We start from the raw sequence: 1,153,433 nt of genomic DNA on the forward strand, positions 1-1,153,433 counted from the left end.
CCCCTAAATCAAGGGCCGCATGTTCCTCGAACGGAGCCACCCAGTCACCCCTTAAACCGGCTATTCATTACTGGAGGAATCTTTAGAGCCAACACTGTGTCTTTCATCTCTGTGTCCCTGGTCAGCAGTAGAGTAATGAATTTATTCCATTCATAATTTTGTTATTTTTAATATATATGTTTCCAAATTGTATTATGTTATTTTGTTCTTATTCTCAAATTGTATAATATATTTAAACCTTTCTTTTACAGGGAACTAAAAATCCCAAAGATTATGTCTTTCTTGGGCACATTCCCTCCATATATGTACCCTCCTCGCTTATTACCCCAATACATAGAGCAAACTGGAGGTTCTACATAAAACAGATGCTCAATTAATTATTACCAAAATAACTAATTACAAGAGTTTAAGGAGAAAGTAGAGATATGAAGGAATCACTAATTATATTGAATACAGTTATGATGGAATGCCTGGATAGCTCAGCAGTTGAGCATCTGTCTGCCTTTGGCTCAGGGCGTGAACTCAGGAGTCCCGGGATCGAGTTCCACATGCGGCTCCCTGCATGGAGCCTGCTTCTCCTTCTGCCTGTGTCTCTGCCTCTCTCTGTGTGTCTCTCATGAATAAATAAATAAAATCCTAAAAAAAAAAACCTTTAGAATTAATAATCCATTCCAAACAACATTACCGAAAAAAGAAAGAAAGAAAGAAAGAAAGAAAGAAAGAAAGAAAGAAAGAAAGAGGAGAAAGAAAGAAAACCAAAAACAAAACAAAACAAAAACCTTGAATTGAAAAAAAAAAATACATCTTTTTCTTGGAAAAATGCCTACTATAACAATAGTGACCTACCTGTATCAATTTCAAGGCCAAGCATGCCTACAGTCCCTTCTAAAGAAAATGTCTTGAGCTACCTAGGACTTGTGGTCTCCCTTTTTCTCTGGCCACAGCTTATTGGTGATCATCTAATCCAAAAGCATTATCAATTAGCCAGAGACCTATGAACTAGAATGCAAAGTTTTACCTAACCAAAAATAATAGCTAACACTTGAGCCACTCAGATTCTATACACCTTTTCTCTATCTCTCTATTGCTCTCTCAAATTTAAACTTGAAAATTCAGAGCATACAAAAAGATAGCAAAGAGAGAAGTTTTGATACTGAGTCAGAGATGTCATCATGGTAAACTAAAGAGAGGTCGGAGCAGAAACTGTAAGAATATAAGGTATCTGGATTGGACAAAAAGGAAAACTATATTCTTGGATGGCACGACCTTATAAATACAAAAATCCCAAGAAATCCACTAAAAAATGATTAGAGCTAATTTTAAAAATCCAGCAAGGTTGCAGGATACAAGATCAACTTACTAAAATCAATTGTATTTCTATATAATAGCAATTAACACACCCAGAATGAAATTAAGAAGACAATTTCATTTATAATATAAGCAGCAAAAACAACTCAAATACTCGTGAACTTACAAATGGATAAACAAAAGGTAGCATATCCAGGCAATGGAATATTATTCAACAATAAAAAGGAATGAAATACTGATACATGTTATAATATGGATGAACCTCAAGAACATTACGCCAAGTGAAAGAACTCAGACATAGAAGACCACTTCTTGTATTACTCCATTTCAATGAAATATCCAGAACAAGCAAATTTATATGGGAAAAAAAAAAAAAGTGGATTAGGCTTGCCAGGGACAACGAGGGGGTAAGGAAAGTGACTTCTGGTTGGAACAAGGTTTCTTTAGGGGCAGGTGATAAAAATGTTCTAAAATTAGGTGATGGTGATGTTTGCAGAACTCTTTACATATACTCTCATTGAACTGTGTACTCCAAATGGATGAACTTTAAAATATGTAAGCTGCATATCAGTAAAGAATGTATAGCTACCTAATTAACAACACAAGAAACAGCAGGTCTTGGCAAGGATGCAGAGAAAGGGGAACCCTCTTGCACTGTTGGTGGGAATGCAAACAGGTGCAGCCACTATGGAGAACAGTATGGAGTTTCCTCAAAAACATAGGGTTAAAAACACAGCTACCCTACACCCCAGCAATTGTATTATGAGGTATTTACCCAAAGGATATAAAAATACAGATTTGAAGGGGTTCTTGAATCCCAATGTTTACAGCAGCATTATACGATAACCAAAATACAGAAAGAGAGCCCAAATGTCCATCAACTGGGAAATGGATAGAGAAGATGTGGTACACGTAGACAATGGAATATTACTCAGCCATCAAAAACAATGAAGTCTTGCCATTTGCAACAACATGGATGGAGCTATAGTGTATTATACTAAGTGAAGTAAGTCAGAGAAAGACAAATAAATGATCTCACTCATATGGAATTTAAGAAACAAAACAGATGAACATATGGAAGGGGGAAAAGAAAAAAAAAGGAGAGAGGGAAACAAGCCAAAAGAGACTCTTGAAGACATAGAACAAACCAAGAGGTGATGGAGGGAGAGAGGGGATGGGGGATGGGCTAGATGGAGGATGGGTATTCAGAGGGCACTTGTGATGAGCACTGGGTGTTGCATGTAAGTAATGAATCACTGGATTCTACTCCTGAAACCAATATTACACTGTATCTTAATTTTAAATAAATAAAAAGGAATAAATACAACCTCTTAAACTTAGACCCAATGAAACCCAAACATAAGAAACTGTCTCCTGTGCAATTTTGTTTGCCATTTACTAGTAATTTAAATTATTTATCATTTTTAACTTAAGTAAAGAATGACCGGCAGAACACAAACTTTTAGAGTAGGTAAAATATGTGTTTTCAACTTTGGGGTGTGGGTTCTGGAGTGTTTAAATGTATCTAATCTCCTAAAGGCTATATTTTCATTTTTCTTTTTTACTTACTAAAAATTATAAAAAGAAAAAAGGTAAAAAAAAGGAAGATATTAACAGTAAAATTTTTTTAAATGCACAATTCCACATTAGCGATAACTACTGTAAAAAATTGTTATTTATTTCTGTCTGAAGATATAAATGTAATAAAATTTGAACTATACTGTAAAAAAAGAATTTATAGCTATCAAAGATGATAGAAATGTATTTATCATTCAATAAAGTCTAAAATAGGCTTTTTAAAGAAAAAGGAAGGGTAAAAAAAAGAAACGGAGAAGCTTCAAGGTACTGAAAAACAAGCCAATCAAAAGAGGGACTAGAATAAATGAGACCTTCCAGAAAAAGCTTAGTCCTACAAATAGCATGAGGGGGGGAGACCCACAACTCCAGAAGCTTTCAGAGTTCCCTAGGTTCAGAAAGGCCTTCAAATTGTGAGTTTTACAGGGGCTGAATCTTTCAAGGCCCCTAGTCTTCCTAAAGGCCAGCTACTCCATGTTTCTTAGGTTCTGGGGAACAGACAGCCTTACCAAAGAATCCTTACTATCACACAAGGCCTACCTAAATATCTATAACAATATTACAATGAAATATTTTCTTCAGGGCAGCCCCGGTGGCTCAGCAGTTTAGTGCCGCCTGCAGCCCAGGGTGTGATCCTGGAGACTCTGGATCGAGTCCCACGTCGGGCTCCCTGCATGGAGCCTGCTTCTCCCTCTGCCTGTGTCTCTGCCTCTCTCTCTCTGTGTGTATTCTCATGAATAAATAAATAAAATTTAAAAAAAAAGAAATATTTTCTTCAGTCTTCATACATGAGCCCAGCAACCATTTATACTGATGCAGAGCAGAAAACTGAACAGTACTTTAATTCTTCATAACTATTCGCTTGGCCATCAAGCAGTATCACCTTCCAACTCCTTCATCCTGAGCAGCCTCTTACTTTCCCACCAGGTCAAACATTTGGAATTAATGCTGCAAATAAAGAAAGCAAACAAAGAAACAAATGCTTTTGCTGTCAAGATTCCAATCATCTATAATTCCCCTATCACCTGGGTGGTGTTGGCGGGGGTGGAGGGGAGCAAAAATACACCTAGACTCCCAAATCACTCAAACAAAACTCCAGTAGTCTTGAGTTAGGAAGAAGGTTTGCACTACACACTCTGATTTTTCAATTCCAACTTTAAACGAAAAGCCACAGCAGCAAAATCCTGGTGATACCTCCTCTACCACTTGCCTTCACACATCGCTTGACTGTCCCTGATACACTGCTTGGGGGTGTAGAAAGAAGCGTGTGCAAAGGAAGGTAAAAAGAGAAAGAACGTGATCTGGCTTGATGGGGTCTTGGGAAGGAGAGAGACCTGTTCTTGGTCCCCAACCAGAAACGCTAATGACTCTGCTTTCCTCATAGCCTTTCCCCAGCATTTCTGAGTAGCATTTCAGCTGCACAGGCCAGCACTCAGATGCTATGACCTGTGCTGAGAAAGAAGGTAGATACAATGATCATGTTTTCCGAGCTAAAAATTGGAGCACATGCTCTGACTATTATTTGTGTACTTATAGAGACAATTAAATCAGTCCTTGAAATCAGGATCATCCTAGAAAATCTAGGACATATAGTTGCCATAGTTATAGCAAACCAATTAAAATCCCTGAAAAGTGCTTCTTATGTGGTGCAGACAATCAATTTAAAAACAGTCTGAAAAGATGGACTAAGAAGTATTCAACAAGCCAGAGCAGGACATCAGCCTTAAAGCTTTCCCTGCCAATCATTGTCTAGAGAATCATATAAAAACAATGAAGCTGGGATGCCTGGGTGGCTCAGCGGTTGAGCGTCTGCCTTTGGCTCAGGTCATGATCCCAGGATCCTGGGATCGAGTTCTGTATCAGGCTCACCCTGCAGGAAGCCTCCTTCTCCCTCTGCATATGCCTCTGCCTGTCTCTGTGTCTCTCATGAATAAATAAATAAAATCTAGGATCCCTGGGTGGCTTCGCGGTTTAGCGCCTGCCTTCAGCCCAAGACATGATCCTGGAGTCCCAGGATTGAGTCCCACATCCGGCTCCCTGCATGGAGCCTGCTTCTCCCTCTGCCTGTGTCTCTGCCTCTCTCTCTCTCTTATTCTCTCTCATGAATAAAGAAATAAAATCTTTAAAAAACAAACAATGAAGCCCTAAAATGGTAGTTGTGTGTGTGTGTGTGTGTGCACTCACGAGTGTACTTATGTGACATATTTTGAGTATAAGAATTTTGGGCAGCATATTCGAATAGATTAGAAACCCAAAATAGCATGAGATAAGTCAGCAATAATTACAAGGCATTCATTCACAAGTTCAGTATGACAATCTCTCTCTGTGTCCACAGCAACGCACAAATAGCACGATGTATCCCAACACCATTCATGGAAAACTGCCCCCTACGCTGCCCACGCATCTCGTAAAATCATGAGGCAGTGTGCTCCCATGTCTCAGACACTGCTCCATCTATCTATGAGTTCCACTTAATAGTCGCCTTTGCTACTAATTTCTCATTCACAATAAATTGCATACCCTGTGCTCCATTGTCATCACAGGATGGACTCTGGTGACCATTCTACTTAACAAGCATCACTTAACACCACCTAGCTAAAATAGATTTTACACATGGGTCATAACTTGGCAATTCACCAAGAAGATTTCCTGGTACCTCTAGCATAAAGATTATCGTAGAGTAAAGCCTCAGCAAATGTATAGCCGGTTTCTAAAAGGCCATTTGCTAGACATTCTTCTGATGTATTTTTTTATTTTTATGTTTTTTCCCCCTGACACCTCATTTCTTTCCTCCTCATCCTACATTCATCAAAATGTAGTGGCTGAAATACAGAGGGTTGGTATCAGGGCATAGAAGGAGGGAAACCAGAGTCTAGCAGAAAGTCTGCCCAGAGAATGAGAGGCCCACCCAGCCTGTCCTGTCTCAGCCACCCTCAAGTCCTGCAAGGGTCTCAGGGTCCTTGGATTTCCTCTGTGTCTGATTGGAGTGATCATCTCTGACAAATAGAGCCCAGGTCAGAAGAGGCTTATTTCTCCTCTGATCCTCAAACAGGCACAAACATTCCATCTGTCATCTCTCCTGAATGGCTCCTCTGGCCTTGATGAATTTTCAAACCATTTTTATTTGAGAGCACAGGGACATTCTCCTAACCCTTTAACAATATCTACCTGTCATGGATCTTGAGAGATTTCTGACACACAGGCTGTTAGCCTCTTTACTTCCAAATAACAAATGCTTCAAATGCATCAAGGTTACATGAGCACTTCTTCTACAGTGTTGAACAGGCAGAGAAATGCCTGTTTATTGATGCTAATAGTGTAGAAGTGTCCCAAAGTATGCATTCCACATAACTGGTCGTCACCTAAATGTGTTGCCCTGTTTGGTTCCACTTTAGCTCCAGCTCACAGAAACACCAAGGAGGCCACTTTGTGCACGTCTCAACCCCCCTGAAATGCTCTTTTACTCACATGTTCCAAAGCCCTAGTGTATCCCAACCCTCATTCTAGTACAAGAATCTGGATGATACAACTCTTATTAGGAATCATGGGACTGCCATGTGGAGGTGACCTTGGCAACTATTTAATCTTCTCTTCATTTCATAGATGAAGGATCTGACAACCAGAAAGGCTGTGAGTTGCCCAGTACCACACAGCTCATTTCATCAGAGCCTGGGGAAATCCCAGATCTCCAGGATTTTATTTTTTTTCAATATTTTATAATTTGGGGTTTTTTTAAATTGTTTTAAAAGACTGTAGCTAAGAGAGAGAGAGAGAGAGAACAAGTGGAGGGGGAGTGTCAGAAGGAGAAGCAGACTCTCCCATGAGCAGGGACCCTGACCCCAGGACCCTGAGATCACGACCTGAACCGAAGGCAGACGCTTAACCCACTCAGCCACCCGGGCACCCTGATCTCCAGTAATTTAATCATGTACTTTACCAGCACCTCATGCTGCTCTATCATGAGAAACTGCCCTTGTGAGCCCCATATGCCAGAGCTCTGAAGCCCCATCTGAGATATTGCAGTGGACACTGGAACCATGGCACATGCGATTATCAAGCAGAAGTAGGGAAGGCCAGTGCACAACTCTGAAGTGGCAACAGCTCATCCAGCGCAGAGGCGGCTTGGGCCTGGCATGAACCAGTATACTTTCCCCATGGGAATATGGGAGGCTTCATCATTTCATTTGCTAATCATTCACTAGCTAATGACCCAGCATTTCCACTCCTGTGAATATATGCAACAGAAATGAACGCTTACCACAAGACACCTACAGGAATATTCACTGCAGCTTTATTCACAAGAGCCCCAAATGTCCATCAACTTGAGAATGGAGAAATAAATTGCAGTGTATTTGCACAATGGAATGCTATACTACCTCGAAGAAGAATAAATTGTTGCTACATTCAACAACATTGCTGAATATCATCGACATGATACTGAGCAAAAGAAGCCAGAGGCAGAAGAGTATGTACTGCCTGAGGCCACTCACATGGTGGTTCAAGAATAGGCAAGATTGATCTACGGTGATAGATAGCAGAGTGTGTGTTACCTTTTTGAGTGGGGTTGACTGGGACAGGGCTGGAAATGTTTTATAGTGTGCAGAGTGGGTGTCTAGATTTCTAAAAATTCACTGAGATGGATGCTTACGATTTTTGCACTAGACTCATGTAAGACGTAAGTAAATTTTTGAAAGTAAATTTAGAGAGAGAAAGATTTGTTTGATAGAATATGTCTTAGGGGATGAGTGAATCCTTTATAGGAAAGCGGAGATCCAGAATGCTTCATAATTAACAAGAGCATTCAGAATCTATTATAGTCTTCAACAGTGAAACTGAGAAAATCAGGGGGGGAAATGGGGATAATGCGGGAAAAAAGAGGAAACACAGTAGAACAGATATGTCCCAGGCAGTCCCAAATAGAGGAATTTAAAGCAGTGATGTGCTGGAGTGAGATCCCGCTGACTCATGAGAGCTATTCTACATTCAGGGATATCCTAACTCTATATTTAGCGATAATACCTCAGTAGCTTGATTTTGACTGGGGTGGGAGTATTTCGAAGTATTTGCACAATGGAAGGCAAACACTACAAATCAGAGCTCTTTTATTTTTTCCTCAAGTTGGTTGTTATACATCAAGCTATTGAAATGCACTTGGGGTGCAATCCACATGGGTTGGTTGTGCTGCATCCAGGATCGTAGAACCAGAGTAAGTACTTCTAAATAAAATGTGTCTGCACTCTGTCTCTTGGTTACCAGTCAGGCAGGATTGATCCTGGCCATTCCCTCCATCTTCCTGTGGTTACCGTCTCACTCAACTTTGCCCCATTTCTAAGTAGTCCAGTACTTTTTGGAACACTGGACCACGCAGCATACTGTGAATTCAATCTAGAAAGACTCTCCAGATCATAAGCTTCCTTAAAACGCCAGTTCAAAATCACCTACACAATAAAATCATCCCCATATTCCTAAAATCCAAGAATTGCTGGGATGGACATTTAGTGGTTCTTCCCTGACATTTGCCTCTCTTCTCTCTTGCCATTAAGAGGCTGGTTTTCTCTTCATGAACACCCTCATTTCCATTCCCAGCCATCAGTTTTGAATGAGAATGTCCACCCTCAGCTCCAGGGAGTGGTGGGAATAAAGCTCCTCACTGGCTTAAGCCTGTCAGCAGATCCTCTGGTGATTCTAGGAGGAAAAAATGTCCTTCTAGGGAAGCTACTGGAATGCCATTGTATGGGAACGAGTGTGTCCCTTGTTGATCCCAAAAGAGAGCTGCCCTAAAATGGAGTTAACCCAGAAAGAACAGAGCCAGAGTCCTACCTGAAACCAGAGGTCTTACCTGAAGCCAGAGGTCTTCCTAGACTTTTAAATTATGTGAGTGAGCAAATCTGAGCCTTGTCTTCTATAAGTTACCACAAAAACCACACCAATCCATAAATTACCAAAGATGTTCTGCGTATCAAGTTACATTAATTCCCCCAAGTTTCAGGGTGGCACAGAGTTGCTTGGTCCTTTTGGTCACTAGCATAGAAGATGGGGACTGGATCAAGGATTGGGTGGATCTCTTGGAGCCCTGACCAGGGACAGAAACTATGTAGAGGAGGTTGGAACCTGAGAAACCATCTGAATGTATTGTTTTTTGACACCTGCTGCCTCGCAGAAAGGAAGAGTCATTTTGCTCCCAAGACTAGGTTGTAAGGAAGGAGCTTCTCAAGGAGGAAAGGATGTCCCAGCCAGATTCTGCCCGAAGGACTGAAGCTTGCCCTTCTCAGATGTCTCTATTTTGTTCTTCTATTATCTGTTGATTCATTTAAATAAAGGAATGTTTTACCCTATTACCCCCTTTTAATGTATTTAAATATATTTAAAGCACCTCACACAAACAGTGCCACTGAGAGTTCAGTAAATGGTGACTTCCTGTTATTCTGGTGCAGTTAATTTTATTCTGCCTGATTTAAAATATCTTATTAATTATAATTCCAAGCCCTTAATATTGTACTTTGTTGATATGTTTCAGATATTTAGATTACTTAGATAGACTCTATTTTTAAATTCTTAATTTAGAATTCTTACTTTTAACCTCATATCTTATTTTCCTCAATCTTCCTTGAGTTACTTTCACTTATTAAAAATAACATGATTTTGGGATCCCTGGGTGGTGCAGCGGTTTAGTGCCTGCCTTTGGCTCAGGGCACGATCCTGGAGACCCGGGATCGAATCCCACGTCAGGCTCCCGGTGCATGGAGCCTGCTTCTCCCTCTGCCTGTGTCTCTGCCTCTCTCTCTCTCTCTCTCTCTCTCTCTCTCTGTGTGTGACTATCATAAATAAATAAAAATTAAAAAAAAAATAACATGATTTTACTGTAGTAAAGTAGATAAACAATGAATTGGAAATTAAATCACTGACAAATGCCCATTACCCATAAATTACTAGTGCTACTACAGTAAAAAATACATGCACATTTTTTTCTCCAGAACCAGCGGGATCATATAGTAGACACTGCTCTTTTAGCATGCTGCAGTTATTCTTAATATATTGAGATCCTCATTTGCATGTCATTAAATATTCTTTTATTACAATGTTTTTAGTGATTGTGTAGTATTTCTTTTTGTAATACATCTTTATTTATCAAATTTCCTACTCTCAGGCCAAAGGGACTTTCCCTCCGTAATTTTAAAGATTTATTTATTTTATGTACTTTAGAGAAAGAGAGAGAGAGATGGAGGAAGGGAGAGAGCTCCAGAGGGGCAGGGACGGGGGAGCGCAGAGGGAGAGAATCCCAAGCAGACTCCCCACTGTGCACAGAGCCCAACATGGGGCTCAATCTCATGATTCATGAGATCATGACTTGAGCCAAAATCAAGAGTCAGATACTCGACCAACTAAGCCACCCAGGAACCCTCCCACCCCTTGCTAATTTTAAAAAAGTGTTAACAATGTCTTGACAAAGATTCTTATAGCTCATTGTGAGATTTGTGATTATCTCTCTAGGATGAAACCCTAGCATATTGAAACATTGGCAAAAGAGTATGTATATTGAAACAAATAACTATGATTCCACTTATAGGAGGTTTCCAGAATAGTCAAACCCACAGAGACAAGAAGTGGAACAGCAGTTGGGGAGGAAGTCATGAGTTATTATTTAATGGATATGGAGTTTCAGTTTTACAGGATTAAGAGTTCTGGAGATGGATAGAGGTGATGGTTATACAATGATATGAATGTCTCTAATTACAGCCACTGGACTGTACACTTAAAAATGATTAAGATAAAGTTTACATGTATTTTACCACAATAAAAAATTGAAAGGAAAAAAGTATGTATATTTTCAGAGTTCTTGTGTGTCTTGCCAACCTCTGTATCTGAAACAATTCACAGTTCCACCTGTCAGCCATCAAGTGGTTGTTTTCTGTATCCTTGACTACACTGAATAGCATCTTTTTTTTCAAGCCGTTACCAACTTGATAAATAAAAAAAAAATCAATAGCTCATGGTTTTAATTTACATTTATTTTGTGACTAGTGAGGTTGAACGTTTTTGCATATGCATATTGTCATTTGGATTCTTTCATGTGTGAATTCATGTCCTTAGTCCATTTTCCTATTGGTACACCCATCATTTCTAAAATGTTATTTTAACTAATTATTGTTTTTAACTTAATGCTATTTATCTCTGCTTGTTAATCTTTAAAAAGTATAATTAATGATAATCTTGCCTTATAATGTTAATCCTGATTTTGTTTAATGCTATTAATTATGATTTTTTAACTTTAAATTGTTTTGTATCTATTTTTAATTGTCCATCTCTCAAATGTGTTCCCAACTTTTTAATAATTGCTGTTATCACATTTGAGTCTCATTTCTTTCTTCAAACTATTTTTTGCCTTATAGAATCCTGCTTTTTATCCCCTCCTCATTTCTTTTGAAAACCATTTTCTCTGCTTTTAATTATCTTTTGATTAATTACAAAACTAATAGGGAGAGAAGCAAGGACAGCACGGTTCTGGGTGGGGAGAGTCCCTGATGTTCAAAGCAGTTTGGAAGTTCTCTTTCCTAGTCCACCCTGAGGTAGCCTTGCACTTCCTTCCAAGGCTGGTTTCCTCCCCCTTGGGGACACACAGAGCAATTCTCCTGACCGCAGAGACATCCTGTGTGTGCTTCTGTAGGAACATACTACCTCTGGCCACTCTGCATTGCAGACCTTGCATTAGAGGGTAGGAGTTCATATATGGGATTCCTGACACATCACAGCCACTAGATCTGGGTCAGGCTGTGCCAATCACATTCCACAAGGAAGGCTAGGAAGGTAGGCAGGAGATCTCATCCAAGGAAGGCCCCTGCACAAACTGCCCTTATCCTGAGTGTGGTGAGAAACCAGGGGCACCCATCTGTATCACAGCACCCTTCTCCTCCCTTGTACCCAAAAGTGGGGATTGTGTCCCACTTAACTTTCTATTCAGCCCATCTGGAGTCCCTAGTCTTTGATGTGTGTTAATTAAACGGCTCATTAATGTGAAGCAAAAGCATACCGTTTATAAATCCCTGGCATCGTTATGCAGTGGAGTCAGAATTCATAGGTTCTAACACCAACTTTGTGATCAGTAAATCAATATGTAGAGTGGGATCTGGACCTAACTTTTAATTTCTCTAAATTTTTGTTTTCTTTTCTTTTAAAAGGGATAACATCTACTTAATCTAACTTATATGAGTAACATAAAAATAGCTCCATATGTCATTATGAAGATTTCAGGAGAGTTTTTTAGTTACTTAAATTTAAAAGTGGTTTGGAAATGTTTAATAGAATAAAGAATGGCTAAGGCAGCCTCACTCTTGCCCCTTAAGATACACATGTGGCTCGTCCAGTTGGCAGTTCCCTTTTCATTTTTCTCTATCTCCACCCTTGGGCAGATGAGGCTATGGTGGGGGCAGAGGCAGGAGGATGGTGCTGGGAGGTAGCTGCAGAACATGAGGATATCAGGGATTTCAGATCCAGGAACAAGGGAGACAGGAAAATTCAACACCTGTTTCTGTGGACAAAGAATTGGCTCCAATTTGTTGTCTTTCAGTAAATGCCAGTTGTATCAATCAGGGTTCTCAAGGGAAACAGAAATAGTAGGAGATTTGATAGACAGAAGAAGAAGAAGATGATGATGATAGATAAATGAGATAGATGATATTAATAGATGACTGATAGATGATTCATAGGTATAAATATTTCAAGGAATTGGCTTACTTGGGGCTGGCAAGCCTGAAATCTGTAGGGCAAGCCGGCTAGCTGAACACCCTGATGCAGAAGCTGATGCTGTGGTCTTGAGCAGAATTTCTCCCTCCTTGGGAAAACCTCAGTTTTACAATTAAGGCCTTTCAACCAATTGGTTGAAATTATCACCCACATCATCGAGGATAATATCATTTATTTAGTCAACTGATTTTATTTTTTAAAGATATTATTTATTTATTTGACAGAGAGAGGGCACAAGCAGGAGGAGTGGCAGACAGAAGCAGAGGGAGAGGGAGAAGCAGGCTACCTGCTGAGCAGAGAGTCCGGATGGACATGGAGCTTCATCCCAGGACTCTGGGATCATGACCTGAGCCAAAGGCAGACACTTAACTGACTGAGCCACCCAGGCGCCCCTAGTCAACTGATTTGAGGTGTTAGTCGCATCTACAAAAATACCTCCCAAGCAACATCTCGGTTAGTCTGTCATTGAGTAACTGGCCAACTTAGAGGCCAACCATGCTGACACAGAAAACTGACCCTCAGACCAGTATGGATTAGATCTGCTTTCTTTTTTTGTCACTGGACCCTTTCTCTGGGTGTGACCTTGACCCGGGACCCTTCCACACAGTGCAATGGGATTTATTTCTTGTTAGCGAATATCAAGTCTTGTGCACAAACGCTAGGACTAGTGACAGTCTGCAGACTAAGTAGGTGCTATGCAAAGCATTTTTGCTGACTAACATTATGGGGCATGGGGAGAAGGAGAAAACAGCTGGGCAGGTGGGCATCCTGGCTCTGCCCTTGGAGAATATCTGTGGGAAAGCCTGTTTTCCCAGGGTGGGCAAGCTAGATGTGTACATCCCAGAACGAAGTGCTGGCCCAGAGAAGGGGTAATGTCTTAAGAAGGAACATCTTGATGCCTGACACGCACATCCTCATTCACGGTAACTTCCTTAGTGCATGCTTCTGCAAAGTCCAAAGATGCTGTTCATTTGTAAATAGAGCCCCCACCCCACCCATGCCAAAAAGAAATTGGGGACCAGGAGGACCACTGAGAAGCAAGCAAAGGGAAATTTGCAAAAGGCTTCTTGAGCAGCCTAGTCATGTGAGGCAGAGCTCTCCTGCACGGGGCATTAGCTGTGTTCTCAAGGGCCCCAGATGTAAGCTGCTGGAAGCTCTGTGTTCCCAAGGCCCCATTCACCGGGGCAGCATGACAGGAGGGAAGAGAAGCGGCAGCCCCCTGTGCCTTCGCCCCTGCCTCACCCCGAGTCCCCGGGAGCTGCTTCCTCTGGCTCAAGCCCCGCATCATCGACCACCAATGGACTGTTGAAGCCCTCTTTGACTTCCTGGAGCAGGAGATTTCCTGGCTGGGAAAGCAGTCCTCCAGATACCCCTTCCCAAGTTACATGCTGTAAACTGAATCCCGAGCACAGAAAATACAAGCCTTGCCAGCCCACAAATCACTTTTAATGATCCCTGAAAGAAACCATCAGTAAACCTCAGGCAGCAATCTGGAAGTCTGAAGGTACAGCTACAAAAACACAAGGTAAGGAAGGTGACATATAAAGGCTCATTTCACTTGGGCAGCATCTCTGTTTCTTTCGTTCACGGATCATTGTCTTTGCCTTTTTGTCTGCTGAGAGGTAGAGATGTGTCTTACCTAAACACATTAGGAATTTATAGTTAATCTGGAGCTGTGATGAACCTTATCCATCTCATATTGGTACCATCTCCATGATTCCACAGCCTGTGTGTTCTGAGAGAGTGATTCAATTATAAGCAAAATCCCTGCAAGAGATGCCAGCCTTCTACCAGAATGTTAATGGTTAAAGTAGCTCTGAACGGCAGAGGGAAGAATGCTTGTCAACTCTCCCCATCCTCCTCCAGTTCATGTCTCTGCTCCCCCTTCCCCAGTCTTTCAGAGCTAGGATGGGGTCCTCAGACCCAGGCCTCACCCTCTGCCACCTGTAGGCCCCACCTCCTCTCAGGCTGAAGTGTGCCCCAGGACTATATATAGCACATCTGCCTGGGAGAGGATGTGTAGCAATGTCACAGCCCTGATTTCGTGGTAGGACTATGACAGATTGAACTTCCCCAAAATAGCCACAGTGATGTTTCCAATATTTCCAGTCCCAAGTGCTCTTTTTTTCTGGGGCTCTGTCACTCCCTGTTTAGAAGTAGGGGGTATAGACTCTACTTCTCCCCTTGACCCTGGTTGGGACTTTGTGACAACCTCAACGAATAGAATGAGGTGGAAGGGGCGCTATATGACTTCTGAGGCTAGCTCATCCAAAGCAATATAGCCTCTGCTTGGCTCTCTCTTCCTCAAGATGCCAACCCATGCAACCCAGCCACCACACCAAGTGGAAACGCAGGTCACATGGAGAGGCCGTGCGTTGCAGCTGATGGTAGCAGCTAAGGTGACTACCTGTGGCTAGCATCACTGCCAGAGGTGTGAGAGAGCAGGTGAGTGAGGCCTCAGATGATCCCAGCTTCTGCTGAGTGAGCAGAGATGAGCTCTCCCTGCTGAGCTCTGCCCAAATCAGATCCATAAGCAAAATGAGCATTGTATTGTTCTGAGCCATTGAGTTATAGAGTAGTTTTGTTGCAACAATTGTTGGAACAATTACTTTTCTACATCTGGAATCCAGGGCCTGGAAAGACTACTAGCCTTAGTCAGTCTCATCCAGGCCAGTCCCAAGCCTTGGGTCCCCAAGCCAGTCCCAAGCCTTGGGTGGCCCCCGTGTGACTGTTACTGCTTCCTTGATCTGGCTTAGTATGAAAGGCTGGACTTCCATTCCCCTCACATCTAACCACTTACCTTGCCGAGTAACCCGGCCTCCCTCAGGAGTGGAGTTTCGGTCTGCATTCTGTCCTGGTGCCCTAATACACCTGCCCTCAGCACTTTGTGTGTGATGACAGCCCCAGTGCCTGACCACTGACTGACCCTCATGGTCAGGCTTGCTTGTGACAGAATCAGGCATGCTATGCCCAAAAAATGTTTCTTGTCGGGTGGTGATACCTCAAGAATGGACTTTTTAGATGGGCTGGCTTCCTAGGTCACAGGGACATTCCATGCTCTTCCCAAGTCCCCAGAGACTCCTCCCATCCAGCACCAGGTGTCTCCAGTAGCTCACCCTTCAGTAACTGCCGGGATGGTACCAGACAGCCATCTGGAGTGAATACGGGTAAAGAGAGGGTATCGCTCTGGGGTTCTGGTCAAAACAAAAGTTCTTAGAGGGATAGAAGTTTGAAATTATTATCCAATCTTTTGATCATAACCTAGGATTTGGCAGTCTATCTATATTTAACAAAATGAAAGAAAATATATGGTCTTAGCTGCTGGTAGCAAATTTATTGGGAAGGGAAAAACCTCTTTTGTTGGAAAACTTCCGCCACATGGAAGTGGCAAGCATCGGCTGATGTCAAGGCTCCAGAGAAGGCTGCAAACATATTTTGCATAAGACAAGGACAGGCAATTTTTTGCTCCCTAATGGAGAGGGGAGAGAGAAGTGAAAGGAGAGAGATATGAGTTGGGACCTGGGTGGAGAGAGTGTCGTCAGGGATGGAAGAAAGCCACCTGACCCTTCTCTGTGCATCATACAGCTTCAGAAAAGCCCCCTCAAACCCACTAAACACTATGTTGCTGTGGAAAGTTGCAATGATGCTGGAGTTTGCATGGGGGCTGAGATGAGGCAGAGAAAGCCCGAGGTCGGGGTCAGCCTGGAAGAAATGGCGGCAGGAGGCTGGGGACCCCCTGAGGTGACAGAGTTGGGAATTCAGAGCAATCCTTAGGCCTGGGGGCTGTACAGGCTCCAGATGAACTTAGGGTTACGTGAGCTTTTCGGGCCCCCGCAGGCAATTTATACTTTGATCCTTCTCTCATGACACAATGAAAAGGCAATATTTGGTCACTGTAATATTTGGATGGTTCAAAACATATAAAGAACAAGGTGAAAAGTCATATTTTGATATATATTGTAGGGAGAAAAAGTACTTTCCCTGAAAGAACAGGATCGAAATAAACATGTTCTCTTGCCGCCTCTTGTCCCAACTAATAAGACAGTGTTAATGACAATTTAGTATCTTTCTACATATTTGTTCCTCTTTACCAGGAATAGTTGAAACACTGTGATGGTTTATGAAGAATTTTAGAAGGATCCATCTAATATTCTTGAAAAGGATTATTTTTGGATAACCATGTACATATTCTCACGTGTCAGGTATTAAGCTTTTGGTTAGTGACCACCCAGCAACCTTTCTAGAAAGTCCTGCACAATTTGCACTTAGAGTTACCCACTTTTTTTCACAAACTTTTATACTTGTTCATCTGTCATCAGAAGTTTAGAAAGAATTAGAAAATAACAGTGCTTTCCCCAACTCAAGAAGCTTTGTAAGAAGCACAGATATCAATAAATATATATGTAAATATATAATTGTATATGCTCTAAATGTCTGGAAAAACAGAAACCAATGTCCAGAACAATAAACTTATCAGGTTGGTTCTTTTTGAGGAGGAGAATAGAATGAAAGATAATGAATGGGCGACTTTAGCTTTTCCACTGTACATATTGTAATATTATTTGAAAAGAATATAACCATGTTTTGTAATTTCTAAAAGTCTAAAACAAATAAGCCAACCAGTAAAGAAGTAAGAGACTTCCTTTTTGACTTCAAGGTGAAAAGATAAAAGGGCATGTCCTGCCATGTGCCTGGTCTGTTTCTGGGATGCTTGGCCCCTTTGTAGACTTGGGAGAGAGGGACAGTGATGAGTAGTTCCGTCTCCCACACAGGGTAGGTCTGGGTGTCAAGCATCTGGACGCTTATGGCCCACGGGGTCCTGGATGATTGGTAAATATGAAATCAAAGCAGGACTAGCATCTTTCTGAGATTTCAAGAAAGCACCATACCCAAATGATATTGTTTTCATTCGAACATGAGGATGAAGCCTCTTCTTTTTTCTTTTTTTTTTTAAAGAATAAAACCTTTAAACCACACGATCATCAGTGGGTATGAATCCTCAGTTGTATACCCAAAAATGGGGGTATAATATTTCCATAGGATTGCTGAGAAGTACCAGGTCTCTCTGAAAGCTACAGGCATGATCTGGACGGCCAGCCAGCCAGGGAACAGCCACTCCAGAGGAGTAGCAGGGGACCTGGAAGGGGAACGGAGATGGAGCTGATGGTTTGGTTCCAAAAACAGCAGAAGCCAGTAACTACAAGTAGCTACTGCTAACTTGGTGGACCAAATGTGGCATCAGAATAAAAGGCATCCATTCACAGATTTAATTTACTAACTAAACAAAGGCAAAGCACACGATGTCTTGTCTATTCACTGCCATCCAACTCAACTTCCTCTTGTACCAGAATGTTTTCTCCTTAGTCCAGTGAGCTGCCGACAGTATGGAAGACACGCTTTTAGGCGTGAAAGTGCTGTGTCTTAGCTCAGCCGTGCCTGGCCCACTCCAGAGGACATGCAGCTTGTGGCCCTCGCGGGTGAAAATTGTTCCACTTGCAGAAGCCAAGCTCCCGGGTGAGGCAGAAGGAGCAGCACCAGAAATAAAAGGTTGACCAGAGGAGACACCTGGGTGGCTCAGTGCTTGAGCCTCTGCCTTCAGCTCAGGTCATGATCCCAGCGTCCTGGGATCCAGTCCTGCATTGGGCTCCCTGCAGGGAGCCTGCTTCTCCTTCTGCCTGTGTCTCTGCGTCTCTCTCTGGGTCTCCCATGAATGAACAAATAAAATCTTTAAACAACAACAACAACAACAACAACAAGTTGACCGGGAGTTGTCTTCTCATACTAGCTCTGGAATCGATCCCAAAAGGGTTCCGGATGCAAAAGGATATGAGGCTGAATGAGAAGTGACAAACTTGCACGAAATGCAAAGTGCACTTCACTCTAGAACAGCCAACAGAGACTCAGATCGGAGGGCATCCCTCTGGCGTTGGCCCCTGGCCTCCTGGCGGGGAGCTCACTTCTGCGGCAGCATAACCCCGGGGGCAACAGGTAGCATCTTCCATGTGAACATGTCTGTGATTTGGCACGACTCTGAGTCAAAGCGATGCTGTAATAGCTTTAACACGGTTTATACACAAATCTTGTGATCCTGGCTAGCAGAAGTTTCGAAATCCTCCAGTGATACTTTTAAAACATACTTTTCAAGGAAATAGGTCCTGGAGTCCCCTCAATCCTTTCACTGCTTTCATCCTTTGAAACGTGAGGTAGGGGTTTCCTGGTCAAATAGTACATTCTCTTCAAAAACACCTAACTCATGCTGAGCATTTCTTGGCCTCTTTCTACAAAGTGATTGTACCATGAAGAATAGCAGTGCAATTGCATCGCTAATTCCTTTATCTGTCCTTGCAAAAGCTTAGCTCTCCAGAGCAGCTTTAAAAATAAAGTGTTGGGGACTATTGGTGCCAAAGACAGAGTTCTACCTCTGGTGGCTTTCTGGTTGGGGTGGCGGCTCTACGCATTGATGTGCACCAGAATCACCTGGGATGCTTCTTAAGTTTGTGTGAGTAAATACCTGGCCGCATCCCCAGATACTGTGATTCACATTAGCTTTTGGGGTGGGACCCCAGCATCTGCCTTTTTAATATATTTCCCCGGTGATTCCAAGGCAGGCAGTCCAGAGGCCCACACTGCTATTCCTATGGTTCATCTCCCTGGTTGGCTTCCCACCTTCCTCAGCTACAAACTGTCATCTCACATTTTTTGGTATTTCCCTATCATTTTGATTTTTCGATATTAACTATTGCCCCAAGGTGTAATTTTCAGGACTTTATTAAAGACTCCATCTTTACTTTTTCCTATATATCCTATAAGGTCCAGACTCAAGATAGAGGTAGGTTTGGAGCTTTCTGACCAGTTCAATGTTTAAGTCACACTCTAATTTTGAGACAAGGGATAACGTTCCTTTGCTAAAAGCAGCTTAGGGATTCTGAGCTGAGAAATAGCCATGGAAATGGGGAAAATATCACCCATCGTGGAAGAAGTGAACTGTGTGTTCTTTTATGAAATGGCATCCTCTATTTCTTGAAAGCCTCTGGGCTCCTCGGAAGGCGTGTGAATAACCAGGTTGGCAGAGCACACTACTTGAAGACTGGAAAAGTCATAACAACCTGATTCCAGACCTCATAGCTACGGAATTTATCGTCTTACCACTGGGTCAAGAAAAACTTCCCTTCTCTTCAGACTTTGCACACGAGCCCTGTCGTCTCCCTCGACTTCCTGCGCATAAAGCAGAATCGAGATGAACTAAGTGGAGTCACAAATATTATTTTACATCGGCCCCTGGGCTTCTTAAAGATGGTAGCTAAGGTTAGGACAGTTGATATTTCACCCAAACTAGAGTGAAGAGAGCGAAGAAGGGAGTGGAATCTCCTCCCCTCTGAGAATTAAGGGTCTGGCCACCAGGAGAATGAGGAAAGCTAAGAACAGGGGTGGTAGTGGACGGTCCTGGGTTTTTGTCCACCTGACATCCCTTCGGCTCCTTCTGCTGTAGACATCTTCTCTTCCGGGGGAGACCACTTCTCTGGGGTTGGGATGGGCTGCCCTGCACCTACCTGCCCCTCAACCCAGAGTCCTTCGCCCCTTGCCCCACCTCTCCCCACCACAGGCCTGCAGCAACTGGTTTAAGGACACATCTCCAGAGGTCCATCAGCAGCCCCCCTGGTCGTTTTCTGCCAGAGCGGTAGGAACCCTCTTTCCATGGAGATTGCTGAACTAGCAGGGTGGGAGTCTTGGGCCCTGGGACCTTGGAAGCAGCATCACAGGCAAAGAGCCCGTCTGAGAGAGGGAGAGATATGTGGAGCTCTAGATGCAAGGGCCTTGTTTTCCCTTAGGTTAGTTGGGAGTGACTTTCTGTCCTTTGCAACCCAAAGAACCTTAGATCCTTGACCATTGAACTGGTCAGAAAGCTCCAAACCTACCTCTATCTTGAGTCTGGACCTTATAGGATATATAGGAAAAAGTAAGGATGGAGTCTGTTCAGTCGGTAGTTGTGATAGACATTACCAGTACTTGTCACCATCAGCCTCTGCTCTCCATCCAGGCTTCACAGCCCCCTCATGGCAGGGTAGGCCCAAGGGATTTATTCTGTCTGAAAGCAAGGGGTGCCATTTCTGGGCTCTATTTGCAGATTCATTCAACAGTTCTTCATTGGGCACCTGCTATGTGCCAGCTAGTGTGCTTGCAGCAGTGAACAAAACAGACTAAGTGCTTGTATATACTAGGGTGCATTGGGGAGTTGAACTGACAAGACATTTCTTTCACCACATGTTATTTCTGAACCTGGGATGTGCCATATAATTGATGGTATGTCATGTTTAATTGGCAACACTTTTTCTTCTTGGTAGTATATCAAATAATAGTATGTCTTACAATTGATGACATCTTAAATGTGATGAAATATGGGTAGAGGTCATCATAGTCACAAATAATATAAAAAAATGGCTATTGATTTAGCCCAAAATTCTGATATACTATGACAAAGTGTCAAGGAGCATGGGAGAGCAGAGGGAGTATAAACGAGCTGAGTTCTCCTCTATCACTGCAGGAAGTCAATAAATAATATTTAAAACAGGAACAGGATATGCACATTCTTAAAATGTTGAGATAAATACTAAGAGAATTAGAAGAATCAAGAGTGACTACTTCCTTGACTGAGTTGGAGGAGGGTCAGTCAGGGGACTGCTGCTTACCAGTAAAAGCCTTTTCATACTTTTTTACTTTTAACCATATCACATATTTCTTTGATTAAAATATAAACTAACTAATAACAAACCACTATGCATCTTAAGTTGCGTTGCCCAAAAGCAGAGTTTGATAGGGACTTGGGTGCCTGGGACTTGTTGGGCTCTTGAGGAAAGCTCTGTGATTATACAAGAGCATCAGGACAGGGAGGAGGAAGGAGCCGGGCAAGGATGTGGCCTTAGCTAAAAGTCTCACCTTGGTGGATCCATGGAAAGCTCGGGTTCATAAGTTCTACAGAGCTGTCCCACCTTGAGGCAGGACTGTATCAGTCAGGTCATGGCTGACCTTAGGTGGGATGTCACTTTTTGACATCTCAGAGTGAAGATGTTTAGTCAACCTAGAGCATAGGCATAAGTCATCAGCTTAGCCCTTAGGGCCACTGGGAAAGGCCTGCTAGCCTGGTGGGGCCTCGGCAGCGTCCACAGACGCTTAGATCTCAATGTTTAAGTCACACTCTAATTTTGAGACAAGGGATAACGTTCCTTTGCTAAAAGCAGCTTAGGGATTCTGAGCTGAGAAATAGCCATGGAAATGGGGAAAATATCATCCAAGAAGAAAAAGTGTTGCCAATTAAACATGACATACCATCAATTATATGGCACATCCCAGGTTCAGAAATAACATGTGATGAAAGAAATGTCTTGTCAGTTCAACTCCCCAATGCACCCTAGTATATACAAGCACTTAGTCTGTTTTGTTCACTGCTGCAAGCACACTAGCTGGCACATAGCAGGTGCCCAATGAAGAACTGTTGAATGAATCTGCAAATAGAGCCCAGAAATGGCACCCCTTGCTTTCAGACAGAATAAATCCCTTGGGCCTGCCCTGCCATGAGGGGGCTGTGAAGCCTGGATGGAGAGCAGAGGCTGATGGTGACAAGTATTGGTAATGTCTATCACGACTACCGACTGAACATCTCCATCACTGTGGCCATGCTCCCGGCACTTTCAGCAAGTCTGAAACTGAGGCCTTGTCCCACTCCACCTGGCCCTGGGAGAGCCTGAACTGTGTACATGTGCTCCCAGAGACTGATACAGCCATCTGTCCAGTTCCCCAGGCTGGAATCTGGTGGCCATCCTTGCTCTTTCTCTCTAAACTCAATTGGTCATAAAGTGTTTGTGATTCTGTTGCCCTAAAAATATTCCGATTTGGTTTTCTTTCTCCATTTCTAGTACTTTGTTTCTGCCTTCCTTGCTTCTCTCCTGAAGCACTCAAAGAGGCTTCTTTTAAAAAGAGAGTGCTGGTTACCAGGGCTGGCGTTGGGGGGCGGGAGGTGGAGGGAGCGGGGCAAGATGAGGGGATGTTAGTCAAAGAGTCCAAACTTCCAGTTACAAGACTTCTAAGTTCTGAGGATTTAATGGACAGCATGGTGATTAGAGTTAATAATACTGTAATGTATACTTGAACTTTGCTAAGAAAGTACATCTTAAATGTTCTCACTACAAAAAAAAATGGTAATCGTGACACGATGGTGTTAGCTGTGCTGCAGTGGTAATCATTTTGCAATATACAAGTATATCGGGTCAGTGAGTGGTATACCTCAAACTTCTATGCAGTGTTATATGTCAGTTATATCTCAATAAAGCTGGTGGGGCCGGGGTGGGGGCAAGAGGCTTCTTTTTATCCCTCCAGGCTTCAGGTTCCAGCCCACCCTCTACACAGCTCCCAGAGATAACCCTCTAAAATTCAAGTAGAGGGACGCCTGGGTGGCTCAGTGGTTGAGCGTCTGCCTTCAGCCCAGGGCATGATCCCAGGGTTCTGGGATCGAGTCCCGCATCGAGCTCCCTGCATGGAGCCTGCTTCTCCTCCCTTTACCTATGTCTCTGCCTCTCATGCTCTCTCTGTGTGTCTCTCATGAATAAATAAATAAAATCGTTAAAATAAAGTTCAAGTAGGGAAATGTCACTGCAGTGCTTACAAGACTCCCACAGCGCTTGAGCTATGGTCCCAGCTCCTTGGGGTTGTAGCATTGTCAGGTTCTGCTGCCATTCAATCTGTAAGTTAAAAGACTATCCTTCTCTGCTCTGAACCCTCCAGAAGCTCCCCCTTCATGAAGAGTTAAGAGTCAATATCCTTCCAGGATCTCAGAGGATCCAACATGGTCTCCCCCCACTCACCCTCCTCCATCTCTCTGGCCTCGAGGACTCTGCTCTGCTCCCATGCAGCCCATGTACAGCCCATGCAGCCTCCTCACCACCTCTCGAATACCACCTGTGCTGGGCCCTCTGCCTAGAGCACTCTTTCCCCAGCTATTTGCATGATTAACTTCTTCCTTTCCAAGTCTTTTCTCAAAAAAAAATCACCTTCTCAGCTCTCCAGGACACATCCTCCGCTCAATCCTGATCCCACCAAGCCTACTTTTATTTTGTCTTCCTCATACTTACCACCTTTGGGTGGACAATTACTTATTTTTACTTGCTATTATTTATTTTCCATCTCCTCCCTGCTAGAATATAAACCCCCTGACGGTAGGAAACATTTCTCCATTTTGTTCACTGATGTTTCCCAAAGCACCTAAAAAGGACATAGCGCACAGTAGGTGCTACATGAATGTGTAAAACACATAACAAATGCATCTCTGTTGTATTACCTTGAAAAGAATATTGCAATCTTTTATTGATTTATCCGCAGCTCGCATTAAAATGTGGATTATTTTGTTTCTGTAACCCCAGTATGATGCCTGACACCTACATGTTTAATAAATATTTGGCAAATACATAATGTAGGATAAACCTCTCAGTCTAGCAGTAAGAACACTGAGGCCCACAGAGCTCCCTCCAAGCCACACAATAAATAATTGGTTAGACCAAAGCTAGAATCCAGATCTTCTGTGTCTGTGGGTTGAATCTCTCCACTCCACAGCCCAACCATACTGAAAATGTTTTATAGAGCTTGTCTTCCAACTATGTTATAAATTTCCTGAAACAGGGGTGAGATACCAAGCTGCTTTGAAGCTCTAGTAGTGCCTGATACGGTGCTAGGTAGACACAATACTTATTCAATAAATATTTGTGGTTTGAGTGCTCAATAAAAATATTATTATTGTTAGCCTTGTTTCCACTTTTAACGACAGGAAGGATAATAACCTCCCAGCAGTCTGCTTTAAATAGGTTCAAGACACTGAAATACAATTTTAACAGTGTCTTCCATCAGCTTGCTCCCCGGAGAGATGAAATGAGTCCATAATGAGATTCCTGCAATGAGTCAAAAAGCTGAGGGAATGAGTACAGGGTTTTTGCTGCAGTACACACAGATGTTTCCTTGGCAATTGGGAGCTCAGTTTTTCTCCACTACTCAGAGCTAGCATCAGGCTCTGGGGAGAGGGACAGTGATGGGACCCACCCCAATGCCGACAACATGTTTTCTTTTCTGGACACCCTCCTTAAGTCCAGCTCGGCTGTGGCAAAGGACTGCTTGTCTGTTCAGAAAACATTCAATGTGCTACCAGCCTATGGAAAGCATAGGTGCCTCTGAATCCCACATAAAATAAATTGATTAATTGCCAGCCACTACAACAGCTCATTTTCTCAGTAAGAGACTGGTGCAGAGACTCTTATTTCAATCTTCTGTTGGTAATATGTTTGACTTGCTTGGTTTTAAAGTAGAGGTTAATACCATCTGCTGTTTTTAAGCTTTGGTGGTGAAAGCATTAGTTCATAGATTCTAGGCCAGAGGTGGCCAAACAAATAATTGACTGAGTAGAGGTAAGTTTCCTTATTTCCCTTTATGCAAATAGAAGAAAAAATAGGAAAAAGTAGCCTGGATTGGAAGGGCTCTTGATATGCTATTCTCTGTTCTCGGTATGTTGTCCTGCTCTTCCCTATCTAGGGTCAATCAAGGGAAGATGTTCCTAGGACAAACCTTCAGAATGCTGTCCTATTTATTCCTGCTCCTGAGCTAGACCATCCAGGGGTCTTCTTCACCCCTCCTGATCTGTGAAGTAAATAAATATAGCCCTTATTTCCTGAGTGACTCTGTGGCATCACTTCTGACCATGTCTAATGTCTCAAACTCCTGAGCTGCTTTAGGGTGGACAACGGTGGCCTAGGTTGATCTTGTCACCTCAGCACCTTACTGCACCATCCCCACCTCCCCAAAGAGTGCAACAAACAAACACATCTATAATAACTCAAACTCCAAGAGCACCAGCAAGTTGCATAAGTCATGACAGATTTTGTGATAAGACAGAGGAAAGATCTATAGAACAGTTCAGTCAACAAAGTTTTATAAAGATTCCTCTAAATTCCTTAGAACGTTGAACAGATTCTCCAGCTATTTGGAGCTCAGCATTCCCTTCTCCCAGCTTTCTATATCCCATGGAACAATTTAGAGGAACTCGCAGCCTCCTAACTTTGCATCCTTACCAAAAACTTCCTTGGCACTCAACTTTCTTTAAAAAGAAAGGTATTTAGAATGACATTTTGGGGGGAGGTCAGAGGCTATAAAATTCCAGCTGTTAAATAAGTAAGTCCTGCAATTGTGATATACAACATAGTGACGATAGGTAACACTACTGCATTGCATATTTGAAGGTTCCTAAGAGAATAGATCTCAAAAGTTCTCATCATAAGAAAGGGATCCTCATGCACTGCTGATGAGAATGCATGCTGGTGCAGCCACTCTGGAAAACAGTACGGAGATTCCTCAGAAAGTTTTTTTTAAAAAAAGAACTATCCTACGACCCATTTGCACTACTGGATATTTACCCAAAGAATATGAAAACACTAATTGAGAGGGATACATACACCCCTATGTTTATTGCAGCGTTATCTATAAGAGCCAAGTTATGGAAGAAGCCCAAGTGTCCATCAATAGATGAATGGATAAAGAAAATATGGTATGTAAATACAATGGAATATTATTCGGACATGAAAAAAAGAATATCTTGCCATTTGCAACAATGTGGATGGATCTAGAGAGTTTTATGCTAAGTCAAATAAATCAGCCAGAGAAAGACAAACACCATATGATTTCACTCATATGTGGAATTTAAGAAAGAAAACAAATGAGCAAAGGAAAAAAGAGAGAAAGACCCACCAAAAAACAGACTCTTAACTATAGAGAACAAACTGTTGGTTACCAGAGGGGGTGGAGGGATGTGGGAAATAGATGATGAGGATTAAACAGTACACTTATCATGATGAGCACTGAGTAATGTATAGAATTATTGAATTGCTATATCATGTACCTGAAACTAATAGGACACTGTACGTTAACTGGAATTTTTTAAAAACCTTAATAAAATAAAAATATATATAATTTATATGTACATTTTATATTAATTTTAAATTTATTTATTAAACTTTAATATAACATAATATAAAATTTACATATAAAATTTATATTTTATATATATATACACATACAAAAAAATTTCTCATCATAAGAAAAAAATTGGACCAGTGTGTGGTGACAGATCTTAACTAGACGTATTGAGGGGATCGTCTTGTGATATATGTCAATACTGAATAATTATGTTGAACGTCTGAAACTAATTTAAAGTTGTATGTCCATTATACCTCAAGGAAAGAAAGCCCAATAATGATTGAATGGTGGCTTTAGACCCACACCTAAGTTTTCTGACCTGAAATCAAATGCTTTTTCTGTTGTATGCATTTTGTCTAAAATAACATTAAAACCTATTTTTTAAAAAAGGAAAATGGCATCTTTTCCTTTGTTACACTATAAAATGAAGAAGGTTGTTTAATGAGTGTCAAGTGTTGAGTTATGAGAATTCAGGCACCGAATGGTACATGGTTCAGCTCTCATTGGGTCATGTTCTAGTGAGGACTTCAGGATCTCAGGGCTTCACATATCTGGTTGGAGCTCATTCTCTTCGTCCCTTTCCTCATGGATAAAGTGGGGCTCATGACACCTTCCCTATCTCCTCTGTAAGGTAGGATCGTAGATAAGAAAGCCTTAGAGAGAACAAGTAATAGACCCTGAGAAATTGCATCCCCCATGGCTGAGATTCTGTGATACCCCTCCCAGTCTTCCAACTTCTAGTGATTTCTATTTGCAATCTCTGTCTCCTTTCCCCACAGCGGCCCAAAGAAAGTCTGATACAGATAGATATTCAGAGAATCCCAATATCAGAGCCACCGGAACTATTAACATATCCATGTCAGTCTAGGGCACTGCTTGCCTGATGAGCCCTTTATCCCACCTTTCTTATTGCTAAGAAAAACATTGCATTGAAACTAAAAATCATTCCTTTTCTATGCCTGCTATTATTTCTCTTCACAGAGAGTATATTTCCCAAGGTTTCTAAGGAAAATGCAGGCAGTAATAGTTACAACGGTAAATTGAATTACATTCTAGTGGAATGAGGATGACTCTCAGGCAAAAAATTGTAATAATGTATGAGATAAGTTATTATTTTTAGCAAAAGGTTTCTTAGAGGAGATTTTGCCATAGGATTTTTCTATTAACTCGTCACCTGGTCTAGCCATATAGGCACAACTAAATAGGCAAAGCGGAGGGGGAATTGAAAGCTCAGTTAGATTCAGAGGCTCTCTTCCCCTTTTCTGTCTCTGTTTTGCTCTGATTCGTTGTGTTAGTGGGAAGGAGATGATCTTCTGTATGGGCATTCATTGCCACCAAGAGAGAAAAAAACTGATGGGTGGAACTTTCCTTTGATGACAAATTCTTTTGCAAAGCTTTTCAAAGGACATTGGTCTGCTTCATTTCATTTTCAGGAAACTCATCTCCTAGCACTGCCTTGACAATATCCTTAAAGCCTCCTAGGGCTGCATCTGAGTTCGACTTTCTGAAATGCCTTTCTAGCCTGTCACTTCTGCACTCGTTGGACCTGTTGATTCCACAACATGCCAGCACACGAATCCATCTGTCACGATGGCATGGTGCCCTTGCTGCAGGGTAACATGCCAATATCCACCAGCCCCAGTGCCAGCCAAAGTGGCATTAGCAACAATGCCCTGCATGACACAATAAACTATATACCACTCGGTAAGAAGGTCTTCCCAGGGAAGGCACACGCTGCCAAGTTAGGAACATCCCTCCGATTGTGGCAAGTCACACATGGCCCGTTTCAGCGTAGACCCTGTCCCAGGAGTAATATTGGCTCCATCTGTGCAGAAACACTGCGAGAGAGAGAGCAGTTCCTCCATACTGGCGGAGCACATCCTGGAATGGAGAGCGAGCACTTGCCAGAATGCCCACAGGATGACCCAGTGTCCCCACCTGCCAGGAACCGAGGGGTTTCCTGGGACGCAGGATCAGCACTGCTAAAAACAAGAGTGTCAAGCAAGCTGGATGAATTGGTCATCCTACCTGTGTCTCCATCACTGGCCCCAGCAGGTAAAGTCCACCTGGTCCTGTATCTCCATGTAATTGTGCTTCCATTTCTACTTCTGTGGTGGGCATCCCCTGAGACGGCCCCAAGGATCCCCACCCTCTGGCTTACATGCCCTTGCTAAGCTCCTCCAGTTGAGCATACACTGAACTCATTCACTCACTTCTAATGAGAATAGGGTAGAAGTGAAGGATGTTACTTCTGAGATTTTAGGAAAAAGCCCTTGGCTTGCATCCTGGGCACACCCTGTCTTTGTTCTCTCTTCTCCCTACCTCTCCTTCTTCTCTCCCTTCTCCCTCCTTCCCTCTTTCTCTCTCTCCCTTTCTCTCGGAGAATAACCAGTGGCCATGTTTTGAATAGCTCTATGGAGAAGCCCACATGGCAAAAACCTGATGTCTCTGCCACCAGCCAGCGAGGACCTGAGACCTGCCAAGGGGCCCGTGAATGAACTTGGACACAGACTACCCCTCTGTCCAGCCTTGAACTAACTGCAGCCTCTGCCAGGCACCCAGTGGAGTCATCCTGGGATCCTGGAACTCGGAAGCTGAGACAATAAACGTTTGTTGTTTTAAACTACAAAGTTTTAGGGTATTTGTTACATGGAAATAGATAACTAATACGACATTAAACCTTGCAGGAGCCAGACTCATTCAGGAACAGATGGGACTGAGAATATCACAATATTTAGAACTTTTACAGGGACCCAAGAGCTCAACTGCTCCTACCAATTCGTTAGGAATGCTAGAAGCCCGAGCTCAAAGCGGACCAAGGAACGTGTTATGGAGTGAATTGGTGACAGCTTGACTTAGACCTGGATGCATCTTCAGACTCCTGCTCTGGTGTTGGTTTTGTTCAGTGCTGCCAGCCAGGCTTGGCGCTGCCAAGCACCTAGAAACCTGCTACCTCTCATTTGGTTCACAAAAGGAAACTGCCTTGAACAGACCAGTGTCTTCTTAATCATCTCTTCCCTGCTGGAAGCCTTTCTGACTCCTATTAGCTAGCTGGATGCTGCTTTCAAAGGCTTTCTAGGTGGAGTGGAATGTGAGTCCCATCCCCCTGTTTGGTTCCTTTTTAAATTGCAGTGTTTCTCTGAGATCTTACAGGGAGAGAATTTATCTTCAGTTTTGTCACAAGGTTGATAAACCTAATAAAATCTTTTATACATAATCTAGAAACACTGAAGATTTTCCTTGATCTGACAATCATGAAGCCTCTTATCCTCTTTAAATCAGATTTCTACAGTGTGAATAAACTCTCATCTCAATTTAATTCAATGAGTATTCCTAGAGTACCTATACCAGCATTTGTTCTAAAGGAGTTGGAATGGAAAAGATATATGACATGATTATTATCCTCAAGGAGCATTTCTGGGTGGAAATGATAACCATAATCATAGCCATAATAGCATTTAGTCCCAAGGACTTATCGGTGTTTATAATGTGTTCTAAAAAATCTGAAAAGATGATGAAATACTAGTTGTTGATTCTGAGTAGTGGGCACACGGTCGTTATATTCTTCTTTTAAAAAATACATATTTAAAAATATTTACATTATAGGGCAGCCGGGGTGGCTCAGCAGTTTGGCGCCGCCTTCAGCCCAGGGTCTGATCCTGGAGACCTGGGGTCGAGTCCCACATCGGGCTCCCTGCGTGGAGCCTGCTTCTCCTTCTGCCTGTGTCTCTGCCCCTCTCTCTGTGTGTGTCTCTCATGAATAAATAAATAAAATCTTTTAAAAATGTATTACATTATAATATACATTATATATTCTGCATAGATTTTTTAAAATTAAAAGTATCTGGCATTTAATGAGTGTTCACTATGTCCAAAGCTGTCTACCAACTCCTTACATGCAGTTTCTCATTGATTCCTTCTACCAGTCATCTGAGAAAAGTATTGTTTTTACCTTGTTCCAGTTCAGAAAGGTTGAGGAAATTATTCAAAATCATTCAGCTAAAAAATGGAATTAAAATATAGTTCTATCTTGTTCCAAAATCAGTGATCTAAAGCACCAAGCTTAAATTCCTACCAACAAGAAGTAACAAAAAGTATATCCAGTGGGCCTGGCTGGCTCTTTTGGTGGAACACATGACTCTTGATCTCCAGGTTGTGGGTTTGAGCCCCCACATTGCGTGTAGAGAAAAGTAAGTGCAGACAAGTTCAGTGAGCAGCCATACTTGATCTAATCAAGGGTCAAATCTGAGGTACTAAGTTATCAGTCAGGAAAGTGAGTAATCAAAAAAAAAAAAAAAAAAAAGGAAAGTGAGTAATCAGTGCTAGCCAACCTATTAGAGAAGGCTTCATGAAATAGACTCATCCATCCATCCATTCATTCATTCACCTATTATTTCCTTTTTTTTTTTTTTTAAGATTTATTTATTTCAGAGAGAGAGAGAGAGCATGCATGAGCACAGGGGATGGGCAGAGGGAAAGGGAGAGGGGAAGCAGACTCCTTATTCTGCGGGGAGCCCTCAAGGGAGCTCATCTCCCCCTTCAGAGATCAAGACCTGAGTCAAAACCAAGCATCAGGTGCTTGACCAACCGAGCCACCCAGGTGCCCCTCAACCGCTATTTCTTGAGCACCTGCTATGTGCCAGACACAGGTGCTGGGGATGAAGTGGGGGATGAGGATAGACAGGGCATTGTTCTGGTGGGGACCACAACCTAGGGGAGAAGCAGAGACTGTCAACAAGTCCATGAATGGGTCATTTCAAACGATGAAAAGCCAATGAAGAAAATTACAATGGAATGAAAGAGTAACAGGAGTGAGGGCTCTTAGACTGATTGGTTTGGAGGCCCCCCTATTCATTAAAGTTAGGAACCAATTCCCCTTTCTGCCTCATCCCTCTGAGGTGGAGGACTTCACACTGCCTGGGGTGCCCTAAGTAGAAATCAGTGCCCTTTGTGTGGAGGGGAGCAACTTGTGGAGATTGATTACGTCAGGTAGAGTGGTAGATTCTTCTAAACATATCATCTCATTTAGTCATGTTTAGATGTTCGTGGTGTATAGGAAGGAAATAGTGAGAGCATGTGCATGTGAGAGCAAGAAAAAGCATCATGAGTTGGGGCAATAGACCAGATAATGGAGAGCACAGGATACACATTAAAAATCAGGGACAGAAAAAAAAAATCAGGGACAGGTTATTCCAGACAGATAAAAAAGAGCTGCCTTTTGAAAGCCAGGATGGGCATTAGATTTAAAAAAAAAAAAAAAAGCACCAGAGTGAGATACCAAATAAGACAGTGAAATAACGAAAGTGGTATTTTAAATGGCTTATCCTGACTACAGATAACACGGGGTACATAGTGTTGGTGAGATAGTGGTGGGAGGCAAGAAAATCTTCCAGGGGACTACGGTTCAGATAAGCCATATGGAACCCTTACCAAAGGAAGCAGGAATTGGGAATAGAGTGATGTATCTGACAAACAAATTGCAGAGAAAGAATCAACTACCCAACCCCAAGAGCTAGGACAGGGAGACCTTTCTTTAGATAGAAGTGATGTGAGCTCTCAGTTGGAGGTGGCAGCATTGTTTTTGCCCAGCAGTTCTGGAGGATTAAGTTGTTCTGGTCTGTTGATGTTTGAACAGATTGTGAAAATGATCTCTCCAACTTTTTGGTTTTGGGCTTGAGATGAAAAGTTTCTCTAAACTGTTGACTGGGGAAGTGGGAGGACTGTGCGTAGGACGCAAGCTTCCAGGGGCAAGAGAGCTGCTGCACAGATGGATATATTACAGGATACAGACTACAATCAACTCCAGCATTTAGAAGACTTCCTTTCTCACTCAAATTTCTTCCGCCCTTTGAGAAATAACAAAAGAACTTGTGCCATATGCTTCAAATATCACTAATGCTCCATTACTTTCCAAAGATTTTGAAACTCCTATTCCCCTCCCAGTCCTATAATTTGTCCTATAATTCCCCTCCCTATTTGCCAACCTATAGATGTTTTCATTGGATTCTGGGTTTCAAGGAGTAGAGATTTGCCCATTGCCTCAGGAGGAAACAGGGAAGGGCAAAGAATTGTAAGGATTTATCATAGGATATAAAAATAGGACTCTTCCTGGCTCAGAATTTGGGCTCAGGCTCCCCAGCTCATGATTATAGGTGCAAAATACCTTGACATTCTACACTGCACTGCTAGACCAGGTAGATAGCGGACACGCCAAAAGGGGTGGTGAAAACATTCCAGCCAGCAGCACTGGCTCATCACCCAGCTCTAGGCAAGGTTAGAGAAGGCAAATTTATTAAGGGGAATAGAGGCTAAGAGTTGGGATATCTTTGGAAAGGGTCGTCCATGTGTTTTTCATCCCCCCACGCCCCATCTCACCTCCCTTCTGTGGTGTGGCAGATGTGGTTATCCCCTTGCCCTTACCTCTTCAGCTTCATCTCTGATCCAACTTCGCACTGCCTGTCCTGCCTGACTTTGCCTGAAGAGCTTTCTCTGCCTCTCCCAAATCCAGGGAGCAGACTTCAACCAATCACTGATAGGAGTTGGACATACTTCTGGAGAAGGCAACTTGCAACACTGTTCTATATGAATCAATACTCTGAAATATGCGGAGATTTCTTTTCTGTCCTAGCACATGGTCAGTTTTTGTAAATTATCCACGGGTCCTTGAAAAGTGTCAGCATACTGAAGATGCTGGGTGCTGTGCTACTGGGTGCTATTAGGCAAAGACTGTTAAATTGTTAATTATTCTAATCGTTCATATCCTTACTGATTTTTGTCTGCTTTTTAAGTGAATTTCTGAGAGAGGGTGTTCAAATCTCTTGGTAAAATTGTGGACATTTCAGTTTTGTCCATTTTTGGTTAATATATTTTGAGATGATATTAGGTACATATTAAGTTAAAGTTTACTATATCTTTTTGGTAATTGTAATCATATCATTAAGAAGTGATCATCTTTATCTCTAACAGTAATTTTGTGTATTCAGCATTTATTTCACCCAATATTAGCATGGATAAAGCAGATTTCTTTCAGTTAGTATTTGCCTGGTATCTCTGAGAATCACAATGGATGTACCCACTATCTTCAAAAGTTCCGATTTGCCCTTTTCCCTTTCCCCTTGATTCTCCTTGTAGCCTTTCCTAACAATTCCTAGGCAATGACCGACCTTTTTTCTTTACTATAAATTAGTCTGCTTTCTCTAGAATTTTATATAAATGGAATCATTTCTTATGTACTCTTTTTTTAATGACTTCTCCCACATATTTATTTTTAAATTCATTCATGCATATGTCAATAGATCTTTCCTTCTTATTTCTTAATTTTTTTAATCTTTTTTAAAAATTTTTATTTATTTATGATAGTCACACAGAGAGAGAGAGAGAGAGGCAGAGACGCAGGCAGAGGGAGAAGTAGGCTCCATGCAACGGGAGCCCGACATGGGACTCGATCCGGGTCTCCAGGATCGCGCCCTGGGCCAAAGGCAGGTGCTAAACCGCTGCGCCACGCAGGGATCCCTTCTTAATTTTTCTTATTTCTTATTTCTGCTTGAAGTTGTCTCACGGGTCACAGAAGCTCTTTTCATTAAAAATTTTTTTTCTGAAAAAAATTTTTTTTCTCTGTGTTTCATTTTGAATAGCGCTGCTTGTTATTAGTATTCAAGTTCACAAATCTTTTCTTCTGCAATGTCTAATCTGCTGCTAACCCATCCAGCGTATTTTTCATCTCAAACATTGTAATTTTCATATCCAGAAGTTCTATTTGATTTTTGTTTTTTTTTTTTTGGAGAGTGTGTGTGCATCGGACACAGACACACATACACACACACATGAGCAAGGGAGGAGGGGCAGAAGAAGAGGGAGAGAGGGAATCCTTTTTTTTTTTTTTAATGTTTTATTTATTTATTCCGAAAGAGAGAGAGAGGCAGAGACACAGGCAGAGGGAGAAGCAGGCTCCCTGCAGGGAGCCCGATGTGGGACTTGATCCTGGGACTCCAGGATCACGCCCTGGGCTGAAGGCAGATGCTCAACCGCTGAGCCAAAAGGCATCCTGGAGAGAGAGAGAAAAGCAGGCTCCGCACTCAGCATGGAACCAGACTTGGCACTCACCCTCATGGCTCTGAGATCATGTCCTCCAGCTTGGGTCCAAGCACACCCGACACAGCAGAGCAGGGACTTGGACCCAAGCTCGAGCTCGTTAATAAACCTTCATGTACTTGCATCGGTGTCGGCTCCTCGGTGGTTTCTCGGATTCGCAATCTTGGGCACAACATTTGGGGACTCGTCCGGATCCGAGAGACCCCCAGGACCCTATCCATCAGGAGGGTTTCACGTCTGCTGAGTGCACTCAACCTTTTCCACCTTTTGCGCCCATATTTTCTGAGAGCTCTATACTATATTTTTACCTGTAGGAATTCCAACCTGTATTGGATGGCGTTGGCTTAGGTGGACGCGCTGGCGGGCGGTCGACCCGGGGTCTTGAGGAGACGTCCCTTGCCCCTGCCTGGAGGACGGGGTCCTCGTCTGTATGGGGGACGGGGTCCTCGTCTGTAAGGCGGACGGGGTCCTCGTCTGTAAGGGGGAGGGGTCCTCGTCTGTATGGGGGAGGGGTCCTCGTCTGTATGGGGGAGGGGTCCTCGTCTGTATGGGGGAGGGGTCCTCGTCTGTAAGGCGGACGGGGTCCTCGTCTGTAAGGGGGACGGGGTCCTCGTCTGTATGGGGGAGGGGTCCTCGTCTGTATGGGGGATGGGGTCCTCGTCTGTATGGGGGAGGGGTCCTCGACTATATGGGGCACGGGGTCCTCGTCTGTATGGGGGAGGGGTCCTCGTCTGTATGGGGGACGGGGTCCTCGTCTGTATGGGGGACGGGGTCCTCGTCTGTAAGGCGGACGGGGTCCTCGTCTGTATGGGGGACGGGGTCCTCGTCTGTAAGGCGGACGGGGTCCTCATCTGTATGGGGGACGGGGTCCTCGTCTGTATGGGGGAGGGGTCCTCGTCTGTATGGGGGAGGGGTCCTCGTCTGTAAGGCGGACGGGGTCCTCGTCTGTAAGGGGGACGGGGTCCTCGTCTGTAAGGGGGACGGGGTCCTCGTCTGTATGGGGGAGGGGTCCTCGTCTGTATGGGGGACGGGGTCCTCGTCTGTATGGGGGACGGGGTCCTCGTCTGTAAGGCGGACGGGGTCCTCGTCTGTATGGGGGACGGGGTCCTCGTCTGTAAGGCGACGGGGTCCTCGTCTGTAAGGGGGACGGGGTCCTCGTCTGTATGGGGGAGGGGTCCTCGTCTGTATGGGGGAGGGGTCCTCGTCTGTAAGGCGGACGGGGTCCTCGTCTGTAAGGGGGACGGGGTCCTCGTCTGTATGGGGCACGGGGTCCTCCTCTGTATGGGGGACGGGGTCCTCGTCTGTATGGGGGAGGGGTCCTCGTCTGTATGGGGGACGGGGTCCTCGTCTGTATGGGGGAGGGGTTCTCGTCTGTATGGGGGAGGGGTCCTCGTCTGTATGGGGGACGGGGTCCTCGTCTGTATGGGGGACGGAGTCCTCGTCTGTAAGGCGGACGGGGTCCTCGTCTGTAAGGCGGACGGGGTCCTCGTCTGTTAGGGGGACTGACTGCCAGCCCTTCGGGTTACTTTCTGTTTTGTCTCTGCGGCTGCACCGGAGTGTTTGTCTGTGTTACTGTGTCTTTGTTAACTGTCATAACTTACATAAGGGGACGGAGATTTCAAACTTACTGCCTGTCCGGACGGCCAACCTTCGCCGCGGGACGGCCCAAGAAGGAACTTTCCACCTACCTACTATCTTACAGGTAAGGCCGTGATGTTCAAGGACAAACCCGTCGGCCACCCTGACCAGGTGCCCTACATCCTGGCCTGGCAGGACATGATGGAGAATCCCCCTCCTTGGCTAAAGCCATTTTTACCCCCCAAAGCAGGACCTGCCAAGTTTCTAGGCCTGCGGAAAGCCAAGAAGGAGACCAAAAGTGCCCCTTTATCAGGCCTTGCAGGATTCCTCCCCGAGGACCTGATCCTCCCGCCGCCCTACCAGGCGCCCCCTCCTCCCTTCGGCCCGTCCACTGGAGGCACCGGGGGCTGCAGAAGGGGCGCCCCCCCCCCCCAGACGAGGGAGTCCCTGTGCGGGGGCCAGCAGGGGGGACGCGCAGAGGGACCCACCGGGCAGCTCCACCGCCTAATGCAGGGCCGGCGGCTCCACCGCCCTTCCCCTCCGCGCCATGGGGCCCCCAACGAGACTGGCCGCCGCTGCCTTCCCCTTATCCCGCCCCACCTGGGAGGTAAGGAGGGACTCGGGGTCCACCGCCAGACTCTAATGGCAGGTCTCCAGGCTGCCGCGTGCAAGCCTACCGATCTGGCCGGGTCTATGGTGTGAGGCAGGGTAAGGATGAGAGTCCGGGGGCCTTGTCAGAGAGAATCATGGAGCTTTTAGGCAGTACACCCCTATGAATCCAGAAGACCCGGAAACAAAGGCCGCAATTATCATGGCTTTTGTTAACCAGGCAGCTCCAGACATCAAAAAGAAATTGCAAAGAGTAGAGAGACTGGGAGAGAAGAGCTTGCAGGACTTAGTGATAGTAGCAGAACGAGTCTCTAATAATAGAGAAAGTCCGGAAGAACAACAAAACAAACTAAGGGACCGGCAGACCCGAAACCTGGCCAAGATCCTGCTGGCCACATCCATGGATGACCCAGAGGAAAGACGGAGGCACCTCAAGAAGCTGGCTTCAGGGACAGGTTAGGAGGACGGCCCTGGTCCCCGTCGGGAGTGTCCTAAACTGAACAAAAACCAATGTGCTTTTTGCAAAGAAGAGGGCCCCTGGGTGAGAGACTGCCCTAACAAAAGATCTAAGGCCCCTGCCAAGATCTTGGAGATGGAGGACCTGGATGACTAGGGGAGTCGGGGTTCGGCACCCCTCCCCAAGCCCAGGGTAACTCTTAGAGTGGAGGGGCAACCCGTTGAATTCCTAGTGGACACTGGGGTACATTTGGTTTTATTACAACCCCAAGGGAAATTGGCAAACAAGACTTCATGGGTACAAGGGGCCACAGGCACCAAACAGTACTCATGGACTACCCAAAGAACTGGGGATCTCGGCATGGGCCGGGTATCCCACTCCTTCATGGTCAGGTCATCCCTGAGTGCTCCTACCCGTTGTTAGGTCAGGATTTGCTCACCAAGATGGGGGCACAAATTCGCTTCCACCCCGAAGGGGCAAAAATCCTAAAATCCTTTTAAGAGGGGCACCTGAGTCAGGTGCTTATCCTGAGTTTAGAAGACGAATATCGTCTCCATCGAACACCCTCGGCCCCAATGACTGACGTGGACCATTGGCTGCAGGAATTTCCCCAAGCGTGGGCAGAAACTAGGGGGAATTGGGCTGGCCTGGCACTGACCGGCCACATGCATAGAACTGAAGCTGGGGGCAGACCCTGTCAGGGTCTGCCAATACCCCATGCCTCTTGTAGCACGTACTCCCTAACCCAGACTGTCAAGAAATTTTGGCACAGGTGACAGAATCCGAGCTGATCTCCAGGACCAGCCACTGCAGAACGCGGTCGCCACCTGGTACACGGAGGGCAGCTGTCTCGTCCAAGAAGGAATCAGATACGCAGGGGCAGCCGTAACCACGGAGACCTGATCCGGGGGCACCGACCCTGCCGGACACCCCCAAATATACTGATGCTGACTTACGCTGGATCAAACGCTTGCCTATGACCCAGTGCTTGCGTGGCTGGTGGAGGGCCGCAGACTCCAGCATCCTCCTGCCAGAGGAACTAGGACGGCGAGGCCTATCCAGAATGCATCGGAGTCCTCACACGGGAACAAGGAAGATGGAAAATCACTATTAAAGACTATGGAGGAAAGATCGAGCAGATCGTGGCAAGCTGCCACGCATGCCAGTTAACTAATGCCACCGCCTGTGGATCTAACCCAGGCACCCGGCTCCAAGGGGACCGCCCAGGAGCCTACTGGGAAGTGGACTTCACTGAGGTAAAACCTGGAAAATACGGATACAGGTATTTACTGGTGTTTGTAGATACTTTTTCAGGATGCACAGAGGCATTTCCCACCAAACCTGAAACGGCACAGACCGTGACCAAGAAACTGCTGGAAGACATCTCACCGAGGTATGGTTTTCCTGTTAAGATTGGATCAGACAACAGCCCAGGATTCGTCTCTAAGGTAACATGGGGAGTGGCACTAGTACTTGGGGCAGATTGGAAATTACATTGTGCATATAGGCCCCAGAGCTCAGGACAGGTAGAGAGGATGAACTGAACATTAAAGGAGACCTTAACTAAATCAGCCCTGGAGACTGGCGGGGACTGGGTGACTCTCCTCCCCTTCGCCCTATATAGGGTGAGGAACTCCCCGTATAAGATGGGACTGACTCCCTACGAGATCATGTTCGGTCTTCCTCCACCTGTTATCTCCAATTTAAAACCTGAGGTGCTTGCTGAATTTGATGGTCACCAACTCCTTTTCTCCTTCCAAATGTTACAACGAACCCATGAGCAGGTGTGGCCTAAACTGAGGGCCCTCTACGAGACTGGGCCACCTCTGGGCCCCCAACGATATCGGCCGGGTGACTGGGTGTACGTGTGGAGATACCAACACCAAACACTTCAACCTCAGTGGAAGGGACCTTACATCGTGATCCTGAACACTCCCACCGCTCTCAAGGTCGACGGATTACTCCCTGGGTCCACTACACCCATGTCTGGCCAGCTGACCCACATGCCACTCTCAAGGACTTTGTTCCAGAATGGAAAAGGCAACCGGACAAGGACAATCCCCTAAAGCTAAGACTGTGCCGTTCTCACTTATTTCCCACTTCCAAGACTCCCTAGTCTGAGGTTGTCCTTCAAAATAGAAGGGGATTAGACTTAGTCTTCTTACAACAAGGGGCGGGTATGTGCTGCCTTAAACATAGGATGTTGCTTCTTCACTGGGACGTAAACAGGAATGAGAACAGCAACAAGGCTGGTTCGAATCCTGGTTTAATCATTCTCCCTGGCTCACTCTGAGACCAACCTGGACCCATGATTGGGTCCTTCCTTAGGTTCCTCTGAGAGGGGGAAATGTGGAGACCGAGAAAATTAAGGCCATTTCACCTTAAGTTCAGTGTTAGCCCAAGTACAGCCATCCCAGGCCCCTGTGAATAAGAGCTGAACTTTACCTTACTTCAGTTAAGCCCCATATTAGAATGAGAGCAGAGCTTAATGCCCGTGAAAGCCCCATATCAGAATGTAAACAGAACTTGAGAAATTCCTCCCCCCCCTTCTGGAGGTCCCCTAGACCAGCCCATAAAACTCAGCTGGATCCCACCTCGGGGTCCAAGTCCCTGGTCCGCTGGGTCGGGTGTACTTGGACCCAAGCTCGAGCTTGTTAATAAACCCTCGTGTACTTGCATCGGTGTCTGCTCCTTGGTGGTTTCTCGGATTCGCAATCTTGGGCACAACAAAGCACCCAGCCGCCCCTCTATATACGTTTTAAATAAATGAAAATACAATCTTAATATCTTTGTTAATTCTAATATCTGTCATTTCTTAGTCAATTTCAACTAACAGATTTTGCTCCATTTCTGGGTCATATTGTCCTGCTTCTTTCCAGATCTGATACTACTTAATTGGATGCCAATCATTGTGAATATTACTTTGCTGGGTGCTGAACAGTTTTGTATTCCTATACATAGTTTTTTATCTCTATTCTAGACTATAGTTAGGTTACTTGGAAATCATTTGATCCTTTCTGCTCTTTCTTTTGTTGGTTAGGACCAGAACAGTATTTAATCCAGGACTAATTATTACTCGTTACTGAGGCAAGGCCCTTTAAAAAAGATCCAGTTATCTGTAAATTAGGTTTCTAGTCTGACTGATAGGAACAGGTGCTGTTCCCAACCCTGTGTGAAAGCCTTCAAATGGTTCCCCCCACCGCTCCCGTCTCAGATAGTTTACTCACATGCATGCACTGATCAGTACTCTGTTGAATCCTCAAGGACCCTCTGCAGATCTTCAGACTTGTCTATCTTTTCAGCTCTTTCCAGCACTCTCCTGCAAGATCTGACCACCTGTGTCACCTTGGACTCTTACCTCTGTTTCCTCATTTCAGGGCATTCACCAACCCTGAGCGGGTTCTCCTTTCCTACCCCTGACCTAGAAACTCTGAAGACATTAAGCTGGGGCAATGCTGTGACTCGCCATCTTCTAATGATCACCATTCTTGCCAAGTTGCAGCATCTTGAAAAACATTGTTTCAAATATCTTGTCTGCTTTTGTTTTTCAGGTGGGAGAGTAAATTTGATCTCTGTTATTCCATCTTGGCTGGAATCAGAAGTTCTATCCTTTACTCCTAATCTTTCTATAGTCTCATGTTTTAGATGTTTTTTTTAGTAAATAATATGCTTTGTAAATAACATGTCTTTTAAATCTACCCTGAAAAATCTTTGTTTTACCTAAAGTATTGGTTCATTTTTATTAAGCAATTACTGATTTATTTAGATTTATAACTACCACCTCATCTTTTTTATTGTTCCTCTCTATTATATATATATATATATATATATATATATACACATATATATATATTGATTTCCATTTATTAGTTTCTTTTGAATTGATTATTTTTGATTCTTCTCATTTTTTTGCTCTGGACTATTTTGAAACTTAGTAGGATATTGCACTTCACGAAAGCAAGCTTTGTGAACTTGATAATATAGTCAGCAAGATTCAGAATAAGGATAGCTCAGAATTCCGGTGCCATAATGAAATCACAACAGGCCTCTGAAAAGAGAATTCAAGCAATGGGAAGTATCCAGCACAGCTACTCAGTAAAACATTAATTAATAATGGGAGGGAAGGTAACTGAAAAAATATATATAACTCATTATTATCAAAAAGATTTTGGTGGAAGAGGTAAAATAGCAATTGCTATTATAGTTTTAATTATGTTTTCACGCTTTATGGGGCCCAGCAAGTAGATGAATTCCTTAAGAAGATCCCAGAGATATTGGGAGGTGGTGTGGTATAATAACCTAAGCTTTCTGCACCTTGCTCTTTCCCTATATAAAAGGTCTACTCCTCAGGGAAATAATAATAACGATGATGACAGTAATGACACAGTAGCTAAGAAATTTTTAGTACTTAAGTATGTAATACACAATGAAACATTATATGGCTGTCTTATGTAATCCTCTGGATAATCCTTCTGCATGGATCTGACAGTATAGGGCACTTCTCGTGTGCTACTTTTTATTATCTGAATCAGGGCACCTGAATGGCTCAGTCGGTTAAGCGTCTGCCTTCAGCTCAGGTCATGATTCCATGACCCATGTCCCTGGCTTCCTGCCCCAGAGCTGCTATGCTCATGCTCAGCATGGGTTGCTCTGAGAAAGCCCAAGTATGTCGCTGGGATGGATATACTCAAAAGTTACAAGAATCCTCTTCTTAGTTTTCTGAGCTCTAGAATAAACACCTCTGTGATAGAAAGAACAGTTTCATTTCTCCCCTCCCTCACCTTTCTGACCAATATAGGAAAGCAATTGTACATCTCAGAAGTTGTAAAGATTAGTGCTACAATCAGATGTTTAAAAGATGCAGGGGGTAGGGGTTCCCTAATATGTCCACTTAATTCATTGATCTGGATGTTGAAAAACAAAAACAAAAATCCAAGGTAGATCATGATGGATGATAACCATAAACCTTAATCAAGTGGTAGCCCAATGAGCAGCTGCCATTCCAGCTGTTGTATCTTTACTAAAGCAAACCACAACCTTTAGTTCTTCATATGTGGCTATTAATCTGGCAGGTGTCTTCTTTCCCCCATCCAGATCAGTGCTGGAGGATCAGAACCAGTTTGATTTTACAAGAGAAGGACGGAAGTGTATTCCCTGTCTTGCCCCAGGGCTATGTTAACTTCCTGTTCTCTGCCCCCATCTAGTCTGTAGGGACTTGATGGTCGCAACATTCCCCCAGAGCACTGACATCTTGCTAATGGGATCTAAGGAGAATGGGATGGCAAGTATCCTGGATGCTCTTGCAAGTGAGCCAGTTTGTGGAGATAATTTCTACAGACTCAAATTGCAAGCATTTCTAGTGTGATTATTTGCTAGTAACTTAACATTTTTAAACTTAAAAAATTTAACTTTTATCATAGAAATTTTCAAACATATATAAAACCAGGCTAAATGATATAATAAATCACCATGTATCCTTCACCTAACTTCAACATTGATCAATTCATACCTAATTTTGTTTCATCTATAACTTCATTCACTTCCCCCTCTCATATTATTTTGAAACAAATCCCAGAGATCATACCTTTTCACTCATGAGTATTCCATACATACTCCTAGAAGAATAAGACTCCTTTTTAACATAATTACAATATTATTTTCACAACTAAGAATTCTTCATGATAGCCTAATATCATCAAATATTCATTTTCAAAATTTCCAGTTGTTTCACATTTTTAAAGTTGGTTGTTTGGATAAAAATGCAAAGAAAACCTACACATTGCTATTGGTTGATATATTTTTATTTTATTTATTTTAAAAATATTTATTAATTTTATCTTTTAAATTTTTATTTTATTTAAATTCAATTAATTAACATATAGCATGTCATTAGTTTCAGAGGAGGGTTCAGTTATTCACCAGTTGCTTATAACACCCAGTGCTTATTACATCACATGCACTTCTTAATGCCCATCACCCAGTTACCCCATTCCTTTACCCACTATCCCTCCAGCAACCCTTAGTATGTTTTCTTTTTTTTTTTTTAAGATTTTATTTATTTATTCATGAGTGACACAGAGAGAGAAAGAGAGAGGCAGAGACACAGGCAGAGGGAGAAGCAGGCTCCACACAAGAAGTCCGACGTGGGACTCGATCCCCGGTCTCCAGGATCTCGCCCAGGCTGAAGGCAGCACTAAACCGCTGAGCCACCCAGGCTGCCCCTTAGTTTGTTTTCTATAGCTAAAAGTCTCTTATGGTTTGTCTCCATCTCAGATTTTGTCTTACTTTTCCCTCTCTTCCCCTATGATCCTCTATTTTGTTTCTTAAATTTCACATACGAATGAGATCATATAATTGTCTTTCTCTGATTGACTTATTTCACTTAGCATAACTCCCTTTAGTTCTGTACCCACCATTGCAAATGGTAAGATTTCAATTTTTTGATGGCTGAGTAATATTTCATTGTACATATAGACCACATCTTCTTTATCCATTCATCTGTCAATGGACATCTGAGCTCTTTCCATGGTTTGGCTATTGTGGACATTGCTGCTATGAACTTTGGGGTGCAGGTGTCTCTTTGGATCACTATGTTCATATACTTTGGGTAAATCCCCAGCAGTCCAATTGCTGGGTTGTAGGGTAGTTCTATTTTTAACTCTTTGAGGAACCTCCACACAGTTTTCTAGAGTGGCTGCACCAGTTCACATTCCCACCAACAGTGCAAAAGGGTTCCCTTTTCTCTTCATCCTCACTAAAATTTGTTGTTTCCTGATTTGTTATTTTTAGCCATTCTCACTGGTGTGAGGTGGTATCTCATTGTGGTTTTGATTTGTATTTCCCTGATGATGAGTGATGTGGAGCATTTTTTTCATGTACATAGGCAGTAACCTCTTCAACCTTGGCCACAGCAACTCCTTGCTAGACATGTCTCCAGAGGAAAGGGAAACAAAAGCAAAAATGAACTATTGGGACTTCATCAAGATAAAAAGCTTTTGCACAGCAAAGGAGACAGTTCACAAAACCAGAAGACAACCTACAGAATGGGAGAAGATATTTGCAAATGTCTTGTCAGATAAACAGCTAGTATCCAAGATCTATAAAGAACTCACTAAACACAACACCCTAAAAACAAACAATCCGGTCAAGAAATGGGCAGAAGAGATGAACAGACATTTCTCCAAGTAAGATTTATTCATTTATTTTAGAGAGAGAGCATGTGTGTGCAACTGGCAGAGAAAGGGGCAGAGGGAGAGAATCTCAAACAGACTCTGCTGGGTGCAGAGCCCAACATGGCTTGATTCCATGACCCCAGGATCATGACCTGATCCAAAGTCAAGTGTCAGACACTTAACCAACTGAGCCACCCAGGTGCCCTGGCTGATATGTTTTTAAAGTTGCTTCTAATTTACCAGCTCCCTTTCTATCTCTCTGGGATTTTTTTCTTGCAATTTATTTGTTAAAGGAACTGAGTTGTTTTTCCTGCAGATTGGATTTTGCTAATGGCATCCCTGTGGTGTCCTTTGGCATGTTCCTCTATGTTTCCTGTAGATATGTAGTGGTGATGACATTATTTCATAAGCCTTTTGAATTTTGGAAGCATCTTGCACTTACTTGAAAATACTGTTCTAACCAGTTTATCAGGTGACTAGAAAGGCTTCCATTTTCAAGTGGGATCCAGAACACAAAAACAATTCAGCAACAGATCCAGGCTTTAGGTCAAACTGCCCTGTTGCTTGGACCACATGACCCAGCAGATCTGACAGTACTAGAGAGATCCCTTATGGGTAATAATACTGTGTGAAGTTTCTGGCAAGCCCTAATGTGAATATTATAGCAGGTTCCTGGAGCTGACCGTACCTTTCTGAATCAGACAATTCTTTTTTTTTTTTTTTTTTTTTTTTAAGAAATAGTTTTTGGTATATCCTGGGCTCTAGTAGAGAGGTCTCTAATACCTAGAATGTCAAAAGTTCTATGAAACCCAAACTGACCGTCCTAAGCTCACTATTACCAGAACTACCAAAACATAAAGTCAGTTGGGCACAGCAGTAGTTCACGACGCATACCAAACAGTACTTTGGGATCCCATCAGAGCAGGTCCAGAATGCATAAGCAAATTGTAAGATCGACTGGCCCAGTCCCCAAGTCACCTACCTTTGTTGCACCAGCATCTGTCCTCAACTTGCAAAAATGGCTTTATGGAATGAGAGGAGGGTGTCCCTACAGGCAACTAATAGAAGGAGAAAGAATTTGCATATGATTCCTAGATGGGTTGGTATTATATATGGTGCTGGCCAAAATTGTTTTTTATATAAGTCCAGTGTTAAAGGGAAATTTTCCGAGTAGATGGAGCAGTGAGAAGCAGTGTACTTAATTGTTCCATTTTCTGTGAAAGGAGAAGTAGCCTGAGGTAGGGATGAACACAGATGTCTGGACTGTGGTGAATGCTTTGGCTGGTGGGCCAGGGACTTGAAAGGAACAAGGTTGGAAGATACAGATCAATCTGGGGGAAAGACATGTGGCTGGTGCAGCCACATGGACCTGTGGGAATAAGAAAAAAGCAGGCAGATCTTTGAGTCTCACATTGATGCCCAACAGGGGATACTTGATACCTCCTCTACAGAGGAGGCTCTAAATAGTTAGGTGGGTGGACAGGATAATGCATCCTCTGAAAGTTAGCCAGCCTCTCTCATTAGGCACTCCAGTGGTGGCACAATGGATCTAAAACCAGAATGACTATGGTGGCAGCCATGGAGACTATGCGTGGGTCCAACAGCATAGGTCCCCTCTCGCCAAGGCTAATGTCATTTCTGAATGTTCAGCCAACCAGCATCAAAGACTGACCTTGAGCCCTTGATATAGCAACCCTTGATATAGAAGGATACCAGCCAGACAATTGGAGGCAAGTTGATTCTATCAGATTCTTCCACCCCAGAGGGAGCAGAAACTTGCCTTTATCAGAACTGATATTTACTCCAGGTATGTGTTTGCCTTTTTAGCCCATGGTGCCCCCAACCAGAGCCACTATTATTGAGCTACAGAATGCCTCATCTGTAAGTATTGTATATAGCATGAAATTACCTTGGAAGAAAGTGTTGTTTTTATGGCCAACAGAGAGCAACAGTGGACACATGACGACAGGATCCTCTGGCCACATACCCTGTTATTTAGAAGCAACCAGCCTAAGAGAATGCTTTCCTGAGAGCCATCCCCAAAAAGGCTCCATCTCAGGAGTAGCACCCTGCTGGTTTTTTTTTTTCCCCTGCAGGATATAATACATGGACTGAGTCCAATGAAAATATATAGTGTTATCTCCCCAAAATCTAGAGTACACGGAGGAATTGTGCCAGGGGACTTAGTTACTGGACTTGAAGCTGCCACTACCACCTGAGCATTTAGGGATCCTCATGCTGAAGTACAAGACCATTAGGAAGGGAACAGTTATAGCAGCAAGGGTAATTGACCTGATTAGTACAAGGAACTACAACTCAAGTAGGCGGGGGACTTATCTAGAACCCAGGGGACTCAACATGAGCATCTGTTAGTGACTGGTGAATGGGAATTGGAGTCATCATTATCTGGCAAGGGCAGGGCAACCAACACTTAGACTGTTTAGAGATGAATATCTGAATCACACTACCCCCCACTCCAGGAAGGAAGCAAAAGGGATAAGAACCCATAGATGGACATTTCCCATCCCTTTCTATTCCCCCAGAAAATCGAATCTGAGTCATACTTTATATAGCTTTGCAGATAGTCTTGAAGAATCAGTAGTTAGTTGCTTATAGACGATGTCCACTCAAACATAAACCATGTACAGGCTCTCCTTCGTTCTTGCCTCATCCCATCCTTGACTGCTGTTCTCTGCAGTGACACTCCCCAATAAAGGATTTGTACATAGGCCTCTGTTTTATTTTTATTTTTTTAAAGATTTTATTTATTTATTCACAGACACACAGAGAGAGAGGCAGAGACACAGGCAGAGGGAGAAGCAGGCTCCACGCAGGGAGCCCGACGTGGTACTCGATCCCGGGTCTCCAGGATCACACTCCAGGCTGCAGGCGGCGCCAAACCACTGTGCCACCGGGGCTGCCCCAGGCCTCTGTTTTAGATTCTGTTTTCTGGGACACTTAGGCTAAGACAGGTACTAGTATCATTTTCATTACAGGTGCCAATTAATTATTTGCCCATGGTTAGACAGTTAGATCGTGCAACCAGGATTCAGCCTTAGTCTGTCTGGCACCAAGGGCTGTGATCTAATCCAGTGCTGTCTAATAGAACTTTCTGTGATGATGAGGATGTGATCTATCTGCACTGCCCAACGTGGTAGCCACTAGCTACATGCGGCTACCAAGGCTCGAAATGTGGTTAGGGCAATGTAGGAACTACATTTTTAATTTAACTTAATTTGAAATTAAATAGCCACATGAGCTACTGACTATCATACTAGATGCTCCCTGATTACCTGAGTCAAACAACTCAAAACCACTTTACTCAAGTGCCTCCTAGGAAAGAGTTAGGGTAAGCTATGAGGCACCCCTGATTGTATATTCATGAGACAGTCTATAAAGCATAGTGGCTAAAGCCAATGAAGGTGCATGTGATTATTCTTGCTGAGATTTAACTGCAAAATGAGCAAAGCCTCATGTCAGAGATTAGAAACTTGACAAATTAAAGCACAAACTGGGGCACCTGGGTGGTGCAGTCAGTTAAGCATCTGACTCTTGGTTTTGGCTCAGGTCATGATCTCATGGGTTGTGGTATGGAGCCAGGAGTCGGATTCCTTGCTCAGTGGGGGTCTGAATGGAAAGATTGTCTCCCTCTGCCCCTATCCTCTCCCCCGCTCACTTTCTCTCTCAAAATCATTCAATCAATCAATCTAAAAAAATAAATAAAGCACAAATTAGGAGCCAGGTATGTGCTAAGCGAAAGGTAGACAATGGTAACCAGGACAGATATGATCCTTGCCCTGCTTCTGGATAAAAACCAATGTCAGATATTACAGGTCTGTTATCTCCCTTTGTCTTTCTTTATCACCACATGATTCATCTGTATAGGGTATCTTTTTCTTATCTATTTCTTTGACCTTTGATAGCTTCATTATTGAGTTACCTTCCCAGCCCAACTTGTTCTGAAGCACATGTAGTAAAAGGAGCATAGATAGACTCTGGAGTCCGACATACCTGGAGCGGAGTCAAGTCCTTCTTTTAAGACCCACCCTATCTTATGTAGTTACTTACCTCTCTGAGACTTAGTTTTTCTCATTTGTGAAATGGGGCTGAGAGGATTAAATGAAGTGATATACGTATATCTTGGCATCAGACAGCCCCCACAGAAATGTTACCTCTCTTTTCCTCATTCTGACCTTAAGGAATTCCCTGTCCTGGTTCTCCTGGAACATTTATAAGAACTCTCCACAAAACAGTCCACTATGGTAAGAGAAGCCAACTCTAGGAGGCCATTGGCAATAACAGGTCAGGTACAAGATAATATTTAGAAATAATTTATGAAGGGAGATAAAACCATAGTCCTGATGGTCACATAGCTTTTACAAAAGGAAGAGAATGTAGCAGACTTATAATCACATATTCCTGCCACGTTCACCATGGAAACAGGTTTGGGTTACTAACCGGAGGCATGTCAACACAAGACAATAAAAAATAGATGATACAAGACCTATGATCCTTTTATTACCTTAGGAAATTTAAAACTGTTCACTTTACATGCATGGCACTATTAGCAAACACTTCTTGAATACCCACTGTGTGTTCATCACTATGCTGGTCCCTGGGGATGGAAAGACTAATGCAACCTGTCCTGTGTCCTCATCCAGGCTGAAGTGATAGAGTATTATGTTCAACAGGTATCACAGGTAACGTGGAACGAATATCAAATTATCAGTACCGCTTCCTTATCCTGGGCTGCCTAATGGCCCTAGATAGTGGAAGGGAAGCAGCGATGGGGAGGTGCACTGGCCAGGCTCAGAGGACCTGGCCAATTGGTAGGGCATGGTCTGCAGTAGGAGTTGGCCTGGGAGTTTGAATGATGTTAATACAAAAAGTCCAGGCTCTTATTTAAAGCAAAGTGAGACTGAGTTGCAGCTCAATTAAGCCCAGTTTCTGATGGCTCAGAGGGTGGAACCGGAGGCTAGACATGCATGTGTCCAGCTCTGTCCCAGCACCTAGGTAGGGAATTCGGGCAGAGGTATTCTGAAATACTCAGCTTGACCTCAGGCTCGACCATCATGATTTCCTTTCAGATGAAATGGCTGGTTGCATCTGAACACCCATTTTGGTTTCCCTGTGGCAATGGTTGAGGTCTCCTTGGCCCAAGAACACTTGCTATGGTTTTCTGTGGCAGCTTAATGTCATTGAGGTGACTGGGTTTTCCTTGTGAGGTTAAAGCTCCCTTTTTGGTTCATTCTTGACCACCCAGTTTAGGTCTTCAGAGTTCCCCTGGTGAGAATTCTTATTTTGGGAGGGGGGCACATGGTCCTCTCATGAGATCAGGGCCAGAGTCATCTGTCTGAGGTACCTCTGGTAGGTAGTCTCTTTGAGTGTCCACTGAAGGGAGAGAAGCCTGAGGACTGAGGGGGTCAGGAAAGCTTCCCAGAGGTGAAGCAGGATGGTCAAGAGTACAGAGCAGAGGTCTTTGTGAATGGAGCCCCTGGAGATACACAGTGCACAACCTATGTAGCTGTACATGGCATCCCTGTAGATAGGCAACGAAGAAGGGAATTAAGTGGTCTAGGTAGGGAAGAAAACATAAGCAAGGATCCAGAAACTTTCATTTGATTCACATTCATTTATTACCACTTTAAACCAAAGAACATTCTATCACTCATAGGCATTTTCACTTCATTATTACTTAATTCCCTCTGTACTCTGGATAGTTGTTTTGTGGCAAGTATTGGCGACCTTGGTAGAATACATTAAGACTAGCAATATGGATTCTGAGTGTGACTTATTGGTTGAAAGTGAGAGCTTCCCACCCTTGGGTTCTACCTCCCTGCCTTGATTCCTATCACTTTCATTTTTAAATAAAAATCATCCTGATTTCTCCAGGATGATGGGGGAAAAGTGAGGTAGCCATGAATTTAAGCAAGAGCCAAAGCCAGAAGAAAAAAATGTAAAATCCCCTTATCCTTCTGCAGTGACAAACTGAAGTTGCTATGAATGCCAAGAGAAAACAATACAGAGAAAATGGATGAGATGACCGGAACATGTTCATAAATTTATGCAGTAAATGTGTTGTGGGTTCTCCAATTGGCAAGCATCTAAAATATAAGTCAATATTAAGGTGCTGCAAAATCTAAGTTAATACAACATTTCCTCTCTATACTATTTAGATTTATTGCCTGAATTTTTATGGTTTTTTAACAGCTTTTCTTGACATTAAATATTTAGCAGTTAACAGTTAATTTGTCACTTTAATCTCAATTGTTTCATACTGAATAATACGACAGAAGTTAGGGGGGAAAGCAAGCTTTGTGCCTTTACATAATATAAAGTTACATCTTGGATTTGTGGGCAAGTTTGGGGATAGGGATGCCAGATTGGAAAATTTCAACATGTTCGGAAGTCTACCACAATTGAAATGATGACCTGGTGTGTTTCATGGATTTCTGGAAAGTATTTTGGGAGTGGAAGAATGGCAAAGGTCCTCATGATCATCCCAATTCATTCCTGTTAGCAAAGAGGGAAATAGGCATTGGTCATTCATTACTATATATGGAAGAAATTGAGGCACTGAAAGCAAGTTTCATTTGGTTGGCAAATAATCACTGAGGCTGGAGGATGAGTACATGGATGGTTGATTAGAATATGCTCTCTGTCTGTGTATATTGAAAATACCCATAAAGATCCTAGAAATGAACATAAGAAAAAAAAAGCAAAAAGCACATTTTGTTTCAGGGATAGGACATGACCTTGAGCCTTGCTTCCTCTCTCTTTCTCAGGTTGCTCTTTAGTTTCACCTGTAATTTCCTGTGCTCTTCTTCTGGGTTTTCCTGAGTCATGTTTTAGCATTATCATGGCAAATATAGGATTGAGTCTCCTTAAGATTTCATTTAGGGGGCATCTGGGTAGCTCAGTGGTTGAGCGTCTGCCTTTGGCTCAGGTCATGATCTCGGGGTCCTAGGAGCCTGCTTCTCCCTCTACCTATGTCTCTGCCTCTCTCTGTGTGTATCTCATGAATAAATAAATAAAACTAAAAAAAAACTAAAATATTTCATTTAGGGAGAGCCAAAGAAGTAACCATCACAAAAGAAAGTAATAATAGCTGCCATGTTTTGAACTCTTCCTGAACACTGAGCCAATGCTTTCACATACCATCTCTTCTAAATCCTCTGATCATCCTCCATGAGAGGGTATTAGCACTGCTTTGCAGATAGAGAAACTGAGGCTTAGAGAGCTTAAGTAACATGTCCAAAGTCACAGAGGAAAGCAGAGCTGGCGTTGGAATCCAGACCTGTTGTTCCAAAGCACCAGTTTAACTCTTGCATTGAAGCTTATCCAAACTAATCTGCAGGAGGGGATCAGAGGAGGCCCTTCAGGGCTGATCATCAGGGGTCAACTCGATTTCACACATGGGTTTGGAATCATCCTCCTACCCAATGTCCAAAAGCAGCAGCATGATTTCAGGCTGTCATCCTCCTCAGCACACACAAAGGAATCCGCAATGGCAGCACACAGGAAGGGGCGTGGTACAGATGACATGGAGAATGAGTTCTTCCTGGAGAAAGATTTCATCTGGACCATATCATAATAATCGGGGTCTGTCCTGAAGGCATGCTGGGTTCTCAGCTGTAAGCCAAGATGAAAAGGAAGAAGCTACAAATAAGTAGGGCTGGCGTTGAGGTATTAATTTTGCTTTCTGGGTGGTCCTCATGGGATGGTAGCTTGTGGTCTCAGTCCCAAAAAGAAAAGAAGAATGGAAGCAAGAAAAGAAGAAGGGAGGCAATGCCCAAGTCCCAGGTCTACAGCACATTCAGGCTCAGTCTGGGATGGCATAAATATGTAGAGGTCCAGCCCACTGCGGAAGGCATGTCAGCAGAAATTTCTATGGTGCTGAAATGCTTGAAGGTAGAAAAATGGAGAGAAATTCATCCTTGTTAGAGCCCAACATGAGGTAGGAGTTTCTTTTACAAATGCCAGACAGGATATCAAGGTGCTAGTAAAAAAGTCTGAGGTTCAGAGCAGACCTCCTGCCTCAGCAGAAACCCTAGAGTTCATGTCAATAGTCAAGGTCATTTGGGCTTGAGACTAGTCCCTAATTATCCTTCCTCCTCTACCCTAGCTTTGCCCCACCCAACACTGTGATTACCATAATGATTCTAGGAAACACCACTGTAAATCCCACTATGATTTCCTTAAGGAAAAGGTCTACCTATTGACCATTCTGTATCTGCAGTTTCTTTTCTTTTTTTTTTTTTTAAGATTTTATTTGTTTATTCATGAGAAACACAGAGAGAGAGAGAGAGAGAGAGAGACAGGCAGAGGGAGAAGCAGGCTCCCTGTGGGGGGCGTGGGGAGCCTGATGTGGCACTCCATCCCGGGCCCCAGGGATCATGGCCTGAGCCAAAGGCAGATGCTCAACCACTGAGCCACCCAGGTGTCCCTGTATCTGCAGTCTCTAATGCAATGGCTAGCCCAGAGCATGTCCACAAAAATGTCTGTTGAAAGAATGAGTGGGCAAGTTTTGTGCCTGGTTACATATAGGAACTTACCTTCTGAAGTCAAGATAATCCTGACAGATCAGGCTTATCGATGGGCTCAGTTCCAACTGTATACTCAGCTCCCTAGGTGTTTACAACTCGAAAGGCATCACTGAAAAAGGCAGCTCAGACCCCTAGACTTGATTCAGTTTGAATTTTCTTCAGCATGACCATCCTACTTGGAGCTCTGAGAGACCAGAGCTTCATTCCTGTCTCCAGGTCTCCTCATGTAGACCTAGTTTCAAATGTTGGGGTGCAGACCTGGAAAAGGATACCCAATCACCCCCTCCCCAGAGTGGTAAGACTTCCTCTGTGAATCTGAGCCTCATTTTTAGGGTCATTTCTGTTTTATGAGCATCTGTTACATTGCTGAGGGGATCCAGGCTCTAATTGCTGGGAGTGGAAGGCCCTCAGAACAGCTAACTCAGGAGCTCCTGGTTGAATCCATAGGAGAGGGTTGCCCTGGCAGAACTCAGCTCTTAGGACTTAATTGAAGTTGTGTTGAATTTGCCCTTTGCTGCTTATTGCACTCCAGGACAGCTTGGGGTTAAACCAATCTGAGCTCTGCAAGCAAAGAGTCCTTAGAGACAGAGAGGACAACATCTTACTATGACCCCAGTCCTTTCTTTATGAAACCAACACTTGAAGCCATGTCTGGGCTCCCTGTTGCTAGTGGACCCCCCCCCCTCTGTATCAGAGGTAGGGGTCGTGCAGTCACGAACAGCAAGAATTGAGCTTCCATCATTCTGCTTAATGTCTTGCATCCTCCAGACCTGCTGGATGAGTGTAACAAGCTTCCTGCCAGAGGACTCATGAGGGGCTAGAGGCAGTTGACTATTGGGTTCTCTTTCTTCATCTAATTTCTTTTCTTTTCTTTTCTTTTCTTTTCTTTTCTTTTCTTTTCTTTTCTTTTCTTTTCTTTTCTTTCTTTTCTTTTCTTTCTTTCTTTCTTTCTTTCTTTCTTTCTTTCTTTCTTTCTTTCTTCTTTCTTTCTTTCTCTCTTGAATTATCAGTGTCTGTCTTAAGATTGCTGATGGATGCTGTGATATGCCACCCAGATCCCCCAGTGAATATGTTGTTCCAGTTTATTTTTTAAATATTTTATCTATTTATAAATGAGACACACAGAGAGAGGCAGAGACACAGGCAGAGGGAGAAGCAGGCTCCCTGTGACTCAATCCCAGGACCCCGGGATCACGCCCTGAGCCAAGCCAGACGCTGAACCACTGAGCCACCCGGGCATCCCTGTTGTCCCAGTTTATTGTTACTCCTTCCCTTCTTACCATCCAGTCAGCCCAGGACTAGACTGTGTGTATTAGTTAGTAGGCCTAAGTAGGAGTGTCAGGGCTATACGTTCAAGTGCTGACTCTTCTATTAACTTTGATAAGACCACAAGAAAAGCCATTTGCCATTTCTCTATCATAGGGCCTTTATCTATTAAAGGAGAAACAAGAGTATCAAGCTGACTTCTGTGTTGAGGGAAACATACTGTTGAATTGTCAAATCCTCAGGAACAGGAATCATGAAAGCCATGTGAGGCAATTGAGTTGAGAAAATTCCAAATACAACAATGGTGGGAAAAATCTTTGAAATGACAGATCTGTAACTGTGGGTTTAACTCCTATCTTTGATCTCTGCTTCTCTTTAAGAATAGGGAATGTTTCTGCCTCTCAGTGTTTAAAACCAGAAGGAACCTTAAAGGGATTGACTCCAGAGTTTGAGAATTCCTTTTTTTTTTTTTTTAATTTCTTTCTTCAAATGGCAGGATCTCAGAGCTACTGCTCGTAATTACCTTGAAGAAGGAAATAAGATGAGAGGTGGAGGGATGAACTGGTGAAGGAAGGGCAGAATGGGATCCTGGGGACTCAGACTGCATTAAGCCAAAGAGGTTCCCAGGGAATGGATGTTTCTGGATTCTCTCTGACTTTCCCCGATGTCATAGGACACTAGGTGCTCACTTCCCATATCTGTAGAATAGAATTGGTTATAGTCGGTGCCTCTCTCAGCTGTTGTGAAAATGAACGGATTTAAGCAGAAGATATTTTTATCATAACATTTCCACCTAGACTGAACCAAGCGGTGATGAGCAGTGAATTCCAGATGTTGATGATCCCCTGTTGCTATCATTTCTCTGCGCGCTGCGTCTTCTTTGACAGCCCAGAGTATGGATGGCATCCTGAGATGGCTCACTTCTCTTTCTCTCTCCCCACCTCCCTCCTTTTCCTCCCTCTTCTTTCCCTGCTTATTTCTCCCTTTGATGAACACTGTCTTCTAGCAGGGTGAGATACTTTGCATATATTTAAAAGCAGCAGGATATTTTGTTCTCCTCAGATACCGCACAAGGAGCAAATACAACCAAAGATCCACTTTTTGAAATAGGAAAAGTGTCTTTCCAATGGTCCCAAGAAAGCAAGATGTGAAGAGGTTACCATCTGCCACCCAAACACCCTCCTTTTATCAGGAAACAGACCAGGCTGGGAGCTCAGGAAGGTCCCACAGCTTCATTTTTATTTTTTATTTTTTTAATTAAAAAAAAGTCCTCGTCACAGGATTATCTGCTTCTCTCAGAAACACGAGCCTCCTATATAGTTTTTTTTCATGGATGCTTACAGTTCCCCAGTGCTCCGAAGCGGACTGATGAACCAAGAAGTGAGAAAATGCCAGTGGGTAAGAAGACACATCCTGGGGCCACACAAACCCATCTAACCCACAGAGGCAAACTCCCACTGCGAAGTGCTCACTGTACACAGGTCGGGCTCTTAGCAAGCTGCTGGTGGGCAACTAATACTCTCTGACAAGTCTTCTAGCATTCTAGAAAAAATCAGAAGGAGCCTCTGATAGAAATAATAGGAATAATGTCCCATCTATATGGCCCTCTGCTCTTTTGTGAAGCTTGAACCAAGTTTCATCTCACCACCAATGTATGAGTTAGAAAGGGCAGTTTCTTCCTAGTCTGACAAGATACATCTCTGACCAGGGTCCGTCAGGACTGCGAAGGTTAATTTTCCATGTCAACTTGACTGGGTGGCAGGGTGCCCAGATACTAGGCTGACAGTGATTTCTGAGTGTGCTTTTCTGGAGTACCCCGACTCATCCAGGGAGGCCAGGCCTTCCAGACTTCCAGAACTGTGTTCTTTCCAGCCCAGGGTGCACTTGGTCCGGCAGGAGCTGTGATGCCAGCTGGGACATCTGAGTAGTCAGCAGTAGGAGGTAGCGTGCCGACCAAATGGATCGTGCTTCATTCTACTCTCTGTTTAGCTGTGTGGACACACCTGTCACGCAGAACTGATAAGAGCTGAGTCTTGGTCCTAAAGGTAAATAGCCCCTAGTGGACTTACCATCCTGTAAGTCTTATCATGCCGGGAGGCAGCCTGCACCCTGATCATGGTCAGCAAACTCTGAAGGGCCAGAATAGGGGTGCCTGGGTGGCTCAGCGGTTGAGCATCTGCCTTCAGCTCAGGTCATGATCCCGGGGGCTTGGGATCAAGTCTCGCATCAGGGTCCCTGCGGGGAGCCTGCTTCTCCCTCTGCCTCTGTCTCTGGATTTCTCATGAATAAACAAATAAAATCTTAAAAAAAATAAAAAAGAGGGCCTAAATAAATAAATAAACAAATAAATAAATACATGAAGGGCTGGGTAATAAACATTTTGGGCTTCGCGGGCCATGAGGTCTCTGTCCCAGGTACTTGGCTCTGCTACTGTAGTGAGTCGCCTACCATAGACCATAATACAGATGTATGAGCTTGGCCGTGTTCCAATAAAACTTTATTTATGGACCCTGTAGGTTGTGTTTCTTATCATTTTCACCTGTCATGAAATATTTCCTGCCTCTCCACCTGCAACCATTGAAAAAAAAAAAAAAAAGAGGGGGATCCCTGGAGTGGCTCAGTGGTTGGGCATCTGCCTTCGGCTCAGGGCATGATCCCGGAGACTCAGGATGGAGTCCCGCATCGGGCTCCCTGCATGGAGCCTGCTTCTCCCTCTGCCTGTGTCTCTGCTTCTCTGGGTCTCTCATGAATGAATAATAAAATAAAATAATAAAATAAAATAATAAATCTTTTAAAAATATATAAAGACCCTTCTTAGCCTGTGGACTGCAGCAAAACTGAGCAGGGGCTGAGACGGCCCGCCCTGCCCTGGATCCGAAGCCCTTTGAGCGAGGGGAGGACTTGCTCAGGCAGCTGATCTGTGCCTCACACAGGTCTTGGCACACAGAACATGCTCGGCGCCTGTTGGGTGCCTGGAGAAATGGGGTAAATGCCAGGCTCTGGGCCATCTCCTAAGGCATTTGCTGGCTTAACCCCTTACCCCCTCTGCCCAGAAAGCCTCCCCCAAGGTGGTTGCTTCTCCAATTGCCCCTCAGCTGCCAGGATGCTTTCCCAGCACCAAAGGCTCTCCGAGAAGTACTTCCATAACATGGGTTTGTGTTCCTTGCCAGCAGCATAAGACCTCCTTTTCCAGCCTCGTTCCCAAAAATTTCCAGGAAGCGTTTTGGCACAGCCAAGAGTCTGAATTTTGTTGTTGAAAATGAGAACCTAGGTAACAGGTGTTGATGCTGCTCTCACCAGAAGAGGAAAATTCCAACAACATTGAAAGCTTTGTTATTGAAATAACACCCACAGCAGGGGGAAATAATGATTGCAATCTGATCAAGCAACATTACCAGACCGGTGTCCTATAAGTCCCGGGAACATCCCTTAGATGACTTCTCCACTGATTTTGGCCTCGGTGAGGATAACCATCTGCCCAGCCTACAGAATTCATCACCTCCTGGTTCTGCGGCCAGGAGTGCCCACCGCTGATAAGATCAGCAGGCTGATTTAACAAATTGAACTTTAATATGATTTTCCTAAGAAAATTTATCATCCGGGCTTCCTCTCTGCCTTTATTGAAACAACCCCCTACCTCTCCCTCACCCCCCGCAGGAGATAAAGAGATAAGTGATTTCCAAGCCGCCTGGCTGGCTGCTGGACTCAGCACTACCCTCATTTCTTGGAGATTGTAGGGGCACGTGCCACATCCGGGCACTTCCACAGCAATGTGAGGAGGCTGGGAATGGCCTGGTTAGCTAGAGATGCCAGAGCTCCTGCAGTTTCCAGGCTGGAACCCATAAAGATGTGATGTGGGGAGCAGCCCAGACCTCTGATCACCCCATCCGGGTCTTCCTCTCATTGACGTGTCCCCATATAACCCTATTTCCCAAAACCATGTGCTCAGGTTTGGCCATCCTCTCATCTATCAAAACCTGCTTTAGGAAGATTATCTGATGGACCTACTCATCCTGAAACTCTGGGTTCCCTAGAATAATTATTTATAACTCATTTTTCATTGTCTGTCTTTTCTCACTGGGATATAGGCTCCAGAAGGGCAGCATGAGCTGTCTCCTTGACTTAGCAGGTTGAGCAGTAAACCTTCGTAGAAAGAATGAACAAATGAGTGGCATATAGTTAGATGCACTGACACCATCGTCGCACTGTCCCCTAGAACAGAGAGGGGAGAGTGAGACAGAACAGGTGTACCTGCTCCTTTAAACCAAGTCCAACACTACTAGGCCTCTGTATAATCAAAGGATTATACTTGTTAATGAGTATGTTTATGACAAATTTAATATTTGCAAAGCATCTAGAACAGAGCCTGGCCCATAGAAAACCACATTACTTATTATTGTATTCTTCTCCAATTTAAGGTTATTGCTACTGTTTGTTCTTACCAGGTTTGACCAATCTGGGAATGTAGAGGTGGGGAGGACCCAGGCCCCCATGCCCCTGGGAAGCAGGACCTCCCAAAGCCCTTGACCAATGAGCTTCTGCATTAACCTTATTGCATGTCAACAGGCTGGAACTAAAAGACATCTCTGAAGGCCTGCCTCTGGGAATAGTGAACGGGCCCAATTTGCTCTCCACCCCTGAAGATGCAAACACCTTCTTGGGACACCTGAGTGGCTCAGCGGTTGAGCATCTGCCTTTGGCTCAGGGCATGATCCTGGAGTCCCAGGATCGAGTCCTACATCAGGATCCCCTGCAGGGAGCCTGCTTCTCCCTCTGCCTGTGTCTCTGCCTCTCTCTGTATCTCTTATGAATAAATAAATAAATCTTAAAAAAATTAAAAACACCTATTTTCTATTTTTTAAAAAATAAATAAATAAAATAAACACCTTCTCTGTAAGACCAGACCTGGTGGGTCAGGTGGGGACTGATTTCTTTTCCTAAAATAATGGCAGTGGTGGTTGATGATGATGAAGGTCTAAAGATGAGGGGTCGAAGGGAGATGAAAATAGAAGCTGCAATGCAAGGTGTTCTCCGCGGGCTCTTCACTGTCCAGAGAAAGCTGTTTTGTCATGAATCACCCTAACACCACATAGTTCTCATTTCTGCCTCCCCGTTTTACAGACTCAGAGAAGTTTGCCAACTTCCCTGAGCCAAACAGCTTGTGACCAGCAGACGGTCCAACCCAGCTCTTGTCTCCACACACACAAACTCGCACAAGACCCTGTACAAAAGGCCACGCTTGTATTATGGCCAATTCTTGCCATGACACTCTTAGGAAAGTATTAGTGTCCTTTCTCTAGAGCTGTGACAAATGAGACCCAGAGGACCTCAGTGACTTGTACAAGGCTGCAGCTAAAAGTGATGGCACCACTATTTTACTAGAGGAGTCTCAGGTTCTCTTGACAGACCGTTTTCTTGTCCTGACATTGCAGGCCATTTTTATTTGCTCCTTTAAAATTTTAAAATATTTTTCAAATTGTTAATAATAAGCATATATCTTATTTTTATCTTTTTATAGCCTTTTAATTACAATATTAATATATGAATACACACATAAAAAATTCAACACCAAAGAAGTATATTACTTTTATAACGAGGACAAAAGATTGTAAAAATGACATTATTGCATGTTTCTTTAGTTTTATTAATGACCTCACTTTTGATGCCACTAGCAGTTCTTATAGCAAGACATCAGGGACGCCTGTGGCAACGGCCCCAGTGGGAGGCAAGTTTGTCTTGCTGACCTCCAGAAGCAAGTGGGTTATAGGTTGGCAGGGGGAAGGGTGCCAGGGGGGTGGATCAAGCTCCTAAGTGAAGCCCCGAATGTCAGTAGGATCAGGGCAGGATCCAGGTGGCACATGCAACTGGGGAAAAAAGGATGAGTTTAAATGAAGGGGCTATTTACAACCCTGTGGGCAGGGTTAAGAGAAACCGATGACTGCTGGTAAAATATCTAGGTAGCAGCACCTGTAACGAGCCTAGGAGCCTAGATCCGAAGGAGCAAGAGGAGGGAATGGTTAGGGAAACAGAGAGACGTGTTGAGAGGGCCACCCAGCCGAGTCCTGGCCTCAGATAGTGTGACACAGTAACTGCCAGCTCATGGCCACGCAGTGGGACCACGGGAATAAATATCCCAGCTTCTCTCTCCTTCCACTTTCTGATCTCCTACTGGTGCCTTCCTTTTGTAGAACCCGCAAGTCAGAGGGCAAGGGGGCCCAGTTGGTGCAATTCAAGCGGACAGCTTCGAGAGGCACAGTGGGGGCAAAGGGAGAAATGGTGTAGCTCCCACTGCCCTGCCATCCTAGCCGACGGTGAAGGAGCACAAAGCAGAAGAGCTGCGAATCTTCCAGAACATGGAGGCAGGAGGGAAAGGGACCAGGTGGCAGCCCTGATGACCATAGAACGTGTCCCCTCTTTTAATTTTTATTAATTTTTAAAAAAGATTTTATTTATTTATTCATGAGAGAGACACAGAGACAGAGAGAGGCAGAGACACAGGCAGAGGGAGAAGCAGCCTCCCTGTGGGGACCCTGATGCAGGACTCGATCCCAGGACCCGGGGGTCATGACCTGAGCCAAAAGCAGACACTCAACCACTGAGCCACCCAGGCGACACTTGTCCCTCCTTTTTAATTATCAATGTTTTAGAACAGTTTTCAAGTTCTAGAAAAGTCTAAGAGATAATACAAAGAATTTCCATATAACTTACATCCGGGTTCCCCTATGATTAGCATCTTAAATTGGCATCGCACATCTGTTATAGTCAATGGACCAATATTTATGCATTACTATTACCTAAAATCCATTGCTTTTTTTTTTTCAGATCTCCTCCGTGGATTTTTTTTTAAATGCCCCCGCTGTCCCCAAATCCCATCCAGGATACCATATTACATTCAGTCACCATGTTTCCTTAGGTTCATTTGAGCTGTGACAATTTCTCAGACTTTCTTTGTTTTTGATGCCCTTGACAGTTTTGAGGAGTACCGGTCAGGTGTTTTGTAGGATGCTACTCTATTGGAACTTGTCTGATGTTTTCTCATGATAAGACTGGGTTATGGATTACTGGAAGGAAAACCACAGGGGTAAAGTACCATTTTTATCGTGTCACATCAAGGGTACATACTTTCAACATGATTTATAACTATTGATGTTGACCTTGATCACCAGGCTGAGGAAGTGTTTGTTAGCTTTCTGCACGACACAGTTATTTTTCCCCTTCTCCGTAATGTACTCCAGAAAGAATTCACTAGGTGTGACACCCAAGGATTGTGGAATTATGCTTCCCCTCCCTGAAGGTGGAGTATCTACATAAATTATTTGGAATTCTGCATGGTAGATTCCTCTTTTCTCCAGGATTTATTATTTTATTCAATCATCCATTATACCAACCTGGACTCATGGGCATTTATTTTCTGCTTTTGGTTATGATCCAACACTACTTTATCTCATTGTTCAAACTATCCCAGCTTTGGCCATTGGGAGCTTTTCAGTTGGCTTCTGTACTCGACTGACACCTCCCCAACAATTTGTTTGTTTGTTTTCATTTTTGTGTGTCTGCTTTCTTAGGGTCTCTGGCCCTACGAGATGCTGAAGGCTTATTCCGTGCATTTCTTGCTAAAAGAAAAACTATCTCCTCCGCCCACAGAACACTTCTGATGCCAACTGTGTGGACCTCTCCCTTCCATTAAGCGATTGTGATACTAAATACCTGGAGTTAGCACAGACCCCAAGGCTTACGGGCTCGGTCTCACAAGATTGCCCCTGACTTCAGGTGCCAATCATGAGCAGTGGGGCCTGAGGCATCCACAATTCTGTCTGACTTGGCTATGAATTGAAGGGTCCCACAACAGCTTCCTCAGGTTCAATAATTTGCTATGATGGCTCACAGAAGTTAGAGAAACACTGCATTTACTGTTACTGGTTTATTATAAAGGATACAACTCATGAACATCCAAATGGAAGAGATGCATAGGGCAAGGAAGGAGGAAGGCCTGTGGAGTTTCCATGCCGTCTGCGGGCACACCATCCCCCTAGCACCTTGGATATGTTCAACAACCCAGACTCTCCCTGAACTGCCTCATTTAGGGTTCTTATGAAGATTCCATCACATAAGCATAATTGATTATATCATTGGTCACTGGTGATTAACTCAGTCTCTTGCCCTTTTCCCTTCTCTGGAAGTAGAAGTAGGGCTGACAGTTCCAACCCTCTAATCACAGGATTCATTCCTCTGGCAACCCCTCCTCCAAGAGTCACTTCATTTAGCATAAACTCAGGTACAGTTGAAAGGGGCTTATCATGAAGAATAAAAGTTGTGCCTCTCACTCTCTCACTCAGGAATTCCCAGGGTTTTAGGAGTTCTACGCCTAGAATTGGGAAAGAGACCAAATACATATTTCTTATTTTGCCACATTGGCCCTAGTTTTAAAATCTGCCACTTCTTCAAGGGGCTCAGGTTCCTTTCTTTGGAGAATGATATTAGAAACGAAGATGTGGGTATTAAGCGTGCTCATTGCTGCTGGGCTGGTGTTTCTCTTAGACCCTCTCAGCTAACAGAACAAAAATACATGGGTGTGTACATATGTGTGTGTATACACGCATATACACACATACATATACACATATGCACATGTGCACATACATGAACATATACAAAAATACATATTTCTACATGAAACCATCTGTATCTACACTAGGCTAAACATGAATTCACACTAATGTCTCCAAGTCTAACCCATTGCAACACGGATCTAGGTTTCTCCCCTAACTGGTGTGTAATTTCCACTCCATCACTGAGAAATTTGCACCATTTGCCATTCATTTACCTAATTCCAATACCCACAAATGTTCGCTTCCAATGTAAACAAATAGCAGTAGCAGAACTGTTGTTAACCTATAGCCCTGTGGCTAACAACTTGATAAATACAGTGATGATGTGCAGCGTCTTTCATCTTCAGTCTTACAGACTCGACTAATTTCCAAAATTACTTAGGTCAGCATCTTTTCCCCTGCTGTCTTCAGGGAGAGTGTTTCATACGTTTAGATCCTCTAATCATAGTCTGCATTCCTTCCTGGGACCCTTCAACCTCCTAAATAATTTTTTTTAAGTTTAAGTATGTTAAGATTCATTCTTTGTATTGTCAGGTCCTTTGGGTTCGATTCTGGGAAGTGTATAATGACATGTATCAGTTACAGGATCATACAGAATAATGTTACTGACTTAGAAAAATCCCCTGTCCTTTACCCATTCATCCCTCTCCTCCTCCAACTGAACCCCTAGAAACAACAGATCATTTTATTGGCTATATAGTTTGGCCTTTTTCAGAATGTCATATAACTGAAATCATACAATATGTGGCCTTTTAGATCGACTACTTTCACTCAGAAGCTTTAAAGTTCCTTCATGTATTTTTGTGGCTTAATAGCTGATTTCTTTTTATCACTGAATAATATTCCATGGTAGGGATGTACCATAGTTTGTTGATCCACCCACCTATTGAGGGACATCTCAGTGCCTTTTAACATTTGGCAATTATGAATAAAGGTGCTCTGCACAAGGGCACCTGGTTGGCTCAGTGGGTAGAGCATGCAACTATTGATCTTGGGGTTGTAAGTCTGAGCCTCATGTTAGGTGTAAAGATTACTTAAAAATAAAATCTTTTTTTTTTTAGAAAAGGTGCTATAATCATTTATGTGCAGGTTTTCGTGTGAACATAACTTTCAAGTCAATTGGGTAAATATCCAGGAGCATGATTCCTGGATCACATGGAAAGATTTTGTTTGGCTTTGCAAGAAACTGCCAAGCTATCTTCTAGAGTGACTACCATTTTGCATTCCCACCAGCAATGAATGAGCATTCCTATTGTTCCAAACCTTCCCTTTTAATTCAAATCATGTCACTCTCAACATGAAGACAAGCGCTTAGCCAGTCTCTACTGCTTCAGAAGGCAGGGTTTCCAGAAGAACAGGCAGTGACTGGAGCACAGATCATCTACCATGCCCATGAGTCTAGGTGCCACCAGTTCCCAAAAGATTTCCGGAGCTCCAGCATTTTCTCAGTATAAGGAGAGGCTGTGATTCCCTGGATGAAATAAGGGAAGAGCATGTGGAGAATACCCAGGACACCAGGAATTCTTATCCCACAGCGAAACAGTACTTCCCTGATATCAAAAAGGAACTCCACTAGCCAGCCACTGGTTATAGACAACATGTATGTTACCCAGGCTCCAAGATTTCCTCACGTATACCGAGGTCAGGACAAATTTACCAGCAGGAGGCTTCGAAATGAAAAGATGTGACACAGCAGAGAACTTAAGAACCTGCCAGCATTTTCATTGCCAACACTCAACCACAAAGATGCACTGAGCCCATGCTATGCTCCAGTCACTGTGCTCAATGTTAGTGTCCCAGAACTCCTTGTAGTTGAAGGAGACCGATGTGCCCACAGGTCATTGTGATTCAGTGTAAGACACAATAACACAGGGACACACACTGTTTTGGGAGCTGAGGTTACAAGCCTGGTTAGCAAATGGGAGCAAGTTAAGTAGCAATTTCAACAACAGCTTTTGAATGCAAGGAACCAAGCCAGTGAACCCAAGGGACCAACGTTAACTTTTTCAGGCTTATGCTAACTGACTGCAACTAGCTTTTTGTAGTCGAATTTGAAAAAAGAAATGAATTCCCTGTGTTTTTGTGGCTTTGGTAGAGGAAAAGATGGCAGGAGGTAAAGGGAGAGGCCCAGCAGTGGAGCAGCCCTGGGCAGGAGGCAGAAACATTTATTACAGGAGCAGCTGCACCCCGCACTCACCAGTTTCTGAAGACTCCCTGTCATTTGGAGAGAAGACAGCACACATTTTAAGGACACAGCGGAATGCAGGCGATTGATGGGTCAACACGGCTGGCTGGGCTGGTGATTTTGTAATTACAAAGCAGATTTTTTAGACAGAATGGTTACCCCAACTGTGTAATTAAGAGGATCGTTAAGGATTGCTGCTGGGCTGTGCATCGCCCAGGGGCTAGAGCTACCACATGGTTACAATAGAAAAATGCAGTCAGGCTTCATCACAAGGCCATTGCTAATTAATTGAAACAAATATTTGCAATAACAATTCCTATATATGATATATCTGCAACAGTCGAATGCGGAATCTTAACAGTAGGGGCTGATCAGGGGTGAAACAAAACAAAGCAAAACAAAGCAACACACACATACACAACAGGTGTTAGGCCCCAGGTTAGAGAAAAACCAATGGGCCAGTAGAAATTGGAATTGAAACTGGCCTTGGTGCAGTTTTGTTGGAATCCAACCCCCTAGCACTGGTTAAGACCTTATTTTGTCATCACATTTACCCTAGAATGGGCATGGATCAGTTGGAGAAGCTCCAGAAACCAGCAAGAGTGATTGAGTTGGAAAACAACACCTATGGGGAAGGTGAGAGAACAGAGAGTTAGCTGGGGTCATAAATCTGCATAATCCAGTAATAGAGATTTTCAACATTATCCCCCAAGGATAGAATTCGCTGTTTTCATCTCTCCTGAGCACAAGGAAGAAATAAAGCCTCAGCTACAGAATGAGGAGCTAAACTGAGCACACATTTTAACATTTTGTGTTCTAGAGCAGGAGACAATGCAGACATTCAATCTAATTCCCTGGAAGCCTTGCGAACAGCAAAGAAGCCATAAATCCCAAACCAGCCCCTCTCCATGTTCTGTACAAATTTCCATTTTTCTTCATATCATTCTGGATATCTTCTTTGTTGGAAATAATTAAGCAACTTTCACTAAATGAAAGCTCTACTTTTGAAAAAAATACCAGCCTAATCATTAACAGAGAACCCTCAATCTCATACACTGGATGGAAGCAGGGCCAGACTACAGACTATAACCGAAACCACTTGAGTCTTAGGTGTGGATTGTATATGCTTTGGAGGTTGCTTCTAATCTTAGGATTCTAGAAATTAATGATTATTTGCCTTATATTTCCATTGCCTGCTACTATCTCCGACACAGTAGGTGCTCAGTATTATTCCTCAGGGGATCACCTGTAATATAATTATTCAAGTCTCTTGATTTTTCTTTCTTTTTTTTTTTAAAGATTTATTTATTTATTTATTTATTTATTCAGAGAGAGAGAGAGAGAGGCAGAGACACAGGCAGAGGGAGAAGCAGGCTCCCTACAGGAAGCCCGACATGGGCCTCGATACCCCCTCTCCAGGATCACACCCCAGGCTGCAGGCGGCGCTAAACCACTGCACCACCGGGGCTGCCCCTCAAGTCTCTTGTTTATCAGGGAATTTACATGTTTAATAACCTCTCCAAGTGATTTTGAAAACGTCTGGCTTAAGGCGACCAAAGCTCAGCACTGAGCTTGAAGTGATCTCCCCGAGAACAGCATCCTCAGACAGGATGCTAGGACCTCGGTGATCAGACAAGGAATCTGCCATCTGGTCAAGTTCGGTCTGTACCTACTCAGCCAGCCAGGTTGTTACAGCATAGTTAAAAAATGGGAAAGTCAAAAAAAAAAGGGGGGGGGGATCCTTCTGAAATGATCCTGAATGTTCCCTGTGCGTTACAGGGGAAGCAGTGGGTGTGTGGGGCGATCTGTGAGAGGGTTGCACTGGTGACAGGCAGCAGAGAGCGATACCCCCTATGCCCCAAAGGTACGTTCCTCCAACTGTGATCTGAAGAAGTGCAGGAGAAATCTAACCCCTTTTTGGTTTGTCCTTTTTATTTAATGTTCAGTATTTAAAATCATGTTTTTACATTAAAGCAAACGTGTATGCATTATATTTTAGAAATGAAAAATTTTGCATGAGCTTTTCAAAGACAACAAGAGTCTTCAAAGAAATGTCTTCCCTGAGAAAGTTCTGGCGAAGGCTTCAGAATCCCAGGGGTAAGCATTTATTCTCCTCACACTAGGAATAGTTGAGAGCAGCACTCTCCACAGAGCTTTCTGAGATCGTGGAAATGCTCTCTATTGACACATGTGCTGTTGAGCACTGGAACTGTGCAGCTAGTGAGGCTGAGGAACTAAATTTTTAGTTGGATTCCACTTTAATTCATTTCATTCATTTGAATGTAAATAGTCACATGTGGCTACCACATTGGACAGATTCAGAGGACAAGTTTACATTTTATTTTCAAAGTCTCCTGAGAAATTCTTTGGGAAATAAGGAAGAATCTAGCAAGTGGAGCAGAGCAGGAGGCTTCTGTAACATTTCCCCTGCGTGTGTCATCCTTCGTTTCTACTCCCAACCCTCTACTCACCTGAGAACCCCTTCCCCAGTCTCTGGAAGAACCCAACATATGTAAAAAAAAAAAAAAAAAATCACCCTGCTTCTGGGAAAAGCCAGGAATGGTGAGCGCTATATGTGAGGAAGTCTGGGAACCCATCCTGACTGTCTTGTGATCCTCTCAACAAGACCTCAGGAATCCTAGAGGTAATTTTCAAGTTCCTGTTATAGAGGCAGAAAGCGAAGCTTGGGGGTGGAAATATTTATTGTTCCAATGACTTGGTGAATGAAGTGGAAGTAGCACCCTCAACCTCAGCTGTGTGGATTAGTTCCAGTAATGAACCTGAGTCCTTCTCAGGGAAAGATGAGGGTCTGTTCTTCACTGGCCTGTGAGGTTGCTAAGATTTCAAAGCCAGACAACATCCTTGTGATGTGACCATATATATACATCGCATGATTTACAAATGTCCATCTGAGTTAGTAATTCCATGCTAGTAATTTATCCAAAGTAAATCACGGGGAAATGTTAATAATACTATATTAAAGGGGAAAAAGGAAAGACACAAAATTATATATACTATATTTGTATGTAATAACATGTTGCATATTTTGTAATTATTATGTATAACATTGTACATGGTAATATATATTTTATATGTGTGTGTATATATATGTATATATATATATATATATATATATATAATCTCAAGAGGTTTTTTTCAATGCTTGAGCTTGCCTATAACAAAAATTGGAAGAAAATGTACCAAAACATTGATAGTATTATGTCTGAGGGGTAGGACTATAGGTGATTTTAATTTTTTACTTTATACTTTTTTGTATGTTTTAATTTTTCTTTAATTAACAGCATTTTTATGATTAGGAAAGCCTATTTTGTATAAGCTCCAACACCTCATTTATTAATCATGATTCAGTATCTCGTATTCAGGGAGAACCCACAACATCGTCTTCACTGTTGTGGACATATATTTGGTGTGCTTTGGTCCTGCACTCAGGGAGCAGATGTTCTGGAATAGCTTGGAATTTTAAACATGTCCTTCCCTGTCTGTGTAAGTAAGTTTTTTTCTGAAAAGGGTTCTGCATGGAGATAGACATGTTCAAAAATCAATGCCAATGGACAAGAAACAAGGGTAACTGGAGCAAGGAAGAGACAGGTAAGAGATCCTTTCAAGTGACAAAGTGCAGGGGTGGCTCTGGAGAGTGAGCAGCTATCGTCAGAACGAGCAGTCTTGCAGATACCAGGGAGAAAAAGCTGTGCCTTTTTCTAATTTACAAAAAGACAACTTTCTAGGCTAACAGTGGTCTTGCGTAGACTCTTTGGTATCACTGACTTGATCCTATTCAGATCGAAATGCAAATCTGGCAAACACAAGCAGGAGCTGCATGGGGAAGTCGCCCTCCTCACAGCCTTCAGAAGTCAAGGCAAATGCCAAGATTTCACACACGCCTATTTCTAACCACACATATGCAATTCCAGGCCCCATCTCCCCTGAGGTGGCTTTAGGTTGGCTTCAGGCTGATTCTTTGAAATCTATTGCTGATAGAATTGGGAAAAATGCACTTAGAACTGAACAGTAGTTCCTAAGGTGTTGAGAGCCTCAGCGAGGCAGCTTCCTCCAGTCCAGAGACAGATGCAGGGTCGGATGAGAGCAGGGCTTTGGGTTGCGCTGTGCTGCTCCCACTGAGAACACACTGCTCTGCAGGCAGGGCACGTACCATTGCTTTATACATCCCCTGGCTTTGCCACATCCTGTTATGCTGCATCCCGTCAACCTTGGCTGTGATGGAGGGGAATACAACCTGGGGTGGCAGGAAGCACTTTGTAAGGCGTCGCAGCATTCGAGTCCGCATCAGCCAAGTCACACACACTGGCTTGGACATTAGATGCTTGTGATTCAGAGGCCGCGATCTCATGCGCAGCAAGCGATAGTGGAAGACATAGAGGGCATCAAGGAGGAGCAGCTGCCTCACACTCCGTCTAAGAGCTGAAGTTCATCTACTACACTGAATGATCATTTTCATGCTGGAAAAACTCCACAACCACCAGGTCCTTACAAGAGAGGAGCTGACAAATGAAGCTATTCCAGGCGTGTAGAAAGAGGACGGTGCCTCCAATCTACTGTGGAATGGGTTGTGTCTTGGGCGGAGATCACCTCCAAGTATTGATGCTGGTGGATCCATAGCAAACAACCACTGGGCCAACAGCTATCACCTTGAATCAGAATAATGCCAAACGACTTACAGCAGTTTCAACTTAGGATCTTATTATTATCACCCATTAAACCCATTGATGAAGTACATGAGACAGGAGAACGATGAATGAATGAATGAATGAATGAATGAATGAATGAATGAATTTCATGAGTTGCTCTAATGCTGCCTCTTTACTATAAGTGAAGATTTGACACCAGAATTCTATGGTGCTGTATTTTCTAAGGTGTTGAGAGCTTCAGCGAGCCCTGGAGGACTGGGGCCTGGCCATCATGGGAAACCTTATGTTCTCCAAACCCCGCTAAGGGCAACAAGGGAACTTGGGAACACCACAGCCCTCTAAGATGGAAAGCACAGGAGTATGGCTCAAGCTCTTACAGCAGGCTGGGAGTCCTCCCTGTTCCTCTCAAGAAAGGAGGATTCAATGCAACTTCAGGGTGGCTTCAAGAGCTCATAACTGGCCTTTAGGTTACAACGGTTCCTGTTACATCCTCTTGTAAAAGTTTCATATTCTGAGCTTCTCTTGGCCCAGTCAGAGAGGGAGGAAAGCATCTGGGAAGACGGGTCAGGGATATATTCCTCAGGAAACTTCTTTATATTCAGTAGAATTGGAACGCTCTGAGGGATAAGCAGTCTAAACAATGATCCACTGGTGAGTAGCAGGCCCAGAGCAATGGTGATGTCAGGTCACCCTTCAGCGAAGTCAGGTCACGCCTCACCCCCATCAGTCTTCCTCTGATGTGACTAAATTCTGATCTTCCTGCCTTAGTCAAGATTAATGGGTTGGCAGTAACAGAAACAACAAGCTCAATCAAAAAAGTACAGCTGGACTTTGCCAGATCCAGCACTGGGAAGCCAGATGAGTCCAAGCAACTTCTCTCTACTTCATTGGGTCCCTTTCCTTTTCTAGAACCACACAGCCTCTCACTTTCCCTTTCCCTGCTTTCCCCCCACCCCCTTCTCCATCTCCATCTCTGCCTTCTTCCATCTTGTGGTCCCTCTTGATCAACTTTATCTGCCTCTTTATGTGCATGAGGACAAATATAGCTATCTTGACCCATTTTAGTTGTCCTTAGTTCAAATGGCAAAAAAAAAAAAAAAAAAAAAAAAGAACTGCATCTTGTAGTTCTAATAAAAATTCCTGGAAGGTTTAGGCTGTGTTTGGGTCTATTCCAGTCCAGTCAGTAATGACCACTGAGTGTCCACCCTAGTGCATTCAGTACGACCAGGATAGTCACATCCTCCAACCAAAAGTTTCAACCACAACTTCATACAAATCATGGTACAGTGAAAGAGAATAGGCCCAGAATCAGACAGATTTGGATTGGGACACTGGCTCAGAAATTACCAGCCATGTGACCTTGGCTAAGGAGCACAAACCTCATTTCCTTATAAGAATAGAGGAAATATCATCTATCCTAAGAGGTGTCTTGAGGAAGAATGACTTATTTTGGGACAAATTACCTAAACTCAGAATCTCCACTTCTTCACTTCCCACTCCCTCTACAATTACTTACTTCTCGGGCTTCTGCTCCTATCATTCCCTTGAAATTGTTTTCATTAAGGTCAACTGTGACTTTTCTATTGGTAATATTTTCTTAATCTTACCTAACTTCTTTTTAGAATAAGCTTTGTTGACCATTCTTTCCTTGAAAATGCTCTTTCTATGGCTCCTATGACAATATATCTTATGTTTTTACAAATTCATGTAATTTTTATTGTTTTAATATGTAAGTGAACAAAATGAAATATTCCATTTTTTTGTAGCCTTACCAAAAGTTAACTACTGCTAACATGTTTGATTCTCTTTTCTTTTTCATTCTTTTCTTCATGAAAACCACTCCATCATTTTATTGAAAAAAAAATTATTTTACTTGCTCAGGTTGTAAATTCAATTAATGGAAATGTAAAATAAAAAAAAAAATAGAGATTTAGAAACAGCTTAAATCCTTCTATCCCAAAATTCTATTCTTTATTTGGAATAACACAAAAAAAAACCTTTTTGTTACTCAAGATACCTTTTTAAAATGCAAACGTGAAAAAAAATTAAAAATAAAATAAAATGCAAATGTGGAACTAGAAATAGATGGAAATACATTTTTTAAAATGAGCTCACACTATACATGCTACTTTAAGTTACAATAATTAAACTTAATTTTGCTTTGTTCTGATGGACGTGAAACAGAAGAACCATGGATCTTCCAAATGACTATTTCTTTCACCTGCCATAGAAACAATTTTCTAAAAGAACTCTTCAAAGTTAAGATGAGAATGTGAAAACTATTCTGCGGAGGGAGACATCACATAGTTCTCTTTCAGATGTCAGTACTCTCTCAATTCCTCCCAACTCCCTTTGCCCACCTCCTGATCTCTGTTTGCTGTATAGTTGGTTTCATATTGTCCACATTTATGGCTTTCCTTTTAATTTCTGTACACATAATTCCCATAGTTCCTTAAGATCTGGTTTGGGCTCTAGATTTGGCCCTCTATTCCAAGGTATTTAATGCTTTCTGCCAATCCTTTGATCATGGAATGTCCATTCTTGAGTTCTTTATTTTGATTTAACCTCAATGTAGAATTTTGTTATCTGCAGTTTTTCCAGAAATGCTCATGGGTCTGTGTTATTTGACCCAGAAATGATCATGGGTCTGTATTATTTCATATGTGAAAGAATCTGCTGTGGCTTTTTACATGAACACTCTTTGGGTCATGTAATGTTCATAGGTCCTAATTTCTTTGTCTCAGAACTCTAAGGATATTTCTCATTTACTTTCTTCTAGCATTGGATGCTCTTGTGGAAGTCTGAGGCCAACTTATTTACTATTTCTTACTTGATGCATGAGAAAAACCTCTCTTTACTTTTGTTCATATAACTTAACTACATTAGCATAACTGGACTATATCTTACATTCACTGGTCTGAGCAACTGAGTTGATGTGTAAAAGTGCCTAGCATAGAACCCAGTACGGGGACTGACCAAATATGGCCCACAGACTGAGTCAGCCCACAACCTGTTTTTGCAAACAGACTTTTATTAGAACACAGTCATGACTATTCACTTACATCTTGTCTGTGGCTGCTTTCCCGCTACAATAGCAGGGCCTGTGACAGAGACCTCATGGTCTGCAAACCTAAACTATTTACTACTTTTCCCTTTACAGAAAATGTTTACCAACCCCTGACCTAGGCATAATCTTTTCCCCAGTACACACATTCCACTTCTTTTCTATAGAATCAGAAAATGTGGACATTAAAAGAAACTTTACCCTTCACTCTGTAGTCTAACACCTGTTTTCTGCTAGAAAAGTTTCCATTAATCTAGACATGTGCCCACCAGTCTTTTGTTAACCAACTCTTAAGAGTGCACCCACATTCTATCATGTCCATATTACCTGGCATCGCCTCTCAAAGATGAGTTCACCACTGTGTCCCGGGACTCATCACAGCTGAGGCAAAATTATGTTTCATTTTAAAACTGTGTTCAGGGACACTTGAGTGGTACAGTTGGTTAAGCCTCTAACTCTTAGCTTCAGCTGAGGGCTCAGGTCATGATCTCAGGGTCTTGAGGTTGAGCCCCGCCCCCCCATGGGCTCCGTGCTCAGCATGGAGCCTGCTTGAGACTCTCTCAGCCTCGACCCTGTCCCTCCCCACCGCTCTCTCTCTTATACATATCTTTAAAAAAACACAAAAACTGTCCACATTCAGACATGCATCCTATTGCCTTCTTGTGGTCAGATGGGCCAGGCCCACTTGTAAATAGCCAATTGGTATCAACCACAGAATGAGGTTTGATGGCAGGAAGAATAAGGTCAAACTGTTTCTGATGTGGGTCAAGTCCAAGAGAATTAAATGTTAAGTCTATTAAAGGTGATGTTGAAACAATCCAGATTTTAAAAGAATTTCACTGGGATGACTTTGAAATGCACTTGAGCAGGACTCATCTGGTCCTTCCTCTTGGGGAATGGGCAGCTTTCTGCAGAAAGAATACCTGTGGAGTTCATTTCCGGCTCTGTGAATTGCCATCTCCACTCACTATCTTTCGTGTACCAATTTGTGGAGAGTGATGAGGGTGGTGAGATAGGAGAAAGGATTAATAGTCTGCTTTCCAGTGACTGGGAATGTTGAGAATAGATATTTAGCAGAGGGTGAGATAAGGAATCTCCACGCTCTGTGTGTGTTTGTACATGGGAGATATCAATATATCAGCCTTTTAGATATCTACTTGCCTTAGGTCAGTAAAAATTAGAGGCAGGAATTTTATTTAACTCTGTATTATCTTCTCTTCGCAACTTGAAGTAGAGGTAGGCCGGTTAACACAAAATATATCTTGGGGTGGGTACACATTTGTAATGTATATAAAAGACTGAAATACAGCTTTTTCTATTTCCTCCTCCGAGGACAACAGAGTAAGCATCTACAAAGCTGAGAAATACTGCGAGTCAATAGATCCCGAATGCGTGGCCTCAGGCAACTTTCTTAACCTGCTCTGCCTTAGTTTCTTCGTCTTTAAGATGGAGAAAGAAGAACTAATTCAGGCAAGCCCTGCGCTAGGTATGATTCTAATGCTCTTCACCGGTGACCTCATTCAATCCTGACAACTCTTCAAGACACAGACTGCTCTTGTCCCCTCTTGCATGAGGACAGTAAGGGATAGAGAGGTCAAGCCATTAGGTAGTGGGGTTAGAACTTGGAAGTCTAGCTCCAGAGGATTCTGCCTCCAAGTCACAGTGAGTTTAAAAATATATGAAGAGAAAAAATTCAAGTAAGTTTTTAACTATGTGCTTTGTAGGTAGTAAGCATGCAAGAAATGATAGTGATCTAAAATAATGATGACTGTGATGAAAAGAACAATAAAACATCAAAGTGATTTAGAAAAGAGTGATTATAACCCCCGAGAGGGCTGCTGGCCCTAACCAAATTTTCCTCCTTATAGGACTGAGGACGGTCTTTACTTGATCTTGGATCCCACTTGGGACAAGTATTGCCTCTCCTCTTCCTGCCATAGTGTTGTTGGAGTTCAAAGTTGCTGAGGCCATCATCACGGTTCTGGTTTTTGGTCTTTCACCATGGGGCTTACGCTCAGCCTTTCTCTCCTGCCAGGGTCTCAAAATCAGGAATGATTTTGGTGCATTCACATAGGCTACCGCGTAGAAATCAGGAATTACTCCTTCTGGCTGTGGAAGGCTTGGGACTGGGACCCACCCTGGCCAGTGGGCAGCAGTGAGAAGAGATGGCAGTATTCATTCCTCTTCGAGAGTCGAGCCCTCAGCTTCTGCCTCTTCCATAGCAGCCTGATGGTGGAAAGGAGGTTTGGGAATAAATCACAGCCTGTAGGCTGAAGAAGAGGATGCAGGGGGTACAGAAAATGTGAAGAGGTGACCTTCAGATAGCAACCATGAAAGGCTTTGGCAGGAACTATGAGTCACAAGGAGATGAGGGGGATGTGGTCATATTGTGAAGAAGATGAGCAGTACTTCTAAAAAAGAAGCAAAGACTAAAGGAATTAAAAGCAGGGACTCAAGCAGATTTGTGTACACGCATGTTCATGGTAGCATTATTCACAGTAACCAACTTAAAATAGAATGCTGTAACTGCAAGATGTTCTATGTAAACTTCATGGTGACCAAAAAGAAAAAAACTTTTAAAAAAGGAAAATAAAACTAAGGTAAGTACACAAAAGATAAAGAAATCAAATCACGCCACTATACAAAAAAAAAATAATAAAAAAAATAAATCACAATAGCCCAAGGGCAGAAACAACCCAAATGTCCATTGATGGATATGAAAAAATAAACAAAATATGATTTATCCACACAATGGAATATTATTCAACCCTAAAAACGAGAGAAATTCTGATATATTCCTACATGAGTGAACTTTGATGATATTATGCTAAATAAAAGAAGCCAAACACTAGAAAGTAGATAGGATTCCACTTATACAGGGCACCTAGAGTAATCAAATTTATAGACAGAAAGTAGATTGGGATTTGTCAAGGGCTGGGGTCCAGAAGCAGGGGATGGAGAAATATTATCCATTTTGGAGGTGGATGGTGGTGATGATTACAGAGTAATGTGAAGGTACTTAATGCCACTGAATGACACACTTAACATGGCTGAAATGGTAAATTTTTGGTTACATCGAGGTTACTGTAATAAAAATAAACAAAAAATAAAGGAAACGTCAAAATAAAAGAGCGGGCAAATATAAATATGATTAACTATAGCAGTTGCTTTCTAACATACATTTATTACACAGAAATATGTTTATATTTAGTGGGAATGGTGGCTGGGGTGAAGAGGAAACCAGCAGCATGTGTTCAATTTCCATTTTGACCAATCTGAATTCTGTTGGTCAAAAGTGAGGCCCGTAATTTAGTCCAGGGAGCTGCCACAAAACTTGGGCTGTCCTGCCTTCCCATCAGTCACTCTCCAGAGAGGCCCAAGTAACACCCCTGGAGGATGTGATCTCCAGGACTCCTGACAGGAGGAGAGCTGGCAAGATTAGAGCAGCAGGAAAGTGGGTCAATAGAGAAGCCATTTGCTGGCTTGCAAAGACTTCAGGTGGGGTGCAGAGAAGCAAGCTGTGCTGCCGGCTGTGATTCAGGGCACGAGAGCCTTATTATTCATGGGGGTAAATGTTGTTAATACCATGAGGTTGCACAGAGCTCTCTAGAAGCCAAACCGAGAGACTCTCATTGACTCTGGCAGGCTCCCCAGTGCTGGCAAATCAGGGCCATCATGGGACTCTAGTCTCCCTACAATTAAACAGATAATTAAGAAATAAGAACATATTTTTCCAATATAAATTGATAGATGCTGGTTGGTAATGTTAGCATCAGGAATAAATTGAGCAGTAATCTGCAAAGGATGTTATTGCTATTACAAAAATAAAGATCTGTCTCCGCAACCAATCAATTCAGCAGATATATACCAACAATCAAATTGTTAAAAATGACTTCTATAAATTGCCCAGTGTTCCGTCTAATGGTACCAGAAGCAGCTGTGATGCAATTTAGAGCTGATATAACCATACGTCGAGTGTGCTTTTTCATCCTGATGTTTTTTTTGTTCCCTTCTAAGCAGTTGTAGTAGAGCCCCAGCTTTTTTAATGCACCCATGTGAAAACAAAGTGTATTTCACTCCGCGGGTTAGCAAAGGCATTTTGGCAGAAACACTCAGAAATATATGCATTTAATATGGGAAGAATAATTCAATTTTCTTTCTATTATTTCAGCTACAAGGTTGCAATATCTTTAATTCTTCATTAAGCCCTCTGGCTTGCAAGGAAGTTGCTGTTCTTTACGAGCTGCCATACCTCTTTCAAATGAATGTGGAAAAGACCCACAAAGGGATAGTTATAATCAAGTATTTTTCAGTCTTGTCTAACAGCCATTTCAATGAAAGCAGAACGATTTAGCACATTTTCTTGATACCTGCGGCATTTAAAGACTTGGTCTGTCCAAACTTGATTGTCTGTTAATGCCTAATCACCAAGCCACCCTGTGATCTGTCGGTGGCCTTTTTTCTCCTTGCATATTCATGTCACCTGACAGAGCAGTTAAAAACAGGCTGAACTGAAAACAATTTTCTCAGTGGGGAGCCCTGACACAACAGGAATCCATCTTGAATATTACAGCTCCAAACTTAGTTCTCATGTTGTAGTTTGCCTGGTAAACTTAGATGGGCCCAAGCTGAGACATGGTTTACTCCAGACACAATTAAGAGTTGAGAGCAAAAACATCAACAGTAGCCATTGGTTTCCTACTGAGTGTTAAGTTCTTTCCAGGAAAAAATGGGACATCAGGAGGCATACCAACACAAATAAATGTGGTCCCTGCCCTCAAATAACTTACAATATAGTGAAGAAATGGCTTTAAAAAATCTAATGGGTTGGGAACCACTAAGGTAATCCAAATTAAGGTGAGTTCTATGGAAGAGATTTGCTTTGTAAGAGAAAGTTCCCATTTCTCTCCAAGATACAGGTAGACAAGCTCTCCAAGGACATGTGGAGGGTAAAAAAGGAGCCACATCCTTGTCTTGAGTTCAGCAATCTAACAATGTAGTGGAGGAAAAAACTTAGTTACATATGTATCTAATATATATATTTTTAGGTACTAGAAATTGAGAAATTCAGGGGCAGGGAAAGAGAGAGTAGTCCAGGTAGGCCACAGTCAAGGACAGGTCTGAATTGGTAGGAATGAAGCATATTAAGTTTGACATAGAAATGATGCCTGGTGAGAAAATATTTGTGAATGACATATCTGATAAAGGGTTAGTATCCAAACTTTATAAAGAACTTATCAAACTCAACAACCAACACACAAATAATACAGTTAAGAAGTGGGCAGAGGGCAGCCCGGGTGGCTCAGCGGTTTAGCGCCGCCTTCAGCCCAGGGCCTGATCCTGGAGACCCGGGATCGAGTCCCACGTCGGGCTCCTTGTGTGGAGCCTGCTTCTCTCTCTGCTTGTGTCTCTGCCTCTCTTTCTCTCTGTGTCTCTCATGAATAAGTAAATAAATAAACAAAATCTTTAAAAAAAAAAAAGAAGTGGGCAGAAGACATGAATAGACATTTTCCCAAAGAAGACATCCAGATGGCTGACAGACGCATGAAAAGATGCTCAATATCACCCATCATCAGGGAAATACAAATCAAAACTACAATGAGATACCACCGCACACCTATCAGAATGGCTAAAATTAACAACACAGGGAACAATAGGTATTGGCAAGGATGTAGGAAAAGGGCAACCCTCTTGCACTGTTAGTGGGAATGCAAGCTGGTGCAGCCACTCTGGAAAACAGTGTGGAGGTTCCTCAAAAAAGCTAAAAATAGAGCTACCCTATGACCCAGCAATTGTGCCACTGGGTATTTACCCAAAGGATACAAAAACACTGATTCAAAGAGACATATGCATCCGGATGTTTATAACAGCATTATCCACAATAGCTATATTATGGAAAAAGCCCTAATGTCCATTAATTGATGAATGGATAAAGAAGGTGTATATAACTCAATAGAATACTATTCAGCCACCAAAAAGAATGAAATCTTGCCATTTGCAACAATGTGGATGGAGCTAGAGCATAAGTGAAACAAGTTAGAGAAAGACAAGTATCATATGATCTCACTCATATGTGAAATTTAGGAAACAAAACAGATGAACATAGGAGAAGGGGGAAAAAAGAGAAGGAAGTAAACCATTAAAGACTCTTTTTCTTTTCTATTTTTTTTTCTGAAGAAGGCTGCATGCCCAACACAAAGCCCAGTGCAGGACTTGAACTCACAACCCTGAGATCAAGACCCAAGATAAGATAAAGAGTTGGACTCTCAACAGACTGAACTACCCAGGTGCCGCAAGGGATTCTTAACTATAGAGAACAAACTGAGGGTTGCTTGGGAGAGGTGGGTAGGGGATGGGCTAGATGGGTGGTGGGGATTAAGGAAGGCACTGTGATGAGCACTGGGTGTTGTAGGTAGGTAATAAGTCACTAAATTCTACTCCTGAAACCAATATTATTCCCTGTGTTAACTAACTAGAATTTAAATAAAAATTTGAAACAAAAAATAAAGTACAATCAGACTTCCTACAGAGATAAAAAAGGAAGGAAGGAAGGAAGGAAGGAAGGAAGGAAGGAAGGAAGGAAGGAAGGAAGTCGGCCCAGCAATCAATTGAAATTTGAGGAGTCTGGAACTCAGAAGAAAGTCAAGAATAAAAATTCGGAAGTTCTGTTTTTGTGGAATACTAATCAGGGATATTGTAGAATGCCCTAGATGTTCTATTTCTGACACTCAATAATATTTAATTTTTCCTGACAAGTACTAATCCCAAAACACTCAATGAAAACTCCCCATCTTTTAGTATAATTTTTTTTAAAAAAGAGGGGCGCCTACGTGGCTCAATCAGTTAAGCATCTGCCTTTGGCTTAGGTCATGATCCCAGGGGCCTGGGATTGAGTCTGGCACTGGACTCTCTCTCTGCTCATCTGGGAGCCTGCCTCTCTCTCTCTCTCTCTCTCTCTCTCTGCCTGCCACTCTGCCTACTTGTGCTCTCTCTCTCTAATTAATAAATAAAATCTTTAAAAATATATTTTTAAAAAGACTTATTTGTTTGAGAGGGAGAGTGGGGGTAGGAGGGGCAGAGGGAAAGGGAGAGAGAAACTCAAGCCGACACTGAGCTGAGCGCAGAGCCTGACAAGGGGCTTGATTTCATGATCCTAAGATCATGACCTGAGCCAAAACCAAGAGTTGGATGCTTAACAACTACACCCCCCAGGTGCCCCTTTGTATAATTTTTAATATGAAAATGTTGATAACTCTTAATTGATCTTTCTACTAGAGACTTTCTAGGTATACCTCCAGATTCTCTCTCCATCCTTCTCTGTCCTTCTTCATGACCCAGAGGGCTGACCTGTGTGGACTGCATCATCTTGCTCTCTGGCTGCTAAATGGTTTGGCCACTGGAATACCCAGATGAAAGGTAAGAGTCAGGAAGAGAATGAGGTCATGATGTATATCCCCATGGATTCCTGTTTGCCTGGTCATGAGGAGTTGGCTGCCCTTCTCTGTAGAGTATCCAGGAACCTCTCCTCCTCCCTACTCGTCTAGCCTAGAGGTGATGAGAGCTTCCTGATTTTCGACTGTGGGGTATAACATCATCCCTTGTGAGTTTCCCTAAACCCTGCCTATACTTTAGTAAATACTGCCTTTACTAAACATTTTTACTTTATCAGACTTCATAAAACTTTAGTAAACTCTTCTCAGGTACCCAGTGTGAATGCACTCTCTTTTTTTCTGGCATGACTCTGATAGAATCCTCTATAAATATTGACTAATTGATCGATTGCTATGATCCAGCCTTGGCACTAATATACCTTCCTTTTAAAAAGTTCTACAACATAGTAATGGCCCTCGGCTGGCTTCTTTTAATTAAAGAAAATGTTTAATAGTTTTCCTCAATCTAAATATTCATCATCTAAATATTATCTAAATTCATTCATCTAAATATTATCTAACTATTTTCCCAAATAGTTAGGGAAAATAGTTAGATAAATTATAGTTCATTTTTTATATCAGGTACATAAATTAAAAAAAGAATGAAATGGTCTTACAGATATGGACATGGGAGTATCTCCAGGACTTATTAAGGGAAAAAAATTAAGTGACAGAAAAATAGGCTCAGTATAACCGCATGTATGAAAACGACATTAAACAAAATAAAAATAAATGTTTTACATGAACTCTTGATCCTTCAGTCTCTATTCCCAAACATCGCCTTGCCTTATATCCTGCTACAGTCCTTCCTCAACCTTATACTTCAGCTTCATCATAAAGAGGCTAAGCTAGAGTCAGCATTCAATGCTTGTTGGATGAACAAATGAATTACAATTTTCAAATATAATCTGCACTTTCTTTTCCCTCTCATCTTTATTGAGGTATAATTGACAAATAAAAATTTTATATATTTAAGGTGTATGCCTTGGTGTTTTGATACACGCACACATTGTGAAATAATAAATACAATCAAGCTAATTAACATATCCATCACATGTTTACCATTTTCTTTCCTTTTGTGTGTGTGTGTGTGTGTGTTTGTGTGGTGAAAACACTTAAGATTCATGCTCTTAGCAAGTTTCAAGTTTATAATACAATATTGTTAATTGTATTTATCCTGCACTTGCTAGATTCCATCTTAGTGTTTGCTCATACTGTTCCACCTGCTTGGACTGCCTTAACCCTTCCCTCACCTGCTGTAATTAGACTAGTTATCCAGCATCCACTCCAAATGCCCATATACCTGTGAGGTCCTCTCAAACAACTCAACCTAGAATTTCCTGTTCCTCCTTTATCACTCTACGGGAATCTGTAACTTCAGCTGAGCACTTAGAACACCTTGCTTTGTATTCATATTCAACTTCCTCATAAGATTCTAAGATCCTTGAGAGTCCTTTGGCAATTTTATATTCTTAATACATGGCATAGGATCACGCACATAGTAGGCACTCCATAGCTAATTGCTGTATTGTCTTGAGTTAAATCTGATTGTTAGGGTATGGTGGGCCAGATCTTGCTGCCTAGTGCAGATCATTAGCTGAATGTCTCCTAAACCAAATTGACTAATTTAATTATGAAATGGAGTGTCATCATATTTGAAATAATTTACTATAAAACTCCAGGTAATTTAAATCTAAGATGATAAGCAGATGTTTCATGTAAGAGTGATAAGTAGGGGGATCCCTGGGTGGCGCAGTGGTTTGGTGCCTGCCTTTGGCCCAGGGTGCGATCCTGGAGACCCGGGATCGAATCCCACGTCGGGCTCCCGGTGCATGGAGCCTGCTTCTCCCTCTGCCTATGTCTCTACCTCTCTCTCTCTCTCTCTGTGTGACTATCATAAATAAATAAAAAATTAAAAAAATTAAAAAAAAAGAGTGCTAAGTAGGAAAAATGTTTCTTTGTTGAGTATCAATGTGAACACAGAGAACACAGGGGCTTCAAGTAAAGATCTGGCCTGGCCAGTGCGGGAATGGGCCAGAGCGGAGAAGTTGGCGCATCTTTGGGCGACCAACCTCCTTTTACTTTTCTCCAGGGGGATGAGTGTATTTTCGTGTCTACTATAGCAGCGGTTACCCCCTGCAGGTTTCCCAATGAATCAGAAGCTGCCTCGGCACAGACCTATAATCCACAGCTTGTAAGTAATTCTCAAATCTAATTTATTAAAAACTCATTTATTTTCAACAACACCAGATTTCTGATTAATTCCCAGCACCATGGGTTATTTAATGCAGTGGGCTTCATTGTCATTTCCGATTTCCCAAAGTGCTTGATTGATATAAGCTATTGTGAGCTTAGTCTGTCAGCATATTGTTCCCTTGTCAAGTGACAACAAAAAAAACCTTATTGATGGAATTGCCGGGTGTCTCTTAAATAAAATAGAAATATAGTATGGCATTGGAGACAAACAGGTGTTAGGCATTCATTTGAGAAGCTAAAAATTTTGCTTAGAAACTTTGCTGAAATGTAAGGCATAGATCCCTGTCTATATTCCACCTAGAAAAGTCTGGCAAAGTGTGTAGTTGTGTTTTCTCCTCTAATGTCAAGGAATTAAGAGGTTTACTTCCATTCTTCCTTTTTATAATGAAATGTAGTGAAGTAGATTCATAGCCATAAGTCACCTTTAAATGAAATCAGCCTTTTTATTTGTTTTATAAATTCTTCAGAACATTAAAAACCCATTTAAATCTCTGAGGAGAGATTTAAATCCCTTGGAAGACAAGGTATAGTCATTAAGGCTCAAAAAAAAAAAAAAAAAAAAAGTAAGAGATGGTGCCAGGGTGTTTGTGTAGCTAATATGCCACACTAAATAGGAATCCCTCTTTGTTTATTCCCTTAACCTCTCCCCAAACTGAGATTACTTACCCAACCTAGCCACGGATACAAGCTAGGGATTGGAAATTAGGTATAAAAATTGCCATAAAAAGAGGCACCTGGGTGGCTCAGTGGTTGAGCATCTGCCTTTGGCTCTGGTCATGATCCTGGAGTCCTGGGATTGAGTCCCATGTCAGGCTCCACACGGGGAGCCTGCTTCTCCCTCTGCCTATGTCTCTGCCTCTCTCTCTCTCTCTCTCTCTCATGAATAAATAAATAAAAATATTTTTAATTGCCATAAAAGGTTAATAAAGGGCAAAGAAGCAGTTCTTCCAAATAATGGCAAAATATTTTTACAATTTTGTAGACTAAGTTAAAATGTCACAACTCTCTCTTATACACCTTCCAATAGTGTCTTTTATCTTTCCAGATAGACAAGGACCCTGGTGGAGGAGAATTGACCATCAAATGGAAAATCCAATCCCTTTCCATTTCTTAAACATGAGGAGAGATAATTTCATTATCAGATCTTTCTCTCCTAAACTCTTCCACAACCCTCAGTGATGGCAGGCTAGAGATTTGGATTCACTTCTGGACCAAATGTTTCCCTCTAGCCTGGTATCTAATGGTGGGGCTATTGTGCAGTTTATGAAATGTTCACTGTCAGAGATTATCGACCACCTTGAACAGCACAGAGGACACACAGTATGTAATACTAAGAGATCAGAAATCAGGAACCTGAGAAGAAAGCATAATGTAGGATAAGGGTCCCCATCCCTTTTCATCACCTGCATTTGTATCCCTGGAGTGAACTCTAAGAAAGTGAACTAGGGAATAATGTGGCAGGGTCCAGAGTTCTTCAGATTCCCCTTCCCCAGGCCCTTTATTATGTACAAACAAGCCAACTCATGTGCAATTTCTCATATATAAACACAATTCTCCTGACAATCTACTGTCAGAACAGTGAATGCTTTGAGATAGTTTCCAAAGAGGAATTTATAGTAATTTATCTACAAACACCTATATGCAAGGACATGTACTTACTGAATGATTAAATTTAGAACAAATGAGGTCTTATTGCCCTTTATGAAAGATATAGTAAAAATTATGCCATCTCCATTTTTCATAAAGAGTGACAAAGATTAAAAAGTTAATATATTGGGGCATTTGGGTGGCTCTGCCTCTCACCCTGCTCTCACTCTCTCTCTACAAAAATAAAAAAAATAAATAAATAAAATCTTTTTTAAAAAAATTTAATGTATTAAGATGGTGATGATACAGGAAAGAGACACTTTTATATTGTTGTATATAAATTGGTGCAGGGATCCCTGGGTGGCGCAGCGGTTTAGTGCCTGCCTTTGGCCCAGGGCGCGGTCCTGGAGACTCAGGATCGAATCCCACGTCGGGCTCCCGGTGCATGGAGCCTGCTTCTCCCTCTGCCTGTGTCTCTCTCTCTCTCTCTGTGTGTGTGACTATCATTAAATAAATAAATAAATAAATAAATAAATAAATAAATAAATAAAATAAATTGGTGCAAACTCTGTGGAGGGCAATTTGAGATTATGTATCAAAATTAAAATGTGCTATTAGAGATTTCCAATTTAAGATAGCAGTGTGGTCTTTTCCTTAGCCTTTTTCTTCTAAGAAATCACCCCAAACCAACTAGGAATATGAGAAACAAAACACAAATTCCATAATGCATGAAATTAGGAAATATTTATAACCTCAAACTATAACATATGAAAACAAATGCAAGAGTTTAAATGAGGTAGCAGCACAGAGAAAGCCTGTATAGTTGGTTAATGATAGGATTCTTAGGACACTTAATACCATACAATGCATGGAAAGTGGCTAAACATGGGGAGATTGTTTAAAATCAATTTATATAAGGAACCGAGAGAGCCCCTCAGAACCTCACCCCATCCTAAGCAGCCATGTGTGTATTTCTCTCATTCTGAGGACTGAGTGGGAATTAAAGCATAGTGGCTTCAAACTCAGGGTCACCAGCCCAGTGGAAGGCAGGGAATAAGCACTAGATTAAAAAAAGTAAATTATGTGTAAAATGAACAGCAAGACCCCCACCTCCTCTGCAATGCTTAGCTGCCAAAACACTGGCAACCAGATTTACTGCCATGGCCTTCCCCTTTCCCTACTACCCTCTACCCAAAGAATGTAAAATAAATTGTGGAATTCTTCTCTGGAATTACTGAACGTCCCAAAGAAAATACCTAGAAATACAGATTAATTCCACCAATAAAAATCAATCAGCTTACTACTCCACTAATTTACAACGAAGCCAACAAGCTCAGCTCTACAGATGGAATTTCCAATCAACTCTTTAATAGCTCCTTCTAAAATATGAACTGACACACAAGGATCTCTTGACATTTGAGAAAATCTTCCAATATGAAAGATACTAAAACATACAGACACAGTGGAAAGGAATGACAAAGAAACAGAGACAATGTAAGTAGCAAAAAATTATTTCCAAAAATATATATAATTTATATTCTTAGAAATAATGAAAATAATAAATCCATGGTGGGGGAAAGGAACTATAAAGAGAATGATCAGAGAAAAGGAGCTCTCGAAACTTAAAACTATTACAGCAAAACATTTTTAATGTTTTTTCCAATAATAGGTAGAAAAAAAGAGTTTAAGAAATGTGTCAGAGCGTATAAGAAAAAGACAAGGAGCTCAATCATAGGAGAAACAATGAGAAAATTAGAGGCTCAAACCAAGAGACCCTAACATCTGATTAATGGACATACCAGAAAGAGAGAACAAAGGAAGGCATAGGGAGGGAATTATCAAAGAAATGATACAAGAAAATTGTAGGACATGGATCTCCAGATTGAAAGAGCCTCCAGAATTTCACTACAAAGGATGAAAAAGATCCACACCAAAGTATATCATTGTAAAATTTCAATACATCAGTAATAAAGAGCCTAAGCCTTTTAGAGGTTTTGTTAAAAATCATATACAAAAGATCAAGAATCAGAACAGCATTGGATTTCTCAGAAGCATTATTGGAAATTAGAAAATAGTGGGAAAATATCCTTAAAATGTTGAAGGAAAATTATATTCTATCTATATCCAGCCAAACTATCAACTGTGGGGGTAAAATAAAGACATCTTCAGGTAGAAAAGGACTTAAAATCTTTACCTCTCATTAATCATTCTTTAGAAACTACTAGAGGAAGAGTGCATTCCACAAAAAGGATTAAAACAGACACAAGAAAAGATGTGAAACAGGTCATTGGAGACCCAACACAAGAGAGAAAGATAAAGAGAATTCTTAGAATGAGAGCACCAAGCCCAGAGAGCAACCAGTCAACACTGGAGCAAGGAAATGGAAGGTTTCAGGGAAAAGAAGGAACTGATTGATCATCTGATGAATGTGTCACCTTCGAAAATTGTATTGGGAGGTTGTATGAAAAAGTAAATATTTACAAAGAAAAGAGGAAATGAAAAATATTAAGCAGTCATTAACACCAAAGGAAAAAGTCCAAGAAAGGTACACCAGTGGACAAAGTTTACACAGCCAAAATAATGTCATGTAAGAACAAATGTCAGTTTAACCTTCAACTGTGATATGAGTACATTATGAGTCTGGAAGGAGAGGAAAGAGTGCATAAGAAACCTGAATCTTCATCTGATGTAACAGTTAATAGAAAACACCAGAAGAGTAGCTCAAACATCGCTATGAGCTCATGACCTAGAGATGCGAAGGTAAAAACTGGAAGGAAGAAACAAAAGGATTGGAAACGAGTGTCCTGTGGGGAACCAGGAAATGGTGGGGCCTGGGACTGTGACTTTTAGTTATGTCTTTCAGTGCTCCTCAGTTTTTAAAAATTATCTGCCTGTGATAACCTGATAAAAAGTAAACATTTACTTTTAAATAATAATGGGATCATAGTAGGTGATCTTTAAAATTACTCCTAACTTCAAAAAGCACTTACTAAAAACTTCAAAGGAGAGAAATCACTCAAAGGAGAAAAGTATGAAAAGTAACTAGCATGTCAAGGGCTAAATAAAGGCTTTTCTTCCCCTGCATGGGCTTCTTCTTTCCTGCTTTTATGCTAATTCTATACATTTTGGAGTAGAAAAGAACATGTTTGCATGAATAGAGCCTACCTCTGAACTTGGCTTAAATTAATTTCCAGAAGAGTATTAAAAAAAAAAAACAACACAGAATAGTATTCAGCAGTACAAGAGAACAAACTCCATGCTACAAAATGGATAAATCTTAAAGGAATTATGCTAAGGGAAAGAAACCAGAACCACATAATGTAGGATTCTATTGCTATGACATTCTGGAAAAGGTAAAACTATAGAGATAAGAAATAGATCAGAGATTGCCAGAGCTGGGAGTAGAGTATAGGGTTGACTCTACAGGTGCTGATAAGGGGAGGGAGAGGAGGTGTGGATTTTTTGAAGTGATGGGATAGGTCTGTATCTTCATTGTGCTGTGGGTTGAACAATACGCATTTGTCAAAACTCACAGAACTGCATTAAAAAGGGTGAATTTTATTGTATGTACATTCATTAGATCTCAGCAAGAGGGACAGAGAGGGACAGGGAATAGGTGAATGGACAATGATTCCAAAATAGTTCTAGCCTCACAGATCATTGGATGAGACTAAAATAATCCCACCTCATTGAGCCTTTCCTCACAGCACTAGGTAGGTAATTAGGGTCCCATAAAGCCTAAGGGTCAACATAATTCTTTCCCAGAGGGATCAGCAGGGATAGAGAGGCTCAAAATGTTATGCAGGACTCTATGCTTGCTTGATGATCAATGCAGTTTTTTTCAGAACTTTCTAAAAGCCAGATATGATAATTAAAAGCATCTCTGTGGTAGGTTGCAAAAGTAGTCACAATTATTCTCCTCCCTGAATCCACATTACTTTGCTATGTGCCTTTGCAGCTCCTCCCATCAAGAGGACTTGTCTAGGTCTCCCCCATTTGAATTTGGGCTGACCTTGTAAATTGTATTAGGAACAGATCATGGTGGAGGTGACTTTGAACCAGTTCTGAGCATGAGCCTCAATTCTTGTGGCCTTTCACTACATCTCTTAGAGCGCTGCCCAGCTACCACATAAATAAGCCTGGGCTTGGTCCCATAAGAGATATGTGTCTGAGTCATCATCACCATCACTTGCTAACCTTCTGATGTGTGAGCGAGGCCATCTTAGTTGAGTAAGCCTCCAGCTAATCCATTGGCTGACCACAGACACATGAGCAAGCCCAGTCAAGATCAGCCAAGCCTGGCCCAAGAGAGCTGAATCATCCAGCTGAACTGTAGAATCAGGAACAATAACAAATCGTTGCTGTTTTAAGTCACTCGGCTTGAGTTAGTTGGTTAGGCAGCAAAGCTAACTGATAAAACATAAAAAAAGAATATATACTGATAAATATATCAGTATGTATTGACACTGATATAAATACTGATATTAAAATATATACTGATATAAAAATACATAACATATATAGATATAAAAATATATACTGATAAAATATTAAAAAGAATATAATTCATTAAAAAAAAAGGAGAAACAACCCACTTAGGTGTCTTTGTAATACTGAAAAGCTAGGTATCTTAGGCTAGAGATGAGTCCTCCGAAAATAAAAATAAGGAAGACTTCTTAAAGTTTCATAAAATAGTGTGTTATACTTTGAAAAAGCAATTTTACTTACAGGAATTTATTCTATAGATAGACTTACATTGGTATGCATTAATGTCATTAACCAAGTGAGCTCTGATTGAACACAACCTCATCCATTTATTTACATATTCTTTAGAGCTGTTTTCACAACAATGGCAGAGTTGAATAATCTCAACCGAGATTGTGTAGCTGTCAAAGCCTGAAATATTTATTATCTGGTCCTTTACAGACACACAGATAAATAAAAATTTGCTGACCCTTGGTCTCAGCCAGTGGTTCTTGAACATAAGTGAGCATCAGAGCTACCTGAAGGGCCTACTAAAATACTGATTGCTGTGTCTACCTTTGGAGTTTCTAATTCAGTAGATCTGGAGAGGGCCTAAGAATTTGTATTTCCAATTCTTTCTAATTATCTTCAAATTACCCTCTGTAGGCAACTGCCTATTGCATGTCCTCTATGAGCTAGTAATGGAAGGTTCCCAACCCAAATGTCAGGTATAATCTTGAGCACTGTGTTCAGTGCAGCATTGCTCTGCCCACTGCACAGAGCATTCCGCTGAGCACTGGGGTCCAGCTTATAGCTCTCACTTTGCCTTATCATACGCCATCTTATTTTTCCTCCCAGAAATCTGGAGGGAGAGCCACAGAACCTGCAAAAAGAAAACTGTAAGACCTGGGTTCAAGTTTCTATCCTACTGTGCTCCCTGAAGCCCTAGAGATAATAAAATGCTCTTATCTACTTTACATGGCTATTGTGGGAATTAAATGGGAAATTCTGTACAAACTATTCTATCAATGTTAATCTTCCATAAACTAAAGTTGTATTGTTATGATGTATTATTGTGGGTAACTGTATTATAACATCATTATTATTGATAGCCCTAGCAGCTCCAAGCAGATGTTGCTATGAGCAGAGAAAAAGGCTTTGCCTAAAAAGAACGAATAAGCATTAATAAAACCCATCTCTGATTAAAAGGGAAGACTTTAACCTGTTAAGTAGCTTCATTATTCTGCACTCAAACTTTATGTTTGTCTTCATTCTCGGCAGAAAATAAGGGTGTGCAGGACATGCAAGTGGCAGCGATATGTCAGACTTGCCAGACTGAAAGCTCAAAGTGAACCTGCCTGTTTCCCTGCAAAGAGCATCTCCTCAAGCTTTGGGTTCCATTCTCATCTGAAGCCAGCCTCCAATGCTGAGTCAGCCTTTGGGCACCTCCAGGTGCTCTAGCACCTTTTGCTGAATGGCTCCAGGAGGACTCAAGGCCCTGAGAACACCTGCTTCCACAGGAAAGTTCAGGGAACTACTGCCAGCTGGCTCCAAGTGACAAAGAGCCTTTACCTGCTATTGCCCCTTGGCATACCTGCTAGTGGGATTGAAAGTTGATGTGGAGTGGGGCAACCCCAGCAGAGCTCATTACTGTCCCCCTGTAGGTGTCCCACTCCCCACAGGCACCCAAGCTGATGTTCGCTGGCTGGATGATTTTGAACCTCAATGCTATACTTCTTAGGAAAGTTAGCCAGAGGGGAAGGCTGGCCTATCTGTTGCATGTTTGCTCTTTAGCTGTTATTTCAAGGTCAACTTAAGTCACTGGTGGCCGGGTCCCAACTTACCCTTCAGGCCGGCACACGTTGCTGGAGTCCTGAAGCCAGGCACCGTGTTTATACACACTCTCCCTCCCAACAACTCTCCAAGGCCCAATCCACTGATTCCAGGGTTTGCGGCCTCTCCGCAATTCCCTGCTCCCGACACACACAGAACTCAGCAGACTCTCCTTGAGAGCTCTTAGCTGATGCCAAGCAGTTCAAACCCTGACAGGCTGTGATAAGAAGGCTCAGAGCACTCCAGGGCTATCAGCTAGCTGCCTTGGGGAAACAGCAACTGTCTAGTCCACACGGACGCAGAACCTCCTGATCCAGCCTTGTTCTGGAAGTTTTGTTCCTCCAGGAGCAAGAGAGCAGATAGCTTCACCTTTGGGAAGCATTAGCAAGATGCTAATTTGGGTTTGTCCTGAAAAAGCTGGAGCACTCCAGTCGGGCTTCTGATTTAACGCCGTGTGTTTCTCCCCTTGGAATGAAAAAAGCCAGAGAGCTACCTCCTGAGCCTGCTCTGCCACCGGTCAACTTTGGGATCTGACGTAGGTTACATTAGCACTCTGGGCCTCAGCTGCTTTCTCTAAAAAAAAAACGAGTATTTGCACTATGATTTCTAAGGCTTCTTTCAATGCCAAGTTTTAGGATTCCCTTGAACCCTGGGAATGCCATTTCTATTCCCCCTCCCTCACCTCCCCACACACACTCATAGAGAATGCAAATAATTTTTTAATATAAATCCGAGCAAAATGTAATACAGAAGGTAAATTTGCTGTCAAAATTTGCATAATGTATTCTCAAGCCAAGCAGAAATGGCATTTGGATTGTTTGCTGTTTTGAATTATCTGCACCACCGCACCCCTGCATTTGTGCAGATAATTGGGAGTGACTGTGTATGGGGAAGAGACACAGTTGTCTCATATGGATCACATCGCAGTAGCATTTCTCAGAGCTTGGATTAATGTGATTAACTCCGTTGGTGGGGCCCAAGGAAGAGCAACAGTCAGCTCTTTGTGGTTTTATATAGAGAAAACTCTCTTTTTAGATGCCCCTAATTGCACCTCTAATCATAAAAGGAAAAGGAAGCTAAAAAAATGCATGTGTTCACTAACTTCTGAATCAGTAGACTCTTGCATTCATGAATCTTCGCTTGTGTAACTCCAAAGGCAGGTAAGATAATTTGCCCTTTTATTACGGCACGAGTTTGGATGGCCTGTGCTGGGTGACAAGGCCTAGAGCTGCTGGTGGCACCTAGTGGGTCACAAAGCAGCTACTCAGCTTTGTCCTTCTCATAGGCAGCAACTTGCGTGAACGCTGTAAAGAAGTGATTTCACTCTGACACTTCAATAAAGCTAAAAAGGCTGTAAGCTTGTCTGTGAAGATATGCAAAGAAAATACGTGATTTGGAAGGCAACTCAGAAGAAAGCCCGGCACCTGTACAAACGCCCCTGTTCACTTGAAGTCAGAAATGTGAACAGGTCCTTGTGGTGAGAGTCCTGGGGGCTGTTTCAGGAGCTCAAAAGGAGGAGGGGCTTTGGGACAAATACAACAAATTACTCCTGAACAAAGCAGGTAGTAAAGAAATGAAACATGCTGCCGCTGAAGGCGATAGACTGAAAATAGAAATAGGCTCAAAAAATTGCTTTGGATAAACTCAAGGCTTATAAATCTACAAGAGCGGGTTTCCTTTGTAATGGGAAAGCTAGGTATACTTGACACTTGACCAAGGATAGCTATGCTTGCCTACTAAGCATCCCTTTTCTCACTCTCAGACCACGGCTGCTACTATTGCTACTAACCTGTATTTATTAAGTGTTGGGCAATTACTAAAAACTTTCTATGCATGACCTTAGTCAATCCACACAGGTGCATTGTATTGAGTAGTATTATACCCATCCTAGAAAAAAGGAACCCAAGTATACAAACATCCTGGGCTGACTGCTCAGCTCACACAATCCCATCTCCCCCGAGCACTTGACTGCATCTCTATCACATGATCCCTCTCCCTCCTTGCATTGCCAGCAGATCTGGGGGCAAGCCCCTGATCCAACCCAAGCTGGGCCAATGGCACTCTCTTTCCCAGAAACATGAAATGTGAAACGAGGGCGCACAGATGTGGAATGTGTCCATTAGTGGAGAAATTCAGTTAAAGAACATATCCTTGGAGAAATTGGAACCCTCATTACGTTGCTGATGGGAATGTCAAGTGGTGCAGCAGCTGTGGAAAATAGTTTGGCGGTTCTTTGAAAAGCCAAGCACAGAATTACTGTATGACCCAGCAATTCTTCTAGGTATATAGCCAAAAGAATTGAAAACAGGGACTCAAACAGATACTTACACACCAATGTTCACTGCAGCATTATTTATGATAGTCAAAAGGTAGAAGTAACCCAGATGTTCAGTGATGGGTCAAAGGATAAACACCGTGTGGTACATCCATACAATGTAGTATCATTCAACCATGAAAAGAAACCAAGTCCTGACACATGCCAAAACATGGACGAACCTTGAAAACGTTATGCTCAGTGAAATAAGCTGGACACAAAAGGGCAAATATTGTTTGATTCTTCTTACATGAAATATCGAGAAGAGGTAAATTCATAGAGACAAAAACATTCATTAGCTATTCCCAAGGGCTCAGGATTCTTGGAAGGCGTGTTCAGACATTGTTCAAATTAAGAATAAACCTGCTTTTACTTATGCACCAAATTAGCCCTCCTAGTCTGAAATCTGACTAGTACAGATATTTGTAGAAGAGCGAGTCTACAGTTTGTCGTTACGGAGTCAAAAAAAGTCTCACAATTCATGTGTCAAAGGGATCCTATCACTCTGGATCATCCTCATGCCCAATCTCCTCTCTAACTTATCATTTTGGGGTAGGCCTGACTTATCAGTCAGTGATTAGTCGTGTTTATCTCAAAAATATCTCTTAAATTCAATATGATAAATTATACCCAGGAACACACACACAGGAAAACACTCTTCCTTGGGGATCCAGAAAAGTAGCAACCATGACATCCAACTTACAAATGTATCTTCTTTGGCCTGTATGGCAATTACTGTTGATTGATTGCAAAAACGTCTTTCCCAAATGTCTTCTTCCTTGGCACCTTTCACTATGGGAGAGAGGGTCTCTCTTTCAACCGGGAGTGACCACAGAGCCCAATTTTGGCCTTTGTGATGGAAGTGAATGGCTTTTGGGCTGGGGCGGGGAGGAGGGGGGCTTCTGGGAAATAATTTTTGATTTCCTGATTAAAAAAAGGGTCATGGTCTCTTTCTCAGGCCATGAAGGTAAACATAAGACACAAAGTGCAGTGTCGCATGAGCCAATAGGCTTAAGGAATAAGGCCAACAGGCTAAGAATGTAGAGCACAAATAAAGGCCTAGGTCCTGGAATCAATACCAGCAACCACTCACCTCTATGTTTCTTCTTCTTCTTTTAAAGTGTTTTTATGGCATTGTAATATACGTATAAAAAAGACACCAACCATAAAAGCAGAGCTCAACAAAACCTCTCAAACTGCAGAACTCAGATCACCCCCATGTAACCTTTCACCCTTTACCTCCACAAAGACAACTCTCTTCCTGCTTCTAATTCCATCGATTACTTTGGCCTGATTTTGTACTTTATATAATTGGAATTGTACGGTGTGTATCATCTTATGTTTGATTTCATCCACTCAATATTATATTTATGAGACTCTTCCTTATTAGTATGTGTTGTGGTTCATTGGTTTTCATTACTGTACGGTATCTCATGTGTGTATACACCACAATTTATTTATCCATTCTACTGTTGAGGAGCATTTGTATACTCTCCAGTTTTGGGTTATTATCAATGAACATCCATAAACAGTCTGATGATAAACACATGTACTCATTTCTGGTGAGTATACACCCAAGAGTGGAGTTGCTGGGTCATAGCATATGCACTGTTAAATCGTTTTCCAAAGGGATTGCATCAGACATCTTTTTATGTGGAAAAAAATACAGCTGTTTGATTAAACCATTATAAGCTGGGTTTTCAGTAACTTGCAACTGAATGCATTCTTAACCAACACAGCCTTCTGGTATTTTGAAATATTTTTTCAAGTAGATCCAACTTACATAGGGAATTTAACCATGGTCAACTGTATTTCCAGCTTGTCTTGAAATATCAGAAGATCTCACAAGATAGAGAACATTCCCGTATGGAAATAATGGGTTGGATTTGAAAATAATAATTGTCAACATTTACATAATGCTTATTATGTGCTAGGAACAACTACCCATGCTTTATATATATTAACTCGGTAATTACAACGATCCTACAAGGCAGGATCAGGGATTTGCTCATTTTTAAAAAAGATTTTATGTATTTATTTGAGAGAAAGAGAGAAAGCACTAGTTGGGGGAGGGACAGAGGGAGAGGGACAAGCAGACTCCCTGCTGAGCACAGAGCCTGACACAGGGCTCTACCCCAGGACCCTGAGATCACAACCTGAGTCGAAGGCAGGTGCTTAACTTACTGAGTCACCCAGGCACCCCAATGATTTACCCATTTTGCAGATGGGCACCAAGAGGTCAAATATTTAGGCCATGATCACACAGGTAAGAGACGGTAGAACCAGGATTTGAACTCAGACTGTCTGGTACCTGAATGTGTGCTCTTAAGAACTACACATGACCATTCAAAGGGTCATACATGCTCCAGTTCACCACAGCTCTACCCTTCACTCTCTGCTGCCTGAGACCCAGTTCTGTTCCCATTTATGTCAAACCCACCAGGCTCCTGAAGACATTGAAGTTTACAATGTAGGATTATACATCTTGTGAGGGAAAGAAAGCCCAATCTATAAATTCAGGGTTTTCTCTGTAACTTCCTAGGATACTTGTCATACTATAAAATTACTAGCCCCTGAAATGGAATGCAAAGTGAAATCATTCCTTACATTTACTCATGTGCGATAAATAATTTTGCTATCCTTACCATTGCTCATTATCATAAATTACCCACCATTCCCCCAATTTTCTGTGGAGCTTTTAAAAACTACCTCTCTTTGATGAATAGTTTGACAAATAATTGTGTTACTATTTGTTAGGCTCAGCATTGTTTGGCAGGCTAAAGGGCTTTGGGCCTGGAAACTCAAAGATGCTAGTAGAAACAGGTAAGGGAAGCAAGCCACAGAGTGGTGTAGGATGAGGGAACACGATCTGGAGAAAAGCAGAAGTAATCAGAAAAGAGAAATTACCTGAGCAGAGGCAAGTCAGCTAGAAGAGCCTTGAAAGTAGGCAGCAAATGCTGAGGGGAATATTTTCACTTAGTTTGAAAGCTCTGAGGGAAGGGAAAGGAGGGCAGAGAATGTGAAGCACACCGCTTAGGTTGATAACTAACTGAGAAATTCATTTTCTGATTGGAACTGAAGCTGGGAGAAGTGGTTCCCGAAAAAGCAAACAAAAGGACCTTCTTAAGTTTTCAGGAAAAGAAAAAGAGAAGAAAGGGTATGTGGTGGACATTGATTGCTTTTGCAATTCCTCTGGTCATAACACCCTTCCTGTGTGTGTCGTTCTGTAGAATTGATCGTGCCCACAGGTCCGGAAGTCCGCATGGGACCCCAGCGTGGCAAGTCAGCATAATGCATTTTGCTGACTACATCGATCAGTTCAATGATGGGTATGCAATCCAAGCTAGGTGATGCAATGCAACCCATGCCTTTCACTGAAATTATAGGAAAAGATAAGCTCTTGAGGATATTACTAGATATTAATATAAGGATGATAGAGGCTTGACGCTGCTGGGAACTCCCATATGGGGACCATCTCTTTGATGTTAGTAAAGATAAGAAAGAAGAAAACTGAGTTCTAATATTTGACGTGAACCCAGTAATACCTGAAGTTCTAGATTTTTCCATCATGAGAACCTATTCATTTGTTTTTGTGCTGAAGTCAGGAGTTAGTCTTCTGTCACTTATGACAATAGCAACAAAATCTTGATTTATTGCCTTACACTCAAATTATAATGCACAACAAACAGGAGAAGGCATGATAGACTATAAACCCTTAAAAATTAAGAAAGAGAAGAGAGAGAAAGAACTTTGGCTGGTACAGAATAGAAGGAGAGATAATGGGTCTAACAATATATACCCTAGAACTGGCAAGAGAAGTGGAGCTGAGAAAGAAAACTGGAAGCCCCTGCTGGTACCTTATTGGTGTGGGAAGCAGGTTGAGTTCAGTGAGCCTAGTGTTCACTCCCTGCTCAGTTGGAATATTCAGGTCTCTACAACATGGAGGCCGGAGTTTGTTTTATGTGGAAAATGTGGAAGAAGAAGAAGAAGAAGAAGAAGAAGAAGAAGAAGAAGAAGAAGAAGAAGAAGAAGGAGGAGGAGGAGGAGGAGGAGGAGGAGGAGGAGGAGGAGGAGGAGGAGGAGAAGGAGAAGGAGAAGGAAAGAAAAAAGAAAAACGTGGCTCAGAAAGAGCAGCGGAGGGAGTAGAGGCAAATGGCTCTGGACATAAGACTTTGGGACTTTTCTTGGGATTTCTTTTACTTTTGATTGCTTCTCACGTCCTTTCTCATGATTTCCTTCTTCCCACCTTTCTCTTCCTTTGGTCCAATTTCCATCTTTATGTATTTTGTGGTCTTCAAATGAGTTCAAAAGAGGGACTTGAGATTGTCATCATTAGTCCTTTGGTATTTAATTGGGTTTTTTTTATTAATATCTATGGATTAAGGTCACATCCTTGACTTAGAATTTCTGGCAGACTGATGAAGGTGGATATGATCCTAACCCTGAGTCCCAAACTAAAATACTATGGACTAGGACAAATCGTCTGTCAACATTGTGCTAATGTTCAGCTTCCAAATTGTAAAGACGGTTTCTCTAGTGTTATAGACAGCTTTAATTTAATCACTAGAAAGGGTCTCAAGTGAGTGCTCACTTCCGCATCTGAATCTTTTAATTAAAATTTATGTGTATATGTAATATTTTTAAGAGATTGAGAATATTGGGTACCATTGTTTTTTCATTTTAACCCAAAAGTTTCAAGAGGACACCTTTCCTTGTTGGTGTCATCTTTTTTTTTTTTTTAAGATTTATTTATTTTAGGGGGGGCAGAAGGAAAGGAAGAAAGAGTCTCAAGCAACCCCAAGCAACCCCAATGTGGGGCCAGATCTCACAATCCCTGAGATCCTGACCTGAGCTGAAACCAAGAGTCCAATATTCAACTGACTGTGCCACTCAGGTGCCCCATTATTGGTATTATCTTTACCTGATTCAGACACACCTTACTCATTTCAATTCCAGAGGATGCTCAGTATCATAACTGCAAGCAATAGTAGAGACTCCTCCCACTCTATAATATTTTTATAGCATCCTCTTGATTGTAAGTTATTTGTCAGTGTAACTGTTGACATGTCAAAAGTTTTGGGAAGCAATTAAATACTTCTCCAGCAGATCTATTTATATATTTTTTCATTGGCTTCCTCAAAAATCAGAACTAAACTTGAGTTAGCAAGCTTTCTCTCCCACCTCCTTCGATCCATCTCTCATTTGTTCAATCTCTCCCATCTCTTTTAAAATCTTTCAACATTTATTGAAGGCCTATTGTGTTCCAGCACTGCCCAACTCTGAAATGATGCTCCAAAGTCCTCTACAGTTAACTTACAGCCACTCTTGCTCCCTATTATTTGACTTAATCCACTGAGGGAATAGTTTTTAATTTCATCGCTGGAAATTTCCTCAGCTTCTGATTTCCCCAGGGGATTGTGCTAAGTAAGAAAAAAAATTAGTCTTTTTTTGTCCTCCTAAGATGTTAGTGAATTTGAGGGCCGATATACATCATTGAGGTTTGCTATTAACGTTAAGTTAGTTAATTATGGCAAACACACAGTCGACATGCTGTGATGATGGAAGGGAAAAAGAATAGCCCATCAGTCAGAGGGGCCTCTAAATGATTTTGCTGTAATCTAGGGATATTGAAATTGATGGGTCTCAGTCCATCAACCAACCAAATATAGCATCCAGCTCTCACTGATTTGGAATCTAGAATTTTAAGGAAACTAAAATCTGAAGGGTCTGGGGTCAGTGGCACTACATTACACTTGTACAAAGAATTATTTCCCTATCTCACATTTGTCACCAGCACCAAGACAAGCTCGTCCATATTCTCTACCCAACCCACTGTTAGTGTCTTATGTCGTTTCTGAAGGCTCCATTGCTGATAGACACCTCTGGCTTCACTCCTGGAACACGTGGCTTGACCACCTGAGTTCTAAGTGGCCTCAACTAGGTATGTATGGTCCAGTGTCCGTGGCTCTGCCTCCACCATCAGGCCACAGGATGAGCCTAGCCATGGTTCTATAAATCTAGGGCCACCAGAGAGCTTTGGAGTGCGGGGAAGCTTCCCAAAATTTTGGATTCATGTGTCCCTGCTGTAAGCCACTCATTCTCCTGTACCTGGAAAGCACCCACCTCGCCAGGCGATTGGGATCAGGTAAAGCACCCCCTCTGGGACTGACAGTTGAGATCCAGGGCTGCTTTGAACTGTTAATTGTATCAGTGAGCAGCTGCAAGACATTTCAACAGAAGATCTACTCATCCTGTCGGCCTTTTCTATCACCAATTCCCTTACGCTCCCTCTCCTTCCACCTGTTCTACTTCATTCACTTCATTTCATGCCCATCAGTGTTCCAGACCTTCCTTAACTGGACACGGAGTCCTGGATTGGACTCCGTGCTGCTGGGAAGAGATTTCTCACCCCGCCACCCTGCACGTCCGTCACCGGCATGGAGGCTCTGCAGTGGTCATTCCCTTATGAGAAAATGTTTTTCAAGTCTCTTTACCAACCTGCTCTAAGTGCTCCCTCCACCTCGAAGTGCATCTTTGTCTTCATCTGCATACATTTTGGCTCCCTAATCAGAGTGCCAACAGCTTGGAGCAGTGAATTTTTCCAACCTGATCTCTCCCAGTGATAGCTCCCTCTTAAAAATGACCACACACACCCACACACACACACACACAAATGACCACACATCATTTTCTCTGAATAAAATGGAATATTAAAGAAGAACATGGAGAGGCTTGAGAGCTAACAGAATGATCCACGGAGACAGAGGGTGTTAACATGTTCTACAGCTGCGCACCGAGGAAACTTCTTTTCCCCCTCACACCTCTGTGAAGCCCAGAGCTGTGTCTACCAGGCTTTCAGCACTACGTTTAGCACATATTTACACGTTCACAGCTCCTATAAGGGTATCTAATCTTGTTTCAAAACACAGTCAGCCAGATTGGACCACCTTATCAGTCTGAACCTATTAAATCTTATTTATTTCCCAACTGCTAGAGATGCAGGTACTGGTTATTTATGCAGGAATCTGGCAAGTGTCAGACAAAGCCAGCGATGCTTGTCTAGAGAACCGTTTGCAAAGGATGCAGGCAAGGGGTGATGCGAGTATTTCCCAGCCTCTTCTGCTAAGACCCCCCTGTTTGTAGTTTTAGACAACAAGGGCATGCAATGTCTGAGCAGGAGGGAAACGGTGAGATGGTCTCCCTGAAGGCCAAATGCTTCAGGAAACAGAGCATCATTTCTGTCAATTGTATGACCCTTTGCCCCATAAACTCAAGGTGCAATTCTGGTCATAGTTCTTTTGCTTTCCCCATTATTTGCCTGACAATAAAACTCTCCCAGGTGACCGTTGGCAGAAAGCCCAGGATTTCACCCTGGAGGCCACCCTGATACTCCCAATGCTCAGTGGACACTAAGGGCTGAATCCCTGGGGAGTGGGCGTTGGGTGTGGTGGCGACAGCCCCTGCACAGAGCCAGCCTCCCAGCTTGCAGGAGAGTCCCTGAGGCCCTACCTGAAACCCTCCTCCCTTTCCCTTTTAGGGCTGATTTGTTTCTCTGTCCTTTCTCAGAGACAAGCCCTATCTGCCAGCAGCCTTGCTACCCTTCCTCATGCCACAGGGCCTCCCTCTCTTCCATGTACAGGTGGTCTGCTCAAGTGAATCTTCCTTAGTAAGACAGAAGCAGCCTCTCTAGGAAACGTTGTCATTTTAAGCATCGCTGTTGATGGACACCAGGTCATCCCCACCTGGTAGGCACACCAGGCCCAGCATGTCACGTACACGTGGTCATTTCTTGGTTCTAAGTTCAAATGGAGGACTAAAGAGCCACCTCAGCTAACCTGCATGGCCCAGACCCACAAGCTTAGGACAAGATGTAAGATGCTTGAATTCTCTTTAAGACCTCAAATCACCAGACCTCTGAGTCGCTTTTCCCAGACCTCCTTGAGAACCCCCGGTTTCTCCAGGGAGGCCCCCTCAGGGCTCGCCTGCTGATGGCAGCCAGGAGAGGGAGGATTCATTTATCCTTGAGGCCGCCCAACCAGTCGACAACAACGACAAGATTGGGCCCCTGCGGCCTGGAGTTTCCCTCCCTGCCCCCTGCCGCCGGGCCGCATGAGGAAAGCGAGGAGAGGCAGCCCTGGGTCTCAGAGGGGCACAGCTTTGAGAATTTATAGCCATTTCCACCACAGAGGTCCCCGAGTGCTGGGAAGGCCGGGTGAGGAGAAGGTTTGCTCCATGGGCTCTGCTTCAAGCCAACACTTTCCTTGACAGCCAAACCACTCGTGCTGGGTCGGGGCCTCCAGCTTCCATTTCCTCCTCTTTTGTGGTGTACCTTCTCCAGGGACCCACGTGTCCCGTTCCTCAGTCCAGCCTTAGGCTGGAGGAATCGTCCGCCACCTGTATCCTTGTCTTTCATACTCAGGGGAAGGGGAAAGAGTCTAAAACATTTTCTCCAAGTGGCCCTACTGCCCCTCACTTCTGAATGCTAATAGCTAATGAGTGAGAGTGGAGAATTGGCTCTGCCTGGCAGGAGCCGAGACCACACCAAATCCACTCCCCCAGCTGTCCCACTACAGTGCCTGCCAAGCCTAAGATGGCCTTTTATGTCAACACGTGATGACAACGATACATTTCAGCCATGTTGCCCACGGGATTGGTATTCTGTTGCTGCTGTAACAAATGGCCACAGCCTTGGTGACTTAGAACCACATCAATTTATTATCTTACAGTTCTGGAGTTCAGACTCCAAAACCATACATATTATGAAATGATTACCGTAATAAGGTTAGGTAACACCTTCATCCCCTCACATAATTACTTGCTGTGTGTGTGCGTAAATCTCTTTCTTGAAGATTTTAATTTTAAGTCATCTCTGCACCCAATCATGGGGCTCGAACTCAACAACCTTGAGATCAAGAATCACATGCTCACATGTGAGCCAGTCAGGTGACATCTTGTAAGATCTACTCTCTGAACAGCATTCAAGTATGTAATAAAGTATTGTTAATTATAGTCACTATGCTGTATGTGAGATCTTCAGAAGTGCATCATCTTGTAGCTGGAAGTTTGTGCCCTCTGACCAACATCTCCCCATTTCCCTCACCCCCAGCTCCTGACAACCACCACTCTACTCTGAATTTCTTTGAGTTCAGCTTTTTTCGAATCCATATACCTAAAAAAAGGGGGGGGGGAGTAAGATCATAAATTAAGGTCATACAGTATGTCTTTCCCTGCCTGAGTGGTTTCATTTAGCATAATAACCTCAAGCTCCATCCATGCTGTCACAAAAGGTAGGGTTTCCTTTTCTACGGCTGAATTATATTATATACACTTTCTCACATTTTCCTTTTTCACCTATTGATGACACAGATTGCTTCCATGTCTTGGTTATTGTGAATAATGGTGTATTAAACACGCAGCCACTGCTTCAAGATAGTGCTGTTACTTACCGCCCACATATACCCAGAAGTGGGCTTGGTGAATCATACAGTAACTCTGTTTTTAATTTTTTTAAGGACCTTCCTGTTTTATTTTGGGACTGTACCAATTTACGTTCCCACCAACAGTGCACAAGGGTTCCCTTTTCTCCATCCTTGACAATACTTGTTATCTCTTGTCATTTTGATAATAGTCATTCTAACAGGTGTGACGTGATATCTCATTATGGTTTTGATTTGTGATTTCCTGATGATGACTGATTTAAGCATCTTTTCATGTGTCTGTTTGCCATCTGTATGTCTTCTTTGGGAAAAATACCTATTTATGTTCTTTACTCATTTTAAAATCTGACTGGGTTGTTAGGGTTTTTTATATTTTTGCTGTTGAGTTGTACGTGTTCCTTATATATTTGTATATTAATCCCTTATCAGATAGATGGCTTGCAAACATTTTCTCCCATTCCATAGGTTGCCTTTTTATTTTGTTAATTGTTTCTTTTGCCGTGCAGAGCTTTTAGTTTGATGTAGTCCCACTTGTGCATTTTTGCTTTTGTTGTTTGAGCTTTTGGTGTCATACCCACAAAATGGTTGCCAAGATCAATGTGAAGGAGCTTTTTTTCCCCTTATGTTTTCTTCTAGAAGTTTCACAGCTTTAGGTTTTACATTTAAATCTTTAATCCATCTCAAGTTAGTTTTGTGAGTGGTATAACATAGGAGATCAATTTCATTCTTCATTTTTCATTCTTCCCTGGCATAATTTATTGAAGAGACTATCATTTCCCCCATTGAATTTTTCTTGACTCCTTACTAAATATTAGTTGATCGTATATGCATGGATTAATTTCTGGACTCTTGATTCATTTTTTTTCAAGATTTTATTTATTTTAGAGAGAGAGCAAGAGAGTGAGACAGAGCATGAGCTGAGGGAAGGGCAGAGGGAGAGGGAGAAGCAGACTTCCTGCTGAGCAGGGAGCCTGATGCATGATTCGATCCCAGGACCCTGGGATCATGACCTGAGCTGAAGGGAGATGCTTAACCGAGTGAACCACCCAGGTGCCCCTGGATTCTTGTTTCTGTTTCATTGGTTTATGTATCTGTTTTTATGCCAATATCATACTTTTTTATTGCTAGATTTGTGTCATAAAGTTAGAAATCAGGAATTGTGATGCCTCCAGCTCCGTTCTTTGTCAGCATTGCTTTGGCTGTTGGGGTACTTCTGCAGTTCCCTGTAAATGTTTGGATTGTTCTTTCTATTTCTGTGAGGAATGCCATTAGAATTTTGATAGGGATTGGTTTGAATCCATAGATGGCTTTGGGCAGTACAGACATTTTAAGAATACTAATCCTTTTCATCCATGAACTTGGGATGCCTTTCCATTTATTTATTCTTCAATTTCTTTCATCAGGGGGATCCCTGGATGGCTTAGTGGTTTGGCACCTGCCTTTGGCCCAGGGCGCAATCCTGGAGTCCCGGGATCAAGTCCCGCATTGGGGTCCCGGCATGGAGCCTGCTTCTCCCTCTGCCTCTTTCTATCATAAATAAATAAATAAATAAATAAATAAATAAATAAATAAATAAATAAATATTTTTAAAAAATTCTTTCATTAATGTCTCACAGTTTTCAACATACAGATTTTTCACCTCAGTTAAATTTATTCCTTAGTATTTTATTATTTTTGATGCTATTGTAAATGGGATTTTTTAAAGGTTTTTTGTTTTTTGTTTTTGTTGTTGTTGTTGTTGTTGTTAGAGAGGGAGCAGAGGGTGGATAGGAACAGAGGGACAGGAAATGAGAATCCAAGAAGATTTTGGAGCTGGATATGGATGCAGAGCTCAGTCTCATGACCCTGAGTTTATGACCTGAGATGACCCTGAGATCACAACCTGAGCTAAAACCAGAAGTCTGCCACCCAAGCTGCCCCTGTAAATGAAATTTTTAAACCTAATTTTCAGAGAGTTCATTGTTAGTATATTGAAATGCCATTGACTTTTATGTGTCAATTTTATATTCTGCAACTTTCTAAATTCATTAATTAGTTCTAAAACTTTTTTGGTGGAATCTATAGGGTTTTCTACATATAAGATCATATCATCAGTTAGAGAGAATTTTATTTCTTCCTTTCCAATTTATATGTCTTTTATTTCTTTTTCTCAGCTAAATGCCTTGGCTAGGACTTCCAGTACAAAGTTGAATAGGACTGGTGAGAGTAGGCTCCCCTATCTTATTTCTATTATAAGGAAAGTGGTGTTTTGTTTTGTTTTGTTTTGTTTTTTAAGATTTATTTGAAAGAGACAGATAGAGAGCATGAATGGGGAGAGGGAGAAGCAGACTCCTTGCTGAGCAGGGAGCTCAATGAGGGGCTCAATCCCAGGACCCTCAGATCATGACCCAAGCTGAAGGCAGATGCTTAACCAACTGAGCCACCCAGGTGCCCCTATTATAAGGAAAGTCTTTAACCTTTCCCGATTAAGGATGATGTTGAGGTACATTTCTTCTATATCCAGTGTCTTGAGAGTTTTTATCATGAAAGAATGTTGGATTTTGTCAAATGCTTTTTCTGTATCTATTGAGATGAGCATATGATTTTTTTAGGTTTTGTTCTGTGACTGTGGAATATCATATTTATTGATTTGTGGATGTTGAACTATCCTTTTTTTTATCTTTTTTTTTTTTTTGGCAAGTCTAGGTAACACTTTCAATTGTGTTTATTTTTCAAAAACAAGCAATTTGTTTCATTGATCTTTTCTTTGGGCTTAGTTTGTCCTTCTTTTTCCAGTTCCGTGAGGTGTAAAGTTAGGTTGTGTATTTGAAATCTTTCTTTTTTCTTAATGTAGAAGCTTGACACAATAAACTTCCTTCTTAGAACTGTTTTTGCTGCATCTCATAAATATTGATATGTTGTGTTTCCGTTTTTATTTGTGTCAAGATATTTTTTGGTTTTGCTTTTGCCTCCTTCTTTGATCCATTGGTTGTTCAGGAGCGTACTGTTTAGTTTCCATACATTTGTGAAATTTCCAGTTTTCCTCCTATTACTGATTTCTAGTTTCAAACCTTGGTGGTTGGAAAACATATTGGATATGGTTTCACCCTTCTTACATTTGCTTTCTTACATTTGCACTCGAGAAGAATGTGTATTCTGCTGCTCCTGAGTGGAATGTTCTGGATATATCTGTTAGTTCTATTTGGTCTAAGGCATAGTTCAAGTTGAATGTTTCTTTTTTTTTTCTTTTTTAATATTTTATTTATTTATTCATGAGAGACAGAGAGAGAGGCAGAGATATAGGCAGAGGGAGAAGCAGGCTCCATGCAGGGAGCCTGATGTGGGGCTCGATCCTTGGTCTCCGGGATCACGCTCTGGACTGAAGGCAGGCGCTAAACTGCTGAGCCACCCAGGCATCCCTAGTTGAATGATTCTTCATTGACTCTCTACCTGGATGATCTTTCCATTGTTGAAATTGAGGTACTGAGGTCCTCTGAGATTATTGTATTGTTGTCTATTCCTCCCTTCAGATCTGTTTACATTTACTCACTGCATTCAGGTTCTCTGGTGTTGGGCACATATATATTTACCATTGCGATATCATCTTGTTGAGTTGATCCCTTTATTATTCTATAGTAACCATCTTTGTCTCTTGTAACTGAATTTAACTTAAAGTCTAGTTTTCAATCGAGACATTTTGTTGTGTTTATTGTTTATTTGGACCTCTGGTTCTATTGATGATTCTCCTCTGTTCACTACACGCTGCCAACATTGGTTGGACTAGTTTTCCAAATCCTAAACTCAAAGAAATGTCTGTCATTATTAAAATCTTCTCAGCATCTCCATTCTGTCTGGCTATTTACTAATTTGTAAGATAATCACATTCCAAGAGGGAGAAAAAAAATCTGAATACAGGGCAAAGGAATTCTTTGTTTTCTAAAGCTAAATCATAGGACAAGATACTTGAGTGGACTTTGAATCTAATAGAAATCTCCTTTTTAACAATATGGAAAACTGTAATGCAAATTTCCTCTTGCTTTAACAACCAGGCTTACACTATGAGTCTTATGTTTTTTATAGCTTGCACTATGTCCCCTTTTGTCCTTACTGAAATGAATAGTGTAAATCTGATTCCACTTGGTCTAATTTCAACAGTGACTTTAGGTGAATCCTGAGAAGCAGAAATGAGAGGTCTTTTGTACTGTTAGTTGCAACTGTCTAACTCCTTTCCCATTCCGTGGAACACATACCAGCATATTGGTACAACTTTTGGATGAGCTGGAGGCACTCTGTCTTCCCATTGCAAACAGGAATGTATGCATGCTCTTCTTTGATGTTGACATAGTTTTATTCTCTTTAGCAATCATCCTAAAGCAAGTAATTCCATTGGCTATTTTAAAAAGAGCCTAAAATTGTGCCAAATTCTAAGTAGTTACCATGGGTAGATGTGCTCCAGTTTTCAGACTAAACAACTTTGTTATTTAATTTGGTTATCAAGAGATATTTTAGTTATCCAAAACTGTTTCCTAAAAAAAATCTTGGCACTGCTTGCATATGCATCTGAAAACTACCCAGGGTATAAATTCCACCTAGGAAGAATACAAATCAAGCATCTTAGTTTCATAATAAAATCTCAGCTCTGCACACCAAATGCCTATAGTACATGAGTCTTCTTCCATCAGAAGTGTGGAAGATCTATGCTTTAGGTCTCAAATTACCTGCCATTCACTCTCTGTTAATTACCCACCTGAGACAACTGATAATTGAAAAGAATTTTCTAAGAAGAATAGCTAAAGATGTATTCCTTTAGCCTAAATTCTCTTCTAGTCTAAGTTTTATCTTCATGCCAAGTCAAAAACTAGCAAATAACACTTTGATGATAGACTTCTTTAAGCTACCTCTGAGAAAACTTTAACAAGTGTATGACTTAATATCCTCCCCTTGACACTTATCAGGAATATATTTGAGAACTTTCCATATAAAAATGTCCCTGTATCTCAAATACAATTGAAGGTATTTAAATCCACCATATTAGTTGAATATCTGCACAAGTAAATTTACTTGAGGATTTAATGATAGGAAAAAAATGTTTTAAGCTGGTATATTTAATTTAATAGCTAATGAAGGCTACTCCATCACTCTATTTTTTACCTTGGCTCCCAGGGAACTCAAGATCTATATTTGGGGGTTGACTAAAGTAGTTTTGCTTAGCTTGAGGGTTTTTTTTTTTTATGCACAGCTACTCCTCATCTATTGATTGCTTGGCTCTTATTCTTTTGCTGGTTTCTTGTTCTTATCTTTCTGGTTCTTAGTCATTTAGTAGTTTCTAGTATTTTAGTCTTTACTGTGAATAATTTCAAATCCTTCAATAAAATCAAAGTACTAAGCAAATAAACGGTACATACGTTTTAAATCACCATTCTTGGAATTTGATAGAGAATGAAAATGAATTGCCACAGAAGAAGAAAAGGAATATATAGAGAGAAACAGAACAAAGGTAACTTTCTGCCTAAGAGGAAGAGCAAGAAGAAATAATGTCATCTACAGAGCCCATTCTCTAAAATGGATTAGAATTTGCATTTACTCTGGCTACTAAGCAGACAGATCTCCTACTGCTGTCTTAGACAAACTGTTAGTGACCTTTTAACAGAAAGAGAAAGCTACCATGATGGTGACTGATTTTAATTTAAGAAGAATACAAAATTAAGTCTATCACCAGACAAGATTTTTTTAACAGTGTATGTTTGCTGCTTGCTTGCTTGGGAAGGACTTTTTTGCTCCCTCTTTTCCTCATTTCTCTCCATGGTCTATTCCTAGGTTTGCCATTTCTAAACACTCCTGGGACCACAAGCACAAATATGTGCAGTAGAGACCCTGTCATCAGCCCATCAGTTCCCTTCACTGCCTTCTGTGCCAAACTCGTCTCTCCACCTTGTATTCCCCATTCAGAGTGAATTGGCAAGACAATAAGAGTCTCTGATGTCCTTTCCGCCACTTCAGCTGCAGGATTGGGCTGTTGCCAGTCAACAAACAGGATGTCAGGCTCAGCTGTTTCAGGAGAAGAGACTGATCCTTTTTAAACAAAATCTGTTGGGGTGAATAACATGACTCTCAGGTGCTCTGACAGGGAAGGGTCATACCAGGAGAGAAATGTCAGGCCACAATCAGAGAGAAATGTAGATAGTAGCTTTAGACCTCACCAATTACAGAAAGGGATCTCAGGGACAACTTTAGGGGAAAGGATTGTAATAAAATTCAAAACAATTTTTTTTCTTTTTTTGCCAACAGGCCAACTGATTTTGTGGTATAACTGTAGTCATGATATTGCAGAATTGAAAAGATACCCATGGTAATCAAATTCAGGTTATAGTAAGTGACAAGCTATGAGCTGCCTTTAAATTGAATGCAGAATTGTGTGGATATGTGCAACGTTCATTCTCCTGGAAAAATAACTCATATTTTCATCAAATTCCAAAGGGGTCAACAACAACAACAACAAAAGGTCCAGAATCTCTCACTGATCTAATCCAATGCCCTCATTTCATAAGGCCCATCCAATCATAACTAACTCAAGTCACTGTGCTAAAGCAGAGCTGCCAGGTGAGGGATTAGGAAAGATCAATCACAGGAAAGAAACTTTTTTAATAAGATTTTTCTAAGTCCTATAGCTTACAAGGCTGAAAACACCATGAAAGGAGAAGAAAGGGCTGGACCATCTAGAACATTAAAGACAGTTTTTCTTTTTCTTTTTTTTAAAGATTTTATTTATTTATTCATGAGAGACACAGAAAGAGAGAGGCAGAGACACAGGCAGAGGGAGAAGCAGGCTCCATGCAGGGAGCCTGATGTAGGACTCCAATCCCCTGACTCCAGGAACATGCCCTGGGCCGAAGGCAGATGTTCAACCGCTGAACCACCCAGGTGTCCCTAAAGACAGTTTTTCTGATCAAAATACTTCAGGCATGTGTGATATTTTCCATGATCATTGTATGTGTTTAGAAGTATAATTTTCTTTTTTTTAAGATTTTATTTATTTACTCATGAGAGACACAGAGAGAGAGAGAGAGAGAGAGACAGAGGGAGAAGCAGGCTCCCTGCAGGGAGGCCAATGTGGGACTCAAACCCAGGACCACAATCTGAGCCAAAGGCAGATGCTCAACCACTGAGCCACCCAGGTTCCTTAGGAGTATAATTTTCTACAGAAGTACTAACTCATCTAAACTAGCCAAACCTGCAAGTAGGAGATGCTGATATCAGCCAGCCTGAATCCTTTTAAATCTTCCTCTCACCAAGAACACAGGGATGACTCAACTCCCTAGTCAATCATGTCCTTGTTTCACACAATGTGGATAAACATCACTTTCTCTTTTTCTCAGCCATCTACTTCTGCATCCCTGGATCTTGCCATTGTCTAGAAGGCTGTTTCTAAATGTTTTCAGTTAAAGTTCTCATCTTGATGACTGTTTCCTTCACTTGTTATCCTCTCCGTATCTATTAGTTTACTCTTTGATGTGTCCACTCCCCAGGCCCTGCTATTTCCCCAGCAGAAAGCTGCTCCTTTCTTCCATCTTCCCAGCTTTACCATTTCTCAACACTTGTCTTGTTGTCTGTCTAATTCTACTACCTGGCTGTAGAGAACTCCTTGATGGATCTAACTGTCCACATTTTCTGCTTCTGTATCAGTCTACGTTCTGCAGGGAAACAGAACTAATGGGAAATGTCTATATACCTATATAATGGGAGATGTATACACATCTCCTATTCTCTATTCTGTAATCTATATAAAATCATGTAATCTAACAGGTAACATATAAAAATATATGAATATGATATTTAGATAACCATATAAATTTATAGAACTCTATATCACATCTAATTCTCTATGTATATATTTACATATATATGTAGGTGCATGTACATATATGTACACATTTACTTAAGGAATTTACTCTTGCACTTATGGAAGCTGAAAAGTCTAAGAGCTGTAGTCCCAAGCTAGAGACCCAGGAAAGCCAATGATGTGAGTTACAGTGTGAGTCCAAGTCTGAAGGCAGAGAAGATTGATGTCCCAAGCTGAAGACAGGCAAAGAGAAAATTCTTTCTTAGCCTTTTATCCTATTAGGCCTTTAACAGACTGGATGAAGCCCACTTACACAGTTGGTTTTTTTTTTTTTTTAAGTACTTTAGCAGTTTTATTGAGGTATAATTGATAGACAAGAAACTACACATATCTAAAGTATACAATTTAAAAACCTTTAAAACTTTTACACATATATATACCCTTAAAAAATATATATATATATATAAAATAGGGTTTGGCTAGTTTAGATGATTCAGTACTTCTGTAGAAAATTATACTCCTAGGGTATAAATATAAATATAAATAAATATATATATATATTTCCCCCCCTTTTTAAAGATTTTATTTATTCATGAGAGACACAGAAAGAAAGAGGCAGAGACATAGGCAGAGGGAGAAGCAGGCTCCATTCAGGGAGCCTGATGTGGGACTCAATCCCAGGACCTCAGAGGATCATGCCCTGGAATATATTTTAAAAAGAGGGATATATATATATATATATATATATATATATATATATATATATCTCCTTGAAACTACCACCACAGTCAAGATAATGAATACATCCATCACCACAAAGGTTTCCTTGAATTCACTTATCATCCATCTCTCCAATCCCTTCACACCCCCACTCCCTGTCAGTCCCTAGACAAGTACTGATCGGCTTTTTGTCACTATAGATTCATTTGGATTTTTCTAGAATTTTCAATAAACTTGTGCGGCATGTATCCTTTTTCATGACTTTATTCAATTATCTCTGTAATTTTGAGAATAATCTATATTATTGCACATATCAAGAGTTAATTCCTTTGGTTGCTGTGTAGTATTCCCTTGTATTAGCTATACTAAAATTTGTTTATTCATTCACCTGTTGCTGAACATTTGGGTTGATTCAAGTTTAGGGCTATTACAAATAAATCATAGCAGATTTGTACAGACATATATGTTCATTTTTCTTTAAATTTTAGCCATTCCAAAGGTGTGCAGTGGCACTTGGTTATAGTTTTAATTTGTATTTCTCTAATGACTAAGGATGTTGAACATTTTTTCTTGTGATTGTCATCTATTTATCTTTTTTGGTAAAGTGACTTAATAAATCTTTTACCCATTTTTAAATATAATTGTTTCTTATTGTTGAACTTTGAGAATTCTTCATATATTCTGGATCTAAGTTCTTTAATAGATACATAATTCTCAAATATTTTCTCCCAGTCTGTGGTTTTTCATTCTCCTGATGAAGTTCTCTCTTTCAAAGTTTTTAATTTTGATGAAATCCAACATATCCATTTTTTTCTTTTATGGTTTGTATTTTTGGTACCACATCTAAGAAATCTTTATCTAAGGCCACCAATATTTTCTTCTAGAAGCTTTAGTTTTGGAAGCTACAGTTTGCTCTAAAATTCATTCTGAGTTTATTTTTATATGGTATAAGTTATAGACCAAAGGATTATTTTTGCATATAGTTGTTCAACTGTTATAAAATTATTTGTTTAAAAAACTAGCTTTACCCGTTGGATTGCTTTCATGTTTTTGTTGAAAATCAATTGACAGTATATGTATGCATCTATTTCTGAACTCTCTAATCTGTCATTGATCTATTTATCTATCTTTATGCCAATACCACACTGTCTCGATCCATATCTTTACAAGTGTTGAAATCAGGTAGTGTCTAAGTCCAAAATTAAACCCATTCTCTCCTTTAAACCTAGTCTTACACTTGTCTTCTTTATTTCCATGACTGGTGGTACCATTCACCATGCCAGAAACCAGAGCATTATCTTGGGCTTCTCTTCCCTTCACTCCTACATTTCCTCAATTACCAGTATTTCTTCCACCCTTACCATGGCTACTCTGGGCCACTATCATCATTTTATCACATATTGAGCCTCTCTCTCTCAGCTTTAAAGTTCATAAAGATAGATCATATCTGCCTTGTCACCACTGTACCCCAAACCCCTTGGATGGGGAATCAATAAATATTAGTTGAATGAATAAATTAATTAGTTAGCTTATTACTTGGAATTCGGTAACACATACAGACCAGTCTATTAACTGGATTCCTCCAGTCTTGGCCCATCCAATCCATTCTGAACAATACAACTGCAATCATTTAATAAGCAAATCTAATAAAGTTCATTTTTTAAAGATTTTTATTTATTTATTTATTCATGAGAGACACAGAGAGAGAGAGAGATAGGCAGAGGGAGAAGCAGGCTCCATGCAGGGAGCCCGACTGGGACTCAATCCTGGGACTCCAGGATCATACCCTGGGCCCAAAGGCAGACGCTAAACCGCTGAGCCACCCAGGAATCCCCAAGTGCGTTTTTCTTTAAAGCCCTTCAATGGCACCTCACTCCCCTCAAGATGATGTCCAAGTTCCTGAAATTGATTTCTGCTGCCTTCTGACCCAGCTCATACTTAGTTCCCTAGCCTCACATCTCTTCATGCCCATCTTTTACACCGTGTCACATGCTTTCTCCCACTTTTTCATCTTAGTGCATGCTATTTAGTTTGCCTATTTGGAAAAATGTCTACTTCCTCCCTCTCATCAGGCTAATTTCTATTCATCCTTTATGCTTAGGTTGAGATGTCTTTTCTGAATCCACCACATCTGGGTTAAATGTTTTTCCTATGGTCTCAGAGCACCAGGTATTTCCACTTATCACAATGTATTAATAGTTATCTGTAGCACTAGGAGGCTCTGCTGGAGCAGGGGATGTGACTATTTTGTTGATCATGTATCTCCACCATCCAGTACAGTTCCTGGCACATAATGAGTACTTAATAAATATTTGTTGAATCTATATTGAACACTTTGATCTATATGATTTAGACTATGTGTGTGGCACTTAACAAGATCAATAGTTTCTAACAGTTTCGAAAACATTTCTGTATATGAACAAATTTAAAACTCTTTTGCATAGTACAACTTGACAACTTTAAGAAAGAAAATATAGGGCAGCACGGGTGACTCAGTGGTTTGGCGCCACCTTTGGCCCAGAGTGTGATCCTGGAGACCCGGGATCAAATCCCGCATCAGGCTCCCTGCATGGAGCCTGCTTCTCCCCTCTGCCTGTGTCTCTGCCTCTCTCTCTGTGTATCTCTCATGAATGAATACATACATAAATAAGAAAATGTATATTTTAATATATATATATGGATAACTTTTAAAGGAATCAAAGTCTAAAGCAGTGCTTCTCAAACTTCAATGTGTATACAATTACTTGGAAAACTTAAGAATTCCAGGGTCCTGGATCCTGTTCCAGGAATTTCTGATTCAATATGTCTTGGAATGGAACAAGGAATCTGTAATTTTATTATTTATTTATTATTTTTTAAAAAGATTTTATTTATTTTTTCATGAGAGACAAAGAGAGAGAGAGGCAGAGACACAGGCAGAGGGAGAAGCAGGCTCCATGCAGGGAGCCCGACGTGGGACTCAATCCGGTGTCTCCAGGATCAAGTCCTGGGCTGAAGGCAGTGCTAAACCCCTAAGCTACCCCGGCTGCCCGAAATCTGTAATTTTAATAAGCATTGTATTAATTAAGGTAGCTTATCTATAGTAAAAAATAACCTTCAAGCCTCAGATGGTTAACACCAGAAAAGGCTCATTGCTTGCTCAGAGCCCAATCCAAATGGATTGGCAGCTTTCCAGGCAGAGATTCAGGGACTCCGACTCCTTACATTTCATGGGTCTGTCATCTTCCAGGGACTTCGAGTCCTCTGTGTGAAAAAGCAGCCTCCAGCCAGGGACTAAAGGAAAACTGAGAATGTGAGTAGATGGAGGATGTGGGAGTGTTTACTGCAGTGCCACAATAAGTCCAGGGCCCGACTCAATCGAGAGGCCACACCCAACCGTAAATTGGGAAGGGGAATGTAGTCTCCTGGCATGTTCAGGTAGAACGGAAAAGGCTCGTACATCAGTGAAACTTCCATTCCATCTCTAGAGCCCTTTGCTTCAGATGCACTCAACTATGGGCAATATTTGGGAAAAATCCCTGTTATAACGTAAAACTCAGTTCATTTCTTATGAATTCTAAACATTAGCATTCACAGCATAGTTTCTTATCCCAAGACTTGATTTTAAAATATCTTTTTAAAATTTCTCTTTAATCCCTGTTTTTAAGTCATATAATGCATCAGATGGCTCGTGTTCATGGCTCTATAGACTCACTGCCTCAAGGTGAAATGTTGTTTTCATAGTTCCATCAATTCTTGGCCATTGCTTTAGCTTAAAGAGGCATTTCAGTGACTCCACTTTCTAACAGCTTTTGCTGAAGTAGTTCCTTCTAAGTTTTAGATCTTTTTATCGATTCTTTGCATGGAGCAGGAAAGGGAGGAGATTATGACCAGGTAAGGTATTTCAGCCTTTCAAAAAAAACCTCTTGGTAATTAATTCTATTTCTAGATCTCTCTTCACTTGAGTGCCTTTACATCTTTGCGTTTTATTTTTCTTTTATGTGAGAGCTCACTTCAAGTTATAACCGTTTGATCAATATTTTATTTTGCACATAAATGATTTTCCTTAGTAACTTTTTAACAACTTACAAGTTTCATAAACTGCCTTCTTAAGTAAACTACTTTCTGAGGAAGATTGCAGAAGAAAGTCATTTGTAAAGATTATACGTTGTAAAAATCCTAATAAAAATTATTGTGTGCAAATATTTTTGCCTGCAGAACTCACATTTGGAATAGTGTTTTAACACCAAAAAATGGAAACCTTTTAAAGCAGATTTTAAGGTTTTTTTTTCAGGCCTCAAAGACTGCAGAAATTATTTGGATGATTTGGGGAGGCAGGGTAGGAGAGACAGTATTGCTTCATCTTTAAATGTGGGGAGTTCATCTTCACCTTCATTTTCTGCCTTGTAGTTGAAGCAGAGATATAGTCGAAGCCTAAGAGATAATTATTCTAAGATTCTGAGGAATCATTGAGGGGAAGGAGAGACAAAATTGGAAACTCTCTCATTGAGTTTCTCATCAACTCATGATGCTATCATGGGTTTTCAAATCCCCTTTCCAATCTTGAGTAACTTGGACTCCATCACTCCCCAACTCCCCCACTCAGTTTCCCCACCTTGTAGGCCAGAAAATCCTGTGCTGAGTCCATGAACTTAGGAAATCACAAGTCAGAGAGGTTGTACCAAATCTGAAAGACACTTTGAATTTTGTTTTAAAAATAGTAAAAGAAGGGCAGCCCGGGTGGCTCAGCAGTTTAATGCCACCTTCAGCCTAGGGCGTGATCCTGGAGACCTGGGATTGAGTCCCATGTCAGGCTCCCTGTGTGGAGCCTGCTTCTCCCTCTGCTTCTCCCCCTGCCTGTGTCTCTGCCTCTCTCTCTCTCTCTGTCTCTTTCATTAATAAATAAATAAAAGTCTTTAAAAAATAGTAAAAGAAAAGATGATGAAAATATTGTTGGCAAGCTGCAGTTCTGTATCCATTTATTAAAGGAATCATTCTGTCTCAGACCTTTCTCAAATGGCCAGGGACAAGGGTAGAGAAGAGGCTCAGCCTCCTTCTACAAAAGCAAATGTTAGCTCTTCTAATGCAATCTAAAGTTCAAAGGATAAGCAAGTTGAACACACATGGGACACAGTGGCAAAGGCTCTGTACACATTTCCAGGAATGAAATTCCCTTAAGCCCTTGAGAGGGCAAAGAGTCTGGTAGGCTGTGGCCTTTCTCTCCACCACCTTTCTAATCCCTGCAGCTGAAAGTTTTAATAGTGTTCTAGGTTAATATTTCCCAAGCTTTTACTCTTTGGGCCTCACTGGGACTGGTTGCCAGGGACTTAGTGTTCCGATCCTGGTTGGGTAGAGTAGATTCTGGAGAGAGCTCAGTTAGGATGATGGAGATAGCCCTGACCTAGTAAATTCTACTCCCTTGCCCACTGTTGAGATCCCCGAGGTCTAGGAGCCTTTCTTTTGTCTCCTCCATTTTCTCCCTGAGAAACTCAGATGGTGCTGTCTGCACTATGGCTGCGCAAAAGGATGGCAAGAAGACAAGAGGCTTTGAGTATTGTATAGGAAGATCTCCCCACTATGGCTTATATGCCAGGCCATACAGATCACTATGCTTAGATGAGCTTTATATCAAATATAGAAAGGGGCTAATAATGCAATATCTTATATGAACTTCAGGCTAAATGAACTGTTAAAATCACGTATTGGCAGAACTTGCTGGAAGCTCTAGAGGATAATCTGTTTTCTTGCCTTTTCTAGCTTCTACAAGCTGCTGCATTCTCAGTTCAGGGCCCCTTTCTCCATCTTCAAGTTCCACAAGGATGGGTGGGCCAAGGCCTTCTGAAGCTGCCATCTCTCTGCTTCCTCTGCCTCTGTCTTGTGACTACACTGAACCTACTCAGAAATCCACTTGTCTCTCTCTCTCTCTTTCTCTTTTTTATTTTTTGTGTTAAATTTTTTTAAAATTGTGATAAAATACACATACCATAAAATTTACCATCTTAACTATTTTTAAGTGTACAGTTCAGTAGTATTAAGTATATTCACATTGTTGTGCCTTTTCTTGTATCAAAAAAGAAATTCAAGGGATCCCTGGGTGGCGCAGCGGTTTGGCGCCTGCCTTTGGCCCAGGGCGGGATCCTGGAGACCCGGGATCGAATCCCACGTCGGGCTCTCGGTGCATGGAGCCTGCTTCTCCCTCTGCCTATGTCTCTGCCTCTCTCTCTCTCTGTGTGACTATCATAAATAAATAAAAATTAAAAAAAAAAAGAAAATCAAGTCCCCCTAAAATATAACTTAGGTATTTAAAACACACTTCTAATAATTCTTGGTTTACAAATAACGTATCAATACTGAAATTACAAATTATTGAGAGATGAATGGCCATAGTGGCCCCACATATCAAAATCTGTGGGTTGTGCCCAAGAAAACTTATACCCTTAAATGTATTTATTAGAAAATAAGATTTTTAAAAAGTGAACTAGTCATTCATTACAAGAACTTTTGAAAAGCACAAAAGAGTAAAAAAGAAGTGTTACAAAAATAAAAATGATTAATGAAACAGAATTTAAATATAGTAGACTAGATCAATATAAACAAGAATGAATTATTTATAAAAGAATAGCAAAATAAACAGTTTGGCAAGTCTTATAAAGATAAATGAGAAAATATAAAAATAATGAAGCTTAGATAAAAGAAAGCAAGTAGACTAAAGGTCCAGCAGTAGTTTTTTTAAATTACACAAGATTATATATATTTTATAGCATTATGTTTGAAAGTATAGATTAAGTAGATGATATTCCAGAAAAATATAAATCTTCATATTACCTTAAGGAGAAGTAAGAGGTAGAAAACTGAATTATTCAATAACTATGGAAGTAATCAAATAGGTAATTAAAGATCTATCCCTTAAAGGTTCAGTCCCAGAAAATTTATAGACAGGTACTATCAAACTTTCAAGAAACAAATAATTCTTACATAAATTATTTCAGGAATAGAATAAGATGGAAGGCATCCCAACTTGGTATATGGTAATGGGTAGAACCATTTTATAATGACTATAAATGACTATAAATACAAATAAACATACTAAATAATTATAAAATAATGATCTATAAGTATATAGTCTCACAAACCCACATCATATCCAAGTGTCATTTAATCCCATGAATTTAAGGATACTACAATGTAGAAAATATTTTTTCATGGAATTTTCTAAATTAACAAATAGGGAGGTCAACATCAGTATATGCTTTAAAAATCTCCTCAGGGCAGCCCTGGTGGCGCAGAGGTTTAGCGCTGCCTGCAGCCCAGGGCGTGATCCTGGAGTCCCGGGATCGAGTCCCACATGGAGCTTCCTGCATGGGGCCTGCTTCTCCCTCTACCTGTGTCTCTGCCTCTCTCTCTGTCTCTATGAATAAATAAATAAAATCTTTTAAAAAAAAATCTCCTCAAATTCAATTCCTATTTCTGATTAACATTACAAAACTAAAACTTTTAACCTGATAAAGGGTATCTAGGTCAAGTCAGCTGTTCTACATTGTACTAGAGCTTCAAGCCTGAAGACAAAGAAATAAGTCACAAATATTGGGGGAAAGTAAGATAGCTGCCTTTGTTTGTTACAAATTACTGTTTAATTCGAATGTTCAATATAATTAATTAAAACTACTAGGGTTGATAAAGGAAGTTCAGAAATTTGACTGGATTTGAAATCAACATTTAAAAAACATGACTGCCAGGAGTGCTTTGGGTGGCTCAGTAGGTCAAGCATCCGACTCTTGATTTTGGCTCGGGTCCTGATCTCTGAGTGGTGGGATCTAGGTCAGCGTAGGGCTCCGCACTCAACAGGGAGTCTACTTCTCTCCCTCTGCCCCTCTTGCTGCTCACACTCTTTCTCTAAAATAAATAAATCTTAAAACAAAGAAACAAAAAAACATATGACTGCTGAAGAGCCTTGAGTATTCATTTGGGGGGGATCTGTACATATGCATACTTCTAATTATTTTAATTCTTAACTTTTTGGCTTCTTTTTTTGAAATTGAGATATAATTGACATATAACATTATATTAGTTTTAGGTGCTCAACATAATGATTTGGTATGTGCATATATTGCAAAATGATCAGCACAATAAGTTAATATCCATCACCTCACATACTAAATTTTTTTTCTTATATGGAGAACTTTTAGATCTACTCTCTTAGCAGCTTTCTTTCTTTTTTTTTTTTAAGATTTTATTTATTTATTCATGAGAGACACAGAGAGAGAGAGAAGCAGAGACACAGGCAGAGGGAGAAGCAGGCTCCATGCAGGGAACCTGGTGCGGGACTCTATCCCGGGACTCCAGGATCATGTCCTGGGCTGAAGGCAGGCGCCAAACCACTGAGCCACCCAGGGATCCCCCTCTTAGCAGCTTTCAAACATACAACGTCATTGTATGTAGAGTCACCATGCTGTACATTACATCCTAAGGACTTATTTATCTTATAACTAGAGGTTTGTACCTTTTGCCCACCCCTACCCCATCCTACCTCTAACAGCCACCAATCTTTTGTTTCTGAGTTCATTTTCTTAAAGTGATATTTGAAAAATAAGTAATTTTTGTAATGTCTTCTTTATTGAAATAAAGATAACTCACAATGTTAGCATCAGTTTCAGGTGATTTAACAACTCTATACTTTATACTGTGCTCACAAGCGTAGCTGCCCTGTCACCCTACACTATTACGATACCATTGACTATATTCCCCGTGTTTTACTTTCATTCCCATGACTTAGTCATTCCATAACTAGAAATCTGTACCTCCCACTCCCATTCGCCCATTTTGCCCACCCCTACACCTCTGTTCCCTCTGGCATCCATCATTTTGTTCTCTGTATCTATGGTTCTGATTCTGCTTTTTTATTTTAATTTCAGTTTTTAAAAAAAGATTTTATTTATTCATTTGATAGAGAATGAGTGAGAGAGCACAAGTAGGGAGGAGCGGTGGAAGGAAAGGGAGAAGTGGGCTTGCTCGTCAGCAAGGAGCCTGATGTGGGGCTCAATCTCAGGACTCTGGGATCATGACCTGAGCTGAAGGCAGACGCCCAACCAAATGAGCCATCTAGGCATCCCTGTTTCTGCTCTTTTATATGCATACTTTAAAAAAAAAAATCACACAGTGCCAGGGGCCTTTTTAAAAAATATTTTGTTTATTTATCTGAGGGACAGAGAGAGCACATGTGGGGGAGTAGGGTGGGATGGCGGGGGGGGGGGACAAGCAAACTCCCCACTCAGCAGGGAGCCTGATGCCAGACTAGATCCCAGGACCCTGAGATCACGACCTGTGCTGAAGTCAGATACTTAACCAACTGAGTCACCCAGGAGCCCCACCAGGGGCTTTTATAACAAAACATCACTGTCTTTCCCTATCTCAAACCACCCCCTTCCCATACCAAGCCCTGACCACCTGGTTCCCTTCCCTTCAGAGAGGCAATCAATGATCCTGGTGTCTTGTATTTCTTTCTAGAGGTGTACTAGATGTGTACAAACACACCTTCACATAAAGTTTGTGTAATACTCTGAATCTTGCTTATATCACTTCACAATATACCTTGGAGGTTTTTTTTCAGTGTCAGTATATATGGTACTGCCTTATTCTTCTGGATGGTTGAATATTATTCTATTTTTGGAATACTATTGATTTAATGCTATTGTTGTCATTCAGGTTGTTTTCAACCTTTTGCTGTTTTAAACAACACTGTCATTGATATCCTTGAGTATGTGCAAACGCACAGCACAAATTATTTTCGGGGGAATTCCTGGGCCATAAGGTATGTGCATTTTAAGTTAATGGGTACTTCCCCTTCTTCCCAATATAATAACCTGTTAAATCTGTTTTCAGTATAATGAATATATAAATACCGTTCACTGCTGAGCCAACTGATGTGCCATAATTACGATTATTTTCTTGTGCAAATTTTTGTTTTACCTGGAGTTAAAAATATGCTCATTTTTTCATTTGCTTAATATTCATTGAATGAATAGTTAAGCTTTCCTGTATAATCACAGAGAAATGTAAAATGCCACTGCAAAGAATTTTCTTTATAGTCAAACTTGTCAGGAAGTGGATCCATTCTGATTTTTATTTCTTGGAAATATTCCTCCTAGAGCTTCTACTTTCTGCTCCAATCTGGACTCTCTCTGGTTTAACTTCTCCGGAAAAGAAATCTTGACTATTTGCAAAGGTATGAGCTGGATGGAGGGGAGCAACAGAGGATAGGAGAGTGCCACCTGCTGCCCCAGCCTGAGGGGGGAAAACAGGGAGAGGAAACCAGAATCCAAAAGAGAGAGTTAAGTGAAGGAAGCCATCCTGAGAGGATAGCAGTGGCCTGTGGTTGAGATGACCCTTGAAGGAGGCAACCAAGGAACTTCATCATCTTTTCTCCTCATCTCCTGGGGGTAGAGAGAGGGTGACCCCCCGCCCCCACCATTGGCGGCCCTCAACCTTGAGTCAGGGCAAGGGGGACCATGGGTGCCTCCCTATGTGCTTATCAGTCCCCTCGAGGCAGGAGGCAGGAGGCAGGAGGCAGGGTGGAAACAGGAGGAGGATAGGTCTGGAGGGACAGACAGAAGATAATCTGACACAGGCAGAAATGTCTTCTGTAGCTATTTCAAAACTGGAAGTTTGGTCTCCTGGCTTTAAAAGTTATCTCTGTTTGCCACCTAAGTTGATGTTATTAAGACCTACATTTATATCTCAAGCCAGAATTCTTTAAAATCTAGACTTGTAGCTCCAACTGCCTACTTAACAGCTTCCTTTGTGCATCTAACTGACATCTCAAGCATAACACATTCAAAACAGAATTCCTGATTTCTACCGCCAAACGTGCGCCTCCCCAGCCTTTCCAGAATTAGCAAAGCACTGGCAGCCGCCCAGTTGTTCAAGTCGAAAACCTGAGAGCCACCATTTCCTTTCCTCTTTCTCTCACTCTTTACTTGCAGTGCCGTTAATTCTACCCGCGAAATGTATTTTGACTCACTCACTCCACGACTCTCGATCCCTGTTGCCCTCACCCTAACCTGAGCCCCCATCAGCTCTTGCCTCAATGAGTAACTTAAAATCACTTCCGATAATCAATCCATCCATCCATCAGCTTCTGATTGGTTTCTCTGTTTCAACTCTTGCTGTCCTACAATTTATTTTTCTCAGAGCAGCCAGAGTAATCTTAACAAAAAACTCAGCCAGATAACACTCCCATGCTGAAATGCTTTCATCACCATGCTGAATGAAAATACTTTCCAATCACTCAAGAGTAAATTCTTGAACAAAATTCTTGGTACCAAGAATAAAATTTTAACTGCTCATCATGTTTCAAGTTCCTGCAGTCTTCGGCCTCCCTCTCCAACTTCTTATATGAATTCAAATGCAGCCTTTCATTTTGTGCTATTTTTTTTTTTATTCATCATTGGGATGAATGACTACTGGGATTTGTGTCTAAATATTAGAGAATAGAAGAGTCTACCACCCCCAAATTGGACATTCAGGACATGCCACCCCAAAATACACCATTTTGATATATTGATTGTTTTGAGCTGCAAGCACTTAAGAAACAGCAAATGCAAGGAGAGCTTTCTGTGAACTCCCTTTATCTGTCTAAAGACCCACCCTCCAAAAGGAACTTAATTGTCATAAATCTCCTCCCCAGGAGTTTCATCAACCAAGGAAGATTGACTCTTATCACAGGAGAGGAGACCAGAAGTCAACACCATAGCAGACAAATTTTGTATAAACTATCATATCTTCCATATTTTCTTCTAAGGGCCCATTCATCTTTTCTAAAAATCATCAATCCTCCCCTGATCCTATTAGCAAGGTATTTAAGCCTGAATTCTAAGTCATCTCAGAGAGTTATACATTTTTCCCTGGGTATCTTTCATCCCTATATGAGGTATACATATTAATGAACTTCTATTAGTTTTTTTTCTTGTTAATCTGTTTTTTATTACAGGGGTCTCAGCTTAGAACTCAGAATGGTACAGGGAAAATTCTTTTTCTTCTCCAATACCCAGTTCCTTCAACCCTTGGCTTGAATGATGCAGGTGTGTGTTCTGTAACATTTACCAGAGCTTCTTACGGGATTAAGCGACAGTCACTCAGGTGGAAGTTAGCTTGATAATGCACATCTTATTGGCTGCCTTCCCATCCCTGTCTCACTTCCCCACTCCCTTATGGAGCTTCTTCCCTGCCCCTCCAGATGAAACTACTTGCGCTTGAATACTTGTCTCAAGCACTGCTTCTGGCAAAATTCAAAACTAAAGAATACCGAATTGAGGTGTATTTTTTCCCATTCTCCTAACCTGCACACCTGTTATCCAAACCTTCCTCCCATGGAATGGTTCCTAAGATTGAACATAAAATAGGTCTAGCTGTCAAGTCTAGAGTGGGGGTGGCATGGAGAAGCAGACTACTGGATTCTCTAGAATATTTCTATTAAATATATATATATAAAACATACATTATTAAGTTAATTTTAAAAATAGGGGTGCCTGGGTGGTTCAGCTAGTTAATCATCTGACACCTGATTTTGGCTCAGGTCATGAGATCAAGACCCTATATTGGATTCCTCTCTGGGCATGGGGCCTGCTTAAGATTCTCTCTCTCCCTCTGTCCTTTCCCCTTCACACTCTCTCAAAAAAATTAATAAAAATATATACTTAGCATATTTTGTTTATATACTTATAATGTTTTTATATATACATAAAATGTTATCTGGTGAGAGATATGCAAGCCTAAGTAGAATAATTCAGAGTTCCAATCATAGTTTAAAGGCCAGGTTATAAAACATACAGTTATGATTCTTATTTCAGTCCACATAATTCCCTCATTAAATGTGTATTTGAAGGCATTGGTCTTTGTTTCTGGGCCAGTTACATTCATTTGTTCTCCAGTTCTGTAATTATTCAACTAACCCGTTTTTTCATTGATCTTCAAATTTTCAGTTTTAGTTTATCAGCAGCTATATGATGTAGGTAAAAGCCTTGTTTTATTTGGGTTTAAAACATTTCAATCCATGTCATGCTCACTAACACTGGCTATTGTTTTTATGCTTCCATATTTAATGCATAATGTCCAGACTTGGATGGTGTTAAGAAAAAGAAAAAAAAAGTAATCAAAATACTGAAAGTTCAGGGGTGCCTGGGTGGCTCAGTGGTTGAGTGTCTGCCTTTAACTCAGGTTGGGATCCTGGGATCCTGGGATCCTGGGATCCTGGGACGAGTTCCACATCAGACTATTGCAGGGAGACTGCTTCTCCCTTTGCCTGTGTCTCTGCCTCTCTCTCTCTATGTCTCTCATTAATAAATAAATAAAATCTTAAAAAAAGTTTTTAAAAAAATACTAAAAGTTCCAACATCCCTTGGGGAGTTATTGTTTAATGGGTGCAAATTTCTGTCTGAGATGATGAAAAACTCCTGAAAATAGTGGCAATGGTTGTACATCATGAATGTACTTAATGGCACCTCATTGTAAACTCTTAAAAAATTATTAAAGTGATACATTTTATGTTATGTCTATTTTACTGCAGTTAAAAAAAACACAAATCTTAAATTCCAAAATCCTTATTTTTTATTAGAAAAAGAATTGGAGGGATCCCTGGGTGGCGCAGCGGTTTGGCGCCTGCCTTTGGCCCAGGGCGCGATCCTGGAGATCCGGGATCGAATCCCACGTCAGGCTCCCGGTGCATGGAGCCTGCTTCTCCCTCTGCCTGTGTCTCTGCCTCTCTCTCTCTCACTGTGTGCCTATCATGAATAAATAAAAATTTAAAAAAAAATTATAAAAAAAAAAAAAAAGAAAGAAAAAGAATTGGAGGTCCCTTAAAGTGTTTAAACCAGACCAAAGTCTGTAATATCATCTAGAGTAGATACTTGAATATAGTTCTCTTACCTAGGAACCCAACCTCTGTTTCCAAGACCTCAGCCCATCCTGTGGTGCACAGTAGGCCTTAAAGAAGTACTTATTGAGGGATCCCTGGGTGGCGCAGCGGTTTGGCTCCTGCCTTTGGCCCAGGGCACGATCCATGGAGACCCGGGATCGAAGCCCACTTCGGGCTCCCGGTGCATGGAGCCTGCTTCTCCCTCTGCCTGTGTCTCTGCCTCTCTTTCTCTCTCTGTGTGACTATCATAAATAAAAAAAAAAAAAAGAAGTACTTATTGAATCAAATTTTGAATGGTTAAATTGATGATGAAACAAGCCTACATTCATGATCTAGTATGAATAGAGATTGAAATCTCTTCTCATAAGACAGATTCAACTCTCATGACTAATATCATTACCTTCCTCACTCTTGATCAAGAGTTTTATTATCCAGAAGACCATTCCCATTGATTCTTATTCTTCTACCATGCTTCTCTGCTGGTTTCTTTAACCATTGCTTCAAATTCTTGCTTTTTCAGTGACTACTGTTTTAGTCTCAGATTAGGGCATTGATATGAGCTAAAGGTAAAAATTCAGATGCAGTCTGTCACCCCCTAGGGAGTAGAAATCTTGGATGCACACCACATCATATTTTGTAAGTATTTGTCTAGTCTTTCCTTGTCCTAGACATTTATAATGAGCACACAGTGAACTGCAGGCCACTCTGCCCTCCTTCCAAACCACTGAGAGACCAGCCCCTCACTTGATCCCACCTCCTGCCACCTCCATCTTGGATTGCTACCTCTACCCTGGTTCTTTAACCATCATATGGTCCCAGATAACTTCCAGCTAATTCTCCATGCCACATACTCCTACCTATGTGTTACCTGTCCCCTCCCCCACTACTCGCCAAACTTAGCATGGATAGCACAGTGTGTGTTCTAATCAGGAATGTGTTGGTAAGCATTTAACTGGATCTCCTTGCAAACCAACCAAACAAAATAACCCATAAAGAAGCCACAACAAAACCACTTGACATGTAGATGTGTTGATTATTGTGGTATAAATACTTCAACCACAGTCAATGTCAAACAATCTGTGATGTCACTGAATGCAGAGTTAGAAAAACATACACAGTAGCACATCATTATATCATATTTCCACCTGTGCTAGCCAGCCTGTAAGATTAGCCTCTTGGTATTCACACCTAGTATTTATTCCCACATCGTTCCAGCATTGGTTTGTGTAACCAATACGATGCAGCCGAAGTGATGGTAAGTTACTCCCAACTATAAAAAACATTACAGCTTTGTGCTCGCTCTCTCTCTCTCTCTCTCTTTCTCTTTCTTTGTCTCATCATTCACTTAGGGGCTAACTGCCATGCTGTAAGCAGCCTGATAGAGATGCCATGCAGGAAGGGACTTAGGCCTCCAGCCAATGGCCCATGTTGGTTAACATTTGTTTGGAAGCAAACCCTCCCGCCTCGGGCAAGCCTCGAGACATCTTGACTGCAGTCTCATGAGAAACCCTGAGCCAGAACTACCCAGCTAAGCTGCTCTCAGATTCTTGATTTAGAACCTTCGTGAGCTAATACATATTGCTATTTTGAGCTGCTCAATTTGGGGGTAATTTGTTATGCGGCAATAGGTAACTGATACACCACCACACAGATAAAATAGATGTCAATAACCTCAAGAACAAACAGTAAAATAATTAGGAAATGAAAAGTCCAAATAATTACTACCTTTGTTTTTAACAAAATTTATATACTTGTAAGTTTATAAAACTAATTTTTAATAATATCAATGTTTAATGTATGGCTTGAGAAATTCCTATCATTTTAACAGTCAGCTCTTATGAGCCCATATAAGCCAGTTCCAGCACACCACTGACTTTCATCTGGTGGTTGCCAAGCTTCTGTGGTTGTGTATGCCAAGAGGAGCGTTTCTTTGAGTTTATAATAAAAAATAGCATGCCCTACTCCACTAATATGTTATAAAATTAAGGGAAATTAAACAGCATTTAAAAATAGATTTTGGGCAGCCCGGGTGGCTCAGCGGTTTGGCGTCGCCTTCAGCTCAGGGCCTGATCCTGGAGACCCGGATTCGAGTCCCACATCAGGCTCCCTGCATGGAGCCTGCTTCTCTGCCTGTGTCTCTGCCTCTCTCTGTCCCTCTATCCCATAAATAAATAAAAATCTTTAAAAAAAATAAAAATAGATTTTATTCCATTTATTTGATATAAAACATTCTATTTTCAATGGAAACAAACTTACTTAGCAAATGCATTGGCCCTGTTAGATCATCACAGTTTTCACCTGCAAGGTTGTAGACATAGAGGGTATGCTAGGAGAAGGCCATATATCAGCTTTGCCAATTTCTTGTTGTCCTTTGCGCTGGCATTATTAAAATTCAATTCAATTTATGGTGTCTCTGTAGGAATATTTTATTTTGTTTTTTAAAGATTTTATTTTATTTATTCATGAGAGACACAGAGCGAGAGAGAGAGAGGCAGAGACATAGGCAGAAGAGAAGCAGGCTCCATGCAGGGAGCTCGATGTGGGACTCGATACCAGGTCTCCAGGATCACACCCTGGGCTGAAGGCGGCGCTAAACCGCTGCGCCACTGGGGCTGTCCTCTGTAGGAATATTTTAAAGCTATTTCTTCATTTAGTGGATGAAACTCACACAAGATAATCTGTAAGATCATGTAACTGTATGCATGCAAATTACACCATTTCGCAATCGCATCAAATACAGTGCATGAACATGGGGCTCATAGTCGATCGCAACTCACTGTAGAATCCCCACTCTTGCCAGCTCACTTGGCAGATCACTGGTGACAAATGCCTGAATGGACCAAGTGAGGATGGCAGGGTCAATCTATAGAATAAGTTTTAAAGTTTACTCCCTTCCTTTCCTTTCCTTTTTTTTTTTTTTTTTTTAAGATTTTATTCATGAGAGACACAGAGAGAGAGAGAGGCAGAGACACAGGCAGAGGGAGAAGCAGGCTCCATGGAGGGAGGAGCCTGATGTGGGACTCAATCCCAGGACCCCAGGGTCACGACCTGAGCTGAAGGTAGACGCTCAGCCACAACGCTCCTCCTTTTTCTCTCTTTCTTTCTTTCTTTCTTTCTTTCTTTCTTTCTTTCTTTCTTTCTTTTTTTCTTTCTTTCTTTCTTTCTTTCTTCTTTCTTTCTTTCTTCTTTCTTTCTTTTTTGAGAGAGAGAAATAAATAGATGTTTTGTTATTTTCCCTCATATACCAATGGACCATTTTACCCAATCCCTGGAATATCATATGTCTCCCTTGCCTTCTCCCTTTAGAGACCCATGGTTCTAGTTCTTTGCTGGCAAAAAGGCTGACAAATGGTGTTGAATAGCCATGTAAGGCCTCCAACAGGGACTCTTGAGAGGCACATCCCCTTTTGTGAGAGGAAGGGAATCCCTGCAACCTGGATTTACAGCACTACATTAAATGCAAGGGATATAAGAATACAATGGCTAGAAAACACTTAGCCATTCTCTGTGGAGCTGCAAAGATGAGACCACAAGAAGAATGTTTAAGAAACAACAAAACCAAAACCTTGCAGCCGAGACCCAACATGGGTGATGGATGTGATATCAGGGTTGTGATGTCTGTGGAGAGCAAAAGTCAGAGAATAGATAAAGAGAGCAACTGTATGATTTGCAAGCATCTTTTGAGTCTCTAAAGTTTCCTTTTCTGGGAAGATTTAATAGAAGAATAAAGCAGTCACCCCTCCTCCTCCATAACATCTATAAATGTGTTATTCTCCCCCTCCCAAAAAAGTCTTAAGAGATGATCATTCAAATGTATATTTTCCTGCATATTATACAGTAATTTGTCACTTCCTTTGTGTTTTTGATAGATGTTTCCTGGTGTTTAGCTCCAGAATGTTTCCTTTCAGGCATCTGAAGCATTGACATTCCTTAAGAGTCTCCAGTGTGGCTTTAAAGAGCCTGCTTCTCTCTGACCATCACTGGCTCTCTCCAACCAACCCAGGGGCTTAACCCAGGGCAACTGTCAGGTGCTGGTGATTTATGATGGAGGTGGCACTTGGCCTGCCTCAGGTAAGCTTCTTTATCCCTGTTCATAACACCTCTGAAGAGCTGTTGGGATTAGGGTACAGGTGGAGGGACTATATTGACAATGTTTCTTTTAAAAGGGATTGAGGCCTGTTTTAGATGTGGTATCTATCCCAGGAGGAGATAACACGTACTGAAAAAGCTCCCATAACTCTCAAATAAATTAAGATAAATAAAATAACTTTCCCAGCATTTTCTAAAGTACTCTCACACCCTTTTCTCCTACCTGCCGTCTTTGGCTGAGGTTGTGTTTATGGTGGAAAAACCTGAGGTCAAGTGGCTCACCCCATTTACACAAAGCTTGTTTCTAAGGTAAATATACATGGACACAGCCAGTCCCACATTCCAGGCTGCAGAGCCAAAAGGGGGAAAGATGGGTTTTTTTCTTCTCCTTTGCTTTGCGTTTTGCTGCCTCTCTACCCATGCCCAGTCCAGGTTGAGGGAAGTTGACAGTCCTCATTTACCTTCGACTTGTTTTGAGAAGACTCTTAAATAGAATTAAACCTTGGGGTCAGGATAAGAAAACAGGGAGAAAGGGACAGGTTCATTGGAGATACAAACCATGAGGATGATTGCTGATATAAGGGACAGAAGAGGTTAATTAGAAATCTGTTTGGCCATAAAACAGAAAAGACAGAGGCAGGACAGCAGGATCAGGCGAGACAGGAATCAAGAAAAGTGCACATTTTTTAGGCCACAGTTTCACCTTTTTTTACAGGACCTTGGGGCAAAATGAACAGAGACTCTGTTTCACCATGTAAGACCGGGCAAACTGGACAAGCACCAACTTTTCCCTGAGCCTCGGTCTCTTCCTCCTTAATACACACACACCCCTAATTTAGGATTGCCAGATAATACAGGATACTGGGGCACCTGGGTGGCTCAGTTGGTTAAATATCTGCCTTTGGCTCAGGTCATGATCCCAAGGTCCTGGGATGGAGCCCTCATTGGACTCTCTCCTCAGTGGGGAGTTTGCTTTTCCCTCTGCCCCTCACCCTGCTTGTTCTCTCTCTCTCTCTCAAATAAATAAACAAAATCTTAAAAATAAATAAAATACAGGATACTCAGTTAAATTGGATTTCAGGTGAAATAATAATTTTTTTTAAGTCTAAGTATATGCCAAACAATGTATGGCATATACTTAGACTTTAAAAAATGTGTTCTTAAAAACAAACAAATAAAAATGTGTTCTTTATCTGCAATTCAAATTTAATTGGAATGTCCTGTATTTTTATTTGTTAAATCTGGCAAACCTAATCTAATTAAGTTCAGATTACTCAGATTACTATTAAGCAGTCTTTTCTCATTTCCCCACCCCCAGACCCTGGCAACCACCAGTCTGCATTCTCTCTGTGGATTTCTCTATTCTGGACCTTTTATGTAAATGGAATCCTACAACCTGCGACCTTGTGTCTGGCTTCTCTCAGTGTGTTTTGGAGGTTCATCCACATTGTAGCATTTATCTTTTTATGGATGAATGATACTTTCCCTGAGTTTTAAAATTCGGTTTATAAATCTTCTATTTTTATAGAAATAGCAAATTCTGAACGATAAATTTTTAACTGGCTGATTAATATTTAGCCATTTACATAGTTAATTAAAATTCCTTTAAAATTTCAACTACTGCATACAGTTAATATATTCAATTTTCTTTAATACTTTAATGAGCTTTTTAATTGAAGTATAACTCACATATAGAAAAGTACACAACTCATAAGTATGCAGCTGCATGAATTTCCACAAAATGAGCACCACGAGGTAGCTATCACCCGGATCAAGAAATAACAGAACTAGCATTGCAGAAGGTCCCTCCTGCCCCTTTGCATTTTCCTGTGGAAGAATTGTCTTTAAGTCTTGAATCTGTATGATTTTCTGTGGAAGACAGGATTATCTGCCAAATGTTCTACCGATTATTTGCCGGTCACTCGTGTGCTTTCACAACAATGGCTGCATGGTGCAAAGGACCAGATTCAGAAAGAAGCTCTGTGTTTGCCTTGGGGCACCCCCTCAGAAGACTCCCCTTCCACCCCCCACCCACCAGGGAACAGGTTCTTTCTTCCCTTTGTGCTGAGTATTCAGCACACATTGCCCTTTAGTGTAAAAGGATAGGAAGTGCAAAAGAAGGACATTGTATATCAATTATAACTGGGTTTATGCTGAAGATCAACTGTTAGTTATTATTGTATATAAATCTCCCACTGTCATGCGGACAGTTAACCCTTCTGTTTGTTTGTTTGTTTTTTTATTTATGATAGTCATACACAGAGAGAGAGGCAGAGACACAGGCAGAGGGAGAAACAGAGGGAGAAGCAGGCTCCATGCACCGGGAGCCCGACGTGGGACTCAATCCCGGGACTCCAGGATCGCGCCCTGGGCCAAAGGCAGGCGCCAAACCGCTGCGCCACCCGGGGATCCCACCTTCTGTTTTGAAAACCCTTTAGGTATTGCCAGGGATAGACAGAGGAAGTCAACTGGCTTTAGTAGCATTTGCTGTCAAAGGTTCCCACACCCAGATTAGGTAAAGAGCCCCACCCTGCCCCGCCCTAGACAAGATGCCTTGAGATGAATTATTTCTAGCTAGAATAAACTTTTGCAGCAGCTCCATGAGCAGAGCTAAGATGAATGTGGAAGTCATCAAGAGTTCAGGTGGGAAAAGCAGTCTGGGGCCATTTAGCAGAGGGCTGTAACAGCAAGGGGAGGAATGTGTTGCCAGGGAATCAGGAATCCTTGTGGGCTTTTGAAAGAAGAGCTGACCAAATGCTAATCATCCTCTGCCCCTTCATCATTATTTTTTTTTTTATTGTTATTTTCAAGAGTTTCTGATGTGAAGCCAAGGACTGATAAGTGATTTTTTTCACCCCTGTGGCTTGATAGGGGAGATCAATCTGTTCCACAAAGTTCCTTTTCAGCTCTCTAAAGTCATCATGGTGTTGGCTATCCACTCATCCAACTGGAGGAGTTCAGGATACACCATCCCAAAAAAATGCTACCTTAGCATAGCAATTATTTTCAGCTGGAGGCCCTTGAGAAACATACCTGCAGGAAGGCCTCTTGGCCTTCCCCTCTTTGTACCTAAAAACAAGCCATAACATTTCCCATGAGAAGGGTGGCCTCCTTGTGCCAGGAATTGCTTTTCTACCCAGAAAGTGGAGCTCCCCTGATACATTTTGCAACAGGATACTGGGACAGTTTGTTAGAGTGAATGTGGTTTAAGATCTAAGGCAAAATAACAAACATTGTTATCTGAGTACACATTGTCCTTCCAGAGCCCCTGCCTGCAGCCTTACTGCACACAGCAAAGCCCTCTGGGAATGAGCACTTACAACGAAAAATGGTTTATTATCATAATGGAGTATTCAATTACTTGCTCTGATGAGAAGTAGAGGCGTTTCTAAATTCATTGTAGTAATTTAGAGTTTTGGGGGGGAAATAATTAAAAATGTAGGCCACCTATGGGTGCTACATAATGTGGATGATCTAGTGTGGTTATAATGGGAATATAATACATTTTATTTATACAGTGTCTAGCTACAAAGAGTGTATTAGGCATTTTGCAGTGGGACTCAGAAGCCTAAAGCAAACAAGATTAAAATCAGCAATAAACCAGATCAGAAGCCAGTGAAATTCAGCAATAAATTTGATGCAAAACCAATGTGATATGCCAAAGGCCTTTTAGAATTCGCTGCAGGCTGATGCTTATGTTTTTTATATTTTAGTGATAGAAAAGGATAGAGGAGGTGGGATTGATGGCTGTGAAGGGGAGTTCAGCCTGGGAGCACTTCCTATTGTAGGAAGAACAATTCTGATCTTCTGGGGAGAGGCAAATGTTCACAGCCTGCAGAGTTTTTGAAAACCATGTGTGTGTGAGTGTGCATGCATGTCTGTGAAGATGTGAGCGTGTGCACTGAGGGGATTTACTTCCCACAGTCACTCATTCCTGTGTGACTCCTAATCCTTATTCAGCAAACCCTTCCTTCCTGCATAATCTCACATTACCTTCTGGGTTTCCTGCTCATGTTTGCTCCTCTCTGTTTTGTTTCTCCTACTCCGATTCCCAGCTCCCAATCTTCTAAGACCTCTACTCTTGGCACCCTCCATGTTAGTGTAACATACTGGACAGAAATAAAACTGTGGAAATCAGATTGTGCAGAAGGCCACTTAGCTTCAGCCTATATAGGATGGGGGATCCAGACTGAATGGTATGGGGTTTGTTGGGTCCAGGTATCTGAATATAGGAATACTTAGACAAATTTCTTGTCTTTGAACTTGATGAAAGTGGCAGAAAAGATTTGTTGAGAAAGGCTGAGCACACTCTCTGGAAGGAAAATTGCTTATTTTTCTCTAGGCACCTACATTAAATATGCTCTAAAGCATAGCTTCTAACACTTTGGCAAAAATGATTAACCGAAGTGTTGAAGAGAATGGCTCTGGTCTGGTTTCGTTTGTGCCCTCTTTTACGTGTTCTTTCTTTTTTCTTTTTGAGATTTTATTTATTTATTTGAGAGAGAGAGAACAGAGGGAGAATGAGGGAAAGAAGCAGGCTCCCCACTGAACAGGGATCCGGATGCTGGGCTCGATCCCAGGATCCTGAGATCATGACCTGAACTGAAGGCAGACAGATGCTTAACTTACTTGTCCACCCAGGTACCCCCTTTTATGTGTTCCATGTTGTCACAGCATCACCTCTAAGGACTGATCCTTATTCCATATTTTCTACGGAAGGTTTGCCTCTCTGCCACGTATTATACAAATTACTTGCTGCTTGCATGACTGCCTTGTTAACAAAAATGGGTGCATGGTGCTAAAGCATCTCTTATTCCACTCAGAGTGCAGCACACACTTGAGTCTCTTTGGCCTCTGCTTTTGCTTTGGCACATTCTGTGTTCCCTGTCTGGTGGTGATGGATCATAGAACTGGTGCATCCCCCTTTGCCAGGAAGTATCACTTCCTGTTTGGCAGCTGAAGATCCTTCTCTGAGCTACACCATGGTACTTTCTAAATAACACCATTAAACATCCTCTTCCCACACCATTGACCAAAGGTGTTATTCTTTTTTTTTTTTTTTCAAAGGAGTTATTCTTGAAACACTTTGTTTCTAAAACCATATAGTAACATCAGATCGTAGGCACCAACCTGTTTGTGTTATTTCCCAAACTGCTGGTGTGTTACTACAAGGTGAGCACTATTTTCACATTTTCTTCTGTTCGTCCATGTCTGATTCATTGCTGTGTATGTATTAAGTACCCAACAAATATGCCTTGGCCATATACACATTTTATACTTTTCCTTTTATGCCTCAATATTGTATTTTTAAAACATTCAAACCTACCGAGAAGTTGAATGAAAAACTGTATTCTTACCAATTGCTAACATCTGGCCACATTTGCTTTATCTATTTACACTCATAAATATTTTTTTCTAAACCATTTGGAAATACAGCACAGAAACCATGATTTTTTCATCCATAAATATTTCAAAACACATTTCCTAAAAACAAGAACATTTTCCTATATAAACATAATACTATCACAACACCTAAGAAAAAAGGATAATATACAGTCTGTATTTAAAATTCAACAACCATCTCAAGAACGTCTGCTATAATTGGTTTACTGCTTTTTGAAAATCTCGGATCCCATTAAGGTTCATGGATTGCATTTTGTTCTTATATCCAAAAAAGTCACTTTGAATGAATGTGGAAATTGAAAATCATTTGTCTATCTCATGGTTCCTCTTGATAGAATCTGGAATAATTATTTCTAACTAGAGGGACGCCTAGGTGGTTTAGTTGGTTAAGTGTCTGCCTTCGTGCTCAGGTCACGATCCGGGGGTTCTGGGACTGAGTCCTGTCTGCTTCCTGCTCAGCAGGGAGCCTGCTTCTCCATCTGCCTCTGCCTGCTGCTCCTCCTGTGTGTGCTCTCTCTCTGTCAAATAAAAAATAAATCTTTTTAAAAAATTATTTCTACCTAGAAAGATTATAGAGGAACTGGGAATAACATTTTTAGAAACTCTAGAACCTAGCCTACTATATATATATATATATATATATATATATATATATATATATATATATGGCATTTGTTATTGGAAAGATCAGGATTGTTCCTGGGATTAGAACAGGGCTGGTCTTCTGATGAGCACCAGCATACACAATGTTATGTTATTTGTATTGTTGGGGAGTAGCCATTGCCGGGAGTCCACGTGACGTCCTCCCTTCCTCACACCTCTCAGACGGCAGCAACTAAAGTCTTAATTCCTGGCACCACAGATGACCTCCAGGACCATGGCTGAGACATCTGTTCTACTTGATCAGTCCGTGTGTCATAACATTCTTAATTTTAAAAATATCTCTCCTGGATTAGAAGAATGAAAGCCTTGAATAGACACATTCCAAATCACTGTGTCTATTTTAGTTTTCCCATCTGTTAACTGAGATTATTGTTAAAAATTATTTTAGAACGTCTGCTATTTTGTCAAGTCCACTCAGTAGGCTTAGGATTTAGCAATTTTTACTATTTAAGGTGGTAAGTCCCCTTGTTGCCCTTTCCCATAATTCTCTGCACTTTGCTTTTCATTACACGCATGTGCATGTATTATATATAAAAATCTTGTTTAGGGATCCCTGGGTGGCGCAGCGGTTTAGCGCCTGCCTTTGGCCCGGGGCGTGATCCTGGAGACCCGGGATCGAGTCCCACGTTGGGCTCCCGGTGCATGGAGCCTGCTTCTCCCTCTGCCTATGCCTCTGCTTCTCTCTCTCTCTGTGTGACTATCATAAATAAATAAAAATTTTTAAAAAATTAAAAAAAAAATCTTGTTTATATTTCCCCGAAGAAGAGCACATTTTCTACATGATCACTCCAGCCAAAGAATGCAACATTTGGTGCTCAGGTGAAAACCATATTTTATTAATTTACAAATGTTGGCACTGAACAGGTAGCAGGTGGTAATGACTGTTTCTTAAGAATTGTGTGCATGGCTGAGCATTTATTTACTTAATATTTTTGAAATTAAGTGTGAAAATTTCACAAACCTGTAAAGTTAAACAAATGTCATCTATTTTGCGTTTACTTAGTGCACACAAGTGTTTATAAAAGTGGTGCTTCTGAGCAATTATTTACATAATTAAAGAATTTGATGAGATTTTGAGCAATTATTTAATTAAACTTTGAAAAGTTTAAGAATGTATAAAAGTGAATGAACGGTGTGCAGGAATCCTGAAAACTTGCATCAGAATTGCCAATGAAATCTTAGAAAAGAGGGATCCCTGGGTGGCGCAGCGGTTTGGCGCCTGCCTTTGGCCCAGGGCGTGATCCTGGAGACCCGGGATCGAATCCCACATCGGGCTCCCGGTGCATGGAGCCTGCTTCTCCCTCTGCCTGAGTCTCTGCCTCTTTCTCTCTCTCTCTCTGTGACTATCATAAATAAATAAATAAATAAATAAATAAATAAATAAATAAATAAATAAAAGAAATCTTAGGAAAGAGTCTTGGAGGCTAAAATGGAACGTGGACATAGGATGCTGGAGGATAGGAAGAATAGGAAATGGGAAGAACAAAATGCCACTGTATTTCTCAAATAGATACTAATAGTCAAGGGACTGTTATCACCTTAGCAGGACACCAGTGTGAACTCTGCAACGCAAGGTATTGGTGACATATGTAAACCAAAGGAAGTAAAAGCCAGAATCTCAGAACAATTAAATTCTGCCAGAAGTCTGTATATAGGATAAAGCTTGGAATAATTTATCTAAATTATTATTGTTTGAAGAGATAATACATTAATGTAGGTTAAACACTTTAAAATACATCCCTACCCTCCAGCTACCCAGTTCCCTCCCAAGAGGCAACCCAGATGATTTCATGTATTTTTTTTAAGATTTATTTATTTATTTTGAGGTGGAGGAGGGGCAGAGGGAGAGACAGAGAGAAACCCAAGCAGACTCCATGCTGAGCGCAGAACCGGTAGTGGGGGCTTCATCTCATGACCCTGAGATCATGACCTGAGCTGAAACCAAGAGTTGGATGCTTAATTGACTGTGCCACCCAGGTGCCCCAACCCAGATGGTTATATTATCAGCTTCTTATACTCTTACAAGCATATGAAACATATGTAAATATAGTTAGAAGTTCAGTATATGTGGTCACATTCAGAAAAGCAAACAGCTCCTTTAATAATACATTGTTATCACTAAAGTTAATAAAATAGAATATGAGAAATAAAATAGAAATGAAGTTCAATATTTATGTAATCGCCACCTTATCAAGAAACAGAACACTACAGCACCTCTCTCCTCTAGTTGCTACCCTGTGCCTTTTACCTAGAAGGTGACTGTTTATGTTTATTTTGCCTGTTTTTGAACTTTGTATAGGTGAAACTATACAGTATGTATTATTTTGTGTCTGTCTTTGCTTATTCCACATTATGTTTTTGAGATTCATTCATGTTGTATGTCGTTGAAATTGGCTTCTTTTTCACTGCTCTGGAGTATCCTGTTGTATAACTATTGCACTGATTCTACATTCCACTATTGGGTGTTTCCTTGTATTGCCCAATTTTGGGTTATTATGAATCATGCAGCTATGAGTATCTTTTGCATTTTTCTTTGTACACATGTACTCCTATATCTGTTGGGGAAAAAATATATATCTATATGATGTAAATAAGTCTTATTATGTTCTCACTCCCTCCACACATACAATGGCTTTTTTCACAAGGGTTTTTATGAAAGAGGACTAACAGAGGAAAGTTAGTTTTGGAGAGCTAATCAAGTTACCCAGTAGGTAGCTGTTTTTCATCCCTCAGCTGAGCCAATTCAACTTGACAACTCTGTTCAATAGATGTTCAATCTATGCAGAATAATTGATCCTATTTGTGAATCAGTTCCCCTGCAATGCCTTCCCAGTCAGTCTCCAGATATCCTAGGGCATTGTCATAACAAATTTTTCTCAGTAGATGGTTAAAGATTCTCTTAGAACAGCTGAAGATAAATGATAGTCTTGCTGTTGATCCCATTGCAATGGAGGTGTGACTTCAGGGTGATTGAACTTCTGGAGTCATTAATCCTTGAAATCTTGGAATAGACAACTTCATTACTTAATTTTCTGGTACAAGTATCTTTTGTTTATTTTAACCATCAATGAGCCAACTAAGAACAAAAATATTATCAAATAATTATTTAAACAAAAATTCAGAAGCTTTTGCATTTTGAATATTTGTTTCATTCCATAGTAAACACCTACAAGCACTTTTACAAAACAAATATATGTATCTTTGTATTGTCTACTGTTTCACTTATGTATGTGCAAAGTGGAGACAGCACATTACAGGATTTTGATCCAGACAGTATGAAAAATTACAGATAGGAAATGATGTCGCTGATTCTATTTTAACATTCCTCATGATTTTATATATAATAAAATGAGATTATAATCTATAAATCTATCAAAAAATGATTTCTATTTTTGTGATTGTTCCCCAAAGGCAACTTAAATTTTAATTAATTCAACTAAACAGTGAAATCTTTTTTTAAATTGCTGAAGGAGGGATACCTGCGTGGCTCAGTGGTTGAGCATCTCCTTTTGGCTGGGGGTTCTGGGACTAAGTCCCACCTTGGGCTCCCTGTGGGGAGCCTGCCTCTCCCTCTGCCTATGTCTCTGTCTCTCTCATGAATAAATAAATAAAATCTTTTAAAAATTGTTGAAGGAAATATTGTGTTTAAATCGCTTATCAGTGTGATGACTGTGGTGATGTTTACTAGCCTCTCTGGTTAACTTTCTTTAAAGTATTTTTGGAAGATTTGGTCTTAACCCATTATATATTAAAGGAGTATAGAGGATATTTCCATTCAACAAATACTAAGACTCTGCTCTGTGGAAGGCAATAGGGGTATGAAAATGAACACAACACTGTTTTTGCACTCAAATTTACAAATGAACAAGGCTAAAGGAAAACAACACAGCCTCTATAACAACCATATTATTTTACTGTAACTGCTGCTAACAGAGAATTAAGAGAGTTGTGGTGTGTGCATGTGTGTGTGGCACGTGAGTGCTTAGGTGAATTACTGACCTTTGGCTTTAAAGGGAAGCAGAATTTTAACCAGGTAAATGGAAAAGATTTTTTTTTTTTCTTAAAAGTAACCATATGTTGAGTTTCCTACATACATATCTTATTATCTCCGAGTTTCTTGACAAGCCTGAAGCTAGGTAGTCATGTTTTCACAGATAGGGGATCTGGGGCTCAGAGACATTGTAGACTGAGCAAAAGCATGTAGAATAAAGGAAAATATAAGAATACCTGGCATATTTGGGACATGGCTAGAGAGTAAGATATAATGGGCGTAATCAATAAGGGAGCTGGAAAGATCTTTTGGAGCTGGTTCTCAAGTAAACAGTTTGTAAAAGTGCTATGGGCAATGAGAGTCCTTGGAGGTTCCTAATGCAGGAGTAAAAAGATCAGATTCCTCATATTGGGGTAGGGTATAGGAGAGATTCATGTGAAGAAATATTACAACACATAAAAAGTATGTAAAGTCTCAGTTTCCACTAATACAGTGATAGATCAGACATGATGCATAAGAAAAAGCTTTGAACATCTAGAATGCACAAAGCGCTGTGAAGTTGGATCCCTAAATCATTCTCTGATAAGCAAACCTTACAGAACAGCTCCAAGTCGGCCAAGGCCACAAACACCATGTACAACATATTTGAACTGGCAGATTTCTACTAGTGTGATGGGTGGATCAGAACAAGGGCAATGTCAGAGAAAGGAGTCACACATGGGACACTAATGAGAGTTTTAAAGGAGAGTGGATGAAGTCCTGATTAAGGCACTGGGAAGGGGATGCCAAGAAGGGGATGGAATTAAGGACCATCATGTAGGTCAAATTGATAGAATTTGCTTAGTCTCTCACTTCCTTTTTCTCTCTTTCATTATATGTTAAAACTTTATATTATTATAAAATGACAAAACATATAAATTCATATATAATTTATATATTGTGATATATATGTGTGTGTATATATATATATATATAGCCAATATATATGTAATAGTGTACAATTCAGTGGCATTTACCATATTTGCAATGGTCTGCAATATGATCCAGGTCCAGGACATTTCCATCACCTCCAAAGGAAATCCTGTACCCATAAAGATGTCACTCTCTATGTTCACTTCCCCGAAGCCTCTTATAACCACTAATCTATTTTCTCTCTCTTTGGATTTATCTTTTCTGGATATTTCATAGAAAAGGAATCACACATGTGGGACCTTTTGTGTCTGGCTTCTTTCACTCAGCATAACGTTTTGGAGATTCGTCCATGTTGTAATATTGATCAATGCTGTGTTCCTTTTTATGGCTGAATAATAATCCAATGTATGGATATACCACATTTTGTTTCTCCCCCTATCCTTTGGTGAGCCTTAGTGTTCTTTTCACCTTTGGATATTATGAATAGTACTGTTATAAACATTTGCATACAAATTTTTATTTGAAAACCTATTTTCAATTCTTTTGTGCATATACCCACACTGAGAATTGCTGGGTCATATGGTAATTTTAGGTTTAACCTTTTGAGGAACCACCAAACTATTTTCCAATGCAGCTGCACCATTTTATATTCTCACAGGTGATGCATAGGTTTCCATTTCTCCATATACTTGCCAACAGTTGTTATTTTCCTTTTCAAAAGACTATAACCATTCTAGTGGGTGCAAAGTAGTATCTGTGATTTGGGTTTGTGTCTCCTTAATGACCAATGATGTTTAGCATCTTTTCATGTGCTTGTTGGCTGTTTGTATATCTCCTTTGGAGAAATGTCTATTTGGATCCTTTGCTCATTTAAAAGATTGGATTATTTGTCTTTTTATCCCTGAATTATAAGAGTTCTTTATTTTCTGGATACTAGACTCTTATCAGCTATATCATTTGCAAATACTTTGTCCCTTTACATAGGTTGTCTTTTCACCCAACAGATTTTTGAGCCATTTGTTGAAACAGGAAACACATGGGAAGAAGCAAGTAGGGACAAAAGGGGGTAGGAGAGGTGGGTTCAGTTGGAGGTCTAGTTGCAAATCTGGGTGGAAGGTCCCAGAGGGTATTTGACTATGCATGGTTCCTGGAACATTTTACACACTTGGATGTTGGAATCTGGGAGAGAAGCTGGGGTACAGTTGCTGGCTTAGCGACCAGCAGTCAGGTTTGTGTCCCACTGAAACAAAGGACACTCTCCGTATAACAAAATTGTACTTTATTATTGAAAATACTATTCCAGGCCAGCCTCCTAAAATGCTCAGAAACTCAAATGCAATGTGAAGATTAAACCACACTTCTGCAGTCAGACAACATAGGCTGCACCAGGCACCAAGAACATGGCAAACAAAATCAATAGGTGGGACATTGTACAGCCTATCGTGATCTACTTACAACGTTTCCTTCCAATAGAAGACAGTGTGTGTATCTCAAACTAGTATTTTCATAAGATTTATGTAAAATGAAGTAATTGGAAAAGTTGGTAAGTTGAGATCTTGAATAAAACCATTGTTTTTTCCATGATGAAAGCATCATTAACTTTTTTCCTTTGGTTTTAATCTATAGGCTGTGCCTTGATTTCCTCAGCCATTCCTAATGCACATTTTTTATATCTTAGATGAACTGACTCTTGTAAGCAGGAAACGTTGAAGAGGATGTAAAATAGCTCTCTTTCCAGAGTTCTGCCCACATGGCTGGTGTTATGAGACACTCTTTTTTAAACTACTGGTCTGTGCTGGGCGTCCTGCAGACACCCCGACCTGGCATTCTTTTATTAATCTGCTGCGGAGGTAGCCTTACTCACACATTTCATTTATCCACAATAATAAGAATATCAATACCTTGGATTTATATAGAGCCTCTCATCCAAAGAGGTCAAAGCATTTTAATTTAATTGGATGTTCCCATGGTTTTAAGAGCCTCTGGGTATATTTACAAATGTAATAATAAGAAACAGTCTGCCCGGTTTACAATATAATAGACAACATAAAACAAGACCTGAACATACACTGCTTTTCACCCTCACTGCATAAACATATCCAATGCCTGGCCATGGGGTTCAAGGTCTTTTCTGAATGGATCTCCATGTATCTCTTCCCCTATGACACCATTTCTTTTCCATGAATCCCTTATTCTATTCAAAAATTTTTTTTAATTTTTATTTATTTATGATAGTCACACAGAGAGAGAGAGAGAGAGGCAGAGACACAGGCAGAGGGAGAAGCAGGCTCCATGCACTGGGAGCCCGACGTGGGATTCGATCCCGGGTCTCCAGGATTGCGCCCCGGGCCAAAGGCAGGCGCCAAACCACTGCGCCACCCAGGGATCCCCTCTATTCAAATTTTTATTTTAACACAGGATGCATGTTTATACTTTGCACCTCCACCTGTCTAGAAGGTTCTTTCCTTCCTCTTCTAGTATTTTAGTTTCTATTCTCTTTATTTATTTATTTATTTATTTATTTATTTATTTATTTTTTGGCGGGGGAGGTCTGGCTTAATCATAACCCACCTATTCCATGAAAACTTCTATAGCCATTCTAGCTCTCCTTGCTTATATCCCATTGATATATATCCCATCTGCAGCCCGTATGCTTTTATTCTTTGGGCATTGAGTAGATGCTGTGATTTATAGTCATTTCCTTTTCATTTACTTTCTTGTACAGCAGGTTAGCCCTCCTATAGAAACAGCAAAGTCAAAAAAAAAAAAAAAAAGAAAGAAAGAAAGAAACAGCAAAGTCTGTAATCAGTCCCTTAGATCTTCGTACATTTCATCTGGTTCCAAGTAGCCTGGTGAGTTGGGGAGTCTGCGGTTGAAGGCTAAAGGTGACAAATAGGCAGACCCACTAAAGCATTCCCTTGATTTTTTTTTTTCATTGTTCATAGTTTAGTGCAAGTTTGGGCTTAGTTTAGGTCACCTAGAACAGAGGCAGTGTGAAAGGTGCAATGGGTAAGATCTCTGGAAGTGGGATATAAAGGAAGTGGAATAGAGAAGCTAAAGCAGTTCATTGAATTAAGGTTTAACTGGGGTTTGTGTATTCATGATCACATAATTGCTTTTCCAGTTGGTGATAAAAGTAGCCATTATTTTGGTGCTTATCCAATTCTTGCTTTTTAAAAAAGGTCTTTTGTTCATTTCTGTTTGGAAAGGCAACCTATTCATAGAAAATTTGGAAAACACAGAAAAGTGTTAAAAAATGGAAAAAAATAGCTGTATTCTTGCTCCTCAAAACGACTTCATGATAACACAGATATATTTGAATAAAACTAGTATCTTACTTTAGTAGTAATTGCTGATATTTGCCAAATGCTGAACACGCATATCTCACACAGTCTCACTATTCCTCTCTCTAAGGGACTTCCTTATGTCACCTGCTTTACAAGTAAGGAAACTGAGGCAAAGAAAGGTTAAGTAACTAGCCAGTAAGTGAAGAGCTGGGATTGAGTCTAGGTAGTCCTACTGCACAACCTACATTTTTATTTTTATTTTTTTATTGTGGTCAAACACACATAACATTTATTATTTTAACCATTTTAAAGTATATCTGTCAGTGGCTTTTAATACATTCATTAAATTGTGGAACAATCATCACTATCCAGTTCCAGAACATTCCCATCGTCCCAAAAGGAAATCCTGTGTCTACAAAGCAGTCATTCTTCATTCCCACCTCCCCCGAGTCCCAGGGAATCACTAATCTATGTTGGGGAAGAAGAATTTCCTCTGCCCTTCAAGGTCCTTCTAGCTGGACTAAAAATCAAATTGACATAACACAGGTTAACGGGAGAAACTAAAATTTAGTGTTGTGTGTATGGGGAATCCACACAAACATGAGATTCCAAAGGCAGTCAGGTAGAATGAGGTATATATGTCATCCTGAACTAAGGAGGAGGGGATGGGGTCTGGAGCTTCCAAGGGAAGGAATGTAATTTATAGGAAGATGAACAAGACTGTATTTGATAAACAAATGTTTTCTTGGGCACTCAGAAACGATAGCACATGGAAGACTTTGATCCAACAGGCCTTGCTGGGTTCCTTCCCATCTACCATACCTAATACTTAGTTCAGATTGCAATATGGTTATCTACGGACCTGGAGCAGATCCTCTATTTAAATTCTTTTTAGGCAGTTGAGGGGGAGGTAAAGAGATTTTCCTGAATCTTCAGGGATTTGATTGCCTTTTAACTCAAAATAATATTTATGCCCAAGTGGCCCATTGGGGTATCCTGCCCTTGGCCCTGACATTTGCTTTCTGCCTGTGTGAAATTGCCTATTTTGGATATTTCATATAAATAGAATCATACATCATGCAGCCTTTTGTGTCTCGCTTCTTTCACTTATAATGTTTTCAACGTTCATCAATTTTGTAGCGTGTGTCAGTATTTCATTCACTTGTACGGATATGTCACATTTTGTTTATACCTCAATCATAAACCATATACTATACCACATTCATCTCTTAATAGATATTTGGGTTGTTCTACCTTTTGGCCATTGTGAACAGTGCTGCTATGAACATTTGTGTACTAGATTTTTTTGAGCACTTGTTTTCAATTCTCTTGGATGTATACCTATAGGTCAATTTGCTGGTCATGGGGTAATTTTAACTTTTGAGGAACCACCAAACTGTTTTCCACATTGGCTGCACTATTTACCAGCAGATGTACAAGGGTTCCAGTTTCTTCACACTCTTGCCAACATTTTTTTCCTGTTATTTAAAATTATAGCCATGCTAGTGGGTGTGAAGTGGTATCTCACGTGATTTTAATTTGTATTTCCCTGATGGCTAATGTTATGTAGCATCTTTTCATGTGTTTGTTGGCCATTTGTATATTTCCCTTGGAAGAAGGTCTATTCAAGTCCATTGCCCAGTTTTATTTTTTTTTATTTTTTATTTTTTTTATGATAGGCACACAGTGAGAGAGAGAGGCAGAGACACAGGCAGAGGGAGAAGCAGGCTCCATGCACCGGGAGCCCGACGTGGGACTCGATCCCGGGTCTCCAGGATCGCGCCCTGGGCCAAAGGCAGGCGCTAAACCGCTGCGCCACCCAGGGATCCCCATTGCCCAGTTTTAATTGAAGTTTTTGTCTTTTGTGGTTGAGTTGTAAGAATTCTTTCCATATGCTGGATATAAGACTCGTATCGGATAATACGATTTGTGTATATTTTCTCACACCCTGTGGGGTCTCTTTTTACTTTCTTGATTGTGTCCTTTGATGCACAAACGCTTCTAATTTTGGTGAAATCCAAGTCATCTATTTTTTCCTTTTGCTGCTCATGATTTGGTGTGATATAGGAGAATCCACTGCCAAACCTAAGGTCATAGTGATTTACCCCATTTTTTTCTTCTAAGAATTTTCTCTGTCTAGGTCTTTGATCCATTTTGAGTTAAATTTGTTATATGCTGTGGGATCTGAATGTATTCTCTCTGACCTGCAAATTCATTTGTTGAATCCTAATCCCTAAAGGTGATAGTATTAGGAGATAGGATCTTTTGGAAGTGATTAGGGATTAGTGTTCTTATAAAAGATACTTCACAGAAGTCTCTAGTCCCTTCCACCACTGAGGGTGCAGTGTGAAGGCGCTGGCCATGAAGCAGGAACAGGGTCTTTACTGGAATGTGAGTATGCTGGTGTCTTAGTCTTGGACTCCAAGCCTCCAGAACTTCAAGAAATAAATTACTGTTGTTTATAAGCTACTCAGTCTGTGGTATTACGTTATAGCGGCTTGAGTGGACTAAGATAGGATCCAACTTCATTCTTTTGCATGTTTATATCCAGTTTCCCCTGAATCATTGTTGAAGAGACTTTTCTTTTTCTGTTGAATGATATTGGGACCCTTGTAGAAAATCAATTGATCATGGATATATGAGTTCATTTTGGACTTTCCATAATATTCTATTTATCTATGTGTTTGTGTAAATGCCACACTTTAGATTAGTTTTTTAGTATCTTTTGAAATTAGGAAGACTCAGTTCTCCAAATTTATTTTTAAAGATTGCTTTGGGTATTTGGGGCTCTTCGCAATTCCTTGCGAATTTTATTTTTTTTATTTTTTATTTTTTTAAAGATTTATTTATTTATTCATTCAGAGAGAGCAAAGAGAGAGGCAGAGACACAGGCAGAGGGAGAAGTAGGCTCCATGCAGGGAACCCGATGTGGGACTCGATCCTGGGTCTCCAGGATCACACCCCAGGCTGCAGGCGGCACTGAACCGCTGCGCCACCGGGGATGCCCTCCATGCGAATTTTAGGAAAAGTTTTTCCAATTTGGGAGAAAAGGCCACTGGAATTTTTATAGGAATTGCATTGAGTTTGTAGATAGCTTTAGGGAGCATTGATATCTTAATCATATTGTCTTTTAATTCATGGACACAGGATGACTTTCCATTTGTTTAGTTCTTTTTTTTTTTTTTTTGTTTAGTTCTTTAACTTATTATATACAATGCTTTGTAGCTTTTAGTGTAGAAGTCTTTCACTTCCTTGGTTAAATTTATTCCTAAGTACTTTATTCTTTTTGATGCTATTGTAAATGGAATCGTTTTGTTAAATTTCTTTTTAAAAATATTTTACTTATTTTTTGGGAGAGAGAGAGAGAGAATAAATGAGCAGAGAGAAGGGCAGAAGGAGAGAGAGAGAGAGAGAGAGAGAGAGAGAGAGAGAAGCAGACTCCCTAGGGACCCCGATGCAGGGCTCGATCCCAGGACCCTGGGATTATGACCTGAGCCAAAGGTAGATGCTTAACTGACTGAGTCACTCAGATGCCCCATTTTGTTTCTTTTGATAGTTTGTTGCTACTGATTTGTCTTGATACTGCATCCTGCAACTCTCTCTGCTGGGTTAATCTATTGGCTCTAATCACGAAAAGAAATTCTTCAGGATTTCCATATGTAAAATCATATTGTCTACAAACAGAGATACTTTCACTTTTTCCTTTCCAGTTTAGATGCTTTTTATTCTTTTTCTGCCTAATTGCTCTGGCTAGAATTTCCACTACCATGTTGAATAGAAGTGGTGAAAGTGGGTATCCTTGTCTTGTGCCTGATTACAGCTGGAAAGCTTTCAGTTTTTCACCATTGAATATGATGTCACCGGTGTGTTTTTAACAAATATTCTTTATCACGTTGAAGAAGTTCCATTTCTAGTTTTCTGAGTGTTTCATTGTTATAAACATATTGGATTTTGTCAAAAGCTTTTTCTGTATCACTGCAAAGATCATGGTTTTTTTTCCTATTGCTTGCATTCTTAGCCACTAGGGCCAATTACTTCTCTCTCTCTAACTTATTTAACCTGCTTTGTGTACTTATAGCATGAAAATCTCACTTTCATTAAGAGCCATTAAAATTATGATTTCCAATGAGTATATGTTATATCCTCATATGGGTAGTCTACAATTTATTTAATACTTCTATGCTGTTTTGATAGAAGTGGTTGATGTGTTCTGTTTGTTGCTCCACGACCCAGAGCCTCTGAATTTGCTTTCTCTTCATCTCTGAAGTCTTTAAAATCTCTTCAGCTACTAAGCAGTATCCTTCTCTCGTTTCATATTTATTTTTCTTCCTGTTCCTTGATGTATACGTTTCATACACAGAGTAACCTTTGTTTTTTAAAATTTCATCTTCTGAATTAATGACTGAACCAAGAGTCAAATGAAAGAAATATAAAAGCCCACCAGTAAAAATATTAGCAAAGCACAAGTACATTATTACTATGTATATTTTATTTAGCTTGGGAAGAAGAAAAATCTGCAATTTGGTCCTTTTTGTTTGTTTTTTTCGTCTTTTTGTCAATATCTTGTTTGTGTGCTCTTGCAAGTACGTATTTTTAGGATCGTCTGGAAATACAGTTACGCTGGAAGGTAGCTGAATTCACACATAAAGCTAATGAATGTAGTAACGTTTAGTTTTAGAGAATAAGCTTTTATCTCTAAAGAAAAGCATTTCTGTGCCTTATTTTTGCAGTTTATTGAACCGTTTTTATTTATCAAAAAAATTTTTTTTTGCGTGTGTCAAGGGCTGACCTCCAAGAGATCGCAAGATCTTTTTGACCGCTTTGCTATGTATGAAACCCCGACGAAGTGTCAACTTTTTTTAAACCACTTGCGTTTAACGCAGAATCTTGCTCGCGGCCCCCCCGCCCCGTGTAAGCGTACACACCCGTCTACACACGTTTTGGCGTTGTAAGACAGCTCGATTAAAAATCTGATAACATTCTAAAAACAACGAAACTGGGAAAAAAACTCCCCCCAAAACAAAAAACACCGCACTAGATCCTAATAAATACAAACCAGACGGACAGTCCCCAAGAGACTTCCTCGAGCGGCTCCGGTTCCGATTTCCTGCGCGCCCCGGAGCCACAGGCGAAAACTCCAGTTCCCAGAGTGCTCAGGGCGCGAGCGGCCCGGCCCCTGCCGCCTCAGTCCCGCCTCCCCACCGCAGCGATTGGGCGGCTCAGGTCCGCGTCCAGGGGCTTCTCCTCCTCCATTGGCGGGCTCGCCAGCGCGTCCCTCCCAGAGCGTCCGCTCGCTCCCCGGCGGGCCCGCGGGGCCTCCGCCTCCGCCTCCGCCTCCGCCCCCGCCTCCGCCCGGTACCAAGATGGCGGCAGAAGCGGCTGGTGGGAAATACAGAGGCACAGTCAGCAAAAGCAAAGACCCCTCGGGGCTGCTCATCTCTGTGATCAGGTGAGGGAGGCAGGAGGCAGGAGGCAGGGTCAGGGGCCGGGGGCGGCGGGCAGCGGCTCGACCTCCGCTTTGGAAGGGAGAAGGGGCAGCTGGGTTCCACCCTGCCGACCCCTCCCCCTCCCCTCCCCGCCCCTCCCCCTCCCCGCCTCCCCCCAGCCCCTCCCCAGGGCCCCACAGTTCCCCCTTTCTCTCTGGGGTTGGGCTGGAGGGCGGAGCCCCGCCTCGCCGTCGTTTCTTGAGGCCCTGAGGCTTCCGCTGGGGTCCCGGGGCCGCACAAGCACGCCGTTCGGGGCTTGGTGGAGGAAGCCGGGGGTGCCCCGAGCCGCACACCGTGTACCCCGGGGTTGCCTGCAGCGCTCCCGGGGAGGGCGCCCAGTTTCCTGGATTCCTGGGGGCGAGGCCCTGGAGTCCGGGGACTCCCGTCACGAGTCGCTGACTGTGTTCTCACTCTTGGGACGCCTCCAACCACCTGTGAATGGCCACAGCCTCCAGCCGCAGAGCCCGCAGCGAGCTCGCGGAAGGGCTGCGGGGCGGCAGGCGTGCATCCCTTTTCGATTTTGGTTCCGCCTCCCTGGCCCGGGCTGTTCCTTCAAGACGAAACAAGTTTCTAATTGCCTTCCATGCACGTTATTTTCCCAGAACATGTACGGTGGGAGTGGGGATGGGAGCGGTGGACCTCTCTAGGGGCTCCTTTTTTCAAAATGGGAGCCAAATTAAGGATGGGAGAGGCCTTTCAAACACCATGAAGGATAAGGATGATCCAGGCAGTGATTACAACCACCTGAATAAAATGTATTATGACACGAGTTTACATCGTTGACATTTGGATTTCAACTCAGATGACTTTTCATGAAGCAAAACCCCCTCCTCTTCACCCCCACCCCCTCATGCTAGACTTCTAGCTGACTTCTAGGAGGGCTCCTCCACTGTCCTGATGAGCTTTTTCAAACCCAGCCTCGCGGTGCCTGGCAGTTACGAAGGGTTTGAAGGTATGAACAGCCCGAGTTTTAAAAGCCTACCACTCGTGGACTGATAAAGGCCCACCTATTAATGGTGTTATTTGGGGGCCTCTAATTTAAGATGATGAAATCATTATTACTAGGTGTTTTGGGGTTGGTTTGTTCTTTTTAAAGAATTAAGATGATAATTCTCTGTATGGAAATGCCTAATGAACTTGGTAGGCCTTGGAAAGGGAAGGCTGGTCTATTGTGGACTCACATTCTTGCTATGACACCATAGGTGAGGTAGATGGTTCACGATACTACAACTGGAATATTGTTAGGGTCCCATCTTAATCCTCCGTGAAATCATAGTACATGAATTTATTTGGATTCTTTTTGGAACTTTTTGTTTTTTCTGCATTACAGTCAACATTCATTTAAACTATGTATTTAGTGCCAGTGTGTCGTATGGTGCCTGGGGCTTCATACATAATAAATTTTTGTTGAACAAATAAGTGAATGCCCTGAGTTTTGCAACAACAAATCAGACATGATGTTACCCATGAGAGTAGAATTCACTTACTTGAGGGCTAAAAGATGGAAGTCAAAACTATGACATGAGACTAGAAACAGAGACAAACAAAATACTGGGAATCCAGGAGGAGTGGTGAGTGGAGTAGGGGGTTTAACAGGGGAACATAACAGCTGGATGTCAATGTACCGTTTCAACTGTGCACTTAGGATTCTGTAGGCTTTGCCCATTTCTTTTTTGCCGTGTATCAGTTTTCTTAAATGCCAATTATAGTTATTCTAAATGCCCTACATTTGAAGAAAGCATAAAAACCAAACTAAAGTTTTTTTCTTTTACTGATGCTGATTCAAATTTGCCCTTGGTTGACTGTTCCTTTGTTCTCAGGGGGGGCCTCTCTTGCTGGAAAGTGTGGAATATGATTTTGTGGTTATTCATTCATCTCTTATGCCCATCTCTCTTACCTTCACATTATCACCATGATTTAGGCCTACACATTTTTTAGGCTGAATTCTGTTGTGTATTAATCTTTTTCATTTTTCTTTCCTATCCTCGACCACCACAGATCATTTGAATAACACCTTATTACATCTGTTAACTAGCACACTATAATGGAGTGTCCAGATCTAACATCCTGGGCAACTTTAGTAAGGATTAGAGTTCGTGGTTACATATGACCTTATTTAAGACTGGTTGTTGTTGGTTTTTGAGTGTTATATATCAATATTTCTTTGAGTCACAGGAAAATTGTGGGGTTCACCTGAGAGTGTTGCTAGCTCTCTTTCCTTGTTGTTTCCTCCCTGATGTGCTCTTGAACATATGCAGTGGTTTAAATTTCACAAACAGTGGCTGTTAATGAGACGAGGCTGGTAGTATTATTTTGATGTTTGGGTGGGGAGAAGCAGGGGAGAGTACTTCAGGGGAGAATAGAATGGGGAATGGAGTTGCCAAGAGAGTAGATCTTAAAGGTTCTCATTACAAGAAAAAAATGTTACTGTGAGGTGGATGCATCTAACTTTATTGTAATTATTTTGCAATATATGGTTTATTAAACCGTGTTGTATACCTTAAATACCTGTGGTGTTATATGTCTGTTGCATCCTCTAAAACTGAGGAAAAAAGAATGGAAAATGTATATTTCTTGTTGGTAAATTGGTCTGTCACTCTGAAGTTGCTGCTTTGTTTATCTGTTCAGTCTGTATTCCTTGTGCTATCCTTGCAACATTGTATTCATAATTCTTAATTCCTGTAAAATTTGGATTACCTTCTCTTCTCCTTGACCTCTTCATATTCTCAAAGACCAAAGCTTTCCTGAACCCATTTTAGGCTCATATTTGTAACATCTGAGCCTCCTTGAAGATATATCTGATACATGCCAGTTCTCCTTTATGTTTCCTTGGACCTGTCGTTTTGTCACCAAATAAATGACTTGTCAGCGATGGCCCTTTGAAAAGTTTGATTAGCTTAGCTTTATCTTTTTATATCACTGAGCTGTTGTTTTCTTTTTTGAATAGTGAATATTAAAAATTCCCCTTTGGTTCTTCTGCTCAGATACGTTAAAAAAGCCATTTCTAGGTATACGTGAGTGGCTCAGTTGGCCAAGTGTCCAATTCTTGGTTATGGCTCAGGTTGTGATCTCAAGGTTGAGGATATGTGCTCAGTGGGCAGTCTACTTGAGATTCCCTACTTCTTCTCCCTTATGCTCCACCCCTCCGCTGGTGTGCACATGCATGCACGTGCGCATGTGCTCTCTCTCTCTCTCTCAAATAAATCTTTTTTTAGAAAAAGTCATTTCTAGGGAATCCCTGGGTGGCTCAGTGGTTTAGCGCCTGCCTTTGGCCCAGGGGGTGATCCTGGAGTCCAGGGATCAAGTCCCACATCGGGCTCCCTGCATGGAGCCTGCTTCTCTCTCTTTCTCTCTCTCTCTGTCTGTCTATCATGAATAAATAAATAAAATCTTTAAAAAAAAAAAGAAAAAGTTGTTTCTATACCTCATCATGTAGTGGCATAACACACATATATTTAAAGCTATTTCTAGGACTTGAAGCAGTATTTATTGTTAGTTGTCTTTTAACACTGGATAAGAAAACAACAGGTGGATAAGGGTTCAAAGGACACAGTAGGTATAGACTTGGGGACCAGCCAGATCTCATCACTAGTTCTAGCTGTTCCACCAAATAGTTAAATAATAAGTATTTTGCTAGTGTGATTGTCCATCACTTTAAAGCATTTAAAAATCAAAAGAGGGCAGCCCCGGTGGCGCAGCGGTTTAGCGCCGCCTGCAGCCCATGGTGTAATCCTGGAGACCTGGGATCGAGTCCCACATCAGGCTCCCTGCATGGAGCCTGCTTCTCCCTCTGCCTGTGACTCTGCCTCTCTGTCTCTCTGAATAAATAAAAAATAAAATCTTTAAAAAAAAAAGAATTTCAAGAAGGATAGTATAGTTGTGAAAATGTAATATTTGGTCAATGGGTATTTACGTATCTTGAGACTCATAAATGAAGTTCTTAACCGTTTAAAAATTATTGAGTAAAAATATTTTAGGACAATCAGATGTTTCAAAGGGTGGGCTCCCCGGGTATTGCAGAAGAGGTCTTCAGGCTGGGAAGTGGGGCTTTGATGAGGAGAGGGACAGCGCTTGGGACCCAGTCTGTCGGAGGCCACTGCTAACTGCAGCTTTTGGTTTCAAGTCTTGCCACTGGCCCTTTAAAATGGAACTAATTGGGTGGACAGAGTTGTGATCACCTGCTGATGTAAATTTGGACAGTTTTAACACATGTGCCCGCACACAGCATTTTCCCACCTTCCTATTGATTTTTTTTCCCCCCTCCTAACCTTTAGTTTGGTGTGAAATCGGAGCAGGCAGCCCTTCTAAATGGGGAATAAGCAAGATGGCATTTTGGAGATGCTGTTTTATTTTTGTGTGTTCTTGTCAGATTTTTAATTGGGAAATGTGTCTACCACTTACTGTTAGGTGATTTGCTTTCCAATTAAATGTTGACTCTCTTCTCTTTATAAGTTGGCCTTTAATAGACCATTTAATTGGTAAGACAAACTTTGGCGGTGACTTGAGGTGACCTTATTGAAACCTCAGAGCAGAGCTTTTGTAGACAGACTCTGGTTACAGATGTCAAGGAGGTCTGAAGGCAGTTGAAGGCTCACGTTTTCATCAACTTTCATGTCTTCACAGAAGTTGGAATTTCAAAAACTTAGAAAAATCCTTTATTGTAGACACCTGTTAAATTCCCTTCCTCCACAGAGAGTGTTTTGGTCAGCCCCATATTTAATTCAAAGCGAGCTTTGTTGAAGGGGTCCAGGCTTTGATCAGGGCTTTGAACAAACAGCTTTGAGTTCCATGACACAGTTTGTGGCAGAAAGGAACGTGGTCACTGTGTTTGGAGCAGAGTCCCTGAAGTTGTGTTGGGTGGTCAGTGTTGTTTCCAGGACTACCTCTTCTCTTTATCTGAGACCATCTGAGCCTGTCTCATTATGGTGTTTCGGGTTTCCAGCTAGCTCTCTTTGTACCCTGAGGCATCTTGGCACAAGGAATGCAGGTGCTGTTTGAAAATTACTGCGAGGCTGTCTGGACACTAAACACTTTTTTTTCCTCCAAGTCCTGGGACTTCTGACAGCATATGTGGATAGAAGGGGCAAAATAATCCCCCCTCCCTTTTTTTCCCTGCTAAACATGAATTAAGATCTTGGGAACACATGTCTTAGCTTCTAACCTCATGTGTAATTTTTAGCATTGAGATTTCCTGAAGGCTCTGAGGTGGATAGGTTTAATGTTGGGTGATAGGGTCAGGTTTTTTCAAGCCACTACTTAGAGTAGATAGGTGTAGTCACAGTGCTTGGTGGGAGTTGGGTATAGTTAGTAGACACTCACTGGATTGTATTACCCATGTTAGAGTTACCTTGGACCGGTTACTTGAGACCACTGTGTCTAGTTCCTCATTTGTTAAATGGGATAATAATATGATCTATGGTTTTGGGGAAAATTAAAGAGTGTATAAAGGGGCTAATATGGTTTGGCATGGAGAACGCACACGAATATTCATTTCTTCCTTTTCAGGATCTGCTGCTTCTCTGCTTAGAAGTTTGATTGTAATGCTCACTAGATAGCAACCATGATATGATGTTAATTTTCTGTTACAAATATCCTTCCTAGTTTGGCTTGAATGTTTGATTCCAGTTGTCAGAATGTTCACTTTGTAACCAAGAAACCTTGTGTAGCTAAATTAAGATGGTAATTATTGATAATTTGAGTCAGCCACAGAAGCTAGATTTAAATATATGTATGCTTATGTGTGCATGTAAAACATAAAATATAAACAGCCATAAAATATAAAATGTTTATTAAGTTAAAGACAGAAAGTTTATGAACCAGCAAATTGAAAGGCCTATGATGTCTTTGCCTACATAGGCCTTTTTGCCATTGAAAAATTGTATATATGTGATTTTTTAAAAAATCACATATATATTTTTAAAAATTTAGTTACATATTTAGAAAATTCAAATATTTCCAGAGGAACAAAATAAAAAATGAAGAGTTTTCACCCTATTTATCTCCTTCCTGAAATACCTCTGTTAAGTGTCCTTTCGTTCCTTGAGAGAAATAGAAACCTATATTTATAAGTAAGTGTGAATGATAATTTTTAAACAAGAATATTCTTTAATACTTAATATATGATGCTTATGAATTTATATACACTTAAGGAATATTCATTAAGATTATATATTCTATATTCTTTAAACAAATGGGGTCATCCGATCTATGATTTTAGCTCTTTGTTACTTTGCTTTTCTTTATTTTGGAGATCTTTTCTAACCGCACATACTGATCCATCTGTCTTTTAAATGGCTATGTGGTATTCTGTCATATGGTTACACCATAATCTATTTAATTGGTGGTCCCTCTCCCACACTTTTTTTTTCCTCCCACACCTTTTATAACAAACACTTAATTTCTTCTTTTCTTTTTTTTTTTTTTTTGATCTTCTGTTAAAAATAAATTGCAGTGAGTATCCAGATGTATGTGGATATATGCACTTTGCAAATATTTACTCCCAGTTTGTGGCTTGTCTTCTCATTCTCTTGACAGAGTCTTTCCCAGAGCAGGAGTTTCTAATGTTAATGAAGTCCAGCTCATCAGTGATTTCTGTCTTTAGTCATGTCTTTCGCGTTGTAATCTAAGAAGTCTGTACCCTGCCCAAGATCATCTAAATTCTCTCCAATGTTAAGTGCTTGGAGTTTCATATTTTGTGTTGTACTTAGGATCACTGTCCAGTTTGAATTAATTTTTACAAAGGCTATAAGATCTGTGTCTAGATTCCTTTTTTTTTTTTATTTCTGTAGGTGGGCGTTCAGTTGTTCCAGCATCATTTATGGAAAAGATGGTTCTCTCTTCTGTATTGTTGGATATATGTGGGATCTTCAGCAACATTCCATGCATTTTGTTCTCTTCCTGTGCACACTTGTATTTGCAACTTCCCCTTTCTGTATCAGAAAAACTTGTAAAAGAAAAAGTCATAAAAAAGAAGTCCAACAATCTCCTTTCCCAAATATTATCTATTTTCCTTTGTAAGGTTTTTGTGTGGATCTTGTCTAGGTACATACAGAAATTTAAAGGTTGTAATTAAAACAAACTTAACACTTTTTTAGCATAACGAAATTTTTTCATGTTGCTATATATATAGTCTTTGGATTTATATAAATATTTTTTAAGTAGGGGAATTGAAAAATATAGAAAATTACAGAGAAGAAAATAAATTCTCATATTCTCTTTACTCAGAATTAAAACCCTATTAATAACTTTGCTTCTAGTTTTAGAAACATAACTGTATTGTTATAAAAACAATACACATTCACCATAAAGAATTCAAACAATGGAAATTCAGGAAGATGTGGAGATGAAAATTATTCTATACTTTATGCTTTGTAAGTTACTGTCATTGATATTAGATGAACCTAATTCTAGACATTGCGGTGTGTGTGTGTGTGTATGTGGAAATGTTGGATGGGTAGAAATTTTTAAATTTCAAACAAATATTATTTAAAAAATAAATATAGGATCTTACTCTATATGCTAACTCATTTTTAAGTATCTCTACATTCAATGTGGGGGTCGAACTCACAATCCCAAGATCAAGAGTTACATGCTCTCTGACTGAGCCAGCCTGGCGTCCCTCTGTAGCTAGCTTATATGCTGACTTGTCTCCTTTTTTAAGGTATACATGCATATAGTAAAGTGCACATATATTAAGTATATGGCTTGATGAATTTTTACCTTTGTAACCACTTACCTGTGTAAGACAAACACAGCATCCCTGTCCTTTTTTTTCCAGTTCATTTTTTTAATGCAAGAGTTTCCTGTTGTTCCAACACCATTCATTTATTTTATTTACTTATTTTAAAGATTTTATTTATTCATGAGAGACAGAGAGAGAGAGAGAGAGAGAGAGAGAGAGGCAGAGACACAGGCAGAGGGAGAAGCAGGCTCCATGCAGGGAGCCTGTTGTGGGACTCGATCCTAGGTCTCCAGGATCAGACCCAGGGCTGAGGGCGATGCTAAACTGCTGAGCCACCCGCGCTGCCCATTTCCACATCAATTTTATTTATCTTTTATTTTTTTCTCATAACAATTTTTGAATTAGCTAGTTAATTTCTACAATAAAACCTGCTGGGAGTTTGGTTGAGATTGCGTTGAGTATACAGATTAATATGGGAGAATTGACATCTTGGTCATATTGAGTCTTTTTATCCCTGAACAGGTGTATGTCTTCATTTAATTCTTTAATTTCTCTTAGCAATTTTTTATTTTTTATTTTTTTTATTTTTATTTTTTTATTTTTTTTATTTTTTTTATTTTTTTTAATAATTTCTCTTAGCAATTTTTTAATAGGTTTCAATGTGTAAGTCTTACATATTGTTGGTCAGATTTAAGTATTTTAGGCACTTCAAGTCCCAAACCTCATTGAATGCTAGTGTTTTCCCCTCTGGTCTATTATTACTGTGTCTTCAAATTCATTAATCTTTTCTGCAATCTCCAATCTGTTGTTAATCCTATGTAGTGTAATTTAGATTGTGGTTTCGAGCTCTAGAAGTTTGACCTGGGTCTTTTAAGAAAAAATCTTTAATAGCTCTCTCTGCACATTCAGTCTTTTCTGTAGCTTCTTAAACAATGAAATACAAGTATTATAATAATTTTTTTAATTTTATTTATTTATTTATGATAGTCACAGAGAGAGAGAGAGAGAGAGGCAGAGACATAGGCAGAGGGAGAAGCAGGCTCCATGCACCGGGAGCCTGACGTGGGATTCGATCCTGGGTCTCCAGGATCGCGCCCTGGGCCAAAGGCAGGCGCCAAACCGCTGCGCCACCCAGGGATCCCCGTATTATAATAATTTTAATGTTCGTGTTTACTAATTTTGCCTCATGACATTTTTGGGTTAGTTTTAGTTGATTAATATCTGCTCCTCCTTTTTTACATGGCTTACATACATTTTGGATACTAGATATTGTGATTTTTACCTTCTTGGGTACTGATAGTGCATTTCTTTGTTTTCCTGTAAATGTGCCTGAATTTTGTTCTAGGATTTGGTTAAGTAACTTGGAAATCATGGTTCTCTCAGGTCTTATTTTAAATTTTGCTTATGGGGGCACAGCATCATTTGGTCTAGGGCTAGTTTTGTCTCACTACTATGGCAAAATCCTTTTGTGTACTCCACCCAAGTGCTCTGTGAATCAGGAGATTTTTCTCCTCTGGCTGTGTGTGATTTCAGATAATCATGCCCACTCCTCATTGGTGGTTCTTTTCCTGACCTTGAATGGTTTTCTCTCTGGCATGGGCTGATGATAGGGAGCTGAAGCTTTAAGGGAGCCCTTCTAACAGATCTCCAGAGTGGGCTGTACTTTTTCTTCTCCACCTGCCCTGCAAACTCTAACTGACTTAATGTTGAAGGTTTTGAAATCGTTGTCTTTGGTGGTTGTTACTTTCAGATGCTAGGGGTAAATCTAGTCCTAGTTATTTCACCTAGGTCAGAAGCAGAAGTCTGTCAGTGCTTCATATTTTGAAAAATATCTTTAAAGATTAATTTTCATTGGTCAGATTTCATCAGTTGCATATTCACAGAGAGGAAGAATAAAGTAATCAGATGTGTATAAAGTTCTGGCATGAGAGTGAACTAGGTATCTTGGTCCTAATGGCCTTTCTGATTTTGCAGTATTTTGCAGAATATTTAATTAAACAGTTAAATAACTTCCACTTCAGATAGTATTTTTCCGGGGACTTTCCTTTCAGAAGTCCTAGAAATACTTTGGAACTATTTTGCGTCTGTTTATGTATTTATTTAAAAAAAAAGTTCGTTCTCCTGTGATAGTATTGTTCACTGTAGCCTCAGCTCTCATATAGCTGGTAATTGGTTTTCTTTGGGTGGCACAGCACGTAGATTGTTTTTGTTGTTGGTGGTTTTGTTTTGCATTTTGTTTTTGCCTGCACTTGGAGGTTTCCAGTCTGTGCTTGCTTTTTTTCAGTTTGCAATTGTGAGCTCTGCTCCCTCTGGTCTTGTACTCTGCTGGGCCTTACGTTTTTAACTGCTTCCAAGCCATGAAATGAGTTCTGGTCTTTTTAGTAGCCAGTCCTTTATATGTTTGGGAATTTTGCCTTGAAAAACAATGGAGGGGGGGTGCATCCCTGGGTGGCTCAGCGATTCAGCGCTTGCCGTCGCCCCAGGGTGTGATCCTGGAGTCCTGGGATCGAGTCCCACGTCAGGCTCCCGGCATGAAGCCTGCTTCTCCCTCTGCCTGTGTCTCTGACTCTCTCTCTCTCTCTCTCTGTCTATCATGAATAAATAAATAAAATCTTTAAATAAAAAAAAGAAAGAAAAACAATGGGAACTCGCCATTTAACAGGAAAGTTCTCGTGTACCGTTTGACATGGTAGGGAAAACTTAATATTTTAAGTTTCTTAGGAGATCTTTTATTGTTTCAAAGATTTTTATAAAGCCCTAGCAAAAAAATAAAGTGGTGTATAATGCAAAAAGTGTTTTCCATTTAAAATTTGGTGCCTGTCATTGTGCTAAATATTATGGGAAACATCATTCTATACCCAAAATACCACTTGAGAGCTTGCAGGAAATGTAGAATCTTAAAAAAAAAAAAAAATGCAGACTCTCATTCACCAGCTGACCTACCTGAGCAGAATACTTTGGAGCAGTTTAACAGAATTACCAGGGTATTTGAGTAGTCATTTGGACATATTTTAGTTGGGGAAATAAACCAATTAGCATTAACTTTTTAAAGCTGAGACAGTGGTATCCTGGCTATTTTTTACAATTTAAGTAACAAAACAAATGAATAAAGAAAAAGACAACAAAACGGACTTTTAACTATAGAGAAGAAATAGGTGGTTGCCAGAGCCAAGAGGGGTGGGTGGGTGGGGATGGGTGAAAATGGTGAAGGGGATTAAGAGTACATGTAATTGTGATGAACACTGAGTCATGTATAGAATTGTTGAATCACTATATTGGACACCTGGAACCAAAATAATGCTATTTAGATTATACTGGAAATAAGACTATTTTGAGATATATGGTGAACTATATACTGATAGAAATATGTCTAGAATTTGCTTCAAAACAACGGGTTGAGGGTTGAAGTTAGGGTATAGATGAAACAAGATTGGGATGTGTTGATATTTTTTGAAGCTGGGTTATTTGAGGAGTCTGTTTTTGTATGTGTTTAAAAATTTCCATGAAAATGTATGTGTGTGTTTATGGACTGGGGAGAGGGTAGAGAATTACTACATAATCTTCATGTCTTGCCCACCCAGCTTCTGCCCTCCCTCCTAGAGCACCTGGCACACAAATGTATTAAAGTCTCCTGGATGTCTGCAGTTAAGAAACTTGTTTCAATTTGTGTAGTTCAGAATTTCCAAGATAGCCTAATACCATGCAACACCTACTGTTGTCCTCTAAAATAGGATTTCTGAGGAACTCACTGGAAGCTCCATATTAGGAAGTAGTCTACGCCTTTAAAATGACCAAATGCCAGGCAGCCCGGGTGGCTCAGCGGTTTAGTGCCGCCTTCAGCCCAGGGTGTGATCCTGGAGACCCAGGATCTAGTCACACATCATGCTCCCTGCATGGAGCCTGCTTCTCCCTCTGCCTGTGTCTCTGCCTCTCTTTCTCTCTGTCTCTCATGAATAAATAAATAAAATCTTAAAAAAAAAAAAGACCAAATGCCATAATAGTGTTGTAGTAACTATAACATTCCCTGGAGATGAAAAATAAGCTCCCTGTGGAGAAGGCTTTAAGGGGAATGTGGAGCTCCAAATGGTAGTGGGAAAAGAGGTAACCTCCCTTAAGTAAAGGTAGGGGGTAGATTTTTAAATTGACTCTGTCAATCCCAGACTCAGTTTTATGCTGTAGTGAGGCTGATTTTACTTAATTTCAGATAATGGCCTTCTCTGTTGATTGTAAGACTTAGAGCTTTTGGTCCCCAGAAGTATTTTGTATGATTTAGTTAATTGAAATACTGAAAAACTGCATGTATTGGGTTGAGTAATTAGCCCTAAGTACTGTCTGAAGCAAGACACCAGTGAATTTTCAATTGACTTTAAAGCAGAAATTGTTTACTGTCACTTGATATTAAATGAATCTTTGTAGTGAATTAAGGGATGTTGTTTTTATGCATCAGAAAAGTTTTTCAGAGGGACTTGTCATCATGAATTGCTATCAATTGGGATGGGATTATCTTGTATTTTGTGGGATCTAATAAGACATAATTAAGAAACAAGCAGTTGCAGTGTATAATTGAATATAATAAAATCGGATTAAAAAGTGTAATGTAGATTTGGTTATGCTTTGAGTGAAGCCATATCTTATGTGATTATATAGCGATACACATCTCAAACATTTAATGTGATTTTTTTCCACGCAAACTCAGAATTATGAGGTTCTCATATTTTTTTAATTCATTGGAAGTATTGTAGATGAATCATCATATACAAAGTGCTCTGCTTAGTAGAATAGGCTTTGAAGACCTTCTCAATTTCTTAGTATTTATATTCTTGGTGATATCTTTTCCTCCCCTTTTGTTTGAATTTATTCTCTACTCATACCTAGAAGTGTCTTTTTTTAAAAAAAAATTGTTTATTTGAGTGAGAGCCTGTGTATGCGCATGTGCACATGAGGGGTGTGTGTGTGGGGGAGACTCCCCGCTGAGCAGGGAACTTGACATGGGGCTCCGTCCCAGGACCCTGGGATCATGACCTGAAATGAAGGCAGATTCCTGACTGAGCCACCCAGGTGCCCCTAGAACTGTCTTTAGTTCCTGTGCTGACATGTTACTGTCCTGCATTTATTTCTTTTCTTTTTTTAAAAAAAGATTTATTTATTCATGAGAGACACAGAGAGAGGGGCAGAGACATAGGCAGAGGGAGAAGCAGGCTCCCTGTGAGAAGCCTGATGCAGGACTTGATCCCAGGACCCCGGGATCATGACCCGAGCCAAAGGCAGATGCTCAACCACTGAACCACCCAGGTGCCCATGTCAGGCATTTAGGTTAGCTGTTTCATGCTTTAAATGAAAGGAAAAATCTTACTCTTCTGCTTTGAAATAAATGCTAAGCAGACCTAATAGTCTAACCTAGGAACAGTTTGTTAAAGAAAATGGGGTTCACGTATTCAAGAATCTTGTCTGCTCTAGACTTTTTGTTTCTGTAATGGGGTCAGTAACAAAAATGAATGTTCTGGAGAGCTCACTAAGCTAATAGGTTTTTGTTTTTGTTTTTTTTCCCTATTTGGAATGAGGGTCTGAAACTAACCCTTGTGTATTTGGGTTTAAAAATACTCAATTTTTGCCTTCTGATAACATATTAGAAGGTTTTGTAAATAAAGAGGACCCTTTGTCTGGTGCTCTTTCCGTTATGTGACTAAACAAATTCATTAGATTTGCCCTAACACAGAAGGTGGTACTGGTTGAGGTGTTCAGGTACCTGAAAAAAGTGCAGGGGCTGGAGGACCTCTGGATTCTGTAAGAGGCCTATTCTAAGTATTTCCTAGAAAGGGTGTCACTGAGATTTGATTCCTAGTGTAGATTGTGCTTTGAATAGCTGTAGCTTCCTGATAAGTGATTTTTGGATATGTGGGACCTTACTTGTAATTAGTTTTTCTGAATTGTTTGAAGGGATTTACACTAATTGTTTTGTTAGTCTTTATTATTCCTGGAAGAGGGGTCACTGGATACCAACAAGGAATGCTCTTAGTAGACAATTAAGAGTATTAACTGTTTTCAGATAGCATGACTTAATGCTAATTGTTCTGCAGGTGTCACCAAAATTCAGGTGTGTTACATTAAATATTTCTTATAGCAGGTTAATTAGTTATCTGAAGCTGTATTAAGCAGTTAATTCTTGAGGTTTTGTTGAGAATCTGGGTTGCTATCGGCTAAGGGGCATGACCAGTAACATCTGCCTTGAGATTTTAGCCAAGCAAAATAATACTGCTTGTGTTTTATGGGGTGGTGTATAAGTCGGCTCTAGCTGCTGTAACAGAACACCACAGACTGGGTGGCTTAAACAGAAATCTATTTTCTCACAGTTCTGGAGTCTAGAGGTCGAAGATCAAGGTACCAGTCAGGTTGGTTTCTGGGAAGGCCTCTCTTCTTGGCTTGTCGATGGCCACCTTCTTGCTGTGTCCTCAAATGGCTTTTCTTCTGTGAGTATATAAAGAGAGAGGGCTGTTTTGTGTCTCTTTCTCTGCTTATAAGGACACCAATTCTATGTCATTGAGGCATCACCCATATAACCTTCCTTTGAGACCCTAATCTCCAAAGAGTCACATTGGGGGTTAGTACTTCTATATAAATTTGGTAGTGGTAGGAGGATGTGTCTATAACAGGTGGTATTCTGGAGAGTTATCACTTTGCTAAAATACCCCCCAAATCCTTCCAGGGTGACAGTCTATCATTATTATGGGTGATCTTGAGGCTCAGGCTAGAGCCCTGGGCTGGTTGTTAATTTTTCACAATTGGTTGCCAACCTTTCTACATGCTTTTCTGGCTTGTAGTATTTAACAGTCCCCTGCTAACCCTCTGATACCAAATACTTGTACTATTGATGCTCTTCAAAGGACTGCTCGCTCTCTGGTCAGCTTAAACTATCAAAGGACTTGCTGAGAGGAAGAAGTTAATGAAACATGATTTGATTCATTTCATCCTATAAATTCCTCAAATTCCATCCTGAGATGAAAATGGATCATTGGAAAAGCTTCATGCTTGGACTATGTTTAGAGTCACAATCTCTCAGTCTGAGTTGCGTTTTAAAGTTCTCTTCCGGAAGGAACTTACAAGAAATGAATATGCAAAATTTATTGTTTCAGAGGGTGGTTGAGGACCTCGTTTACTATATTGCATATTGTCTTCCTTATTGTTTTAAGTTAAAGATTTCTTTTAGAGTTTAGGAGTAGCTTAAAGTTTGCTTCCTCAGTGAAGGAACTGGAATCCATCTTGTTGACAATGAGAGTGATTTAATTGGCTACATTTCCCTTTTTGCATGACTAGGAACCTCAGAGTTAGATTGAGGGCTTATTTCTTGTCAACTGTGTTTTTCCACATGCCCTGCATACCTGCGTTCTACATTTGTATGGCATCATTTTATCCCATATCACCTTAACTAGTTTCACTTTCTCATTTGTATTATCTATATTCTTGTACAAATGATCTCTGATCTTTTTTGGAAAGAGGTTGGATAGATGTAAAATGAAACTTGAAATATTGTTGAGTATTTGCCATTCAGTATTCATTATTAAAAACTGGTTGAGAGCTGTCATTCTTTTCTTTTTTAAGATTTTTAACTTATTGATTGGACAGAGTGAGAGAGCATGTACAAGTAGGCAGAGTGGCAGGCAGAGGGAGAAGGAGAAGCAGACTCCCCACTGAGCAGACAGACCCATGAAGGGCTCTATCCCAGGACCCTGAGATCATGACCTGAGCTGAATGAAGGCAGATGCTTGATTCACTAAGACACCCAGGCACCCCTATTTATTTTTCTTTTATTCTCTACACCCATCGTGGGGTCAAACTCACTATCCCAAAATCAAGAGTTGCCTCCTTTCCCCACTGAGCCCTCCAGGCACCCCGAAAGTTGTTACTCTTTATCTGGGTGCTAACCCCCCGGTGGCATCAAAGAATGCTTTTAAAGTAAAAGTCCAGAAAGCTGTACCTGATTTGGCTTCCAGCTTCCTACCTGATCTATCACTGTCCCCTTCTTTGCTTCTCTGAAGCCACATTGACTTCTTTGCCATTCCTTGTACCTTCAACAGGCCAAACATACCCTGCTTCAGAGCCTGTGCATCTTCTGTTCTTTCCGAAATCTGCTTGTCCAGACAGTGCCACCTCTCTCCCCCTCATTTCCTAGAAAGCTTTGTTCAAATGCTGTCTTTATCAGGGAGGTTTTCTCTGGCTTCCTTGTGTTAAATACTTCCCCTTCTCCAGCCTGGCCTCTGTCTTTTCCATACTTGTTTCTTCCTGGCCTGCATGTGTTGTAGATTTCTCTTGCATTTCCTGCTTCCTCACTAGATGTAAGCTTTCTGAGGGAGGGATTGCTTTTATTCCCAGCTCTATGTCTAGCTGCTTAGAACTTGTCTGCCAAGTGCAAGGTGTTTAATAACTTTGTTGAATGACTAAATGAACTGAATAGGGTTGAGGTAACTATTGTTTGTTCTTTCCTAGAGGTTTTTGGACAGGCATTTCTTTGTGTGAGATAATTTAGTAGCAATTGTTTCTTAAGGCAGGAACTGTCCTTTGTGACCTCTTCAGAGCCTGCATCTTGCTGCTGCTCATTATTTAGCTTCCCTAAGCACTTTTAATGTACCAGGCACTGTAAGAATATAAAGAAAAGGTCTGACCTCAGTTTGTGAATAAATACCTTCAGGAACTTTCGAATAGGGAAGGCTTGGGCTAACAGTGTTGTGATTCACACATGATTTATATGGTTCCTAACAATGTATCAGCCCACACACATCAGGGGCACTTTATATTTTAAGAAGCACATTCAGGTACTTTGCCAATCACAACCACCTGGTGAGGCAGGCACTTACTGTCCTCTGTCAGAAGCTAAGTGACTGGCCCAAGGTTAAAGGGCTTGGAAGTCGCAAATGCCTCAGGGTTGAGGTGTATGGTGAGAGGAGTCAGAAAGTTACGATATATACCAAATTGGTGGTTTTAGATTTGTGTTCTCTTTGCATCCTTTCATTTTGTCTTTGACTGAAGGTTGTTATTTCTCGAGTGATGGGTTACCTTTGGGTGACTAACCTTATTTTCATAGGTGTGCTTTTTCTTTTATTTGATCTTACTTTTTTAAGAGTACTATCGACTTTTGTGTGCTTTCTCTGTCTGGACTCCATGACTCTATTAAGTCCACGGTGAAGGCAAAATTGCTCCATAGAAGGAGTCAGTGATGGTGACCAGTTATTTTCATTTCAAAACACTTGACTGGCTAGACTGAAATACAGAAGCTGGTATAAAAAAAGGAAACTGACAAATTCAGTTTTAGATCTGCAGTTACATATGTTGGGTTAAATACTTGTTTGTAAGGCTCGCCTGGCGCTGATGGCTATGAGTTCACTAGAATCGTAGAGCATGTGTTCCTACTAGGTGCTGTTAGAGGTAGCATGTGTACCATAGTCCTTTCAGCCCATTGGGTAAATAAATTCCTTGGTTAGCAATGTAATTCATCATGCAGAATGCCAGAGCTGTCTTAGTGAAAAAATCTTGGTGATCCAGAAATGTCTCTGTGTCTAGCTTAACTAGAATTTAGTGTATGCTTTTATGTTTTTCTGTGAACTTGACAATAGTTTGTAAATCTTAATGGTTTTCAGGTAGGAATTGGGGGAAATATATAAGTGATTCAATAACGAATGCATCTTGAGGTGGCAACTTCAAATCTTTCTCCTCTGCTCATGTCTTCAAGCTCATGCTTCTTGTCCAGACTCAAGACTGTTAGAGGACTTAGCTTTTTTAGTACTGTCTACATCTCTAGCCATCTACTCTTCTCTTCACATGTGAGCATGAAGGAGCTGAAGGCACAAGAGGTAGGAGTTTCTAACATGCACAGTGGAGAAGGCATGGGCTTTGAAGTCAGGTGTACTTAGCTTCAAGTCCAGTTCCCATGTTAGCTGTGTGTGTGGGTGCAAGTTTCCTTACCTCTTTATTCCTCTGATTCCTCACCCGTTAGAAGGGTGGTGATACCATCTTGCCAGACTTTTTGAGTATTATCTTAGATCATGTGTGCAAAATAGCTAGCACATTCTCTGGCATATGATGGACACTAACTGATACTCTGTGCTTCACTTTCATCTTCCCTTTCTCAAATGTAAGACACAAGGATGCATGTACATTTCTGTATTTAGTTTGAACACTTCCCAAGTAGATGAGTGAGAGCTGGCACTCATCTGTCATAACTGTCAGAATTATGGACTCAATATTTACAAAAAAATGTGATGTGGTTTTAGGCCAATTATAAAAAAATATAGTGCCTATGTTATATAGGATATTAAAACTTCTTCCTGTTTGGACTGTCCAGACTGTATTAGGAGTATGTTGTGTTGAGTCCTTGTACTACATCTTGAGAAGCAGGATGGGGAAGCTTTTAAGGGCCAGGCTGCTCAGATTGGAGGCCTGGCTCTGCTACTAAAAAGTTCTATGCCTCCAATACACAACTCTGCTTCCTGTCTGTGAAAAGGGGGGTGATAATGGTACCTACCTCTAATGGAGGTCAGGAATAAATGAATTATTGTACATAAACCCCTTAGACTAACATCTGACATACAGTAAGTTCTGTGTGAGTGTTAGCTGTTTTGGACAGGACTTCAGAGGAAGTCCACGAGGATGGTGGGCCGCATGGAAGGCATGTTGTGGGAGAAACGGTTGAAGCAGTTAGATGTTTAACCTGAGAAGGAAGTACTGAGAGCCCTTTACTGTTGAAAGAGAAATTGTACGGAAGAGGGAATAGACCTATGTAACTGAAAAAAGGTGGAACTTGGATCAATGGGTAGAAATGTTAAAGAGCCTGATTTTATTTTCATGAAAGGCTTTGTAACAAGGAGAGCTGTTCAGAATTGCAGTGAATGGCTTTGTGAACTAGTGAGCTTTCCATCTCCCAGAGGTTTATTAGAAGGCTGGGGAGAGGTTCCTGACCTGGCTGGCAAGGTGAACTCATGTTTTTTTCTATCCTGCCCTCAGTTCAGGTCAAGTGACTGGCTTAACATAAGATAGTTCCATATTGAAATTTGCTGCCTTTCGGCAGCAGGCATGAAAACTTTCTCCCTAGACTTCTAGTCTGCTTTCATGGGGTATCGTTCATTCATTGTGCAGATACTTATTGTAGGAGATATTGCATGTTTCTGGTCTTATTTTGCAGAAAAGAAAACAGAGGTTGGAGATAGTGTCTACTATTGCTTGACACCATGCAGTCTCTGAAGGAACCCCGGGGATTCCAGTTCATTATTTTGGGGGCCATTCTCCTCGGGAGGGTTGTTTCTGAAGTCCCTATAAGCAAAGCACTGCATGCCCTTTGTTTCAGATTGGCTTGCCAAGGATGTGTGTTTGGATGCTTGGAAGATAGATATATTCTCTCCGTGTAGAAGAACGGCAGGCATGTGTACTGACCAGTATAATAGATGCAGTTTCCTACATTCAGGTTCCTCTCTAGTCACTCACAGCATGTACAGGCACAAAGTTGGGTCCAGTTGCTATGAGGCCGGGTGAGGGCCTGTTGCAGATACGTTGGTGCTCCTGCTACATGCTGTGCTGTGAGTAAAAGTCCTTTGTTTTGTGTCTTCTAGCAGCATCTGTGAAACTCAGTCAGGATAACTTGTTAGCTTGTGAGTAGGATAAAATCTCAGACTCTCTGCAGTTCTTGATATTACAGAGGAGTAAGTGAGCCAGAGAGGTTAAATCTCATGCCCAGCACCAAATGCTCTAGTGTTTTGGGAGTGATAGAATTTGAACCTTTGTCTCCAAAGGATGTCCTTTGCATGACATCGTGGAACACTGCTATTGCCCTTGCTGCTCTTATTGCTACTACTGGTGATAATGATAGCCAGCCACCTCCATCGCCATTTGTTATGTGCTAATGATCCCCCAGGCCTTGTTGGATCTCCCTCAATTCTCACCAGTGGCTCTGTAAGGACCATCTCTTTAGTCTCTGCATTTTGCAGATGAGCAAAATGAGATGCCATGACCAAGTTCATACAGGTACTAAGTGGTGGAGCCAGGATTCAGAACATTAAGGGAGGAGAATAATACCACTCCTAAGGGCTGTCAGGAGGATTCAGCATACGTTCTATAAGTGCACAGCGCTGCTGGCTGCTGGCAGCATCTGTGGCTATTATTATTGTTATTATTAACCTTATTGCCTTTCTTTCCTCTAATAACAAAAATTTGGTGGTTTTATTCTCTATTTCCAACTAAAGGCAAACCATCATTCAGCCCAGTTTACATTAAGAGAATGAAATTAAAGGAGCTCAAACCTGGCACAGGCTCTTTCCTTATACAAATATTTTCCCTAAAAATGAAAATAGGAGCTAAAAACCCCTGTAGACCCAATTTACTTTCTAATCTTCATTTTAGTAGCCCTTTCTATTTCGTAAATAACTCCTAATGCGGTGGTAATGTGTTACAGTGACAGCTGATGCCCGAGAAGGTGTCCTCTCTGGGCCTGACATTTTCTTTAATGGTAATTCTCCTAGTTAATGTAAACAATGTGAGATGTTTGGCATGTTTCCTTCCACAAATGGGGGTGGAGAGGAAATCAAAGCATTGTAAAGATGGGCAAACTGATCCAGTGTAGCTTTGACAAATCCGTGGCTGCTTGCTGTTAGAAGGGAAATCAGAGGTAAATACCAAGGAACTCTTCCCTTTGGGACAGTTGATAAATCGAAGGCATTTTCTGATTGTGCTTTTCTTTAGATTAACAGCCTGGAAGGTTTCAGATTTAAAGAGCAAAGTTATGTAGCATAGAAACAATAGGAAGGCACACTTAGCTCCCTGTACCCAAATATTGCAAGTGATATTGGTAGCTCTGTCTTTGAAACCATATTTCTCCTAGGTTATCCATTCTGATTTATTTTATTAGCCAAATATTTGTGCACTATTCTCTACCTGAAAGTAATTTTGGAGCTAGGTAGTCTGATGTAGGATCGCCAGTTGACAGAGGAAGACACAGGATCTGGCATGATAAAGGCCTACTTCCAAGTCTTGGGGTTCCTAGTGGTTTGCTTTCCTGAGTGCACCCCACAACCCTTAGAGGCTTTGCATTTTCCTTCATTATATTTCTTGTCTTGTCTCCTCCATCCCCTTTCCTACCACTTCCTGCCAGAACTGGTCTCTTGGCATCCGTAACAGATTTACAAAATTCTTCTTAGAGGTTAGATTGATTTCAAAGACTGGCCTGCTGAATCTCCCTTTAAATTGAGAAGGAAGGTTTATATATTATGTGGCTCATGAATTAAGATCTCTTGCTCTAAATGACAGTGGGAGAAAAACCATTGTATGGTATTTTGCTTGTGAATATATGGAAGTAGATATGTGATTGATTCACTGATAGACCATCTCTGAAAGCAGTTTTAATGATGGACTTATAATTGATTGCATCCATCATCAAAAGACTAAACTACCCCCTCCCTAAATTAAAGATAAATGAAATAAGCTATGCTGAATGTATATAAGCTGACAAATCTGAGGGAATTTAATGAAACTCTAAATTACCGCAGCCAAGAGATAAGAGAAAAAGGTTTCTTTATTACTGATTATAACACTAAAAAAAAAAAAAAAAAAAAAAAAAAAGAAAGAAATTACCCAAAAAAGATAATAAAAGAAGCAAAGATCTGTGGCCCATGTATCAAACTAAGTTATTGAAAGATTTTTAATAAGTGTATCTATCTCATTCCCTGGTTGTTGTTGACTCATATCAATCTTGTTAATGCTGTTGGAAGAATGGTAAAAGTAGGGATTGTTTTATAGTATAGCTTATATTATTGCTGTTGTAACATATTTTAGTACTGATGTGACCTTATTTCCAGGCCACTGGGGGCTCTGTACCAAATTTAGTTCATTTAAATGAGCTATTTGGAATGTAGTTCCTCAGTGTATAAGTAATTTTATCGGGTAGTGTACTTTTAGCTTTATATAAAAGACTGGTTGAGGGTGACTTACACAGTGGATACTTCCTGTGTCCCCTAACGAGAAGTCCTGAGGGAAAGCAGCCCTAGGGTAGGCTGCTTTCGTGCACCAATGATATCAGTGCAGTAGTCTGGCATTTCTCTTGATTTTCCCTTCCATGATTAGAAGATGGGTGAAATATTTGAGTATCTTGGCTTTGTTTAACAATATCCAGTGTCAGGAGAAGGGTCTTGCTTCCTGTTAATTTTGCAAGAAAATTACTCCTAGAAGTCCTTAGGTCTCATTGGCCAGACTTGTCACCGATAATGGAGACTGGGATTCACTTAGGCAATTTGGGATCTGTCCTGACTCTGGCAGAGTAGTGGCGCCTGCTCTCTGATTAAAATTGGTACGCCAAGGTAAGCTGGATGGCAGGGCTCTTTGGATGGGCAGCCAACAAATCCACTTAGATGAGCTCTTGGAATTTACTAGGAAGGTGGTTTTGTATTTTCTGAGTGACTTGTTTCATTTCCTACTGAATCTGTGAGGTGTGTGTGCTTGTGTTTTAATTCCTTTTACTTTTTTGCTTTTAAATTTCATTGAGCTTGATGCAGTCTCTATCTCACCAGAACTCTGTCTACCAGTGATGATGTGGAAGACCGAGAAAATGAGAAAGGGCGCCTTGAAGAAGCCTATGAGAAGTGTGACCGTGACCTGGATGAGTTGATCGTGCAGCACTACACAGAGTTGACGACAGCCATTCGCACGTACCAGAGCATCACCGAGCGCATCACCAACTCTCGAAATAAAATCAAGCAGGTGGGCTTCTTTTCCTCTTGTGATTGTTGTACCTACCGTCAGGCCCCAGGCTTGTAGCGTGTATAGGTGCTACGATAGTGGTGACTGGCCTTATTAGTGAGTGACGTATAATGACACTTTCTGGGAATTTTGCAAGTGTCTGGAAAGCCTGGCTCAGGAGGATCACGGAGGGCATCCGAGACTCGCCTCCTCCTGTGACTTATCCTTGGCTTCTGCTGCTACTTGTTGCAATGGGAAAGGACCTGGGGAACATGGACCCAACATGAGGACACTGGAAAGGGGAGCTGTTCTAAGACTCTAGAGCCTCTTACTATTAGAGGCTCCCATTTCTGTGTATTCAGTGTATTTAATATGTTCCTGTTCCATATTGTGTATGTGTGTGCATGTGTGTATTGCTGTAGCAGTTGAAACATTTTTTTGAAGTTTCAGCTTTATGTCCCCTCATTTGAAGTTGGTTGTGACTTCTGTGTAGTCATTAGACATTCTAGCTGTGATTTGGACAAGAAAACCTAACTTACAAGTGATTAAGACATGTATTTATGTTACTGAAATTCTTGAAAATCCTTCCTTAGTTGTAATAAGCATGTAGTAACTTCTGTTTTGTCATTTTCCTTGTATTTTGCAGCAATTTCTTGTTCATTCTTTCTTTTTTCCTCTCCATCTTTCTGTTTCTTAACACCTTTCTATCCCTGCCCACCTCCTTATGTAGCAGATCCTTGAAAAGCTCTTGGTTCCTGGCTACCATGTCTTTACTGTCTAAAGGACAAAGTGGGCTCATAAGGTGTATTTTTATTTTTGCCAAAGGATGAACTGACCTTCAAAGCACAGTCCTGTGGTCCCTGGCTGTGTGTTTTGAGGATCACTCCTTTAATCCCTTTTAGTACCACTCTGCTAACAGTAATTGCCACCACTTAGCACTGCATCTTGGCTAGGCGTGACCATTTCTCCCTCAGCAGATGTAGGATTTGAATGTTGATCTCCATAACTCTAAGGTCCTTGCTGCTGGTTTTCAGATACCTTTTAGGCAGTAGTCTGCCTTCTTAAAATGAGCTATCTTGTGGAACCCCGACATAATACTTGCCCCTTTTGTGCTGTTGGGGTCGGAGATGCAGAGCCTCATGCCTGGTCCCCTCCTTAAAGCTCTGCAGCTGCACCTCCAGCAGCACCGTGGCCACAGGGCTGCGTGAACCATTCGAAATGCGCCGTCTGTGCTGTTGGTTGGTTGGGGAATTCCCTGCACCTGCCTGGCAGTAACTGCTTACATATGCTCTGGTCTGTCTTCTGGATCTTATTGTGATTTTCTAAGCCGATATATAAGTTATTCTTCTAAAAATGCTGTTGATATGTGAGTTCCAGCCTCTAAGAATACCATTTGAGAATCAGCAAGCTCTTAACCTTTTTTGAAGGAATTTGATGACCTCTTTACATTGTAAAATTAACTGGGCATTTTCAAAAGGAATGTGGTAATTCTTAGCCTTTATAAATGGTGAGTTCGTCCTGTGGATTTATCTGTGAAATGAGGTAACACTATAGATCAGTTTAAAGTAAGCTGTAGTCCATTTTGACTGAATATACTAAAGCTCAAGAGGAGTCAGTAAAACCTTCTGGCTTTACCCTGGTTAATCACAGTAAGGGTGAAGGTTTGGTATTCCTGTTTTCTGATTAGTCTGCTTGGCTGAAAGGACTTTGTCCTAATGTCAGGGGAAAGCTGTAGTGGTTTCTGCCTTGACTCCCTATCGCTTGGAATCAATAGCCTCTTTGCCCAGACAGTGTTGGCTGGTATTGAAAAAGAGTCTCCTCTTGATTATTTCATTTTTGGCTTACTACAGTCTGTTCACTCCCCTCATTTTTAAGTACGCTGGAATTTTGAGCAAAAGAAAACAGAAAGAAAACTTTGTGTTTATTACATCAGACAGAAAAGTACATCAGATATTTACAGTAAAGTAAATGTCACATAATTCTATTATGAATTAGCTCAATATTGGGAAGAGAAAGGGCCAGAGCTCCTTTCATAAAAGGCTCTAATAATTAATAAATGGGAGAAAAAAATGTTGGCGGGGGAATGAAAGTGAGTTTGTTTTTGTTGTATATTTTGACAGTTTTGTACTGTGAAAGTTTATTTCTTATCACCAAGGAAACACTGATGTTTTTTTACTGATCTTTCCCTGTCATTTTTGGATTTTTTTTTTTAAAGAAGATTTTATTTATTTATTTGTGAGAGAGAGAGAGAGAGAGAGAGAGAGGCAGAGACAGAGCGAGAAGCATTTTCCATGCAGGGAGCCTGTGGGTTTTGATCCAGGGACTGCGAGATCATGCCCTGAGCCAAAGGCAGACGCCAAACCACTGAGCCACCCAGGCGTCCCCATTTTTGGATTTTAATTGTGCTTTGGATTATATACAAAATATAGGTGTGTTTAGTTTATGTATCTTTTTAAAGTAAAAATGGGGATGATAGAATCATCTTGAGGCTACATTATTTTATTTCATATCCAGCAAGATGAGAATGTGCAGATGTGAGTTGAAACTTTCTTTCTGCTCTTGCCAAAAGAACGTAGTGATGATTCATTCAACAAATATCTGTGGAGTCCTAATTGTGTGCCGTGTTCTGTTCTAATTGCTGGGGTTATACCCATGGCAGACATCTATCCCTGTCCTTATGGAACTCACATACTGTGGGAGGAGACAGGAAAACAAAGTAGGTGATATTTAACGACATGTATTTAGTCTCTGTGTGAAGTGTGTCTGTTTGGTGCTGAGCATTGCTCTAGGCTCTGGGGTATAGAAGTGAATAAGACAAATTCCTGGCCTCTTGGACTTTACATCCCGGTTGACATTCTAGTTGAGGGAAACACACTATAAATTAGTAAAATGTGGTACAATGGGGTAAGACAGGCGGTACTTTGAAAACCAAAAGCAAGGAAGGGAGGATTTGAGTTGCTGTTTAAATGCATCAGTGAGGGAAGGCTTGACTGGGGTTACACTTGAGCCAACACCGGAAGGCAGTAAGGGCGAGTCAGGAGAAGCACCTTGGGAAGAAGGAATGGCTGGAGCAGAAAGGTCCTGAAGCAAGGACATAATAGGGATTTGGGGGAAGCAGCCAGGACGCCAATGGTGCTGGAGCAAAATGGGATGGAGAGAGAGGTGAGTGGCTGGAGAGATACTGGTGAGGTGTAGAGAGTACGTCAGGTCATGTGGGGTTTTGGTGACTATAAGGACTTGGTTCATAACTCTTGAGTATGGTGAGAATCCACTGTAAGAAGCTTTTAAATGTGAGAATGGCATGATACAACATTTTTAAAAGGCTACGCTAGCTGCTATACAGAGTAGATTTTAGTGAGGACTAAGGCAGATAAAGGTGTTCATATTCATGCTTTGAAAGCTTGAGAACACAGAACTGCTGATATTTCCCATTATGATAATAGTTTCATATATGGCTTTATATTGGCAGAATCTAAGTCTTTGTGGATAATGAGATGGCAGATAGAGTTGACTCTTTTCCCAGAGAGTCAAGTCTACTGGGAATTTTTTTCTAAGTTCAAAAAAAAAAAAACAACAACATGTAAATAGAGAGTATGTATGATTGATCAGGTCAAGTAATGTGGATAATCAAAATTACTTAGGCTATCCTGTACTGTTGAATACATATTGATAGCAGTCAAAATGACAGGTCACTGTACTAGAAAACCTCAGAATCCATAGGTTCTGACAGTGTCTCATAATAATGACTATTACAGTAGCAGCCAAAATAGATGCCTATGAATGGGCACACCTGGGGACTTGAGCAGCATAGGTGATACTTGTTGGTCTTTGAATTTGAGTGTTTGCTCTGTGCTTTAGAGGGTGGATGACAGGACGTCAGATTTCTTTAAAGATACTAAATATCTGTCTAATGTTTATCACAGGAGCTGGTAGGCTGAAGAGAAGATAGATACTTGCCTCTTTTGTGAATGTGCACACTTTACATATCACCCCAATTTCAGCTGCCCTGTTGGTACTAGATCAAGCTTTTAACTCATTTTTCTTGCCTGTAATTAGAAATAACTATATGTGATTATTCAAATGAAGTTGTTAAGGGCTTAATCATTGAGTAGTGCAACATTCATTACTTAACATTTAAAATCATTTTGTGGCTTTTATATGAAAGCATACCTTGAGAGGCAGAATGAGAACAAAGAGTAACCTTCATACAAAAAAAAAAAAAGTCACATTGTTGTGGTAGGAAATTATTTACAGCTCATAGGTAAGATGGAAAAATCCTGGCTGCTTCTATGATAAAGGAAGAAAAGCCTAGAAAGGGACATGCTAAACAGTGGGCAATAATGAGATGGCATAATTTAAAGTCTAGGCAGTGGAGTGCATGAATGCTGTCACAAGAACTATGAGGTAATGTTTCCATTAAGTTTAACACTATCTGTATTTGTGTACAAGATCCAGTCTCTGCAATTTAAAGTATTGCCCTTGGAAAGGTTCCGTGGAGACTCTCAGAGAATTTAAGACCTTAGAATGGCAGCTAAAGAAAACAAAGAAACAAAAACACCGGAAGGAACAAAAGCATACAAGTTTGGGGTAATTTAAAAGTGATCTGTAGTTCTAAAGGAGTTTATTTTTTATTTAAAGATTTTATTTATTTATTCATGAGAGATGCAGAGGGGGAAACAGGCTTCCTGCAAGGAGCCTGATGCAGAACTTGATCGCAGGACCCAGGATCACAACCTGAGTCAAAGGTAGACGCTCAACCACTGAGCCACCCAAGTGCCCTCCGGGGCTTTAAAACAGAACAGTGAGTAGTGTTTCTGCACGTCACTGCTTCCAGGCACTTTCTGTAACACAATGGAAAAAATTGGGTTGGACACATGGTAGGAGAATATCCATGAACCTGTTTATATGTAGATTTTTAACTACAGAGGAGAAAATAAGTTTTGTACTTTGAGAATTAAGAGTAACATCAACTGTTATATTATTTTTCATTTGCCATCTTTTGCTTATGGGGAACTTTATAGAATATTTCTAGCCTGCAGTTTCAGTGGAGCACTTGCATATTTGTTGTGCTGTATTACAGATAATATGCACACCCAAAGGCATTCCCTCCTCCCATTATCCTTGACCAAAATCAGAAAAGCATTGAATTTGATGACATGAGGCCTGTATCCATCAGCCTCTTATATATATATCTCTGTTCCTCTTTTCACAGATGCACCCACGTTGTTACTCAGAGGCCCTAAGTAGTTTTCTTCTCTTTATCTTCCCCAGGGCAGGGCTGCAGGCTGTTTCTCTGCTTTCTGTATCTTCTCACCTACTCATTCACAATAACCCTTGTGGGGCTTGTTACCCTAATTTTCTCTTTCTCTCTTTTTTAAGATTTTTTAAAGATTTTATTTATTTAAGAGAGAGCGTGCGTGAGAGTGCACAAGCAGGGGGAGGGGCAGAGGGAGAGGAAGAAGCAGGCTCTGGGAGGGAGCCCGACTCGGGGCTCGATCTTGGGACCCTAAGATCATGAGTTGAGCTGAAGGCAGACGCTTAACCCGCTGAGCCACCCAGGCACCCCTTATTTTCTCTTTTTCTGATACGCTCTAACTAGAGTGGCTGGAGGTTCTTGTATATTGAAACAAATTCTTGTTGTGGCTATAAACAGGTGATCAGGAGCAACTGTGAAGTTACTCAAAGTCTAAAGAAGCAAAGGAAACTTGAGTTTGAAGAAGGACTTCTGTACTTGGGTTTCAATGTCTTGACTTGAATTGTTTGACTCTGTAGATTTATTTCAGGAAGAAACAGTAACATTAGTTTTCAATCTTAATGATCCTGATAAATTCAGTAGAATAGAATTAAAATACTGTCACCACATCGAGAAATAACAGTTTAGGTATAACTTGGTCCCATTCTCACATTTTAGTTATTGCTATTTATTGATGGATATCATGCTGTTTCTCTCTTCCCTGCATAAAAAGCATTTATTGAACTATAATTTACATTCAGTAAAATGCAGCATTTTAGGGTACGGTTCAATGAGTTTTGGCAAATGTACACATCCTTTAAAGTATTCCCATCCACCCCAGAGAGTTCCCTCCTTCCTTGGAGTCAAAATTCCATGTTCCCCTTCTTGTCCCCTACCCCTCTCCATGTCCTGCTCTAAACGACTACTGATTTGAACCCCCTCACTATTGATTATTTTTTATTTTTGTATGTTCCAGAACTTCAGTCTGTACTTCTTTGTATCTGGCTTCATTTGTTCAGCAAAATATTTCTGAGATTCTTTAGATTTCTTCTCTTTTATTGCTGAGTAGTATTCCCCTTCCCCCACCACCCAAGTTTTAAAATAACATTTCTTCATAACTGACTTTCTCATCAAAGAGCCGAAGCCTCAGGGCAATCTAATATTAAAAGTTCTTGTAGCTCCTTATGTCTGCAGCTTTGACTAATAACTTAGTTCAGGGAATAATTTTGGTGATGTTCATTTTCCACACAGCCTAGTATCATCTTCCCCACCCCTCAACACGGACACAAATTCTATCTTCCTTTTCAGTTTGCCTCCATGCAGTAAGCAAAAATGAGAAGTGAGCTGACTACATTGTATATATCCTAGTGTGAAATGGCATAATTGCCTTTTTTTTTCCAATCAAAAGGAGTTTGCCAAGCTTTCCTGACACTCAGTAAGTTCATCCCCCCTTCTTTTGATTGAGAGCCTAGCTGGGTGTTGCGTGACATAGCATTTATTTTTTAACAATTTCCATAGTAACCGTGAATCAAAAGAAAAATCTGAGAATTACAGAACCAAGGTGAGAAGAGTAGAACATTAGAAATCAAATTCTAACAGATTTTAACTAAGATTTGAGAGAGAATGGATATAATAGCTGGAGTTCTAGCCCAGAGACCAAGAGTTCCCAAGAGGATCTAGGAATATCCTTGAGAAATATGTTTAAAAAGTCCGATAAAGGGCATTAAGAGATACACACTTACAAAATAAGTTGTAGGGATGAAGAGTAGAACATGGGGAATATGGTCAGTAATATTGTAATTAAGTTTGTATGGTGACAGTGATAACTACACTTAATCATGGTGAGCATTTTATAATCTATATGACTTTTCTATCAGTGCCGTATACTTGAAACCAATACTATGTGTCAATTATACTTCCAATTAAAAATTTAAAAAGTCAAAACCATAAGTGATAATAAAAACCACTACTTCCTGATCTCATCTTTCCCTAGTCTAAATTGCAAAACTTTAAAGGCACTGACTTTTACTCATAGTAAAATGCTTACACTATTCTTGATTTTTCTATTTTAGACATGGTATATGAGCTTGCAGCTATGGAAGATGAGGATATAGGTCCCTCTGTCATTCTTTCCCGTATCTCACCCCATCTTCCTCCCTCATTCTCTCTCTCTCTCTGCTTGTATCCTAGTTTTTGGTTAAATAGATGGTGCTTATTTTATTAAAACTACATAAATATTTACCTCTCAACCATCCAGCATACTGTGTGCGCTTGAGCAATTTTGTTGTTGCTGTTTTCCATGCGATTAATGATTGAATATTCCTGTTGCCTTTCTTCCGCAGAAAGGCAGAAGTTTTCTGCCTTGGTTTTCCCCTTTCCTGGATCTTGTGTTTTCTGTCTTCTGATTTTCTCTTGTGTTGATGGAGCACGTTCTTCACTAGCTTGCTGAGATATGGTGCATAGAAGGCTTATTTATTTATTTTTTTGAGAGCTTGTATGTCTGAAGATGTCTTTATTCTTCCCTCACACTTGATTGATAGTTTTTTGGGGAAAGGATTCTCTCTTAGGATTTTGAAGCTATATTATTCTTTTGTCTTGTAGCTTTTAGTGCTCCTATTGGGAAAAGCCTGATGCATTCTGATTCACAGTTCTTTGTATGGATTCTGTTCCTCCCTGTACCCCCCCCCCCCCCCCGCCAACTCCCATGAAAGCTTTTAAGATTGTCTCTTTATCCCTTGTATCCCTTGTGTCCTTACGTGTCAGGATAATGTGCCCTGGCTTGTGTCTTTCCTCACTCCATTTTCTTGAACACTTGGTGTGCTTTTTCAATCTAAAAACACATGTCTCCTGGGACATTTTCTTTTATTATTTTGTTGATATTTTTCCCCACTTCATTTGTCTCATTTTCCCTCCCCTAGAACTCCTCTATTTGGCAGATAGTGAACTTCTTGGATCAATCCCCCTCATTTTCTTTTTATCTTTTATCTCTTGTTTTTTTTTTTTTTTTTTTTTTTATTCTCTGGAGATTTTCTCAAGGGTACCCTCTAACCTTTATATTGGATTTTTTTCTATCATGTTTTAATTTCCAAGCGTTGTTTTGATTCTCCATTTTTTTTTTATAGCATCCTATTCTTGTTTCATCAATGTTAGTGCCTCCTCCTATTTTTCCTAAGGGATATTCATTGTAGTTTTAAAAATTTCTGTTTCCTGCATAGTTTTTGTCCTGCCCCCCTCTGCCCCCCAACTCTTTTTTCTTTTTGTTTGTTTTGGTGCCTGACTTTGCATATTCCAGGCTTTCTTTGGCTGTCTGGTAGAAGAGTGAGGCAATACAGAGCTGATTGGAAGCTCAGAGCATGTTATGGGCCTCATCTACTGATGAGTGGCAGGGACCTAGCAGTCTCCTTCGTGAAACTTTAGATGTCACTAACTCTAGGTCTATTTGCCTGGTCACCTTTCCCAGGGAAAGCCCTACGCTTCCTGTGTTGGAGCTAGAAATCAAGCTGAGTGTATTTAGAAGCAACCCTAGCAGGAGGCCGAGGCTCTGGAGGGGGCTGAGGAATTTACTGTTCCATAGGCCCACTTGGGTCTCATTTTTGATTTGTTGTCCAGTGCCTCACACCCTCCCCTCATCCCAGATCTTTTGTGATCTCCAGGTCATACACATTCTATGTGGCCAATAGTTGAGGCAGGGCAGGGGGTGGGGGGAGGATTTTTCTATCTGGGTGGTGTGATGAGGATCCAGGGCTCAAAATATGGAAGGTTTTCCCACTCTCCATGTTCTTGGTACCTCTTTGTCAATGGAGGTACCCCACTCCATGCTGAGGTTTTCAGATTGCTCTCCTCTGCTAAATTACCCATGTTCCAACTTCTTGCCAAATTCAAAAGTGCCATTCCCTCCTCTCTGTTCTCTTTCCTAGGTGTTTTATGCATAGCAGATTTTTTTTTTTTAAATCACTTTGGGACTGCAGGAAGGAGTGGAGGCAATTAGGACCATCTTCAGTAGATTTTCAAAGGGGTCTATGTCTCCCCTGAAAGCTAATGATCATTCTGTGCTTATTGAGAGAGATTACAAAATCTCCTTATTTAGGATTCTTTTTACATTGGAGTTTCTTAGAATTAGGATTAGGTATTGTCCTAAAGTTATAGAGTAGATGCTTTCTCAAAAAACATTCTGATCTTAGCATTCTATCTTCATATTTTCCATGTGTGTTAGAAAAATGTTGAGATGTAGTTTTATAATCACCAGAAGTATAATGTTCATGAGTGCGTGCACCTCCTCAGCAAATCTTGTTGAAGATGGATTTTCAATGATCAAAAATGTGGTAAGCTTTCTAGGGTGATATAAATGACCTATAGTTGATGGTTTGAATTATACAGGTGTCTTGGATTTGCTAAAATACATCTAATAAATAGTACATCTAATAAATAGTACATCTGACATGTATTCATAAATTTTACCTAAAACAAAAAACAAAACAACTACTCTTTCTTTCTCTTAAGAAAAAAGGTGGTGGGGGAGTTGTGCCTGGGTGGCTCAGTTTGGCTCATGTCAGGATTTCAGGGTAATGAATCCCCTGTTGTGCTCTGTGCTGGGCTTGGAGATTCTTGCTCTCCTTCTCCTCCCCACACCCCCCCCAACTCTAAAAAAATTAATAAAACAAAACTGTAAACAAATACTAAATTCTAATTTAAATAAAAATACATGTAAGGAATGCCAAAAGTATATGAAAGTAGCTCTGTGAATTGTGAAAGGTCATGATTCTTTTTATTTCATGTCACAAAAATTGGAAAGTCTTAATTATGAATATGAAAATGTGCTCACCATGTACATTGTGAGTACCCCTGCCTGTTCCTCCTCTTTTTGTCGGGCTGTGCCGTACTGGTCACTAAACTATGAGAATGTTTGAGATTGTCTTATTTAATATCTAAAAATCCTTGGTATGTCCTAATTCCTTTTATTTTGAGATTATCTCTGGATGTGTGCCCTTTTCTGGAACATGGGCTTATTTTCATGTTAGTTGATATGAATGCACAGTTCCTTGGCTCTAAACTTCAACCAAGTTATAGATGTAGGATGGTCCAAGTGACCTATCAGCTGAATGGGAAACATGCAGAGAACAGGGAAGGATTAATAGTATGGACTCTATGAGGGATTTTCTTTTAGATATTTTAACATCAGTGGGTAGATACTTTAACATATTTTCAGAGTGCTCTATGTCCTAAGTAACTTTTTTAGATTCACCCAAAGGTAGGTTGGGAGTAGTTTTCTCATTTCAAGGGAGAGCACATATACACTGAGGTGTAGATGTACACTGAGGTGGAGACAGACCTATCCAAGTGAGTCCGTGTCAGAACCAGGATTAGAATTTTGCAAGCCGGGATCCCTGGGTGGCGCAGCGGTTTGGCGCCTGCCTTTGGCCCAGGGCGCGATCCTGGAGACCCGGGATCAAATCCCACGTCAGGCTCCCGGTGCATGGAGCCTGCTTCTCCCTCTGCCTATGTCTCTGCCTCTCTCTCTCTCTCTATGACTCATAAATAAATAAAAATTAAAAAAAAAAAAAAAGAATTTTGCAAGCCGACTCACTATGAGAAGTGAGTGAAGGGGGAATTAGGAACTGTTTACTTCTAGTGACACTAATGAAGACTACTAATTAGATGATAAGTTTAGGATGGCAAGACTTTGGACTGACATCAGGTCGAATCTGTTTCATTGTAGGTGAAAGAGAATCTGCTTTCATGCAAGATGCTGTTGCACTGCAAAAGGGATGAGCTTCGGAAGTTGTGGATTGAAGGAATTGAGCATAAGCATGTCCTGAATCTGCTGGATGAAATTGAGAACATCAAGCAAGTGCCTCAAAAACTGGAACAGTGCATGGTCAGCAAGCACTATCTCAGTGCCACCGACATGCTGGTGAGAAAAGAGCCTGCGGCGCTAATGGTTCTTTCTGCTAGGATGGGAAAGGCCCTACTCTTGTTCCCTGAATGCTGTCTTTCATGTAGCACATTATAAACTGTCCTCTCGGGATTCACAAGCCTTTGCAGGTGAAGCCTGACTGGTTCTCTTCCCAATTCCAGTGTTTGAAATGGTAGGCGATTTTTCATGTATTATCTGCCTTCGGAAGAATGGCAAGTCATGTAATGATAAGAAACCAGTACCTAAATTATGTTGGCATGGTAAAGAGAGGTGGTTTTTTTTTTGTTTTTGTTTTAAAGATTTTATTTATTCATGAGAGACACAGATTTTGGGTTTGGGTGTCTGGGAGAGAAGAAGAGGTGTGGGCTGTGGCCTACATATTTACAGCTTTCAGAGGAAAAATTTTTAATTAAAAAATAAGGGGGTAAGGTCTAGATTTGTGCCAACTTGAGTACTATGATTGTCATTTCTAACTAAAATTATGTGTATGTGGGGTGTGGGGGTCTGGGGAGTGGGGTGGGAAGGAAGAGCAGTTACCTCTAGAAAGAAGTGAGTATATGAGCTACCTTTCCTGGAAGTTCCTTTCTTTCCCTATTTGTTGTTGTTTGTATATTCTGGATCCTAATCTTTTGTCAGATGTATTTGAAAAATCTCCTAGTTGGTAATATATCTTCTTACTTTGTTTATGAAGCCTTTTGTTACAAAGAAGTATTAAAATTTAATGTCATAAAATTTCTTTGTTTTTCCTTTCTCCAATTTTTTTTCGCAGTAACCATTTTATTTTCAGTTTTTAAATTTTTTTTGAGAATAAGTGAGCATGAGTGGTGTGGGGGGTGTGGGGTAGAGAGAGAGAGAATCTTAAACAAACTCCACGCCCAGTGCAGAGTCCATCTGGGGGCTTGATCCCACAACCCTGAGATCATGACCTAAGCCAAAATTGAGTTGGATGCTTAACTGACTGAGCCATCCAGGCACACCAAATCCAGTTTTTATTTCAGGAAATTTTTTTTCTATCCCAGTGTCATACAGAAAATCTATGTGTTCTTTAATCGTTTGGAATCTGTTTCCATATATGGTATGAACTAGGAATCTAATTTTATCTTCTATATAAATAGCCACATGGCTCAGACCATTTGCTGAATTTATCTCCTCCTGACTTCTAATGCTATGTTGGTCACATACCAAGTTTTCATGTATGCATGGGTCTGTTCCTGAGCTCTTTGTTTTGTTCAGTTGGTCTTGTCTATATCTGCACCAAAACTGTGCTGTATTAATTTCTATTATTTTATGATATATCTTGATAATAGCAGATGGAGACATTCCCTCACCTTGCTTTTCAGAATTACCTGTGCTATTCTTGGCCCATTACTCTTCCATGTGAATTTTGGTATCTGCTTGTCACATTCCTCAAAAAGTGTCAGGAGATTGATTCAATATAAGAATTTCATTTTTGTAATATTGAGTCTTTCAGTGAACGGGTCTTGGTCTCATTTATTGATGTCTTCATTTATGTTCTATGTAATAATGCTTAGTAATGTATTGCTTAGAGGTATTAAATATGTTTTATTTCTGGCTGTCATATTTTTTAAAGCAGGTGGCTCTTTATTAATAATAACTTCTAGTTATTTGTTGCTGATGTAGGGATGTGATAGATGTTGAATTGATCATATTTCCCTGAACCTAATCCCAACCCTGTCTGCCTGGAAAATGATGATTTATTTTTGAAGGCTTGGCTCAAATTTCATTAGCTCTCTGAATGTCCCAGGTGATTAAATGCTTTTCTTTTCTCAAAAAAAAAAAAAAAAAAAAAAAAAGTATTTTTTTATTGTCTTAATAAATTACCCTGAGTAGATGCTTTTTAAATTTGTTTGTTTGTTTGTTTCCATAAGCTATGTGTACTTATAATACAGCTACTGTTGTTTGTATGGTAGGTCATTGAGGGCAAGGGCTAGATCTTATTTATTTTTGTCTGCCCCATACTTAGCATAGTGTGCCTCATCTAGTCAGGGTCATTAGCCAAATAGGTAGCCATGGGAAAGTCTTAATAACACTAAACAGAATAGGATATTTCCTTTCTAGGGGCTCTGGTCTGATTTTTCTCTGGTTTCAGTGTTTGTTTTTATGGCAAGTTTCTCTAGTTTCCAACCTTTCCTTTTTGCAATATTTAAATGAACAAACAGTAATTATAATAATAGCTAATATGTATTGCGTTTTCATTATGTTCTGTTACTAAGTCTGTTACATTTGCTAACATATTTAATTCTTGCAGTAACCTTTTGAGAAAGAGGTTTCTGATGTGCTCCCCATTTTCCAGATGAGCAAGTTGCTTTGCATGATCTGAGGAATTGGCATATCCTAATATGCAATAATTGCATGAAGATAGGATTTAAGGTGTGCTTAAAATGTTGGAAACTTCCTCCAGTTTGGCCTTTTGTATATGAGCGAATCGTAAGGTCTACAATTGCTCTTTCATTGGACTTCCTATGAAAAAGTAATCACATTTCCTTTCCCCATGGTTATGTGCTATTAGAAGTAAAATCTACTTAAAGCATCTCAAGGGTCCAAATGAAAAATCTTTGCTGAAAGACATCAGAGGAAAGTAAAAACAAAAACCTGAGTCTTTCAAAACTCTCTGATTTCCTTGGATTTGTTTATCAAAAGATTTTTGCATTTCCATGTAAGGCAGGTGCAGATGGCTAGTAATTTAATCCCTACTCAGGTTCATAAATCCAGAGTAAATAAATCAGTGGTGACCCGTGGCTCTTGTCAGCTCCTACAATTCCTGCGTCACCCTCACGCTGGTCTGATAGCTATAGACTTGGCTTCTAGATGGGATTACTTATTTCTTTTGATATGTAACCTGAGTATTGCATAAAATAATTAAATTGTCATGACACGGAATGTCTGCAAATAGGCATGGCCTTTTGTTTCCTTCTTCAAGGTAAACAGCTGTTGTTAGCTTATGAAAAGCTAAAAGTGGTCCAACAAGAAGCCTGTATCCATCACATTGCAATCAGAGACTTGATTAATATTGTAGCCTGTAGCTTTGTGATATGTATGGTTTAAATTAGACCTTTGCAGTCATTGTGCTGGGTTGATGCAAGCACATTAATGACATAATTTCTGGTTGCTGCATCACATTTCTGCAGTCTGTCCTTTGTATTCCACTCACATTAATTGAAGTAATTTTGCCAGTGAAGCGTGTTTCAAACCTCTGCATTTAAATTGAAATTTTAATTCCCTTATTGTCTTGAAAAGACGGCTGAAGATGCCTTGTTACAGGTTTCATTATCACCCAAAACACTCCAGCTGCTGGTTCTAATGTACAATGACTGATTAATTCGGGGAAGAATTGTTAATATAAGAATAGCAGCTTCTTCCCAGTGGCATGAGCTAACCAGGAAGGTATTTTATGATAGTTAATATTTTTATGAACTTTTTTAAAGGAAAATTTATGTGGCATTCTGCATCAGACTAAAGCTGCACAGATGAGCTTTGAAAACCACTTACATAAGTTCTGATTTATCAACCCATAGAAGTCCATTCATAACTGTTCAATCAGTGGAAACTAAGTAGGTGCAAGCAGTTGTGAAGCACTTTAGGCTGACAGTCACGGGGCCAGTCGCTAAATTTTTTCACTTCTAAGTCTTTCTGAGACTGTAGGGATTTTGAATGTCTCTTAATCATTTATTTATTTTTAAAAAGTCATAGCTATATAGTGAGATAAAGATTATTATAATAATAAGTATTATTTATGTAGTTGCATTCTTCCCAGAGAATCCCAGAGTGCTTTGAGAGAATGGTATGGTGGAATGACATCACTTACACCGGGAAAATGTGGCCACATATGGCATAGAGGGAGTAAAGCAGCTTCTTAATTGCAGTTTTCTAAGCTCCTATAATAAAAGTATATTTGTAGTGTTTTCAGCTCACAAGATCCTTTGTATTTGTTAGATAACGATCAAGGTTGTGCATGTCAGCATGGGTCTTAGTGTGGGTCACATGGACTCGTGCTTAAATCCCACTCTGACTTTCACTAGCTGGATGACATGGGGCTGATTATTGAATTTGACTTTGCTGAAAGTTGGAGCGGAGAATTACATACATTCCCAAGGGTTGTTGAAGGGAATTAAGTGAGATGCTAAGCTATTTATGTAGTGTACACACAGTATACACAGTAAGTGCTTAGAAATGTGTTTATAATGACTTAACTGTTGCTATGAGAAGGATATGGTGATTGCTCCCATGTTATAATTTCAGAAGCTGGTCAGAGATGGACTTGTTTTGAGCTGATAGAGTTGAAGTAGAGCTGGCTAGGTTAAGCATTATTGATTCCTTTTTGCCTCAAATGGACATCTATCCAAATGAAAGACTACCCCACACTTTATACAAAGGAGGTCCTGCAGGCAGAGATAAAATTGTTCCCCCCAAACAAGCCTAGTCTGATCTAACACTTGCTCAAAAGGGTGATCAGGACCCCAAAGTTCTTTGCTGTATGTTTCAGATTGGACATGGACAACATTTCAGATTCTGCCTCCATCACCTTTCTGACCTACTGTATGTTCATAGGGTACCTACTGTCTAATTATAAGCAATGCAATTCGTTGGTAAACTATCTGGGATCAGTTGCAAAATCTACTCTTAGGGAACTAAATCTATTTTTCTGCTAGTATTGTAATTAGATATAAGCCAGTTCACTATTGGAGGGTCCTTATCAATAATGTTGATTTTAGTGTTCTAAAGTAGTTGAGGTTAAGCTATTCTTTCTGGCAGGGCTTAGGTGGCAGGACCAGTGGAGCAGTGAGATTGTTCCTTTTGCTGCCATTAAAACTGTGTCATTAGCAAATAGACGAATTTTTTCCTCAGACTATGGGCAGGGCAGGGGTGATCATGCATCCACTATCAAATGATTAATGTACAAGAAAGAAAAAGGGGGCCAAAGTGCACATCCTTTTCATCTGGTCTGAGAGTTTCTAAGATCTCACAGGACTGTTTTTTCTCATTATGACTATGGAAATGGTATTGAAGTGAAAGCTCTATAAATAGCAAGAGCTGGAACATTCTAGTGAACTTATTGGACTTAACTTGAAAGTGGTAAGTGACTGCAAAAATGTTTCAATATTCCATATAGATTTCTCTACACGTGATAAAAAATATATCTGTGATCAATAATGAAATAGCCACCATTAAACCCATCTGTTTCTAGTGTAGAATATTGATTTGAAAGACCAATGCCAATATTCTATACTAATAACAGGAAAGAATCGGGCACATGTTTTGATAGATTTATAAAAAATGGGATGATGACATTGTTAATCACATGCGTTGTTGATATATGTATCTCGGTGTGGCCTTAACCTTAAAGGAGCCTACATGCTAATAAGGAAAGATGAATGAACAAGTAGTGTCTTGTGTCATGATGAGCATGGCAAGAAATGGGGACCAGGGATATTTGGGCTGAGGTGGGGTAGTATGGTTTGCTATTTAAATAAGCTGGTCCTCTGTAGCTGCTTCAAGCTGTATTTGAGAAGCTCTTCATTCCCTCAGACACCTACATCCAAACTTTTTTTTTTTTTAAAGATTTTATTTATTTATTCATGACAGACACGGAGAGAGAGAGGCAGAGACACAGGAAGAGGGAGAAGCAGGCACCATGAAGGGAGCCCGATGCGGAACTCGATCCCGGGTCTCCAGGATCACACTCCCGGCTGAAGGTGGCGCTTAACTGCTGGGCCACCGGGGCTGCCCTACATCCAAACTTTTCAAAAAGGTTTAGGAAGAGCTGAAAACAAGGTCATGAAATAAGAACCTTTGGTGTTTGTCTAAAATTGAATGAGTAGGCTTAGTGTGGCAGCTTCATTTTTCTCCTAGAGAGTAAAAACACAAACTGTTTTTGGTGGTGCTCAATGCCCTTTTTATATATATTTGTTTTTGAAGGCTGGGGTTTCTAAAAGCCACACTGATAGGCACCAGGTATAGTATTAGCTTTCCTTCCCTTTTAGTTTGCTCTTTTTATCTGCTCGTCTTTGCCTGTTTTATTAAATAGAAATTTGGTTAGATTGCACTAAACCTCATAAGGTTCAGCTATTTTCAGCTGGCTTGCTAGGCTTTAGCGCAGTGATTCCCAAACTGCGCATCAGGGACTCATTCAGGAATTATAAAGCCCAGGTCACACCTTACACTGATGACATTGAAATCTCTGGCCTTAGGACACTGACTTGAAGTTCTCCAGGTGGTTCCAATGTATGGATAAATTCGGAGCCATAGATTTAGAGTATAGCCTACTATGCAGTGCAACAGAGTAAAACTAATTGTCCTTGACTTAATTTAACACCAGCTCTAAGGAGTTAGAAACCTCATATTTGCATAAGACAGATCACACAGTGATTGATACATTTATATAGAAATGTTGTAGTTTGAAGTTGCTTTCTTGCCATCCTCTCTTGCAGATTTTGGATAGAGCTGACGAGTATGTGGCTTTTACTCTGGTATCATAGCCTGATGATTTGGTCAGTAGCAGTGCTGTTGAATGGTTGAATGAGATGCTTTCCAGGCTCGGGCTGACTCGAGTTCTTCAGGACTGTTCTCCTGGTGCTCTAATTCCTGCATTCTTACTGTGGTTTCTTATCTGACTTCTCACTGGAATTTCATGGGTTGAAATGAGGGCATAAATGGACTTATAGACAAGTGGTAGTTAGGTACATTATGGTGTAGTGCAAACAAAATGGATTTAGAAGCCAGATGTTCTTAATTCTAGTCCTGACTCAACATCTCACAGGTTGTGTGAGCTTAGACAAATCACTGTCTCTGCCTGTTTTGTAGTATCCTCTTCTGTTGATACTACTTCTGTGGATCCTCTGTCTAGTTTACAGAATGGCTGTAAGAATAAAAATGAAATTTTGTAGGTTTACAGTGCTTTGTAAAACATAAGGCAATATACAAATCTTAAGAAGTGTAAGTAAGCATCATCATTACTATCACATAGTGCTAGGTAGGAGGAAAAGTAGTCATCTGGGACTCATTTATACTGAGCAGCCTTTCTCTCCTGGAGCTACCATCATTAATGCATACATGTCATTTAAATCAGATTATCTGTGTGTACATGTACATTTATACACTTTAGTCTGTAGGAGGAATAAACTCAGCCAAGAATAACACACAAGCCCTTTGCTGACCTCCTCTCTCATACTGTGGGTTTCAGCCTCACATGTGGACTTGCTTGAACAGGTTTCTGATGGGTCAACCTGTGGCCAGATGGGGACCCTATGTATGTATAAATTGCTGCAGGTGACGATTCATGTTGTTGATGGGAGCCCTCTGTGTCAACCTGACAGTGGTCTGAGAAGGCAGATCAGTAGCTTTTACTTGGCTTGACCAGATAGGAGGAGCTTGTTGGAGTCTTTTCTCTGCGATTCATCTGAGTACTAATTACTTGTCGTTGCTAGCCCTGAAAATGCAAAAAGCCATATTCCTCTCACATTCCTTTGTGGGATTTTAATAGTTGCTGTTAGTAAAGAGCTGTGTAGGTGCTGAGCATTTCTAATGGATTTGGGGGTTTTTAGAGAGTGGGCGAAATTGTCTTGATTCAAGTGTGGGTCTGCTGTGACTCTCATAGACCTTCTTTGCCAAGGCTGTAACTGTTTCCTGTCCCAGAGTAACAAGTAACATGATAACAAGTAAGGAAGTAAGTGATTTTAGAACACCTGTCAAATGAGAGTATCTTTCCTAGTGACCTCTTCTCTTGTATTTTGGAGTAGAAACCTAGGATTTAATGCTGTTTTTATGGAACATTGTTGGGAATTGAGAATTGGAGGGACCATAAGATTAGGAACAATGAAGGATTTGTGTATTTGTGTGTGTGTGTATGTGTGATAAGCAATTAAAATTCTTAACTGTCTTTTAAGGTGTGAGGTATAGTTTAATTTCATCAGGAAGTAATTGTGAACTGATCCGTTATAAGTCCATTTAGAACAAATAAGCCTCTTAATTTTAGCATTATGTATTAGAAGCCCTAAATACGTGCATAACTTTGGACTTGGAATTCTACTTCTAGAATAAGGAAGGAGTTAAGAATTTTAATTATGTGATACTTATCCATATATATATATATATATTTTATCATAGGAAGATATGTAAAAATAAAAGAATAGCAATTACTTAGTATGGGGAAATGGTTTAAGTCATATGTGGAATATTCATTTTATGGAGTCGTATGCACAATAAAAATATATTGGGTAATGGGCAGATGTTTCCAATATATGGCCAAATGGAAAAAGCATATTTAAAAAAAACAATAATTTTAAAAAACTTTATGTGGTAGAACAGTTGGAAGGAATCAGGTTAAAATGTATTTTACCTGATTAGTGAAAATGTGGACCATCTTTTTCCTTTTTTTATTTTTTAAAAGATTTTATTAATTGATTCATGAGAGATACAGAGAGAGGCAGAGACATAGGCAGAGGGAGAAGCAGGCTCCATGCAGGGAGCCCAATGTGGGACTTGATCCCAGGACCCTGGGATCACGCTCTGAGCCAAAGGCAGATACTCAACTGCTGAGCCACCCAGGTGTCCTGTCTTTTTCCTTTGTGATTTTGTGGTTTTCAGGTTTTCTTGATCATGTATTTTTTATAATTTGAAAGCAAAAAGTTAAGAAACACATTTTTGGGTCTTAAAAAAAAAATCTGTGAAATTGGAGTGGGACCCCAGTACTCACAGCCTTTGAGGATCTCTTATAATGGAAAATACAGCATTTCATTTCTCAGATACTGTCATTCTGTGAGGCTTGGACTGATGGTATATCACAGACCTGGTCACCCCTACTTTGTAAGAGAAAAAAACCCCAAAGATTTTTGCATACATTATGGGAATTATTTGTGGCATAATGCCCTGATGTTTAGGAAAAAACCCAAACCAAAAAGAGACAGAAGCCCCAAAGGAGACTTACGACTACCTTAGTCAAATGGTATGTTTTTGCAAGCAAGCCTGTGTTTCACAGCAGTGGTGGGTTCTTCTTTTACGAAACTCGAAGTCGCTTTTGATCTCTCATGAGTTTTGTTTTCTTTTTCTTTCTTTCTTTTTCTTTTTTTTTTTTTTTTTTTTATGTGATAGTCACACACAGAGAGAGAGAGAGAGAGAGAGACAGAGGGAGAAGCAGGCTCCATGTACCGGGAGCCCGACGTGGGATTCAATCCCGGGTCTCCAGGATCGCGCCCTGGGCCAAAAGCAGGCGCTAAACCGCTGCGCCACCCAGGGATCCCTGAGTTTTGTTTTCTAAGATAGATTTGAAGATACTTTAAAGAAGAAATTCACAAGTTAAAGGGCTTTTCTTTGACAGCACTTTATCTTGTGGGCCCTCCTCCGTTTATTCACTTATCAATAACTTCATCTCATTTGCTTTATCCTGTAAATTCCATTACTTCCCGGGCAGTCTATTGCATTAAGCCTTTACTACCTAATATCGCCTCATTTACGTTGACACGTGCTTGACCTCAGCCCTTCTCCTCTCTTTGCTAATGCACCAACAAGCACTGATATCTCTCTGGAGCATTATCATTTGGCTGTTAGCACAACTAATAACAACCCTTCATTTGAACTGATGAAGTTTTATTAAATAAAAACATGTAATAACCCTGGCAATAATGAAAGGAGAATGGAAGTAGACAGCATCCTGTTTTTAATGGTGAGAGCATGCTGAGTCTGCATTATAGGTATTGGGTTTCCAGAGGGAGAAGGGGCACCTGAATGGGGCTGATCAATATTCTGTTAGCAAACGGACTTTAAGAGTGGGCATTTTTGATTGCCTGGTTTGCTCACTGTGGATTGGCTGCAGGCTGAGGAGGAGTTAGGGTGGAAAAGTGTTCCCACTCCAGGCCTTGCCCCATGATGCCATTTTCCTGGGAAGTCTGTCTTCAGGTCCAAGCTGTCAGTAGCCTGGGGGCCTGCGGTCAGTGGCAAAACAGAACCATGGGGAACCAGATTTTCTCCAGAAAAGCTGGGATCAGGCATTCTGTTTCTCCTAGAGGTGCGGGAAGACTCTTCTAAGCCTCCACTCTAGCCCTGGGCCTTGAGTAGATTTCCTCATTCTGCTTTGTATGGCTCACACTCTGCCTCCCCATTCCCTCTCCTCCCCCTCCCCCAGCTGTTTTGTACCAAGAGCAGTCTAAGCTGTCCCTCTACATATGTCCCCTTTGCTGGCTGGTGTCATGTCATAAACACAGGTTGAGCAGTTGCTTTAAGTTTATATTCAACAGGATTTTGATCCACTAAATTCTTTGGGGTCACATGTTTGTGGTTTTATGTCATATAAAATAACTCATTAAATTTTTTCTAGATCTGTGACGCAGTTAAATACACAGGATTTTCTTATAAAGGCCACAGTGTTCTACCAATAATGCTGTGATGTCCTTGATGCATCAAAGCTTTTAGACCACCTAAAACTATTAGATTAAACCATATGAAACAGCCAGTATTGGGTCATTTTTGACTTATAAGAATAGGTTCCTATGGTTCAAATTTCAAACTAAGGCATGAAAGATACTGTATTTTTGTTTTTGGGAGTGTTAGTTGTTGGTTTTTCGGTCTTTGATTTTTTTAAATGTTCCTGTCTAATAGCCAGATTTTTCTGCTTTGGGCACTGTGGTGTAGCAAAATGGAAATGTTTGGTAAGTGACTGATCTGGGATTCTTGGTGATAAACATCTTCACTGCTTGTGTAAAGATGGGTATGGCTTGTTCTGCCTTCAGAGGGAGACTTCCTGTGTCCATCTAGGACTCCCTGAGCCTGACTGTAGAGACTTTTGGGTGGAGGGCTGTCTTGAGGGGCAGGCTGAAGCCACGTGAGTTTGCCTTCTAGCACTTCAGGGGGCCCTGGTGGCAACTAGCTGCAGGCCTGGGTACTAGGTAAATGTCAGATTCTGAGGCCTGCTGCTCTTGTGTTCATAGCCAGAGATTTCTGGTATTCTTAGTTGAGACTGTTCCAGAAGTTTAACTTGTGTCTTCTTACGTACATATGGGAAGGGAGAAGGTATCCATTCTCTGGAATAGCTTAATTTCATACCTTTTTATAGCATCTGTAAGTTGAGCCAAGGCAACATTTTCAGAATGGTTATGTGGTCTCACTAGAAAAATGCTTCCTTAAGGGAAACATAAAGACCTATGGAAAAGTGATAAAACATTTTGGAACCATGTAATTATCGGAGTCCTGAAGGAAATACTTGTTTTGGATCTCACAGTGGCAATACATTTGCTTTCTTTAGGGGAACATGATTGCCAAAATAAGCATTTATCTTAGCTAACAGATAGTTTAGTTAGAAACAGTTACTAATGTCAGTTACCATTGTGTCTCTCCCCTCCCCCAACTAAAATAATAATAATAATAATAATAATAATAATAATAATAATAATAATAGATCAGTAGTTTCTTTTTCAGTATCTCTTCAATGAAACAGCTGTCCAGAATGGCCCACTTGGGTGTTCCTCCAAAACATGTCCATTGGTTTATGGTAAAGCACAAAACTAGATCATTTTACTTAATCAACTTGAGTGAGATTAGCAGAAGACAAACACTTAATGATAAAATAATAATTTCCTACTTTAAATTAGAATAAAATTGAGAAATAGACATTTGGGAAAGAAAATTTAAGAGCACTATAGTTCATAATTATAAAGATGGCCTTTGTTGTAAACTTCTTTCTCAATTTAAACTTTTTTGAAGTACCAGACAATTGTTGATTATATTTTATTTATTTATTTATTTATTTATTTATTTATTTATTTATTTATTAGATTTTATTTATTCATGAATGACACAGAGAGAGGCCGAGACACAGGCAGAGGAAGAAGCAGGTTCCATGCAGGGAGCCCGACATGGGATCTCGATCAGGCCCTGGGCTGAAGGTGGCACTAAACCGCTGAGCCTCTCAGGCTGCCCAATTATGTGCATTTTAACTGTACATTTCACATACTTAGTTATGAAACATTTTTGGGATATTTGTTTTCTTCAGTGGATAGGTTTCTAGTAGGAAAACATGCTTCCCTGTTCAGTATCCCGTGTTAAAACATTTTGTAAATACTCGCTTATTTTCATAATCCTAAAGGAAATGTTTTTCAAATCCAGAACAGAGTTCTGTTATCTAGGCAGTTTCCAGTTGTGGTGAGTAGAATACTGATGTTCAATTGGGTAGTAATAAGAGTTGTATGAAAACATTCCCTGCTTGTAGTATCTCCCCCAATCCCCTAATTTTATTTTTGAAAATATGTATAGGAGGGGACCTCGGTGGCTCAGTGGTTCAGCATCTGCCTTTGGCTCAGGTCGTGATCCTAGAATCAAGTCCTGTGTCAGGCTCCCCACAGGGAACCTGCTTCTCCCTCTGCCCGTGTGTCTGCCTCTCTCTGTGTCTCTCATGAATAAATAAATAAAATACTTAAAAAAAAAAGAAAATATGTATAGGAAAACTTCCAGATCATTTAATTGGCTCATTATATACTAATCTACCTTAAAAAGATGGTGTGGACTATCTGCAAATTCTAGACTGTCATACTAGAGATCATTCGGGGCATGAGTGTTTGTTACTCCATCTGTGATAGAGGTATAGACAGCATTTACCAGTGAACCTCTGTACTGTATGTTTTGTATTGATTTTTCATCTGATATGTCTTATTCTGTAACAATATATATTTGATGCAGTATGTGCACTTAAAAACCCAATTTTAATAATTTCTCATAGCAACTCCCCTCTGAGATCATTTTGTTGCTGTCTACTGCAACTGCATCTCTTGAATTCTTGTTAATGTTTCATCAGTGGTATTTAAGAAGTACTCTGTAGACGTTAAATTTGGGAAACAGTGAAATGATTCATAAAATGACCCCATTAAAAAAACACAACTCTTCAGTTGCACTTTTACCATTAGTTATATATATCTAAATGTAGGTGGGTATTTAATGATTTTTTTTAAGACTTTAAGTAATCTCTATACGCAACATGGGGCTTGAACTTAGAACTCTGAGATCAAGAGTTGTATGTGCTACTGACCGAGCCAGCCAGATGCTCCAAGGATATTTAATGATTTCTAATAAAGCGTAAATGTTAGTAAATGCCTGGAAACCAGGTCCTCTCCCCTCCCCCAACAATGTGACCATCACTGGTGGTTGGTTGGTTTGTTTTCTGCCTCACCAAGTTTTCCTTATGTGTAAGCTTTATGGTATAAGCTGCTTGAAACCATGTAAGTGACAGGTTTCTATAAACTGATGTCCTAGAGATAAAAGTGTTGCACTGACAACTGTTTTATTTTTTTTAAGATTTTATTTTATTTTTTCCAAGTCATCTCCATGGCCAGTGTGGGGCTGGAACTCACAACCCCAATATCAAGAGTGGTGTGCTTCACTGACTGAGCCAGCTAGGAACCCCACTTTAAACATTCTTTAAACATGCAGTGGTATTAACTACATTTATGTTGTGCCACCGTCACTACCATACATCTCCTGAACTTTTTCGTCTTTCCAAACTGCAACTCTGTACCTAATAAACAATAACCCTCCTTTTACTCCCTCCCTCCATATTCTAGAAACCATGATTCTACTTCCTGTCTCTCTGAATTTGCCTGTTCTAGGCACATCATGTAAGCGGAATCATATAATGTTTATCCTTTGTGTCTGGTGTATTTCACTTCGCATAATATTTTAAAGTTCTGTCCATGTTGTAACATGTTGGTACCACTTAAAAATTATTTAAATTCAATTTAGTTAACATAGTGTATTACTAGTTTCAGGGGTAGGATTTAGTGATTCATCAGTTGCATATGACACCCAGTGCTCATTACATCACGTGCCCTCCTTAATGCCTTGCATCCCCCATTACCCCATCCTCCCACCCTCTCCCCTCCAACCACCCTCAGTGTGTTTCCTGTAGTTAAGAGTGTCTTATGGTTTTCCTCTCTCGGTTTTTTTTTTTTTTTTTTAAGATTTTATGTATTTATTTGAGAGAGAGAGAGAGAGAGAGAGACAGAGATAGCGACAGAGAGCAAGAGTGGGTAGGAGAGAGAGAAGCAGGCTCCCCACTGAGCAGGGGGCTCGATGTGGGGCTCGGTCCTAGGACCCTGAGATCACAACTTGAGCCAAAGGCAGATGCTTAACCAACTGAGCCACTCAGGTGCCCCAGCTTCCCTCTCTGTTTTTTTTTTTTTTTCCCCTCTCTGTTTTTATCTTATTTTTCCTTCCTTTTCCCTGTGTTCATCTGTTTTGTTTCTTAAATTTGACGTGAGTGCAATTATATGGTATTAATTTTTCTCTGACTTATTTCACTTAGGATAATACCTTCTAGTTCCATCCATATCATTACAAATGGCAAGAGTTCATTCTTTTTGATGACTAATATTCCAATGTATATCTATACCACACCTTTATGTATTCATCTGTTGATGGACATCTGGGCTTTTCCCATAGTTTGGCTATTGTGGACATTGCTTCTATAAACATTGGGGTGCAGGTACCCCTTTGAATCACTGTTTTTGTATCCTTTGGATAAATACCAAGTAGTGCAGTTGCCAGGTCATGCGTTAGCTCTTATTTTTAACTTTCTGAGGAACCTCCTCCATACTGTTTTCTAGCACCTCTGCACCAGCTTGCATTCCCACTAACAGGGGAGGAGGGTTCCCCTTTCTCCATTCTCCATTCTCACCAACATCTGTTATTTCCTGAGTTGTTAATTTGAGCCTTTCTGACTGGTGTGAGGTGGTATCTCATTGTGGTTTTGATTTTTGTTTCCCTGAGGCTGAGTGGTGTTGAGCATTTTTTCATGTGTCTGTTGGCCATTTGTATGCCTTCTTCCAACAACTATTTTCTTAAACTTAGTTTTAGTACCACTTAGTAAGATTAGAATAGGGAAGGACAGTCACCTTGCCTGCTTTCATAATTATAGCTTTCAATAAGTGAGGGCCAGAAAATTAGAACACTGTATTTTCAGATAAATATAAGACTATGCTATCTTCTCTGTGGTAAGGTTTTCAAGCCTTTGAAATTCTAAGACTACTCAGATATATATATTAATTATACTTTGATTTTGGGTCAGGAAAACATATTCAGAAAGATTGTCATTCAAAGGTTTATAATGGTACTATGAACAAACAACACTTTACTGAAGATACAGCATTAGCAATGTTAGTAACACCTTTTGAGGTTTCTTTATCCACAGAATAAATAGATTCTGGTAAAAATCTAATGTCATTGAGCACTCATTATGTGCCAGGCACTGTGGTAAGTGGTTTACCAATATTTAAAAAAAAATTTAAGTGGCTTTGAAAGTTGACATTATGCTATAATTTTATATTTGGAACATGAACTGTTTGGGTTAAAAAATCTTCATGCAAATTCCTACAAACAAATTGAGTACGGATGTGCAGTGGGTGGTTTTTCAGCTTAAATATCTCAGCTGGATTTAATTACCTTAAGGGATAAGGCTCCATGATGGGCCAGTGGCTTACCAAATTATTTTTCATTTTCTGGAACTCGATGTCACTAAAGGTTAATGCATCCCCTTTCTCTGTTAGAGACCCGAGTTAAAATCCATTTTAGAGCATAAGTGTAAATGAATTTGTTGTTGTTTTTCCTCCTCGGGGACACGGTGGTCATTTTGTGACGCTGCTTTTCCATTTGGAATCATTGGCAGCTCACATGAGGCCCAGGGGCCCTTGTCCCAGGGGCAGTTGCAAGTCAGCATGAAAATGCAGGCTGCAAGGGGGCAGGGCTGGCCCAGAGCTTGTCACTTTTTCATGCTTTGATTCTTTCTTGGTTAACTTAGGGAAACTTACTTGCTACTGACATTTTTTTATAGCACATCATGTAACAAGTGATGTGTTTTGTGGGTAAGCCATTGCATTTTCCTCCCCATCTCAGGCCAGTTTGTATTTGGTGGCTCCCAGGCTTTCTGTATTTGCTGTCCACCTGCTCCCAAATGACTGTGTATATTGGTGTAGGGCTGTGATCAACGCTTCAGAACATTGGTATGTTTCATGGCTTTTATTATCTATTACTTTTATATAAATGCCATACTTTTTAGGAGCATGTTTATATCCCTAATTATATTTATTATTTTTACCCTGAAGTATTATTAGTTACTGCCTTTATTTGTACCTTTTAGGAATATTTACAAGTATAACCTAAGCAGGGAATGGTCATAGCATAGGAATCCCTTTGCGAAGCTTCATGGGGCTCTTTTCCCTCTGAGTTCAGCTTGTGTCCTCTCTTTTCTATTACTACTACTGCTACTATTACTATTATTATTGCATCCTTTGTATTTCTTTCTTGCTTTTATTTTTCTCCTAAGGAATAGTACCTAGAGTATACTCTTTACTTTGTTACTTTCTTTTAAGAAAATCTAGATTTTGGGGTGCCTGGGTGGGTCAGTCAGTTTAGCATCTGACTCTTCATCTCAGCTCAGGTGTTGACCTCAGGGTTGTGAGTTCAAGCCCCATGTTGGGCTCCACACTGGATGTGGAATCTACTTAAAAAAAAAAAATATATATATATATGTATATATATATATATTTAAAAATATATATATCTGGGGCAGCCCCAGTGGCTCAGGGGTTTAGCGCCGCCTTCGGCCTGGGGCGTGATCCTGGAGACCCAAGATCGAGTCCCACATCGTGCTCCCTGCATGGAGACGGCTTCTCCTTCTGCCTGTGTCTCTGCCTCTCTCTCTCTCTCTCTGTGTGTGTATAAATAAATAAAATCTTTAAAATATATGTGTGTGTGTATATATATATTTCTTTAAAGAAAAACATAATCTTACATACATGAATAAATGGGATCATGTAATTAACATAGTTTTGTTTTGTTTTGTTTTGTTTTTCCTTTGCAGTTAACTGCTTTGGTTTCAAAGTGGGTTGTTCCAGGCTCTCTGAATTCCTTTTATTCATTTGTTGTAGGCCTTCCCATGCCATTTTTATTTATCCAGTCTTTTTTTGTCTTAAGATCTCCCAAATCATACTTAATACCAGGAGTATTTCCCTCTCCGTAGTTTATCTCCTATTTACCACTCATTTCCCATTTTTTTCTATTGAAATGGATCAGGCCAAGGAGAGAGGTGATGACTGCTGTTTTCTCCTTGTAGTATTCATGTAAAATGGGTGTTGCCCTGTGTGTATGTGTGTATGAGAAAAAGCAAGAGACATACATATCTCACTATAGGTAGACACACATACAAATTTAGGTTGACCAAACTCTGACTCATGATCACCTTGAGAATTATTTAAAAATGTATGTAGTGTCCTTTTATTTAGTCTTAGTCTTAAAAAGCTAAATTTGATTAAAAGTTTATTTAAATCATTAGTAAGTGGACTTCTTGTGAGAATATGAATGGTATAATTTAATTGGGAAGGTCATTTAACTTGTGTCTGGTAACAGGCAATGCATGTGGGAATAAATAACATGTACAGCTTTGCAGCACTTTAGATGTCTTCATGTTTATTATGTTCTTTGTTATTTCACTTAGATGTTAGACCCTTCAAAGGCAGAACTAGGCCTCTCCACCTGATACTCTTCAAAGTGTGATGTATGTTAATAAGGTTCTGGTAAACTCTCTTTTTTTACCATATCTTTTAAAAATGTGGTCATCTTGTTTTACAAAATAAAGTCTCATAGTCTCATAAAAGAAAGTGTCAAATAAAAAGTCTCATTTTTCTAATATTGCGAGGTTATATAGTTGTCCTACTTAATCATTTTTTTCCCTCCCCTTCAGGTGTCAGCAGTCGAGTCCTTGGAGGGCCCCCTGCTCCAGGTGGAGGGATTGAGTGACCTTAGGTTGGAGCTTCATAGCAAGAAGATGAACCTCCATTTGGTTCTCATAGATGAATTGCACCGGCACCTGTACATCAAATCCACTAGCCGAGTTGTGCAGCGTAACAAGGAGAAAGGGAGAGTGAGGTTGGTTAAAGAGGCTCTTGGCTACCGTGTCTTGTGGTGGTGAATTTGAAGGAATGTTATTTGTTTCCCACAGTCCTATTGTCTCCTCCTCCTCCTCCACATCTCTCCCTCTTCTCCTCTTCCTCTCCCCCATCTTCATTCCTTCATTGCGTTTATTATGATCCTTTAATGTAAAGATAAGAAACATTTGCTGTGGGGCCTTTATACTGGATCAGAGATGCTCTGGTGTATCTCAGAAGGAAGAGAAAAAAGATCCTTAAATTGTGTAGTACAGTCAGTGTAATGTAGAAACATAAGTGCATGAACTGAAGTTAAAAGATTATTACTTGGGGTTGTGTTCATCTTTAGACAATCTTATTTCTGGAATAGTTCGGGCGAGCTTCAAAGAGAACACTTTTCTTTTATCCCTGGGCCGATCTTAGCATAGACCTATACTTAAGAACTGGCGTGTGGACTCAAGAAATTCGTTAGGTTAGTCTAGACCTGGTAGGGAGTAAGACAAGATCTTAAAGACAGTTAAGACAGTAGAATACTGACATTACTAACATGTATCAGATAGCTGTGCATGTCTTTCCAACATTCCTTTAAAATAGCTGTAAGATCTTTTCAGAGGGCAGTTTAGCAGTATCTGCCGAAATGCACGTGCTCATATTTTTTCATCCAGCTGTGGCCAAAAGGAGCAATGGAAGCAATGCATGCTGGGAATGAAGTCTTTGAAATCCTATCCTGTTCAGACAAAAATTGCCAACTTTGTATGTGATGCTTCAATTTAGTCCGAGACCCTGACAGAAAGAGAAGTTTCTATCTCATTTCTACAGATGGGCACTAGAAAATCTTCTGCCGGGCACACAAATTGAGCTGAGGGTTAGGTACTGGAGACTTAACTTCGACACTGGATCTGGATAGTATGTCAGTTCCTTAGCGTAGAGTAGTGTTGGGCCAGTGCTAAGGAAATTCCTTCCATAGTGTGTGGTGGTAAATAGCAGGTCTGAATAGATTTATTCCCATGTAGGGATTAAAAAAAAAACAATCAAAACTACTCTGGGTCCTATGAAGATACTCTATAACATAAGGGAAAAATAAGCATTACCTTGAAGTCTCAGAAAAGAGCATTTATTTGAAAAAACAATTTTATAAATCAAAACAGGAAAATTTAAGATGCTTGAGTTCTTCAGAAGATGCAAGATGATATAATAGATTATTCAGAATGATTACTCTTTCTTCCGCTGTAGTGGGAGGAGAATACTTCCTGATCTTTGATTTGTTTTGGGGTTTTTTAGGGAGAGGGAAGGGAAGCTTGCTTTTGCTTACTTGTTAACATGTGAACAAGGAGAGGCCCAAAATATGCCTGTGGCAGAGAGCATGCCCTCTTGTGCCTTTGCCATTGGCCAGATGGTGTTAGGTCCAGAGGAGGATGAGAACCCCCTGGAACTGAACTAAGATCAGTTTAGCCTCCTGGCCTGGATCAGCCAACCACCAAAATACATGCTGAATTGTTGAACATAACTGAGATCTTGTGGTTGTATGCATAAGCATATGGTTTCTATGAAAAGTTAAGGGAGAGCTGTGATAATGGAATTGGTAGAGATGCAAAAAGAACTAATGAAAACATGAGCAAAATATAAGAATCAATGAAATAAAGTAGAGAAATTCAATCTTTGCTTAAACCATTAAAGAGTTGTATCGGTGATAGGGAAGGAAAAGTTTCCTCATCATGAAGAGGAAAAACAGAAGGTGATAGAAAGATAGTAAATGTGAAAGTTGGAGAACAGTGATTTTAGTTATTCTGGAGAACAACAATAACATGATAGTGTTTGGGGCTGAATTTTGCCTCCCTAAAATTGGGGTATGAAAGTTCTAACTGCTAGTACCTCAGACTGTGACTAGGTTTGGAAATAGAGTCTTTTAAGAGGAAAGAAGTTAAGATGGGGTCATTGGAGTGGACCCTACTCCAGTGTCTGTCTAAGAGGAAATTTGGATATAGACTCGCCCAGAGGGAAGATCTTGTGAAGATGTAGTGCAACATAAGGAGAGAGTCCTCAGAAGAAACCAGTGTTTTCAACACTTTATCTTGACTTCTGGTCTCCAGAACTGTGAGAAAGTAAATTTATGTTGTTTAAGCCACTCAGTCTGGGGTACCTTATTATGGCAGCCCTAGCAAATGAATACAGAGAGAAATAGAGACAATAATTACAGTGTAAATAAAGAAGCCTACTTTAAAAAAAAAAAAAAAAAAAAGCAACACAAACCCCAATCCAAAAGATCTTGTTCTGAAAATCAAAAGTATTTAAGTTAAAATTAATGAAAAGACTTATTCTTAGATGGGATCAGGAAATCTTTATGAATTTTGAAAAATTTCTGTAAGGACTAGGAAGAAAAATTATCTCCTGTGACAGAGATGGTTATTTGACCACCTGATGCCTAGTTGTTCCTTCTACATTTTTAATGACAACCCTTATTTTGTTCTTAGCAACTAACAGGCTATATTACTCATCCTCCTGCATAGCCTAAGGTGAGACTTTTGCTTGCAAGCTTTTGAATCTGGGCTCATAGGAAAATTCTTTAAAGGTGCCAGCCAAACTGGTATGCTTGCTCTTTTACCCTTCACTTTCTTCTTTTAATTCCTGTCAGGGACATGGATTGGTACCATCAAACCATCTTAAATACTAGGTGATCTTGAGTATGGAAGGTGTATCCTAAACTCTTTGATGGCGTGGCTCCTCCTGTATATCCCTAAATGGATGAGAGGAAGGAAAATTTTTATTATACTCAGGTACTCAGGCCACTGCTCTTTTGAGTCTTCAATTTTATACAGTTAAACCTAGGCCTGATAAATAGGAGCAAAACCCAGGATCACCAGGATTTGCTGAACATGAAATGCCAGAAGATCGTGGAACAGAGTCTATAGAGTGTTGAATGGAAAAGAGTTGGGACCAAAGGTTTCTATATACCCAGCCAAATGGACACTGATAAACATGGGTAGCAGACAGACATCCTCAGATACAAATTAACATCAGAAAGAAGTAGGGTTTTTTTGAGTATTTGAAAAATACTCAAATATGATACAAACCACAATCAGCAACTTGAGAACAATAAAGTTGTAGGTAGTTTGAAACTACTGTAAGGACCACACGGCATTAAATATGTAAATTGGCATTTAAATAACTGATGTATTTTGGCAAGATCAAAAATAAAGCTGAAGCTATTTTTGAAAAAGGTCTATGTGGTCAAAGGATACTCCATAATAAAGGGGATTTATATCTCCATATTAAGTTTGAGACTGAGAACTTTGGACAGGCAGGACATAAAAAGGAATGCTAATTTTTGTATAAGATGAATCAGAAGTTCTGGATTTGAATAATGGGAAAAATGTTTAATTTCGTGTTTATTAAGCTAGATACATATATTTAAAGATTTCTATGTTGCAAATCATTAGAAGAGAAGCAAGTAAAATATTATCTAGTACAAAGGATTATCTATTAGCCAGTGTTTTAGCTTGCAAGTAGCAAAAGTCAATCCTGATAAATAAGGAAAGGAATTAAGTGGGAAGTGGTAAGGTAGGTCATAGAATTTAAGGGAAGGAAGACTGTAAAATCAGGCTCTAAAGTCAGGAGGGACCAGAGGAGCTGAAGCAGCGGAGCACACATCATCGACAAGCCTTAGGGAAGGGTCTGGTTGGGTTGTTGTCCTTCTGTCACCATGCCTGTGGTTGCTGGATTTTTCACTTTCAGGCCAGTGACCTCTAAATGTCTTTGCATCTGTCCTTATTCCCTCAAGATTCAGAGTCCTTGGTGGAAGCATCTGAGACATGTCTGGCGTCCTTTAACTTTTACAGTAGGAAGTTGGGCTCGCTTCTTTGCCTTTTTTTTTTTTTTTTTTTTTTTTTTTTTAAAGATTTTACTTATTTATGAGAGGCACAGAGAGAGAGGCAGAGACATAGGCAGAGAAAGAAGCAGGCTTATTCAGGGAGCCCGATGTGGGACTCGATTCCAGGACTCCAGGATCACGCCCTAGGCCTAAGGCAGGTGCTAAACTGCTGAGCCACCTGGGTCACCTTCTTCTTTGCTTTGACCCAGACAGTGGAAGGTCTTTCCAAACACAAAAACTGTTCCAACTGTTGGTATCCAAAGACAGACACAAACACTCAACAACAAATTTCTACTGTGGGAGAGAACAAAAAAATCACATGAAGGTACCTATGTATAAAGAACACATTTTAAAAAATGGTTTTTATTTATTTGAGAGATAAAGCATGAGTGGGGGAGGGGCTGAGGCAGAGGGAGAAGCAGGCTGCCCATTGAGCAGGGAGCCCAATGTGGGGCTCCATCCCAGGACCCTGAGATCATGACCTGAGCTGAAGGCAAACGTTTAACCGACTGAACTACCCAGGTGCCCCAAGAACAGATATTTTTGAAGTAGAAACAGACAACTAGTAGATGTAATAAGAGAGAACACGATGGAAAAATAATAAAAATGGTATTTGGAGGATATGAAACAAGACCTACATTAATGAGGAGACCTTCCATGTTCTTTTTTTTTATTTTTATTTTTATTTTTTTATTTTTATTTATGATAGTCACAGAGAGAGAAATAGAGAGAGGCAGAGACATAGGCAGAGGGAGAAGCAGGCTCCATGCCCAGGGAGCCCGATGTGGTATTCGATCCCGGGTCTCCAGGATCGCGCCCTGGGCCAAAGGCAGGCGCCAAACCACTGCGCCACCCAGGGATCCCACCTTCCATGTTCTTTTTTTTTTTTTTTTTTAATTTTTATTTATTTATGATAGTTACACACAGAGAGAGAGAGGCAGAGACACAGGCAGAGGGAGAAGCAGGCTCCATGCACCGGGAGCCCGATGTGGGATTCGATCCCGGGTCTCCGGGATAGCGCCCTGGGCCAAAGGCAGGCGCCAAACCGCTGTGCCACCCAGGGATCCCCACCTTCCATGTTCTTAACTCAAAGATATCAGTTCTAGTTAAAGCCCAGTTGGGTTTTTTGAAATTGTCAGATCTATAGTTCACATAGAAGAATAGATGAGTAAGAATTATTAAAAAAAAATTAAAGGGAGATAAGACCTTTCTTATATAATACTAAAATATATTTTAAACTAATCAAAATAGTACAGGTATGCAAAGAAAATTGGATTGGGAAAAAAAGGAAAATCAGATAGGTACAGCAAAAACAATTTAGAAACAAATGCAGGATATATGGGACTTTAATATTTTTTAACAATAATCCAAGTAAGTGGAAGGAATGAAAGCTATCTAGAAATTGTTGTTTAGACATTTGGCTAAAGAAAGTAAATGTAGATGTTAACCTGTTATTACATACAAAAAATCCTAACTCAATTTAAAAATCATATGATAAAATTTTACTAGCGTTAGAAAAAGTTAAGAGAAAGTATGTGGAAGAGGCTTTGTAGGCCCATATCCTACAAATATAATAGCATATCATAAAAATATATGTAATAGGATATTCATTGGAATGTTGTTGATAAGAACAACAAATACACAACTTAGATGTTTATCAAGAGGCATATAGTTAAATGAATTATGTGGCATATCCATGCCATGTAATTCTTAAATGAATGAGACATCTCTTTGAGCTGATAGGAAAAGATTTCTAAGATATATTCTTGGGTCCAAAAAAAGCCAATTGAAAAACCATATGTATAGGATGAACCTATTTGTATAAGAATTGAGAGGATATGTATTTAAATATGTATCCTTTATATGCAGACATGAATGTGTGTTTCTAGGAAATTCCAGGAAAGATAATGCTGACACTGCTATAAGGAATTACTTGTAAGTACTTGTCATACCCTCACAACTGAGAATGGATTCATCATGAGCATGTGTTATTACTTTAATAGTAATACAATTATTGATGATGCTTTTGGAGATTATTTTTATCTTATATTTTTAATAAAATATTTAATTATTTATTTTAGGGAGAAGGGGAGGTGGGAGGGACAGAAAGAGAGATGGAGAGAAAGCCTTGGCAGTCTCTGTGCTGAGCTTAGAGCCAGATGCGGGGCTCGATCTCACAACCCTGACATCATGACCTGAGTGGAAACCAAGAGTTGGTCTGAGTGTGCCACCCAGACACTTAGAATATTTTTAGTGAAATGGCAAAATGTTTACTGCTGAAATGAAAACAAAGGATTTAGGGGTGCCTGGGTGGTTCAGTTGGGTAAGCATCTGCCTTCTGCTCAGGTCATGATCTCAGGGTCCTGGGACCAAGCCAGGAGCCTGGCTCCCTGCTCAGCGGGGAATTTGCTTCTCCCTCTCCTTCCTACTCTGCTTTTTCTCACTATCTGTATCACTATCTGTCTCTCTCTCAAATAAATAAATACATACCTCTCTCTCAAATACATACATACATATATACATACATACATACATACCTAGGATTTAAAATTCTATAGAGGATGATCCAAATAATGTTGAAAAAGAAAGTGTGCTCATTTTGTGTGTATGAGCATGTGTATGTATAGAGGGGGCAGGGATGGACGGGCAGACAGACTCTTTTCTGTTAAATGTGTTGGAAGGCACTACATATTAGATTATTTTTATTTTCTTAATATATATTTTTAAAAACTTAAAATGCCTTTATAGGCTGATAGAATCAATAAAAATTATTTTAAGTTAATCCTTTTATTTCATGCATCCTGGGTTTATCCTTGATTTGACCTTGTTTCCTTGGATGCTTTCTGGCTCATGGAGGAGAAAATTTCAGCCCTGTAGATTTTGGAGTCCATATTTGTCTGTGGGGATGTAAAGAGCGTGCTTGACTCCATTATGTTATTTATTCCTATTTTGTCTTCTAAAGTTTTTTCGTGTCAGTTTTCTTTTTATCTTTCAGTTCTTTTTCTCTTCTTTTTCCCTCTTTGCCTAGATTTTAGTTTCACTTTATTTCGTATTACATGTCTTTGCTCTTGATCTGTCATTTGAGACCATGACTGTTTTTGACTTTTATACCCTCTGAATCATTCATTATTCTTTCTGTATGTTCAGGCTGATCTCAGAACTACAGAGAATTACTTATCCAGCCATTCCTGTTTCATTATTCAGTTAAATTTTCTTACTAAGGGCATATTATCTTTGACAGCTATTTCTTAGCTCAGTTTGATTTAGCAAACTTTTACGAACAATTGCTCTTTGCCAGGTACTGTGCCAGCTGTTGGGGTTATAGAGGTGAATCTATTCATTACTAGATTTACAACTTAAAGTTCAACTCACTTCTGTCAAGTTTTAGTTTGACAATAAAATCGGCCAAGGGAGCTGCCCTGTGAATTTTGGACATATTATTAAGTGAAGGAACAGAAATGAGTTCTAATTAAAAAGTAAATGTTTAATAAGCTGCTAGTACTTCTAACCCTTCATAAAAAACCCCGACAAAACCCAAACTTTTCATGGCTGTTGAAGTCAAACACATAGAAGTAGATCCTTACTAGATGGATAGTTAATGACCAAGAAGTCCTTAGGGTTATGGTCGTAGGGATTGTTTCTGGCATAATTTGCTTTATAGTTTTCCTGTCTGCCACCCTGTGGTTAGTAAATAGCAAACATTTAATCACAATAAGCAATTAGTAATTTGGGGGCACTATCTTATGCTGGAAAGGATTTTATGTACGTCAGCTGTCTTTTACAACTTAGCTGTGAATGACTCTAAATGGATTTAAAATAAAAATTCATAATCATATATGTTTAAAGAGAAAAATAACTTGTACCAGTGTGTCTTTCAAAATAAAGCAGTTCAGAGCACTCAAATTAATTATGAACTTGAGAAGAATAGTCTAATTTTGATTTTATTTTTTGCTTTCAAAAATACTTCCTCAGAGACACTCAGAATCCTTTGGAAGTACTCCTAGTTGCTCAGCTTTATTTCTTCAGAAATAGAAATGGAGGTGCACACTCTTTAAATATTGTCTTCTGTAATAGCGCCTACCTTCCTCTTGAGCTTCATGTCTGTAGTAACTAAATGAGTGGGTGTGCCCACTTCCTCTTGAATTCTTGAGACTAAGTCCTTTCATAAAGGAATAAGAGAAAAACCAAAAGTAATTTCCAGAGTTACTGCCTTTGGGTTAGTGTTCACAAAAGAGAAAATTGAAGCCCAGGGGAAAATTTTAGAGAGATGAGTCTATGAAAATAGTTTCACAGTAAATTGACTTTCTAAAAGTTTATTGATGGAGTTTAAGGCCCTTCTGGCTCTGTTAATAAAATCAGTAAGTTATGTTTTTCAAAGTTAAAATGGCAAGACATTTATCACCCTGTATTTAATTGAAACATATTTTTAGGTTAAAATTGAGAAAATAATTGTAGGTTTTAATCTAAAGTGAAGCTTGTGCACATCTGTGTTTATAGAAGTGTGTATTATATTCATAAAAATACACATATCACTGCACACAAATATGTACTAACTGTACTACTTCATCTATAGGCATGGCAGGCAGTATTGCAGCCATACACCTGAACTTTCCTTTTATTTATTTTTATTTATTTTTTTTATTTTTATTTATTTTTTTTGAACTTTCCTTTTAATTGATACCTTTATTTACCAATTCTTTAAAAATAACTTTTCCATTCTTGTTATGGAAATATTTATGAAATGTATTATATATTTTTCCTATCATTTAGAATTGAAATGAACTTTTTCTTAATACTGAGTAGCAGCACTATAAACATCAGTTGTTATCCTCTGTCTCTGAGTTTGTGTATCCTGGCTAGAGAGGTGTGTGAACCTAGTTTTGCAGTTCTGAGTAAAATGCAGGGCAGAGGATGAGGTGAGGTAGTTGAGGGAAAAATGGAGATGAGAGCAGTGGTCAGTAGGCAAAAGATGACTAGATAAATCTATGATCTAACTGATTTTATAAGTAGACAAACTATTGTGGTGAATCAGTGGATTTGAAGGCTCTGTTTCTTAAGATTTAGGTAAATAGGAACTAACCAGTCTTATATTGGAGGAGAAGGTTTATGAGAACTATGTCAGTTTAATTCCAGGTGTTAGGGATCCCTGGGTGGCGCAGCGGTTTGGCGCCTGCCTTTGGCCCAGGGCGCGATCCTGGAGACCCGGGATCGAGTCCCACATCGGGCTCCCGGTGCATGGAGCCTGCTTCTCCCTCTGCCTGTGTTTCTGCCTCTCTCTCTCTCTATGACTATCATAAATAAATAAAAAATTAAAAAAAAAATTCCAGGTGTTACTTTTGTTACTTTTATATCTTATACTTGAGGTTTCCCATGAGTCTACGAGTGATTCCAACAGTTGGAAATAGGGCTAAGTTTGGTTTTGCTCGTATAGTAGTTGTGCTTGAATCCTCAGCACTGAGCCCTGAAGACTTGTCTGAATAATGATTCCTTCTTCCTTGTAGTAAGAGGGAAGGGGAAACTTGATAACTATCTGTTAACCTCAAGGCCTGGGTCAGTAACTCAGATATTATTAGCACTTGATTAAAAAAAAAAAAAACTTTAAATGATGATGTTTGCTCTTTAACATGAAGTCTGTTAATCAGTTTTCTGAAAGAACATGCATACATTTATTAGATTAAAAATACACACATACCTAGCACTTTGGATCCTAAAGGAGTGATGGGAGGGAGATGGGGATAGATCACCATGGGATGTGTGGGTGCAGATTTTCGAACGGTGAGTGTCTTTCCCATTTGGAGAAATCATTCCTTAAGGTGGAGTCTTGTCCCTGTGCCCCCCACTTTGCCCATTCTCCCTTTACAACCCACTGTGAGAATCACTTCTGTAGTTCGCCACTGCTGCTGCTGATTTGATGGGACTGGAAAGAGGTGAGAACTACTGCTTTGACCTGTCTACCCTTGGCACTTAGAGAAGCTTTTCTGTTGTAGATACAATGTGATTAGATGATTCAACTTCTTTCTTTATTCTCTCTTTCTTTCTTTCTTTCTTTCTTTCTTTCTTTCTTTCTTTCTTTCTTTCTTTCTTTCTTTCTTTCTTTCTTTCTTTCTTTCTTTCTTTCTTTTTCGTTTATTAATTTTTTTAGCCATCTCTACACCCAAAGTGAGGCTCGAACTCATGACCCAGGATCAGGAGTCACATGTTCTTCCCATTGAGCCAGCCAGGTACCCTGTAGATGATTCAGTTTCTTGAGAGTAGAGCACAGTTTTTACTTGCCTTGGAATTGCCTGCTTGTTTCACTTAGCAGATGGCTATAAATGCGAATTAACGTGAAAATTTAATTGTTTTTTATAGTCTTCTTGTCATTTAAAATTAATGTGTTTATTCTGGAGATGCTAAAGTTAATCATTAAGATGAGGTACTAGGCCTTTTTGGGAAAGGTGAAATGAGTAATCAAGTACTGAATTAACCTGTTTTGAGTTCCTTAAATCATCTTTTATTGTTGTGATTCTCAACTTTATGAAATTTATGAACCTCTTAAAGAAAACTAAGTTTAGCGAACTCCCAGAAAATATATCAAAAACTCCAGCTTGAAAAACAGAAGTGTTTTAGACAAGGCCTAACTGCTTAAACCTTCATTCAGTTATCATGATATGGTGACATTTGATCTTTTTTGCTGTAAATTTAATTTTAATATAGGAACAAAGGAGGGTGTTGAAATTTCATAGCATAATTTGGTGATAAGGTAGTTATCCAGATGATCATGCTGACGTTTTTAGACCTAGCATTGCAATAAAAAGACAAAAACTTGAATACTTGAAACCCTTAGGATACATCTTTATACCCCTCTCTGTAACAATCACTACTGGACATAACTTGACAGACACTAGAAGTCAAAGTGTACAGAGGGCTTGTGACAAAATGAAAATGAGAAGGGTTGAGTATGGAGTGGGACTTCAGTTGGTTTTAGAGAGAAAGTAGCAACCATCTCCCATTCCCTTTCAGCTCCCTTATAAAAGATGCTTCTCCTGTTCCTCTGATTGATGTTACAAACCTTCCTACTCCTCGAAAATTCCTTGATACCTCTCAGTATTCTACTCCTGGAAGCTCAAGTGGTAAGTGTTTAATTCTTTAGCCACTCACCTTTTCATAATGCTGCAGTTCCTAGGCAAAGACCTGGGGAACTCTGGTGGCCCGGGGTGGGGGGGTGGGGGAAGGGTGGGGATCAGGGCCAGGAGGTCCTGGGTTAGTGTCTTAGAGCCTCTGATGAGCTCTTTGCCATCCTCAGAATAAGATAGGAGATGATTGGTTGGGCCTGTTGCATTATCAGCTTTGAAAACTGGCCTCGGAATCTGGCCTGTCTCCTGAATCCAGATGCCCTTATGCTTTATTTGACTAGCACTGTATTTTTTTTGGTAGTGGAATTTGTTTTGTTTAAAGATTTATTTATTTATTTATTTATTTATTTATTTATTTATTTATTTATTTATTTATTTATTTATTTATTTATGATAGACATAGAGAGAGAGAGGCAGAGACACAGGAGGAGGGAGAAGCAGGCTCCATGCAGGGAGCCCGATGTGGACTCGATCCCGGGACTCCCGGGACTCCAGGATCGCGCTCTGGGCCAAAGGCAGGCGCTAAACCACTGGGCCACCCAGGGATCCCCTGTAGTGGAATTTGAATGCTTTTTATGCACGGAGTTGCTTTTGTTTTGTTTTTTCCCTATACCTCTATTATTTCTGTCAGCTGTCACCCAGCTACTGCTCCTTACATTTCTTTCTGGTCCTTGAGAGCTTCTGTGTGTGTGTTCTGTATCCTGTGTCTTTTATCCTGATACCTTGTTATCTTACAGTGCCTTGCCCACATCAATATGTGAATGCATATGGGTGCACTAGGTGCGTGCACACATGCATAATGTACTTTGAGGTTATATCCACAAACTAGCCATGTTTCTTCTTGGGCTACACACTATTCTGTTGAATAAGAGCCATTTTGGCCTGTATTTAAAGTTGGAGAAGGAGGATATGCTTTGAATTTAGGGGATTTGATTTAGCGGATTTCTGGAATGGCTCAGACCTGCCCTGTTGGAGGGTTCAGCTGAGCTTGGCCCATATTGTCTCTGGGCCTCTGCGAAGAACCTTCAACTGTTGCAGTTCTGGGTTGAGGAGAAGGAGATGGGATTTTTTTGTGAGATATCCCACAGGTGCTTTCATGTCATAGCTAAAGTCCTCAATACCTTCTAAAGAATGAGTAATGTTGATTATTGTTGGCTTTGCAGGTATAAATTAGCTCTTATAGTTCTTTCTAGTTCTGTAGTCCTATAGAGCTTGAAATAATGAAAAGGTAGAAAGGTAGAAAAATCATTTTGGAGTCAATCAATACATTTTGTGCAACTAATTGAGAGTGTTTCTTTTGAGAGCCTAACTGTATATTGTTGTTGCTGGGGCGTATTTAATTACCTTTTAAAATATCATTTTATTAAGTTTTAGGGTTATTTAGGCTGGGAATCTTGAAATTTATTGCTTTTACTGTAGGAAAAGTGTAGAAGTTGTTTTATAATTTTACTGTTAGTCTGCTTACTGATTTTTTTTTTTTAATCCCTCAGAATACTTACATTTATTTATTATGACACTTTACAAGGTTTGTACTCAAGCCTCTCCCTGGAGCTGGAAAGTTTTGTTTTCTCCCTCTTGCTGACATAGTGTTGCTATTCTTTGAGTTTTGGCACTGCTTCAAGCTTTGTAGAAAATGGAATTGTGAAACCCATATATATTTACACTTTTGATTTGTAATTTACCTCTTCCTTGAGGAAAAATTATCAGTTGTTATATCTTCGTATTTTTATAGTGTGAACCATCATTGCTTAGTCTGGTTATATCAATTTAAATAAATGTTGCCAAGTCGATGGCCAAATGAAATAAAAATTTGAACTGGTTATGAAGAAATGATAGGGTAGGCATTCTGCAAATGAAAAGCACTGAAGTACCAAGTAAGTTGACAAAATGCTAATTATGGCAAATTTCAGTAGAAACTAATTTTGCTACGTCTATTATTTTTAACAAGACAGCCTACGCTTTGATGGGCACTTTTCTGTCAGGCCCTGTAGTTAGCGTTTCTCACTTAGCGGAGTTCACGGTGAGACTTGCTCTCTAGCAGTCTGTTCCATCATTAGTGGGATGACTCCTGAAGAGCTGCATTGTGGGTCAGCAGAGCTGGGACCATTATGGGGACTGCTTGTACATATGCCACAAACCTTTCTCTTTAGAAAGGCTCCTTTCTTTGACTGTTTAAGACTGTTGATCTTCTGGTTTTTCTGTGGGTGAACAAAAGAGCAGGTGGTTGAGATATTACCAATTGAAATGCGTACTAGGAGTACTTAAAGATGAGTGTAGTGCCCTACTCTATGTAAAACAACATTTTAAGTTCCTTGCATGAATGAGGTCAGTCCTTTAACAATCTTTGTAGGTAGATACTATTCTAACAGCTCCATTCTAACAGATGAGAAAACCGGGGCCTGGGGTGTTAATAATTGGTTTAAATTGACACAGTTGGCAAGCCAGTAGGGCTGTGATTTCCAGTAAGGAGCTGGGTCCTCCCAGAATATGCTCTTCTAACCAGTTTGTTTTCCTTCAAAAAAGCTAGATATGCTCTGAGTATTAGGTTTTTCTGGTTGCCACGACAAATTACGACAACATAAATTTATCATCTTAGAGATTCGTAGGTTAGAAGTCCAGTGTGGGTTTCACTGGGCTTAAATCAAGGTGTTGGCATGGCTGTGTTCCTTCTGGAGGCTCTACAGGAGAGTCTATTTCCTTGCCTTTTCCAGCTCCTAGAAGCTGCCACAAGACTTGTTGCCCTTTTCCTCTGTCTTCAAAACTGGGGACAATGTGTCACATCTCTGACCCACCCTTCTGCTGCCTCCTCCCTCTTTTAAGGACTCCTGTGATTAGATTGATTCCACCTGGATAATTCAGGACACTTTGCCCAGCTCAAGGTCTTTAACCTTAATCACATCTGTGAAGTCTCCATTGCCATGGGACCTATTCACAGATTCTGGGGATTAGAACATGGATATCTTTTGGAATATCCCATTCTGTACTGGTTATTTTCTGACTTGCTTTATCTTGAGGAGCCAATATGTAAAATTTTGACCTTCTTGAAATTGTATGTGAAATCTTTTTAAATCCTTGCAGTTCCAGTTGTAAGGACTATGTTAATCTGGGTCACGTGATTAAAGGGGCTTGTATAAATGAGGAAGATGTAAATTATGTAGAGAACTGCATAAAATGTTACTAAGTACACATACAAGTGTGAGGCTGATGAAATAAATACACTATAAAGGGCAGATATTTTCTTATTCTTAATGGACAGTAAGTCCTAAGAGTGTATTTGTGATGTGCCTTGCAAGTCAGCCTTATATGTAATAGTCATTTTCAGAAGGGAATTTAACATAGGCTTTTAAAACTCCCCTCTCATCTTGTGAAATAGTAGGATGGAGGATGTAATCCATTAGAACTGACATTTTTATAGAGGAGGTTCCAATAGGGAATCCCTGGATAGAACAGATCTGTCATTGGGGTGCCATAAATTAAGGTTGGAGGTGATTCCTGAGGACTTTCAGATTATTATTAAACAAGAATTTTGATTGTTTGCAAAGGAGTCATTTTTCAAACATCTTTACAGGTAGAGTTGTGAGTGACTTTTCTGTGAGATTTTCTATTATAGTTTCTATTATAGTATATAGTTACATGTTATAGTTTGCAAAACATATTCCATCATTCAACTGATGGCAGTGGTCCTATGAGGTAGTTATGGCAGGTACTGTTGTCATTATGATGATTATTTTTATAGCTATCATATTTCAGTCTGTTAAATACTTAAGTTATAAAAGTAGAGAACTGTGGATGTGTATGCATCATCCAATTAAAAATATTAATTACAAAATGTAAAATCAAGGCACAGATTGGCAGAAGCAAGAAACCCACTAAGAGAAAAATGATTAGCTTTCCTGAACATTAGTGAAGAGAAGAAATGCCATTTTAAAGAACTGTACAAATGATGGACAATTTACAGAAGAGTCAGTCCATATACATGGAAAGATTGGCATTTATCCAACAGAGGTTAAGCATCCAGAATATATAAAGAACCCCTATAAATCAATAAAAGAAGCTGCTAATAAGCAAAAAATATGCAAATGTAATATATTAAAAATAGGCACAAGTATGCATAAGCAACTGGTGTAGTAAATATATGAAAGCTTGCTTATACACTCTAGTTAATCAGGTATTATTTTTAAAACTCACTTTATATATATATTCCATCCACAGAGGTTGAGTGATTGGTCCAGGTTCACCAGATGGTAATTGTTGGAAGCTGGCCTCATGCTGTTCTCACTCTAAATAAGTAAGAGATGTATTTTGCAAGCCTTTCTCCTATTTCTCATCAGTCACAGTATTTTGTAATGTACAGGAAACTAATATCTAATTTAGATGTAGTAATTCAACTATAACTTAGGTAAAAGGATGGGAGAAGTGTGGAAAAAAGCCAGTAATTGTAGTAAAATGTTGGTTTAAGCTTTTGGATTCCCAGTGTGTCCTTTTATTTGGCAAACTGCCTTTGGAACATTTTGACTGAGCAATTACTCCTGGGGTACACAGGCATTTCATTTGTGGCTTCTTTATTCATTTTATGCATGCTCCTGCTGGGATTGCTGTGACTATAACTATAATGAAACTGGACTTCTTACTTCCTTTCTTTTTGGTACTAGCATAGGTTAAGCAATAAAACCTAAAGAGAGCACAAATTAAATGATTTTTTTCTTTTGCTGCTTTTTTAATGTACATTTTATTTCATAAAGTCTTGTTCTGGGACTTGGTATTTTTCTAAAAAATTTAGGATTTGATATATAAATTCTCTCTACATGGAGTGAGAGCTATGAATCCTAACGTAAAAGGAGATGAATTTTTTCTTCTTGTAACTCACATGTCTAGAATAGTGAAAGTTCTCTAAAACAATATGATGCCTTGTAAGTTACTTCTGTCCTGAGGTTGGGACCTCCCTTGGAATTTTAAATCAGTTGTTCCTAAAGTATCCTTCATTTGCTATTAAATATCTTGGTTGATTTCTATGATTAATCATAAGTAGAGCTGAGGACTATATACAAAGGAGGCAAAATAGAATTAATAGTTCAGATACCTGTAAATGTAAAAATAAAGCAAGGCCAGAGTTTGTTAATTAAAATACATCTATTTATTAACTATGAATATTATATTCACACATTGGATGTGAATGTAGCCATCATCATGTATTAACTACCAATTAATAAATCTTAATATTTTTCCATATTTGGCTCTCTTTTTTTTTTTTTTTTTTTTTTAAGATTTTATATATTCATGAGAGACAGAGAGAGAGAGAGGCAGAGACACAGGCAGAGGGAGAAGCAGGCTCCATGCAGGGAACCTGACATGGGACTCGATCCCAGGTCCCCAGGATCAGGCCCTGGACTGAAGGCGGTGCTAAACCACTGAGCCACCTGGGCTGCCCTTTGATTTAGATTCTTTTTTTTTTTTTTTTAAATATATTTTTTTAAATTTTTATTTATTTACGATAGTCACAGAGAGAGAAAGAGAGGCAGAGACACAGGCAGAGAGAAGCAGGCTTCATGCACCGGGAGCCCGACGTGGGAATCGATCCCGGGTCTCCAGGATCGCGCCCTAGGCCAAAGGCAGGCGCCAAACCGCTGCGCCACCCAGGGATCCCTGATTTAGATTCTTTAAAAAAAAATTTGCAGGTATAATTGAAGCCCCCAATGCATGTATTAATTATTTTCCTCAATTCCTTTCCTTTCTCTTTTACCCTAAAGGTCACTACTATTTTGAAAATGTTCCTATCTTTCCCCAGTATGTTTTCATACTTGTACTGTGTGTGTGTATATATATGTTGTATATTTGTAAATATAGAAACATCACATACTTTATATATTCATATATGTATTTATATGTAAATGTTATAATATTGTGTGTGTTTATATATATAAAGTATATTATTTTAGAGTTTAAATAAATTGTATAGCCTAGTTTACATATTTACATGATTTTAAATCTTTTATTTTTTTTTCAAAGATTTTATTTATTTATACATGAGAGACATATATAGAGAGAGAGGCGGAGACACAGGCAGAGGGAGAAGCAGGCTCCACAGAGGGAACCTGATGTGGGACCCGATCCTGGGTCTCCAGAACCCCACCCTGGGCCGAAGGCGGCGCTAAACTGCTGAGCCACCGGGGCTGCCCAATATTTACTTGATTTTAATGATATAATATAAGTAGTTAATTATATCATATGTATCATTCTACTGCTTAGGTTTTATTTTTATTTATTTATTTTTAAAGATTTATTTATTTATTCATGAGAGACACAGAGAGAGAGGCAGAGACACAGAGGGAGAAGCAGGTTCCTCGCAGGGAGCCGAGTGTGGGACTCAATCCCCAGGACAGAGATCATGCCCTGAGCCGAAGTAGAGGCTCAACTGCTGAGCCACCCTTAAACTCAACATTGTAATCTGCATTTTCTTATGTTACAATGTAGCTCTAGTTTATTTGTTTTAACTACTTATAGTGTTTTATTATGCAATCGCAATTTATCCATTCTATAGGTAGACAAGTTACAAGTTTGCAATTTTTCATTATTAGGAACCTTATAGCAGTGAGTATTTTTGTACATACTTCTGTAGGACAGTTTCCCTGCCACTGATCTCTTGGGAATGGGTTGTAGATAAATCTGAGATACTGAACCCTTCAGCCTTTGGTATAGCCATTTGGATCTTGGGCCAGTTGAAATCTCTAGGCAAGTTCTCCTTAGCAACATGCAGCCACCTCCATTTATCCTAGTTGTGCTGGATAAGTACTATTATTTTCCATATGTGCCATGATGCCCCAAAGTGAGGAAGCCTTACTCTTGGGGTACCGTGTATGTTCTGTATGTATAGGAATGGGCATTTTGAACTTCACTTGCCAAACTAGCTAGCTAGCTATCTTTGCTTATTTTTTATTTATTTGTTTTTTTAGCGAGAGAGTTGGGGGAGGGGTAGAGAATCTTAAGTGGAATCCATCAACTGGGGACTCATAACCCTAACTTCAGCCAAAATCAAGAGTCAGATGATGAACTGACTGAGCCACCCAGATGCCCATGCCAGATAGCTTTTTAAAAGTGATTGTACCAATGTAGATTTCTCTCAACTGTGCATGAGCTTTTGTTTCTCCATTTATTGCCCTTAAATTTGGCGTTGTTAGACTTTTAATTTTTGCAAATGGATTTTCACAAATCCGACAGGCTTCGTGTTTGTATTTTTTTAGTTTGTTATTTTAGTTTGCATCTCTGAGGTTTCTAGTGGTGTAGAGAATTTTTCCATGTATATGAGCCATTTGGGTCTCTTGTAAATTGTTGTTTGCCAGGTTTTTATTAGGCCATTTCTTTTCTCTATTACTGTGTAAGAGAGTTAAGTGGATGCTAATCATTTTTCTGCTTTTCCACCCACCCCATATAGTTAATCAATTTCATTAGTTTCTGGTTTATTCTTCCTGCATTTCTTTTTAAAAAATAAGTATCTGTGTGTCTATTTTATACCTCTTTTCCACGAAGGGGAATTTTACGTTAGATACTCTCTTATATTTTCCTGTTTTCACTTGTCCTGGAAATCACTCTACTTCAGTTTATATAGATTGTTTTATTATTATTATTTTTAATGCTTGAATAGTTCTCCATTATGTTGATTTATCATAGTTCAATCACTCTCATGTGTGGGTATATGGGTTTATAGTATTTTGTCTTTATAAGTAGTGATGTGATGAATAACATTGTGCATATGTATTCTCATTGTTTTTGAAGGTGTATCCTTAGGGTAAGCAGCTAGAAGAGGGATAGCACAATCAAAAGAGAAGGCCATATGTATTATTATTATTATTTTTTTTGGTATTGCCAAATTCTCTAGAAGAGCTGTAACAGTTTGCATTGTACCATGAGTATGTGAGACTGCTTGTTTTCCCCACAGCCTTCCCAAATAATGTGGTGGTATACTTTTTCATTTATGCCCATTTGAGAGCATATCACATGGTATCACAATATTGTTTAATTTGCATTTCTCTTATTAGTCAGTTTGAACAATTTTCCTTATTTTTAAAGCCCATTTTAATTTTTTTTGTGAATTGTCATTTATCCACTTTTTTCCTATTTTATCTTTAATTCTCTTACTGTGTTATGTTAATAGACTTCCCAATATTGAACTGATTTTTCACTCCCTAGAATAAATGTCTCTTGATGATGGTGTGTTACTTTCTCAATGTGGTGGTGAATTCTGTTTGCTAAGATTTTACTTAGAATTTTTGCATCGATGTTTATAAATGATACTAGCCTACAGTCTAAGTCACATCAGATTAAGGCCTCAGTATAATAATTTGCTTCATAAAAGGAGTTGGGAAGTTTGTCTTCATTCTCAGTGCTCTAGAACAAGTGATGGAACATTCTCTGATTCTCTGATGTTTGAAGGTTAGGGAATTTCCCTGTGAAAACATTTGGATCTGATATTTTAAAATATTTTTCCTCTTTATTAATATTCTCTATTTTTTTCCATAAATTGTTCTCTTTAAGCATTCTAGGATCTCTATTGGGATCAGTTTTAATAATCTGTGTTTTCCTAGGAAATTATTGATTTTGTTTAGTTTTTCAATTTTATTTATACAGAAATCTATGAAGTATTTTCTAATGATTTTACAATTTCCCCTTTTTTTCTTTTTATTTGCACTAACTCTCTTTTCTTGATCACAGTAGCTGGTGGTTTAGCTATTATCTTAGGTTTTTTTTGTTTTTTGTTTTGTTTTTTGTTTCTGTTTTTAATTTTTAAGAAATAACCAGTATTTTAATTATTGATTAGGGCAATTTTTCTGTTCTCTACCTCATTTTCTGCTTTTATCTTTATTTTCTTTTTTGTGCTTTCTTGTTTATTTTTTCTCCTGATCTAGACATTTGAGGTTATGTATTTTAATTCTTTCATTTTTATGGATAAAAGTGTTCAGTTTCAGGATTTTTTTCTCATCACTTTAAATGTGCCCCATAGTCATTGGTATTTAATGTTTACATTATCATTTAAAAAATATTGTCTCATTTCATATAACACCCAGTGCTCATTACATCAAATGCCCTCCTTAATGCACATCACCCCTTTAGCCCACTCACCACCCATTTCCCCTCTCACAGCCTACAGTTTGTTTCCTATAGTTAAGAGTCTCTTATGGTTTGTTTCTCTCTCTCTGATTTCATCTTATTTTTCCTTCGTTTCTTCTATGTTCATCTGTTTGGTTTCATAAATTCCACGTATGAATGAAATCATAGGGAATTTGTCTTTTTCTAACTGACTTGTTTCACTTAGCATAATGCCCTCTAGTTCTATTCATGTCATTGCAAATGGCAAGATTCATTCTTTTTGATGGCTGAATAATATTCCATTTTATATCATCTATCTATTTATATCTATATATATCTATATATATATATCCTGTGTTTTTTTTATCCATTCATCTGCTGATGAACATCTGGGCTTTTCCCATGGTTTGGCAGTTGTGGGCATTTTTGCTATAAACATTGGATGTGTGTGCCTCTTCAAATCACTATTTCTATATCCTTTGGATAAATACCTAGTAGTGCAATTGCTGGGTCATGGGTTACCTCTATTTTTAAATTTTCGAGGAACCTCCATACTGCTCTCCAGAGTAGCAGCACCAGTTTGCATTGTTTGCCCTTGTAAGTTGTGATCCTGTAGACCTTGAGGACTTTTTAACTTAGGAATTTAACAGTTTTAGTGGGATATATACCCTGGAATTTTTTTTTTTTTTTTTTTTTGTGGTTAATTTTCCCAGATGCCCAATGGGCTCTTTCATATTGTAGATTCAATTTTTTTTTTTTTTTTTTGCTTTATAATTTTTAAGTAGTCTGTTCTGTTATTTGTTTTTCTTCTAATATGTTACTTTTTTCTTTGCCTGTCTTTCATTTCTACTACTTTCTCTTCGGTCTTTGTATTTCTTTCTTTATATCCCTTTTATTCTCTGTTGGTTCCTTGAATTTCCTTAGTACCCTTAATGAGATACTCATTTGAGTCTGTTTTCTCTTGGACACTTTATAATTTATTCTTCCTATCTGAAATAATAGCCTTTTTCTTCCATATCTCTCCTGAGTTTAGTCCATTTTCTTATTATACCTTTCTTTTATTGGTCTGTGTCTGTTCTTAGCTTTAGGATTTCTGACTTAATGTGGCTTTTTGTATCCCCAAATTCTTGTTTGAATATATTGCTACCATCTGGAGTGTTGTCATCTAATTTCCTTGTGCTTCTTGGTGGTTGCAGGGAGTTTTCTTGTGTTAATGTGTTTTGGATGTTTCTGTATACCTTTATGCAAATTTGTTCATTTTTTTTCTTTTATGGATTTGGGGTATTTTATAGAATTCCTAACTCATTGGCTCCCTCTTCTGTCAGCATAGCAAAATCCTAATCCTTGAGTGTACTAATTGATTTGATGGTAAGAGAAGGTTGTTCTCAGAATTTTGACTCTTGTGGGATCCTGAATTTTCCCTTAATGCTTCTTTCTCCCTTCACCATCCAATAGCTAAAGGGTCTTTCTCTCTTTCTTTCGTCTTATTTCTCCCATAGAAGCTGGAGGTCTCAAATACTGCAATTTGTCTGATTTTAAACTCTCTTCTCTATAGTCCATGATCTCATCTTTTTTTGGATACTTTTTGAGTATTTTGAACTTTAGGGCGGACGTAGTCTTTTTTAGAGATAGTTTTGGATCAGTCACCAACCCCCATGTCTTTTCATAGTTTCTTCAATAGCCTGTTATTGCTTGTAACAAAGCCTTGTGTCAGAGTAGGGGTGGGACAGGAACCTGAGAGATTGTGTGCTGGTATTTGGTGTTCTTTTAATTTTTACTTACAGTTGTGAATTTTGGGCAATTTCTGTCTTTCAGGCTATCCTGAGGGTATGATTTCTAGGAGTTTTGTTTGTTTTTCTGGTTGTTCTATGTTATTTTGGAGGAAATAAGGAGAAATGGGCACCTAAGCAACTACTATTGTCTCCAGCAATCCAGGAGTTCCTAAAGCTAGAAGTCCTAAAAGTACTTTTTTTTTACTTTCTTGGGTATTTGTTTTTGGGCTTTGATGTCACATTACCTCATTTAATATACACAGTTGTGTAGATAATATTATTTCCATTTTACAGATGGAAAAATTGAGGTCCAGCAAGATTTAATGACTTGTGAGAGATTTACACAATGAGAATGTAGTAGAGTTGATAATCAAATTTAAAGTTGTATGATGCTCAGCTCTTGCTCTTTTTATAGGATCGTACTGTCTCTTTGAGCAATTGAACTTACAAGGCCTAACATATTATTGAATATTGATATAAACTGTCGATTTCTTTATGGGTTCCATGGGTCTTCTCTTATTCTGTATCCCTCTTAAAATTTTTAGTAACCACTTCTCTGCTGGTGGCTACTCCTTGACCTTTAAAGATGCATCCTCCTGGCTCCAAAAGAGAGAACTTATGTCAAGTGTTGTCCCAAGGGAAACTGAACATGTGTCAGTTTTGTTTGTTTTTATCGTATTAGTCTACCTTGCACTCCATCTTCCCCCTGAAACATACCATCATTTTCCCCATGACCCACTTTCTCTTATGGAAGGACCAGTGCATATTCATTGTGCTTTCAAATCTATCTCACTGCAATGTGGGGTTCATCTGTACCTCTGAGTTGAAACTGTTACTATGCTGAGGAAGGAAAAAAACCCCTAGCTTCATGTAAATGATAGCTCCAAGTAGCATTTGGCAGTAGCTTTTGGCAGCCTCCTTTCAGGAGTGGGGTGTTATATTGTCTGTAGTTTCCTTTAAAGTAATTTAATCTGCACCTTAAGGGTGCTTAGTTAACATTTTTGAAGTACCCTAATCAAGGAATCCACACTTCAGGGGTAGTTAGTTAACATTTGAAAGACCCTAATCAAGATTCTATACTCCAGGGGCAACCAGTGCATCAGATGCTGCTGTCTCCATCTGTACCAGTGGGTGCATTAATTAGAATAAAAGATGTTAGAAGTAATTTTTCATCGGTGAAACGAATGGTATTTAAAATATAGAGTTGACCAATTATCTCCACTGGGACATGAAGATAAGGATTTTGATAGGGCCAGAAGCCTACCTCGTTGGTCTAGAGCTTGATTTGGTCCTGTGCTCATAGCCCTTGACCGAGGATTTTATCAGCTCATCTGGCCAGTGGTGCAGGTGACCTCTCTGTAACACCCATGGGCCAGACCTTGCTTGCCTGCTTCTCCACACAGAGGTTGTTGGACACAGACTCTGGCCTCACTTATTTTTTCTATTCCTAGTCTACAGAAGTGTTACTCTCCATTTTGAACCAGACTATTTCTTTATAACTTCTTAGTTCATATTTTGTGTATAACTGTGTTTTGAGATTGGGTTATCTTGAGAATTTACAGTGCCATTTTGGCCAGAAACACAGAATTATTAAGTGGTAACTTCTTATTTTCTACTTGACAGTATCATCACTCTTCTGAGGACGGATTCCCATCTTTGGGGGCAGCACTGTGGATATGTAATTCTCTTGATACTTTATTGGGCTAATTAGGTTTGGTAATTTTTTTGAAGTCTCCTTACCATATTGGATTCTGTTCAACATGACACAGTTCTCCTGTTATATAGACATAATGTTCTTGAATACAGCATGTAAATGAAGTCATATATATAGGTCCAAATCATATACATCATATTTACCTACTTTAGTTTCCATGCATAGTATAAAGCATGATGTTTACCAGGAGTTTCTGTGGGAAACACTACCATTGTCTCTTAAAATTTCATGAACATGCATAAATGTTAAGTTAAATAGTAAAGCTTATTCAGTACAAAGTTAAAATGTATCACCAGGGTTCTTGTGCAAATTTGATGACGTGTGGTATGTATATAACCATGGCATGTGTTACTAATATTTTCTTACCAGATGTACCAAGAAAAGAAAGCAGTTATGGACTAGTCTCTGTTGCTTCCTGTACTCAGTGGGAAACAAATAGTTTTCTTTTATAGAACACTTAGCTGATTAAATGGATTATTCACTTCATCTGTCATTTTTTTAAATGGGCTATCTGTAATCTAGGTGCACATAATTACCTATAGGCCATGGAACCAGAGGATGTATAGGTTTGTTCTAAGGTAGTAGAATCATGGAATTTTGGAGCTTGAAAAGACTGGAGATACCATCTAGTTAATCATTTCATGAGTCCCAAAGTGTCTTGTTAAACCTTCATGAATCCATACTTAGCCTGAAACCACAGACACGATTTATATCTACTTAGGCATGTATATCTACACATCCATCTCTCTCTGCTTCCTTCCCTGTCTATGCGTATAATAAGGAACAATTGGAGCCAGTAGGATTTTAGTAGTAGTAATGAATAAGAACAAGAAAGTCAATATTTAGCACAGTCCTGCCAGTGAGGGTCTTCAAAACCAGGTTCAAGAAATCCTTGCTTGATAAGCCTCTTCAGAGCAAAAAAGGTCAGAGAGAACTGGGTAAGAGAGTACAGTATTTCTAATTATAAAGTGTTCTAAAACCTACACAGTGAGTACATATTATATCACTATAGATACAAGGGAAGGATTTGGTGTTTTGTCATTGGGAAGTATGTATGTTTTGTTCTAGTTGTGGTGTGAGACCCTTGAATAGCAGCTGCATTCTTTTTGTACAAGACTTTTTCCATAAAGCACCAATAATTCTATCTGACCTCATAGGGTTTTTGTGATTATTGGGCTAGTCTTCGTGGTTGATCATATTATCCTTTTAAATTGCCTTTTAATTTTCAGCTGGTGTAAGTGAAATAGATAATATAAATCAATTAATATTGGATCTGTTCAGTGTTTATGCTCTAGGTGATTTCAGGAGACAAACAGAAAGATAAGGTTCTAAACAAATGTGCCATTTGGGGCTGTGGCATTTTATTACTCATACTTTGCTTGTTATTTTTTTTAATAGCTCATCTATCATATTAGTACACATGTAAGTAGCTATATGCCACACCATCTTAGGGCCTCATTGATTTAAACTACATTTATCTCATCACCAATAGCTCCTGTAGCAGGTGGTTGCAACATGCAGGTGGCCCTTGGTTTGTGTCTGTTGGTGATTCATATGTGCTCTTTCGTGAAGATGATTTTCTCTCAGCTAAATTTCTACTTTTTTCCCTGCCTGAAGCTCTGCTTATAGTTGTGCTTCATTTTCCCTCTCTAACATGCTGAATTTAGAGGCTCCTTGGCTGCTAAGTATTTCTCTCTTCTCACTGCTGGGATTGGTTTTGCAGGATGCAGGAATTCTGTGATCTGAAGTATCTAGTTCTTAATGTATAAAAACAAAACCAGTAACTAAAATGTCTATTCTTGGAATGTCACATTTGGAAATATCAAAACCTTTTTTTTTTTTTTATTTGCCATCAGAATTGTCATCTTCAGAGGCTTAAGCCACCTTGCTTCTACTCCCACTTGATTAGTATTAAAATGTATTAAATTAAATACCACATCATCAAATGTCCTCTGTGTTGCAAAGAAAATCCTAGGAATTTGGTCATTCTTGATATGCTTCTGTGTCTCCACATGGTTTTCTGCCTCATGGATAAGTACGTAGGGGACTTTTTCAGTGAAGATCGAGCTCATTGAAGTAATTATGTCCTGCATGTCCTTAACTTCTTTGGGCTCAGATTTAAGTACATTTTATGAGTTGGGAACAAAAAGAAAAGGGTATGAGGAGAATGGCCTGCATATCATGTGAAGTAGGGGTTTGGGAGACTTTATGCAGTGGTTACAAGGATTTACTCCATCATGAGATACTTTAATTCTTCCCTAATAAATAGATTGGAGTGGTGCTGAAAACCCTGGAGTGAACTCATAGTATCACTGAGCTTGAGTCTACTAAGTAGAATGGTATGCATTCTCTTTCAGGATATCACATATTTTAAAAACCTGCCAGTTATTTTGAAGAATAGAGAAGAGGGAAGATGGGGAAGGCTTTAACTATGTAGGATTCATTTTCCAGCTTTTACTCACTTTTGCTTTATTCTTTCTTAATCATTTTTAAAATGAGAGAATTATTTTGAGTATTTTGGGGTACATATCTCTGTGTGTGTGCATTAGTCTGAGGGGAAGGCATGTGGTGGTCAATAGATAGCAGAGATCTCAGATCCCTATCCCTCCTTTTCCCCAGCTCCTCACTGGGCGGTGGGAACCACTGTGCTAGGCTGTCCTCTTTCATTTCCAAACCAGGTGGTTTTGATGAAAGCTATAGTTAACAGATCTGCAGATACTTTTTTTTTTAAATTTTTATTTATTTATGATAGTCACCCAGAGAGAGAGAGAGAGAGAGAGGCAGAGGCATAGGCAGAGGGAGAAGCAGGCTCCATGCACCAGGAGCCCGACGTGGGATTCGATCCTGGGTCTCCAGGATCGCGCCCTGGGCCAAAGGCAGGCGCCAAACCACTGCGCCACCCAGGGATCCCCTGCAGAGACTTTTGACACATAAAATTATTTCTCAGGAAACTAACATGAATTAGCAAGGCCTGTTTTCTGTAGACAGTATTATAGTAGATCTATGTTTAAAGAAAAATAGAAGGTGGTTCTTTTGTATTTATGAAAACTCTTCATTACTCTTTCCCTCAGAGTATTGTCTCACTTGCACATATCATTCTTCATTTTTCTATATCTTTAGTCATTTGTTTTAACTGATTTACCTTATTTAACTTACCTCTTTTTATCAAGTTACTTTCTTTTCTAACTACCAAATAAGAGTTTTGAGACTGTGGTCAGGCTCTTTAGAATTCTTCTGTAGCACTCAAGTATGGCATTTTATAAGCAGCAAATGCTTAATAAATGTCATGAACTGACTGGCTCATTGTAGAAGTGGCAGTCTGTGGGAAACTTTCTGTGGACATTTGCTTGTTTTTAATGGCTTCCACCTCTTATTATAACTGATGGGTATGATTCACGGAATATAACTTATTTTGTGATTCTTTGTTACTATGTGAATATAATTTAATTAAAAATTTAATTAAAAAATCTCTCGCTCCTTTAAGACGTAATCAAAGCTGTGATCTCATTTATTCAACTTGTTCTGTTTTTGAATCTTGTAATGGAACTTTTTTCTTTTTCTTACAGCAAGGGAGATAAACCTGCAGGACATCAAGGAGGATTTGGAATTGGATCCAGAGGAGAATAGCACCCTTTTTATGGGCATTCTCATCAAAGGACTGGCCAAACTGAAGAAGATTCCAGAGACAGTGAAGGCGATCAAAGAGCGCTTGGAGCAGGAGTTGCAGCAGATTGTGAAGAGGTCTACCACCCAGGTGGCAGACAGTGGCTATCAGAGGGGAGAGAGCCTCACTGTGGAGAACCAGCCAAGGTAACTGGCATGTGATGTGTTGTTTTGAGAACTCTACATTTTTTAGGATGGGGGTTAGGTGAACAACTTTCGTTGATGTTATTTCTTCAACTTGAGCTGCTAGAGCTGATACAAACTCAGATTGATGAAAATGGCTGAATAGGCATCATTCAGCTGGTTTTTGATGTAGTTGAGAAGCTTTAAAGCGTATTGTTCATACTCAAATGAAAAAAATGAAAAATGTATTGATTGAATATTAAATACTAAGCAGTACTCAAGTCATTTGCATATATTATCTCATTTAATTCTCACTACAACTTTATGAGCTACTTATCTAGTATCTACATTTTACAGTCCAGGAAACTGGGGCTCAGAAACTAATAATTAGTTCAAGGTGACAGAAAAAGTGACTGGCCTTGGAGTTGAATGCAGTATATAGTCTTTCTCTGTCCTGTACTTGCTTCTTTAATGTGTGGTGATATTTACCAAAAAGATAGGTCGTTTCAGGAGTTCCTCTATCTATTTAAGATAGCTAATAGGATTTGGATTTCATAATTCTTGTTTCATAAGGGGAACCTAAAATTGTTCTATAGTCCTAACTCTGTCTTGACTCATACACTGAGAGATCATGTCTCCAAACATGGAGAAAATCCAAGATATACTCTACACAGATTCTGTTCCCTGCTCCTCTTCTCTGCTTCTGTCCCCCTCCATGTATACCAGGGCAGGAATTTGTTACAGTGTGAGGTAGGGAGAAACCACTGGAAACTACAACTTTGTGTGAGGACAAAGGGCAAAGTGGAGAAGGTCTTCTCAGTTGCTCCAAGAATGTAAGTTCCTGGGAGGTGCCAGATAGTATATAGAAGGGATAATAATCTCATGGACCTGTTGTTAAGGAAACTCTACTGTTTGTACTTAGGACTTAAAGAAATATTTTTTTTAAAGAGAAAATAATAAATTTAAGGAGAAATCATAGCTTGCTTAGAATTCCCCAGACTTCAAATATTTTGGGAAAATTAATGTGTTCTATTTACATTTTCTATATTTTGATATATCTAAATAACATTGATTTTGATTATACTTTAAAACTCGTCAAAAAAAAAAAACCGTCAAAAATAAATTCCCTTAAAAACTTCTTTAAAAAATGCAATTGATATGGGAACACGTGGGTGGCTCTTGGTTTCCACTCAGGTCATGATCTCATGGGTCATGGGATCGAGCCCCGCATCAGACTCAGGTCATGATCTCATGGGTCATAGGATTGAGCCCCACATCAGACCACACTCATTGGGGATTCTGCTTGAGGGTTCTCTCCCTCTCCCCCTCCTCTCTCTCTCTCTCTCTCTCTCAAATAAATAAGTCTTAAAAAAAATGCTGTTGGTGAAGAAACCATCTTCCACCCATCTCCTGCCATAGACCATTTCAAAGAATGTATTTTGATGTTTTGGAGTCAAGCAGACCTGATTTTGAATGCCAACGCTGTAATCTGAAGAAGATAACCCATGTCTTAGAGGGTTGCTTGCACTAGATGAGGTCATGTGATTAGAATTTAGTAAAGTAGCGCCAGGAAGAACGATTACATGCATAAGTATATATGAATACACACTTTTTATTTTTTTATTTTTGCTTCCTTCTTGAACTTCCATGTTCTTTGATCACTCACATTGTCATCTAGAGAGGCTGGGGAATGGTTCTAAATTGAACTTTGCTTTTCTTCTTTCTTTGCCTGGTGCCTGGATTTCCGTGAAGACCTTTTGCCTCCTTACTAATGAATACTCCAAAATTCTGGCTTGCTATTTGCCCTGTTGCTGCAAGTCCCTAGATGAATACACTGAACTTTCATAGGGAAATAACATGACTGTAGTGTATATTGGAAATAAAACGAAAGGGCACGGATCAATAACTTTTCTGCAAATCTCATTACAGTACCCTTAAAAGCAATGTGTCTTTCATAGAATCTTGACCCCTTCCTCTTCCATTCCCTAAGCCCCTTCCACAATTCACAAGTGGAAATTACAGCTGTAGAAGTAGAAATTCAGCATAGTGCCCGAGGAAATAATAAATGTTTCTCTATGAGGAATGAGTTAGCAGAAGGGTTCCCCCCCAAACCCTCCTTTAAGCCTTTTTGTTGTTGTTGGTAGGTAGAGCTTTTGTAGGCAGGATGTGTTGCATATTGGCAAGTGAACAAACTGTCTTGGTTTCAGGTGTATGGCATGATCCCATTTTATAACATGTATGAATCTGAAAAATTGGGCCCAGACTATTATGAGATAAAATAGACCAGAGAAAGCAAATACTTAGAGTGAACCACTCTTCTTGAAGATCAAAGATTAAAGTCTTGAGCTGGGATTCCAAATAACTGATAATTTTGAACTAGGCTGTGGTGGCTCTGTGCTTGAAAGCTTTAAAATGCTTTAAAACTCACAAATTAATGACCTTGGAAGTGTCATTCAAGAGTGATTGGCATTGTTGCTTCTAGAGGCTGAAAATTTTAGAAGGGATATTGTCAGATTATCCCTTGAAGCTTATATAGTATTTTGTGTTCATCAAACTGTACTGGGATATGTTACTGGCATTTATTTTAGAAAGAAGTCAAGTCACAATACTTTATATTATTTATCATTCATGGAATCTTATGATAAAGTACAAGAATCTGTTTTTCTTAAAGTTGGAGTGTAGGCAAAAAGAACCATAAATTCTTTTTTCCACCCCAAATGCACCTTCTTTCCCTCACCCCCCCCAGTGAAATAACCTCTTCTAAATCATTAGCATATAAATACTGCTCTGAGGCAAGATACCAGTACTGTAACTTTCCTTAAAAGTTTCATTGTTCAGCATCATCTTATTAAATATATTCTGGTTGTGATGCATTGCAGGACTGTTTCATTTGTCTTTATGTAAAGAGAATTAATGTGGTGTGCTATTTTGCTAGAAAAGAAGGAACCAGGCTAGTGAATTGTCATACTTCACTTCCTGCAGAGCCAGAATACTTCTGTAGCCAGTTTTTAAAAATCACTTTGGTGACCCACTTATTTTTTTTATCTCCTCCCACCTCTCTCCCAACTATCAGTTGTCTATTTATAGGAGAGATAGTCTTGCTGTTCATTCATAATCTATGAAGTGTCTATAAACCTCTGCTTACTATTAAAAATATTCAATTATTGTTGCCAACTCAGTATAAGCATTAGAGCAGCATGTGCTTTGCTAATCTCCCAGAACCTCCTGCTACCCATAATTTCCTCAGAAAGACAGGCAGTGTCTTCAATTTCAGATGGCTAATGTGGTCTGCAGTCTGGGCAGCTCATTACCAATTTCTTCATCTGCTGCTGCCTAATTACTGATTCTTTCCCAAAATCTAGCTCATGAGCATTTCATACCATTTTTGTGTCCAAGAAGCTGGAAGAAGAAGTTCTGTAATAATCAACAAATAGGAAAAGCATGAGGAAGAGGCAAAAGAAAGAAAATCCTTTCAAGGTGCAATGTCAAAAATATGGAAGAGAGAGCAATGGGAGAAAAGATAGTGATTGGCATGTGTGAGGCACCTCTTCCATCTATTTGAAAATGGGCCTGTTTAAATGTGGAGGTAGCAAATCATTGCAAGAGGAGGTGCTAGAGAGCCACTCTGCTTTGGTAGAACTGCAGGTCTTGGAGAGGGCAGACCAGATTGAATGCGATGAAGCCATGGCTGCTATGGAAACCTCTTTTCCTTTTGGAAAGAGATCATTTTGCCATGTTCCTTCATCTTTGTTAGGAATGAAGGGAGATTAAATGTCTGATCTAAGAAGCAGGGAACATTACATGTTCTGTGCTCACTGGGATATTAAAGATTTGTGGGAAACAAAGGAGAGAAATATGCTTTGATGTTAAATGTAGTTGTGTTTGGATAATGTAAATTTTTCTTTCTTTATTTTGTAACTGTTACTAAGTTCTGGTGAAAAGTAGATTCATTGTTTAAGAATTAAAGTACTGAAGTTATTTCAAACAGAAGAAATCATTGAAAATTAAATGCCAGTTGGGGGTATCAGTATGGAAAAATATACCTGTTTGGAGACCAACAGGATCATGACCATTAGATTACCTTCTATGATCTGTGTCTGTGTATGTTTGGTTATCCTCTAACTGCTCCTAGAACAGAAGCCCTGAGAGAGAATGATTTTGCCTTGCTTGGCACCCTATCTCCAGAATGTGGCATACTGCCCACCTGACCGCTAGTGAATATTTGTTGAATGGAAGAATGGATTCCACATACACTGAATATCTACCATGGACCAGACACTGGGCTGAAACACAAATAAGACATAGTTCCTCTCCTTATAGAGTTTAAAGTCTAGAGGGGAAGACAGGCATTGATCAAAGAACTTTTCAATATGTATATTACTACAAATTGTGTTAAGTACTATAGAGGAAAAACAAAGTGTGCCATGAGAGCATATAATCAATCACTGACACTTGATTGGGCCTGGGTAAGTGAGCATTGATGTGTTTCTTGTGTTAGTGTTTTTATAAAGTGAGGCAGCTGCTACATTTTATAATAGTTGTTATCAATCTCTGTTCATCTGATAACACCTACCAGTTGCACTTCTTGCCATGCAGTTAGTCAAGCTAACTGCAAGAGGAAAGCTTCTAGGTTCTCAATAGACCATTTACAGTTTGTGCTGACCTCTGTGCTTGATAAGATTTTGATAAGTATTGCCTATTGTGCTTTTTCTAGTACCAAGTTTTCATGTCATCACTAATATTTGAGGGCTTCTATGTTCCCTTGCCAACAGATTGTATTAGCAAACATTTTTATCTTTGCCAATCTAATAGCTGAGAATGGTATTACCATGGTGGTTTTGATTTGCATTTTTTTCTTTCGTTAATATGAGTAAGGTTAAGCTTTTGTGTAAGAACATAATTTGTTATGATTCCTGGGTATAACTTCAAAATAATCTGGATTGAGAGTGGGTAGAGATATAGATAAAATAATGTTAGCCATAAATTATACTGAAGCAGGGTAATAGGTATGGTTTATTATCCTATTCTTGTCCTTTTTAAAATTTGAAATTTTCAATAATACAGGGTTCAAATAATGTTTATTTCCTTTTCAGTGAACTATCTACTTTCCTGGTATATTTGGGGTTTTTAAAATTGCTTTATAGGAACTCTTTATTAAGAAAATTAATTCCTTGGGATTTATTTAATAATTTCCTCTCATTTTTTCTCTTTTGACTTTGTTTATGATCTATGATCCTACTATCCTAAATACTTTGCTCTCGATCTCGTCTGATCTTCAGAAGCTAAGCAGGGTTGGGCCTGGTTAGTACTTGGATGGGAGACTTTGTTTATGATGTCTGGCATATATTTTGATTATAGTTTTTGTTGTTATGAAGCTATATTTATCAAGCTTTCTTTCATAGCTTCTGAGTTTTGTGTCATACTTAGGTCTTTTCTACTCTTAGACTGTAAATAAAATTTCTCAACTTTTTTCAAGGATTTATATAGTCTCATTTTTAATATTTATGTCTTTGATATATCTAGAATCTCAAGGAGTGGCCATACCACTTTTAAACAGATGTAGCACTGAACTGTATTACAGCGGGCTGTATGCCCCTTTCATTTCTGCCTCCTATGTATCTACCTCATAGTTTATTGTCAGTGTTAGCTGAATGCTTGCTGAATCATTCTAATGCTGAATCATTTACTTTATAGTCATTTTTTTTTTCAAGGTTGGTATTTGTCTCATTTCATAAAACTTTTTTTTTCCTGGTTTGTCAGTCAGCGAAGGCTGGTAGGTTTGCAGAAATCATTGAATTACTGCTATAAAAGTTGAAAAAAATAAGCTTTAAGGATATTTTTAAAACTCAGAGTCCAGAACTTGGAATAGGGCATATTGATAAAATAGGGCATTCTTACAAAGTGGTTCTATGAGTCAGTCTAAAGGCTCAGTCCCCAAGATTAGTTTTGTAGTACAAATGCAGTGTTTATGAAAAGACAAATAAATGAAACACTTCCCTTTTTTTTTTTTTTAAAGACCTGTGGCTGGACTCAGGGATGTGTGTCTTTTTCAAATAAGTAGCATTTCCTTTCATTTTTTTCTTTTTCTATTAGTTTTCCTTCTCCTAAGTCTCTGAAATGTAGGATTTTGTGAGATTGGTTGTTTTATTTGACCAAAAAGTCACTTAGGAGCAGCTTTGAAGCAAGGTCAAGCAGTTGTCCTTGTGGCTTCTTGTAGCCATTCCCAAGCACTGCATGTAGCACCTGGACATGCTTGGAATCAGGGAGGGCCTTGATGTAATTTAGATGAGTAGTTAATTCAAATCAAAGCAAGTGGGAAGCAAGTAAATTTAACTTCAGTGATTATGATATCATTTGATTAAATCTCTACTTTTGATTACACATATCAGTGAGAACATGCTTTAAATACACTCAACTGTTAAATACTGAAGGGTACGAATAGGATGAACCAACGACATACAGAAGAAATTCCACTACTTTCAACTAGAACATATCCCCTGCAGCTTTATTGTAGTATTTTTAGAACAAATGAAAGGAGTTGATTCTTCACATGTGGGATTTAATATACCAGTTGTTAACTAAAACATAAAATTTATTACCATGGAAGGTAGTACAGGTTCCAAATCTATGGATGTCCTAGTAAGAATCAATAAATTAATTGGCAAGAGCTTCATAACACATCCAGTGAAGTAGTAATGTTAGTAATGTTCTTTACTCTCTTGTAAACGTGAAATTGGACAGCTGTCTTTCTGATTCTGTATTGTTCTAAGGTTAGAGTCTTCAGAGAAAGGGTGTTTGGCTAAACAGGACAGGTCTAAATATACAGTGTATAAATCTTCACTTATATTTGTCAGAGTTAAAAACACAGCACTCACACAACAAAACCTGCTTTTGAATTCTTTTATTTTGCATGGTATCGGAGGTTTGAATTAGAGATCATAGATCATACGAGTTAAAGGAATGGCGGATAAAATCTGTTTCATAGGTTATTGATAACATTCAAGTGTGAGCCTTCATGCTGCATCGGGTTCCCTTCTCAATTTGGCAGATAGTGGGAGCTATCTTAGGTGTTTTTTTTCTGTGCAAATCTTGGTGTTAGACCTAGAAAGTATTCTACATTCAAACTGACATTAGTTTTATTGTACAAACACACAAATAACAAACTTGTGTCAAATGACAAGCTTCCCCTGCTGATGTTTAGGGTTGTGTTAGATGGGATTAAAGCATCGTCATGTGTGTCTTAGACTGTATTTCATACCATAGAGGCTCTTCTAACTCCTCTCCCATTCCATTATCACACTCTCTAATCAGACTGGACTGTGAGTATGTAAAAGGGGGCTTAACTTTGTGTTTGCAGCCTGATCGAGGGTTGGGCACATAGTAAATGCCCAAGAAGTTTAATGAATGAGTAAGAAAAAGATGCTAAGAAGGTAATTTTATAATAAGAGGAAGTGAGTTTTAAAAAAATATCTGCATACTTACAGTAGCCGGGTCTAAAGATCAGCCGTTTGAAAGTTAGAAATGGAGGGGTGATTAAATTGGAATCTCTGGGTGCAGGGCCTACAGGAGTCAATTCCTTAGGTAATTCTCATGCATGTCAATGTTTGTGAATACAGACATCACAGAGTTTTCTACTTTTGTAGCATTTAGGCTTTGCAAAGCAGTTTGTCATCTGGTACCTCACCTGAGGGAGCCTCACTTTTGGCCTCGTCACAGGTACGGGCATTATTATAAACCCCAGATGTACTCAGGGAAATGTGAAAGCCAAGATAATTTGACAGTTCACAACGCTTGGTGGTGGTGGAATCAAAAGTAGAAGTAGTCTCTTTCCATCATGTATCTTTGCCTTCTGTCTTACGTAAAAATGACACTCCTAACTCCTGGTCTGGGCCTGGGCCTGGTTTTGTTTTTCCACTGGAGAAGGACAGTATTTGCACTGACATATCCATTCTTTTACTTAGACTCCCCACATTGTGATCAATGACAGGCCTCTCAGAGATAGCTGGACATGTTAAGAAATGTGATCAGCAGCCACAGAGTAAATAAATCTTAATTAGCTCACCTGAGAATTAAACTGATGACTTAGATACCTAAGCAGTTTCCCTAGAGACCCAACACATTCTTGTACTAAAAATACATATCTAACATCTTTAGTTATCTCTGAGAAGTGGATTTATGGATAGTTTTTCTAATGTTCCACTATGATGAAATATTATTTTGAGATGGGGAAGAGGCATTTCCCCCCCTAGCTTTGGTGAGGTATAATTGACATATAGCATTACACAAGTTTAAGGTGTAGAACATGTTGATTGGATGCTCTCATATATTGCAAAATGATTACTGTCTGTAGCATTAGCTAATAACTGCACCACATCAATTAATTACCATTAATTTTTGTTGTGGTGAGAACTTAAGATCTACTCTTAGCTACCTTCAAGTCTATAATATGGTATTATCACGCTGAACATTACCCAGGCTTATTTGTCTTATAACTGAAAGTTTGTTTAGTTTGACCAGCTCTGCATTTTCTCCACCTCCAGCCCCTGGCAACCACCATTCTAGTCTGTTTCTTTGAGTTTGGCTTTTTTAGATTCCATGTGTGTGAGAACATACAGTATTTGCTTGACTTATTTCACCTACCCTGATACCCTTAGGTTTCATCCGTGTTGTCACAAATGACAAGATGTCCCTCTTTCTTGTGGCTAAATCATATTCCATGGTACGTTGATATACGTGTGTGTGTGTGTGTGTGTGTGTGTGTGTGTGTACATGTGTATATATACACGTGCATATGTACCACATTTTCTTTATCCATTCTTCCACTGATGGGCACTTGTTTTCCTATTTTAGCTCTTATGAGCAATGAACATGAGAGCTCAGAATCTTTTTGAGGTCCTTTTTCATTTATTTTGGAATATATACCCAGATGTGGGATTGCTAGATCATATGGTAGTTGCATTTTTAATTTATTGAGGGACCCCCCCCCCCCACTATTTTTCATAGGGGCTGTACCAATTAACATTGCCAACCAACCAGAGCACAAGGATTCCCTTCTCTCCATGTCCTTGCCAACACTTGTTTTTTGTCATTTGGTGATAGGCGCTCTAACAGGTGTGAGGTTGTATCTCATTTTGGTTTTGATTTGCATTTCCCTGATAATGAGTGATGCTGAGCACCATTTTCTGTACCTTTTGGCCATTTGTATATCTTCTTTGGAAAAATGTCTTCTTTAGTTCTCTGCCTAGTTTTTAAATTAGATTGTGTGTATGTGCCTTTTTGTTATTCCTGAATTGTGTGAGTTCTTTATATATTTTACATATTAACTCTTTATCAGATGTATCATTTACAAATACATATATTTTTTTAAGATTTTGTTTGAGACAGAATGCCCAAGTGCATGAGCGAGTAGAAAGGTGTAGAGGCAAAGGGAGAGGGGGAAGCTGACTGGGGATCCTGACATGGGGCTTGATCCCAGGACCCCAAGATCAGGACCTGAGCTGAAGTCAGATACTTAACTGACTGAGCCACCCGGGCACCCCTGTCATTTACAAACATTTTGTTCCATTTTGTGGGTTGCTTCTCATTTTATTGATGGTTTCCTTTGCTGTGCTGAAGCTTTTTAATTTGATGCAGCCTCACTTGTTGGTTTTGCTTTTGCTGCCTTTGCTTTTGGTGTCAACTCCAAAAAATTATTGCCAAGTCTGATATCGAGGATCTTACCTCTGTTTTCTTCTAAGAGTTTTGTGGTTTCAGGTCTGCATTCGAGTCCTTTACCCATTTAGAGTTGACTTTTGTCTATGGTGTGAGATCGTGATCCGGCTTCACTCTTCTGCATGTGGCTTCTAGTATTCCCAGCACCTTCCCAGGTTATCCTGGGAAAGACATTTGAAAGAATGATACTAATACTTTAAAAGGGGGGATCCCTGGGTGGCGCAGCGGTTTGGCGCCTGCCTTTGGCCTGGGGCGCGATCCTGGAGACCCGGGATCGAATCCCACATCAGGCTCCCTGCATGGAGCCTGCTTCTCCCTCTGCCTGTGTCTCTGCCTCTCTCTCTCTCTGTGTGACTATCATGAATAAATAAATAAAATATTAAAAAAAATATATTCAAATACTTTAAAAGGAAGAAGGCCTGGGTCTGTTTTCTAATTTTAGTCACTAGTTTGCCATCCATTAGAATTAAAAACTCACTGGGTCATCTACCCAGCATTCAGGAACTGAGCATGAGAGGCTGACTTGGCAAGTTGGGAAGTGACACAGAAAGAAAGTTACCCAGCGCCCGTTTCAGTGAGCTTTTATTTTTGCTCTGTTTCTTTCTACATTGCTAATAGTTTTTTCCTGTTCTTTTCATCATGCAGATGGAGAATTAGTCAGCATTCCTCAAATAGTAACTTCTTTTTACATGAAGATTGTTATTAATAAGTGGCAAAACTTATCTCTGCCCCCTTGAAAAGTAGGTGTTAGATAACCCTGAAGATTAAATGGGATCTCTGTCCTGTTTGAAATGAAAAATACTAGCTCAGCCAGGCTTAATATGAAACCATGTATGTAAGGTAGAGACATGTAAAGCTAAGACCACTTTGATAGGAAATAATTGATGATTGATTTCCTTTAATTTTTCATGTAAGACCCAAGCTCATAGTTCAGTGTTTTCTTATCTCTTAGAGCATAGTCTGTGGTTTTTGCCATTATCTGTCAGTGGAGAAATGGAGAACCCTGATATTAAAGTCTCAGCAGATAAGTAGTAAAACGGAACTGATTTTCTACTTTGTGTGTGTGTCTTTGCCTCGTGACCAACTAAGGCAGTTTCTTGGCTGCAAACCTGGGTTTTCCAGCCAAATGACTAATTCAGGGTTCCCTGGATGTTAAATTTAGATTCAGATAGTCATATCTCACCTTAAATATTGAACATTTTTCACAGCTTGATGATACAACTTTATACCATATACACTCCTTGTCCAACCTTGTACCTGTTCCTCAACATTTTCTTCTTCTGTTTCTTGAAGATGAGACAGATTGGGGAGCTGCAAGTGGGAAGTTAGTAGAAGATCTGGAAAATAAGTAACATTTAACTTATACAAGGGCTGTTTTCAAAACTTGCTAGGTAATTGGATGTATGTTTAAAGAACAAATTCTTCAATTTGACCTTTCCGTGGTTGTTTTTTTCTTTTTTCCACACCAAGTAGATTTTACTACAGTATTATTAAAGTTAGCTCTAAGTGCTTGTATCTTTCAGCTTGAACTATACTTTTGATTTTCATGTTAAGGTTGATAAGGTTATGTGTTTGAGAGGATAGTTATCTGTGAAATATGTTTTTATTATGGGCTTCTAAAACCAGGAGATTATAATATATAACAGATTTTTTCACCTTATTATCAATAACCAGGCTTATATCTCTCCCATCTGCTGGAGCTCAATTTTTCTTTTTCTTTTCTTTTTTTCTTTTTTTTAAAGATTTTATTTATTTATGAGAGAGAGAGGCAGAGACATAGGCAGAGGGAGAGGCAGGCTCTTCAAGGGGAGCCTGATGCAGGACTCGATCCCAGGACCTTGGCATCATGACCTGAGCCAAAGGCAGATGCTGAACCATTGAGCTACCCAGGTGGCTCATTTTTTCATTCTGTCAACTAGTATTTATTGGCTATCATCATATGCTGAACATTATGACAAATACTGGAATAGAGTGATAAGTTGGACACAGTTCCTTACCCTTAATGAATATATGGTCTAGAGAGGTAGAGGCAAGGACTGGAGGAAAGCACACCAGTGGAGGGCTGTTTTAGTGGGTGATATGGCCTGAATTAGCAGAGTAACCAGGCAATGGGGGGAAGCAGTCCATCTGCAAGATAGTAAAGAGGTAGAAGTAGAGGAACATGGTGACTGATTGATTGGACTTGAGTAGGGAAGGGAGGTGGAGGTGATTTGCTGGGACAAGTGGTACCATTCACTGCTGTAGGGACCATGGAGGAGTAGGTTTGGGGAGTGATAGGATGAGTTCTGTTTAAGTCCTGTGAGGTTTGAGGTCCAGAGCTCAGGAGAGTGGTCCGGCCAGAGAATACATGTAGGAGTCATTCGTGGGTGGAATGTTGAAGACTGCTGAGTGAGCTCACCAGAGAGAGTATGACGATTGGGAAGAGAATTCACAGCATTCCAGGAACGGGCTGAGGAAGAGGTTCCTGAGGAGCCACCAGAGAGGTAGAAGGAAAGCTGAAGAGTTTAGGGTTGTGGACCAGTGGGACCAGTGGCAGTGTTCCAAGGAGGATTGAGTAGTCAGTAGAAACAAGTGCCTGTACTTATTTAAATAAGGGCCAAAGAGTGTCTTCTAGATGGAAGAAGATGACTGTTGGAGACTTTTGCAAGAGTTGTTTTAGTAGAATACCAGGGGTAAAAACTCGTTTACAGTGTGAAGGTAGAGTCAGTATAGAAAGTTCTATTGAAAATATTTCCAGCCTTGGTTTCCATGGCATTGGACTACACTGATATGTCTTTGGTCTCCCTTCCTCCTACCTACCTACCTTTTTCTTTTCCCTTTCTTTTCCTTTAACTTTTCCTTTTTTCTAAAGATTTGTTTATTTATTTGAGAAAGAGGAGCACATGAGAGCAGGGGGAGGGGCAGAGGGAGAAGGAGACTCTGAGGCAGGCTTCCTGCCAAGCACAGAGCTCAACCTCCCTACCCTGAGATCTTCACCTGAGCTGAAACCAAGAGTTAGAAGCTTAATCACTTGAGCCACCCAGGCTCCTCCCAGCCTCTTTTTATAAAAACGACTTCCTTTTTTCCTAATACCCCTTAAAGGGAACATCCTTTAAAATTGGGGCCTTTGTTTGAACCTTATCTACATTATAGTTGTAGTTTCCTTGTCTATGATATGGGGTTAAAAGCCATACCTTCCTCAAAGATTTAAATGAGATAATCCAAGTAAAGCACCTCACACAGGGCCTGGCTTGTACTCAGTGTGGCTGCTCTTGGTGCAGTGGTCTTTGTTGGAGTCCGTGTCCTCTTCCTCCTCCAATGTCAGCCCTACCATTTTAGAGCCCTCTCCTTCATTCTGACAGCTTGAGCCACCAGCCTCGTGCTGAGGACCCCAGGTCAGTGTCTCTGATCCTAGACTTCTCCTAATATTGCAGTCACCCTGCATTGCTCATTCATTGTCTTATGAACTCAGGCACACACAGAATTTGACAGTTTCCTCCATTCTAGGCATTGGGCCTTGTGTTGGGGGAGACATGCGGTTACAAGGAGGCATAAACCACACACCCTGTCCTTACTTTCTGGCCCAGGAGGCCATGCATGCTTATCACCACTCAAAGGGGCCACAGTGAGCTTCTGGGTTTTTTTTGGAGGGAGTGTAGAATCCCAGAGGAATGAAGGAATTGGCTCTTACTCTGTCAGTTAGGCCTCCATCAGTTAGCAGTGACAGACCCCAAATCCAACTAAATTAAAGTGGGAGTTTTCCAGAAATGATGCTGGTGTATCTGACCAACGGAGGGGCTTTACTAACCAAACTGTAAGAATGACAGATGGGGCTGAGCCATGGAGACATCTGGAGCATCTCCTGTGACTTTCCCACACACCCTTTCAGATGGTAACTCTTACAGGTACAGAAAACAATTCACTGTTGTTTCAGGTTTGCTTTTCTTGTATACTTTTACATCCATTTTTGCATGTGATTCTCACCACCTGTGATCAGGACATTGTGACAGAAGTTTGTGTTTGAGGAACCTATGATCTGGAACGTCCTCGTGATGTCTTCGGGGCCCCGGGGGCACGCAGCAGAGAGCTGGCATCACGGCCATGCCATTTAGACTGTCTTGCTATCCCAGGGCTAGTACTTCCCTTTGTGCCAACTTTGACGTTGTATTGCTGTTAGTACATAATATTTTGTGGCTATAGAAGTAACCTCTATGGTGCGGGTGAGAGAATCTGTGTGCTTTTTCCCCGAAGGGTGGAAATGGCAATAGTTGAAATTTTAGTCTCTGAGGTTCTTAAGGCTTCCTCGTGTGAGAAGCCTTTTCTTGTCACGATTCTGCTGCTCTTGTCTTTTAGATCAGTGGTGAAGACCTTGAGCCTGAAATGATGTAAGCAACTGAGCCAACCACAGTGGGATATTTTCTTTCTTTTATTTATTTAAACTGGGTGGTGGGAGCGGGGGGATAATTTTAGCGGGGTTTTGTGTGTTTGGGTGACCCCGAGCGTGTCTGCAGCTGAAGGCAAACACTTGTTTCCTGCATCTAGAGCTGTGTGGGCAGTTGGAGAGTGGCTATGAATATTCATCCTGTTTCAGTTGCTTTTGGTGGCTTTAAATTGGGCCAGACTAGTGTGGATTTATGTCCTATTTCTGTGAGTGATTCCCGATCTCTCTTATCCTTTGATGCTTCAGGAGAGAGTCGTTTTACGTTTTCTTTTTTAAGGACTGCATATGCTGGTGAGGAATGGTGTTTGCAGAGCATGTGTTTTGACTTTGGTTTCTTTTTCCTTATTAGCCATTCACTCCTCATCCCACTGCTGTGGGGGTCAGCTTCCAGCGCCCCTCTGCAATCCTCTTGTCAAGGTCATGGGACCTGTGAGTTGTATGATTCTCTGTCTTTACCTTCTCTGACCTCAGTGTAGCCTTGACAGTGGATATCCTCTTCTCCTTTATCTTCCCCAATTTTCTTTCCTGGCTTCATCCTTCCTCCCTAGCTACTTCCTAACCATCTTTTCAATGCTACTATTTTGGGAAGTATTGGCCGAGGACCTTGCTTGCCTTACTAACTGCATATTACCCCCAAGTGATCTCATCCTCTCAAATATTTATCACTTTAAAAAATTTCCAGTGTCGGTCTCTCCCCTGAGCTCCAGATTTGCATATCCAAGTGCTTAAATACGTAACACCTTGAACATAACCAGATCTAAACCCAACATCTCTCCTTCCAAATCTCTATCTTTACTTGAATGCTCTCACTCTTGGGAAAGATAACCATCATCTTCAGAGTTGCTTAAGCTAGAAACCCAGAAGGGGGAGGGGGCGTAGAACTCTCTTCCCTCTCCCTGGTCTGATCCATGTTCTGCTGTGCTTCTTCCAGCAATTCACTGAGAACTCTAGAGTAGGTATTAATTAATACTTTGGAGAATCTAGATTTCTTTCATTAAAAAATTCAGGAATTATCGATGCTGGGAAATAACTTGAATCTTTTGATTTCTTACAGGTTACTTATGCTAGTGAGAAGAACAAACTTTACAGCAATTAAACCAAAAGAGAAAAGCTAATGTCCTCCTGTAGTAAGAGTCCAAAGGAATCTGCTTTCATAATACTTTGCTTTTTGAGACATCAGTTTCCTTTTTCACGTTTTATATAGTTTCTTTTCACACAGGGGAGATGTTGGGCCCTGCTGTCCTAACTCAATGCCATAGCTGATGGGTTTCTTTTTAAAATAGACAGATTGGGGCAGCCCATGGCTCAGTGGTTTAGCTGAGCGGTTTAGCCACCTTCAGCCCAGGGTGTGATCCTGGGGTTCCGGAATTGGGTCCCATGTTGGGCTCCCTGCATGGAGCCTTCTTCTCCCTCTGCCTGTGTTGTGTCTCTGCCTCTCTCTGTGTCTCTCATGAATAAATAAATAAAACCTTTTTAAAAAAATAAAATAGGCAGATTGAGATATAATTCACATACAACACAGTTCATCCATTCTAAGTGTCCAACTCTGGCTTTTAGTGTATGCACAGGTTATGCAACCACCACTGTCCAGTTCCAGAACAGTCTAGTCCCTCCACCCAAACAAAATAAACCCCATATGCATTAGTAGTCAGTTCTACCACTAAGTAGCTATGAATATATTTTCTTTCTCTCTAATTTGCCTATTCTGGGCACTTTATATAAATAGGATCATAAAATATGTAGTCTTCTGTGACTTTCTTACTTGGCACATTTTCAAGATTCACCCATGTGGTCATGTGTTCCAGCACTTCATTCCTTTTGATAGCCAAAAAATAATGTGTTATACAAAATATACAATATTTTTTGGTCCATTTATGAGTATGAGTTGATGGACATTTGGATTATGTCCATTTTTACAACTTTACTATTAGAATATTTTACTCCTAGGAATAATGCTGCTGTGAGCATCTGTGTACAGGTTTCCATGCACCATGCACGTGTATGTTTTCATTTCTCTTGTGGATATACCTAGGAATTCCTGAACTGTATGTTTCATGTTTTGGGGAACTGCCAGACTGGTTTCCAGAGCAGCTGTACCATTTTACGTTCCCACCAGTACTGTATTGAGAGTTCCATTTTCTCTCTACATCCTCAACAACACTTTTTATCACTTGCCTATTTGGATATAGCTATCCCAATGGGCTGAAATGGTATCTTGTGGTTTTGACTTGAATTTCTCTGATAGTCAGTGAGGTTGGATGTCTTTTATTTGCCTATTGGTTATTCAGATATCTTCTTTGGAGAAATATAATCAAAACCTTTATCCATTTTAGAGTTTGGTTATTCATCTTTTTTATTATGAGTTATAAGAAATCTTTAGATAAGCTAGATACAAATCTTTCATCAGATCAATGATTTTCAAATATTTTCACCCATTTTGTGGGTTGTCTTTTCACTTTCTTGTTGGTATTAACTGTGGCATAAAATTCTTTAATTGTGCTATAAGAACTGTGGGTTTTATTAATATTGCCCTGCTTGTGCTGTGTAAAGCAGGAGCGAATGTCCCTCTCTTTGAAATGGGTTGACATTTCAAATGCAGGTAGAGCTGCAAGTAGACTCTCTCTCCTTCTGGCCTGTCTCCTCCCTTCTTTCTTCCCTGTCTTATGGCTACGATGGTCATACTACGACAGGTCTACCTTGGCCTTGATTGACCAGGACTGAGAGAAACTGGCACTGTGTTAGCATTTTATCAAACGATTTGCTGTTTCCATGATATTAATAGATACCACAAATCTCATCTGAAACCTCAGTCCCCTGCTGCGTCTCTTAATAAATAGAGCACTGTCCTGAGTTGCTGAATTGCTCTTGTGCTTGAGTGCTAGTCAAGGTGTAAAGTCATGGTGCTTGGTGGCACTGGAGGTGACCAGACAGCAGCACCCTTCCATTCAGAGCAGCCACTACTTTTCCAGTGTTTTCTGCTTCATTGTTGGTTTGTAGACCGGTACCTGGAACTTCATGCCATTGAGGGAAGTTGGACTGCAGTGCGCCTCAGGCTTCTGGATGTCTGAGCAGTGCACCTCAGTTTTAAGAACTGTTAGGAATAGCATAAGGTTATTTTTAATTTTGTCAAGTAAGGACATTTGGCAATGTAATTGCCATCATGACAGAAAATGAGATTTTCCTATTGAGTACCAAACACCAAATGAATTTACTTGTGTTTAAAGTTGATATATGTTCCTACTCTTATTTTGCTTTCTATCATTGAAAAATGCACTGTGACTGTGACTGATACTTGGGATCTGTAAGGCTTACGTACTTAAATCATTATTTGAAAAGTAGGACCTTCACTTAATCAGGAATTTGCTCTGTATGATGCCAGATACCAGTTTTATACAGATCATTTCCCTATGCTAAATAAACTACTTTGGCTGTTAGGTTAGACACATCTTCCTTTGTACCTTTTGCTAATATTTGAGAATTCCTCCAGCAACACAGATGAGAAAGAATTATTTCAGGTATATGTGAGTATAAATATGATTTGACCTTTAAAAGAGTAAAAAACAAAAAACAAAAAAACCAAAAACCATCATTCCAAACGTTAGAATGGCTCCTATTTACAAATACAATGTTTAATTTCTGGATTATGTGTGTTCTAAACTGAGAGTACTACATAAATTTTTATTGATTCTGTCTCATCTAAATTAAAATGTCAAACAGACATTAGGGTTTTATCATAAGATAGTTATTGGCTGCCATACTGGCACATTAATTATAGTAATTGGGTAATAAAGTAGCCATAGGAATAGATAATAGGCTATACATTTTGATGAAATTGTAGTTATAACCTCTTATTTATGGTAATAAAATTTTGTTAATTGACATTGCTGACAAGCTCTTTTGCTTTCCTTTTCTACTTTTCAGGTTGGTTTGTAAGTCTCCTTAGGAACTCTGAACTGAGAGCCCACAATATACAATAAAGGTCACATTCCAGAATTTTCCAGACTTGTTCATGGTATACATTAAACTCAGGAAATACTTGCTTATCACAGTTTTAAATGCTCCTAAGTATACATGGATGTATAAAGCCGTTTCCCACACCAAAAGACTAATAATGAAGAAAGAAGGTAAAATGTCTCTATATAAATACCTGTGACCCACACTTATTAAGTCACATATAATTACCTTACAAGTGGGATAAAATACAAGTTCAAGGGAGGAAAGAATGATTCAAGCTGAGGTGATCAGTGAAGCTGTAAGGCTCAGTGATAGAAGAATTACTTGGTATTCCTGACATAAAGCTTCGAGCTATCTCTAAATACACATCTACATTCTAGAACTATAGCAAGAGATACGTGGCTAAATGCACCAACATGGAAATCAACTTTTGTTCTAGGCTCAGCTGCCTTGCAACCTCATTTTGTGTCCTTGAGTATATAAAATTGATGTAATAATATGTGTCCAGCATCTCTCACTATGAAAGATGAGATAATGCAGATGCCTGAGCAGCACCCTGTGGTGAAAGTTGATTGCTTGGCAGGTGTGTATTTTTTTTTTCACACAACTTAGTCCATACATCTGAATGGTAGGCACAGCCTTCCATGACTAAAAGGATTAGTATCCTTACCAAAAGTGCCCAATTTATTGCTGGGAAATAGCATGTTCTGTGTAGCATCAGAACTGTTGTCTGAAAAACTGCCTGAATTTCTCAGAGAAACTGTATATGAATACAAAGTAGTAGTGTGGTGATCAATGAAATATGATAAAAAGGAAACATGAGCAGCTACTGATGATTTAGAGACATTACAACTGGTTTTTAAGTTCTTACATCATCTTTTATAGTAGAGGAGACTAAGACTTAGATTTCACAAGTTGCTTCGATCATAAAACTGTTGGAAATCAGTCAGTGGAAATCTGATGTGCTGTTTCTGCAGTTGCTGGTTTCTGTGAGGGCCAGTGTAAAGCCCTCTTCGCATGTGTGCATGTATGGATGTAAATGTTATCTGATTTTTCATCAGGTTACTTCTAGAACTGCTGGAGTTGCTGTTTGACAAGTTTAACGCTGTAGCCACTGCACACTCTGTGGTCCTGGGGTACCTGCAAGACACTGTGGTGGCTCCATTGACTCAGCAGGAAGATGTCAAGCTGTATGATATGGCGGATGTGTGGGTGAAGATCCAAGATGTTCTGCAGGTAAGGTACCTTTACAGAAGGTGCCATCTTAGTTTGAAATAACAGATTGGAATGAAAAACTGCCACCAAAAATGTTCCCTTACTCATAAACAGTGAGAAAGCAGTGTTGCTATTTAAAGGTGAGGCTGCCGATGTCATCAACTTCTATCATCTTCAAAAGACCCTTTAACTTTTTTTTAGCAGGCTTTAAAATTAGGAGATTCTCAATAGGTAGCAATCAAGGATGTACAGTGTTTGGCTTTCTGTTATAATGTACTTGGCTTCACTGGAAATGGTAATACATTAAGGTAATCAATATTAAGATGTTTTTAAACAGTATTTTATAAACATATGTAGCTTAGTTTTATGACCATTTTCCTACAGTCATCTCTTGCATATATTGGGGTAAATGACAGGTCAAGAGCTTGTTTTGAGAGATGAAAATAACTGTAAAGTATAAATCTATCACTTTGATTTGTTGGAGATCAGAGAAATGATATTACTGTTTGGTATGGTGCTGCAGAGATGGTATTTAGAAATTCTATTATATTTTCTCTCCATGTGCTAGGAAAATATATTTGATTTGGCCAGATGAGGATTGGAAATATGCTTAACAGTTAGTGGAAGCAAATTTGGCCCAGCTAAATAGAAGTGACTTGGTTAGATAGTACCTACTAATATGAAAAAAAATTAAGTATATGTAGGAAATTGAAAAATATAACTGTGTAGGAATAAAATTACTTGCATGGCAAATAGTATTTGTAGGAAAAAATAAATCATGAATGTAAATTGTAGTCATTTTCAAGAGTATAGGTATGCTCCTATTGGAGTGAATGGTAGATTCTTGGTTAGTTATTCATTAAGCTTTTTTTTTTTTTCTTTTTTGGTGCAATCTAGGTGTTTTATTGATGACTCATTGAAAAGAATGTAGGTTGCATCTACATTCCCTGAGTTCCTTTTACCACTTTGTCTATTGCTGTGTGTCCATAATAGGTGCTTGATGAATATTTGTATTTTGAATAAAAATATCCTTATTGTGTAAAAACTGGTTCTTTAATGTTTTATATCTTGATATATCATGAAAATATGTACTTTTCCCACCAAGACGTCCCATGTTTGTTTTAAGGATGAAGTAAGATAATAGATTTTAAAGCCATTTCTTTTTTTTTTTTTTTAACATCTTTTTTTAAAGATTTTATTTATTCATGAGAAACACAGAGAGAGAGAGGCAGAGACACAGGCAGAGGGAGAAGCAGGCTCCATGCAGGGAGCCTGATGTGAGACTTGATCATGGGACTCCAGGATCACGCCCTGGGCCAAAGGCAGGCACTCAACCGCTGAGCCACCTAGGGATTCCTGAGCCATTTCAAAAATAGAATGAGGGACTTTTGGTTCTAGCCATGATGAAGTTACCTCCTGTTGTAAGCAATCTAAAACCGTTTAGATTCAGGCAGTCAGCACATTCAGTTGAGAGCTGAGAGTGCATTCATTCCAGCTTCCTCCTCGGAGACACCTGCCACACCATGGCACAGGGAAATGAAATCTAGGCAAATAGCAGCAGGCTCCCTAAGCAGTGGAAGCAGAGATGATGAGAGTCTGAGGATATGGAGGCAGCTGGAATCTGTGGGTTAGGATGGTGGAGGTGGAGAAGAGGGAATTGCACAGAGGAGGTGCCTCATCAATCTGAAAAAGAATGCCTTGGAGCCTTTGGTCAAATATAAAGTTATGCAGATACACTGCAAGGCTTGGCAGAAAACAGCCACTGTGGGACTGACTATGTTGAACAGCAGTTCCAGATGTTGCCAGATGCTTGGAAGTCAGTTGGAGTGGCCAGAGTAAGGTGAACTTGCTGAGTACCCTGTACTTTCAGATGTGGCCTCAGATAGGTTATGTTGTAGGAAGAGGACTCTTCTGGCTGTAGGGTAGGGGTTACTCTAGATCTTGCATAACCGGGTCTCTACAGCATCAGCCTGGTCCACCTGTACATAAGCTGCCTACCAGAGCAAAACTCACTCTAAAGTAAGATAATCCACATTTTCAGTAGTGAACCATCCACAGTGTCAAGCATACAGTTATGTTTGTGAAAAAAACAGAAAACTGCAACTTTGAGATTTAAGAAAATTGATAAAAATTAGTATCTGAAATGAAAAATTCACCAGGTGGCATTAGCTTCAGATTACCTGCTATGGAAGAAAAGATCAGAGAACTTGAAGATGAGTCAATCAGAACGATGCAAAATGAAGCACAGGGAGAAAGCTTGACTGCAAAGAAAAATGAACAAAGCCATATTGTCTATAATGCAGCAGTATCCTGCAGTTTAACATTTTGTCGTTGCAGGTATGGGAGAGAAGGGAGAGAGTTACTTGGGCAAAAAATTATCAGAAGAAATCAAAACCAAAAGTTTCTGAATTTTTTGAAAAACAGAAACCCACAGGTCCAAGAAGATCAACAAATCCTAAGCAACATTAACACAAAGAAAACCAATACATAGACACATCATCATCAGGTTGCTGAAAAACTGAAGAAAAACTTCTTAAAGATAGCCAGAGGGAAAAAGACACAGTGCTTAAAAGGAACCAATAATTATAATGTCCACTAACTTCTCAGTGGTATTTTGAAGAATATACCCCTGTCTTGTTGAGTTTGTCACTGGGGTTTAAGAGATGCTCTTTTTTTTTTTTTTAATAAATTAATTTTTATTGGTGTTCAATTTACCAACATACAGAATAACACCCTGTGCTCATCCCATCAAGTGCCCCCCTCAGTGCCTGTCACCCAGTCACGCCCACCTCCCCTTCCACCACCCCTAGTTCGTTTCCCAGAGTTAGGAGTCTTTATGGTCTGTCTCCCTTTCTGATATTTCCCACACATTTCTTCTCCCTTCCCTTATATTCCCTTTCACTATTATTTATATTCCCCAAATGAATGAGAACATACACTGTTTGTCCTTCTCCGATTGACTTACTTCACTCAACATAATACCCTCCAGTTCCATCCATGTTGAAGCAAATGGTGGGTATTTGTCGTTTCTAATGGCTGAGGAATATTCCATTGTATACATAAACCACATCTTCTTTATCCATTCATCTTTCGATGGACACCGAGGCTCCTTCCACAGTTTGGGTATTGTGGACATTGCTGCTAGAAACATCGGGGTACAGGTGCCCAGGCGTTTCATTGCATCTGAATCTTTGGGGTAAATCCCCAACAGTGCAATTGCTTGGTTGTAGGGCAGGTCTATTTTTAACTCTTTGAGGAACCTCCACACAGTTTTCCAGAGTGGCTGTACCAGTTCCCATTCCCACCAACAGTGTAAGAGGGTTCCCTTTTCTCCACATCCTCTCCAACATTTGTGGTTTCCTGCCAGAGATGCTCTTTATATATAAAGATACAGATTGGGGTGCCTGGTTGGCTCAGTTGGTTAAGTGTCAGACTCTTGATTTTGGCTCAGGCATGATCTCAGGGTTGTTAGATCAAGCCCCATGTTGGGCTCTCCACTGGGCATGGAGCCTGCTTGAGATTCTCTCCTTCTCTCTACCCTTCCCCCTGTCCCTACTTGTATTCTCTCTGTCTCAAGTAAATTAGGTAGGTAGGTAGATAGATACAGATAGACTAAAAATATATGAATAGAAAGATACCATAAAATATTAGCAATTTGTATTATGCAAACATGTTGGACACTATTAGAATATGAAGTATTAACATATGGAATTATTTGTATTATAGTACTGAACAGCATTTCATAATTGACTATATCAAGTCCTAGAAAGTATTTATGGAATATCTAAACCTAGTTTTGCAAAGTTCTTAAATACTTTACAAGTTCTTCTGATCTCTGATATTTGACCGACTTAGACTAATGTTGTAAGTTGAAAACAACTTTTAAGTCTATTTGTAATATTATCATATTTATAATATTATAATGAAGAATTAATTATGATAATGAACAAAGTTAGATATGCCTTACTTAGCTCTACTTACTTTAAATTTGTCCAACATATACAGTTCCCACACTTTTGAAAATAAAACCCACTAACTCATATTGAAAATGTTTATAATATACTAACGAACTTTAAATTCGATGAGACGTGAACATCCTGACATGTAAACATGATTTAAAATGTGTGTTTGTGGCTTTATTGTTAACTGACTTGTACCTTTCACATGTATGGTTTCAAATAAGTGATTTGGGGATCTTACCCTTCATATTACAATATGAGTTGTTTAAACAGCTCTTTTGAGATATAATCTACATGGCATAAGATTCGTGCCTTTGAAGTATAGATTTCAGTGTTTTTTTGGTAAATTAATGGAGTTGTACAACCATCACCACGATGTAATATTAGAATATTTTCAACACTCTAAAGAGAAACTTTGTGTCCATTAGCAGTTGCTTGCTATTCCCACTGCTTTCATCCCCAAGATGTGTTGAGGACAGGAGAGAGGTCTCAGTTGTGTGTTACAGGTCTCAGCAAACTGATAGTGTTCAAATTGTGCGCTTGGAATACTGTTATTGTTTGATGTTAGTGTGTTCATGTATCATTGGTGGAAGCTATTTGACAGTTAAAGAATATAAAACTGAATCTGACCTAATAATACAAGGTAAGGTGTATAATATAGAAATATCATTTTCATTTCATTTATTGTGTCTAGTTGGTTGGAGATCAAGGTCTCACCATGTTCTTTGCTTCTTTGAGTCCATTTTTCTCTTCCTCTTACCTACTTTGCTGCCCCCCTCTTTTGTTTTCTGAGACATGTTGTTGGAATAATGACCTTAGTCATGATGTGAATTAATCTCTCATTGCTTCTTAACTGTCCATTCTACTCATCTTTATTAACCCACAGATTTGAGAATGAAGCATTTTTGCATAAGAAGTTCATCTAAATAGTTTGAATTGTTACTAGACAATGAGATGTATTCTGCACCTTTTACACTGTTTTTATTTCTCTGTATTTTCTAGTTGCTTCAAACAGTTCTTTCCGTCACAGATTACTAAGTAATATTAGACTCTATACCCATCCGTAAACTGAGTACGCAGTGGCAGGTGCACAGATAAACTAATGTCACTAAATATAAGAAGACAGTTGGCACAGTGTGTCATATAATTGTGCCGAAACATGTTGAAGTGATGGTTTGGCTTCGGTAGGTTTGGTCACAGCTCGTGGAGAGCCTTTGATGCCATGTAAGGCGTTTGTGACCGATGTTCAGACTGATGGTTTCTGAAGCTGGGTATGCATTTGATTTTACCCAGGGATTAATTCCTAGCCCCTTTCTAGACGTCCTGAATGAGAACCCCTGTGGTTAAGGACTGGATTCTGTCTGTAGTTTCAGGGTTTTTTTTGTTTGTTTTGGTTTTAGTTCCTAAGGTGCTTTTGTTGTATTCATTTAGGATCCTCAAATTAGAAACCATCACTTGGGGCCAGTGTTACCTGAGAACATATTAAAAGTGCGGATTTTTATCTCTCCCATATACTTAACCAAATTGTAAACTCTAGGGATACATCCATATGGTCTGTGTTTCAACAGGTGCTTCAGGTGATTTCTATGCGTGCTGAAGTTTGGGGACCTTTGTTTTCAGTAATATTGGACTACTGGGGATTTTGATCAGGGTATGATGAGATAAAGTAGGATTGGTGTGCTGGCACTGAAAAAGACTGAGCAGAGTGGTTAGAGACTAATGCAGGGAGAGTCTGTGGATGGTATTGAGTATTGTCTAATAGTGAAATAAACAAGACAGGCTTTCATGGGGCATGGTAAACAATTACAAAGGCGAGAAGGATTTGTAAATCTTTTGGGAGTCTTGGAAAATCTATGACATCATGCAGTCAACTCAGGAATCTGCTTTCCATTGTGACAGATATTTTAACTACGGTTTACTATTAAGTTGTTGGCCCTAGCTGCATACGAGGTATTAGGAAATAAAGATGAACCCAAGATGGAGAGCTCACTGGTGAAGTGAGGAGGAGTCTGCAAGGCATGTATGTTTCTCCACTAAATTCACTGTTAGAGATTTGGTAGGAGTAGTAACACGGGAGAGTGCTTTTTTTCCTAAACTGACATGAACGGTTTAAAAAAAGACCCTTGGTTAAATTCCATGTAGAGTTTTATGTTTAGGCCAGTTTAGTTTTCACATACTTGTTGGTGGCTTGCTCTGTGGGTTAAAATCCATTCTGGAGAATGAAATAAGGGAGAAGAACAGGAGATGCCTGAAGTTAAGCATGAGCCAGCTTGAGTGGAGGTGATGGTGTACAACGTGAATGGATCTCCATATGTAGAATTTGAATTTCAGTGTTTCTTTGAATGGAAGATGTTTCTTGCTGAAAAACTGAAATGCAAAAATAAATAAATAAAAAAGAAAAATGGAAATGCTCTTTTGTTTATTAAATCTTGGAAAAGAAAATAATTTTTGATCTTCTAAAGACTTCAGCAGCTTCTCTCCACTGGAACCTGGGCTCTCCCTGGCAGACAGAATCCGTCCTGCAGTTGAAAGGCTTGTTTGTCTCAGCGTGTTTGTGTCTGGAGACAGCTTTGTGAGGAGACAAGGCTGCAGTCATGCTAGTAACAGGGTGTCAGAGTTTTTTCCTGGTGTCAGCCCCATGACCACACACCGCTGCACTCCCTTTTTCAGTTTTACACTCTTTTTGAAACCGTGATAATAGAAATACATGTTTTTGCCCTTCTGAGCAGCAGCAGCACCTTCCAAAATGTCACCTACTTGGTGACATGCCTGTCATACTGTTGGCTGCACATTTTAAAGTGCATAAGACTGAGGTGCACTAGAAACAAAATATTCTCTTTCTTGTGGAATTCTGCCCAACAGGAAATAAGAGAATCATTTTGAACAGGTGTTAGGATTCTTAAAAAAATAAAAAATAAAAAAATAATCTCCTCTTTCATATCTTCTTGCAAAACAAACTGCCCCTTTAGCTGTTATTGGCTGAAACGCTAACCCCTTCGTGCACTCTGTAGTTGCGTTTGTGTCCTATAGGTGGAGGCAGTGCGCTCTAATTACAGTGTTTACCACTGACAGTGGCACCCGGAAGAAGTTACTTCACTTTTTAGTGCCTTGATCTCTTTTTCTTGAGATCAACACAGGCATAATGTAAAATCATTTTACTTTTGTTAACTGCCACATAAATATTTAAATAGTGATAAAATTGACCTCATGCTGAGAGAACTTTGAAGTTTGCTGTTAGGTAAGAAAATCCACAAATCTTATTGGTACTGATCCATGCATGACCTGGAGGAGTTTTTCAAGGAGACAAATGCAATTTCTATTTTGAATCCAGGTCTGAAACTAGGTTGTTCTTAGGTTTGGTTTCATTTGATATTTTGTTAGCTGAGGATTCCAGATCTTGAAGTAAAACCAGTTTTTTCCCCCCAATATTCCAAGCCAGATAACTTGTCAGATTATCCTTGCAGAAAGTTTTTCTTCGTTTCTCAGGCTTTAAAACTTTTTGATAGTCTCTATTGTGGGTGGCGTATTAAAATCATCATCAGCCATGCCATTGCATCTCCAGAAAGGTGCTTGCTCCTGGAATTTTTATTGTATCTTGTCAATGGGTAGTATGCTGCTTGAGGAACAAAACTGAGTTTACTTTAGAAAGTTACATTAGAAATCTTCCTCTAAATTGGAGCCAGTTTCCATAGTATCAGGGCTTACCCTGTATTGTTTCATGTTCACTACTACTAATGCTTAAAGCCAGAACTGATGGGTAGCCAAGGATATCACTCTGGCTCCTGGTACAAATGTGGCAAGTGTTAAGGTGCCTAATGCCCAGGGAAACCTGAGGCAAATGTCATGGACATCTTAGTACAGTGGGTCAAATTCTAAAATAGTAGCTCAGCAGCAAATACTTCAAAATAAGGTAGATCTGGGGGGAAATCTGCTCTCCTTAAATTCCTTTTACCCAGGCAGAGTCTGCCTGGGTCAGATTAGATCTTGATCTGGAGGAAACAGTGGTAGAAATGGCAGCCTACTACTCCCAAAGCTTATTTCTCTATCTGGTTTTGTCTGAGATTTTAGAGGATGGAGCATTACAAGTCATGTGCCCATCAGGCTTCTGCTGCTACTGATGCTGTAAGGGTCCCTATGAAGACGGTGTGCTTGTGAAGGTGTGGCACACCTGGGCCGAGGGTGGGGTCCTTGCTAGAGACCAGGAGGCTGTATAGTAAGTGGTGAGGATTCCCTTTGCACCCCACCTCTGGAGAGCCTGTTTTCGGTAGGATTCCAGTTGATTCTAATGCATGCTCCAAGTTGAAAGCCAGGATTACCAAGTGTCAGAGGTTTGGTCACATTAAAACCAAAGCTGTTAAAGACAATCTTAAGGAGTAAGAGAGGTTTACAAAAAGTGAATTTATTTTAAATTCAAAAGGTCACTGTCCCCTGTTTAGGAATGTCTGCATTCCATGACAGGTAGCAAATGATAAGATGCTGAAACTCCATAAAGATGGTGGAAAATGCTTTAGTACACACACACACACTTGAAAGGGAAAAGAAAAACTGCATGAATGTGCTGCCACTGATCTCCATTCACAGATTTTGGACAACTTTATTTAGAGTTAGCAGCTCAAGGACAGCTAGCAGGTAATTCCTATTTTTGATTTGAACAGTTGACAATTGGACAAATACATGATTTCATCCAAGACTGTTTTTTGGATCAGAAGTAATTTTATTGGAATGTTTATTCCTGTCTTTATTAAAAATGGGGATTTTCTATGTAGCCTCTCCCTCCTCCCATTTTTTACTTGTATGAATTTTCTAAATTTATGTTAATGGAAAAACCTTGTTTTTTAACTGAGGGGGAAAAAGATATTTCTTTATTTTTAAACATATTCATTAGAAGGAATTTAAGAAAGTATAACCTTGCAGGGAGTTAAGACAGAAACATTGATCAAGGACAATTACAGAGCAGTTCATGACCCCATGAGAAAATTTTCTTTGTGAACACCAGTGCTAGAGAAGACCAGAGAAGGAGGAGGTCAGAATGGGTTCAGGTAGTGGAGTTCATGGTCAAGGTGAGACTTGGCCCATTTCATTTTGGTTAGGGTTGAATGCATAATGCAACTAGTATGTTAGAGACCTGGGGAGAATTAAAGGTTTTGGTGGTTAGTTGATTATTTGGAAAGTGTTACCAAAGCTAGATTGAATAATTTTGGGTGACAGGGAGATTAAATAAGAGATTGGGCAGTTTGGACTTGTTCATTTTGGCAGTGAGCTGCTATTCTGGTTTTTTGTTTTGTTATTGTGGAAAATTTCAACCATGTTCAGAAATACATAGAAATGTGCAATGAACCCCCATCATCTAATTTGACCCATGTCAGGAGTTCATCAGTTCATGGTAATATTGTTTTAACATTATTTTTTAAAGCTTTATTTGAAAGCAGACAAGTACGATGAGGGGAGAGGCAGAGGGAGAAGGAGAGCGAGAATCTCAAGCAGACCCCCTGCTGAGCACAAGCCTGACCTGCAACTGGATCTCACAACCCCAGGATCATAATCTGAGCTGAAATCGAGTCAGACGCTTAACTGACCGAGCTGACCAGGCACCCCAATATTATTTTATTTCTACCACTGCTCATTTCCCTGTCTTTTATTATTTTCAGAAAACTCCTGGAGATGACTCTGTTTCATCTATGTTGGAATGTGAATTCTGAAAGATAAAAACTCCTTTAAAAAAAATAACAATACCTAAAAACATAATTTTCTTACAACCAAAATATCCAGTCACTATTCATGTTTCGGCTGTCTCAAATGCTATAATTCTATATTCTTTGTAGTTTGTTTGAATCAGAATCCAAATAAGGTTAAATATTGCAGTGTGATTGGTAAGTTTCTTAAAACTCCATCTATAAGTTAAATCTCTCATTTTTATTTTTACCCCTTGAAATTTATTTATTGAAGAAACTAGATCATTGCCCTATAGAATTTTCCACATTCTAGCTTCTGTTGATAACTTTTCCATGGTATCACTTGTGATTTTTTATTGTCTTGTAACTTGGGTCTAGAAGCTTCATCAGATTTAGGTTAATTTTGGGGAAGCATAATTACTTCCTAGCTGGTGGTAGAGATTATGCTTTTCTGATAGAAAAATAAAATGGTGAAATTAATATTTTTAGGTTGATTTATCTGGAAGCAGTGCACAAAATGGGTTGGTGGAGAAGGAAATGGATAGAGAGATCCTGGTTAGAAGTCAGGCTTAATCAGTGTAGGAGGGAAAGGCCAGGTGAGGGCAGGGCTGCTGAAAAGCAAGAGGACAGAGATTAAAGAGATTTTGTTTGTTTGTTTTTAAAAAATATTTTATTTATTTATTCATGAGAGACACACAGAGAAAGGCAGAGACATAGGCAGAGGGAGAAGCAGGCTCCTTGCAGGGAGCCCGATGTGGGACTTGATCCCAGGATCACGCCCTGAGCTGAAGTCAGGTGCTTAACCGCCGAGCCACCCAGGTGTCCCGAGATTAGAGAGATTTTGAAGGAAGAGTGAATTTTCCAAAACCTTCTAACGTCGACTCTGACCTGGGTGGTTGGGGATTAGGATCGGGAAGATGGTGCTTTTGTGCCTGTTACCTGTGAGGTATTGTCAGAGTATCCCTTTGGAATTATGTTACTCTAGGTAACTAGAGAGTGAATACGGGAAGCCAGGGGAGATATGAGGGCAGGAAGTAGAAGTGTAGGGCTCATCTCTCAGCCTGAGGATAACAGCTAAAGCTGAAAAGTAGATGAGCTCGGAAACTCGTATGTAGAAGTGAAGTGAGGAGTTGTGTGTGCAGTTCATGGGCTTACTTAGCATTCTGCAGTTGCCACAGGGGGCATATCACACGATCACTAGACACTGGCATTTCTTTCAGTGATGCCACACGTTGCCTTTCGCTTACATATGTTTTCATTGCGTGCGGGTGACAGGATGACGGCCTGCTGTTCAGGCCAGGGGGGCTGGCTCTCAGGAGCTGGTGAGTCCCTCACGGGAGTGGACACACAGCTTGGAGAGGGGGTAAGGGCTTGTGTTCACAGGTCCAGAGGTGAGCCTAGAGGGATGTGAAGCAGCAGAGTGAGCAGGGCCACAAGTATCTTTGGCCAGCTATAAGGGAAAGACTTTGGAGTTGAGGTGACTTGATATTTCTTTCCCTCGAGATGCCTGTATTTGGCAGCCTTGCTGACAATGACCGAGGACTGGGTAGTGAGGTTTGGGCACCAAGCGTTTCTCTGTATTCTCTCCCATGTCTTCTGTCTTCCATCCATCAGAAATCCAGGGAATGTGGTTGATGGGAAGGCACAACAATGACATATTGCCCTAAAGAAGTCCTTTCTAACTTAAAGTCTCTTAAGAAAATGCGTTATTCAGAGGTCTGTTCTAAACCCTTTAAGAGCATCATATTCACCCATCTATCTTTTATGCATGCATTGCCTAGCTCTAGAGGGATGGATGGAGTCAATATTTGCTGTCAAATCTCTGTTGGCAAGACAGGGAGGCCCTGAAAAAGATAATGGGCCCTTCACAGGGGAATTTCCTTAAAAATCACTTACATTTTTTAATCCCAAATAAGATTATATATCAAATTTTTAAAGGCTTCGAAGCTCCTTTTTTTTTTTTTTTTTTAAGTAGTACTGGGCTTCCCGGCAGTATTCGTTGCTTTTGCCAAAGAGCTGTCCTGCTGGTAAGGGGTATGAACCTTTTTGGTTCAGCTACCTAGAAGTATCAAAGGTTTTTAACAATACAAAGTGAACAGTACATAACACAGTTCACCACTTTGATTGTGATTCTGTCTCAGGAAGACGGGCTGCCACCAAACACTGTGCAGCAGGTGACGAGAGCTCAGCACGAAGTAGCCAGTCTCACGGGGGTGATGAATGACAGCATGTTAGATATGTGTTAGCAACGTGATATGGCAATGAGAAAGGCCAGCAGTATTTTTGGTGAGCCGGGGCTCGTCATCCCGTTTCTCTGGCTTGGGTGGGACAGCATCCCCGATGCCATGTTGGACACTCCTGCACCCGGGCACTCGACAAATGGGTCGAGCATCTGTAGCAACTGAGGACTTGGGAGGAGGCAAGCTCCAATGCTGATTGGAAGAACTGGCACGTTTAGGAATGAGCACAGAAGCAAATAGACATTTGCCCAACCTTTTTTGGGGATCGGATGCTCCTGAAGAGATACCGTCATTCTTAAGTTAGTCACTCGCAGCAAAGTTAGAGTCCTCAGGAGTTGGCGCAGCTTCAGTACAGAGCACATTGCAGGGTGACTCAAGCTATTTCACACATAGCTGCAAAGCAAAATTAAGTCCTTGTTTATTGTCACTTGTGCATTTATCAAAGGAGTGGTAAAGGTGGCTGTGCCTGCTATTCTGGGAAGAGGAATGACAAAATAATAACTGATCATGTAGCTCAAGTGCTTCTGATTGGAAATAGAAATGCAGAAGGTAAACTTGGGGACGGTGAAGGTGAGACTTCACTGTCTTTAAAGATTCAAATAAGAAATAAAGGGATTATTTACTTTCCACCACAGTGGAGGTGAGCATGGCAGAAAGAAATAAGAAACGCAAACTGTAAACTGAACGTCAGGAAATCCTTCCACGGGGAGAACTATTGGGCTACAGGATAGTCCCCTAGGAAAATGGGGCTGGATTTCCTCGGGCATTTGATCCTGACAGAATTGAATGTGTATCACCAGGGAAATAGACTGAATATCCCTGCAGGCTTCCTCATTTCTTCTCTGATCCTGGGTCCTTGCTGATGATCTGTTCACCCACTGTGATTAGAAATACCATCTCTTGTTTTTCTGTACCCAGGTGCATTTTAGATGTTCCGCTCTTTGACATAGGGTACCTTGGAGATTCACTGCCCCGAGGTTCACCTGGCTTTTTGGAACTACTCCTCTGTTTGGGATGTAGCACAGGTGTAGGGTCACTGGGATCCCTCACTGAAGGCAGATAAACTTGGTGAGTGGGCTGGTGTGATAGTATCACAGTATTCTTCACAGATACTAATTATCTATTAGGGTTGTCAGCTGGCTTCACTGGGGTGCTTTGGGAATAGAAGAGTGGTAGGCAGCAATGCCAGTTCAACTCTGCTCCCACCGGTTCCCCTAGGATTTTACCACAAAGAAAAAGGATATTAGCAGGCTAGATGGCCACAGATTCTTCCTGCGTCCCGTAGAAATGTGATTATTTTAAGTTCTTGCATGGGAAAGGACTCGTGAAGAACAGCTTGACTCCCCGTGCTGTGGTGTTGATGGATGTACCAGGCTTTGTCTGGAACAGCATAGTTGCATAATCAAAGAAGTAAATTGAAAGTGCAAACTAAATATTAGGTCATTACAAATGGTCTCCTTCCCTGTAAAAATCTGGTTTGCTGAATGAGATTATTTTCTTAGCTTGGCATTCAGATGCCTCCAACAATTGGGATGAGCCTACTCTTCCATACTTAGTTTTACCCCTTTCCTATAGAAATACTCTGATTAAATTAGTGTCTCTGTCCTTGAATTTGGACTCTGTTCTTTCTCACACCAGTATTTTCCTTTATACTGTACATCTTTCCCACCATCTTTGCCCCCCTGCCTGAGTACTCTATCTGCTCTATCTTATTCATGCTCTGTTGTGCTCTATCTTATTCATGAAGCTACCTGTGATTTCCTTTCCAGAGCTTATTGCACTTCTTGTTTTTACTATTCATTTACCATATCTCATAGTTATTTTTTTTCCTCCATCGAATCCACATCTTTCCTTCTCAGGCAGTTAGAAGTCCTCTGGAGGACCATTTCTTATATGTCTTTAAATTTCTTGCTGTGCTTTTGCATTTGCAGTTTTTAATTCCTTTTCAACTCTTTGGAGAGAAGGGACATTGTTTATTAATCGTTGTCCCCCCCCCCCCCCCCCCCAGAATTTGGCACAGCTTCTTAGGTGCAGTATGTCCCTAATATTTCTTGAATGAATGAATGAGTGGTTGATACCTAATAGATATTGATTGATTTAAGATTGAATTTTAAATGCCTTGTAAATGGGATGAACTTGGTAGATTTAAAAATCATGTAGCAGAGGAATCATAAAACTGAAGATCTGATATGTTCCCAGGAGACCATTTCATCACCTTTCTCTTAAACTGGATGGTAGTTAAATCATTTCCAGGCTTTCTCTTGGCCAGGCAGATTAACTCAGGCTTCCAGATAAGGGGCGTGAATAATGTTGGCAAGAAAAACTGTTAATAATGGAGATGATCACAAGCATCGTTCCTAGCTAACCCGGGCTCACTCATTTTTAGTATGAGTGTGACAACACATTTGGAAGAATGGTGACAAATTTGATAATAGGTTAAGTCAAAATGAGACTATCCGAAACTGTCCTTAGTTCTTTGGGGGGAAAGATTTTACATTTTGATTTTTTTATTTCCATTTTTTATCCTTATTAAAGTTTTCCTGCATACCTTGCTATAAATGAACTACACTTGCTGTAAATCACATTCACTTCTTTCAGTGACACTTTTGTGTGTAATTACCTTCTTTAAGTGTTAAGTTTTTTTTTTAGAATCATTAGGCTTGTATTATGTAATTCTTCTGAGTAAATGCCATTTAGTCAGAGCATGCATTTCACCTGAGGGGCAGCTGTAAGTGAGTGGTGTGGAGATGTTCCCTCTGAGTAGTTTTTGAAGTGTTCTATGGTCTTCTCAAAGATGAGGTGCTATAGAAATGTAAGGTTTTTATTACAAGTCCCTACTATGCAGAAAGAACCATACTGAAACATCACTGATGATTCTTTTGCATAAATAAAGAATTAAGCAAAAAAGTATTAATTTTCAGCTCCATTAGAGATGCAAGAATCAAAAAAGATGTTTGCCAAGTGGGAAGGGACTAAATTGGTAGGAAAAAGAAATTTTAATTTCAAGCTTCATGAGAATGCTACAAATCTAGCATAAAAAAAGATCCTACCCAAAGTGCCTCAAAATGGCCTTTTTAAAGACAAAGTTACCGGGGAAAGGGGGGGAGGAAGGGACTACAAGAATATGAAATTAAAATTGCTGTAATTCAGTCAGTTTATCATAGTAAATTACTTCAGAGAGCCTCAATTTGAAGATGTCCAGCTAGTCTGTGGTAATTAGTATAATTTGCCATGGTCACCAAGTCTTTATATTGTTGCTGGTCAGATAGCAGTACTTTTGCTTTTTTTTTTTTTTAGCCTGGTAGCAGTTGGAGATGATGATAAATCCATTTACTTGTGGAAGGATAAAGGTAAAATTCCTAAAGCAAAGTAGGGGCACTTAAAATGTTCAAAGAAAGTTTGAATTTTTAATAGAAAATAGTCTTTTAATTTTCCTCTACTTACGTAGAAGCTCCATTCTAGTATGTGTGAGCAGTTGTTCATCTTCTGAGGTCATTAATCAGAGGACTAGAGGGGTACAAATGTGTACACCTTGGAGAGTAGAGCTTTTTTCTGGAAAATCAAAACCTGGAGGCAACCAGAAGAGCTTGAGAGAACCCTCATCTTCTAGATCTATAATGCTCTTGAGTTTTTTTTCTATCTCCTCTATCTCCATTCATGACCAGCTGGGTTCCAGCCAGGTATGAGCAGTTCATGGTATCGGAAGAGCAAGTGTACAGGACCCCAGAACTGTGGTGCTTCTGAATGCACTGAGATTATTCATATTTAGGCCCCATGAGAGTCTGAAGGCAGTGAGTTTTACTGCTCAAGTGAAAGGAAAGAAAAAAATTATACATACAGTATTTAGAAAGGAAAAAGCCATCTGTGCATTCTGCCTACATGTCTGTGGGGATTTAACCAGACATGAATTGCTTGGTATTTGTACAGGATAAACCTGTGCTAATATATTATAAAAAAGAGTGCCAGGGATTATGGGGGGCACCCCTAACTTTCTCTTTAGGGGCTGGTTAGCTCAGCCAATGCTGTCATTTCATTATTGCATAGGTACATGGCCAACAATTTTTTTTTTTTTTTTTTGATGTTAGCCTTTTCTGACTCCTTCTGGAAGAGGTCAGTTTCTTTGTCTTTAGCATGAAAAGTTCTCACAGTGGACAGGGGCATTAGGAATGATGTTAGATGGACCAGTGGTTACAGTGTGGTCCCCAGACCAGCATCAACAGCATCACTTGCCAACCTAGTTAGAAGTACAGATTCTAGAGTTCTGGCTCAGACACACTGAGAAATTCTGGGAGGATGGGGTTTGTGATCTGTGTTTTAACAAGCCCACCTGGTTATTCTGATGTGCAGGAGAACCATGGAATTAGACAGTAGGATGTAAAAAGGAAATACTGGTGTTTCTTCAAGAAACTGCAGCACTCAGGACACCTGGGTGGCTCAGTGGTTAAAGCATCTGCCTTTGGCTCAGGGCGTGATCCTGGAGTCCCAGGTTCCCTGCATGGAACCTGCTTCTCCCTCTGCCTGTGTCTCTGCCTCTCTCTCTCTCTCTCTCTCTCTCTCTCTTTCTCTCTGTCTCTCATGAGTAAATAAATAAAATCTTAAAAAAAAAAAAAAAAAAAGAAACTGCAGCTCTCATACTCATTTAAGCTAATGACTGTGACTCAGGCCAAGCCTTAAATGTATTCTTTTTTTCAATTGTCATAACATTCCAGAGAGCTTGGAGGTATTATTTCCATGCTCACATGAGGACTGTGTCCTCATGATGGTAAGCAATAGAGCCAGGCTTTGAGTCCTAGTCTGATGTCAACATTTATCGTCTTTACCACTTTTGAATAGGGAGATTCTAAAAAGAATGATTTAAGTGACTATTGTAGTAATTTTTCCCCCACAAAGATCTTATATATTTATTTTAGAGAGAGTGAGAGAGCAAGAACACATGTGCGATGGGGAGGAGCAGAGGGAGAGGGACAAGTAGACTCTGTGATGAGCCTATGGGGCTTCATCTGAATGACCCTGGATCGAATCCAGAGTTGGATGCTTAATCGACTGAGTCACCCAGGAGCCCCTATAGTGACTTTTCACAACTAATGTTAAGGAGGCTCCCAGGAGGTTCCATAACAAGTTGGGTGCTGAGAGCAGCCCAGGGTGTAAACTTAGAACTCTGTTCTAGCATATCTCTGCCTTTATTTTCTTATATTCATGGAGTTACCCTAATCTCTTACTGAACAACATGCTTTCTCTGGGGAGTCTTGATTCCTTGGAGGGCTGACTTCCCTGGATAGTATACCATGTCTTTTACAGCAAGGCTTTCACTTCAGACTGGGAAAATTAGCATAGTGGAGTGATTTATTTTTCAAGGTTATCATCCCTATTCAATGGAAGAGCTGTAGTTTGCTTCCATTGATATGAGTGTTGCAGGACTGAAACTTTGTTACCAATCTTTCCAAGGGCAAAAAAAATACAAACTAATCAAGATGCGGAAGTTCACTTTCATGTGCATTTTATCTGGGAGTCTATTTGCAAATACATTTCTTTGAGGGGCAGCCCTGGTGGCTCAGCGGTTTAGCGCTGCCTTCAGCCCGGGGTGTGATCCTGGAGACCTGGGATCGAGTCCCTTGTCGAGCTTCCTGCATGGAGCCTGCTTCTCCCTCTGCCTGTGTCTCTGCCTCTCTCTCACTGTGTCCCTCATGAATAAATAAATGAAATCTTAAAAAAATAAAGTATTTCTTTGACTTGCAGCTTTGCTGTTTGTCACAACCATCAAGGCTTTATCCATCTCAAGCCTTGATTCATAACGGCCTTTGAACCAGCCAGGATCTATCACAAACAGAGCCAGGTTTGCCATTTTATCTAACCCTGTACATATTCTCTGCTGTTATTTGTTTTTTTTTCCCCCCCTACCTGTCACCTAAAGTTACAGGCTCAGCAGCTGAATTAATAGCTCTTGATCTGTTTGCATTGAGGATGACTTCTTTTTTTTTTTTTTATCTGTAAACTAATACTATAACATCTCAAAGCAGGCACTCAATAATTTTGTAAAGAATTAATATTTTGGTTCTTATCTTGCTATCTTTTCCTATTATTGTCAAGCCTGCCCTCTGTTACTCCATTTATCTTTCAGTATTCATAATTCCTCCTGTTACCTCTGAGCAGTTGTATTTGCCATTCTCCTAGTGCAGATACACCATTCTCTTGTTCTCTCTGGTCTCTCCATTAATAATTAAAACATCTAAAAATTACAGCTGACATTTACTGAGCATTTACCACATGTCACTGTGCTTAATACTTCACATACATTATTCCATTTATTTTTTTATTTTTTAAAAAAGATTATTTATTCATGAGAAAAAGAGAGAGAGGCAGAGAGACATAGTCAGAGGGAGAAGCAGGCTCCACACAGGGAGCCCGATGTGGGACTCGATCCCAGGTCTCCAGGATCACACCCCGAGCTGAAGGCGGCGCCAAACTGCTGAGCCACCTGGGCTGCCCACATTATTCCATTTAATCCCCACATTGATAATGCCATTATTTGTAGCTTTATTTTTTTTTTATTTTTTATTTTTTTATTTTTTTTATTTTTTTTTTTAAATTTTTATTTATTTATGATAGTCACAGAGAGAGAGAGGCAGAGACATAGGCAGAGGGAGAAGCAGGCTTATTTGTAGCTTTAGGTGACAAATCAAACTTCTTAAATAGAAGTCTGGTGACTTGCCCCACTATTAAGTGGTGAGGTCGAGAATCACACTCCGCTTTGTCTAATTCCAGTTAGACACTTAACCACTGTGATGTATTGTCTCCGTTGGTTTTTTAAAATTTATATAAGCTTTTGTGGCTTTGCTCCCCCTTTTTTATGATATCTTGCTCATATATTAAGCTTCATATGCTTGTTGACATCGGAAAAAAAAATGTGTAGAGACTATTAGGCAGACCCTCTTGGCCAGAACTACACAGAATCTTGAGAATCTTCCAGCAGAGGGACCTAAATATCACAGGAGGCCATAATGGGCTACAACCTAGGAGGTTAAGATTAATTTCATATTTTCATGTCTCCTCACTTGAGTTCATACTTAAACTTGCATGCCATTTTCAGTAGATTCCAATGTAGGGATAAGGAGAAGGGTGCATACGTGGCTCTGTGATGAAATAGGACTGATTCAGCATTTTCCTAGTTAAAGCAGTTCCTTTCAATCCAGGACCTTAGTGGCTTTGTACACTCGCTTATAAACTCTTTTCTGTATTTCCCACTTGCTCTCTTCATTTGCTTTGTTTGGTTGTATTGAGCTTCTGGTGTAGCCATGGCAGGGTGGGGCATCATTTTACTTAAATTCTCTCCCAGACATCCCCCAGCGAGTGTATATTTCTTTAAGCAAAGTTTACAGCAGAGGCCAAAAACAGAACAAGAGCATTGAGTTTTTCTTGTCCTCCTTGATTTATGTCAGTATGTTTCACATTCTCAGTTGAAGTTGTGAACACCAAAGAGAACTGGATATCTTTAGTTCTTTCAATGTGAGCCTAAGTTGGTGACCTGGCTTCCATTTTCTCTAAATGGAATTATTTACATATATTTCTGAGGATGACCTGTGGCTTAATTAGTACCTCTAAACTGATTAGAGAATGTAAAGTGGTATTTAAGTGCTTATTTTTTAATTACATTTATAAAGGTTAAAATATTGATAACTCAACCATCATTATCATCATCGTTTAGAATTTGTATACCATTTGCACTTCCAGAGTGCTTTATTCATGTAAATTAGCTGTTCCTCCTGGCATTTTTGTAAATTATGTTGGTATTATCCTGTGAAATGTTGATATTTTATAGTTATTATTTTTATTTCAGCCAAACTATACCTTGTTAAAAGGGTAAAAGTGATTAATAGCGTTTGAGCCTCTAAAGGGAAACATTTTTAATACTCTGAAAGGTAAGTAGGTGCCTGGAACTACCATGATGGCTGCCAGGCTAATACGTGAGAATGAAGTTTTCCTTTGTAAGATTGTGGATCTTAGGTTTTTCTCTTCCCTTCCTCTCCCCTTCTCCACGTTTCTTCTGTGTGTTTATCTTGCCTTGCTTATACAGACAAGAATGTGTACACACCATAAGAGTGTATTTTTCACACATTTTAACAAACTAAACATACCCAAGAAATCGACACCCAGGTCAAGAAATAACACACTAGCAAGATATCTGAAGCTCTCCCTTCACTTGTTCATTAAGTTTACTTGAAGACAAGATTCTGTCTTACAGACGAGAGATAAATCTCTATAGCTGGAATTATGGGCATAATGCATTTCATGCTGAGATGTTTCAGTTATGAAAAAGTTGTCTTTATGCATTTCAGAAATTTTATCTCACCAGTTTATAGTAGTACCTCATATTCACAGAAAGAGATGCACACCTCACAGGTGCTGTAGGCAAAATGCAGCGTTGGACCTCACAGGAGTGACGTTGGGACCTTTGTAGGAGAGCTTCATGTGGACTTGAGAATAGAGCTGGGTGCCCCTGGTGGTGGATAGAGAGCTTGTGCGAGAAGAGTAGGATTGCCTTAGGAGAAGGTGAAAAGAGAGTAGGAGCAGCATATAGTCCCAGGAGGGAGAAATGGAGGTGTTTAGCATGTGGCATGTTATGGTGATAGGTAGTGTCCCACTTTGGAGGAGAGAAGCCCTGTAAAGGCCTAGTCGTCATTCAAATTTGTGAAGTATGTAGAGGCCAGAGTTTTGAGGCTTTTGAATGCCCACTAAGGTCTCATAGTAAATTGACACTTAATGCATACTATGTTTAGGCATGGTGCTCAGTGCTTCTATTTACCTTTTGGTTTATACTCAAGTCAGCTGGGGCTGTGGATGCAGAGGCTGGTGGCATAAAGACATCCAAGTAGCCTGGAGAGAACTGAAGAGACTGGAGGCAGGAAAACTGGTTAGAAGGCCACTGTGGTCAATCTGATTTGAGATGATGAGACCTCGATTAGGCTGGCTCCTAAAATATGTAAATCCAGCTACTTGAAGACCCTTGATCTAGACAATAGAGACTTAAGATTTTCTTCATATTTTGCATATAATCCAATTGAACAGTTAACAGGCGATGATGAGAGTAGTTAGCTGGTAGATATTTATTAATCCCCTACTGTGGACATATCTCTATACCAGGTTTGATGCTCACTTGTTAGTTTGGGGGCAACCATTTAATAAGTGACTTCCTAATATTTGTAGATAACCAGTTATGCAGGAGTCACCCTGTGACTGTTGATGGTGTGTTACAGTGCTCTTTCCTCCATGTTCTTCTTAGGAATTTTTGCTTTTCTTTTTTACAGCATTGTGTTAATGTCAGGTCATTGAATCTAATTTAGGGTTTATCATTTTTTTCTTTCTCATTCCATCATTTTAGCAACCAAAGTCAGATTTCTTTGAGGAATTACTTTTGACCATTTTGTCCCAGTTTAGTGCTGTTGGCCATAACAACTATCTAAAGTTTGTCTTGGGCCCTCCTTTCCTTCCATCACCCTTCTGAGAAGTCTTGTTCTCCTGTTTTGTACATGGTAGGTTAATAAACTAGATAATGGAAGGATGAATATTGAGACGGGTGGCATATATAGATTGGTAGATGAGTGGGTACTTTGGAAAATAAATTGTGATAGAGAAAAAGAAAGAACAGCTGCAGGGAGTGAAGCGTATGCATCTGGTGACAACAGGACAGGGAAAGTGAAAAGATGCAGGACCTCGAAGCTATGTGTAGCCATAGGGTCGTAGTTGACGTCAGGTTCTGAAACTAAAAAACAAGTGCTGGAAGAAGTGAAGTTATAAAAATGTCTTTTAAGTGTTTTTTTCTGCCACCTGGAAGACTTGCCATGATTTTTCATATTATTCTGGGTGTGCCTAAGAACCCTGATTACTGTCCCCACTTGTTACAGTACGGTTCCTTGATGCTATCATGCACACGTCTCTTTATTGGGCATTCTGAAAAGATTGAGCCTCTTTTAGTGGCTTTCGTATTAATACTAATCTAAATTTAGGGAACTGTCTTCTGTAATATTCAGTCCATTAATGTCCCAGTGATCTTAATTGTCCTAAAATTTGGTCTTTTGTAACACGGACAGTTTTACATTCCTTAATAATTAGAGGATAAATTAGCAAGTCTTTCCATTGAAGATTTTTTAAAATAACCAAACGTATTAAATAATATATACAACGACATTTGCCTGACTTTTTTTTTTTTTTTTGGTCCAAATTTTGACATAAGTTTAGCTTTTTCAACTTTTTAATCTATTCCTGAATGCAGTACTTTTAATAGATGTGGTGTTTATTTTCAAACTAGAATACTAATTACCCCTTTTAAGGCAAATCACTATCCAAAACACATTAACTGTGCCTTCACTAAGCACCGTGGTTACACATTTTCACCTGACAAAAGGAGGTGGGCGCAGAAAATTAGCTAATGAAATAGTTCTCCCCGACTAGTCTATAATTAAGGTCTTTGCAAAGCCCCTTGGGAAACCAGAAAATCCAGGATGACTTATAGATATGTGAGTTATGTATTGCTCTACTAAATAAGTGGAAATGAATTTTTTCTCTGGAAAGTATTTAAATAAGAACAAGTCATAATTATATTAGTTTCCCCTAAGCATTGTGGTGTACTGAATGCAGGAAATACTTAAAGTACTTTACTTTTTGATTTGTGCTAATTGACAGTAAGTACCAGTGTGTAATGCTGTGTATGTTGCAGAATTTGAAGGCTGTTGTTGAGTTACTGCTTCAAACAGCTATGGGGACAGCAATGCTGGCACGTTCATTTGAGTTTTAGGGAGGTGAGTTGTGGACTGGTCCCCTGATTCAGTGCTTCTCAAACTTCAGCACGAATATGAATCACTTGTTCTTAACATGCAGACTTTGATTCAGTAGTTGTGGGCAGGGCTAGATTGTATTTCCGGCAATCTCTCAGGTGATGCCAAAACCACTTGGACCACACTTGGAATAGCAAGACTAATATTTATTGGAACAAGGGGAGAAGTGTCTTGATTGTAGGCCAGAACACACACACACACACACACACACACACCCATACACACACCCATAGGTGAGAAATGTTAGCATTTCTCACCTTGAGAGGTTGGGAGATGTTTGGGGTATTTAAAGTGCTATAATCTCTCCTCTTGTCCTTTAGTAGCCTTTCCCCCTAATTGCTATGAGTCTACCTTATTTGTGGAAAAATTCCTGGCTGAGCAACACATTTGACCCAGAAAGCAAGTTCTGAACTTCTTGGTGGGTTGTCGTCGTTAGCAGAAGAGAATTTGGCCTATGTTTGGCTGCTAGAATGACGCTAGCATTATTTATTGGTCCTGCCTTTCTGTTTAACTCCATGCTGAGTGTTAAGCCAGCTGTTTTCCACCTTTGTGACTTTGGAATGTTACACGCTTGCAGATGCTCCAAGTCAAAACCATCCCCATAACGTACCAAAGTCTAACCGTTCCACCCTCTCCATCTCTAAAGTCTTCTTATTCCCATCCCTCAACCCCAAGGCTACAGCTCTATAGTTAAGGGCATCCTTCTCTCCTCCCAGGTCATTGTATTACTTGTTAACTGAACTTCTAACCCAGTTCTTATTACTCTTCACATTGCAGCCAATCATCTTTGTAAATGATGAATCCTCCTTAATATTTAAACTCTGAAGGTTACGTCCAAACTTGACGTGGTGTATAAGGCCTTTCCTTTTCTTTTCTTTTTCTTCTTTTAAAGATTTTATTTATTTATTCATGAGAAAGACAGAGAGGCATCGACACAGACAGAAGGAGAAGCAGGTCCCTCACAGGGAGCCTGATGCGGGACTTGATCCCTGGACCCGGGATCATGCTCAGAGCCAAAGGCAGACGCTCAACTGCTGAGCCACCCAGACATCCCTATAAGACCTTTCTTGAGTCTGGCCTTGGCAATTTTACATCTCACTTTACAGGTGACTCTTGAATGATGTGGGGGTGAGAGGGGTTGACGTGTAGTCTGAAGGCTGTGTAAAACTTTAGATTCCCTCAGAATATTGCTACTAATAGCCTAGTGTTGACTAGAAGCCTTACTGACAGCTTTAAACATCCAGTTAATACATATTTTGTATGTTACATATATACTGTATTCTTCTAATAAAGTAAGATAGAGAAAAGAAAATATTAAGAAAATCATAAGGAAAATACATTTATAGTACTGTCCTGTGATTATTGGGGGAAAGAAAATCCACACATTCAAAACCATGTTCAAGGGTCAGTTGTTCCTTGGTGTGGTCCTATTCTTCCTTGCCTCCAAACTTTTTTTTTACACTTATTGTACCCTTTGTCTAAGATACCTTTTCTCACCTTTCCTTCCCTGGGTAACTCTCATTTATCATTCACTTCTTTCTGAACTTTGATGTCAGGTTTTCTGGAAGTCAGTTACTGAACCGCCAAGGAGGATTAGGCACCTCCATGTGGAACTTCCCTAACGCCCACTGTACTTTGCTGCCCTAGAAGTTTGTGTCCTGTATTTCCTGTTCTCAGCTCAGCTGGGAACTTTCTCAGGGCAGTGACTGGGTCCTGTGCACAGCTGTATTCCTCCTTCCCCCTATTTTTAAAATTGTGGTAAAATACACCTAACATTTATCATCTTAAAATATTATATAATATTCCATCATGTGTATACATCACATGTTGTCTGTGATTTGTCAGTGGACACTGGGGTTACTTCTGTGTTTTAGCTGTTATGAATAATACTGTTAGGAACTCAAGTACACAAATATTTCTTCATCACTCTGCTCTCATTTCTTCTGAGTAAATACCCAGGAGTGGAATTGTTGAATCATGTGGTTATTTTATTTTATCTTATTTTTATTTTATTTTATTTTTTAAGATTTATGTATTTATTCATGAGAGACACAGACTGAGAGAGAGAGGCAGAAACATAGGCAGAGGGAGAAGCAGGCTCTTTGCAGGGAGCCCGATGCGAGACTCGATCCCAGACCCTGGGATCATGACCCAAGCCGAAAGCAGGCGCCCAACTGCTGTGCCACCTAGGCGTCCCAATAATTTTATTTCCAATTTTTTGTTAACAGCTGTGCCACTGTACATTCTTAAAAACAGTGTGCAAGGGTTTCAATTGCTCCACATCGTTACCAACACTTGTTATTTGTTGTTACTGTTTGTTTGCTTTTTGTTTTTTTTAATAATAAATTTATTTTTTATTGGTGTTCAATTTGCCAACATCCAGAATAACACCCAGTGCTCATCCCGTCAAGTACCCCCCTCAGTGCCCGTCACCCATTCACCCCCACCCCCCACCCTCCTCCCCTTCCACCACCCCTAGTTCATTTCCCAGTTACGAGTCTTCATTGTTCTGTCTCCCTTTCTGATATTTCCTACCCATTTCTTCTGCCTTCCCTTCTATTCCCTTTCACTATTATTTATATTCCCCAAATGAATGAATGAATTTGTTTTTTTTTTAATAGTAGTCATTTTACTGACCATGAGATGGTATCTCATTATAGTTTTGATTTGCATTTCCCTAATGATTAGTGATGTTGAGCATCTTTTTGTTGTTGTTGTTGTTGTTGTTGTTGTTGAGCATCTTCTTATGTGCTTCTTGGCTATTTATAGATTTTCTTTAGAGAAATGTCTATTAAGTCCATTGCCCATTTTTGAATCAGGTAGTTTTTTTTTTTTTGTTAAGTTTTAGTACTTTATATTCAGGATTTAAACCCGTTACCAATACATGATTTGCAGATATTTTCTCCTGTTCTGTGGGTTGCCTTTTTACTCTGTTGATACTGTCTTTTGATGCATATAATTTTAAAATTTTCAAGAAGTCAATTTATCTACCTACTCTTTGGCTGCCTTTGGCTTTTGGTGTCATGCTCAGGACATTACTGCTAAATTCAGTGGCATGAAACTCTTGCCCTGTGTTTTCTTCTAAGGGTTTTACATATTTAGGTCATATATTTAGACATTTAATGTATTTTTATTTTTATATATGATGTTAGGTAAGGGTCCAAATTTATGTTTTTGCATGTGGATATCCAGGTTCTCCTGTACCATTTGTGAAAAAGACTCACAGCTGTATTCTTAGTGCCTGATACGTAGACATATTTATTGAATAAGATACTCAATGAAGAAAATGTTGTTAAGTATTATCTCTCTTTTGCCTGAGGCAGAATTTACAATACTTTTGAGGCTATGGAAGCCTTATATTAAAATCATACCACATTGATTTAGTAGTAAAGTTTTAATGATGTATGTAGAGCAAACTTCAATAAGACAAAATTTGTGATTTTATATTGGTATATAGGTAAAGATCCATATTAAATATGAATGAGGAAGGAAAAGATCTGGAATAATCATCCTAAGACCAATAATAAATATTTAAGTAGAGATAAAGACGTTGTGGAAATTATTTAAAAATAAGGTTATTTTGTTATTTTTCCCTTTTGTGTGGTTTCTTTATTCAGATTGTGGTCAAAAAATGTAAGCATTACCAACAAATATTGATATTATAACTTCTTGTTTTCCGAATGTGCTTTTTGTTTGTTTTCCAGGGCAAATGTACCACCAGAAAATGGTAATGGGATTATAATTTAGGGCTAGCAAGAGAATGAAATTCTATCCACCCATCTACCTGTCCATCTGCCACGCTTAGCAAATATTTGAGTCCACTATGGGCAAGATGCTGGAGTTGCCTACAAAATATATATGATCTTAGAGATAAAATATGTCCATAATTTACAAAAACATCTCAAGCGTGACTCTGCTTTGGTATTTACAGTGTAGTTAGTATTTACATAGTGATTTACTGCTTGCAAAGCTCTTTCATGTGCCTCATCTCCTTTTATTCCTACATGACAGATGAAGAAACTAAGAGAATAATTTACACAAAGTCACATGGCAGCCCAGGAGAAAGTAAACTGAAATTCAGGATAGGCTCTGATTCCAAATGCCATACTATTTTCTAAACCATTCTCTTCTTCATGGGCTACTGTGGAATACTTCACAGAATCTCAAAAAATTTTCAAGATCATGATTTGAAAAATACTTAAAAAAAATTACTGCGTGTGTTCCGGTGCTTAGCAATTCTTGAGCATTGTGGATTAATACAACCAAACTTGTGTCCACTATATTACCTGTTGAATCTCTGTTACTTTAAAGCATTACAATCAGAGTTTCACTGTTAATGGTTTTCTAAGGTTGTATTTTTAATTTAAATGTAAAGGATAGTATTTTTTGAAATTTCTTTTTTTAAAAAAAATATTCATTTATTCATGAGAGACAGAGACAGAGAGAGGGAGGCAGAGACACAGGCAGAGGGAGAAGCAGGCTCCACTCAGGGAGCCCGACGTGGGACTTGATCCCGGGACCCCAGGATCACACCCTGGGCAGAAGGCGACGCTAAACCCCTGAGCCACCCAGGCTGCCCTGAAATTTCTTTTGACTGCGTTCGCCTCTTGTAATTTCTTTGCTATATTGATAAAATATAAAACATGAAGTTCTTATGGCTAGAAGGAACTTTAGATAAATAATATATTTTTGGGATGCTAGCATATAAGTAAAATGTAGTTCTTATAGATATTTCTGCTTTATACAGGAAGTATTTAGGCAATAGTCATTTTTATTGCCAATATCAGTTGATAAAAATGAATGTAAGTGTGGTTTATTAAATATACTATGCTTAATGAATAAAAAGTGGTATTATAACCCTGAACTTGGACAGAGAGTGATAGGAAGTGGTCTACTATTGATAGTGTAAATGTCCCAGAATATATATGCAGTGAACCTCATGGTCTTAATAGGATGGGTACTGTTTGCCCTTATTTAGGGGTTGATTACTCTTGGATTTGACAAAGACCCTATCCATGAGTAAACTTCAGTAAGGTTCTTCTAGCCATCCTCTTGACTAGGCCTTGGCCTTGGGCTTCTGCGTTCCTTCTTACTGGGTTCAGTTTTAACAGTAATCCTGTCAGTTTAGGGAGAATCTCCTAACCCTTGACTTTTGATCACTTTTGATCACTCTTGATAACTGATCCAAATTCCTCATCCTCATCCTTGATATCTAAGTCCTTGACCTGTGTTTAGCAAGAATTCTCTTATTCTTGGTGTTTGCCTTCTAGTACTTTTTGGTCTACTGTCTCCCTCAGTCAGCTTGTCATCTATAAATTCACAGCTGTCTCTGATGTAGAGTTGAGCTCTCTCTCTCCCCTATTGCAATAGTCTTGGATGAAGTCTTCCTTATCATTTTAACAGGGATCAGAATGATTTTCTCTCTCTCCCTCTCTTTTTTTTTTTTTTTTTTTTTGAGAAAGATTGTGTGTGTGTGTGGTGGTGGTAGGGGGAGGGGACAGAGGGAGAGGGAGGGAATCTCAAGCAGACTCCCCGCTGAGCATGGAACCTGATGTGGGGCTTGATCTCAAACCCTGAGATCATGACCTGAGCTGAAGTTAGGAGTGAGATGCTTAACTGAGCCACCCAGGGGCCCCAGAATGATTTTCTCTTTAACAGATTCATAACAACAAAAACAATTCAAGTAATCAAGTCTGCAATTGACTATAAAGGTTGAAATCACTGTGCCTTAATATTAAAGGAAAGGAATATCTACTATATTAAAATATAAAATATAGAAACTAAGCTATGAAAGAATAGCGGCCTGCAACAAGACGTTTGTAAGATGAAGTCTCCAGCTAACTGAAAAGGATTGTTTCAAATTACTAGAGTTAGATCATTTTAAATAGAATGTTGATAGTGCCAAAATCACCAAACTATGGAGCATTTTTCCTTGGTTGATGCAAAGATGCTTTTTAAAATGAAACTAGAGCAAGCACAGAGAATAGAATTTGGGTTAAAAGTGGTCTGTATTGAATACCTAGATTTACAAATGTCTGCTTGGTTTCATTTAATTTTTTTTGTCCTCTCAATAATTATGCCAAACCAAGATCATTCCTTATTTTCATTTGCTCAGAGGAGAAACCTAAGGCTAAAAATTATCAAATAATTTATTTGAAGTCAACTAGAAGTTAAATCCAAATGTGACCCCCAAACCAGTAAAATGGTGATGATGATGATGAAGGTTGTGAGAGAAATGGTATTGGTGACGCTGATGTAGATGATGACAGTGGTGGTGATGGTAGTGGAAGTGGTGGCGTTGGTCATGAGGATTGAGGTGGTGGCGATTACATAGATGCTGCTAGTCATGATGGTGGTTGGGGTGGAGTTGGCTGCTACTCTGAGGATTTCTTTTGTCCTGAGTTTGGTGATAATCTTATTTCCCCTACCTTGCAGTGCTCTGTCAGTGTCTCATGATGTGATTGCTCAGATTTGAATCTTAATTAGTCTGACACCAGTGTCTCTATATTCCAATGGGTTATTAGATTGCTGCTTACATTCTTTTCAGTCCATCATACATGACTTCTATGTATTTTCATAGAGTACTGACACTAGCCATGGATTCTGGGACTGGGGCTAGGAGAAGATAACTGAACAGGTATCCATGATTCTTCTCATTTGCTTTTGCATGTTCTCATATTTAACACTTTATAAGACCATAGGTGGCCTGTGTTATGACCATCTTGTATAAACTTTTCTCTTGCTGGAGCTATCTGGAATGACTGCATAAAAAGTGTAATCAAAATCAGGTAAACCCCTCTGTGGGTTAGTATATAGATAAATCATCATCATTTTTACTCATAGTCGGTGCCTTGCTCATGAGGGATTATACAATAAACTAGCAGATTTATACATGTTTAGTTAAAATACAGTAACAGAATGATCAGGCTTTATTGCCACTTCATTGACTTTGGTTTTCCTACTACAAAGCTACCATTTTGATAGTCTAAAAATACTAGAATTTTGGCTGTATTGGGTTTACTCTCCCAATTCATTCCTCTTACAAAACCTGCATACTGCCTAAGTGAGAGGAGAGATGCATGTGTAATGTCTGTGCTACACGTTGCAGCCAAGCACAGTGCTTTCCCTCCTCCACCCTGATCTTCTCAAAGCAATCATGTGGAGTATCACCAGCTATGAGAAGCAGAATGTACTGGTGGCTAAATTTCTTTGTTGATGTTCCAAATATTTCCAGAAAAGGCCAGGAGTTGATTTGCTTTTGTTTCTGTGAGGATTTCTGTTATTACCTTCAGAGATCACTAGCTCAAAGCAGTGTGCATGACTTTCTTCTATCTTTGTCCTGACCCCTACTCAACTTTTCTTACTGTGGAACATACTAACAACTAGTCTTATTCAGACATATGGCAACCTGTGATCATTCAATTAATTCCTTCTTTCTTTTCTATATATTTTAATTACCCCAGGGATCTGGTATTCTGAAGAATGTTACATTTAGCCTGTTGAAAGTACTTTGGTCTTTGTAGCTCTGGGTTAGTTAATCAGCTTACTGGGCTAGGGAGGAAGGTTGAATGAACTAGAAATCACTGGACCCTACTTGCAGGGAAACCTGCAGTCAGCTAAACTTTTAAAAGAATTGTGCATTTTTCTTATTTTCAATTATTATTAATTAGCTTATGTGGATGATATTCTTAAGAGAATATTCCAAATTATTAGCTTTGTTTAACAAATAAAGACATAAGGAACTAGGCATGTAGGTTTGCAGGGAATCTCTTTTCTAGGCTAATAAATGAAATTATATTTTATCTGGGCCTTGCTGCATTTTCATTTTCCCTCCCTGCTTCCTGACAGCCCAGCCTGCTGAGCCAATACGCAGTGAATGTACTTTTGAAATGGCCTTATGTCCATGAGCACCACACAGTTAACCCATAGGGATCATAATGACGTGTCAGGCGTGTGTTTCAAGGTAGCTCAGAGTCTCCTTACCAGGACTTATCTATCTTACAGGATAGCAGAGGTGGGAGAAAAGAAAGCACTGTATTTGAGAAAAAAAGCATTCTATTAGAGAAATTAGTTTTGTGTAGGATAATCAAAAGAACATTAAGACTGAGGAATGTCTTGTCTGTGTGTCGCTGTGCATGCATTCACAATGTGCACATGTGGGCATTTGTCTACTGTCTTTTTTCATACATTCTGTTTGAGTAAATACATTTAAAATCTTCAAAAGATGATACTAAGGTTGGTTTGAAGTCTACATTAGTGTCAGTAGACCTAGACCATTTAAATTGTGTCACCATCTCTTATCTTACTAAAGTTTAGAATGCAACTATGATCTTAAAGGACTGAAATTACTGATAATAGTGATCTTTGGGTCATTTGCTTTTCTATTTTTGACTATATTTTATAAATTATAAAATATATAAAAATGATTGTTAGGGTCAGCTATCTTAAAGATATTCATCTTTTATATCAAAAGGAGCTTGGCAAAGATTGTGTCAACTCATCCACTTTTGTAAAAGAAAAAAAAAAGAAAAACAGTGAAATTGCCTCCTATCTTATATCTGTAGAGTCATTTTTGGTTACAAAGGAGAGGGCCTAGATAATTGATTATAGAAGTATTAACCAAATAGAAGGATGTTCAAGCATCTTCCTACCATCTATAGATCCTAGGTTCTCAATGAATCTCTTTACCTACCATAGCATTGTCCTTAGTAGGCTCTGAAATGTCATTAGAACTAGAGGATTCTTATTACATAAAAATATTCTTAGTCATTTATGTATTATAAAGACATTTCCCTTTTTCTGTGCTTTTCCTGACCTCTGCCAAGTACATTTAGCACATTCTTACACTTGCAGAATTCTAACTAGATCTTATCACAGATTTTTGTATCTGTAGATTTAATATTTTCAGGACTCAGCATCACAAAAGTAGAATAATTTCTTGGTCTTTACTTTCCATCTAAATACATATTGACATTCTCAAGAAAGTTGTTTGAATAAAAACCCCAAAATCAAATAGCCCAGGGAAGGCATCTCTAGGTACAAATTATGATCAGATTATGAGAGACTTATCCTCAAGTTCACAAAAGTAGGCCATCTCAGGGAAAGCTGTGTCCCAATGTCAAGTGGAACATGATAGTTTATTTGGAACTCATGCAGTGTCATTTATACTGAATTATTTGAATGTATGTTCTCACCTGTCTTTTTATTTTTTATTTTTTTTTTTTTTCACCTGTCTTTTTAAAAGTCATGGGATGAATCATCATAACAAAGCAATTTTTATCCCCTTGATGTTGAATTTCAAGTGTTTTGTTCCTCTCTAGTGTAGTTTACTTCTAAATGTGGTATTTGAAAAGAGGACGTAGGACACTAATTTAGGTGGATCATGAACTAATAATAACCTGTCCTTTAGTGAACTAGTTTATAAGATTATATTGCTTTTTGGCAGTTGTTACTTGAACGCTGGGTCAAGGTTAGTTCTGCTCTGGAGTGGACAGTCTAACTTTAAGCCTTGTTAAGAATTTCTAGAGTATATGGAATTTCCCGATTGATACCTGTTGAGTACTTCAGAATTCAGCTTTTTAAAAAGAAAGTCTGTAACAATTTTAAATCCAGTATAGTTAACATATGGTGGTGTATTAATTTCAGGTATACAATATAGTGATTCAAGAATTCTGTGTATTACCAGTGGTCCTCAAGATAAGTGTACTCTTAATCCCATTCACCTATTTCACCCATGCTTCCCCTCCACCCTGCCTCTGGTAACCATCAGTTTGTTCTCACTATAGTTAAGAGTCTGTTTTTTGGTTTGTGTGTCTATTTTCCCTTTGTTTCTTAAGTTCCACATATGACTGAAATCATGTAGTATTTGTCTTTCTCTAACTGGCTTATTTCACTTAGCATAATACTCTCTAGATCCATACATATTGTTGCAAATGGGAACATTTCATTCATTTTTTATGGCTGAATAATAGTCCCGTGTGTGTGTGTGTGTGTGTGTGTGTGTGTATCTCACATGTTCTTTATCCATTCATCTATTGATGGACACTTGGGCTGTTTCACACAGAATTCAGCTTTTTTTGGGGCAGTATTTGGTGGGCTGGCATAATGAGCTGATAAAAAGTATCATGTTGTGGTGGGGCATTTGGAGGATTAGATATATGGATATTTAGTATTTTCATCTTTATTTGTAGTAATGACATCCAGATATATAATTTTTTAGCATCTAAGGGTAGCCCAGTTCTGCAACCTCACAATTGTGTGTTAATGCCAAGTGAACATGTAGAATCAAATATCCTGAGTTAATTGAAACAGAGCCTAGTCATAAGCCTAATTCATGTGACCGCAGCAAGCATGAGAAAGAAGTAGCAATCATAAAGAACATTTTCCCATAAATAAACCATCGAATCATATTACAATTTAAGGGAAGAGATAAACTTTGAGGCTCATTTCTGCACCCCCTCCTTCCCCCACCTCTCACCAAGAAAATAAAATCCAGGAGTGGTTTATAGTCATCCTACTGGCTTTCTCAAAACACTGGTTGATGGCAAACTACTAGGCAAGTGCTCAGTCTCTTTCTTACAGGTGCTGTAGTCATTGTTGGTGCTCAGTTCATGTTTAATAATAACATTACTCAGAGTTGAAATGTGGCTGGTATACCAGGGTTAATGCCAGTGCTCTTAGGAGAAGGGTGATTGGCATTTTAATCACTGCAAATGTTCAGAACCTTTTTCTGAATGACTGTATTTCTAGCTCTTCAGATTTCCCTGCTCCATGTGGCTCAGCACCAATTCAGAGGGGAGAGCTCCATCTACCGAAGACTCGTGTTATAATGATTCCTTCTGTTGAGTCCAGTGATTTTCCTTTTGTACAGCTCGTTGAATTTTCTTCTGATTTATAGGCTTCGATGGAGGTCATGTTGAAACTGGTAATTTGGTTATTTCAGAGCCAAATTCCTTGTTATTTTGTTCAGTGCTTAAATCTAAAGGAGTTATTAGGGAAGCATTCTTCGTTCATTTAATAGTCATGTTTTATGGGGACTTAGTAAAATGGTAAAACTGCCCTTAAGAAAATGTTGCTGTAGATGGTCTTTCTTCAGTTCTCCCTAGCTTGAATTCCCTTCCATACCCTTGCATTGACATTGTATTGGTGAGATCTTAGACATTAGAAGTAACTTTGATGTCAGATTGCTGCTTGATTTCAGTTTAGTCATCTTGGCTGGCTCTGGGATATTGTGCATGACCTAGTGTTTTTTTTTTTTTTTTAATTTTATTTATTTATTTTAGAGAGAGTGCATCTGTGCACATGTGAGTGGGGAGAGGGGCAGAAGGGGAAAGGGAAAGGGAGAGAATCTCAAGCCAGCTCCATGCTGAGCCCAGAACCGACATGGGGTTGGTTGGTTGGTTGTTGGTTCCCACAACCCTGAGACCATGACCTGGGCCAAAACCAAGAGTCAGATGTGTAACCGGCTGAGCCACCTAGGTGCCTTGCAAGTGGCTTTTTATCAATCTCGTGGGTACTTGTGGGCCACGCTTAAGGAGTTTAGACTTTGTTGGAAAGGCAGTGGAATCTTCCAAGAATTTTAAATAGGAGACCATCCATATTTACATTGTCTGTTGGATCAGAGATTTTGGTAGCCAGGACTCTGGGCTGTCAGTCTTTTATAGACTACCCAAGGTGTCAAATCTTGGGTTTATTCATGTCGATCAATGAAGGAGCATGAAAGTGAGGCCATCTCACACAGCTCCAATGGGCCATTCTAGCTCCATGCTCCCCATAGCGTCAGCTGATGCTCTTGTTGGGTCTTTATTGTGGCTTGAAATTTCTCTCCATCCTGCTTCTCTTCTGAAAAGAAGCTGTGGGTGTTGATCCCAAAAACACTCTTAAATAAACATCCTGCATGCTAAACTCTGTCTCAGAGGCTATTTTCTGAGGACTCCAGTTTGGGATTGTGGAAGATAGAGACTAAATTATGGAATTTAGATATTTACCTATAGGTAATAAGGGGCCATTGAGATTTTTTTGAGCAGAGAAGTAACATGCTAAAGCAGTGTATTAGGATGCTTAATCTGGCATCCATATGGATCACGCAGAGGGGAGTCTGGAATAATCATTATGAGAGAGTGAATGAAGCAAGAGTCCATAGGTACTAATGAAATAGGAGAGAGAAATGGCACTTTGCCATCTACCAGCTGTGTGGCCTTGGGAAATACTTAGCCTCTTTTTGCCTTATATTTCTGGTCTGTAAAAATGAGGGAATTAATATGTATATCAGAGGGCTGTTGAGGGGGGCAACCCGGGTGGCTCAGCAGTTTAGCACTGCTTCAGCCCAGGGCCTGATCCTGGAGACCCGGGATCGAATCCCACATCAGGCTCCCTGCATGGAGCCTGTTTCTCCCTCTGCCTGTGTCTCTGCCTCTCTCTCTCTCTCTCTGTCTCTCACGAATAAATAAATAAAAATCTAAAAAAAAAAAAAAAAAAAAAAAAAAAGGCTGTTGAGGGGATTAAATGAGATAATGTCAGGTTCATAGTGTTTGTTTAGTAAGTGCTGTTTCCTTTAAATACGTTTATTAATCACAGTGTCATTACTGACCACACGTGTGTGCACACACACACACCTTCTGCACCTCTACTGTCACATTGTGTCTCTTGCTTAAACCCTTTCAGTTTTGCCTTTTTACACACTTCTTAGTGTAGCAGCTAAGAATTTTTCCTCTATCATGATGTGATGCTCTCCTCTCATCTCCTAACCTTTGTGTTCCCGCAGTGCATGTGGAAGGCCAGAAAATTTCATGCTCTTCAGGCTTCTTTGCTTGTGGACATGCTATTTCCTCCTGCTTGTGTGCCTTGCCTCTGTGGTCTGCCTAGTGAATTTCTAGTCAGCCTTCTGTGTTCCTGTTCAGATAACCTGATCCTTAAAAAGAATTATTATTATTTTTATATATTTTATTTATTTATTTATTCATGAGAATACACAGAGAGGAGAGAGAGAGAGGCAGAGACACAGGCAGAGGGAGAAGCAGGCTTCATGCAGGGAGCCTGACGTGGGACTCAATCCAGGGTCTCCAGGATCACACCCTGGGCTGCAGGCAGCACTAAACCACTGAGCCACTGGGGCTGCCCCTTAAAAAGAATTATTAACTGCCTGATCTGCATAGTGTATACGTTTATTCCTCCGACTTAGCATGTGGAGGGACTTTCATGTTTATATAGCCATTTTCATTGTGACCTCCCTGGGCCCAGCACCTGTGGTGATTTCATCTTTGATTTCTTGGCACCTGGAATAGTGCTTATGGCATATAATGGGCACTCAATAAATGCTCATTAGAAGTAGGTTGATGAAAGATTCTGCATTGGGCCAGCAGTGGTCAAATTCTCACAAAGTCAAGGCAAACTTACAGCCCTGAGGGTTCATAGGATCCAGGAATACCGCACAGTGCTGGATACATGCACAGATGGTTGGGTGCCTGCAGAGATGGCTGGGTGCACTTCCTCTGGCAGGTTTGGAAGTTTGCTTTGCATATTGATGATACATCCCAGAACTGTGGGTTAATAGAAGATCCTGATACCTTATCAGCTCTATTCTGTGACTCCCAAGATGTCTTGTCAGTTGATTGGCTTCTTGTTCTAAGAGGTCTGGTGTTGGAACAAGCCTGTGTTTAATCTCTGTGATGAAGAAATGTCTTTGGATCAGCATTCTTTGAAATCCTCCTTTGATTTACCTTGTCTGTTATAGATTTATCAGGTTAGTTCTTCAGAGTTATGCCTTATTTCTCTACTTACTGGTCTATTTAGGTAAAAGAATTTTTAAATTTTAATCTCAGGCAAATTGGTCTCAATAAATAATTATTATAGTTTTTATTAATAACCTTGTATTACCCTACAAGTTGAGCACAAAATTTTGAGTCTAATAGAGAAGGTGATACCAAAGCAACTTGATAGAAATTGGAAAGTTAGAGGGATCCCTGGGTGGCTTGGTGGTTTAGCGCCTGCCTTCGGCCCAGGGCATGATCCTGGAGTCCCAGGATCGAGTCCTGCATTGGGCTCCCTGCATGGAGCCTGCTTCTACCTCTGCCTGTGTCTCTGCCTCTCTCTCTCTCTCTCTCTCTCTCTAATGAATAAATAAATAAAATCTTAAAAAAAAAAAGAAATTGGAAAGTTAGAAAGGGAAGCTATACTGGGAAAAAGATACTTATTTTAGGTCAATATCAAAATGACAGTGGTCGTCAAAGAAAAAATTTCAGGGGCAGCCTGGGTGGCTCAGTGGTTTGGCGCCTGCCTTCGGCCCAGGGCGTGATCCTTCGAGACCTGGGATCGAGTCCCACGTCAGGCTCCCTGCATGGAGCCTGCTTCTTCCTCTGCCTGTCTCTCTGACTGTCTCTTTCTCTCTCTCTGTGTGTCTCTCATAAATAAATAAAATCTTAAAAAAAAAAAAGATAAAATTGCAAAAGGCAGTAGTAGGCCAAAATAGATGTTATGAGAGGCAGTATAACTTTTACCCCCAGCTTTTTCTTTTTGAAAAATTTAAACTCTGAAATGTACTGAAGGAATAGTATAATAAACATTAATAATTAATTATTATTAATAATTAATGATTAAATGTTTTAGCCCATATCTTCTTACAATTAGAGTATTCTTTTATTTTTTTTATTTTTTATTTTTTTCTAAATTTGTAACTTATTCTTTTTTTTTTTTATGATAGTCACAGAGAGAGAGAGAGAGAGGCAGAGACATAGGCAGAGGGAGAAGCAGGCTCCATGCACCGGGAGCCCGACGTGGGATTCGATCCCGGGTCTCCAGGATCGCGCCCTGGGCCAAAGGCAGGCGCTAAACCGCTGCGCCACCCAGGGATCCCCTAGAGTATTCTTTTAGATGGCTAAATTCAGTACTGTTATTACACATGATATTGATACATATTATTTACTATGTAGTCCCTATTCCTGTTTTTCCTATTATTCAAAAATACTTTTTACACTCAGTCTTTTAAGAGTAACTTAGGATCTATGTAAGGATTTTATGTTATATTTTTGTTTGTCCTGCCTATTTAATTTTCTTAATCTGGAAAGTTCTTTCACTTTTTTTGTTTCTGATAAGTTGGAAGAGTCCAGACCAGTTGTCTTGTAAGGATCTCCTACATCTGAATTTGTCTAATTCGTTCCTCCTTATTAGATTCAGTTTGGCAAAGTTTGACACTAATACTACATAGGAGGTATTATGTGCTTTCCATTCTGTTAGGAAATACATATCGCTTTGTTCTGTTATTGGTGATGCTGGGTTTGATCACTCGATTAAAATATTTCCTCTAACTCTTTTCATTGTAAGGAAACAGGTCCCCTTTATAATAAGCAACCTATAGAGTGATACTTAGAGACCATTTGTTTATCCTTCTTTCTTAACGTTTTACCAGATAATTCATGCATCCAGTTTTGATTCTAGCTTGAATTAATTATCTTGGTGATTATAAAATAGCTAATACAGGTTTGAAGTAATATAGGAATTATTGATCAGTGGGGTAAGGATAGATTTGATAAATAATAATAAATGGACATAGAGCTCTCTATCTGAAAAAAATAAAATCAAATCTACACTTAACACCACACAAAAAACTAAGTTCCAAATGAGTTATAGGTCTAAGTGTGGAAAGCAAAACTCCAAAACTTTCATAAGAGAACACACAATGAAATTTTCCATGACATTGTGATAGGGAAGAATTCCTTAAGACATAAAAATTATAAGTCCTAGAAGAAAAGACTGACATTTTGGAATACATTAACATAAAAATCTTCAATATAACAAAAGGCATTAAAAAGAAATTGAAAAGGCAGATCACAGACTGGGAGCACATACTTGCAACTTTTCTAAATGATTAAAGGTAAGTATCCAGAGTTCAGAAGAAGTCATACAAATCAGTAAGAAAAAAAACAAACTACTCCGTAGAAAACAGTCAAAGGATATGATGAGGCATTTCACAGAGGAAGAAGACTGAATGGCCAATTATGATGAAAGATGCTCAGCATCACTAGTCATCAGCGAAATGAAAAGTAAAACCCCAGTGAGATTCCATTTTACACCTATTGATTGGCAAAAACCTAATCACCTTGCTAACACCAAGTGTTGGCAAGGATGAGAAGAAACAGAAACTCTTGCATATAACTGATGGGAGTGAATTCTCTAATATTTTTAGCAGGCAATCTGGAAATATCTGGTGCAGTTGAAGATGTGCACATTCTGCAAATCAGCCATTCTCGTTTTAGGTGTTAGCCTAGAGAATTGTCACACATATAAAAGGAACATGAACAAGGATGTTCTTGCTTGCACTACTTCAAATAGAAAAAAAAAAAGTAGGGGTGCTGATAAATGCAGTGTGGTCCCCCCCACCCCGCCCCCGCATGCGCTGGAGCAGTTAAAATAAACTAGTTACCCACATGGATGAATCTCAGAAACATAGTACTGAGTTAATAAGCTGTAAAAGAGCTTGTAATATATATGTAATATAATAAGATATATGTAATATAATATAGTTATAATGTGTACCATGTATTATATGTATGAAAAAATCCAGCTTTATTGAGATATAATTCACATATCACACAGTTCACCTATTCAAAGTATATAATTCAGTGGATTTCAGAATATTGAAAGTTGTGCATCTATCACCTCAGTCAATTTTAGAACATTTTCATTATTCCCAGAAGAAACTCTTCGCTGCTGTACCCGATCCCCAAGTCTCTCAACCTCTTCAGCCCTGGGCAACCATTAATCTACTTTTTGTCTTCCTATATTGGCTATTCTGGACATTTTCTGTAATGAAATTATACCATATGTGTTCCTTTGTGACTGGTTGCTTTCAGGTAGATCATGTTGTCAGTGTTGACACATGATGTAGCATGTGTAAGTCCTTCATTTATTATTGCCAGATAAATTTCCATTGTGTGGATATACCATGTTTTATTTGTTCATCCATCAATTGGTAGACATTTGGGTTATTTCCACTTTCTGCATAATGTGAAAATGAACATTTGTGTACAAGTTTTTGTGTGCACATGTGTTTTCATTTTTCTTGGGTGTATACATTAGAGTGGAATTGCTGGATTATATGATAACTATGTATATAGAATCCAACAATGTTGGAACCACCCAACTGTTTCTAAAGTAGCTGTGTCCTTTTACAATATCACCAGCAGCATATGGTGGTTTTAGTTCTTCCTTGACTATCTTTTTTATTTTAAACATTATAGTGGGTGTGAAGTGGTTATCTCATTGTGGTTTTGATTTGAGTTTCCCTGATGACTAGTGACGTTGGTCATTTTTTCATAAGTTTGTGTGTGTGTATGAATAAAAATATGTATTTAAAGCATATAGAACAATAGTATGTACTGTTTCTCATATATGTATGATTAAAGTATTAAAATGGGAAGAGATGAGAGAGCGGGTCTTTAGCTGTATTTGTATCATTTTACTTCTTAAAAAATAAAGGCATGACATAGGTAAGGCAAAATACTAGCATTTGTTAAATCATGGTGGTGGATACATAATTGTCTTTTACGTTGTTTTCTACTTTTGTGTGTGTATGCGTATAAAAAATCTGTATTCTTGTATGTGTGTGTGCGTGTGTGTGTATAGAGAGAAATTGTGTGAGAGAGAGAGAGAGAGAGAGAGAGAGGCAGCTACCTAAAAAAAAAAAAAAAAAGATTGTTGATGTGGTGAGAGTAGAAAATTTTTTGTAGGAGGATTAAGAAAAAAAAGGTTAGAAATGCTTTGGTGCATGCTTCCATTTTGGTGAGATGTGAGAAATAACTTTGGCTCACAGGTGCAAATTGAATCATTTCTTAGTACAAATACAAGTTAGTGTTGTCATCATTGTCACGTGTTGCAGAGAGAGAGAGAGAGAGAGAATGTGGTCTTGTTAAATAAAAAGCAAAAGTTTTTAATTTAGTAATCAGCTCATTAATATTCTCCAAGGATAGAGTTATGATTTTTTAGAAATGAGGTTCAGATTTAATTGGAGGCAAGCAGTATATGGTGTGTGAGAAAATCAGAGTAATGCACATTTAAAAGGTCAGTGAATTGAAGAAAGGAAATAGGGCAATAGCTTAAAAGGAAAGATGGATCAAAGCTGTTGATACAGCCTTGCTCATTGAACTTGGTATTGTACTTGACCATCATCATGAGCAGTTTAGAATTTCTAAGTGGCACCACAGCAACAGTGTTCAGATTTAGAAACACGAGAGTGACTTACTTCTTTATTCATATCTTCTCTCCTTCTTCCCTTGTTAAAAACATTATATTATTTGCATATATGGCTATTTCACTTTCCAGCTCGTAAGATCCTTTGAACGAAGGAGTAATGGGTGATTTATTCATCTTTTCCACTGCCAAGCACAGTACTTTGCATATAGTAGGTGGATAAATAATATATCTTAATTTTAAAAAGAACAACTTTATTCAGCACGGAGAGACCTTGTGGGAAAGCCGTCAAAAAGTTGGAATGATTGGGCAGCCCGGGTGGCTTAGCGATTTAGTACCGCCGTCGGCTCAGGGCATGATCCTGGAGACCCAGTATCGAGTCCCACGTTGGGCTCCTTGCATGGAGCCTGCTTCTCCCTCTGCCTGTGTCTCTGCCTCTCTCTCTCTCTCTCTCTCTCTCTCTCTCTCTCTGTGTCTCTCATGAATAAATGAATAAGGTTTTTAAAAAAAATTTGAAAATAAGTTGGAACGATTGAATGATATCAGTGTGTACAAAGTGTGTGCAAAATACCCTACTCAGAGTCAGTAAATGTTGGTGTATTCCCTTAGAGCCCCTCCCTTCCCAGATATTTGAGAGGATATAATTGAGGAAAACAATTCTAGAAGACACAGAAAGGATGGCAGGGCTAGATTTTGTAAAGGAGGAATGGAGGGGGATCCCTGGGTGGCGCAGCGGTTTAGCGCCTGCCTTTGGCCCAGGGCGCGATCCTGGAGACCCAGGATCGAGTCCCACGTCGGGCTCCCGGTGCATGGAGCCTGCTTCTCCTCCCTGCCTATGTCTGCCTCTCTCTCTCTCTGTGTGACTATCATAAATAAAAAAAAATAAAAATAAATAAAAAAAGGAGGAATGGAGGGAGGCAGGGTAAGCCAGTGTTGGAGTAGAGAAGGATGATGGGATATGTGGCTAGTGCCCTGTGTGTGGAGAAGGTCCTGCGGTGTTGGAGGTGGCAGTGTAGGTTTATTACAGAGAATGAAGAGCATTGATGATATTTCTGTATGAGTGAAGAAGTAAAAGGCAGATGACTGAATGCACTGTCTGGCAACACTGAGAGTTCACTTGAATTTAGATAGTGGGAATGATGAGGTCTATGTGAATATGTGATTTTTATGCTTTGGAAACTGGGATTGTAGAAAGGCACACAGAATGTGCATTAGAAAGAAAGGGATTCATAGGGCTGCAAAGGAAAGATTTGGTAGAGACATGGCAATTTTCTTTTAAATGTTTGAACAGTTCCCATATGAGTAAGTAATTCTTTTAATTCTACTTTATGAGAGGACAGAACTCAGGCTAAGTAACTGGAAGTAAGACATATTTCTGCTCAGTGAAGGAACTTACCAATATTAGAGCTTTATAATATTGGAATACAGTGTTATCAGAGATAGGGAGTCTCCCTCTGGGCAGGGGAAGGATTCAAAGAGGGGCTGGGATGTGAAGATGGAAGGTCTGACTGCATGTCAACTAAAAACCTTTTTAACACTTAGGGTGTTAAAAGGTTTTATGATCACAAGGTTGACGGAGTAAGAAAATGTAGTTTCTAGTTAAGAGCAGAAAAAATATAATGACTGTTGAGTCCAAGCTAGATTGGACATCATTTATAGACAGCAAAGAGCCAAAGATCGAAGACAAGTGGGACTACCCGGGCCATAGTTACCTCCTTTTTGCCGCCTCTTCCCTCTTGACATGAACAACATGATCTCATCAGTCCTGTCTGCCATTGCTTGCAGGGATTCTCAACTACTCCATCTCATCAGTACCTTGGACTCCATGTGGTTTTACCTTCATTGAAAATTTCATTTTAGAGTGAATGACTGATTAATTTCTCTGAAATAAAAACTTAGACTTTTTAAATGGGATTGTGCATGTGAAACATGAACTTTTTAATACACTTACAGTTTTTGCACTTTTTTTTTTTTAAGATTTTATTTATTTATTCATGAGAGACACACAGAGAGAGGCAGAGACCTAGGCAGAGGGAGAAGCAGGCTCCATGCAGGGAGCCCGATGTGCAACCTGAACCCGGGAATCCAGGATCACACCCTGACCAGAGGCAGGCGCTCAACTGCTGAGCCACTGAGGTGTTCCCTGCACAGTTTTCTTATTACTGGCGTCAATTGATAGATGAAGTTCTGATTTTGAGTTAAGAACATATTGTTTTTTTGTTGTTGTTGTTTTGTTAATGGAGGCAGTAGAGGATGATGGTTAGAGGTAGAGGGGGAAAGAATCTTAAGCAGGTTCCACACCCAGTGTGATGCCCCGTGTGGGGCTTGATCTCACAACCCTGGGATCATGACCTGAGCCAAAATCAAGAGTCGGACAATTAACTGACTGAGCCACCTAGGTGCCTCTAAAGCCATATAATTAATAACTAAGTGTTTTTTCTGTTCTTACTGAGAAACATTTTTAAAAAATTTTTTTATTGGTGTTCAATTTGCCAACATATAGAATAACACCCAGTGCTCATCCCATCAAGTGCCCCCCTCAGTGCCCGTCACCCAGTCACTCCCACCCCCCACCAACCTCCCCTTCCACCACCCCTAGTTTGTAAAACAATTTCTAAATAATTGTTTTCTAACTTTTCTCCCCCCCCCCTTTTATTTCCTTTTAGTCATAGAAAGAACGTAGTTTTATCAGTTTCACTCATCTCATGAAGCAAGTGTTATCAAAGTCACCAAGTCTAGGATAAGGGACAACTAATTAGTACACAATTCATGTATTGGTTTTTTTTCTTGGTTCACTGCTTAACATAGATAAGCTATAGGCTGTGATCCTATAGGATTCCAAACTCACCTCCTCCCTTGTTTTGGATATGGCCTATTAGTGCCCAGAAATTTAGCATTGATTACTGTAGTATCTCTTGCTTCATCTGTATGTGAAAGGAAAGGAAAAATAGCTTGTGTCATAAGGTTGGCCAGGTAGGTCTTTGGCTTGTTGAGGTTGTGTGTTGGTTCCATGTCATATTGCTAAGATACTGTGCAATTTAAGTCACAGTGTTCATAGAAAACAATGTGTTAGGAATTACTAAGAAGAATGTCTGAAATGTGCATAGGTTGGGGGTATGCTGATGAGAAAAAATTGGTCAGTATATTGATTCTCTTGGGACGAGAGTAGGGGCTGCAGTCCTCAAGGGACCCTAACAAAATCTCTGGTAAAAACTTTTATTAAAGGCATGACCTACCTCCTGAGGATCTGCTGTAGTGTCACTCCCTGGATTCTATATATATTTTTAACATGTTTAGGATCATTATTAGGATCATTACCTATAGCTACTTTTTGGATTATTATGAATATTGTCAGCTATAGGTGATTTGAGCATGGTGGTACTGGTAAATACACGATGGGACTGAGGGGCCCTTGTAATTGACTGGCCAGCTGCTTTATAGCAACTCTTATGTAGGATATAGGATTAGATAAAGCCCTCATACATGATAAGCTTTTAGAATTTAAATTAAAAAAGAAAAGAAATGGTCATTTATGGAAAAATATTGTAAGTTGTAAGGACAACTGATATTTTCATTGTTAGGAAAGGTCATCGTTGGCTGTGTTTAGAAGTGATTAAGTGGTTCAATATGATCTTTCTGGTATGAGTGAATTCAAGGAATGTAGTACAGCCAACTCCTCTGAATATCAGTGTTATTTCAAGTAGCAGGGTGTCTGGGTAGAGTTAAAGGGAGGTACAAGGAGGAGCAGAGGATAGAGGGGAGAAATGATTTCAAGAAAATAACAAGGTGGTTTCAATTTGTATGTGAAGGCTTATTCACCTCAGAGAATTTGTTGATCTTCTTCTGTTGTCCGCACTAACAACCCTGCTGCCCACCTTCCATTAAGTGTTGTGTTTTCTACTTTTGTGATGCTATTGGATGCTTCTCCCAGTTTGTGAGTTCCTAACTTTGACTTTTTGATAAAGTGTTCTTTTCCCTTTCACTGTTCCATTTGGTCGTGGGATTTGGTGGGAAGTACTGCGTGTGGATTTTCATCCCTGTCCTGGTTGCAGAGAAACTCTGGGGAGGTCCTTGGACTGTATCCTCAGCTCTTATTTTCTTGTGAGTGCTAGCATTCCTTTCTTACAGGGCTGTAGTGTGAATTGAGTGAATTAATGAATGTGTAAGTTGTTGGCAAACTGTAAAGCCTTATATAATGGTTGCAGTGGACTTCTTTTGTTGTACATGCCTGATACTACTACTACTACTACTACATGTACATGTTGTAGCATGCATAGTGCTACTCTCTTCCAATAGAAACGGGCACCTAAAAGTCATGATTGTGCCTTGATCGTGCCTATCGGGCCATAGTCTGTCAGAGCAGGAATCGAAGACTGAACCAAACAGGGCCACACAGATTCCCTATCTTGGAATTTGAATTTGAAACCAAAAGATGACAGTTCACGGGGTGCTTGGATGGCTCAGTTGGTTGAGCATCCGACTCTTGATTTTGACTTGGTTCATGATCTCAGGGTTGTGAGATTGAGCCCCACATGGGACTTTGTGCTCGGTGAGGAGACAGCTTAAGATTCTCTCTCTCCCTCTCCCTCTAATTCTCCTCCTGCTCATGCATGCATGCATATATGCACATGCGCGTGCTCTCTTGCTCTCATAAATAAATAAATAAATAAATAAATAAATAAATAAATAAATAAATAAATAAAATCTTAAAAAAAGAGACAGTTCAGGCCTTGCTGATCTAATATGAGGAGACTAGAAGTCAAGGAAGCTTTAGTTCAGCTCTCTTCTGTTATGTGGAGTAAATGAGAAAGCTTGTCATGGAGGGTAGAGGGAAATTAGACCTGCAGAAAGAATCAGAATAATGGAAAGAGAGGACTCACTCTGAGGGATCTTGTCTATTTTCCATTTCCCGCTTGCTTTTCTTGATTCTGGCTACATTTTTGCCTTTGAGTTGTATAATAGACCTCTAAACTCATATAATAAATTCCATTTTTTATTTAAGCTATTTTAAATTTTCTTTACTTTCAACTAGAGGGCTGAAGTGAAGGCCAATGAGTATGGTACTTAAAATTTCTTTTTAATCCCCTAACCACTTCTTTTTCTTTCCTACATAATTTGTTTCTAAAGGCCAATTATATTCCTCATTGATTTTTTTTTCAAGATATTTTAGAAATATGAAATCAAGAAATATCCTTGCCCTCAGGCAATTTTTATTTACTAAAGGAGATGGACATGTAAATGACCACCTATAATATTAGGCAGAAGAAAAAAAGTAAGTACTATGTGCAGCTCCTATGAAGTAATCTTTATCTTTTGCTCAATAGCATTACTTTTAAAGCCATTTAAAAATTTTGCCCTGACCCCGCAGCCCTTTTGTCACTGACTTGGTGCTAAGGTCCCGACTGATGCTTTTGAACCTATCATTTTTGCCTCTTGCCTCTGAATACTACAAGCAGGCCAGGCGGAATGGCCCCATAAACCTTTCTTGATCAAAATAGGTGGAGGGAATTACAGTGATGTAGGCAAAACTGGAAACGAGACAAAACAGAAGCTCTGATCTGAAATGCTTTTTAAAAAATTTGCTCAGGGAAGCTGTTTGCTCTCCTGATGCATGGAACCTGCTTCTCCCTCTGCCTGTGTCTCTGCCTCTCTCTCTCTCTCTGTGACTATCATAAATAAATAAATTTAAAAAAAATCCTAGGAATCTCATTCTTTTTAGAATTTTTCTTTTTAAAGATTTTATTTATTTATTCATGAGAGACAGAGAGAGAGAGAGAGAGAGAGGCAGAGACACAGGCAGAGAGAGAAGCAGGCTCCATGCAGGGAGCCTGATGTCAGACTTGATCCCAGGACTCCAGGACCACGCCCTGGGCTGAAGGCAGATGCTTAACCTCTGAGCCATCCAGGGATCACTCATTATTTTTAATAATAGAAAAACATCTGTAGTTAGAATTTTACAGATGTATGTGAAGCTTTATCTTACTAAAGAAATTGTGGGAAAGGCTTTTATTTATTTTTAAAGAAGAAAGGAACTAATTAAGTGATAGAATTAATGGAGTAACCTAAGGATGAGCTAAATAATTTTCTTTGAAGTGAGAAATCCTAGAGATTGATTCTAGAATTGTTCTGGTGACTTCATAATACAGAGGTGTGAAACCAAAAGTAAAATTAATACTGGCTTGGATATTCTTTTTTTTTTTTAATTTAAATTAAATTAGCCAACATACAGTACATCATGAGTTTCAGGCTTAGATATCCCACGTTTCTTCTTGCCTTCTTTAGGGTCATGTTTTCCCATAGCATTCTTTATCTCATCTTCTTATCACTTTGCTCATTTAGGAACCGTGTGTGTGTGTGTGTGTGTGTGTATGTTACACGTTTGTCAGGTTCTTCGCTGTTACATTTTAAGCTCATGTAAAATGAGAACCATGTAATTAACTCCTTGTCGCTGTGTACCCTGTATTTGGCAGTGTTCTTGGACTTAGGGAGCACTCGCTAATTATTGAATAAATGAGTGCATATTTGTTATTTTATTCACATACCCCTGTATTCTACAAGTATCACTCATACAAAAGTATGCCAGAAAAATGTATATATAACATCAGTTTTGGTCTTTTAGGATATTGTGTATTTGATATGAGATTAAGTGCTATGAATATGCTTGGTAAATCCATAAAACATGTGATCAGTTGACTATTTCTTCTATTCTGTCAGAAGCTAACTAAATATCAAGAAAAGAAGGGTAAGTGAGAGGGCTCAATATGGGGGACATTTTCATCTTTAACCCATGACTTTCATCTTTAACCAACATTCTCTGCAGACAAAGCTTCGTCTAGATTGGCCAGTGGGTAGACAAGATTGGGGGAATCCTCACAGCCACAAACTAAGTCAATGGTGACAGCAACTGTGGTGGAGGAAACCATGCTCTTTTCCTAAGGCCAGAGTTCAGGAGAGGGACAAGCTATTGTCCGGGTGCTCTCTGGGGGTGAGGGTGTGCTCCCTGAATTGCAGTTACAGATCTGTAGAGCGGGGCTCTGAGACAGTGAGCTGCACAGCCACCAAAGCTGCAGGAGACCGTGGGGGGGAGTGGCGGGGGGGATGTTGGCACGGGATTGCCCTTTCAAGGGGGCATGGGACTTAGAAATTGGGTTTAGTGCTTGGTAGCCTCCACTACACCCATGACAGGTTTTCTCTGTCTCTGGCAACGATACCTTTGGTACAGATTGTATTGCTGGTCAACACACTTGCCTGGATAGAAGAGGTGCTGCTGCTGAATTCAACCTCAGCTAATTCTCTGTTCACCCTAAAGTTGGTGACGTCATGCCCCAGTTGGGGTTATGTCTACAATCGCCTCTGAAGCAGCTCTTTGTGTTATGCCTGCAGATGGTTCTGAATCTGTCAAGGAAAGAGCAAGATAAATATTTTCTTATAAATATAAAAGGAAGAGTTAAACACTTATTGTTGAGAAACCAAGCTGATAAACATATTATATTGTCTGAGGCACCAGAAATAAGCAAATTAATTACATGCAAATAACTGTTGCTCATGAAGTGTGGGATAATAATAGTATCTGTTGGATGTTTATGGTGAGTTTATTTACATGACTCAATTTTCTGCTAATTTTCCTGTGGAAAATGATAAATACTTGGTTCCTTTGCCTTTGTTTCAGAAATACTTTATTGAAATTGTGAAAACTGTTGCTTTGTCTTGCTATCCTTGCTTTGCCAAGGGCAGCTCTAAAGACAGTATTTGTGTATACATGGTGAAGAAAGAATTGTTTTTTTTTTTTTTTTTTTTTTTTAAAGATTTTATTTATTTATTCATGACATACACAGAGAGAGAAGCAGAGACACAGGCAGAGGGAGAAGCAGGCTCCATGCAGGGAGCCTGATGTGGGACTCGATCCCGGGTCTCCAAGATCACACCCCGGGCTGAAAGTAGCCCTCGCTGGGCCACCGGGGCTGCCCAAGAATTGTTAATTGCATGTGGGGCTTTTTTTTTTTTTTTTTTTGCCTTAAACAAATGCCATCATCAGTATCATTATGTCATACAGAAGCTCTTATTGAATATTATCATTTGAGTAGTTCAGCCCAGATTGATTTTCTCTTGATTGTTTTCATGAACACCTTTTGATGTCAACTTCCTTGTGAACTTCAGATGTTTCCTCTTTTAAGGCAACACAGGGAATTGAACAGTTTATGTTGACAGTGTGGTCCATGGTGTGGATCTCTGCCTTTTCTGCTAATGAGTGATTGGGTTCATTTTGAAAAGATGACTCTAAAGAAGCCTCTGCGTCCTGCTAACACTTTCCATCTTTCTGAATGTGTATGTTCTTTGAGGTACATTGGGAATGATTAGATGAGTTCTTTTATTTCAAAATTATCAATTCGTGTGGGTCATTAACATGGATTATATAGGAGATGCTTCATAAGCTAGGCATCATTTTGGGTAGGGTAAGGATTAATTGTTTTTCAGTCCAACTTTCCAGGCCAAGCTAATACACTGAATGCTCTTCTCAAAAAGGGTGATATACACCTCCACTAGGTTACCGTTTTGTTTGCTCTCTATATGCTAAATCTTAGACATTTTGCTCACCCCTTGGTATGTTTTCATCAACAACTCTGACATAATTTGGAAACTATTATCTTAAGGCATGCCAAGCTCTGTCATTAATCATTTGTTCACAAAACAGGAAGAAGAATCAGAATAGACTTTTGCTTTAATTTTTGGTAGAGGAGGAATTTTAACATCAACTCCAAAAGAAAAACAGCATTTTGTATCTTGGATTAGTTTGTATCTATTACACTCCAACCTAATTTTGCCATCTAGTGGTTTCATGTGCATTGGGGTGCTAGAGAGCATGGGGGTCGCATAGGAAAGGTTGAACCACTGAGCTCTGTAAATTAACATCTTGCCTTTGATACCCCTTCCATGGATTGCCATGGTAGAGATTAAAAATCAGAAGGCTGATGGCCAGAAATTTTCTTACTGTGTTTCTGGAGTGTGGGAGTGAGGGTAGTATACACACATCTTGGGGATCCACAGTTCTGCTGTTCCCCCTTTCAGATGGAAATTCCTACATACTGCAATTATACTACTTTTTAATAATCCTGATTAAAGGGAGGAGAAAAATCAATTGGTAGATTTTGAGGATAAAATCAATTTTTTTTTCATTACAGAAAAGGATGAGAGACATAACTATCTTGTGTTTGCAAATTATTTGCTTTCAGTCTGTGATGCTTTCAAGAGTTTGAGAAATAGGCTATTTAACTTCTCAACTTATGACTGATAGGATCATGGTAAAAGTGCTCCAGCCTAATGGAAGCTTAAAATTCAGCTCTCAGAATTGCTGGATCATACTTGACAGTGATTTATATGTCTACGGATTATTAAACCTCAGCATAGAGAATGTCCTGATTTAAAATTTTCCAATATTACTCAGTTGGTCTGATGTGAGAAACAGCTATCCTGTCTGTAGTGTTGTGTAGTAGAATGTAAATTTCTCTACCATGAGTAAGTTTCTGGTCAGCCCCAACCAGAATGAGCTCTAAGGAGTTCTTTCCCTCTTGGGCTTCTCAGAGGATTACAAACGCTTCTTTCACCCTTGACTTTGTTCATCCTTGACGCCTAAATGCCATTTGTCATTCGACGGTCAAAAACATGTGCCATAAACTGGAGTACATGCTGTAGAATAACCAGGAGGAAGCAACAATCTCAGAACAGATGGAGATCACTTTGTGCTCCTATTTTATTATGTTTATTATGCAGGCCCTCATAGAGTTCTTGTAAAAATCCCTGGAGCTTCTATGGGTTTGGCTAAGTATGTACAAACTTTATGTTCGGAATTTGCTGCTGTAGAATTTACAGGAATTTACAGGTCAGTAGGCGGATCTAATTATCACGGCTTGCGACTTCTCTAACAATTTCCAGGTTTCTTTAGCTGCGTTCTCTATCAGTGTGTCTTTTTGTTACTCTACTTGTTTATTCCACCGCATTTACTGGTGTTTCTTGTGTATATTTAGTTCTGATTTGGGTTATATCATATTTGAGTTAATATGTATATTAACTTAAGGTTTATTTTGGTAAAATTGTTTACAGTGAGTATCATCACTTTTTTGCACTCTTGTGTTTAATCTCTTGCTCTTTTGCACTAATCAAAAAATACCTCATGAATGTATATATCTAAGAATACTAATTTGTTACTAAGTTAAAACTGATTAAAGGGGGATGGTACAAATATTGATGGCTTAGAAAGGCTAGAGAGGCAGGGAAAGTATTAACCAGGGAGATACGATTTGAGAATAGGGATTGAAGTAATTAATAATATGGGTTAGAAGAACAATGAGGAAGGAGAAATAGGGAGTATATTGATTTAGGTGCAAGCGTACTGGAACAATGAAGTCTTAGAATATTAGGGAGAGAACTGATAGAAACATGGCTTTTCATATCTTTTAATTGACTTTAACAGTGTTTGCCATGGACCTAAAATAATGAGCCAACTGTAAAACTTACTTTGAAATCTTAATCTTTACAATCTAATATTGTAAATATTTCACTAGCAAATCATCTACTTTGTATTTCAGTACACCACTTTGATTTTATTACATATGGGGACCAATATTTTCCGTAATTGTTTTATTTTTCAAGATTAAGAAAATTGAGCTACAATCCACATACCATAAAATTCATCATTTTGAAGTGTTCCATTGAATAGTTTTTTGTATTATATTCACAAGGTTGTATATCCCTCATCACTATCTAATCCCAGAACATGTTCATCACCCCAAAAAGGAAACTGGTCATTGGCAGTAACTCATCATTAGCAGTTCCCTCCCATTCTTCCTCCTCCTCAGCCTTTTGGCAACTATCTGTTTACTTTCTCTCTATGGATTAACCTATTTGGAGCATTTCATGTAAGTGGAATTGTACAATATATAATCTCTTTTAACTAGCTTCTTTTACATAGTATCATGTCTTTAAGGTTCATCCATTTTATACATTGTACCAGTACACCATTCCTTTTTATTATCTGATAATATTTCTTCATGCAGACATTTGCTTTATCCATTGGTAACTTGATGGATCTCTGGATTATTTTCACTTTTGGCTATTATGAATACTGTGAACATTCATGTGTAAGTTTTTGTGTGAAGATGTCTTTAAAATTTGAGTATACCTAGGAATGGAATTTTGAGGTCATGTGGTAACTTTTTGAGGAACTGCCAATCTGCCAAATTGGCTGCACCATTTTATATTTCCACAATATTGGGCATATTATTTGAAATTTAACTGACATACTGTTAAAAATTTACCATTTGTTTCCTGCCTTTCAGAAATTCATGTATACAAATGAATTATGACCTGAAGCTTTGAATGGTCATATGATTTTAGAGCTGAAGGGTTTCTAATGGACCCACCTAGATCAGTGCTATGAAATAGTAGGTGCTCAGTAAATAAATAAGTTTCTGAATAAATGAATATAATCCAGCTCCTCTCTTTTTTTAATAACAAAAATTATGCCCAAAGAAATCAGGTGACTTTCTAAAGGTTACACAGAGACTTAATGGCAGAGCAACTGCTGGAATCCTGGTCCTGATTTCCCTGCCCGGCTCTTATCATCATAGTTATCTTGAATTCACTCCTCCTGAGCTTGGTGGTGCAACTCTGACCTCACTGACCTCTTACAACATTTTCTGACAGTTTATAGCTTTACTTTGGGCTTTATTGACATTTAATGAGTGTTTTTGTTCTTGTGAAGTCATTTACATGTTTACTGCTGAGGCCAGCATTCATGAAAGGAGAAAAACATTTAAATAACTGCATTTTACCTAGGGAAGATAAATTACAGTTGCCCATCAATAAATAGATAACTTTCATAGCTGCCAAGATTATTAGATTGTAGAAGACAATAAATTTGTACCCTCCCTTGTGAGTCACTTGCCTTAAAAGATTCACAACTAATTATCTGAAAGTGAGACCAGTTAATGGAGGTTTTCTGTCTATTTACTAGTATTCTTTCTTTCCTAATCACCCTTGTGGATGGAGGAATCCATTTTATCAGTCTTTCCTCCTTACTCTGCTCTTCCAGAGTAATATATGTATAAATTAAATGTAGCATAGTGTAAGTAAGCATAGATTACCCTGTATCTGAGGCAATGTTCTTGGAACCACATTTGCATGTTAAGTGGAGTCGTGTGCCATGAAGGATAGGTTTATAGACTGGACCCTTAATGAAGTTGAGAATCACTGTGTAAAAACTATAGACTGTAGGTAGAAATCTAGAACCTTTGAATATAAAGAGTATATATTTCACTTTCTTTTGACAAAGTCTATTTTATAAGGCTTTATAGGAAACAGTTCAATTACTTCAGTTAAAACTTATTCCAGGAAGCAGAATATGAAGATGTTGCTTGAAAGTATCAAGATTTTCCTCTTTTTTGTAACTTATCACCAGCTGATTGATATCCGGTATTAGAGTAAGAGCTTTAACAGATTCCTGAACTCTGGTTGTATTTGTTGATATCTGTAGGACATCTCCTAGGGAGCGTTATACATCTGTTAAGGTAATAATTGTGTTTCTGGTTTACTTCATTCATGTAATGTTTGGAATTGAGATTGGAAAAATATAAAAGAATCTGCCTTTTGGCTAAGGTAAGAAATAAAGGCATTTGGGGGGATTAGCCTGGGTTGATAGAGGAGGGAAGGCAAGCTTTTATTTAGAAGATTTAGTCCCAGATTTTTATCAGGCTCTGGGACTAACTTGTTGAGTAACCTTGTTTATTTCATTTTTTTAAATTTAAAGATTATTTGTTTGAGAAAGAATGAGAATGAGAGAAAGAAAGCATGAGTGTGGGGAGCGGCAGAGGGAGAGAGAGAAGCAGACTTCCTGTTGTTGAGCAGGGAGCCCGACACAGGGCTCAGGCTCAATCCCTGGATCCTGGGATCATGACCTAAACTGAAGGCAGACACTGAACTGACTGAGCCATGCAGGTGCCCTGAGTAATCTTGTTTAAATCACAGACCTTCAAGGCTCACTTTACTCATTTATAAAACATAGATAATAGTAATTCCTCACAGTGTGGCTCTTGTGGGATACTGTATGGGATGCATAGTAGGCATTCAGTAAATTGTCAGTGGAATCTGAACCTGGGTTTCATTGGCCTGTCCTAATCAAGTTTTGTTATGTATCTGTGCATGTGTGCATACATATGTACATTCAACACATACACACATCTGCCTCCATCCCACATTTTGTTCCCAGTAGGATTTAACTGTTTATGTGATTGACAAGGTAACTCTTAAACTGTATATGGATAATCAGAGCCTTTTAAAATTATCTTATAATGCTATTTACTGTAAAGATTTGTTAGTAATTTCTGTAAGTCCGTTAAGTGCTTTCCACTCTTTTCCAATTTCTGTCAATGCCATCACTATTGGTTGCATTACCCAACTTGGAAACCTTGGTGTGATCTTTTTGATCCTCTCTGTTCTTTTTAAGTTTGCTGCCTAAAAAGGCTATTTCTATGTAAAGCTAATACTGTATAAAAGATTGTTGATGCTGATGTAAGGTAGACAATTCATTAGGCAATAGATTACTGAGGTGCTCATAAAATGCCTAATTATGTCCATTTATACTCAGAAGTACAATATAATCCAATTCCAAAGGTTTTTCCCCCCTCTCTTCTTATTTTCTAGTATTCTTCTAAATGGCATGGTTATAAAGCTAGATCTCTTTCACTAAGATGATGTAGTGAGGAGACCTTTGTATTCCATTAACAGCAGGATGCCAGGCATGGATAAACAACAACAAAAAACTCTAGCAGCCTGTATCTGAGGATGTGGTAGATTGTTGAGCAAATAGTCATCCCCAACCCCTGACCCGTGTCTCTGTGAGAGTGTACTTCCTCCTTCCATTGATACTAGGCTCGGACAGGTCACCTATCATGACCAATGACATTAGCAGATAATGCCACTAGCAAAGGCTTGAAATGCGCTTGTGCATTTGGATAACCAGCATATATGTGTCCAAGAAAAAAAATGCTCATTGTTGAACATTATTGAGTTTTTAATGTGGTTTATTCCTCAGTATTATTGTGGCAGTAGCTAATAGATACAAAGAGATACTGTTTTTTTCTTTTCTTTTTTTCTTTTTCTTTTTCTTTTTTTCTTTTTTCTTTTCTTTTCTTCCTTTTCTTTTCTTTTCTTTTCTTTTCTTTTCTTTTCTTTTCTTCTTTTCTTTTCTTTTCTTTCTTTTCTTTTCTTTTCTTTTCTTTTCTTTCTTTTCTTTTCTTTCTTCTTTTCTAAGATTTTACTTATTTATTCATGAGAGACCCAGAGAGGGGCAGAGACACAGGCAGAGGGAGAAGCAGGCTCCATGCAGGGAGCCCCATGTGGGACTCAATCCTGAGACTCCAGGATCATGCTGTGGGCCGAAGGCAGGTGCCAAACCGCTGAGCCATCCAGGGATCCCTGGATACTGTTTTTTAAATAAAGATTTCCTTTATGTACAGATTTGGGAGCCTTACCTTTCCCTATAGAATCAAAAACTTTATTGTTTGATTATACCTATTTTAATGCCAATTTTGTGTCTCAGGTCACTGACAGAATTGTTCAGGATTGAGAGCCCAGTTAAAAGGAGTGCTAAGAATTCAGAGCTGGAAGAAGGGTGCTTGGTTGACCTTGGCTATCTCTGCAAACCAGTCTGTTCTTGGAAGTTGTTTCTAGGAGAAGATAATGGCCTTTCTTAGGTAAAGTCATTGCATTTCCTAAGTGGTGAAAAGGGCAGTGAATACACAAAGATAGTCTCTTTAATTATGGAAAGAGCCTATTAAAATTCCATTTTGTCTTTAGAAGTAAACATACAAAGGAATGTGGAGGAAGCCAAACACCTCTTTAAAATAATGATTGTCTTGGGCTAATTCCTTCACTGCGCCTCCAGCATCATTAGATGCCAATCCTTCTGTGTAGGTTCATTTGCAGACAAAACTGATTAGAGGAGGGGAGGCTGTGTGCCAGAGACTTCCCAAGCAGAGGTTTCAGACACCTGCCCATTGTTTAAGCTGGTTACAGTCGGCAGTACTTTTATTTATTTTTCCTTCAATCTAGGAAAAAAATGGTGGTAGGGGATGGGGGGGGGGATTGTTTATTTCAAAGGGTATTGGAACCATCGTTCAAAAGAGAACACTGAAAAAAGAGAAAAAAGGATATTGTGTGAAAGCTCAGAAGGTTTTCAGAATTTCTCTTTCTTGCCCATTATAAACATGATTTTTCCCTTTGCTCTGAGCTCCCCCCTCTGGCATTCATGGTATATTTCTCTTTCTATTATTAACAAACTTCAAAGCTCCCCCACCATGTCATTTTGCTGTCCCTCGAGACTGCAAAGCTATAGTAGGGGCGGCTGCTTTTATTTCTTAGAGTTTGGGGGGTTTGCCGATTAAGGAATGCAGAAAAACTGCCTGCAACATCTATTAACTTTTAATTCATGGCAGAAATCATCAGAAACCCAGTACACCATTGATGCTTCAAAGATACTTTGAGCTTATTTAACCATTTTTAAAGGTTTATAAGTGCCAGGACTGAAATGAGTTGCATTTCATAGACCTCAGGATTGTACTGTCATAATAGCCAAATCCATATGGCTCTTTGTTTTTGTAATTAAAGCTTTATTCTTACTGCTTTTTTTCTTAAATGGTAATCTTAGTTCTGATGGAGACTGTTTGCTTTATTGTAAGTAAACTCTTAACTATTGTATCATATTTTCTCTAGAAAGAAGATTGGTAATGTCTAATTTCTTTCACACTGTCAAGAAATCTGATTTTCAATACAGCTTAATATTTTAGAAAGTAAAACCTCATTCCTTTCAGTATCAAAGGTTGTATCCTAACAATTTTAAGTAGAAAAGTTGATAAACTATATTTCTCATTAGATCTGTACGAGTGGAAAAAGTTTTCCTTCTTACGGTCGCTGGTTGGGTTTGAAAATTGGCAAAGATGACTAAGAAGAGAAAGGCATATAAGTTTATTTCATGTAAGTTTTATGTGACGCAGGTTCCTTCATAAAGAAAGGCTCAAAGACATGGCAAAACCTACTTGCTTTGTTGTATTAGGTTGAACAAAAAGGCAACCGTGAACAGGTGACTGAGCTATGTGAGGAGGCTAAAGGTAAATGAGAATGATTGTATTAAGACCTATTTATATACAGTTCTTTCACTCCCAGCTTCTCTTTGATGATAAGAATGTTCCTTTCTGGGGATCCCTGGGTGGCTCAGGGGTTTAGCGCCTGCCTTTGGCCCAGGGCGAGATCCTGGAGTCCCGGGACCGAGTCCTGTGTCAGGCTCCGGGCATGGAGTCTGCTTCTCCCTCCTCCTGTGTCTCTCCACGCTCTCTCTCTCTCTCTCTCTCTCTCATGAGTAAATAAATAAATCTAAAAAAGAAAAAAGAATGTTCCTTTCCTTCTGGTCTAGAGAGGACATCCTTTATATAGGAATTTCATCTCTTGCTCTTAATAAAAAGAAGGAAGGTCAGAATGTTTTTCTTGTATTTGCTGTTTTTCAAGTGGCTTTAACTCAAAATATGCCGAAAGGGCATATTTTGGGGTTACGTGTGCTGAAGTCTTTCACGTCTCTCTGTCACAAAATCCTGAGCACGTTGAGACTTATCTTGATGATTTGAAGGGACATCATTTTGAGCCTGGTTACTGATGCTTTGTTTGCACTCTGCACAGTACCCTTTATTGAGTGTGTTGTGGCATGTCAGAGGTCCCCGTCACCTCCAGGGGCCTGCATAGTATTGCCTGCATTTCAAACCAGCCCCAGACTTACATTTCTTTCTGTCTCATTTGTCTACTTTTCAGGCCATCTATCTTTTCTTCCCTTGCCATGTGGTGGTAGGTAATCCTATCTAGACATTTATTATGTCTGTTTCAGACAAGCTCCTCTTGCCTTCTAAGCTGCCTAACTACCATGGCATAAGCCTGGAAGACAGGAACCAAGGTCGCCAGAATTGCATGTAGAATACATAATCAAGAGAACACTCACTGGCATCAAGTGTTTGAGCTCCTAAGCATGGATTTTGTAACATAAGTAAATTTTGCCTATAGCGATGTCTCTCTTTCCTGTTAAGTTCTGAGTGGTCCACATTACCAGATAAATTAGGGATTACTGTGCCAACAATGGTGATCAAATGACACTAAAAACACATTTATTGTAGAATGTTCTCTCCTAGTCACATGCATCTGTGTTTCTGTCACTCAAGTTTTAGATGTTCCGTGCATATCCATTTTTGGAAAAAATGCTTCCAAAATTTTAGAAATTTGATAATTTCCAGAAGTATCTCTATAAATAAAAGTTTCTGCCATTGCTTTTTGTCTTACCTGGATTATGTTGAATGAATTAAGTGAAAAAATAAACTTGCTTCCTTTGACACTGAAGCGCTTAAATTTTTTTTTTTCCTTTGAGTCAAGTCCATGGTTAGATTCCCCCCCCCTTTGCTATTATTTATTTATTTTTTAATATTAGATCTTTTGACTTAGTCTATGGCTAGAAGTTCGGTCCCTTTTATCAACCTCTTCTTATTTCCTTCATCCCCTCTGGCCTTTTGCAACCACTTTTGTACACACCTTTTTATGAGTTTGACTGTTTTTTTTTTCTTTAAAGATAGCACATATAAGATTCCATGTATTTACTTAACATAATGCCCTCAGAGTCCATTCAGGTGTTGCAAATGGCAGGATTTCCTTTTCCTTATGGCTGAATATTATTCTACTGTGGTGTGTGTGTGTGTGTGTGTGTGTGTGTGTGTGTGTATTTACACATCCCATGTCTTTATTGTCCATTTGATTTTTTTTATTATTTTTTTAATTGGAGTTCAATTTGCCAACATGTAGCATAACACCCAGTGCTCATCCCATCAAGTGCTCCCCTCAGTGCCCACCACCCAGCCACCCCCACCCCCCGCCTACCTTCCTTTCCACCACCCCTTGTTTGTTTCCCAGAGTTAGGAGTCTCTCATGTTCCGTCTCCCTCTGTGATATTTCCCACTCATTTTTTCCCTTTCCCTTTTTATTCCCTTTCACTATTTTTTATATTCCCCAAATGAATGAGACCATACAATGTTTGTCCTTCCCCGATTGACTTACTTCACTCAGCATAATACCCTCCAGTTCCATCCACTTTGAGCAAATGGATATTTGTCGTTTCTAATGGCTGAGGAATATTCCATTGTATACATAAACCACATCTTCTTTATCCATTCATCTTTCGATGGACACTGAGGCTCCTTCCACAGTTTGGCTATTGTGGACATTGCTGCTAGAAACATCGGGGTACAGGTGTCCCGGCGTTTCATTGCATCTGTATCTTTGGGGTAAATCCCCAACAGTGCCATTGCTGGGTCGTAGGGCAGGTCTATTTTTAACTCTTTGAGGAACCTCCACACAGTTTTCCAGAGTGGCTGCACCAGTTCACATTCCCACCAACAATGTAAGAGGGTTCCCTTTTCTCTGCATCCTCTCCAACATTTGTGGTTTCCTGCCTTGTTAATTTTCCCCATTCTCACTAGTGTGAGGTGGTATCTCATTGTGGTTTTGATTAGTATTTCCCTGATGGCAAGTGATGCAGAGCATTTTCTCATGTGCATGTTGGCCATGTCTATGTCTTCCTGTGTGAGATTTCTCTTCATGTCTTTTGCCCATTTCATGATTGAATTGTTTGTTTCTTTGCTGTTGAGTTTAATAAGTTCTTTATAGATCTTGGATACTAGCCCTTTATCTGATACATCATTTACAAATATCTTCTCCCATTCTGTAGGTTGGCTTTTGGTTTTGTTGACTGTTTCTTTTGCTGTGCAAAAGCTTCTTATCTTGATGAAGTCCCAATAGTTCACTTTTGCTTTTGTTTCTCTTGCCTTCATGGATGTATCTTGCAAGAAGTTACTGTGGTCGAGTTCAAAAAGGCTGTTGCTTGTAATCTCCTCTAGGATTTTGATGGAATCTTGTCTCACATTTAGATCTTTCATCCATTTTGAGTTTATCTTTGTGTATGGTGCAAGAGAGTGGTCTAGTTTCTTTTTTTTTTTTGGTATATATATATATTTTTAATTTATTTTTTATTGGTGTTCAATTTACTAACATACAGAATAACCCCCAGTGCCGTCACCCATTCACTCCCACCCCCCGCCCTCCTCCCCTTCCACCACCCCCAGTTCGTTTCCCAGAGTTAGGAGTCTTTACGTTCTGTCTCCCTTTCTGATATTTCCCACACATTTCTTCTCTCTTCCCTTATATTCCCTTTCACTATTATTTATATTCCCCAAATGAATGAGAACATATAATGAATGAGAACATATAATGAATGAGAACATATTATCTTTGTGTATGGTGCAAGAGAGTGGTCTAGTTTCATTCTTCTGCATGTGGATGTCCAATTTTCCCAGCACCATTTATTGAAGAGACTGTCTTTCTTCCAATGGATAGTCTTTTCTCCTTTATCGAATATTAGTTGACCATAAAGTTGAGGGTCCACTTCTGGGTTCTCTATTCTGTTCCATTGATCTATGTGTCTGTTTTTGTGCCAGTACCACACTGTCTTGATGACCACAGCTTTGTAGTACAACCTGAAATCTGGCATTGTGATGCCCCCAGATATGGTTTTCTTTTTTAATAATCCCCTGGCTATTCGGGGTCTTTTCTGATTCCACACAAATCTTAAGATAATTTGTTCCAACTCTCTGAAGAAAGTCCATGGTATTTTGATAGGGATTGCATGAAATGTGTAAATTGCCCTGGGTAACATTGACATTTTCACAATATTAATTCTGCCAATCCATGAGCATGGAATATTTTTCCATCTCTTTGTGTCTTTCTCAATTTTCAGAAGTGTTCTGTAGTTTTTAGGGTATAGATCCTTTACCTCTTTGGTTAGGTTTATTCCTAGGTATCTTATGCTTTTGGGTGCAATTGTAAATGGGATTGACTCCTTAATTTCTCTTTCTTCAGTCTCATTGTTCGTGTATAGAAATGCCACTGACTTCTGGGCATTGATTTTGTATCCTGCCACGCTGCCAAATTGCTATATGAGTTCTAGCAATCTTGGGGTGGAGGCTTTTGGGTTTTCTATGTAGAGTATCATGTCATCTGCGAAGGGGGAGAGTTTGACTTCATCTTTGCCAATTTGAATGCCTTTTATTTCTTTTTGTTGCCTGATTGCTGAGGCTGGGACTTCTAGTACTATGTTGAATAGCTGTGGTGAGAGTGGACATCCCTGTCTTGTTTCTGATCTTAGGGGAAAGGCTCCCAGTGTTTCCCCATTGAGAATGATATTTGCTGTGTCCATTCATTTGTTGATGGACACTTTGGTTTCAGCATTATTCACAACAGTGAACGTATAGAAACAATCTCGTAGTTTGTTCTTGTCAATCTTTTATTTCTCAGGGTAGAATAAGGGTGTTTGAATTTTCTTAAGCAGCACTTTTTTGGCATGTGTTTTGTTCTGCTTTGTTTAAGGAGATAGAATTTATTCTTGTCGCTCATTTCAAGAGATCAGTGCTCTGCATTAGCTTGATTGTTTTTGAAAGATTTTTTTTTTTCTTGGCATCCAAACAAATTGGATGTACATGGGTCAAACCTAGAATAGTCTGGCCTTCATTTTCTCCCACTTCCTCTCTCAGTTGGAATGTCTGTGCCTGCTCATCCAGACACCCGGAGCTTGGCCCTCTGAATGAGGTCTTGGATTTGACTCTTTATCCTCTGTAGGCCAGAGCTGTTGTTATCCATATAAATGATAGTACTTTTGGATCTGTTTTCTTCTTTGTTCTTCATCTGGCATAAAGACTCATTGGTGATGAAACTCCCTTTCTTAGTAATCAGGGCCAATACCCTTTTCTATTCCCCTTCATTTCCTTTTTTCTGAGAGAAGGTAATGTGGTCAAAAACAAAAGCCTAACATCACTCATATCTTGAGGGGTAGTCTATTAGCTTAATCCTTTTTTACTAAGTTCGTATAGGACCTGATCAGAAAAGTAGGACTGACCTGGGATGTAAACAGCCTTCTAAAGTGTTGTATACCTTTTCTGTATATAAGCTCAGTGGCTTTCAATTTGTCTTAATCAGTGTGTAGTTATTAATATGGCATGGAATGCATTCTATGCTACAGATAGAGATGCCCAAAGATGGAGTCTCCCCTCTTTTTTTTTTTTTTTATTTAGCTGGTGGGGAAGGTAGCAGTTAGTCTTTTTGTTTCTGTTCACAACTGTTTGAGATCTTTCCCCATTAGCTTAGTGTCAACCTCCTGAAAGCATATGCCTTTATATAAATTTGCCTGTCTTTCCTGTTTATGAATTGAGGATAAATTAATTGACAAAAAAATATTTGGGTGTTTGATGTTGCTTGGGTGTTGTTGGAATGTGTGTATGAGATACTTTCATGATTCATTGAATTATAATGATCATAGTAAATGTAGATTTTAGAATTTCTGTTTACTTCTGACTTCTCTTTAAGGTTAGTATATTCTCCAAATATTTTAGATGGTTTCTTTATAAAGAAAGTACTGAGAATATTTGCTCAGATTTATAGTGTATATTGTATTTCGTTTGCTTTTATTTTATAGTTTCTCAAATTTACTCTATTTGTATTCCTAGAGTGTTTATAGTTTTATTCTGATTATGGTTTATGATTTAATTGGCTACCAGATGTTCATGCAGTCTACCTTTTCCTACTATATTATTTCCTACACGAGAGGAAAAAACGGGCTATAACCCCCTCTATGGTGCAGTTTTCTACTTAGAAGAAAGGGAAAAGTTTGGTACCATTCACTTTCTAGCTTATTGCCTTTATATGCACCTGGTGATCATTTGCTGGTTGCTGTAAACCTGGTGCTAGTGTCACACAGTGAAGAATGTCTCTGGCCTTGTGGAGCCCACAGTCTGCATGGGAGAAGGTGTCACTGGTTTTTACCACTAACATTTTCCATAATCTTTCTTTGTAACCATTTTAAGATTCATAGGATATTTTGTTGTCTAATTTTTTTCCCTTCAAATCTTCTGTTTCCCCCCCCCTTTTTTTTCTTTCTGTGATCTCTGTAATGATTGTAAATGACTCCTCAAGGATGTGAGTGAATTCCCTTAGGAGGCTTAGCTCCCATCATCCAGGCCTGCTGATTGGTCTGAGTTCAGTTTTTGTCAAGTGTTTCCCCATCTGCTTTTTGTCAGCCGCTATTTCTGCAAAATCTTCATTCTCTCTAATTATACAAATATGTCTTCTTCATTTTTCTTGTCAAAGACATATTAAAAGGAATTAGTTCAGTTTCTGGGCCGGTTCAGTCTTCATTAATTCCATCCCCCACTCCAGTTTTAGCAGCATTTTTCTTTTCTCCATCTTTCCTCCCCTTGGTAATTTTAAAAGCTCATCTTCTCATGAGTGACTTATTTGAGTAGCATGAATTAATTTGCTGCCTCTGACTCTCTTTTATAAGTTTTAGCTGACTGTAACAAGATACTTTACACTTTCCTCCATATTTAGTTCAGATCTGTCTTTGTCTCTTGGATATTTGAAGAGTCATTTGTGAAACTATGTTAGGTGTTTCTTGTTCATTATCATTTTCCCCAAGAGGAATTTTAGTCCTATGTGTGTTAATTATTTAATTATCTTAATGATGTCTCTTATGGTACTCCTGGCCTCTTGCACACTAATGGAATTAATCCTTCATCCCAGGGCTCCTCAAAGCTGATTCTTTAATGTTTGTACATTTATATTTAAATGGCTCTTAGCATTAGTTTATAACCAACTTTTCCTTGTGTCCTCCCACCCCTACCCCACCCCCACATAGCCCAGGTTCTGTATCTTCTATAATTCCCTGTGTTCTTTAGATTTAAATTTTGATTCAGGGGATCCCTGGGTGGCTCAGCGGTTTGGTGCCTGCCTTTGGCCCAGGGCGTGGTCCTGGAGTCCCAGGATCGAGTCCTGCGTCAGGCTCCCGGCATGGAGCCTGCTTCTCTCTCTGCCCCACCCCCCACCATCATGAATTTAAAAACAAAAAACAAAAAACAAAAAACAAAAAAACCTCTAAATTTTGATTTCTGTGAAGTTCCTTCCTTCCCTTGCTTCTAGTACAGGTCATTGTTTTCTCATACACCTGGGGTCTCAGGCTTTGATGGCCAGGAGAATCACCACGGAATGCTTGTTGAAAGTCGAGATTCTTGGATCCTAAGCCCAGAAATTCTAATACATTTGGCCTGTGAAGAGCCTAGATATCTGCATTTTTAGAAAGCACCCAAGAGGTTTTGATGAAGTGGTCCACTGGCTTACTGGTGATTCTTAGCTGCTTCCTTTACCTTAAATACAACAGCCAGATTTTCATCTCAGAACATTCATTTGCAAATTAATTTATGAAATGCCCGCTATCTGCAAGGCACTGTGTTGGGCCTCAGAATTGTCATCATGAGCAAAAGTGACTTTGTCCCTGACCTTTTATGTTTATGGTATATTGAATTGTTTACTTCGTATCTTCCTCATCTGAAAACTTTTTTGATTTCCTATTATTTACATGTAACACTGGGCCAGTTCTTCAGTATTTTTCTTGACAAGCTTATGGAACATAAAAGGATAATTGTTTCAGGAGAGTTGGATTCCTCAATTGTTTTGACTTCTAAATGTGCATATGTGTGTGCATGTGTGTTTATGACAGTAATGATGCTGACATATGATTATCTGGGACCTAAGAAGGTATACCTCTGGTCTGGCACTTGTAAAAGAATTGCAATTTGTTAAGAGACATAAAGTTTGTAACACAAAAACAAAGATGTAGTGGGAGACGGTTAGTGTCCTAGCTCAGGTGACCCTTCTGTGTTTCCACTGGATCTGCCTCACTGTCAATTTGTGGAATATATAGAGATTTCTAATAATAAAATAATCAGAGTGACTGTAAGTCAGTGGGAAACTTGCATCTATCACTCAGTTCAGACAGCTCAAAGAAACCAAACTTGGGTTAGCACAATGCTCTCATGAGTTGCAACCTCTTTATTTATTTTTTTCTTAATAATTAAATCTGTTCATTTAAAAGCATTAAAAAAAATTTAGTGATTCAATTGAATAATCACTTGCTGGCAACCCTCTCTTATACCCCCCGCCCCAAGCACCACACTTTAACTATTCCCAAGCCAGTTCTTGCATGGGTAACACCAACTACCTTTTAAACTTAAAAAAAAGTAATTGTAGTTCCTGGAAACTACAAGGGCTATCTTATTTTCTTGTCATGCTTTTACCAAGTCTTACTGTTCCTGAGTGACATATTAAGGGATGCAGAGAAAAGTACCAGAATCAACTCTGTACCTTTATGAAGGCTCTCACTTTGTTATTCTTCCCACCTTTATCTCTACTCCTGGCTGCCCATTCAAGTCCCTCTTCCTTTCAGGCACGTTTGGCTCTAGGATTAACTTCTTATGCTGCATTTGGTCATCAGTGTTCATGGTTTGACTGGAGGTGTTTTATATATATATAAAACATATATGTTTATATATAATTTATTATACTACTGGGAGATTTTGGTTAAGATCTTCTATTTCAAAAGTTGTAACTTTAACAGCTTAGAGTGGTAAGTGCCAAACCAGTGATATGGACTCCAAGTACCAGAGGAGTTAAAGGTAAGGAGAAATTATGGAGTGGTTGGAAAACGCTTCAGGATGGAAGTGGTACTACAGAGGGGCAGCAGTGCCAGAAAAGGTAGAGACAGGAGAGGATGAGCAGCGTGTCAGGGGAGGAACCATATTGCAGGAGCTGACACAGAAGCTGTACATCTAAGACATGCATGAGTGAGAACTTCGGCCAGGTAGGTTGGGGCTGGCCCTAGAAGTCCCAGCGAAAGAAGTTCAGTTTTATGTTTTATGGACCAAGCATTTCTAACATCTTAAAGAGATGCTTATCATTCCCTATAAAGCTCTAGTCCATCCTGTAAGGGATGGGGCTTGTGAATGGTACAGTGGGGCTAATTCTGACTAAAACCACTGAGACTATGTTTGGATATGTGTGTGCATGTGTGCAAACACAGGGTGCTTACTAATGGGTATGTCTGAGATGAGAAGCCTGGAGCAGAGTGGAGGAGAGTGCAGCTCTGCTGGCTGAGTTCTTCTCCTATGAGCCATGTTAGAAAGCTGTGAGAGATTCTGCCCACATGGGTCTTTTGGATCTATTACTTTTGGATCAACGCCTGCTGACCAGGCCTGCCATAAGCAGTAGGAACCTTTGGAGACTTTTTGTTGTCTTGGTTTTTGTGTGTGTGTCTTGGGTATGTTTTTTTTTTTTTAAACTCTGGAATTGATGTTATGAAATTACTGTCTTAGGAAGGATGTGTTGGCTGTAGTTTTCATGATGAACTGGAGGAGATAAAGAGTCAAGGCCAATTAAAAAGACCCTTTTGTAAGGACCATGAGAGTAGAAAGAGACAGTTATTAGAGAGGATTTATAAGGAGAATTTATTCACTTAGTAAACATTTATTGAAATTTGTTATACTGTGGAGATTTGAAGTTGAAAACCTGCAACCTCTGTGTTAAAGAGCCCTCACTAGTGGGCAGCCAGTCACATAAATTGTGACAACATGTTATGCTAAGTGCTGGAACAGTGCTGAAATGCTATGGAAATAGGGATTTCCTCAGTTTAGTGATGATGGTGGGGGGACACAGGGGAGTTTTAGAAAGATGGGATTGGAACCTATTTATAAAGCTAAAGGAGAGAACCTAGGAGAGGTTTCTGAGGAAGGATTAGTGAATGAAGTGAAATATAGAGGGCGTGGGAATAAATACATTCAGTATTTACATTCCTGTAAATACAAATACAGGAATTTGAGGGACTTGAAGATTGGCTGGATATTGAGGAAAGGAATAAATCAAAGCTGACCAAGCTTTGTGTAACTAAAAGAATGGCGGTACTGTTTGTAATAAAGAGAAGATAAATGATTTTAAATCCATCCGAGTTTGACATGATGGCAGTCCAATAGGAAGCTGGTAGTGAAGGTGGATAAAGTTGACCAGTGAAAAATAAGGGCGAGCACCATTGATCAGAGAGGAGTGTAATAATGATGTAATCTAAAATAGGAAGTGCATGTCTGTAGGGATAAGGGGAGGGCCGTTGTGCAAGTGGTAGAGCAAAGAGCTATAGCTGCTGTGGAAAGAGGCATGGAGTTTGAAAGCCATTCATTTCTTTTTTTTTTTTTTTTTTTTTTTGTGGGAAAGCCATTCATTTCTTTGTGGGGGCGGTGCCAAGGCTGTCATCCTCAGAAAATCTTCTAGGGCTTATGCATTTGTCCAGGCTAGACATGGTGTAGGAAATGCAAGTAGTGGTCGATACAGAAGGATGAGCTTGCAGGGAATTCTAGTGGGAGAGGCCCATGCTGAATGTGGGCTCGACTCTCCTTTCCTGACCAGAGAGTAACTTGTCAGGCTTGGATGGAATCAGAAAAGCCTGTAGATAAGGATTTGGTCTGTGAAGTGCATAATAGTTGCACATGAATCTTGTCTTGATTTTGGTGGTGTAAACACAAATATCAAAAACTTTCCGGGGATCCCTGGGTGGCTTAGCGGTTTAGCACCTGCCTTCGGTCCAGGGCATGATCCTGGAGTCCCGGGATCGAGTCCCACATCAGGCTCCCGGCATGGAGCCTGCTTCTCCCTCTGCCTGTGTCTCTGCCTCTCTCTCTGTGTGTCTCTCATGAATAAATAAATTTTAAAATCTTTAAAAAAAAAAAAAAACTTCTCAATGACCCTTGCTGTGGTTCTAGGTGCAGAATGCAGCAGATACCCTGGATGAGTGTTTGTCTCTGCTGCTCAGCAGACTCAGTTGCATGTCTATTGGCTAGCTCCCTGGGGGTGTTGGTGGGTGGTATGAGTTCTCCCACCTCCTGGCTGGAATGAGGGGCCAGAACCAAGCATACTACTGTGGGCCCTGGGGCTTCATCCTTGTCTCTCTGAGTTACATGCCCAGAAAGGTCAGCTAAGAAATGGCCCCTCGAAGTGGAAGGTGGTAGTTAAGTGAGGTGTTAGCTTCTGTGCACAGAAAGGTCGAACTGTACAAGAAGTATTTGCAGCTGTGGAGGATACAGGATGCTTGTGATGGAGTATTTCTTTTATTTTGATCATTTTGCCAGGACCCGGGACAAATGATAGACCTCAGAAACTATGTGGTTCTGGGAATTCCGATCACTTCCTATCCTCTTGTTCCCAGGACACTTGAGTGTCCTGGTGTCCTGGTCAAAAAGAGACTGAGAACCAGATCTGCATCAGAGTGGAGTGTAATCTTACTCATTGACTGTGGTTGGCCAATGGTTCAATCTGAGTGTTGTCTTTGGGAAAAGCCAAATTATAGTCAAGCTGATGACCAAAGGAATTTTTCCTCCAAAGGTACAAGGGAAATTCTGGATGAGATTTAGCATAATGGACCAAAAAAGAAAGGATCAAAGCAGTAAGTGGCAAGTGCCTGGAGACTAAATGCCTCTATTTGGACACAAAAAGGTTAGTTGGAGAGTAGTATTTATTGAGGACTGATTCTGTACCAGATACAGTTTTACCTGTTGGGGCTACAGCAGTGAATAACAGAATCCTGGAGATGGAGATAGTAAATTCATACATCCATGTGATAATTTTCTTCCTGATGAGTTCTTATGAAACATTGCAGGGTATGATTTATTCTGGAGGTGTTCTCTTCAGGCCAGGGTGGTCGCAAGCCCTCATTGAGGAGATGACATTTAAGTTGAGTCCTCAATGATGTGAAAGAGCCACATTAAGATCGGGGAAAGGAAGAGAAGTGGGGCTTTATTTGGCCGTATTAAGTTGTGGCAGTTGTCAGACATTAGATATGGAGCTGTATGCTCTGGGTGTTCACAGGAGAGGTCTGGGCTGATAGATTGAGAGGTCTTAGCAGATAGATTGTATTTTAAAGTCACAGGACTGGCTGGAATCTTGAGCTCACATGTTTTGGAGATTTTTTAATCATGTCTATTTGCCTAGAGATTAAGTGCATATAAACATCTTATTTTAAATAGAAGAAACTTTTAAAAACTAGGCACAACTTTGAGGACATGGATATGATTTCCTGTGTACATATACATATTTTCTTTTACATTTCTGAATCATGTATACTGATACCCAGGTTTCTCCTGCCATACACTTGATTCTAAAAGGCAGCATTTCTCAAAGTTTCCAACTTACATTCTGACAATTTGAAATTTTCTTAAACTCATTATAGAATCTACTCAAGTGTGCATATGCAGTCATAGGTTTCTGATCTTCAGATTGATTAAGAGTCCCTGAAATCCCTCTCTTAGTAAATATTGTATTTCAAAAGGATTGCTGCAACACGTGTAGAGTGCTTTACAGTTAACACACATCCGAGCTCCCAAAACCCCCATGAGGTAGGAAAGTGTCATGTGTACCCTTGCCCTTGCAATTGTGCGGAGTAAGTCCCCGGACTATAGGGGGACCTGTACAGGGCAACACAGCCAAAAACTGTTAGGGGCCGTCTCAGAACCCAAGGGTTTAATTCCAGTGCTGGGGCTCTGTCCGCTACATCTGTGCTTCTCAGCCTGGGTTGCATAGAAGCATTGTGGGGACGGAAACCAACTCCCTGTGCTCAGGCCTTGCCCTAGAGGCCTGGACAGCGATACCTATTTTTACACTCTCCAGGCAATGGCTTTCTAATGACATTGGTAAGGAAGGCCTCTCTTCTTTACCAGTAAAATCTCAGGCACAGCCCCTTCCTCTCACTGTATCAGCTTTCCCTCTTTGGTTGTGTGAATGCATCACACATTCTTTTTCTGGCATCAGCATTCTCTATGCCTGTACGGGAGATGAGCAAAGCTGGACCAACCCTTTTCTGCCCTCAGCCCAATAAAATGGCAAGCAAACCCCCTCAGTAACACGGTTTTCTTCTTTAAAAGGGGACTTTGTCCAGTTTTTAGGATCGGAGATACGCTTTTGTATTTGTGCTATTCTTTTATGCTGTCAAATTCTCTCTGGTGCTTTGGTGGTATTTTGAATGGTTACTCTCAGCCTTTAATTCAGGTTTATCTGTAAAATGCAGGTGGCTTCCTCTCCAGTTTGTTCACTGTTAGCTAGTGCATACCTGCTTGGTTCTCGCTTGACCAGACTAGTGCTACTCAAGCCATGGTCCTAGACTGACAGCATTGTGTTCCTTATCCTTGACAAAATAAGTATAGAAATGAGATTAAGCATTTAGAAACTCTTAGTGGTTGGGCAGAGTGATTTTATGTCTGAACAATATAAATGAACTGGGATCTTTGATTTTTATCTTAGTGTTTTTAAAGTTATACTGTTTGTGTTTTACAATAGTATCAAAACTGATCGATCCTCACAGATGATTTCAGAAGCCATGCACTAGATCTCTGAACCCAGTAGAAGCTGAGAGGAATAACACCACCCCTATTTTTTCCTAGATAAGCAGTGATGATATTCTTGATTTGGGACTGTTTTGAGTATAAAGAGTGATGAACTGTGAAGGCGTAAACCTCAGGTTCTGGTAATGGAAATCACCCTAGAACCCAGACTCAATAGTATTACTATGTAACTAACTTCCTTCCTATTTATTTATTTGAGAGGCAGAGAATTGGTGGAGGGGGAGTGGCAGAGGGAGAGGGAAAGAGAAACTCAAGCAGACTCCATGCTGAGCATAGAACCCGACATGGGGCTCCATCCTACCCACAACTCATGAAACCAGGACCTGAGCCAAAATCAAGACTTGGACACTTAGCCCACTGCACTACTCAGGCGCCCCATATAATTTCCTAAAGTTACATGTTTATGATGCTTTCCACCTGTCCTCCTGAGAATGCCTTTATGTTTACATAAATTTATTTAGCTTTTTGGAGTCCCAGGAACATTTTGGCAGATTTAATGTTGGATTTTTAATCATGAGTCCAGGACTACAGGAGAAAAAGTTTTTGGTTTGCTTTGGCAGCTTCTGTTCCCATTTTTAACTGAGTCTGGCCAAGTCAACTAAGCATTTCATTATTTTTTATATTCAGATGTATTTTGGCTCTACACTATTATGTTCTAGATGATATATAATTTTCTAAAGCATATTGAGGCATGAAAATATCAACATTGATTCCTTGCTATTACACACTGTTTTAGGCCATCAGAGACTTGTACTTGCTTTCCCTCAACCAGAGTATAGAGATCTTACAGATGGGAAAGGAAAGTGGATTTAGTCTCTTCTTCCTGCAGAGTCCACCAGGCAAGTCTCCTCCCCCACTTTCTTCTTATATTATTGTTTCCTGTTATACGAATAAGACATACTCATTACAGGAAATTTGGGAAATACGGAAAAAGTTAATTTTTCCATGTTCCCAGCATCTAGAAATAAATGTTGTTTACATTTTAGTGAATTTCCTTCTCTAACTTTTGGTTTCAGTAAAAATCATAAAATTGTCATCATATTGGGAATGTAAAATTCTTTGTGCTTATTTAAATAAGTCCTTTTCAAACATTGTATGCTCTCATTCATTTGGGGAATATAAATAATAGTGAAAGGGAATATAAGGGAAGGGAGAAGAAATGTATGGGAAATGTCAGAAAGGGAGACAGAACATAAAGACTCCTAACTCTGGGAAACGAACTAGGGGTGGTGGAGGGGGGGGAAGGCGGGGGGTGGGGGTGACTGGGTGACGGGCACTGAGGGGGGCACTTGACGGGATGAGCACTGGGTGTTATTCTGTATGTTGGTAAATTGAACACCAATAAAAAATAAATTTATTAAAATAAATAAATAAATAAGTCCTTTTACTCTGCTTATAGATGTAGTTGTGTGTTCATTATAGACATGTTTAGAAAGAGAATGTATATAAAGTATAAAGTTTAAAAATCACCCAGAATTCTATATCCCAGGGACAATTTTTAACTTTCATTTATATTTATTTACTTTTGATTTTTTAAAAGCACAGTTGAGTTCACATGCTAATTATTTTTAAGGGTATATAATACAGTTGTAGTCATAGGACCTAGGGGAGAGAAGAGTTCATTAAAAAAAAATCTGAGGATTCAAGTAATTCAGTATGAGTTTCAAAGATGTGAAATTATTTCTCAAGTTTCTAGGTAAAAAAAAAAAAAAAAAAAAAGACCATTACTTACATTGCTCTGTGTAGCAATTCTTTTTTAGAAAGAACAATATGCTTTCTATTTAGTAATTCTCCTGGAATATTGTCCCAAATGTGCTTAACATAGTTGAGCCATTATTAGTGGTAGAAAGAGTAAAACTGCTATTGTTTCAAGTGTCTAATTGAAATATTTTGAATGTGAGTCAAAATAAGTGATTCTAGGTGAAGGGCAGAAGAGGGAAGGCACAAACTGGGGGAGTGTTCTGTGCCCACGATGCTCAGTGTGGTTCAGTACATTCAGTCCAGTTCTGTGATTAACGTTAAGCCTGGGAAAACCCACCAGTCCTTGTGTCATGACTTCCTTGTTTTCAGTCCTAATTTCTACTCATTTTTAGTAGCCTAGAGTACCTGAACCCCCCTCCCTCCACAATACAGTGGGTAGAATTGTGTACCCCAAAAAGATAGCTTCAAGTCTGCTGCTGGTACCTGTGAATGTGACCTTATTTGGAAATAAGATCTTCACAGATGTAATCTGGTTAAAATGCAGTTATACTGTATCAGAGTGGGCCCTAATATGAAGATTAATATCCTTTTAAGAGGAAAATTTGGGTACAGAGAAAAAAGAGAGGATGCCATGTGATCTTGGAGGCAGAGATTGAAGTGATGTATCTACAAGTCACCCCCAGAAACTAGGAGGTGACTCAGAGCTATGGTCTTGCCAACACTTTGATACTTGATTTCTTCAGATCTGTGAGAATAATTTCTGTTGTTTTTAAGCCACGCTGTTTATGGTACTTCATTAGCAGAGCCCCGAGAAACCAATATACTCCCAAGAACACTGGTTCCTTATTCTCTGATGTCTCTCAAGTGATATATATATACATATATATATATGTATATACATATCACACACACAGAGGCATACACACATATATATATGATACATATATAGATATGTATATAGATATATACATATATCAATTTTTTTGGTACTCTCTTTTCTCTTAAAAATCTATAGACAGTGTTCCATAGTCTTCTATCATATAGTATAAGGCTATTCTCATTTTTGTTCTTTTTAGAAATTCTTTATTCTGCCTTTTTTTTTTCCAATTATATCCCAAATGAGATCAAACTGGATGAGGGTCATTTCATTGTTACCCCCGCCCCACCTCCGAAAATGTGGTAGATTCTTTTGTTTTATACATGATATTTTCCCCCAGTGTGAGAAAATATACTTCATGGTGTGTGTGTGTGTGTACATATAAAACATAATTTTTTTTAAAAGTCTTATGTCTAAAATTCTTAAGTTGAATCCTTGTTCTGAAACCTTGATAGCCATCATCTCTTCTCAGTCTTTTCTTTTTTTTTTTTTTAATTTTTATTTATTTATGGTAGTCACACAGAGAGAGAGATAGAGAGAGAGAGAGAGAGGCAGAGACACAGGCAGAGGGAGAAGCAGGCTCCATGCACCGGGAGCCCGACGTGGGATTCGATCCCAGGTCTCCAGGATCGCGCCCTGGGCCAAAGGCAGGCGCCAAACTGCTGCGCCACCCAGGGATCCCTCTTCTCAGTCTTTTCAATCATGTTGTTTCCATCTACATCTGGGAATACTTCTCAAATTTGTTTTTTGCACCTCTGACTTAACTTTATGGAATATAAATGATTAACCTGTTGTTCTTCATGTAGGTTTCTCTTTTATTGCAGCATTTCTACTTTCCTTGCAATCCTTCTTATCTTTCCTTTGTCTGTTTTTTTATCTTATCCTGGTCTTTTCCTTTCAGCCTGTTTTCACAGATTTCTTTTATTGTTACAAGAGGCCATGTGTTCTTCTTGTATGCTACCGAAGATGCCAGAATTTATTGAATTTTCTCGTTTGTAGTTTCTTGAAATTCCTCTTTGCTCACTTTTTCTTTTTCCCATTTACTCATTCTCTAATGAGAGAAAAATCCTCCCTAGACTCAGTGTTTGCTGACTGTTGGAATATGAAGACTGCTTTTCAGCTTATTACTGAAACATTTGGGTTCTATTGAAATTATTCTCTGGGTTTCACTGCTAAAATCAGTGTCATATGTACATCTGCCAGCTTAGTTCCTGGTTTTCATATGATGCAAATCTATTTCCTTGAGATGGCATCTTCAACCTTCATTTCTGCTTGACTCCCTGCTACATAGAGAAGAAATGGCATATTAAAATAAACAAATGCATTTTCCTCATCTATAGTCTTTTACATAGAGGATTTTATTTGGCAGAGCCCCATGCTAGGCCTCTCTTACTTGCTAGCAAATTGTTTCCGGTGAAGTGCTATTTCTAATGTATGTAAGACAAGAAGTGCTTGTGTGAGATGATGGCAGGAGGGCTAGCTGCCTCAAGTCAGCATCTGTGTCATAGCTAATGTTGCTCAATTTTGTGTGCTTTGGAGAGTACTGTACCTACTTCCGGGCAAGCAGGCTAACTTTATTTCCAAGCCTGCAGCAGTTAAACCATTAAGTGTAAACCAAAAAGGTAGAAGTTTTAACCCCATTCTATCAGCCTTGCGTTTAGTTCAAGTTCTTTTAAAAATTTGGCAATTGTTGTGTGTGGGCCAGGGCTTTAGCATCATGAGTTGTTTTTTTTCTTTTGGTCTTCTTTTGCACTTTTGGAGATTTTAGTGGGCATAAAGGGGATACTGTGTGGAGTACTAGAGTCTGATACCAACTCAACATTTTAACTTGAAAATCTGATGTTTGTTTCTCATTTGTACTTACAGGTTTCATATTGACTTGCACCTTAGGTCAAGATTGTCTTGTAATTTTATTTTCATTACCTTCAAATGAGACTATAAATATATGTGTTCAACACAGATTAATAGAAATGTTTATTAACTCAGGTAATTTGCTAACATTTTACATATTAATTTTCTTTCTTGCATTCTTGACCAGATGTATTTTTCTTTCTTCTTTTGATAGACTCATAGTATTGAAAATTTTTTTTTCTGATTTGCATACTCTCCCTCATCCCCAGATGTATTTTATTTAAAAACCTTGAGACAGAAGGAATTACAGGCTTTTATTGAGGGCTTTGAACTGCTATGTTAGGGATGGAACGGACCCCCAATACTGATGTTTCTTCAGTAGGGGCTCCAGCATGATGCCAGTTAACAGTGTGTCACAAGGGTAGATGTGCTTTGCCCAAAGCTAAATGATGCAATGAAAAGAGGTCAACGGTTTTGAGTTGAGAAGACCTAACTGTACAACAGGATGACTCCAGAGAGACCTTGGTGCCTTGCTTTTACTTTGTTTTTTTTTTTTTTATTGTAATGGTTAAAAAGACACATGGCAAAAAATGTACCATCTTAACCATTGTAAAGTGTACAATTCTGTAGTGTTAATTATATTCACATTGCTGTGTTGCTTTTAAGTCGTTCTCCTACTGAGAAGAGGTGAGGTTCTGATAATTAGTCCAGTGATTTGTTGACCAACCCAGGGTGCCCCATGAAAGAATTACCTGAAGAACAACCGGAGACAAAAAAAAAAGGGGGTGGGGGGGAGCAGAGAGGAGGGAAGAAGATACAGCTTCCATTAGAAATAGACCTTACAGCAGAGTCCTTAATACTAAGATACTAAGAAATATAAGATTAGAAAGAAAAAGGAAAAATAAAATGCGTACATCTGTTGTATAAAGCAACTGTTGATAATTATTTTTATTATTGATTGATTTTGAAGATGTTATTCACTTATTCATGAGAGACACAGAGAGAGAGGTAGAGACATAGGCAGAGGGAGAAGTAGGCTCCCTGTGGGGAGCCCAATGTGGAACTCAATTCCAGGACCCCCAATAATTATCTTTAGATGAGTCACAACTATTTTAGGTATGGTAAAATGTGAGGAAGTATGTACCCTGGGTTCGAAGAAAGAAAGGGCGATTTACAGCGATAAGCAGTAAATGTTGTGTCTTTACGGGTGACCAAAGAGGCAGGACAGAACCACAGCACAGGCATAGAATGTACAGTAGCATCAAGGGACATCTTGACAGCCATAGCAACCGCCACCACCTCTGTACCTTACCCAGCCTCCAGCTCTCTGCGTGTCTCACACGTCCAAAATGGCTAGGGCTCGTGGGTGTAGACAATAGTTTTTTTTTTTCCTTCTTCTGAAAGTTATTTTTAACTACGTGGTTTTGACTCTCCACCATCATGGGTTATTGACAGCAGCTGACAGTTTAACAAATGTACACCGTGGAAACATGTTCTTAGCAGTAATGACAGAATAGCCAGCAAACTGTTACATGTGTGAACTCCTCGCCTTTGTGTTTACTCTGAGCAAATGAGCAATATATGGACATTTGAAATATATGTCCCTTTAAAATTCTGTCTTTGGGGGTTGGTTGAATTCTGCAGTTCACATATATTTTTCTTCCATGTGAAAAGTATCTTATAAGGGCATCGCAGCTGTTCATCAGTCTCATTTCCAATATATAGAGTCTATGTTTGTCCACCCTCTGCCAGTCTGTAAGTTTTTCATGACACACATACATGGAATGGCTTGTTACCTTTTCTGGGAGGAGAGTAAACCCTAAATAGGAACAAGGCTTTAAAAGAGCCTAACATAAATCACTAAGAAAAATCTGTAGTAGGCTGTGAGAATATAAAAATCACTGTGAATTGTAAATAATACAGCAGAGTTCTAGAAACATTTTATATGAAAGCAGAAATATAGTTCTTCCTACAATAAGGCTCAGTGATAATAAGATAATAATAACTTCGGTTGACCAGATTCTGTGGAATGTAATTGAAAGTTCCATAGTGAAAATTCTTGGTGATAATTGATAGCGTGGAACACTAATGCTTACTTCTGTTGGAGATTGTATTTGCTTTCTATTGCTGTCAGGGTATCCTCAAATGAAATCATTTCCTTTTCTCAGAGGTATTATCTCTTAGGTAATACCATACAGATTTTTAATACTCTTAAAGTTGAAAGTCTGTATTGAAAATTTCAAACATCACATTTTCCATTAATTAAAAAGTCATTTCTCCAAAATTAGTGATTAACTTTTGAGCTACTTATAAAGCATCCAGAGAATCTCTTAATTTTTTTCTGTTGTATTTATTTTAATAAGATTTTTCTAAGGGAAATTAATCATATAAACATGTAAGTTAATAAACGTCTAAACATGTATTAAAGAGAGTATTCTTTACTAAAGGCATCCTCTCAGTTAATTAATCTGTTTTAGCAAACAAGGTATTCCTTGCTTTAGGAAGTTTTCTTGGTAACGTGTAACTCACACATGATTAAGAGTTACATGTTCTATGTTAAATGCACAACTTTATTTTGAAAGCAGGCTGATACTCTTTTTACATAAAAAGTGCCTTATTCATGTCATTGGAATTGAGCAACCTCTATAATGCAGGATATAAAAAAAAGTATAAGATGGTGCTTGTTCTTAGATTGCCTCCTAGTAGAGATCAAACTAATATTATTTTTTACAGTGCTGACATTTCAAGACAATATATGATTAAGTTCTAAATTGTGTGGTTCAGGCCGCTTTTAAATGTCAATCTTAAAGAAAACTAGAGACAGGTGCCATTACATTTTTACCCCTATTCACACATAACTGGACTAAAAACATTCTCAATATTCAGTTTCTAATAGATTAGGAGATGTTTTCTTGAATTCATTTCTAGAAGGAAATTTTTGCCATACTAGAATAACTCCGCTTTTATGTTTTGTATTATATTTTATATATATTTTATACTATATTTTAACTATTTATCCAGCACTACTTTCATTCCTTAAGAGGATTTACTTTGGTTCATCGTTAGGCTGGAGGTCACAAAACAGAACTTTTTCTCCACTAGAAATGGAAGATATTTCTAAGGTGGCAATATATGATGATTATTTAATGAAACGATTATCTTGTCAACTTTCAACCCATTTGTGACGAAGCTCAAGAATACCATCATCTAGGGTCCATTGATTTTTTTTTGAAGTATCATAACTGACACACGAGAAACAATTAAGTCTTTATTTTCTATTTTTTAAAAAGATTTATTTGAGAGAGAGAGAGCGAGCACACAGAGGGAGAGGGAGAAGCAGATTCCCCACTGAGCAGGGAGCCCAATTGGGGGAACTCAATCCCAGCACCTCAGGATCATGACCTGAGCCGAAGGCAGAAGCTTAACTGACTGAGCCACCCAGGCACCCTGATAGTCTTTACTTTCTGAAGTTGTTACCTGTAGAACCTTTTTTTTTTTAAGATTTTATTAATTTATTCATGAGAGACACAGGGAGAGAGAGGCAGAGACGCATGTGGCAGAGTGAGAAGCAGGCTCCATGCAGGGAGCCTGGCATGGGACGCAATCCCGGGTCTGTAGGATCAGGCCCTGGGCTGAAGGTGGCGCTAAACCGCAGAGCCACCTGGGCTGCCCTGTATAACCTTTTTATTATGAGAAGTCTAGGTTTCTTTGAAAGCTGTTTCAGAGTAGATATATATATATGAAACCATATCGATGGAGAAGACTCAGCTAGTGATTATGTGGATGGAAAAATGCTGACTGCAACTTTAAAAACCACATATATATAATATGCATAATTGGCATTCTGTAGATTTATGGGTTTTAACTTCCTGCTATTTTTTTTAACTTCCTGATGTTTTGACTTAAAAATGGAATGATCTATCTATGGTCCTAGCAATGTTTCAGGCAGCAAAAGAACCAGAATTCCATGTAACATTCCCCTGTCCATCTTGTCCCAAATCATAAATTTGTATTTAAATAACAAAATATTAATTTTGTTATTTAACTATGTTACTTATTAATTTAAGGATTATTGACTATAATAGCTTCACTCTCTGAGAATATACAAGAAATTATTTATGGTAGCTGTTTCCTTCCATGTTGCACTAAACTGAAATGTCTTTGGTTGCTATGCTACATTCTACATTCAATCTAGGTGTATTCTTTATCCATGGAAGCTATTATTTAAAGGTAAATACATGTTTTCCAGTTGAAAGTAAGTGCAAAGGAAATGAAAGCAACTGTATCCCAGTGTATACATTGTCATTAAGATTCTAATTTCTGCTTGCAAGTTACTGTAACCGAATCCTAGAATCACTGTATTCCTATGGGTCACCAGATTCTGAGGGGTCAATGTGTGGCTAGAAAATGTTTAGGTAGTGGCATTGTGGTTCCAGAAGAAAGAATAGCTATACCAAGGCTAACAAAATGGGCACTAATTATTGTTATCGTCTCTGCATGAAAGTACATCACTATCAGGAATGATAAGCTCTGTTGGCTTTTATGGAGCACACCGTCTTAGTTTACATTGATTTGATCATATGAACACCTTGAGGAGGGAGAGAAACTTCAGATGGGGCTACTCTGATAGATTGGGTGATAAGAGAAAACTAGATTCTAGATTATCTAATCCATGTCTCACATATGAGAAAAGTCAGGAGACATGATGGATTGAGCTCTGCAAGCTGCTCAGAATGGTGCAGATAACCTTGTACCTGATGGTAGATGTAGCCTGGGTAGCCTTCCCAGCTTCTCAGGGCCTTCTATTGGGCTCCAGCCATCACCATTTTCATAGTGCTGAGGGTAAAGGACACTCGATGTGATTTGGAGAACTGGGTCATTCCACATAGCATCTCAGTGACAAATTAAGGTATTAGGTTGATGCCTGCCATACAGAAAGCACTTATAAATACTGTTTAAACCAGTAAAGGAAATGATAGAAATAGGCCAGCGGATCTGGAGAACCAAGATAAAGAGCCATGCCCATAGCTAAAATATCTGTATGAGTGCTACTTTTGAATGTACACCTTTGTTGTGATGTTTGTAATGTTTTAAAGGTTAATTTTATTTGCAGCATTATTTGTATCAGCTAGAAGAGAAACTAAATGATGTGGTTCAAAGGAATGGAAGACCATTGAGCAATCCTTAGACCTCCTTTAGGGAGAACAAGGTCTCCTGCATCTCTGTATGTGTAGGACCTAACACAGTGTCTAGTGTTCAATAAATGCTTGATAAATGAATAGAAACTATAATGTAAAGCTGACACTTGTGCTGGCTCTTGGGAGGTGATTGAATTTGTAGCAGAATGAAATGAGACAGTTTTTCAAATTAGTAAAACTCTGAATAAAGACACAGATAATGGAATGAGGGTGTTTACTTTTGTGAGACATTGGGTAGGTCAATCTCATTAGAACCCTGTGGTGGATACTGTGGTGATAATGGTTGATAAGAGGTTGTTTTTAAAGACCAGTTCCTAAGAATTTTGTGTTCTGTCCTTATTAAAGCCCTGTCCTGATTATCTTTTTGGGTGCTTTAGGAGAACAGGGTTCTAGTGAGGACAAGCTTATGGGTTTCATGTGCATAAAAGCCATTTATTCAGTTGGCATTGATTGTATATGCACACACACACACACACACACACACAAATGGCACACACATACACATACTCACCCAGTAAGCTTCTTTGAGGAAACAGGAGAATGAAACACTTTTCTATTGAGAAAGTCTGTCTCACAGAAAGAACATGCTGTCTCATAATCTTCTAACTCCTGATCCACTGCCTTGCCATATGCTCTTGGTTGTAAAGGGCCACTAGTAAGAAGCAAGTGTGGTTTCTCAGCACATCTATCTTCCAGCAGTTTAGAGCTTGCCATACTGAGTGGGATCATTTTCTCAATCGGAATGCTTATTAAAAGCCTTACTGACACTTGGTGGATTTGAATCAAATGTAAAATTGAAACTCTATCCTCAGGAAGAAGGAGCCCCTTGTAGCTTAAAATTGGTAGATGCCATTGTTGTGTCAGCCTTTGAGAGGCACGCATGCCCTTCAGAGGACCTCATAGTTCAGCAGAAGCATTTTCCAAAAAGAACCATTGAAAAATTCTTCCCTGCCTCTTTTTTCACCTTAAATTAGCTAATGATGATATTGTATTACTTTTTCACGTCTAGATTTCTTTAAAACACAAGAGCTTGTGTTTGCTCTGTGGCCAAATTTGATCATGCTAGCAACAATTGCTAGAAATAATTCTCACAGAAGTTGTAGCTACAGTTCTGGCAGTAATGCTAAGAACCCATGCTTTTCTATTAAAGTGTCCTGTAGGTACCTCGTATTGAGCAAACACTGAAATCTGCTCTTTTAGAAGGAATATAAGAAGGGAGAATTAGAAGTATAATCAAGGACAAAAGCAGAAAAAGTAGGGCTGCAGAAGGGATTTTTTTTTTCTTCCATAAGTAGATACCTAGCTTAAAGAATAATTATTTATTTTTGATAGCTAGATATTACACTACAAATATTTTCCAGTTTTGAGCCCTGCAGATATTATGTCGAGGGCACGACACAGCTCTTCATCTTAGTCATTATCACACTCAGTGGTGGTTATGCCTAGCTCCTCTTGAGCTGGAGAATCTGAGATTGAGTATTAGAGCAGGAAGACCTGACTCGAGGGTTTGGGATCTGTCATTTATCCTATCACAGAACACAAGCCCTGACAAATTTTGTGAAGTGCACTCCAAAGACATGGTTTTGCTTTCAACTGTGATGACACTATAATTGATCAAATATATTCTTTCCAAGAACCATAAATTTTTCTTGGAGTTTGAGGAGATGTCATGTTCATTTGTCAACATGTCCCTCCAGGGACACAGGTGCAGCAAATTTATGGAGGAAGCATCTCGTGTTTCTCCTGAGCCACATAAATATGAAGCTGACTTGATTGAAAACGTGTGGCTTTAGATTACTCCTCAGATGGAGAGCAATTAAGATCTCTGTGTGGAAGGCAGTTCACTGTGAAACTCAGGGTTTCGTGTAGGCAGGGATCAGGTCTGAGGGGACATGAGGGAAGTTTTTGGAGTTTTAGAGACCTGCAGATGTTGTCCCAGAAAAGAATACTAAGGTATTTCTTCTCTGGCAGAGTGAACAGTGCACATTTTTAGTCGAGTGCATGATTAACTTTGACATTTGAAAATAGAACTTCACATAAAAATAAGCATGGTACTTCTGCATGTTTAATTAAGATGTTTGGTTCCTGTCAAGGCTGATAGTTTTTTTTCCCTATGAAGGGCAATATATTCTCAACTTCTGAAATTTCAGAAACCTACACTTAACCTTTAATCGTCATTCCATTTACATGGAAATCTGATTAACAACTTTTAAAGTTCATGAGCTCCTGGTAAATGCAATTAAGACCTTTTTGGAGTTTGTTATTAAGAGCTGGCATTTAAAGAAGACTAGGTCCTGGCTACTGTTGCTGTCTCCTCCATGGCAGGATGTCTTAAGCAATTAGCAGAGAACACGAGGTACATGAATTGTACTGTATTGCTTCCGAGTTAACATGGTTGGTATTTAAACAGCATGCTGTCTTTTTCTTTTCGATGACTTGCTTTTATGATATAAGCTCGTTACCCAGTGAGAATAGGGCCAAAAATTGTTAGGTGGAGCTGTGGCAGTTTTCATAACCAGGAAGGTTAGGCTCAATTTCTCCCTCCCTCTGATGTTCCCAAGTCATATTTGCAAACATTCACTCCCAAGTGGTAAGGAGTCAGGTTAACCATCCTACCGCTCTGCATTTTATTGCATCCCTCTGCTGGGTGTGGTCATCTTTCTGAGAGATAAAATGAACAGATGTAGATTTTACAGAGAGAAATGATTGTGGTATGCAACTCATCTTCTAAACTCTTTGGTATCAGCTGTTCAGACATGGCCCTTAGATCCTAGGGGCAGAAAAGAGGAGTTAAATGTGTTGGAGCACGCAGGTGTAGTATAGTTTACAAATCGAGATGTGCTGTGATATGGAAAATAGGGGCTAACTAATTGAGAGCCAAAAGGATCTTATTGGACCATATGCTGCCAATCTGGCAAGTTTTATTTCACTTGCTGATAGAATTGGGTTCTGTGGATGGACACGATGTATTTCTTAGGTCTTTTGTTTGTGCAGAATACTGTGCTTGTTATCATTGAGAGGAAAGACAAGAGAAAATAATGAAATGAACTATCACCAAAGGTAAATCAATGAAATATATTGCATATAACAGTACTGTTAAAGAAGACTGGAATCTTTACATGTTTCTGTATAGTTTGAAACTTTCATGAGTGTATTTTACTTTCAAATAAAAGATGAAAAAAGAACAACTCCTTGGGAAAAAGTAAACTTAAATAAGAAATTCAGTCTAAAAGAATTAAAGTTAATGCCATAAATATCAATAAAGTAGGTCTCTATTTTTGAACCCTTGACTTTTTATATTTACGATAAGCTTAAACCAGCATTGTAATTAATTTGGTTAACCTTTCAGATTAGGTGCTAACCTCAAGTAGAGTAGAAAAATGAAGTCATTTAATCCCATGTTTTGTATTAACATAGAACATTTTCAGTAGAAATAATGTATAAAAATTACAGATTTTGTTACAGATGTGGCAATTTTTTTCCTCCTCAAAACAAAACGGATAAAGTGGTAGTATTTTTTTGTTTAACCAAGCTGTTGACAGGTACATGTCATCAGGTTAGTGTTTTGCCTAAAGGGATATCTATGTATTTCATCACCTTCGGATAGAAGATTTTTGCTTCTATCAGAGACAAAATCTTTTTTTTTTTAATATTTTATTTATTTATTCATGAGAGACACAGACAAAGAGGCAGAGGGAGAAGCAGGTTCCCTGTGGACACTGATGCAGGACTCAGTCCCAGGACCCAAGGATCACAACCTGAGCCAAAGGCAGACGCTCAACCACTGAGCTACCCAGGTGCCCCAGAATCTTAAAGATACAGGAGTTAACAAAATCTAGAAATGAGTGATATTAAGTTGTTCCTTGGCTATGGAGGGTTTTAGTCAAGGCATTTCATTGTTATGTGAATTTATGATAATACAAGGGAATATTAGACAAAGTGCCTTCTCATCAAATCACATTGGGAGTTTAAGAGATAAATTCTGGACAAGTTCAGTAAGCAGCAGTATATGATTACCAAGTCCAAGTAGCCATCTGTGGATACTGCAGCAATGTAAAGGATGATGTAAGAGAGATTGGTCAGAGAAGGCTTTGTGTGTTTGATAGAAGCTGAACTGGTTCTTGAAGGAAGGTGAGCATTAGGCATTTGGGAAGATCATTCGAGATAAGGATAATATGCACGTATTCACAACATTGAGAACCTTATTGAATTTACCATATACGTGATTCATAAGAAGAGTGTAAGATGTGATTAGATAGCCTGAAACCAGATTCTGAAAGCCTTAGATGAAAGCCTTCAGTTGAGATCTATGTAGATTATTTAAAGAAGGAACCGTTTTATTTGTCTTCATATCCTCGTGCTTTGTATACTCATTTCCTCCAAGCCCCGTTATACCCCACGCTTTAGAATATTCCCCTCAGATCCTCATGAGAAGGTACTTAGCACAGTTTCTCGCACTCAGTAGGCAAAAAATAAATGTTAATGGAGTCTGAATCTGCACTTGTTATTCCTAAAGATTTGATTTTGAATGAACTATAAGGAGACATTGTTTCTTATAGGTGTGTCAGTGTTCACAGATTACAGATAACCAATATGAAGGAGCCTGTAGTAACTGAACTGCTAATTGAAAATTCTAAGTCGGAGCCACTTAATTGAATAAACTATCTCTAGAGAGCAATTTGGGTCTTTTCCAAGATGCTTAACTCTTTCAGGTCATTAGGGTAGCACTTATCTCATTGGAGCAGAAATTTAATAAATGGTATTCCTGTGATGTGAGTCAATTAACGTACCTCAAAAAGCCTGAAGTTTCACCATGGGTGCTGTAGTTCTACTCCAAGGAGCTCATCTGCGAATGTAAAACATCAATATATAGCTGCCCTTTAGAGCATCTTACTTTGAATTTAGGTGACCTACTAGAGAGTACCTACTTTTTCAAGACACTCTGCTAGATGTTAACAGAGATACAAAGGAAAGGCATGGCCTGAACTAGGAGGCAGGAGAGAAGGCAAATAGCTATAAGATAAAATCCTTGAGTGATACAGACAGCTGCATGGGCTTTAATGAGAGTGATATCCTAGTTAACAGTCAAGATAGATGGTAACCTCTCAGAAGGTTACCAGGAGACCTATGACAGGTCCATACAGCATGCCCTCTCATGTTTATTTTCTCAGAATATTTAAATATATGTGTCAATATGAATACACACACACACACACACACATATACATATATAATGGTAAAATAGGAGCTAGATCATCAGAAACATTTATGGTTTTCACATATGTTTCCCTCTGTGGGATATAAATTATCATTGTCCAGTGTTGATCTTAAAACAAGTATGGTGAGTATATGAAAAACAGAAAAAGAGCCAGTATATTTTGGAGATGAGCTCACTGGTTGTCTGATAGTCTCAATTTGAATGTCAGTTTGCCTCTGGGTTATTGACCTCCAGGCAGAAAGGTCTGTCCTACCCACCAGCATGTTTCACACACGTACCTCTAAAGTGAAGATAGAGGCAGGTAGCTGTCATCTTAAGACTAAGGGTAAGTGACATTAAAAGACCACTGAAGAAGGAACTTTGAAAGGAGAGTGGAGATTACTCCTCCACGAGAAGATAAAACTTCAGAGATGTTTACCTACCTCTTCTTCCTTATATCTGGGGTTGACATCCTCTCTGAGTATATCCGAATAGAGCACCTGTAGTTCATTAAAATACATCAAGGTAAAAAATAATAAATAAAATAAATCAGGCTGTACTTAAATTCACTTTCTTGATAGGATCTATTTTACAGGCAAGGGGGAAGCTATTGAATGAAGGGTTTGTGAAGAAGAATGATGGCATTGGGCTCTGCATTTGCTGTAGGATAGATGGTCATGAGGCCTTTGAGGCAGAATGACCATTTGGGAGACTACTGTAATACTTGATGAAAAAGATAATGAGGACCAGATTTAAAATGATGAGCGTAGGGATGAAAATATTTAGAAGAGGAAATGGACATGAGATGCATAGTATAAAATCTGTAGGACTTGGCAGGTGATTTGGGCAGCCAGCCTGAGAGGAGTCAGAGCAGAGTATAGGTTTTGATGCTGGGAGATTAGTAAAGTGATAATGGTATTAACCAAGAAGGGAACTAAAGGAGCTTTTCTTTCTTTCCTCCCACCCGCTTTTTGAAGAATGGTGGTGATAAAGCCTGTTTTTGGTCAGGATGTTTGCTGACCCCATGCCTCGGCAATCTGTTCATGTCTGCTGTGCTGTTTTCATCTCCTAATTATAAAAAGGGTGAGGAAACCAGACCGACACTCTTGCAAGCAATGGCAGTGCATCTCTGGAACTTGGGAGAAAGTATGCTGGTGGAGGGAGATATTAGAATCATCTGAAATGTAGAAGTAACTAAAATGGAAGAGAACAAGAACCAAGAGCAAGGATATTCAGCATTCCAACAGTTGGATTGGACAGCTTGGTAGTGGGACTCACTGAAATCACAGAGAGTGTTCCATAAGTTTAGAGAATGAATATTAGCAGAAACCTAGACTTAGCCAGTGAGGTTTTATTATAGAGAGCGGGGGGAGGAGAAAAGAGAAGATAGCAGTGGGAAGATGATGAGGATGTAGAGATAATTTTGTTTTATTTAATAGTGCAGATAAAGTGTTTGATGTGCTCCAGGTGATGTTCTAAGTGATTGATAGCATTAACTCATTTAATCCTGATGATAGTTCCTTGGGGCAGGTGATACTATTACTTCTGTTTTACAGTTGAGAAAACCAAGGTTCTAAGGCAGAGGGAGATAATGTCTTAGTTACATGGCTCTTGGGATGCATTAAAAAGACAAGAGGGGGGGATCCCTGGGTGGCGCAGTGTTTTGGCGCCTGCCTTTGGCCCAGGGCGTGATCCTGGAGACCCAGGATCGAATCCCACGTCGGGCTTCCGATGCATGGAGCCTGCTTCTCCCTCTGCCTATGTCTCTGCCTCTCTTTCTCTCTCTCTGTGTGACTATCATAAATAAATAAATAAATTAATTAAAAAAAAAAAAAAAAGACAAGAGGGGGAATCCCTGGATGGCTCAGTGATTTGGCATCTGCCTTCGGCCCAGGGCGTGGCCCTGGAGTCTCAGGATCAAGTCCCACGTCCGGCTCCCTGCATGGAGCCTGCTTCTCCCTCTGCCTGTGTCTCTGCCTCCCTCTTTTTCTCTCTCTCTCGTGTGTATCTCATGAATAAATAAATAAAATCTTAAAAAAAAAAAAGACAACAGCACATCTTCTGAGCCTCATCCCCAGAGATAATTACGGCCTGTTATGTGCTAAGTATTTTATGTGTTTTTTTCTTTTTCATTCTCATTAATTCTAGGATGTAGATTGTGTTATTAGTTCACAGATGAGGGAAACAAGGCTTAGTGAGATGAAGTAACCTGTGAAGGTCCTATAGCTAGTGAGTTGTAGAGCCGATTTCTTTTCTTTTCGTTTTTTTTTTTTTTTTTTTTAAGATTTTATTTATTTATTCATGCGAGATACAGAGAGAGAGAGAGGCAGAGAGACAGAAGCAGGTTTCACACAGGAAGCCCGATGCGGGACTTGATTCCTGGACTCTGGGATCATGCCCTGAGCCAAAGGCAGACAATCAACTGCTGAGCCACCAAGGCATCCCTAGAGCCAATTTCAAACATAAATTTCCTGCATTTTCATATCACCCTCTTGTTTTGCATTTCTAAGGTGGGGCACATTAATCTTTATCTTAAAGTAGTTCTTGAGGTTATTCTAACTTGCAGACCAGTCTTTCCCAAATTTGAGCCTAAACTAAGAAGAAAACGGTATGTATTAGTTGGGAGAAAATACAGTATTGTGGTCAGAGTGGAGGGTTTAGAGTTGGAGACTGATCATGGAGATGGTAAAGGAGCAAGACTGTTGAATTGAAACATCTTTGAAATTGAGGAGACTGAGAAAGGCCCTATAATGATAAAAGGTAGTCATTAACATAGTGTGATGAAACATCCCTGTCTTCATACAGAGTAAGGCTGAACCAGAATCTGAAGTTTCACTTTGTAATGGTGTTAAGAACATCATTGAGCTTGGTAGTCAAGTTTGGGAAAAAGTGATAGAAGTAGAATGAACTTTAAAATATGTTTGAATGAAGTGGGCAGAGAATGTATTGAGATAGAAACGTACTTTGGGGTGTTGAGACCACATTCGTGTCCTACCCCAGCATAGTTTCTTTTGTCTTCTGTTTTCTATGAGTGAGTTAAAAATAACCATCAAAATAATATAGGGTCTAAAATATAAGGAGGAAGAACCAACAAAGTTTAAAGAAGTGGAAAAATCAGTGGCTTTTAAAGTCAGAGATTTTAGTGCTTTTTTTCAGAAACTAATAGAACAGCTGGACAGACAGCATAAGACGTGAACAACAGGATTAAGTGTTTTACAGGAAACTGACATATAAAGTAAACTGCTCCGCACCACAGGGACAGAGATTACTGCACAGTGACGTGTTTGGCCACAGATTGGATCATGAAGTAAGATGTTCTCTGGCCACAACAGCATTAAACAACAGGAGGAAAATTGGAATCTTCTCTAATATTTGGAAATAAAAGTTAACCTCCAAATACACCAGGGGTGAAAGGAAAAAGACCTAGAATCAACCATGTCACTTTGCACCCTAGGAGCCAAAAAAGAATAAAAAGAAAAAGAAAAAGAACCCAAAGCAAGCAGAGGTAGGAAATGATAAAGTTTAAAGGGAACATCAATGAAATAAAAATCAGAAGAAGAATTGAAAAAAAGTAATGAAACTTGAAAGTGGATTCTTTGAAAAGATCAAAACTGATAAATCTTTAGCTAGACTGATCAATTAAACAGCAAGATTTAAAAAGATACCAAAATTAGGGCTGAAAGAAGAGGCATTACCACACACCTTGAAGAAATTTAAAAAATTTATATGGGAATATTATGAACAACTTTATGCCAACAATTTAGACAACTTAAATGAAATGGAGAAATCTTAGAATGACACAAAATACCAAAACTGATTCAAGAAGTAGGAAATCTGAATTGTCCTCTAACAAATTAGTAATTAAAAATTTTCCTAAAAACCAAAAACAGAAACATCCATTGGTGAGAACAAAGTGATGGTTGTCAAAGGGAGCAGGGCTGGGGGGCTGGGCAAATGGGTGAAGGGGTGTGGGAGTTAAAGGAAAAACACGTTTCCTACAGATACAAAAGCCACACCCATGTGCTGTCAAACATTTAAAGAAGAAATAATACCAATCCTCTGCAAACTCATTTAGAACCTAGAGATATGAAGGAACATTTTCCAACACATTCTGTGAGGCTAGTATCAGCTAGTATCATTCTAGTATCAGGCTAGTATTAGCCTGATAAAAAGGCAAAGGTCTCACAGGAGAGTATGGAGCAGTATCCCTCGTGAACCATAGATGCAAAATTCTAGAAGAAAATACTAATATATTGGATCTGTCAACATAAAACTGTACTAGGCACCGTGATTAAGTGGAATTTATTTAAAAAATCAGTGTAATATACAATTATTAATGAGTAAGGGGTCAGAGCGTCTTAATCATCCCAGTAGACACAGGAAAGCACTTGACACCCAATGATGATTAAAAAACAAAAACCTTTGGCCAACAAGGCCTAGAAAGGAACTTTCTCAACCTGACAAAAAGCTCAATGTAAAGGCTGCAGTTAACATCATAAGGGGAATTTGAGGTGTCAGAAGGTTCTAGAATGATTGTGATGCTGATTACACTGTATACATTTACTTAAAAGTCAATAAACCCCCACTACAATGGGTGAATTTCATGGTACAGATATTATTCCTCAACAAAATACTGTGGAATAAAATTGCATTACAAATATTCAAGGGTACATGTCCTTCAAAGTGTCCTACAGAGACCATATAGAAATATACTTAATAGTCCTAATGCAAGTTAATTAATGTGTAAATCACAGAAATTTCATCAACATTATTTCCCCTTTCATAATTATGCATTTGAGGGTACACATGAATGTGAATAATCCTATGCTTCACAAGGGAGTATATTTCAAACCAAATTTATTGTCTATATGAAACAGACTCTTCCTGAATTCCTAGTTATTATTCATTGAACCATAGGATTTTCCTTCCTCAGATGAGCAATCTTTATTTCTCCCCCTCTTTCCTTTGCCGAATAACTGGTTAAAAGCTTTTTTTAAAGATTTTATTTATTTATTCATGAGAGACGGAGCAAGAGAGAAAGAGAGAGGCGCAGAGACACAGGCAGAGGGCAGGCTCCATGCAGGGAGCCCAACGTGGGACTTGATTCCGGGTCTCCAGGATCACGCCCTGGGCCGAAGGTGGTGCCAAACCGCTGAGCCACCTGGGCTGCCCTTAAATTTTGTTCATTTTTCCCCCTCTACATTGACTCTCAGAGGTATTCTTAATTGTACAATCTCAGTCGCACTACTTCAGGTAGCCTCTTTTTTCTTTTTTTTTTAAAGGTCTATTTGTTGGAAAGAGAGAGCAAGCAGAGGGAGAGGCAGAGGGAGAGGGAGAGAGAAACTTCAGCAGACTTGGGCTTGATCTAAGTACCCTGAGATCATGACCTGAGCGGAAAGGAAGAGTCAGATGCTTAACTGACTACACTACCGAAGGTCCCCTCTCTTGCTTTTGCTTTTGCTTTTTTCTTTTCTTTTTCTTTTTAAAAACTATTTTGGTGGATTTTCTCTTTCTGTGTTATTTTCTTAATCATTCATTTTGCCCCCAATCCCACTCCCTTCTAATTTTTTATTTCATATCCTGCTAGATTAATTTCTGTATCACCACTTTACTTAACAATTCAAAACCTTCTGTCTGTGTCTTGTATTGGCTTCTATCATATGTGAGCCTGATGTTAAAAGGTCCTAGGATGTTTGTCCATTTACCAACTTTCTAGGTCTACTCTCAGTCTTCATTTTGCTCTTACCTGGACTATTTGCTCTTTACTGAAGATATTCTGAATTTCCCTAGCACCATTTCTCAATTTCATCTGTTCCTTCTTCTCTTGTGGCTTTCAGCCTTTTACACATTTTAAGATTATATTTATGTCTTACATGTCCCACGATCTTGAAACCTTGTTTCACTGTTACAGTTAGGATTAGTTTGGTCCTTTGATAAGTGCTCATAGTGCCTTCTTAGTCCTGATGCTTACCACTTTCCCTTCTATTGTAGTCATTCATATGTGTGTCTATCACTAGATAAGCATTTGAGGGGAAGGAATTGATTGATTGATTTGGCTTTTAATTCTTTAAAAAAAATCTTAACACTTTAAAATTTGTACTTACATGTATAGTAAAATTCATTCCTTTTGGTGGTAAGGAAGGATTTGTTTTTGAGTCTTGTTTTTATATCCAGCACAATACTTTGCATATTTTAGGTTTTAAATAAATATGTTTAATTAAATAATGAAAACTTTTTTGGAAGCTATTAACTGGGTTTTTTTTTTTTTTTTTTTTTTTGTTAAGAACACATCTGTTGGGGTTGGTGGGGAGCTAAACATGATCTAGGTTTTCCTAATCAGATACTTGGTACAAGACCAGAAAACACATGTGTGCTCATTGAATTTTTTGGTTTGTTTTACTTTAAATACTAAAGAACTATTCACAAGATCATACTAATAGCTGTTTTAATTACACAGTTGCCGTTGATAATGAGTATAATTAAGCAGGCAGCCATTCCATTTTCAAAACGACTGTTTATTTTTTCTTTTAGTTTCCTTACTGCAGAATATTTTAGTCCTTATACAATGGGGAAATGAAAGTGCTACATTGAAAAAATAATTTTTTCTGTTTTCTTTTTGTCATGAACATTTCATTCATTAGCAACTTACATGGGGGAGATCTGGTAGTTTTTAGTAATTTTAAATGATCTTAATCTTGAAAATATTACTTCGTTTTCTGCTTTTAATATTTTCTGGAATCAAGGTAATAGTTTGAAGGGCATATTACACTGATCTTGCTCCTCTCCCTTCTTTGGATTTCTCTTCTCAGATTTTGGATGTTCTGGTATCCCTGGACCTAGCCTTTTCTCGTCCATCCACTAAGACTATAATTTCTGCTTGGGTTCTACCCTTGTTCCATGGAAAGTAGGAAGTTCCCTCTTGGAAGAAGCCAGAGGGCCTCAAATAGTGTGCTTTGCTTCTTTCAGGGATCTTCTCTACCAGTTTCTGCCTAATTTGGTTTCTCTCCAATAGCCTTCAAATTTTTTTTTTAGTCTGAATTTTTAGCTTTTATAAATATTATCAGTATAAGGGTTAATCCAATGGAAGCTACTTAGCTGTACCTGGAATGAAAACTCCTGGATTTTCTATTTCTATTTCTATTTCTATTTCTATTTCTATTTCTATTTCTATTTCTATTTCTATTTCTATTCTATTTCTATTCTAATTATTTACTATTTGAAAAGTAAATAATTAAAAATTATGATATTTAATATAGTCACATTCAAGATATTGCTCAGGAGAAGTAGAGTCTTCATTCATGCTGGGAGCTCATAGTGATTTTTTTTTTCACCTTACTATTGCTCCTGTCATAAGCAATCTAATTTTCAGATTCATCACATGGGACAGTACAGTATGGCCTTGCTGTGAAGTCATGGAACATTTGAAGTTAGTAGTGAGGAGAATTTGTTTCTTAGTTGTACAGATTGAAATCTGTATAAACTGCTACTCTTATGATCATGAGATATCAGTGCTGTGCAAAATACAGTATTTGTGATATAAATGTCACTAGATGCATTTAGTGTATATTTATTTATCCATAGGTATCTTGATGAAGAAACAAAAACCGATTCAAGCTATCATAAGAAAAAAATGAGGAAAATATATTAAAAGCCAAAAGGATATATTGTGGAACCAAAGCGTCGAAATTTTAAGAGATTATTAGCAACTGGACTTGAGACCTGTAAATTATGGGAATCTTACGTTGCAACCTTTAAATCTCTCTCCCGTGGGTCTCCTGTTTCTATCTGGTCATCTAGTTCATTTTTAAAAATCTCTCTCTGCAGATTCGCTTTCTTTGGTTTTTCATCCACATGGTACAAGATGGTTGCCCTAAAGAACTTACATCTCTTCACCGCCATTGATCGGCAGAGACTGTATCCCACTAACGCATCCTGGGAAAGAGTACCTGATGGCCTAATTGGGGGTTGGCCGTCTCCGTGGTGGTATAGGCTCTGACCGAGAGGGTGGAGTTCTAGGGTTATAGGTATGGCTACCAGAGTCCACTGCATAGTTGGGGAACAATTTTTAAATGAAGTAAGGATTTTATAAGCTGGGAAGCTATTGAAAGGGATTCACCATATTAAGTACCTAGAAGGATCTGGATATTTCTACTTAGATTAATATAGAAGCTGAAGACAGGAGATATGTTCACTGTAAGCTGGTAAATTCCATATATATTTTTAGGAAACTCTGAGTGTATGACATAAGCAGCCACAGCAATATTTTAAATAAAGAGGGTTGAATGGTAAATGAGGGATTCATTCAGAATGATGTTGCCAATTCTAGGCAGGTTCTAAATTTCAAAATCTTGGCCCTGCTTTGTGTGAGTTTTCTGACTAGCATCTTAGCAACTGCTAATCAAATATTATAGCAGAAGAGATGCCTGACCACCTCAATTTATATGTTCCTTAAACATTATATTTCTTGGCTTCTACCACAGAACCATCCAACATACCAAGTACTCAAAATATATAGTGGATCATAGTATCACTGGGACATAAAGATCCTCTGGTACCACTGGGGTGTATAGATGTTCTGGTGCTATGCAGCCATGTTTTTATAATTCTTGTCTTTGGTTTTACAAATTAGTGCCTTTGAAGTTCAACTAAAAAAAATACCCATCAACTTTGACTTTTATTTTTGGAATACTTGATCAATAAGAAATAGCAATTCTCTGTACCTAAAAAGAAAAAAGATACGAAGGAATTTAGAGTCAGCAAGAACATGGGATAACCTTCTGTAAATTTTCTATGGGCAGGATATGTTTGCTATCATATGTAAGGTCTCTTCAATCCAGAACTCCAGTCTTGGGTGATTTTCCCCAAGCAAAAAACAACCTGTGTAGCTTATTTCCTTTAATAAAAATGTAAATTTGAACTCAAAGGTAATGGTTTAGGATGTTTATGTACAATTTAGAAGATGCAGTACATTATCCACAATGATGTGGAATAGCCAAAAAATTACATGGTTGTATTTTAATAACAGTGTCTGATGTTTGTATCAAGATTTGGTAGTAGAAGATGTAGTCTAATTCAAATAAATTTAAAGCATCTTAGAAAAAGGAGCTTTTTTCATTCTTTGAGATATTTAAAAAGCACTTTTTTCCAATTTGGTGTCAAAATAAAACTTTACCTGTTTTAATACAGTATTTTCCAGCTGGTGGTAAATGATATTAGGGAAAAGAGGTAAAATCAGTGAAAGAAACAAACATGGCAAAGCCTGTAGCTAAAATCATATCTTTATTTATTTGTTTATGAGACACACACACACACACACACACACACACACACACACACAGAGGCAGAGACACAGGCAGAGGGAGAAGCAGGCTCCATGCAGGGAGCCTGATGTGGGACTCGATCCTGGGTCTCCAGGATCAGTCCCTGGGCCGAAGGTGGCACTAAACTGCTGAGCCACCCGAGCTGCCCTTATATCTATCCCTTTTTAATTTTACTTGTAGATTTTTGTATTGAGTTATTTACAGGGCTCCATTCTGTTTTGGAGACTGTTTCTAATAATGTGTATTAAAAACATGCATCAAGGTTTCTTACTACATTTTGTAAAATTCACTCTGAACAGTTTGTGTGTGTGTGTGTGTGTGTGTGTGTGTGTGTGTATGATTTTCTGGCATGTTTCATGGCCCTGTGCTGGAAATAAAAAACTATAAAAGTTGGGGTAGTCAGGTGTCTTTTTCTTAAATGATAAGTCATAGTATCACAAAGTTTTTGATGAACACTTATTGAATGAGGTGTCAAATGGGTACTGTTGGAGCTCAGAAAGGGGACAGCTGATCTAGAGTGTCCTGGCAAGGAGTCATTGGAGAGAAGACGTTGAATCTGTTTTTGGGAAGGGTATCGAGGAAAGAGGGTAGTCTAAGTTAGGCATTCCAAAAATGAGAGGGCCCAGGCATGTGTGTATATTGAGGGGGAGAGTTAAGTAGTTGATTCTGATTGAGTGCTGGGCTCATATTGAGGAGACTAAGCTATGATTGGGAGTAGATACTGAGGTCAGATCGCTGTAGATGACAAAATAACTAGCCTTAAGATGATGTTGACAACGGTGTTTTAGGAAAACTACTCTGTTTGCGTGGTGTATGGGAGGGCCCAGAAGGAGAAGAGAGGAGGGGCAGACAATAAGAGAAACTGCATGAGTTGAACTGAGTTGATAGCTGTCAGATGGATGCGGAGGGGCAAACTACTAGGGAGTTGAGAAAGCGTTCCAAATGCCCCAGGGCACTTACTCCAGCCTGGGTACAAAGGTGAGAGAATGTACCCAAAAACCGTTCTGAAATTTTAAACCTAGAGGCCAGTGAGAATAAGAAACTATGCACAGAAAGAAGACAGAAGGAATTAACCATTTTATGGGAAAAGGATTTAGGTCTTAGAGTTTAGGGTTGATTTTTAGCAGAGAAATGTCTGAGTATGTCAAGTGTGCCGTCACATAGGTGGGACTGGAGCATGGGAGAGAGATTGGAACTAAACTACATCATGGTAGCAGAAATACGTGTGATGGCTGCTTTGTGAGTTTGGAACCTAAGGACAAAAGGGAAAGAAAAGATTATAGAGAATCAGGACCAAAGCAAGATTTTGTTTAAGAATGTTGAAATAGGGATCCCTGGGTGGCGCAGCGGTTTGGCGCCTGCCTTTGGCCCAGGGCGCGATCCTGGAGACCCGGGATCGAATCCCACATCGGGCTCCCGGTGCATGGAGCCTGCTTCTCCCTCTGCCTGTGTCTCTGCGCCCCCCTCTCTCTCTGTGACTATCATAAATAAATAAAAAAAAAAATTAAGAATGTTGAAATAGGGGATCCTTGGGTGGCTCAGCAGTTCAGCACCTGCCTTTGGCCCAGGGCGTGATCCTGGAGTCCCGGGATCGAGTTCCGCGTCAGGCTCCCATCATGGAGCCTGCTTCTCCTTCCGCCTGTGTCTCTGCCTCTCTCTCTCTATGTCTATCATGAACAAATAAATGAAATCTTAAAAAAAAAGAAGGTAGAAATAGTATGTGTTTGTCGAAATAAGGGGAGAAGCCAGTGTATAAGAATAGATAACAAAGTAAAAGGTATAGATCATAAAGTGAGTGGTGATATTTAAGAGGACTTTACTGACATGGAGAAAAAGAACAATGATGTTGAAAATTCCTGAGTTTGAAGGATGCTCATCAGGTAGGCCCTGGTCAGTCAGTATTTTATTGTACAAGGCCAACTGTTGAGTTCTAGGACAAGAAGTACCTCAAAAGAATTACTGGTTTGGTGTATCTTCATGCTTTGGTATATTTCTGGCATAGTGATTGGTGTTAAAACCAACACTTGAGTGAAATAAGTACCTTTGCAGGTGTCTTGCTGTGTCATATCAATTTAAAATTCTGTTCTGGTTTGTAGCCTTCTTTTGATCACAAATTCCCACAAACCTTATTAGCATCAGTGCCAGATCTGCCAAGTAATTGAGTGCCAAATCTACAAAGTCATCAAGTCCTTCAGTTGAATTGTTACTAAAGTCAAGACCCAATTTAATATTCTCCTTGACTCTTGGGCAGTTTGGATGATTTATTAACAGAGATGGTATTTGTCAATATATTACCTTATAACTGTGCTGCATAATATTCTAGTAGCCTCGTAAACATATAAAAAAACTGACCGATCTGTTAACATGTTTTATAGTTTCCCAGTGAAATCTCCTTTGTACAGAAAATTAAATAAGTCTATTTACTGCTTCCCATCGCCATTCTTGTTGGCAGTTTTTATGCTTTCAGTAAGAGTAGATTGTTGTGGAATGAGCCAGGCTCTGGAGTCCTCTACATCAGGCCTGATCTTTTGTTCTGTAATTATAAGACCTTTTTTTCTTCTTTTTTTCATAAGACCACATAGTTTCACAGCAAAATTGAGGGAGGAAGATACAGAGATTTCCCATTAATCCCATGCATACAGGCTAGTTTCTTAATGCCTCTAAATCTCTGTTTCTTCATCTCTAAAATATAGGTAGTAACTCTATTTTCATAGATTGGAGGATCGAGTTAAGATCATTTTCAAGGGATCCCTGGGTGGTGCAGCGGTTTAGCGCCTGCCTTTGGCCCAGGGCGCGATCCTGGAGACCCGGGATCGAATCCCACGTCAGGCTCCCGGTGCATGGGGCCTGCTTCTCCCTCTGCCTGTGTCTCTGCCTCTCTCTCTCTCTCTCTCTCTCTGTGATGACTATCATAAAAAAAAAAAAAAAAAAAAAAAAAAAAGATCATTTTCAAGGGCAGCCCCGGTGGCTCAGCAGTTTAGTGCTGCCTTCGGCCCAGGATGTGATGCTGGAGACATGGGATCAAGTCCCATGTCAGGCTCCCTGCATGGAGCCTGCTTCTCCATCTGCCTATGTCTCTGCCTCTCTCTCTCTCTCTCTCTCTCTCTCCCCCTCCCTCTTTCTCTCTCTCTCTTTCTCTCTGTCTCTCATGAATAAATAAATAAAATCTTTTTTTTTAAAAAAAGATCATTTTGTAAAGATGTCTGATTTTTTTAAAATTTTTATTTATTTATGATAGTCACAGAGAAAGAGAGAGAGAGAGAGAGAGAGAGAGAGAGAGGGGCGAGACACAGGCAGAGGGAGAAGCAGGCTCCATGCACCGGGAGCCTGACGTGGGATTTGATCCCGGGTCTCCAGGATCGCGCCCTGGGCCAAAGGCAGGCGCCAAACCGCTGCGCCACCCAGGGATCCCCAAAGATGTCTGATGTTTGATAAATATTTAGTAATGCATATGGTGCTCATAACAGACATAATTGTCTTTAATTGGGATAACATCATGCTCACAGAGTGCTTCATAAATGCTTTCTGATGATAACGTTTAGTATGGTCCTCAAATCTTTATTGAATAAATTAGCGAATGAATGAATTACATACCTTGAGGACAGGAAGGAATACTTATTGGAACCTGAGTCTCTACAAAGCTTTTATTTCAGTCATGGGTAGAATTGCTTGCTTACATGTGCTATAACACTTGGTTATCTTAAAAATTTAAATGTGGCAAGTGATTACAAAAATGAATTGATATACTTTAATCCCATGTTAGATATTCTTAGGAACCATGGTGATTTCTCTTGCAGATCTGCTACTTTCTTTCACAACAGTAGGAACTTTTTAGAGCAGTTGTCTTAGAAATTCAACAGCTGGGGGCACCTGGGTAGCTCAGTCAGTTAAGCATCTGACTTTTGATTTGGCTTAGGTCGTGATCTCAGGGTCATGAGATCAAGCCCTGCGTTGGGTTTCACATTCAGCTGAGAGTCTGCCTGAGATTCTCTCCCTCTCCCTCTGCCCCAACCCCTGCTCCCATGCTTGCTCTTTGTCTCTCTGCCTAAGTAAATAAAATGAATGAATGAATGAATGAATGAATGAATAGATAAATAAATAAATAAATAAATAAATAAATAAAATAAATAAATCTTAAGGGAAAAAAAACAACAACTGATTCTAGACCAAGCCCCACCCTCTGAGACTGTAAAGTGGGGTGATTTTGTAAGCATTACCCATTGGCTGTAGTGATTTTAAAAAGCTTGCTTTGAAGCTATCAAGATGAGTAGTGGCCCTAGAAATTATGTGTAGGTAAGCACCTCTTCGCCTCCTTTAGCAAGTTTGTTAGAGTTACTTAATCCCCTTTGCTATAGAGTGAGGGGTATGACATGGGCTCCAGAGTGAGTCCCCAGGGTTCATTCTGCAACCCTTAAGCCACTTCCTTATCTGCAATCTGAGAATTCACTTGATCAAATGTTGTGCTTTAAATAAATAAATACATCTAATTTAGCCTCTTGCCTATAACATAATAAGCCCTCAGTAAATATTATGGCCTTTGCAATTACGAGGATTATAAATATTGATTAACTCACTTGGCACAGTACCTGGCACATAGCGGACCGTTACTAAAAATGTCCCCCATTATCCCCATATTCAAATGCCCAACACATCCTACTCTCAGTTTTAGGTATAGATAGCAAATAGATGACTTTCTGGCTCTAATGAATCTTTTCTCAGATCTGCAACTAGAAATATAAATAGCGAGGTTAATATACTTCTGAATGTCAAGGATGAGTTTTTAAAATTAGGTTTCATCACTTTAAATTGCTTTTCTTAGTAGCACATCATAAATGTGTGTATTAAACTGCTTATCTGATTGTACAGATGCTGTTGACTGAGTACTTGGATATGAAAAATACTCGTACGGCCTCTGAACCATCAGCTCAACTAAGTTATGCCAGCACTGGACGAGATTTTGCAGCCTTTTTTGCCAAGAAGAAACCTCAAAGGCCAAAAAATTCTCTTTTTAAGTAAGTATCTCCCCAATGGTAAGATAGCAGGTGTCAAGAAGTGTTTGATCCAAGTAGGATGGCTTTCTATTTTATTGGCAGCCAGTACATCACCCAGTTAAAGCTAATTTGAAATAATTTATAGGAAGTAAATACATTTTTTAAATTTTATATACATTTGTTTTATAAGGGAAAATGGCTATTTTGGAATATGGTTAGTGGACTATCTAGGATTTCTAATAAAAATTTTTGGAATTTATTTTGTGGCATTTTATATAAAATGAAGGGAATGAATCTTGCCAGTTGTTTCTGGGGACTTTTATATGAAATGAAATATGTCAGCTTTTGGGAAAAAAAAAAACAAAAACGAAGTGCCAAAAAATAACTTTAAAGTTTACACAAATCTCCTTAGCTAAGTAGCATTGGATTTTATTTGGTTTAATACAGGAACAGTCCAGGAATTCTTTTTTTCTAATTACTATCCTAGTTGATGCCACCAGTCCATGTTCTTAGTGTATGTCATTTGGTAACAGCTAATAGTTGATATTATTTACATTAATTGTAACAACAGCAATAGCTACCACTTGAGTGCTTACTGTGGTAAAAGCATAGTAAGATACTGTGGGAAATGAGTATCTCAAAATAATCCCAAACATAATTTAATTCAGATTATGTCAAATTTCGGCAGCAGGAGTAGTGGCTAACACCGAATCCTTGCTAAGTACTAGCGAAAACATGATGCCATTTTCATGGATTATCTCTTTTACTCTTTACAATATTATGGGTTGGGTTTTTTTTTTTTATTTTTATTTATTTATGATAGTCACAGAGAGGGAGAGAGAGAGGCAGAGACACAGGCAGAGGGAGAAGCAGGCTCCATGCACCGGGAGCCCGATGTGGGATTCGATCCTGGGTCTCCAGGATCGCGCCCTGGGCCAAAGGCAGGCGCCAAACTGCTGAGCCACCCAGGGATCCCCTGGGTTGGGGTTTTATTCTTAATCCTTTTTTGCACATAAAAACTTGAGATATGAGTGAGGTTAAGCAGTTTAGGTAAATTCACATAGCTAGGAATTGGTAGAAGCAGGATTTCAATCTTGGCAGGTCTGTGTGTTCTTCTGAGGAGTTGGGAAATAACGGGTTAAGAAGTTGTACCTGTAAATCTAAGCATAGAAAGGGACTACAGAAGTATTATTTCTGTATTTTGAATTCATTATTTTTGAATAGTTGAAGCTCCAGTGTCTTTTATTGATTCACCTTTGAGATTTGTTTCTATCATAGATTCATAGAGTTCTTAATCGTTATGGAAAATTTCAGCAGTGCATTCATCTTGTGGTGTAAAGAAGAGGGGAGTGAATGTGCCTGCATTGTAATAAAATGCCTTCTGTGCATTGAATGCTTTCTTATGTCTTACCATTTTGTGCAGAGGATAGACGCACTGTTAGTTAAGATGCTTTAGTCTACAGGTAACACAGGACACCACACAGGGGAAGGTTCTTACCTCACATGGGAAGGAGGAACGTGGAAGAGTCCATAATTCAACAGTGTGGGATCCTCAGGGACCCAACCCTTTCATTTCCCTGCCATTTGGTCCCACTCTAGGATAATGGTGATGCTGAGGAAGGGGTATGATTCTTCCTGCAACTTTCGTTTTCTTGAAATTAATAGACTATTTTTTTGAAGATTTATTTATTTATTCATGAAAGACACACACAGAGAGAGAGGGAGACATATAGGCAGAGGGAGAAGCAGGCTCCATGTTGGGAGCCCGGTGTAGGACTTGATCCCAGGACCCTAGGATCACACCCTGAGCTGAAAGCAGATGTTTGGTCACTGAGCCGCCCAGGTGTCCCTAATAGACTATTTTTTTATGCCACTTTTCAGTTTACAGAAAAATCAAGGAGACAGGCCAGAGTCCCCTTATGTCCTTCTTCCTCAGAATTTCCACTTATGTTAACATCTTGTATTCCTTGTCATGTGGTACGTTTGTTAGAACTGATGGACTGATACTGATACATCATTATTAACTAAAGTCCATTGTTTACCTCAGGGTTCACTCCGTGTGTGGTACATTCTTTGGGTCTTGATAAATGCACAATGTCATATATGCCCTATCACGTTATCATACAGAATATTTTTGCTGCCCCTAACATCCTGTTTTCCACCTATTCTTCCCTCTTTTCTCTACCCCCTGAACTCCTGATAATCACTCTCTATAGTATATCTTTTCTAGAACGTCTTATGGTTGGAATCATACAGTATGTAGCTTCTTTTCAGACAAGCTTCTTTCACTTAGCAATATGCATTTAAGATTCCTCATGTCTTTTTGTGGCTTGATAGCTCATCTCTTTGTATTGCTAAATAATATTCCATTGTGTATATGTACCTTGGTTTTTTCCATTCAGCCGTTGAAAGACATCTTGGTTGCTTCCAATTTCTGGCCATTGTGAATAAAGCTGCACTAAACGTGCAGGTGTTTGTGTAAATGTAAGGTTTCTGTTCATTTGGGTAAATACTTAAGAGAATGAATGATTCCTGGATCCTATGGTAAGATTATGTTTAGCTTTGTGAGACACTGCCACACTCTCTTACAAAGTGGCTGTTCCATTTCAGATCTTTCTAAAATTAATAATTGTTACCTATTTATTCATCTTTTCCGTCAGTGACAGAGCCCCTCTGCAAGTTTGCATCAGGTTTTAGGATTGGGTCTTAACGTCCATTCCTAAAGTAGTCCCTGCCAGTAGTCCTGGCAGACCACGGTGATTGTCTCAAACAGTCAGGGGTCATCTCTGCTGGTAGTCTTGGGCTGGAGAGGAACCACTTTTCCTGAGCACACAGCTGTTTGAAGAGGGAGCAGAGAAGCCGAATGCCCCATGGAATGAGGGCTCTGCCAGCAAACAGGGAAGATAGTGGAAGGAAGAAAGGGATCAACTAGGATGGCCTCAGATGCTGCCTAATCCTTAGGCCTCTGCTTTCCGCTTGCTGTGTGGCATGCTTTCTCTTTCTCTCTCTCTTCCTACCTCAACTCACTGTTGTAAATCTAGGTGTATTGCAGAAAGCAGGTTTCAGGGTGTTGAGATTTCATGCTCTCAACCATCACCCTTAACTTTCAGCCTCAGACCACATAGACATTTTAACATATTTAGCCAGTCCTGAAATTGTGGTATTGAAAAACATATAAATGATTAGGACTGAATAAATGAACTTAAGTAATTGTTAAACATTTGTCAGTATTGCATAGTAATAAAAACTCACCACCCACACAGAATTAGACTACTCTTACAGATTTGCCTGCTTCTAGTCTTGGTTCTACTGTTAATGAACCATGCGAGCCAGGTCTCCTGTTGTAGTGAGCCTCTGTCCTTTGGCTATAAAATAAGGAGGTGAGACAGTATCATCTCTAGTGCCTCTTTTACCATAAAATTATAGCAATCTACGAGTTGTGGCAAACATACAGAGGGTTCCTGAGTAGCAAAAATACATCAGGTCATAAAGGATTAAGATTTGAGTGAGCTATAATCTGTTTTTATGACATCCGTGAAGGACTTTATTACTCTTCTTAATTGCCCCTAGCAAGGCTAATTAAGTGTGTTTTAAGTTCTCTCGTATTGTCTAATGTGTGCCTCTCTATTCTTTGCTCAAGAGTTTATTTCTTTTTCCCTTGCCATTTCTGATCAATAGCTGTCAGCATGCTTTTTGGAGGTCAGCGGCTTCTTTCCTGTACTTGACTGGCAGGTGGCACTTTTGAAGGACTACACACTTCGCCTTCCTCCTGGCTGTGGGGGCTCTCTCAGTTCTTGGCAGGGTGCAGAGAGAGGATCAAGCAACCCAAGTGTTTCCCTCGGACAGACATTCATCTTCCTTGTCAAAGAATGGATAAAGAAGGCATAATTAAGAGAGTGGTGGCATTCCTTTTTTGTTGCCAGAAACCTATGCCGTTATTACTGTTGCTCTTCCATGATGTTGCTGTTTACCACTTAGTGGCAATCATTCTTTGGAGGATTCCTCCTGTCAGCCTGTTCCTCTGTCTTTGAAAATACAGCTCTGAAATGAAATTTCTTAACGCGTCAAAGGGTTTACTTTTGACACAGTCTTCAATCTACCTGTTTTCTCCCCCTTAAACAGTCAGGGGGTCATCATTCAGAGAAGCTGAATGCCCCTTAAGTTTCTCTTAAGACTGATTTTTTTCTTTTGTTTTTTTCATTCTTGAGTCATTGTTTTGCCTTTAGAAACCTGTTCTGTGTCACGTGCCTTTCCTCCATGTTGCTGACCTCTGAAGTGATTCCTGGGGTGGTGTGAACACACACTTTGTCGCCTGATAGTTTTGAGAGTATTTCATGTTGTAGGCGGGCAGATCAGAAACCATTTAGAAACTCTATTGGTTCTGAGGACTCTTAAGGAGAGACTGCAGAGGCCTTGCTTGCATTGCTAGCATGCCTTTTGTACTGATTCTCTAACCAAGGGAGTTTGAGAAGCAAGATGTCTGCTCTGTGCAGCCAGTATTTCCATGGAGGCAGCTGGCAGTCTTTTGTGCCTTGTGAGCTGGGTAGTAGCACAATTAGGATGACTTTATGGGAATCCCTTATTGCGTGTGCATAGGAATCCTGGCAAAGAAGAAAGTGTGACAGATGAGAGTTATATCAGCTGAAATGAAGAAGGAGCAAATGATCCAAATGCCATTGTGGAGGAGCGTTAGCCAGGAATGTTGTTCATAAACCAAGGTCTGTGGCAGCCTGCTTTGGCCCTGTCACAGAGTAGCCAGAATGTTTGGGTCGTGGAACCCTGGGCTGCACCACACAGACTATAGTAGAATAGTTTTTTGGAATCCATGGCGGGACACTGCCTATTTGGTTACTGCCTCTTTGTTTACCCTGTATTTCGTTACAGGTTCGAATCCTCCTCCCATGCCATCAGCATGAGTGCCTATTTGCGAGAGCAGAGACGAGAGCTCTACAGTCGCAGTGGAGAACTTCAAGGTAGGTGATTGAACTTCTCTGGAAAAATTAGTTTCTGGAAGAAGATCTGAAGTGTTTGGCACCTATGAATTTGTGGCTTTCATTCACAGGATTCTTTCAACATAGCAAAGATTTAAAGACTTGATAATCTGTTTCTTCTCTTACGTACCAATGTCTGCTGCCAAGCAGCTATAACCATTGCTATGACCGCAGGATTTGTAGACCTGCTACCATTCAAGAGAGAACTCAACGTAAAAAGATAGTCGCTTCGTGCTTAATCATGGCACACGAGTCCAGTCACAGTCTAGGAGAATGCTCGTCTTCTGTGGCTGTCACTGTTAGACTTAGTTACTGCTTTCCATGCCTTCTGGAATGTAGCAAGAGTACCTAGGATTGGGGAAAGGGTAAATACAGCCTCTGTCATTATTTAAAAGGAGGAACGATGTCTCTAGGTAGGATGTTGTAATCAAGCTGGCTTTGATATACAGGATATTTGATATTCACACATGGTTACTAAAGAGTTGTAATCTGTAGAAGCAAATACTTGAGAAAATAAATTGTAAGCAAATTTAATTAAATTAAAAATCCGATAACATTTCCATCTGTGACAAGAAGGATGCTAATCATGGTAAATGCAATCAATTAAGAAAGATTTATGAAGTCCTGCTAAGTGTCTGTCATCCTAGGCACCGGAGGGGATGGAGGTTAGTAGAAGAAAAGAAAAGATAAAGCCTTAAGATCCAGCTATGAGAGTAAGGCATGAGTATCAGTAATAGTATCGGGAAGTCAGTGCTAACAGCTAAGTAGATGGTATGCATGAAAATGCTCGAGCCGTTGAGAGAAGGGAGTGATGATTTAAAGTATTTTAAAACTATGGGCTTCCTGCATGAAGGATGCCAAGGAACCCTTCCATGTTTGGGGATGCAGTAGAGGCACTCGAAATATTTTACAGTGAATGGCCTACACAATTAAATATTTAGTTTTTAAGATTCATCATGTTTCTACATCAAACTATTATTATGAAGTTACCAGCTTTTCTGGATTTAAGGGCCACCACCTAGCCATTTCTACCTCTGCCTTCACTATTAATCTAAATGCCTATACATTTTTCCAAAGGTGCTACTGTGCTGTCCCATGCCCATACCACAGTAATAATTCCACAGCTCACGTATATGGTTAGTCACCAGAACTAAAAGCCTAGAAATATGTTTGAGGATGTCAGGAAAAGGAAATTAGCCTGCCAACATTTTATTTAATAATAGTGTTGCTCGGCATTGTTGGAAACATGAAGTATGCATCTTGGAGTCCTGAGGTGCATGGGTGCAAAGGGTAGTTAGGATAGAAATAAGTCAGGGAGTGAAGGCAGAATGTGACCCAGGCTCTAGCGGATAGATTCATCCCGGGAGGAGAGGCCAGACCCAGAAGCTTTTCTGGAAATGATGGTAACAGAACACATGATCCTGTAGGACTGATCATGACTAAACTGCCACACAGGGACTGTCGCTGAGCGTTTAGAGCCAGAGCCACCTTCTGTACTCAGTGTCCTTATTTTAATTGCAGAGTTGACTTAAAGAAACTTTAAATTTATCTCCAATCATTTCTCTCCACTTTGTAGTATGTGAAATTCCTTTCATGGGGACAAAGCAAGCCTTTCTTTTTTCTTTCTGTTTTAGATCCTTTCACTTTTTATTCATTAATAAACTTAATTTTTTAAAGCAGTTTTCGGCTCCCAGCAAAGTTGAGTGTAGAGCAGAGACTTCCAGCATACCCCCTGTCCCTACCCACACACAGCCTCCCTTTGTATCAACATCCCCACAAGGAAGCCTTGTGTTTGACACTTAGAGATGAAAAGGTAGATGACATAATTAATGGGACAGCAGTGCAACCTGTCATTCATTCAGATTCAAGCATAATTAGTCAACCAAGACGGATGACTGATGGTAGACTCTTTTCTTCTTTTTTGTTAGTGAGGATAGCGAGTGCTCTGCGTTCTCAGCTGTGCAGGGTGGCTTCCCCCGCCCCCCCCCCCCCCCCCCGCCCCAGTGGTCCACCAGATGGCGAGGCAGTGGGGAAACGCAATGAAGAGGGGAGAGTTCTGGGCTCAGATTGCCTACACTTACAACCTAGCTCTCCCCATTTACTAGTTTCCTAACCTCTGTGCCTCTGTTTCCTTGCCCCGAAATGGGAACAGAGATAACAGTACCCACCTCAGGAGCTATGTTGAGTTAAGCTATGGGCAGTGTTTAGAGAAGTGCTGACCATGTCAGAAATGTATCTTCTTCCTCCAGCCCTGTTGTTGTTGCTGGTCCCATCACTTCAGTTTTTATACTCATTCTCTTTGGCTAAATCCTACTCTGCTTTCCTTTTTTTTTTTTTTTTAACTATTAAAAATTTTTTTTATTCAATTTGCCAACATATAGTATAACACCCAGTGCTCATTCCATCAAGGGTCCTCAGTGTCCATCACCCAGTTACCCCATCCACCCATCCACCTCCCATTCTGCAACCCTTGGTTTCCCAGAGTTAGGAGTCTCTCATGGTTTGTCTCCCTCTCTAATTTTCCCACTTTCCAACTTCAGTTTAGTTGTCACTTACTCTGATGACTGTCCACCACCCCCCTTCTTCTCAGATTATGTCCCCCCCCACCCCCCCCACTGTGTCCTCCTACCATATCCTTAACATTCCCTTTCTGAGCACTTTTCACACTGTTTTATGGATTAATGCTCACTTGTTTGAGTCTGCCACAAAACTATAAGTTCATGAGAGAAATACAATTTTATTTCCTATCCTTAGCACAGTACCTGGTATGGTAAATATTCAATAATACTGGCTCACTCAGCAACAGAACAAATGAGGACAGCTGATGTCCATTGTGGGATGGAGAGTTAAGAAGGGCCCCAAAGGGAGGTGGGGCCACTGAGAACTAGTATCAGCTTCACTGGTTCTATTAGTTTTTAAGTTTAGGGAGAAGTAGATGTTGTGTGTAGATCTGTTTTTGTCCTGCAGTCATACGTAGCTTCATTTAGTAGAAATGTTACCACTGAGTTGTCTGGCCTAGGACAGTACTGCTGTATATAATTGAAAAACATTTTTAAATCCAGCTACGTTATAGAGGAAGTTTATTCCATGAGGGTGGGTAATTGAAGAATCTCTCTAATCTAACTAGGAACTTTCTCATTTTTTCAGAAAGTTAATTGAAATATGGAACCATATGCAATAGTATATTTTACTTACCAGTGTTCAGCAAAATAGGAGAATTTATCTCCGGTTGCAGAGAAGTAAGTGGTCAGCAAACATATTGTGTTCATAATAATCATTAAAATATAATTTAATTTAGCTGAGCTGACAGATCACAGGCATGGTGAGAGAATAGTTCAGCCGATGAGTTTTTGTAAAAGTTTGGTGGTGTTTCATTGAGGAGCAAAAGTGTCTCTGATGAATGCTTTAACGTTTCAGCAGGAAAAGGGGAAAATCACACCTATTTTCCATTAAGAAAAGGCCTGCCCTTTTCAGTTATTCTATTAATCCTACTTGTCCAAGGACCACAGTGAGATCTGCATTTGAGTTTATCCTTGAAAAGGTATAATTGAAAAGTTCAGTCAAATCCTAAGAGACCTGTGGAAGATTTTTGTCTCTTCTTTTATCACCACGTAGCTGCAGGCTTTGCTTCCCAGTGGTTTGGTTCAGAGGGTCAACATTTCCTTCTGCGGCAAAGAACATCCACCAGAAAGACCATCAAACTAACATTACAAAGCCTAAATTTTATAAAAGTTAAGTTTTTGCCAACATTTTCAATTTATCATGCAATTAAAAATGTTACTCAACCCAACAACACAAAGGGGAATGTGATTTCTTTGGTATCATCAACCCATCTCAGTTGGCTCTGTTCTGGTACAGATGGTTCATTATATTGTCTGCTGTTGGCAGTTGGGCCGAAGAGGTGGGAGTGTTGTTTCAAAGTGTACAAGATAACAGGTGGAAATCTAACTTGTGTGTCTCCATTAATCAGAGACTTCCTGTTTCTCGCCACTACTTCATTGTGCTGCTTAGATAGCCAAGTTACAGATTAGAGAGACAGTCATAGTAATGAACATTTAGCTTGAATATAGCTTCTCAGACTCTTCGGGAGAATAAGATAACTGATGAACATATTATCTCGTGAGGATTTAAAAAAAAAAATCAAAAACTGCTGCTCGTGACCAAAATAAGCTCTTAGGTTAATCAATCCCACTGTGCCTCAGTTTTCTCATTTGCAAAATGGAGCTTTTAGCAATTTTGACTACCTTAGGGGGATATTGAGACTATAAAATTCAATTTTAAAACTCCAGAAAAATTAGAATAGCAGTAATTGATTTAAATTAAAATGGCGCTTAAAGAAATTTAAGTTAAATTTCTCTCTGGAATTGGGAGAGCTGCACCCACTTCTTTATCTCTTGTTTTCTCTGCTGCTCCAGCCTGAGTGCTCCCCTGAGTTGGCTGCTCTCAAGGTCACCAGTGACCTCCCCACCACCCCTCATCTTGGCAGATCGAGTGTTTGCTTCCCTGTATTTACCTTACTTGATGTTTCAGCCAGCCATGTGTCGTTTTACCTGCACGTATTGGAGGGTCTCAGGGTTGGTTGTGGGACCGGTCTTGTGCTCACTCTGGAGACTGTCCCCTGATGTCTCAGCCCATACTGAGTTTGGCTTAGTGCCTCCATGCAGATGACTTCCAGACAGAGGTCTCCTGAATTACTGTTTCCTGACCTCTTCCAGCATCCTGCCCACTCCTCATCACCATCCTATCATACTTTATCACGTGTTCTTTTCCCACCTAATTCTTAATTTCTGCATGTCTTTCTCACTTGGTGATATTCTACAATTGCCTCTGAATTCCAAAATGCAAGTCTCATTCATTAGTGCATTCCAATGCCTGGGACAATGCTTGGCTTGAAGTAAACACTCAAAAACGAATAGGATGGAGGAGAGGAGGCCTCTCTCCCCCTTGTCTCCGTATTTGTAGGTAGAGTCCTACTTATTTGAGAAAACCTAGTGGGAGGTTTAATAAACAGAGTTAGGAGTCCTGCGATTTGTCATCTTCATTCGTTTTTAGGTTAATAAAACTCACGAATGTGTAGAGTATATTAATTGTCATTGATCCAAGTAGAAATGTGTAGTCAGTTTTGATTACAGTTTCTTTTCTGTCTTGGGGCTACTTAGTACTTCTGTTTGTACTCAATAATATTACCTTTAGAGTGCTATTTTTATTCCCATTAGTCTAATGAGTAGCATTTCTATAGCCCTGACATTAAAATATTCTCTAAGGCTCCAACCACTTGAGAATTGACTTCTCTAAGAGGATTTGCTTTACATGGTAAATAAGGGAGTATTGGCATCAGGGAAAACTGGGCTTCTATACTGACCTGACCTGAATTTTCTGAGTTTTTCTCTCTAATGGGTTGTTGGTGACTGGGGGGTTGTGAATACTTAATAATATCGTATGTAATTAATCTGTTTGGAAGTACCTCGCCTTAAGGTAGAGTGATATTTGAAATACATTAGCCATGAGTTGATTTTCCTTTTTTACAAAAGGATTTATAATAGGAGTCTCTCAAATAGCAAGCTATTCTATAATGGAGCATTTAAAGCAAGATTTCATTTATGCACACATTTTCAGGGATATTTTGGCTGGAGTGAGATATAGCAATTTTACACTCATACCACACGTTCGTTCCATAGCCTTAAATATAAGAAGCACTTGTAAAGCTTTATATCTTGAAATATGATTAGAAAATTCTTTGTAGTCTTAAATTTTGGGTAATGACTTTGCTAATAACTATGTAGCAATATGCAGGGGATGTGAAAAAATACATTTTTTCTTCTTAAAATTGCATATAATTATTTCAAAATAACCTTGATCTTTTAGTAGTTATCTTTTCTGTTTTAGGTTCTAAAATAGTGTATAAAAATTGATTCCCTTTCCTTTTATATATTTATATTCTTGATTTTTTAAAAAGACTGTTCTTAACTTCCTCATATGGAAGATTTGTCTTATAATGAAATTATAATAGAATTTTTATAAATGCTAATTTCTTTGTATGTTCCTAAGAGGTAGTAATAGGTATATTTTCCTCAGGTCATGAATAGACTAATGCATTAGTTCAGATTATTTAGGAAATAGAAGTATTCTTATGCTGAGATTATTACCAAATGTATCACCTCTTTGCCATAACCTTTGCAATGTAGATATTTATTTTAAGAATGTTCTTTCTTAAAGGATGCCAGGGATGCCTGGGTGACTTAGTCAATTAAGCCATCTGCCTTCAGCTAAAGTCATGATCACTGGGTCCTGGGATCAAGCCCTGCATCAGACTCCCTGCTCAGCACAGAGTCTGCTTTTCCCTCTCCTGCCCCTCCTTGCTGCTCATGCTCTGGCTCACTCTCATGCCCTCTGTCTGTCTCTCTCAAATTAATAAATAAAATCTTAAAAAAAAAAGTTCTTTGCTTTTGGATTTAATTTATGATGTGAGTTTATTTTCTGAGGAATTCTAGTTCATAGATAGTCCTCTGTACCCATTGGACAAACCATTGATATCTGAGCCATGTGGAGGGGCCAGAGGTCATGGGACAGTGGACCTTGAGAGTGCAAAACAGCCATCACAAAGCCTTAGTAGAGCCTGGGAACCTCACTCTTGAGAAATGATCCTTGGTCATCATGCAGAACTAGTTGATGACATAAAACCTTATTTTTAAGAAACCTTTTTGCTACCCATTTATTCATTCATCCATATAGATATGGGAAAAGACTGAATACTGGTAAGTGAGGTGTATATTTGAGGTTAAAAAGTGACACATATGCATTTCTCTTTATATATAAAGAGAAAATATGAAGGAATAACAAATTTGTAACATGTATCGGAAAAATTTTAAAGTTGTTTCCTGTCATGTTTTTTTTTTTTTATCATTTGGCCTACATTAATTTTTTAAATTAATATAACAGCTTTGCTTATTTCCTTAGATTTTTCCTTAGGACTGCAGGAAATTATATTATTGCCAAATTTAGTAGTTTATATGGTGCAATTAATTCTGACTTGAGGTATTTTAGAAAATAGAGAAAAAGAGAAAACCAGGAACATTTATAGTCTGTCGTGGGGAAAGTAATGAGATGAGAATGCCAAAGAGCAACTTGATCATTGTCCCAATAAAACAGAATTCATAAGATAGTTTTACATTTTCAGAATGAAGATTGAGTCCTCCTAGGAACATTAATAGTTAGAGATGACCTTATGTGAAGTGCTCTGTTATCAAAATTCAGAAAAAATTGACATACATGTGCATATAGTATGAGGCCTAGAAAATAAAACAGTAGACTTTGATGGTAGGAAGTGCTTTGGAATTCATAACCTAGTACTTTTCAGACTTATTATTTTAGTCCTAGAACCTGTTTTCTGTATGTTTTATTTCAGAGTTGAGTATAGAAAGCAGACTGAGGTGGAGATGGTTTAATTAAGTGGGGTCTGGGACTCAGAGCCCCATGTGCCCAGACCCCCCTCCATCTGCTCTTCTCGTCTATGGATCACCTGAGGCGCCATTATAAAACTGAAGACTCCCAGAAGCAGAGCTGTATCCAGAGGAAAATTGATAAGGAGATAGATGACATTATAGATTTGTAGGAATGGGACAGACGAGTCAATAATGGGTGGTCAGACAATTGATTAACCATAAACAAACAAAAAAAAGATGTTGAATTTGAAACTTGTATCATTTAGGAAAATAAATTTTGGGTGCATTGAGAACTGGAATGTGAAAGGCAAAACCTATTGATGCTTGAGTTCGTAGTAGAATTGTTTGAATAACAAAAACCTGGAAACAACTCAAATGCCATAGACAGGAGAATAGATTTCTAAATCGTGGCATAGACATGCAGTAGAATACTATATAGCAACAAAAATGAATGAATTGTACTGTACATTAACTTGGCTCTCAAAATCAATCATAGATGATTATAGATAGTCGAATTCCATCTGTATGAAGGTCAAAAGCAGAATCGAAATATCATTAGGCATATATCTTAATGTGATGAAATGTGAAGAAGGTAAGGTAGGGAGCATGGACATAAAACTCAGGAAAGAGATCAGCTTGGGAAAGGATAGAAGAGGGTATAATCAGAGAGAAGCACATGGAGCTTCAAAGAATAATACTGTTCTATTGCTTAAGCTAAGTGATGGAGATGCTGTTGTAGTTTTAAAACTGTACTAAATGTCCTATACATTCATATATTATACATTTCATAAAAAGTACAAATATAACAATTTTTAAAAGGCCTCTTAAGTCTCCTGAGACCTAGCCATATATGTAATGTAATGCTCCTGCAGGAAAGTCTTTTATTAGTTCTTGGCCTGCACCATTCCATTGCAATGCCAGATCCAGCATTGCCAGGTCACATGGGTGTGAGTTACTTCTGAATTCAGACCAACCCTAAAATACTTCAGGAGTATAAGTGCTCCCTGCCAACTTCCCTGCCCCCTTTTCTCCCTCAGCCTTGTCCACCACGTCAGAAGCCAGTGTCAGGTGAGGTCAGCAGCTATTCTCCTTTGTGTCCTGTGTTTTCTAGGACTTTCAGTGTATTTATTGAATGTGTAGAGACTTATTACATTTACTTGTCCTGGACAGGGCCTTGAGGATACAATAATGAACAGAACTAAATTTTGCCTTGGAAGAGCAAAAGAGCAGAAAGGGGCCATGACCATGTCCCAGAAACCAGCACTTGTTCCCTGGCATTTGTTCTCTCTCCTCCATGTGAATACAGCCCCTAATTTTTAGCCAGACACATGGCCATCCAAAATACAAACATTTCTCAGCTTTCCATGCAGCAACCATTTAATTCGAGCCAGTAAAATGTGCGTGAAAGTCATGTGTAGAACTTCAGGTCTTATATTTAAAGGAAAGGAACTGGCTGTCCCTTTTCTCCCAGCCCAGTGTTATGTGTGAGTGTGTTCTCACACACAGCATGAATGACGTGGGGAGCTGTCAGGCTTTGCGGATGAGGCGGTAGATAAAAGCAGCTTGAGTTGGATACTGTGCAGCCATCGGACTTCTCATGACTAGAGCCACTGTGCCATCCCAAACTTCTCAATGAGGGAGGAATAAACCGTCTTGTTCAAGTCAGTGGTATTTTAGTTCTCTGCTACTTGCAGCCTTGCTTATATCCTGATGAATTCAACATGCAAACTGTGTGATCACGGCACTGTGACCCGCAGTATGATGGAATTGTGTAGATCTGTAACTGAGGTGTGTATACAGTGCTGGGATGGCAGGAATGCTTTCCTAAGTAAGTTTCTAGCTACTCATAAAAGATGAAGAGAGACTTTGCAGATAAAGAAGGTGTGGGCATTTCAGGCAGTGGACATGGCAGAGATGAATGTATGGAAGTGTGCGCATGTAGGCTTTTCTCGTTTCATGACATGAGTTAGAAGGATACAGGCTTTTTTTTTTTTTTTTTTAAGATGTATTTATTTTAGAGGGAATGCATTGCAGGGGCAGAGGGAAAGGAGAGAGAGTCTCAAGCAGACTGTCCTGAGCATGGAACCTGACACTGGGCTCCATCCCAGGATCCTGAAATAATGACCTGAGCCAAAGCCAAGAGTCCGATGCACACTGACTGTGCCACCCAGGCACCCCTAACTTTTTCTATTAAGGAAATCTTTTCCTTCCTTCCTTTCTCCCTCCTTCCCTCCCTTCCTTCTTTTTAAAAAAGATTTTATTTATTTATTCATGAGAGAAACAGAGAGAGAGGCAGAGACCTAGGCAGAGGGAGAAGCAGGCTCCTTGCAGGGAGCCCGATGTGGGACTTGATCACAGGAGCCTGAGCCAAAGGCAGACCATCTACCACTAAGCTACCTGGGTGCCCCAGGAAATCAGTTTCTGTGTGCAGACTTTACTGATTATAATTTGTTACTTTCAGGAACCAGAGATAATAGAAGGGACACCAAAGCTGTTGAGAGTGGCTTGGGTCATTGTTGGTAATAACAAGAGGTTAAGAAATGATAGAACTGGTGATGATAGGTGATAAGAATTGATAGAATTGGTGATGATAGGAAATTAAAGTCATATTATACCTGAGTAAAAACTGAGCATAACCATGTATTGGATTTTCTGAGGGGTTTTCAAATGCCATAGTTATGCCCCTTTATTAAAACTTCTGTAGGAAAAACAACTGTTGTAAATGCAAGTATTGTAGTGTCTTAGACTGTGCAAGGTAGATTTGGCTGGAGATCTTGGCAGGGGCTGGATTATGAGGGACCAGCCTAACCTAATTCCAGAGTACCTTGTTCATCTTGGACTGAGAATGGCAGCTTGGTTATATATGGAGATTGCAGTGTTCTGTGTGCTCACATCTGATTTCCCGCTTGTAATTGTGTGGATGAAAATATGCATCAAGTTACTTTTGGCTTCACCACAATTTTAAACTCAAAAAGCCCATATTACAGTAATATATGATAGTATGTATGAATGCTACATGAATATTGTAATAGTCATAATATAGGATGTTCATTCCTAGAATTGTGATGACATCTACTGAATTGCAGCCAGTTCATTTGCATATTCATGCCCACTTAGCTCAAATAAGTCCCTGTTTGTTTGCACATTAACGTCTGATTTCAGCACCAGTTAACTAATTTACATATCCCTGTTCAGTTGGTTAGTGATGTTCATATGTGGAATATTGGTGCAGCTGTTTGTGCTCTGAGTAGCTTGGGGAGCATGGTGGTTTAGTGGAAGGAGTATCTATTACTCATCTTGCTTTTACCAGGCAAGTCACGTTACCTTTCGGAGCCCTGGGTGGCTCATCTGTATCATGAAGTTACCAACACTTACCTTGCCTATTTCTTAGGGTTGTTGTATCAGTTGATGTATCAGAGGTGACAATGTGTAGTCAACATGTCTAAACTACCTGTACTCTAGGCCTGCTTCTGAAACATCTGCATATAGGAGAATTCTAGGTGCCATGGAAGACAAGACTTGGAAACAGATACAGTTTTAATGAATACTATAAGTACCATAGGAAGTATGAAAGAGAAAACACTGAACGTTGCCAGGGGGAGTCATAGATGGTGTACAAAGGAGGAATCTTTGTACTGTAATTGGAAAGGAGAGTTAACCAGACTTCCCCTGGGGAAGGGCACTCCCTGAGAATAGGGAGAAGATGGAAACAACACCCCCATGTATGAGAGCTTCATGGGATAGTAGGTATTTAGGGCTTGAAGCAGAGAATGTTGGGAGAGATGGGGTTTGGAAAAGGGAGGCAGGCAAGCAGGTCTAAGAGGACCTGGTATAACAGCAAGAAGCAATAGTTTTTATCCTCTGGGTGATAAGGAGCCCACCAAGGGTTTAAAGTAGAAGAGTGACATAATCAAATATGCATTCTAGAAAAAAAGTATTCCGGGGGCCCTGTGGAGGATGAATTGAGTATAGTAAGGTAACTTGTATTGTTATTTCAGGTGAGAGCTTATAGAGCATGCCAGTCTTTTAGGAGATAACAGCAGAGAGTGTGGAGAAGGGGAGTAGGTCCAAAAGCCAATTTCAAGGAAGAATGCAGTGGGCATGATGACTCCTTCTGTGTGGAGTTTGAAGAAAGATAAGCATTTTGGCCGATTCTGTTTTCCAATCTGGTGACTTGGGTAGGTAATGATGTTATTTGTTAAGATAGGAAATGCAAGAAGAGGGTAGTTTTTATGGAGTGTTAGGAGTGAAGATCCCGCCTTTTTTTTTTTTAACATATATTTTCATATTTCTCTTTTAGTTTTGTTTAAATCTATCCAGTCTAATGTAACCACATCTAGTCTCATCTATCATCGACTCCCTCATATTTAAGGCATTCAGCAGTGTTTGATTACCTATCACCATTCCTTTTCCAAAGTCTGGTGTTGGAATCAGGGTTGTCTTCCTTCCTTCCTCCTCCTTTTCCTCTTCCTTCTTCTCCTCCTCCTCCTCTTAAATTGCAAATACCACTTTCTCCTTTTTAGGCTTTGGTTGATCTATTAATTTGAATGCTCATCTTAAACTCTCTGAAGAATATGAATTCTTTATTTTTAATTTCTAGATGGACCTGTATTTTTATTACTGAAATCAAGCTACAATTCATCTTGCTTAACAGCTTGCTTTGTAATTTTGTGCAAGTCACTTAACTGGTTTTCTCAGTTATAGAGAGAAGTTAAATGATTTCTGCAACCCTTAGTCCAAAGCTCTAGGTTCTTGATTCTTAGCACTTGGTCTCTTCCTAAAGATTGGAGTCTGAGGGCTAACAACTCTTAACCTAAAGAATCCTAGAACTAGCAGAGATCAGAGTTTAGTATCATAAAGGGAAATGATCTTTTGAAAACAACATAAATTCTTAAAAACAATAAAACGTGTGTGACAAACTAGTTAAAAAAGAGGGCAGCTAATCTGCAAGGGACATTTTTGACTTGGCTGGGAAGGTGAGCGGTGAATTGTTTATGAACATTGTTCCCCACAGCGTGGTTGCAGGAGGTGGATGGATAAAAGCGAGGCTGTTGATGGGACACACCACTCATCCATGATTACCTCCTCTTTCTAGATTCTGTGACTCTTACTGGGAATCCATGATCCTGACCCCTTGAATTCCTTACTGAATCATTTTTTAAAAATTTCTCGAGAAGATCTTGTGCCATAAGAGTTATTTAGCATCTAAATTCATGGTTGTCTCTGATTATTTTAAACTGTTTATTTTGATGAACTCAATGGTTATAGTTTCCTCAAGACATATAGAATTTGGACTTATTTCCTGAGAAATTGAAATCCTTTGTTACCTAAGTGATAGTATGGTTCTTTTTATACCTTCACTTCTAGGACATTTTTGGGCAAATATAATGACCAAGGAGAATAATTCGCTCAGTTTTAGATGGTATTTGTTGAGATTTTAGTCATAATTGTTTGTTGACACTTTGAAATTTGTAGCTGTCTCAATTACGTTTAGAATATATAACATATAAACAGAAATTGTCTTTACTTATGAACTGAATCCTTTATGCTCTTCCTTTTTCCTACCTAATTTTATTATTCTATTTTATTATTTCTCTTTTCTTGAAGTAGGATATACCTATGATAAAGTATATAAAGTTCACTTACCTTAAATATAGAGCTAATTTTTTTTGAATATATATATTTACACACACCCCCATGTAACTAGCCCCTCGAAGGCTTTCTCCTGCCACTTCCTGGTCAGTACCACTTCCTCAAGGTAACCGCTCTTCTGATTCATAATACTGTCACTTAGTTTTGCCTATTCTTTAAATCTGTATAAATAGAATCATATAACATCTTGTGTATCTAACTGTTTTTGCTCAACATGATGCCCATGAGATTCATTCATGTTATTGTACATATCAGTTTGTTTTTCTTGCTATATATTTTGTCGTATGACATGGGACAGTTTATTCATTCTCCTGTTAATAGATATTAATCATTTCTACTTTGAGGCTGTGACAAATCTGCTGCAAACAATTTTGTACATAAACACTCATTTCTTTTAGGGATATACCTAGGAGTGGAATTGCTGGATCATGAGATAGTTATATGTTTAGCTTTAGAAGATACTAATAGGCATTCTTCAATTATAGAAATTAATAAGAAATTGCTTGAGAATTTCAGTTCTACATTCTCATTAAAATGTGATTTTATCAGCCTCTTAGTTTTTGCCATTCTGGTGGATGTGTAGTCTACCTTATGGTTTTTTGCTTGTTTTTTTAAGATTTGTTTAACTTAGAGAGAGAGAGAAAGAGACAGAACACAAACAAAAGGCTGAGAGGGGGATCCCTGGGTGGTGCAGTGGTTTGGCGCCTGCCTTTGGCCCAGGCCGCGATCCTGGATATCTGGGATCGAATCCCACGTCGGGCTCCCGGTGCATGGGGCCTGCTTCTCCCTCTGCCTCTCTCTCTCTCTTTCTCTCTCTGTGTGTGACTATCATAAATAAATAAAAATTAAAAAAAAAAAAAGGCTGAGAGGTAGAGAGAATCTCAAGTAGACTCTGCACTGAGCACAGACCCTAATGTGGGGATCCATCTCACAACCCTGAGATCACAACCCAAGCCAAAACCAAGAGTCAGATGCTTAACCAACTGCACCACCAGATGCCCCTATTGTTTTCATATTTTTTAAAAAAGATTTTATTTATTCATGAGAGACACACAGAGAGAGGCAGAGACATAGGCAGAGGGAGAATCAGGCTCCCTGTGGGAGCCTGTTATGGGACTTGAGCCAAGGACCCCGGGATCATGACCTGAGCCTAAGACAGATGCTTAACCACTAAGCAACCCAGGCATCCCTATTGTTTTTATTTTTAAAAAGAATCTCTGAGCTTTCCCTAATTGTGCTGCCTTTCTCCTCCCCTCAGTCTGACAGGAGTTTCTGGATACAATTATTTAGTTTACAGGCTATATCCTAATTCACTGATTTATAGTATAGCTTTTTATAGAGGAATGACCTTATTGTTTGTGTTCTTCCTAGGAAGGTCTGATTGTGTATATGCATTATTACCCAGAATTCTTAGGTGGCCTTTCTTGTAAGAAATCACTTATTAATTTGTTAGAACTTTTGAGGTGGTATATAAAGGTATCTCCTCTCTTTCCTCTTTGCTATTTTTTGGTCAATGGCTTTCTATTTTGAATTATGTCTTTATTATATGTATTTTACTGATATTCCTGCTGGTGGTAGGCAGAACTCTAAAGTGATCCCAATCACCCACAACCTTTATAATTCTTCCTCCTGTGTGTGAATATGATGGAGTATCACTGCCATGATTAGGTTACATTATATGGCAACTGTCATGGGATTTTCCAGATGTGATTAAAGTCCCTAATGATGGTCTTTAAGTTATTCAAAAGGGAGATTATCCTTGGTGGGCCTGACATAGAGATGTGAGTCCTTAAGAGGGACAAGATGCAATAGCAGATGCTGGCCTCTAGGAAATAATTCTTGAGAGAAGAGTGTACTATGTGGTAGGTACCTGAGGGTGGTTTCTGGAAGCCAAGAGGAACTCCTGTCCAACAGCCAGCCAGGAAACAAGGACCTCAGTCCTACAACCAAAGGAACTGAATTCTGGCAATAGCCTGAATGAGCTAGGAAGAGGAATTTGAGCTTGGGATAAGGTTGCAGCCCTGGTTGACACTTTGATTTTAGATTTTAGTGAGACCCTGGGCTTAGGAAGCAGTGATCCCATGCCTGGACGTCTGACACACAGAAATTGTGAGGTAAATTTGTATCATTTTAAGCTGCTAAAGGTGTTAACTTGTTACATGTCAATAACATACTAATATATGACCCAGTCTTGATACTCCATGATTTTCCCTCTGAGACTCTCAAACTAACAGGTAGAACTTGCTAGAATAATTCTTACTTTAAGCAAGGAGAAGACCAAATTTATTCTAGCTGTCAGTCTTCCTTCCTTCCTTTCAAGTTCTCTGTGATTTTGATGTGGAAGCCAAGATGGACTTTGAGAAAGGATGAAGGTCTAATAGTTTTCTGTATTTCTGTAGACTTTACAGTAGGAAATATCAGTTTAAAAATATTTATAATAACTTATATATACACCAATACAAAACCATTGCCATCATGATAGCTTTCTGAGGCAAAGCAGTACAGATTCTCTTACCTCTCTGGGTTGTCTCTTGAGCACCTGACCCTGAACATGTCCAAATCAAACACACAATCTCCACTCTCTCCACCACGCCAGAACTCGTTCTTCTTTCAGTGTATTTGATTTCATTAGATGGCATTATTGACTTATCAGTTGCTAAACCTGGAAGCCACCCTTGTCTTCCTCCTTTGCTGTACCCAATTAATTTATTCCAAGAATCCTACTGATCTTGCTTCCTAACCCATCTGCTGTTACAAACCCACCCACTATTTATTTTTTAAAGGTGACTTGCCTCCACCCAGGTTCTAACCATCTTTTGGTCCTGCCTCTACCTTGAATCCTTCCAAACTATTCATTATGCTGGAACCAGAGTGATTTAAAAGTAGTCAGTGATTTTTTAAAAAAAATATCTCTTAGTACCAAGTGCCATGTCCTTAATATGCCTAATAATGTTGTACCTCATTTGGGCACCACTTGCACATAGACTCTTTGTGGCCTCCTTTTGGACCACAGTCACATTGGGCTTCTCAGGTCATGCCATGCTCATTCAGGCCTCCTTATGTGCTGCTCTCTCTATCTGGAATTGGCTTACCTCATCTTCTCTTTCTTCTTGATAACTAGTTGTCAACTTTAAGTACTTCTCTGCTTTGTATGATTTTTAAATAATGCTTATTAAGTACTTACCATTTGTCAATCTGCATTCTAAAAAATTTTACATAGAGTGTCTTCTTTTATTCTCTTAACTATTACTTCCTTGAGGAAACTTTTTTTGTTTTGTTTTTTTAAATCCCTCCCCACCCTGCCCGACTATTAGGTTAGCTCCCTGATTTCTAGCACATGGCATGCTTATAATTACTCAATATTTCCTTATTGTTTGTGCAAAATGGGTGTTCAATATTTATCCTAAATTCCAGGCTGGCAGGGATCGTGTCAGTTGAGCTTACCTTACATCTCAAGTTCCTTGTACAGTGTCTGGCATCTTTGGTAAGCACCCAATCAATATTAATGCTTTTTACAAATGAAAAGAAGTTCAATATTGCACATTAACCAAATGGTGAACTAGATAGAAGTTAGGTCTTTTTAAGTTTAGAACTTCTTCTAATATGCTAGCAATATTTGAAGAAGGAAGGAAAAAGTTAGGAAGGCGGTAGAGGGAAACTAATATTTGAGAGAAGAGAGTAAAGTGACTGAGATGTCATTTTTTTTGGAGTACATATAAATTATCACTTGACTCTTGTAATCATTTTGTGAAGGAGGCCTTATTTTGTAATTTTTTTATGGCTAAGAAAACTATGGCTCATAGAGGTTAAGTAACTTGACCAAAGGCCCACAACTGATAAATGATAGAGCTGAACAATTGATATTGCAGAATTTATTATATAGGGTTTGCAAAATAACATGCATTTGAAATAGCTTGTGCATTTTTCCTCTTTTATTGAGATAATTTATGTACAATAAGCCATATTCATTTGAAATGAACAGTTTGTTGGGTTTTGATAGGTGTGTTTACCTGACACGATACTGAGCATTTTCATCACCCAGGTTCAGAAGGAGAGTTTCCTTCTGCCCTTTTTTGGACGATTTCTCTATTCTCAGACTTAGTTAGCTACTGAAATGATTTGTCCCAACAGTTTAGCTTGCAATCTCTAAATTTTATATAAATAGACTCCTGCAGTATACAGTTTTGTGACGTGGCTTCTTTGATTCTCAGGAAATGAGATGAAATAATGAAATAATGAGTTTGACATCTACCCATATTACTGCATCTATCAGTAATCTGTTCCTTTTTTATTGTTCATTGGGACTGTGTTGTATGGATATACTACTGTACAAATATAATATACCACATTGTTTATCCTTCCAGCTGTTGATGTATGTTTGGGTCATTTCCAGGTTTTGGTTATTGTGAATAATGCTGCTCTAAACATTCGTATACCAGTAAGTCTTGGTATGGCACATAAATTTTCAATTCTCTTGGGAATACTTAGGAGTGGAATTGCAGATCCTATTTTAGGATCTTCTGAAAGTGTGTACAATATTATTAAACAGTAGTAAGTAAATTCTAAATAAGTCTTGCTCTGAAGCTAAAAATCCCCAAGTGTTGCCTTATTAGTAATCACAGTATTAATGCAAAGTGCTGCTAATTAAGGACTTGCTTTTTTTCTTTGAGTGCCACCATGGCAGCAAATGGTATCTCATACTGACAAGCTGTAAATTAAAATTGCAGAATGCAAGACCCAGTCTGGGGAAAATGAAGTTATGTATAGGTGACTTGTTCCATTTGAATTAATCAAAGGGCTGCTGGTGTAGACCAGCTGTGTTCTGTGATGACAAAAACGAATCTTGACATTTTGGATAATGAAAATCCAGTTCAGCACCTCTTAGAGATATGTATGATAATATATTGTCAGTCAAGAGCAGAGGGAAGGAGGGAAGCAGAAACCCTGTCTTATTAAAATAGACAATGTGACAAGTGGACATTGTTGGATCTCCAGTTTTTAGGGGGAAAAATGCCAAGGGAAGCCTTTTTAAAAAAAAAAATGATAGGAATAGCTGTTTTATGGAAGGAGGGTGAAAAGATTTGACTTTTGATGCATGGCCTCTGTGACAGTTGACTTTGTTCATGATTCCTAGTTTCATGGTTTATTTTACTGGGGTGCAGGGTGAGGCATGAAAAGCCCAGAAAGGAGACTCACTTTTTTTAGTTTGACAGTATTAATGCAATCATCTAGTTCATACCTTGTAAGCCCACTTATTATTTCCTCTGCGTGTGTTTTTTCTAGTTTAGCGGATTAGCTGCACTGTCTCTTCAAAGGCTATCCAATCAAGGAGGGGTTATTAAAACCAGGGCGATTTATGACTGAGAATTAATTAGAGAAGCATTTTCATGCAAAACATCCAATTTTTTGATTAGCAATGGAGCAGGGCTGCAATTAACACTCTAGGAAGCTTAAATTTCCAGCTTTTTGATTCTCAGGAAATGAGATTATCAAACCAGGGTCAGACACTTGACAGAGAACCGGGGGTGGGGGAGTGTGAAATTTATATGTAAAAAAGAAAATTTATCTTTTGATTTTAATTCTGAGATTGCCATTAAGGCAGTAGGAAATTCAGAGAAGAGAAAACAAGAAGTCTGAAAATGCAAGAATCTGAAATGCCTGATTCTTTAGTGGCCTTATTTGCTATGCAAAGTATCTGTTGTAAATGTTTGCTTGGAATATGTTTTAGAAGCATGGTGATTTTTTTTGTTCCTGCATTATTACTTATTATTCAATTTTTCTCCAATAAATTTTGTTTATGTATTCAATTGCCGAACAAATATTTAAAGTGTTTATATGCTTTGGAGAGAAGCCAACATTTCTTTCATTGGCAAAGGAACCTTTTTTTTTTTTCCTAAATGGTGGTTTGCTATTTTGGGAGTCTATTTATTCTGTTGCTTTATTGGGGGGTGTTTTTAATTATATTAAATCAATTGGACATAATCTAGGTAGTAAGTTATCTCAAGACATAGATTACCACTTAATGATAAGTGACCTTTGTCAAGCTTAGGTGCCTGAGATAAGAAGCAATGAACCCCAGACCTCCTTTAAAGCAGTGTATTCTGGCATCAGCATAATTGGTGTTCCCTAAGGAAATCCAACATAATGAAAATTCATTTGTTCTGGAAAATATTTTTCATCCCTTCTTTTTTTAATTTAGACATCTAATTTGGATTGGGAAAGAGAGAAGCATGTATCTTTCATGTTGGCTCATTCCGCTAGGGTGAGACTTTTATCTTTTTTTTTTTCTTTACCGATTAGATTCTAAGATTTTTAGGTAAAGGGACCTTGTTAGTACTTTGGAGTTCTCTTGTTAGTACTCTGGGCATGCTCTTCACTGCCCTGTTATTTTGCACTCACAATGGTGCTCTGCACCTCTAAAGCTGCCAATATGGACATTTATGGACTGCCTGTGTATTGACAGCAGGGAAATTGTTTGCATCCAGTACTAAGATGGAATGCAGGTGATGACTCTACCTAGGCCTACAGTGGCAGTGGGATTGTGAATCTGGCTTTTCTAATGCTCTGCCAGCCTGGATCTCCTCTATTTATCTAAAGGGTAGGAACTTTTGTTGGAATCTTGGGAGTTATTTTAAGGAACAGATTTATAAGCAGTTTTTGGACTATGCTAAGCATGAATGGAAGAGACCTATGGTGACTCTATATAATCAGTGATTTCTGTCTTTGCATTTTTGTCTTGAAAGTATCTCTGATTTAGGAACAAGAGTCATTGATCTCGTCGATCATTCTTGCAGTCCCACTGTGGATTCTTAGCTTTATTTGTCAGTTTTGCTTAATCTCCTTTCCTTTGTTGGTGAAGAGTTTCTATCACTGGCTGGACGAAAATTGGCTGCAGTTTCATCTTGGGGCAAGGAGGAGGAAAAACTGCCAATCAGGGGCTGGAGAGTTGATCCTGTTAGATTGGTAGCCATCAACCTCAAATGCTAGCCTTCATGTTTTTAGATGTTGACGATTATATGCTTGTTGGGTATCCAAAATATATCTGCTAAAAGCATTTATAGGGTTATGTTTATAGGTGTTTTCTTTGTTGGAAAATGTTTCTACATTTTCAGATATACAACATAGGAAGCTGAAGCTGATGAATTAAGGATTCATAATGCATGGGGGGGGGGGCACAAGGATGGTGCATGGACGGCCTTCAGGAGTCTAACTCCAGCATTGTATTTAGGTTTGTTGCAGAAAGGGAAAGAAGGTGCCTAGTTTTCGAAATAGAAAATAATATCAATAATAGTAATATTGCTATTATTAGCAATAGTGATAATAGCAGAGTACTGTTATTACATGTAAACATAGATTCACAAGTATGTATATAAATACAGTTCCTAACTGTGAAAGCATTACTATTTATAGAAGAAAACAATAAAACCACTCCAACAAAAGCACATGAAATGATACCCTTTTGTAGTAAGCATGGACATACTTATATTCAAATATTTATTTCAGTGTCAAAGACAGAAATAATTGAATTTATCAAAACTGGGAAAATTAATCAGAAGCATTCTAATTAAATATGAATCTTTTAAAGGAAAGCAAGGATTATTGTTTAGTGGAGTGGAAAAACCAAGCATATTCTAGGGTTTTTTTTTTCCCCTTCCTTTAATGTTAGGTTTTTAAAAACTACAGTTTGATATATAGTTCAATTCATCAAATAATTAATTAAGGAACTTGATTTGCTTTAAGAGGCTCACAATTGTTAATAACTTTATTCCAATCTGAAATTCCCAGTGGTGGGGTAAGCGTGTCAGCTGTTCTACTGGCAACATTTCTGCTTTGTTTGCTTTGCTGTGTGCTCAGTTTATATCATGGTGGATGATGGACTTGGGCATAGGCTAAGATTGAAAAATCTTTGCTGGCAATGTTTGGAAAAGATAGCTTTTACTTTTAAGTAGAACATAGTCAATCTTTGATTGTGGTTGACTCGTGTGTTTATATGATTATATCTTTCTGTGTAGATACAGATATTTAACTATTAAGTATACAGGTAAATATTTAATTCTTATTGAATTTTGTACTTGGAAAATTACATTGTTATTGAATGCCTGAAGCCTTCTATTCTTTAATCCCATTTCTCATTAAAATACTTGATTTGATAAGGATGTCTTATTCTAGATGAAATAGTATAGGAACAAAGGAGCCCCCCCCCCCCCTTTTTAGGATCTTGATCAATGTAATTTAAGAAATCTGACTTTTATGAGCAATGATCAGTAGAGACCAGTGGAATGAAAGGTTGACACCTTGGAGTCTCAAGCCCGGACTTGGGAGAGATTCAGGTCAGGAGTTGAAATCCATGCATCATCTGTGTGGTGGATAGAAACCCTGGGATCATTGAGCTTTTAAAGTCAAGATAAATGCCGAGAGAAGCTTAAGACTAAGCCTTGGTTGACCACCTCAATCCTCACAAAACTTGGGTATCTTCAGTGAGTTAGGGAGAGGGCAGGCAAGTGGAAGTTAAGATGTTTAAGTGTGAAAGTCTTCTACCTTCAGCTTTTTAAAAACCTCAGTAGTTCCCAAGAAGTATTATCAGATGTTTGCTTTTGATAACTATACCTTTGTGAGCCCAGTATATCTAAAGCATATCTAAAAATATTAAAGCTATCTTTCGCAAACATCACCAACCAAGATTTTTTTAAGTGGTGTAATAATTTGCTCTTGACTACATACAAGTTCCTGAGTTAGAATTGTAGGACTTCTGCAGCTTTTGTGCAAAATGGCCAGTGAAATGGTTGATGAAAATGGTCAGTGAAAAACAATGTGTGACTAGCTAATGGCATCTTGCCCCAATGGAAATAACTTGTTCTGATGACATGAAATGAACTAGAGCCATGAAAATTTTTTAAATAAAACACCGAGAATTTCTCTCCATCTCTTATATAAACCTTCTTTGAGGCCCAGGTGACTGCAAGACCTCTCAGGTTCTTGAGAGGACTCCAGACTTCCTCTGATTCCTTTAAGCATTAAGTAGTATTGCAAATCACATGAATGTTTTCAGATTTCTTTCTAATTGCTTGATAGTATAATAACAAAAGCTTGATGGTATAAGGAAAAAATCTTGATGTTATATAGCTGGTTTCTCTTAAATAACATTAAAAAAAGTTATAAATGAGTAGTTGCTTGGATGACTAACCACATTTCTCTCTGGGAGTCTTAAATTACTATGATTTTGTGGTTGTGTTCAACGTAATTGCCATTAACCACTGCTGAGATCTCCTGCTTTCTCATTGTGCATTGTCCCTAAGAGGCATTTAGTACAGGATGAATGAACAATCCCTTTCTTGTGTGTTCAGTGAATGTACAGATACTTTGAAATGGTCTTCCTCAACTAGAGTTTCTTTAAAATGGAAGACATGCTGAAGAAATATTTTCAAAATTACTCTTTTTTTTCCATAGCAGATGGCTTATTTGGTAGTTGTATTATGTTTGGGAGTTGGCTGACGGCTTGTCCTAGAATATATAAATGGCTAGGAAGATACATTTCTTAATATTGATGTATGATTGATTAAGTTGAAGGTCAAACTCCATGGCAGTGGTCTAAAATCCAGATGTACTCTCATGTATGTGACTGAAATTTGGATGGATTTCAGTGATACTAAATGCATCAAAAACATTATATTCTCCTGTGGGACTAGGAAGCATCTTCTGAGTTCATATTATCTGGTGGTTTGAAAACTGAACTTATCCTCTAGAATTCTTACAGCCCTAAAAAGGTTAAAGAAATGGACCAGTCAAGATTCCTAGTCCTCCTCTGGAAGCTTCAATCAGGGAGGCTGAAGTTTATTGTTCTGCTTGATATGATGGGCTTTACATAAAATTTTTTTTTTTTAATTGAAGTAGGGTGGCACACAATGTTACAATAGTTACAAGTGTACAACATAGTGATTGGACAACTCTACATGTTACACTATGATCACTGTCAGTATATAAATGTATAGGATTTTTTCTTTCAAGTGTTCTGCATAATCCTATTTTTTTTACTTTTATACATGAAATTATTGTTCATGTTTGATGAATTTTTTGAAAGTTAAATAAAATTTTTCAACTTCTCACTCTTTTTTTGTTCCTCTGCCCAGACTATCCATTGTAAGGAATCTGGTGTGCATCCTTCCAGTTCCTGTTCTATGCACTTATACATGATTTCACATACACACATTTTCCAAATGTCGCTCTTTCAAAAATGTTGCCCTGAACATTTTCATGAACATTTGTGAATACTCCCTTAAAATAAGTGTCTAGAAGAGGAATTCTTGGTTAAGAGGATAAGCGTGTTCAAAACTGGAATACAAAAATTTGAATTTAACTAGATTATCAAATTACATTTCAAAATTTTTTTACCGTTTTACACTCTTTCCAAAAATCTGTGAAAGCATCCATTTCTTTATATCCTTGACACTGTTGGATATTATCCATTTTTTAAAGAACTTCGAGCGGAGGGGTGCCTGGGTTACTCAGTCAGTTAAAGTGTCCAACTGATTTTGACTCACATCATGATCTCAGGGTCCTGAGGTGGAGCTCCAAGTGGGGTGCCTGCCGTGCTGGGCATGGAGCCTCCTCAAGATTCTCTCTTCTCTTTCCCTCTGTCCCTCCCCCATACTACTTGTGCACATGTGTGCTCTTTCTCTCTCTCTCAGAAAGAAAAATTTTTTTGAGTGCATACCTGATTTAGCCAGTTTAGCATCTTTTTTGCATTTATTTGACCTTTGTAGTTTTTTCATTGAATGACAGTCTAAAACCATTTAATCATTTACCCCTTTGCTACTTTTTATGGGGTTGTGTATTTTTGTTGGTCTTTTTAATGATTTTTAGATATTCTTATATGTTCTTGATGTAAATATATTATTACTTTTTTCCCCTTCCCAGTCTGACCCTTTGATCAGATTTAATTTGAGTGGGATGTGGGATAATATTTTTCTAAAAGTAATTTTAAAGCCATTAAACTAGCAGTGTTTTTGGTATGATTTCTTTCAGATGGATGGATAGACATTTTAAAGTTTCTTAAGTAGAAATTGCAGTTTTCCTTGGGTAATATCCTCCAGCCTCTCAGAGTTCTTACAAATTTTGTTTCTCACCTTAAAAATTAGGGAAAAATTAATATCCTCAGTTAGTCCAAAGAGCAAGTCAGCTTCCTTAGTAGTCTGTTTGCATTTTTAATTTTTTGAGGAACCTCCATATTGTTTTCTATCATGGCTATACCAATTTTTCATTCCCATTAGCAATGTACGAGGATTTCTTTTTCTCCATGTCCTCACTACCACTTGTTATATTTCTTGTCTTTTTAATTTTAGCCATTCTGGCAGGTGAAAAGCAATATCTTACTGTGGTTTTTATTTGCATTTCCCTGGTGATGAGTGATATTGAGCATCTTTCATGTGTTTATTGGCCATCTATATGTGTTTTTTGGACCGTGTCTATTCAGGTTCTCTGCCCATTTTTCAATCTGATTGCTTGCTTTTTTTGGTGTTGAGTTGCATAAGTTCTTTAAATATTTTGAATATTAACTCCTTATTGGATATATCATTTACAAATATTTCCTTCCATTTGATAGGTTGCCTTTTTTTGGTGGTTTTCTTCATTGTGTGGCAGCTTTTTATTTAGATGTAGTCTTAGTAGCTTATTTTTTGCTCTTATTTGTCTTGCCTTAAGAGATATTTCTAGAAAAATGTTGCTCTGGCCAATGTCAAAGAAATTACTGCCTATATTCTCTTCTAGGAGTTTTATAATTTCAGGTTTTGCATTTAGGTCTTTAATTCTTTTTGAGTTTATTTTTGTGTATGGTGTAAGGAAGAGGTCTATTTTCATTTGTTTGCATGTAGCTGTCCAGTGGGTTCCATTGAAGAAATGGTCTTTTGCCCATTATATATTCTTTTCTTCTTTGGTAATGAAGTAGCAGTAAGAAAAATTAAGAAACAATTTCATTTACAATTGTACTATAAACAATACAATACCTAGGAGTAAACTTAACCAAGGAGATAAAAGACCTGTATTTTGAAAGCTATAAAACATTAAGAATTTTTTTTAAAGATTTTATTTATTTATTCATGAGAGACACACAGAGAGAGGCAGAGAGACACAGGCAGAGGGAGAAGCAGGCTCCATGCAGGGAATGGGACTCAATCCCAGGACTCCAGGATTATGCCCTGAGCTGAAGGCAGACACTCAGCCACTGAGCCACCCAGGTGTCCCAAAACATTAAGAATTTGAAGATGACACAAAGAAATCCCATGCTCATGGATTAGGAGAATTAATATTATTAAAATGTCCATATTACCCAAAGCAATCAACAGATTCAATGCAATTCCTATCAAAATACCAGTAACATTTTTCACTGAGCTAGAAGAAATAATAGTAAAATTTGTATGCAATCACAGAAATCCCTGGATATAGCCAAAGCAATCTCGAGAAAGAACAACAAAGCTGGAGGCTTTACAATTCCAGATTTCAAGATGTACCACCAAGCTGTAGTATCAAAATAGTACGGAAGTGGCACAGAAACAGACACATAGATCAGTGGAACAGAGTAGATAGCTTAGAAATTAATTTATGCTTCTATGGTTAATTAGTTTTACTTAGCAGTCTAAAAATTTTCCTATCAACATAAAATTCCAAAATTTTATTATCTTTAAATTAATGTTTTAAATCTTTAGTTACTAAGTAGAAACTTGACTGTAATTTTTCTTCTAAAAATAGTCTGCTTTATATACTATAATCATCTTAGTATCTCTTCTGGATAGATTGTGAACAGGTATCTGCTGTAATTTTTAGGAAGGAGAAACAGGGGTTTAGTAACTTGCTGGGTTGCACCACTGCAGACCCAGAAATTAGCATCTCGGTCTGTTGAGATGTGCTGTCAAGATAAAGCGCATTTGTCATGCATACAGGGCATAGTTACCTTGTCTAGCAATACATGGTCCACCATGTGGTATTTCTATAGAAAGTGTGGTATTCTTTTTGTGTTCTATTCCTCAAGACCTCTACAAATTATTACTTCCTGACTGAGGACCATAGCTGAGTATGGCTGGAAGAATTTTAGCATGACTAGCTGACTTTTTTTTTCCATTACCAGCAGTCAGTGATGAGGTATAAATTATAAATTAGGGCATTATAAGTCCTCTCCTGTAAAAATAAAAAAATTAACAAATATACAGTTATTTTAATTTATGACTGTAAATCACATAGTTGAATGTATAATGACATTTCTTATTTGTCCTTGAAAACCTTTTCAGTGGAAGATGTGAAATATGATGTATATCCCAAGACATTGTTTTCTAACCTCAGAGCACATGAGAATACTTGGAGGGTATTGTGAAAACATAGATGACTGGACTCCATTTCCTGAGTTTCTGATTTACTAGGTCTAGGGTCGGGTCTGAGAATTTGCATTTCTGACGTGTTTTTTACATGATGCTTGATACTGCTGATCCAGGAACACACTTTGAGAACCACTGCTCTAAATGGTGCAATAAAATGAAGAATGGTGATGCTGGGTCAGGATAGTCCTGTTGTGTCTGACCAGCTGTGTCTGTTGCCTCTTTTACACTATAGCACTTAGGAATTACCTTATTTCCCTTGGAGATCAAACCTAATAGAATTATGCATGTGCATTAAGAGATCATCAACCTCATACCTTTTCCCCTGGGCTTAGAGCAATTTGAAAAGACACATTCCTATAAAATGACATAAAACCTGTAGCTATAGTAACAAATTAACAATTGCCAGCCTCTGTAATTGGGTGTGTTCGTTCAAGTCTCCTTCATTTGTTTTTTTATGCATCAGTTACAGACTGGAGAGAAGAATGTTTAGGATGTTAGAAGGATGAAGGACTAGTTTCCAAATTGGTATCCCAATAGAAACTTGAGACTTAATTTTTTTTTTTAAGATTTTAAAAATTTATTCATGAGAGACACAGAAAGAGAAGCGGAAACATAGGTAGAGGGAGATGCAGGCTTCCTGCGGGGAGCCCAATGCAACGCTCTATCCCAGGACTCCAGGATCACGATTTGAGCCAAAGGCAGATGCTCAGCCTCAACCACTGAGCCACTTTTCTTTTTTATTTCACCTCTGATTATATCTAGGTGGTGATGTTCCCAGCTTTTTTAAAAATATTTTATTTATTTATTCATGAAAGAGACACACACACACACACACACACACACACACACACGCAGAGACACAGGCAGAGAGAAGCAGGCTCCATGCAGAGAGCCTGACATGGGACTCGATCCCCGTTCTCCAGGATCACGCCCTGGGCTGAAGGCGGCGCTAAGCCGCTGAGCCACCCGGGGCTGCCCTGTTCCCAGCTTTAAGTGAATAAATGTTCCAGTGTCCTTAGCAGTTAAAGGTGACCTGAAGTGGCTGGAGATAGGGCTTTGAGAAAATTCTTTCAAGGCCTGACTCAGCTGGAAGGTGACCTTTTATAGCTCTCTTGTCCTCCTTCTCTTGGCCTGGAATTTGGGTGTGATGGCTGACATTTCAACAGCCAACTGTGGCTGTGAGGCTGTCTTCAGATTGGAAGCCAAACAGTAATGTTGTAGAGCAAGGAGGAGCCCCAGTCCCTGATGAATGCGGAGTCAGCATTCCAGCCCTGGCCTGTGTATTTGCAGATTGGAGAGAGAAATAAGCCTTTGTCTTAAATGCAGTTTGTGTATGGTTTCTGTTACCTATAAGCAGACCTTTAAATTGTTAATATTGAAGATTATATTTTCTTTTTTTAAAGAAGGACATATCTTCCAAATCTTTGAGATGTTCATCACTGCCCCTGTAATTTCATTAAAAATTATCCGACACATGGGGCACCTGGGTGGCGCAATGGGTTAAGCATCCAACTCTTGTTTGTGACTCAGGTTGTGATGTCAGGGTCCTGAGATCAAGCTTAGCATTGGGCTCCCTGCTTGTTGTGGAGTCTACTTGAGCTTTTCTCTCACCGGGCCCTTCTTGCTTGCACTTATCCACTGCCTCCCAACCCCAAATAAACCTTAGAAAAATGATTCCACACTTAGGGCTTCATCCATTTCATCCTATACCTTTTATTCTTTCTTTCCTTGTGAAATAGCATGGTTTGGAGTCAAATACATCTGTTTTACTTTTGACCACCCTATTGAGGCATCATTAAAATAACACACTTCACCCATTTTAAGGGTACAATTCAGTGATTTTTAGTGAATTTTCCCGAGTTGTTTGAACATTACTACAATCCAGTTTTAGCATGAATTTGACAGCCCAGTGTGATCCCTTGAGCCATTCACAGTGAGTTCCCGCCCCAGCCTCAGACCATCACCGATCTACTTTCTGTCTTTATACATTAGCCTTTTGGGACATTTCATATAAATAGAATCCTACAGTTACATGGTCTGCTGTATCTGTATTGTGAGGTTCATTCGTGTTGTATATATCAGTACTTTTTATTGATGAGAAGCATTCCATTATATCTAAGTACCACCTTTTGCTTCTCTATTCATTTGGCTTGACAGTCATTTGGATGGTTTTCATAGTTTTTTTGTTTTTGTTTTTTGTTTTTTGTCTGTTTGGAATAATGCTGCTGTGAACATTCCTCCCCAAGGCTTTGACACACCTGGCTTTGAGCCTTAGTTCCTATGCCTGGAGTCTAGTTACCCAAGGTAAATTACCTAACTGTTCATCTCTGAACAATGTGATTTCCTTGTCTCTAAAAGGTGATGATACAGTCTTCTGTGGAGTTCTGTGAGGATGAAATGAAATATTCTAAGAGATCGTTTACTGAGAAATCGAAACGCTGGAGACATACAAGCAATAAAAGTGTTTTAAGAGTGTGCATTAAATACAAATCACACCGTTACAGTGATTTTCAATAATGCACAGTGGGTGGTGATAATGGGGCCCCCAGGTTTGCAAATGACTAATTAGTATTGTCATGATACTTTGTTAGGTTCGTTATGAACAAAGTGGTACAGATCACAGCAGAAGCTGTAGTGACTGTGTTAGGATCCTCTGGTAATGCACAAGTGGTGATGTTTTGGTTCATAGAGTTTTTATATTTTATATTTTATAGTTCTAAATGGCAGTGTGCAAATATGTATTTTATTTAGGGAAACACCTAGAATTGAAGATAAAGTATCTGAAAATTTTAGCCCTATGTCTGATGTTATTTTTTAAAAATTTTTTTAAAAGATTTTATTTATTTATTCACGAGAGACACAGAGAGAGAGAGCGAGCGGCAGAGACAGGCAGAGGGAAAAGCAGCCTCCATGCAGGAAGCCCAACATGGGACTTGATCCCGGGTCTCCAGGATCACACCCTGGACTGAAGGCGGTGCTAAACTGCTGAGCCACCCGGGCTGCCCTATTTTTATTTTTTAAAGGTTTACCCATTTTTTGAAAAAAAAACTTAGAGATATTTTACATATTCCTTATTCTCTTAAAAAGAATATTTTAAACAGAATACAACTTTTCATTGATAACTTGGGAGTCATTGTTATGAACTTGAAACAGTACACTATACTAAAGTTTAGGTCCATTTGTCCATGATTCAGATCATCTAGCATCCTTTTTGCTCTCTGGGTTCTACTTTTTACTTTTTATTTATTTCTTATGTCTTTGTTTCCTTATTTTCAGGCATTTTCTTGTGCTTTTAGCTTTCTTCTAGTAATCTTGTTTTCATTCTGTCTTTTAGACATAGAAATTGGATAGAAGAATGTGTTGCTCCGTGTAAAGTAAAAGTAAATAGACCTGAGGTGGGTAGTAAGGCTTATGAAATTTTTGACATCCATCTTGTCCCCTGAGAGGCCTTTTTTGTTTTCAATTCTTTATTATTATCTAGAGTCAGGAAATTGCTGAATGTATGTGTGCTGTGTCTGCTGTCCAAATTGCTGGAAGGTAATTGGGCAGAGGACAAAATTGGTTGTTCCACTGAGTGGTATTTTTCTAGCACAATTGTGGCTGGTTCAGGGCCCTACATCATGCTTGTTAATGTATGTAGTGTGATACCTAACATTTTTTGAGTGTTCTATCCAGACATTGTTCTGGGTGATTTTCATGTATTAATGATAGTGATAACATTTTGTTACTATTAAGCAACTCAGTTTGATTAATTTTGCTCTAATATTCAACTCTTAGGAACATCTCTATATTTATGACAAATAGAAATTCCTCTGGGTAATTTCTAATAAATCTACCTCTGGAATGAATGTTCCAGAAAATTTGACAAAGAGGTACTCTGTACAGCGTCAGATAACATCTTCAGTATGTAAATTATTGATGAGAAGCTATCTAATCCAGATTTAGAGACCGTTCATAGAAGTAGCAAGAAGCATCAAAGTCGTTAAAAGGAGAATAATGAAAATACAAAAGCGTGTAACCAAAAATATGTTAGAGTTTTTGATTTGGTTAAATAACAGTGAAACTCTCAGAGCTTAGACTTAAGGGTGCTTGGTACTAGGCACTTAAATGAGAAAATTGGGGTTCTATGGAGATATGGTTTATTTTTGATCCAGTATTTGGTTTGTTACACTAAATTCTCTGCATATAAGAAAATTTTTCTCTCATGCATTAGATGAAGAAGGATAGTCTGAACTTTTTGTTGCCACTACCAGTTTATTACGTATTATTTATCATAGGTTCAGGTTGATAAGCCAGGTATTAAACCCTTGTTCTTACAATATGTCAAAAGAAAATTTTTAGAACATATTGTTTTATTGTACATGTCTTTACAAGGTAGTCGACTTTGATTATTAGTTGCTTATTTTTTGGTGATATGACTTTATACTATTGTTAATTTGAATTATTATACTGTGAGAGTAATAAAGAAGTGAACTAATTTTTTTTTTTGCAACTAGTTAATATTGATGCACAGTACAGTGTATTATAAGAACTACAGAGCGTACTTTCTTCACGTGGGATATAAATGTTTCCATCTAATGACCTTGAAGGTCAATCCACCAGTAACATGGACACTGAAGTTTCCAATGACATTTATTTGTCATCAACTCAGTTTTTTACTGTAGCAAAAGCAAATGTTCCAGTACAGTCACTTTCTTAAAGAACTTGCCAACACCATGTCTTCTTACAATTTATAAGGTAATGAAAACATGGCAGTGAAAGGTAATGAAAACATGCCCTTGAAGAGCCCTGTTGTCAGTAACTGTGATTTCATCAATCTGAATAGAAAACGTGTCTTTGATGTTAATTGATCTCTCATCACTACATCTTTGAATTGTATTGTGGCTCAATGGCAGTGCTTTAAAAGTACTAGAAGGAACATTTTAAAAACATTTATTTATTTGAGAGGGAGGTGGGGACCATGCACATGAGGGGCAGAGGGAGAGAATCCCAAGCAGACTCTCTGTTGAGTGTGGAGTCTGTTGTACCATGAGATCATGGCCTGAGCCAAAACCAAGAGTCAGACACTTAATTGACTGAGCTACCCAGGTGCCCTTAGAAAACTGGAAGGAATTTGATGCATCATTGTTGGAAATACAGTCTCTGGTTTGGGTCATATGACTATCTCTGCAATTGTATGAACACTAGAAAATTTGGGGCAGTGTTGTTTATTGCTTTTTTTTTTTTTTTTACTTAAAGTTAAAAAAGTAAATCTAGCTTTATTGAAATTCACATAACCATACAATTCATCCATTTAATCTATATAGTGTATTGGTTTTTAGGATATTCAGAGTTGTATAACCATCACCACAATCTATATTAGGACATTTTCATCACCCCCAAGAGAAGTCCTGTACAATATTCCTCATTTCCTCCCATTTTCCCCTGATCTCAGCAGTTACTAATCTACTTTCCTTCTCTATAGATTTTTCTTTTCAGGACATTTCATATAAATGGAATCATATAATATGTCGCATTTTGTGACTTTTTTTCCTACTTCTATTCATCCACATGGTTCATCCATATTAAAGCAAGTATTGCTCCTTCGTGTCTTTACCTTGCTGAACAATATTCCATTATGTAGCCATTTTATTTATCCACTCACTAGTTGGTGGACATTTGGGTTATTTTCACTTTTGGGGTTATTTCCACATTGGTGTTATTTTCACTTTTTGGTGGCTATGAATAGGGCATAAACATTCATGTGTAAGATTCTGTGTGGACACAAGCTTCATTTTGCTTATGTATGTACCAGGAAGTTGAAAGATTGGAAGATATGGGAACTATGTTTTATTGCCGAACTATGTGTTTATTTTTTTACAGAATTTGAACCATTCACAGTAGAAAATAATCATTTAAGATATTTTTGCTTCAGGTTATTATCTTCAAGGTGAGTTGTTTACCCTTTGTTCTCCTAATGCGTGAACCTGCCCATTTATGACATGGGTCATTCACTAACTACAATTTGCACAGATATCCACGTAGGTCTGTTCTTTCTACCCCAAATGCATATATCTAGTCACATATCCTTACATACATATCCTTCTTACGAACTAAGGAATACGAGATACACTATAACCATAAAGAGATTGATATTTGATAAGAATGACGAAATGAGAGCTTCACACAGTTACAGGAGTTCCATACATTGAGATGACAAAGTTCTGGAGGTGGATGGTGGTAGCAGTTGCATAACAAGTGTGAATGTACTTTAATGTCACTAAACTGTACACTTAAAAATTGTTAGGGTTGACTGTGGGGCTCAGTGGCTTAAGTCTCCGACTCTTGAGCTCATGAACTACAGGCTCAGGTCTTGATCTCATGATCCTAGTTTTAAGCCCCATGTTAGGCTCTATGGTGGCTGTGGAGCCTACTTTAAATAAATAAAAAAGAATTGTTAAATGGCAAATTTTATGTTATGTATTATTGAGTAAGGGACAGGGAGGGTAGGTAAGAAGAGATAGACAGGGGGCCACGGAATTAGGCTCTCAAAAATCCCAAAAATGTGGAGATGAAAGGAAACCAGAGATAAACAAACCAGACCATTTTGTCCTAGGTGTCAGAGGTAGAGTCATATTATACAGCTCCTTGTGACCAACAGGGAATTACGGGACTCTAAAAGGGAAAATGGACCATTAAAGATGTTAACACTAGTCCTTACTCAGGGGTGTTATCATAAATATGTTAAAAGGATTTAGGTTCCCTGGTTGACTTTCAATAAACAACCAACCCTACAACCCCCATTGGCAACCCTGTCAGGACCCCTGTCACTCCTGAGAGCTTTTTCTGTATCCTTGCTTAATAAACTTCTATCACTTTTTTCACTCTCCTTTGTCCATGAGATTCATTCTTCGACTTCATGAGACAAGGACCTGGCTCTCCTGCTTCATTATTTTATTAAAAAAATTTATATAGGGTAGCCTTGGTGGCTCAGCGGTTTAGCACCGCCTTCAGCCCAGGGTGTGATCCTGGAGACCCGGGATCGAGTCTCACATCGGGCTCCCTGCACAGAAGCCTGCTTCTCCCTCTGCCTCTCTCTCTCTCTCTCTCTCTTTCTCTCTCTCTCTGTGTCACGAATAAATAAATAAAAATCTTTAAAATATATGTATATATATTTTATATACATATATAAATATATATATTTATGTATATATATTGTATATATATACAATGTGTGTATATAGATATATTTACACACTACAGCAGTGAAATAGTGACAACTACCCAAATGCTTCACAATAAAGAAATTGTAGGTAAGTGCATATTTCTTAAGTACTCTCTACACCCGGCGTGGGGCTGGGTAAGTGCGTATTTCATCAACATTTTAGGAAATATTAGATATTAATACCCTCATAAACATTTAAATTAATAAGAAATAGTTACAATATTTTTGAAAATTATATAGTACAAATATGTAAATAAATACATAAAAACAGACTTGTGTTTACCTTTGGAACTGTGAGAGAAGTTTTTGAAAAAATAATCAGAAGACAGAAAAGCCAAGCCAGAGGGGAATCCATATAGACTTCTTCATAGAAAATAAACAACCAAAAAAAGTTGGATAGAAGTTGACTACAAACTGAGTAATATCCAAATGTGAATTGTGGGTAGTTGAGAGAGGTTAGGCATAGGAAGTCATGTTAGCCAATCTGCGGCATGAGGAAGCAGTTTTAAGGTGAAGTTCTTTTTTTTTTTTTTTAAGATTTTTTTATTTATTTATTCATGAGAAACACAGAGAGGAGAGAGCGGCAGAGACACAGGCAGAGGGAGAAGCAGGCTCCATGCAGGGAGTCTGACATGGGGCTCGATCCCGGGTCTCCAGGATCACGCTCTGGGCTGAAGGCGGTGCTAAACCACTGAGCCACCTGGACTGCCCTTAAGGTGAAGTTCTAATCGAAAACAGACCACTAGACCATGAGAATGAATAGACTGCTTATTTTCTTTAAAAACTTACTGTGGGGACACCTGGTTGGCTCAGCGGTTTGGCACTTGCTCCTCCGACCAGGGCGTGATCCTGGAGACCTGGGATCGAGTCCCGTGTCAGGCTCCCTGCATGGAGCCTGCTTCTCCCTCTGCCTGTGTCTCTGCTTCTCTCTCTCTCTGTGTCTCTCATGAATAAATAAATAAAATCTTTAAAAAAAATAAAAAAATAAAAACTTACTGTGTATGATAACCCAGTATAGAATGGATATATGGTCATTGAACAGTATTAGAATAATTTAGAAAAAATCTAATTTGTGAAATATCAGACAAAACTGATTACAGATGGTTGGAAGAGTAGTAGCAAAACATAAAAAATTAGAAAGTAAAAGTAAATATTAAGTGTTTGCATATGCAAAGACTTTAAAAAACTGAAGGAAAGGATAATTTAATATTGCTACATAAAAATATAAAAACTTCAGGGCAGCCCCGGTGACGCAGCAGTTTAGTTCCGCCTGCAGCCCAGGGCATGATCCTGGAGACCCGGGATCGAGTCCCGTGTCAGGCTTCCTGCATGGAGCCTGCTTCTCCCTCTGCCTGTGTCTCTGCCTCTCTCTCTCTCTGTGTCTCTATGAATAAATAAATAAACAAATCTTTAAAAAAATATAAAAACTTTATAATCAAAACATAAAATTAAAAAGTAAAAAATAAATTGAATCATATTGCAGCAAATATGGCAGAAAGACTGAGGTCCTTAGCAGATACAAGCCTCTTTTTTAAAAATTGAAGTATAGGGATGCCTGGGTGGCTCAGCGGTTGAGTGTCTGCCCTTGGTTCAGGGCCTGATCCTGGGATCAGGGATCAAGTCCCATATCGGGCTCCTTGCATGGAGCTTGCTTCTCCCTCTGCCTGTGTCTCTTTCTCTCTCTGTGTGTCTCATGAATAAATAAACAAAATCTTAAAAAAAAAAAAAAAGGAATCACCTGGGGAACATTTTAAAAGTACCAAAGTTTAAAATAAAAATTGAAGTATATGTTGGCAAATCGAACTTCAATAAAAAAAATTCATTGAAAGAAATAATTAAAAATTGAAGTATAGTTGACAAACATATTTGAGTATACTACATAGTGACTTAAAACTCTGCATTTACACTTTGCTCCCCACAAGTGTAGCTGCCATCTATCACCATACAACACTATTAAATACCATTGACTATTTTCCCTAGACTGCACCTTTTATCCCATGACTTATTCATTCCATACCTGGAAGCCTGTATCTCCCACTCCTCTTCAGCCATTTTACCTGTCCCCTGGGTCCCCTTCCCTCTGGCAAACCACCTTTTTTTAGAAGTTTCTTTTGGGTGCACCATAAAACCTGTGCATATCTCCTTAATGTACTGACTCCAGTGGTTTTTTAAAAAAGTATTCTTTTTCTGCCTGTCTCAGTGGGAGTACTGTATTCATTTTTGCATTTTTTTTGGGACAAGCACAAAATCTAGCCCATAGAAGGAACTCCATAATGTCTGAGTATGATGGAATTAGATTTAAGACCCTTGCTTTACTGCGGTGTGAAATGCTTACAAATGGATTTCAGTTGATGATACCGATTTGAGTAAAGGGCAGAAAAATGCTCAAATTATTATATAAATATAGACTTATGGTGTAAAATATTTGAAAAGATGAAATATATATTCCAACAAAAAAAATAGAATGGCTGTTAGAGTCATATTGTAGGTTATTAGTTTATATAAATGGTCTTTTGCTGCCCTTGCTAATTTTTCTCTCTTTTAGTTCCTAAAACCCTACCTTCATGCCTCTGGTCTTATTTCACTCATCTCCTTTCTTTACCTTTCTCTCTCTCTCTCTCTCTCCTTCTCTCTCTCTCTCTCTCTCACCTTCCTCTTTTCCTGTGACATGCCCTCTTTGCCTCACCACAACAAGCTCAATGAGAAAGGGAAGTTTCTAAGTTCCATTTATGCCTCTTGCCCCTTGGCCCTAAGAATCAATGAAGTATGTGTTTCAGATAATGCCAGCATGATGAGAAGTAAGCTTCCCATGCAGAATGACTACTGTTGGGGATGTAAAGAAAAATAAGAGGATGTTACGTGGAATATTGACCCTTTGGAGTTTTATATTCAAATTACATGATTTGGATGGTACCTGAGCCAATTTAATGTTGGCTAGTGGAAACGACAGTGTTTATAAATTTGCAGAGTGACATTTGTATGTATCAGGTTTTAACTTTTACTGCGTTGAATATCCTTACCATCGTTACTTTAATATTCTTCTAGAGTTGTTTACACTATGGGAAACACTTCTTGAAAAGTTGAAATCCTTAGAAATTGGATGATTTTCATTTTACCTAATCTTAAATGATGGCTGTAATTAAGATTTTAGGTTTGTAAATCACTCTGCCATAACCTGTGAGAAAAAAGGTTTTTTCCTTCCATGATTTTCTCACTGAAAATAATTTTAGCCATCTCTGTTTAAAAATACTTTCTGTTAAATAATAATATGTTGCCTTATTTCTATAGGTTTTGAAATTTGTATCCACCCCAATGCATTTTAATTAATAATGGGAGAAAAATGAAAGATAACCTAGAACTATACCCCCACAGTAATAAATATTTTGTTTCATATGTATTTGCAACTTTAAGAATATGGAAACAATGGTATGGATTCAGCTTTCCTTAAAAATGGATTTAAGTAGTTTATCTTCGATTCATTAAATCAAAATCAGCAAAGATATTTCATCAAGACTAATGTTTGTCCTCTTCATCCATTTTAGTAAATTTTAAAAAGCGACAATAGAGTTTAATATCAACCTTGAGTAATGTGTTAATTTTTAAAAATCACCAAGCTAGCAAAAGCCCTTCCAAAACAAACATGCAAACTCCTAAACTACAGGTGTGGGCCACCATTATCTTTTCTGAGTTTTGTGCCGTTAATGTGTTTTGAGTCTCTGAAGTGCATAATATGTATGATTTGTTTAGTTTCAGCCATAACTTAGTGGCAATTTTTCTCCATTATGGACTTTACACGTAATGAATTTCAGGAAATAGGCAACAACAGCTTCTTTTGCTTGTAGATAAAGACAGTAATGTGATGAAGTGATCAAATACAAATGCTCCTTTAATTTATTTTGCTAAGACATTTATCCATGTTTTATTTATAAGGCAATTGAAGTCACTCATTTTGTATGGAACTCTTCCTCTTCTGAATAACAAATAATATATTATCATATATACCACATTAGAGAAGGGAGTGATGAAAGCCATACTTGAAAATAAAAGTTTAATATTTTGGGCTCATTGGGCACAATTATAGAGGCACTATCTTTGTTTTCAACTGAATCATAATTGTGTGTTCAGAGTTTTAAAGAATTGAGATGGCTTATAGCACAGTTTTATGGAAAATAGAAAATTCTTTGTTCAGAGAAGGAAAAAGTGTTTCTTTTCAGCTGCAGAGCATTTTAAATGCATGAAATCTGTCTCAGAAATATCCCTTTGTAAGATCCTTGTACACACATGATTTTAAATTGTTTCATTGTAGGGGCGATGAGAATGAAATTGAAGCCTATCTGCCCAAGGGTCTGTGACACGGCCATCTGAAAGCCATGGCCAACTGTTTTGTTTCGAACTCTTTTCAGAAACTGTCCCATCTGAAGGGCACTGCAACATTTCCCTCCTGAATCAAATCAAATAGCCTACTAGTGTTTTACTCTCCACTTTGTGTTTGCTTTTCCCTGATACCACAAAGGAATGTATCTAGAGTGGCATTATAGTGGTAATTGTTATTTACCCTTAGTTACATTTCCAGCTAATAACTATACGATGGCACAGCTTCTCATGTATTGATTGCTTGAGACTATCCACTTTTGTGATAGCTTAGGATATAAAAAGATCATGCCTGAAAGAAAAGTGTAAGTTTAGAGTCTCATAGCATAAATGTCAGATGACTAGTTAGGTAGTAGATACCTCTGTTGAAGCAGACACTACGTATTAAATTCCATGAGGATTTATATATATTTAATTAGTTTGGGTACATCTGTGTAATGTTGAGATCATAGTTTATGGACATGTTTTTTCAAAGCATGGTCCAGACAACTCAAACCTTACTGTAAGAGTCCTTTCAATAATAATGCATTCTTTCTTAGCACATTGAAAGTATCTGACTTATAAACAATTATTTCAGGAATACCCACTATGTACAGAGATTGAACCATCAAAGCCTTTCTGATAATTACAGATATTGGTTTGTTATTGTTTCCATCTCCTGTCTGGAATTTCACAAAGGTATTCTGTTGTCAGGGCATTTGAAATCTTTTCTTTACAGAGAGCTCTTGACCTATTCCATCTTGTAAGTGTGACATTTAGCCATTTGAATTATCCACCACAGGTTATTTGCTAGTTGCTGCTTTGATGCTTGCAAGGGCTGTTGGTTCTTGGTGTGCCTCATAGTGTCCTTTCAGTGGTACCTTAGTTAGTATTTTGGACTGAGGAAAATGTGGCTCCTGACGATGTGTTTACTAAATTATCTCTGAGCTGCCTTTTCCTTTTCCCAGAATACTCACTGTTGTTCCGTTAATCTTTCCAAGGTCAAACTGATGGCTGAAAATTATTCCTGTTGAGACCAAATAAGACATCTGAACCTTCTAAAGGTTTTATTGTAGTTTCCAAGTAAGAATAGTAAGCTGGTGTTACTTCTTGATATGTTTGTGGATTTCAGAAGAGAACAATGTGCTTATATTTTTTGTAGAAAATGCTTTACAATGAGGTCTATGCTAGATTCTGGGACTGTTTGGGAGTATTTCCTTTTCTCCATTCTACTTCTTTCTTTCTAAAGTAGGGTTCTTAACAGTTTTTGAATCATGAACACGTTGACTTCTCAGAATAATGTTAAATGGATTAAAAATACACAGGTGTAAAAAAGGAACCAACTATATTGAAATACAGTTATAAGTAACAAGATTTAGTGGCAAGTCTGATGATACTATATTTTCAAAGCAGTTCTGAGCACAATTTTGAGACACTTGAAACAACTGTAATAGGACATGAAAATATTGTTGATTTCTGTTGGTGACAAAGTTGCAGGTATGTTAATGCTATTGTTGTTGCCTGTGATCTTAATGGAAGGGAATGCTCAATTTCCATTAGCAGTAGTAGTATAAAGATAAATTTTTTCCCATCCCAGGTCATGTACTCCTTGAATTCTATCCATGGATCCCAGATTAAGAAGCCTTTTCCTAAAGGGATTCCTGCTTTCCTATCAGTGTTTTTCCTACGCTAATATTCCTGAGTTAGAAAGAAAGTTATTTGCCTTTGTTCCTGAAGGACCAACTTTCTTAAACCTTAGCAGATGAGTCCTATAATGCTGCTAAGGCTTCAGTGTCTTTAGTGTCTTCTGCCAGGAGAGACGTATGTTTGTTGCATTATTTTCCTTTCCCCAATAATTGGCTCTTTCTTTACTTGAGAGGCCAATACAATATTGTTACCCAAGCTGTTGAGAAATTCTTATTTCTTTGGGATGGTGTAGACCAAAGCATAAATCAGTTTGACAGAAATATCCAAGCCTTTTCTTTCCAATTTGCTAAAATAAGTTAATCCCATTTATAAATGTTGACCACTCCTCCTTTATCCAAGCTGATGTCTGGTTAGGAATATATGATATAGGATCAGGAATTTGAAGTAAACCAGTTATTCAATGGTCTAAGAAGAAAGACCAAATTGATTTGAGGAGAATTCTTTTTTTTTAAATACATGATCTTAAGATTCTATAAAAGTTTTCCCATTGATCCTGTATTCTGTTTCTCAGGAGAGAATTTTCCCAGGATAAAGCTTCCTGCAGCAAACAAATAAGTCATGACTATCTAGTTTTGCAAATCAATTTACAAAATCATTTCACTTCTTTTGGCACATCAGAGAGGATTGGCACATAGAATATAACTAATTTCACTGCAGAGACTTAGTGGGAAATAGATTTAGGTGACAGTAGAAAAGGTAGCAAAATTATAGGGACATTACGCATGATACCACTTCTGTTAGTTGGATTTTTCTTGCATCTGTAGTTGGTTTGAAATATACATATATATTCATAAATGTCTATGTATTTAAGTCATACTGTAGTTGTGGGTTTTTTTTGTTTGTTTGTTTTTATGTTGGTAAAGGGCTTGAGCTACAGAGACCTTTGCCTGATTTGTCTGAACCTAGGGTATTCCTGGGGTGTGTCTGTTGTATTATACCCTGAGACTTAGGCAGAGGAATGAGATGTAGGCAGTGTGGTGGAGTGTAGTTTGGGAAAGCTGGAGAGTCACTGTAAAACTAAAGAAAAAAAAATGTAGTCAAAAATCCAGGTTAGAATTGCTTTCAAATTGTAGAGAAGGGGAAAATTGTATATGGATGAAACAAAAGGGTTCAGTTCATTTTGTGATGCAATGAGAAATGTGAATTGCACCCAGTTGAGAAAAATAGCAACAGTTGAAAAGTATTTTATTCAGTAGACCACTGTAGGAAACCCTACAAAACAGTTTTCAAAATCCCCAAGTGAAATGCAGCATTGTTCTAAAAATAATCAAAATTCTTTCCTATTTTTAGCAAAAAAAAAAAAAAAAAAAAAAAAAAGAATCATCAGAATCATCTGCAGGGCTTCTTAAAATACAGACTGGTACCACTCCCTCCCCCCTCAATTAATTAATTTCTTTCTTTCTTTCTTTCTTTCTTTCTTCCTCTCTTCCTCTCTTTCTTCCTCTCTTTCCTTTCTTTCTTTCCTTTCTTTCTTTTCCCCCCTCAATTTCTGATGCATTCTTAGGCCAGGACTGGGACATAAGAATTTGCATTTCTAACAGGTAAGGTATCACACCTTGAGAACCTCTGCACTGTATGATCCACTTAATTATTATTAATATTTCCTAGCAGCAGTGATGACTTACCTGTTAATCTTTTGCTTAATGTGTCTTCATGACCCACTAGATTACCTCATCTTACTAAAAACAAAAGGGCACGATTCCATAGTTAAAAGAGGCTGTCTAATGAACACAGGGCTGTGAGCCTTGATCTCAGGAACAGTCATAGTTCTTTAGATTGGAGATTGATCCATTATGAAATGTTTTCTTTTGGTCTTAGCAGATATGGAGCTTAATGCCATTAATAGGCTGTGTGAATTCTGATTGTTACAAACATACTTTAATGTTTCATCAGTTACTATGAGTTTGAGTTTGACTTTAGTGATACCCTGGATAACCACCAGCTACACATTTTTGTTTGGTTGAGATTTTTTTTGGTGGCTGATCATTGTATCATATTCAGATTGTTGTTACTGTCATTTGGTTTATGCAAACCTAAATAGGGACTCAGATTTAAAATTCTCTTCTTTGGTCACTGAATTTATTGGCTTATTCAAATTCTGTTTACTGTTCAATATTTTAAATGAGTGGGGACCCCTAAAAGTGCTCAGAATGAGAGCACATACGGGTACTCTCTGCACTATTCAATTTTCTGTAAACCTAAAACTAGTCTAAAAAATGAAGAGGATTAATTTTTATAAAAAAGTGTTCAAAGCCAAAACATTTGTTTGAACAAAAGGAAAAGGGATTAGAAAATATACATAGGTTTGACAGTTATTGGATAAGAAAGATCCTATGGCCATATCACCCTGAACGTGCCCGATCTCGTCTGGATATGAAAGATCCTGGATGTGCAAGGTAGGTTTTTGTTTGTTTTAAATCTCTGTTCATTTATACATCCAAACACCAACAGATGTATGATTTAGCATTTGCCCTGCACCTCTGGCTGTAGGAGTTTTTGTATGTGGATTCTCTGCTGTACTGAACTCTGTCATTGTTCTGAACAGCTGGGAATGGAGGATAGCTCATTAAGACAGGAGATGTTATCCAAGCCTCCCCTGGCATCCCAAAGAGTAGTGAACATGTTTTGCTTTCCAAGATCTGAAGTATCTATTTCGTTACCACCTAGTGTTCTCTTTGCTTTTATTGAAAAACTCTATTGGCCCCATTGCCTCTTTGAATGAGGTGCACAGTTTATACCAGCTGTTCCCCTGTTACCCTCTTCTCCTTCTTATTATGTTTATGGTGTATGGTATGCTTTTTATTTCAAAAAGTAAAGCCCCAGTGTAATTTGTACATATCACTTGTTTATATAACTAGAACAGTATTAAGAACAGATTTCCACAAGTCAATCCCTATCTTCCAGATATCTCTGTTCCCTTGCTTCTGGAATAAGAAGCAACTTTGCTGGGGAAGGGGTTTAATTTAAGTTTATCATGTTTACTGAGGAAAGGAGCTTATATTTGAGTCCTTATTTATGCCAGGTGTTTCACTCATATTCATTTGATGGTGGTAATAAATCTGCGGCGTGTAAGTATTATCCCATTTAGTAGATGGGGCACTGAACATCAGAAAGAACAAATAACACAGTAGATTGTGGAGCAGGGATTCCAACCTGTGTCTTTCAGATTCTAATCCCTATTGTGTTACCTTTTGATGAGTTACATGTCCATGTTCATTTTTCATGTGGCAATCATTGCTTATGAGGCATGATTATTCAGAACAAAAAGACAATTAGAGAAATCGTGTTTAAAATACCACTTTTATCTGGAGATTTCAGAGGCAAATTTAGGTCATCATTTTTCAATTTGGCGAATTACTCTGTCTTTGCAAATGAAATAAGCGGGGATGATCAAGAATAGCAGTCTGGAGTCTCCTTTGTAATTGGAGAGAGAAACATTTCAATCTCCTCACTAACATTTATTGGGAGAGAACAATGTGTTAACCACATACATGCATTATTTCATTTAACTCTCTAGGAAGTGTAGGAATACATGTGGAAAATAGCATCCAGAGTTGAGTAATATGCCCAAGCTCACACAGCCTGCAAGAATAAGTTCAGGCAAGAGCTGCTATCAGATTTCAGAGCTCACACTCAATCTCTATGCTACACTGCCAAGAAGTGGCAGTTAAAACACAAGAATGGTGTGATACTGTAGCCTAGAAAAGACCTAAATTATTTGAACACCTGGCCTTTTCCTTTCCCATCAGCTAAATAAAAATATCTTTTAAATAGAGATACATGGGATCCCTAGATGGCTCAGTGGTTTAGCACCTGCCTTTGGCCTGGAGCACGATCCTGGAGTCCTGAGATCGAGTCCCACATCGGGCTCCCTGCATGGAGCCTGCTTCTCCTTCTGCCTGTGCCTCTGCCTTTCTCTCTCTCTCTCTGTGTCTCTCATGAATAAATAAATGATTCTTAAAAAAAAAAAAAAAAGCAGATGTACATTTATCACTCCTCAAACAAATTTCATAAAGAAGAGTTAAAGTATGGGTAAATTTACTCTGTATACTTTTGATTAATCCAAGAAAGTTGGTCTCCTGATTCTAAGTCACTCTAGCCTGGGTATAAATGGAAGGAGCTGGGGGTTTTGAGAATTAAAAGAAGTCAGAAACGGTGACAGAGAAAGGCTAGGGGTTTTGTACTTAGGCAGCTTTGTCAAAGGTAAAAGGAAGTGAAGGATGTGTCAGTTTACTTTCCATTCTAAGTCATATGTGAAGAATGAACATGATGTCAGGTGCTTTGGCATATTAATTGCATAACCTTGAGTATGGTGGAGGGGCTTACCCTAACCCTTCTTTTCCCTGGTTAAAGCTCTGTGAGACATCATGACAAGATTCAGGGGAGGCAGGACCTAGTACAGATTGAATATTAAACATGGATGGAGTAATAGACATCTCTTGGTATATGTATAAATCCACATACTTCTTAATGTACATATTTTCTGTAGCAAAACAGCACTGTAGGAAAAGAACAAGTAACATTTCTAGTGAGGAAAAGATTGTAATTAAAATTAGTAGTATAGTACCCAATATTATTCATAGCTTTTAAAGTATAGCTGATACTTTCTTTGTTTGAGAAGGCATCTTTATTTTGTTGACGGTAGATAAATGAATGTGGTCTTCCCTAGGTTAACTCCCGACCCACAGAAGCTGCCTTCAGTGTTGTATGGAATCTAACCATCCATGTTGGAAAGTATCCATGCTTTTTAAAATAGTCTTGATATAATTAGCTATTTCATGTTTAGCATTTTAGACTTAGACTGTAGTCCACTTGGCTTCTAACTCCTGCTTCATTAACTGAATTTATATTCATTTGTAAAATGTTGACAAGTAAATGAAAAATTGGAGGGAGAAGAAGGAACACTGTGATAAAACCAAGAAAGACTTGGCTATGTACAGTCAGGGCCTGGGGCACCGCCACTCCATGGAGACCCAGGGAAGGCTTGGGAGCAGGTCTATCAAACACAATAAGAAAAAAAAACACATGAAAAATTATTTTTATGTGAACATTCTAGTAGTCCTTAGGAACATAAATCCTTCGTGCAGTTGAGAATGCTGTTGTACTGCTTCTTTGCAGTGGATCTGTCCAAAAATAATGTGATTTTTTAAAAATTAATTTTCTATTGGATAGTTTTTAGAAATCAGTTTTTGAATATAGAGGCCTAGTGGAACTACAGGTACCTAGTATGCACTGTTTATAATTTTGGGGAGCCTACTTCTTTCCAAAAATTGAACTTTTTCTTTCTCCATTAGCCTGAACTTGACTCATTAACCATGTTCATCATCAGCATATGGCTGATCCAAATTAAGTATTTTAGACAGATGCAAGGGATGAGCTCAGAATGAGAAGAGTAGAATAAATTGCTTAAGTGAATAATCCCTTAGGAGATGATTATCAATTGCATCCTCCCTCTGTGTAATCAGAGAGGGGCAGAGTAACCAAGAGGTGATACTTAAGTAATTTATTTACCTGAGTGCTTTTCATATGTGGTGCTGTGGTGGTAAGTTAATGTCACAAAGGGCAATGCTAAAAGCAACCATTGACCTACAAGAAACCCTTCTTTTGCTACCTTTTTTTTTCTTTTTTTAAAATTTATTTATTCACGATAGATAGACAGAGAGAGAGGCAGAGACACAGGCAGAGGGAGAAGCAGGCTCCATGCCGGGAGCCCGACGCAGAACTCGATCCCGGGACCCCAGGACTGCACACTGGGCCAAAGGCAGGCAGGCGCTAAACCGCTGAGCCACCCAGGGATCCCCTACTACCTTTTTCTTTTAGAAGCGACTAAAAGTTTGATGTGGCCAAGTCATAAATTGGCTGCATTTGTTCTTAAGTTTGGAAACCATGTTATTAGATTTTGAACTTGAGCACATACACACACACAAAATGAATTATTTACTCCCATATAAATTTGTTTAGAGGCTCCTATAATTATTTAGAAGCAATAAGGTAGTTCAGATAATTTCAGTAAATTTACTTTTGTGAAGGAATTCTAATAAAGGATAATTTAGACAATTATGCATGAGGAAAGATTATTTACTAAAAAGAGAGTTAGCTTACTATAGATGTTAGAGTTCGGAACAAGAGATTCTCTTTGAAAATAGTCTGTTTTCTGAGATTTCAGGGTGAAAATTACATGGATGGAGTATGACCCAGAAACAGCCCTGTCAATGATTGCCGCTGGGAATACAGTAATTGAAGATTTGCCTGTGTTGATTGACTTTCAATATCTGATTACAGAAGCTCTGAGCAGTGTATCTTATTCTTTGATCTCCTTTGTTTCCTCCTTTCAGTAAAGCTTGTAAAATGTGCCTGGTCTATCTATAGATTTTTAGATTCTTAGAAGGCCACTTAACTATTTCTGTTTAGTGTTTACCAGTAGAATATTTCAGTTGATAGCAATATTGGCATTATATAGAACCTGAATTAAAATTTGCTAGAATTCCATGACCAATATTTTTGGCACATAATGTACTTACTTCTTCTAGTACCTCATGTATATGAATATATTAAAATCCTGATATTCAGTGCTAGTATGAGAACCTGTGGCAGGACACTGTAGCATTTGGATACCAACTCTTTTAAAATAATTCACTGGTACAGCTGATGTTTTGAGTAAATCTGTCTTTGAGAATTAAATTCAGTACTGTCAACATGAGAATCTGTTACTTTATTTAGAATTTAACAGGGGCAGCATGTATGAATGGACTTTTACTTATGAAAAAAAAACACACACAAAACAACAAACAAACCAAACACATCTATATTCTATTTTCCCTGGTCCTGAAGGTAGCCGGTACCCTCTGTATTGTGTATGGTCAGCTTCTTGACAAGCTATGGCAGTGGCATGGCTGATGGCATGGCCAACTATGCCGTTTCTGTGTAGATTTTGTTTCTGTTTAATTTTTGAAAGTTATTTATTTATTTATTCATGAGAGACACACCGAGAGAGGCAGAGACATAGGCAGAGGGAGAAGCAGGCTCTCTGTAGGGAGCCTGTTGCGGAACTCGATCCAGGACCCCAGGATCACAACCTGAGCCAAAGGCAGATGCTCAACCACAGAGCCACCCAGGTGCCCCTGGTTTTTGGTTTTTCAAAACTGGATTATGCTGCTAGAAACGTTGGTGGACAGAGTAAGAACACTATGTTAGAAAAGGAGACCTATGTTACTAGCTTCTTTTGTTTTGGCAGGAGTACATTTCAACTCTTAACCAACCTGATTCAGTGATTCTTTTGTTTCCCCACGTATTAATATACCAACTTGGTCACGATAGCATGGGAGTAGATGGAGAGGAAAGAGGAGATAAAAGGGTGAGGTGAGAGTACTGAAGCCTGGGGGTAATATCTCTAACTCCAGTCTCTCATAGTGACAAATGCAAGACGTCCACATGGCAGATGAGAACGCTTTTCCTACATGATCGTAGATCGGAGAATTTTATTTCAGCTTGGATAAGCACTTGCTTTGTGATTCCAGCATGCCCAGTGTTTTCATCATCAAATCATATCCTCTACCTTTTGACATTGCGTTTTGCTTGGCACTTGGCTTCTGTGTATTCACGTTTATTTGCCATTTTTGATTTAGTGCAGGATTTGAATAATGATCACCTGCATTTTAAAGGGTGTCACATTGTGGTGTATATTTGCTCAAATTTATGTGTAATCAGTAAACACATGTTTTTGGTGTTTCCTTTCTCTTTTAGAGATGCCTATTTGGCTGTAGTTGTTTTCAGAGCCCTTCCATTTTGGTCCTGGGCTGAAGAACCTCAGCTAATTTTAATCAACCCTGAGCTGTCATTTCTGCTCATCACTGTCACATTAGCATCATTCCTGTTCATCAATGTCACATTAGCAGCAAATCTGAACTTGCTGATTAGTAAAGTGGATGGAAATCACAGCTCTGTGTGTGTCCAAATAGCTACTCATCAGCAAGGCTTGTGATGGGGTCTGATGGTTTAATGCAGGCCTTAATCAAGGGCTGAGAAATGTTTTCTCTTTAGTTTAAACTAGTACTATTGAATTACATTAACATGTATATATGTTTACGTACACATACATGGAATAGTGTAACATGAGTGTTCAAAGTCAGTCTGGTTGACTCAAACAAAGGAAGGAAAGGATAGATTTTGAAGATGGCTTTTCTTGTGATTTCAAGACATAAACAGCATCTTCGTCCTTGGTCACATTGAGTCACTTGTACCCAGGTGAAGAGCTGCTTGATTGAAAATACACTATCTTTGGGCACAGAAACTGAAAGACTATGGGGCACATGGGATAGATTTCACATTCAGAGCTGACATTACCCCACGTGGTCGCTTATTTCTCAGTGATGCTTCTGCAGATGTGTTAACGCACATTTGGGTTCTCGGGCTAGTGAGGCACAATAGTGACAAAGACGTGGTTGTCCTTATCTGGAGATGAAATGAGGTCATATTATGTAATATCTCTGCTCAAGCGCATGAAACAAGTACATTTTATTTTTCACAAACAACTTTTTGGTGCATCAGTTAAACTCAAATACTGTACTTTGAGTGTTCACTGTAAAACCCAGTGTCTTAGTGTACCTGACCTTTGATATGGCATTTTTATTTTGGGAGCTGAGTATCATTCTGATCTTGCTGATGAAGTTCTGAGTAGGTAAGAGACTCATCTAGAGTCACACTATCCATACATAAAAGCTGGGCCTTGCATACAAGTCTTTCTGACTCCAGGTCTGGTGATTTTGCCTTTTACCACATAGCAGCTGTCTTGCTTCTGTGATTTGTTAATATGATGCCAGAAAATGATGACAGGGGTTTCTGTTTTTTAAAAACTCCTCCTGCCTTGATGCTTATAGTCATATCTGAATGACCATAGCCATTGGGAATCCTAACTTCACTTAGGATAACTGAACACTGGGGAAAGCAAGGATGTTACCAAAGTCTACACCAACATTTTCTGGGAGGATTATAGGATTTGCATTCAAACTAATGAGGACAGCATGGGGATCAGGACTTTGGTACTATTTTATGGAAACCAGTTTTGTGCCTGGTTTTAAGGTAGTATCAATTCTGGGGGATCCCTGGGTGGTTCAGCAGTTTAGCACCGCCTTTGGCCCAGGATGTGGTCCTGGAGACCCGGGATCGAGTCCCACATTGGGCTCCCTGCATGGGGCCTGCTTCTCCCTCTGCCTGGGTCTCTGCCTCTCTCTGTGTCTCTCAGGAATAAGTAAATAAAATCTTTTTTTTAAAAAAAGGTAGTATTAATTCTTTTATCTGATTAAAACATTTGCCTTATTGATTTTTATATTCTTTTGTCGACTCTCGCCCTGGAATTATATCTTTGAAGCCTGTTGTCATTTCCTTTCTTCTAAGACTAGTGGGTACCTGGTCAAGTATTTCCAGCATACAGTATGCTGCTGTTCTAAACTGAATGAACATACTTATTTTCTTCCCAGAGTTCTTTTACTATCGCATTATCTCTTTCTTTTCTGATGGCTCAGATTAATAGAGTGCTATCACATTTATTACTCTTGTCTGTTATGCCAGACTGGATGTTTTACTTTGCTTCTATTTAGAGCCTGGGAAGTTTTCCTTTGAGGCAGCAGCATCCTGTAATGGGAAGAGTATGGGCTTTTGAGACAAAGCCCTGAATTAGGATTCTTGCTCCTCCCCTTATGGGTTGAGTTACTGAGCAGTTTCCAGCCACATTACCCTGATCTGTAATAGTAGGGATTCGTTGGGTTACTATGAGGATTAAGTAGGGCAACGAAAAAAGAAATGGCTACTGTATTCGCTGCTTAGATTAACTAGGTTTCCCTCCTTCTATCTCTCCCACTCACTTTGTCTTTCTCATTCTGTTCACAACCCCAAAGTTTTAGTGATTCTTAAGAGATCACACTTACCTACTTGGAAGATTACTTTGACCATGCTGTGGTCATTAGCAATTAGACAAATAGTCTCATCAATGTTGTTTCTAACCAGACTTCACTTTTCAGCAAAAATATTCCTGGGTCCAGTCTTCCTCATTCTACTTTGCCCAGTCACACCTGTTGTCTCCCCTGTTGCCTGTTTTATCTGAGGTGGTTTCTTTCCTCTTGTCGATTCATTTTCAAACTCTCCCGATCAGGTTGCGAGAGTTACTATTAAACATCTTGAACTTGGCTGTGGGGTAGGTGTAGTTGTAAACAACAGAGACTCAGTGGTGGTGAAACAAGATGGAATTTTGTTATTTTCCCACATTAAAGTCTGGTAGTCAAGTTCTTTTATGTGGCCTTGATCCATGATGTCCTCAGGGACCGGGTCTCTTTCTTCTTAATGTTTTGTCACGTGTGTGCTCCATTCTTAAGATCTCTTTGTCCAAGAAGGATCCTTGAACTGTTGCCATATTATGTACATAGCAGTCAGCAGCAAGTAGACGGGCAGAGTGGCATGTGCTCCTCTCTCTGGCAGCTGCCCACATTCCTCTTATATTTCATTGGCCAGAACTAGCTGTAAGGAACACTCAGGAAAGTGATGTGTTTCAGTCATCCATATGCTGGGAAGGAGGGACTGGATATATGAGGGCAAATATTAGCAGTGGCTGCCTTGTTGGTTTATGTGAAATGTGCTATATCCTGAAAGCGTCAGGAAATCAAATGCTTTTCTTTTATACCATTTATGTTGCCACCTATTTACTTATTGGACCGCACTTTATCTTTTTAAGTCTATGCCACCTATGGAAATGGAGTATCACCTATACACTATTTTATTCATTTGGCCAAGAAGAAAGTCTCTATCAGTCAAATTCTTTGTTCCTGCGTGAATCAGCTACCATGGTCATGGGCTGCACACTTAGCAGGCAAATCTAGCAGAACACCATGTTGGATTTTTCTCCACATTCCTCTGAAAGTAGTCCAACATGTGAATTTTAAGATTGTCTTCCACCAAAATAATGGTGGTATAGCACTCTTCAGTTTATTTCTATCAAAGCATCTGTGGAAATATAGTCCACATTTAAGATGTATCAGTAGTCAAGGGTAATTATGAACTCTATTGAAGATGCACTTGTAAACAGTTTTATGTATTGATCACAATAGCCCATACTTTTAGTTCATTTTCTTTTCTTTTTTTTTTTTAAACATTTTATTTATTTATTCATATATATATATAGAGAGAGAGGCAGAGACACAGGCAGAGGGAGAAGCAGGCTCCATGCAGGGAGCCTGATGTGGGCCTCGATCTCGGGTCTTCGGGATCACGCCCTGGGCTGGAGGCGGCGCTAGACCCACTGAGCCACCAGGGCTGCCCCCTTTTGTTTTCTTTTATAAATGTTTCCTTTTTTGGGTAGCAGCAACTACAAGTCCCCCTGCTTTCTTCACATTATTTATTGTGATTGAGAGCTATGTAAGAGTATTTTTATTTTAATAAAAGAGATAACTGGTTGCAGAATTTGGGTAACTAGTAAGTGGCAGACCTAAGCCTCAAATCGAGATTTTTCTTTTTTCTTTATTTTTTTTTTTTAAATTTATGATAGAGAGAGAGGCAGAGACATAGGCAGAGGGAGAAGCAGGCCCCATGCACCGGGAGCCTGATGTGGGATTCGATCCTGGGTCTCCAGGATCGCGCCCTGGGCCAAAGGCAGGCGCCAAACCACTGCGCCACCCAGGGATCCCTTTTTTTTTTTTTTTTTTTAAATTTAAAATCGAGATTTTTCTAATCCAAATTCACTTCCTTTTGTACTGTGGTACATGAGCTGGAAAGTCAGGGCATTTTTTTTTTTTACCACAGACTGTGAATTCTCAGAATTCCTGTTGCTGCTTTTCCAGAATGGATGGTCCATCCTTGATGGGAGTACCACCATTTTTATCAGAATGTTCAGCTGGAGTAGGGTTGGTAACCTTCATTTGCTGTTAAACAGTTTTCATCCATAGCTTAACAAAGATCTCCTTCTCCTTCTCCTTCTTTAAAATCTTTTACCTGTTGTCCTTTTCCTTTTTCTTCTAGGATTGAATTTATAATAAATATATTTAAAATTATGTCCATGCTCTCAAGGAGCATAAAACCTCGTTAGGGGTATATAATGCGTGTATGAGGAAAGGGTCACATTGGCATACCTGTTTCGGTGTAATTGCTGCATGTCTATGGCTTTCTTTCTTTCTTTTATTATTCTTTTTTTTTTTTTTTTAAGATTTTATTTATTCATGAGAGACACAGGTGGAGGGAGAAGCAGGATCCCTGTGGGGAGCCCAATGTGGAACTCGATCCCTGGATCCTGGAATCATGCCCTGAGCTGAAGGTAGACACTAAACCACTGAGCCATCCAGGTGTCCCTCTTTTACTTTTCTTTATGCTGCAGATTTTAAAACTGATACTGCTCTGTTGTCCTCTATTTCAGAAACGTGTACTTAATTGTCTTTATCTTTTACCCTGGTACCTTGTACCTGTGCTATGCATAAGACTCCATTTCACCCTGTTACATCTAGAAAGAACAATTTTAGATTTACACTGAAACACACTTCATCATCTTAGAATTACAAAGGGTGGGACAGAAGATGGTGGCAGCATATCCTACCCCTGCCCAGAGATGGGGAGAGTGTCATTCTTCCTTCTGTTCTACTTCAAGCACTGTGATGCTTTGATTAGGTATGATTTTTTTTTCTTTATTGTCGTAAACTACAATCTGATGCAAATAGCTCTCTCTCCTGTATCTCATTTGTCCTTCACTATACCTCTTGGACTGTATTTTTCCATTTTGCATGATTGCCAACGTGTGAACTTTAAAATGAACTCAAATTATGAACTCAGGAACCAGCTTTCTTTGGCAAGACTGACTTCACAGAGTTCTGGATCTCAGTTGCCTTCATTTCTTGATGATGTAAGTGAAGACAGGCTATTTTTAGTACCTGTCAATCAGGAACAAGAAAAGCCATTTGTCTCAGGCATAGGTTCCTTCTCAAAGCTAACTAATATCTGTGTAGGTTGTAATGATTTAATAATTTGGAGTTTTTTTTCTTTTTTTCTGTGACGACTTCACAGTTTTCAAATAGAGGAGAGGAAATTATAATATGTTTTCATAAGCATGAAAACTTTCCCTAGTTCCATCAAGGATATCTCCTGAATTTTTAGTTGTCCTTCTGGAAGAAGTTCGTTGCTCCATGAAATTTAGGAATCCCTCAATCTGAGAATTTGTAGATTTTTCTCCCAGAAAATTGTAAGGCCTGCTGTAGGGGCACATCTGCTCCAGAAGGTAATGGGTTCACTGTAGATATTCTCTCTCAGAATCCCTTCTTGCTTTATGATGCTTTGATAAGCATTCTGTAATTCAGATACGTGAAAAAAATCACCACTAGCAACCTCCAAAACCTGGGAGGAATGGTTAGCTATTTCCTGTTGGTACTTTTGAGTACTTTCAAAGGAAGGCATTAGATAAATATGAGGCATTTTTTGTTATAACTGTTGCCATTCCTTGTTATCACTTATGTACCACCTGCCTTACTAATGCAATTGCTTACAGGAGCTGCAATTTTATTCCTGATGGCCACTTTTTGTCATTATGTAATCTGTGGTAAACCACATACCATCTAAATGTTGCGGCTGGATTTCTTTTTCTTCAAACTCCAGCCCAAGAATACTGTTTCTGCCCCATTTGTCAGTGAGCCCCTAATGGAAATTTCTTGGGAATATATGCTACTTGGTGCCAGGAATGGAAAGAATATTAAAACCCAGTATAACCCCAACTGACTACCCCCATCATAGTTCCTATGACCTCAGAAAACTGTTAAAAGAACATTAATAAGCTTTCCATGCATGGCTTCATTTTTATAACCAATTGCTAAATTGCTAAGTTGCCTTTATATTTACTTTCAAATTTACACACATAATTTCCAAATCTGTGGCTTTCATTTGCTAATGCATAGCTCATTGTGTGTGTGTGTGTGTGTATTTCTGGTGAATTGCCATTTCTTCCTTGTTTCAAAAGCTGTGGGTCTCTTATTCTGAAGGATTCCTGCCAGCAGTTATCAATTTGTATGTTATGGAACAATGTATTGACCTGATAGACTTTTCCAGTTTCACTTGCACAGCTAATAGCTTCCTTCGGTAAAGCAGAGAAGGGCTTTCTTGCAGAAATACTTTGAGTTATTCACTGTTCACTTCCCATCAAAAAACTTCTTAAAAACCTACTTTGTTTTGAAATTCGGAATCCCTTGATGTGTGGGGTATTTTTACGTAATGAATCAAAGCACTGATTGCGGTTATTTTTCTTTTTCTGACACTACTAACAATTGTATTTTTTTTAAAAGATTTTATTTATTTATTCATGAGAGACACAGAGAGTAGAGAGAGAGAGACAGAGAAGTAGAGACACAGGCAGAGGGAGAAGCAAGCTCCACGCAGGGAGCCTGATGTGGGACTCGATCCTGGGTCTCCAGGATCATGCCCTGGGCTTAAGGCAGCGCTAAACCGCTGAGTCACCCGGGCTGCCCACAATTGTATTTTTAATACAATTAGGACCATGAGGGCAGCCCTGGTGGCGCAGCGGTTTAGTGCCCCCTGCAGCCTAGGGTGTGATCCTGGAGACCGGGGATCGAGTCCCACGTCAGGCTCCCTGCATGGAGCCTGCTTCTCTCTCTGCCTGTGTCTCTGCCTCTCACTGTGTGTGTGTTTCTCATAAATAAATAAATAAATCTTAAAAAAAAAACCAAAAAAAAAAAAAAACCAATTAGGACCATGAGAGATTTCACATTGCGATAGGTAACAATACAGAAATTCGTGGTCCATCTTGTGAATTTTTTATGTCTCTATGAAATAATTAAGTTTAATTAGGCTAATCATCATCTTTATTTACTTTTATTTTTTTATTGGAAATGACCCTCCCCATTTCTTTCAAACAATTTGAGAATTTGAACACTACCCAGGAAGCACATGTTAGGTATGCCATCTCTGAAAATCTATGCCAGAGGACACCTGGATTAATTTTCTGTGTTTGAATGTTACCTACTCCATTCTTAGGCACTTCTGGGTGGCATCTCCCTGAATACTTTTGAAGGATGTTGGCCATTAACACTTGGGAATAACAATGCATGGTGCTTTTAGGTGTGAATCATCAACACAGGAATATTTGTATTTTAAAGAAAAATCTTATCTGTGGACTTCTCTGTGGTCTTTACTTGGTGGATATTTGAGCAGTGTGATAAACAAACTAGACAGTAATATGAGGGAAAAGAAGTTTTGTCATGGCACTATATTTGCATTATGTGAGGAGTTACCTTACCAGTGATGAAGGCAGAGGCTTAATTCTCTCTTCTGGTGGTTGTGTACTTTTGATTCTTGATCCTATCTTTTTTTTTTTTTTAAGTATACAGTATAACTCCATTTTATAAACTTACTTTAAAAATTATTTTGAAATCATATGTCACTCAGAAAATGCCCACTTTTTTCCTTTTTGTAATATAGTTAACATACAACAGTAAGTTTAAAGTCTATATAACATGTTGATTTGATATATTTATATATTGTCATGTGATTGCCATCATGGTATTAGCTAATACCGCTATCACATAATTATAATTTCATTTATTGTGGTGAAAATAACTAATATCTAGTCTTTTATCACCTCTGAAGTCTATAATACAGTATTGTTGATTGTGACCACCATGCTGTGCATAAGGTCTCCAGGAGTTATCTACTGGTGGGCAAGTTTGTACCCTTGTTCCAATTTTCCCATCTCCTCAGCCCTTGATGACCATCATTTCTAATCACAAGTTCAGCCTTTTCAGATTCTACATATAAATGATATTATATAGTATTTGTTTTTTCTGACTGACTTATCTCACTTAGCATAATGCCCTTACTGTCCAGTTGTGTTGTCACAAATGGCAGAATGGCCTTCACTCTCCCGGTTGAATAATATTTCATTGTGTGTGTGTGTGTGTACACACACTATATATACACTATACACACACACACACACACACACACACACCACATCATTATCCATTCATCCATTGGTGGACACACAGGTGTTCCCATATTTCAGCTATTATGAATAATGCTATAATAAACATGGGAATACAGGTATCTCTTGGATATCCTGTTTTCATTTTCTTTAGATATATACCTAGAAGTGGAATTTTTGGATCATATGACAATTCTATTTTTAATTTTTTGAGGAACCTCTATATTGTTTTATATAGTATCTATACTAATCTACATTACCACCAGTGGTTTACAAGTGTTCTCTCATTTCCACATACTTGCTTACACTTGTTATCTTTTGTCTTCTTGACTAGAGTGAGAGAATGCCTACTGAAAGGTATTCACAAAAGTGGTTTGAAATGGTTTCAAACTGATTTAGTGAATGGCATTAACTTTATATTTTCCTATCAGTACCAGTTTTATTTTTCTTTGTATTAAGGAAAATGTGTGTTGTTCTTTTCGAACTGATGGATTCAGAATTAAAATTAGAGATTAAAAATATTAATAAGTGTATTTAGACTGGAGATACATCAATTGAGAGCTATCAGATGACCACAGTTGTCAAATAATTTTTTGCTCATTTTTTAAATTTTATTTCTTATTTTTTTTATTTTTATTTATTTATCATAGTCACACACACAGAGAGAGAGAGAGAGAGAGAGGCAGAGACACAGGCAGAAGGAGAAACAGGCTCCATGCACCGGGAGCCCGATGTGGGATTCGATCCTGGGTCTCCAGGATCACACCCCGGGCCAAAGGCAGGTGCCAAACCGCTGCGCCATCCAGGGATCCCTTTTTGCTCATTTTCATTAGATCAGAAGTGTAATAGATTGTGCGTTTTTGGAAACTTTACCTTTTTAGATTTGTCCCTAAACTCTTTGTTGGCTTTGCAGTGTGGTTTTTGATATTTAGTTCCCTTCCGTAATGATTTAAGAAGGCAATCAGGTTTTTTAGAACTCTCCCAAACTCCTTTTGCATGTAGATTGAGTATCCCAATATAATCTCTTTATAGCCTAAGATTTTTCCCTAAGACAGATTTGTATGTTTCTATTTAATTTACTATTTATATTTATTTCATTATTTCTTAGGAGTTTCAGTATGTTGTTCAGTTGATATTTCCTAGTGTTGAGTTTCAGAGGAGTATTTTTGTACTCTCAATATTTAGGGGCACCGGGTGGCTTAGTGCATTAATGTCTGACTCTTGGTTCTTTTCTTTTCTTTTTTCTTTTTTTTTTTTTTTTTAAGATTTTATTTATTTATCCGTGAGAGACACACAGAGAGGCAGAGACACATGCAGAGGGAGAAGCAGGCTCCATGAAGGGAGCAAGATGTGGGACTTGGTCCCAGGCCTCCAGGATCACGCCTCAGGCCGAAGGTGTGGCTAAATTGCTGAGCCACTGGGGCTGCCCTGACTCTTGGTTTCAACTCAGGTCATGATCTCAGGGTTGTGAGATCGAGTCCCATATGGGGCTCCCCCTCAGTGAGAGCTTGCTGTGAGGTTCTCTCCCTCTGTCCCTTCCCCATTTGTGTATGTGTGCATTCTCCCTCTCTTAGATAAATAAATATTTAAAAAAATATATATCTAGGGGATCCCTGGGTGGCTCAGTGGTTTAGCACCTGCCTTCAGCTCAGGGTGAGATCCTGGAGTCCCGGGATTGAATCCCACATCAGGCTCCCTGCATGGAGCCTGCTTCTCCCTCTGCCTGTGTCTCTGTCTCTCTCTCTCTCTCTCTGTGTCACTCATGAATAAATAAATATAATTAAATATATATATATATATATATATATATATATAATGATTATACCGTGGATAAGTTCCTTTCTTCATTTTACCTGATTCTTTAATTCTGTTTTTGCTTGAGTTGCTCAGCTTGACCCATCTTTCAGACAATAAGTTTTCATATATTTAATAACTATTATTAGGTTATCCTTATGCTGTCTTTTCTTCAGCTACAATAATCGCAGTTCCTTTAACCTTTATTTCTATACAGGCTTTAGTAATTTTAGTGGCTCCTCCTAGATTTTCTTTAGAGAATAGTACTATGAGATTATAAAATGAACCTCCTGGTGGAAGTGCGCTCGTCGTTTATCCTACATATCAGTCAAATTCTTAGAGATCTTCAAACTGAAGCCTCCATGGGAACATTTATTATTTGTTCAAATATGGCCATAAAAATCGACTTTGCAATCATATTGAGTCATCTTGACAGTGCCGTGAGTGACAGAAACTCATCTTATCTGCTGGCTAGGTTTTAAAAATGATAAATGGGCCCTCAGTCTTTAGTTAGCCTAGAAATGAAATTAAGTTTATCTTATTTCTCCAAGAAATAGCATTACTTAGAAAATTTTGAATTATACCTTTTTCAGCGAAGTTAAATAGTAAAGGCTAGGGGCTACATTTTGATTATCATTATATACATGTATTTCTTGCTGAGCTTTTAGCACCAAATAATGGTGCTTTGGGAAAGTGGAAGTGTTAAGATCTCAGCATATATTTCCTGAAGAGAACAAAAGATTCTCCATCAACTCTGCTTGCAACCTAACTTGAAAATTATACTCAAATAGACTGAAAAATACATGTTTAAGATGAATTTGTACCAGGTATCGTGCTTTGATTTTTTTTTCAGATCTAAAATAAATTTTTAAATCTTGATCATCTCAGCGTGTGGAGGACTAATGTTTTATCTGTCTTCCTTCTAGTCCTCTAATCATTTAAAGATCAAGTTAAATTGAAATCTAGTACAATTCCTGCTGGTAAAGTGACTTTTATAGTAACTTACAGCCATTCATTTGTTTTCCCAGTAGGAAACTGATTTACCTTACTTCTCCATGTGGTTCTGATATCTTTGTTTTGAAATTGTCTTTTCTTTGTCAGTCAGGATCAAGGACTTCAGAACCCATTTTTATCAACTCCTAGAACAAATTAAATTAGGTCACCTCACAGTGTCTAATGCCTTTTTCTTCTGCATCTTAAATGAAATTTCAGAACCTCAGCACTGTTATGTTTTCCCCTTTTCTCTATTCTTGTTCTCCAAGACCATGCTAATAAGTTTGTTAGATGGTATTTTGTCAAATTTGAGGTTTAACCAAATCAAGGGAATTAAAGTAGTAACCTTTTATGTGTTGTTTCTAAAGCAACAGGATATTGATGTGTTGGATTGATTGGCTGAGGAGAAAACATTGTTATCTTCCTTTTGTAGATTTCCTTCCATCTTTTTTCCTGGTCCCCAGGCCTCAGTTGCTGTATCTCTGTGAAGCCTGCTGACCAGGAAAAAAGAAGGAAGGAAATCTACAAATAATAGAGAGAGAAGGCTTGAATGAGTAGGAGGTTAAGTCTTCACCTTTTGTTCTGATTATTTTGCTAATTCCATTTGTTTGGTTTTTTTGAAAACTGGGGGATCTTTGGATATGCTTGGTGGTTGAAAATTTGCAAGGGATAAAATGATTAAACAATTTTTTTTTCTTGCTTGGTTGTCATTTTCTCAGCCAAATACTCCTGAAGGAGATATTTTATCCCTCCAACATGTTAGGTTCAAGACTCTTGCTTTATGGAGAAAAAGTATAGTAATGCTTCATTTGTTAGTATCATTAAGGAATGAAGTATCTCTCAAAACGTAATTTTCCAGATAACTAAATCCTACCACTAGGAATCACATTGGCGTTCAGTGGACACTGTATGGGCTTTTGAGTCACATCCAAGTAAGAATCCTAACTCCCCCAGTTTTTAGAAGTTGAACTAATTGTCAGACCTCTCTGAGCTTCAGTGTCCTCTCTTTTTTTTTTTTTTTTTATGTCCTCTTTTCTAAAGATGATTTTGTAACAGTGCCCACATCAGTGCTTCATTCTGAGGATTAAACCTGTATGAAATACCTAGAACAGCCCTTGATATCAGAGGGCCATTAGGTTCTTTGTTCTTTCCTATTGAATATCGTAACTTGATTCAACTTTCCTTTCTCTGATACCTTCATGTTCTTATGTTCATGAAAACATTTAGATTTTATATCCAAATAGTTTTCTTGTCTTTCCATATTTGCTACAGTTTCCCAGTTCACATTCTTTACATGACTCACTAGAACTGTTTTTGATGCTAAAGGATTTAAAAAGCTGCCTAGTTTGACTATTCTCCTAATAGTTGAATTTACTCTGCATTACTTCTGTTGGTTTTCCAGTCTACATCTTTGCTTAAGCACACTGGTCCTAGTTGGGCCCCAACTAGCTTCAGAGAACAGGCTCATCTCAGTCTCCCATGACCACCCTGGAGATTCATGAGGGGGCCAGCATGTTCCCACCGAGCCTCTTCTTTTCCAGATGAAAACCCTTGGTTCTAGTTTATATTTCTGGGTTTCCAGTACTCTTGACATTCCAATGGATATTCTTGATCATTTCACTTGGTTCAAATCACTCTTAGAAAATGAATGCTCATTACAGACATGATTTGACCTGTCTGGAGGAGAACTGGCTGATTTACTTTTCTTGCTCTAGAAACTGTACATCTCTTAATTAATCTAATATTACTCTAGATGTATCTTATAACACACTTTATTGATTGATCCTGACTTTTTAGGGTTCTTTATTCGTGTCATTTTAAAGCAGATTTGTCCACTTTAATTTTAAGATCAAGTTTATTGAGATTTCATTCACATAAAGCGAAATTCACTCTTTTTTTTAATTTTTTTTATTTTTTATTTTTGCGAAATTCACTCTTTCAGGTGCAGAGTTTGATGAGTTTTGACAAATGTATACAGTCATGTAACCATCAACACAGCTGATAGCTAGAACATTTTCTTCACCCCCAAAAGTTCCCTTGTGCCCCTTTATAGTTATTCTCTTTCCTTACCCCCAGCCTCTGGCACCTTTCCTGTTGTTTTAACTTTGCCTTTTCTAGATACTTTTGTATTCTTACATGGCTGATTTTTCTGCTTTAATGTAGAACTTAATCTTTATTCTTTTAAATTTTTCTTTCATCATTGCTTGGATGCATTGATAGCTCTAGATTGTCATGATCTCCTGGAATCCTAATTGTGTGTATTGTCTTCCCAGTCTCATGCATGAACTTGATAGGACTTTTGCTCTATTTTTCACCTATGTTGTCAAAAAGTAAAAAAGACTGACCAAAGATGAGCAAAGAACAGAGTTTGATACTAAGAACATTTTCTGTGTTGACATTTAGTCACTTACGAGTCTCCTTTTGTGTTGTGCTTTAATCTGTCTGTGGGACCTAGAAAATTTAACAAAAATCCCCTACCCCTGGCCAAGCAGAGCAGGACTGACTCCATTTTGTGCTGTACCCGCCTTGTGCCGACCTGCTTAGGGCACTGCCCCACCCTAGTCAGGACCAGGGCACACCTTAATTGGAAATTGGCTCAGTGATAGGTTGACCTGCTTATTGCTTAGGGCACTGCCCCACCCTAGTCAAATCCAGGGCATACCCTAACCGGAAATCCAGCTCAGTGATAGGCCAGTTCAAATGGATACTTTAGGGTAAAATGCAACTCAATCGGCCACCTGCGAGTGGACCAGCATGACTGTGCAACTTTCTGCGTATCCCATTGGCCACTGGCCCCTATAATGTTGCTAAGCCTCTTAGTCTCGGGGTCCAAGCCCCTGCTCCACTGTGTCGGGTATACTTTTGGACCCAAACTCGAGCTTGTAAATAAACCCTCATGTGTTTGCATCTGTGTCGGCTCCTTGGTGGTTTCTCGGATTCGCAATCTTGGGCACAACATGTCCAAGAATATTACTCCACTTCTATTTATTCATTTATTTTAACCTAGGACAACACAAGAAGCTTTGGCAGGTGGAATACTGGAGCGCAATTTTCATTCTGCCATTTCCATTACATAATAGTCTAACCTCTTCTGCCCACTGGTGGGACTTTGAAACTATCATACCGTACATTGTTTATTAAAACCCGTTTCTCTCTGTCATTTCTCTTCCCTGACAGGTTTATATTTGAAATGTGTATATATATGCCTAGTACTTTACATTAACCATAAGAGGTAAGAAACCAATGAATTTTGTTTCTCAACTGATTTTTTTCTTACAAATCAAAATTTTTGTGGAGTATGTTGTAAGAAGCTCTGTATTTGAATGGAAGCCATGGTTTTTGTTATGAAACTCGGGTCACTTTCATTAAGGTATTAAACCTACATTGGTAGGGAAGAGAAGATACGTAGTAAATGAGTTCCATTGGCCAAATAAACTCTTTGAGGGCAGGTACCACATCTCCCTTGTGTACTACTCTGATGCCAGTATCAAGCAGAATGTCAGATACACAGTGGGTATACTCTTTAGAGAAAGATATCTACTACAGCCCAACCCTTCCATAGCAGAATGTACTGTATTCAGAACCACACTCTGTTTAGACTTCTTTTGTTATACAGTTCTGGTTGTCATTTACAATAATAGTTATTTTTCCTGCGTGAATTTAAATAATAAAGGTTTTTAAAAAATCAGAGCTTCTTGATTAAGACTGTAAAACCCCTATCTCTGAGAAAGTTCTAGTATTTAATGACATCAGCTTTGTTAAACAGTAATGGCCTCGCCCATTATTAGTACCAGCAGCATCATTAATACAAGGCCTTTTATATTGTAGGATCAATTTTTAATGGATTAAAAAAGCAGAAAGCATTCAAATTTAGTTGAGATAGAACTGCATGAAGGTTGTCCACTCTCCTTAACCCTACAAATGAGAGAATGGTGCTAGCTTCAGAATTATCACCTGTGATGGTCTTTTTGAGGTGCCAACCTGATTAGGCTATAGTTCTTAGTTAATTCAATAAATCACTCATCTAACTGATGCTATGAAGGTTATTTTGGGGCTGTGATTAAAGTCCAAATCAGCTGACTTGAAGTGTGGGGAGATCCCTACTATGGGTGGGCCTGATTACACCAGCCAAAGGCCTTAAAAGCAGAGATGCCACTTGTTTGAAGAAGAAATTCTGTCTGTGGACAGCAACTTCAGTTCGAGCCTGAGAGGTAGCACCTGGCCTTCTTTGCGAGACTGCCCCGTGGGTTTCAGAGTTGCCAGGCAGCCTCCAATGACTTCCGTCTAGTCTCTTCACCATTATCTCCTACGGGTACTGTTTCTCTGGTTGAACCATGACTGATAAATTACCCCTCAGATAGGTGGTTTCTGATGATCTTATAATGAAAAGTGTGATGCCAAGCATGGTTCCAGTTGCTGTGTGACCCTTATTAGAGATGCTTCCATTCTGCATGCTTTCTTTCTGATACACAGCTGCCATAAACTGCAGTGCTGTAGCTACTCACTGCTTTGACATTTGATTTTTTTTAAATCCAGGTTTTTCTTCAGAAAGAAAGTTTCATCTTGCGATTTTTTTTTTTTTTTCTGGGCTAGAGTATAGGGAGATACTGTTTTTGTAATTTTAGTTGTTTTGAAATTGCTCTGTTTACTTTTTTGGAAGGAGGAAAGTAACTGCTGTGCATTTTGATTTACTGTATTTAGTAGTTAGACATAGGATATGTTAGCATAAGGTTGAAAATGTGAATGTTCTAGAGCACCAGTACAGAGAATTGATACAGAGAGGATGTCAGTTATTCTGAAGATATAGTCCAGGATTTTGTCACATGCTGATAAAGTGCCAAAGCATATGGATCTCCATATGGTGTTTCTTTTGGGGTCCTTACCACCTGTAATCTAGCTGATTTTCATTCATTTAAATTTTTCCAAGAGGTAAGCAAACTAAATATGGAGATGGAAATAATATGCTCGTGTTAAAATGCTGAAGTTGGGGATGAGTTATTATTATTATAATAATTACCAAGAAAAAAGAATAATTCATTAAGGGAGTGCATTAGTGCTATAGCAGTAGTGTTTCTATTATCTCATTAACAGCGGGGAGCAGTGTATCCATTTCTGACTTGTGGAGTGGGGAGGGATATTAATTTTTTTATTTTATTGAGTCTTTATGAGAAGATAGAGTTGGATCATTTTAGACATCTTTAAACATAATAATGAATTTAAGCATGTTTTCACGGTTCAGGAATAATGGTATTGTGAATGGCATTTGGCATTTTGATTGAATGTAAAAAGTAATAAAACTAGTTGCATTCTGACTTCATGATATTGCAGTTGTTTTATATCATTAAGAATCTTTGATTTCAGAAAAAAAAAATTACTCCATTGAACCTGGTTTTCAGACCTCATAAAAATGCTCCTCTAAGCTCCAGACAGAGTTATTGGTTTATATGTCAGCTGGCATTATTTTACATTGCATCTGAAATGTTTTAGCTTCTCTTCAAAGCAGGTGTTTTAATAGGGCAGAAATCATTGAAGATGTCTGTGTTACTGTTGTCATGTAAAAACAAAAAAGGTACTTCTTTTGTATAGTTTAGGACACATCTGAGACTTTTAACTGGGTGTATTTTATTGATACCCAGGTGTTTGGGAAATTGAGGCATAATTATTGATATTTGAAGTTATTTCAAAAGCCAAGATACACTAGGAATTACTCTTTTCTATCACAGCCACCCCCAGGAGCATATGGCAAATTGAATAGTTATTGCTGATACTCAGTAGTGACTTGGAATGGGCTTGGAGGTAGGAATATCTCCAGTTGGGACTAGTGATGGAACCGATCGTATGCATCTAATCAACACAGCCCACTCAGACCACATAAATGTATCCACCATGGTATTTATAGCAGCTGGCAGTGTCTGGTGCAAAGTGCTAAACACCATATTTTCTTGATAATAAAACATATTTTTCCATATTTAAGCATTTATGAAATCAAGGCACATATTATGTCATATTTCCCTTTTTCAAAAATTAATAAATCTTTGAACAAGATGTGTTTGAGATAGCAAAGGAAGGAAGAGAACCACCCTTCCTCATGTCTGATCTGTTTGCTATTTTTGTACAGTTGAAGGATCCTTGAGTTGATGTGCACTGAGCTTTGATACTACCCTTGCCATTTACTAGTGGGCTGGTGGCTTTGGGCAGGTCTCAGGCACTGATTCTTCATTGTTCAGGTAGGGCCAGTATTATATGCCCTACTTTACAGGATTATTATGAGAATCAAATATGATAATAGATATGAAATGTTTTATAAAAATGATGTACATTTAAAAGATATTATTAAATCACAGTGTGTCTAATTTATTTTTTTCTCATTGCTACTACCCCAATTAATTCAGGCCTTTTGCTACCTCACATGTGGATTACATCTGTCTTCTAAAGAAATTCCTTATCTCTGTTTTTTTTTTTTAAGATTTTATTTATTTATTCATGAAAGACCCAGAGAGAGAGAGAGAGAGAGAGAGAGAGAGGCAGAAACACAGGCAGAGGGAGAAGCAGGCCCCATGCAGGGAGCCCGAGAGACTTGATCCCGGGACTCCAGGACCACGCCCTGGGCCATGCCCTTAGCAGGTGCTAAACCACTGAGCCACCCAGGGATCCCCTTATCTCTGTTTTTTATGGAATATATTGAGTAGTGTTCAAATAATATTCCAAATATGTTGCTTTCCTTCTCAAGACTTCATTATGTCTTAAACTTCTTCCTCTCAATCCACTCCCTGAACTGTTTATTATTCTGGCTCTTAATCCTTGCCACCTCTGGGGGCTTTACATGTGCTATGAGTTCTCCCTAGAATCCTTTGTCCCTTCTTTTTTTTTTTTTTTTTCCTTTGTCCCTTCTAAACTTAATTTGTAAAAAAAAAAACAAACTTAATTTGTATCCACTGAATACAATCTATCTTGCAAAGTCCATCTCAAATACGATTTTCTGCCCTTAAGTATCTTCCTTACTTTACCAGACTCAAATTTTCTTTTATAGAAATGGAGTAGGTCATGGGAACCAGCAATAAGAAGTGACAGCCTGGGGAAGTCATTAGGGCCCAGTTTGATTTTCTATGTTCCCAATGTGGTGAGAGGTGATCGCAGGGTTTGTTTTGCTGCTGGGAAATTTAAAGCTCTGGTAGATTTTTTTTTATATATATATATAAAGATTTTACTTATTTATTCATGAAAGACACAGAGAGAAAGAGAGAGAGAGAATGAGGCAGAGAGAGAGAGAGGCAGAGAGAGAGAGAGAGAGGCAGAGACACAGGCAGAGACACAGGCAGAGGGAGAAGCAGGCTCTATGCAGGAAGCCCGATGTGGGACTCGATCCTAGGTCTCCAAGATCAGGCCCTGGGCTGAAGGCAGTGCTAAACCGCTGAGCCACCCAGGCTGCCTCTGGTAGGTGTTTTGTTTGTTTTGTTTTTTTTTTCCCTCTGGTAGGTTTTTAACTCAAATGTAGCATGTCACCACCACCACCTTCTGCCCCCACTCATGTCTATTCTATGGTGCTTAAGCTTTGTTTTACCTAATAAGTAGATTTTTATGTGGATCTTTAAATATTTTATTAAATATATATAATACAAATTTTAAATCTTAGAATGTAAATTCCTTGGCAAATATGTTGAGAGGTAAGCTGTCTTGAAAGTGAAAATTCAGTTGTGTATTGGAACACTTGTTTATCTGTTTTATAAATTTATATATCTGAGTATCAGCTTAAGTCATGCTTTATCCCATGTTAGTGTTAATATCTATAGGAATGCAACCCAGGCCTTTTCCTGAAAGCTGTAAACATAATAGACTATATTACTGTTAATCAAACTTTAAACTTTAGCTTTCAGTAAAGTCTTTATTGCTAATAAGTCTTGAGTAAAAAGAATCTTGAAATATTTATTTTATGTAAGTAGATAGGTAGGTAGGTAGGTAGATAAGCAAAGCAATGGAGGTTTATTAAGCAGAGAAACAGAGAAAGCTCTTAAAAGTGAGAGGGGTCTGGACAGGGTTGCCCTTGAAATACGTTTAAATTCTAAGTTTCTAAGCTAGCTACACTGAAAATAGAATTATTATCATTTTGGTATATTTCAAAATAAATTGATCTAGGGTGAGAAGCTCATTGCTTCTGTCCTTCAACCTTCTTCCAGCGCCAGGGTGGTGTCTCTGCCCCTCTGTCTGTTCTGTGCTTCATAATACAGCCAAATAGACTTTTCTCTAGGATTCTGATCCATGGTAATTTTATTACTCTCAGAGTGCATTTCAGGTTTTAGGCTTGGTCTCCATTGTCATTTTTTTCTTCATTACTCTACATGAGCCTGCTCTGTCCCAGGCCTGCCTGTCATGCTACAGGCTAGCATTCTTTGTATCACTTTTCATCAGTAGAGCCCTGCCTGCCCTCTTAGACTTTAATGTCTTCTCTTTCCTGTTTCAGTAGTTCCTCATGTATTGACAACCATCACATTCCCTTACAATTTTTTTTATTTATACATTTGTCTTCCAAATTTGACTGTGAGATCCTTATGGGCAAGAATCCTAGCTTACTAATTTTTTTCTGTTAATCACCCTGTGCATGGGCAGCCCCAGTGGCTTAGCGGTTTAGCGCTGCCTTCAGCCCAGGGTGTGATCCTGGAGACCCAGGATCGAGTCCCACGTCAGGCTCCCTGCATGGAGCCTGCTTCTCCCTTTACCTGTGTCTCTGCCTCTCTCTCTCTCTCTCTTTGTCTCCGTGTCTCTCATGAATAAAGAAATAAAATCTTTAAAAAAAAAATCACCCTGTGCCTTCCAACTTACATGCAGTAAATGTTTGTGGAATCAAAAGGTGGATTAACTGGACAAACTGGTGGTTGCCAGAGGGGATGTGGTGGTGGAGAGGGGTGAATAAAGGAGGATTAAGAGTACACTTATCTTGATGAACACTGAAAAATGTATAGAATTGTGGAATCATTGTATTTTACACCTGGAAGTAATGTAACACTGTATGTTAATTATACTTCAATTAAAAAAAGATAGGTTAACAAGCAGAAGATTCTTCATCTTCTAGTTCCCTTTCAGTGTAGCAGTGTGTCAGAAAATATGTAGAAACCTCCAAGACATTGCTATGGATGGAAAATATTTGGGAAAGCAGTAGATTAGAAGTTATTGGAAAAATGAATGTAGCCTGTAATGCCCCTGGGGTCTGGATTAATTCCTATAACACAGAATGGCCTAGGCAAGTTATTTATCTAAATAACAGTGAACAGATATTTACTGAGTGCCCCATCAGGCTAGGGAGCTGTGGAGATTTGGCTATTCTGTGTAGGGCATAAGGCATCTAGATAGATTGAAAAAGAAGCAATAATTAAGATACCTTTTTTCTTTGCTGGTCACTGGGTATGTAGTCGTTGAGAATATAGTACATAAGCTATGTATTAACTCTTTTCCCAGGTAAGACTTTTCATGTCTCATCCTCAAAGATAACCTATAATAATTTTTTTAGGTACATTTATTTCTTTACAATAGTAGCTTTTTTTTTTCTTAAAGTAAAACCTAAACGCTCCTATTTTAATTTTATTTTTTAAATAAAATTTAAAGGCAGTAACTTTGTTTTTCTATGAACCAGGTTTATATTCAGAAGCCCTCGGGTTCCTTCAAATACATGTAGAAAGAACCCAGACTCCAGAATCAGACCTCAGGATTTACATTTAAATTTTGTCTTTGCTCCTTGAGCTGCATGAGTTTAGACAATTGCCTTTAGCATCGCTTAGCTGTTTTGGTCATCTACAAAATAAGACAAGGGTGGTACCTACCTCATAGGGTAATTCTGAGAATAAATAGATAACACACATTAGACTGTCACTGATGGCTGCTAGCTGTGATAACATACACGCAATACGCAACTGTTTTCAAAGTGACAATAACAGCATGACACTTCTCCATAGCAGGCAAAAATGCAGTTTTTTTTTTTAATTTACAAAATTTTGAATGTTTCACCTTTTATACATGAGCACATAGGGTAGTTATGCTTTTACAGTAGAGTTGACCAGGCGTGTTAGGTTGTTTGTGACAGAAACAGGATGTGTGCATCCCCAAGAAAATTGTGACCACTTGGGGTGATTTTTCCACTGATTCCCTGTAAAGTGCTGCCCATAGTGACATTGTTGCGGTGTAGCCTGGTGCCTGTACTCTGTGTCACCAGATATGCTCCTAATGGATTGCCGTAATTTTAATGAAATCCAGTCTTGCTGAATCACTAAACCTGCTTTCTCCTAGAAGGCTCTTTATTGGGGGCTGACAGATCACCTCTCCAGAGCCTTCAGACGTCCTGGCTCTCTAATTCTTCTCCATAACGAGTTTTTGTGCTGCATGATAAAATATTCATGTTAAAATAGGTTCTAAACTAATTATCTGCAACCAGCAGTTGCCACGGCAGTCATTTGCTGTTAGCTGGGATCAAGTTAATGGCTTGTATTTCAGTACAAATAGTCCCTTCTGGCTGTTTCCTGTTGCTGATTCTTATCCTAAATAGAATTTCCATAGGAATCTAGAGTTAATTCTTCATATTTTGAGAGGAGATTTCTTGCCCTACTTTACCCACCTCATTTTGTTAGGATGAGCTTGATTTTAGTGTCCAGTAACTTCGTGTTCCCCTCCATCTTCAGTTCCTGCATCACTGCCAGATTCACGACCCCCACACTGGCCAGAGAGAAAAAATAGTCAGGTTCCCCACTTCACATTTAATAGAATATACTGCATCAGATTTTTAAAAAAATAAAAAGCTCCAGGATAGGGATGAATTTTGGTGTTTCAGATAAGCATTTCTGCCTAGATGCCTGAGACCTACAGAAGGAGTCTTAAGAGAATTAACCACTTTGGAAAGAATTCTGGGAATTCTTGGATATGAGGAAAAGAAGACATTAATGGAGGGGCACCTGGGCAGCTCAATGGGTTAAGCTAGTCTGCCTTCGGCTCAGGTCATGGTCTTGGGGTTCTGGGATTGAGCACACCCCTTCTCCCCCCACCTCACATGGGGCTCCCTGCCCAGTGGGGAGTCTGCTTCTCCCTCTCTTCTCTCATGCTCTCTCTCTCTTTCGAATAAATAAATAAAATCTTTTAAAAAATGACACTAATGGAGTGGTTTTGGTGGGAATTGGTGGAAATGATGAATGAAATGCTGAAATGGTGGATTCAAGAGCAGAGGGCTAAAAAAAAAAAAAAGAGCAGAGGGCTAAGGACTTTGTTTCCAGGTAATCTGAAGTGAAGCAGAAGTGAAATGAGAAGTCAAGCAAGCAAGGGCACCTTTCCCATATCCAAAGACTGAATTGGGTTTCCTCCCCAGATTTTTCATTGACCCTTTCTGCTCCCCTGTGTTTCAGCAGTGAGTGAGCGTGAGTGAAGTTAAGTCAGAGAGAGAAATTGCGTTGTTAGGTAGAGGGTGGGCTTTCTTTGGAGACTTGTGTGCCTCTCATGTCAGCATCATGTTGGTCATTGAGCTCTTCAGAAAGCAGCAGCTGACCTAGAGCAGTTAACTGGGGTATTTGACCAGGAGATGTCCATCCCTTCAACATAAATAATACAGCTTTTATTCAACCCATTTTGCTTATTAGACTGTTGTAGGTATCATATTCTTAAATACCACCTGGCCTCCTCTCTTCCTTCTCAAGAAAACAAACAAAAACCTGAAGTTGCATATTGATTCTCTACCAGTTAATTGATACATGCCACATGCATTCTATAAATGACCAATGGATTTCATGAGCCTAGTGTTAATGATTTAGTTTTAAAATCAAAGCCTTCATTTTTCATGAGCTTTGAAAAAATTAGAATTTCATTTTGAATACATAGTTACTAGATTCATACCCTTAGAACCTGTCGCGATGTTGAGATACAGGTGTGTGGTGCATAAAACATGCATGAGTCTTACGGAGCTCTAAATAGTAAAGAAAATTCTCCTGATACTAACTGCCCAAATCCAGCAGTCCATTTTTCATTGTACTTAAAAGAGCACAAGCATGGAGAATTAGTATGATAACTGTTTTCCCCTCATGCGTTGTTTCTGACCTGTGTCATATGTTTGTTAATTCATCTGCTTTTTATTCCTTGATCAAAGCCAGAATATGCCTGTTAAAACACCCACAGTGAGACGCTTCCTGAAAGGAAATGTTAGCAGACATTTTGGTTCTCTTCTTTCTTTTTTTAGTAAAAACATTTTTGTCCTGGAATCTGTTATAAATGTGATTCCCAGGAAATTTGTAAAAGGGAAACCTAATAACAGTGTTAAAATTGTGGCTTGTTCAGGTATAACTTGAAATTAAGAGTTATTACATATTTTATTTTATATTCATTTATTAGCTATAACTTCATAATCAATTTCTTCAGTTAAATATATGACTAATTGTTTTAAGTTCATAAAATACCTCAGGCATTTTTGGATGGATGTGTAGACATTAACTATTTTAATGGGAAAAATGTATTTAAGCTAACACCTCCCTGCTTTTAATGTTAGAACAATAATTTCAGAAACTACAAACAAATGTTTATACATATTCTTTAAATCTCTTTCCTCTTCCTTTTTCAGTTTTTTTAGAGGAATTAATATTTTCTGTTTTTCTGAAAGTCTCCATACACATAGAAGTATTCACTAAAGAGAGAAAAGATGTAAATTGCATTTAATGGAATCCTGATCATTTAAGATGTTTCAGAGTTAACGCTGCTGATACTTCTTCAAATCATCTATTAAGCTCTCAGTTGCCCAGATGGAGAATAATAACTGGTGGCCTCTAAGAGAAGCCTTCTTGGATACCATAAGACTGACCACATTAGTGCTCATTACTATTTTAAGACGGGAGGGCATATGAAGAGAAAGCTATGATACTACACAGTAATTATGTAAATTGCTTATCGGATTTCAAGCAGTTCGACCACTTACCCCCAACTTTGGATTGCATTTCGTATGTATTTCTATTTTCTTCTTTCCAAATTGTCAAATTTCTCATCCTTTGACCATTTTCTCTACTTCTTACTGATTTCTGGAAATGCTTTATTGTTAAATATGGAAAAATTATTTTCTCCCAGTTTGTTGCTCTTTTTTTTTTTTAAACCTTATTTGTAGTATCTATCATTATGCAAAAGTTTAAGATTTTGTGCCATTAATCTTGTCTTTTTCTTCCTCTACAGCTTCTCTGTCTTTAGCATTTCTTAAACCTTCCCTGAGATAACAACTTTGTCCAGGGACTCGGATACCATCAAGTTTTCATTCTCTTTCTCTTTGTCTCCATTTCTCATCATCTTATCTGTACCATATTAGCTTCATTCTTCTTACTATAGACTATCTCTGTATAAATGGCTCCTGAGCTTTTCATCTACCAGAAAGAGACTGAGTCTTGCTCTTTGGTCTAAAATTTTCAGTTTGAGTCATCTGCCCTTGACTGTGTCCTAGAAATGAAGTCATGTAAGAACATAGGCAGCCCCAACCAGAACCACATGGATAAAAGTACAGTGACCAGTAAAAGGCTAATACTTCTTAGATGCCCACCTACCTTACTACCTTACATACATGGGTATGGTTCTGGGCTCTCTAGAAGTTATAATTTAGCTATTTACCTCTGTCCCAGTTCAATGCTCTTGTCTTCAGAAACCAGTAGGACAAGTACTTTCTAATTATTTTTTTAATATTACTGGCTGGTATTTGCTCTTCCAGATGAATTTTACAAGTAGCATGTCAAGTTCTGTTACACATTTTTTGGGGGGGATGAGAATATATTGAATTTATAGATTTATAAGCTGAGAATGGGCTTCTTTCTCTGAGCTTACCTTCTAGAATCACGGTATATAACTTTCCATTTTTTTCGATGTATCTTTTATGTTAAACTATCTTAAATGGCCATATTAGTGTCAAATGAGTATTCATTTGTGATTTCTCTTTAGCCAAATAAAACTTTACGGAATAATAATAATAATTTAGAGAACACGTGTGAGTAAAAGAAGAAAAAATTTCCTGTAATCCTGCCACTCAGAGATAACACATTACTTTGAGGTACATGATGGGTTGAATTTTAGGATACAACAAAATGGTACTTGTATCGGTTGGGAATGCATTCAATTGTAAGTAACAGGAAACCCAGTGATAGTAGGAGTTTATTATTATTTACTGAAAAAGTCTGAAGATAGGCAGTTGGTTCAATGACTCAGTGGAGTCAGAGCTTAGTCTGTATAGTTCTTTTGGCTTTTCTGTGGTAGTCATAAGATGGCTACTCCAGTGCAGTCATTATATTCATGTTTGAGACAAGAGAGTAAGGGATGGGATGTGTCAGTTTATCCCCGTGTTGCCAGAAAAAGAAAAGCTTTTTCAGACTACCTTGGCTTATGTCTGATCACTTGACCACTACTCTGGCAGATAAGGTTGATCAAAGCCAATATTTGGCATTTTAGTCTCATCATGGTGAGTGAGATTGGATCAGTTGTGGATAGCCAGTCAATACTACCTGTCTTTGCACATAAGGTAAAAATCACCACTGGAAATATTTTAAACAGTTACAAATCCAGTTCTGTGCCAAAGGTGATTAGGTTCCTCTATATCTTCTTAAGCCGGTATGTCCCAATACGTCTTAATTAAGTCCTCAATTTTTCCCCCCTCCAGTGTTTCTAAGAAGCCATTCTCTCTACTTGGCTACCACCTGTACAATGCAGAACAGAGTCCTAGAAACCCTAGAAATAATGTACACTTGGTTGTCATCAGCTTTAAATGCCATTCTTTGACTCATTAAGACTGGATTGCCTTAGCCATTCCTCATTAGTTGGAGTGGTGACTCTGTTTGGGTTTGTTCATTTGCTTTTTACTATTAAAGAATAGTTGAACTTCTGGGAAGGGTGCTCTTGTTCTCAGTTCTGCTTGCCTGGTCCAGGCCATGCAGGCCCAGGGGTTGGTCTCTGTTACCATGATAGAAAAGACAGGGGATCCCTGGGTGGCTCAGTGGTTTAGCGCTTGCCTTCAGCCCAGGGCCTGATCCTGGAGTCCGAGAATCGAATCCCGCATCAGGCTTCCTGCATGGAGCCTGCTTTTCCCTCTGCCTGTGTCTCTGCCTCTCTCTCTCTCTCCCTCTCTGTGTCTCTCATGAATAAATAAATAAAATCTTAAAAAAAAAAGGAAAAGACAGTGAGCCAGATTTCACAAGGCCATGCCTGACCTCTGCATTAGACTCCTGGTGCTTCTCTGACTCTTGGGTTCTGCTTTACTACGTTCCTCCACCTCCTGAAATTGCAGCCCTGTGTTTCTGGTTCTTGTGGTTCTCTGAAATCTCATTCTCTGGCACTTCCAGACTTGTCATTGTTATTAGGTCTTACCGCTTCCGTGGTCATGGCATACCCCTGACAAATAGAGTTCTTTCCTACCTAGGAAAAATATTAGCTTTAGCCTAACCATAGCTGTTCTCACAAGTGTGTGAAGAGCTGGAAAATTGCAATTAGTTTCAGATAAGCAGAGCTGAAATATTCTTGTTTTGTACCAAGGCAACAAATTGAAAGAAAGATTGAGGGCACTGAATCATTGTAGTGTCTAATGATACAACTAATGCATTATGGGGCTCATGTATCATACTGGGGCCTTGTTACTTCTGAAATCTAAAATAAAAGGATCTTAATATGTCCTTCGTAATCCTTGTGCCTCTTAATAAGAGCTTTTAATTTTAATTCCTGAGTTAGTCATCAAATTTCTCTGTTGCTAGCCTCCCTGTGGCCAAACAGAGTACTCATTAATTTTAATAATAGAAAGACTCATCAGGAATGTACTGGTCTGCAGGGATAGGCTGGTGACTCAAAGTCATGAAAAGAAGATGAAGTTTTTCTGGTCATTTCAGTGCCACTTGAAAAAGGAAAAAAAAACAAAACAGAACAATTCAGATGGCTATATATGGCCAAGGAGGACTATTTGTGATCAGCTTTTGGGAGGTTGAGTGTTAAATATCATTTGTTTGATTTGTACTGGTGGGTTGTCACACACTGCCATGAGTGGTCATTTTTAATGGCTATTTCTATTGGCCTGCAAAATTGAAAGGGACTGAGGTGTTAGAAGAAAGGGTCACCATGTTTCTTAGTTACTAAAGTTTCCAGAATTAAATGGGCTTTTTTCTGAAGTCTGAAGAAGTGTACATTTTTAAAAAGTTAATCAAAATTGGGCAAATTAGCTCTCTCAGGAACATCTCTAAGCATGGAGTTTCATTGCCCTGCAGCTGCTGTTAGCTGGGAGGTTTCCAGCTTTATTTCTCCATTACTTCCCTGTCGTTATAGGTCACTTGATTTCCTCTTATCTCCTGTTGCCTGGGTCAGATGGGTTCGCTTGTATAGAAAAATGAAGATGCTCCATTTATTTTTAAGAACCTAAAGACAAGTGCACTTCTCTGTTAGAGCATTTCCTCCAAACACCTGTTACTGGTTGAATTGAATCTGTACCAGCTGTAGCCCAGTTCTGTGTGGTTGGAGTGGGAAGTGTCTGATACATGGTTCCTGTCTATGTTTTCATGGAAATGGATTTGGTAAAACTAAGTTGCATGAGTTGGAACAAATGAGACAAGCCCAATACTAGGTGAAAAGCTTGCAAAATAGGGCCGTAAAACAGTGATTCAAATATACTTGCCTGCACTTTCAACATGAATGTAAAATTGGATGATGATAGCAATTTGTTTAGGCACAATTGCCAGGAATTGAATTCATTACACGTTGAGACCACTCTCTGACACCAGCTACTTTGTCCATCTGAGTTTTCTTGCTGAGTTACCCACTTGGGCATGATTTTGTAGAATGGAGTTACTCTAGAGAAAAATATGAAGGTCTTGAGAATTTATTTTTGTTGACATGGGTATGAGTCATGTTGAGCTTTATGGAAAGATGATTTGCTTGATATGAATTCTCATGTTTTGCCTACTCAGTTGCAGATCAAATCAAGTTCTTACCTTTTTGCCCTCTTTCTCCAATTAAGAAGCTAAATTATATGGTTTAGTTACTTTATGTCATACTTTTAGCTTGCCTTACTAAACCAACTTCTAATGATCAATTTTGAAGATTAGGACCAGTCAAAATGCTGAAATTTAGGTGACTGACCAGTAGGATACAGGCTAAGATTTTCACTAGTTGCTTAGTATTTTTTTTAAAGGTTTATAATATGTAAGGCCTTTGACATATGAGGACAGAAAGGAAACCAATATAAATTGATTATGTCCTAATCTCAGGCATAGCTACAGATTGTTCTAGAACTGCAGGTCGAGCTAAGACCATGTCCAGCTGACTGAATTTGTAGCATTGAAGGAGTTTAAGGTAGACTCAAGCTTTACCCCTCCAACTATAGATAGATAACCCAGGGTTCTAAGCTGGTGACCAGGCAATTGCATTAGAAACCTCTAACTTGGTGATTAGTGGTTTTGGGTCCCCTTTTTAGTTTGAATTAGAATCTCAGTGGCATTGGTAAAGACTGCCCATTCATTACCATAGCAAAATGGATTGGGAATCATAGCTAATTAGGAGTCAAAGGGAAGCTAATCCCAAGGATGGAGCATGCCTTGCAGGTTGGTAGTCCAGCATGCTGGATCCTGGACTTAACCTTTTTTATTCTGAGTTTTTTTTATCTATGAAATAATAATAGTTAATAATAATTGTTTCCTTGGTGGAGTTGTTTATGTGATTCATAGAGAAAATCCATGGAGAGTACTTCAAAAGGTGCCTGGCACATAGAGAGTGTTCTTTTTCTTTTCTTTTCTTTTCTTTTCTTTTCTTTTCTTTTCTTTTCTTTTCTTTTCTTTTCTTTTCTTTTCTTTTCTTTTCTTTTTTTTCTTTTCTTTTCTTTTCTTTTTTCTTTTCTTTCTTTTCTTTTCTTTTTTCTTTCTTTTCTTTTCTTTTCTTTCTTTTCTTTTCTCTTTTCTCTTTTCTTTTCTTTCTTTTTTCTTTCTTTTCTTTTCTTTTCTTTTCTTTTCTTTTCTTTTCTTTTTTCTTTTCTTTTCTTTTCTTTTCTTTTTTCTTTTCTTTTTTTCTTCCTTTCCTTTCCTTTCCTTTCCTTTCCTTTCCTTTCCTTTCCTTTCCTTTCCTTTCCTTTCCTTTCCTTTCCTTTCTTTTCTTAAAATTTATTCATGAGAGACATACACACACAGAGGCAGAGACACAGGCAGAGGGAGAAGCAGGCTCCCCACAAGGAGCCCGATGTGGGACTCTATCCCGGATCCCGGGATCACACCCTGAGCTGAAGGCAGTTGCCCAATCACTGAGCCACTCAGGCGTCTCCATAGAGAATGTTCAATACATATGTTGGCTATTACAGTGTTACTCAGAGGATTTAACTTAACACAGACTAGGTTAGAAGGCTGGGAGGCTGAGGGAGGGAGCTGAGTCTAAGCCAGGGGTTCTCAAACTTTAAGCATGCAACACACAACCTTGACCTGTTAAAGGACCTGTTACAGCTGATTGCTGGGATGCACCTTAAGGGTTTTTGACTGGCTTTTGATTCTGGTGTAGAGTGACATAGTTAAATTTAACTTGCAGATAAAAAGCAACTAATTTCTAAAGTATGATGTCTCATGCAGAATTTGGAACATACGGTTGTTACCCGCACCTAATCTAAGACCCCATTGGGTGGCTGAGACTGTGGATAATATGGAACCCTAGGTCTGGTGTTTTTTTCCTGCGCATACATACTGATGATACATGGTTGACAGGCTGGCAACATATGTAGTACAGATATGCTGGACAAAGGGATGATTAACATCTGGGGCTGGATGGAGCGGGATCACGTGAGGTTTTATCAGGCTGCTCAGAACAATTTAAAATAGAGGAATTGTTTATTTTTGGAATTTTCCATTTAATATTTTTGGGCCACAGTTGACTGTGGTGACTAAACTAGGCAAAATGAAACCTTAGACAAGGAGGGATACTGTATTTACCCCATAAAAGAAGTCCATTGTTTATCTGAAATTTCAGCTTAACCAGGCATCCTGCTTTTTGCTTTGTTTTTGCTGAACCTGGCAACTCCAGTTTGGGTGGGCCTGGGTATTTGCCTGTCAGTTCATTCTGAGTAGCTGCTTGTGCTGGCATTTCAGGGCCACACTTTGAGAACCTCTCAGTATTGGCAGCTACTTGGAACTAAGGACTGTGATAACCTTTGTTTTCAAATAACTGTAGCACAAGTTGTAGATCAAGTTCTCTGCAAGTTCAAAGGATGTCAGAGATACCAGGCTAATAGGGACAGTTCAGTGGGAGGTTATAGGTATGCAATACAATTTTTTGAAAGTACATGAGTTCACTGTGACTCATGAAAGTATGTAAATGCATTGGCCTAAACGAAGTGTGAAGGTAATAGATTTCGTTTTTTTTTTTTTTAAACATGATTTTAATTTAGCCACATTTTCATGAATTTTAGATTTATAGTCTTCTAATGCCAGGAATGATATTTTGGGTTTGGAGTGAGAGGGCCAAGGGCCAGACTTGAAACTCATCTGTACTTTTATCTGTAGTCTTTCTGTAACTTGGAAACCAGAAACTGGAGGCACACAAGAGGCAGTGTAAGAGAGTGGTTATTTCATGAGTTTTAGAGTTGGATGGTATTTAACTCAGCCAAGCCTCAGTGTTTTCATCTGTATAGTGGAAATAATAATGGTACCCACCTTCTAAGGTGGTTGGGAACATAGTAGATACGAGTATATACCCGTAAAGGCTTAGTGTGTATTAAGTGTTTCCGTAGGATTAGGATTTAATAAAACTCAAATTTTCTCTCTGGTGAGTAAATTCTTAACCCATTGTAAATAAATCCTCTAAATTAAGTTTGTTTGTTTTTTTTAACCAAGAAACATCATTAATTCATTAATTCATGATGCATGATCAGTATGCATTGATTAAAGATACATATTTAAACTTTGTGGGTTTTTAAAATCAGGAAATATAATTTATTCATGATGCATGATCAATATGCATTGATTAAAGATGCATATTTAAACTCAGTACTGGGTCTACTACCAGTAGCGCTAAACTGCTGAGCCACCAGGGCTGCCCTGGCATGTATATTAATAGATATGAAAGATAAATTCCTGGAGGTAGAGTCTACAGACATTTGTGATTTTTCTTTTTTTTTTTTTTTTTTTTTTTTTTATGATAGGCACACAGTGAGAGAGAGAGAGAGGCAGAGACACAGGCAGAGGGAGAAGCAGGCTCCATGCACCGGGAGCCCGACGTGGGATTCGATCCTGGGTCTCCAGGATCGCGCCCTGGGCCAAAGGCAGGCGCCAAACCGCTGCGCCACCCAGGGATCCCGACATTTGTGATTTTGATGACACTGCTATACTGCCCACTATAGTGGTAGTGCCAGTTTATACTTTCACCAAACTATGTTTAAAACTGATTCTTTGCATTCTTATCAACACATTATATTACCTGGCTGTTGACTCATTGCCATTCAGATGTGTAACAAAAACCAGTGTTTTGTTTTAGTTTGAATTTGTGTTTTTCTTTTGGGATTCAACTTTTATTATATACTTAACAACTTTATTTCCTTTTTGGTGACCTATTTATATTATTTTGAGTAATTTTGAATTGGGTCATTTTTTCCTCTTTTTTGTTGGTTTGTAGGAATTCTTTAACAGGTAATTGAGCACTTAGAGATACGAATTTTCATTTTTTTTCCTGTTTATCTTTTGACTTTCCTTACCATAGTTTTTGCTATCAGAAATGTTTGATTTCTACTTTAAGTATAATAAGCTTTTCTTGTATGGATTCCTTGTGGCATAGTTATAAAAGACTTACACTGGCTGAGGTTATAATATGAGGAATTTTCTCATTATTTCTTCCATTACCTTTATACTTTAATTTTCTTACATTAAAATTTTTAGTCCATTTGGAAATTATCCAAATATAAAGTGTGAGGAAATCCTTTGACTTCTGCTTTGATTTGCTTTGTTTGTGACCTCACTGATTCAACTGATTTTTATTGAGTATCATTTATGTGCAAGAAACTTTGGTGGATGGGACGCCTGGGTGGCTCAGCAGTTTAGTGCCGCCTTCGGCCCAGGGCATGATCCTGGAGTCCTGGGATCGAGTCCCGCATTGGGCTCCCTGCATGAAGCCTGCTTCTCCCTCTGCCTGTGTCTCTGCCTCTCTCTCATGAAAAAATAAATAAAATCTTTTAAATAAAAAAAAGAAAAGAAAAGAAAAGAAACTTTGGTCCATGGGGCAGCCTGGGTGGCTCAGAGGTTTAGTGTTGCCTTCGGTCCAGGATGTGATCCTGGAGACCTGGGATCGAGTCCCATGTCGGGCTCCCAGCATGGAGCCTGCTTCTCCCTCTGCCTGTGCCTCTGCCTCTCTCTCTCTTTCTCTCTCTGTCTCTCATGAATAAATAAATAAAATCTTTAAAAAAATTAAAAGAAAGAAACGGGTGGATTTCCAAAACAAATTATACAAATAATAACACAAGCATAATAAGTACAATGGTAGAGATGTTTGGGAATGCAAAAAGAGTGGTTGATTCTTTCTGTATGTGAGACAGGACAGGACTCATAGTAAAGAAATATGCAGACCCATAATAATTTTCGAACCAATTAATGTCTTAAAAAATTTTGTTTTAGGGATCCCTGGGTGGCGCAGTGGTGTAGCGCCTGCCTTTGGCCCAGGGTGCGATCCTGGAGACCCGGGATCGAATCCCACGTCAGGCTCCCGGTGCATGGAGCCTGCTTCTCCCTCTGCCTGTGTCTCTGCCTCTCTCTCTCTCTCTGTGACTATCATAAATAAATAAAAAATTAAAAAAAATTTTTGTTTTATAAGATGCTGATTGAAAGATTGATTTACAACAGTTACAGTCTGAGTTATGAGGATGTTGAATGTGTGGTATGAATAGATTAACTGATGATATGATACTCAGTTATAAGCCTGCCATCCCTAGTGATATATTTTGTAGCTAGGAAAAAAAAGAACTGGGGAAACAAATTTGAGAGCCAGTTTTCAAGATGGAGGAGAAGATAATAGTATAAGAATAGTAACATACCAACTTTATGATTTTGGAACTCCTTTGAGAAAGAACTAATAATAATTAAGGTTTTTTTTTTAAGGCCCAAATATTAATTAAAAAGAGCTCAGGTAACTAGAAAGGTGGCAGAATAAATTGGGAGGTGATAAAGGAAAAGAAGCTTAATCCTGTGGGGAAATGTATAATACTTGGTACAGTTGAAAGTAAGCAGAGACTTTTATTCACTCTGCAGAGTCTGAATGAAGTAGACAGCAGAGCTGCTAGAACAGTCTAAAGGACAGAAATGATCAGAGACAGAAAAAAAATTAAAAAACAAAAAAGAACAGCCTAAGTTTTGAATATAAGATGGAATGCATAACTTACAGAATAGTAAATGAAATTTGGTGTCAGGTACCAGCAGGTAGTTATTTTCCATTGGAAATGAAAGTGAATTGTTTTTAAAGCAGAATAGAGATACATAATTTTACAGTTAAATGTGCATTAGCCCAATGTTTTAAGAGAGTAAACAGTGAAAAAGACCCAATACTGGAGAACCCCCCCCAAAGTATATGTGGATTATATTTCACATGTATGTGTATATATGTATATAGGTACACACACACTTACTATGCTAAGGCATTAAGTTTTGCCACCTTTATATAGGCATTTAAAATAAATAAGACTATGATAACTAATGGTGTAAGCAACAGTTTATTTTGAAACTGACTAGAGATGCTAATTTAAGTATTGGTATTTCCATGCTTTCCAATCATTGTCCTATTGTGCATCCTGGGTGGTCTTTCCTTTTTTGCCACTGGACTTTAGAATTGCTTAGGAACTCTGCCTTTATGTAACTTTATAGGTTTGTGAAACATATAACTTAAATCCATAAACAAGGAATAATATTAAAGTGATGATTCCATGATTGCTTGTGTGGCTCTCAGTCACAGAGTAGTTCACAGGACAGACAAGTGTGAGTCAGAGTGGTTGACCTAAATAAGCCACTTTGGTGGCCCATGTGGACCAAATATCATCAGACAGAAGGGAACTAGTGAGAGTGGAAATTATTTTTTTTTAAAGATTTTTAAAAAATTTATTTATGATAGAGAGAGAGGCAGAGACACAGGTAGAGGGAGAAGCAGGCTCCATGCCGGGAGCCTGACGGGGGACTCGATCCCGGGACTCCAGGATGGCGCCCTGGGCCAAAGGCAGGCACCAAACCGCTGAGCCACCCAGGGATCCCCGAGAGTGGAAATTATTAATAAAAATGAATCCTCTAAAAGGAAGATTAATGAAAATTAGAATTCACTGAGAAAGCAGATGTAGAGATTTCATGTTTTCCTGAGTCAGCAGGTGGAAATCAACTGGAAGATGGTGAGAGAATCCAATGGAAAAGGCAGTATTGGGGATCCCTGGATGGCTCAGCGGTTTAGCGCCTGCCTTTGGCCCAGGGTGTTATCCTGGAGTCCCAGGATTGAGTCCCGCATCAGGCTCCTGCATGGAGCCTTCTTCTCCCTCTGCCTGTGCCTCTGCCTGTGCCTCTGCCTGTCTCTCTCTCTCTGTCTTTCATAAATGAATAAAAAAAAAAATCTTTAAAGAAAAAAGAAAGGAAAAGGCAGTATTGTTTACAAAGGAAGAATTTAAGTGTCAGCAGACGTTAAAGAAACCCGGCAGTTATTTGAACGGTCTTACTTGTTTGTGCTTGGAGGTACTTTAACGCAACATTCCAATCTATTTTCTTTTGTTTCTGCATCATTCCAGGTTAAACTCTTGTTTAGAATGCTGTCTAAATTTCTCCAAATTTGTAGCAGTGTAAATAGTACATCAGAATCATAGTACTGAATACTTGAGCAGTCTAAAACGTGAACCTGCCTGGAAAAGAAAACTGGAACTTGAAAAATCAATAAGCTTAGGAAAAAACTTTAAAAAGCTTACGCATTATAAAATAACAATAAATCAAGAATAATGAACAATCAATTGCTTGGATAATCATTTTACTTTGAACAACACAAGCAAAATTTGATTGTGTATATGAAAGATTTCTAGCATTTGAAAGGTAATGGAAGAATACAGGAAGTACAATCAAAAAGATACATAAAAGGAATTCCTTCTGCTATAACAAAATCACATTAGCAAAATAAAATAATAAATTTTAGGGAAGACAGGTTACTGATTTGAAGAGCTCCTGGGATTCTGGGATTCTGGAAGCTTTTGGGACATCTCTAAATGTTGTCTCTCTAGAAGAGCAGGATCTTGATTGCTGATTAGTAATCTAAGAATACTGGTATTTGAAGGTGATCTATAATGACTTAAGGCTTATGACTCAGTCTTCTACTCATAACTACTAGAAACTTTACAGTTTAATAAACTCATTTCCCCATTATGAAAATGGGGGAATTTGTTCTTTTTTTTGTTTTGTTTTGTTTCTGGTTTTAGGGTGGTTTTTTTTTTTTTTTTTGTTTTGATTTGTGTTTTTTTCTAGCAGGAAAGGGCTGGAAATATGTTCCTGATGCTCTTGGGGTGAGCTCTGTAGGTAACTGCTGAGAGCAGAAATCTGTTTAGGGAATGAATGGGAGCTGAGGAGCTGGGAATGGTGACTGTGGACAACAACTTCTAGAATTTTGGTGTAAAAAGGAGAGAACAAAGGAAGGCTGCTTTTTTTTTTTTTTTTTTTTTAAGATATGATAGGATTGAGCAGCTTGATTTATAAGATGGGCAAGTAGTGACGGAGATGTTGAGGTAAAAAGACAGAGGGGTCTACTGTGGATCAGTGACTTTGGGTAGCCTGAAACAGGAGCAGCACAGAAGCCTCAGAGTGCTGGAGGGAAGGAGGAAACTGGGAAAGAATCTATTTTTGAATTTTTCAATTAGATATCTTCCACTTACCAGGAAGCTCTAGCCAGATTCTAAGATAACATTTGAGGATATGACCATATGATAAAGCACTTACTATATATATATATAGATAGATAATCTGAAACTATACCAATTCTGGAACAAAAGAGTGTGGTCGGGCAGCCCCTGTGGCATAGCGGTTTAGCGCCGCCTGCAGCCCGGGGTGTGATCCTGGAGACCTGGGATCAAGTCCCACGTCAGGCTCCCTGAATGGAGCCTGCTTCTCCCTCTGCCTGTGTCTCTGCCTCTCTCTCTCTCAGTCTGTGTCTCTATGAATAAATAAATAAAATCTTAAAAAAAATTGAAAACAAACAAACAAACAAACAAACAAAAGAGTGTGGTCCTATATAGCTGTGATGATACATGAACAGTCAGATCTTGACAGGTTGACTTTGATGTTTCTGATTAATTAAAAAAAAAAAAAGCCAATACTAGTTAGTCTGTGATGCATATGATACATCTCACTTCACAAAGAATATTAGAGCTGAAAGGAACCCCATTTTTACAGAGTGACAAAACTAGGGAGAGGAATTAATGAGTTATTCATGTAGACAAGTAGGAGCCCGGGTATTCTGGGCACCAATCCAGAGAGATCAGTCACTTCTAAGAATGAGGAAGGACCAGATTCAGTGATAGTACAGATAGTACCTTAATCTCCTCAACCTCTGGCAGGTCTTCACCTCTCCTCTTCTACTTGGGTCCAGCTATGGAGTCCCAAGCGGCAACTCCAACACTGGGGAGGAATCCAGGACCTAGGAAGCTTGTGGTAATGCACCCCAAAGTATATAGTCCTGCAGAAGTTCATGGACTTAGAGCTTTTAATTTCCAACCTGGGATTTTAATGCAAGCTGTAAGGGTTGCATGTTCTATGTTAAGCACAAAGCAAAGATATTTCTGCTGTGCAGAGAGATTCTTCAGCCTTGTAAAGATTCAAAGTACTTTTGGTTATAATTATTTCCCGTTATTATTTAGTATATGTAAAACATTTTGTGCTCTTTAAGTCCATCTCAATATCGTTGGTTAGTAGGTAAGATTTCTACTAAGTTGGATTCTTACTAATAGTTTGGGTAATTACATTGTAATTTATAATCAACATCTGACAGGAATGAGTAGAGAGCTCTGGCTCTTGCGTGGAACCAAGGTGTGTGTGTGTGTATACATATATAATTCCATGTAGTCATATATATAATTATACATATAACATACATGTATGTAAAATCTATATAAATATGTATCATTTACCGTTACCAACACATATACACTTCTTTAAGTATTTAGGGAGGGCTTAGAATGAATCTAGATTTTAAGCTTTTATACCAGATTGTAAGCTTCTTGAGAGTGGTTATCTTTAAAATTACCTTGTTGTATCTCTCACTTAATAGACACTGAATAAAAATATTTGCTGATTGACCCAATTTTAGTACCAAGTATGGTAGACATTTTTTCTAAAGAACAGTTAAGGTCAGGCCTCTGTGTGTACATCCATCAGTCAGTTTTTCTAAAGGGCCGCTGATCTGCCACCTGGATACTGCCTCTATCCTGCAGTGTGTGTTCTTCACGTGGATGAAAGATGAAGTTCATGGTCAGCACAGCCATTGCTTCTCTGAAATGTAAATATCCTCACTCCTGTTAATATTGTTGTACTTTGATCTCATGCTGGCTGCTCTCCTTTTCTTCATCTTTTTTTCATTACAGCTTTGCCTCTGCCCTTTGTACCCAAATGCATCTGGAAAGATGTCACCTGCAGAGATGCTATTTGGTGAAGATTTGGAACCTCTTAAGAGTTAAATTATTGTCCTTTATCTTCAGTAGTGATGATAAATCTGTTAGAGCCAAACTTTCAACCTTTTGGAAGGAATATTGTACTAAAGATGATACTATTCTTTTTTTAAAAAGATTTATTTATTTATTTATGACAGACACACACAGAGAGAGAGAGACAGAGGCAGAGACACAGGAGGAGGGAGAAGTAGGCTCCAAGCCGGAGGCCCGACGTGGGACTCTATCCTGGGACTCCAGGATCGCGCCTTGGGCCAAAAGCAGGTGCTAAACCGCTGAGCCACCCAGGGATCCCCAGATGATACTATTCTTGAAATAGATACTATTCATGAAACTAAGCATACTCTTATATTATCTCTATCAGTGACATGCTTGCCAATAATTAAATAATTATATGTGATTATGCAGATCTGTTGAAAGAGATGTGCTTAATTCTCAGCTAAAAAAGATTCTCCCCCCTAAAGGAAGTCAGTATGTATCCATCACATGTGCTTTTGGAGGTACCACATTTCTTTCATCCCCTAGACCTTTCACATTTTGTCATTTCCTCTTTTAGATTTACCTCCTGTAGCTCCTAATCTCACTGCTACCACCGTGTTCAAGTCTTAATCCCCTTACACCAAGTTATATACACCTCATGTTTTCTCTCTTAATTCTGATCCTTTCTGTACACTGTACTCTTCAGGGCACGTTAGTTTCGTGTAAGCTCTGGACATGATCACAAAGTAGACAGGGGAACTGCTGGTTGTAGTGCAGCATTAACTTTGGAAGAGCTCTCCCCACTTTAAAAGAAAATTGCAGAGCCATAGCACCTGCAGTACTGCTTTAGATGTTGAGAAGATTTGGGATCCCTGGGTGGCGCAGCGGTTTAGCGCCTGCCTTTGGCCCAGGGCGTGATCCTGGAGACCCGGGATCGAATCCCACATCGGGCTCCCGGTGCATGGAGCCTGCTTCTCCCTCTGCCTGTGTCTCTGCCTCTCTCTCTCTGTGTGTGTGACTATCATAAATAAATAAATATTAAAAAAAAAGATGTTGAGAAGATTTAATACATTTTTGAAGAATTGAAACAGTTTCCTCTGTTTAAAAATTCTGTTTTGGTGGTAGAGTCTGGGAAGGAGATGGCTGTAGAGGGGTCAGTCCAGTATGTTCACTGTCTGGAAAGAACCAGTTCTGGGAATGAGTAGACAATTTCTTGAATTTAAAGTTATAGTAAGTGCAGTAGAGCAAAATGGGCTTCTATCATAGCAGTGCCTCTCTCCTTTCATGCTTCTTTGATGCCCAGTGTTCAATTCAAATATATTCTAGTGAGTGTTCTTAACAGTCCTCTAATTTTCCTGTTTCCTTTCTTCACCTCCAGGTTCATCTTAAATGAACCTCTTCTTGGTCCCATAAGGCCAGTCTGTTTTTGCATTCCTCAGTTCTGATTTCTTTTGGCAGGAGAACTAGATGTGGTTGACAGATTATATCTGAAAAGGGCTTTGGTAATTGCTCGTTCTGTTCGGTGACTGTGTTGCTGACAGATGGGCACAGTGAATATTGAAAGTGTTCTGGACCTCCACATACTTCTTCAGCTCACGAGTGGTGAGCACTGCCAGCATTTTTGTTATTATCTATCAGCAGATTTAAAAAGAATTGCTTGGCACTTTACATCTTTTTTGAACCTATAACTAAATCACGTTTATGGTAGGTTCTCTCCCACCTCTTCCACTCCCTTCTCATTATATATTTTTTTGGAATAGACAAAATTCTCAAGATGTTAGTGCAGGCTGGCATGAATGGGTGCCAACAGCTCTTACAGACTTGTTAAAAGATATATTTTTTGCCTGAGAATTACACATATGGCCTAGAATGATAATATTAGGATCTGTGTTGGTTGAGATAATTGGCAGATCACACCTTAAGAAAAGTGATTGGTTGGCTTGTCTCTTTCATTTTAATCCACAGTCTCCGTCACAGTCAAATTACCATTATGTAGTATATTACTATGAATGTTTAAAAAACTTATTTAACCCATTTATAGGGGGCATCTGTTAGTTGAGCTTGAATTATTTAAAACATTCTCTCACATTGGCCAATTTAGTAGCAGCCAGCAAAGTCAAAATGAGCAAAGGAGGGGACCCCAATAATCCCAGATCTATAAAGATGGTTTCTTAAGGGGGTAACAGTCACCATCCAGATAATGCTAGAGGTGATCTCATGCAGTCTCAGTAGAAAAATAATCCAGAAGTGAGAAATGGGATCTCAAGGTACCATTTGTTTCTCTCAGAGACAAGGTATTGGGCTACAGTGTGCTGTTGTAGAGATAACCATGGGGCCTTTGCACCCTTGTAACCCTTGTATAATGCAGCAAGTTTTGATAGAAGTCCTTGAGATATAGGGGAAATTAATTTATCTGTTTAACTTCAGTGATGACAGATTATAGAATGACCTTTAAAATATCCACGATTTTTTAAAAAGATTTTATTTATTTATTCATGAGAGACACAGAGAGATAGAGAGACAGAGACACAGGCAGAGGGAGAAGCAGGCTTCATGCAGGAACCTGACATGGGACTTGATTCCAGGTCTCCAGGATCACACACTGGGCTGAAGGCAGCGCTAAACCGCTGAACCACTGGGCTCCCAATATCCATGATTTTGATAATTATTAATTTGGCGTTTGTGAAAGCATTGGAATTTTATACCAATCTTATAATACCTAATTCCTGTGATGGTGATTATGGTTATTTATTCCTCTGCTTATAAAAAGATGCTAAGTTTAAATTAATTTGTATGGTTTTTTTTTCTAATTCTGTTATTCATTGTATGCATGTGAGTGCTGCATGAGGGAGAGAGAAGAGCATATGCTCAGTTTGAATATATATTTTCATTTCTTGATAAGTGGAAGAAGATGTTCCTACCTGTAGGCACAGGAGCTGGACTTGGCAGTCTCCTTTCCAATGTAGTTTAAAGATACATATAATAAAAAAGAATGAATTATGCAAATGGTGGAGCTGGGATGCACCTTTGTTAAAATTGGGATAATATTTTGGATTAGAAAAGCAAAATATGTAACCTCCACTTGCCTTCAAATATTTACTTACTGCAATAGTCAGACTTCATTTAGGAAGCTAGCAAATATATGATGAAGTAACAAACCTGCACATGTCTTCTTTCCCCTTCAATTTAATAGTATTTTTTCTCCGTGAAAAAATTTTGAGCTATGAAACTGCCACCTTATAAATTCCTGGACCACCATCGTAGACATTTTCCATTCTCTTTCTGGTAATAATTCGTCCTAAAATAACTGCTCCCACCTTGATTCCAATGATTATTATAAAGTGAGAAAATCTCTTGGGAAATGTATAGTGTGTTTTATAGAAGGGATAACTGTGGCCCCAGAACAGTTGTCTGAACAGAGATTGCACAACAAATTAAGTCACAGAGTCCAGAGAGAGAACCTACATCTCCTTGTTCCTGCTGAGGACACTTGCCTCTTGTCCATCCTTAGTCCATGGAAAGGAATCTTTTTACCTTACTTGATGCTACAGAAGCTTGAGTGTGGTTCCCAGATTGCTGACTGTTTATTAAGCAATTAAAGTTTCAGCCTCTTGTTTTCAAGTTACAAGGCCTTTAACTTAGGATATATTTTTGTATCTCAAAATCAATGAGAATTAGCATTTCTCATAGAATCTTTAACTCTTATATCTCCTACCACCATGACTCACCTGCAGTACTAACATGATTTAAAATATAATCTAATGTAGTGACGTATTGTGCATAGCTTCTTGACTCAATAGGTTATTTGTGCCATTGCATCAAAAAGTGCTGCTTCACTTTGGGGGACTGTCAGTCAACTTGCATAAATTTATTTATAATTGGAAATTGAAGGAATGCACAATTAGTTTTATAAACAGTTGGCAAAGCTATCAAAGTTCTTAAAATTTTTTGCAGTGTTAAGAGGTAGAGTGTCCCGGGACATTGAAAGAAAAAGCAGAGGAAAAAAAAAAAAAAAAGAAAAAGCAGAGAAACAAATCTCTCTCTCTCTCTTTTTTTTTTTTTTTTTTTTTGAGAAACAAATCTCTAATAGCATTGCATTTTCCTAGTTCTCTTGGGCTTGCAGAGAAGAACAGGTGTTGGGGGTGGTTTTGAAATTAGTTTGGAATCATGAGAAGATAAAATACAACTCTCTCTGATGGCTGGGGCAAAATGACTTTGGAACACCACAGTTCTCTGCCCCTATCTGAGAAAATGTTACTGTTGCTCAGTAGCTCTTGTTAACCTGAAAAACTCTGGGATTATGTAAATAATGAATGGGCCCAAAATGCATTGGTTTTTGTAATGTAGATGAAGGGAAGATGTCTTGTCAGGGCTGAAATTTGCATATTAGAATAATTCAGTTATCTTACCTTGTTCTTTAAAGAAATAAATGCCTGTGAATATTCATGGTTTAATTAAAATATTAATGGTATACTGATACTTGTGTTTTAGGTCTCTAGTCATCCATAAAGAGTTTCATTTACAGTTGATGAGCAGTGAAGGAATACTTTAACATAAAGTATAATCTATTGGCTTTTTGTCTTGGAAATGAAAATGTAGTATCTGACAGAAGTAAACGATTTGTTTATCCTTGCAGTGCATCATTTCTTTTGATAAGAAATGGGTACAGACGTGGTATGATTATCTTTTGTTGCCCGCATACACTTGTTGGTTTGTTTGAAAACACTGTTTACCTTTATTAGGTAGTTAGGGGTTCTTTTTTTTTTTTTTTTTTTTTGAGATTTTATTTATTTATTCATTCATGAGAATACACAGAGAGGAGAGAGAGAGAGGCAGAGACACAGGCAGAGGGAGAAGCAGGCTCCATGCAAGGAGCTCGATGTGGTACTTGATCCCGGGTCTCCAGGATCACACCCTGGGCTGAAGGCAGTGCTAAACCGCTGGGCCACTGGGGCTGCCCTAGTTAGGGGTTTTTTAGTTGCTTCATTGACTTTTAAATTTTTGGTTATTTTTAATTGTGGTAACACACACATAAGATTTACCACCTTAATCAATGTGCAGCATTCAGCACCATCCATCCCCAGAAATCTTTCATCCTCCCAAACTGAAATGCCATACCTATTAAACAATAGCACCCCATTTACCCCGCCTCTCGTCCCCGGCAATCACCACTCTAGTTTCTTTCTCTATGATTTGACTAGTCTAGTTACCTCCTGTAACTGAAATCATTTGTCTTTTTGTGACTGGTATATTTCACTTGACATAATTCCCCCAGGGTTTGTTCCTGTTGTAGCAGGCATCAGAACTCTCTTCCTTTGGGGGAAGGATGGGGGGCGAGGAGGAGTGGAGGGAGAGGGAGTGAGAGGGAGTGAGAGAATCTTAAGCAGACTCCACACCCACTGCAAAGCCTGACATGGGGCTCGATCTTACAACCCTGATCATGACCTGATGAGCCCAAATCAAGAGTCGGACACTTCTCCAATTGAGCCACCCAGGTGCTCCCCCACCCCTTGTTTTTTGAGAGGGAGAGAAAGAATTTTCTTCTTTTTTAAGGCTTCATGATATTACATTGTGTGCAATACTGTATTTTGTTCATCCATTCATCTGATGGACATTGGAGTTGCCTTCTGCTTTTGGCTATATAAGTAATAATATATGGATGTTGTACATACTGCTCCTATGAATATGGATATGTAGTTATCTCTTGGAGATCCTGCTTTGATTTCCTTTTAAACCCAGAAGTGGAATTACTGTATCATATGGTAATTCTTGTTTTGTTTTGTTTTGTTTTTAATGGAATTGCCATACTGTTTTCCATTTTTCATTCCTACTGGTAGTGCTCATGGGTTCCAATTTCTCCACAGCCCCACCAACGCTGCTTATTTTCTGTTTATAGATTTTAAGTTATGTAGAGATTCAAGCAGTGCAGGAAGAAGTAAAGTAAAATTGAAACTCCTTCGCTCCCTCTGACTGATTAATCGGGTGGGGGAAGAAAAAGGTAGGAAGGCCAGGAAGGAGTGTTGAGATGACTACTGGCACGGGGACTTGGGTGGTTAGAGGGTCCATTTTTGGTGGAAGAAGCCCAAGTTGTAGAGATGAGGCGTTTGGATTGTTGAAATTGAAATGTCTGAGATATTCAGGTGAAATCTGGAGTTTGGGAGAGAGGTCAGGGCGCTCTTAGCAGGGTTTTATTAGCATTCAGGTGGGAGTTGATACCATAATGGTGCCTTCAGTCTTTCAGGGAGGCAGCAGAGGAGCAGAGAATTGGAGAACAGAATCTCAGGGCCTCCCACGTAAAGGGCCGGGGTGGGGGTATGGAGTAGAGCACATTGACCTACAGTCATAGCCATCATCTCCCCTTAAATACCCCATTCTTCTTAAATTTCCCTGTTCTCTCAAGATAGCAGCATTCACAATGTACTTAGAGTCCAAAACTTCAAGTCCTCTCTGGCCATTACCTTTCCCTAATTTGTCACCAACTTCTTTCATATTTTTCTTTTACAGGATGTTTCAAACCTGTCATTTCTTATCTTTTCCACTTGTGCTATTATTTTTAGGCCTTTGGTTTTAGTCTGTTGTCATCTTCTATTAACCTATCCTCTTCAGAAGTTTCTCTCAGACTTTTTATTGACTTAATATACAAGAATTCTATAGAAGCTCTCTAATGACGAAGAAAACTTCTACTGTAGAAGAAAAAAAAAAACTTTGAAAGTGTTCCTTTGTAAAAGTACAGGTCCTGGCAACCAAGGCCCTCCAGAGTCTACGTCTAATTTCTTTTTCTTTACATAAATCTCCACATAAATGTTAGAGGTTTGCCATTCTGCTGTATTTGATCTTTGCAAGTTTTCATGTCTGTGTTTTCTTAGGCCGTTTCCATTACCTTCACTCTTCCTCACAGATCCAAATGAAAGATTCAGGTCTCATTTCCTCTTTGAATAGGAGGCAGTGTGGTGCTGTATAAACAGTTTTGTGCAAATCCTCATCAGCTACCTATTATCTGTGTCACTTTGAACAACTTGACTCAATTTCAGATCCCTTATTTGTGAAAGAGGCTCATGGATAGATAAATTAATTTAGAGAAAAGTGAAATTGAACCATGGTAGTTAATATTTCTGGTCCCTGTCCCTTTGAGGTGTCCTACTCATTTCATTCATTCATTCATTCAATGAATAGCTGCCCTGACAGTGCTCTGAGCAGCAGGAATGTAGCACTGAACAAAATGGACAAAAATCCCTGCCATCATGGAACATAGAAGAGATAGGATGATAGGCAGGATAAAAAATCTTAAATAATGTTGTAATAATGATAAGGGCTAAGGAAGAAAATTATAGCAGGAAAGGAGGCATGAGGTAAGGTTGACATTTTCAAATAGGGTAGATGGAGAACGCCTCTCTGAGTTTTCTTCGTTAGGAATTGTGAAACACACGTGACAAACTCTTAGTACTTAGTCCGTGACATGCTGTTGTCTAGATGTGAGTATGTTCAGCTTTGACCTCAGCTCCATTATGGGCTCCTCATGCTGAGGGATGATTTGTATCAGCTTTTTGTTTTCCTCACCCCACTTAACGCCACAGTGGAAATACATCATCCTGACAAGGAATGGATAGAATATCAAAATATAACTGGAAATAGTGGAAAAGGCCAGGCCCTCATAGCTGAGAAGAGGTTGGTGGAATTCCAGGAAAGTTAAGTATCTAATACTTGTTTCTTCTAATTTTTATTGGGGCCAGGCACTTATGATTGCAAATTCAAAACCAGAAGAATACAGACCAGTTGCCTCCAGTAGGAGTTGTTAATTGTTCTTTGGAGACTGAATGAAGATGGCGGTGCCTTTGAATTTCATAGTGACAACTGGGCCTCGAAGCTCAGAACTAAGTGCAACTCCAGTGCTCACACACAAACTGAATTTGACTGGCCTTGGAAGGATGGGGAGCCCGCGGCCAATTTTATTCAGATCCTTTTGTCTTTTACAAAGACATTTGCCTTTCAGATGGAACAGAAATCACCAAGTAAGATGCCCAAGTTTTACACATCATTGTTTGAACCCATCAGCAAAATCACACGATGGCTTGAATATGTAACTAACCGTTAAATTTGTCCTCCGGATTGCTTGAGCTTCCAGCATACCAGGCAGGAAATTGGAATCAGAGAGAGGAACTCAGAATGTGCAACTCTTATTTCTGGTTCCGTTTTTTTCCAAAGAAAAGTTATCCCGAGAAGAGGTAAATTTCCTGCCAAGAATGACATGAAAGCTAGGTTGTTGCTATTGCTTCTGTTTTGAACTTTGAAAAAAGAAAACCCAGCAAACACTACACTTTGATTAGTTCGAGCATTTTGTTCCCTTAGGGGAGACTGTAGACTATAATTTCATCACACAAAAAAGTGGTACCTGAACTCTAACCAAAGTTTGAGTTTGTTTTTCCCTTGGGGGTTTGACATTTTCTGTTTCCTGACATTTTTACCATTGTTAGACACACTTCTTTATATTTCTGCCCCATATTCAACCCCTCAGGGAATTTGTATATTTTATCTAACTGGAAGGCAGGAATGCCTTCTGTTTTGGACAAGTCATTTAATTGTTCAAATAAATCCAACTATAGTGTAATAGACCAATTATTAGGAACTGAGCCATGTGGCAACATTTAGATTCATGAGACCCAGATCCTCCACTCTATCCAGAAAAGAAATTAAATACCATGTACACAAAATGAATGATTTCCTTTTCTGTTTCCTTCTTCACGTGGCCCTCCCCACTTCACCCTTTGAAAATATTAAATAACATCCTAAAAGCAAATGATTTGCCATTTGTTTTAGTATTTTTGGTGTATTTATTGTTGTCTGTTGGGGAGGATAATAATTTATTAGCCATTAAATAAAATAGTAACAAAGGTTGACTTTTTGCCATTATCTTCTTTTTTTTTTTTTTTTTTTTAAAGATTTATTTATTTATGATAGACATGGAGAGAGAGAGAGGCAGAGACACAGGCAGAGGGAGAAGCAGGCTCCATGCAGCGGGAGCCCGACATGGGATTCGATCCCGGGTCTCCAGGATCGCGCCCTGGGCCAAAGGCAGGCGCCAAACCACTGCGCCACCCAGGGATCCCTATCTTCTATTTTATATAAATGTCCAATAAAAAAAAAGTAATGAAGGTGTAGTACTTTTTGCTCCCTTTTCAGCTGTTTTGATGTAATTCAATTTTAATTTATGGGTACATCATTAATGGATACATTCTGTATATAGATATATAGAGAGGGAGATAGATAGATAGATAGATAGATAGAATCATCTTATTTCCTAGCAACACTGCCTATTTTTCTTCTTCTTTTTTTTTTTTTTTCTTCTTTTTAACACTGTATATATTTGGTTAAAAAATACACATTCTGGAACTCAGTTGCTGATGTGAATTTGCTAAGGGGCTTATTAAACACTTAGTCTGCAGAAATGATTTCTTTTAGATTTGCACCCTCCTGGATAGAATGGGCAGCTCACTGGATTACAAAAGGTAACACTTGGTTTGGGAGATTGAATGAATGTAGGTTTGAGAATTGGTTTGTTTTTGCCTCATGCAGTGGCAGCGAGGTAGATACAGATATGCAGACCTGGGCCAGTGCTGTGCGCCACGTTCCTGAGAATGTAATTTGACTCTGTTGAGACTGACCAGTTTTTGTAATTTTTCCCATTCAGAACTCTAAAATTCACCAATCTGTGATTATTCTTTGCCAGACAAAAGTATGGCAAAGTCTGGATTTGAGTTCCTTGCAACCTTAGAAGCCTTTGGAAAGGATTCCTTTTGACTACTATATTGCACACGGGAATGGTCACACCTGGGATTAGCTGGAGAGCCCTTAAAAGATCCATCCACAACCAAATTGATAGATTCAAAGGGCTTAAGTTTTGATAGATATTAATCAAAGGGCTTAAATTTTCAAAAAAGTCAGAAGACTCTTCTATTTTGGTGTTACTAATTCTTTTCAGGCTTCATTTGATAAGAAACAGAGGAGAGAATACCGTGAAGAGTCACCACATCTGTGGTTGGGTACATATTGTGGTGCTGTTTTGTTTTTACAAGTGAAACAGAATGAATAACATCCTGGCAAAGAGAGATTTGTCTAGACAAGATTGGGGATGCTGCTTTATTGCTCTGGTTGTAGAGTCTGACATTTCTTCATTAGTCTTGTTATCTCCAGTTCACTATCTGAAATTAACTTTGTTAATCCTTACCTAGCAGGCATAACCTTCAGACCTGGAGATAATCCAGCTAGAAATCTTTAAGCCATAGGCCCTCTTGCTCCTCGAATTAGCAATGTGTATATAATTTAAAAGGGCAGTCAGAAAAAAAAGGGGGGGGTGGCAGTCAGTTTGTCTTTGGGATTCTGGGTTGAGAATAGCTGATGAAGTCCAGTTGTCATATCTGTACAGTCAATAATCATAGTATATCTTTATGGATAGAAGCTCTTGAATTATGAAGATCCCTCCTGGTTTTAGATTTTTCAGTTCTGTATTTTCCACATATTGAAGGATTAGCTTTAAAGGATAGTCCTTTGTCGTCGTTGTTGTTACATTCAGTTGTCACAACTCCTCCACCTCACTTTTCCAAAATGCTTGTAACAGTGTGTTTCTATAATAGATGAGCAAGCATATTTGAGCAAATGTAGTAAAATATGTATCTTAAAAACAATATACAAAATAATTTATTAAGCAAACAAAAAGAAACCTTCCAATTACTAAATATTAAAATTAATTATTAAATATTAAAGCAAGAATAAATGCATTCTAATTTCCTATCAGAATGCACATTTTATGTGGTTATATAAAGACATAGTAAAACTTAATAATATTTTAAAATGCATTCCAAAAAAAAAAATCCCGTGACGCCTAGTGGTATGTTAGATAAAAATAAGTAATATTCTCCCAATGAGTAAAATTGGGGCATAGTAATGAAGAGACTATCCTCAAACCAGAGGTATTTCTATTGACTATTCTTGGTGTCATGGAGGAAATACTATCCCTTTCTAAACTCAGACAGGGATTTTAGAATCTAACAGTTGCCAGAAACCTTAAAGGGGAACCAGTTTGATTCAGGTTAAAGGCTGCTTTCCTTAGACCAAAAGGGGAAAAGTGTGTGAGGCTTTGTAGATAAGTGAGACAGATGGTAAAAATCTAAAGGGGAAGAAGATAAAAGCTGGTTATAAGTGATAGTGTAGGAAAAGAATGAGAAAAGTTTTCCATTTGAAGACATTTCTCTATTTCTTCTAGCAAATACTGAACTTTTTTTTTTTTTTAAAGATTTTATTTATTTATTCATAGAGACACAGAGAAAGGATGAGAGGCAGAGACACAGGCAGAAGGAGAAGCAGGCTCCATGCAGAGAGCCTGACATGGGACTCGATCCAGGGTCTCCAGGATCACGCCCCGGGCTGCAGGCTATGCTAAACTGCTGCGCCACCAGGGCTGCCCTGAACTTTTTTTTTTTGTTTTAAAGATTTTATTTACTTATTCATGGGAGACAAACAGAGAGAGGCAGAGACACAGGCAGAGGGAGAAGCAGTCTCCCCGCAGGGACCCCAATGTGAGACTCGATCCCAGGACCCCGGGATCACGACCTGAGCCAAAGGAAGACACTCAACCACTGAGCCTCCCAGGTGCCCCTGAACCTTGTTTTTTGAACTTTGGTCTTTCTACTCTTAAAGCATGCCTAACACCAACAATTAATTCCTCCTGCATCTCCCACTTCCTGTGTTTTCTCACCAAACTTCTCAACTCTTGGATTTTTTTCTAAGAAATTGATGGAGAGTCCTGCATTTGGGGATTGCCCATATTCCTTCCCATCAGACCTCTGTCTTCTGTGGCTCCTAAGGAGTCAAAACCCAGATTCTGGCATTTCTGTCTTTGTCGTAGCTAATGACAGCTGGCTTCCAAGTGGCCCTGGCCACTTCTTCCACTCCATCCTTTGCCTTGCCCCAGCTTTGCTCTCACCCCCTAGTTTTCTCCATGTGTTGTCCATTTTCCCCCCATACCCCTGGGCTGTGTCTTTTCCTTATCCCACAGTGTAGCTACTCCATTTGTTGGGCATTCTTATCCTTGACCTAATCTGGATCTCTTTCTTGTCCTTTAACTGCAATAGCAGAAATGCTCTTTGGCTCTTTTATTTTACATTGCAAAGAGAAATTGTACCATGGATATATGAAAAGTTTTGTGAGATTTCTGGCTGTCTGTTTTTAATTTCCTAATGTGCTGCCTTGTTTGGGAGAAAAGACAAAAATAGATAACATTAACTTTGTTGTATTTTTTCTATTTTTTTACCTTTTTTTTTAAAGATAGGGAAAATATACATTCTATTGTTCATATCTGCAAAATGAATAGGAGAACTATTTAAAATCAGATTTTCCTGCTATTAAATTCCATCCTTCATCATCGATACCTTTGTTCCCCTAACTCAGTGGTGTATTTTTTTTGTTGTTGTTTATAATTTCATGTTTTTTGCTTGTTTTGGAGCTTGGAAAAAATGAGATGCTTTTGTGGAGAAATTGTTATTTTATATGCCTTTGACTATTAGTAATAGAATGACATGACACTTCTTCCCCTTAATAAATTGGCTTCCGAGTCAGCTCAGCAAGAATCTCCTGCAGTAGGGTAGTACAGAGGGCCTCCTGCTTTGTTTCTCTGCTCTTCTCATGGAGTTTCCCTTTTCCAAGCGTGGACTTCATCTTCACATTGGCACCAAGATGGTGCCAGTCACCCAAGAACTTTAGCTTTCATGGCTGTCACATCCACATAAGAATTCTGGAGGCAACAAAGGCCCACCTCTTCTTTGAATTTCCGGTATAAAGCAAGAGGGCCTTTCTCAGAAGATGCCATATCTCACTGGCCTGAATTACAGACCCTTGTCTAAATCTAGTCCAGACCCTTAAGGGCACTGGGGTCAGCCTTCCATATAGCGTGCTGCTGTCCAGGAAAAAAAAATCAGAATTCTTTTGAAAGGCAGAAACTGAGGGGGAGGGGATGGGGATGTGAATTTGGAGCCAGCCAGATTATCAGTTTTATCTTCTTCAACATATGTGGAAAATCCTTTTAACCAGTCACATCATACAGACCAAGTTCAGTGAATTGATGTCCACTAGAATACCCACTCTGTCAATGTGGCTTAGGTTCTGTTGTAAGTCGTGAAGACCTAAAGTAACAATGGCTTCTACAAGATTGTTGTTTTTCTACAAAGTAGATATTTTCCTCCCTTACTTAGAAGTCAGAATTAGGTAGTACAGGTATGTATGATGGTCTTGTTCCACAGACTCTTTGAATGATTGAGTTCCTTCAATTCATGGTCCTGGAATGATTTCCAACTCATTCTATGGCAGAACCATAGTCCAAGATGGCGGCCATTGCAAACACTGAATGAAAAAGAGACAAAATAGAAAAGGGACAAAGGGCTTGTTCTAGCTGTTTTTTAAGGGTATTCTAAGAAGCTACAACACAACACTTCTGCTTATTTCCCATTGGCCAAACTTTGTCATAGAGCCACACCTTACTATGAGAGAGGGCCGGAAATAGTCTGAATTTCAAGATGCTCAATTAAAAATCAGTAGAGCTATTAGTATGGCAGAGTGATTATTGGCTACAACTAAGTCTTTGCCACACCCTTCTAGTCTAAGCTGTTAGTGAACAGATGATCCATTATTTAGTATTTGGGCTTTGTTCACCTCCATTTGTCCTTTGGAAAGCTGTGCCAATACGGGCAAAATGATACCTGATGTTCTGGAGACTATAGAACTTAATGTATATGGTTGTGCTGTCCAGCATAGTAGCATAAGTTACATAAGGCTCTTGAGCTCTTGAAATGTGGCTAATGCAACTGAAGAGCAAAATTTTAAATTTTATTTAATTTTAATTAATTTAAATAAAAACTGGACCAATTCAGTTACTGAAAACTTTTAATTCTATCTGGAACAGCGTGAGTGTGTGAAATCTACTTTTCCAGTTGGAAATTTTATGAAGCCTAATACAGGTCAGGTTTTTTTGGTGAAAATTTAACATCTGGATTGAGTTGTGCTCTAAGTATAAAATGCAAACTGGATTTCAAAGGCAATATAAAAAAAGGTAAAAGATACATCCATTTTTAAATGTGTTTACACATTTAAATATTTTGGATGTTTAGGGGTTAAGTTAAAATAGTAATGAAATTAATATACCGGTTTTCTTTTACTTCTTTAATGTGGCTACTGGAAAATTCTAAATGACATGTGTCTCACATATTTCCATTGGTCAGCATCGTTGGAAAGCCTTACCTCTCAATTGAGGACATGACCCCATGTGCAAATGAAGAGGTTTGCTAACATTTCCTGCTTTTGGAGGAAGCAGAAATTCCATGATGAGTAGAGAGAGCTGTGTTTTATCTTTCTGTCAGTTGTTCTTGCTGGATGCTACTATATTCTGTTCTCTTCACCTCTGTTCTACTATGTTCTTTCTTTTCTTGTTCCAGTCTTGTTCCTTGACATTGTCCTGCCCCTTTCTGATGCTCCCCTTTGGCCTTCCCTTACCTCAGGTCCCTTTAGCCTTCCCTTACCTCAGGTAAGACTTGCTGTCTAATGGCTGTTTGACAGAAGATGACCATGCTGTGTAATCCTCTTGTGCTGTACTTCACTGTATATGGTATATTGTTGTGGCTTTGGTGCCAGATACCAAATTAGCCTTTCTGGCATTAACTTCCACATCTGCTCAAACTCATCCTGAACATTGGTTGTTTCTGAGATTGGTGAGCACAGAGTAAGTCTTTTTCTTGAAGTTGTTGGAATGTTTTGTGTCCAAAGCCTGCCTTTTATCATTTCATTTATTATAGTATCAATGATGAGATAGTTGGAGGGAAGTGGTAAGATTCTTGTTCTACAAAGTACAGATTCATGTCCAACTTGGCATTATTTCCCCTAAATATCACACTGGAAGTTAATTATAAAGCAAGTAGTGGGACGCTAGACAAATCCTTTGACTTTTGAGATATTTGAATGCTCCTCGCATTGCCTTAACATTTTCATTTGTTTTGAAGTACTAACCCACTGTCTAGCTCTTAGGCAAGGTGCTTACCTTTTGATATCTTTATTTTTTTTCCTCCTCAGTTGTTTTAGTAGCACTTATTTATTTACGTCAGTACTGGGAGGCTCAGATAATTGCAAAAGCAATTTGGATGTTCAGTAGCTGTATTATCTATCATAAGGTGTTATTATTGATGTAGACCTGTTTTCTTCTTCAGTGAAAGGAGGGTTGCATAGTTTCCCCCTTGCCAGCTTAGCTAGGTGTGGAGCACCCCCTAATATTTGCACTAATGGAGAGAATCAGTGTTGTGCAGTTTCCAAAAAGGCAGACAATTAGAAAATCATTTAGAAAGTATTTTAGCATTTTCACTTATATATATGGATCTCTCTCATGTTCAAAGAACTCATAATTCTAGAATCAAAAACAACAAAATTGTCTTATTCAGAAGAAATACGAGACTTTACGACTTTGCTATCTTCTCCCTTTGTTCCCCTACAGACTATTGTGGGACAGATATGCATCTGTGTTTCTAACCAGTGAAGAGTTCTAGCTTAAAGCATTGTTGGCTTATTTTCTTAATATTTTACACCTTTGTCTAGTCAGATAGGCTATTTGAGAAATAGCCTCTTTATTAGCTTCTATAGAAGCATCAACTGCATACAAATTATGCCAGGAAAGCACACAATTAAATATTGTCGATAGACATTTGAAAGGAGGTTTGCCGTGACTCACCTATCCTGGGGATAATCTCTTAAAGATTGTCCTGGCAGCAGTGCATGGAAATGTGACAGATGCAGACTCCCTTTCCCACTGTCTCACTTGTTTATATGCTACTTTAAAACAACAACAATTAAGAAATAGTTTATTTGGCATATTCTTTTCTCTCTCTTTTTCTTTGTGTAGACCTCTGTGTGATTGAGGTGGTGTTTTACAGGATAAAAAAACTGATTGGCTTTTTAGTTATTTGATGTTTATTGGGGTCATTGGACTGGGATATTCACTCATGACTATTATTTATTTATAGTCACATTATTTGTATTCAGAGGAATTTCTTTTATAAGCAGAAAGATCTGGTGGAAATATTTGGGGCCAAAAAGCAGTCTGTTGAAATGTTTGGAGTTATGTATGTATGTGTCTATATATGTATGTGTATATATGTACACACATATATACGGTCATATATATTTTTAAAGAAATAAGTGCGAACTCATCCCCTTCAATTCTCATAAGCTGTAAATCATTCTGAATTGTTTATCCCACCATTACATATTATATATATTCCCTGATGGAAGTCATCTTTATAAATATATAAAACATTTTAAAATGGCCTCGGTCTCCGTGCCCCTCTGCCCCCTGTCACTTTCCTCAGTTCTCCTATTTAGGAGAGAAAAGCTCTGTAAATGAGAGTATAGCAGAGATGTTGGCCTAGCAGTTTTCTGCTTTTCTTTCCTTCTACTTGAGGACAGGGAACAGCTTGACTGTGCCTTCTTCAGCTACACGAACAGTTGTGGCAGCTGCTTAATCTTAAGGTATGACCATGGCCTTTGCCATTTCGCCAGGACATGGTCCAAACATAGAACCGATGGCAGAGTTAAGCTTCATGGCTTCCTGAACATCTGGGACTTGTGTCTATTGCTAGAAGAGGCTTGGCACCAAAAACACTTCATCCCAAATTTCTATTTTGAAGAAAGCCTCCAGATCCTCTCTGGGATACAGGAGCAATCCAATCCAGATCCTGCACCTGCCCACCCAGCTGGTCACCAGTTAGACAGGTTCACATTTTCTAGGACTTTTGTTGACCACAATTGTGTGACCACATGTCTAAATGGCAGCATCTGTGTGAATGTTGCGTGCATGTGTATGTGTTTGTATAAACACATGCTTCTGAATAGAGAACGGCTGTATGGTATCCAACTTTATCTATAGAATGTGTATGTATGTAAACTTTTTAGACTTTTCCTAAATTGGGTCCAGCATGATGCTGACACACTGACTTTTATGAAATTGGTTTTTATTAAAGTCTGCAGGTTATTCTTGTACTGGCAGTGGCTTTGATTAAGCACTGTATTAGGGTCATATCCTAGAATAACAACATTTCGAAATCCCTGGCTGTTTTCGAAAGAATTGTGATTAAAGTACTGGCTGTTCTCCCATGATTACTAATGTCTGCTGAGGATTGAGTTTCCCCGCTTGTTATTGGCGATTGAGTTGTGTGGCAGCCCCTTGTACTTCTTGCCAATTGCAGTGGCGTTCTCGAGGGAAGGGTGATTTTTCCATTGAAATGTGAGAACTAAAAGCAGTAACAAAATTAACATGGGGTCTAGGGTTTCTGATGTGACTGCAGAAGTAGAATGGGAATATTTCAAAGTCCAATTCATTTGTGAATGGATTTCAGACAAAGCAACACTACCATGATGAGAAAGAAGAGAAATCCATCCAAAAGAGATTATGGATGAACAGGCTGAGGAATATGGTGAGGCAGGGTGAAAACTAGGCAACTGGATATTTCAGCTTCAGCTGGGCCTTTCTTCTTGATAGTGTGTGTTCTTGCCTTGGCATGAGCACCCCAGGCAGCAACACACTTGGGAAACCTGTGCTTTGAGGAGGGATTTCTTTGCCTGCCAATGAGGAGGGAAAAATCAGCTGCTTTTTTATGGTGTTGAAAACAAAGTGTGTGTGTGTATGTGAAAGGTTTATGGTTCTGTAGGTTTTAAGATACACTGTGAAGTTAGGGTCATCTAAACGAAAACAGTTGTTGAATATCTACCTCCACCCCAGTTAATGAAAAGTTCTCTTCCACGTAGAAAGAAAAACTGCCAGATTAAAAATATTAAGAATATTAGATAGATTTTTTTTTCAGGTGCTACCAAGTTAAAATCATACATAATTGTATTCTTTTACTTGCTGGTCTATTTTTTTTTTTATTTATTTTTTTATTTTTTATTTATTTATTTTTTTTTAAAGATTTTATTTTTTTTAATTTTTATTTATTTATGATAGTCACACACACAGAGAGAGAGAGAGAGGCAGAGACACAGGCAGAGGGAGAAGCAGGCTCCATGCACCGGGAGCCTGACGTGGGATTCGATCCCGGGTCTCCAGGATCGCGCCCTGGGCCAAAGGCAGGCGCTAAACCGTTGCGCCACCCAGGGATCCCTATTTTTTCTTTTTAAATAAACAGGTGACTTAATACTTAAAAAAATATTTTATTTATTTGTTCATGAGAGACACAGAGAGACAGAGATACAGGCAGAGAGAGAAGCAGGTTCCATGCAGGGAGCCCGAGGTGGGACTCATCCAGGACTCCAGGATCACTCCCTGGACTGAAAGCAAGCACCCAGGGGTCCCAATACATTTTTTATTTTAAAATAGATTTGGATTTCTAAATTTGCAAAGATAGTGCAGGATTTCACATTAGTTCAGATCTAGTTTCCTGTCTTATTACAGTCTCATATCAGTATGACTTATTAAAATTAATGAATCAATGTGATATGCTATTATTAGCTATGGTTCCCCGCCCCCACCCCCCCCCCGCCCGATTTTCTTAGTTTTACCTTTTTCCTTTCTATGATTGTATTCAGGAGACTTCATTATTATATTTAGCAGTGGTATCTCCTTAGGATATTCTTAGTTAGAATTTATATGATGACCCTGAAAAATTTCAAGAGTACCACTTAGGAATTTTGTAGAATGTTCTGTAGTTGGTAGTTAGTGTCTCTTATAATTAGCCTGGAGTTAGGTATTTTTGAAGAGGAAGACCACAGAGGGCAAATATAGTTCACAACACTTCATATCAAAGACACATGTTCTCAAGATGATTTATTTCTGTTGATAGTAATCTTGATCATCTGGCTGAGCTCGGGTTTGTCCAGTTCTTCCTCTTACATAGTTACTCTTTTCCCTCGTCCACTCTGTATGTACTTTTGGGGGAAGGATGTCACTATGTGTAGCCCATACTTACTCATCTTTTAATTTTTGGAAATTTTAGGTCTTGGGTATTTATTTTCTACTCATGTAGGTTATAAATTCCTTGAGGGTAGGGCACTGTATCTTAGACTTTTTATTTTCTGCCACTGTACCGTACAGAAATGCTTTATAATACCTATTTATGGGTTTATTTAGAATTTACCCTTTGTGCTCTACCACAATTTAAATTACAAATTTCGTTTTATAGCTTAAGTGCAGTGTTATGCAAATACTTCGACTTATCTCCACAGAGAGTTCTGAACACACTTGGTACTTCTTATTCAGCTTTTTTTTCCTATTTATTTTAATTTTTAGGGCTAATTAAAAGATAGAATAATGGACTTTTGGTCTTATCTCTCCTCCTCTTTCATCCGTCATTAGGTAATGATATATGAAGAAGTGGGAACCATAGAATATATACACAGTAGTAGGCATGTGTGTATGTATGTATGAACTTTGGAGGCTAATTTATCGGTTGTTCAGCAAATAGATTTATTTATTTATTTATTTATTTATTTATTTTTTAATTTATGATAGTCACAGAGAGAGAGGCAGAGACATAGGCAGAGGGAGAAGCAGGCTCCATGCACCGGGAGCCCGATGTGGGATTCGATCCCGGGTCTCCAGGATCACGCCCTGGGCCAAAGGCAGGCGCCAAACCGCTGCGCCACCCAGGGATCCCTGCAAATAGGTTTTGGGTAGCCACTGTTGTCAGATGTTGTTAAAGATGTTTGAGATACAAGGGCAAACAAAGTTTTATGATCTTTTATTATTTTAATTTTAAATGTGATTGGGATAAAATTCACATACCACAATGTTCACCATATAGTGTACAGTTCATTGATTTTAAGTGTGTTCACGGAGTTATATGACAATCACCCCTATCTAATTCCAGAAGATTTTTATCACCCCCAAAAGAAATCTGTGTCTGACAGCCACTCTCATTCCTCCTTCCCCAGCCCCTGGCAACCACTAATCTATTTTCAGTCTATTGATTTGCCTATTCTGGACATTTCATATAAATGAACTTATCTGTGACCTTTTGGGTCTGGTTTCAGTTACTTAGCATCATGTTTTCTAGGTTCATCCATAGTGTAATAAGAGTCAGTACTTTGTCTCTTTTTACTGATACAAGGAAGACTATGGGAGGAGCAAGTAGGGAATGGGAGGTAGAACAGAGTGTGTTATTGAACATATTAAATTAGAGTCATGCCTATTGGAGTTTCAGTGGAAATACTGAGTAGTCAGCTGGACATCCAAGTCTAGAGTTCAGGAGAGAGCTCTAGCTTGGAGATGTAAACCTGAGTCATCATTCATAGGTAGATAATATTTAACTAGAATCTCCTGTGGCTTGTGTCTAGAACAAAGAAAGGGTTTGAGTGTTGAGCATGGGGATACTTAATGATAAAAGGTCAGGAAGGTGAGGAGGAATCAATAAGAAAATGGAGAAGGACTGACTAGGGAGCAAGGTGGAGAATCAAGAGGTTATAGGGTTCTGGAAGCTAAGTGAAGAAAATGTCTTAAGAGAGGAACTATTTGGGTAGCCCAGGTAGCTCAGCGGTTTAGTGCTGCCTTTCGGCCCAGGACCTGATGCTGGAGACCCGGGATCGAGTCCCACGTTGGGCTCCCTGCATGGAGCCTGCTTCTCCCTCTGCCTGTGTCTCTGCCTCTCTCTCTGTGTGTGTCTCATAAATAAGTAAATAAAATCTTTTTTTTTTTTTTTTTTTTAAACAGAGAGAGAGAAACTGTTGGTTGGTTTTGTCAGTTGATGCTAAGTCCAGTGGGAAGGATGAGTGTGAGCATTGTTCATTAAGACCATTTTAAGAGGGTAGCTTCCAAGTCACCATCCAAAGTGAGCATGAGGGTTCTTGAACTACATATATTCTTAAGCAATTTCATGGCCCTCATTCCCCCATAACTCTTACAGGCTCATATCTGCAGTCTGTTCTGTATCCTCATGCCTTGTATCTCAGCCACATTAGTTACCATACAGAACCCACAGTTCCCCACTTAGCCGACACTGTGAGGCCCCTGGTCCCCGATACTGCCTGCTACATCTCCATTTCCCACCGGGTCCTCTGTCTGAATTTACCTGCCTCATCATTATAGATCTCTTATCTCCCAAACATCTTTATTGAATGTTCCTTTAACCTTGTTCCAAGAGCAATTAGAACTAAAACCTATTAGCACTTCAAGAGCCTGCTTCCCCTGCTGCTGTTGTAAATAGTGGCTCTCTCTGCCTCCTACAGACACACGTGATAGATGTCTCCCTTGCCTCCTCCAGACCATTTTCTCTTCTCCTTAAGAAGTCCCACCCCCTCAGATAATCCCATCTGTTATTATTCCTTATTGTAGTTATTTTGAGACCCTAGGAATGTTTTGTCTTTTTCCTAGCCGTAGATCATCCATATATGTTTGCTAATTATAGTTTTTCCCAGTTTGGGCAAGCCTTTGTTTCAGCCCAGCCTCATTGCGTTTTACAATAGCAAGGACAGGTTTTTGAAGCCAGGTTTCTGAAACATTAGTAAATATGGAAGATGACAAATTCATTGGTCAAGCTCCTGCTGTACTGACCTGATCTTAAAAACAAACAAACAAACAAACAAACATGAATTTTAAGTGGTTTATATAGTTGAACGGAGAACTTAACACACGTATCAGATATGCTGATCAGATGAAAAAGTGAAGGAAAATCGAGCCTCAACCTTTTGTGCAGCCAGTGGAAGTAAAACATGGCAGTTTTCAGAGGCAGATGGAATGTGAACAACTAATAAATCAGGTTTTGAAACATTGAAGAACAACTTATTTCAATGCATATGGTGTTGGATCTTAGACAAGATAATATTGGGAGTAAAAACAGATAAGGCAGCATTAGAAGGACATTGTACCTAAGCATCATCTGCATGACAATATTGAAATCCATAGCATGGTATCAGGCTCAGAAATTGAGTAAATAAATAATTATAGTGTGCCAAGAAGAGCCTTCAAGATCTCTGTAGAGTTGTACATGAAAGAGATCAGAAATTGTATTACCACAAGCATTCTGTGATCACTCTAATATTTCCTTCTCTATTGTGCTTTAAGAAGATCAGAAGACTATAATCACTTTATAGGCTTCTCATCAGAAGCACTTAACAGTAGAAATGCAAATTATTATAATGGACAAATTTGCATTAGCGCTTGTGAGCCTGCTTTAAGCTTGGAATGTATGCTATATGATCATTTCTTGTTCACAGACAGATATAAGGTGGACCATTGTAGAAAACTGAATACATCTCAGGTACAATAATAGATTTTGGGAAGTAAAACAGGCATGGCTGTGAAGATGTGGGGGAGAAAAAGCAAGCAAAAATTGATATCATTAAGTAATTTTAAATCTTTTATTGACTTTTTGTAGTTATAAGTGGAGGAAGAAAATTTTTCTTTGATTTTTTTTTTAATAAATCATTGTTAATAGAATATGCTTCAACTTGAGGACGTCCAAAGTTTTATAGCAGAATTTTCCTTGGATTTTGTTTTAAGCTACATTCTAGATCTTTATTTATTTTTTATTTTTTTTATTTTTTAAAAGTTTTATTTATTTATTCATTCAGAGAGAGCGAGAGAGAGGCAGAGACACAGGCAGAGGGAGAAGCAGGCTCCATGCAGGAAGCCCGATGTGGGACTCGATCCCGGGTCTCCAGGATCACACCCCGGGCTGCAGGCGGCGCCAAACCGCTGCGCCACCGGGGCTGCCCTAGATCTTTAATATAGAACAATTTAATCTGAATTTGGGACTATTTTTCGTTTGGATGAATGGAGAACAGGAATGGAAATTTATTTTCTCTTGGAAAAATCAAGAGGATGAATCTAGTGAACATCTTCTCTTATATTCCTAAAAGATACCTAGGTTAACAATTTCTTTGATTACCTCATTGTTATATGAAGTCCAATATAAAAATACGGAACCCTTCATATTATTTTATGTACTTAAATTGAGCTTATAGTTGAACTTAAACTTGCAATTCAAGATTTTGATTTGGATATCTATGCTAAATTATTATTTTTGGCTTTTTTGAATCTAGCACATTCCAGTTACACGTGTACTGTGCCTACCATGAGTTGGAAGCTAAAAATTTTCTGATATTACTAACTCATAATAGGACTGTAGCAATTACTCTGTTCTCCTTCCATGTGATAAGCACAGGGGGTATATAGAAGTCAGCTGAGGAGAAATATTAATGGGGTAATATTTTCCTATAAACTGCAGCTCTCACACTGAAACATAAATATAAATTTATATGTGTAAAACATAGTTATAACCAAAATGGGAAAATCCTATATGTAAAGAAGAGATATCGTTATTTTACCTTTTGTTTTGTTTTGTTTTGTTTTGTGGGGAGGCAGTAGGGTCGCAGTAAAATTATATGGTAAGAATCATAAGGATAGTTGTACACTTCTCACAGTGGCTTGCTGGAAATCTCGACCCTGAACTTTTCCAGCCTACTCTGTGTTCAGTGATACCATGTTGGTAGGTTAAAATTGGCCTTGATGGGAGTAGTTACCTCACAGAAATCAGGGCTTTCTGTTCCCCTCCCGAAACTGGTGATTAAATATTTACCAGCACAGCACTGGATATAATCCATTGAAAACTTTACCTGTGGGCAGCCCTGGTGGCTCAGCGGTTTAGTGCCACCTTCAGTCCAGGGCCTGATTCTGGAGACCTGGAATTGAGTCCCACTTCGGGCTCCCTGCATGGAGCCTGCTTCTCCCTCTGCCTGTGTCTCTCCCTCTCTTTCCCTCTCTCTCTCTGTGTCTCTCATGAATAAATAAATAAAATCTTAAAAAAAAAACTTTACCTGTACAATGAGAGCCAAATGATGCTTTATTGTTCTGTACTCTTAGCCTTAAAAAGAAAAAAGGAAAAAAAAAGACAGTGTTCACGTTGCTTTGTGATCATTTGCTCTTCAACGTGTGTAGTATTCCCTTTTATTCTTGTACGAGTAACATAACTAGATATAACTAGACGTTATAAGTTTAATTCCTTTTTTATGATCCTACATAACTGTGACAGAATATAATAGTGAATTCCTGAGGGAAGTTGACTGTTGCAAAATCCTTGGTGATGGTCTTTGACTTAATTATATTTATGGGTTTAATCCCGGGACATTTTTTGTGAAATGCCAGAATCTCACTGTTGGGATTGCTTCTTTTCAGTCATTGCTTTAAACCTTTTCTAAGGTACCACAACAAATGGGTAACCATCTTGTCTTACGAAAAAACAAAGACTTTCACTTACAAGGAAGAAATGATCTCCTAAAATAGTTGTTGCTTTTTCATGTTCTTCCAATCCCTGGTAAATATGCCCTTTTATAAAGCCAAATCTGCCTTTTTGAAAGTCCCAACCTGTTCATCCTAATACCACAAAATGCAACTTAACTCCTTTTTATAATGTTGCACTTTACATATCTGAAGACAATAATCCTATTCCTCCCCACACTCCTATCTCTCCAACCTAAACATTTCTCATTGCTTCCACCCTGTTGATTTTTATGCCTGAGAATGAAACGATGACTTGACTCTACTGTCCTCTGAGGATTTGACTGTTAGAGCTTCTTTCTTGTGGGGATTAACAAAACACAGCCGTTTCCATGTTATAATAATCATTTATATTGTGCTTCACAAAAAATTTATGAAAACTTTCACACACATACTTTCATTTGCTTACAATTTTTTAGGGCACAGAAGAGTAGTATTCTTTTTATGGACAAGTAAATAGAGGTTGGAAAATTCTAAATGCCTTGGCCAGGGAGAGACACAGAAGCAGTGGAGTTGGACTTTGAATCCAGATCTTTCTGACTTTAGAAACTCTAGTAATTCTGTTAAACCTGGAGTTGCCCATCTGAAGGCTGTCTGTATACTCCTGGAATTATTTGTAAAATTTTGTCTTCATGCATAGGTACATTTTTCTGAGAAGATCCATAGTTTAGATCAGGTTCTGAAGGCTTTTGTGACCTCTCCAGAGGTGAAGAACCATTGCTGTATTATCTGCATCTCTGAAGATTATTCATCAGAAAATTATTTGGAGGTAGAATCTTCAATAAAGAAATGATTTGACTTTAATATTTCCTTTCTGGAGAGATAAGGCTTTTATTGAGATGTCATTGGACAAAGATACCTTTCTTTAGGTTGAATCAACTGACTGTGTTATATGAATATGTAATAAACATCTTACAGATTTTAGAGCTAAGCAGATCTCTGTCTTTCAAACACATATGGTATGTATCTTAATAACCTCTTAATAAATTTTTTTTTTTTTCTCTTAATAAATTTTTTCATTCTTTTTAAGTTTTAAAATTTAGAACTTTGGGCAGCCCGGGTGGCTCAGCGGTTTAGCACCTGCCTTCAGCCCAGGGCGTGATCCTGGAGTCCCAGGATCGAGTCCCACGTCGGTCTCCCTGCGTGGAGTCTGCTTCTTCCTCTGTGTCTGCCTCTCTCACTCTCTCTCTCTCTCTCTCTGTCTCTCTTACGAATAAATAAAATCTTTTTTTAATAAATAAAATCTTTACAAAAATAAAAGTTTAGAACTTAGTTTCATAAACAATAGAATAATAAATCTTGATAAAACAAATTTGGTGTAAGGAATTAGTTTTACTAGTTTATGGTCATGCCTCATTAAATAATATTGAATTTATGTCAGAGTTTCATGTGTGCTATGCTATCAATTCCCTTTGGTTTTTTGAGTGGGGCTGAATTTTCATTCATGTAATAAGTTTAAAAGTATTCTAGGACTCTTAGATATTAGCTTTAGATTAAGGGAACTCTATTTGAAATGCTTAGAAGACTGATGGCTAGAGACTGTATACTGGTTAGTTTATATCTGTGTTGACCACAGGGGCAAGGTAGAATGAAGGAGGTCATTGGTAATGAGAATGTCAAAGCCCTTAGAGGCTTCTATGTTTGGGCCATAAGCATGAATGTTGAGGTCATCATGCTAGATACTGGATTGTGTGAATCAGGTGCCAAAGTTAGTAAGTGGTAGCAAAAGATAGGATGACACAGCACAATGGGATGGGCCCCAAAGCATCAGAACTTAAAATATATATATATTATTATTCAAGTGCTGGAGGTACAGTGGTCTGGAAGCTGCTTTGGGATACTAGACAGTCTAGATTTTCAGTTCTCCTGCCTATGCGAGAGGAAGTAACCAGTAGTTTAGAGGCAGGTGGACAAATGATGTTCATGGCAGAAAGCCAGGGGATAATAAATAGTGAGGGGTTTTGGAGATTGGAGACAAGTAGGATCTGAATCAGGAAGGAGCAAGGAAATTCAGAATGAATGATGATGATGGGCTAGGAGTGGTTAGTTACTATCCAAGGAGATTGATTGGTCAATGACCTAGGAATGAGTGATATGGATAGGCTTTGGGCATAGTGGCCAGGGGTTGCACTACCCTTTTAGCCTGGTTGATAGTGGTCCTAGAAGCTGTGGACTCTGTAAGCTGCTTGGCAAAGAGAATTGAAGGAGGCAGTCCAGAGACTGCTTTGGAGAAGACACATGAGGCATTTTGAAGCAAGACTTTATGTTGGCATAAAAAGGAAGGAAAGTGTTGTGTTAGAGATCACTCTGGGTCTTTAAAACATGATCTTCATATATTTGCATTAAATCCTATCACTCCCCTGCCCCAGATATTTAAAAGCTTCCTGTTATATTTAGGATTAAAAAAAAGTCTATTTCCCCCAGCATGACCTCCCAGACCCTTTGTGACCTGACTTTGCCTAATCCCCCTGCCAGTTGACTCTTCTTCCTCACTAGCCTTCCAACGCTGACCTTTTTTTGGTGCCTCCAATGTGCCTCGCTCTTTACTACCTCAGGATCTTCACACGTGCTCTTCCATTTGCCTAGAACATTCCTGCCTCTACTCTTGACAGACCACTTCCTTCTTATCCTTCAGGCTCTGTGTTAGTATCATTCCCTCAGAGAAGTTTTCTGTCTTTGGAGTAAATTAGTCCCTAGTAGATACTATAGAGATTATTGTTAAATATTTACAGAGGTATCATGGTCTCTCCTGCCAGTCTGTTCCAAACTCCAAACACAGAAGACAGTTTGTCATTATGTATTTCTGTGATAGCTTCATATCTTATTTCAATAAAATGTGGTCCACTCTGGATGGGCATGGGTTGTGTCCTTTTGACTACTTTTCCCCTACTGCCTGGCATGCAGCAGCCTTGCTAATATTGTTGAATGGTGAATCTTTGATGGGTTGCTACAGTATTATGCAATCTTTAATAATTATATTCTTACAGAATATTTAATGACTTGGGAAGACACCCAGAATACAGTGGTAGGAGCAAAAAGCTGGCTCATTTATATATACATGTGGTTTCAGTGTTTTGTGGGTATGCATGTTGTTTCAGTACATAATCTCTGTGTAATGTCTTCTTTAGAATTATATCATCCTGGCCAGACTTCAGAAACTTAGTTTTTTATAGACTTAGAGTTGCCAGTATATAGAAATATATAGTTGCTACTGACTAAATTTATTATTTAAATGATTTTATTTCTATCTTATTGTACTCTTGTTTGGCATGCCAGGGGAAGGACGCAAGTTGAGTGAGAACTTGAAGGAGATAAGGGAGGAAGCCACATAGACTGGGGAAAGAATATTGACAAGTGGAGGGAATAGGAGGAATAGAGGCCCCCCAAAACAGGCGCATGTATGGTGTGTTCACAGAAGAGCGCACAAGCTCATGTAACTGGACAGAGTGAGACAGGGAAGGAGAAGTAGAAGATGAACTCAGAAATTTATAGGATAGGATTGAATGGGCTGTTCTAGGTCATTGCAAGGAGCTTTGATTTTCCTCCAAATGAGGTAAGAAGCAGAGCATTCTAGATAGAGGAGTAACTGGATCATTCTTACTTGTATTTTAGCAGGATTTCTCTGTCTTCTATCTTGAGAATCCCCTGAAAGGTGGCAAGGAGACCAGTTAGACCAGAAATGATGAGGAGAGGTGGCTTAGAAAGTAGTTTGCAGTTAGGGTCCTGAGAAATACTTGGACTCTGGGTTTTGAAAGTTGAACTGATAGGATTTGCTGGTGGATGTGATAAGAGGCATGAACAAGAGAAGAGTGATGTTGAGTCTAGAGTTGCAGACATGAGCAATCAAAGGTTGATGTTGCTCTTACTACTGCCACGACCTCATGCAGAACCTATATACATGGTTGGCACCTAATGAATATTTGTTGAATGTATTTGAATTTAACCTGCCTCTTGACTTTTTGTTCTGTCCCCCCTTAGTTCTCTATCGCTGGAGTGGTGATTGATTGTTTAGATTTAAAAAAATGTTTACACTGAGGCTGTGTCCATCGACCATTACTTTATAGGTCTAAGTTGCACTGTCTATATCTTCAGAGCCTTTTAGTGAGTAACCTCTGCCTTTCTCTGGTCCTTCTTCAGCTAAATTGGCAAGTCATTCTTTTGTGCATTTTATTTTAATAAAAGCCTTATTTATATTTTAGTCTTTTGAAAAACAATGCTTTAAAAGCAAGTTCACAGATCCTTGAAGAAATACAAAAGAAATGTACTTTTCCAGGAAGAAAGTTGTAGCAAGAATTTTATATGATGTATTTAGAAGATGTTGATAAGTAGATCCTTTGTTATGTGATTGAATCACTGTTTTTTCTCAGCCCAGTGGAGTATTGATCTGATATCAGTAATACCAATTATGCCTGTATTAGGCATTCTTTATTACAGGTTACTTTTGTCAGTCTGTTTTCTTATATTATTAAAATCAGGCTACTTGATAGAGGATCAATGTCCTATTTTCTTTACCAAACAACTGTAACTTCACATGCCAAACAACTGTAACTTCACATGTCTTCTGTGAGTAGTATTATGCTTATGTAAGTTGTTTTTCAAACTGAAGAGTAGTACTTTTATCTTTTTGGAATGATGTATTTTAATTCTTTTGCTCTATTTTATAATATCTTTGTCTCTAACTTCTGGTTTGTGCTTTTTTATACTGCAATCAAAACAAACTTCTTGAGGTCGTGGACTATGTCTGTTAGGCTTATATCATCATGAGTCCACTCAAAGCACCAAGATGCCGAATTATTAGATTCGGTTCGATAATTATTAGATTGAATTAAAGTGTTTTCCTATTAAATATATTTCTGTCAGAATTGCTATTTTGAAAACCATTGATTATAGTGATTTGTATAAAATTCTGATACCTGGTTTGGGGTGAATCAGAAACATTTTAGGTTAAAATTGCAAGCATGCCATGAATTTTGCCCATTTTACTTATCAGCATTAGGGAATTCTTGTGATAATCAAGGCAGGATCTGAGATGCTTCCCATAAAAGAAAGAGAGCATCGATAATCATAATTAGATGGTGTAAAAATGTCAGCCCCAAATGATACTAATTATTTTTTCCTGAAGCATAACTAATATCCCAAAGCAAAAATACAGTTCATTCCCATTTAAAATCCCATTAGAATTATTGCATATGGTACCTCAATGATTATAATAATTGGCATAAAGTTCTACTTGATAAAAGTGCTACTATATTATGTTCTACAGTATCAAAAAATGTAAATAAAACCAATGAGTAGAATATATTCCAAAGGACATCTTATGATCTAGGAAATAAAAGTTCATAGATGGAAAGGCTTCTCAAGAATACACTATCTGGCTCTTTATATTATTGGTAAGAATAGAGTAGAAGTCTCAGAGAGGTTAAGCAACTTTCCTGTTGCAACAAAATGACTTGATATCAGAGTTAGAAAGAAAACTTCATTTCTTAACATTTGATTATAATCTGTATCAAATTACATTTTACATTGTAGATCGTTTATTTTGCTATATCAAGTGAACTGATAACATTTAAGGCAAATGCTATGTGATTTTTATTCTGTTTATTTTTTTGTATTTCTAATGATTATCTTAGGATAAGTATGAGAATTGATTAAAAACAAACAATAAACAGTATTAGGGATATCTGAATACAATCTAAAGATGCTTTCACTGGAATAATTGAATTCAGAGGGGAAATCGTTTTTAGACTGTTCCGTAAAGAGTACTTTGTGTGGAGACTTCTCTTTCTTAGCAGTATGAACTGGAATCTTTGTTGATCTTCCCATGAAAACATTTAAAGTGTTGGGTGAAATACTTAAAAATGTATTAAATTGCAATGATGAGCTGAAAAGAAAGAATTACTGGAAGAAAAAAAAAAAAAAAGACTGCAGAGGGATATGGAGGAATGTACTTCCAAGCCAGTTTTTACCTTGAAGATACTTGCCAAACTCAAATGAACTTGTAAGGTGCAGTATAGGAACAAAGCCCAGAATCTACACAACCTGGGAGTCTAATAGAAAGTTACCCCCAAATCCATATAGAGTACATAGATCATCTAGAAATACAGTCCCTTTCCCCATAATCTTCCCACCTCCTGTAAGGGACTGAAAGAAAATTGGTCACCTTGGCATAGGCTGAAGGCAGGAAAAATCCCTAGAAAAACCAGGTTTGTTGCTGAAATAAACATCCTCTGGTTCATGTGAGAAATTTTTAAAGGGAAATTTTAGTTTAAAATGGGTTCCAGGTTGGTAGTTCTCTTAGGTGTTCTCTAGCAGAAGCTATTGCAAATGTTTTCTGATGATACCTACCTTTAAACCAGTCTTCAAGAATTGTTACAGATAAATTTATAAGGAATATAAATTTATATAATGTACATATACCCACAAGTACATACACAGATACATATGATAAAGGACACATATAGAAGAAAGGATCAGGAACAAACTTCAGCAGGGGTAGAAGACAAAAGAATCAAATCAGCAAAGACATTCCGTATTGCAGTTATGAGACACATACTATTGGCTTATCTAATAATATTAATTAATAACTCTTTGCCATAATGACTCCTGCCTATTAAGTCTTTTTCTTGCCATATTGCAATGTCTATATATTTTTAATGGCTGTATCATATTCCAATCATACATGCATACCTACATACATGTTTGTATCACGTATATGTTGATATGTGTTTAGCTTTATAATCAATTCTCTGTTCTTTTGCATTTTAAGTGACTTTTTAAAAGTTTAAGACACTGTTCTATGGTAAACATTCTTGTTGCTGAATCTTAAGGTCACTCATGATTGTGTTTCTTATTGGGGATGGGTGGGAAATGCCAAGAACTGGAATCATAGGGTTAAGTAGTATATATAATGTTAACTTTGAAGGTTATTTGCTTTTTAACAATCATGACTGATGAAATAGAAAAAAAAATTTGAGAAGTGCAAGGTATAAGCATGCCAGATAAATGTGGAGGAAATAAGACTGGAAAAATTCACTACGTTTTTGGTTTGGTTTGGGTCAAGAAACAATGTATTGGACATTGGAGAGCTTCAGGGAAGGACTGTCTGGATAGATTAAAATGCTATTTTTTAATTCAGTTTTTTGCTGAACATAGGGTATGCACAATCCTATGTTATGCTCTATTTATATAGAAGCAGAAAAAAAAAATCCCCTGCCAGCTGTGATTTTGTGTGTTGATCCTGTCATGGCTCATGCTTAGCTGGCTTGGAAGACCCAATTTTAATTCTATGAGAATATTCCAAGAGTTGTCGCCTAGAGTGGCTGGAAAGTTGACTGTTGCTGATTAAACCTGAAGAGTGGCTATGGGTTTGGTGGTAAAGTTATTTAAAGCCACCTGTGCCTTAGTCATCCAGATGCTTCCAATGAAGCGATGAAATAATGCTGTTTCTGTTTGGATGCCAGCACTCATTATCTTTGTCAGTAAGCTAAATGCTACCGTGTTTTGCAACTTGTATTTTGACTCAAAATTTGTCTTTAAGGAGACCTTTATCTGTCTTATTTCTTATGGCCATTTGGGGTTATTATACTTTCTGCCTGTCACAACAAGCCCTCCAAAATAATTTCTTTCTACCTTAGATTTAGCATCCTTAGGTTTAAGCACATCTCTGAGGATGGAGACAATGACAGCATTTAACGACACCATTTCTTCTATATGAACCAGTACATGTATGCATTCGTCATTTCCAGTGGCCTGGGCTCCATCATAGACCATTTAACAGCCAAAATAAGATTGATGGGCTCAGTCTGTTTTCAGCTTGATGCTTATCTGCACCTTAAATCCACCACTCAGCCGGCAAGACATCATCGGAAGACTCCTGACTAGTCAAACATACATGTTAGGTCAGCACTGAGATGGGCTCATCTGATTAGAGAAAGTCACTGCATTCTGTAATCCTTCATATCACTCTTGGCTTTATTTTCACAAGAACTACTGAGCAAACAGTAAAATCTTCGGCAATCTGAAACATGAGTGAGGAGAGAATACTCATTTTAATCATGGTTGATGAACCAGCACAGACACTTAGTTGAAACAGTACAGATAGCACAGAGCGTTTCCCAGTTGTACCAATTTCCAGAGGCTTCTGTCCTGCCATCACTTGTTACACTAGTAATGCTTCCTCGGTGATCTTTCAAGACAGACAGGGCCACCTCTAGAAGAGGCAGGGAGAGATCTCTGGCTGGTGGGAAAGGTTTTTTTGGAGAACAGACTAGTCATACTTCCTCTGTGTGCTGCTCATCACACATTAACACCCCCCGCACCCCCCGGCTACCAGTTTTCTTCTAAATAATTAGTTTATTAAAGATAATAACAATAGTAAACATTAGAATAGACTGGAAAACAGCCTGCCAGGTCCTCAAAATGTTAAACATAGAGTTACTATATGATCCAGCAATTCAAATTCTACGTATATATTGAAGAGAATTGGAAACATATGTCCATGCAGAACTTATGCATGGGTGTTTGCAGTAGCATTGTTCATAATAGCCCAAAGTGAAAATACCCAAACATGCATCAGTTGGTATAACTGTGGTGTATATACATACATTGGAGTTATACATATACAATGTATAACTGTGGTGTATACATACATTGGAATATTAATAATATTAATCAGCCTTAAAAAGAAATAAAGTACTGATAAATGCCATGACATTTATGAGCTTGAGAACGCGCTCAGTGAAAGAAATCACACACATGATAAGGGAGGGGACTCCACCTTACACACACCAGAACCCTTGAGCTAGATATAGCCGACTAGCCACTAAAATCTATTTAGTAGATTCAAGATAATTAAAACTAGGGAATCAGTCAAACAGTGGAAGAAGAAAGAATCAGTGCAGTCTCCTTATGTAGCCTTAAAGTGAGTTGGAGGATAATGTCACTAAGATAGGAATGCTTCTTAGAAATGGTCAAAGTTCCCTTATGCCTTATTGATCAACCATTTAAAAATATGCATGCAGTGACTGTGGATCCTTTGGTAATTGGTTCATATCTTACATTGTGCTCTTTGTAGAGCATGCCATTTCAGACTCCATTAGAGAAACAGTCAGTACTGTTACTAATAGAGCTGCCTTTGACTTCTGCTCATGGAAGAGCTCCAGGTGAACATGTTTTACTGATGGCTTAGAGTGAGCTATTATTAACCTTAAAATTTGTTGGGCTTTTTTGTTTGTTTGTTTGGTTCCTCGTCACTCTATCTTGCAAAACATCATTGAATTTATTGTTAGGAAGATAATTAAGGGGGGATCCCTGGGTGGCTCAGCGGTTTAGCGCCTGCCTTTGGCCCAGGGCGGGATCCTGGGGTCCCGGGATCGAGTCCCACGTCGGGCTCCCTGCATGGAGCCTGCTTCTCCCTCCTCCTGTGTCTCTGCCTCTCTCTCTCTCTCTCTCTCTCTCTATGTCTATCATAAATAAATAAACAAATCTTTAAAAAAAAAAAGAAGATAATTAAGGTTTTTTTTTCTTGTTTTGTAATACAAGACACCACCCCCAAAGAATTAATATAAAATTCATTTGTTATTTGGGAGCTAGAATGTATTCAATTTTTGAACAACAAAAGAATGTAACTTTTATTTCTCTTTTTTTTTTTAAGATTTTATTTATTTATTCTTGAGATACAGAGAGAGAGAGAGGCAGAGACACAGCCAGAGGGAGAAGCAGGCTCCATGAAGGGAACCGGACGTGGGACCCGATCCTGGAACTCCAGGATCACGTCCCAGGCCAAAGGCAGGCGCTAAACCACTGAGCCACCGGGGCTGCCCATAACTTTTACTTCTTTATAATAATTATTTCATGATAAAAACAACACTGTTATGTGACCAAAAAATAATTATTTCATGGTCTTTATTTTTTTTTTTAATTTTTATTTATTTATGATAGTCACACAGAGAGAGAGAGGCAGAGACACAGGCAGAGGGAGAAGCAGGCTCCATGCCCGACATGGGATTCGATCCCGGGTCTCCAGGATCGCGCCCTGGGCCAAAGGCAGGCGCTATACCGCTGCGCCACCCAGGGATCCCTATTTCATGGTCTTTAACCAAACATCTGGGAGAGAAGGTCTTACTTGAAGCAAAACTCAGGTGAGGGATTTGCTTCCTAGCAGTCTGCTCACACTGAAATTCCAACAGATATAAGATCTTGGACATTCATCTGCTGTACTGCTCCTTATACTTCACAACATGGACTGTTTGTCTCATAATAACCAATCATTAGGCAGTCTCTAGTTTAGACCTCTTTCTGTGCATTATGTTTTATACCTGCCAGTGACACTAGAGACAGGCCAAAAGGAGCTGAGGTCCTTGGACTTTCCTTTATTTCTTTCATTTCTCATTCTTACCCCACCTCCAAACTTTGCTGCTCTCTGATTCCTTACCAGCAAACATCAAACCTACTGCTCCTGCCCACTTCATTTTTAACTCAGGGGAGGGCTTCCTGGGATGATAACAAGGAAAGCGAGAAAAGATACAATTTTAGCCTGTCCCTAACTACCAACCTCCATTCCTCTTCAATCTTCTCTCACTCTGACTTCCCCCATAAAGATTCTGATCTGAGAGAAAACCCCATGTGTCAGCTTGCATTGCTTATCATCAATCTAGTCTTTTCCAAGTCTCATTTATTTCTTACCAAGCCTTGACCCATGTGTGGTCAATCATCTGACTTTCTTTTTTGTCAGAACCTTTGACTCCTTTTCCCTTTGTTCTTTTGCTATAACCAGCTGGTAAATCCTCAACTCTAACTCTCAGAGTTTCTCTTCTCTACTCTTATTTCTGCTCTAGAATATTCCATAATAATATGGTGCTGCTACAAATTGCAGTAATTTCACCTCACCTGTGCACTCAACAGTAGGGAAGGATTATCAAGAAATCCTTCATCAGATGTTACAGTAAAAAAACAAAGCAAGGGAGAGCTATTGGAATTTTTTTTTTAAAAGGGGAAGCAGAAAAAAAAATGGCTTCTATCAGTATTTTGGGTATGGATACAGGTAAACTCCCCAAAGTTTCCTCCCTGAAGGGCTGGACCCTTTCTTGTCTACCTACCTGCCTGTTTCTGGGTCTCCAAAGAACCCTAACCAGTAGTTTGGAGTTGAAGGGGTCATTATACTCTGTACTAGCTAGTCAGGAGAGATGGGGAAATGTAAAGTTCATTCTGGTCCTTGCTGCTGGGACTATATTTAGAGAGGAAAGTGTTCTTTCTGGCCTCAGTTGGACCATTAAGTGTCGTTCCCCCCTCCCCTAGAATCATTGTTTATATGGTTTTATCTACCAAACCATTGTTTATGTAGGTTTTATCTACAAAATGTTTTTGTCAGGCTTCACTCACATTTTTGATCAAAAAGGCTTCTTGTGCATTGATTTGGATAACCCAACAGTTGTATTTAGTGTAGATTCCATAGAAAATACATTTTATGTGTCAAACCACCATAAAATCAGGGTTTACTGCTCCCTGTTTCAGAATTTTCCTATCTCACCCATCATGTGTATTATTTTTTTCAACTCATGAGTTTCTCAGAGCATGAAGTGATATTAAGTGCATTGTAGTGTACATATAGTTGGGAAAAAATAGTTTAAATACTGAACCTACCATGTGTGATTTTGATTTTGAGCAAGACTCTGTACTTCTTCCCTCACCCCCATGAGCCTCCATTTCTTCATCTCTGTGTTGGGTAATAATATTATAGGCTATTACTAGGATTAAGTGAGATATTTTATGTTATGGGTCCAGCACAGTACCTGTTTCCTGGTGAATGTTTAATAAGCGTGAATCCCCTTTCCAGCTCTTGACCTTCTTCCTGCATACTCTGTGTAATACTTGACACCTGTTTTAATTATCTACACAGCACAACGTTAGAGCTACCCAGGAACAAAATATAATTGAGCAGAGAATTACAGACAAGGCATTTACTCCTCTAATGGTGGGGATAACTAATTTGTTTCTACTTGAGAGATTGTTTTCTACAAATAATATCTTATTATAATTTTTCAGCATTTTGCTGAAACATGCATTACTTACTTAGCATACTTTATGCAAAACACAACTGCTGTTTGTTCCTAGGTGGTTCATACTTAGAATTCACTTGATCTAAAAGAGACATTATAATTTTTTTGTTTGTTTTTTTATTCATATATTCATTCCATAAATACTTACTGCTTATCATGTCCCAGAAACCATTCTAAGCATAGGAGATCCATCCTTGAACAAAATTGTACTGTTGTTAATAATTATAGACTTGGTTCAAATTGAGTCCAAAAGATGATTCTTTCCTTCAAGGTATTTATTGCCAAGATTTCCTTCTCAGGTCTGACAATAATTTACCATGAGCAGTAGAATGTTACCAGCAATACTGATTTGCTTGACTTGACTGTAATAGTAAGTTATTCAAGGGTAAGAATAAGTATTGTACTTCTCTTTTCTTCCTAATCTAGTACCAGACCCCAAGATCATAGATAGTCCCTAGTCACAAGTTGGGCATTGGTGGCAGCAGCAGCAGTGACAGCATGAAGTCCTAATGATATTCTGTGCTTTTGAGTCTGTTGATTTTTTTTTAAGATTTTATTTATTTACTTGAGAGAGAGAGAGAGAGAGAGAGAGGGAGTGTGTGTGTGTGTATGTATGAGAGAAAGAGAGTGAGAGAGAGAGAGAGAGAGAAAACACAGTGGGGAGGGGCAGAGGGAGAGGGAGAAGCAGACTCCATGCTGAGCAAGGAGCCCCATGTGGGGCTTGATCCCAGGACCCAGGACTCCAGATCATGACCTGAGCCAAAGGCAGACACCCAAACGACTGAGGCACCCAGGCACCCCTAGTCTGTGCTTTTGAATGGGTACTTGGCAAAGAACTTAATCTAAAAGAACTAAGGGACTGCTATGAATTCAGGGAATTCTTAGACCATTTAGCAGGCTCTTAGAGCCAATTAAAGACCCCGTATATTGTTGCAATCAGAATGCATTTTCATAATCTTTTGAAAGTTTATGAAGCAAAGTATTTGCTGTAAAAAAGAAAAAGAACTCCTCTTCACTGTGGTTCTTTTTCAGTGTGGAAAAGGCCAACTTGAAATCCAGGCCATATTAAACATGTCGGATAAGGCTGCTTTCTATGGCTCAACTCAATTGACCATCAGACTCCACTGGTTTCCTCTAAGCACTTGGCACAGATAGTCCATAATCTTTGTATCTATATGTTCAACATTGTTTTTTTTTAAAGATTTTATTTATTTATTCATGAGAGACACGGAGAGGCAAAGACACAAGCAAAGGGAGAAGCAGACTCCATGCAGGGAGCCCGAGGTGGGACTCAATCCCGGGATTCCAGGATCATGCCCTGAGCCAAAGATAGATGCTCAACTGCTGAGCCACCCAGACATCCCAATATTGGTTATTTTTAACTGAAAAATTAAGAGCAGAGAAAGATAAATTTTATTCTGTCATGCCGTAAGTGTTCTCAGCAATTTTCTAATCTTTCACTGCATTAACAATGCCCTCCCCAAGTAAGACAGACATAATTCTAATTGGTCCTTTTAATGCTATTGACTCATACAGTGCTGCCTAAAGTAGGAAGAATAATATTTTTTAAAATTGGATCTTTTATTTTTTAGTTTATGTTCCAGGGATGTTTTGTGTGTATGTGTGTATGTGATCAACTAGATCCATAACTGCTTGGTAATTCTAATGAGAAAAGTAGACCATTTATTTGAGATATACTAGGTGTCAAAACCATACTGAATCCCCAGGAGTGCGTTATCACCACAAGTCTTTGAAACAGTTAATTTCAATATGTATTTTATAAATGGAAAGCTAAGGCTCAGAAAATTTAAATAATTCTGTCGCGCTTAGAGTATTAAGTAGCACATCTGGGATGTGACACGGATCTTAGTGAGTTTTCCCACTGTACCATAATCCTGTCAGTGAGGACATTTGTTTCCATTTCTTAGGCTGGGGTTTTCTTTTTCTGTTTTATTAAAATGACTATATTCATTATAAATGACTTCAAATTCCAGGTGGGAAGAATCAAGGAATAAATAAGCCTAGGAGCTAATTACTTCTGTGTAAATGAATTCTAAAAGAAAGGCCTTGACTGCGAGCCCTAAGACGCTGTCATGCCAGCAGTCACTGGGTGGCCTTGGTGCCTCCTGCCAGTTGTCTGCAAGAGCCTGTCATACCATTGTCCTCATTGTTTGAAACTGAAATATGAGTAGAGCATTTCCTCTCCTTTCTGCACAAGATATATTCTACTTGTAATACTACTGTCAGTTTCCTTTTCTTTGCAACCATCCATCATCATTCAGCATTTTCTGTGGTGCCTATTACCCGGCCTCTGACAGCTGGGATTAGACTGTAAGCATAATGAATGAAGGGGAAGGAGGTGCTCTGGCCCTTTTGTGCTTTTCTCGGGATTGAATATGTTCCCTTAGAACGTTGATGACAGCAACTTCCAGATTACCTGATTACGGGAAGGCATGCAAAGAGAGGCCAGTTTTGTTTCTCACTCAGAATATTGAAATGCTAGACTACATCTCAGAGGATTAGACACTCAGACCATATGATCTTGGGCCACAGTCTTTACTTCTGGTTCTTTACCTGTGTATTTTCAAGAATGTTTTTACTGGGTTGGTGTTGTTTTTGGTAATTTAGTAGGTTGGGTTTGGGCTTGTAGGAAAGAGGAAATCACATCAAATGCAGGATAGATAGGGTTTGCAGTGGGCCTGGAAGCATAGATGAAGTTCCTGTAGGTGGAATTTTGGCTGGGGGTTGAGTTAGTCCTGCCCAAAGTTTACTTTTTATTTAGTTAACTCTATTCTGTAAAGCAGTAATGATCTTTCTGCAGCTAACAGGGAACAATTGCAACTATTATTTAGTTTACAGCTGAATGCTAGCCATCATCCTTCATTTTCACAGCCAAATCTTCCTCTCACTGACATTTCTAGTGGCCTGTGGGCCTTATTTTTGGTATTATATCTTTTATCATCTGTGTTCTCTGATTGTCATCAACAAATGTTTATTAAGCACACCTGTTCCCTGTAATACTCTGGGGACATAGGCTTGCTTATGTTAGGTTTTTGACAGTTTACAAAGGATTTGCACACATACTTTTTCATCTAAGTCCAATAACATTCTGGTAAGGTGGGTCTCTTTCTTCATTCAGCAGATGTATGCTTTTATAACTACTTTCCAGGAAGTTCCATTCCAGTCAGGAAAATGTTATGTAAGCATTAGAAAACAAATGACAATACAGGTGACCTGTGTTAAGGTTATATAGGTTATTTTATGTAAAGTCATTGCTAATGGAATTGTGGACAATTGGGAGAGGGCCATCCGATAGTTGAAGGCTGGATTTGGTGCCTAAAGGAATGGTAGGAGGGGGCACAGGCCACTAAATGAAAGCCTGGTGTGGACCAGGACATGGCAGTGCATGCACATTTAGTGCATTTGGTGTTGCATGAGGGTACTAGTTCTCCTGGAGCTAGGTTAATCTGGTCTCTATATAAGTATTGAGTACCTAAGATCATAAAACCTAAAAATTTTTAGAAATCATTGGAGATCATTGTAGTCTAACTCACATTTGTCTTTAAAAGAAATGCTTATATATTCAGTTATATTCAGTAAATGAATGCATTATATTGTTGTGTAGATTTACTTCATGGGAAGTTATTTCTGTTGTGCCTGGAGTGCAGAATATAACCTGTTTATTTGCTACACACATACACGTTTTTGGATAATTCAATACTGACTTCATCTGATGATCTTTGAGAAGTATTGATAAGATATATTTATTCTGTTCTTTGTGTTTGTAACCATACCATGTGACCTTTAGAGGAGGGTTTTGTCAAAGGAGTAGTGTTTATGATAGTCTTGATGTTCTCCTTTTGCAAAATCACTGCCTTAGCAGAACACTGATATCTCTGGTGCAAATATAGTAAAACAAGATGGATTTCTTTTTTCAAATGAGAAAAAAATAGCTCATGGTTTTGAATCAGGAGCTGTACATACCATTATATTTTCTGTTTTCCTTAAGAAAAGCTGTGCTGTGATTAGTTGGTGGAAACAACTAATCCAAATGGGACTTGCCTACATTCTGATGCTTCTGGGAAGTCTTGATGATCCAGGGGTATGGATTTCTGAGGCTTTACATGTTTTTATCAGTCAATCTCCAAGTTACCTCAGAGACCATTAAGATAGATAATAAACCCAAATGAGATTTAGTTGTGCTTGGTATCATGCAAAGAACTCTAATTAGAAAGAAAATATTTAACTTAGAAAAAAAGAAAAAAAATTTTTTTTTTAAATTTATGATAGTCACACACAGAGAGAGAGAGAGAGAGAGAGAGAGAGGCAGAGACATAGGCAGAGGGAGAAGCAGGCTCCATGCACCGGGAGCCCGACGTGGGATTCGATCCTGGGTCTCCAGGATCGCGCCCTGAGCCAAAGGCAGGCGCTAAACCGCTGCGCCACCCAGGGATCCCAGAAAAAAGAAATTTTAAGTGTAGATTTTTAGGATTTTGAAGGGAAGCCTACAAAATGGCATCTATCTTTTTATCAGATTTCGGAAAGTATTAAGAAATAACATAAGGTAGATGGAAGATGAAATACCAACCTTTATACTGACAGACGCTAGACTGGAAGGTGTAGTCTACTTTGAGAACCAAATGAGTTTGCTAACTGAACATCAAAGTTAGAAACATTTGCTCACCACTTCATCCTTCTCTGACGAAGCAAGACCTTTATTTTTCAACTTTGTGAGACAACACTTACCACCTACAGACATTCTGGTTTCTAAAGTGCAATAAAGAGGTTGCTGAGACATGCATGCTCAGCTTTGTCTTCTCAATTTCACCAAGGGAGTTACTTCACTTCCCCTAGAATGGATAAAAGAGGGAGGCGGGGATTACAAATTTTCATTCACTGGTAGGTAACATGAGTAGTGTGTGGAAGGGGGAGCATTTCTCCCAACATCCTAAGATACACATATTTCATGACCCTCTGAAATTAGGATGATATCTTAGGTCAATGGCATCATAGTGGCTGTAGACCAGAAGACAGTCAGAATGAGTTGTTTTTGCCTCAGTATGTGTAAACTGAACGGATATTCTTCATACCGTGAGCCTTCAATGTTTCAATTGATGATCTCTTAAGGACCGTTTGAGGAAAGAGTATGAGTTTTAGCTGATATAGACCTTCTCTTTAAACCTTCTGATAACATCAAGTACATATCAACATTAAACCTTGCAAAATTAGTATTAGCAGCTGGAATAAAATACTGGATTCACTCCTTTAGGAAACCCACTTAGTGACAGCATTTATAAAACAAGCGTATTAGCAACTCTGAGTCATTAAGAAAAGCTGCATTCTGAAAATTACGTAGTTGTAAGAACACCTTAATTTATTTTTCTTACATTTCTGTATTAAATGCAAGAGATTTATGGTAAACACCTATTTATTTTAAAAGCCTTAATCTTAAATATTTACTTAGAAATTATATAACCTACTTATATGTATTTCAACCATAAGGAGCTTTTCAATGAGAAAAAAACTCTTCTAAGTAATAAAGAAGCATTGTATAGTTTCATTTGCAGAATTTTTAAAACATTGAGTGTTATAGGAGCATATCTTAAAATTTGTGGGGTCTCAGATTTGATGAAGTGTGATCAGTTAGGTTTATATGGATCTCTGCTCCAACCTTTATAGCCCCGGACAACCTTGAGTGGTACTTTCTCTTTGGGAAAGTTTCACGTGCTGTACTAAGATAGACACTGGTCATTGCAGATCTAACCGTTTAACTAGGTTTTACCCTACAATATTTCTTTAAAAACTCCATTTGTTTTTACTGAGCTTCCATGTTCTCAATCCAGAGTGAAAATGCTGCTCTATAGTTTACGCAATGAAGAGACTGGATGCAGTCTTTCAAAATAATTTTATAGATTTGAAGACAACTGTTTTCAAAGTTGGTCCTTCTTATGATAGTATAACATTCATTTCAATAGCCTTGATTTATTTTTTTGTAAAAGTCCTAGTAAGCTAAATTTTCTTCTTTTTCCTGAAAGGCGGTCCTGATGACAACTTAATTGAAGGTGGAGGAACCAAATTTGTCTGCAAACCTGGAGCCAGAAATATTACTGTCATATTCCATCCATTGCTAAGGTAAGTCAAATCCTATGTACTTACGAAAGTCAGTATTTTCATTGTTTATGCTAATGTACTGAATGCCAGTAGGTCAACGATGAAACAAGCCATAAGCAAACAAACAAACAAAACAGTGGAGTTGATAGTATTTGTTTTATAGACAAACTTGGATCGTAAAGCCCTAGAAAATGGAACATGTTTTTTATTTTTATTTTATTTTTTTTATTTTTATTTTTTTATTTTTTTTGGAACATGTTTTTTAATATATTGTTTAGTACCTATTTGTTCTCTGTAGTAATGCTCCATAAATACTTTCTTTTAATTTTCTTTGTTTCCTATTCCCTGTCTCTGCCCCTCTCCTTCTCTTGTCATTGTCTCTCTATTCCCTTCTTTATTTCAGGGAGTAGCAACTTATGGCCCGTAGGAGAAATCCAGTCTGTCATGTGTTTTTCTTCCTTTTTTTTTCAATAAATTTTTATTGACACTGTCATGCTCATTTATTTATGTGTTATCTATAGCTGCTCTGTGCTACAGTGTTGCAGAGTTGAATATTTGCAAGAGGAACCATATGGCCTACAAAGCCTGCAATATTTACACTTTGGCCCTTTTCAGGAAAAAATGGCTAACCCATGATCTGTCTCACTAATTTATATTAATGACTCAGATATCCTTTGAGGATTGGCAAGTCTTTGAACAATATGACTTCTAAAACTGAAAGACATTCTAGCAGCCATATATAGGATTTTATATATAAAGGACAACTCAATGCTGACTAGAATGAGATCTTTTATATCACTCAGTTTATTGTGGAATGATGATTATTAAATAAAAATCTGTGATACTTCCTTTTTAAAAGCTTCTAAGTCTTAAGTACTTTTAAAAAGGAACTTTTGGGGAAGAGAGGAAAAGGGAATTATTATTCAGTGGATCTGAAGTTTTGGATTTGCAAGATGAAAAATTTCTAGAGACCTGATTACTCAACCATGTGTGTATAGTTAACATTACTGTGCTGTATACCTAAAAAAGATTAAGATGGTGAATTTTATGGTGTTGTTGACCACCAGTAAAATAGGGTACTCTTTGAACATAGATATCCAATATAATATTAATCGTATGTTATTCTCTGTAATAAACCAGTGTATATTTTTGCTTTTTTTCATACAATGAATCAGAAACTCTTGGGTTCAGTAAAAGTTAGGTGCCTCAGATAATCACATTACACTTTCTCACATGACTTCTATAATATTTGAGGCATTTGAAATAACAGTCAAGCAAGTGCTCCTGAATTGTCCAGATAAATATTTTATATGCTTTTTCTGAAACATAGGCAGTTTAATATGGGAATTATCCTACCTTCTCATTAACAAAGACTTACTAAATTAAAATCCATTAGAACTAGTTCAATTCAGATCTCTTACTTAGGCAACCAGTTTTAAAAATTGTATTGGAACATTTCACCCAATTAGTTTTAAATGCAGAAACACAAATATGTAAATTAAATAACAACAAAAAATCCTTTCATGCAATGACAAGAGATTTTTAAAGAATTATTAATTTTTTGAAAAATCTGTTTTAGCAAACATTTGCAGGAAGTATATCATGGAATTTAAGAATCATGTAATTAAGAGAATTAGGATTATTCCTCTATAAATTCAGTTGTTTTTCTATATAAATGCATAAATTACAACATCTAGAATTTCTAGATTAAGTAACAGTGCTCATCTTTATTACACCTGACTTTGGTAATTGGTTTAGTATTCACTCTCATTTTCAATTAAATTGATTTCTGCTTAGAGTTGCTAATTGTTAGGAAAATGGGAAAATACTTTAATCATTATAGGCATCTCCTAACCTGGATTTAACGCCATAATTTACTGCTGAATTACACTATGGCATGGATAAATGTAATCCTTATGCTTACATTTGTTCCAAAGCATCAAAGAAGACCTTTGGATGTTTTTTTGGCTGTAGTGTCAGTCACCACTTTACAAGAGATTTTTTCCCGTGATGCCTGGATGGCTCAGCAGTGGAGCATCTGCCTTGGCCCAGGGCGTGATCCTGGAGTTCTGGGATCGAGTCCCACATTGGGCTCCCTGCATGGAGACTGTTTCTCCCTCTGCCTATGTCTCTGTCTCTCGTGAATAAATAAATAAAATCTTAAAAAAAAAAAAAAAAAAGATTTTTTCCCTTTAAACTTTTTTTTCTTTTTTTTTTTGCCTTTTCTAAATGTGAAGTTAGGAGAATGAGGAAGAAGAAAAACTATCCTTATTTTACAGTTAATAAAATGCATTATTTGCTTAAGTACGGATAGAGTTCAATGTATTGCAGTTTTTTTTTTTAAAGATTTTATTTATTTATTCATGAGAGACAGAGAGAGAGAGAGAGGCAGAGACACAGGCAGAGGGAGAAGCAGGCTCCTCTCAGGGAGCCTGACGTGGGACTGGATCAGGTCCCCAGGACCACATCCCAGGCTGCAGGCAGTGCCAAACCGCTGTGCCACCGGGGCTGCCCATATTGCAGTTCTTAACAATTATTTTTTAGCATTTATCCTACTTTACAAGAGAGTTGTTTTAAGGCTTGATAATACTATTAGTTTTACTCAACTTGGTTTGTCTCTACTTTCATTCAGAATGTTATTACTGATTAGTACAGGTGAAAGTTTTGTTGCATGATACGGTTTACATTCATTCACTGTGTAACTCTTCATGGAAATCATAAGAATATTATGTGGTCTGCAAGGTAAGTTAATTCCTTGCTAAGCAGGTGATCATTATATAGACTTTAGCCTTTGGCTCAAATTATAGCCTTGCTTCTCAAGCCCATTATGAAGTCTCAGCTGAATCTCCATAATGGGCTTAATGGAGTTTCAGATGATTAAGATATTATAGTTTTTTTTTTCTTATTCTGATTTTTACACTTCAGCATTTGGTGATTATCGGATTTATTATTTCTTCTAAAGTTTGGAAGTTTTGGTAATGAGGAGAGTCAGTGTGCGTTATCATACTAGTGCATTTCATTTTTACTCTTTAAATTTCCACATTTCTCCTGTAGTCATTCACTTATTTGTGATCAACAAATGGGTATCGGACACTTAGGATGCATGTTTTCACTTCTCTAAGTCTAGTATGGACTCTTCTTTAGAAATAATCACTCTTATTTTTATGGGATTATTTAAATACAGTATCTGTGCATATATTTTCCATCCTTTGGTATGCCACTCATTTTATTTCTGTGCTAGCTCAAAGTGAAGGTGACTTAGCATATTATTGTGTAGAAGATAGTATAATCTAGTGGGAGAGTTAGCATGGAAGAATGGAAAGATGGGGAAGTAAAGCACAGGATTTGAAATTTTAAGTGAAAATTGCAACAAATTAGGTTCAGATCCAGGTTCCTCTGTTCAGTTTTACTCACTGATTATTTACTGGACTCTGATTCTATGCCAGGTCCTGGGGAAATGAAAAAATGACATCAAATCCTTGCCTAAAGGTACTCCCTTGGTAGCTGCATAGGCAGCAAAAACAGATGCCCTCACCACTGACTGGTGAGGATGGAGCTGAGTGGGATCTTTTGCACCTAGTAGGTGGACGGCTGAGCCATCCTGCACACAGACAGTAGTGAGCAATCACATAGCCTTTCACCTAGCACTTCGCTTGCTTGTGTGCTTCTTTTCGGACACGAGGACTCATCGGTTCCCCCTCCTAATTCCCCAGACTCTAGTTCAGAAGGAGCTTACCACAAGTTGGCTTTGATCACCCATTTAAACACTGTCATTGTTTTCTTACACTATCTCACTCAGTGAATGGAGATCTTTTTCGTTAGAAGGTAGAAACCTTTTCAAGCGTGTAGGGCATTTATTTCCCTTCAGTACTTTTCCTTTATGTCTGGTGGTACTTGGATTCTTCTGTCTTCCTGAAACGCTGCAGATGGCTTGTGTATACTTCATTTATTAAAGATGTTCTTTTCATCATTTCTATTTCATTGGCAGTGCATTCTTTTAGCTGAATGAAAGTTTGCCGTCCTGAAAACTCAGAACCACCCTGTTCAAGAACACTGCACAGTAGATTCCTGTTATGTTGTTTTATTTATTCTTAGCCATCATTTTTACTGCCCTCCCATAAAATCATTGTACAAGGTCCTAGATCTGGCAACCTTGCAAGTTTATTTTCATACTTTTCTCCTAAGGACTGCAGTTTCTTCAGTAAGAAATCTCACAGGGTGTCAGAGACAAGTGTATGGACTTAGTCTGTTTGCTACCTGTTAACTCTGCTGGTCCCTTGACTTGTTTATTTAATGCTTTTCCTTACTATTTTCTCTTTTTGGGTAAGAAATCAAAAAATTGTCTCAGAGAATGATGTTTTAGAAAAAGGAAGTCTCTAGTATTATCTTGCTTGCTCTAACGCTTAACCTCAAAAGATGTTGTGTAAAACTAGAGCCTTAATTTAAGGTCTTGATGGTAAGAGTTTATCTAATCAATTTTGCTACCACTGGTTCTAAATGAACAAAACATATTGAAATGAAGAGGTTTCTCCTTATATGTAGGTAGATTCTGATACTTTCACCAAAATAGATAGGCCTAGTAACTTGTTCTCCCCCTCACTGACATAGTTGCTGCCTTTTAGCTTTTTCTGGAAACAGTCAAGAGGAATGGATGGAGTCATCTAATAAATTATTTTATAGGCCTTCAATTTGAGAAACAAAATATGAGAATGGTGATATTTGAATGACAGACTTTCTTTTGTCTAGATGAGACATGCATTTGGATTTCTTTTTTACACAAATTATTTTTGAATGGTTACATCATGGTAAACTTTATCAACAAAATGCATTTTGTTGAGGTATCAATCACAGTTTTGACAGAGTAGCAGTTTTTAGTTGTAATTAATGAGTAATGTAGCCATTTCTGGAAATCTGAAATTACCTTGTGGCTGCTATTTGTGGGATTTTGCGGGGAGGGTGGGAGAATTTATTTCTCCCTTTGTTTTTTCATTTATCACTATTACTTATTCTCTAAAAGACCCCCCACAGAGAATATATGGTTCCTTAGATTATTACTGCAGTTCCTTCAAATAGCAAAATCTGAGTGGCAACAAAAATTATTCCTTTACAAATCTAAATTCAGCATATAACTAAAGTATTTCGAAGACATTCTCAAGCTTTTTAAATCATTTATTTATTTATTTATTTATTTATTTATTTATTTATTTATTCATTCATTCATTCATTCATTCATTCCGTGCATTTGTGATTGCATCCATTCTGGGCCAATAAGGCAAATTGGTTGGGAGTGTTGCTATTGAAAACAAAGTTTATTGGGGATCCCTGGGTGGCTCTGCAGTTTAGCGCCTGCCTTCGGCCCAGGGCATGATCCTGGAGTCCTGGGATCGAGTCCCGTGTCCGGCTCCCTGTATGGAGCCTGCTTCTTCCTTTGCTTTTGTCTCTGCGTCTCTCTCTCTCTGTCTCTCATGAATAAATAAATAAATAATCTTAAAGAAAGAAAACAAAGTTTATGTATTTGACTCTGTTGCACTCAACCATCTTAAAACTGGTTTCAACATAGAATCATCAAAGAGAAGTAGTGGGATTTCATGCAGCCCATCACTGAGAAACAAAAATTCCTAGTCTTTTTTTTTTTTTTTTTAATTAAAGACACAGAGAGAGAGGCAGAGATATAGGCAGAGGGAGAAGCAGGCTGCATACAGGGAGCCCAATGTGGGACTTGATCCCAGGACCCCGGGATCTGAGTCAAAGGCAGACGCTCAACCACTAAGCCACCCAGAAATCCCCAAAAATCCCTAGTCTTGAGAGCTAGGAAGGCCAGGAATACAGACATCTTAATCCAAGCAAGTCTTCTCACTGTGTCCTGATGGAGCTGCTTCCTCTTCTTATAGGGACACCAGCTTTACTGGATTACGGTCCCACTTTTATGACCTCATTTAACCTTAATTATCTGTTGCTGAAAATGTACATTAAATTTTGCAATTAGAACAAACTCGGGAAATTAATATATTAAGTGATTTATTTATTCATTCTTTTTTTTTAATTTTTTTTTAAATTTTTTATTTATTTATGATAGGCACACAGTGAGAGAGAGAGAGGCAGAGACACAGGCAGAGGGAGAAGCAGGCTCCATGCACCGGGAGCCCGACGTGGGATTCGATCCCGGGTCTCCAGGATCGCGCCCTGGGCCAAAGGCAGGCGCTAAACTGCTGCGCCACCCAGGGATCCCCTATTTATTCATTCTTTTAGCACTGGAGCCAGCCATTGTTTAGATGGGAAGTGGATTTGTGTATTTCATGATATATAGAGAGAGACCACTGAATGTAGGCTGGGGGAGTGGGTATGGGTGACCACATTTTAGTTTTTGGTATTGGCCAAATCCCTGTGTGTCTTAGTTTTCCCTACCTATAAAATAATAGAATCGGTAGGTCTGGATTTTGCTTTCTGCCTTTCCAGTTTGTGATTGTATGACTGGGAAATGCTTTAGTAATATTTAAGGACTCCAAAGACCTGATATTTTAAAATGTAAAAGTCCAAATGACAGTATGTTTCTTTTGCTTATTTTGCTTCAACTAGCTTTTAAAAGACATTTGGCTCTTTAGGGTAATGATCACTTTGTATATATAAAGTACATTTCTTATGAGACAATTGAAGAACAGATGTTTGCAGTCAGGATGACTTGATGGAGGTAAGAGGCTGGAGACATAGTAGATGATGATGGTATTTAAAGTTGCAAAAATGTTACACTGATGCTTCCTCCGTTGAACACAACTCAAATATTGAATATCTGGTCTTTGAGCATTTTTCACTATTTATTATCAGCCGCACTTCATTAAAATCAGACAGCAATTAAAGGCTTTCAGAGTAGAACAGAAAATGAAATATTCATTGGTCAGTAAGGAGTAGGTTGGCATTTAGATTAGTTAGGGAGATAAAACTTATTGGCAACTTGACTATGGTGATGGTCAGAATTTCTGCAGTTGGCTGTGTGCCTTTCTTAAGGCAAACAGCAGTAGAACTGCTTAGAATAATTAGAAGTAATCGTAATATGTAATTGTGTTTGTCTCTGATTACAGAGAAGAGTAGCTTCTAAAAGTTAATCTTGTCAGATGTAGTATCTGCCATTTAGCAGCGGTATAGGGAATTGGCTAAGGGGTCGTCAGGACCTGGCTGTGAAATCACTGTAATTGTTAAGCAGGGCTTGAAGTTAGGAGGTTAGGAAGTGGTCAAAATCAAACCTCAAACAATGAAAGGCACCAAAATTGATTAGGCCATGAATGTAGTAGGTTATGTTTCTAAAAATGATAGTCCAAAGTAAATGACAAATTGTGATTAACACTTGCATTTTATATTTTTGTTTTATTAATTATTGTACTTCTCACATTGACAATACTGGTATATCAGAGGCATATCAAATTCATTGTTATAATTAAGCGTAATAAAAATCCATTTGCTCATCCATTTAATAAAATTTATTGAGCACTTACTTGGTGTCGACTCCCCTCCATCTAAGTCTTTATCTACCCTTGGGGAATTTAGTCTGGAGGAAAAAAACCAGACGGTAAAAAAGTCAACCAGTACACACAGACAACAGTAGTAGGTAGTGACAGTTTTAGGAAGAACAATGGACAAAAGTTAGGAATTTGCATAGTTGCTGGTGGAGGCAAGGCCATTATTTTAGTTACAGTGCAGTCAGTAGACCTTTCTGAGAAGATAATACTTGGTTAGAGTGGAAAACAAAGTGCTGGAGGATGCTGTGTGAATATCTGGGGCCGAATGACCTGGGCAGAGGGAATGGCATATGGAAAAGAAGATGAGATGTTGCAGGATCAGTGATGGGATGGACTTGAAGGGTGTGTGTTGCTGGCGCTCAGCGCGCCATGGGGCAGATAAGCAAGAAGCTCTGTACTCAGGATAGTCAAGGTAGAGAAACTTCTCTTTTTTTTTGCCCAGATGACAAAGAGGGCATTATATTTGGATTTATAAGAAGCTTTTGGGACTAGATCTGAAACTTAAACTTCCAAAGGTTCTAAAGGCTTAGAGAGAGCCTGAAAGACTACCAGCAAAGGCCATTTTCTGAAACCATCTTACTGGATGTGGGGTACTTGGGAAGCCCTGTTTTCAAGGGTGAAGTCATTAGCACAACTCTGGTATAGTGAAAATCTCTGTCCCTCCTGACACTTGTGTCTCCTGAAATGGAAAAGAAATCTTTTTTTTTTTTTTTTTTGGAAAAGAAATCTTTAACATGTAGTCCACTTTGATAATACTATACAGAGACACAGATCAAGTGTTAACTATGCCATAAGGTTATCAACATGTCATTATGGATTTATTCCGTGTGACGTTCTAGATAGCTGAGAGTTTCTACAGAGCAGTTGTGGTTGAACATCTAGATTGTTTCCTTCTAAAGAAGTAGTATGGTTTGGTGGGCCACTTTGCAGAAGGCCTGTGGGGTTTTTGTGATAAACTTTGCCAACAAACCTCATCTTTTTCTTACAGAAAATAACTCAGGGCGTTCAGTAAACTCCTTATGAATTTTGTACATATTAATCTAAACCTGGCCTAGCACATAAGATCTTTTCCACTTTTTGGCACTAACTGTTGCTCATAAGTGAATGAAGTTGGTAAGACCATTTTAGGTCTTCAGAACTCCAAATCTGCATTCTGTAACACCTTGATTTCTGCCCTTCATGGTCACCTCCTTTTTTTTTTTTTCTCACCTCCTTTTCTAACATTACTTCCACAATGAAGGGAAGATAGCAGTTCAAATGTACCTTCTATATGAATGGTGCATACAACAAATATCTGTTTAAAGAATTAATGAGTCACTTAGAAGGATGCTTAGCAAATGTCTGCTGATTTAAATGAATGTTTTTTTTTTCTTTTCATCAGATACCAATAAAAATATAAAGGAAATTCATTTTAGTAATGATATTGAAATAGGCAGTCTTTCATACCTAGAAGTGGTATAATAGTGGGTGTGGGGGGTTTTATTTTGGTTTTTGTTTATATTTTGATTTCTTTTTACTTCTGTTGTTACTAAAAAGTATTTGTTAGAGGATGAAATACAGAAATATAAAGGCGAACTTTTTATTTCCTTTCTTCTTACAGCATTGATCCTAAAGAACTACTCTTGTACCTTAGCTTCATACTTTGTTTTTAGCAGTTATTTATGGGAAACCTAGATACTTTGTCCTTTCACCTTGTCTTTCTCTTATTACTACATTGAAAGCTTATAGTTGTGAAGTACTTTTGCTTTATCACTCTTTCATGAATCATAGAAGCCCCTTTCAAAATAATAAAACTGCTTCTAATAGAAGAAGCCTTGCTTTAAAAGCTTTTTTATTTAGCCTCTTATTTCTGCCACTTTTTTTTTCCACTTTTATTTAGAAAGTGTGCAATAGTCCCTGGATCATTCCTTGATTTTATATATATATAAATATATATATGCATATATTTATATATATAGACACACACACACATACATACATATGTGTATATATATATGTGTGTGTGTGTGTGTGGTATGTTTTGAAAGAGGGATTTAAGCTTGATTATTTAGAGTAAGCATGAGTGTCACAAGCTGAAATAATTATTCTGTATTTCTTTTCCCAACATTTTTATTTTTGAGAAATGCTCAAAAGTAGGATACCCGTGTCAGTTTGATGTGTGTATTGATATTTGGCAGAATATTATTCTGAGTGTTCACAGGTATGTGATATTTTTATACAGATACATGTTTGTTCTTAATGAGCTAAAGCTTATATAGGCATTTTGAAAGATGCTAGTGATTAGACAGTCTAGCAAATAACATTGTGGATCATACATTATTCATGCATGGGAGGAAATGTGGCTACCCTATTGCATTTTTATGAAACATACCTTTTTTCCCCCTTGTCCTCAGAATTATGAAAAATAGTGCGATGTTTTCAGACTGTCTGACCCGTGAAGGTCTGTGAAGGACTGCATAGTGGCACATTTAGATTTCAAACCCCACATCTGGGAAACTGCTTTTGAACGTATGTGACAAATATTAAATGGTTTTAATCCTCAAATTAACTTTCAGAGATTAAAATTTATTTTTCAGAGCTTTTCTTTTTTGTATTTTCAAACTGTGTTATATATGGTATAGGGCTGAACAGTGATTGTGATTAACTGGAAATTTTGTGTTACCAACTGCATTGGAGGGATGATCAAAGCTCCAACCCAAATATCAAGCACGTTTCAATGACAACACTAAGAGAAGCAGGCATGGCAGTCCACTTAGGAGGAAATGACAGGCTGTTACCTATGAGAAAAAAGTGGCAAGTTCAGTGAAAAACAGAAGAAAAACAATATTTGACACCTCTTTTCAAATATGTAAATGTCTATCACTGAAAAGATAAAATAATTTTGTTTCTTGTTTCACAAATCTGGATTAGAACTAGTTGGTTGGTTGAATGTTAAAGAGATTCTACTCTGTGAAACGAGAATTTTCTAATGAATTAGGCAAAGGGGGAAAGCTTCCTTTTGAAGGCAGCATCCTTCTTGGAAATGCAGTTAACTACACACTGAGTTGTCGAGTCTACCCTCTTTAGATCTATGATTAAATATACTGTGATTTCTAATATACTGTGCAGCGTCAGAGCTCGGTATGAATGGGTTTCTTCCAGTCTTGCTCATTTGGGTTACTTTTTCATGCTTCAGTTTAATGCTGATGGTGGTCATTGGGTAAGCCGGTAAGCCAAAGACTTCTAATAGACTTCTGCATCTTTTTAGCTTTGACTTTCTTTTTTTCTAACACAGGGAAAGAGGGGAATTCTGTTGTGGCTTTATGTAGAGCACTTGTTAGAGGAACTCCACCCTTACTAACTAGAGAGTTCCTTCTCTCTTCAGTCCTTTTTATCTCTCTCTTTTTTTTTATTTGTATTTTTTTATTTGTATTTTTTTATTTTTTTCCCTGTGCCAGTAATTGTTCATGTGAATATAAGTTAACTCTTAGTGATGTGTAAGGCAAAAAGAAAGCTGGCTTTCCTCTGCTGTGAGCTAATCTGGGACTGAAATTATATTTTCAAATAAACCTAAAGTCATGTCTGCCACTGATTTTGGCCTAAATATTTGCTGATGTTTTGGGTTCAGTTTTTTCCTATGAGTTAAATTGTATAATTATTAATTAACATTAGCTTATATATGAAAGACAGTAGAGAAGATTTTTTTTCCAGTGGGTAGTATTTATATAATTTGTGTACTGTGTTTTATGTATTCTGAACATGTATTTGTCTTGGACTGCAATAGCCAAAATATGCCTATTCAGCATTCATTGAAATAGCTTATGTCCAGCCACAGGCCCATTTACATCTGATTTTGAAACCTAAATTGATAATGTAATTTGGTATCAAAAATAATGTATGAATACCTACAGGAAGAACCTGGTCTCTTAAATATAACTTCTGTTCCTATAGGTGTTGGCTATACATTGTTTTTCTATATGATTTGGAAAATTTATTTTGCTGTTCCCCTTGCTTGCCACTCAGAAAACTCCCTTTCACACACACACACACTGATTTGTTATCTTATTTCTGCTTTATTTTGCTTTGTTTTTTCTTTTCTTTTCTTTTTTTTTTTTTTGTTTACTTTGTTTGAAAGGCTTCTGTATACACACCAAGGGATCTTCCTGGTCATTTTTATCTTTTTTACTTTTTAGTAATTGTCATTTGAACATTTAATCATTAATATTGCCTACTATGGTTATTTATTTATTTAATTTTTAAAAGGATTTAATTTATTCATGAGAGATGCAGAGAGAGAAGCAGAGACATAGGCAAAGGGAGAAGCAGGCTCCCTGCAGGGAGAGCCCAATGCGGTATCGATCCCAGGACCCTGGAATCACGCCCTGAGCCAAAGGCAGATGCTCAACCACTGAGCCACCCACGTGCTCCCCTACTATGGTTTTTAAAATACATAGTATCACAAGTGAAATATTTTCCATTTCATGGGGAAAAAAATCCCTTTTTTCTTCTTTTTGTAGTTAAAAACAAACAAAAAGAAACCTCAAACTACTAAGCAACAATATTATCTTGAAGCTTTGTTATTTCATAAATGAGAAAGTAAAGGTCTTTGATTCAAGCGAAAGAAGCAAGAACAGCCAGATACAAGGAATACAAGTGCAAATATCAGAAGAGAAGTTCTGGTTTTTAATGACCTTAATTTCAGTTTTTGGCAAGACCGATGGTTTTGAACTTGGAAGTGCTGGATCTTTCTATTTTGCAATGGAATAGGTACTGGAGTTTTCAGTGTCCTCAAGTAGTTTTTTGCAGTTGTGGAAGAACAGTAATTATTTTGTGGTTACTATTTTTAAAATCAAGGTGCACTCTCCAAAGCCTAATCCTGTGAGCCACCACATCATGAATAGGTGAGAAAGTACCATCAGTAGAATTTCTGTCATTGTTCATAGATTGGTTTTGCCTATGCTTGAACTTCATATAAATGGAATCATACAATATGTCCTCTTTGGTGTCTGGTGGCTTTTGGGAAACATTATGTCTGTGCTAGTCACCTACACGGGTAGTAACAACCACTAGTTGGTTCTTTTATATTATCCCTTGTATCAATATACCACTGAAATCTGCTGTTGTAAGAACACAGTATTCAATCATTATTTTAGAATAAATGAAAACTCATTAGGATCTTAAATACTGCTTATAATTTAAATTTCTTCAAAACAACTTTTTAAGAACTCTTTTGATTTCCTATCTTGGGGGACCAAGGAACCTCTCAGGCAAGTAAGAGATCCTGGGGGGCTCTTCTGTGGTCCAGCCAGGCAGTGAGCCAGGGTGCCCAGAGTCAGATTATCTAGATGATGAATATAGAATGTCCTACAGCCTTGGAAGTAAAAGCTGGGGCAGCTAAAATTAATTAACTTGGTATTTCTTAGACTTTGAGATTTTCAAATCAATGAAAAAATAATTGACAACTATCATAGGTTGCCAGTTTTGTTAAAGAGAATGAATTAGAACACCAGGAAAAGTAAAACTACCTTGGGGCACCTGGATGGCTCAGTTGGCTAAACATCCAACTTTTGATCTCAGCTCAGGTCCTGATCTCAGGGTCATGAGCTACAGCCCCAAGCTGGGCTACATTCTGGGTGTGGAGTCTACCCGCCTCCCCCCCCACCCCAAAGAAAAAAGATAGTACCCTGAAATTAAGAACCATCCTTTTCAAAGAATGATAACTGGCGACTTAAATCAACCTTCTTAGGCCAACATTAATATGTAGGCTAGTGTTTAGAAATAACAAATTCAGCCAGTAGGAAGGGAGAAGTGTGATATGAAGGATTAACCAAGAACCAGTGGGATGTGGGAGTATCACAAGAAGCAGTGAGTAGTCATGGGCTAGATTGGAGGCACTAGTAATTTTAGTTAGCAGGTATTGGTTGTAAATCATGTGGTTCTGATCCATAATAAGAAGGGAGAAAAAATGTTTTGAGTAAATGAGCAGATGTATTATAGGTAAGTGGGTGGGCCAGTTTTAAAAGCACAAGATAAACTTGATGGACATTATTCTTTCAGTAAGTCTTTAGAATCTTGCATTTTCATCCTTGCAAATTAAAACATTTGTATTTTTAACTCTTTATACTATCTTCGACCTGTTGTTAAATTATATTCATTCACTGCCTTCATGTCAGCCGTGGTTATGGAATATTTATATTCTCTGTGGTCACATGTGTCATAGCCACTTTGTGTTCTGGGTTTTCCTATAACTGCAACCTTTTCTGGTGGTTACTGCAACCCCCTGTTGGCAGTAATGCCATGCCAGCCACAGACCAGCAGGGTGTTAGCACCAGCAAAGCCATCAATATCTTGTTTGCATATTGTACTTTCGCTTTTTGCAAAAATTTATGTGCAATATGGTGAAAGAAAATTTTAAGTATAGAAGTGGAGGTGCACTTGGGTGGCTCAGTGGTTGAGTGTCTGCCTCTGGCGCAGGTTGTAATGCTGGGGTCCTGGGATCAAGTCCCACACTGGGCACCCCGTGGGGAGCCTGCTCCTCCCTCTGCCTGTGTCTCTGCCTCTCTCTGTGTGTCTCTCATGAATAAATAAATAAAATCTTAAAAAAATATATAGGAGTGGAAATAAGAAAAGCAAAGAAAGTTGTATAAAAAGAGACCACTATATCCGTTCTTTGAAATGAAATTACAAATGCTGAGCAGGTTTGATAAAGGTGCAACAGTGCTCAGAAATGCAACTGAGTGAATCTCCAATTTTTTCTTATTTTGAAGCTTTCAAGAAAATTGAAATGAGGATTTCCCTGAAGGGTAAAGAGAACCAACATCTTTCATTGAAAGTTGGAAGTCCTTCTGCCTTACTTCATTACAATTTCTTTTTTTTACATGCTTTTGATTGACGTTGATTTTTCAAGATGCAACTCCTACAGTCAGTCAGTAGGAGTTGAGTGTACTTAAAAAAAAAAAACAAAAAAAAACAAAAAAAAAAACCTCTGATTTTTGAGGAAAAATTCTTCAATTTGGCCATGTTTTTCTGTTATTTTTCATCCATTTATTCATTTTTTTAAACAAATATTCAGGTGCTTACCATGTGCCACACATTGTCCTTGTCTTTATGGAGTTTTTGTTCCTAATTAGATATTGTGGCAATATGAGAAAAAAGAAAAAAAATCCATGACCAAAAATATCCCACTTTTCCACCAGTATTAAATTTCCTCAATTTCCCTCATGTACCTTCAGAAACTCATTTGTTGGAGAAGCACATCTCTCTGTGTGTTCTTGTTTTCAGAGGTTGTTCCTCCTCTAATCAGTCCTATTCCACTCCATCCCCTCTGCGATCTTGTTCTTTTTTGTTCAATCTGGTCTCTCCTGGATCTTCAGTCTTTTCTGATCTGTTGATTCTTTCCCTGGGACCCACAGATGTGCTCAATCTCTGCCCTTTATAAAATCCCTTTTCTTAAACTTGCATATTTGCCCTCCACCCCTCCGTCCCTACCTACCACTTCAATTCCTCTTTTCCTTCCTACTAATCTGCTGAGGTATATTCTTGCTCTTCATTTCCCTCTCCTCCCCTTCACTCTGTATCCTACTGACCAGTCAACTCTGATCTAATTGTCAAATATGAAGGGTATTTTTCATCTTAGGTTATCTAGTTCCGTCAGCCTTCTAGGCAGCTGATCATGCTTTTATATTTGGACTTTCCCCTCCCTTCTCTGTCATCACCATCTCTGGCCTCTCGTTTTCCTTGAGACCATTAATTCTCAGGCCTGTTAAGGTTCTGTTCTCTCTGCCTTCTCCCTCAATACAAGTCCTTGTCAGAGTCTTTCTTTGACTGTTTTCTGCTTACTCTGCCATTATCTCTACCCATTCAGTAGTTTCAGCTATAACTTTATATTATCTCCAAACTGGAACTCTCTCAAAACGTCCAGGATGCAGGGTCAGTTTTAAAACTGAACTAATAGTCTCATTGCCTAAATCTTCCATTCTCAGCGTCTACTCCTCTGCACATACCTGCATCCTGGTGTCCTGCTCTGCATCTGCCTCTTCACCTCCTCTGTGCCCTGTCCTGAGAGATGATGCCACCAGCTCTCCAGTGATCCAGACCACAGAAGTTCAGGAGTCCACCTAGGAAGCCTTTATTCCCCCTGCCCCTACACATCCAGAGTCACTCTTCTCATCATTTCTACTTTGTAATTATGTCTCACATGAAAAGAGGGGCACCTGGGTGGCTCAGTCGGTTGAATGTTGGACTCTTGATTTTAGCTCAGGTCGAGATACCGGGATTTTAAGATCAAGTCCCATGTCAGGCTCCACTCTCAGCACAGAGTCTGCTTGTCCCTCTCCCTCTACTACCCACCCCCAAATAAATAATATATATATATTTTTGTACACCTGAAACTAATATAACACTGCATGGTCGCTATACTGGAATTTTCTAAAAATTACATTTCAAAAAAAAAAAAAAACAGCATCAGGGATAGGTAAATGGGACAGGGAGAGGTAAATGAAAGCCACAATGAAACAACACCTCACACCTGTTAGGATGGCCAAAAAAAAAAAGAAAATAACAAGCAATGGTGAGGATGTGGAGAAGGTGGGCCCTGTGCACTGTCGATAAGAATGTCAAATGCTTCGGGCACCAGAATGACTCAGTTGGTTAGGCAACTAACTCTTTTTTAAATTTTTTTTTATTTTTTTAAGATTTATTTATTTACTAACTTATTTACTTATTTATTTATGATAGAGAGGCAGAGAGAGACAGAGACACAGGCAGAGGGATAAGCAGGCTCCATGCCGGGAGTGCGGCGCGGGACTTGATCCCGGGTCTCCAGGATTGTGCCCTGGGCCAAAGGCAGGCTCTAAACAGCTGAGCCACCCAGGGATCCCCTTGGCAACTGACTCTTGATTCCAGCTCAGGTTATGATCTTGGGGCCAAGAAATCAAGCCCTACATGGAGCTCAGCAGGGAGTCTGCTCCCCCTCTGTTCCTCCCTCCACTCATGCTCTAAATAAAGATATATATATATATATATATATATATATATATATATATAATATGTAATATAATATATATAATATAAATATAAATAAAAATTTAAAAATATACCCTCAGTGAAAATCTTATAATAGGAAAATAATGTCCCTATTAGGAGAAAACATCCACAATTAATAGTGATGACTTGCAAGAAGGTAGAAGATTAGGGATGAGAAGCAAATTGGATTATGTTCAAACTCAAGGTATTTACTTGGAAGTTGGAGATGGGTGTGAGGAAACAGTATTTGTGAAGGACAAGTATGGGATTCCTGGATGAAAGGTGTGAGCCAGATGTGCTAACGGCCTTTGTAGTGAAGATGAGAATTTATAGGTTAAGTCACTGAACAATTGTACAACAAAGTGAAACTTAGCATGATATTGAGTCAGATGATGCAGAATTGAGGACTGTCAGAAAATCCTCAAGATCAAATACAACTGTTGGCGAAGAAACAAAGCAAAAGGATAACAGAGGTATGTGGGTGGGAGAATGGGGTGAAGAGAAGGATTAAAAACCTGAAGAGAACAGATCACAGGGAATGTTTAGCTAAGATCTATATTCATCTATTGGGCTGTCTAGGGGATATTGGTTGCATAAATTATGTTCTGTGCATATAATATTGTCCAGCCACTGCAAATTGTATAGTCGGTGTATTTTTATTAACATAGAAGGACACAGGGATCTCTGGGTGGTTCTGCGGTGTAGCACCTGCCTTCCACCCAGGGCATGATCCTGGAGTCCTGGAATTGAGTCCCATGTCGGGCTCCCTGCAGGGAGCCTGCTTCTCCCTCTGCCTGTCTCTGCCCTCTTCCCCCCATCTCTCATGAATAAATAGTAATTAAAAAAAAAAGCATAGAAAGATACGTTAAAGAGTAAAGAGCTGGTTGCAAAACAGAAGTATAGCATGACCACATTTTGATCAAAATATATACATATATATCTTTGTTTATGAGTATGCATTTACATAGAAATAAATGTGGGATTATCTTCTTTGTTATCCTTTCCTATATTTTCTGAACTTATTGGAATGACACCATATTTATTTTATAATTATAAAGGTCTAAAGGGAGAGGCCAGCATGTAAAGCCATGATCTACTAGAACATAAATAATAACTTTATTACTATGACTATGCATTTACTTGAGTTACATCAATTATATAATAGCATTAACTAGCTAACATTAAAATAGCAACTTCCAAGTACATTGTCTTATTCCGTCAGCATCACAGCCCTGAAAAATAGTTTGAAGGCTCAAACATTCAGTTCCTTCTTCGAGGCAACATGGTATTGGAGGCAGGACATACACCTATGGCTTCTGACTCTAAATCCTTGCATTCTACACAATGTTGGATTGGAACCCAGGCATGAAGAGAGCCTGCCCAAGGTTCTTCATGGGATGTACTACAAGGTGATGAGGGGGTCCAGGTCACCTTCATTTTGTGGCTCTTCCCACATCTAGGCCCTCAGATTCTTTCTGGTCAGTAAGTGGGTGAGAAAAACAGGATAGGAGAACTGTCTTTTAAAACTCATTTCCTTCATTTTCTTACATACTTCCTATAGTCTCTTTTTGCCATCCTAAGCTCTTTGAAGTTGTGCAAACCTTAATTCTCTGTCCCACCTGTCTTCCTTTGCCTATGTTTTCTCTCTACCTGGTGGCCTTTCCTTTTCCTTTACCTAGTGACTTTCTACTACTCATCCCTCAGCAGCATCTTTTTGGGATACCTGTCAGACATGTCTCTTACCCCTTCTCTGTACCCTTTCTCTTACCCCTTTCCTCTGTACCCTTGCTGATTTAAAGAGGGCTATTCTCGATTCTCATGTTTCTTCCTCATAAGATGTTAGTGATCATTTTTTGATTGGATTTGCATAGCCAGAACTTTGCTGATGTCTAGCATACACTAGGTTCTCCGTAAATGTTAGGTGAGTAAATTAATACTGTAAACTTTTTTTAGAAAAAAATATTTTATTTATTCTTGAGACACAGAGAGAGGCAGAGACACAGGCAGAGGGAGAAGCAGGCTCCACATAGGGAGCCTGATGTGGGACTGGATCCCAGGACCCTGGGACCACGATCTGAGCCAAAAGCAGACGCTCAACCACTGAACCACCTAGGTGCCCCTGTGGAGAGTTCTTATAAATGTCCAGGAGAATACTGTAAACTTTTCATGGACAGCGGTGTCTTACAGTTCTCCCCATCAGAACCGTGATAATGAGGATAGATCCCCAGTTGTTTGGTGACCATACACAATACATGGTTCTGGTTTTATGCTCCCCGTGTGCCTCAGGGTCATTGCTGCCTAAACAGATTTGTACATAGTCTTCCTTCTCGGGATTACTTTTGGTATCCCAAAGCAATAAATGATGAAGATAAATCTCCAAATATGTTTTATGGTACAGTTGCTTAAGTGGATGTGATTCTTACTAGAAAGTGGCTTATTTTGCTCTCTTGAATGCTTATGTTAGCAGATGGGCTGCCTGTGTCTGATTAAAAATGATAGTCTGTAAACCACCTTAAGGTAGACTGTTAATTTCCCATGACAGCACATGAAACCCTACCTCTCCTCTCCTCCTTGAGCCCAGACACACACACCAGAGGAACCTCCTCTGTGAGACATTTGCTTAATGTTGCCTTGTCAGAAAAGGCGCTAAAACAAGTCGCTCAGGTTTGAAGTTTGCAAACATGTTTCTACCTTTCTAAACATCACAAAGGCTGTCAAAAATCTAATTTCCCCATATTTCCTCTTCTCTCTAGAAGAAAAATCATTACAGATGTAAATGTTAGAGGAATTTTGTCATTGGCTTTAGCGCTTCTACAGAAAGCCCACTCTTGGGATACATCCACATGTGTATTTTCCTGGGAGTTGAGGGAAAAAAACATTTGTGTGCTACACATATTTCAGATATTATTTTATTTGGTGGATGATGAATAACTACAGAGCATGAAGCATGTTGCTCTTCAAAATAAAATTTGCACTTCCAGCCTAGGAGAAATTTGCATTTGGTTGTGACAAAGCCTGTGGCATGCCCTCTGCAAAGACAAGAAGGGGAAGATGGATGCATTTCTAATGCAATCAGAAATCCCCTCCTTAATTTAAATATTAGCGTACCTCAAGAAACTGGGTATTTGAATGTCCCTAAGAAAACTCAGAGTCTCTCCCAAATAGACATGATTGAATTACTGGAGGGAATGCATAAAGACAGCAGGCATGATCTTTAATGGATCCAGGCTGTCTAGACTCATTATTGCAGCAAACTCCAGGAAAATGATCACCAGAGCCTTAAGGAGCTAGGTTTCGGAGGCAGTCCTAGAGATGGCGCCTGCATTGCTCACATCCAATTTGGTACCCAAGTTTGATGCCATGCAAGTGGTGAATTTCTACAACATTAATATTGTTTCCTGTTTGTACGGAGAAACTGTAATGAGCATACACCTTGAATTCTTGTGTTTTCGATTATATACACGAGCAGAAGTAATAGTTTTGCAACATCCTGAATCCCAGGAATGTTGGGCTAATGCAGGATAGAATTGTATTAAGTGTACCTTCTGAGTCTCACTTTTACAGTCTGTTTCTATGTTGTAAAAGTCTCTGTCAACTCAAGTAAATCATAATAAAACTAAAATTTCTGAACCCTACTAGCAATATACCCAGTTATGTTTTTTAATGCTTAGCATCCACTATCTAATTCAGTCTTCGCTGCAACTTTATGTGGGAGGTATTATTATTTTCCCCATCCTATAGCTGAGGAACCTCACTGAGGCATAGAGAGTTGAAGTGGATTGACTAAGACCACACTATTGTAAATGGAGGGGCTGGGATTCGAGCCCAGGCAGAAATACTCCAGAGCCTTCACTCTTACCTTCTACTTTCCATTCAAACCCTGAAAATACAAGGTTCTTTCTCAAATTCCAGGTCTCTTTCATGGTGTCTCTAACGGGGCTGTTGGAGTCAGGAATAGCATTTCAGTAGGACACTCCAAAAGCAGTTCATAAACATCATTCCTCTGCTGGATTAGAATAAATCATTTTTCTCTTTAAAAAATTTTAGATGAAAGACAATCTGACCAGTTCTGGGTCCCAGAGACATCACAGGCCAGGTCAAGATGAAAACCTCAAAGTGCTTTCTCATGGTGGTCTAACCATAATCACTGTTCTCTTCTCTTCGTCTTACTTCTAAAAGATAATTATCTAAAAATAGTTGGTCTGATTTAGAAGAAAACTTTATGAATTTAACTGGTTAATTTAGTCATACTTGTATAACGTAAGGACTTTTATTATATAAATTTACCCAAGGTAAATTTTCAAAATACATCCAAAATGTAATTTAATTTATTTAAAGGTAAATTTCTCTACACAGATAAGAAATGTCTCCATTTCAAGAAAGAGATGGCTCTTGACTTTCTAAAATAGAACACTGTGATTCTTATATTAGCTTTGGGTCTTGGTGTGATGTAAAACAAAAACTTTTAAGAATGATGTTACCTGCAGGAATGTCTTTATAAACGTCCTCTCTTGGCATTATCATCTGAAAAACTGCATTTCACTATATTTTGTGGTTTTACTTTATTTCTCAAATGACTTCTGCCATTGCGGGTCCTTTTTTTTCAATGAGATAATGTAAGTAGAATGTTTTCAAATGTTTAGTCTTTATGGCATTTATGAATTGGCCTTAAACACATATCTTCCTGTATATGATATATTCCTTGTCTTTTATTCAGACCAGAATGATATAGTAGAGGCCCCAAAAAGGAGAAGGAAAACCATTCTAACGGAACCTGGGCCATTTGTTAAACCTTAATCTTTTGTGAAGAAGAATGGACATATCTATGTATTTATTTGGGTAGACTGAGTAAATGATTAGCAGTTTGATTCAGAAGCTTCATTAATTTTTAAAATTCACTTATTTGTTCTTTTAGTGGTTATGCTTTGTAAAAACAATGTGAGACCGCTGATTAAATATTTTGTTTGAGGAGCAGTTAAAAACTGATGTTGTAGGGAAACCATGCCAGGAGCAATTTATAAAAGGAAAACAATGGACATGTTTACAGTTTGGTTTTTTTTTTTAGCTCATTTCTCTTAATACCTGTGCGTTTCCATCAAGTACCTTAAATATTAGGAAGAAAGAGAAATGATTTCTTCTCTACCATGGATTACAGTGAATCTTTAGTAGACTTTTTTTTGTAGTGTGCTCTCAGCCTACAACTCATGAAGGAAAAATCATTTTAAGCTTTGAAGTTTAGGTTAGCATTTTTTGAGCTTATTATTATAAAAGAAAATCCACCCTTCCCTTTTTAAAGTACTAGCATTGCAAACCCTCCGCATAATTTCTTCCTAATGTTTGCAGAATCCCCCTGAGATTTCTTCTGGTTCCATGGAATTCCTCTTTTCCACATATTGACAAAATCATTAAACAAACCTGAAGCTTTGTGATTATTTTTCCAGCAGCACTTTCATCGCTCTTTATCATTACAGTTAGTTATGTTTCATCTAGTTCTCAATATATATGACAGGGTTTATATCCCAGCCAACTGGAATTAATTTGATAGCTAAGCTTTTCATGAGCTGCCTCCGTACCATATTCTGCCAGACCCTGCATGTGTGAAGCATTACTACTTTTTTACCACTAAAGATTATATATAACTTTGACTTCTTCCATGCTCATTTGTGTTTCTGAAGAAGGGAAGACATGATCTGCCTGTACCAAGTGTTTCTCTTGGCTTTACTCTGTGTAAACCCACTAATGCTTTCAATCACTACCGTCTCTGTCATTCCTTTTGAGCAAGAGGAGAAAAATGGAATTGAGTTGAATGTCGTGCCTTGCTTCTAGGCAAGAGAATGCACTTGGAAGCTCTGGTGTAGTTCAGAGGTCTCTCTCTTGCTGCCCATCAGTAACTTGTGAAGGTACTAAGAGGGAGAGTGTGGCTGGTGGTAGCACTGTTGGAATGAATCTCAAAAATTCTTAAAGAGCTTAGTCCTTGGAAGTCATGATAAGTGACAGAATGGGGACCTATTAAATATTACATCACTACTTGGGGAACCACTTCCTTAGTTATGTATTTCAGTAATAAGAGAAAAAAAGTGTTTATATTTCTAAGACTAGGTTATGTTCTAGATTTGTACCCTTTCATAAATATCTAAAGCTGTCCAAAACAGAATTTATTAATACTCTGAATGAGCTTAGAACAGTGTTTTATTTGACCATTTTTCCTTTATCAGTTTGATAATTTAATTTTATGGCCATATATACGTCCCCTTGTTTAGAGGTTTCTCTCACATGGCATGATTAGCAGTCGTGCGTGAAATGATTATGTGGAAACATTACTAGCGAATTACTGCTTGTCTAAATACTGTATGTTTTCACTTGAGAACATTGGCTCTGGAATGTACTTTTGGCACTGTGAAGGAAAAAAAAAGTCTTGGTGTTAAAAAATGCAGCCAGAATTTAATTTGTGAAATGGGGCTTTAAACCCAGTTGTTCCTCCCACTGGCAGGAACCTGAGGTTGCTTATTTCCTTTCTAGAATGAAAATTGTGCCCTTTAGGACTACCTAATCTTATTTTTAATTTTCAAATTGGTGTTTTCTTATAGGAAGAGCCAAAACTTCACACAGTCAGTGTTTGATTCTGTGTATTACATAGAATCTAAATTATAAATCCTAATTAGTACCACTTAAAACTAATGGAGTGGCCATTTCAAGGTCCTTTACTATAGTAATTATGCCCTAGAACAGGGAAATGAACCATATGTTAAGACTTTATACTAAGAATTCTGACACTTCTTCTCAAAGTGTTGAAGCCCAAATTGGGAGTAGTATTCTTATCGTAAGATATAATCAGTAACCTACCCTGCTGGATATTCGCTGTTTGGGGGGATTAACTCTAATCTGTAAAATAACTGTAGGGGAAGAAATTCAAAGAGAGAGAAAAGCCAGCAGATACATTCTTATTTTCCTGGTTATTTTATCCTATATTACAAAAAAGTTCATCTTAGCTTATAAATAAAAATTTCTTAGTATTGAGATTAATCAGTTTCATTTCTGTAGTAGACTTTTCTTATAGGTCCCTAAAGGAAGAAAAAAAGGGAGAAAGGAATTTCTTTACTGATTTTATTATTGTAACTGTAAAACGTTCTTTGAATATGTCCAAAGTATGTATTCTCCCCCTGTGAGAAAGAAGAAAAACTGAAAGAAGTATTATACTACATTTCTTCCTTTTTCTCCCCAAAGAGGGACCTCAGAATTCTGTAATAAAAAGTTGCTTTCTCCTCACTCCCAGCATTTGATGTAGAAGATTGACAGCATGCATAGACTTAGTCTCATTAGAGTCTAGGCCAAGGAAGACATCATAGCCAAGATCAAAGCTCTGAACTGAAGCAGGAACTTTTCATTCAAACTTGAATAAATCTAGAGGAAAAGGATGATACATCTTCCAAAAATTAAAAATCAAAACAAAATGAAAAAAAAACCACACCTATAATCTTTTAGCACTACAGATTCTATATTTATTTTGAATTGAACATTTTCAGAAAAACATCATGAGTCATTAGTCTGAAAAATTATTGCATTATCATAAGAAAAGGATTGTTGACTCTCGTAGAAATAGGCTTTGGATCACTTCTGGTATGAATTAGCCTCATAGCATTAAACCATAATATGAAGATACAGATTGCTTGTTCATTGAATAGGATGATTTTAAATATTTACTCTGAGGACTTCTTTCTGATATCAGAATTGCACACAAGGGCCTCACTGTGTAACTCCAGAATTCTAGGAGGCAGGTAGATTGATTCTTATTATTAGCTTAGAGATAAACAGAAAAGCTGGTTGGTTTTCTTTTCCAGGTAATTTGGCTATGATGTTGATAGCTTATAACTGCCATTTTTCCTGTGATACCTACAGTAAATATTCTCACTATAGATGAAAAGCTACCAACATGGAAGTACTTATGATATAAGGATGTATTTTTTAAAAATTGATCTGTGAAAAAATGTGAATTATGATTACTATCACAAATAGCCTTAGAAGTCCTGTCTTGTCTTGTCTTTTCCTTTCCTTTCCTTTCCTTTCCTTTCTTTTCTTTTCTTTTCTTTTCTTTTCTTTTCTTTTCTTTTCTTTTCTTTTCTTTTCTTTTCTTTTCTTTCGTTTTCTTTTCTTTTCTTTTCTTTTCTTTTCTTTCTTTTCTTTTTTTAAGATTTTATTTATTTATTCATGAGAGACACACAGAGAGACAAAGAAACAGGCAGAGGGAGAAGCAGGCTCCTCACAGGGAGCCTGACGTGGGACTCAATCCCCAGACCCAGGATCATGCCCTGAGCCAAAGGGTGATGCTCAGCTGCTGAACTACCCAGTTGCCCCAGAAGTATAGTCTTTTCAATGAAGGTAAGTAGGAGTTGGGGGAGAGCATTTTTCCTCTTAATTATCCAAAAATAAATTGAAGGCCACATACTGGTAAAAAGTTTTCCTTCTCTTTTCTTTTTTGTTTTTAGAGAAATATAAGATATTTAATTTAACATAGAGATTTTAGTGCTTTATTTATTAAGCATAAAAATGTTTAAAACATTTCAGTTCCATTTAAGCCACTTTAACAGACAGAATGGAGCAAAAGGAAGGAGTGGTGAATGGCGAAAGGAAACCAAGTAAAGGAGAAAGAAAAGAGTGACATGGATCCAAAAAGAAGAACAGTGGGGGAAAGAATGAGTCTAGGTTCACAGAAAAGACCAACCTAGTAAGAGAGAATTGGATACAGCAGGGCAGCTGAGGATGGATAGCAGCCCCAAGGTCAAGGGCCTTGTGTGGCCACCTTGTTTTGTCAGCCTCAAAACAATTGGCTGTTTTTACTGTTTTATTGTGGAATTTTGACTTTTTTCCATTCTCAAAACTCTTGTTCACAATGCTCCTTTTTTACATAGAGATATAAAAATGAAAATAGCTTTAATGCTTTTGTAGCAATATTCTAAAAATTTATAGGCCAGACACTATTAAAGTAGACCCTTTTTGGACATAAATGTTAACACTGCCTTTTCCTGGTAGAAAAGAAGAGAAACAGTAAAAATCTCTAGAACCAGAAATTATAGGAATTCAAAACTACAAATAACAATGGCAATGGCAATACTTTACTGTTTTCTAATTAGGGAAAATTGTAGGAAGAGAGCAACATTAGCACTCGCTAAGTGAGAATGTGTCCTTCAAGGATTTTGAGACCTTAAACTTATATATTTGCTTCCATGTATAGCTTTTTCCTGTAGATTTTGATGGGCCTGAGGGTGCATTCCAATGAAACTTCAGAGGGGAAGGAGAACATTATTAGTCTTAATAATTTTTATATTTGTACATAGATATTGTTTTCTGTTACATTGATTTGGCTTGGAATCCAAAACCATAATTCCACTTTCAGAAGTTTTTTTCCCCCCTAAAGGTCAAGGCAAACCTTTGCACTTTACTATTGTGAAATAGTTCTCAATGTGTTTGCCGATTACAGCTGAAAATACTTACTGTATCAAGACACCTTTTTATTTATAAAAGAGTGTCTCAGAGTAATTTTTTAAAGGGTATACAAAACTGTACTGTACTATTTTGCACTATTTTGCCTTTCCTCACACACATGATATTGAGGAGGAAAAAAAATCTCCTTCTTCCCTTCCAGACTACTTAGCTGGTCTATTAAATTAACATAAGACCTATTACTGGAGAAAAATATGAATTACATACATATGGGACCCTACATGAATATGAGACCCAAGGGAAAGCTGGGCAGTTGAGGCTTATATGCCATTCTGAGCTCAGGAAGGGGTTAGGAGTTTCAAAGGGGAAGGAGGGAATGATTCACAGGTTGATAAGAGCAGATGTTTGGTAATTAGATGTTTGTCGTGCTATATAGATAGGTAAAAAGTGAGCTTTTGGTAATTAGCTCTGTTTCTGGTCAAAGCCTCCTATCTAAATTTTTTTTTAATTAAATAGATTAAGGGAGGGATAAAAGTTTTTCTTGAATCTGTTGGGTGTTGACTGCCTTCAGCTCAAAATAGTCCACATGCCCAAATGGTGCATTTTGGAGCACAAGACTTGTTCTGAACCCCTTCAGTAGCAGTACGTTTACCTTTTAGAACATTGACTTTCTGGCAGGTTAACAGGGTAAATACCTTCTCTAATCTTTTTATTTTCTCTGGGTCTTCAGCTCTGCAAACATCCTCTTCTTGTAAACTCTCCAAAGCTTAGCAAATACTTTTCCCTGTATAGCCTGCATTTTCTTCCCTGTAAAACTCCATTTTCTTCTCTCTGGACAGATAAGAAAGAGGAAGCCTGACTTTATGAGCATTCTCGTTATCACTTTTCAAACAACTTTTGTTTCTGAACTGCACAGCAGAAATTGAAGTGGAAACAGTAGAAATATGTGAAAATGATGTGTTCTCTGTCCATAGCACTTTGTTCTTATAATTGCATGGTGTGAGAGTGTCCAGGACAGCAGAGAATCCGGGGCTGGAGGAATAGGAGATGAGGAAGTCTAATTATAACAAAGAAATCTTGTCAGGAAAGATACAGGCAGTCATGGGAAGAAATGAGTTTCCTCCTAGATTTTATGTATTTTTCCCCCTTTGGGACTCATAAAACAGGGTTTCTAATATATGGAGTTTTTCCTTAATAAGAAATCAGCTAGTGCACTGGGCCATCCATGTCATTCCAGGACTGATTCTATGCATATGTGAATAAGGGTTTATAAAAATCAATTCTGCATGAAAGAATATGCCTTAGTAGGAATTTAAAGCAGTGTCTTAAGTTCATTAGGTTGCTGAGAGCTTTGAGAGAAGTTGTTTAGCCCTGAAGAAATGCAATCGACATTCAGGTGTTGGAGTCAAACCAGTCTAGACTCCATTCCCATTTTAGTCACTGAACTTCCAGAAGTCTCAATTTCTTCATCTGTAATATAAGAATAATACCATGGACTTTGTTGGGATTGTTAGAAGATGAGCCAATGTACATAGATTACTTAAACTTGTACTTGAAACAGCAACGTCTCAATAATTGATGTTTGTAGAGGTTGTCATAGAAATTGAAAATTGATAGTTAAATGGATTGCCATTTTTAGACGATCGAAGAGGCCTTAGCATTTGGGGGCTTAGCATTTGGGGGGAGGCATGTGTGTGTGTGTGTAATATCTGTCCCTGCCCTCTTTCCTCAGTCCTGGCCTAAGCAGTAGTCTGTCTTTCTTTTTCCCATTTCTCAGGGCTCATTCACAGTAAAGTAACGGGATATATTGCCTCCACCATAGTGTTTGTAGTATGGGGGGACTTCGGGAAAGATTGCTTACACTTAATAAGTTCTTAAGGGCTAAATTTTAAGCTTTTTTTTTTAATTTAAATTTTATTTATGAGAGACACAGGGAGAGAGAGGCAGAGACACAGGCAGAGAGAAGCTGGCTCCATGCAGAGTACCTGACACAGGACTCAATCCCAGGTCTCTGAGATCATGCCCTGGGCTGAAGGCAGGCACTAAACTGCAGAGCCACCCAGGGATCCCTAAATTATAAGCTTTAATGGCAAAACTGTCATTTCTCTTCTGCCAGTGATAGGAAGAAATGGAAAATGAATTTTGTCTTGTAACAATATCCAAAGTATGTGACTGAAGAAGTGAGAATGATTTTCAAATTCTGAAACTACTATGAAGGTAACAGTAACCTCCTCCGATATAAAACAGCTCTAGTAAAATGATGAATGACCCATTAATTAGAATAATGCTGTAAGTGAAGTTGTAGCAGAATATAGATAAAATTACCCATCACAGACACATTTACATTAAACAAATCAAGTGAGTGCTGTGGTGAACCCTAGCAGAATAAAGAGGTAGGCAGCTACTTGCATGAAAATGTTTCCATCTTTAGCAGAAACAACCCCCCAAATAATAAGGGTTGCAGTGATTAGAACGAATTGAGCCTAGCCTGACTCTCGATATAGGATGTGGTCCAGTAAATTAACATCAACTGCAGTTCTGTGCAATGATATAGTACAGGTTTATAGTGACTTCTTTTAATATTTTGTATGATATTTGTCTGTATTTTTTTTAAAGATTTTATTTATTTGACAGAAGGAACACAAGCAGGGTGAGTTGTAGGCAGTGGGTGGGTGGGGGCCACGGGAAGTAGGCTCCCCACTGAGCAGGGAGCCTGATGCGGTGCTCTATCCCAGAGCCCCGGGATCATGACCTGAGCCGAAGGCAGACACTCAACCGACTGAATCACCTAGGCGCACCTGCCTGTATTTTATTTTTGACATTCAGGTCTAAGAATTAATTCCTGGGGGCAGAGAAGAATATCTGATTTGGGGATTTGATGTGAAAAGAATTCAGAAGAGCATTTCAAAGAATAAATGACACTTAGGAAAAATCCACATTCATCTAATCTAACATGTCTTGTGAAGATAAGAAGACAGGCAGAGAGGTCATCAGAAGTGGCAGATAGTATTTGTGGGGTTTTGTGTGTGTGTGTGTGTGTGTGTGTGTGTGTGTGTGTGTGATCTCAGTGTAGTAAGATCAAATAGTATTTCTTTGGGAACTGAAGCATGATTTAAAAAATAAAAACAAAAAGAAAAAAGTCATGCCACCTGCATGATGATTGTTGCTGATAACTTCTCACTTTTTAACTTAAGTCCAATACAAGAAAATCAATATTAGTCTATTTTTGTTCGTAATTAACATTCACCACCAAAAAGAGACCCTCCATTTTTTTTTTAAGATTTTTTACTTATTCCTTTGAGAGAGAGAGAGAAAGAGAAAGAGAGAGAGCACGCACACAGGGTGGGAAGGGCAGAGGGAAAGAGAGAAACAGACACCCCACTGAGCAGGGAGCCCAATGTGGGGCTCAGTCCCAGGACCTGGAGATCATGACCCAAGTCAAAAGCAGGCGCTTAACCATCTGAGCCACCCAGATGCCCCAAGAGACCAACATTATAGCTATTAAGTTCTTAGGATTTTGTTACTGAGAATAGAGTTTTATTAAGTAAGAACATAATCTTTAGCATGGATCTTAAACATCATTGGAAATTCTGTTAATCTATCCCAACTGCTTTGACAGAATTAAATTTCAGTGATGTTCCAAATTTGAAAATATACTTTCGCTAAAAAGAATTATTATACTTTTAGTTATAAATCGTAGTTTAAGTAGAAATGATCTTCAATTTACTGAGCATATTATTTTGGAAAGGTGTATTTTTTCAGTTTCTCATCTAACCAGAGTTGCAATACTATTTTACAAATCAGTGTGGATCCTGCTTGGTTGATTGTGGAATCAGTTTTGGAAGATAATTGAATCAGTTACTGAGGTGACATGGAAAAATTTGGAGCCAAGAGATGTGGGTCTTATTTTATTATTCTTTTAATGGTTTGCATTGGTCTGTGCTTTCAAAAGAAATCAAGTCATTGCTTTTAGCCACTTCTTATTGCTACAGGGAGACTTGTGTTTGGTCCTATACAAGGCAATAGGGAGTAAAACAGACATGAATAACACTCCCAGCCCTTGTGTGTTTAGAGGCTAGGGTGGGTGGGGGTGTGGGAGTTGGATAAGCATTCCCAAAGAAAGCAGTTAAGTGCCACAAAGAGTGAGAGAATACAGTAGAGACAGCCTGTAAGGGTCACTGATGTCCTTATAATAACATAAGCAATGTCTCCACTAAGACCTGCAGGATGAGTTATGCTCAAGATTAGGGGGAACTTTCCTATCAGAGAATATGTCATACGCAAAGGCAGTAAGGGATAGGGAGGAAGAGAAGAAGGGAGAGAGACAGAGAGATCCCCCCGTCCCAACATACATCCATGAATACTTAATGTGAGTCTAAGACCTTGACTGTCAAGGTCAGTGATTCTGTATTACCAGCACCAGATTGTGTTGGTATGAACTTGTTTGGTCATTAAGCCCTTGCTCTTCCTTGAAAGTACAACCAAGTGTTGATGGGCCTCTCCCCTCCCAGTATATTTCAAGAGTCTTACAGAACTCTAGCAGGGTAAAAATTAATCTGTCCTGTGTCCAGGTAAAGAGATCTGGAATTCAGGGAAATGGTTTTTGTGGTTAAGATAAATAGGAGAAAATGCCATTATTTGGGCTAGTTTCTCCAGGACAGAGGTAGCTGTGGTGTCTCCTCTTAGGAGAAATGCCTTCCAGTCATTTGCCATTATCTACCCATAGTGGATAGGACTATTGTGTAAGGTAGACTTAGCTCCACAATTCTTTGATTGTGTTACATTGGGCAGGTTGTTTCATCTTGGTTTCTTTAATTTTCTCATGAGGCTATAGTAGTAGTATCCATTTCATAGAATCATTGAGGATTACATAGGTACTCAATTAATGGTAACTCTTATACGACTCAAGAACACTGACTCATTTATTCCCAAAGTGAATTTGTACTGAGGATGCTCAAAGGGGCTTGTCATCTAGCCTGCTTCCAAGGAGAGAAGACTGGTTTTGTTACTTGAATCTCTTTGTCCTTCCCCCTATCCCTCCTGCCCGCCACCAGTCAAAATTATTACTTATTTTGGTTCTATCTTACACTTTTACAGTGTTTGTAAAAATGTGTTCCAAGAACAACCTGTATCAAAATCAGCAAAGGAACTTTTTAAAAATGTGGATCCTTACTCTTTACTTTGGACCTGCTGATTCAGAACTCTGGGCACAGCATATGGAATCAGCATTTTAAACAAATTCTCCAGGTGATTCCTAAACATGGCAGCCTGTTGGGATCACGTGGTCTCACTGACTTCTCATGTGGTGCTACGCTTCAGAAAAGGCCAGCGGCCACATTCCTGTTCTTGCTATTACATAAGCTTTCTGTGGCTTGGGATCCAGAAAAATCCTCCTGAAAAATCCTCCTCGCTTTCTTCCAGATGGAGAAACAGCAATTTACTTTTTTAGCAGCCCTTCAAGGACATGGATTTTTCCAGAGAGAAGTAGGATGTGCCTGAACCACGTTCCACTCTAGGCGTCTTCTTTTACCAGCATGCATTTCAGTAAAATTCAAGAAGCAGAAGCGAGCACCAACCTTCAGTGTAATTCCTTAATAACACACTTCCCCTTTCCTGGTCGTAGGGTTCATTAGGGCCCTTGGGCCGTATGTTCAGGACTCACAGCCTGAATGTTAATAACAAGGTAAAAAGGACTGAAACTTCTGAGTGTGTTTTCATTAATTTTTTTTGCAGCCCTCAATTTGATTGCTTCTCTACCCCCAAAGCGCACCCAATGTGACCCTGATTTAATGGGGCTTAATCAATAGACTGCAGAATGACTAATTTGTTTCCACTCATTTCTTTATTGAGTATTTTCCAAGCAGAGGTGAGTATGTGAAAACTACTGCTGGGAGCTAGGTAATGCTGAGATGTAGAGAGACAGCTGCTTGCCTGTGTTGACTGCAGTAATTTTTTAAAAGAATAAATGGAAGAGGAGAAAGAATACTGGTAAAGATGCCTGTTCCCCTGAGGTAGCATTTCTGCTGCATTATGTGAAAGACCTCTTGATAACAGGCTGGGAGCACTTGAATGCCTATTGGTTTTGTTTTATGTTGATCTCTATAAGCCATGGAAAAACATATGTTCCCCACTGAATGTACCTGGTGCAACCCTGCAAATTTTTAAAAGCCTCCAATCTGAAGAATATTAAACCTTTGAGTGCAATTTTGTGTTTTCCTCCCCCTCCATTCTTCTCTTAACTTTTTTCTTTCTGATGACTTCATGGAGACACCCAATGCCACTTCAATTCCATGGGGATACCCAACAAACACTTCAGTAAAATGGAGTGCAGGGTTTAATGAAAAGGGTAGATGCACTGGGCTGTGCTTGGGAACTGCTATTTATTAGTACTTGTTGTATACCACCAGCTTTTCATGTCTTGCCTTAATTTTCAGAACTATCACTTAACTTAAAAATCAGGAATCAAGAAAGAAAGAAAATGCTTTGCTCAAGGTCATTGAACACAGTACCATATGGTGAATTTAAAATTTGAACTCCTATTTGTCTGTCTTTAAGTTTGCCAGCCAGCATACCATTCAAACCAGCCAGGGCATTTTCAGGGAAAGGGATAGGCAGTTGGGATAGCTGAAAGAGAGGGGTGATGAGGGTAAGCACACTGTACTTGAATACTCTCCCCAGCCCCTCTTGCCTCACACAAGCAGAACAGCTCTGTATTCTAAGAGTAAGGTGCTGGCATTTCCCACTTTGAGAGTTGCAAGCATCCGGTTATAAAATAAGTCATGGGGATGAAAAGTATAGCATAGAGAATATAGTCAATGATACTAACTTTGTGTGGTGACAGGTGGTGACTGCACTTACTGTGGTGAGCACTGCATAAATGTGTATAATTGTGAAATCACGATGTTGTACATCTGAAACTAATACAATATTGTATGTCAAGTCTACCTAAATAAAAAAACAAAACTGCCATTGGAGGGAAAGAAACACAAAATCACCATGAACCATATATACATCTTACTGTGTGTGGTCATGGAGCAATATAGGAGGTATTCTGTGCATTTTAGTGACCACCTGTAAACCCTGAGCTCTAGTGACATCCCATCCCCTCCTGGGCAAAAGTAAAAAGTCTATAGCTATAAAGTATATAGGAAGTGCATTCAGAAACGGTAAAATACACGTTTTACTGGCCCTGCGGTTATATTTTATCAAGTGTTTATGATAAGGGGCTATATATTTGTGAAATAAAAGAAGTTTGATGGCAGTGAGAATCTATATTTCAGAAAAGATTATTGGCCAATTTAGGTGTGACAACAAATAGAGTCTCCTGTTAAAAATAAGCAGTGAGCTATGTATCCAGCAGGAGTTTGGAGTGCTTTTCCCAGGTGACAACAGGACAACTGTGGGTGGGTGTGCAGTGTCCTCTCTTAGTACTACCTAACGACTCTTAGGATAATAAGATAAAATATTTTTAAAAGATTTTATTTATTTATTTATTTATTTATTTATTTATTTATTTATTTGAGAGAGAGAGAGAATGAACAAGTGGGTAGGGGCAAAGGGAGAGGAAGAGAGAGAATCCCAAACAGACTCCCTGCTGAGTGCAGAGCCTGATGCGGGCCTTGATTCCATGACCCTGAGATCTTGACCTGAGCCAAAATCAAGAGTTGGCCACTTGACTGACCCACCCAGGAACCCCAGGAAAAAAGATTTAAATGGAAATGATTTGTTATTGAGCATACATTAACAGTAGAAGGTTGTGTTTTTGTTTTTGTTTTGTTTTAAGAGGAAAATGCCTCAGAATCATGGTATTCTAAAGTTCCCTAAGATGTTTTCTAGACCTGTAACTTTTGTCTTGGGAGAGGATGATTGATTAAATAAACATATTTTATTAGTAAAAATTGTGACAATGAAACTTGAGCTGATGCAGCAAAGAAGATGCAACAGAACAGCATTGTAGGAGGCATAGGCTAAATACTTTCTAGACACTGTCTTTATTTCAAGTTAGGTTTCCAATACTGAAATGCCGTTTTATTCATCGCTCTCTTTAGGCTAACATTTATTGAATGATTTGCTGTAATTAACTTACTAATGATACAACAGTAGATTTTCTTTAATCTACATATCCTAAATTATTTTGTCTTTGGTTCACAGAGAGTTTGAGGGATTCAAATGACTAATTCTAAGTAGGCAGTAGAAAGTGCACTTGAAATAAAGAGAAGCTGGAGCTAGGAATTTATATTTGAGAATCATCATAATATTCAACATTTTTTGCATGCTTAATATGTGGCAGTCTTGATGTTGAGCCTTATGTGGATTAGTTCATTAAACCTTCACAGAGCACCATAAAGCAGGTAGTTTGCATATCCACATTTTACAGATGAGGAAACTGGCACAGGAAAGATTTTTATGGTTTGCCATAGGTCACACAACTAGTAATTGTTACAGTGAGGTTTCAGTGCAAATCTTGATGATGTTTAAATCCAAGCTCTTAATCCCTGTAGTTTGTGCATAGAGGGGATTTTTAAGCCTTGAATTGAGTTGAAAGCCGAGGTCAGTTTAATCTTGGAACACTCCCTATAAAGAGGACGAGGGAAGTGATGAGACAGCAGAGGACACAGAAGTAAAGCCAGTTATGGAAATGATGCAAGAGGCTTTATAGAAGGAGAGAATTATTAAAAGCTGCAGAAAAATCAAGAAGAGAAATTATTAGAGCGATTATGTGTCTCTGGGAGCTTCTAGTAGAGCAATTTTGAGTGCAGTATTTAATCATACCTTAATATGTTGCTCATTTTTGCAGCTTTGGACTTGTTTACTCAATCATGAATCTTGGATGTCATGTTCAAGAGCACTACTTAATTGAAGATAAGAGTTTTCTGCAGAGTGTTTAACAAATGAGAACTATATGGCACTCCCTTTCTGTCCCAGTTCTTTTGCCTTCAAAATATATCAGTAAACCCATATAGAAAACAAAGGGGGTGAAGAAGCAGAGCGTCTTGCATACTGAGAACAGCAGCAGCAGGTCAGAATGTCTTGGTCTTGCCTGGAAAAGATGCAGTCAGAGCAGCAGTAGGCCAATGGCAGCAGGTGATGTGATTGGGGTCTTCCTGGGCTCTGGTGGGAGAGAGATTCCCTGTGCTTTTTACTAAGATCTCCAAATATATTACAGGCATGGTCAGTTTTCATAAATACAGCATGCATAAGGGATAAGGCTAATTTCTTCTTGTTTTTCCTTCAATGGAAAAGTTGAAACAAAGGAAGGAATGGCAGAGAACAGATAGAACCCCCATTTTCTCTTCCTGTACATTGTCTCCTGGTCTCTGCTCTTCCTGCTGGTCAGCACTGAGCATCCCTGTTCTTGTCACTGGCTCTTTCGACACACCATTAAAACTACAGTATTGGGTGCAGCTTCTGTCCACCTCTTCCTCCCAGCTTCTACTCGCTTCCCTCCTCCTGAGTGTCCCCCTCACCTCCCTGACCTCTCAGCCTGGAGCACCCGGGGTTCTGTTCTCGGCCACTCTCACTTTCCTGGTGATCTCAGCCAATCTTAGGACTTTCAAACCAATCTTGAGCCCGTGACTCCCAGATTCGCATCTCTAGCCTGGACAGCCGGAAAGCCTCTGTTTCTTGGCTTACCTCAAACTTCGGCTTCTTCTTCTTCTTCTTCTTCTTTTTTTTTTTTTTTTAAAGATTTTATTTATTTATTCATGACAGAGAGAGAGAGAGGCAGAGACACAGGCAGAGGGAGAAGCAGGCTCCATGCAGGGAGCCTGATGTGGGACTCGAACCCGGGTCTCCAGGATCACGCCCTGGACTGAAGGTGGCGCTAAACCACTGGGCCACCCAGGCTGCCCCATACTTCGGCTTCTATGTCACATAGGAGTCTCCAATTTAAAATGTCCCAAAACAAGATCGCAGTATTCTGTACCATCTGTTCACCAACTACTGCCCTTGGGTAGGAAATGGCACTTTTGAGTAGAATGCAGTAGGAGCCAATTACTCAGACCCAAAGCCTAGGAGCCTGCTCTTCTTCTCACACCCCCCAGAAATAATCTCTCAGCACATCCTTTGGACTTTTCCAAAAATAGTCCCCAGAATCTATAACCATTGCTACCACCTTCATAATTAAAATCCTTGTCTGTGCCACTGTCACCTCTGGCCTGGTTGTTGGAATTCCGCTCCTGACTGTCTCAGGTTCTCTTCCCTTTTAGCCCTAGCAATTCTGTTTAAATATAACTTATGCCATCTAAACTTGGGGGTCCAGAATTCTGCGATAACAATTCATGCAGAGGACAAGCCACAATTCTTTTCGGTGGCTTCAAAGACCCTGCATGATCTGCCCCTACCGGGTGTTGTGGAGTGCGTTGTCTGCAGGCCTCTCCATAGATCACTTTGCTCCAACCATGCTATTCTCCTTTAACTTCTCCTCAAGCCTTTGAACAAGGCTGCTGTTCTCCCATCAGATAGCCTGTGAGTCACTACCTTAATACCTTCAAGGCTGTTCTCGAACTGTACCGTCCTAGTGAGACTTTCCATGGCTGTCCTATCTGTCTGTCTGTCTATCTATCTATCTATCTATCTATCTATCTATCTATCTATTTTAAAGATTTTATTTACTTATTCATGAGAAACACAGAGAGGCAGAGACATAGGCAGAGGGAGAAGCAGGCTTCCTGTGGGGAACCTAATGTGGGACTCAATCCCAGGACCCCACGATCATGACCTGAGCCAAAGGCAGACACTCAACCACTGAGTTACCCAGTCATTTTTGTTTTTGCTTTTTAAGGATTTTATTGGCTGTCCAATTTAGAATTGTAAGTTGTCTGCCCCTCACCGCATTTCCATTGTCACCATTTGCCTACTTAACCTTGTACCTGTCTTTCTAGACTGTCTCCCCCACTCTCCCACATTCCCCACTGAGAACACAAGTTGCATCAGGGTAGGGATTTTGTCTGCTTGGTTCCCTGTTGTTTCCCTGTCACTTAGAACAGTGTTCAACAGAGTAAGCCCTCAATTCATGTTTGTTGAATGAATGAATAAAGTTTCAGAGCCTCAAATACAGTTACGGAGTTCAGGGTATGCACATACGTGTGTTTGTGTGTGTGTGTGTGTGTGTGTGTGTGTGTGTGTGTGTGAATACAAATTTTTTCTTGATTTCTGAGCAACAGTGCCAAGAGAAGAGTACTCTGCCTCTGAACAGAGGTGCCTCTGAGTGCCCAGATCTTTTTTCCGGTGAGTAAACATTGCCCGTTAGACAGCCAGTGTAGAGGGAAGAAGCACATATTACCTTCTCCAACTCTGTAGAGTCCTTTGGCCCAGAACAATTTCAAAATGCTATCCCATAAAGGCAAACAAACTCAGAGACCTTTGTAGTTTCCCTTAGCCTCTGCTGCATTAGCTGAAGATAAATCTATGCAGAGTTCACTAAAGGGAACAGACAACTGCATTAAGCTGTGTAATGATGAACACTAATGGCCTGTGACAAAATGGGTCTCTGGAGGCTCTGCTGCCATGCAAGGTGGGGATTTTTCCTTCTTTTTGATAATAGTAATGAAAAAAACCCAAAATCGAATCACATACAAAAATGCAAAGAAACAGCCTGCAGGCCAGGCTCGAGGTGGTTTTTATGGTATTTTTGTTTTTCCTTTTTCCTTTTTGGAAGCACATGCATTTTGACTGTAGAAGATGCTTACGCTGTTGTCATTGTACAGTGATGGGGACTCTGCTGTATTAAATAGAAATGCAGCGCTCTTTATCTTCAGTAGCAAGCTGGTGTGGTTCATTTGTTTCCTTTTCTGTGGCATATACGTTGTCATGCAGGTTGTAAAAGTGATTTTTTTAGTTGCTTGTTATTTTTACTTATAGGCTCTTATGCCTTTATTATAGTGATTGATTTTATTTTCTGTGGATTCCTTTCCCATTCTGAATTTAAGCAAAGAGCTTGTTGACCTTAGACATCCTTCTGAACCCTTTTGACTTTCACATGGTCAGCTGAGTAGTTTTGGGTCAATCAGTTAACTTCTTGTATTGCATGTGACTATTTCAAGAATCAAATACCTATGTATAAATATGTTTTATAACTACTGTAAACATTTAAGTTAATGATGCCATTGTGGAGATTAGACCAGTTGATCTCTATGACTCCTTTCTTTTTTTTTTAAATTTTTTTTTTTAATTTTTATTTATTCATGATAGTTACAGAGAGAGAGAGAGAGGCAGAGACACAGGCAGAGGGAGAAGCAGGCTCCATGCACCGGGAGCCCGATGTGGGATTCGATCCCGGGTCTCCAGGATCGCGCCCTGGGCCAAAGGCAGGTGCCAAACCGCTGCGCCACCCAGGGATCCCTATGACTCCTTTCAATTGTAGGACTAAGGGGTTTCTAAGTATTCCAAAAGCAATCTTGCTAGTATATTCTTTAAATTTATAATTGGGTTATATATGTATGTATGGCCAACTCTTGGAAACCCCAGGTTTTACATTATAAATGTATCTTTTATATATATATTTCATATATGTATGTGTATTATTTTTAATCACAATGTCAGTATGACCTACACGTACTGTATTTTCACCGTTTGCTTCTCAGATATTCAGGACACATTTTACTCTACAGCAGGATTATTTGACAATGTATTTCCCTGCCCTCTGAATCTCCATGGATGATCTACAAAAGAATAGCATCTCCATTTGTTACTAAATAAAACCGTGGTATGACTCTTTTCTGTAAATCCAGTTTTATTACCTTCTTCCAAAGTAATTTCTGATAATTCAGCCAGAACCCTCACTTTTGTTTGTCATTTTCATGCTAGTTTCTTGAATAAGAGAGCTAGCTCTAATTTTAGCCTAGGAAGAAAGGATCATAAGGCACATTTCAGGACCCTGATTTTGCCCCCTGATCTATTAAATTTATAAATTCTAGGCGTCAATTTACTTTTTTAAAAATATTTTTGTTCTTATTTTCAGTGTCAGTTTGTTTCCTTCAGCTTTCCCACATGCATGACTTTTATAGCCCCTTATAAAGTGGAGTGCTCTGCCATATTGATTTAATGGTTTGTTTCAATAAATTTCCCCTGTTACAGTGCTTGCTGCATACCAGACAGCCAGGGGGAAACAGACGGATGTGCTGGCTAACTAATTTTAAAAGAGAAAAAATTCCATTTTCTCCATTCTTTAATGTCATAGCTGTCCTGCCAATGACCTGATACTGAGATGTTTTAGGTTCCCCCTAACATGTGTTACAGGAAGTTGTGACCTGACCTTTTAAAAATTTTATTAACATTTATAAATTTGTTTTAGTGTATTATGGTGGAAGCAATGATTTTTCTCCAGAATGGATTGGAGTGACTGGTGTACAGATTGATAGCTGTGTCATACATTAAGCGGGTGGACATTACGTAGAGTGTACAGATGCTGGGGGGTGTTTTTCTCCCCTCTTTTCCTATTTCTAAAGCTTATGCTGTGAGGGTAAAAACATTTAAAATTTTCTTTTATAGCCTTTTACAAATGACTGAACCATTAGCATCAGCCTTTACGTAGCCAGTTATGTTTTCATTATTACTTGATGAAACACTGAGGTATGAGTGTTCCTGCATCCATTCCTTCAACCTCTCCTTACTGTGTAATGTATTCCAGACACTATTCCAGTCACGAGGGATGTAAGAGTGATTGCCACAGCCCCTGTGCTCAAGTAATTTACAAACTGATGGATTAGGAACCTGTGGTATACAGCCAAGATGCTAATCAAACATTTTTTTTTTCCCTCTCCCAACTCTTCAAAGCCCCGACCTGTACCATATTGTGTTTTGTTTTGTTCTTAACTATTCTATTCTATCTTGGCTCTTCCTAGTAAATAATTTAATTTGTAAATACTTTGTGGGCAGAAATATTTACCATAGTTTATAAGAGGAAATCTTTATTAATGCAGGTCACTGGACCTTAGCTATCTTCACTTTTATTGCTTTAGCAATCAATTCTCATCTTTTCTTCCATACCCTAAGAAACTGCGCAGTGTGTGGTGGTATAAAAGGGACACATCTCCCGTGACAGAGAACACAGGAGCCGGGAGAGTTGGCCTGCTGCCTTTCTTTTCTTCTTTTCTTTCTTCCTTTCTTCTTCTTCTTCTTTTTTAAATATAAGTTTCTTTTTTTTAAAGATTTTATTTATTTATTCATGAGAGACAGAGAGAGAGAGAGAGAGAGGCAGACACAGGGGGAGGGAGAAGCGGGCTCCATGTGGGAAGCCTGATGTGGGACTCGATCCCGGGTCTCCAGGATCATGCCCCTGACTGAAGGCAGACATTCAACCACTGAGCCACCCAGGTGTTCTGGCCTGCTGCCTTTCTAACCTCATCACTGCAATAGCAGTTGTGATGATGATGATGATTGATACTCCATCTATCATCTGCCTTTTTCCAAATGCTCTTGTAACAGAAAGTAAGCCTCCCAGCTCCTCAGAGAGTATGGATTGCTCTTTTATTTTACAGTAAATATTTGTTTGTTTTATAGGCAGGGAAATTGAGGCATTGAGAATCTGAGTGGATAAATAAATAAGTTTTGGACACTGCTGGAAAACATCAGCTAATGTTGATTGAGCTTCTGTGGAACGAAATATTTTCATAAGCCCCACAAAGTATATTTTGTTTCTAGTTTTCCTCCTTGCTTCTCAAGGAAAATATTCCATGGAAGGTACTGGCTTGAATTTACTCTTTTGGCATCTTGGAAAGCTATTGTTTTGTTATTGTATGCTTTACTTTTACATTTGCATTTTCCTAATACATTTTACTGTTCACTTGAGCTTCCTGAGCTGTTAGAAGAACATCAGCCTTTCTTCCAGGTTCTAGGCTTTTCCAGGTTCAGTCACCCAGTTATTCAAAAAATGTGAATACTGTTATATCTCAGATACTGTGCTTGGGGCCATAGCCAGAGGTGAATTAAGATACAGTTCTCATTCCCAAGAAACTCTATTTTAGTAAATTCTTTTTAGTACCACAAAAACTGTCATACATTTTTTTGTTTGCCTGATATTAAAATAAGCAACTGTTTATTGCAGAACTTCTCAGAGCCTCTGATACACAAGGTTCACTGTGACTTTCCAGAGGCAAATAGTGTATGTAACTTTTTTTAAGGTTACTTGAACGATGAACGTGTTATTCAAGAAGTAGATTTTGGAGTTAGTGTTCTTGAGAACACACTTGGAAGAAATGATGATCATGGGCAGACAACCCAGCTTTGCCAGGACAGCCATTAAGGATTTAATCTCATCATTATCTGAAGCTGGCTTTTCCCCACAACTGAGTAGCAACCTATGAAAGAGAAACCCATCACTCAAACTTATGCTCAACCTATAGATTTGTATTAATGAGACTATGAAAAGATGAGCAATCACCTAGTCTAGCCCCTATATTCAACTTGAGAGGTATAGATAAGCTTTGTGACTTACCTAGGATAATAGAAGTAGAAGCAGAGCCTAAGATAATCCAAGTCTCCTGACTCTTCCATGACACCATACTTTGTCTCAGATGATATCTGATTAGAAGCTTTCTACCTCAAATACTTGGAACTTCTAAGAACCAGTGTATTTAGTACAAACTGCTATATAAATAGTAGCAGTTTATAATCAGATAAACTGAAGAAATCCTTTTTGCCCTTTTCCCACAAAATATCTATTCCTTGTTTACTTTGTGTTTGCTTACCTGCTATCTATTCCATTATAATGTTTGGGTTTTTTACCTAAATAACCCTGTGTCTTAGGCACCAGGGAGTTTCCCTCCTCCATGCTCCACAAATGAGTATAATGATTCACTGTTAAAATCTGATGCACTACAGAAGCCCTGTGTAGGTTATATTTTGAATGGTAAGTTGTTGTTGTGGTGGTGTTTTTTTTTGTTTTTTTTTGTTTTTTTTATGTCAAAGAAAGTGCAATAAATCTAGGCAGGGGAATAAAAGCCATTAAATTTATGAATGGAAAATAAGTTATAAGAAGGCCTTGCTTTTCTCATGAATGTGTTCCAGAAATGCATTTAAGTCAAATAAAAATGTATACATGCATTGTATAATAGTCCATGGGCATCTTTCAGTCATGTTCACGGTCATTTGCCAAACTGCCTGTTTTCTGAAGCTTTTCTGCAACAGGGTATCCAGTAGCATCATAACAGGATAGTTTCATACTTGTGAATAGATTATAGTGCATATGTGTGGTTCATTTATTAGTTGTTTGGAACTCAATGCATTTTCTCAGAGAAATAATCTCATTTAGTGCAAACCTCTGCCAAACAGTGTTATCCACAACATAGCTCTAGTATCTTACTGTAGCTTTCTCAAATTTAACTAATGTATGAGCATGCGTCGTGGGAATGGATTTAGAATTGGCTTGAGATTCTGGGAACACATCTCTTCCTCCTGAAACCTGGCAGCAGGGTCAGAAGCTCATATGCAATTTGGGACGTGGTAAATAAAAAGGGCCTTAGAAATCATCCAGTCCAATCTTCTTTGTTTAGAGACTAAGCATGTTACCCTCTACATGCCCTACTTGTGATTACCAAAGACCAGAGCAGAGGTTTCTTACTTGAGAGAGGTAGGTGGTGAGGGGCAGAGTTTCCAGGGGTCACTGGTGTGAGAAGCAAGATGTGGCTGGAATGAGATGGTAGTTCTGGGAAGGGAAAGCATGGTAACAAGGGTCTGGGCGTGGAGGGGAGTATATGGGATCCTTCTCCGTAGGCACAACCGAATTGTTCTCCCCTTTTTGCCTCTCTCTTTTTACCCTACTCCATCTTCTTTTCCTTGCTAGTTACTGAAGCATATTGAGTGAATTCCCTTTCTCTTGATAAGATGGCATTCATCTTTCTCTTCTTCGTTGGCACTATCAGTATATCAAAACAGATGCTCCCTTCCTCAAGGAGGCCATGTCTGGAGGGAGAGATGAGCATAACAAATTGTTTTTGGTGCTTGCAGAACCTGCAGTGGTGCAAGGAGATGGACTAGGATGCTTCTAGCAGTGGTAAAAAAAGAGGAGACCTCTGGCCTCCCAGCTCAGGCATGTAGGTAATGAGGCTGCCTGAGTGCAGAGCTGGATTCTTGCATCAGTGCCAGGAGAGTCATTGTGAAGTGGGGGGAGAGAAAACCAGTGCTAACCTCATCATGACTAAGCTGGGGCATCTGTATGCATGTGGGGGTGTCTGATTGAAGGGAATCTCTAGTGCTTGCCCGATGAATCAGAATTTGTGCTACGGTGACAAATCCTGGGAAAGCTTTCTATGAAAAATTGGATTTTAGGAGATATTCATACATCACAGTGAAGAACCATGTTTGTTAAATAGCCTGATCGTACAAGAAGCTGCTATGTTCCTTTACCCTGAACCTTCTAGGTACAGTAAAATGTAATTGTGTATGTTTGAGAGTAAGAGAGGATGGTTGGAAAGAGGGGCAGGGTAGACAGACTGACACAAAACCCTTCAGAATATTCTGAGAAGAGAGGCTTTTTGGTTCACTTAAAGCTTCTCAAAGGTTATTCAGAGAGAACCTCGTTTCTGAGGAACATCTAAAAGGACTCCAAAGGATTTTTGTTTCTCTTATATTTTTATATCAAAACATTTTATTTTCATACAGTTATTTCCTTTGCCTAATTTGGTTTTGTAGCTATGAGATGAGGGGAGTGCACAGTTAGGAAGTCATTTTATTTTTAAGACTGAGGTTTCTGATGAAATTTTGATAGATTTTCCGGAAATTCATTGTCTCAGCTTTTGGTAGTACAAATTCACAGTTGGTTTCCGTGACGAGCATTGACGCAAGTAACTCACGTGAGTGGGTGTTTTGCCATGATGTCTTAATCGATTCAAAGGTCGGGGTCTACATCACTAAGTTGGATGCCGTACTCAATACCTGTATAGCTTACTGTGTTACCATCGGCTTCAGAGTCTTTGGAGTCATGCTTAGGTTAAAATTCTAGCCTGGCCAGATTTGTGACCTTGAGCATGTTCTTGAATCCTCTGAACTTATTTCCTCACTGGTAAAATGGAGCAAATAATAACTAGCTGGTAGTTTTCTTGGTGTCAACTCAGATGACACAGGGGAAAGGCCCATGCCCAGTGAATGTCTGGTTCATTTTAATTGATTTCATTTCTGACTGTGTGCTTTTGGCATATTGCTAGTAAGCAGACAGAGAAACAGCAGCCCAGTTTGATTGGAAGATGTTTGTTGAGCTGCTCAGTGATGGGGACAGCCTGAAAGACTTGCTTCTATGTCAGGAGTTGGAGCTCTCAGAACTTGCTTCTTTCCTTCCTAGATTCCCAAATTCTGCCTCTTTCTCCCTAGCTGTCACTTGTTATTATTAGTGAGAAGCTCTCCTGATGTTCATTGGTACCTGAGTCTCTATATTTGTGGATTATCCCACCTGGTTGACTGAGTTGCTGGATCTGGAGAACATTCTTATACATTCTTTTATTAGGCATTTACCACAATGATACAATTTTTTATTTATATTTAGCAAATATTTATTTAGCTTCTATTATGTGTCAAGCAATGAAAAAAAAAACCCAAAGTATTTTATATTCTAATGGGAGATTTTATATTCTATGGATTTTATTTTCTAGTGGGGATTCAGACAATAAAATACCTGAGATATGGTAAATACTATGAGAAAAAATAAAAGCAGGGTAGGAAGGAACTGGGTAAGATGCTGTTTTATATTGGGTGCTCAGAGAAAGTGTTCAAGCAAAGACTTGAATGAAATTAGGGAGCAAACCATGATTTACCTCGGAGAGAAGCATTCTAGGCAGCAGAAAGAGTTTTTATGTTTTTATTTAATTTCCAGTTAACATATAGTGTAATATTAGTTTCAGGTATACAGCATAGTGATTCAGCACTTCCATACAGTACCCAGTGTTCATCCCAAGTACACTCCTTAATCTCCATTATCTTTTATTTTTTTTAATTTTTAATTTTTTTAATTTTTAATTTATTTATGATAGTCACAGAGAGAGAGAGAGAGGCAGAGACATAGGCAGAGGGAGAAGCAGGCTCCATGCACTGGGAGCCCGATGTGGGATTCGATCCCGGGTCTCCAGGATCGCGCCCTGGGCCAAAGGCAGGCGCCAAACCGCTGCGCCACCCAGGGATCCCCCCATTATCTTTTAGATGGAGGTAAGCATTTGAGATTTTATCCTGAGTGAGGTGGGAAACTATTGGAGAGTTTTGGTAAAAGGAATGTCGTAATCTGATACAACTTTTTTAAGGATTGCTTTGGCTGCCATATGAAGAATATATTACAGGGGGGACAAAAGTAGTAGCAGAGAGTAGAAAGCCATTGCAATAATTTGGGTTAGGAATGATGACCTGAGCTAGGTTGGCCACAGCAGAGGTGAGGGGGTCACAGTCGGGGTATACTGGGAAGACTGGCCAGTGGTTGAATAGAGGTGTGAGTAAAAGAGGAGTCAAGCAGATCTCAGAGGTTTTTGGCCTGAGTAACAAGAATGAGGATGAGATTTCCAAAGAGGATGAAGACTACAGGAAGAGCTAGTCAGAAAGTAAGATGCTGAGTCCGGTTTTAGAAATGGAAATTTGAGATGCCTGTTAGATTAGCCAAGTTTATACATTGAGTAGCTAGTTAAATGCAAGACTCTATAGTTTGGGAGTGAGAACTAAAGCAACATTGTCCAGTGGAACTTTTCCATGTTTTAGAACTTCACTATCCAGTATGATAGCCATGTGGCTATTAAGCACTTCAGATGTGACTAGTGCACTCAGGGACTGATTTCTTATTTTTCTTAATTTTAATGAGTTTAATTAAAACTGTCACATGTGTTCAGAGCTACTGTACTGGTCAGCATGGAAGACCATAGATATAAATTTGAAAGTCACCAACATCCCAGTGCTGTGAAAGGCCCTACAACAGGATAAACTCCACTTGAGAGAGAGCACAGGTAAAGAAAAGCCTTCTGAGGCCCAGGACATCCAATGTGCAGGTTAGGAGGATGCAGAGCTCTGGGCAAGAGATGTTCAAAAAGGAACAGTGAGGAAGCAAAAGACCAAGAGAAGGCAGTTTTTAGGAAACCAAGGATAGAGCGAGTTTTTAGGAGAGATGTCAGGAGAGACTGTCAGATGCTGCTAGGCTATCCATCAGCCTCGCTATACAGTGAATCACTGAAGGACTTACCTCTTTAAAGATGGCTGTCCTCCAGCCTAGCAACTGGTTGTTGCTTTATAAGTATTTGGAAAATGAAGAATGTGGAACAAATGACTGGATCACCCAGTCAGCTTTTACAAACTCATTTTCAGGAACTTGCTCCTGTGTTTAATGTCACTGAAATTTCAGAAGTACCTTCTGGAAATCCCAAAATGTGCTTATTACTCCCGATCCACCAGTACCTACCACCATCACACACGCCCTCACTAGTCCTCACAGGACATGATTTTTGGAGAAGCTGGTATGGAGACAGCGTCAGCATTTCTTATCTCAGAGGTGAAGTGAAAGAATGATTATCTGCCCTAGACTTTCCCTCTTCCTTACTCTGCCTTTCAGGTGGTGATTCCTTAAAGGACTCCTTTTTAAAGGGAATCCCTGGTAGGGAAATTGGAAGCTGTGCACTTGGCCTGTTAGCACAGCCACAGGATCAAATGAAGTAGTTGCTCGGGATGGCTGGGAAGAAGCAAATAATTTTACCCCAAGTCGCTGAAACACTGGTAATGGCTTTTTAAGTTGGTTAATGTGATACCTAGATCTAATTTTTTTTCTTTTTTCATTTTTGCCAGATTCCCTGTTAGTTCTTCTGGATTCTGTGTTGACTGTCAACTTTGTCTCTTTTGCCAATTCTCCTTTGTATTTTTTTTTCCTTGTTCTCTTCTTCATTTATTCCAATTTTGAAAAGTTCCATTCATTGTTCTTATGTGTGCCGGGGACTCAGATTGTTACTTAGTCTAACCGCACACATTGTTGTCTTGTGTTGCTGTCCCCTCATATGCCTTCATTTGGAATTTCTTCCTTGCCCCCAGGCTTCTGATTCTTTCTGTTCACCTGGCTCTGCCTTAGCGTGCATTCTGTATGTGATACAGTGCTTCTAATGATCACTGATTAGCTGAGAGAGCAGTCTCAAAAACAAAGACACAACAGGCATGCCTTTCTCCCTGCCCCCTTTTATAGGTTGATTATAGTTTCTATGTTTATCCTCTTAAGTGGGATTTAAAATAATTACCATGATACTTTGTTAATACTCATTTTCCTTTTTCTTTATTTCTGTATTGTACCACCTTAAAATACTCAGTGAATGTTGTAATTGACACAGAAAATTCATTATCATTCCTATTGTTAAAAATACTCAGTCAGGTGGGTAGTGTTGGCACAGCACACTATAAGGAGGAACAGATGCTAGGGTAGTATGGGGCCAGATGCTTGAGACCCACAGTGACTTTCTGTAGTGAAGTCCAAGGGCCGCAAGGAATTTGTGTCATTCTCTAGCACTACTGAGTTTATATCTGCCAAGGAAAAAATGCAGGATTGTAGGCCTTAAATGACGGATCGGCAAAGAAAACCCCTTAGGATTGGTGGCTGGCAAATCTTTTATAGTCAAAGCCATACCAAAAACAATTGTGGGAGACCCTAGAAATTAGAGATGGAAATGGGAGTGGATTATACATAATACAAAAGACAGATGTACACACCTTCCCGACTGAATGGCCTTTTAATGTAAGACAAGCTGATTAAGACAAAATGCACAGTTAATTAAGGCACACCTTAAGAGGGCTTGGGGTGGCTGAATTCTTCACACATTAATACACTTAGTTTATTTTGAATTTTGCTGTTACAATAATTATATTTAAGGTGTGAATTTTACAGTCCACTTACATGAAAATGACAGATTAGTGAGTGAGGTTTATGTGTTTAACCTCATGATTTGGTTATATGCCATTTGTGTGCCTTGCCAAAAATGTTGGCCTTCTAATATTTTTGCATGTTAACCCAGCTGCCTCCTTTTATTGCTGCCATATTACAATGAATGTTTTCTGCATTTTTATGAAGAGCCCATTAGCAATATAGTCTTGATTTAAAGAATTTCTCCAGTTTATGAATACAGTTCATCTCTGTGAATGAATTTAGCACTTTAATGCTATTTATTTACTCCACACCATAAAATGTAATATAATAAATAATGGGTCCCTTGGGCTTGTGGTAAAACTCCGTGATCATCCTCTCAGCAGGAAGATGAACACAACTTGAGTGGAGAAATAATGATCAAAATTCACCATGCTCACTGGGATGCCATTTATATACCTGAATCTAATAAAGGCAGAATTACAATGCTTAACATTAGGCTTAGTACCAGTGTCTGAATGTAATGAGGCTGGGGGAAGGAAAAGACTCAGTCATATTAGCAACATTTTGGAAGATTATATCAACTCCGAATTAGCAATTCAAAGTAAGGGGTTCTTAAAACTATACAACACCTGATTTCTTGTGGTAAATACATGTTTGGTTAGTATTTTCTACCATCTTCACCCATGGAAAATCTTTGGATTTTTCAGTGGTGGAGGTGGGGAGTGTGCAGAGGGAGACACTGTTTCAAGGTTCCTTCATTATCAGTTTATCATTTTGGAGCTTTTCAAGATGACCTGTCAGCTGTCCATAAATGAAATATCTACAATGAAATGAATAGATGAAATATCTCACTGTGGTCATTGGTCAGTAGGGCCATTCTGTTTCATAATTGAAATCCAGAAAGAGGGACACCTGGGTGGCTCAGCCGTTGAGGGTTTGTCTTTGGCCAGTGAGTGATCCTCCAGTCCCAGGATCAAGTTTCACATTGAGCTCCCTGCATGGAGCCTGCTTCTCTCTCTGCCTATGTCTCTGCCTCTCTCTGTCTCTCTCTCTGTGTCTCTCATGAGTAAATACATAAAATCTTTAAAAAAATTTTTTAGAAAGATTAACTTTCATGAATGTTTAAAATTCTGTGTATGTGTACTTGATTATATTGAGATTATTCAGGTTATCTTTGTATTATCTTTGCTTTTATTTTCTTTCATTAGACATTTGTTCCCTGAAGTAAAAGGTCACATCATGAATGTACATGCCTGGAGGAGCTTGACTGATAACCTAAATGAGTGACTTTGGCATAAATGGAGACTTAGCCAAACTGGAGGGGCTAGCCTATGTCAGGTTTAGCTAATCACTGTCATTTAGAAGATAATCCCAGTGGTGCCAGATTGTCTAAATTTGAAAAACAAGCAAAAAGTCAGATGCCTTTGATTACTGTGTAAAATCCTCATGCATTTGATTGTCATCTAATTTTTTAAAATTAAATAACATGGTCTCCTATCACATATGTCAGCACTCTGGTTTTGGTTTATAGGTTGCCAGTGTGATAGTTCTGCTTTAAATTACAAGTTCATGAAAATGCTTATGCAATCAAGGCTCTCATTGTACTGTTAGCTTGCGGCATTTACTACCAGTTACATTGTGCCTCCATTTTGATTCTCCCTGGGCCTTGCCACATGATGCATTGCTAGGGCTTTTCTTTGAAATCAGATCACTCACACATCTTTAAAGGAAGAGTGCTGAATGAAGTTAGGCATTGCAAAGTAGAGTTTGATGTACCTCAATAAACACAAAATACTTAGTGTTTCTTTTATATTGCATTTTTATCTTTCAGTCTTTAAAATCAAGAGAATTTTTTTGTTTTTGTTTTTTGTTTTTTAGAAATAGATACATGATAGGAGGATATACTGAGGTTTACTTTTATGGTAATAGAGTCCTAGACGATGATTTGGTGATTGTGTTTTGCTACCAGCAAATGATAAGCATAATCATCATCAAATGGAGGCATCAACTATAAATTTAACATTTAAAAAAAATAAGTATCCAAGGATTTTCTCATTTCACTCAAAGGCATTTGCTAAAGTCATAATTTCATTGTTTATCATATGATACTCAAGAGAACTCCTATTGATCTGTTCATACAACCCAATGTTTCTGTAGATAAGATTTATTTAGTAACAACTAGGCCAGTATATGTGTGTATGTAATAGTGACCAACTCTGAGGACTTTTTGTCTTCATCATTCTATTTAGGAATATGTGATACCACCTCAGAAAAACCCAGTTTATTCATATAAACCAAGGAATATATTACAGAAATACTCTATATAGGCTGCTTGTAAAGCTGTGGTTCTTGATCAGGTAAGAGTTGGCTTTAGTCTGAAAGGTTTTGAAGGCTAATTTACTAGTTATCTGCTTTTGCTGTGGACAAATCATCTACTTTGCAGACTATGGTTTAGAGCAAACTGTATTCCTGATGGCCCTGTATTCCTGAATAGCCCCAGACTGTATATCCAGATGATAGAGTCAGGAACAGTGTAAAGTAATCCTCTGGTGAGAGGCTTCAGAGGCACAATTTTGATTTGGGGAGCTGGGAGTTTAGTACTTGTTTCTTGGTTGGATGCCTTTAATTATTAGACTGAGATGAAATCTATCTTCTTATAATTTTTACTTTTAATTTCTTCAGACTCTGAATTCACTTAGCACTTTTTGGGTCTCTACTCTGGCAGATGATCATTTCTGCCTTGTGTATTATCCATATTTGCATCATGAATAAAGAATAGCTTGTCTTGGGGCACCTTGGTAGTGCAGTCGGGTAAGCGTCTGACTCTTGGCTTCCACTTCGGTGGTGATCCCAGGGTCATGGATTGAGCCCTACATCTGGCTCACACTCAGTATGGAGTCTGCTTGATATTCCCCCTTCTTGCCTCTCCTGGTTGTGCTGTCTCACTCTCTCTCTCAAATAAGTGTCTTTAAAAAAAAAAAAAAAAAGGCTCATCTCTATTTGGGAAGGTTGACTACTTTTTGAGCCCACAGCTTTGATGAACAGCTTGAGGCAGCCATATCAGCTGATGTAACTCAGGCAGGCAGAGAGTTGCAGGATCAGTGGGGTGAAGCATTGCAGTCATTCACTCATTCAGACAGACGTTTACTGAGTGCTCATTAGAGACCATGCTCTGTTCCACATGCTAGGTGGCACTCAGTCTCTAACTTGATATCTTAAATTCCTTTCTAGACTACATAGTCTATAAGAACAGGATTCTTGTCTGATTACCTTTGTATATGCCACCTTATCTAGAACAGCATGGTACATTTAGAACACGTTCACTTGGGGATCCCTGGGTGGCTCAGTGGTTTAGCGCCTGCCTTTGGCCCAGGGCGCAATCCTGGAGTCCCAGGATAGAGACCCGTTTTGGGCTCCCAGCATGGAGCCTGCTTCTTCCTCCTCCTGTGTCTCTGCCTCTCTCTCTCTCTCTCTCTCTCTGCCTATCATAAATAAACAAATAAATCTTTAAAAATAAATATTTTTTTAAAAAGTTTTTATTTTTTATTTTCTAAATGAGTAAAAGACTGTGTGTGCTGATTTTGGAGAACACTATAAAGTAGAACTGAATCCCTTCATGAGGGGATCCCTGGGTGGCTCAGCGGTTTGGCGCCTGCCTTCAGCCCAAGGCGTGATCCTTGGAGTCCCAGGATCAAGTCCCATGTCAGGTTCCCTGCATGGAGCCTGCTTCTGCCTCTGGCTGTGTCTTTGCCTCTCTCTCTCTCTTTCTGTTTCTCTCATGAATAAATAAATAAATAAAACATTTTAAAAAATAAATAAATCCCTTTATGACAGCCATTGAGTAAATTAGTAACATTTGCCTTTTGTGCAGACCAAGTGACCCTTGTTCGTCAACAGTGTTTTCTGAGTAGTTTGATTGCTTTTCTTTGGTTCTTCTCTTGTATTGTCCTTTTCATATGTAGGAACCAGGAGTGAATGTAATATTCAAGATGAGCTCTGACTATGTAAAGGAGAAAGGAGAGCACTATGCTTTCTGGGATTCATAAATTTCCTGTAAAGGATTTTATTAGCCACCACCCTCTCCTTTTTCCCCCCAGGGCACTCTTTTCTCTGTTTCATTAAGTAAATATATTAATTAATAGGATACTCTGTGGAAGAGCCAAATATGTATACTCCTGAACTATTTTCCTGATAATTTTCGTTAGTGAAAAGACTTTATTTTCAGTAGGAAGTTCTTTATCACATATATTACAGAAAACTTTTCAAAAAGTCATATACAGTTATCATTTTGGGGATACACAAATACAGTGTATGTGTGTGTGTGTGATTGAGACGGGGGTGGGGTGTGGAGAAAAAATGAGAACGAGGTGATCAATCTCCAAGCCTCCACATTCTTGCCTCCCTTATTCTGACATACTCGTTTATACTGATGAAATCTGTGTGATCCTTGTAGAATATTATTCTGCCTTCTTTAACCTCCCTGTTTCCTGTGCGGGAAACTAACTGGTTTGATAACTCACTGTTTCTCTTGTCTCTCATTTTTAAGTTCTAGAAAAAAGAATGAAAATATTCTTGTTGACATCTTTGTTACGGTTAAGACATATTACTGTTTCTAGGAACCAATGACGAATCCCCTTGTTTTTACCATTGCACAAACCTTCTACCAAATCCTCAGGTCAAATGACCCTCTCCAGGTGATTTACTGTGCTTGATCTGATTCATGATTTCATATTTAGACACTTCCATCTTTGTCAGAGCCATCCTGGTCTCCCCACAAGGGATATGTAACAGAATTTCTCATTTGTTAAATGAACTGCAGGCATTAAAAACAAACAAAAACAATGAACATCATTGGAGTTAACCATAATAAAATTCCAAAGCTTCCATCTGGAATTCTAGGTTTGTATTTTCAAGTTTGTTTTCCTGTTTAGTTTTTTTTTTTTTTTTTAACTTTGGCTTTTGCTTTCTTCCTGGATTCCAGCTTCCTTCAGTCTCTAATTTAGCAGATAATTTTTAAAATGTTCACTATGTGCAAAGAACTGTCTTCAACACCTTGACAATTAAAAAGGTAAATGAAAGCTCCTTTGTTTTTTCCCACTGCAAAGCAACCCAGAAAAGCAGTCTCTCTTAAATCCTTCCCTTCCCTGCTAAATAGCAACAGAATAGAATGCTCTGGTTTGTTGTTGTTGATTACTAAAATATTTTAGACATTTTGTTTAAGTTTCCTTCACTGGTCCATAGGTGTGTTTTACAGAGCCTGCATCACTTAGTCGATTAGAATGTTTATTTCAAGTCCCGTAATGTGTTCAGCAGTATTGAGGCATCACTGTAATTGTACTCTTAAACTTTCATTGACTGTTTTCAATAGGTTCTACTTTCTCCAGGTTCAGAGTAACCTTTTAAAAAAGATGAACTGTATGGTATGAAAATGATATAAATATATTTTAGTATATATATATATACACACACACATATATAAAAGATCTTATCTAAATAATGCTGTGTGTTATAAATACAAGAAGCTTTCTTTGTTTTTTTGTTTTTTGTTTTTTTTTTTTTAGAAGCTTTCTTTGGTTAGATTTAATCGCACATATAACAAATTTGCAGGGCCATTTTGCAGCACCATAGATACACTGCTTTATTTTGTAAACTAACTCCAGTTCTAAAGCATAGAGAAATCTTAGTTAACTAATTGAAACACTCATTTGGATAAGAACTTCAGCAAGGTTCAGTAATTCTCAATTTCCCACTTTGCTTGCAAAACACAATGTAAGTACAGAATTACGCTCTTCACAGCTTATTACACTGTGTGTTCACTCAAAGGGAAATAATTTAATGCAATTTGCTCCCAACTGTTTCCCTCATGCTGACCCCTTTATTAAAGTAACTGATTTCTCAAGGTTATGTTTATTTTGAAACTATTTTATTTATTTATTTTTTTGGAGGTCACAAATTTAATCACACACCTGGTGTCCTCCTCCTTTTATTCCCCCATTTAAATTCCCACATTTGTGTCACCACACCAGCTCTAATGACTGCTGTGCTCTTTCTTCCTGCCTGGTAGCTCTCAGGCAGTCACTTCTTTCAATTAGGTATTTTATTTTTATATTTCTTTCGTTATTCTTTATCTGTTCAAACTGGTCTCAGGACTTCTGTTTAGTTCAGGCTCATCATATTCTAATCATTTAGGCCCTTGCCTTGGAGTGTTTTCGTCAACACCCCCAAAGTTGGAAAAGCAGGACGTATTTTCACCTGTTATCCTGTAAGTCTGATGCTTCTCTTCCGTAAATTGTTCATTTGGAGAGAAATCAACATGAATGCACCATTTCAAAAATTTGAGGAAATTTTATTTTCAGAATTTTACAAAGACCTTTTTTTTTCATTTTACCTTTTGCCACCTTTATTCCAAATCATGCTTTTTAACTTATCTTCTTTCAAAGCATTTTTATTGATAGTATTGTCTTTAATTTCTCCATTTCCTAACTGGTAATGGTCAGTTATCATCCCTCTGTCGGTGCTCTGAAGGCTCTGAGTTGTGTTCTCACTGAGGATGTCCATCACAGAGCCACTCAGAGCAGAACTTTGCACCTGATATGTTAGGAGGTCCCACTGAAGCCGTTGCATTGTGCCCAAGAGCTGGCCTTGGGGAGTTGTTTTGTGTTTTTATTTTTTCCTCAGTTTTGCTTGAATCCAATCTTCTCTTCATGGAATGGTAGAAACATTGTATGAACTATAATGCTTTATAATTGTTGACATGGCCAGTCATTATTTATGATAGGCCTTTTTTTTTTTCTCCTAGATTTTGTATTTTCTCAGTGCACAACATTCTGTGGAATGTTGGATCTAGAAGGTTACTCAGAAATGGCCAGAGGTGGTAAGATACAGCAGACAACATTAGTTTGCTAATTTGCATGTGATCTAGGTATGGAAGAAAATAGAAATGAAAGTTTAGAATAGTTAACAGATCACAATATCTCATTGTTAAGTAGTGGGTGGTTTTTTTTAAGGTGAAAGTCTCATGGTTTTTATTGATTTTATTTAATGATTTATTTCTTCCTTTTAAAGAACAACCTTTATTCCTCAGCAATCCCTGTGAATTAGAGGCTAAAAATTTTTGTTTTACATCTTGGGAACAAGTGGATATTCTTGCTTCCTTCTCAGACAAGAGGGTGATTGATGGCTTTGATATCAAAGTCTTAAATAAATTTTGTCTCAATTTGAGAGAAAAAAGCAATAACACCTGTCGTCCTGCCAGCCAACTCAGGGTTATGGGACTTTTTTTTCTGTTGTTTTTTTTTGTTGTTGTTGTTGTTGTTTTTGTTTTCTTTTTGGTCTTCCTCTATTTACTTGTCCCCTAAAATGAACATCTAACATTTTCTCCTAAAGTTGATTTAACAACATCGCGAACATTTAAAAATATCTGAAATAAAGAATATAGCACATTCTACTGAACTAGAGTGTAGTAGTTTATATATGCTGGGTGTAATGCATTCCTCACCTTACGTAAATCTCCAGAAAAGCTATAGGAAGGAAACACATTACCCTGACACGACAGGATGTATAATGGATATAAACCAATTACTTTTTGCAGTTATTAGAGCAGTCTCGGGAATACTGACCCTTCTGACTTCATTTTCAGGCAAGAACCCTCCACCCCCACCTTGCAAGGAAAAATAATTGAGCTGAATTCTGAGCAAGAAGCAGATCAGGGTTTTCAAAGAATAATTTTGCTAGGACCTATGAAGCAAATCACCTTTCAAACATGCCAAAAGTAGTTGTTTAAATACATTTAAGACTCTAATCACAGAGGTCTTTGATGAACTTTTCCCACTTTAAATACATCAAAGTAAGTAAAGAGAGTAGAGAAAGCCATTAGAAAATCATTATAATAAACACCAACATTGATCTACTTCTCTCCCCTTTGGAATCTGCCCTCCCCTTTTTTTAAGCTATTCAGGTGGGCTTTATATAGTGAAGTAATCAAACTCTCTAGGCCATCAAAAAATAAATTTAAGTGTTGAGGAAAACAAAATAAAACAAAACCCAACTTCTTTAAGATTTCAAGGGAACCGATCTGTACTGTGAGTACTCCGTTTTTGGCTGTGACTTTCAGGTTGAACCTCTTGGGTGGTAAATAGCCTCCTGCTTATGCCTGTGTGTTTTGGCTTAAAAAGAATCAATCTCTGAGAAAATGGGCTTCCATCTTCCTTTCAGCCCCGTCTCCTTTGATGATTGATGTTAATTCAGTAAGCTGCTGACCCAAGAAAAAAGAATTGTTTGTGCTGTTGTTTTGAATAAATAAACTTACAAAGAATCAATGGCTGTAGCTTAGAGAAATTAGATGGTAGAGAGCATAAAGTCTCTGTTGTGTATCTCATGTAAATAAAGCAGGTGAAGGGCATTTCACCTCAGATACCTTTTTGAATGATGGAAGCTTGCTTCGAAGGAGAATTTTTTTTTAAAGATTTTATTTATTTATTCATGAAAGACACACAGAGAGAAAGACACACACACACATGCAGAGACACACACAGACATGCAGAGACACGCAAAGACACAGGCAGAGGAGAAGCAGGCTCCATGCAGGGAGTCCAATGCAGGACTTGATGCTGGGACTCCAGGATCACGACCTGAGCCAAAGGCAGGTGCTAAACCTGTTGAGCCACCCAGGGATCTCCTGTTTTTTAATTTAAAAAGAAGCCTTTGCTCCATATTCGTAGTGAGAAAAGTCTGTATTTATAACAAAACAGGATACCTACTTATTTTACAAACAATTCCAGTGAAGTAGTATGGAAGCAAGTATTCCCAGTCCCTGGGCCTCCACTCACATTCAGTTTTGGACCTCAGTCTTCCCATTGCAGTCTAGAGAAACATTTTGGAAGGACTTTTGGAATGTTTTTATTTTGTTTTATTTATTTTATTTTTTATTTTTTTTAAAGATTTTATTTATTTATTCATGATAGTCACAGAGAGAGAGAGAGAGGCAGAGACATAGGCAGAGGGAGAAGCAGGCTCCATGCAGGGAGCCCGATGTGGGATTCGATCCCGGGTCTCCAGGATCGCGCCCTGGGCCAAAGGCAGGCGCCAAACCGCTGCGCCACCCAGGGATCCTGTTTTTATTTTGTTTTAAAATTGAAAGGCAGTATGGTCTGCCAGACCAAAATTGTTAACCCAGGTAATGTTTTCTGATCCAGCTGGCTGTTGATTGACTGACCATACATGAGTATTTTTCCTTTGCCCCGTCACAATATCCTTGACCTAAGCCATACCACTAAGTATTATGGTCAAAGGGGGAAGGTGACGTTACCTATAATGACTGTTCCTCAGGCAAAAATATGATTCACCGAGTTCCTAGCCATGAGACTTAGCAGTCAGTGTTATAGACCATTCAAGACATTTGAAAATAGAAAGTCAGCCTTGCTTTCTGTCACCTTTTGGTACTACTTAACTCCAACAATGGCTAATAAAGACTGTGTTTCACCTCTTACATTACCTAATCCACAGTTTTAGCCAAATGAATACACATTTATGTTAAAAATACATGTAGACTTAGAACTTAGCATTACCCATGGCAATTACAGCTTTAGAAATTGTAAACAGTCTCATAATCAAGAAATAGTGGGAAGGCTAAGTAAATTACGGTATTTTCAGATGGTGTACCATTATATGGCCGTGAGGTCAGTTTCTTCCTCTGAAAAATAGAGATAATAGTACCCACCTCATAGTCCAAAGATGAAGACTAAATGAATTCATATGTGTGAAGTACTTAGAATAGTGACTGGCATCAAACATCATAGAGCTGTTTGCTGTTATTATTAATGGTATGTTTAAAATTTTGTGCCTGGAGAGCTTCTGTTAGTAGAGAGAAGTATGTGTTTCAAGTCAATATGAAATTGTAGACATACTGTGATCCTGTGTCAGATACCTCTGGGAGGTAGTATAACAGATAATGAACATAGTTGTCCCTGAGTTTTAGTTTTTCCTTTCTAGTTTTTAACTTTTTCTGTATTTTTAATATTTTCATCAGATGAGCATATGTTCTGTGCTGTGAAAAAAATGTGATTTGAAAAAGTGCCAGTAGCTCCAATGTAGTATCCAAGAATGCATTTTTTTGGAAAGAAATGATCTGATATATCCCAAGTATGCTCAGGCAAATTCAGATATAAATAAAAAAGAGTAAATATCCACCAGTTTAGGTCAAATATAGGTATACAGCATAGTGTATTTTCTAGTTTCCAGTCCTGACCCTACCAGTTATTAGGTAGTTGATCATAGGTAAACTACTTAAAACCTTAGAAGTCTCATCTGTAAAATAGAAATAAGGTCATTTTTTTCTGTTTATCTGATAATGTCTTCAAAGGATTGTACGAGGAAATGTATGTGGAAGTGCTTTATAAGTATTATCTGCAAGCATACAAAATACTCCATCTATTTTTTTTTAATATTATTTATTTATTTATTTATGATAGTCACACACACAGAGAGAGAGAGAGAGAGAGAGAGGCAGAGACACAGGCAGAGGGAGAAGCAGGCTCCATGCACCGGGAGCCCGACGTGGGATTCGATCCCGGGTCTCCAGGGTCGCGCCCTGGGCCAAAGGCAGGCGCAAACCGCTGCGCCACCCAGGGATCCCCAAAATACTCCATCTAGGCTTTTTTTTTTTTTTAATTTCAATGTTTGAACTTTCAGATATAACTGGTATTAGCTAAAAATAATCACTGAAATTTTTAACAAAGAATGAAGTATGATTTAAAGTTAGAAACTAGGTTTATCTCAACTATATATATATTTTTAAGATTTTATTTATTAGAGAGAGAACACAGGTAACCAGTGCAGCAGGCAGAGGGAAAGGAAGAAGCAGGCTCACCACAGAGCAGAAAGACCCACATGTGGCTCAATCCCAGGACCCTGGGATCATGACCTGAGCTGAAGGCAGATGGTTAATTGAACCACCCAGGCACCCCTCAAACTATTTTATTTTATTTTATTTTATTTTATTTTATTTTATTTTATTATTTTATATTTTAAAGATTTTATTTATTTATTCATGAAAGACAGAGAGAGAGAGGCAAAGACACAGGCAGAGGGAGAAACAGGCTCCATGCAAGGAGCCCAATGTGGGACTCGATTCCGGGACCCCAGGATTACGCCCTGGGCCGAAGGCAGGTGCTAAACCACTGAGCCACCCAGGGATTCCCCTAAACTGTATTTTAGACTTATGCCTAAACTATAGTTCCCATTGGGTTTCAGACATCAATAAAGAAATGATTAGGTAGTCCAGAGTCCAGTTTATTTTATGGGAAAAGAGCCAAATAGACATTCTGAGATCATTAAATAATACCCTTGGTTTAGAGGGGGAGTGGCAATGATGTGCATACGGAGCTCAAGCATCATACACTTGATTGTCTCCTGGCTTACCCCTCTTCCTTATTTTCTGTTACTCGAATTTTGTCTTTAGTAGGGTGAGTTAATCCTAATGAGTATGCATGCCTATTTATGCCCCATTGCTGTTTGGACAGTAAAATCGTTCAGTGCTGGTTTGAGCATCAAAATTAGCACTGCCATGTGGATTTATGATTATAGCATGAAGTTGGGAGTCTGCTTTAGACTTTAATTATAGTGAGCTGTGTCCGTCATTTTCAGTTTATTTATTCACTAAGTAAAGGATTTTTAGGTAGGTCAAAGGAAATGGTATAAGTAAAAAATGGCTTTTGAAAACATCTCAATTACAGAACCAGGATATTAGTATAAACTTCAAAGTATCTCTCCCAAAGTGTTTATTAATTATCCTGGAGATTTTAACATAAATCCACTGCTGCCTTGATGCCTCTCCCTCCAAAACCTGATTCCCCCGCCCTAGAGTGTGGGCTGGACATTATGACAAACTTCTGGAAAGGCAAAAAGAGTAACTTTACAGTGGAGAAACCTGATAGACACCACCTTGCATGTGATCAAAGTTTACATCACCAGTAATAAGACCTATTGATGTTATATATCCCCTGATGTGATAAGATGAGAAAGGCACTTCACATCTGTGGTATTCCTCCCCAAAAATCCATAACCACAGTCTAAGCCCTGAGAAAACATCAAAGGAACAAAATAACTGGTGAGTACTCTTGAGAAGTTTTGAAGTTATGAAAGACAAAGACTGAGGAATTGTCAGAAGACTGACATAGACTGAAGGAGACTAAGACATGACATCTAAATTCATTGTGGCATCAAGGATTAGATACTGAAACAGAGAAAGGACATTAGTGGAAAAACTTGGGAAATCAGAATATAGTCTGTAGTGGAGTATTGTACCAATGTTAACTTAGTTTTACCAATGACACCATGGTTAAATAAGGGAGAGTGGGTTGAAAGGTATACAGAACTCTCCTTGCAACTCTTCTGTAAGTGTACAACTTCTTCAAGATAAATTGTTAAAAATAAAAGAAAGATATTTAGTACTTGTGAAGAATCATACAGGTGTATAACTTCATTCAAAATACATCCATTAAAAAATACATCCATTGTGTTTAGTGAAGAGAATCTATATAATCTATGTAATTAAAAATTTGATTAATGAAATTTTGCTATGAAATTTTGACTTAATATCTCTTACCACTTTAGCACAAATTCATTACACATTTTCATTGGGCTGTTTTTCCTTTTGGCAGATCAGCTCTTAACACTTTCCCTTTATTTGATGTTCATTTGAAAATATTCACACGGTGGGGCTCCCGGGTGGTGCAGTCGGTTAAGTGTCCGACTCTTGGTTTTGGATCAGGTTATGATCTCAGGGACCTGAGATGGAGCCCTTCTTCAGGTTCTATGCTCAGTGCAGAGTCTGCTTAAGATTTTTTCTCCCTCTGTCCCTCTTCTCTCTCTCTCTCTTTCTCTAATAAGTGAATAAATAAATCTTAAAGAAATAAAAATTTAAAAATATAGAACAAATACTTTTCATTTACTCTGGAGGAAGAATGTTATATCAAAATGGCTGAAATGAAAGCTCATGAAAAACATAAATATCTGCAAATTGGACAAATGATACAGAAGTCAGGAAGACAAGTGAGCCTGTTAAGCATGATAACAGCCATGCTACTAGAACAGTTATGGAACATTATGAATTTAGCACAGTTTTATAACACTTTACATACGTTAGTTTATTTAATCCTTACACTCAAAACTTGTAACCTATGCGATAGTTGTGGTTATTACTCTCCTTTTAAGGTGAGAAACTTGAGACAGAGGTAAAGCCCAAATGGTAACAAACCACCAACCAACCATTTTGCCCCATTCCTGAGAATTCGTATAGCAGGTTCATACCATAACATTTACTGAAAAAACACCCCACTTTATGGAAGAGAAGCATACCCTGAGCAATTTCATAGGCCACCTTTCTTGTGCACGCATTATGATTTCATTGCCTGCTAGTTCCGTACCAGATGCTAAGTAGTGTTTACCATCAGACCCTTTTACCACCTCATAGGGGCTGAGGCTCTGGGTCAGAATGACTCAAAGCTACACCTGCTGGGTCCCAGAGCATATTCTGTTCTCCAGCACCAAATCTGTGTTTTGGAAGGACCAACGTGAATTGGTCCACACGTGGCAGAGGGACGTATGGATTTCCCTTCTCTGCCAGACACCATGAAATGCTTTTCCTTAAACAAGTTGGTGTCCTGATCTTTCAAAGACTTTGTCATTCTAGGAAAGGGGGGGCCTCGTGTGAGGACCTGATTAAAAGACTGCCCTTCCACCTTGATTTTCCGAGCACTGTGACTCTTGAATATCATCTCTCTTCTCCTTTTACTCCGGTCTTTCTTTGTGGGGCCATGCTTCTCCTTCCCTGTGTGTTGATATTACATGGCTCATTCCAGCTGACACATTTTGTTAGTGTTAGCAGACAGATTAGAAGGAGTAAAATCACTGTGAGTGTTGTTTCTCATTCTTTCAGGTCAACAGGCTTACTTTCAAAGATAGCACTCCTTGATTGCTCTGCTTGGGGCATAATTGATCAGTATCCAGTTTGCAGCTTATTCTACATCTGACTTGTTAATTTAACTCACAATGTGCCGATTTCAATATGCACTGTTGGTGTTGTGCCCAAGATCGCGAATCCGAGAAACCACCGAGGAGCCGACACCGATGCAAACACCCGAGGGTTTATTTACAAGCTCGAGCTTGGGTCCAAGTGCACCCGACACAGCGGAGCAGGGACTTGGACCCCGAGGCTAAGAGGCGTAGCAGCTTTATAGGGGCCAGTGGCCAATGGGATTGCAACACATATAGAAAGTTGCACAGTCATGTCGGGCCACACGCAGGTGGCCAGTTGAATCACAATTTACCCCATAGTGACCATTTGAACTGGCCTATCACTCTGGTCGGAATTGGCGCGCAGTTCTGGCGGGCACAAGGCGGGGTTACATTGTTATGAGCCAATTTCCGGGAAAGGTGTGCTCAGCTGCTTGACTAGGGTGGGGCAGCGCCTTAAGCAATAAGCAGGTCCTGTGGGGGTCATACAGGAGGTGGCGGGTGTAGCACAAAATGGAGTTAGTTCTGCTCTGCTTGTCCAGGGGTAGAGGATTTTTGTTAAATTTCCTGGGTCCCATAGTTGGCTCATCTCTGAGGGCTCAGTATCTAACATATATATTAAACTGTCAAATGGCCGGCAATACAAGACTGAATAGCTTATAATTTGCTCATCTGAGCCATTAGAACTAATATCTGTAGCTTTTGAATCAAACATACCCACATGGTGATAATTATTCTTTCACTGATCATTAAATATTGTTTAAGGTAAGAATAATTTCCAGTAGTATCCTCATTTGAAAGCCCTGCCTCTAGTACAGCTTTATGGTCTCTGCACAGCACACTGTCTCTCTTACCGAGTTTTGGGGGCACTCATGAGAATCTTAGGCATTCTTGAATCAAGAAAAGCAATTTTGTGACTTTTGTTAAAATAGCTGTCCCTTTTATGACACATCACTCATATGAGAAAAGAAAATCAGGTAATATATATTAGTACCAAAATATGAAAAGCTGGTGAATATTTTACCTATAAATCTATACAACCAAATTATAAAGATATAAAACACCTGAAAAACAGAAATTCAACCCACTTTTTTTTTTTTTAAGATTTTCTTTATTTATGAGAGACACAGAGACAGAGAGAGAGGCAGAGACGCAGGCAGAGGGAGAAGCAGGCTCCACGCAGGGAGCCCTACGTGGGACTCGATCCCAGGTCTCCAGGATCACACCCTGGGCCGAAGGCGGTGCCAAACCGCCAAGCCACCCAGGCCGCCCCCCACCTTTTTTTAAATAAAACATGGCGTGTTAAGCTGATGATCACAGTGTGCTCCCAGGTTTCTTTATATGTGTTTAGTAAGCTGTCCTAGATCAGCTTAGAAAGTCACAAAAGCACATTTGTTATTTTAAAGATGTATAATTCTGCCAATATAACAAGTGTGGTTAATCCAATTAGTTGCAACACCTCTGCTTTAACAATCTTTAACAGATGCTACTTAGCACACATATGATGAACCTGTGTGAGACTGGTCATAGTTCAGAAAAGATGCCTCTAGATGTCCTATCATCCTTCTGACTTTGCAAGACTGCAAGTAAACTACGATGTAGTGTTTTACAAAGGAAAGATAAAGCATTAATCCTTCATGATAATTTGCTAAATTAGAATTAATTAATTGAAAATGTGCTTAAAATGACAGAAAACTTTATTCTTTGGGTTTTACTGCACTCATAACTTTTCAAAAGATGAAGAAGTAATGGTTTCACTGTACTATTACAAACTTGATATACTTAGAAAAACGAAGAATTTTAGTACAAAATTACCACATTAATAGTTGATTTCAACTTTTAAGAATTGGTAATTGGAAAAATACCACATTACCACATCAACTTTTTAAGGATTGCATTTGATGAAGTAGAAATGACTTTGCATGATATAAGACATTTGTGGGGCTTGGGTTAAAGGAAATGGGGAAGAAGAAATATTAGAAATGGCCACATAAAAATAAAAGGAAGGGCCTTGGATTTCTGGCAAGTTTGAGAGCTAAAAAACCTGGAAATTTTCCCAGTACAAAGTAGTTAGAAATGCTGGATGTAATGTAATAAACTTCCTTTTAAATGTATTGCTGACCTTGTTAGTAAGAGGTCTCCTGGGGATGAAAATAAAGAGAAAACGAAAAACCAGAGCAGTAAGTGGATACTGATACCGCAGCTGCTCAGGGGCATTTGTCAGTTTCAGTAACCAAGAGGTTTGGGTTTTAACAGCTGCATCACTACTGGAGACAGGACCTTGGGCCTGTACAAGAGGGGGATTTTAGAATTAAAACCACCCTGTGAAGTATAGACTTTTTGAAGGGTTGTTAACTGTAGTAAAAGAGTAGAATAGAAATCAAATGCACTTATCAGCAAGGATAGATGACAAGGAAATTTGTCCTGGCAAAGCAAACAATTCTTCTCTAGAAGAATATGCCATAAATTTAGGCCTTGGTTCTTCCTATGGATAAAATTGCCTAACACATGAGTTCACAACCTGAAATTACAGAATGCACAGGGGGATATGTAACCATGAGCTGGAGTCAAGCAGAAACAAAACGCAGTTGAGTTCATTCCCAATAATTTGAGAAATGGGGTTGCTAGTTACAGATTATGAAATGGGCATGTTTCAAACATTTAAAAAATGAAATTTGCATCAAAAACGTAAAAGAATGAGATGCTATCAAAAATATGTTGAGGCAGTCTTGATTAAAAAAAAAGACTTCTAGGGGTGAAAATTTTAATCTTTGCATTAAAAATTAGGTCATGGTTTAAACTTCAGATTAGACACAGGAGAATTAGAAAACTACTAAACAAATATGAAGAAATAATTAAAATACACTGCATAAAGACAAAAAATATAGAAAGTGTGAAAGAGAAGTTAAAATATGTAGGTTGCAGGGCCACTTTGACAAAGGACCACCAGTTCTCTGATGTTCTTCCTATCTTGAGATAGAGTCCACGCGGTTGAAACCGGGCAGTTTTGTGACTGATCCAAGTATATGGTATAAATAACATTATGTAATTTCTGAGGCTAAGTCGTAAAAGGCTATACGGCTTCTACCTTTTTTGCTGGGCTGATTGTTCTGGGAACCCTGAGGTGACATTAAAGAAATCCAATTACTACGAGGCTACAATGTTTTCAGAAATACCGAACCAGACTGAGGGTCCAGTCCCAGATCTTCAGGTCACTCCTACTTGTTTTGTGTTCCCATCTGAGGTCCCAGACATTATGGAACAGTCCATCCCTACTCTGCCCTATTAGAATTCTTGACCCATAGGAATGCCAGCCTGGCACAGTCAGTTAAATGTCCAACTCTTAGTTTTGGCTGAGTTCGTGGTCCCAGGGTCATGAGATTGAGCCTCAGGCCTAGCTCTGTGCTCAGCAAGGAGTCTACTTGAGAGTCTATCTCCCTCTCTTTGCCCCTCCTGCTCATGCATGCTCTCTCTTTCTGAAATAAGAAAGAAAGAATTCTTAACCCACAGAATGGCAGTTATCAATAAGTTTTGGAGATAACACAAAAGGTTACCACATACACATAAATGAAATTTCAAAAGAAGATAATGGAAAGAATGGGGGAAGAGACAATATCTAAGGACATAGAAATTGAGAAATTTCCAAAATTGATAAATGTCATGAATCCTTGCATCCCACAAGCATAACGAATTCCAAGCAGGGAAGATAAGAGACCCATATTGTAATGCAGCAAAATACAACTATAGAAGACTGAAGTCAGGGCATCCCAGGTGGCTCAGCGATTTAGCGCCACCTTCGGCCCAGGGCATGATCCTGGAGACCCTGGATCGAGTCCCATGTCGGGCTCCCTGCATGAAGCCTACTTCTCCCTCTGCCTCTCTCTCTCTCTCTCTCTCTCTCTCATGAATGAATGAATAAATAAATAAAATTAAAAAAAAAAGAAGACCAAAGTCAAAGCTAATACAAAAAGCAAGCAGAGAGGAAAAGAGATAGATGAATTAGCAATGAAGTACAACTTGCACTGTTAAGTACAGTTAGAAGCTGGAAATGTTCTGTTAATCAACAGAAGGATTGATAAATACAGTGTGATACATTACAACAATGAAAAGCTACCCAGACTATCCAACAGTAAAAAATAATTGAATAGGAACTATGTACCTCAACATGAATCAATCTCCCAAACAGTATGTTTGAAAAAAAATATAGTATGATGGCATTCATACAAAGTTTAAAAATAAGAGAAACTGTACATATGTCTTTATGTATCCTGTAGTAGTCCTTACATGTATAAAAGATAAAGACCTAGTTCAGAATGATAAACATTAAAAGTCACTCTAGTAGAAAAAGAATGTGATTGGAGAGGACTGCACTCAAGGCTTTAACTCTAATGTTTTATTTTTTTAACTGGATAGTTGCTGCATGAATGCTCGTTATTCTTTGTACTTAAACATTTGAGTATTTCATAATATAATTTTGAACAGGAATAGGAAGATTCAATGAATAGGATGAATAGGAAGCTGTATGACTTCTCCTTGAAGGAAATACATACTTAATCTGAAAAGATTTGGAGGATAGAGATTAATTGAATCCTATTTACCCCTTTTGGGGTTAAGTGAATAGTCAAACACATAGGAGAAAGATCAAAGCAGATCTGGCGTGAAATCAGTTCTACCAGATTGGGAGATTTTTGAACCTTGGCAAGGGGGGAATTGATGAAGTGGATGGAGAGGAGGAAGTAAAATAGGAGATATAGACCCTTATGTTTGAAGTCTAGGGATTGTTTATGAATGGCATATGTTGTTTGATAATGAACAAAGTGGAATTTGAACTTCTATGTCATCAGTGATGCCACTGAAAAATCCTTATATTCTTAAAAATCTTCTGTTCTAATGCATATCTGTCATCTTTTGATGAAGATGACTGTTTTTCATTTCTCAAACACCTGGCAATCACTGTGATTTGTCAACTATAAATGAAGTCTTTATAAGTAAGTATGAAAGGGAATGAGATGGAATGCATATGGGGTGGGGCAAGACTAGAGAAAGACAGATGGGAAGTGAAGTCATTTTCAATCATTAAATTGTTAAGAATGGTGGTCGTGAGGCCATTACGGCCATTTTTATTCTTTCGAATGGCAGTTTGGTCAAATGGAGAAGAATGAGTTACACAGATAACAGCTTCCTTGGAGATTTAACTTGATTTTCAAATCCCTTGGCAAAACTTTTGCTCAGTCTTTTAGTTGGATCTTTCCTTTGCTAATAGAGACTCATTTAGATTATTGCGAGCGTTACAGCATGTGTGTGATGTAGCTGGGAGTTATTTAAAAAATGCAAGAGAATCGCAGAATTGGTAGTACACAATATAAAGCTGAGTTAGGAGGAAACAGAATGTGGTGAGTGATAACTGGCCCACAAATATTCATCTTCTAGTAAATGATTCAGCTAACCTCCATGCCTGCTTTGCCCTCCTTACAGTTTTTTGTTCTCACAATTTGAGTCCTTTTAAAAATTGGATTTATACATCATAATGTTTCATTTGCTTTTTTCTTCACCTCATTTTAATTTTTAGCTTTTTCTGAGTAAGAATATAATCTTGGCTTCTAGCCTGCCTTTGAATTGGCTGTCATTGGGTAAGACACCTACCCTTGATCCACTTAGCTCCAGTGGGTAGGATGGAATCATGCTGTAGAACAAGGTCTCTAGTCTGACCTCATCCACAGGGACCATATGTGGAGTAGCTGTACTCAGTGATAGTGGAGGTCACTGTGTCTCCTCTTTATGCCCAGCTATGTACAGCCAGCAGAGTAGGATTTCCGTCTAACCAGCTAGCACAAACTGAGACTTGACAGGGCTAGCACAGTTTTGATAAATCTGTAGGCAAAGAATTGGTACTAAGTTTAGTATTTGGTACTAAGTTTAATGTTTGGCTTTCTCCAGCATCCTTATTGTTTCATATATATGTGTGTGTGTGTGTGTGTGTGTGTGTGTGTATGTGTATATATATATATATATATATATATATATACATATATATTTTTTAAATATTTTATTTCTTCATATATGTGTGTGTGTATAAATATATATATATATATATTTTTTAAGATTTTATTTCTTTATTTATGAGAGACACAGAGAGAGAGAAAGAGAGGCAGAGACATAGGCAGAGGGAGAAACAGGCTCCCCACAAGGAACCCCATGCGGGACTTGATTGCCTGACCCAGGATCATGCCATGAGCCAAAGGCAGATGCTCAACCACTGAGCCACCCAGACATCCGTGTTGCATATATTTTGAGTCTGAATTTGGATGATGGAATTTGCCCCTCTCTAGTGTCTCTTAGCTCCTTTGTCCTCCATACTTCATGACCCAGTTACTTTTCTGCAGGCTAGTTGAATTCTTCAGTCTGGCCTTAAAATAAATTCAAGGACTTGTTCATTATTTTAGCTTACCTGGTTATTAATCAGTTGCCAGGAAATGTGCCTTAAAGAGGAAAAAAAAAACCTATTGGATAAGGATATTTATTTAACATAAGTATTTATGTTAAATCTTAACATACTAGTGTATGGATCTAGGAAACTGTGTGTGTGTACAGACATATGTAAAATTTATTTTTAAAGTAGGCTTAGAGGATATATTTGCCTTGAAGCACTCTTAAAATAGTTGGTCTATAGTAGTATTATTTAGCATCACTTTACATACCATTGAACTCAGAGTCAGAATCATGATGGAGACACCCTATAATGCAAATAGAAATGTCCTGAGGTCATTGTGTAATTTTATAGGGATCTTCACCAAAGCCAAGAAGGTAGTAAATTTTATTAGCATGATTAACTCTGAAAGAGCTGGCCTTTTTGGGAAGCCAGCTGAAAATAGAACTCTTTGCATAGGCACACAAATATATAGAACAGGCATTATATATGGTGTGTATATATCTACATGCATTTTTCCTTTGATCAACATAACCTTTAATTAACTAGAATGAAGTCTTCCACAAAATGAAAATAGGTCTTGAAAAAAGTGGCAGCAATAAAACAATACCTTGCAGCTTTCTACTTTGAGTCCCAGTGGATTAGTGATTTTACTTTACATTTGAAATGACAGTATAGTGATGATTATTGTTCCTTTGGGACAGATAAGAAATGGTGCCCAATTTTATTAGTCATTAGTATTCTGTGCTATAAGCAGTATGGGAAGCTCTGGAACTAGAAGAATATGGCCTAAATATATATATTTTTTAAACAAGTAAATTATCTTTCAGTATTAGTAAGAATGTCGTGTGTCTGCCTTAGAAAAATAAAACCTTCAAACGTAATTTAACTTGTCTGTCATTTTAAACATTTCAGAAGACATAGCCCCATGGTCCAGGCCCATTTTTCTTCGTCAGAAGATGGTTCATTGTTTCCTGGGTGAAAGTTTTGACATTTATATTATACTCTGAGTACTTGGAAACCAAGGAATGCCAGTTCTTCTGGAATTGAATAATGATATCTCCTTTACCAGTTGGGCATTTGCAATATTCTGTGTACAGTCTGAAATTGTGGGAAAACCCTCTTTGCTTACATATTTTTGTCATAATACTTTTTATTACTGTTCTTGTTACATTGCTCTTTATTGCCATCCATCTTCATAGTTTCTTCCATATGCATTCCAGTCTTTCTCATCCCCACATGTATTGCTGTAGGTCAAATGGTTAAGAAATCCAGTTTTGAAACTCCCTTTTGGTCTCTAAGTAAAACAGCCCACACCTCCAGCTATATCTTGGTAGAGAATTCTAATAATGAGGTGAGTGTTTGTGACCATACTGAAAATCCTTCCCTGACCATGTTGAGCTCCCTGACTGTTCACCTAGCTCCGTTCCCATCTCGTGACTCTAGCACACTACGGTAAGGGAGACTGAGCAGTCCTGTGGCCCAGTCCTCACACACCAGTCCAGTCTTGAGAGCTATGAAGTAATAAAGACTTTTACTTCCAGTTTTCTTAAAGAAGAGAAAAATCACTTTTTAAAATTCATTTCACAGCAAAACTTTATTTTTTTTAATTTTTTTTAAAGATTTATTTATTTATTCACTCAGAGAGAGCGAGAGAGAGGCAGAGACATGGGCAGAGGGAGAAGCAGGCTCCATGCAGGAAGCCCGACGTGGGACTCGATCCCAGGTCCCCAGGATCATACCCCGGGCTGCAGGCGCTAAACCGCTGCGCCACCAGGGCTGCCCTCACAGCAAAACTTTATTAAAGATCCTCTTTTTTTGTTTTCTTACTAACATAGTATTTATTTGTCTTCCTCTGTCAAACCCTGAGCCAACCACTTTCCCCGGGCTGCCTGGGGAGATTATAGGGCAGATGAGACATGAGAGGAAGACCTATGGAAAGTGGACATGGCTCTGTCACAAGGCGAAGAGGAAGAGAAAGGCCACCATCAGACAAAAGAGGCCCTTGGCCTCCAGGTGGGCAAGGCCCAGAATGGAGTAGGAGAACAGTTGCTTCTGAGAGGCTTTGCCAGCCTAACCAATGATGAGGCTCCCAAACACAGTCCCAATTCCAGCCCCAGAGCCAGCCACCCTTACCGTGGCAACCCCAGCCCCAGTGAACTTGGCTGCTGTGTCACTGTCCCTTGAAATGGCACTGGGATGGACATTGTGTGTAGGAATCAGTGAGATCAAGCGCTGCCAAGATGCTGAGGCTCTGATCTGTCATCTCGGGTGGTTTTAGCACTACTGCAGACAGTGATGGGCTCAGCAGCTGAGAGGTGCTCCTGACCAAGAAGGGGGTGGAGACTAACTTTGCACAGGCCTACATTTCAGGGGACAAGGGGCCCTGGCGGGAGAGCTGCTCCCTGTTCAGAGAAGACAGAGGGCCTGGGGGGATATGCGGAAAGAGCAAAAGGAAGCTGTAAAGATCTGTTTTTTTTCAAGAGTTTTCCGGCAGCAACTTATCCCTCTCTTAGAAATCAGTATTTCTTAATAACATTGCCACCGAATTAATCTTGTGTTAAGCATTTGCCACGTGTCGGACCCCATGCTAACCACCTTCAAAGCACAAGTTTTACTTTGCACAAACAACCCCATGTGATGTGCCCTGTTGATATCTTTGTTGTTTTGGAGGGGGAAATTGAGGTTCAGAGACTTTAAGTAGCATGCCCCTCATTACATGGTGAGGAAGTCATTGAGTCGTGCTTCAAAGCCAGGCATCAGAGGCCAGAGCTTGCTGTCATGACAGTCAGATGCATTTAAATCAGTAAAAATGTGTGTCATGCTGTCTGTGTCCACACACTGAGGATAAAAAGAGAGACAGCCATGCTCAACTCAGTGTCGGTAGCCCCTAAAAACGAAGGGTTACTAAAAGGGGTAGGTTGGGGATCCCTGGGTGGCTCAGTGGTTTAGTGCCTGCCTTTGGCCCAGGGCGGGGTCCTGGAGTCCTGGGGTCAAGTCCCACATCGGGCTCCCTGCTGGAGCCTGCTTCTCCCTCTACCTGTGTCTCTGCATCTCTCTCTCTGTCTCTCATGAATAAATAAATGAAATCTTAAAAATAACTAACTAACTAACTAAATAAATAAATAAATAGAACGGGGGTTGTGTTAGAAGAAGGGAGAAGTAGGATAGGAAAGCACAGAGAGGGTCTCAGAGAAGGCTTTAGCGAAAAGATGATTTTTGAGGAAAGTTTCAGTGGGTGTGACCAGATTGTGTAGGGTTGTTCAAGGCCATAAAGCAAAGGTAAAGGGTTTTCACAGGGTGACCTCTGCACCACCATCATCTCATCCCCTAGGAGGTTGTTAGAAATGCAAACTCTGTCCTGCCCAGACCTATGGGATCAGAAACACTAAAGGTCAGGCCCAGCAGTTTGCATTTTTGCAGATCCTTACAGATGATCCTGATTTGCGTTCTATTTTGAGAACCACCATAAATGCTCAGAAGGTGAGAAACGCATGGCTTATTTCAAGAGTTTGAATATTATTTTCACTTCTCTCTTGCAACCAGAAGGAATAGAATTGTGTCTTTTTCACACCCAACCTTGCCTCTCTCTGGCCCAATAGTATTTGGGCAACCCGGGTAGCTCAGCGGTTTAGCGCCGCCTTTGGCCCAGGATGTGATCCTGGAGACCCAGGATCCCGCGTTGGGCTGCCTGCATGGAGCCTGCTTCTCCCTCTGCCTGTGTCTCTGCCACTTTCTCTCTCTCTCTCTCTCTCTCTCTCTCTCTCTCTCTCTCTCTCATAAATAAATAAATAAAATCTTTAAAAAAAATAATAAAGGATGCCACAAATGGCTCGGTCAGTCACACACAATGTATTCATTTAATAAAGATTTATTAAGCACCAACTTTGTGTGTTTACTGCTTGAGGAAATTTATTCTAAGCACTAGTCTGGAATTGGCTGCATCAGAATCAGAACCTAGGGAATCTTAAGAACAGACCATATTTCTGGGTCCCATACCTGGTCATTCACACGCTATAGGTTAAAGCCTGGGACCTGGCAAGCTAGAGTTTGAAAGCCCCCAGGGCAGTTCTGATGTTCCCTTAGGGCTGAATGATAGATAAAGAGATGGTCTTTACCTAGAGTAGTTAGTCTTCTTACTTATCTTTTGTCATAGTCTTTGCTTCTGTTTTTCATTATCTTTGTTCTCTTTCAGAGAAGCAAACTGGCAAGGGGCACCGGTGGCACAGGCAGTTAAAAGTCTGACTCTCGTTTTCAGCTGAGGTCATGATCTCAGATCCCAAGACTGCCTCCAGCATCCAGCTCTGTGCTCATTGGAGGGTCTGTCTGTCCCAGGCCTTCTGCTCCTTCCCTGCCTCAAGCTAGAGCAAGGTGCTCTTTTGCTTGCTGTCTCAAATAAATAAATAAATGAAATCTTTTTTTTTTTTTTTTTAAAGCAAACCAGAAGTGAAAAAGGGAGATGATGGCTTATTTTAATGCTCAAAGAAGAAGAAGGCACTTTAACATAGATTGTTTTATTTGACTTTTATAGTTCTGTGGGGTAAATATTATTATTCATTCTCATTTTCTTTTTCCATAAAACATTGGAGGTTATAAAATCTTACATGAGGTCACACATCTAGTTAGTGCTACAGTATGGTCGAAAACCTGCAGCTGTGTAACTCAGGAGCCCACATTTTTTCCCCTAATTTATCCCAGTGTACTGTAGAAATAGAAACCTGTTGTTTTAAAAATGTGCTGTGCTTAATAACCACATATGTGTTCAGTTTTAAGAACAAAGAAAACTTTGATTTTATTTTTTCCCTGTACTCTGTGGATCAGTGCCTTTCCATGTAAAGAAGCCTTAGGCTTTTTTTTTTTTTTTTTAATTCATTGCGTATAGTTTTAAGTAGTGATTTCATTTTTTGAGTTGAGACTGTTAATCTTAAGGAAGATGCATGAGTATATTGTACAACTGTATTTTTTAGCACTATACATTATATATCTCTTAAGCTTCTGAAAATAGCTATTAACGTTTAGCAGGCATGTTACTCTGTACCAGGATCTCATGTCTGGCTTTCTTATTTCCTTCAAGTACATTGACTATTATTTTTCTCTCTTGCTGTTTTTTGAGGCCATATATTTAGATTTCACATAGGACATTAAAGTTTGGAGGCTGGTGGTTAATTTATTTGTGGGTGTCGTGTGTCTATAAAATGGAAAATAAAAATAGGGTCTCGATAATAAATTGGTCATTAAGAGCAGGCAATTGCTTTACCCGTTTGATGCCACGCTTATAGAATTTCTAACTTGCAACAAACCTTGAAGTTGCTTTTTTTTTTTTTTAAGATTTTATTTATTTACTTATGAAAGAAACAGAGAGGCAGAGACACAGGCAGAGGGAGAAGCAGACTCCCTGTGGGGAGGCCGAATGGGGACTCAGTCCCAGGATCCTGGGATCATGACCTGAGCCAAAGGCAGATGCTCAACCACTGAGCCACCCAGTCATTCCCCTTGAGCTTCCTTTTGAAAAGTATTGTTACTGCTAATTAGTATCAACATTCACCTTTTATAAATGTATGCAAGGGTGAAATTACACCACACACACCTTAAAGAGGCTATTGTGAACTATATTTACATAGGGATATATTTACACTTACTTAGCCTGTGGAAAGTTTCATACTCAAACTCTTCTGTGTCTTTGGGGCACCCTTCACCTTAGCCCCTCAGGCAAAGTGATGATCATCCCTCAGGTCTTCTCTGTAGAATTTGATTTGTCTGACCGTTTCTATGCTGAATCAATGAATAGGCTGAATTATTTCCTATAGTGATTTATCCAAGTGTGTGTCTTCTCTACTAAGGGGAGCTCCTTCATAGGACGGTCTCTAGGAGCTCTGGCACAGTCTAAAATGTTGCACATCCTCTAAATGCTTGATTTTGGCTTAATAAAGAAAGTTTTTTCTTTGCCGTTGCAGTGGAAAATGTACTAGAGCAATTGATTTTGCATTACTAGTTGTGAGATACATACTATGACTCTATTTTTAGGAAAACTGAGGCCCAGTGTAGCTAAAAAGGTTGCTAACGTCATATAGAAGGTTCCCTAAATTTAGTCTGACACTATGTTCATTTGTCTTTCAATCCTATATACTTTTCAATAAACCAGCATTTGCCAAACTCTGTTGCACAAGGCACTAGGGCCCCAGGAAATGTAACTGCAGTTATGGCCAGTAAGGGAAAAAGATAGCATTTGGTGGGAGGGGGGAAATAAAACCCTTGGTTAAGTAAAATTTAATAGGGTTTTTCTTTTTACTGCAGGATTTTTCTGAACTGTAATGTGCTGAAGTGCAGAGTGCCAGAAAGATTGATACAGCATGCAGTATTTTCCAAAGTTAGGTGTCAACCCACTTTTTAAATTTACTCTTCTCTTAGGGAGACTTCTTTTTTTTTTTTTAAAAAAAAGATGCAATTTAGAGAAGCTGTACTAAATGAATTCTGTATGATGTTGATTCAAGTTCTTTATACCAAAGTCATCTTGACTTTGTGTGTGAACAAAATAAAGATATTGGTTGTGGACTCTTTTCCTGCGTTTGTCTCTCTGATTCACTCTATGAGTTTTGACAAATTCCAAAAGTGCAGGAAATTGTTTCCATTTATTCATTGATAAAGAGGATATCTGGGGAGACACATGGTCAAATACTCAACCTTGGAATTCCCGATTTTGAGCTGTAGTCCATTGTTTCACTAATTGGTCCTAGTCAAGATGTGTATGTCAGATAATGTTGTAACAAATAACAATGGACAATACAATACCCATTCACTTATATTACTCAATTTATATTTTATTGCCTGAAGTCCAGTTGGCTTGGTGATTGTTTTTTATATGGAGACTTAGTTATCCAGCGGGGTCCAAGGAACATTGCAGGGACCAGTCTTCTGTTATAATTTATTTGTTAGTTAATAAAGGGAAAGAAACGGAATTCTTTTCTGCTGTTAAGTACTAACATAGTAGGATCTGTTTTCAGAGAATTTAACTTGATCAATTTCAGATCCTAGGCTTCATATGAATTGAAGTTTAATTACAAGAGGGTAGTTAGAGGAAGTTGTAATTTCAGAAGGACACCTCTGAAAGCAAATAGACTGGATTTAGAGAGAGAATCCACAGTACTAGTTGTAAACAGAAAGAACCCATTAGTGTCCAGGATAATCAGTAGAAGGGAGTATTACTGCCATCACAACGTGGAATTCGTGATGGTGGAAGGGACAATTGAGTTTTTATAGTTTCCTCAAGAGACTAAGTAGCTTAATTTGGTTAAATGTAGTCTGGAAAAGAACATCCATACAAAATAAACACAGTGAATTTGAGAATGAGAATACCAGGCCTATTTTAATTTTAAAAGGAAGGGGGATTAGCATGGTAGGAGCCTAACACCTGATGGGAGACTCCACCATTTTCTAGCTTGATGACTTTGGATAGCTCTCTCTACATTTACTTAAAATGAAGTTGACTATGACTATAGTTCTATGATTCTAAGCTAGGAATGTAGAAGAAAGTAAAAGTAAACATGTCTTTGCAACTGATTTTTTAGTTGATGTATTAGAATTATCATAGAAGGACTAATTTTTTTTCTTTCAGTAAATATTACAGATTTGATCATCTAGTTGAATTTATCTGTAAAAATGCTTTAAATTTTTTTGATATAAAAAATGCCACCAGTGCTCCAAATAGTCCCCCCTCCCCTTGGGCTTGAGTTTTGGGTTTTTATTTTATTTTTAATTTAAATTCAATTTAGTTAACACATAGTGTAGTATTAGTTTCAGGGGTAGAATTTTGTGATTCATTAGTTTTCTATAATACCCAGTGCTCATTCCATCAAATGCCCTCTTTAATGCCCATCACCCAGTTACCCTGTCACCCCACCCCTTCCCTCCAGCAGCCCTCAGTTTGCTTCCTATAGTTAAGAGTCTTGTGGTTTGCCTCCCTCTGTTTTTATCTTACTTTATTTTTCCTTCTCTTCCGAACAGTGGTTTTTTTTTTTTAAATCTTCTTTGGAATTACCTTAGAGCAAATTTAGGGACCCAAAAATTAAGTATAATTGCTTTATATATTACTCTATATTTATATATATACTTAAATGTATTTTATGTGTATGTATATACACACATATACTTTTGTAAAATCAAATTATTACCTAATTTGTTTACTTCTTCATTCATTAGACTGAGGTTTAAATGATGTTAAATGGTCCAAGAAAATCTTTAATAATCAAAGATATATCACTGTTTCATTTTTTAAAGGCAGTTTCTGAAGTAGAATATTTTTAACAGTGGCAGCAGCTCTGAGGCACATATCTTAACATCCGTTGGCAAGTATTTTGGAAAGACTCTTATTGGGATGCTGACCTTATCATCTATTTATTAAAAAGAGCAATTATAGCATATTCTTACCTGGTTGGAGGGAAAAAAACAGAAAGGACCAGATAAGAAGACAATTTGAGAATACAAATGTGGAGATGTATGTCAATGAAAATAAACAGCATCTAAACCTGCATGTGATATTCCACGAAAGGGTTAAAAACACCTAGAAAGTCATAATTTTCCAAATTGAATTTTTCTGAGTAATTAAAATGTATCCCTAGACTTTAGAAGTCTTTCATTATTTGAATAGCTCTTAAACACCCTCAAAAAGATCAGTGCAGAATATAATAGGATTGCATAATTCACAGTCTGTGACAGGATAATCTGAATTGGAGATAGGTTAAAGCATACTACCTAAAAATTTTTAATGAACTTGAACATTAACACAATTAAACAAGATAAACCAGATCAAAAGCTAACAATCAAATTTTTAGGTACCATTGAAGAACTTGTTTCCACCAGGGCTTTGCTATGCCAATTACACATGTGATTTATTTGTGTATTATATTTTCTACTAGATAGCACTTAGCTAGAAGCTCCGCTGCATTTATAGGACTTTAGAAATGATGAAAGCTTTTTTAAAAATAAACGTGTAGTATTCACCTGGCCTTTCTGCTAATGTGTGAATGGACTTCCCTCCCAACTAGTTTGAATTATCATTTGTATGACCACCATGTGTATGTATGCATGCAGATTTGTGTGTGTGAAAAATTATACATGTGTATACCTTTTTATTAGTTCCATTTGCCTTAATATAATTCAATTATTATGATGAACAAATGTAGTTAAACTATTTCCAGCATGGTACCTTCCTTCTGCTTTGTTAAGAATTTACAAATGGGGGGATCCCTGGGTGGCGCAGCGGTTTAGCGCCTGCCTTTGGCCCAGGGCGTGATCCTGGAGACCCGGGATCGAATCCCACATTGGGCTCCCGGTGCATGGAGCCTGCTTCTCCCTCTGCCTGTGTCTCTGCCTCTCTCTCTCTCTCTGTGACTATCATAAATAAATAGATAGATAGATAGATAGATAGATAGATAGATAGATAGAATTTACAAATGGGGCAGCCCTGGTGGCTCAGCGGTTTAGCGCTGCCTTCAACCCAGGGCCTGATCCTGGAGACCCGGGATCGAGTCCTGAATTGGGCCTCCTGCATGGAGCCTGCTTCTCCCTCTGCCTGTGTCTCTGCCTCTCTCTCTCTCTCTCTCCCCTAAAAAAAAAAAGTCTTAAAAAAAAAAAAAGAATTTACAAATGTAGTTTTATCAGTTACAAATGCCTACTGCAGGGCAGCCCTGGTGCCTCAGTGGTTTAGCCCAGGGCGTGATCCTGGAGATCCGGGATCCAGTCCCACGTGGGGCTCCCTGCGTGGACCCTGCTTCTCCCTCTGCCTGTGTCTCTGCCTCTCTCTCTGTGTCTCTCATGAATAAATAAATAAAATCTTTAAAAGCAAAAACAAAACAAATGCTTACTGCAGTGGTGATAGACACACACATGGGTATGTTTGTATTTATATTTATACACATGTACAAGCTCCTAGGTCAACATTGGACATAGCTTTTTATTGACTAATGAGTGTACAGATCAACACTCCCCCAAAGACATAGGAGTCACATAAAAAAAGATTAAGTTTGAAATAAATTTAATAGTATATTTTATTTCATCCACTACATCCAAAATACCATTTTGTTCATCTTAAAAAATAAAACTGCCAGTTATTTTACCAGCAAAAAACGGGTGTATTTGGGAATAGCAGAGAGTTGCAGTCAGGGACAAGCAAGCTGTGACAAACCATAGGCAATTCTAGACAAAAAAGGAGAAGTATACTCTTTTGTAGAGAAAATAGGGTAGGAGACGGGCTTCGGTAAGGCTGTTATAAACAAAAAGCTTATTGAAGTAAACTGGGAGTTCCAAGTATAGTTGTTTGTTGGCTGAGTTGTGATTGTCTCTCATTGGCTAGGTTGTTCCTAGGGAAGAGGAAAGCCTGTCTTCTTCCTGCTGAGAGAGTTAAGAAATTTCTTTGCCCAAGGTGCTTCTCTTCCTGTTGGGTCCCTGAGTAATAAATGCTAGGGCATGAGTGCACCCCCTGCTGGCCTCCATTCTAAATGAGATTTCCTTTTATTAATTTTACACAACTCCCAACTTGTAATTAATATAAAAATTGTAAGATATTTTACATTCTGATTTTTATACTTAATACTAGAAACCCAATGTGTATTTTATACTTAGAACACATCTCAGTTTGGCCACCTGGGAAGTGCTAACAACTGCCTGTGGCTTGTGGCTACTGTATTGGACAGCACGGGGTTGTCATCAATGTGTACATGCAGTGTGAGCAGCAAGGAGGTTGGTGACTTCAAGAATAATGACGTTAGGATGAAATCAGATCATTCAACAGTTTCTCCAGTAATCACTGCTACACACACACACACACACACACACACACACACACACACACACACACGGTAGGGAGGGAAAAAAAAAGCAAAGAAAAGACAGCTTTCTAATTATACGTGGACACAAAGACTGTATGCCAAGAGAGTTGCCTGAATTATTTCTTCTTGTTTGCTGACAGAAACAACATTTTTTCAAATTCAGAATAGGATAAGGACCACAGAAATTTCCAGTCCTTGCTGATTCCTTCTCTGATTGGGGAAAGAAAAGCCTGCAGGCTTCACACTTCTGGAGACCTGCAGAGATGGGAAGCCTACATTAACATTCCTATTGTGGGGGGCAGGGACCAGAGCTGCTCTGAGGGGAGGTGCCCTTACTTGAGTAGTTTGCTTCTCTGAAGAGATTGCAAATGGAAGTTTCTGCAACTACAGATGCTCAGGCCCGATTAATATGAATGTGAAGGGCGTGTCCTAGTCCCTAGAATGGGCTACATAAGCAGCAAATTTTCTTTCTTTCTTTCTTTCTTTCTTTCTTTCTTTCTTTCTTTCTTTCTTTCTTTCTTCCTTCCTTCCTTCCTTCCTTCCTTCCTTCCTTCCTTCCTTCCTTCCTTCCTTCCTTCCTTTCTCTATCTCTCTCTCTCTCTTTCTTAAAAATTTTATTTATTTATTCATGAGAGACACAGAGAGAGGGAGAGGTAGAGACACAGGCAGAGGGAGAAGCAGGCTCCCTGCAGGGAGCCCCATGTGGGACTGGATCCCGCAACTCTAGGATCACAACCTGAGCCAAAGGCAGATGCTTTAACCGCTGAGCCACCCAGGCATCCCATCAGCTAATTTATTTCTCACCTTGTGGAGACTGGCAGTCCAAGGTCACCATGGTGCCAGTCTCCTCAGGTTCTGGTGAGTTCCCTGTTCTTCACCTACGGATGGCCACCTTCTTGCCATCAAAGGGTAGAGAGAGGAAGCACTGATGTCTGTCTCTCTTCATAAAAGAGCCCTAAGTCCCTCAGGAGACTCCACCTCCATGACCTTATCTAAACTAATTACCACCCAAGGATCCCCACCTCCAAATACCAGTACACTGGAGGTTAGAGCTTCAACCTATGAATTCTCAGGGACACAAACGCCAAGTCCATCACTGCTTTCCTAGCTCAAGTGTGTTCTTACACTATTTTGTGGGTACATACTCACTGGCCTCCTTCTACCTGTTTCTTTTTTAAACCAACATAAAATTGAAGCCAAGAGACTCATTTAGCATATAATGAATTATCAGGTGCTTTGAAGGATTTACGTTGAAGCTTTTACTGATCAAATGATAACTTACACCACTGTTTAGTTAATAAAATGACCCCCCAAAAACTCCATTGTTAAAAGGAAACAAAATAAAGTTGACCGTGAAATACCAATTAATTTGATTAACAGCCTTCTATTTTAAAGTACATTATAGAAATCTGTTCATTTTTTTCCCCCTCAACTCTGAAATGCTTATTCCTGAAAGCTAATGTTACCATTTTTATTTCTGGCAGGTATAAGGACTTGACATTTTGAAATTCTGAAATTCTGGCTATCTTAAGGGACAGTGGATAATTACTTAGATAATGGAATAATATAAATGATACTTGAAATTTGCATGGTGCTTTATAGTTCATATTATTTATAAAGTGCTTTTTTGAAATACTCAAGATAGAACCTAAGGAAAACCCTCAGACTCAGAGAAGTTTGGGGATAAGGCCACCCAGCTGTCGGCATGGTAAATCCTGCTTCTGACTTAGAGACCCCTTAGTTCTTCTGTCAGAATGCAGCAGAATCTTCTGATTTATAAGAATCACATGAAAAAGAACACAAAAAAGTAGAATATATGGTCAGTACAGGAAAAGGAGTTCTTCGTAAGTGACTTGGAAACTAAAACAAATGATGATTTTGAGGCTTGTATCATCACAAGCTCTAATTGAGTTGTTGAGGGAATCCCTGGGTGGCTCAGCGGTTTAGTGCCGCCTTCAGCCCAGGGCATGATCCTGGAGACACGGGATCGAGTCCCACGTCAGGCTCCCTGTGTGGAGCCTGCTTCTCCCTCTGCCTGTTTCTCTGCCTCTCCCTCTGTGTGTGTGTGTCTCATGAATAAATAAATAAAATCATTTAAAAAATAAATAAATAATTGAGTTGTTGATACTGAGTTTGGCAAAGAACAAATATTCTGGTTGGCTAGGTAGGGACATATTGACTGAAAGGATTAGGTAGCTTACTTGAGCCCTAATAAAAGATAACGAAAAAAGAGGACCTGACTTTAATTGACACTGTTTCATGGAAAAAGGCAACCAGTGTTTTTATTCATTTACTGATTGAATATTTATTGAGCATTTATTAACTTCTAGAGAACAAAGACAAGAAAGAAGCTTAAATTCTGGTGGGAGAGAAGTTTCTATTTCATTGCAGGCATCATGCTGGGTTTGATACTCTTTCAAAAGTCCGACGACAGCCTCTGCCATTATCATATTTCCAATTTAAAGATGAAGAAATTGAGTCTCAGGAGGTTGCCTAATATTACACAGCCAGTAAGCATCAGGAATGGTAACTAAACCTTGTTCTGTCTGACCCGTTTACCCCATAGTTCCACTACTATACCATCTCCCAATTCACCCTTTTTATGAGGATACTTTGCCAAATGTCAGCATTAGTAATATTAGAGCCCTTAGGTTTGCTCATCACTCACTTGCTTTTTTTCCAAGCAGTTATTTTGTAGTACAGGGCTTAGCTATGTCTTCAAAGGAAATTACATGTGATATGTTTAGTCTGAATTGGTAGCACAAATGACTACTTCCCCTCAGTAACAACAGGAAGACTCTTAATGGGCGCTTATCTTCAGAATGTGATTCTGATAAGCAATTGCCTCTTTAATAGTGTAGTCTGTGTAATAGCAAAGGACAACCAATTATAATCAGGCACTGTCTGCCAAGGTTGACTTTTGGCGGTGGTGCCAGAGAAACACATAGATTTTGTGAAGGGACAGAATTCGGAAGGTGACATCAAGGGAGAAAAAAAATAGATAAAAAGGAGGCAAGACAATTTCCCACATCCTGATCAGCTACAGTGAAACATCTTGCAAACTGATGATCAGCAGCAGCTTGTCGCTGTGCTCTGTCCTAGCAGGTTAGAGTTGGCACCTGCCAAGTGGTATCATCCTCTTGTTTCTTATCACACTAAGGTTTTGACTTTGTCCGGCCCCAGGGAAGGGGCCATAATCATGTTTAGTATGTGTTTGGCCAAATCCCAGACTAGTTGCTGGGAGGTGACATCTCTTCATTGCCTAGGTGAACTTAGCATTGTTTTTAAGATTTCCTGCGGTGGAGTCATCACTACCATCATTCATTTTCTGTTCCCTTTGCAGAGAGATGTGAAATCCTAGTGTCATGGTGGAGAATCTGTGGCTCTTATAGCCTCATGGCCTTGGTGCCACTGTCTACCTAGCTGTGAAACCTTGGGCGCGGGACTTATGTCTCTCTATTTTCTCATCTGTAAAATGGGGATAGCAATAGAACTCACTTCATAGAATCTGTGAGTGAAGCACTTAGGCCAGTACCTAGCCCATGGTAAATGCTACATGTATTAAGGACTGTTTTTTTTTTTTTTTTTTTGTATTAAGGACTGTTACTAGGATTGTTGTTTTTACTGATACAAACATCTTATCATGCTGTACTTAAATTGGTCACCATTGTTTTCTTAGCACCATATGGCAGGTGAATAGGAACATTTACTTTTAGATTCCTAGTACTTTGCCTATGAATGTTGACACATTTATATCAGCCATGGAAGACCTTGTGAATTTAATAAAACAATGCATGGAGGAGTAGTGAGGCACGGAGGATACAGTGTGTGGTATTTTAGTCAGTTGAGGACGCAGTAACGAAAATACCATAGACTGGGTAGCAGATAACAGCAATTTACTTCTCACAGTTCTGGAGACTAGAAGTCTGAGATCAAGGCACCAGCGGATCTGTGGCTGGTGAGGACCTGTTTCCTGTTTGCAGGTGCCCTCTCTCTTGCTGTATCTTCACATTGCCAAAAGAGATCATCTCTCTCATGACTCATGATGGCACTCATTCACTAGGGCTCTACCATCAAGACCTAGTAATTTCCTGAGGTCCCAACTTCTAAACAACATCACATTGGGTTGTCACCATGAGTTTTAGGGGGACATAGCATTCAGTCCCTGGCGCTTGGGAAGAAGAGCAGCAGAAAACACATAGGTGGCTCATATCTCAGGTAGGTATAGACCTTGGGAATAGGCTCATCACCTCTGCATCTGATCTTGCAGGTGCCTACCTGTGTCTTTCCTCTTGTTCACAGCCTTGAGTCAGTGTAGCTGCTGTGACTCATGTTGTATATGAGGGATTTCTCAGTGCTGAGACAATGGGGACATGGAAACCAGTTGGGACATAAATCGGTATTTGCAGATATGAAATGCTACTCTCAGACCTGTTGTTTACCTTCAACTATTTTTACTGTGCAGACAAAGAAGGCAACTGCTATTCATTTCTCTTTTTTTTTTTTCTTGGTTTTGCTTTGATGCTATTGCCACATGCTTTGTATTTTCTTTTGTATAAGTAGTCCTAAATCAGGTAACTGTGTCATGTTAGCCTTAAAATTAAACAATGTCAGGCTTAATTTTCTCAACAACAAAAAGCAAAGAAGAAGAAGAAAGAAAAAAGGAAAAGGCATCACCACCAGCATATCAAACATTTTACAGAATGAACAGCAGACAGGGATACATTAATAAGCACACTATTCGTAAAGTGGAATCCAGTGGGTGCCATGCCATACCCAGAGAACAACAGTGGTAGAAAATAAGCTGTGTCATTTTTTACTGACTTGTTCTTTCGGTGATTGAGGCATTTCATTGCACAACCAGGAAAATAATAGGTTGCTTTCACAATGGGAGAAATTTAACAAATGCTCAGTCGTTCACCTACATCATCACTGTCGTTGGCAAGAGCTTTACTATATGATATTGATGCCTTGCTTCTTTCTTATTGCCGTATTCTTTTCAGATTCAATCTGTCTGCAATGGGCCACTAAACATTTCAATTTGCTACCTGTAGAGCTGGATTGCAATGTTCAGGCTGAAATGAGAGAGAAATGGATTTAGTGAAACTCAAAGTAGAGAGTTTCATGGATTTTTGAAGAAGGAGGCACAAACTGAAATCCACAGATAAGATACACGTGATCACTTTTGAGTGGCTCAAAGAAGCACATGGTATTCAGTGATTCAAGGGTGTTTATAGGGAAAATAGACTCAACTGGATATTGATAAGACCCCCTGCAATTTGAGGAACACAGACTCTGCTGGCTTGGGCTCTGCTTGCCTATAGTCAGGGCCGTTATACTAGCCCTTGAATACTTCTAATGCTGTGCTCCTTTAGGTGTTCTTAGGAAACTCAGCTACTAAAGAAGAAGGTGGAAGTCCAAATTATTTTCTGGCCCAATCAAACTGAAAGGATTTTTATTCCAGAATTGGAGGAAAGGTTTTCTGTGCTTGGCAGGTTTAAAGGAAGATAACCTGAGGACAAGCTGACTGTGGAGGAGTGAAGAGCCAAGAGAATCACAGACAACTGGAACAAGAGCCTTGATTTTACTGTGCCTGCAGCCCTTGCCACCTTTGGGACTTACTGTATGAGAAAATAGACTGTCTTACTGGTGCTGCTGAAAGCATACTGGTGGATAGATCACCTCGAATGGTTGTATTCCATAGTCTATTGTACATTCATGTATATGGTATCACTTTAGAAAACCATCCTGTAAGTTAGCAAACACCATTGCCATCTTAACAGAGTGGAAACGAAGGATCTAGTTAGTGGTGAAGTGACTTGTCTAAGGATTAGAGTTCCTCATCTTTGGAATGGAACTCTCACTCTCTTTACCATTCATATCATATTTGCTGTCAGAATGTAAAAATACTACTGGACTACAAAGAATAGTACTGGATGTTAACTTCTACTCTGTCACTGTAGGAGTTATAGAGAAAGACATCCCGTGTCTGGGCCTCGGTTTTCTCTTCCTTGTCATGGAGTAGATTGTGTCTGTGGATCTCCAGTTTTTTTGGTATAAACCTGATTGCATTAATGTGTTTTCTCCATGTTTGTGTTGTCTTCTCTCAAAATCATCATAATATTCACAAAAGAGCAACAGTTTCTTGCCAGGTTGTGTAAATAGAGGAAAGCTAGAAGGCAGAGGATAGCAATTATGGATAACTTCACACTGAGCATTCTTGGCTTTGGAATGCCAAGCCAGGTGTTTGGGGACTTCAGGGGCCTAAATTGTCCTCCTGTTTCTTGCTGCCACCCCTGAATGCACCCAATTGGAAATGGTCTTTCTTCACCTGAGTGTAGATTACAAAAATGGATCTGGTCTGTGACTCCTTTCCCTGCTGACCCTAAAGTAGCCATGAAAATCTTTAATGTTTTCCAGTGATTGAGGGGGAGTGGGGTAAGTGGAGTGGTAAGATTGAGATTCAACAAATGAAAGAGATCCCAGGTTAAGGATTAAAAGGAAAAGTTAGACTTAAACATAAAGGCCCCCATAGTTTAGGTGCATTTGGGGACTTAATCTTTTCTTTGACCTATTCCTGCTCTTCTATATTTTTCTTTTAATTCCTATGTTGCTTCTTAGGGACTTTCTGACCTAATTAACTGTGATGAATTCAAAGATTCTTCTTACTTTTGCATCTTGTGTGTTGTTTTACCAGACATTGCTTGCTTGCCTGTCTTCTTTTCACTATTAGGGTCATTGGGGCAGGATGCAAAAGGGAGGGTCTTAGGGTGCCAGAGCCTTTAATTATTTTATTTGGGGCAGATTGGGTATTTGTGGTACAGACACATGACAGGTAACTTCTCATAGCAACTCTTAGTCTAGAAAGCATATTTCTTCATAGGACAGTTAATGTCAAATAGCCATATTATTTCTGTTGAAATTGGAAGCACCATTTCTAGGTGATGCACAGTCATTAAAGCATTTAGCTTTGCCTTGAGTTACATAGAAAGCATACCAAATCCCAATCAAGATTTTTTTTTCTTAAAAACATGGTAAGTTCTCAAAGACTATGTGTTAGAATACTACCTTGAGAGGTTTGTCCTAACATTGATAGTTATTAAATATCCCTTTCTACAAGCATTCCATTCATTCATTCATTCATTCATTCATTCAGCAAATAGTTATTGAAATCTTCCTGTTGGCAGAGCACTACTAAGTGCTGGAGACAGAGCCATGAAAAACTTGGCACTGCACTCTACTCTCAATATGGCAGAAAGAAGGAATTGAACAAGTGGTTGCAAGGGCTTGTTAGAGAATTGGAACACCTGTGCATGGGAGCAGCTCTTGTGTGAACACAACCTATTTATAAACGTGGTCTTAGAGAATTTTGAGAGAAGAGAGCACATCTTTGGAAGGATCTGTGAGAGAAATCCTCCCTGATCACTGTAGAAGTATACAGTTTTGCACATCTGGCCTTGCCTGTTAGACTGGAAGACTTAAAATTATTTTTAATATAGATCTGATCTCCCGCTGTAAAATATTAAAATATCCCCTGATTGAAGCTTTCTCCTAGAATATTTCTGTGTAATTAGTTTTTGAAAAAATATTAGTTCTAGAAAATGTTATTTAAAAGTAGATTTCTTCATTTGCCAATATTTCACACAACCTCTGTGTTCCTTAGACTCAGATATAAATAAAGAAACAATAAATTATTTTTTAGTTCATTTTAAGTTGGGTGACTTGTTTTAGGCTTGATAGCAAATTATTCTATTTGATACTTTCCAGAGATTTAGATTTGGCTGTTAAAAAAAAGAAAGAAAGGAAGAAAGAAAAGAAAAGAAGAAAAGAAAAAAGGGGGAAAAAAAAACAAGAAAAAGAGGCCCAGACGAGATGAATTGTTAGAATTTCTGAAAGGTTCACTACTCTTTCTTACCCTTTCAGGTGGCTAATGCCAGAGAATGAAATCAGTAAAATTGCCCCTTTCTGTGTAACTCAAGGTCGATACTGGTAAAAGAACTGAAAATTAAGTGAGCTTTATAATTTTACAAGTGATAGGAATCATCTCCTTTTAAATTAGCACTATTCATTTAATAACTAAAGAGTTGTTGTATTTCTCTCATTCAGTTGTAGAAGTTTTCTCTCTTTTAGTCTGGTTCATTCATCAAGGCCCAAGAAGACTGTGAGTATTCTGTCCATGGGAACCCCCCCTTCTCCCCACACCATCTGGGAAGCTCTCCATGGTCTTCTCCCCATTCCCTTCTGTAGTTCTGTATGATTTTATTATAATATACCACTTATAAATCCATTTTTTTGTTATGTTAGGAGCTCCTTGTATCAGAACAGTGTTATTGTAAACCCAGGGCCCAACACAGGGCTTAGCATATACTGGGTGCTGATATATATGTGATGGTGGATGAAATGTGGCCCTCTGAGGAACAATATATGCATACATTCTTATACACATACAGCCAACAAATATATATCAAATGCTGTGTGTTCAGGGTTGCCCCTCAGTCTGTTAAAGGTGCTAAATATATAGGGTTTCTCCCCCACGTTTGGGAAGATTAAAATTTCAATGGAATCTACATGCATATTGGTAGACAAGATGCCTTAACTAATGGTGATATATATCAAAGATGTGCTTTGTTCAGATGCTATGGTTTAGAGGCTCAAGGATCCCACTTCAATAAGGAGAATCAGAAACTTTTTCATAGAAAAAATGGGATTTTTAGCTCAACCTTGAAAGAGTGGATAAGGTGTATGCCAAAAGACACCATAGATGATGGTTTTGTCCATTCGATTCCATCCAGATCTCAAAGACTGGCTTCACAACAATAAACAGATAATCCTGCTTATTGCACTAGTGTTCAAGAGTTTGGGCCCTGGAATTAGAGATTTTAATTCAAATTCTTGCTTGCCCACTTAACTGGCTCTGTGACTGTAGACTTTACACCTCTCTAAGCCTCAGTATTCTGAAATGTGAAATTAGAATAATAATAACTGATTCTTCGTAGGATTGTAGTGAGGATTTCATTTATTATTTATTTATTTATTTATTTATTTTTAGATTTTTAAAAATTTATTCATGAGAGACACACAGAGAGAGAGAGGCAGAGACAGAGAGAGACAGAGGAGAGAGAGAGAGAGAGAGAGAGAGAGAGAGAGAGGCAGAGACACAGGCAGAGGGAGAAACAGGCTCCATGCAGGGAGCCCAACATGGGACTCGATCCCGGGTCTCCAAGATCATGCCCTGGGCTGAAGTTGGCGCTAAACCGCTGAGCCACCTGGGCTGCCCTGTAGTGAGGATTTAAATAAAACAGATGGCGACACCTAGTAAATATTCAGTGAACATTAGCCATAAAGGAATGATAATGATTCTTCAGGAAAGGGAATAGTGAGAATGTTTGTGTGAGAGCAGGTGTGTTCTAGGGACAGTGAGTGGACCAGTTTGTTCAGGGTAAGGACTCATTTTGGGGAAAATAGGACTGGATTTGTGGTGGGCCCTTAATATAAGACTAAAGAGTCATCCTTCAGTCAGTTTGGAGCCATTGAAGATTTTCTTGGCAAAATATGACAGATAGAGGAATTTTTCTGAAAAATAATGTGGTAGTAGGCATTCCAGGTATATTAAAAGGTAAAGAAACTGAAAGCAGGAAGACCTTGTAGGCTAAAAATAATTTATTTTCCAGGAAGCTGTGGATTTGAGTTGCTTGAACTTTGACTTCCATTCAGTTTACCATTAGCCCTCATCTAGTTAGTTATAATCTTAGCTGCAGTATGCTTTCAGACCTTTGTCCATCTGCTGTTACTCTTCGTTGTATGCACAGCTTGAGGCTGCATTGTAAAAACAGTTAAAAATTATTTTTAATAAGGTAGGCTAATAAGGTAGGTAAAACTATATATATAATATATGTATTATATATATTATATGTATATTACATATATGTATGTATATGGCATTTCTCTAAAGTGGATTTTGGTGATTTCTCATTAAATTGAATTGACAGAAATTTAGAAATAGTGCTATCCCTTTTCAAGAAATAAACATTTTTATATTTAATAAAATATGAGCCTGAGTGGCTCCATTGGCTAAGCATTCATCTGACTCTTGATTTTGGCTCAGTTCATGATCTCAGGGTCATGAGATGGAGCCTACTTCAGGGAGCTCCTCCCTCTCTCTCTCCCTCTCTCTCTCTGTCTGTCCCTCTACCCCCTGCTTGTGCATGCACTATTTCGAATGAATGAATGAATGAAGTCAGAGTTTTTAAAAAGTTTGAAATATCTTGTTTAGCATTTTGTTTTTCAACCCTGCCTAGCATGATAGAGACTAATCAAGAAATGATAGATGGATGAATGAGTTGATGGGTTCCGAAGCAATCCAAAATGAATGGCCTTTTCCCCACTGGATTATACTTGGTTATATATGGTTGTCTGATGTATCTCCCACCATTACCTCCACTGGACTGTGGCCTCTCAGGGCAAAGATTGTGCCTCTTTACTCAGTGTATCCTTAGTTCCTTGCTTAATGCCTAGAGTAGTCTTTCAGTATTTCTTGACTAAGTGAATCTATCCCTGAAATAAGGTTAAACAAGGGATTTTAAGAGAGTACATTACTGGTAAAGGACTGTTCTCAGCCTTGGGAGAGGCTAAGATCCCTTAGCTTTAGTTTCCTTATCTGTAAAAATGTGTATAGCACTATTTTCTACTAAATAATAGTTAAAACATAATAAAAAATATTTCTGAATTATAATTAAATCTGAGGGTTTTTATTTCATGAGTGTTGCCTGTGAAAATTCAAGGCACAACCACCAATAAGGAAACACCATTTTTGGGAACCTTGAAAATTAAAGTGAGTTAATTTACCAGCAAACTCAGTTTATTCAGGAATAGGAGAGGAATTACAATTAGAGATAAGCAAACTGTGACAGCCATAGACAAGTCTGGAGAACAAAGGAGAGGAGCTTACATAAAGGAAAGGGGACAGGTGGGAAGGGGTTGCCCTGACAAAGAGTCCACTGGAGGAGGCCAGGAATGGATGGCTTCTCATTGGCTGAATTGGAGGAAATCTTTCTTTCTCTTGCTGGGGTAGTAATGTAAGGTTTCTCTCATTGGAGAATGCAAGGGAAGTGTATGCCTATTGAAGCCTACAGTGAAATCAAGTGGTAGCGTGTGAGAGTGCCCCTCAAAGCTTTATTTCAAGTGAGGTTTCATTTTCACAACTTTCACAAGCAAACCAGTCAACCTTAGAATCTGATTTTGAAGGTATTTTCTTATTCATGTAAAACAAAAAGAAATAGTTACTTGGATATCTCAGGCTGTACAATTTCTAGAAATTTCTGACAATGTAGTAGATTTGTCCTTCCTCAGTTCCTCAGTTCCTCAGTTGCTCAGTTAAAGTAGAGAAGAAAAAACCCATAACTTTTAAGAGGGACAGCACAATATTTTGTTTTAACTTGCTGATACTTATGGCAGCCCAGCTGTGGTGTTTAGCAAACAGTAATGTTTCCATGGTAGATAAGCAGAACATAGACCACTTGGAGATGTGGAAAAATTAACATTCCAGCAAGGGGATAGATAATTTGAGATTGACTTGACTGCCATTTGAAATGAGCCACCTCCAAAATAGAGGAGTGTTCCTCAGGGTTTTAAATTTATCTGATAATTTCAGGGAGAAATAACTTGGAGCTAAAATAGAACTTCTTAGTATTAAATAGGACCCTTCAGTTTTTCTATAGTAAACATGGAACCAAGTTTCATGTTACAATGTCATTTTGCTCTATTCCTTTTGCCTCTGGTAGACTTGTCATTACATTTATTATCTACATCCAATTAAGGGAGAAATGGAGAACTTGAAATTCAAAGACCACCTTCTTTTTGTTACTAAATTAATGGACTGTCCTTGGTTTTGGGTGAAGATGAGAAAATGTGGCTTTTCATTTCCTTTTTTTTTTTTTTTTCATTAAGATTAAGGAAAACACATTTTGTCCATTTATCAGTGTGGCATCACCTTGCAGTTTAGTATCTTCCATACTCTTAGGAGCTTATTATAAAGAAAATTACTTTGAAACATCATCAAGCATATACATTCTGAGTGTTACCTATTTGGGGTTCATAGAGTACCCTTAGGGAAAGAACCAGGAGTCAAAACTGATAATTGGAACCATTAATAATATAGAGAATCTCATTTCATATGGAGGCAGTGTGATGTGGCAAAAAAAAAAAAAAATATATATATATATATATATATATAAATATATACATATTTATATATATATATATGTTTGGCAGTCAAGAGGTATCGTTCCTATTCCTAATATTGTTACCATGTCACAGACTGGATTTTATCACAGTAGACATAGGTCACTATAAGATTCAGGGAAATAAAAATGCAGATGTAACACAATGCTGAGTATAAGATGCAGTTTTAGACTTTGCAATCAACCAGAAACACCAGGTCTTTTCGTGACCTCCTAGTGAGTCAAGTGTCTGTTTCACATGTAACCCCTGGGCAGCTACATACATGGTCAGAAGACGTTTGTTGGGAGACAATTTTCCATGGCTTTCTTGGGTTTCTTTGTGTCTTGTGAACAGAAAAGCAGGACACGGTGGACTTTTGTTGTGGATAGTCCTCTCAATGGTGGTTGTTCCGCGAACAGCTGAACCAAGAAAAAGTCTCTCTAGAACCAAGGATAAGTTTATTTGCCATTCAGTATCATAAAAATGATGTCTTGTGATAGAGAGCAAAGACTGGGCAGGTTTGCTTACCGCTCATAATAAAGGATTAGGTTTCCTGACCCCAGGAGTCCCCTCTTGTCCTGGACCCACTCTGTCATTCATTACCTGACCCTCATCATGGGGCTCTGTGGGAAGTAGGCACAAGGAACCAGAGCAAGGAAATGATGGTGCTCTGGCTGCTGCTGTTGCTGCACGTGGTAAAATGTCGTTTGTCTCTGATCCAGAGGGCTGGTTGTTTTTTGGTTTGGGTTTTTTGTTTTGTTTTTGTTTTTGTTTTCCCTGCCAGCATTCTTAAAACTGTGGCAGACTAACTTGTTAGCTTACAAGTAGGGCAAAACTCAAACCCATCACAACTCTTGACAGAGCTGACTTTGAACTTCCTGATTTTGAAGGAGGGTACAAAGATAAAGTTAGACACTGAGGCTCTTGGCAACTGCATGTAAGGACTGGCATGCCTGCCTTCTGATAGCAAGAAGGGGTCAGACCTCAAGATAGAAAATGTAACTTTAAAATTTCTTGCTAAACAAGGCTGCCTAGGTGGTTGCATCAGTTAAGCATCCAACTCGTGATCTCGGCTCATGCCGTGATCTCAGGGTTGTGAGTTGGGGCCTTGCTTGAGAATCTCTCTCTCCCTCTCCCTCTACCGTGACCCCTGACTCATGCTAGCCCACAGTCTCTCTCTCTCTCTCTCTCTCTCTCTCTCTCTCTCTCCCTCCCTCCCTCTCTCTCTCTCTCTCTCCGGAAAAAAAAATTCTTGCTAAACAGACCTTACCTATACCACACATTTGGGATGTATCTTAAAACTATTGTTTCATTGCAGTGAAACATTGGAAATCTATTGATAAGGCACTTTGATTTTGAAAGTTAAAGATTTCTTTAAAGATTTTTTTCTTCTGTAGAAAAAAAAAATCCAGATTCCGCAGACTGAGAAATGTTAAAGAAGAAATGTATCCTTTTCACAAGGAAAGGCAAACTGGCTATTGTTAAACTCTGCTTTGGGCAATTACGTGGCTCTATCAGTAGCCAATTTGGAAAGATTATAGAAACTTTAGGCCTTTGGTATTATATAAGTGGTGCAGTAAAGCAGGAGTGATAACTGTTAGGTACTTCAGCTTGAATTCTGGGCATTTTAAAGGTCATCGGGAAAGGGAGAATAATCCATTAATTTTTACTAGTGTTCATTTAAGCATCCTCCATGAAAATCAATATAAAATTTCCCTGCCGTTCAAAATGCAAAGTGGTGTATAATATCACTACTCCAAACTGCCCTAAATTGTTGAATTTTTAAACAAGCCAGCTTTGAGTTATGTCCTTACCACATAAATTTAGCTTCTCAGATTGGATTATTGCCATATGGTTGCAATAGCAAGAAAAATAAATTTATGTCAATCTGAATTCTACTTCTGCATTTATTATTTAAGCTGCCCTTAACCTTTTCCTAGGTCAGTGATCATCTCATGGATTTGCTCTTATTCGTATACCTCAGAGGACAAAAATTCCTTTCTTTATGGGTATTATTTATAAGTTAAATGTTACTTCTCCACTTACATTAGTAATTATTTACCTGCTTTGGAATTCATACATTACAAATTTGCCAAATGAAAGTTGTCAGATGGGTGCATATATTTGTGCTATTCCTCTGTTGCCCATTAGGAGCTGGTTTGGAAAAATAAAAAGTGTTTAGAAGGGCAGAGGAGAGGTCAGGTGATCTGTATGAAAGTCTGTCTGGCTGCAGCTGGCACCAGCTGACCTCCTGGAGCCTCCTCCAACCTTGAGCTGTTGTGTTAACCCTTTTACCTCCGTTGTTTTTCCTTCATTAAATCCTCAGTGGAGTCTTTGGTGTGGAGAAACCGAGCACTGTTTCAGAGATAAATATTGTCTCTCTTGGGGCAGCAGTATGACAATACCTCTTGACCTGATCATGAGTAATATCCTGAGTTACTAAGGAAGTTTAACTTTTTTCCATAATGACTTCTCAAAATTTAAAGTGAAGCCCTGAGTTATATAAAACAAAAAATCTGTAAAAAATATATGTTTTATTTATTTTTTAGAGAGAGCAAAAGAGAGAGAGAGAGCACAAGCGTCAGGGAGGGGCAGAGGGAAAAGCAGATTCCCTGCTGACCAGGAAGCCCAACATGGGACTCGATCCAGGACCCTGGGATCATGACCTGAGTGGAAGGCAGAGCCAACTGAGCCATCTAGGTGCCTCAAACAAAAAATCTTACATGTGATTGCTAGTCATGTCACTCTAAATTATGTGACTCCAGAATCCCATTATCAAGATTAATGAATAACCCCAGGCCGGCAGATCTGGCAATGCAAATTTGCCCTTGGGCTGGTAAATATAGGTTTGGGCTGGATTCTCCAAGCTGAGATTTCCAGTCTTATACCCTATCTTGTTGAATAAGGTGAGACGCAAAAGGACTCAACTGGATCTGTTGAGAAACTTTTGCTGTATCAGTTACTCCAAAGTCAACTGGAAGATCTCAGTCAGACTGGGCTTTGGTAGGAGTAAAAGACAAAATTTTAAACCCACATCTGGAAGATAGGTTAGCAAGGCAGACTTTAAAACAGAACCTCCTCCATCTTAATCCTTCTGGAGCCTCTTCTGCAAGGTATTCTTATTCATTCATTCAGCAAATATTTATTGAGGTCCTACTGTGTACCTGATGTAAAGTTCTGGAGGTATGTCAGAGAACAAAGCCGACAAAATTCCTGCTTCTTGGAGCTTATACTCTGGTGGGAAAACACAAATATTAAGAATGTCATATCTATTTTATTAGTGAATAATAAAATATAGATGCAATAATAGTTCAGTTGGTGACAAGTACCAAGAAGACAGGTAAAGTGAATGATGAGCCAGGGAGGAAAGTGTTCTCTATGAAGTTGTTATCTGAGCAGAGACCAAAGGAAGTAAGGAAATGATTCATACAGATATCTGGAGACAGATGTTTAGGTAGAAGGAATAGCAAGTGCAGTGCCTGAAACCCTTAGTATTTGGAGTGTTCGCTTACTGTTCTGAGGGCTCTGTGGGAGGACCCATAAGATTAGAACACAACAAATAATGAGAGGTGAAAGGCAATGAGGCCAGAGAAGTTTATGGGGGACTGGGGATAAGAGATGGTCATATAATAGGCCTTAGCAAAGACACTGATGTTGAATAAAAAAGAAAGTTAATGGAAGTTTTCAAGAAGTGGAGGGAGATGATCGTAGATTTTAAAGCAGTGCTGAGCAACAGAACTTTATGTGATGTTGGAAATGTTCTAAAACCTGCAGTGTCCAGTAAGGTAGCCACTGACCACTTGTGGCTGCTGCACACTTGAACTGGGGCTAATGCACCTAAGGAACTGATTTTTTTTTTATTTAATAGGATTATAATTTGAATAGCAGCATGTGCCCAGTGACTAGCATATTGGACAGAAATAGTAGGGAATGTTACGTTCTGTGGGGAATGTTATGTAGGGAGGTAGAGGGATAGAAGCAAGGAGAAGACTTTGAAATTGAGTGTAATAATCCAAACTGAGAGTTAGCATTTTTTTTTTTGTAATGTGCCAGATAGTAAAAGTTTAGGCTTTACAGGTCACATGGTGTTCCTTACCACTACTCAAGAGTGCCATTGTAGCATGAAAGCAGGACAGACAATATGTAGATGAACTAAAATGGTCATGTTGGGGATCCCTGGGTGGCTCAGCAGTTTGGCACTTGCCTTTGGCCCAGGGCGTGATCCTGGGGTCCCGTGATCAAGTCCCACATCGGGCTTCCTGCATGGAGCCTGCTTCTCCTCTGTCTGTGTCTCTGCCTCTCTCTCTCTGTCTGTCTGTCTGTCTGTCTCTCTCATGAATAAATAAATAAAATCTTAAAAAAAATAAAATAAAATGGTCGTGTTTCAAAAATTCTTTATTGGTTGGTCAGATTTGACCTCTGATGTGGATGACGGGGGTCTGTGACTTGGACCAGGAGGTGCTTTAAAGGTCATGTTGACAGGAGCTTGCATATGGAATGTGAAAGAGAAGACTAAAGCAGTGCCTTGCAGGGGCTTGTCCTCTCCATTTGTAAAATAGAGTTGCCAGCTACTAAGATGGAGAAGACCTGATAAGAGCCTGGAAGGAGAGACCCAGTTTGATTTTGGCCTTGTTAAGTTTCATCTGTCCAGTTGGCATCCAGGGGGGACCTAGAGTTGAGAGAAGTCTAGACTGTTACAGAGATGCAGTTGATAGTCATTGAAATGTATGGCATTAAACCCACGAGATGAATAAGATCTCCTAGAGTGAGAGTCTGCTGGGGAAGAGGAAAGGTCTGAGTGCTAACCCCTGGCATCCTCTAGTGTGTAGAGGTAAAATGGGTAAGGAAACCACACAACCAAGGAGAATGTAAGGAAAGATCCAGAGCCACCCGGAAAGTGATGTTATAGCAACCAAATGGAAGTGTGTCAGAGACATTCATCAGTACTTACCAAATGCTCCTGAAACATAGTGGGCATGTGTATGTATATAGTGGAGTCAGTGAATCACTGGGCACCCACTACTCTATTCGGACTTCTGTTGAGACGTAACATCTAAATTCCCTGTTCAGAAGCTTTTAATGAATCTCCTTTGCCTACAAAATAAAGTCCAGGTCCTTGACCAAGACTTGACATTGTCTTAGGGCTATGAGCCCAACCGCAGCACGTCTTCACAAGTCTCCAATAAGCCCGGCAATTTGACATGTTTTTATTCACTCATCCTCTTCAAATCCATTGATATTTTATTTCTTTTTTTTTTTTTTAATTTATTTATGATAGTCAGAGAGAGAGAGAGAGAGAGAGAGGCAGAGACATAGGCAGAGGGAGAAGCAGGCTCCATGCACTGGGAGCCCGACGTGGGATTCGATCCCAGGTCTCCAGGATCGCGCCCTGGGCCAAAGGCAGGCGCCAAACCGCTGCGCCACCCAGGGATCCCAATCCATTGATATTTGAAATGCCATTCTGTCCATCCTTACCTATTTATATCTTAACAGTCTATTAGGGGCCAATTCAGATGCTCTCTTCTCTGATAATACTTCCTCACTTCCCTCTCCCACCATCTCTCCTTGTCACCCATTTTTAAATTCTTGTCATGATTCTATAACTCCCCCCGCCCCCCCAGCTCTACATCTGATTCCGTTGTTCATTTTAATTCCCTCATGATATTTTGGACTCCCTGTAAGAAGGAGGATGGCCCTAGAGTGGAGTGATTATAAGCATGGAGGATGGTATAAAACAAACCTGTCTTTACTGTTTTTAAATGCCAGCTCTGCCATTACTGGCTTGTGACTTCACTAAGTAACTTAAAGCCCTGGAGGCTCCTTTTCTTTACCTGTAAATTAAGACAAATAAGGTTTGGGGACAAAAAAAAAAAAAAAAGGTTTGGGGGCAATTAGTTGAGATAGTCATATTTATTGTATGCATTTTTTGAATTTACTGTATGTCAGATCAAAGCAGCATCTTTTCAATGTAAATAATTTATTGAACAAGTTTGTGCAAAGAAAAGTCATAAAGAGATTGTTGTTTTTATCTCATAAAGTGTTTATCACTTTCTCTCACACATACCTCCTCTTAAATTATTTACATTAGAAAGATTAAGCATTAACTTTTATGCCTGAAGTTAATTATAGGTGAATTTCTTTCTTTTTTTTCATTTTATGATCTTTGTTGAAGTTCTTTTAAATAATTGCCACTTGACAGTTTATTAACTTGATAAAAGCACATGACTCCCCGATTCTTCCTTTGCCCCAAAATGCCACTTTTCTTGTTAATCAGCTGAGCATCTCTGGGTGAGAAGGAGCTGCAGCTAAAGTCAATATTTATAACTTTTTCATTAGACCTTAAAACATATTAAAAATTTATGGTGGTGCATCAGGTGGAGGAAGGGAGAGTTACATGGAGAGCCAGACCTCTCCTTAGAGACTTTGGGGATTTTCAGTAGCAAGAAGCATAGCTGTTCTTTCCTGAAAATAACTATTTGCTACAGAGTTGTCTTGAAAGCCCTGGTTCTGTGACAGGGTGTACTGGGGAAATTTTTACCGAGACTTCCACTGATGTTGTCGCGTAGTATTTACTGAAGACAGCCTTTCATTTCAGTACTGTAGATAACATTGGGAGTTAGAAAATGTCTCAAACCCTTTTGACTATATTGAATCAACCGAAGAGTACCTTCCCTTGTCAGATTTAGGCTGGATTTTCTGTCCTTCCTTTGGAAAATGGTGGTCTATGCTGGTAATTTGTCTTGTTGTTAAGACAAGTAACAATTACTACCTCATTGCCTTCTAGCTATTTGTAATCTACATAATGTTCCCCTATAACATGATGTAAACTTTTTCTATTCCGTAAAGTCTTCTTGGGCTCTTAACCCACTTATTTGTTAGCAAACAACAAGAGAAAAATGGCTCCCATGTATGGATCATTTTACTAAGCACATTTAGGGTTTTCTAATCCTACCATCCTCCAATCCAACGTATGATCTTTTCTATAGTTATTTATATCTTGAATTTTATCCATTCCAATATTTAGACCTTACAAAACTCTCCACCTTTTGAGGAAACTCATTTCATTGTTCAGTGAAATTGCCCATCAGAAAACCTTCTTCTGGTGCAAAAACGCTCTGTCCCTTGCAGCCTTTTACCTGTCCACTCTAGCTCTTGCCTTTGGGTTTTTAAGGAATTAGTCTGATCCTTCTTTCACAAAATAGTCCTTTTACTTTATGGATGACAAGAACATGGTTCTGTTGCATAAACCCTGTAGATTCTGAGATAATGGTGATAGATGAATTTTCTTCCTTTGTTTTTCTTTAGAATTAGTTTCCAGAAAAGTTAAAGACAACAAATACAAAAAAACCCACAAAATCCCTTATTTGCTAAATATAAATGTGGGCACACTGCAAGAAGAAATGTGGGAATGATCAACAGTTGACTTGGTTAATCTCTGTTGAGTAAAAATATACTTACGCCATTAAAAAAAATCTTATATTTTTGATAAGACCATAATTGCACTAGCGTTTGTACAATAGTTGTATAGCAGTACTACTCGCTTATTCATCACCAATCAATGGACTTGGACTCATGTTGGCCTACAGTACAAATCTTGCAGACTACAATTTGCAGGAATGGGGGAAGGGAGAAATACATAAAAGATACTGCCAGATAAATCCTTACTTAGTAGAGGGAGGCAGTACTATCAGTTCACTAGGGTAATGGAAAGGACTCACTGTGCTTCCTATTAAAATAATATTTGGCATAACTGGAAGAGAGTGCTTACCAGCAGGAGATCTTCTTGGGTCCTTGGGGCATGTAAGATTTTTCTCAAGCTTTCCTGATGTTATCTTATTTTCAGTTAAGCGTTTTTATGTAATATTAGATTTCATAAGTTTTCCTAAGCTTATAGTCATATTTTTAAAGTATTTTTTTTAAGAATTGAAATAGTTAAGATCAAATTTATTATTCTTCTTTTCTAAACACTCCCATGAATTCAGGAGCTAGATTCTCCCCTTACCACAGAACACTAAGTAAACTTCCTTTTCTAGGTCTAAAATAGCTTAGTCTCTTGGTTAGAGGAATAAGACTAATTAAATCTTAATCTGGAAACCTCCCAGAGCAAGACAGAAAGTAATTGACCTCTAGAAATTAAATACTGTAGCATTCAGATGAATAATCATTGGCAACTGTGATTGCTTTTCTTAGATTTAGCTAAAAGGAATAGAAAGAAATAAATGACGTATATTTTGCCCATGTAATAGCATGGCTTTGATTTTCTGTTATTCTACTACTGCTGCTATTTCTAACAACCACAAAGCAAGGAAGATTTTAAAAACAAAAAAGGAAGAAAGAAATCACTCTATAGATCTCAAAGGCAGCTGAGCTTTTCACTGACCTTCTTTCTGACCTTTGGAGTACAAATGAGATGATTGGAAAAAAGGCAATAATTATCAGTGACAATAATGGGAATTTTGTTAAATGGATTTGAAATTATATTCTCTACCTGGACAACAGGGGAAATTTCTACCTGACCTTACAGGGGAAATCCTAGAGGTTAGTCAGCAGGATCTGCAAGTATAGAGTCGTAGGATTAATTGCCTATGATGAACCTTTACTGAAATGTTCTAAATTCCCATTATTCCTTTCAAACAGATGATAGATTGGCAAAATATTATTAATGGTGCTGCCATATCTACTGAGCATGGCTCTAGGAAAATAGCTTTTTGATATAATCAAGTCAGCTTGTTCAACTACCAACTATTTCAGATTTGGCAGATCCCAAGTTTTCTGGATGCTTGTTTGGACGTGTTTATAAAGCCATTTGTCTTCCTTTTCTCCCCTCTCTGCTTTCCCTCCCCTCCTTCTGTTCTTTGTTAAATTCTGAACATACAGCAAAGAATAAGACAAGTCTTTATGCTCATGGAGCTGACAATCCAGAGCATTTTCAGAAAGTGTTGAAAAATACCAGTATTGAATATTAAACAATTTAGAATTATGAGCTTTATTTTTTCTGTTTTGTATGGATTAACTCACATTAATAGATATATGCTATTTTGGGGAGCTTCAGTCATTTCACGTTTAATGCTATAAGAGACATAAGCTTTTAGTAAGATTAAATATTCTACTCTTCTCTCTTAGATTTCATTTGACTTTACAAGACTCACTTGATAATCATTACAAAGTGAATCTAGTTGTTCAAATGGAAAATGGGATTTAGGTTTTTTTCTTTCTACTTTAGATTTTACTTAAAATATGGGTCACATTTAAATAGAACAGCAGAGTATTTAACATAGATAATCAAAAACAGTAGATTTTACCCTGTGGTAATTTGTCTTTCTCGCAGCAAAATTTTGAAGTTTTAGTGTGATTTAAAAAAAAAAAAAAAAAGTGTATTGCTTTCTATTATCGTGATAAAATGCATCTTACATCAGATTGGCCGTTTTAACCATTCTTAAGTGTACAGTTCCGGGATATTAAGTCTATTCACTGTGTTATGCAACCATCACCCGTCTCCAGAACTTGTTCCTCTTCCCAAAATGAAATCCTATCCATTACGCAATGACACCCCATTGCCCTTCTTACTGCTTTTGACTTCTTTTATGTGGAACATGGATCAAAGAATGCCCTTTATCCTTGGGCTCTTGGTAAAGTAGTAGGTGCTAACTGAAGACACTCTGCTTACTGCTTAGAAAAGATGGGGGGAAAATTATACTCACTGCTGGGTCCACTTAATTTGCAAAACAGCAGAGAGAGAAGATGAAGAGAGACATAGTAATTTGTGCAGTCAAATAAAACAGTCACTTACTCACTCACTCACCAGTACAGTGGGCTAGCATGGCATTTGTCATGATGAGACCTTACTTGGAATCCTGGCCCCAACATTGAATCTAGACGGTTGCTTCTGGGCTAGTTACTTAATTTCCCTGCACCTCAGTCGCTTTAGCCCTAGAATGGGTATTTTAAAAGTGCTCATGGGGATGTTGTAAGGAACCAAGGAGTTACTTATGCCAACGTATTTTGAAAATCAGAATTCATTTGAAATGTTAATTTGTATGTTACTAAGCCATGCATCTGGGTTGTTTTTCCTCTTACTGCCTTTCCTTGCCAAATCTAAACATCCCACACTGAAGTTTTATCATTATGTTTGACAAACCTGTCCTTCTTTAGTTATTACTATTCCTAAATTTCAAAATTTTTTAAAGTTTTAAGTAATCTCTACACCCCATGTGGGGCTTGAACTCATGACCTTGAGATCAAGAGTCTAATGCTTCTCCCACTGAGCCAGATCAGGTGCCCCTTGACTTTAATTTTTACGTCTGTGATGAAGTCCTTTTCAGTGTTTGGAACCCACCACATCTTTGTAGATATGTTGGAGTGATCTTTTGAGACTGCCCTTCACTTCTAATTCTTCAGGATACTATGCAGATAACAGAGACGTAAGCTGTTGTTATTTAGATAAATAAGAGAAGTATTGTTGTTTGACCTCTCTTCCAAACATGTCTTGCAGATGCAATTTAAAATGCAAATCTTATTTTTAATGAAGTCCCAAGAAGATGGATCACCTAAAAGAATTACTTTTTCTCCTCTTCACCCAGTTTGTGCTATTTCTCAAAATGTGGTTTTTTGACAGAGTAATATGATATTTAAATAAAATTCTTAGAATTACAAAAGTGCCGAAGTTAACAACTTTTTAAAGGGGCTATTTTACCAACTCTGTAATTGATATTCTGTCACTGCTCAGACTTTATTTCATTTTTGCTCAACTCAATATATGGATTTTTATACAAACCATTTACCGAGCACTAGACAATAGCGCCTTTGGCAGATCAAATTTGTACAGGTAGGTTGTTTGTTATCCACAGGAGAGCTTCATAGTATTCCTGGGACAGCATCTCTTAGCAGCCCAGGGTAAGAGTTGGTGACACTTAAAAACTTATTGATGAGAACATCCCAAGTACTAGAAAGAATTTAAAATTAAACCTCTTAAGCCTGTGCAGTCATTATTACATTAAGCAGGGAGATGGTGATGGGTCATAAATTGGTTTTCCATTTTTTTTTAAACAGGACCCAGCAGAATATAAATGCAATCTTCAAAGTTCACTTACTCATGATAATTCACTTTTTTTTTTTTTTTTTTTTTTTGCAACATGGGTATGAGGTTGAAACTTTAAAGCAATTTCTGATTGTTTCTGTTACATTCCATTTACTGGAAAAGTTTTATTTAGAGTTTTTTTTTTCCTAGTTTCTGTTACATTTTCCATAAATCCAAGAATTTCTTGACATCCTAATTTTTCCTCTATTGATTTCATGCAACTTGGTGAAATTGTAGCGACTTGGCAGATTATGACTCACAGTTCATTGTCAGTACTTCTTGAAGCTTAAAGTAAATTTTAGTACAGTTTTAAAACCATTCCTAACTTAAGACTTCTATCAGAACTTACCTTTCTTCAGACATAACACAGATATGAGTTGAAATGGGTTCAGGCAGTCTTGGTAATTTCTTCTGAATCCCTTGGAAGGAAGGCCTATGCCACAAAAGCTCCAGGCTGTGTGGATCCTTCTGGTGTTACCTGACTTCTGATCTTCAGCCGTATCATTTATAAACAAACCTCCACCAGACAATTTGAAAGTTTCTCTGAGTCCTCTTTGCTACTGTAGTCATCTTTCCAGTCTTTTCTCCTGAGAAGTCTGATGAGTTACACAAGATCATTTACTTGTCCCAGTTAAATGGGATCCTAGATTGTCTACCTTTTCAGATGTGAAGTCCTTCTCCATTTCTTGCAAGCCCAAATCTTCATTTATTTATTTGCCTAGTGAGATCATCTAAAGAGGATTCCCTTAGTGTACCCCCGTGAGACTCTACCTCAAAAGTTTCTCTTCCTGTGTTCTTTCTCCTAAAGAGCAAATCCTCTTCAACCATATCAAGCTCAGCTCCTCTTTGGTGCCTTTGATTGTATCCTCTCCCAAATTTTCCAGAATCTTGTTCCATTACTCCCTTCTAACCCTCAGTCATCTCTTCATTCCTGGAAGATACTTACTTTCTCCACATCTCATTTCTTTCTTTTTTTTTTTTTTTTTTAAATCTCATTTCTTTCTACCTACAAACATGCTCATTCTCTTCTTGTCCTTTGGGAAACCTCCTTCTGACCAAAGATCTACTCAAGATACTGACCTCTTTTTTATACCAAATGTATCCGTGGAGTAGACTGTGTTCCTCTTCTCCACCACCCACTAACACTAACCTCCTCCTTCTTCCTCTTCTTCCTTCTTCTTTGTTTATAGTGTTGCTTCCATCATTCTGTCTATGACAGTGGTTCTCAACTCTGCCTGCATTCTGTCATCTGGCAGCTTTCAAAAACTACATATGGCTGGGTGCCACTAGGACAAAGTCTGATTTAATTGGTCAGTGATAAGTATCTCCATTGATAGTTAAAAAATTCTTCCCAGAAGATTCCGATGCGCTATTGGGGTTGAGGACCACTGTTCCAAATGATGATCGTAATAACCTTCTAATTGTTAAATCCAATAGGTTTTCTCCAAAGTAAGTATCCTCCTTGACTTACTGGTTCTTTCAAAATAGGTGAAAACCTTTTCTTTCAGCTCATAAATTCATGGTTGGAACAGTGACACTCCATTTGTCTCCTGCCTTTCTGACTGCTCATTTTGTCTGTCCTGTTTTGCCTCTACTTCCTCCTTCCTGTTTCTAAAATATTGCTTCTGCCCAAATTATTAACTTAGGTAGGTTTTCTGGTTGATATAATCTAGGTTACTGGTCTTATGTCTTTGCCTTATCTTTATATTTATGTAATATACCCTGTACTCTTGTACCAAAATCCAGAATTCTCATAATAAACTGCCTTCTGGACATCTTTACCTCCATATACCATTGATCCTTATGTCCAAAGAAGAACTTACTATCTTGCTGGAATTTCTTTTTCTTTTTTCTTTTTTTCCTAGCTTCTGTTTTTTCAGCCGCCTGTGCCATAAGCATCATATTTATCTTCAATTTTATCTTCCTGTTTGTCACTACTAGTTATTATTTAAATCCTTTAGATTCCATTCTAGGAATTGCTCCTTAGCTTGCTATTCTAATCTTTCCACAGTCATTAATCTTCCTCTAGCTGCATGTGAACAGTGACAGTAGCCACTAGCCACTTGGTGGTCTTTACGGTGTCCTATACAGTGCTGTTACATTAATTTTTCATCACAGTTCCATTATTTTCTCTGCTCTTTCAAATCTTCTGTGGGTCCTTATTGACTTGAATTGAATACAATTATCATGAAATTCTAGGCACCTGACAGTAGGTCCCTGCCAGCATTTTTAATTTATCCCCCTTACCCTTCCATAAGAATCTATGCTTCGGCTAAAGTGGGCTATTAGCTATTCCCTCACCTCTAAACTTTTTTTCCCTGACATTCCTTTTCTTGTATAAATGTTCTATTCTATGAAGCTGCTGCTGCTGCTGCTTTTTCCTCCTCCTCCTCCTCCACCTCCTCTTCTTCCTCTTCCTCCCTCTCCCCCTCCTCCCCCCCCCCCGCCCCCGCTCCTCCTCCTTCTTCTTTCTTCTTTCGTCTTCTTTCTGAATCCCTGAGAAAGTAATTTTTGGCATAAAAGTTCTAGGCTGTGTAGATCCTTCTCATGCAGCTGGACTTCAAAAGTCCATGTGGAGCGAAGTAGCTTCAGGTTTCTGGTTGCTTGGATATCATTAGACAAGGGTGTTTGTACATTAGAAGGCCGGCTTGTGGCTGATTGTGATGCATGGGACATTAGGACCTGTCTGATAAATTGTGCTTTCGTTCCAGTATGCAAGGTAAAGATGAGGTTTTTCACTCTTTCCTTAGACAACTCTCATGTTTCCTGTGGGCTACTCTGTCTTCCCTTCCTGGACCTTCTCATTTTGCTTTTGAGTTCAGTGACAAAATAAATATCCTAGAAAGTTAGACCAGTATTCTTTCAGATTCTTTTAACTTTTAACTTTGTATGCTTTCTGGTGCCCCTCAATTATTAAAACCAAATTGTCTCCTGCTGTCTTGAAAGAAATGAGATTTCTCAGCAGTAGCAAACAACAATGTCAATCTATTTGAGACTGTTAATGACTCATTTATAATGCTGGCAGACACACGAAGGCTGGAAAAATTAAATGTACAGCATCATTACCTTTGTGGTTAGCATTGCCGGGAAGCAACATAGCGCTTAGTGCAACATTTTAAAAGACAAGAATTCTTTTAGCAGAATGAGTTTTATACTTGAAGGTGTGGATAATGGAATGACAAACTGATAACTTCTTGCTATTTGAGCTTCCTGCCACAAAGCCTTCTTTAGAGATTAACTAGCAGACTCTGCATGTCTGCAAAAGCTGAGCTGTTTCAGTCATCATGACCTGTTTGCATAGATAATTTTGGAAATGTATTTTTGGTGTTTTGAGAACATTTTCAAAGAACCTGACTTAAATTCTTTTTTTTTTTAATTAGGAAGTTATCTTTTTTTTTTTTTGAAGTATTATTGACATATAATATCCTATTAGTCTCAGGTGTATGTTATAGTGAGTTAACATAAAGTCTTTTTGCAAATAGTGATCATTAGAAACTGTCTTAACAATTAGCTTCTTCTGATGTGAAGATATTGCTACTGCTGTGTCCAAGGATGCTGCAGATGGGCTACCATATCAACTAGCATGTCTGTAAGCTCCCTTCCAACTCCAAATTGTGTTGTTACTTCCACTCCTTAATTCTTCCCCAGTAACTGAAAATAAATGTGCTCTAGTTTTCCTTTATATGTGTAGAACTTCTAATAAAATAGATTGCTTAGGGCAGCCCGGGTGGCTCAACGGTTTAGCGCCGCCTTCAGCGTGGGGCGTGATCCTGGAGGCCCGGAATTGAGTCCCATATTGGGCTCCCTGCATGGAGCTTGCTTCTCCCTCTGCCTGTGTCTTTTCTCTCTCTGTCTCTCTCGTAAATAAATAAAATCTTTAAAAACTAAATAAAAATAAAATAGATTGCTTGTTTTGAAAGTTGCTGTGGAAGAGAATGATGCTAGCTGGCCCAAATGGAGACTGAAACAAAGCCTGAGATCCGAAAGTGCAATCTAAACTATAAAGTGTAATATAAATGCAAATTATGTGTGATGGCCTGAAATCTAATATTCCTCCCTCTACAGCCTTTTAAGAATACCCACCATAGTGTAGGACTATTCTTCTTCTAACAGGGCAGCAAAAGACATTTTGTGAAAGGACAGCATTGAACTTCATGACATCAACCTACCTTATCTTTTTTTTACAATTAATGTGTACTTTTAATTTATCAGAGCTCTCTTACAGTCTTTATTATTTTTAATCTGCATTGCTTCCTTGAATAACAAGTTCTATACATCTTCTACCTATTGTTTAAAATACTTTTTTTTTCTTTTTTTTTGAATAGGCTTCATGCCCAGTGTGGAGCCCAGTGCAGGGCTTGAGCTCATGACCCTGAGATCAAGACCTTAGCTGAGACCAAGAGTTGAATGATTAATTGACTGAGCCACTCAGGCTCCCTTGTTTATAATACTTTCTCAGATTTGTTCTGAAATGGCCTTTACGCTTCAGGATAGACCCTCCCTTTGTTGTAGAGTTAAGCCATTTGGTGAATGAGTCTACATATCATTTTTGTAGATCTTTTCAGTGAAAAAAATCTGGTTGTGTATCTGTTTTCAGCTTCATGTTGCCAGATTAAAAAGCCAATTGACTATTAAAATTAATAGGACTTTATTGAGTTTTTTCCATTTGTAAAGAATTGTATACAGTTGAAACAATGCTAGGGAATAAAAGATAAGGTATATGGCATTAAGAGGCTTATACCAGTTGGCATTTAAATACCATAAACCATTGATTCACAAAAACCATGACTATTATTCTGAAGTATCTAGAAACATCATGAAGAAGTTACAGACGTGACCTCAGGTGTATCTTGCATTCCGATCTAAGAAAACCGGTTTATACCTGGATTATTTGGTTAGGAAATATGAGTGGGGGCACTGAGATAAGACAGAGGCATTATATATTGGGTAATTGAATATAATAAGCAGTATTTCAGTTTCTAAACATCTTGTATAAATTTTAAAAGTTGGAGCATGAGAGTAGGAATACAAGAGTGAGTCCAATGGCTTGTCCTACCACTTTCCTGTTAGGTAATCCTAGGAAAGTTATTTCTGTCTCATCTTAGTTTCCTCATTAGTACAAGAGAGATATTCAGTCTTCCCTGTATGTTACTGAGGTAAAACGTTACATCTAAAACTCATAAAACAAGCTCATATTTTCCCTGGACTGACTGACTCTTTCTTTCTTTCTTTCTTTCTTTCTTTCTTTCTTTCTTTCTTTCTTTCTTTCTTTCTTCTTTCTTTCTTTCTTTTTAAGATTTATTTAACTGAGAAAGAGTGTGAGTCAGGGAGGGAGAGAGAGAGGGGGAGAGATTCTCAAGCAGACTGAGCGTAGAACCCATCATGGGGTTCAGTCTCACCACCCTGAAATCATGATCTGAGTTGAAATCAAGAGTCAGATGCTCGACTAACTGCGCCACCCAGGCACCCTGCTTTCAGTGTACTTTTATTGCAGAACTATATACATCTGTATTTACCATAAAAATAATTAATATTTTTAGAAGACTCCTGTTCTTAACCTTTTCCCCAATAGTTGCAGTGATTACCATCCCTGTATATAGAGATCTGCATTTTTAATATTCTCTTGGTTACTTTCATTTTATAATTTTCTCTAATACGTGTGTTTTGAAAAGTCAAAATTTCAACTACAGCAATGGCAAAGTTTTCTAAAATGACTGGAGAATAAGTTTTGAAAGCAGAATTTAGCAGATAATTGAAGTTTAGCTTTTAATGCTAAAACTTAGTTTTGAACCTTTTCAAATAGAAATCTCTCTTAAGTGTGTAGGAATCCTTCTGCCTCTTTAAAGAGGCTATTTCTTGATTCACACATCTGTCAATTACTGGACTGTAGGAACTTTAAAAACTTCCTTTTAGTCTTTTCTCTTAAAAATAAAGATTTTTGGCAGCCTGGTGAGTCAGTGGTTTAGCACTGCCTTCAGCCCAGGGCATGATCCTGGATACTGGGGATCGAGTCCCACATTCAGCTCGCTGCATGGAGCCTGCTTCTCTCTCTGTATCTGTCTCTGTCTCTGTCTCTCATAAATAAAAATCTTAAAAAGAAATAAAGATTTTTATGGGCAGTATGCCATGGAATAATATTCCAACAAATTAATTATGGTATTAAAAACTAGTATTCAGGGGCTCCTTGGGTGGCTCAGTCAGTTGAGTGTCCAACTCTTCATTTCAGCTCAGATCATGATCTTGGAGTCGTAGGATCAAGCCCTGTGCTCTGTGCTCAGCAGGAGGTCTGCTTGGGATTCTCTCTCTCCCTCTGTGCACCCCTCCACCACCATGCTCTCTCTCTCTCAAATAAATAAATAAATAAATAAATAAATAAATAAATAAGTCTTAAAAAATCTGGTGTTCAATAAGAAAAGCAGAAGCATGTGAAGGTTTGTGCGTATATAATCTAAAAACATGTCTTCTTCACAGCTCACATAGACCTGAGGGAGGGATAGCAAGTGAGGATGAGCAAGCACGAGCTAGAACCCATGAGAATGGCTGGAATTTGCATCACTTCTCACTGTCTCCAATCCTGATGATATGAGTGCCCTACAGAAGGAGTTGGCCCTCTCATCACTGAGCTAAAACATGCCTGGTATAGGAGTCTAAGAAGCTGCAGAAGGATCAGGGGAATATAGAGCAGACCCAGGCCAAGGAGTTGAACCAGCAACAATATTAAGACCCTAACCTCTTGAATCTGTAGAACACAGCGGTTACTGGTTCACTTCCATCCTTCAAATCTCCAAGCAAGAAAGTCTTTTGTAGCCCATCGTAACTGGAAACACCCAAGAAAGACAAGTTAAGGAAATGTAGTTTAGCTTGGCCAAGTGCACACATTACAAAGCTACCCTAATAACAACTTAGCCTTCTGTATAACTCTTTATCATTTTAAAAGGGTACTATTCTCCAAGTTGAAGCTTTTCCCAACCTTTTCATAATATCTGGATGACAATTCCAAGTATAGGCATTTTGTATAATTGCATCACTAATGTTACTGTGGAGCTGAGAGTCCTATATAATGGCTCAATGTATTTGAAGGTATAGGATTCTAATGTGGTGAAATTGAGAGTAAATAAATGAGAATATTAGGGAAAATTCCTTTGAACAGTTTCAATAGCAATTTATGAGATCAATTCTATAATAACATTTCGTATTATAATGTAATTTGATTCAGTGAATTAACTTTGGCAAGCAGAAAGATGCTACAGGCATATTAATAGGCAGTCATCCTTGCTTTCACATACCTATATGAAATGGAATTCCACTGAGTGTACAAAAAAAGTTTGAACTTGGCAGGAGGAATTGATATGCATTAGCTTATGCCATGAAAGCAACAGGTAAGCATAGGATGCTTTGAAAACCCAGGGCTGTGAAATTTGCAATTATCTGCACATTTTACATGTAAGATCCTGCATGGGTATTAGCAGGTGCATTAATAGTAAGCCCTGCTGGAGTGGTGGTTAACATGCATCATAAATGCAGTTGTTTCATCAGCAGTGACACTGCTCAAGATAGTGTCTGTTACAAACAACAAAAAAGTTCCCTGGAGACATTCCAAGTGTTGGGAAGCTTCATGGATTATTTGTCATCTTTCTTTGGATAGATTCTAGCCTTCTTGTCCATAATGACAATATAAAACGCTTCAGAAACACACATCTCAGCAAATTGCTTTCTCTTAAGACAATTATTTGCCCTTTCAATTAACACTATTTAGAGAGGGTGGTACTTTGTGAGAACTGAAGTTTCCTTCCTCATTCCCCCTTACAGTAATAATGATCATCTCTCACATTGTTTGCCCAAGTCTTTATATGTCACTTCACATGATCTTCCAGGAATGATGGTCCAGTGAGATCACAGGCATAGGTTACCACGCATGATGCCCCTGTTAGCTGAGTAGGGAGATGTTACCATCCTCATGTTAGAATTGAGTAAGAACTGAGAGTGGGTTTCAAGCAACCTGCTTATTAGTCTGTTTATTTCCTACCACCCTGTACCCACCTCCTCATCTTCCTAGCTGTCAAATAGTAGTTTTATTCTAGTGACACTCTCTCCATGGCAATGTGCTCTGGGAAGGATCCTTTCTCCTGCCCATAGGGCACAGCATGATTAGTCTAGACTAGTCATGCTAGTGCTGTTTCTTTTGCCAAGGATGATCTAGGCCACAAATAATAAAATTCTGGTCTGGAGAAGGTCTGCTTTTGGGGTAAGGTTTTCTCTGACTGAAAGATAATGCAAAGAAATAGGACTTTTTGTTTCTGTCAACAGTGTCAAAGGTCCTTGAGTTACCTGGTGCTGTGGCAGCTGTTTTGCAAACAAAAATGGACAACCTTCTGATGATAACACAAGAGAAAAATGGAGACACCCTGAGTCCTAGATGATATGGAAATGTCACTAAATTAACCAGTTCTGAAACCACCTTGCCTTTAGATTTCTTGTCATGGATGCTACTGTCTATCATGGTTGTTTAAGCTACTTGTGAATCTCGTGGTTTGGCACTCAGATAACATCCGAAGCTCATTGCCTTCCCTGACCACATATCCTGGTGTCCCTTGCAGCAGAATTTAGCTAATAAATTAGGTTCTTCCTACAAGATTCATTTGTGTGATATTTTTAAGGGGGAACTAAGGTGAAGGCTGTTTTCTGGGAGCCAGTATGGAAGTGTTGGTATTTTTATAACAATATTAAAAGTCATTGACTAGTTTCAGGACTACCCAGAGGTCATTGTAGCCAAATCCCTCACTTTTCCTGTTAGCGACAGGTGTCATGGTTCCTCCGGTAAGTCAGTTCTTTAGTGTTATTTTGGAATAATTCCTAGAAACGTAACTCTGACCAGCTCCATTAGCTTTTTATTTCCTTTTTCTTTTCTCCTTTTTAAAAATTAATTATTTATTGCATTTTTTAAATTTAAATTCAATTCGCCAGCATATAGCATAACACCCAGTGCTCATCCCATCAAGTGCCCTCCTCAGTGCCCATTACCCAGTGACCCCATTCCCTCACCCTCCTCCCATTCCACAACCCTTTGTTTCCCAGAGTTAGGAGTCTCTCATGGTTTGTCTCCCTGTCTAATTTTTCCCACTCAGTTCCCCTCCTTTCCCTTATGGTCCCTTTCACTATTTCTTATATTCCCCATATGAGTGAAATCATAGGATGATTGTCCTTCTCCAACTGACTTATTTCACTCAGCATAATACCCTCCAGGTCCATCCACACTGAAGCAAATGGTGGGTATTCGTCTCTTCTGATGGCTGAGTAATATTCCATTGTATACATAGACTACGTCACCACCAGCTTTTAATATGATACGGTAAACACCAAATCTCTCACGTTAAGTCTCTTTTTGCTAAAAATAATTCCAGTGGTTTCTGTTTCTTACAGTGAAATCTTTTATGACCTTTAGTCAGTTTTCTATTATTTATAGCTGAAATAATCCAGGTTGCAACAGTTACATACATAGTAATAGCAGAGCTAGGATTTCAATCCATGTTATATGACAACAGATCCTTAGGTCTTCTCATTGTGTCACCCCTAGGGTGTCGGTAAGATGTTCAATTTCTGGAAGATTAGCCTATCTTTTTCTTTTTTGACTCCCTTTCCCTTTGTCTCCTATAGTTGCTTCTCAGCGGGTGTCTCTATCTCTCTTCCCATCTTTGTCTTTTTAAACACAGATTATGTACTTGTATAGTTATGCCCTTTTGTATAGATTATAGTATGACTATTTCTCTGTACCTTCCAATGAATTGTTTGCCATTTGCTGATCTGGATTGATGATATATTTATGTCTGTTACTAGCTGATTACAATGATGCCTTCAGGGACTGATAAAGTTATTTTAACAGAAATCCATTTGCCCTTTCACCAGCTGCTCCCCAAAGTCTGCAGACTTGTGACTTTTTAGTTGATTTACCTTTGTTGTCATTATAATACATTATATAGGTTCTAAACTATTTCTGCTACTTTTGCTTCCATCGCTCGGTGTACCATTTCTGCTAAATACTAGTCTTTGACCTCTTCTATTGCCTAATGATTCTTGCATTCATTTTTTTCCCCTTCATATCCATTGGCTTCCTTCTCCTATCCTATCCTCTGTTCTTCTTGGGGTTTGCACCACCAACTCGTTTTTTATGACTATTGCCAGTCCTTAAGAATGCTTCTTTCTTTCTGGAATATGTAATAGGATTTGCAACCAGAGTTTATTCTTTGAGAACTCCTACTTTCAGGTATTTGTGATTACGTTTAGCCTTGGTAACTGCTCCTGCTTGATTTTCTCTTAGAGTTGCTCTAAAAGATAACATAAAACAGAAGGCAGCATGACACCCAGGTTTGCCAAGGTTTTCTTGGCTCCTAGAAAACTGATTTCCACAGAACACTACTAAATTGCGTCTGCTTACAGTGAGGTGCACCTTGATAGCAATTTAAGACTCTCAACCTATAACTATTATTAATGTTTAGAAAATGTAGATATATAAGAAATTGAAAAATTGAAAGTCCCCTAGAAGTAATTATTTTTTTAAACGAGTTTTATATTTTACAGCAAGCAAACTTCACTTTTCTACCTGACAAAGGAATCAGGAACTGTTAAGAGCATTTGTCAATGATGAATTAGTATTCAGGGCCATTCACCCAATATTGCTTAGTTACTTTCAAATTGAAACTTTAAATACAACAACATTTAAAAGGCAATACGTGGCTCAAAAAGATGTCACCTTGATTTCCTGGGTTGCTCATCCCCCGGGAGTGGTTGACCTGGGACTTTTAACAGATTCTGTGCTGAAAATAGGAGAAACATATTTTAACATCAAAAGAGGAAACAAAGAAAAAGGTTGTTTTTCTTTATCCAGCTGCCCCCTGGTGGCAAAGGCATCGCACACAGCAAAGGCCTTTCACAAAGATTCTTGCCTTGTGATGCTGCTGGTGATTCCTAAGAGGGTCTCAAACCAAAGTCTGTGCTGTACGTGTGTGCTTCTGAAAAGGATGAGCAGAATATTGGGTCTCCTAATTACACTGCGCTTCCCAACAGCATCTGTTCTTATCAGAGGAGCACCAGGCTCCACCAGCTCTGTCAATACTTGTATATTAACAAGAGACAATCGATGGAAAAATTAAAAAGGAAAGTCAAGGTAATTAGGCTAAAGCTGCTGCTTATGAGTTTTCAATAATTACTTTAGCTTCCTCTTGTTTTCTCATCTCCAGAAAAATAGGCCTGATTGAAGGAGTGGGTCGTGTTTGACTGAGGACATGTCAAAATTATACAAAGCCAGGCAGGAAATAAAATTAAGCTGTGTTTGTTTTAGAGCAGTCAAAGGGGCTTTGCACGATGGCATGGGAAGAATAGGCATTGATTTCAGTGTCCCCCTTAGCAGCTGGGCCATTGTTGGTACCTGGTCTATGCCCTGTTTTTGCACCACCAGCAGAAGCCCACTCAAAAGCTCTGTGACATGTCATGTACCAAAGCTCCAGAGGAAGACAGAGGGTGAATTTTTCCCCAGACACAGGATCTTTTTGGAAATTAGATGTCATCCTTGCAATAAACCATGAAATAACTCAGAATCTCATGGCTGCCGGTGTGGACCATACTTTGAGCCTCGTTCTTAGTGGCCATAATTGACAAGGATTACTGTCCACCTGTTGGGCCTCCATAAGTGAACTAGCCTCGTAGCCTCGTCTTTGGTTTTGAGGCACTTTGACATTTCTGTGCCCTGGTGCTGGAGTCCTAAATAAATCAGTCATCCTGTTGCTGCTTGCTACAAACGAGGTTGGTATGTCTTCCTCTTAGGGGAAGGGAAGAAAAAACCAACAGAGGACTCCCTAGTTTGGGAGAGATAAATCTAGGGAGAAAAGCTAGGTTGGTGAGAGAGATATTTCATGTTTTATGTCCATTTACAGTCTTAGTTTGCACTATTTCTGTCAGCTCCAAGCACTTTATAAACTTTACAACCAAATTATATACCAACATCATTTCATTCACTGCTGATATGTAGCTGTTAAACATCTGCCAGGTACATATTTCCTAGAGGGAAAAAAAATTAGAGAAGAATTAGATCTTGTTAAATATACACAGAAAATTTAGATATGTTGGAATATAATATGAAGCTGTTGTTTATTGAACACCTTCTATGTATGAAGCATTATGGAAGATGACCTAGATACAGGAAATAGTAAACTCTCTGCCCCCACCCTCCAAGTTTGTAGAACAGAAATGACTGATGGGACTAAGATTTGATTCCAGGACAGTCTGATTTCAAAGCACAAGCTCTTAACTCTTTTATTTCATTTTAATCTTTACTTGAAGCTTAATAAAAAGACTTTCTAGGGGAATAGGAGATGTTTGTAGCCTGGTCTTTACTCCATGAACTCAAATCTAACTGATGATAGTGATGCTAGGGTGTGGAGCTGGGAAGTACTGAATAAAACACACACCCAAAGGCATTGGGAAGTGAGATGAAGAGGCACAGATGGAACTAGAGTTTTAGATGAGAGTTAGGTTCTTTATTGTTAAATGTTACAAACGGTTTTCTGTTATTCCCCCAATGGTTTGGCTTGCACATGGGAATCCCTTCTATATGTAGAACTTCCAGCAAGTAAAACCACTTCTGATTGGTGATTTGAGTCTGGCATTTTTTGTGAGATTGTGTCAAGGCCCTCAGAAGATTCCATGTACCCTTTAGATCAGCTGAGGCCAGCACATCGCAAACACAGCCAAGCCTGGACACATCTGGTGGTTCAATTTCTTCGCCGCTCATTGCCCATGATCCTAAATGTTTGGAAGGTTGTAACTGATGCTTTCATGGTGAAAATAGTACATAATAAGCATTTGTTCCTTTACTTAAAAAAAGTTATTCTAAATGCATAATCACTTCTGGATTAGATATGTTTAGAAATTTGCCAAGGGGATAATTTATGAAAGCTCATTTTTCCTCTTCTCCCTAAACCCATTTTATTTAGAAATTGCAAAGGAAGCTTTTTTTTTTTCCTGCTTCTCTGCTTTAAAAAAAAAAATGTTTTTGTTGCTTCCATGTCACTCCATATGTTTTGTCTTTGTTTTCATTTTTATCCTATAAAAAGTTTGTGTACCAAGTACCAGGTAAGAGTAATGAAATATTATGCAACCATTAAAATAGTTTTGTGACAAGAGCTTCAATGCAAGTCCAACCACCTGGTTTGAATCTTAGCAATGCTTTAAATTAACTACTTAATCTTCAATAAGTTACTTAAACTTTTTCCTTAAACTTATAGATTTTTTTTTATAATCTATAAAATGAGGATAATAGAAGTACCTATCTTACAGGCTTGGTGCGAAGATTAAATGAGCTGACATAGCAAGTGTCTTACACACAGTGCTGTTAGGGTTAGCATATTTAACAATGAAAACTGTTATTACACTGATATTCGTTAGTTATGTATTACAACATAGAAAATGTTCAGGAGAGAGCTTTAAATGAAAGATACTATGTATAAGATGACATAGGATTACAGCTATAAAAACAAGCACTTAAGTATTCTTAAAAGGACTGTGATAAATAGATCAAACTACTCACTGTGGTTTGTTTTAGAACCATTGCTTCCTATTAATTCTTAGTTATTGGTTTTTAGGGGTTTTTTTGGGTGGTAAATTTGAGGTACTTACCACAGTACACAGTTGTTTTATTGATCTGTTTACTGGATTTTTGATTGTCTCTCCCTCTAGAATGGAAGTTTTCTGAGAAAGAACACATGGTGGTTTTTTTTTTTTTTTATGGTGGTTTTTTTAACCATTGTATATCTTGTGTCAAGTACCTACCACAGGGTATCCCTTCAATAAATGTTTGTTGAATGAATGTATTTATTTATTACTGTTCCATGTTTTTCAATTATGCTAATAGGAATTTTCTGTTATAATAGTTTGGGAAAAGCTATTTTAAAAACATTATCTCTGGGATCCCTGGGTGGCGCAGCGGTTTAGCGCCTGCCTTTGGCCCAGGGCGCGATCCTGGAGACCCGGGATCGAATCCCACGTCGGGCTTCCGGTGCATGGAGCCTGCTTCTCCCTCTGCCTGTGTCTCTGCCTCTCTCTCTCTCTCCCTCTCTCTGTGTGACTATCATAAATAAATAAAAAATTAAAAAAAAAACATTATCTCAGCCTTCCTAAAGGTATCCCATTGCTCTACAATCCATGGTAAGGTAGCAAATACTAATAAAATGTTTCTCACATTACATGTTGCCTTGTTTTTCTTGCAGTGGCCGTTCCAACTCTCAGTCATTTTTTTTTTTAAGATTTCATTTATTTATTCATGAGAGACACACAGAGAGAAAGGCAGAGACACAGGCTGAGGGAGAAGCAGGCTCCGTGCGAGGAGCCCAATGTGGGACTCGATCCTGAGACCCCAGGATCACACCCTGAGCCAAAGGCAAACACTCAACTGCCAAGCCACCCAGGCACCCCCCCAACTCACAGTCTTTATTTATTTTGGGGTTTTTTTCTTTAGCTTTTAATCCACCTAGAAAAATCCTACATGTGTTGATTTTGCACTGTTTTGTTTTAAACATACTAAAGCTCTTCTTTTATAGTTAGGATAATTGCCAGTTCCGAGTTACATAGAGAGCTTCAGTTGTTCTGCTAGTTAAGTATTACTGTAGAGACTTACTGTAAATGAAGAAATATTCCAGTTTTTAAATTCAAAATATTGTACCCAGACTAATTTAGGCGTGGATCCCTCCAGTGGTATATTCAGCGTTCATTTTCTCAATGTCAGGATCACTGGCGAGAATATTTTTGCCCCACTGAACCATGTGCATCTCTGCCTAAGACTGCATTACTTGCACATGTGGTAGTGAGGGGAGGTCCTTGCTTCTGTGCCAGATATTTTCCTTTACAGTAAAAGTGTAGGCCTTACATTCAGTGTTGAGATTCATAAAGTTCTCTGGTAGCTCTATAAGTCAGTGTTCATTTTTGAAAAAGAAATTTCAGCAAAAGAGGACTGTAACTGCACACACAGGTTCATACAGAAAGAATTCAAACAGAATGCAGAAACCTTTTCATCTGTTGCTAAAAAATTTCAAAGTTGCAGAGATGCAGCCCATCCTTCCCACAATTCCTCATTCAACTGCTAGACTGACAGCATCACATCTGTCATGGTTCTTATAAGTCAGCCCAGAACTTTCTCTTTTCTAAAGAGAAGCTCACTGAAGCACTTTGGAGAGCGCCAAAGCCAAGGGCTGAAGAGAAGGAGAGAAGTTGAGAGAGTCTGAGGTTCAGAAGAAGGTTACCCTAATACAGCCACACCAGGGGAATTAGGACTCAGGGATGTCAAGGCAAAAGGTATGTTGTTTCAAGTGGCACTTAGAAAAGCATCTACAGCTTTAGATCCATGCTAGCGGTGACATAAACTAGATGTGTGGAGTGAATCATGCTATAGCATTTTGTCACTCAGAAGGTCTGAGACTTCTTTTCATTGAGTCCTTAAGTCAGGCCAATTCCAACTTGCTAGTGCTTCCGTTTTCTGAAATCTTGTTATTGCCGTATATTAAGACCTATTATTTTTTATGTTTATATAATATTGGAATGCGTTGGAATGAACACCCGGAGCATTTACTATAGAAAGTAGCCCAGTCTAGAATAAAAACAGCTATACAGAATAAAGACTATATACCAAGTAGAAAGAATAAATGGTAAGTAACATCTGCTTTTTTTTTTTTTTTTTTAAGATTTTATTTATTTATTCCTGAGAGACTCAGAGAGGCAGAGACATAGTCAAAGGGAGACGCAGGCTCCTTGCGGTGAGCCCAATGCAGGACTTGATCCCAGGATCACCACCTCAGCCAAAGGCAGACCCTCAACCACTGAGCCACCCAGGTGTCCCACTCCTGCTGACTTTTATCCTAAACCAGGACATTGATTGAGGATAATCTGAGATATAAAAAGTTGCAAAGAGACCCTCCTCATTTCTAAATGGTAGTAATCTGTTGACTTGCTTCACTTTATCTTGATGCTGTTTTTCCTCCCTTCCCTGGAAGACCACCATGCATAATATACTGATATAAAAGAGATAATGTTTGTCCCAGGAAAATGCAAAAGCCTCATGTTTCAATTGCAAATTTCAGTGGCAAATTCTTCATGTTTTCCTTATGCCCTCCTTACATATTTCTTTCAAAGATCATTTAATCCAGCTTTTCTTTAAAGAATTTCCCCTGGTCTATTCTGATTGTCAGTGTAAAATTTTCTATAGTTTGAAGATGAAAGGCAAGATATTTAATATGTTTAATAATTTGTGAATTGGTTTCGAAATTCATATACAATAAAATGTCTGTTGGTAAAATGGTAATGATGTCTTTCGACCTTTGTGTATTAAATTGCTCTGCTCAAAAATAAAGGTGATTTGAGCTATTTGTTCCCTCACTAATCATGCAGCCTAAGTTAGCCTCTCTGACTCCTCCCCATCCACAATGCGACATAACTATTTCTCTTCTGAGGCAGTGTCTAAAATAAAATCTGTATGACTCAGCAAGAAAAACCAGCAACAAGGGAGAATATTTATTATTTTCTTGCCTATCAGCCATCACCTCATAATTGTAACATCTATATTTTGATTGAAATTTTAGTCTTTTATTTATTTAAAAAAAATTTTTTTAAAGATTTTATTTATTTATTCATGAAGGACACAGAAAGAGAGAGGCAGAGACACAGACAGAGGGAGAAGCGGGCTCCATGCAGGGAGCTCAACGTGGGACTCGATCCCAGGACTCCAGGATCAGGCCCTGGACCGAAGATGGCGCTGGGCCACCCGGGCTGCCCGAAATTTTAGTGTTTTAGATTTAGAATCACTCATTAACTTTTTGCTTCCTGTTCTCATATTGAAAAAGAAGAATCTAGGGACACCTGGGTGGCTCAGTGGTTGAGTGTCTGCCTTCGGCTCAGGTTGTGATCCTGGGGTCCCAGGACTGAGTCCCACATCAGGCTCCCTGCGTGGAGCCTGCTTCTCCCTCTTCCTGTGTCTCTGCCTCTTCCTGTGTGTCTCTCATGAATAAATAAATAAATGCGAAAGAAAGAAAGAAAGAAAGAAAGAAAGAAAGAAAGAAAGAAAGAAAGAAAGAAAGAAAGAAAGAAAGAAGAAAAGAGAAGAGAAGAGAAGAGAAGAGAAGAGAAGAGAAGAGAAGAGAAGAGAAGAGGGAAAGGGAAAGGGAAAGGGAAAGGGAAAATCTATACTCAGAGGCTAGGAGACCAGTAACTTTTCTCTTCCTAGGGGTATTTCCCTTAAACCTTCTTTTTGTGCTAAACCAACCCCATTATTTGCAAATCTGGGCACTGCTGGTGTAGTATGAGTTGAGTCACTACAAAGCTTGTGTTACTCCAAAATACTTCTTACTAGGGGGCACCTGGCTAGCTCAGTCCGTAGAACATGCCACTCTTGATCTCAGGGTCTTGAGTTCAGGGCCCACCCTTGGGTATAGGGGTTACTTTATACAAAATATTTTAAAAACAAGGAAATAGACAAAAAACTTTATACTAATTAGTTCTTGAACTCTTTCTACCTGGCCTTAGATGTCTACTGCCCAAAATAATACTTTGGATTAGTCAATCAACCTGAGGATATTTTCTACAGAAGTTTACTTGTTTGAAAATTACATAGTTTTGTAGGAAGACCTCAGATCTATCCTAGAGGTCTGCAGTAACTCTTCTTCATGAATACACTTTATTTATAAACTAGGACAAGCTTCAAGAGACAGAATGTGAAGCCTACCAATGAATGAGCACCTGTGATGAGAGAAATCACTTGATTGGGAAGTTCCTAATGGAAAGGCCTAGGCTGGGAAGTCATTTCATAGTTTCATTGAGGGGTCCCCCAGGTCACTCCTATGTTTGGAGATCACTAGAAGGACTCAGCACATAGTTGTACCCATGGCTAAGATTTATTATAGTGATATAGTAACTAAGGTATACATTTAGCTGATAAGAGAAAAAAAACACAGGTGAGGTCTCTAGGAATTCATTCCCTATGCTCTCTCCCTTCTATGAGGGATGGAAGAGGTCACACAGAGCACACCCTTCTCCCCGCAACAAAAAAGTAGCAATATGTCTGAGAGATTCAGCACCCAAAGTCAGAGATGGGGCATTTGGTCACATAGGCATCCTCTGCCTTACACATACAAAAATTTCAGACTCCAAGAAGGAAAGCCAAGTGTTGAGCATAAACCACATTGTTTACTGTACAAACAATGCAGGCCTAGTAAACCACCTTTATCACTTAGAGAAAGGTGAAAACACTTTCCTAAAACGAGCTAACCAATGGCCAGCTCTGTTGGCAGGCCCTTCCTAAGATAGCAGCTTTGGGCTTGCTCTGTTAGCCATTTTCTGCACAAGGGTATTAAGATCCAATAGCTTTTGCTGGAAAGCTAAAGGACAACCTGACCAGGACAGCTGACTTTAGGTATGATCTCTCTTCTCATCAATATGAAATACTTATATCCTTATAAATCAGTAAAGATGATTCATTGTGGTAGTAATTTGAGGGATCTTCATTACTTGGGAATTAAAATCAGAAGACTCTAGTGTCATGCTCTTCTTTTGTTTAGGAATCCCTGCCCTAGCTGATAGACCTCAGTAAAGTCTGAAGGGGTGATGAAAAGGACAGAGATTTCCCCCAGATGACCTACTTTATAATTTTATCCCTGTCTCTGGATCCTGATAGATGGGAGCCTAAATTCAAAGGCTTTATGTATTAATAAGATTGAAGAATTCTAAAAATGTGAATTAATTGTTTTGAGTTTTGTTCAATCTATGCCATAAGTAGTTCTGATCTGATCACACTTCAAAGGGATAGTATTATGTCTCAAATTCCTTAGTTTAAGCACTGAGCAGGATCCAGGGTGAACTAGTATTTTAACATCAAATCAATGTAATCCTTTTTCCTCACTAATTTGCTCCCCTTTTTATACCACCTTGAGGTTCAGTAAAAGACAAAGAATTCTAGCCACTTGTGGAATACTTTTGCCCTCTTTTATTAGCCTTCCTAAAGGTTAGTTGTCTTTTTCTCTGCCACTGGATTTTGTTGCCGTCAGAACCAAACAGGTAGGCCTCTGAGACCAAAATGGGATCTCTGAAATATATCTGAAGTGAAGGAAAGCTCTACAAGGCCTAAAGCTGGGATTTTTCTACTCATCTGCAGAGAAAGGAGGTATACATTACAATTATATGGGGATTCCAATCACATAGGCTTGTGTTTCTGTGCTTCATCTGCCTCCCATTGTCCATAAGAGTATGGATTCTATATGCTCTTAATAGTGAGCCATCATTATCAGTGTTAATGGAAATTTGTATTTCAAGTATATTTAGATGCCAATATATTTAAGAATCGTTGGCTTGGGGTTCCTGGGTGGCTCAGTCAGTTAAGTGTCCAACTCTTGATTTTGGCTCAAGTCATGATCTTGGTATCCTGGGATCAAGCCACACATTGGACTCCATGCTCATAAGGGAGTCTGCTTGAGGATTCTGTCTCTCCCTCTCCCGCTGCCCCTCTCAGAGCTCATGCTCTCTTTCCCTCTCTCTCTCAGTCAATCAAAATCTTAAGAATCTTTGGCTTAAAACACTTTTTTCAATGTGTCCTTTGAGCACCAGTTTCTCAGGAAGTTTTAGGCCATTTTGGCTTTATATGTGCTTCCCTGGATGGAGATTCAGAGCACCATTGGTAGATCACTGGTTTCTTTGGGAATGAATATATATAGAAAGCAGAAAAAACTGGGGAACCCAGGGGCAGCCCGGGTGGCTCAGCGGTTTAGCGCTGCCTTCAGCCCAGGGTGTGATCCTAGAGACCCAAGATCGAGTCACACGTTGGGCTCCCTGCAGGGAGCCTGCTTCTCCCTCTGCCTGTGTCTCTCCCTCTCTCTCTGTGTCTCTCATGAATAAATAAATAAATCTTTAAAAAGAAAAGGAAGAGAGAGCAGAGTACTCTCTCTTCCTCTCTCTCTCTATGCTTCTCCACCTCCCCATCTCTCTACTGTGTGTGAGGACACAGGGAGAAGGCAGCCATCTGCAAGCCAGGAAGAGAGCTCTCACTAAGAATACATCCTGATGGACTCACTAGGAATACACCCTGATGGACCTTGATCTTGGATCTTCTAGTCTCCAGAACTAAGGAAAAATAAATTTCTGTTGTTAAAAACAAAAACAAAAACCTGGAGAACCCAGTTTTAAAGTAAGAGTATGGGACATGAGAGATGAGTAGCTGATGTGTGAGGAAATTATGGACTGGGTCTTTTCAATGGAAAAACTTAAGAAAACCAATTTTTGGGAAATGCGAAGATCTTTGAAATGCAAGAATCAATCTCCTTGGAGAAGCCATTTGTATTTTATACCCACACATGTGGATTAGCATGGAGGAGGACCGTCACAGAGAAAGGAATTTATCTCCTGACTGGTTTAGTTTATTGAATCTCTTGGGTTTCTTTTTGTTTTTTTTTTTTTAAGATTTTATTTATTTATTCATGAGAGACAGAGAGGGAGAAAGGCAGAGACACAGGCAGAGGGAGAAGCAGGCTTCATGCAGAGAGCCTGACGTGGGACTCGATCCTGGGACTCCAGGACCACACCCTGGGTCGAAGGCAGGCACTAAACTGCTGAGCCATCCAGGGATCCCCAAATCTCTTGGGTTTCTTGTTTCATTGAAGAACATCAAATATTTGGAAGGCCAGGGTATTTGATGGTCACAAAAGCACCTTTAATTGCTTGCATATAGTTGGATCCTGTCTTTCTCCTTTTCCAACAAAATGACATTTATTAGCATTTCTCTGGTAGTTATTTGTAATTACACTAGTGTTCACCAGTCCCAAATGTTACAATTAAATCATTTGAGATTCCAGTCACATTTTAAAGCAGATGTAACAAATTATAGCTCAAGACTTCAGCTTGAAATCTAGAGTTCCAATTAGTCAAATATCTGGGGTGGGAAGGGTTAGTAAGGGAAAGACCCAAGAAAACACACTGCCTAAAATAGTTTGAAATTTCCTTACTGCCTTGCCTCCCCCAAATTTGATTTGTCAGCATGTAAGAGGGTGTTGCATCTTCTGAGAAACTGCTTGGTTTCCATTTCATTCAAGTATAATTGGTTTTCATGAGCTGAATTGAGGCAGGAAAGGAAAAGTTAGGTGGGTAACATAAGTGAGTAAACTCCATATATAGCAGCATCTTGATTTGAGTGCTTGTTAGGCTTTGTTCTTAGTTTCCATCAGAACCACAGTTTCATGGACAGCTCTTTTTGTCATACCGGTTTTTGCATGTTGTCTTAAAACATAAGTGTGAACTACATCTAATTTTCTATTTTAGTTTGTTGCAGGAGCCCCTGAAACTACCCTCTTAGATACCATTCCTTTCATTTGGAAGAGCTACTCTATTATAGATGTCTGATTTATTTTACTTTAGGACCAGCATCTAAAATCTCTTTTTCCAGTTAGTCTTCCTTTTCCTGGGAACTCACTTGTATCTCTACAATACTTAGGCATTTCATTTTTCCCACTGTTTTCTCTTTTTTTGCATTACGATCAAAGGGAAGCTATGGAATTAAGAGGAAAGAGCATGGGTGGTAGGGTCTGAGTAGTTCTGGGTTCATGACTGGCTTTGCTGCTCACTGTCTCTGAGAGTTTGGTCCAGTCAGCTACCTTTGCAGAGTGGGGATATTCTCATCACAGAATGGGACTAATGGCACCCATCCTGCTGGGATGTTTGTTTTCTCATTTGTTCATTTGTTAGTGTATGCCTTTTATTCTTTCATTCAGAATATGTGTGGAGCTCTTAATATGTGTGGAGCTCTTACTCTGTGTCCAGGTCTGTGCCAATAGTCTGGCTTCAAGATGGATGGACATGGTGGTCTGTGCTCTTATGATGCCTGCAGTATAGTGAGAAAAGTGGACATTAAGACAAGTAGTAACAAGTATGATCACTGTTTAAGAGCAAAGAAGAGTGAGTCCAGAATGCCATAGGAGCATTAGTAGGGAGAAACAAGGAGAAGCTATTTTAGTTCACTTGGGCTGCTATAACAAAATATTGTAGATTAAATGGCTGAAACAACAGACATTTATTTCTCACAGTTCTGGAGGCTGGGAATTCCAAGATCAAAGCATCAGCAGATTCAGTGCCTGGTGAGATCCTCCTTCCTGGTTCGTAGATGGCTTTCTTATTAAATCTTCACATGACAGAAGGTAGCTTCCTGGGGTCTCTTTTATGAGAGCACTAATCCATTCATAAGGGCTGTCCCTTATGACCTAATCACCTCCCCAAAACCCACTTCCAAATACCATCACATTGGGAATTAGGTTTTAATATATGAATTTTAGGGGGACAGAGACATTCCGTCTGTAGCCATCAAACTTTCATTTGATTGGTTTCTAGCAGGGAGAAGGAGATGAGAGGAGTCATGGACAGCTTTGCTCAACAGATAAATGTTAAGTCAATGGGATATCATCATGGAAGATGAGCTACAATAGACCATGCTTTGCCGCCCTTAGCAAATTTTGCAAGTCTTTCACCAGAGTCTGAGTTTTCCAATTTGTCTCAACCTTTGAACTCTCTGCTGGCTCTGTCAGACACTCTCCCACATCACTGCCTGCATCTGGCCCTGCTTTGTTCATGTTACCATGCCTAGGAGAAGCCTGCTTCCTTTCTCTGTGATGTGGTCTCTCCTGCTACCCCGACACCATTCCTTTTATCCTGTGGAATACTCTTGATGTTTTCCTCCACTGTGTTGACCCTCTCTTTCATAGATCAAAGAGCTTCATCTCTTTAGAATGTGCTTTATTTGTGTGTTCTGAATCTTTTCAGACTAAATTTATAAATATAGCAGTCTTTCATCTGTTAGAAATGTGGACACCAAGAAGCTGAAATAACTATTCTCTCCCAAGACCAATTCTGTAGTCTTCATTGTATGACGTATTTATTTTTAAAAATCTCCCATCTTAACTGATCTCATTGAAGCACAGGCTAGAGAATACTGTTTTATCACCGGCACACCCAAGAATATGATACATGGAAGATACTTGATGTTTTTAAGTAAGGAAACATACTAATGAACATTCAGGGATAATCTTAGATTCCACCTAAACAGTGACCAAAAGATCTAGAAATGAGATGTTACTGTCTCAAGGGTACAGTGAGATGTCATTAGTGCTGCAGAGATGCGTGGGAGGAATTAAAGGGCCTCTACATGGGAGGTCCAGAAAGCCTCTATGACCACTGCACATATTCTCTTAGTCCATTCAAGTTGCAATAAGAAAATATCAGACTGGGCAGCTTATAAAAAGCAGAAATTGATTTCTCACAGTTCTGGAGGGCAGAGACCCTAGATCAGGGTGCCAGCATGTGTGGGTGAGTGCTCTTTTCTGGGTTGTGGACTTCTTGCTGTATCCTCAGCCCCCAAGGGGGAGAGGGGTGAAAGAACTCTGTGGGATCTTTTTCACAAGAGCACTAAGCCCACTTTTGATAGCTTCACTTTCATGACCTGATCACCCCCCCCAAAGGCCCCACCTACTAATACCATCACCTTTGGGGACTGGGATTTCAATATACGAATGGGGGGCGGGGCACCACAGCATTCACACCATAGCAATTATTCATGGTAAATCTTAGAGTATGGCAAAGATTTCTTCAGGTGAACCAGGAAGGAATCACATCCTAACCTGAGAACCTGAACATGCAAGTATCATAATGTTGGAAGGATGCTCACACGCTTGCAGAACTAGGAGTCACTCTGAACCTTGAGTGCTGAGTACGTGGAGGGGTGATGAACATGAGGCTGGAGAGACCGGCTATGGCTGGAGCCTGGGGGCCCGTTATATGGCGGGCTGGTCAGTTCAGACTTTCTGAATTGGGGACCACTGAAGGAATTAAAGTCAAAGGATGGCTGGAATGTAAACAAGAGGGTGGAGGAAGGGGGAGGAAATGATAGCATTCCTAACAACAATGTGCCAGATAGTGTCTATGCCCTTCACATACACTAACTCACTAAATCCCCATGGCACCAATTCCCACAGGAGTGTGTCAATGGTGTAGAGAATAATTTGAACTGGGCAAAATCAGAGGCAGTGAGAACAGTTTATTATGACATTTGGGCTGAGAAATGATGAGGTCTTGAACTAAGATTGTTTGATAAGTCTGGAGTGGAGGGGTCTCGTCAGCAGAATTGACAGGTCTTGGATAGTCTGCTGGAGGTGAAGGAGAGGCAGGAGGCCAGGACAGCCCCTCTGGGTCTGCCCTGGACAGTTAGCTGGGTGTGTGACAGGGCCTTCCTCTGAAATCGAGACTGGGAGAGCAGGAGCAGGCTTCAGGGCAAAGATGGTAAGTTTAGGTTTGAACTTAGGGCATTTGGTCCTGACGAGGAGGAATGCATGGGTTAGGAATACCTCTCAGGAGCTCATGTGGGTCATGTGGTTCGGGGGTAAATATAAGGGGTTGATGGTATTTGGGTGGTAGTTGAAGCCATGACGATAATTGAAATGGGCTAGGGAGTTTATTCAGTAAGGGTGATACCTTAGAGGACACTCTCACTTAAGGAACAGTCAGAGGAAGGAGGATCGAGTGATACTACTCCAAACTACTGTAGTTCTTCACGGCTGTAAATTGTCCAACCGTCATGACTGTACAGTATTGATTGGTTACATGAGGCCATGTACTATGAAAGATACATAGTAACACTCTAAAATCCAACTGAATTTTACTTTAATGCCAATAAATATAAGACATCCTATGCCTAATTAGTAATGAATTACAAGTTAATAAATATTAAATTTGACTACTTTCCTCTCTTTCTTAGACCTCAAAGGGACTACTAAATGTTGTTTCTAAGATCAGGTCCAAAGCTGCTTAGAGAAACCAAATTGATTTCTTGTTCTCTTCACTCATGTCCTTGCGAATAACAGAGAAGAACAGTTCACATTCTCCCTGAGATTTATAAACAGAGTGTTTTAGTTGGTGATTAGTAAATGTTTATTGATAATGATTACTTTCCTATAGAAAAAGAAAATCTTGGCAGAAAGGCCAACCCTGCATTTCTCCCATACGCCTTCCTCAAGAAACATAGCCTACTTCAAATATAATTCCACAGCTGAGAATCAGACCAAAGACCACCAGAAAACAGGTGCTAACAAATCCTCCATTTCCAGCTTTGTTACCACCAGCCCACTAGGTGCTGTAGAATGTTCCTCACAACATTGGAGGGGCATAGGAAGCAATCAGTAGCCTTTTGTGTAGAATTTTTTTTTAATATTTTATTTACTTATTTATTTATTCAGAGAGAGAGAGAGGCAGAGACACAGGCAGAGGGAGAAGCAGGCTCCATGCCGGGAGCCCGACGTGGGACTCGATCCCCGGTCTCCAGGATCACACTCCGGGCTGTAGGCGGCGCTAAACCACTGCGCCACGGGGGCTGCCCCGGTGTAGAATTTTTTTAAAGGTGTTACAGTATAGTAAGAACAACACTAAATTCCATTTGCTGAATGCTTAGGATGGGTTAGGTTCTGTGCTAACAGGCGCAGTCTATGCCTTCTCTCTTCCCCTCACAACTGAGTGTCCACCAGCGCTGAACTTGGGTCCTCCCTCAGATGTCCCCGTCTGTAATTTCTTCATGTCGAGACTCAAGGTGGAACATTTGCTGTAAGTATCTTCCCTTCCCTTCCCTATGGTGCCTCTTCGTCCTCCAAGCTTATTTCTCCAGAGTCTGCATGGCACCTCCCTTCCCCATGAAATCATCGAGAAAACAGTGTCGATGCCAGTGAAATCAGTGGATGAAGAAAAAAACTATCATTCTGTTACAACATAACAGCCTCTCTTTTTTAGTTCATAGCCTCCAGTCATTTTCTTCCTGCATATATATTCATACAATACCACATGTACTAATTTGTATTCTGCTTTTCCTCTTACACATCATATTTTTTCATATTTCCATATAATTTCCATAATTATCATTTTCATTATAAAAACAGTATTACCCCATTACAGGCAATAAATCACCCCAAATTACGATCTTGCTCACCCTTCTTGTTTGTGTTCTTTAAGTACCTGTGTCACAAATTAAGGGAAAGGCTGGGGATGTTTAAATAGCTAAGGAAACCTCCACTAACACTTTGTTTTTGTGTTGATAATGTCACTTTTTGGAAAAAAAAAGTTTTTTCAAGTTCACTGGACCTTTCTGAACTTCCATTGTTCCACCTATAGAATGAAAGTATTGAGCTTTATTATCTATAAGATTCTAAAGTCCTTCTACAGTGTAGCCAATCTGCGACTCTGCTTTAATGTAGTAAACCTTGATGGCATTGGTAGTTCTTTGCCTTTTTTTTTTCTCCTACACCCCATTGAGAATGTGGCAAAAGCTTTGGACCCTCTCCACTTAAAAATACCACTATGCACAAACACAAAAAATGTTTCACGCAAGACCATCTGGGGACCAAGAATCTTTTGCTCTAAGCACTGGAAAGAAAGATTATGGAAATGACAGAGGATTCAGAAAGTATTTCCTTTTTGAAAAGGTGGGAAAAATGATATTCCTTTTTTCTCTAATTTGTGCAACCAAGAAAGAAGAAAATGGGAAGAAATTCTAAAAAGGCATGTACCACACACACTGTAAAGTTAGGTTTAATGAACTTTAAGTATTTGGGTGTGATTATTTGATTTAGAACAGTCAATGACTGTAGTCAAAGATCATGACTCTTGGAGCTCCATGGAAGTGCTAGACTCGTGCTTCCAGGAGGAAAGGAGGGAAATGGGCACAATCACGATTGTTTGGCTGTGCTTTAAAAATATGTATTTAAGGGGCTCCTGGTGGCTCAGTCAGTTGAGTGCTGACTCTTGGTTTCAACTCAGGTCACAAACTTTGGGGTCAGGGCATGGGATCAAGTCCTGCATCAGGCTCCATGCTCAGCAAGGAATCTACTTGGGATTTTCTCCCCTGCCCCTGCCCCCTCAGCCTGTGCGTGCACATGTGCATGTGCGCGCACACACACACATACACACACACACTGTCTCTCTCTATATATGTACGTATATAATATATATATAATAAGTAAATCCTTCTTAAAATAGGTATTAAGGGACTAAATATGTTCCCTAGCTTCATTGTACGTTATTGCTAAACCTGTCTGTGCAATTGGTTGGTTGAGATTTTGTTTTCTGTTTGTAAGTGGATAAGCAGATACCCATATCCTGCCTTTATACAGATGAGAACACTTTCTCCCACGACCCTCTTCCTACATATGAAGGTAGTGGCTCATACTTTAAAATGTGACTATAATGGGGAAATGATGTAATGTTGAATGTAAGCCATTGAACATAAGTCACATTTTATGGCTCTAGTTAAATTGCTCAAGATTTTTCTGCTGAGTTAAAGAAAAGAGGAGGAAAAAAAATTTAGAAAGAAATACAAAGCATCTCATTTGTTAAGATGTAACTGCTGTTTGCTTTGTGATTTAGATGTGTAAAGGAGTATCAAGAGGATGCTTCAGCTTTGGAAATGCCCTAGCTGAGATAGGAGAGAAGAATATTGGCAGACAGCTCTTTTCCTGAGAGACTGTGAAGTCATCACTAAGAGTGACTTCTTCTTACTGCGCTAACAAGATAATGGATTCTTCTCAGAGTTATCACATCCTATTGGTTCTGTTTCTCCAGAGAACCCTGACTAATATAGTACTATTATCATCCCCATTTTCAAACGGACAAGGAGACAGAGTCTTAAAAATATATATATAAACAGCTTGCATGAGTTGACACAGCAAATAAGTTGTGAAACAGGGATTGGACCTCAGGTCTACTGGATCCAGATCCTGCTTTCTTATCTGGAGAGGTTAAGGAAGGATTACTTTTATGAATGCTTTTATTCTCTGTTCAGTCAGGAAATTCTCAACTGATGGACTATTTAGGAAACATCTTTAAAATGCATCTGACTGACCCAGGAGGACAGTCAAGAAGCTAGTATAAAACAATTAAATCGATGCATAATTTATTCATTGAATTAAATGGACATTTATTGGGTGCCTGTGATTTCTCAGGCACCATGCCAGATGAAAAGACCAGGATTCTGTCCCCAACAGGCATATCCTACTGTCTAGGGGAGACAGACATGCAGACCAGCAGGTACACTTAGGATAAGAGAGTTTTCGTAGTGAAATATATACAAATGCAGTGAGATCATTGGAGAAGAACACATATGCTTCTTTTTCACCCCTATTTTGTGTATGTATAATAGATTTTTAATAAGTAGAACTGAAATACGGTATACAGTTACATTGAAAGTGTGTGTGGGTGTCTGTGTGTCAGGTGTGTGTATGTATAAAGTAGCACTAGTTATTCCTGCCTGGCTACCCAAAGGATTCTTACTTTGAAGTTTAATAAGATAACTAAAATATATAGTATTTTTTCTGCAATTCATTGGACCTTTTCAATATTTAGATTATAGAGAGTACAAAGATCCTGTTGTTCTTAAGGAAAAATCAAGAATTAACATGCTTTGGCAGTTTGAAGTACTTAAGGAAGAAATGTTGAATTTCTGAGGCATTTCTGGAAGCTGGAGAAGAATATGGGGAAGGGCCAGGGGCAACTGGATAGGCAAGGTGGTTTCAATATGGTGAAATCCTGTGAGATTCAGGGATCGATCCCTATGCCAAAGATTCTCTCCCTCCAGCTTAAAACAGTGCCTGAAACTATACCATTAAAATCGACTAGGTTAAGCCACTTTGTCCTGAATTGGTTTGTAGAATTCTATTTTGCAAAATATTAAGCAATGTTCTAGCCAGGGGGAATAGTTCCAACAAGTAAATAAGAATAAAATTGGAAAATACTACAACTAATTCCCTTTTTTAGTAATTACTCCTTAAGATAGTAAAGATTCTAAAAAGTCCCATAAGAGGAAAAAAAAAATCATTTACTTTTATTTATCCCAGTACCTACCAAATTTATATGAACACATGATTCTTTTTTTTTCTTGGAATATTAGATTAAGCTATTATTTCTCTGAGCAATCAATCATCTTTTAAAATTCTCATGGATCTGAGAGAAGCTAATCAATGATGATGACTAGTAATAACAAATTGATGATGTAATAAAATAATATCTAAGCTTCAGTGCATATTTACTATATCCCAGGCATGGATCTAAAGTGGCATTGTGTGTTTTACCTTGTAAAAGGTAAACAGATTATTCTCAGATTAATTGTTATTAAGAACACACAGGTTAATAATAATATTGAGAATATCCTGGCCATCAGGCTTTCTCTTTTTGTTTTTTTGTTTTTTTGTCTTCAGAGTCCTTTCCAAAAGGAAACATACTACCTGGCATTCTATATTATTGCTAATTTCCAGATAGAAAAATGAGACAGATGAAGTGACATAAAAACAATGGGAATTATGTTTTAAAAAGCAAGATAATAATTCAGATCTTCTTGTTTTAATTCTTCGCTATATTACCATGATAAAATATTTATCAAAGTCCAAGAGATTACTGATAATTAATAGTGACACTGACTTTACATTAAATAAACTCATCAGTGAAGTAACTGGAAAAAAGTTCAAATGTAAAGGGAGATTCACTATTGTCTTTATTCTCCTGTTACCACCACTGTATAGTACCACACATAAAGTTAGCAGATATGTACGGCCTATAGTCACTTTGTTATCGACCTCTCTTCTCCATGCCAGCACGCTGAGAGAAGCACCTTGCTGAGTCAGAGTCCTGATGGACAAGGAGAGAAAGGAGTGAGGAGAAAGAAAGGGTGGCAGTCCTTGAATGTTGGGGTGGGGGGTTGGGTATGTGGCCAGAGTTCAAGAAGGAGTCCCGTAGAAGAAAAGTAAAGTGCGAGGGTGGTGGTATACTTCACCTGCTTTCCAGTTTGGTCTAGAGGTAGCTTCTACCGTAAGAAAAGAAGACACAAGAAATAGAGAAAAAATGAGAAGCAGAGTACAGGTTAAAATTAATCATTGCCTCCAAGTCAGCACCAGTCTGACCAAAGATGGAAACAGGAGGACAAATCAAATCCCTTAGAGGAAAAATCACCAGGAAATAACCTCTGTTTTTACTCATCCTGTTGTGATGTTCAGTTCCATGTAGTGAGACTCTTTGGGACCCCACGGGCACAGCAAATGGTATTGAGTCACATTGCTATAACAGAGGCATTCAGGAAGCCTTGCTGTTTCTTGGCTGGTGTATTTTAGTGAAGAGAGTAGCATTTTGGTGTTGTGTTTTTGAACGGTAACTATGTTTAAGGATGTGTAATACTCTTAAGAAATTTTTTCAAAAGACTGCTTTAGTGACGAGATAGCATAAGGAAGGGCATACACTGTTGTAATATTTTCCCGTAGCAGGATGTCAGTTCCTAGAGTGAGGGTGAAGACCGGAGGGAGGGCTATCCAATCATTGGAAACCTGTCCCCTTGAATCTCAGAATCCAGTGTCTTCCAGGATGAGTCTCCACTCCCCTGGCCTCTCTACCTGATGTTATACCCACACCTGTGCTTTGTCTTTGCTCTCCCAGTGACCTCCCTTCCGCCCAGCCAGTTGGACCTTGTGCCACCCAAGGCCTCATTTAGGAAAGACCTTGACTGGTAACAAAGCCAGGTACCTAGGTCTCCTGGCTTTCATTCCTCTATCATCTCTGCTCTACCACAGAATCTTCTCTCTGAAAGAAAGAAGTTAGAATTAACATAGCATGTCTAATGTCTTATTAGGCTAATTTAAAAGAAGTCTTTTTTCTAGACATCAGAAAGTTCTCTGTAACAAAAAAATATTTACATGGCCTTGGAAATGGTCTCCTTATTTGCAAGCAATAGTTGATACAGGAGAATTATAACAGAATAAACATGTATGTGTCATTTCTTGGATTTTCCATTATCATTTTTTGACCTGTAATTACCTGCCTTTACAATTTGATGGTGAAAACAAGACAGCCAATTCACAACCCCACACCAAAATTTGCATGTGCTAGCCTATCAATGATCAGAGAGAGAGCAAAACCAAACCAATAAATTAAGAATTTAGTATTAACAACAAATCTTTTTATATATACTTTTTTTTATTGGAGTTCAATTTGCCAACATATAGCATAACACCCAGTGCTCATCCCATCAAGTGCCCCCTCAGTGCCTGTCACCCAGTCACCCCAACCCCCCGCCCATTCCCTTTCCACCACCCCTTGTTCGTTTCCCAGTGTTGGCTGTCTCTTATGTTCTGTCTCCCTCTGATTTTTCCCACTCATTTTTTCTCCTTTCCCCTTTATTCCCTTTCACTATTTTTTATATTCCCCAAATGAGAGACCATATAATGCTTGTCCTTCTCCGATTGACTTACTTCACTCAGCAGAATACCCTTCAGTTCCATCCACGCCGAAGCAAATGGTGGGTATTTGTCGTTTCTAATGGCTGAGGAATATTCCATTGTATACATAGACCACATCTTCTTTATCCATTCATCTTTCGATGGACACCGAGGCTTCTTCACGATTTGCTATTATGGACATTGCTGCTATAAACATTGGGGTGCAAGTGTCCTGCCATTTCATGGCATCTGTATTTTTGGGGTAAATACCCAGCAGTGCAATTGCTGGGTAGTAGGGCAGATCTATTTTTAACCCTTTGAGGAACCTCCACACAGTTTTCCAGAGTGGCTGCACCAGTTCGCATTCCCACCAACAGTGCAGGAGGGTTCCCCTTTCTCCACATCCTCTCCAACATTTGTTGTTCCCGCCTTGTTAATTTTCCCATTGGTGGTGTGAGGTGGTATCTCATTGTGGTTTTAATTTGTATTTCCTTGATGGCCTGTGATGCGGAGCATTTTCTCATGTGCTTGTTGGCCATGTCTGTGTCTTCCTCTGTGAAATTTCTGTTCATGTTTTTTGCCCATTTCATGATTGGATTGTTTGTTTCTTTGCTGTTGAGTTTCCTAAGTTCTTTATAGATCTTGGATACTAGCCCTTTATCTGATACGTCATTTGCAAATATCGTCTCCCATTCTGTAGGTTGTCTTTTAGTTTTATTAACAATAAATCTACTGGGGCTTCAGCCTCCCCTAATTAAGAAGTCTTAAAGGAAGATTAGCATTTTCTGTTGATGTTTACCTCTGAAATTTTGAAAAAAACAATGTAAGCAGAAGATACCCCAAGGAGCATTTTTGGAAAAATCCCAACAAGTGCATAGAGCCACACAGATGAAATGAATTAATTAGCTTGGATAATACTATTTCTTCTAAAGCATGTGAAATAGACTCATGAAACTCATAAAAAAAAAAACCTCTTGTATTTTCTAGCATATATGAGAGTTTAAGGGTGTTTAAGGGCCTACTTTGAAAGATTTGCTATGAAACTCCCTTGACAAAATGTACTATTGCCAGAGTTGAGAGAAAAAGAGGCTGGCTGTAGTATTATCCAATTGTCAATGTCTTCATGGTAATTGAGGACTGGAAAGAGACTTTAGAGTACTTCTAAACTATCTTTTTGTTTACTTGCTTTTTAATGGAAGTGTGAACTGATACATACATATTGGCTCTCAACTCAGCAAAAGTCCCATACCATACCTAGTCTCAGTGAAAGAGTGAGGGCTAGACCCTAGATTGCCGAAAAGATGAAGAGGACTGCTCTTCCCACCCTACCCTATTGCTTGACTGGTATTTGACTTCTTTTTCTTGTGATATCAACTTTGTTGATTGAGATAATAGCTGCTAAGTGTATTCTCTGTAGGACTTGGTTCACTTCTAACTACCTCCCTTTATAATGTACTAGCACTACTAATCAAGAAGCAGACACTTCTCCCTGAGCACAGTGATTTTTACCTCTGATGAAGAGACTGACCCCAGTGGACAGTTTAGGTTCCTGTTAAGTTTTTCTTCTCTCTCCTCACATGAAACTTAACTGAAGTGGCTTACCAAGAGGCAGTGAGCAAAAGGGACACCAGAGGCCTCCAACCGTTAAGCATTCGACTCTTGATTTCGGCTCAGGTCATGATCTCAGGGTTATGAGACTGAGCCCCATATTGGGAACACTTGGTATATAAGATAATTGGAGCCTGCTTAAGATTCTCTCTCCTCCCTCTGCCCCTCCCTGCTTCCCTTCTCTATCTCTCTCAAAAGAAAAAAAAAAGCAATGAGCAAAAGGCACATGAAGAGATGTGAATCCTCTTCACTGTCTCCTTGAGTTCATCTCTCTCATGCCTGGACTTCTCTGTCTACATCTTTGGAACAGGAAAGAAAGAGCGCATGTATGAGGTAGCATCAGATAGATAGGGTAAGATGAAGGGAGACTTGTTCTGGACAACACCAGATTCTGAGATTGGAAGGGGACAGACAGATTTCCAGTGATTTGATAGCCCTCCCTCCCCCCTTCCTTTTACTCTAGAAACTAGCATGCTGTTAAGGGAAGACATTAAGGTGGTATTATAAATTTTATAAATTATAAATTTTATAATCCCAATGGATACTCGGTTGTAGAAGGAGGCAGAGCTCTGAGAGGGACCCAAGATGATACCAAAATCATCGAGAAGATTTTTTTTTCTTGTTTTCATGTATATATGTCCTGTGCCCTCATTAACAGTGATAAGATTTTCAATTTAAGTGATAAAATTTCAAATCCTGAAAGTTAACCTATTGGATTTGAACAATATGAAATTGAAGACTCTCAACATTACCTGTAGAAGGGCAACTTCATATGGCTTAAAATCAACAAATGAGAGCCTATCTGTGCAAAAAAATGTCATAAATGGCTGGTGAATATTAAACATTATTAGGAAAAAAAACTGAACTTTAAGCCATTTCCTTACCTTTGTCAAATGGTAAACCAATGAATAGTCTTACATTCTGCCAGAAGAATCATTTAACAATACAACTGCTAAGTATGGAAATATTTAAATAGTGTTTTCACTTATAGATATTTATATCCAGGTAGTGCACTTATATGTGACTAAATATTTTTGCACAGATATGTTAGTGGCAGCTTGTTTTTAACAGCAGGAAATTAGAAACAAACTAGCAATAGGGGAATGGTATTGTGCTTCATCATATGCTGTTCTGTTATATAATAACTAAAATGATATTTACCAAGTGTTTTTAATGATATGGAAAAGTGTCTAGGATATAAGAAGGGAATGAAGTAGTATCCAGATGGTATATACAATGTGATGTTAACTATGTTTTCTCTAATAAGAAAATGCATCAGAACATTGACAATGGTTATTTCCATTTCATTTTTCCACTTTTCATTGTTATGTGAGTAACATGTATTGCTTTTATAATGTGGGAGGACATTTTTAAAAATTGCTTTCTGGACATCAATTTATAAAGTCAGGTTATCTTCCAAGCCAAAGGACACGTAGAACCATGGACACCTGCATGTCTAACAAGTTTCCAGGTGGAGTTGGTGCTGCTAGTCTGGGGACTACACAGAAACTTACGAGTGGTAACTAGGTTTATTTTAAAACAGGACTGAGCACCAAGTATAAATGGTTGTCTCTTTGTAAGTCATCCATCTCTAGCACGTGAAAGTTTGGAGTATGGTTTGTTCATTGTCTTATTATGTGTCTGCCCTAAGGACTCGATACCTTGCCTTTTGTCTCTGCATCCCTTTACCCAGCACAGGACCTGGCAACAAGCAAAATGTTCAGTTAGGTTGGTTGGTGTATTAAATGAATTAAGGAGTAGAGAGCACAGTTTTGGAATCCTAAAAGAGAGGGAATTAGACTGCTGGCTCCCTTAACTTACTAGGGACGGTAGGCATATTCCTTAACCTCTTGCTGCCCGTTTGCTCATCTGTAAGATGACGTCGTGGGGTTGTTGGAAGGATTAAATGCGTCAACATACAAGTTTTAGAATAGTGCTTAATAAATGGGAGCAGCTGCTGTTGCTTTTATACAGGGCAGCTTGCATTTTAATGTATTCCAAAAAGGAAGAGTTATCTGAGTGTTCAGCAAAATAACAACGATAAAGAAAAAAAAACACCATTGCAACACCAAACACTTAAGAGAGGGAAATTAGAATCCTTTTATTAGGAATAAATCTTGGGGAAAGGATTGTGGAGGAAATAGAGTTCCTGAAATCAGTTTGACAGATTGATGGCAGACATTTCTGCTTTTAGTGACCCTCACAGTCCCAGGATTTACCAACTATGGGACCTCTCAGAAGGACTTCAAAGTTTCATAGTTTTCTTTTGATTTTTGTAGCCATAAAAAAGTAAAAATACTAAGAAACATAACTGTAAATCAGTAGGATTTTTTTTTTTTAGAAAAGATTTTATTTATTGACTTGACAGAGAGCAGACACAAGTAGGGTGGGGGGAGCAGCAGGCAGAGGGAGAGGGAGAAGCAGGCTCCCCACTAGCAGGGAGATGGATGCGATGTGGGTGGGGGAGAGCTTAATCCCAGGACTCTGGAACACTACCAGAGCCTCAGTCAGGTGCTTCACTGACTGAGCCACCTAGGCACCCCATACCTTCAGTAGGATTTCTTAACCTTGTGACTTTTGCCCACATCTCTTATGTATAACGATGAGCGCACTGGTTTCCTTATAGGTTACATGTGAAGATTAAATGAGGGATTGTGGCTACATGAATGAGCAGAGTGCCAAACAAACAGATGATTCAACTTAATAAATGTTTATTTTCTTTTACCTCCCAACTTTCACTTCTGCTTATCTTTCTGCATCCCACATTTTCTACATAGTTTTCAAACGTTAAGTAGATGTCAGGGTGTTTTTTACCTAAGATTGGCATCCTTTCTCAAAGACTTCTCCAGAAGGTCACAATTGAAGAAAGCATTATACTTCTGATCCTCCAATACTCCTGCCATTAAAAAAGAGAAGAGGTGATTTAAGAAGTTAATTTGTGCAGTGAAGATATGAAGCCCCCTTTTCTCTTCTGATGCAAGAAGATTCTTGGCTATTTCATCATGGTGTCTCTAAGTTGGGGACAAATCCATTGACCCCCCTCTTCGGAGAGCTCCAACACGCTCTGGGCTAAGGAGATTTGGCCCAAGAGTTTGGCAGTTTGGCATTTTACCGAGGCAGACATGCCACGGGAATTTGTTTCATTTGAGGCTCTCAGTTCAAAAGCTTCCTAGTCTTAGAGGACTGATTTCCTGTGACACAGTCAGGAAAGTAACTTTGTATCTCAGATATGTATAGTTGACATTCAGTGTTCTTTTGGGGAATATTTGAAATAATGAAAGAAGTTTCAAGTGTATTGAGTAGCTTGGTAGGTTACTTTCTATTAGCTAAGGAGTTGCTTAATATTGATCAAGCTTTTGCTAATCTGAAGAATGTTGAGATTTATTATACATGCATATAGACCTTTCTTCTTTGTGTGACATCTACAAGGTGGTAGGAAAGAGAGTAAATTCATAATTCAAAGACCTGGTTTTGATCCTGGTTATACCATTATTAGGTAGGTGGTCTTGGGTAGGACATTTATACTCTCCAGGTCTCAATTCCTGCATACTTAAATACAGATAATCACTAAAGATCTATAGTTGTGACCATCAGATAAGCTAAAATGTGTGGAAACTTTTGATAACCTATGAAGTCCTAACAAAGGTAGGTGGAACTTTTAGGCTGTTGTCTGCTATCTTTATATTATTTGTGAACATAAGCTTTTGTTTTAGTTTCCTATAATGAGCATATCCTATGTTGCTTCAGGAGAGTTCATACTTTCATTTGACTGGGTGTTGTATCTAATCAGAATCACTGGTTTTTTCCTTTGATTTCAGATCTTAATACTTATTTTTTTCAGGTCTTAATATTTAAATGGAAATGATCTCTAGCAGCTAGAGTCAAAACCCACCTGCCTTTTGATTGAATTTATCACTGATTTACATGTAACCTGTGCTAGGTAAACAGTTGAAAGTTGAATAGTTTTGCAGTGCAGATAGGATTTAAAAATGGCTGATTCTCATTTTGAAAACCCAAGGTTAATGGCGTACTTCTAGCTATGGTAGACTCGGGAATTAGAAGTTGTATGTATGTCTGTAGATGTGCTTTTTTTTTTTTTTAAACCATGAGTAGGTCATTTCTTTCTTAATCACTAAAAGCATTATGTTATTTGTAAGTATAGGACAAATAGAAGAAGAGACTGTATTTTGGAGCACCTGGCTGGCTCAGTTGGTGGAGCATGCAACTCTTGATCTCAGGGTTGGAAGTTCGAGCCTCATGTTGGGTGTAGAGATTACTTAAAAATAAAAAATAAGGAATGTATTTTAAGCTCTGTATAGTATAGCATTGTAATAAAGTTTGTCCTTGGAGCTTTTCTAGAAATAACCTAATACAATTTTTCTTTTGATTGCATTATTCACCTTCCTCTGTATTATAATCTTTCCTATAAGGAAACTATCGGGAAAAAAAAAAAAAAGGAAACTATCGGATTAACCTATCATTATTTCCTCAGTGTTAAATAAGTATATATACTTAAGCTTTACCTGTGAATTATAGTTCCTCTTCCTTTTGTAATTTATTTCCCTATTCTCTTTGAGACTCCTTTGGGATGCAAAGTGGCATTCAGGCTTTAAAAGAAAACTATATATATATATTCTCTCTAGCTTAGGGATGCAACCCTATAAAACTGAAGTAGAATGAAATCTGATGAATTTCAGGCAGAGTTAAAGAATCAAATTCAATTGGGCTTTTACTAGGAGTTGTGAGTGAAATAATTGCATTATCGATGCTTCCTTTTCAGTAAGATTTCTCCTATTTGCTTTCTATTACTTGCTTTTAGGAGGCTCGTATTTAGAACTTCTGAGCTTATAAAAAAGAGAGATAGCTTTATAATTACTATGTAAGAACTGTGAAGTGGGAAAGAATACATTGGCAAAGCATATTACAATTACTTTGTCATGCATCTGGTTATGTTGGCATATTTGTTTAATTAAATTCCCTGCTAATTATAACTGTATGTACTTGTGTTAATTATTATTTGCTTAACACAGGAAACAGTGTAATTCTTTAAAGGAAAGCAACTCACTTGTTATTTAAATTAAACTCCAATGTAATATCCTTTCTAAAATAATAATAGTGACATTTTATTAGAATGGTAGTTGGAAAATATTTATCTAACTCAATGAAATTTGGACTGGCTAAAATTTAACAGTTATTTTCATTCCAAACTATACCTGGGAATCATGAAGTATGGAATCTAATGGTCAACATTATACCTAACCACCAACTGATGCTATCCACACAAAGGATTATTTTTACCTATTAAGGAAAACCTTCTCTGTCATTCTGAAACTCTGTATCACCTATTCTAGAAGAGAGAGGGAGAGAATTAGTACTTGACAGTGATTCTTAAAGGTCCAAAAAGTGCAGTTTACCTTCTAACATCTTCTCTGAAGCATTTGTTTAATGTCAAATGCCCAGATAACTTGATTATAATCACTCGTGATACCTAATATATTTAGAGGTTTTCTCAAGCTTGCAGATCTTATCATTAGAGTGAAAATAAGATCCAACAGAGTTGGTTTTTTTCTTTCCTTCTTTTCACCTTCTTTGTTTCAAACATTTCCCCCTTCCTCTGTAGGTTTCCCCTTCCTCCCACTCTTTGTCAGACACTAGATATTTTTTTTAATAAAATAATTTTTTATTGGTGTTCAATTTACCAACATACAGAATAACACCCAGTGCTCATCCCGTCAAGTGTCCCCCTCAGTGCCCGTCACCCACTCACCCCACTCCCCGCTCTCCTCCCCTTACACCACCCCTAGTTGGTTTCCCAGAGTTAAGAGTCTCTCATGTTCTGTCTCCCTTTCTGATATTTCCCACACATTTCTTCTCCCTTCCTTTATATTCCCTTTCACTATTATTTATATTCCCCAAATGAATGAGAACATATAATGTTTGTCCTTCTCCGATTGACTTACTTCACTCAGCATAATACCCTCCAGTTCCATCCACGTCGAAGCAAATGGTGGGTATTTGTCGTTTCTAATGGCTGAGGAATATTCCATTGTATACATAGACCACATCTTCTTTATCCATTCATCTTTCGATGGACACCGAGGCTCCTTCCACAGTTTGGCTATTGTGGCCATTGCTGCTAGAAACATCGGGGTGCAGGTGTCCCGGCGTTTCATTGCATCTGAATCTTTGGGGTAAATCCCCAGCAGTGCAATTGCTGGGTCATAGGGCAGGTCTATTTTTAACTCTTTGAGGAACCTCCACACAGTTTTCCAGAGTGGCTGCCCCAGTTCACATTCCCCCCAACAGTGTAAGAGGGTTCCCTTTTCTCCGCATCCTCTCCAACATTTGTGGTTTCCTGCCTTGTTAATTTTCCCCATTCTCACTGGTGTGAGGTGGTATCTCATCGTGGTTTTGATTTGTATTTCCATGATGGCAAGTGATGCAGAGCATTTTCTCATGTGTATGTTGGCCATGTCTAAGACACTAGATATTTTAAAAAATTTTTCCCACTTAACCCTTTGATGAGCTGGGAACTTTTATTTATATAACTGTCCCCTTTCATTTGCATGTATACTTGCATCTGTTCGTGATTCTTCTCTTTAACCTTCATTTAGTTTAAAATTAATTTCTTTCTTTAAAATATCAACTTATATTTGGGGGAGATTTATTCTTCGTTTACTCTCCCTAATTCACATCAGAAATTTTCTTTTCTCATCTCAAGAGCTTTGGCTCCAGACAGAAATGGGTTTAAAACATGCCTTTTCAGTTAAATTGCCAATTACCTGAGAAATGGGATCTTTAATTATAGAATGGGGCTATCAGACATGTCTGCCTATAGGGCTACCAAAGAAAAATCAAATGACGTATATAAAGCATCCAGTTTAAACTACTACTTAGGTTGGCTAGTGAACTGTAATTGGCAAAATGGAGATACTGCAGTGTTTTTTTGAGGATTCCTTGTTACCATTGGAAATTTGTACTAGGCTCACAGGAAGGTAATGTCTATTAGCTACATGTTAACACTAATGAATTCCCTAAAATTTGATGCCAGAACTTATGGCAGATGTTCAGTTGAATCCAACAAACACTTTTTGAGTGACTGCCATTTACCAGGCACTGAACTGTGTACAATAGGACAAAGGCAAGGCCCCTTTTCTTAGGGAGCCACGGACCAGTAAAGAAGTCAGATCTGTAAATGGATCATCTCAAAATATTGTAACACGTGCTATGGAAAAATAATAAAGAGCAAGTTACAGGAACACAGAAAAGAAAATATCATATCAGAGGCCATGACACTTAAACTGAGCAAATAGGAATGCCATTAGCCAGAGTATATGGAATACAGTGGGGAGAGCAAGGGTTTGGATCGAGAAAGGGGCTAGTGGTCAAGCTGAACATTTTGAACCAGAGCTTCCTCTATGTCATGCTTGTGGTGATGCACGGCATGTAGTTGAATTTTTGTGTCTGAAACACTGGTCATGAATTTTTAATCATTGGTGTATAAGATGACTTGAAGCTACTACCATAGTAATCTTGAATGTGGGCATACGAAGTAAAAAAATACAAGTAGGTGACTGGCATTTCAGGTTAGATGGAAAAAATACAGCTGAAGTGATCAAAGAGGAGCGGTCAGTGGAGAAAAAAAAAGGAAGTGTACAAGGAATGGAACATTCTTGTCCATGTGTTTCCCTCTCGCGTGAGGGGGCGAATGCTGGTGCTAGGATCAGATAATGTAGAGACCGAGAGAGGAAGAGCATACCAAGAGGTCGCCTGTCATGTTCAGGCAAGCATGTTCTGTGAGAGCCATTCAGGTAGCTGAGGTAGTACCCACCACTAGTGTAGACTCCTCTAAAAAAAAAAGACTCAGAGTGGACAAGAGAGAGAGAGAGAGCTCTTTTTTCCAAAATAATTTGTAAAGGCAATGGCTGATTGGGGTAACATGTTAAAGGCAATTTAAACTATTCTCAGCATATCTGTAGCCTGTAAGTCTGCTCTATCCTGCGTAAACAAAGGAGAGAACCCTACCAGCTAAAGCCTATTGGACATTGTCTCCAACAGCATGAATTAAAGAATAGCCATGGAATGTTTTTCCAGCACAACTTGAGAATAATTGAACAGATTTTTATTTTAAGCTGCCATGAAATAAGTTTTGCTGCCATTGATAAGCTTCCACATGAATTTGATTTGAAGAAATGAATTCAGGATGAGTTTTAAGGGGGATTCTAATCTAGGACTAGGGCTAAAAGCAAAAATAATCTGTAAGTAAAGCCGCAGTTAGAACTTTTTTTTTTTTTTTTTTTTTAAAGTAAAGTAGGCTCTGCGCCCAGCATGGAGCCTAGTTTGGGACTTGAACTCATGACCCTGAGATCAAAACCTGAGCTGATACCAGAGCCACCCAGACACCCCAAGAACTTTCATTTTTAAAAGTTCTCTTTGTAAAATTATACATGTTTTAAGAATTTAACTATGATTCAAGCAATTTGGTGATAAAATATATCAATTGCAACTTTAGTATTTTTAGGGGAGGCATGGAAGCTTGATGGTAGGAGGAGGATCTTGAATGAAACTTCCAAACTGTAGAAGAACACAGGAGCCCAGTAACTTCATATCTCAAAAATAATGCTTGTCTTCTTTCCATTGACATATTTTACTCTGCCTTTTATGGAATAGTATATCATTATATTTAGAAGGTATTATGGGAAGCAGTTCTTTTAAAATTTTTCTTTGTTGTATCCTAATAGAAAATTCTGTCCTATGGCATGTCTGTATTGCTAAAGAAGACAGCCCAAATGTATCTTCTCTAGCAACTTGTAAACAAGAGGTCTTATTTTGATTAATTACTGATGAAAATCCTAAATGATTAGCACCTTTTATGTATAAAAGCATCATGCCTGGCCCCTGTGGGAAACTGCCTGACTCTAAAGAACCAAGTCTCAGCCAAAGGTATAAAAGTTGCTTTTGGCAGCTTTCAGAACTACAGTGGTAGTTGGGGTGGGACCAATGAAATGCCTAGAATTCATAAATCAACTCCAGGAGGCAGTTGTACCATAATAATTCAGAGTGACTCTACATCTAATCAGCAACATACTTTACTGCCCCCAAGAAATCTACAAAATTACATGACTGACTCTTTGTATAAATAACAGGAGGAGTTCCTTAAAGTCATGAGACTGTCGTCTTCATGACTTCATGTGAGGGGTTCCATGGACACTTCCATGTCCAAAAGTCTTTCTCCCTTGAGTCTACTACTGGAACTGAACTCTGCTCCTGAGGATTTATTGTTTTCACTCATTTATCTACTCAACCATCAATTATCTGTTGCATATCTTCGATGTGTTTCCCTTCTCTGTAGGCAATTCTAAGAGATAAAGATATGTGTGATCCTTTGTCAGGAGAAGAAGAGACCAAAGTAGCAATTTCTAAGCCCAAACTGTGTACAAAGCACTGTCACAGGTACTTCAGTTAACCTTCCAAACAACCTTGAAAGGTGGTTGGTAGTTACATATATTCTATAGGTGAGGAATTTGAGGCTCAGAGAAGTTACTTACCCAAGTTTACATAGCTACCTAGGGCTGAATTGAAGTTCCTACTAAGATTTGCCTTCCTCAAAAGCCTATTCTCTGTTAGTGCTTCCTTGAGGATCTAATAACACTGTAGAAGAGACATGGGAATGAAAGGAGCTGTAACACATACATTAAGAAGTTTAAATAAAATGCTGTGGCAGTTCAAAGAGGGATAGAAATGCTTCTAAGCCAAGAGATTGAGGGTATACTGCCTGGAGTGGTTGACATTTAGGCTGGGTGTCAGGGATGAGAAATACCACCCATGCACCAAATTTAAATTTCTTTCATCTACAAAGTAGGCATCTTACTTATGGATATCTTATATAGTGCTTCAATTATATAAAAGTGTAGTGGACGTTGGAAATAAATATTCCCCAATCAAATATATTTTACCCCAGCATAAAGGGAATGAGGGGAGATCTTGAGGCACACTTTTTTTTCCTTTTAAAAAGGCACTTTTATTTTTTTTTTAATTTTTATTTATTTATGATAGTCACAGAGAGAGAAAGAGAGGCAGAGACACAGGCAGAGAGAAGCAGGCTCCATGCACCAGGAGCCCGACGTGGGAATCGATCCCGGGTCTCCAGGATCGCGCCCTGGGCCAAAGGCAGGCGCCAAACCGCTGCGCCACCCAGGGATCCCTAAAAAGGCACTTTTAAAAGAATGAAGTCTAGGTGGGAAGCTAAGGCGCTTAGGATGAAGCGGCATGAGGGTATTAAATAATTAAGTGTTGAGAAAGCTAGATTGTGTAATTTTGAGGAGATAAACCCCTAAATTGAGTGATTTAGAGTCAGTAACTTATAAATGGACTTCTTGAGTATCGCCTTTCTCCTCAGAGTGGTGTTTGTAAAACACCTGGCCAGTTACGTTGTTAACCTTAACCTACAGCCCTTCCTCCCATCCTGGGTCTGTAGTCTGAACTCTTCATGAAGATCTGGCCCTGCATCTGCAGGTTCTTCTTTCATTTTGCTCTGCTTTGCATCTGTCCCCGTCTCATCCCCAAATGTTTCATGTCCTCTCCTCCTCCAGCCATTGTCCAGCTTCAGTATCTGCTCTCCTCTGACGAGCCTTTCCTGAGAACTGGTTTCTCCTTCCTTCCCTTCCCACTGGATGCTAAATATATTTGTCACCCAATCTCTAGTTTAATGCACTCGTGTGTTTTCCTCTTACTAAATGGTACAGTTTTGGGGAAGAAAAACATGCTTTTATGTACATCTCCCCAGTAATAGCACTATGCCTGATATGTAGTTATCATTCAGTAAATACTAGCTGGATCCATAAATAAATGTATAGACAAATGAACAGTTTTGTCCTGAGCTGACCCTGTGTATGGCTACCGAGTTCACAAAGTCCATCAGCTTACTTAAACCTGTGGGCCAGTTTTACTGTCTAAAGCCTGGGCCGCATAAAACTGGACAAGGTATTCCAAGCAGAGCTAATGTAGGAAAACCCAGAATGTGATTTTCAATGTGATAATTGTTTATCAGTACTCTCATGGGCAGATGTAAATATCATTTCATGTATGCACAGATTACTGGATTTTATTGGCTCTTGAATATGTCATAATTAATGACTACTTCTGACTGTGGAGTCAAGATCATACTATTCTAAAAATTGAATGTAATTATCTGCCCTGATCACTTAGATAAAATATTATGACTTATTTTACATTTCCATAATGCACATAATGGAGCTTTTTTCAACATTTACCAGCATCCCAGATCTCAGCTAATTCTTCAGCAGAGGTTGCAGCTGACTTTACCAGTCAGTCATAGGGTTCTCTTTAGACCTTTGGCAGTAGGATCATTCTCACACTGTCTTATTACTTCTCACAGAGGAAAGATGGCAGGAGGTCTAATGGGTAGAGTGTGAGGTACATTAAGTAGCTGACAAGCAGTATGCTAATTCTGTTTGCTTTGGGGTCATATGTGTGTTTAATGAATATTTGTTGACCATTCCTTCGTCTTAGACCAAGGATTTTCAGAAATGTTGCTGTGACCCACAGTGTGCAAGTATGTAGAGACGTATAGAAGCAGATATTACAACATACGGTATACCTGTATATAGTATACCGTATGTTGTAATATCTGATATTTTCTGTTCTGTCCTATTCCATTGTATGTCAGTACATCCTGTATTGGTTATGATGCTTGGGTTGAAAAACATGGCTTTAGTCATTATCAGTAACACAGACTTAACCGAGTACAGAATGTGGCCTCCAGTCCCAGAAAACCCTACGTGGATGTGCATTAGACCACTCCTGGAGAGGCTGAGTGGGAGTTACATGGATGTATTATATGCAGCATCCTAACACAACTTCAGTCAACTGACAGTCTCTTTTTCTTGCTTCGTTCAGCCTCATTTGCAAATGTTTCTTGCATAGTTGCAAACTGTCATGGATCTGTTTGGGGGGAAGCTGATGAGTAATCCTGTGATTGGAAAGGGAACTGAGGGAAATTACTTACTTTCTGTGTTGACTCAGGCCGCATTTCGTCTTAACTCCCTAGTTAGGAGACATCAGTAATGATTCTGTCTCTGCAACTCATCGCTAAATAAAATTAATTGGAAACTAGATAGCTCCCTAATAACCATGCTTGTTTTTGCATAATAGAAGGAGAAAAGGATTAAATTCTTTGTTCTAATTAATAGGAATGGAAATAGAATTGCAATCCATGGTAGGGCAAAATGAGAGAAAATAAGGCTTGTAAGTAATTTTCATGGTTGTTTAGGAATAATTGTTTCATTATTGAGTTAATAGGTTTTACAAACAGCTCCCATTTCCATATCATATTTCTACAGTAGCTCTTTATTGAGATTGCCTCAGCAGAAGATGACAGGACTCTGTTTTCAATCCATCACTTGTCTAAGATACAAGTCCCAAAGTAGTTAGGGGAGGGGGCTGTGACAGGAAAGAGTAAGGTATGGGAGGGGAAATAGGGGGTCAGATTGAAATCAGTTGATTAATAAGACAACAAAATTCATTCAGCAGCTTGTTTCAAAGGAGACTCTTATTATTCTGGAGAGAAATTAGACATCAGATCCCTCATAGGCCCCAGGCTCTGACATGTGTTTTATAATGACAGTTAATTAGATACTGTCTGCAGCAATCATAGGCTGTCATTTCTAATACATTTCTGGGAAGTTGAAGGACAGGAGAAGTCACCCCCTCCCCATCTTCCCCTTTCCCGTAACTGAAATCGTTTGCCAAAATTAACTATGAATATATGAGGCACGAGTTCAACAATTATGCAGCCGTTCTGCACATTTATGTTTCCTACTTGGTATGTGCTCTGCATCCCAGCTATGCCGGGCATGCATTTCCCAGACAGAGTTGTTACTGCAGCCCTGGCAATATTTCGGAACATCTTACACAGCAGCCTCTAACACCTGGTCTCATGGAAGATGCCACTTACCATTGCACCTTATGCATTTGAACACAATCCTTCACGCTGTTGAACTCAAACCCCCAACTCTGCTCCCACTACAATTTTTCCTAAAGCAGAAACTGCAGTGCATTGATTAAAATTATTTATTCTCATACATACAAACCTTAAATTTGGATAACTCTTGCAGTAGCATCTAACCTAAAATTTCAATGCCCCCTTTTGGTGAACATCATTATCACATGGCAGTAAAGTGTAACATGAAGGGAACTAAGCAGAAACCCTCCTTGTGATAGCTTACAATCATAAATTGTTAAAATTATTAAAATTATGAGTGGTCTAATTCAATCCCTTTATGTGCAAAGACTTTTTTTTGGAAGATTTTATTTCTTTATTCATGAGAAAGAATGAAGCAGAGACACAGGCAGAGGGAAAAGCAGGCTCCCTGTGGGGAGCTCAATGCAGAACTCGATCCCAGGACCCTGGGATCACGACCTGAGCAGAAGGCAAAGGCTCAACCACTGAGCCACCCAGGCGCCCGATATGTGCAAAGACATTTGAGGACCAGAGTGCTAGATTAAGGCTGAGCTAGAGCCCCTTGTCCTGACTTTGGGCTTTGCCTCCTTTCCCTCTAGATCCTTGCTTCCCACTTTATTGTCTGAGTGGCTTTGTGCAAATCATTAAGACTTTTCCATCCTTGAGTTTTCCCAACCGTAAAATGGGCATAGAAATAATACTTTCCTTGTAGGGTTGCAGTGAGTGTAAATGGGGAAGCTACTCCATAGTCATCTGTAGAACTCTGGGCAGTCTTCTGTTGCCCTCTGCTTGGGTTTTGTTTTGTTTTTTTAGATTTATTTATTTTAGGGAGAGGGAGAGAACATGCATGGGAGGGGCAGAGGGAGAGGGAAACAAAGAATCCGAATCATTGAGTCCCCGCCAAGCCTGGAGCCCAATGCTAGGCTCGATCCCATGAACCTGAGATCTTGACGTGAGCTGAAACCAAGAGTTGGTCACTCAACCGACTGCATCACCCAGGACCCCTGCCCTCTGTTTGCTTTTATCACATGGCATCTTTGCCCAGTGCATACCTAGCCCTCATCAACACCCAATGAGGGGCATAAGAAGGCTCACTGGAGCTTTCTGGTTGAAAACTAAACTCTTTAACAGGTGATCCACTCAGCTTCTGTTTCCTGTTTAGAACCATGGCAAGTCATGTGGAGAAATCCAATCTTTCTCAGCTCCCAAGTCCTCATAATAATGTCTCTACGGTGATGGTTTCCAAGCATAGCAAAGTGGAAACTCGCTAGAGATTTTCTTAAAAGTATAGATTCCTGTTCCTGTCCTACTTCTATCCTCCTGTCAGCATATAGTCCCTCTCCCTAACCCCCCCCCCCCCAGGAAATCTAATGCAATAAGTAGGTTTGGAGCGGAGCCTTGATACGATCGCTAGATTTTCTTTGTTTTTTGCTTTTTGAGTTCCCTAGCTGACTGCCTGGGAGATGCTACTTACCAGAGCAGATCATATCCCAAAATACAAACCTTCCACAGTAGCTAAAATCTCTGGATACTTTCTTGTGGGTTCTAATTAACTTTTACATTTTGAAAGTGGAAATGTGGGATCCCTGGGTGGCGCAGCGGTTTGGCGCCTGCCTTTGGCCCAGGGTGCGATCCTGGAGACCCAGGATCGAATCCCACATCGGGCTCCCGGTGCATGGAGCCTGCTTCTCCCTCTGCCTGTGTCTCTGCCTCTCTCTCTCTCTCTCTCTGTGACTATCATAAATAAATAAAAATTTTTTTAAAAAAAGTGGAAATGTCAGCAGCAAGCTAATCAGATAAATTCTTGGGGGTACTGGCTTTCCTTGCTCTTCTGTACTCAGACACACACAAAGCTACTGCCCCTGCTATTTGCTCCCCCACACCCCACCTCCACCACCACAGCATCTTCAGCCCTTCCAACCTGGATGGACTCACATAGATAGCCGGTGTCTGTGAACATAGGTATGCTGTGAACTACCAGTAGGGAACATGTCTAAGATTTGTTTTGTGTTGTGGTTGTGGTGTTTTGTTTTGTTTTAAGATTTTTATTTATTTATTCCTGAGAGACAGAGAGAAAGAGAGGCAGAGACACAGGCAGATGGAGAAGCAGGCTCCATGCAGGGAACCTGTCGTGGGACTTGATCCCAGGTCTCCAGGATCATGCCCTGGGCTGAAGGTGGAGCTAAACTGCTGAGCCACCTGGGCTCCCCCGTTGTGGTGATTTTTAAGCTCCCCTCACCCATCATCCTAATAATAGGGCTAAGTTTATATGAAGCCCCGCCCTCTTACAATTAAAGATATATTTTCAAAACACGTAGCTGGGATTAAGGGTACTATGTGTGATGCTGAGCGATTTATTCTTTGTGCGAAATAAACTGGTATCAGAAAGCTGATTGAGTCATATTGTGGACTTCATTGTAGGATTCTCTATCCAGTGAGCTAACCAGCCCCAGGGCAGAGTTGGAAAGGGTACAGGAGTGCAGGCCATCAGCATCCCTGAAGATCCAGACTGATAACCTTAACTTATTCTCAGGCATGAGCAGAAAGCGTATGCTTAGTCCATTCCATATTGTTACTGTAATGGTTCACTTGCTTTCTAAATGAACACAGCCTCCCTACCAGCTGTGGACTCCTAAAGTTTGTAAAGGTTTCAAGATGTTCCAGTAGGAAGTTGAATGACATCGAATAAAGACATTGAAAAAAGAAGACAAAGATAATGAAAATACATACATACAGTTAGCTTAGACAGAGTGCAGCAAGCACATAGTAAGCGTTCAGTGAATGTTAGCTCCAGTTGAGCTTATTACTATTATTCTTTATCTTTGCTGTTTAACTCAGGTCATTACTGATGTCAGTGGCACATTGTCCATGGATATTAAGCCTAGTAACTTGAAGGCATTTAAACTTGATTTCTTATAAAAAAGAAATTTTATAAATCCCCTTAGTTCAAGCCTAACTTCTTGCTCTATTTGTGCATATTATAGTATATGGTCCTTAACTTACAGACATTAGTCCTGAGTTCATATTTCCATTGGGTTTACTGAATTGGATGTTTTTAGGTGCGTTAAATGGGCTGTATGAAGCTCTTCCCGGGACCAATTTCAAGAATGACTGAGGCTTATGGCTGCCTCACAATGTCAATTCAAAGTTTGTAATAATTTTTCCCTGAAGATTCTAATACTCCACTCAACTGGCCCCTCCCCCATTAACTGAATAAATAATGCATAATGATGAAAATATAGTTAACCAAACTGAAGTCTTTCACCTCCAATGGTGACTCAGACACATGGAATAAAGTGGCTCATTGCCTTCATGTCAGGGCTCCAGATCTGCAGGTCTTAAGAGGATTTAACTCTTCATAGAGTTGTAATTGTGGCAATTTTTGAACAAGGTAGACAATCTCTTACATGGTTCTTTCCCTTAGTTTGTCATGTCCCAAGTGAGGAATTCCATTTTTCTTCTCAACCCTTTACTATGTAGTGCCATGTGCCAGAGTTTGTCTCTTTAATCTGCAATATGCCTACCTTTGGGGGAAAAGGAAGAGAAATCAATTTTCTCTGCAACCTCCTTGTGTGAAGCTTTCATGTAAATTGGAAGAGTATACATTGATCATTCTTAGCCTACACCATGGCAAAATGACCTCAAGCCACTCGTGATGTAGTCAAGTAGACAGACCCACAATGTGATCTGCACACACATGGCTTTCTTAGCCTACACCATGGCAAAATGACCTCAGGCCATTCATTGATGTAGTCAAGTAGACAGACCCACAATGTGATCTGCACACACATGGCTTTCTTAATCTGTGCACACACTGTAGCACTGTCCTGGCACTCCTGTCTTTGTTTATCATCTTTAATAAAGTTGGACAGGAAGACTAATTTTCTCTATGAAACATTCAGCAGATGCACCTGGATGAATATATGCACAGCTACACTAATGTTATCTGAGACATATTCTCCCCATACTTTTCTGTGGATCTAATACAGCAGGGAGGACTATAACACAGTTAAGGCATCAAAACAGCCAAGAAAATATGAGATCTTTTTCCCTGTCCATATCTCCTATGAGGCACCTGTCATTCCACAAACTTGTTCATTTATTTTTCTGTTGAGTGTCCTAAGTCTGTAGACATGGGAGATAGTAGTTTTTGTATAGGACCCTCAGTACAGGTAAGTCACTGCTGTGGACATTTGGGATGTTGAAGTGTCTTTGCTAAAAGAGCAACTCAAGTTTGGCATTCCTGGCACTTCAGAGAAAGGATTCCTAGGAAGTATAAAATTAGACTTAATGCTAGAAGAAAACCACATCATCAGTTCCCTTGAAGGAAATACATCTTCTCCTTGCTTCTAGTCTCCATGGACTTTAGTTGTTTTTAAGACATTTATGGGTATTCTGTGGATAAAAAGCACTCTTGGGATGCCTAGGTAGCTCAGTCAATTGAGTGTCCAACCCTTGATTTCAGCTCAGGTCATCATCCCAGGGTCGTGAGATTAAGCCCCACATGGGGCTCTTTGCTCAGCACGGAATCAGCATAAGATTCTCTGCCTCTCCCTCTGCCCCTTCTGCTGCACTTGTGTGCACACATGTGCACTCTCTCTTTTTCTCAAATTTTTTTTAAAAGCACTCTTAAAGAAATAAGGTGAAATAAAGTAGAGATTTAATTCTGGCCAGGCTATAAAGCTCAAGAAGTAGATATTTCAAACTGCAAGTATGATTTTAAGGAATAGATTAGTCACTTGAAGAAATTGAGCTTTTGGTTTCTTTGGTTCTCTGACCGTTTACTGATTCTACAGTATGTTTTCTAATTTCACTCTCTAGTGCAAGGAATGCGAATGGTGATGTCTTTACATCATTGCTCAATAAAGATTTTGAGCAAAGGATATTTGAGCAAAGGATACTGCAACGGTGCAGTATCCTTCTTACAGGGTACTCTTCTTTTCCAATGCTAACTGCACTGACTTGATTTGTACCAGTTTTAGTCCTATATGAATTTATTCCCTCATCTCTCAGGAGTTCATTGAATATCTTGTCTTTTGTTGCAGACACGTAGGCATGTGCTACCCCAAGCCCAATGTCTTTATGTGGAAAAAAGGGACCGCCAGAGAAGGCTCATTGACCTCTTTGCGAATAATGGGCTAGAAAATATGAAAGAGGAGTTGAGTTCCATTGTGAATGTGGACAGGACTCATTTATCCTGGTCTCTAATTTTTAAGATCATGCATAAATTATGACAAATATAAATCACATTTGATTTGTATCTTCTTAAATCCTTGAAATATTTTTTAAGAGTTATCAAATGTTCAAGCAATAACATTTGGCCCAGAAGAAGCCTGTTCACATGGCAGATAATTTGGATTAAGTTCAGAAACCCATTGCTTTGGGTCTTCAGATGGGTGTTCTTAAAGTATGATTTTCTCTATTTCTTTATTGCAAGTTACAGGCCACAAACTTGTTCCCTGCTTTACTGATGTCCTCTTAATTGCTTTTAATGTCAGAGTACTTATGTTTAGTTCACTACCTTACTAAAAATATAAAACAGGGGCACCTGGGTGGCTCAATGGTTGAGCTTCAGCCTTTGGCTCAGGCCTGGGATCGAGTCCCACATCAGATTCCCCACAGGAAGCCTGCTTCTCCCTCTGCCTATGTCTCTGCCTCTCTCTCTCTGTGTATCTCATGAATAAATAAATAAAATATTTAAAAAATAAATAAAAATATGAAACAAAGTTGTCTTTAACAAGATGGCCCTTGGGGGATCCCTGGATGGCTCAGCAGTTTGGCCCAGGGCATGGTCCTGGAGTCCCAGGATTGAATCCCATGTCGGGCTCCCTGCATGGAGCCTGCTTCTCCCTCTGCCTGTGTCTCTGCCTCTCTCTCTCTGTCTCTCATGAATAAACAAATAAAATCTTTAAAAAAAAAAAAAACAAGACGGCCCTTTTAGCCTTCTGGAAAGGAACTATATTGAAAACAAAAAAGAATACAAGCTCTAATTTTATTGTCAATATAGGACCACTTAAGGGCCAAGATAATTAATTTAATTTTGAGACATTATTTTATAATTATATTTTCTTATTGATTTCTTTATATTTAGTCTGCTAAAATTATAGACTTCAAATGTTTTTACTAGGATTTTAAATGATTCTTGTTCCCTATCAAGGAGAATTCTTTGAACTTAGTATTTATCAGAATTTCTCCTAAGATTAAAAACCACACACACTTTGTTCTTTCTTCTAGGCCTCTGCTTGTTCTGTTGAGAATACATACGTAGTTGGGGTTTTTTTGTTTGTTTTTTGTCAATTGACTTTGCTTTCACAGATATATCTGCAGAAGGTATTATCAGAGTACCTCACTACTGGATTCTATATTTAGGTCTGAGTCATACAACCTGAGGATCTCTTTTTGAACCCCAGGATATAGTAAAAATACCTTCTATAGAGGGTCATGTGAGAAGTTGCTACTCTAGAGCTGAAAAATGCTTTTACATTCTTAGTAAATGTCATTCTAAAGATCAAGGTGGTATTGTTGAGCAGGGATGGCCTGCTTTGGAATTACAGTAAGAAGCACTTGAGCAGTGTAGATGAGAGATGGTGGCATGTGGTTGAGAGTGCACTTTGGAAACCATCCTGTCTAGGTTCACATCCTGGTCTAGTTATTTTTTAGTTGTATGATCTTGAGAAAGTCACTAAACCTGTCTTCAGTTTCCTCATCTGGTATAGGAAGATGACAATAATAGTACCTACTTGAAAGGGTTATTATAAGGATTAAGCACGCTAATATATGTGAAGTTCTTAGTCTCTAGCATGTGACTAGTACATGTCATATGTAACACCTTCTGTTATCTTGGTTCATCATAAAGGTTGTCGTAGTGCCATACCTTAACCAAGTGATTTTCTCTTCTCCCTGGAACTCCACCTCTTCCACACTTTTGCAGCCTAGGTATCTACTAACATTACCCTTTGTTATCCTTCATTTAAAAAGAAATAGAAGTATCCCTGAAAGACTTATAAAAGTATTCTTGACTGATGAGAGTTGTAGGCGTTGATGAGAATTGTAGGTACTCTACTGTGATTAAGACAAAGGGTAGTAAGTGTGGAGAATAAGAGTTCTAACCCAAGCTGCCTTTTATCCTGTTCTATCTCTTGTTTCTGACTTAAGAGGGGTAATTAATGAGGGAAAAAAAAAAACACGTAAAACAAGTTCCTCACGATTCCCTTATTAACTTTAAAAAGGACTTGGTCTGAGATATTATCTCATTTACAACTTCACTATTTTTAGAGTTTGGAGAAAGTCAGAAGGTTGTGGACCTCTTACTGTCTTCCCACCATTATTCATTTGGAAAGTTATAATCTAACCAGAGTTTCAGAGCTGTGTCCCCTTAATTCCATCACATAGCAGAAACATTGCCCAAGCAATAATTGCCTTATCAAATCCCTTATTAGTTTGTAATGTGGCCCCTGCCGTGTCATTTTTTTTTCTTTCAGTTTAATTCTTCTAAAATGCTAACAGCATTTCCCTTCTGATTTCGCCTCACTTGGGCTGTGTCAGAGACTTTTAAGTAAATTGTTACAGTGTTAATTAAGCTTTCATGGTCAGGCTCTATTCTGTAATAGGTATGATAGGATTTGGCCTCCTCTGTATCTTCAAGTAGGCAATTCAAACATCCTTATGATCTTTCCTGCTGCCTTAGAAGATTTGATATGATGGAGGGGGATGATGAAGCTATCAAACAAATTCTATTGATTCATCTTTGTAAATGTAATTCATATATCAGCAAGTACTTGGAGGCAAAATTACCTTTGGAGTTGAAATTTCCATTGCAAAGTTGCATTAGAAAGATAATTTTGTTTGGGTAGGCCACAAGGTTTGCTTTTAAATAAGTAAAATTCTATCTACTTGCCATCTTCATTGTATAAGTAAGAGGTTTAAATACTGTGCATTTTATTTCCCTGTCTATAAAAATGAGGGTTTCTTTTTTTAATGGCTTTCTCAGTACTACTAACTCTTATTTTTGCTGTATTGCTAGATGGGAAGCATGGATTTATGATACTACATAAAGCAAAGAGTGAGGGGGAAAAGAGAAGGAACAAATAACTTAGCAACTATGTTCCTTGAAATGTTTCAGAACTCAGTAGGCCTTTGGATCATTGGAGAAATTTCAGTTAGTTATTTCTTGATGTCCAGGTCAGAGGATTTATCTGATGATTTACCGGGGAGCAGAGCAATGTGTCCTGGCAGGTTGGAAGACCAGGCATTGGGTGCCGAAGGTATAGCTTTTCTTCTGACAAGCGATATTAGCACAGAACTAATGGTCACTGATCTTTTTTTACTAGCAATTACTAGCAGTACTAGCAAACTAGCAATGTTCTTATTTCTAGTCATCAAGCAGTACCCTAACTGCCTTAACATTCACAGTTAACAGCCTTCCCTCCCAAATTCTTCATTTTCTTCGTATTTGAAATAATTTCTCCTTCCTATAATTGCTTTTTAAGAATCTAAAAAAAAAAAAAAAAACTATACTGTGTAAATGTAGGAAAGGGAAGCATTAATGATTTAGCAGCCTCAGGGATGTAATGGGTTTGGGAGCTCAAAAACTGGTTTTAAGAGCTTGTCATTAAACAGGTTTTTTTCCTATGTATATATATTTTTAAACTGCCCTTTTATGTTAATAGAGACAACATCTTGCTTGGACCTAGCAACTGTCCCAGATTTACCAGGAATCTACCAGAATTGTGAATAATTCTCAAGGAACAGTGTCTTTTTTTCATTTTGGAGCATCAGAGTGTTATAATGAATCCCATACTGGACCGCAGTGGCCCAGTTAAAGTATGCCTGCCATGTTCTGTTGTTGGCTAGAGCAACCCCACAAAGTGTGGCCCGAATGACCGCTGAGGAGTTTCAAAGGTGTGGTGCCTCTAGACTGGCAATCACCTTAGTTCCCCACAGCACGGGCTTTTAAAGGGAGATCTAAATGGAGAACTTCTATGGCCGCCATAGTCCCTGTTAGCATGTTGGTGTTTTTTGAAACTAAGAATTACTAAAATTTGCCCCCTAAAATGCAGAGTGATGACTTGATCTGCTAGAAGTTGCTCTGGTTATAATAGGCCTGCTTCATGGTGACTCCACATGGTTTTTTATTAATCTTTGGGAGAATGAGATGCTGGCCAGTGCATTAGCAACACTGATGAAAATGGAATATTCTTCCTATGTTCCTTCCAACACTTTGTTTGGTTCAAGAGCAAATGACAAATGTTAGCTAGAATGTTTTCCTAGGGGAAATAGAAACTCTAAAGAAGAAAAAGAAAAAACAAAAAGAAAAAACCTCTCTAAATGTAAAATTCAAAACAGGCTGTGGAGAAGGCTGTTTTAGGTGATCTGGATCATTTGTTGGTAGCCTACAGAGGTCATCAAATTCGATTAAACTAGACTTTTGGGGGTTCCTGGATTCACTGTAAAAATAAACTGGCTTTCTGTCGGTTCTGAAGCCTAAAGATGATTTGTCCACACAGCAGTGATGATAACAGAACAGTGGGTTAGGAGTTGGTAGACCTGAGTTTTGATGCCTGGGTCTGCCACTTACTAATTGTGTTTTCTTCAGCATCTTAACTTAGTCTTTCTGGGTTTGTTTCTTTATCTGCAAAATTCAAGAGGTGGAATGTCGGTGAATACAGAGACCCTTTCTAATTCTAAGATCCACTGATCCTAAAAACCAATGTATGAGGTTTTCCCAGGTAATTGAAGCCCAGCCATCCCTGTACGTGAAGTGTGTGGGAGAGCTTGAGACGTTTCCAGAGAACGTGCCTTGTGTTGGGCCTTTTGCACCTTCTCCCATAAGGGCTCCACACTAACTCACTGTGATCAGAGGAGAGGTAGGGGCCAGGCCCTCAGCTCCCAATTGTGTTCTTGACTGATTCACAGCTATTATTCCTTTGGGGAAATAGTCTAACTTATTTTTAGTTTAGCCAGCTACAGAACACAAATAATATTCTTCCAGACGTGCCACTGCAAGAGTGACAACACACACAAAAAACTTTTGTCATGTCGGAATGTACTTCTTCTAATTTTAATCATTCCCTTATGGCTTCTCATTTTTTCAAAAAATCATTTCTTTGTGATCCTAATGTGTATGAGTCTTTCTACTAATTTGTCTTTGGGGAGGAATTCAACCAAGTTGTGTCAGTATCAAGGAGCTGCCAAGGGTTACAATATTGTTTATGTTCAGTGTATTTTAAGCCTTTGTTGAGAACATGTTAGCTTCCTTAGCTCAGAGAAGGTCATCAGTGCAGACATTGCTACTCATTTGTCAAAATGCTGCATTAGGAAATGTTATATTTATACATACCTAGGTTTATTAAAATAAATGTAACCTCTGAGGACATGAAATCATTCTGGGATACAAACTAGATAGATACCTGGGCCTCTGGGCTTACAAGTAAGCAAATATCCCTTCTTGGTTTTATAAAATTGTTGGATTATTTCAAATCACAAGAATGCACCCATCCTTGGGGCCTTGAGGGCATTAACATTAATCAAAGTGATGCAAAATTCAATTAGAAATTATCTGATGCTCCCTGCATATTGATCTCACTAGGCAAGGAGTCTCTTTTGCAATAATCTACTTGAACAGATGAGACTCAGATCAGGCAGGCTGAAAGCTGTCAAAGGATAAGTCTCGAATCAGGGCAGAAAAATGATCCTAACGTGGGAACCATCTTCATGGCATCATCTATACCAGAAGTGAAGTCTGGGGCAAATCACACTTTTAATGGGTCTCTTGAAACACTTTCTTTTGTGGATAAAATCTGGTTAAATGAATACCAGGAATGACTACCCTTACATTAAATGTTGCCACTACCCGGGTACATAACCATAGTCATACTGTGCAGGTAGGGAAAGGGGCATGATGTCAAAGAATGGCAGTGTTTTGTAGAGGTAAGTCTGCAAAAAGGTAAGTCTCCACAGACATGACTTCTGCTTTTAAGGCTACATGTTGGTTGATCTTCCCTGGTCACTGGCTCAAGCCATTGTAAGGCAAGGTGACAGAGTGGAAAGACTCAAGTGAAGGTATACATAGAATTAGAAGCACAGCTATGCCATTTTTATCTCCCTCGTGACAGTGGACAAGTTCTATACATCTGTGCTTCATCTTTAAAATAGGGACATGTATCTCATGGGAGGATGATGAAGGTTAGTAATAAAGTATACATAGTAATTCATGTGGTTCATAGTATTCAATAAATGACTTTGTAAAGAACCTTCTGAAACTCATGTCCTCTACTATGGATATGAGCCATTGTATCCCTTGTAAAACTTTACTACTTCCCAGCGGTAGGGGACTTAGAGAATCCATGTTTTCATGGCATCCTTCGGTCTCCATGGCTGTATAGGCTACCAAGACCAGCTCTGGCTGGAAATATCTAGAGACCAGGGCTTGTCTATGGTTGATTGTTGGAAGAGTGGATCATGATTATATACCCAGGTGGCCTTTGATGCTTGCAGGTGAAGCACTGCTATGTGTGACATCATATCAAGCCGTGGCCCCAGCTGCCATCCTACTTGCAGGTCCCCTGGGACATAGCTGCTTTTACGAACAGTGGATTTTATATGATTCCTAGTGGCAGAAGGCCAGAATGTTCATCTCATTCACCACACCAAATTACTCATCCATGTTTGTGCTCTTGAACTCTTGCATTTAAGTAGGTTAATAAAGTATGCATTCATTGAACTGTGTGGAAAGTTAGTGGATGGGATCATTGCTTATAGGCAGTTCTAAAAACTGTCAATTATTTTCAAGGGAGGAAGTTCAGATTTTGACAAACAAAAATAACTTAGTTCTTTTGCTTAGGATGTACCAGTAATACATGTTCTCAGTAATAGGAGGTAGTACAGATCTGTGATTGTGGATGCTTTCACATTTTGCTAAACTCTTCTATACAATTTAATTGTTCTGACCCATAGTTGATGGCAGTGAGTACTAAGAGAACATTTTTTACACAGTAGATGAAATGCATATTTGTTTTTTCATTGTTTTGAATTGCTTTTTCGGCACAACTTACAAATGTGATAAATTCTTCACACCCCCATTCTTCGGTTCTTAAAGAATAGTAATCATCAGCTTAAAACATTCAAACATTCATTTTATCTATCTTTCCATTTTCAATGGTAATATTAATAATTATTATGTTAATAATTCAAATCAATAAAATTTTAAATTATGCCTTTTAATCTTTTTCCTTAAAGCATTTTCTTGTTTGATTAACACGTAAGCTCTCCTATGCCCATATTTTTTTCTCTTAATCTTCATCATCTTTCCCTGACTAGGCAAAGAGGTCATGTGCAAGTGCTTGTAATGGCACATAGTAGCTATTGAACTCCAGTGGTTAAGACTTCAAGAGGCCATTAAGAGGACAGAAAAATGTACCTTTGATATCTTAATTTGATCACTCTAACTGAGAAAATACACCTTAATGATTGTTCTGTAGGTATATTGACCTGATCATTCATTTGCCTGCTAATTTGGATCCTCGGTCTTTGCCTTTCTGGGTTTTATCTGCATTTAAGTGGATGATAGATGGAGAAGGTTGGACATCAATATTCAGGTGATGGAGCACAGGCCTTGACCTGTGTGCCTTTCTCTCTTCATTCTTCCTGCCTGGAATCTGTTCTTGTACATGGCATTGCTGGTGGGCTCCATCAGAGGGCTGACAGCACAGGCTAGTTATAATGATGCTTTCAGATTTCTTCAGAGTCTGTAATTAAATGACATCACTAAGTCTTAAATGCATCTGCTGTGAAAGTCAGAAGGCTAAATTATCCCATTAAAGAGAGAAAAGTGTTACTTGGTGTTAAAGAATCCCCAGTTTAGTATGCTGAAGAGTTGCTTCGGGAAAGCTGTTGAAAGCCAGTTGAGCATGGAACATAGTGGGAAGATTGGGAGGCTGGTAAGGCCATGTGGTTCAGAACAAGCTGTTCAAGAATCACAGCTGCAATCAGGCTAACTTTTAAAAAAAGAAGGCATTTTTTTTAAATGTTTCTTTTTTTCTTTCCCAAATGCGGTTAACTGCTGAGCTGCTGGTTTTTCCTCTGAACCACTGTGCTAACCCAGGCAGCTAGCAGCTACTCCATGACCCTGGAATAGTGTATCGTTGTTAATTGGAGCACAGATTCACTGAGCCCAATGCCATGAGTTTATTTCCCACAGGAGCAACTAACTTCTCTAAATTAAATCACCAGTTACCCTATTTCCAGACCTAGTTAGCCGTCTGCCATCTCGCTGCTTATAACAAAAGGGGATCCATGGAAAGAACCTTTATTGACCAGCCCCAAAGTACCACCACTATGGAAGTGATACCTTAAGACTGTGATGTCTGTGCCTCCTTGGGTAAGAACACAATTTTTAGAATTAAAGTATTATTACTTGTTGCAGTACAATAGGAAATATTTATTTGGACCTTTGTCCCTGTTTCCTGCCACACAGCTCCTAAAACACTTGGAACCTGTGGAGTGATAGAGTGACTAATGAGATGACTAGTGACTGGGTACCCCTGGGTAGCTTCAGGGTGGGGGCTGGTCACCAGAAAGACCAAGGCAGGAGTAGAGATTGGAACTTTCACTCCCGGCCCCCCACCCCCAAGACTCCTAGGAGGGGAGAGACACTGGAAATGAATTTAATCAATCACCCATGGCCAGTGATATAATCAGTCATGCCTACATAATGAGACTTCCATAAAACCCCCTACACAGCAGGATCCAAGAGCCTCTCCAGATTGGCGAAGGCATCCACCTGTCAGAAAAGTGATTACCTGGACTCCACTGGAACAGAAGCTCCTGTGCCTGGGACCTTTCTGGCCCTCACTCGATGTACCCTTCATTTGGCTGTTTCTTTGTTTCTTTATAACAAGCTGGTGATCTTAAGCTAACTATTTTCCCTGAGTTTTGTGAGCTTATCCTAGCAGATGATCAAACCTGAGGATGAAGTTGTGGGAACCCTGATTTATAGCTAGTCAGTCAGATGTCAGAGAGCCCCAGGGCTCATGGCTGGTGTTTGAAGTGGAGGCAGTCTTGTGGGCCGCAGTCTTTGACTTGTAGTGTCTCATGCTAACCCTCCAGGTAGTTAGTATCAGAACTGAATCGAGTCATTGGACATCTCATTGGTGATGAGAGTTTCGGAGAATTGGTTGTGGGTGTGGAAAATATTTATGCACTGGGTGTCAGAGTGTTGTGACTTAAAACCAGCTCATACTTTTTTCTGGTGATCTGTTGTGAGATACAAAAAACAATGCCAGCACTTGATCAAGTCTTAGCTTTTTCATAAACTGTTTTCTTCGGCCCTTCTACAGAAATGATATTTTCCCACTAGATTTTATTCCTTCCCCTGTGTATCTGGTTTAGGACATTGTATCATGGTTGAGGACTTTGGTCTCTTGTTTACTGAGTAATAGTAGGGTAGAATGGTAGCAGAGGGAGGAACCCAGGTGACTTGAGCAAAAGCTACCCCATTTATTTCCTTCCTTCTTCCCTAGGCGTGTATTTACTTTCTCAAAACTAGCTGGCTCCTCCCATGCCCAGCACCTGAGAATGCCAGTTTCTCCAGGCACCAAACCAAGAGGCCGAGGAAGAGACAGAGGAAAAAAACAGGCCTGTGTTCTGTGTTCTTGGTTTTATTTTAGAAACACTTAAAAAAAAAAAAAGTCTGCTTCAAAGCTCAGATTCTGTCCAATATGCTAGATAAATCAGTGAAGAAGTTTTTTTTTGGTTGGTTGGTTTGGGGTTTTCTGTAAGTAAAAGAAACCAGTACACACATACACACAAAAGGAAAATTTGGAAAGATAATAGAGTGTCTCAAGAATCCAGACCTTTGGAAGGAACGAAACCAGGGCAGCTCTGGGAACGTCAGCAGGAAGAATCTGTGAATATTCTGTAATGCTCCTATTACATGACCAGGGCTCCCACTTTGGCCAAGTAGTGCAAAGACAGGGCCATGCAGCCAAAAAACCCTTCTTTCTTTATGGATTCTTTCTGAGGAGACTGGGTAGGCCATCCAAAAAGTGTCCATGTTGGTAAGGTCCCAGGGGCTTCCTTTTAGTTCATCAAAAAGATATCAGAAAGCTTTCTAGATGAGCACATTCTAGAAATGCAGTGAAAGTTTTCAAAGTGTATTTAGTACCTGAGAAGTTTGGAACCCTAGGTCTAGAAAAGGCTTAAGACCACATAGAAGGTCTACACTCTGTGTTATTTTATATTTTGCTGACCTTTATTCAGCAGTTTGCCACTTCCTTTCCCTGCCTCCCAAAAATCCAACAGAAGGCTGCCTGAGCTCCAGCAGTGATAAAGTCATTGTCCTGGCTCTCAGAACACTTGGGCTTCTGCATCTTCAGGGAACATACAGTATGCAACCTATTAAGTTAAATTTAAATTTCCCCTTCTACACATCAGGCAGACAGAGAAGAAATTCCACTCGAGTTGATAACATAAGATACAAATACGGACGTAGTTACTATTATACTTCAGGGTTGTAAATAATCCTAAATGATCCAGTATAGGCAGAAAGTACTTTAGACAGAAAAGAGGAAGGATTCCTGAATAACCATGATGATAAGTAACATTTATTGAGCATTTTCTGTCATATACCACATTGAGCAGCACTTTCTATGGGTTGTGTCATTTAATCTCTCCACATGAAAGTGGTATTGTTTTATAGATAAACCGACAGGCTCATGGAGGTTAACACCTTGTTCCAGGCAGGTAGTAGGAACATAACCTAGATACTCCTTCCTAACGCTCATCTTCTTAACCATTACGCGATATTTTCTAGGGAATTGCCAAGAGGAAAGGGAATAAAGTTCATATATATTCAGAACACTAGAATTACTAAGTTCTTGGTTGATTCACCCTGCTGCTGTGGCTTCTCCTTTGCTGGCATCTCCTTGTCTTTCTATTTCTAAATTAAGAGATTTAGGATTCAATCTTTAGACCCCTCTTCTTTTCTAGGAGATGCACTTCCTGATCTTATGACTTTGAAGTACCAACTGTGCACTAATATTTTCAAAATTTTTATCTGTACTGCCAATCTCTCCTCTCAGCTCTAGACTCATCTATCCAACTGCTCAGTTGATCTCTCCATTTAGCTGTCTAATTAGCGTCTTCCTCTAAATTTGTCCAAAAGAAAACTCTTGATTTCTTTTAAAACCTGTTCTTCCTGTTGTCTTGTTCATCTCAGTCAATGCATCTGTTTGCTCAGACCAAAACTCTCCATGTCATGCTTGCCACCTCTTTTTTTTATACCGTGCACATGATAGGTCTTTGACAAATCTTGTGTGTGCCTCCTTCAGACTTGTATAGAGAATCTAACTACTTGGCACCGTCCACACTGCTCCCGCCCTGGCCCAGGCCACCATAATCTCTCATTGGCACTGTTGATGTAGACTTTTCTCTGAAGCTCTTACCGCTTTAGTCATTTACTCTGTTGTCCACATGGCAGTCCAAGTGATTCCATTAAAACACAGAGTAGATCATGACAATCAGGGTAAATTCAGATTCTTTACCATGGTATATAAAATTTTCATGACCTGCTCCCCACCCCGCCCCCTAGTGATTTATCAGGTGTTGTCTCTCATTGCTCTCCCCACCCTCCTGCTTCACCCACACTAGCTTCATGGAAGTTTTTTGAATGCTAAAATTTTATTCTTCCTCAGGAACTTCACAGTTGCTGTTCCCCCATGTTGGAACACTGCTGCTCCAAAAATCCATATCACTCTTGACTTTATTCTGGTCTTTGGTCAAATGTCACCTTCTCCAGAGGCTTTTTCCTGGCTTTTTCTTTTCCTTCTGAAGACCAACCATTCTGCACTTGCCATTTCCCAGTCTCCCTTATTTTGCTTCATAGCATCTGTCACTGCTGGATACATGTCTGTTTCATGTCCGTCTCCCCTAACTAGAACATAAGCCACATTTTAAGCAGCTTTGTCTGTTAGGTCACCAGTGTCTAGAGCAGGGCCTTCCACGCAGTGGATCCTCAACAAATTCCTGTAAACTGATTAGCAGTTGTGTTAAGATGTTTATTCAGTATTAACCAATTCACTCATTTTAAGTACAATTCCAAAAATTAAATATATTCATACTCAGCAATGACCTCAAATTGCTGGTCCCTTACAAAGTCTGCTGTGAGATCCCAGTGCGAGGACAGGGAACCCTGAAGCTGGAATATATGATTATTTAATAAGTATTTGTTGACTGTAGTTCAGCCACCTGCTATTCTAGGCTTTTGGGGAGGTTCAGAGATGTGTAAGACATGGAACTGGCAGGTGGTTAACTCTGGCAGTGGCATTGCCTTATTCTAGTGAAGTACTGAGAAGTCACAAGGAAGGCACAAGGAAAGCCACCATCTCTGCTGAGTCACTACACTGTGGTGATGCTGTTGTAGCTACATCCTGTGTCTTCCTATGTAACACATCACCTGGTTCCTAAGATCCACGCTGCTTTCTTTTAGTATTCACTAACGGTTTACATGAATGTGATTATCATTCCTACTAATCCATGACCTTTCAGTTATCTTTAAGCTGGTTTTCCATTCATATTTGGATGATGTTGGTTTCCTCAGAGGAAAAAAAACACTACTCTATCAGTGATTGTGAATGAAAAATAAAAGTAGTAATAGCAGTGGATTGTAAGTTAAGGAAGAGACCTGAGGAGGGATTTTAGCATTTCAAAAGGAAAGGTCATCTGCCAGCTGATGAATGGATAAATAAAATGTGGTAAATCCATGCAGTGACTTGTTACTCTTCCATAAAAGGGGACAAAGCACACGTACATGCCATAACATGATGAACCCTGAACATGTTACACTGAATGAAAGAAGCCAGTCACGAAGGCCACCTATTATATGATTCCATCTATATGAAAAAGATCAGAACTGACAAATGTGTAGAAGTAGCAAGTAGATTATTGGTGCCCTAGGGTCAAAGGTGGGATGGAGTTGTGGGGGAAATGGAGTCACTGCTAATGGGTATAAAGTTTCTTTTGAGGGGTGATGAAAATGTCCTAAAGTGGATCATGGTGATGGCTACACAACTCAGTGACTGCACTAAAAATCACTTTCGATGGGTGAATTGTATGTGAATCATATCTTAATGAAGCTAGAATATAAGAAGGGAGGAAGGAAGGAAGGAAGGAAATTCTGTATCCGAAAAGTTCTGGAAAACTTAGGAATTTTCCTCTGACTCAAGGCTATACAGGAACTCTCCATTTTGTGCTACCTTGTATTTTGCTGCCCCTTTATTCAGTTCTGTGCCTCTTCACCACCACCCTCCCCCCACACACACACACACTGGCACTTACTTCCTTTGGCCGCACTTAACTTATTCAATTGGTAACTTCCAGGAAGCTTTCTAATGTAATTTTATAGTCTACTACACTAACGATATAAGATTACCATTTGATGATAAAACAAAACAATGAAGTGTACTGGAAATAAGATCAAAATGGAATTTGTAAGTCGTAGGTTCTAGGCCTAGTGCTGACCTAGATATATAGCTTTGGTCAAATTGTGAAACTCCATACCTTAGTTATTTGGGCTGCTTATAAGACTGTGGTACCATTATAACAATTGCAGGTTTGCTAATCAGTCTAAGTCTTCTTTATTTCAAAGGCAAAATGTTACTGCGTTGTCGATGGTGAGGGATGACAGAAAAAGACTTTGTCCTTTACATTTCATTCTCTAAGAACACACTGTTGTTTAACATAGTGAATGACTCTGTGTGTTCGTTGTGTGTTTTAACCATCCCAGCCGTATTATACTGATTTAGTTCCTAACTCTTCCTCTTAGGTGTAGCCATCGTATTGATCACCTAGTGTAAAATGTCCAAGGACTTGCCATTTTTTTCCTGGAGAGCAAGATCACCAGCCCCTTGACCACATAATTAGAAGAAATATATGATTCTCATGTAACAAACCTGACGCCACTGATGTTAGGCAACTCCTAAGGGAGTAAGAAGCTGCCTCCAGCCTGGTAAATAATGAGCACATAACCAACACAACCTGATCTTCCCAGTGGAAATGACAGTCAGCCTACTTTACAGTCCACAGTATGGTCAATGAATCAGTGGTTGCTGAGTGAACTGCAATCACCCCAGCTGGAAGAGAGACCAGCTTTTTTAGGAGCAGCAGAGCATGCAATAGAATGTAGACAAGGAAAGGAATTTGATGAATTGATTTTCACTGGAAAAATCTGAGAGATGTCTTTACCTGCGACTGCTTAATAGTCCTAAAGCTTTAAGCTGCTAATGAGTCTTTGCCCACCCCACTGGGGGCACTTACATGTTGCTAAGCACTGAGTGGGCTGAGGCAAATGATTCAAAACCATGACTCAATTTCCTGGAACTATGAGGGGGATAACTGCAAAACTTCAAATTGCACCAAAGCAAAAGAACTTAAACATGACTGGTAGAAAATACACGGAAGCTATTCGCTTTCATCACAAGTTCACATATTAGCCCTATTCCACATAATTTTTATTTCACAAGTGGCAACACACATTCCACCTGAAATAAATGGTTAGGCACATTCTTCATATAATGCATCTGCTATTACTGCAGCTAGGTTATCCTTTTCTTTAACATTTACAACTTGCCAGTAGCAGAAGGGAAGATCTCACAACTGAAACATTCTTCAGCTTCACAGAACAAGCCTTTCTAGAGTGAGATTTGCGGGTAGAGGTTCACGTCGTACACCACTGAGGGCTTTGTGGAACCTGCTTGTCAGACAGAACATTCATCCTCAGGCGTATGGTCCCAATAGCTTTCACAAGCATTAAACTCACTTAGAAAATAATTAGTAATCAAAAAAGGCATTTAAACTCAACTCTCTGAAGCATGGAGGAAGAGGTACATTACAGAAATTGAATTATCAGTATAAATATCTACTTTAGTTATAGACATAATTAGGTTTTAGTGAAAGAAGACATTTATGTAGATTGGGGAGTTGTGGGAGTGTTGTAATCATTGAAGTATTTTTATTAGGGCTGGGTATCAGGGACTTGTATTGAACTGTGGATCCGTCTTCTCCACTTGGAGAGGTGAGATCCTGTTTTCGAACTAGAAGAAATATAACAGCTGATCTCATTTAGCAGCTGATAGTCCAGGATTCCCACTTCCTAGAATTTGTGAAGTTGGTGATAAGCTTCACAATTAGTTTTTGGTAGACTGGAGAGTATGGATGCACATATGATCTGGTCACAAAATTACAAATAGGTTTATTTGTATTCTGGCTGGAGTTCTATCAGGTCAAGATATAGAACCCACTGTCGGGCTGGGTCTGCCTAATTCAGTCATGCTTTTTGGCTCCCTGGATATAGCCTCACAAATGGCTAGGGACTTAATATTTATTGGTTTGCTAGTTGGACAAATAGGAAGAAGAAATGACTAGATGTTCTCTTGGCAGTTACATAAACTTGAACTGATTTTTAAAAGGAGAAATTGATTCTTTAAGAAATGTAGTCGGGTTAGTAAAAACATTTCAAAACAAAATCTCAGTGAGAGCAAATTAGTAAAGTAAGTTCTAGATGTGTAAACTGCTTTCAACAGTTCTGAACTAGGGGCCAGAGAAGTTAATTAGCTTGCTCCAGCCTGAGCAACAGGGCAGTGGCAGGATATGGATTAGGATCTAGAGCTATTGGTTCGGTGTTCCTACTACAAACTTTATTATCTAAAACAGATCATGTTTCTGTATATTTTTAATCTTTGTGAAATAAAGAGCTTTATTCTGAGCTTTAAAAATCAAACATCTGTGGCTCCACATAAAACTTAGCCTCTATAGTTGCCTCCTTACTTTTATTATGTATGATGTACAGAAACTGAAGTGAACATTGTTTTTTCACGTGCAGATGTTATTTAGGGAAATTTGTGTGGTTTAGGGTATTTTGTGGGGGTGGAGGGTGTATCACTACCTTTGAGGATCCGATGACACCCGGGGACCGTGAGAAATCCTGGGACGCGCAGACCCATGGAGGTGTACGCATAGAATTGAGTGATTCATGGAGCCCAGGATGAGGACACTGGTTTAGGGACTGCGTTGCTGTTCCTTTTGTTTCTCTTATGGTTTGGGATGTTCTCTTGAGCACTTTCACATTTGCTTCCACTCAGATCAGAATTAAACAGCCCATAATATTTCGTCGTTTAAAAACCCCCCAAAAGATACTTTCCGCATTGTCCATTGAAAGTGATTATTTACAACTAAGGCATTTTCATTTTTTAAAAATATGGAAAATGATAAAAAAAATGCTGTAGAAGAAAATTGTTCACAGGAACAAAATTCTAAATTAGTGTGCTATGATGAAGCTGTAAATGGAGCTATTGTAGAATATGCATTTTTATTCCGAAATGGAAATGGAACTGTAAAAACTGAGACAATTTTGATGTCCTGAAAAAAAGTGTCTACAAATAGTATGCATTTTTAGTTCTTCAAGAGGAGGTACCATAAGGAACTCAACTTCAGGTGGTGTGAATGGATTTTGTGTGTTCTTGTTGACTTTGGAGCATCAGCAGTGCCAGTGTAAGAAAGGAGAAGGTGGACATTCATTTTCCTTTTTGGAGGCATTCCCCCCACCCCCAAATTATCCCACCCTTAATCTTCTTGACCTGTGAAAATACTTCAATAACTAGGAAAGCAACCACAACACGTTCAATTGACAAATGAAGGTGTTTCATGAAAGTGGGGCTTGGAAATCCTTAAAGAGGAGCTTGAGGGGGAAGCCTGCTCCCCCCTTTCACCATCTTCATTGATTATTTTAATTCTAGTGATTTAAAGAGACTCTAACAGAGGCAGTAGTACTCGAGTGATCATCCCTGGATTTCTCAGGTACGTTAGATAACTCTTGAACGGGGAGTTGCAAACACCCAACTGCAAGAGGATTTGTACAGCTCAGCCCTCCTAACTACTGTGAAAATCTCCCCTTTGCATTTTATACATAGTTGCCTCTCTTGGCTCTCCTGATCTAGCAGGAGACTGGTTGAGAAATTAGATTTGAGGTCCTTGAGCATGGGAAACCAGTTTCTTCTCGTTATCTGGCCCACCCTTGGCTACTGAGTGGTTTTTTTTTTTTTCTTTCTGTTTTCCAGTGTCTGTAATTGACTTTGACTTATTCTTGAGGGCCTCTAATGTGTGGGCTCTTTGTTGGAATAATGAGTCTGTAGAAATCCAACATCATGCACGTTCAGATGACGTCAGTAATTAGAGCAGTATTTTCATCTTGCCATCCAGACAAGTCATGGACTGTGTGTCTTCCTCCCATTTTAAGTCAAAAAGCCACTGGCAGCCTAGCACCTTGTCATCTGTGCTAGTGGCACAGCTACTGCCTGGTCTCCTTAGCAAGCCTGGTAATAGAGCCTACCTCTTCTGCTTTGGAATTCTTCCTTAATTTTTAGTGACTGTAAAATCTCAAAATTAAATCAAGTTTTTCCGATTTTGAACTTCAGTTACTGGGCTACCCCATCTCTTCTCATCGCACCTGAGAGTCATTCAAGTTTCCATTCTTTTGGCCCAAGAGTTCCCTTCATTATTATATCAGTTTCCTTGGAAGCTGTCCAGGCGGTGGGTAATAAGCCTGAATGTGCCCCAGACCACTGCCACTGATCACTTGTTCTTCACCTGAAGCAGCATTCTCTGGCTCCATTGACTGAGCATCTCCCAGTTAATCACTCTGGTTTTCAAAGCAACTACTCCCTGCGAGTGCTTTAATTGTTGAATCAAGAGACTGTGCAGTCAAAAGAATCAAGTTTTAAACAACCAAGTTCACATATAACTAGGGTTGAATTATAACTTGTACCCTCAATAAATAAGGAACAAAGACACTTAGAAAAGAGAGAACAATGGTTAATGGGCCCCATTTGTTTTGTTTCATTTTGTTTTTTATGCCAGCACCCCATAGTAAATCATGAAATGTGAGGGCTGTAACCAAACAATCTGTGAAGTCCATCTAGTGAGTAAACTGAGGCCCACGGGCAGCCAGGTTGGAATCTAGGTCTTTGCCTTCTCAGGCCATATTCGTTTCGTGGCTCCATGCTGTCTCCATATTAATTAACCTTTTCATCTGAGATTCTAGCTGATTGAAAGCATGAAATGCCAAATCTCTTACTACGGTTGAGCCATGATGTTGAGACATTTATGACAAAGCTGCTCAAGTGGGGCAGAGAAATAGAAAAGGATCTCTTGTCACCCATGTGGTTTCTTAGAAGTAAACTCTCATTACACTTGGGGGCACAGATTTCACCAACTATATCACAGTTTCTCCCTTTAACAATTGGCATCATGATATTAAAAACTTCTGTAAAAGCATTTCCAAGTTGATGCGCAGAGAGTCAATGGAACACCTGTTAAAGGCACATCATCATGGTAAATAGAGCAGGAAATACGGAAGACACGATGGTGCCGTCTCTTAAATTCTCTTTCCTTAACAGTACAGTTGTAAGATAACTTCATTAAGATTCTTATGATTGTGTTTTAATTTATTGTAGGCATCTAGTCCTCTAGTCTTACAAGTTTCTGGTTAAATGCTATGTAACCTTCTCTACAGGCAGTTTATTTTTGTGAGTGTTGTGTGCCTTTAATTTCTCAGTGAGGTCAGGTCAGATGAAAGAACAGTTTCACTTCCCCAAGGAGACATGATTTGGTTCCCAGATTGTGTTTTTCCTGGAGCAGCTACCAATCAGATTTATGGGGGAGAGGACCTGTGCAAATGAAGCCCGAGGGCCACTCCTCCTGAATAAGACTGCCCGGAAAGGCTTCTGAGTTGACGGAAGGATAACTAGATGGCTTTGCCTATTACAAGCATGGCATTGACATAACATTAGGCTAACAAGATTATTTTTAGTGATCTGTGTCTTTGGTTCTATTTGGAAGACACCTGACTTTATAGATGGACTCCTTCTTTAGTTATGTGCCCAGGAAGCTAATTATTCAGTCGGAGGGTAATGAAAGACTCTGCCATCTGTCTGCCGATTTAATGGAGTGTCAGCACATCCCAAATAGGAAGTAATTGGATTGACAGACACAAAGCCAGTTATTAGACTGTTATTATCTGATTGGAAAAAGCAGGCGGAGAAGCGTACAACTGTAGCAAAAACTAATCTGATGATGTCTGTTGTTCCCGGAATGCACAGTCTGCCACACAGAATTCATGGGCTCTGAAACCCCTGACCGGCTTAGGAACGTTTGGAGTTCCTTCTCTCGGAATCCATCTCTGTGTTCTTATTACAAATCATTATAATGCAATCTAATAAAACACAGTTTGCATAAAGATGGGGCCCATTTATAAAACTGTCACTGCAGCCACTCTATTAATAGAGCCATTTTAAAGATTTATTATGAGCATATGTTACTTTTTACAGGGGGCCAGATTGAGAGCTGCAGGATTTGAACAGGCAAGAATGTGCTACTGGTGATAATTCAAAAAATAATTTAAGCTATTCTACCCAAGTAATATCATTAGACTCATACCTGTTTCTTATTTTTCAGGTGCGATCATTAAATGATAGTCTTAATGAGGCATCAAAGGAATGGGACAAGGTCTGAGGGTGTGTTGCATAAGCACTTTTTTTTTTTCCTTTCACTAATTCCAGTGTCACCGCTTGGCATCCCTGGAAGTCAGGGGGTGCCTTGGATGGGTTAAATGTGACCTGGGATGAAGGCGATGGGGTAAAAGTTGTAAAGACAGACATTACTTCCATTTATTACTAATTGGTTCAGTGAAGATTGTAACCTCCTGGAGTTTCCAATCCTTGGAGTCCACAGAGAGAAGCTGACAGGGATCCACCAAGTTCACGTTTATTCAACAAGTATCTCTAGAGCCCCTGCCACATGTTAGGCACTTTTGTGAGTTCTAGGTGTACAGCTGTGAGCCAGCTTATGGCCTGGCCCTCATGGGCTTAAATGTGGAAAAAAAGCTAGTAAATATGGCGCTAGGTTATAAGTTCTACAAAGAGGAAGAAGCAATGAAAGGAGATAATGATTGGAGAGCTATTTTCATTGTCAGGGCCTCCTCAAACATCTTCGGAAGATGGATGGGATCGCATACATGTGTGCAGAGACCTGGTGGAAGGGATAGGATGAGTTGCATGACTGGAGCAAGAGCAGCCCAGGCCGGGGCACTGGCACACCCAGAGACCCAGGGCACAATTGATGTATTTCTGTCAGCATCACCAGGTTCCTTTGCCTGAGAATGGTCCCCAGCATTTCTTATTTGCCAGTTGGGAAAGTCCAACAATGCGTTTGAATGGCTGTTGGAAATTCCGAATGATACGCAGACCTAAGATATTGCTAATAAGCTCCAGGTGAGCTCTGCAGACCTCCATTGTTGTAAAGTGGGGTGTGAAAATTTCCAATGGATTTCCTACTGAAAGAGACTTGGCTGTGACAGAACAATTATTATACGGACACTCTGTCATTTATTTGGTTGGCACATTTGCAAATAAGTGAACAAATGAATTGCTTGTTAGGAGTGTCACTACCACATAATGAGTGCTACCATATTCCTGGCACTTGGCTTATAGACATCAGGTGAATAGAAGGCATTAGTGTAGGACCAACATCACTGCCAACCTTACAGTAACCCTCGAAGGGAAGTATTAGCCCTGTTTTGGAGATTACAGGCCTGGGGGTCAGCAAAATCCTATAGTTCAGTATCTGAGATCCCGGAGATTCCAACCCAGGACTTTCTAACCTCCTCTTCCATATGCCACATTGTCCAGAAGATCACGTTGAGGAGCTCTTAAAATTTGAGTGGCCCATTGTGCTAGGAACCATGGGAAATAGAAAAACCATAATAAAAGCACAGGTTCGGGCAGCCCGGGTGGCTTGGTGGTTTAGCGCCGCCTTCAGCCCAGGGCCTGATCCTGGAGACCTGGGATCAAGTCCCACATTGGCTCCCTGCATGGGTCCTGCTTTTCCCTCTGCCTGTCTCTGCCTCTCTCTCTCTCTCTCCTCTCTCTCTCTCTCTGTCTGTGTCTCTCATGAATAAGTAAATAAAATCTTAAAAAGAAAAAAAGGCACAGGCTCTGTACTCAGAGAAATGAAAATTTGGTTGGCAGAAATGATACCATGAGAAATAACAGAGGACAGTGAAAGAGAAGGTAGAAACACATAATTGTGTTCCGTGGGCTATGAAAGCGAGGAAAGGTAGGGAGGCTAAAGTGGGCTAGGGACAAGAGGCTGGAAGCCAAGCTTTTCAAAGACAGGTGGAATTTCAGTAGGCTGTATTATAGAGTTCTGATCATGTATGGGTGTTAGAACCTACTCCTGTACCTAAGGTGAAAACTGAGTATCATTGGGACTACCTGTGAAAATCACTTAGCAAGTGGGAAGTGAGCCACCTTCTCTCATTGTGGTGAATACAGTGCAGCTACATTTTCCCTCAAGTTTTCCTCCCTAGGTATATTTTAAAAGAAGTATTTGCCCTGTGAATAATAGGCATTATATTGCACTAAATACATATTTTAAAGTACCAGGTTACATAGTCCCACTCAGAGTAACCAGATGCTGACACCACAAAGGGTAGCCAGGAGGTGAGTCTGATGGAGGGACTTGGATCTGCATCTCTCTCCCTGGCCTGCTTACCATGGGACACATTCTCGTCAAGTAGAACGGCAGGCTGGATGCCTTGCTGTATTTATGTTGCCCTCTCTCTCTCAGCCCATGAATCACTGATTTCATATATACATATATAAAATATGGGCGTTCTGAAACTTCGCCGAAATGAGGTATGTTCTGAAAAAGTGGAAAAACCGAACGGAATGGTCCAGGGCAGGAATAATTTTGCATTCTTATGATACAAGAAGCCAAATGAGCATCCTTCAGAGGTATGGAAAAGTAATGGGGCCAAATCATGGGAAAGGGAATTTTAGATTCATGTGATGAAATTAGAAGCCATTGTAGGTTTTTGAGAAATGGAATTATCACTCCAGAAGAGATGTTTGCTGTAGATGAATCTGGTGGTGAAGTGACAGGTGAGAATGGAAAAGACCAGTCCAGAGACAGATTAATCTAGAAGAGGGTTTAGACCAGTCATAGAGATGGGATTGTTTGGAGATGATTCTATTGACTTTTCACCTCTCTTGATCTCATTAAAGTAATTTAAAGGGAATAATGCACATCCAAAGGAACAGATTAAGTATCAAGAAATCGATTGGTGAATTGGCTAGCTATAGCTTTTTGCAATGTGCTTTATCATCCATCCATGCATCCTATATTCTTTCCACCCTCTCTAAATTTACAAACACATTACCTCCCCAGGTAACAGTCCCAGTGCAGCACTAGGAAGATGGTGGTGGCATTAAATTAAGTAATGGATATGAAAGGGACTCATTCTGAAGACAAATTTGCCACATTATGATCATTGTTATTTTGTTTTTGTCCCTTTGGGGTTCTCTTAAAATCGAATTTAGATACATAGCTTGGACATCTGAACATAAATATATCCTTCCATGACCCAGTTTCCAGTGATTACCATTCCTTCTGCATTTTCATGACAGCCCCTCCTCCTAGGGAATTGACCCAAGAGGAGGGGACTCTTCCTGCTGCCTCACAAGACCTGAAAGAATCCCTTTGATTGTCTTTTTGATGCCATGAACAAAAAAGTCACCACTCCAAGAATAAAAGTTGTGTTGATCTGTTTTAATAACATCCCTTTTATTTTCCTCATAAGACAGTATTAAGTAGTAATCATAGTATGAAATAATATTCCTGCCCTGAATTTTTCAATCCGCTGATGGTACAGGTTTCTATCTTTTGTTTCCAAAGTTCTGACAGACCTGGAACAATACTCAAAACAAGTTTGTTCATGAAAACATTTCACCAACATCCTCTGATCCTTGCTTTCCAGATTTAAGGTGACCCAAATAACTGAACAATATTGACATCTGATTAAACTTTCCCAGAGTAGAGACCTAACAGGCAGGTGTCTTCTGTTCCCTGATAACAGCACTATGAAGTGGCAAGCATGAGTAGTTAGAGAGCAAGATACACAAATTCTAAGAGCATCATAGGCTTTTGTTCCTTTCCAGTAGTGAAACTTACATAAATTACCTTGGGAAATAGCATGGCTTGGCCTTGTGGTCAAAGTTGATCAAGCCCATCTTTCTTCAGATGAAAACAAGAATTGCTGCCTGACAATTGGCCAAGAGCCACGACCTGCGTGGCAGATATGCACCAGATACCGTCACACAGTGAGGGAAGAGGAGGAGGACTTGGCACGTGGGGCCAGGGTGACTTTTCATGCATTATCACTTTCTTAACCATGCTGTTTACTCCTGTGCTTGTTTCCAAAGGAGCACTGAGATGAGAAGCATGGACTGTATTTGGCAGTGATTTTCTTCTTGTTAGCTGTGAGCTAGGCATTATTTACTAGCGCCTCCTCATGCTGATGTTCTCTTGTTGCTTGAGTGTGTTATATTCGTTCTTTATGAATAATCAGCAGGCCTACTTCCCTCCCCCTACAGCAGCGTATACCCAGCCAATAAGAGGCACGATTTGTCTTAGCAGCAATATTCATTGTAGTTTCTCCATACTTCCTAAAGGTAGAGACTTGGAATTTGCGTTGCTTAGAGCTTGCACAAGTGAAGTTAGCTCGAATTGTCATGGATAGAGAAGATGAAAGTATAAAAGGACCATAAACACTGGCCAGCAGGAAGTGGATATATATTTTTCTCACATGTGCTCAGTGAAACATAGCCCTCAGGTAGCTGGTTTACATTATGACCAATTTCAAAGCTGCCTCAATTTCCCACTTTATGCAAGGAGACTTACATTGCACTTCCACCAGTGTACCATGCTAGGAATGGGGTGGCGGGGAGACACTGACACAGCTGACCAGTATCCTACCCTCAAAGAATTGAAGTCATGTTGCCGGATAAGGTTTGTAAACAAATTACCAAACAGTCTATACCATTAGTGCTGTCAGCCTGTCTAGAGTTTAATTCTTTTCTTTTAGGATCCGTCACTTGCATATTCTTTTCTCAGTAAAAATTATATTTGATACCATGATCTAGCACATTCTGCATGTATATATTTTTTAAAAATCAAATAGATACATACATACACACAGACATATATATACATACATGTATATATACACACACACATACGTATACATACATATGACAATTACACAAATAAATCTTTGCCACTAATATATGCAATACATCTGATAGTTCTATCCTATTCGGTCCCTGTCTACCTCCCTGTCTCTCGATGCTGATTGCAATTTTCTAATGTTATTTCATGACCACTAACGAAGAGAGTGTGGATTGTGGTTTGGATCCAGCATTACTTTAGCCCAAGTACCCTTTAAGAGCAAGCAGTATGTTTTGTCTGTTTTTTAGTCTTATCATCTAGTGGTGCCTGACGTACAGTTAGCACACTAAAGGTTTGTTGGGTGAGTGAATGAATGGATACCCAGATGTACTCAACTAATTTTTGGTCCAACCTGATGATTAGCACAGATATATTCTCTACAACCCTAACAGACAGAAATTAGAAAAAAAAAATCACTGCCCCATCCTGTCACCTCCACTGAAGTGACTAGAAGCAGGGTAATAAATTATATATTGAGAAATGATCCATGTAGCCCAAGGGTGGGAAAAATATCTACCACCCTCAATGTCTCATACATTTTACTTTGCTAATGGTCTCCTTTAATTCAACCCACAATTCAGGTTTTTTTTTTTTCCTGAATCCATGACTTCAGGAATGAAATCTACCTTCAACTATTTATGGTTTAAATTAATGCAAATAAGACTTTCTGGTTTGCAGTGCTGATACTCATTAATAAATATTTCACTGGGTATTAGAGAGATTCAGATGAACTAAATGAGGCTTTTTTTCAATATAAACAAAAGCCCTTGTGTTTTCACAACTGTGCAGGCCTAGCTTTTACGTCTGGCTTTCATGAAGACAAACGAATTTAGATGGGTGCATCTATAGGAAAATGGGGCCTCTGGGAACAGGAGTCAGCAGGGTTTTGCTGTGAAATAATCCTCTAGTTAAACCAAGTGTAATCTCATTAGCAGGGTAATTGTGCTGTTAGAAGAAATGGCCAACCAGGTTAAAGAGAAACCCACATAGTCTAATTATTCTTTCACTTTTGTCATTGAAGAGTAGAATGTCGAACTAGAGGCAAAAGATGTGGATTTTGTGCTTGGCCCAATGTTCTGCTTGAGTCTTAGAAAATTCCAGATCCCTCTCAGCTGCCTAGGCCTGTGTGACCTTGGTGTCATGTCTTAACACACCCTGTGATCCTTCTTGTAGAAGCAGATGCACCAGTAAGGAGGGGATGTCATGTCACTGTTTTTCATGCATGCATTTTTGCCTCCTCATTTTTCCAACACGGTCATATGCATTGGACTTTCCCGATGTTTTTTAACCAGAATATCTAAAACTTAGTTATGAAAAATAGGCCTTTCCATCTTTGGAAATGAGCACATTGGGAAATTTTCTGTGATCATTGTATCTGTGACCATTTATTTTGCTTTCTTCTGAATTTCTTTCTTTTTTTTTTTTTTTAGATTTTATTTATTTATTCATGAGAGACACAGAAAGAGGCAGAGACATAGGCAGAGGGAGAAGCAGGCTCCTCAAGGGGACCCCAATGTTGGACTCAGTCCTGGGACCCCAGTATCACAACCTGAGCCAAAGGCAAATGCTCAACCACTGAGCCACCCAAGTGTCACCCCCCCACACACACACACACTTTTTTAAGGATTTTATCAACAAATACCTCCTGTGCAAGAGGTGTAATCAAACAAAATATGCATATGGGGAAAATGATATAAAAACATTTAAAGATATTAATAAGTATGAAGGTACATAGTAACAACCTGAATATATAGTTGCTAAATACAAAACTAACTCTTGTGCCTGTGGCTCTCATGCCTGTGGCCATAACTTTTCATTGTTGACCTATAAAAATGGACAATTTTATGTATACTACCATATTGAAAATAAACTGTCAGAAAAAACTAGCCATCAGTCTGATGAGCGAGACATTTTTCCGTAGGTTTTACAAGACCAAATAGTTTTTTGAAATAATGTTTTTTCCTTAAGATGTACTTCCGATGTGTGCTGTGATGGAGCATATATTCCTTACCTTTTTTTACCCATTGTTTTGAAAATAGGAAACACTTCTCAGGTGAAACCAGGATTGCATTGGATTTTTCTTTTTTTATGTTTGAAGTACTTCCATAGGCTTTTCCTATCTTGTGCATATTCAGCTATAATTAATTAGTAGCAACAGTCAGCAAGAGTGTAAACTCACTGAGCAGAGTGATTGCAGACACTGACTGGTAGACAGTTGTTTGGTCTTCTTTGTGTTTTAGGTATTTGTCGTCAACAGAATCCAGAGGAATATCAGTTATGTTGTAATCAAAATTCTTCAATAAGGTCTAGTTTTTCTTTGGAATTGTTGTGTATTAATCATTTGCATGCCTGTGTGATTGATGGATATTTCCCTACAGGTAATCAGCTAGACAGGAGACTATTTTTTTCTGTATTATTCCATGTACAAATGTAATTATCTATATACTTTTCTGCTGCTCGGATTTGTTAGCAGAATTTTTTTTTTAAAGATTTTATTTATTTATTCATGAGAGACAGAGGCAGAGACACAGGCAGAGGGAGAAGCAGACTCCATGCAGGGAGCCCGACGTGGGACATGATCCCGAGTCTCCAGGATCAGGCCCTGGGCTGAAGGCGGTGCTAAACTGCTGAGCCACCCAGGCTGCCCTGTTAGCAGAATTTTTAATACTGATTTAGCCTTGCAGAGGATATAAAAACTTGAATGAAACAGAGTGGTAGGAATTATAGTCTTTAAATCCTATCTTGTAAGTGGACCTATTTATGAAATTAAGAAATATTCTTTTTTTTATTTTTTCAAATTTATTTATGATAGTCACACAGAGAGAGAGAGAGAGGCAGAGACATAGGCAGAGGGAGAAGCAGGCTCCATGCACCGGGAGCCCGACGTGGGATTCGATCCTGGGTCTCCAGGATCGCGCCCTGGTCCAAAGGCAGGCGCTAAACCGCTGCGCCACCCAGGGATCCCTATGAAATTAACTATAAAGAAGGACATGAGTCTGAGGCCCTAGAAAGGAAAGTAGGACCATAATAGAATGTCAGCTGAGATGGCTTAAAAGCAATCAGTGTTAACAACCCATTGTGTGATGTTGAAACCCCCTCATGAGTGTGATAGGACAATAGATGGCCAAGAGGAGACTCCAGAAAGCAGAAGACCTCTTCCGAATAGAAAAGATCTCTGTAGGAGGTAAATTTGAGGAAGACTTTGAGCCATTATGGATAATAATTTCTATACTGTTGCAAGATCATTATAGATGCCGGTCTGGGAAAGTGTGGATGCAGAGAAAGGAACCAATGAGAAGACCATATTTGAAATAATCAAATACATGAACAAAGCAGATAAAAGTAAAAAAGCTTAGGGAACAAGAGGTGTCTATAACTCATGGATATCCAAATCGTTGACTAGGGGATCATTCTCTATTTTCCAGGTACATTTTCTTAGAGCACTTTGCATTCAGGGTGGCAGTTAATCAAGTGATAATAAACACAAGAGTGGGATAAGAAATCATCATAAGCTAAGTTCAGGAACAAGCTTAGCTGCCAAATAGGCTCATTAGAGATAATTCAAACTGAGTTTTCCAAAGCATTCATTTATTAAATGTAATGAAATCATCCTTTTCAGAAACAGTGAAGGAGAGAACCAAGTGGCCAGCCTGTCTCTCCTAGCAAACTTAGAGTGTAATTGTATCCCAGCAGGCTCACATTTTTGTTTTTGACACATGAAATTTCAGTCTCTGACTTTGGTCATTTATGTCCAAGCAGTATGCACTAAATTAGGCCAGATACACTAAATTCCATGTTACCAGGACTGTGAGCAGGTGTTGATTTGCCAACGGTTTGCCTTAAAATGCCTTTAAAAATGACAGTTTAACATGATGTGTACATCATTTATCTTCACAATCTTTTTTTTTTTTTTCTTTCACTTTGTCTCTATTCTTTTGGGGTTTTTTTTTCACCTTTTTTTGGCCAGCCATATTTATTCCCCAACACATAACCTTATAATAATCTATGCACTGTAATCCTTTTAAGAAGCACTGGCCTTTAGGGACACCTGGGTGGCTCAGTTGGTTAAGGATCGGACTCTTGATTTCAGCTAAGGTCTTGATGTCAGAGTCGTGGAATCCAGCCCTGCTTTGGATTCCAGGCTCAGCGTTGAGTCTTGCTTGAGAATGTCTCTCTTCCTTGCCCTCTGCCCCTCCCCCTACTTGCTCGCGCTCTCACGTGCGCGTGTTCTCTCTCTCTCTCTCTCTCTCTCAAAATAAATAAAATCTTAGTGGGGGGGAAAAAAGCATTAGCCTTTCAAGACAAGCCTAAGTAAGTAGTAATAGAAACATAATATTACCATTTCTTAAAACATTAACTGTGTCCACAGTACTTGACAGTGTTAAGTGGTTCGCGTATGATTCAAAGATGTCCTAAAGCACATTTGTACTCTGAAGGAGCTTAATTCTAATAGGAGAGAGAAAATAAATAGGGAGAAAGGCACTAGCGGTATGGAATGAAGTAAACTATTTCAAATTGGTAAAGTAGCTGAAAGAGATCAGAGGCTGGGGAGGACCTGGTTGGTTCAGTTGGTAGAGCATGTGACTCTGAATCTCAGGATTGTGAGTTAAAGCCCCACACTGGGCGTAATTATTATTACAAAAATAATAAATAAAGAGATTCAGGAAAACTTTATGAGTGAACGAGCTTTGAATTGGCCCTTGAAGGAAGGCTGTAGTGAAAATGGGAGCTTCTCAAGCCTCTACTCTAGCTTATATACCACAGTTTGGAAAATGGATACCCTAGAAGTAGACCATATAGACATGATGAGAAAAGGCATGGGATTTTTTTTTTTTTAATGCAAGGAGTACACAGAAAGCCAAATTTGTTGGTGAGTAGCAGTGAGAATATACTAGACTTATCTCTTGATACCTGCTGGGTACCAAACGCTGACTACAATAAAAAAGACACATTCCCTATCCTCAAGATGTCTAGAAACTAGCAGGGAATACAGACACGTCAACAGGAATATTCTGTGGACTCCACAGTATTATGGGCGCAAAGTGCAAAGAGCATTCCACCTAGACTCACAGGACAAGGCCTCCTGGAAGAAGTTGTATGTAAGCTAGTGGCTGAAGGACCAGGGACTGCTGGGGAAAGGGTCTGGAGGGGAGTATCCTAGCAGGTGCACTGGCAGGTGCAAAGACCTGGAGGCAAGAGCACATAGGATGCCCTGAGGAAGCTGCAATTACTTAATCTGTGCCTTGGTGAGACTAATATAACAACTATACATTAGAGAAATTGGAGGAGGAAGAGACTAAAGTTGTTATATGGTTTTGTTTGCTTTTTTTTTTTTTTTGAATGGTGGAAATATGAACTTTTTATTTTCTTGTTTTTGCTTATTCTCTTTTTTCCCCATAATTATCTGCAATGCTCATATACTACTGTTGTTCTCACAAATGATTAAGAAAATCAATTCCAGTAATTTTTTTTTTTAAGCTCAGGCTTTAGAATTCAGGAGACCTGGTCCAAACTTTGTTATGCCAATTCTTTGCTCGGTAATGCCTTGGGGTCTGAATTAGTTGACCATTTTGAGCTTCACTTTCCCCATTTGTAAAATAAGGGTAAAACCCCCCTACTATATAGGTGTAACATAAGAATTAGGAGAAACAGCAACTGGGAAATTGTTTTAGGAAGGCCTGGAAAAGATATCACCTTATATTAAGTTCTGTCCATCCATCTACATCATCTGATTTTTGTTTTAAGATTTTATGTATTTATTCATGAGAGACACACAGAGAGAGGCAGAGACATAGGCAGAGATAGAAGCAGGCTCCTCACAGGGAGCCCAATACAGGACTCAACCCCAGGACCCCAGGATCATACCCTGAGCCAAAGGCAGATGCCCAACCACTGAGTCACTCAGGCACCCCTACGTCATCTGATTTAATAAAAGCCTGGATTATGGTGCTGGATGTTAACAAATGGAAACGGGAATGTCCGTCCAGGCACTGGCACGAAGCGAGTTGAAGTGGCGCCATTCCTATCATAGCTGTCAGTGATAGTCCCTGGGGCATGATTCTCTCACCATGGATGCTCCAGAACCTGGACCAGTACATGGCATAAGGTAGGCACTCCACAAGTGCTTGCTTAAATGAATGAAGAAATGAACCCATGAATAAATGCATGAACTAAGAGGACGCATAAAGAGAATGCCTCTAAGTCTGGAAGCTACTTTCATGAGCAGCAAGGCTGAAGATAAGAGAGGAAGAAGTGAAAAATGATTGTGTTTGAGCCCTGGTAACTGGAACAAGGATGGTACAAAAATAGAGAGCGTAGAGGGAGAGAAATGAAGTAATAATAGTGGGAGGGCAGCTATGAAGACTTCCATTTTTGAGATAATTTGAATTGTCAAAAGGACATCCAGTTGAAATAGCTAACAGATTACAAATACAGATCAGGGTCTTAGGGGAAGAAGTCAGGGCTGGAAATAAAACTTACTGTATCCTGAGAGAAATAATGCAGTCTCCGGTATGTATATCCAGATATTTGTATTTAGCAATGTGAAAGTTCTCTCATTCCATGCAAGCTTCCACTGTGTCAGCAAACTCTAGGGCTTTTCACATGGACTAATGTTGATTGTCCTCCTCCTACCAGCCCCCTTCCGAGTCCTACCCCTAAGGGTGAACATTTGGGAGGCAGCACTGTTAGAAGAGTCCACTGTCTAGAGTGGTGGTGAAGTCTAGCCAAACCACCCAAGTTCAAATCTTTGCTCCATTGCTTAGTAGCTGTAAGTACCTTGGAAAGGTACTTAATCTTTCTATGCCTTCATTTCTTCTTCCAAATAGCATTTATAAAAGTATTCTTTGGTGTGTTTTAAGGAAAAAGTGAAGCAAAGCATGGGGTGGTTGCTTCAAACATTTTGGGCATATTATAAGCACAATGTAACTATCAACTAATAATATTTTTTCACTTGCTCGGTTTCATTGTACATAAAATGCAGACAGCAATAGTGCAGACCTCATCGAGTTATTGTGAGAATTACATAAAAGAATCCATATAAAGCTCTTCAATCAGGACATGGTAAGAGCTGAATTTTTTTAAAAATTTATTTATTTATTCATGAGAGACACAGAGAGAGAGAGGCAGAGACACAGAGGGAGAAGCAGGCTCCATGCAGGGAACCTGATGTGGGACTCGATCCCGGGTCTTCAGGATCACACCCTGGGCTGAGCCACCCGGGCTGCCCAGATGTAAGCAATTCTTAATAGAGCTGCTCCTGACAGCAACAGGTAAAAGATTGGCCAGCTCCCTGTGTCTTGCATTAGAATATCTAAGGCCAAACTGACGCAGAACCCCTAAAATATAAAATGTTTAAACATTACAATGTAAGCTCCCAGATGACATGGTAGACATTTTGTAATAAGTTGCTATTTTTCTTGAAAATTTTTCAAACAGCCTTATCTTTTGTAAAAAATAAAAAGAGAGAGAGAGAGAGAGAGAGAGAGAGAGAGAGAGAGGTTTCTTAACTATAAATAAGTGGAAGGAATTAAAAAAAAAAAAGAATTCCAGGTCTATTGGAAAAGCAGGGTTATCATTTTGCCTTGGAGTTTTAAATCAGTGGCCCTTATTTATTTATTTGCCTTTTTTTTTTCATTAAAAAAGAAGATTGCTTGATATTAAGGGTTAGAGTTTGGATTGCTTCAATTTTCAAATTATATGCTTAAAAAATTTAAACAGCTGTCATTTTAAAGAAGCTTACTTCATTTTACCTAAAGTGCTTTTCAGTCTGGAGGGAACACTTAAATGCAGGTACAAATCACTTGCAGTATACTCGTGGTAAGATTTTTTTTTAAGTTATATTTGTTTACAAGCTTGCAGAGTTCAAATTTTGTAGATAATATTCTTTTCTCCCTTTACTTAATGATTTTTACCTCTTTTTTTCCCTCTAGTGCTAGGCATGAATTTTACTCATTACAAATAAGAGCACCCAAATCCCTTTTTATTTCATTAGTTCAGCAAATTGTCTCCTAGGGGTATGGGCTGAGGACATGATTGGGCTCAGCAATGATGAGCTTATTTTGCACTTTTACCCAGAAAATCTTTATATACAAAAGGCACAGATAGTAGTTACACTCAGCATGAACAATTACACAGTGTTGGGGGAGCCTCTTCCTGATGTGCCGATGACTTACTCCTATGAATTAAGAGACAAATGCACTCCAAAGTGCATTAACCTTTATGGATTTTTCTTCAGTTTTCATGTTCCACTGATTTATGGTCTGAAATATGCCTGTTGCTGCTATTTCTGAGTGAGTCCCTTGTAAATCATTTCTAAATGATCTTTTTTTGAGTCAGATAATCCAAGTAAGTTGACTGTATCTCCAATCAATTCCTGTGAGCTTGCTTTTTGCTTTCTCCCTTTCTTCCCCTTTCTTTCTCTTTTTCTTTCTTTCTTTCTTTCCTTTTTCTTTCTTTCATTCTTTCTTCCTTTTTCTTTCTCTCTCTCTTTCTTTCTTTTCCTCAAGTTGTTTTAGTTTGCTCTATGCCTTAAATGTCACATCTGAGAATAAGTGAATGCCTAGAGGAATCTGTCTTAAAGGAGCCATGCTTGCCAGGCAGACTCGGTGCCTACTGAGCAGTTTCTGGCCTTTTGCGTGGCTTCAACTTGGGTTTGATTCTGAAGGCCCATTTACCTTAGTACTCCATCTAACTGGTTACAGTTTTTTTTTTTTTAAAGGGTTTATTTATTTATTCATGAGAGACACAGAGAGAGATGCAGAGACACAGGCAGAGGGAGAAGCAGGCTCCACGCAGGGAGCCTGACGTGGGACTCGATCCCAGGACTCCAGGACCATGCCGAAGGCAGGCACTAAACCGCTGAGCCATCCAGGGATCCCTAACTGGTTACAGTTCTTTGTACAAGGATAGGCTCATGCCTAGGAATGGATTTTATTATGGGTTATTGATTGCTATCTTGCATACAAATCAAGCATGGCAGGGATTTTGAGTATACTGTGCTCTCATAAAAATCTACTATTTCTCTTAGAAGCCAGTGTGGAGAAGTGTCATCAGCACGCAGGACTCTGTTATCACTACTCCTTGGCATCATTTTCCATGGGCCCATATTTCTGCAGGGAAGTTCTGCATTTGTGTTCAATGTTCCGTTCTCTGTGTGTCTGAAGATTATTTCTATTTTGTGGATGGGGGGGGGGACCATAATTTTATGTTGTCTTTCAAATGCCTGTGTTATCCATGCTATAGGGTTGTTGTTACTGCTATTGTTTGCATTTGTGCTGGAAAACCAAAGCACAAAATCAAAGGTACAGATTTCAGAAATTCAGATTCAGAATCCTGGCTTTTAAAAGCACAAGCATCTCATTCCATGTCTCTCTCATGAACCGTGCATCACTATTGATTGCTAAGTTTTTAATGTACACATTTATAAATATCTGTGTCATGTGGTATTATTAAATGTGCAAATATTAAATGTGACAGTAGAGTACCACACGGTGAGCATGGTTAAGTATGCTTGATCACCTAAGCAGACCTTCTTCAGGCCTGTAAATATCATGCAACTTTTCACATAGAAACTTTGGACTAAAATGAAGAAGATGGTTCAGAGTTTTTTTAAATGGCTTTAAAGCTATTTTGTAGTGAAAGAGATTCAGAGCTTCTTGGTGAAGGTAAGCATGGTACATCTCTGCAGAGCGTTTATATTGGAAGGTACATTAGTAGAACATTATGATAATGCGGAGAGATTGAGATGGTCAGAGGGATAAATCCCTCTACACATTTCTGCTGGTTCCAATACATGGGATCATGAGAAAAATCTTCAGCCTTTCAGATGAATATTTTATGTGCATTATGCAGCCTAAAATACCAAAACCATATGTGATCATATATCAAAGTGAAAAGAATTAATATATTGTATGATATAGATTATACACAAATGTATACATTAACTGTATACATTATATATAAATGTATTATGTATTATATTTATTTATATATAAATGTATACATTATATTGTGATTAGCAATAAGCTGACATACTGTTCATGGGAGAAACATGACTGAATTTCTTGTGCCCCAAAAGCCAGGCAAATATGAATTTTCTGAAATCTGTATGTCTGATTTTGTGTTTTGGTTTTATGGAAAAATGATGTTTCCTCATGACTGTGTTTAAGTTATACGTTTTTGACAATATCAGAGAAGTGATGCTGTACCATTCTCTATCTTATTAGGAGGTACATATCAGCTTGTCCCATTGCTAATAATATTGGCTGTAAAACTTTAAAAACTCACTAGAGCGTGAATGTTAGGAATACATATTTACGCTGAGTAACTACTTTTATTCAAATGAATAAATATCATTACTCCCATTGCAACTTCTAAGATATAATATAGGCCTTCCATGTTCAACAGTATTTCCAGCTGGTAGCAGCCATAATTCCGGGCTGAGATAAAATGGAAGAAATGGAGCTTTGCAATGAAACAATTTGTGGCAGGGAGGCTGGATCAACCATGGAGCTTGGGAAGCTTGAGTGAGATTTTAATTAGTTTATGATTTCCCTGGACAGAAATCAAACCAAGATAAAAATTTTGAGAATACTACTTCATGTATAGGTAGTATGTGCTCATGTATGCACACAGTTGCTATAAGAAAGAGCAAGTTTAAAATATAGGTACTGCCTATGGCCATATTTCAGGAGGCCCCCTAGTTGACAGTGTTTTGAAAAGAAAACCTTTGTTTAAATATTTACAAGTGGCAATATTAGAATTTTGGAAATGAGATCCATACTTAAAGACATTCAAGTGCCATTAGAATCTGTTGCCTACTTGCATTTGTTTTTTGATTTATCCTACTTTACAGCCTTCGGTTTAGGAGGCTGATCTGAATAAGGTTCCTCAAAATCCTGTTACTAGATGCTCTGCATGTGGCATTCTGTAGCTACCTTTTTTTTAGTCTCCTTCTCCTCCTTTCCATGTACATAGATGTACCTGGGCTTTGTGTTTGCCTTCTCATCATTTACAGGATGGGAGTCCCTAGTGTGAAAGCACTTCACCAGATTAGATAATACCCTTTTGACAGGGTTCCATCTGTGTTCCATCTTAACTTTGAAGTGAAGTGTTTTCTTTCCTAATGAGATTCTTTTTGCTGTTAAAAATTCAGTGCTTTTTTACTTCCATAGAGCTGATTAGGAGCATTGTTGGAAAAACTGAGCTTTTTGATGATTTGCCTCTACACCCTTGACTCTCTCTCCTGTCTCCCATTCAACAGACCAATTTTAAAGTACTTACTAGGTAAAAGGAGCCATGCAATACATTGTGGAGAATCTGGGGGAAAATAAAATGTCGAGTTGCCCATGAAAAATGATAAGGAGCTTCTCCCAATAACTTGTGGTGGTAATTCAACAAAACCAAAATGGGAATCCCTGGGTAGCTCAGTGCTTTAGCGCCTGCCTTCAGCCCAGGGCATGATCCTGGAGTCCAAGGATCGAGTCCCACGTGGAGCTTCCTGCATGGAGCCTGCTTCTCTCTCTGCCTGTGTCTCCTGCCTCTCTCTCTGTGTGTCTCTCATGATAAAATAAATAAAATCTTAAAAAAAAAAAAAAAGCAGAATGAAGATGTTCACTGTAGGATTATCTATAATAAAACCAGAGGGTTCACATTCACATTCCCTAATAGATGTTTGGTTTAATAATGTTGTATTCATTAGTGTGATGGAATGAGTTTATAATACTCTGCAAAAGAGCAGAATGTAAAGTTGTGTCAATAACTGTATTGTAGAAAGTAAAAGAAACAATGCTGGGAATGTGGTGAAGAACTTGAGAACCTTCCTTCAGTAAGAGGCAACTGTTAACACCTGGGGGGTGGAGACTTTTCTTCCTTGTTTTAATATTTTATTTGGACTTCTAGTCCAGATTCTTGGGAGGAAGTCATTGTCACAGAGGTTGCACCTTCGTTTCAGGAACTCCAGGTTGAAGTTAAAGGAAATGCTTGTTGTATTCAGTACTCTCTTCACCAAATTTCTTCTGAGAGCCTATTATGTGCTAGCCATAGAGTAAGTACCACTAGGCTCTGAGGATACAGGAGGAACAATTTATACTTGACCTCTGGCCACATGGGGCTTTGGTCATTCCCACATCAGTCTGTTCCTAAAATAGTCAAAGTATTTATTTTGTGGTCCAAATTGCCAATTATGGGCAGGCATGGGAAGGTGAAGGGGCAAGGTTAAAAAAAAATTAGAAAATATATTGCTCTTGCCTCCTTGTGCCCATCTTATCAGGGTCCATGTACTGATGGTAGCCACAAAAATAGTAGTGACCAGTTAACCATCAGTTACTAGGCGCTACCTTCTGTACTGGGTGCTTAACTTTCACGTTCCTCCTTGAATCAGCAGAACAATTTTCTTTGATCCAGAGAGGTTAAATAACGTTCCCTGCAGTGTATGTTGGGGATTCAGCCTCAGGGAAACCTGTTCTCAGTGTTCTATTGGGGCCCCTCTGGTTCCCTCCTCTTGCCAGCGACCCTGAGTCTCCTTTCCCTTCTGGCTGCATAGGAGACTTTCTCTCCTGTGTCCTTCCTGCCCAGGAAAGGGCAGTTTGCCCATTTCATGTATTTGCTTCCTCTGTTTGATGAGAGTAAAAACGGACTGATCAGACAGCTGTGTTTTTTCTTTTTTCATTCTCTTGTACACGTTTCATGCTTTCTGCACGGTGAGGGCCCGTACCACCCTGGAAGCTGATTTGGACACATGTTGAATGGGTCCCCTTGAGGAAGAGATGACAGCATCAACCTGGATGTGTCCTTCTAGACTGATGTGCCTACTGTAGGGATTTAGAGATTCATGTTGGAAAGAAGTCATTCGGCTGAAAGCAATGGGAGCCCTGCCCCTCCATCAGTGCTGCTCAGAGCTGTTTCATATTTGGAGGACCCCAAAGGCAAATAAAGAACTAGGAAAGAAGAAAATGTGGGTAATTTAGAGCCTTCTGCCACTGTTTAGGAGCAGGTTAACTGGTAAGAATTTGTTTCTAACAAATGATAAAGGTTTTGAAAATGTAGGAAGTATTTCTCAGAAGACTCTTTTTCTAAGTCCCATTGAAAAGCATAAGGAGGGATTCTGATGATTGAGTCCCATAATATTAGAAAATTATGAAATGAAAAGGTCTTTGGCGTGGTTACTCATAAGCAAATTAAAAACAGTGGTTTTCGGGAGGCCTGGGTGGCTCAGCGGTTGAGCACCTGCCTTCAGCCCAGGGCGTGATCCTGGAGTCCCGGGATTGAGTCCCGCATCAGGCTCCCTGCATGGAGCCTGCTTCTCCCTCTGCCTGTATCTCTGCCTCTCTCTCTCTCTCTCTCTCTCTCTTTCTCTCTCTCTCTCTATCATAAATAAATAAATAAATCTTAAAAAAAAAAAGAAGCCTCATTAGTGTTTCTCGTGGCTTTTCAATGTCTGTTTTCTTTCCTACATTCTTTGGCTTACTTTATCATTGTGATAATCCTATATGTATAAGCCCTCCCTTCCTTCTACCCTGCCATGTGCACGCGTGCACACACGCATACACACATACCCCCCTAAACCCAAAGGTTAATGGAATGTTAAGCTGGTAATACGCAAGATTAACCATGATGTATTTATTTATTGAGTAAAGGAAACTCTTTATTAGGTCAAACAGCTACACTTAAAGAACATTATGCACCAAACTTTAAATGTGGTCCAATTAAAAAGCATTTTATGAAACACATTCTTTCGTATGTGTAGGTAATTTTTAAATATTTTCTAATTTAATTTTGAGTAGCTGATACATTCAGTCTTTAAAAATTCAATGGTTACAAGATCTCTTTTCTGTTTGCTAGCTAGGATGCTGATTCATAAATTCTTAAATAAGGCCAATATGATCTTTTAAAAAAGTCAAATGATTATTAAAAGTTATAATGGAAGAGTCTGATTTCCGTTTCACTTCCAGACCCCACTCCATCCCTTCCTCCTACAGGTACTTCCTTTGGTTAGTTATTTTGTGAGTCTTCCTACGGTGTCTTTATAAGAAAACAAACAAATGAGGATATATAATTTTTACAGAAAGGTCAGTGTAATGAGTACTACTAAATATTGATCTGCAGCTTGCATTTCTCACTGAACAATTTATCTTGGAGATCCTTACACGTTAGTGTATTGAGAGCGTCCACATTGTGGGGTTGAGGTTATGCACAGTATTCGAATGTGTAGATACACGTTTATTTGTTTATTTGATTCATCCGTAAATGATGAATTTTTTTTAGTTGTTTTGTCTTTTGCTGTGAAAACAATGCTGCACTGCTCTATGTAATCATATTTACTTATAGCTGTCAGAAGTATTTCCCACAAGTGGGATTTCTGGGTCAAAAGAAAATGCATTTGTAATTTTGAATGATGATGCCAACTTGCCCTTCAGAAGAGTTGTACTGCTTTTCATTCCCATCAAAAATGCATGAGAATGCCTCTTCCCACACTTATGCCAAAAGAGTATGTTTTCAGACTTTTGGAATTTGGTCAATGCATGAATGTAAAAAAAAAAAAAAAGGCATCTCAGTGTAGTTTACTTTTCATTGTGTTCATTATGAACAAAATTAAGATTTTTTTTCTCATGCTTAATGGCCATTGTTTTCCTTTTACTGTAGATTTTCTTTTCATGTCCTTTGATCATTTTTTCTACTAAATTGTTTGGTTTTTTTTCTAACTCATCTGTGATAGAAGTTGCAAATATATCTTTCCAGTTAATCATTCAGTTTTTGTCTTTACTTGATTCGATTTGATTTGATTTCCCTTCTACATTTTTTTCGAAGAAAATCTAAAATATAACACAGTCCTTGTTTGCATAGCATTGTGGAGCTGTAAAAAATCACCATGCAAAGCAATCTTAATTAATGGGGAAAATCACAGTTGTTTCTCGACTTGAGCAAGTTTTTGCCAAAACATGAAAAACTCCCTTGCTGTCAGTTATAAATGTATCCAAAAAAGAAAAAAATAAGAAAACCAATACATGTTTAGCACTCTCTGACATTAGAAACATTAAGAAATGAAGTGTTTTGTTAAAGTCTTAAAGTAGTTTGAACAGTGCTTGCGCCTTCTTTTCATTGTGTACTTTATGATACACTGAGCATCTTTTCTAGGTGTTGGTGGAATGTCTTACTTGGGTTAAGTCTGAATCTGCCAGCACTTTATTCTTTGCTTTTCAGTTTCATGAAATATCTTCAAGACATGTGCAGTTTGGGCCACCTCACTTCCTCTGCAATGCCTTCATCCCTTTCATCACAAAGACTTTGCTTGGTGAGGTGAATAAGTTCACCTTCCCTCAGGTTGTGTTTGCCCCTGAAACAGGGGCAGTGTCAACATTCCCAGCTGTTTCTTCTGTAAATCCACTTACATTCCATTCAATTTCACCCCGAGTATTGTCACTGTTTGTTTTTGCTGTAGTTCTATCCTTTTTTTGGCCAATTCCCTCTTTTAATTATCCATTTTTATAAAATGCCTCATGGGTTTTTCACTAGGAGACAAGAAGACAACACAACTACACACTTTGCTGCCTGAACATGACCTGAATAACAAATAGGCCATTATCAACCACTGAGAGACTTGGAAAGAAGTGACATGATTGATCCATTGAGCATGGTGAACATCAGTTATTTACATAGGGATTTCTGGATTGAGGAGGTAGCAGCAGAGTTTTCATTTTACGCCATTAGTCACAGTTAGTATACAAGTAACTGGAACTTAAATCTTGTTTTGGGGGGACTTAAATTTGTGCATATCCAAACCATGCAAAGCAGGAACTTCCAGAATAAAAAAAGTGCATAGAATAACGTAACAAATATGTACATACTCACCTGTGAGCGTGGAAAGTTACTCACATTCTGCTGTCTATGCTTTAAGTGTTCTCAGTAAAGGAAACAGATCATGACAAATAAGGTTGAAGTTCTCCTTTGTCCCTACCTCCCTTCCTCTTTCCATTCCTTCCCTCCCCACGTACAGTCATCATGAATTAAAAGAGTATCATTTATTCTCTCTCTCCCCCTGCCCTTTTTCTTTTTAATTTGAATATAGTCAACACATGATGTTACATTAGGTTCAGGTGTACAACTTAGTGATTTGACAAGTTTATACATTATAACGGCACTCACCACAAGTGTAGCTGCCACCTGTTCCATTACATCATTATTACACTATCACTGACTGTATTCCTTATGTGACTTGCTCATTCCATCACTGGAGGCCTGTATTTGCCTCTCCCCTTCACTTACTTACTCCCCCAAATGTCCCCCTCGCAGCAACCATCAGTCTGTTCTCTGTATTTATAGTTCTGATTCTGCTGTTTATTCATTCATATTTTTTAGATTACATTTATGAGTGGATCATATGGTATTTGTCTTTCTCAGTCTGACTTATTTCACTTTCTAGGTCCATGCATGTTGCCTCCTATGGCACGATCTCATTCATCTATAATGGCTATGTAATACTCCATTGTATATATAGGGGCACCTGAGTGGTTCAGTCAGTTAAGCATCTGCCTTCAGCTCAGGTCATGATCCTGGGGTCCTGGGATCGAGCCTGCTCAGCAGGAAGCCTTCTTCTTCCTCTCCCTCTGCTTATCCCCCTCTGCTCATTCTGCCTCTGTCTTCAAGAAGTAAATAAAATCTGTTATAGAAATTCCATTGTATCTATGTGCCACATTTTCTTTACCCTTTCATCTATTGATGGACACTTAGGTTGCTTCCATGTCTTGACTATTATAAGAATGCTGCAGTAAACATAGGGGTGCATATATCTTTCTGAGTTAGTGTTTTCATTTTCCTTGGGTAAATACCAGGGGGGAGGGGGGTGATTGATCATAGGGTATTTCTATTTTGAATTTTGTGAGGAAAGTACACACTGGTGTCCAGAGTAGCTGTACAATTTACATTCCCACCACTAGTGCACAAGTGTTCATTTTTCCTCACATCCTTGACAACATTTGTTTCTTTTTTTCTTAATTTTAGCCATTCTAACAGGTGTGAGGTGATATCTCATTGTGGTTTCATGTAAAAGAATGAAACTGGCCTATTTTCTAACACCATACACAAAAATAAACTCAAAATGAATTAAAGACCTAAACAGGAGACCTGAAACCATAAAATCCTAAAAGAAAGCACAGGCAGTAATTTCTTTGACATCAGCTGTAGCAACATTTTTCTAGATATGCTTCCTGCGGCAAGGGAACAAAAGCAAAAATAAACTATTGGGAGTATATCAAAATAAGAAGCTTCTGCAGAACAAAGGAAACTATTAGGAAAACAACAACAAACAACCTACTGAATGGGAGAAGGTGTTTGCAAATGACATATCCAATACAGGGACAGTATCCAAAGTATATAAAGAACTTAAACAACCCAGCACCAAAAAAACAATCGTATCAAATGGGCAGAGGACCTGAATAAACATTACAAAAACATACAGATGACCAACAGCCATGTGAAAAGGTAACTTGACATCACTAATCATCAGGGAAATGCAAATCTACCTTTTTAAAAAACATTTCTGACTACAATTATTAAGGCCTCAGTGAAATATGCAGTATTTGTGGGTGTGCTTTTAAATTTGCATTATAATTTGTTTTCTGTTCATCATACCTTCCTTTGTTTCTTATATTCTTATTTCCTTCTTGAATTAATACAAATATCTTTTGATGTCTCCCTTTTTTCCCCTTAGTGTAGAAGTGGTATTTTCTATTTTGTCCTATTTTTATTCATTTAGTGAAATAACTTAGAAAAATTAAAGCAAATAGTAGACAAATGATAAAGTGATGACCTGTTCTTGTTAAGAATGCTGCGAATTTCCCCTCACCTCTTCATAGAACAAGAGGCCAAAGCCTAGAAATACCCATATGTGTTTTGTGATATTTTCAGGACTATTTTTCTGGTGTATTTGACAACCATTTTCTTCTGCTGTCCTCCAGATTTATCCAGGAGATTGAGCATGCCCTGGGACTTGGCCCAGCCAAACAGTGCCCTCTTCGAGACTTTCTCACTGTGTACATCAAGAACATCTTCCTCAATCAAGTCTTGGCAGAAATCAACAAGGAGATTGAAGGAGTCACCAAAACATCTGACCCCTTGAAGATCCTAGCTAATGCAGACACCATGAAGGTGATGGGGGTGCAGCGGCCTCTTCTGCAGGTAATAATATACTTTGTATTATTTTTATCAGCAGTTTTCATGGACTTGGCAAGAAGCACAAATTAGAAAAAGAAGAGAAGAAAAATTACCATCTGTTTCTATATTCACCAGAGACAAAACAAGAGGAAATAAATTAAACCGGCACTAGGGAAATTTAGAACTAATGTAGAGATAATGGAAATTCCTTCAGATCTTTAAGGAAAGGTGATTGGCTTTGCATAGGGAAGATGGTGAGTCTATTAACATGCAGGCACCTCCTCGTTATTTGCCTGGAACTCGTCCTGAAAGGAGTTCCTTTTCCCCTGGTGTATGTACCAGGAGTAGGAAGGACTTCAGGGAAGAAGATTACTGTGCCAAACCTCAACTACCAACAAGGAAACCCTTGTGCCATTTTACGGCAGACTTACCATAAAGAAGTACGCTAGCTGTGAGCAAATTTGAACCCACCAGCAAACTGGCCTTTAAAAGTCAGATCATTTAATTCAAGGTCTTGTTAATATTAAAGATTTTACTTTGACTGTATAAGGAAATGGTTTCTAGGCAACAGAAATTAAGTAATTTGTTAGTAGTTATTTGGATTTATAGGCTTGAGGTAAATTTATTTTATATCCATTTTAGCCAATGTCTTAGATGTAAGTATAAAACCAAAGGAACATTAGCATGAATTTAAATTATATATGTACATTAACTATTATTACACTGTTTTTGTATCTTTATAGTATTTCTTCATTTGAGAAAATGATGGGTACAATAGCATATTTTTATATAAGTTGCACAAGATAAGGATATCTCAAGTGTGGAAGACCTGAGCTCTTCGAAGAAAACTTATGTAAACCGAAAGGAGTTATAGTTACTTTAGTGGCTTGCACTTACTGCCTTTTTATGTGTGTTCCTTGGTTTTTCCTTCTTTGTGCATTAGAGTTAATACCAATGCTAGACTACTTTCTTAGGCAAGTGTTCTAGTTATGAGCATTCTATTTTTTTTTAAGATTTATTTATTCATGAGAGACACACAGAGAGAGGTAGAGACACAGGCAGAGGGAAGAGCAGGCTCCCTGCGGGAAGCCTGATGTGGGACTCAGTCCCAGGAACCTGGGATCACACTCTGAGCTAAAGGCAGACACTCAACTGCTGTGCCACCCAGGCATCCATGAGCATATTTTTTTAGGAGCATACTCTTCTGTGGTATTGAGAGACCAGAATAGAGGCTTCTCCCAGAGCTTGCATAATAAGAGCATCATACCTGGGAAAGCATTCATTTGGATCGTCTGGGCCTGTGTGAGATCTGTTCCCTGTGCAGGATCTATAGAGTATGGGATGCAAGGAAGCGAGAATGGCCAAGCCATGGGTTTACTTGTCCCTCCCATGAATTACCCTTCCACGGGCTCTTTGCATGGCTGGGACTTTATCTCAGAGTTCCTGTTGAGATGTCACCTCCACAGGGCAGCTTTTCCTGATTGTCCTACCTAAGTACATCCCCTTCTCTGATTGTTCTACACTCTTCCCTCCCTCCAACCCCCAGTCTAGTCCCAACACTGAAGCTGAAGTCCCTGGACTGTATCATCAAAGCTCCCTTTCCAGGTGATTTACTATCTGGTTCTGCCAATGGGAAGCCTTAGAAGCAAATTAGAAGAGGTGAGAGAAGAGAGATTAGGGCTGTTTCTTATCTCCTTCCTCTCCACTTTGGATTGTTGGCCTGGCTCTGGGTGCATCCCTCTAGAGCCAGAAGTCCTGCCAGGTGAGACCTGCTCCCTAGCCCCAGCTCCTACTGGATTCTGGTAATGTCATTTCTGCCCCTTGCCCTTTGATGACAGCTTTCTGCTATGACTAGTCCCTGGGCACCTCCCCATCCCTTGTTGCTTCTTTCAGTACTGTCCATACCTCTGTAATTCCACCTCTTTGTTAATGTTTCCTCATCTGAATCATCTGCATGGAATTCTCTTTTTTCTCAAGATCCCAAAGGAATCTCTCCAGTTAGTCACTATTTTAACTCTTTAGTTCTATTTTCATCTTAAACACAATTACCATACTTATTAGTTCATCAATTCTCTAGCTTTCTGTCTTTTCCCAGTAGAATGTAAGTTGCAAAAGCATAGTGCAGTACCAGGTAGCAAAAAGGTAGTTTGATAAATAATTTATTGAACAAATGGATAGATGGATGGATGGATGGGTAGACACAGTGGGTAAGTTTTGAGAGTCTGAAATAACCACAGAGTCGGTGTGGGAAGATGAGAAATAGAAAGTGACAAAACCTTGTTTGTATCTAGCTTTTGTCAGACCATATAATTAACTTCCTCTCATTCAGAAAACCTTCCAGTATTTATGTCCCTGCTGTGTCATGCTCCCTGCTAGCATTACAGAGCAACTTTAATATGCTTAGTGAATATGTGTAATATGCTTAGTGAATTCCAAAGAAAACAAAGGCAACGGTGTACTACAGAGCATATCTGCATACTAAAGATGCTGGTGTATTTTACATGATGATTTTCAGCTTGAGAAGCAAAACACATTAAAACTCATAACTGGTTGACTATAATCTGGGCCATGTCAGGGCCACACCTTGCCAGCTAAATGACATCTCGGGGCAGCCTACTGCTGTCTTATTAAATTGCTCCCAGCCTCATCACCAGCTTGTTTTTTAAACTGATTACTCCATTCTGAGGCTAGATGAGAACTCCAAGTTCACCTGCCCTGTCTTTATCTGAGTCAAGATAGAATTCTATGTGACTAAATCTTTAAACTAAGGTCCTTCAACTTTTTCATCTCCAAATTTGTTGTCACAACCAAAAACACCTGCTTTCTTATTTATTTTGTTGCCCTTCCTTCATAAAAATTTTATTTTCTGAGAATGCAAATTTTAGACCATATCAATACATTTGTTTAATATTCTCAGAATAATGAGATGTAAAAAAATAAATGAGATGGTTATTTTCCCTTCATATCTTGAGACATTCTCTGGCTTTATAATCATCATAAATTGTTTTCAAACATAATTTTTCATGGTCAAGTTTCAGTGTTTCTTTCTTTTTTTTTTTTTTTTACTTTTTTTTTAATTTATTTTTTATTGGTGTTCAATTTACTAACATACAGAATAACCCCCAGTGCCCGTCACCCATTCACTCCCACCCCCCGCCCTCCTCCCTTTCCACCACCCCTAGTTCGTTTCCCAGAGTTAGCAGTCTTTACGTTCTGTCTCCCTTTCTGATATTTCCCACACATTTCTTCCCCCTTCCCTTATATTCCCTTTCACTATTATTTATATTCCCCAAATGAATGAGAACATATAATGTTTGTCCTTCTCCGACTGGCTTACTTCACTCAGCATAATACCCTCCAGTTCCATCCACGTTGAAGCAAATGGTGGGTATTTGTCATTTCTAATAGCTGAGTAATATTCCATTGTATACATAAACCACATCTTCTTTATCCATTCATCTTTCTATGGACACCGAGGCTCCTTCCACAGTTTGGCTATCGTGGCCATTGCTGCTATAAACATCGGGGTGCAGGTGTCCCGGCGTTTCATTGCATTTGTATCTTTGGGGTAAATCCCCAACAGTGCAATTGCTGGGTCGTAGGGCAGGTATATTTTTAACTGTTTGAGGAACCTCCACACAGTTTTCCAGAGTGGCTGCACCAGTTCACATTCCCACCAACAGTGTATGAGGGTTCCCTTTTCTCCGCATCTTCTCCAACATTTGTTGTTTCCTGCCTTGTTAATTTTCCCCATTCTCACTGGTGTGAGGTGGTATCTCATTGTGGTTTTGATTTGTATTTCCCTGATGGCAAGTGATGCAGAGCATTTTCTCATATGCATGTTGGCCATGTCTATGTCTTCTTCTGTGAGATTTCTGTTCATGTCTTTTGCCCATTTCATGATTGGATTGTTTGTTTCTTTGGTGTTGAGTTTAAGAAGTTCTTTATAGATCTTGGAAACTAGCCCTTTATCTGATATGTCATTTGCAAATATCTTCTCCCATTCTGTAGGTTGTCTTTGAGTTTTGTTGACTGTATCCTTTGCTGTGCAAAAGCTTCTTATCTTGATGAAGTCCCAATAGTTCATTTTTGCTTTTGTTTCTTTTGCCTTCGTGGATGTATCTTGCAAGAAGTTACTGTGGCCGAGTTCAAAAAGGGTGTTGCCTGTGTTCTTCTCTAGGATTTTGATGGAATCTTGTCTCACATTTAGATCTTTCATCCATTTTGAGTTTATCTTTGTGTATGGTGCAAGAGAGTGGTCTAGTTTCATTCTTCTGCATGTGGATGTCCAATTTTCCCAGCACCATTTATTGAAGAGACTGTCTTTCTTCCAATGGATAGTCTTTCCTCCTTTATCGAATATTAGTTGCCCATAAAGTTCAGGGTCCACTTCTGGATTCTCTATTCTGTTCCACTGATCTATGTGTCTGTTTTTGTGCCAGTACCACACTGTCTTGATGACCACAGCTTTGTAGTACAACCTGAAATCTGGCATTGTGATGCCCCCAGATATGGTTTTCTTTTTTAAAATTCCCCTGGCTATTCGGGGTCTTTTCTGATTCCACACAAATCTAAAAATAATTTGTTCTAACTCAGTGTTTCTTTAATGTCACCCTAACACTTTCTTTTCATCACCTTAACATTTTTATTAGGCTAATTGTAGGTGAGTAATCTGAAGAGAAAATAAATAATTCTCAAAAATTTTTGCTGAGGGTCCAAAACAACTGCTAAGAAGGGAGTTTAGAGAAATACATATATGTGTAAAAGATGCAAGTGGGTTAAATAGTTACTTGAAGTATAAAAATGTCCTTTGAAACCATTCCCTCTGCTGGACTGTCATTTGGTCAGAGAAGAAAGGGTTGTAGCTTTGCCCTGAGGCAGCACCCAGTGTCACACAGCATCAGCACAACTGAATTCTCCAGGGGGGAGTAGAAGGACAACTGTCTCAGTGCTGCTTTCATTTGTTTGATGATGTGCAGATGCAGAGAACCCCAGAATGCTTTGTCCTTACCTCCCTGAAATGGCATCGGGCAGTAGAGACAATCTGTTATAAGGGGCATTTCCATGGGTGATAACGTGTTTTTGAATCCATAATTTCACTGTCTAGACACAGAATTCATAGAAGGGAAGGAAGGAAGTACATTGGAAGGAGGAGATGACAAACACCATCTTAATAGGTGAAACAACTGTGCGAGTATTGGCCCAAAACAATAGCATAGGATTGATAGTAATTATAGTATCAATTGTATTCATAGTAGTAGGTAGTAGTAATGATAGCAGCTAACATTTTTAATAGTATTTAATATGAGCCAGACACGATTCTGATTATTTTATATGTGCTGATTTGTGTTTTACATGTATTGGCAACAGCTTAATGAGGGTGGCGTTCCTATTACAGGGAGGAAACTGAGAAATAGTGAAATTAAATAACTTGCCCACAGTCACATAGCTAGCAAGTACTGGAACTATAATTCAAACCCAGGCAACCTACCCCTGGAGTCCAGTGTCTAAATGACTTCTACTCAAAATGTAGCCTGAGGAGTATGCCTGTCTGCAAGCTATTTGTTACCAGTCTGCTGTGAGATGTACAGAATTTGAGAGTAAGCGTTTAGACGCCCTCCCTCCTTTTAAAGGAATTTGACATTGCCTATTGAAACTAATAATCAAAAAAGAAGGATTTGTGCTTTGTAAATCTTTGTGGTTTAAAAATTTATTTATTAATCAATTTCTGTTGTATTTTATAAAAGTATCAATCTACAACACATAGGAGGGATGGACAGGCCTGGGCTGGGCTCTCACCATAGTTAGGGACACACTGCCCTAAATTTCTTACTCCTTTATGTTGCCTCAGAGAGAAAGAGGTAGAACACAGAACCAATCATCTCCCATCTTGGTGCCCAAAGCACTTCCAATAGATGGAATAGCTTGAATATTTTTCACAGGGGGTTCTCTCCTAAATCCTCAGCTCCTAGAACAGTGTCTACTATGGAGGAGATACTTAATATTTAATAAATGGATAAATGTCTAAATGACTGAAAGTGAATGAATTAATAATGGCTTCCTTAGTACATGGATACATGTGTGCATGTTCCCCCCCCCCCAATCCAGGATCCATGGTTGTAGGTTTAAGATTGCTGATAATGCTTGAATTAAAATGTTACAGTTCTCACTCCTTGGTGCTGTATCTACATGAACGCAGGATTGAACATACCTCATGGCCTTATTGCCTGATTCCTCTGGTGCAATCCCTGTTTTCTTCTTTCTTTCTTTATTTTTTCAAAATGGCTTCCACCTGTTGCAAGGCAAAGCATGCTGATTCAAATTAAAGAAATCTCTTAGGAGGAGAGAAATGAGCATCTGGCATTCTGGACATGGAGCTTGGAAAAAGTCAGTTTGTGTGGATAGCCTTTCAGTACTTTAGACACCTATAGGAGTCTACAAAGTTTCCATGCCCAGACATGAGGAAACAGCCACTGGGTTTTGGGAGGATGTCATTTAATTCACTTCTTTTTTGTTTCTCCATCCAAAAAAAGGCGTTAGGAGACTAATGCTCAAGGGTTTTGTCTTTTACCTGTCAAACTGCTGAATGGGCATCCAGCCGTGTGAACAGAGGGACGAGTGAAGTTTTCTCCCCCACCCCCGATGGACTATGCTATATCCTTGGTACATGGAGAGTGGCCTGTGGAAGAGAACACCAGACCTCTGAGTCAGGACCTGCATTTATGCTGTATCAGTGTGTGATCTCCATGCACATTCAGAGTTTGTGAAGCGCTACTTTGTACCAGTGCAACCCAAAGCAAGGTCCGCAAGTTAGTGTCAGCATCACCCGAGCAGGTGAGAAATGCAAGCTCCTACAAGAATCCTTTGTTCTAAACAGCTCCTGCCTGCCCCCCACTCCAGTAATTTTGATAGAGATCGAAGTTTTAAGAGTATTGCAATATAGTGCACCACCACTATACCCAGCTGGAGGTTAGTAAATGGGATCTAACGCTGTGGGCTCTTAGCATTGCAGTGAACAAGAGTAGTCACCTTTAAAAAAAAAAAACAAAAACCTATCCAGCTTTGTTTCATATGAGCCCAGAAATTGTAAAAACAATATTTGCAGTGGCAGCAGAAGCTGCTTCCTAGTCTAGCACATTGCTGAAGTTTACAGAATTCTTTCCAAACACAGGATGAGCCTGCATTTTCTGGCTCATGCAGGGATGAGAGGAAGAGGCAGCTTTCTTCATGCTTAGGCTTGAATTCCCACATCATTGAAGAAAAAAAGCATAAGCTGTGCAAGTAGCAACGGAGGCATTCTTGAAAGATTTTAAAGCACTTTTTCATTTGCGTCACTGCCCTGGTATTTGTCAGAATGCTTGTGAGATGTGAAGCAGTGAGAGCTGCCAGCTAACAACACAGCCGTCCCCCCCAGCCCGCTGCATGCCCACTCTGACCTGTGTGCATAGGCCAGTGGTTCTCAGCAGCAGTACCCATCAGAACCACCCAGGGGCTTTCTGAAAACAGCAGCTGCCCGGATCCCATCCCAGAGGTTCAATGCAGTTGATCAGGAATGCGACCTGGGCATCAGTGTTTTGTAAGATGCTCCGGCGATCCCAGCATGCGTCCAGAATTAGTGCCACTGGTCTGGATCTTTCTACTCCATCGAATCAGTCATTGCCCTGAGAGGAAGTGTATGAAAAGTACAGTTGAGACTTTATGTAATTCAGTCAGGCTTATGGCACACAGGTATTTATGATACTTTGAACCAACTTTGATACATAAGCCTTGGAATTAGATACCAATGGATTTACATCACAGCCATTTCAGTGGTAACTTGGTGGCCAAGACCAAACTGTTAATTTTCTGTACCCATTTTTCCTCCCCTGTAAAACAAGAGTAATAAAATAGGTGTCCCAGGAACACAGGAATTATTCCTAATGATTAGATGGAGTAATGTTTGTAAAATGCATCTTCTTCCCTCCCCTGTCACGCGTGTGTGGATTTGAGCATTGACTGCTAGGGCACGTGTCACCCGCTTGCCCCTTCACTCTTGCCTTTACAGACTTTGGACTTCTGCTGATGCTTCATGCCTGCCAGCAGCCTTGATGTCAGAACCCCTGCATTTCCTCTTGTGACTAATTTGTGTTGACCTGCTCCTGTCCTTTGGGCTCCAGCCTCCCCCTCCAGCCACCTAGTGTGACAACAAGTGGTGATACTATTTGACCTCTTTCTCTTTTCCCTGGGGTCTGTCAGCAGCAGCAGTAGCGTGCAGTGTGTATGATCATTAAGGTGAGGGTCTCCATTTCCTAGGGCGACAACCATAACAAATTACCACAACTTGGTGGCTTTAAACAACAGAAACATATTTGGTCACAGTTCTGGAAGCCAGGGGCCACATTTCCTCTGGAGGGTCTAGAGGAGGACCCTCCCTTGCCTCTTGCAGCTTCTGGTGGTCCTGGCATTTCTTGGCTCCTGGCAGCATAACTCTGATCTCTGCCTATACCTTGCTATGATCTTCTTCCCTGTGTCTCTATATGGCCTTTTCTGGATCTTAGAAGTCTCACCGGATTTCGGCCCACCCTAATCCAGCCTGATCCCACCTCCGTCTTTACTGTAATTACATCTGCAAAGAGCCTATTTTCAAGTAACATCACAGTCTGAGGTTGTGTGTAGAATTGGGGGGAGGGACACTGTTCAACCCACTATAGCTGATCATTGGAAGCAAATTATACAGAATGCAGTGTATTTAATTTGCTGCATTTTCCTTGAAAACCTGATAGGAAGCAGTGTAGAGGTACTGCTATTCAGGCAAGGGAGCAGGATGGTCCAGATTCTGGTGTCAATAAGGTTCCAAAAGAAAGTTGGTGGTCGGCCGAGTGATTGCTGGAGCTCCAAGTGAGTCTCACCAAAGGATGGTAGACACAGCTGCCTATAGTATAATGATTCGCTAGAGATAATTCTGCTGATGCCCAAAGCCAGGGTACTGCCAGTAACCTCTTGCTAGTTTCCCAAGGAAGTGTAGCCAGAAGTAAGAGCATAGTTTCTTCATCATATTGAATTATGTTAATATGAAGAATGTTGCTTCTGAGTGGTATTTGCATCCCGGTTGCCATCCACTCTCTGGTACAGAAAAGCTTCAGCTTTTATTAGCGTAAATAGATTAGTCCCATTTAAGGTCTGCTGGAAGTCATCATGAAAATCATTAAGTTGAAAAGAGAGCTGATCAATTGATTTTCCCCCCCTGTACACTCTGAGGAGTGGTGCTAATGGTCCCACTGTGCTAAAATAAGCCTTAGACCCAAACTGCCTTCGGGTCTGATCTGATTTGTCAGTGTCTGTCTAGACTGAAAGAAATAACTAATTTACCGCAGTTTGTAGTTTTGATTTTCTTCAGATTTTACTCTTAACGGTTTATTCACTAGCAATATTATTTGGTCCCTTTATGACAAGTGGGGGCCTCAAATAACCAAGCACTGGTTAGTAGCCACTTCAGGCTTTAGGCAGGAAGATGGAGTAAAAGATGCCTTTATTCTTGTCTTTGGTTGTTTATGTTGTCTCTGTGGCTTTCAACATTCACCTGTTCACTTCGGAGAGAGAGCTGAGCAAATTAAAGCTTTCATTACTAATGGGGACTTAAGTGATCTTACAATATTCATTTGTATCTTCAGATTGTCTTTGTGTTATTTTTGTAGTATCAATTCTATTACTAGTTTAATATATGCTATTTCTGTGGAATTTTTGTTGTGATGCTTCTTAGTCATTTGGGAAAATAACTCATGTAAATTTTATCATGGCATGTGGGAAAAGCATCTAAAATGTGGATCTAGTCTCCTTGTCAGCTCAGTGACCTTGAACAAGCCAAGCCACTTCTCTTCCCTGGCACCCCTCCCTTCCCTCATCTATAAAATGGGAGTGATGCTCAAGCCGCCTCATAATACTAAGGTGGGAAGTCCACGTGGGCTCATGTATTCGGCAGGGCTCGGGGAACTGCTTTACATATTGAGTTGTTGCTTCATAACTTAACCATTATTGGTCTACACACATACTGATCATTGCATTCAGAAAAGTCTGTCAGCATGAAAGGGAATGATGTTAAGAAAAAACCTATAGGAATGAAAAATGTTTCCTGTGAGAAGAAAAGCCTCACAAGTTTTTATCAACAGCGTGTTTTATACATGGTTAGACAACCAATTATAAGAACCTGGCAATAGTTTTTCCAGTTTACCATGAATATTTTAAATTCCTAAAAAGGTGGGGGAAAAAAAAAAAAACCAAACCACATACTCAACCATCCAGATTCTACAGTTAACACTTTATGCCGCATTTATTTCATAGCATAACAAAACCTGGTCATTTTAATTCTTCACCCATCCCAGAAGTGAATTCCCAGTCATTCCTAAGTACTTTACCATGGTGTCATTCACAGGTTTTTAATACCTTAGAAAAATCTGAACATAGAAGTAAATTAAGTGGGAAAGTCATTTCTCTGTTCAAATTCTAACAGTTCTCCATACCTAAAGGCTTCCTTGCAATAGTGTCATGGAATAGGAAATGGACCAGCCGATGCTTGTGATTAATCTGTAAGTATTGCTTTTATTGATATGCTACCACAAGGCAATTTGTCCTCATAACTATTGATGGAAAAGAGTGAAGTGAGCAAACAAGAGGTGATTCTTATATGCAGACAATAGGTATGTCATATGGTCAACTTGAATTTTTACAAATATCTTTATTGCCTTATCTGTGAATGAGATGGCTATCTTAGAAAGCTCCTCCTTCACTAGACCTCTATAAATAGCTTTCTGCAAAGCAAGGAGAGAGGGGAAAATAGAGAGAACAGGCACACACACATGTCGTGGCCAGAGGGGCTGAAAATGAAGATTTTTATTTGTATGTGTGTAGAAAATCTTTGCAACCAGCCCTATGCTTGGCATAAGAATTATTAATGATTTCAAAGTTTGTTTTTTCAAGTCAGTTATAGTTACAAATGTTTTTCTTCAACAATCCATCATCCCTCATAGTGTGTTTGGAACAGCTTTTAATTTAGATGCAACTTTTCAAGAATATCGTGTATCTGGGTTATGAGGTCAGTGTGAAAAAAAAAAAAAAACAAGCTGGAAGGCTTTATCTGTGCCGTTGGAGAAGTCACAAGAGACTGCTGAATGAGAAAGTAATTATAGTTAGTGACACTTATTTACCAGCTTTGCTTGGTACTAAGAAACTTCTCTGAGCACGAGGCCATTTCAGAGTGACATCAATATAGGGATAAGCCCTGGGTTTTAAACGGTAACTCTGAATGTATTTTCTAAGTCAGGCTAGGCCCACGGAATGGCCTCTCAGATGTCACTTGGATTGCTCTACGAAACAAGGTGCATTTGGGGTATTTGCGACATTGATGGGCTGCTGTCTGCCTTGATCCTGCCTCAGCCCCCTCCTGGTGGATGAGCCCAAGGGAAGGCAATGGCTTATGACAGGTCTGCTGACAGGGACCAAACTACATTAACACTCTGTCGCTCAGATCCGCGGAGAGCTGCCTTTGCCCAATGTATGTTTGACTTTACTTGCTAACAAAGGCATCTTCAGATTTATTTCTTTTCCTTAAATGCTAGAGGAGAGGAAGAACATCCCATCAAAAGATACCAAGAGAGAAAAGGCTGGCGCAACAGCCCAAGCAGATGAGAGTTATCATTCCTGGGAGCAGTGGGATTGCTGATCTGGCCAGATTGCTGGTAGGAGCCAGACGAGTGTAAATGGGGAACGGCTGCTCTTGGGGAATTGGTGAGGTTCTCACCCTAAGTAATTTTTGCCCTGCCTGATGTTGCAGCTCCGACTTGGAGATGTTCTAGGGAGAAAATGAGGAGGAAGAAAGCAGAGTTATCTTAGTCTGAAGGCTAATTGGCCCTTCAAGAGTAACTGTTCAAATAAAGCCGTTCTTCTTGCTTTGGCTTTTCAAGGATCCTGTCCTACCCATAAACTTGCAGGTATTTATATGTTCCTTTGGACACTGTAAGATGGGCTGGCAAAAAAAAATCTGACACATGGACCATGATGGGTGATAGAGCACATGCAGTTGAGTAATTTCTACTGTTGAAATTCCAGATAACATTAAGTGATAAATCTTGGTTAAACATCTGCCTGATGCCACTGCTAGAAAAGGCAGCGTGGGGATCCCATTTCACAGGAGCTTCTAGCTTAGTTAGGGAACCCAAATTGCTCCTGCCTCCTGACCTGGCAGCAGTGGAGGAGAGCTGGTAACTAGTGCTGAACGCAGTGCTCCAGAGGGTTTGCAGTCTGGGCGTTGATAACACTGAGAGCCAGAGAATTTGAGAGACTGTAGGCAAGCTGTAGAGCCTGAACAGGGCACCACAGGCCATGTAGAAATGGAGGCAGCAGAGGAGAAAGTAACCCAAACCAAGAATGTAGGCATAAGGGAGCCCCAAATGGCACATCCGTGAGATGGTGAAGCGAGACCGCTTGAGCGAAGGGATGAATGGGGAGTGAGAAATCAGGGCAACAGGGGGCATAAAACTCGTAAGGAGGCCTTCAACTCTGAGCAGGAGAGTTTACTTTTAGAGTAGGAAGAGGTACAGTCCTGAAAGGTTCTAGTGAAGGGGCTCGTTGGCTCTTGTCAGATTGGATCTTGCCTGACAGATGGATGAGCTTATAAGGGAGAGTAGGCTTCAGCAGTTCTCAGATGGGCTCAGAGAGGACATCCGAGGTGGGGATCCCGGAGCCCAGCTCAGAAGGGAAGACAGAGAGTTTCCTGTGAGTGTTGCTCTCCAGACCAAAGCTTCGGGTAGTGACCTCCTGGCTACCCCCACATTTTGCTCAGCTCAGCATTTGAAGCCATTCTTTTTGATTGCTCGTCATAATTGGCCAAGCGGGCTGACTTTCTGGGACAAGCATTGTACTCAGGATTTTCTTGGAGCCCTCATAGACTGTGACTGGATGGGGTTCTTCATTGCCTCTGTCCACAGGAGCAGCCTTTGGTTGCAGCGTGTTCCTATGTGTTTAAAAATTAAGCTGTATATTTTTCGTTTATTAGCTTTTTAGACACACAGGAGTTCTGTCAGTTAAAGTCCCACTTTTGGGGAAAAGGCAACATGCAGCTAGCTCATTAACAGGTTATCTGTTTCATTATGTCCTTTTTGGATTGTGCACATTGGAAATAGTCTTTTGAGAAGGAAAAAAAAATCCATCTAGGCTTCTGGTTTCCCTTTCTTTTTCTTCCTCATTTTTATCTGCATCTCTTCCCTCCATAGTTACAGCTATTCCCATGATGGATGGTCCTATCTTTGGAGCCCAGGATACCCTGAGTATATTCACTTGCAAATCGCTACAAAGTCAAATTCAGACACTGCACTTAAATGAAAGGCTTTCTGTACCTCTCTTCATTGGACACATCCGACTTCTCCTTGCCCCATTTCAGCCACAGGAGCTTAATTGCTTCTCCCTTTTTATTCTCCAAAGCATGTTTTAATTTGTTCTCCCCGTGGTCACTCCAAGGTCAAGGCTGCCTATCAGGTGCTCACAGAAGTGCTCCGGTGACCTTGCATGCTGTGTTTGCCCATGGCTCTCAAGGCTTTTACCCAAATGAACAGCCTGCTTGTATAGAGAGGGCTGACCTGTCCATTCATTTCTTGCCTCTCAGAATCAAGAAGTATCCTTTTCTTCCATCCTCTCGAGAGTTTTGCTTTCTAGCCAAAAGGAATCTCTGACACATAGTAGGTGTTCATTTGGTGAATGAACAAAATGGAAATCACCAAAAACTAACGTTAAAAGGTGGCCTCTGGCTTACACTGGTAGGGACACACTGTAGAAGCAAGCATGTGTTGTTTGCCAAGGAAGGTAGTGTTAAATACTTGTGTTTTTTTTTTTTTAATAAGCTTTTCATTTCAAAAGGTTTGAGGTTTACAGAAAGTTGCAGAGCTAGTACAAAGAGTTGTCCTACACTCTATACCTTGTTTCCTCTGTTTTAGCATCTTCTAATAGCCTAAGTGCATTTGTTACATTTAAGCGACCAATATTGATACATTCTTATTAATGTCCATAATTACTCAGATTGCCTTGGTTTTTACCTGAATTCTTTCTTCTGTTCCAGGATCCCGTCCAGGACACCACATTACGTTTAGCCATCTTAACTTCTTAGGTTCCTCTTGGTTGTAGCAATTTCCCAAACTTAGCTTTTTTCTAATGGCCTTGACAGTGGGTAAGTGTGTTGTAAAAAGTCCGGCAATGCGGGGTTGTCTGAAGGTTTTTCCTATGATTTGACGAGATGGTATGTTTGGGGAGGAAGACCACAGAGCACCTGGCTGAGGCAGTGGTTGTCAGGTTTATCCACTAGAAAGTTACTTTTTCTACCTCCTTTCCATAGTTTACTCTGGAGGGAAGTCACTGTGCAGCCCACACACTCAGGGTGGAGAGAGTTATGCTCCACTTCCTTGAGGGTAGAGTACTTGCATAAATTATTTGGAATACTTCTGCATTTATCTCTTCTCTCTTATTTTTATATTTATTTGATCACTTATTTGTGTCAGTATGGACTCATAGATTTTTGTTGGAGACAGCGGGTTTATCATGCAATACTACTTTATTTTTCTTGCTCAGATTATTCCAGCTTTGGCCATTGAAAGTTCTTTCAGTTGGCACCTGTGTCCCTGTCTTTGTCTTTTTTTTTTTTTTTTTTGGCATTCCTTGTTTTCTGACACTACAAGGTACTCCAAGGTCCATCTGTATATTTTCTACCTCAGTCCTAGAAGCAGCAATTTTCCCAAGGAGCCTCAGTTCCTGTTAGTGGAGAATAGTATTGGCAATCAAAATCTGGGGACTTGGTATGATTGTTGCTACTTGAGCGTCATTACTTCTAGGTCCTCTAAGCTGGTAGAGAAAAGAAATATATGCATTTATACTAACCCTTGTATGTACTCCTACCCATCCATATTTCTACGGATTTATTTATTTACTTTAAAGAGAGGGGGAGTGGGGAAGGGCAGTGGGAGAGGGAGAAAGAATCTCAAGCTGACATCCCTCTGAGCGCAGAGCAGGGCTTGATCCCACAACTCAGAGTTCACAACCTAAGCCAAAACCAAGAGTTGGACGCTAAGCCTACTGAGCCACCCAGGCGCCCCTATGTGTATTTACATATTAAGCTAAAAATTTCATACTAATATCTCCCAACTCTAATGAGTTACTATATGGGTCATTCTAACTTCCTCTTCTTCCTTTATTTATTTGTAACCTCCTTCTCCAAAAGTGAAAAACCTGGCTCCCACTATCCACTATTTGCTTGGCTGTTTAGCCCTGCAACTGTGTATATAGCAGTATCAGAATTATTAATGCCTGCCCATGTGGGAAGCCACTTTATCAACTAGTGCATAGTTCTTCTGTACAATTTCTTTGGTCTTTAATTCTGTGTACTAATTTCTAAATTGCTTGGGCCAGCACCTTTTTCTCCTACTCCTTTCAAAATTGTTTTATGTATTTGTAATACAGTTAGATGGTTTCATCACATGCTGTGCTCCATCCTGGGATCTCTTAACCTTCTAAATGATTTTTTTTTAATTTTCATATGTTAAGATTGATTCTCCGTGCCTTAAAGTTTTATGGGTTTCGACAACTATATAATGTCATATATCTGCCATTATAGCATCATACAAAATGGCTTTTACCACCCCTCTCCCTTCCCCAAAAAATCTCTGTACTTCGTCTTTTCAACCCATCTCGCCTTTCCCCACATCTCTGGCAGTCACTAATCTTTTTATGGTCACTACAGTTTTGCCTTTTCCAGAATTCATATAATTGGAATCATGCAGTAGTTAGCTTTTCTCAGACTGGATTCTTTAGTCAGCAATGTGCATAGAATTCATTCATGGCTTTTCATGGTTTGACAGCTTTTTTTTTTTTTTTTTCTGAACAGTATTCCATGGTACGGATTATAGGTGTGGCATGTGGAATGAATATACTAGTTTATTTATCCATTCACATCTTGGTTGCTTCCATTTAGGATGGTGATGAAACTGCTGTAGACATCCACCTGTAGGTTTTGGTGTGAGCATAAGTTTTCAAATTAGTTGGATATTGTTTTTAGTTGTTTCTAGAAGTTGTGAGGATGAATGGGGTGATGACAGTGGTGAGGACAGACTTATAAATAAACAAATACATCAGGGTAATAAGTGCTGTATTGGAAGTGTGAGCATGATAAGTAACCTTGAATATAAGAAAAAGGCAAAAGTAGACATACTTAAATTTACTCTTAAGTACTATTTTAAAACTTACTCTTAGGTTCTATTTTTTAAAGAATACTTAACATTCCTTTCCAGGAAAAACACTCCCTCCAACCCCTCACCCCCACCCTACCCCACCCAATAAAACCAGCTTTCTGAAGCCCTGCTGCTACAGCCACAGTAAAGACCTTGAGTCCAGTGGTACAAACATTTTCTGTCTGCTAAGAGAGTCCTAGGAATTCACTGGTGACAGACACCCTCAGAACTTATCATTTGTCATCTTCCAGCTCAAATAATAGGAAAGAATCCATGTAAAGGTGAAAAAACAGCTCTTGCCTATTAGAAGGGGAAAAAAAAGACTAGAGATTTTTCGCTCCCTAGAAAATTGGAATTCATAGGCCAAAAGAAGAAATAAAATTGTTTTACCAAGTCATTCAGTGCTAACAATGAGTAAATTTATTCTGGGATTTGGGGTTCCTCCTCCAGGAATTTCTTATAGAAGGAGCTAAACCCAAAGGAACTAGCCACATGGGAATGAATCCTTGCTTTATCAAGGACTAAGCTTGTATCTTTCAAGAAGAGCTTTTGTGTTAAACATTCAGGAAGAGATGCCAGGGGTCTGTTAAGGGACCTCTTGTTTTCTGCTTTGCACCCTTTGAATGTTGGATGGCAGGATCACTTGGGCCAATTGCAGCCTGATTTGTATTCACCAGTCAGTGGTGAAGTAGATAGATTGAGAAGAAAAATGTCTTTACAGCCTGGGAGGTGGAATGGACAAGAGGTGGTCCATGTACATCCTTGAATGTACAGGATGACCTGATATTAGTAAAATATGGCATGAGCTCAGAGGCTTGATCTGGTTAGCAAAGTCCTCTTTGTTTTCAGAGGAATTAAAAGAGGGGGAAGGAGTATAGATAGAGGGACCAAATTTTAAGTGCAGAGAGGACTTTCTCCAACACCCAGCATGACAAGAAATTTGTAAGCTGCCAGTGATCAGAAACTTTTTGATGTACGGAACATAAATAAGAGAAAATTAAAGATTTTTCTTTAAGTGAAAAACAAAAGAATTCAGAGCTAAGTTGTAATTTAAAATGTTACAGTTTAGTTGGTGAGTATTTTTAATTAATCCCTGGGTAACTATATTTTTAAAAAATCTTGCTGTAGTTCATATATTTGTCTAAAATGCATTAGTTAAATATTTATGTGACTAGTTATATATTTATAATGTCTGCTTTTTTATGGAGTAGTTTTACAGAGAAAATCATAAGTGAGTGGATCGAAAGCTATTTCTACTTTTTCCCAACTAACTATATCTAGGGAAAACCAAGCTAATTGGCTCATGAAACTACTGACCAGATTGACCTCCTGAGTACTAACCCAACTGCAGGCCTTGTACCTGGCTAGAAATAATCAATTGTTGTGTAGAGCTAGCTTAGCAAGTGCAAATGCTTCAAGTAATGGCACACATTTTAGGTTTATTTTAGTTCTATCTCCTTACTCCTTTTGGGTCCTGAACATACAGGCACATGCTGCTTTACTTATATAATAGACATAAAACTTCCCAGACAAGGAATGTTGTAACCAGACTTCTCATACATGAGACAAATATTCTGTGTACGTCCTCACTCTGCTTAGAAAAAGAGTGTGCGTAGTATAGTAGACATTTTCCCCAGCAAATGTTGGTATTTTCTATCACAGAAAGACTAGGCTCCCAAAGAGCTCTAGAAATTCTAGAGCTAAAATTTTAATCCAGCTCTGTGACTGAAGTCAAGCTTAGCGAGTTAAGTGTCTTGTCTAACATGACGTATCTGATGAATGACACCTCCAGTAGTATAATCCGGGCCCCTCTTATGCTGACCTGGTTCTCTCTGTGTTCTACCTGCCATATTGTTTAAAACCTGCTCCTCTCTTGTGATGAGCGACTTATTTACATTGGATTTCAGCAGCACTGCCGCTTGTACTGCTGAACATTTTGTACTGCTGAAACTATTTTGTTCTGCTGAACTTCCAGAAAAGTAACATCTTGCCCCCCTTCCTGTTGAGGGAGACTTTGCTTTTACATTTTGCTCCTTTCTTTACAGGCAGAGCACGTTTCACTCCAAAACCAAATAACAAGCATCTCTCTCCTAATTTATGGTTTTCAAAATTTTAGAATGTTTTTTCCCGTGCTGTCCAGAATACTGTCTGAAAAGTCACAGTGATTTAAATAATTGATGGCTACTTTATGAAATTGTCAGCCTAGATCCATCCTCCTCCCTCCCCCAACCATAAGTCCTTGAGCAGCTAATCCATTTATGTTGCATCCTTTTTTTTTTCTCTCTCTTCCTGGTTTCATTTAGATAATTATATTATTCACCCTGGAATATAATTGCCGTTATACTGTGGGGGAAGGGGGGCGGAGTAGGGTAGGCTGCCTGCTGTTGGCATCTGCAGGTTGTAAAATGTCTGCTATGCTCTAACCTCTAATTTCTTTGCCATCCCACCTTTTAAAGATTTAATTATACCTGTGTAAAAGCATAATTTGAAATATGACTTCTGATTCTTTTGGAAGATAAAAGAGAGATTAATCCATTGTTAAACATGAACAAGCATGGTACAATGGAAGAGACTTTGAGCTGGAATTTAGGCATCTCTATGCAGCTGAATAAACAAGTTCTGAATGCCTCCTGTGTACCAGGCACTGGACTGAGCATTAAGCGCAAAATTTAAAAGAAAAAAAAAGTGGCCTCCAGCATCACATATCTTGGTGATCTGCCTACCCACTTGTGACACAGCTTTGGACAGGGCACTTGCCTCTCCAGGCCTGCGCTTCTCATCTCCAAACAGAGGATCCTGGTCCTCTTCAGGAGGTCCTTCCAGCTGTCATAGTCCCTAATGTTCTGAAAGAAGACCATCAAGTGTCAGCCCCCTTCCCTGTTTGTCCGATCTAATTCGAAGTGTGGGAGGGTGGTCAAAAGTATAAATTTCCTGTGACAGAAGTCAGGTTGTCACCTCTGAAATCAGAGATGGTCCAGCCTGAAAGTTCTTAAACAAAGGATTACATTTTTTTTTTAATATATTTCTACTGGGAAGTCCAGCTTGCCTGTAGCCGGGTGTGTTTGGGAGCAGAAGGTGGCAATCTCTAAGCAACTGCAAGTTGTTATCAAAGGAGCAATAACTTTTCCTCTCCAATTACTGCCTGACATCCCTTTTCCATCTCCTGAAGCCATTTTTCTAGTGAGAATTTGGATTCTAATGTGTGTTTTTTGCAAGGCTGAATTGTGACATCCGTTGGTTGGAAGGAAGGTCACAAAATGGTTCTTGTATTTCTTTAAATATTGTTATTTTTCTTTTGAGGGGTACCTAGTTTGGAGATAGTGAAACTTGCCAACCCAGGAACTTAGAAAACGTAAAGATATGATATATAAACGTAATGATAGATCAGGCTTTGTAGCTCTGAGCGGAAATGGTATTCGTCTCTGTCCAATCCTTACACTGTCAGATAAAGCAAACCCAAAATGACAGCATATAGCCTGTTACAAATGGAACACAAATAACACATAATAAAATAGAGATTTAAAGTGGGTTTTACAACATGTTTATTTCAGGGAGCAAATCATAACCCATTTGCCTTATTGGAGAAACAATTTTCCTGTTACACAGGGAAAATGGAGTATTTAAAAAGGAAATGAATATGACAACCAAATGGACTTGGTTGAAATTGGCAAATTTGTTTCTTATTTACTTGTTTTTGCACTGGGGAGAGTGATACCCAGCCTAGCCCTACTTTCGCCAGTTAATGGTTCTTTTAACAAAGCAGAAAAAACCCTCTAGCCATCTGAGGTAAAGCAGTTTGTGCATGTCCCATCCTCTGTAGAGGTGTAAATGGATGCTAGAAATCTCTCCCCTTCATATACAATCTTAATGCTGTCCCTAATTTTCAGTCTCCCTCTTTTTTTCCCCCTCTTCATCTTTGTGAAAATCTTTGCAAGCAATCCTCTCCTCTCTGGTCCAGTAATAAAATATTGTCAGTCTAGATAGGCCCTCCTCTTTTGTACCATTTTATTTATCTTCATTTTATTTATCTATACTGTGTTCCTTAGACCAGTGCTTCTAAAATTTTAAAATTCACGTTAATCACCAGAGAGGGTCCTTTTAAAATGCATATTCTGATTCGGTCAGTCTGGTGATGTCTTGAGTTTCTACCTTTTAAACCAGACCTCAACTAATGCTGAAGCTGCTGGTCTGTGAGCCATACTTGGACTAGAAGGCTGTACACCATGGACCAAGAGGCTTTTTTCTGTAAAGGGCCAGAGAGCAAATATTTCCATGAGGCTATGCGAGCCATATGGTCTCTGTTTGAACAGTTGGGCCATTGTACTATAAAAACAACCATGGACAATGTGTCAATGAACGAGCATGGCAGTGTTCCAATAAAACTTTACTTACCAAAAAAAACATGCAGCAGCTGGATGTGGCTTGCAGGCCATAGTTTGCCAAGACCTGCTTTAGGCAGTGTCTTTGAAATGCTACATGTATTTTTTTAAACTTAAAAAAAAGTTTAGGGTGTTCATCCAAATGTTTACAAGAGATTGTTCTACAGTGTTAGGCACATATATGAATTGGGTAGAAGTTAAAATTGCTCTACCAAGATAGTATGCAAAAAAAAAAAATGCTTAGGCCAAAAAACAAGATAATCATTTCTTTCTAGAGGACTTGAAAGAAGGTGAGAAGCTTCATGCTTTAGTGCTGTTGTGGCATAATGTGACAACAATTTGAAAACCCACTTCCTGTTTGGCAAGCAGTGGTTTACAGTTATATATTGTTCTAGGCACGTCTCTCTACGAACCCTGACTCTTTTCCTGTGTGTGTGCACTTCTTTTATCACATCCCTTGCCATATCATTTGGCACCGATCCATATTTGGGTAATGAGATAGTTTGTTGTGCCTGCAATGAAGAGAATGATTTAAAATGTTTTTTAATAAGTTAACAGGAGCAAGTGTTGAAATTACTGTAATGAGATAATGACAGTGCAGCATATTGCTTTGAAGATTGTGCTCCGGTGAAGAATGTACACTCTTAATAAAATCATTTTCACCCTATTTTCCTTGGCAAGGTTGTTTAGTATTTGCCTCTGCCGGTAGCTGAGAAATGGGCATATGAGTCAGTAATCAACAAAGAATAAAGACCAAACAGGGCCAGCATTTAAGAGTATTAAGCTTTAGAGTATCAGCCATGGAGCACTTGTGCCAGTATCCAAATCTTACAGCGACAAGTACTATATGGGAAAATTGAAATCCAAACTTCCGAACCTCAGGCCAGCATGGCAGTTTCCACTTTTAAATCTGTTTATATAGGTCATATGTACTTTATTTCTTTGAGGGCTTAAGCATTAAACCTGAAAGTTATCTAAGTCTCCTTGCATGTATTTAGCCAGCATGTACACTGTGTGTACTCAAAACCCAGCATGGTATAAGACACGGAGCTACAGAGATGAAAAAGACCTGAGGCCTGCTGTCAAGGTTATTGTTGACAAGAGATTGGCAGACATATTAGCAAACCGGTGTTAGGCCTGCCGTGATCTGTCCCCATTTGTACTTGGCACTTTGGGAGTTCAGGAGCGGGGAGTGGTCATTCAAGAAAGATTTAACAAAGGATGGATACTTCAGCTGAGTCCAAAAGGGTGAGGCATATTCAGAAGAAAAGACATGAACACAGTATAGAGGCATGAAATAGCATAGAACATTAAGGAACATCATCTGCGTACATAGGATGGGATTCCACACAGCAGTGGAAATGAATGACCCGCACATTGTACGTGGTCTGGATGAATCTAACAAAATAACATTCAAAAACAGGACACAAAAGAATATGTAAAATATGATTCCATTCATAAGAAGCAAAATTATACTGGGTAGTTGAGGGACACATATCCAAGTGGTAAAATGATACACAAAGAGCAGAAAAAGGATTCTTTAAAAAGTTACCACAGATGAGAAGAGGGAAGGCTTCCTCCAGGGCGAAGAGTACTTGGAATAACAGTGAGTTGTATTTCTTTACCATGTTGGTGGTTCCATTGGGCGTTTGCTTCATGACTAACACGAGTGTACATTGTCATAAACCTTTTCATATAGATGTTACTGTAAAATATATGGGTTATATTTCACAATAAAAGAGATTTTTTTTTAAGATGAAAACTGAAATGGGTGATGGGAAATGGAAGAGTGGCCATGAAAGGGATCAGGCCATAGAATCCCATGACTACAGCTTCAGTTGAGTAGGAAAAGCCAGCATCTATGATGGACCCAAAATTTTAATTTGTCGACTAGAAAGATGGCATTTTTGAGACGAGGAATGGTGTATCCATACCGGGTGAGGCCTTTTCTTCTGTAGCTCCTGCTCCTGTCAGATTCATTCTTTCTCTACCTAGAGGTTATTAGTCATACCTACTTCTTCAGTTGAATATAAGTCACCACCACTTCCCCCATAATCCTATCAAGAAAATTGCTCAGCTGCCCACCTTCCCACTCATTAATTCCAGCAATCACCTCAGACTATACATTACCTGTTTTATTTTTTTACCCAAGTTAGTTTCACTGAGTGTCTACTCCACTACACATTTTATTCTTACCAGTTTGACATAAGCGGTCCTTCCTGCTCACTCCTCTTTCCCTGTCCTTGGCCTTACCTCTCTGCCATGCTTCCCTACAAGAAACAACATTGCTTTGTCCTTTCCCTCAGATTCCACCCCATTTTTATAACCAAACCTAAAATCTCCTTCATAAGGCTGTTCCTGACTAAAAAGAAGATCTACACTACCTCTTGAAAATATCTGCGTTTTACATTAAAACCACACTAAATTTTCTACTTTGGTTGTGATTTTGATCTTTCTCGTATGGATTTTTTTGGCTTTGTTTTTTATATAAAAGGGCCTTTCTTTAACTCAAACCTGAAAGTGAAAACTTAGGTGTTGAAATTAAGATTGGTATGTATGAGAAGCCTCTTTATCATGGGAACTTTGGTTTATAATGCTACATGTTTTCTCTTTATATGAAATTGAGTATATGAATAAACTGTTATCTATCTGGAAGGATGATATGGAGGCTCACTCTGACTAGGTAGGCACATGCTTTATGTTTTTTTCCTAGTGCAGGAGTGCAGTTGCAGCATCCAGGTACATCTTGTGTCCTGGGCCATCTTAGGAGGGGTGATGGAATGTTCCATTCAGTTGAAATGTGTTGAGTGTGGCCAACTAGCGGAGACAGCAGGGTTAGTAACAGAGCCCTCTGCCCACTGTACGGACTGGGACTTCTGGGGGTTAGACTTCTCCGGAACCATCTGGAATCTGGTTCTCCCAAAAAGTCCAAAAACCCTTTCGTGGGGCTTGGTGGGCTTTCTCCCTGACAGAAGCACTTCATGTATGGCAGCTCTCTAGCATGCAACTCCTACCACATGCCCCAGCCATGCCATTTCCCTCTCGCCTAGCGAGTCACATCTGTCTCAATACCAGTTGGAAGCTAGGTTGAAACAAAACGCTCCACTTCTTGTTGCCATGCAGTGAGTTAAAGGAGGCTCTCCTTACTTTAACAGATTAAAGCTTCATTTTAGAATCATGTCATCAACACAAGTCACAACAATCTGGTCTCTGCCACAGTGGTGTCAGAGTGCTGATGGCGCACTCTTGTTTTTCGGGGGGAAATGAAGTGTCTCTGGTTGACTGGCTAAACTTGTCAGTCTTAGAGGATTTAAAAGAACGTAAAATGCAGGTGTTTGTTCATCATAATAAACCAAGAGACTTTGCAATGAATTCTATGATGACTCCTCTCAACTCCTCACTCCCTCCCACGTACACACAGGCTTGTGCAGGCATGCACACATGCACACATGTGCACACACATGTGCATGCGCACACTGCGGAGATTTTGAATTTATAGCAAAAAATAGTAAGACATGACACTTATTTTATATCTCCTTAGTTGGGCTTCAATCAAGCAAAGAAATAGGGGATAAGGTGAAAGAAAATTGGAGGAAGGACAATATGAGAAGCAAGCTGAGCCTGGAATTTCATAAAATCCATTTCCAGCTTTGTCAGCTGCTTGCTTCATTACCTTAGGCTTTCATTTCATCTTTAAAGTCTTCAGTTCTGGTTTTCTGCTTAGTTTGTTTCCTGCAGCTTCTCATAAACCTCAGTATGCAGGTAAGAGAAATCATAGGCTGTCAACCCAACGTTAGTCAAATACCTTATAAGCACAGCCTCGTGCCCACCCTGAGCTGAGGTGTGGTTTGATGTGGGTAGTCGGGGCCTAGTGAACCCCTTCTCAGTACCCAGGATCTGTAGATTGCTCCACTTGTATTAAACTGAAAGAGTCCCTGCTGTTGGTGATAGAAATTTAGGATCACTCAACTGTGGTGCGGGGTCAGCAAACTTCCCCTGTAAAGGACCAGATGGTAAATATTTTTAGCCTTTGCAGGTCACATGATCTCTTTTGCAACTATTCAGCTCCACCTTTGTAATGGGAAGGTACATAAATCAACACGCACGACTCTTCCAATAAACTTTATTTACAAAAACAGGTAGCAGGCAGATCTGGTCCACATTCCATAGTTGAGACCACTGACCCCTGGAATATCAAAAAATATATTTACTGTATAGTGGTATTACCAATGGTATAGTGGTAATAAGACCGCTGGATTTTCACATGGACTTTAAAACCCATATCATCACAATGTGGTCTTAAATGGGTCTCATCACTTATGTATTTATTCATAAAATTTATAGCAATAGCACTTGTCATGCCTCCCATAGAAAGTTAAACAGGAGAATATAGGTGAATAAGACTTACTATGAAGTACTCTGTAAACAGAATTCACTTCTAATTTCCCACAACGATATCAGAGTGTCTTGGAACTCAGAGAGCCCCACGCCTGGGAGATAGGCTGTTCCTGGAAGGTTCATACGCATATGATTCTAATTTGAAATCCTAACAACATATCACATAGCAAAGAGAAGAAATCAGAAATGGCCCTTTTTGCCAGAGTACACAGCTTCAGGAAAGTGATGCAGGAGAAGGGAGATGATACTCATGTGGTGTGATACCTTTTCCAGCAAGCCTGGCAGTCACTGGTGGGATCAGTATTATGGAGAGTCTAATTTCCATCCAGATGTTCTCAAGTGAAAATTTTAAACCTGAGAGGAAGGGTTTGATATTCTCAAGGGACATCATGCTGAAATGTTCCTGGTTTCCATATTTTTTAACACCGGTGAGGCTGGCTTGTAGACATGTTTCATAAGGGACAGCCCTTGAAGATAATTGTAACTTATGTAGAATGATGCATTCCGTATAACATAGTTTCTAATTAGTCTGATCACTGTCTTCAAAAGCATACATGGTGGGCACCTGGGTGGCTCAGTGGCTGAGCATATGACTTTGGCTTAGGTTGTGATCACTGGGTCCTGGAGTCGAGTCCCACATCAGGATCCTGCAGGGAGCCTGCTTCTCCCTCTGCCTGTGTCTCTGCCTCTCTCTCTGGGTCTCTCATGAATAAATAAATAACATCTTTTTTTAAAAAAAGCATACATGGCATTTTCTTGACCTCTTAATGTCTTACATATGATATTTTTAATACATATTTTTGTTTTTTCTTTTTTTTTAAGATGTTATTTATTCATGAGAGACACAGAGAGAGAGAGAGAGTCAGAGACATAGGGAATGTGTGTTCCACAGGGAGAAGCAGGCTCCATGTGGGGAGCCCGATGTGGGACTTGGTCCCGGGTCTCCAGGATCAGGCCCTGGGCCGAAGGCGGCGCTAAAGCACTGAACCACCCGGGCTGCCCATATTTTTGAATGAAAATATATTTAGGGAGAAGTAAATATATATTTTTGATATGGGAGAGCCTTTTAAAAAGCCAAGAATACCTGGGTACAAAAATTTTGTTTGGCAGTGTATGTTCTCATTCATTTGGGGAATATAAATAATAGTGAAAGGGAATATAAGGGAAGGGAGAAGAAATGTGTGGGAAATATCAGAAAGGGAGACAGAACATAAAGACTCCTAACTCTGGGAAACGAACTAGGGGTGGTGGGAGGGGAGGAGGGCAGGGGGGTGGGGGTGAATGGGTGACGGACACTGAGGGGGACACTTGACGGGATGAGCACTGGGTGTTATTCTGTATGTTGGTAAATTGAACACCAATAAAAAATCAATTTGTTAAAAAAATTTTTGTTTGGTAGTTTTAACCTTTCAGTGAATGTCTCATTGTTTTTACCTGAAGCTTAGGGACTTGAAAGTTTTTAATCCAGTGGTATTCTGGTAAATGTTCAACAACCTGTGCTCTGGGGATAAACAGCAGAGGGAAGAGGTCAATAAATGAAGTGCTGGTTTGTAGTGTTTGGGAATCTCTGTGGTATAACTACTCCTACCACGGACAATTTTAATCTACCAACATGGTGTTGAGTGCTGAGAAGAGGTGCGTGGTATCACAGCATTCCATAGAATTCTCACCATACAGATACAGTAGACTCAAATAACTTCAAGAGCACAGATAATAATATATGTGCACTTAATAATGCCAGTGGTTCACCAAGTCTTAAAAATGGAACAGTTCACTCTTATGAGCTAATAGGGGCCAGCCCCAGCACATCACTAGTCTTATTACAATATATTATAATGGTTAGTTTAATTGTTTGCCTCCTTTCCTAAATAATGAGCCTCCTGAAAGCATGCACAATGTATTGATTTACTCACTCTTGTATCTCTAATGCCTAGCACATAGGAGATATTCAAGTATTTGGTGACCGCCTGAATCATTTCAGCCTTTTGCATTCTCTCCAAATTAATACACCAAGAAACAAAAGATGAGAGTTTCTTTCCCTAAAGACTACATTTTATTTTCTTGGTTTTGGTCAGCTTTGACAATATACTTTCTATGAATGTTTATCTCTCAGCACTTTAGCATATGAAATATTAATGTTTTCAATATCTTGCAACTAAGGATATGTGAGTTACTCATGGGCATAGTGTTCAAAGAAACAACTCATAATATAAATATGTTTAGGAACTATTTTTCAATAGAATGTCAATTTCTTTGATGTGTTTGTGTTCTTCTAAACCAACAAAACACTGCCAATTCCTGTAATATGCAGATTACTTGTCTTTGTAAAATTGCAAAAATTGTTCAATTTTTTTCTGGGTCCTGCATAAGTCCCATACTTTCATCCTGTAGCTTTGTCACTGGCCAGAATTAGAAATTATAGCATCTTTGCACTTAAGACATTTTAAGAAAAAAGAATATTCTTCCCGTGGTATAGGCTAATGTTTCCCAAAGTGCGTTCCACAGGACCCAGCTCAGTAGGAGGTTAATGGTACTGTGTAAGAGCCAGTTTGAAGGTAAAAATGGGTCTGGGAAAAAGTTACTTGAACATTAAACACGTATTTTTTACAGTAGCACATTCCAGAAGTGGACACAGTATACACTGCTTCCCAATGAATTTGTTCCCAGATTTTGTATCTCAAGGACCTGATATTTGAGAACTCTCACACTTGTATATGAACAGATATACAGAATCATGTAATGTTTAGAATTGAATTAAAGGCTACCTAGGTCACCTCCCCACTCCCCCCACCTGTCAGAATCCATTGTGCATCACCTCCACCAGATGGTTATCCAGCCTTTGCTGAATACCTACCTTAGCAGGAAACTTGGCACTCCCAAGGCAGTCCACTCTACTGCTAGACTCCTGTCCTTTTTTTTTTTTTTTTTTTTCCCTTCTTAAACAAAGTTCTTCCTTATGATTGAACCCAAAATCTGTTTCTTTGTACCTTAGTCATTACTTCTAGTTTTGCCACCTGGAATATTAGCAAAACAAGTTTGCTTCCATGTCTTCAAGGTAATTATCATGTTTCCCGGTAACCTTCTCTTCTTTCTTTTTTCTTTTTTTATTCCTTCTCTTCTTTAAATGGAACATTACCAGTTTATTCATCTCTTCCTCATATGAGGAAGTTTTTCATCCTAATTACTCTCCTCTGGATAATTTATATTGTCCTTCTCCAAATGAAATACCTAAAACTGACTACAGTCATCTGCGGTCTGCCAAACACAAATGTTTAACTTTTCATTCAACAGATACTTGTGGAGCCCCTAATATACTTTGGGCACCATCCTAGACAGTGGGAATACGGCCAACAACATGAAGCAGGGTCAGAGTTTTCATGGAACTTATGGTCTAGCAGCAGAAAAAAAGAAACCAGAAAATTAATAAATAAAGAAGATGATCTCAGGTAGTCAAAAATGTTATGAAGGCTATGAAGCAGGAATGCCTTTTGTGCCAGAAAGTGTTTAGAAAGCAAGTGGCTTGTTTTAGGTTAGTGATGAGAGAAGGACTCTGAGGAGGTGATGCTTGAACTGTTCTTGAAGGATAGAGTGGAACCAAGAGAGAGCCTCTGTGGGTAGTGGTATCACAGGGAAGAAGGTCTGCATGTGGAGCATAGCATACCAAGAGAAGCAGAGGGTGAAAAGAACTTCTAAGGGATAATTCCAGTTTATTTGATCTTCATTGAGGGTACAAGGGATCTACACTTGATAGGATATTCTACTGCTGTTAATTCAGACCAGAATTTTTGGCTATTGCTGTTATTTTTCTAAACCTGATCAAATTCTAAATCCTTTTGATTTTTGATAAAACAAAATTCCCCAGCCTTTTTTTTTTTTTTTTTAAATGCTCTTAACCAAAGCCAGTAGTTTGGAATTGAAGAAGAACACATTCGTCACTCTTAAATTCCATAACTTTGGTTTCCTGCTTATCAGGATAACATGAAACCCTGACTTTATTATCAGTACTAATAGCAGTTGTCTCAGTTTTCCGGGTTTTTAAAATGTAATAAAACTTACATGTCTTTATTCAGAATTGCCAATGAAATTGTTTTACAGGTTATTTCCAAAGACCATAGTCTGTTGTGAATGTCCCTTCAGGTTTAAAGACTACAGTAAACAACCCTTTCAACTGGCTACTAGTACCTGAGTCCATGAGCTGTCGTCCACCCCATATTTTCACTGTAAGGATAGCCCTCAAGATAAATGAAGGCATATAGATGACTCTGTCAGAAAAGAGAATTTAACATACCTGAATGCAGGGTAGCTCTTAGATCACATTTGCTTTTTTAAATGCTCATAACCCAAAAGATGACTGAAATTTAATTAATTCTTTCTAAAATGCATTCTCTCCCATATTAAAAAATAATCACAGCATTTTCCTGACTTCAGTCAGGATGGAGATGAGAGAGTAAGCAGAACTCACAGAGTTATCTTTGATAAAAACATTGTCTCTAAGAGAAAGAAGTAGCAACATCTCCCATCACTTAACATCCTTGCTTCACACGAATTCACACAAAATGTGTTTATATTTATTGAGCCCTACCATAGTGACCTAGGGGTTAATAATTTGTTAAAAGCACAAAAACATAACAATAAATAAATACAAGACAGGTATCTTGGCTCTGAAGTATCCCTCATAGGTCTAGGAGATCTGAAATGGGCCAAGTTCCTAGAAGCTAGATTTAGTCAATTTAACTGTCTTTTTGCTCCTAATGTTCATAATCCAAGAAACGACTCTAGCCTGAGGTTAAGTGCAGTTCGGCTGTGTGTTAGGCAGTCAAGGTGGGTTCAGGCTTCTTGGAAAGAGTGCCATTCTTTAGCGTGACACAAAGCTAACTATGCACTTTGTCACTGGCAGGAGCACTTGCTTCCTAGAGCTGGCCAGGTTCTGTTGCCATCCACTCCTTCTTAACCTTGTTATTGGCGAGGTCTCATCTGTTGTTTTGGTAATCATCACGTCTGTTTTACGGGCAAAGAAAATATTCCTTTGCCTTAACATCTGAGTTGCTTAGGATGAGACTTAGACACCCTGGAGGCCCAGCAAACCATTCCCAAATGCTGCCACTCAAGACATCTTGAACCAATTTATTCCAGTTTACCAAGTGTTTATTGAGCCCTTACCATGTGCTCATGATCATATTTGTCTCTGGGGGCACAGAGATCCTGTTCTAGAGACCCTTCCTGCTTCAGGTTGGGTTTAACCTCCAAAGAATCCTGTGGTCGATGTTGGCCAAAGAGCGTCTGTACAGCCGAATGTACAGTTTCCTCCTCAAGGCTCTGCTCTTTCTCTCCCTAGAGAGCTCCCCTCCAGGGTGTGCTTTCCCTGGCCCATCTGTGAGCACAGGGGCGCTCATTAGCAGGTCCTGGCAGTTCACAGCCCTGGTGGGTACAGTGTATTTACGTTTGCCTTCTGGAGGTAGAGTATTGAACCCACAAGATGGGCCACTTACAGAAGACAGCCCTCCCCCGGAGCTGTAGGCAGCAGTCTCATGGGAGAGAGGCAGTGCTCCTGGGAGAGGAGTGTGTGAAACAGTCCATCCCATTTGGCTCTGGGGAGAGGACTCATGATGATGACAGACTACCAGTGTCATTTTACACTTGCCTCTCCAGACACTGACTGTCTGGCTTCCTATTTCTCATGGTGAGCCTGGGTGGAGCTGTGAGACGTGGGGCTTGTGGGCAGCCCTGGAGATGGAGGGAGGGAAGTGCCCCGAAGGCTCTGAAGACAACATCCTCTCAGACGTGCATGCCCTCTCTTATTGGTATCCTGGTTCCTGGGTGTTTTTCCAGCACATCTCCTCCTGGGCTCAACTGTTCAAAAAAGAAAGAAAATTAATCCTGTACTTCATATGCTCTGAAGCTAGAAAGGGGCAAGAGGGAAGAAGTTTACATCAGGTCTGACAGTCTTACTGATCGTTGCTGATAAAAACTGGCAAAGGAAAAGGTAATCGGAGCCTCGGGAATTCAATTCACTCTTTTAATCCACTCAGCAGATATTTTATTTTTAAAACACAAGTGCAGCCATCAGCAAAATTGAGAGACTGTGTGGGGCCCTGAAGCACTTTAAACTTTGGAGTCTCTTAATCTCACCCCATCTCTATCTACAAATACTCCCTCTCAGCCACTTTTTTTGGGGAGAATCCTCCCCATTATCTCTTTCCTTTACTCCCTAGAAACCAATTAAAAAAAAAAAAAGAACTTGTCTTTTGGCATTAATTAAAGAAAGAAGGAGCCCTGTGATCTAGACCATCAGCTGGAGACATGTGTCTCCATATGACCCCTATTTCTTGTGAGTCACTAATGGCTTCATGCCTTTCGTATTTGCAGGAAGTAGATAACAGTGCTCCCCTCCAGCTGACCATGGTATTATAGATGTCTCCCCTCCTATTCCTAGAGTACTGACAAATCAGCTATTTTTCGCCCCCAAAAGAACTGGACAATTGCTTCTCGAGTACAGCTTTGCCCAGGCATTATTCATAGAGAGTAATTTTGCCATCTTCTACTCCTTTGTCAACCCCTCTCAAACCACCAGCCTTCCTGGAATGATCGAGTAATCTGAAGCAGAACACCAACTTAGTTTCACCTGTGACTATTAATTGTTGTTCTGTGCTACAGTAGAAAGATTTCTCCTTTACAATAAGATGTGAAAGAAGATAGAACACCCTTGTCCATATGTCTTCCACTTGCCGGACGGGCAGGATTGCTCCTTTATCTCTGTTCTCAAGATACCAGCACAATTGCATTTGGAGATAGGTGGCTTTGAATATAGGGCCTTGAGAGGCATAGTTGAGCCTATAACCTTCAGATCTCCAAATTAATTCTGTGTCAAGTGCCCAAATGGTGATGTAATAGTAGTACGCAACATAGAATGATTAACATCTACCTTTTTCTTTGAGGAGAGGGTAGACACAACTAGTGATAGGAAAGTAGGCATCAAGTCAGCTTCTGTTTCATCTGCAAGTCAAGCTAGTTAACCCTGCATTCTCCTTCATGCTCGAGAGTGTTGGTGACGATCATTATACATGTACACTCCTGTGGAACAAGCTTTGATTTAGAATATGGCACTTTGTTGTAAACCTTTACCTTTACCACTTTTCAGCCATGTAGATGGATACTATCCCTTAACATCACTGAGCCTCAATTTCCTTACCTGTAACTTGAGATATTTACCTTACAGCCTTGTCTGGAAGATAAAATGGCCTGGAACACATAAGAGCAAAGTGCTCTTATGTGAAACCCTTTGTGAATATTGATTTTAAGAAGCTGAACCTGAATAGTTAAAAAAGCATGGCCTTTGGGGGCCCTGGGTTAAGCATCTGAGTCTTGATTTCAGTTCCATCAGTTAAGCATCTGAGTCTTGATTTCGGCTCAGGTCATGATCTCAGGGTCATAAGATTGAGCCCCACCTCGTGCTCCACACTCAGCACAGAGTCTGCATGTACCTGTTCCTCTGTTCTTCCCCCTGTGTGTGTTCCCACCCTCTCTCTCCCAAAGAAATAAATAAATGAAATCCTAACAGCAACAAAAAGCAAGGCCTTTGAAATTAGACGTGGGGATGGATCCAAGCCCTGCTAGTCACTAGCTGCATGGCCTTCCACAGGAAGCCGACTTCCCTTGGAGGTTATGGGCACTAACCTACCCGATGCGCAGCAAATCCACCTAAAATTTTGACTCTCCCAAAACATAACCAGTGTTGACCAGAAGGCTTACCTGTAACATAAGCAGCTGATTAACGTATTTCATGTGTACTATATATCTTATAATGTATTCTTACAATAAGGAAGCTAGAGAAAAGAAAATATTAAGAAAATCATATGGAAGAGAAAAAGTACATTTATGGTGCACGGTACTGTATTCTTAAAAATTCACGTAAGTGGATCCACACCATTGAAACCCATGCTGTTTAAGGAAGGATCAACTGTAATACTAATTTGACCCTTAGAGCGCCAGTATGGGGTTTATATAAGTAATGCATAAAAGAATACGTTATGAATGCAGGTTCTGTGCTGTTGTAAGTGGGAAAATGTGTGTGTGGTCTGTAATGACTGGGGTCGGTTCAGCACCTGGGACACACTGCCCAGGCCTTATTGCTGGCACTGCCACTTACTAACGTGTGACACCACCTCTTTAGTGATTGCTTATTTTCTTCTCTGTCACCCACAAGTGAGTGAGTTACTTGAGGATAGAAAGGCTGTATATTCTCACTGCATGTCCATCTCCTAGTGGAGTATCTGACACTAGGCTGTTGAATAAATACATACATGATTTTTTTTAATCTGCCATTCCTATTATACTGTAGTACCCCATAGGTGTCATTTTCATTTGTAAAGATGATCATCAGTTGGAACTGGGAGGGCAGTTCAGGTAGCTTGTACAAAACCCACAATGCTGCTTTCCTCCTGCCTTGCAGGCCTCTTGATTCAAGTTCCTTGCTCAGTAGGTTCTTAATCTAAAGCCAGAAATGCAATGAGAAGTAGAACATTTTTAAAAGGAATACCATCACTTGATCTACCTGGATGCTTGCCTTCTAATCCCCCAAGACCAAACAGACATCTTTTATTTGCCAGATGGCTCTGATGAAGACACTCCCAGTGCCTTGCAGAAAACATCTTGGAAACTCCTTGATTTGGCATTTTGCAGGTGCTCAGGAAACGTTGATTCTGAAATTAAATGGTGTTCTGTTCGGTTCACAAACCCCAGAGTCTTCCTGTGCTTCTGCCCCCATGGCAGTTAATCCAGACCCTGTAGTATTAAACTATTTTCAGACAAATCAAAACGGTGTCACCTTCTTAGGCATCTCTTCTGCTTCATCTGTCCAGAAGAGCAAATGGCATCCTGTTGCAGCTTGCTGCCCAGTCCCAGGGTGCATTTCAAGTTCTAATTGCTTGTTTCGTGACAGCCTTCCACTCCAGCAGGTCCCTGTGCTGCCTTCTTTGGTACCCTCTCTGGCCACTGGACTCTTCTCCCCAAAACCTTCCAAACCCCACCCATCGGCACCAACTGGCTTTCCAGATACCTCAGTCCACCTGTCCCATGGATCCTTTGTGATTGAGCTAAGTCTACAACTGTTGTTTGTGCAGTCTTTGTTTTCCCAAGCAGCCATTGGAAGCCGGTGGCCCCACAGCTCCTGCTACATTTCACGCACGTGTCCCAGAGGCAGTGCAGCAGAACATCAATCTTCAGGGCCACCTGGCTCCCCAAGAAGCTTTTGTTTTATATTTGGCAATATTGTCCGGGAGCTTCTCTTCCTCTCTTCCCACCACCTCATCCTGAGAGAGCTTTTCGGAATATGACAACCATCTAAAGACAAATTATCTCCTCGCAAAGTTAATTTCTGTTTCTCAGCAGGGAGCTCCTGATTCCCGCTGGGTGTGCAAGTGCTGCTGTTTGGTTAATGGATGAGTGGCTCTCGGATCCGGGTGCCCACGCTGAAACTGCGTTACCCTAATTTCCTCCTTGCAGCTGGCGTTAGGAAACCTAAATGGGTTTCTTCACAGGGTAGTGGCTCATAGTCATTAGCGTTGGAAGGAAATCAGATTGAAGAGAAGGACCAGAGAGCTGCTTTCATGTCATCCTTGATCAGTTAGGACAGTTTGGTTGCTTTTTTTGAGAAAGCGAAGTCACAAAATCCTTCTAGAGACAGAACAAATGACCTAACATATGAGGTTTGTCTCTGAGCTTTAAGAGTTGAGAAAGCAAGGGGGTTTTGTGTGTGCCCAGTGTACCAGATTCTGAAGATAAAATAAAGCCCAGGGTGAATATTGCCCTGAGCGCTCTGGAGTGTCATTGTCATTGTCTTGTATGCTAAAGCTTTTTAAAGATACAGGAAATTTGCACCAAATTTTGTAGTTATCATCTAGAAAGCAGAGCCACAAGTGGGCCAGAAATTCCTTACGACAGGTCTTGAATGCTTCCATGAAGTTCTAAAATGGCTCGTTTTTAGAGGTCAGAGACTGATGGTTTCATGTAGGCCAACCTACTCTGCTGGCTTTTTTAGATACCATTCTGAAGGCCAGCCCCTCCGTGGATACGTTTTCCCCTTTGAAAAATTCCAAAGCCTGCAGGCCAGTACCCATATGTCCTTGAGAGGAGCCCAACTCTAAGCTGTAAAGTGTGTGAGTCAGAAATAGGCCTCAGCATCGCGCGCCGGGGAACAGCTGGTCACGCAGACTGGCTCACGGTGGCCAGCTCACGTCCCCTCGCCAAGCCTCATTCTCCACAGTGCTTCTGCACACTGCAGTCGAGCTAACAGAGCAGGAGACACCATCAAACTGCATGTTCTGAGGAAGAAAGGAAAGAAGCCAGCAATTCCTCATTCCTCAAAAGTGCCACTTACCATGATCTCTGGGGAGGTGCTTGGCCATTTGTGAAACGGAAGAGGAAATCGTGCAAAACAAATGAAGAGCAAAACTCCACCCCCACCCCCACCCCCAACACACACACCCCATAAAGCAGCCGTGTGACTTTGAGCAAATATCTTAATGTGTAATAATTTGGTTTCATACTAAGGAAAATATTTCAGAGAAATGTTGGTGAACTGAAGATCAAATAGTAAAGTATCTAGAATACAGCCAAGGCACATAAGTGCTTAATGGATGTTGTTTCTCTTTTTCCTCTTTATTTCCAAGTTTTAGGCATGAAATTTAAATTCTTTAGGTCCTGAGGGGCGCACCTGGATGGCTCTAATCCATCGAGCATCAGACTCTTGATTTCTGCTCAAATCATAATCTCAGGGTCATGAGGTCAAGTCCTGCATCAGGTTCCTTGCTGGGCATGGAGCCTGCTTAAGATTCTCTCTCTCTCCTTCTCCCCACCACTTCCCTCCTCACTCTTCGCACACACGTTCTTTCTCTCTCAAAAAAAATTTTTTTTAGGTCTTAAAGAGTACTAATATCCAAGCACTTTAAACTTTTAAAAGAGCCTCTGCATCCATATGATCTCATCATCTACCTAAATGCATTATATGCAAGCCATATGTGGTGTCCTCATGCACATGTTTTTTTCTCTATGTATTACTAGAAATAATTCAGGCACCTCAGCTAAGCTCAGCTATTCCCTGTTCTCTTGACATGCTGAGAGCATTTTTCTATGTTCTTATTCCTTCACTTTTCTCTACTGAGATGTCTTTCCACCCATCTTCAAATATCTAAGTATTACTAGCTCCAACTGTCACCTCTTTCATAAGGCAATGGTTATTTCAAGAAATAGTCATCGATAGCTAACTATATATAGGGCACAATTCTAGGTGCTCTGAGATACAAAGAAATGAGTAAGACTGAGCTTTGCTTTCAAAAAATTTAAATTTTAACACAAGGATATGAAAAAACATCTATATCACGAATCCTCTCTCCTTCATCAAAATATTCATAGTGAGATGAACCTGGCTTTTGCATACCTGGTTGTTGGAGAGGATAGACGTGTCCTTTGATTTTACTGCCTCTCAGTACATGATTTAGAAAATAAGTGCCAAAAGTTAATTAGTTCAAGCAAAATTGAAACCATCAGAGTTTTATAAATAGTGGTCCTGATAAACCTAGGTCCCAGAGTCCATATTGCTTTACCCACAGACCCTTAACAAAGCCTATTCTAGAAAAGTGTATCTGATTTTCTTGTTTACAATATTTTAAGCAGCAAATTGGCAACTGCAGAAACTGACAACAGTAAGAGTCTACTGCTACTTTTTATTCAAAGCATTGAGGTATAATAGCTGCTAATCTCTAAGAAAAACTGTATAGGGATGCCTGGGTGGCTTAGTTGGTTAAGCGTCTGCCTTTGGCTCAGGTCATGATCCCAGGGTCCTGGGATCAAGTCCTACATCTGGCTCCTTGCTGAGGGGGAAGTCTGCTTCTCCCTCTCCCCCTCCCCTGCTCATGTTCTCTCCCTCTCTTTCTTTCTCTTTCTCTCTCTCTTTCCTGACTCTTTCTCAAATAAAAAAGATCTATAAAAAAGAAAAACTATAAAATAGTAAATGACATGCTGGTTTGGAGCCATTTAAGTGGGATGCAAACTCCTCTACCTGCCGTGATAGCCTTTAAGGGCAATGGCTTGTTGCTAAGCAGAAAGGTTATTGTTAATAATGGTGAATCATTCATTTGTAATGAGTTGTTATGATGTTACAGTAAGATGTATGGATTCCACTCCAATAGACAGGGAAGTGTGCACTTATTTATTTACTCACTAACATTTAGTTGGAGCATAGTTGCCATAGGGTTACGTTACTTTCATGTGTACAACACAGTAATTTGACACGTCTACACGTCATGCTGTGCTCCCCACAAATGTAGCTCTTATCTGTCACCATACGGTGCTATTACGGTATCCTTGACCATATTCCCTATGCTTTGCCTTTTATCCCCATGACTTCTCCATTCCATACCTGCAAGCCTGTATATTACCTCCCCTTCACCCATTTTGCCCATCTTCCAACTTCTCTCCCCTGTGGCAACCACCGGTTGTCTGTGTTTATGGGTCTATTTCTGCTTTTTGTGTATTTTACTTTTTAGATTTCATGTATGAGTGAAATCTTATGGTATTTGTCTTTCTCTGACTTAATTTAGCATAATAACCTTTAGGTTCATCCGTGTTATTGTAAGTGGCAAAATCTCATGAACTCCACATTTTTATTTCTATCAGGATTTAAGCTTTTGATGTATCTAAATCACAGACCAAAACTTAAGTAGATTTTCCCCTGTGTTTTTAATAGGATTTTTATAGCTTTGAATTTACATTTAAGTATGTGAACTATTTTGAGTGAATTTATGGTTAGGTGAATGTTTGTGTCTTTCTTTTATGATTTTCCATATTTGAATATGTTTTAGAAAAATCACCAGAGATGAGAGTGTAAGAAATTATATAACATGTTTGGTTGTACTGGAATTTTATTAAATATTGTTTTGAAATAAGTCAACTACCTATTAGGATTGGGATTTTATTTATTTTTATTTATTTTTATATTTTATTTTATTTTTTTATTTTTATTTTTATTTTTTTAATAAATTTATTTTTTATTGGTGTTCAATTTACCAACATACAGAATAACATCCAGTGCTCATCCTGTCAAGTGCCCCCCCCCCCCAGTGCCCGTCACCCATTCACCCCCACCCTCCACCCTCCTCCCCTTCCACCACCGCTAGTTCGTTTCCCAGAGTTAGGAGTCTTTATGTTCTGTCTCCCTTTCTGATATTTCCCACACATTTCTTCTCCCTTCCCTTATATTCCCTTTCACTATTATTTATATTCCCCAAGTGAATGAGAACATATAATGTTTGTCCTTCTCCGATTGACTTATTTCACTCAGCATAATACCTCCAGTTCCATCCACGTTGAAGCAAATGGTGGGTATTTGTCGTTTCTAATGGCTGAGGAATATTCCATTGTATACATAGACCACATCTTCTTCATCCATTCATCTTTCGATAGACACCGAGGCTCCTTCCACAGTTTGGCTATTGTGGACATTGCTGCTAGAAACATCGGGGTGCAGGTGTCCCGGCGTTTCACTGCATCTGTATCCCTGGGGTAAATCCCCAGCAGTGCAATTGCTGGGTCGTAGGGCAGGTCTATTTTTAACTCTTTGAGGAACCTCCACAAGGTTTTCCAGCGTGGCTGCACCAGTTCACATTCCCAACAGTGTAAGAGGGTTCCCTTTTCTCCGCATCCTCTCCGACATTTGTGGTTTCCTGCCTTGTTAATTTTCCCCATTCTCACTGGTGTGAGGTGGTATCTCATTGTGGTTTTGATTCGTATTTCCCTGATGGCAAGTGATGCAGAGCATTTTCTCATGTGCTTGTTGGCCATGTCTATGTCTTCCTCTGTGAGATTTCTCTTCATGTCTTTTGCCCATTTCATGATTGGATTGTTTGTTTCTTTGGTGTTGAGTTTAATAAGTTCTTTATAGATCTTGGAAACTAGCCCTTTATCTGATATGTCATTTGCAAATATCTTCTCCCATTCTGTAGGTTGTCTTTTAGTTTTGCTGACTGTATTCTTTGCTGTGCAAAAGCTTCTTATCTTGATGAAGTCCCAATAGTTCATTTTTGCTTTTGTTTCTTTTGCCTTCGTGGATGTATCTTGCAAGAAGTTACTGTGGCCGAGTTCAAAAAGGGTGTTGCCTGTGTTCTTCTCTAGGATTTTGATGGAATCTTGTCTCACATTTAGATCTTTCATCCATTTTGAGTTTATCTTTGTGTATGGTGCAAGAGAGTGGTCTAGTTTCATTCTTCTGCATGTGGATGTCCAATTTTCCCAGCACCATTTATTGAAGAGACTGTCTTTCTTCCAATGGATAGTCTTTCCTCCTTTATCGAATATTAGTTGACCATAAAGTTGAGGGTCCACTTCTGGGTTCTCTATTCTGTTCCATTGATCTATGTGTCTGTTTTTGTGCCAGTACCACACTGTCTTGATGACCACAGCTTTGTAGTACAACCTGAACTCTGTCATTGTGATGCCCCCAGATATGGTTTTCTTTTTTAAAATTCCCCTGGCTATTCGGGGTCTTTTCTGATTCCACACAAATCTTAAAATAATTTGTTCTAACTCTCTGAAGAAAGTCCATGGTATTTTGATAGGGATTGCATTAAACGTGTAAATTGCCCTGGGTAACATTGACATTTTCACAATATTAATTCTGCCAATCCATGAGCATGGAATATTTTTCCATCTCTTTGTGTCTTCCTCAATTTCTTTCAGAAGTGTTCTGTAGTTTTTAGGGTATAGATACTTTACCTCTTTGGTTAGGTTTATTCCTAGGTATCTTATGCTTTTGGGTGCAATTGTAAATGGGATTGACTCCTTAATTTCTCTTTCTTCAGTCTCATTATTAGTGTATAGAAATGCCACTGATTTCTGGGCATTGATTTTGTATCCTGCCACGCTACCAAATTGCTGTATGAGTTCTAGCAGTCTTGGGGTGGAGACTTTTGGGTTTTCTATGTAGAGTATCATGTCATTGGCGAAGAGGGAGAGTTTGACGACTTCTTTGCCAATTTGAATGCCTTTAATGTCTTTTTGTTGTCTGATTGCTGAGGCTAGGACTTCCAGTACTATGTTGAATAGCAGTGGTGAGACTGGACATCCCTGTCTTGTTCCTGATCTTAGGGGAAAGGCTCCCAGTGCTTCCCCATTGAGAATGATATTTGCTGTGGGCTTTTCGTAGATGGCTTTTAAGATGTTGAAGAATGTTCCCTCTATCCCTACACTCTGAAGAGTTTTGATCAGGAATGGATGCTGTATTTTGTCAAATGCTTTCTCTGCATCTAATGAGAGGATCCTATCTCTTGTTGATATGATGAATCACATTGATTGTTTTACGAGTGTTGAACCAGCCTTGTGTCCCGGGGATAAATCCTACTTGGTCGTGGTGAATAATTTTCTTAATGTACTGTTGGATCCTATTGGCCAGTATCTTGTTGAGAATTTTTGCATCCATGTTCTTCAGGGATATTGGTCTGTAATTCTCCGTTTGGGTTGGGTCTTTGTCTGGTTTTGGAATTAAGTTGATGCTGGCCTCATAGAACGAATTTGGAAGTACTCCATCTCTTTCTATCTTTCCGAACAGCTTTAGTAGAATAGGTATGGTTTCTTCTTTAAATGTTTGATAGAATTCCCCTGGGAAGCCATCTGGCCCTGGACTCTTGTGTCTTGGGAGGTTTTTGATGAGTGCTTCAATTTCCTCCCTGGTTATTGGCCTGTTCAGGTTTTCTCTTTCTTCCAGTTCCAGTTTTGGTAGTTTGTGGCTTTCCAGGAATGCGTCCATTTCTTCTAGATTGCCTAATTTTTGGCGTATAGCTGTTCATAATATGTTTTTAAAATTGTTTGTATTTCCTTGGTGTGTTGGTAGTGATCTCTCCTTTCTCATTCATGATTTTATTAATTTGAGTCTTCTCTCTCTCCTTTTTAATAAGGCTGGCTAATGGTTTATCTATCTTATTAATTCTTTCAAAGAACCAACTCCTGGTTCTGTTGATCTGTTCCACAGTTCTTCTGGTCTCGATTTCGTTGAGTTCTGCTCGAATCTTTATTAACTCTCTTCTTCTCCTGGGTGTAGGATCTATTTGCTGTTTTTTCTATAGCTCCTTTATGTGTAAGGTTAGCTTTTGTATTTGAGTTCTTTCCAGTTTTTGAATGGATGCTTGTATTGCGATGTATTTCCCCCTTAGGACTGCTTTTGCTGCATCCCAAAGATTTTGAACGGTTGTATCTTCATTCTCATTAATTTCCATGAATCTTTTTAATTCTTCCTTAATTTCCTGGTTGACCCTTTCATCTTTTAGCAGGATGGTCCTTAACCTCCACGTGTTTGAGGTCCTTCCAAACTTCTTGTTGTGATTTAGTTCTAATTTCAAGGCATTATGGTCTGAGAATATGCAGGGAACGATCCCAACCTTTTGGTATCGGTTCAGACCCGATTTGTAACCTAGTATGTGGTCTATTCTGGAGAAAGTTCCATGTGCACTTGAGAAGAATGTGTATTCAGTTGCATTTGGATGTAAAGTTCTGTAGATATCTGTGAAATCCATCTGGTCCAGTGTATCATTTAAAGCTCTCGTTTCTTTGGAGATGTTGTGCTTAGAAGACCTATCGAGTATAGAAAGAGCTAGATTGAAGTCACCAAGTATAAGTGTATTATTATCTAAGTATTTCTTCACTTTGGTTATTAATTGATTGATATATTTGGCAGCTCCCACATTCGGGGCATATATATTGAGGATTGTTAAGTCCTCTTGTTGGATAGATCCTTTAAGTATGATATAGTGTCCCTCTTCATCTCTCACTACAGTCTTCGGGGTAAATTTTAGTTTATCTGATATAAGGATGGTTACCCCTGCTTTCTTTTGAGGACCATTAGAATGGTAAATGGTTCTTCAACCTTTTATTTTCAGGCTGTAGGTGTCCTTCTGTCTAAAAGGAGTCTCTTGTAGACAGCAAATAGATGGGTTCTGCTTTTTTATCCAGTCTGAAACCCTGCGCCTTTTTATGGGGTCATTAAGCCCGTTCATGTTCAGAGTTACTATTGAGAGATATGAGTTTAGTGTCACCATGATATCTATTCAGTCCTTGTTTTTGTGGATTGTTCCACTGAACTTCTTCTTAAGAGGAATTTTAAGAGTCACCCTTAAAATTTCTTGCAGAGCTGGTTTGGAGGTCACATATTCTTTCAGTTGCTGCCTGTCTTGGAAGCTCTTTATCTCTCCTTCCATTTTGAATGAGAGCCTTGCTGGATAAAGTATTCTTGGTTGCATGTTCTTCTCATTTAGGACCCAGAATATATCCTGCCAGCCCTTTCTGGCCTGCCAGGTCTCTGTGGAGAGGTCTGCTGTTACCCTCATACTCCTTCCCATAAAAGTCAGGGATTTCTTGTCTCTTGCTGCTTTAAGGATCTTCTCTTTATCTTTGGAATTTGCAAGCTTAACTATTAAATGTCGAGGTGTTGAACGGTTTCTATTGATTTTAGGGAGGGATCTCTCTATTCCCTGGATCTGAATGCCTGTTTCCCTTCCCAGATTAGGAAAGTTTTCAGCTAGGATTTGCTCAAATACATATTCTGGCCCTCTGTCCCTTTCGGCGCCCTCGGGAATCCCAATTAAACGCAGGTTTTTCTTCCTCAGGCTGTCATTTATTCCCTTAATCTATCTTCATGGTCTTTTAATTGTTTGTCTCTTTTTTCCTCAGTTTCCCTCTTTGCCATCAACCTGTCTTCTATGTCATTCACTGGTTCTTCCACCTCGTTAACCCTCGTTGTTAGGACCTCTAGTTTGGATTGCATCTCATTCAATTGATTTTTAATTTCTGCCTGATTAGCTCTAAATTCTGCAGTCATGAAGTCTCTTGAGTCCTTTATGCTTTTTTCTAGAGCCACCAGTAGCTGTATAATAGTGCTTCTGAATTGGCTTTCTGACATTGAATTGTAATCCAGATTTTGTAACTCTGTGGGAGAGAGGACTGTTTCTGATTCTTTCTTTTGAGGTGAGGTTTTCCTTCTAGTCATTTTGCTTAGTGCAGAGTGGCCAAAAAGCAAGTTGTATTGGGAAAAGGAGAAAAAGAGAGGAGAGAAAGAAGGAAAGAAAAGAGAAAAAAGAAAAAAGGAAGAAAAAAAAAGAAAAAAGAGAAGAAAAAGAGAAAGAAAAAGAAAGGAAAAAAGAGTGGGGGAAGGAAACAAATCAAAAAGCAAAACAAAACAAAACAAAACAAAACAAACAAAAAAAAACACAAGGGAGTATCTTCTGATTCTGTATACTTTAAGTCCCTTGACTTCCCCTGGAACTTGTCCATCTAGCTGGTCTTCTGGGGGAGGGGCCTGTTGTGCTGATTTTCAGGTGTTAGCACTTGGGAGAGCTGTTCTGCCCCCAGCCTGGTGCAGGGCTCAGTGGGGTTGTTTACCCCGTGAGGCCCCTGGAGGAACAACCGCAGTGGCGGGGTCAGCTCTGGAGCCCTGGAGTCAGCCCCTGCAGTAACTCCGGAGCTCTCGGTCTGCAGGGCCTGGAGGCTCCGGGGCGTGGACCGTGATCTGCTCAGCTCGGGGCAGGAGCGTCCTCGCTGTCCTGGGCCCTCCCGGCCTCTGCCTGTCCCGGGGGAGGCCGGATCCTGGGCTGTGTCCCGGCGCCCTGTGCTCCGGGGCCTGCGCTGTTGGATTCGCGCTCCCGCCCCGCAGCCCCCTCCGCGGAGCCACCCCCGAGCCCCCCCAGCTGCCCCCACCCCGCAGCCCCCTCCGCGGAGCCGCCCCCGAGCCCCCCGAGCTGCTCCCGCCCCGCAGCCCCCTCCGCGGAGCCGCCCCCGAGCCCCCCCGAGCTGCTCCGGGTCCCGCCGTGCGCGCTGCAGCCCTTAGGGAGCTCGGCGCACTCTCCCGGGGCGCAGGTGTCTGTTAGAGTCCCCGGGAGCCCCAGGGCATCCCCGCCCTCCTGGGTCCTGCTCCACCTCCCTGCGAGCCCCTTTCCGCCCGGGAAGGTCGGTGCAGCTCCTGCTCCTCCGGGACGGGGCTCTCCTGTCCTGGGGACACTCGCCCCGGCCTCAGCCCGGCTCCTCGCGGGCCCCCTCCCCCTTGGAGGCCTTTTGTTTCTTTCTTTCTTCCCCGCCCCATCTTCCTACCGAGATAGAAGCACGAACTCTTCTCACTGTAGCATTCCAGCTGTTTTCTCTTTAAATCTCAGGCTGAATTCGTAGGTTTTCAGGATGATTTGAAGGTTATCTAGGTAATTTGGTGGGAACAGGTGACTTGGGGACCCTACTCTTACACAATCTTGCCCCTCCTCCTCTATTTTTTATTTTTTTAAGAATTAGGATTTTATTTGAGGAATCCTGGTCTGAAAAATGAAAGTGCATAGTTGAAGGATTGTTATGCATGTAAAATGGCAATAACAGGGGCACCTGGGTGGTTCAGTCGTTAAATGTCTGACTCTTGATTTCGGCTCAGGTCATGATCGCTGGGTCCTGAGATCAAGCCCCACGTCGGGCTCCAAGCTCACAGTGGGGCAGGGATCAGGGGAGGGGGGTATCTGCTTAGGATTCTCTTTTTGCCCCTCCTCTCATGTTTGCTCCTGTTCTCTCTCTTTCTCTCTCTATCTCTGCCTCTCTATCTCTGAAACAAAATAGCAGTAATAGTCCCTTCTTCACAGGGCTGTCATGAGGATTACTGTCACAAGGATTAAGTAAATCAATGTGTAAATTTCTAATTGGCATTTTCCTACGTACACTTCCTAACACGGTAGTCAGCTCTCAGGAGAGGCTTGGTGTTGCTATCCTCACCATCACTGCCATAATCCTTTTGAAGCATGCAGACCTCCTGCCCCTTCTCCCTCAGGGGGTCCAGCTTCTTCTTTCCAGAGACCTGGCTGGTAGATTTTCTTTTGGGGAGTTCCCTGAAGCAAAAGGAAGCTCTTAATCCTTTCCCAGGGAACCAAAGATTTGGTTCTTTTGTTGCAACTGGGAGCAGAGAAGGAGAAGAATCTCTTTGAGTCATCTCCCCCTCTTCCACCTGCCCCCCTGCAGTTACTGTTGGGAGACCACAATTTAGTGTCTCTGAAAATTATCCTGCCACATCCACTTAAATGTGATACATGGTATGACCTGTAGGGTAATAGTGGAAAACTCTAATCACTTACTTAAACCTCCCAAAGACTAATTTTTAGAAGCCACAGAGATAGGTGTGCATTTTGAAAGAGACCAGGTCCTCTCACTAGAACCCTGGGCAAATGTGTATTGATTAACTTAATTAAAGGGCAATGATAATGCAGGCACTGCACTCCGTGAGTTATCTCACTGTATGATTCCAAGGGGTCTTTAAAACATGTGTGCTAATGGCCTTCTCATTTAAACCAGCATGAATTTGAGGTTATTTCATCAATTTGATAATCAAATAATTGCCAGGAACACAGAAGGTAAAAAAGAAGAATTTGCTCCTATAGGTAAATTACAATGCTTTACACTGTCGTTTGTAATAATTCTAGATGGAGCTTGGTTCTAAGAGATCTTCTTTCTCCGATATTAAGGGCAAGAGCTCTTTAGCTTTTATTTATTTTTCTGATCTCATTTCCTGGCTTGGGCTGGGGTCATAGCACCATTAAGATTAGATTGGGCCATTTGTTTGGGAAACCTCCAGTGACAGTACCTTTAGATCATTCTTGAACCAGAGTCCACAGAGAAGTCTTTTCTGGTCTGCTCTCTGGAGATTGAAGGCCTCTCCACCAGCCTCCAGGAAACCAAATGGGAAGAGGATGGGAGAGAGGGTTGGGGGTTCTTGGCCTCTGATATGCATAAATTCATTTAATTCTCCGTTGTTGTTTTTTCCCCTCGTTCTTAATTATTTATCCTGCCTCCTAGTCCAGAGATCCTCTTTTACTCTTTCAGAGAATAACCTTCAGATTTTTACCAGGGTAGAGGAGAGACCACGCTGCTTTCCACTGGGGGGAAAGATCTGAGAAACTGACAATTTCCGAAGTAGACTTTCAACTAATCCTTATAGTAACTGCTTTTTCCCTTTTGCCCCTGCATCTAGATGTACGTAGGGCTGTTGGGAATTCATAGAAGAGATTAGTTTGCTTCTCATCTTTCCACTTTCTGACATAGGATTGCACTTTCTTGTGTCTATTAGAGGCATTTGCCAATCCAGTGGGTTTTCTAGCTTCCAGAGTTGTATTACTTCTATTTTCTCCCCTCCTGTTCTTCTTACTCCTTAGAGGTTTATGTCTTGGACAAAAATAATCTTTTTACTGTCACTTCAGAGATTTGAGGAGCAAGAGAGAATAGACATGTTTGCTAAATCTGTTTTTCTTACCCAGAAGTGAATTCTCCCCTGGGTACATCAGTCACACCCTGCTCCCTGTGTCTTTACTCAGGAGGCCCTGCCCTGCCTCTCCTGTCAGGTAACTGGAGGAGTGTGGAATACTTGCCCCCTTTCTTTTTTACCTCCTCATGCCACTAAGGCCCATCTTTTCTACCCACCTTCCCTGAAGGCCCAACTCAGATTGTAGCTTGTCTGTAGAACCTTTGAGAACATCTCAGGCCACGATGAAAAGCACTATATAACTCATGTAGGAAGCTGGATTTCTTTGTGTAGATCTCTTATATCCTCTCCAAGAAGACTGAAACTACACTGTAGGCTCCTAACGCCAGGCCTAGCCTGAGAATTTGGGAATTTAAGTTGCCAAAGGGAATAGTGGAAAGAGCACCAGTTTGGAGCAGGATCAGTCTGAGGGAAGCTCCAGACCCCACAACCTACCGTGTTATCTTGGACAGGGACTTTAGCCTTTCTGAAGCTCCTTATCTTCTCTATAAAATGAGTTATGTGATGACAAGTGTGGCACTGCTCAGCATAATCCCTGGCAAACAGAAGGTATTTGATGGAGCTTAGGTGCCCCCCCGCCCCCCACTTCTATTTTCACATCTCCTTAGCACAGTCTTGGCCTTGTGGTAGATACTCAAGAATATTCACTTAGTGAATGTTCTGGAAAAAAAAGATGAGAAAGCTTATTCACTAGACATTATACTTTTCTTTATCCAAGTTGTACTACATCAACCAGCATTTTATGGCAGGAAATCCTTACCGCTCAAGTAAGGGGGGACCTGGGGAACCGAAACACAGTATTTGATAAAACCCAAAGGACCTTAGCCTTAGTATTGGCTTTACCAAAGCCATCTTGAGGCTTGCAGCTGTGTTTCCTCTTTGAAATTATAAAAGTGAGAACTACTACCACATTAGCTAAGTTCCAGTTCAATCTGCTCTCTGCCACTTGGGATCTGGAAGCTAGCTGATTTTTTGACCTAAGGTACTCTGCTATGTAGGGTTGCCAGTTATAATTATATGTTAAGGTGTCAATTAGCAAAATAGCCCAGTATTTGGCAGTTTGGAGTAATGAGATGAATCTTGCACTAATCTTTGAATTCAACAAGTATTCGGTAAGTCCCGTACACATAAGAATTCTGTGTCACGCTGCACCTCGTAAGGTTATATGAAGAGCTGGAGATCATTAAGTTTCAATGTGCATTACTTCGTTGAGCTCACGAATTCTCACATACTGCTAGAATCTTGAGCAACCAAGAAAAAGAAAGTTTTCCATAAAAAATAGTTTTCAGTCATAGACACACAGTGTCCCTTTATGTTCAAGTGACAAGAATCTCAAAGACAGTTACCTCATGGAACAGATATAATGGAAATTCATTTAGTGAAAAATACATTCACTGAATATGACTGCGCTTGACTCAGGGGAAACCTTGCTGAATGAAATAAACTGGCTTCCTCCAAAGATTGCCAGTTCCCTGTGATAGTTGATCTTTTCTTCTCTCTGTTTCACACCTTTCCTGGCACATTTTTCTCTGTGCCATATCTAGATGTGTGTACTACAAACAGTATTTGTTAAATTCCTGATCTTATGTTCTTTTTGCACAGTTTATCATTAATGTTCACCTAAAGCTCACCCATTCACGAAATGTCCTCTGGCTCCAGCTTGAACTCTGTCCACATCCAGAAATAAAGAGTCTGCATAGAGCAGAAAACGAAGATGCAAGACCTCACTTTGGGAGCTGGAGGGTGGGTGGGAGGATTCTGCACGGTTCTTTGGTTCGCCCCTCATGGTCTCTAGCATCTTAGAGAACACAGACTCGGGCCTTCTCTGAACTGACCTTCTCAAATTCCCTTTTTCACGCTTGACCTCTTTCTTCATTCATCAGATTAAAGTGGATATTCTGGCTTTTTATAAGCGTTGTCACTTTTGTTTGTCTCTCTCTTCCTGCATTTATCTCCTCATTGTGGTGAATCTATGAGGTTCAAATCTTCAGACCCCTGTCCATCCATTTATCTGAAAGTAGATGTGTTCAGTTAGTCACACTCAGTGGTTTGTGGCTGGTGGCTCATACAGGCAACGGAGAGCTGGTTGGGAAATTTTTCAGAATTTTGTGAGCCAGGATTAAGCACAGCCATTATTAAAAAGTAAGTTCTAAAGTACTAAAAACAAAGGGAATAAATACACAAACTCGTCACTTCTTGATTATTTTACCACATTTTACTGTTATCGGTGCTTGTGGGTTTTTGCATCTGTCGAGGTAATGCCAGAAATACTCTATTATCATGGGTGCTCCTGGGCATCTCTTCCAGCTCTAAGTTCAGTGACATCACATTAGGAGTGAAATTGGCCATGGTGGGAGCGTGCACACATGGAAACCAGCGAAGACTAGAAATCGGGACTCCCTCATCTCCCTGGAGAGTTAGTGGTGAGACATTTCCCAACACATTGCCAGTCATGGTATCCTCTTCTGCTGCCAATATTACAGTCACTAATGATCTTCAGCCACATTGATCTTCAAGGTGACAAAACTCTTCGTCCAGTGTGGCCATGCCTGCTTTACGTTTCTTTGCCCAGAGCCTTCATGAACGCCAGACCCCTATGTTTACAGTAGAACCATGGCTACTCCTAGGTTGCCCTTCCCTCCATCATTCTCATCCTCAGTGAATCAGTTATTAGTTCTCTCTTTGTCCCTCTGTTTGCTCCTTCCCCTCTCCCTTCTCCTTTTTCCTTCTCCTTATTCTTCTTAAAAGCAAGGACTCTGGAGCCAGACCGACTGGCTTCTCCTCAGACTGCACCATTCACTATACTGTGTTACCTCAGGCTTGTTATTGAGCTTTGCATGCCTCAGTTTTATCATCTGTCAAGTAGAGATCACTGTATCTACCTCATAAATAAATGAGTTAACAATTTGAAAGCACCTGGAATAATGTGTGGCAGACAGTAGACAACATATGCATACTTACTTAATAAAATCTACACTTCTAGCTGTTATCCAGCTCCGACCTGCAGACTTATTGTGTGGTAGAGAGTTGAAGTGCTCCCTTCTAGAAGAGCAAAAGAAATGCAGGAACATAAGGAATAGGAGGCCTGGCCTTGGGGTGGTGACACAGCAACAGTAGCTCTAGGCAACCAGGGAAAGTGTTAACAAAATAAACCAGAGGAAGACCGAGTGCAGGAAGGGAGATAATATAAGAAATATGGTCACATTCTGGAATAATCTGCGAAGATTCGAATACATGTAACATAAGCTTTTTCTATTTTATTGCAAATAAGATATACCAGGAAAATAAAGGAATACTTTAGAAATACAGAGAAAATTCCATTTTGATTGAAGCAATTAAGCCAATTTGGATCCTTATTCTAGGCAGAAATGTGGTTGTCACACACTGAAGGTACTTCGGCTAAATCAGATTTGTATTGAGCAAGAGCCATGGAGACCGAGTGAGGGATGTCTATCCGTGTCTATGAAAAACGCAAGCCCAGGAGCCTCAGGATTCATTTGTCTGACCATCTGGAAATCTCTAGTGATCTAAGCACTTAATTTTACCCTCATTTTTAGAACAAAGGGGAAACAATATGAGAAGAAAATGGGCAGTGGGGACATTCTACTTTTCATTTAAAAAAAATCATAGTGATAAAAGGAGCAGAGAGTTTAAAGGAAAAAAAAATGAGAAGCCATTAAAATGAATTGAATGCTCTGTCTCTAGTTTGCAGTAGGCTCTATTGTTTTCAGTTACATGGGAACTGTGGTAATTTTATGAATCATTAGAGTTTTCTTTTCCAAATTGTATCTGCCTGCTCTTAAAGTGCCTTCTAAGTTACCCACAGGAAGAGACTTTGAACAATTTTATTATTCTATTTCATACTTGAGAGTTTTGTATTAATTTTATGTTTTAAACAAATTTATACTTAAAATCCAAAGATAACATTGTGACAGCTGAATCTTTGTGTACTCAATTTCTCCTGCTTTTAAAAACATGTGAGCCTGTCTCATGTCCTCCTTCCTGGTCTAGTAAGAGACTCTAGAATAAATGGGAAGCCCCGGTTTGGTAGAATGAGGACTTCTCACTTAAAATCAAAACCCTGCACCCCCACCCCCCCACCCTAAGGTTGAACACCATCACAACAATTGGACATTGTCCTTTGGCACTTGTGTCTCATTAGGCATAGTGATCTGGAAAGCAGGTACTCTGCTAGTGACACCTAACCCCTCTCCAGCACAGTAGTTCCAGTCCAGGCCAACCTGAGCCAGCCATTCTAACATGGGATGCACAAAAAATGGGAAGACTAAGGTCAGTGGAGTGGAGCGTGTGTGTGTGTGTGTGTGTGTGTGTGTGTGTCTTTCCCAGTTGACTTTCTTGAGGATGACTTTTTCTTCTGATATTTTCTTCCATTTTCTTGTTGTTAAAATATCCATGCTCTCATCATACTTTGATAAAAACAGTGGTATTGTAAGTGATCTGTTTTTGTTTTGTCTTATTTTAAGCATCATCACTTGGCAAAATACAAAGTTGGATCTGTGTTGGTTCATTTATTTTTCCTGGTTGGTGAAATCCTAAAGTCTGGAAATTATTCTACATGTGTTGGCTGTATCCTTTCCAGTGGCGTGGGTGTTTGTTGCGTGAAAAGATTTGTCTTAGAAGGAAACACATCAAAGCTTCAATATTCTGATTTTTAACCACTAACCAGATTCAGGAGCAAAGCTGCTTCCCTGGGCACCATGTGGGTGGTTCTTTTTTTTTATATATAAGTTTATTTTTTATTGGTGTTCGATTTGTCAGCATATAGAATAACACCCAGTGCTCATCCCATCAAGTGCCCACCTCAGTGCCCGTCACCCAGTCACCCCCGCCCCCACTCCCTGCCCACCTCCCCTTCCACCACCCCTAGTTCGTTTCCCAGAGTTAGGAGTCTTCCATGTTCTGTCTCCCTTTCTGATATTTCCCACTTATTTCTTCTCCTTTCCCCTTTATTCCCTTTCACTATTTTTTATATTCCCCAAATGAATGAGACCATATAATGTTTGTCCTTCTCCGATTGACTTATTTCACTCAGCATAATACCCTCCAGTTCCATCCACTTCGAAGCAAATAGTAGGTATTTGTCATTTCTAATGGCTGAGGAATATTCCATTGTATACATAGACCACATCTTCTTTATCCATTCATCTTTCCATGGACACCGAGGCTCCTTCCACAGTTTGGCTATTGTGGACATTGCTGCTATAAACATCGGGGTGCAGGTGTCCCGGCATTTCATTGCATGTGTATCTTTGGGGTAAATCCTCGGCAGCACAATGGCTGGGTCGTAGGGCAGGTCTATTTTTAACTCTTTGAGGAACCTCCACACGGTTTTCCAGAGTGGCTGCACCAGTTCACATTCCCACCAACAGTGCAAGAGGGTTCCCCTTTCTCATGTGGGTGGTTCTGTTATGGTTCCTTTCACATGAACTTGGGCAGGCTGCTGTTGAGTTGAGTTCATCAGGATCTATTGTAGTAATTTCTAATCTCTTGTAGGTCTCTCTCTTCATAAATAAATGTGTTTTGATAATGAAAATCTAGGAAGGATAAATGCAAATGACTCCTCTCCAAACTCTGGAAAATGAAGTAAAGGCCAAGTGTATGGGCAGACTGGAGATGTCACATGGTTCACAAAGAGTATTACAGTCCTTGCAAGTGAAAAAAGGGAGAATAACTTGTTCGATATCTCAAAGTTAGTGTTAAAACCATATTCAGAGTCCAGGACTCTTGGGTACTAGTCATTTGACTTTTGCCCCGTGACACATAGTGTTTTGTGCAGCAGGCAGAGATCATATGGAGCAGTTACCTTTATTCCTAGTTAATGGGTTGGAATGCTGGTTCTGCAACAGCCAGTTTTGTCAGAAACAAGACCTACTTTTAAAAATGCAATAGTTCTTCACAAATTTTATTGTCTCTCCTAGTGTGAGGCATATCTGAGTTGTATCTCTACCCTTGAACAAATTGTCCCTTGTGGGTGCCTGCTTGCACGCTTGCTCGAATGCTGTCTTCCCCAAACAGTTCCATATGTTCTATTTTCCTGGAAGCCAAGCTCCCTGCTCATACTTCTCCTAAGAGGGCTGCAGATCTCACCTCTGAGGTACGTGAGTAACTGAGGCTGAAACAATGTGCAGGGAAACTTGACAGCATAATTGATTGTAATATGGAATGAGCCACCAAAGACAGGTGAGCCAGCACAGAGCGGGACAACTGTGTGTGGTATACATCTCCCACTGGGTCCGGCCAGACTTTCTCCTCTGACACGTTGATTTATATATTTGGAACTCTTCCCTAATGAATCGTGTGCCCCACTGGGGGTCACTGAGCCTCCTGCTACAAAGACCTTGCCTTTACCAGCAAAAAGAAGAAATGCAAAGGTCCTGCTCTGTTAATCTCCAGGTTTGCCTGTTTGCTGCACTAAATGGAGTGGCTAAATCTGCAAAAGGACCAAATAATCACATAAACCTCTTGAATACTACTACTACATCAAGAGAAGGGTTTCTGTGAGTACAGATGCTTTGTGACACGACAGAAACTAGTCCGAGAGGAATGAGATTTTGAGAACTAGAAAGAAATGCAAACACTTAAGACCACCTTTGGTGGCAGCTTGATGTTCTGGAGTTCTTTAAAAACATCTTTCTAAGTGTTATACTTGTTCCTTGAAGCTGCCTTAAGTGTTAGACTTACTAAAAAAAAAATAGGGATGATAATGACTGCTCTACTTTCTCGCAATCTGTTGGGATATTGATTGAGATATTTGCAAAGCACTCTTGAGTTCTCAGGAAGAAGGGTGTTAGAAATTGCTATGGTGATGTTGTCAGCAGGGCATGGAAAATCATGCAGGAACATAATTTCAGAAAGATAACTTTGGTTGATTGGCCTGAGCTTGTATGGTGATATTAGCTCCATAGTCCAGGTATCAGGCAAGTTATGAAGAGATAAGAGCCTAGAGCCCTTGCTGCCTCAGAACTGTCACTGAAGAGTCTCTTGCTGTACAGCTGGCTTTGGAGTGGCCTGTGTCTGCAGAAGGCTGGTCATACAGAGCAGCCTCATGACCAGCAGGAGGGTTCAGTCTTCATTTCCCATCCTGACTCTCCTGTCTACTTGCTGGGTTACTTCACACCTTCCCTTCACTGACAGATGTCTCAAATCAGTGTCTCTGTCTCCTCACCACCTGCTGCGTTCGCAGCTTCCTAGAAATCTGGTTCTGGTTTCACCAGCTGCATCCCGGAAACTGTCATCTGAAGGTCACGATGACGTTCTTCCATAGTCTGTCCTTATTCCCCTGGACCAGGCTGCACCTGGCTGGTGTAGACTGCCTGAGAAAATTAATTCATCACTCACTGTTTCTGCTTTTACTGGGAGCAGCCAATGTTCAGGCTGCCTGAGTTCACCTCCTGGCTGAAGCTACAGTCTTCTAGTTGCATGTCCTTGGATGGCTCCGATCTCTTAGTACTTCAGTTTTTTCAACTATAAAATGGGGGTGATAATACCCATCTTATAGATAGTTGAATAGAATCTGTAAGGAGTCAAATGAGATAATGCCTATGAAGCTCTTAGACCTGTATATGGCACACTTCTTTTTAATTGCTGTGTTCCTAGAATGTGGCATAGTGGTAGTGCTTTGGCACCTAGTAGGTGTTCAGTAAATACTGGATAGATTGACAGATGGATAGACAGGTAGGTAGCTTGTTCTCACAGTCACATTTATATTATATAAATGCTATTTATATTTACAGCCATATCCAAAATAAGAGAAAGGAAACAAGGGTCCTTGAGTATTTTACCTTCATCAATCAGGTCAACTAGGGGCTAAAATTTGGTTACCTTTGAATAGATGTGTCCTGTAAATTCATCTATATTTGTTCTTTTTCATACCTTTTTACTTTTAGGCTGCCTCTTGTTATCATTTTTTTTTCTCTGTATAAATTACCTACCTTTTTTTTTTTTTTTTAAAAACAATTTGCATCGGTTGGGTTAAGGAAAAGAATGAAGGATTTTTTTTTAAAGTGTGTATATAACTAGACAGTAGAGCATGGAATGGGCCTAAACTTTAAGCAGAAAGACAATATTTAGAAATACACAACTGAGAAATGAAACTCTAGGGCACACTGTTACCTGGAGTCAGTCTAACACTAGAGGATTTCCCGTCACCTCTGGGGGATTTTGTGAGCAGTCAGTTTGTTCATAAAGATCAGATGCCCTTACACTACCCCTCTTCCTTGAAGCTCTTCTTTCTTGGCTTTTGTTTTCCTCACTTTTTTTGTCTTCATCCCTCTTCTTCTTTTCTTTCTTGGATCCTCTTCTCCACCTATCACCACTGGCCAAGCCACCCTCCACTACTGCCGGCAGCCTCCGTGCTGTGATACCCGCGTGTCTCATCCAGTCTACTCCATATCCATCTCACACCAGCATCCCCAGGGCCAGGCTGAGTGAGGGGCGCTAAAGAGAACCTTAAAATTGGAACCAAAAGGCCTGAATTCTTCATTTTTCATTTCAGACTTCATTTCCTTCTTTCTTGATATTTTTATAATTTTTCTATTAATCTCACTGGTTTTCAACAATTTGTGATAATGTGTCTTACTATAGTCCTTGTCATCTTCTGTTTGAGGTTTGCTGAGCTGCTTGGATCTGTGGGCAAATAATTTTCATCAAAAGTGGAAAGGTTTTAGCCATTATATTTTTTCCGTCCTCCATCTCCTTTGGCAACTTTAGTTACTTGTATTAGGTTGCTTGATACCGTCCCATGGACATTTCACGGGCTCTGTTGCATCACTGTTGTTTTTTTCTCTGTGTTTTATTTTGGATAGTTTCTATTGCTATGTCTTCCATTTCTCTTGTCACGTTCACGTTTTGCTTTATGTTTTTGAGCATAGGAGCATATTTATCATGGTTGTTCTAACCTCCTTGTCTATTAATTCTATTATCTGCAGCGTTTCTGGGAATGTTTTTTCTTAACTGATTTTCCTTTTCCTTCTGTATTTTTCCGTGTCCTTGCATGCCAGGTAACCTTTTGTTGAATGCTGGACATGGTGATTTTGTTTGTTTTTTTTTTACATTGTTGGGTGCTGGATTTTGTTGTGGTGCTTTAAACATTCTTGAACTTTGTTTTAAGGCACATGTTAGTGATAGAATTACATTGATCGCTTCAAGGTTTGCTTCTAGGCTTTGTCAGACATGTCCAGGGCAACCTTTCGACAGAGGCTAATTGACCCCACCACCCGAGGTGCCATACATTTGTGAGAATTCTACCAGATGCCCTATCTATGAAGTGGCTCTTCCACCCTGGCTAATGGGAACCATTCCTGGCCGTGTGAGGTCTGGTTCTTTCACCAGCATTAGTAATGTCTGTCCCACAAGCACAGATCAGTGCTCAGCCAAAGATTTGAGGGGACTCTTATAAAGACCTCCAGAAAGATCTTGATCTTTCCCTCTCCCTTGCTTTCAGTACAGCTCCCTCCCCTGCAGTATTTCACCCCACAAAGCCCTACTTGCCTTCACCTTCCAAAGCTCAAGGTGCTGTCTCCTCCACTCAGAACGACTCCCAGGCTCTGTGCGGGTCCCCTGTTTCTTGCACTGTGGATGGAAACTCCAGCTGGAGCATTTGCGGGGCTCACCTCATTGACTTTCCTTCTGTAGCATCTGAGAACTAGTGCTTCACATGTTTTATCTGGTTTTCTTATGTTCGAAGCAAGGCTTCAAGCTGTTTTGCACCAGAATACTTTATTTTCTTCATTATCACAGTCACGTCATCACGGGTATGAGCACGAGCAGGAAGTTCTTAATATCTTCTAATATCTAGAAATTTGAAATTTCCTACATTTTGCCAAAATGTTCTTTACAACTAGTTTGTCCAAAGTAGGATTCCATCTAGGGCTATAATTGTGATGCGGCTTAAGTCTCTTTTAATCTAGAACAGTGATTGTTTTTTGTCCAACACCAATGTGTTGAACAGACCCAGCCACATGTGCTCTACAATATCCCATCTTCTTTATTCATCTGATAGCATCCTATTTCCTCTCCCTCGATGTTAGAAAAGAGTGATTAGATTGAGGTTAAAGGTTTTAGTAAGAAGATATGATAGATGATGTTAGATATCACATTCCATCGCATCCGCAGACCTATGAGAGCTGGCTTCCTAACGTTAGCGACATGAAGGTTGACCCCCAGATGAGAGTTGTGGCCATCTGGTCCCTCTGTAGCGCAGTTATGGTTCTCCTTGGGTGACCAGAAAGTAATCTGTGTGGTGTATCTTTGCCACTACAAAACGAATCATTTTCCCTGTCAACTTTCATCTATTTGTTTTAATACCAATTGATAATCCTTACCCAAATCAATTGTGTTATTAAAGGCAACAAAATGATTTTCTATTTGTTATTTCCTCTATATTGCCCAGTTGGCATTCTTCATTAAAGTAGAGCTTTTTCCTGTCTGGTAACCCTGAAATAGATCTCGTTCCTACTGGAAAGACCGTAAATGCATAATTCTTTCTCTTTATCAATTTTCAAACAAGAACTTGATTCAGTAGTCACCTCAAATGGTGACAAACGAGTTTTTTTCTGACTTTCTCTCCACATTGATTTTTCATGTTTTTCAATAAAAATCATCAACTACAATAATTTACTCCATTCAATGGTCTAATCATCAGCTTTGGCCAGAGGATATTCAGAGACCTGGATTCTGAATTTTGAAGTGTCATAAGCAAGCTAGCTGTATACCTTTGACAGGCCCTTTAATACTTGTTTTGGTTTTCTTTTGTAAAGCCAGAGAATTGAACTGTAGATAACAAAAGGGTTGCTTTCAGCTCTAGAAATATTGGGATTCTAAGCCCCACCCCCCACCCCACCTCATGCACTGCCCTGCTTCTGTCTCCACAAGAGGAAACCCCAGCCTGCCATTCAGGCCTTCCACAGGTGGGCTCCCCAGGCCAGTCAACCCTTGACCCTCACGTTCCTCAACAGGAATCTCCCCCTCCAGCCACACTTGTGTCCTGTTTGCGACACAAGACCAGCTTTTCCCTGGTCTGAAATGCCTTGCTTCTTCCTCCTCCTGTATCCTGAACCTCACTCACCCTCCATATCCCACCTTTTCACTGTTATGCCCCTACAGTGTCAGTGCACTTAACTGGCATCTGGCATCTTCTCCTGGAATATCACTTTTTTCTTAAAAAAAAAAAAAAAAAAAGATTTTATTTATTTATTCATTTATTCTTCACAGAGAGAGAGAGAGAGAGAGAGGCAGAGACACAGGCAGAGGGAGAAGCAGGCTCCATGCAGGGAGTCCAATGCAGGACTCGATCCCAGGATCCCAGAATCATGCCCTGAGCCGAAGGCAGATGCTCAACCACTGAGCCACCGAGGTGCCCCTATATCACTTATTTCTTATTCTAAATGATCCCAACTAGATCACCAGCTCCCCCTGGAAAACAAACAAACAAACAAACAAACAAACAAACAAACCATGCTTTATATCAAGAGCATGGCTCAGCACAAAAGAAATACTAGAGCTTCTCGTGTTGTTCTACTTCTGTGTCTTGTGTAGTACTGTGTATTCGGCTGAATAGCAACCTTAAGGTGCTTGTGAAGTGTGCACATGTGTGTGTTGGGGAGCTGGAGTTGAGGATATCTCTTATAGGTGCCAATGTTCACCTCTTCATTGATATATTTCCACTCCCTGAGTTCCATTACATATCAAGGGGAATCGATAACCTGGGCATAGTCATATTGATTTGAAGCATGTAAGAAAACAAAGATAGCCCCCCTGGGATCTCACAGTCTAATTAAGCTCAACCTCTGCATATTTCTTTCCCCTTTCCTGCTACATTGTTTTGTTTTGAATATGAAATCACAAGCCCCTAAATAAATTTCATAAAGAGCCAGCTGTGCTTATAAGATATGTTAGCCACAGATTTTATTCAACCATAAGTGATCTTCTAGCCAAAATGTTAAGAAAATATTATTAGAAGTTTACATTGTATACACTTTCTAGGTTATTAACTGGCAGATAAATTTTATAATAACTTACATGAATTCTAAAGAGAGAGAGTCCGGGTGGCTCAACGGTTTAGCGCCGCCTTCAGCCCAGGATGTGATCCTGGAGACCTGGGATCAAGTCCCACATCAGGCTCCCTGCATGGAGCCTGCTTCTCCCTCTGCCTGTGTCTCTGCCTCTCTCTCTCTCTCTCTGTTTGTGTGTGTCTCTCATGAATAAATAAATAATAAAATCTTTTTTAAAAATAAATAAATAAATAAAGAGAGAGAGTATTGCTGATTGCCCAAAATTTGACTTCCTATTTTCTTTGTCTAAACAAAGAAAAAAATTTTTTATTTTTTATTATTTATTTATTATTTATAAACAATAATTCTCTTCAGCTTGCCAAAAGGAGCTTCAGAATGTATTTCCCTGTTGGTTATATAAGTTTATCTTTTCCCAAGAGTAGAACCTTTCAAATTATCTTCCTACACTTGGAGTGGATCATCTAATGATTGGTGATATCAGACAGGATTGATTTGTTGTATTCTCTTGCTGGAGAGAGTAAAAGAGGAATATTCAAAATATTTAGGTACTAAGTATATATTTGTTATACAAGGACCTAGCTCTGACTTTGGTCACAGCCTTCCCAATCTATACACACACACACACACACACACACACCCTTCACCATAGCCATGAAGAACCACTTATAGTTCCCTGAATCCCATACTATTTCATATTCATGCCGCTCTGTCTACCTGAAGTACTTTCCCCCCATTTTTGTCAATCTCTAAGTCACTATTGATCTTTCAGTAATCAATTCAATGATAACTTCCTCTTTCCCACCACTCCCCAACCCCCATCCCAGTGCACTTAACTTTCCTTTTCTCTGCCTCTGCTGTACAATATACAGATGCCCAGGATAGCACCTGGGCATCTGTATATTGAGACTTTATTGTCTTTGTGAACACCTTGGTCTCCTCCTACTAAGATTTAAGATCTCTGTAGTTCGGGAACCTTGTCTTATATGGCTTTTTTTTCCTGCAGTTAGCCCAATATTTGGCTAACAGAAAATATTTACTAACAAATATGTATCTCTTTAATTAGTTAAATTCCTTGCCCTATCCCCAGACAACTTCTGATCCTTCCCAACAATTATCATCTGGTGGTCTGTTGGGGTATCACCAATAACATTGCTACATCTTCATATTTTAAACATAAGCTGTGAATGAAAACCACTGTAAGAGAATACGCACTTAAAGATGGTACTCTGAGACAGGTTGTTGAAGGGGTACCTATTCATTTGTATAATGGTTGGACAGAATTATTTATAATTGACATCTAACATGCACATACGTAACCACCAACTGGATGTCCCTCCCAGTCAGGATCTCCTCCTACCCTAGCAAAGGTATATTCATCTCAGTTCTCCAGAGAAATAGAACTAAAGAGGCAGGGAAGAGATATTCTAGGTTTTTTTTAACAGGAAGACCTAATGGGGGTTGGGAAGAGTTCTGGGTTTTTGGTTGGTTGGTTGGTTTTTTTTTTTTTTTTTTTTTTTTTTTTAGAGAGGTGGTTTTAGCTGAGATCTGAAAGAGAAGGAAAAGTACTCTAAGAAAGGAAGACAGGGGACAGAACTTTGCAGGCAAGTGCCGGTCTCTAAAATGGAAATGAAGAACTGAAGAAGCCCCATGGAGCCGGATCTCAGAGAGACAAGAGGAAATGGTAGCCCATGAAACTGAGGAGTAGACAAAAGCCCTGTCATGAGGGGCCTTGCAGGTTGTCTGAAGAATGTGAGGCCTCATGCATGCGAGAGCTTTAAGTTGGTGAGAGACATAATCAGATACCACCTTAAATGTTTTTTGCCATGAAACTCATAAAATGTTAAGTGCTCGAATTGTAAGGGTGAAGAATTTTTATGTATGTGTTTATTCATGGAACAGCTGCCCAATCAAGATGCTTCCAACACCTGGAAGGTTCTCACCTTCTCAGTCAGGACCCACCCCCTCCAAGGGCAGCCACTATTCCTACTTCTCCCAACAGAGACGATCTCTGCTTGTTTTTGAACTACAGTAATAACAATCATGCAGTTGTCTCTTTTGTGTTTGAATGCTTTACATAGTGCGTGGCCTGTGAGGTCCATCCATGTTGTCACTGGTAATTGTGGCCCATCCTTTTTGATCGCTCTGTAGCATTCCATTGTGTGAATATACCACACAATATCTGCCTTTTCAACTGATGCACATGACAAATGTCCCCCCCTTTTTTTGCTATTATAAATAAAACTGCCATGAGTCCTTATGTTCATGTCTTTTGATGGACAAAAGCACTCATTTCTGTAGAAGACAAGTTTCTAACAGATCCTTCTGCTGCTGCTGAGGCAGCGGATGATGGCAAAGAGAGTAGAATGGCATTTTCTCAGGTACCAGCTCCCTGGATGCATAGATTTTTACCAGATAACTTATTAAAGAATAGGCCCAGGGACGTCTGGGTGGCTCAGCCATTGAGCTCCAGCCTTTGGCCTGGCATGTGATACTGGAGTCGTGGGATCCAGTCCCACAATGGACTCCCTGCATGGACCCTGCTTCTCTCTCTGCCTGTGTCTCTGCCTCTCTCTCTGTGTGTCTCTCATGAATAAATAAATAAAATCTTTAAAAAAAAAAAAAAGGAGAGTCCCATTCAGAATATGTAAAATATCATACAAGTCAAAATATAGATTAAAAAATGAAAAGCAGACTTCCTTTTGGCTTCTAGCATTACTGTCATTACTATAGCTATTATTGTTTACAGGGAGCTGTAACATGGAGCTGATAATAATTGGAAGGACAATATGGTATGACAAGCTTTACTGACCTAGAGGTGGATTATGTCCCAAGAAACAGAAGCATTATCTCATGTTTGTGAAGCCCCCTCCCTCCACAATTGCTGGTGTGTGTGTGGTAGTGTGAGGGTGCGTGTGAATTTACTGTTTTCTCTCAAATGCTTTCTAAAGTAGTTCTCAAGGACCTTAGGTTCTTTGTGGCATCTCTGAACCATCCCTGCACCAGGGACAAAAAGAACACACATAACAGAAACTGCATTCTCCAAACTGAAGTTTTTTGTTTTTGTTTTTCCTGAACTGTGAATTTATTTGTATTTCTTAAAACTTTAAAATTAGCACATTTGGTTGTGTGTGTATAATGGGTTACCATTACAGAAGATAATACAGTCAGATGAAATTCAGAATGTTTTTGTAGAAAAATTAAAAATCTTTATTCACAGTTAATGTTTAGTTGTTAGGACTGTGGGGGTTAAGATACAGTTATATAGTAATAAAGAGGCCGTGGACTGATTCCTCACATGTCAGGCTTTTGGATCACTATTTTGCATCATAATTCTACTATAAATCTATCTTTTCACTGTTCTGAATGTGCTATGCATTTTCATGAATAAACATTTGTTGAACACCTACAATATGCCAGAGACTTTGCTAGTAGAGATATGAAGGTATGTCACCGATCAAAGGAATCGATAGTCTAGCGGACAGTCAAGTGAACCAGTGGGTGCCTCACTGCATTTAGGGCTTGGGCTAAATTGTGCCTGGGGTGTTCTAGTAGGACAGAGGAGGGGCATTTAAGTCAGAGCAGGTAGCCTTTGAGCTGACTTTTTAAGGATGACAGACATGTGCTAGGATGGGCATTCCAGGCGCAGAGATTAGGAAGCTCAAAGACACAGAGACAGGAAGTAGCTTGATGCAGTCAAGGAATAATTCATAGTTTAGTGTGGTAGGAACACATGGATAGCATGCTCAGTGGAGCTGGAGAGAAGGCTAGAGAGGCGGACAGGGGCCAGAGCTTAAAAGGCTGGACATGTAGAAAGGAGCATGGACTGAGGAGGAAGAGGCTCAGTTTCTCACCTCGTTCTCAGCTGGACTCTGTATGAGTCTTCAAGCATGTCACTGGTCATCAGTATGACCAGAGAACTGGGGAGACTTATTTCTAAACCATATACCCGAAACATCATTCTAGAAAATGTGAACAGATCTGTGCTGTGCTATGGAAAATGTTTGCTTTACTTAAATAATTAGGGGAAGATTGAAACCACATTTGTCTCTCTAAGATTTGCGGCAACATTAGCATAGTAAAAGTTTCCAAAATCCTCCAGTGAAGAAGCCACTTCAATTTTCTTTAACTCCACATTTTCCAAATTACTTGAACTTAGAGTCAATTTTCTGTAACATTCGTATTAGTATCATGCTGCAGAGCCCCATTTTGGCATACAATGGATAAGGTCTTAAAGGTCCAATCATCTTCATTCATTCATTAAATTCTTTTAAAGTGCAGAACCCAAGAGCTGGTCCTTATTCACCCTCTTTCTATGTTAGTCCTCTGGTGTATAAGAAACTTTAGTTATTTTTCATAGCAATGGCTTTTTTATTACATCTGCTATCTTGGGATATTTTTTTTCCTTTTCTCATTTTTCATGTCATGCCCAGACTTTATTACCTGGTAATAAGTTGCAAGAAATGAGAATTGAGTTGTTTCTAAACAAATATCAATCATTTGTGATATGTTTAGTAGAAATTATAATGAATGTAATCAGGGTTTTACTTATTATAAAGTCATTATATTCAACATTGGCAAATCCCAAAATTAATAACAAGTCAATACATCATTTGAGATGCCAAAGAGATCAAATAAATAAAAACAGAATTGACCTTGTTAGAAGTTTGATATTTTTAACATTTATCTGTCAGAGCCACTGAATTGGAAATTGTAATAAATTCTTGAAAAATGAGAACTTTTTTCCCCTGTAAAAATACCCATCATTTGGCAAACTACAGTGTCATTTTCCTTGAAGAGAATGTAGTGATTGATTATCCAGAGTGCTTCCATGACAAGGTAAACCAACCAAATAGCTGGAAAATTGTATGTAATCATATAGCATCACATAGGCTTTTTGTTGAGCACGATCATTAGAATTAAACTATGGCATTCTAATCATTCCCTGTAGGTACTTCCTATTTACCCCAAAACCTTTATCTCTGGGGAATGTTCCCATGTGCTTATATTTTCCCCTTCTTCTCCGACTGTCACAGGAATAAATACAGACCACACTGTACCCACCCAGCGAGATTGCAGAATGCAGAGATGCCCATGTCTAGCATCCCTCACATATGTGGCATTCGGAGAGGTTTATCTGTGTGTGCTGACATTATTAGTATTGTTTCTTTCAGTCAGAGCACTGTCCTGAAGGTCCTGAGATGTCATAAACCAGTGGGGGAGGGTAAGGTTGGGGGATGGACAAAGGAAATGAAGAATGTCAGTCTTGCTTTTGAGAAGTTGATAATATAACCAGGAAGAGCAAACACACCCGAGACCCTTTAGACATCTTTGACTCTGTGTCAAAGCACCAGCACACCAATTGAATCCCAGAGTGATGAAGGCCAGTGGAGGAGCCACCAAATTATCCTTGGTTATTAGAAGACTACATGGAGTCATAAGAAAGGAAGAGGTTACCCAAACCTGCCTAGAGGTAATTAATCAATAGAAAGAACCAGGCCCTTTCTCTCCATAAACCTAAGCAATCTCCCTGTGCTCCTCTTCCCTACAGTGTCTTAGACTTTAAGGGGGGCTTTGTTACGGTGGCTGAACTCCACTCTCCCGTATTAATTGCCGTCTGCATGTTACAGGATATCCTGTGTTCTGAATCAGGATGAGGATTTTAGATTCTTCCGAGCTGCGTGGGGACATGGAGCTGAGCAGAATCAATTCCTGTCACTCACACACAAATACAGAGGAGCGGGATTATGGATTAGGGGAAGCTGCAGTGCTTTATTCTTAAAATCGATACAGAAAAGGAGGTTGAACTTGGGATTCCATAGAGACTGTAATTTGGTTTCCTGTGAGGTTTACCTTATGGAGTATAACTGTTCCTTCCTTTTCACCGTTTGATTATTTTACTTTGGGACAGGGCAGGTGGTGGGAGAACAGGAAGGAAGATAAAAACCTCCACAGCCAGATCATCTTGAATAAGCACCCATGCATGAACTCCTGACTCACCTGATCCTCCATTGTGTTGAGAAAAGCTGTACACTTTTATCCTTTTTCTTTTTTTAAGATTGTATTTATTTATTCATAAGAGACACAGAGACACAGGCAGAGGGAGAAGCAGGCTCCTCGCAGGGAACCTGATTCAGGACTCGATCCCAGAACCCCAGGATCATGACCTGAGCCAAAGGCAGACGGTCAACTGCTGAGCCACCCAGGTGTCCCTGTTTTTCTTTTTAGAAGAAAAACAATTAAGCAAGATCCTGTACCCCCATAGTCTGCATTTAAGCAGAATAAAAGGCCTTTGGTTTTTTTCCCCCCAGGTCACTGTCAGAGTAGAAAAAAATATATTTTTAATTTTTAATTTTATGGACAAGTCTACACAGCTTATGTAATTCTATGTAAATAAATATATCTTCGACAAAGCAGTTATTGATCAAAGATTCCCAAGATGCTGGGCGTGTGATTAATATTTACTCCAGTGTAATTCTGCTCCTTTTAAAAGAGACAGGAACTCATGGTTTAAACAACTCAGTCTTTTCTTAATCCAAGATTTAGAGTTGATTGAGTATGCCTCTCCATAGATAGAACCCTGATCTGCTGCACAGAACTGTCAGTCTCTAGCTGCAAGATGGGCTTATTATTGTTTCCCCAGGATGTTTCTCTAATTCCGTTTTTAAAATATGTCTGAGTCTCTGTGGACAGAGCTTCTGTGGCGGCAGCAACAACAGGAACTGCTCTGATCTAAGGAGAAAATGATGGGGCCTACCGGCAGAGGAACTCTGGGCTAGCTCCGAGGCAGAGTGCTGTAGTTAAAAGAGTGAAGCCTGCAGCCCTTACTCGGCTCCCTTGCTCTCCTCAACCCATTTCTTCATCTTTAAACTGGGGGTGACTGGGGGATTCACCTGGTAGGCACACTGAGAGGATTAGATGAGCTGAAGTATGTAGAGTGCCTAGCCCTGGACTTGGCACTTGCAAGAACCAGTAAGCGTTCATGATTACCATGATTAATGTGAGTCTCAAATAAGATAGCATCTGCTGTGTATGTGAAAACATTCCACAAGCTGTAAGGCTCAATACAAATGTTAGCTGTTGTTCAGAATAGGTTGATAGTTTTGAAACTTTTAAAACAGATCACAGGGTACCTTTTCTTTGTGCTGCCTTTTGTAGGTCCCTAACCTCAAGGTAGAGCCCCAGAGACGATAAAGCAGTCTCCAACTGAATGTACATTATCTTCCTTAAAAGCTGTAGCCCGATGTTGTGGATGCTGATAATTCTGTGGAGCCAGTCTGCAAATCCCTGTCCCATGTCCTTCTGCAGAGAGTACTTTCTCAGGTCTTTGGAAGACCAGCATTATGTAAGATACTTACTTGGCTGTTTTTAATCAATGTTTGAAAGTGTTGCATCCTCCCAGGAAAGCTCACATCTTAAATGATCGCGTCCTTTCAGTTGTCCTTCCTTGTCCTACACATGACTTGAATTAAAACAAACAAACAAAAACACAACGCATGAATTTCTGTGTCCTCTTGCAGAGCACGATCATTGTGGAGAAGACAGTGCAAGACCTCATGAACTTGATGCATGACCTGAGTGCATATTCGGATCAGTTCCTCAACATGGTGTGTGTGAAGCTCCAGGAGTACAAGGACACCTGCACCACCGCCTGCAGGTACAGCTTGGGTTGGGAACCTGACAGCTGCCCTGCTTGGCGATCCTGCTTTCAGAGCCTACCTTTTCCACCATTTTAGAAAAGGACCAGTTTTGCTTTAGTCAAGGGGCCTGATGAGAGCACCTGCCACCTAAATAGTCTCCTGAATACGTGTGTAATAGGTGTGAACCTATGGAGGGAATGTGAGGGACCGAGGGACAGAGCCCCTCAGGACTGCTATTGTGTGGCATAGACAAGGCGTCAGCCTTGATTTTCATGAAAATCTAAAATTGTGAGATTTGTCTTACTTCGAGGAAATGCCAGATCATGATTAGTCCACCTTGTAATCCTAAAAGATCTTTAAAGTAAGCCACTTTCAAACTCTTCGTATCCCTTAATAATCTAGAATAAGATTTCTTTTTAGTTCTTAAAATGTATTTATCCTGATGCTTATTAATCCATAACCTTCCTATTGTCGTGACAGGACAGCTACACCTGTTTCCAGCATCAGCAGAAATGAAAAACCATTGTTATGAGCTTGAAAACCTTTAGTTTTCCCTCTAATTTCTTTTCTCTGGGCTCAGAAATCTCACTGAGCTGTGGAAAAGATTGTAGCACTCCTGGTAAGAAGCTAATAATAGGAACAAATTATGGTCTGGTTGACAAGACCTGATACAATTAGGGAAGAAAAGAATATATGATAAAATACTAAATTTTATGCAATGTATGTAATTAAGGAGAGGTAGGAAAGCACAGTCCGTCATCAGGACATGTACTGTACGATATGGGACAAAAGAGCAGAAGGAATGAAAGATGAGAGAAAACCAGAAGGGGAGCCTGGAGTCAGAATTCACAGGTGAGATGTGTGCTGGGTGTTATAACAACAGATGGGATGTAGGGAGGCGGACAGAAGGAAGGACATTGCAGGGACGCAGTAGAAACACCAGCATAGTGGCCTTGTAGTTCAGCAAAACTATTACTTTCCTTGTGTAGGACCCAGTGCTAGACACGGTGCTGCTTGTTATATTCTATGAGTGCGTTTGTCGGGGATTTATTGAGCATTTCCCAGATCCAAGACAACTGTGAGTGTGTGTGGATAAAAAGTCAGTCAGTCACAGAGGATACTGTCAATGAGTTTGCCTTCTTGGTAGAGGATAGAAAGGGAAATCAGAGACAAAGACATGTATGTCCACAGTGTTAACTTGTGAAAGAAAATATGATAAGACACGTAGACACGCTGTGCGGGGGAGAAACAACTTAAGCACAGGAGCGACTCGGTGAAGGGTAGGAAGTAGGCCTTGTGAGGACTGAGGCAGGATTCAGGCTACAGGAGCTGAAGGAAGGAACCAGAGCAGCGTCGAGGTGGGAGGGGTAGGAAAAGAAAATAAATGATGGATGTTTGGGTTTGGGAAAGGAAGGCTGAGCCAAAATGGAGGATTTTGAATGCCAGGCTCGAGATACTTGGCCTTGTCAGATTAGGTAGTGGGAACCCACCGAGGGTGCATGAATGGGGAGTACCAGGCCCACACCTGAGCTTTGTGTGAGATGGACTCGAAAGACAAAGGGGGCAGTGGGGGAGAGGCAGCAATTTCCTGAATTGAAGGAGAGGCCAGTGGGGAAGGGACAGACCCAGAGACACTAGGAGACAAATATGTAGGACGTGGCCACTGGTTGGCTATAGGGATGTAAGGAGATATACGAAGAAGTACCAGTTGAAATTAGCCTTATCTTTTCCTATGCTTATTTGTAGAGAATTTTTTTTAACTTGAATTCCAGATCTCACATTTACCCATTAATGTTATTTTTAGCTGATCATTTCAGTCTTTTGAAATATTTTTGAATTCTCATTCTGTCATCAGAAAAATCTTAGCTCTTCCCCAAAGTCCTTGTCATTCTTGATTTTATAAGCAATCTTTTCATTTCTTTATGTATGTCATTTGAAAAGAAATGTTCAACAGGACAGGGCTATGTTGAGAATTTGGGGGGCCATACCTCTCAAGACCTCCTTTGAGACTCTCATGTGTATATTACTGAGTATTTGAGGAGTTCGTGGGGGTTTTCTAAATGAGAATCCAGAAGGTACCTCAAGAGCAGTACCTCTGAAGCCTACCTTTGCTACCTATTGGTTTTATGACCTTGAACAGTTACTCAACCTTCTCGTGCCTTAATTTTCTCATCTGCAAAAAGGGATAATAATAGATCTTCTGTCATAGGGTTATTTTGAAAATATTAGTCTTTCAGAATTGTTTTTAGCACAATAGTAAGCTTCTCCCCAAAATGATTATCTGCGATTCTGATGACAAAGATCACCCTCACCACTGTTGATGATAGCACCTCCTGTATTTTATCATCTGCCCCCATAGGAGACATGTTAGATTTCTTGCTGGTGTCCTGCTAGTCCTAATCTTTATAATGCCAACTCCCCCTCCCTCAGGCCACCCCAGGACGAGCATGTACAGGTACATGTCCTCTCATTTCCACGGTACTAGGTATCCTTCCATTTTCAAGATCCCCTGCTCCTGACTCTGCTGAACCTTTGGTAAGAACTCTTATCTCGGACAACTTACCAATTACCCTTTGAAAGCCAGACTCTTGACCTTGAGCCAAAGTTACCATTTCTTCCATCAAGTCACTGAGCTCCTCCCAAGTTAGGATAGGAACAAAGGCATGTGACTTGTGCATCGTGAGGTCTTTCTGGCTCTCCGTGAGGACCACTTCCTAATTGTTCACAAACCATGTTTAATAATCTGTCCTAGAATTTTGCCTAGAGCTCCAAACTCACCCCATTTTTGGCATTGACTTTCTTTTCTTCCATGAACATCCTTGCTCTCATTTTTCACTGTTTGCCAGGATACCTCTAAGATTATCATGAATGGTTCTGTGATTCTCTGCTTTGAATTCTTTCTGTGCCCAAGGTCCTTTCCTAAAAGTATTAAACCTGTCAGAATATTATTCAATTGCAGTAACTGTTGACACAGTTGGTTACTCCATCCTTAAAACAATGTATTGTTTTCTAGAATTTCATTCATTCAACAAATATTTATTGAGTATTTACGTAAGAGTTTATAGATACGGCAATGAACCAAAAGATAAGATACTGCTCTTTTTTTAAAATTTTTATTTATTTATGATAGTCACACAGAGAGAGAGAGAGAGAGGCAGAGACACAGGCAGAGAGAGAAGCAGGCTCCATGCACCAGGAGCCCGACGTGGGATTCAATCCCGGGTCTCCAGGATCGCGCCCTGGGCCAAAGGCAGGCGCTAAACCGCTGCGCCACCCAGGGATCCCTAAGATACTGCTCTTATGGGGGTTTATGTTCTGTTGAAGGTGGAAGAGAGGAGACAGACAATAAATAGAATGCATAAATACCAAGAATTTTAAAATAGTGAGTCCTGGGTGAGGGAGTGCAGAGGGGGAATGGAATAGGACAAATAGACACTGGAGTGTAGGAGAAGGAGCCTGCCATTTTAAATAGGGTGCTCCAGAGGGCCCACTCAAGTTGAGGTTTGAGAAGAGACTCAAAGAAATTTTGGGAGCTAAAATATCTGGAAAGAGTGCCCTGGCAAAAGGCAAAGGCCCTAAGTCAGGACTTGGCATCACACTTTTCAGGAGCCTCAGCAGGGGGGCCAGTGTGGTTGGGGTAAAGTAAGCAAAGAGGGTGTTGGGAGGATGCCCAAAAATGAACAGAGGGCCAGACCATGCGGGGCCTTGTACGCCACTGTAGGGACGCTGACCTCTACTCTGAGGGAAATGGGGAGGCACTGCAGGAATTGTGCGTAGGGGCAGCATGATGTGACTCGCATTGTAAGACACCAGCATTGAGAGTGAGCTGGAAGGGAATGAGGGTGGAAGCAGGGAGTACAGGTGAGGGCTGTTGTGGCAATCCGGGTAGGAGATGAACACTGCTCATACTGGGTGGTAAGCAGCAGAGATGGCGAGGACTGGTGAATTCTGGATATATTTGGAAGGGCCAGCCTGCAGAATTCCCTACCTGATTAGTTAGAGAGTGGGAGAGAAAGAAAGGTGTCCATGATGCCTAGGATTTTTTTTTTTATTATTTGAATGATGAAGAGATGGAGCTGCCAACAATTGAGATGAAGGATTTAAATTTGGGGTGTCTCTGAGGCATCCCCATGGAGAGAGGGAACAGGCACCCAATGGAGAGGGGTCTGGCCATCGACATAGAAACACTATATATAGATGGTATTTAAAACCATGGACAAGATGACACCTCCCCCCCCCCCCCCCAGGGGTAAGGGTAAACATGGCAGAGAAGAGACTGGGGACTTGAAGAAGTTTGCAAGAGAAGAAACCAGCAAAGGCCACTGAGAAGCAGCAGTTAGTGAAGGAGGAGGCAAATGTAGAGCGTGGGGTCCCTGAAACCAAGTAGGGGGTGGAGGGGCGATCGGTGTTGGGTCCGCACACGGACCAAGCAGTGACGGAGTGACGACAGTGGCTTCTGCAGCCCAGTAAGAGCAAAACCCTGATGGGCCTGGGCTTAAGAAGGAACCTGAGAGTGGGGGGACCTGTAAGTATAGGTGAAACCCCTACAGAGAGTTTTGCTGCCAAGGGGAACAGAGAGATGAGGTGGTGCTAGCTGGAGAGTTGAGGTCACACGAAGGGTGTTTTGTCATTTGACAGCTCATTTTATTTATTTATTTTTATTTTATTTTATTTTTTATTGGTGTTCAATTTACTAACATACAGAATAACCCCCAGTGCCCGTCACCCGTTCACTCCCACCCCCCGCCCTCCTCCCCTTCTACCACCCCTAGTTCGTTCATTTTAAAAAGAAGAGATGGCACGTTTGTATTTGAAGAGCATCATTTAAGAGAAAGGGAAGATGCTTGACGTAGGAAGGAGAGGGGCAAATGGCTAAAATTCTGGTTTTGGCCAGTGAGTTGGAGCGGGGTGTAACACCACAAGTGGAGTAACAGGCTTTGGACAGGAACCTGGATAGTTTTGTTTGCTGTGGGCTGTCCTTCTTCTAGGGACTGAATTATTTCTTTGTCTTTCGTGTTTTGCCATTTGGTCCAGACAGTACAACTGTATTCCCACTATATTACTTTCCCTTGGAACATGGCTGTTGCTTTTGGTTTGGCATCAAGAGTATCCTGAGTTCTTCCCCCAGGAGTCTGTACCACTGTGGTATCCCTCCTGGCCATATTGTCTGGAATGGTGTCCACTGACTGGTGCCCATTATCAGATCATTTCATTTGAGACACAAAGTAATATCTGTAGTGATCCACCACAGTTGCTGAATTATAGGCCAGGGATGAATTATCTCACGGATGGGGAAAGTAATTCTGTGAAGTTTTGAAAGGGAAAAAATAGAAAATCGTTTATATGGCTGCTATAAAACAACACATACTCTCCTTCCCGCGCATGTGTGCGCGCGCACACACACACACACACACCCCCATCCATATATAACCCCATGGTGCCTGTTGCTTATTACTTAATCCAGTTTTTCCAGCCAGAGAGAAAGTGTTTTCTTATTGTATGACTCTGAAGATGGCAAAGCGTCCTCACTTCCTCTCTTCCCATTTAGTGCCCTCCCCCGGATTGGCACCTGCTGAGGAGTAATTAGGGCAGTCCTAATTTGGACAGCCAAATCCTGATTACAGTGAGAGGAAAAACAGGAAATGTTCTAGTTCTGCTGCCAGCAAATGACTGACTTAAATAGAAAGCCATATACAATTCAAATGATCCAAAATGATATAACACTGGGGAAGGAGGAAGGGAGCAGGGAAACATCGCGATCAGATTCTTTCTCAGCAGATATCTCTTACTGCAGTGATCGAATCCACAAGCCCACAATGCCCTCTGCTGAGAGCTGGCTTGTTTTCTAAGTTTACCATGAGACCCTGAGCATCCCCTGGGAGTCGAGAGATCTGAGGGAAGGTCAGCAACATCTCCCCTTTCTGTGAGCACCTCACGCTGGAGAGAAAGACCGTGCCGTCCAATGATGTCATGTTACATGCTTTGGATAAAGAGAGGTTTCCTAAAAGGGTAATGAGGACTAGAAGTCTTTTCCTTAATTAGTCACACCCCTTGGGGCTCAGAGGAAAACTCAGCTGTGGATTCTCCCTGGCGCTGCATTAGCAATCAGACACTCGGTCCATTAGTCTGCTACTTCCACTCTGAGTGCTTCTCGCCTCCTGCTCCCCCTCTTTGTCCTGGGGTACTACCAGCAGCTTAGGTGCCCCCAAATAGTTATTAAAAGATTGGAAATCAGTTTTTTTTAAAGTTTCTGCCTGTTCCAATTCAGCATCAGTGTATTATTATTATTATTATTATTATTATTATTATTGACCTTTCTGCATTGGGTGGGCCTGGTGGAAAATACAAATAAAACATCTTCTAGTCTTTGCGGCTCAACTGATAGAAAACACAAGCATGTTTTTATTAGAGAAAATATAACCACCCTCAGGGTTTACAGAGGACTGAGAACTCATGCCAAAGCAGGAAGAAAGAATGATGTGGGGATACACTTGCAATCCCTGGTGGCAGAAACCAGGTCTGGCCCCAGGCTGGGCAACTCGTTGGCCCTCAGTATGTTTGCTGAATGAATAAGGAAATTCCTAATGGACTGAACAGGATGAGCAAGCAATGGGGGGGGGGGGGGGGGCGGGGCATGGGTGGATGTGATGTGTTGGGGAGAGGCTGAGAAATCAAAATTGGTAGGAATGGGCAGAAAAAGGAGTTCTGAAAATTTCCTATGTTAAGTAATACTATCATAGGTTTTGGTAGGAAGGATGACCTACCTTCTCCATGATCCTGGACCCATTGTGTTAAATAGCAGAAACAAGGGACCAGGGCCTGTGATGGGTCTTGAAACCCTAAGGTTTCCTGTGTAGCCAGGGGCTAGGGTCCTGCAGGAATGAGAGCCTGGTCAAGCTTTCCTTGCCAAGTTCATAACCCAGCTAAAGTGCATGTGCCAGAAGCTAAGTCTGTCTGGCTCTAAAGCCCAAATAGGCAATGGAATTAAAGAGGAAAAGTTGGAAAACCTAAAACCTAAACTAACTTTTTTTTTTAGATTTATTTGAGAAAGAGCAAGTGGGGGAAAAGGCAGAGGGAGGAGGGAGAGAATCTTTTTTTGTTTTTTTTTTTTTAAAGATTTTATTTATTTATTCATGAGAGACACAGAGAGAGAGAGGCAGAGACACAAGCGGAGGGAGAAGCAGGCTCCATGCAGGGAGCCTGATGTGGGACTCGATCCCAGGTCTCCAGGATCACGCCCTGGGCTGAAAAGGCAGGTGCTAAACCTCCGGGAATCCCCAGGAGAGAGAGAATCTTAAGCAGACTCCCCATTCAGTATGGAACCTGACACAGGGCTGGATCCCAGGACCCTGAGATCACAACCTGAGTCAAACCAAGAGTCAGACAGTCAACCAGCTGCGCTACCCGGGTGCCCCTAAACTAACTTTGAATCTCGGAAGAGCCAAGAAGGGACACCTTGATGGTGCATTTGGTTGAGCATCCAACTCTTGGTTTCAGCTCAGGTCGTGATCTCGGAGTCCTCCCTCTCTCCCACCCCTTCGGACTCTGTGCTCAGTGCAGAGTCTGCTTGAGGTTCTCTCACCCTCTACCCCTCTCCCCACTCATGTGTGCATGATCTCTCTCAAATAAATAAATAAATAAATAAATAAATAAATAAATAAATAAATAAAATCTTAAAAAAAAAATCAGAAAAAGGCCACGGAAACTCTGTAAGCTCCATGCCAGCTTGGCTTCTGGTTGCCTTTTGAACTATGTTCTATCTGTTACCCCCTTGGCTTACATGGCACTGATACATTCATTTTTATTAAATATTGACAAGATACAAAAGAACACTTATAAAATATGTACATTGTCTGGTTCATGAGAGCACTTAGTGAATGAGAGCTTTTATTTGCTCCCGTAATTTATTTTGCAGAACTCTATTCTGTCATCCCATCATATCACAATTTAAATTTTTTTTCATATGTACGAACTATCTGATCAGTTAGTGGTTTACATGGCTTTCTCTCTTAAAGACATTGTTTTTCAACTGTGGATTCACATTGGACTTATTTGGGGAGACTTCAAAGCATCCATACTGGATTTCCCATATCGGCCCCCTGAGCATTTGGGCCTGGGCAAGAGTAGTTTAAAGTGTCCCAAAAGTGATTCTTGTGGGTGTTGCTGGTCTAAACTTTGAAAATCTAGGAGGAAATTCATAGGTCTTCTCACACATAGTTATATCCAACTTTTAGCACAATGTGTGTACAGAGACCTTTGCCACATGTTTACTGATCAAATGAGTAACTTCCCTCTGCCTTTGGAGATGCTGCCCACGCAGCCAGGTGTCCCTCAGATTCCATAGCAAGCAGCCAGTCTTCATTTCTCCCATGCAACTTAGCCAACCACGATCAGGTAAGAGTCTCTTGCGGTAGCTTGTGACAAAGTACTAACAGCCTGGACTGGAAAGCACTCAGCCACTGTGCAAAGCACTGTCAGTCATTAATTCATCCTGTCAGCCACGACCATCCTGAAGACAAGACTTCCTGTGACCTCACCAATAAGAAAATGGAGGTTCAGAAAGATCCAGAACCTGGATAAGGGCACAGGGCACAGGGCGGGTTGTAGGTACGCTCTAAGCCAGGTGTGTCTAGCTCTAAAGCCCAGAGAAGAGGCAGTGGAATTAAAGAGGAAACAGGGAACCTGAGAAATGTTGCAAATGGTTCAGAGACATTCTAATAGGAGCACAGACTCCAGAGCAGTTGGTATAGGCTCACTTCCGGCTCTGTCCTCCTCAGGCCACTTGATCCTAAGCAGGCCTTAGTATCTCATCTATAAGATGGGAAGAATCACCGTGCCTAGCACACAGGATTATTAGCAGGATTGCAAGAGTTAATACGTGTACAATGTTGAGAACAGTGCCTAGTCCATAGTAAATGCTGTCAGGTGATGGTTACTGCTGCTGGTGTTTATTGTTTATTTTTAAATTAATTCATTGATAATGTCATTCACTAATAAGATGGCAAAAGAAACATTTCTGTATAACATCTGTTATTTCCCTGGTGCTTTGTGCTTCACTACTATCGCTCATTGACCCGTTACTTTATTTATTCCACAGTTATTTATGAAGCACTTCTGAAGCCAGCATTATTCTAGATCTAAGAGCATAGAAGCGAATAAACTAGGCAGGGTCCTGCCTTCATGGATTTTACACTCTACTGAAGAACACAGAATATAATCAAGTAATAAATAATAAATTTCTCAGAAATAAGGATGATGTGATTTTTTAAAAAAGAAAGAAAGATGCAAGCGGAGAGGGAAGAACTCAGAGAGGATCTGTTGTTTGAGCTGAATTCTGAAGGTTGAGAAGGAACCACATGGTGATACAGGGAAGAGCATTCCAGGCAAAGGAGGGAGAAGTATGAAGATGGCAAAAGGCTCAAAGCTTAAGTGCTTTATGTAGTGTAACTGGAAGAGAGGGAGAAAGAAGAAGGGAGAAGTGAATATTGAGTAAGGTTGGACAGGTGCAGTAGTCAGATCATTTGGCTTATTCCTGGCTACAGATTAGAATCATATGAGAGCTTAAAGTTAGCCATGCTGAGCCCCACTTTAGAATGTGTAATTGATAAATTTTTAAAATGCTTCCCAATGTTTGAATGTGCATCAGAATTAAGGACCACTGACCAAAGGATCTCAAGGCCAGAGAATTTGAGTTTATTCTAAATGTTGTAAGAAGACATGCAGTTAGGGTTGAAACAGGCAGTTAACCTGGTCTGTTGTCTTTCCATAAAAGTCTTAAATTTGCTTATGATAAAAATCTAAACATTGACAGCTAAGACAAATTTCTTTTTTTTTTCTTTTTTTTTTTCTAAGACAAATTTCATATTAATTCCTGATCCTCCGTTACAATATAATTCTTCTTGGGTTTTTTTGTTTCATTTTGTTTTGTTTTAAGTATCAGTTACAACCCTTCAAATGAGAACTTGTCTATTTAAAGGTTATTAAATTATGTCCAAGAGTTACTTTCTATAAACTCTCAAATTTCAAATCATTTCCCACTGGTCCTCTTAAATTGTTTCCCTTGAGCCATGCCCAGAGTAATCAGATGTTTCTAAAGTTGTCATTCTTCAGTAGAAATCCATACCATCATGAGGCCCTCTGACCAGCATTGAGTGTGATACAAAAATAGCCTAGTATTTCTCTGCTCTTTTCCTGCTTATACTGCTCTATCTTATCTTAAAGGATTTTGGGGTTTTGTTTTTGTGTTTGATTTGTTACGGTGAGTGGTGTAGCATTACCTCTTACTTCTGCGACTCTCCCATTGTCATTATCCCCATGTCAGTGGACACTGCCCTACAGTTTGGCCTGCTGCAAGTCCAAATCATTCATAGTACAACATCCACTACAGCAGCTTAATTTGAACCATCCTTGTCCAGAATTCATCTGTCTAGCTTGGCTCCTAGTTTTTTAAGTATCTGGAAGATTCAGCCTGGGAAGGTAAACATCATGCCCTGGCTGTCACCAAACAGTTGAATCCAATTAGTCCCACCTGCCCCTGGTTATTTACCTAATGAAAAACTCCATACCCCAGCTGTGTCCAGGGATGAGGCACACTTACAATCCTCAACTGCTCCAGAGAGGAAGCAATGCACATCAGAGCCAGTCAACACCAGCAGATGTTTTCTGAATGAAATTCACTCAACTGTGTCTAGAGGGTAGGCCCTTCTCATGGCATCCTTATCACCCGTTCCAAGAGGTATACCTATTTTTCTCTTCCTCGTGGGAACAGGTACAAATAGTTACACAGATGGCTCTGTCTGTGGCCCATTGAGCTGTGAATTAATTAGTAGATTATGGTTCTGGTAGTGGTGATTAACCCTACTCCTCTTGTGGAATAATTGTTGGAAATTTAGCTCTTCTTTTTTTGAGGCTATTTGGATATGTCCTAGAATTTTATAGCCCACACAATCTAGCTTATCACAAAATGATAAACTAATAAATGCAATTGGTTAGGACGGAAACTTTGCCATTTGAATGAAAGATTCCCTTTAGGGTAATTGTACATTGCTAATCAATGCCAGTATTTGAAATTAGCATACTTGGAATGGCATTTAGGATTGATCTTCATTCCAGTGTGAATTAATAATTTGTTGAGGGCAGGGTATGGGTAGTATCTTAGTTCACTGTTTTTTAATAAAATAGGATCTGTGAATATTTGTGAAGCCAGTAACCAAATATTGATTATTGAATTAAGCCAGTTGTTAAAAAATATATGTAAGTGAACAATGTGGGGCCTTTTAAAGTAGTATTTCCCTAAGCTATTTTGTTTCATCGCACCTAGTGCTAAAATGAAAAATTTTAGATTCCCCAAATGTACCATACCATCTCACATCTATACATCCAACCTATTTCCTGAACCCTAGAGCAGCATTCATGGGCTCAAAGATTTAGATGCTGGAAAACTAAGTCAGGTTGTAACTCTTTGGAGCAGAATTTCACCTGTAGTATGGGTCTAAAAGGAACTGAACCACCCAGCCAGAGTTCTTTCTAGATACGGATACTAAAATTTAAATTGTATATAATTATCACATCTCACAAAATATTCTTCTTTTGACTTTTTTAAAAAAGCATTTTAAAATGTCAGCCATGTTCATAGCTTATATAGGACATACCAACTCAGCTGACAGGGCAGACTTGACTCAGGGGTGATAGTTTACCAAACCCAGTGTGTATAGGACAAAATTCTAATTGCAAAGTATAGGTGATCACTACAAAAAGAGGGTTTTTTTTCATTTGCTCTCCAAAGGGAGAGATTATTGTAGACTGACATAGTTAACAAATTCTTCACAGAGTACCTGAGACTTTGAGGAGGCTTTGTAAGAACATGCCACCAAGAAACAAGTGGCGTAGAAGAGGGAAGTTGTGTCAATAATCACTCCATAATTTGTTTTGTGAATCAGAACTCTTTTCATGTTGAATTTTTTAGAGGGAAACCCACTTGTATTCATGATTCTGATTTGTATTGAATTCAGAGAGGTATGTGAGAGTCTGGCAGAGTGATCTCTAAGTTGATTAAAATATCAAATAACTTGATAGCTCACCTAAATCATTTAGTATAGAAAACAAGTAAAAGAAAACCACTAAACCACTAAGATGGTTTTAGTTTAATAAGTTACCTAGACTCCTAAAACTGAAGAGAGCTTATTTTTAGCTCCAATTTAGTTCCTCTATATTTTCCAAGTACCAGGTATTGTACTAGACACTGGGGACACAAAAACCAAAGAAAAATTCACTGTACCTCAGAGAACTCACTGTTCAATATGGGATCCCAACTTGTAAAGAAGTGCAGTAGGACCAGGGGGCACAGAGGTGTATGTAAGGTGGTGGTTCTTACCTTGGAATGCACAGTGGAATCACATAGGAAACTTGTGAGAATTCTGATGCCTGGTTTCCACCCTCAGTGATTGATTTACTTAGTCTTGGGTGTGGACTCAGCATCTAGTTTTTTAAAAGCTCCATATACAACCCCAACATATAATCAAGGAAATCTCTGACATAAGGGTAATGAGACACAGAAGAGAAGACTCGGCTATCCCAAAGGAGGAATCAAAGTAAAGCTTAACCAATAGAATCAAACAAGGAAGATGAGGAAAAGACTTTCCAGGCACAGATAATACAGAGAAGAAAGAAACAGTGCTTTCCCCCGCCATTGAAAAAACTCTAGATTACTCATTATAAAACGGTGTTTAGCCAACACAGGTGGGGATTTGGCAGGGAATAGTGAACATAGAGGAGGAAAGCAATAGCGGGAGATGCTGAAAACGTGGATGTTCATTCATACCTTGCTAAGTTTGGACTTGGTCTTAGAATTGGGAATCAATAGATTTCTAAGGAGAACAACATGACTGTATTTGAACAGTTTTAGGAAAATAACTCTTCCAACTAAGGTGGTAAATTGGACTGATGGTATAGAAGTTCCAAGCAAGATGCCCAGTTACTGCGAAATCCAAGTTAAAAAATAGTGAGGGTCTAAATAAAGGTTAATGGCAGTAGACCTAAATAGGAAAATGACAGATTTGTAAAATACTGGAGGAGGAGGAATTGACAGGATGTTGACTGTGGGTTAATAGGATGACTCTGTGTTCTTAACTTGAGTAACAGGATGGATGGTTGGACTGTTGACCAAAATGGGAATGCTAGATGTTTACTGGGAGAGGGAAAGGTGGATAATTAGAGAATGGACAGAGGAAATGAGCCATCAGTTTGTCTAAGAAAGATGTTAGGGTAACAGAAGTAAAACCAAAAACAAATGGTGAAGTGGAAACCCAAGAACTAATATTTGAGAGAGGGAATAATCAACAGTATCAGGTGCTTTAGAATAATCAAAGAGTGTGAAGAATAACAAATACCCATGGGTCAGTGGAGCAGTTTCACAGGAATGGTGCTTCTAAAACCCTGATTGCAATTTATTTAAGACTGAATTTTGACTTCAGTAAAAAATGTGGAGTTGATTGATTTAGGAAACTCTTTTCCTACTCCTAACACATAAAGTCCAGTTAAAAATATATTACTTTAAGGGCACCTGGGTGGCTCAGTTGGTTAAGCATCTGCCTTTGCCTCAGGTCATGCTCTTGGAGTCCTGGGATCAGCCTGGCGTTGAGCTCCCTGCTTGGCCGAAAGTCTTCTTCTCCTTCTCCCACTGCTCCACCCCCCCACGCACCCCCCAACACACTCATGCTCTCTATCTCAAAGTCTTAAATATATATATCTAAAACTTCAAAAAAATTTTAAAATATGTAGCCAATTTCGAAAGGAAGAAAAGCAATTCTCCATATGCCCCAAATAAAAGAGGATCTAAAAGCCATAGCAGTAAGCAGATATTGAAGTTGAGTGGCCCACAAAAGTATCAGGACTTCATAGAGCAGTTGTCTTTGTTTGGGCTGCTGTAACAAAATGGTACAGATAGGATGTCTTCTGAAAAACAGTAATTTATATCTCACAGTTTGGGAGGGTGGAAGTTCAAGACTAGTGGGCCAGAAGGGTCAGGTGTGGCTCTCTTCTAGGTCAGAGACATCTCATTGCTTTATCACATGGTAAAAGAGGCTAGGGAGCTCTGTGGGATTTCTTTATAAGGGCACTAATCCCACTCATGAGGGCTCTACCCTTATGACCTAGTCTCTTCCTAAAGGCCTCACTTCTTAACACTGTAACATCAGTAGTAGGGTTCCAACATGTGAGTTTTCAACAGACACAGACATTCAGATCATAGCTGAATTCAGACCCAAGTAGTGGCTGGCATCTTAACACCTGCATGGCAGGGAGTTTTATCTGTGCAGAAATTATGCAAAGGATTTTTCCTGTGGGTGGAACCAGGAAAACTCTAGACTTGAGAATGAGCCACCCAACTTGGAGAGTAGAAAAGTGGCCTCTAGAAGAAATCAGAATTACACAGGTGCAAGTAAGGACCTCAATTTGCCCTTCCCATGTTGGGAGAGAATGTTTTAAGTTAAAAAAAGGGGGGGGGGATCTTAAAACCTTACTTGGAACTAGTGAAACCTGTAGGATCCAGAAGAGGCAAATGCAAATCGCCTAATAGTGACATCTCTAAAACTCAGAGCAAATGTGAGATTCCCACTGAGGTGGAGCTTGCAGGCCAATAGCTGATCACATGAGAAAAGAAGGAAAATGCAATTCACAGGACATTTGACATCCAAAGAACTACCAAAAGATGTAAAGCCATGTGTAAGAACTTTAAAATTGCTGCTTTTTAAAATACTCAAAAATAGGGCACCTGTGGCCTAGTGGTTAAGAGTCTACCTTTGGCTCAGGTCATGAGCCCGGGATCCTGGGATTGAGTCCCACCTCGGGCTCTCCATAGGGAGCCTGCTCTCTCTGCCTGTCACTGCCTCTCTCTGTGTGTCTCTCATGAATAAATAAATAAAATCTTAAAAAATAAAATAAAATACTCAAAAAAATAAAGAATAGAATCCATTAATACAAGGGCAGATCATTTTGGAGGAGGGAGGGCAGTGGATTTCTTAAAAAAAAACTAAAGAGAAAAATCTGGAAAGGAAAAATACAATAATTGAAAACATTTCAGAAAGTATTAGGTGGGTTAAATCCCAGAGTAGACCCTGGAGAAAGAGAATTCATAAATTGAAAACAATGAGTGAGAGATAAGGAAGAGCAATCAGTGAGTGAAGGCCACTCATTGGAGTGACAGTGTCTGTGACAGGTAGGGAGGAGCTTCACTGAGAAATGCTAGATGAAGGAAGAGGCTGATTCATTCATTCTTTAAAAAAAAAAAAAAAAAAAAAAAAAGAATAGGGGGTTGGGAAATATATTGAGAGAGATCCTAGATAGGGAAAAGGAAAAGGGGATTTGGGGGACAGTAGGGAGGATCCCCAAGAGCCTAGATAAAGGGATTAACTGGAAGTAAATGAGGAAGAAACAGATTTGAAGATATTTCTGTGGGGGATAGAGGTGAAATGTTTGAGAGTATGTCATTAAGAATCCTCCTTTCTGTGTCAGATTCTGTGTCAGGAAGAATGTAGGGGATAAACAATGAGGAGATAAAGGGCAAAGGCTTAAAAAAAATAGCACTGAGGGAATAATGGTAGGGGAAGCTGACCAGAGACAGGTAAAAGGAACACCAAAGAACATTGAGGGCCCACCTGGCACGCAGCGTCATAAATGAGAGACAGTGCCCAGCAACCCTACCCCCGCCAAACGTGTAAAAGGAAAGGTCCTGTGATCTATTTCTGTATTGCTGACCATAGTTACTGTTAGAAAACTTTTGCTTATAGTGAGTAGAAGAATTCTAGGAATCAGCTGTGGTTCTTTTTTTTTTTTTTTTTCTTTAAGATTTTATTTATTCATGAGACACCCAGAGAGAGAGAGGCAGACACAGGCAGAGGGAGAAGGAGGCGCGCCACAGGGAGCCTGATGCGGGATTCGATCCTGGGACCCCAGGATCATGACCTGAGCCAAAGGCAGATGCTCAACCACTGAGCCACCCAGGCGCCCCCAGCTGTGGTTCTTTTAGTTATTCTAGCTTATTTTCAGAGAACCAGAGTAATACTGCTCCCTACAACATGAAATCTTATTACCTTGAGTGAGATTGCCTTGAGGCAAAGTTTTTAGGCTTCCAGCTTCTTTTGTTGGCAAACATTGAGTTGTCTGTTGGTTAAGGAGGCTTGATCATGCACGCACACCATACATATATTATATATTAAGAAGTGCATAATGTCCCCCCACTTATGATTCTTACACCAACATAAATTTCTGCCTGCGAGAGGGGGAAATCTCCTGGAGTCTGGGTCAACTTCAGAGGGGTAGCCAGCTAATTAGCACTCCCTTTGTAAATAAATGTCATTCCTGTTATCTCGAGTTGCTGATGATTTTTAGACCATTGAAATTAGTTATAGTGACAAATGTTGAACAGAAGAAGTTTTTTAATTAAGTGGAAATTGAACATTTAAGATGAATTTACAAGGATTTTCTGGTAAGTGCAGTGTTAATAACTAACCTATGGGCTCTATTAAAGGACTTGAAGCCTGTCACTCTAGGTCGATAGTCAAAGCCCTCTGGAGAGAGCAATAATCAAAGACTTTTTCTGCCTGACATCAGGGGCAAAAGGTTCCTCTATGATGGCAGATTTACTTTGAATAGAGGAGTGTCCACAGTTCAAAAAGTACCTTCAAGTAGAACTAATTGGTGGTTTAAACCAAGAAGTCAGAGAACAACCTTTTATTATAACACATGGTCACCTTTCCCATACCATTTATGTTGTTACTTAATAACATTCTTTTTTTTTTTTTAAGATTTTATTTATTCATGAGAGACCCAGAGAGAGAGGCAGAGACATAGGCAGAGGGAGAAACAGACTCCCTGTGGGGATCCTAATGTGGGACTGGATCCCAGGACCCCAGGATCACACCCTGAGCCAAAGGCAGACACTCATCCACTGAGCCACCCAGGGATCCTGTCTTAATAACATTCTTTAATTCTATGTGGTTACCCCACTTCTTATTTGTTCAGCATCTGTCTTGAAAGATCTCCCCCAAAACTTACCATATGTTTTTATTTATACTTAGGGACTAACTATGATAAGGGCAGTAAATCAGTATTATCCTTACCTTTCCCCATTACTCAACAGTGAAGACAATAAAAATGAAATTTAGAGATGGTTTCCCAGTAATGTGACCTGTTAATGGATGTCATGACTCCAACTCAGATAATGGACTATGTTAATAAGAGAGATGGCTGTGGTATCTTTTTCTTCTTCTTCTTCTTCTTTTTTTCCTACAGCAAAGGTAGATGAAAAGTACTAACTGCATACCAGGCAATGTACTCAAGTGTCTCTTTTCCACTGATTGTGTTCAGGGGCATTGTCCAGTCAGAGGAGAAACTTGTCATCAGTGCATCTTGGGCAAAAGATGACGATATCAGCAGACTCTTGAAATCTCTACCAAACTGGATTAACATGGCTCAACCCAAACAGCTGAGGCCAAAGAGAGAAGAGGAAGAAGATTTCATAAGGTAAAAGATTTATTTTCTATGTTGTATTAAGCACTGGGAGCAAAAACATCAGTTTAGCTAATTCTTTCTTGAAGTTTGGGGCAATTCTAAATATCAAGTGGCAATGAACTGAACTTAGTAAAGTCTGTTTCTGTCCTAACATACCTCATTGCCTATGTAAATATGCCTTGTACTCAAAATTTTAGAAGGGATTGATGTGAATCAAATTTGGAGAATTGTTGAATCAAGTTAAAATATCTTTTAATTTGTAGGTCATTTTTCCCTCTAAGGGGAAGCTTGTAATTTACTCATTGATGCATTTCTTTATTCAGCAAAGCTGTATTGACCTTATGTGCCATACCTTGGTGATGTGAGTTAACGATGTAAAGTTCTTACCCATACAGAGTATGTTAAAATTGTTCTTCGCATGCTCTTCAGTTCATAGAACTTTCTGCATATATAAATGAACTTCTTGTTTATTCATATACATTATGTTATCTCTAATTATTTCCTCTTTATTTTCAGAAAAGTAAGGCCTCAGCTTTATCACTCCACATTTACTTTTGTGCAATTTAAATTATTTATTAACCCTGACGGTGTGGCCGCATGACTGGCTTGCCACAGTGAAATATTTCCACCTCTGTCACTTTAGAGCTATGTAAAGTGAAAAAAAATTGAAGTATTACTTTGTCACATTAAAATTAGGTTTATTCTTATTGTTTTTGCCTATCCAAGTGAATAAATAAATAGTAAAAATAAAATAAAAGCACTTTAAAAGAGCAAAGACCAGAAAAGGAATAAAGGGAAGTAATGGCTAATATTTTACTTTTAATTCATCATAGAACCGCGGGCTCATCTTTTTCTCAGAATGTGGATTGCAACTATAGATTAGCAGGTTTTTATTGCTAAGTTAACTGTATTCATACATGAATAATAGTGCCACACATTTATCAACATTTTATTATGAAAATTTGTTATAAGCCATTTAAAACCTTCTCAAAATCACAAGACCCAAAACTTCACACCTGTAATTTAACTAGATTGAGGGTTCACTTTTTAGATTAATAGACTTCATTTGAGGGGGAAGCAGTTTCAGTTTACAAAAAGTATTGAGCAAAGGGTATAGTGTTCCCTTCTACACCCTTCCCCACCACCTTCAATTTCCTCTGTTTTTAACATCTTACATTAATGTAAAATGGTACATGTGTTACAATTCATGAGCTAATGCTGATACATTATTATCAACTAAAGTCTGTAATTTACATTAGGGTTTGCTCTTTGTGTTGTACATTTTATGGGTCTTGACAAATATAAAATGGGTATATCTACCATTAGTATCACTCAGAATCATAGTTGCACTGTCCTATTCCCCATGCTATTCCTGCCTTCCTTTCCACAAGCCCTGCCAACTGCTGATTTTTTTTTTTTTTACCATCTCCATAGTTTTGCCTTTTCCAGAATATAATAGAGTTGGAATCAAGTGTAGTCTTTTCAGATTGGCCTCTTGTGCTTAGCAATATGAATTTAAGATTCCTCCATGTCTTTTTGTGGCCTATTTTTTTAATCCCTGAGTAATATTACATTGTATGGATGTACTATACTTTGTCCCTTTAGCAGTTGAAGGACATTTTGACTGCTTCCAAGTTTTGGCAATTATAAACAAAGGAGCTATAATCACTCATGTACAGGTTTTTGTGCAGATGTGAGTCTTCGATTCATTGTTTTAACTTGTATTTCCCGAATGATATATGATTTTGAACATCTTTTCATATGCTTATTTGGTATTTGTATATATATTTTTGTTGAGATACGGCTCATTTTTAAATTGGGTTGTATTTCCTTATTGTTGAGTTTGAAGAGTTCTTTGTATGTTTTGGATACTGTCCTCTATCTGATATGTGTTTTACAAAGATTTTCTTCCAGTCTGTGCCTTATCTTGTTATTCTCTTCACAGCTTCTTCTGTCAAACAGAAGTTTTACATTTCAATGAAATCCAGCGTCCTGCACTTTTTCCTTCATCTACTTTCTGATTTTAATTATTTTATGTGATTCCACTTTTTCCTCTCTCTTAGCATATAAATTACACTTTTACCATTTTTTAGTGGTTTCTCTAGTTTGCTATATACATTTATAACTAATTCAAGTCTACTTTCAAATAACACCTGACTACTAAAACAGATAATGCAAGTACCTTATAACAAAGTATCCCTGATTCCTCCCTTCTATCCCTTATAACATTGCTGTCATTCTTTATTTCATTCATCCACAGACTATAATCATTGTGTACATTGCTGCTATTATTCTTTTGAACAAATTGTTATCTGATGGATCAAGTAAGAATAAAGAAATAAGTTCTATTTTCCTTCATTTATTCCTTCTCTAATACTCTTCCTTACCTAGTGTAGATCAAAGTTTCTGAACTAAATAATACTCCTTTGCCCTAAGGAACTTCTTTTAACATTTTCTGTAAGCCAGGTCCACTAGTGACAAATTCCCCCAATTTTTTTAATTGGTTTTATTACGTGATTCATAATTTGAGTGGCACCCCACCTAGCAAGTAGAGGGAAGCTCCCAGATTCCCTCAATTTTTGTTTGACAAAAAAAGTCTTTACTTCTTCATTTTTGAAAAATAATTTTGCAGGGTACAAAATTCTAGGTTGGTGATTTTTTTTCTTTTAACACTGTAAGTATTTCACTTCATTATTCCTGCTTCCATGGTTTTTGAAGAGAAGTCTAATGCAGCTTTTATCTTGGTTCTTCAGTAGATAAGGTAATTTTTTTGACCTCGGGCTTCTTTGAGGATTTTATTCTTTGTTTTTGATTTTGTGCCATTTGAATATCATATGCTTAGGGGTGAGTGTGTGCGTGTGTGTGTGTGTGTGTGTGTTTCATGTTTGGCATTCTCTGAGCTTTCTATGTCTGTGATTTGATGTCTGCCAGTGGTTTGGGGAAATCCACAGTCATTATTTCTTCAAATATTTTTTCTGTTCCTTTTTCTCTGTCCACATATTATACCTTTCTTAATTGTTCCACAGTTCTTAGACATTCTGTCCTGTCCTTTCATTCTTTTTTCTCTTTGGATTTCAATCTTGAAAGTTTCTGTTGACATTTCTTCCAGCTCACTGATTCTTTCCTTGGTTATGCTCAGTGTATTGATAAGCCCATCAAAGGTACTCTTCATTTCCATTGTGGTGTGTTTGATATCCAGCATTTCCTTGTGATTCCTTCTTAGAGTTTCCATTTCTCTGTTTACTTTACCTATAGTTTATTTTTTATTGAATTTATATTATATATGAGCACATATCAAAGGCACAGCTTGGTAAATTTCCCTGCTTTTGTTATTGTATAACCTATACCCAGATCAAGAAACAAAGCATAGCAACAAGGAGCCTTTTCGTGCTTCCTGCTAGTCACTACTTGCGTCTCCAAGTTACCCTTATCTGACTTCTAAACACATAGATTAATTGAATCTGTTTTTGGATTTTATATAAATTGAGTCATGCACTTATGTATTCTTTTATGACTGGTTTCACTTGTCTTATGTTGGTGAGCTTCTTCCATATTGTTGGGTATAGATCCTTATTACTCTATAGTATGTAGTGTATTACATTGTTTGAATGCACAAGTTTTTTTTTAATTGTGTGTATGTGTATGTGTGTGTGTGTGTGTATATATATATGTATTCCTATCAGCAGTAGAATTAATGAATGTATATATATTATTCTACTGCTGATAGGAACCTGGGTAACTTCTAGGATGGAACTATTGCAAATAGTGCTGCTGTGCATATTGTACTGCATGTATTCCGGTAGCCATATGTATATATTTCTATTGGTTATATTCTATGAGTAGAATTGCTGAGTCATAGGATATGCATATGTTCAGTTTGGGTACATAGCTGCCAAACAGTTTTCCAAAGTGGTGGTAAGATTTTACACCCATAGTAGTGTATGAGAGTTCCAGTTGCTCAATATCTCACCTCTACTTAATATTTCCCTTTTTTTTTTTTTTTTTTTTTTAATTTTAGCCACCTGGTAGGTTTGTAGAGGTCTCTCACTGTGGCTTAATATGCATTTCTCTCATGACCAATGAAGTTGAGCACCTGTTAATGTACTTTTACATATTTACTGGCCACTTGAATATGCTGTCTTATAATATATTTGGTCATATCTGTTGCCAAATTTTCAATTACATTGTCTGTCTTTTCCCTACTGAATTGTAGGCATTCTTTATGTATCAGGATGCAACTTCTTTGTTAGAGATAGATGGATAGATATTTTAGAAATCCTTACTTATACCAAAATCATAGAGATATTTTTCTCAAGAACCTTTTTTGTGCCGAATATATTTTTCCCTAGCATCTGAAATAAATTATAAACTCTTATATATTTATTTCCTATCCCTATTCTCTACAGTTCCCCTAAATTTAGATCACATTGCCATGGGAATAATAGCAGAGAGTAGCCTCAGGATTTTTATCTATCAAGGGAGATAAAGAATGATTGAGACATTGATTAATTGTAGCCTCAAGTAAAAATAATCAAACTGACCTTAGGACAGAAGTCAGGCCATGGACTCCATTCGTTCTTAGTATTACCATCACGTTTTCCTGCTGCCAGATTTTTAAGAGATCTGGATAAGCATATTCCCACACCTTCTCTTTAAGTATGTCCACTAAATCATATCTGTAACCTGAATAGTTTTATTAGAACCAATTTCTAGAGGATTAATTACTTTTTTCCAACTTTTCAGGTTATGTTAAATGAATGTAAATCTTCCTGTTTCCTCGGCTTATTATTATTTAGCTCCTTAATTGTCTTCTATGCTTGCAAAGAGATTTTCAGTTAGTTTTATTAGTATCTCCAGTAGCTCAAAAGGATGGGCTGCTAGCCCTATGCCAAAAAAGAGAATGTTGATCCAAAGAGCTACATGTCCATGTACCACCTCATGCTTCTGATACAGTAGAGGTGGATGAGGGCCCTTTCTTATTCCTGCTTTGCTCACTGAGTAGTATCACCTTCTATCTTAAATTTGAAGGCAAAACAACTTTTTATATGTTTTTAAAAATGTTTGGTGAATTAGAGTATACATGAGGGCAAGTGTAACCTTAGGTATATAACTCTGTCAAATGTTATGTATGATTATGCCCATGGAATCACCTCCCAGATCAAAATACAGAATCCCCCCAGCACTTGGACACCTGCCCTCAAGGTAACCACTATTCTGACTTTTATCACCATATATCAGATTTGAATGTGCCCAAATCTTATATGATTAATCATAGAATTAGGTTTATTTTGCTGAACATTATGCCCAAGGGATTTATCCATGCCTCTGCATGTAGACACAATTTGAAAACAAATTATTGTTGGCAAATTGAATTTAAAATGTAAAAAAAAAAAAAAAAGATTGAAAACAAAACAAAAAAGAAAACAAATTATATTTACTTTAAGAATAGAAAAATAATTTTTTTAGTCTGTTTTGTTTGGGTTGTGATTCTTTCCTCTTAATCTTTCACATTCTCTATCCTGATTAGACATTGAAAGCAAAGATGAGTAGGAGAGAACACCCTTTATTGATATTCCAAGGTGGTAGAGTTGACAGAGCCTTTATTGAGCACGTTAGAGTTCCATGGAGCATGGCAGGAGCCAAAGAGACTGAAAAATCACACTCCCCTCCTATAATTAGTTTTTAAAGCTCAGAGGGCTATTGGCGCAGGGATGAATATAGAATCCAGTGCCCTTTGCATTGAATAAAGGTTATGTTCCCTTCATTACTAAATGAGGCCCTTTTCTATTCTTGTTTTTTAACCAAAAAATAAAATGTGTTGTTTCCAAGCTTAACTTTGAATAGAGGGGGAAAAAAAATAGGTCAAGCCAGGGCTTTAATAGAAAAAGGGAAAATAGCAAATATCGTTTGGTTCCCCAAGAAGCTGAAAGCAGGCTCTCTAGCCCATTGTCTTTGCACCTGTCATATATATGTATATATTTATTCTTTTGAGATCAATGAATATCCACTGATAAAAGTAGTCCCACTTTCTGGAGATGTAATTAACAGAAGAGGTAAGGTGTTGGGACAAGTAACAGGGTGGGGAGGGATTGTCTAGGAGTTGCAAGGCCATCTGTATTCGAAAGACCATCCCCAAAAATCTGTGATCCCCATTTCAGTCAGTGACCGAGGATTTCAAAAAATAGGAATCCTTTCTCTAGAGCCAGGTTTGAAAATTCTCAAGTAGAGGGATATGATTGGTGAGACCAGGACCAGAGTTTTCATGTGATAGAAGTCAAAGAATATATAAAGCCTTCAAATTAGTCGAAGTATAGCAGGCAGAAAGATGAATGATAAAAAAATCATACAATCTATTACAACAGTTACAACAATCAGAGCTGACGGTGTCTGGCACTGTACAGCAACATTATGAGTTTTCAGGTGCATTTTTCCCATTCAGCAGATGAGAAAACAGAGGGGTGACAAAATTAAGTAATTTCCCCAGATTCACAGAGTTACTAAGTGACAGCTAAAATTTGACCCCAGGTGGTCTATCTCTAAGAACTACCCCACCAGGATCCACCAGCCTAAAAATAGATCAGAAATTTACAGTTTTGGACTTTTGAGTTATTCCTTCATTTTTATTGATCATTATAATCTTGGCTGCTTTTCTAATCACTTATCATATAGGTGATAAATTCTAAATTCAGCTTGAAAGTATTAGTATTCATTATATTACATTGTTACGAATTCTCTGAGTTTTATGTTTGGCTATCAAAGAAAAAGAATCGCTGTTGAAGAAAGAAAGATGACACAAAGAGGATGGAAATATAAAAATGATATAAAAGAAATTGTGTAGGTTTCAGATGGAGTGTAATGCAGACATGAATAGGGAAGAGAGAGTAAGGATATTTTAGCTATTTTTAGTTACTTTTTTAGAAGATAACTTTTCATTTTATCTGGAGAATCAAGTGAGTGCTGTGTTTATTAAGGCTGCATTTTGTTGTCTTATGAAATTAGGAACTCAGTGTGATTAAAGAACAGCAAAAATATTATTTTCAAAGAGCAAGGCCATTCCTGAGATTTTATTTGGTATGAGTTCTATGTTAAATGGTTAATGAAAAAAAGAGAATGAAAGCAGAAAGGTTTGCACATTCATCTTCCTTCTATGAAACCCTAATAGTACATCTTAGATCCTCAGTAAATGTTGGATGAATGAAACTGAATTTAAAAATAGGAAGAATCACACACTCTTCAAATGAAAAGAATAAAATGTAAAGAGTGGTGAGCCGGTGTCTTAACTGGAAGAAAATGCCTTCAGTGGCCTCTCTAAAAGTTGCACATGTAGAAGTTTTTAACTTTTGGAAGCCCAGAGGCCCAGGTTCTAGTCCTCGGCACAGCAATTAATTAGTCTGTTTTATTTTGGTTTTGCCTTTGGTAGGTCTTTATACCTATTTGGTTTCTTCAACCAGCTCAGAATAGACAGGCAGAAATTGAGTAGGCTTAGGAATATGTTTAAATGAAACATGGTATGAATAAAGTACAGCAGAAATAATTTTCATAAAAATTCCACTTAAAAACTTAAAAAGTCTCAAAACAATATAAGCAACAACTATTAAAAGGTTCCTATTAATGGGGGGGCCTGGGTGGCTCAGTTATTAAGTATCTGGCTCTTGACCTCGGCTTAGGACTTGATCTCAGGGTCTTGAGTTCAAGCCTGTCACTGGGCTCCGCACTGGGTGTGGAGCCTACTTAAAAAAAAAAAAAAAAAAAAAAAAAAAGGTTCCCAATAACTACAGCTATTGAAGAATCTTTAGATGAATTTGAAGGAATGAGTAAAAGATTCAATCCAGGAAAAATCAACTAGCTTGAACAAAATGTTCATTAGAATGGAGACATATATCCCACTATTTCTACAGACTTAATATGACTTTAAAAATATAATAGGAAAGATGAATCAGAAAATATGAATATATTAAGTAAGTACAAGAGTAGAAATGCTTTGCTAAAATGTTTTTTTCCATCAATGCAACAAGATGAAGGTCATAGATGGATGTAGGGCAGTGGCAGGCAAGACTAGATGAGAACCAGGCTTCAATCTGGATCCCTGGGTGGCGCAGCGATTTGGCGCCTTCCCGGGATCGAATCCCACGTCCGGCTCCCGGTGCATGGAGCCTGCTTCTCCCTCTGCCTGTGTCTCTGCCTCTCTCTCTCTCTCTCTCTGTGACTATCATAAATAAAAATTTTTAAAAAATGAAAATTAAACAAAAAAGACAGGAGACTGGAGACTCAGCTACAAAACATATCAATTAATGTTCAAGACGATTGCATTAGGCACTATGTTATTATATTAAAATGATATCACTCTTGTTAGCATAAGATTAGCAGCAAATGGAAAAAAACTTTAAATCTCCCCAATATATTGCATAAATGCTCATCTATTTAGACAGTTACTTGAGGATTATAATTATTTATTAGTATTATTAAAAAGTCCCTAATAGAGTATTTTCTACATTGTGTTTTTTGTAGATTTTCAGATCATGGGATTATCTAACTTTTTTAGTTTAGATTTTACTTCATTTAACACCATTCCTCTTTCTCTCATTTGGAATCTTAATAAAAGACAAGATAATAATCTCCCCAACTTAGTCCCACCCAGCCCTTCAGAAAGAGGCTGAGAATGATGTTCCATGACATTGTGGTGGGAGGGATACTGGTACCTCGAATGGGTAGGAGCGGGAACATGTGTTCCTAAGACCCAGCCAGCAAGGAGATAGTCCAAAACCACAACCGAAAAGGCCCGTGCCTGCTGTTGCCTTTTCCCAGCTCTGTCCCTGCTCAGGGCTGCTCTCTGTCCCTGCTGATGGCTGCTGCCTGCTGCAGGCTGACGTCCCTGCCAGGGGATGGAGAGGCGCTCACCTTCTCACCGGTGTCTGTTGAATTTTTCAGGCTCTCCATCTGCCATACTCTTTCCTTCCTCTCTGTGTGTTTGCCATGCCTATTCCTCTGCCTGGAATACCCTTTTCTCATCCCACCCCTGCCTCCTGTACCCCTGTTCTCATGTGCTTGGAACATACAGCTCAGGTATCAGCTCCTCCAGCATTTCCCCCCACAAAACTCTCCTGCTCTGCACCCCTCCCTGCTGCCCTCCTGCCTTAGGAACTCATAATCTCTGGGCGGAGAGGGTAGTTAAATAAGCAGTGTATAGTGTGGGGAGTCCTGCTACAGGTAAAGACATGTATAAAAATATAGGAGACCAGTAGATAAACTAAGAATAATAATATGACTACATTAGGAAGGGGAATTGGGTATAATTGGGAAGAAGGAACAAGGATGGTCACAATCAAAATGTCTAAAATTAAAACGTCAATGAGTAGCAATTTCCACAGATTCTATAGAGAGGTGGATGTAACCATTGGGAGAATTAGGAACAGCAATAGTTTGTTTTTGTAAGCTGTAGGTGCTTTTTTCAGGAGTACAAGACTAAGGATGGGTAGGGATGGGACAGGGGATCACTGCTTAGCCTTAGAAGTTGTTTAACCATGAGTAAGTCTTACTTAGGTTTTAATTTTGTTTGCCTAAAAAAATTCCCCAAATCCTCAAACCCTGTTACTGTTCACTGCCAATTCACTATTTCTCTACAAATACCCTGTCTTTCTAACATTTTTTTATCCCTGAAAAAAAAAATCTTAAGCCATTTTCACACAAAGCATTTACTCTTCTCCGTATAGTCTCGCTTTTCCCCGGAAGTCTCCATCTCTGTCTTTGTCTTCCTCCTATAACCCCTGGATCCCATCCATTCCTCAGCTCCTTCCCCTTCTCTCTTCTAAGAAAGCTACTTTGAAGACAGGCCATTTAGTTGCTTAGCTTGGGAGTCATTGCCTTTGCTTGAGATTAGTTGGTTTTTGTTTAAAAGATTTTATTTCTTTGTTCATGAGAGTCATAGAGAGAGAGGCAGAGACACTGGCAGAGGGAGAAGGAGGCTCCTTGCAGGGAGCCTGACATGGGACTCATCCAGGATCACGCCCTGGGCTGAAAGCAGGCACTAAACACTGAGCCACCCAGGATCCCCTTTGAGATTAGTTATTTAGTGTCTCTGCTCTGAGTAGATTTAGATTATTCAGAAGGAAATTGTATGATAATTTGATAAATAACCAGAATGATCAATGAGCTGGAACACTCAGGTGAGGAGGCTCAATGATACATGAATTTTGACTTTTAAATCTACAATCATTCTTGGTAGTTGAAAAACCAAAGTATATGTTCAAATTATTGGTTGCTTAATCCTTCATTTGATAGCCTGTATTGAAGCTTAATAAATGTTCTTTATAGAAAACTATTGCTATTTGTATAAATGCATAACTCACAGTGGCTTATGGCAAAAAAAAAAAACCCTGCATACCTCAGAAATCCTAGCACATGCAGAAAAGGCTTGGCCCTTATTGTTTATATACAGTGTTGCTTGACAACATCCTACAAAGAAAACTTAGTAGCCAGGCTTATTTGAGTCGCTTGGCTAAAGTAAGCATGTTCCACACTATCAGAGCATTTTAGTGCAATTTTATTCCATATGGATATTTCTTTTAAGATTTTATTTATTTATTCAAGAGAGACACACAGAGAGAGAGGCAGAGACACAGGCAGAGGGAGAGCAGACTCCATGCAGGGAGCCCCATGTGACTTGATCACAGGACTCCAGGACCACACCTTGGGCTGAAGGCAGGTGCTAAACCACTGAGCCACCCAGGCTGCCCTATGTGGATTTTAAATCAGAACTCTGAGCAGGTGCCATCAGCCTGAAAATAATGTACTGTTCACAATTAGCTTTTTGCTTGTTTTAACCTAGTATCAATTTATTTTTTTTTAAGATTTGTTTATTCGAGAGAGAGAGAGAGAGAGAGAGAGAGAGATACCACAGGCATGTGTGAGAGCAGAGGAGGGGCAGGAGGAGAGAGAAAGAGAAAGAAAGAATCTCAAGCAGACTGTCTGCTGAGCTTAGAACCCAACACGGAGCTCTGTCCCATGACCCTGAGATCACAACCTGAGCCAAAACCAAGAGTCAGATGCTTAACAGACTGAGCCACCCTGGGCCCCAACCCAGTATCAATATCCATGGAATTCTTCACTCTCCTTGCCCACTAGTACATCAGTGTACTCCTCTACTTGGTTCCAAAAAGGTGGTACAAAATGAAGAGCAAACCCTGAGACTGAGCTTTGGGCTTCTGCTTCACCCTGCCCCTAAATCTGTGTCTTTAGCCAGCTTCCCTCGCTCCTCTGCACCTCTGTCCCTCCTCTGTAAATGACAATCTTTATTTCTAGAATTTATAGGCTGGAGTGTGTGTGTGTATACATTACATTAGGTCATGTTTCATGTCCAGTAGGGTTGTATATTTATGTTGTGTATTTACATTTTAGAGTAGCTGGAGACCTTTTGTAATCAATATACCTAGTGTATTCTGTCCATTTTGTACTATTTTTAGCTACTACTCAGAGTTCTGGTTTTATTATTTTTTAAAGATTTTATTTATTTATTCATGAGAGACACAGAGAGGGAGAGAGAGGCAGAGAGACAGGCAGAGGGAGAAGCAGGCTCCATGCAGGGAGCCCGACGTGGGACTCGATCCCAGGTCTCCAGGATAAGGCCCTGGGCTGAAGGCGGCGCTAAACCACTGAGCCACCCGGGCTGCCCCAGAGTTCTGGTTTTAGTATGTTTTACATTTATGGCATATTTTTTGCAAACATTCATCATTTATTTTATGTCCCCAGATCCCAACCTTTAATTATTAAGTTGATCTTACAAGAAAATTTAGTCTTCAATGACTGTTGTTTTCCAGAACAACGTTGCCCCAAAAGCACAGAGTGCCTGAAAGGCTTTTGAAATCCAGTTCCTAGTCAAATTAGGATTTGACACTTGATATCAAAGGCATAGTGTTAATGACCAGAGTACTTGAGTCTAATATCATTGATCTAGAATTTGGGTATTGAATGCCAGACCTAGCATGATTCACACAAGCGTTGCTCAGTAAATGCTTGTTGCATGAATGTATATCTGTACTCACCTACTACTTAATATACAGTAATGGAGTGATAGAAGAGAAAGAATAGAATAGAAGGAGTCTTAGAATATAGGGTATGTATTAGTCAGCTCAGGCTGCCATAATAAAACACCATAGACAACAGAAATTTATTTCTCACAGTCCTAGAAGGTAGGAAGTCCAAGATCAAGGTGTCAGCCAATTTGGTTCCTAATAAGAGCTCTCTTCCTGGCTTACAAAGGCCCATTTTCTTGCTATATCCTCACATGTCAGAGAGAGAAAGAGAGATCTCTCTCATGTCTAATCATATAAGGGTATTAAGCCATCATGAGGGCTCCACTTCCATAACTTAATTACCTCCCAAAGATCCCATCTCTAAATACCATCACTTTGGGGTTTAGGGACTCACCCCATGAATTTCAGGACTGGGGAATACATTTCAGTCCATAGCAGGGTGAAAATACTTATCTGTTTACTCACAGTCTGAGCTGTAATTTTACATTAGTGATTGGAAATTAGCCAGAAATCAAAAAGCTAACTGTTCAATGTATAGATTATATTGTTAGTAATACAGACAAAAGAAGATGCTGCTGGAAAAGAAAAATGACAAAACTATAATTACAGAAAAAATTTAAAGAATCATTTCTCGTACGATTTATGCAGTTCTCAATCAAATAGAAACAGAGGTTTGTCGTGTTGTGTTGTGTTTTTCCATAGTGAATCTCCCATCATGCACTTGGACTTCTCACCCAGTCACTTACATTGACCTGTGATTAGAATCTTGACCTCTAATTGTTGACTCACTATTTGAACCCTCGTGTTTTGCGACCATCCCAGCCTCCATGGGCTTCATGATGCAAAAGGTGATCCTTTTGTGTATCTCTTAGGGAACCTGCACAGAGGTAAACTGCCTTCAGCAGAAGGATGCCTTTGCCCTGCCATCACCTTGGTGGCTCTAAACCCTCTTCTTCAAGAGGGAAATTATGTGAGCACAAGAGTTTTTCTGTGCTCACCCATAAGAATACATTATGTCAACTATTCCAGAATTCTTATATAAGGACAGAAAGATGGACTGGCAGAAGAAATTATGCATTGAGGCCTGTGTGGATTAAACATATCAGAACACAACTGGCTGTCATTCTGAATTTTCTCTTTCTGGATTTAAAAAGTATAAAATGAGAATAGCAAAGACAGGTTGTGAGACGTCTGATTGCTTTCAGAATATTGTTCAAGTTTTTAATTTGGTGCATTAAAGTCTCATCATACATGTGATGTTCTACTTGGTACGAAACCTTCTTTCTCAGAAAGTCAGTGCTCTGGGAAGAAATTTAAGAAGCCCTGTCAAGGGATCCAGTGAGGAAGTGATTCCTGGGACACTGCTGTCCTAGGAACGGTTTTGGGCAGTGATTTTGAAAAGCACAACAATTATCCATCTATTCCTCGCTTCTTTTTTTTCTTTTTTTCCTGAACTTAAACTTTTTTTTTTTAATGATAAATTCACAAAAAAGTTGAAATAACAGTCCAGTGAATGCATGTTTACCTTGACTTAGATTTCCTGGCCATTAACATCTTGCCATACCCACTCTGTTCCCGCCAAATAAATGCACGTACTTGTCTCTTGCCAAACCATCAAAAGTAGGCACCGACATTGTGACCTTTCACTCTTAAACACGTGAGCATGTATCTCCCAAGATCAAGGGCATTCTCCTATCCACACACATCATTAGAGATATAATCATTTTTTTGTTGCTGCCATAACAGATTACCATAGACCTAGCGTCTCAAAACAACACAGACTCATTTTCTTACAGTTCTCTAGGTTATAAGCCTAACATGTGTCTAAATGTGCTACAATCAAGGTGTCGGCAGGGCCATGCTCCTTTCTGGAAGTTTTAAGGGAAAATCCACCTCCTGGCCTTTTCCAACCTTTTTTCTTTTTAGATTTTATTTATTCATGAGAGACACAAAGAGAGAGGTAGAGACACAGGCATATGGAGAAGCAGGCTCCCCATGGGGAGCCCAATACAGGATTTGATCCCAGGACTCTGGGATCACGACCTGAGCCAAAGGCAGATGCTGAACCACTGAGCCACTCAGGCACCCCACCTTTTCCAGCTTTTAGAGCCTGTCCTCATTTCTTGGTCTCCTTCCTCCATCTTCAAAGGTAGCAACATAGCATCCCTCTGACCTTCCATTATCACATCTCTCTCCCTGACCACAGCCAGGGAACATTTTCCACTTTTAAGGACTTCTGTGATGAGACTTGGATTTAAAAAGCAGGAAAGTGCCTGTTGTTATTAAGGGACTCTACTCTGATATTTGACAGGTGTGTGTATGCCCCCCCCCCACGCCCCCACTCCCCGTTTAGCACTACCTGAGTGGACTGCTCAAGAAAGCCTAATTCCTTGATAAGAAGCAGTTTTCTTATGCCTTCAGGCTATAGAATCCCCAGGCAAAGTGAAACCCTAAAGCTATAGAATCCCCAGGCAAAGTAAAACCCTAAAGCTATTGTAACTTGTGAGGGACGGTGGCGGCTGTGGCCCTGATTAGTAAACTAAGAACAGAAACTGGCTCTGTTCCCACCTTTGCTACAGTGTGAAAATTGAGTACATCTTCCTCTGTGTGCTTTAGATTTTCTGTAAAATGCTTCATCAGTGTTCCCCGTCTTTGGGAGGCCCAGTCAAGGAACACATTCACAGAGCCAGGCAGACTTTAACACCATATTTTCCAAACTCTGGGTTGTGGCATATTAGTGCACTAGGAAATCATTCTAGTGGCTTTAGTGGATCTAGGACACAGACTGGGTAATGGCATGGATCTCTAGCATATATCTGGTAAAGAATGGATGACTCAATAACCAAAAGACAAATAACCCAATTAAAAAATGAACAAAGGATCAGAAATGACATTTCTCTAAAGAAGACATAAAGTGGTCAATAAACACATGAAAAGGTGCTCAATATCATTAGCCATCAAGGAAATGCAAATCAGAACCACAAGGAGATACATATTTCTTTGGGGCACCTGGGTAGCTCAGTCAGTTAAGTGTCTGACTCTTGATTTTGGCTCAGATTTCATGGGTCGTGAGATCAAGCCCCACATCTGGCTCCATGCTGGGCATGGAACCTACTTAAGATTCTTTCTCTCCTCTCCCTCTGCCCTTCCCTTACTGCCTATGCACACATGCTCTTCAAAAAAAAGGCGATACATACTTCTTCATGTCTACTAAGATGACTGTAATTTTAAAAAAGATAATAGCACGAGTTGGCAAGGATGTGGAGAAATTGAAATCCATATATGCTAGTGGAAAGTGGTCCAGTAGTTTTAGAAAACAATATGGCAATTCCTTGAAAGGTTAAGGATAGTTACCCTGTCACCCACCAGTTGTACTTGTAGGTATATATTCCCAAGAGAAATGAAAACACGTACCCACACAAAGATTTATACGTAAGAGCTCATAGCAGGGATACTCACAATAGCCTAGAAATGGAAACCAATGTTCATCAACTGATGAATGGGTAAACAAAATGTGGTTATCCATACAATGGAACAGTATTTGGTAATAATATAGGCTTGAACATGGATGAACCTTGAAAGCAAGGATGTTAAGTAAAAGAAACCTATCACAAAAGATCACATATCGTGTGACTCCATTTATATGAGGAGGAATCATAGATGAATGTCCAAATTAGAGAAATCTGTAGAGGCAGAAAGTAGATTAGCACTTACTTAGGGCTGGAGGTCGGAGTTGGGGATAAGGATGAAGTCTAATGGTACAGGGTTTATTTTTTGAGGTAATGAAAATGTTCTAAATTGTATGATCACTTAACTGTGATTATACAGAAAACTATTGAACTGCTCATATTCAATGGGTAAATTTTATGACATAAGAAATAGATCCCGATAAAGCCATTATTTTTAAAAATGCCCATGCCTAAGCCCCACCCATGACCAATTAAATCAGAATTTTTGCAGATGGAGTTTGGCATGGGGAATTTTGTTTATGCTTTTCTAGTTCAGCTTTTAATATATAGCCAGAGTGAAGACTAAATACCAACATCCCTCTTGGTGCCAGAATATCATAAATCCTTGAGTCCAGTGTTTTGTACCTGTCGCAGTAAGCAAGCCAATTTTATAAAGCAAGAGAAAGAGCCAGTGGTCAAACCTGCCACCCCCATGATGGTCACGATTAATTTTTCTGGCTGTCATCTGTGAGTAGAAACCCAGTAACTACAATTTCATAGCAACTAGGAAAAAAATAACAATAAATTAATATTGTTCTAAGCCCCAAGCAGGACCCAGAAGTATAGAAGTTGCTGATATTTTATATATTCACCTTGATCGCAGGGAACACCCTGACTCATTCCAGGCTGTTTCTGCACAGAATTGCAGTCTGTTCAGTGTCATCTAGCCAAGCCAGAGCACTGCAAGGTTTTGCATCGTGGAGGGACAGTGGGCAAAGAAAGCAAATGAAATATCCTTGATTGTGATTATTGATGGAGATAAATTTCTATAGAGGACCAATTGCTTATTAAACGTGAAAAATAGCTATTCACATAAGAGTGTGCGATGAAATGCACATGCATGAAAACCAGTGAAGGATAGACTTAGTGATGAGTTTTAGCAGTTTCTAGGAAGAAAGAAATAATATTGTAATCAAGATAACTGGGCTATTTTATTCTTATTTATGAGGGTTTACCCAAGATCATTTTAGAAAAACAGTTTTTGAAAACCTGATTAAAGGACCCATCAGAATGGTATTGCCCCCATTATTTTTGACACAGACAAATTAAGTTTTGAAAGGGTTGAAGATTGAGCAGTTGTAAAAAGCAGACATGATAAATGGATGTGTCATAGTCACATCTCGATAGAATCAGTGAGTATTATTAGGAATCTAGGTAGGTGACCAGACCTTTTTATAACCTTCGTCAGTTTAGGCTCTGACAGATACTGGCTAAGTGATCTCTACAGGTCACCCTAACATGTCTCACTTTCTCTGCCTATCCAGCAGAGCTAATTAATTCCCATGCCAAATAATTGACTCAATCCCCAACAGCATTGAATATGGCCAGATGTCATCATTAGGTCTAACATGTAAGTCAAGGCTAACGTGGAAAATAGAAATGACGTCAGCTGTTTACCTCCGAGAGAATTTAATGCAGGGAATTGGTTATACATTTTAATGAGGATGTATTAAACAAAAACATTAAGATAACCCATAGATTAGCAACAGCAAGAAGCCATTACCTCCCTTTAGCTGGACTGCCAAAGGACAGAGGAATTTATTAGAACACAGCATGGTAGGTCCTGGAGCCAAGAAGGAGATGCATCTGTTGCTAGAGACATCACCCGGAAGGCAGAGAGGGCAGGGGGTAAATGCCCTGCCTTTTCCTTTCCCGTTGCCTTTCAGTGTCCCCCACCCAGGGCCTGCCTTCATTAGTACCCAACTGGGAACCTAGAAAACAGCCTGTAGGGGTCAGTTCCCCTTCCCTCCCTGCCCCCCTAGGTAGAGATCAGAGCAAGGGAAAAATGAGGAATAGGTCTTAGGGCAGCCAGGCCTAGGACTTTTAGCATCTTATCCTTTTTGTTACTCTGATTCCATTCTCACCCATATGCCTATATTTTAGAACGTCCTACTTCTGCTTAATACCAGGTGCTATTCATCATATAAAGGCATTCCCTCCCCCTCTTCCCAGTAAGGGAGAGTTTTGCTCATCACTCATGGTATTCATCTCAAGCCTAAAACTTCCAGTGTCCTCCATGGTCAAATCAGATGTGGCGCCTCATATCTGGTGACCTCTGAATAAAATTGGAAAGTTCGGGTGGCTCAGTTGGTTTAAGCATCCAATTCTTGATTTTGGCTCAGGTTGTGATCTCAGGGTTGTGAAATCAAGCCCCACATTGGGCTCCACACTAGGTATTGAGACTGCTTAAGATCTCTCTCCCTTTCCTCCTGCCTCTCCTCCCACCTCTCTCTCCTTCCCTTTTAAAAAAAAAAAAAAAAAGGAGAAAACAAAAATTGGCAAGTTGATCACTACAAGCTCCTCATATAAGATAATGAGGTAGATATCACCTCAAACACATTAGGGTGGCTGTTATTAAAAAATCAATTAAAAATTTTAAAACCAGAAAATACCAAACTTTAGCAAAGATATAGAATAAATGGAACCCCTGTGCATTGCTGGTAGGAATGTAAAATGGTATAGTCACAGTGGAAAACAGTTTGGGAATTCCTTAGAAAGCTAAACAAAAGAGTTACCATATTACGCAGCAATTCCACTTCTCTGTACCCAAAAGAATTGAAAACAGAGACGTAGATACTTGTACACCTACCTACATGCGTGGAAGTATTATTGACAACAGCCGAAAGGTAGAAACAGCCTAAATGCCCATCAGCCAATTAATGGATAAACAGTATGTGGTATGTACATAACACTGAAATATAATTCCACCTTAAAAAAGGAATGAGACTCTGATATTACACCATGGGTGAACCTTGAAAACATGCTAATGAGCCTGATGCAGGACACATATTGTATGATTCCACTTCACTGAAATGTCTAGAATAGGCAAATTCCTAAACACAAACTAGAATAATAGTTTGCAGGGGGAAAGACAGAATGGAAAGTTGGTTTAATGGGCATAGAGTTTCATTTGGGATGATGGAAAAGCTCTGGAAAAGGATAGTGATGGTGGTCATATATCATGAATATACTTAATGTCACGGAACCGTATATTTAAAAATGGCTAAAATGGTCAGTTTTATGTTACATATATTTTACTACAGATAAAAAGTAGTAGGGAAAGTGGAAAACAAAAAGAAACCATTGATTGGTATACGAGTAGATACGCTCACAGGCAGCAGGTGCTACTTCTTCCTTCCTTCCTGTACCCACCCATCCCACAGTGCTCTTGCCCTCTGCCCACACCTCAGCTCATCAGAGCTCACCCCCACCGTATGTCTTGAACTAATGAGCCTTTGTTCCTGAAAGGGCTGACTTCTTAGCAGTCCTGTCTTTATTAGGTTGGCCTGGGTTTTCCCTCAATTTCACTATGGACACGGAAACACGAAGATGGGTCCCAGGGAATCTGACGTCGGCCTGCCTGCCATTGCAGTGCAGAAGCTACACACTTCCCCACTGGCGTCACAGTAAGCTCCCTCTGCTGTTGGTTCAGTGGTGAGAGCCCAGAAGACGGTCTCTGCTACCAGTTTTAACGCAGTCGTGGTTCTGTCTTCTGGAAAACAGTCCTTCCTGAATACCTGAAAACCCACCTACCCCAAAATTGGGGGAGAGAGCAAGAGGAGAACCTCGGTGTTTCTTTTTCTTTTCTTTTCTTTTCTTTTCTTTTCTTTTCTTTTCTTTTCTTTTCTTTTCTTTTCTTTTCTTTTCTTTTCTTTCTTTTCTTTTTTCCTCTTCTCTTCTCTTCTCTTCTCTTCTCTTCTCTTTTCTTTTCTTTTCTTTTTTCTTTTCTTTTTTAAAGATTTTATTTATTCATGAGAGACCCAGAGAGAGATGCAGAGACCTAGGCAGAGGGAGAAGAAGGCTCCCTGCAGGGACCCTGATATAGGACTCAATCTCAGAATCCCAGGGTCATGCCCTGAGCCAAAGGTAGATGCTCAACCACTGAGCCACCCAGGCGTCCTTCCATAAGTGTTTCTAATCACGAGAGGAGGGACCTTTCCTGCTTTTGTTCCTTTTGACCCCTAGCTGAATCCTGCCCTTTGACCTCTGTCAGGCCAGCTCCTTGGGGAGGGGGGGGGGGTATGCAACAAGAAGGAAATTCCAGGAACATCAGCCCTGCCTTATACTTCTTTTGCAGTAAAATAAGTTTCTTGACCAAAAACATTGTGGAGTAGGATATCATGAGCATGAGTAAGACCTTGAGGATGTCTAACAGTGGGGCTAGTAGGCATGTTTCAGGCAGGGAAAGCAGTTCCATCCTTCAAGTGGCTGCTACAGCCTGGATAAGATGTCTGAGTCTGTTTGGCTCTGTGAGCCAGTTCTTGCTCTTCTTCCTTGCTTGACCTGGATCAGAGACGAAAGAGAGTGGAGAGGCTCTGCCCCCAGGGCTGGTAGGCAATTCTCACATAGCAGGGATCAGCAGTAGGAAGCCACGATGGAAGACTGGGCGTTGTGGGGGAATTGGCAGGGAGAGCAAGCAGTGAGTCTGAGTGTCCGTGTCACGTGACCAAATAAGGCCCAGATCTGCAGATCAATCATTTTGAAGCTATTTGTGATGTTTCTTTCATCAGTGCATTCAGTCTGCTGAAAATGCAGAATTCTTTTTGGGGGGTGGAGGGGCCTTTCTAAAATTTCAGCCACTAACAGGACTATTTAAAGACCAAATGGAGACAATTTTCAGCATCTTTGGTAAAATTCTCTTAAATGAATTCTTGTCAGATAGACCTACTTAAAGATTATAATTGTGGGGTAAAATTAAATTAAACAGGTTTTACACTCTTGACAAAAATCTCTTAAATGAATTCCTGTCAGATCAAGCTCTTTAAAGATTATAATTGTGTGCTAAAATGAAGCTTCACAGGTTTGACACTACTGTAGCTTCATAGGCACCTACGTGAGTATGTCGGCCTACTGCTGATGAGCCTGGCTCCTCACAGGGGCTCCGTCCCCAGAATGCACAAGCTCTGAGCTCTGATTCCTGTTCCCTGTGGGCCATGAACGAGTGCCTGTTACTTCTGAATTTCTGTTACTCCACCTTCTCAAGACAGTGATTGTTCTGCTGCCTGTTTCCCTCAAACACATGTCACGTCTTCCTTCATTAGTGGGCTCAGCCAAAGATGAAGAGTTCGTAAAAGTTGAGATCTATAAAGAGGAAACAGTATTGGTCCAGAAGCTGGGTAGCAGTCGTCCTGGCAACAGGACCCTCCATAGTGGACCCTCAGACGCCTCTTGAGGAAGCCTGCATCCTCTGTCCAAACCAGCTCTCAGGCCAGCCAGCCACTCTCTGCCTCCCAGTTTGGCTAAGTCACCATAATATCCACGTCCTCTAATTTTCCCTGCTAAAATTCTTTTGTTTTTTTAAAGATTTTATTTATTTAAAATGAGACACACAGAGAGAGAGAGAGAGAGGCAGAGACACAGGCAGAGGGAGAAGCAGGCTCCATGCAGGGAACCTGATGCAAGACTCGATCCCGGGACCTCAGGATCACTCCCTGGGCCAGAGGTTCAACCACTGAGCCACCCAGGTGCCTCTCCCTGCTAAAATTCTTGATTGTGTCCCTCCAAAAGTTCCCTCATTTGTGGTAGGGTTTCCAAGTTTTGTTTTTAGTTATAGGGTCCACATGCTATTTAGAGAAAATATGCAGAACACAGGGAAGCACAAAGTATGACCCAACTACACAGTTAACATTTTGGTACGTAGCTCTCCAGTCTTTTTTAGTTCATACAGACATATAATCATTTAATTTTTTTAATATCCACAGTATGTACAGCTTGAGAACAGCTTATTTTACTCAGCAGGGGATCGTGGCTACCAATAAGCCATTTAGCAAACATTTTTCTACGATATCCAGTGTTTTTACTCTATAATTTCTAATGACTGCATAGTTTTCCATAGTATGGATATACCATAATTTATTTAAGGAATTAAAGGGTTTAGAAAAAGATCTCTAGTTGAGCAGCAAAAGCCATCCCCTTAAGGTTACTGTACCACATAAAAACCATCCACCACACTCTTTGACACACACAAATCCTCGAAGGAATGATTTTGTGTGTGAAATGGTTATAGCTGTCAATCATCGATTCCCCGCGTCATGGTTTCTGTGCGTCGTTAGGCGGTGATTATGGATTCCTGTCAAATGAGATGTCTGCTATGTATTCAACATGAGGTGGTTTGTATTTTTCTCAGTCTGTTGCTCTCCCGTCGGAGGAGGTTAAGCGAATGTGAGTGAGCCAAAGGGAAATGGTATAGGCATCCAGTGCTGGAAGCGCGCGGCAGACATGCCCAAGGTCCAAAGATCCCCACACGAACAGATTAGACTCCTACATAAATACATTTGTCTTGATTGTCACATCCCACCCAGGGTTACACCTACATGCATAAAAATGCCTCCGAGCTTGTTTTTCAAAGCCGTTAGCCTCCCCTGTTGCTTTTTAACCACCCAGCTCAGAAGCATTTTTTGTGTTATATCTATCAAAGATGATTAAGGGGCTGGGAGAGTTGATAGATAAGGACAGATTAAGAAAACTAAATATTTACAACTTGCCTGAGTGACAGCCACAGAGGAGACACTCTGTCTGCTGGGCTCAGATCAGGGAGGAGGACGCATTGTTTGTGTTTCCCAGTAACTTGATTTTTAGGGATGTCTGAATGCAGAGAAAGTTTCTGAGGGTGACATCATTTATGCTAATTAGATAATCGTGTCAGTTAGGAATTGCATTTAGGGGCTGGGAACAGTGAAACAAATAGAGTTTCATCATCCCTCCTGTAACACAAAGCCCAGAAGTGCACTGTCTGGGGCTGCACTGCAGCTCCATGGTGGCCTAATGCACCCATGTCCTCCTCTCTTTGGCTCCATTATTCTCAGCATTATTTTCATGCTCAAGGTCACTTGATGTTTGGAAAGCACTACTGCAGCTTCTGTGACTGCATTCCAGAAAGGGAGAGGGCAAGAGAGGCCCCTGCCAGCTAAGACTGCTTAAAGGAGCTTTCTTGGAAGCCCATTAACTGGGGCGCCTGGGTGGCTCAGTCTGTGAAGCGTTGGCCTTCCACTCAGGTCACGATCCCAGGGTCCTGGGATGGGCTCCCTTCCTCCCTCTGCCCCTCCCTCCCCCTCATGCTCATGCTCTTGAGTGAGCGCACACTCTCCCTCTCTCCTCTTCCCTTCCTCTCCCTCCTGTCTGTGAAATTAAATAAAAATCTTAAAAAAAAAAAAAAGCCGCTGATTTCAGTTTATGTCTCATTGACCACCACATTTGCAAAAAGGGCTATGAAACTGAGTGGGGTTTTTTTGTTTGCTTTTGTTTTGAGGTTGAACACAGGACTGATGACCCCCATAATCCCAGCATCCTCTAAGAAGGCAATGGGGTAATGGATACTGGCCAGGTGACTAGTGGTTTGTATCAGTGATTGACCTCTTGAAGATTCTGGGAAGAGTGGAGTCAGACACAGTGACATTTACTGTGATGTTACAAGGTTCCATTTGTAAAACTAGCCCTAATTTACTTACTTCTGATGACTCATCTATTTCAATTCATTCATCATAGCATTACCCTGGGTCGACATCAAATAAACCAGCCATCTCAACAGACCGTAGAACAGTAATAGCTACAGCCTGTTAGCTTTCACCAAGTTCCATGCACTGGGTCATGCACTTCACATCACCAGAATGATTGTTTCAAAATCCTCCAAGGGGGTTGGGAAGTGGATCAGGATAGATGAAAGAAGACTCCCCCGCGGGGGATCGTTGTAGCCTTCTCTCTACTTTTGGAATTACTGAAATTTTCCCAGTAAAGGTCTATAAAGTCCCCCTCCTATTTCTGCATGACTTCATCTGAGGTCAGCACCATCACCCCTAGCTAACGATGCTCAGAGAAGTGAACCCAACATCACAACAGTAGACGGCAGAGTCGGGATTTGGTGCCAGGTTTGTGTGACTTTGAAGCCTGTGCTCTAACTCTTAGGACTCAAAGAAAGCATGCTTCCCAGACAATAGCCTGAAACTAGTTAGAGATGCAGACCACGTGGGTCCCACCCCAAGACCTTTTACAAGTCCCCTAAGTAAAGTGGGTACACACTTCTGGTTCCCGTCCTGGATTTCCATTGCCTCCGTGACCTCAGCTTATCCAACTCAGTCAATCAATTACGACTTTTACTTTAAAAAACATATATATAACCCTCTGTTGATGTAAGAAGCCTAATGGTGAGTCACTACTGGTAGCATAAACATTCTTTAACCAGCTTTTAATTCACAGCAGTTGTTTCTCTGAACGTGGAGCGTCTGCTACAGCGCCGGGCACTACCTGCCGATGCGTCAATTAAGCATCGTTCTGGCTCCATGTCAGCTGTTTCTCATCCTGGCTGGCTTGAAACTTAATTTGGTTTCTTCTACTTAAATAAAGCCTTTGCTTCGGCTTGCTTAAGGTGTTGGAGGTTTTAGAAAGCCTTGGGACTGACAGAAAACTCTCTAGGTGCCTGTTGCAACCTTCACCAGCGGCGGCTCTGCTTCCCCACCTACGTGGAACTTTCCATAAAAGACAGGATTTCTCTCCCTAGCATCCTCCGTCATCTGTCATTTCAGCCCTCTGTCTTCATGAAAGAACGGGTGCTGGGGAAATTAGAGCCCCGGCTCTGCCACTTGTATGTCACGTGGACACAGTGAATTCCCATCCGAGCCTCCACTCCTGCATCCGGGCGGTGGCAGCAGCACCGGATTGTCTCCAAGGGCCCTTCTGACTCCCTCCTTCTGTGACCTCACAGGACTCAACTTTTCAGTCTCCCCCTCCCAGAAACATTATGAACATGCTGGGCTTTGTGTGAAGGCCACCTGACTGTATTTTTCTAGTCAGTAAAAGGATCCAGCACTGATTTTTAATTGGTCTCTCTTTTCGAATAGTACATACCTTGGTGCCCTGGAGTTTATTTGCTTTGGGTCCCTTTTACAACCAGTAAATAGTGAGCGAATGAGGCCTGTCATCCATCTCAACTCTAATCTCTCTTAAAGAGTCTGGACCTTCTTTGCTTTTGAACATTTTAAAACATTTTCTAGCTGATTAACCTGGTAGTTTTATTATAATAACCTTCAAATCATGTATGTTTTTAATGCCCTATGCTGTATTGGTCAACGTCCATAGCAGAAGAGGCAAGAAAAAGCCCACAGGAGAGCAAGCACCAAAGCCATCCCCAGGGACCATCACTGTCTAGGTGAGGCCTGTGCTGGTTCCTATTGAAGGTATGAGCATCAGGGCAACCCCATTCTTCTAAGAACGATCTTTTTCTGGGACACCTGGGTGGCTCAGCAATTGAGCGCCTGCCTCTGGCCCAGGGCATGATCCTGGAGTCCCAGGATTGAGTCCGACATCGGGCTCCCTACAGGGAGCCTGCTTCTGTCTCTGCCTCTCTCTCTCTCTCTCTCTCATGAATAAATAAAATCTTAAAAAAAAAAAAGATCAATCTTTCTCCTACTGAAGTGATTTTAAGCAAGTAAATGATAGCTTTCTCACAACATTAAACCTAGGAAAGATGGCATGCTATGAAACACTGACAAATAACAACCACTGTGCTAGACGTGCCTAAAAAAGTTTTGCCCACCCCTCTCTTTTCCATGCTGAATGTGAAATATGTTTCTGATTTGTTTCTCAGGGCAGCCTTCGGCAAGGAGTCAGAAGTTCTTATCGGGAACCTGGGTGACAAATTAATCCCTCCACAAGACATCCTCCGTGATGTCAGTGACCTCAAAGCATTGGCCAACATGCACGAAAGCCTGGAGTGGCTAGCAGGTCGGACAAAGTCAGCCTTCTCCAATCTTTCTACATCTCAGAGTAAGTATCTGTTACGGCGGCGGTTGTGGGGACAGCAGAGGAATTAGACTGAGTAGTCACATTTGAAAGGCGGGCGCATATACCTGTCCCATATGAGGAAACATCCAGGTTGTCAGAAGATCCTGTGCTAGATCTGTGCAAGAATTCTGCTTGGGAAGCACCTCTCATATTTTGTGATTCTGCTATAAGAAGTAATCTCAGCTTCCCTGTGTAGGGTGTGGAAGGCCAAAGAAGGTTCACGTTCACACAGCTTCATGTTAAACCTTCAAAACAGTAAATCATGTGAGAACACACCACTGTGTCTCAAGAACAGAGAGCGTTACCTTTGTCCTCCTTACAACTTCTCAAGGGTATAAACTGAGTCTCAGAGCTGAGTACGCAGCTGATGTTTACATTTTAACCACTATAAAGCTAATGAAAAGTGTCTAACAAGAGAATGATAGAAGTAACGAAGGATCCAGGAAATAGAGACCATGAGAAAAACAGTGATTCCCAAAAAGGGATGGCTGAAGATGACTTACAGAATTCAAGGCAAGAAAGAGCTAGGATATGAATTAAAACCAGGGAACTTTTTTCCAATTGAGGACCAATGACTCTGAGAAAAATAATTTGCAAACTTAGGGCATGGCCACTTTATGCACTAGCTATAAGATAAATACTTTAGGGCACATTTCAAAGCATTGGTTCAGAAGTATGTGTTAGGTCATTAAAATAGAAGCAAAGATAAAAAAAAAGAAGCAAAGAAAAAAACAATAGGAAGAAGGAATAAAGGTGCTGACAGATTCAAATGCATAAATAAACAACAAGAAAAAGTAAAATAATAGCAGTAACATGAAAGAATCAAAATCAGCTTTAAACTTAATATTAGAGTTAACTGTTAGGCCGTAATTAGAAGGAAAAGGCCAGCATTGTTTGGATCGCGAACCTCAGAGTAAGTTATTTATTGTCATTGTCTTCTGAAAAGTCGTGATATGGTTAAGCAGGGTTTCCAGCCTCAAGGTGGAAGAGGTGTGGATGAAGCTCACGGGGGTAAATTGTCCCCTGAACAATAGTCCGTTTACCAGTGATGTCTGGAAGAGGCCCTCTTGTTTGGTGGGCCAGCAGTGTTAATAAGCAATCCTTATTTCCAGTGGCTCAGCATTCTAGATTTCTACTCTGTCCATCTTAAAAGGGTTTTTGCAAGGCAAAATAGTCCATAACCTCACAGCAAGCCCCTGAGTGATTCACACAGCTAGCCTGGCATTGGCTGTTTTCAAAAGGAGAAGGATGTTCTCTAAGTTATGCTCCACTTTGTAATTGCACGATTTACCTGTTGTGTTCATGTCACTGAGAGTTACCAGTTCACGTGATGTCTAATTCTTGTCTTTAATCATCTGTTATTCTGACAAAGACCTCGTCTACCACACCCATTAATACTTTGTCGCCTGTGTTCACTTCCATTTTATAATACAAGCTGTACTCTCTCAGTTCCTTTCAGGGTGATTATTCCACCCAGTGAGTGATTTAAGTGACTGTCAGCATTTTGATGATCATTATAAAACCCAAGTGAGCTGTAATCACTACTTATGTTGTCTTTGCTAAAACAAAGCATTTAGCGAACCTGGTTTATTCTGCTAACAACAAGCCTGGCTCACCCACACTCGTCTGTTCTTTGAATTCCCAGGAGAGATGCCCATTGATGTTTATGATTTGAGCAAAGCAGGGAATTCTCTGATAATGGGTTACTTTGATTGCTCCATGTTCAGTGTGACTCTAGAAAGGGAAGAAGGGATAGGTCTTTATTATTCTTTATGAAAAGTGAACCAAATGATTGCCTCAACAAAAGTGTTTCCAAATCTAGAAGCTAGATAACGTGAAGAAAATGCCAGCCTTTTATCTAGCAGTCGTGGGTACTCAGCCCGATGGGAAGAAATCCAGAAAAGAAGATTTCAGGTTGGTTTCTGGCTCCATATTCTGTTAACTATTTGGTGAACACCAGGCTTTGGTATAATGAAGAAGCTATTGATGTTGATGGAGTGGAAGAATTTTTCAGAAAATTATTTTCATAGTAGAGTATCTCTCCAGATACTACAGCAGGACTGTTGTCCACCCGAAACATCTCACATCATACAGAAGAGAGTACTGCATTTTAGTGCCAGGACGTGGTTGTCCATTTGTCCAAGAGGTGAAAGCTGACATTTCTTCAAAGATAATTTTTCTGTCTCTTTTAGTGTTTGCTTAAATGTCACTCTGTCTCTTCACACTTGAAAGGGTCTCCTCACCTCAGATAGGTTCTGACTACATCAAAGGCACCGCTCTAACTTTTGTCCTAGAACATTCCTTGGTTCCTTCTCCTGGTATCCCCCACCACTCTTATCTTCCTCATACTTACTTCTTAGGATTCTTTCCATTGAAAGAAACAGACTAATTGAAGGAAAAATAATGCATTGACTCATAAAACTAGTAAATCAAAGACTTCAGGTGTGGCCGGATCCAGGTTGACAAGATAGCCTCATGTCACAGACATGCTCACACACCTGTGCATGCTCTCCTGCACGCTCTCATTCTCTTTCTCTCTGCCCCCCACCCCACCCTTCTTTCTCCTTTCCTCTGTCTCTTGGTAGTTTCTCTTTGTTGCTTTCCATCTCAGGCAAGCACTTTCTTTTTTTCTTTTTTTTTTTTAATTTTTTATTTATTTATGATAGTCACACAGAATGAGAAAGAGAGGCAGAGACACAGGCAGAGGGAGAAGCAGGCTCCATGCACTGGGAGCGCGACGCGGGATTCGATCTCAGGTCTCCAGGATCGCGCCCTGGGCCAAAGGCAGGCGCCAAACCGCTGCGCCACCCAGGGATCCCAGGCAAGCACTTTCTATATGGCAACATCGTTGACCACCAGCAACCCCAGGATTATTTGATCCCAGACAAAAAGAGCATTTTTGCCAAGAGCTCCAGAAACAGTTCCAGAAAAGTCATGGATTGACCCAGCTCAACAGTCTCTCATGGGTTTCTCTGATTCTCTTTGTATAAGCCTTGTTTTCTGACTCTGCTTTTCTCCCCACCTGCAACTCTGTCTCCTGCTCTCTCTTCTAGAATCCCTTGAGGTTCAGGACATGTTTTCAGCACAGAGAAGTCGAACAGGATCATGTTTCGCATTGGGCATTCAGGGTCTAGGTTTATACACAGTTTTCCCCCATTGATCACAGTTTCAGCCTTGTAGTACAGACTCCAGATAACATCTGTCCTTTGTACTCTCTGCTGTGTGTAAGGATCCTAAACAAAGACTCTGAGATTAACTGTTATGGTTAAGAAAATTCTCAGCAAGTGTGACCTACATAAAAATCGTTGGAGTGTATTCAATTTGAACATTAATGATTTTCCTTTATATTGTATTCTTTTGTTTTAGAGATGTGTGGCTTTTAAAAATAGACTCCAGAGAACCTGAGGGGCTCAAGGGCTTATTTTGTCTACATTGCTTCCTCAGGGGGCCTCCTCTCTGTCTTGGTTTCTGTAAAAAAACAAACAAACAAACAACAACAAAAAACCACTCCAGGATTAGAGATTCTAAAACTTCCTTAATTACATATTCTGCTCTTTAAGTAACCTAACTATCTGGGAGGTCATTTTTTCTTTCTTTTTTTTTTCCCCCCTAAAATGCCTTCCTTCAGTCTACCCCCCTTTCTTCTGTCCTGTTCTTCAGAAATTAACTGTTGAATATTTTCTCCATAAAATACTAGATGTATCTGAAAATACTTCCACAACCCCTACCTGCCCATCTCTAGATAGTAAAGACTTCTGGCCTGACAGTCTCAGTCTCTGAATTAAGGGCAACCAAATGTGGCAGAATTTGGAGCCCAGAGCAGGTCCACGCACACTCTCTTGGATGGTGAGCTTGGCTGTTTGTGAAAGTGGGGCACTTCTATAGGTTCCTTTGACCCAGGCTATCCGCCTCTGCTTGTGGTTCCCGTGACTGAAGTTCTTGCTGAGCCCATGTGCACAGATGATAAGCAATAAAACATCATACCCTAGTCTTTTCCAGTCTGAGAAACCAGAGGGTTAAAATAGCCCTTTAACCTCCAGGGTGAGTAGATGTCATAATTTTGGTTCCTAGAATTGGTTTGGGAATCACAGTGTTAGTTTTACAATTTTTTATCCACTTTTTTTATTGTAAAAAAAAACCACGTAATATTAAATATGCCATTGTAACCATTTTTAAGTATGTATGTATGTATGTATGTATTTGAAAGAGAGAGAGTGAGAGAGAGAGAGAAAGAGAGGTCGTGACTTGAGCCAAAACCGAGAGTCGTACGCTTAACCAACTGAGCCACCCAGGTGCCCCCTTCTTAACCATTTTTAAGTATACAGTGCAGCAGTATTGAATATATTATTGTGCAGATCTCTAGAACTTTTTCATCTTGCACAGTGGAACTCTAGACCCATTGAACCATTCTCCATTTCCCCCTCCTTCCCAGTTCTGGGTAACCACATTCTACTTCCTGTTTCTATCAGTTTAGCCTTAGATACCCCCTTATATATGTGGAATCATACAGTATTTATCTACTAGTGACTTGCTTATTTCACTTAGTGTAATGTCTTCAAGATTCATCCATGTTGTAGTGTGGCCCATGTGACAGAATTTCCTGCTTTTTTTATGGCTGAATAATATTGCATTGTATGTATATACCACCTTTTTTTTTTAATCCATTCATCTATCAGTGGATATTTGGGTGGCTTCCACCTCTTGGCTATTATGAATAATGCTGTGATGAATATCCATGCACAAATTATACTTCTTTCTTAAAGTGGGATTAGTGCTAGGGATCTTAGAAATCGTTTGGTCCAACTCATTTATTTTGCACATGAGGAAATTAAAGCTTCATAATGGTCATTCTGTATGTCGATGCCTGAACTGGAATGGAAGCAAGCCTTCAAATTCCCAGTTTAATTTTTTCTCCACTACATCACTTTCTTGCCCAGGACCAAGATTAAGTACTGACAGTGCTAGTAGGGCCATTCATGCCATATTGCTATTAAGCCACCCAGGAGGGGTCATCATATTTTTTTGGTGCGAGGACTTTAATGCCAACATTTAACCTGTGATTGTTTCTGATCATCATTGCTAGTGTAAAACCAGAATTTCTATTCCTTAAATTTACAGAATTATTGCACATGTCCCTTTTGAATTTCATCATAGTTGTAATAGAACATTTCTCAAATTTATCACTATTTTTGTTCTACAAGTATTTGCAAACTCAGAAACTGTGCCTGCAGTACCCATGTTATGTAATATATTCTAGATACTGCACTGTCCTATACAGTAGCCACTACCCCTGTGTGGCTATTTAAATTTAAACTAAATTAGACTAAAAATTCAGCTCTACAGTCACACTAGCCACATTAACAGCAATGCAGTGTTTCCCAAACTTAGCAGTGAATTCTCTCTCCATAGAGCATCTTACAGGACTTTGCTTCCATTGGACTACTTCTGGGAAACACTGTCCTATGCTATATTTATGTAATTTATTCAGAATCTTTCATTCTCCCAACACAGTCAGGCACAGGACAGGACAGATGTTTTACTCTTGCAGGAATGTAATTTCATGTAATTGGCAAATTTGCACACCATCAGACGATTTCTATTGCAATTTTGTTGATTATTTGATTTGTTTAATCATTTTTAGAAATGTTCAAGTCAAGCAATATAAAATGACCATGGTTTTCTTTTTTGCTTGTTTTGAATTTGGCTGTGATATTGATGCCTCTCCAATCACTGTGCACCTTCCTCCCAGTTCCCAAAATTCTAGTTACTAATAGAGTTACACACCTCAGTTCATTTTCAAATGTTCATGTGTCTATTAGGGGTCCAGGGATTGATTCTTTTATTAGAATTTTTATTTTTAGTTGTAGATTCAGAGTAAAGTTGAAAAGATGGTACAGACTTTCCATACATATCACACCCAGTTCCCCCCTACTGTTAACATCTTACATTAGTATGGTACATTCATCACAACTAATGAGCCATTATTGATACATTACTATAAACTAATGTCTTTATTAGAATTTTCTTAGATTTACCTAATGTCCTTTTTCTGTTCCAGGATCCCACCTAGGATATCATAATATATTCAGTCATTCTGTCTCTTTAAGTTCATCTAGACTGTGACAGCTTCTTAGACTTTTCTTCGTTTTTGATGACCTTGACAGTTTGGAGAAAAACTGGTTGGGTATTTTGCAGGATGTCCTTCAATACGGGTTGGCCTAATCTCTTCTCATGATTAGACTGGGCTTATGGGTTTGGGGAAGGCAAACCAGAGAGATAAAGTGCTATTCTCATCAAATCGTTTCAAGAATAACTCCTATCAATGTGACTTATCACTGATGATGTTCTGGGATTGGTTTGTATGCCTCCAATTCATGTAGTCCTCTCCAGACAGTTCTTTCTGAATTCTGGAGCAACTTTCCACTTTTCCACTACAAATTGCTTTGTGTGTTTATCTTTCTAGTGACTATTTTTTAACATGATGAATGCATCTGTTATAAGCCCAATGTTTGGACAAGTTGAATGGCTGCTTAAAAAAAAAATAGTTGTCTACCTACCTTAAACAATTATGCAGTTGATATAGATTATGTAATCTTATGGTTCTGAAAGTCTCTGTCGGAGGAGCTGTTTTTTCTACACTGAGCCACTTGATTAGGGCTTATAGCTACTTCTTAGTTGCCATATGTGCTAAACACTCCTTAGTTAAATGTGCACAATCATATTTCAGACAAAGCCATGCTGAGATTAAAAGAGTTCCCTGAATCTTCTTTACTAAAAAGTCTTATTTTCACCCATTTTCATTAGGTTCCAATGTGTAGTGTTGACTCAAAACCTGTGTATGAATGAGACTTGCTTCCTGGGAAATGTTAAGGAGCAGTTCTCAAAGTTGGCTACCTGTCAATTGTAATTTATAATTCTGATGCTGAGCCCCACTGTCAGAGGTTTCCATTTAATTGTTCCAATATGTAACCTGGGCACCCCCAAACCAATCAGATCAGAGGTTGAGAACCACTGTTTTTTAAAGGATTGAGTCACAGCCTTGGCTTATATTAGAATCACCTATGGAGCTTTTGCTCAGACCCTCTGGGAGAGAGGCTCAGACCACTGTGCTTTTTATCATCTCCCCAGGTGATTCAACAAATAGCCAAGATGGAGAACTACTGATTCAGAGGCACCCCCCCACACACACACACACAGTGTCTTCTTTAATTTCTCTTCCTCTTTATATTAGGGAAATTCTTTGTAGTTATTTTGCCAGTTCTCTTATCAAAAGCTTGGTATTAACATGACTTCCATTTTCTGGACAAGAACACCAGACACAAAATGGTATACCTTGAGTCCATGCCGGAGTCAGGACAACAACCCACTTCTGCTTCGCAGTGTTTAATTAGTCACACCATGTCTCACATTTGGTTAAAAATAAAAACATTCCTCTTACCCTCCTACAGCCAGCCAAATGAGAAGGGCAGAGGAATCTTTGTCTCCCTTAATTCAAAAGACTGCAATTGCCAAACCAACTGAATGAATGGGAAAGTGTTTACAAGTCAGTTGTATCACTGAAAGTAAGGATGGGAAAGGTCCAGTTGTCTGTATACTCCCATCTCTCATATACGTGGTTTTGTGGCATACCAGGAGGCCTTTATGCATTGCCTACTATAATTTAACATTTTCTAGAAGATGGAATATGAATTCTCTCATGCTAGCGCTCACTGTCCTGGGTTTTTCCTGACTTCCTTGTAAATGAAAGATAAAATTCAGACCCCTCCATGCACACACCTACAGCTGTATGTTTTTCTGCCTTAACACAAATGTGAATAAAAATGTCCCTAGCCAAGATCTCATGGGATACTGTCCTGTTTCAGCTTTGCATTTGTCAAATTATTAAGTCAGAGTTTTCTCTGTCATAATTTCATCTGATTATTTTTAATTAAAACTCCACGCATGGTAATTCCTCTCTTGCCTACAGTATTTACAAGTTTCAAATATTTGTAGACTGTTATCAGACAGTTCGTCGTCAGGCATTGCTTAGCCCAACTCTACATATTTAGTTTCGCTAATCATCTTCATGAGCTTAGGCTTTCTAGGCCATCATCGGTTTTTGGTGTTATTAGTTGTCATCTTCTTGACTCTCCTTCTGTGTCTTTACTTTGGCCATCCTTCTTCCTCTGTTGGTGATACCTTCCACATTCACTGCCTTGGTTAATTTCATGATCATGCTTTTTTTTTTCTTTTTCTAAGATTTTATTTATTGATTTTTGAGAGAGAAAATGCAGGTGAGTGGGGAAAGAGACAGAAGAAGGAGAGAGAGAATCTCAGGCAGACTCCACACTAAGCATGGAGCCAGATATGGGGCTCTATCCCACAACTGTGAGATCATGACCTTGAGCCAAAATCAAGAGTTGGATGCTTGACCAACTGAGCCACCAAGCACCCCTCATGATCATGCTTTTTACTGAGAAAATTAAATTACTGCAATGTCTTACATCTTCTTCATGAGTTTCCTGTCCAATGTCCAACTCTGAATTTATTTAGATCTTCTTTAATTGACGCTACTTTTACATTTGTATGAGCTTTTATCACTTTTTAAAATAATGCCCAAGTATGTATCCATGTTGTACCCAATTTCACAACTAATCATGTTTTGTAGGAGTAAAAAACACCAAATGATAATGCTATGATGATTCCATTTTGTTCATTTTCTGTCTTAATTGTACTGCATTATTTATAAACTGATTGAAATTCATCTTAAGAAGGAATTTGCATGGAAAGTCCCTTTGCTTAGGGTATTCACCTGATTCCTAGGACTCTTTTGAAACTCTGTTGTTACTAACAGTGGAGATGCTGGTGGTTCTCTCATTTCCTAAGGAAGACCATCTGGAACCCTCTAGCTCTTTCTCCACATTGATGCACTATGCACCATTACTGCTGATTATCATCCCAGCTTCAGGCTGACCCATATTGCTTTACTTCTAGCGCATTTTACATACTGGTACACAATGATCAGTCCTCTTCTTAAACACATCTACTCTGTTTTTTCCCTTTCCTCTCATTGAGTGCCCTCCTAAACTGGGGCCATTTTTGCCTCTTCTTGACTATCTGTGATGTTCTTTTAATTCATGGACTCTTTCCCATACTTGTCCTGGGCAAGAAAGCATGTCACACATACATGACTTTAAAGTCAGGTGCACTTGGGGACATGTGAGGCAAGGTACTGAATCACTATAGGGAAATGATTTAGCCTTCCTGAGTGAAATAAGTTTCTTTACCTGTTAAATAGAAACAATGATACAAAGTCATTGGGTTCCTAAAACCATTAAATGGGATGATGAACTTGGGAGTTCTTAGCAGTGGGTGCTACATGGTATAGGGACTCAGTATGGGGTTCCCGGGGTTCCTAATTTCAACTTTCTCACTAGAGCTCTCACTCATTGCTCCCCTCCCTCAGTGCTGAGCCTTGACCTTCCTCCCCGCCCCTTTCAAGGCTTCTCTTTGATCTCAAGTCTTGTGGTTGCTTTTAAAACTCCAACATCTGTGCTCCTGAATCATTTCTGGTAAATCCTGGCTCTCCCCCCACAGAGTTCCCCAGTGTTTCAGAGGTCATGGGAATGTCTCTGAGAATAGACCTGCAATGTAAAAGTCACCTCTGTCTACAAGCGCCCATCTGAGAAGCCAAAGTTGAATCTCAAAAAGATACCCTTTTTGTTCTTCAAAACTATGAAAAGAGGACTCAGTTATTATGTAAAGACAGAACCAAAAACAATTCCCTTCTTGTCAATCAGCTGGTCATCTGTAGGGTTCATTGTCCTGTCCTGAGAACTGATTAGAAAGCAGTACCCCACCTCCCTCAGCAAAGAGGTGACTATTGATTGTGAAGCGACAGAAGGCTAGTGCTATGGGCATTTCAGTGTAATTAGGGAGCTCTAAGTGTCTGTCCATAACGAATTATGTGGCTGTTCCTTTGAAAATGCCAACATTTGTATCCATAAGGGAAATATTTTATTAAAATATGGTAATATCATGGATACTTAAGGATGGTGGCTGGGAGCTTCCAGCCGAACAATTATATCTTCAAACAAAACCAAAAAATGGCAACCAGAAGAAGAAATAAAATTGAAAATCTCTGGGAAATGGGGGAGGCTGGAAGAGGTTGGAAAACAAGAGAGGGGGCAGCCCGGGTGGCTCAGCGGTTTAGCGCCTCCTTTAGCCCAGGGTGTGATCCTAGAGACCTGGGATCAAGTCCCACGTCAGGCTCCCTGCATGGAGCCTGCGTCTCCCTCTGCCTGTGTCTCTGCCTCTCTCGCTCTCTGTCTCTCATGAATAAGTAAATCAAATCTTTAAAACAACAACAACAAGAGAGGGCTCTAACATGCCATGCTGAGGAGTCAGACTGAGGAGAATAATACCAATGCAGGATTACCTGAGTTGACACCAAGCTGAGGTGAGGAGGTATGGCTATTAGGGCAGCAAGACTTGAGCAAAAATCGAAGGGGACTGATTTGGCTGCCAAATACAAAAGCCTCTTATAAGGAAAATCGAGAGGGAGAGATTGTGCCTGACAGCGCTGATTGCACTGTTAAATCTCAGCTCTTATCTAGAGAAGCCCTGAGATAGTTGGGTGCTTTAAAATTTGAGATAAGCCCACTAACCATGACTTAATGAACTCTTCACTAGCCAAAGAGTGTGTCTTTTCATTTCTTCACCCTTGAACTCAACTGTAGGTATGCCACAAAGCGCAGCAGGTGGGAGAGACGAATCCTGACAGGGAAAAAATGAAGGGGATGGAGGCTAGCCCAAATTTAATGGAAGAAATCACCATCTGTGGAGATTGAATTTAGAAAAATGTTCTAAATGTAAACTGGATATGCTTCCACAGACGGCTTACTTATTAATCAATAGTGCATAAGCACCCTTTCCAGGCTGCCAGCCCCAGTAAAGCGTAGCAGTGGGGCACTACGTGTGAATCATGTGTGCATGCAGTGGTCCCAAAGGGGCGTCATAGTGACGATAATGGACTCAGCATTTAGATTGCATTTCATACTTTCAAGGTCCTTTGTGATCATTAATTCTTAATCCCTTATCCCTGCCTCAAGCTGCAGTTGTCAGGCCAGTCTTTATTGTCTCAGTTTTACAAAGCATGATCAGGAAACAGAAATTTGACCATTTACTCAAGGTCAAACGGGAGAGTGACGAAATCTAGACTAAAATCTGTTTGTCAGAATGCAGACCGCACTATCTAGCAAAACAACACAAGCACCTGTTGCCGGTATGCCTCAGAACACCAAACCAGTGTGCCTCTGTTTCCCCACAAGGGTAATGCTCGTCTTCAGCTGTCTGCCGAATTACAGCAAGGTGAATGTGATGTTGCGTCCCTGGCATGAATGGCATCAAGTGATCAGGGGTCAGGGTGCCTGGGTGGCTCAGTGGTTTGAGCATTCGACTCTTGTTGATCTCAGCTCTGGTCTTGATTTCAAGGTCATGAGTTCAAGACCCACATTGGGCTCCACACTGGGTCTGGAGCCTACTTAAATTAAATAATAATAATAATAATAACAACAAACGGCATGAGGGTAAGTGATCTTGGCATTCCACCCTTTTTAAGAAGCTGAAACTTAAAAGCTATACCCCCTCCCTGCTCCCGTCTACAACAAGGATCTATTTTGGAACCAAATTTTGTAGTCGTATACTTAGGCAAAGGTTCTCTTTTACTTTATTGTCCTAAGTTGAGTACTATAAATTTATATCTAGTGTTATAAATCATACAATAAAAATGTAAAAGATCTTCTCCTTCATGGGAGATATAGGTACATATTAGGTGTAGGTCTCCAAGGCACAGTGTTGTTTACCAACAGCAGTTAATTCTGTATACTAACATCTTTGAGCTCTGGTCATTGAATCCTGGGTGGATTTGACTACAGTCCTTAACTAACAACTTAATCCAATTTTTATGAAAGGAAGAATAATGAGGACTTGTCTCTAAGGCTGATGAAAAACCTAAGTGTCTTTCTAGAAACCAGGAATATCTGATCAGATTCTTCAAGGAAGCAAAAATCCTGTAAATGTCAGAAAGATGTCACATGCTGGAAAACCCCTTTGGTCAAATTCATCTAAAGAAGGTACTATTTGTAGGTGACTTTTCAGCAAGTCTGTCAAAAGCTTCTTGCTACAGATAAAAATTCAATAACCTTTCACTGCGGATGTGCCACAATTATCACTCATTTAAAAACAGTCCCTCTAATAGAGTATTTTATCATGCTGGACAGTCTCCGCATTGTTCATTATTTAGTGTTTGCTAAGCTGATGGCACTTCCACTGCACTCTTCTTATCTCTACTTCTTCAGAATTGGATTTTATATTTCTGAACCAGTCAGATATGACAAGTCATTTTCTTCCCTCTGTCTTTTAAGAAACGCAAACTTGATTTCTTTCTTTCTTTCTTTTTTTTTTTTTTTTGGACAATCACCACTTAAAGATTAAAGTTATTGGAAATGTCTGTATTAACTAGCATTGGGACATGTCATGGAGGACTACTGCATTTTAATTACAGTTGAGGGTTTCCTCCTTTTTTATGCTTTTTATTTTCCAGTATGTGTGTATTCTGTATCTCTTCAGAGCCTCATTCTTCTAAAACACACAGCGTATGGCAAAGATGAGGTATTACGAAGCTTGATGTTGTTAGGAGACAAGCCAAGGTATTATCAGAATTATTATATTATAGAACCTCCACCTCTCATTTCAGTAAAGGTGGTGATAGGGTAAGTAAGTGGGTCTCTGTATATAAAGATTGTCTTTATAAGAGAAACTTCATGGAAGGAAAATGATAAAGTCATTAGCCTAATACCTGGGGGAGAAATACAAATTCAAACAATATCGCTTTCTCTTTATGGCTCATTATTGAGAATCTTAACATTCTAAGTCTGAAAAAATTCAGTTCTTTGTGGTTCTTAGTGAATTGTTTTTTAAAAAAGCATATACTTTTCCCAAGCTTTGCAACTGATTTGTAACACATAGTCTTAGATGTGTCTACCTTTTACTCTGGGTCTCTCTTGGACCCTGTCCTATAAGAGGGCTATTTTCTGACGAAGATTAAGTGTATTCTCTTCACAGTGAGGAATCTCTGGGAGATTTAGGTGAAGCAGGCTGAACAAAGAGTCAGAGTATAGGGGTCGCAGGTTCTTGTCCTTTGTTGGAAACTGTAGGTCTAGTGACCTGTAGGTCACTCTGTAGGAAACTCTGTAGGTCTACCTCTCTTCCAAGAGAGCCTCTTGTGCAATTTTTAGGGCAGTGTAGAATTTCACTCAAGAGCTGTGACAAGACTTTTTTCACCGTACAGTCTTCAAATAGTGCTATCAGGCTACTGATAAAGTACAGAGAGAAATTCTTACCGAAATGAATATTTCGGTAAGAATTTTGGATTACTTTTGCAAGCATCAAAACAGAAATAGCATCAGAATCTCTCTTCATACAGGAACTATGAAGGCCATCCTTTAGGGGTCAGCTTCATGGAGAAAAATATTTGCTCAGACTTTACCCAGAGAGAGAAGTGTTCAGAACTTGTCTTTTCTGCTTCTACAAGAGGGGGTGTGAGGAGAACTCCTTCGTGTTATTTGTTTAATGGTACCACAGTCCAATTACCACATTTCTCAAGCCAGCAGCCTTAGGGCTTTTCACAGAAATCCTGGAAGTGTGCTAGAAAAACGCCCCCACAAAAGACTGTTGCATATGCTGCTGTCTCTGCCTCGCTCCAGGACGCAGAGCATGGGTCATTGGCGGACAGATGGCTGCCACACGCACCACCAGTGGCCGGAAACTCCACCCACAAATGGGAGTGGTGCTGCTCTTCAACGCTGTGCCCGGATTTTCTCTCTCTTGACCCAGCCCTACCTATGGAATATTGAGGCAAGACCTACATCTTCTCATTTCTGTTCCTCAGCACCAGCATAACTCAACAGACAAGCATGAGCTTAACCTTGGACAAGGCACTTTTAATATCATCCATGGCATTGTCTGTATTATGAATTTTTCATAGGATCAGGTCAATTAATGGATGCACAACACCGGACACGGTGCCTAGCAAACAGTCCTCTCTGGATCAGTGGTGGGTTTATTGGTTTTTTGGGGTTTTTTTTTCCCCCCTTCTGCTGCTTCTCATCTTCAGAGCTTCTTAGTTATCCTGAGGGTATTTTCTTTCTGACTCTTTCATCAGCTGCCAACACTTGCCCATGGCGGTACTCCAGGACAAATGCCCAGGTCTGTGTCCAGCTGGTTTCCCCTTCTCCTGTCCAACCTGTTGTTAGCTGGGCCGTTCTGCTTGAATTTAATTTCACTGTCAAGCGATCTTTGGTGCATTGCATTTTGAAATGATACTTGGAGCACTTATATTTCACAGCCTCCCAAAAGCCACATGGCCATGGAACTCAGGCATAGGGCAAAAGGGGGTGTTTATTCAGGCTCACAGTGAGTGAAACTTAGGTTAAACTTCAGCTCTCATTAATTGACTTTCTCTGTGAACGTGTACTTGAGTGTGTCAGGAGACAGAGAAATGAAGAAGCTGCTGCATGGTGGTTTCAGTAAAAACTAACAAAAGATGACAGACCATTCAAACCCAGAGCCCTTTTGGCATCAAGGGCTCCTATCTGTGTTCACCTGCATTCTCTTTCTTACTGGGGATTAACTCATGACATGCCTCATTGAGTTGATTGTTCATATGAATTTTTTTTTTCAGTTAGACGTCTTATAAACTATTTTTTTTAAAGCAGAAAAACTAGGGGGACATGGGTGGCTCGGTGGTTGAGTGCCTGCCTTTGGCACAGGATGTGATCTCAGGTGTCCCGGGATCGAGTACCACATCAGGTACTCCCTGCATGGAGATTGCTTCTCCCTCTGCCTGTGTCTCTGCCTCTCTGTGTGTCTCTCATGAATAAATAAATAAAATATTGAAAGAAAGAAAAAGAAAGAAAGAGAAGGAAGGAAGGAAGGAAGGAAGGAAGGAAGGAAGGAAGGAAGGAAGGAAGAAAAGAAAGAAAAGAAAAGAAAAGAAAAGAAAAGAAAAGAAAAGAAAAGAAAAAAGAAAAGAAAAGAAAAGAAAAGAAAGAAAGAAAGAAAGAAAGAAAGAAAGAAAGAAAGAAAGAAAGAAAGAAAGAAGAAAGAAAGGAAAGGAAAGAAATACTATAAATTGTTCAATATCTGAGTAGGCCTGAATATCCCTAGGAAGATGTACAGGATACTGACACTTCATTAATGCCATAAAGAGAGGAATTTTAAAAATAAATAAATATAAAAAAGAAAAGTAAATAAAAATAAATATATATGTATTAATTTGAAATATCTCCCGTACTTTAAAGTACTCAATTTTTATTAATTATAGCCTTTAGTCTTCAGTAAGATTCTGATATCCAGGTATGACTTGGTCTACAAGAGTCTGAGGCATTCAAGCCATTTTGGTCTTTTGATTTATGAAGATTCTTAAGTGCTAATACGCTAATGTGGTATTTTCTGTATCCACTACTCGGTTAATTGATTATTCTCTGATTTCTTTGTATACCAGGCTTTTACCAAGGATCACTTAAGGTTTCACATACACCATGAAACAACAAAAAGTCTTCATTATCACAGAGCTTCTATTAGCTTCAGCAGAGCCATTTGAAACATCTAAACGGTTGAAAAATACATCCTAGTAATATACAGAGAAACAAGAATAGTGAAAATAGCTATTTAGCTTGAATTCATTAGGGGTCAATTACCCATGTTGCAATTCACTTAATTTCCTACTTTCCACACTGAATTAGTTATGTGAATTAGTTAACAACCCAGCCACCACTGCCAAATCAGCCCGCACTAAGCCTGCTTTCCCTCATCAATGCTCCACATCGGCTCTGATTGTAAACCAAAGCACTGGGTAGAAACCACAGCCAACCTGGGTGTGCTGCGCAGGACCCAGTGAGTTCTTCATGCTGGTACAGATGTTGACAAGGCCAATACAATTATCAGTATCAATAATAGAACCAGTTCAGGCGTAACTCCTTGAGCATAGCGGGTACTCAGTAAATATTTCATCAAATTAAATTAAATTAGCAAAGCGCTTGCAGGGAGAGCCTGAAATCTGCGACATCTCTGTTTGCTGAACCAGCTGGTAAATCTGTGTCTACAAATGACCCAGCCCCCTTTCTTACATCTGCAGGTACTTTCACTCCCATTCTTTCTTCCTCTCATTTCAAGCACTGATAGTAACAATTATCTTACAGAGCATAGGAAGGTTCCCTTCCAGCCATCTATTTATCTCCATTAAGAACTTCTCCTAAAAAAAAAAAAGAACTTCTCCTAAGATTAAACAGTACAATTACCTTTGGATTTTCACAGTATTTTTAGCCTCTAATGTCCTTCTTTAAAGAAATATATTTAATTACATACCTATTTTATCCCTTGCTATATGTGGATTTTACTGAAAATGTTCCTTCTGACCTTCAACTTTGACTTGTCTTCCCTTTATCTTTCCTTCAGTACCTGTTTTGTCACAAACATTCACTCACCAACTGATGAATGTGTTGCGATCCAGGAGCTCTTTTTTAAAACTCTGAATAAATTTCCTCCATAGAAACATTGTTATTTCTGGTTATGGAATATGCAACATGATTTTTAATTTCTTTGAGTTTTCAACTTGATCATCTCTAAATCAGATACAATAATATTGCCTATTTTTGATAGTTGCTATGAAAATCTGCTGATTTTTACTTCCTGAATATTTCGACATCTGTCATTTCTTCTTCATCCCTACACTGTCATTGCTCTACTTTACACCTTCATTGTTGCTCACCAGCATCATCTCAGTAGCCTGCTACCAGTTGGCCTGCTTCCATTCTTCTCCTCCTATGATACAACTGCTATATAGGAGTGATCTATCTAAATGCCAGTCTGACCACACAGCTTGCTGCAGTGGCTTCTTATCATCCCATGGGCAAGGTCCAAGATCCTTAACATGACCTAGATGGTTTCTTCAAAATCTCTAGCTCTGATTTTATGGACACTGAACTGTTCTTAGTTTTCCTGTCATGCCACTTCTTGGCCCCTTATCTTTATTCAAGCTCTCTCCTCTGACCCTAACACTCACTCTCCTACCTTTTTTCCCATTCTCCTTCACCCATGCCTCCTTTAAAATTCAGCTTAAGCATCACACTTCCAACAAACTTTTTTGGACCCTTTCAGACTAAATTAAGTCCAAGCTCTGTAATACCACTATTTCTAGCATTTTATACACTGTATTGTGCCATTTATCTATTTCTATCTCTGCCTTGCCAGCCAGACTATAAGCATTTTGAAAGTATGAACTTGGTCTCTTTCCTGTTTGTACCAACTAATATGATACCGGTACATAGAAGAAGCTGCAAGAAATGTGGATTGTTTTAGTTAGCATAAATGGACAAGCAGATTGACCTTAACCTCCATTAATACTATTATTCCAGTGCAAAATATATATTTCTATCTGGAAGACTCCCAAGAAGACAGACCCCTGTGTTAGCAGTCTAAGAACTTTCCTCTCTACCGACTACCCTTACAATCCCAATAGGTCCCTAGTTTTTATTTCTAATGTTCACTTACCATGAGAGTACATCTAAAATAATGTGATATGCCTGTAGTTAATGCTGTAGTATAAACAAGAATAGGCTTTCTCACTAGGGCAATATTGTGGTATAGACCCAGTAAACATTTATAAAAGCCAACAAAGAAAACTTGTCTGGAGTTGGGCTAAAGGAAAAGCTATAGGCCAAGTCAAAATCCTCCTCAAGAAACTATTCTTGGTCCACCCCAACAGACTAATAAATTGTTGATATAGGCTCCTCAATTTTTGCCACAGAGCAGTGGTTTCCAGACAGTTTAGAGGGATCCTGAGCCAGCAGAATTCTCAGCTTTCCACCTTCTACTCTAACCAGAGCACCTTCTAAACTTGATACCAGTAACTGGAAATTGGTGTTGAACTCAACTCATAGACTTAGCTCTGAATTGTTTATGTCCATGGAATTAGAAGCTGTGAAGAATCAATAAAAACTGCCACCTCCATCTTTTATGTTGTTCTAACAATTTCTTCTGAAGACATTGAGTTAGGAAGGATAACTGATCAATTGCAATGCCTGAAGCCTTACCTATTTCCTACATAAAATATTGCTTTGATATACCCAGGCATGTAGTTTGCCACGGAGAACACACTGGCATAGAATTTAGGAGGGATATTCAGCAAATGTGATGGATCTATAGATTGGGGGAAGAGGAAGAAAGCCATTTAGAGTAAAATACATCCCAGATCCAACTACATGGTAATATAATGATAAAGTTAATAGCTGTCACTTAGTATAAACCTTAAATAATTTTTAAAAAAGGTGATGGATGAACATACACAATTATCTGTACTTCCTCCATTAACCCCACTGAAACAAAGCAAAGGAGAATTTTAAAGGTCTAAGTCCACAGTAACAAAGACAACAGAACAGAAAACTCAAGAAAGCTAATTTCTGAACAAGTAGTGAGTACACCAAAAAGTTATACAACTTACCTTAAAAAATAATAATAATTGGTATAGCTAACTACCTCTGAAAGAGGGAATGACTTGTTGAAAGCTGTTTGTGAGATTATTCACTCTCAGACTCCCATCCCTATTTCACATAGGTGTGGCAACTGCTCCTATCAAATCATAACAGAGTGTTGGAGGTTTGTTTTCCAAAAATGGTAAAATAGAGATTCCTTGGACTGAGGGACATAAGTCATAGTTGAATGTGAGGCTACCATCTGAAATTAGGGCAGCTAACGCACAGTTCACATTACTGACTGTTAAGACACACGTTTTTTCCCCAATAGCTGGCAGCCAGGTATATAACTTCAAACAAGAGACTGGAAAGTCTTTGAAGAATCTGAGCAGTGCAAGAAAAAAAAGAAACCAAAGACCCTGACATCTGTAGTTCCTCAATGAAGCAGACCAACAAGATCACCTACCATGATGGCTGCAGTTTACAAGTTCCATCTCTACAGTTAACAAAACTCTGGTCAGTCCCACTTAAATATGATCAGATAGCCAGTTACAGTAGACATTTGAGGAAACCAGATTACATAACTTAGAGGAAACAAGGATTGTCCAAAGGAAAAAAGCACTTGAAAACACCCCTACAGTTAGTATCCTGGAAGAAGAAGGAAGAGAAGATACTGCATCCATGACAAAAGTAGTATTCTATATGAAAGGGACATTCAGAGAACACAAAAGAACTCATGAAATAAAAGTAAGTGAAAATTACAGTCCTTAACCAGAAGGAACGTCCATTATGTCCAACTGAATAATAGGGCCACAGAAAGAGGAGAGAAATAAAGAGAAACATCAAAGAAAAATGAAGAAAACCTCCTAAAGCAAACAAAACAAAACAAAAGCAAAAACAAACAAACAAAAACCTTCATTGATTTTCAAATTGGATGAAAACAAAGCTAGATTCCTCCTACCAAAGCAGTCATCACAAAATTTCAGAAGCTTCAGAATAACGAGAAAACCCTACACTGTACAGGAAAAAAAAAGGACAGTTATAAAAAATAATGAAGAAGCAGAAAAGCAATAGCTCCTCAGAAGCAACACTGGAAGCCAGAAGACAATAGAAAAATATCTTTTAGGCTCTAAGAAAAATCATTTCCAACCCAGAATCCTATACTTAACCAAACTGTCAGTTCACTGTGAGAGAAGAGCAAAAACATTTCAGGCATATCTAAGATCTCAAAAAAAAAAAAAAAACATATTTTCCATTCAGCCTTCTTCAGAATCTTCCAAACTTTAAGAGTTTACATAAAAATAGGAAGGCGTGGTGTGAAGAAATGGAGATTGTAACAGGGAGAAAGAAGCCCAAAATGGTAATGACAGGAGATGCCGAGGAGGGCAGTATGCCACAGGCATAGGGAGTAACTGGCCCAGAGAGGAGACATCCAGAGGGTCTCAGGAGAGTCTGCTCAGGAAGATGGTGTTGATAGAGCGCCCAGTGTGTTTGGATTTGTGGAGGGAAGAAATTGTTTGATGAGGGAAGTGTTCAGGGTTGAATGATCCCTGAGGACATAAAAAACTAAGCAAACGAGTAAGTAACAAGGCCATTATTAGCACCAGAGGAAACAACCCTGTGGCACAAGGAGGGAAAACTAGGGAACACTTCACAGCCTTAGATGTCAGTGGCACTTAGAATAACGTAACCATGACATACGGATCTTGCCAAAGTTAAAACACAATGATAGCAAGAAAGCCGTGGGAGGGGTGTGCATATGTGGAGGGAGCAAAGCCCTCATCTTGCTAGTGGGAGGGCAACGAACACCAAGAAGTGGAAAATCAAGGAGCAGCAAAGTGAACAGGTTTCTTAACTCTAGAGGAGTAAGAACTCCTCCTCTAGAAGAGGAAATGAACTAAAAGAGTTGAAAGTGGTTGCCTCATGAAAAAGCTTATAAAATTTACTCTTTATGGGCATCTCTAGCTTCGATTACAATTAAAAAGTAAACTAGGGGCAGTCAGTTAAGTGTCTGCCCTCAGCTCAGGTCATGATACCAGGACCCTGGGATCGAGGCCCGCATCAGACTCCCTTCTCGCTGGGGAGTCTGCTTCTCCCTCTCCCTCCCTCTGCCCCTCCACCAGCTTGTGTACACGCTCTCTCTCTTAAATAAGTAAATAATCTTTTAAAAAGTGAACTAAAAAGTGATTACAGGAGTAGAAGTCCTCCCTTAAAAGTCTTCACTTTTAAGTTTATGATCAATTGTAATGAATAATTTGTAGGCCTGTATGAAAACGTGAGGTAGACCCAGTCAAGGAAGAGCCCTTTGTCCCCAAAGTTCCAGTCTTCTTGAGATCCAGGAATTAGAGAAAAATGGCCTTTCCAAACGTCAGTTGGAATCTGGACTTTCACAGTTTCTCCTGTGAAACTGATGACAAGAGTAACTGGTGTCTGCCCTCATTGCTAGTATGGACCACCAAACCCAAATCATACCAGAATAACTTATTTGCTTGTGTTTGGATGAGATACTATCTAATATTTAATTAGATCTCAGGTGGCCTCCCTATATTTTGCCTTGCTTATGGACACACTGTCTCAATCAAGATGTTTTCTGGTTTCTTAAGAACTATCAGCTACAACCAACAGGATGCCTAATACAGAGTAGATGAAACTGGATTCTATTTCTCAGCTAGTTCCATATGAAATAGTACAATGGTGATAATTTATTAAGTCTTAGATATAATGAAATGGTAAACCTTTTATTATATGTGCATGCATGAGCATACACATGAGAAAAACTGGTAAAATAATTCAAATGTGTTTATTATTTGAAGATACGACATTATACCCCCATAAGTAATGATATAAGCAATTCAGTCTTAAGATATTTCCACAAGCTATCAGACAGAGTTTTTGAGGCAAATCCCCCTAGGAGTATAATAATCACACTAGAAGTTTTAACTTGCCTTAAATTTCTACCAACAGATTAACTAGAAAGTCAGATACTATGCTGTTATAATATTCTGGACATTAAAAGACAAAAATGTTTATAGATGTATGATCAGAACGTGGAACCTACTTCTTCATGAGCAAAGCATAAAGCTGTTAGCAAAACATTTCACTGTCTGAAAAGATAACAGAAATTCCAAGATTGACAGGACCTTAGTCACTAGTCAGCCCAGTAATGAACACTGCCATTTACTGAGAACTTACTATACACATGACACTATACAAGGAGTTTTAGAACATTATCTCTAATTCTTATACTGCTGTGAGGGCAAGTGTGGTAGGCAGGATGTGGCCCCCAAAAGATGCTGACGTGTCAATCCCTAGAACCTACAAGTATGTTCAGCAAAAGGGAATTAAACTTGCTACTCAACTCAATTTGCCGTAGGGAAATTATCCTGGATAATCCAGGTGGGCCCAGTGTCACACAGGGTCCTTAAAAGTGGAAGAGGAGACGAGCAGTCAGAGTGAGGCCCTGTGAGAGGACTCACCCCTCCATTGCTGGCATAAAGATGGAAGAAGAGGCCACAAGCCACAGAAGGTGGACAGCCTCTAGGAGCTAGCACTGGCCAGGAAATGAATTCACCCCACAGCCTCTGACACCTCAGTTTTAACCCTGTGAGACCCATGCCTGGCTTCTAATCTCCAAAACTCGAAGATAGTAAATTTGCATTGTTTTAAACTACTGCATCTGTAGTACTTTGTCAGTGCAGCACTAGGAAGCTAATACCATAAGCATCATGAACTCAATTTCTAGTTGACAAAAGTCAGGTTCAAAAGATCGAGCACCTTCTGTAAACTCCTGCAGGTAGTCAGTGGCAAAGCCAGGACCTGAGCTTAGGACGGTGTGAGTCCCAGCCCTGACTCTCACCTGCAGCAATAGCTGGCAGGTTGACTGGTTGACTCAACACCAACCAGTTTGTGGACCAGAAGACTAAGAGCCAAATGCCTGACTCCAGGGACACACATCAGAGGGGTGCCGCAACAGACCCAGAATCTGCTTCCATCCTGGCCTCTCAAGGACTTTCTCTTAAAGAACATACTTAATGTAGAAATACTCATGAAACAGCTAGTTTGCCTTCCTAGAAGTTGACACTGACCCAGCATCATTTCTGTCTCACATCTGAATTGCGGGGCTCCCAGGTAGCTGTTTTCCAGTCCTTAGGCCCATTAGCATCTTTCACCTTAGAGGAAGCTTCTCTTTAGGCGAAATGAGTTAAAAGCTTGTCAGGGTGGCTGCACAGGTCCAACCGGGTCCGGGCTGCACTGTCCCTGACTCCGGTGGTCCCTGGAACAGACGTGCCACACAAACGATCCAAGACGTTAAAAGGCTGTGCGCTTATTTTTCTGTCACTTTTATACACAATCTGAATCTTACCACACAAACAACACTTATCATGCAAGTTAAACAGATTTAAATTTAAGCAAAATTGAGTGTCACCACATGTGCTTATGCCAGATCTATATAATTCTTCTGAGGTTTCTGGAAACATGAACCAAGCCATTTATGCTTCATAGGAACAGATTATATCATTTGAAATCCTCAATAAAAATGCAGTCTCATATTCTGCAGATGGGTGTCATTTAATTAAAATATGTATTTAAAATGCAAAGGGCTACATTAATTCTTCACTGTGGCTGAGATTTTAATTGCACTTGAGTTAGGAAATTCTGAGTTAATGTTCCCCTGGCATCTCTCATCCAGTCTCTTAGAACAGATGTATTGTGATCTGAGGAGGATTTCAATATGTTTTCACATGCTGTCCATGTAGGGATGGTTTTGAGATGCTTAGGGTGGCAGGCATTAGAAAAACAAGGAGGGCTCCCGGGGGGAGACACACAGCAGCCTGTGGCCCCTGCTAGCCACCCCCTGCAGTTGTGCTCACTGTGCCTCAGCTATCGCAGAACGGTTGGCACGGGCTCCCATTTGTGTGTGTGTGTGTGTGTGTGTGTGTGTGTGTGTGTGTGTGTGAGGGACTGACTCCCATATTTAAAAGGCTCAGGACTTTGAAAAGCTCAGAAATTTTTTTTTAAAAAACCAACTCTGTGAATGCCTTTTAGTTTGAGAGGACATCTTAGAGTATGGTCTAAGTGTTTTGTCAATGCTAATTGGGCCACAAGAAAAACCATCAGCCTCACTTAAGCACTGTTGCGATACAGTAAACTACAAAATACGTTCCATAGGAGAACACAGGAATTTTGAGCCTTTAGGAACTTCTTTTCAGGTTAGAGACAGTCCAGGGGCAAAAGAAATGCCAGAGCTCAGGAGGGTTGTCTGATAAGTAAGGCGTGGGGTGAAGGGAAGAAAAAAAGGATGAATAATAAACGTTTTGGGCACCAAACTATGGGATGATTACGGTCAAGGATTTGAGGAAAAGACTGGTTTTATACTTAAATTATTAGAGAGGAATCCATGATACTAAAGCATCATCAAAAAAGAAAGACGAGAACTCTCTGAAGGGAAGGAGGAGGATGACATTGACACCAAGCCAGAAATGTTTTGTGTCCTTCATTCATTCTGTCACTTTACTCATTCAAACTGCCCTCTGCGAGGAATGGATTAGGCAAGTCAGTTCACTGATGAACAGAAGATACAAGGTAGGGGACGCCTGGGTGACTTAGTGGTTGAGTGTCTGCCTTTGGCTCAGGGAGTGATCCCGGGGTCCTGGGATCGAGTCCCGCATCGGGCTCCCCTCAGGGAGTCTGCTTCTCCCTCTGCCTGTGACTCTGCCTCTGTGTCTCTCGTGAATTAATAAATAAAGTCTTAAAAAAAAAAAAAAGAAGAAGATACAAGGTTATTTGGGGCCATTATCTATATAGGACATGAATACAGATGCCCGGTCTAATCGATGCAGGGATTTCTGCTTGAACACAGTTATCTAGGAAATATTGAAGATTACAGAGAAAAGCACAAAGCAGTAGGTTCGACTTTCAAGGGATGAATGTTACGAATGTGAGTTTAGCAGTATATATTTTAGGAGGTTTTTATTATGTATGTAATACATCTTTTTAATTAAAATCTGTAAGACTAGTAATAAGGTAATATACGACAAGGAACTTGAAGTTCCTAGGAAAACAAGCAGTATATATAAATCTCAGAGAAGAAAATAAATGCAAAGCCCTCTTTGGAAAATCAGCTGAAGAACCCGTCATGGAACTCAGACCTCCTGGCTCTTCATCTAGTTGTTTATGTCAGTGTGCAATCTCCCTGAAATTAACTTTTTATATTAAAAAGAAAGCCAGCTCAGTTGAAGAAACAACTATACTTTTCTCTCAGACTTTTACTCAGATTTGTTGTGGGAGTATTGGCTTTACCGGATCAGGATGGTCACCCACAGAGCACACACCCGCCACCAGAGGGTTCCAAGGGCCTTCCCCAGATCTGTCTTTTTTAAAGAAGTGCCTTCTAGTCGAACTCACAGAGAGGCTGATCGAAGACTGAAAAGAGACCCTCCAGCCCTCACTGCTTAGTCCTTAGTGAACTATAGTGGTTTTCAACCCAGGGAAATGAAATACGATTATGTGTCTCAGAGGCCCGGCCTGACTTTCTAATTCTGCAGGGGTAGATAAGGTTCACAGGGCTTTGGTGAATGGAAGAAACCTAATCATCAGGCTTAATGTGCAAGAGTTGACTAGTAGGAGATTGATTTTTCTTTATTGTTATGGAAGACTAATAGGGCTTCAGAGTGGTTGGTTTTCTTAAATATTCCTGGCTTTTATGTGGGCTCTTAGATAAATCAGAGTGATCCATTTATCTATAAAATCTTATGGAAGACTGTTTTTGCCTCTTTTTTCTTTCATCTTTATGGGGAAGGATGGAAGATTGGTTAAAAAGAGGCAGATTTTCTTAAAGCAGGGTGTGTGTAGAAACTAATTGAAAACAAACTTCTTTTAAAGGAGTTATTGCCTCCTTAAAAGTGCTGATTTCCATGTGAAATTTATGCCTTCTTCCAGAGGCAGAGAGGAGTACCCCAGGCATTCTAAGGAGCCAATTCATTACTGGTTAGTGTACACACTCCATGAAGGACATTAATTCACGAAATGAAAAACTAATAGAGTGTTTAGCTGGCTCTTTATCACCAGTGGCAGTCTGCAGTCTCTTCATCATCAGTGTTTACTGAGCTGATGGGGAGATGTAGTCAGGCCTGCTTATCCCAGTGCATCTCAGATGAGTTGACATGCCCTTCCGAGCTTCGTCGGGTATCCCTCCTCATTTTTTTTTTTAATCCCTCCTCTCTTGACCAAAATGAGCATGCCAGAGTTACCCAAGAAGTCATTCTTTCCATTTTGTGTTTACTTCCCTTCCCCACTTCCTGTTGCGTCCCCGGCAGAAACCCTCTAGCACGATACATCTAGGACTCCTACTGTAGGTGTTAATCCCCACAGCCATGGTCCAGACTTCTCTAAATAAATAAACAGATAATCTATGAAATAAATAATAATAATAATAAAGCTGGCTTCTTTATTCCCATTTTACAAATGGAAAAACTGAAGCATGGAAGTATGATCTAGGTTTGGCCAGTGGCAGAGCCGGGACATTGACCTGGGAGCCACATGACTTTTCATTAACCTGAGAGGAAATGTTCCTTGACTTCTCTGACTTTTTCCTTCTCATATTCTGAGTTTTATTTTCTTGCAGCTCTCTTCACTGTAGATGATTCATCTGTCCACTCTAATGGTGATTTCTACTTTCTCATATGGCAGTTTTTACCAGCTGTTCATGTGAGGCGATTTATTTGTTTCTTCCTAAAAATCTGTTTTTGGCGATTCTTGAGCATGCTTTCCTAGTTCCTGGATTAGAAAGTCCTTTCCTTCTCTTCCTCATCATTTAAGTTACTTCCTTAGCTAATAAAAACAGATATGACATTTTAACAAACTTTGGAATACCAGAATTGCTTCAGTAAGTTCAAAGCATCTTGGAAAGCATACTGTGGTAGGATGTGCGGAGGGAGCATTATTTTCATGTCTTTGTGTTTAAATAAAACAACTCAGACGAACACTGCAAATGCAGAAACCTAGAGATTTTCACTGTATTAAGGAATTTTGGGGGTGCTTTCCTGTGTTATGGATTCTTTGTGTTGCAGAGGATAAGGAAATGCTGAAAGTGGTATGAGGAAAGTCAATTCGGGTATCCTCTCTGTCTTTGCCTTTGTCCTCTGACTGTCCTGTTTTATTCTCCAGCTTGGCCAGCTGCTTCTCTCTCCATCCATCTTCTCTAGTAGACATCCGCTACTGAAGAGACAGAAAGACACATGGTCAATCAGCTGGAGAGCCACCCTGGTTATAGGCATAGAGAGGAATTCATAAATCATGTGTTCTGTTGAATTTATCCAAGAGAAATTAAACTAGACCAGTGAAGCGCTGTCTCAGGGGGCCATCAGAGAAGATACTTATTCAGTAAATATTTGTGGATCAACTCGGCTTAACGGATGACACAAGTACCAGCTATATGCTAGGCCTTAGGGACATGAGTAAACAAGACCCACCTTTTGCCTGCAGGATGTTGATAGGTCATGGAAAAGCTAGGCCTGAAAGTAATTACACCATATTTTTGTGATTGGGTGACTATGGAGGAACCATAACATACAGTGAGGATACAGGAAGCATGTTTTAAGGAGAATACAAGTATCAGAGAAGCCTTTCTGGAGAAGGGGGCAGCTGATCTGGCTCTGAAAGAATAGTAATTCACCAGGCAAAGAGAGGATAGAAGGGCACTTTATGGATGAAAAACCAAAAAGGGAAGGAGAGAGGAGAAGAAAAGCCTATGAAGAAGAAGAAAAGAAGGGGAGTTCAGGATAATTCATGTGTTCAGTGGGCTGGAACCTAAGGTTCACTTTGGGGAGCAGCAAGCAATGAAGCTAGAGTTATGGACAAGGACCAGTGGAGATGTTCCGTGAAAGGTAAGGCTAAACTATCAAAAGATTTTTAGACATAAGAGAAACGTGATCAAATAGTGTTTTGGAGTGATTTCTTCAGCAAGATCATAAGAGGATAAATTGGAGAGGAATAATTCTTGAGGCAAAGAGATTAGTTAGAAACCTGCTACACTAACGTGGGTGATGAATAATAGAGGACTGCACAAGGTGGAGAGAGTGGGGGTGGATTCAGGGATATTAAGGTAGAATGATCCGTAGACAGTCATTGCTAGTTCAATATAGGAAGTACAGGATACAGACATCCAAGGCCTTTCCAGAGTCCTTGTCTGGGCACCTGGTGGACTGTGACTGTGCCAAGCCCTGTGCTGCGATAAAGAATTAGCTCTGCCAGTAGAGCCATATGCTGAAGTGACACTCAATAAAATGAAACAGTACCTGCACATCACAGATGTGTAGTACAGCTCAAACATAAATACAGGCAAATAAAGGAAACTCTCCAAATTGTGTAGTTGAACGGAATTGTAAAAATTTCCTCTTGGGAGATAGACTCAATCGACTGGTTCATAGCAATTACTTTCAATATAGAGGCAATTAGTGGTATTTGATCTCTAATATACAAATCTAACCTTAGATATTAGTCTAGAAGTAGCAAAATGGAATGTCATTTATTTCCTACTCTGCATTTGTCCCAAGTTGGGGGATGGAGTGAAATAGGAATTCTGCTTATGGGTTAGCATATGGAATTATAAACCTGTTATAATAAGTACAAGATAAATAAGCAAGAAGGATCCAGAGGTAATGCCCACCCTAGGCAGTAAGCACTTGAATGCCTCTAAAGTAACTCGACTTAGTAATAGTTCTTGTGAGGGTTTAATGTAGAAAGAGTATGATGCCCATAACTGAAATTAAAATACGGGATCCTGAAAAACTAAATAAAATACAGGATCCTGTACAAGTTTTGTTGAGAATTGACTTTACTACTGATTTTGCAATTACTTACCAACATCTTTGTTGTATATACAGTGCTTTCACCTAAAATGATGGAATCGTGCAAAACGGAACGTTTGTAGCACTGAAGGAAATTAAAACTCTATTGCCATTCCTGTATGTTTATTGTGAGTTCAATAGAAGCAATTGATACTATTATGAAAGCACACTACCGACCTCTCAGTGAAATATAGGCCCTGAATGATGCTTTCTTTTTTTTTCTTTTTTTTATAAATTTTTATTTATTTATGATAGTCACACACACAGAGAGAGAGAGGGGCAGAGACACAGGCAGAGGGAGAAGCAGGCTCCATGCTGGGAGCCCGACGTGGGATTCGATCCCGGGTCTCCAGGATCGCGCCCTGGGCCAAAGGCAGGCACCAAACTGCTGCGCCACCCAGGGATCCCGATGCTTTCTTGATATAATGACTAAACGGACATGGTGGTGGCAGTGGCAGGAGGTTTCAGATAGTTTCCAGAAGTCTAATTCAGCTGAAATAGGATGAGATTTAAGTTCTTGAGTTGTTTTTTGAATGACTTTTCTTCCCAAGAGGGGAAAAAAATGCTGAGACTCAATATTCTATACTTAATTCTGACCAAAGGGAAGAATTCAGGGGGAAAGCGAAAATCATAATGGCCTTTGGATAATGTTACCATATCATATTGGAGTTTACACAGCAAAGTAAACACCAGACATGGCAGGATGTATCATTTTCAGAAAGTTAAATTTTGAGACATTTAGAAAAACTATTGCTGTGATCTGATCCCATGGTTGAACCTATCAAAGAGAATATAGTTCATATTTTGGGGAGAGGATACAACATAAAATATGCACTATAAAAGGCTAAATAATTTCAACAAGAAATAATATAAGACACACTCTATGCTAAGGCATATTATTAAATAAATACACACCCTCCCTCTCATTTCATCTTAGCAATCTCCCCATGAATTAGATGCCATGATTATCTCTATTTTTGTTTACTGGGAGACTGAGGCACAGAGGAGTAAAATAACTTACCCAAGGACACAGAGCTACTTAGTAGTCAGTGGTGGAGGCAGAATTTGAACTTAACCCAGTTTGCTTCCAGTCTGGACTTGTAATCACCACACTGTGTTCTCTCATCCAAAGAGCTCTCTTGTGAGCACACGTGGAAGGACCCAAGAATGAAAGAATGAGTGCATCCTCAGCACAGAAAGTGTAAGGTGAGCCTTAGGTAAAGTGTCAGGGCAGCAAATGCCCAGAATCTCAATGGTCATGAGAGATACTGAAGACAATACAATTTAGCCATATTTAGACACAGAAAGAAAAGTAAATGGGCTCACAATTGGCAGAATGATAAAGAAGGAAGGACCACTCTACTCTTCTTCTGTTTCTGTTTTAGTTAGAAAAGAGAGTGTTTTTCAGATGAAAGGATAGAAGACAAGTCATAGTAAGAAACAAGTGTGAGGAAAGCATCAGATGGCCTGTGGCTTTTTTCAAGTAGAATTCAAATAGATTATCTTAGGGTATTCAGGAAATATGCTGAATTTGAGAAAATGTAGAACATGTGAAAGATGACTTAACACCACATCACAGCATACATTCCTTTCTCAAAACAGTGAAAGCTGAAGAGATTCTTCAGTTTCTAGAGAAACTTTGGATGAAAGTTTGGCCATGATCCCAAGCACCAGCATGATTATTAGCACCCAGAAAGGAATGTGGGGAGAGGCAGGAGCCACTGTGGGTTCATAAGAGGAAAAGAATAGTGTCCTTGGTGCCCAACGACACTGATCAGGATGTATAGTGGATGAAACAGGGGCACTATGCATACATCCATAAAATTAGTAGATGGAGACCCAAGTTTTGCTGTAATCTCAATGTGGATGTTTAATTTCCAAATGAATGTGAATGTATTTTCAGTTTACCTCTTGTGTCTTATCAAACCAACATTTACCAATGTCATCTTAATTGTTTCCCTGAAAATAAAATTTGGGGCACCTTGGTGACTCAGTGGTTGCGCACCTGCCTTGGGCACAGAATGTGATCCCAGGGTCCTGGGATCGAGTTACGCATCAGGCTCCTCGTGGGGAGCCTGCTTCACCCTCTCCCTATGTCTCTGCCTCTCCCTCTCTCTCTATGTCTGTCATAAATAAATAAATAAAATCTTTAAAAAGAAAATTCTATTTAGTCCAGCAGAGAAAGATGTGAAAATTGATGAGTTACCCGCTTTTTAAAACCGAATGTCGTGATGGCTGAGCCTAAGAACAAAGGGATTATTAGGTGGTTCCTTATAAATTTCATGACTTGAAAGGGCCAGTGATCCAAATCGTGGAGCCCAGAGATTGTTACATGCTTAGTGTGCTCACACACGTGGAGTTGATTTGGAAGACAAATTCAGTATTGGGATGCCTGGGTGGCACAACTGGTTAAGCATTGGACTCTTGATTTGGGCTCAGGTCACAATCTCAGGGTGGTGAGATAGAGCCCCAAGTCAGGCTCCATGCTGGATGTGGAGCCTGCTTAAGATTCTCCCTATCTCCCTCTGCCCCCTCCCCTCCCCTATGTGCACACACATGTGCATGCACACCCTCTTTCTCTCTCTCTCTCTCTCTCTCTCTCTCTCAAAAAAAAAAAAAAAATCCAGTGTTAAGCTAAAGTCTTTTTATGTAATTGTTAAAAGCAGTTCCAAATTGAATGACCTCACTAAGAAGTCAGATTTGTGAAAGTCTACATCTTTAACCTGGGATCTCGTTGGGAAATAGTAGAGAAGCCCATAGTAGGCTTTCCTGGAAAATTGGACAGTTCATTGGTTCCGTGAAACATTGTCCAAAGGAAAGGTTGAATCTGCTTTGCTAGGGAGTCTTGGCATGTATTCCTCAAAATGAGAGCAATTTACAAATTGGTCAGTACTCAGTAAACACATTAAAAAAAAAAGATATTTGAATTCATGTGGCTAAAATAAAGAGAAAGCTGGTCACTTGTTTCCAAGTAAAGATTTATATAGACATTCTTGCCATTCATCCTCAGTCTTTAGGAGCTATGCTGTAATTTAGACATTTGGCTTTTATCCCTACTTTGGCTAGTATCTGGAGGCTGGAGTGCAATGGGAAATGGTTTGCTTGTGACCAGATTCCTTCCTCTTCAAGGGCAATGGTTTATGAATGACCTTTCCAGCAGATTTTTACAGCCAAATTTTAATAGGTAACAAAAAAAGTGGAGCTTTTCCAATTAAGGGAGCTGGGGGAAACTGAGAGACTGGAGATGGGGAGACTCGTGGCTCTACTGAGCCAGTTCTGAACATCCCGGCCTTAGAGGGTACAAGCTTCCATGAAAGGGGAGCCGAGGGATTCTTAGGGACTCTTCCTCGCACTCCATCCGGCTCCAGATGCCCTCAGGAATATCTCGTAAGTAGAAGGTTGTGTTTCTTCATCTGGACTCTGTTGGGAAAACAGAAACCATTTTAGGTATTTCAAGCAAGAGGGGATTTAATACAAGGAAATAGGTGTTTGTAAAGTGGCTTGAAAAGCTTAGGAAACAGTTGGAAGGAAGTAAAGAGCAAGGAGAGTTGCTGCCGGCTTGTCGGAAATGGGAACATAGAAGACACCAGAACTTTCTTCCACAGCCGTAAGAAGCAGCTGTCCCGGGAGCTCCCCTGGAAGCAGCTGCAATTCTCTTACTTGCCATCTGTCTGAGCATCATTCTGCCACTGCATGAGGAGGATCACGCTGTCCCCCTCTCTGCCTTCCACATCTTTTGGGAATGCCTCTTGCTGGCAGGTTCTAAACCCAAAACCCTGTTGGCAAGGAGTTGGAAAATACAGTTCCTAAGCTTCCAGGAAAGGGCTGGGGCTGAGGCCGAGTTGACAATGGACCAGAGCACACGTGTTTCCTCATCTCATTTTCTACAATAAATGTGATCCAGGGTAATATCGAGGGGAACATATTCCCCAGGAAAAATGAAACGACAGTTCTCCCCATGGTAGTAAATATAAAATACATCTTTCCAAAAGGAGCCTGGTTCATCTGCTTTAAGCCTCGATAGGAGAGCTGAACTGTCAGGGTCTTTATGTTCTTATTGAAATAATTTATAACAGCTTCTGGCTCTTTTGGTGAAAATAACAGTTTTGACCATTCCAGGTCATATGTTAAGGCTCTAGGCTCCCCGATCACTGCCCCTGTGGCTCTACAGATCCCCAATCATTGCTGCCCCCGTGGCTGTACGACTCCTCGATCACTATCCGCCTGGCTGTATGGCTCCCTGATCGCTGCCCACCTGGCTGTACGGCTCCCCAGTTGCTGCCTGCTACCACATGGATACACGCCCATCTGCGTGTCTTCTCCCCGCCTCCTTATCATGGCTTTGTCCCGGGTCGAGGAATCATCTGTGACCCTGATGGAAATGCTGATGCAGAATACAGATTTGACCTTCCAAGCCCTGTGTGAGTAAGGCGGAGACCTGATCTTTCAAAAACACAATATCCAAGCTTTGTTGGCCATCCTCTGAACTCCTAAGATAATACCTGAGTTCACTTTGCTCCAGAGCCACGCCCTACAGATCCTTTCCTTGAAAAGGAAGATCCCCGTCATCCTTCCCTCAAAATAATGTGAGGAATACTACTGTATCTCCTCTCGAGCTGCTTCTGAGTGCCATTCCTTGCTTTCCCACCAAACTCCACTTCCTTGTGCCTGCCAGAAATGCCACCTCTTTTATTGAATTGACAAAGCTGAAGACTGTCATTCTCCTAGCTTTGTAGATGAGAAGGTAAAATTTATTTTTTTTAATATTTTATTTATTTATTCATAAGAGACACAGACAGGCAGAGAGAGAAGCAGGCTCCATGCAGGGAGCAGGACATGGGACTCGATCCTGGGGCTTCAGGATCATGCCCTGGGCTGAAGGCGGTGCTAAACCACTGAGCCACCCGGGCTGTCCCGAGAAGGTGAAATTTAAGCCTGTCACTTAGAGTCCCTCCTTTTCCCATTTCCGTCCCCTGCTTTGAACATTGCCAGAATTCTGTAATGTTCTCTTCCTTCTGTGATCCCTTATTTTAAGGGCAGAACATCAGGAGTTTACACATGTAAATGTCTTACTACATTGGTTTCTTTCCATCTGTTAGATGCCTGAACAACTAAGCCCACAGCTCTCTGGTGTTGCAAGATGTTTTAATGAGTATGAAGATGAGTGTAGGAGTTCTCGTCTTCTGGGGTTCCCAGCAAGGGTCCAGCAATAGTAACTGAGATTTACTGAGCACTTACTATGTGCCTTGTGTTATTCTAGACACTTTTTGTTGTTCCCTATACAGAGCCTACAATGACCCTCTGAGGCTAAAGCTCTTATCACTCCAGTTCAAGGTCCTTGCAGTTTTGCCCAAGGTTATTCAGTTATTACGTGGTCAAATCAGAATTTAACCACCATTTTCTGAGCCTGCACTTGTTCAATCCAAGAGAAATGTTGTTCTATAACAGTAGAAAAATGGGATTCATAGTTACTGTGAGAACACCCATGTCCTTTCACTTAGAGCAAGAAAGTTACTTAGATTTCAAGTGAGGTAATATGTATCCTCCAATTATACGATCACTTGGTAGGTAAATGACTGCTTCTCTACCTAGCTTACCCTTAAATGACATAAAAACAGATTATGAAACTTTTGATATTTAGAACAGTTGATTCTGGATGCATGGTTAATTATTCTAGGGATTTATGGCAAAGCTAGAATGAGTATGAGAACAGCATTCATGTGTTACTAACGTATAAAGACAGAAGTACGGCTGTATATTATTAACCTTCACAAGGCATTAGTCCATATGTGTGTGGCACTAGCTCATCCATTTAGCCTGAAGAGGCAGTATCTGACCTGAGCGAAAGAAAAGGGAGGTACTGAGTTAACTGTTCTCTTTACTGCATGCTGGAGAAGTGGCCACACTTGTCCTCGCCAAGTACAAATTTCTCCTGGCAAGATTTACACCTGCAAATCCCGCGCTGTGTGTAAGCAGGTTGATTCTCTCTGTATTTCTTATTTCTAACCTGCTTCAGAGGGAGCCGTCACCAGCTACACAGCCGGTCTTGGTGATGGTCTGTGTGCTTGGTGGCAGGGTCAGAGAAGAAGTCCACCATCTATGTCTTGTCATCAGAGTGGTAGGAGCAGAGTGGCCAGTGCTTCTAGGATTCTACCTGTTTTGTTCTGCAAAACACGTTCACTGTCTAAAGCTAGTCTCATTGTTCCAAAACTTACTTAAAGCTGTAGATTGAGGAGAGGGATCCTGGGGTTTTGCTATTTATTCATTCAGTACATTATTATTGAATACATAATAGTAGTAGTAGTTGTTGGAATGCCTTGTGGTAAGAACTTGTGTGTTAAACAAGTTCTAAGCCTTTGTGTTATTTCTCACTGAATCATCAGACTCTGTGAGGTAGGTATGATGATCCTCCCTTTCTAAGTGATATAGAGATAAAAGTGAGAGTTGTGCCTACTCTAGGTCAGGTCAAGTCCAAATTTATGAATGATGCAGCTGCCCGGAGAGGAAAGTCATGAAACAAAAGTCACACGCAAGAGAGACTCCATAGAAGTCTTGCAGGTTAACTCCATGTGGGCCACTTGTTTGTTTGTGGGGCACTTGTATGTCCTGTTGGGAAGGGTGCTTTATTTCTGTTTGGTTCAGATTCACCATTTGTAAATAGACCTAATGTTTCTAATTTACACAGTGAACGAGCCATCCCAAAGGCTCTTTGGAAGATTTACAAATGCTGAAGCTGGAGGGATCCTGTTGACACATGAATAAATGTCATCTCTTTGCCACATAATATTTTCGCCTCTTAAATTCTCTTGAAACTTAAATCTGTGTCGCTTATTCACGTAAAATATCTGGCTAAGTATTTGTTAACACCTTAAGATGCTTTTTGATGCAGGGTTTTACAGAAACACAAAAGGCTTACAAAGTCTACGGAAATCTAATAGAGTCCCACAATAGTGCCTTTCAGCACAAGGACAGGAGCTGTTCATTAGCTTTTCCTCCATTTCTCTTTCATATCTGGCAGGAGCTGAATTGGCCACACCACATGCCTTTTTAGTAGATGATTAGGTTTTTACCAGGCCTCGGGGAGGATTATTTGGAATAAAGGAAAAATCAATCTTAATACTTCCCCCCAGGACCAAAGGGGACTAAGGTCTGGACTGTCACTCAAAAGGTGTAAAAACCAGGGTGTCTGTGCTGGTTTGCATTGTCTGGAAGTCAAATCTACAGCTAACAGCCTTGGAGGACCTGGGGCTTGCTCAGGCTTGTTACCATCAAGCACTATTTCGTGAGTAACTGGATGTGATCTTCCCTCGACAAAACTGCAGTGTGTAGTTTATCCTGTTGGCTTAGAATTGGCCTCTTATCCTGTGGTAGCCTAAGGGAACAACTGTCCTTTTTTTTTTTTTTATCTTGGTTCTTATTTTTGTTTTGCCCTTGACAATGAGCCTTACACAGATCTCCCTTGTTTTCCCTGTATGGGTCAATATTTGGAATAATTCTTCCGTTTCACTCATTGCCTTTCTGGGCGTTCAGTTTCTTACCCTGCAACAGAATAATGTTCCAAGCTAATAAGCTATTTGGAAGACATTAGGTTAAAGGCACTGTGGTGATAAAATGAAAAGAAAAAGACACAAAATTCTGTGATTTGTCCCAAACCTGCAGATTAAATGCAACAGGCATTACCTCTGAATGTAAGGAAGAGCTAGGCTGGGAGAGATGCCTGGAAGAGTAAGTTATGGCTTTTGTTCTCACGGATCTCACAAGCTACCAGGGATTCTCTGCAGCATGAGGTGAGCTGTGCTAAGACTGGAAAAGGAAGAAGGAGGCCTCGTGTTACTGGAGTTCAAAGGATGGCCCTAGCTTTGTGGCAGGCACTGTGAGAGAGGCTATGCTCCCCATTTGGTCCTCACAACAACTCTCTGAGAAGACATCTGAGGAACAGGAGGCTGACAGTTGTTAAGAACTGTGCTCTAAAGGTAATAAAAAGTGAGAGGATAAATTCTATTCCTCTGGGAAGCAGCAGGAAAGAGCCTGCGTTCACAGCAATGAAAATCACTCTTAAGCAGCATCCTTAAACTGAGTTCTTTATAAAAGTTTAATCTTTGGTCTTTATTTATTTATTGCCGTATAATAAATAACACATTCTTAATGTTATTGAACATCTGTGTCATTGGGCTGGACAGTGAGTGGGACAAGCATACTTTTCTTCCCAAAGCATTACCACCTGCAGCTAGGGTGATAATGTGTCTTATAAGACACATTAGACATTTAGGACATTTAGTGGGGGGAGAGAGACAGGTGAGAAGGAGATGTTCCAAAGAATGCAAAGTTATGTTGCCCATAAGTCCATGACTGACAAGGGAAAAGGTATAACATGTGCTCATTTAAGAAACAAATGGCAGCACAGAAAAGAAAGTAGGTCTTTGCCTCCTATACCCACTGGGAACATTTTTTTTTTTGACATAAATATATTATCAATTAGTAATTAGGCCCTAAAAAAGCAAACATAAATAAGACACGTTCACTTTGTACTCCAGTTATTCCATTTTTAATTTCTTTTGTCCTTCCTGGTAATGTATTTCTTCCATTTTTAACCACCCCATTAAAAAAAAAAAAATCTCTTCCATTTGTCCTTCTTCCTGTAAAAGTAGACAAAAGAGAGCTAGCTTCCTTCCAGAAGCAGCGGTGAGAAGGCTTGGCATTCTTGCCACACGGCTAACAGCTATAAAAGGATGCACTGGTTGGGTGTTAGACCTCATAGAGTAGGCTCTGTTTCCAGAGCTGGCTATACCTATGCCTGTACAAGGTCTCATCTGAATAATGTCCCCCATATGCCCGCATTCTTTGCCATTGTAATTCTGTAGGTCAAAGAACAATCTGAGTCAGCATTCTGGTTTTCAAAATCAATTGATTTTACTAGTTCAAACCAAAAATTTCTAGGGAAATCTGGACTGAAAAGAACTAGGTAACATTTAAGGACAGAAGAACCACTGCTTCTGAAATAGAAAGCAAAATGAACAGAACCTACCAAGCATGTTTCATGTATGAGGCCAGTCCTTATATAGAAATGTAGCAACAGAACTTCACTAGATTCAGGATTGTTTGGCAGATGGGAAGGAGTGACAAAATAAATGACTTGCTAACAGTGCCGAAAGGTAGGACTGCTGGCAGAGAATAGTGAGGGGTTAAAAAATATGTCTCCGGTAAAAGAAAGAATGATCAAAAAGAGTCACCATAAAACATTAGTTTGGAGTAATTGACTTAGATCAGAAGGAAAGGACATCTCTGTCTTAAGAAAATTCAAATTCGGGGAACCTGGGTGGCTCAGTCAGTTAAGCATCTGCCTTTGGCTCAGGTAATGATCCCAGGGCCCTGGGATCAAGACCCACGTTGGGCTCCCCATTCAGCAGGGGAGTCTGCCTCTCCCTCTCCTTCTGCCTGCCAGTCTGCCTACTTGTGCATGCACGTGCGAGCATGCTCTCTCTCTCTCCCTCTGTCAATCAAATAAAATTCTTCTTTAAAAAATCAAATTTGATGCTAGAAAGACAGTAGAGCCTTGAGAATATGAAGATAACCTCTGCTTCCAGAAACCAGTCAGTTTCATAAACAGATAAGTGATTTTTTTAATGGACACTTATAAAGTGACTACTGTGTACAAAGTACTGGGGCCGGGGTGGTTAGCTTGTATAGGTTTGCAAAAAATTCAAGGGCATTAATAAAAGGTAGGGATGGCGGAACAGAGACATTGAGAAGACCAAGGACAGAGCTAGCTGGCGTCAAAGTTCCAACTTGGAACCGCAGCATTAGAGTGTTTGACACCCTTAAATCCTCAGTGTTGGGCTTGATAGTAGCACATCCCTCGGGCATGTAAGGAGAGGGAAGAGTTAGGTGGAGACTCCCCCTTTGACTCTCCAAGCCCCTTGAGTTATTAATGTCATAGGCCTAGTCAGCATTCCTATTTTTATTTTTTAAAAATGTCAGCCAGGTAACAACGTCAAAGAATCTCAGAATTATTTACAGAACCTACTAACACACTGCTCTGGGAGTTAGAAGGATGCTATTACCACAATTTTCTATATAGGAAAACTGAAGATTGGAAATTAGATAAATTTATTCCAGGTTCAAGCAGACATCATCATGTGGTGTCTGTCATTTCTCTGTACAGATAGCAAGAAGAGTCAGAAATAATGGTTGTACCAAAATTTTTTCTAAAATTTTCAAGTGAGAAAAATCTCATGGGATCTTTCTTCATTGTCTTCTTTCCATCTTCGAAGAAATTTGAATTCACAGAGTTAACCTTTCTTTTTCTTCCATGATAACCAGCTTCCTCTTCTCAATGCATCATGTTGATGACAGCTGATACCAGTCAGTCTAAGCTGATATTGTAACAATTTTAGATAATATTGCAGATGCACAAGGACATCCTCAGATGAATCAATTAAAAAAGTCACAGTAAGTTACCATTGAAAGTGTGGCAGCTGCACCCTTGAAAACAGATGCTCTTCTGGGTCTGAATGAGTCCAATTTTGACTAATTTTAAGACTTAAACACATTTCAGTCTGGTTAATATTAGGATGTGGAACCACTTGAGACACCCTAATGTCCTAGGCTGATTGCTTCTCCATGACAGTATGTTGGCTTTCCTTGAAAGTTACTGGTTATTTGATATGCCAGGGATTTTGTGTCAGTAAAAAGAGAGGACCCTCAAGGCTTGGCTGCCACAAGGTGGACTCATGAAATTAAAGTGACTTCTTAAGGCAACACAATTTATAAGGAAAGTGCTTGGGCTGTAGGGATTGACCAGAATTCCTTTTAGACTGTACTTCTGCAGGATACCTGAATAGCCCAAGAAACCAGCTACCGTGAACTACTTCCATATCTCCACTCTGTCCCCAGAATATGCTCAAGAAACTGAGGAAAGAGTTAACAATTGTTGGATGACAAGTTGTGCCTTCTCTTCCCTGATTTTCACCAATCTGTTACTATGTGAATGATTTGTCCTGTCATGTTGGTCAATTAAATCATTTGTTCTGTTCATTAAAAAAAAAAAATTGATTGAGCTCCTGTAATGCCTCCAACAGATATAGATAGATATATAGATAATCTGTGCCCTGTAGGAAGACATACTGATAAACAGATAATGTCAATGGAATATGGTAACTACTGAGAATTATGTGGAAAAACAAAACAAAACAGAAAACCCCAGAGGAGTCAATGACCCTGGCTGGAGAATCAGACAATGGTTTCTGAATCAGAAAGTATAAACAGTGTAGAAAGAGTATTAAGAACCATCCAAGGTATAGAATTCTGAAAGAGCAGGATATGTTTAGGGAACCTGCTTTAAAAAGGTGTCAGATTAAAGGGCCAGGAAGGCAAGGGGCCGAGGTCAGAAAGGAAAGAGAAAATGGTGAAAAACAGAGAAAAACCGAAGTGTTAGAAACCAAAAATCATGGTTTTGCGAAGGAGCAATCAGGCCTTGGTAAGAACCTTGGACTTCAGCATATAAGCAGCAGGAAACACTGATGTTATTATTACAAAAAATTAACAAAGTCTCATCTGTGTTCTAGAAAAATTACTCTCCTTCTCTAACTCATTTAATGAGCTAAGTATGGAGGATTGAATTAAGGTAGGGGCAAGACAGGAGGCTTATTCTTGCAGTAGTTCATGGAAGAGAGTAGGGCCAAACCAAGAAAGTCGCAGCGGATACAGAAAAGATAAAACATATTAGGAGGCATTTAGGAAATGAAATTGGCAGAAATTAGTCTTTGCTGGGGAGAGTGAGGGAGAGGAGAGGCTCAGAAATTACTCTCAAGTCTGCAGCTGAGATTCCTAGATTGCTACACCACTGACGCACAGGGAATTCGGGATAAAGAACAGATGCTGAAGATAGATAATGGGTTTAGTTGTGAACACACTGCATTTGAGATGCCTGTGGGGTGTACAGCTAAGGCTAGCTTGCACACAGTTGATCAAATGAAGTTTAGGAGTCCTAAGTCCCCGGATAATAGCAAAACCCATGAAAATGGATGAGCTCACTCAGAGAGAACATATAGAATGACAAATAAGGGAAACCGGTAGAGGAAATAATCCTGGAAACACCGGCACTTTGGGGTGGGCTAAAGGAAGAGGATCCAGGGAAGGAAATGATGAAGACAATGGCAGAGAGGTAGAAGGACACCCAGAGGAGTAAGTTGCCATCTAAGCCGAAAGAAAACAGAATTTTAAGAGGGAAATGGCCAGTCACGTTGAACATAGCACAGAGCCTTTCTGAGATTAGTACTACTGTAATGCACCCAATGGATTTGGCGGTTAGTATATCATGGGTGATGATCAGAATAATGATGTAATCAGGACGTGAAGGCAGAAGGATTATGGCGTGTGGGAGAGTAAATAGAAGGCAAGACCACAGAGAAAGCAAGTGTTGACAAGTCCTTTGAAGCCTTAATGAGAATCTGAGGTCCTTAAGAGAGGAGGGACAAGAGAGTAGGAAGTACAGCTGAAAAGGAAAAGGAGCTAGAGAAGCACTAGCGAAGGATAGCCAAGGGACACTGAAGGCATTTTCAAGATTCAAATCCAGAAAATTTCAGTGGCAACAATGCATACTTTCGTTTCCCTGTCAAAAGATGAGTTGCCAAATTAGCCAGAGTTAGATCAAGTTGCTGCCGAAGAATCTACTTAAAAGGCCACTGGGCAGATGGTGAAACGTGGGGTTCTCTAGCTACAAGCAAGGCTGGAAATACAAACATTTAGCTTTCTGGAGTCTGTGCCAGAGCGAGCAAGGAAGAATTGGAAGTAAGTGTGGGTTCACCTAACAAGCAGTGTCTGCCCTGGAGAGCAAGCTTCAGCATCCTCACTGACCAGTCAGTACAGAAAGCCACCGTTACAGTGACACAACTAGAGTCTCAAAAACACCTGCTTTTATGCAGTGGTTTTTTTTTGTTGTTGTTGTTTGTTTTGTTTTTATGATAGTCACACACACACACAGAGAGAGAGAGAGAGAGAGGCAGAGACACAGGCAGAGGGAGAAGCAGGCTCCATGCACCGGGAGCCCGACGTGGGATTCGATCCCGGGTCTCCAGGATCGCGCCCTGGGCCAAAGGCAGGCGCCAAACCACTGCACCACCCAGGGATCCCTATGCAGTGGTTCTAAGAGCAACAGGATATTATGAATGATCTGATGTGACCCATCCCCTAGTATTAGCAAAATAACTCGAAGTGTGTCTCTTAATAAAATGATCAAGTGCTAATTATTTTTAAAGTCCATTGGAAGTGGGCTTTGCGGATATGAAGCGCAATCCCTGAAGTATACAACCGCGGAGCCTCTAACAGGGTGTGTGTGCATGTGTGTGTCCAGTAACCTCCTACCTCCACTGCATCCCAAGCCAATTCTGTCAGCAGTTCTTTTTTGGTAGATTTTCATTTGACATTTAGGAGAGAGTTCACTGTTTTGTGTTGTATTTGTTTGCCATGCTTACCATGTTTTTGCTCAGTATACTCCTTCTTGTTAAGAAAACTTTGTAAATCTCAATAAGCCCTTAGGAATTAACAGGCCGGCTTCTCCGTAGAACTCTGGGCATGATTTTTCATAGTGCTTTACTAAAATGTTTTTGTGGTAGATTGCAGTCGAGCAAAATATACAATGTGTTGCTTTTCTAAGCTACTTTTGCCTCACTCATTCCAAGTTTTACCTTGACTGTTTGTCTTCCATTAATTAACTGCTTGGATTTTTTTTTTTTTTAACTTTCATGGTGGAATTTGTCCAGAATGTCTTTGATAGAGTTTAGGAGATTAGTATAACTTTTGACCTGAAGCCATGAGCCTGATCTCTTCGGGCTCTGATTTCTGCCCCTTATCATTGGCACATAAAGAGCTCTCAAACCCCAGTTAGGGTCATTCAACAGCAGAGTCCAGGGACTCAAAAGCCCTAACATGCTTTCAAGTATTAGAATGGTGGTACTTAAGAGTTGCCTTCGGGCAGCCCCGGTGGCTCTGGTTTAGCTCCGCCTTCAGCCCAGGGCGTGATCCTGGAGTCCCAGGATCGGGTCCCACGTCGGGCTCCCTGCGTGGAGCCTGCTTGCTTCTCCCTCTGCCTGTGTCTCTGCCTCTCCCTCTCTCTCTCTCCTCTCTGTGTATTCTCATGAATAAATAAATAAAATCTTTAAAAAAAAAAAAAGTTGCTTTCATCCAGCCTGCCAAATGAAAACATTATGAAGGCAGTGATCTTGCCTTGCAGTCGTCCAACTTGGGCAATGTTACCCTTAGAGAGGGGGCAGGTTACTGAGCATCCTGAATAATGCCAAAGCTGGTGGTAATCTTAAATCTACGTCATTACATTTTATTCTTTCTTACGGATCAGTTCCCTTGGCCCGAATTTGTTTGGTTTTCATTTAATCTTTGCCATAATATCTTAATTTATTAAAGTCTGGTTTTCCAGAGGAGAAACTTGGCCTTATGAGGCTGGACTGTCTTTCTGGGCTGTTCTCTGGGCTTAGCAAAGTCCAGAAACAGATGCAGCTCTGAAAGGCCTGTGGCTATAGAACCTGCCACAGCCACACGTGACTCTCTGCCCTGTATGGTGACCTCCTCCCGAGTTAGTGATGCTTTTCCAGATCTCATATCCCCTAAGTGCCCTCCCTCCAAAAGATACTGCATCCTCTGACAGAAGAATTCTCAGGTGGAAAAGCAAAAAATACTGATAATGGAATTTCAAGATGGAATTATCTTTTAAGTACCTTGTCACTATAATTAAGCTTAAAACTCATAACCTGGACAAATCACACGCCAAAGAATAATAATAATTGCTTGTTATTTGTATTAATATTAAATGAGGTTGATATGCTATCTTTCTGTGTGTTTTAGCCACATTAACCCATTTAATGCTCCTCAAAACCACATGTTGTAGGTAATAGTACTCTGTTTTACGGTGAGAAACTAAGACATAATTTAAGTATTTCACTCTTGGTACCTACTAAGTAGGTAGTGAAGACAGGATTCAAAGCCAGTTTTGGAAACTGTAGAGTAGCAAAAGAACTTTTGAATGAAATTGCCAAACTAATTGTTGGTGATCTTTGAGAAATTATGGGGAACTGGATATGCAACAGAGGCCTAGACATAAATATAGTTCACACTTTTGCTGTTCAGTATCTTCCTGAAGAAGTCTAAGTGCCTTAAATATTTTATCAATTACTTGATGGAGATACAGAAAGTAGTTTTATCAAATTTTCCAAAAAGACCTTTTGGGGCTTTTAGCTGACTATAATCTCTCTATGAGTTAAAGTAGAATATGGCACACTTCCTACTCCACCCCACCCCAAGATTTCAGGCTTCTGTGCAAGCAGCATAGCATCTAGAACAAGGGAGCTGATAATTCTGTCCAGACAGGACACACCTACTCTGTATTATTTATTATGTTTGGTCCTGAGAGCTACATTTCAAGGGAGATCTAGAACAATTGGAATATTTTTGTTGGCAAATTATGAGAATTGTAAAATAATTCACTCTGACTATATGAAGAATAGCTGAAAAACCGGGGATAACTAGCTTGGGAAAAGCAAGACTTCAAGGAAGCCAAAAGACATGGTATCTTTAATACCTGAAGTGCTAACACATGTGAGAATGAATGTGAAGTTGGTAGAATCAGAGCCAATGATTAGAAATTAATGGCAACAGATACGGCTAAATGTAGATGGCCACGTCTTTCAGAGATGGAGTAGGCTGCCTTAAAAATTATTAAGTTCTCTTTCACAAACATTTGTGTGAATATGCAACCAGAAGCATAGCAGCCACTTGAAGTTGTACAAGTGACACAAGCCTAGACCACGTGGTTGGGCCAGATGACTACTAAGGCCACTTTCCATCTCTGAGATGCTGTTCTATTAACCTATGCATTGATTGAAGGCAATCAGTGTTGAATCAAGTACAGAAATAGTCTATTGTGTCTTGGACATCTAATGCTGCCAACACCAGCATTAGCCAAATTGGCAAAAACATGATGAGCAACAGAGTAAGATATCATTTCAAGCAGATCTATAGGTATCTGGTGCAGTGACTGATATTTTCTTCTCCTTCTTTCAGTGTTGTCTCCTGCTCAAGAGAGCCATATGAACATGGATCTTCCTCCAGTGTCAGAGCAGATCATGCAGACTCTGAGTGAACTTGCCAAATCCTTCCAGGATATGGCTGACCGCTGCTTGCTGGTCCTACATCTGGAAGTCAGGTATGACACAGCCAAGCACAAGACTGCAGTTTAAATGTATCATGGGTCATATATCACTTGCTTTTTCCTAGAAAGTGTCACCATAACTTATCATTGATGCCCTTTTTTTTACTGACTGTGATTTTTAGTGTTAATCACCATGAAAGTTTGGATTCATGTGCTGTATCGGAAATATGGTGATACAGAGTTTGCCTGGCCTGTGACATCAGAATGATCTGGATTTGAATGTCTCTACCAGCTACTAAGCCATCTTAAGTCAGTTAATCACCTTTACTAATCCTGCTTTCTTTTTTTTTTTTTTTTAAGATTTCATTTATTCATTTGAGAGAGAGAAAAAGAGCATAAGCAGAGGAGAGTGGCAGGAGCAGGCTCCCCGCTAAGCAGAGAGCCCGACATGGGACTCAATCCCAGGGCTCGGGATCATAACCTGAGCCAAAGGCAGACGCTTAGCTGACTGAGCCACTCAGGCACCCCAGTAACCTTGTTTTCTTATTGTAAAAGTAAAACAGTAATTCCTAACTTACAGACTTTGTAAATGAAATAATAATTAGTACAATGCTTGCCACAAAATAAATGCTCAAAATGTGGTAACTTTATGATTATGGTGATTTTATTGTCACTGATATTTTTACTAATGTACTCTGCTGATTAGTGAAGGAGTATACAGATGCAAGAGCTATGATCCCTTCCTTCAAGAACTTACAACCCAAAAAGAAATTACATTAAATAATAATTCAGGGGGATCCCTGGGTGGCTCAGCGGTTTGGCGCCTGCCTTTGGCCCGGGGTGCAATCCTGGAGTCCTGGGATCGAGTCCCACATCAGGCTCCCAGCATGGAGCCTGCTTCTCCCTCCTCCTGTGTCTCTGCCTCTCTCTCTCATAAATAAATAAATCTTTAAAAAAAAAAAAAAAAAGAATAATTCAGGACAATAGTTTCAAAGACTCTGTATTCTTGGACTCTTGTTTTTTCCCCTGCAGTGTGGAACAAGCTAATGCTTTGGTGGCCTCTCTTATCACATCTATGGAAATGGTAGGAAGAAAAGACTGGGAAGTTTTCAATCATTTGTTCATTCAATAGACATTTACTGAGTGCCCTCTCTGTTCTAGGCAGTGTTCTAGGAATTGGGATACAGCAATGAAAAAATCACTCAAGGGCCCTGCTCTTATGGAGCTACATTCTAAGGAGAGGAAACAGGCAATGAATGAACAAAAAAGATAATTTCACATAACTACAACTAACAAAATAAAATAGCATAATGAAATCAAGCAGTGCTATCCAATAGAACTATAAAAGTGAGCTATATGTTCAAACCACATAATTAAAATTTTCTAATAGTCATTTGAAAAAGTAGATAATATAATAAATTATATTTTTCCTAACCCAGTATATCCAAAATATTATCATTTCAGCATGTAACTCATGTAAAAATTATTGATGAGCTGCATTTTTTTTCTGTACTAAGCCTTTCAAATCTGCATATTTTACACTTACAGCACATTGAAATTCAGACTGGTCACATTTCAAGTGCTTCACAGCCACACGTGGTTAGTCCTGTCATTCTGGACATTGGAGAGAGTAGCTGGGGTCGACTACGAAGGGGTATTGGCTTTTTTGGCTTTCAAGTAGTATGGCCAAAGGAAATATGACACGGTAACAGGAAGGAACCATCTGTACAAAGAATTTCTGACAGAGAGGGCAACGCCCCACGGTCCCAAGACAATCGAGCTTGGCAGGGTTGAGGAATGGAGAGGAGTGTCACTCTAGCCCTGTGAATAAGGACGTGAAGAGGAGTGGAAGGTTACATAAAGAGGCAGGCTAGGGCCTGGCCATGTGTGGTCATGAAGCCTGGCCGATTAGAGTGACCCTCAGACCAAGGAAAGTTGAGATTTCAGGGATGCCTGGGTGGCTCAGTGGTTGAGCACCTGCCCCTGGCTCAGGGCGTGATCGGCGGTCTCAGGATCGAGTCCCATATCAGGCTCCCTGCCTGGAGCCTGCTACTCCCTCTGCCTACGTCTCTGCCTTTCTCTCTGTATCTTTCATGAAAAAGAAAGAAAGAAAAAGAAAGAAAGAAAGAAAGAAAGAAAAGAAAGAAGGAAAGAAAGAGAAAGAAAGAAAGAAAGAAAGAAAGAAAGAAAGAAAGAAAAGAAGGAAGGAAGGAAGGAAGGAAGGAAGGAAGGAAGGAAAGAAAGAAAGAAAGAAAGAAAGAAAGAAAGAAAGAAAGAAAGAGAAAGAAAGAAAAAGGAAGGAAGGAAGGAAGGAAAGAAAGAAAGAAAGAAAGAAAGAAAGAAAGAAAGAAAGAAAGAAAAGAAAGAAAGAAAAAGGAAGGAAGGAAGGAAAGGAAAAGAAAAGAAAAGAAAGAAAAGAAAAGAAAAGAAGAAAAGAAAGAAAAGAAAAGAAAAGAAAAGAAAAGAAAAAAAAGAAAGAAAGTGCCTGGAGAAGACATAGAAAGATTTTAAGCAAGGGAGAGAGATTCATTCATTCATTCATTCATTTACTTTTCATTTTTTAAAGGGCACTTTAGCTTTTGTTTGGAAAAGGGATTGTAGGAAGAAATATGAATGGAAGCATAGTGACTGTTGAAACCAGGTCTGAGCACCAGGGTGGCAGACGTAGAGGTGTGAGAAGGGTTGATTTGAGATATATTTCGAAGGTAGAGCTGATGAGATGTGTCAATCAGTTGGATTCGGTGCAGGGGCCAGTGGCAGTGAAAGAAAGGACCCAAGGCAAACCACACCAGCTTTGGGGCCAGGGTAACTATGTGGGTACCAGGGCTGTTAACTGGGGTGAGAAAGTCTGAGGGAGGAGAGGAATGGGGGCATGGTGGTGGACATCAAGACTTCCATCTTGGAGATGTTCAGTGTGAGATGCTTACTAGACCTCTACGTAACAACGTCAAATAGACAGCTGGCGGATACAGACGTTTGCAACTGGAGGATCAGAAAATTCTAGATCGGAAACTGTATAGTAATACATCTGTATTACCATGAGACATTATTAAAGTTCATGTAGCATTTTGTTCTTTCATTTGGAGTCTTTACTAGATTAAGGTTTTAAAAACGTAAATAGGATTTTAGTTCATGTGTCTGGACTCCAGTTAGAACTTGGATGTCTTTCAGGTGTGCTCAGGCAAAGCATAATTGATCATGTTTTGTGGGTGTCGTTTCTTTTGTATGCCGCGTGCTTTTTTCATTCTTCATTACCTTGTCCAGTGAGTTACTTCTTAATTGCTTGTGAGCACTTTATGAGCGGAGTCAGGGAAGCAGCATTGCAGATTTGAAGTGTTTTATTACACAGCATCATTTCTGATATTTCTCACATGCAGCTGTCCAAAAAGAAAGGCTCTTCCACTATGTTTTCTGACTTGTTTCACAGTAATTTTTAGATTTGTTTTATATTTATTTACAAGCTGACAGTAAAATAAATCAGGTGGTTTCTATGAATAGATACATGCAATAGGCAGAAACAAAAACAAAAATCAGGAACATTCTGATGCCTCCATTACTTGGGTTGCACAGAAAAGCAAGGGAACATAGAATTAATTACTATCACAACTCCTAGAATTCATGCTATTGATTGTGTTGGGAACATAATGTGTTCCACATCCAGAATTAGCCTCTTGGAGTGTAGTTCATTCCGAGTGGGAGATTTTCAACACGTCAGAGTAAGTCTTTTAGATCCTTAACCTGTATTCTGCCCTTTTAATATTTGTACGTCATGACAGTACTATTCTTAATGCTGCACACACTTTGGTCATTATTTATTAACTTTACAAGAAACCATTCAGTACGATAACACCCATTGCTATATCTCTTTCAGCAATCATTTAAAAACAGATAAAGGTCATTGTAAGAATGAATAACAAAAAGCACCGAGCTTTACAGTCCCTGACACAGAATTTTCTTCCCTTGACTTTTACGAAAAGCACTAAACATGTTTATTGTTTCTAAATTAAATTCCCTCACCTTCTCATATAACATGGTTTCAACATTCAGGTTGCTTTCTTATGAATATGCTGCTCATTGTCTTTGTTCCTTTTAAAGTATGTGGAGATACAGTGAGCACTGGGTGTTATATAAGACTGATGAATCAGGGACGCCTGAGTGGCTCAGCGGTTGAGCATCTGCCTTCGGTTCAGGGTGTGATCCCAGGGTTCTGGGATCGAGTCCCACATCGGGCTCCCCGTATGGAGCCTGCTTTCTCCCTCTGCCTGTGTCTCTCATGAATAAATAAATAAAAAATTTATTAAAAAATGATGAATCACTAACCTCTACCTCTGAAACCAATAATACAGTATATGTTTTTTAATTGAATGTAAATAATTTTTTTAAAAAACAGAGCAATGGGAAACCTTAAAAATTCTTTTTAAATAAAGTATGGTAGATAAAACTAGGCAGAGACCCCCATGGATGGTTCAGGTAATAAGTATTGACATACTTCATTCTTTCCTTGTCTCAGTAACAAGCGTTTGTGTGCATGTGTGTTTATACAGTTAATAATACGATAAAACGAGTAAGGCATTTCACTGGCAGGTCAGTACATTGTACTGTGGTAACGCTAAAATAAGGAGAGTGCCAAGCACCTTCGCTATCCCAGTGGTTTACAGTGGAAGAGACTGTTGTCCCCTGGAAGGCAGGAATCAGGTGTACCACTTTTATTCTTATGGCCCCAGACCCTGGATCAGTCCTGCTACATAATAGGTGCCCGATAAAAACTTGAATGCTTCTTGAGAATTAGCTGGTTTGAAATGAAACCCAAAGTAAGCGCTTTTTGTCCAAACAAAACCTGTTGTTCTTTAAAGAAAATGAATTTAAAAAAAAAAAAAAGAAAATGAATTGATTTGGAGACTCAGTTTTCACCCAGTCATCTGCTACATGTATCTCAGAAGTATGGAGGCTGCGTGGCCAGCATCTTCCTTGTCACTATAATCTCCTAGTAGTTGTTTTGTTCCCATCCTGCCATAAAAGAGAATTAGGACTTAGGCCCTGTCATTCAGGAGCTGCTGCAATGAAGAAGTGGCTGGTTAGTACGGTGTCTGGTACTTTTACCCCAGAAGCCACTGGAATAGGAGAGAACAGATAGAATAGACAAAGAAATTAATGGGGAAAAAAATAGTGGGAAATGCTGGCAAGAAGTCCAAACAACTTCAAATGCCGAAAATTTGTCTTATTCACCAAAATATCTTTATATCCATAGCCCATATTTTTCTGTAGCATCATTAAAGTTCAAACCAGAAAGTGTTCTCAAATCCAGTAGGTTCTCTGTTGAAGGACCAATCCAAAGAGCATTGGACGTTTTACCTGTGTCACTGTAGGTCACATTTAACCAACAAGCACCCCTTTCTGCAGTTTGAAGCATAAGGCAAACAACACCCCCAAAAGATGAAAGACATGGTGCGACCATTAAAAATTGTTGAGGTTTTTTTTTTTTTTTTCTTCCTATTTGAACTTTAGGAGAGGAAAATTAAGTTGCCATTTGAGCCCAAGATGCCAGGAATGTCGCCTTTATCAGCTGATTTTTCTCACCATCAGGAGGGCTCTAAGTGGGCTCAACAGCAGCCGCCTGCCACTGTTGGGATCCAAAGTGTGCATGCACTTTCTGAAAATCACCCATCCTGCTGTGTAATCAGCAATATTTGCAGAGATCCTTAATGCCAAAGTCGTGTTAAGGTCAGCGACAACATGCCAGAACCCGAAGAAAAGAAAACACTTTTTGAATTTGACATTTGCCAGTGACTAGTTTAGTTTCTTTTTCATCTCTTGCCATTTTGGGAGAGGAAGAGGGTACCTCCAAGCAGTCTTATTTCTCTCTGGCACCACTCACTTCAGGATCTCATAAGCTCTCACCTCCAATTCCTGAGAATGTCCAAAGTCGTCTCTGTACTGTCAGCGGCTTCCCTTCTTCACCATCATTCTACCCTGTACACTGTGCTCAAGTGATCTTGCCAGAGCTCATATCTGATTATATCATTTCACCTCTTAAAATCCTCCTAAGGCTCCCTATGGCTTCTCAAATAAAGTCCACAGTCCATAGATGGCCCCCAAAGCTGATAGTCACCTGGCCCCTACCCATCTCCCCAAGCTCACCTCGTGCCTCCGTCTTCACATGTGATCTGTGTGTACTGAAAGGAACCCCTTGTCGTTCCCGAAAACTGGCCTTCGTTCATGCCATTCAAAGGCCTCATGCTTTTGTACATGGTTTTCCCATTATCTGGAGTTATGTCATCTGTAATTTACTATAAAAATACTTTAGCACTGATGGCTTGATTTTATTTTCGGCTAAGAGCTACTCAGTTTAAATTTCAACCGCAGTAGCAATCAGTCTCCCTAGTCGTGAATCCCACTCCAGGATTGGTCAGCTTTCACAATATCAGAAAGGTCACATTTCAGAGGGGGCTGCAACCAGCGCAGTTACTGGTGTCTGGATTAACACTATACACCTTGCCAATTAGCACAGGAATGCCAGTATGAATTTTTTTTGGAGAAAGGAAATTAGTCATTAATTGATGCAGCTGTTAGATGATCACCCATAATGAAAATGAGCTGGTAGTCAAGATCTTAAGATTCCCCTGCATAAGCAAGTTGTAAGAATATAGCACATCCTATACAATACAGCTCAAAATGGATCAGGGCACCTGGGTGGCTCAGTCAGTTAAGCATCTGCCTTCAACTCTGATCATGATCTCAGGGTACTGAATTGAGGCTCACGTTGGGCTCTCTGCTCAGGAGGAGTCTGCTTCTCCCTCTCCCTTTACCTCTCCCCACTACCTGCTTGTGGACGCTCTCTCAAATAAATAAATTAAATTCTAAAAGATTTTTAAAAGTGGATCATTGATCTAAATATAAAACCTGGGGATCCCTGGGTGGCTCAGCGGTTTAGCGTCTGCCTTTGGTCCAGGGCGCGATCCTGGAGTCCCGGGATCGAGTCCCACGTCAGGCTCCCGGCATGGGCCTGCTTCTCCCTCCTCCTGTGTCTCTGCCTCTCTCTCTCTGTCTATCATAAATAGATAAATCTTTAAAAATAAATAAATAAATAAATAAATAAATAAATAAATAACCTAAAACCATAAAACTTCTAAGAGAAAACTTAGGACAAAAAATTTTTGTGAGTTTATTTGGGCCAAGATGACTTATGTATGACCCAAAAACACCATCCATAAAAGAAAAAAATTATGAAGTTCATCAAAATTAAAAACCATTCTTTAAAAGACATTGCTAAGATGAAAAGGCAAGCCAAGGAGTGGGAGAAAATGTTCCCAAAATGCATATCTAATAAGGGACTTGTATCCAGAATATATAAAGAACTCTCAAAACTGAAGAAAACAAACAACCAAAAAAATATTGGGCAAGATGCACCTGGGTGGCTCAGTGGTTGAGCATCTGCCTTCAGCTCAGGGCATAATCCTGGGGTCCTGGAATCGAGTCCTGCATTGGGCTCCCTAAGGGGAGCCTGCTTCTCCCTCTGCCTCTGTCTCTGCCTCTCTCAGTGTGTCTCTCATGAATAAATAAAATCTTTAAAAAAAAGATATTGGGCAAGAATTATGAACCCAAAAGTATATGGATGGTGGATAAGCACATGAATATATGCCCACCATCAGTAGTCATCAAGAAAATGAAAATTGAAACCACAGTGAGATACAACTACATACCTGTTAGAATAAGTAAAAATAATTTTTTTTAACCCAACAAACACCCAAAGGCTTTAGCTGAAGTGAAATTTCTAACAAAGAAAAACAAATACTGCATGATATCACTTATATGCAGAATCAAAAAAAGAAGTCAAAATCATAGAAACATAGAGCAGAAAAGTAGTGGCTGGGGGTTGGAGAAACAGAGGTTGGTAAAAGTACAAACTTTTAGTATAAGATTTGAATAAGGCCTCAGAATCTAATGTAAAACATGGTGACTTTAGTTGATAACACCATATCATATAATTGAAATTTGCTAAGATGTTAAAAGTGTAGAACTTAAATGTTCTCTTTTTTTTTTTAAGGATAAATATGTGACAGACATATTAATTAACTAGATTGGGGGAATCCTTCAACAAGATGTATGTCTATCAAATCAAATCACAATGTGTGCTTAAAATGTCTTACAGTTTTGGGGCACCTGTGTGGCTCAGTCAGTTAAGTATCTAACTCTTGGCTTTGGTTCCGTGATCTCAGGATCATGAGCTCGAGCCCTGCGTGGGGCTCCACACTCAGCTTGGAGTCTGCTTGTCCCTCTCCCTCCCCCTCTGCCCTCCCCTTGCTCTTTCTGTCTCTAAAAATGAATAAACACAACCTTTAAAAAAAAATCCATAAGCTCTGGTGCATCATTGCTGGTAGGAAAGGAAAATGGCATAGCTCCTTTGGAAAACAATTTGGCTGTTTCTTATAAAGTTAAAATAATACTTACTACATGACCCAGCAGTTCCACTTCCAGCATTTACCTATGACAAATGAAAATTTATATTTACACAGAAACCTGTACACAAAGCAGCTTTATTTATAATCACCCAAAACGAGAAACACCCCAGATATCAACTGGTAACTAGGTAAACTGTAGTATTTCCCGCAGTGGGAATGTGCTCATCAGTAACAAGGAACAAACACAACATGAACAAATCACAAATGCTTTAAGCAGAGAGAAAGAAGCAGAACTCCCAAAGCTACATACTATATGATTCCATTTATATGGCACTCCGGACAAGACAAAACTCTAGGGAGCGTAAAGAGATCAGTGGTGGCCAGGTCCTTAGGGTCTGGGTAGCGCTTGATGGCAGAGGGGCTCAAGGGAATTCTGGGCATGATGATATCGTTCTGTAACTTGATTATAGTTGTGATGATACAACTGTGTGCATTTGTCAAAGCTCATAGAACTAGACACTGAAAAGGGTGAGTTTTACTGTTTACAAATTATTTCTCAATAAACCTTACTTAAAAAAAAGGAAAGATGACAGTCAAGCCTGAAGCTCCATCATTAGGAATAATGCCCAAAGCTTTTGCAGTCATTTGTCTGGAACATTTCCTGTCACCTGATGCAGACCATGAGGGTAACAGCGTTTTCACTTGAAGGTGTTCACGTCTACCTCTAGTAAGCCTCCCATGGCACGATCAAACAGCGCACCCAAAACAATAATTCGAACTTCACTGGGCTTAGAGCACAGTCTGAACTATGCCTGCCAATGGATGGAGGATTTTGTTTTCTTTTCTTTTTCTTTTCTTTTCTTTTTTTTTTTTTAAAAAAAGCCTGTGAGGTAGAATTATTTGGACTGAAACTTGCTTTTGTTACTGCTTAACACAAAAGTCACAGAGTAGCCAGTCCTTACCCATCTCAGACTTCTTGGCAGTTACCAATAACTACCAAAGAGAATCTAGGAAATGTGCATGTCAGAATGACTCAGGCTGGGCAGCCCCAGTGGCACAGCGGCTTGGCGCCGCCTGCAGCCTGGGGTGTGATCCTGGAGACACGGGATCGAGTCCCACATCGGGCTCCCTGCATGGAGCCTGCCTCTCCCTCTGCCTGTGTCTCTTCCCTGCCTCTCTGTGTGTCTCTCATGAATAAATAAATAAAATCTTAAAAAAAAAAAAAAAAAAGAATGACTCAGGCCATGCCAACATAGGAGTGCCCTCCTTCCTCAAGCTCATTCAGATCATCTTGTTTACTTAGGTATCACCTCCTGTTGCAAACCCTTCCTGACACCCCATGGCAGATGTCCATGGCACACTGACACATGTGCTTCAGATTGAGACACTTCTGAAAAGAAGAGGCCTTCTTTGGGGTTTTTGTATTGGGTTGTTTTTTGTTGCTGTTTGGTTGGGTTTTCTTTTTTAAAGATTGTATTAATTTATTCATGAGAGATACAGAGAAAGGCAGAGACATAGGAAGAGGGAGAAGCAGGCTCCCTGTGGGGAGCCTGATGTGGCACTCAGTCCCAGGACCCCAGGATCACAGCCTGAGCCAAAGGCAGATGCTCAACTACTGAGCCACCCAAGTGCCCCTATTTGGTTGGGATGTTTTGGTCTGCCCCAGGAGGCTGTGGAGTCTTTTAGGGCACAAATCATGTCTCACGTTCCCAAGTGCGAACACAATTTTATTCTTAAATAGATAAGTAAATTTATTTTAGTGTTTTGCTTAAGTAACAGGCTAATTGTAATAAGAGTGATGATAGCCAACACTTCCAGTGCACTTGCTCTATGCCAGGCCTATGCCATATGCTTGGTACTCAGTAGCTCCTCAGAGCACCTTATGAGGTAAGTGTTGTTGTCATCCCAGGTGCACAGATAAGGAAACCAAGACATAAAGGAAGTGATGCGCCTGAAGTCACACAGCTAGTAAATGTTGGAATTGGGAATTGAAACCAAAGTAGTATCATTCCAAGGCCAACTCTTTAGAGCTCTGTGACCTGTGCCTCTCAGTTTTGCTACAGCAATATCTTTTAAAAGATAGAATGCTTTTCACATTATGCATAAATCCCAGTCTTTGAAAGGAGTTTTAGAGCTCATTGACTGCTCAGCCCAATGTTTGGATTAATAAGCAAGTGAGGATCACAGAAACTGACTGGCTCCAGATCACTCACTTACTCGTTAGATGGCTTTCTAGTGAACAAGCAGAGGAGTGCATAAATATTTACAGGGCCACTGCTGCCTTAAATATTTGAGTATTCTGTCCCAAAAAATTATTGTTTTCATCAGGAAAATATATTGCTAACTGCTCTCTCCATCTTTGCCTTTTTTAGGGTTCACTGTTTCCACTATCTCATCCCCCTTGCAAAGGAGGGGAACTATGCCATCGTTGCTAATGTGGAAAGTATGGATTATGACCCTCTGGTGGTCAAGCTCAACAAAGACATCAGTGCCATTGAAGAGGCCATGAGTGCCAGCCTTCAGCAGCACAAGTTCCAATATATATTTGAAGGTCAGACCCTGCCTCTGTCCCTAGGATTTGAGGAGGAAGGAAGGGTGAAGGTCTTTTTGTTTTTTCTATACTATTGAAGTTCAAAACTTGTAGTTGTTTGGGTTTGGGTTTGGTTTGGTTTTTCCTTTTTGAATTAAAGCTGCAATATCTAGTCTCTCTCTGTATAGCTAGGTAGACAACAATATGGCTGCCATCTGCTCCTGGTTGGGAAGATTTAATCCAACATAAGGCAGATGGCAGCCTGGCTGCCTCCCTGACATACCACTCGTGAGAGTTGTGTAAATACATAGAGTGGACCATGAGTTAGTTCAGGAGGAGCTCATAAAAGAAAACGAAGCACACATAAAATGAGAAGATTCTAAAAAAGCTCTCATTGACTAAAATTATCAGCAGAAATGAAAGTTTTCTCTCAAAGAACATGCTATTGTCTGAAAAGAACAGAAACCTCTGATCAGCAGAGATTTTAGGAAGTCTATATCCATAAATGCCTTGGGGCAGGCAGGCAAGGAAGAGTATGAAAGCAAGTTCCATGTAATGGCATTCAGCTTCAACATTTTGAAATATGTGATGCCAGCCAAATCATTTTTCATGCCGAATTCCTCCCATGGGAAGGACTTTAAGGACTTCAAACTATATTCCCTTCCTTCTTCTTCTGGTTTGTTTATATGTAGGCCTGGGTGCCAAAGGTACCTATGGTGTCTCTCAGAATTAAGCCAATGTTATTTAAAAACAATTAAGAAGTTTCTTTGTGCAAAAGATTATAGAACCTGGGGGTAAGAAAGAAATGCTTGGCAATTGCTTGCTTTAAGAATCAGTTATGTCCCCCAAAATGCAGACCAAAAAAATAAGAAATCCTATTTTCCCACTAAATGATGCCATAAAGATGCATTCTGAAAGGAACTATCCCTAAAAGACTTCAGCCAAAAAGAATTCGTGATTAAAAGGTAAGCTATTCTCTCCATGGCACTGAGAATCTGGAAGCAGTCCTCTGGAGCTGGCAGCTCTGTTGCCCCCCTGAGAAGTCACTCCTCGCTCACTACAGTTGCCTCCTTGCTCTTGACTGTGGCTCTTCCAAGCCCTGTAGTATCAACATTCACAGTTCCTAGACTTACCTTCTCATTTGCCCAGACATTTCTTAACCTCTCATTCTGATGAGTAGCAATTCTCTTCTTGAAATACGGGTGTAACACTCTGACTTAGAAGAGAGGGGAGGAAATAATGCATTGAAGACTTTCTGTGTAAAAACCTCTAGGTATTTATCTGTGATACTACTTTCTAAATTCAAAGGCATAATACTGAATTTGCCAAGGAGTGTGGAATGGGGGTAACAGAGTCTCAGGCTTCTTTGGCGTGGCGGAAAGGAGTATTTTATCACAGATATTATTTGAAGTTGCTAGTGCATAGTGATCATTTAAAGCAGACAACTTCTACTGGGTTTTATTTTTAATTATTATTATTATAATTTATTATATACATGTACTTACATTTTGTGGGAGGAAGGGAAAACCAAATGGATCGTTGTATTTTCACATGTTCTTCTCTGCTTCCAGAACCTCCTTACAGAAAAAAGAAGAGTTTCCATGATCTTTGGTTGTTTATAACAACCTGGCATATTTTCTAAGCCCTTGGCCTGGTAGCTTGAGGTATAATATGGCAGGGCTGGAGCAGTGGTTATGTTGCATCGAGCCTCTCCATTTGTGACTACTAGGACATTGTATACTCTGAAACTATTGTAAGATCAGTGGTGCAACAATCCTCAGGGATAGATATCCTTTGGTCATTTAAGTTTGTGGAGAATTTGAAGAGAGAAACTCTTCCAGATTGGTGTATAAGCTCATGCAAGGTGGTACTAACCGTCTCCTCTTTTCCCCCCACTGATCTGCGCTGGCCCTTCAGGCCTGGGTCACCTGATCTCCTGCATCCTCATTAATGGTGCCCAGTACTTCAGGCGCATCAGTGAGTCCGGCATCAAGAAGATGTGTAGGAACATCTTTGTCCTTCAGCAGAATCTGACCAACATCACCATGTCGCGGGAGGCCGACCTGGACTTTGCAAGGTAGGAGGAAAGATTGGGCTCAGTCCCTCATACCAAAGCCAAGATCCCATTGCCTATAAAAATTACTTGGAAAGGGCAGCCCCGGTGGCACAGCGGTTTAGCGCCGCCTGCAGCCCGGGGTTTGATCCTAGGGACCCTGGATCGAGTCCCATGTCGGGCTCCCTGCATGGAGCCTGCTTCTCCCTCTGCCTGTGCCTCTGCCCCTCTCTTTGTGTGTGTCTCTATCTATGAATAAATAAATAAAATCTTTAAAAAAAATTACTTGGAAAAATAGATTCTTGGTACTTATAAAGTTAGTTTAAAAAAAAAAATGAACCAGTGAGATGTTCTTGAGTCTTAAAGAAGATAATTTTATACAATTATTTTTATTTTAATTTTTTGAATTTTAAATTTTTTTAAAGATTTTATTTACTCACAAGAGACACAGAGAGAGAGGTAGAGACCTAGGCAGAGGGAGAAGTAGGATCCCTGTGGGAGCCCGATGTGGGACCTGATCCCAGCACCCCGGGATCACAACCTGAGCCAAAGGCAGATGCTCAGCCACTGAGCCACCCAGGCGTCCCTCTGTACAATTCTATTGGATGTTTAACCTCCCTGGGGCAGAGTTTTTCCTGTTCTCTAACCTAAGTTCCTCTTACTACAAAACTTCAGTACTTTCTTATAAAAGCAATATTTGCTCATTGCCTAAGATATGTAACATAAAATACAAAAAAATAAATAAATAAATGTTACTTATAAGCCTTTCATCTAGAGACTGTGACAGTCGGTACAATTTCTCCTGGCTCTGTGCCTGTGCCATGGATACAGGTGAATTATCATACTATGCATGCATATAATTTCTCTTTGTACAAAATTGGAACTAGGTTAATGTAATTTTATATTTGTTTAATTGTATTTTCCCATATCAGTAATATTCTTTGAAAACATTATTTTTCCCAAAGCCACTAATAGTCTTGAAAGTACAGTTGATCCTTTAACAACATGGGTTTGAACTGTGCAGGTCCACTTATATGCAGATTTTTTTTGTACATTACTATTAATGTATTTTCTCTTCCTTATCTTCTTAATAACATTTTCTTTCCTCTAGCTTACTTTGTTGTGAGAATACAGTATATAATACATATAACATACAAAATATGGGTTAACACTGTTCATGGGGCACCTGGATGGCTCAGTTGGTCAAGCTTCTGTCTGGTCAAGTCATGGTCTCGGGGTCCTGGAATCGAGTCCCGCATCAGGCTCCCTGCTTAGCAGGGAGCCAGCTTCTTCCTCTGCCTCTACTCATGTTCTCTCTCTTTCTCATCTCTCATATCATCTCTTTCTCTCTCTCTCTCTCTCAAATAAATAAATAAATAATTTAGAAATCAATGGTCTATGTTATTGGTAAGGCATCTATCTGGTCAACATCTATCTGGTCAACTTAACTATTAGTAGTTAAGTTTTGGGAGAGTCAAAAGTTATACACAGATTTATGATTCATGAGAATCACCCCTACCCCTACCTTGCCACGTGGTTCAAGGGTCCACTGTATTACTTTTGATACCTGAACAAATATTCCACGATATAAATTAGCCATTATTTAATCATTTGCACACTTGTAAACATTAGGATTTTTTCCCTCATAAATAACATGTGTAAAATGTATGTTTATAGGAGTCTTTTCCTCATCTCTTTTCTCTTTCCCATTTGAAACCCTTCTTCTCTTCTTGTTTTCATTGTGGGGACAGTGGTTACTCATCGTGAACCATGCTCACCCTTCATGTCCTTGAAGGCTCTTCTTTCAAACAGCACTCTTACTTTCCCTGTCCGGGGTTTGCTGATCTCAATTTTTAATGCTTCTTTATAATACACTTTTCCAATTTGAGAGGTTGTTTTATCCTCTCTTCATGTGGTCTCAACACTATTTATACTTTACTTAAATCATCAGACCTTTGGTACTTTGAGGAAAGCAAAAACAGTTTTGAAGAGGATCGATGATGATTATGGTATCCTAGTGCTTTATTCCTGTTTGTACCTTGGTGAATTATTTTGTAAACCCCTTAATGGCTAGGAAGTCATTCGTTTTCAATAGTCTAGAATTCTCCTGCCCAACATTTGCACTCTCATATCATTCCATTCGATTTTTTGATTCCTCAAGAAGTTCCAGAAAATTTGAAACCATTTTAAGACATTTCAGGAAATGATGAAATATTGCATTACTTTGACAGTTATCAAGATCTATATGCTAGGGTCTTTGTTTTGAAAGAAGATAACCATAGATCTTCCTTTTTTAACTTTTCTTCTCCAATCTAGCCCTCCATTTGTTCCATGGCTACCCTGTTCCTCTGCTTCTCTGTCCTTCTTCCCAGTCTTGTTCTTCCTTTGTGTGGGTATATGGGTGGGTGTGTTCATTAAATTCCCTACTTTAGGCTAAATTTGGTAGAAGGCCTTCTTTGCACAGATTAAGGAAACCAGGTGTGACTCAATACTGCATTTATTTGGTTGCTCTTATGGGGAATGATCTCATTATTGAATTAGTCTATTCATAATAACATTGACAAGGGGAAGTTAAGAACATGGAGGCCCGAGGGATACAGAAGAGCATTACTAATTCTCTGAGGAATATAATTCTTAAATTCAATCATCCTTTTTTAAATGATTTTTTTTATTTAGCTGAAATAAGTAAATTAACGGTTTTTGGCAGACAGTATGGGGCCTGAACATGTACTAAAAAAAACAGCATCTGAATAATGAAATACTGACTGGGCGGTCTTGAGGTTGGCATCAGCGGGCTGTGTGCCAGCAGTGTTTCTTCAGGAATTGAATGGCAACTGAGCCGTGCCTCTTATAGTTGGATTTGTGAATGATGTCCAAGGAAGTGGGTATGGGCTGAAATGTGACCCCTTTGGAGAGGTACTACAACTATTGCTCTTTACTCTTAATGGATTATGAAAGGAAATATAGGCAGCATAAATATGTAGCATTGGATGATGCTATCCTTCCAATCTTGGTTCAGAAGATCTCTCCTTTTTTTTTTTTTTTTTAAGATTTATATATTTATTTGAGAGAGAGAGCATGTGACACAGAAGGACAGAGGGAGAGAGAATCCCAAGCAGACTCCCCACTGAGTGGGCAGCCTGACATGGGGCTCGATCTCACAACCCTGAGATCATGACCTTAGCAGAAACCGAGAGTCAGGTACTTAACCAACTGCGCCACCCAGATGCCCCTGAGAAGACCTCTCCTTATTAGATTTGTATGTCCCAAGAGACCAAAACTCTTTCTGTCTGTTTACTTAGTGCCTGGGTCAGAGTAGGTGCTCATCGTGTATACTGGAGGAGTGGATAGGTATCCAACCAAGGCTTCTTTTGCTGTTGGTGAAAGGCTTGGATAATGACAAAGTTTAGTCTGTCTTTAATGCCCTGAAAAGTTCTTTAATTAGCTTACACGGGTCAGTTTTCTTACACGCCTCTAAAGAACAGCATCCTTCTAGAGCAGAAAGCACTTGACGAAAGGAACCATATATCCCTGCCATTCATTGTCTCTTTCTCCCTCATTTGCTGTTACTCCCCTACATACAAACACACATAGACACACTTTATAGCCTTATTTTTTTTCTGTTCCTGTTTTTGGTAGGGACGGGTTTCGTGAAATGGGTTCCATCAATTCCACTGAATTTGAAGCTGTGTAAAATAAATATAACAGCTATACCAAAATAGCCAGAAATAACAGACTGCAGCAGCGAGCCTCAGCGTTCCGTAAGCAGTGTCTAATCAAGCATGGACAGCATCTGTATTTCCAGCAAATCTCTATAGGAATGTTATCTTCAAACACAGTAATTAATCACTAGTTGCCATGTGTCATAAAACTTACTTAAAAAGTTGCAAGGCTCTTGTGGTTTTTCACCTCCAGAGCCTCCCTGGCCAGTGGAAAATTCAAACACCCTTTATGTAATAAAGAGGAATCTGGAGTGATTCCATTTCTGTTGATTCTTCTACTTGTAGCACTGCTGTCCATCCCTTTTTCTACACACCTTTACTCTCTCTCCAGTAGGAGGATAAATCCCGGGTAAGCAAAGGATCAGCAGAACCTGTATAATCACCAGAATTACAGAGAAACCCTGTCCCCTATGATAATGATCTCTGCTGTGGTTTTAACCCTTTTGACCCCAGAGTGCGTTTTCAGACTCAAGACAATACTTTGTCCTGGAAAAATGACTGCAGATTAACTAGAAAATGGAAGGGATTTATGAGTGTGCCTTTTTAGTTCCTTTCATCAGAAATCATCTTATCCTGAGCTGCCATGCACTTCTCCAGAACTGAGTCTCTGAAAGAACCCAGGAGTCCAGGCACTGTGTCACAGGAGAAGTCTGGCTGGGCACTGAATTTACATTATTGTAATTCAGGCAATTAAGACTAATAAATAAGCAAAATGTAAAGTATCTCAGATGATGATATATGCTATGGTGAAAAATGAGGCATGGAAAGGGGGAAGAGAGTATTCCAGGGTCTAATAAAGGTAACCCACAATTTTAGAGTGGTCACAGAAGCCCTTAATGATGTGTAACATTTGAGGAAAGACCTAAAGGAAAACTGGGAGCAAAGCCATGTGATTATCTCGGGGAAGAGCATATGAGGAAAAGACATGTAGGAGGAAAGAACCAAAGGGAGAAGTATGCTTGGCATTTAAAGAATAGCAGAAAGGCCAGAATGTATGGCTGAAGTGAATGAGCAAAGGAAAAAGTCAGAGATCGCGTCACAGGTTTATTCTAAGAAGCTGAGATCTTGAAGACTGTTGCAATAACATTGGCTTTCACTTCGAGTAAGGTAGGAAGCTATCAGATGGTTTGGAACAGAAGACCACCATAATGTAACTTACCCTGTGAAAGAAACCCTCCTGGCTGCTGTGTTGTAAATAGACATTTCGGGAGGGGAGGTTGCAGACAAGGGCAAAAGCAGAAGGAGCTGTCAGGAAACTACTGCAATAACCTGGGTGAAAGATGGTGGTGAATCAAACCAAGATGGTGGCAGTGCAGAAGATGAGAAGTGGTCAGATTAGGATATAGTTTAAAAGTTGAGCTGACAAGATTTGCTGAGGGATTGGAAGTCAGCCAGTGGCTGCAAGGTTTTTGTTCTGAGCAATTCAAAGGATGGAGTTTTGATTTACTGAACAGAAGATGAGCCAGACAACGGGAAAGACAGGCTGAGTTTGGGAGGTGGGAACAGGACAGCTAGGAAGGGGCTATCAAGAGTTTGGCTTTGGAAATACTGAGTTTAAAATGCACATCAGACAACCGAATAGAAATCATGGAGAGCTGAATATACAAATCTGAATTTGGGAAAGATGTCTGGGCTGGAAATAGGGTTTTGGGAATCATCAGCATATAGATGGGATTTAAAGCCGTAAGATGGAATGAGAGATGAGATCGTATTGAGAACACAAGCAGAGAAAAAAGGCCATCCAAGAACTGGGCCTTGGGTAGGCAGTCCACCATGGAGACGTTGGAGTGCTTAAGACAGACCAGCCAGGAACCTGAGAAGGGACAGGAAGATAGCAGGAGAGAGGTCTGTGTCCCAGAAGAAAATGTGTTAAGAGGAGAGTGTCTTCTTCTGTGTCAAGTGGTGCCAGTAGGTTAAATTAGCTTAGGACAGAGAATTGGGCCCTGATAAGAGGAGTGAAATGCTTTGGTTTGCACTCAAGCTTCTCTACGCCTACTACAGAAACAAGCTCTGGGAACAGGCTTCTCCCTCCTCACTTCTGTGGTAGGTTCTGATGCATTTATGGCAAACAAAAATGCAATTAGAGTATTTCTGGGCTGATGTATAGAAGACCAAATTAGAAACTTCTCTTTAATATTAGTCACTAAGAAAGCCCTGCTCCTCCTAGCATATATATTTATTATATGTTTCCCACAATGAAGAGGAGCTGTGATCTCTCTTAGGACACTGAGTGGTTTTATTTTTAATGGAGGTCAGTCTCTGCTCCTACATGCCCCACATCTCCCTTCTACAGCCCTAGACTCCCTTCCAACAACGCTCGTTTACCTTTGGAGTTGTTCTATATAAACTTACTTAACCAGCGAAGCCCTATATCCCCTGTGTATAATACACATACAGAGGAACATCATCACAGAAGCCAACAGAAAAATCACTGGTAAAGAAGCAACCATTTGGAATCTGAACCAAAGAAGAAATCAACCTTGCCTGAAATGCCTCCTCAGGACACAGATTTATATGGAGAAGTACAACACACCGTATTTGCTTAGCTCAATAAGAGATTGAATCAAGAAAATAAAGAGACAACTGAAAGAATGAGAGAAAATATTTGCATATCATATATCTGATAAGGGACTTGTATCCAGAATTCATAGAAATATCTGGCCAATACTGCTTGAAACTGTCAAGGTCATGAAAAACAAGGGCAATCTGAGAAAAATGTTTATAGCCAAAAGAAGACTAAGAAGGCATGACAGGATGCCTGAATGGCTCAGTTGGTTAAGCATCTGCCTTCAGCTCAGGTCATGACCTTTGGGTCCTAGGATTGAGCCCAATATCAGGCTCCCTGCTCATTGGGGAGTCTGCTTGTTCCTCTCTCTCTGCCCCTCCCCCTGCTCATGCTCTCTTACAAATAATTAATTAATTAATTAATTAATTAATTAATTAATTAATTAATTAAGAAGGCATGACAGCTACATGTAATGCAGTGTCCTGGATGGGATCCTGGAACAGAAAAAGAACATTATGTAAAAACTAAGAAAATGTCAATCAACTGTGGACTTCAGTTAAGAATCAATATTGATTCATTAGTTGTGATAAATATACTAATATAAGATGTTAATAATAGGGAGACTGGGTGTAAGTTATATGGGAAATCTTTGTGTTATCTTCTCGATTCTTCTGTAAGTCTAAAACTATTGGGAAAAACTACTAAAAAATATGCAAAGGATTTGTGTAGCCATTTCTCCAAAGAAGATATAGAGAAGGCTCATACACATATGAAAAGATGCTTGATATACACATGAAAAGATGTTATTAGGGAAATGCAAGTCAAAGCCACAATGAGGTAATCACTTTACACCCACCAATCAAAAAGACAGACAATCCAACCCCAGCAAGTATTGGAGTGGATGTGGAGAAACTCGAATCCTCATACATTGCTGGTAGGAATGTAAAAAGGCATAGCAGCTTTGGAAGACATTCATCAGGTCCTCAAAACGTAAAACTTACCATAGACTTGCCATATGACCCGACAGTGCCTCTTCTAGGTGTTACTCAAGAGAAATGAAAACATGCATCTACAAAACAATCTGTACGCAAATTGTCGTGACGGCCAAAAAGTGGAAGCAACCCAGATACCCATCAAGCACTAGATAAAATGTGATAAACCCACACAATGGGTATTTTCCATCTATCACAAGAAAAGTACTGATACATAATAACAAATGGATGAACCTTGAGAACATTGCATTAAATGAAAGAAGTTATAGAGAGACAGACAATAGAGTGGTGGCTACTTAGAGCTGGAGGGTTGGGAGAAAATGGGAACATGGGTTTCCTTTGGAGTAATGAAAATGTCCGAAAATAGATGGTGCTCATGGTTGCAGAACCCTATGAGTACACAAAGGATGTATAAAATGTACACTTTCAGTGAGTGAATTGTATCTCAATAAAGCTGGTTTTTTTTGTTTTGTTTTAAAAAAAGGTTTGAGGGATCCGTGGGTGGCTCAGCGGTTTAGTGCCTGCCTTTGGCCCAGGGTGTGATCCTGGAGTTCCGGGATCGAGTCCTGCATTGGGCTCCCTGCGTGGAGCCTGCTTCTCCCTGTGCTGCCTGTGCCTCTCTCTCTCTCTCTCTCTCTCTCTCTCTATCTCTATCTCTGTCTTTCATGAATAAATAAAATCTTAAAAGAAAAAAGAGGTTGAACTTTAAAGCTTAAAGCTTCCCATCACAGGAAATGAGTAGCCCATGTTTTCTGCTTACATTGATTGGGTGAGGTGGAGGAGGGAGAGTTGTTGGAAATATCTAACTTTTTGAGTTTCCCCAATCTATCAGGGAGGTAGAAGATCAAGGCAGAGTTTTTGGAGGAGGTGATGCTTGATATTAATCTTAAGCAGAGTTATCCAGCGGGGAAGGGAGAGCCATTTTGAACAGAAAAGGCAGTTCAGGGCGAGTGGAGCAGATGCTTGAGGAAGGAAGTAGTAGAGGATGAGGCAAGAGGAGAGCAGAGCTAGCCTCCGGTGAGCTCACCGCACTTGCCCCCTGCTCACAGGCCTCCTCTCGAAAGTTTGAAAACATGTCTCCCTCTCCCCCCCTGGACGCCCTGTTTTCCTTACTTACCCCGATGCATTCTTTTCTTAGCGCATATCACCATCTTACCTATTCTCCATTTACTTGTTCGTTCGCTCCTTACCTGTTTGTGGAAAGTAGAATGTGAGCTGCCTAAGACAAGGACTCTTGTTCACTTCTCTAGCCCTGGACCTGGCATTCCATAAATTCTTGGCAGGGAGGGGGGGAAGTTAAGGTGTTCAGACTCGATCCTGTAGGGTAAATGGATTCAGGGGAAGAGCGAGACGGTCAGGCCTGTATTCTAAGTAGATTCCTTGAGCCGCTAGGGGAGGAAGTGGAGAGAAGGACGATAAAACTGCAGGCCCGGCAAACCAAGTGGAAGGTGATTGGCAAGAGAGTAGGGCCTGAACGAGGTCGGTCTGGAGGGAGATGGAGGACACAGTTGAGAAGTGGGTGGAAGCTAAAATTGGTAGGATTTAGACAGTGATGGAACCATGAGAATAAAGAAAAAGGAATCAAGGTACCTTCTGACATAGGTAGCTAAGTGGGTCCTAGGAGTACCTTTCTATCTGCTAGATGGGCGGTTGCCCAATGCAGAAATCATTGAATAAAGCCAATAAGGTATTTTTAAAAAAAAATCAGCCTCCAGGAGGAGGGAGAGAGAGGTTTGATGGAGGTCACCAGTGGACGTGACAAATGTCGGCTGCCTATGACGATGTCTCACATGCAACTAGACACTTGAGCTAGAAGCTGGGGGTGGAAGGAGCTGTATTGAACAAACAGATGTGGGAAGTCATCAGCCTCAGATTATGGTGTGAAACCATCGAGGAAATGAGCACTGTAAACGGAGGACCATGCCCTGGGGAACACCAACGTGTTAGGACATGAGAAGGAAAAGGAGCCTCTGAAGAGGACAGGAAGGGGATGGTGTTGCAGCACAAAAGCAGAAAAGGACAGGCCATGAACGTGCTGCCTGCCCAGAAATGGTCCTTTCCCCATAAATTGATCTTCCCAGTAAATTAAAGCATCTTCCCATTTGAACCTCTCCAACTCCTCTCTGAGGCAAACTATTTAGGTGACAGAGTGAATGACAAAGCCAGCCTAGAAACTGAACGTGTATCAATTCAACCCCGTGCTTTATCCTTGACCTGTTGTGTCTAAGGCCCAGAATGATCCCTGGCATGGCCGAGAATATTGAATTCCTTCCCAGGCCGCTGTTGAGGCTGACTTCTTCCCACAAACCTCTTGGACAAGGAACAGCTCTTTGGTTTTCTGCAGCAAAGGTGTGGGTTTTCCCTTTTGGACTGACCAGGGTATAGGCTGACAGGAATTAGCAATGACATGCTGCCATCTACTGGAAACACCCACAGACATCCAGATGGATGCGTATCTGTGGTTCCCTAAATCCCCATCATTCACATGAATCAGCAGTGGATACTGCCTCTGAAGGAGGCTTTGGGGGTGGCCTGGCTGAAAATATGAAATGCCCTTACCTACTAGATAAAATGCTATTTGATTGCCAGAGAGCAATTCTGTTTCTGAACAGATACATATGCATATATTTTTCACGGTCTTTTCTCTGCTAATGTTTTTTCCCATCTTTAGTCTGTCCTTGGTCTTATCCACTTCTCCAATTCTGGGATAACCTATCCCTTTTCAAACCTCTACCTGTAAAACTCCAGATTTTTGACTCAAGATTATTTATCGTGGGGATTTTTGATTAATTTTATAGGAGAGATCGGTCTGCTACCAAAAATCTTTTAATAGTAGTGCCCCCTAAAAATTCTGTTATATTTCTGGAATTTAACAGTGGTACAAAGCTAGCCCTGACTTTCCTAGGGGCCAGAGTAAATTGGGAAATATGATGGAATAAATAGCTTTTGCTCCCTGGGAGAAGGAAATATACTCATTAATAAAATGTAATAATAAAACAAAAATTTGTATGGCTTGTTGCCTAAAAAAATTTTCTTTAAAATTTGTATAAGTAGATTTAAATATATTACATCTCCCAAATTAAACCTTCATTTGACTTTGCTACGCTATTTCTGACTATCCTTCTTTCTACTTGATCTACTTTTTTTGTGTTTATTACACTTATAGTAGGTTCCATACCTTCTAGCAATTAACTGATCTCTAATTAATTGTTTAATGAGGGCTCTTTATCCCCCAGAGACTACCCCCCAAAATGAGTATTTATAAAGCTCTCAAAAATAATGCCTGCCCGTATTGATGTTTGATTGGTCATATCTTATGTACGAGGTTTTAAGTGAGAGTTCTTTTGATTATGCTCAATTAATGTCACCATACCCTGTACATATATAATGTCTATATATAATTTAGGGTTCCTCAAGATTATTAGCAGATAGTTGTAGTCCTCCCTTTGTAGCACATGTGCTGGAATTGGAATGATTCAGAGATTAGCATAGATGACAGGCAGTATTATTTCCAATAAAGATCCCAGGGAATGGAAATCTGAAGTGACTTGCCCAAAATCTCTCATCCAGTTGTGCTATTTATATACCCTGCACTACCTTTGTAGTTGTCATGGTTAGGAAATTAAATTAATTCACCCAACGAGGCCATTTTTCTGCCAGGAAATGATTGTGCTAAAAAGACATGTACTGAAAAGATATGAAGCTTGTTCTTGACTCAAGCCCAAGAATGATCATTTACTGACTTTATTAGAATTCTTACTGAATAACTGGAAGCTGGAAGCTGACCTTTCTTGTTTTGTAAATGAAGATATGCTGTTTAATTTTGGTGCTTAAATGTAGGAAACAGGCACATTTGCTATAGCTATAAAAGCCAAGCTATGACCCCATACAAACCATACCAAGGCCAGACTTCTTCCCCCGCACCTTTCCCATTAGACAATTCTTATGACTAGTTACCGTAATTGTGTTTTGTTTTTGGTTTCTGGGTGGGTTTTTCTTTCCCCTCTGCTGCTCTGTAACAGCAATCTAAGATGTTTGTGAATATGATTTGCGTTTCAAAGTGTTTGATACATAAGAATTTACACATACGTTTCAGAGAGCATCCTTAGCTAAATATAGGAACAGTTACCAAGAAGTAAACATGTGCCTAGCCTTACAGACTTTAGACTTCACACCATTTTCAATGAAACAAGGATAGCTTCTAGAAAACAACCACCTTTACTGTAAACTACCCAGAGGCCTAAATTACTTTCTTGCAGTGCTGTTTTAAGACCCATTATTATTACTATTATATAATTAAACTCAGTACATGACATGAACCATAAGAAGTGCTTTACCTCTGCTGGTTCACTAAATCCTCCCTGAAACTCTCTATGTAACTATTATGACCTCATTTTCTAGATGAAAAAACTAAGGCTTAAAGAGGCTAAGCAAATTCTCAGTTTACATAATAATGATAAGAGTTAGGATTCAAACTTAGGTCAGTCCAACACCAAAGCCCATGTATGTTCTTAGCCATATGGAATCAGGGTTCTCATTTGGTAAATATTGGGTCTCTGTTTGCTTTAATTAAAATATTATCTCCTTTTACAATTAGCCTCCTAGCTCTCAAATGTTTTTTTTTTTTTCCTTTATTTTTTCTGGTTGTCTTTCCCACTTGATTTCCATCAAGCTCTGATCTCTGGCACTTTTAATTAGCTTTCATTAGCAGTGTCACTGCAGAGGGCTCTGCAGACCCCTCCTGCCCTGGAATGTGTGAGGTAGGGCTGGTTTTGCCCAGCCATCCGGTACTCACTCGGTAGTACCCTGCATTGTTGGTCTTCTGTACCTCTTCCAAGCAATTGTCCTGGAGCAATAACATTTGACATTCAAAAACACTCTCTTGTGGGGCGCCTGGGGGGCTCAGTTGGTTGTTAAGCATCTGACTCTTGATTTCAGCTCAGGTCACAATCTCCGGGTCGTGAGATGGAGCCCCACATCCCATCATGTTCCTTGCTCAGCGGGCAGTCCTCTTGAGATCTTTCCCTCTCTCCCCACACATGTGCTTGCAATCTCTCTCTCTCTCTCTCTCTCTCTCAAATAAGTAAATCTTAAAAAAAAAAAAAAAAAAAAGAAAGAAAAAGAATACTCTCTGAGAACCATACCATAAATTAGAACTAGCACATGATCATATCACAGGTAAACTCTATCATTGATCCCAGGCGCATACATGTGTATTCTTAAAACACCAAGCACAGTAACCAAGTGGTTCTCAAAGGCTAGATGGTATAAGAATTTGATATGGGACTTTTTTAAAAAATGGAATTCTTTGACTCCATCCCTAAAAATTCAGATCTAGAAGGTGGGTGGGGGGAAGGTAGGGAGCAAGAATCTAAGCTTACTTTACAAGTGCCCAGGAGACACCTGGGTGGCTTAGTGGTTGGGCGTCTGCCTTTGACTCAGGGTTTGATCCTGGGGTCCTGGGATGGAATCCCAGGTCAGGCTCCCTGCGTGGAGCCTGCTTCTCCCTCTGCCTATGTCTCTGTCTCTCCCTCTGTGTCTCTCATGAATAAATAAAATCTTTTTTAAAAATGAAAAAAACAAACAAGTGCCCAGACGAGCCTGATGCAGATGGTTCTTGGACGCTCTTAGAGAAATACTGGCCTACCCTCATGTCCTTTGAGTCTCACATTAGGCTGTTTCTCTCTCAGCCCCTTATTCTCCTTTAGTCCCCATAATCCTTCTTCCTCCCACTCTAGGCAGTGAAAGTAAAACCTGCCTGAAAGCCCTGTTCTGGATTTAGTGGAGTCATTAACATCACCCCTCAGGGCAGTCACCATAATCATGATGATGACAACGATGAGGACTGTGACAACAACAGTGAGGACTGTTTTGAGGCAGGGTCAAGCTGTGTTCTTGGAAGTTTTGGGATGAACTAACCAGTACTTGACTGATCTAGAAAGTGGCCAATAAACAGATTCAGTCCATGATTATGGTATAAACTTGGGCAAGTCCCTTCAGCTCTCTTAGCTGAAGTTTCCTTGTCTAAAAATAAGGCTCTGGAAACACCTGGGTGGCTCAGCCGGTTGAGCATCTGCCTTTGGCTTAGGTCATGATCCTGGGCTCCCTGCTTGGCGGGGAGTCTCTTTCCCCCTCTCCCTCTGCCTGCAGCTCTCCTTGCTTGTGCGCTCTCTTTCTCTCTCTGTACATCAAGTAAATAAATCTTAAAAATAAATAACTAAATAAATAAAAAATAAAAATAAGGCTCCAAGTAGAAGATCAACTGTAGATATGACTCACCCAGAGTTTGCACGAGGTAGAGCTAGAGATGGGGCTCAGAGGTCCAGAGCGCCACCTTGACTACCAGCTCTCAGATAAGACTATTACAGGAAGGTTTTTGAAAGGTAACAAATAAACTTCAATCTAATTCCATAAAGGTACCATAAAGATTTCTGAGATACACAGTACCTGCACTTTTAATATTTGGTGACTGAACGGACAAATGAACGCATTTGTGTATATGAATGAATGAAGGCATGAGTTGCAGAGGCCAGTTTCTTCCAGTCAAGCTTGCTGTTGTGGCATTTGCACACCACACCTCCTGGAGGGTAAGACAGACAGAAGCTGGCTACTGCTTTTGCCTGACCTATAAAGGTCCTATAAGGCTCTGAATGGTAATTCAAAAAATAAACATGTAGGTGCTCAAAAATATAAATGTCACATCTGCTGTAGCTCTTCATCTCCTTTGCCGCGCTGTGGTTTTCCGGTTGATGGAAAGGTTTTATTCAGATCAGCCATTTCACTTTTTCCTGGAGGCACTCTTAATCTTTGTGTTCTAACCTTTAAAGATCTAGGCTTCGGTTGCTGCCGTAATGATTTCCACTGCCTGGCATCTACATGTTTAAATTCTGCCAAAGAACTGCCCACCTCCTATTTTGGTCAATTGCAGATGGAGCCTAATGAGGAGCAAGAACAAATTGGGGGGGTAGGAGAGGCCAGCTCATGAGTGACCAACCCATCTTTCTCTCTCTCTCTCTCAATACCTGGGTCAGGGGAAGGAGTAGAGCCATGACCTCCCCTCTGCCACAGGCAGTTGCACCCCATCTCCTTCTCCTTGCAGCATTCTCTTCCACAAAGATTCTGATGAACATTTTGGGGGCGCTGAGGACCACCAAAGAGGGAGGGGAGAAGTTGGGGGCTTTTAGTGGCTGGAGCACTTTATTGACAACATTAAAGTCTTCGTGGATAGGTTCGGCCAGAAATTAATTACAGCCCAGTTCCCCCATTTCTCCCTTAGGTGACAGTCTTCTGTTGATGTGTGCTGCTGTGAAAGTAATAATAGGTTTCAAATGTTTGTGAAAAACAGAAAGTAATTACTTGCTGTGATAAATCAGTCATCTGAAGTTTCAGCTTCTCTCTGCTCCATGTACGTGGCAGTGGGTCTGTTTCTTTTGTTAACTTTAATTATATAGCATAGGAGCATTTTTATTTTTCAGTTTTCAGAAATTTTGCCTTTTTCTTTTCTTGGTTTCCTAGTTCTCCGGGGATGAAAGTATTGAAATGATAATGACACATAACTAACATTTGAACAAGGGAAGCATATGTCTGCCAGGGAGCTGATTGCCTTAGTTAAGTTTTGTAGCTATTGGCTATTAGCTATTTGCCAGTTTCTCTAATGAGCCTTAAATATTTACTGTTTGTGGTGCAGAAGGAAAGAATGTGCTCTCAGGCATTCTGAGGTTTCTTCTCACCAATAGCATATGTTTAAATTACGGGCCCCGAAGCCAAAGAGCCTCTAATAGCACTTTTCCCTTTTTTAAATTAAAAGAAAGAAAGGAAGGAAGAAAAATTTCCAATCAAATCTGCAGCTCCTTTCCTGGGGTCCTTTTTTTTTTTTTTTTTTTTTCATTAGGACCTGCATGGATCTGCTTGGATGATACTGACCCCTTTGTTAGCTCACCTGCAGAATAAGAGAGAAATATCCTTTTGACAGCTATCTTAAAAGAGATCCTTACCCAAGCAGATGGAGTAGTGAGGACCCTATGCTAGCCAGCATGATATATTATTACAGGTAGGTATCTTGCCGTTAGCCCCAAAGCTGGCTCACCCCTAAAAATGTGAACTATACATGCTCATATTTCCTTTTAACTCCTATAATATGAATATTAAGATTTTGTGTTCTAATGTCTTGTCCATTCCTGATCAGTGAGCTGTCATAAATCCTAACTTCAAAGGCTTGCTTAATCTCCTGGATCAAGCTGTCCCTTACTTAGAACAGTAAGTTTTTCCCTTTCCAATATTAATCTCTCTCTTCAATCTGTCATTTATATTTAGAATCAAATAGAAGGGCAGTAAGAGTGGAGTGTCTTATTATTTATCTCATTTATTAATTGGTTGTCTATTAGATAATTCTTCTGTATGGAAAATCATACTAACTGGGGACTTCTGAGCTTTTTCACTGCAGTGATAATTGGTGTTCGTGATGTTTGCCCCTGAGACTGGAAGATCCCATCCATCATCAAACAACACTACTGCATTTAGTATAGTTTTAGCACTATGTCATTATGTTTACTCTTTCTTTTAAAAACTGATGGCAATATGATATCTCAATTTAAGTCAGAATCTCTGATTACAACTATAACCCCTTATTTTCTTCCCATCCTGCACAGTGGAGTTTTTATACCGCTGTAATTCTGTCATAGTGTTTCAGTTTTCCACATAGAGGTAAGACAAGGTAGTAACAATAAATAGCTTTAATTTTTTTTATTCTACTGTTGTTAACATTATTACCAATAACCGCTATGTATTGAGCACATACTTTGTGCAAGGCACTCTACGTATGTGATGTACACACATTATCTTATTTAATCCTTATAATAACCTAGTGTGCTTAGGTATTAGCATTTTCATTCTACAAACGGGAAAATTGAGTCTGAAAGATTAAGTAACCCAGGGTCTACACAACTAGCAACTGACAGAACTATGATTCAAAGCCAGATCTATCTGCATTTTAGCTATTGTTCTATACAGCTCATGACAATGTAATGCATTAGTATTTCAAGAAGATATACCACAGCCTCAGTGATTTTTATAGACTCTATTAAATGGTGATGATAGGGTGTTCCTTGTTAAAAGGGCTTCAAGGAGGGGTAACAATTTTTTATCTTCCCTGCAAGAAATTGAAAGATGTTTTGTAGGTCTGCAGGAATAAACAAAAGGAGGCCAAAAAGATTATCAGAAAAGATTTTGGCACAGCATCTAATGCCTGTCTAGGAATGATCACAGTTATTGTTAGGCTCAACCGAAGCAGGAAGGGGTGTAGGGCCCCTGGGAACTTTTACACAGAGGTCTTAGAGAGTGTCCAGGTCAGGGAGGAAGGCTGGACCAGACAGCACAGGGAGAGGGCGGTCACTGCCAAGCATAAACCCTAATTCCCCAAGTATCAGAACACCTACATATGGTGGTAATACAATGACTAATGAAATGAAATTGCCCTTAAAGAGCGTTTAAGATACTACTGTGGTTTTTTAGTGAATTTTAAATATTCAGAAAGCAGGGGAAAGCAAGAAGATAGGTGTTTTTGTATGAATAGAAAACCCAGTCATTTTAAATATTTTACTTATTTATTTAGCGAGAGAGAGCAAAATTGGGAGGGGAGGAGCACAGGGAGAGAGAGACATGAGAATTCCAAGCAGGCACAGAGCCCAACTCAGGGCTCAATCTCACGACCCAAGCTGAAATCAAGAGTCAGATGCCCAACGGACTAAGCCATACTCAAGCACCCCAAACCTAGTCATTTTAAAAGAAAAATAAAAGGAGTGATTTATGATTGACATTTGTCATTGTTTGACCACTTAGCTTCCAAATCTCCTTCGGTGTGTAGAGAATTCCCCCACAACATGGCCTTGGAGGGAGACAGAGCCCATCCACCATCATAATAACACAATGTCGGGGCTTACTTCCTATATGGGGACCCAGCCTATAGCAGGCCAATCAGATGCACCTCCTCCAGATTAATCAAGGAGCTAGGGACTCCGAGTTCAGGGGTAATGGAGAATCATAGGAGATGGCATCAGCAGCGGTGGCACCTTCCAGTTACCTGGGGTAGTGGCAACAGAGTGGCCATGGCATAGCCAGCGAGCAAAACATGGTGTTCTGTGTTTAGCAGCAGTGGTGGTGTCTTCATGAGGCTGTCTGTGCAGAGTGATTCTAGGGTGATTCTGGTGTCATGATGTCAACTGCTGCCTTTGTTTATTCCTGCTCACTTCTCCAGTCTGATTCTCCTGTCCTCCTGGCTCCCCTATGAATTACCCAGTGTCCCTTCAATAAGTCCTTCTCTGCAACTTACAACCTTGATTATTATATACATACATGGTAAAACCTAGTGAATTGAGTAAGTTTTAGCCTTTAATTCTTTCCGTCCTCAACAAAGCTTGGTTTTACATTATTACTCATTACTATTAAAGTTTTCATTTCAACTTTAATTTGATTATTACTTATCAATATTGAAGTTTTTATATAAAGTTATGTCGTATCTCTTTATCTCAGCTAATTCTATAGTATACCTAAATATCCATCAAGAAATTTTAATATTTTGGGATCCCTGGGTGGCTCAGCGGTTTGGCGCCTGCCTTTGGCCCAGGGCTTGATCCTGGAGTCCCGGGATCGAGTCCCATGTCAGGCTCCCAGCATGGAGCCCGCTTCTCCCTCTGCCTGTGTCTCTGCCTCTCTCTCTGTGTCTGTCATGAATAAATAAATAAAATCTTTTTTAAAAAAAAAAGATTTAAAAAAAAAAGAAATTTTAATATTTTAAGGAGAAAGGAAAATCACCTGGTTTGCATGCCTTGAGGCTTGGCTCCCATAGCTGTGAAAACATAATTATCAGTTCTGTGCATATGTTTCCAGTATCTATTGCTGTTTAATGAATCATCCCCAAATTTAGTACCAATACAGCAACCATGACATTAGTTCTATTGATTTAGCAGATTGACTGGGGCTCACCCGTACAAGTCTGCTGGATTGTCTGGTGGTGTCTCACGTGGCCATAATATGATGGCAGCTGGACCTGAAACATCCAAGATGTCTTGTCTTAGGTGACCAGTGGGGACAGCTGGAAGCCTCGGCTCAGCTGGGTTGTTCAGATGGCTAGGTTCCTCTCTTTCTCTCTTCCTTTAGTCTCAGAGATTCTACCTTCCACACAACTCTTGCATGTGGTTTCTCCATCAGGATAGTCATACATTGTACATGATGACTTAGGGCTCCCAAATGCATGCAAGTAGAAGCTGCCAGGCCTTTCTAAAGGCTTGGACACAGGACTGGCACAGTATCATTTCTACCACATTCTGTTAGTTAAAGCAAGTCACTGGGCTAGCCCACATTTAGTGTAGGAGAGGACTACATAAAGGCATGAATAATGGAAGCATGGTTCATTAGGGGTTATCTTTGGGATTTAGCTACCACTATATCTGAACTTGAGGCTGCAGATTAGATGCTCCATGCCTGGTACAGTAGGCATCCAAGGTATTTGTCAGGATTATTTCAGTTGCAAGGAACAGAAACCAAATCCAAATGACCTTATGCCAAAAAAGAGAATTTATTGAATCATGACACTGGGATATTCCAAGGGATGACTGATTTGAGACATAGTTTTATCCAAGGATTCAAACCATATGAACAGGACTCAGCCTTTTTTTTTTTTTTTTTTTCTTTCCAATCAAGCTCCTGCTTTTTTTTCTTTCTTCTCAAGCTCTTGCTTGGCTTTATTATTATATAGCTTATCTCCCCATGTGGCAAAAATAGTAGCCTCAAGCTAACATCATACTTGTAGCAGGAAATCTTAGGGAAAGAAACCTCCTTTCCAAAATTTATACAGCAAATCTCATGGAGAGACTCTGATGGCCCTCTCCATCTCTGAGCCAATTGCTATAGCCAGGGAGAAGGGGCGTTCTGATTGAACAGTCCACATCATGTATCCTCACCTGTTGTGAAGAGTTGATGGGTCCAACCCTGACCTCATAGCAAGTGTTCCAGAAAAAAGGAAAGCTTCCGTTACCAAAAGAAGTGGGATGGAGCCTGGAAAAACAAAAACGCAATGTAACACCTACACCCAATAACAGTGTGCTGAATGAATAAAATATAATAAATCAGTGGCAGAGGCAGTAAAGTACCAAGTTTATTATGTTCCAAAAGGAGAGAGACACTTAAAAATCATTTTATGGAAAGAGCTAGATGGAAGTGCTGTAGGACACTATTCAGAGTGGATTGGAATAGAGAAAAAATGCAGTTTTGAGCTGTACTTTGAAAGAGGTGAGATAAATTTAGAGGAGAAGGATATTACAGACAGAGAAAAGGTCACTTTGTCCAGAACCAAAAGCAATTAAAGAGAGAGAACTTCCCAAAGTCTAATTTTTGGGTGCAGCTGCCCTCCTTAAACTGTACCTTTAAGAAATCATGAGCTCGGTTACTACAGTAGCTTGTAGTTTCCAATTTAGTTGGATCCAAGGAAGAATTGTTTTGTAACCCTGAATATGATGAACGGATATCTCAAGGGTTAGAGGGGCTCCTACAAAAATAAAGTTCCAAGGTGACTGTAATCAAAGGGTTAAAAGAGAAGATATTTATTTATTTATTTATTTATTTATGTATTTATTTATTTATTTTTATTGGAGTTCAATTTGACAACATATAGCATAACCCCCAGTGCTCATCCCGTCCAGTGCCCCCCTCAGTGCCCGTCACCCAGTCACCCCCACCCCCCGCCCACCTCCCTTTCCACCACCCCTTGTTCATTTCCCAGAGTTAGGAATCTCAAGAGAAGACTTAAAAATATATATATTCACTTGCCCTCTGTCACTTTGATTAACAGTAGGTGCTGAATTATCAGAAATAATAGTAATCTGCATTTCTGTATTTATGATCCTCCTGTGAAGCTGGAGGTTTCCACCAATGTGAATTAGTTGAACCCCTCTCTGGCACACTGAGGAGGAAAAGAAAACAAGGCCAGCTCCCTCCTCATGCCCTCCCTGAAACCCAGTGAGTGGGGATGGGAGGCAGTATGAGGAGAGAAAGAGCAAAAACTTACTATAGTCTCCTTAAGACTGGCAAAAGGAGAAAGCAGAAGGCAGAATTGAGTTAAAAATTTGATTCAGAGGAGTCTTTCCATTGGCTCTCAGATTACTTACATCATATAGTCTTTGCAGAAACCTTGAAAGTCTTCATTATCTAGGACTTTGAGATGGTGTCATTTGTCCCCTTCAGCAGGCTGGAAACTGGCTCGGGAGATTGGAGTCACTGGCCAAGGAATGATCCTGGTAGGACTAGAACTCAGATTTTCCGTCTCCTTGGTCAGGACTCCCCCTCCCCCTCCCCAAGACTCAGTACCTCCCATAGGCTGATGTCGTCTTTCACAGGGTTCACATCTCCCCAAACCCCTGCCCCGCCCCGCCCCGACACACAGTGCTGTCCTAGGGCAGTGGCAGGCAATCTCAGGAAAAGGAACATCATCTCCTTCGACTGGTTTAAACCTCTCCCCCCAGTTTCTTTCACAACTCTAGGGGTGTCTTGTTAACCCCGGCCTCCATGTTTGCCTTCTCCAAGACTAGAAGAATATTGCTGCTAGACACTTCTTTATAAACAGAAATTACTGTGTGATAATAATTATGCCTTCTGTTCACTATCTGCACATACTCCTAACCTTATTAAGTAAATATAGGAAGACTATTAGTTTTATTAGCTTTTGATATTGGTATTGCCATGTTCTCTTTTAGCTATAAATATCTGCTCTGCCCACATCAATTTGAATCTTTTTTTTCTTAAGCAAATTAAAGTAGAAATGATAACACAATTACTATCTGAATTCTACTAAACTCTAAGTCAAAACAAAATATAAGAGCTGTGATTATGTGAGAGGGAGAGACTGGAGGGGGAGACTTCTCCTGTTGCAAAGGCGCAGGAAGTCAGATCCTTAGTAGGAGAACCGGGATTTCTTAGGGCAGCACCAATGTGGTGGGTGGCTGGACTCTCGTACCAGTAGACACAGTGCAATTGCCCAGGATTGGAGTCGGAATGTTGACACTGCCTTGTTGAGTGCTAACTCTGGTACTAATCTGCTGCTTCCGATTAACATTTTCCCGCAGAAAAATGTTCATACGAGTTCTTTTCCTGAGCCCAAGTTCATGACGATGACTTAGAGAAACACCCTTAAAGTGCTGGGTAGACAGGGAGAATCTGTATACCTGTGACCAGCTTGAAGGGAGCAAAAGTTTAGTGTTGGGGTCACTCACAAAAAAACAGATTCTTACTTCCTCCCTGAAAGGAATCTATTCAGATTTAGACACCTGCCATCTGCCTTGAGAGAACATTCTCAGCTACCTTGCCATAAATATAAATACTATACTAAATAGTGAGTAGACATGCGAGGATTCCTAAACCCCAAAGTGGTTTTTCTAAGCCATCAGGAGGGAGCAGGAGGAAGCCAAACCCCAGTACAGGCCGCCTACTTGGATGGTTTTCTTAGTTTGATCATAGGAAGCAGAAGACCTGTCTAGACCAAGGCATGATCATCCAGTGGGTAATCTTTGTCTAGACCAAAGCATGATCATCCAATGGGTGTTCCTTGTCTAGACCAAGGCATGATCATCCAATGGGTGTTCCTTGTCTAGACCAAGGCATGATCATCCAATGGTAAGAACATATTTTCTTATGTCAGGAATAACAGTCTCATCCCAAATATGTGGCTTGATATTTCCTTTGTATCCATTAAGCTTCCATTTCACATTAGCACCTTGGTGGACCTTTTAAAACAGCCTTTTTTTAGGCTCTTACACATCTTTGGAACCATGTACCATTGGGAGCTTCTTACACTGATTTCCTTAATGAGTAGAGCCACATTTAAGCACAAAAGCATATAATTTAAACGATTTCAATATCTAAAGCATTTCCTAAAGAAATCGGTTGCTCTAAGTGGTTATGACAGACTGGCAAGGGGTCATCCATTCATACATCACATTTACTGAACATACTTGACAGCTACCATTACTGGAACTTCAAAGATGAAGATCCAGTTTGTGCCTGTACATGACGTAGCAGGGTGGGCTCAGTAATGAGAACAATACAGTGGGATAACAAAACGGAGAGGATTAAGATATGAAAGGACATTAAAACCTCATAAGATTCACTCCTGGTTCTATACCCAAAAGAAATGAAAACATGTCCATGCAGAAACCTGTACATAAATAGCATTATTATGGATAATAACCAAAAGGTGGAAGCAATCCATATGTCCATCACGGGATGAAGGGATAAACAAATGTGGTATATCCACACAATGGATTATTATTTGGCTAAAAAAGATTGCAGTGCATGAGTGAATCTTGCAAACATTATGCTCAGTGGAAAAAGACAGTCACAAAAGATCATATACTATATAATTCCATTCATATAAAAGTCCAGAATAGAGAAATCCATAGAAACAGAAAGTAGGTTAGTAGTTGCCCAGGGCTGAGTGGCAAGCAGGGGGGATGGGGGCGTGGTAGCCAAAAGGTACAGGGTTTCTTTTTGAGGTGATGAAAGTGTTCTAAATTCGGCTATGGTGATGGTTGCGCATTATCTATAAAGATGATAAAAGCCATTGAATTGTACACTTGAAGTAGGTGAATTATATGGTATGTGAATTATACCCCAATAAAGCTGTTTTTAAAAACCGAATAAGACCTAAAACTGAGAATAGTGGTAAAGAATGATAGGGAGCTTGTCTCTCTCCCTCTCTGCCCTCTATCCCCTCTCTCATTCTCCCTCTCTCCCTCCTTCCCTCTTCTCCTTCTCCTGCCCCCAAAAGGGAATCACTGTCTGTGGTTGAGGACAGACACTGCCTCTGGACGTAAGGGGACACTTTTAGTGCTCCTGATGATTTTTAAAAATCATTATTAGGAGTTGATTGTGGAGCTAATTAGGACGACAGAACTTCCAGCTAGACAAAGAGAAAATTGCACGTGGGAGGCTAGTGATGGGTATTACTAGTTGGAAATCTGACAAACACTTCCATCCCAGCTGGAGGAAGACTTTCTTATTACAGGAAAGGAGCCATGCTGCAGAAGGCTGCTCAAGAAAATCCCAAAGTTAAAGTAGATGCATCTAATGAAAGAGAAAGAATCTAAGACTCCATTATAGATATATCAAGTCAAGAATAGCTAAAGAAATGTAAGGAATTCTATTGTTTTGTATTTGCAAGAAAGATTTTTTTTTCCTCTTCCGAGTTTTCACTTGCTCCCAAATTTCTCAGTTTGGCTTGTTTTAATAAGTAGACAGTGACTTTAGTTACAAAGTCCTGATTTAAAATTCTAAGTGTCTGATCTCCCCAGTAATCCACACCTTCTGGGATTATAAATGATGACTCGTTATTGCCACCTGATGACAACAAAAAGTACAGCCCTCTAGAAATACTAGCCTTTTTAGAAACAAATGAACCCCCCTCGCAAGCTGAAATGCAGAATCAGTGATACAGAGATGGTGACAAAGTCTCTTTAGAAGGTTCTCTGACCTTGGTGCTCGAAGGAGGCCACCTTGTCATAGGCGTCTTTAAGGAGCACGAGGTCTTTTCTTACAACCACGTTACTCAGAAAGCAGTATTCTGAGTGATTTTCAATATATTATATTAACGTGGTAGATGTGTGTTGCCCTAAGCCTATCACCATTTTCTCCTGCAGTTGTAGCTGCTGTCATTGTCCAGTGGCTGCCACTCTGGTATCGGTGGCAGCTGCCAGCCTGTCGTCACTATTGCTGCTGTCATCACCATCACAAACAAGCTGTTGCCTCTGCCACTGTCTTCCTGCTGCTAATGGGACTGATTGGCACCTCTCCATGCCACATCAAGGTGCAGAAGCTGCTCACCACCCCAGGCTCTGAGCCATCTGACACCCTTTACTGCCACTGCTCATTACCACCCTCATAGCGATGACACCAGCTGGGACCAGCCCAGCCCTGAGCTGGGTGGCTTTGCTGGTGAAGGGAGGGTGATAGTCACCTTGCTACCTGCAGAAGCAGCTGGGCCTCTCAATGAGACTGGACCTGGGGACTCCAAGAGCCCTACATCTTTAAGGGTCAACAAGTTAGAGCCCAGCATCTCTCTTCTTTACTCGTCTCTGGAGTTGATGATAATTTGAAACTTCTCCAAGCACAATGGACAGCTTGGTCCACTTGCTCCTTGCCCTGTGCCTGCTTAGGTGCTCACAATCAGCAATACTATGCTCTCCCTGACCATACACCAAATTTCCGTGCCATGCGTTAAAAGTTATGTTAAAACATTTTGCATCATGTCCAATATTTTTCAAAGCTTGTGAGGTTTAAATAATATATAGGACTCGCGATGGCAGGCCTCACAACTGTATTTCCAGAGAGAAATAAATCCATAGCTGAGAAAGAATAGGAGGGGAACAAAAGTAGCCAGCAGACATCTGGAAGCTGGAAAGAAGATGGGATACAGTTAATGGATAAACTGGTGGGGAAAACCTCTGGCTAGAATGTGCAATGAGTGCTTTGGAGAAGTTGCAGGTTTATAATCAACAGTCAAAAATCGGAATGCCAAGAGAAACGGAAAAGAGGGGTTAATGACAATTTTATTAATGTGAAAATGTCATAACAGCACTGTTTTATTTAGCCTTTCAAAATGCCAGCATCTGGAATTTTTTTCCTGAAAGAGCCACCTTCAGAAATATTTAGGGACAGCTGGGGCATCTGGTATGGCTGTTGCAGCTTCAGAACAAACCCACTTCAAGTGTCATCAGAGAAAGAGGCTTCCCACCTGACAGTTGGCACCCCACCTGCTAATCCTAAAGAGAAACAAACTTACCTGTTAGCACTTTCAGCATTACCTACTTCACACTCACTCCCACCAAGAGGAGAGGCTTTTTAGGAACACAAGCCAACCTGTCTTTAAAGGGCTAGCATCCGACTAATTGGAGTCATAGGAAAAGAGACGAGAAAATGAAAGGCAAGGGAAAGGACTGCCAAATTGGTAGAAACACTTTTCTAAAACTAAGGGCACATGTCTTCACAGTAGAAGAGTCTACTGGGAGCCCAGTGCAGTGCATGAAAAAAAAAGCCTGACCTAAAGACAGCCTTGTGAATTATCAGAATGCCCAAAGTAAAGTTCTTTTAGCTTTTAGCTTCAGTGAGAGAGGTAGAGAAACAAGTCAGTGGCGTCAGGCTTGTGATCAATAGCACTTAGTACTAGGAAGTAATGAAGTGATACCTGCTTCCCAGCTCCGAGGAAGTACGATTTCAACCTAGAAACGTATGTCCAGGGTGTATCAGCCATACTGAGGGCAAGATGAAGACATTTTTAGAATTAAAAGGATTCAGAAAGTTTACTTCTCATGCTCTTCTTCCTGGGGAACTGAGGATGTATTCAAGCAAAACAAGTAAATAAACCAAAAAATTAGAAAACATTATGTCTAAAAAACATCTGATCCCACTCAGTGAAAGGGCAGCCCTGAAGCTGGCATGGAGAAGAACCAGTCCAGTTTGTGGTGATGGGATACAATACCCTCTGGAAAAGGGCTCTGGGAAGGGAAAGCCTCAAGAAGATGGATAGTATGAATAAGAATTAAAAATTAAATAAATAAATAAATAAATAAATAAATAAATAAATAAATAAATAAATAAATAAATAAAATAAAACCTTAAGCTATGATAAATCTAAAGGATGCAAGAAAAAAAGAAAAACCAATCTGAAATTTGTAGGGGGAGGGGAAACTACAAGAGATTCACGGTCCGAAATCAAAGCAGACTTCCAGAAGCCTGCTCTTGAGGAGGCTCAGTGCTTATGACTGAAGGAAATGTACTCCTCACACAGTACCAGGTGTGGCGTGGAGCAGCATGGTATGCACACTGGTGTAAATGCTGTTTTCACCATTCGTCATGCAGCAAAGCAGGAGGGACCCAGTTGTGTTTGTAGGACAGCCCAGGCAAAACTAAAATGTAGCTGAGAGAGAAAATGGAAGCCAGTGGAAGGAAAAGGGGCCCAATAGAAGGTGGCTTGTGGACCAGAGAGGGAGTAAGAAAAGTTTACAAAAGGGTCATTAAAAAAAAAAAAAAGGAGGGGTCATTAATGGCTTCCTCTTAAAAAGCGAGGGCAAGCAAGAGATTAGTGGAAGTCAATATAGTGGTCTAGGTAGTTAATTACTTAAATTATAGAGAGCAGCGTTTCATGACTCAGTGCTCATCATGATTAATGCCCTCCTTAATCCCCATCACCTATGTCACAGATCCCCCTACCCCCCACCCCTCTGGGAACCATCAATTTGTTCTCTGTAGCTAAGAGTCTGTTTCTTGGTTTGTCTCCAACTTTTTTTTTCTCTTTGTTCATTTGCTTTGTTTCTTAAATTCCACATGTGAGTGAAATCATATGGTATTCATCTTTGGCTGACATATTTCACTTAGCATTAACCTCTCTAGCTCCATCCATGTCATTGCAAATGGTGGGACTTCATTCCTTTTTGTGGCTGAATAATACTCCATTGTATATATGCATTTTATCTTGCCCGCTCTCTGCTGTTCCTTCCTCAAAGTCTATTGGCTTCATGCCCCACAGTCCCCTCAGTGGTCCCAGGCTGCTTCCTACACTGACAAGCATCACAAAAACATCCAGCGGGAAAAGACAGTTTCTCTCCTTGTGCTTTGGTTTTGTCTCAAGGAAACATTGCTGTAGACCTCCTCTCATGTTTTTTTTTTTGGGGGGGGGGGCCCAAACTATATCACACACCCTCCTCTAAACCAATGATTAGCAATAGAAATGGACTGCTGCCTTAACAGCTCTTCAGCTGACTTCACTTGGTTGGAAGGTCCCTGGAAATAGCAACTTGTATTCCAGCATGAACCTAAGACTTAGGCGTGACAACTGGTACCTCATCTCTCTCTTACTTGATAAGATTTCATAGCAGTAGACCCACCAAGGAAAAGTTGTTGTCTCTGTAGTTCAATTACAGACATAATTCAGAGGGAGAAAGACCACCGTGACTGTCTGGTGGCCTTGTTCAGTAATCCTCCCCTGAGATCTAGAAATACAGATCCCTTCTTTCTGACCTATGTATCAAATCAAGATCCTCAGAGCTGCTAAGTCGAGTTTTTCTTTGATTAAATAGCTTTGTAAAATTTACAGGTCCTAAAAGATCCTTCATGCCTTTAGGTAATCTATAGTTTTACAACAGCATACAGATTCTATAGAGAGAGAAGGATCTTGTGCCTCTTCTCAAAACTTCCATGTTTTGCAACTTGGCAAAGTGGAAACAAAATGCAAAGCCCAGGTTTCGATCCCAGCCCTACCACTTACTAGAAGCTGCATAACCTGCAGTAGTTTCCAGACCTTGCAATGCTGTAGTTAGCTCTGAAAATGGAAGTGGTTTGCTTACACTGTAGGGTGGTTTCAAGGCTTAAACAAAACTGCAAGTAGTATAAATACAAGGAGGATGGGTAATTGCTGACTCTTCCTATAGTAACATGCAAGAGGGATATGTAGCACTTGGTTCCCCGAGTTTTATGTGTTTGATAGTCACCTAGTGTTATGGAAAAAGTGAGTCAAATTAGGCAAGGCAGAAGAATTTGATTCTCATTTGAAGCATGAATATAGTGACAAGAGGAGAGATGAAAAGCAGCAAGGGTAAAGACCAAAGGGTGAAGATATCCATGCTTTTGACCAAGTTTTCTCAGTCAAAGACTGCAGAGCCGCCCCCACAGTGCCCTGAGCTGAATCCTAGGGAGCTCCATTGAAAGGGGATTTCAGTAGAATGGATCCTTCACAGAAGGAGACCACGGTCACTTCATTTCTTCACTGAAACACTTTGAATTATAAAAAGAAATCAGGCTCAGATAATCAAAAAGCATGAGATGATGGATAAAATATGTTATAGGATTTTAATTCAATAATAATTGAATTTCCTTAGCAAGACAGACTCAGAGAAGTTCAAATGTATCATCTCAATTAGTTCCAACCCCCATCAATCAAGACCAGGGCCCGGTGTTAGACTTTGCACCCTTCCCATCCTTCACCAAGACAGCGAGATAGAAGTCTTCCCATGGCTGCAGCATCCATGGCTTCATACCCTTTGCCAAGAGTGTTTTAGGCACGATTCAGAAGTGAGTTGTCCCCGTTCCTCCTCATGGGCTTAGTCCCGAGTGGAGACATCGTCATGCCAGCTTCCTCCCTGCATTTCTTCTCTGAATGGCCTCAGAGCGGTTGCTCTGAGGTTCAAACAGTTCGTTGAGCGGAATGCCATGACACGACGAACTAAAGACTTCCCGTGACTTTTTCCAACTTATTATAGTCCCCCAACTGTGGCCCAGAAGTTCTTGAAAAAGCACATATTTTTCATGCCGGTATTCCAGTTATAGCATCGTCGTCCTCAGCATCTCACTGTTTAGCATCCTGACTCTGAACCCTCTGTAGGGAGATCTTTTCCAAATGCCTAGCACTCTGAAGCACAGGGCACCAATATAGTAGCTTGTTTTTCTACTGTTTCCTTTTTAAAAAGTCAACACAGGAACAAAATCTGGTGCAGTATCGGCCTCTTTCACCCTCTGCGGACTGTGCAGTGGGGTAGACATCACATCTTTCTGAGGCAGGTCTGGGAGGCAAGAGGCTCAAGAATCGCGTGTTGATTGTGTAAGAATGGGCTTAGCTGGCAGCCGGGCCCTGTCTGAACTCATCCAGCTGAGAGGCACCTGCACCAGGCGGATGGGCATTGCTGCACTTTTGCACATCAGATTTCGGGTTTCAGCATGCAGCCCCAGATGGAGAAGCCTGAGACTCCCCCATGGTGGTCGAGGGAACACATAAAAAGACTCAAGCCTTTATTAATTCCAGGGCATATAACATGTTGCCAGAATAAAAATATTTTTCCCAACTGCTGTGTCGATACTCTAGGCATCTATACTTATATTTATGCTCTTTGAGAGCCACTGCATGTAGTCAGCTGTTTAGGAGTTGTTGGCCTCTCTCATTTGTCTTATGTGTCTTCTAGATTATCTTAGAAGGCTGAGCTGAATTGGGTGGGTAAATTCATCTCTTTTGAGAAATCACCTGCAAAATGTTATTTTATCCTCTTCTACTTCTTTCTGATTCCTTAGTTCTCCCTATCTCTTCCTTTTATTTATTTATTTTTTTTTTAATTTTTTATTTATTTATGTTAGTCACAGAGAGAGAGAAAGAGAGGCAGAGACACAGGCAGAGGGAGAAGCAGGCTCCATGCACCGGGAGCCCGACGTGGGATTCGATCCTGGGTCTCCAGGATCGTGCCCTGGGCCAAAGGCAGGCGCTAAACCACTGCGCCACCCAGAGATCCCTATCTCTTCCTTTTAGTATATTCACACCGCTCTTAGACTTTTTCCCCTGTTTCTTACCTTATGCCCCATGGCTGTCCTCCGTGGCCCCCTATCCTCATCTTTTCAGGTGGTAGTGGGAGGTCTGGACCACATGGGGCAGGCACACCATGGGACGCTTCCCATCTCTGTACCTTAGCTTCAGGAATAATGAGGGGCTCTTGGAAGCTCCCTGGGCTATAAGTTTGAACCAGCTCCCTCCTCAGATTTGACTGGCTCTGGGTGAGGGCCCTGGGAATGAAGGTGAACATCTGCTGACCCCAGCAGTCTCAAAGCGCTCAAAGGGCCTGTGGACAGATATGCATGTGTGTGTGTCTGTACCAGTAAATCTCAGAACCTGAGTTCCTACTTCTGGTGATACGGAGGTTACTTCTTTCATTTCCTGCCTGCAACGTGGAAAGACCTGCCCACCTTAAATTGCCCCACTCTCCTGCTTTCTGTCTGATCTGAAGAGAGATCCTGACTAATCAGAATCACAAGTGGGTGAAAGAGAGCTATGTGCAGCTTTATTAGTAGGTAGATGTGCACGCACACACCTGTAAGTGTGGTATGTGTTCATGTAGAAAAGATGAGTCTCTCTATACAAAGACACAGATACTTATATGTATATTGGGGGGGGGCAGTGTCGGTGTGTGATATTTAGAGTCTAAACCATGTATTCCTAACACGGAGTGCATAATGGAGCTTCAGGGGGGTCCGGTCGATCCATAAACCCTAAAATTGTTTATGCGAAATCTATGTTTATGTCGATTTCATTTTTTGCTGGCAAGGCAGTCATGGTTTTACTCAATTTGCAAAAGGTGCTGTGAGGGTCCCTGTCTCTTTTCTTTGACCCTCTGTATTAGCCCTCTTGCCCTTGGTACATTCACAAAAGCTAACGATGAGAATAGGCAATCACACTAATGCCGAAATGATAATAATCTTGCCAGGCCTGAGTGATTCCCTCTTTGCGGCCCTCCATTCTAGTTCCCCGTTCAGAACTGACCACCAGTCCCCAGCTCTTCAGACTGGTTGGGCCGGGCTTCCCCAACAGAACGAACAGCCATGGGGGTGGGGGAACGGGGAGGACAATGTCATAATACACAGGCTTTCACTTTGTAGAAAAGTTTACATTTGGAAAGAGTCCACCTTATTCTCTCATAAAACAAGTTTCCACTTCTAAACCTAAGAGCATTCTCCATTCAGGAGGGAAATCTGGAAAATCACTGGCTCCCAACTCCCTTTTATAATCTTTATCAAGTCCAAGCAACTCTTCCTCCAAGTTTTCAAATATTAGTAACAGACTAACAGGTTCATTCACCCTGAGTTTGGTTCTCCATAAAACAGACTCAAGGTCTGCCAAATCTGAACCTTAGTTTCTTAACTGTAGATTTTATGTTACAGAAGTTTCTGACACCCTCATTCATCAGTCTTGTCAACCACTTGTATCCAGTTAAACACAAAGACTTATTGACTCTTCCTTCCTCCAGAAGGTTCTAGGTTCCTCTCATGTCGTACTGTTTCCACCATCACTGCCCTCCCACATTTGGAATAAAGCAACAATCCTTCAGCTGGTATTTATACCTTTCCAGTATCAGCCATCCTTTGTGATACTGTTTCTCTTAAATTAATTTGTTGCTCAATCCTTAGAGCAACTTTTTTGTAGATTATCCAGCCCAAACTCTATACGCTTGGATAAAAATGATCCAATTAACTGTCCTTTCTGAACTGGCCAGCTTCTTCTCATTGTTTATTCCAGAAACTTCTATTCCCACTGATCTCACAGTGCTTCTTACATGTGACTCCATGCCTTTGTTCTGACTGTTCTTACTTAAACTTCCCACTCTCCAAAATGCATCGCACTACCACCCCTTTCCTAGAATGCTCGACTACTCTGCTTGACGCTCATTTTTCTGTTCTCTGACTTATTGCCATATATTTGTATCTTCCATAATGCAAGCACGTGACATATAATAGATATTTAAAAAATACTTGTTCATTTCAAAGATGGCTTTCTAACCAGTGGAATTCAAGAGTAATAAGGGTATGTTTTAGGGAAAGCAGATAATGGCTGGTCCCAAGTAATCAATGCACAAAGTTTTACAAATATGCAGCTAATACTGAGGTCACTGAAGCTCAATTAATAGTATTCATAACATCTTCAATGTTCTTGTATGTCAGCAAAGAAAAAGATGCATATTTAATGCCGATGATTCTAAATGGTAGCCAGTCACCCCTAAAAACCAAGAATGGCACTATTATTGATCGTCTTGCATGATAGTTGGGCCTTGTCTTTGACTAATCAAGTGAATATTTAATATTGCTTCCCAAGCATATTTCTTGGCTGAAGTGTGATCATCTGGTGTGTACCTTTCTCTCTGATAAACACAACCATGTGTTTCCCTTCTCCCAAAACTGATGGCAAACACCACCGAATGTGTGTATGTCCACCTCTCTCTGTGATTATGGCATCAGATACTTGTGTATGGTTCCATTCCAGTTGATTCTAAATAAGAAAGGGTTTCCCCATCATAATTGCTGTTCCCAAAGAGTAACATAAACTGCTTTAGTCAGCAAAATATATGTATCATCTCTACTTTGCTATGTATTGAATTGCTGACTCTCTCTTCTTTAGACCCAATAGTCATTTCTTTGGCTCTTTAATTTATGTATGAAGCTAAAAGAAAAATCACTTAGTATTCTTAATAAAATGGCATAAGGTTTAGATAATTTTTTACTATGTGCAGTAAAAATGCAAATGTGTGTGGCTTATTTGCAAATGCAGACATTAATAACTGATATTTAAACAGACTGGATTAGCAATTTTACTGATATAGTCAAGAGATTTTTCCAATAATTTGCACACTCAAAATCAATTTGAATACAACATGTAAATTGAATTTAATTTTTTGATAGAAAATTGTAGTTATCAGCTTGAACCATTAAATTTACTATTTAATATATGCTTTCCAGCTCACTTGGTTAGAATTTCATTGCGCCTTATCTATATAAATTTAATTAGGCTTGATATCATCAGTATATTATAGAACTAATTAAAGATTCAGATAAGTGCTGAGGGGGCTTACTGAAACTCCATAAAGTTCCATTTGGAGAATGAGATATTCTTCCTTCAGTTCATTGTAAGAGAATGAAACAGCAAGAAGTGTATCTTGCAGTGTTTCTGAAAAATTATTTAACTGGATTTAATGTACTTACTCCATTCTTTGAAGAGCTTTTTAATTACTCTGTATCTTTGTACAGCCCAACAACAGTTATAATCTTTATTTAAAGGCTTGAAAATCCTCATTTCCCTTTCCTCCCACTGAGCGAGCAGCCTTGTATGCTGGTGTGCACGCGTGTGTATGTGTGTGTGTGTGTGTGTGTGTGTGCACGTGCGGGCATAGAGGTAGGTAGGACAAGATTTGTAAACCCTGATTGAGATCATGTAATGTGTAATGGAGCTCTGGGGGGAAGTCTGTCAGTCCTCACAAGTAGAATAAGCATCCAGAGGGATCAGAGAATGCCTGCCGTAAACATAGTGAGGAAAAGAGAAAAGATGAGAAACTGACCCGAGAGGTAGTGCCTGGGCAAAGCCGAGGTTCCCACTCAGAGCTATGGCTACTTTGAGGGAATCATTTTGTAGAATTCCCTTTGAATTCCCTTGTGTCTGCATCTCTATGGTAGAGCATCAAGCAGATGAGTTTAAAAGACTGTGATTTCAACTAAGTGCTTTGTGTCTTCATTACAAAGCACAATAAAGCTCTTTTACTACAATGGAGCCACTATTACTTTCAACTGAATACGTGCTGAAATAAAGCTGCATCGACTGCATTCCCAGGGCGCTCAATGCTCTTGTCAAAAGCATTTTTTTCTCCAGCACAGACTGAGTGACACAAATACATGGTGGGGAAGAAATGAAAGTGAGAGGACAAATAACAAATGTGGGCCATCTATGACCAGGTACACCATGGTTTGGCACAGAGGCACCCAGGAAGCCAGAAAAATGGTCACGAGCCTGTGTGGTGTGATAGAAAAGTTAGGGCTTTGTGGATGGGAAGCTCTCCCACTGATGAGCTATTTGACCTGAGGACTCATCTCTCCAAAGCGTCAGTGTCTTTTCTTGGAAAATGGAAATAATCACTTCAGTCTCCTTCATGGGCTGGGATGGTGTTCAGATGGTCTAACCCATGTATGCTTCCAGATGTGGAAACTGAGGTACCGTGGAATTAAGGGCTGTGGTCACGATCACTGGTTAGCTAGTGAGTGACAGGGCAAGAACTGCAATAGATGCACGTGAGATGTCACCACATGTCTACACTGTCACATGGAATATAAAGGGACACAGGGCATTTTCTTGATGACATCCTGGCTGCACTTGATAGCATTGCGATTTCCCCCCCAAGCAAGTTATTTCTGAAACATCACTTCAGGTGTGCTGCCCAAATGGTTTGTAAACACGCGCACCCCTAGCCTGAGAAAACATTTGCAAAAAACATTTAGGTCACAAACCAGTGTTTGTTTCACCACCTCACTTGAAATGTTTCTCTTCAAAAACACTAGAAATGCTCCCCAGTAAAGCAGAAGTATAAGCCTGCATTGGAGGGACACCACCACCTGCCTGGTTGGGTACATCAGGGTCCTCCAGGCATAGCAGTTCCATTGTGGCCTGTAAGTAGCAGGTAACATCTCCCAGCATGGCCTCATTCTGTCGGATCCTTGGATTTTGAACTATAACAGGTAGGAAGTTTGGGGGCGCAGGTGTATTCTTCCCTGGGCCCCCAAATTTATTTTTTTATTTTTTTAAAAGATTTTATTTGTTTATGAGAGACACACAGAGAGCGGCAGAGACATAAGCAGAGGGAGAAGCAGGCTCCCCCACGGGGGAGGGGGGTGTGCTGATGCGGGACTCGATCCCAGGACCCCTGGAGTCATGCCCTGAGATGAAGGCAGATGCTCAACCACTGAGCCACCCAAGTGCTTTAGGCCCCCAAATTCAGACTGTTGAGAAGGAAGTGAGAGAGGAGGCAGGAAACTGGCCCAAACAGTCTCACTGTAGAAGGGACAGACCCAAGGCTTACCGGTTTCTTCCCCATTCTTTTTTCCTGCTTAGTGTCTGCAGTTGATGCAGTAATGCTAATTTGAGGCACGGTATTTGGGATAACCTTGCTGAGCAGCACTGGCCTCATAGTGCTGGAGCATGGTCTACTGACTAGATCAGCAACTTGAGGTCTGGGCAGAGTTGGCTTGCTCAGAACTCTCCTGACTCATGGGTAACCCCAGGTCATCCCCTGGGCCATCTTTCTCTCTTTGAGTTTCCTCTGCTGATCCTGGTATCACGCAGAGCAGCATTTTCCAGGGGCCACAGGAGAAGAACCCGTTGGCCTCATCCTGCTTGCTGACAGAGCCACATGTGGAAGTTCATTCCATTTTCGAAAGCACTGGAGTTAGGAGACACTGATTCTGAACGTAGCAGATGTGAAAGGGGTAGAATACGGCCCTTCGCTCTTTCCTGCAGCCCCCATCAGTATTTGTGGAACACTGGGTTCAGGTTTCTGCACTATTTTTGCTGTCTTATGAATAACTTGCCACTTCCCCCTTTTGAGGATCAGCATATTTTTTTCTTACAAAACCTGTACCCGCTGGGATCACAGGCCATCCTGCCCTGCACCTTCCTTTCTCCTGCCGCCTCAACTCAACCTTGAAAAGTCACTCATTACCATGAATACAGACCTGAAGGGCAGCCGTGTAGAGCAGATCATTGCAAGAAGTCTCCTATTCTGCTTTAACTAAGCATAAGTCAGCACAGCAGTCACACAGTGAGGAGTTGTCTGCACCTCAGCTTCAAGTTTTTCCCCATCCAATATCCAAGCGAAAATACTAGATAATATGTTTTGCCACATACAGGTATTCACGTAGCACTTTACAGTTTACACAGGGCTGTCACAAATGTGACCTCAGTGGGGCTTTCATTATGAATGAACATTTCTGTCTCCCCAGTCTTGCTCCTGGGTGTAAACTGTTACTTCATGTCCCATTTCAGAGTTTTCTGGAATGATCTGGGGGAGGTAAGCCAAGGTCATATATTATCATGCAGGCGGAATTCAGTCAGGCTGTTGTGAACCAGCCAGGTGACCTTAGGCCTTTGTGAGCTCTGGCCGTGAGGATGAAATCCAGTAGACTGAGAAAGCATCTGGCCCATAGCATTAAATAAGTAAATAATAATTGTTGCCCTTAATAAAGCATTAATATAATCAATTGTGAACCTTCAGCTCAGTTATAGTTCTCTTATGTCCATAATCATGTGCATAAAATTGTTCCCAGTTCTAACCTATTTTTCTAGGAGTCGTTATTCATTATTAGTTGTCATAAATTTTTCTTGAGAGTGGCATGCACGAATAGAGGGAGTTCAAAGATATTCAGTGTGAAGATGTTGTTGGGGGGGGGGGGTCACAGCAAAAAGTACGAAGCCCTGAGAAATGGCTTCAGTACATTTCAGGGGAGCTTGGTGGAAATGAGAGCTGGTGAAAATGTTTCTCTATCTGTCAGCTGACAGAATCTTTTCTGCAAATGTCCTGGGCGAACATTGAACTGCAGCAAATGTCTTGATTAATGGGTCGATCCTCACAACACCACTGGCTGTGGGTGTACATCGTCTGTATAGTTAAAGAAGCCCCGGTTGCAGTTCATAAAATTAGCATTTTTATAACAGCTGGAGATGTAATTTACATGCCATAAACATTAACCCTTTTACAGTGTGCGGTTCATGGGTTTTTTTCTGTGGAGTCTAGGGTTGTGCAGCCGTCATCACTAGATGATTTGAGAGCATTTTCATCACCCAAAAGGAAGCCGTGTATCCATTAGCAGCACTCCTCGCCCTCGTTTCCTGACTCCCAGCCCTGGCAGCCACTCATCTGCTTCCTGTCTCAGTGGATTTACCTAATCTGGATACACCATTTAAGCAGAATCATATAACATGTGGTCCTAGCTTCTTCTAGCTCATGTAATGTTTTCAGAGTTCATAAAATCAGCACCGGTCATCGTGTTAGGATGCAAGGCTGAGTTAAAAGTACGTACCCAGGTACCCTCCCCCCCAACACCTGGCTTATCACCTGCTCTCCTCTTTTATGTGTTTTAGCTGGCTGGGGGAAGAAGGGACTATGCTTTCATTGAGATGTAACATGAAGACAGTAAGCGACAAGCCGTAACTGTACAGCCTGGCCACAACCATATGACCGTCACCCAGATAAAAATGCAGACCGTTAGAATCGGCCCAGAAGCCTCCTTGTGCACCCCCTTCCTGGTCATTACCCCCACCCCCAGGTACTTCGTCTGAGTAGTCGGGCTGCTGTCCCTGCGTGCACACGTAGCATGTGGCCTCGAAGGCGGAGGGCAGAACAGATGTGTGCCTGCCACCTCTGGGCCTTGGTCACTGCGTTCCTTCCTTACTGTTGGTTCCATGGGAAATAAAGCAGCTCTGAACCTCCCAGCAGCCCTGAGCTGTGTAGTCTGTGTCCCACTGGCTTGGCTGGGCCCCATGGACCACCCTCCACCCGTGGCCTTGTGCTGCTTCCTCCTTGTCTGGGGCGCCAGCCCTCCTTGCAGACACCAGCACTCCCTCCGCATGGGCAGGTGCAGGGCAGAGGGGAAAGGCAGCGCCCTCCATCAGGGACAATCGTGGTGAACCCTGAACTCCTAAGGGCAGTCTTTCAAGCGAGTGGAAACCCAATTTGTGACAGAGGCAGCCCCTCTGTCCCTGCCCCTACCCTGGCGCGCCCTGTTGCCACCTGGCTTATACCCTGACCAGCAGGGTCTTACTCTTGTGCAATTCCACGTTATTGGCTTCTCTGCGGAAGTAAAAAAAAAAAAAAAAACTTTTATTCAGGAAATTAAGTTTTCATTTTAAATTCACTTTACTGTCTTTGAAAAACTTTAGTTTTTGTGTGGTCCGGAGCTATAGGTTAGCATTAGCATTTAAATAGAGGTATTAACCACACTCAAAGACCTTCCTCTCCTAAGATGCCCTTTCTGGGAGGTTTTTCAAATCTGATACTTTTTTCTTCCTGCAAAAAGAATGCAAATGCTATATATATTTTCCCCATCAAACACCCTTTTCTTTATTTATAGACTTAGAGGAACTGCATTGTTGAACAGTTTCGCATTAGTCTTTTTATATGGAAAGGGCCAGTCTAAAAAAATTGCTCTTTCTGCCCCTCAATGCCAGATTTTCTCCACAGACTCTGAGAATGAATTTCCCTGTGGTTAATTATATACTATTATACCCCCTCTCCCTCCAGACATCCTCCCCAGACTCACACCCCGATTGTAAACGGAGAATCTGGTGTAAAATCTTACCATGCAATATGAAGCCCGCAGGTACCAGTGCTCCCAGAACCCCCAGAGCTGCAGGAGAGACTCCCACCGACCAGCCTTGGAATCCAGTGTCTGTCCCTGAAGACTTGTGACCTCTTTCTCAGATTCTGTCTTTCTCTGCGAGGCTAAGGTCATCAAGCCCATTGTGTCTGGTTGTCAGGAGATTAAGATGATGGTCATACTCCTAATTTTATATATGATGATAGACATCTTAGTCCTCCCTGCCTCGTCTTCCAACAGCCTGGTAGAGGAATAGGGATAGCAGGTACCTTATGGTGAAAGGTGTCCCTCCTGGCATCCTGTTCCTGCTGCCACCTGCCTTTCCCTCTCTGCCTCTTCTCTGTCAAGTCCAGCTGAGTGTGTCATAGTGGGTCCATGCCAGTGTTGACCTGAAGGGAAGGCATGAGACCTGACAGCAGCGTGTGTTTTTCTGCTGAGGTGTTGGCATCCGTTTCTCTCTTTGAGGTTGATGTTGTCCAGCTACACGCTTGGGGACGTGGCAAGGTCACCCAGAAGACTGACACGGTCTGACCAGGAGAAATTGAGCAGACCAGGGAAAAGCTGGGTTCATTCGAACTGTTGGAAGGCTCCCTTGCTTCTCAGAGTGGCCAGCCTATGCCTTGCAGCCAGAGAGGTCTTTCTAAAACCTGGTTGTCATCTCCTCTGACTTGTTTCTCAAACCCTCTGTCTTCAGATGCCGTCCAGTCAGCCCCAGCGCTGGTTCCCCCAGGGTGAAAATGGAAGCAAACTGTCCTCATCTTTAGAACAATGAGAAAAATAATGATACTGTAGTGAGTTTGTGCATCTCTCATCAAAGAGAAAGTAATTTTTGTTCTGAAATAATTAACCTTTCTACTTGAGGAGTATTAAAATGCCATTTTTTATTAAATCCTACTAATAGGGGCACCTGGCTGGCTCAGTTGGTTAAGCTGACTCCTGGTTTCAGCTCAAGTAGAGAACTCATGGGTCCTGGGATCGAGCCCCACGTGAGACTCCACAGTCAGCGGGGAGCCTGCTTCAGGGCTCTCTCCTTCAGCCCCTGGCCCTACACATGTGTACACGTGCTCTCTCTCAAATAAATAACTCTTTTAAGTGAATAAATTTTTAAAATCCTGGTAATAATAGATGATCGTGGGGTACCCTGTTCTTCCTACTTTCCTGCCCAGCCCTCACGTTCCATTGCCTCAGCGCCACTGTCGCCTCCAGTCTTCATCGGCTGCTCTAAGAAGTGCACAGCTCCCCCCATCTGTGACCTTAGGGAGGCTCGTGTGTACCTTTACTACAGCCACTGTCACACTGCTGTAATCACACAGCTACTGTCCTCTCTAGGGAGCACAGTCTCACTCCCTTCTGCAGGCCCAGATCCTATTATATACTGCCTCATGCGTAATTGATGCTTATATGTTTGTTGAGCAAATAAAAAGAATGGTTTTGAAAGGCACCATATAAGCACTGAGGAAGCTACAGAGAATCTTAAGGCATAGTCTTTGTCATCAGGAAGCCTGCATCCTGGGAGAAGATAGTAAATACATATTATAGTACATCCGAACAATTGAATCCTCTGCAGTCATTAAGAAGAATGAGGCAGGTCGATAGGTACTGAAGTGGAACCATCTCCAAGATATATCGTTAAGTGGGAAAAGCCAAGTGCAGAAGAGCATGTAAACACCATTTCTCTTGAAATATATGTGCACGTGCGTGCACACACACACTCATGAACATGCACACACAAAACTATGCGTGTGTATGTCTAAAATGTATTTGGAAGGATGCCCAGGAAACTAGTAACAGTGATTGTCTCTGGGAAAGCAAACGGGGTGGATGGCTGGAGACAGGAGTGGAAAAAAGACTTCGCACTATATGCTTTTTTTACCTTTTATTTTGCTTATTTAACAAACGCCTGTATATTAGGTACAGGCACTGTTTTAAGCCCTTCACAGGTATTATTAGCTCAATAAATCCTCCTAACACTCTATGTGGTAGGTACTATCCTCCTGTTAGATCCTAGTTTTGTTTTTTTTTTATTATTATTATTGTATCACCAGTTTGTAAAGAACCTTAATAACCTCTTTCCAAAGTAGAGACTGGTCTGAATGTCATATATTGAGTGGGTGACCCATGCAGTAACCAAGAAGGAAGAGGTTGTTCAGGATAGAGATTTCATCAATCCTGAGGGTTACTTAGGTTCTGATACAAGTTCAGTGCCAAAAAGTAGAAAGTATCTTCTAGGGACATTGGTTAGCTCAGCTTGGCTTAACTAGAAAGTTGATGCAGAGGGAAAATCGGAGAAAAGGTGGAATAGGGGCCACCTTGGATGTCAGTGTTACAAGTTTGGAGACTTGATCCTATTGACACCAGGGAACACGCAAGTTTTTCTGTTTGGGGTTGTTTGTTTGTCTTAAAATACAGAATAGTAAACTGATCTGGTTGGAACCAGAAAAGATTAGTCTGGGAGGAGTGAGTGGGTATGAGAGATTCCAGTAGGAGATTAGTTGTCATAACCTATTGGGAAGAGACTCAGATCTGCAGTAATGAGACTTGGAAATAAGCAGGGAACATAAAAGATGTTACACTGACAGGCCTGGTGATGATCAGACAAGAGTCAAAAGTGACAAGGACAGGGATGCCTGGGTGGCCCAGTGATTGAGCATCTGCCTTTGGCTCAGGGCATGATCCTGGGGCCCTGGGATGGAGTCCTGTATCAGGCTCCCTGCGAGGAGCCTGCTTCTGTCTCTGCCTGTGTCTCTGCCTCTCTCTCTGCATCTCTCATGAATAAGTAAATGAAATCTTTAAGGAAAAAAAAGTGACAAGGATATTTTGAGGCTTTGTAAACTTTGGAAGTTAGGCATCTGATAAGGGCATCAAGTACAAATGTCTGGAAACCCATGAAAATGAAGCTTTGACCTGTCGAGAGACCAGATCTTGAGAAAGAACATCTCATGCACAGATAAGACTTTTTGGAAGCAGAGAGAAGGCCTGCCTGTGAGCAATGCCTGTAGCAGACAGACGAGGAGCCAAGAAAGAAATGGAAGAGTCTGAGGGAGCTGGAAAGGGACCTAGTAACTTGGTCCAAAGAGAATTGAGTTCAGAATGGAAAACAATCAAGGGAAACAGGACTAAGTAAAAGCCTTTGTGTTTACCGACCAAGATGTCATTGGTGACTTTTTAAAATGTCGTTTCAGACAAAATGGAGGTTTTTAAAAAGAGAGATAGTGAATACAAATGATTTGTTCCAGAAACTTAGCAGTGAAAAGGAGAAAAAAAAAAAAAAACAAACAAGATGAGAGAGTGGACAGAGGATTACATGAAAGCCTTGGGGTTTGTTGTTTGGATTTGTTGGTTTGTTGTTGTTGTTGTGTTTGTTTTTTCAAAATAGGAGAAACATGAGGATGCTTGAACACAGACATGAAGAAGGGAAGGGGGTAGATACTAGAGACAGGAGTTCAAAATAAAACAGAATCCTAGCAAGGTCCTAATGGCGTTGGGATCAAAGGCATATGGTTAATCTTAGAAAAAGAAAGAAAAGAAATCCTTCTTCTGAGGCACAAGGAGCGGATTAGCAAAAAACCATTTCAGTGAGACGAATATGGTACCTCGTACAATCCTGAAGGTCTGAAGACATAACCTGGACAGGGCCGGTCCAGAGCAAGTAGTAGGTATTCAGGCAGGTAGCTATTACAGCTACCTATTTTCACGCAGCAGGTGTCCTACCACGTCATTTGACGTAATCCTCACCTTCACCTGTAATGTTACATTATCTGCCCCATGTATAAATGCAGAACCTGAAGTTCAGGGAGACCAAGAAATGTCCAAGGGCACATGCGGCAGATAAAAGTTGTGGGGCTCGTGCCTAATTATTGCACCAGAGGATGACAGAAAAGATGGAGGATGGCCTGTCATTAACCAGAAATGGGCCTCTCCCCTCTGGCCTCCCCTTTTTTACTTGCAACCTGTTGTCCCTCAGGGAGGTGCTCCACATCTCCTCCCTCCCAGAGCTGGGGGGAAGACCCCTCTGCCTTTTACCTGGAGCACCTGTTTTATTCATAGTTATACCCCCTCGGTGTTGGGGATTCACAGACTGCTTTTTCCCTCTGTCCTCTATCACTTAAGGAGGTTACAGACTGTTGGCTCTGTCGTTCATTCTTCCTTTTCATTGGTTCTGCACCCACTAGATGTCTTGTTCTCAGGCCAGGGGCTAACAAGGAGTGAGACAGATCCAACCCTGTCACAGCCCCTGTGTTCCAAGACGGGGTGGCAGACATTTATGTAGTAAATTCTTAACCAACACTTAGTCCATCGCAGCCGCTGTTCTTTGTTGTTTGGTCCTTGTACAACTCCATATCACTGTTTCCTTTCTCAGATGAAGAAAGTAAGTCACGGAGAGATTAGCAAATCACCTAAGAGCATACAAATAGTGAGAGACAGAACTAGGATTCGAACCCTGGCTCCTGAATCCGTGATCTTAACCAGTATAACATGTGGTGTCTCTAACTTTATGTGTACATACATTTTTAAGATCTGTATAATATGAAGATACAACTGTCCCCAGAAAACAGTTTTACTATATATTTATGTCTAGATGAAGATCAACGCTAAACAGAAGTGAAGCTCAGTTAAAAGAACAAAGCTTTGATGAGTGGGGCAGGTACCATTTTCTAGAAGGTGGTCAGAGAAAACCTCACTCATTGGTAAGCTGACATGGGAGCCAACACCGGACTGAATTTCTTCTTAATCCTCTATTTTTCTCCAGCCTTCTGTCCCTTTAATCACATTTGATGCTCTTTTCTGATTTTCTTTCAACTGGCTTAGGGTGTAAAGCAATATAGAACTATGAGGCACAGCAAAGGAGGATTTACCATCACCTCCTTGCCCTATAACTAATATATATATATTTTTTTACATGTAGTAAGAACATTCTCTGCTTCCATGCCCTTAGCCCCTGCCCTACCCCAACCCCACTGTACACACCCTCATGGACCATTTTCACCAGTGCCGATCTAAGGTTTCTTGCTACGATGAAATACAGAAGGGTAGAATTTCTTCCAGAGAAATCCACTTGGGTTTTTCCAACACGTATCTCATTTCATTGTTTTCTGCCCATAACTCTGAGTCCTTTACATTATTTCTCTTTCTTTGTTGCTGTTCCCGGCCCTTCCCCACTTCACAACGTATGCCCTTTGCGCCACTCTATGTGTGCTTGCACATTAATTAAGGTATTAAGTGAGATCAGTTATAAGCCGTGTCCTCAGCATTCACTAGATGCTTTCTCTCGGAATTTGTTGATTTGCCTTTATCATTACCCTTTGTTTTTCAGCCTGTGTTCTATCAGGGGTAGCCATTCAAAATAAATTCATTTTGCAGGTTATATTTTTTTAGAGGCACTGTATAAAATGGTTCACTGACATCCAAATATAGATCGGCCACAGTGGTCTCTTCATCCACCAACCTCACATTGCTACCCAAAGCTATCCATCACATTTGTCAGAGTATTTGGGTTCTTAATTAAACCCTGCTGGATATTGTACATATTTCCATTAGTTCTTTCTGATTTAGTCTATCATTTTTCTAATTGACATCAGTTCTGAGTCACATGTCCTTGAATCTCAGGTGGCCCATTTTGTAGCTTTGGTTTATTTAGGATTTCTCGCTTCTGTAAATAACCTGAGGGTTTAGTAAATATGCCCTGGAGTATTTGCCATTGGGACCTGCTGATTTGCATATGCTCATGCTTTTCAAATAACCTGCTGATTTTTTTTTGTTCCTCTGCCAACCCCCCCTCCTTTTTTTTCTGGCCCTTTGGTCCTAAAAGATGGGGAGGGGGGTGCTGTTTTGTTTTGGTTTTGTCTCAGCAGAGTAGAGAAATCCCCTGAAGCAATATGGAGAAGTGTGCTACATCCCTAAGTAGGACCAAAAATCATTAGGGTTCGAGTAATTTAGCCAACTGTTGGCTGAATAGCTGTTCTTGCATCTAGACTCCAGGCAGCGATAATGGCTTGCAGCAAGCTTTCCATCAGCCTCACCCAGACCTTGTCTAAACACCCTGCACCTGTGAGGTAGCTAACTAGGGGCAGAGTCAATGGCTAAAGAACAGAATGAACTGGCAGCTACTGGGCTTCACTGGCTTAATATTCTAATGGCAATTTCTTCCATCAAAGCCATGTAGTCCATGCCTGTCCTCACTGACCTTTCTCCCCGCAAACACTTAGAGCTAGAGAAGGATCTCCATATGGAAACCCAATACCAGTTCCTCCTTCACTTCTCCATTTCATAACTAACTGGAGCAGAATCCTTGGCTTCTGTCCCTTGTCTAGCACCCTCCAACTCTTTTCTTCTTTCCCACGTACCGAGAGAGAGGAGCAAAATGGGCAGGCTGGCTGGCAAACCCAGAGTTGCCTTATGTCAGAGTATTTACCTAGTGTCTTAGATTCCTTTGATCTGGCTCTGGATTGTATTTTTTAAAGAGTAGATAAAAGAAGCTTCCTGAAGGCAAGGACTATACCTCTGTATGTTTCTCTGCTATATAGTAGCACCCCCCCACACACACACACACACACATGCACTTATGTGCAAGGAATAACTTCCAGGACCCCACCATGGATGCCTGAAACCATGGGTAGTGCTCAACCCAATATATACTATCCTTCGCCTATACATAATACCTAAGGCAAAGCCTAATTTGTAAATTAGGCCCAGTAAGAGATCCATAAGAGTAACTGACAATAAATAGAACAATTATAACAAGCCACTGTAATGAAAGTTATGTGGTCTCTCTCAGGGTATCTTGTCCTCATCCTTCCTGTGATGATGTGAGATGATGAAATGCCTGTGTGATGAGATGAAGTGGGGTGAACGATGTAGGCACGTGACGTAGCATGAGGCTGCTATTAATGATATGTCAAGAGGAGAGTTATCTGCTCCTGGGCCAAGGTTGACCGTGGGTAACTGAAACCGCAGATAGCGAGACTGTGAATAAGGGGGCATTACTGTATTAACTTTTAAGATGTTATTAGAGCTTCCTAAGTACTAGCGATAAGGATACTACCTTTTCTTTTGAAGAAATCCTTTGCATTATTTATTGAAAAGGTGATAAATGCATAAAACTAAAAAAGCCATAGGGCCTCTGATTCATTTTTGTTCTGCATATGACAGCAGCCCTTTCCCAGATTGCTAATCTGGGAAATATAGATAATATACAGTGTAAGGGCCTTGTGCTAATTGGCAAACAATACGTGGCTTTGAGACCACCAAAGTACATGATACTATCTCCTTCCTTCAACCTATGATATTCGATAAGTCTTTTGTTTTTCATTGAAGAAAAAAAAACTCTCTGAAGTGATATTCAGCACAGCCTAACTCTCCTTAACCTGGATTCACCTTTTGATAATCAAAAGAGCATTTACAGGAGTATGAGACAAACACAATTATGAAAGTAAAATGAAGGACCTAAATAAAAAATCACAGAACAAGAGGGTAATTCTATTCACTCTTTCATATTTCATTATTTGATAACATCAGAAGATGAATCCATCAGAATTGCTTTGGCAAGTGCAAACAGAAATGTGCCTGATCAATATTTATTAAAACCTTCAAAATGGGAGAAGGAGTTGAACAGACTTCTTAATGGACTGAATAATTATTCATACAAATGGGGTTTGACCGAAGGCAGTGCCAGACCAAAGAGACACAGTTTTAATTGTACTAAATTTAAAATGCAGATCTTCCTCTAGTTCTGCTGCAGAAAACTTAATTTAAAAAATTATCTGATGGAGCAGGGAGTGACATATGAATCCTTAAGTTGTTGCGGAGGAAATTTCAGCCACAGATAGTACAAATTTAGAAGGTGTTATGAAGGTGGGGAGCAGAATTTCTAGTTAAGGGGCCAGGAAGAAATTTTCTTCCCATTTCAGGGCCTTCAGTGAGCCTGGAAGAGGGTCATCCTCTCAAAAGTGATGATCGCCGAGGAATCCCTTTGTTTGGAGTGGTTGTGTTTTCTGGAGAGAAATAAAGCAAGGCTCTGGCAGCTGCCATCAAAAATATCAGGATACAGACCTGAGAAAGACGAACACAGCCAACTTTAGCTTTTAATCTCTCCTTGGGAGAGACACCCCCCTGTACTACCGTAGTGTGCTGATTATCAGAACGAGGCCAACAGGTACCTGGGGTTTAAGCTAGTGCTGTTGATGAAGGCAGTGGTGTGTGTGCCACTCTCTATGGAGAAAATGTAGGGAGACGACCCATCAAGCCTGCGCAGCGGATCTCAGGCTCTCACTACCTCTTGAATGATTTCCTACTGCCACCAACTGAGGGAATTTCTACACTGTCTTTTCTAAAGACCATACTTTCTCTTCTGGAATGCCCTGCTCAGAACAAAAACCTGCACACAATCTGTTGCAAGGAATGTTAAAAACTACCCCTGTGGAACATAAATCTGATTATGCCACTAACTCCCCGAAAAGTATTTAGCTCTTCTCTCCCTGAGTTTCCTCATTCCTGAAATGGAAATAACTTTCACTATTTCCAATTAGAATTTTCAATCATGTCTATATAATGAACTCTAAGCTCTTTGAAGGGGAAGATAAATGAGAGCGATTATGTTATATTTTTTAATAAACTAATTTATTCTTCTGACACACAGGATTGCCATCCATTTTATTATTGGTCTGGAAAGTACACATCTGAGCTAAGTTTACACTTGTTCAGAACATTTCCAAATCAATCACGGCTGCATCTCACCTACCAGGGTTCAGGAGAAACCAGCAGCTAATTCTGATGGAAACCCATAGTTTTAAAGGAGCAAGCAGAGGATGCTCTAAAGGTTTTAAAATTCAGAAATGCTTAAATTGCATCTGCTCTAACCTCTTTGTTTTCTGTATAGGAGCAGAAGTCCAAAGAACCAACAGCCTTTGCCCAAGGTCACACAACTGGTTAGTGGAGAGTGAAAGACTTAACCAGAATCTGAGCTTACTTGATCTCTTGAATATTTACTTCTCTAAGTCTTTCTCCTGTAACTACCTCTTAATTATTTATGGGATGATTATCTAGTTTATAGATTATTCAGTTCCTTTCTTTTCTCTTTTTCCATTTCCCTTTTTATTACCATGTATGCTATTGAGTGAAAAGAGAAAACCGGAATTGAATGTTTTACCCAGCAGTTTAGTGACCCATCTATTACTGGGTTGTTTTTTTTTTTTTTTAAAGTTCTCAAAATGCTGCAACTGTTGGCTAAAAAGAATGTGGGGAGGGCTACTGTCAATACTAAGTTATATTCAGGTAAAATTTTCGTCCTTCAAAACTTAAATTTAAGAAGTCCACTTCAGAGCCTAATTCTCTTGTTGACGTTATTAATGTCATTATCTCAGGAAGGACTAGACGAGAAAGGCTTCACAATGACATTACTTAATTATCCCTCTTCCTCAAGGAATAATCCATCAGAAGGGCAGCCAACTTTTGGAAAAAAAGTGAGAAATAGGTGACAAAATGAAAAAGCCAAAACTCTTCTGTAACTTTTGAATGCTGACTTGACAACGTGACTTCATTATTTGTTTTAGAGTGCTGAATTCCGAGATTAAATCCAGTGTTGTTCAAATATAACTACAAAGTGTGTAAATGAATTTTGAGTTGCCGAAATACTGGCTTGTGCCGTTAAAATGGAAGGCAGAGAGTTGAATTAGTGAATTTTATTTTGTCCATATTACCTGAGTCATGACTAAAATTTGCTACACAATTTTTCTTTGCAATTAGTACTTTGGCTTTTTACAGCCTCCATTCTGTATTATGTGGCTTTGGAGTGAGTACAGGGTTCAAAGTCCTTGATTTTGAGGCCTTAGCCAGATAGTTCAGCTTGCTCATCTGTGCAGTGTGGATGATTACAGTAGCTACTTCAAAGGGGTGAATTGCCAGGGTACCTAAAATTTAGACATTATTATTAATAGCATCTCAATCAAGACAGATTCTAACATCCAGCATGAGATATAGCTATGTAGCCATGGAAAATACAGTTTTTGTTCAGGGATTTAGGACTGTGGACCCCACTCTGTAAAGGGAGGCAGATGGCAAAGCCTTCCCCAGGGACTGTGGACAGCCCCCAGTTAGCACCTTCTTTCTACCTCCACCCCCAGACTTTCTGGACTGCCTGCGGGTCCAAGAATGACAGTTGCTGTGTGGGAATAGCTGGTTTTATTGGGGCTTTCTTTCCTCAATTTACAGAGAAGAGAGCTGAAACTATTTGCCATAGCTTTCAGAGACGCAGTGATAACGTTTACGATGAGTATGGCAGAGTAGGAGGTAGAACCAGGGATGAGAGACTAGGATGGTCCTGGTTTGTTGCTTATGGAAATTTCTGAAGAGCTCTTAAATAAGATGCATACTCAAAATATACAAAAGTATCAACAACTTACTTATATGTATGTATAGACCTATGTACATTAAAAACCAATAAGTAGGTAAAAAAATGTTTAAGCTTCATGTATGTTAAAAAAAAACATGAGGAGGTAGGTGCTGTCATATGTTGTTGGTAGGAAGATAAATTGATGCAGCTTTTTTAGATAGCAGCATTGCCAAAGTCCTAAACATTATACTTTGACTAAATCTGCTTTAGAAATCTATCCTCAGGGATCCCTGGGTGGCGCAGCGGTTTGGCGCCTGCCTTTGGCCTAGGGCGCGATCCTGGAGACCCGGGATCGAATCCCACATCGGGCTCCCGGTGCATGGAGCCTGCTTCTCCCTCTGCCTGTGTCTCTGCCTCTCTCTCTCTCTCTCTGTGACTATCATAAATAAAAAAATAAAAAAAATAAAAAAAAGAAAGAGAAAAAAAAAAGAAATCTATCCTCAGGGAAAAAAAAAATGTTTAAAATTGAAAACAAAGTGTTCAATAGTCTGTCAACCTAAATATTTCAACTGTAATAGAGAAATTGGTAGAACATTACATATGCAAAACAAAAACTAGAAGGAAATGTGAAAATGCAGTTTGTCTTTATCATGGAATTATTGGAGTAATCTTTCTTTTCTGCTTAATCTTTGTGTTTAGTCCATATAGTCTATATGACATGTATATTAATTTCCCAATCAGAGAAAGATATAACAAACTTCGTTTTAAAACTTTTAAAAGAAAAAAAAAAACTTTTAAAAGATCTGCCCAATTAAGCAACATGCTCTACATGACCTCACTTGGGTAAATATTTGCCAACACAATCAATGGGGACCAAGAGTTGTGGTTTGGTACCATTAAAATAAAGGTAAGAAGGAAAAAAGCAAGGGAAGAACAGACCATTGAAAAGGGAAGCATGAAGAAGGCATGAGAAAATAATCCATCTCACACCAGAACAGAGTATGGATGCTGTCATATTCTGGACTGGGTGCGGGAGACCAGTCTGTGTGACATCACCCCACTGTTCTGTCCCCACCTGCCTCCCTCTCCACGCAGGCCACTTTGGGAACTGCTGCCCAGAGGTACACAGCAAAGAGAGAGAAACCACGGGAGGAAACCACCTCCTTGTGGAATGCTCCACCCATCAGGGCGACCTTCTGGAACTCTGGTTTCCAGAATAGGTATTTGGTCCACTTCTGGCAATTGGTCCCCGCACGTTAGGGGCTTGCTGTACAAGTCATGAGCCACAAAAGGCCTAAATCAAATGTGTGTTCACTGATCCCATCCCAGCAGCTAAATGCTATCTAATACAAAACGTGATGCCTGGAAGCCATGGCTGCTATTGTAATGCTTGATGATAAAGATCAAGCTTTCATTTTCCTGGAGCCTCAATAAGTGCTGGTAAATTATTTATTCCAATTGGGTTACATGATTTCATTTCAGCGTGTCTGTGTTTATCATAGAAGCCCATTCTAATTGTAGTTTGGGGTATTTTCGTATTTTCTCCTTGGGGCACCTTGTAGCACCCTTTCTCTACCTCTAGTTACAACTGTTGCTAGGCTGATTTAGTGTAGTCTTTGCTGCTGGGTACTATTCTGCAAGATGAATGAATTTCATTCCATCTTTAAATATTTATGTTTCCTTATGACCTAATATATCATTGTGGTTATGGGTAATTTTTTCCCCTAACTACAGAAAATACACCATCAGTTACCTGTCGATTTTGTTTAATAACTCAGCTTTGCAATTCTGGGACACTGTTCATCCGAGGCTCTTGAGGACTCTTTCCGTCTCTGAGTCCACTTCAGAGTGTCATTCTGGGATTTATAAGGGTCTTCATTGCACAGAGGATATTGAAACGTTAAGGACTTAAGAGGTGCGCCCTTTATCACTTATCACACTGGAGGATCTAGGACTAGAAATCCAGGCATCTTTGTTTTCTTGTTTGCTCCCAGCATGGAACAGTGGTCCCTGTTGAAAACCAGCCAGTATCCCTGGAAACAATTCATCAGATTTTTCAAAAGAAATCCAATTTCATGTGGCTAAATGGGCTCAATGTTACTTCTTAAGATAAATGATGAAAATATCAATAGCATAATACAAAGAAACCCAATTCTTTTGGTTTAATCTCAGTGAAAAGCATCACCACCCACTTACTGCTTCTGTCTCCCTCCCTAATGTGTTTAGGACCTTGGCTCAAGGAGATGGGAATGGTTCTGTAACTCTTCCCACACCAGAGAGACTCTGGGTCAGAGTCCCAGCTGGTTCTGGACCTTTGGGAATCACAATAGCTGAGGTGAATCCTGAGGAATCTGCACTTTTCATAAGCCCCCCAAGCACTTTCTAGTTGGAGAACCACCAGTCAAGAACCACAGCCGTCATGTACCTTCTAGGTTTGAAAGAATCATAAGCCCCAACCTCTCTATCATTCCACTTGAGAAGTCTAGATTCAAACATGTGTTCTTCTTGACCAAGTTTTAAAATGTGTTCTTAGGTCATTTCCTAAATGGGCAGCCCTCTCCCTCCCCTGTGCATCAGAGGGAACGCAAATTAGATGATGCAGGGCCTCATTTCTCAAAACAGGGGCTGTTCTCAGGAAGCCACAGTATGTCAAGAGACATGCGAAGCCATAGGATAAATATGATGCATTTCCCTATATCATCAAGTTTTTCTTGCAAATTGTATTTTTAAGTTACAACAGATTTATCGTGTAGTATAGGTAGTTCTCATGGGTTTTAAGCTGAATGTGAAGCTTCAGCAAGGTTCCTGACCATATCTGATACTGGCCTCCCAAAAGCCTGCAAGTTGGAGTTAATTTGCCTCTTCTATTAGAAGTACCTCTGTCTACATTCAAGGTTACCTTGACCAGTGATTTCTAAACATGTGGTTCCAGGTTAAAGTGAACACTCATTTACAGAAAAGTAACCCCACGAGGACCCTCTGCACAAGAATATTGAGCCATTTGCTGCCTGCAGTCACTCATAAACTTGCCCACAGAAGATGAGCACTTATTATTCCTGCCTCTATTTAGGAAATATTTGTGAAAGTGTATTTTTTTAAAGGGTATGTTAATTAGAAAAGGTGATTTAGCAGAGCAGGAAAAGGAGCTAGCCATGTGAAAAGACACCAACACCCTCCCTGAGCATATTCCCATTGTAGCAACAATTGATATAAAATATCCTTGAAATTATGAGCTCCCAGAATATATTCCTCAGTATAAGGATAGCTTACTTCTCCCAGAGGGTATTCTTTTCTTCAAGATATTCCTGATGAACAAGAAACAAATTCAAGACTCAAGTCCAATGATCCTGATAGATCTGCAAGATCCCTTCATTTCTGGAGTTGCTTTGGGCCTTTTGCCTTGGTCTGCCTCCCTTCACTGAGGCAAAGCTGCCTTTCCTGCCCAGAAGAGAGAAGGAAGTAAACTGTGTCTGGAAAGGCTTCTCTGTTCTTTGTCTAACCAACTGTGATGACATCGTGGGGCCCAGAGCCTGCCCTGAACTTTACCTCTTGGGTAATTTGTAGTAAATGTGCAAGTCTGAGCCTCAGTGTAGACTCAGTGAAGAGATAGTGGTGGCATAATGTTGGTTTCAAGAAGGGCAAGTGGCTGTATTCTCCTTTCTTGACTCCTGCCTTCCCCATCTCTCTGCACTGAAGACTCAGTGTAATGCATGTTTCTTTTACTGGTACTACTCTTCTCTCCACCTAGGCCAATGGCCTTGCAGCCGAATGGATCTCAAGTCCACAACTTTTTGCTAGCATTATAGCTTATCCCCTCCCAAACCATTGTATGTACCTGTCACCTTAACCTTCCAGAAGCACAACTTGCATGGTGTTTGTGCTCTCGATAGAACCTTGGGAGGTGGGATCCCTGGGTGGCACAGCGGTTTGGCGCCTGCCTTTGGCCCAGGGCGCGATCCTGGAGACCCGGGATCGAATCCCACGTCGGGCTCCCGGTGCATGGAGCCTGCTTCTCTCTCTGCCTGTGTCTCTGCCTCTCTCTCTCTGTGTGTGTGTGACTATCATAAATAAATAAAAATTAAAAAAAAAAAAAGAAAAGAAAATTAAAAAAAAAAAAAGAACCTTGGGAGGTGAAGGAGAGAGGTCCTCTACTGACTTGATGAAGTCAAAGTTCTTTATTAATTTAACTAGCCTGATGTCAAACAGCCCACCTTCTGGCTTCAGCTACCTTTCCCCACAACTCTGCTGTTCAGCCACACTGCCCAGGCTAACCAGATTCCTCTTCCCAGAAGGAGTCTCACTTCTGCTCCTCTCTTTTCCCTTAATCTAGAATTCCCTGCCTGGAAGCCCTGCCTGACAATATCATACCCCATACGAAGCCTTCCTTGATTCCACACCCTTCCCTCAGAATGGTGGGATTTCTCCTTCCTCTGCTATAAATCTATAATATTTATCCTACCTCATGTCACTTGGAGCATGTTTTTGTCTGTTTCCATGAAGAAGGAGCATTGGACCGAGAGTCAGAAACTTGGGTGCATATCCTGCCACAGCCCCTCATTTCTTTGGGACACTGGACAAATCCTGTAACTTGGCTATGCTTCAGTTTCCTTATCTGAAAAAAGTGAATAATAGCTCCCTAGGTATAGTGAGGGTTACATGACACAATACATGGAAATGAACTTTGTCAATAAAAATGCAACCATTATTTCCCTACTTTTCATTATCTTTCCAACTTGTCTCGGAGCTATTTGAGGAGAGAGGCCATGTCTTGCTCATCATTGTATACTTCCATTACTATCATTACATTATTATTATTTCTGATAATAACAGCTAATATTTATGGAGCATGTATGTTTGTCAGGCCCTATTCCAAGTGCTTATGTGGATGAATTAATTCTTCCCATAACCCTAGGAGATAGGTACTATTATTATCCCACCTTTGGAGGAGAAAACCAGACATTTCAAAGAGCCTCCAATGAATAAGTGGAACCAAAGAGGGACTGAATAAGACAAAAACAGCTTTCATGGTGCCTGCCAGATGATTATTTCCCTCCCTCTTGGCTCTGTTCCTACTTCTTTTTCTTTGGATCTTCCTAGGTAAATGTAACCTTAGGGCAAATCTCAAACTGAGATCCTGAAAGATTTGAGGTCTCCTGAGCCTCCATTTAGACCTATTCTCATGAAGCAAGCTCCAGTGAGCTCCAAGAAAATAGAGATGGTTCTTGTCTTGCTCCCCATTATATTTGTAGGGCCCAGAACAAGTCTGGCGATCAATAGATGCTTACTGAATAAGGATTTATCACCAGGTTATTCATTCCACCTAAAACCATCTAAACGGCTGACAGTGGAGATGGTGAACAGTGTCCCCTCTTGCTTCCTCAGGCAGTATTATGAGATGCTGTACAACACAGCTGACGAGCTCCTGAACCTGGTGGTGGACCAGGGCGTGAAGTACACGGAGCTAGAATACATCCACGCCCTGACCTTGCTGCACCGCAGTCAGACCGGGGTGGGAGACCAGACCACCCAGAACATGAGGCTGCAGCGGCTCAAGGAGATCATCTGCGAGCAGGCTGCCATCAAGCAAGCCACCAAGGATAAGAAAATAACCACGGTTTAATCAAGCGCACTGCTGGGGGTGGGGGTGGGAGGTGGGGGGGAGCCACCAAGTTTGTTTACTTAGTCATACCTCCTGCTTTCTCTGCCATGTTATTTGGTATATTTGGAGCAGACTTGCTTTTCTCTACCCTGATGCTTTAGTGGAGAGAAAGCATGAGGATTTTCTCTTTTTTTTCTTTTCTTTCATTTTTTTTTTGGGGGGGGTCTCTTTCATTTGGGCTTTTCATATAATCTCTAAAGGGAGTCCGCAGTACAGAATGTTTTGATTTAACATCTGCTCGAGCGCAGTTGGCTCCAAAGGGTTGAGTTCCCTGGGTGGGATGGGAGGAAGGTTGTATCAGATTGGACTCTGAAAAAAATGAATGCACAAATTACTACTGCCCAGCAATCGTTGGAAAGCAGACCATTCCCTAAATTGTAGTCCCCTCCTAGAACACTTCGTAGGGTCCTCTTATGCAAACAGGAGATTTTTACTCTCTCGACCCTGTCAGTTTACAATTCGGTGAGATGAGCGGATGTGCATTGCTTTCTGTGTCTCTTGCCAAGGTCAAATCAGTGGCTTCTCAGCTGGCTGTAGGTTGCAACAGGTTTCCCTAACCAAAACAGGATGTCTTCTGAGCTTGGGGGAAAAGTGCTTTTATCTCAGTCCCTGGGAGAGTTTTGTATGCAGTAGCTTATACACAGGTTATAGTCGATGTATTGCCTTTTGTCTTTACTTCGCTGCATCAAAACAAAGAGCCATTGAATCACAGAAATGGAAGAATGAAAGGCAATCCACCCTCTTCTTGAATTTTTTTTTTTTTTTTTTTTTTTTTTTTAGCCTCTACTTTCCAAGAGAAAATAATAGGTGGAGAGCTTTCATTCTCAGTTAAACATTGTTTGGGTGTGAGTGATTCTTAGATGCTTACTTGCTCTGGGTGTCAGCCCCTGGGTCTTTCTCACCATAGAAAGTAGCCCCGGTCCACTCAGCTGAGTGCATGGAAGGTGGGACAGCGTGATATTCAACCTCAACCCACCAGCTGAGTCTGTGTTCCTGGGTAGTTTGGGTGCTCACCTCTCCTGGCACGCTGGACCCCGCCACTGCCCCCAAGTCTCCAAGCACTCCTGCTACCCATGGTTGATATGTCACAGGAGAAAGCAATGCACTGACCAGGACACACCTTGGAAACACATGGAGAGGACAGTAGGAAGGACTTTGATCATACACGGCCATGCCTCACATCGTGATGGTCCAAAATTGTGCACCTGTTGGTATAGCTCTGGTCTTGGTGGCAAAAGCAGAAAATTAAAGAATGTTTTGAGAAGCTGAAATGTTGTGTGTTGTTTTTCTTGTATTCTTTATTCAATAAACATTCCCTGAGGGCCTAATATGGGCCAAATACTGCTAAGCCTAGGGGCAGAGTCTAGACAGTGAGGGAGGGCACCGCTTTATCTACCTTGAAGACACTATGGCCACTGGCCTCTAACCACAACCCTAACAGATGTACACTCACGGCTGAGTTAGAAATCAGGACCAACAGTGGGAGTTCAGCAGTCAGCTGGAAGATGGTTTTCCAGACAGTTCTGGAAGGAATACTGTAAATCTGTGTGCTTCAGAGGCCTGGTCAGAAAGAAGTTGAATCCATGTAGGAGAGAACCATGGAACTAACAACATTATGGGAAAGTTGTCTACCCAAGAAATGGGGGTGGGAGAAGAGGGATGAGGGAACTTAGAGCCGACCCCTTTGGTTTGGAGGCCTCCTCTTAGTGGCCATGGCTTCTCAATGTAGCTCCTGTACCTTTCCTCCTCCTTCCTTCCACGCCAGGTAAAGAACCCTGGGGTGGTCACATGGATGCCAGAAGAACCAGGGGTGGAATTGGTGAGTGCTTAAGACAGGTTTTATTGGATGTGGAAAGGGACATGGGTTTGGAGTGAGGAGAATGCCAAAACACTGAGAACCAGCAGAAGTGGCAGATGGGCTGCTGCGGGGGAGCATTTAGAAAAGTAGCATCCCAGCTTCGGCTACAATAATGAGAGGATTGAAAAATGTGAGTTTTGTACAGACAAAAAGTGATCTGTGCCTCTTTTTCCAAGACATTCAAGGCATAGATTTCTCTGTAGGATGGCACATCACTCATTTTTTAACAGGTCGGGGACAGCCAGTGTCCTGTTCAGTAATGGATGGTCGAATGGATGCAGATGGAGGAACTTCCTTCACAGAAGCCCCAGCCCCTGACCAGAACCTCATTCTTGCCTGAATATTTCCTCAGCCTGACCATCATTAATTTATGTTTCCAATAGCTTGGGGTGAAACTCTCAAATATAGCCAAGTGGAATTGGCCACCAAACCCAATGATCTTCCAGTCAAGTCCTATCCATGAAGATCTTAGCGTCACTGCATTCATTCAGTCAAGAGATGTAATGGCCTGTTACAGGGCTCAGGTGACACAACTTCTACTCTGATCTTGCCCTCCCCAGAGTTTATATTTGCCACTCAATCCACCAAGACCACCCTTTCATTTAGCAAGACATCTCCTAGGATTGAAGACTGACATCTTTAGTCTGACCCTCTGCTGCTTTCTTCTGAGCCTTGCCCTCTGGAAGCTCGGAACTGTGTGCCCCTCTTGGCTAGCCAGAGCCTGGAAGTTCATTGACCCTTTACTATTTGTTGATGGAACACATGGATGCCAGCCTCACAGGTTCCATGAATGTCCTGAGGTCATCGTGTTCTGGATTCTTACCCCAGAGCATAGCTGTTGGCTGCCTCCTAGCACCGGGGCACAGAAAGGTTAGTAGAGGCCTGGACAAAGCTGTAGCTGGGCTCGACTCCACTGGAGGCAAACATAGTGAGAAGCCCGCAAAGTAGCTGTCCCCTGAGCAGGATAGCATGTGAAAACAAGGAGTGTCCCAATCAGCAAGATTGTGCCTGAAAAAGCAGAGGTTTGTGCCGAAATACACACACCTGAGAGCAATTGTCTTAATGGGGCAGGGATGGAAAACAAATTGGGCGTAATTTGGAAGGAGGGTAATGAGGTATCAAGAAGAAAACAGAGACTTGGCTCAGCAAAGGTCTCGGCTCTGTCCTAATTAGGCATAGTTGTTATAAGAAGTACATCATTAATAAGCATGTGACCAGATGTGAAATGCAGCAGAGTCTTTTTCTGAAATGGACGCTGTAATGAAGTGTATGCAGCTGGAAGGGCTTGTCCTAATTTGGCGGAGGCAGAGCCGGCCTGGAATTTTGAAGAGGTGCCGTAAGAGGCCCACCACCGGTTTCCACCTGAAAACAACTGATCCTTCTCCAATGGGGGCTGGGCTGTAATGAGATACAGCTAATTATCAGGAGCGTAATGAGATGCACAAGCCACTGCCACCAAGCTGGAGATTGCTTTAAAAGTGAACGCAGAGGCGAACACTTGAGAAGACTCTGCTAATGGGGCTAGGTGTGAGGTTGAGGAAATGTGCCCAGTGTGAGGGGTTGCTCCAAGATCCCCGCCAAAGGCTTGGGTGTGTAATTGAAAATATTGCCGGGACATTGGCACACCTGGAGCAGGAACCCCTGGGAGCCTGGGGATGCGGTGACCTGTTAAGGTTGCCTATGTTTTTTTAAAATGTATATACAGCTTCTGTATATATTTTCATGCAATATATATATTTTTTTTTCTTGCAAATGAAAAAAAAAATGAGGTTAGGAGCTGTCAGGTGAGCGCAGCTCCTGTTATATTCAATCCCTTTTAGAAATGTGGCCTCAGATGCCTGATGACTTTGCAATACATAGTGTCAGTGGAGAAAAACTGGCAATCTGTCCATCCCAAACTTACTTACCTACCAGGCCAAGCTTTCTTTCACAAGGTTATTTACTGTTGAGCGATCGGGAAAACAGCACCTGTTTTTTTTTTTTTTTTTGCAATTATTTTTATGATTGCTATTATGTTATTTTAGGTATCACTTACTGAACCCCTCATATGTGTCAGATGCTATGCTAAATGCTTTACCACATCATTCCATTTAACCCTCAAAAAAAATCCTATGAGACTGTTACTCTTATCATCCCTACTTTGCAGAAGGAACCAAGGCTCACAGTGAGACACGGTGCAGACAGTGCCCATGCCAGAGTGCGCGCTTGGCACTCCTCTTCTCATTCCTTGGGGCAAAGGGGAGACCCTCACATGTTTCATTAGAGCTCCAAGTGACATTCCACATCCTCTCCTACAGCCCCCAGAGGGAACCATTCCCAGACTGAATCTAAGACTGTCCTTCCCACTGTCCATTGCTGCTCCTCAGGTCCCTGTGGCCAATACACCGATATACCTGCAAGATTCTTGGACACAAGAACCCTCGGCCCAGGGGCTGGGCCCAGCCAGCTGGAGGCTGAAGATGATCCATACATACCTGGACCAAAGGCTGGAGCCCTGAGGCAGGGGACTAAATGCTCAGGTTTTTAAATCCTCTGTGCCTTGAGTGGGGGGATGGAGTAACTGGGAGCTGGGCATTAAGGAGGGCACTTGGTGTGAGGAGCACTGGGTGTATATGCAACTGATGAATCACTAAATTCTACCCCTAGAACCAATAATACACTATCTGTTAACTAACTTGAATTTAAATAAAATCTTAAAAAAATAAAAAGAATCCTCTATGTACCTTGGCTCAGAATGTCACCCCAGCCTTACATATCAGTGGTTTGCTGTTGTATAAGCTATTAAATGCCCTAAGTTTCAGCTTCCTCATCTGTGAAATGGGCTAATAATAATAATAATGATGATAACCATAACTCCTATCCCACAGGGTTGCTGTATAAAGTAAGAGAGGTGTTCAGTGCCTGGCATATAATATTACATAAGCATCATAAATACTCAGATTCTAATAATAATATCTTATCTGTTTCTTTGAGGAGCTGTTAACCCAAGATCTAGAAAACCTGCTCTGTGGATGTGGCGTAAGTGGGCTGCCCCTTTGTGGGGACTCAGTGTCAGAAAGGCCTGGGATCTGCGGGGCGGGGCCCGGGATGCTGCTTTGTTGTGCTTGGAAGCCTGAAGCCACCAGACAGCAGTGGTCAGGAGCCTGTCCTTTTGTTGAGCCTGTCCCCAGCCCAGGACAGTTGCCCTCCAGGGTCGGCTTCCCTTTGAGCTGTTAGCGGATTCACACTCACTGCCTGCCAGTGTATTGTGTGCATCTCATCAAACTCTGAAGCTCCCGTGCCTTTTAGGGACCAGGCCTTCACAGAGCCATTGGCCTTCTGCCTGGGGTTTGAGTGTGCAGTGCCCCTTCCTGCCTCTGCAGAGTGATGTCAGATAGGGCGGGCATCCCTAAAATAAGTTCGTAAGCTGATCTAGGAATCTGAGGTGAGAAAAATGTCTTTTTTTCCCTCTAAATCAAATCTAGTGCTTGAGTGGCTCAACAGTTTAGTGTCTGCCTTTGGCTCAGGGCATGATCCCAGGTCCTGGGATCGAGTCCCGCATGGGGCTCCCTGCATGGAGCCTGCTTCTCTCTCTGCCTGTGTCTCTGCCTCTCTCTGTGTGTGTCTCATGAATAAATAAATAAAACATCTTATAAATAAATACATAAAATCTAGCTCTGAGCTCCCACTTAACCACTCTCAGCAAAAACCTTAACTGAAAAAAAAAAGCTTTAACTGCGGTAACTTTGCGGTTTCCCGGAGGGAGGGTAGGGATGAGGCTTCCCTTCCTTTGGGTTGTGTCAGCGTGCCCCTGCAGGGGGAGCACATCAGGAGAATGGGGGTGAAGGCAGAATCATCATCTGTGTGCGTGCTCACCTTCAGGCCCCTGTGCCCAGTCTCCGCAGGCACACCCCGCAGTAACCACCACCCAAGGTCCTGCCGGCTGGGGCCACAGTGAGCCGTGCGGGTCCGAGCTGCACGGAATCCACAACCTGCCCCCTCCCAGCACTGGAGGTAACACTGCAGGTGGGACGGTTCTCCCCGCTTGGCTCCAGATCCACAGTCTGTTTTCCTGCCCACCACGGGCAGGGCCTGGACCTTTCAAGTCAGTAGCCTGCTTAACAGAGTGTCCCAAATGCTCTCTCCCATCCACTCCCTTTCTTCTTCTTCTTTTTTTAAAGATTTTATTTTATTCACAAGAGAGAGACACAGAGGGAAAAGCGGGCTCCCACAATGAGTCCAGTGCAGGACTCAATCTCAGGACCCCGGGATCTCACCCTGAGCCAAAGGCAGATGCTCAACCACTGAGCCACCCAGGAGCTCCTCTTCTCTTCTGCCCTGAAACAGGATGTTTATTAACCACACACCTGGGGGGTAAAGGGAGCCTGGGCTTCAGGAGCCAGTCCCCAGATAATCTTACCGTTAAGGTGGCCAAGGGAGGGGATGCTCCTTTTATTCGAATTTGGGGTGGAAATGGCATCAGTCTCTCAGTAACACACCTGTTGAGGATTCCTAAGAGCTGGATCAAACTTCAGAGAGCGTTTTGTCCTCACCATTTCACTTTTCTGAAGGGTCAAGCAAGAAGCTCCAACGGGAGAGTGGGGACACTTGGTGACTGAGGCGGGACCAGGATCCAGAGCTCTTCACCGCCAATCCCAGGGACGCTGCATCTGGGAAGCCCCCATGTGCCCCACACTGCGAAGCCACCAAGTAGAGTGATGGGGCCCACCTGCAAAGACGTGATGTGTGCACATGGAAAGAACAGGGCAACACACCTGACTTCATGCTCTCCTCCTCCAGGAATATAGCAGGATCATGTTTCCTGCCTCCTTTGTGTTTGGGTGGAACGATGTGATTAGGCGGCCAGTGAGTTGTGGGTAGAAGTGTGACATTTCCCAAAACATCCCATTACTGCGTGCAGCCCTCCAGAGCTCCCACCCGCCACAACATCCAGTAACATTCCAGCCTCAGACAGCGGCCCTTCAGGGTACTTGGGTCCCAGGAGGAGGACACCAGCTGACGTGCCATGTGGACGTGTGATGTGAGAACGACACGAATTTTTGTTGTAAGCCATTGAAATTCAGGGCTTGTTTGTTCCTGTAGCCAAACCTTGCCTGCCTAATAGGCACTACAAAGAGGCTGACCAAGAGGGGAGCAGAAGGAGCAAAGGCCATTTTTTTTTCAGTTTACTTTTTATTTTTTTTTAAGAGTTTATTTACTTGAGGAAGAGAGAGAGAATGAGTGATGGGGAGGTTTCAGAGGGAGAGAGAGAGAGAGAGGAGACTCCCTGCTGAGCAGGGAGCTGGATGCAGGGACTGGCTCCCAGGACCCTGAGATCATGACCTGAGCCTAAGGCTCAACCAGGTGCCCCAGGGACTTTGATGCTAATAATTTCATCCTATTTATTTACTTACTTACTTATTAAATTATTAAATTTACTACTGTCTTTTATGGTAATAGGCACCACTGGTGATAGTGGTAATAGGCCAGTAATAGAACCCATTTCTCAGTAAGAGGAATATCAAAGAATTTTCACCCATCTTTAATCTGTCACACTTCTTAATTCACAATCGCCAAGAGGGCAAGGTCTAGGACATATGTTCTAGTTACTCTATTTCTGTCCTTCTACTATGTGGGCCAGTTGCTTCCTGTAAGTGTATTGCAACGTGAAAATCTCTCAGCCTCTTTCTCCGCAGAAAAGTAGGCTTATTATAACAAGCAAAAGAGAACCCCTGTGAGGTCACCCTGATACCAAGATGTGATGGAAACCAAGGCTGTCTGGCTCTGGCGGACTGCTCTCCTGGCTCTCCTGGGAAGGCCCTTCACTGTGAAAGAGGGAGAAACAGCCTAGTCTCTCAGCTGTTCATTTCTAGAAATATGACTCAGCCAATGGGGTGGAGTTTCTGCTGAATAGTTACTACACTGAACACCATATACACATGGCCACTGTGAAGAAGGCAGTTACTTATGAGCCAATTGCACAGACCTAAGTTACAATTCGAAAATACTGCGATGGAAGCCCTGGGTACGTCCTTATTTGTCCAATAGCAGAGAGATTTGACTCTTACCAGTGTTAAAGACAGCATAAAAGACAGTAGTAAAATTGCTTATCAAGATACCATGGACTACATAAAAACTGCCAAAAGTGAGAATTCAGCTGCCAATTTGGTAGGGTACCATCCAGGCAAGAAGTCACGATGAGTGACGTCACCAGGAAAGCTGATCCAAGAGAAAGTCCCAAAAGGCTGGCAGATTGTCTTATCACAGGTTGATACCTGGGCTGCCATTGGATTATCTTTATATCAGGAGAGCCTCCAGCAAGCTTCTTTGAACGTAGATAACTCCCCACCTTTCAAGGCTGGCAGGTAGGTACAGAGGGAACAGGTTTTCTGAGAGGTCAAAGAGAGGATAAGCTACCCTGGGAAAGCATCTGGTTCAGCTCTTAAAAAAACATATTCATGGAAAAGACAGGCTTTGCCATCCTTTAATTCTTCTGCCACATCTCATAACTGCTAATGGCCCCTCTGTGCCAGGTTGGCAGGTAAGACTCTGGATTTGAGTTCTACAGATGCTGTGTGGTGTTTTAAAATATGTCCACAAATTCCCTGGTACTCTTCCCTCCAAGAGGTGGACTTGGGAGTCTTCCAGTGGTGGGGTAAGAATTTCTGAAAATCTGTTCTTTTGTAAAGCAGTAAGACTACTTGTAAAAATGGTCAAAATCAACTTTTCCAAATGCTGGAAATTAACCAAAGGCTTCCCACAACCCAAGAAGCACTTATTCTAGAAAAACTGCTAAGTCTCCATAAGAATAGCAAATGTTGCATTTTTTTACTTGTACTATCCCCTCATGCTGGCTCAGCAGTCATGAAAACCAGCAGCTTCAGAATCATGGCAGCTGTGAGAATCAACCATCGAAGGGGTGGATTGGGTTTGGAATCCATCAAACAGCCCCTTCACATAGAGTTGTCACTACTTTACATGCCTTACAGCTCCATGGAAAGCCCTATGCATAGGACATTGTCATTATTTGACCCATTTCAGAGCTCACTGCGGGTGGGGAGGGGTGAGGGAACCTAATTCCTGGGGCATTTGTCAAAAACAGTACATAGCAATTGTTTAGCATTGTGACTGCCTGAGGTTGGATACCAGTTAGGGCCAACAAGAGCCTGGCCAAAAATTTAAGAGGAAGATCTCAGAAATCAGGTGTTCAGAGGGGGCTCTGCAAAGCTCCAACATTATCACAGGATCTGGAAGGCCACACACCTGTGCAGGGCTGTGAGCACCCTCAGGAAAGGCGTAAGAGGGACCTAATGTTGCAACTTCTCACCACTGGCTGGTTTTGAGAACCTAAACAAGCAGGAACTTGTATACATCAGCAGCATTGGAAGTGTGCCCCAGCTCATCTGCACACACACACACACACACACACACACACACACACACCGTCTCTTGGGAAAGGCTGGAAACTAATTGGTTCAAGGCTTTTATGGAAATTTCTCTTCAGTCATTATCTAACCATTAAGTTAACTGAATACAGACTCTAGTGGTCAACATGACAGGGAACACATATCAACACAATTTGTCCAAGAAAATTACTAAACAAACAATAACAAAATAGCAACATTGGGGCACCTGGGTGGCTCAGTCAGTTGAGTGTCTAACTCTTGATTTCGGCTCAGGTCATGATCTCAGGGTAATGAGGGCCCGAGTAGGGTTCTGCACCGGGCACAGAGCCTGCTTAAGAGTCTCTCTCTCCCTCTCTCTCCCCCAACCCCTGGGCTCACATGTGTTCTCTCTTTCTCTCTCTAAAACAAACAAAACAAAAACAGCAACAATAATCCTGGTGGAGAAAGGTATCTGATTTACAGAACTGCCACATTATATGATTTCAAATGGCCAGTTTTCAATAAGTGTGGAATTCCTCTTTGGGGTGATGAGAATGTTCTGGGATCAGATAGTGGTGATGGTCATACAACCTTGTGAATATACTAAAATCCATTGTGTTATACGGTTTAAAGTGTGATTATCATGTTTGGTATGTAACATATCTCAACATTTTTTAATGTCTAATTTTCAACAAAAAAAATTATGAGACACACAAAGAAACAGGAAAAGATGGCCCATACCCAGCAAAGGAAACAGTCAATACAAATTGTCCCTGAGGAAGCCTCCATGTTGGGCCAACTGTTATACAGACTTTCAACCAGCTATTATAAATATGTTTAAAGAACTAAAGGAAGCCCTATCTAAAGAATTAAATGGAAGCATAAGAATACTGTTTCACCAAATAGAGAAATACCAAATAGAGATTACTTGTTTTAAAGAGGTGGAGCTTAATTTTCCATCTCTTGAGTTGGGCTGCAGTTAGCAACTGAATTCAACCAAGTAGCCTATGGCAGAAGTGATGGTGGTCACCCTATTAGGTACGAAACATTGATGCTACTCCTTGCTCTCTTGGATTACGTGCTCTGGGGGAAGCCAGCTGCTTTGTCATGAGGATGCTTGAGCAGCCCTATGGAGAGAGCCATATGGCAAGGAACTGAGACGTGTCACCAACAACCATGTGGTTGGGTCACCTGGGAAGCCAGTCCTCCAGCTCGAGCCAAGCCTTCAGATGACGGTAGCTCCACCACTGACATCTCGGTCATAGCCTCATGAGAGCCCCGGAGCTGAATCATCCAGGTAATTTGCCCTTGGATTTCTGAGCCTTAGAAACTGTGTGTCTCCCACCATCTGTGTCTGTTGCTTAAGCAGTTAAGTTTGGGGATAATTTGTTATGTGGCAATAGTAACTAATAAATGCTGGGAAGCAGAATCCTTTAAAATAATCAAAGGAAAGAATTCAGATCAATACAAAAATGTTACCAGGAGCTAATTTTGCTTCAATGCGAGGAGGAACTTTATACAATGAGAGCAGCCTAGAGTAGAATAAGTCACATTTTAAAGTGGTCCGCTGCTGTCATTTAAATTTTTCAACCGGAGATCAATTGGCCATTTATCCTAGATGATGAGTGCGGTTTCCTTCTCTAGTGGGTACAGGATATTTTCAGATGACCTCTGTTCTCAAATTTACTTATATTTGACACCCACTACTACCATGACCATCTGTTTTCCAAAAAGAAGTTGAAATAGTCTAGAATTATGACACATCCATAAACAAGCTAAGATAAAAATAACAGAGGCCAGAAACCACACAGAAGAATTAGGAGAGTTGCTGGAATGAAAATTAAGCTTCGTGGCAGTTTAAGAAAAAAAAAAAAAAAAGTCCCATTCCCCATCACTGGAGATGTTGACGTCTTGTGAGACCTACCCCTCTTTGAGATCTGGCCGCATCTTCCTTTTTTTTTTCTAGCCTGCTAGCTAATTCTAGGTTGGAGAATCACTGGCGTGGATTATCCCTCCCAACCCTGTCATGTTCTCTATGTTCTCTATGTCATGTTCTCTAGCTCTTGTCAGAGGCTAAATGTTTCCTGATTTAACTGAAGAACATTCCCTTCTACAGATGGGGAGGGGAAAGTCCCAGAAGATGAGTATGAGAAAGCCTATCTCCCTCCTTAATGGAGAGAAGTAGATCTCGCTGCTGCTTGCAGGAACTGTCTTGCAGTCTCCTAAAGCAAGGCTATTTTATCTCACCTGACATAAGGAGGCAGCTCCCCTGGTTTGCCCCAGTGGAAGATGGAGGAGATGGTTGTGGCACATCCTTACTGAGACAAGTTTCTGGGAGACCCAAGACGAGCCAGCTCACCAATTGTAAGGCATCCTGCATGTTGACCAGGGATCTACCTCCACAACCTGATGTGGCTGGAAGCATCCAAGTTCCTAGCAGCTTCCTTTTATTCCCAAGCCTCTCTCCTCCTCATTATCTCAATGCTTCTGGAAAAGACACTAAGATGTCGTGTCTCTAAATCCAGTGTGGGCCTGGAAAAAGTTCCTGTTTGTATCCGTGGGACACCTTAGTGGTAAAAGGTGTTGGAAGAAATCTGACTTGGAGTTGTGCTGCCTTCTGGTGAAAAGTCAGGTGATCAGTGATATCCAAGGTGCTCTCAGATTTCAGTGCCTCAAGCTTTGAGTAGTGAAGTCACCCGTGTGGAACCGGCAAGTATGCATCCAAGGAACATCATGGAAGGAGGACAGGCACTTATTAATCAAAATCAAGTCTGAGACAAAGTAGAGAAATGGCACCTGATGTTCTTTTCACCAAAGTCCCTGCTTAATGCCAAACATATTCTGCAGGCTGGATGTCGGGCAGCTGAAGGGTGATCAGTCTTACGCTGGAATTAAAGCCTGCTGCGATGTTAATGAAGAACCGCCAGTGGGTTTGCTGGAAGGTAATTTAGATCTACATAATTATGACTTAATCCCTCACCCTGTGACATCAAAAAGGTCCCTACCCAAGTGGAGGCTGCGTGATTTCATGCCACAAGGAGTACAGCTGAATGACTCCTGTTCCCTTTTGTGTGTAACGCTCCCATCAGTCATGATAGCTTTATTAAATGGTGTGACCCGACCCAATTCTTACACACAGGGTGCTATCTCCTAATCAAAACCTCCAAATGTGGCTGAGCAGGCTGCGACAAGAAATCGAGATGTGCATCTTAAATAGCAGATTAACTGCTCTGGAAGGGAGAGCAGGGGTAGGGATGGCTTAAGGCACCCTCACTTCTTTCGGTGGCAGCAATTGGAGGCACAGCCTCGAGCAGTTGGAGGTGAAGGAGTCCACAGAGGTGTCTTCAGAACTCCAGCACCTGTTCCGGGGGCAACTGTCCTGGCACGGAATTGCCACAGGGACATCCCCTCATCCCACACAGCAGGTTCCCGGGGTCAAGGAGAGCCTACTGAAGCATTTATGCTTTTCGTCCCCCATCTTCCCAGATGAGGGATGGGTGTACAAGTTAGAGTTGCTGTAGGCGGGGTCAACGTTCCTTTCAAAAAGCAGCCTGGTGACAACTCAATGCCCAAACCAGATGCAAAGCTGGTGCTTGGGTCATAAAACACAGAAAAGCTCGAAGGATTTGCTTAGGCCAGAGGTGGTAAAGGAGGGGTAGTGGCTTTATCATGGTTAGGGTGGGGAGACGGAGACTGGGTCTGGGATGTTTCCAGAAGGAGGTGACATTCATGCTTGGCTATAAGGATGGTGCTATGGGTTGAACTGTGTTCCCTCAGAATTCAGTTGTTGAAGTCCTAGCCCTCCTACCACAGAATGTGACCTTATTTGGAAAGAGGGTCATTGTAGATGTGATTAGATCAGATAAAGTCAGATGGCAGTAGGGTGAGCCCTAATCAGTGTGGATGATGTCCTTATAAAAAAGGGAAATTTAGACACACACACACACACACACACTCGTAGATTCCATATGAAGACTGGAATTATGCTGCCACAAGCCAAGGAACTACTAGTAGCTATCAGAGAGGCCTGAAGCAGATCCTTCCCTAGAGCCTTTAGGGGGAGCGCGGTCCTGCCGACACCTTGGTTTCTCACTGGCCTCCAGGACTGTAAGGCGATACACTGATGTTCAAAGCCCTCAGTGTGTGGCGCTTTGTTGTGGCAGCCCTAGCAAACTAAGAGGGATCTGTAGGACTATATTTTTAGGCAAGGGAAGAGAGAGGGTTGGGCGAATGGAAGGGCGCCAGCTTCTTAAGAACTGGGCTCACATCTCAGGAGCATTCAGTGGTTCAGTTTTGATGGAACCAAGAGTCTGAAGAGGAGACATGGGAAGGTATTTAGGGGACAGACAATACAGAGCTCTGAATGGCGGGAATTTTTTTTTTTTTTTAATCTGGGGGAGGTTGCTTCTTGGTTGTTTTGTGATCACCTACATCCACTCTAACTGGAAGTGTTTTGAGGTATCTGACTTCGGTGTGTAGGACAGGGGAACCTGGTTATATTCTGGGAAGTGACTCGGTCAGAGTGTCTATGGGAAGCTGTGCTTGGATCCATCGAGCTGCTGCAGGCAGCTGAGGAAGAAGCCAGGAAGTTGGCAACAGAACAAGGAGGGGATGAAGACAAGAGATAAAACTGTAGGCCGACCTGACAAATGTTGGTGAGTGAAGTTGAAGGCGGAGAGAGGAAGTGAGCTACACACGCATGTTGTCACTGTCTTGAGCCTGGTGGCTGAGAAGACCATGGTGCCACTGACAGGTGTGGTAAGGAGGGGAGGCCCAGGTGGAGGGAGTTGAGGAGTTCCTTTGTACACATCGACTCCAAGGGTCATCCGTGGGGTGCCTAAGTAGAGAAGTCCAGCAGGCAGTTGAACTTAGAAGAGAATGAACTTGAGAGAAAATATGAAATCATTCACCTTGACGTGGGAACTGAAAATTTGAAGCCAACTGTAAAAGCAGTTCTGGTGTCCAGGAAATGAAATGGGGAAAGGAAAAAGCCAGTGTGGCAATACAGTTAAGTTGTTCTAGGGCACCTGGGTGGTTCAGTTGGGTAAGCATCTGCCTTCAGCTCCATGATCCCAGGGTCCTGGGATTGAGTCGGCAGGGAGTCCACTTCTCCCTCTCCTTCTCTCCCTCCTCCCACTTGTTCTCTTTCTCTCACTCCCTCAAATAAAGAAATAAAAATAAAATAAAATAAAAGATGGTTCTAATCTATTCGAATGTGGTTGTTTGGTTTTTTTTTGGGGGGGGGGGTGTTGTTGTTGTTTTAAGTACTATTAACCAAGAAAAGATACGGTTAGTGGCAAAACAGCTTGAACAATGCTTTTAGCCAAGTCATGTCTCCGGGTGGGTGGATGAGGTAATGAAATAAATATACTGTCAGGGAAAGTCTCTCCCACCTGGAAAAACAAAAGCACAAAGGCAAGCCCGAGGCCCTGCAGCCCCAGAAGAGTGGTCTCCCTGCTTCGCAGGAAATGGAAGTGGAGACACCGAGGGAGCAAGAAAGCAAAGCGCTCAGCTTTCTTTGGAGAGTTAATTAGCTGGTGAGCACTGAGCTCTCTGACGGAGGAAGCTCTGGTCATCAAAGTGTTCTTAATTGATGCATCGGGAGAGACAGACAAAAGCAGCAGCATCTGGAAAGAAGACCTTGGATGCTTTTTGCAACAGAATGAGAGAAAGTACTTCCTTTTTTTTTTTTTTTTTTTAATTTTTATTTATTTATGATAGTCACAGAGAGAGAGAGAGAGAGAGAGGCAGAGACACAGGCAGAGGGAGAAGCAGGCTCCATGCACCGGGAGCCCGACGTGGGATTCGATCCCGGGTCTCCAGGATCGCGCCCTGGGCCAAAGGCAGGCGCCAAACCATTGCGCCACCCAGGGATCCCGAGAGAAAGTACTTCCTTTTCAAGCTGTGGTGAAGTTCAGCAGTGAAGAGCTAGTACAGTACTGACCATGCTTAACTCTTTCTACGCTTGAGAAGTTATTAAGCCAGGTACAAGTGGGGCCCGCCCCCTCACTGCCGAGATGTCTGTGACTAGCCTAGGGGCCCAGCTGGAGGGGGCTCTTTGGCAGGCCCAAACCTGTTCTCCAGCGCAGGGAGCAGGGGCAGGGCCCATGGAGCCTGAGCTGCAGCTCTCCGCGCTCTTAAAGGACTTGGACGGGGCGGGGAGTGCGCTGGAGCTGCCCCCGATGCTCTGCTTTCCCCTCTGTGTTCTTGGCGTGTCTGAGCTGTGCCCGGGGCTTCTCAAATAAAGTCATGTGTGGCAAAAAATAAATAAACAAAAATAAATAAATCAATAAATAAATAAATCAATAAATAAATACATTTCTTAGGCCTCACCACAATATCCCCTACAATCTCATCACCAAGACTTATTCAGCCAAGTAAAAGTGATGAAGACCTCACACGGTGGCTTGTCGCCAAAACTACTTACTACCTCATCACCATCCAGTAAACACAGAATGTGAGCCCCAATTACATAACTGCTAACAGCTACACGAAAAAAAAAAAAAAGTAAAGGGATTCCCAGCTGGCTCAGTGGTTTGGCACCTGCCTTCAGCCCAAGGTGTTATCCTGGGGTCCCAGGATCGAGTCCCATATTAAGCTCCCTGCATGGGGCCTGCTTCTCCCTCTGCCTGTGTCTCTGCCTCTCTCTCTCTCTCATGAATAAATAAATAAAATCTTTTAAAAAAAAAGGTAAAAAGAAACAGGTGAAGTTCATTGTAATCAAATCTATTTTGATAAAATATTTAACCCGTGATGTCCAAAATATTACCTTGTCAGCATACAATTAGTATCTAATTTTTTGAGGCATTTTAGGGATTTTGTGGTATGAAGGATTCAAAATCCAACGTCTGTTTATGCTCTCAGTACATCTCAGTTTACACCAGGCGCGTTTCAAGGGTTCTGCAGCCACATGTGGCCACAGGGTCGCACTGTGACCTGAACCTGGGGGACTTCGCCCTTGCTAAGCTAGTCATCCACATCAGCTGAGGGGTTCCAACATCATTTTCAAAAGAGATGATTTTTCCTTACTTGGAAATTTGAGGCCCATGAATTTGCTAGAAATATCTTCAAAATTATATGGCACTTTCTGTTGTTTAAAGGTTGGCCACAGGACTCAGTTTCCAAATATTATTTTGTACTAAGGCCCAAGTAGAATCTCAAGGAAACGTTTAGGACATGGTGGGGATGGATGAGAACTACCTCCACGAAGGGCTGCCTCTATGCAGCATACTGCGTAAGGGGCTACATCTACATTAGTCTGTGAAATTCTCACATGGAACCCAGGCAGTGTGTTCATTACTCCTAGCCTTCAGTGAGAAAACTGGAGATAAAAGAAGCTCTGTACCCTCTCACATATGTGCTGCCAGTAACAGCTAGTTACGTGCGACCAGTAAGAAGCCTTCATTTTCAGTATTAATGTCCCTTTAGTTCTGAGCAACACAAGAACAGAGGCCAACCCTATAAATAGTGGTACTTAGTGGATTTCCTTGGCTTTAGCAGTGAACGTGTTGCCCAGATGCAGCCCGTGTGATGTGCCAAGACTCTCCCATCCTGATCAAGGCATGTGGGTCATTGAACCCACCCTACCAACCTCCCCTCATCCTGTCCCTCTGAGCACAGCAGTGAAGCTGGGCAGGGAATATTATCCATAGAAGGAGGTTAAGCCAGCTACCTGCTACCCTGGAAAGCCTTGGCCATCTCTCCTACTGAACTCTTGTCCCCACGGGCTGAACAACGAGGCCTTTCTTGACATCTTGGAGCTGACTCGGCCTCACTGCTCAGCCTTAGAAGGTCCCAGGAAATAGCCAACTTAGGGACAAGGGGAGCTGCAGGTAATGGTAATCAGAATAGTATGTCGTTTAAAGTAGTTGAAGAGAGCTCCTCATTTGAGAGAAAAGGCAGAGATGCACAGAAAGGGTTAATGGGCAGAGCAAGAAAGATCACAGAAAGGCTGAAGTGGAAGATGCCCTGGAAGCGTCTTTCCTCTGTAATCAGTCCCATAGCTTGATCTGCAAACTGGATGTGGGGCTGGAGAGGCTGACCAGCCTTCTTTTGCCCGGTCCCTCCCGTCTGCGTCTGCTTACACCCCGTTCCACCTGCCCTTTCTGCATCAGCCGGTCACACAGGGGAGCCGCTTTGTACTTTGTGCTCACTTTCCTCAGCCTTGGCTCTCCCCACTAACTGAGAGCAGGGACTTCACTCAGGTCTTTCTGGTGCTTGGTTTATCACAGCGCTTCGCTCCCAGAGGCACTCCATAAGCATTTGTTGAACTGAATGTAAGGATAAAGATCCGGGGTGCCCTGTAAGCATGCAGTTATAAGGTAGAAAGGGTTAAGAGTGTAAAGAACAGGGAGGGTGTGGAGAAATTCATTTGCATTTAAGAGAGAGGTGGGAGGTGGCTGCTGAGGCGATGAAGTGGGAGAAGAGGTGCAGGCGGGGGTGCAAGTCTGCAGACCCTTGAGAAGCCCAGGAGAAATCAGAGACCTGCATTATCTCATTATCACATTAAAGAGCTCTGACAGGGAAGACTGCCCTTTGTTGACAGATACCTGTTTGATCTTATAAGGGAATGAGGGGAAAGAAGTTTCCTATGGTTTCTGTGAAATTGCTCTGCATTTCACAGAGAAGACTCTATAAATTACAAAAGCAATTAATATGAGGTGATTAACTGCTCCAGATTCTACCCAAAAAAGGCAAACTAACTCAAATAACCAGTTAACCATTGGAAACATCCAAGAATGGTTCCCATGATCAAGGCAAGTGATGAAAGACCCAAGATGGCCCCTGAGCTAGGCAGAAGGCAGCTATTTTTCAGAAACCAGGCTCCCTCTGACCCCATCCCACTGACTACAAAGGCTGACGATTTTATGCTGACCCAGTTCCAAGAGGCTTATGTGGGAGTGTCCCCAAACCATGCAAGAAGAGACCATCTCTGCCTCTGAAACTGTGGGGTTTTTTCCTAAGTGGGAACACACTCCCAGCAACTCCTTCAGTGGAGACATACCATTGGCCAGATGAGCTTCCTGCGAACACACTATGCCAATCGCAAGGAATGGGGCACTCTGCTTGATTGAAAGCAATCAATCAGCAGGGCCTTCTCCGGATGGGGCCAGGCCTCAGGAAGAGCACCAGTCTGCTTGTAGGTAGACTTCCTGAGGAGGTCCAAGGGCTGTGAGGATGGAGGAATGGAGTGGAGGTTGGGGGGTAGTAGATGTTAGGTCTAAAGATGTTAGTGATGTGCTCCAGCTTGAGTATTTTCATGACCCAGTGTTTTAACTCTACTTGTTAAACTAGTGAAGGCTCAGCTTTTTTCTTCTAAGAGATTTCTTTCGTACTGGGCTATATTTCAGGTTTCTGTGGGATGCGCAGAATGCAGTAGAAAGAGCAAATAGGGGCAGCCCCAGTGGCGCAGCGGTTTGGCGCCGCCTGCAGCCTGGGGCATGATCCTGGAGACCCGGGATCGAGTCCCACATCCGGCTCCCTGCGTGGAGCCTGCTTCTCCCTCTGCCTGTGTCTCTGCCTCTCTCTCTTTCTGTGTGTCTATGAATAAATAAATAAAATCTTTAAAAAAAAAAAAGAAAGAAAGAAAATGCAAATAGGCTCTGGGATCAGCTTGATGTAGGAAAGTCGTGAGGGTTCAGAGCCAACGGCCAAAAAGGAATTCTTGAGACGTCTTTAGTCAAAAAGTTGGTGTTTTAGAAGCACGGGGCAGGACCTGTGGGCAGAAAGAGCTGCACTGGGGTCTTGAGGAGTGGCCCATTATATACTTTCAAGTTGGGAGGGGGCTAGGAATAGTGTAAATCTCCCAGGTATTCTGGAAACAAGGTTTCCAGGGGACTAGCTATTGTTAGAAAAAGGTCATTTATTAGTGTTAAGTAAAAACTCAGTCATGAGACCCTTCAGATGTATATTGTGGGACATATGCTTGGGGGATGATTGCCAACCTGTATCTAGGAGGGGGTGGGATGGGTAGAGATAAAGGAAGTTTCCAAAGGAATCTTTATATGTTGAAGTAGATTCACAGGATCCTGCAGACTGGGCTAAAATTTCCTTTGGCCCTTAGCGAAGTATTAACACCAAGGCAGGGGAGTTCCAAGAGGGATGTCACTCTGCCTGTTGTAAGGGCTTATGAATGGGCTGCAAGTTGTAAGGAAATTTAATTATTCTTTTGCCTGTTTCCCACATCAAGAAGACCTGGGTTTATATTTTTTGCTGGGCTACTTACCTATTGGCTCATGTACTCTTAGGCAAGTCAAGTCACCTAACCCCCTAACTCTTGTCTTCTGGTTTGCAAAATGGGATAATAGTTCCTACTGTTGTGAATATTAAGAAAGTATTTAAAAAAAAAAAAACCCTAGAATAGTGCCTGCCATTTACCAGGTACCTTTCTCATGAAATCTCTACATCTGTATTAGAAATGATAGCAATGCTGGGTAGGCCAGCTGCTTATTCAGTTGCTGGGGAGTTGACATCCTAGATTTGTTTTCAGGGGAAACCTATGAAATGCTTTACAATTCCACAGAGTCTTCTGAGAAAATAAGTACAATAAGGTATTTTTTCATAAATATTGAGGATGGGAGGCACCGAGAGCCAGTCTAGCAAATTAAAGGATCCAAACAAAAGAGAAAACATTGGCATGCCCCTTCTCTCCTCACTAGGACTCGATATTGCACTTGCACCCTAGTCCATGATGGGGAGAAAGGATGGGTTCCTAATGGGCTCTGTTAGCCACAGCCTCCTGCCTTCCCTTACCACTTGGTCCTTGTTCCATCATTAGCATCTCTCACATTGTATTACAAAAGCCACCCATCTTTATGAATCATCTGTACTTAGTTCAGCTTCTCCAACTAGACCCTGGGTTATCACAGGCGCCTTTCCTTATTTATTTTGTCTCCCTAAGGGAAATTCCGGGAATCTAGAAGCTTCTGTTTAGTATGTAAATTGTAAAGAGAGACTGCCATTTTCTAACTAAAATGTGACCCCTTTTAGTGCTGTGATGAGGTCATTGGGATGTTCATTTTCATCTTTAAGGGATGGCTATGAAGTTAACAGAACTGCCCTCAGAGGAACCATTAGGAAGGCTAAGAAGGGCTGAGGCTCTGACCCACATTTCAGTTTATAAGGGCTGCCATCTTCCTGCTGTGTCATTCCTTTCTTATCTCAACCTCTCTTGGCAGCTCTTTTTAATTGCTGCTCCTTGAGATGGAATTCTTGTTCCTCTGTTCCTGTAAGAATAGTTCAAAATTTAAGAAACCAGCTTTTTTTTTTTTTTTTTTTAATGTGCTGCTCTTCTCCAGAGGCTATGTGTTTATCAGATTTGCTTTCCAGTCTTGAGGTTTGGCAATCTTGTTTTGGATTTCCACATATTCCTCATGCTGTAATGTTTCCTCACCTTTTATGATTCCATTTTTGAATGATTGGGCTCAGAATCATAGTCTCAACAGTCCACAGCTCAGATTCTATAGTTTACCATATAAGTAAAAGGCTGGTGCTCTTTAGCTCTCAATACACAAATGGACCTGCTTCATGGTGATATGCATTCAGGTTCCACATTAATTATTTCTAAACAGGAATCAAGTGGGTGGGTACTCCTGGTGATGCTGGTAGTAGACCAACATTTGTTTGGGGTGGGAGAGGGTGGTAAAACATAATCAGTGCTGTGAATCTAAGTACTGCCCCCCAAGTGAGTTCCAAATACCAACTAGTATCTCAATGATGAAAATTTGCTAAAGTCTTAAAACCAAAAACTGTACTGTCATTTGGAGTTACGTTGACTTGTCTTTGGTCTTGCGTGACACCCCCAACTTTCCCTTTCAAAACACCTGATCTTCCTCTAAATAATGGACATCTGATATTCAGATGCTGGCCTCTGCTATTTCTTCTTACATTTCCTTGTCTGTTTTCCTACCACTGAATTTGTTCATGCCTTCAAGATCCTCACATGCACCCCAGTGCATTCTTTTTTCCCCCAATCTTCCCCCCTTCTGTTCATCTATTTCTGTCTATCCGGTTTAAATGGCAACCTCTTCCTACAGTGGCAGCCTCTTCAGTGGGTAGTGTTGTAAAACAATATAGATCTTTTTCCTCCTTACTCAGAAAAACTAATGTCTTTTGTGGTCAGAAAGAAAATTAGTAGCAGCTGAAAGTAGAATTTTAATGACACTGAGACCTAATTGTTATTCAGCTTCGACTTTAAATCCTGCCTCCTCTTCCACAAATTCCTATTAATTCATCAGCTAAATAATGTGGCTGCCACTAAAGATTCTGACATCTAATTCTCTGCCTGTGCAGGTTTATTGCCAGGGTGAAAAATACTTTGTCTTTTTACTTTCATTTTTAAAAACAAGCATAATGAAAATATAAAATATTGTTTAGGATTTATCTAAGAAGACTTGTAGTTTCTTTGAGAAATGGTTGAATGGGGAGATGTGAATCAAATTCGGAACCTCTCTGTCCCGGCCTCCTAGTCCGGGAATAAGTATGAGCCGATTGGACATGGAGAAGATCTCTCTATATTTTTAACTGTGATCCATATTCATTTACTTCTTTTAAATGTTAAGGGTAATTTTTGAGATGGCAGAGGATTAGGAATTAGCCATGTAACCTTATGAATTATGATGACTGTCATCATCAGAAGAGGTTGGGTTTACACAATATCCCACAAGTAGAGCACTAGATTATTTCCTTCTGCAATATAAGCCTGCTATTCTGAAACTTGCTGCCAGGAGGTGGTTGGGGATATTTATAAGCACAGAAGCATTTTCTTATGGATTGAATCAGCAATGGGGGTAGCCAGGAGGTTTCCCAGGATTCACCCCTAGGGTACAACATTCTGGGTGTAGTTTACAGAATGATTCAATTCATGTCCAGCTACATGACAGAGGTCCCTTCCAGACACAGATTAGCGAGGCAGGTCTGGGTGTGGATTGAGTTTGCCCTTTAGTTAGGTTCAAATGCATAGAAGAGAAATGAGCCGAGGGAGGAGGTAATTCCTTTAAGATGTGACTAAAGGATCAAGATGAAAAGAAATAGGATACTTGGGTACTTCCAGATTCAAGCCAGCTCTCTTACTAACTTTTGATAGAAATTACTGTTTACTGTAATCCAGCCCTGGGTTTACCTCTTATGCCCAAATAGTAAATGCATCTTCATGGCTGAGTGGTAGATAAACAACGTTTATCTGACTGGGTTTGGGGAGACTGGAGGAACCCTTTTGGCTGCTCTAATTTGCTAGTAGTATAAAATCCGTCCTCTTCACCATCTTTCCTTCTTCCCGGCCGCCGCAGCCACGAAGGTCGAGCTGTGCAGTTTCAGTGGGTGCAAGATTTACCCCGGACACGGCAGGCCCTACGCCAGGACGGACAGGAAGGTTTTCCAGTTTCTTTCTTTTTTTTTTTTTTCCAGTTTCTTAACACAAAATGCGAGTAGGCCTTCCTTTCCAAGAGGAACCCTCAGCAGATAAACTGGACTGTCCTCTACAGAGAAAGCACAGAAAGGGACAGTCGGAAGAAATTCAAAAGAAAAGAACCCGCCGTGCAAAGTCCAGAGGGCCATCCCTGGGCCATCTCGTGCCGATATAATGGCCAAGAGGAATCAGAAACCTGAAGTTAGGAAGGCGCAATGAGAACAGGCCATCAGGGCTGCCAAGGAAGCAAAAAAGGCTAAGCAAGCGTCTAAAAAGACAGCAATGGCTGCTGCCTAAGCAAAAGATTGTGAAGCCTGTGAAGGTTTCCACAACCTGAGTTGGTGGAAAACGCTAAGTTAGTGGATCAGATTTTTAAATAAACATCTGATTCTAACTAAAATAAAATAAAATAAAATAAAAATCCTACTAGTCTGCTTATAATAGCTATCTTTAGTACTCGGCAGGGGTGTTAGTTTTTAAAATTGTTTTCCCTTTGAAATCTTGGCTTTATTTATTTATTTATGATTTATTTATTTATTCATGAGAGACACACGGGGGCTGGGGGGTGGCGGGACACAGGCAGAGAGAGAAGCAGGCTCCATGCAGGGAACCTGATGTGGGACGTGATCCTGGGACTCCAGGATCACGCCCTGGGCCAAAAGTAGGTGCTAAACCGCTGAGCCACCCAGGGATCCCTGAAATCTTGGCTTTAAAAACAAAAAAGAAAGTTTCAGAATCTCCCTTCCCTTCTTTCCTAATTCCTTGGCATCCAAAAAAAAAAAAAAAAGGAAAAATTCCTCAAAAAAACCCACCCCTCCCTCAACCTGCAACTTCTAAACAGGATGTAAATACCATGGTGAATATCTCACTAGACTAAGTAGCTTCACTAGTTACTTAAGAAAGGCTATCTTTGGAGTGCCTGGGTGGCACAGTTGTTTGAGTGACCGACTATTGGTTTCATCTCAGGTCATGATCTTAGGATCTTGAGATAAAGCCCCGGTCAGGCTCTGCACCTAGTGCAGGCTCAGGCTCTGCTTAAGACTTTCCTCCTTCTGCCCCCTTCCCTCTGTGTACATACATGGTCTCAAAAAAAAAAAAAAAGCTGTCTTCTGTCTTCATATTCACTTATCATTCATATCAGTGAGGGACTCAGCAGGAAATATTAGGTCCACTTGGTTAGGGTTCTGAAGAGAATTAATAAAGAGACTTTTTACAGAGGTGTGAGTGGAGTTAAGGAAATCACCAAAGGATGTTGAGATACCCAGGGCCTAGCTGAAGCAGGAATTGAAGGATCAAAAGAAGCAAACAATATTCCAGAGCCTGAAAAGACCTGAAGTTATGAAACGGGGCCTCCAGACAAGGAGCAATAGTTACAGAGGCATGAGGGGGTATAGAGGAAACTCTGACTATTCTCTCACCTGTCTCCCCATTGGCCAAAACCAATTAAAAGACAAAAGGCAAGGCAAGGAAGCCAGATGATGTCCTCTGAAGGGATCAACCCCTCCAGGGCTATGGAGACTTGAAGGGAACGGAGGGGGCAGGGGAAAAATGGAGACTACCCAGTGCCTATGCCTTATAAATTATTAAATTAGTATTATTGGTCATGTGGTTGGTAGTGCCTGCCCTATAATTAGTCCCATCTTGTACAGTGGTAATACTCTCTGCCTAAAGAGACAATCCTTGTTTCTTTTGATAATTTTAAATGTTAAAAAAAGTAGTAGTATATTTTCAACAAATAATGTTGAGGAAACTGGATGTCCATAAGCAAAAGAATAAAGTTGGACCTTGCCTTACACCATATAGAGAAGTTAACTCAAAATGGATCAAAGACCTAAACATAAGAGGAAAAGCTATAAACCTGTCAGAAGAAAACATAGGAGAAAAACTTCAAGACATTTGCTATGACATCATTTCTCAGATGTGGTACCAAAGGCATAGGCAACAAAAGTACAAATAGATAAATTGGACTAAATAAAAATTTAAAACATCAAAGAACACAATCAACAGAGTGAAAATGCAACCCATGGAATGAGTAAAATATTTGCAGATCATATATCTGGTGAAAGATTAGTATCCAGAATAAATAAAGAACTTCTACAACTCAACAACAAAACCCAAGCAACTCGATTTAAAAATAGGGAAAGGACTGATAGATATTGCTCAAAGAAGATCTACAAGTGGCCAATAAACACATGAAAAGATGCTCAACATCACTAATCATTAGAGAAATGCAAACCCAAACCACAAGGAGATACAAGTTCACACCTATTGGGATGACTACTCTCCAAAACCAAAGCAAAACAAACAAAACCCCAAAAGTAGCAAGAATTAGTAAGGATGTGGAGAAATTGGCGCCCTTGTGCACTGTTAGTAGGAAGGTAAAATGATGCAGCTGCTATGGAAAACAGTATGGCAGTTCATTAAAAATTTAAAAATAGAAGGGTGCCTGGGTGGCTCAATTGGTTAAGCACCTGCCTTTGGCTCAGGTCATGATGCTGGAGTCCCAGGATGGAGCCCCATGTTGGGCTCCCTGCCCAGCAGGAAGTCTGCTTCTCCCTCTCCCTCTGCCACTCCCTTTGTTCCTTCTCTCTTTCACTCTCTCTACAAAATAAAACCCTTAAAAATTAAAAAAAAATTATCATCTGATCCAGTAATTCCACTTCTAAGTGTATATGCAAAAGAAATGAAAGCAGAGTCTACACACATCCATGTTCAGAGCAGCATTATTCATAATAGCCAAAAGATGGAAGCAGCCCAAAAGTCCACTGACAGATAAATGGATAAGCACAATGTGGCATGTACATGGAATGTTATTCAGACTTAAGAAAAATTTTACACAAGCTACAACATGGATAAACTTCAAGGACATTATGCTAACTAAGATAAACTGGTCACCAAAAGTCATATATTCTATTATTCTACTTATATGAAGTACTTGGACCAGTCAAAGTCATAGAGACAGAAGATAAAATGGTAATTTCCAGGGGCTGGGGTGAAGGGCAAATGGGGAGTTATTGTTTGATGGATACAGAGTCAGTTTTGCACGGTAAAAAGAGTTCTGAGGATGGATGGTGGTGACTGTGAATATACCTAATGTCACTAAACTGTATATACACATATAAATGGTTATAATGGTGAATTTTATGTGTACTTTGCCACATTTTTTAAAAATAAAAAATGTAGTATGGAGAACCCAGCACCTAAATTGTTAAAAAATCAAGTTTTTCCAACATTATTTTTATGTCAAAGAATTTTATAAAAGCCATAAATCACTTCCTGAATGAATTCACAATCAAGATGGACTCTTTAGTAACTTGATTTGGTCAGGAACAAAAATCATAACATGACAGAGCAAGAGCTGCTTGAGGGGACCTCAATAATTAATGAACTTTGGAAAATACCCTAAGCCTCTATTTATTTATAATGAAAATACTTATGCATATTCAGAGCTTTTTGTATCTGCAAGACTGTTGACAAAGCAGATAAATAATCCAAACACAGATTTGCTCACCTGGGTATCTAAGGGCAGAGAGGCCAAAGGTCAGGATTCCGTCCTAGTCTTCTGATGGTTACTGATTTTTGTTCTCCAGATATGTAGGTGGCCAGCGTCCCATGGGTCCGAAAAGGCCCTGTGACATGACTCCAGGTATGATTTCTCTCTTTATCATCCTTTCTCCATTTTGGAATATGTAATGTTTCATTTGAAAGGAATAGAATTCTAGAGCTACCTCTTGTCTACTTGTATTTCTCATGTAAGTGTGGCTTTTTCATTTTTTATCATCATTATTCTTACTATTATTTCTACATACGCCCTGGACTTCTTAATACTCTTAGTGGCTTGCATCGTCACAGACCTAAGGAACTCAAGCATGCTCCACCAGGCAGTGGTGCACGAAATGGAGGATCATGTTCAGGGCATCCACGAAGCTCACTTGGCAGGACAGGGCCACTGGTACAATGATGGGAAAAGGTGGGAGATTTGTTCTTTTCCTTTCACAGATCCCAGAGGACTTTGTTTCTGTCCCTTACTTAAAAACCACTTATAAGTGTTACCTCCTGTGATGGTTAATTTTATGTGCCAACCTGACGGGCCACGAGGTGCCCAAACATTTGGTCAAACGTTATTGTGGATGCATTTATTTGTGAGTGTTTCTGAGTACGATTAACATTTGAATCAATAGAAGACCGAGTAAAGCCAGCTGCCCTCCCTAATAAAGGGGGGGGGGGTCTCCTACAATCAAAATTGAAGAATAGAATAAGAAGATAGAGAAAGAGGGAACTCTGCTTGTCTGACTGTTGAGCTGAGACATCTGTCTTCCTCTCCTCTTGGCCTGAAATTTATACCATTGGCTCCCTCAGGACTCCAGCTTGCCAACTTCAGATCTTGGGATTTCTAGCCTCCATAATCATGTGAGTCAATTTCTTATTTCATATAGATCTCCTATTGGTTCTATTTCTTTGGAAAACCCTAATATGTCTGCATTATTGGAAAGGTTTGGAGCTTATTTTTTTTGGCCTTGATAGCAGCAAAGATTGATTTATGGTGGAAGCTAATACTGACAGTGGCAAAGGCCAATATGAAAATAATCACTTGAATGAAAGTCAGAAGATAAAGATGCTAACGTCAATGTGTTACTAACCAGTTCGGTGGGACTGTAGCAACCCAGGCACTATTTGTAGAAATTCACTTGTGCTGCTCTTCAGACCATCCCAGATCTTAGTGGCTTAAAACAACCATTTATTTAGCTCATGATTCTTTGGGTTGACTGAACAGTTCTTCTGGTCTGGTGTGTGCTCACCTGGTTTTTGCTGGGTTTCCTCAGAAATCTTGAGTTAGTTGGCAGGTTGACTGGTGTTGGATGAGCTAGGCTGGCTTTACTGACCTCTCTGGGAATGGGAGGCAGCTGGCCAAAGCCCCAGGGAACTAGACCCACCTCTCATCATCCCGCAGGCTGGTCCTGGCTTCTTTCCAGGATGATTACGGAGTTCCTAGAAGCAGCAAGAAAAAATAGCCCAACACCCAAGCACTTTTGGGTCTCTGCTGTTGTCACATTTGCTACTGTTCTGTGGGCCAAAGCAAGTCTCCTGGCCAAACCCAGACTCAGAGTGGAGAATTAGGCTCTGCCTCTTAATGGGAGGGGCTAAGGTCCCATTGCAAGGGGTGAGGGGGGACAAGAAGGATCCAAGGCTGTATTTGCCATCTACCACATGGAAGCCCTCAATTTCACATTCCCCTAATTTAATTCTCCCTGTAACCTTGGGAGGTAGGCATTAGGTCTGGCCTGGGTTAGATCCCAGGTCTAACTCTAAAGGACTCCCTTATTAGATCCTTTGAATCCGGGAATTCTGGTTTATGTCTTTTGATTTCTTTGGCAGCCTCGGAGTCCAGGTACTCTTTTCTGGGACAGGCATCCTGCTAATTTAATTCTGAACACTCATCTGCGCAGATGTCATTCCACCCAGGAGGAATGAAGCAGCAGCGGCCTGCGGTATAATCACCACAAAGCTAAGCTTTTGAGTAGTCAATACATGTTTATAAAGCACTTTTTATAAAGCTTAGGTGCAAGGCACATTTGCAAGGAAGCGAGGTGGAGAGTGGGAGACCCTCTGTGGAGATGGGTAACGGAGGAAGTTTGGCCCCAAGGCGCTGACGTTAATCGTGTACAGTGCCCAAAACAGACCGAACGCAGGACCAACAGCGCCCGTGGTCACTCTGTGGGAAAGCAGCATCTGCGGGTAATGGCCTTTGAATGTGGGTGTGAAACCAAGACTTTTAGGCTCCTGCCTTCTCCTCCCGGCTGTCAGCCTCTCCTACGAGGCCCATCTCTTCTCCTCTTTTTCTTTACTGTCATCCCCTAGATTCTGAGATATTTTGACACGAGGGCCTTTCACCGGCTCCTTCATGCACACCCTCTTCTTCAAGGAAGGTGGCCCCCTCCCTTCCTCCCCACTTTCGGTGAGCAGGTTTTATTTCCATATCCATTACTTCTCAGAGCCTCTTCCTGAAACACATCCAGGCCAGCCTCCTTGCCTCAGTTGAGGCTACTTCCCATTGCTCGACTCCCCACTCTCCTCTTCCCGTGTCTCTTTCATCCTTGAAGGCCTCATTTCACCTCCTCAGTCATCGGTGACGCTTCTGAGCAGCCCTCTCTGGGGACACAGAGTTTATCTCAACCTACACCTCCCATGGACTGGACTGCTTGATGGCCGGGAGGAGTGAGCCTCTGCCCACAGTGGCAAAGGGAAGGAGTGACCTTTACCTGCCTCCAACTGGGTCCCTTCCTGAGGACCCAAAACATTACCTCCACATCTGTCAGGTGGGACTGTACTTTTGTTTGTTTACTGTCATAAGTTTATGTTTTTTAAATTTTTTATTGGAGTTCCATTTGCCAACATATAGCATAACACCCCGTGCTCATCCCACCAAGTGCCCCCCTCAGTGCCCATCATCCAGTCACCCCAACCCCCTGCTCACCTCCCCATTCACTACCCCTCGTTCATTTCCCAGAGTTAGGTGTCTCTCATGTTCTGTCACCCTCACTGATATTTTCACTCATTTTCTCTCCTTTCCCTTTATTCCCTTTTTTGTTTGTTTGTTTTTGGTGCAAAATGGTGGTTTTATTAAAGCATGGGGACAGGACTCATGGGCAGGTAGAGCTGTTGCCTTTATTCCGTTTCACTAATTTTTATATTCCCCAAATGAATGAGACCATATTATGTTTTTCCTTTTCTGATTGACTTAGTTCACTCAGCATAATACGCTCCAGGGACTGTACTTTTAATTCCTTTTTAAAATCTCTCTATCCTGTTGCCCAACTATCATGCAAATCCCTTGACGAAAGAGATCAAGAGTTACCTTTCCTGTACTTAGTGCCTGAGACAGGCCCCTCTTACACGGGTTGTGAGATCAGTGGTATTGGTTACCTGGCTGTTTCCTGTGCTCTCCCCCAGAGCCTGCTCTTCCATAGAGCACCACTCTTTCAAGCTGGTTCTTCACTACATGAAGAATATTGTGATTTTTGAAGTATAGGGCCTGTGGTGGGGTTTCTCATACAGTTCATTACCTGTCTTCTTTGCTCTTCCTTCTCTTTGATTATTCACTGCCATTGAGATGTCCCTCAAACCCTCTTTCCTTTCTACTCCCCCTGACATGATTTCTTTCTGAATTCCTCCTGGACACTCTTTTTTTTAAAAATTATTTATTCATGAGAGACCCAGAGAGAGATGCAGAGACATAAGCAGAGGGAGAAGCAGGCTCCCCACAGGGAGTCCGATGTAGGACTCGATCCCAGAACCCCAGGATCACACCCTGAGCCAAGGGCAGACGCTCAACACTCAAGTGGCTGAGCCACCCAGGTGTCCCAACCTCTTGGTCTTCTTTGATCTTCTTTTGAATGTCCTAGTATAACATTCTCAAGTCCTCATGGCTTCTTCCAAAAGATTGCATACTGTCCCTTTGGTCATCATTTTAACATTTTACTCATTTTGATCTTAAGTGATCGTGACCATCCTGATGAAATCCACCGTTCTGTCTTCAAAGGTTATCTGAACTAGAAATTCAGATATGAATTAGAACTAGAAATGATCCTTTCCTGGGTCCTCTGTTCAGATTTTACTCATGACCTGATGCTTGCAGTTCCTTTTCAAACATTTTTTCGTTGGCTTGATTTTTCTGCCTCTGCCTGGGAGCTTTTGAGATCGCCTCCTCCTAGACTGTAGTCTTTATTTTTGGTCTCCATGGCAGTATTTGATAGGGAGTACCTATTTGGGGGGCACCCCCCCAAACCCCTTTGATATCTACTTGGAACACATATTATTTGACTCAGTCAAGTCCTGCCTAGATTTTATCAGGTCCTACCAGCCCAATGAATTTCTACCACCATAATCTGGATGTAGTTCATTTCTGCAAAGATAACAAATGAAGTCCCTCATTTTTGTACTATTTTTCCCCAACCTAATTGTGAGGCTCAAAGTGTCTGTCTTAACATTGTGAAGGATCCTTCCACACCATATTGTGTCAAGGCCCCAGGTTAGGTTCTCATGACTCCTGTATTTTCCCTCTTTAGCCTTTATGGCCATTGAAATTAAATGTTTAATTTTATAATTATTTGCTTAAGGTCTATAGTCCCACTAGCCTGTTATTAGATAATGAACTTCCTTATGAAGAATCATCTCTTCTTCATAGAAAGGGCTAACAAAACAAAAAAGGTACAATGTTAATGCATTAAATTATCTCAACTTTAAGGGTCTCCACTGTCTTAGTTTGGGCTGCTATAACAGAGTACTGTAAACCAGGTGATTTACAGACAAGAGAAATTTACTTCTCCTAGTTCTGGAGGCGGCTGGAAGTACAAGATCATGGCGCCAGGTTCAGGTTCTGGTGAAGACCTGCCAGCTCGCAAACTCTCCCCCTCCCCTGTATCCTCACTCGGCAGAAAGAGGGAGCTAGCTCTCTGGCTTCTTGTAATCCCATTCCTGAGAACTCCAGCCTTAGGACCTAATCAGTTCTGAGAGGTCCCACCTCCTTATACCATCACACTGGGGATTACATTTCAACATATGAACTTGAGGGGAGGAGGGGAATAAAAAATCAGTCCAGTCCGTACCATCCCTCCTCATGAACTTTTACTAAAGTAGTTGAGTGGAAGTACAGTGTTTTGTTTTCTTTTTAAAATTTATTTCTTTGAGTAATCTCTACACCCAACATGGGGCTTGAATTCCCAACACTGAGATCAAGAGTCACATGCTCTCCCCACTGAGCCAGCCAGGCGTCCCATGAAGTACAGTGATTTGATCAAGGATGTGGGCTGGGAAACCAAGCTCTCTCAGAGTCTCAGCTTTGCCACTATGTGACAAAGTACGTTTAGTGGGTTATAACCTCTCTATGCCTATATTACTCACCTGTAATATGAGGATAATTTTAATCTCTATTTTGTAGGGTGCTTAGAGGGATGAAATTAATTGATATATGTAAATCACTTATAAGGGTGCCTGGCACATTAGTAAGTACCCATAAACACTAGTAGTGGTTATGTTTTCATTGTTATTATGGTGCCTTCTATGGCCTATCTGTTCTCCCATTTCATATTTTGTAAAAATTTAAATATTCCATTAAAAAATATCACAAATTCAAGGTGCTGCCGTTTCAACATACCTAAGAAGCACTGTCCCACTATTTTTCCTTGCACACAATTGGGATATAGGTACATGAAGGGGATGGAGGCACACATTCTTTGCTTTGCCCAGAGAATCCTACACTCCTAGGAAGGTACTCTCCCCAATTATGAGAAATACAGGGTTGGTCCCTGCCTTTTTTTTTTTTTTTTTAAGATTTTCTATTTATGCATTTAAGATTGGGGTTGGGGAAGCAAAGCACAAGCAGGGAGAGGATAAGAGGCAAAGGGAGAGGCAGACTCCCCACTGAGCTGGAGCCGGATATAGGGCTGGATCCTAGAGACCTGGAGATCATGACCTGAGCTGAAGGGAGATGCTTAACCATTTTCTTTCCATGGTCAATTACATTAGCATGCTGGCTCCAGATTGGGGGAGACCCCTGTTCCACACAAAAAGTCAAGAGTAAGGGTAAATAATATTTTGGTGAAGTAGCAAGAGCAAAGACTGAGCAGGGAGAGGCTGAAACTTAATCCCTGCTCAGCCGCTAACAAATTGGGTGATCTGGGGGAAGTGATTGTCTCTGGTGGACCATCAGTTTCTTCTCCTGTAAAAGGGAAAATTCGCTAAGATAAGCTTTTAAGTTCTTTCTAGTTCTGACATGCTATGATTCTAATATGAAAGGGTCATTCTCTGAGTGAATTCCCTTATTTATACTTAATATGAACTGATAAATGTTTTTCTTTCCTGGGACCTCGTGTACAGCTTTATCTTGACTCACATTTTCCATCTGCAGAAACAGTAGTTGAAGGCAGACTGGAACTGGTCACTCTGGGTTTGGATTTCAGCATCACCCTTTGAATTTGGGCCAGTTATTTAACTTCTCTAGGCCTCAGTGACCTCATCTGTCAAATGGGGTTAGACAAAGGGCAATTGTGAAGGTGAAAAGAAAGCATTTAGAAATACATAGGTCCAGTGGCACCCGGATGGCTCAGTCGGTTAAGCATCAGACTGGATTTCGGCTCAGGCCATGGTCTCAGGGTGGTGAGACTGAGCCTGTGTCTGGCTCCACTCTCAGCAGGCAGTATTCTTGTCTCCCTTTCCCTCCACCTCTGCCACATGTGCTCTTTCTAATAAATAAATAAATCTTAAAATAAAAAAGAAATACATAACTCTAGAGGCTATAGTTTATTTAATGTCCTGTAGGGTTTTAACCAGTTTTTTTCCTTTAACTGAGTGAACTTATTTCCCAATGCCTTTCTTTAGACTATAAATACCCCATTAACATCTTACTGGTTCTCTCATTAATTAATGAGTTGATTAATGTTTTATTAATTTTTGTTTTATTCCAGTGTTTTATTCCATTTTTGTATGAGAATCATGCTTTTAACTTTTTGAAAATTACTGACAGGTCCTAACTTTGTCTTAAGACACTGTCTTCAATAGATTGACATTGGCAAACCGTGCTTTGCTAGAAACACTGATTATTTTAAGAAACCAAAACCACACCGGGTTTCCATTTTTATACTTTGTGCCCCCTTCTTCCCTATGTCAGTTAGCGAGAGCCAGATCCTTTGGGGGTGACGATGAGGAAAAACCCCTTGGAGGAGTCTCTACCCCCTGGAAAAAGACATAAGCAAGTAGCAAGATGAGCCAAGCAAAAAGAGGTATTTTCATTGTGGCCTTTACATTTATGACTAGCAAGATAATGAAGGAAGGTAATGCTGAAAGCTTTATGTCAGTTTTAACGGTCCCTCAAGCCCTGAAAAAGATAATAGTCGATGGATGGTGTCCATGAGGGTTCTTTCTTCTTCTCCCCTGACAGCCATTGACAGGATCATTTCGTATTTGCAACTGCTGTCACTGAAGCATGGAGAAAAGGCCCTGTAAGGGCAGGAGGACGAGGGCGACTTCCCTGCAGGGATCTCTATTGTCGTCACTATGGCAGTGATAGTTGCTATAATTTTCATTCTGCTTTTCCCATAGCCTACTTTGTGGAGCTCAAGGCTATGGGATTTGGGTCACATAAAATCACCCCAGCGTAAAATCATGCTTTGTCATCTTGCAAGAGTATTTTATGAAACTGCACAGAGAACCTATGCAACAAGATAAACATAATTACCAATGCAGGTCACTTGACTAGTACAATTACTTATGGGGTGCTAATCGCTTTTCGGAGGCTCTCAGGTGCAGTGTCAATTGCACGATCGTTATTTCTCGGTTTGGATTGTCGGACCACGGCCTGTTTTTCTCCCCAAGGACATGGCTTATCACTTCAGGGGGGAAGTGTCCCCGTCCGGTAGCCTCTCTTTATTGTCCACAATTAAATAACAAGGACGGGGCCGTGCCCTCCCTTCCACTTAGGCACCACGCGGTCTCCTAACAGGGCGCGGCCGCCCGCCCGCCCGCCCGCCCGCTTTGAAGTGTCGGCATCAGAGACGCGCGACCCTCGCCAGCCCCAGCCCGCGGCGCCCCCGCGAGGGCAGCAGGGGACGGGGGGCTCGCGGGGGGGCTCGCGGGGGGGCTCGCGGGGGGGCTCGCGGGGGGGCTCGCGGCGGGAGCAGCGATGCCACCAACTAAAACGGGGCGCGGGGAGGCAGCCCGACGAGTCGGGTCGGAGAGGAAGAAAAGGTCCGGAGCCAGCGGCCCCGCGGACAGTCACCGGGCCGCGGGCGGGGCGGGGCTGCGGCCCACAAGCCCTTGCGGCGTCTCCTAGGCAACCGCGACAAACAAGATGGCGGCCGCCGGGAGCGATCCCCCGGGGCCGAGGCCTTCCTCTCTGCAGAGCCGCGCACGAGCCGGAGGCCGGTCCACGCTGCTGCGCTCAGAAAAAGAGCGTCAGTCTTGCAGGTCTTCCTTTCCCATGGGGCAGAGGCCGGAAGGTACTCTCCACAAAGCCTCCTCCTACCTGCTCCAGCAGCTCATTCACCGCTCTCGGGAGTCGGACGCGGGCGGAGAGGAATACGGGGACGACTGCGAGGGCGAGGCGGAGTCCGAGGAGTCCTCAGAGTCCGAGATGCTGAATTTGGAGGTGTGCCTTGCCCCGGCCCCGTGCGCTCGCCCCCCGCGCGCCCCGCCGCAGCCCTCGGGCCGGGCCCTCGTAGTCCCCTCGTTGGTCCCTGCACCCTGGCGCCTGGCGGTCCAGCTACAGAGCGTCCCTCTGAAAGTTTCCACCGCTTCCTACGGGGAGTCAGACAGAGCCTTGGCTTGCTCTTTTTCTTTCTTTGTTTGTTTTTTAATCGGAGTTCGATTTGCCAACATATAGCATAACCCCCAGCGCTCACCCCGTCAAGTGCCGCCCCAGTGCCCGTCACCCAGTCACCCCCACCCCCCGCCCTCCTCCCCTTCCACCACCCCTAGTTCGTTTCCCAGAGTTAGGAGTCTCTCATGCTCTGTCTCCCTTTCTGATATTTCCCACTCATCTTCTCTCCTTTCCCCTTTATTCCCTTTCACTATTTTTTATATTCCCCAAGTGAATGAGGCCATATAACGTTTGTCCTCCTTGGCTTTCCACAGCCGTGCTTCTGCGCGACTGCGAAGTACTCCCCCGTCGGGCCCCTTCTTCCTCCTTCCTGGGGGTGGTGGTGGCGATGACTCTCCGGAGATAATCCGATGAAGGCTGACCAAGTGACTAACAAGTCTAAGGTCTTCCTTCCGCGGGGTGCGATGCCTCACCCCTGCAGCCCCTCACTGTGGGGCTGTTTGCGCAGGGGAAGGTTTCTTACTTCCCCACCTGTATTGCCTGAGGTGTGGCTTTGCCTTCACATCAAGTATAAATTCTCTTTTCTGCAGCACCTCTTCTAAACATCACCCACTTCTGCTTCTTTCCTACACTCATCTTGAGCCTCTTACTTTTGTACACCACTGCCTGGTCTGTTTGTTTTTTGGTTTGGAGAAGGCTTTTTTTCTGGTCCCTTTCCACCACTTACCACTTGCTTCCCTTGGCTTCTAATATATTGTTTGCTTTTCTTCAAAAACATAAATTGATTTGCTTCCTTTCACTAAACTGTCAGGTTTTCCTCTGACTTGGCTGCCAGGAAACTCCGAATCAATATAGTTTTTCTTTAGGGTTTCTGTCCCCTTTCCTCTTCCTTCGTAGTATAAAGTGCTGCCAACTCTTTTCTCAAGTAGATAGAATACCGAGAAATAGAATGTTTCCGGTACGCCTCCCACCCCCCTTTCTGTGATATTCTGGCTTCCCCGCTCTACATCTTGGAGCATTTTCCTAGTCCTCTCTTCTCTTTGAGGCCAAACTTTTTTTTTGTTTGTTTTTCTTATTCCTTTTCTCTTTCACAAACTCCGTCCCCTCATTTGTCCTCTTTCTTCGTATTCACCCCATTAACCACCTACACTCTTTTTTCCCCTTAGGTTCTCTTCTTTTGTCCACTTTCAATATTTGTCCCATTTAAAAAAATTTATTTATTTATTCATGAGAGACCCAGAGAGAGGCAGAGACATAGGCAGAGGGAGAAGCAGGCTCCATGTGAGGATCAGCCCTGAGCGGAAGGCAGATGCTCAACCACTGAGCCACCCAGGCACCCCTGGCCCATTTTTCCACCCTTAGCTCCTATCTTGACTTTATTTTCTACTTCCTTCTATGTGGGCTACTTACACATTCGTTTTTCTTAAAGTGGACGATAGAAAATTATTATGTTGTTTGTGGTTTGTTGGTTTACTTCGCTACCCTTAACAGTGACAAATACAAAACCGTAGCAGTGTTTTTACAACTTTGAGATGTTTGTATGGTTTCTACCAGCTTCCGCCCCAAAGGAATTCACAGATGAAGCACCGGTTTACTTTATTATTCTAATTAACACATGCTCTTGGGCTATGGGCTTCATTAGTGTTGGTATTAATCTGTCTTCAGTATACCATTAACAAACCATTGGGGGAGTTGGTTTGAACTGGTTGTAGGCTATGTGTGGAAAAGTTTATTTTTTCTTCCACTTACATTCTAAATATTTATTTTGTGTTTTTACATCCTATTTTAGCTTTTTATGGTATCTAAGTGGTTTTAATATGCTGAATAAACTGAAAACTTTTAATAGGAAAGTTTTAGACTTTCATGTCCAGAGATTTATTGTCCATCTCCTAGCCTGGTGAAGGCTTCTCATGCTATGATGGTTAACATAACAGTGGTTATTGAGTGCCTATAATGTAATTAGTTTCAGAAGCTCCTGAGAAACTTAGGGAAGGTAGTACAGCTGGTCTTCCATTAATATTGTCTTTAGTTTTGAGATTTTGAACAAGTTCTTTCACTTCTGTGTCTCATCTGAGAATTCTAATGATACCTATCTCATAGGAGAGTTGTGAGAATTAGATGAGAACCTGTATATAAAACACAGCATAATATATTGTTTTTACTCTTACTAATACAAGCAGTAATAACACATGTTTTTTATCTGCTAACTAGCTCATTAAGTGACTTGATTAATGTAGCTGACTTTGGACAAACATTCATTGGCTGATTGCTATGTAGGAACCACTGACTACATACAGCAGAAGCGTCTGGGCCAATGACATGTGTCTGGTGCAGGAAACTACTTTGCCAGTAACTTAATTTGGGTAATAATGCCTACTCGTGGGATAGTTATAAACGTCAAATTGGATAAGAAAGTCTTAAAGTTCTTGATATTGTGTCTGATACAGAGTAGGTTCCTAAAAGTTATAGAGGCAATGCATAATAGTAATGGCAGAAGATGAGTACGTCATTGTGGTTATAGATGTTCCCTGCATTCAAGGTCAGATGAGGATGTGAGTAAACCACAGCTGTTCAGCATCTAAAGCATTATACACACAGGTGTGTGCAGATGACAGCTGGATTGCAGGGATCATGGAAGATTTCAAGGGAAGCAGACCCTTGTCTGAGTGGAGAGGGGGTGTGTGTGCAGGCATACAGCAGCTGTTCCTACTGATGACATATAGATGAGAGCAAAAAAAGCAGCTGAGGTGGGGGTCAGATTGTGGAAGGTTTTACGCTGTTTTACAGACTGTGGACTTGGGTCTCTAAGCAGTGGGAAACTGCCTTGGTGGCCAACTGGAGTTGGATTAGAGGATGGTAAGGCTGGAGACAGATCAATGAGAAGACTATCTAGCAATGTTTGTGGAGGAGAGATGAGTCTGGATTAAGGCAGTGGAAGTGGGAATGGAAAGAAAGACAAAGACATTTAAAATATTTAAGGTGGGACACTTACTAATTAAACATTGGAAGTCTGGGATGACTGCTAGGTCTGTGGCATGGCTTAGGGGCATATTAAGGCCATTCACCACAATAGAAAACACATGTGGCTGCTCAGGAAAGGGTCAGATACAGGAGTCACATGACTCTGGAAATCGGGCGGGGGGTTGGGGGGGGCTGAAGGTAGTCAGGGCAGGAGACCTGGGATCATCCAGGAAGAGAAGAGGGGGGGCCAAGGTAAGAACCCAGGGGGTACAGCAGATGAAGAGGAATGAGAGTGAGCATAGAATGGAAAGGAACGGTAAGAGGAGGGCGAAGAAAGGAGGGCTGTGTGATGGGAAGCCAAGGCAAAGAGGCGTCTCAAGAATGTGGAAATGACTTTTGCCCATTTCATGATTGGATTGTTTGTTTCTTTGCTGTTGAGTTTAATAAGTTCTTTATAGATCTTGGAAACTAGCCCTTTATCTGATGCGTCATTTGCAAATATCTTCTCCCATCCTGTAGGTTGTCTTTGAGTTTTGTTGACCGTATACTTTGCTGTGCAAAAGCTTCTTATCTTGATGAAGTCCCAATAGTTCATTTTTGCTTTTGTTTCTTTTGCCTTCGTGGATGTATCTTGCAAGAAGTTACTGTGGCTGAGTTCAAAGGAGGGTATTATGCTGAGTGAAGTAAGTCAATCGGAGAAGAACAAACATTATATGTTCTCATTCATTTGGGGAATAAAGATAATAGTGAAAGGGAATATAAGGGAAGGGAGAAGAAATGTGTGGGAAATATCAGAAAGGGAGACAGAACATAAAGACTCCTAACTCTGGGAAACGAACTAGGGGTGGTGGAAGGGGAGGAGGGTGGGGGTGGGGGTGAATGGGTGACGGGCATTGAGGGGGGCACTTGACGGGATGAGCACTGGGTGTTATTCTGTATGTTGGTAAATTGAACACCAATAAAAAATTAATTTATTAAAAAAGAATGTGGAAATGAGTAGTGCTGCCAGTGGGTTAAGTGGGAAGGGGCCTACAAAGTGCTCATTCACTTTGCCTGTGTGAGGGTGATTGGAGACCTTGGCCCGTGCGGTTTTGTGAAGTGGCAAGGCAGGAGCCTAACTGAAGCGGCTGAAGAGTGGATGGGAGGTGAGCAAGGGGGCACTAAAGGATGGAAAAGCAACTCTGCAGTAGCTTGGTTCTCCAGGGCAACTAGCTGTAGCTAAAGGAACACGTGGGACTGAGGAAATGAAGAGACCCATGGCCCCGCACAGCTGGGGCACTGGCAGGGTGCAGGATGACGGCGGGGAGGGACTGGTTGAAATCCCAGGCGAAGAGGGCAGGAGGGATGGTCCCCCAGCAGGGGCCCTGAGTGTGGAAAAGAAGCAGTCCGCCTCGGAGACCCGATTGAAGGGCAATGAGGACGGACAGGTGCAGAAGGCTGAGAAGGTGAATGTCTGATGGCTTCTGCTTTGCCTCGGAAGTGCAGGAGCAAAGCATCTGCTGAGAGTGAGGATGAAGGAGTTGGAGGCTGGAGGAGACGATGAGGATGTGGTAGCCAAGAGGGGGGCACTGAAAGGCAGTACAGAACAAGGCCCTGGAATACCACCAGGCCCAGTTCAGAGTTGACTCTGGAAAGGTACTAGCATGGGTGGTGGTGGGGCCTCCCCCAGCCCATCAGTAGCTCAAGGGCAGGAGCAGTTTGAACTCTTTCAGCCGTGTTTGAGCACCAATCACACACCAGGCTTCGGATCCCCTCTCTGACTTTATGCTTCAGCAGTTATAACTCTGCTTTCCCCGGTGGGCTATGCTCACCTTTGCCTTTGGAATTTTGTACACGTTGCCCTTTTGCCTGCAGTGTGCTTCTTGGTCCTCTTTTCCTGCCCTTCTCCTTTGCCAGAGTAAAGCAGTTACTTGGGTTTCAGCTTGGTTTCTTTCCCCCCCCAGCAAGCCTTTGCTAACCTCCTAATCCCCTCTAGAACTGGCATAAAATGGATGCCCTGCTTATAGTCAAAGCACCCTGCTACTTGTTTTACAATATTTATCAAACTACTGAAATTGCTTGTGTACTTGTCTGTCTCCCAGATTGAATTGTAAATCTTTTAAGGACAGGTACCATGTCTTATTCATGATTCTGTCCACCGAGCCCTCACATACTGGCTGGCATGTGCCTGGCATGCTATAAAGATTTTTATCCCAAATGAATGGTTAGCATGACACAATCCCTGCCTCAGCGCAGTGGTTGTTGGTGAACCCTATTCAGGTTTGGGTGTCTGTTGGTCGTTTGAGTCAGGGGATGAAGTAGACATTAAAATGGCTCAGGGGATCCCAAGTAGGGAAGGAAGTGGGAGGAGACAGACTCTGAGAAAGGGAAGGATGAATAGACTGGGGATTTTGTTGTCATCACAGAATAAGGTCGATAGTGGTTGGAAAGGTTGTAGGATCACAGAGAATACTAGGTTCTGAGGTTTCTAAGGTGGAACAGTTGAGCATGATGACTCGGTCCAGGGCAAGGCCATGGGAGCCAGGGGCTGAAGCTGAGTAGAGATTAACTTCAAGTGTCTGGAGTTGAGAAAGAAACATGTCTATGTTCATGTGGTTGGGAGTGGTAGGGGAATTGACTGGCCATCCTTAGGCTCTGAAGCCACTAAGATCAAGTAGGGCTTGTAAAGGTTTGAAAATGACCGAAGATCAGAAGGGAAAAGCATGATACTGATAAGTGGCTAGAACTTCAGCGGAGATGAGAGGGGGTCATCATGGGGAGGCTTACCTTGGGGATCTGGGAAAGTGCTGACTGGCGTGGCCCGTCTCTGTATCAGTGGCTATGCTGAAACACCGACATTTACCTACTATTGGTCAGGGGTGCAACATCTTCTCATATCCAGGAAATAGAGGGGGTGGGTGAAGTGAACTTCAGAGGTTTAGATGGAAAGTTTTGGAGGGAAGGAGACATTCTCACCTCTGATCCTTCCCAGGCCTTATACAAGAAGTTGGCACTTAAATAAAGTGAGTGTCTTTCCTCCATTTGTAAATAGGTTGTCGTGTATGGAAGAATGAAACCTTAAGGTGTGGAATTTCCAACTTCATCAATTAGTGGAAACAACTGTCATTTATTGGCTTTACGCTTGCTATAGTTTTAGACAAGGCACTAAGAACTTTAATATACCTTTTGTTTTCATTCTCCTTAGATCATTAAGAGAAGATAATATTAATAAGATAATAATAAGAATATTTCCTATTTACAGATGAGGAATATGAGGCTCAGAGAAAACTTTATTTCCCCAAAGTCGTTAACTCAAAATGGTAGATCTAGGGTTCAAACCAGGTGTGTGTGTAGGGAAAAAAAAACAGGTCTGTGCAGCCCCACAGCCTGTGGACTATCTCCATATGAATGAGATTTGCTTCCCTGGGCTGGTAGAAATGATGAGGGGCTGAGGCAGGGGCAGGAGGCATAGCACAGAGAAACTCTTTCTAGTAGCATGAACCTATATACGTACAGCCTCAGTACCAGCAGCCTGAGCAGCATTGTTAGCTCCTGAATTAATAAAGAACTGGAAAGAATATTTTGCCATCATTGTCCACATGTTAGTCATGGTTAGTTACATTGGTGGGACTGCTGGGACTACTGGATTTTGTGTCCTCAGCCGATGTTTTTGGTAATGTGTTGGTCATTCTAGAGTTAAAGGCAATGCAGACATAACACCGACCTACCTACCTGCTGTCTCTTCTGTTGGTTATTTCTGGGGAAAGGGCATGTTGACTCATTCCTGGCTCAGGGTGCCCTACAGACCAAGGGCCAACCTCCTTATGGCAGTGACTATGGCCCTTTTAATAAATCTTGTAAATTGTAGGAATCCAGTAGAATTAGTCAACACAAAGCAAACTGAGAACCTGCCCTCCCTCCTACCCTCCCCCCCACAAGAATACCACATGTAGCAAAGGAATTGCCTTAATTTGGATATAAGCATCCTTTGGGGTGGAGGCCTGTAGTCTAAGAGTGGTTAGAATTTCCCTAGAGTCAGACAGATTGAAGTTTGTATTCTGGCTCTGTCATATAGTGGCTATGTGGTTTCAGGAGAGTTAACCCCTGTAAGCCTAGTTTCTTCATCTGTAAAATGTAACGGACAGTACCTACCTCAGGATTGTCAGGAGGATTCAGTGAGTTGATCATTGAGAGCTCTCAGTGCTTAGGACAGAGACGCACTCAGTCACTGTAGCTATCACCACTAATGGTGATGCTTCCGTTACCATTGTGTTGGCTTCACTTTGAATAGCTGATACAAGTGACCACCTGAAAATTCAGTGGCAATAAAAACACTGAATTGATGGATATTTCATTATATGTCCTATGTTTGGGTCCTCAACACAGTATTTTCCTTAGGGCTGAAAAATTCTGAAGGGCTCAGCCCCCGAGTATGTAAGTTAGTGCTGTGAGGTAGACTATTATTTTTTAAAAGAGATTTATTTATTTATTTGAGAGAGAGCATGTGCATGTGAGCATGAGTAGAGGGAGGGGCAGAAAGAGGGAGAGAGAATCTCAAGGAGACTCCCTCCCTGCTGAGTGTGGATCCTGATGTGGGGCTTGAGCTCACAATCCCGAGATCATGACCGTAGCCAAAATCAAGAGTCAACACTTAACCAACTGAGCCACCCAGGCACCCCTGGACTGTTTTTCTTCTAATAGAAGTCTTTTGTCCACCTCTCTGTTGTTTTTCTTTTTTCTTTTTCTTTTTTTTTTTTTGCAGGAGGAATTTGATGGGGTCCTGAGAGAGGAGGTCGTGGCCAATGCCCTTCACCAGTTGGGGCGCTCAGGCTCTGGGACTGAGCAGGTCTACCTCAATCTAGTTTTATCAGTGAGTATGACAAGATCACCATGAGCTGACTAGCTCCATCTTGATGCTGGTTGGACCATATCTATTTTTTCTGGTATTCCTACTTTTGTGGTGGCCCCAGATCTCAGAGTCTTTCATTCGATGGAGACTGGTGATGAGAGTTATTTACATAATGCAAGGCATCAAAGAGACCTGGACAGGCCAGTCATCAGCCTCCGAATTCCTTTGTTTTCATTCCCTTCAGTCTGTTTCTTTCATCTTAAGTAGTCTATATTATAGTAATCAATGCTTTCTTTCCAGAAGTTGAATTTGACTCTGTGAAACCCAGAGTCTTTAAGAATTCTTTAAGAATTTTCTCTCTGATCAGTGCCAGGACTAAAGTTAATATCTAAATCCAAGGGAAAAAAGTACATTGGTATTGACTCCCCTCCCCCCCCCACCTCCACCAAGTATGTCAAGAAATAAGTAGCTTTGGGCCGTTGTTCACTTTCCAAAAGATACCCATTATTAAAGAAGAAACATGCTGTTATTCATCAATTTTCAATATATCAATACTAACACATAATCTTGGCTTTGCTTTTATCCTAAGAGGAGCTGTAAGAGCAAAGTACTCATTGTATTTCAGATTCTTTCTTCCTTTTGTTTCTCTATAGTCTGAGAAAAATAATTTAACTCTTTTTTGCTTCCTTATATTGTAAAGTATTAAATATTCCTTGGAGATCCACACAGTAAATGCAGATACATAGGTAAGAACACACTGAAATTTTGCTTGTGTACTGTAATTTGGCTAAAGTTTATATATAATTCACAGGAAGCAAAGCATATACAACTCATAATCTTGTTCCATCTTGGATTTGAACTAGTCAACTATCCAAGAAATGTTAAGCTCTTTTCACCTGTTCTGGTTTCATGGCATATCCTTCGAGGACAGCATTATTAAGGCTGTAATCTTTTCCCATTGTCACTTTTTAACATTTTATGGCTGACTCAGCCATTTAAGCAGTAAATTTCGGGAGCATCCTGTGTGCATTGCCCTATGTTAGGCATTGGAATGGTAGATAATTCCAGCATCTAGTACATCCCCACACAAGTCCACTTCAATCAATATTCTACTTACGTATGTAGTGCTATGCCTTAAATTGATCTGCCAAAAAAAAAAAAAATCCTTTAAATCTTATTTCAGCTAGGTGTACTGACGTTTAACTTACTTTGCCCCTGACCTCCCTGCATTTGAGCTCTTACATGTTGAATTACTTTGCCTTTATAACCTGTATTACTGAATAGACTTTCTTAGGGTTGCCTGGTTTGGTGATTTTTTTTTTTTTCACTCTTTTATGTTACATGTTATTTTTTTTTACCTTTTATTACTTAAGTACATACCCTCTTTCCTACCAAAATCATTAGTTTCTTAAGGGCATGGTACAGCTCTCCCCCATCATTATGTTGTATTTCTCATCATGCACAATGCCTTGTACGTGATAGATATTCTTTCATATTTATCACGCTATTCTTGTGGCCTTCATTAAACATTTTTATCATTATATTTGAGAACTTGCTTATCATGGTACTTCTTTGGCTGGCTTTTTCTGATTCTGACATTGCAACATAAACCAGTGATAAGAATCTGTCCCAAGGGACCAAATTCCCCTCCAACGCATCCTAAAGTTCTCTAGAGGCAAGATTTCATAGAAAGAATCTTGGAGAAGGATTCAGGAGACTTGGATCTGCTTGTCTCTTGCTAATTTGCTGTGTGATTTTAGATCATTTACATCCTTGTCTGTCCCTCATATTCCTCATCTCCAAATTGGGAACAGTCTGCCTTACACATCTCAGTTTTATTTGATCAGATGAGATCACTGTGAAGGAGCTTTGAATAGGACTGTGTGAAAGTGTAGGTGACAGTGTCATTAATGATCTGATGACGGGTGAGATCTCTTTAGCGTTTCATTTAAATTCTAGGCATCTGCCTTTTCTATTAGAGAAAGGCTTTGGCCTCACTGCTATTATGTGGAGTTTTTCTTTTTTCTCTTTAATAATAAAACTCCGCTCTAAAGGTCTACAAGACACTGGTTTAATTTGCCTTTTTATGTTGTATTTGTTCTTGCTAATATTACTAATTTTCCAAGCTAATTTTCTTCTTCAGACAAATGCACTTTTAAGATGGGTTTGTCGTCTGCTTTGAGATCCTGTTAGTAGGCTTCAGATCTAATTCTCTCACTTAACTATTCAACTTTTACCGTAAGTAAGTATACTTTTGCTATAACTACTATGCTTTTATTGTAAGTATGGTATACTATAAGTATACTATACTATCCTTACTACATCTCCAGAAATTCTGGATTTCTTTCTGTCCACTATTATTTGTAGGTGTCCGGAGACAGCTGAGTACTAACCTGTTAAAGCAACATTAAATCTTTTTGCCTTTTATTTTCTCAGAATTGTGACTTAATTGACATTAGCATTCTCTGTGAATATGTTCACCTACAGAAGTTGGATCTTTCAGTCAATAAAATTGAAGGTATGTAATTTTCATTCTAGTAGATTGATGGATCATTCAGTTCTTTTGAAATTTGAGCTTTGCAGTATGTAATATATTAATACTACAAAACTTGATATAAGTGCTATTGCAGATCCGTTTACATATTGATGCTCTATTTTGCATGTACAAAAAAAAATGTCACCACAAGTGATGAGTAAATGGAGAGATACCGGTCAGCAAACACGCAACATTACACTATGGTTAAAATGTACTCAGTGATGAAGAGTATCCCGTGAAATGTTTGCTTTGTTTTTTCCTTGTAAGAGATGGCTCATTACTTCTTTAATTCTTCCTGAATATTTGATGATTCCCCCTGTCTTTCCCGCTATTAGTTTATTCAGTACAGATGAATTAGACCTGTCCCCGCCCCCACTTTTTCCTTTAATGGATTCTTTATTTTGCGTTTACATTTTAATTCTGGCCGGCTGCTTCTTCCTTGAGCGCCAGGGATTCACACATTTGTTTTTTCCTCTCTTTCACTGTCTCTATACATGTAGTGATTCTTTGAACTCCACCATTTGTAGTTCTCTGCAGCTTATCTGTTGTGACATCTTGCTCACATTTAATGAAATTAGTCACATTTTCTTCGAAACTTGGTTCCTGTTCCTAATTTTCTGATCTTATTTGAAGTTAAGGTGTCCAATTTCTTTTCTTTAGACTTGGAGGTAAGTCAGCAGTTGTTATTTCCAACCTGCTTTCTTTGCTGATCTGATCCTCTTTCCACTCGGTTCTTTAGTCTTTTTTTATGATGGTTAAATGTTGCTGAGATGGTTTTCTCTGGCTTGTTTTTGACTTCTTCCCCTCCTAGGAGCAATAATTAAAAACCAGGTTTGTTTCTCAGTGACCAAGAAATAGTCCAGCATAGTTTATTCCTCTAATGCTACTGTTTGTGAGTTATTTTTTTCTAGTTTTATACATTTTTTTAAAATGGAAAATAACAAACATATGCATGAGAAACTAGTGTAATGAAGATTCAGGTTCAATATTTATCAGCCCATAGCCCATCTGGTTTCACCTATACTCCCTGGCCACCTTCTCCAGGGTTATTTTATTTTATTTTATTTATTTTATTTTATTTTTTTAATAATAAATTTATTTTTTATTGGTGTTCAATTTACCAACATACAGAATACCACCCAGTGCTCATCCCGTCAAGTGCCCCCCTCAGTGCCCGTCACCCATTCACCCCCACCCCCCGTCCTCCTCCCCTTCCATCACCCCTAGTTCATTTCCCAGAGTTAGGAGTCTTTATGTTCTGTCTCCTCCAGGGTTATTTTAAAGATTTATTTATTTGAGAGAGAGAGAGAGAGAGAGGTGGGGGGAGGGAGCACTAGCAGGAGTGGGAGGTGACAGAGGCAGAGGGAGAAGTAGACTCCTTGCTAAGCAGAGAGCCTGACTGGGGGCTCAATCCGAGCTCCCTGGGATCATGACTCAAGCTGAAGGCAGACACTTAAACAAATGAGTCACCCCGGCACCACCACCCACACACCAGGGTTATTTTAAAGCAAATCTCAAATATCCCGTCATCAGAAAGAGTGTTGTAGTGTTACTGGCAGGAGCTGCCCTGCACCTCACCACTCCCAAGTTGGTTTCCTTCCTGGGAAAAGGAATTGCAATGAGATGGGAGGCTGCAACAATGCTTAGTACTGGAGAAGAGCAAAGAGAGGTGGTGGCTTCACGCCCTGCTAACTTGAGCTGGAACTCCACAGTTGTGAATGGAGCTTTCTTCCTCAGATCTGTCATCTTTAATCTTTTTAGGGCTCATTTTCTTAGCTCATTGAGTGCTTGAGAACCTACTGGGTGTAAGGCACAGTTATTTTTCTTTTCATGAGAACAACTTCATTAATGTTCTGATGTTGACCAGATTTCAACTTGCATCGGAATCACTTAGGGGTCCTGTGAAAACACAGCTGGCTTGCCCCACTCTCAGGTTCTGATTCTGTAGCTCTGGGGTGGGACCAGAGAATTCGCATTTCTAATTAGTTCCCCTGGGAAGCAGATGTTCCCTATCCTGGACCACACTTTGAGAACCACCCTTGTAGTCGCAAGGAGCTCCTGCCATCTGGTGGACACGGAGGTCACTGCACCAAGTAGGGATCAAGGGCCTGCAGGAGGTGGAAGCCCAGCACCCTAGACCATGCATTTTGTGCTGTCCCAGTGAGTTGAAAGGATTGGTCATCTACAAAGTTGGGCTGTACTTGCCATTTCCTTAGCTCTATGTCCCTGCTAGCAGCTGCTTCTGCTTCAAGACAGCTCCATGGTCCAGCACTTACCTGCCCACAGAAAGGTGAGCTCCGAGGAGGTATGGGGGTCAGTGGATGTTAATAGAGTTGACTGACTGATAGAGACATAGAGCTGAGCTCAGAAAGGATGAATAGGCAAGACTGTAATGACAGTTTCTCCTTAGGTTTCCTTTTCTGGGCAGTCTTCCTTGATTCGCTCATTAATTCCCGCCAAAGCATTCCTGTCCCAGCGTATTGTCTGTCCTAGAACAATTCTATAAAGACAAGCTAAAGAAGGGCGTGATCTAGACCAGAGAAATGATGTAGAATTTGGTGTAATCTTGAGAAAGAAAGATGTAGGGGCAGGAGCTGGGCTGAGGGGGGTGGCTCATGGTGCCAGGACAGGAGCCCAGATGCTGGCCTGGCTCCCTTCTCCGAGGCTGGGGTGCATCTGCTACCTGGCGACAGGTTTAAGTGGTCCCCTTGGTTCTTTGGCTGTGGTGGCTCCCTTCTCCCACTAGCCTTCCTCTGGGGGGGCCGTAATAGCTGGTTCCATGACCTGGAATGGAAAGGGAGGGAGACAGTATGATTATTATTATTATTATTACTGTTTGCAGGTGGAGGCAGGAGTTCCTGCTAGAAACAGGGCCGTAAATCGTCTTCCGGTGATTCTCCCGGAGTCTAATTGATCCTGCTGCCCCTATGCCTCTGCCGTAAAGGGGCAGAGAAAGGCAACACAGTACTACACCATTTTTTTGTTTTATCCATACTGTCATTAGAGCCCCGTCACTTTTCACTTCATACTCCAGGTTCAGAATATTTGCTTGGGGTAAAGTGCAAAACTTAGCCATACTTTGGAACCAGCCCAGAGCCAAAGGAAAATAATAGCAATAATTTAAATCACTTCAAATGATTAATGAGATTTAGGATCAAGTGCAACTGAGGCAACGTTTAATTTATAACAAACTTCAGTCACTCAAGGGCTAATTATCAAGGGCATCATCGATGGCTTTCGTTTCTCGTCCCTTCCTCCAAGGCTGGTTCTTTCTGATGCATTCGAGCTGGTAGCTCATGGGAGAGGGAGCTGGGACCTGGAGGAAACACCAGTCACTTGAAGAGTTGGGAGAAGAAGGGAGGTCCTGGGGAAGAAGGTCAGATTAGGAGCTTATGGGGAGTTTTTCTACACTCAGTGTGTTTCATGCATTCTCATTTTTTTTCATTTCACTTGCTTCGAATAATTCAGAAGTGCTTGCAACTGGTGTACTGAGACAATGCCCTGATGTAACGTAAGCTGTTTCTAATGACCTAGTCTAATTTTGATGATGTTGGCTTACCTTATTTTGTATTTCTCTTCCCTCCAGATTTGTCTTGTGTGAGTTATATGCCTTACCTTCTAGAACTTAATGCTTCGCACAATAAGCTGACGACATTCTTCAATTTCAAGCCACCCAAGAATCTCAAGGTAGACTTGATCAATACATTTGTTACTCATGTGAACTGGCCTGCAAAGTATGTTAACAAGCAGAACAACGCTCAGATTGAGAATTTGGGCAGCCTAAGATATAGGCGTAAATAGTATAAATGTCTGGAATGAAATATAAAGGGGTTTGGGTATCACTTATTTATGAAAAAGAGAGATGGTCCATCTGCAGATAATCTTTGTAGGAGGCTTTGCTAAACATAGTGTTCAGGCTAAAGAACTAACTTCTGTCTCTCTCCCACAGCTAACTACTAGTCATTATTTGTATATTTTTTGTATAGTACAATTGTATACCTGGAAAATGTGTAAAGATTTCTTTGGGCACTCAAATTTTGCCCTTTTATTTGGATAAATAAACCTTTTCTTTTTCCAACAATGATTTCAGATCTTGCTTCTCTGAAACACAGGATTAAACTCTGAACAGTAGTTGATGGAGCAGCTGGCTCTAGATTGTGTCTCATGCTTTATTTAATGTGGATACAGATCACCTGGGGTTCTTGTGAAACTAGGGATTCTGACCCAGCAGGTCTGAAGTCAGGCCTGAGACTGGTTTCTAACAGCCTCCCAGGTGATGCCACTACTGGTGGTCCATGGGCCACACTGAAGCAGAGAGGTTATAGGCTCGTGGTTCCCAGTCTCTTCTGCACATTGCAATCACCTGGGGACTTTTAAAAACTACTCATGTCTGAATCTCACTGCCGAGAGTCTGATTCAGTGGTCCAAGGTGAGGCCTGGGCATGGAATTTTTAAAAGACCCCCAAGTGGCTCTAATGTGCTAACAAATTTGGAAGACATTGCTATGAGCTTGGGATTAGTGTTTTAGTGGACTAATGTATTTTATTAAATATTTTTAGGATTGGAGGTCACTTATTGCTTTTGATTATCTATTTTGTTTTATTTACAAACTAAATTAACTTAGATCCCAAGTATTCTACTGGGGCTTGCACATATATGAGAGTTTCTTTGAAATCAAGAATCTGACATCAGCCATACTGCCAGCAAAATGCTAATTTTTCTTCTGTTCACCCCATTTTTATCAGTAGTGCTTTTTTTCACCCTCTTTGAAATTATAGTTATTGCCAAGGTGACATTCCTTTGTCCAAATAAGCCACATGAGGTGCCTATTTGTACTGTGTGTGGGGCCACCTGGTCTCCAGGTTATCAGGAATTGTATTTGCATAGCTGTTTCATTTCTCCCCAAGTTGCCATCCCCTTCTGCTTTGTCCTGAGCCCCAGGGAAATGAGTTCTGGCAACTGTGTGACCCCTTCCTTGGGAAAAACTTCCTTGGAATTTCTTCCATTCACCCTCCCGTCCTGCTCCCCCAAGAAGACTTCCCCAATGCACAAAAACTTACCAGGTGCCCTGTCTTTAAGGTTCTGAGCTGCCAGCAAGTTAAGAGCAAATATATCGGGGACTGTAGAGAAGTCCCTGCAAAGTGCCAGACCACCCTGCTGATGTGTTCCAAGCTTGTGTGAGCTCTGCGTGAGCCTGGGAGTGGTGACCCAGGCTACCTGTGTATTCAGTGTGTTGTCTTATTTCATCCTCCCATTAAAGTTGGGAGGCAGCTGGGATGGTCTCATTTCACACATGAGGACTCCAGGGTACAGAAAGGGAAAATAACGTATTTCATCTTTGCAAAGAGGCAGCAGGGCTGAGATGGAACCCAAAGTCGGCCACCCAGAGCCTGTGTCTCTTCCCAGTAAACCAGGCATCCCACCCTCTTGAAAAGCTCTGCTTCCTGGTCCTCTTTGAGCTTGGTGCCACCAGCCACAGAAGGTGTACATTTCCTAAAGCACAGGGGCTTGTTCTCACACATTCTATTTCCCAGAATACTCTTGCTCTTAATAGGTACAGCAGGTTCAGCAGGTTCATTTGATGGATGGGACTTCCTGCAAGACTTCAGGGCCAGTGGAACCCTCGGGGGGAGTCAGAGCTCGGTCAGAACACTTTGGGGCCTCTCAACAAAGCTGGTATCACAGGTGCCCAGGGGAGGGTACAGTTGGACAGGAGCAGACACGAGAGGCGCAAGCACGAGAAGTGTTGATGAAAAAGTGTCAATTATAGTTACACCTAGATCATTATGTTTACTGCTAGTCCATCATTATCACATAGAAGACAAAAGCAAATATAATACTTTATTCCATCATGCTAAGCTGACTTCTTGTTTCAGCCGTGGTCTGCATTTGACACAGCTGCGGTTTATATACTGCATCAAATTTTGTATTCCAACTGTTTGGTCCTTTTATACTCATGATATTTTGTTTGCACTTGACTATTTCTTCATGGGGTTCACACACATGTATTTTACTGATATTGTGGTCCTGTTGCTGTATTGTGACCGCCTTAATCCGTTTTCTTCTCTTGCCACTTGAGTTTCCAACATGTTTTTTAGTATTCGGTATTTAGAGTTTTTAGTATGTAATACATTGATAAAATATTCTCAGTACATTTCTGGGAGTGAAATCACTCTTTTAAAGGGCACAAGAAAATTAGACTAGTGCTCATTAGATAATTATTTGATAGTTTTCCAAAAAATTATTACATGTGCCTAGGTGAGTTATCAATGCAGTTTTTAAAAAAAGTTTTTTTAAATCCTTTTTGTTCATCTTTTGCTCATGGGTGAATATTTAAACAAAGTTATTTCACGTTTTCTTTCGTCTCCTATTTTTGAATGGGAACAACTGATGTTGCTGAAAATGCTTTCCTAATATAGCCCATCTTGAGAAAGGGTGTTAAGTGGTTGAGATGTAGCTTGAGGGATGAATAGGAAAGATTTTTCTGGCACTTGGAAGGTGACACAGGAGAATATATTGAGAGAGAGTAGAAAAGGCAGAGAAAAGACCGGGCGCGTAAACTAGGTGAATGCACTTACCGGGCAGGAGAGGAAATGAAAGAAGTGGTGGTAAGAGCCGAATTGAGGTAAATCCTGAAGGAAGGAGAAGAAGGTCTGAAGTGGTTGCTGGAAATGGAGAGAGGGGCAGCATGGAAAGCCTAGGTGGTGGGGATGTTCGCAGCAGCTGCAGGGCAGGAGTCTCCTCCCTGGTACCCCTCAGACTGAACACACAAGGGTCCAGGCAGAAATCAAACAGATATGGATAGCTGTGTTAGCCTTGGCATATTTTCAGTCATGAATTCTAACCGCACATCCAGAAAGACCTCCTTGTGCGATTAATTACTGTCGTTAAGTGAACAAAAAATAAACTTTGACATCTTGTTCTCTTTTTCTCACCAGAAGGTGGATTTTTCCTACAATCAAATTTCTGAAATGCGTGATTTGTCGGCATACCAGGCTCTCACTAAACTAATTTTGGACAGTATCCTTTGAATGATTAAAGGGGAAATTTGGATAATAGGCCCATTAATAAATGTGTGCTTGGATGATATGGAGTGGTACCAGATAAGCAATTTACTGGAGATATGTGACTCATTTGAATGATTAAGAACTGCTCTTCACAAAATGAAGAAAGATATTTTATTTATCAAGGAGTAAGATTGTACGTCAGAGCTTGCCAAGAGTATCTTACACCTGAAAAGCTACATTAGACAGTCATTCTTCTGATGAATATAGGCTTCTTTTTAACTCCGGAACCAGATACGTTCTGTGTTAATTGACGGTTTTCTTCAAATTTATGTAAACTTGTGTTCTATTTTATATAAATTCAGTATCTGGAAATCCAGATATGACCAAAAGAAAGAGAAGTAATTTTTTTTTTTAATTTTACAAAAGAACTTACAGTAAGTTTGCTTTAAAGAGCAAGCTTCTTTGGTGTCTTTAAGATATACTTTCATTGTTTTTTGAAAAAAGCAAAACCAACAACTTATGATGAACAACCATCTTTAGGAACATATCCATTGCATGAGTCAGGCTCCCATGCAAACAGAACTTCTACTTTGAAGTAGGCACACTCCAGCTTCGAGAGCTGAAAGGGTTAATTGGGGATCTGTGACTTTAATGAGCTTGACTCTCTTTACACCAGAGACTGATGTTTTCTGGGTGATGAGGGAGCAGCGTCTTCTCTTTCTCAGTATCTTTCTACACACCTGAGGATTTTTTTTTTTTCGGGGCATAGTGGGGAATGCATTGATTGCTCTTGGGTGCCTCACTCCAGGGACGGGGCAGCAGTTAGAACACTTTTGTAATGAGGCTGAGATGTGGGGAGAACAGAAGGTATATTTTCTTGAAGACCTATTTTATTGGAAAAAACCTTTTTTCACGTATGATGGAAAACTTAGAACCTAGTGCCACGCTCTTTAGGACCTGTGTGTGAAAATTTACAGTTAGTGCACATTTAGAGGGTGCCCTTGAAGCGAGCAAGTTCTCCTAAATGTAGGCTAATGAGAAAATGGTCAAAATGAACGTGTTTCGACTGCAAACTGAAAGTAGTTCTCATTAGCAACACTTGTCCACTGAACTTTCACTTATGCTTGACAGTCCTACATACTGAATTTGCAAGGAGGTAGAGGCTGACCGCCCAGAAGCCACCTGGCTCAGAAATCCACTCAGGCCACAGGGAAGATTAATGGCATCAATATCAACATTGCCTGGAACTTCTTAGAAACGCGGCTCTGGGACACTACCTCAGACCTTTGAAATGGAAACCTGCATTTCTAACAAGACCCCAGGTGATGAAAGAGGAGTACAGGTTAAAGCTTGAGAGGCACTGGCCAAGAAGTCAGCTGCCCCCAAAACTACTAGCCAGAAGGGAGAGAGTGTCCAGAGCTCTATCTAATCTTCAGAGTGTACCCTGAAGGAGGGAGTGTACCCTAGTGGCAGTCTAGGCTCTGTCTTCCAGAAAACTTTTTTTTTTTTCTTTAAGATTTTATTTATTCATGAGAGACACAGAGGCAGAGATAGAGGCAGAAGCAGAGGGAAAAGCAGGCTCCCTGTGTGGAGCCTGATGCAGGATTCGATCCCAGGACCCTGGGATCATGACCCGAGCTGAAGGCAGATGCTGAACCACTTGAGCCACCCAGGGGTCCTGAAAACTATTCTTGTATATGCAGCATGGAACTGCCAGAGACAACCACTCAACAGTATTTTGGACTCAAAACAGAGGGTGCAGTTTAGAGCATTTCTTTATGGAAGACTTAATTTCTATGTGAATTTATTTTCCCATGTAAAGATCTGCTATGACTCTGTAAATGTCAGATATCATGAAGAAAAGAATTAGGTGGTGGTGGTAGTTGTTTTTTTTAACCTGACTTTAGGTGTAGCAACTCAATCTTATCTCCAAAGTATAAAAAGCTATGATTATTACATCAGAACCAGTTGAAATTGGGAACATGGACACATAATTAAAATGTAACATGGCATTGTTCCTCGCCCGTGTTTTTTAAAATGCAAATGAAAGTTGCCCAAACAAGCTACCCTTCATAAACTATTAATGAAATAAACTTCTTAGCTTACCATTTTGAGAAGATAGTAGGCTGGTTTTTAAACAGTACTGAATATGCTTCTTTTGTTCTGTTCAAGCGTGTCATACATATTGTGTATAATTATGTTATTAGATTAGATTTTTGAAAAGACTGCAAAGCTTTGTAATAGAATTTTTAAACAACTTTTTTTTTATGCCAGTACATTTGAAAACTTAGATGAAATGGATAAATTCCTAGAGAAATATACACCAAAATGCTAACTTGGAAATTGAAACCCTGAGTAGTCCTGTAATTATAAAAACAGTTCATATAAATTAAAGTCAATTAAATTAAGATCCTCATATAAAAAAAAAAACCCCACCATATCCAAGCTGTTAACAGATCTTCCAGTAATGAACAAATTCTTTCAAAGATTAGGAGTAGAAGGCATATTCACTATCCATTCCAATAAGATTACATTGCTATCGAAAAGCAGACAAGGAACAATAAGAGAAAATAACACTCCTTTCACTCGTGATCTAGGTATAAAAATCCTAAACAAATATTGGCAAATGGAATCTGAGAGTGTTTAAAAAAAAATACCCCATGACCAAGTTTGCCTACCTCATGAATGTAAGGATAGTTTAATATTAGGGAGCCAATCCATGTCATTATGTTAACAGATTAAGAGAAATATATGAGCTGTAGGTCTAGAAACTCAATAGATAAAAATAAAATCTAATTTATAATAACATTAATAAGCTAGTAATAGGGGATTTCTGCAACTTGATAATGTCTATAAAAATATTTGAAGCAGACTTTATCCTAATTGGAGACATGCTCTAAGCGTTCTTTAAAATTGGGAACAAGATCGAGATCTCTACAATTGCCTCTTGTATCCATCATTGTTTTGGAAGTTTTAGCACTATAAAGCAAGAGAAAAAAAAAATTGAAAGAATGAAGATGGAAAGAGAAGATAAAAGTCATTTTTTTTAAAAAAAGATTTTATTTATGTATTCATGAGAGATAGAGAGGCAGAGAGGCAGAGGGAGAAGCAGGCTCCACACAGGGAGCCTGATGCGGGACTCGATCCCAGGACTCCAAGATCATGCCCTGGGCTGAAGGCAGGCGCCAAACCGCTGAGCCACCCAGAGATCCCCCGACAAAAAGTCATTTTTTGCAAACAATATGATTGTCCATAGAGGATATCAAAAATAAGTTGCAATAAACTACTAGAAATAGTTTTGAGAGTTCAACAAAGTAGTTGGATATGACTTCAATAAACAGAAATCTATTGCGTTTTTCTACATCACAAGCAATTAGCACCACTTAAAACAGAGACCCCATTTATAAGAGCAATAAAAATCTTATTAATCATGAATAAGGCCTATGAGAGAAATCTAATAAAACTTTATCAAAGAGCATTAAAGACCTCACTAAAGAGAAGTATATCCCATGTTCTCAGGAAGATGGGAGAAGATGTATAAAAAGAGTTTTATAGAAAATGAGTCTGATAAGGCTAATGTACGTATGACTAGATGTCAGCCTCATTTGTATTCAGAGAAACACCCCAGACCACATGAGATCCTATATTATATCTATTCAATTGACAAAATACAAGAAATCTAAAAATGCCAAGTGTTGAAGAATATGTAGGTCAAGAGGATCTCCTTTTTTCTTCCTTCGTGCATGAAATCAGTTCAACCACTTTGGAGAGCAACTTTATACTCTTGCAAGGTTGAACATCCAAATTTCCTGTGGCCCTAGCACTTTCATTCCTTCATATGGGAAGTTTAGCATACGTGTATCTGGAGGCTTGTATAAGAATGCTCATAGGAACACTGCTTGTCGTAGTAAAAATATTGAAATAGTCCATGTGCTCATTGATAAGAGAAAGCACAAATTATGTTATAATAGCATAAGTGGTGAAAATGGATGAAAGATCTCTCCATGCAGCAGTAGGGATGCATCTTCATAAAATTAAATGTAATTTTGGTATAAAGCCAAAGGGAAAAGGGTAGAGGAAGTAGACAATTCACCATAGTGGTGATCTCCCAGAGAGAGGCATTGGGATGCACAGGAGAGACGTGCAGAGGTAGATGTAAGTTACTGCTCATGTTCTACTGCTTGGGCTGGAGGTGGGGGTCATTTCAAGAGTGTTCATTAGATTAAAAAAAAAAATACAAGCAGGCTACGTATGGGCAAATGCTGTCCCTGCATTCATTGAAAACGTTCTAAATCTGAAAATTATTAATTTCTTTAAAAACAGTTCTTTACCAAGCTTCAGACTCGAGCTGTGTCAGAATCCCCTGCAGGGCTTTGTTAAAACCCCTCTTGGCGGCTTCCGCCCTCAGAACTTCTGGTGGAGTAGGTCTGGGGAGGTACCTGAGAGTTCACATTTTTAACAAGTTCCCAGGTGATGACGATATTGCTGGTGTGAGGTGTGTACCTGAAGATTCTGTTTTATGCTGGCCAACCTGCCATGTTGTACCTTGCAGGACATGCTTTCCTGATCTGATGTCGTTCTGTGTGGCCTTTTTAGGAGTTTGGTTGTTACCTTTTTTATGCTTTTTATATTTGTTCAAGCTCTTTTAGTGGGTGTAACATGTCTTTTCTATTTGAGGGGAACAAGTGCACTTTTATTTAAAATATAGTTAAATAAAGTTGTAATTATTAATATCAAAGGCACTTATTTAAAATAAAAATAAGTCAATCCACCTGAAAATGCTTGACATTGTGATTATAGATTATATCAGTGCCTTGACGTGGATTGGTTACTGTAAGATAATCAACTTTTTGGTTTATCTTATGCTATTTTGTCATTCCATATGTGGATAACTGATAATCATCCTAAATCACAAGCTAGTGAACTTTGTCAAGGATAAGTAAATGTATTTCTTAAGAAGGGATGCTGTGTATTGTTTACCTATAAATAGTGACAGATTGCTCATTGGAACTTGTTTCATGATTATAAAATCATGGGGTTTTTAAAAAGTGATTCAGAGGCTTTTAAAATCCAGATTGGACTTTAGAGATTATCGACTACTAATAACTATTCTTTTATGGAAGGAAGAGCCTAAGACTCAGCGAGGCTCAGTGACTTGTCCAAGATCATTTGGTCAGTGGTTGAACTGAGATTAGTCCTCTAAATTCCATTGTTCTCCCCGTGCTGCAATTCACTGAGGAATTTCTCCTTTCATCACCTAGCCATTTAAAGCGTATGTGTGTTTCATTTCTCAGAGATTCACTACTATAGTGAAGAACATTTTTCACTGGTAAGGTGATACAGATCTTTCAGGATTGGTTTTGATTAAAGCTATCATTGGGGTTCTCTCTACTAAGAAAATGGTGATGGATTTCCTGTGTATTTCTCAGTAACTGTTTTTCTATACACCCAAACCATACTTTATGTTTGTAGACAAATGAATAAGAGCGAATACTGAACTAGTGAATAATTCATGTCAAGCTCTGCAAACAGCTGACAGCATCACCAAAATGTAAAAATATATTGTGGGGCTTTTCCCTCACTGTAAAGTTATGCTTATGTGCCTTTGGGTTCCTTCACTCAGTTTCTGAGCATCTAAAATCCCACTCTAAAAGATTTATTCACAGAAATGAAAGACTTTAGAACTGGAAGGCAGTATGATGATTTTGAGTTCTTTGAGTCTCTTTCTTCTGATTAGTGGCCATTGAAAATCAAAACATACCTAAGAGGGTTAACCCAGTAATACACTAATTCATTGTAATGGCTTGGTGACTTATCGGATTCTAGTTGTTCTTACTGGAATGTCCCCAGACCTATATGAAAGAATACAAAAGAAGAATGTTCAGAGGAAGGACTAGTAACATATTGTGCAGGTTCTTGAAATAATAAAATGAGGGATTAGGGAGACAAAGGTATAACTGAAAGTGGGCTGCGAACTCAGGGCTCTGTATGGACCAGTCTTGCATATTGACCATCATCACTGCTGGTGGTCACAGATGATGTGTCTGGGGGGGAATGGAGGTGGGCCGGGGGAGAGGGACAAACATTTCGGCCACTGTGAGAGTACCCTTCATTCAAGAACCTGATTAATTAATAGTGGTTGAAATTCCTTGAAATTTAAAGGGGAGTGAAGAGTTGGAAAATAGACAATTTTTCTGAAATGAACTTATTTCGCAACAGGTGCACAGTCAGTTCCTCAGGCTTTTGCCCCAATGCTGTGAGTGACAGCAGAGGTAGCTGCAAAAGCCAGGACTACCACTGCAGTGAGGAATCTGTGTTCTTCCTTCTTTGGGCCCTTGCAGTGCTAATTTCATAAAACAGGACTTGCTGTATTAGTCAAAGCTAATTAATAAGCTGGATGTACTAAGAGAACTGGGGTTAGCCTCTGATATCTTGAAAAATTATGGTATACACAATAAACAAACTTTCCTTTTCAATTCCCACTATTTCTTGATAGTTTCAAGATTCCTATCTTATTTTCTGACCCTTGCCTCCTTCCCATGGGAATGCTTCCTGACTCTGCTCCTCACAGGCACTTATTTTACTCTTCCCCGTAGAGTATCTTCATTTTGCTTGGAGCAGAACTACCAGGACACTACTGCCCTGACATAGGACCTAAAGACTATTGCTTCCTCTGCTAAATTGAGACAGAGAGCCATGTGAAGTTTTCCTTCCCTAATTTTTCTTGCCAAATATCACTACTCTAAGGACGTTTTATTTCATATGTAGTGGTGTGAGAGTTTAATCTCTGTTTCCCACATTTCGCATCCTTTGTTACAATCCGTATCTGCAGGTATCTGGTCTTCATTCTCATCCTAGAATGATTATTTAAACAGGCCAAAGGAAACAGAAGCAGAAAGAGGATGGTGTCTGTGAGCATAGATGTTTCTTTATAGAGCTATTCTGTAGAAAGCTTTATGAAAGTAGATTTGAAAATGCATATTTGATGACAAATGAAACTATACTTCAGCCCGAGGTTCAAATCTGGAACCAGTGAAGAAAAATTAGGAATTTCTGTTTCATTCGGCAATATTTCCCCCTCATTGCTTCTAGTTTCCTAATTTACCTCTTTCTCTGGCCTACATCTTTTCGAAATAGATGCTGGCCTTTGATCTTCCATTTTTGTGCTGTTGGCCAACAAGTGGAAGATGTGATTCCTTGCCCTCATGTGCTTATAATGTGCTTATAATGATACTTGCCTTATAATTGTGAGGTACTTTATGGTTTGTGAACTTCATTCTGATGATTTTTTTTTCTATAATCAAACTTTGGTTTTCATGGCAGCTTGTTGTTATTCTCACTTCTTTACCGATGAGAAATCTGAGCAGAGAGAAGTGAAGTCACATAATGAGTAATTAGTAGAGTTAGGAGAACTACAAAGAATTATGAGGCATAATACATGTTTTTGTGATACATGATGATCTTTCCTTTCCCCTTTAAAAAAGTTCTTTGGTTCTATGATTAATGGAAGGAGATAGGTAGGGGGTTGAAGTTGACCAGAAAAGGCTTCGAGGAAGAAATGGTCAGTCCAGAGTGGAATGGGTGACGGGCACTGGGGGGTTATTCTGTATGTTAGTAAATTGAACACCAATAAAAAATAAATTAAAAAAAAAAAAAAAGAATTGAAGTTGCTGGGCAGCCCGGGTGGCTCAGCGGTTTAGCGCCGCCTTCAGCCCAGGGCGTGATCCTGGAGATCTGGGATTGAGTCCTACATCGGGCTCCCTGCATGGAGCCTGCTTCTCCCTCTGCCTGTGTGTCTGCCTCTCTCTCTCTTTGTGTGTCTCTCATGAATAAATAAATAAAAAATCTTAAAAAAAAAAATGAAGTTGCTGTGACAAATTCACAATCACAGCACTGTCAAGTTGCTTCCAAAGTGACTCCAACATAATGAAGCCTCAGTAATATGAAACAATTTCTTCTTCAGAACCTTCACAATGTTAAACTGATAGATGAAGAGTGGCGTCTTGATTTGCATTCTCCTGATTATAGGTGAAGCAGAGTCCTTTCATATGTTCATTAACCACTTGGATTTGCTCTTTGGGGAATTTTCTCCATCTATTTTTTTTTCTCATTTTCTATTGGATAGTTCTGCCTTTATCTTTTCTCTCAATTAGATAATTGTTTTTTATGTGTTCTAGATAATAATCCTTCATCTACCATGTATGTTGCAAATATGTTCTCCCAGCCTATCATTTGTACATCCTTACATGATGAAGAGCAACAGAAATAAAAGTATGAGGTTATCTTTCAAAAAGAATACTTAAGTTGGTTTAATGTACGTTAAAGAAGTGGAATTTGAAATTAAGTCCTGGAGAATGAGCAGGGTTTAGGAAAGGTAGGAAAACAATAGGAAAAAATGATATACTGCTAAGTAAGCAAGTTGTGGGTACATTCCAGAACTGCTGAGAAGACTGACCTGGAGGAATTGGGGAATTCTCACTGGGTTATAATGGAGACGAAACTAGAGAAACAGGCTTTGCTTCAAGTCAGTGAAGAATTTGGAATTCGTCCTGTGAGAATTTTTTGATTGAAACATGATGTCCCATCAATATTTTGAAAAAAATAACCTGACTACAGTGTGTTAGATGATTTGAGGCAGGAAGAAATGGATGTTAGAGGTACCCATTGATACTAAAGCTGAATTAAATTGGCAGCAGAGTGAACCGAAAGGAAGGGAATAATTAGTGTTTTAGAACCGCCCCCCCCCCCGCCCCCAGAAAAAAAAAAAAAGTCAACCTTGCTGTTTGATTGGGTGCCCTGAAGATTACAAGTGGCCGAGAGAACTGTGGTGTCTTCATCTACTTGGGAGGGGAAACTGCACTGTGGTGGGCAAATGATATTAAACCCTGAAGTTTGCCAAAGAAATGGAGACCAGAGAGAGGGGAATGGAATTGGTAATGTTGGGAACTGCAATTTTAGATGACTATAAAGTTGGAACACAGAAGTTAAAATTTAAAATGACTAGAAATTCAGCACAAGGAAATGAAGACAGAGTTTAGGTCTCATTTATTTTAAAGGGAGAAGAGAAGCCAATATAGACAGAACAGGCCATTCCTCCCTCTATCAGGGTATTGGTTCTCTACCACCCATTTGACACAGATGACATCTCCCAAGCTGTTCCCCTGGTTATGACAATGATAAAATTTGGTGCCATTTCCTGCACGGTGACCCTGTATTCAGAAGTCCTGCTTGTGGGAAAATGTATGAGTTTCTCATGGAGATCGTTAAGGAACCAAGGAAAAATACTGCCAAGGAGGCAGCTTCGAGGCACCCTGAAATGTTTTTCCTCACTGATTAAATGAGTCACATATCAATGCAAATGACACTGAGCATACTCAAAAGCTGTGTCTTTAAAAAAATATTAAGCAGTGCCAGTATTAACTTCTATAATGAAAAATTGCATTTCAAGATCTAGTGTTTATCCTGTGTTGGGCATGTATTACTGCTTTATTAATGCTGTTGTCTGATTTTTCTAATGATTGTCTGATACTGATTTTTTTTTTCTTCAAAATGTTTCTAATGACATTTTCCTTAAACATAGTCCTGGTGCACAGACAATGAAATAGAGGAGATCAGTGGGCTAGAACTGTGTAGTGGCCTGACACACCTGAGTCTGGCCAAGAACAGGATCACGACGATTAACGGCTTAGGCATACTACCCATCAAAATTCTTTGTCTGGTGAGTCTAACCAAAAGTTATTTTTGATAGAAAGTACTAGTTAATGTTTTAGCAAGTAAATGGTAATTAGGATTTTTTTCAAGTTCATGAAGAGTGCTGATTCCTTCATGAAAGTTACCATCTCACATTTTGTTTGCTCTCAAGCCGTGTGTGTGTGTGTGTGTGTGTGTGTGTGTATGTATGTTGGATCAATATATTTAATGCAGTAATAAATGATTTTCTAATTTGGCGTCTAAATTCAATTTTTTAAAAGATAATATTTATTGCTGTTAACTCTTTATTCTCGAACCACAAGATGTTCTCTGGGCACTGAATTTTCACAGCGCTTTTATATTCATATATGCTAGTTTCCCATTCTAGAAAACCAGAATTGATGCTGAGAATAAAGGGACAATTCCAATCAGAAACTTGAAATTATTAAAATTTTTCCTATAGAGAAAGGACTCTTCTTAAGCTGTATGATGTGCTCTGTGACTATGAATAAAAATACAGGTAATTTATTAAAAAATCGGCAGAATTATAATAGTTCCAAAGATATATACAGTGCTTTTGAAATAACAGTATAACTCACTGATTTGGGAGCTGATAATACAGTTTGTAGATTATTCAGGATTCTTCTTCTTTTCTTCTTCTCTCCTACACCTTACCCGTGGATGACTTTGCTATTTCTTATTATATCTGTCACAAGGTAGGCAGGGAGGATTTCAAGCCATGAGGCTGGTAGCTTATTAATTTCTTATGTGAACTATCCCATAGGAGAGTGTTGAACTGCAATTTGAAATGACACATTGGGTTATCTGCAGATTTATGACATTTACAATATACTCTTTCCACCTTATGTAATGGCAGATAGCTGAAGGTTGGCTAGTATTAATTTCTCTTTCCCTGAGCTTGGAACTTGATGTGCCTTTTCAAGAGACTTCAGCCCTTACAGCGAGTTAGGTGAGGGCAGAGTACTATTTCCAGTACTGAGGACAGACCGGAGGTGTGGAAAGGTCTAATAGTTTTCCTGAGGTTTCATGTTTTCTGCCCACCGAGGCAGGTTAACAAGGCATAAAAGAAAATGAATTTGATAAGTTGGTTGGGCAAATTTGAAAAGTATAAAAGTCATATTTTAAAAATTACAGTAATTTAAAGGAGTATCGGCAGTATGTACTACTCAGTTTATACCTCGTTAGGACCTTACCCTTCTCTTTACATCTCTCTTTGTATTGGCATTCCCATTAACTTTAAGTGGAGCATGGTATGTGGGAAGAGATATGGGGGTGTGCTTAGTAGGGAGAAAAATTGAACTCATGATTAAGAGGAACACATTGCACTTTTATACTAAGAGTTTGTTTCAATAACTAAACAAATTATCCATATTGGCAGTTCCATCTCAGGCGGCTTTTAGAACAAGCATAAAAGACTTTTTTTTTCTACAAATAGATTAGGGGGATTGTTCCCAGTCCCTGCCCCATCACCCAAGATGAATCAGAAAATATCAGACCATGCCATCATTCATTTCCCTTAAAATTTTCTAGAATAGTAAGAGTTTCTTTTTCAAATGTTAATGAAACATATAAGGTAAAAAGATACACATTTGTTTCAAGAGTTAATGCTTTTATGTTTGAATTTGTGGAATTAGAAAACCAACTGCTTTGCTACTGCAAATAGTTCATTTCACATTTTTTGTTTTAGAGAAAAAAGAACAATTCGTTCTACAAATCAGTTAATTCTCTACCATCAGCTTTTACAATAAATGTGAGGGGGAGGATGTGGCTCATTCATGAGCTGTTCTCTCAACCACTTCTTTGAGCAAGTAAGGACAATGCATTCCACCCTTTACAATTCATTTTGTTTTAGTAAGATCCATTTATTTCTCCCTTTCCATACTGGGGAGATGAGTATTTCCCGTTTCATATGTTTAAGAAAGTAGCTTCTCTCTAAAGGCCCCCTTTTCCCTGCTAATCACGATTTTACAAAAAAGAGAAAGAAGCAAAAAGAACTCTTCATGCTGAAGCTGGATGTCCACTTTGAGGGGTAATATATCCTTTTTTTAGCATTGGATAAAGGGTTTGACTAGATGACTTTCAACTCAAATTCTGCGATTTGGAATATTTCTCCATTCTGCTTTCCTTTATGACCGTAGGCTAGCTAATTAAACGTTTCTATGCCTCACTCTACTCTTATGCATCTACCACTTTGAAAGCCATCAGAGACACTGTAAAGATTTATTATAGTCTACCTTCCACAGTTCTAGCACTTCAAAGTCCTTTGGGAAGAACTGTATTGTATATAAATTTTATATGTGGGCATATTTTAAATAGGATATTGAGATCTTATTTCAATAAGTTAAATTAGTATGGATATTATGTTAACTTTAGTATAGTTTTTTCTTTTCTGTTGCACTTTCTAGAACTTTTTTGAACTCTGAATAGTAGGAAATTTGACTTAGGCAAATGGGGGTTATGAGTATTTTTCCCTTCTGATTATGGAGTTGTTCAAACATATATTTTTAAAAAGGGAATAGTTTAACGAGTCTCCATGTATTATCACCCAGCTTTGTAGATTATCAACATTCTATTAATGTATTTTAAAGTGCTACAGAATTAAACTAATGACTACAAATCTTGCTCATTATTGAAGTGAAATCTTATGAAAGATAGGATGAAAATGAGCTCTTGCTATTAAAATGTACCAGGAAACATATATCAGGAAAAATATTGTAGATGGAAGAGAATGCTATAATTTAATTTTTCAGTTATGGGCTTATTAAAAGTATTAAAAGTTTAAAGATGGGCATTTTATGTCATTAATTAAAACCTCAAAATTGTATTTATGATTCCCAACTTAAACTAAAGGTATAATTTTACTGTGGCATATTCTTACACTTCAAGGCTAAGGAATCCAAGGAATTGTATGTTGGAAGATGCCCAAGAAAATGCAGAACATTGTTGCCACTATAATTTGTTGTTTTGAGTCCATGGGGGTTGGGAAAGAGGATCTCTGGATCTTCGCTTTATGCTTCTTGTCTGAGAAGATGCTTATGTGTGAATTATTGAGGAACCTGGTTTAGTTACCTATGGTCTAATGACAAGCCACCCAAAGCGTAGAGGCGTGGAGAAAGTTTACTTGCTAACCATTTTATTAGGTAGCAGTTCTGCAATCTGGGCTGGGTTCAGCAGGATGGTTCTTCTGCTGCTCTTGCCTCATTTGGCTCGCAGATTGGCTGGGGGCTGCACTCAGTGGGGAGGCTGAATGGCTGGATTTTTCCACTCTTTCTAGTGTCAGGGCCCCTCTCCATGTGACCTCTTCTTCTTCACATGATCTCTCACAAATCCTCTCCCAACAGAGTAGCTAGAGTCCTTACATGGTAGCTCTGGGCTCCAGGACATAAGAGGAGAAGCTGCCAGGCCTTCTAAATTCTTAAACTTGGAACTGGCACGTTTCTGCCATATTCTTTTGCTTAAGGCAAGTTGTAGGTCTGTCCTAGGTTCCAGAAGAGGGACCTGCACAAGAACATGAATAACTCAAGCCATGAATTGGACTACCACAGCCCTCAGGATACGAAGTGATTATGTTTAGAATATTTCTGAAAACCAAGGGTATGTGGGAATCATACTATTCCAGTGGTTTAACATGATGGTGATGAAAGAGTTGCATTAAATTTTGTTTCTAAAGATAAACATGGAGTTATGCCATCATCAGGCTTTAGGTAAACAATGTTAAAAGCTTACACTACCTAGCTTTTGTCTGTCCTACTTATTTGAACATTTGTCTTGCATTAACTTATATGAAAATATTATATTCTGAATCTTCCAGCATTAAAACTGGGATTTCTTTCTGTGGCGTATGTGTAAGTGTTTACGGAGGTTAAGTGTGGAAATGAGTAGGAGCAGGGACACAAGAATGGCTTGCTGATTTTAGGAGATTTGGGCAGCATCCAGAATGAAAGCTTGGCCTTACACTTTTTCCTACCAGAAGCTTTTAAGACATGATGTATTTTACCTATTTTAGAGCAATAACCAGATTGAGAAGATCACAGGTTTGGAGGACCTAAAAGCCCTGCAGATCGTGGATCTGTCCCATAATCAGATCAGTAGCCTCCAGGGCTTAGAGAACCATGACTTCCTGGAAGTGATCAACCTGGAGGATAATAAGGTAATATCTCACTTTATCTGTCCTGGTTTCAGTGTCTACATGAGAGGACCCATTATTGGTTCTCAAGGGCTGTCACTTGTAATACTGGCTTAGAAATGTTATTCTATTTCTTTTCAAACATCCAGAATGTATTCTCCAACAGGACAGACAGTATCGACAGGTAAAACTACAGGGATTTCAACACAGATCATATATTCACGCATTATTTGGTTAACAGTGAGAAAGGCTCTGGTGTGTTCTCTGTAACAATGTCCACTTCACAGTGGAAACAGATACTGGCATTGTGTTCAACTTACAATTCCAGGAGGAAAGGCACTACGGGGCAAAAAAAAAAATTTTTGTATCCTGAAGTCAGGTGCAATAACACAGACAAACTTTTGATAACAGTCTTGATGTACTTTACAAATGTTATTCTAGAAGATCTCCTGAAGCAGTAGTTGAAGGAGGAGTATTTCATTCATTTGCTTGTAATAAACACCATTCTTAATTTTTGAAAATCTGGTGATTCCTAATTAATTGTTTTACGGGTTTAAACTGCAACCAAGCAGACATGACTTTCAGAAGTGATGTGTTCATCTAAAATTTTTTGTAGACAGGTGATATCGGGAATGTCTTGAAATGTCAGAGCAGAGAGATTAGAGACATGGGAAAAGCCTCAGGCTGGCGTTGCCCATGCCTGTCATTTAAAGAGAAAAGGCATGGGGAGTGAATTTCTATATTCTATCAGTAACAATAATGTATGTTCCTAATCTGTAGGACTTGGGAATTGGACTGACTCAGATTTCCACAGCTGGATTAATATACCCTTTGTTTCACAAATTATATAAGTTGGCATTCACTCTTAATTATACTTTATTTTCAGTGAGGCATTTGTGCTCATAATCATGGTATATCTGACTACTTAAGAAATAATGCCTATGAAACAATTTTATTCTTTTTTTTAATTTTTAAAGATTTATTTATTTATTCATGATAGAGAGAGAGAGAGAGAGAGAGAGAGGCAGAGACACAGGAGGAGGGAGAAGCAGGCTCCGTGCTGGGAACCCGATGTGGGACTCAATCCCGGGACTCCAGGATCGTGCCCTGGGCTAAAGGCAGGCGCTAAACTGCTGAGCCACCCGGGGATCCCAAAACAATTTTATTCTTACTGAGTACTTTATCACATTTTTTGAAAAGACTTCATAAGGAAGTTGACTATTTCTTCTTGAAAATGCAAACTTTGGCCCTGGAAGAGACCTTGATCTTAGCTGGAGTGAGATGTGATGCTGTGGAGACGTGTCTCTGTTCAGGTGTGATGGTTACTTGTCAGTCATGTCTGATGACTCCTTCTCCAATGAACTTGTGTCACCTTTAGTCTAAACGTCAATCAAAGGCCATCTTGAGGTCTGGGAAAAGTAGATGTTTAATCACAGACAAAACCATTCATCTTTATTTTTACTGGATTTGTATATTTTGTCAACTTCTAAAGTTCATTTAACTTTTGTTCACTGTGCCATATGTCTTATGACATCAGTACAATCCCTGTTTTGTACTGTTTTCATGAAATTTCCCTGAAAATGGTTCTCATATATATCCAGGGAATGTTGAAAAGATGGAATGCATAGATTGAATCCCAAGTGAATGCATCTCAGAATTCAGGGACAGGAATAATGCTTAATGGTAATAATAGTAATAATTAGAGTCATAAGACCATCTAGAGATATTTGTTGAGTACTTGTGCACAGGCATTGTTCTAAGCACTTCACATCTATCATCTCATTTAATATTCATGTAGGTATACCCTATTATTGTCATATTTTACAGATGAAGAAACTGGGGCACTGAGAGGTTAGGTAACATGCCCAGAGTTCTGCATCTAGCAAACAGCACAGCCAGGATGCAAATATAGAATGGTTTGCCTCTAGACTCAGTGTTCTCAACACTGAAGGATAATACAGTAAAGAAATGCTAATGACCCCTCCTTCAGAAAAGCAGACAGCGTAGTGTTCCAGAAGAGTGCTTTCTGATAGAAATATAATGCAAGCTGTAAATGTCAGCCACATATGCAATTTTAAATTTCCTAGTAGCCACAATAAAAAAGTAAAAAGAAACAGAAGTAATTTAGCCCGATACATCTAAAATATGATCATGTCAACATGTAATCTACTAAAATCATTGATGGAGGCGCTTTATAACCTCTTTCCCATATTAAGTTTTTGACATTTGTGGTGTATATCTTGTATATATGTACATTTCAGGTCCTCCTAGTTATACTCCAGGTGTTAGGTAGCCATGTGTGGCTAGTAACTACCATATTGGATAGCGCTGCTCTAGAAAGACCTTGTGAATACATATATTGTTCTCTTCCATTTCAAGAGACATTGCAAGTTACATTTGAAAACATTTAAGGGTGGGGGGAAAGGTAGGGGGTATCATTCAGTGAGTAAAGAAGATTTATAATTTTCAAATGTTAGACTCTGTTGAAGAAAAAGTGGCCATGTGTCCCAGAGTAGGGAATCCTTTGGGAACAGCTGAGTCCGTAACAATAACATAATTCCCAGGCTTCCCACTGGGCAGGTTGGGGAGTAACCAACAGTACTTTGAAATATTCTTTGTGCCTTCCAAAGATTTCCTCAGGGATTTCTTCAGTACTCCTGAGAATACCATGTCAGGGATGGAAAATTTATTATGCAACAGAAATATAATGTAGCTGTTTGCTCCTACGATTAATTTGATGTTTTATCAGTAGCACTTTCATCAGTATTATTTACTTGGTTTTTGCTGCTGCCACATGTCTGTACCCTCACACGATTGTTCCAACATCTCTCTTAAGTTCCTTTGCGAATGTTGACCATCAGCTGGTGATTTGGGGGGGCCCAGCACTCTTTATAGTTCTTGTTAGAGTTGATGTCATTTCGAGCATTTAAAACTTATCCTCCAAATAGTAACTCTATTATAACCTCAGTCCTTTCTTCAGAAGCAAGACTTTCATTGGAGAGTTACTTAGAGAAGGGTGTTTTACTTCTTTTAGCATCATTATTTCACAAATCAAAGTCCATCAATTAGTCAAAGAAAAAGCCTTCACAGGCTGCTTTAGGTATGGATGCTGGGGCTTGGAGAGCATAGCCTAGGAGGAAATGGCAAAATGAGAGTCAGCTAAACTGCTCTCCCCAGGGATTTGGAGTAGACAGGCTGCTAGGGGTTAGGAGTAACCCACAGGGCAGAGGAGGTTTGGGAAGAGGGGCATCTCTGGAATCTGGGGATCAGCTGTGCCGGTGTGACATTCTCCGCGGCAGACGGCTGAAGTTCCTTTAAGAATCGAACCTTTTGGGGCTCTTGGGTGGCTCAGCAGTTGAGCGTCTGCCTTTGGCTCAGGGCGGGATCGGGTCTTAGGATCAAGTCCTGCATTGGGCTTTACTGCGAGGAGCCTGTTTCTCCCTCTACCTGTGTCTCTGCCTCTCTCTCTGTTTTTCATGAATAAATAAAATCTTAAAAAAAAGAGTAGAACCTTTCTGGCCATGTTTCACTTTAAGCCATTTGGGGGTGCTGTACCTCTACACCTACTGTAATGGTCTGTGATGCACACAACCTTGGGTCTTCGCATTTGAGAAGACATGAGGGTGAGTCTGCTGTGGAGTGAGGTCTTTGGGGGGGTTGGGGGGAGGAGGGCACAGGCAGGACAGCCAGTATCTGCTGAACACGGCTAATTATTCAGGCATGGGATGTTGAAGCGGGGCTACCCCATACTTGCTTTGCTCTGCCCTTAACAACTTCTACTACCTCTGGAAGGACTGGGAGGGTGGGGGGGAGTTGGATTCCTCTCATTTGACTCTCAAAAGACCAGATGACCCCAGCTGACATTTTAGTCATGATTTTGTCACCCACGATTATGCTATTCATGTTATCTGCGACATTTCAACATCTTCCCATTGTCAGTTACCAGAGATGTCACCTGAAGGCATAGTGTTCCTATTATGGAACTGTACTATGACTCTAATCACATAATGATGGGAGTTTTAGGAATTTAGAAACAATGATCTCTCCAGGACTCAGTAAGACATGCTCACTTCAGGAAAACACACCTCCTCACATTTGTGTTGAGTCCAAGCACAAGAGCTGTGTGCTAGAGGAAAATCGATCTGTTGTTCAAAAGTTCTGACCAAGAAGTGTGAACCAAGTTTACTTTTGCATCTTCCTGGATGATGTAATGTTTTTTTTAAAGAATCCTTTTATCTTGTGGAAGACCAAATTGCCATTCAAATGGATCTAGTCATTGTGTTAAAAGTGCTGTATCTGATAGAACAGCATTGCTATAGGTAGATTAATGCTTATTAATAAACATATAGAACTAATGCAGTTTGATGTGGTGACTCAGAGTTTACCTTTTATATTATGTCTTTGAAAATGGCATCCCTTGAACATAGTGCATATGTTCTTCTGATTTAGCTCTAGGAGTAGTTTAATTTAGCTGTACTTTGTGTTTGGATAACTCAGGAGTTGTCAGTGACTGCCTTTGGAGTGCTTTCACAATGCACACAGGAATGACTTGAGAAATATAGTGAAAAAGTGATTATTGATTTTTTTTGTGAAAGTCCAATATCCACATTTGAAATAAAATTGTAGTTATGCTAATGACAGGAAATTTAAGTAAAACGGTTTGTCTTTAGTGGGAAATTCATTCTGCAACCCAAGCTCTATCCTTGGGCAAATTAAGGAGCTGCCAAGCAACCTCTTGTCCCCTCACTTTTTAAAGTTGTGAAACATAACCTACACAGAGAAGAGTATAAAACATAAGTGGGAGTTTAAACAAAAATGTTAAGTCGGATACCCGTATCAAGAAATGTGTTGTATAATTTCTGTTTTTATCTTTCCTTAAAACAATTGTCTCCTATTGAAAAAACAGTAGAGCTACATGTAGTAAGAAATCTTCACCAGCCACAGATAGCCAGGCCAGCTGAGGCAGCGTTGGGGTAGGGGAGGGAGACTGGGGAGCAGCAGGGGTAGGAAGGATTAGAGGGGAGGAGAACCAGGGAGTCCTCAGGTGCATTTTTTTGTACTGTTTCTCTGATTCTGCATACAAAGTTACTTCTGCCTTAAAATAAGGATGGCTGAGCTGAGGAACAGCTCACTGTTCTTTAGCCAGAGAGGAAAAAAGAAAATGTGGCCATGTGTGTTCACATTTAGTGAGGGAGCATGTGGCAATTCCCTTGTTCTGCGTTGGGAATACTCCTTAGGAGGCTAGATATTCAACACAGCAACTTCTAAAATAAGTTGAAGTTAGAAGATCCATCCTCACTCCTCTTACAGTGTTTTATATTTTTTGTTGTACAGTTTATTGACAATATTTTGTTTCTTTGATTAAACAGATTGCTGAGCTGGGTGAAATAGAATACATTGAAAATCTACCTCTCCTTCGGGTTCTCAATTTTCTAAGAAATCCAATTCAGGTGAGAGATTTATGTGGGGAGAGGGGTGAGGACCTCCTTGGAATTCTTGTTCAGGAAGTACTTTGGATAAGGAGCATCAGGAATGTGAATAAATTGTGTTTACCTTCATTCTCCATCTCTGAGGAAACAATTAGGAGGTTTAGGCAAAGTAGCAGCTGTGCAGAGCCACAAATGAGAGAGGAGCCTGGGGTTCCCTGGAGGGTGTGCTCATCTCTGCCCCATCCTGGATGGTGGTAAAGACCTCACGGCAGAGCTGCTGACGCTGGAGCAATGAATGGCCTTTTACCTTCTAGAATGCACGATGCTGGCAATGTAGACAGACTCTGGTTCCTGTTTCGTAATAGGGGAGAGAAAGTCTAAGATCAGATATCTAAAGTAATTTGTCTGGATCTAGTTGTGAAATTGCGGTGTTGGAAAATGATTATAGAAAGAAAATACTGTATTTCCCAAGGAGTTTTCACCTCTGGTGTTTAAAAATCTCCATTTTTCAAGCCTCTCTTTTCCCCACAGTTGATAGACCCTTTCTTCTGGCCTCTGTCTCTGCCTATTTTTCCATTTGTCCTTCATTCCACTTTGCTACCTATACCTATACCCTTCACTTACCTTTCCAGAGACCTTTGAATTTAAATATATCTCCTGAATACCTCTCTTTTGTGTGTGTACCTTGATGAACAGGACTGGGCAAGCCAAAAAAAAAAAAAAAAAAAAAAGCAAAAATGAGAAATCAGATTAAAAAATAAGTCCAATCCTTGGTATAAAAACAGTGGCAGGCAACTTAAAGGCATCTCTGGTAAAGAAAGGAGCAGGGCTTACAAAATGGCCATCGATCCCCAGTTTGAGAGCTTGCGCATGTGCATAAACACCACAAAAACCCTTTCACACGCATTATAAACAACCCCAACTCGCACATGGAAGGACAAAAATAGATACCTTTGTATTTTCATTTCATGTGCACTTATCTATGAAATGCATCACCCACTAATACCTTTCTCTTAAAGATGTAGCTTCTTAATACAACACTTTAATTATATTTCTAAAAGCCAGATAATCCTGACATAGCAGATGGTTGGGAGTAATGAGAATTTGTTCTATAAATGAATGTTATTTATTAGTGTAAGATATTCAAAACGGTACAAGTTAATTCAAACTAATACAAAATAATACCAAACAAATGACAGAGTAGTTATAATATTCATTATTTGCAATAATGAAACTCGTTGGAGTTAGAAAATAGGATTTGAATCCCTGGCCGTGGAATCTTAGGGGAAATGCTTCACCACTCTGAGGCTTAGTTGCTCTTTAGAAATGGAGATAATCATACCTGTCCTGCTTATGTCACAAGGAGATTAACAGGATCCCATGTTTGAAGAGCTTTGGAAGCTACAAGGCACAGCCTGCATTTGAGTTTATATAAGGGGACTGACTGGTAAGTGTGAAGCTGTAGACACCTTGAGGGTGTGTCCGTGAGTGAACAGGGTAGAAGCCGAAACACCTGCCCGTGAGAGTGGCATGCTGGTGCTTGTTCCTGTGGGAAAGGAAGGCAATTGAATATTCCTCTTGATATTTTAAATAGGAAAAAGCTGAATATTGGTTCTTCGTGATTTTTATGCTCCTACGATTAACAGAATTAGATCAGAAGAAAATCAAAGTGGAAGAAAAGGTATGTAAATTGTGTTATTCCATGTGTTTGCAAACTAATATGCTCAAAGGCTCTGCTGCAGGACCAATGTACCCCATAAGTGGCACACGTGACAATATGTGAATGAACTATTTGTTTAGGGAGTGTTCCCTAACTAAGTCTGTGGTTTAACCCCCTGAGAAGCCGAGCATCAGCACCCACGTGGCAAAGGCACTGCCCTTGTGCAGTGAACAGACCGGCCACGGGGACAGAAGCTGCACTCCGTGTGTGCAGGCAGCAGCACGATGGCAGTCTTTTAGCTTGGATGACTGTCATCTTTGGAGGGAGTGTGATTCTCTATGTGTTGCTCTAAATATTCACTTAATAATGACATTTATTATCATGTCACTGTACATATAATCAGAAGGCACTCAAATAATTATCTCTATTTTAAATCCTTAATTGTGCTCTTTAAAGTCATGCCCCCCCCCCCCCCCGACACATCATTCCAGAGTAACTGGACCTTAAGTGCTAGCATCTTCCCCTCTGCCACTGTACCTTTGGCGGTGCTTTCTCTTGCGTTTAGTGACTGGTGACAGCTGGAATCTCCACTAACGAGGGATTTCATACACTAAATGCAAATTTGAGATGAGCATGAAAATAGGGATAAGCACGTAGAGGGGCGGATATTCCATTTCACACATGCCTGTCTGAAATTGCAGTTAAAAATAGTTGCAGATGCTAGAGGGTTATTACTCTCCAACTCAGAGGCACTTGCTAGATTTCTCTATTTCTCTTTATCTTTGGCATTTTGCACAGGGAATGCGATTCAAAAGCCTGCACTAGGGACGCCTGGGTGGCTCAATGGTTGAGCATCTGCCTTCGGCTCAGGACATGATCCCGGGTCTTGGGATTGAGTCCTGCAGGGACTTGCAGGGAGCCTGCTTCTCCCTCTGCCTATGTCTCTGCCTCTCACTCTGTGTCTCTCATGAATAAATAAATAAAATCTTAAAAAAATAAAAATCCCACATTGAGTAAAGGTGTGGTACACAAAGATAACGTATGTAGAGGGGTGACAAGGACATGTGGATAGAGAAGTGTACATGATGGGGGAAAGACTCCTCTCTTTGAACACAGGAAACTCTGCTGAAAAAGGAGGAGGTTTGGATAGCATCTGATATCATTGGGAGAGTTCCTGGTGAGATGGGATGAGGAACATATCCCTCCATATCAATGACCCAGAATCTGGAACTATGTATTTTATCCCTTCCTCTTGTACCAAAAGTGGGAATGTTTACTATATTATAAGTAATCTTGGGCTTGAGAGGTTTTGTTTTTGCTTCTTTCCTCCCAAACCAGGGAGCATAAAGAAGTAGGGGACCCAAAGACTCCAGCTCCACATTTTCAGATAATTTTTTTCATATTTTCAGATAATAATCATTATTTGGGTTTTAGGAAAGTTAGAGTAGACATGAAGACTGAGTACAAAAGGTCTGTGAGTGTGTGTTAAATTACTTTCCAGACCTGGTTGCACGTCCAGAAAGTTTCATGACAGAAAACCTAAGACTTGCCTTCTCTTAAGAAATGAACCATGTTTTCCCTCTTGTATTTCTAATTCTGGAAAAGGTCGCAGCAGTGAATAGATACGACCCTCCCCCAGAAGTGGTCGCAGCCCAGGATCACCTGACCCATGTCGTCAACAGTGTGATGCAGCCACAGAGGATCTTTGACAGGTATTCGTGAGGGATCCCCAGGGTAGAACTCAGGAGGGCAGGCCCAGGACAACTTCCTCATCTTCCCTAGCCTCTGCTCTGTGACTCACCCCTCTCTTGCCTTCTCTGGGGGAAGGGTTTTTATTCGGCTATCTCACTTTTAGCGATTATCATCACATGCTTGAGCTTGGGGTTCATCACTGGTGTTTTCCCAGGCATTGAGGTGAGTGGATTCATCTTCCCTTTTTCATCCAGCCCCTTGAATGGTAGCTAGCCTGTGACATAGGACAGTGAAACAGAACATTTAAAAATAGGTCAACTTTCCTGCTGTAAGACAGAACCACAGACCTCTGCCTCATTAGCAGAGAACTGTGATGATTTCTGTCCGCTGTAAATTTTTCCTTAGCTAGGAGTGAGTGCTAGATAGCCCTGCCAAAGAGCATCCACGAATGCAGATCATGAGAGAGTCCATGGAAGGAAGCCCAACTAGCCCAAGGAAGACATGAAATAGTCTTTATGCTGATTGCACTGAGCCTGTGAGTCACCCAGCTTAGTTGAGTACGTGAACAGAGTCTCTCACCTCAAAGTTCAAGGACAGATTTACCATAGTTTCTCTGTTTCTTTTTAAACAATCTGTTGGAGCAGATGGCCATTTATGCTATAAGTATATTGCAGAAATTCTATCAATACCCAAAGGCATTTTAAAAATACTTGTAAAATCTCTTCGTTATAAATGGCTCCTCTTCTTTATGTGATATTTGCTTCTGTACTTCACATGGTTGGTTTCCCATAGAGAGTATATGTTTTATTTTGCATCCAGGACATGATTTTTTACATGTAATTTAATAATACAGACATTGACAGTTTTATATATTTATGGCAGCCCTTGAGGTGAAATGATTTATCATTTATTTGCATACATCTGGAAAAGCACGTTTGATTTAAAAGAAGGCCATTATGTCCTCATTGTATTTCTTTCCAAGTTTATGAGATTGCTAGTTGTTTCTTACTTTAGGGTACATTTATATAAAAATATGTATCAAAGAAATTTACAGCATTGTCTGAAAAACACGTATTTCTTCATGTGTAGCTATCGAGTAGACAAAAGCAAAATGGCCAAGGAGCTCCAGATGCTTCAGAATGGAGAGGTGGGATCCCTGGGTGGCGCAGCAGTTTAGCGCCTGCCTTTGGCCCAGGGCGTGATCCTGGAGACCCGGGATCAAATCCCACATCGGGCTCCCGGTGCATGGAGCCTGCTTCTCCCTCTGCCTATGTCTCTGCCTCTCTCTCTCTCTCACTGTGTGCCTATCATAAATAAAAAATAATAAAAATAAAATTAAAAAAAAAAAAGAATGGAGAGGTGCCTGGGAGAAACTCACAGAGACAGGGGCAGGCCTGCTATTGTTCTTCCTAGTCTGGGCCAGTAGGAAACCCTAACTCTTGACCTTGAGACTTTTATGCTGCGTAATTGGGGAGTCACTGTCCCTTCCCCTGGCGCAACTGGGTGAGGCTACAGTACTAAAATTGTACCGCAGTCATTGATTGCTTTCTTGCTCTCTTGTATGGCAAGGTTCTCTAGGCTTATCTTGGACAAGCCCTGTCCAAACTCTGGAATCAACCACTTCTCCTAGAAGCCCTGGTTTGTTTTAGTGAGAAGAGGTATCTCCTAGTCACAATATGTGCTAGAGGGAATCATTGCTACCTAGTTGGTCATTGTTGTTAGGCTTTTTAGTAGACACAGCTAGGAATGTATTTCCTTCCTGTCGTCCATCCATCCACGCACCCACCCTTCTATCCACCCATTGGCCTATTCCATCTATCCTATTTATCTCTATATACATCTATTCAATATGCTTATATCTAGCCTATATCTAGATAGATCTATCTGCATCTATTTGTAGATAGATGATAAAATATCTCCTGAATTCATATTGGTATTTACTGTTCAATTTAAAGATGATAGTGGAGCTTTTACTAATCCTTCTATTACTTCTGTATCCTCCTTCCCACATTGAAGACACAGAAGAAGATGAATTTAGAATATCCCATAATTATTTTTTTAAAATCCCGTATTGTAGCACAATGGTATCAGTGCTAATACCCCCACCAACATGATTCCTGAAAACAGTGAAATCATATTTTGCCTATGTTCTTCCCATCACCTCTCCCCATTTTTTATTGTGGTTAAGTGTACGTATAACATAAAATTTGCCATTTTAACCATTTCAGAGTGTACAGTTGAGTGGTGTTAATTATATTCACACTGTTGTGCCACCATCACCACCACTTGTTTCTAGAATTTTTCATCCCCCCTTCCCCAACTGCAACGGCCCACTGCCTGCTACTCCCAATCCCTAGAGACCTCGCATCTACTTTTTATCCCTGTGAATCTGCCTATTGTATGTATTTTATGGAGGTGTCAATCACCCACTTTAAAAATAGTGCACCATATTTCTATTGTCAGAACGTATATCCATCACACACTGTACTTCCACCTTTGCTGTCATTTGGTCATAGTTCTATGGATAACTGCATATTTGTGGCTCACCAATAGCCCTTATATTAATGTCTCTTGAGTTAAGTGGGTGTGAAGCTTGGTCTCCAGTAGACTCCTTAGAATGGGCTAGAGGATCGATACCCCTTGAACTCTTTCTTGCACGTTGACAATATTTTCTGTCCTTTATACTTGAAAGTCACTTTTGCTATATTTAAAATCCATGGCTCACACTTTTTCCTTGATCATATAAAAGATGCTACTCTTTTTTTTGGTGGGGGAGGTGTGCAAAACATCTATCAAAACCTGATAGACAATTTTCTTTCCCTTATAAGTCTTTTTCTAGCTGAACAGTTTTTTTTTTTTTTCTTTAGAGTCTGGTCATTTTACTAGACTGTGTCTTAATATTAGTCATTCTGGGCTAATATGCTCAAGTATGCTGTTTACTCTTTCAACGTATGGTTCTATTTTTTTTATTTCAGGAAAATTCTTGAATTACAGTGTAATATTTGTTCTGTTCCTTTGCTTTGGTTTCCTTTTTCAGGAAGATCTCCTTTGCCTATATTCAGTATTTGTCACTTTTAATTTTTTTTCTTTTTTAATCATTAAAAAAATTTACTTTGAGATAATCATAGATTCACATGCAGTTGTAAGAGATTATACAGAGAAGTTTTAGATGGTCCATATCTTGCCTAATTATAATAGAATATCAAATCCAGGAAATTGACATTGATACAATCCACCTACCTGGTCAGATTTCACCAGTTTTGCATGTACTCGTGTGTGCACTTAAGTTCTATACAATTTTATTATGTGTAGATCATACAAGCACCACTACAGAAGAATTTTGTCACAAGGATCCCTGCGCTTCCCCTTTAGAGCCACAGCCACCTCTTTCCTCTTCAACTCCCCTAAACGCTGGCAACCAGTGGTCTGTTCTCCGTCTCTATAATGTTGTCATTTCAAGAATATTATACAAATGGAATCATTGGCTTTTTTTTTTTTTTGACTTAGCCTTATTCCCTGGAGATTCATCCAAGTTGTTGGATATATCGGTAGTTCACATTCCTTTTTATTGCTGAGTAGTATTCCTTGTACAGATATACCACCATTAGTGTAACCATTCATCTCTTGAAAGACTTCTGAGCCAGTTCCATTTGGGGGCTATTACAAATCCAGCTATTATGAATATTGATGTACAGATTTTTGTTCATGTACTAGCTTTCCAGTGCATACCCCTCAGCTCTTCTGCTGTCCCATTACTTCCCCTTGCACAGATTCCAACACCTGCATGTAGCAGGTGCTCCGTCACTGACTTATGTGTGACCATGATGTACACCCGGTGCCCTGTGTGTGTGTGTGTGTGTGTGTATGTGTGAGAGAGAGACCACAGCCGGCCCGTCACTGGCTGCTCTGTGTTCCAGCACGCTTCCTCGTCTGGATGCCCCTTACCCCATGTTGGTGCTAGCTGGGCCTGAAGCCTGTGGCAAACGAGAACTTGCTCACCGCCTCTGCAGACAGTTTAGCACATACTTCAGATATGGGTAAGTTTGTGTGTTGGCCAGTAAGTCTGTAAAATGTTGGCACTATTGCTCCTTTTGGCTCTTAATTTTAAGCAAGCTCAGAAATGTACAGAGAAAGCTCTTCAGCTTCTCTGCTGTTTATTGCACTGTGATAGACACTGCATTTTGTTGTGCTGTCATCCTCCAAATGTTTGCCTTAATTCACTGACAGCTGAAATCACTCTCCAAGTTTTGAAAAATCCAAGTGTTTTTCGTGAAGCATGGTGGCATTGGGACATGGGATGTGACCGCATGGATGGGTGCTGTGATGTGGGGTGGGCTGTTCAGTGTCCCCGTGGCCGCCTCTTCTCACCTTTGCTGGAACTCACACTGACTGCAGCTCTGCTTCCTCATCTCCATGCGGGGCATCCTCTTTTGAGATGTATTTCAGGAGAAAGGAAAGAAATGACAGCAAATGTTTTTCCATTCCTTTCCTTTCCTTTCCCTCGGGTTAGCATTCAGTACATTCCAGTTTTCTGGAGCAAAGGTTTTGCTGATGGTCCAGTTTAAAATAGAGGAGAATATCAAAAAAATTGGGACCAATCAAAAAAAAAATCTTCAGCTGGATTTACAGACTTCTTAAAGGTTTCTGGGAGTCATATTTAGAGTCACCACTGTGGTCTTTTAAACTGGTTTCCTCTTAGTTTTTACCTATGGCAAAGCAATTATTTCTATATTACTAATGTTAGTTGGTGACCGGAGGAGGTGACTATGAAGATATTTTGGACAGCAAGAAAAATAAATGCAAATTATTTTCTAATGCCTTTCCTCCCCTTAAGCTATATGTGTTCAAACAATGTAAATACTATTTTTAAACAGGTCCATTTATTTAGATATCTAAAATTACATCCCTCATTTGAACAACTCTAGGATTCGACTATATAGAATGATTTATTCCCTAATATATTTTAAGTACCCTGGAGTAACAAAAATAAATTAAAACTTAGCATTGGAATAAAAAAAGTCTAGAGTGCCATTATACCTGTATAGGGGTGCTGAACCTGTTTTAAAAGATAAGTGAAACACAATGAACGGAAGGTCAACATAGGGCAGAAAGGTGTGTCCTGGCTACTGTGTCAGTATGTGAACCTGGAACCTTTTAGCTAACCAGAATGCCGGGAACCAAGGCTCTCTGTGATCAGAATTCCTTTCAATTAATTTGTAAAGGTTGGGAGCCAGGTCCTTCGTATGTGTTTGTGCTACATGTTATGGAGGCATGCTGGGTCAGATGTGCTCTTGGAGGTGTTTATTAACTCATCACCAAGATTGTGATCCAATCATCCTCTCTGTTCTCACCTGGGTGGGCCTTCCAATTATCAATTTTATTATCCTGTCTTCCCCCCATTAGAATGTTTATCTACCATGCTTGTGCTTGGTTTATTTAATACTAATTTTCCCTATTCATCTGTAAGCCCAAGGAAGGGATGTAGCAATGTCAGCTTTGCCCACTGTTCACTTCTCAGTGTTCAGCAGATGACCAGGCACTTTATACCTACATGAGAAATACCTGTTAACCAAGTGACAGATGGAGTGAGTGAACAGGATGAATGAATAAAGGGTATGGTATGCAGCATTCCTTGGGAAATTACTGTGATAAGAAGCATAGGTGGTTTTCCCCAACTGCCACGGGTGGAAATATGGAGAGATGGCTGAATTCATTCATTTACCAATTCTTTCAATAAACATTTATTGAGTTCCTCCCATGTGCTAAGCCCCAAAGATATAGCGGGAACAAGATTGATAATGTCCTTGCCTTCAGGAAATTTATTTTATTTATTTTAAGATTTTAAATTTTTATTTTATTTATTTATTTATTTTTGATTTATGATAGGCACACAGTGAGAGAGAGAGGCAGAGACATAGGCAGAGGGAGAAGCAGGCTCCATGCACCGGGAGCCCGACATGGGATTCCATCCCAGGTCCCCAGGATCGCGCCCTGGGCCAAAGGCAGGCGCCAAACAGCTGCGCCACCCAGGGATCCCTATTTTAAGATTTTATTTATTTATGAGAGAGAGAGAGAGCGGCAGAGGCAGAGAGGCAGAGACACAGGCAGAGGGAGAAGCAGGCTCCATGCAGGGAGCCCGACGTGGGACTTGATCCTGGGTCCCCAGGATCAGGCCCTGGGCTGAAGGCAGCGGTAAACCACTGAGCCACCTGGGCTGCCCAACCTTCATGAAATTTATAATCTAGTGGGGACCTCAGACCTTCAGTTAATGTCATGAACAAGATAGTAAAACAAAATCTTAAAACTAACTTCATGCCTACAATGTTACTACTACTGCTGCCATCTTTCTCCTCTGGATGGAATTACTGGCGAGTGTGGAAAGATTCTCCTAACTACCTTGCTACCAAGTACACACTCACCCGCCTCCCTCATAGGCTCAGAAGCCTGGTCCCGCATTACCTGCATCCTCACAAAGGCCAAGATCAGGGCTGGCTCAGTGGCACATCTAAAAATTCCATCAAGGCATGGATCAAAGGTCATAGCATTGGATTAAAAAGAAGGTATTAGGTAGGTAGTAATTCCATCCGTGGAGGAAGTAAGATAGTACTACTTTGTCAACAGCAACTTTCTAATTAAAACAAATGATAAAACCAAAGCACATCCTCAGAGGCAAGTCATTGCTCTCATTTAGATTTTTAAAATTCTTTATCCAACATAATTTTTTTTGTTTTTTAAAATTAAATGGGGAAAAAGGCATGAAAACAGTTTCATCATGAAACACACAAGTATTTACAAAGGTACTTTCTCTGCCATTTGCCTGAATCTTTTCCATCTTCTGGTATTCTGTCTTTTTAAACATTTTTTAAAAGATGTTATTTATTTATTTATTTATTTATTTATTTATTTATTTATTTATTTATTTATTTATTTATTTGAGAATGAGCTGGGAGAGGTACAGAGGGAGAGGATGAAGCAGACTCTCCACTGAGCAAGGACCATGATGTGGGACTTGATCCCAGGACCCTGGGATCATGACCTGAGCTGAAGGTTAACCACTTAACTGACTGAGCCACCCAGGCGCCCCTCTGTCTTCCTTTTTAAATACATTGACCCACGACTGAGACATTCCATGAAATTCCCGCACACTGAGTTGTATATCCATTAAAAGCATGACACAGTGGTGTGACAGGTCTTGGAATGGCTGAGAGATTTTTGTTCTCGTTTTAGATTTTGATTTTTTGTTCTTGGTTTTAGAAATAGGTTGGTGGTTCTTTCTTTACCTGTATTAGTCATACATGGAGATATGAATTTACTGCCTTCAAAATCTATTTCCAACCTTAATATGACCACACAAATCAGTGGCTCCCCGGAAGAGTAATGAATACTGAGAGAAACATACAACAGGGCCAGAACACCTGTTCATCTTCCAGATTTGAGGCCTTGAAAGCGATCCGAATAGTTATGAAAGAAAAACTTTATTCTTCTTTCTTCCATCTCTATTTTACAGCAGTCCCTATTTTTATAACTTTTTTCATGATGTTGACTACCAAATCTCTTTACTCTTGGTATGGTAGTAAAGTAAAAGACCATAGCTGTTTAGCTAAATGAGGTATGAGCTCCAGCTACCTTAACACAGTCTAATCCAGCGTCTGTTTATACAGATGTGACAAGCCAGCAGAATGATTCATTTATTCACCTAATCAGTGTTTATGGAGCACCGGTCCTGGGTCCTGTTCCAGCGGTAAACTGGAGAACAAGCAGATGTGGGTCCCATTCTGAGAGCTGAGGTGGGGTGCAGGCAGGTAAACGCTGGCTAATAGGCTAGTTTGATGGGTGTCAGGAGGAGGGAAGTGAAGAGCCTCCAGGAGAGGAGAAGTGGACAGCAAGTGGGATGCAGAACTCAAGCAGGAGCACCTTCTAGGCGGAGAGAACAACAGGCACCTTCCTCCTGGAAGACCAGTGCTGGAATTCTTAGGTGTTGACGATCTCTTTTAAATGCCCAGCAGTTAGTTGACATATAATTTGCATTGAAGGTTAGGACCAATTTAATTTTCCTACTGAATGTCCTAGAAGATCCGAGCTTCTGTGGAGAGCCTTTGAACTTGGAAGAGTTCACATACCCACAGTACCGTGTGATAGCATGTGCTTGAATTTAGATGTTCTTGCAGCCAAACCTCTGCCTAAATGTCTGCAGTAACAAGAAGTTTGTTGTTTCCTGAGGCAACCTGGTCCAGAGCTGAGACTGTAAAACTAAATGCTTCTGAATCAAATGGAAGAAATTTCTACTCATCCAACGGCTAGCTCGTCCCAGACATCTTTTCTTCCTATTATGTTTTCTCGGATAGTTTTCCATTTCATGATTTGGTCTGACCTTGTGGGTTCCTTTGCCTCTGATCATCTCCTCTTCTCCACAGGGTTGGTTCTTTAGAACCATGACCCCTGACCCATGAGCAGGCCTTGCGAATGTCTAAACTCACTTTTAGACCTCTCCTCAGGACCAGCGTTGTGCTCCGACATTAAAGCTCTTTTGGCGTGGCTCCCACTGCAAACCCTGACTTAACTAATTCACCATGACTTAACTAGCAAATTAATTAGTGAATAATAAACTCATGGAAATCTGAAGTACAAATGGAATCGTATTGAGACCAGGGAGAAAAAGGAAACTGAAGGTGATGGCCCAAACGAATGTCTTTGTCTAAAATTTGGCACCATTTTTTCCCTCTAAGTTGAGTAAAACACTGCTTCCGTTAGGTAGTATTTCCTTTTCAAGATGTTCGCACTGGGGCAGCACGCTTCACAGGGAATATTTCTACATGTGAAAATTGGATGACAGGATTCAAAAACCCACAGGTCATCGTAGGTCCTTCTTAATGGAAGGTTCTGCAGTGGATACAGGCTCTGTCATCCGCATTCTCCACATCAGTAAAGCCATCTCTTTATTTACCTGCCTAGAAGCTTCCGATTATTTCTTTGCTTTGTCTTCCTTTTAGAAATTCTGAAAAAATTCCTGCCGCTCAATTCCTTTGTTGGAAAATGCAAATCCAAAACAGCACTTCAAGGCTATGATAAGGGTGGACAGCACAGGGTGCCAAGTCACTGATTTATCTCTCCCAACTGTCAGGGATACCAGAAGACAGAGGGTCCCAGGGCCCTGCCAAGGTGTGTGTAGAAATGCCAGTGTATTCACACAATGACACAAATGTCACGGTGTTTTGACAGTCTTTTCTTAGGATATACTCTCTTTCCTGGGTCTATAATTTAAATACAATGTTAAGACCTTAAAATTTACTAGTCTAGTTAATTCTTGTTCATAACGGAAGGGGAACAGCAGTATAAATTGTAAGAACTGGACTCTGACTTGGTAACAAAGAGGCTTTTGAGGTTGTGACTTATGCTTTTAGCATGATAGTAAAAGGGATGGACACAGAGTCATCCTGGCCTTGCTGCTTAGTCACCTTACTTAATTGCTGTTGCCTCAATTTCATCATCTGTAAAATGGAAACAGTAATGAAACAACATGTCAAATATCTAGCTCTTCTCTATGTCCTTTAAAACCAGAGGATGATACTGGGACGCCTGAGTGGGTCAGTCGGTTAAGCATCTGCCTTCGGCTTGGGTTATGATCCCAGAGTCCTGGGGTTGGGCCCTGCGTCGGGCTCCCTGCTTAGTGGGGAGCCTGCTTCTCCCTCTCCCTCTGCGTGTGCTCGCTCTCAAATAAATAAAATCTTTAAAAATAAAATAAAATCACAGGATAATATAAAGATCAGTTTGCATTCCCAGAACTTAACACCAGGGAGGCAGAATGGTATGAAATCAGGAGTGTGGGCTAGTCGGGGACCCCATTATCTAGCTCTGAGACCCACACTGGCCTGCTCTGTGGCCTTAGACTAGCCATTTCGGTTGTTCTCTGCCAAATGGAGTTCATCATGCCTGTTACCCACCTCCCGAGTTTCATTCACTCGTTCATGTTACAGATAACTAGCGACTGCCTGCTATGGGCCAGGTGTGGGGGAAGCAGTAGCAAGTAAGATGAACAAGATCAAGTCCTCCCCTCATGAGTCAGACATCCTGCTGGGGAAAGACAGGGAAAAAGCAGATATGTGGATAAAGGAAGGCAGTTTTGGCGACAGAGAGGAAGTGGGGGGTCCGGGGACAGGGAGGGGATGCGTCACAGACCGTGATCAGCAAGGGCCTCTCTGGTTGAGCTGAGAGCTCCATTTGTGGCTTCCGTTCCCAGGCCTCCCAAGGAACTGGGATGCAATCGGGGTGGCAGGCACCACGTGTGGACATGTAAAGAGGAGGTGCATGACCAGCCATAGCGTGTCAAGAAAGGCTTTGGGGCAGGGGCAGGTGGGGGAGAGGGCACTTACCACGAGTCCTTGGAGACAGGTGGGCTGGCCAGGTGAGGGATGAGGAAGGCCGTGGAGAAGTGCCCGCAGAGCAGAGAGGACACCAAGACTGTCAGGTAGGATTGCATGAGTGAGGAACCCAAGTGGTGGTGCGTGACAGCAGAGGATGTGGTTCAGAGGTGATCAACCATAATGAGTCAAGACTGGATAGTCCGGCATTTGTATCATCCCTAGAGTACAGCAGCTGGATGGAGTCTAGCACTTCAAAACCACAGTGCTTTCACAACTACGTTGCTTCACCATTCATGATTCGTGGGTCAATTTCGACTTTTTAAAACATACTTCTACCAAAAAACTTTTCTGTTTTGAATGTCAAGCTGCTGGCAGTAGCCCAGTTATCTACTCTGTTTTCAGGGCCTGTCACACCACAAGACCACCTTACTTTGGAGAAGGGGATCGAGTCGATTATCACTTTATCTCTCAGGAAGTTTTTGATGAAATGCTAAACATGGTAAGAACGTTCTTTATTGGTATTGCACAAGAAATACGTGTCCTCCGGTAGCAATGTTAGCAGCTAGTGATAAAAAGAGAGAAATATTTCCGTTTGTTATGAGAGAAGTGTTCTTGGTTTTTTTCATAAACCATATATACATCCTTGTTGACAGGCTGCTGTATTTTACGATCTTGGAAAGAATATTGTAAATTTTCAATAAAGCTGAATGAGTAGACGCTTTAAAAAACTAGAAGTAAGAGCATTATGAAGAGTTCTCATGGTCTGTGTTTATCACCTGCTGCTGTTATTAATCAGACTTGATCTGATGTGTGAAGCTTGTGAATTGAGCATCCCTTAATGTTGGAGTTTTCTGTCCTGTTTGCTATTAATGATGCTTTCTTCTTCTTCTTCCTTCTTCCTTCTTCCTCCTTCCTCCTTCCTCCTTCTTCTTCTTCCTTCTTCTTCTTCCTTCTTCTTCCTTCTTCTTCCTTCTTCTTCTTCTACCTCTTCCTCTTCTTCTTCTTTCTTCTTTCTTCTTCTTGTAGGATTTTATTTATTTATGAGAGAGAAGGAGCAGGGAGAGGAGCAGAGGGCAAGGGACAAGCAGACTGTGTGCTGAGCGCAAGCCTGAAGCAGGGCTCGATCCCAGGACCCTGAGATCATGACCTGAGCTGAAACCAAGAGCTGGCTGCTTAACTGATGGAGCCACCCCGGTGCCTTATCACTGGTGCTTTCTAACTGTTGTGGCCCTAAGCACCCTTTTATCATGGTGTGTCCTAGTCACTTGGCCCGTCTTGGACACATAGACAGCCTTAACCTCTCACATTATACTTCAGTGCACAAAGCTATGGTACAGTTAAGCATGGGATCTGCAGTTTCTAGGACTTTAATTTCAAATGGCCAACTTTACACATAGTGCATGCTTTCTCTTGAATTCACAGAAAAACTCAAGTGAGAAAGTCCTGTAACCCCTAGGCTGTTCCCCTCCAATCTTCTCAAAAGAACATCTCGGAGATTCTTTATAATCTTCTCTCCTAGGGCTGTATTTTGGTAGCTCACTATAGTGTGTCAAGAGTACTTTGGGATTTTATATTTTTAAAAGCCTTAATAGAGATAGAAAGCGTTATCTGGATATTAGTAAGAAGGATTCCTTCAGGACTCTTTGGTTTGAAAGACAGCTAGTTCCTGAAATTCATGTTAATTTCTCTTGTTAGAGCCTTAGACTTCTTTTTCTTGGTTCATTTCATCTGTTCTCAGTACCCCATATGCTCCCCTGACGTTCCATACCTTATCGTACTGGTCGTAACAAAGTTGGTTCAATTCCTAGTCTACAAAATAGCTGTACTTATATACCATATTTGGTTTTACAGTTTGACTCTTTCTATTTCTACAAAATCCTTATGTGGTTGAGCAGTACTCGTTTTTTACTGCTTCTGTTAACATATATTACTTCAATATAATGTCATTTTCTTCAACTTGAATTTTGCTTCTGAACTCCTTTTCTTTAGATTGAGCTTGTGACTGATTCATGAAGAGGCAAACCTAGAGGTTACAAACTCAGGACACCTTGTCAGCTTCACCAGTCACACCAGTGCACTCAGCCTGCTGTGCACACAGCCTCTCTCCCCAGAACACCCACCCAGATAGCCTGCCTCACCCCTTGACAGACAACCTTGGCGTGGCGCAGCCCCAGACATCTCTGGGGGACAGTCAGACCCAGGCACTCCTCCATCCCTTCATCACCAACACGTGGATTGTCACCTACCACATGCTTACTGATACGTGAACCTTTTTTCAGGGCATAAATGCAGTCATTTCTCTGCAGATATTCTTCCTCTCTTGTCAAAATAAGATCACAGATCTGGAGGCTTCAGAAATGTGATTATTGCTGTTTATTAAGAAATCTGCAAGCAGGAAGGTATGAGAGGAGAATCACCAGCCAGAAGATGGAGGAACACTTAATTTCAATTCTTTAAAAAAATTTAACAGGGCCTGTTTTATATATAAAAGTACACTGCCAGAGTCCTCCCAACTCTGCATTCTTCCAGAAAATATTTTTGGGATCCACAGAGGGAGGCCCTTGTACACACAAGAAACTCCTATGTCTGAAATGTGATTCAGGAGTGCACATGAGGGGCGCGAGGGTGGCTCAGTCAGTTAAGCATTGGACTCTTGATTTTGGCTCAAGTCATGATCTCAGGATTGATTGTGAGATCGAACCCTGTGTTGATTCTTCTTAAGATTCTCTCCCTCTCCCTCTGCTCCTCCCTACCTTTTAAAAAAAAAAAAACTTTCGAAAACAGGATGAATCACAGTAAACAAGATAAATACATACCTGATGGGAGATTCAGTATCTATCTAGATGCAATATATCTGTAAAAAGAAAAGATGTCCTAGTGTTTGCTCCAAAGAACAAAAAAGGTATGACATTGAGGGAATAAAACATTAAGGATATTTACTGTTGGGCTTTTAACTTTTAGAATACACAATATAAACTTCTTTGGATTATGAGGTGTGTGGATTTTCCTCCTTGTTCATAGCAGACACATTCACTAGAGACCCCCCTCCCCCAAGAGATGCTGTGTCTCGGGCTTGCAATACCACCTTGACAGATAGCCTGTCCCCCACCTGCAAGTGTCCAGGACATCTGAAGCCAGGAGCCGCATGTAGTGTAAAGGGCTCCCAACTGCTACTATCCTTAGTGATGATGGCATCATTTGATGGGATTCAATCAATGGGATTCAGCCTTGCAAGTGGTCATCATTTCTTTTAAAATCCCATACATGAGGGGCCGCAGTCACCAAGATCTTCCATATTTTTTTATTCCTTCTTTTGTCATCAGCTTTCCAGTTTTTTTTAAAGATTTTATTTATGATAGACATAGAGAGAGAGAGGCAGAGACACAGGCAGAGGGAGAAGCAGGCTCCATGCCGGGAGCCCGACATTGGACTCGATCCCGGGTCTCCAGGATCACGCCCTGGGCCAAAGGCAGGCGCTAAACCGCTGAGTCACCCAGGGATCCCCAGCTTTCCAATTTAGACTAGACCTAGTGGTTTAACAAATACCTCCAAAGAGAACACCTAGACAGTTTGAGAGGCACAATTTTACTTGGACTATTTTGAAAGGGAAAACAGCTTTGGGAGGAACTGGGCTTCCAGAATGTAGATTGAAGGCAGCATTTATACCTCTAATGACGACAGGGAACACACCAATTTTGTTGAGAAACATTTGGCACAGTTTCAATAAAAAGCTCTGTTTCATAAGGGGGGAAAAAAACAGAATTGGGTCTGTTTTTCATGGCTTATCTCAGGATAGAAACGTTTTAGGATGTCCGTGTAATTCATGGCCTCCTGGCTTATCTGGGAATGCAGGGCTTTTGGGAATGGGAGCTTTTTCCTGGGGGTACCTGCTATGCCAGCATAGCCCACGTGGCTGAGGTAAAGGGCGAGCTATCTGTTATGTTTCTCAGTGATGCAGTTTATGGTGTGGGGTTGGCAAGGAAGCAGGTGGGTAAGCAGAATGACCCATTCTACCGCGAGCTTCAGTACCTTCACTCTCCCCACGTGTTTTGTCAGCCAATTAGGGCATCTCTAAAAACTAATTTTTTTTTTTTTTTGCCACCTGAGAATTCTGAACAGATTTCTCTACTGTATTTTGATAGTAAGTCTCGTAACCCCACTGTCCACCCTATTATGCAATTGCTCACATATGTAAGTTTCATGGAGGCACGTACGTGAAAGTAAGACATCATATAACTTTATATTAAATTTCACTGTGGCAGCTGTGATATGAAAATCTGTACTTCTCAAATTACAGGGGAAGTTCATTCTAACATTCACTTATGGTCGTCACAACTACGGGTTAAATAGGGACACCATTGAAGGTATCGCAAGAGATGGTTTAGCAAGCTGTATTCACATGGAAATAGAAGTAAGTGTTTTTCCATTCCATTGGTTTATTTTTAATGTGTGTGAACATGAGTCTGTATATCTATATTTGGGGTGGAGGAGGGGGCTACGATGTGCAGGTACCACACTGCCAGGCACAGCGGGAGCTTATACTTCCTATGGGGGAGGCCAGACATGAACAATTAAATGACAAGACTCATGCATGACACAAGGCATGGCGTGTATCCTGTGAATAAAAATGCCACTCAGGACTTATTTTCTAAGTTAATTTCCTCACCAAATTATCCCTTTGCTTTTTGGGCCTGGTCTCTGTTTATATAAAGTGACACGGGTAAAGATCCTTCTCTGCAGGGCCGGCCTGGTAGCTCTGTGCAGTCGGTGGTGTTCTCTGATTCTTCATGGGAGACAAGGGGGCTGTGCTGTCATTGACTCTGCTTGGCTCACCGGCTGCAGTCCTTTCCTGCTCTGAGCAGTGTAGACTTGCCGATTTCAGGAGATTTCCTCTCTGCCCCCATATCTTATCTTCCCCAGTGGTCTTCAGTAATCAGAATATATAGAAGTTACTCTCAAGTCCAGATCCAAAGTAAAACCATGACCATCCCACTTATTTATTTTAAAAATTCATAGCTTTACTAAGTACATGAAATCTCTAAAGACAACGGATTGTCTTTTTAAGGTAGTTTTGCTGCGCGGTCTAACAGTTTTGTAGTCAGAAGTTAAGGGAGAAGAAATGTGTGGGAAATATCAGAAAGGGAGACAGAACATAAAGACTGCTAACTCTGGGAAACGAACTAGGGGTGGTAGAAGGGGAGGAGGGCGGGGGGTGGGAGTGAATGGGTGACGGGCACTGGGTGTTATTCTGTATGTTAGTAAATTGAACACCAATAAAAAAAAAAAAAATAAAAAAAAAATAAAAAAAAAAAAAAAAAAAAAAAAAAAAAAAAAAAAAAGAAGTTTGAAAAACGATTCCGTTGGATCAGACTTAGAGAAACCCAAATCTGGGGCTGGTCTGATATTCCTTTACTATCGACTCTGAAACTTTTTTAAAACCCGTTTCTTTTCTAACTAGGCAGAGCAGAAGACTGTGATTCCTTTTTGACCACATGGATTGGTGTGTTGCCTCCCTTCCATGAAACTGGTCATGTTTCTTCCAGTTCTTTAGTTTTTCTAACTTCAAAATCCTGCAGCTCTCATCTTTCCACAATTGATTGCTTTTACATATTCAAAGAGATTGTCTGTGTTTCTATGCTAATAAGCAAAAAACAAACAAAAATAACCGAGGCCTTTTCCCAAAACTATCTTCCTCAGACAAGAAACTCTCCAGCTGCGTATGCTTACCTTTCTCCAGTCCACTGGTTCTCTGAGTGCTGGCTCCTGCTTCCTTTCTCCTCTCAGAGAACTTTCTTCTACTTGTTTCCAACCTATAAACCAGGTTTTATGTCCCTGATTCTCTCAAGCGAAAGCATTTTTCCAAATGGCTCTAGTCATTGGCACTTTTAGAAATTATTTTTTTTAAAAGAGCCTCTCCCCTCTGCACCACAAATGTTTAAAACACAGATTTTAACCATTGAGTTAAACTCCTGATGATGGAATCAAGGTGGAAGGAACTTTAGAGTTCATTTGGAAGGGCTCTTGCATTTCACCCATGAGGAAACTGGTGATTGGGGAGCTCGCAGGCTTTGTTCTAGCCTACAGTAGCTGGAGAAACGAGGTCGGTCATGGCTCAGCCCTTCCGATCCACAGACCACCCACTCAACCCTGTGAGCTCCTGGCAGCAGGAGCTTGGGTGTCCCTTGTTCTGGGTAGAAGATGGGAGATATAGTAGGAACCAGCCCAACCAGGTTGCTGGTTTAGGAATAGGAAGGGTCCCGGGGAGATGACAAAGGGGCAACAGGGAGAACCTTTTATCTGTAGTAATATCTTTATCTCCTGGAGCTTCCAAGGGTGCTCTTTGAAATGCAGACTTGAAATTACTTTTCATTGGGGCACCTGGCTCTCTCAGTCTGTAAAGTGTAAGACTCCTGATCTTAGGAGTTGTGAATTCAAGCCCTACGTTGGGTTTAGAGATTACTTAAAAATGAAATCTGGAAAAAAAAGATTACTTTGCAGTACTAAAGATGCAACACTACAATGAGTGTACCTGTTTGTATCTAGCAATTTTGTAAAATTTTATTTATTTACTTATTTTTATAGAGCATGAATTGGGGGAGGGGCAGAGGGAGATAAGAGAATCTCAAGCAGGCCCCCCAAGCCCAGCTTGAAGCTCAACACAGGGCTTAATCTCATGACCCTGAGATCATAACCTGAACCAAATCAAGAGTCAGACACCTAACTGATTGAGCTGCCCAGGCACCCTTAGCAATTTTCTTTTTTAACTGTCATGTTTATTAGAGTGATTAGTTAGATGACATCCAGGTAGTTCTTTTATTTCCAATAACAATATTTGACAAAGGGAAGTGATCCAACCTTGAGATATTTAGAGGGAAATAATAGCTTATTATACAAATAAATCTTCTAATACAAGACTACTTATTATACCTGTGTTGTCAGGTGTCTGCAACATGATTTCTAAATTGTATCTGTTTCCAATCTATTATCTTTTCTTTAAACAAATAGGGTGTAAGAAGTTTGAAATGTTCCTATTTTGAACCTCGATATATCCTGGTGGTACCCACGGACAAGGAAAAATATGAGGGATATTTGCGGAGAAAAGGATTATTCAGTCGTGTAGAAATTGAATTTGCTGTCTCCAGAGTGGACCTTTATATTAAAATCAATCAGAAATTTCCAGGATATTTTGATGCAATCATCAATGCAGGTCAGTAACTTTCAGCAAAGTTTTATTTTTGAAATATAAGGTCACTAGGGGAAAAATCTAGTCTAACGTACATTCTTAACTGTTGGCTGACTGCAGTTTCTTATGGTTGTAGAACTGGGGTTCCTGCTTCTTTTGTTGGCTGTCTGCCAGGGGTTGCCCTCCATCCTTGAGACGGCTCCCAGGTCCTGTTCCTGGGGCCCCTCTGTCTTCAAGCCGCCGACGGCACATCAGATTCTCCTTGTGCTCCAAGTCTCTGCATTCCTCATCTGCTACCAGAAAACTCTCTCTTTATAGGGCTCATGTGGTTAAGTGTTGACCCACCTGGGTGGTCCTCCTTCTGACTGGCCCAAACTCAACTGATGAGTAACCTTCATTACATTTCAAAAATCCGTTTTGCCCTTTAACCTGACATAATCATAGGAGTAGTAGCCCCTCACATTCACAGGTTCTGCCAACGCTGAAGGGAGGCAGTGATATGAGGGTGAAGTGTCACTAGGGTCTTAGAATTCTGCCTACCTACCACAATAGTCACAAAATTAGATGTGGCTTAAAAACTCGTTACCACCAATAGTTGCAAATTGACTATATTTTGATGTGATTCTGTTGCCTTAAAGTACCTTCTCTCACCTACTGTAGATGATCTGGAAGTTGCCTACCAAAAGCTGAGTCAACTCATCAGAGAATACCTTGGATTATCTGAGGAAACATCGAAGAATTTGGCTCCAACTGCAGGTACTACCCCATTCCTTTCGTGTCAGGAAACCAAATCTGTGAATTGCTATCTGGGTTACTCATCCCCCAGCCTCACACTGGTTCTAACTCACTAACCCCTCTACTTCCTGGCGTGATTGTTCCCACAAAAGCTGTGCAAATCAGCCCTCTGGATCTGTCTCTCTCCTTGTCGTGGTGGCCATAGTGGAACTTAGAGGACTGTCCTTCAGGGACACATGGCCAGTACCTCCTTGAAGGTTTATGGTAAATAAGGGTCAGCCTTCCAGTTCAGAACTCAGCCTTCCAGAAGTCTGGCTCTGATGGGGAGCTGAGGTGGTGTTCTGCTGGGTGGTTGGTATTAGTGTTGTTTCAACCCAATAGGCTTTTTTTCTCCTTTGCGTTGCTACTGTCCTCAAAATGTTGTACTACTAGAGGTTATAGTAGAAGAGTGCAGTCAGAGGATGTGAGCCTGGCTGTGGCCCTCCTGCTCCCTTGGGCAAGCTGCTTCACTGTTCTGAGCTTCAAATGACTGTCTTGCTAGATGGAGTGGTGGCAATGCCCTCCAATAATGGAGAGTTAATGCCTCATGGAGCATGTGCAGCAAATAGCACAGGCCATAGAGCAGTGTCTATGCCATCTCCTTGGAACCTAGGAATTCTAAAACCCTAACTTAGAAATTTGGTACATGAATGTTTTGAGATGGATTGAAGTTTCTCTCTAATCCACTGCATGCCCATGGAGATGGCTGCTATGAAAAAAAAAAAAAAAAACAAGAGAAAAGAAGCATTGGCAAGGATGTGGAGAAATTGGGAAGGCAAAATGGTATCGCTCTGGTGGAAAATAATCTAATGGTTCCCCCCAAAATTAAAAATAGAATTATTGTGTGATCTAGCAATTCCTCATCAGAGTATATACCTACAAGAACTGAAAGCAGGGACTTCCACAGAAACTTGCACACCAGTGAGTGCAGCATTGTTCACAGTAGCTGAGAGGCTAACAAATGTTCATTGACAGACAAATGAATAAACTAAATGTGCTTTATAAATACAATGGAATATTTTTCAGTCCTAAAAAGGAAAGGGATTCTGAACACAGGCTACAGTGTGGATGACCCTTGAGAACATTCTGCACAGTGAAATAAGCTGGTCACAAAAACACAAATATAGTCTGATGCCACTTTTAGGAGGTACCTCGAGTAGTCAAATCCATAAGGACAGAAAAATGGAATGGTTGCCAGGGGCTGGGGAAGCAGAGGGACAGAGTGCTGTTGCTTCACAACTATAGTTTCACAATTACAAGATGGAAAGAGTTCACGGGATTGGTTGCACAACTGTGTGAATATACGTAACACTACTGAACGGTACACTTTAAAGTGGTGAAGATGGGCAACTTTGTTACGTGCGTTTTTACCACCCTGATAAAGAGAGAGAAGGTCCTCCCCAGTGGGCTGAACTGCATTCACGAATCACACATTGTAAAATGTTAACGTGAGACCCTGGCTTGCTGTGTGCTCCTGTGCTTTAGCCTTTGTGACACTTGGCCGAATTGGAATTTGCTGGCCAGGTTGTATCTCCACCAGGTGGAAGCAGGCCAGGCCATGATTTTGCTAGAGTCCAATCTTTTGCAATTTTACACATTTTTTTTTTTTTCAGGTCAGGTACCCTTGGAATTCTGGAAGGAGGTCAGTGTGAACCTGTAACAACAGATAACAGAGCGAGGCTGTCCTCTGTATGTTGTCTAGGAGATAGGGGGCCAGGGTGTGACTTGCTGGCTGGAGAGTCCCTGGAGGAAAGTGTGCCCTGTGTACAAAATAGGCATTCGTAGAGGAGTGGAGGACCGTGCCTGGTCTACCGAAGGAGGGCATTCAGTTAGGAGCGTGCCCACGTGTTTCTCCACTGCTCCAATCCTCCGCATCAGGCATCAGCTCTTTAGAAAGCCGTGCCCGGCAGGGTGCACCATGTATCTACAAGGCTTTGGTAGCTAGATGGAAGTTTCTCTTGAGGAAATCTGACTCACTTTGCTCTCCAACTTCGCTAACCCAGCAACTTCTGATCTTTAATTTGGTCCCCAGGGTGGACCTGTCCCGTTGGGGGCAGTCTCCTACGTGAGAGCACCCTGCCTTGCTCCCTGAGCCAGGCCCATCTCCCGTTGTAAATTAATAAGTTGATGTTCTGGCTTTTAAATCAGCCCCTTGTGGATTTCGATGAGCACAGCCAGTCCCCTGAGCCTGAGCAGTTCTGAGTCTTGGGGAGAAGCATGTTTGTCAGTCCATAGCACCGAGGGCACCTCTGAGCTGCAGCACTTGAGCAGGACTCAGCCTGTACAGCCAGCAGGGCTCCAGCCTTCTGTATCCTGAAACCACCAGGATGCTGACTATTGGGTGTAGTTGCCATTTAGCGGGTTAATAGACCAGATAATGTGTGCATAGGAAAAGAGACTCCTGTTTTAAAGGGTGTAATAAAACTTCATTTATTTGGACCAATTAGGTTAGGCCTGTCTGATTTCGTGGAAAGTATGAATTATAGAATTTGTTAAAATGTTATCCCTCTCAGATATGTTTAATAACTGAAATGGGGCCATCTGGTTATTGATTAATATGAGCCTCAGCTTTAAGAAGTAGATGGGAGGGTTTATAATTAATACATCAATTCACTGGCCTCAGTAGACCCCCATTTTCCTGGCAGGTTTAGTGTTTTGGAAGATAATGTGTTTTCTTAAGAAGCCAAACACCTCATTTTATTTAAATAGTGTTAATCCATGAAGGACGTTACTGTTTTTGGTTGATCGTTTAAGGATAAACTTGCACCTAAAGTGGCTTTGTGGAGGCCAGACATTAATTATTCAAGTGAGTATTTAAAAATTCTAATGACCATAGTCCTTACTAATAAAGCTTTTAAAGGATCTCTGGTGGCTTAAGAGTAGAGCCAGTGGCCTCTTGGAGTTTCAGGGCTGTAAAGTATACGCCAAGGAGGGCAGGTCAGATGTTCACAGGAGAGCAGGGCCCAACCATAGTCACCTCAAGATGAGCATCATGATTCCCCCAGAAGGGACCAGAGCCCCAGTGGGGTCACCGCACCAGGCCTGGCTGGCTCTTATATTTTTGCTTCCACTCTGATTTTAAGTATTGATCTGTTTACGTGAAGACTTCCATTACTTACATAAATATAAATGGGACCCCTAGATTAATAATTTTAGCATAGTGGAATATTTTTAATATATAACTGAACTATCAAAGGTAAGAAATTAAAAAGTTATAAGATTCTATGAAAGGCAGTGTAAGCAATTAGAAAATTGGACCGGAATTAGGAAGCCTTAGTCTTGTATCCTAAATTTTACCAATAATCATTGATTTGATTAGAGAAACCACTTTGAACTTCCATTTCTAAAAAGCAAAGCCAACTACATATAATATTATGGACCATTCTGGAATTAGAATTTGCTAAGGTTTTTTCCCCCCAGTTAATTAGACTGCCTATAAGGTAGGCTCCAGTACAAACAGAAATCTGGTGGCCAGTGGCATTGTTTTAATGCAAGCAGGAATCCTGTATCAATGCCAACTGAAAAGTATTCCTAGATATTTGAAGTGATAATACATAGCTTTATCTTTAGTAATTTTATGTTGCCAATTTGTAACTAAGAATGCAATTTTAATTTCTACTCTTAATGATGAAAGTAGAACAAAGTAACCTTGAAATCTATAGGTTATAAGTGTAGCAACCCCATCAGCCTAGACCCAGAAATGGGAACCTTTACCAGAGAAGAGACTAAGTGACTTTACGTTAAATGCACATACAAAATAGTAACTTGAATTACAGAGTGATTATAAAACCTTGAGGTACTAAGATGTACCATTAATTAAAAATGTTTATCAACCATGGTACAGATGATCTTATTTTTTCCCTATAGCAATGCAGATAATATTCATTTCTAAAGCCTGAAAACTAAAAAAACAAAACAAAACAAAAAAACCCTGAGTAAACAATACAGCTTTTGTAAAATAAGAAAAAACTCACTCTATTCACAACTCCGTGTAAGGGATGGTTTTTATCCTCCATGTGTCTGTGTACAACCTATTTCCGGAATACTTATTTGGTGCTCCCAATAAGTTTTTAAAAAGCTGATCCAACTACCACCCTGAGTCCCTGCTATAGAGATCATAGAACAAAATTATATTTGTGAATCATTATTTAGAATTCTGACTGATGGGAAAGGAAAATGATGATGGTGATGAGTCAAATGGTGGCGGGGCGGGGGGTGGAGGGGAGGGAAACTGAGCAATTTATTGGTCCCCAAACGGTGCCTTTATCTCTAATAAAGGGCAGTATATCATTTGCCAAATGATGTGAATTGTTGAATTGTAAAAGTGGGGAAAACATCCTTGTATGTCTGATCCTAGGAAACCAGGGGGTTCAACAACTAGGAAGAGCCTTCAGGATTGGGTCTCACTGTTCTTATGCCCTTCTGTTTTTTAAATTCCCTTTTTTGTGATTAAAAAAAACCACACACAGAATTAGCCATCTTAGCTATTTTAAGTGTACAATGTAATGGCATTCGCTACATTCACAATGTTGTGTAACCATCACTACTACCTGTTTCCAAAAGTTATCAGCCCTGCCTCACTGAAACTCGATTCCCATTAGGCAGTAACTCCTCTTCAGTCCCCAGTAACTACTCATCCACTTTCTGTCTCTATGAATTGGCCTATTCTAGACATTTTTACTGTTCTTTTTTTTTATTTTAATTTTAATTTTTCATTTTTACTGTTCTTATATTTTAATTTAAACTTGTTGCTTGACTAAATTCGTATTTAATCTATAGCGGTCATGAACTAGGGCTATAGGAATGATAAGCAGAGCCATCCCCTCAGAAACCTCACCAAGAGGCCAGCTTTTCCTTGTCTCTGCTTTTCCCCAACACCATCCCCAGAGACATCTGGTTCAACTGGAGGCCCAGACCAGGAGGTTCAGTGAAGACGCAGAATAGTCCGTGCTCATCCTGCTTTGTGAGGGAGAAGGGACAGTAGTCAGGAGCCTGGTTTGCTTCTGGGGTTGGACTACCCTGGGGTCATCTGAGAGGTCTGACTCAGCTTACAGTCTCTGAGCATCAGGTCACCTCAAAGTGAGCTGAGACTATTTTCTTCGAGGCTGTTCCACACTGCTATGCCCTCTCTGACCACAGCATTTCAGAGCCATGTCCTGAAGACTGAGTTAAGATGTTATATGGGCCACCAGAATATATATATGGGCTTCTGTCATAAACAAGTGCCTGCTGAGCTGATTGTGTCCATGGTTGGTCCATGAGACCAGAATCACACTGAGAACTTGCTCCCATGGTGATCGAAGGAAACGTCCCCTTCCCCGCCCCACGACATTAATGTGCTAGTGGCCTCTGAGAGCCATTGCTGAAACCCAGGTAGACTTGGAGGGAAAAGACTGGCCCTGGGGGTGGGTAGGGCAGCAGCTGGGAGGGCAGATCCTCAGGAGCGGCTCCTCTAAGCCATGGCACTGCATGCTTCTGTGGGATCCATTCTTTGCCTCCTTCCATTCAGTACTGACTTACTGCCTGTTGAGTTTCCTGTACCTTCCTGGTTCCAGTTTCTTGAAGGGGACTGCTATTAAACAAGGAAACAAATGGGACTTGCTCTAGCTTAGATGTATACCCTCTAGTTTCTACCATCAAAAGCAGCACTGACTTCTAAGCTGTGGAAATCTTAAATCTCATTTGCTTAAAAATTCTTGCCACTCGCAGACCTGGACATAAAATTTTGGTTCTGTGAATAAGCCTATCTATTTTTATTTACCAAAGCTCATGATTTCAGTTGGCTAAAATTGTTCTAAGTTCTATGAAATAAGAGAATTCTAGACACCTAGGATCCCCAAGGGGAAGAGATGGTTATAGTTCTTCTCTCTGTGTAATTTTATTCTTTTCAAGGGCCTATGTGCATCAGAAAAGGAAAAGGTATTTTTTTTTTTGTCATTTCTACAGTTCCTTAGTTACATAGTGTGTGTTAAGATGTTTTTAGCTAACTTCTTTCTATATTAAAGCAGGAGCTCCTTCTAGCAAGAAGACCACCTCCGGGGTGCCAGCACACCTGGTCCCATCCCCAAGGCGCTTGGCAAAACTGCAAGCAGATGGCCAGATAACAGAACGTCTCTCTGGAATGCAGATTCAAGCACAGGTCCCTGAAAACCAGAACCTAGCCCCCTTCCAGAACCAAGAGCTGACTCAGGGAGCAACCCATCAAGAAGAATGTTCTCCCAGTAGCCATGTCAGTGCTGAGCCTCCTCCACAGCCCAGCTCATCAGCACTTGGTGTTTCCCAGCAGGCTCAGGACTTATCCCCAAACCAGAAGGAAGAGGATGTTCAACAATCAGATCTTTCTTCAGAAATACTAACGACAAATGTCCCTGAAAATGAGTCCATGACATCTGAGGCGAAAGCAGGTAAGATAGGGCAGCCTTCCATCACTCCTTCCCAAGAGCCTTCTCAGCACCCTGACCCACCTCCAGCTCACAGCCCTCAGCCGGACCAAGATGAGGAATCAGGGGAGGCCAAGGTAACCTCCACTGACCCTCTGCCATCTGAAGCCCTACAGGGGTCTGGCCCAACCTCCCCCAGCCTCCGGAGAACCCAGGATAAGGAAACTGAATCAGTAGCTCTGCCACCCAACAGTACCCGTTATGAGCCTCCAAGAGACCCTTCCTACCCGAATGGGGCCAAAACAGCAGGAACATCTCCAGAAGATTCTCAACAACCTCTAGCGGAGGGAACCCCAAAAGCAGAATATGTCCGGGTTAGCACTCCTTACCCAGAATTGCCACATCCTCAGGATTCAGCAGACCTCAAACAGACCCAGCACAGGGACAACCCAATGACCTTGCTTCCCAGAAGCTGGCTGGCTCCCACCAGGTTGCCTCAGCCGCAGGTCCTTGCTCCACTCCAGAGTCGGAGGCCCACACCCAAACTCCTATCACCCAGCAGGGAGGAAGCTTTAGGAACAGCCTCAGATCAAACCATGATTCCCTCCCCCAGGCCTCCACCAGCTCAGGAAGGAGACTCCAGTAAATTTCCTCCCATCAGCCCTCCCCAGTCCAAACCACCACAAAATCAGAGCCCCCATCTGGACCACAGCACTCAACAAGTCCAGGAAGGAAAGGTCAGGGAGGTGAAACTCCCTCTTATCAGCACCCCTGTCCAGGAGCACACACCACAGGCTGCCCCTGATCTGCCCTGGGAAGAGGAGGCTCAGGTGGTTAGGCTTCCACAGATTCCCACCCCCTTCTCAGAACAGCAGCTGCCCCAGAACCCCAGGGCTCACCATTATTCGAGGCCCGCAAAGGAAAGGCAAGCGCCCAAAGCAGGCCACTCCTCCAGCAAGAAGATTTCAGATGTGCAGGCTTTACCCCAAAACCGGGAGCCAGCGCAGCAGACAGGAGCTAGGGAAAAAAAACTCCCTATTCAAAGAGAGACCACTGAAAGGCCAGGGCATCTGAAAAAGGCACTGCCTAGAGGCCGTCAGACAGCCTCGCAGCCAGAATCCCAGAGGAAGCTGACTTCCCCAAAGGTACCCGACCACCCTCACCCCAGCCTGCCTCGGAGCCCTCAGGGGAGCCAGAGAAGAAAAGTCCAAATGCCAGAAATCTTTGAACTCCCCCAGGCCGAACCATTGCCTGAGGATCCCCTATTACAAGTAGAGAAACGGGAGAAGGTACCTTATTCCAGAAAAGAGGCCCGTGCCAACCTCCCCCCAGATGACCTGGTTCAGAAGGTAGCCGTGACCCGAACAGGACCACCCTTGAAGAGAGAGACTTCTGGAGGAGTGCCTCAGGAAGATAAAGCTACCCTCAGTGGTGACCAACCAACTCAAGAGGTGACCAACCAACTCACTCAATTTAGTGAGGTGTCCTCTGCAGAGTCAAAACCAGACGATTCTGCTCCCAGGGAGCATCCGAGCAGGAAAGAAGAGGCTCATAGAAGGGGAAGGTTTCAGAAGGGGCAGACTGCTTCGGATTCCCCAGAGCAGGCCTCCACCCAGCCGCCTGTCAGACAGACACCAGCCCACAGAGGGACCCGCCAGACCACAGAGAGCTCTGTCCGAAGGGACAGTGCTTCCAGGCAGCCTGCCAAAGACAAACACGACTGGAAACATGGGGGAACAGCAAAGGACAAGAGCTCTGTCACCACGCCCCACACTCAGGTGTCTGCTGAGGAGCAGGCCGACTGGAAAGGAAGACGGCGAGCTCGGGGCAGTCAGAGCACCAAGGTTTAAGCCATCCTGGAGCCCCTGGGTCTTTAACGGCTGTGCCCCATTGGAGGCAGTGCTGTCACGGCAAGGAAAGCTATGGCCAGGGCACCAGGAGTCTATATATATATAGCAGCTCCCTTCTGCCCCCCAGAAAACCTAGGCAGGTGGACAACAGCCCTGTCCAGCCATTGGATCCTTAGAAGGCAGCCAGCCTGTGCACCTCAGTGCCTCTGTCGTGGCTTGGCGCTGTGGCCTAGAGGAGCAGCCCCTAGAGTGGGCTACACCACACGCAGTGCCCCTGCGGCCAGCTCCAGAGACGGCCTTAAAGACTGGTGTCAGCAGGGAGCCTGTGTGTCTAGACTTGTATGCATTCGAACTCTGGCTGAAGCTATGTCATGTTGCCATCGTTTTTGCTTAACTCATTAGGAAGGTTCACTTCTAAATGAGAAAATTCTCGCATGCCACTGGCATTGAGGGAGCCAGAAGGAGAACCCTGAGAAAAGGAAGCCTTAGCGGTTTCTGGGCCTTGGTCACCCCCATAAAGATTCCCGCCCCACGGTTCATTTGTGGGCAGAGGACCCAGTTGTTTGCACACAGGACACGGTGACTGAAGCATGCTTCCAATTTGTAGATTTGCGTCGGCACATGTTACCTGCAACTTTTGCTTGAAATGTATTTCAAAATGAATACCTTCCTTCCGTCCCTGAATAGGAACCTCATGCCCATGCCTTTGTTATGCCAAACCACCTGGTTGAATCAGTTGAAAGAGTTGTTGGGGAAAGGGTCCAGGGGAGTCAGTTTTCCTTTATAGATCCATACCATCAGGATTCTCTTGCTGGCAAGTGACAGATGTCTAACCTGGGCCAGCTTACGGGAATCTACAAGAAAGGAGTGGAATATCTCACACCACCAAACTCTGGGGAGGGCACAGTTGCAGCACAGCCTCAGATTGGAGACCAGTTACTGAACATAATGCAGACACTCATCATCTCCAGTATTTTCTGTCATCAACTGGACTCTCATTGTTTTTCTTTCTCCATGATGGCTCTTTCTCTTTGATTTAGGTGGATTATATACAAGTTTCTACCCATGGCAGCAAATGTGGCTACTAATATCTCTCAAGTTTTATATCTGGTTTTACATCTGGCAGCTCCCACCACCAGAAAGGGATTAATTTACATGTTCCTTAATCCTAAAATTTAAAAAAAAAAATTTTCAGGGAAAGGTATTGATTAGGTCAGGTGCTCACTCTTAAACTAATCTACTCAGGCCAGAGATGGGGTCACATACACATTAACCATTGGGCCGCCGCCTCAAGTATATGGAGGCTACATTCCCAGAAGGCAGCTAATTGTGAGCAAAGCAGCCAACCCAAGATTTGACTCTTAAAAAGTTACCAGGTATTTGTTGAGTGCTTGCTGTGTAAAAAGCAGCATCTGAAGCTGTGTTTGGCATCCTGTATTTAAAAAAATACCAAAAATTTGAGGACTCAGTGCCTATATAAATGGATCTTACCATATACAAAAGGTACGTGTTGACAAAATTTATGGCAAATATTATTTCAAGGTCAGGAAATTGACATTTTATAAATCCAAGATGCAATCCTTTTGTAAAATGAAGAGCCTGTGTTATACTAATAATTACCCTTTGAATTATCTGGTTTGTCAAAGATCATAGTGATAAGGTGATTTTTTTTTTAAACATATAACTTCTGTTGAGTTCAGTCATCCAACCAGCATTGATCGAGCATCTCCTATATGCCAGACACTGTGCTAGTCGTTAGATGTACATAGCAAGATGACGAGTACACTTCAAGGAGCTCTTTTACTGAGAGAGATAGACAAGAGAGTTTATTACACCACCATGTTGATTGGGGCAGCTGGAAGCCCCATAGCACACAGGGTAAGGTTCAATGTCAAATAGGCAAACCCACTTAGTAACTTTTCTGGAATATCATCAGGATACCAAGGAAGGACACCAAATCCAGCCTGGGATGGCAGAATTGGATCAGCCAATGCTTCCAAGAGGAGGTCCTCTTTCAGCCGAGTTCTCAGGGTCCCAAAATTAGAATGATGGGAGAGAGTGAAGGTTTCGCAGAAGAGGGAACAGTGTAGGCCTAAGCATGGCAGTAAGAGCAGGCACAGGATTTTTTCCCTAAGGATCCAAATGTTAGGAGAGCTGTAGGTATCTCTAGATCCAAAGGGCAGGTTTTGCTATGCTAATAATGAATTTCGAAACTTGATTTTCTAACAATGGAAAGCCGTTGAAGAGTTAAATTTTTATCTTAGAGGTACATGTCTAGAGTTGGTATGGAGGAAAAATTTAAGGTAGTCCATATAGGGGGTCAGAAGGATGGCTGGGAAGCTGTTGCAATAGTCCTAAAAAGATGGTAAGGGCCTGAAATGAGACACTGTGGCAGGAATGGACAGATTCAGGAGGTATCTGGATTGGATGTGGGGGGGGCGGGGGGAAGGACAGATGGGAAAGGGAGAAAATAAGGATAACTGCCCCTCATTTTATGAGCTGTGAATGGAGCATTTCAGAGGCACAATGACCGCAGGTGAGAACTTTCAAAAAAAAAAAAAAATACTTGGGTTTCCTCCTTGAGCAATGGGTCCTGAGGCTCCTTAAGCCATTGCTGTTGCTTTTTTTATTAGGGTTCTAAACGGACGTGAAAAGCCAAATTTCCCTTTGTCTTACTTAGCTGAAGCTCTGGCTCCCTTCCCAGGGGTTCATGATGGCATAAGGTTTGTGTTTTGATAGGACATAAAATGTCCTGGGTTCAGTGCAGCTGGGCAGCATTTTGTTTGTAGTCCAAAGAAGGGAGTAGTGACAATCATTGACCATTCTGTGGTGGGAGGATTTTACTGCTATTATGATGTTCTCATATAATGGAAACTTGTGCTTTTTAGTTGTATGAGAATTATCATTTTCCATCTATGTTGACAGAGTTCATATGACTTCCATTTGCTGTATTCCTCAGCAAAGTGATCTTATGGGAAAGCAAAAAACATTTCAGACTTTAGTCCATTAGCTAATATGATCCTTTAGTTTTTTAAAGGAATCTGGCACCTAGTCTTGAAGTAAACAGAAATAAGAACCTTCTTCAGATATTTAAGGAGCAACATCAGTTATTTTCAAGCCTCAAAAGAGAATTGGACAAAGGACATGGTCAGGTTATTCACAAATGAGGAGAGAAAAATGGCCAAAATAGATGTTAAAAAACCTTTCACTACCTCTGTAAATTAAAATAGGTTAGATTTAGGGGGTACCAAACTGGCAAAGATGGAAAGTAGATTAATGTCTATTTTTGGTGAGGTTAAGGGTAAGCACACTTTCTGTGTCACCATTGAGAAAGTAAGTTGGCACAAGTTTTGAGGGGACAGTTTGACAGTATCTGTCAGAGCCTTTAAATTTTGCCCATCTTTAATTTAGTAACTCTAAGGCTTATCACAAGGAAGTGATCAATTTAGAAGGATGTTCCTATTAATGTCTTTATAATAAAATCTGGAAATAATACAGCCACCCAATGGGATTATAAAAATAAGTTATGGAAAAAAAGTTATGGTATAGCTATATGTAGGATGTGATGTTGCCATTATAATCATTTTGTAGAAGAATATAGAGAAGAGGAAAATATTTGTTACAATTAGGGAGAAAGTAGTTTTAGGAGGTGTATATAGCCCATTATTTCAGTTGTTAGTTCTGGGTGGTTGGATTATGGATCATTTTTATTTTCTCATTTATGCTTTTTAGTATTTTCCAAATTTTCTACAGCGAACCTGTGTTTATTCAGAAAAGGTTACGTGGAACCACATTCACACATATGAAAATCTGTGTTGTGAAAGAGCAACCTTATGTTCTATTTCAATTTGGCATAATGAGGAACTTTCTAAAAGTTAGAAGTCCTGTACAGAGGAACAAACAGGCTTTCTTGAGAACTTAGAGGCTCTGTGTAGGGAATCTTACAGGAAGCCTCCATATGGTGGGTGATTAGTTGGACTGGATAAAACTTAAGGTTCCTTTTATGCTCCATTTGTGACAACTGACTCTCCTGGCTGGGTATGAAGAATCCAGAACTGTAGTTTATTGAAAATAGAGCTTAGTACTAGAAAATCACACCCAGTTAGGACTCAGAACAATAGCTTCCAAGCTTTCAGACCCCAAACCTGTAACTAGAAATATATTTTACAAAATCATGACCTACACACAGACACCCACAGGAGACACAAGTATGAAACAAACTCACTGCAGTGATGATACAGCCTGATGTTTTCTGTTCTGCTTAATCCTTATTTTAAAAAATGCTGGTCATAACCTACTAAATGGATTCCACAATTTAGTTTGCAACCCGCAGTTTGAAAAACCCTGCCTGAGGGGATCCCTGGGTGGCTCAGCAGTTTAGCGCCTGCCTTTGGCCCCGGGCGTGATCCTGGAGTCCCAGGATCGAGTTCCGCGTGGTGCTCCCTGCATGGAGCCTGCTTCTGTCTCTGCCTGTGTCTGTCTGTCTCTCTCCACCCCCCCCCCCCCAATGTCTATCATAAATAAATAAATAAATCTTTAAGAAAAACCCTGCCTGAGCTCTCTGGAGCTTTGGTATGGTGCTGTTCCTAGAGGCCTATTGACAAGATGCTTCCCTGCTCTAGTTGCTTCACGTGAGACGGGATGGGTTGATATGACTTATGCTGAATTCTTTTCTGGGACAATAGCAAGGATGCAATGTATTGGCAGTTACGCTCACTGTCAATTCAAGGGCTCCAGAGAAGATATGTCCAAATCATATGCATACAAATAAGTTCTCATGTAAAGCTAAAAAAAAAAAAAAAAACTTCGAAAAATATCTTGATCAGTCGTGTTTTCAGCACTAAGTACTTAGCTGACTGCCTTTCCTTTTGCTCCATGACAACCCTGAAATCATCTTGTTGACGTAAAAGATCCTCCAAATTCTACTTTAGATAATTGCACTATTTATATAGTATCTAGGACAATATGTTCATAAATGAATTTAATTAATTACTTAGTTCAGTTTGAAAGACCTACTTCTAGAAATCACTTTCTTGACCAGGCATTCAGAGAAGAGGATAAGAAGAGCCGAGCTGTTTCTTTGTATTGATGATCAATAAATAATGTTAGACCACCAAATCTTTCATCTTCAAGTTGCAGGCAAGAGTGAGGGCAAGATTAGCAAAAGCTGGGGGCCTTTTTTTTTTTTTTTTTTTTTTAAGTTTGTAACCTTAGAAATTATTTAAAATAACACCAATGGTCAAAATAACCATTGGGAATTCCAGCACTAGTACAGTCTAGCTGTGTGACCTTGGACAAGTTACAGGGTTCTCATGTAGAAACAATAACAGTTCCTACCTCAAGATTATTGTGAGAAGTAAATGAGTTAATAAATTGAAGGGCAGTGTCTAGCACTGTGTTAGTCTGAACATGGAAGCAAAAAAATCTTAAAAATATCATTTTATCATTAATGGGATTTAACACTTCAAATTAGAAATATTTGGCAAACAGGATGGTCTTCTCTGACAATCCTTTTAAAAACTTCAACAACCTTGGTCAAATTAAGGAGCTTAGGCAGAATTAGAATAATATTGGAAAGAAATTGAAGTTGAGCAAAATGTTGCTGAGATCAAGAGATTGTTTTGCGGGCATTCACGTGCAGCATCGCAGCTTGGAGAAGTGAGTTGGGGAAACATCAGCTCTAGGGTCATAATGAATTCTACTTGCAGATCCACACACAAAAGGCTTGTCATGGCACCTGGCACATAGTACATGCTCAATAAATGCTATCTAGTATTCTTAGTTCCTTATTGATAAAACCATTTCTATCCTATGTTTCAGATTGGTTAGATAGTAAATACTATCAAGTGATTTAACTGGGAACTCAATTACCAGATAGTAGGCATTCTGTTTTCCTTTTGTGGTGAGATAAGACCAAGACTGACATTACAAGCTTACCTAATCTAAAGACCCTCGGTTTTCACAAAGGAAAGTAAAGTGAAGAAAGACCTGCCCCCCCCCCCCAAAAAAAGTCTTTCCTAGAGGAATTGACCAATGAAATAACATCTTTGAAAAGGCTGTTCTTGAAGGACAAGTGTTTAGGGAGCACCTCACGCTTGCCAGAGGTGAGAGTTTAGGGTTGGGTGGAAGTCTCATCACCAGCCTCATTATAAAACATATTTAAAGAAGAAGGTTTTCCTGTCTATGCAGGCTTCCCGAAGATTTCTTTGCGATTTCCTCCTCCTCCTCCTCCCTCTTGCCCAAATGCTATATGTATGCAGATCCTATGTGTCAAGGTTCCAGTTTTGAAATTTGCCTGTCCTATGTCTTAACTCCTTCAAAGCATCAATTAACTACTTCGTCATAAATTCATCCACTTAAAAAAAACCCAAGAGATTCAGGGTTCTAGTGGTATATGTTTTATTTAATTTTATTTTTAAGTTTATGTTTTTATTTGTAAGTAAGCTCTATACCCAGCATTGGGCTGGAACTCACAACCCTGAGATCTAGAGTCGCCTCCTCCACTGACTGAGCCAGCCAGGCACCCCTCTTATATATGTTCTAATTAGGACATTCTAAATACAGGGCCCAAGTATTGAGCCCGTTCGTTCAGCTGTACCAAGCAGATTTCAGTGTGAAGTTCAATGGAAAGAAATATTTCTCTTTTGTACCTCATTCTGTGTGAGAATACACATTCACATGCTTTGTCCTCATAATAGAATCTGTTCTCTAAGTAGCTGATTATTTCTTTGACTGGAAACTCAAGAATAGAGCACTTTACTGCTTGAACAGTTTAATCAATATATTCATCATATATATATATATAATGAACATTATTACTCTATTTCCTTCGACTTGATAGCTTTCCACATATAAAAGCTTATTTTACTATGGAAAATTATGGATACTATGCGATTGTGTGTTTTTTGCTTTTATTCCTTCCTTGGAAGCACAGATAAGACTTTTGAGATTTAATTCTGCCCTAGAAAAATATAGCTTTTTTCAGAACCTTTAGTTTTGTGATAATACTTCCAAATTAACTGAGTTTTCCTTTAATTTTCCATTAAAATTATGTAAATCTCATTAAAAATAAACAGTGTATCACAGATTGTGCATTAATTTGGTTTGGGCCTTTTTTATAGTTACAATTTCAGTATTGAGACTCCTTTATAGTGGTTTTACAAGTACCTATGTATTACGTATGTATTTAATCATTGAGGGATAACTTGCCAGTTAAAAAACAAAAACAGTTACCTGAATAAACATGTGTTGTTGTTTTTTTAAACCCCATTTGAGTGGGGGTGGGGGAAATGAATGATTCTGAAACCATCGGTTATCTGAGAACTTCTGTTGAAAATTAAAACCTGTTTCCAAGTCATACATTTTTGATTGTCTTGAAAAAGAGATAAATTCTAGTTTTTTTTCAAAGAGCGACAAATTCTTCATTTACCCCCAGGGCTTTAAATGTCAAAAACTGTATATATTTACAAGTGTTCAGTCTCATTTTTTTTTAGTCTCATATTTTTGAACAGGAAAATGACTTTTTGCTTTGCTATATAAATAGGCTTTTTTTTTTTAATATTTTTATTTATTTATTTATTTATTTATGATAGTCACACACAGAGAGGAAGAGAGGCAGAGACACAGGCAGAGGGAGAAGCAGGCTCGATGCACCGGGAGCCCGACATGGGATTCGATCCAGGGTCTCCAGGATCGCACCCTGGGCCAAAGGCAGGCGCCAAACCGCTGCGCCACCCAGGGATCCCTAAATAGGCTTATTAATGTAGAAAAATTGGTTATTAAAGTAGGGGTTTTGTTTCTCAAAATATTCAGTCTGATTCCCAAATTCTAATTTTATTACAAGTTATTGACATGGCCATGTGGCTGTGTGCCAGTAATGTCAGATCAACATTTTGTGTTTCCTCTCTTTATGTAGGAAAAGGCCTCGTTTAGTCTGTGTGATGGTATGATATTAAATATATACTCAAAATGTTTTATTCTTGGGTACCTGGCTCCTACTGCATTTGTTATTTAGGTTGGATTCTCTGCTGCTGCTTTTAAAATGTTTTATGTGAATTATTTTAACTCTCTTGACTGCAAAGGGATAGGAGTCTAAATAAAAAAAGGTCTAAGCTACTTAGAATTAATTTGAGATGTACTTCCACTTGATCCAGGTAATTCATTTATATTTTCTGGCATTTAATAATGATACTAATCTATAAAATAATTTTAAAATCTGTCATGCATAATTAAATTCATTTGTGCTTCGTGGTAGGTGTTTAAATAAATTTAACCAGCCCTTTATACTGAAGAACTTTGTTGTTTTTGTGGACTGTGATTTATACATATATTTTATTTTATTTATTTATTTTTTTTTTATACATATATTTTAATGTTGCCTTAAGGTTGACTTTAATTTAGATACTTTGAATAAGATTATATTAAGAAACTTTTGTTGCAGGGTATTATAATGATGATAATTATATATTTTTAATTGAGAAGCAAAATACTTTGTCTATTGATATATTAAGACATTAGAAACTGTCTTAAGAACTGTATGAAATCCTCATTATAGGAGTCCAAGTCATTGAAGTAGTGGCATTGCAAGGTAATTTAATAGTAATGGAAACACATTATCTTTACCCAAAATATCATATTTTTGAGAAATCATAAAGACATTAAATTGTTCGAATTACAGTCCCCTTGTATCATCAGATTGAACTGGAATTGTTCACACCATGACATAAGACCTAAGATTGCTTATATCTCAGAAAGGTAGAAGAAGGAACCCTGACACATATACTGTACTTTGAGTATGCTTTTGTATTTATATATAATATTGGAAATTTTGTGGAAATTCTCTCAATAAATATAGCTTCTATTTCTTTACTGTTTTATCTTAACTTTTCTCATCTGGTCTTTTTCCCAATGCTCTTGGTTCTTAGAGTCCCATCAAGAGGACAGGTGTTCTGTTTCTCTCTCTCTTTTAAATGAGCACAGGATCTATCCTCTCCATCTCATTCCACCCCTTGCATCAGCCATGTCAATTCTTTAGGTAATTCAGTTATGTTAGGTATGTTCCTGGGTCCTTATATGAAGCCCCTCTTTCTGCACAATAATGCCTTTGTCCCAGATATTTAAATGCTTCTCTTGTGGTTTTAGATGTCTGTCCAGATGTCACCCCCTTAGAGAGGACTTCTCTGACCATCACACCCTCTCTCACTCTGTCCTCTTATCTGGCTTCCCGTTGCTTCGTTGTACTTACTGCCACTTGCCATCATCTGAGTGTTGTCTCTCCCCAACATTAGAATGTAATTCCCACAGCTCAGGACTTTTTAATCTGCTGCTGTGTCCCCAACGTCCAGCTCACTGGCTGACTCACAGGAGGTACTCAACAAATATGGATCGAATGGCTTTTCCATCAGGAAGATTTAACAGAGAAGGTCTCCACACAAGATCATCCCTTGTTATCACTAGGACTGTTGTTATAACCGTAGCTACTTCAGTGTTCCTTAGTTTGGACTATTGCCTGGAATTCCTTGGATATGGATTCCCTCATTTGCTGCATCTTCTGATTCTCTTTCTTTCTCTCAAGGCAGGTGCTGGGTTGTGGAGCTTTAGACTTCCCAACATGATTAAATACTTTGAGTTGTCTACAACAGCACTTTCCTTACCTTACTGGCCTAGGATTGCCATGCAGTGGGGTGTTGCAGGCAGGCGGGGTTGGAGTTGAGGTTCCATACCAACACACAACACAGCATCTGAGGCCTGACTTCCCACAAGTGTCTCTGCCCTCGTCCTGTCTCTGTGGTCCAGGCACAGTCCTGGGTCTGAGTGCTGAGATTTCCAGACCCCCCCCCCCACCCCCGCAGCTCCTCACCTCATCAAGGAGCCCAGGTCTTCTGCATCAAGAACCCAGGCGCTGCCCTCTCTCCGTACGGAAGCCTCAGCCCCAGAAGCACTCTGACTTCTTGGTATCAGTTCCCACTCTTCCGACTTGGAACCTTCACTTCCAGCACCTGGAAATTTTTATTTTCTTGGTTTCTCAGCTTTGCTACGTATGATGCAAAATAAATTTCTGTCCTATATTACCAAGTGTTTTCTTGTCTTTGGGTGGAGGGAACTTACCATGTCTGCTCAGTCAGCCATATTGATTGGTGGGACATGTGGAAATAATTTATTTTAGCATTTAAAAAATTTTGAAATTTAGCATCTTTAAAACAATATTCCTAAAAATGTTGACACTCCTATATATCCAAAAGCACTTACACCAGGGCTCCCTATGGGTGAGCAGTAATAGAAACTTTTATTCTTTATATTCCAGGTCTCTGGACAGTCTAATGTTTTAAAGGAAACTTTCAGCATTATTTATGAATAAATTCTGTTAAACAGTGACCTCATCATCCTTTCCATTATTTTTTTAAGTTTCTTCTCTGTGTTGCATATTTTATTTTCTTTCTAGCCTTTTAGGGGAGTTTTATCAAATGGAATTTGATTATCAGTGTGGCTTTTCAGTTATGTACTGTGTGTGCCAAGGTTTACTTCGGTTCCCTTTCTAAGGCTATACTGATGAGCACCAAGTGTACTCCCAGAACATTTCTACTAGGTGCTATGGCCTGACTTTCCTATAATCAATAATAATTATTACCTTGTTTCCTAAGACATATTTTAATTATCTTACTCTCAAGTTGAAATGCACACACTTTATTCATTTTGCTGTGTTTGGGACAGTCCAGATACAAAGCATTTCCCTCACTTCACAAAGTTTTCCTTACCCCTTTTCATGCCTTTTACCTGTAAACTTTGGTTTCTTCCCTACCAGATATTAAGATACCTCAGCTGAAATCTGAAGAGCCTTCTAGGAAGCTCACCACTTGGACTTTGTGTGATTTGCTGGAGTCTACAGACAGAAACTACTTTGTGAAATTATGGGCCAAACTTGCAGCCAAAAAACCCCCAGTGGTAAGGAGGAGTGGGAGGGGTAGGTCAGCCCAAAAGGGGATTTGGTATTTTCAGACTAACTTTCGCCAAAACTCAACTCTGGTATCAGCTGAAGACAAATTTTTTGCCTCTTTCTATACCTGTAGGGATAGACATGGGTTCTACAAAGAGTATTCAGTGTAGCTTTTGTGGGTCCCTTTCCCTACCCTTTGTCAAAACTCTGACAGCCCTTTTATTTAGCAAGAATAGAAAAGCACTTCTTTGATAGAATTAATGTGATAAAATATGTATTCCAACAGAAAACTTGTTTTCTTGTTGGGGTAAAATTTTGAGTGTTCTTGCGCTGAGCCTTCAAAGCAAGTTCACTCAGAGGCCCCTTTTTAATGATTTTGCAGCATTTAAGCCAATCATACAATTTTGTCCCAATTCAGTTCTTGGGCCACTCAGAAAAATCAGAAAAACCGTATGTGCATGAGTGCTGACTACAGTGCTGACTGCATGCATCACTGCATGCAGATTAGGGCGTGTTCATTTTCCCTTTGTGATGGTTTCATAGGGTGATCTGGGAATGTGAAAAGGCCTAACTCACGGCAACTGCAGTTGCTCCAGATTCGATGGGACTTGCCTTTCAGTGATCAGCTCGTAGTTTGTGTTTCCTTATGGCTAGGCTGTTGTGGGCCATTAGTCACGTCATATAGGCTGTGGTGGAAAGAATCAGACTGGTTACTTCAGATGAAAAGTCTCAGGTTGTGGTATATCCAGGCCTCACTTTGCAGTCTGCTTGGAGGAAGTCATAGGATGTCAGTATTCAAGGGGCAAGGAACAGATGCCCGTTCAAGCCAGCCTGAGTAAGAGGTAGCTCCAAATAAAAAAATGTAACGAGTGGGTTCCCAGTGCATCATGAACAGGGCTGAAGTACAGACCTCACAGGACCAGCTCTAGGATTAACCAGTAAGGTGCTAGGGTTTCTCTGCCTTCCAGAGGCAGAAAGTGCCTGTCATCTCTGCTCCTGTTTCTAGAATGTTCTGTTGCACCCTCCCTCCTGGCCAGCCTCCTCCACTCAGGCCGGCTCCTCTCCCTTGTAGCTTGAACTCCCTCTCATTCACGCTGGCCCCAGCTCTCCATGGCCTCTTGGCTCTATGCTTACAATTCCTGACCACTTCTTTCCATCATTCATATTGTGGGAGGCCCAGAGAACCCAGTTGTCCCAGCTGGGCTTTTCAAGCCATTCTACAGAGTCCACATGAGACTGCTTGTCCAGTCAACTGTGGAAGGGCAAAGAGCACAGGTACAGATTAGGGCTTCTTAAGAGGAGCAGTGGGTGGGTGCACCCTAAACATGTAAATAATATGAATTTGTGCCACAATACTTAGGTGCAGGTAACATCATATTGATTCATCCAAAATAAATTAATTCTGGACTTGGATCCACCAGGATCCATGGGAAGTCAGTCATTAGGAATTGGGATGGGGGCGGGGCAAGATGGTGGAAGAGTAGGGTCCCCAAGTCACCTGTCCCCACCAACTTACCTAGATAACTTTCATATAATCCTGAAAACCTATGCATCCGACCTGAGATTTAAAGAGAGAACAGCTAGAACGCTACAGAGAGAAGGATTTTTGCTTCTAACAAGTAGAAAGGTGGAAAAAATAAAAAAGAATCAAGGGATGAAGAGCCCCGCGAGGAGCCAGGCTAAAGGTGGGCAGCAGGAGCCTCAGGACAGGAAAGACCAGCCCCGGAGAAGCAGGAACTTTAAAAATCTGCTCCGGATTCTTCCCGGACGGAAAGGCGCTCACAGGGAAACTGGGCAGAAGCGCAGGAGGGGCAGTGGAGCCTCCAGGTTCCTAGGGTCACTAATAGAGGAGGTGCGCCCCGGGGGAGAGCGCCCCACACACCGCCAGCCGAGCTCCCTGGCGGGGCCTCGGGAGCAACTCAGGCGGCAGCTCCAGGCGCAGAGGGCTGCACCTGCTGCCTTCGGGAGCCGCGGCCAGGAGCCCAGGGCGCCGGGGGCCACAGCCCAGGATCTGGCCGCCCCCCAGGACAGGCAGAGGCTGGAAGGGCCCAGGACAGCAAGGACGCTCCTGCCCCGAGCTGAGCAGATCAGCGGCCCCGCCCCAGAGCCTCCAGGCCCTGCAGACGGAGAGCTCCATGGTTACTGCGGGAGCTGACTCCAGGGCTGGAGAGCTGGCCGCTACCAGTGGGGTTGTACTTCCTCCTGGTGTCACCCTGTGCCTGGGAGGGGAGGGGCTGCCAGGGAACAGGGGCCTCACAGGATAAGCAGCTCCCACTGACCTGTGCACCAGGCAGGGGACCGGCAGCTCCCCCAGGTGCTCAGACCTGAGAATCAGCACAGCAGGCCTCTCCCCCAGAAGACCAGCTGAAAGGGAGGGGAAGAGCAAGTTCTTGGCTGAGCTGCGCTGGACGGTTCCAGGGGAAGTCAAGGGATTTACAGTATATAGAACCAGAGGATATCTCTCCTTGTTTTTTTTTGTTGTTGTTGTTGCTGTTGTTTTTCTTCTTTTTTTTTTCTTCCTTTTTCCAGTACAACTCGTTTCTAGCCCTACTGCACTGAGCAAAATGACTAGAAAGAAGAACTCATCACAAAAGAAAGAATTAGAAGCAGTCCTCTCTGTCACAGAGTTACAGAATTTGGATTACAATTTGATGTCAGAAAGCCAACACAGAAGCACAATTATAAGCTACTGGTGGCTCTGGAAAAAAGCATAAAGGATTCAAGAGACTTCATGACTGCAGAATTTAGATCTAATCAGGTCGAAAATAAAAATCAATTAAATGACATGCGATCCAAACTAGAGGTCCTAACGATGAAGGTTAATGACGTGGAAGAAAGAGTGAGTGACATAAAAGACAAGTTGATGTCAAGGAGGGAAGCTGAGGAAAAAAGAGAAAAAAGACCATGATGAAAGGTTAAGGGAAATACATGACAGCCTCAGAAGGAAAAATATAGGTTTAATTGTGGTTCAGAGGGCGCCAAAAGGGACAGAGGACCAGAAAGCATATTTGAACAAATCATACCTGAGAATTTCCCTAATTTGGAAAGGGAAACAGGCATTCAGATCCAGGAGATAGATCCCCCTCTAAAATTAATAAAAATCGTTCAACACCCAACATCTAATAGTGAAACTTGCAAATTCCAAAGATAAAATCCTTAAAGCATCAAGAGACAAGACATCCTTAACCTTTATTGGGAGAAGTATTAGATTAACAGCAGACCTCTCCACAGAGACCTGGCAGGAGAGAAAGGGCTGGCAGGATATATTCAGGGTCCTAAATGAGAAGAACATGCAGCCAAGAATACTCTATCCAGCAAGGCTGTCATTCAGAAAAGAAGGAGAGATAAAGAGCTTCCAAGATAGGCAGAAACTGAAAGAATATGTGACCACCAAACCAGCTCTGCAATAAATTTTAAGGGGGACTCTGTAAAAGAAAGAGGTAGTCCAAAGAAATAATCCACAAAAAACAGGGACTGAATAGGTATCATGATGACACTAAATTCATATCTTTCAATAGTAACTCTGAACGTGAATGGGCTTAATGATTCCATCAAAAGATGCAGGGTTTCAGACTGGATAAAAAAGCAGGACCCATCTATTTGCTGTCTACAAGAGACTCATCTTAGACCTACGGACACCTAGAGCCTGAAAATGAAAGTTTAGAGAACCATTTACCATTCAAATGGTCCTCAAAAGAAAGCAGGGGTAGCCATTCTCCTATAAGATAAATTAAAGTTTATCCCAAAGACTGTAGTAAGAGATGTAGAGGGACACTATATCATACTTAAAGGATCCATCCAACAAGAGGACCTAACAATCATGAATACTTATGCCCTTAATGTGGGAACTGCCAAATATATCAATAACCAAAGACATCCTTAGATAATAATACACTAATAGTAGGAGACTTCAACATGGCACTTTCTGCAAATGACACATCTTCTTAGCACAATATCTCCAAAGGAACAAGAGCTTTAAATGATACACTGGACCAGATGGATTTCACAGATATCTACAGAACTTTACATCCAAATGCAACTGAATACACATTCTTCTCAAGTGCACATGGAACTTTCTCCAGAATAGACCACATACTGGGTCACAAATCAGGTCTGAACCGAGACCAAATGATTGGGATCGTCCCCTGCATATTCTCAGACCATAATGCTTTGAAACTTGAACTCAATCACAAGAAGAAATTTGGAAGGAATTCAAACACGTGGAGGTTCAAGAGCATCCTGCTAAAAGATGAAAGAGTCAACCAGGAAATTAGAGAAGAATTAAAAGGATTCATGGAAACTAATGAGAATGAAGATCCAACCGTTCAAAATCTTTGGGATACAGCAAAAGCAGTCCTGAGAGGGAGATACATCACAATACAAGCATCTCTCAAAAAATTGGAAAATCGCAAATACACAAGCTATCCTTGTACCTAAAGGAACTGGAGAAAGAAGAGCAAATAAAACCTACTCCAAGCAGAAAAAGAGAGTTAATAAAGATTCGAGCAGAACTCGATGAAATAGAGACCAGAAGAACTGTGGAACAGATCAACAAAACCAGGAGTTGGTTCTTTGAAAGAATTAATAAGATAGATAAACCATTAGCCAGCCTTTTTAAAAACAAAGGAGAAAAGACTCTAATTAATCAAATCATGAATGAAAAAGGAGAGATCACCACCAATACCAAGGAAATACAAACGATTTTAAAAACATATTATGAGCAGCTATACACTAATAAATTAGGCAATCTAGAAGAAATGGATGCATTCCTGGAAAGCCACAAACTACCAAAACTGGAACAGGAGAAATAGAAAACCTGAGCAGGCCAATAACCAGGGAGGAAATTGAAGCAGTCATCAAAAACTCCCAAGACACAAAAAGTCCAGGGCCAGATGGCTTCCCAGGAGAATTCTATTAAATGTTTAAAGAAGAAACAATATCTATTTTACTAAAGCTGTTCCAAAAGATAAAAAGGGATGGAATACTTCCAAACTCATTCTATGAGGCCAGCATCACCTTAATTCCAAAACCAGACAAAGACCCCACCAAAAAGGAGAATTATAGACCAATATCCCCGATGAACACAGATGCAAAAATTCTCAACAAGATACTAGCCAATAGGATCCAACAATACATTAGGAAGATTATTTACCATGACCAAGTGGGATTTATCCCTGGGATGGAAGGCTGGTTCAGCACTCGTAAAGCAATCAATGTGATAGGTCATATCAATAAGAGAAAAACAAGAACCATATGATGCTCTCAATAGATGCAGAGAAAGCATTTGACAAAATACAGCATCCATTCCTGGTCAAAACTCTTCAGAGTGTGGGGATAGAGGGAATATTCTTCAGCACCTTAAAAGCCATCTATGAAAAACCCACAGCAAATATCCTTCTCAATGGGGAAACACTGGGAGCCTTTCCCCTAAGGTCAGGAACAAGACAGGGATGTCCACTCTCCCCACTGCTATTCAACATAGTACTGGAAGTCCTAGCCTCAGAAATCAGACAACAGAAAGGCATTAAAGGCATTCAAATTGGCAAAGAAGAAGTCAAACTCTCCCACTTTGCCGATGACATGATACTCTACATAGAAAACCCAAAAGACTCCACCCCAGGATTGCTAGAACCCATACAGCAATTCGGCAGTGTGGTAGGATACAAAATCAATGCCCAGAAATCAGTGGCATTTCTATACACTAACAATGAAACTGAAGAAAGAGAGATGAAGGAGTCAATCCCATTTACAATTGCACCCAAAAGGATAAGTTAAACCTAACCAAAGAGGTAATGGATCTATACCCTTAAAACTACAGACCATTTCTGAAAGAAATTGAGGAAGACACAAAGAGATGGAAAAATATTCCATGCTCATGGATTGGAAGAATTAATATTGTGAAAATGTCAATGCTACCCAGGGAAATTTACACATTTAATGCAATCCCTATCAAAATACCATGGACTTTCTTCAGAGAGTTGGAAAAAATCAGCTTAAGATTTGTGTGGAATCAGAAAAGACCCCAAATAGCCAGGGGAATATTGAAGAAGAAAACCAGAGCCGGGGGCATCACAATGCCGGATTTCAGGCTGTACTACAAAGCTTTCATCATCAAGACAGTGTGGTCCTGGCATAAAAACAGACACATAGATCAATATAACAGAAAAGAGAATCCAGAAATGGGCCCTCAACTCTATGGTCAACTAATCTTCAACAAAGGAGGAAAGACTATCCACTGGAAGAAGGACAGTTTCTTCAATAAATGGTGCTGGGAAAATTGGACATCCACATGCAGAAGAATGAAACTCGACCACTCTCTTACAGCATACACAAAGATAAACTCAAAATGGCTGAAAGATCTAAATGTGAGACAAGAATCCATCAAAATCCTAGAGGAGAACACAGACAACACCCTTTTTGAACTTGGCCACAGCAACTTGTTGCATGATACATCTATGAAGGCGAGGGAAACAAAAGCAAAAATGAATTATTGGGACTTAAGATTAAAAGCTTCTGCACAGCAAAATAAACAGTCAACAAAACTAAAAGATAACCTACAGATGGTAGAAGATAGTTGCAAATGACCTGTCAGATAAAGGGCTAGTATCCAAGATCTATAAAGAATTTATTAAACTCAACAGCAAATAAACAATCTAATGATATGGGCAAAAGACATGAACAGAAATCTCACAGAGGAAGACATAGACATGGCCAACATGCACATGAGAAAATGCTCTGCATCAATGGCCCTCAGGGAAATACAAATCAAAACCACAATGAGATACCACCTCACACCAGTGAGAATGGGGAAAATTAACAAGGCAGGAAACAACAAATGTTGGAGAGGATGCGGAGAAAAGGGAACCCTCTTGCACTGTTGGGGGGAATGTGAACTGGTGCAGCCACTCTGGAAAACTGTGTGGAGGTTCCTCAAAGAGTTAAAAATAGATCTGCCCTACGACCCAGCAATTGCACTGCTGGGGATTTACCCCAAAGATTCAGATGCAATGAAACGCCGGGACACCTGCACCCCGATGTTTCTAGCAGCAATGTCCACAATAGCCAAACTGTGGAAGGAGCCTCGGTGTCCATCAAAAGATGAATGGATAAGAAGATGTGGTTTATGTATACAATGGAATATTCCTCAGCCATTAGAAATGACAAATACCCACCATTTGCTTCAATGTGGATGGACCTGGAGGGTATTATGCTGAGTTAAGTAAGTCAATCGGAGAAGGACAAACATTATATGGACTCATTCATCTGGGGAATATAAAAAATAGTGAAAGGGAATAAAGGGGAAAGGAGAGAAGATGAGTGGAAATATCACTGAGGGTGATGGAACATGAGAGACTCCTAACCCTGGGAAACGAACAAGCGGAGTGGAAAGGGAGGTGAGCCGGGGGGATTGGGGTGACTGGGTGATGGGCACTGAGGGGGGCACTTGGCGGGATGAGCACTGGGTGTTATGGTATATGTTGGCATATCGAACTCCAATAAAAAATATATATTTTTTAAAAAAGGAATTGGGATCACTCCCATCTTTTGGATCAAGTTCAAGAACCCAAGTTTTATACCATCCTGGAAAATTGGGGAAGAGGTCGTGGCCTCCAGACCACCATGGTTACCATGGAGATGTCCCTAGTCTAAGAGACTAGTGCATTCACCTAGTTTCATTCTTAGCCGGGGGCGCTGGCACTCTCCATATCCTCTGCTACCAGTACCTTTGCCTAGTACTGACCCTGAAGGGGCTCCTTCTCCATGAGGAGCCTCTCAGCCTCTTTCTTTCTATGCTGGAAAATCCAGATCTTTTTGGGTCAATTTACGCCTTTCTCTCTATACTTGTCATCCTGTCCTTAGATAGTATGGCCTTATGCTTGTTGGGGCTTAGACTTGCAAATATAGGTTCTTCTTTATGTCCCCAGGATATAGCATATCCACAGTGTAAGCTCCAGAACAAATCCTCAGCCACATTTATTCCTTTACCATGAAGTCTGTGTCCTAACAACCAGAACCCCTTGCATCCCAGTTCTGCTGTCCTGCCACACAGCCTCACAAACACTAATGAGAAATACACACCATTGACTTGCCACACTGCTCTGCCAGTTAGTTGGGTTTCGTGATTTATTTAAACATGACAAATCTTCTTCAAATTAGAAAAACTTCAGGCTTGGGGCACCAGAGTGGCTTGGCAACTGAGCCTCTCCCTTTGGCTCAGGTCATGATCCCGGTATCCTGAGATCGAGGCCCGCATCAGGCTCCCCTTGGAAGCCTGCTTCTCCCTCTGCCGATGGCACTGCCTCTCTCTGTCTCCCATGAATAAATAAAATATTAAAAAAAAAAAAGAAAAAGAAAAACTTCAGGTTTAATAAAAGACAGCTTTTGTCTGGTTAAGGGCATTCAGGTAGAAGTTAAGAGAACAGGGGATGAGAGGAACAGATGGGAAAAAAAAAACCACATACACGCACAATGTGTACAATTCATGACCAACATTTCAGTATAAAACTAACAAACACTTTGGAGAAACTAGAGAGGGAAGGGTATGATAAGGCAATGTGATAGTAGAAGGAGCCAACTTGGTGGTAGATGGGAAAGGGGCACAGGTATTACCATTTGTGATCAAAGTAGTCTCGTGAACTTTGACCCAGGTCACCGCTTATCTGTGGTCACCTCCCTGAGGAACTGTTCAGCCCCACAGCCCAGGGCATCCATAGCCTGATGTAGACCATTGCCTGTGTCCCCGGTGGGAGGGTTAGCAGTACCTGATCCACGATAGTAACAATGCTCAAACTCGGTGCAGCCTTGACGTCCTGGTATCTTTGCCCATCAGTGCTAGTGGAGATACAACGGGATGATAGTTTCATAGAGAAGCAGATCAAATCCCTCAACAAACAACAGCTACATTAGACAGAAATATGTGCAAAATACTAAATTGCTGCTGTTGTATATAAGGGGTGAATGCACTTAAGGTTATTTATTTTTTTTTTTAATTTTTTTTTAAATTTTTATTTATTTATGATAGTTACAGAGAGAGAGAGAGGCAGAGACACAGGCAGAGGGAGAAGCAGGCTCCATGCACCGGGAGCCCGATGTGGGATTCGATCCTGGGTCTCCAGGATCGCGCCCTGGGCCAAAGGCAGGCGCCAAACCGCTGCGCCACCCAGGGATCCCTTTAAGGTTATTTTTAATGCCTCATTTTCCTTCAAAGATGATGAACTCAACACTATTTTTAAATTCTAAGTAGTTATTAGATTTTAGGTTCTTAACCTTTTGCGTAGCTGTTAACAATGCAAAATGAGCAACACGGCAGCAGAAGCTGTAGAGAGATGTTACCTTGTTAATGCTAGAGAACATAAATAGCCTTTACACACATTTGTAATTTGGAAAGGGCTTTCGTGTAAATTTATCTCATGTACCTTTCACTGCAACCCTTGGGAGATGTTATTTTTCTCATTTTACTTTCCCCGACATAAATTTCCATGTATTTTTGAGAACTTTTAGTGGGCTGAAGAAAGTAATTGCAACTTCCTCTGTCAAAAACCTGTATTAAATTGTATCCCCCCAAACATTTAGTGTAAACATTTTGTGCTCTTTCGGTGTCTTCACTGTAGATTTAATATATTCATATTCACTTTTAGAAACACCATTTAATAGTAATAGGTGGAAATTCCCATTGTCTAGGCTTTTTGGGGTTCTGTTTCTCTGAAACTCCTTCCCACAGATGTTGAAGATGATGTTCTTCCTCTCTGCTCAAATTCACCCCAAACTCCATGTGCTCATGAGTCTTTCTGTCTTACCCCCTATTCAAACATTCCACCCTTTCCTTGTGCATAGTTTCTAACTATACATATATGTCAAGGTGCGATTACAAAATTTAAGGTGGATTATCTGTATAAATATGAAAGACAAAGCAGTAATACTTCTAGAAGATAATGTAAGGTTTTTATGACTTTGAGGCAGGTACAGATTCCTTAAATACAATACAAAAAACACAAATTACAAAGGAGAAGTTTCAAACATTGAGGAACATTAAAATTAGCAATTTATGTCAATTAAAAAAAAACAGTATTAAAGAGGAAAAAAAACAAACCAGAAAGAGGGGGGTGATATCTGCAATAAATATAACTAAACAAATGTTGTTATTTAGAATATATAAAGAACTTTTATAAACTATTAAGAGAAAAATAACAGAAAAACTTCTTTACAAAGGATAATATCAGGAAAAAATAACTTATGGAAGAACCTTTTTACAAAGGATAATATCTAGATGGCCAATAATCATGTGGAGATATACTCAACCTCATTATCAGGAAATGGAAATTATAGCCACAGTGAAATACTACTATTTATACACTAGAAGCTCAAATTATGAGATGTTAAGATGTGGAATAGTTGAAATTCTTAGAAGACCACTGGTAGGAGGTTCAGTTTGTACACTTTAGAAAATAGGTGGGCATCATCCACTAAAGTCAAGCATACATATACCCTATGCCTCAGCAGTGGGATTCCAATGGAAATATGTAGCCATGTGCACCAAAAGATATGTGCAATATTGTTGGTAGTAGCCTTGTATATATTATTAGTCCTAAACAAGAAACTCAAGCGTCCACTAGCAGTAGATTGGCCAAGTAAAATTTTGAATATTCATGTAGTGAATGAATGAATGAAGTACAGTAATGGAAAGGAACAGACTTCACTCAATGGTTGTATCTCTCAAACATCCTGTTAAAATATTCTTGACTCTAAAGAATACACATTATATGTGCTCGCTTCAACAGCACATAAACTAGAATACACATTATATAATATTTTAAAATTTAAATTCAATTAGCCAACATATAGTACATCATTAGTTTCAGCTGTAGTTCTTTTTTTTTTTAAGATTTTATTTATTTGAGAGAGAGACCATGATCAGAGAGAGGGGCAGACTCTCAGGGAGAAGCAGACTCCCCACTGACCTGGGAGCCTGATGCGGGGCTTGATCCCAGGACCTCTGGATCATGACCCGAGTCAAAGGCAGATGCTTAACTCACTGAGCCACCTGGGTGCCCTCAGATATAGTTCTCAGTAATTTATCAGCTGTGTAAAACACCCAGTGCTCATCCCATCATGTGGCCTCTTTAATGCACACTATATGATTCTATTAATATATAATTTAAAAATCAGCAATACTAAACCATAGTACCTAGGGATCCATGTTTACTTGAAAAAGTATAGAAGAGAAGTGGTTACCATAAAAGTCAAGAGAGTGCTTATCTCGGGAGCAGGAAGAAGGTGGTAAATGTTGAAAAGGACACAAGGTATGTTGGCCTTTGGGGGTTTAGGAGGATACCTGGTATAGTGGGGTAAGTACCATTTGTTCATTGGCAGGACAGACCTCAATGAGTTACTCAACCTCTCTGGGGTTGGTAGCATTTCCTGCAGCTTGAAAAATCAAAGGCATTCTATAAGGGTTTAGTCCAGGAGTGATGCTGAAACCAAAACCAGACAGAGGTCCAACTGATCATTATGAAGGATTGAAAGAGAGTGAGGAATCCAGACCATACCAGTAGACCACATTAGGGTGAGAGCTTGTGAAGTGCTGAGACTTAGCTACCTATCCCCCTGGATGTAAATCTGGGGAGACAGAAATAATGAGCTAAGGTAAGTATGGCCGTGTGTGAAAGTAGTGTCCATAGTCTGTGTGACAGTTTTCTGGAAGATGAGTTCATTCTGTCATTGCTAGTTTAGCAATCCTGGGGGAGCTTTTGCTCTCAGAAGGCTCCCCTTCCCTCCCCTTTCCTTCCCCAAATCCTTCCCTCTCTTCCCTTCCTTTCCTCTCATTCATTCCTCTTCCTTTCTTCTCAAATGTACTTACTTTTCTGAGTGACTCCCAGAGCATATTAATTTGAGCATCTCTGAAAAATTCCTGGAGAACTGTAAATATAATTTTGATCAGCCTTACTTCTTAAATGCAATTTTCTTTTAAGGTTTGAGTTAAAAAAATGCAGAGCTCTTTTCTTACCACTGCAAAAAATATATAGCAAACACTATCCAGTGAAAGTTTTTATTTACACGACACATATACTATTGATTACAGAACTTGGAGTTCACAAGTTTTGTCAGCCATTTAGTTTCCCTTACTGATGGCAGCCCCCATTTGCAGGGTTGGCCTCCTGGAAGGCATACGTGAAGGCTATGATAGCTTAGTGAAGATTTCCTGCTCTGGAACTGTGACTAGATTTTTGCCTTCCAGAAGAAGCTTGATTTTTTTTTTGTTTTTATTATAAATTTATTTTTTATTGGTGTTCAATTTGCCAACACATAGAATAACACCCAGTGCTCAGAAGCTTGATTTTGAACCTTCACTTGAACTTCACTGGTATCTATTTCTTCAGTCAGGTCTTCTGATCTCCTTAGGGGATACCCTCACTCCTGGAGGAGGCCAGTTTACTGAAAGCTGAATCTCCACAACAATTGCTGAATGACCGATTCATTCAAAGCCAATTTAGCAAATTTATGTGTGTGGCAAATTAGATTAGTCCAATCCCATGAAGTACCTGAATGTGTGAAGGCCAGTGGAAAGGTGGATCTGTGGTGACAAAATAGTGGGTCCCTATATCTACTAAGCACCACTTCCTTTCAATACTGTGAGGAAGCTTGGCTTAGGGAGCTTGCCCAAGATCATACTGATTAGCAGTGTCTATTTTGACTCCAAAAGAAAAGTGCTTGCTTCTGCTCAGATGCATTTTTCAGGGCATGGCATTCACCAGATTTATTAGCTGGAATAATACTACAAAGAGATGCTCCTCGAACCACCTGGTTACCAAGTGGCACAGATCATATAGGATCAGCTGTCTAGGGCAGCTCGGGTGGCTCAGTGGTTTAGCTCTGCCTTCAGCCCAGGACCTGATCCTGGAGACGCAGGATCGAGTCCCACGTTGGGCTGCCTGCATGGAGCCTGCTTCTCCCTCTGCCTGTGTCTCTGCCCCACCCTCTCTCTGTCTCTCATGAATAAATATATAAAATCTTAAAAAAAAAAAAAAAAGGATCAGCTAAGTGTTTTTTTTACAAAATAATGGATTCCTCTTATTCTCTGAAGGTGACCAATTAATTTTTAAATATCATTTATGATCATTATGTTCTTGATTGTACATATTGAATGGTATCTACCTACTGCACTTTGTATCCTTATTGAAACTAGAATTATCCTACTGTCGGCCAGGGAGACCTTGTTCAGGTTGGTTCCTCTGTCCTTTATCATGACCCATGTCTATTTGCTCTCTTCCCATCTTGCTCTCTGTTAGGACAAGATCTTTCATGTTCTTTTGTGCATTACCTGCCCCAGATCTGCAACACATCTTTTCTCCAAGAATCCCTGCTTTCTTTAAGTGGGAGATGGTAGTAAAAGGGCATGTGGTTGCTAGGAGTGCTCATCACTATTGGGGTAGTCATTGTTCAGGCCTTTTCTGTAGATAGGTAAAATATTTCATGAGTTCAAGTTAATATTTCCAATTTAGATTGAATACTTGAGGATTTTTACTCATCTTCTCTATTACATATCTTTCCTTCACACTGAGCATCCTGATGATTCTGAGAGACATGGGAGATGATAGAACTATAATGTCACTAAATTTCTCACATGTTTATCCTTTTCTGAGACATATAGAAAAGCCTCAGAATAGTGATACCAATATGACTAGAGCCCCATACAAAGACCAAAGACAGTTAAAAATCTGGTTTGTGCATGTTCTCCACCCACCTCAGACCCGATTATTTGTGGTTGTGTTATATGGCTACACTCTCAGCACATGGTCTTCTGCTTGCTCTCTTTTAACTCTCATTTTGTCTTAGTTCTCAAGTACCTGCATACTCATCATTAGGCTTCTGGCCAATGTCTAGTAGTTTTGGTGTCTAGGCACATTGTCTGCTAGATACAGGAAGGGCTCTGGGGGCAGCATTTCCTGAGTTTTTGCCTGCTGGTGACAGGGATACTCAAGACTCAAACTGTAGATTTTGCCACTCGTCCTGTTTGTTCGGGCTTCTTTATCAAGGACTCTTTACTATTTGCATGTTGGATCTTCTTTGTCTTTCTTAAATATTTGTCATTTTCCCTTGAATCTTGTTACTTCTTTCTTTATTTCTTTTTGAGTTAAAATTTCCTCCTTCACTTTCTCTTCCTCTGGGCATTATTTGTTGTTGTTTTTATTAACTCTTCTATCCCTTCTGGTTCAGTTTTCATTTCTGAAGTGACTATTTTTTCCCTTATATTTCTAATTCTTTCCTGAGTTCCTTCACCTCACTTAGGAGTTTTTAAAATTTCAATTTATTAGGGCACCTGAGTGGCTCAGTTGGTTAAATACCTGACTCTTGATTACAGCTCAGGTCATGATCTCAGGATCATGAGATTGAACCCTGTATAGGGCTCTGTGCTGGGTGTGGAGCCTGCTTAAGATTCTCTTCCTCTCCCTCTGCCCCTCACCCAGCCCATGTGCTCTCTCCCTTAATAACATAAAATAACATATAATAATTTTTTTGTTCCTTAATGTTTTATTCAATTTCCTTAATGCCTTTTAGTTAATTTTGAAATTGTAGATTACAAATTTTATCTGTTTTATGAGCATACTTTCATTGTATGTAGAGGTGTTAATCTCCTTTTTCTCTTTTTAAAAATATTAGCTCTGGGATTTTACTAGGAAATTTCTCATTTTTATGTGAAATTGGTTTTATCAAACTTCTAAAAGGAAGCATCATTCTTTCAAATTGTGTAAAAATATGCAGCAATTTTCTGTTAGGGGTTTCGTGGCTCTGATTCCCCTCCACCACTTTGGTCTAGACTTTCTCTTCATCTCTATTGACCTCTGTCCTAGTTGATTTTTATTTCACTCCCATCATCTTTTCTTTAGAGTGAGGCCATGTCAGGAGAAAGCCACAGTGTGTCAGTTTCAAGAAGTCACGGTTGACCCAGTTCCTCTAGAACTTACCGGGGACCCCTTATGCTAAGCCACTGTCAGGGTGGGAACAAGCCCCCCTGTATTCCAGCTGTGGTGCCCAGTTGTGCTGCTTTTCTTACCAGTGAATACTTTTTAACCATTTTGAGGTACTCCTGTTCACAGGTGTTTTAGCCCTCTGTTGCTCCCTTTGGCTTTCTCTTGAATAGACACTGGTGCCATGTGGTGGTGTCACTATTATCACCTGTATTTTGGAGTTTGAAGGGATATTTCTTCACCTAGTCTTCTTGTAAGTGTTTTGATATGTTTTTTTCTTTTGCTCTTTGCTTGTTCTAATTATTTTTGTGTGGGAATTCTGAAAGATCCAGACTATGATTCCACTATTATTTTCATCTTCCCAGCCATGATATAATTGAAAGATCAATATGGAAAAAAAATTAAGATGGTGTAAAGTAAAATCACAATAGAAAATATATGTACTGTGATAGGGTATTTGAGGAAGAATAATGACAAATTAACCTGAGAGTGGATAGGACAGCAGAATTTATCAATATATAGTACTTTTGTAGTAATATGAACAAATTTAGGTGTATTTATGGAGTTATGTAAACAGATAGTTTAAAATGGTGAAATTTAAGTAGAATTTCTTTCTTCCTTTCTTGTCCCATGACAGACCCCATCCCTCCAGCCTGACAGATATTTTCTCCTTATCCTACTTAGAATCACAGCTAATGGTCAGGGAAACAATTAAATGGTCTTGGTGACCAAATAGACAACTGAGAGCCTGTGTTCGGTGAGTTTACATGTTAGCTCTCATGTGTCATGGTGTCTAAAAATTTCAAAAGCTTGACCCTAGCTTGACCCAAAAGCTAGCAACTGTGTGCAGCAAATTCTATTCCAGATCATAAAGAATGGTAGACATTATTCACACTTTATACTACTTCCCCAGATTTATACTGTTGTACATTAAAGATATATATTGAACTCCCACTGTGTGCTCAAGTGTGTTGTGCTGTGTGCAGGGGAACATAGGAGTGACCAAAGGGACTTCTGGTCTTGGGGATGCAACTTGTTTCCCAGAGGAGCTCACTGCATCAACCTTGGCATCACCACAGAGCAGAGCCACTCCTGCAGATTAGTTTCTGTAACACAAAAATGTTTTTAGAAGCACATCAACTTAACCCTTAAAAAATGATTCTTGAAAACCTCCCCCAAAACATGGAACCACTTGTAACTATGCTAGCCCCAAGGCTAAAACAAGTGGTTAGCTGTAAATTGTGGGCTTGCAACCATAGCTTTGGCGTGGATTCTTTCACTGGCATACCTATTTGTTGTCATCTCTTATGTAATTTTAACAAATATCAACTTATAGAGGAGCCTGGTGGTGACATTAAAGTCAGAGCAAGTTTAGTTCAGATTCAGTTACCGTAAGCAAAGATTGCTGTTTAAATAACTGTTATTATAAATCCCGTTTTAAATGAGTCTATTATGTAGGACAAATAAGCACTTGCTGATTTATCTTTTCTGTAAATTAAGGATTTTATATGTCAGCTTTGCTTAAAATGAGGAAATCCAGCACTTGGATAGTTACTGAACAGATCACACTCCATTATATAATCTGTGTATAGACACACATTGTACTGTTTATAAAACAGCATGTACTATCTCGTTTTTTTCCTCCATCTTTTTAAAGTCCCTTTTGCCACCAGATTATAAACCTTTTGAAGGCAGCAATTGTGTCTTTTATGTCTGTGTATCCCCATCAAATGTTTACTAAGTATATAGTGATGGTGATGTGCTGGTGAAATGTAGGAGATATTTCAGGGTCATACTGAAACATTGTTGGATATCGTCAATCAGTTGACTACTGCGTGCGAAGTCGAAGTAGTCTGCGTGTGAAGATCTGGGAAGACTAAAGAGATAGTAATATATATCCTTGAGAGATAATCCCATTGGAAAGAAAAAATATATAAACATTAATAAGGAATCACCACATTATTATTTAGATGTCAAATAAAGTTGATATATTAAATTGTGGCCTTCATAAAAAGATTTCATTTATCAAGTTTTTTTTCTTTCCACTAAACCAATACCAGTGGTTTTTTAGGCCCTTTTTCTTTCCACATATTTGGCAATCTCTAGTAAGAAGTTAATGATTATAGCTACTTTCACCGCATGACATATTTTTGATATCAGTATAATTTTCTGATCATATTTCTTGCCTAGGAAAGAGATTCTCTGGAGAGACAATATGAGACAGCCCGGCAGGCCCTGATGGGAAAGATACCTCCTCACCATACCCTCCTATTTCAAAGGTAGCAATTTATCACATTTATTTAGATCTGGGCATTTTTAGATCGATTCTCTAGTATCCAAAGATATCAGATGATTCCTAAATCATCAAGGTAAACAGGCCTTTGTACTAAAGTAGATCCAGTGATTCAGTAGTAAACCCAGTTCTAGAAGTTGTATTTTCCTTTCATTTATATATATTTTAAAAAGACGTAATATGTTCATAGCTATTAGAAACTGATGGCTTTTTTGGCATTCTTTGAAGACTACAAAGAATAGTATTTCTGGCGGAATTTGAATATATACTTTATATATATAAAAATCAGCCTTCACCAAGGCTGTTCATGACTGAAGGTTAATTATATCCTGTTGAATATCTTGCTCTTGGCTGTCATGACTCTAAACACAATAGTAATTAATTATTTGTGAAGTCATTTGTTTAACACCTCCTTTCCATATTAAACTGTAAATTCTATGAGGGTGAGAATGCTTGTATCTTTATTAATCTATGAATTCTCAGTTCTTAATATGAAAAGTTCTACTTAGTCCCTTCTAGATAGCAAAGGTTTCATGATGTTAGTGGCTACAATAATTACTGTACTGTTAATTATTACATATCAGTTAGGCCTTAATATTTACTCAAAATAAATAACTAGGTCACAGGATGGCTATAGAATGTTTGCATTTTCTCATTTATGTTACAGGCTTTGATATTATGAATTCTCTTTCCTGTGTCCCATTTTAGAAAATTTGAGAATAACATGAAGGCCTTGTTTTCAGAAAGTTAGTAAGAACATGACAAGACCTTAATTATAGCATTTTAAAAAAGCTTTTTAGCATGCAGTGATTCAAGGAAGCAGAATAAAGAAGCCATTTAAAATTTTTTTCAATTTCAGTTCTCTGTATTTTGTATAATTTTAAGCTGTCTCTTGAAAATCTTCAACCAATATAAATGAAACCAAGTTTTGTCTATTTGTTACACATCCAAAAAGTGTGATGAATTCTCTCTATATTGATAGGCTATCTTTGGATAGTCTGATTCAAAAGATAGGTTGTGTGGTATACACGGAGTTTTGAAGGACCAGGAGGGTAATGACCAGGAGATAGGCAGTGTTTTCCAGAGCAGCAAAGCTGGGGTCTGTGTGACCTCCAACCAGCAGCAGGGCCATGCTTATTAAAACACTGGGGACAGAGAAACGAAGCAGTTTTAAATATAAGCTCCAAATGGGTCATACTAGGACACATAGATGCTTGGAATTTGCATGCATTTATATGCAATTGGGCTACTTTGCAAGTCTGAGGTGAATAACAACAGGATTTTTTCTCTAAAAACAGTTAATGATTCTTCCAAACCACTCTGGGGAAACAGGCTAGTAGAGATTAAAAAAGAATATTTTACACTAGAATTCAGTTGAGAGTATAATACTAGAATTTTTAGAAATATTTTATTCTGGTATCATTTCAAAGCACTGGATTAGATACAAACTTCGAAAATATCTATTTCAGTTTTTATAGCCGTTGATACATTGCTGGACCTCACATAACAAATGGACTAGGGTTTATAATAGAATACATACCAATCCGTAAGAAGATAATTTGCCTATATTAGTGACTTAATGGATAAGGAAGATACAACTGGGTGACGGGCACTGAGGGGGACACTTGGTGGGATGAGCACTGGGTGTTATGCCATACATTGGCAAATTGAACTCCAATAAAAAAAAAATTTAAAAAAAAGGAAGATTCGAAACAATACAAATTCACTTAATCTACAAATTAGAATGTAATAATGCTAGTGTTTTAAGACAAGCTCTGGAGCAAATGTTTGAGTGGATATATTACATTATTCCGAATAGATTTTATTAGCTTTTGCATTTATGTGATTTATCGGTCAGGTATTACATGTGTGTATGCTTGGTATCATTACAACATTCCTCGGATTTTTTCTGATTTCAGGGGTCCAGTGCCAGCCCCTATTATCAATGGTCTACATTATTTTACATCTTTAGAACTACAGAAAAGTTTTGAGCTTAGTGAAGATTATTTTAAAACTCTCATTGGACCATATTCTGAGAAGAGGTGAGTTGAGTTTTATTGGATAAAATCAGTTATTTTCTGTTAATTAGTTAAGGTTATGACACTCCTTCCTAAGCTTCAGAAAAATCCTAAAACTGGGAAGCAGGGCCCCACCTTCTACCATGGAATTTGAAAGGAGAGTAGGTCCTGGTCCTGTAGGGAGGACATGGGCACATGTCTTGAATTCATACAATTAAAAGCTTCTCTCTGGGATTTTTGAATCTTGAGGGAGTGACACAAAGATGCAGGGGCAGTTAGAGGTCTTTCAAGACACTGGTAGCGGAAGGTCAAGAATCCATTGTGGAATACAAGCGGCGATGATCTACCAATCTCTTCCCATATTGAGACTTGGCTGTGTTCTTGTCACCTAGCTTACCTTGATTCCTGACCAGTTTTTAGGTCTGATTCTTCAGTTTTCCGTTAGTCTGTCAATAGCTTTTCAATAATTTGCTTTTAAATATTAAAATTAGCCAGAGTTGGTATTTGTAATTTGCAGTCAACATCTCTGATTAGTATAGTGCTGTGTTTTTAAATGATTGCTAGCCATTGTTTAATATATAAAAAAAGGCATTTCAGGTTTCCTGTGCTTAATATTTCAACATGTGTTTCAAAAGCTGAGTATGAAAAACAAAAACAAAAACAAAAACAAAAACAAAAGCTGAGTATGTGTTGAGTTGAAGACCTCAAATAGACCACAGCTGACACTCCACCACTGATTTTAGTGCTTGGCCTTTGCAGCATTCTACTATATTCTGTTTCTGCTTTAGCTGTATCTACTTCTGCAATTGACCATCTTTTCATAGGTCTTGAATCCAAACTTCCCAAGAAAACATCTGGATAGCTGTGTCAATCACCATCCAGTAGGGGCGGCACTCTTGAATAGAGATTTGTGGCCAGAATACTCATAAGGAAATAGGCTGGTCTATGGATTGGTTGCACCTATATCAAGCACCCATTATTTATCTGATTATCTGTGGCCTGACCAGTGACAGAGAACCAAGTAGAGAATTCTTTAGGAAGGGTTGTGTAGGGATCCCTGGGTGGTACAGTGGTTTAGCGCCTGCCTTTGGCCCAGGGCGCGATCCTGGAGACCCCGGATCGAATCCCACGTTGGGCTCCCGGTGCATGGAGCCTGCTTCTCCCTCCGCCTGTGTCTCTGCCCCTCTCTCTCTCTCTCTCTCTCTCTCTCTCTCTCTGTGACTATCATAAATAAATAAAAATTCAAAAAAAAAACATACTTTCTTTAAAAAAAAATAGGGTTGTGTGGGTTTGGCAGTCTTCAATATCAATTGAAGGAAGAGGGATGGACACATTCAGACTATAACAGAGAGAGAAAAGGAATGCTTAACACGCTGCACTGGGCTCATAGATCATCTCTTCTCATGGTGAAAAGGGTGGGTCAGACCTACCGTCAAGTCTGACCATTCACTGGTGTAATATACATATGCCTTTCAACTCCACTACTTCTTTACATCTGTCTTTCAAAGCATTTTCATTTAATACTTTCTTTGATAGGAAAAGAAGTTGTTGAAAGACAGACTTTGCTTTGTGATGCCCCTCCCTTTTTTTGGTGTGCGTTTTAAATGAAGACCTACTCTTTCCCAAAATAAGAGACCAAAACATGTGTTATGAGTTGAGTTGTGTCCTACCACCCTACCCCCACCAAATTCACATGCTGGAGTCCTATCCCCTCAGAGTGTGACCTTATTTGGAAATAAGGTTGTTGCAGATGTAATTAGTTAATATAAGATCATATTGGAGTAAGGTAGTAAGGTAGACCTCTAAGCCAATATGATTAGTGTGCGCTAAAAAGGGGAAATTTGAACACAGACACACACACACATCAGAAGAGGGCTTGGGGTGATGTAGAAGCCAAGGAATACCAAACTGTCAGCTAACCACCAGAAGCTAGAGGAGAGGCCTAGAATAGATTCTCCATCACAGTCTCAGAAGGAACCCACCCTACCAACACCTTGATATCAGACTTTTAGATTCTAGGGCTGTGAGACATTAAATTTCAGTCACTGAGTTCACAGTACTTTGTTACACCAGCCCTAATAAACTAATATCATATGTATTAAAAATTCAGTGACATTTTTCTTTCTTTTCCTTTCTTCAAAGATTTTATTTATTCATTTAGAGAGAGAGAGAGCACAAGCAAGAGGAGGAGCAGAGGGAGATGGAGAGGGACAAGCAGATGCCCCACTGAGCAGGGATCCTGACACGGGGCTCCCTGGACCCTGGGATCACTACCTGAACCAAAGTCAGATGCTTAGTCTGTGGAGCCACCCAGGCTCCCCTATAAGTACTCAAAACTTCTTCTTTTTTTTTTTTTTTTTTTTTTCGAGTACTCAAAACTTCTGAGCAGAACCCTAGCTGCAGAGAGATTGCTCCATCCTGGACCACCTCTGCCTGGGAATGTTGGCGCCATCTAGCCCTAGCTATAGTTGATAGGTTGAGCAGAAGGCAGGTGTCCATGCCCAGTGTGGGAGCTTTCCAGGAGAGCTGATTTTGGATTCCAGTCACGGACTACTACCCAAGCACTGCAGCCCCTGCTTGCTAATCAAACATAATACAGACCGCAGGAGTGTCCTCACATTGGACATGTCCCCTCAGTATGCCTACATCACCCACTACATTTCCTTCTGGGTCAAGGACAAGCCCAGATAGCTAATGGGACTGTGTTTCCTGGTAATAGGGCCTTGAACTCCTGGGGACACCTCATTAAAACTTACTTCTACCCTTTTCATCTCTGCTACAGTCATAATATCATCCTGGTAGACAGAGACACTCTCATTAAATGACAAGCCTTATCCTGAATAGACACAATTTGCATCAGCCTTTGCTACTGTCAGATATGAACTTAAGTTAAATGTGGAGTATGAACAAGTGGAGGTCAACCTGAATTTGACATTTGATCCTAGAATGTCCTTCTTTGCTGAGATAGTAGTCATCACATTGGAACTACAGAGAAGAAAGCATAGTTGCGGCTCTGCAGTAAATAATCACCTGTTAATTTTCAACACTTAAAATTAATCTGTGGCTAAATCATGAAAAGACAAAACTATGATGACAAAACGTACTATAATCAACATTGGCAGGGAAAAGTAGAACTCAAATGACAAAGCTGAGGAGGTAGAGATAGAAGGTCAATATAATCATCTGTTGTTGATGAAACAAGAAATGGAGGTTGGAAATATGATCCATGAAGATGTAGATCTAGCAGATGGAAGAATGGAAAATAGCAAAAGAGCTCTTGGAGGAGAAGGAAATCAGGGGGTGTGTTACTAAGTGAGCTGAATCCTTTCTGATTATAGCAGAAACCTACATCTACTGAAGATAAATTTACAATTGATAAATCAATACAAGTCAGTCATGTATTATTTACAAAATAAGATTATTGTCAGAATATCTGAAAACAGACATGGTTAAAAATGATTGGCTCTCAGGAGAGTAAAAGTGGTGTTGGGAGAGGTAGTGCTTGGACTTCTGCTTTTTATTTTAAGCCCTTATATATAATATAACTTAGTTTTAATTGTACATATATACAGTTGACCCTTGAACGACACAGGTTGGAACTGCACGGGTTCATGTATATATGGATTATTTATAATACAGTGTACTACTGTACTATAAATATATTTTCTCTTCCTTATGATTTTGTTAATAACCTTTACCCTATGTTCCTTTATTGTAAGAGTAAGAATACAGTAGGTAATACATATAACATACAAGATATGTATTAATCAACTGTTGATGTTATCGGTAAGGTTTCCCGTCAACAATAAGCTGTGAGTAGTTAAGTTTTTGTGAAGTCAAAGGTCACATGTGGATTTTGGACTGCAGGGAGGGTCAGCACCCTTAACCCTCACATTATGCAAGGGTCAGCTGTAGTAAGTTGCTTGAAATGTTAACATGTTTTCAGAGAAATAAGAATCATAAAGGGGAAGGTGAGTACATTTTGACTACATTCATAAACATTTTAAGTTTCTCTAGGTCCAAAACAAATGTAAAAGGAAAAACAGCAAGCGATTTAAAAAATAACAAAAGAGTTAACACTCAATATATAAAGAATTCACACAAATTGATACAGCAAACAGAAAGACACATCCTCCAAAGATAAGTGAGGAAAGGCAGTTTACAAACAACAGGAGAAAAGCCAATTAACACATGGATAAACTTAAAAATTAAGAAATAATGTTTAATCTCACTGTGAACTAAAGCCACAAAGCTCCATTACTTCACAGTGCTCTGCAGGATGCGCCTCTCTCCTCCCATCTGTGGAGCGCCTCCCTGGGAGGAAGCCAAGGAACAGGTGAACCCCAGAGCAGAGTAACCTGTGGCCAGAAGTGGACTGGCCCAAACACAGGGATGTCAGGCACCCTAATCGCACCCCAACCTTATCCTAAAAAGGGGAACAAGATCACTAGTCTGCAAAGCTAGCATTAGGTATTCCCAGATCAGGCCCCTTAATTCACTCTTATAACCTCCGTCTTTGAAATAGCCAGAGCTGCAATATGTAAACTGCACTTGATTCTAAAGTCCCAGGAATTAGTATCTGTGCCTTGCCCCCTTGGTAGACACTCGGGCATCCATCACGACGCTTTGCTCTTAGGAGGTGTTCAGTTAGGATTTGTCGATTAGAGGAGAGCTTTATGCTAATATGTACAGCTTTTAATATGCCCGGTGCAAATACAACAGAGACGTACACAGACACTAACATGGCTCCGTAAAGGTGACCCGAGAAGTCCTAGGCGTAGATTGGATGCCCCCTGGTAGCTTTTCATCTCAAAGGTATCATTCTCTTTTCATTTTTCAGTGGCAAGGATCCCTGCATCGTCAAGAGCTTTTCTACAATATTTCATTCTTATCCATGGTCAAAAGAAATGTCTTTTCAGCCTCCGGAGGGCAGTATTTATTCCCACCCAGGCTCAGGAGTGAGTGAGAGTGAGGCTGAGCAGACCCTAACAGGTATGAATCATTTTACATACGGTTCTCATATAAAAGTATTAATATTATAATTCTCTTTCCCACTGGTTCCTGATTGTTTGAATTAAATGAGCGCTTTCAGTCAGAATCTCTCCTCTGAGGTAAGGTGGGGTTCTTTTTTGGTCTCCCAAAAGTGTTTAGAGATGAGAAACAAGGTTCAGAAAGGTCGGGAATGTGTGTAGGGCCACTTACTTGGCCACTTAGAATGGGCCACTATTCAGCCCACCCAGCCGGTCGGCCCGCAGGGGTCTTCTGGGATCACGGGCCTGTGCTTGCTGCAGGAGGTCTTTGATGACTTAGGCTCCATTCAGTGACGGTGAAGAGAATCTGGAAAGTTTCAGATTGCTGGCCTGTCTCCTGCTCTGGGACTCTGCTCTTGGATTCTGTCAGAATCCCGTTGGGTTTATATTTAAAGGATCTGGCCCAGCCTACCCACGTCACCCCCTTCACCCCCTTCATGCCTCTTGGTCCTCAACACACATGTGAATGCATGTGTCCAGTACCAACAAGATGGGCATTTGGTGTTCACAAATGACAGCGAGTAAAGACCTTGACCAATGTTGAAGAGACCGAAGGGGTAGAGGTGAGGTGAGAGAGAAAGTAACCAGTGTTGGGATAGAAGGTGGGGCTCTGTGAGCAACAGAGAGAGCAATGAGTAAATTAGCGGATTCTGTAGGACCTGCAGGCTGGTAGAGAGCCACCATTTGTAGCCTGGAGAGGTGGTAAAGGTCTGCCTGGGTCCCGAAGAGACGTGAGGAGCTCCTGCTTGCTCAGGTGACCAGAGGAGCCAGAAAGAGAATAAAGACTTGTTAGTTTGCCTGGGACAAAAGGATGTCCAGAGGCAGGGTTCCTACAGCAGGCAGCTTCTAACCAACTCAAGGGTGGAGGACCCTCTGTGCAGCTGCACTTTGGTTAGGACAGCTGGCTGAGATAAGGTCTTCTCAAGCATTTTACTTGTGAGGGTAGACACAAACCATAAGGATGAGAGTCCTAAGACCATAGTCCCAGGAAGTCATCCCCGATTCTGAAGGAGACACTTTATTGTCATCTCACAGGTTGTGGGAAGTGTTCTAGGAACCCCTTAAAGACTGTGGCCTGCCACTCTGGGGCCTGAGGGCAAAACTCCAGGAGCCCTGGACCAAATATGTCACCAAGGCCCATCGTGGTTCTGCTGACCCATAGAATAGTGTTCCCAGACCTTTCCCATCTTATTTTCTAGCCTCTTGTCCCTGCCCTTAAATGAGATACTTACGGGCTGCCTGATTGGTCTCTGTGTCACCAAACTCAGATGGCCAGAGGTGGCACAGCTGGGATCCCACACAGGTGACACTGCAGGAAGCAGGGGGCAGGGCTAGTAAAAATCCAGATCCACGCAAAAACTATGTTCCAAACAATCTGACCAGAGGGGAAGTGAAGACAACACTGGATTAGAAATCAGAAGACCTGGGGGCCCCTGGGTGGCTCAGTTGGTTAAGTGTATGCCTTTGGCTCAAGTCATGATCCCAGGGTCCTGGGATCAAGCCCTACATCAGGCTCCCTGCTCAGTAGGGAGTCTGCTTCTCCCTCTCCCTCTGCCTGCTGCTCCCACTGCTTGTGCTCTCTCTCTCTTTCTCTCTCTGTGTCAAATAAATAAATAAGATCTTAAAAAAAAATCAGAAGGCCTGGTTCTACCTCCATTTCTACTGTGTCTGGCTACATAGTGTTGGGCAAATCAGATAATGTCTGAGCCTTGAGAATAATATCTGTCCTATCATAATACAGCAATATCACTGTATATTACTATAACATATATGTATATTATAACATATCTGTATATGTAATATATATTTATATTGTAACATAAAATATGGTATAATAATACAGAGCCAACAGGATGGGCTATGGTGTAAGAAAGAAGTCAAGCGCTAGATACCTACTAGATATTATGGCTACACGTTTGTACCCACATAAGCAGAAGATGACAGTAGTTTTCTGCAGGGGTGGTTTCTGAAGATTTATTTTGTTCCTTTGAATGGGCCATGTTTTCCTGTTTCTTTATGTGTCACGTGATGTTTTGTTGAAAATGGTGCATTTGAAAAAGCAGCCCCCTCTCCAAGTGTGCACACCGTACTGGATGCAGGGCTTGTCCTGAGCCCAGGATCAGTCCTGTGTGAAGGCCTAAGGTCTTTCTGGTCCTTTTCTGGGCAGTTCTTTTCCTGGACCTGTGTGTCTGCTTTTTTCCAGTTCCCCAGAATACACAGCTGCTTTTTAAAATCTTCATTTCCGGGTCGCCTGGGTGGCTCAGGGGTTGGGCATCTGCCTTTGGCCTGGAGCGTGATCCTGGAGTCCCCGGATCGAGTCCCACATCTGGCTTCCTGCATGGAGTCTGCTTCTCCCTCTGCCTGTGTCTCTGCCTTCTCTCTGTGTCTCTCATGAATAAATAAATAAAATGTATAAAAAATAAAATAAAATCTTCATTTCCCTAATAGTCTTACCCCAGCTACCTGTCTCTTGGGGTCTTATGAAGACATTCTTTTGTACTCTTCAATCAGTAATTTCTTGCCTTGGGTGTGCATGGATCTGGATTTTCACTAGCCCTGCCCCCTGCTTCCTGCAGTGTCACCTGTGGGGGATCCCAGCTGTGCCACCTCTGGCCATCTGAGTTTGGTGACACAGAGACCAATCAGGCAGCCCCCAGGCAGGTTAGAACATTGTTCAACTGTCTCTGGTTGGCAAAGGTGAGTGGGGGGGAAAAAACTTGAAATTTCCTACTGTTTTTATTTTTATTTTTTTAAGATTATTTATTTGACAGACAAAGAGAGAGAACACAAGCAGGAGGAGCAGTAGGCCAAGGGAGAGGGAGCAGCAGGCTCCCCCTGGAGCAGGGAGCCCAAAGTGGGGCTCAATCCCAGGACCCTGGGGTCATGACCTGAGTCCAAGGCAGACACCTAACCAACTGAGCCATCCAGGCATCCCTAATGGGGCTTTTTCTCGATTGGGCATTCGCTTGGTTGCTACAGCTCTTTCACTGACTTGCAGCACTCCTACGAAGTTGTTCCAGTTGGACTCCCTGTTCAGTGTTTCCTAGGGGAACACGGGCCTGGAGCTCCCTAGTCCACCACCTTACCTGTGTCTCTCAGGGGTGGTTTTCTTAGCAATTCATCACACGACTGGCTCTGGGTCAGGCTAGCACTCCGGTCTTTTTCACATGAACAGCTAAACCAGGTTTCTGTCATCTAACATATATGCACTTGACTTTTTCATTCTTGCAACTTTTATTTTTGTCTTTTTATTATTTTGGTTTCAGCCCCACTTTCTAGTTCAATGAGATCATTTTGGGTGTTGATCTGTCTTCCAGATTGACAATTTTATAAGTTTCTATAAAACCAGCAAGCCCGCTAGCTTTGCCTTTGTCATAGTCACTGTCAACAATAGGATCCAGGACTTGGCCAGGAGTAATGTCTTTGGAGACTCACTTCCAGGGACAGTCTACTTCCGATGTGATTCCTACTCACATCTCTCTAATGTCTTCATGTAAGAAACCTTTATACGTGCTTTGCAGAAATCAAGACAAAACTACATCAGTGGTGTTTTCTAACTCAGAGGTCAGAAAGTTTTCTGTAAAGGGCCAGATCCTTTTGCAATGATCCAACTCTCCCATTGTGGTATGACAGCAACAATAGACAATATGTAAATTAATGTTCATAGCCTGGGTTCCAATAATTTTATTTACTGAAACATATTGCAGACCAGATTTGGCCTATGGGCTATAAATTTGTTGACCTCTGCCTAAGTAAAAGGAAATTAAGTTAATTTGCGATGATTTTTCTTTGTAAACCCCTTCTAACATTTATCATTCAGTATGGTGTTTTATAAATATTTCTTTCACAAACTTGAATTTGCTAAGATTTAAGTCAAGTGTACTGGTTTGTAAATCCTTGTTCCCATGTTAAAAATAGCAATATTATTTGTCTCCAGTACTTCTCTTATTGTCAATGAATTCTCCAAGACCAAACTGTGAAAGCACTGCTATAGTGATTCCAGCACCCTGGGATACAACTTAACCTGGGCGTGGAAACTTTAACTGATTTAGGGGAGCCTACTTCTACTATATTCTCTCTTCTTCAGGACTTTACTTGTCTTAAAATGTTTTTGTTACCCTTCCAATTTAAAAAAACATCTCCATGGTCAAGGGAAGAAAAAAGAAACTGCAGCAGCAAACAAGAAGAAACTTTTCCTTTTCTTCTCTCTCTCTCTCTCTCTTTCTCTCTCTCTCTCTCTCTATTCCTCCCTCCCTCCCTCCCTCTCTCTCCCTCCTTTTGTTAACATAGTATCATTTCAGGGAGTGTGCCTTTCTTGTTCTGAATATACCTTAGAAAGGTCCATCTTCCCTTCAGTGATTTGGATGGCTTTTGTTTTCCCAATGGGTGGAATCTGCTTAATCTTATGGTATAGGTCACTCCATTTTTCTCACTCTCTATAGAATCCTCTGCCTCACTTTCTCAATCCCTACTACACTGCTTCTCTCCAGGGAGAATTCAGCTTCCTCTGTGGCCACTGTGCTTTATCTTTAGTCTCTATCTTTCAAGTTTATTACGCTTCCCACAGTTCCCAATAGAGCCTAGCTCCACGGTCCATTCTTGGTATCTTCATCCTTGGCAAACAGAGCAACCTTAGAACACAGTGGATGAGGCTTTTCTAGGAAGTACTTTAGGATATATATGGGTACGTGTGTGTGTGTGTGTGTGTGTGTGTGTGCGCTAAATCTAGTGGGTAGGGATGATTGTAAAGGAATATGGTGCCAGGCATTGTACAGAAGATATAAACAGAATAGAAAAGTAGCATGGGAATTACTTGGGTTTGCAATCTTCTGATCATTGGGCAAGTCTATACAACCTAAGGCTCATCCAACCCTGCACTTGATGTATTCTGAAACTCTTCCCCTATTTTTCTTCTTTGGTTGTCTTTAGTTTGTTATAGATTAATTCTAAACAATATTCTGGCTTACAACATTGCAATTATTTTCTTTGTAAACAAATCTCTTGTGTACCAAGATGTTAACTCTATGTACTGTCTTTTTCTTCTTAATGTTTTACAGAGCTATGTAAACTGTCACATCCATGTGACAAAGGGACTGTCCAACACAGAAGACACACCATCTCGGTCATCAGCCACCCAGGTTTCAACACCAAACTCACCCTCCCTCCTATCCCTCAGGGCCACAAGTAAACCAGTAGTTGACATTTGGTCTTAACACACAAAACTTGTTCTGACCATGTGAATCCCTTTGTCTTATCTGGCCCTAGGTCTTGTTTTCCACTCAATCAACTACCTACAAAAGAACATTCTCTATGCCTTAATTCTCTCAATTTCTTTTGTGATTCTCGAAGTGTCTTTTTAAAATGCAAATTATTCTTAGTTTTTAGAAATGTAATTTTTTTTGTAGTTCTTAATGATTTTTCCAGCTGCTTCCTGCTCTTGAAATATCAGATGGCAAACTCTCCCAAGATCTCTGCATTGCTGTGTGCATAGTGATTTTTGGATATATCCAACTGGGATTCTGCTTTGGAAATTCCAGTGTGTCCATTTATAACATTAGTGTGTACTCTAGGGGATTGAAATATTTGGTCTTCTGATAATGAAAGGATTGTAGAGTTCCATTTAACTCATGACCAACAGAATATTGACTGCATCTCTCAAAGGGAATTAATGTATTTTTTCATTGTTCTTGACTTGTTGAGCGATATGAAGGAATAAGAATTATCAGCTATTTCTTTTAGTTCACCATTTCCTGACTCTGATTATGTACTGCTTGTCATTAGAAATATTTCTAAACAACTTTCTTCATCTTTATAGCTTCACTACCTATTGTTGGCAGAAGAAAACATTGGGTAGTTATAGATAAGGCTGGTATTTGGCCGATATGGGCCAGTAAGACTATCCTGGTTCTTAAAAAAACATTGAAACAACACATCTCTTTGGATTGGTAGATGGTCTCATCTCTGAATCTTCTGGGCATGATGATTCATGGGAACAGGAGCCTTCATATAGAACTGTACTAATTGTTAAATATTTAAAATATCAAAACCCTCTAATGACTTCCCTTTTAAAAATATTAAAACCCCCTTTAATAACCCTTTTTCCCATGCTTAAATTTGAATGTAACATGATTTGCTGTTGGCTTCTGTCTGCCACCCAGCCCTATTATCAACAGAAGCTACTTAAAGTTCTTTTCTTGGGGTTGGTGGGAGGGATGGAAGGGGGCACTTGAAGGAAAGGACAAAGCTGAGCGAGAAAAGGGAGTTAGTCCTCTCTAAAGCAGTGAAGAGGCAGGGAGTGAAATACACTTTAACACTCACTAGCATAATCTAATCTTTTAAGAAGTTATTATGAAACGTTTCAGAAACACTAGAAGATATACAAGTAATAGTTCCAACTTCAGACAACATGGAGGAGATGCACTTTTCCCTATTTCTTCCACTAAGTACAGTCAAATCCTAGAAATTGTATCTAAAACAAACATAAGAAGATTGAGAGGTGGAAGGAAGAAGGCAGGCTAGCTGGGGACCTTGGGACCCAAGTAACAGCAGAGCAATGAGTTCCCTGGGTATCTTTTTTGGCTCAAATATCCCGAACTGGGGGCCAGAGAAACTACAACCCCAAAACATTAATGCTAGAGACCACAAAAGCTACAGCAAAAAGCTGCTCTCTTTGGCTAAAGGACTCGGAAAGGGATAGCTTTGTAAGACAGAAAACTTTTAGACAGTAACAGCCTACTTTAGTCAAACACTATGGATAAAACTGTGGCCCTACCCTGTCAACAGAGGCTTTTCTGGCTATAAGGAGGTTCCTGTCGTTCTCCCTGCTGGGATAGTGTCAGAGAAGTTCTTGTGGAGAGCCAGGAGCTGCAACGCTACCCAATATCAGTGAAACCGCCCCCTACATACACAGTATCATTGAAGGCTTGTAGGGACCTGGACTTCCATTCCCTACTCGATAGTACTGAGGCACTCCTTTCCCTTCCCATCAGGGTAGTGTTGGAGAAGGTCTTGTGGAGATCCAGGACTTTCACCACTGACCTATCTTCTTGCAGTGTCAGTGGAGGCCATGTGGGGAACAGAAAATTTTAATAAGATCCAGATTCTCGTAACATAATATCCAAAATGTCCAAGATATAGTTAAAATACAAGAAAAATAAAACTCATCAAGAATCAGAAAAACTTCAAATTTAATGAGAAAGATAACATATGCCAATGCCAAGGTGAAACAGATATTGGAATGATTGGACAGATTTTGAAATAGCTATCATGTAACTGCTTCAAGAAGCAATTATAAACATGACTGAAAAAAAAATGAAAAAGGCAGACAATCTCAGCCAAAAAAAAAAAAGAAAGAAAGAAAATCTTAGCAAGTAAATGGAAGACATAAAGAAGAAAAAAATGAAAATTTTATATCTGAACAAGACAGTAGCTCATTGGATGGACTCAGCAGTAAAATAGGACAGAGGAGGGGAAAGTCGGTGAACTTGAAGATAGAGTAATTAAAATTACCCAGTCTGAACAAGAGAAAGAAAATAGACTGAAAGAGAAAATCAGCTTCAGGAACATGTGGGACTATATGAAAAGATCTAATGCTTATGTCATTAGCAATCCAGGAGAGCAAAAAAGAGTATGGGGCTGAAAAAGTATTCAAACAAATAATGACCAAAAATTCAGCAAAAGCCAAAAATCTACAAATTCAAGAAGATGATGAAACCCAGACAGGATGAACACAGATAAATTTGCAACAAGACACTTCATAATCAAACTTTTGAAAACTAAAAACAAAGAAAAATATCTTAAAGCAATGAGAGAGAATGTATCTTAATTATAGGGAAATAATTATGAGAGTGGATTTCTCATCAGAAATCATGGTACCACCAGAAACCATGGAAGTAGATCAACATTTTCTAGTGTTAAAAGAAAAAAAGCCTGTTATTCTAGAATTCTGTATTCAATGAAAATACCCTTCAGGAATGAAGGAGAAATCAAGACATTCTCAAGTGAAAGGAAAACGAAGAAACCATGCTGCCAGCAGATCTATATCCTAAAGGAATGGCTAGAGAAAATTCTTAAAACAGAATCAAAATGATAAAAGAAGGAAATTTGGAAACAAGAAGGAAAAAAGGAACAATAAAGTAAAAACATGGGTAAATACACTAGAAGTACCTTCTCATCTTGAGTTTTCTAAATTTGGTTTGACAGTTGGGGAAAAATGATGACATCTAATGTGATTCTCAATATATGTAGAAGGTATGGATAATTAAGGAAAGTATATTATAAGCAAGAGTAAAGGGACTTAGAGTGAGGTAAACTTACATTTCTCTTGAACCGTTAAAATGTTAACAGTGGTAGACTGTGATAAGTCACATGAATAATGTAATACCTAGAACACCACTAACAAAGCTACTTTGTGAGGTACATTCAAGAAGCATTTGAATAAATAGGTAGATAAATAAAAATGGAATTTTAAAAACATTTCAGTGGCACATGAGAAGGCAGGAAAAAGAAAATTGAGAACAGAGAACAAAACAAAAAAACAAAAGCAGCCTTAAGGCCTTATATAACAAAAACGTTGGACTAAATGGTCTAAACACACCAATTAAAGGCAGAGGTTGGCAGAATAGATTTTAAAACCTGACCCAATTAGATACTATCTATAAGAAACTCACTTGAAATTTAACAAGATAGGGTGGTTGAAAGTAAAAGGATAGAAACGTTTTTGTATATATCATGCAAAGATTAATCAAAAGGAAGTAAGAGTGATGATATTAGTATCAGATAAAGTAGGCTTCAGTGCAAAATTTTTGACAAAAGACAGAGGTATATTATATAACAATGAGAGAAACCTCAACAAATTTAAAGAATTGAAATCATGCAGCGTCTGACCACAACAGAATCAAACTAGAATAACAGGAAGATAAGAGAAAAATTACAAACATCTGGAAACAAATGGCACACTCCTATATAACCCATGGGTCTATGAGAAACTCTCAAGGAAATATAAAAATACATCAAACTAAATGAAAATGAGAAAACACCGTATCAAAATTTGTGTGATGCAGCTAAGCTGGTGCTGAAAGGGAAATGTATAACACTAAATGCATACATTAGAAAAGCAGAGGATTTTTAAATCAAGAAGCTCCTACCTCAGGAATCTAGGAAAAGAGCAAAATAAACCCAAAGTAAGCAGGAGGAAATAATGAAGGTAAGAGCAGAAATCATTGAAAATGAAAACAAAAACAATAGAGAAAAATTTACAAAACACAAAAGCTGGTTCTTTGAAGATCAGTAAAATTGCCAACCCCTCTCTTGAAAAACTGAGAAAGAAAAAAGAGAAGACATAAATTATCAATATTGGGTGTGAAATGGGATGAGACCACAGACTTTTCAGACCTCAAAAGGCAGTAAGAGAATACTACAAACAACTCTACAGACACAAATTTGACAACCTACATGAAATGGACCAATTCCTCAAAATAAAACACAGCTCATGCACTATGGGACAAATTATTTGAATAACCCCATAAATATCTAAAAGAAATTGAAGAATTAAATTGAATCAAAATAATAATTGAAGTTTGAAAAAGAAATCTCTAGGCCTAGATTGCTTTCACTGAAGAATCCCACCAGGATTTTACAGAAGAATTCATACCAGTTCTATAGAGTCTCTTCCAGAAAAGAGAAAGAAAAGGAAGGCTTCCAACTTATTTTATGAAGCTAATATTACCCTGACTGATACCAAGTCAGACAGCCAGTAAAAGAAAGAAAACTGCAAACTAATATCACTTATGAATAGATGCAAAAATCCTTGACAAAATATTAACAAATAAAATTCAGCAATACATAAAAAGAATTACACAACCTGACCAAGTGGGGTTTATCCCAGGAACTCAAGCTCGGTTCAGTAGTTGAAAGCAGCCAAAGTAATCCACTCCAACAGCAGGCCAAACAAGAAACATTGATCATCACATCGATTGATGCAGAAAAAGTATTTGACAAAGTCCAACACCTTCCCATGATAATAATCTAGGAACAGAAGAGGCTTTCCTCAACTTGATAAAGACTTTTGTATGTATATGTATCTATCCTAAACAATGTATGTTTTTGTTCACCATGATTTTAAACTTCAGGGTATACTGTATATATACAGAGATTAACTTTGTTCTCCATCTTATGTGTGCGGAATTCATCCATGTAAATCATGTTGTTTTCATTTTAATTTTTTCATTGTTCCATAATATCCCACAGTAGTACCATTACCATAGTTTATCCACTTCCCTGTTGATGCATGCCAAATTTGCTTTTTTTTATCCTATTACAAAGGATGCAGCTGAAAACATTAAAACAAAACAAAACAAAAAGCATTCTTGTCTAGGAGTTGAATTGCTATGCTACGGCATGCAAATTTTTAATTTTACCAGATATTCCCACATTAATTACTCTACTATGCCTTCACCAGCATCTAAGAGCATTCCCATTTTCCTGCATTGGGGGATTGGAATTGATAATCTTTTTAACTGTTAATCCAATGGCTGTTAATATAAACTCACTTTTGTTTTTAATTTGAATTTCTCCAATTATTAGTAACATTGAACATTTTTTGTAAGTTTACTGACCACTTATGGCTCCTCTTCTGTGAATTGCCTATCCATATGTTTTGCCTGGTTTTATTTTGGATGACTGTATTTTTCTTATCAATTTGTAGGATTTATTTATTTATTTCAGAATTCTGGTTATTAATTCTTTGTTAACTATGTGTATTGCAGATCTTTTCCAAGGCTGTGTCTTGTCTTTTCACTTTTTAAAAATGATATCTTTGAATGAATTAAAGTTTTTGATGTGGCTAAATTTGTCAGTGTTTTTTTTTATGGTTGGTGCCTTTTATTTATACGTCTTGTGGATTCCTTCCCCCATCTTGTAGTCATAAATATAATCTCCTAGATACTCTTCTAAATTTCTTTTGTGTTCTAATTTTGCTTTTCCAGTTAGGTCTATACTTTCCCTGGAATGGATTTTTGTGTACAACATGAGGTAGGATTGAATTTTTTTCCCCCAATTGTTCCATCCTTTTTTTTCTTTCTCTCTAATCTGTAAATACATTTCTTTCATAAATTTTCATAAATGTTTCTTTCTGGGCCCTCTAATCTAACTCACTATTTTATTTACTATATATTTGTAGTAAGACTTAAACATGATAGGACAAGTTGTGTACTTCCATATTCTTTAAAATTCTCTTAAGGAGGTTTGCTCCTTTATAATATTGGATATTTCTGTTGCATAAACATGTTGCATTTGTGTGGGTTTTTCTTTAATTTCTTGTAAGTCATATAATTTTCTCCATAAAGAACATATGTATCATTAGTGAGATTGAGATTTATTCCTAGGTACCTTTTTTTTTGGTTATTGTAAATGGAATATTCTCTGATTATATTTTCAGTGACTGGTATATAGAAATCATGGGTACTTATTCTAACAATATATGTATAGATTATTTCAGGATTTCCATCCAGATAATAACATAAAAAATGACATTTAAAAATATTTTATTTATTTATTCATGAGAGACACAGAGAAAAGGTGGAGACATAGGCAGAGGGAGAAACAGGCTCCCTGCAGAGCCTGGTGCAGACTCCATTCCAAGACCCTGGGATCACACCCTGAGCCAAAGGCAGATGCTCAACCACTGAGCCACCCAGGGGCCCCCCAAAATGACATCTTCCCCCTTTCTATTCCTATTATTGTTCTCTCTTTTCTTTTCCCTGTTTTTTTCTTTAAAAAAAACTGTCCTGGGGATCCCTGGGTGGCGCAGCGGTTTGGCGCCTGCCTTTGGCCGAGGGCACGATCCTGGAGACCCGGGATCGAATCCCACGTCGGCTCCCGGTGCATGGAGCCTGCTTCTCCCTCTGCCTGTGTCTCTGCTTCTCTCCCTCTCTCTGTGACTATCATAAATAAATAAATTTAAAAATAAAAAAAAAATAAAAAAAAAACTGTCCTGGAAAAAAATAATAAAAAGTAAAATAAATAAATAAATAAATAAATAAATAAATAAATAAATAAATAAATAAATAAAACTGCCCTAGAGAGAACCTCCAAAACAGTGTTGAATAGAAGAAATTGATTGTCAAGTGTTCTAATCTCACTTCTGATTTGCTCTTATGTGTGAGATTTGATATAGATTTTTGGCCGACTACGACCCAGCAATTGCACTGCTGGGGATTTACCCCAAAGATACTGATGCAGTGAAACGCCGGGACACCTGCACCCTGATGTTTACAGCAGCAATGTCCACCATAGCCAAACTGTGGAAGGAGCCTCAGTGTTCATCAAAAGATGAATGGATAAAGAAGATGTGGTCTATGTATACAATGGAATATTCCTCAGCCATTAGAAACGACAAATACCCACCATTTGCTTCAATGTGGATGGACCTGGAGGGTTTTATGCTGAGTGAAGTAAGTCAATTGGAGAAGGACAAACATTATATGGTCTCATTCATTTGGGGAATATAAAAAATAGTGAAAGGGAATAAAGGAGAAAGGAGAAAAAATGAGTGGGAAATATCAGAAAGGGAGACAGAACATGAGAGACTCCTAACTCTGGGAAATGAACAAGGGGTGGTAGAAAGGGAGGTGGGCGGCGGGTGGGGGTGACTGGGTGATGGGCACTGAGGGGGGCACTTGACGGGATGAGCACTGGGTGTTATGCTATATGCTGGTAAATTGAACTCCAATAAAAAGAAATTTTAAAAAAGATTTTTGGCAGAAAAACTTCCTTTTTTTAAAAAGATTTTATTCATTTATTCATGGGAGACACACAGAGAGAGGCAGAGACACAGACAGAGGAGAAGCAGGCTCCCTATGGGGAGCCCAATGCGAGACTTGATCCCAGGATCCCAGCGTCAGGACCTGAGCTGAAGGCAGATGCTCAACCGCTGAGCCACCCAGGCATCCCTAAACTTCTTTGGGGAAAAAAATAGTATCATTTAATTTCTGGTTTACTATGAAATTTACCATGAATGAATATAAAAAATAAGGGGTTTTCTTTGTAGGGTACCAAAAAATGAGGTATGTATTAATCATATGAGTTATATTATTCAAATCATTTATTTTCTTTTTAGTTTTTTTTCTATTCAGTTATATTGAGATGTTAAAAAAAAAAAACAAAACAAAAACCTTCACAGTGATTGGGTTTGTTTCTTCTCCCTCTTCCCTCCCTCCTTCCTGGATTACCTGCTGACTATAAAACAATTAGTGGTACATAAAAGAAATGCTTATAGAAGCATCAAAAGTAACATCACACAAATAAAAAACACAAGCTGAATATATAATATTATAATCAAAGTAAGAAGTCAGGACAGAAATCATTGAATGATACATAAAACACCCTTTACATTAAACCAGGTGCATCTCATTACTAAGACATAACAGTCATGAACCCTTATGAATTGAGTCATATAACATTAAAGTCTATAAAGCAAAAAATGTTAGAAATGTAAATTATTTTCTATCTGAATCAGAGCATTACTATCTATAAAACCAGGATTGCAACAAGAGTGCCTGCTTGGGATTCTTGTGATAAGTACTCTAGATAAACTCTTAATTTTAAGCTCAGATCCAAAGTGAAAGAAACTTTCTTATTCTTAGTCAATTCAGGACAATCTGAATTGATTCCATCTCCTGCTTTTTCACCTGAGATTGCATCCAACTTCCAGAGAGTTGCAGAGTTTCAAGACATGGTGGGAGGCAGGGGGTCTGGAAAGGCATCTGTGTGCTGCATTAATATGAAAACCTTGGTCTTGCCTACTCTCCAGGGTCTATGACTATAGCTGTGGCTGCATCCCCATCATTCTGGCCACTCCAGGCAGGCCAGCCCTCTTTTTTACACAAAAACTTTTTTTTTTTTTTTCATGAAAGCATATAAAAAGCCAATTTCGCCCTTGTGTCATTCTGGGGCCAGAGGACTGTCTCAGTCCGTCTCTGCCTTGACCTCCACCCAGTCTTCTTTCCCTGGTGAGTTCCCACCACAAGGGTACATTGGGAACTCAGTGGGCCGGCTACGTGGAACAGCTCTATATGGAAAGCCAAACTGTAGGCCTAAGTGTCCCTGTTCTTAAAGCCCCACACTCAAATGAGGTTTCTGCTGTACCCCAGGCCCTGAAGTTATATCTCTATAACTCTGGAATAATGGTTCTTAGCCCAATCTGCACATCAGACTCTATAAGCTTGAAAAATACCCATGCTCGGGCTCCATCTCAAGCCAGCTAAATAAAGATCTGTGGGTATGAGGCCTCAGGCCTTGTATTTTTTAAAAGTCCCCAGGATGATTCCAGTGTATAGCCATGTGTCAGAACCACTGCTTCTAGAGTAGGGCTCTCTAGAATGAGGCTTTCTAGAATGACTAATGAATGCGAGCTTTCTAAAGTGATTTGTCAAAAGTTACTACTTATCTTCATCACTTATGAATGACTCTTTCACCACACCCTAATTAGTGTAAAGTGTATTATAATTTTTTATCACTACTAATTTGATAGTTGCAAAATGATGTTATGTTTAACAATTTTTATTTTATATGTGTATTTTTGGTTAACATTTCCTTCTTACGAATTATTAGTTCATGTCTTTGTTACGTTTTTATCCTGGAATGCTAGTGTTTTCTCTTATATACTTGTGAGAGATCTATTAGGTATTAACTATTTTGTCCCCATTCGTTATCATAAACTCTATTTTCTTAAAGTCACATTGTCTGGTGGAGCTTTCTGTGATGACAGGAATGCATAGGAGTATCTACATTGTGCAATATGGCAGCCACAAGCTCCATATTGATTAAAATGTGATTAAGATGTGGTCATAGACTAAAATGTGGCTACTGTGACTAAGGAACTGAATTTTTAATTTTACTTTTAGTTAATTTAGATGTAAATAGCCATATGTATCTAATGGTTCTTGTATGGAACGATGCAATTCTAAAGGGTCTATCATCACAGTTTAGGGTTTTATTGGCTTGACAATCACTTTGAGAGTTCTTTCTCTTTTTTTCTTTTTTTTCTTTTTTTTTATTTATGATAGTCACAGAGAGAGAGAGAGAGAGAGAGAGGCAGAGACACAGGCAGAGGGAGAAGTAGGCTCCATGCACCGGGAGCCCGATGTGGGATGGGAGCCCGGGTCTCCAGGATCGCGCCCTGGGCCAAAGGCAGTCGCCAAACCGCTGCGCCACCCAGGGATCCCTTGAGAGTTCTTTTTCTTATAAGTTCTAGTTTCAATGAATAAAGAAGGAATGAAAATACATTTTATGTTGTTATATTTTATAAACTTTATTCATGTTCTTTATGCCCTGGAATGTGCTCAATTAAAAAAAAATCAATGGAATTGAAAAGAAAGCATATGATATAAAGTTTCGCTACATTTATTAATTCAATGGTACTAATTACATCATTAAAACTACCTCAATATATCCTCTTTATCAACTTGCTCTGTCACAGATGATATGAGTAATTTAGTATGTCACTGTAGTTGTATTTCTGTCTCTTCTTATCTACCAAATAGTTATTTGCTACGTAAATTTTGAGGTTATGTTAAGCAACTCATAGATGCTCAGGACTATTATATAATTATGGATCTTGGCTTGTTTCCATATACAAGGACCCCTTTTGTTTCACTGAATCCTTTTTGCTTTGAACTTTCCTTTGATAATATCAGTGCTACTTCTTATTTTTGTTTGCCTGGTACATTTTATTCTCTTCCATTTTTCCTGTGTAATTTGATTTTGGTCTCACTGTTGTTAAGAAACAAAGTTGGATGTTCTTTAACTCATTCAGAGTCTCTGCCTCTTTGGTCATGAAGCAAAATTATTTCTTTTTAATACAGATGAGTTCAGTCCTACTTATATGACTTTGTTTTATGTTTTATGGCGAGTTTGGATTTTTCTTGGCTGTTTCACTTATTGGCTTCTGTCATTTGCTACATATTTTGCTCTTTTCATTTGTAGTGATTTGATATTTTCCCTGTTTTGATGAGTATCATGGAGTTTAAAATATTTTTACTCTCCTCCCCCCATCCTTTCCCATCTCCATAATTATAAATTTAATTACGACTCATTTTTTAGAAACTTACCCCTCTTTTTGTCAAACAAATCTTCAAGTGCTGCTTTGGCCTTGTGTTAAATATTTTGGTTCTTCTGTTTCTCTCGGGACTTTTCAGTAGTTTCAGTATTTATTACTAATTTATACTAATTTCAGTATTTATTACTAATTGTATTATTACTAATTTAAACTAATTGTTATATATGATGATCTCCCCTTTGTCACATTCTTAATATACAGGCACAAGGGAAAGTGGGGGAGGAGACAATTTCAGAAATAGTTCTGCATAGTAATGGAGGAATCTTCTTGACTTCTGGACTCCAGCAGAAGAAATGAGAGGTGATAGGTGACTCAACTTGTTAATGTTTTTCTAACATTTATTCTATTCCCAAGGTATATTTTCTGTTCTTTTCTTTCTGCTCTCCCTGAGAGGCTGTGTTCAGTTGATAAGAACAGGACTTGGCATATGGGCTTACCTTCAGATTTTATTCCTGGTACCAGTGACTTTTATTATTGTTGTTTTGTTTGGATTTTATAAGAGGGGCATCCTTCAGGATTTATTGAATGGGAAGCTAGGATAGGTAGCTGCTTGTATGCAACCATGTTAACCTGGACACCCACATTTCAATTTCTAGAAAGCATTAAATTTCCAAGAGCTCATGAAGATGATATCTGTATCATATTCCACTGCCTTCCAAAAAGGTTTGAGGACATGATATTATGGTCCATGCAATTCAATTGGACAGAACCTGAAAAAGTAAGGATCTTAGGGCAAAGAGAAAAAACACTGTTTAATATATCATGTGCGAGCCCTAATTAGTAGAGGGGGGGTCACAAAAGTAAGCTTCCTCATTAGTCACAGTAATGAAGGAAGTGTGATCAGTTCCACAGTTTCAAGATTCACAGTGACGATAAGATGAAGTCAAATGGTCGCCCAGGAACAGTATAGCTTTTCTGTACAGTGGAGACTTCAGACCTTTTGTTCCTATTCTCCCAAAGGGGGCACTGTGTAAATGTGGGCCACAATCCTCTCTACCTTACAGGCATTAAATAGTCTTGAGTTTGACCCCACCATTTCTTGTGATGTCCTCCAGCATTGACTATGTAGTACAAAATCACAATCCCTGCATGCCAACCTCTTCCTCAAACAAAAGCAGTTTTTTTAGAGGCTTCGTCTAAATATGTAGGAAGGCACTATAGCATAGCGATGTGAGACTGTGGTTGGAATTCCTGAGTTCGAATTCTGAACCAGCCATTTGCTAGAAGTCTGACCTTAGGCAATATTTTTACCAAATTATAATTAACATACAGTGTTATATTAGTTTCAGGTGTACAATATCATTCAACAATTCTATACATTTCTCAGTGCTCGTCATGATAAGTGCACTCTTAATCTCCTTTATCTATTTTACCATCCCCTCACCCAGTTCCACTCTGGCAACCACCAGTTTGTTCTCTGTATTTGAGTCTGTTTTGATTGTCTCTTTTTTCTTTGTTCATTTGTTTCTTAAATTCCACATTTGAGGGAAATCATATAGTGTTTGTCTAACTTATGTCACTTAGCATGATATCCTCTAGATCCATCCATGTTATTGCAAAATTGCAAGATCTCATTTTTTTATGACCAACTTAATTTCATTATGTATACATATCACATTTTCTTCATCCATTAATCTGCAGATATACACCTGCACTGCCTCCATATTTTGTCTGTTGTAAATAATGCTGCAGTCAACCTAGGGGTGCATGTATCTTTTTTGTTTATTTTATTTTATTTAAATTTTTTTATTGGAGCTCAATTTGCCAACATGTAGCATAACACCCAGTGCTCATCCCATCAAGTGCCCCCCTCAGTGCCCATCACCCAGTCATCCCAACCCCCCGCCCACCTCCCTTTCCACTACCCCTTGTTCATTTCCCAGAGTTAGGTGTCTCTCATGTTTTGTCACCCTCACTGATATTCACTAATTTTCTCTCCTTTCCCTTTATTCCCTTTCACTAATTTTTATATTTCCCAAATGAATGAGACCATATGTTTGTCATTCTCCGATTGGCTTATTTCACTCAGCATAATACCCTCCAGTTGAATACCCTCCACGTTGAAGCAAATGGTGGGTATTTGTCGTTTCTAATGGCTGAGGAATATTCCATTGTATACATAAACCACATCTTTATCCATCATCTTTCCATGGACACCGAGGCTCCTTCCACAGTTTGGCTATTGTGGACATTGCTGCTAGAAACATCGGGGTGCAGGTGTCCCAGCGTTTCGTTGCATCTGATCTTTGGGGTAAATCCCCAACAGTGCAATTGCTGGGTCATAGGACAGGTCTATTTTTAACTCTTTGAGGAACCTCCACACAGTTTTCCAGAGTGGCTGCACCAGTTCACATTCCCACCAACAATGTAAGAGGGTTCCCTTTCTCCGCATCCTCTCCAACATTTGTGGTTTCCTGCCTTGTTAATTTTCCCCATTCTCACTGGTGTGAGGTGGTATCTCATTGTGGTTTTGATTTGTATTTCCCTGATGGCAAGTGATGCAGAGCACTTTCTCATGTGCTTGATGGCCACGTGTATGTCTTCCTCAGTGAAATTTCTGTTCATGTCTTTTGCTCATTTCATGATTGGATTATCTTTTTGATTTAGTGTTTTCATTTTCTTTGAGTAAATACTCAGTAGTGGAATTACTAGATCATATGGTGATTCTATTTTTAACTTTTTGGGGAACTGCATATTGTTTTCCACAGAGGCTGCACCAATTTGCATTCCCACAAAGAGTGAGCAAGTGTTCCTTTTTCTCCACATCCTCACCAATGGTTATTATTTCCTCTTTTCTTGATTCTAGCCTTTCTGGCAAGTGTAAAGTGATATGTCATTGCAATTTTGATTTGCATTTCCCTAATGATTAGTAATGTCAAGCATTCTCTCATGTGTCTGTTGGCTATCCATACGTCTTCTTTGAGAAAATGTCTATGCAGGTCCTCCGCTCATTTTTAAGCAGATTGGTTTTTTTTTGGTGTTGAGTTTTATAAATTCTTTATATACTTTGGATATTTATTCCCTCATCAGATATATCATTTGCAAATATCTTCTTCCATTCAGTAAGTTGCCTTTTTATAGAGCTGATAGATTCCTTCACTGTACGAAATCTTTTTATTTTGGTGTAGTCTCGGTAATGTAATTTTTTTTTTTTGGTTTTTCTTTCCTAAGGAGACATGTATGGAAATATGTTTCTTTGGCTAATGCCAAAGAGATCACTGCTTATGTTTCCTTCTAGAAGTTTTATGGTTTTGGGTCTCACGCTTAGATCTTTAATCCATTTTGAGTTTATTTTTGTGTATGGTGTAGGAAAGTGGTCCAGTTTCATTCTTTTTGCATGTAGCTGTCCACTTTTCCCAACACCTTTTGTTGAAGAAACTGTCTTTTCCCCATTGCATTTTCTTGCCTCAATGGTCATAGGTTAATTGACCTAAAAAAGAATAGGTTTATTTGTAGGCTTTTTATTCTGTTCCATTGATCTATGTGTACCATTCTGGTTTTGATTATTACAGATTTGTAGGATATCTTGAAATTTGAGGTTATGATACCTCCACCTTTCTTCTCCTTTCTCAAGATTGCTTTGGCTATTTGGTGTCTTCTGTGGCTCCATAGAAATTTTACTATTATTTGTTCTAACTCTGTGAAAAAAATGTTGGTATTTTGGTACGGATTGCATTAAATCTGTATATTGCTTTGGGTAGTATGGACATTTTAACAGTATTCTTATAATTCATGAATATGGACTATCCATTTGTCTGTATCATCTTCCATTTCTTTCATCAGTGTTTTCTAGTTTTTGGAGTACAAGTGTTTCACTTCCTTGGTTAAGTTTATTCTTAAGTATTTTATTATTTTTGGTTCAATTGTAATTGAGATTGTTTTCTTAATTTCTGCTATTTCATTATTACTGTATAGAAATGCAATAGATTTATGTATATTAATTTTGTATTCTATTTTATTGAATTCATTTATTCTAGTAGTTTTTTTGGTAAAGTTCTTAGGGTGTTTTATATATAGTGTTATGTCATCCACTAGAAGTGAAAGGTTTACTTCTTCCTTACCAATTTAGAGGACTTCTATTTCTTTTTGTTATCTAATTGCTGTGGCGAGGGCTTCCAGTGCTATGCTGAATAAAAGTGGTGAGAGTGGACATTCTTGTCTTGTTCCTGACCTTAGGGGAAAAGCTCTCAGTTTTTCCACCATGTATGATGTTAGCTGTGGGTTTTTCATACGTGGCCTTTATTATCTGAGATATGTTTCCTCCAAACCTACTTTGTTGAGAGTTTTTGTCATGAATGGATGTTATAACTTGTCAAGTGTTTCTTTTTTTTCTGCATCTACTGAGATGACTGTATGTGTTTTTTATCCTTTTTTTCTGTTGTTGTTAATGTGATGTATTGTGCTAATTCATTTGTGAATATTGAATCACATTGCAACCCTGGAATAAATCCCACTTGAGTATGGTGAATGATTTTTTTGATGTATTGTTGGAGTCAATTTACTAATATTTTGTTGAGGATTTTTGTATCTACATTCATCAGAGATAGCAGCCTGTAGTTTTCTTTCTTTGTGCAATCTTTGTCTGGTTTTGGTATGTGAGTAATGCTGGCCTCATAGAATGAATTTGGAAGTTTTCCTTCCTTTTCTATTTTTTGGAATAATTTGAAAAGAAAAGATATTAACCCTTCTTTAAATGTTTGGTAGAATTCACCTGTGAAGCCATCTGACCTTAGGCAATTTACTCAACTCTGTTTCTTCAACTGCTAGGCTTAGTCACTGAGGGACTGATGGAGATGTCACTTCACAGAGCTGGGAGTGGCATGGGGGCAAGGTGAAGGGATGTAATGAATTAAGTTGTACAATAGCCTGCAGTCTCCAGCCTCAAGTCCCCAGTCCTCTGTGGTGGGTCTTCGAAGAAAATTAATAAACAGGTGGTGGGAAATTGAAGGAAAAAAATATTGATTCTAGGAGGCACATTTTTTGCATTTTAACATCTTTAAATCAAGGCACATTTTAAAATTGATGGCATGCCATAGTTGAATTAGCAGCATTATTTTTCTTTCTTGGTGGAAAATAAAATGCTATATATTACAATTTATAATATCTTAGATTCAATAAAATGTGGTAGTGATAATTATTGTAAGAGACCAGCTTTTCCTCAGAGGCAGGCAAGGTTTGTTTGGGGAGGTAGAATGGATCCCTCCACATTTGTGACAATCTAAGAGAGCCACAGCTGTCCAGTTAGGATTCTGTTGGAGAAGGTGTTCGGCAGAAATAGGGCTCTCTCATTTTATGAAAAAGCCCTGCTAGGGCTAACTCTTGTGTTATCAACCCTTTCCAGGTTCCTCATAATGAAGGAATTGCATGTACCTGGAAACTCCTTTTTTTCAATAAGGGAGAAGAGTTAACCACAATAAACATAAGAATATGTGATTAGAGGAAGGTAGAAAGCAAGTGGACAGGCTTCCCAGGTCCCCTCCAATACCACTTCCCTGTGGTTATGTTTTTGTTTTTGTTTTTTTGTTTTTTTTGCCAAGTCAGCCAGGACTATTGAGAAATCACTGCCAGTAGACCCTTCCTCTGACCTTTCCATCTTGTGTGATAGCACATTGTTGGCAAGACTGGCCCCAAATCTAACTGGATGGACATCAGTTACTACTGTGTTTGAGCACACAAAAAAACTTGCATGGGAAGGGAAGACTGAATGGCTATACCATCTCAGTTTGGAAAGAGGCTACATCTGCCTTCAGGGGAAGTTTGCACCCTGTTCCCTTCAGAATTGTCCACATAGAGTGTCTGTCAAATGGTAAATGCTCTACAAACATAAGCTATTTTTACTTTTATAATTATTTTTGGCAAGACATTTTTAGAAGACATGAAGGATCTATTATGGAAAACCAGAAATACTAGTCTGTTTTAGGGTGTCTGGGAACGTTGGGATTAGGGAAGACCTAAACATTGGTTTTGTGGGTTAAGTGATCAAGTGCCCCAGTTAGCTTGGGGCTGTCTCACTTTATACCTATTGGTTGTCTCAGCAAAGTTATAAGTGGGACACACTTTCATTTTCAAAAGCATCCTAGTATAGATACTAATTTATATGATCACTCTGCTTGCATGTCATGTGGGGTCAGTTTTTCCATTCCTATTCATACAATATGAGTAAAATTTTAAATATAGACATATAAAATTGAATTAGTGAGATACTTAAAAATTTAAGGATCAGAATTTCAAAACCAGGAAATCAAGAATAAATAAAAACTCAAATAGAAAAGAAGAGTAAATAAGAAATACCATAGTGGACAAATTTCCATATTGGACTTGTTAAATGAAAAGCATTTGAGATATTAAAAAAATAATTTTTAAAGATTTTACTTATTTATCTTAGAGAAAGTGAGTACACATGTGTGAGTGGAAGAGGCAGAGGGAGAGGGAAAGAATCCTAAGCCCTGATGCAGGGCTCAATCTCATGACCAGAGCTGAAACCAAGAGTGAGATGCTTAACTGAGCCACCAAGGTATGCCAAAAAAATAATTTTTTATTTTTTTAAAAAAAATTTATTGATTTGAGGAAGAGTGAGCAAGAGAGAGAGAGCATGAATAGAGGGAGGGGCAGAGGAAGAGGGAGAAGTAGACCCCCCGTTGAGCAGGGAGCCTGACTTGGGAATTGATCCCAGGATCCTGGGATCATGACCTGAGCCAAAGGCAGATGCTTAACTGAATGAGCCACCCAGGTGCCCCAAAGAACAATTTTAAAATAAAATGTCAAAATGAATGCTTTTAAAGTGCTACATTAAGACATGTAATGATAAATCTTAAAAGACAAAGTATCCAAAGATTAAATAAGTTGTAAAACAGGGTAAGAATATAAGTAGAAAATGAGGCAAAAAAATAGATCCAGAAAAACCCATTCAATCAGTATATATCACTGTATATAATATACATATCTATGTATACTTATAATATATTTATATATACATCATATTTATCTTCTTAGTAAAACAAACCAAAAACTAAAAGAGAATGGGAAAAAAATGAAAGCCAGGGCATGACGGGAAGCCAGTGAATCACAACAATTCTATGGTCACGGCACCTTCTCACAGTGCAGGGGCCAAGCAGAATCCTTGGTTGGGGGAGAAGTAGTGTGAGGTCACCCAGAGAATAACCTGGATCCTGTAGGGGCCAAGGGAAGGCCAACCCGAGATGGGCCACTTTGGCACGAAGATTATTTTTGAGTTAAAAGCAATTAAAGCCCAGCAGATTCAGGAGAAGCTCCTTGCCTCTCCCTCAACTGCCTAAAAATAATTTAGATAAAGGATCTGCTCCAGGAAGAGAGCTATCACTATAGATAAGTACATTATGATATGAACTAGGTGTGGCAGACAGGGCCTCTGTAGTCAAAGTCCTCTGTGTCCCATTGTCCCTGAGCGGCCCAGCAAATGTGTGTTTACCGAACATTTATTCTTTTTCATCTTCCTGTGTATGGATTGCATTCCCTGCCTTTAAAGTCCCAGATCCCTGCCCCTTCTCCTTAGTTCAGGATGACCTATACGCCTCATTCAGCCTGACAGCCTCTGGAATCTCATGTCTGTGTGGATTCCCTGGATTTAAGAAATTAAATCTTATTTGTCTCCTCTTAATCTATCTCATGTCAATCGGATTCTTAGTCCAGCTAGAAGGACCTTGAAGGGAAGAGGAAATTATTCCTCCTCGACAGTTGGCATAGTCAGCAGGATAAAATTCTCTGGATGATATGAATCAAAGAGTCTACATCCTCTTCTCCCATACCCCATTACACCTTAGCAATTTCTTATAACAGCGTTGGTAAGACACTGCATAGTTGAATATATGATATACGCTGCTTTGGTCTCCAAATGCATAGGTATTCTATGGTTTTGTTTTCAGACTTTTCTGAAAAGTGGTCATGCATCAAAACCTAAAGTTGCAGATTAATGAAAGCACGCCAATCCCAAATTACGTTGGTAATGAAGTTGTTTGCAAAGATGATGAAGTTGACATATAAAGAACACCTCTGCAGTATAACAATCAGCCCAGCACCAGACAGAGTCTATGGTATCACTGCATTTTCAAAAAGCATATGCAGCAAGTTTTGTTGAACAAGGACTATGAAAAATGAGAGCAATTTGATCCACTAATTAGAATGCCTCCATCAAATCACAATGGCTCAGCTAAGGTCAGGTACCACTTGCTTGCATTTAAGGAGGAGAAAGGTCTGCAGTTCTACATCTTTTCTTATTTATTAACATGTGAAAAGCTCCCGATTTTTTTAATTAACCCAAGCAGTTGTTCGCATGAGAGATTTAGTTTAGCAATTTGATGAGATGAATTCCACATCATGTTAAATTAGAATCCTAGACACTAAAGCCCCAAATCTAATTTTCACCCTAGTTTATAAGGTTCTCTTGAAAATTCTATTATCCTAATGCACACCTCTAATTCCCTACCTCCTATAAGACATAGTAATTCCTACCAAATGCAAAGTCAAAAATATCTTCAATTGCCATTGTGGAATATTTAAGTTTTATATTTACTGTATTTTTGAGATTAGGTGTAGAGATCCAATCTCATATTTCCTGAGGGGTACCTGGGTGGCTCAGTCAGTTGAGTGTCCCAACTCTTGGTTCTGGGTCATGGGATCAATCCCCACATTGGGCCCCAGCCTCAGCATGGAGTCTGCTTGTCCCTCTCCCTTTGCTCTCTCCCTTCTCTCGCTCTCTCTCAAATAAATAAATATATAAAATCTCTAATATTTCCTGAAATTGCAGTACTTATAAGTTGTGGCAAAATTCTTGATCTAACCATGAGTTCTGCTAAATAAAGATTTTGCTTGGGCCAATAATTTTACCTAAACTCCATGTGCTTCTAATTGGGGTAAGTTCTTAAAAACTCAATCAATATATGATTCAGAAAGCCAAATAAAAGAAACAAAAGGAATAGTAAAGCCAAGGAAAGGCATTCTGTATCTCTATAGGTAGACCCAGGAGTGATTTCTGGTCCCAATATAGACACATTTTCAGCTTTAAAAGATCATGCCAAATTATCTTCCAAGTCAGCTGTACCAATTTGTAGTTTCTGTTGATATACTCCTTGTCCACACTTGCTATTTTCTGACTTTTCAGTGTCAGTCTGATGAATGTAATATGATCTATCACTCTGCTTTTAGGATGCATTACCCTAATTAGGGGTGAGATTGAGCATCCTTTCATATATAGGGGCCATTGGGTGTTTTTTTATTCATGAATTACTGCTCATGTCATCTGTTCTTTACAGTTGTCTTTTCCTTACTGATTTTAAGAGTTTTCTTTGGGGATCCCTGGGTGGCTCAGCGGTTTAGCACCTGCCTTTGGCCCAGGGCGCAATTCTGGAGTCCCGGGATCGAGTCCCACGTCAGGCTCCCGGCATGGAGCCTGCTTCTCTCTCTGCCTGTGACACACTCTGCCTCTCTCTCTCTCTCACTCTATGTCTATCATAAATAAATAAATAAATCTTTAAAAAAAGTTTTCTTTATAAATGCTGATATTAATCAATTATCAGCTATATATGTTACAAATATGTTCTCCTTGTTTGTACCCTACTTTTTCTTCCTCCCTTCCTTGTTACTTTCCCCCAAAATATCTGTGGGTTTGGAATAAGAGGGGGATCTATCCATGTCAGTTCAGCCCATCACATTGTATAGAGATTCCCAGTAGACTCTTCCTCTTAAATTTTCCCATTCCTAGCTGCTTCAGCAGTCTTTCCTAGCGAACTTTTTGGAAAAATAGACAACTCACTTGACATATGAGTTATTTTCACTTTCAAATTGTGAACATACAGTAATTATTTTTTTATTTTTCCCACTGAGTACCATTTGGAATTAAACCAATTTCTAATATTCCTCTATAACCTTAGCTGACTGAACACATAATTTATGGGTAATTGCATAATTTATGTGCAACTTGACAGCTGCTATAATGCTTAGCGAATTTTAATAACATTAGAATTATTTGCCTAAATGGTATTCTGAGAGTCAAAATTTTCATTTTGTTCTGTTTTTCCTTCTCCAAAGCTCTTAATTCTGCATGAAATACAACATTAAGTCTACAAATATTCTTGCTTTCAGTTCTCAGGTTATATCGAAACTCTATTTCAGTGGTTTATAAATTCTCTAAGGAGAGAGACTCTGTTGATTTTGCTTCCCAATGTATTCCTTGTGCTGGAGCACCATACCTGGCACATAGTAGCTTCTTTAGAAAATACTTGCTTAAAATAAAATACTTGCTTAATGAATTATATGATGTATAGACCCACAAAAATTTGGCCATATATCTTTAAGAATCTAAAACTGTTCAGAGGCTGTGGACCAATAAATCTGTTTTGAGGCATGCATTCTAAGAAAGAGCTCTGATCAATGCAGGCAGATTTATATACAAGGATGTTTATGCAGTCACTACTGATAAATAACTTTGGAAGCATAAACATGAAATATTCAACAATAATGAATTTGTTCAAATAGTTATGGGACATACAAATAATAATGTCATGATGTCGTTAAAAATCACATTTTCAAAGCACATAAAAAACACATACAAAACAGTGTTAAGTAAATAACACAGAACCCGGAACCGAATTATTCAACATGATCCTAATTTTGGTATATGATATGCAGGCATAGAGAAAACCGGAAAGAAATAGACCAGTAGTTTTCAGTAGCTGTCTTTGAGGGGTGGGAATCACCCATATGTATGGCTACTGCATTAGACTGCAAACACCTTAAAATTAGTACCAAGTATTTTAGCTTGGTATTGCTATAGTTTAGCACTGCACTTGGGACTTGTGGTACTCAACAATTCATTAGAAAATGCCCTTAAAAACAGTATAAATACTTAATCCTTTATAGCCCATTATCAATAACTTGTCATTGGTCATGTATTCTAAAATTTCTTTTATCATATATTTCTGTTTGCAGACAGGTGGTTGGCGGGCCATGCCAGCCGCATCCACCACAGGCATTCTGGGGCCTGGAAATGGCAGAGGCTCAGAGGCACCAGCCCTCGAATGCCTGCAGGCTGCGACGACAAAGTGTTTTTGCAGAATTTATGACTTAGTTGTGTGAAAGGAACTCTGCATGCAGAGTGTGTGCATCTTTGATTTGAAATACAGGTATTTCCATTCACTTCTGGTGGGAGGTCATCAAACACGAGGCACTAAGCGTGCTGAGCCTGCCATGGCTTCCATAAATTATCTATGGTGATTGCATTTTGGCTACTTAAGGATGATTTGGAGTTTTGGGCTGTATGTTGTCATTAAGAAATATTCTGATCTCATCACATTACCCAGTTGATTGCTGTTGAACAAGAAATGCAGCAAGACTGGAAGGCAAACCAAAGAAAGGCTTTTGTTTGGAGCCTGAGAACTGCAGTTTGGGAGAGACTGAGGAGCAGGAATGAAAAATCTGTTCCAAAGCAAGGAGAAAAGAGGCGGGCTTACAAAGGCAAAGAGGAGGCTCCCTGTAAAGCCACGTAAGTTGTTTGTCAAGAATTGTGATTGGTGTTGACAAGCTGAAGCTATTCTCACCTGCACGTGGTTGGTTGCTAAGGGCTATCACTAAGCAAAAAGTCTGTGTTCTAAGAAGAAAGAAGTTCATTTCTTGACACGGCAGCATTGCCACTGGTGCTCCAAGATGCTTGGCAACGACCTATATTTTCAAGTTTATCTTTTCTTTCAGGTGGGGATGTACATCAGCTCTGCTTCCTCGATGGCCTCCTGACTCCATTTGGAATCAGTCTCTCAGCAGCACCGACTCTGTGTTGATATTTTCTTTCACGTCGCTAAGATCTGATCCTGTGTGGAAAGTGTGAGACTCTCAGTGCTGGTTAGTTGTGGGGTCTGCTTCCTCAAGTGCCTTCCTGGGCTTTTCAGTTCTAGATCACAGGTCCTCCTGGCACCAATGAGGAGGACTTCGGGAAAGTAGGAAGTGTCCTCAATGGGGGGCGGGGAGAGGTGCTCCAAAAGAAGTGGGATAGATCTCAGAAAAGATCTAAAGTGCCCATAGCTATGCAGGAAGGAGAAATCCTCCTTCAGGGGCCAGAGTCAAGTATAGGTGCAGCAGCCGAAGCCGAGGGGCCTCCAGCCCAGCATGGGCACCAGCTATACCCTGTTCTGACCCAAGTGGTGGTAGGTGTGAGTCCTCTAGGAAGCTATGATAGTACAGGCACACAGAAGCCTCTCACCAAGCCCCCATCCCTTCTCCACCCAAGGTAGGTGAAGCAAGCTCTACACTTGCCTCTGCCTTCCCATTATTCTCCTTCCTTGAAGACTTTTATGTGGTTCTAGTTGCCTGTCCAGGCCCTGCACCCCCCACCTGAGGGAAGCTGGGCATTTGGGCCACGGAAACACTGAGAGCAACATAGCCAAGGGGAAACCAAGACAGTATTTCCAGAGCAGGATTAGAGCTGCAGGGTCACCAGGCTTTGGAAACCCCAACACCCAAGGGCAAACAGATATCAGAACCCCTCATCCTCTTTCTAGATATCATAGAAGCTCCCGGGGTCTTTGTTCTACCCCAGGGAGATGTGGGAGCCAGCACCCCAGTGGAGAATGAGACCCCCGCCAGCCCGATCAGATGGGGGCTGGGGATCGGTTCTTTGCGACCGTTTTCTTGCTAGCAGTTCTATGTGACCGTGCTTTCACAATCCCGTTGCAGTTTAGCATTCACACCATTACACTCACTGCTAGAGTTGCAAGGAGTGTGGTTTTCAGGCCCTGATAACCAAGTCAGGCTTCCCAAAAAAGATGTCAGGGAAGAAACCCAAGTCCTATCAACCAACATTTGATCCCAACAAGGCAAGAAGCCTTTTGTCTTCTAGCACGTGACAGCAAAGTGCTGATCGTCTCACTGGCAAAATACCTTCTGTCACTGTCAGCTGCCAGCGTTTTCTGTCGCCCCCAAATGCCATCCATGGTTATGTATTCTACCCACCATGCCCCTCTTTACATAATTAACAGCCTTCTGCAGTGGTTAATGGATGAGGGAAAAGCTCTCTAAGGGGTTGATCTTAATTTATCCCCTGTCTCCTACAGGAAGACACGTGCTTCTGTGCCAAAAGTAGACATGACATGATGGGGAATTTACACATGGCCTTTATGGGGTAATTTACTGGCAAACTTGGGTGTATATTATTGTAAACTGCTGCATCCCGGGTGATTACAAGATTAAGAAAGAAGGAGTGAATTGCTAATCTTGTCAGTCCAACTGTTTTCTTCCTTGATAACATTTGTGTTATTACACTGGGTGATGAAAGATTGTAATTGGCTGTTGACACTGATTGAAGGAAGGAGACGTTGCTTTGTTTTGTTTTAAAAGGAGAATTAATTAGCTTGGTGAGGGAGGTAACGCGATTCAAATCTGCGGCTCTCCTCACAGCTGCAAAACAGAAGTGAACTGTCAAAGAGTGTTTTCATCTCTTTCTTCCCCACCTGTTTCTCTCCCTTTGATGACATCTTTTCCTAGATTTAACACATTTAAGATGCGCCCGCCAAAGAAAGTGGGTGGGGGCCGGGGGCCAGGGAGCCTTCAGGAGAAAGAGAGAGAAAATGTTGCTTTCAGGATTCACACCAGAAACGCTGCAAATGTGTGTGTTCATTTGCATGTGTTTAAGCAGTGTTGGAGGAAGATGCCAGAGACGGATGAAGCCAGGCCAACTCTGTGTCACTCAAGTTGGCCTAGACCGGTAACCAACACCTGAGACGGGCCACCCATGTGGTAGCCAGAAGAGAAGGTTCTAGGTAAATCGACACACCAGCGTTTGCCTGGTTTGGTCTCGAGATGTTGGAGTGCTTGAGCAATGAAATCCTGCTGTCCTGCAAGATGCCCTATCTGCTTGAACCAGATACATGTACCTGGTCCCTTTCCGCCCCCAGAGAGAAAACACAGGGCCAAGAACTGGGATAGACAGGGAAGTGGATTCATACCCTCACCCTTCACCAAACCCACCTGCAAAATGTTTCTTGTTCCCTGCATGGGCTGCTGGCCTAGGAGCCTGAGATCCCAAGGAAGGAATGCTTTTACCAAGGGATGTGTCAAATGTTTTTGGGGGAGGAAGAAGGTGAGACCGCCGCCTGGTCCTTGTTGGCTCCTTCCATCCCTGGGGCCACAGGCAAAGGAGAGGATCGTGGTCACTATGAGGGGGAATTTGGAACTCGTCCTGGTCCTTACATGTCCAGAGGCTCAAGTTCATGGAAGGCGGCACCACCGGTACAGGTAGGAGAGGTGCCAGGCACTTGAGGATCGAAGGTTGGGGTCATTCCACGAGGCAAAGCCCCTTGAGGAGCTGAGGGGCAGACAGAGGGCAGAGGGAACACGGCATGCAAGGCCAACTAAGAAAGTTGTTAACACCAACTATGGCCTCACAGACAACTGCTACAATGCATTGTTATGAATGGATTAGTGCATTGACATTAGCAAATTAATTTTATTAGCAGTGACAGATCCCTACCCCTTTGCATTTTCCGTAAGACATATGACAGTTGGCTTAATTTTTGGTTTCAGGTTACAGGATAGCAAAGGGAATTGTGACTGAAAAGGGTGGCGTGTTTGGATGAGGTGACCTATCACATTAGGCAGAAGCATGCTGCTTCACTCCACTGTTTGGACGTTAGATATTATTTAATAGTCCAGCCTCGGGCCCGACTATGCTGGCCTGCCCCTGTAATTCTAATCTCTCCCCCGTGGCAGAGGGTTTGGGAGTCTTGCAATGTACATTCCCCAGAATATTCACCAGCAGTAATGGGGGACAGTTTCCTCAAACAACATGTACTTGGTGTGACATGGGAGGCAGAAATGAGAGGCATATAATTGATCCTCTGGCAACAGCGGGCAGACAAGAGGGCTTTTGCAGATGTGTCATTGTATAATGGCTTCTAGATGCTTTCCTTGAGGACTTCCTCGAGTGGCTGAACTAGTCCCACTAGTGGCCTACCTCCTGTGAAAAATAAGCCATTAGATTAGGTTACAGTGGTCTGGGTCTCCATTACACACAGTTAAGCCTAATCCTGATAACACTTGTATAAAAGGGATGACAGGTTTTCATTTTCTGATACAATTACATATGCAAACATATTTACAGAGACCAATATTTTCTAGAATCAAAATTTGAGCAATACTGTAACATTGATTCTTGTGTGAAAGAGGGATATTGGACAATCCAGTGGATAATGGATGGTGCATTAAACTCCATTTGTGCCAGATAGTGAATTATTGAAAATGAAAACTCTTGTAATGATCCTTGTAAAATGGTTGAAGGTTTATGATCAAAGTATAATTCAGGGATGGCATGTATCCAGGTAGATGAGATAACATAATTTAAATGCTTTCTGAGATGGGCCTTGGAGAAACTAGAAGAATGGTTAATGCGTACATTAAACATTCTGTAAATTACAGCTACTTAAGCAAATTGTTGATAAAGGCTTTGTGATTTAATTACCTAAGTTTCCATCTTGTGTATTTGATCTTCTTGATTAACCCAGAAGCCATGGGTTAAGCCATGGATTCAGATACCAGGAATACTGGGTACATTTGGATGTGTGAACATTTAAGAACCAGCCCTGTTTCAGGGTGCTGTTTTGCTATTAACTTCCTGGGTTTTATATTCTTGCTTGCATTACAGAACAGATCATAAGTTCTCAGAGAAAAGGTAGAAAATAAGTTGTGAATTCAAAGACGCATGTTAACATCATGGCGAAAAAAACAATTCAAGACTAATCACTGACTTTTAGCATATAGAGATCTACACCAAACGGTCTCTGAGATTTTAGTGCTGGCACAACACTGTGATTAAGACTGTAGATTCTGGAATCAGTCTACATGGGTTCAAATACCAGCTCCACTGCTTATGATTAACTGGGCCATTAGTTCCTCTGTGCCTCAGTTTCCTGGCCTGTGAAACTAAGATAATTTTCTAACTTCAATGACTTTTCATGAGGATTAGGTGGAGCACAGTGCCTCATACATGGTAAATATAGGTTTACTATTAGTACCATGTCACCTCATTTAATTGCTGGGATGAAATCCATTCTCGTAACCACATTAAAGACTCCAGGAAATTGATGCTTGGCCTTCATGAAAGGAATATGTTCATGCAGTAAACTTCATTTGAAGCTATTATGGGAAATAATAAAACTCTAATAATTTTCACCAGAAGCTCCCTTAGCTTCAGAGTGCATCTGTGTACCAGAGTCACGTGCAATAATGAAGCCAGATGCTAAATTTTTGACATGCTGATTAAGAAAAAATCAGACATGAACATAACTTAATTTTAATGATGGGATGATTTTATTAAGTTAATTTGCAGATAAAGAACATCACTGAAAAACTCTCAACAAGTACTTGCATGGCCAGATGTGCTTTCTTTTTCTTTGAAGAAGTTTTGACATTAATATACACTCAATTCATTGATCTGTGCTTATCTTTGATGGTTGCTTGAATGACGAATAGAAGCCAGGGACAAAGAAATTGGATCTTTTCTGTCTTCCACCTATATGCTCGAGCCCTTATTAATGAGAGAAATCTCAGGCTGAGACACTGCTGTGTTATCTGCAATTACACTTCCATACGCTGGGGTCACAAGCTGCTCTGGAGAAGACTGCTCCACGGGGGAGATAGAAAATTTGCTAAGGCATTGAACTAAACCATGATGTAGTCTCCTGGAGGGTTCTCTACGTTTTGGAGGCTTGCAGTTCACATTGTAGAATTCCCCGTCCTCCGTTCCCGTATGACTTGAGTGTGAAGGGGCTTCAGAAGCAGCCAAGGTCGGTCCAGCATAGGCTCAGGGCCAGTTGGGAACATCAAGCCTCATCCTTCCAATACAGTTGTGCTGTGACTTTTTAAAGAGATGAATTTTACTTATCCTATATTTAAATACAAAATCTCCCATTTGTTTTTTTCTTTCGGTGTCCTGGATCTACGGGCTACTGGATAACATTAAACATAGATTAGGTGTAGCCAACTGCTTGGAAAGACGCTTTCATATTAAGATTTATGTAAAAGCAACAGACTGGAGATAAAGAGAACTGGCCATTGCAGTATTACCAAAAAAATCAACATGTTTTTATTAAAGAAGATTTGAGATTGGCTATAGCAACTTACTGCCTGAGCCTCTAAAACCTCCAAAAGTAGACGGATCTTCCTTAAATTTCTAAGGTAGAAACAGACTTGTATGTAGCCTGAGAAGTGGGTTACGATTGATCCAGCTGCTAGGCATTAGGAAGACAGGTTGCTTATGATGTTTGTAGTGAAAGGCACTACCGCCACTATCCAAGGCGAAAATTGGAGAGCTTTTGAAACAGTACACGAGCACTTGAAAGGTAATGGTGATGGGAAACACCTGCAAGAAATTTATCACTTTTATTAAGAAACAATGTACAGATTCAAGATAAAAACCAGGTGTCTGATAAGTTGTTTCAGAAGGTAGAAAATTACTCTTCATGAGAAATCATGGTAAAAAGACCCATTCGGTTTGGCAAAACAGTTTATTACAAAATTTCCCTTTCCTCCTGAAATTTCTGCTCAGATAACTCAGAAGGCTGGAAATCAGTGTTGGTATTTATAAGCTTGAAATCTGAATATGAACTCATGTCTTTAGCTGGCCTACTACACACCCTACTGCTCTGCAGCCTTCTCCTCCCCCAATCTTTGTTCTTAAAGTATGATACTGAAGGAAGAGCAAAGAGGCTGGAAAAATCAGACTCCCCTGTCCCTTCCCACCTCTCCTCCACAGAATTCGTTCAGAAGTCCCACTTTATAAATCATCCCTTTTATTGGAGGATGAGGCCATTCTCTAGATGAGAGCAACTAGCACAGAAATGATCTGTGCTTGCAAGTGATGCATAGACGTTTTCATTGTGCTGAGGAACCACCACTGCTTCTCCCCTTGGTTCACGGGCATCTTCTCACATGTCAAAAGATATAAATAATTCAAGAAGCCAACAAATTATTACATTTTTTTTCTTAAAAGGTATGGGTCTTCTTTTAAATGGAGACCAAGCTTCCCCCCACCCCAACCCCGCCAACCTCTGGTACACTTGCAGCCTGCCTTCCTTGATTCAAACTGAGGATTATTTGGTAGAATGGCTAGCAATATAATTAGGTAAATCTCAGAGGAGGTGTCTCAAAATGGTACTGAGAATAGACAGACAATGAACTCCAGGCATCAGCCAATACCAGCTCTGAAGATGTAAGCTTCACCCTGGGCAGCCTACTTCAAAAACTGGAGAGTCTTTAATGCTACCCTGAGAGGCATCTTCCTGCACCAAGCATCAAAAGACACAAGGTGCTAAATACAGAATGCTCTTCCCCCCGCAACACCACCGGCAATCAGAGAGCAATCTCTTGCGTGTGTCCTCCATTCCTTCTCAGAAATGTTAGAAGTCTTGTAAATGAGTCTCAGAAATGTTTCCTCTTATTGTTTCCTTGCCAAACAGCTAATGGAGAGCGGGGACAGGTATCAGGAACCAATAAAAAGTTTCTCAGAAACTTGATGGAGTAAGAAATCTGGGAAAAAGTTCACTTGTTCCATTAATGCAAGTCAGACACTGGGCTGGGGCTGGGGCTGGCACTACAGCACCGAGTAAGACTGGTCCCTGGTGCCTCCTTTCTCTGCAGTGTCTATTGGCAGGAAGCTGCTGGAAAGAGAGCACAATACAGTCTCCACCCTAGCTTGGTACATAATGAACATATTCCAACACTTATGACCACTTTTTACTTACAAATATTGTTCATACTCATGTTGAAACATCGATCAATAATAAGGTATTAATGGATTTTATCTACACTGACAGTTGTTTCAACCTAAGAATGAACACACCGGTGAGATCTACTTTTCAGAATAAAGCTATTGAGACCAAAATGCTTTGTTCCTCAAAGGGCAGAATTACTCATGATTCTATTTACTCCAGGCTGAAGAGAAACAAACTACAATAATGTAGGATCTTGATTTCTAACCTATATGATAGAGATCTTTTCAATGTGTATCTGTGCATTTGCCCAGGTCTTTGCCACGTTCCTCTGCAGGGGCCAAGGGCAGGCCGCCCATAACGTAGCACAATGGCATAGTCATTATTTTGAATTGAAGCTACTTGGGGAACCATAGGTCCAAGGACACTCAGACCCTCTCCTGTCCTCCTGAAGCAGAAAATAAATCTCCCATATGAAAGGTACTCTCTCTGTATTAAGAGCTAAAAAGATATCCTCATTACCAGAGAAAAGGATTTTGAAGCCAAGAAAGCTATGGAAACAAACTTTGTTACTTTTCCTTTACTAATCTACTACCTCAGCCCAAATTCCACTTAGAATTCCCTAATAAAACTCCCAAATATCCATTTTCTTTATGCTGTCAATTTCTCACAGATTTACTGTCTCTGTCTAAAATGCACAAAAACTCCCCACCTTGCTCATTAATTCACATCTCAGTTTCATTATTGGGTCTGTGTGCACAAAATAAGATGTTAGTTTCTCCTGTTAATTTTCTCCTATAGATTTTGTAGTCCAGCCAGAAGAACCTTGGAAAGAAGAAAAATATCGTCCTCATCTTCAATTGGCCTAGTTGGCAGGTTACACTTCCACTGGATATTTGCCGTGAAAGTTCTGCAGCTTTGAGATCTTGGGACATCGGACAGATAGCTGGTAGAAGGTGAGATTTCTTACCACACCAGCTCCCAGAATCTCTGTCTACAGAGTCCAGTGGAGTGAGAGTGGTGACAACCTTAATTTCTCTAAATTTAGATTAGGAGAAAATATTGTGGAACTGGTTCCTTGGGCTCGCTACTCTTGGTTTTACGGATTTATTTCCTCCAAGAGATTGTCACTCTTTTCCTTTGTATCTTTTGTGTCATCATAGAAAGGAATTACCAAACCTTGAGGAAGGTCCATACTGTTTTCTGCTGTGGCTGCACCAATTTACATTCCCACCAACAGTGCATGAGAGTTCCCTTTTCCCCACATCCTAACACTTTTTGTCTTTTTTATTTTAGCATTCTAGCAGGTCTAAGGTGATATTTCAGTTTTGCATTTTCTTTATGATTAGTGAGGTTGTGCATCTTTTCACGTATCTGTTGGCCATCTGAATGTCTTCTTTGGAAAAAACCGTTCAAGTCCGCTGCCCATTTTTACATTAGATTTTTTGGCGCACGCGCGCGTGTACGTGTGTGTGTGTGTACGTAGAGTTGTATAATGAGCTCTTTATATATTTTCGATATTCATCCCTTATCAGGTATATCATTTGCAAATATCTTCTCCTATTCAGTAGGTTGAACTTTTTGTTTTATTGATGGTTTCCTTCACTATACAGAAGCTTTTGAAGCTTTTTATTTTGATAAATAAAAATTAATTTTAATTTTGTTTTTGTTTCCCTTGCCTGGGGAGTCAGATCTAGAAAAATGTTGTTAAGGCCAACATCTAAGAGATTACTGTCTTAATATTTTAAGGAGTTTTACTGCTTTGGGTCTCATAATTAAGGCTCCAAACCATTTTGAGTTTATTTTTGTGTATGGTGTAAGGATTTGTCCAGTTTCATTCTTTTGTATATACCTGTCCAGTCTTCCCAACACCGTTTACTGAAGAGACTGTCACTTCCCCATTGTATATCCTTGCCTCCTCTCTTTTAATTGACCATATATGCATGGGTTTATTTCTGGGCTCTCTATTCTGTTCCAATGATCTGTGTCTACTTTTGTGTCAGTAGCATATTGTTTTGATTACTCCATCTTTGTAGTGTATCTTGAGTTTGGGATTGTGATACCACCAGGTTTGTTCTTTCTCAAGATTGCTGTGGTTATTTGGGGTTTTGTGTGGTTCCATACAAATTTAACTGTTATTTGTTCCAGTTCTGTGAAAAATGTTATTGATATTTTGATGAGGATTGCATTAAATCTATATACTGCTTTGGGTAGTATGGACGTTTTAACAATATTAGTTCTTCCATTTTACGAGCATGGAATATCTTTCCATTTGCTGTGTCATCTTTCATTTTTTTCAATATTCTATAGTTTTAGAGTACTAGTCGAGGTATTTTATTCCTTTTGGTACAATTATAGGTAGGATTGTTTTCTTTCTCTTTTTGCTATTTATTAGTGTACAGAAATGAAAGATTCCTGTATATTAGTTTTATATCCTGAGACATAAATGAATTCATTTATCAGTTCTAATGGTTTTTTTGGTGGAATCTTTAGGGTTTCTATATATGGTCTTCTCCAAATACTGAAAGTTTTACTTCTTCCTTACCAATCTGGATGCTTATGTCTTTTTCTTGTCTGATTGCTGTGGCTAGGACTTCCAGTATTATGTTGAATAAAAGTGGCTAGAGCAGACTGACATTCTTGTCTTGTCTCAGGTTTTAGAGGAAAACCTGTTAGCTGAAAGCTTTTTCTCATTGGGTATGTCAGTTATGTTTGTCATAATAGCCTTTGTTATGCTGAGATAGATTTCCTCTAAACCCACTTTGTTAAATGTCAAATGCTTTTTCTGAATCTCTTGAGATGGTTATATGATTTTTATCCTTCACTTAAAAAAAAAAAAAGATTAGAGAGAATGCAAGCAATGGGATGGGCAGAGGAAGGCAGAGAATCCCCAACAGATTCCCCACTAAGCATGGAACCCTCAACACAGTGCTCAATTCCAGGACCCCAAGATCATGACGTGAGCCAAAATTAAGAGTCAGACACTTAACCAACTGAGCTACCAAGGTGCCCCATCCTTCATTTTGTTGATGTGATGTAACACATTGATTGATTTGCAAATATTGAACCATACTTGCATCCCTAGAGTAAATCCCATATGATAATGAATGACTCTTTTAATGTATTGTTGGATTCAGTTTAATATTTTGTTAAGGATTTTTCAATCTGTGTTTATCAGAGACATTCGCCTATAGTTGTAGCGTCTTTGATTTTGTTATGAAGGTGATGCTGGCCTTTAAAATGAATTTGTAAGATTTCCTTCCTATTTTTAAGAATAGTTTGACAAAACAAGATTAACCCCTATTTACTTATTTTTAGGATTTGTTTATTTTATAGAGTATGCAAGTGGCAGTGAGGCAGTGTGAGAGGGAGAGAAGCAGACTCCCTGCTGAGCAGAGAGCCTGATGCAGGGCTTGACCCGAGGACCCCAAGATCATGACTTAAGTGGAAACCAAGAATTGGAGCTTAAACGACTGAGCCACCCAGATCTCTTAACTCTTCTTTAAATGTTTGACAGAATTCATCTGTGAAGACATCAGTTCCTAGACTTTTTTTTTTTAAAGATTTAATTTATTTATTCATGAGAGACACAGAGGGAGGCAGAGAGAGAAGCAGGCTTTTGAGGATTTTTTTGATTATTCATTCAGTTTCACTACCAGTAACTGGCCCGTTCAGATTTTTTATTTCTTCCTGATTCATTTTTTGGAAGATTGTATACATCTAGGAATTTATACAGATTGCCCAATTTGTTGGCATATATTTTTTGTATGCTCTTATAATCCTTTGTAGTGTTGTGATGTCAGTTGTTACTTCTTTTGTCCTTTTGCTTATCAATTATGTTTAGCTTTTCAAAGAACCAGCTCTTGGTTTCCTTGATCTTTTTTTTTTACTGTTTCACTTATTTCCACTCTTTTATTATTTCCTTCATTCTACTAACTTTGGGCTTTGTTAATATTCTTTTTCTAATTCCTTTATATGTTGTTAAATTATTTGAAATTTTTGTTTCTTGAGGTAGGCCTCTAATGCTATACATTTCCCTCTTAGAAGTGTTTTATTGTGTCCCAAAGATTTTGGACTGTTTTCATTTTCATTTGTCTCCATTTTTTCATTTCATTTTTTATTTATTCATTGACCCACTGGTTAGTAACATGTTTAGGTTTCATGTGCTTGTTTTTTTCCATCTTTGTAATTTCTAGTTTCATACTGTTGTGGTCAGAAAAGATGCTTGATAGGATTTCAATCTCCTTAAATTTATTGAGACTTGTTTGGTGGCCTAACGTGTGATCCATTCTGGAGAATGTTTTACGTGTACTTAAAAAGAAGGTGTATTCTGTTGTTTCTAGATGGAATGTTCTGTATGTATGTATAAAGTCCATCTGGTCTAGTGGGTCATTTAAGGCCACGGTTTCCTTATTTCCTGTCTGGATGATCTATTTACTCCCTTCACTTTACTCTGTAAATAGTCTGAAGTATGTCTCTTATAAGCAACATACAGATGGATCTGGCCCTTTTATTCATTCTGTCACCCTATGTCTTTTTTTTTTTTTTTAAGATTTTATTCATTTGAGAGAGAGAGAGAACACAAGTAGAGGGAGGAGCAGAGAGGAAGGAGAGTGACAAGCAGACTCTGCTGAGCACAGAGCCTGATGCAGGATTGATTCCAGGACTCCAAGACCATGACCTGAACTGAAGGCAGATGCTTAATAGACTGAGCTATTCAGGTACCCCCTTTTATCTATCTATCATCTATCTATCTATCTATCTATCTATCTATCTATCTATCTATCATCTATCTATCTATATCATCTATCATCAATCATCTATTTTTTATCTATTTATTTTTTTAATAAATTAATTTTTTATTGGCGTTCAATTTACCAACATACAGAATAACACCCAGTGCTCATCCCGTCAAGTGTCCCCCTCAGTGCCCGTCACCCATTCACCCCCACTCCTCACCCTCCTCCCCTTCCACCACCCCTAGTTCGTTTCCCAGAGTTAGGAGTCTTTATGTTCTGTCTCCCTTTCTGATATTTCCCACACATTTCTTCTCCCTTCCCTTATATTCCCTTTCACTATTATTTATATTCCCCAAACGAATGAGAACATACACTGTTTGTCCTTCTCCGATTGACTTACTTCACTCAGCATAATACCCTCCAGTTCCATCTACGTTGAAGCAAATGGTGGGTATTTGTCGTTTCTAATGGCTGAGGAATATTCCATTGTATACATAGACCACATCTTCTTTATCCATTCATCTTTCCATGGACACCGAGGCTCCTTCCACAGTTTGGCTATTGTGGACATTGCTGCTAGAAACATCGGGTGCAAGTGTCCCGGCGTTTCATTGCATCTGAATCTTTGGGGTAAATCCCCAACAGTGCAATTGCTGGGTCGTAGGGCAGGTCTATTTTTAACTCTTTGAGGAACCTCCACACAGTTTTCCAGAGTGGCTGCACCAGTTCACATTCCCACCAACAGTGTAAGAGGGTTCCCTTTTCTCCGCATCCTCTCCAACATTTGTGGTTTCCTGCCTTGTTAATTTTCCCCATTCTCACTGGTGTGAGGTGGTATCTCATTGTGGTTTTGATTTGTATTTCCCTGATGGCAAGTGATGCAGAGCATTTTCTCATGTGCGTGTTGGTCATGTCTATGTCTTCCTCTGTGAGATTTCTCTTCATGTCTTTTGCCCATTTCATGATTGGATTGCTTCTTTCTTTGGTGTTGAGTTTAATAAGTTCTTCATAGATTTTGGAAACTAGCCCTTTATCTGATAGGTCATTTGCAAATATCTTCTCCCATTCTGCAGGTTGTCGTTTAGTTTTGTTGACTGTATCCTTTGCTGTGCAAAATATCTATTTATTTTTTAAAAGATTTTATTCATTTATTTGAGAGAATCCTATATGTCTTGATTGGAGAGTTTAAGGTAATTGCTAACAATATGTACTTAGTGCCATTTTGTAGTTCTTATAATTGATGACTTTCTTTAGTGTTATACTTGGCTTCCTTTTTTATCTTTTTGCATATCTATTATAGATTTCTGGTTTGTGATTATTATGAGGCTCATATATAACATCCTAAGTACACAGTCTGTATTGTTGATTGTTGCTTAAGTCGCTCAGCGGTTGAGTGTCCTCCTTTGGCTCAGGGCGTGATCCTGGAGACCCGGGATCGAGTCTCACATCAGGCTTCCCTGCATGGAGCCTGCTTCTCCTTCTGCCTGTGTCTGTCTGTCTGTCTTTCTCCCTCTGTGTCTCTCATGAATAAATAAATAGAAATCTTAAAAAAAAAGTCCACATTCTAAAAGAACTTCAGTTTTACACCCCCTCCATATTTTATGTATATATATTTTGTATCTTTTCATTTTGTGAGTGAGTCCCTACTTAAATACAATGTGACTATCAGATAAAACTGCTTTTACTACTTTTGTCTTTTAATCTTCATCTCAGCTTTGTGATTGATACACTATTTTTACTGTATATTTGCTTTTACTTGTGAAATTTTTTTTCTTAATTTTCTTCTAATTATGATCTTTTCTTTTCCACGTAAAGAATTCCCTTTAACATTTCTTATAAGGCCAGTGTAGTGGTGATAAACTCCTTTACCTTTGGTTTGGGAAATTCCTTCTCTCTCCTTCAATCCTGAATGACAGTCTTGCTGGGTACTCTTAGTTATAGGTCTTTTTTCTCTTGAGCACTTCGAATGTGTCATGTCTCTCCTTTCTGGCTTGCACAATTTCTGCTGAAAAAACAGCCTTATGGGAGTTTCTTCATACACAACTAGTTGCTTCTACTGGTTCCTTTTAAGATTCTCTATATTTAATCTTTGACATTTTAATTATGTGTCTTGTTGTGGACCTCCTTTGGTACATCTTGTTTGTGGCTCTCTAGGCCTCCTGGACTTGGATATTTGTTTCCTTCCCCAGGTTAGGTAAGTTTTCTGCGCCCCCCATCCCCTTCTGGGAATTCTCTAATGTAAGTGTCAGTAAGCCTGATGTTGTCCCAAAGATCCCTTAAGCTATCCTCATTAATTTTTTTTTTCCCTCTTCACGTTGGGTGCTTTCCATTAGCTGGTCTTTCAGATCACTGATCCACTCTTCTGCAACCTCTAATTTGCTGTTGATTCTAGTGTATTTTTCACGTTATTGTATTCTTCCACTCTGATGGCTGCTTTTTTGTATTTTCTCTTGGTTGAAGTTCTGAGTTCATCTACTCTTGTGTCTATTCCAATAAGCTTTTTTCTAATAATTTCTTTGAACTCTTTATTGGGTAGATTTTATTTAGTTCTTTTTCTGAAGTTTTGTGCTTTTGTTTAGAGCATGTTCATTTAGTTTGTGTTTATTTCTATGAAGTAGATGGGACAGCAACTTCCTTTCTAAACTTGAAGAAATTGTCTTGTGTAAGGATATCTGGTATCGACTGCGTGCCTAGCTGTTTGGGCTGATTGGAGCTGTAGCCAGTGGGTAAACTGGGAATCCCAGGGCCCTGCAGAAAGCACTCTTGCAGGACAGCTGAAGCCACAGGAGGCCTGTGCAGAAAGTCCCACAGCAGTATGTGTAGGGGGGGTGCCCAGGCAAGTCATCTGGAGCATCCCAGGATGCTTTGCCCCTGTGTCACCTTGGTGATACAGCAGGCCAGCCAGGATCCTATCTGTATCTGCATTACCATCAAGGTGGAGAAAGAGTGTAAACAGTGGCATGTTGCAGCCTCTCTGACCCCAGAGAGTGTTCTAGCAGGACCCCTACCGCTTGGTAGAGAGCTAGTTCCTTAAAAAGCCATGGCTTAAAACAGCAACTAGATATCTGCATCCCAGGGTAGATAAATCGGCTCACAGTCCAATTCTATCCCTCCCCATTGCAGTTTATAGTGTCGGGGTTCCCAATTGTTACCATCTCTCTCTCACCATTCTGTACGTGGTACCTCCATCCTCTGTTGTGCAGAAGTTGTCCAGTCAGCCCTCAGTTCTTAAGAAGGAACTATAGATATAGTATATATATCTACATAGCTATAGATTCACTGTGTCCAGAGAGACGTAAGATCAAGATTCTACTTCACAAACTTCAATTTCTAGTGAAAGCTATATAGTAAGTGAAGCTTTTTTTTAAAAGATTTTATTTATTCATTCATGAAAGACCCACAGAGAGAGAGGCAGAGACATGGGCAGAGGGAGAAGCAGGCTCCTTGCAGGAGCCTGATGTGGGACTTGAACCCAGGACTCTGGGATAATGATCTGAGCCAAAGGCAGATACTCAGCCACTGAGCCACCCAGTGTTAAGATAAACCAATGCTAAAGTTAAAACTTAACTATCCTGTAAGTGAAGTTTTTAAGTGTTAAGAATTCAAATCAAATGGGTTAAAGCTACCCCCAAATAAAGGAAACAACTCTGTACATAAGAAAATATTTTCAATCAAAGAAAGGTATGAAGATTAGAAAGACATTTTGAGGGAAAACTTAGAACAAGACCTGAATGAATGTAAAAAAGTTGTAGGTTTATAGAAAAAAATTTAATATATGGTCAGTAATGGCTAAGATCAGAATTTAAGTTTTAATATTACATAATTTTGTTTATAATTTATGAAAAGCAAACCAATAATCTAAGATTCTATGTCTTCATCAGATCTTTGATCATTCAGGAAAACTGAGTCTTCAATATTAAAAGAGCCAAGTTTTGCTCACAATTATGTAACCTTTGGTATTTGCCTTTAATATCTTACTGTCACTTTGGTTAAATATTTCATAATGATTAGGAATCCTATTTAATAAAACGTTCAAGCCTTTTGATATTTATTGACAAACTTTCCAAAATCAAATTCTAAAAAGTCCTTTCATCACAATCTAATAGAAATTTTCAAAATATTTGGTCTCCTTATAAAAAGATTACGCTAGTTAGGCTTAAGTTACATGGGAAGCTCTGTCAACTGATACTGAAACCCTCTCAGATTATATTTATGTAGAAGTGGTATTAAGAACTCTATGAAACTCTTAGAAATCAGGTATGTCCTAGTATGTTATCTTAAAGTGCTGTGTGTCACAGAAATAACCAAATTTCTTTGTCAAGTGCATGGTCATGAACTCTAATCAGATTTTTAACCATGGCCACTTTTGTCTGTTGTTGTTTCCAGACAGTTATACTCCGATGCTTTTACAAACCCTCCTGCAAATGTTTTGTCTGCATTGAGATTCATGGAAAGAAATCTGAGTACACGTGTCTCTGATAATAATTAAGATCACGCAACTGAACTCAGTAAGAATTTCCAGAACTAATGAAAGAATTAGATTTCAGCAAAGTAAGAATAACATGGAACTGAATGAATTGAGGATGATTGTAATTTTTATGACTTTTTGTTAAACACTGATTTTTTTCCAGCTTTAAAGAAATTTTTTTCTTAAGATAACTATAACTTACAGCAATTTGATAAAACATATCTTTGTGAACAAAACATTTATCTTCTCTACCTAATCCCTTCAATATTCTTATATTTTCATAATATACTCATTTGCATAAGTTCAATAAGAGTAATAGGACACAACTGGAAACACTGATTATATTACCAAGGCTTTGACTAGAATGTCATATTTGAGGGAGACCTGCACAAACTCAGACACCACCACACAGCTTAAGGAAATAAGGTTGACTATACAGAGCCAATAAAGCCCCCTGTGCCCCCTGGAAAAACAGCCTGATACCTTGCTTACAGGGTTCCCAGCAGATTTACCAGGTGAAGAGGGAGGGTCATTTCCTGGCAGGTCCAAGAACTTCGGGACACTTTTGGGGCCTTGAGAAAGAATTAACCAAACCTACAGCTGTTACAGGGGAAGTCTGAGCAAGTATTTTTTGTTTGGCTTCTCACCTTGGGAGGCTGTTAAAAGTTCAGGCTAGAAAGTCCTTAAAAAAGGGCCTATAGGATCACTTACTATTCTTACTGCACTCGTGTAAATAATCAGGTCAAATTTTTAAACACTAGACTTATTTTGCAAACCGATTAGTCTTAATTGGGCTATCTTTGGTAAAAGTTAGTGTGATTATAAAGAGAAAAACTGTTTCAGTAACATATCTTTGTGAATACTATATTCTCATACATTTCATTATGAACTGGACAAGATCTTGATTTCTTGTTTTCTCCAGTGTCTGGCTACAACTTCCTCAAAGAACACCCCCTCCCCCCAATCTTTTTTTACTTGGAATAACTTGATTTAAAAAACTGTCCTTTTTCTTGAAGCCCTGCAAACTACACATAAACAACTTCAGAGAAATCAGAACAGCTCATATGTAGACAATCTCCATGCCTGTTGCTCTACGGGCTACTCAAAAAGTTCACCACAAAAACTCAAAATTACAAACCAAGAAAATACATCAGATTGCCACTGCCTGCTATCCAGAAATCCACTTCACTGGCTACCATCAGAAACGCCTCTCTCTTACTCATTACCTGATTTGAATCAGTGGACTAACTTTGAGAACACATAGCCACCTCCTATGAGTTTAACGAAACTGACATAGCTATTGTCAGAACCCAGCAGGTTCACTGAAATGGAACAATCTATCAACTTTTAAGGTATGAAACTTCCAGGGAAGTTGCAGAGGAGGGAACTGCAGGAGCCAAGAGCAGACTACCCATAATGTACCACAGTGGCATACTCGGTATTTTGAATTGAAGCTATGTGGGAAGCAGCAGATACAAGGATACTCAGAGTCTCCTCTGTCCTTCTAAGAACAGAAAACAAAACTCCCATTTGAAAGGTATGCTCCCCCTGCACTAAGAACTAAAAAGATGTCTTTATTTAAAGCTAAGAAAGCTACAGAAACAAATCTGGCTATATTTTTACTAATCTACTACTACAGCCTGAATTCCTTACTAAAACTCCCAAACATCCGTCGTCTTTATCCTGTCAATTCCTAACAGATTTATTGTCTAAAATGTAGATTTTAAAAATGCCCACTCTAGTCCTTTGTTTAGGTTTTGGGTGCGCAAACTCAAACTTCGATTTTTTTTTTCTCCTGTTAATCTGTCTCATGTAAATTTTAATTCGTAGTCCAACTGGAAGAATCTTGAACAGAGGAAAATTTCTTCCTCTCCTTCACTCTAACATGCCAAGTGGTCCACCCATGAGCACATCTCCCAGCCCACAGCTAATTCACTGGCTCTGAATAATTCCTGAGGTTTTCCACCTCCCTTCTGCATAGGCATTTGGCACTGTTGAACGAAGTGAGCTCAACATGGGGTGAAAAGAGCAAACAAGAACATTATTTTCCAAATATAGAAGGGCATGGTGGTTAAGATTCTCAGTTCCAGTTTCAGGTAACAAAAGAAACATTTTTACATTAACCCTCATGTTTATACTTATCTATACATATATTCACATATGGGCCACATCTTCTCGCACTCCAAGTATCAGTGCCTGTAACAATGTCTAACAAAATACCTTGTAAAAATCCACAAAAACAGCCAAGAGGCCCCAGAGAATAGAGGCATAAACAGACGCAAGATGACAGGCACAGAGAACTATGCAAGTTTTCAGTGGAGAAGTGCACAGATGAACAGAGACTGCAGTGAGGACAATGGAGGTGGGGCTCAGGAGGAAAACAAAATAGGGCAGGAAAGAGGAAAGCTGCTCGAGAAATGACCCCAAATTATTAGAATCCTTTAAAAATGTCAGGTAATCTTCTCAGAAGAATAAGGTACTACATGTAGCATTTCATTTTGGGTAACTGGAAAGGAAGAAGGGGGGATAAACTAGATTGTGTCTAAAGCTCGACGGACACTTACACTTACCAAGTACGTTACTGATTGGTTTAGATGAAAAGGAAAATAAAAGGGATAAAAGATAAAGCAATACAAAAACAAAAGAGAACATAATGTGAGGGCAGAATTGTGGTAAAAGCTAACTAGGTATTACATTAATATAATTCAAATATCCACCATCTTCTCCTGTTACTTTATGGTGCAGGTCAAGCTGTTAAGTGGGTGCACAGATATGTGTACACATGTACACACACACAGGACAGTTTCTGGCTAGTGTCATCTGCTATGATCTTCAGTCAAAGGGCAGAGTTTTGGATGTCTTAAACATCAATCCCTTTTGCAAACTATCTCTGGGGTACAAAGTTATTACATAGTCGAACCAAAGAAAGAGGAGAAGCATTTTAATAGACATTTCTCCTCCAGCTGTGTGGGTCTGGTCCTCTTCAAAATGGTTTATTTGCCTCTTTAATACAAGTTGAAATTAATCTCAACCTTGATTGAAAAATCAGTTATCCTATGGAAACAAACTGTCAAAAAAAGAAGTTGCTAATGAAAGTATTAGTGTCCATTAGACATATTTTCTTACATCTGGCCACTAGAGAGAAAATCAACTCACAAGGTATTTCAGACATTCTGTTCTTCTATTTCTTAGTGTAAATGCCATAATCTGTCCATATGTAATCTCTTATTAATAAAACCAGCAGCAGTATTCAGCCTGAGAGGAACAGGTACTTTCTAAATCCAGAATCTAAAACCTAATAGACCCAGTTAAATGCTGTCTGTGTACATTAACACATCTCAGTTACTAAAAATGTTCATCAACATAAAAAGGAGGACACTAAGTTATGTAAGGCTCCAGCCTGTGAAGACTCCAGATACACAAAAATCTAATATAGCCCCCCTAGGGACGGGTTCTTCTATCAAGTGATTTTTACAAAGTAGTTTTATTTTGTTTTTAAGAGGATATTTAATTCATGCTTTTTATAGCACCATCAGTCAGAGGAACTCTACATATTCCAAAGAAAATACCTTTTGATTCCATGAATGGGTTCATACCAAATTTGGCATTTTTTAGGACAGACCAATTATCAGCACTAGAAATTTGTCCATGTCCAGAACAACACTGTCTGAAAACCCTGTGACTTAGATAGAGAAACAGTATCTACATTTTATGGAACAAACAATGAGGCAGCTTAAGTTCCTTTCCCTGAGTGACCCAATGGTTCTTGGACACTTATCTCAGACCCCATCAGGGAACAGCTGCAGGCAGAAGAGGAAACAGGCCATACCACAGAGTGAGCCAAGGTGATCTCGAGAGCCGCATCACGATTTAAGAATACAATCTATATCCAAAGGGGTGGGGGAAAGGAAGGCTTTTTTCACGTGTGCAAAAGAGAGAAGAGCATGGACTTGTGCAAGTTTAATGAAGGTTCGGGGCTGAGTGAAGAATGAGGAAATACAAGAATAGACTCTCATGCTATTTTCTCCTCTAATATCGCAGAAACTACACCAACACATAAACGTGCGTGCACACACACAAACACACGTACCTACACACACCATATTGACACTGTTCCTCTTTCTCAAAATTATCCCAGGAAGAAAACCACACCTCTGAAATGATCAGCCTAAAGGGGCATCACGCTTCCTCACAGAGTAAAACAAATGACTTCCCAACCACCTGTAAATACCCATCAAGAACACGAAGATACCTTATAGGAAAAAAAAAAACAAAAACACACAACTTTTCATTTTAGTTGTGACTGGACCTGATTGATACACCACACCCACATCCACCATATATGAGAGTCTCTACTCCTTAGCCTGACTGGCCACGAAGCTCTCACACTGACAGGCAGCGCTCAATCTCTCTGGTTAAGAAGCCTTTCAAACACTGAATGCACCCACTTGGAACCAGCCCCGTGAGGGCCTGGCTGGGCCCAGAGGGGAGCTGTGGTGCCCTGGGTGCCGACGAGGGCCAGCTGCTCCCAGCCATCCTGGCATCACCATTTCAACTGTGGGCTAAAGGGCTTTGTGTAGAAGACTGAGGGGAAAAACATCCTGCCTGATTCATACTCAGCATTTCTTTCTTATTAACTCTGTGCCATAGAGATATGCTGATGGTCTAAGCACAGAAAGCAAAAAGACTTGCACATGGCGGGCTGGGGGGGGGGGGGGAGGAAGCAAGATGTGGGAAAGGACGACCACCAGTCTTGCTCCAGTGTCACCAGGGCTCAACTCACAGGGACAGCCGCTTCCTTTCCAGTCCCAATGTCACAGGGCCCCTCATAGTTGCTTCCTGGTGATGATGCCTGGAGCATCTGACTGGCTCCAGTGCTGCAGAGGTGGTGGGGGAGGGGAAGAGTGACAAGAAAAAGGGTGGTGGGCACGGGATGAGAATGACCGTATGGCAGAGAATCGTCAGAATGTCAACAAGAGAGAAACCTGTCTGAGACCACGGATAGAAAACTAGTAGCTATGGGGACTGAGAATTCAATAAACAAGTAATGGTACTAAATATTTTGGTAAACAAAACAAGTAACAGACTGGCTGTTCAACAGTAGAGAACTATTCTTGTGTCTATTTCGTAGTTGAGGGGTTTCCATTTGGAGTCCGCAAACGTTGGCCTGTGCAGCCTTAAAAAAATCTGAGAAGTCCCTCCTGAGGATTCTCTGGAACATGGCTGGTTCAATACTTCAGCATTAACAAAAGTGAAATGGTGGCCAGACCTTCACCAGCCCTGGCACATTAGCATACTGGTCTCTCTGCTCCAGGCAGACCTCAGTTTTTCTTGTCCTTCTGCAGCTGGCTTTTGGTGGTCCCTAGGTTGTTCCACACTTCTGTGTACATGAGGGTCCCAATGAAGACAAACAAGGTACCCAGCCAGTGCCACACAGTGAAAGGGTTCTGGAAGTACAAGATGGAAAAGATGAGGCTGACAAACTTGCGGAGAGTCACAACAAGGGTGACGGTAAGGGAGGCGCATTCTGTGGTGAGAATGAAGACGCCCCGGATGCACACATACCTGGGGTAGTGGGGTTAAGGTGGTTTTCTGTAGACTATCGAGAGAACATTCTGGCATCTCTCTTGGTTTAAATGTTCATATTATAAGAACCAGAAAACATGGGGGTGCGTTATGGCTACTCTGAGGCTCTTCCTTAGCAGAACATCCAGCAGGTGAACGTCCTACCATTCGTGTGTGGATCCGAACTTGAAACTGCCTGCAGACCTCCCACCGTTCTTGTTCTGAATTCTTCACACCGTGTACAGTGAGGGTCCCGTCCCCGATAGTGAAGGACGGTGGGGAACACTTTCAATACAGGTCAGCAAACCCACCTTATAGGACCCGGGCCTCACCTACTCATCCAAAAAGGAGCTCTGTGGGCAAATCTATTAGGTGATGTCAGAGGAATGAGACCAATCTCAACCTGTTTCATTGTTTCAAAGCCTTAATGACTTTTATAACGTACTCAAGGTTGTTCAAAAGAACCTTAATTTAAAAAATTAGGTTTTAATTAGTTTGAAATTTCTTGCAGAATTTTGTGGTGGCTTATGACATATCCTGAGCTACTGAAAAACCCCAGCAGAAATCACAGAGCATTCATGTCATCTACTAATACTTAATTATCCAGTGATTTCTACCCCTCCACCCAGAGCAAGCTCCTTATGGTGGCCAGTGACTTCCTGGCCTACAGCACCACTAACATTTCTTTGGCCCTCCACAAAGGCACTAACTGATGGGCACCTCTGTCTCCGGTAGTCCAGAACAGATCAAGGCAGAAATGAAACTCCTATCATGGCACCATTAGAAGAATAAACATTCCTATGTCAAAATAACACAGAGCAGACCATATGGCAGAGGACTGCAAAGGATACTGAGTGATGACATTCATCAGGAGGTAGAACCACATGATGGGCACTGTCACACCAATGACTGGGACTTGATACAATTCTGCAAAGATTAAGAGGAGAGATCGTCATATATTTTTGACAGCTTAATGGAGACTGAACAGAATAGAGATCGCAGCATTACTTCCTTTGCAAACAGATCTGGACTGTACAGCACAGTAAAACTTGTCTTGATTCCAGGCTACATCGGTCTCAAGAGTTATTACATTGGTTTCTTAAATTATGATTTCTTTACACTGTAAAATAAATTTTCTACCATATACCTGAATAGGACCTCATTTTACAAAGAAACACTGTGAGTACAGAGAAGTTAAGCATGACATGGTCTTAACACACAATCAACACAGGAGTAAAGACAACCAGTAACTAAATGCCATTTGGAAATACATGCAATCCTACTAGTAAATCAAAGAATGCAAAACTAAACAAGACGCTACCATTTTACAGCTATTAAAACAGCAATTAAAAATTTATAAAATCCTAATCTAGAAAGGTGCTAGTGAAATTGGCAACCACTCAGTTGGTCGTAGTATCAATTGGTGTGCTTAATCTTAATTTTTTTTTTTTTCTTAAATCACTTTTTTCTTAAATCACTTTCATAATGCTTATATTAAGGGGCAATAAAAGTATTTATAGCCATTCTTAGGAATTAATCCTCATTCAGAAGCAAAAGAAAGTCCTCCATTGATTGGAGTACTATTTATAATGAGGAAAAACTGAATCAATCTCAATGGCTAATCTTAGAGCAATGGCTCTGTAAGCAAAGGAACTTTCACTAAGTGAGGCATGACACATTTGAATAAAAAAGAATCATCAAGATTATATGCAGTCACATAAAAAAGAAGGAAAGTGAAAAATCAAGTATAAAATCTTATCTGCACGAGGATGACAACTATGTTGGAATATATGAAACAGTCTGGGAAGAAACTGATAAAATGAAATTAGCAGCCATCTAAGGCAATGGAACTCTAACTTTTCTTCCTTTAAATATATTCTTACGTTTTATATAATGATGCTTACACAGTGAATATTTGGGAGGAAATAAAATATTCAAGATCAAAGAGTAAGGACATAGTGATCCTTAAAGGATCAGTTTTTTAAAAATTCCCAGGTTGTTTGGGGGGTTGAACTATACAGTATAGCTACTTTCTTTGGCAAAAAAAAGAAAAAGCCATATACATAAATGTAATATAATTGTTTGTCTGGATTTGTGGGGAATTCCCATAATCTGGTTTTCTGTTATCTTTAAAACACTTAGGACATACTGAAATGAAAAGACAGTTAACAAGTATTATTACTGTTTAGTAACTTCAGAGATCCACTGAATTAATTGGCTGGGGAAGAGCCAAGCTGTAGGACTCAGAATATTTAGATGGATATTCAATTCTCTTAACAAATTCAAGGATAATATGTTCAGCTGAGATAACCTCAAGGCAAGGAAGAGAAGAAAAAGCATATTCTTAACTAAGGGATGATTTTGAAGAAGTTGAAAGATTCTTTTTTTTTTTTTAATGATTTTATTTATTCATTCATGAGAGACAGAGAGACAGAGACAGAGAGAGGCAGAGACACAGGCAGAGGGAGAAGCAGGCCCCAGGCCAGGAACCCGATGTGGGACTCGATCCTGGAACTCCAGGATCATATCCTGGGCCAAAGGCAGGCGCTAAACTGCTGAGCCACCCCAGTGTCCCAAAATTGAAAGAATCTAAAATATATTTTATATAAAGACCCATACCTGTGACTTTCAGAAGCAGCATTCTAGTAACTATATCAAAATCAATCCCAAGAGATCTGATAATGTTTATTTCAGTAGCCTGACACTATGTGGAGACTCACAAGAGACCTTAAAAAAATCATTGTGTCAAAATGGCTATGTGTCAATTTTATCTTTAAAAAACAAGTTAGAAATGATTAATTCAGAGACATAGAAACTTTCTGATACACTTTTTTGTGGGCGAATGGGACAGGCAACACTGCAAACTCAAACAGAAAGCATTCACAACTTCACAACGCAGGTTCAGATGGCAAACCTGTTTATAGGGCACACACTGCCATTCTACAAAATATACTTAACCATTTTAGGCATGAGCAATGGAAAGCCTTATTTTTACAAATGTTTATTTGTTCCTGTGTGTTCCTCTGTCTGTATAAACTGTATGTCTTTTAGTAGATAATCACATAAGTAATTCCTTTCCAGTTAATTGGCAATTTATAGCTAGTTTATTAAAAAGCCACTTTATAACAAGAGCTAACTTACCCTGTAGACATCTAAGCAAATTTTGCTTATTCCTGCTGCCTACTTATCCTGTACCTCGGAAAAAAGTCCCCTCGTGTTTTTGTTTCCCTCTGCTCCAAGGGAGCTAGGACTTGGGTGTGCGAGCAGGTCTGTCTTCACCAGCACAAGAGGTATGGCGGCAGCAGAAAGAGCTGGACTGCTGCCCAGTTTCTCACAGTCCCATCTCTGCAGAGTGTTATTGCTATTTTTTTTTTTTTGCATTCTCAAAACATCAAACATTCCACATGCAAATGCAAAAACAAATTCCAAAGCAGAAGACAAAATCTGAAGATACTTTGACATCACTTGCAAATAACTGAGAAAGCACCTGTATAGAGCTTTCGTGGCTGCAACTGCTGACTAACAGCACTATCTTTCTGGGAGGTGGATTGAGGATGGCTTCCAACAGGGCAGGGATTTGGGTAAGATCATGAAAAAAGTGGTGGTCAAGTCAATAGCAACGGTGAGAGTTGGCCTCAGAATCTGTCAGGTAATCCTACTGGATGACCCCACACTCACCTGACTTATTGAATAGAACTGCATGGTCATAAATATCAGAAGCCAGGAAGATGAAGCCAGGAAGTGGAAGAGCATGCTACGAGAAAAAAGATTCCATGTAAATTTAATTAGCAATAATCGCGCCTCGGATACACCTCATTGGCTACGATACTGCCACTGTGCAAAGCTCCATGTAAATTTAAATACAGACACTTACTTCACAGAATATGTAGAGTGGCTTTACAATGACTTACAGTTTCACAAGTTGTTTGACAAGCAGTATCAAGAAAAGCAATTTAGACTCGTTAGGTTAAATGTATCCGGTGCTTTGGACCACATGGCTTTTTCAGTGTGCCATCGACCACATGCCACAGTTTTTGCCCTTCAGAAGTGGAGTCAGCTGATCATCACACACTAAACAAATAAAAGGAACCAGCATCCTTCCCGCGACAAAAGGAAAATTTAAACTTAGTCATTTGGCCCACAGGATTTCCTACATTTTGCTCCTTTTGAAAATAGCAAATATAAGGACTTAAAAATTATAGGCAACTGATGAATTATTGAAATCTACATCTGAAACTAACAATGTACTATATGTTGGCTAACTGAATTAAATTAAAAAAAAGTAAAAACACTTCTATTCTTGGAAAAAATTTAAAAATAAATACAATTTATGAAGTAAGCAAAGGCAGATCTCAGGGCATTCAGGTAACTTGTGGAAAAATGAGATTTGAGGACAATATGAGGTCAGGGAAAACAAAGACAAGAATCAAAAGAGGATGAAGGGGAAACAACACGGAAGCACAGGTAAACAGGTGTGACAACAACCCGGCACCACCATGGTATGGAATCATAGCTAACAGTACGGGGCAGCCATTTTGTGCCAGGTACTGTTCTAAAAGAAAGATGTGAACCACATAGACTGTTCCTTATTTTTTTTAATGCCCAGCCATGTACTCCAGCTCCAATTAAATATCTCAAACTGATTTTCTGCAACTTTAGTGCTCCTAGGTTGGACGTTCTCCCCATAGGAGAGAGGTTGGAGGAGGAGGAGTTAGAGGAGGTGGCTCTAGCTCAGCAGCTTCCAAAAAAGAGGTGGAAGTGCACAGTATTAGCTAATGAAACTCCCCATCATAGACAGCGCTCCCCGGAGAGACTTCTCTCACCTCTCTTCCCCTCTCCCTCAAATGCCTGCCTGCCAGCCTGCCAGCATCCCCCTCAGCATGTTGTTTTTGGAACTTATTTTCTTATTCTAAGTTCCCATGGTAGTTTTAACTTGACTTTATCTATAGGAACACTGGGGGTAAAGGTCCTCATTCCCAGGGATTGTTCCTGGTTAGCAGACATGCTAGCTTCATGCTGACTGATCATGATCATCTCACGTAGAGAATCGTGGCTCAGAATACAAGTAGTAGCCTATTAAAAATACTTGGTCCTTTAACTATATCAGAAAAATGCATATTTCATTTGAAATAACACACTACAACTCGGTACTTTCTATCTTCCCCAGGTTTAAGAAATTGCTTACGTTATAAAACAAAGCCTCCTTGGAGTGCTTCCCGAATTGTTTGTATAGGGTCTCTTGGAAAATACCCATCCTTGCTGACATCAGAAGTGCAAAAGTCAGTGCCCCAATCCCTAAAAAAAACAAAAAACAAAAATTAGGCTACAAGATACTAGATTTGCTCATTTCCAGATGTTTTCCTAAAGAACACTGACTGTTCTACATATATTACAAGATAGTTGTAGAACATACACAACATTTTTAAAAGAAATGAAGTTCAACCACAGTATACTAACTACCCAGTCCATAATAGTTTGCTCTCTCTCTATATATATACATGTATGTATGTATTTTTTACACTAAAATAGGATCATTATGAATACACAGTTGTATCTCTTGCTTTCTTCACAATCTTTTTCTTGGATTTTCCTTCAAGTCATTCATTAAAATTTTTTCAAAGGTATGAATTAATGGCTCCATGACTCTATCACGTGGAGGGACCATATTAAATGTCTTACAACATGAGAATTAGATTACTTCCAATTATTTCGCCATTAAAATCCATGTACATCCTTGGACATAAATCTTTAAACAAAATGTTGATGATTTCCTTAGGATAAACTTTGCTAAATGAATTAGCGAGTCAAAAGGTACAGACATTTTTAAAACCCAAAACATAAATTTTTCCAGAAAGGCTGTGTCAATTTCTACCATAAACAATTCATACAAAAATGGTTGTCTTCCTGCACCCTCAGCAATGAAAATAATCATTTACTCTCTTGCCTTATAAAAGTGGACCGAAAATAAAAAGGTACTGCATTTTAGTTTCAATTCGCATTTCTCAGATTCTAAGACTACTGAGTTTGAACGTACAATGATCAGACATTAATTTTTCCCTGTGAATTGTATGTTCATATCCTCTGCAAATTTTTCTTATTGGATAGAGTGTTTTCTAACAGCTCATACAGATCTACGTTAAGAAGAGCAACCTAGGAGCGCCTGGGTGGCTCAGTGGGGTAAGCTTCTGCTTTCGGCTCAGGTCGTGATCCTGGGTCCTGGGATCAAGCCCTGTGTTTGGCTCCCTGCTCTGTGGGGAGCCTGCTTCTCCCTCTCCTTCTCCTTCTGTGCACCACACCCCCCAACATGAATAAATAAATACAATCTTAAAAAAAAAGAAGAAAAAGAAGAAGAAGAGCAACCTAAAGGGATAGTTTCCAAGCCAAGCAACAGGGAGAATGGAGTTTTTGTACTATTTCTCATCCGCTTCATCTTAATCTGGTGCTGCCATCAACTGCACTTGGAAAGAGTTCCACCTCCATATCCTACAACATGAGGTCAAAGCTCTATAGGAGTTGTCTAATTAATTCCACAAAGAGATACTCTTATTTTTAAAAATTCCCTAGGAGATCCTGATGATTAGGCGGGTTTGGGAACACTCATTATGGAACAGCTAGCTTATAAAGAAAATGAATCTAAGACTTAGAAATGAGTCCCCTGGAAATTTACTGCTGCACCTCAGCAGACAGATCATGAAGAAATGGATGACACTCGAAGCACTCGCTCCCAGGGAGAGTGACGGGCAAGCGGACATGTACGTTTCCTTCTAGGCCAGTGGCAGCCAAGGAAACCGTGGCCCCGTGTTGTCATACATACTACCCCAAACATGGACATTGTCTTCTTTTCATGTTCAACACCAAAGTTCAAAGCTAGATGATCCCAGGTGCCTCTCTCTTCGGTGGCATAATCTGTTGAGCCAATGCTTCTTGCCAAGAAACTTGTCCCTCAGGAGAAAACTCAGCAAACAGGACTGCAGAGGCTATTAGCTTTAGTGTAATTACTGTACTTGCCTAGTAGCCACCTTAGAAATGCCTGGAATCCATCATTCTCACTTGAGCTGGACTCGGAAGTCTAGGAAATAAGAAAAAAACACCAGGTACAGAGGCCAAAACTTCACACAAAGTGCTTGGGTACAAAGGAACCCTCTGTGTTACCCACTGACCTCCACTTTTCTCTTGCAGAGACCCGAATCCTTCTATTGCATAAGCATGTGCATGTATTGCATCAATAAAAAGTACTGGGGCCCCCACGGCAAGCAGTGAACATAAAGGATTTGTGAAGTGATTCTTACCACCTGCTTGGCTGACATCAAAGTGCAAATAAATATCCCCACAGACACCAGGGCAATAGAGGTATATTTGAATATGCTGTATCTGCAAAAACAAGAACAGACCACCTTAGGAAAACAAATGCACAGATACGAATTTCCACATGACATTCACAGTTGGATGTTGGGTAAGAGTACAAATCCCCACAATATAGCCAATGGAATCAAGCACATGTAAGTGTGTGTGAAAGAATCAGGATGCTGACTGAGGACTGAACACCCCTTCTCAGTGTTGCCTAAATAGTCTGTGGACCGACAGATTGTTTCACCAGAAAATAATAAAAAAAGACATAGAGCAGACATGACATTCCATTCTGCTCAAGAGTTCCAGTGAAAGCCAGACAGGTCTTCACTGGCACCTGTTGCTCTTCCTCTTTAAGGCCCCAAACCTGAGCGTCAGAGACATGCCACGCAAGAGGAAGAATGGAGCATCAGGGACAAGGAGCAGGATTCAATGCTCGGAGCAGGATTCAATGCTCAAGAAATCATTCAACTGTCCATTTTCAAGAGAAGATTTTTTTTTTTTTTTGGTAACATCTCTGAATGACATCAATGTTGCTTTTAAATGCTGGCACATAAGTTGGATAAAGGGAGAAATATTACACTAAAAGGACTGCTGGCGGTAAGAACAGTGGCGTTTCATATGAACTAAAACAACCGCATTAACATCCCTCCTGTGCTCTTACTGATAAAAGTGAAAGGCCTCGGGCAAGAATGAAAAGGAATTAAATGGATAGGATGAACCTCCCGAGATTTCCTGTCAAGTACTTTGTACGGTTCTGGTCACATCACCTCATAAGGGGCCAACAGAACTGGCTAGCGGCAGATCCGGGGCCAAGAGCAGGACACCAGACGAGAGAGGGGCAAGGCAGGAAATGATTCAGGCCTAAGAATTAATGAAGGGCAGGCTAAGGTAAGTAAAAAGTTGGTCTTTAAATCCCGGAATGAGGAACCCACTATGGACCAAAGGGACTCTACTCAAGATATGCAAAAGGAGACAGCAACTTACTAATTCATGATATTACATAGTTACCTTAGGGAAATCCCTGCTTTCTGGGTGATACGCACTAAGGAGAGTCACACAGGCTTACGTGGGTAGACTCAAGGGGTCAGACCCAAAACAAGTTCTTCAGGGAAATGGATGTTTAACAAAGGCCCCTGACATTTCAGAGCACTATCAGGAGAATACATTCCTTTCATAATATTATCTTTTGTATCCCTATTGCACAAAATTAAAGGTTGGAAGGACAGCAGGTCTGTCCCAACATGAATTCTATACCACCAAGAAATGTAGCAGTCACTTCAACGTGACAAACCCGAATGCAGCTGTACTCATTTGGTGAATGCATAAGCCTCAGAAGATAATGGGTTCATGAGCCCAAGCAGGAGGGACAACTGTCCTTCTTATGACACAGCTCTTATTACTTAAAAACTCTAGGTTCCCACACTCTTAATTGACAGCACTTTTTAAGTTGGTCTAGAGTTCTAATACTGGGGCTAGATACTGAATACACAGAAAAGCTGGCATGAGCTTGTGCAGTTGTGATCTTAACATTGAGGGTGAACTTTTCCTGTGAAGTGTTCCAGACAATGTGCTGACTCTCCCCAGCTCCTCTCCTCCCTGGGAGTAAGGGGTAAGGCTCAGAAAGAAGGTAGAAGATCCATACTTTGAGAAAGTATCCCAGATATTTCTGGTATTTCCCAACCACATCCTAGAGACCCCCACTGGTGACGGCCACATGGAACAGTCCTGAAAACTTCTTGTTCCATCTCGTTGGCCATTTGGGTCTTCATTAGGAATTTTCTTCCTAATATGGATGATTATCATTAGTTCATCACATTGTGCTGATAAACTCCTTCTAGGATAGCACTGTCCAAGAACTTCCATGAAGCTGAAAATGTTCTGTATCTGGGTTCTCCAACTTGGTCGCCACTAGCCACATGTCACTACTAAGCACTTAAAATGTGAGAAACTAATTATTTTATTTTATTTGAAATAACTTAAATTTAAGTGTAAATAATCCCATGTAGCTAGTGGAGACCATATGGGAGAGTGAAGTTCTAGATCAACTGGCTTCGTAGGTTACTATGGTATTAAAGATTCATGATGACAAGAGCTATTTAGTTCTACAGAGAAAATGCTGCTCCAAAGCCACAGGTGGGGCTCCTTACCTGGCCCACTGCCTCAAGATACACAGCACTGCCACAGAGAACACTAAGAAACAAGCTAGATGATCACAAGCAAACTTATCACCACTACGAGAAAAGGAATCCAGCTAATGGACAGGGCTCTGGATATCCTTCTTGTACATAAAATATGAAAGTGTACTGTTTACCTCTTCTTCAAAATGATAATTCCTAGGATCATGTTGGCAATTAGAGAACCCTGTAAAAGGAGACAACAGTAATAGAGGTTTAGTGCACCAGAGAAAGAAAATAATTCAAGATAAATATGAACATGCACAAGCAAGAAAAAGAGCCAGAAAGGAGGTTAGGATTAATAATTAGTAAGCTTCACTTATTCTTATAATGGCAAAAAGTATAAACCATACAAATGTTATGTAAAATAAACCTTCTGAAGATAATGAGAATAAAAATGGTCAATTCTCTAAATATTGGTCAGAGCTGAAATTAAGGCTAGCAGAAACAAATTATACTGTAGATTTAATTTTGTTTAATTTTCCATCAAATTTACAAGAGCTTTTACAAAGCTTTTTTTCCATTAAGCTTTTCCTCATCCCCGGTTTTAATTAATGAAAGAAGGCATGCAGGGATCTTTCTCTTCTCTGGAAAGGTGTCGCTCAATCAGCAAGAGTTTATTGAAAGTCTATTATGTGCTTGGTCTTTGAAAGTCATTTTTGTAATTATAATTAGCTCTGAAAAGTTCCTTTGGGGATAGCACCTTTAGCCCCACAGAAATCTCAAACTACACAGAAATGTTGTAATTCCAACGGTCACCAATTTGCATTCTTCTGCAATCCTAACTACATTCCCCTTGAAGTTTTTCCTGCTCTTCACAGAGTGCTCTGTTCTTATTTATTTATACACAAACTATTTGCAGATCTCCCACCAAACGTGAGAGGAAGAAGAAACCTCTGCTGCTCTGGGACAAACCTTACCTTCAATAATTTCCCTTTATTTAGGGCACCTGGGTGGCTCAGTTGGTTAAGCATCCGACTCTTGGTTTTGGCTCAGGTCATGATCTCAGGGTGGTGAGATTAAGCCCTGCATCAGGCTCTATACTCAGTGGGGAGTCTCCTTGAGAGTCTTTCCCTCTGCCCCTTGCAGCACTTGAGTGCAGGCACCCAACCCTCTCTAAAATAAATAACCTTAAAAGAATTTCCCCTCATCTCAAAAGTCTCTTGCTTTAAAAAAAAAAAGGGGGGGGGGCATCAGAAAAAGAAAGTGTTTATGTACTAGAAGTAAGTGTAATTTTAGGATAGAAATAAAAAGTAATGAGAAATAAGTTAAATAACATTCATAGCAAGCCTGACTATAAAATCAATCAGATGAAGGAAATTAAATGTAAAATCTGTTTCCCAGGGAAATTTCAGCTTTTATTGATCACCCATAAGACTTCAGAGGGATAAAAGTCAACTGTCCACTTTCCTCATTACTGCGCAGATGAAAGCCAACCTTTACTCACACTTTATTTTCTTTCTACTTTTGTCAAGTATTCAATCTACCCACTTAGCTTCATTTCCTAGAGGAACATATGCATGTGAGCCAGCAGCACTTACAGATCTAAATATCATATGCAGGGGCATGGCAATGTTGAGATTCAGGGCATAGTTGTTCACCACGCTGACAGTGAAGAACATGGTTACCATCACGGCATAGTACCTAAAATGCAGAGATCACAGCATATCACACAAAGTTTACTATTTCAAGAAAATCAAGTTTAGAAGGAATAGTCATTTTTGGTTAGAAAGGTATTTTGTTTTAGTCCCTACAGATTAAAAGATTCTAATACTACTATAATGTGAAGTCAATATCAAGCACACATAAAAATACATCCAAAGCCAGACTAACAAACTCCCCTATCTCAAAAGACTTATAAGTATAAAAATTCTGACTTTAAGGGAGTAAGAGTCCTTCTAGGAGAAGCTTGTGTTCTTTCCCTGTGGCTTTAAGATGTAAATATTCAATATTCTACTGGTCTTCTCTAGGAAATCCTTTCTAGTCTATCCCTCTAAAATACAAATTTCAGAGTGGTAATTCTTATCAAGAAAAAACACAAGGGGGAGAGGTCATTTAGAACTTGACTTGCCAAGAAGAAATTCAAATCTTAAGTGTCTTCACAAATACTAAACAAAGCTTTAGCCATCTAGACTGATATAGCCTTATTCCATCTACCAGAAAAATAACAGATATTTAACTTTTATCATTATTACCGTAAATCCTGTACCTAACCTATTTCCTGGCAGTAATTTAAAACCTGAAAAAAAATAAAATAAATAAAACCTGAAGCTATAAAGGCTCTCTGTCTGTATGTTCATGTCTATCTATATTTACATGGTGTAGCTCTGTGGTATTTTCTACTTCTGGGGGGTTCTGCTAAAATTAATTTGTAAAAGCTCTATTTAGTTGGTTTGAAGGCAGGCACTTGTAAGAATTAAGCATTCTGCAATTCTCAAAAAGAAATTAACCCACTTTTCAAGTTCACATGGTTTGAAAAAATATTCAATATAAATGCTAGTTTAAGGTTGATGGCTTAATTAAAACAGACATGTCTTTAGAGTTACCAACACTAAATATGTAACTGTTATTCTAGTTCAGTTTACTAGCCTTTAAACAAGTTCATGTTGTCCTTTATAAGATCTGTCAACAAAAATTAATAGCTTAGGATAATGGCTGACTTCATCTAATATTTAATTTAGTTTTTATAGGTCATCTAAACATAGTTATTAAAGACAAGTAAGTTAAATAGATAAATAAAAGTTCATAAATAAACTTTCAACAATATTTATGTCTACCTAATAGTTTTCTCAATTTCTTTTTGGTTACCTAAAACCTTAAAGTTTTGCTGAGTTAGGTTAAATGATGAATTAAGTTAAATTCATTAGATATCTAGATTATTTCTAGAAGTAGAAAGACCCTAGGCTGACTTCATTCCAGATAACTATCAAATCAACCTAAATACCCCAGAAATTGACCCAAAGACTAGCAGAACAAACTCCAACTAAAGGTGGAGAAGAGGCCACATCAAGGAAGGTGGGAAGTGCAGATACACAGTTTGAGAGAGAAATGACTCCTGGAGCTGTTGTTGCAGAGAAGAGCAAGAGACAGACTAACACACGTGGAGCAACAGAGAAAACAAATCCCCACAGTGATTGGCTTGGAAAGTGAGAGGGGCTGAATTTCGTGAGTTCTTGCAGTCAGTGGAGCTTAAAGCCTGGAGGTCTAGAGGTCAGTGGGTTTCGTTCAGATAGAGCCTTGAGGCACTGGGGCCACTCTTGGAGAGAAGGTAGGGCAAACAGCCTGGGGAAATACAGTGTGTGGCACCAGTGACTTGAAGTGTACCTGGGAGTTCTGCAGGGCCTTGGTTCCAGTGGCAGTGATGAAAGGTCTCATTTCATGAGCAGACCAGTGCACAACTAGCTAAAATGCTGCACATTCAGGCCAGACACCAAACATTGCCCACAAGAGGCAAAGAAAGCCTCTGTAGACAACTGGCCTGAAGGATAAAGTGGCCAAGACACAACAACAGACCACATGCTGTACACATTAGAGATACTCCTTGAAGTGGCAGGGTAAGAGGGGACACTACACTGCAGGGCACTACAGGACCTCTTCTTCATAAGCCATAACCTCAAGAAGAGATGTAGCTGCCTTTCCTAACACAGAGAAACAGGTGTAGAGACTTACACAAAATGGGAAGACAAGAGGAATCTGTCCCAAATGACAGAATAGAAAAAGGCCATGGACAGAGATCTAAGTGAAACAAAAATAACATGCCTGATACAGAATTTAAAGTAATGATCACAAAGATACTCATCAGGCTTGAGAAAAGAGTGGAATACATGAATGAGACCCTTAACACAGAGATAACAACATAGCAGAAATAAAGGGCTCAATAAATGAAACAAGAAACATGCCTGATACAATAAATAGCAGGGTGGAAGCAAAGGAATGAATTAATGACCCAGAGGATAGAGTAATGTAATGTAATCAAGATGAACAAAACAGAAAAATGAATTATCCAAAATGAGAACAGACTTAGGGAACTCAGTGACTCCATAAAACATTGTAACATTTGCATTACAGGTGTCCTACAAAAAGAGAAAGAAAAGAGGGCAAATAAAGAAAATTTATTTGCAGAGATAATAACTGAAAAGTTCCCTAATTAGAGGAAGAAAACAGATATGCCATATCCAGGAAGCATGGGAAATCCCCAACAAAATCAACAAAAGAAGTTCCACACCAATATATATTGTATTAAAATGGCAAAACACAGTGATAAAAAAAAAATTTTAAAGCAGCAAGATGAAAGAAGACAGTTACATATTAGGGAAACCCCTATAAAGCTATCAAGGGATTTTTCAGCAGAAACTTTGCAAGCCAGAAAAAAGTGGCATGATACATTCAAAGTGCTGAATGGGAAAAATCTGCAGCCAAGAATACTCTATCCAGCAAAGCTATCACTCAGAATAGAAGGAGAGATAAAGAGTTTCTCAGATGAACAAAAACTAATGGAGTCTGTGACCATTAAATCAACCCTGCAAGAAATATTAATGGGGACTCTGAGTGGAAAGGAAAGACCAAAAATGACAATATGAAGGTAGAAAACACAAGAGCAGTAAAAACGAGTATTTCTGTAAAATATCAGTCAAGGTACTCACAAAATAAAAAGATGTAATACATGACACCGTATACCTAAAATGTGGGGAAGCGAGGGGTAAAGAATAGGTTTAAATTTAAACAACCATCAACTTAATATGGACGGCTATATGCAGAAAATGTTATATATACATACAAACCTAGTTTGAGAGAGAAATGACTCCTGGAGCTGTTGTTGCAGAGAAGAGCAAGAGACAGACTAACACACAAATCAAAATCCAGTAATAAATATGCAAACAATAAAGAGAAAGAAATCTAAATATATCACGAAAGAAAACCAGCAAACCATGAAAGACAAGGATCAGCAAAAGTCTTCAGAAACAATCAGAAAACAAGTAATAAAATGGCAATAAATATGTATCTATAAATAATCACTTTGAATTTAAATGGACTAAACACTCCACTCAAAAGATATAGGGCGACAATATATATAAGAAAAACAAGACCCATCCAGATGCTGTCTACAAGAGATTCATTTTAGACTTAAAGATATGCAGAGATTGAAGTGAAGGGATGGAGAAACATTTATGCAAATGGATGTCAAAAGAAAGCTGGAATATTAATACTTATATCAGACAAACTAGGCTTTAAAACAAAGACTGTAAAAATAAATAAATAAAAACTATAACAAGAGACAAAGACAGTAAATAGTAATAATAGTAATAATAATAGTAATAACGGACAGTAAATAGTAATAATAGTAAATAGTAAATAATACTAAAAATAGTAATAATAGAATCTAACAAGAAGAAATAACAATTATACATACTTATGCAACCAACATGGGAGCACCCAAATACATAAAACAGTTGATAACAAACATAAAGGAACTAATTCATAATAATACAGTAATAGTAGGGGACTTTAACACCTTACTTATATCAATAGATAGTTTAAACAGAAAATCAACAAGGAAACAATGGCCTTCAAAGACACACTGGAACAGATGGATTTAATGGATATATCCAGACCATTCCATCCTAAAACACAGAATACATATTCTTTTCAAATACACACAGACATTCTTCAGAAAAGATCACATATCAAGGCCACAACGCAAGCCTCAACAAATTAAAAAAGACTATTCGAAAAGAATCCAATGGTATGGTACTAAAAGCCAGCTACAAGAAAAAATCTGGAAACGTCACAAAAACATGGGGGTTAAATAACATGCCACTAAACAACGAATGGAATCAATCAGGAAATAAGAAATTAAGAAGGACACAAAAACAAATGAAAATGAAAACACAATGGTTTAAAATGGTGTGTAACAAAAGCAGTTCTAAGAGGGAATTTTATAGCAATACAGGCCTACCTCAAGAAGCAAGAAAAATCTCAAATAACATATTACACCTAAAGGAGCTAAAAAAAGAACAAATGAAGCTTAAAGAGAGCAGAAGAAGTAATAAAGATTAGAGCAGAAATAAATGATGTAGAAATTAAAAAGACAATAGAACAAATCGAAACCAGGAGCTGGTTCTTTGAAACAATAAAATTGATAACTCTCTAGCCAGACTTATCAAAAAGAAAAGAGAAAGGAACCAAATAAGTAAAATCACAAATGGGAGAGGAAAAACGACAAACACCACAGAAATACAATTATAAAAGAATATTATGAAAAACTATATGCCAACAAACTGGACAACGTAAAAGAAATGGATAAATTCCCAGGAACCCATAAATTACAAAAACTATCAATACTATCAATAAACAGATCAATATTAATAATTTAAAAACTCCCAACAAACAAAAGTCCAGAACCAGATGGCTTCACAGGGACATTTAAAGAAGAGTTAACATTTATTCTTCTCACACTAGTTAGTGACATATCTGATAAAGAGCATCCAAACACATAAACAACTTATAAAACTCAACACTCAAAAAACAAATAAACCAATTAAAAATGGGCAGAGGACATGAACATTTCTCCAAAGACAACATACAAATGGCCAACAGACAATGAAAAAATGCTCAACATCACTGATCATCAGGGAAATGCAAATCAAAACTGCAATGAGGTATCACCTCACACCTGTCAGAATGCCTAAAAATCAACACAAGAAACAACAAGTGTTGGTGAGCATATAGAGAAAAAAGGAACCCTCATGTACTGTTGGGGAATGCAAACTGGTGCAGTCACTGTGGCAAACAGTATGGAAGTTCCTCAAAAAGTTAAAAAAAGAACTACCCTATGATCCAGTAATCACACTACTGGGTATTTACCCAAAGAATACAAAAGCACTAATTCAAAGAGATACATGCACCCCTATGTTTATAGCAGCATTATCTACCATAGCCAAGATATGGAAGCAGCCCAAGTGTCCATCAACTGATGAATGGATAAAGAAGATGTGGTATCTATATATATCAGAATATTTTTCAGCCATAAAAAGAATGACATCTTGCCATTTACAATGACATGGATAGAGCTAGAGTATAATGCTAAGTAAGTCAGAGAATGGATATACCACATGATTTCACTCATATGTGGAATTAAAAAAAAACACATAAATAACCAAGGGGAGAAAGAGAAAAACTAAGAAACAGACTCTTCACTATAGAGAACAAACTGATGGTTACCAGAGGGGTGGGGGTGGAGGGATGAGTGACTTAGGTGACAGGGTTTAAGGAGTGCACCTGTCACGATGAGCACAGGGTGATATATCAAGTGCTGAATCACTATATCATACATGTAAAACTAATATAATGCTGTACGTTAACTAACTGGAAGTAAAGCAAAGACTGACAACAAATCTAGATAATTTCCAAAAAAGACAAAATGCTAAACCGTTAATTATTAAACTAAATTTATCTACTTTTGGTTTATTACAGAGAAACTAAAATATTTGGATATGTTAATACTCCACTGGAAAATTTTAAAAGGGATGTGCTTTTAAAATTTTTGAAATGTATTCATAAAATTCAAGTTCAAAAAAATGCTGGTAACACTGACAGCCCCCCAATAGCTTACTTCTTAGTTTTCATAGAAATTAAGGTTTCTCAGGATTAAGAATTCTAATTAATAGAGGGCGTCTGGGTGGCTCAGTGGTTGAACATCTGCCTTCGGCTCAGGTTGTGATCCAGGGTCCTGGGATCGAGTTCTGCATCAGGGTCCCTGCAAGGAGTGTCTGCTTCTCCCTCTGCCTGTGTCTCTGTCTCTCTCTCTCTCTGTATCTCTTATGAATAAATACATAAAATCTTAAAAATGAAGAATTCTAATTAATATGTAATTAAAGCTAGTAGAAATAATAAGGAAAATATCCCTGTATGGCAGGAAAGTAGGATGTGTTAGGAAACAAAGCAGTGAGAAATAGAGCTAGTTTAGCCAGGGCGCAGGAGCCCAAGAACACCTGGCTCCAGGGGTCCTAAACAGACCAGGTTTGGCCGTTGGCCGCTCACAAAATCTGAAGGAAGAAAAAAGAGTGGTGGTGAAACAAGGAATTTATTTCAGTGAGGCCAACATCCAGAAGATAGGGGACTAACATCTGAGAGACTGTGTCTAAAGTGCCAAAAATACTTCCAGGTTTATATTTAAGAAAATGTGGAGCAAAGGTACACGATATGTACACATAGACAGTGAAAGTCAAATTAACCATTGTCTTCAGGTCAGTCATGGACAGGACCTTGCTAGCCCAGGGCAGTTCCTACTACTCGAGGGGGTAGCTTCCATTCCCATCACAGGATGCTTTGCCCTCATGGTCTTCAGCCTGAGCCAAGAGACAAGCTGGAAAGAAGAACCGGACTAGAATGTCTGAGGTCAAAATGGAGGCAGCCAAAGTCCTCTTTCAATACACTTTTTGTTAAGGGGAAAAAAAGTAATTTTGTTCTAAAATGAGGTTGGTTGTTTAAAGGGAAAAAAACATAGAACAAAACTGGGATGCAGAGGGGGAAAAAAGTAGCAGGTTTGTGGAAAGATAATCTTTAAACAAGAAGTTTCATGTGTGGTCAAACTGATTACGATTAAAATAAATTTATTTTTAAAAATGAGTTTTATTTTTTTTAATTTTTATTTATTTATGATAGTCACAGAGAGAGAGAGAGAGAGAGGCAGAGACACAGGCAGAGGGAGAAGCAGGCTCCATGCACTGGGAGCCCGACGTGGGATTCGATCCCGGGTCTCCAGGATCGCGCCCCGGGCCAAAGGCAGGCACTAAACCGCTGCGCCACCCAAGGTTCCCTAAAAATGAGTTTTAATATCAAAAGTAAGCTAGTGGAAAAGTAGAATTTGGTTTTATCTCTATTAAAAGGACAAGATTTTCTTAGGCTTTTGGTCTCATTTGGCTAAGACTGTAAAAATCTCTTTCACTTTTTAAGTATTAGATTTTGTGGTAATCTGTGATCCTATTTAGGTAAGAACTTTAAAACCTTTTTAAAAAATATTTTTGACTGGGACTCCTGGGTGGCTCAGTCAGTGAAGCGTCTGCCTTCGGCTCAGGTCATGATCCCAGGGTCCTGGGATCCAGCCCCACAATAGGCTTCCTGCTCAATGGGGAGTCTGCTTCTTCCACTTCCTCTGCCCCTCTCTCCCTGCACTCTCGCTGTCTCTCAACTAAATACATCAAATCTTTAAAAAAAAATTTTTTTAGTAACTTCCTCAACCAAATTTTTTTTTTAATATTTTTTTAAATTTATTTATGACAGTCACACAGAGAGAGAGAGAGAGAGGCAGAGACACAGGCAGAGGGAGAAGCAGGCTCCGTGCACCGGGAGCCTGACGTGGGATTCGATCCCGGGTCTCCAGGATCGCGCCCTGGTCCAAAGGCAGGCGCCAAACCGCTGCGCCACCCAGGGATCCCCCTCAACCAAATTATAAGTGAAGTTTTTTGACCCAAACATTCCAAAGGACCTGTTAAATGAATGAAGCCATTTGATGTGTAAATTACATGGAAAACACTGTCAAAAAAATAACACCAAGCCTTCATATTGTATTTGTAAGACTGTGGCACATGTGGATAAAGTCCATTCTGCTTCTGCAAAAATAGCCCCTCACTGCCAGATTTTGTTGTCTCAATGTCCTTATAACACAGCAACCTCTGAAATTTAAACAACCCTTTATTTCAAAATAGAAAAAAATCTAACTGTGTCCCCCCTAACTTTTCACAGATAAAATAAGACACTTCATTGGTCGACTTCCCTAAATTTACGTTGTTGAGTTAGAAAGGGCCTATCAGGGTGCCTGGTGGCTCAGCCAGTTGGGTGCCCAACTCTTGATTTCAGCTCAGGTCATGATCTCTGGATGGTGAGAATGAGCCCTACATCAGGCTCCACATTCAGTGGGGAGTCTGCTTGAGATTCTCTCCCTCTGCGTGCCCCCTCTAAAATAAATAGATCTTTTTTTTAAGAAAAGGGGAGGGGGTCTACCAGAAGACATTCATGATTCAGAATTCACTCCTTTTGACAGGTCCCTATTTCCCAGATAACAGAAGAGCTATTATCTATTAGCTGACAAAGGAGGTGCCTGTGCTGTGGCCAATACCACCTGGTGTGCCTGGACAGGACACATGGGGACGCTGAAACTCAGGTAAGATCACAGAACAAGTCACTGGGCTTAAAAGGTGACTCTTCACAGAGTCTTGGACTCGTTTGATTTTGATTGGTCTGGGTCTTGGGGACAATGGTTCTAAAGTGCACTCCAAATACTGGGATTTATCCCACTTATGGTAATGATAATAATCTCTCTGGTGCATTGTATTCTTGCACAACCCTGAAATACATGTAGGCGCTAACCATCAAGCAAACGATCTCCCTAAAACTGGAACATCTAGGAACAAAATAACCAACTTAAGGAGTGGTAATCTGAAGTTGTGACCTGTGAATACTACAGAGGTTAAGGAAAAAGGTTACAATCTATGGATATCACACAAAGGAACAACAGAAACTTAAAGAACTTCAGGGCAGTAACTGGAGAGTGGTGCTAAGGCCTTCCTTACATGTTTATCACATCTCTCAGTGGAGCTGAGAGTCTGACTGAAAGGGGGTAGTGCTCAAAAGAAAACCACAGGCCCCAAATTGTGCCACTTAGGTTAACAACCCAACTCATTAAACCAAGACTTTATTCCTCCTCCCACCCAATGTCACCTTTAACCAGCCAACGTAGAATTCCCTGGTCAACACTGAGGAATTTTCTGATAGACCCCTTCTGCTCTCCTTTTGAGGTGACCTCACCTAAACAATGCATATCTTGCTAATAAATTCCTTTCTTCTTCTTTTTTTTTTTTTTTTTTTTTAATGCTCTCTGCCTTGAAGAGCCTTTCCCTTCTTTAGCTGAGGTAGAAATCTTCTATTCTTGGTAGATGGATACTGCCTGATTCATGAATCATCTACTAAAACCACTTAGATCTTCAAATTTACTCAGTTGACATTTTTTTTTTTTTAACACCAAGAACAGCTATTTCACAGCTTCTAAAATACTACAAGGTTTCTTGCCAAATTTTCTTAAAACAATGCCATTCGGAGATAGAGTTCATGAAGGCCTTACGGAATAATGAATTCCAAGTATTCCACGTTGCGCCTACATAGAATGGCCTAGAAATTGTTCCTCGGGATGAATGGCATTTCCATGATGTCAAGATTTTGACTGCAACTTCACAGATAGAAAATAAAATAGCCAGCACCATGGGACACACATGGAGTTAGAAGTTTTGGGGCAAGATCCCAGGGAGCCTCAAAGGGCAGGTTAGGGAGCTGGGCTCCTCTCTGAACCTACTGGTGACCCCTGAGTGCTTGTGAGAGGGGGATGTCACAATACAACAGTAGGAAGTCAAAACACAGGGATGGAGGGGTGGCATGGGAGGCAAGAAGCCAGCCAGCTAGGATACCTTATAAAAGTTAATGGTTGAGAGTGAATGGATTCCTGAATTGTGCTAGTGGCAACCTGAATGGAGACAGTGGGAAGAGGGGGAAAAGGGTCAGAGGAATCAAAAATGTGTGTGAGCCGTGTCCCTGTTCTGTGCCAGTGCCATACTGTCTTGATGACCACAGCTTTGTAATATAGCTTGAAATCTGAAATCGTGATGCCTTCAGTTTTGTTCTTCTCTTTCAGGACTGCTTTGGCTATCAGGGACACATAGATCATTGGAGCAGAATAGAGAATCAAGAAATGGACCCACAACTATGTGGTCAATTAATACTCAAAAAGCAGGAAAGAACAGCCAATGGAAAAAAAGAGTCTCTTCAACAAATGGTGTTGAGGAAACTGGAGAGCAGCATGAAGAAGAATGAGATTGAACCACTTTCTTACACCATACACAAAAATAAATTTAAAGTGGATGAAAGACCTAAATGTAAAACAGGAAACCATCAAAATATAAAGGAGAAAATAGGCAGCAGCCAACCTCTTTGACCTTGACCATAGCAATTTCTTACTAGACTTGTCACCAGAGGCAAAGGAAACAAAAGCAAAAATGAACTATCGGTAATTCCTCAAGATAAAAAGCTTCTGCACAGCAAAGGAAACAGTCAACACAACTAAAAGGCAACCTATAGAATGGGAGAAGATATTTGCAAGTGACATATCTGACAAAGGGTTAGTATCCAAGATCTATAAAGAACTTATCAAACTCAATGCACAAAAAAACCCAAACAATCCAGTTAAGAAATGGACAGAAGACACGAATAAATACTTTTCTAAAGAAGATATCCAGATGGCTAACAGACACATGAAAAGATGCTCAATATCTTTAATCAGGGAAATACAAACCAAAATCACGATGAGATACCACATCACACCTGTCAGAATGGCTAAAATTAACAACGTAAGAAACAACAGGTGTTAGTGAGGATGTGGAGAAAGGGAATCCTCTTGCACTGTTGATGGGAATGAAAACTGGTACAACTACTCTGGAGAACAGTATGGAGATTCCTCAAAAACTTAAAAACATGGCTACCCTATGATCCAGTAACTGCACTACAAGATATTTACCCAAAGGATACAAAAATACAGATTTTCAGAGGTACATGCACCCCAATGTTCATAGCAGCATTATCAACAATAGCTGAACTATGGAGAGAGCCCAAATGTCCATCAACTTATGAACGGATAAAGATGTGGTAAATATAAATATATGCAATGGAATATTACTCAGCCATTCAAGAGAATGGAATCTTGCCATTTGCAACCACGTAGATGGAGCTAGAGTGTATTATGCTAAGTAAAATAAGTCAGTAGGAGGAATACTAAATACCACATGATCTCACTCATATGTGGAATTTAAGAAACAAAACAGATGAACACATGGAAAAGGGTGGGGGGGGGAAGAGAGGGAAGCAAAACATAGGAAGACTCTTAACAATAGAGAACAAACCGAAGGCTGATGGAGGGAGGTGATTGCAGGATGGGCTAGATGAGTGATGGGCATTAAGGAGGGCACTTGTCATGAGCACTGGGTGTTGCATGTAAGTGATGAGTCACTGAATCTACTCCTGAAACCAATATTGCACTGTATGTTAACTAAAATTTAAATAAAAATTTGAAAATAAAACAATAGAGCAATTAAAAAAAAAAAAAAAAAAGAGGCTCCTACCATGATGTAAATGCTGGTCTAGGAAGCAGAAAGTTTTACACAGATATTAAAGCTAATGAAAAACCTATTCAGAATACTGAGCATCACGCTGGGAAATTTAAAAGCCCAAGATTAATAACAAAATTCAACCAGATTTTCTGTAGCAGGCTACTCAAGAATGTTGCAAAAGAACACCAACCACTATGAGCCCTCACCAGTCTTTGGATAGGGTCACACCAGGAATATCCATATCAAAGGGATTAAGTGACCTGATCTTACTACAAACTCACAGTTGGATTCATTACACTTTTATTTCAAGTTCTTCTCAGCAAGAATGCTGAATTTTCAATACACTGTTTATTAGAAGAACTGTCTTGTTTTCTATTTGGCCCCCTGAGTACAGTTATGCAAATTTAGACTAATGGGTAGAGGTCTGGAATCAACAGTTTTGCCTTAGCTTGCCATTCACTTTCTTTTAATTGAGAGGAAATGCACATAACATAAAATCAACCATTTTAAAGTGAACAATTCAGTGGCATTTAGTGTAACACAAGGCTGCATAAGCACCACTTGTTTATTCCCCAAAACCATTCATTTTTAAAAGGGAACAAGAATACCACTCTTAGTGCTTTTGACAACTTTACCAACATGAGGCTAGCATACATAACTATTAAAAAACATTGTGGTCACACTAAGCCTTTGACCAACCGTGTATTACACACATACACAATGTTGTCTCTGTTATAATTATTGTGTTGCAGTGGGAATTTTATTCTAAAAATAGGCTCCCTGGGGTTTTACAACATATTAAATTCAGAAATTGAATTTCATTATTGTACTAATATCTTTTACACAGATCGTATAAAAGGATGTCTCATACTCCTTTTATCTCGGTACCAGAAAAGCCCTGAACTTCTTAAAAAACAAAAACAAAAAATGGCTAAAGGAGACTTCAATGTGCCATACCTTATTGGGATCGCTGGCCGCTTCCTTCCCAAATCAGCTTCAAAGAGAAAGCCTTCCACAGCAATAAATAAAAATTGTGCAAATGTCACAATGTTCCCGCATCCTGGATGCTTCCTGTGTAGTAAATATCAAAAAGGCAAATAAGGTACAAAAAGTTGAGATAAAGGGCACCAAGACTTGTTATACTGAGAATCTGAAGTAACAGGGAATATTGATTTCTATTACCCACTGACCTTTATCTCAGATCTCATATCCCATGGATCACACACGACTATCAACAGAGCTCACAGAGAAGAATCCAAGCTTATTTCACCCTTTCCTAGGTGTAGCAGGCCAGGAGTAAGAATCACGCCAATAACACTCGTTGTCAGAACTACGATACAACTTTTCTAGTCAACTTGGGAAGTTGATGGTATGTACCTGGGATATGCACTTCATCTACAGGGCTTCAGTCAGGTTACTAGTCAGCTTCAGCAGCAAAGCCCAAGCACAACAATATGCTCAGGTCTCCTGGAATGTTCACATAGCCTCCTGCCCCAGAGCCACCAAAACTACTGTCAATAGAAGACATGGACCCATTGTTGGTGACTGGAACATCACTTAGATAAGGTTCCCATGAGGGCAACAACTGATTCTTGGGGTGGGGAGATGCATGCTGTATTTCTAAGTATCAAGCACATGAAAGAATATAAAATGTATCTGTGGAAGGGTGATTAGGAAAAAAGTGTCTAGAGACAAAGGTCTTTGACAGGGGTAAGTCGAGATAAGGAGCAATAATAATAACCACGGTGGTTAAAATTACACAATGGCAGGCAGGATCCAGTTTTCTAGAATGGAAGTGTGAGAGTGGAAGTTAATTACCCTATCTATATCCTGTTTACTTATCTTTAAAATGAGAACAGTATTAGTGCTTGTCTCGATGGTTTCTTGCAGAGTAAATAAGCCAGTCCCTGGAAAGTACTCGATAGTGTGCCACGGAGGGGGAAAAAAGGTAAAGACTAGAACATCAGGATCTTGCACACTGGAAGGTCTTCAATTAAAGTATAGTAACCCTTTTAAAGACATTTATCTTGACCTTTTTTTCTCACCTATAAAAAGGTGATACATTTTTAATTCTGGAGTGAGGATTCAATGAGAAAATGTCAAGTGCCAATCACAAGGCTTAGCCCAAATGCGGTTCAACAAGCTTCTTTGCTTCCCACCCAGTTTCTCTTTACCAATAGATTAAGGCAATTCAACTGAAGAACAATTATGGAGAACCTACCAAGTGTAAAGTTAGGTGCTAGGGAGCTCCCACTGTGGTGACCGATGATCCCTGAACCCTTAAGGAGATGACAACATAATGAGGGCGATAAACATGGGGTATGAAACAGTAAGAACCTGGGGCGACACAGGGAAGGTCAGGGGACCGACCACGTCCAATTCATCTTCGTGCCCCACATTTTGGGCGCAGTATCCGGCCACTCAAGCGGCTGAATGAATATAAGGGTGCCTCACTTTAAGGAAATATGACTTCAAATATTAGTATTGTGTGAAAGATAAAAAGAAACCATTTATTTCTAAAAATGATTCACTTTACAAGTGTATTTCTCACAGAATTTTTTAAAACGCATAATAATTTTTAATTTTATCTTTATTTGTATTTTTACAGAGGTAGTTATTATGCCCATTGCACTGCTAAAGACACTGAGGGTCACATGGCACTGACTCAGGTAAGTCTCCCAGAGCTACAGGGCAAATAAGTGATGTCTGCAGGCTCCCTTATATAACTGTTTACAATTCAGTGGTTTTTAGTATTTTCAGAGTTGTGCAGCTTACCATTTTAGGGTATCCCCCAAAGAAATCCCATACCCATCCGGGTCCCTCTCCATTGCCTCCTCCCTCCTCCCTTGACAACCCTATTCTACTTTGTCTATTCCCATAGGATTTAAAAATATCCCTAATGTACTCACATAATTAAATTTTTTTTTAAAGTCATTTTAGAGAGCTCTTTTGGGGAACACGCTGTTGTATGGCTACCAATGGAACTATTTGTTTTAACTTGAGTAATTCATTTTAAAACTTCAGTATAAAAGCTTGTGGGTCCTTTTCTCTAAATCACTTGTTTCCTTGAACTTTAACTTCTTAACAATTATAATCAACTGCAAAGTTTCTTTTACTTTGAATTCTCTTTGTCAACAATTCAAATTTTTACTTGAAAGACAAGCAAATTTGAAGAAGTTTATGCCTTCTGTAGTTCTCCAGATTTAGGAAACTTCCTTGAGTCAACATTATACACTTGATTGTGAAATAAAATAGGAAAAAGAAAATGTTTCAGATTGCTTTCCTGACGTAAGACACACACTACCTTGGCTAGCTAGTTAGCTGGTGTGTGCGCATCTTGTTTCCAAGCTCTTTCAGGAAGGACATCAAGGAATCCATTCATGACTTCATGTCTGTTCTGTATGGCTGGGTGGTGCTTTTTATTATAGGTCCCAATTACAGATATAAAAATCAGAAAGAAAAACCTAAATCTGTTTTCCAATTTGGGGGAAATGGATAAAAATGTTTCCTTCTCCCTACAAGTCACTCTACCATTTCCATTTATATTTAGCGTTCTAGTTGGCACTTATTAGGGCACATAATGGTTCCAAGGAAGCCATATGAGAGCACAGTTCCTGCCCTACAAAAATTTACGAGCTTTCCACTGTAATGTCCCATGATAAAGTCAAAATTTATGAGGAGGCCAAATCTACAAAGAACCTTAAAGACCATCTGGTCCAACCCGCTCTTATTTTATTGATCTTTTAACAAGGTACGTTGTGAGTTGCCCAAGCAAATCAGGAAAAAGCTGCTATTCAGTCTGGTGTACACCAGTCACTAAATTAATAAATGCATCCCTCCATCACTTTATGAAAACCCATTGCTGTATGCAAAAAGCTAGATTTACAAAAAAAAAAAAAAAAGGAGGATTTATTTATAAATTCTTCCAACTGTTCTACATAGAAGCTGCTATATTTCACCAAAACATTCCATAACGTTAGATTTATCACGACTTTTCAGGAGTAGCTCGTTAATACAAGGTTTACCCGTACTGAAACAGAAGTTGTTAGAAGAGGAAGTCAATGTGCTTCAGGTGCTTTGCGCCTGGATTTTATGGAATCCTTCAAAACCCTGTGAGGCTGGAGCCACCACCTGCACCTTTCAACTAATTTAGCCAAGAGCCCCACTTGGTAAGGAGAGCTTTCAGGTGCTAGCATATGATGATGTTATATAGCCTTTGGCATGATTTAATTTAATGGCATATTCAACGCAAGTATTATATTTATATATATTTATAATATAACATTATTATCTGATATAATATAACATTATTCTCTGACCTCCATTTCCATGGCTGCCCCAATCGTACCACTTTTCTAATATTTTTAAATCCATTTCCAAAGTGATCTTCCTTTGAAGTGTACCAGACTGACAACGGGATGCTTTTTTTTTTTTTTCCTTCCATTTTTAAACCTCTCTCCACCTACTCCCAAAATAAGTGACGGATCTTCATCAACACTTTCTGCATAAGATTTCAAGCTCTGTAAGAGCAAAAATTAACCCACACCCTGAGCAAACTGATTGCTTCAGAATGACTAATCGATGGTAACGGAAGGCAAAACACAGTTCTAGCGGGCTGCACGTGAGGAGCTGACCAAAATTCTGCGGGCGGCTTACGTTCAAAAATAACAAGGAGGTTGCAAAAGGTGCCGGACTAGCCCTGCCACCTCACCTAACTTCTTGGGACCTGTTTCACTTTCAGTAAAGAGACTGTAACTCCTGGCCTGTTTGGTACACAAGATTGTTCTGATAAGCCTGAAATCTTACGCTCTTACACAGCTTGAAACATTGGGCAGAAATCCTATGAAGGCCCTGGAATGTCATACCGTGTTATAAACATATATACATAACCTTATGACACAGGGCACTAGATGACCCCACGGACAGTTTACTCCTCAGCCCAGAGCAGCTAAATGAAAAGGATGCCCAAGCCAAGACTTGGCAGTTTGGGTCCGAGCCTGTGCTGGTCCGCCTGTCGTCTCTCAGTGGGCTGACCTCTGCACGCTACTCTGCATTGAGTGCCGCCTCTGTGAAGCCAACCTCGCTGCCCTCTGGGGAAGTGTCCCGACCAGCCCGAAGTCATACAGCGACACCTCGAAACGCACGCTTCTCAACCTAGGGGCTGTGCCGTCGGAAGGCCGAGTTCCGGTCTCGGTCAAGGGGCCAGGCTCCGCACTGGACTGAGAATCCGTCCCACGCCGTCCGTCGGCGGGAGGTACGCCTGGGTCAAGTCCATCTCAAGGCCAACAGCACAGATGCCTTGGCGGCCACCTGAATGAAACCTTGTCCTCGGCGAGTACCACATCCTCTGCTCAAGCCCGGATGCGGCAGGAACGCGATGCAGGCAAGAGCCGCAGGAACGCTGGGTGCTGCTGCCACGAGCCCCCGGCCCACCCGGCCCACCCGGCCGACCCGGCCGACCCGGCCGACGGGGGCCCGGCCCAGGGAACCCTCTGCAGGCTTCAATGCGGCGAGGGCGGCGAGGGCGGCGAGGGCGGCGGACGCCCGCGTCGCCCTCCGGGGATGCCGGGTCCCCAGCGGCCGCGCCCCGCCCCGCCCCGCGCCGGTCACTCACCGGGCCAGGAGCTCCAGGAAGACGACATTGCTGCAGCAGCCTGCGAACACCAGGCCCACCGCGAGGGCCGGGCGCATGGCCGGAGCGCGGGAGGAGGCGCCCGCCTAGACCGCCACCCCAGCAAGCCGCGCCGCCGCGTCCCCCGCCGCACGGAGCATCCCCGCCGGGCCGCCGCCGCCGCCGCCGGCTCCCTTTCCCCCGCGGCGGCCACCAACGCAGCCGGCCGAGGCGCTGTAGTTCGCAGTCCGCCTGGGCCCCATTCATCCGCGGGGGCGTCCCGGCCGGGGCCAGACTACATGTCCCAGGGCGCCGCGCGCCCTTGCGTCCGGCCACGTCGGGTCCCGCCTCAAGGTTCTTCCGCCAGAGACGAGAGCCGGACGGGGTGCCCGTCGTGCCTCGCGCGGCAGGAGGCCGCTGGGCTTGCTGGGAAGTGAAGTTCCGGAGCGGAGAGGCCGCTGGAGGCTCGGAGAGGGTCGTGCTGCGCAGTCGCCGCTGCTATCCTCCGAAGCAGTTCGCCTGACAAGAGCGGGAGTAGACATGGAGCCTGTGAACTTGCTTGTCTACGTCTTGGAAAGAACTTGAGACTCGGGGATAGAGTCTCGGCTCGGCCGCTACTCAGCTCCGCCGCGTCGGGCGACTTCCTCGAGCCGAGTCCCGCCCTAGGTGGAGACGGGAACGGTAATGCCTGTCTTGCCCGCTTGCCTGGGCCTGGCCTAACTGCAGCCTGTGATTCACTAAGCACCGCGGCGTGTGTTCCCGGGTGACGCCCCCGCTCCTGGTCCGTGGACCACGTCTGGAGGAGCAGACGCAGGCCTGGAGACCCGCGACTCCGGGACCGGTTTCGGCCCTCCTGTTGAGCCAGGGACTCGTGCGGCCAGCCTGCCCCGAGGCCCCCTTCCCCGCCGCTTGTGTCCTGCCCAGACGAACTTATCTTTGTTTTTCATTTCGCCACCAGGCATCTTTTTTTTTTTTTTTTTTTTTTTTACATTTTTAATTTAAATTCGATTTGCCGACGTATAGTATGACACCCAGGGCTCATCCCATCAAGGGATCCCTCAGTGGCCACCAGGTATCTTTAAAGAGTGATCTAAGTTCATAGTCTTTGCTTTTTACTCTGATGAAAGGCTGACTCTTGATGACCTCTTAATTGTCAAAACCATATACCACATCCTCGCCTTACGTGATCTTGCAGTGGCTTTTGACGATGAAAGCTCCATCCTCTTGACACTCTCTTGTCCGTTTGCCTATAAGACACAAGTCTCCTGCTTCTCTTTCTATTTCTCTATTTTTTTTTTTCAGTTTTGTTTGCGGGCTTTTCCTCCTCTGCCCCAAGCCTACCAAAGTCCAATTATTTGTCCCTCCTCTTCCTGCCCGAAACACTTTCTGTAGGTGATCTCATTTCCATAACTTTAACCATCGTTATATGTAACTCAGAGCCCATGTGTGTATATATGGGCAGGTACAGCCCCAATTTCCTGTGTGCCTTAAACTTTCCAACTGCTTATTTGACTTCTTCAGCAATATGTCCTTGTAAACCCTTCAGCTTAAGTATATACACAGCTCATCTACCCTTCCATATAGGCCTTTATTTCTTTTTCTAAAAAGATTTCATTGCTTTATTTGAGAGAGAGAGAGAGAGCACAAGCAGGGAGAGGGGAGGGGGCGGGAGGAGGAGGAGAAGCAGGACCCTGGGATCATGATGAGCTGAAGGCAGATACTTAACTGACTTAGTCACCCACGTGTCCCAATAGGCCCTTATTTCTACTAAGGACATTATCTATCCACCTATTCTCTTTGGGCAGAAACCTGAAAGATTTTCACAGTCTTCCTCTCCTTCCCACCACACATTTATTTGATCTCTACATCCTGTCAAGTATGCCTCACAGATACTTCTAGATTCCAGCCTCTCAATCCACTTATCCTCTTGCAGAAGCCTTTAAACATGTCTTGGTGCCTTCAACCTCTGCCTTCTTCAGCCCACCCTTCATGCTGTCTCCAGACTGTGTTTCCAAAAAACAAACTCAAAACTCTCTGTGTCGCACTGCTATGCTAAAATGTCTTTTCTAGTTGTTTAGTTCTGTGTAATAGACCACACTGAAGTGTAGTGATTCAAAATATAGTGTAGAGCCAAATAAAAAAAATTCTTTCCTGCAGTTCTTTATATTATACATGCTCAACACACAGCTCCATTGGGGTTTTCTGAGGTTTTCTGATGTAGTGGTTGTCAGATGTCACCAGAGTTTGGAGTCCCCTGAAAGCTGGGCTGAGGAACAGCCTTTTCCCCATGGTCTCTCTTAGGCTGTGCTTCCTCTCAATGCTGTAGTCTCAGGATTGCTGGACTTCTTATATGACAACTGTCATCCCTCGAATGAGTTTTCCAAGAAACAAAGGCAGAAGCTGCAGTGGCCTCAGAAGTCACATAGTGTCACTTGCACCAAAATCTATTGGTTCCATTGGCCAACCCAGATTCACTGTGGAAGAGGTCTAACCAAGGCATCGGTTGGGTGCGGGCCAGGAGGGCATCTTTGAAGACTAGCTATACGGCACTTCTTGGCTCCTTGTGTAAAAACCACACTTGCAGAAGGTAGACAAGCATGTCACAATTAAGTCACAGTTGATCTCTGTAGTTTCATCTGCTACTATCCTTCCCAGTGCTATCTATCCAGACTCTTACCACATTAAACACTCTCTGCTTTCTGAGTTTATGGTGACTTTCAAAATTCACATCTCTGCACATGTCCTCTCTGCTCAGAATACCCCCTTTCTCCCTGGTCATCTTCTACTCATCCCTTCACAGCAGTGGAGGACAGTGGAGCAAGCACATACTTCTGCACCATGTGGAGGGACAGTCCCCTCTCAGATACCATCTTTCTGTGTGTAGCTTTACAGTCTACCATTCCCGGCTCCCTCCTCCCTCTGCAGCGCTTCATCCATTCCTGAACGAATCCATGAAACCTGTTGTGTTGTAGTTGTCACTTTCAAGTCGGTCTCCCCTGTAGACCATGCTCCTTTGCAGACAGAACCAAGAATATTGGATTCATCCCTTGATCCTCAGTATCATATACAATGACTGATATTGTACTATGTACATATATTTTTTTGTTGTCTTGAATGAGCTTTGCTTTACTACTTGAGTCAGATAATTAATAACTTGTACATTCAATAAATATGTATATATTTTTATTAATTATTTTTATTACATAGTACATATTTTCAGTCATGACTCATTTTTAAACATCAAAAGTATAAACACAAAAAATGCACTGCTCAATTCATTTGCATAAACAATGATATACATAACCAATACCCTGGCCAAGAAACATTCCAGAATTTCCTTATTCCCCCTCCCAATCACTAATCCCCTCCAGGAATAACCACTTTTCTTCCTTTCCAGCACCAGAATTTGTTTTGCCTGTTTTGGGACTTCACATAAATGGAATCATACAGCATATTTTCTTTTGTTTCTGTTTCTTTCATTCAATATTCTGTTTCTGTTTGTCTGTGTTGTTGCATGTATTTGTAGTTCATTTACTCTCATTGCTCTCCAGCATTCCTTGCCATGAATATACCACAAATTATTTCTCTCCTTTTGGGAATGGACAGTCTGGCTATTACGAATAGCACTACTATGGAATCTGCCCCACTTAGCTTCTGGTGAGCTATTAAGCACGCGATTCTGTTGGATGTGAGTATATTAATCAAGGCCTTAGTCAGGAAACAGAAATCACACAGTCGTGAACAGGGAAAGTTTGATCTCAAGAATTACTAACTAGTAACAGAGAAGTCATGACTCTAAGGAGTTAAGGAACTCCCAAGATTGTACATATAGCAGATACGAGGAGCAGCTCCCACCTAAGACTGAGGCAGACAACCCAAGGAAGGAACAAATTTGGAAGACGGCCTTCTTGAAGGCCAAACTGAGATCTGGGCCTTACTGAAAAGGGTGTGGTTATGGCCACCTGGCTAGCAGAGTTCTGTGAGCTGCCAATCAAACTCACTGTGAGCCACCCTCTGGAGTCCAGCTGGGTCACTGGCCAACTCATCAGGAAGCTGCTTGGGGACATGGTACTTCCTAGGAAGCCAGATCTGGCTCTGGAACAGGACTCTCTAGTAGACTCCTGCAAAGGTACTGCTGAATTCTGCGTCCTCACAACACTGCTCTTGCAGCACATCCTGTGACAAAGCTCCTCACTGGGTCACCTGGCAGAGGACAGATGTCCACAGGATCCAGCGCACCAGCACCACATGCAAAACTGTGAAGAGTGAATTTGGAGGTGAGAAGCTGTAAATCAACAACTGGGACAACCTGTTTTTTTTTTTTTGGGGGGGGGGTTGTCATTTCAACTTCAATCTTTCAATCGTTTGATTGTAAAACCAAAGTTATGCAGTATAGGCAAGGCTTCATCTCCCAGACGTTTTCTTCTTTTCTTCTCTGAGTTCAAAATTCTGGCATCTTTGAATGAACAGAATTTCTTAGACAGCAGCTGGGCTCAATGTGCTAAACCTTCGCACAACCCCCTTCCCTTGTGAAGAAGGACCTATCACTTTGGGAACGTTCATCATCTCTTCCCCCTTGTTTGTCAACAGGAATCGCTGTCAAGGTTGTTTGAAAAACCATTTTTGCTTCTAGTTCCAGCCACTCAGACATATTTTGAATCATTTATAAGATCCACTTAACCACGTTGTTGACAAAAAAATTAAGTAAGATGACTCCTGTGGGATACTGGTTGACAAGTGTCCTCAAGTTGATTATCCTACAGAGGTTTGTCACTTGATTTTTTTTTTAAAACCTATTTTCCATATGTATCACACAAGGATGATTTTCCTCTCTATATATCACATAAATCTTGAGGTTCTTGGAGCTGTGTCCTGGAAAGACACACTATAAATATACTAAAGGCATTATTTATAAAGTCAAAATATTTCTGTTGCTTGTTTCAGAGGTCAGGTTCAAGCAACGCCCCAGCGTATTGATGGATTTATGCACTCTAGCTTCTTCAAGGACATTATTCAAGGACAGATTTTTTTTTTTTTTTTTCCCAGCGCACTACCTTCAGACACATAGAGTTTTAGAGTTTGGGCTAGGAAGGCAATCTTCCTGACCAGGATGTTAGTGGGAAAAGGTCTAGGACTTTGTCTTAGAAGCCACAGTATCTTCTACTTTTAGATATGTCTGGCTTATAGCAGACGTTTGGTAAGTGATGGTTATGGCAGCAAGGTAGAAGGAAAGAAAAAAGGAATGGAGGGATGGAGGGACAAGCAGAGGGAGGGAAAAAGAGAAAAAGAGGAATCTTTAGTAAAACCAGCTCCTTTTTAGGGATCTCTTATACACAAACAAGAAAGGGGTTGAAAGTGCTACCTGCCATGGAAGAAATAAGTAAGAATCATCATCTGAAGTCCCTAAGTGCCACTCAGTGCCAGTCCTTCGTGCCTGGGGCTGTGGGCCGGCTCCTGAATTGCAGAAATCTTGTCCACTTGATCTATGTACCTTACAGTTTCCTCCTTCATTCCTGTTTAAGTTGATATTTTGTTAAATTGTATTGTTGAGTTGAGGTGGAAAATCTAACCATGAGGAAAAGACACTGTTATACCACTTGTCCTAAAAATGATAGCAGAGAACCAGGTTTTCTACATGGTGTGACATGTCTCAAAGTTACATACCAGGCTTCCCCCTCTCCCCGCCTAACCCGGAATGATTGATAAGATTTTAAGGAGGAAAAAAACAAAAACAAAAACAAAAACAAAAAACAAACCCAAACCCATGGGATCATTTCATTTCAATTTCCCTGCACTGGTTCTGTCACCTTTTGCCCAGCTGAGGTACTAAAGTGCATGTGAAGCTGTCACTAACCCATGTACCAAAACATCTTCGATCTGTTGCAGGGGGTGAATGCAGTACATCACAGAGTCTGATGATTTCAGCTTCCAGACGCTTCCACACATCTAAGAAGGTTAAATACATTTCCTAAGGCTCACAAACTTAGATGCATGTGGGGCCAGGGAGGTGAGGTAAATGTGCAAAACTCATTTTTCACGCAAATGTGTGAGTCTGGCTACAAAACATATGAATTTGGTTGAAGAATTGGGAGGTCTGTCTGGATACATCCAAATTCACATTAAATTTTTTTTATAATTATTTAATGTACATATAACATAAAATCCATCATCTTAATCCTTTTAAGTGTACAGTTTAGTGGTATTAAATACACTTTCATGATTGTACAACCATTACCACTGTCCATCCCCAGAGCTCTTTTCATCTTGCAAAATGGAAACTCAGTTCCCACTGAATGTCTCTCGTCTTCTCTCCCCCCAGCCCTTAGCAACCATCCTACTTTTTTTGGCTCTATAAATTTGACTAGTCTAGGTACTTCCGTTAAGTAGAATCACACAGTATTTGTCTTTTTGTGACTGGCTTTTTTCACTTAGCGTAATGTCCTCCAGGTTCATTCCTGTTGCGGTATATGTCAGAATTTCCTCCCTTTTAATGACTGGATAATACTCCAGTGTGTGTATTTACCACATTTTGTTTATCCATTTATCCTTTGATGGACATTCAGGTTGCTCTCCCCTTCTAGCTATTGGGAATCATGCTATCATGGACATGGGTGTACAAGCATTTCTTTGAAACTCTGTTTTTAATTGTTTTGGATACATACCCAGAAGTGGAACTGCTAGATTGTTGCACTGGACCATGGTAATTCTGTATTTCGTTTTTTTGAAGACTATCATACTATTTCCACAGCAACCATACCATTTTATAATTCCAGGAAAGGACACAAGCGTTCCTTTTCTCCATATGTCTCCCCAACTCTTGTTATTTTCTGGGGTTTTGCCTATTTGTCTGATAGCAGCAATCCTAATCGATGGAATATAGTATCTCATTGTGATTCTGATTTGCATTTCCCTGATGATTAGTGATGTTTGGCACCATTTCATGTGCTTATTGAACACTTGAGCATCTTATTTGGAGAAATGTGTGCTCAGTCCTTTGAATCCACATTTTTAAAGCATGGAGCTCACCCATCTTGGAGACAGATTCTCTCTGCAGACTGCTGACTTATGATCACTGATTCTACCCCAAATGACAGCGCCAGGACAGCCCTCGCTTGACACCTTCTCAGTGTGTAACACCATCTTACACCCAACATGTTCCCTCTGGAATTGGTGATACTTTTTGCTTTTTCTTCCTTTAAAATTTTGTTTGCAATTTGCTTTTTAATTTGTAATACATAAAAATTTACCAGTGTAACGTGATTTTCCTTCCTCTCCTAAACTCTGGTCACCCAGCACCCCTACTTTGAGACTCCCATTGTCACTAATGTTTTGCGCATCCTCCCATTCATTACAAAATAGGTTTTATTTTTTAAAAAGATTAGAGGGCAGCCCGGGTGGCTCAGCGGTTTAGCGCCGCCTTCAGTCCAGGGCGTGATCCTGGAGACCCGGGATCGAGTCCCGTGTTGGGCTCCCTGCATGGAGCCTGCTTGCTTCTCCCTCTGCCTGTGTTTCTGCCTCTCTCTCTCTCTCTCTCTCTCTCTCTGTGTGTGTGTGTGTCTCATGAGTAAATAAATAAAATCTTTAAAAAAAAAAAAAAAAAGATTACATGCAGGCAGCCCAGGTGGCTCAGCAGTTTAGCGCCACCTTCAGCCCAGGGCCTAATCCTGGAGACCCAGGATGGAGTCCCATGTCAGGCTCCCTGCATGGAGCCTGCTTCTTCCTCTGCCTTGTGTCTCTGCCTCTCTCTCTCTGTGCCTCTCATGAATAAATAAATAAAAATCTTTAAAAAAAAATAAATAAATGAAAAAAGATTAGATGATTTTTTTCCCTTAACATGTATCTTGGAGAATGTTCCATATAGCATAATCTTATTCTTTTTTAATGATTGCATAACATTCCATTTATGGATTTGCCATCTTTTATTTAACCAGTGCTCTGTTATTGGAGTTTTAGATTATTCTCAATCTTTTACTCTAACAAATAGCATTGCATTGAATATCAATGGCATGTATTTCCGAGTAAACCAAACAGGTGGACAACTGGCCATTACTTAGTTACGAGTCATAGTCAAGTTAACAGACTTACTTGTGTTCTAGATTCAAAAGTGTACCAAGTACCAAGCTGGGTAGTACCAAGCTTTCATAGGACTCCTATAGTGAAGAATGCTTCTTCCTAAATCCTCTCCCTATAACCAGATACTTAAAAAAAAAAAAAAGACCAAAACAGATATTTAATTTAATACTTAGGTATAATACAAAATATTACACAGTATACCTCATACATTGTCTGAAAACTACAGACTAACAATAATTCCTCATAGATTGACTCTCACTGGGAAAAAAATGTTAGTGCCACAAGGGCAAGAGTCCAACCTAGAAATTAAGCCAAAATTTCCAGGTAATGTGAACTTCAGAACTGAAAGTGAGCTGAAACTTGTACTAAAATAATTTCGAATGGACGTCTTTGTATAATTCCCCACCTTATCAAGTGTAGCACAGTGAACATTGGTTGTCTTTATCTTGTGCATTCAGCATCATGGTTTTGAGCACCCATGACTGTAGCATGATGATTCTCACTGAGTCACTGAATGAACCACAGCCTGAGTGCCCTGATATCAATGGCCCCATATTTCCTCCAGGAAATGGTCTCTGGTGGCCCCAGACCGATCGGTGCTTCTCCAGCTCCCTCTGCTCTCCAGTACTGACCCTAGCCTAGCACTCAGCATGCTCTTGAGTCAGATCCCTTGCTGAAAGAAGCCCTGTGAGGGCAAGGATGATGTTCTTGGTACTTTTGTGTGCACAGCTCTCAACAACAGTGCCTCGCTGGCAAGAGTCCCTCATAAATATCAGTCAGGTGAATGAGTATTGAATAAATAACGGAGTGCATGAATAGTTGGAATTCTCTCTGCTTTTTTAAAGCTCTGATTTTAGTCTTCTTTTGTGCTCTTGGCTCTCTGGACATTCAGCATCTTGGCCTTTGGCCACCGTCCCTTTCAACCCTCTGTGACCTGAGAAAACCTGGCCGATTGAGCATGTGATTGGGTTTAAAAGCACGGAAGGAATGAAGAGCTCGCCGTGGTTCAAGTTTACAGCTTTAGTGCATAATCGTTTCTGACGGGTGTTTTGGGAATTCAAAGATTTATTTTCTTCCTGATTCTTGGGTTCTGCACAGAATGATCAGTCAGCTGATTGCTGGGTTAGAAAGTATTGCTGTCTTGTAAGGCTATAAAAATTAATTAAGAGTCGAGTTATGTGCCCGACACACACGTGGGGAGTACGGGATTATATATCACAAAGCTTGCAAAAGGTAAGATTTTAATATGTGTTTGTTGATTGATAAAGGGAAAGTGCAGAGAATGGTCCTGCTGCCCTCAATGATAATAGCTAACATCTGGAGCACTTAATGCCAGGCACTTTACTAAAATTATCTCATTTAATCATCATAAAAATCCAGGGAGGTAGGCACCATTCTATCTTCCTTTTATGGAGGAAGAAACTGGGGCTTAGAGAGATTAAGAGAGATTTTCAAAGCGATATAAAAAGCCTGAGCATGGCTAACACCCCAGGTACGAGAGACCAGAGTCATAACTGCTCTGTTCCACTGACCCAAGAGATTTTCAGTCTCATCATAGGGACAAGATAAACACACATGAAACTACTAGCACTTCTCAAAACACCCCAGCCTATGACCAGCCCTTGGTATCTCTCCTCCACTCATCCACTGCTCTTCCCTGAGAATTTGCTCTCTGGGCCACACTGAGTTCCTTGCTGTTCCTGCGATATGCAGAGCACATTCCTGCCCCAGGGCCTTTGCACTTGCTATTCCTTCTGCTGCGAACACTCTTCCCTCAGCTTTATCTGTGGCAATCATCCTCATTTTGTTAATACCTGTGCTTAATTTACTTCCTTGGAGAGACCTTTCCTGACCACGGTTTCTGAAATAACATCCTCTGACATTCTTCCTGAATGTAGCCTGCTTTATTTTCTTTTTTTTTGTTTTTTTTTATTTATTTTTATTTTTTTTATTTTTTATTGGTGTTCAATTTACTAACATACAGAATAACCCCCAGTGCCCGTCACCCATTCACTCCCACTGCTTTATTTTCTTTATGTTACTATTCCCTAATATGGTATTAGCTATCTTTTTATATATTCACTTTTAATCTCTGTGCCTTCCACTAGGCAGTAGACTCCAGAAAACTAAGGGTTTTGTATGTTCGTCCAGCAACTAGAAGAGTGCCTGGCACATAGCTTGACTCAATATATACACCTACCAAATGAATAAATTACTTTGTCATATGGCAATTATCTTTCAGATAATTGATAAGTATTGAACAGCAGCTCTGCACTAGGCATTTTGCCAGATGTTTTGCATTACACTATCTCCTGTGTTACACCCCGATGAGAGAAGCATATCATTTTCTTCACGTTTTACAGACACAGATAAGAAAACCGAAGTTCAGAGACGTTGAACACTGTTCTCCTGAGCTCATTGGCCGAGGTGGGATCTGGGTGTGCTCTTTCCCACTATGGATCATGTCCTGAGAATTCATCCTCCCAGGGCTTCGCTTCCTTGCACACTACAGTCTATACCTGCAAAACTTTGAGCAGACGGTTTCTCCTTTGTTTTGCTCTAATGGTATTTCAACAAGTTCTAACAGAACAGAGAAGAATGGATCATTCTTTTCAAGCTCCGACCTAACATCTGTAGCACAACCTCACAAGGGTCAGATCATGGGGCAGTCTATTTGGCACCAAGTTTCCTCTAGAATGCTTCAGATCCCCCAACTTTTTTTTCAGTCATGACAAATGGCTCAGAAAGAACAAATAACTCATCAAGCAGTAACAAGGAAGAGTGGTCAGAGCAACTCCACGGCAGAGAAGGTTTTGTGTCACTGCCCACTGCCCTGACGCAAGGAGCGCTTATTCCTACACACAATGTTTTCCAAAGTTTTCAATGATGTGGCAACAGGTTTGTGTGTGTGTGTGTGTGTGTGTGTGTGTGTGTTTTCAAGTGTGGCTTTTGCAAGTGGCCCAACTGGCACGCCTCTGATTGCTAGATGTTGCATCATGCCCTCAGAACATGGAGAGTCAGCCCCTGATCTGCTAGAGAATAATACTTAAAATGTGGACCTGGAAGATTTCACCTTTAACAAGCCTACCCCCATTCACTTTAGCTGGTGTTTGGGGGAAGGGGTGAAGGAAGACTGTTCTTTCGTGCAAAATCTGAGCAACTCAGAATTCATACCAACTTGGTTTCCCATGAGGCACCAGTGTGGCGGCCTGGGGTTTTACTACAGATAAAAGTCTTGGCATTTCTTTATTAACAAATTCTCTAACAATCCGGATGCTTTTTGTCATTGTTCCAGAGTGAGCTTTGGTTTCCTCCTCAAGGCCCCTAACACCCATGATTTAGTGGAATAGGGATGTTGGGGGTGGGGGGGTGGATTTGAAAAGAAGATGTTCCAGATGGTTCAGTGTCAAGGCCGTGGTGGTGACAGCTAAGAAGGGGAAGCTACAGCACGTTTTGAGATGCCACAGGTGACAGGGAGGAGGAGGAGGGGCCAGGCAGCCCCTCTGCTGCAGGAGAGCTGCATGGCCCTCATGCACACCTGTGCAAGGGGCCTCATTATCCTTGCTTCGCAGTTCCCTAAACATGCAATGGAAGTTCAGAGAGGTTGATAGCTAACTCAAAGTCCCACCTAAGATCTGCTGCTCTGTGTAAGAGCCTACATTGACCCCCTACCTCTTTACAGGAAAAGAGGGCCTGCCTCCATCCCGGTCTCTGGGGCCTCATCTCATGCCCACTGCCTCTTGCATCAGAACCTGGTTTATGGGAACTACCCGGGACTCCCTGAACATGACAGCTTTTGTCACTTTGCACCTGTCAAGGTCTCTGGTGCCTTCAGGGCCAGCTGAGAAATGTCTGCCCATGGCTTCAGGTCAGCTCAAGTGTGGCCTCCTCTTCTGTAATGATCCCTCCACCCTCATCCTGAGTTGGGGCCCCATCTTAAGAGCTTCTGCGGCACCTTGTGTTTCATCCTCCACATGCTGCAATTTGCCATGAACGCAACTTTGACCATGGGTCATTTCCAGACTAACACTCTTCAGTGGCTTCCCGTTGCCCATTGAATATAGTCCAATTGATGGCCTTCTTGCTGTGAACCACGACCCCAACCTTTTCTTCTAGAAAAGAACTGTGTTGTCCACCTGATTTGGTAGCTACTAGACCCATGTGGCTATGTAAATGTAAAGTATTTAAAATGAAATACTCAGTTTTTTTTTTTAAAGATTTTATTTATTCACAAGAGACACACAGAAAGAGGCAGAGACACAGGCAGAGGGAGAAGCAGGCTCCATGCAGGGAGCCCAATGCGGGACTCAATCCCAGGACTCTGGGATCACAACCTGAGCCAAAGGCAGATGCTCACCCACTGAGCCACCCAGGTGCCCCTGTACTCAGTTCTTTAGTCAGATTAGCCACTCAACAGAAACAGGTGGTTGTGACTGCCATTTTGGATAGATTTATAGAACCTTTTCATCATCATAGAAACAGGACGGCACTCTTACTAGAGCCTTTTACCCCCACTTTTTGCAACATTTTGCTTGTGCTGGTCCTTCAGTTTGGACTGCCCTTGCCATCCTTATTCTTCTGTGTAAATTTTGTGTATCTCTCTCCCAACAGAATTCAGGAGTTATATCCTTCAGGAATCTTTCCATTAATCCTGACTGGGTTAAGCACCTTTTGGGTGCTTATAGCTTCCTCTGCCTACCTGTCTCATAGCACTTACTCTCTTGGGTACTCAATGTATCTGAATTGGGGAGACCTCAAGGTGAAGGACCCTGGGCCTCATTTATCTATTTCTGGTGCCTCCATATAAGCAGGGCTGTGCTAATCTTTTTCAGCACTGGCAACCTAGTGCTTAGCATCCTAATTGTTTCATAGTAGATGCTCAGTAAATACTTGTGAAATGAGTGAGTGAATGCATTAGTGACTGTGTGTAGGTAACAGTAACACATCCTCGGGAGAGCCTGGAGTTGTAAACCTTGGCATTTTTCAGAACAATAAAGTACGTTATTAGGACAGATCTCCCTTTTCTTTCTTCTTTTTTTTTTTGTGGGGGGGGTGTCTTTTTCCTGCTTACCACAGAATAAAAGGAAAATACAGAAAAATATCAAGAAAAAAATCACCCAGAGGTCACAACCTTCTAGAATCTTCTTTTTTTTTTTAATAATGTTATTAACTCTCTCTTGGTATTCATTGATTCACTATGCATTGTTTGGTTTTTACCTGGTTTCACGTTTGCATTCAGAGACACAGGGCAACTGTACATAAGGAAACTCTTCCAGTATATCTGTAGAGGGAACTGCAAAATTATTCTCCAAAAGAGCTACCATCTGTAGGACCACTAGTAGTTTGTCCAGAAAATACCCTTTTCTAGTTTCTTGGCCCAAAAAGATATGGGGAAAAGGAAGTATAGAAGAATATTGGTTGATTCATGAAAACTAGTCAGCATCTTAGTGGAAGAGCAGTGCTTAACTTTAACATAGAAAACTGTGATGATCATTCTCCATTATCTTTCCAGATCCTTCTTCCACTCTTCTCTGTCCTGCTTTGAGCCCTGAGAATTCTACTCAACTGGGCTACACACCAGGCTCCATTGCTTCCTGGTTTCCAGGTGAGTTTGGCAAGTAGAAGGCCAGGAGATCAGAGGGCACAAAGTGAGAGAGGTTGGGTCTTTAGTCACCCTGCCCCTCATCTTTTGGGCCATGGTTCAAGCAATGGATCCATCTTTCTATCTAGAGCCACAATTCCTTACAGAGAGCTCCTTTCCCATGAATATGGTTCATGTCATGTTCCAGTGATAATGTTCTTCCCTTTGACCCTTTAGGCCTAGGGTTGGTAACATCTTCCCAGTGTTGCTGGTCCCTGGACATTTCACCATCCTTCATTGGTCCTCTTATCTCTGTGCACATTTCTGGGTGAAGTCCTGCCACAAAACTCTATTTAGTTGAGTGTGTTATCTGTTTCCCTCTGGGATCCTAGAGAGATAGTGTCAAATTCTACTCCATTTTCTTTGGGGTATACCTGTCTTCCAACTTAATGTAGCCATTGATTTTGTTGGCAATACCAAGAGTTGGCAAATTCCACATGGGGAAGGCAATGCAGATCCATCCACTACCTGCTTTTGTCAATAAAGTTTTATTGGACTTAGCCAAATTGCAACAGCAAAGATGAATAGTCATGACAAAGCCTACAACATATTAACTATATAGCTCTTTACATAATGTTATATATCTCTTCTAGGCTTATCCCATATTGGAATTACTGTTTGTATCCACAGACTTGTGTATAAAAAGCCTTGGCACATGCTGACCCTATTACTGACTCTAGTGCTGTTCAGCAAACATTTCACTGAATACCCCAGAGTGTGTAGCTTCAACACAGATTATGGCATCAGACAGACCTGGATTCAAGTCTCAGCTCTGACATCTACTGGGTGACCTTGAACACATTTTTAGAACTCCCTAAACTGCCCTCAGTTTCCCAACCTATAAAAAGGGAAAGTAATAATACTATTTTTTTTCTCTCCTAGACTTGTAATGAGAAACGGATAAGATGATATGATGCAAAATGCTTAACATAGGACCTGGTGCACGGCGAAGGCTTCAAAATTGTTACCCACTGGGCACCAAGCTCTGTGCTAGGAAAGGCAGGGAAAATAAAGACCTGAAAGACATAGTCTTGTGCCTCAAGGACTTGCAGGTACAATGAGGGAGAGAGTTGGCTTCACTGCAGAGATTTTCTCACATTCAATATGTGCACAGCCTGAACAGCCTTCCCCTCTACCCCGAAGTTTTTTTCAAAGTCCCAAGTCTGCCCTTTCTAGTCCCAGCTGGGCAAACTGTAGAACTTCATGCTTGGGAGAACAGTTCATTTTTGCCACGGCCCTATTTTCATCCTATCAGGTGGTAGAGGAGCCCTGCTCTATTAATTTATGTTCTATTTGGAAGTGATTATTTTAAGGCAGCTACTGTGGAATGTTTCTTACTTTCTACTGACCTGCGACCCCATGATTCATCTGCAGCGGCAGCTTCCATATCACAGCATCATCAAAAAAGATCTCAGCATACTTATTGGCATTCTATAAGAGTGTTAGTGACAATACAGAGCTGATGGAAGGGTCTTATGCGTCATGAATATGAATATCATCATTCAAATTACTCTGGTGGATGTTGAAGATAAAAGGAAATGTTTTATTTTGTGTTCATTAAGCACTAGAGGGTATGTTTCCCCTGGATGCCAACTCATTATATCTGTAACGGTTAATGGGAGTTAAATTCCAACATCACATCAAGGGGGGAAAATGATCCCTCAAGTATTTGGAAACTCCTTCCTCTAAATTGCAGATCAAAGCTAGGTTATGAACTTCTAGGTTGTCTTGCTAATGGATTTGACTGACTGTATTCTTTGAATTTTTTTCCCTCCAAACACTAACTTTCCGTAAGTAGAGATAATTACAGAGATTTTATAAGCACAAGATGTCATGAGTTCTCCCAGAACCAGCCCCCCATCATAGAGAAGAAACACTAACAGCAAATAAATGCCTGTGAAGTATTAGGGGCCTTCCTTATGCCCCTCTCCCTTCCATTTCACAAAACCTCGAGAGATGCTTCTGTCTTGCATATGGGGAAACTGAGGCCTGGGTTGATTAGATTGCCTGCCCTAAAGCACACAGCTGATAGGAGAATGAGGCCCCATGCCCAGTGCTGTCTGGTTTAAAAACGCATTCTAAGGTGCCTGGGTGGCTCAGTTAGTTAGCTGTCGGACTCTTGATTTCAATTCAGGTCATGATCTCAGGGTCATGAGATCGAGCCCCATGTCAGGCTCCAAGCTCTGCAGGCGGGGGGTCTGCTTGAGATTCTCTATCTGCCTCTCCCTCTGGGCCTCTACCAGCTCAAGCATGTGTGCATGCTCTCTCTCTCTTGCGCTCTCTCTCTCTCTTTCTCTCAAAACCCAACCAACCACACCAACAAAAACACATTCTAACCCACTGCTTGGGGATGTCTCCCCAGCTCCCGTCAGATTCCTACCCTATAATACATGTTCTCTAGGGTTGGGGTGGGTGAACAAGATGAGGCAAAACCAAGCTGATACCATTGCCAGAGGTGTGACCGTCTCATGCAAGCTGTCTGCCCAGGTGGTTTTCTTCCCTTCCCTAAACCTAAACCTGCCAAGGAGAAAATGCATCAGTCCCAGGTCATGGTCTGGCCCGTGAGCAGCTAGGAAGCTGAGCTCTCCATGACTGAGGAGAGGAAGAGGACGGCGGGGGGGGGCAAGAGTGTGGAGAAGGGAGAAGAAGCATGCTGGTCCTGGGATGGGACACTCCTCCTTGTGTCCCATCTTACCTAAGAGGAGCTTTCTAGTAACTTCTGGGAGGAGAGGAACCCCAGAAAGCTCAGCCCCAGGCAGATTTTAATAACATTTAACACAAGATGTGTCCTCTGTGGAGTCAAATCTGCTCTCTTGTTACTGAAGTTGAAGGAGAAAATGACTCCTTACTCTCTTTATATCATCTTGCTGGGACTGCTTCTGGGCTCTACACAGAACAGGGCCCAGCTCTGTAATCTTCCTCCCAGGACCCATTTTCTGGGTCGGGGTAATATTTGTGTTGTTCTCCTTGGGGTTCCCTTTTGTATTACACTGTCTGGGGTGAAATGTGGGGCCCAGGAGGAGGTGGAAATGGATCTGCTAAGCAACACTTGAAGTAACAGACAACCCTGCTGAGACCCCACCTGGAAAGCTGTGCTCAGCTCTGAGCCTCTAATTACCAGCCAGGTACAGACAAATGGGGCTGAATGTTGGGGGAAAAGCAACCAGAGTGATGGAAGAGGACAGCTGGATTTATGAAGAAAGATTAAAAGAGCTGAATAGGTAAATGATGTTCTGGGGGGAACTTAGGGACCATCTACTTATATCTGAAGGTTGTAAACAGCGGAGCAAGAATTATCTTGGTGAGACCCACAAAATATAACAGAGAGTAATGAAAAGAAATATATAATAATAATGGACTGTAATTTTATACCCATTCCCATCCCAAGAAACCTCAAAGCATTTTATGGCTTAGGATAATATACGCACTATGGTGGGGTGCACTCAGACTGTAAAGAGGCTTGTCATTTTGCTCAAGCCCTTGCAAAAACAATATTTAGTGAGAGGGTAATGGGCACTTGGTGTATGAAGACGGGACCCTGGCTTGGCGGGGCTAGCTGCCCCCTCACGTGTGTGGTGTGGGTGGGGAAGGGCCCTGTTTTGTGTCAGGCCACTGACAGAGCTTCCTGCTGCCCTGCTCAGTGGCACACACAATTCAATCCCCATTACAAAAAATAATAATAATTTAAAAAAAGTCGAAGGATCTTCACAGAGAAAGATGGGTCTCAGGGTGGGAGGCTGCTCCAGCTTGCATCCAAACACGGCATGCACGGTCAGCTGCTGGATGGAGCCACATTCACTGCTGCCAGGCCTCCTCTGGCTTCACCCGCTCCCGGCCACACTGTGAAAGCCTGTGGACTCTGCGGAGTCTCTGCCTCTCCCCAGACCTCACCTTCTCGGCCTCTATCTGGGGAGGCAAATCTTGGTCTCTTTCCTGACTGCAATGCTGAGCAACAGGTGAGCTGCTTTTGCATTTTGTGGGTTCCCCCGGCTTCGAGTGCTCCTTTCTTAAATGTCCGTGTTGCTCCCACTCATTCGGGTTTCTGCCCAAATACCAAATTTTTAGAAAGACGGTGTATGGTCACCCTGTCTGAAATAGCATCCTTACTCCCTCATCAGCCTCCAGTCCCTTGATCTTTATTTTTAAAGCATACTTAGCAATACATGAAATTATTATATTATATTACACTATGTTACATTATGTTATAGTTTGTTTTCTGTCTCCTCTGAGTAGCATATAAGCTTCTTAAGGACTCGAACTTAGCTGTTCCCTTTACTACTGCATCACCAGCGGCACCTAGATCACTTCCTGGGCACCCACAGCCTGGGCTCAGTAAATAAGTTGAGTTTACTTGAGTGAGTTTACTTAAAGTGCCTCGGTTGTCTCAGAATAAGGCAACCTTATAAATTGCATGTGTGCTTTGTGTCTGCACCATGTTCTTAATCTCTTAAAATTCTTATCCTTTCGATCCTACAGGATTCAGGAGGGCTACAGATAGGGAAACTGAGGTACCAAATTGCAACCTGAGAAATCTTCATCCTGCAGGAGTCCAATTTAAACGTGCAGCTTCTGAGTTTTCAGACCATTCTTGGGGCCCAGAGTCCAAGTTTTAGGTGTAGATGCCCCCTGCCTCCTGCCAAGCATAAACTTTTAGGAAGTTGGTGAAGGGATCATAAAGAAACTCCTCACGCAGAATTGGATCAGTGTAGAAAGTAATGATCTCATTAGAGGGAAGCCTCTAAACGCAGGCCAACCCCCCTCTGCGGCTAATTACAGGTACCTGAAGTCTCTGGCACGCGCTGTTTGCACAACATATAATTCAACTGGTTGTGTGCTTGGCGGTTGCAAGTAGCTGAGGGTGGAGAGAGGTGCCTCGCCTCTCCTTTGGCTGCCCGCCGTCTGGTTCGCCTTCCTACCGGCCACGGCCACACTGGTGATGTGTTCTCCAGCCCAGGTTTCCAAAGAGGGTCCTCAACTCGCCATCACGGAGGCATCAGGAGGATTCTGAGGTTCCTCCCCTCTCGTTCGCTCATTGGCACGTGCCAGCCTCATTTTTATTTCTGTCGATACAGAGTCCACGATGCGCCAGAGAGCGACATATACACGGCGGACCCTAAGGAGGCAGGCCTGGTCCTTGGAGCCTCATGGGAGAGCTTCGCGGGAGCTTTGAGAAGCTGAGCCTCGGGTGACACCTGTCGTCGTCTCGGGGAGTGAGGCCATCGTGGGCTATGCACAGTGTGGGAAGAGGCTGACACCACTTTTTTCCCTTGCAAGGATTTCGAGGGTGATGGTCCAGCCCGGGGCAATCCAGGGTGGAGCAGCCACAGACACCAGACCTCCAGGGACGTGTTGTGAGGCTGTGTGACAGAGGGAACCCCGGGGCCCCGAGTTTTCCTCTCCCTTCTCCTGGGGTATCCAGAGGCTTCATGCTTTGCTTCATTTTTGCCGGTTTCTCTCTGCCCAATGGCTCAGCAAGTCAGGTCAGGCCTCTTGGTCCTACCTATGAGGGTTTGAGAAATAATAAAAGAACAAAGATTCGGGAGCCCGTTGACTTCCCTTAATTCTTCTCTTTGAGACACTCTACGCCATCTCCTTCTAGACCCAGCTGTCATTTGGGAAGGTCAAATCAGACATGTAAGAACACAAAAGCCACATGTCAGGAGGTTCATTTTCATTTTTTTTTAAAGAAACGGTTAATAGAGCTGCCCCAGACACTCTGCAGACTTCCCAGACTGGGCAGGTAATGATTAAGGGACTCCTCTTCTTCTTCTTCTTCTTCTTTTTTTTTTTCTTCTTCTTCTTCTTTTAATCAAAGATTTTTCCCCCTTCTTTTTGTCTTTTCACCTGACAGTGAGGGGAGTTCATTAATGGGGCGAACAAAAGGAGCCCATTTGGGCAATATGCTTTAGGAGGGAAGGAATCAGGTTCATTTGATGTTTGATTTTCCATCTTTTGGGGAAAAAAGAAAAAGAATTACCCAGATTTATTTTGGCTCCTGAGATGATGAATGGCAGCAGTGAACGCCTAATCGTTCAGTGTGATTTGGGTGCTCCGACTGTTTTGGCGAATGATCTTAACCGCTTGGAGCCTATGTTGGGCTGAGACCTGGACCATAATCTTCTCGAAAAGAGAATTTCCTCCTCCATTTGCAAAGAAATCCTATTTGACTTGCACGTCAGCTGTCACGGTCATTTGTCCGCTCTGGACATGGCCAGGAAATAAGTAAATCTACGGATGAAGACAGCAGAGGACAAGCAGGGTTTTGAGTGATGAGTGGATTGATGATTATAACCGAGCTCGAGCTCGGCATGCATGATTGTTTCTGAGAAAATGATTCTTTGGAGGGTCTCTTCATCCAGCTTTCATTTACAAATGTGTAAGCTGGTCTGTAAAAGTTAAGGGGCTGCCATTTTAATGTAAAACCCTGAGGGAAGGGAACCTGCATGCAGTTACAGGAAAAGTAGCTACTTTGGAATCTGGCTTCAAATCCTGACTCTGCTTCTTATTAGGTGTTGCGACCTCATGCAATTCGCTCGAACCCCGGCAGCTGGAGTTTCTTCAGTTATGAAAGGGAATAATAGCACTTACCTACTATAATAAGAATTCAGTAGAATCACATCTGTAAAGCTCCTGGCATATGGAATGCCTTCTAGTGAACTTCTGTCTCTTTAGCCTTCATCCACCTTAAAATACGTCTCATTAAATGCAGAGCCAAGGTTAATGGAGAAAGCTCTGGTAATGTATGAGAGAGCTGTTGCTAAGTGTTCTCCAGACACCCGCTGTCACTGCGGCCCCATCACACCCAGAGCCACGTGAGGCTTTGAGGCTTGGGGCCCCATGAGGGGCTTTGGGCAGCTGCTTACTGCATACCATCTTTGTGGAATCCTCCAGATCCTTTAATGCTTTGTTCCTCTTTGGAGACAGAGGGTTGACCTTAAGGATGCCAGCTTGGCCTGGCAGGCTGGATGACCAGTGGCACCACCAAACACACATTTCTTCCGTGCTTTCTTCTTGGGGGTGGAGGGGGGGGATGCGAGTAATGTTCTCTGGGGTTCCCGGGTAGAGATGTGGGGTGCTCTCCTGCATTCTCGGAGCTTCTGCAGAATGCCTTGCTCTCACAGTGATGGTGGGAAGTAACCAGAGGCTCTGTGGAGCCTATGAAAGGTGTGCCACTCACATCTCAGCGTGACTGGTAACCCCGCATTCCTCCCAGGGTAAACTTATAGTCATTCCCTCCATTCTTTGGAAAGACAAGTGTCCATTCTTCCTTGCAAAGCAGGGGAAAACCTTTGCCTTCCACCTTCTTCTATTTTCTCCTCCATCCTTTCAGATTCTCCTGGAGATTTTCTCTTTAAAATCCCCAAAATCCAGTTTTTGGGGTGCCTGGGTGGCTCAGTCGGTGAAGTGTCTGCCTTCGGCTCAGGTCATGATCCCAGGGTCTTGGGATTGGGTCCTACACTGGGCTCCCTGCTCCTTGGGGAATTTGCTTCTCCCTCTCTCTCTGCCCTCCTCCCCTGCTCATGCTCTTTCTCTCTCCCAAATAAATGAATAATATCTTTTAAAAAATAAATAAAATCCAGTTTTGTTTAACACAAGTGGGAAAAATCACTTCCCTCAAGCTAACCTTCACAGTCCTTAGAGAGGCTGACAAATGCCTGGCATGGCTTGAAACCAACTCAGGATGCTTCAGGAGGAGGTTTCCTGGTGGCGGGAAAGTGGGACAGAGTGTACTAGGGGTAGTTTGGGAGTGGGAGGGAGAGCATGAGAGGGTGAAGAGAATTATGGAAAGTAGAGAAGTGGGGTTGTAGTTGAGAAGGGTGCTTCTGGGGAAGGAGAGGTATAATGATCCTTGTTGGGGAGCCCCACTCTCCCTTAATTGTGTAACACATTCTCTCTCTGCCTCGTTCAGACACTTTTTGGGAAGGTAAATACTACCTTTCAAAACCTTCCGTGGGAGAATTTGTATTTCTTTTGAATATAGCCCTGGGGCTGAGACATGCCTTCAGTCAAACAGCCCAGCTAAAGTCAGGGGCTGGGAGTAGTTATTCCATGCTTGCTGGGCTCTGAACCCTGGTTACACTGGTTGAACATTTCACATTCATTTGCTCACCCAATCCTTGCAGCAATCTAATGTTTAGCCCCATTTCACAGAGTAAGAAACCAAGGCTTAGCAAGATCTAGAAAAAAAATTAAACGGCAGACATTTATTTTTCATTGTTCTGGAGGCTGGGAAGTCTAAGATCAAGGTGCTAGCGGGTTCAGTAAAGTTGCACAGCTGTGGAGTGGTGTGACTGGGGTTGGTTAGAAGGGCAGAAGCATCTGGCTCTAGAATCCAGACTCTCACCCTCTTTCCTGCTCTCTCCTTTCTCTGTTATAGGATGTGCTATGTTTTTGGAAGACAGTCATACTGTGCTGTGTCTTCAGAAGTCTCCCTAGCACTGGGCACAGCACATGGTGAGTGCTCAGTGATGTTTGTGGAGCAAGGAAATGGTTGGAGTCACAGCTACCCAGTTAATCCATACACCTGGGCTGAGCAAGAGGGGGAGAATCAATCTTCTTTGTCTTTTGAATGTAAAAGGCTTCACACCTGGTACACATCTGGGTTCATAGTTAACTTCTTAAGTGAAGAGTTCCACATTTTAAGCTATTTCTTGGGAGACTTTCAGTGGCTCAAATTCACTCAAAACTTGTAAGATAAACATTGGGCAAAGAAAATCATCAGGTTGGCAAATTCAAGACATGGCCAACTGTGGGAATAGATCCCTAATCGTTATTCAGGGACAAAAATGAAAGGATATCAGGTTTCTAGATTTAATATGTGCCCCAGAGCATGCTTCAGATATGTTTTTGATGGATTTACAAGAAGTTACCTCACTCCATTAATAAAACTGGGGCAACCAAAAACACAGGTGGAGAGGGTGGGTGCAGTCCATCCCAGTATAACTTCACTCAGCCTTCTGAAATCAGAGGGCAGAGTCTGGGAGAGACAAATGGAAACTCAGCACTGAAAGGAATTTTGAAGAGTCATCTAATCTGTGCCCCTAAATCATCTGAAGCAGGTTCATTTTATTTTGAAAGACCCCCAGGGAAAGACACTCAAAAACCTCTTTTTGGTGGAGCCATTACTGTGTTAACGGCTCTCACTCGCTGGAAATTTAATCCCCCCAATTCATCACCTGCCACAGCAAACACAAGCTGATTGAGTCTATCTATTTTCCTAAGGATTTACGTCCTTACCTGCTTTCCAAATGGGTGTGAGGCAACCTGCTGATGGAGTTGGTTCAGGGTTTAGGGAAAGGAGAATGTAAAAGAGCTGAGTGCTATGTGATATGAGCCCTAAAGAAAGACCAAGGCGGGCTTCAGCACATGAAAATCCAGGCTGGACTTGGCGTCATTGCAATGTGCCAAGTGGCAGTGAGTAGAGAGGCGGAGGGGCACAGTGAGAGAACCGCTTGCAAGTTGTTTTGAAACAGTCTAGAGAAAGAAAGAAGAAAATGGCAAAAAAGCAAATGCTGACACTGTTGAAGATTTGAGGATAGGCTGGTAGGGCCTTTGTGTATAATCTGTGTCACGTAGGGTCCCTATGACATATGTGAGCCTATGTGGGGAAGCTCGGTGAAATCCACCGCCATTCTAGAGTTGATGGAGATGTGACCTACAAAAAAGGCAAATTTCAGTGGTGGTAGGAAGATGGGACCCACTGAGAAAGGGAGATCTTGTGTTTCTGGTGGTGGTGGAAGTCAGGGAGGACACTGGCCATGGGCAGAGGTGCTGGCTGAACCAGGATGGGCCCCTGCGATGGGGAGAGAATGAGGCAGCTCAACAGAAGATAGTCTCACAGCCTTTGTGAAGCTCTCTAACACATCACCCTGTGATGTGGCCTTTAGCACAGCACCACATGAGGGTTTTTCATGCTGACAGGCTGAAAGAAAAAGCAAATGTTGAAAGAAACTAAGTGAATGGAGGAAAGTGGGCTCAAATGCGTTAGAAGCAATCTAGACTGTATGAAAGCACAGTGAGGGAAACATGGACGCTGAAATATTCCTTGTCTTCATTAAAGGGAAGATTGTTCCAATCACGGTGTTACTATTAATGCTATTATTACTACTACTAACTCAATATAATTAAGCTGCGATCTGAGGCACTTTCCCAAGACCAACTACCAGAATGGATATCATTATATGTACGTGCAGCAAATTTTGTACAATTCCTTCAGAGACGGAAAACAAAAACCAGTAAAGAAAAAGGAACCTTGGAAAGGAAATAGGACTGAGGGCTCCTCCTAGTGGACCCTTGTGTGTCCTGCACCTTAGTGGGAAATTGGATTTGTTTGGATTTGAATGGATTGATGGATGGTTAGGTAAATGGATGGGTGGACAGGTGGATGGGAACAGGTGGATGGATGGTTGGATGGATGGATGGATGGATGGATGGATGGATGGATGGATGGATGGATAGGTCGATGGATGGTTAGGTAAATGGATAGATGGATAGGTGGATGGGCAGATGGATGGGTAGATGGATGGATGAATACATGAGTAGAAGGATGACTGGATGCTTAACAATTTAGAGTTTAGAATAAAAAGTTTCCTTGAAATAGTTGTAAAACAGGAAGGGCCTGGAAGGAAAATAGGGATAGAGTCATCATCAGATCATGTATAATAGTTAATTAACACCTTCTGGGGCACTGACCAGAAGAGGGGTGGGACAACCCCCTCTCCTTCCTTGCTCTGTGACAGCCAGCTTGCCCAGTTTTCCTCATTCCTTTCCAGTTATTTCTTCTCAGACTTCCTAGTTGATTTTCCTCTCCCTGAGCTCCCAATGTTGGAGTCGTCCAGACTCAGCCTTAGACCCTGTTCTCACTTCATGCTCCACTCTCTCCTTGGGTGACCTCATCCATGCCCATGATTTAAAAACCCTCTTGATCTGAATGGCTCTCAAATGCAAATTTCTTGGCCAGATCTTCCTTCTGATTCATATATGTGATATACAGATACCCAATGACCCACCCTTCAACTCTACTTTGAAGTCTCAGAGGCAGCTGAAGTACAACACCAAACTGTAGCAGTTTCCCCTCCTACCCTATCTGCTCCTGCTCTATCCGGGGCTTCTGGTCTCAGTACTGGCACCTGCATTCACCCAGTTGCTCAGACCAGAAGTCTGGGGGAGCATTCTTAGTTCTTTCTACCTTTTATGTCACCTGCCTCCCCCCACCACACACACACACACACACACACACACACTATGTATATATATATATATATATATATATATATATATATATATATTCCCAACACCTGCCATTTCTATTTCCCAAATTTATCCCAGAACCTTCTCTTCTGTCTCCACTGTCATTACCTTGAACTAACAAGCCAGCATAGTTTCTCCTCTGGACCCTTCAAACGGGCTCCTAACTAGCCTCCCTGCTCCATTGTTGCTTTCTGGTTATCAGTTCATGCTGTTGTCAGAATGATCTTTTAAAACAAACAGAAAAGTGGTGCCTCTGCTGAAAATTTTTCATTGCTTCCCATAGTACTTCTTATAAAATCTAACATGGCTGTGAGCCCTAGTTCACTGTAGCTCCTGAGATCTCTGTAGCTTATCCCAATTTACACTTTACCTCCTTCACCTCTGACTACACTGGCATTTAAGCTCAGCTCTTCCCTGCCCTGGGGCTTTGTTCATGTGGGTCTCTGGCCTGGAATATTCTTCTTCCCCTTCTCTTTGAATGGCTAATTCCTACTTCTCTTTCAGGGTTCGGCCTCAGTGTTGGTCCCTCAGGATAGCACTTCTGGGCACCCCCAATTTATATAATCCTCCCTGTCATAGGCCATTCTGGCTGCTAAATCAATACCACAGACTGGGTGGCTGTTGTTTATAACAGAAGTTTATTTGTCACAGCTCTGGAGCCTGGGAGGTCTAGGTACAAGGTGCTGGCAGATTCTGTGTCTGGTGAGAGCTCATTTTCTGGTTCATAAATGGATGCCTTCTTGCTGTGGCCTCACCGGGTGGCAGGGGCAAGGGAGCTCTCTGGGGGCTCTTTTACAAGAACACTCAATCCCATTCATGAGGACATCACCCTCATGACCCAAGCAGCTCCCAAAGGCCCCACCCCAAATGCCACCACCTTGGGGATTTAAGTTACAACACAAGAATTCTGGAAAACACAAACATTCAATGTCTAGAGCCCCCCAACCATTCTCCACCATAGCAGCCTACGACGTCTTCTCACATAGTGACTTAAAAATTTCCAGGCCTGGTTTTGACAGGGTCCTTTGTCTCTATTACATTACAGTTCCATAAAGACAAGAGGGTATGTTCCGTTTGCTCAGGGATTTTCTAGGAATCTGGAATGGAGAATCAGGACTGGTGTCTGCATTGCAGACAAGTCCTCCAGGTGCTGTGGGAAGGAGCTTCCTACCAGCGAAGACAATGTGGAGGAAGCAAGAAGAAAAGTCTTCGCGAGAGGAGAGACACAGACACCATGATGGAGAGATAGAGAGACCTAGACACAGAGAAACCCAGAGAGAGGTGGAGAGGCCCCTGCCCACGCTGGGTTTGTTTTTGTTTTTCCTTAGGATATAGATTTCTGAATCCTCACATCAATCCCCTCCGGGCTTCGGACTAGGCTGAGCGCATTCCCATAACCTGAAACCAGCATAAGCTGGTTGGATATGAAGCCAGAACAATTGGAAGAAGGTTCTCTTAGCCATTTAAGCAAAGAATATGAATCTCGGATCAATCGTTGTAAGTGACACATTTCAGGAACTGGGGTGCGAGCTCTCCACATACCTGTTCATTTGCCTATGTCTCGTCTCTGGCTTTGGAAGGCGCTTCCCTGGTCTAAAATCTCTGGAACTGTCCTCACGCTGGAGTGTGTCCGTAGGCTAGAGCAGGGCCAAGGCTCTGACTGCCCCAGACACCTGTCACATGGGAGTCAGATGGGAGCCCTGGGGTCCATTCTCTCTCTTTGCAGCATGGCAGATGTCCAGAATAATGATGGATTTTTCTTTTCTTTCTTTGAAGGCTGAGGCTGGGCTAATGCAATACATCCTTCCTGAAAATGATGCATTTCTAGGTCTCTGTGCTTAAGGGTATGTGATTTCTGAAGGGTAAACAGGGCCTTAAAGGGGGAAAAATTGTTCTGCTTAACTATGCAGAGAATTCCCAGCAGCTCCTTTAATTTGGTTTTCTTGAATAGGGCACATTTGCATTCACTGACTTGGGGCTTTTTAGAATAGCAAATGCATCTCTCTCTTCCCTGTGTTTCATTAAATGACTAGGCGGTCTCCAAGCTGCACTAACATTAGCCAGTCCCCCTGAGATTTGGAGGCATGTCGATCTAGCTAGCTTGTTTCTTTTCCTCCATCCTCCATCCTCAGCTTTTCTCATTTTAAAATCCTTCTTGTCACGTGAGGACTGGACCTCTGAAATGAGTGCACTCCCATGATAACATACATACAGTGGGGTGGGGGTAGGAGAGGAGAGAGGGGAAGTGTGTGAAATCTTGATTAGGGTAAAAAAGATTGCCTTGGTCCACAACTGAAGTCAGTAAAGGGGGTGGGTTTTTGTTTTGTTTTGTTTTTACTGTTTTACAACTTAATTTTCATATTAGCAAGTCATCGCGTGGCACTTAATATTTGGTGTTAGTGACACATGCTACCAGGTGGCTGCTTCCCTATCCATCAGTGAGGAGGAGAGATTCTGAGCAGAGGGTTTGTCACTCCTATGGTTGCATGGCTCCTGAAGTCCTGCCTATGCCTGGGTGGGCAAGGGGAGGCTGAGACCAGAAGCTTCCAGAGTGTCACAGGTGACTGAACAGAAAAGAGACAGAGGTTCCCCAAATTCCAGCAGAGAAGCCAACAGACTGAGGTTGATCTAATACATCCTCTGTGGTTGGACATTTTGTTTGTTCCCGTATCTTGCAACTACAAATGAGACCAATCAGAATCACTGGCCGGGGATGAATTCCAAGTAAGGAATAAAAGGATTTGATCTCTCCATCAAAGAACTCTGAAAATTTGACAAAACAACCCTACTATTAACCCCACTGAAATTACTAATATGCAAGATAATAATTTTTAGTCAATTTGGGTTTGTGTCCACATTGTCCTTTGGATCTGTTTAAGTATGTTCTTTAGGGTCAGATGATCTAAAGCAATGGCGGAGTGGGGGAGAGCTAGCTCTGAAGCTGAAGTCCCAGTTTTGAGACACAATTTTCCCACCCAGCTTGGGTAAGGGGCAACGTTTCTAAGCCGTTGTCTTCTGAAAATAGCATCTACTTTACCTGGTTATTAGAAGGGATTTGATGAGATAATGGACATGAAAGTGTTTTGTAAACTGTGAACCATGAACATATTATTATTTCTCCTATAGGCTCCTGGCAATAAATTTCAGCAATGGCTAATCAAAATAACAAATTAATTAATTTAAAAAATTGGGGAGTGTGCACAGGAAATGATAATTTATGTGCTTTGGGCTATAGTTGTTCTGGATTCACCCTGAAACTTGTTCTAGGGTGTGCTAGGACTGGAACCTTCCAGGGCTACACATACTCTGGGAGTAACCTACATTTCTGGAACTGCCAAGTGGAACCCAAACGATTTCATTTCTTTCACCATTACGTATCTCCTTTGATCTCTTTCAAGATTCCTCTTAGATGGAGGGCTATTAGTTCAGGCGCACTGCATCAGTAATATTTCCTGTATATATCCAAACTGTTACATCACAAGAAATTCTTGTAGAGAGTCTGCCCCGTGGGGGAGTCTATAACATGCTGACTTAAAACCCTTCCATGATTTAATAAATCATTTATTAAATATGAACCTGTTTGGTGAAAGGCAAAGTTCTGGGTCCTATGGAATGTTGAACGTGTGTAGTTACCCTCTTCCAAGGAACACACATACCTTACATATGTGTGATATATGTAAATACTCACACAAAGTGAACTGAGGATTATTTATTTATTTATTTATTTATTTATTTTTATAATAAATTTATTTTTATTGATATTCTATTTGTCAACATACAGAACATATTTATAAAAAGAATCTTGTACTTTTGCCAATAACATGCCCAGCGTGGTTTGGAAAGTGGCACAGTGATGTCGCTAAATGCTACAGTGCCACATTATCACAGAAACACAAAAGCGGTGCAGGATCTAGAAAGATCCCTTTGGTAAAGGACATCGTTCCTTGACCTGCCTTAGAGGAGTTTGGCCTGAGCATTTCTTTTCTTGACTGTGGGAAACTTAAGACAAGGTAAACCGCTGCTGGTGAATCCTTAGATTCAACCACACTCTTAGGACAAGTTGTCAGGAGGGTACTGTGGCCAACTTGCTGGGAAGAGGAGCGAAGTGATGATTTGGCTCATGCCTTTTGTGGGGGTCCCCAAGCGATTATTATCTTGACAAATTCTGCCTCATAGAAGGATGTTAATTTTTGTCAGTTTTTCTTGTCATTGGCTGCATGATATCTACTCTTGAAAGTGAGGTTACTACATCGATCTACTCTTCTCTTACATTAAAATGAGAGGACTGATAGAATTGGTGAAGTTGATATAAACTTCCCCAAATGGCAGATGTGGTGGGGCAAGTTGAGGTCTTCCGATCCTAGCATGACAAAGCCTGTCCTGTGATGACATTTGCACACCATTTTCCACAGGCTGTTTTAGACTGTACACAACCAATGGCTACCAATTAATTAAGCATCATACACGGCAGGGCATAGACACAATTGTTAAGCATGGATCCAATGGTAATTTAAAAATGCCTCCCATTGTCAGGTACATAGGGATACTTTCAGAGATTCATTAAAATATTGTTTTGATGGCTGAGAATTTTTTTAAAAAGTTACTTTGTTCACAGAGTAAGGCTTCCTTGAGCTCACAGAGTTTTGAATACCTTTACTTGCCAAAGTGTTACACTTAAAAATAGACCTGGAAAGTTCTTTTGGCAGAAAGAATGCTGCTAATTTGATATACACCTGTACATTTTGGAAAGTGGGACATGTTTTTAATCCATTCAGGTGCTAGGGATACTTCAAAGTTCATCACATTTGGGGTAGGGAAGTTCTCTGTAGGTCCATATCCTCATTAGCCTTTCTACGTTCGTCAGAGGCCATCATTCCCACACTTCGCTGGGCAAACTCTTAAGGCACATGGCTTGACACTTAGCCATAACATAAAATACCTGCTCTCCAATGGTTGTCAGGGAGTGTAAATGGACTCGCTAGCTCTCAAAAGCTTAGCTGAGAGAAATTCTATTTATGGAAGTTTTCCATTAGGGCGTAGGGCGTGCAGTGGAGATATCGTATTAAATACTCCAATTTACCTCTGAATTGAGGCAGATAAAAAGGGCCTCACACTTTGGCCACATTACTTCGGGATAAGCTCCATGTTATGACTTTTCTGACCTGTGCTTAGTGTTGGGCCATTGGTCTATGAGACATTGAGGAATGTTAGAACAAACCACCCCAGGGGACTTTGTTTTGTCCTGGAGATGTGTGTAGTGGAGACTTCACTGTACCCACACAGAGGTCTGGCCTTTGTCTGGCCTGCGAGGTAGCTGCTAAGCTACCCTGGAGTTTCTCTAGTGACAGGAATGTCTTGTTACTGGTGGTAGGCCTCTTGGGTCACACTGATAGTTTACGCTAACCAGGTGATTAGGGTGAGGCTAGCCGTGTCGGAGAGACCAGCCATGTGATGAGAGGATTGGAGCTCTGGGCAACCACGTGGCAAGAGATTGGTGGCTTTGATCGTCCAGCCAGGATGTAGACTCATGCCTACAGAGTAGAAACTATGGACACCGAAGTCCCAGTAAGCCGCTGGCAACACTGTATTGTCACACGTTGATGACAACAGGATAACGTGTCCTTGAAGACACAAGAGCGTCACACTTGGGACTCGCCTGGACTTTGCACTGTGCGTCCTTCTCTGGTTGGTTCTGGTTTGTTTCTCTGTGCTATGAAAAAAATCTGTAAGCATAAATACAACACTTTCCTGAGATCTGTGAGTCATTCTAGTGAAGGATCCAAACTGAGGATGGTTTTGGGAAAACCCCAGGCTTGCAGTTGGAGCCAGAAATCTTGGGCAGACTCACTTGGCCTTTAACCTTAACTTGAGTTTAGCTAATTCTGGGGGAAGGTGTTTTAGAGGACTTTGTTCTCCAGATTGCATCATGGGGAGTGGGTATCAGAAAGGTGCATCTGGACATACTTTTATTGATGAGACACCTCGGGTCAGCTGCTGGGTGTGGGATTGAGGAAACCCATTCATTGCCAGTGGATTGAGCGGATTGCTTCCACAGCTTCCTGTGAGAGGTCCTGGCTCATATTTTCTAGGGGAGTCGGTGAAAACATGGAATAGCCTTTTGAGGTCCTCAGAAGGACAGACAACAACCAAGTCAGGTCTAGTCCTGGGGGGCGTAGCATTGGGAGGTCCATTCTCCCATCTGCCTGAGATAGGAAGAACAAGAAGATCTCCACTGGGGTCCCTCCACCCTCAAGTAAGACAGTGGTGGACCGGCTTCTACAGGACAGCAGTACTTTTTCAAGCAGAGGTGGGGTTCTGGAAGATCTGGGAAGTGTGCTCTGCTAGCAGTGGTACTGGTGGGGCCACTGCCCTGGCCCCAGGGGGCAGTGGGGTGGCAGTCACAGAAGGTTTATGTTGAAGAGCAGAGCTTGGTGGCTTTGATCGTCCAGCCAGGATGGCACTCTGGCTATGGGGGGCACCATACAGGTCCAGGGAGGCATCGCAGCTTGGGAGCAGCGGTTAGTGGTTCTAAAGGAGCCTTGTGTTCAATCACCAAGAGTCTAGAGAACAGACATCTCTCTCCATGCAGTCTTCCTGGGTTGGGGGCAGGGGAGGGGAGGGTCACTGCACAAAAGGACTTGTGGAGGTGAAGCCTTCAGACCGAGAGACCACTGAGGAGTTACAGCTCCTGTCTCCTCAGTGTGAGGGACTTCAGCCAAGGGCTCCCAGTGTTCCCAACAAATCCCCAAGGTTAGATGAGCATGTGTCACTTGCTTAAGGGGCCAGAGTGGATTGCAGAGGAGTTCTGGAGCCCATACAACATCTGTCTTTTATATCGAACACAAAGCAGATCAAGTCCTATTCCATTTACCAACATCCTCTCTTACAACTCTGTTCATAATGGTCCCTGGAAATGTTGACATCTGACTGGGGTAGTTTGGGGGAGCTTTAGTCCTTAAAAAATAAATGAAAAGAAAAAAGACAATTTGGGTAGCGAGCACCATGATAGGGAGATGCTAAGTGCATCGCACAGCGTGCCTTCCTTAGGGGATAGTGGGGAATTGAGCCGCAACTCCATCCGTCCTCCACACACTCAGCATACAATTATGAAGGCAGGGGCGCCTGGCAGATTCAGTCCACAGAGCATGAGACTCTTGACCCTGGGGTTGTGAGTTTAAGGCCCACATCGGGTGTGGAGCTTACTTTAAGAAAAAAGTTTGGGGGCACCTGGGTGGCTCAATCAGTTAAGTATCTGACTCTTGATTTGGCTCAGGTCATGATCTCAGGGTCATGGAACTGAGGCCCATGCTGGGCTCCATGCTGGGTGTGCAGCTTGCTTAATATTCTCTCTCTCCCTCTCCCTCTGCCCCTCCCTATCTCTCTCCTTCCCTAAAATAAATAAATAAATAAATAAATAAATAAATAAATAAATAAATAAAATAAATTGTGAATCCAGGTGAGGGGCGGGACGGGGCACAATGTGGGGGTGTTAGAGAGTGAAATGGCTTCCACGAACACTGTGGCGTGGTGGGCCGCGAGGCTGGGGTTTCCTGGAAAGGGCGATGGGTCCGAACTGTGCATGGGCTTGACTCAAGTTAGGATTTTGCATTTTAATGTAGAAGTGGAATTGGAAGGTTACAGCTCAAACTAGTACACAGCTGGGGTCTAGTGGTTCACAAACTTCTCTCGCAAAAGGTGCGGTACTGAATCCAGTTTGCACAACTGAATATTGTAGATAAGCGACGTTGCTTGAGAAGCATGGCAAGGTCTTTTCTGTCTCCCAGGATATATCAAGCAGCTGCAGCGCCTGGAGATCTTTACCACCTGTGTGACCTATATGGAGTCTCTCCTGTCCCCACTGACACCCACCAGGTGGTGATGGAGCATCTAAGATGGGCAGCAGCCAGGGACTGGAAGGGCTGTCACCACCTTGGTGGAGAACCTGGGTCCCCACCATGAACTCTAGTTCATGGGCCAGTCAGAAAACGTGGGCTTGCCAGGGTTCCCAGCTGTTCCAAGCATCTGGCAGGTGGACACGACTGTATACCACGGGCTACGGTCCTCGGGCTTTCAGATGTCAAACGCCAGAGAAGTTTCCCAGCAGAAATCTTAGAGGCAAACATAGGGCTGTCATTTTTCTATCTCAATAAGTAGGGCTTAAATTGAAAAAGTGTTAGACCCACCAACCACAATCAGCATTGTTCTGTAAAGACAGGACATTTCAATGCCAACCCCCGCAAACTCCCCGCAAAAAAAAAGAACAGGCAGGAAGGGAATGATCACAGAATACAGGATGATCTTCTAAAATGAAAATTTTTGCTTTTTAAAAACTCCCCAGATCGATCTTATTTTGTATCACTTGTCTCTGACCTATTTAAAAAAAAAGGAGAAAATGAGGTGGGGATGAGATTTGGAACGAAAAGCCGCAGTTCAGGTCCCGACTCGCCCGTCGGCCCCGCGGCCTGGGGGGAGCCACATCCAGTCTCTCGGCCTTGGTTTCACCCACGCTGTCGTGAGACTCCAGTAAAAGACTGGACGCGTGAAAGGGCTTGGCGAGCCGGGGGGAGGCGGGCAGAGGCCAGCGGCGGGCTCGGGGCCACAGCAACACGGGCTCAGCTGGACGCTTGATTTTCTCTGCTAATAATATTGACATGATGGAAGAGAGATGGTTGGGCTAAAGCTGCTCAAGCAGTCTGCGTCCCTCTCCGAGGTTCTTACGGGGCTGAGATGCTCTGTCTCCCGCCGGGACTGTTGGCCAGAGGAGTTGCGAGAGCAGGATGCTCCCGTGCTGGTCGACGTCGGGAGTCACACGGGGATTTTTCTGTTGGCGGCGGCAGTGGTGGCACGTGGTGGGAGCAGGTGGGGCCCGTCTGTCCTGTTCGTGTTGGTAATCTCCTTTCTAGTGCCTTGGCCTTGGCCTCCTGGGCACGCGCGACTGCAAACGCCAGGTGCGGCCGCATCACCCCCCTGTGCCGCGCTGCGTCTCCGTCTCCCGAGCGCTCCTGCGCAGGTACCCGGGACGGTTGTCCGCAGCTCCCAGACCCGCCCGAGTCCTCTCCCTCCGCCTCCGACTTCTGGTTTCTTGGAATCGGTTCCCTCAAAAGTGACGCAAGAAGTTGTTTGGGGGGCACGGGGGTAGCACAGTGGGTTGGGCCTCCCACTCCTGGTTCTGGCTCAGGTCATGATCCTGGGATCCTGGGATGAGCCCTGCACTGGGCTCCCTGCCTGATGGTGGGGGGCGGCAGCTGCTTCTCCCTCTCCTTCTGCCCCTCCCCCTGCTCATGCTCTCTCTTTGTCTAAAACAAGTAAATCTTAAAAAAAAAAAAAAAAAAGTTCACACTGCCATCAAATTCTAGCTAAATCCCAGTCCAGCCACTGCAGAGGCACCAGTAGCCTTTGCCATCCTGCCCCAGCACAGCACTGGGATGGGGTTGGGGCCCACATCACATCCTACTTTACGTGAAGGCACAGCGTGAGCTGTGGGTGGTCTCAGAGAGAATCTGGGGGCCCTGACATTTGGGGGGCTAGCTCTGGGAGTTTCTTCCCAAGATTGGAGGTCACTGGGAGTACGTGGGTGGCTCAGTGGTTGAGCATCTGCCTCCGGCTCAGGGCGTGATCCCGAGGTTTTGGGATCCAGTCCCACCTGGGGTCTCTGTGGGGAGCCTGCCTCTCCCTCTGCCTCTCTCTGCCTCTCTCTCTCTCTCTCTCTCTATGAATAAATAAATAAAATTTAGAGAGAGCGCGAGAGAGGAGGAGCCGGGGGGAGAGGGAGAGGCCGATGGATCCGGCTGAGCAGGGCCCCCGCGGGGCTCCTCCCAGGGCCGCAGCCCCTGGGCCGTTCCTTAGCAGGCGTCGGCGCCCCAGGGAAGTGGGGGCCTGGTGGGTTTTCAGGGCACAGCCTGGGCCCGAACCCGTGGCAGGGTCGGACGCTCGGCCCCGCGGGGCTGGAGCCCCCGCCCGGTGCAGCCCCCGGAGCTCGGGCTCTGAGCGCCCCGCCCGGCGCGGAGTCCCTCCCCCAAGGCCGTGCCCCGCGCCGACCCTCCCCGCGAGCCCCCCGGGGCCCAGGCTCGGAAGGGGAAGGCCGAGGGCGCGGGAGCTCGGCTGGGGCCGCGGGGGCGTCCGGACGCGGGCGCACAGGGCCTCGGCCGCGCTGCTCCCTGGGGGGCGGGCGGGGGCGCGGGCGCGGAACGAGCTCCTTCAGGGCACGACTCTTTTTCTTTTTTTAGGTTTGCGTTTTTTTTTTTTTTGACTTTTTAAAATTTAAATGCGATTTGGCCACAGGCCGGGGCAAAGCCCTAACCACCCCCACCCCCACCCCACCCCCCGCTCTGACTCTCGTGGCCTCTCAGAAGTTCAGTCTCCTCATCTGTAAAATGGGGCGGTAAGACTAGGGCCCCTGCCGGGCGGGTGAGCGGTGGACCCAGGGAGGTCCCCAGGAAACGTTAGCGCCCCTCGCCCCGGGATCGCGGAGCGCAGCGTGCTGCCGCCACCTGGTGGCAGACGTTGGAGTTGCAACTAAAAGGCTTCCGGAGAAGACCTTTTTATAGGGCGGCTTGCTGGACCCGAAACACCGGGATGCGCAAAGATGGGTGGAAAACTCGGAGATATCCAAGAGATGGGTGGCAATGGGAAGGCATCTGGTTCTGGGAGACCAACATGAACAAAACCAGAGATGGGAATCGGTACACTGAATTTTGGGGGGAGACATATAGTAAAGAGATTCACGAGATGTGTTTTCTCCTATTGCCCCAGACTTTGCACATGTAGGCAATGGACGGGGACATGCTTGGCTCCAGGGTGTGGGCTTACCCCTACCATCCAGGCTTTGGATACTCATGGAGTTTGTGACCCTAGACTCGGTCCCTTGGTGGAGCACTTTTCTGTGGTTGTGAGGACAATCCTGTAGCAGCGCTAGCACCACTGGTCAAGGTCTCCGCCAGGAGAGTGCCCTGCTGGCCAGTGGATTCTGCAGGGGCTGGATATATGGATGTCTCCAGTCCTGAGAGCTGAGGGCCCACATTCGCCCAGCTACCACCCTCACTGGCTAATGACACCTCTCGATGGGGATCCCAAAGGATTATTGGGGAAAAGGTTGGCGTGTGCACAGTGTATACCACCTGCGACTGCAAAAAGAGAACCATCAGGTTCATTCAGTTGGTGGAAGTGATTACTATAAGCAACAGGGTATTCCTGGGGTCTGTCTGCAGCATCCTTTCTGTGAAAACCAGCCCGTGCCGTATCCCAGTTACCACTATCCTACAGCACTACTCAGTGCTTTACAACAGGGGCTTAGGCATGGCTGGGTGTGGACGGCTTGTCCAGAGTCATCCCTGTTCCTCTACTGATTCCCTGTGACAGCTGTCAGCCGAGACCAGGGTGCTCTCTGAGACCCAAAGCACTTTGCACCCTGTAATGCTAACGGTTTGTACTTGGAGTCGAACCTACAACCTTGGACTCACCCTTCCTGTGTTCTAAAGACTGAGATCACTGACTTAAAGGAAAATGTTAAACACACCACCCACGTGGGCATGCACGCGCACACGCAAAGGGTGACATGCCACTGCGGAATGGACTAAGGGAAGTAAAGGATCTTTGTCTTGAGCAGAACTGACCCCTCACAGGCACAGCAGAGAATCCGGGACAGCCAAAAGGACTTGGCACCGTCCTCATTCCTTCTACAAGTTCCAGCCCCTGTCTCTTATCTTCTTTCCCACAGAAAGACAGTCCTGCTGAATCCGCAGCTAAGGCCAAAAGGCCTTCCAGGGAGCTCCCTCGTGCAGCACATTTCAGACTTTTAAGCAATGCCCTCCTGGTAACTGAAGGGGCGGCCGCATTGCTGCCAGCTGTCCCCAGTCCCAGGAAATCCAATCTGAGCCCTGGGCAATCAAAGCCATGTGCAGCAAATCCTTGGCTAATATGTCATGTCCTGGCACCAGTCCTGGCAAACACACGCTTGGGCCCTTGTCGGTCAGTCGGAGGGTCTTGGCAAGTTGGGGACCCTGTTGACCTTGGCTGTTGTGTGAGCTAAAAGAGCTGTGAACCCCAAGTTTTGAGGGGTCTCTTGTAATAAAATATGCATGATATAAAAGTTACTCTTAGGGCAGCCCCGGTGGCTCAGCGGTTTAGCGCCGCCTGCAGCCCGGGGTGTGATCCTGGAGACCCTGGATCGAGTCCCACGTCAGGCTCCCTGCGTGAAGCCTGCTTCTCCCTCTGCCTGTGTCTCTGTGTGTGTGTCTCTCTCTCTCTCTTTTCTGTGTACACTCATGAATAAATAAATAAAATCTTTTAAAAAAATAAATAAAAGTTACTCTTAAAAAAAAGTTACTCTTTTAGTCATTTTCTTTTTAAGATTTTATTTATTTATTCATGAGAGACACACAGAGGGTGGCAGAGACACAGGCAGAGGGAGAAGCAGGCTCCCTGCGGGGAGCCTGACGTGGGACTCGATCCCAGGATCCTGGGATCACGCCCTGAAACGAAGGCAGATGCTCAACCACTGAGTCACCCAGGCGCCTCTCTTTTAACCATTTTCAAGTGTACAACTCAGCGATGTTAAGTACGTTCACAATATTGGGTGAGCAATGCCACTGTCCATTTCCAGAATGGTTTCACCCTTCCAAACAGAAACTCTGTACCCATTAAACCGTAACTCCCTGTTCTATTTCTCGGCTCTTGGCAACCACCATTCTACTGTCTCTGTTTATGAAGTTGCCTGTTCCGGGTAGCCCGTATGAAGGGGATCACAGTGTCTGTCCTTTTGTGTCTGGCTTAGTTCACTTACTGTTTTCAGATTTCATCTCCTATAGCATATCGCAGAACGTTTTGACTCCCTAAAGCTGTAAAATATTCTGTTGTATGCATGGATCACATTTTTTGTTTATCCGTCCCTCTGTTGATGGACATTTGGGTTGTAACCACCTTTGGATCACTGTGAGTAATGATTTCATAAACAAGTACTTGTTTGAATCCTGGCTTTTAGCTCTTTGGGGGTGTGTGTGTAATGATTCCTGGGTCATATCCTGTGATTTCACTTTTGGAGGAAACACCATATAGTTTTCCATAGCAGCTGTGCCATTTACATTCCCATCAGCATCCTGTTACTTATTGTTCTTTCTTTCTTTCTTTCTTTCTTTCTTTCTTTCTTTCTTTCTTTCTTTCTTTCTTCTTTCTTTCTTTCTTTCTTTCTTTCTTTCTTTCTTTCTTTCTTTCTTTCTCTTTTTTCTTTCCTTTTAAATAATAGCCATCCTACCATCCTAATGGCTGTGAAGTTTGTGGGCTTTAAATCTTTTCTTTTTGCATCTCTCTTAGTGTCTCAGATTTGAGGAGAACTGTAAGCAATGCAGAGAGTTTGAACCTGGTGACATCCCAAGGAACATCCTGAGGGGAAAACTCCTCTTCCAAGGCAGAATTTCTACACTGAGGGACTATTGGCATTTTGACTGGATCTTTCTTTCTCTTTCTTTCTTCTTTCTTTCTTTCTTTCTTTCTTCTTTCTCTTCTTTCTTTTTCTTCTTTCTTTCTTTCTCTTTTTTCTTTCTTTCTTTCTCCTTTCTTTCTTTCTTTCTTTCTTTCTTTCTTTCTTTCTTTCTTTCTTTTTTCTTTCTTTCTTTCTTTCTTTCTTTCTTTCTTTCTTTCTTTCTTTCTTTCTTTCTTTCTTTCTTTCTTTCTTTCTTTCTTCTTTCCTTCTCTCATCTTGCACACCGTGGAGTGTTTAAGCAGCATCCTTGGCCTCTCCTTGCTAGATGTCAATAGCACGTCCTCCAGAGTAGTGACAATGAAGTGTCTCTGGGCATTACCAAATGTGCCTTTAGGGGTAGGGGTGGGGGTGGGGGTGGGGAGGTGGGTGCAGAACAGCCCCAGTTGAGAACCACTGTCTAAATCATAACTAGCTGAAGTCAGCCTGGTACCTCCGGAGGAGAGGTGGAGGCTGCCCCAATTACTGTGGCCTAAGTGTTATGGGTTCCAGTTATAAGTTCCAACTTGCTCATTGTCTCATTGAGAGTTGTGGGTTTTTTCCACCTATACGTTGAGTTAAAACTGAGCTTTTTTGTTTCCTGCTCTGAGGTTTGGGGGCTGGGGAGACGGAGAGCGGAGAGTGGAGGTCGGTGAAAGAAAGTGATGCAATTAGAAAAATAAATAAATAAATAAAAATAAAACTGAGCTTTTAATTCGCTGCGACGCTACAGAAAATACAGTGGTTTTGCTACACCACGAGGGGGCCCTGTTGATCAAGGAAGACTCAAGATGGTCACCTGACTCTGTGTGTGGCTGGTGAGGGAAACAGAGGGCTGGGGGGAGGCTTTTAATGAGCAGATGATGCTCAGGAGACTCAGGTTCATGTTCCTAAAAGCATCTGGTATGCCGACTCACCCCCTCTCCACCCCTGCTGGCTCCAAGGGAAGGCTAGTCGCCTTGCCTCTCCACATACTCCTTCATGGTACAGATTCTTTCTTTGATGACGCTTCCCTCCAAGACTGATCTTGAAGGTCCTATCAAATTTAGCAGATTGGAATGAAAGCACTCTTCAAAATAATCCAACTAACCAAGCCTATCCATGCCCCTAGTTATCGAGCCACAATGACACCTAGTTTCTGAATTGTGGCAGCACATGGGTGCCTTATGTCTGTCTGCACACTTATAGCCATGTGCTGCGTGTGCTCTGTTAGCACTTAGAATCCATTCCCACCTCCTTCAATATTGCAAAGGAGGAGAGGCCAAAAACTGCCTTCCCATTGTTTGTTTCTTAGAGCTAGGGTTCGAGGTGTAATTCAGGCTGAGCCAAGTGAAATGAATTTGTGTGAATAATGGAGAAGCAAGCTGAGGTCATCTGCCTGCTTGGTAGCTGTTGTAAGAAGGTCACTTAGAGGTCAGTGTGTGTGGTGGTTTCACTCCACTCTCAGGGACTGGTCACTGCTTGAGAAGCGTGAGGCAGTTGCATGGTGTCATTAGCAGTAACAACTCTCTGACCTGTGAGTACAGCTAGAGTAATTGATCTTGAAACCAATCACCTGAAGCTGGCCCCCTTACTTCTACTCACCCAATTATGAGAGTGCCTGATTCCCAATATTGAATCCCTTTGGCTAGAGTGGCTGTGTCCTGCATTGAACCCTGCCTGACACATGTATGTTTAGTCACATGCCCATTTTCCTGACTGCCTTCCTATGTTGCTTATTTACATTTAGGTAATATTTATTGATCATTGGCTGAGTGGTAGGATGTGCCAGGTGCTGTTGGAGGTTGCTATCCAAAGGAATCTTCTATTGATCTTAAGAAAACAGACCCTGGAACTCAGGGAACAACACCATAGAACAATACAAACAAGTAGTTGCTATGTTCTGCCTTGTTGAACAACCCAGGACTCTTGGCAATCGGAAGGAATGGGACCGATGGAGTTACTTCGTTCAAGTAGTTTTGAATTAAACCTGAAGCACAGGTTAACCCTGGGCAGGTGAAGAGAAGAGGGACAGTAGGATGAGAAAAGACAGGGAGGGAGTGACATCTCGAAGGGTCTAGAGCTGGTTTGATGTCCTCACTTTGCCACCTCTTCTAGTTGGGTCAATGATTTGATCCCTGAGAGCCACACTGACCTTGTTTGAAAAACAAGAAAACCCTATAGGATTGTTGTGAGGACCAAATGACATTACAAAATAGAATAGCTATATGTCTGGATATCATAATATACTACACAGATGTGGGGTGGATGTTCTCTGTTTGCCCCTGTGGACCCAGTGCCTCACATCCCCACCCCGCTGTGATGCTGGGGAGCGGCCCGAATGCACAGCATCCAGGGGTCTCTTACCCTCTCCATGAATCTCACTGTGTTCAGTCAATAGGAGACTTTCATGGGGGACTAGAAGGCAAGAAAAGTCAGAGCTATTTCACCAGCTCCCTTCCTTTCAGCCACACTGTGATCCTCTCTACTGAAGGCTCCAGCTTCTGGCAGACAGCTGCCTGCCTCCCAAAGCAAGAGCGTGATCCAGTTGCAGTGGCACTTCCAGGTCTCCTGCATTCTCCTTTGTTGACTCCCCTACATCCACCCCCATCATTGAATATCCTCTCTTTGATGAGCTTTCGTCAAACAACCTCTGGAATGTGGCCTTTGTTTCCCCCCATTATTCTGGCAGATACAAAATGTAAGCTGCTGTATTCAAGTATTCCCCTTGACTAAGAACCTGTGATAACTCCTTGTTGGTTAATAAAGTCAAGTCCAAACTCATTTTAATAGCATATGAAAAATACAACTCAGAAAGTGAATCCACATTGCACGGTTTACAGATCACCCAGCCACTTCTCCAGCAACCACGGGCACAATGGGGACTTGAAGCCTGAGGCTGGGCATGGGGCCAGTTTGAGTGGCACAGAGATGGTCCTCCACTGATTTCATTTCAGTCTCCTACTTCCAAGCCAGATAAACAATTCCAGAGCACCCCTTCTGCCCTTCCCCCATGCCTTGTTTCCCCCTCCATTTCTGTGTGCCCCCCTTTTCTTTTCCCTTTTAAAATCCAAAGGTGAACACAGGAGGGGAAGCACAATCTTTTTTTTGTTGTTGTTTTAATTTTTTTTACTGGAGTTCAATTTGCCAACATATAGCATAACACCCAGTGCTCATCCCACCAAGTGCCCCCGTAAGTGCCCATCACCCAGTCATCCCAACCCCTGCCCACCTCCTCTTTCACTACCCCTTGTTCATTTTCCAGAGTTAGGTGTCTCATGTTTTGTCACCCTCACTGATATTTTCACTCATTTTCTCTCCTTTCCCCTTTATTCCCTTTCACTAATTTTTATATTCCCCAAATGAATGAGACCATATAATGTTTGTCCTTCTCCGATTGACTTATTTCACTCAGCATAATACCCTCCAGTTCCATCCACGTTGAAGCAAATGGTGGGTATTTGTCGTTTCTAATGGCTGAGGAATATTCCATTGTATACATAGACCACATCTTCTTTATCCATTCATCTTCTGATGGACACCGAGGCTCCTTCCACAGTTTGGCTATTGTGGACATGGCTGCTAGAAACATCGGGGTGCAGGTGTCCCGGTGTTTCACTGGAAGCACAATCGTATGTGGTAGGTGTACATGGTGAGCCATTGGAAAATTTCTGAGCCTGTAAAGCCCCACGGTTCATTGGGTAGTTAACCTACCAGATGAGGCAAGCAGTAGATGACTCATTTGGATAACAGGAGGTCCAGATGGAGAGAGGGGTTGGGGAGGTAAGTCACGGAGGGGCCTTGCCGTCTAATCCTGACTCAGTGCCTGCCCAGCTTTTGTTCTCAATCCCTCTTTCCTCCAAGGTGAAGGGTCAGAGATTAAGACTCCGACTTCAGGGACCGATGCAAGACCTTTTGGAAATATAGACATGCCATACAATGCTGAGCTAAAATAATTTTTTAAAGTATTAATAGTGTTGTCACAGAGACTTAGTCTCCGGATAAGGAATTACAGCTGAGTGTGGTGGTAAAGTGTAGATTGGGCACGAGTACACCAGTCTTATTGCATCCTACAAGCTTTACTGAGCACCTATCCTCTTAGGGATCCTCTAGGACCCTGGTGGAGGATAAATTTTATTACATTAGGGCTATCCTTTGGCTGTGGCTTATGGCAGGGGTTATTTCTTGCCAAGTGGCTTTGCAAAATGGCTTACTTCAAGGACAGGCTTAACGTTTGTCCATCCCTGAAGTCTTTCCTTTATCTCCAACGGTGTGATAATAACCTTTTATTTGGCATTGACACAAATGGAAGAATGTGTAAGTCATTCCAGGTTGTCTTTTCTCCCGCAAACATTTGCCTCGAGACGGAAATCATGTTGTATATTTAAATGATTCCCAACAATCCATGCACAGGGCTGTGCAGGAGTCAAATTAGGAAAATCTGAGTTAGAAGGTGATCTCAGGAGGGGCCTACGCCAGACACCTCTATCTCCAGGTGAGGAAACAAACATATAGAGAAATAGACACAATCAAGTTACTTACAAAACAGACCAGAATTCAGTTCGTTTGATGTCCAATTCTCTACTCTTCCACTGCACTACATAGCTTTCTGACAGCTTGGACTGGCCAGCCCAGAAGCATTTGTACTGACACATAAGCTCAAGGGAGAGAGGAAGAGCACAGCAGATCATGGAGGGATGAGTCAACCACAAGCTCGTCTCCTCTAAAGATTCTAGAAAGTGCTGGAATCTAGTAGCTCATTCTGGTAGCTGATCCCTAAGTGTTGGATACATATGAGAAGACATTTCCTTTTTGTGTCTGGAAAGCAGGTATGGCAGGCATGAGAGGCTACCTCCTTGGACATGGTTTTGTTTTGCTTTGTTTTGCTTTTTTTCTCCTCAGACCATGATGGGATGATGAGCTCCATATTGTGGGCTTTTGAAAGTGGTAATTATTCATCCGTTCCTGCCCTGCCAATTCACGAGAATGGGAATTTTCTACTAGAACTTAGCGTGTAGATCTACCATCTAAACTCACCATGTGATGACAGATGGATGCACTTCCCTCCTCTCTCTGTGCCTTTTCACTAACCAGAGCCTTACACATTTGGTTTGACTTTCTTGCCATTTCTGCTGAGGTGCATCATTTTCTAATCAGAAAAAAAAAATTCTTCAAGAAATTGGCACCTCCTCAAGGTCCATCACTGCCCAGCTCCTGAGTACTTTCTCAGATTCATTCTATCAGAGCAGCAAAGCAGTACTTTACACACAGACTGTGTCCTGTTCACTCAACAAATATCTCTTCCCTGCCTACCATAGGTCAGATCTGAAAAAAGCCCTGAGGATAGAATAGCCAGCACGACACGGTCCCTGTTCTCAAGGAGCTTAGTATTTGGTGGTGAAGATAGTCGGTTACGTTACAGCATAATGAACAATAGGGTGGACCCCACCCAGTGCAATGGGGGCATTACCAGGGGCACATAGCCCAGTCTTGGGATGGGGCACAGTGCATGGCTGGGCTTCCTTATTAAGGAAGATATAATAATATAATAATAATAATATAATAATAATGATGATAATTACTGGTACTGGTGGTAGCTGTCATAAATGGAAGGGCAGTTTCCCCCACTGAAGAGGTAAGTTGAGATAAATATCCAGCTTAATAAGAGTCCAGATTTATAATATTAAGTGGTTCTGTGATCATCTTTACCAATAATTGTTATAGGAATGTTTCTAAGGACATAAACTTAAGGCAAACAGAAATTCAGGCACAAAGATATTTATCAACACATTATTTATATAAATGAAAACTTTGAAATCCTCAAAATTTATGAGGATTAAATCAGTTACCTCTAAAGCTAAATAGTAAGCAGCTATCAGTATAAAGCTACCAGAGATTTTTTTAATGACATGGAAACAGGTTTATAAGTGAAAAAGTCAAGATCCTACCTACAACAGGAGTATGTGCATGAATTACATGAAAGTTTTATTTTTTCTTTTATAATTTAAATGTTTTGTAATTTTATGCAACCTATATCATCAAAAATATTATTTGAAAT

General features: G+C 40.1%; 3 protein-coding genes, 4 long non-coding RNA genes and 3 pseudogenes across 31 annotated transcripts; 6 read left to right on the top strand and 4 right to left on the bottom strand.

Moving 5' to 3' along the window:
• Nucleotides 1-148,248: 148,248 nt before the first annotated feature.
• Nucleotides 148,249-895,672, top strand: EXOC4 (exocyst complex component 4). 12 transcript variants are annotated; one of them, XM_077857384.1, is made up of 18 exons: nt 148,249-148,414; nt 170,673-170,862; nt 181,791-181,985; nt 199,723-199,907; nt 210,777-210,886; nt 227,023-227,266; nt 246,389-246,563; nt 345,829-345,974; nt 350,838-350,926; nt 478,409-478,505; nt 673,752-673,971; nt 739,834-739,970; nt 757,318-757,473; nt 782,799-782,977; nt 827,427-827,568; nt 838,286-838,464; nt 840,361-840,520; nt 894,125-895,672. In XM_077857384.1, exons 1-18 carry the CDS (start codon nt 148,329-148,331, stop codon nt 894,360-894,362), a joined length of 2,928 nt encoding a protein of 975 aa, XP_077713510.1. In that variant the 5' UTR covers nt 148,249-148,328; the 3' UTR covers nt 894,363-895,672. The 12 variants fall into 12 exon arrangements, with proteins under 12 accessions (XP_077713510.1, XP_077713511.1, XP_077713512.1 ...); XM_077857385.1 differs by lacking the exon at nt 894,125-895,672 and adding an exon at nt 864,399-864,612; XM_077857386.1 differs by lacking the exon at nt 894,125-895,672 and adding an exon at nt 844,136-844,274.
• Nucleotides 548,635-549,046, bottom strand: LOC144289131 (ATP synthase F(0) complex subunit C2, mitochondrial pseudogene; annotated as a pseudogene).
• Nucleotides 814,450-840,022, bottom strand: LOC144289132 (uncharacterized). The gene is made up of 3 exons (XR_013357168.1): nt 839,949-840,022; nt 835,963-835,996; nt 814,450-814,775 (listed from the first exon to the last, which is right to left on the bottom strand). It is a non-coding gene; the product is annotated as an uncharacterized LOC144289132 (long non-coding RNA).
• Nucleotides 895,673-908,360: 12,688 nt separating the features above from the next.
• On the top strand, nt 908,361-917,383 carry LOC144289188 (large ribosomal subunit protein eL24 pseudogene; annotated as a pseudogene).
• Nucleotides 917,384-928,856: 11,473 nt separating this feature from the next.
• LRGUK (leucine rich repeats and guanylate kinase domain containing) lies at nt 928,857-1,038,440 on the top strand. 8 transcript variants are annotated; one of them, XM_077857396.1, is made up of 21 exons: nt 928,857-929,170; nt 937,044-937,151; nt 939,567-939,648; nt 943,253-943,353; nt 946,605-946,686; nt 956,267-956,391; nt 960,391-960,534; nt 965,880-965,960; nt 967,534-967,620; nt 969,205-969,311; nt 973,209-973,328; nt 980,055-980,151; nt 983,950-984,063; nt 986,658-986,859; nt 987,496-987,591; nt 993,615-994,013; nt 1,006,641-1,006,780; nt 1,023,929-1,024,017; nt 1,025,951-1,026,073; nt 1,030,890-1,031,041; nt 1,036,137-1,038,440. In XM_077857396.1, exons 1-21 carry the CDS (start codon nt 928,874-928,876, stop codon nt 1,036,265-1,036,267), a joined length of 2,877 nt encoding a protein of 958 aa, XP_077713522.1. In that variant the 5' UTR covers nt 928,857-928,873; the 3' UTR covers nt 1,036,268-1,038,440. The 8 variants fall into 8 exon arrangements, with proteins under 8 accessions (XP_077713522.1, XP_077713523.1, XP_077713527.1 ...); XM_077857397.1 differs by having other exon boundaries at nt 993,618-994,013; XM_077857401.1 differs by lacking the exon at nt 993,615-994,013.
• A 16,596-nt stretch (nt 1,038,441-1,055,036) lies between these two features.
• LOC144289138 (uncharacterized) lies at nt 1,055,037-1,070,639 on the top strand. The gene is made up of 4 exons (XR_013357173.1): nt 1,055,037-1,058,711; nt 1,058,918-1,059,064; nt 1,066,723-1,066,877; nt 1,070,474-1,070,639. It is a non-coding gene; the product is annotated as an uncharacterized LOC144289138 (long non-coding RNA).
• SLC35B4 (solute carrier family 35 member B4) lies at nt 1,063,500-1,109,287 on the bottom strand. Of its 5 annotated transcripts, none has more exons than XR_013357169.1 (10): nt 1,107,688-1,108,352; nt 1,104,326-1,104,439; nt 1,091,759-1,091,861; nt 1,090,355-1,090,404; nt 1,087,983-1,088,064; nt 1,087,702-1,087,762; nt 1,085,879-1,085,988; nt 1,084,372-1,084,447; nt 1,064,336-1,064,573; nt 1,063,500-1,064,069 (listed from the first exon to the last, which is right to left on the bottom strand). XR_013357169.1 is itself a non-coding variant. In XM_077857405.1 (10 exons), exons 1-10 carry the CDS (start codon nt 1,109,057-1,109,059, stop codon nt 1,080,450-1,080,452), a joined length of 993 nt encoding a protein of 330 aa, XP_077713531.1. In that variant the 5' UTR covers nt 1,109,060-1,109,287; the 3' UTR covers nt 1,075,234-1,080,449. The 5 variants fall into 5 exon arrangements, 4 of the variants coding, with proteins under 4 accessions (XP_077713533.1, XP_077713531.1, XP_077713532.1 ...); XM_077857405.1 differs by lacking the exons at nt 1,063,500-1,064,069; nt 1,064,336-1,064,573; nt 1,107,688-1,108,352 and adding exons at nt 1,075,234-1,080,693; nt 1,081,545-1,081,620; nt 1,108,983-1,109,287; XM_077857406.1 differs by lacking the exons at nt 1,063,500-1,064,069; nt 1,064,336-1,064,573; nt 1,107,688-1,108,352 and adding exons at nt 1,075,234-1,080,693; nt 1,081,545-1,081,620; nt 1,108,403-1,108,736.
• LOC144289250 (U4 spliceosomal RNA) lies at nt 1,084,467-1,084,539 on the bottom strand (annotated as a pseudogene).
• Nucleotides 1,100,227-1,106,481, top strand: LOC144289139 (uncharacterized). Of its 2 annotated transcripts, XR_013357175.1 has the most exons (5): nt 1,100,227-1,100,379; nt 1,101,901-1,102,810; nt 1,104,216-1,104,470; nt 1,104,570-1,104,737; nt 1,105,977-1,106,480. It is a non-coding gene; the product is annotated as an uncharacterized LOC144289139 (long non-coding RNA). The 2 variants fall into 2 exon arrangements; XR_013357174.1 differs by having other exon boundaries at nt 1,104,216-1,104,737; nt 1,105,977-1,106,481.
• On the top strand, nt 1,109,019-1,140,414 carry LOC144289137 (uncharacterized). 2 transcript variants are annotated; one of them, XR_013357170.1, is made up of 4 exons: nt 1,109,019-1,113,256; nt 1,122,565-1,122,657; nt 1,123,576-1,131,147; nt 1,135,272-1,140,414. It is a non-coding gene; the product is annotated as an uncharacterized LOC144289137 (long non-coding RNA). The 2 variants fall into 2 exon arrangements; XR_013357172.1 differs by lacking the exon at nt 1,135,272-1,140,414 and having other exon boundaries at nt 1,109,049-1,113,256; nt 1,127,766-1,128,235.
• The last annotated feature ends 13,019 nt before the right edge of the window (nt 1,140,415-1,153,433 follow it).

This window comes from Canis aureus, chromosome 18, assembly GCF_053574225.1.
Source record: "Canis aureus isolate CA01 chromosome 18, VMU_Caureus_v.1.0, whole genome shotgun sequence".
Classification (NCBI taxonomy): domain Eukaryota; kingdom Metazoa; phylum Chordata; class Mammalia; order Carnivora; family Canidae; genus Canis; species Canis aureus.

Excerpts from the sequence above, each read along its gene's own strand:
- LRGUK (XM_077857396.1), top strand. The coding sequence starts at position 928,874 with ATGGCGGCCGCCGGGAGCGATCCCCCGGGGCCGAGGCCTTCCTCTCTG. Across the intron at positions 984,064-986,657 it reads GTATTCACATGGAAATAGAA|GGTGTAAGAAGTTTGAAATG; the intron begins GTAAGTGTTTTT and ends TTAAACAAATAG. Across the intron at positions 1,031,042-1,036,136 it reads GGCTGAGCAGACCCTAACAG|AGCTATGTAAACTGTCACAT; the intron begins GTATGAATCATT and ends AATGTTTTACAG.
- SLC35B4 (XM_077857404.1), bottom strand. The coding sequence starts at position 1,107,812 with ATGGAAGGAAAAAAAAAAAAAAGCATCCCGTTGTCAGTCTGGTACACT. Across the intron at positions 1,104,440-1,107,687 it reads GGGCAGCCATGGAAATGGAG|GAAGCATCCAGGATGCGGGA; the intron begins GTCAGAGAATAA and ends TTTACTACACAG. Across the intron at positions 1,090,405-1,091,758 it reads TGCATATGATATTTAGATCT|GGTTCTCTAATTGCCAACAT; the intron begins GTAAGTGCTGCT and ends CTCCTTTTACAG.
- EXOC4 (XM_077857384.1), top strand. The coding sequence starts at position 148,329 with ATGGCGGCAGAAGCGGCTGGTGGGAAATACAGAGGCACAGTCAGCAAA. Across the intron at positions 673,972-739,833 it reads TGCAGCGGCCTCTTCTGCAG|AGCACGATCATTGTGGAGAA; the intron begins GTAATAATATAC and ends GTCCTCTTGCAG. Across the intron at positions 838,465-840,360 it reads GTTCCAATATATATTTGAAG|GCCTGGGTCACCTGATCTCC; the intron begins GTCAGACCCTGC and ends CTGGCCCTTCAG.